Raw genomic sequence first — 1,153,433 nt, forward strand, 5'->3', positions numbered from 1 at the left:
TAAAAGCCCAGCGGGTGCATTAATTAGGGAATGTGCAAATAAGTTGGGCTCGTGTACAGAGCGGATTTTAAAAGATGCCCAGATATGCACATATCTCCTTCAGCACGCACATCTCCAAAGTTTTTAAAAAGGGGTGGGGCATGGCCATGGTCTGGACAGGGCATGGACATTTTGGGGTGTGAACAAGAGATGCACACATGCACCTGGGTGCGTGCCCATATCCCCTGCTGCACAAATTTACTTCTGTTATGGAGGAGGTTTAAGTTATAAAATAAAGATAATTAGGCAGATCTGTGGGGATTTAAGGTTGGGACTAACTGGGGGAGTGAAGGCTATTCAACTATGGGGGATTGGAGGACCTACACCTTAACTAGACAAACTAGGGATGAATTGGTTTAACTGGCAATGGGTTAGCTTGTGCCACTTTTAAAATCTCCTAACTTAAGTGGTAGAAGAGAGAATTGCGCACACATGCATGAGCCCACTTAAAATTTGGCACACATGTGCATGGAGCCAGGCTGTTTTATAACATGTGCACATATGCACAACATGTTATAAAATGGCTGCATCCCTGGGCGTGGGCCGACACTCATGTGCAAATATGCGCCTGCAAGCCAGTTTAAAAATTACCATCCCTGATTTGAATATTTCTTTCTGCTGCCAGCTAAATTTTGTCTGCAAAACTTATTATTTATTTATTTATTTATTTATTTTTAATTTTTATATACCGACATTCTTACATCCGATGTAAATCATACCGGTTTACATTAAACAGAATAGCAGGAAATACATTTCCATAGTCTAATACAAAGAACATTTCTAATTAAAATTATTAACAAGCGAAAAAAAAAGGTAAAGAATTGGAATAAAATTTAAATAAAATATAAAAGATATATATATATTTTTTTTTTACAAGCACAAGGGTTGCACGAAGGGGTGCACAAAGGGGAGGGCCCCTTTGTCGCGCCCCTTCGGCGCGCGGGGCCTGATGGTGAGGCACTCTTCAACCGTCGCCAGAGCTCCCAGTGACGTCAGGGGGGGGGGGGGGGGCGTGGTCATAGATCTCAGTCATTCAATTTCCCTCACCTCCTGCTGTTGGTTGTTGGTTCCGTATCTTTTTTTTTTTTTCCTGCCATTCAGTTTGTTGTTTAGTTCTCGCGGAGGCCCAGGATGGAGGGTGGCCTCCCCACTCGCCGGCGCCTGATGGTGAGGCGCTCTTCAACCGTCGCCGGAGCTCCCAGTGATGTCAGGGGGGGCGTGGTCATAGATCTCAGTCATTCAATTTCCCTCACCTCCTGCTGTTGGTTGTTGGTTCCGTATCTTTTTTTTTTTTTCTGCTATTCAGTTTGTTGTTTAGTTCTCGCGGGGGCCCATGATGGAGGGTGGCCTCCCCGCTTGCCGGTGCCTGATGGTGAGGCGCTCTTCAACCGTCGCCGGAGCTCCCAGTGACGTCGGGGGGGGGGCGTGGTCAGAGATCTCAGTCATTCAATTTCCCTCACCTCCTGCTCTTGGTTGTTGGTTCCGTATTTTTTTTTTTTTTTCCTGCCATTCAGTTTGTTGTTTAGTTCTCGCGGGGTCCCAGGATGGAGGGTAGCCTCCCCGCTCGCCGGCGCCTGATACTTGTACAAAATTTAGTAGGATAAAAAGAGGTTGTGATGGAGGTGTTCTGGGAGTGTGGTTACATTTTAGCTGATAAATGCTGATTTTCAGAGCTATCCATCTAAAATTAGTCAGGTAAGACTGGTGGAAAAGTACCTGTCCAAATGTTATCTGGAAAATTTTATCCAGGTAACTTTATACTGGCATATTCAGCAGAACATTTACCTGAGTGTGTTCCGCTGAATATCTGGGTAAAGTTATCAGAATAACTTTCCCACTCAGTGGTCCACTGAATATCGACCTCTATTTGCTGTTATCTACAGTGTTACTACACTAATAGTTGCAATGACGTGAAGGGAAAGGCTGAGATCAACTGTGGCCTATGGCATTGCACCAGAACATAAATTAGACAGATTAGATTAGCCTTATAGTCCTTATCTGCCACCATGCTCTGTTTCTATACAATTGATTTTCTGGTTTGCCTGCTTGGGCCCATTTATCCCATAGAGAGATAATGAGCCCATCTTTCTCCTATGAATGTTCAGATACTGTACCTTGAAAAAGGAAAAGCATGCTATGCTGAAAAGATCATAATCATCCCCATAAACATGCATTTTGCTGTCTATTGAATCTGTTCTGAGATTAACACAGAGGAAAACAAACTCTGAGAATTATTGTAGCATATGAATTACAGTAACCTACCTATGTAATGCCTGCCACTATGCAGTCTTTTGGCATTTTCTCTTTGGAAGGCAATCAAACCGTTTCTAATATCTATCAAGCCAAAATATTATTCATCATCAGTAAGGAACCAATTTATGCCACCAGTGAAGGATAATACAAGCTTCTTTATCTTACTTCATTAAATCAGCAGTATTAGAGGCATTATTTTGTTTTGGCACTTATGTGATTAGGTTTACAAGGAAGTGCTACAGAATATTGCTCATACAGTTGATAGCAGTACATTTAAGTGCTTCAAAAACATAACCTATCCCTTTGCCCTCAAAGATTCTGATTACCTCTAATAAAAAAATAAAGTGAATTACTTTTTGATTTGTTTCATACATTTGTTTTTATTTGTTTTTTCATTATCTTACCGCATGATAGGAAATCAAATCAGGCAGTGGAGAGAATATTCCATTGATCGTTTGGTGAGAAGGCAGAGCTATAAATGAGTGGACTCTACATGACACAGTTAAGTCTCCATTACTTTGTAGGGCTATTTCAACTTCTTTGCTAAAATCCTGGATCTTTTATTTGACAATACAATGAATTCCTTCCCACTACGGGTCTTATTAATAACAATTTTTCCCCATAGGGATAGAATATAAAGTAATACTTTTTCAATAAGGGTGTCTATGGGGGCATTGGTATTAAATAAGACCCTAAAATTCTCCCATCTCAACTGTTAATGCAATTTTATATAGTGAACATATTTTAATGGTCTGAAAGAAAATTAAAAGACTTCTTTGAAATCAGCACTTTACTATTGCATACCTAAAAAAAAAAATAAAAGGATACAAATTTGATATTTGGTTCTTTATCCATTTTGGTACCCATTTATACTTGACAGCAATGCTATAAGCATAAGCTGTGGTGACTGACCTGCCTGAATGTAGAGGAAGGAGAAATTATTACTTCCCAGATAAATTTCCTTTCCTATAAGGAAGGCAGGCCAATCCCTGACCTGCCCTTGGCTGCTGTTTTTCTGTGGTTTTTTTTCTTTTGGTCACCCTCTAGGGTGCAGACAGTGTAGAATGTTTGATATTCATTGGAGAACTGGTAAGTGACTTAACCAGCCCCTCAATTCAGTAATAGCTCATTTTTGGTTGGCTGTTATTAATCAATTTCAAGTATAATCAGTTGGTTCTTTTTCGCTCAACGCACAATAAAGCTCTGGAATTTGTTGCCAGAGGATGTGATTAGAGCAGTTACTGTAGCTGGGTTCAGAAAAGGTTTGGATAAGTTCTTGGAGGAGAAGTCCATTAACGGATATTAATCAAGTTTACTTAGGGAATAGCCACTGCTATTAATTGCATCAATAGCATGGGATCTTCTTAGTGTTTGGGTAATTGCCAGGTTCTTGTGGCCTGGTTTTGGCCTCTGTTGGAAACAGGATGCTGGGCTTGATGGACCCTTAGTCTGACCCAGCATGGCAATTTCTTATGTTCTTAACTTTAACCAAATGAGAATATCAGGGTCTCCCCCACACAGGGAAGGTAACTTTCAAAAGGACACAAGGCCCAGGAACATGGCTATTTTATAACATGATCCAAGTACAAGAAAGGAGCACTGTTGCACATAAGCAAACAAATCAGCCAAGAGAATATGCAGGATAAATTAAATGTACACACATAGTTCAATAAGAGAGTGTATTTTTTCAAAATGGCAACTCCACAGTGTTATTATAACAGGATTCAATACAGTTCGGGTCCCCCGACACAGACCCGTGTTTCGCCGCGAGGCTGCGTCGGGAGGGAAAAACAATACTTTAGTTATTCTGGAAAGTAAAACATGAATAACATTAAAAACCAATAAATCAAGGAGGTGGACAACAAAGAAAATGGAGATGGCATTTATAAATAAATTTAAAGCATACCTGTGTTCAACTCAAAATTACAAATTTATATAGCCGGTAAACCGATGTAAGAAATCATACACAGTGAAATCAACTAGTAAAATGAAAACGAAAGGAAAACCTGAGGGTGGTCTAATTTTTATTTACCGGGCACTTTTGAGATGCTTCACTGAAGAGAAAAGCTAAAAAAAAATGAAACAAATCAGCTTTAAAATGTGAATGGAGATCGCTATGAAGAAAAACAGTGAGCATGAGACCCGCCCCCTTGTGATGTCATCCAGCCCAGTGTCGAGCTGGTAAACGGTGCCATTCCACCTGGCGTCGCGTGACAAAGGGGCACACCCCTTTGTGCACCCCTTGGTGCTACCTTTTTTCATTTTTTTTTCTTTTTAACTTCTATGTTTCTTCCACTTTTGTTTACCTTTCTATTTTTTCATAGTTGTTATCCCTTGTTAACAATTTTCATTGTTATTAATGTTAAATGTATTTGACAAAGGTAACTTTTTTCCTGCATCTCCTGTTTTAATGTAAACCGGTATGATTTGTATATTATACAAGAATGTTGGTATATAAAAATTAAAAATAAATAAATACATAAAATAAATGTTATACAATAGTATACATAAACATTGGTCCCTGATACCTGTATATCCCAAATTAACACATCATTTATTCTTAGTTATTCTCTACATGTTTCACGTATCATAACGAGTTACTGTTGTCTTTACATATATATTTTATACTATTCTATTTATTATTTATTTTATTTCAAGTTAGTTATTTACACCATTATCTATTTTATTACATGTTATTTACTATATAGATTCTCGTCATTTGATGAGTCACTGTTGTTTATTTAATATTTATTCTCATGTTCTGAAACTCCGTTTATTGTAACGCCTCACCGCGATTGTTTTGTTTTATGTAAACCGACCTGATTTGATATTTGTATCGAGAACGTCGGTATATAAAAATGCTAAATAAATAAATAAATAGTATGGTCACACATGTGTGTGCCCTATTTTGCAATTGGGCATGCACAGCCGCATACATCCGGGTATGAACCGCACATGTGAGCAAATGTTATAACCAACATGCATCCACACCATGATCGGTTACACTAGTTCATCCACTCATTCACCCTGTGTACAGCCAGGTCTTCTAACCCTACCTAGTTTAAGAGCCTGCCCTCCCCCCAGTTACCCCAGACCCACTCCTCAGGGATGGCTGTTTTTTTTTTCTTTAAACTTACAACTCCTCCATAGAAGAAGTAAAGTTACGCAGCACTGAACCTGGGTGCATGCCCAGGCTCATAAGTATTTGTGCGCACATCTCTTGGTCCTGCCCTGGAACGCCCATGCCCTGCTCAAACTATGCCCACACCACTCCCTTTCTTGAGTTGGAAATAGCTGCATGTGCACACAGGCGGCTTTTTAAACAGGCTAAGCGTGCATATGTCCTACATGGGCGCACATCTCCCAATTCTGGCATGTGCTGGGCTTTTAAAATTCACCTTCAAATATTTTGTAAGGTTAGAATGGAGAGGGGTCTCCCCACAAATGTATGGATTAGATTACTAGGAAACCATTTAAATATGAATGTTGATCCAATATCATTTTCTTCTGTTTTTTTTATTTACATCTTTGTTTCTCTCTTACCATAAATACTACTGAGAAAAACTCAATTCTTCCTATACTTTAGGGATGATCCTTTCTTGGCAATCCTGTGTCAAAGTTTTATCTTCCTTTTCTTTCTACTGATCTTTAGCTTTAGTGGAATCTGATGCAGTTCATACTCTTAGCCCTTCATCAGAGGAACGACATTGAGAAGAAGTGAAGAAGCTATGGTAGTAGCAGACCTGGATTTCTACCCAGCTCTATTAGCCCTAGTGTGGCAAAATTCTGGGGCAGTCTCTGGCAACCTCTAGGGATGAAAACCTATTGCTTTGGTGCCTCTTAATGCTTTCAAAAGCCACTGCAGGGCAGATCTGCTGCCTCCCACTGCTATGAAGGGTGTCACTGCTGCCATCAGAGACATTACTGGGAGCTACAGTCAGCCATGAAATTCAAGTGGGAAGGAGTCAGGAAATAGAAAGATTGGAACAAGGTGATGGGATGGGGGCACGGCCCAAATCTACAGGCAATTGACAGCTAAATCTGTTAGTGAGGAGCAGCATCATTTGAATTCTCAGTGCAAATGAAAAGATTGTGTTCTGGTTTCAGATATCTTATATGTCAAGATGACCCAGCAGGTGCTGACTGGCTTGATTTATGGCTTATGTTTTAAGGTGCTGGAGGACTTAGTGAAGTACATGATGATGTCTGCACTGTCATGTTGCAAGATTATGTTGCACATTCTTTCAAGTGTTTTATCTCCAGTTGTATTCAGTAGCTAAAATGTTTTCTGTGACAGTTCCTCTACATGAAAGATTGTGCTACTAATTCGTAGGCCAAAAGAAAAATGCGAAAAACATCAGTTTCTATGCAGAAAATAACTTGATGACAAAAATGAAGTACCTACTCATTACAAATTAGAACATTGATGGAGGATCTGCAAAAAAAGATCTGGAAATAAACATTTTGCATTGGTGAATAAATGCTGTATATAATGACAACCCAGACCTGAGCACAAATCCCTTTAGATTTGTTTTCTACACATGTACAGTTTGATAAAATGTCTGTCTAGTTCCTATTTTAATTCAGCAAGCTAGAATAATTTATTTGCAGTTTTCATGAGCATTAATAATGGAAAATAATAACGGAAGGTCATCCTAAGGTACCAAAATAATTTCTTGCTTTCTTTATGCCAATTTAACAAGCACATATGCTACCACTTAAAATGATTTTTAGATTGGTGTCATGGAGTGTGAGTCCTTTGAGCTGTGGCAAGTTTGGTATTGCCCAGCTGGCGAATCAGCTAGATCCCCATCAACAGCAGGCAGACCCGATCACTCTAGGAGAAGGGCTAGGCTTGTTCTGTACCAGTCTCTTACCCCGCAGATTGAGCCCTTGGGTTCTGAGGTCAGAAGGACTTAGGCGAAAGGCCCATGGAGAATGGTCAGGTGGAATCAGTAACCAGGCCAAGATCAAGGCAAGCAAAGTCAGCATCTAGGCATGAGAAGTCAATCAAGGTTCAAGGAGGATGGAGAGAGAGAGACAGGGCAAAACAGAGAGACAAGACAGGACCAAGACTGGGACAAGGCAGGGTGAGGAAGCAAGCAAAAAGAGAAGCAAGGCCAGGCTAGGAACAAGACAATGAGCACAGTGAGACAAGGACCAGAACAGGAACAAGGCAAGGCAGGGACCAGAACAGGAGCAAAGCAAGCTGGAGTAGGCCTGGAACAGAGGCAATGCAGGCAGGAACAGGACAGACTGGACTGGAACAAAGCAAGAACACTGCTGGCAACAAGGCACAGCAAGAAGACCTGTTGCAGAGGTGTTGGCTGGATGCAAGGGACTTCCTATATACCTGGCCAGGATGAGATGTAATCTGCCAGTGCCCCAGGAGGTCCCGGCTGCCAAGCCTATAAGAGTAGCTCAAGGGAAACAGGAAATGCTATACATGGTCCTTGGCTGCAACAAGTTCAGGATGCTATGCTGGAGCAATTAGAGGTAAGGGGTGGTACAACTGGTCATAGTGAATGATTATTGTAATTCTTAAAAAGCTCTGAATTCTACTTTTGCTTTTTTATTAAAGCGACAAACTGGATGAAATCAGGTATGGTCCTGGAGAAAACTAGATGTTTTTGTAGGCTGAGAGACTAAAATTCAAAAATCTAAACTAAAGGAGTTAGGAACTAGATCTGGCAAATTGAAACATTTCCCTAAATTTAGGAGGTCAATTTTCAGAAAAGTGGTGAGTGAACAAGCTACCAGGCTAAAGTAAGCTGGATAACTTGTCCTTGATATTTAGCAGGACAAGCAGATCCTATTGTTAAAATTAACTGGCAAAAATTGTCTGGATAACTTTAGCTGTGCCTCTGAATAAATATACTATTGTTGTTGTGCTTACATTCAGTTTAAAAGCATTGTACATTCAATAGAACCAAATGAAAATAACCTTGCACTAAAATACTAAAATATATTTGAGTATTTTCATTTTTTTCAAATAAATGCCCTCTGCGAGACTTTCAGCCCCTACTCATGCCCCACAAGAAAGCCTTGGGGCCTTGGCTGAGTCCAGCTGTAGCCTCCCCAGTCCTCTCCAACTTCCCTTCCCATCCCGTAAAACAACTCTTGAGGCCCAGACCTACCAGGTTGGCCTGAGCTGGAGCATCATCAGGCCCCTCTGACTCCTTCACCCATGCACTTGTCAGGACCTCCCCATCCTTACCCCTTCTGTGAAGAGGAGAGCAAAGAATGGGGCAGGAGCAGTGCCTTTTCATGCCTGCCCCAATCATTCCTTTAAAAAAATGGCACAGGCTTTCTTGAGGATGGTGCCAAAGTGATGATCCTTTGATGCTTGCTGTAGGTGCAGTCAGCATACCACACAAGTGAGCAGGAGTAGAGTATCCAAAGGAATAATTTCAATGAACAAAATATCATTCAGTAAGACATGTACATTGCTCCATATTTGCTCATAACCTGTCACAAATATAGTAATGTCATTCAAAGTAATACAGTTTATAAAGGAGGTTTAAAACAAATGTCCCCTGACATGGCCATGTTTCACCTGTTGGCTTCTTTGGGAGGGATAACAGCTGCATAGCTGAAAAAGTTTAGCATTACAGAACAAAAAAGCACCTAGTACAATTATAATAAATGTAAAACTAAATAATTCAACAAAGAAAAACACTACCTAGAGATAGCTCAGAGGTTTGCATATGTGACAAAGTGCAAAGAGCAATGCCTCACTAAATCATTCAAACAGGAAATACACTATCCGTCAGAATTTAGAATGTCAAAAATTGGTGCAAAGTAGTCACATGACCTATACTGGCCAATGACTGAAAGGTTGATCAAGTTATTGAAGAACAAAATTGGTTTAACAAAATACCTACCACTTAATCTGATGATTGAGCCCCAAGAATTGTACAGAATGTCAAGTAAAAAGCCAGTGTTGTTCATGCTGCAGTAATAGCCTGTCCCTGTCACCCCTTCTAGGGAGAGGGTGAACAGAATCGATAAGAAAAAAATCACAAGCCCCCAACTGTATGATTTGTCATCATCCAGCGTGTTACCAGGGTGGCATTCTCAATCTCTATACAAATACTACAACAGTGTTGATAGATCCTGATTCTCAGAGGCCTTATAGTTTTGCCAACATAAAAGTGATTACACAGAAAGAAAATTATATACACACTACCCATGAGGAGTTACAGTAAGAGGCCTACCTTAGTGTAAATGTTGAGACAAGAGACAGATGAGTGAAAGATGCCAGAGTAAATGCAAAATTACATACCAGGCAATGACCACAGGATTTATGACCCAGGATATCGAGAGAAATATAGGGAACAGATAAGTCAGAAGAAACCAGATGATTACGGAGATTCCATCTGTGACAAAATGTGAATCTGGATGGCTCAGAAAAAGTTGGTAAAAGAGCTAAGATATGCTAGTGTTTACGGTTAATATTACAAATCTGACCTGTCTGAGTCGAAAAAGGCAACACACATATGAGCCTGGTGGAAGTCTCTCTCTGGCGATGAACAAAAAGTAAATCATGATTAATGTAGAGCACACACTTATAAGCTTGACTGAATACTCAACATGACTATCCCCATTCCAAAAATTGTTTTATCATGTATTATGTCTATGAAAAGGACTTTTAACACTCTTTCTATCATGTATTATGCTTGAAAACCAAAATTAGAGTGAATAAAACAAGTCCAACGTAATCTGAAAAATTGACCTAATGGGATACTATCATGTAGTGCCTGTGGGTAGAGACTCAAATAAAGTAGTAATGTATTCTCATCAATAGGTTTATTAAAAATTGAAGTAACAAGCTCAGCATAGTTGTACAACATAATGGTGCTAGTCACACCTGAAGACAGAAGTCAAAGTGACGTTACTGTAGAACTATCCTCAAGGTGGCTGGTGCCATTGTTTAAAGGAATTGGTTGGGGCTGGTGCAAATGGAAATTCCTCCTGTCCCTTTCTTTACTATTCACTCCATGGAAGGGGTATGTGGGGGCCAAGGAGGTACCAGCCCCAGCAAACATTAAGGGGAAGCGTTTGGAGGGGCCTAGGATGCCCCAATTGGGCTCTGCTCAGCCCAGCTGGGTAGATCCGGCATTTTTAAAACTTGATTGGTGGAGCAGGAGGTGAGCTAAAGGAGTCTAGGGAGACTCCAGTTAGGTTCGACCTGGGCCCTGAGGCTTTCTTTGGGGGTGGGAGGGGGGTTTTAGAGGCCCATTTCTTTTACTTTTTTGATTTTAAATATTTATTTTTGGTTTGGGAAATGAATCAAGCCAAATTAAACATTAAATTAACTGAAAAACACCCCCCCCCCCCCATAACAAAAAAACAAAACAAAATAATTTGGCCTGTACATCCCTAGAATATCCTTGGTTAAAGTCATGCTTTAGAAATGCTGGTTAAGCAGGATGCTACAAATATTATTAGTTACATGTTTTCTAACTTCAGAATTTAATCACTGGAATTTTCCACTATGAGGTCCACATTCTAAAGCCATTTAGATGGATAACTCAAAAGTTATCCGTCTAACTGGGTCATTCATCAAGCTGTATTAGGGCTCTAACATGCGTTATATCATGTATATTGCATATATATATGCAATATTTTGCATCTCCCCACTCAGATACTCTCCCCTATTACAATGGCCTTATTTGCATATAATTTACATGTATCAATAATGCAAATGCATGCAAATTCAATGCAAATATATTGTCATGGCTTACCGAGAAGGTGGTCAGCCATGATAAAATAACAGCTCCTTGGTAAGCATTAGATGTGCAGAAGGAGGCCCAGGACCCTAATGCACGTCCCGAGGCTTCCACCACACATTTAAAGTGAATGGGGAAAAAAAAAACTACACCCAAATGGGGAGGTTCAGCTGGTGTCAGTGCTGACCTCAATTTCAACCTGTGGCTGCTGGTTGAGGTGGCGTTGTCTCCCCCCAAAATGAAAAATTACTAGAAATACGCATGTGGTGGTAGCAGCAGCAGCAGTGTTCCCCCCCTGAAGTCTAACACCTTCCCCCTGGCTCCCCCAAAGTACTTTAAGGCAAGCCCCATATCGCAGTCCCCCTACAGCAAGACTCACTGACCTCCTGCCCCCACAATAGCAAGACCCACCTAACATGGTCCCCAATTCTCAAGGCCACCACCCCCACCCTCCAGAGCCCCCCTTTAACCTGGATCCTGCGTCAGGGATGGGTGCACCCTCGCACCCATCCCAGTTCACGCCATTTTCCAAAATGGCCTTGACCTGACCTTGCCCCAGCCATGTGACTAGGGGAAGGTCCGGGGTTAAAGTACTTCAGGGGGCCAAGAGGGTGTGGGGTTGGGTTAAAGTACTGCCAGGGAGCAGGGGGTTAGACTTCTGGGGGGGGGGGGGGCACCGCTGGCACCACCACTATCACATACACATGATTTAAACTTTCTTTTCTTTCTTGGGGCAGTTGGGGCTGCTTTGACTGGCAGCTCTGAGTTGAAATGAGGGTCAGCACTGGCCTCTTTTCAACCTCCCCATTTGATTGCATTTTTATTTTTGGGGGCCATGGCCCTTTAAGATGATGGCATTCCTGGGAGGTCGCCACTTGCTGCCCTTTTTTGTGTCACAGTGTTCGGCTGTGACACAAAAGAACATGCCATGGAGCCGCAATGTCCTTTGGGAGATGGGCCCCACTTTAAGATGGTATATTCTACGGGGCAACCGAGGCACTGATTATACGCAGCTGACTATTGCCCCCCTCTATTTATAAACTTAATCAGTAGTTTTAGTTTTAGTTTAGTTTATTAAAATTTCTTAATCGCTTTTGTGCAAAAGCTCAAAGCGATTTACAAAATAAAATCTTAGAACTTAGCCAGTATTTGTTAAGCACCTTTCGAATGCCAAACTGAAGTCTGCAGAATGTTGCAACTTTAAATTGTTTACGCTAACCACTGTAAAGCAAAATGGCCCTATGTTCATCGGCTGCTACTCTAATTGTACTGTAAACTGCTTTGAGTGAATTTCATATTGAAAAAGGCAGGCAATACAATAAATAAATTAATTAATTGATGAAGTTTACCCAAATAACTTTAAAGTTAACTAGCTATATTCAACATTTAGGTCTGGATTTTCTAAAATCGCAGGCCTTTGAGAATCGTGCGGTACCGGGGGGTGGGGTTGGCCTGCAAAAGCCGGCAGCGATTGCACCACCGCGGTGTTATCGCTGCCGGCTTTCGCAAACCAATAGCACCACCATGAAAGGTGGTGCTATTGGGCGCGTTACTGGCGGCGATAAGGGTTCTTACCTTTTCGCCGCCAGCGATGTCTCCGTTGCCTCTGCCCTGGTGCCGCCCCGACTCTTCCCCTTCTGGTGCTGATGCCACCCCGATCTAAGTATTGCAATCAAAAAGTTCCTTTTTGTGTGTGATCCCATTAGAAAATGACCCCCTTAGTTAAGTAAAAAGCAAAAGAAATTAAAACAAAAAAAACACTGTTGTAGTCAGCAGACTATATCCTCCATCCCCCACTACCCAAAAACAAAAAAATTCATGTCAAGGTATAGCGCCCAATTCTCCTCCCCCCAAAAAAACGAAGGTGTAGGTCATAGTGGCTTGAGGACCCATCATCACCATATAAAAACTCTCAGGCCAGCTCTTGGCCCACTCCTCCCCATTCATCTGCAACATCTACTTCCACCCACTTGCTCCACCCAGAACAGCACTGGATGCCACCCGGAGTGGTACAAATTCAACTTATTTCAGGTGGTCTTGGGGGATTTAGTAAGTTCCAGGTGGGGGTGGGGATTGGGAGGATGGTGGGGTGGAGGATAGGAGGGGGCAAAAATCCAGGCTTAGATTTTTCATATGGGGACATATGGCTTGCACCTTCTCTTAATTCTTTTATTTATTTATTTATTTTTTTTAGTTTTTTATATACCGATGCTCCTGTATAATATACATATCGCACCGGTTTACAAGGAACTGAAACAGTCGCCTCTGGGGTGTCATACATTGGAACAAGTTGAAAAAAGAACTTGCAGAGAGATAAAACGGACTACATTCAAAGAGACTATTAGCAGAAAAAAGTACAACTCAAAAACATATGTACAGTGGGATAGATGGGCCGGGGTCTATAATGTCATCGACTTTTGGGAAGGGGTGAGGGTTGTGGGGATCAGGCTTTAAGCCCTGATGTAAATTGCCCTTATTTTGGGTAGTGGGGTAATGTAGGAACAGATCTTTTGGCCATAAAGGTGGTTTCTATCTTTTTTACTTTACCGAAATTGGGGATGACGCAATAAGCCACACGTAAAAACGTGTGTCCAAACTGGCATCCTTTTTCTAATGCGTGCACAACCAGGTTTCTTGGGCGCCCAATGCAGTATGGAAATGAGATACTGCACTAAAAAGGACATACTAGGGATCAATTGTGCATCCCTTGTGCATCCCTGGCACCAGGTGCCCAGGAGATGTGGCTATGCACACAGCCACAAATTAGAAAAATGGACGCTGGTAACTTAAGTGTTCATTTTTCCTAAGCTGGCTGCCGTCAAGACTTTTTCTTTTTCATGTTGATGCTTTCTGTGGTTCCTCCTGCTTAGTATCATGATGATACTAAAAGTAGGAGGAACCACAGAAAGCAGGATTTTTTGTTTTTTAGTGAGCCCTTGACATGCAGCAAGACTTAACGCCAGCTCTAGGGCTTGCATTAAATTTGCCGTGTTAAAAAGTGTGCATCAGATGCACGGCAATTTTTTGCATCAGAAGTAATAGCTAATAAGCGCTATTAGGTACACGTAAGTTTGGATATGTATTTTGTACACGCTAATCTCTTATTGCAGGTGTTAGCCTAGCATGTCCAAAACATGCTTCCAATCACTGGTTAAGCTGTGTACTAGCCGCAACTTACTTCTACTCCAAGGAGGAAGAAAGTTAAAAAACAAAAAAAAAAAGGAAAGTTAGGGTAGATTTAGGAGTCGGGGTGGAGAGAGGAAAAGGGAGGAAGGTTAGGTAGGGGAGTAGGGAAGTGGGCAAAGGCCCAATCGCATCGCCGAGCATGCTTTACAGAATTTCTCCCCCTGCGCACGTGAGTGGGCACCCACACGAACATGCGCATGCCGATACAAAATGAAACGCACATGTGCGTGTGTAAGTCATATTTTATAACATGCATGCAGTGATGTGCTCATGTTATAACATCGGCATTTCCATGTGTTTGCACATGCCTCTGGAAATCACACCCATCAAAGGGATAAGCTTTTGGGGGCATGGGGAAGTGGTAGATGGAGAGTTGATCCTAAATTTGAGTTCTGTGTGATTTTGTGGATCAAATGGATAGGGTGGGAAGGGTTTGTGGGCTTAATGAAAGGTATTAATTTTATAATTTTCAGCCCATGAAGATCTAGTTGAGGCGCCACTAAAATCACCAGGAAAATTCACTGACATTTCAGGGGAGGGGGATGTGGGCACTGAAGGGGCTGTGAAACACCTTGACATCCCCACAGCTGTTTACATGAACCCAGGTCATAGGGGTGTGCATTCGTTTCTAGGCATGTGAATCGTTTTTTGATGATTTAAAACAATCGTCAGATATATTTTAAATCGTCAAAAATCGTTAAGAGTCGCGAAACAATAGAAATTCCCCTGATTTATCGTGAAAAATCGTAAATCGGGGGAAGGGGGAGGGCGGGGAAAACCGGCACACCAAAAAAACCCCTAAACCAACCCCGACCCTATAAAATGAATCCCTTACCTTCCCCACCCTCCCGAACCCCCCCCCCCAAACTTTTTACGAGTACCTGGTGGTCCAGTGGGGGCGCGGGGACCAATCTCCCGCTCTCGGTCCATCGGCACCATTTTGGCTGCCACTCAAAAATGGCGCCGAAGGCCCGATAAAAAAAAACCCACCCGACCCTTTAAAAATGACCCCTTAGCTTCCCCCATCTCCCGATCCCCCCAAAACATACCTGGTGGTCTAGTGGTGGTCCCGGGAGCGATCTCCCGTTCTCAGGCCGTCGGCTGCCACTCATAAAGATGGCGCGATTGGCCCTTTGCCCTTACCATATAAGAGGGTATCTGTGCCATTGGCCAGCCCCTGTCACATGGTAGGAGCACTGGCTGGCTGGCGCCATCTTTAAAGATGGCCGCTGCCGTATTTAAAGATGGCCGCCGCCGTTGTAAAGGGGGTCCCGGCGCGTTCTCCCGCTCTCGGGCCATCGGCGCCATTTTGGCTACCACTGATAAAAATGGTGCCGATGGCCCGATAAAAAAAAACCCACCACAACCCTTTACAAATTACCCCTTTGCTTCTCCCACCCTCCCGACCCCCCCAAAAACCTTTTACATGTACCTGGTGGTCTAGTGGGGGGTCCGGGAGCCATCCCTTCAATCATACCCTTGGTGCCGGACTGGTTTCAAAATGGCGCCGATCGCCTTTGCCCTCACTATGTCACAGGGAGCGACGGTCGCTCCCTGTGACATAGTGAGGGCAAAGGCGATTGGCGCCATACTGGCAGTTGATCGCCTTTGCCCTCACTTTGTCACAGGGAGCGACGGTCGCTCCCTGAGCCATAGTGAGGGCAAAGGCGATCGGCGCCATTTTATCGGGCCATTGGCGCCATTTTTATCAGTGGTAGCCAAAATGGCGCCGATGGCCCGAGAGCGGGAGATCGTGCCAGGACACCCCCACTGGACCACCAGGTAATTTAACATTTTGGGGGAGTTTGGGAGGGTGGGGGTGTCCCGGATTGGTTTTAAAGGGTCGGGTGGGTTTAGGGGTTGTTTTGGTGTGCCGGTTTTCCCGCCCTCCCCCCAAATAATTTCCGTACTCGATTTAACGATTTTTCACGATAAATCGAGGGAATTCCTATTGTATCGAGTCCCTTACCGATTAATGACGATTTTAAAATTATTGGATGATAATTTAAATCGTTAAAAAACGATTCATATCCCTACATCAGATCAGGTTTATAATAGTGGGATACCAAGATCACCATCCAAAAGGAAAAAGAAATAGATAACACCACTGGAAAAATTAAAAGACAAACAAGCAGCAAACTCCAGAATCTTATTTAAAAGAACACTTAGATGTTTCCATCTACATGGGAGCCTCTGGTACAGCTGGAGGAGTATCAGGGTTACAAATTTATCAGCTAAGAAAGAAAGTTGGCTAGGTATAAAAAAAACATATGGGCAGTAACTTTTAAAGCGACATGCAGGTGCACATTTGCGCATGTTTGGCCTGCACCCAGGATATGACTATTTTATAACATGGAAGGACCCAAAAAACAACAGGGTAGGCGATCCAGTGAAACCGTAGGAGAGCAACAAACAGAAGGATGCCACAAGAGCGTCTTTTTCAAACTTTAATCAAGGAGACGTAAATTAAAGTGCAAGTGCCCGACTCTGGCCGAGTTTCGCCACCTATGGTGGCTGCCTCAGGGGCTGAATAATTAAAGAACCGTGTTCAAGTGATGGTCCGGATAAAGTACATTTCACTGAGAGGAGACGTACTTTGTTGGTGAATACACGATATAGATGAAAGTATAGTGTTGACTTTATCCGGACCATCACTTGAACACGGTGCTCTTGTGCTCTTGTGGCATCCTTCTGTTTATTTTATAACATGTGCATGTATATGTGCACACTTTATAAAATAGGCTGGCCACTCGCACGTGTGCTCAATTTTAAGTGGGTGTGCTTCTGTGCGCGCAAATCCTACTTCTACCATGGAAGTGGGGGAATTTTAAAAGGGTCGCGTGTTGTCGCAATTGCCACTAAAACCAATTTGTTCCCAGTTTGCCCAGTTAATCTTCCTAGATTTTTTTCTTTTACTATTTCCATGTCATCCATAGTAGAAGTAAAGTTTTGCGGCAGGGGACCTTGGCACATGCCAGTGCATGTATGAGCAAGTTAAAATTCTGGAGCACCCATGCCCCACCCATGCTTCACCCTTTTGTAAAAACTTTTCATTTCTGCATGCATTGGAACATAAGCACGTATCTGGGCAGCTCTAAAACTCTGCTCGGTGCACGCCAGCACGACATATTCGTGTATCCCCTGACTGATGCATGCGTCAGGCTTTTAAAATTCACCTTACATAGTATTCCTATATTTTACACTGCACTTGCAAGGAAATTTAAGAAAAAAACTGGGCCCCCAACTACAACATTAGATTTCAATAGTAAGAATTGCTTCCTTTTCTTTTGAGCTGTTCTTGCCACATCTGGAAATGCCACGACCCCACAGTGTAAGAAAGTACCAGTCCGATGTCTGAAATACATTCTAAAGATCAGACTCTAATACCAGAGAGATCAGTGATGTCGATGGTTTAGCTGAGACAAATTCTGAAGTCTCTAATAAGGCTATAACATCCAAAGAGTTATCCAAAGCTGGTGAGAGTTCCTGAGATTTTCTACACTCTACTTCTCGTTTGGAGGGAGGCAGAGATAGTTTATTCTAGCAATAGAAGGAAATGCATTTTCTGGACTCTTCAATACTTCCAGCTCATATCTCTTAAACATATCCTTAGGAGAAACCCAAGGGACTGGAGGAAAATTCACAAGTGGGAAGTTCTTACACCTTCGGGAATTCTTCAAATGTTTCACCATAATAGATAACAATAAATTGTCTTTTGGAGGGGAGGCAGGTTTTTTGTTTTTTAATTTTTAATTTATTCAATTTTTAATCATATTTACAAGATAAACTTGATTAAGAAAATACAAGTTTAAACAAAAAAATATTTAAAGAAAACATATATCATATTTCAACATCAGATCAGCTTTATAATAGTGGGATACCAAGATCACAATCCAAAGGTTTAACTTGAGACATAGATGCTTTTAAATCAAGTAATTAAGAGGCTGTATCTTCTTTAGAATTTTCCAATAATACAACTTGAGATTCCAGGGAATTGGTATGAGATTATAAAGTGCCTATTTGGGAAGAATAATTTTCTCAAGACCCTTAATGACCTCCCAGATGGTCTGCAGGGTGAAGGCAGGAGGTCTCATCAAAGTGAAAGTAAAAATTTCAGAAGCAAAGAATTTCTAGCCGTAGCAAATGGAACAGAACCTCCTTAAGCTTCCTCCTAATGCAACACTGGGTCCCCACAAAGATTGAAGTCAGTAGACATGCAAGAACTCATGGTGATTCTGCTGGTCGCAACATTCCCTGCATCATAGAGAGTCACCGAAACGTCATCCGTAGGTGATTCTGAGGTCCGCATAGAGAGAGTCTGACCATCAGTGTTCTGTGGGAGGCATTCTCATAAGATGTTATCGAGCCATATGGCTCACCACCCTGGAGCACATGAGCATCCATCAGGTCAATAGAAGTCAAAGCATGTGAAGCCACAGACACAGCAGCCCACTTGCCTTTCCTCTTACAGCCCAAAAAAGTAAAATAGTAAAGCAACCTTCAAATCAGTGGAACTCTGCCTCTTAGCTGCCTGCTACCACCATCTTGGATCCCAGGAGGCAGTTTGAATACTAGAGCAAAGCCTGGAGCTATACTATAAGTTCCTGTGGACATTGCACCTATAAATGCAGTAAAGACAGTTGCCCCAAATATACCAAAATCTGTCATATGTTGCTTTACCATTTTTATTTATTATAAGATTTACAGCTTGCCTATATTAACATAGTTATGCTAGGTGAGTTACAGCATACATAAAGCATAGCAATAAAACAAATAAAAACATAGTATAATAAAAAAAACAAAATTAAGAGAAAATCTCACCCAAAAAGTCTTAGCCAATACTACCCAAAGGCTTCTTCAAATAAAAAAGCTTTTAGTTGTTTTCTAAATATTTTCAAATCTTGAATATTCTTGATCTCCAGCGGAATGTCATTCATAAAGTTGGCCCCCAAACAGAGAGAGCCCAGTTCCTGTTCTCTTGAATATGGACTGCCTTAAATGTTGGAAAATCTAGCAAACTATGCGGGGGGGGGGGGGGGTGTCATTCATCAAATCACGTTAGAGCGTTATGCAAATTCTAAAAATGTAGTCAAAAGGGGAGGGGTTTGGGCAGAGTTTATGAAAATTAGGGGCATTTAAGTTGCATAACGCTTGCTAACACACGATTTAATGCCGGAAATAATTACACCTTTTTTCCTGGCATTATGCCCGAAACCTATTCACAACCTAGGTGGATGCATGCTCTACCTAGCTGCTATCAAGCTAGGTCGAGAGTACAATGTACAAATCTCATCTTTGTGTACTGTCATTACTCCAAATTACATAAAATCTTATCTCTGACTGGGCATGTAAAACTGCCCCCCAAAACCTAGGCCACCATCAAAACCCCACCCTGAGTTACTAGTTGCCCCACTTACAGTGGTATAGTTTACTTATATGAGAGCCTTATAAAGAGGTTCTCTCTCTCTCGGCCAGCCCAAAATCTGGTCAAAGCCTGTCTGGGCACTTCTCAGCTTGCAGTGTGATAAATTTAACACATGTTGTGCTAAAATACCTATGCAATGCAGTAAAATAGCATGCAGTGTGGTATCTGAAGAATTACCCTAACCACACCCCTTTTTTATTGTGGGCACTATTCTTGCAAAATTTATAGCAAAATGATGAATCTAGGCCTATGTACCTGATTCATTAAGGGTTTTTCCCATAGACACAAAATGGGAGAAAAACCTTAATGAATCTGCATACCTGGGAACTCTCAGGATTTCACCCTGAGACTCAGGGAATTTGCATCAATTGCAGGGTTTCAGGGGAATCACTAGAAATCTCAGGGCCTCTCTGTATACAGCTCAGCTGCTCCCCTTCCTCAATAAGCTTGCAGAGAACAGGAGAGTGGACTGCGCCTGGAGTAGACACTGCAAGCAGTATGTGGGGAGAAACTGGAGAGGGGCTGCAATATATACACAAAACTCAATCTGCAGCTGTGATTTCAGGACGGGAATCACTCAGCTAAGGGTAGAGTGAGGATGAATAAGTTCATAGAGCTGAGACTTATAGGGGAAGGGAGCAAAGAGAGTGCTGGGGAAAGGGAGAGATGAAAGGGAAGTATGCTGGTTAATCTCAGAAAGGAGGATAGGTGATGGTGATGGGTAGGAGAAAAAGAAAGTATGGATTATTTGGGGGCCCCCCAGTGGAAGAAAGAAAGCTGATTCATATTATTCCATTCCTTCCCCCTCCTGCCACTCCACCTTCTGCTAATCAACAGCAATCTCAGGGTGACCACAACTCAAAAGTCCCCAGGTATGTGAATCTGGCCCTATTATTAGTAGAATGTAAAGATCTTTGTGGGGTATATATGGAGAATAAATTAGATAAGTAACTAGGTGCAGTATTGTGCAGACTGTTGTACACTAGAGTAAGGGCTTTAAACTTCACTGGTAACTAGTGCAGCTGAAATAAGAGAGGAGTCACTTGGTCTCTAGGGGATGAACCCAAGATCAACCTGACAGCAGAGTTCTGCAATAATTGCAGGGCACAGATTACATATTTTGGGCGGCCAAGATAAAGGGAATTATAATAATCATCTGGAGTTAATAGGAAGGCCTGAATTAAAATACAGATATCAGATTTATCTACCAAATACTTTACATGCCTCTGTTGTCTCAATTTAAAATAACCAGAGGAGACTACAGCACACAATTGATAATCATGTTTCAGTTCTGAGACAAAAAGTAGTACCTTTTGCACTCCATTTAGTCTTGGACCCCCTAGAGATCCAGAGGATTTCTGTTTTGGCAGCATTTAAAACCAAACTATTTTTGGGCAACCAAGCATGTACTGTCAACAGACCAGAAGAAATTTCACTTAAAACAGATTCCAATTTATTAATGAACAGGAAATACAACTACACTTCATCTGTGTATAGTTTAAAACTGACTTTAATAATCTTTTAAACTATACACTTCATCTGTGTATAGTTTCAAATCCTCAAGTAAGGTACAGCATGGAGACTTATAAATATTAAAAAACACAGGGGCAATATTGAGCCCTGAGGAACTCCTACCTTAAGTGAAAACCAGTTTGATACCCCATTCCCAATCCTCACCTGCTGTTATCTATTCAATAATAAACAGCCAAACCACTCAAGAACCTTTCCTCCCAGCACTATTTCAGATAACCTCTCTATTAAAATTGTATGATTAACTGAATCAAAAGCAGTGCTTATATCTAAGTAAACTGCAACCACAGCATCTCCAGCATCTAATAATCTAAGCTCATAGTCATTTACTGTGTCTATAGAAAAAAACCCTAGTGAATCAGGTACTTAGATTGTTGATTTTTTCTACTACAACTTCTTGGTTCACCATGATTTGATTCTGTTCCTCTGAATCATTACCTTCAAAGAATGTTTCCAGCATATCATGTCCCCAATACTCTCCTCTGTAAAGACAGAAGCAAATAATTCATATGGAGCCCAACTTTCATACCTATTTACAGTATACCATTTGTGTGTGTAAGCTGATGTACAGAGATTAATGTGGCAGGAACTGTGTGGCAGGAGCTGCAGAGTTTATAAAATAGCTCATATTTCTGCTCCAAAAGTACATAAGTATGTTTCAGTGCATGATATATTTCTAATGCAAGAAAATGTATATTTTCTCTACCCATTTTAAAAACATACATGCATATATTTTATGCACGAAATAATTGTGAAACTGCACAAATAAACACCCAGAATTAAACATGGAGGCAGATATTTTATAAAGTATGTGCGAGTATTTGTATTCAATCTGCTGATTCTTCCACCAGTTTCCCTAGTTCTTCTCCAGTTCATCTAGACCTTCTAGTACTTCACCCTGAATCCCCACCAGTTCACCCAGATCTCCCACCCAAAATCTGCAGACAAATCTGATTTCACTTGCATGAATCAATTAGCAGTGTAAAAGCATATGAACAAGTTCTATAATTAATACGTGCAAACTGTATCTCTTAAAAAATAGCAACTAGTGAGCGTGCTTTTGAACCCTGGTCTGGAATGCCACTAGACCACCCCTTTTTTCTCCAGTAAAAGCATACAGGAAACTGAAAATATGCAGGTACTTTATAAAATGTGTGCCTGAAGTGGTGTGCAAAATCTCTGAGAGGGAGCGGGAAGACCCATTTGTAACTAACATTAAATTTAGAGTATGCAAATTGGGGAAGACTTTGAAAAAACGCAAGCACTTTCAAATCTGTTCTCCTTCTGGGTTGCTGAATAGTTTTCTCTGCACAGAAGGACAAAGGAGGTTGTTGTCTCTTGCAGACCATTTTCCTATCTTGCAGACACAGCTGTACTTAAGAATCAGAACCAATGTCATGACCAAAACTTAAGCAACAATAAATTGTTTTAAATGGTAGTTAACCTATAAAAGGTAAAAGAGAGAAAGACTGCAATACATGCTATGTTTACTTTACTGCTGGGGTTTTTAGTGTTGGTCATTAAGAGTGAGCAATCTGTTGTCAAGCAAGTTGTACAGCAAGAAGATGGTTTTTAAAGGTCTATGCAAGCTACGTTTATGGAAGAAGTTATTTGACTGATTTAATGCAGCACTAGCAAGGCAGCAATTTGTGAATTTATTACCATTTGAACCATTCACCCCCTTTGCATATAGTAAATCTTTAGTTTTATTCAAAGCTGTTTACACACACGGAAGGGAAACTGGAGAACTGAGAGCATATTTTTAATTCTTGTCCGCTCAGCTCTAATCTAAATCACAGCATTTTTTTAAACCATTTTTATTCATGATGCAAAATACACATGAAGAAATAAAACCATACAGCATTATATGTACAGTAGATGAAACATCAACATTTCCCTTATAGAGCACCCCCCCAAATCACAACTCTTACCCTTATCCCTAACCCCCCCCCCCCCCCCCCGAACTGGACAAACTCCAAACTAAATTTTTTAAAGAAATATATATCTGTGTTCATGGATGCTTCTGACCGGCCAATAATAATAATGAAAAACACTTCAAGATCTCCCAGACTTCACAATTATGATTGATCACTTCGGTTGGTCCCTTGTCATGTGTTCCTGTTGATTAAATTGCAATTTGAAGACAAGATGCTTCTTTCACAGATTCATAAAATGAAATTTTTCCCTCAAACCAGACACGAAGCTTAGCTGGGAATTGCAATTGAAAACGAACCTTACATTTATACAGATCTGAACAAATCGGGGCAAATTCCTTCTTTTTAAGAGCCAACATGTTGGAAAAGTCTTGAAAGATTAAAATCTTGTGGTTCTCAAACAATAAATATTTTTGCTTGTGTACCATTGTCAAAATTAATTGTTTTTGGACATAACTCAAAAACCTCACCAGAACCGCTTTCAGATGCATATTGTTGGATGTCTTGGGGCCCACTCTATATGCACACTCAGTTTGTATCTTACCCATCAGGTCAGGCAATTGCAGTGCTTGAGGAAACCAATCCTGCAAGGCCTCAACCAACACTTCATTGTTTAAGGAAGTCAGTAGACCAGCAATTCTCAAATTCTTTCGGCAAGATCTATTCTCAATGTCGTCTATTTTCTGTCCTTGTGTACATATTTGCTTTTCCAACTTAGCCATTTTATTAGTCAGATCTGATGTCGTATACTCTGCCATCAAAATCTGGGCTTCTGCAGTGTCCATCCATCTGCCAAAATCTGATATAGAGTCCGGGAGTTCTGTGATGTTTTGATTAATTTTATCCAGCTTTTCTTCCAGAATCAAAGGGCCCGGTGAGTCCTGTCCATCTGCCAGTTTCTCCTCAGCTTCTTTTGGTTTGTCTTTTTCCTTCTTTTGTCCATGATTAGACATCTCTGGGTCAATCTGGTAGACAAACTGATGTAAAACATCTTTAGGGTCCCAGACCATGAGAAAGTCTGCAATAGCGAGCGATTTTAAGGAAGATTAGATACCTTCTCTTAGGGGTGGCACCTAGAGCACTTCTGCACTGCAACCACTCAGCTCACCACATCACGTGACCCCTCAAATCACAATATTTTACCAAATAACCATTTCTTTCTTGGTGAGCAGAACTTTACATATATAAACACACACACACACACACACATACATATACGCTCATGATTGCGAAGGGCTTGTAAATCTTCCACTTAGGAAGATTCAATGTATAAGTCAGTAATGAACCATATAACATAGACTGAAACCTACTGAGCACCCCAAGAAAGCTAAAATGTGGGTTAGCATTACCAGATATGGAAAAGTCAACACTGAAGTTTTCTCATGGCCCGCAATCCAGGCCTATTGCATATGCATTGCCTGGTAACTACTGCTAGGCAATGCAGATGCAGACATGCAGGGCCTGATCACAGTAGGATGCTACTGTGATCCTGGCCATGAGGAAATTTCAGTTACAGATACTAGGGGTGAAAGGGATAGGGGGGGGGGGCGGGGGCCCCGACCTAGAAAGAAGCTAATTTAAACAAAAAATGGGAACCAGGAGTGGGGGTGGGGGAGGGGTTGAGACGACCCCACAGCCCTATTGTCTTTGAGATTCCGCTGGCTTGAGGAGTGGGGGGCAGGCTTGACCCAGCAGTACTGAATCTTTGAACTTGAAATAGAAGGGAGGAGAGGGTATGATTAGGGCCTTTAGGCCCATAATCTTTTTTTTATTTTTTACCGCACTATTTAATCAGCTATCTGAATATTTATTTTATTTATTTATTTAAAAGTGTTTGTATACCGTCTTTACAAACAGTGTTTAATCAAAACGGTTTACATAACTAAATAAAAAACAAATGTAAATAAAGATTTAAATTTAAAAGAACATAAAGATTATCAAATTATAAAAGCTCAAAATTACAAAAATATATAATAAAAATAAAAATCTAAAACAATGAATAGTTTACATAAAAAATAAATCAATATATAATAATGTTGTGCCCTGTGTGATGGAGAAGTAGTTATGTTATTTAGTGTGTGATATATGGAAAGCAGATTGAAATAAATGTGTTTTTAGGGATTTTTTGAAGTGTTTGGAGTTGGATATGGATCTTAAAGAGTCTGGTAATGCGTTCCATAAGATTGGTCCAATGACAGAGAATGATCTTTTTCTGGTGATGTCAAGACGGGCCTGTCGTGGTGATGGGATGTCTAAGAGGTTTTTGTCCAGTGATCTTAGATGTCTGGTGGGTTTGTAAATCCGGAAAATGGAACATAAGGTAATTGAATTAGGAGTGTAGATGAGAGAGTGTATAATGGACAGGATCTTGAATTGTATTCTGTATTTAATTGGTAACCAATGTAATGACTGAAGTATCGGAGTGTGTTTAAAATTATCTGGCTACCATTATCCAGCTAAACTTAGCCAGATAACTTCTCTACTAAATGTTCTACTGAATATGGACTCCATGGAGGGTCCCCTAAACCTAGAGTTATTTGAAAGGGTAAATAACCATTTCCAATCTATCATTCCCATCCAACTCATGATTTTATAAATTTCAGTCATATCCTTTTCCAACCTAATCTGTTTAGTCTTTCTCCATAAGGGAGCTTTTTCATCCACTTTATCTTTTTTGGTGCCCTCTGTGGATCTTTTCTATGTTTGCAATTATTCTTGAGGTGGAGCAACAAGAACTACACACAGAACTCAAGGTGTGGTTGCACCATGGTTTATACAAAAGCATTATGATATTCTCAGTTTTGTTCTCATACATACCTGCCAGCAGGTGGAGACAGAGAAAAAAACTTGCCTGACCCTGCTATATAAAACCTAGTGCCACCTGCAGTTCCTCAGTATAGATCTGTACCCAAGCAAAAAATTGTAACGCTCAACCCAATAAAGAAATAGAAAAGTGTAAAACCTCAAACTTCTTGTCAATGTGAAAAACTATAAACAGGCTGCTATGAATCTTGTACGCAAAAGGCAAAACTATAACTGAGTGAGCGACTCTCCACCTCCAGGAAAATGGGCGGGTTCTGGACTGATCCGTGGTACTACAGGAACAAACATTAGCAAGTAAGAACCAATTTTCCTTTCCCTGTACGTACCCGGATCAGTCCAGATACCTGGGATGTACCAAAGTTTCCCTAAATGGGGTGGGATCTGGAGAGTCCCGTTTGCAGAACACTTTTGCCAAAAGAAGGAGACCTAGAAGTCACCAAATCCAGACAATAGTGTCGCGCAAAAGTATGTAAGGATTTCCATGTTGCAGCTCTGCAAATCTCCTAAGAAGATACCAGCTGTGCCTCCGCCCAGGAGGTCACCTGAGATTGCATAGAATGAGTCCATAAGCCCTCTGGAAACCTGCCGCCCAGCAGTAATGTAAGTAGAACCAATAGCTTCCTTCAACCAGCATGCTATAGTAGCCTTTGAAGCTTTAGAACTTCGGCTCGCGCTGCTCCACAATGCAAAAAGGTGATCGGACCTCCTGAAATCATTAGTCACTTCCAGATAGCGTAAAAGAGCTCAACGAACATCTAATCGCTTGAGCTCCCTCACAAGGGGAGCAGACGCCTCCATCTCTGGAAAGATGGGAATCTCCACTGTCTGGTTCACATGAAACGTGGAAGTGACCTTAGATAAAAAGGAAGGCACCGTCCTCAATGAGACCTCTGAGTCTGAAATCTGGAGGAAGGGATCCCGACAGGACAAAGCTTGCAATTCCGAAATCTGCCTAGCCAAACATATCACTACAAGAAAAACCACCTTGAGAGTCAAGTCCTTCAGCATCACCCTCCGCAAAGGCTCGAACGGTGCTGAACAAAGACCCTGTAGAATGAGATTCAGGTTCCAGGGGTGTAGGTGAAGGAAAGGTTTCCATTTGCAAGGAGGCCTGGGTGCTATAAATCTTTTAATCTCTCTAAGTAAACATCTGCTGGTAGAGCACAGGAGGCTTGGGATCAGTTGGAAATAAGAGAAGAATCTTCCAGAGGCCTGGGTCATCTTGAGTGTCAAGAGGGTTCACTCATCTCTCTGTCAGACAAGAGGGATACATCCCCTCAAGGACCTGGTAATTAGGAGAGATAATAAAATGCCCTGGCTTTCCTGAGTCAGGGACTATGTTTGACATTCCACTAGAAGAAATGGTTGGAGCTGAGATCTTCAGGGATCCCAGAAGGGAACAGCCAGGAGTAAAGGCTGGGGATTTTCCAATAAAATACTAGGATGCCTAAGAAGAAGAGTAAGAGACTGCTCAGAAGCTGCAGGTTTTACATGGACTTACTAGGGTAAGGATTCTGCTGGATTAGGACTCTACACTGAGCCAGAGAGAGCCAGCCTTGGGTTTTGGAATCTGGAAGACCTTTCTGATGGGTTTTCCTATAGCTGATCAGAAGTTCCAGTGAGTAACCTACAGTACCTGAATGTAAACCGATGTGATATCTCAGATCGAATGTCAGCATAAATAAATAAATAAATAAATAAATAATCTATTTGGTGGGGAGTGTGGAGAAAATATTAGCTTGGTTTTGCAACAGGGGACAAAGGAGGGAGAAGTAACAAAATTACTGGAGTCCTTGTGTTGCTATACCAAGAAACCATCTTCATAATTTTCAACGCATTTAAGTATCATCTGAATCCTGACATCACTACATGTCAGAGAATGTGGTGACATCACAGGCAGAAAAACTCACCAAAAAACTTTTACTCAAAAACTATTGGTAAGAACTTCCAAAAGGGGAGGGGATCAATTGCCTTTAAATGTCTCTTTGTATTTATAAAAATGCTTGCAATTCTATTGCAGTATTTAACCCAAATGGATGAATAGTGTTTAGAGTGTGTATCCAACGCTGTTCAGCTCGCAGTAATCTTATTCAAATCCCCACCTCACCAATGGGGTAATAGTTGTTCTAAAACACACACTTTTAAGTCATCGAATTTGTGTTAACACTCAATACAATGAGTTACCAAAGGCTAAAATCGTGAATGGTTGAGCAAGCCAAAACATTTTTAAGACACCAGTGAAGAAGTCTACAAGCATTGAGTATTTGCTAAAAATTTGGACTGTAATAATATATTATTTTGAAACCGCAGATGATTGAACAGTTCAGGAGACTTTATCGGTAGATTTCATACTTCGTCTGGCTTGCTGATGTGGCTTCAATATTAATATTAATTTAATTCTACACAATTCAACTTCAAGTGTATTTGAGAAAAAGCTGGCAAGCTGTTTATGAAAAACTATAAAAAATCATTTAAAAATGACAAAAAATTGATAAGATATAAAAAATACATCTGTGAGTACTGCTGAAGTGAGCAGTAATACTAATATATTGGTTGTTTTCTTTGTTTCCTTTTTTTCTACTACCATTTAAGAGGCCAAGTCTGGTTCAACATTAAGAATGGGGACACCTTGGATGCACCAAGTGTCAAACTTGCCATCAATGTCAGGAACTGCTCCTGATTCAAGTCCAGTATGTTTTTTTTTGTCAGGATGCACTTTATGGACACCATCCTGGGTTGGCTGGAATGGCGGGAATTCAAGATTGCCATGCAGTCACCACTCCAGAAGAGTCCTAATTATCTCCGGATGGCGAGGGAAGTGCTAGCCCACCAAAATCACCATTGCTCTCTGATCGAAACAACATCAGGACCCGACGTGCCTCAGTGAGATCAGCTGGAACTAGCTTGGTGTAGCTCACAGGAATGGTACCAGCAGCAGTGAGACCCTGGCGCTGACTGTGTATACTCAAGTTTTTTCTCATCTAACACCAGAGTCCTCGAGAGGAGCCCCAGGGGAAGGGAGTAGGAGGAAAGAAGGAAAACCCCATCTGTACTCCAAGACCCGCATCCTTCCTGATGGTAACTGCATACAGATCCCAGACCCCGGCTGGTATTCTCCTTGAGCACCAAGTTATAGGGGTATAGGGGTGTGCATTCATTTTTGACATATTGGCAATCCGCAACATATATGTCCCTAATCGTTGTATTCATGGGGTCACGAAACGTATGGCAAACCCTCACGAATACAACGTACCTAATGAATAAACCCCCCACCCTCCTGACCCCCTAAGACTTACCAAAAGTCCCTGGTGGTCCAGCGGGGGTCCTGGTGCCGGCCGTCCATTGCTCCTACCATGTGACAGGGGCCAACCAATGGCACCGGTAGCCCCTGTGACAAAGTGAGGGCAAAGGCTATTGGCACCATTTTGAATACCGGCAGCTGACAGCCCGAGTGCAGATCGCGCCAGGATCCCCGCTGGACCACCAGGGACTTTTGGTAAATCTTGGGGGGGCGTCAGGAGGGTGGGGGGTTGTAGTTAATTAAATTGAAAGGGTTGGGATGAGGTTTTTTTTGGGAAACAAATACATACGTAGCTAATGAACGGATCGGGGTCCCCCGAGAATGGATGCAACGGATTTGGCTCCCCACGAATACGAATATCGAATGGGACAAATCTGTCCCTGCTGCACATCCCTACCAAGTTAAACAGAAGACTTCTGCCTGAAGGGCATTTCTTAAGTGTTGTCTTATATTGTGAATCTTGTCTGACTCTGTTTTGTTGCAGGTGCAGCACCATTGCAGAGTTGTACAGTTCATTTTAAGTTAAGGACTTGAACTTTTAAAGGGGTCTAATACACCCTGAATTAGATGACCAACCTTTTCAAGCAGGCTAGAAGACAAGAAGAAATTGTCTTCCTCATAGACTTTTATTAAATCTTCTTAGGGTCCCTAAGCACCCTAAAGAAATTGATGTTTTTATTGATTTTGCAATTGAGCACTGGCAGTAGTTTTAGTTTCAACACTGTTTTGGAGGGAACAAAAAATGGAAAAACACAGAATAAAATGTAAAATTCTTGAAATAGCTCCATTTCTTGTCTTTACCTATTTCTTTATTATGCTGTGCATCATCTATTATTATTACTTCTATGGTTGTTTAACCTTGCTCTTCTTTCCATAAGTGCATTCTTCTAAATTTAATAATTTTCCCCTCTCTGGGGAAAAAGTTCTAATAATTCTCTCCCCCTGAGAGAGCTTGTAGAGTGAGTTATAACTCAGGGAGACCACCCAGACCTCCTCCTGATGTCTATATGGTGAGAAATTTAAATAAAAATAAAGCCAGTTGGTATTGTGTGTGTACTCTCTTCAGGGGTACTAAATGGAGAATATTTGGAGCACTGGGGGGGGGGGGGTGGTGTTACAACAGATTTCCTTCCTCTTACCCTAAAGGAAATTGTTTGTTTGTGATGTGTTGTCTGGGATGTCTAACCCCTTATATTTACAGGTTCCAGATTGCCATCCTCAGGTGTGCTGCTGTGCTGGACACAGTTTGGACTAAAGGTGCCCATTTGATGTCTTCCACCTGGAAAGGAAACCTGTAAAGCATTGTCTATTCCTGTTTATATGTGTATTGTCTATGCTGCTTTGTGAAAGAAAAATTGTTCTCTTGGTGATCTCACAATTTTTCTTTGCAAAGGAGGGGGAGAAATGTTGCCCCTATGCTACCGAAAGGTGTATGGAAGCTTACTATATTTGCAGGGGTGCAGGTGAAGGAAAGGTTTCCTTTTGCAAGGAGACATGGTTGCTATAAATCTTTTAATCTCTCTAAATAAACATCTGCTGGAAGTGCACAGGATGTGCACTGAGGCCAGGGGTCAGTTTGGAAGTAAGTGGAGCCCTGGGTCGTCATCTGTGTCAAGTGGTGTTGCTCATCTTTCTGACAAACATGGGGTGGTACATCCCCTCAGGTTCCTGGTAATTAGGAGAGATAAGAAAAAGCTCTGGCTCTCCTGAGTCAGGGAATGTGTTTGAGATTCTATTTATTTATTTATTTATTTATTTATTTAACATTTTTATATACCGCAATTCATGTAGCAAAGTTACATATCATTTCGGTTTACATTAAAGCAATAACAAGCATATAAGAATGCAATTACATTATAACAGGGGAGTGAACTAGGATAAGAGAGAACATAAGGCATAATAATAGTTATTCTACTGGAAGGAATTGGTTGCAGCTGAGATCCTCTTGAGGGATCCCAAAAGGGAGGAGCCAGGAGTAAAGGCTGGGGATTTTTCACTAAAATATGTAGGTGCCTAAGAACAAGGGTGAGAGACTACTCAGAAGCTGCATCTCACACCTGGACTTGCTAGGGTAAGGACTGCTGGATTAGGACCCTACACTGAGCCAGAGAGATTAATTAGAGCTTGGGGAATCTGGAAGACCTTTCTGGTGGATTTTCTTGTAGCTGATCAGAAGTTCCAGTAAGTAGCCATCTATCTCGTGAGGAGTGGGAAAAAAATACTAGCCTGGTTTTGCAACTGGGGCAGAGGAGGGAGAAGTAACAAAGTTATTGGAGACCTTGTGTTGCTACACCAAGAAACCATCTTAATAAGGGGAGTTGGTGAGGCAAGGATTACAACTTTCTTTGAACTGTGATTTCATTTGAGTTGTACTTCTACCTGCATTTATTTGACTATCACCATGTTTAACGCTGATAAACTATCTTTTCTTTGGAGCACAGTTAGAGACTGGAGAATGCAGGAAACCTTGACCACAGCTCTCGGTCTTGCAAAACTGTTTCCCCACTTCAGGGTTGTGGATACCAAGTACCCCAATATTAGGAAGGTGGACCCCATGAAAGGGGGGGTTACATGTGATTGACCCCATATCCCTTAACTTTGATATCAGTGTTTGGAAGGTGATGGGGAAGTGAGGGGGGGGGGGGGGTGTCCTTGAGCCAGCAGGCCCTATGATAATAGCACTGGGGTGGGAGTTGGGGAATTGCCTGCTAGATTGTTTTTTTTTTTTTTCCTTTTAAAGGCAGATCACCACTTCGTGGGCTATATTTTTTTTTAATGCAACCAGTTAAGATGCACATTTCCAGATAACTTTGAAACCTAATCAGCAATATTCAAGCATAGCCAGTTATATTTCAAAGCTATCTGGGTAGGTTTACTTGGATAACTTTATTTGAGTATATTCAATAGGACGTTTATCCCATGAATATTCCTTGTAAATTGTTAGGCTTACTTTAGACAAATAAATTAGGGTTTTTTGAGTACTGATCTCCTATTTTTTTTCTTTCTTTTACTTATGTCTTCCAGACAAAGGATGGAGAGGCCAGGACTCACTGCCTCCAAGTTAGGGCCCAGTACCATCTGAATAACTGGATGCTGCAGTGGCTACAGTAGGTATCTGTACCAACCCTCTCCTCAAGGAGGCATTAGTATACTCACCTGTTCAGGAATGGATGGCAATACTTGTTTCTACCCTAATGATCACTTGTTTGGCTGTATGTATACTGTAAGTGTGTCCACATGCAAGTGTAAAAAGCCTGTTGTCCGAGTCTCCTGATTCTGTATGTGGCAGCATGGCTCCTGTGAATGTTTCTGTGAATGTCAAAGTAGTCAGTTTCTAGACTGTTACCAGTGATTGCATTCTAGATGCGTGAGGTGGTAGTTTGGGCCTGAATAATAATGAAGCTTTCTTTATGCTTCTGTTGTAGGGAATGAAGACTTCATTTTCTCCCTTGGTGCTGTGCTGTTCCAGGCAATTGTCAATGTGTTACAATGTCTGATTTCCCTTTTTGAATCACAGCAATTTTTGAGATTACATGGTTTATTCTTTGACTGTAGATATGAATTACATTCCTCTTCCTTTCTTTATTGTTGTTTTCAGTCTCTACCACTTCCACTGTCAATCGACTTTCCCTTCTTTTCTGTAGGTGTCATGGCAATATATTTTCAGAAGGGAGTTAAGGCTAGTGTTAAGTACTTGTTGACTTAAGATGCGACTCTTCTTTTTCAGTCAGACTATAACATGCTCCTGCTGCTGAAGGAGGAGGGTTAGAGAGGAGGGACAGGGTAAGCAGAAAAGGAGTAGATTTACTTTATCTAAACAATATCATTAAAGCAACAGCAATACAGGTGGATGGGAAAAGTAGGAAACTCTGCCATTATTTTGGAAAGGGGAGATGGCACTTCCATTGACATTAGAGTGACCTATAGACCATTGGCACAGATTGAAGAGTTGAAAAGAAGTAAAGGGGGGGGGAGGAGTTCCTAAAAATGTTGCTTACTATTTAGGTGTGTGGTAATGTCAGAGAGGAAGTACAGTGGTTTTTCTGATACTCCCCATTCAGAGTTGTTCTTTCTCCATAAGGAATCCCTGTAGCTGCTGGAAAGGGAGACACATGTTTGAAGCAACCAAGCAATTGAAGGCCTGGCTGTTTATGGATGCATTTGACAGAGAATAAATAGTGTGGGAGATAGTGAGGACCTGATGGTGGGATCAGTACAATGATTAAATTCTTTGCGGGTTAAGAAATTGTTTTTTAGAGGTGGGTTGGGTGATAGGGTTGGAGGATGTTGGGTAGGGGATTATGCTTATTTTATTTTTTATTAAATTTTCTTAATTTGTTTTATTTTTATTTATAGTTTTATTGCTATGATAATATGATTGTGTTTTCTGTTGCTTTATTGCAAATCAGGTGGTAAATCAAATAGATTGAATAAATAAATACATACATGCACACATGAGGGACTCTAAGTTGGAATCTGGTATAGATAACAAGTGACAGGGAATATTTTCCATACTCTTTGGACCAGTGGAGATTTTTCACCAGTGTATTTAAGTAGTGGGTCTATATTCAAGGGCAGGATGTACTCCCAGGGTTTGTGTCTTCAGCCAAGAAGATTATACATACAAGAGATGACAACAGGAGCCTTACCAGTGTGAATTTACAGATCTAAAATGTATCCTCACCCAAATGGCACTCACGCTCAACCAGAGCAAAATGGAAATTCTGCACCTTTCCAGCAAAACCTTTACACCCCCAACTGACCCTACAACACCACTCAAAAACCGCTCACGACGGTTAGAGATCTCGGAGCCACCTTGGACAAAGAATTACATTTTAAATGTCATATCAACACACTGATAAAAGAATGTTTCTACAAACTACAAATCCTTAAGAAACTCCAACCCCTGCTACAACCTCCAGATTACCGGACAGTACTATAATCCCTCCTCTTTGCCAAATTAGATTACTGTAACACCCTCCTAATAGGTCTGCCCGCAACCACCTTCAAGCCCCTCCAGATCCTTCAGAACGCAGCTGCTAGATCACTAACAGCAGAAAAACAGATCACATCACGCCCCTACTCAAACAACTCCACTTGCTACCGGTCTCTTTCAGATCCTAATATAAGATCCTCACACTTATCCATAAAGCAATCCACAATGACAAGGCCAGATGGTTACAAGGACCACTACACCCCTGCAACCCTACAAGGAACCTCCGCTCATACAACACAGGTTTACTTGCAACTCCCTCCATTAAGGAAGTTCATCGAGTCTCCATAAGAGAATGCTCTGCTTCAATAGCAGGCCCCCACATTTGGAACAACCTCCCAGCTCCCCTCAGAACTGACCCCTCAATGCCTTCCTTCAGAAAAAATCTCAAACCTTGGCTCTTTAGAAAAGCATTCCTTCCAGACAATTAATCACCAGCTCCTTGTCGTCCCCCCCCCCTCCTCTGCCTTTGTACATAGCAAGTTAAATTCAGAATATGTTTTCGGTTAAGATAGTTATTATGTAAAGCAAGTTCTCTGTATATTTTTCTCGGTTAATCTGTTATACTGTATCATGTCACCAAAAGGCTTGCCTTGAGACATCCTGTTGTATGTAAACCGGTGTGATATCTCGAATCGAATAACAGTATAGAAAAACAAACAAACAAACAAATAAATAAATAAATCTTCTCAGTGGAGAGCCAAAAGAGAGAGAAAGATCTCAAGTTTGTGCTTTTAATGAGTATGAAGTGTCAGCTATGAACACCAAGTAATAAGTTATTAGTAATGATTTTCAAGTAACCGGACTTGAGACGCTAATTCTAGATAATCGGGCTCGCTGACCTGTTAAGAGTGTTCCATTTATTTATTTTGAGTTTGTCTGTTTATCGTTTTAGTCATGAATGTACCCTTTTAGAGTTTTATGTGATTTTATTTGCTTTTATCTTTCTCTTTAACAGCTAATTTATTTCATATTTTTAATAGTTAGCCATTACTATTTTATGATATATTGTATTTCATATCTGTGTTCGATCTTTGTAAACCGTTGTGAAGGCATGTCTGATGTAACGGTATATAAATGATAATAAACTAAACTAAACTACCCTGTGATGGCAGAATCCAACACCTAATAACTTTGGACTTCTTGCCAGAGGCCTGGGGAGCCCTCTGGGGTGCATGATTGTACCACAGCTCCCAGATGTACCCATGAGTTTAAATAGCCAGTGGAACAAAGGCTATATAGCGATCTAGTCAAAAGCATACATAAGACTGCTGAAGGGGGATATGTCCCTGTGGGAGATAGTAATTTGTCAGATATTTTTATTTATTTATTTATTTATTTGGAACTTTTATATACCGACATTCATGTGCAAAAGTACATATCATATTGGTTTACAGCGTAGCGATAGAAGCATAAACGAATGCGTTACATCGAACAGGGGTTACATGAACTGGGATCTAACTTACAAAGAAATACTATGTTCTTCCTGGTAAATAACAGGGTGGCAAAACTGAACTTAGATAGAAGATATCTCATGAAGGAAACATATCCACAGTTAAATCGTGGCTGGAGGGTTGGGGTGAAAAGTGAGATGCAAGACCTGACTGTGAAGTAGAATCATTGTTTAGAGTTCGGAAAACTTGACTAAAAAAGTAGTCCAGTTATAAAATGAACGGCAGACGGATGGATCATCTGAATTTACTGAAAAGCTTGAGAGAAGAGCCAGGTTTTGAGTTTTTTTTTTTTTTTAAGGTTGCCAGGCATATTTCTTGCCGGAGGTCTGGCAGGAAAGCATTCCATTACGAAGGGCCAGCTGTGGAAAGATCTCATTTCCTTAAGGAGGATTTGACAGGGGGGGCATAGACCAAGCAGATCTGATTGGTCTAGTGGGGTTATGGTGACGAAGCGGGATATTTTGATCAGGTGGGGTGAGATTGTGTAAGGCTTTGTGTATAATCATTAGGACTTTATACTGGATTCTAAATTTGATTGGGAGCCAGTGAAGGTTACGCAGGATGGGTGTGATGTGCTCTCTTTTCCTGGTCTTGGTCAAAATCCTTGCCGTATAATTCTGCAGCATCTGCAGGGGTTTGATGGTATTCGCTGGTAGCCCGAGAAGAAGAGAATTGCAGTAATCTATTTTCGAAAAAATGATGGCTTGAAGAACAGAGCGGTAGTCTTGGAAGTGTAGAAGGGGTCTCAGTCGTTTTAGGACTTGTAGCTTGAAAAAACAGTCTTTTGTGGTGTTACTGACAAAAAGCAGATCACCTTAACTGCAAAGACAGAAATAGAGAGATTTAGTATTTCTTTCAAGGAGCTTTGCCTAGGCAAATAAATGGTCATAGAATCCATGTGGGAGGGCTCATATTGGACCTGGTGCTTGCATCCAGGAAGATGGTTACCTGAACCCCAGTGATCATCAGATTGTATGGTTTATTGTAAGAACATAAGAAGTGCCATGGTGAGAGAGACCAATGATCCATCAATGTCTCCAACAGTCTGGATTACTTAGAAGAAAGCAGAAGATCATAATAGGAAAGTCTGTTCAGTTTCATAGCTCACTCCAAGAATTATAAAGTGAAGACACCAAAATCTATCTGGCTAATACATTTTTATGGATCTGTTCACCAGAAACTTGTCCAAACCATATTTAAACTTAGCTATTCTACTAGACTTTACCACATTCTCTGGCAACAAATTCATACCTCAGTTTTTCATTGATTGAAAAAATACTTTCTAAACTGATTTGAATCTGCTACAAGTTAGTTTCATAAAATGCCCTCTAGTTCTAGAATTGTTTGTAGAGTAAATAACTGTTCTCCAATAATTTGTACACCACTCATGATTTAGTAAAATTTGATTATATCTCCTTTCAGTCATCTCTTCTCCAAGCTATAGAGCCCCACTCTGTTGAGCCTTTCCTCTTAAGGGAGCTGTTCCATCCTCTATTATTATTTTTTGTTGCCCTTCTCTGCACTCTGACAAGAACTGCATACAATACACAAGGCGCAGGTGCACCATGAATCAGTGGTTCTCAACCAAGTCTTTGGAACAAACCTAGTCAGGTTTTCAAGACATCCATAACTGATTTAAATGAGATAGATTTGCATACAATAGACACAGTGCATTCAAATCTATCTCATGCATATTCATTGCAGATATCCTAAAAACTTGACTGGCAAGGTGTATCCTCAACACTGGGTTGAGAACCCCTCCATTATTATATTTCCCATTATGTTTTCTATTCCTTTAGGAATAATTTTTAACATTCTATTTGCTTTACTGATTGTTGCTGAATTATGGTTCCAAGGGGGTCCGTATGGTCCATATGGTGTTTTCACATGTGAAAAGCACCTTTAACGCATGCAAAAACACCATAATGCATAGCGCGATGCAAATTAGAAAAAGGGGAGGAGTTTGGGGCAGGATTTCTGGCCAAGTGGGCTGGTTTTGCAATGCCATATTGCACAGTTTTAACTACATCTTTTTCATTTGTGTGATATGGCTTTATTGCACTTTGCAATGTTTTTAGTATTTTAAGCTGGAGAGAGAGAAAGAGAGAGAGAGAGAGCGAGAGAGACTAGCTATAAGGCCCTCATACTAGATAGGTATTTATACATTTATAGGAGGCCCACTTAGCTACTCGAGGTGATGTTTAGGTAGTAGTACAAGGGTTAGGGGCCACTTTGACATGCAGAGTGCGATGTACGAACAGAACAGTGCACTCTTGTGAAGATTTGATGACCTTCGGAGTGAGGAAACTCAACCAAAGATGAGATTTGTGCAATGTTCTCTCAACAGGGGTGATCCGGGTAACTATAGACCAGTGAGCCTGATTTCAGTGCCGGGAAAAATAGTAGAAACTATTGTCAAGATCAAAACTTTAGAGCATATAGAAAGACATGGATTTACCCAAGGGAAGTCTTGCCTAACAAATCTGCTTCGTTTTTTTGAAGGGGTTAATAAACATGTGGATAAAGGTGAACCAGTAGATGTACTGTATTTGGATTTTCAGAAGGCATTTGACAAAGTCCCTCATGAGAGGTTTCTAAGAAAACTAAAAAATCATGGGATTGGAGGCGATTGTTGCATTCGTGCCTCTTCTTGCCCCTCGCTCCACCCTCTCTACCTTGGAAGTGACTCCCTTCGGCTCTGACAGACAGATACAGCCACGGCTTCTCTCCTCCTCTTGGTCCTGGTGTCCCTGGGCTGGCTTGTCGCTATGGATCCACCATGTTCCCGATGACGTAAGGGCAAGTGCACGCGCTCCAGACTTTGTACCAGCAAGGGCGGGAACCTCGGGGGCATCCCCCCGTAGTGATGTCATCCATTTTCACTTTAAAAGGTCTTTGCTAACCTCTAACGAGTTAGCAAGGAACTTCAACAGGACTTGCTTCGGCAGTCCACGATACTTGCAACAACGATCCGAGTCGGCGAGGAGAATCCTTCTCCACTGCTCGGCCTTTTCAAACTTACCAGGAGTACCCGCTCCATGAGGGCTCCACTCTCTCTTCTTGATTTCAGATTGCCAGAACACTCAGAAGACTCCTCATTGCCTGGAAGCGATTGCGGACGTGAACATAGTGAGTTGTATTACATAGGAATTGGTACTCACTCCACGAGGGCCTACATTCATACAGCTCTGAAGACTCCCTTCCATCCAAGACGTTATCTCAGGTTCGAAGATCGTGAGTTACATTGGCGAGATTGCAGATAGGAACTGGTACTCGCTCCACGAGGGCCCATGTTCCTAGAATCTTTTACAGACTCTCTTCTACTCTAGAAGCTATTTCATATAAAGCTATTGTGAGTTCTTATTACAGACTGTTTAGAGGGACCAGTGCTCACCTACGGCTCCTGTTCCTGAATGTACTGAAGACTCTCTGTGGCATAGAGACAATTGTAGACATCTACTATTGTGAGTGTACCATCTTGTATCCAGTAAACCCTGTCTACTCACTACTTCTAGTTTCTCTCTACAGCTCAGCAACCCAGAAATTATATTCCAGTATCAGAAGGACTTCAGCATTGTCGAACACATCGACTCACTACTGACACCCCTGGTGGCCCAGCTTCCAGTCTAATAAAGAACTATTTGTGTTTATCTCATATTCTAACCTAGCCGGTGGTTCCTCTCAGGATCTCCTCCTGGGGGTGCTGTCATCAGCCATCGGCCAAGGGATTCACCATTTCCTCCAAGTGTCCATTCCTTACACTACTACCACTCTGTGGGAGCTAACCACTACTGATTACTCACATGGCTTATGGAAGTATTATATAGATAGCTACCTTCTCATTCTATGGGACTTGCCAGCAGCCTATATATAACAGATTGCTACTCCGTAGCGGAGGCATGATAGATTGCTATCTCAGTAGCGAAGTACAATATACCTATTGTTAGCTCCTCTCCTCAGAAGAGTATCATTGAATAGATTGCCAACTCCTCTTCCTAGGAGAGTTGATCCATAACAGTTTGCTACCTCCTTCCCTTACAGGAGCATATAACATAAGTTTGCTAACAGATCTACCAATAGCTAACTCCTCCCTTCTGGAGGAGCAGATCATGACAGATTGCTACTCCTCCCCCTTTCAGGAGAAAAGCAGAATAGATTGCTAACTCCGCTCTCCTGGTGGGGTGAGCGATATCAGATTGCTAACTCCTCCCCTCTGGAGGAGGAGAGCGTAACAGCGATGTCATTTCGTGGATTACAAACTGGTTAAAAGACAGGAAACAGAAAGTAGGATTAAATGGTCAATTTTCTCAATGGAAAAGGGTAAACAGTGGAGTGCCTCAGGGATCTGTACTTGGATCGGTGCTTTTCAATATATATATATATAAATGATCTGGAAAGGAATACGATGAGTGAGGTTATCAAATTTGGGATGATACAACATTATTCAGAGTAGATGTATCACAAGCAAACTGTGATACATTACAGGAGGACCTTGCAAGACTGGAAGATTGGGCATCCAAATGGCAGATGAAATTTAATGTGTACAAGTGCAAGGTATTGCATATAGGGAAAAATAACCCTTGCTGTAGTTACATGATGTTAGGTTCCATATTAGGAGCTACCACCCAGGAAAAAGATCTAGGCATCATAGTAGATAATACTTTAAAATCGTCGGCTCAGTATGCTGCAGCAGTCAAAAAAGCAAACAATGTTAGGAATTATTAGGAAGGGAATTGTTAATATAACAAAAATATTATAATGCCTCTGTATCACTCCATGGTGAGACCGCACCTTGAATACTGTGTACAGTTCTGGTCGCCGCATCTCAAAAAAGATATAGTTGCGATGGAGAAGGTACAGAGAAGGGCAACCAAAATGATAAAGGGGATGGAACAGCTCCCCTTTGAGGAAAGACTGAAGAGGTTAGGGCTGTTCAGCTTAGAGAAGAGATGGCTGAGGGGTGATATGATGGAGGTCTTTAAGATCATGTGAGGTCTTGAATGAGTAGATGTGAATCGGTTATTTATACTTTCAAACAATAGAAGGACTAGGGGGCATTCCATGAAGTTAGCAAGTAGCACATTTAAGACTAATCGGTGAAAATTATTTTTCACACAATGCACAATTAAGCTCTGGAATTTGTTGCCAGATGATGTGGTTAGTGCAGTTAGTGTAGCTGGGTTCAAAAAAGGTTTAGATAAGTTCTTGGAGGAAAAGTCCATTAACTGCTATTAATCAAGTTTACTTAGGGAATAGCCACTGCTATTAATGGCATCAGTAGCATGGGATGTTCTTAGTGTTTGGGTAATTGCCAGGTTCTTGTGGCCTGGTTTGGCTTCTGTTGGAAACAGGATGCTGGGCTTAATGGACCCTTGGTCTGACCCAGCATGGCAATTTCTTATGTTCTTATGTTCTTATACCCCAACCCTATCCATTTTCTCCTTCCTGTTGTTTCCATCTTCTTCTTCTTGCCCTCATTTACCACTTCTGTCCCATCATTTTCAAATGATAAAACTGCCACTCCTCTGACTCCTTTGTCTGAGCCTTCTCAATCCTTGATGCTGATTTCCTAAATTCTATCTCCTTCTCTCTATCCTTCTTTCTTTTATATTGTGTCATTCCTTGACCTTTCTAATTTACTAAGGGCACTGAACAATGACACTTTAGCTTCAGTCCTCTACAGAGATTTACGTTGTGCACTCCCATGGCCCATGGGACTCAGAAGGAGCTATGGAATCATCAGCAATGTCAGTGGATCAGAGGCTTGATTCTTCTATGTCCCATTAATGCAATATCAAAGGGGGGCACATCAAAGGCACTATGGTGATTAATCAATCTGCTAAGAGTAAAGGTTTCTCATGATTTGCTATGCTATTAAAAGAAACCCATACATTACAAATTAGCAGAGGAAAAATAAGATTCAAAGTAGACTTTGACACATATATCTGATTCTATGATGAAAAGTGTCATGAAAACGGCAAACCTCCCTGATAGTCTGATTTGACTTTGAAATGCTTGTTCCTCATCAAAATGAGTATATTTGCACAGATTTTCAGTGCTTAAGAGAAGATTAAAACCTAAATTGGAGCACAGCTTGCCATCATTAAAGCAAACTAAACTTTAATGCTACTTAAAAATATTCAAGCACCCTGATGAGGGAGAAATTTTAACCACATGACAGAAAACCATTGGAGTTCATTTTTGGCTGTGGCTACAAATATACAGAATCCTAATATAAATGGACCAGTAATTATTACTATAGAATATGGGTCTATTACGTAGCTTAATCTAGTTTTGCCTTTAAGTGGAAACTCTTCTATAGGGGAAGGCACCATTTCAAATGATCAGTTTTCCAGCAGAAATTGACTGCTGAGTTGACAGAGTTTTTCAGTTGATTTTGTTTGCTCTCTAATATTCAGAGGATCTAGTTTCAAAGGATTTAGCCGGCAAATTTCAGAAGGCTAGCCTCTTCAGGCTCTGCATCTACCTACTGGTAATTCCACCCATACAGTGATAGACAATGGGCACTTTAAATGTGAAAAATGTATCTGTCCATAAACATTACAAATGGGGTCTTCATATGTAACAAAACAAAAATGGTTTTCCATTTAGCAGAATTTACAAATTGCAACACAGCGATGCTATTTTCATTGTCCAATGTCCTTTTAATCAATTATACATAGGTAAAACAAAGACATTTTGAATAAAGATCCTGGAACCAAAAATGGTGTCCAAAAATGGAGCCGATGATGGATGTAGGATTTTGGCACCCCTAGGCACTGTTGTTTAAAGAAAAGTGACCTCAAGGATCAGCACAGGGAGGGGACATTAGGGTTAGGGAGAGGAAGGGAGGTGGATCAGGAATGGAGTAATGAGAAAGGGGAAGATGTATGAGAAAGAAAGAGGATTATGGCTGAGGAGTACAGGAGATGAGGAAGATTAGGAATCTGGAATGGGGAAGAGGAGAAAGAGAGGGAGAGTCTTGGGTTGAAGAAGGGGAGGAAGGAGTACATAAGAACATAAGAAAATGCCATACTGGGTCAGGCCAAGGGTCCGTCAAGCCCAGCATCCTGTTTCCAACAGTGGCCAATCCAGGCCATAAGAACCTGGCAATTACCCAAACACTAAGAACATCCCATGCTACTGATGCAATTAATAGTAGTGGCTATTCCCTAAGTAAACTTGATTATTTATTTATTTATTTAAAGAGTTTATATACCGGAGTTCCTGTATAGTATACATATCACCCCGGTTTACAAGGAACCGTAACTATCGCTAAGGAACCGTAACTATTGCTTCATTTAGCGGTTTACATTGAACATTTAGCAGTTTACATTGAACATTTAGCGGTTTACATTGAACATAATTAATTTGAGAAACAGAAAAGTATATAATATGGTTAAACAATTAATAACTAACATGCAGGTTAATAAGTAAATAAGTAAGTAAATAAATAACATAGAACTTGATAAATCCAGGTAACAGGATAAAATATAGTGTTGCATATGCTTAAGTACAGTTTAGTATTGATTTCTTCAGGAAGATATAAGCTGGGGAAGAGACGGAGGATATGAAATGCCTTTTTTCTTGCTCATTAGCTCTAAGGGAATGCTTGTTCGAACAACCAAGTCTTAAGTTTCTTTTTAAATGTAGCGTGGCATGGTTCAAGGCGAAGGTCTGTAGGGAGCGAGTTCCAGAGAGAAGGGCCCGCTGTGGATAGAGCACGTTTCCTCAGAGAGGATTTCGCCTGTTGTGTGATTAGTCTGTTCTGATATGCGCTTCTAGTCGGTTTCACCGATGTGTGTAGCTGAATTTGAAATGTTAAATTGAGCGGAGCGATATTATGTAAGGCCTTATGTATCATCATTAAGGACTTGAATTGGATCCTGTATTTTATCGGGAGCCAGTGTAGATGATGCAGGTTTGGGGTGATATGGTCTCTTTTTTTGGCATTTGAGAGAATTCTTGCCGAGGCATTCAGGACCATCTGAAGTGGTTTTGTGGTGCATGCTGGTAGGCCAAGGAGGAGAGAGTTACAGTAGTCCAGTTTTGGGAGTATGATGGCTTGTAGAACCATGCGGAAATCTCTGTACAGAAGGAGTGGTTTTAGTTTCTTTAAGGTTTGTAGTTTAAAGAAACATTCTTTTGTTGTGTTATTGACGAATTTGTTGAGGCTGAATCCACCGTCTATGATGACTCCCAGGTCCTTTACTTGTTGCGAAAAGGTATCCGGACTTTGGCTAGCATTAGGAGGAGTGGATGGGACATAGTTTTCCGGTGCTATAATGAGGATTTCAGTTTTGTTTGTGTTTAAGACTAGGTTGAGGCTGGTGAGTAGGTTGTTGATAGCTGCGAGACATTTACTCCAGTGTGACATGGCTTTGTGTAGTGAGTTTTCTATAGGGATGAGGATTTGTATGTCATCCACATATAGGAAGTGTATAAGCTTGAGGTTGGTGAGTAATTGGCAGAGAGGGAGAAGATATATATTGAAGAGAGTCGGAGAGAGGGATGATCCTTGCGGAACTCCCCTTTTAGATTCGATGGCGCGAGACTCTTTGTTATTTATCTTGACCTTGTATGATCTGTCTTCCAAAAATGATTTGAACCAGTTGAACGCTGCTCCTGTAATGCCAATGTCCGTTAGGCGTTGCAGGAGGCACTGGTGGTTTACGGTGTCAAACGCTGAAGAGAGATCCAGGAGAACGAGGAGGCAAGGTTGGCCTTTTTCTAGATTAAAGATAATGGTGTCTGATAGTGAGGCTAATAGCGATTCTGTGTTCCTAGTCTTACGAAAACCAAATTGGTTTGGGGTGAGGATGTTGTTTTCTTCAAGAAAATCTGTAAGTTGTTTGTTAACCACTTTTTCCATAGTTTTGGCTAACATAGGGAGGTTTGCTATAGGTCTGAAGTTAGCTGGATCTGAGGTGGGAAGGTTGGGTTTTTTGAGGAGTGGTTTGAGCATGGCTAGCTTGAGTTGGTTAGGAACTTGGCCTTGGGTGAGAGAGCAGTTGATGATGTCTGCAACAGGTTTGGCTATGGTGTTGGTGATCAGACTCAGGGTGTTTGAAGGAATATGGTCCGATGGGTGAGAGGAAGGTTTTATCTTCTTGAGAATGTTCTTTATTTCTAAAGCAGATGTGGGCTCAAACTTGTCCAGCACTGATGGGGTTGTGTTAGGTTGTAAGGTGGTTGAGTGCGATGATTGTTGGGCGGTTGAGTGCGGAGGTTGTTGATCTGTTGTGTCCAAAGATTGTTGAGTGGTTGAGTGAGCTGATTGTTGAACGTGGTTTGGAAGTGTAGCCGCTCCTTTGAGGGGGGCTAGGAGTGATGTGATTTTGTTGTCGAAGAAGGCAGCTAGTTCATTCGCTTTGTTGAGAGCTTGATCGTCTGGAATGGTAGGCGCAGGGGGTTTAGTAAGGGTAGAGACATATGAGAAAAGTGCCCTTGAATCAAAAATGAGGTGGTGGATCTTTTTGGAGAAGAATTCTCTCTTGGTTTTGTTGATGTCATTTCTGTATGAGTTGAGGCACTCTTTGTAGATGAGGAGGGTGGTTGAAGATGGTTTTTTTCACCAATTTTGTTCCTTGGATCTCAATTCATGTTTACGTTTTTTCAGCTCAGGAGTGAACCAAGGTTTCCTGTTGTCTTTGTTAGGGTTGATATATTTAGTCGTCATGGGGCACATTTGGTCTGCAACCTTTTTAGTGATGTTGGTCCATGAAGAAGTTGCTGAGTTGGCGTCGGAGAGGTCCAGATGCACTAGTTCCTTGGCCAGGTGTTCACTGAGTTGGTCTCCTGAGCATTGTTTCCTGATGGAGATGGTTATTGATTGTGTGGATTGCGGGAAGATCTCCTTTATTTCTAACACCAATGTTATGATTCGGTGGTCTGTCCACGGTACTGGCAGGCAAGTTGGGATATTGTGTGTTAGGGATGTGAATCGTGTCCTCGATCGTCTTAACGATCGATTTCGGCTGGGAGGGGGAGGGAATCGTATTGTTGCCGTTTGGGGGGGTAAAATATCGTGAAAAATCGTTAAAAATCGTTAAAAATCGAAAAATCGAAAAATCGAAAAACCGGCACATTAAAACCCCCTAAAACCCACCCCCGACCCTTTAAATTAAATCCCCCACCCTCCCGAACCCCCCCCAAATAACTTAAATAACCTGCGGTTCCAGCGGCGGTCCGGAACGGCAGCGGTCCGGAACGGGCTCCTGCTCCTGAATCTTGTCGTCTTCAGCCGGCGCCATTTTCCAAAATGGCGCCGAAAAATGGCGGCGGCCATAGACGAAAAAGATTGGACGGCAGGAGGTCCTTCCGGACCCCCGCTGGACTTTTGGCAAGTCTCGTGGGGGTCAGGAGGCCCCCCACAAGCTGGCCAAAAGTTCCTGGAGGTCCAGCGGGGGTCAGGGAGCGATTTCCCGCCGCGAATCGTTTTCGTACGGAAAATGGCGCCGGCAGGAGATCGACTGCAGGAGGTCGTTCAGCGAGGCGCCGGAACCCTCGCTGAACGACCTCCTGCAGTCGATCTCCTGCCGGCGCCATTTTCCGTACGAAAACGATTCGCGGCGGGAAATCGCTCCCTGACCCCCGCTGGACCTCCAGGAACTTTTGGCCAGCTTGTGGGGGGCCTCCTGACCCCCACGAGACTTGCCAAAAGTCCAGCGGGGGTCCGGAAGGACCTCCTGCCGTCCAATCTTTTTCGTCTATGGCCGCCGCCATTTTTCGGCGCCATTTTGGAAAATGGCGCCGGCTGAAGACGACAAGATTCAGGAGCAGGAGCCCGTTCCGGACCGCTGCCGTTCCGGACCGCCGCTGGACCCGCAGGTTATTTAAGTTATTGGGGGTGGGGGATTTAATTTAAAGGGTCGGGGGGTGGGTTTTAGGGGGTTTTAGTGTGCCGGCTCACGATTCTAACGATTTATAACGATAAATCGTTAGAATCTGTATTGTATTGTGTTCCATAATGGTTTAAGACGATATTAAAATTATCGGACGATAATTTTAATCGTCCTAAAACGATTCACATCCCTATTGTGTGTTGTGATTCCATCGTTTATGAAGATAAGGTCCAACGTATGACCTGCTTTGTGGGTTGGTTCTGTCACAATCTGTCTAAAACCCATATTGCTGAGAGAGGCGAGAAAAGTTTTACAGTTGGTGGATTGAGGTTGGACATCTACGTGGAGGTTGAAATCTCCCATGAGTATGGCAGGTTTACTGGAGTTTAGGTGTTTTGCTGTGAGTTCTATGATTGATGATGGGTCTGCTTCCAGTACTCAAGGAGGGGCATAAATTAAACCAATCGTCAGGTGTTTCGAGTTGAAAAGTGCAAATTCGATGTTTGATAGGTTATTTGAGGTCTGCAAAGCCAGCCCTAGTGATTTTTTGGCTGCAAGGAGAAGTCCACCTCCTCTTTTTTGGGGTCTGGGTATGGAAAGAAGATCGTATGCCTGGATGGGAAGCTGATTTATTAGAGCAGTGTCGGTGGGTTTTAACCAGGTTTCTGTAATGGCACAGATGTCTGGTTTTGAGTCGGATAGTAAGTCATTGAGTATATGAGTTTTCTTAGAGATGGATTGAGCGTTAACAAGCGTGAGAGAGAAGAGCGCCAGACCTAGAAATTGGGTGACTGGTGTCAGCAGGATAGGCCTTAGCCTCTGTTGACGGTTGTGATGGGGGGGAGTGGGGGGCTTGGGTACTCTCCACTTGTGGCTGTGGATGATGGGAATTGTGAGGATTCCCATGATTAGATGTATCAGCAGTCTTATCAGTCAGAAGAATGCTGGGCGAATGCAGTCAGAAGAATGCTGGGCGAATGATTAGATGTATCAGCAGTCGTATCAGTCAGAAGAAATGCTGGGCGAATGCAGTCAGGAGAATGCTGGGCGAATGCAGTCAGAAGAATGCTGGGCGAATGCAGTCTGAAGAATGCTGGGCGAATGCAGTCTGAAGAATGCTGGGCATTAATAGATTAATAGCAGTTAATCCGAAAGAGTAAATAACCGATTCACATCTACCCGTTCTAGACCTCTCATGATTTTAAACATCTCTATCATATCCCCCCTCAGTAGGCAGGGTTGGGGACTGGGTTCCAGGATCTGGGAAGAAGGGAGCAATAGGAAGGAAGGGAGGTTCCAGGATCTGGGGATAGAATACAAGATCAGAGGAAGGAGGATTTGAATTGCAGTGGGTGAGGAGAAGAAGAGGGAGGTCTCCCTACCATGCTACAATATCCCACCCAATATGGCACACACACTCGGCACAAATTCTGTCTCACTGCCCCTACTCTCTCTCACACATACACACAGACATATGCTCCCCGGCCGATCCCCTTCATATCCTTCAGCCTCTCTTCCCACCCTCCAATGATCTCTACTCAGCTTCTCCTAATCTCCACAAAATGATCTCCCTTTGTCCTGATGTTGCAAGCTCTCCTGCTCCCTGCATGCTACCTGGAGAGGAGGGGGCTAGATAAGAAAGTAGAAGGGTCTTCTCTGTTGAGTGAGATTCAGCAGAACTGAAAAGCAGGAAGTCTTCAGCTGGCCTCCTGCCCCCCACCCCCACCCAGATTTCTGCTGCCCTAGGCATAGGCCTAGTGTGCCTATTGACAAATCCAGTCTTGAGTGGAGCCCTTTCTGGTGGCAAATTTTACACAATACAAACACTAATTTGAGGAATTTAGATTCTGCATTCTTAACACAGTAATGATTAGAGATGTGAATCGGAACCGGATGGCCCGCGCCATTTTTAAAGATGGCGCCGGCTGTCCATTACTCCTACCATGTGATAGGGGCCAGCCAATGGCACGGATACCCTGTCACATGGTAAGAGCAGAGGGCCATTGGTGCCATTTTTATTAGTGGCAGCCGACGGCCCAAGAGCAGGAGATTGCTCCCGGGACCACCACTGGACCACCAGGTAATTTAAAATGTTTTGGGTGGGGGAAGCTAAGGGAGATGTTTTAAAGGGTCGGGGTGGGTTTAGGGATTGTTTTTGTGTGCCGTTTTTCCCGCCGTCCCCCAAAACGATAAGAGAACCCCATGAACAATTTTGTGGGGTTTTCCTATCGGTTTCGGGGAGACCCTGATTTCTGATGACTTTGAAAATATCGTTTGATATTTTCAATCATCAGAAATATGATTCACATCCCTAGTAATGATGACAGATAAAAATCAAATGGTCCATCCAGTCCGCCTAGCAATTCCCTTATGATTGTAACTGCCACTCTATGCAGGTTACCTCCATGCATTCTGTTAAGGGTAGTAACTGCTGCTCCATACAGGTTATCCCCATCCCAAGCTTTCTTTAAAGGCTAATTTTCTAGTGTTTTTATAACTGCATTTTTAATGCATTTTCAAATAAACATAAATATGACTTGCTCCAGAAAAATATACTATAGAATATAGAATACCAATCACATGTATTAAGCAAAATTTAAACAAAATAATAATAATAGTGTCTCTATTTATAATAAGAAAAAAGGGGAGACCAAGGATTATTTAGACAAAATCAGAAGTAATGTTCCAAAAAGAAATGCTGTCTAGATATCTACTACATTAAATTTAAATTGCCGAGTAACCCATGGAAGACAATAGCAGGAGTGTGAGTCCAAGAAGGCTCATAACTGACATGGTTCAAAAACAAATGTTTAGTATTTTGCTAAGTGAGTAGACATTTGGACGGATACCACAAACAAGATAGTGAGTAAGTTAGGAAACCAAAAACTGTATAAAATATTCCAAAATCTAATATTGTACTTCAAAAACTGCAAAATCAAAGGACCATCAGAAAACTAGTCCACCAAGTCTTAGCAGTATAAGGGTTATTATATTTTAATCATAAGTCCAAAAGAGCTCAAAGTCAACTGAACAAAAAAATCAATGTAATTAGTTCAAAAGACACAATTTTTTCAAATTTGTTTGTTGCATATACAAACACTTATCATAAAAAGGTGCATTCTTCTTGCTTAGGATACTACCATTTTCGAATTACTTTCAGTCATAAGATCACAATATGTGGACATTCTAATCTCTTTTTACTATCTTGTTACATTTGGATACAAGTTTATATGTTACCATTTTATTTGTTGTCTCAGATTTTACAGTTTTTGTTATTTTTTAATTTAGTTACATATGTTTGTTTAGGTATTTTAGACCCTGAGGCAGCCCCAAATGTAACGGGCGAAACTCGGCCAGAGTTAGGCTCATTTTTAGTACTACACCTCCTTTGAATAAAGTATTCTGATCGGACATCTGGCATCTATTCCACAACTATTTCATGGACAGAAAATTTGGGTCTATCCAACAAGGACTACCCAAGAAAGACGCAAGAAATTTTTATTAATGAAACCAGAAGCTATATCACGTGGTGCTAGATTTTGTTTGTGGTATCCATGCAAATGTCTACGCACTTATCAAAATACTAAACATTTGTTTTTTGAACCATCTCAGTTTCGAGGGTTCTTGGACTCACACTCCTGATATTTTCTTCCATGGGTTACTCGGCAATTTAAATTTAATGTAGTAGATATCTAGACAGCATTTCTTTTTGCAACATTACCTCTGATTTTGCTCTAAATAATCCTTGGTCTCCCCTGTTTTCTTATTATAAATAGATATACTATTATTATTATTTTGTTTAAATTTTGCTTAATATATGTGATTGGTATTCTATATTGTATAGTATATTTTTCTTGAGCAAGTCATAGTTATGTTTATTTGAAAATGCAATAAAAATACAGTTATAAAAACACTAGAAGATAAAACACCATTCTTAAGCAGTTCATGCATAAAATCAAGCCTAAAATCAATGATACCCAAGTGGGTAAAGGTTGATATAATTCTATAAAATAATTCTTAAAACAACATTTTGTTTAATTGCTAAAAGCTATAGTGACCAACCAAATGTCTTTATCGCTCTCTGGAAGAGTAGCACATTTTTGGTCAGATGAGCTTCTCTTGGCAGCAAATTCTATAGTGAAGAGACAGAATATGAAATGGCTCATTTTTTTGGCTCATCTCAAGCCTCACATCCTTCATGGGAGGGACCCAAAGAAGTACCCATGGATTATGCAAGCAGCTCCATAGTTTTGAAAATTGTCCCATAAATAAAACTGGTGAAAAAACTGAGCCTTGAGGAGCTCAATATTGAAGCTGCCATGGGAAGTATAGCAGAAGAAGAAGGATTATCACTTTCCTATGATCACTTTTTGATATCTATTTGCCAAAAATGAAGTGAACCATTTTAAAGCTATTCCTCCTATGCTGATCTCTGAGGAGCAATTTAATAAGATCCCATGAAGTAGTGAGATCCAGTAGCACTAACACTGAGTTGACAGCTCTATCTAACTCTCTCCTCAAATCATCAAAGTCAATGATCTTTCTGTGCTAATGTCCTATTTGATGTGGTTCCATTATAGCATTATTTTTAAGGAAATGGGCTATTATGCATCTCATTACCTCATTAGCATAGATGTCTGTGTAGCTCCTGGGTAGGACGGATCCTTTTGCTTGCACCCAGGGGCACATAGTGAAAAGAAAAAGATAAACCCTAACAGATCGATCCTCCTTCACTGTCTCTCAGTCTCTCCTTCATCTCAATGGATAGCATTCATTTCTAAGTCCCAAGATTCCCCTGTGGGGACAAACAATAGTTCTTATACCCTGCTTTTTGCAAGACCATCCCTTTCTCCATCCTCTGTACACAGCACTGATAATTAGCACTGTTTTTTCATCCAATAAACACACATGAGAAGAATGGTGGTTTCCAACTTCTTTGCTGATAGTTGATTAGATGATGGAGTAATATTTACATCTTCAATTCATTTCTTGGTTTAGGTCAATACATAATAAGACAGTAGAAAGATTTAATAAACATGTGACTCCACTTCATTAGTAAAGTCTCTACTTTTACTGGAAGCACTTCTTTAATTCTTAATTTCCTTCTTTTCTCAATTACTAATAATTCTCCAAGTTTATCAGATTGAATTTAATTCAATCCTCCTTCAAAATCTCAATTGCCTCTTAGCTTTTCCCTTTGAAGGTGGTTAGAATAGCAGTCCCATAATTTATCAGAACTTAGTCCCAGATTTTTCTTTTCCTAAATCCTCTTGAATCAGTTAACTCCTTAGGCAGCAGCGGGTGGATACCTTACACTTCCTTTAGATAATACTCCATATAGCAGCAATAAAGTTCTTGTTACTTTTACCTTGTATCCTTTAGTTTCCTTCTTTTAGTGTCCTTTGATGGGATCCCCTCCTCCAGCTGAATTCCTCTACACCTCTGATTCCCTCAGAATGAAAGACTCCACTCTCATAATGGTTTGGTTACTGAATCCCGGGTACCAAGAGACGTCAGCTCACAGTGGAACAAAATAGTCTTTAAACCCAAAAATGGGAAAACTCAAGCAGGAAGAGTGGAATAAAAAGTCCTTGCTTCCAAACAGAGGAGACAGTGCAAAAAGACAGTTACTTCTAAATATGCTTCCTCTGCATCAGGTCCCTGCCAGGTCTATCCTCTGAAAGAGAGATAACACACTGCAGGTCTTCCTTACCCCAAATCCAGCCTCAAATACAGGGACGCCCCAATCCACTGCAATAAGGGGGGGCCAACTCTCACAGGGAATTCTCATAAATTGGCTAAAAAGAGTCAAAAGCAAGCTTAAAGTCTGGATAGACAAGTCAACGGGAGGCTGACTCCTAAATGGGAAGGTTTCCTTACTCTTTTCCCATAACTTTAAAGGATTTAAAGGGCTCCTGTCAGCTTGAAAGCATAACTAAAAATCCAAGAGGATAAATGGTGCTTTGGGATGATAAACAGCTAGGACATACCATCTGCTGTTCCCACATGGGGGAGCAAAACCTAAACCTCTCTCACTAATTTCTACACAAACTCCCCAATCATTTGGTACACTCCTTTTAAGTAAGGAAACCAAAGGTTCTATGCATTTGCATTAACTCCCATGAGCTAGTTAACATGCTTTGGAGCCAAAGCAATACAGTGTGCTCAGCCGAGCGCACTGTATAACCCACAATTGGACACGGGTTGTGTAGGCGCTAACTAATCCCCTTATGAAAAAATTGCTTTTCTGTACTGCCTCCTTCTTAATATCGTTGGGATATTAAGTAGGAGGAACAACTCTTTAAAAAAAAGTTTAAATAAAACTTTAAAAAAAGCACACAGTCGGGTGCAGGAAGCGCTCAGTTCACAAGTGTTCGGTTTTTGAATCCCTGGCACATCCATGGGTTAGGAAAACAGACGTTGATAAATTCAGCATCCATTTTCCAAACCTGACTGCCAGCACTGTAGGGAGTGAAGAAATCAATATAAAAGTGTTGGGCACTTAATATTAATTTATTCACTCCTTCACTTAATGCCCATTGGTCCTTTTCACTGACATCTGTCAGTGAAAGGACCAATTCTCTTTCAGGACAGTCTTCTGAAAGAGGATTGGTCCTTTCACTGGCATGTGACAGTGAAGGGACCAATCAGCAATAAGTGAAGGAGTAAATAAATTATTAAGTGCCGACACTTTAATATTTATTTATACACTCCGGTGCTGGTAGTCAGATTGGGAGAATGGATGCTGAATTTATCAGAGACCATTTTCCTAACCTGTAAAAAGTACCTGCCCACTTTGCACTTCTGTTTTGCAATTTGATAATTGCCCTTTAGAGAAGCCATGCAAAAATGTAAGAAATAGTATGGTCAAGCTATTGCTTTATATGGAAAGTCGAAGATGCATTAGCTACATAGATTAAGCATGCTACTTACTGCAGGCATGCTAAATATATTGAGAATGCAAAACTGAGCATGCTGAGTTCTCTTTTCCTCTTGGTTCATCTTGCTGGCTTCCAAGTGCAATTCATCTAATTCTGGCACATGGTGATTGTTTGTCCATGAAGAGAGAAGTATTGGGAGATTTACTGCATTCCAGATTAGGAGGCCTTCTGCTGTGCCCAGTGAAAGAATTCTTTGTTTATTTGGGGGAGAAAGGAAGGATGAAGGGGCACACTGGCTAGACATTTGCTTTTGGGTGGATCTCCCATGCATATGAAGCCCCATGCTTTTATGCCTAACTAAGGAATGGCACTCAACACCCCACAAAAAAGGCTGACATGAACTGACATTTAAATGCAAGCAGAGGAAGAGGAAAGTGTAGCCTGTAAAACAGTTCCAACTGCTAATTCTTCTTGTGCTTATCCCAAGTGTTCAAAAGGGAACAGGATAGGCATAGAAAACCCACTGTTGCAGAAGAATTAGCAGCTGGCAAAATGTTCCTCCTCTTCCTGTACCTCCTTAGCTGATAACTGATTTATGTGTATTTGTGATTGTCTTTTCTTCAGGACCTCTCTGTTCTCCTTTGACCTCCTCTTCTGGAATATAGTAGGCCTCTCACTTCTTTGCACTGACAAGCAAGCCCCATGGGCCAAGTTCACTTAGGGGTAGACTTTCATACGTACGCGTGGGCGTACATATGCATGCGCTACCCAGCGTGCACACATGTATGCCCGATTTTATAACATGTGCACAGGCACACGCATGTTATAAAATTGGGGGTCGGCGCATGCAAGGGGGTGCACAATTGTTCAGCCTGCGAGTACCGATGCCAGCAGAGCAGCCTGGGAGGGAACTTCCCTACCCCCTTGCCTGACCTTCCTACCCCTTCCCCTAGCCTTTCCACCCTCTAATCCTAACCTAACCCCCCTCCTAAAATTGTTGTTTCACCTTTTGAGCTTGTCTCCAGGTAGGCGCAGGTTGCGCGCACTGGCAGCCTGCCGGCACACAATCCTCTGACACAGCAGCAAATGGCTGCTGTGCCAGAGGCCTCTGGCCCTGCCCCCTCCCCACCCCTAGATGGCCCCATTTGTAAAGCCCCAGGACTTATATGCGTCCCGGGGCTTTATGCGCAATGCGCATCACCGGGCCTTTATAAAATAGGCCTGGCGTGCATAGGGCTTTTAAAATCAGCCCCTTACTGTACATTAGGGATGTGAATCGTTTTTTGACGATTTAAAATATCGTCCGATGTATTTTAAATTGTCAAAAATCGTTAGAGCCACGATACAATACCAATTCCCCCGATTTATCGTCAAAAAATCGTAAATCGGGGGAAGGGGGAGGGGAAGGGGGAGGGCGGGAAAACCGGCACACTAAAACACCCTAAAACCCACCCCGACCCTTTAAAATAAATCCCCCACCCTCCCGAACCCCCCAAAATGCCTTAAATTACCTGGGGGTCCAGCGGGGGTCCGGAACGACCTCCTGCAATCGAATTGTGTTGTCTTCGGCCGGTGCCATTTTGTGCCACCATTTTGCAAAATGGGGGGGTTCGGGAGGGTGGGGGATTTATTTTAAAGGGTCGGGGTGGGTTTTAGGGTGTTTTAGTGTGCCGGTTCACGATTTTAACGATTTTCACGATATTTTAAAAACCCAAACGGCGACAATACGATTCCCTCCCCCTTCCAGCCGAAATCGATCGTTAAGACGATCGATGACACGATTCACATCTCTACTGTATATAAACCTTGGAAGCCAGCAGGAAGGTTCAACAGCAAAACAGAATTGAGCATGCTCTGTTTAATGTGACCATGATTTTTTGCTTCCTTTCTGTAAATAACAGATTAAGATGAGGTCCACGCAGATACCGATCAGCATCCACTTAATGAGCTCTTACTAATTAGCATGGAGGGTAAGAATACTACACTGTTTAGAATGAGTTCGGTAACCCTTTATTACATATGATATTCCAGCCTTTGCATGCAAACATATGCAAACTTTTGCATTCTCAAATTAATAACTTTCGGATCACTTTAACATGCACAGCATGGCCTTCTTGCATAACCCACTGTTTTTAGTGTGGGATAATTTTCAAAGTTAACATATGCGCACAAGTTCTCTTTGAAAACTGGTGTAAATAATGATCGTTTTTGATGACTTTCTTCTTTGGGCTGTTACGATATTATCCCCTATGAGGTGAATTTTTATAAGGTTATATGCCTAAAAATGAGTAGATATGTGCATAAATAGTCCCATATTTCCTATTTTATAAAAGCCAAAAATACATGCATATTTTCACTTTCGTGCACACACATATACACGTGGAAAAGAGGGGGTGGTCTAGGGGCATCCCAGGGCAGGCCAATCACCTACACACATAAGTCGCTATTTTATAGGGATGTGAATCGTTTTTGAACAATTAAAATTATCATCAGATAATTTTAAAATCGTCCAAAATCGTTAGAGTGCATGATACAATACAAATGCCCCCGATTTATCGTCAGGGGCATTTGTATTGTATCGTTAAATAGGGCGCGGGAAAACCGGCACACCAAAAAACCCACCCCGAACCTTTAAAACAAATCCCCCACCCTCCCAAACCCCCCCCCAAATGTCGCCCGTATGACATAGTGAGGGCAAAGGTAGCGCTGGTGCCATTTTGAAGATTGGCAATATGGCCCGCGTGCAGGAGGTCGCTCCCGGACCCCCACTGGACTTTTGGCAAGTCTTGTGGGGGTCAGGAGACCCCCCCAAGCTGGCCAAAAGTCACTGGGGGTCCAGCGGGGGTCCGGGGGCGATCTCCCACATGCGGGCCGTATTGCCAATCTTCAAAATGGTGCCGGCGCTACCTTTGCCCTGTCACATGATAAGGGCAAAGGGCCACCGGCGCCATTTCTCAACACAGCAGTGGCCAGAGAGCTGGAGATCGTGTCGGGACCCCCCCCCCCACTGGACCCCAGGTAATTTAAAACATTTTGGGGGGGGGGGTTCGGGAGGGTGGGGGATTTGTTTTAAAGGTTTGAGGTGGGTTTTAGGGTTTTTTTGGTGTGCCGGTTTTTCCGCCCTCCCCCGATTTACGATTTTTAACGATTAAAAAAAAACAAAAAAAAAACAACACGACAATAAGATTTACCTCCCCCCCAGCCAAAATCGATCGTTAAGACGATCGATCACACGATTCACACCCCTACTATTTTAAAAGACATTTACATGCATACATTTTTACACCTGCTAAACATCTGGAGTAAGTGATATTAAATGTGTTTATTGTGTAATACATGGCTGGGTGAACGGAGGGGAGGAAGTTCCTGAAGTTCAAGGAGGGTCTTGATGACCTAGAGAAGGACTGGGCAAACTGGTGGACTAACTGGTAAACTGGTTAATTTCATTTACATATGCATGTTTTAAAATTGATTGTTTTGCACGTGTTAATTGGGACATACGTAAAATATACATGCATATATTTTTTTTGAATATTCAGCTGGAAAAGAACTCTTACTGAGATGTGTATAGCAACTTTCATAAGTAGCCTCAGTTTATTTGTGGCTTATTTGGTGAAGCCTATGATATTCTGGGCTGATATAATCATGGGTTGCATGAACACTTCGTTATTGCACCATCAGGCGCTACAAGATATGGCGCAACCACTGTATAATTTAAGTTGCTAGTGTGTGCACTTATCTTGAATCAACGCAGAAAAAGATGGCAGAATAGTCATATCCTGTAGTGCCTGATGGTGCAATAACGAAGTGTTCATGCAACCCATGATTATATCAGCCCAGAATATCATAGGCTTCACCAAATAAGCCACAAATAAACTGAGGCTATTTATGAAGGTTGCTATACACATCTCAGTAAGAGTTCTTTTCCAGCTGAATATTCATATTGTGATTAGATTCTGCTTTTCAGCTGTATCTAAGGGTTTTCATTTTTTACTATATTTTTTTTAAACAGGCAGGACAGGTATGTGCATTCAATGCATTGATAATACATTCTTTCACTGCATTGCAAGTATTCCCGCGTGAGTCTACATATGCATGTATGCGCAGGTTATAAAGCACTTGCATAGATCTGCTCACGGCCTGTCTGCTAATGTTTCAGTTCTGGAACTCTTGCTTTGTCAAAAGGTAGAACATACAGAGGTCAATTTTCAGCATTGCAGCAAGCAATTTATCTGGCTAAGGACAGCTAGATAAATTATCACAGATATTCAGCAGAGCGCTGGTTAGCCAGATAAACTTATCCAGCAGTCCAACTTTAGGACTGCTCTCCAGCATGACCAGACTTAGCCAGATAAGTTATTAGCTAACTGATTATCAGAGATGGCCGGAGAAGATATCCAACTCAATTTACTTAACCCTGGGACACCCATAGAATACCTGAAACAGCTATATAAATCAGAGGTGGTCAGAGCAGCAGGAAATCTAAATCCCACAATCATCTGGTGACATCCCAAACATAGCTGGACATACTGTCTGAATATTGACATCAGAGCAAGAGAACATAAGATTTGTTATATTGGGTCAGAATAAAGGTCCATCGAGCCCAGTATCTTGTTTCCACCAGTAGCCAAGCCAGGTCACAAGTACCTGGCAGGATCCCAAGGAGTAGATAGATTCCAAGCTGTGCTTAGCCCAAGAATAAGCAGTGGATTTCTGTAACTCCACCTTAATAATGATTAATGGAACTTGTCCAAACCTTTTTTAAATGCAGCTACACAAATAGCTTTCACCACATCCTCGGGCAATGATTCCAGAGCCTAATAATCTTAATTTTCTAGAAAATTGTAAGTACTGCAAAGTCAGTTGTCTTCGAGCACACAGCTGACAATCTGGTTGTAAATGGACAGCCAGCCAATTACTACTGTAACGCACTACTCCTCGGCCTCCCCTCCGCTACCACCAAGCCCCTACAACTCCTGCAGAATGCCACTGCCCGAGTCCTTACTAACACCCGTAAAAGAGACCATATTACACCCATACTGAAAGACTTACACTGGCTCCCCATCAACTCAAGAGTACAGTACAAATCCCTATCCCTCATACACAAATCCATAATCAATGAAAACACGCACTGGCTTGAACCACCTCTCCTATTCTGCACCTCACACAGACCTACTCGCACTATCCATCACGGTACCCTACACCTTCCCTCCCCCAAAGCCACCAAACATTCATCCACAATGAAAAGAGCATTCTCACTAGCTGGTCCAATCCTATGGAAGTCCATGCCTCACGACTTCCGCACAGAAACTTTCACACCCAAATTAAAAAAAAAACTAAAAACATGGCTGTTTCAACAGGCCTTCACCTAAGCAGCTTCTACTTACAACCCCCCATTAATCTACGCTTATGTCTCTTTAATGCACTTCCCCTTTTATATCCCCAGACTAAACGTAGCATAATATTCCTCCCCCTTTTGTACATACGTCTATCTCCCAACCCCTCCTCTCCTCCTCCTCCATGCTCACAATTTTTGATTTAAACATCCTTCCTCCCCTCTTTCCCCTTGCCCAGCATCTGTCCTTTTATTTAATATATTCCGTTTACCGTTGTGATTCAGTTTTAAGTTATTTTCTAGCTTTTGTTATTCTATCATACTGTTCTATACTCTCCTACCCCTACACTTTTCGATACAGAAATATGACATTAAATATCTTGTTATATTATATTCCTTCAATACCTTAATATTAATCTATATCATTTACTTACTCGATGTTCCTTTTAGGCATTTATTTGTTACTTTTATGCGTTCCATGTAAAGGTTGTGCCTGTTTCCTGTGGCCTTCCTCTTGTTCTTTGTAAACCGGTACGATGTGCAAACGGCTATCGGTATATAAAAATGTTAAAATAAATAAAAAATAAATAAATGAATGATGACAAATGTAATGCATAAAGAACCCATGAAGGCTAAGTGGTTTTTTTTTTTTTACTTTTAACCTTTGAGAGCTATTAATAAGAAGAGAACCACACACCGACTATAGAATAACATTTATTTTTAAATACCTAGTGGTTTGCTCTCATTTCACAAGGATCCAAATGAAAAGACCAGGAGCAGTTCTCAGCAAATGGAAATGTAGCTTTATTGCATTTATGCAAGCATTTCTGGGAAGAAACTCCTATGAAATATTCATGCTACCCTTCCAGTCTCCACGAGTCTGCTTGACAGAGCAATGGTGTCAGCTCACCTGGCACCAACTCTTCGCCCTTTTTCGTTTCTAGGTGCAGTAAATCTGCGGCTGTCAGAGGCAGGAGCTGATGGGGAATGATAGCCTTATTGAGCTGACTCCTGAACTGTAACTCATTTGCCTTGAAGACCCAGACTGACAACCCTTGCTTTTCTTCCTTCTAGCCAAATTGAGCATAAATCACTTTATCATTTTTCCCATGACAGTTTATCAGAATTCTGGAATTTTAAATGAAGACATAGGGGCTGCTGATAGAAAATAAGGCCTCAGCTCCCTGGCATTGAAGCACACTGCCCTTCACGATAAAGGTAATCTGACTTATAATCAATCAATCAAAAAATAAATATAAACAGATGTGAATTTTGTATTGGGCACAATATTGAAAATGCGTTCAGTGCTCGATAGCCAGTTAAGTAGGACTTATCCGGCTAGCTTTTAGCCAGTCAATTTCTGGGCAGGCATGCCGCTGAATATCCCTTGTAACTTAGCGGGATAAGTCATATCTGGCTAAGTAACTTAACTGGCCAGCGCTCAGTATTGGGCCCATTATGTATAATCATATATATATTGATCGATCTAGCTCTCTCTTCAAGGGCAGAATATAAATAAATTGAAATAAAGAAAGAATTTTATATAAAAATGGAAGGTCATGCACTTTTACCCTAGTCAAAGGATTTACAATGAGGAATATCTTTTCCAGCTATAGCTCACTGACTTGTGAATAGATTATCTAGTAAAACCTACTGATTTCTCTTCATGTTCACCTTGATTTCCTGTCCTGTTGTTTTTAAATTATGGCAAAATATGCCCCTTCATGCTGTCCTGCTAGATCCCAAGTTTATTTCTCAACTTTTTTTTCTCCAATAGCTGAAAGCCAATGGCTTACCCACAATTTATCATGCTTTCATTAAGTTGTGTTATTATCCTCTTTATTGGCATCTTCTTTCCTTTTCCTGACAGTTAAACATTAAAAAAAAAAAAAATCACAGCATTCAGCAGTCCAAGATTGACCTTTGAATATAAGCAAATGTATTCTACTTTGCTCTCCACCACCATGGCCTGCCAGGCTACATACTTTTCTGATTCTACAGTTTTTTGAGGTCCTGAAGGTGCTGCAACTAAGAAACATAATTATGCAGCATGAAACATGAGGATTGAATGAGCCAGCAAGAAAACTGTGGGTCATACAAGGGTTTAAGCAGACTTTAAATAGTGCTAGGCAAGGGGAACCTTAGCAGCAGCAGACTGAGATTTCAGACATGAAGGCATAGTATATTTGTTGGTGTCGTAAATGATAGATGAACTGGTCCAACCCCAATCGGCGACACTGCTCAATGATCGTTGCTTTCCAGCCTCAGTCACTTTAAGTACTTCTGGGTCCATAGGTTTTTTTTGCTTTTTTTTTTTTAATGATGACCCCTTACATTCAATTCATAGATTCCATTCAAACTTCCTGAGCTGTGGAGGGGGAGGTTTTACAAAGTAGACAGAGTAAAGCAGGAGGTGTGGGGGATTTTAAAATGAAATCTCTGTGTGTACTTCCCTGACCCCACTCCTCCATGCCTCCCCTTTTTCACAGAGTGAAAATTATGAATGCTGTGGACAGTGCACAGTCTTTTCCCCATGGGGGGCAGAATATATATATGTTTCACACTATAAGTTTGATGTTAAGTTTGTACCTTGACTCATTTATAGCCTTTACCTGGCATGCAGCATTAAAAATAAATGGTAACAGTACAAACCAATACCAGTATTGTAGTAAAACAGTAGTCACAACATTTGGAATGGAAATGGAATAAAGAAAGAACCAGAATATGGAGAATTTGGAGCAATGTAAAGTTCATGCTGGAGTTTACAACCAGGAAGTTAGAAAGGAAAAACAGGATTCTGTAGCCAATCAACTTGATGTCCTTGAAAATAGGCTCTGGAAGTTAGCTCAGTTAGCCGAGCTTCAGCTTTTTACTTAAGGAAACAAAACATGTCTGGTCTTATAGTTGGTGCTTTTAACCAATTTTTTAATAGCAAAAATATTTGTTATATTCTTCCCTCCTTTAGGGAAAATTCTTTGGACCTGCTGCTGCGTAGTACTTTGGTTTAGGGATGCATGGGCAAAATACTTTTGTTTTGGTTCTTTTTGTTAATGTTTAGCCTTTTTGGCCCAAATTCTTTTTGTCACTTTTTTTTCAGATTTTTCATTTTGACAAATAGTGTGCACTGTTTGGAGTGATGACAGGTACACAAAGATGAGCTGTATATCGTACTCTCGACCTAGCTTTATAGCAGCTAGGTAGAGAGTGCAACAAGCTAGGTCGAGAGTACATTGTACAAATCTCATCTTTTTATACCTTTCCTCACTCCAAATCACATGAAATCTTCACTGATGTCTACTGTGCTGTTCATACCTCTGACTGTGCATGTAAAATTGCCCCCCAAAACCTAGGTCACCATCAGATCCTCACCCTGAGTTACTAGTTGCCCCTCTTACAGTGGTATAAAAAGTTAACAAATATGTGTGCCTTCCTAGAGGTTCTCTCTCTCTCTCTCTCTCTCTCTCTCTCTCTCTCCATAAACTCCTCCCTTTTGACTAAATTTGCACATGCATTTTATCATGGGCATTAGGGCCCTGATGTCCGTGATAACGCCATAACACAATTTGATAAAAGACGCTGTTGGTTTGGAATTACATTTGTTTTAAACAAATGAACATGCCTGCTTTGGTTATTTCTCCTTATGAATTTGATGAGGAGAGATCTGATGGAAATGTTTTGCCAACATTTTCCTTGGTAACAAAGATTGAAATTAATATTATTTTGAAGGAGATCATTGCTGGCTGTTGCTTGCTGGATTCTCTGGACACTAAATTTATAAAAAGTGAATTGGAGTTTTATGCCAAAGTTCTGATTTATATTGCCAATTCTTCGTTAAGTTAGGGTTGTGTCCCTACATTACTTAAATATGCTGTTATTAAACTGGTTTTAACAAATCTATCCTTCATCTATCTGTGCTTCTGCACTATTGCCCAGTCTCTAATCTTCCTTTTCTAAAGGAAGTTATTGAGAAAATGGTACATAGAGAGTTGATAGGGAATTTTTATGGGGTTGGCATAATTCACCCTTACCAGTCCTGTTTTCAGCAAGAACATGGGACTGAATCAGTCCTTTTGTCATCATCATCTTTTATTTGAGATGCACCTTTCTAGCCACAGAGTTCAAAGTATGTTACATATGAATGGCTGAATAGTAAAACATAGTGGCTATAATGTATAAACAATCAATTGTTATGGCATTTTACAGTAACTAGATAACATAGTTAAACAACATTGCTCAAGTAACCACCACTAATGAGATTCAGATGGCTGCAGACAGTGGTAAGCACACAATCTTGTTATTTCTTGTTCTCTCCACAGCATTTTCTACTGGAGGCATTAGGGGTTTCAGAACTTCTTAGAGGTGGTTAAGGTCCTTTCATATAAATAGAACCCATTTGGTCCTGTTGAAGGATGAGCAATTTGACCCTGTAAAAAATAAGATGTAAAGTTCCACGGGGTCCAGTTCTCTCCCCACTTCTATTTAATATTGATTTTAGTACCGTTATCTCAGTCACTGAAGAGGATAATTTAAGCTTCAATTTATTTACAGATGATGTCCAACTGTGTTACTGTTGTAAATAATCAGAATGGTACTGTTTCTAATTTTAACGTGTTTAGATGCAGTGACCAGGTGGCTTGAGAAGAATAAATAAATTGAGGCCTTAGGGTTAGCCATTGGGGTTCAGCTCCTGGTGGGGGGAGGGGGGGGAGAGAGAGAGTCTAGAGTTTGGGGGCCAGTTTTACAAGCACAGTGATATGTAAGAACAGCACAGTACACATCAGTGAAGATTGGACATGATTTGGTGTAAGGAAAGTAACACAAAGATGAGATTTCTACCATATAACTGAAACCCTAGCAGAGTTACATTGGCTACCAATTGAACACAGAATTAAATACAAAACCCTTTGTATCATTCACAAACTAATTTATGATGAGAAATCAGATTGGTTGAACACAGCATTACAGGTACACACTCCACACAGGAACCTCCGATCAGCAAATAAAGCACTCCTAACCATTCCATCAGTTAAAACAGCAAGACTGACCCAAGTGAGAGAAAGAGCCCTATCACTAGCAGGACCCATAATCTGGAACACAATGCCTCCAGAGATCAGATTACAAAGTGATCTCAAGGCATTCAAGAAAAATGTAAAAACATGGCTTTTTAGACAAGCATTTTACAAAGAGACGGGCGAAAAGAGTGAAACTAGTCAGGAAAAGACAGAAAGGTACCGACACACAGTACTTAGTACTTTACAGTAGATTAGTCTATGAACTCTACACCACAATAAGCATAAATATAATTCTATGTGTAATAAAACTACCCGAGTAAGTACCTTGGTACATCTGGTCATGATCTACTTCGCTAAATGACTATGTATATTGATATATTGTAACCAAACCTTTAATGGCACCTGTTAGAATGTACTATAGTACACTTTTATCGACATTAAATATGTGCCTACATGTAAACCATTGCGATGGTATTTAACTTAGCAATGGTATAGAAAAGTTTTTAAATAAAAAAAAATAAAATAATGTTCTCTCATCCTAGCTTGCAGATATTGATAGTATCCTGGGAGAGAGTATTGTGCTGTTCATACTTCTCATTATGAATGTAAAACTGGCCCCAAAACCCTAGACCACTACCAAAACCTCACCTCGAGTTACTAGCTGGCCCTCCTATAGTGTTATAAAGTGTTGACTACTATGTGTGCCACCCCAGAGGCTTGCGCTCTCTCTCTCTCTCCTCCACTCTCCCACTCCCCTCTCCCCACCTGAAAATGGCCAAAATGTAATTTGTATATTTATTGCAAATCCCTCATTGGACATATCACACAGCTTAACGCCATGAAACAAGGTGTAGTTATTTCCGGCGTTAAATGCATGCAACAGTGCCCCTCATTTTCATTGATCCCATCCCAATCCCTTTCCCAATCCCGCCCCTTTGAATAAATAAAAAGAAATGGCATTTGTGCCACATGCATTATGGTGTTATCGCAGGCATTAGGGCCCTAATGCCTATGATAAACACTTGCGACAAAACCATAACGCATTTTGATGAATGACAGTTAGCCTATGAGCCCTCTGGGGAACGAGAAATAACTACAGTACCTGAATGTAATCTACTTTGAAGTACTGAAAAGTGGAATATAAAAATTAGAAAAATAAATAAAAAATTCTAGAAAAAAAATCCTCAATTTTTTTCTATCATTTCATTTAAAAATCAAAACGAAATGATATAGGCAACTAGCAACTGTACCCGTTCTACGCCCGGACGGCGAGCCTTTTTATTGGCACATATGCTCTTGTATGGAAGCGTTAGCAGAAAAGGAACAACTAAATTGTTTTCATCCAGGACAAGGGACGTGGAGGCACATTTGCTAAAGCCAGGGCTGGCAAAGTTTATTTACCAAGCTGTCTCTCGCACTCCCCCCCACCCCCTCTCCCCCCCCACACACCACATTCTCTCTCACCGGCATCCCCCCTCCCTATAGGCTTCCTCTCCCTGAAACCCACACTCAAGCATCCCCCCACCCACCTTCTCTTACCTCCCATGCTCTCTCTCACACCCTCCCCACCCCCTCTTACCAACCATGCTCTCTGTCACCCCCCCCCCACACACACACATTCTCTGTCACCGGCATCCCCCCATGCTCTCTCTCACACCCTCCTGCTCTCTCTTACCCTCCCCTCCCCAACACACATTCTCTCTCACCGGCAGGCCACGGGACCTGACCGCGGCAAAGATGAAGGCCCGGGCGCGCCGATCGTGGCACATGGGGGTCTTCCCTTTTTGCCACGAACGGTGCACCGGGCCTTCATCTTCGCCCCGAACAGAGCATGTGCCGTGGGACACGCTCCGTTCGGGACATGCCAGGGTCTCCTCTGCTATTTTCTGCCTGTCCCGCGATGGCCGCTGTCCTTCCAGTTTTGAATAGTCTTCCGGCGAGGGAGGAAATCGGCAAGGTGAGGGAGGAAATCTGCGGGAAGGAGGAATTCTGTGCAAAATCTGCATTCCGCAGTGGTGCTGAATTCCCCCAGGAGGACCTCTTGTAGCTGGTGTTGTGACATGGCCGCTGTACGGCATGTTTGAGCCTCCAAGGCGGCCAGGGAGCCGTCTGCGCCATCTATCGACGGGCTGGGGAACATGCGCGAGCACTGACAGACACACTACCAAGCCCGATATATTATGGATGTTGTTGATATGCTCTATGTCATTTCAAACAAATGTATATCCCTATTGCATATTGCTTACGTCCATTTCCTAAAGTCTTGAAATCACTCTGTTCTTCACTGACTCATTTAAGTCCAGGTCATTGGTTCTCAAATGGACTGTGAGGTCAGTGGCAGAATTCCATTGTTCTGTAAAAGTACAAATAATCTGGTTTGTATTCCTTCAAGCTGAGGATCCCAGGAGGTATCTGAGATTTTTGTAACCTTCCAAATTTGACCTCAAGTTAATGCCTTCAAAAATGGAGTCCCCCAACAGAAGAATTTTTCTATTTTGAGATCTTTTAAAAAGTTTTTGTGTTTCTGTGAAAAGCAGGTGTTATATTACCCAATTTTGTTAAGTTGAATTGTGTACCTATTGAATGTTAGATTGTATTTAAAATATTATGCATTCTGTTTAAAGAAGGGAGGCCAGAAGAGAGTGTCCGAGTGTATAACGAGGATCAAGGCCAGAGTATCAGTCCAGAATGGTCAGCCAAAGCAGGGTCGGTAACAGTTGTCAATCCAGGCATAGTCAGATCAGGCAAAGGTCAAGTTCCAGGTGGAGATCAAGAGTAGTCAGGTCAGGCAGAGATCAAGTTCCAGGCGGTGATCAAGAATAGTCGGAGTTCAGGCAGAGGTCAGGTCAGGTAGCAATCAAGAGTAGTCAGAGAACAGGCAAAGGTCAGTACTGTGAGATCAGTCCAAAGGTTACTACCAGGAATGGAGACGCAGGAACAGGAGACACTGGAACAGGAGATGCTGGAACAGGAGACACAGGAGCAAAGACACTGGAATGCAGGAAGGAAAACTAGAGACACTGGAGTGTATGACCCGATTGGCAAGGCACCGTTCAGGGGAACGGGCCTGGCCTTTTATGCAAGGGAGTTGTGATGTCATCAGAGGATGTTGGGATAGTTTCCCACGCTGGTGCCTTTAAGTACGATGACGTCGGCCGCGCGCGCACCTCGGGACGGGGCCAAGGAGCAGGAGGACGTGGAGCCCCTGCGGGAGCTCCGCTGTGAGGCCGGCGTCGGAGACGGTGAGCGGGAGAGCCAGGGACACTGCGAATTTGCTGCAGAGGGAGTGAGCCCGAAGCTGGTAAATGGGCGGGAGGGGTGAGCAGGACCGGCCACGGAGCGGACGCGGCCGGGAAGCGCAACAAAATCTAACAAAATGACTAACAGCCATCTATGCCCTAACACTCCTGCTGCCTTTCAAGTCTGGTGTCAGTATTTATCATGCATTTCTAATAGCCTGCTGCTGAATCATGTTTCAATGGCAAATCTATAATAAAAACTGTAACAAATTAAAAAGCGGAACAATATATTGTAACGCTAATTTCAATGACTTTTTTTTTCTATAATGTTTCAAAGGTGCATGGGTCTTGCTGTGGAGTGATGTATTCTGCTTTGGTTTCAGAACATACAATAGAAAAATTAAGATGCAAACTGGCAAGACAATCAACTACATAAATTAATGATACAGAAAAAGTGGTAAACAAGTCATTTTTTTCAACGAACCTCCTAAACACCTGTCTACTGCACTTTTTTTTTTTTTTTTATCAAGTAACACAACTATGACTACGCCATGCTAACTTACTTAAGCATTATAGAGAAACAGGGCTTGCAGCACTTAAATATAAACTCTTTCATGCCATAATGTGACAAGATGGTTGAGGTTATGTACAAATAATCATAAAACAAATATAGTCACAGTACTTCAAAGCATCAATCTGTTTGTTTCTTTTATTTCCATTTTTAAATGTTATAGTATTATTAGTGTGGAACAATATTCATGAACATTTGTCCATCTGTGTTGTTTTTCAATTCTGCATGCACAGAAACTAACATAAGTTGTAATGTACCCTCTATTGTATATACCTATAACTTTTAAGTTAGACACCTAGTTTTGACCTAGATTAATCATTTCATGAAAATAGCGCCTGTGATAAAAAATAGGCATGGTTAGACTAATTTTCCTGACATTGCATCACATAAGTATTTACTGCAATGTGTGATACATTTATTGCACTGCATATTATTTTCAAATTGCACAACTGAGAAATCTACTGCAGCCACTATTGTGAATAGTGGGAGAGAGAGAGAGAGAGAGAGAAATGAATAACTTGGGGTGAGGTTTGTGGGATGAGTTGGGTTTTGGAGGGCAGTTTTACATGCACAGGCATACATACGAACAGCACAGTTGCCATCAGTGAAGATTTAATGTGATTTGGAGTGATGAAAGGTAAAAGAAGAGTAGATTTTCTACCATTTACTCTCTACTTAGCTTGATTGCAGCTAGGTAGAGAATGCAATAAGCTAGGTAGAGACAACATGGTACAAATCTAATCTAGAGTAGGAATAAATGATGATTTTTTTGCCAAATGGAGAGACATAAATAGTGGATTGCCCCAGGTATTTTTATTTATTTTATTTATTTAAAGCCTCTTCTATACCGATAACCGTTCGCACATCGTATCGGTTTACATCAAACAATTAACTTTTGGGCAGGGCCCTTACAAGTAACAGTCGAGAAACTGGTTAAATATATAAATAAATGGAACTATAATAAGATAACTACAATGTACAGTATAAATAATATAATAAAATGAAATAACAACAATGTACAGTATATTTAGAGGTATCTGTACTGGGATCAGTACATATTAATTAATGATCAGGAAAAGGAGCAATGAACAAAGTGATAACATTTGTAGATGAAACAAAATTAATTAAAACACAACCTGACTGTGCAGAATAGCAGGAAGACCATGCAAAACTGGGAAGCTAGCATACGAAACAGGGAAAGTAACTTTCAAACTGGCATGCAGGCACACATTTGCATGCATGTATCAGCCAGTGCCGGGGACACAGCTATTTTATAAATGCGCATGTATATGCACGCATGTTATAAAATGCATTCACATGAGCACCAAACTTTAAGTGGGCATGCACATAGGCATGCAAATCCTGCTTTTACCACGTAAATAGGAGGATTTTAGAAGGGGTGCGTGCTAATGCCATTAAGAACATAAGAAATTGCCATGCTGGGTCATACCAAGGGTCCATCAAGCCCAGCATCCTGTTTCCAACAGAGGCCAAACCAGGCCACAAGAATCTGGCAATTATCCAAACACTAAGAAGATCCCCGTTAATAGACTTCTCCTCCAAGAACTTATCCAAACCTTTTTTGAACCCAGCTACACTAACTGCACTAACCACATCCTCTGGCAACAAATTCCAGAGCTTTATTGTGTATTGAATGAAAAATAATTTTCTCCAATTAGTCTTAAATGTGCTATTTGCTAACTTCATGGAATGCCCCCTAGTCCTTCTATTATTCGAAAGTGTAAATCTACTCGTTCAAGACCTCTCATGATCTTAAAGACCTCTATCATATCCCCCCCTCAGCCGTCTCTTCTCCAAGCTGAACAGCCCTAACCTCTTCAGCCTTTCCTCATAGGGGAGCTGTTCCATCCCCTTTATCATTTTGGTTGCCCATCTTTGTACCTTCTCCATCGCAACTATATATTTTTTGAGATGCGGCGACCAGAATTGTACACAGTATTCAAGATGTGGTCTCGCCATTACCAGTTTACCAGTTCATCCAGGTAACAGCTAGGATCTCCAGACCCCCTGGTTTGATAGCTTGTATTCCCCCCCAATGAGCAGATGATTGCAACATATTATCCACAATGACGCCTAAATCCTTTTCCTGGTTGGTGACTCACATTGTAGAGCCTTGCATTGTGTAGCTATAATTTGGGTTGCTCTTTCCTAAATGCATCACTTTGCATTTGTCCACATTAAATGTTGTCTGCTATTTGGATGCCCATTCTCCTAATCCTGCAAGGTCCTCTTACAATTTCGCATAATCCTCTTGTGATTTAATAACTTTGAATAATTGTGTATCATCAGCAAATTTGATCAAATCACTCATTGTTACCATCTCTAGGTCATTTATAAATATATTAAAAAGCAGCAGTCCTAGTACAGATTCTTGGGCACTCCATTATTTCCCTTTCTCCATTAAGAAAATTGACCATTTAACCCTACTCTCTGTTTTCTATCTTTTAACCTGTTTTCAATCCACAATAGAACATGGCCTCCTATTCCATGACTTTTTAATTTCCTCAAGAGTCTCTCATGGTTTTTTCTGAAAATTGAGATACACTATATCAACTGGCTCGCCTTTATCTACATGTTTATTCATTCATGCCTTCAATTAAATGTAGCAAATTGGTGAAGCAAGACTTCCCTTGACTAAAAACATGTTGACTTTGTCCCATTAAACTATCAATATGTTCAGTAATTTTGTTCTTTACAATAGTTTCAACCATTTTTCCAGCACTGCTGTCAGGCTCACTAGTCTGTAGTTTCCTGGATCACAACTGGAACCCTTTTTAAAAAACGGTGTTACATTGGCTACCCTCCAATCTTCAGGCACTGTACATAATTTTAATGATTGTTTACAGATTGCTAACAGTAAATCTGCATTTAATTTTTCAGTTGTTTCAGCACTCCTGGGTGTATACTGTCTGGTTCAATTGATTTGCTAATCTTCAGTTTGTCAATTTACAGTAGGTTTACTGATATTTGTTTCAGTTCCTCAGAATCTTCACCATTAAATAGTTAATACCTTAAACTGTATCCTCTCAGCCTTAGGTAACCAGTGTAACTCTTTCCTATAAGGTGTCAAACTGGTTCCCCAGCATATGCTGAAGATCATATGAACCACATGCTGCACCAATTCATATGAACCACATGCTGCACCAATTCCAAAATATTAAGCAGACACATTAGCAACCCAAAATAAAGAGAGTTACAATACTCAATATGACTCAAAGCAACAGCTTGTACCACCATCTGAAAGTCATCAGCAGATATGTACTTGAAGAGGCAACTCATCCTAAATTTAAAAAAGGTTATTTTTGCTAATTACTAATTTGAGCTTTTAAAGAAAAGCTAGAATCTAGCACCACCCCCAAATTACGAGCTTTATTACTCATGTCACAGTATGACCATACAAATTGAAATCAAAAGGTAACTTGTGGTACCTAACCACAAAATGTCTGTTTTACTACGATTTAAAACATGTCCATGTGTACCCATCCAATTATTAACATTAGTCATACCACAAGCAAGCTCAGTATAATGAAAATCATCAGCAACTAGACTAGGTATATAAACCAGGATTTAAAACAAATTGTAGAAAGTATTTTTTCACTCAGCGCACAATCAAGCTATGAAATATGTTGCCAGAGGATATGGTCAAGGCAACTAACATAAAGGACAAATTCTTGAAGAAAAAATCCATAAACAATTTTTAGCTAGGAAAACTTGGGAAAACCATTGCTTATCCATGGGAGTGAAATTGATCAACCATTTAGGATCTGCTGGTTACTTGTGATTCGGACTAGCCATTGTCAGAGACAGGATGCTGGGCACACTGCATCTTGGTCTGACCCAGCATGGCACTTCTTATGCTCTTAACTTGACAATTAATCTCAGGGACAGCTGAAGTCGAACATCATGCCGAGTGATTATAGGATGCCCCTTTATCAATTGCCCAGGTACAGGAGCAGTCAGACTCCTTGCTTTTATATCTGTGATGCTACACAGCTGGCCATTTTATCATGAACACTTTGGGTATAGCCAAGAGGCTGAACGGGGTATCTTGTAGGGATGTGAATTGTTTTTTGATGATTTAAAACAATCGTCAGATATATTTTAAATCGTCAAAAATCGTTAGAGCCGCGATACAATAACAATTCCCCTGATTTATCGTCAAAAAATCGTAAATCGGGAGAGGGGGAGGGCGGGAAAACCGGCACACCAAAACAACCCTAAAACCCACCCCGACCCTATAAAACAAATCCCCCACCCTCCCAAACCCCCCCAAAATGTTTTAAATTACCTGGGGTCCAGTGGGGGGGGTCCCGTCGCGATCTCCCGTGATCTCCCGCTCTCGGGCCACGGCTGCGTTTAGAAATGGCGCCGGTGACCCTTTGCCCTTACCATATGACAGGGCAAAGATAGCGCCGGCGCCATTTTAGTTCCTGTCACCCGACGTCATGAGTGCAGGAGATCGCTCCCGGACCCCCACTGGACCCCCAGGGACTTTTGGCCAGCTTGGGGGGGCCTCCTGACCCCCACAAGACTTGCCAAAAGTCCAGCGGGGGTCCGGGAGCGACCTCCTGCACTCGCGCCGTATTGCCAATATTCAAAATGGCGCCGGCGCTACTTTTGCCCTCACTATGTCATGGTGACATGGTGACTCCTCAAAACTTGGCTTGTGCAGGAGCTGCAGTTGGATTCTTCCTTGGGTCTGATAACAACTAAAAGAACAAATTGACTGGAGCCATGATTAGAAAATCAAGCAAAGCCTTGGATTGTAATAAACCTTTTTTTTTTTTTTAACCTATAAAGTGGCTATTATGCAGGCAGTCTGTTGGGGCTCCCAATCAAAGTTAGGTGAACACAAGGACCTGATATTTCAAAGCCACTTGGTGAAGCTGCTGGGTCTGCCCCGGGCTTTTCCGCCCATATGTTCTTTGTTATTTGAGAGCCCAAGTGAGGACCAAGTGTTTGTGGATTCCCTATCTGGGGCTGCAAGACATGACACTAATGTGCCTGTTTCTGATGACTGACTTTGCTGTTTCAGGGTTGCTCAATTTATTTTGACAGATGGATGTACCAATGTTGTGATTGCTGTTTTCATCATTTTTTTTCCACTGATGGAGTGTTTTGTCCTGCTTTGGATGAATGGTTGCACCATTGTGCTGATCTGATTGTGTAGGTGGGGTGCTGTGTTTCCTTTTTTCTAGCTGAACACTGCCTGCACTGACCTGAGCTCAGACTGAAACCCTGGCTTTGATATCCCAGTTTGGACTTATTTTTTTTTGTCTGTGGAACACTCATAGAAGAGGTTGCTGGGGCATTATTGTTTTTGTTTGTTTCTGTTTTTCCTTTTATTTTTGAGCAATGATTGAAGAGACCTCTTGTCTCTTTGCTCAAAACTTTGAACTGTTCTGTGTTCCTTTATTGAGGGATTTCTAATTGCTTTGCAGTAGCCCATGTGTGGGGTGGATTGTGGGGGGTCCCGGGAGCCATCTTTAAAAATGTCCCGTGCCATCTTTAAAAATGGTGCGGGCCATCCAGTGCTCCTACCATGTGACAGGGGCCGGCCAATGGCATGGATACCCTGTCACATGGTAAGAGCAAAGGGCCATCGGCGCCATTTTGATTAGTGGCAGCCGACGGCCCGGGAGCGGGAGATCACTCCCGGGCCCCCCACTGGACCACCAGGTACCTGTAAAATGTTTTTTGGGGGGTCAGGAGGGTGGGGGAAGCAAAGGGATTTGTTTTAAAGGGTCCGGGTGGGTTTAGGGGTTATTTTTTTGTGCCGTTTTTCCCACCCTCCCCCAAAATGATAAGAGAACCTCCACAATCAATATCGTGGGGTTTTCCTATTGTTTCAGGGGAGCCCCCGATTTCTGACGATTTTGAAAATATCGACAATATTTTCAATCGTCCGAAGCCCGATTCACATCCCTAATAAATACCAAATCTAGCAAGATGCTGACATCATTGGTTAAGCATAGGGAAGGTGCCTACCATACAGCAGCAATTTGAAATAAACAGGGAATGGTAATTAATTCTCCGGTGGGGCTTCACAAGGTATTTTGGGAGCTTTTTCAATATTTATATGCAAAGGAAGAGGGTGACTTGGGGAATAGGGTAGAGGCTTTCAGCAAAATTTCCTTGCCTCAGTTTACCACTTCTCAATGGGAGGCTTTGAATGCGCCTATAACACCTATGGAGGTCCAAATGCAGATAGGGCAGGCTACTCTGTATAAAGTGCCAGGGCTGGATGGATTAGGGGGAGAGTTCTATACAATTTTGAAGGAGCAGAATACACAAACTCTGCAAGCTATGTTTACTAGGGGTGTGCATTCGGATTGACCGCATTAGTAAAACGCAACTCATATTTTTTTTTTACTTAAAAAATTGATTCGACATAAACGATCGGATTTCCCACATATCGAACATAGATATGTTCGATATGTGGGAAATCGCGATTGTTGAGCCAAAATAAAAATATAAACCCCCTCACCCTCCTTAATCCCCCCCCCGACTTACCACAACTCCCTGGTGATGGAGCGAGGAGTGAGGACGCCATTTCTGCAATCCTTGGCGAGAAGCATGTGACATCGGCGGCACGTCGAGTGACGCCGGCGTCACGTGATTCCCGGCTCGTTCGCGCCGGACGGCTCGTTCGGCCCAAAAAGAACTTTTGGCCAGCTTGAGGGGGTCAGGAGGCCCCCCCAAGCTGGCCAAAAGTTCTTTTTGGGCCGAACGAGCCGTCCGGCGCGAACTTGCCGGGAATCACGTGACGTCGGCGTCACGTGATTCCCGGCTCGTTCGCGCCGGACGGCTCGTTCGGCCCAAAAAGAACTTTTGGCCAGCTTGGGGGGGTCAGGAGGCCCCCCCAAGCTGGCCAAAAGTTCTTTTTGGGCCGAACGAGCCGTCCGGCGCGAACTCGCCGGGCATCACGTGACGCCGCGTCACTCGACGTGCCACCGACGTCACATGCTTCTCGCCAAGGATTGCAGAAATGACGTCCTCACTCCTCGCTCGATCACCAGGGAGTTGTGGTAAGTCTGGGGGGGGGATTAAGGAGGGTGAGGGGGTTTAAATTTTTTTTTTTCATCTATTAGTACATATACCCAACTCATTGGATTTTTTTTATGTCCATATTGGCCGCAAGTGGGACCCCCTTTCGGACATAAAAAATATGAACATAAAATTTTGCTCTGCACATCCCTAATGTTTACTCAATTGATACAGGCAAAACAGTTTCCTTTTGATACTAACAAAGCTCTGATTATCATTCTTCCCAAAAAGGAGAAAAATTTGTTGCTTCTGGAATCTTATAGACTAATTTCTTTGCTTGATTTTGATCATAAACTACTGGCTAATATATTTGCTGACTATCTTGCCAGTCAACTGCCTACGCTAATAAAGGAACATCAGGTGGGGTTTGTGAGAGAGAGGCATGCCGCTTTGAATGTTTGGAAAGTGATGAGTTCTATAGCCCAGAATGTACAAGTGAATATTCCTTCTATACTTCCCAGCTTCAGTGCTGAGAAAGCATTTGACAGGGTAGATTGAGAATATTTGTTGTTTGTCTTGCAAATATTTGGAATATCAGGGTTTTTTAAATGACACTTTGTGGTTATTGTATTCTAATTCTAAAGCACAAATTTTGGTAAATGGACAGTTGACGGACGAGTTTGATATTCAGAGAGGGCTGTCCTTTCTCTCTGCTACTATTTCTCTTGGCCTTGGAGCCCCTGCTACAGTTGTTGCAGGTGAATGAGAGGATAACTGAAATCCCTGTTAGGGAACAGGTATTTAAAATTGTAGCCTTGGTTGATGACTTGTTAGTCCATCTCTCCTAGCCATTGGAGTTTCTGGCTGAGCTACTTAAAGTGATATCTGCATATGAATCCTTTTTTGGTTTTAAGCTTAATATGGAGAAGTCAGAGGCTTTAGCCTCTGATCCACAACTGAAATCTCTGTGGGGAAAAGAATTCCCGTTAAGGTGGGCAAATAGTTTTGTCTATTTAGGGATAGTTTTTCCTTTGGACTTGGCTTGCATACATGATTTGAATGTTATACCCTTTTTGAAATGTATGAAAGATAAGTTTCTCACTGGAATTCTTTTCCATTGTCATTGACTGGGCACGGGAATCTTTTTAAAATGATGCTTTGGTGTCAGTGGCTTTATGTGTGACAGGTGCTGCCAATCTATTTGCAAAAACAGGATTTCCAACTAGTTAATACTATGATTTCTAGGTTTTTGTGGTGGGGCAAGTGAGCTCGTATTTCCTTTCCTTGTTTGTTGGGTAAAGGAGTAAAGGAAGCTTGGGCATCCCTAGAATTGCGATGTACAATGTAGCTTGTAGGGATGTGAATCGTTTTTGAACGATTAAAATTATTGTCAGATAATTTTAAAATCGTCCAAAATCGTTAGAGTGCACGATACAATACAAATGCCCTCGATTTATCGTCAGGGGCATTTGTATTGTATCGTTAAATAGGGCGCGGGAAAACCGGCACACCAAAAAAACCCTAAAACCCACCCCGAACCTTTAAAACAAATCCCCCACCTCCCGAACCCCCCCAAAATGTTTTAAATTACCTGGGGTCCAGTGGGGGGGTCCCGACGCGATCTCCAGCTCTCTGGCCATGGCTGTCTTGAGAAATGGCGCCGGTGGCCCTTTGCCCTTATCATGTGACAGGGCAAAGGTAGCGCCGGCACCATTTTGGTTCCTGGCTCCCGACGTCACGCGTGCAGGAGATCGCTCCCGGACCCCCGCTGGACCCCCAGGGACTTTTGGCCAGCTTGGGGGGGCCTCCTGACCCCCACAAGACTTGCCAAAAGTCCAGCGGGGGTCCGAGAGCGATCTCCTGCACGCGGGCCATATTGCCAATCTTCAAAATGGTGTCGGCGCTACCTTTGCCCTCACTATGTGGCGACCGTCGCCCGTATGACATAGTGAGGGCAAAGGTAGCGCAGGCGCCATTTTGAAGATTGGCAATATGGCCCGCGTGTAGGAGGTCGCTCCCGGACCCCCGCTGGACTTTAGGCAAGTCTTGTGGGGGTCAGCTCACTACTGCCACCTCTGGTGGTTCAGTATACTGTCTAATAAAAGAACTAGTGTGTGTCTGTCTCCTAACTCTGAGCCTGACCGGTGATCCTTCTCGGGATCTTCCCTCGGGGCCATGGTCATCTGCCACCGGTCCAAGGATCCACCCACAACTCTTCTAAATAATAACAGTAACAGCTCTTAGATAGGATTGGAAGTTTATTTGTGAGAGACTGCATCACAATATTGGCTAAATGGATTCCCGATTCAAATAGAGGAACAGCAGTTGACTTCAGCTTTTGCTAGGATCCCTGGATTGATAGGAAATGCTAATTTGAGAGAAACACAATATAAATTTTTACTGTGAGCTTATTTACCACCAGTTCAGTTATTTAAAGTGGGGATGTTACAATCTGATTTATTATGTCCTAAGTGTTCTAATGTTAGAGGAACCCTGGGTCACTATTTCTGGTCCTAGCCTATTGTTTCGGACTTTTGGGATAAAATGAAAAGATATCAACAATAGATTCTATAGTGTATCCTCTCCCTCACTCCGGAAGCAGTGTTATTTGACTACAAAGAGGTGATGCCCCAGGTGGGTAAAGGAGAATGCCTTTTTCTTTGAAGGAATGGTTATTGGGGAAAAAAGCTGTGCTTTCTGTGCGGTGTACTGCGGACGCTCCTGCATACTGGGCCTGAGGAACAGTTTGCATTTTTTAATGCAAATGGAAAATTTGGATACTATGAGGTCTTTCAAGAGTAAATTATGGTTTGTTTCTATATGGGACAAATATATTCAATCTTTATCCCCTAAGGCTAGAAATATGGTACTTAATTATCCTTGAAGGGTGTATGGTCTCTTTCTATTGTTGTGGGATGGGTATATAAAAAGATAGAATTTATCTTTAGGGGCGGAATTTAAGAGCCCTGCTCGCGTAAAGCCGCCCGGATTTACGCGAGCAGGGCCCTGCGCGCCGGTGCGCCTATTTTACATAGGCCTACCGGCGCGCGCAGAGCCCCGGGACTCGCGTAAGTCCCGGGGTTCTCCGAGGGGGGCGTGTTGGGGGCGTGTCGGGGGCAGGCCCAGTCGTCGCGGCGTTTCGGGGGTGTGTCGGCAGCGTTTTGGGGACGGGTCCGGGGGCGTGGCTACGGCCCGGGGCGGTCCAGGGCCGTGGCCGCGCCCTCCGTACCCGCCCCCAGGTCGCGTCCCGGCGCGCAGGAGGCCCGCTGACACGCGGGGATTTACGCCTCCCAGAGGGAGGCGTAAATCCCCCGACAAAGGTAAGGGGGGGGCTTAGACAGGGCCGGGTGGGTGGGTTAGGTAGGGGAAGGGAGGGGAAGGTGAGGGGAGGGCAAAAGGAAGTTCCCTCCGAGGCCGCTCCGATTTCGGAGCGGCCTTGGAGGGAACGGGGGTAGGCTGCGCGGCTCGGCGCGCGCCGGCTATACAGAATTGATAGCCTTGCGTGCGCCGATCCAGGATTTTAGTGGATACGCGCGGCTCTGCGCGTATCTACTAAAATCCAGTGTACTTTTGCTTGCGCCTGATGCGCCAGCAAAAGTAGGCCTATTCGCATAGTTTGAAAATCTACCCCTTACTGTATATTTTATTTTTTTCTCTATACTTTCTTGTTAAATTGCTTTTGTGACTGGTGATATGTGGGGGAGGGGAAGTGCAGGGGGGGAATGACAAAAAAGGGGGAAGGAAATCGTAAGCTGTAATTGTCTTACACGGTTGTCCTGGTGTGCATAAGAGTTATGGGGTAGATTTTCAAACTATGCGAATAGGCCTACTTTTGCTGGCGCATCAGGCGCAAGCAAAAGTATGCTGGATTTCAGTAGATACGCGCGGAGCCGCGCGTATCCACTAAAATCCTGGATCAGCGCACGCAAGGCTATCAATTCTGTATAGCCGGCGCGCGCCGAGCCGCGCAGCCTACCCCCGTTCCCTCCAAGGCCGCTCCGAAATCGGAGCGGCCTCGGAGGGAACTTCCTTTTGCCCTCCCCTCACCTTCCCCTCCCTTCCCCTACCTAACCCACCCACCCGGCCCTGTCTAAGCCCCCCCCTTACCTTTGTCGGGGGATTTACGCCTCCCTCTGGGAGGCGTAAATCCCCGCGCGTCAGCGGGCCTCCTGCGCGCCGGGACGCGACCTGGGGGCGGGTACGGAGGGCGCGGCCACGCCCCCGGACCGCCCCGGGCCGTAGCCACGCCCCCGTACCCGCCCCCAAAATGCTGCCGACACGCCCCCGAAACGCCGCGACGACCGGGCCCGCCCCCGACACGCCCCCCCTCGGAGAACCCCGGGACTTACGCGAGTCCCGGGGCTCTGCGTGCGCCGGTAGGCCTATGTAAAATAGGCGCACCGGCGCGCAGGGCTCTTAAAATCCGCCCCTAAATGTACACCAGTGTTTGTTTGATGTATTTTTGCTTACAATAAAATGATTTCAAATAAGGCATAAAAACACAAGAGACAAAATACTTCTCGAAAGTATCCAAGGCCTTCTAGTCTTTACAAGGATACATGTTGGAATGGTCTCTTGAGTGTTTCATCCATTTCAATGCCAATTTTTCCACCACATAATGGTGTGGTAGCTGAACTATTCCAAATTCAGGGGAAGCTTGGACTTTGTACTTGAAGTCTATCTTAAATGCCACTGGTAGGCAAAGCATGGAAGATTGCCACATAATCATCTGAAGATCCTTCAGAAGACTGTGAACTGGATAGAAGACAACTCTGCAGGAGGATGAATAAACTGAAATAGCCCCAAAACATCTATTTTTGGTTTTCCTCTTTCTTGAAGTTGATAGACAGCATACTTGCCATTCAGAAAGTGAAAGTAGTTCAGGTTCTCAGGAGGAGAGGTATATTTCAGCAGCATCAAAGAAGAGTCAGAAGGCATACCTATAGATCTTTCATCATCAGACTAAGGTGGCACACTCTGAAGTAGAGAAAGGTGACTGAGGATGGGATCTTCATAGATCTGATGGAGAAAAGACCAGCAATAAATCTGAATGAACTGACCTCACATCTTCTCCCTTTGAATCTCCATAGAAGATGCCCTGAGGGAAGGAAACTAACTATGATATCCAGTGGACTAATTCCCATTGGTTAAGCTTCTTGAAGATATGTTTCTCTTGCACTCCCTATAAACCTCCATTCTGGACAGAGAGGTTTCATCTTCCCTATCAGTCCTTAGACCCCCTAGGGGGCAAAAAAATTCCTCACCATCACAGACAGTTGGGCCACCATCTGTGGTGGCACCCTCTGTGCTGGAGCAGGTGGAGGATACATCATTTCCTTATACTCAGGTGGGTTTTGGGGACTCAACAGCAAGTGGTGCCAAAGCAGAACTTGGAAGAAAAAGCACTAGGGCTCTGACACATTTGGCACTTACATACTCTGTGCTAGTTGGGTCAATGCACTATGTTGGTTGGAGTCTGGTCTCACCATCTACATTGGTGCAATTTTCCTTTGCACCAAAGCTCTACTCTTCATGTGAATGGATGCCTGCTTCTTCATACTGAGGTGTACCATGCTGAAAAAACTGATCACTGCATCTGGTTGCTCCATGCCAAGAAAACTGGCTGTGCCTTGAATAGTGCTGGCACATTCTTTGTCAATGAAACTGTTAGTTACTTTTAAACATTGTGTACATTATGGTGTGCAGCTGCATTTATGTCATTATGTCACAGGCTGGTGCCTTGAAGTTATGAGGCAAGTGTGTATTGGATGGTGAGATTGGTTTGGTAATTCTTCCTAAATTATCATTTTTATTTATAAGGACATTTTGGGATTAGATTAAAAAATATGTTCTGATTTTTGTTTTTGGTTACGTTTGGTATTTTTCATCCTTGGACTGCAAAGTTATATTTTGAGGAAATGTTATATTAAGAAATTTGTTTGTCCATTTAGAGAACCCCTGTGATATTGCCGTTACAACTTTCTTCTTTCCATCACAAAGATGATTGTCTGAGTAAATATATTTAGTGAATGAGTAGTATAGATCACACTTTTATAGATATATAATATGTATGATGAACTCATTCATTATAGATGCAGCAAAGTCGCATTAATCTTCCCTGATAAAGGCTTTTTTTTCTGGGCGAAACAGAAAATTCTCTGTTGGGGTTAACATCGATCCTTATACAAGATCGGGGTCAACATTACGAGCAAGTCAATTTTAGATTATTGAAGATATTTAGAAGCTTTTATTGATGACATTATTATTATTATTACTATATTGATGACATTTTGATAATATTGTGATTTTCACTAGTTTTATTGGGGTTAGTTAAGTTAATTAGAGTGGATGTATATATGTTTATGGATGTGTTGAGATATGGTACGTGTTGTGATGGTTGTGATTGTATTTGAGTGTCTGGATATTTTGGGCGATGATGTGTGAAGTTGTTTGTTAAAAAATTTTAGACGGTAGTCCATCAATTTAATTGATTAGATGATATATGTAATGATTGTGATTTGATTTAAGTTATGAGTCTATATATATAATACAATGTAATTAAGATAAATTGTTTTTGTAATGAGGCTTTATTAATTGTTACATATCACTGTGTTTTTCTGAAGTTTTTTTGTAATTAAAAATGTAAATTTCATAAATATTGTTACTTTCTTTATATACACCTGGTCAATGAAACTGAAGGCATCTTTGATGACCCCCAGAGCTGGGGGATGAAAATTTTTTAGATGGATGTCTTTCACATCACAGATCATAATGCCGCTCAAGAAGCACTCCTCATGGATGAGACTGAAGGTGCTTTTTTCTGTATTGAAGTGAGGTGTGCCCCAGCAGAAACCTGCATTAATGATGCTGTTCTCTTTGGCACTGAGGGAGATGGTTGTGGAGGGAATCCCTTGCACAACTTAGGCTCTTCGTAGTGCCTCCTCCAGTACTTTGGATTTCTATGCTATGCACAAAACCTGACCTGGTAGTCAGTGCATTATAGTATGGCTGGTTTGCTTTAGGGTCTGCGTACATTTTTTTGCAGTGTTTTGAATAATACATGTTACAGAAGTATGTTAATTGTTACTATTACAGTGAGGTGACACAGAATTTTAATACCATTTTTCTATGGTAAGGGGAAGTGTCCACCTCTGCTCTGCATCCTTTGATGAGGGAGCTTTTGTGAATGCAGTGTGTTGTTGAACTTGATGTGCAGGGTTTATATTAGCATTCTGTCCTGTCCTGTATAGACACCGTACTTCACTGCCATAGAGAAGAACCTTTTGATTGATTATCTTAAATAATTTTAGTGGTAGTTTTACGAGACAGATGAAACTGGCCAGGGGTTTCTTTGCTGCATAGAAGGTCCTTCTTCTGTCTACTGATGCCAGTGACATACATGACTAACACCTTGCAACAATGGAGCAAAATATTCGTAGTGGTGTCTCCTGCTCTATGAGCAGTTGTGTCCTGTCTCCAGAGGCTTGGATTTTTGTAAGAGGTGGGCAAGGAGAGAGCCATGGGACCCCCTCCCCTCCAGAAAAGAACTGGGTAACTTCCCTATCACAGGTCATATAGGACAGGGGTCCCCAACCACCGGTCCGCGGACCGGGACCGGGCCGTTGGGGATTTTTGCCGGTCCGCGGCGCTGCCGCCAAGCACCGGCTGGTGTGTCGCATGCTCCCGGTCTCTCCCGCTGCTCTTCCTTCCCTGCTGCCATTGCCGCCGGGCTATCAGCACGTTCAAGCCCAGTGGGAATGGCAGCGGTGTTAGAGGAAGCTGTGGCACCCGTGGCTGACCTTTTCTTCTTCCCGTGCCTGCCCCCCCCCTCCTCCCGTGACCCGGAACAGGAAGTGATGCGTGGTGCGCGGGAAGAAGAAAGAGAGTGAGAAACCTGGGTGAGTGTGCATGCATGAGAGAGAGAGACTGGTTGGTAAGGTGACGGTGTGTGTGAGAGAAAGAGACTGGTGTGTGTGAATGTGAGAGAATGTGATTCAGGGAATGAGAAGCCTGTGCACGTGGAGAGTGAGCTTGGAAATGAGAGAGACTGGTGTGTGTGTAACAGAGAGAAAGTGATTATGGGAATGAGAAGCCTGTGCATGTGAAGAGAGTGAGCATGGGAGTGAGAAACCTGGGTGTGTGTGTGCGTGCATGAGAGAGAGACTGGTTGGTAAGGTGACAGTGTGTGTGAGAGAAAGAGACTGGTGTGTGTGAATGTGAGAGAATGTGATTCAGGGAATGAGAAGCCTGTTCACGTGGAGAGTGAGCTTGGAAATGAGAGAGACTGGTGTGTGTGTAACAGAGAGAAAGTGATTATGGGAATGAGAAGCCTGTGCATGTGAAGAGAGTGAGCATGGGAGTGAGAAACCTGGGTGTGTGTGAGACACAGCATGGGAGTGAGAAGCCTGTATATCTGAAAGAGAACATGGGAGTGAGAGACTGGTGAGTGTGTGTGTGTGTGTGTGTGTGAGAGAGAGAAAGAAAGTGATTATGAGAGTGAGAAGCCCATATATGTAAGTAGAACATGGGAGTGGGAAGCCTGTGTGAGTGTATGGCATGAGAGAAACTGTTCAGGAAGGTGACTGGTGTGCGTGTGCCAAAGACTGGAGATGATTGGTGTGTGAGAGACAGAAACTGGTCATGGGGGCATGACTGGTATGGTGTGTATGTGAGAGACATGGGCACTAAGAAAGAGGACCATGAGTATAGAGCTTAGCTTCTACTGCTGCTTCTGGTGTGTGCCACGGCTTGCAGGGAAGGGGAGTAGGAGAGCTGCTGGAGGAGGTAAGTAAAGGTGGCTTTTTAAGTTTATTTTTCTTGACTGCCATTTTAATTGTGTGATGTCTGCTTTTTTGAAATATTTTATTGGTGTTTGGAGCATGTTTAATAGTTTTTATGAGTTTTTAATTGTTGGATGTTATTCTGTTCATAGCTGTTTTGAAACATTTATTCTGCTTATTAGTATAGTTTTACAATTATTTCTGAGTGGGGTCTATAGCTGTTTGCTAGTTCTGTTTTCCTAATAAGAGGTGTATTGGTTTTTAGGGCCTGATTTAATATTTATAGTGTTGCCTTTTCATAGATAGGGTTGCTCCTGTTTGAGTGTATTCCATAATACAGGTGTAACTGTGTGCGGATTAGTTTATGTGCATTACTACAGATCCTGGGAGTATGTTAGGTTGGTTCTGTGTCTGTTACTGAGATGAGATATTTTACTAGCATGTAAGCGTTTGTATCGGTCTTATTTGTTGTGTTTTCTCAAGAGGACATGCATTGGTGGTAAACTGCTGTCTTTTCATAAGTAGGGCTATTGAACCTGGAAGTAGAAGGAGTTTGAGTTGCTGTTACTGAGATGACACCAGAACCAGAATATCTTTTTTGTAGGGTGAGTTGTATGGGGAATGTCATAATTCTGCTTTATATCCATTATTGTGGGTCAAGGGGGTTCCCGTGGATGCAAACTGTACTTTTACATCTAGCCCCGTGACGATCATGGGTCAGTGTGTCACGCATGTGAGAACCTATGGTGAGTTGAGTCACATTCACATTATAAATGTTATAATTAAATAAGTGTGCACTAAAATCTAACCCCCTCCATAACCCCACCCCCATATGACCAAAGCGCCGCCCCTGCCGGGCCATGGAAAAATGGTCTTGCTTGAAGCCGGTCCCTGGTGCAAAAAAGGTTGGGGACCACTGATATAGGATGATTCCCTGATGACAGCTGCATGGGAACATAGAACAGAGATCATTTAAAATTTGATATTGAAAAGTAGGATTCTAATTGTGTGTTTTTACGGATTATTCTGGGGAGAGGGGAAGCTGTTGATTGTGATAAGTTAATTAACAAAATCACGGGGAGAGTGAAGGGATGTTTTATGGGGGTGTACCCTGGATCTTTTAGTTATCCAGCAACACTTCCAGCGATGGAGAGGTTTCAGTTTCATTTTCCTTGTCATCAGCCCTGTTCTGTGGTGATGAAGAATTCCGATTGGACCTTTTGACTCCATGTGACACCGCAAAAACACATTTCTGTTTTTTGGGGGTATTTTTTTTCAAATTTACCAACAACATGTCAGTTATCCCTTAGCATAAGTGGAAGAGAGAACAAGTTTACTTGCAGAATTTACTGATTTTTCGCTTGTTCCTCTGAGTATAAATCTCACTCATCTATCCAGTAGCAAGTGCCCTCTCCCCCAAACCCAAACCCATCCCCATCCATATCCATTCCAGTTTAGCTTCCTGCCTGTAAATTATGTTTCAATGTCAAAGAAAAAGAATGATAAAATAAAGCACCAAAATGTAAATTGTTTATAAATCCCCAGCAGCCTTTTGATGAAGCTGCATGATGTGCAGCAGGGGTATAAGCTACAAGGGCACTCTGTTCTGCCCTGATAGTTCTTTAAAGCAGTCTCTTTTGGCTAAGATTCAAAATCTTTCTCCCTGCTCTGAGCTGAGCAAATTCCCTACTTGGCTTATTGGCTGAGAGTCAGAATCTGTAGAATGGGGGGGGGTTGGGGTTGTCATTGGACCCCCTACTGGGGACATGATGCCATTCCCTGATCATTGCCAAAGCAGGAGGATTCAACCTCATGCTAAAATAAATAAATAATATTGATTGAACACAGGATTATACTAAGGCATTTGCCCCTTTTCTCTTTGCAAGCTACAAAAGCAGTTAGTGGAAATAACTACATTACTTGGGTCAAAAATCTGTCAAAGAGAACACAAAAGATTGATGAATAATTAAAGTAATCTGAAGTCATAGCGGGCAGCTTTTAAATTCAAGTTTGCTATCTGAATCTTTAATGTTTACAATACAAATGAAAATAAAATGCTGAAATGCCTTTAAGGATTCTGATTAGCTGGAGAATAATTTCATTGCTTTAAAAGGAAACGGCACCCACCATGTGCTGTTTAATATTTCACAAGTGCCTATGGCAAACAATAATATATATCCTGCTTCAAATACATTTTGAATGTTGAAGTTTTCCATATTCTTTAAGATGCTCCCCTATAAAATTCCTGCTTTACAGAAAGCTTCTGCATTCTTAAAAGGTGCATTCATTCTAAAACATGTCCATCTGGCTGGCTTCTTCAAGGTGTGCCATTCCCTTTGTGACATCATAGCCAACATGAGACAGTTATATCCATGAGAGGCAATTTCTAACAGTTTTCCAAATAGTGGCATCACCATAGGTGGTGTGCTTGGGAGCAAAGGGCGGGAAGTACCTCTCTTCTCATAAAAATGGACTCGCCTCTCCTTCCCTACCCCAGTTTTGGCTCCCCCATCCCACAGCTTGATGCAAAAAACAGATGTCCAGTGCCAGCAGTCCTATACATCTAACAAACTGAAGCTACTTCCACCAGTGTCACTGTCCTGTTGTCTCTTGTGATTCAAACAGATCAGCTGTTTGAACTGCAAAATGCTCCATAGATTTACAAAGAACATAAAACATAAGATTAGCCAGACTGGATCAGACCAAAGGTCTATCAAACCCATTATCCTATTTCCAACAGAAGCTAATCCAGGGCACAAGTACCTGGCAGGATCCCAGAAGATTCATAGATTCCAGGCTGCTTATCCCAGGGCTAAGCAATGGATTTCCCCAAGTCCACTTTAGTAATGGTTTATGGACTTTTCTTCTAGGAACTTGCCCAAACCTTTTTTAAATTCAGCTACACTAACAGCTTTTACAGCATCCTCTGGTGAGTTTAATTATGCACTGAATAAAAAAAAAATATTTCTATTTATCTTAAATGTATTATCCAGTAACTATATTGCTTGTCCCCTAGACTTTGTACTTTTTAAAAGTGTAAACAACTGATTTGCAGGTGTTTCATTCCACTCATTATTTTGCAGACCTCTATCATATCTCCTCTGAGCTGTCTCTTCTCCAAGCTGAAAAGCCCTAAACTCTAGTTTTTCCTCATAAAGGAATCATTCCATCCCCTTTATCATTTTGGTTGCCGTTCTCTGTACTTTTCTAATTCTATATCTTTTTTGAGATATGGTGACAAGAATTGCATACAACAATACTCCAGGTACGGTCACACGCTGGAGCGATACAGAGACATAAATGACCCATTAGTGTTCACTATCAGGAGATAGCATTCACTATCGGGAGTTAGTGTGCACTAACCTGAAAATCGGGGCCCCCAAACCATGGGGAAAACAAAATTTCCCATGGAGGGCCCCGAAACGAAGCCTGAAACAATCAACAAAAACGATGTACATCTCTAGAAGTTATTATACTACTTTATTTTATTTATAATTGTCCTGTACTTGTATTTTAATGTATATTTATGATTATATTTTATGGAATATCCACTGGAAATATTTTAATGGAAGATTCAGAATACAAAACTCTATAAATGAATAAATAAATAAAGACATTCTCTGTTTTATTCTTCATTCCTTTCCTACTAATTCCTAGCATTCTATTTGCTTTCTTAGCCACTGCCGCACACCGAGCAGAGGATTTCAAAATATTATCTATGATAAAGCTTAGATCCTTTTACTGGGTGGTGACCCCCAATGTGGAGCCTTGCATTGTGTAGCTATATTTTGGGTTACTCTTCCCTACTTGCATCACTTTGCACTTGCCCACATTAAATGTCATCTGCCTTTTGGTTGCTCAGTCTCCAGTCTTGCAAGATCTTCTTGTGATTTAATAACTTTGAATAATTTTGTATCATCAGCAAATATAATTACCTCACTCATTGTTCCCATCTCTAGGCTGTTTATAAATATGTTAAAAAGCAGTGATTCCTGCACAGATCCCTGGAGCACTCCACTTTTCTCCATTGAGAAAATTGCCCCTTTATCCCTACTCTCTTTTATCAATCTTTTAACCAGGTCTCAATCCACAATACAACACTGCCTCCTATTCTATACGTTTAAATTTCCTGAAGAGTCTCTTATGAGGTACTTTGTCAAACGCTTTCTAAAAATCTAGATACATTATATTAGCTGGCTCACCATTATCCACATGTTTATTCACACCTTTAAAAAAATACAGCAAATTGGTGAGGCAAGACTTATCTTGGGTAAATCCATGTTGGCTTTGTCCTATTAAACTATGACTTTCTAAATGTTCATAATTTTGTTCTTTGTAATAGTTTCAACCATTTGTCCTGGCACTAACATCAGACTTACCAATCTGTAATTTCCTTGATCACCCCTAAAACTCTTTAAAAAAGACTGGTGTTATGATGGCCATACTTCAAATTTCAGGTACTATAGCTGAGTTTAATGATAGTTTACAGATTACTAATAGTAGGTTTGTAATTTCATTTTTCAGTTCTTTCAGCACTCTGGTCCAGGTGATTTGCTAATCTTAATTTGTCAGTTTACTCAATTACATCTTTCAGGTTCACCGAGATTGTTTTAGTTTCTCTGAATCAAGTTAAATAGCGCTGCAAACAGAAAGAAAAATAGGAATACAAGGCCTAGGGCCTCTTTCTCTGTCTTTTTGCCACAAAAATCCATATATGACCCGGTTGGACCATGCACCCCCCCCCCCCCCCGAACCACTTAATCTCCTCTTAAAAGGAAAAAAATATTCCAAGTTTCATAGATGCCCCCTCCCCCATCTTTTCCCCAGTTCTTTAAATATTAGACAGTGTTGCTGCCCCCGCACACCCTCCCACCCCAACAGTGTTAAAGGGCCAGGCCACATCCCCCTCCACGTACCCCCACGCCCTCCCCACATTCCCCTGAATGTAAGACCACCCTGGTCTTACAGCAATAATGTAATGTGGTAATGTCTATATTGCTTATATTGCTTCAGTTATATGTTCCAAGTTGTGTTCTAAGTTGTTCTTAGTTATTACATAATAGATTGTACTTTATTATAGATTATCCGTTCATTATATTCGATATGTTCCATGTAAACCGCCTCCCCGGCGATAGTTATCTCTGTTAAATGTGAACCGGAGTGATATGTATTGTATACAGGAACTTCTGGTATATAAAAACCAAAATTAAATAAATAAATAAATAAAAATCCCTGCCGGGAGCTGGGTCCAAAAGTACTGTCAATAAACTGCACTGTCAATGAACTGCACTGTAAGCATTAACAACAACACAAGAAGGGTAAGTTCCCTTCTGGTACCAGAAGTATAAACTGCGTATCATTTACATTTCCATTGCAGAAGATGTGATGGATCTCCGTGAGTGGGTAAGTTCGGACCCTGCTCCTGGCAGTGGTTTTTATAATTCGGTGGATGGGGGGTAGGGTTGGGGATGATGGGGTGCAAGTCCGGCCCCTTGTCACTGCAGTGGACCAAGTGGGAGGGTGTGAGGACAGCCGCACTATCTAAGGCAGTGGGGACCCAGAACATTTATTTTTTCTTTTTAGAAAGGATTAGGGGTGGGGGGTGGGGAGTGCATGACCTGACAGGGCCATATACAGACTTTTGTGGGGAAAAGACAAAGAAATGGGTCCTAGACCCTGCTCTTGTTTTCTTTTCCTATTTACAGCACTTCTTCATAGGATAATTTGTCCACTTAATGGTTTACTGAATATTGGCCTAATTAAAGCCACAGCCAATACAAAGAATTAAATGATCATATAAGAATAGCAACCATAAGACCAGGAACCTGCAAGTTTAAACAATACTGTATACTATTACTCAGCTGGTGGATTGTGCATGCATCAAAATTGATAATTTCTTAAAATGTTTTCCTTATTTTATGTATTGGTTCTTTGCTGATTTCTTCACAAGATGTATTTCTTGGACATTAATTTAAATTATATAAGAAAAAAATAAAAATAAATATGATATTTAAATTAAATAGCTGAATTTAAAAAACAGGTTTTGTCAGTTTCTTAAAGCTCACATAATAAATACGATCATTTAAAAGCCTCTTTAAAAATCCAAGATTTTACCAATCTCCAAAAGCTCAGATAGTTATAGCTTATGAATTTCAAAGATAAGGGAAGCTTAAGGTAACAGCGTTGCTGTCAGAGATTCTTCTATATGGGTCCCTGTCTCTGGAATTCTTTTCCAAAGGATTTTAGGTCAGGAAGAGTTAATTCTTCGGAGTCAACATCTGAGTGTTAAATCATGAATAAAAATTATACTTTAACCACTGCACTGTTTATCAGTTGCAACCTCTCTTTTAGAAAGAACATAAGAACATAACATAAGAACATAAGACATGCCATTCTGGATCAGACCAAGGGTCCATCAAGCCCAGTATCCTGTCTCCAACAGTGGCAAATCGAAGTCACAAGTACCTGGCAAGTACCCAAACATTAAATAGATCCCATGCTACTAATGCCAGTGGTTACCCGCTATTGATTAATAGCAATTTATAGACGTCTCCACCAGGAACTTATCCAAATCTTTTTAAAACTCAGCTATACTAGCTGCCTTAACCTCATCCTCTGGCAACAAATTCCAGAGCTTAATTGTGCATTGAGTGAAAAATAATTTGCTTGGATTTGTTTTAAATGTGCTCCTTGTTAACTTTATGACGTGACCCCTAATCCTTGAATTTTCCAAAAGAGTAAATAACCAATTCACATTTACCCATTCAAGTCCTTTCATGATTTTGTAGGCCCCTATCATATCTCCCCCCCCCACCCCAATCCATCTCTCCAAGCTGAACAGCTCTAACCTCTTTAGCCTCTCCTCATAGGGGAGCCATTCCATGTCCTCCTTCATTTTGGTCATCCTTCTCTGTACTTTCTCCAGTGAAACTATATATTTTTTTATATGTGGCAACCAGAATTACACACAGTATTCAAGGTGCGATCTAACCATTGAGTGATACAGAGGCATTATGACATCCTCAAATTTATTTGCTATTCCATTCCTAATAATTCCTAACACTGTGTTTGCTTTTTTGACCACCTGTAGTACACTGAGCCAACAATTTCAATGTAATATCAACTATAATGCCCAGATCTTTTTCTTGGGTGGTAACTCCTAAAATGGAACCTAACATCATGTAGCTACAGCATGGGTTATTTTTCCATATATGCATCATCTTGCAATTGTCCACATATTTCATCTGCCATATCAACATATGCCATATCTTCCACTCTTGCAAGGTCCTCCTACAATTTATCATAATTCACATGTGATTTAACCACTCTGAATAATTTTGTGTCATCTGCAAATTTGATTACCTCACACATTGCGCCTCTTTCCAGATCATTTATAAATATAAAAATATATTAAAAAGTACCAGTCCAAGTACAGATCCCTGAGGCCCTCTTACCTTTTCCACTGTGAAAATAAACCATTTAATCCTGCTCTCTGTGTCTTTTAACCAGTTTGCAATCCACAAAAGGACATCACCTCCTATCCCATGAGTTTTTAGTTTTCGTAGCAGCCTCTCAGGAGGGACTTTGTAAAACGCCTTCTGAAAATTCAAATGCACCCTTAGTCTTGATTTACAAGTATATTTGACAGTGGTTCTATATACTACTATTTTTGCATATATGAGAAGAATTAAATGTATTCTCTTTTTCAAGTGAAGCCATTCACAGACACTGCAGTGTAGATGAAACTCTAGTTCATATAATATATCATTTTTATTAATGCAATAGAGTCTCTGCATGTTCAGTCTAGAGGACCCAGAAAACAAAACATGAATATACCTATTTTCTAAAAAGTGCTGAATTGCTATTTTTGCCTATTTTTTTAAATAACCTTTACATTTATAAAACTATGGAAACATAGATCATATATTTTCTCTGGATTCAAAATTGAATATATTCCAAATGCTGCCTATAAATAAATATGACAATGTCATAATTCTTTACCTAGGAAATATTCATTTCACAGTGTTTCCAAGTATAAATCTTCTTATTTTATACCTTCAGAATGGTCCTCATTTAACTTTCTTGCAATTTATTTGAAACCGGTTTCAAACCAATCTTAAATGCAATCCAGGATGACCATAAATTATTCATTTTGCATTTTGAAACCAGTTTCAAAACTGGTTTGCCCTACCATACATCATGGGGCAAATTTTCAAACTGTCTTCATTGGGAATAATGTTGCATGCATTTATCATCTGTGGCTTTTTCTGGAAAAGCCCCATGCAAAGATTTGAAAATGCAATCTGTCCACATACATTTTCTCCCCTAAATTAAAAGCCATCCATCTTCCTGGAAAGCCTCCTCTCAATGTGGCTAGTTAGTGGAGAGGTTGCAGCCCAATTGCATACTTTTCTCAGCTGCTTTGGTGATCGACTCCGGAAGTCACCACAACCCACTTCAGGTCTGAGCTGCTCCCACCCTACATTCCTCGGGCAGCCACAGGTACTAGGAAGGTTGCAAAGACTCTCTTTATTTCCTATGGCTTCACTGCATTTTTTCTTCCTGATACTAATCCTCCCCAGTTTTATTCTCTGTTATAAACCACTACTAGCAGCAAGTCTACCTTCCCCATGCCCTACATTCTTTAGCTCACCTGCCATCTGCTGTGTCCACTGTTTTTGAATTTCAGCGTTTTCTTCCTACCATTCAGTCATCTCCCGTCTCCCTGACAACATCTCATCCTTGTCACTGTTGTCTAGGGGTGTGCATTCGTTTTGGAAGCTCAACCGGAACTTGTTTCCGGGTGAGCTCGGTAATATGGGCCCGTGCCGCGGCGAGCAGAGGAAGGGGGAAAGGGGGGGGGGGGGTAAGCGGGGGGCACCGCAAGGTAGGGTCAGCGCGCGGGCAGATAAGGAGGGGGGGGGGGGTGTTAGGAAAGGACGCCGAAGAGGGGCCGGTGATTGGCCAGCGGGGGAGTTACCAGGGGGACGAGGGGCCGGGTTGGCGGGGGGGGGGGTGTGTAGTAGCGGGAGGGGACGAGCCGGGGGATCAGGAGGGCATGCGCGCGGCAAGCAGACTCGTGCGGCGGCGCAGCGGAGAGCGGCTGGGGAATTTTGTTGGCGCCGGAGGGTTGGTCCGTGGGAGCGGGCCGTGGTGCGCATCGGGCGGCGTTGGAGGCGCGGTGGTCGAGAGTCGGCGGAGCGGCGTGCGATGGCGGCCCGGGAGCGGGTGGACGAAGACCCGAGCGGCGCGGATTCGGAGGAGGCGGCGTGGGTACCTGGCTTCGAGGAGGAGGACAGTGCGGAGTCGGAGGGGGAACCCGTCGGAGTGGCGGTCTACCGGCGCGGCGTGGCGGTCTACCGGCGCGGCATGGCGGTGCTGAATCGGGTGAGCAGCGGTGCGGACGCTGGGGAGGCCCGGGGTGCCGTGGGGTCGCTGGCTGGGACCTCATGTGAGCTGGGGGGCGGCGCCGTTCGTGCCGGTGGGGGCTTGGGGCCGTGGTGCGAGGCGGAGACTGGACGGCAAGGCGGGGGGCCGGGTGCGCGGGTCTCACGCTCGCGGGGGCGGGGCCGGGGCAGGGAGGTGCAGCGGGGGGCCTGGCCGGGCTGGGAGGTGTTGGGGATGAGGGGGCGAGGGGGGCCGTTGGGCGCGGAGAGCCGCGCGGCCGAGGGTTGGGGCAGGTGTGTCCGGGAGCGGGGCCCGGGCCCGTGCCCAGGCGGCGGGTCAGTCGGGAGCAGCGTGTCCTTGGGGTTGCGGATGGTGGGGGGCCTGGGGCAGGCCGGGGGCGTGGGACCCGGGGAGGTGAGAGTGGGGCGGTTGGCTCAGCGGAGCGAGCTGCGGCAACCACGAGTGGAGGCAAGGGGAAGAGAGCGGTAGCTTGGCGGGGGAGGGGTGGTCGGAGCAGGCTGGAGGCTGCGGAAGCAGACCTTGGGGTTTTGGGGTGGTCTGGGGTGCCGAGGGGGGCCGGTTGGGGGGTGTGGGGGGGCCTTGGGGGGGTGGCCAGGTAGGCAGGGGGAAGGGGAGGGCAGGTAGCGGTCCGGCGGAGGGGTGGGGTGATGGGGCGGGTTGGGCGCCCTCCCCCTCGCTGGCTGTACTGTCATTGCAGGGGGCGGCTGCGGAGGAGGACCTCGCGGAGGCGGGGTCGTCCAGTCACGAGGCTTGGCGGAACGTGGCGCCTGGGGTCGGGCGGCCAGGACAGGCGGTGCGGACCCCGGAGCCAGGAGCAGGGCTGGGGGACCCTGGAGCGGCAGGTGAGTCTGTTATTTTCCCGCGTCCGCTTGGGGGTGTGCAGGAAGGGGCGAATCTCGGTGTGGTGGGGTTGGAGGGGCGTCGAGGGTTGTGCGGGGCGCCGATGCGGTGCGGGGGTCGGATGCGGCGGAGGGGGGGGGCCATGGGGAGGGGGGGCAGGAGGGGAAGGGGTCGGAAGCGCAGGAGACGGGACAGGGGGAGTTCTACGGACTCCTCGTCGTCCAGCTCCTCTTCATCGTCTTCTTCGTCCTCCTCGTGGGAGAGGGCGGCGGTGGTGGTGCAGGACAAGGGGCAGGCGGTGCCGGGCGCTCCCGCGCTCGTGGCCCTTACAGAGTTGTGGGAGGAGGTGCTTCGGTCGTTGCGGCGTCGGATCCGACGGCGCCAATTCATAGATATTTTTCAGTTAATGGAGGGGCGTGGGGGGCGCAGGAAGGGGAAGAAGCGGCGCAAGAAGAGCGCCCAGGTGGGGGGTGGTTCGCAGAAGGTGGCGCGCAACATCCATAATTGGATGCGCTCGTTCCTTCGCTTGGCCAGCGTAGTGGGGCATTGGGATCCTTCGCAGTACGGGCCGCTGCTGGCGTACGCGGATGGGATCTTGGCGGCAAGTAAGACGTACGAGGGCTGGTCGTGGTTAAACTACGACGAGCGCTTCCGTGATCGCATGGAGGAGAACAGGTTCATGTCCTGGGGTTCCCAGGATGTGGGGCTGTGGTTAACGCAGATGGCTGCAAAGGTGTCGTCGGGGGCTTCCGGTCTGGGGGTGGCGGCGGGGGGGGGGGGGGGGAGGTGGGACGCGGCCCTTTCGGAGTGGGACGCCCGCGGTGGGGGGGGCCAGGCCGAGCGCGGGACGCAGCAATGTTTGCTGGCGTTACAATCGTGCCACTTGCCTTTTCCCGGACTGCAAGTTCCGGCATGCGTGTTCCATCTGTGGAGCGAGTCACCCCGCGGTGCGATGCGGTAAGCGGCCAGCGGAGGGCCCGGGAGTCCCTTCCGCTGCAAAAGGATCCAGAAAGTAGTCTGTCGAGACTAGCCGTCACGCCTGTGAGGGTGGCCGCTATGCTTCCCTGGCTTCGGTTGTATCCGGATGGGCGGGCGGCTGGACTTTTGAGGGAGGGGTTCACAGTGGGTTTCCAGATTCCGTGTCCAGAGGGGGGGGGTGGAGGGCGGGGGGGCGAATTGTCCGTCGGTCCGGCGGTTGGTGCAGGTGGTGCGGGACAAGTTACGGGGGGAGATCGAGTTGGGTCGGATCGCGGGGCCGTTCGCGGTGGCGCCGTTTCCTAATTTGGTACTGTCCCCGTTGGCGGTCATCCCTAAGAAGGAGGTAGGGAAGTTTCGGCTGATCCACAACCTTTCATTCCCCGAGGGGCGCTCGGTGAACGATGGTATTCCGCGGGAGCTCTGTGCGGTACGGTATGCTTCCTTCGACTCGGCGGTGCAGGTGGTGCGGCGTTGTGGTCGAGGGGCTTTGATGGCGAAGGCGGACGTGGAGGTGGCGTTTCGGTTGCTGCCGGTGCACCCGGAGAGTTTTCATCTGCTGGGTTTTCGCTTTCAAAGCGAGTTTTACTTTGATAAGTGCATGCCGATGGGCTGCTCGATTGCGTGCGCGTACTTCGAGGCGTTCAGTACCTTCCTCCATTAGGTGGTGGCGCAGCGGACGGGTTCGGCGGATATTGTGCACTATTTGGACGACTTCCTTTTTGTAGGGAGGGCGTCGTCGGGTGTGTGTCAGGCGAGTTTGGGCTGTTTTCAAGCGGTGGCGCAGGAGTTCGGGGTTCCGCTGTCAGCGGACAAGACCGAGGGGCCCAGGACCAGGCTGGTGTTCCGCGGGATAGAACTGGACTCGGAGGCGATGGTGTCGCGGTTGCCTCGGGATAAGGTGGAGAAGTTGCATGGGATAGTACGAGCGGCGATAGAACGGCCTAAGACGACGTTGGTTGCACTTCAGTCCTTGGTGGGAAGACTCAATTTCGCGTGTCGGGTGATACCGATGGGACGAGCGTTCCTGCGGCGTCTGTCACACGTCATGTCCGGGGTTCGTCGGAGGCACTATCGGATTCGGATAACGGCGCCGATGCGCGTGGATTTGAGACTGTGGGATACGTTTTTCCAAGGGTTCAACGGGGAAGCCATTTGGCAGTCGAGTCCCCTGGCCAATCACACGCTAGAGTTGTGGACAGACGCAGCGGGTTCGGTGGGGTTTGGAGCGTACTTTCAAGGGGCCTGGTGTGCGGCCCGATGGCCGGAGGATTGGGCGAGTGCTGGGGTCACGAGTAATATAACGTTCCTGGAATTGTTTCCCATAGTGGTGGCCCTGCATGTCTGGGGGGAGCGGCTGAGGGGCATGCGGGTGGTGTTCTGGTGCGATAATCAGGGAGTGGTAGAGGTCATTAACAAACGGGCGGCTCGGTGTCAGTTGGTGTCCGAATTGTTACGGGAACTGGTATTACGTTGCATGATGCTTGATGTGACTGTTTGGGCCCGGCATGTACCGGGGGTGGACAATAGTGTGGCTGACTCCCTTTCTCGTTTCAAGTGGGAGTTGTTTCGAGAACTGGCGCCGGAGGCGGACCTGTGTGGAGCTCCAGTGCCGCCTTCCCTTTGGAGGTTTGGTGCCCTGAAGCATGGGAACTGCTGCGGGCCTCGCTAGCCCCGTCGACTTGGTCAGGTTATGTAGGGGGCGCCCGGGCGGTGGCGGGGTTCTTTTCTGCCTTGGGGTGGCAGGAGGGACCAGTATCGGACGCGCCGTTGGCGCACTATGTGGTATGGGCCAGGAGGGGGGGCCGCACACGGGCAGCCGTGGGGAGACAGTTGGCAGGTTTCTCCTTTTTTATGAGGGCCCATGGGTGGGGTTTCCCTTCAGGGCGCTTCGTAGTGCGGCATTTGCTGGCGGGATGGCTGCGCATGGCGGGACGCCCGAGGGATGGTAGATTATCTATTACGCATGACATTTTAGAGCAGCTCTGGGACGCGCTGGCGGGTTTGTGTGCGTCAGAGTACGAAACATTGCTGTTCCGAGTGGCGTTTGTGTTCGCTTTTTTCGGCGCCTTTCGGGTTAGCGAGTTGGTGGCCAGAGCAGCTGGGAGTGGGGACAGCCTGGGTTTGGTGGCTTGTCACGTGGTGGTAACCAGTAGCTCGGTGGCGATCCGGATTCCGCGGTCTAAAACGGACCAGCAGGGTAGGGGGCTGGCGGTGGCACTTACGGCGGTTCCCGGCTTGCGGACTTGTCCGGTGGCGAACGCGGTGAGTTATTGCCAGGTGCGGCCGTTCGCTCAGGCGGGATTTTTGGTGCACCGGGATCGGCGCCCGTTGACGCGATATCAGTTCGCAGCGTTAATGCGCCGGGCGTTGGGGGCTGTAGGGCTGGATGCGAGCAGGTTTGGGACCCACACCTTTAGGATTGGAGCGGCGACTGCGGCGGCGCACGCGGGGCTAGGGGAGGGGGTAATCCAGCGGATTGGGAGGTGGAGGTCGCAGGCGTTCCAGGGGTATATTCGCCCGGGGCCCGGGTCCTCCTGGTGGTAGACTAACGCTTGTTTCCTTGCAGGTGCGGCGGCCGAGGGGATGTCCGTATGGATCTTGGGGCACTCGTATGTGCACTGGGCCTACCGACATGCCTGCGGACGACCTTACGGGCCACACTTGGACTTGATGTGCAGAGGGGTGCGGGTGTACTGGTTGGGGCGGCGGGGCATGAGCTGGGAGGAGTTGATCCCCTGTGTTCGCAGGGAGCGCGCGCGCCTGGGGTCGCCGCGGGCCCTGGTGGTTCATTTGGGGGGCAACGATTGGGGTACAATGTCGGGGAAGCACTTCATCAGTATAGTCCGGAAGGACTTGATGGCGGTGTCCATCCTGCTGCCAACCACGGTGTTGTGTTGGTCGGACATCATTGTGCGACCGGCGCTAGGGGACCAGGTTATGTGGCGCAGGAGCCGGTCGAAGGCCAACCAGCAGATCGGGTCCTGGTTGGCCTGTCTGGGGGGCCGGCATATCCGGCATGCGTGGTCGTGGGGGCAGGTCTCGGGGTTGTTCCGGGAGGATGGTGTTCACCTATCCTTTCTGGGGACGGACCTCTTTCTGATCACCATTCAGGAGGTTCTCGAGGAGCTGTTCCCACGTTAGGTGGTGGCCGCATCTTTGGGGGGCACGGGCATGGTATGCCCGTGTCTATGGCGGTTGGCCCGAGCCGTAATGTTGTTGTTGTCAGACTATGGGGGTTTCAGCTGGTACGGGACGGAGGTTGACAACGGGGGACTGTTGTCAACGATGGGGGCTCCTTGCTAGCAAGGTGGCGGGAGACCCTGGGGGGGCCTGGCTCCTTGCAGAGGGGTGGCGGGAGCCCACTTGGGTTCGGCTCCTTGCAAGCAAGTGGCGGGAGTGCGAACCAGGGGTGTGAGGCCGGATCAGTGAGCCGGACGGCTGGTAATGACCATCTTGCCGGGAGCGGCAGATGGTCGGGGTACGGGGATGCTGAAACCCGGATGTTATGTATATTGTTAAATGACGGCTCGGGCCGGTGTATCAATAAAGCTGCGGCCTTATTTAACCCGACTATGTCTATTGGAAATTATTGGGAAGTGAATGATGGGAGACGAGCGAGTGTGGTCACGAGTGCCCATATTATGGAAGCTCAACCGGAACTTGTTTCCGGGTGAGCTCGGTAATATGGGCCCGTGCCGCGGCGAGCAGAGGAAGGGGGAAAGGGGGGGGGGGTAAGCGGGGGGCACCGCAAGGTAGGGTCAGCGCGCGGGCAGATAAGGAGAGGGGGGGGTGTTAGGAAAGGACGCCGAAGAGGGGCCGGTGATTGGCCAGCGGGGGAGTTACCAGGGGGACGAGGGGCCGGGTTGGCAGGAGGGGGTGGAGTCGCGGGAGGGGACGAGCCGGGGGATCAGGAGGGCGTGCGCGCGGCAAGCAGACTCGTGCGGCGGCGCAGCGGAGAGCGGCTGGGGAATTTTGTTCCCTCCCTCCCGCCCTTTCTGTTCAACTGTTTGGGTAAGTTGTTTTGTTGTCGCAGCGGGGGCGGTTGGCCCGAGCCGTAATGTTGTTGTTGTCAGACTATGGGGGTTTCAGCTGGTACGGGACGGAGGTTGACAACGGGGGACTGTTGTCAACGATGGGGGCTCCTTGCTAGCAAGGTGGCGGGAGACCCTGGGGGGGCCTGGCTCCTTGCAGAGGGGCGGCGGGAGCCCACCCGGGTTCGGCTCCTTTCAAGCAAGTGGCAGGAGTGCGAACCGGGGGTGTGAGGCCGGATCAGTGAGCCGGACGGCTGGTAATGACCATCTTGCCGGGAGCGGCGGATGGTCGGGGTACGGGGATGCTGAAACCCGGATGTTATGTATATTGTTAAATGACGGCTCGGGCCGGTGTATCAATAAAGCTGCGGCCTTATTTAACCCGACTATGTCTATTGGAAATTATTGGGAAGTGAATGATGGGAGACGAGCGAGTGTGGTCACGAGTGCCCATATTATGAACGCATATGTAAAACGCAACTTATATTTTTAAAAGAGAAAAAAAAGGTTTGAGGAGAAACGAATCGCGAGTTCCAACGTATTCAACATAGCTATGTTGAATACGTTGAACCTAAATAAACACTTAAACCCCCCCACCCTCCTGACCCCCCCCCCCCAAGACTTACCAAAACTCCCTGGTGGTCCAGCGGGGAGTCAGGAAGCCATCCCTGAACTCCTTTGCGATTTCCTCACGGCGCCGACAGCCTGTGTCACAGGGGCTACCCGTGCCATTGGTCGGCCCCTGTCACATGGTCACGGCGCCATCTTGTGCTCCTACCACGTGACAGGTAGGTCATGTGACAGGAGGTCACTCTGGGACCCCCGTTGGACCGAACCGGAACTTTTGGCCAGCTTGGGGGGGGGGGCCTCCTGACCCCCCCCAAGCTGGCCAAAAGTTCCGGTTGGGTCCGGCTGGGAGCAGAGGCGCGGAGGAGCAACATTGCAACCGGACCCAACCGGCCAGCTTGGGGGGGTCAGGAGGCCCCCCCAAGCTGGCCAAAAGTTCCGGTTGGGTCCAGCGGGGGTCCCGGAGCGACCTCCTGCCACTTGACCTACCTGTCACGTGGTGGAGCACAAGATGGCGCCGGTGACCATGTGACAGGGGCTGACCAATGACACCGGCAGCCCCTGTGACACAGGCTATCGGCGCCATGAGGAAATCGCAAAGGAGTGCAGGGATGGCTTCCTGACTACCCGCTGGACCACCAGGGAGTTTTGGTAAGTCTTGGGGGGGGGATTAAGGAGGGTGGGGGGTTTAAATTTTTATTTAGGGAACCGGGAAACGTATGGACAGATCCACAACTTATGGATTTCTCAATACTTCCATATTGAACGGAATCGACCCTCCACGACAACGTATCAACGATTCAACGTAAACTTTTTGTCTGCACACCTCTATAGGACACTACCCTCTATCCCATGACTTTTTAATTTCCTAAGACGTCTATCATAAGGGGCTTTGTCAAATGCTTTCTGGAAATCCAGGTATACTATATCAACTGGCTCCACCATATCCACATGTTTTTCTACACTCTCAAAAACGTATGGAAGATTGGTGAGGCAAGATTTGCCTTGACTAAATCCATGTTGGCTTTGTTCCATTAAACTATAAACAGGTTAATGCAAATTGGTTATTTACTCTCTCAGATAATAGAAGAACTAGGGGGCACTCCATGAGGTTAGCAAATAGCTCATTTAAAAGAAATCAAAGAAAATTCTTTTTCACTTAGCACATAGTTACGCTGACACTCTGGAATTCATTGTCAGAGGATGTGGTTAAGACAGTTAGTGTAATTGGGTTTAAAAAAAGGTTTGGATAAGTTCCTAGGGGAAAAATCCATAAACTGCTATTAATTATCAAGCAATAGTGGTTTGAGATCTAGTTAATGTTTGGGTACTTGCCAAGTACTTGTGACTTGAATTGGCCACTGTTGGAAACAGGATGCTGGGCTTGATGAACCCTTGGTCTGACTCAGTTTGGCATATGATATGTTCTTATGTCTATCTATATGTTCAGCAATTTTGTTCTTTATGATAGTTTTTACCATTTTGCCTGGCACAGATGTCTGACTCTCTGCTCTGTCGTTTCATGGATCACTCCTGGATCTCTTTTTATAAATTGGCGTTACATTGACAACCCTCCAGTATTCAGCTACCATAGACAATTTTAATGATAGTTTACAAATTACCAAAAGCAGTTCTGCAATTTCATTTTTCAGTTCTTTCAGCATTCTGGGATATATACCATCTGGGTCCAGGTGATTTACTACTCTTTACTTTGTCAATTTGCCCTTGTACATCTTCCAGGTTCACTGAGATTTGTTTCAGTTTCTCTGAATCATTACTTTAAATATCACTTCCTGCATGGGTATCTGTCTTACTTCTTCTTCAGTGAAGACTAAAGCAAAGAACTTGTTTAGTTTGTTTGCTATGGACTTGTCATCTCTAAATGCACCTTTTACCCCTTGATCATCTAATGCAGTGGTCCCCAACCCTGTCCTGGGGGCCCACCAGCCAGTCGGGTTTTCAGGATATCCACAATGAATATGCATGAGAGAAAATTTGCATGCACTATTCTTTGTGGATATCCTGAAAACCCGACTGACTGGTGGGCCCCCAGAACAGGGTTGGGGACCACTGATCTAATGGTCCAGCTGACTCCCTTGTAGGCTTTTTACTTTGAATGTATCTGAAAAAAGTTATTATGAGGTTTTGCTTCCATGGCAAGCTTCTTTTAAAATTCTCTCTTTTCTTTTCTTATCAATGCTTTGCATCTAATTTGCCAGTGCTTATGCTATTTTCTGTTTTTTCATTCAGATCCCTTTCCATTTCTTGAAAGATGTTCTTTCAGCTATTATATCTTCTCTCATCTCATCTTTTAACCATGCTGGTATTCATTTAGAGCCGGATATTCAGAATTACACATGCGCGTAGATTGTGCGTGCAACCCGGCGCGCAGAAATCTATGCCCGATTTTATAACATGCGCGCGCAGCCGCACGCATGTTATAAAATCTGGGGTCAGCGCGTGCAATGGGGTGCACACTTGTGCACCTTGCACATACCGATCCCTAGGGGAGTCCTGACTTTCCTTCCGCTCCCCCCACCTTCCCCTCCCTTCCCCTATCTAACCTGCCCCCCAGCCCTATCTAAATCCCCCCCTACCTTTGTTATCCTATTTACGCCTGCCTCTGGCAGGTGTAACTTGTGCGCACCAACCGGCTGCCGGGCATGATTCCCCCGGTACGGCCGCCGTTCCAGAGGCCTCGGTCCTGCCCCCGGACTGCCCCTGGATCAGCGCCCTGCCCTTGCCCCCCGCCCTTCCCGCCCTTTTTCTAAGCCCCGGGACATTCTCGCGTCCCGGAGCTTGTGCGCATCGCTGATCCTATGCAAAATAGGCTCAGCGCGCGCAGGAGGGGTTTTAAAGGGTTATGCGCGCCTTAGCCTTTTCTAATGTGTGGAATACATCTAGTCTTGGCCTCCAAGTTGGTATTTTTAAACAAGATCCATGCCTGATGTAAACTCTAAAACTTTGCAGCTGTTCCTTTCAGCTTTTTCCTAACCATTTTCTCATAGTCTCTCTTTTGAAAGTTAAATGCTATCACAGATTTCCTTAGTGTCCTCCCTCCAGTTATTAAGTCAAATTTGATCATGTTGTGGCCACTATTGCTAAGTGACTCCAACAATGTTGCTTCTTGCACCAAATCCTGTATTTCACTAAGGAGTAGGTCTAAAATAGATTTCCCTCTTGTTTGATCTTGTACCAGCTACTCCATGAAGTAATCATTTATTTCATCTAGGAACTTAACCTCTCTAGCAAGTCCTGATATGACATTCATCAAGTCAATACTGGGATAATTGAAATCGCCCATTACTGTGCTACTGATTTTGTTAGCTTTCCTAATTTCTGTTATCAGTTCATTGTTTGATCATTCTGGCCAGGTAGATGATAATACACCCCCACTGCTATTTTACTCCCCTTTTCACCTGGAATTTCTGTCCATAAAGAGTCAACATTGCATTTTGTTTTCTGCAGAACTTTTATCCTGTTTGACTCAATGCTCTCTTTAATATATAGGGGTAGATTTTCAAAGGGTTACGCATGTAAGATACGCGCGTAACCCCCGAAAACCTACCCCTGCGCGCGCCAAGCCTATTTTACATAGGCTCGGTGGTGTGCGCAAGCTGCGGGATGCGCGTACGTCCCAGGGCTTTCGAAAATGGGTGGGGCTGGGGTGGGGCTAGGGGGGCGGTGGCAGTCCAGGGGCGGGGCCGGGGCATGGAGGCAGTCTGGGGGTGGGGCCAGGGGCGTTCCCAAGTCCTCAGGCACAGTAGCCATGCCGGAGGTTCGCGCGCGTAGGTGGGGGGATTTCAGTAGAGCCAGGGGTTGGGTTAGATAGGGGAAGGGAGGGAAAGGTGGGGGGATCCAAAAAAAAGTTCCCTCCAAGGCCGCTCTGATTTTTGAGCGGCCTTGGAGGGAACGGGGAAAGCCATCAGGGCTCCCCTTCGGCTCGGCGTGCGCAAGGTGCACAAGTGTGCACCCCATTGTGCGTGCTGACCCTGGATTTTATAACATGAGCACGGCACCGGGTAGCGAGCACAAATGTACGCCGCGCGTGAAATATTTAAAATCGGTCCCATAGCACCACCCCTCCACCAATTTAACTCATTATATCATTTCAATATAATTTGTATCTTGGTATCACAGTGGTTATCCTCCTTCCACCAGATCTCTGAAATGCTAATTTTATCTATCTCGTCAGTCAGTGCTGTACACTCTAACTCTCCCATATTTTGTATAGACTTCTAGTATTCGTATATAGACATGTCAAAGAATGTTTTTTGTTTGTGTTTACAACCTGCTTATCAGTTGACAGAGTTAATTTAGAATTTTTCTACTCTGTTTTTTACTTAAAGTAACCTGGTCCACTTTAGCGTTTATTGCAACCTCTGTACTGGGATGTCTTAACTTCCCTGTTCTGCTAATATCCTTCAAAGATGCATCATTCTGAACCATGCACTCCTGAGCTACTATCGGCTTTTTCCCATCATCAAGCCAGCTACATTACATTTAGGGGAATTTTTAGCCATGACCTTGTTAGATCGGTTATAACAGGAAATTTAACAAATTATAATTTAGTTGTCTTTCTGCTGAGTGACTTACTGAAAATGTACTCATCCCAGGGCCCCAGGAGCTGGCAATTCTGAGTCCCTGATATTTCAGATATCCCTCTACCCTCTGATTCGGGTCCTTCACCATCCCTCTAACCTGGGGCTTCCCAAATGTTTAGGTAGAGTGGCTTCATTACAGCTTTACTCTGCCCATTCTGCAAGCCCACATAAACTTGAATCACCCTTCCAGACTCATTGAATTGTATATTGGATCCCCATTAGTGAGCTGCATATCTTTTAAACTTGAATCTGCATACAAATGAATTCTCCCTGTCATTTCTTGAACTGCATAGTATTCCTAATATCTCTAAATACTTATTTGATTTGTCTGCTATAACCTGCTAATCCCAAGTCCAATTACTGATTGGCCAGGGTCAGCAGCAATGTTTTTCTTTGGGCCCCATGTCAAAGGTGGATAAGAACTGGTAAGAAGAGAACACAGGCTAATGACACTGGCAACATTTTTCTCTTAGGTAGGTTCTGTGGTGGGTGAGGTGAGAGAAGCAATTGCAATGTCCACCAGCCCTTGCACACTCAACCCTCCCCTCTGTTCATGGCTGGTCCCAAGCCTGACAGTGATCTGCAATTGACATCAGCATTATTAATGAAAGCCAACGAGGGGGCCTGTGAGGCAGTGCAAGCTCACAGGCCCTGCAGCAACCCAGATCCCTCCTCATGGAGGGCTTCCTATTACCAAGGAATCTTCTGTGAGGGTGGGGCTGCTGCAGGGCCTGTGAATAGGTGCTGGCTCACAGGCCTTACACTGACTTCCACTATTAATGTTGCTGGTGGCACCTGAATAGCACTGCCATTTCAAGCACTTGTGACCTCCATCTGAAAGTTTTATTACCCCATTTGGGGTTCCCGAGTCACAGTTTGGAAAATCCTGCTGTCTTCTCCAATACTAAAAACATTCCCCCCAGATCATCTGATCCTGAAATCCCTCTCAACCCCTAAAGCTTAGATTCATATAAAAACACCCTTCCAGCATCCATCCAAGACCCATCTCTTACCTTTGGCTGCCTTTCTGTGTAATTGTGTTAGCATAATAAACAGAATAGAAGTAGACAGTCTGAGTTAGTTTATACATAGCCAGCAGTCACTTATATTTCTGACAATAGTGGCTGTCTATGTATGTGTGTGTTCAATCACAGTAATGGGTAAATTATAACACTTGGTTTTTATTTTTTCAGAGGCAGATATAGGAATGGGAGAGGACAGACGCCCACTCAAAGGAAGGCTGTACCAGCAAGAGCTGTGGTCGGTATCAGCAATGGTGATGATAACCATAGGATTATCAGCAGCAGCTCCCCTGCCAAAATCAAGCATGATTTTTTTTAAAGAATGGGAAGCTACCTAAAGATACAGGACTAGATCAGAAGCAGAAACAAGATTTGCCTGATTCAACTTCTACTGCTGATTTGGTGTATTCTCCTTTACACAAGCACAGTTCAGAGATACTACAAATTATTTCACACTGTTGGCATTGACCCTCACTCACCCCTAGATTTATCAGTTTGGGGTTGGGGGGTAAGAGAGAGAGAGAGAGAGAGAGAAAGAGACTCTTTATAAGGCTCTCATGTAAATAAATTAAGTAAACTATTTATACCACTGTAAGAGGGGCAACTAGTAACTCAGGGTGAGATTTTAGTGGCGGGCTAGGTTTTGGAGGGCAGTTTTACATGCACAGTCAGAGGTACGAACAGCACAGTACACATCAGTGAAGATTTTATGTAATTTGGAGTGAGGAAAGTTATGCAAAGATGAGATTTGTACATTGTACTCTCAACCTAGCTTGATAGCAGCAAGGTAGAGAGTGCATCAAGCTAGGTTGAGAGTACATTGTACAAATCTCATCTTTTTATACTTTTCATTACTCCAAATCACATAAAATGTTTACGGATGGTAACTGTGCTGTTTGTATCTCTGACTCTGCATGTAAAACTGTCCCTCAAAACCTAGTCCACCACCAAAACCTCACCCCAAGTTCAGAATGTCCCCTCTTACAATGGTACAAAAAGTTGACTAATATGTGTGTATCCCCAGAGATACTCTCTCTCTCTCCCTCCCTCTCTCCCTCTCACCAGGAAAAAAGGCGTTGTTATTTCCAGCGTTAAATCCCACGATAGCTTGCAATACACTATTGCACGCCACATTATGCACCCTTCATTTTCATTAACTCCTTCCACTTAACTAAATTTTTAAAATTTGCATACGTATCTCGAGATGCATTATTTATCGCATGTGTTATGGCATTATTGAGGATGTTAGGGCCCTAACGCCCATGATAAGGCCCTAACACAATTTGAAAAATGAACCCTCAGCTTGCTAAACTTTGGCAACATCAAATCATGATCAAGATGACCTACTCTGCATACATTCTAGCCAACAGAGAGGGAGCAAGTGTACTAGAGATGCCCGAGCATATGCAAAAAGGTGCCATGTGCAAGGGGGGGTGGAACATCGCTAAATTGCACAGCGACAAGATTGGGGCCTTCCCCAGTTCCCTCCCAGTGCGCTCCTTAATTGGAGTGGAGTTCCCTCCCAGTCCACTCCAATTAAGGAGCGGACTGGGAGGGAACTTTCCTAGCCACTATCCTAACCTTCCTTCCCCTTTCCATCTCCTTTCCACCCTCTAAAACCATTTTTTAAATTCTTTTACCTTTTGTTGTGCAAGTTACTTCAGGGCCCGACCTGAAGTAACTTGCATGCGCCGGCAGCTAGGACAGCAAGGAATGGCGCTGTCCTGGCCTACCCCACTCTGCCCCCAGACCACCCCTTTTTGAGGCCTAGGAACTTACATGTGTCCTGGGGTTTATGTGTGTGGCCGAGCCCGTTTGAAGATTGGCCCGGTGTGCATAAGGCCCGACCATGCACATACGGGATTTACACACGTCGGGGTTTTAAAATACGGCCTAATATGTGGAACATAAACTGAAAGGAATAACATAGTTTCAGGTAAATAGTGCTGCTCTGAGGCTCTGGATGTTAACCAATATATTTAGTTGCAGCAAACAGTCATTTATAAATTTGAACAAGAACGTTGTATGTGATTCTCTGTATTGTTTTTATTGTATATGTTATTATGTACCAGCCAAGAACCTTTGATTGTTTAATACATTTTTTAAATAAAAAATAAAAAAAAAATATAAAAGAATCAAGTTCATGACCTGGCAAAAAATCAACACTATTTAAATATGCACTGCACAAAGGTAAATATTCCTCGTCCTATCCCATTATCTTATGTGCAATGTCAGCAATAGGGCAGTAGGCCAGATATCATTGAAAATGATGGACCAAACTAAATGAAAATCCCCAAAGGCCATAAAAATAAACCAAAAAGAAAAAAAAAGACTTTGGTAAAAAATCTTAATTGAGGGCTTTCAAACCACAAGGTCAAGTATGCACCATCACTTGCCTAGCATATTCACTGAAGACATATTTTATGATGATCATTATAACATGAAGTGCCTAGATGCTATCAATATAACTAATAGTTGCATAATATTAAAAATATCTTCTACCCTTCACGCAAGAGAAATATCAAATTGGAAAAACATTATCAAATTACAGGAAAGCACAGATGCCTATATTAAAAAAAGTTAAGCAACTAAGTAAGGCTCCTATTTTTAGCTAAACTTAGGAAACTTTAGTGTTCAGCTGAAAATTCACCTAATTAGGAAGCATTCATTTGGGCCCTAAACACTCCCCCAATGCGTCCCCTAGGGGTATGGGCACACCTTTGCTCACCCCCCCCCCCCCCTTCTGCCTGTAGAAGCGGCCCAGCAGGGGCAAAAGTTAAAAGATAACACTTAAAGCAGCATGGCGACACCCTTACCTTGATCCCAGGGTGTCCAGTGTTGCTATCGGAGATCTTCTGACAGCAATGCTGGTGGCTTACACTTCCAGTATTCTTGTCAGAGCAACACTGGATGCGCACATATTTGGATTTTAAAAATTATGCATATAAGCATCATGCATAAGTTACACTCTCCAAAGAAAAGATGTAACTTTATACAAGTGAATGTGTGCATATACTTGGCAATTACCAGAGTATTCTGAAAGAGAACCTACATGCGCAAGTTTGTTTTGAAAATACTCGGTAAAGTCTGCATGCACAATGGCAGACCTTACCGCTATGGGGTCTGTTTGAAAAAAAATCTCCCCAGGCATTCTATAATGACTCTCAAACATTTTTTTTTTTTACTTAAACTAAATTGTGCAAAATACCCTGACTGTTTTCCCTTTTGAAATTGTTTGCAAAATTAACATTTTGCCATATTTTTCTCCTCAAACAAATTAAAAGATCATGAAACAATGACCACCTGTTTACTTCCTATTTTCAATGATAATTTTGTTTTTCTGTGTTCTAAACTAGACTTTTCATGAAAACTTCACCAGAATTCTACTTCCCAGCAAAAAAAAAGAAAAAAAAAGTTTAGATTATATGTCATCTACTCTCATTCTGTCAGTGAAGGGAAAGTTTGAATATAGTTATGCTGAATCATTAGCGGTGGTCATTCAGAGGGTGCTATTAAGCCAGTGTGCAGGGTTTTTAGTGCATTTTGCCTTCTGCAGTCATGAACAGTGTGCAACAGGCTAAATGCCATTTAAATATTGTATAGGACATGATCCAAGAAAATCTTAATTAGGTCAGGTAATATCTCGCTCCACTGCTAACTAGTAAAAGGTGATAAGTGTCTGTAGACATCTGCAGGCAGTCTTAGTGATTGTAATAGGACTGCTTGCTGATTTTCTGTTCATGCCCCACAACTTTTTAACATCAACACTCACAGAAAATATTCACTAAGGGGTACTATTGAGGCTTAGTATGAGTATTTAGTACCCATTCAACTGCAGTACAGGGAGCATGGGACTCTCAATTAAACCTTTACATTGGCAAGAGTTGTTTGTGACCAAAATCCATAATTATGCAATTTTTTCACTTGGAACCCTGACAAACAAGCAATCATCCATGAACTGATCTGACAGGCAAATTGACAAAATAAAAACACTATCCAGTTTCACAATGGATAATAGATTTTCATGCACCAAAAAGTAGGAATGCCTACACAAGAGGTGGTTTAAATTATAAGACAGACACCCATTCTTCTAAAGAAGGTTTGAATGTGGGGGGAATTTTGCACTGCCTGTCACTAAGCTACACTAGCACTTCTATACGTGATTCGTGAAGTTATCACACTATTTTAACACATAAAAATGCAAACATATTTTTGCAAATGGAATATATTCAATAAAATAATATGTTTTCACATTAAAACAGTAGTGCAGCTTTGTGAATCAGCCCCTTATTATCAAAATGTAAAGAGGTTGATATTCAAAAGAGTTTGCCCGGCTAACACTAAAATTAGCCAGAAAAAGCCTGGCATTTGAAATTTCTGCCCCCTCAGCAGTGAAATTTTACCCAGGTAAATCATCACCCAGCTAAAAGTTAGCCAGATAAAATGAGGGTGTGGATAAAATATAACCAGCTAGCACCAATTTTCAGCACAGACTACATAAACTTAGCCGGTTACGTCTGGCTGAAGAAAATGCTGTCATGTCATGTATGTAGCTGATTAACTTTATCGAGATAAAGTTATCCCAGTATGCTCAGCAGCAGCAGACTTCTTACCTGCCTAATAGGGTCATTCTTCAAAATGGGCTCGGCTGTTTTCGCATGTGTTCGGGCCCTGACACACGCGATAACTACCGCATCACGTCAGTATTATTTCAATTCTGGAAAGGGGCGTGGTTGGGGGGGGGCAAAAAAAATGTATTGCCGGTACCGCTGCAGGTGATAATGTTTTACGCATCATCGTCGGCAGTAGCGCTGGAAATAACATCACCTTTTGGTGTGATGCTATGGGGGAGATAGTGGGCAGTGCCGTGATACGGCCGGCTGCCCACTGTTGTCTCTCCGCCCCTTTTTTTTCGCGACTCAGAATGATGAAAATGTAGGGGTTAGTTTTGCTGATAATTTGGATAAACGTTACTTGGCCCCACTGAATACTGACCTCAAATTTGCTAAATTAGGAATGCATTTAACAGAATCCAAGGGATTTTAGTTCTTGAGACCAGAGATGTACCATATATTGATGTGCATGGTAAGATAACTTTTCATTTTCTTTCCATTTTAAAATTAGAAACAGAGAACATGATGGCAGATAAAGACCATATGGCCCATCTGGTTTTTATGATGTGAGTCACTTGCATATGAAGGAACATAATGGGGTGATATAAAGGTGTTAAATGCAGAATGTTTGTTTATTTTTATAGCATTGAACAACTACCAGGGGAAAGAACAATTTAACACCTGGCTTCAGGCTGAGCCAGGTCCAGGTATTTTTCAAGGCTGGTTTCAAAGCAAAAATCAGAAAGTGGAGTCGACAGGTCAGAGCTCACCGGGCTGGTGAGGATCTGGAGCTGCAAGAGGAAATGCAATGAGAGCTCCCAGTTCCTGCAGGGAATTTTGGCCGGCTCTGGCTTTTGAACTTGCATCTCAGTATATCCTGGATTGTGGTCTCTGCTTCTACTATTTGAAATCAGCGCTGCGGGTGCCAGAATGCAGCAGGATGGGGGGTTGGGGGGGGGGGGGGAGGGGTCAAAATCAGGACTGGCCTAAAATCTCCCTGGCAGCTTCATTATCCAGTTGTAAATATTACTGACAATAGTTATCTTAAATGATCCAATTTGTATTAACATATTAAATAACATAAAGCAGTGCAGTTGCCATGTTGGTTGACCTGAATACACAGGCACAAAGGTTAGCAAATCAAAACAAAAAAAAGGTATATATAGATCAAAAGTATTACTAGCTTTTAGAGGCAGGAACTCCCTTCCTTAGGTGCAAACAGAATCTATAAAAAGTGCCATTGGCTATATTGTTTTTATTTGTTAACCTTTATACTCATATAGTAAATGATGGCAAGTATAGGTTAATTGCCCCGTTCAGTCTTCCCATGGGGCAGAGTCGGGGAATGGATCTACTTGCACCCCCTGGTCCTTTCCCAGCTTCTCTTAACTCTGACTTCCTTTTCAGGCATGCCTGCAGTTTATGAACACCGGGTTTTAGCTCTTTTACCATTTCAAACCACTTCATTAGAAAACCACAGTGGCTTCTTTTTCCTCATAAATGTATGTACAATGCTAACAAAAAGCTTAGCTGCCCTTACAATATCTCCTTTTAGTTTTGCCCACTGCCCTTCTACTTCCCCTAGCATATTGCATTCAGTTAATGCTTTCCCTGAAGGCTCTGGCCCTCACCTTTGAATGAACCACCTCTGCCTATGCTCTAACACTGAACCACACCGTACTGCGATTACAACTCATCCCCCACTGTGACCTCAGAACCACTCTCCCCATTTGTAAGCATTAGGTCCAGTATCACCCTCTCACACATTGGTTCTGTCGCCGGTTGCTGGTACAGTTTTTTTCCCTGCAGACAATTAGCTTTCACATAAGGTAATTAAGCATGTTTGAGTGACAAGCAGAGTATAATTCATCATGTGGGCCATTGAACCTATTAGGGGTCAATATTCAAAAGATTTACCAGGCTAAAACTGGGTTTTAGCCAAGTAAATGTACCCATATAAGTATATGACTCCTTTAATCAGCTAAATGTGTATGGTTAGAATTGCAAGCTGCACAAATAGCTAGAGCTGTTCCTGGGAACTGCTTTCAGATTTAAGGCTCATTCACAAAGCAGCGTTAAGCCATTTACTGAGTGATAAACTTTTTCAAAGTAAATGTCTAATACAGTGATAATGCGAGATATTCCAAATATCAGCGCGTCCATGTACGTGCGCACGCTCATATGTTTTAAAATCTACCCCTCATTGTTTCCAGTTCTATGAAAGGGCATTGTCTAGATGAAGTTGATGTAGAAGAGGCTCAGCACAGTGATGCATCACAATATAAATCATTCGTGGTGAGATTTAGAACCTGATTTTCTATGTCTTTTCTTCCATTTTGAGTCTATGGAAAATAACAATTAGCAAATCAGGTCCTTAATGAGCTAAAGATGTAGGGACCTATTTACTAAGCTACTACAAAATGGCATTTTCACAAATTTATCATGTACCACAGTTTAGTGAATCCCACATTGACCCAGGCCATGATCATGCACTGCCGTCACCGCAGCAATGTACAATTGTGGCTCGAGTCAGCATTCTTTGAAGGGCCAACTGGCCCACCTGTCACCCTCAAGTTTTCCCCAGCCTAGATGTTTGCTTTTCATTATGATGCCCTGTACATAAATACTGCTTGGCCTTTATCCTCAGACCCTCCCACTCCGGTGCAAATACCCAATTCCAGTGCTCAAATGTTGCTCCCAGGCAATCCTCAGAAAGATGCCCCTGATCCCCCTAGTTTCCCTCCCCACCTGCCCACACCATTTCCCCCAGGTCTTGTATACTGGTGCTCAGCAGAAATAATGCCCAATCGCTCCTACCTCACCAGTGCCATCCTTCACAAAGAGGGCCAGCTTACCTATGGCTCCCTTTCTAGGAGAACTGTGGGTCAGCCAGCACCAGCGGAACAAGAATAATTTGGTATTTTTCTGCCTAGTCACTCTTAAGGCTTCTGCAGGTAAAGGTGCAAGCTGGGAAGCGGGAGAGAATGGGAACCTGGAGGGGGATATTAAATGCAGGAGAAATATTTTATTAAGGCTTGCCTGGGTACGGGTTTAGGATGTGGATCAAAGATGCTGGCCTACTCTATGTTGGGAGTGTTCTCCAGAGACAAGGAAGATTCATTAATGGGATCCCTTTTTGAACAACAGTCTCCGAGAGTGGAAGGAAATCCTGGGGAAGGGACCTGAGAGCATCAGCAGGCACATCAGCCTGCCATTCTCTTGGGGCATTTATTAGACCTCTTGAGGAATAATTAACTTTCACAGAGAAATGGGGCTCTTGAAGTGTTTTGCGAGCCATGTTACTCCATTTCCATGGTAATGAGCTGTTTTGAATGCATGTGAGTATAATGCAACTCAATAAATCCCCTGCATTGCACATGATTTATGGAGCTGGAAATAGAATGTTTTATTTCCAATCAGATCATGCTATTTTCAGATAGTTCTTGATAACACATTTTTATCAAATGATAAACACCAAAATTGGCATTTAATGCATGATAACACATTATCACAGGTTAGTAAATAAGCCCTGAGAGGACAATTTTCAAAAACCATTAACCCAATTGTAATGGAGTGGGTGCTCCATCAGACCTAAAAGAACAGAGAGATTTTTGTACTGAAAATACAGATAGATGGACAGACAGAGGCTCCTCAGGGCAAAAGCAAAATGGAAAATGGAAGGAACTACAACTCCTATCATTCTGAGCAACAGAGAAGATGAATGGGGCTCTGGAGCAAAGCCTTTGAGAGATGGAAGGTTACAGTCAGGTTCTAACCTTATGGACACAGGTGAGGTAGTAGTTAGACAGGGAGCGCAATTTTTCAAACTTTTAGTGCAGCCACCAAGGAGGAAGTGGGCCAGAGTTAGGGATGTGCATTTGTTTTAAATAAAATAGGCAATATAAGGAGCCTTTTCGCTGCCTATTTCGCGCCGAATAACTGCACCTTTTATGGTGTAGTTATTCGGCGCATCGCCGGCAGCGATCGCACCATGGCTGTGCGATCGCTGCTGGCTAGTGCAGGACCATCCACTCATTTTGGCCCCCCGCCCCCTAGTTTGGAAAATTGCCTCTGTAATGAGTTAAAGATGCATATATGATAGAAATATTCAAATTCTGTATCAAAAGGACTTCAATACGATACTGGTAAGTTGCATTTTCTAAACAGTAAGTAGCTCGAAGGCAAAGGGTCAATGTATGATGATAGAATATGCAAGGCCCAAAAGGAACATGAAATAACACTTTTCGCTGAGATGGTTGTAGACATCTTGAACAAATTTCCAATTAGGGAGGAGTCAAAGCAGTGACAGAATTCATACATGTGTAGGTCAGACATAGAGGGACCTTAGTGGCAGGGCAAGAGAGGGAGGACACCAGAGATTGAGAAGATACATAGAAACATAGAAATGACGGCAGAAAAAGATCAAACGGCCCATCTAGTCTGCCCAGCAAGTTATCACACTTATTTTCCCATACTTATCTGTTTCATCGACCACCAAGTTCAGGACCCTTGTTGGTAACTGTTTGATTTGAATTTCCTGCCACTCCTGCCACTGATGCAGAGAGTAATGTTGGAGTTGCATCAAAAGTCTGTGGTAGCAAAGTAAGAAGGTGCTAATAGACAAATGGGGCAATAATAAAAGTTTTTTCTGTGAATTAATACATGGTTTCTCAAGTAAAATCTCATTTTCAAAATTGTTTTTCCCTCCTCTCCCTATGCAGGACAATGTGCATACTTTTACCTGCACTAAATGGATGGAGTTAGCTTGAGGAGTGAAAGTAATGGTAGAGATTCAATTTTCAAACCTTTACATGCACTTTGCAGCCGCTTCCATGCAGGTGCAAAGCATGCGGGCCTGAACTGTGTGTGCTAGCCGTATTTTCAATGTTATGCTCAGGCTTGTGGACCCTTGGGCCGATGGAAGGATAGTATACCTTGGAGGAAGATCCGTAGGTTCTCCTGTCGGGTGGCGAGGCAGGAACAGAAGAGGTGACCAACTGACCCTCGGCACTGGAGACAGATGCGACTGTGAAGGCAGATGAAGAGTTGTGACATCAAGGAACGGAGGTGTGTCTTCGCCACTGGAAGTCCGCGGTCCCCCCAGGAGGAGCCCGTAGGGACTCGGACAGCTGGGACTTAGGTGGACCTTTGAGAGGTCAAGGAACAGACGTACAGTGCAAGGGCTTCTGGAGCTTCACCCCTGGAAGCCCACGGTCCCCCTGGGAGGAGCTCGTAGGGACCCGGGCCACTGGGATTTAGGTGGGCCCTTGAAGACGATGGTCAGAAAGAGGTCCAAGGTCACGTGCCAGAGGGTCGTCGCTTATCAGTCCGAGGTCACACACCGAGGGATCACCACTTGCCAGTCCAAAGCCACACACCAGAGAATCACCGCTTGCCAGTCCGAAGTCAATACCAGGAATCACCGCTAGCCAATCCGAAGTCCGGAACCAGGAATACCAAGACAAAACTGAAACAAGGAGTCAAGACGCTGGAACTCACCGAAGCAAGCAGACTCAAACAACTCTCACAGGAGACGTTGCCAAGTCGAGGAATGGTCAGAGGAAGTCTCCTTTTATACTTCCTCTGACCCTGTGGATAGGAATCAGCTGCAGGCAATTAAAGGGACGAGGTCCCTTTAAATCTAGTGAAGAGGCGCGGCCTCGCGCCTAAGGATGGCGGCGACCATCTTGGATCTGGGCCGCGGAGGAGAGCAGCAGTGGCCGCGAGGGAGGAGCAGGGATGGCTCCGATCCCGGCGGCCAGCCCGAAGGCTCGCGCCGCCGCTCGGGGGTGCCGAGCTCGGCACGGGCGCAGAACACAACATTCAAAGGGAATATCCATGAGGAGTTTTCCTTTACAAAAATGAAAAAAAAAATATATGTATTGAATTTTCATTTTACAAAAAAAGAGAAATATATCGAGTATGGAAATCAGCATCAGAAGTCAATGGCACAAAAAGAAAAAGAAGGAAGGAAAAACAGATTAAATTGACTAAACTCTATCCATTCATGCAACAAATTGTCCACAATGTCAAGAATGGGGGGGGGGGGGGAGGGGAGGGGAGGGTCCCAATACACAAGTTACAGGAAATTACAGAATAATCTAGAGACAAATATGAGTCAAGCATTGATGAATCTATAAGCACAGACCCCATCTATGAGGGAGAATCATGCAGGAAATGAGGCATAGAAGAGGAAGCCATTCAAGTTCCCAAACTTGACCTGATACTCAAAACAATGGTAAAGTGATGAGGCTCATAGAAGGTACAGCTCACACTCTGATACTTAAGCACACATTTACATGGATAGTTTAACCAAAATATGCCTCCAAGTTGCCAAACCTCAGGCTGCAACAGAAGAAATTGCTTTATTTTCCATTGTGTGGCCATAACCACATAAGGAAAAATACAGATTTTAGAATTCAAAAATAATGAATCCTTATTAAATAAAAAAAAGTCTCCATAACTAATCCCTATTGGGCTCAACTACAAACTTTACAGTAAGAGCTGGCATCATGATAATTTTTCCTCCAGTTTTTCTTGAGCATTAGACAAATCAAGAAAATCAAAAGATATCTGCAGAGCTACAACTTGGTTCCTTGTAACCTCATTCTTCATAAAAGGAGGAAGATAATATGTTCTGAAAATTGGAGGACATGAAATATCCAGAATTTTCAATTTCAACCAAATAACAATTAAGTCAAATTGAAGGGTATATATACTATGCTGCAATAAATAATGAAAGCTCAAAAAACTGTTTATCTCATGAAAAAACACTATTTATCACATGATAATCACTTATCACAGCAATGTCTTGCAATATTTGTAATATTGCATATTATTTGGCCTAAAAACCACCTTCTATTAGATGAGCTGCTTTGCATGCATTTGAATGCATACAATTTTCAAATAGATGCAAAACAGCTAATCTATAGATAATTTGATGCAAATTCATTAACGAGACTTGCCAGAAATATTGCAAGCCTCATTATCTTCCAGAAATAAAACTACAAGCTGTCATCGGGTTTGACAGCAGACGCTCAATTTTTCTGGCGTCGGTTCTCGAGCCCACTGACAGCCACGGGTTCGGAAACCGGATGCCAGCAAAATTGAGTGTCCAGTTTTCAACCTGCGAGCCGCGGGCTGATTTCAAATTTTTTTTTTAACTTTTTTTAAACTTTTGGGACCTCCGATTTAATATTGCCACTTCTCTGGTGCCGGCAGAAATGAATAGAGATGTGAATCGTGTGCCAGATCGTCTTAACGATCAGGTTCGGCTGGCGGGGGGGGGAGGGAAATCTGATCGATAAGATATGTGAATTGGAATCGTTTCCGATTCCAATTCACATCGCTAATTTTGTTTTTTAGGGAGACCTGCGCCGCTAAAAAAAAACCCACCTGACCCTTTAAATCGACCCCCCCAAAACCTTTTAAAATTACCTGGTGGTCCAGGGGGGCCTCGGGGAGCGATTTCCCATTCCCAGGCATCAGCTGCGCTAAATAAATGGCGCCGATGCCCCTTTGCCCTTACCATGTGACAGGGGTATCCGTGCCATTGGCCGGCCCCTGTCACATGGTAGGAGCACTAATAGGGGCTGATGAGTAAAGATGGCCGGCGCCAACTTTAAAGATGGCGCCGGCCATCAGCCCCTATTATAGAGTATAGTATAATAGGGGCTGATGAGTAAAGATGGCCGGCACCATTTTAATTAGTGGCAGCCAAAATGACGCCGATGGCCCGAGAGCGGGAGATTGCGCCAGGACACCCCCCCCCCACTGGACCACCAGGTAATTTAACATTTTGGGGGGGTTCATGAGGGTGGGGGAGGGTAAGGAATTGGTTTTAAAGGGTCAGGATGGGTTTAGGGGTTGTTTTGGTGTGCCGGTTTTCCCGCCCTCCCTCAAATAATTCCCGTGCCCTATTTAACGATTTAGGACGATTTATGACGATAAATCGGGGGCATTTGTATTATATCGTGCACTCTGACGATTTAGGACGATCTTAAAATTATCTTTTATTATTATTATTATTATTTTATCTGACGATAATTTTAATCGTTCAAAAACGATTCACATCCCTAGAAATTAATGCCTACCTTTGGGTAGGCACTAATTTCTTAAAGTAAAATATGCAGCTTGGCTGCACATTTTACTTACTGTATCGTGTGGGAATGACTAATAGGGCCATCAACATGCATTTGCATGTTGATGGCCCTATTAGGGGGGTTGGATGCACGTTTTCGACGCGGGTCCAAATGCGAGTTAACACTGCACTCCACCGGAGCACACTGTACTGTATCGGCCTGACAGTGAGGAAAGCATGTATGTATTCTTTTATGTGAGAAGTTTCAGTCTCTCTTGCACCTGCTGCTGTAAAGAGTCCAGAAACTGCAACACCTCTTCTTCCTTTCCTTATTACTCCTGGAAGCCCTCTCACTTTTCTGTCAGAATATTTACTATAGGGATGAACCCCACCTAGGATGGCACTTTTGGAACTCAAATCCTCCATGGCATCCTTGAAGGGCCTCAGGATTTGAACCAGATGCCTTGTCACTACCCTACCATGATGCCCCAGGGGGTTATGCAAACCTATCTCCTATTTCCAGACACAAAATATAAAGGAGTGTTGGCTGCTCTACAGCTCTGCAGCATCATAAAGGTGAAATTCCAGTGGATGCCAACATCTTGATTAGGATGCATGCAAGGCATCCCAAATTCTTTTTGCGTCTCATGGGGAAGCTGCCACACATTCACGCTTCTATGGAAATGTTCTATTTTCCTGCACCTCTCTGTCATGTCCTTCTGGAATGGATTCCCATTTTTCATGGGCTCCAGTCCCAGGGCATCCCTCATTGCCAGGTGCAGTAAATGTGCAAAGCCATGGATACTCTCACAAAGAATCCTGCCTGAACATTCCTGCTATTCTTGTCTACCTTTCAAACATGGCTGATAGAATATTTCATAAGGTATGGGGGCTATGCATCAACTGGGTGTGCAGAAAAGCCCATTTATACCCTGATGCTCTCTTCCCTCTAGAGCTGCTGCCAATCCCTTCCTCAGCCACCAGTGTGTCATCAGAAAGAGATAAGAATGAATAGCATTCATGCAGGTCCCAATATTGCTGGTGAAATGCATGCCACTCCTCTCTGCCTTAGCCAGCTGCAACCTCATGCAACTGCAGCACTGGTTGCATAAGGTGGGCATGACCTTCCTACTAAATCTAATCCTGTAGGGAATTTTTAATTTGGGGGCAAACACATACAGGACATTTAACGTTCACATTCTCCACTACCTGCAAGGGCTTGTCATGAAGGGCAATCACTACCCTGATGCTCTTTGTTACTATTTTAGATGCTGCATGCCTCATGGCCTGGGACAGTGCTATGGAACACCACCCCATTTCCTCCATAGTGGGTTGCTGTTTTGATTGCATGGTTGGGGACTGCTGGCCTGCCACCTCACTGATGGAAGGGGCTAAGGGATCAGCTTGAGGAAAAGTCTTTCCCTTTTCAACCCTTTTCCTCTGGCTTTTAACTGGAGTGCCTGAAGGTATCTTCAGGCTATTACTGTCACACTTCCCTGATGATAGCGGGTTGTGCTTCTTCAGGTGATGCTGCAAACCCACATTTTTTAGATGTCCCACTTACTTCCCTCGACTGATCTCCTTCCTGCAGTGAATACACTGAGCAAAACACAGGTCCTCCTTCACTTTAAAGTGCCTCCAGATAAAGGATTTATTCTGCCATCTCTTCTCTATATCCTCGGAAGCTGATGCTGGGTGGACTCTAAGAAGAAATGTCAGGGGCAGCTCAAGGCAATCTGCCTCCTGAGGTGAGGGACGATATGGCACCCCTTCGCTCTGCCCTCTCTCACTTCATGCCCCGCTCACCCCGCCCCCCTGTTCCTCCTCCTGTCAACCACCGACAGCCTAGCCTCCAGAGGCGGAATCCCTCCTCCATCCTCTACACCGCTGGCCTGGCCTCTGGTGGCGGCCAGTAGCAGCCCACAGCAGCGACCATCCTCTTTTCTGCCACCGCCAGCATGGGTCTGCAGCCGCAGCAGGGGCAGGCAGGGTGAGGGGGACACCACAATGGGATTCTGAGAGGGGAATTTTTTGCTGCTTCAAAATTCTGCTGCCTGAAACAGCCATCTCACCCTGCCTCATTATAGAACCACCCCTGGTCAGGGGCATTACTCATGCTCTCTACTTGAGCTGCCTACCTTTGCTGGAGATTGCAAATATCATTGTTGGTATCATCATCTATCTCCTTCATCACTATACTGGAGACTAAGTCTCTACTGACTAATTCTCCCAAACTTTCTTCTGCTCCAAGTTCATCAAGTTCTGATTCATAGAATTCCAGGTAAGACTCAGTTGTTGTAAATACTGCCTCCATTGCCTCATAAGCAGTAACCAAGATAGAGGAGCATGTAGCTAGTATTAACTTGCATTTTTCCTGCATCTGTCTATGCCGCTGTCTTCCAATTGCCACTCTTTGATCTGTCTCCCATTTTTTCCCTCTGCTCAAAAAGAAGAGGGAGAGACAGAGACAATAGTGGCACATGCTCTCCAAAATTCAATGTTTTATTGTATTGAGCTTCCTTCCTCTCCTACCATTCTGGACCTAAAATTTCCCTCTTAAATTGAGGTGCAGGACTGCCTTTTTTATTGCTGCCCCTGCCAAAAATGCAAAGCCTACTATTATCATCTGCTTTCCCTTTCTCTGGCATGATGGAGGCTTGGATATTATAAATAGTGCTGTAAATATACCCCCACTTTCAGTACCATTCACTGTATGGTAAACTGTCCGTCTCATACATACACACACACGCACACACATATATATAGTAAATGTATGCTGTGCTGTGTATGCACTAGTGCTGACCGACTCCACATACATGCACAGAAAAAACTGTTAAATGCTAACAGACAAAAAATGACTAGGAAGATGCTTCTTTTCAGTCTTTGAGCATGTGCTACTCATGCCACTGGTTTCCAGACAGACTGAGACAAAAAAATCACTAGCACTTCTGTAACTACATTCTCCACACTATCTTCCACTATGATCCTCTCTCAGTGAAGAGAAAAATCAAAATCAGCAGCAGTGCATTGCCTCTCTTTTTGGCACAGTGAATATATGAAACCACTGAAGCACAGAGAGCAGAAACAGCCCATGCTAAATTGAAAAGTTTGTAAGCTTTTTTAAATGCTATGAGAGTGTCTACTAGCACATCCTTCTCCATCTAAACTAGAAAGAAAATACAGATATTCTTGCACATGTTCAGGCTTTACAGTGGAAGTGGGTCAGCGTCACTTGATCCTGATAGCAACAGTAGGCTAGTTAAAAAGATGTTGCTCAGTGATGTGTCCTCTGGCTAGTCCCCTTGTCAACATATCTTGCCTCAGCTCTGACAAGGTGGTGAGGCCATACAGGCAAGAAATGGTTGCTAAATTTCCTGAACCTGTTAATTTACTTAGAGCAGAGCCATGGACATCAATGGGCTATAGATGTGAATGGGAAACATAAATGAATGGGACAAAGATTATTCATTTCATTCATGGGACACCTCCATTTGCTTTGGGAACCACAAATGAACCAAATATGGGCTCATTTGTTGTTTTGCCCATTCATTTCAAATGAATGCACATCCCTACTTGACATAAAGGTTTTAGTATGTGTTACTCATGTACATTTTACTATGACTTTCAGTGCCTTCTGATTTAGGTTATATGTTTTCTTGGCCTCATTATAGAAATAAATGTAATATTCAGGAAAACAGACCTACATTTTTAAAGTAGGCAAACTAGCCCCTCTATTTTATTCAATTTTTATAGTTTAAACATAAACATCTGCATGTCTTCAAAGCACATTTTTGTGTATTTCTTTTTTACTTAAATTATGAATGAAGATCTAAAAGCCAAGTGTTATTATTTAATAGACTGCATAATTATCTTACATTCAGTTGATTAATGACAATTGAATGTTGAATGGAAATGAATAACACACCACACCATATAATTCATAAGATTTAGGCAAGAAAATCATAGAGATGGACCATTCCCTAAAAACAATTTTATGAAACAAACCCAATTAAACCTGTCTTCCGTTTCATATCTTATTCTGTTGTTCTATGTAGGAACCCAAGAGAGATACAATTATCATCGAGCTCTCATTGCTACAGCATGCAGCATGCACTAATGAAGAAAACCTAATTACAGACCATCACTGTTTGTTTATTTCTGTACCCCTCTTAACTTTTTTTCAATTCATGTGCTTGATTACTCTACAATCTATAAAAGATTCTTTAATTAAAAATTAAGGGTTTGATGTACTCAAATTCAGGATGAAAATTTCCAGCAGAAAGATAGTTGCAGATTGGTAAATAGAAATAAATATGCATCCTACACTAAAAACATGCAGCTCAGAAAGAGTACGTATCTCAGAAATGGCATGAAAACTCCCTTGTTTCACGCTAATGGACTATCTCAAGGAGCAGATGGAAAAGGTTCCAGTTACAACTGTAGAAAGTTCTGCATTGTTACAAAACACACAAAAATGTTGTATGATAAATGTTGAGACAACTTAATCAATGTCATCACAAAACCCAGTAAAGACCAACAATGAAAAAACAAAGTACATAGTAACACTGTAACATAGTACTGACGGCAGAAAAAGACCAAATGGTCCATCTAGTCTGCCTAGCAAGTTTCATATGGTAGCAACTGCTGCTCTGTACAGGTCACCCCATGTTTCTATTATGGATAGTAACTGCCGCTCTGTGAAGGTTATCCCCATGTGTCTCTGTTAAGGGCTGCCGCTCTAGGCAGTTTACCCCCAAGCCTTATATAGTAACAAAGCAACATTTTTACAGGTGAAGAGCCGTCTTGAAAATTCAGAAAATGCTGCTTGACATGTTTTGCTTTTGAACTTGGATGCAGAAGCAGCCCTTTGCTTTCTCCCTTATGTCTGCGTGTCAGTACCCCAGACTGTAAAAGTCAGGGCCTGTGTTGGTTGTCCTTTGAATCCAATTCCCCTTTTCCATCCATGCCATCAAAGCGAAGAGTGATGTAAAAGTGGAAAGCAGTTGCATCAAAAGCATCAAGGCATATTGGTTAAGGGTAGTAACAACCACCAAGTAGATTATCCTCATGCACCCTTTTTTTCATTTACATCCTTCAGCCTTTAGGGATCTACAATGTTTATACCATACCCCTTTGAATGTTTTGCCTGTTTTGTGTTTGTTCACCACCTCTTCAGAAGGGCATTCCAGGCATCCATGAAGAAATATTTTTTGACATTGGCTCTGAGTCATCCGCCCTGGAGTTTCATTTCGTGACCCCTAGTTCTACTATTTCCTTTCCAATGGATAGGGTTTGAAGTATGTGCATTTTTAAAACCTTTCAGGTATCTGAAGGTCTGTATCTGTTAGCGCCACCGGTACTAACGGGCCGTGGGCACCCTCACTCACCCACGGGCCGGTTGCTCAGGCCTCCTCAGCATGCCGCGCCACGGCAGCAAACTGCTCCCGTCGCTTCTCAGGCCTCCCTGTACACAGGAGGAGAAGGGACGCCGCTGGCCCCGATCTCCCTGGGCTTTCCCTAGCTTGCGCGTGCGCTGAGGCTCCGCCTCTTAAAGGGGCCGCAGCGGGAAATACTGGGCCGGCCTCCAGCTGACGTCAAGCTTCACCAAGTATTTAAGGAAGGCTGCTCTGGACATCCGACGATTTGGCAATGAGTCTGCTTCCCTTGTGGAGTCTTCTGAGTTGCGTGAGTGTGTTCCTGCCTTCCGAGCCTTGTTCCTGCTCCAACCTCCTTCCTTGGTCCTTTTGGTGATTCTTATGACTTCGACCTCGGACTGGCTTACAGTGATTCTTCTGGCTTTGATCTCGGACTGGCTTATGGTGATTCTTCTGGCTCTGACCTCGGACTGGCTTTTGACGACTCTCTGGCCTCTGATCCTGGACTGACTTCAAACAACCCTTCCAACTGTGTATCCTCCGTCTCTGCAGGAGCTCACCTAAGACCAGTCAGCCCTACGCACCCAAAGGCTCAACCCGCAGGGAACAGGGCTGGTATTGGTGAAGCTCCAGTCAGCCCCTGCTTCAGTCCGACCTCCTGATGGTAGGGACCTGCAAAGGTTCACCCTCCCAGTTAGCGCCAACTCCTCCTCGGGCAAAGGGTCCACATTCTCCTCCATGAGTGCAACAGATTGCCAAGCCCATGGACCCAACAGAGGTCCCCGCCTTACATGAAATTCCCGGTCTTGCCCAGAAAATCCTTGAGCAACAATGGGCATTGGAGACTCTGGCATCTGCTGTGGAACGGCTCGACGCATGCTTGACATCTTGAATTCTAGCGTCTCCTTCAACTTCCACTGCACCAGGAGTTGTGGCGGCCATGCCAGCAAATCGGCCGGTCCTTCCCCTTCCTGCTCCACCACGCTTCTCCTGGAACCGTGCCTCCTGTTGAGGATTCCTGAATCAGTGCAGCATGCACTTTACGTTGCAGTCGGCTCTATTCCCTGATGATCTTACTAAGACCACTTACATCCTTTCCTTGCTAGACAGTAAGGCTCTGGCATGAGCCTCTCCACTTTGGGAACGAGTGTATCCCATTCTCCAGGACCTATCCGGCTTCCTAGCCCGGTTCCGCAATGTCTTTGAGGACCCAGATGTCAGGCCACGTCCAGTGCCTCGCTCCTACATCTACGCCAGGGTTCCTGACCCCTGGGCGATTATGTGATTGAATTCTGGACTTTGGCCACAGAGCTCCACTGGAGTGAGGATTGCCTCTGCTCCATCTTTTTAGAGGGTCTTACAGGCCGCAAAAAGGATGAGTTGGCAGCTTGTAAACTCCCAATGTCCGTCGATGGCCTCATCAAATTGACCAGTCGTTTTGACTATTGCCTCCATGAGTGATCCTGGGAGCAGCAGACCTCTAGGAAGGCCTCCTCCAACTTTCTGCGTCCGAGGCCCTCGACATCACCTGAGTGGGCTGATCCGCCCAAATTCCCCCGGGAGGAACCCATGCAGTTGGGCCAAGGTAAGCTGACTCCAGAGGAACACCATCTACGTCTTCGTACGGGGCTGTGCCTCTATTGTGGAGGGGCTTGACACATCTTATCTTCATGCCCGGTGTGTCCGGGAAACACCCAGGCCTAGGTAGTAGAGAGGGACTTCTCCTGGGCCTGATGCATCCTGCGCCCTCGCTTATTCTTCCTGTAACCATCCAGAGGGAGGTCAAAGACTTCCATATGCTGGCCCTAGTGGACTCTGGGGCCGGAGGAAATTTCATTATGCGACAGCTGGTCACGCACCTCCAGATTCCCGCTCCAGTTCCGCTCATCCTGTCATCCATCCAAGGAGAACCCCTGCCGGGACGCATCTCCTAGGTCACCGCCCTGGTCGGATGGGCGCTCTGCAGGAGGAGACCCTGACGTTTTACATAATAGAAAAGGCGATCCATCCTATCATCTTGGGTCTTCCCTGGCTCCAAACACATTCTCCTAAGTTTGATTGGATGACCTTACAGCTCTCCTGATGGGGAGACTCCTGACACAAGACTTGTCTCAAGCCAACCCTTCATCAGTCATGCCTAACCACCACTCTCTTTCCTCCGGGACTTCAGGCTCAATATGCCTCCTACCTCAATGTCTTCTCCAAAGAAGGCACAGATGCCCTGCCGCCCCATCGTCAGTGTGACTGCACGATAAATTTACTTCCCGGTACTGAACCTCCCCAGGGCCGAGTCTACCCCTTGTCTCAAGCAGAGACTAAAGCTATGTCGGACTATGTTCGTGAGATCCTGGACAAAGGCTTCATCTGTCCTTCCGACTCTCCCACAGGGGTGGGATTCTTCTTTGTGGTGAAGAAGGATGGGGGGCTTCGCCCATGCATCGACTACTGCAGGCTAAACGCCATAACCTGAAAGGACCTCTACCCATTACCCCTCATCTCCGAACTCTTTGATCAGCTTCAAGGGGCCCACATCTTTTCCAAGCTAGACCTTCAAGGAGCATATAACTTGATACGCATACGGAGTGGCAACGAATGGAAGACCAACTTCAACACCCGTGACGGGCACTACGAGTACCGTGTCATGCCCTTCGGTCTCTGCAACGCACCCGTGGTGTTCCAAAACATGATGAATGAGGTGTTTCAAGATATGCTCTATCAGTGTGTTGTCATCTACCTCGACGATATCTTAATCTTTTCCTGAGATCTCATCACCCATTGCTATGACATCACTCAGGTACTACAACGACCATTAACTCTTCACAAAACTAGAGAAATGCATCTTTGAACAAGAGAGCTTGCCTTTTTTGGGCTACATTGTCTCCAGGCAGGTTTTTCCATGGACCCAGAGAAGCTCACAGTATCCAGCGTTGGCCACAACCAGTGGGTCTCAAGCCCCTACAGAGATTCTTGTTTTCGCTAACTACTATCGGAGTTTCATACACAATCACGCTAGCTTAGTCATGCCCTTTACGGCCCTGACCCGAAAGGGAGCTAATCCCAAATGGTGGACCCCGGAAGCTCTGACGACCTTTCAGTCCTTGAAAGCAGCCTTCCTCATAAGACCCTGTCTTCGGCATCCTGACCCCCAGAAACCTTTCATCGTAGAGGTGGATACCTCGTCTGAAGGGATGGGAACGATCCTAAGCCAAGATTCCCCCACTGGCACGCTCCATCCCTGTTCCTTCCTGTCTAAATGATTCTCATCAGCTGAAAAGAACTACGGGATTGGAGAAAAGGAATTGCTGGCCATCAAACTTGCCTTCGAAGAATGGCGCCCCTGGCTGGAAGGGGCACAGCATTGCATCACTGTTTTCTTGGATCACAAGAATCTGCAGTATTTACATCACACCCAATGATTAAACCCATGACAGGCCCGATGGGCTCTCTTCTTCTCATGATTCAACTTCATGCTCCAATATTACCCCGCAACCAAAAATGTCAAGGCTAATGCTCTATCTCGCTCTTTCATTCCCGATGACACTCCAGAACCTCAACGCTATATCATCGACCCAGCTCAGGTGCTACTTGCCACCACCATCTCTGTACCTCCGGGGAAAACTGTGATGCCCCGCCGACTCCGGGAGAAGGTACTCCAATGGGCACATGACTCTCGAACAGTCAGTCACCCGGGACAGAGGCGAACCCTGAATTCCATCAAATGTTTGTATTGGTGGCCCTCGTTGAGGAGGGACATCCAAGCATACGTGAACACCTGTCCGGGGTGCGCCCAGCAAAAACCTTTACCCGGTCGTCCTTGGTAACTCCTACAACCTCTATCAGTGCCCAAGGAACCTTGGACGTGTAAATCCATGGATTTTATTGTGGATCTGCCTCCATCCAAGGGCAAGACCACCATCTGGGTCATGGTCGACCGTTTTTCTAAAATGGTACATTTCGTCCTGCTTCCAGGACTCCCCTCAGCACCTCAGCTCACCCAGCTTTTCGTCCAATCTATTTTTGACTTCATGGCCTCCCCAAACATATTGTATCCAATCGTGGTACACAATTCACAGCAAAGTTTTGGAGAGCACTTTGCAGGAAATTCGACATCACCCTCGATTTCACCACTGCCTATCACCCCCAGGCGAATGTCCAAGTGAAGAGAACAAACCACACTCTGAAGCAATTTCTTTGCTCCTACGTGAATTCTCAGCAAGATAATTGGGCCACTCTCTTGCCCTGGGCAGAATTTGCCCTTAATTCCCAAGTCTCCACCAGTACCAAATCCTCATCTTTCCAAGTCATGTACAGCAGACAGCCACTTCCTCCGTTGCCCATTCCTCTGACGGTTCCCTCACCAGCAGCCCAACTAACCACCCAGGAATTACATAAATTGTGGGAGAACACCCAACACCTACTTAAAAAGGCCAACAATCATGCCAAACGAAGTACAGATATACACCGTAGGTCGGCACCACAACTCTGGCCGGGCAGCAAAGTGTGGCTCAGCACTCGCTTCATCCAGCTAAGAATCCCATCCATGAGGTTGGCACTTCGTTACATTGGGCCTTTTTCGATGCTCAGTCGCCAAGGACCAGTAATCTATCAACTACGGTTACCTACCTCACTGAAAATTCACAACTCCTTCCACGTATCCCTCTTAAAGCCTGTGGTACTCTCCTGGCCCAACAAAAGACCTCCAAAACCTCAGCCGCTTGTCTCGGAAGGTGACACCCCATACCAAGTATGCGAGGTTTTGGATTGTAGGAAGAGAGACCGAAGATGGGAGTATCTACTCACCTGGGAGGGGTTTGGCCCAGAGGAAAACTCCTGGAAACCTTCGAACAATATCCTGGACAAGAACCTCCTAGTGCAGTTCCATGCCACCCATACTCTAAAGCCTAGACCTCCTGGGTTGAAACCTAGAAGGGGGGGGGGGGGTACAGTTAGCGCCGCCGGTGCTAAAGGGCCGTGGGTGCCCTCACTCACCCGCAGTCCAGTCGCTCAGGCCTCCTCAGCATGCCACACCATGGCAGCAGACCACTCCCATCGCTCCTCAGGCCTTCCTGTGCACAGGAGTGTTGCGTTCGTGCCTGTTCTCGCCCTCGCTCCACCCTCTCTACCTTAGTGGCGACTCCCTTCGGGTCTGACGGACAGATGCTGCCGTGGCTTCTCCTCGCCACTTCTCCCTGGAATCCCCGGGCTGGCCTGACGCTGTAGACCCGCCATGTTCCTGATGACATAAGGGCACGCGCGCTCCAGAGTTTGTACTGGCAAGGGCGCAAACCTCGGGGGCGTCCACCCGTAGTGATGTCATCCGTTTCCAACTTAAAAGGTCTTTGCTTGCAACTACGAATTGAGTTAGCAAGGGGAATTCTTTCTCCACTGCTCTGCCTCCACAAACTTACCTAGGGGTATCCGCTCCTCGGGGGCCCCGCTCTCTCTTCTTGATTTCAGATTGCTAAGACGGGATCCGGTACTTGCTCCTCGAGGGCCTACGTCCCTGAATGTTCAGAAGACTCCTTACTACCTGGAAGCGATCGCAGATGTGAATACTGTGAATTCTATTATAGATAGGAATCGGTACTTGCTCCACGAGGGCCTATGTTCCTAATCTCTGAAGACTCCCTTCTGTCTAAGACGTTATCGCAGGTACGGAGATCGTGAGGCATTATTGCAGATTGCAGATAGGAACTGGTACTCGTCCACAAGGGCCCATGTTCCTAAAAACCTCCAAAGACTCTCTTCTATTCCAGAAGCCACCTCATACACAGATATTGTGAGTTTTCATTCCAGACTGCATATAGGAACCAGTACTCGCCTACGGCTCCTGTTCCTGAATATACTGAAGACTCTCTGTTGCATAGAAGCCATTACAGATCTCTACAATTGTGAGTGTATCATTTACTACTGGTTATGTATCCAGCATACCCTGTCTACTCACTACCTATAGTCTCTCTCCACAGCTCAGCAACCCAGAGACCGCAATTCCAGTATCTGAGGGACTTCAGCCCTGCCGGGCACATCAGCTCACTACTGCCACCTCTGGTGGTTCTACTTCCTGTCTAATAAAGAACTATCTGTGTTTGTCTTCATACTCCAGCCTAGCCAGTGGTTCCTCTCAGGATATCCTCCTGGGGGCACTGTCATCTGCATTCGGCCCAGGGAGTCACCAATTTACCTTAAGTGTTCATTCCTTACACTACTAGAGCAGTATTATACACACTGCCACTCTGTGGGAAGCCAAACCACCACAGATCATTAACTCCGCCTATGGAGTATTACAATTGTTAGCTCTTCCCCTTGGCAGGGTGATCCATAACAGATTGCTAACTCCCTGGCGGACTTATAACAGATTGCCAACTCCTCCCCCTGGCGGGGTGATTTAGTACAGATTCTAACTCCGCCCCCTGGGGAGCAGTTTCTACAGATTGCTACTCCTAGCAGCAGGAGATTGATATCAGATTGCTAACTCCTCCCTCTCCAGATGGAGATCCATAACAGATTGCTAACTCCTCCCTCTACAGGAGGAGCTCGATAACAGATTGTTAACTCCAAGCAGCAGATTTATAACAAGGAGGAGCAGGGATGCCGCCGGCCCCGATCTCCCTGGGCCTTCCCTAGCTCGCACGCGTGCCAAGGCTCCACCTCTTAAAGGGGCCGCGGCGGGAAATCCTGGGCCGGCCCCCAGCTGATGTCAAGCTTCACCAAGCTTGACATCAGCTGGGGGACATCTGACGACTTGGCAATGAGTCAGCTTCCCTTATGGAGTCTTCTGAGTTGCGTGTATGTGTTCCTGCCTTCCGAGCCTTGTTCCTGCCTTTCGAGCCTTGTTCGTACTCAAACCTCCTTCCTTGGTCCTTTCGGTGATTCTTCTGGCTTCAACCTTGGACCGGCTTACAGTGATTCTTCTGGCTTCGACCTTGGACTGGCTTACAGTGATTCTTCTGGCTTCAACCTTGGACTGGCTTTTGATGACTCTCTAGCCTCTGATCCTGAACTGACTTTAGATGACCCTTCCAACTGTGTATTCTCCATCTCTGCAGGGGCCCACCTAAGACCAGCCAGCCCTACGCACCCAAAGGCTCAACCCACAGGGAACAAGGCTAGTATTGGTGAAGCTCCAGTCAGCCCCTGTGTCAGTCCAACCTCACCTCCCAACGGTAGGGACCTGCGAGGGTTCACCCTGTCAGGTAGCGCCAACTCCTCCTCAGGCAAAGGGTCCACATTGTCCTCCATGAGTCCAAAAGTATCAAATCTCCTTTTTACCTTCTCTCTTCAAGTTTGTACATATTCAGATCTTTCAGCCTCTCTTCACAAGTCTTCCGATACAGACCCCATACCATTTTGGTTGCCCTTCTTTGGACCACCTCCATCCTGTTTCTATCCTTTTTTAGATATGGGCTCCAGTATAGTCTAACCAAGGACTTGTACAAGAGAATTACCACTTCCTTTTTCTTACTGGTTATTCTTCTCTCTATGCAGTCCAGCATACTTCTAGCTTTCTCTTTCGCCTTGTCACATTGCTTTGCCGCCTTCAGATCGCCAGACACTATCACCCCAAGATTCCTCTCCCAGCCTGTGCACATTTATCTTTTACCGTCTATCACATACTATTCTTTTGGATTACTGTACCCTAGATGCATACTCTGCACTCTCTCAAATCACTTTTCATTTTTTCTACTCCTTCAGGCGTGTCCACTCTGTTGCAGATCTTAGTATCATCCACAAATAGACAAATTTTATCTTCTATCCCTTCTGTAATGTTGCTCAAAAAGATATTGAACAGAACTAGTCCCAAAACCAATCCCTGTGGCATTCCACTTAACATCATTCTTTCGTCAAAGTAAGTTCCATTTAACATTGCACATTGTCTCCTGTCAGTCAACCAGTTTGCAACCCACACCATTAACTTGGCACCCACTCCCAAGCTTCTGATTTTGTTCACGAGTCTCCTATGCTGGACAATATCAAAAACTTTACTAGAATCCAAGTAAATCACATTGAGAGTTCTTCCCTGATCCATTTCTCTAATCACCTAATTCTCTAGTCACCCATTTGCATAAGCAGTTCAGTAAGCCTGCAAGTAGCAAAGGTTTCATGCAAACACTGCTTAGAGGAGTACAAAAATTTTTTAAAAGCATGCCAATAGAGTCATGTGGTATAAAACAGCAGATCAGTGCTAAACTACTAGTCAAAAAAATACCATCAATCCCAGTAATTTATAAAATGAAAATCATGTGACCCAAAAAAGACTAACTAGGTGACAGCTTTTGTATCCAATATAGTAAAGTGTTCAAAGACTATGGAAGAGGCTACAGTGATTTAAAGAAAGTCTTGCTATTCAATCTCCTGTTTTAATCATCAGTTCAAGAGTATAAGTATATGTTTTGTTTTGTTTTGTTAAGCTGAAATTTAAGGTTGTAAACCGCCTAGGGCATTTGTACTGGCAGTATATAAATACAAATAAATACATAAAAAAATTAAATAAATATAAATATACCATGTATGGATCCACCTCTGTTCATGTTTCTTAAGAGTTTTGGAGACATATCTACCACTACATATATATAGCTGTACAAGAAAATGTTTGTTATATGTACACTGATGTGATGACTTTAGTTGAATGTCGGTATATAAAAAACAATTAAATACAAATAAATAAATTTTCATGTCACTTTAGTAATGGCTAAATTCAATTAATGCAGGTGGAATTGCATATGACTCAAAATATAAAGTTACTTGAAAATCCACTGAATGAGTAAAAAAATTAACTACATTCATACCAAATTTCTATAAACTTTTAGTATTACAGCTTCATAGAACATAGGGATGTGCATTCATTTGCGACAAAATTGGAAATAGAGACGATATTTCCTATTTTGTCGCGTTTCGGGGGGGGGGGGGGGGGGGAACGACACGATTAGAAAACCCATGAAATTTCATGTGGTTTTCTTACCATTTTTGGGGGGCGAGAAAAGGCACATTAAAAAAGAAAAAAAACCCCAAACACACCAACCCTTCAAATTTTTTAAGATGGCACCGGCCGTCCATTGCTCCTACCATGTGACAGAGGCCAGCCAATAGCACCGATAGCCTATCACATGGTAAGGGCAAAGGGCCATCAGCACCATTTTGATTACAGGCAGCCAGTAGCCCAAGAGTGGGAGATCGCTCCTGGGACCCCCGCTGGACCACCAGGGAATTTTGGCAAGTTTTGGGGGGGTTGGGAGGTTGGGGGGTTGCAATTAATTAAATTTGAAGGGTTGGTGTGGGTTTGGGTTTTTTCTTTTTTACAACCCCGTTCTAATTAATTAAATTGGAAGGGGCAGGGTGGGTTTTGGGTATCGTTTCAAGGCCAGCCAAATTAAAATCGGCCCAAACTGAGGAAAAACAAAATTTCCCGCAGCAGGCCAATAACGAAGGCTGAACCGAAAGGTATACTATCTGAAGATAAGAGAAACCTTTGGACAATTTGTAAAAGAGATATAATATTTTAGTGCATATGTTATTTGCTTATGATGGTATAATGTGAAAAGAGGAAAGGGTAAACATATTGATGTGATGTGATTCAAACATTTTTATAAATGATGCTATAATTTTGGAAATATATATCACTGTATCTATATTTCAAACACTTTTTGATATTTGTGTTTTTAAAGGTGTGAAAGTGGAGTGATTGACATTTTTAGATATAGGTTGTACATGATATGTGAAGCTGTGATAATAAAAGTTTATAGAAATTTGGTATGAATGTAATGAATTTATTTTTTTACTTTCATCCAGTGGCTTTCCATGTAAATGTAATAATGGTGCCAGCCAGTCTCAGGGCAGGCTAGTGCCATTGTTAAAGAGATGCTGGTGACAGCAGGAGTAGGAATCATTCCCTGCCCATTTGTTCATGCCAGACCACCACAGGAGGGGTAAGTAGGGGTCAGGTAGGTCCCGGCCCTGACTCGTTTCTGGAGATGGAAAGGGGAGGGGGGTCAAAGCATATCAAGGGTGTTCCAGCTGGGCTTGACTCAGCCTAGCTGGGGAATCAGAGTATTGGTGGAGATTATGGGGTGGCAAAGGCCACATTTTTTTTCAGCAAATAATACATGTTAAGAGTGCACTCTATTTGCCAAAATGCAAACACCCAAAAGTTTGTTGTTGTTTTTTTTTAAAACTGGTAAGGATTCATTTTGTTTGGCCATTTTCAGATCGGATTCCTTATTTGTTACAAACAAATGCACGTCCTCAATAAACAGTGGTCTTCAGATGCCTTCAAACTTCTAAGTAGGAAGTGTGCATAGTACGAGGATTGCTATTGATCTGCATTGCAGCTTTAAGTTTTTCCTGAACCTACGCCTGCCCTGCACTTCTGGAAGCTTCAGTTTTGTGACATCCAGTTTCATTGCTTTCTTTCCTTGTTACCTGCATTTAGATGGAGTGATGGAAAGGAATATAGTGATATGCACAAGGCGATAGCCCAATTGAGAGTGCTTTGCATAACAAGGATCAGCCTAATATTAGAAAGATCACAATATCATGTGATGATATAATCCAGTGTTGGAGCATGGATGCTTCCAAGTATTTTTATACTTACTGGTTTGTTCATAGATTATGTTGGTGATAACCAATTCATGCTGAGCACAAGCTTCCAAAAGCATGGAGCCATTAGAATTTTCATTACCCACACCATGGTGCCCATTCATTCCTGCCTATAAATTGTAAACTTTTCCAACATGTGCATCAAAATCCCCTAACACAAACAGCTGGTGTTTGTTAGGTATTCATAGAATTCATCATTGTCTTGCACGAGATGCCGTGCTTTCAGTTGTTCTGCAACAAAAATATGGATCAGAGTATCTCAAACCCTTTGCCCCTGGAGCCATGCTACCTTCAGGAAAAAAGTTAAGGTATGGTTTTTCAGCCAGGCTTTTCCCTAAGATCCACATCTATGATATTTAAAGATGAACTAGGATCTGCAGTGATGATATCTTGGAAGCACTCTTGATTTTTGGCTGCCGTTGATCATCAGTTTATTTTTTATTTTTAAGTTTGTTTTAATATTGTAACCCACCATGACCTTGGGAGTTTGCAGTGAACAAATAATTTTAAATAAACAAACATCTTTGACCCAACTTCTTGAACTCTCTATGAAGGGCCGTGTAATACACCACTGGAACACAACTAGGTTTTGAAACTATTTACAAATGGAATTCCCTATGCTAGATTCCAATGCTTCATGAATTGCAAATTCTGACTTGATTATAAGCTTCTCTATTGCCTCTTTTCTTTTAGATTGAATGTAATCCACTCTGAGTCAAACTTTAAGAAAAGGTAGAACAGCAAATGTTCATAAATAAATAAATACATGAATAATAATAGTGCCTCTTCCAATGAGGGAGGTTATGTTGCAGTGTTATGGTCTAAAAGTGTGTGGTGAAGATTCCAACTTATTCACTATTGACATCTTGATGCTAGATATTATATACACATTTTTAGGTTGCCTAATTAGTTCTAATACTGTAGCAAGGTTATTTATATTATAACAAAAGGTAAATACCATTTTCTTTTTAGACAGCTTTCATTGGTACATGAGGATGCTTTTCAATGAGAGCTAGGTCACTGTAACAGGCTATTGATCACCTCATTATTGCTGAATAAGTAAGCCTTTCATTAAGAGAGAGAGTAAATTAACTTTCATCATACCTGACTACTGAATAAAAGAGACTTAAAATGGATCAACTATAAGCCATGCTTCTGTTCATTTATTAAATTACTTATATATTAGCAAACACCGAAATCCAATTCCTTTCCAATTACAAGTTAGCCATAAATGATCAGTGGTTATGTGATACAATTTTATATAGGATACTCTTTACAATTGTTGTTAGCATTAAAGACAGCAGAGTCTAAAAGATTTAATTTAATTTAGTTTCTGATTTATATTTTGCCTTTTTTGACTGGTCAGCCGCTTCAAAGTGGATTACATTCAGGCACCATAGGTATTTCCATGTCCGGAGTGCTTACAAGCTAACCCCCTCATTTATCAAAATGCGCTAAGGTGATTTTGCATGCATTAAGGGCTTATTGCATGTGAAAAGCGCCGTTAATGCATGCAATAACCCCTTAATGCATGCAATAGCACCATATTGTATGGTGTGATGCAAATCTGAAAAAGAGGAGGAGTGGGTTTACTGTTTTGTGAAGTCCTATTGTGTGGCTTTAACTACAACTTTTTCAGGAGTGTTAAGCTATGCAATAGTGGATGCTGGTTTTAAGCTCCTAGAGGATCCATATATGACAGAGAGAGAGAAAGAGAGAGAGAGAAAGAGAGAGACTACCCATGATGCCCTGACCCTAGATACGTATTTATATCTCTATGGGAGGCCAACCTAGTAACTCGAGGTGAGGTTTAGGTATTAGTGTAGGGGGTTAGGGGCCACTTTGCCATTCAATGTGAGACATATGAACAGAACAGTGCTCTCTTGTGAACATTTGATGACCCTTGGAGTGAGAAAATTCACCCAAAGATGAGATTTGTGCAGTGTTCTCTCCTTAGCTTGATGTTACCCATGTAGAGAGTCCACATTCTGGCACTTATCTCAAAGGGATCGCAATTTGCAGTAACTTAGCTCTTCGCATAGGTATTAGTGCAAATTGCAATAAACTCCCTATTACCAAAAAACATGCCCCTTTTCCCATTGCATGCGATATTTACTGCATTTTGATAAATCCAGGCCTAAAGGAGTCATTTACTAAGGCATGGGGAAAATATTGTGGGGGTTTATTAAGCTGCAGTACTCATTAAAATAACTTGGAGAAAAATGCAATGGGTTATATTGCCCCAAACACCCAAAGGTAGGCGCTAATTTCTCTGGGCACCGGGAAAATGCACAGAAAAGCAGTAAAAACTGCTTTTCTGTGCACCCTCTGACTTAATATCATGGCAATATTAAGTTGGAGGTCCCGAAAGTTAAAAAAAGTAAAAAAAATATAAAAAAAAATTTTGAAATAGGCCCGTGGCTCGAAAACTGGACGCTGAATTCTGCCGGCATCTCGTTTCTGAACCCATGGCTGTCAGCGGGCTCGAGAACCGATGCCGGCAAAATTGAGCATCGGCTGTCAAACCCGCTGACAGCCGCTGCTCCTGTCAAAAAAGAGGTGCTAGGGACGTGCTAGTGTCCCTAGCGCCTCTTTTTACCACCAGCCCTAATTTAAATAAATTAAAATATTGAATCGTGTGCACAGGAGAGTGGCCTGTGAGCGCGCTGGGAGAGCGGGCATTCACCCGCTCTCCTGCGTTTTTACTGTATCGGCCTGAATGAAAGCAGTACATGCAAATTTATCTCATGCATATTCATTGCAGATTTCCTGAAAACCTTTCCGGCTAGGTGAGCCCCAAGGACTGGGTTGAGAACCACTGATATAAGGGCAAGAAGCCTAAACAGCCTGCTCATACTTCAAAACACATTCCATCTCAGCTGTATTCAATCTCATCTGCTCCATAAGAATCAATAGGGAAAAAAGCAGCATTCATACATCCCAAAAATCACTTATTACAGCCAAATTCCAGAACATATCTATTAGGGTTTTAGATCAGTGTTCCCTAAACATAGGCACACCTAAGCAGTTGGGTTTTCAGATTTGCCACAATACATATTCATGAAATAGGTTTACATACTCTGGATATTCATTACAGATATTCTGAAAATTAGACCAGTTAGGTGTGCCTCCAGGAAAGGGTTGGGAAACATTGTTTTAGAGAACTCAGTCAGATATGTTTTCCAACTAGTCTGCTGCCTTTAATTTTGAATATTCATATAGAAATAACAATATTTTGAATTGTATCATATTCATGCTGTCTTTGCACAGTGGTGCTAAAAAAAATGACACAGTATTCAGATTTTGATAGCCATCCAAGTGTAAAACTGTGAAAAAAAATATGCATTAATATATGTGATGTGTAAAATAGCTGAAAAAATATTGTTGCTGTCATGAGAACTGTCTGTAAAAACACATTCATATCAGGTATTAGAAAAATGTATTAACTTTCTAAGAAATAAAAGGAAGTGCAAACAACACCCCTTAGTTTAAAATGTACTAAACAGTTTTCTAGTAGATATAAAATTGGCGAGAGACCTTAAGTATATCTGGCCCAATGTTAACTAAGAAAAGTAATATATTCTTGTTGTCACTATGATATGCATAGATATATAAACATAAATGCATATGTCTACCAGTATATCTATAGTGAATAAAAATAGTTTTGTGGGTTTTCAGTTTAAAATCATCTGTCTATATCTATGGGCCTTATTTTCCAATATCGCATTGGTAACGCATTAGGGGGTGTTACCAATGCAAATGAGGCTTCTTTCGTGCAGTGGGGAAAAATCGTGTGCGGCAATGTTTTCGCCATTCACGAAAACATTAGCGCTGCACGTGATGTTTTCCCAGTGCACGATGATTCTTTCATCGCAGTGCACAATAGTCCCAGACAGCCTGTTTCAGGGGGGGGGGGGAGGGGGAGGGGGAGAGAGAGAGAGAGAGAGAGAGAGAGAGAGAGAGAGAGAGAGAGAGAGAGAGAGACTTACTATAGTGCCTATGCCCTACATAGGTATTTTAACCCCTATGGGAGGGCCACCTACTAACTCGGGGTGGGGATTAGGTATGAGCGTCGGGGGTTGGGGGCCACTTTCGCATTCCACATGAGACCTACGGACAGAACAGTGGTCTCTAGTGCAGATTTGCTGGCTGTCGGAGTGAGGACGCTCACTCCAAGAAGTGGTTTGGGCAACGTTCTCTCTACCTAGCTTGATGGACACTCTACCTGGGCAACAACATGCTAGGTGGAGAGAATGTTGGCCAAATCTACGCTTGGAGTGAGCGTCCTCACTCCGACGGCCAGCAAATCTGCACTAGAGACCACTGTTCAGTCCGTAGGTCTCATGTGGAATGCGAAAGTGGCCCCCAATCCCCGACGCTCATACCTAATCCCCACCCCGAGTTAGTAGGTGGCCCTCCCATAGAGGTTAAAATACCTATGTAGGGCATAGGCACTATAGTAAGTCTCTCTCTCTCTCTCTCTCTCTCTCTCTCTCTCTCTCAACAGGCTGTCTGGGATTATTGTGGATGGTGGTAATCCTTTTCAGGCCTGTAACGCAGTCCATAACGCGAGGTTGGAGTTGTAGTTAGCAGCCGCGCTAACACTGCGGCTGTATCGCCGCACACGATACACAGGTTCCCGCTTTACATATGCTCCGCCCCCTGAATACCAAATGACTAATTTGCATTCGCGTTAACAGCTGTTAATGCGATTTGCGAATTTATCACACGCGGTAAAGTGCTTGGAAAATGAGGCCCTATGTCTTGTTAGATAGATTTTTACATAAATAGTGAAACTTTTTTTCCATTGACATCTGGTATAAAGATTTAGTGTTCATATCACAAAGAAAAATTACATTTAATTATACCGAAACTAATTTGCCAACAAACAAATGAGTTAATCAATTTGACACAATAAATTAAAATACATAAATGATAAAAAATCAACTCTTTAACCCTTATGCATAAGCTGTGCTACATGTTGTGTGGATTTTTCTTGAATGTAAGCACAACATAATCAGTTAGTGAATGATTCACCATTGAGATTTAGAAACATTTCTAGCTTAATGGTATCTGATGAGTTTGGTAAATGAAAAAAAATTGAATTCTGGTTTAAAACAAGATGCACTAAAGAAGAGAACATTTTTTAATTGTTCTGTAAACCCCCTTTATATGCAGTATCTTTTGGCCACCCAACTCTGACTCCTGCAGTACATTATCATCTTTGTTCCAAACTGCAGAAGCCTAGTGATCCTTTCACTGAATGACATCGTGCATATCTGGAACAGAGGTGGAGGAATCATATTAAGCATGCTCAAATTCTGATGACAGTGGATAAGAAAGTTATGAAATCAAAAATAGCTGCCACACTCCAGCCCTAACTACATTTTTTTAACCATTTTAAATGCAATTTGGGGTGTTTATCTCCACTGGCTCTATGGTAAAATTTTAAAGAACTTAAAAGTGCAAAAGAAAGACAAAAGCTGAATGAGCATAAAATATGTGAGCAGGTGCACCAATCACCAAGGCTTCAAAATTAGCTAATGGCCATTCACAAAGCTTTCATATAATTTACCTTTGAAAAATATTGAATTCACTCTACTTACAACAGGTGTTTGAGTCTATAAGAGTAATCTAAGCATGCTAGCTCTGAGGGGTTAGAAGATAAGTTTCAGTAGTGGTCATAACTCAGCACATCCACATATAAATAGTGCACTAAAGTTATGCCTGTACTTTATAAGCCTGTGTAGTGAGAGTTGCATAGTTCATAAAATACTGCTTACCACCACCCCAAAGTATGTGTGTATGTTTCCATAGATGCACATTTTTTAATGCAGGGATCCACATAATTTATATACCTATTCTGTAAACGTAAATGCATATATTTTATAGATTAAAAACTTGTAATATATGGGCATAATAAACCTCAGTTTTTACGTAGAGAAAAGTATTTTATAAAGTTAGCTGATGCATGTACGTATCTCACTTATGAATTTACATGTGCAAGTACTTCAAAACAGTAGCTCAAAAAGACCTCCATTAGTTCATTCACACCTTCAACAGTTCACCCCCACCTTCCACTACTTGTTGATGTCCCCCCCCCCACACACACACACATAAGAACACAAGATATGCCATACTGGATCAGACAAGGGTCCATCAAGCCCAATATCCTGTCTCCAACAGTGGCCAATCCAAGTCACAAGTACCTGACACGTACCCAAACATTAAATAACAAATCCCATTCTACTAATGCTGGCAACAAACAGAGGCTATTCCCTATTGATTAATAGAAGTTTATGGACTTCTCCAGGAACTTATCCAAACCTTTTTTAAGCCCAGCTAAACTAACTGCCCTAACCACATCCTCTGGCAATAAATTCCAGAGCTTAATTGGGCATTGAGTGAAAAGGAATTTTCTCTGATTTATTTTAAATGTGCTACTTGCTAACTTCATGGAGTGCTCCCTAGTCCTTGTATAATCCAAAAGAGTAAATAACCATTTACATTTACCCATTCAAGTCCTTTCATAATTTTGTAGACCTCTATCATATCCCTCCTTAGCCGTCTCTTTTCCAAGCTGAACAGCTTTACCATTCCTCATATGGGAGCTGTTCCATACACTTTATCATTTTAGTTGCCCTTCTCTGTACTTTATCCAGTGCAACTATATCTACTTTGAGATGCAGTGACCAGAATTACACACAGTATTCAAGGTGCGGTCTAACCATTGAGCAAAACAGAGGCATTATGACATCTTCAATTTTATTTCCCATTCCCTTCCTAATAATTCCTAATATTCAGGTTTCTGTGTTGACCGCCACAGCACACTGAGCTGACAATTTCAATGTAATATCAACTATGACGCCCAGATCTCTTTTCTGGGTGGTAACTCCTAAAATGCGACCTAATTTCATGTAGCTACAGCATAGGTTATTTTTCCCTATATGCATAACCTTGCACTTGTTCACATTATATTTCATCTGCCATATGGACACCCAATCTTCCAGTCTCCCTGCAATTTATCACAATCTGCTTGTGCTTTAACTACTCTGAATAATTTTGTGTCATCTGCAAATTCAATCACTTCACTCATCATACCTCTTTCCAAATCATTTATAAATATATTAAAAAGCATCCAAAAACTTCAGGCAAAAGAAAAATCAGATTTAATTTCTGTGATTTCATTAGCAGGTCTAAAAACATGTGCACGTTTGATGATGTATGCACATACTGTACACATACTTCCAAACACCATACCAAAATATCCTTGAAATACACGCTTTGAATATGTATGGAGGAGACATCAGGAGACTGCCTCCCCAATCCTGAGCCCCTCTCTAATGGGTAAGAAACACTAATGGCCCAATTTTAAATGGCTGGTGCGTGTAAAAAACGGGGGTTATGCACATGGCCGGGCCTTATGTGTGCTGCGCGCATTTTAAAAAGACCCTGGCCACGCGTGTATCCCTCATTACATGCACAAGAGCCAGGCTGAAGAAAAGAGGCAGTCTGGGGGGCAGAGAGGGGCAGGGCTGGAGGCGCCGGTACAGTGGTCATTTGCCGCTGTGCTGGGGAAGCGCTCACCAGCAATCAGCCGGCGCACGCAAGTTGCTTCTGCTCCAGAGGAGCAGCAACTTAAAAAACAAAAAAACCCCAAAGGTACGTACCATTTAGGGGGTGGGGAGGAGAGGGGAAGGGGAAGGGAGGTTAAGATAGGTGGTAGGGACTGGGAGGGAACTGGGGAAAGCTGTGATGCATCGTCCTGTGAAACTTGTAAAATTCTAAACCCCCCCTTGCGTACACCACTCCAGATTTTATAACATGCATGCACCGGTGCACGCATGTTATAAAATTGCACGGGTAGCCACTTGTATGTTTTTAAAATCTACCCCTAAGGAAACAAAAATTGATTCCTGTAAGGTTTATTATACAAATTCCCCCTGTGTGGATGGTCAGATAACCTTAAACAGAAATTGCAAACCCCATTCTAAGATTTATATCAGCTGAATATTAACTGTGTTAGAAGTGATTACCATTTGAAGACCTAGCAGGGGATGTCTCAGCTTTCTATGCTGTCTTCTGCTCCCAGCACTTTCTCTTGTGATCTTCCTGGTTGGAACTGCTGGGCAGAGTTCAGTCTGTCATCACAAATATTTGTTTCATGAGTGACTGGTGCTAGGCACCTTGCATTAGCTAGCAAGTTCAGTTTGATTAGCATTTTATGAGCAGGCCTTCTAAAAATGTGATTAGATGACTGAATTGTTGTCATATCCTGACAGCAGTCTATTTTCAAGTATTTAATTGGCCAATATGATTTTGTTAGCCCATATGCCAGAAAGTATTCTATTTTATATGTGTTTTAATTATGCTTTGTTGTTCTAGATGTATGATATAGCATTACTTGTATTTTAATTAAATATATAAATTTGTTTTATTTTCTGTTAAGAAAATGTTTATTTGAAATTGCAAACCACTTAGTACAATATGTTTGCTTTAGATGGTCCATAAACATTTTAATTAAATAAATAAATAAATAAAATATATTAATTAATATGGAGTTCATTACAAATCTGATTTTGCTCATGGAGTCACTTGGTAGAAAAAGTCTGCATCTGTGGTTAGCGATCCAGAATCTTCCTGCAATGTACTGAGCTCTGTATATCAAAGGTTCATCTTATCACATCCCTCTTTTGTATGTATATATTGGCCTGACATGTAAAGAAGTTAAATTCAAGCCTATCATACTCTGTTATTCCTTCTCCCATTGTCTTATATCATTTTAAATCCTATATAGAAAGTGACTAAGATGTCCAAAACTTCCATTACTAACATTTTATAAATTCACATACTTTTCCACATAGCAGAAACAGCATATGAGTACCCCCCACCCCCATTCTGAATATTCACTTAACCATGCACACATGTATATGCTGAGTTAACTTGCACGACCCCCATGTAAGTCTTTGAAAATTATTACCTTAAAGACTACACAATTGAACTTAACAATCACTAGGGAATGGCGTATGCCTAGGAAGGTAATAATCCAGGGGCGGTGATAGGTAGGGTGATGGAGGTATGGAATTAAAGCACTTGCTTCCAGTAACTGGGAAACTAACTTGGAGAGTGGAGATAAAAACACAAAAATATAGGACAAATCATATTTTACAAGGTAAATGGTGGCAGATAAGGAACAAAATAGTTCATCTCCAAGTTAGTTTTCCTGTTACTGGAAGCCTGTACTTTTATCCCATACCTCCCCTGGACTATCACCTTCCCATGCAAACTTCCATTCCCTATTGGTATTAAAATTCAAATGTGTAGTCTTTCAGGTGGTCATTTTCAAAGACTTACATAGGGGTTGTAATTGCTGTTCAAAGCCACTTATCCCCCAAGCATTTTTTTTAGTTATAACTGCCTCTCCATGCAAGTTACCCCCATGCCTTCTATTTAGGGTTGTAACTACCGCTCCATGAAGGTTATCTTCATGCTTCTGTTTAAAGTTGGAACTGCCACTCCATGTAGGTTACACCATGCAGAAATGTTACATCAAAACTTACACAGGGTACTGCATATTTCCATTTCCATCTTCTAGTGATTAGGGATCCACCATGATTATCCCATGCACTTTTGAAATGTGTACCTGTTCTTGTTTTCACAACCACTTCACGGTGCTCACAAATCCTGCAACAATCCCTATTCTGATCCTAAATGTATTTCTAAAGTTCTCCATTTGGTTGAGGCTTTTAGATTGTCCAATATAGTTAAAGATCATATAAGAAGAATCCTTACAACAAATTGGCAGCCTTCACCATAAAGGTAATCAAAGTTGCAGATGACACAAAATTATTCAAAGTTGGTAAATCAGAAGAAGATTGTGAGAGATTGCAAGAGAACCTTCCAAGATGGGAGACAGGGTATCCAAATGTCAGATGAAATGTAATACGGACATCCAAAGTTATACACGTTGGGAAGAGCAACCCAAATTATAGCTACATAATGCAAGCTTCCACATCAGGAGTCACCACCCAGGAAAAGGATCTAGGCATTAGTTTGGATAATATGTTGAAATCCACTGCTCAGTGTATGGTGGCAGCCAAGAAAACAAATAGAATGCTAGGAATTGTTAGGAAAGGAATGGAGAATAAAATAGAGAATATTATAATGCTTTTGTATCTCTGCATGGTTTGACCACACCTTGAATATTCTAATCACCACATCTCAAAATAGATATAGCAGAATTAGAACAGGTATAGAGAACAGTGACCAAAATGATAAAGGGGATAGAACGATACCCCCATGAAGAAAGGCTAAATAGGTTAAGGCTCTTTAACTAGGAGAAGAGGTGGCTGAAGGAAGATATAATAGAGATCTATATAATAATGAAAGGAGTGGAATGGGTAAAAGCAAATTGGTTCTTTATGCTTTTAAAAAATAATAATATTCTACTTAATAACTTCACTCAATAAAGTTACTAAGTAGAATATTTAATTGGAGAAAATACATTTATTTACTCAATACATAATTAACCTCTGGAATTTATTGCCAGCAGATATGGTAAAAACTATTAGTGTAGCTGGGTTTAAAAAATGTTTGGAAAAATTGCCGGGGAAATTGGTCCATAAATCATAATTAAGGTAGACTTGAGAAATCCACTGCTTAGCTTACCCCTGGGATAAGCATCATGGAATCTATCAATCTTTTGGGATCTTGAAAGATGTAACCTGTCTTGGCCACTGTTGTAAATAGAATACTGGGCTTGATGGACCTTTGGTCTGACCCAGTATGGCAAGTCTTATGTTTTTAAAACCAATTTCCTTTTGTTGGTAAGGAAAGTATCCCTGGTACATATGCAGAATCCACCTAACTGCAATTATACAGAAAAATATGCTTGCTTATATTGGACACATGTATCACACAAAGATAACCTTACCTACCTACCTTTCATGCATTTTTCAGAAATATTTAAAATTCAATAACCTTACAATGGAAACAACAGTAAAAGTAAATCTTTCATTTTTATTTTATTTGTTTTATTTGTTTTAAGGTAATTGAATCCCCCTCTTCCCACAAATTAGATATTTCTCTGTAGACTTCCTTTCCCTATTGATATTTATATTTCCTAATGCAGCCCTTAAAAAACAGGAGTCAGAATTTCACCATCTCCTTTACCAATCCAAGTGTAAAGTGAGTGAATGAGAGAATTACTTTTACTTTTGATCTTTTTATTTGCATTTTTAAGGTAATTGACTTACAAATGTCTATGAAAGATGCACGAATGGTCGGTTGCTAAGGATGAAGCCATGACAATTGGCGGTACTGCTCACAAGCTGCTTATTGTATTTGTTAGCATGTGTCCAATAAATTCAAGTGCAATTTGTTTTTTTTTTTTGTCCAGGGAGAAAGTATGTAATGAGGTGTACATGATTGGTGTTATTTTGAAACTCATATTGTGAATAATGGCTGCTATAAGCCCATGGTGTCATAAATTGTAAAGAAAAGATAATCAGGCATGATGTGTCTTTGACAAATATTGTGAGGATTGTAAACGAGTGACTAAAGCATTGATAGACGGTAATATAAATGATTGACTGAAGACAGAGGATAACATCATAATATTAGTGAGGAAATACCAATATGCATTATTAGGAGACACATAGGAAGGGCAGTTCTGTAATGTCTATTTATAAAGTGTAGTCAGAAAAATTATGATGGTTGACATCATCTATGCTAATATGTGGCAGGGATTTTTGATATGAAACGGGGCAGAAGTGGTTGAGGAAATGAGAAAAGAGGTTATTTCAAGATGAAGATATTTTGCTGTAACCCTGAAAAAGAAAATGTAGTTGGAAATTTTGTAACAGCCTGCATAAGTTAGACAGCAAATATGTGCACATGTTACACCAATTTTATTTTAGATTTAGTTCAAATATTTCCTTTGGTAGACCAAGGCAAGTTACATCCAGATACAATAGGTATTTCCCTGACCTCAGAAGGCTTATAATCTTTGGGGGTAATTTTAAAAGGAGATACACATATAAATGTAACATACTATTATTGCAATTTTCCAAAGCCATTTACGCTCGAAAAGTGCACTTACATGGGTAAATACTATGGTCAACTGAATGGCAAATACTGTAGAAATTTTCAAAGCCCACTTACATGGGTAACATACATTTACATGTGTAAAACCAACGTATATATTTATTTATTTGTTTGTTTATTTATTTATTCATTTATGAAAACCAACTTTTAAGCATGTAAATGTTGTTGAAAATCAGGCCCTTAACTGCAAGGCTATTCCTCTACTCTGTTAAAAGAAGCAATAAGCACACACTTTCCCTTTTGAAAATTATCCCACTATACCTGCTAAATCATGTGCAGCAATTTGAAAATGTATGTGCAAACTTTTGAAAATGCAAAAGTATATGCATAAAGGCAAACTCCTTCCCAACTCCACCCACATGTGAGTTTACCCACATATATCAGGTGGGCAAATTTGTAAACGGCCATTTTTGTCCATACAGGGGCAGATTTTCAAAGGGTTACGCGCGAAACTTATGCACGTAACCCCGAAAACCTGCTCCTGCACGCCGAGCCTATTTTGCATAGGCTTGGCGACGCGCGCAAGCTCTGAGATGCATGTATGTCCCGGGGCTTTGAAAAAGGGGCAGGAAGGGGCGGGAAGGGGGCGGACCGGGGTGGTCCTGAGGTCTCTGGCATAGCAGCCATGCCGGCAGATGGTGCACCGGCAGCCGGCTGGTGCGTGCAAGTTATGCCTGCCCAGAGAATAGTGCCAGAAGCAGGCGTAAATCCTGAAATAAAAAGGTAGGGGGGGATTTAGGTAGGGCTTGGGGGGTGGGTTAGATAGGGGAAGGGAGGGGAAGGTGGGGGAGGAGCGGAAGGAAAGTTCCCTCCGAGGCGGCTCGGAGGGAACGGGGAAAACCATCGGGGCTCCCCCTAGGGCTCGGTGCGCGCAAGGTGCACAAGTGTGCACCCACTTGCACGCGTCAACCCTGGATGTGCTCACTGCTGCTGCAGGGAAGGACGACCCGGAACCCTTGGAGGAGTTAGTGAGATGAGCAGGCCCGGGCGCGGGCCGAGCACGGACGGGACGCGCAACAGTCTGGTTGGAGTAGAGGGCATTAGTGGAGTGTATTCATGGTTTTCTCTCCTCTTAGTCTGCACAAATTTCTTCCTTGGAACCTATGACAAATGCTTTATTTTTATTTTATTACAACATTTGGCAAAACCCGCATGACCCTGGCCTTCTGGAAGTTAAAATGTATTTAGATAAATTGAGCCTTAAGGGCTTTGGCATACATCTTCTAATATAACAATTTGTTCACAGTTTTCAAATATGATTCAAATGAAGAACATCAGATTTATTTACACATCTTTTACTAATCTAATTATTGTGATTTTCCTTTTACATAGAGTTGTTCTATTCCTATTTTGTGTTTGCCGACTTATTGCAGTTACATAGCATATCATTAAAGTATTCTTAAATTAAAAAAAAAAATAATAAAAAAATATTGAACTAAAGTGAAAAATAATTCACATTTAAATCAGATTGTTATTCATGATGCCAGCCTGTCATGGGGTTTGCATCCCACACAGTTGGGATAGCCAGAGACAGAAGATTGCCAACCAGAGATGCATAGAGCACTGTAAAGAAAATCCTGCAGGAGATGGTGAGGGAGAGGAAAGACGTAATACTGCTTTAAGAGAGAGGGACAGCTGAAAACTGTAGTCCAGGGGTGACCTGACCTAGATCCAGTTAGGAAAAAAAAAAGCTGAAGGCAGGAAAAAGTAACATTGATTAGTGGTTACCAGTGTGTAACACACTTTGAAGTGTCTGAAAGGTGGAATATAAATCAAAAAAATAAATGAACAGATTAATTAATGGGGCTAGATGAAGACTTATTTAAAGGGCAAAATGAATCCTTGGCAGAAGGCAGGGCCTTGGAAAGATGTGATCAGGATAAGCGAAGGCTATCATTGGGGGGATATTTATGAAGAAAGTGGTGGGGGAGACGTTGTAAGGGATAAGTCAGCATTTGGAATTTGTTAGCAGGAGGTGATGTTAACCTTATTTAAATGTTGGCTGGGAAGAATCTGATGCCTAGGGGTGTTGAACCGTGCTCCTGTTTGTAAAGGATAGTCACTAGAAAAAATATAAAGACATGGGTTTCAGCAAATTGTCTGGATGTATGATTGTTTTTCACGATTGAACATTTTCAGAATAGGTAACAAGCAGTGACCCGTCATGGAACCTTATCTATGGAATTATTGTAGCTCTGTGCTGCCTCTAATGGAAATAGCAACATAGTGCAGCTCCAAATGTGGCTACAGGTGAAAGCATTGTGTTTCTCTGTTTGTGTGTGGTAAAAGAAGACCAAAAAAAAGCAACTCCAGCAGGGACTCCGCTGAATGAGTTCAATGATTTCTTTCAAGTCAGGTATTCAACTAACACAAATCAAACAGAAAGGAGTAAAGTCACTGGCTTTTTCAGTTATAAGATTCAGCTGAGTTCCAGGAGTACCCAAGGTTCCATAAAGCAATGGTTCTCAACTCAATCCTTATGACACATCCAGCAAGTTGAATTTTCAGGATATCCACAATGAATATTCATGAAAAAGGTTTGCATACATATAGTAGCATAGCAATGACGGCACAAAAAGACCAAATGGTCCATCCAGTCTACCCAGCAAGTTTCTTTTTAGTAACTGCCACTTCATGCAGGTTACCCCCATGTTTCTGTTAAGGGTAGCAACTGCCGTTTTGTGCAGGTTACACCCAAGCCTTATGCTAATTGTGGAAATATTTACATTCCAAGCTAAGTAACTGACAAACCCATAATAAAATTACTGCTAACAACACTTTTACAGGATGAGCAGCCTTCTTGATAATTCAGATAATGCTGCTTGAAAGTGCTTTGCTTTTGGACTTGACTAAAGAAGCAGTCTTGTGCTTTTTCACTAAGGTCTGTGTATCAGTACACCAGAATGTAAAAGTTAGGACCCAGTGTAGTCTGTTATCTGAATCTGATTTCCCCTTTTTCCACTCACTGAAACAGAGAGTGATGTTGCAGTTGCATCAAAAGCATGAAAGCTAATTGTATAAGGCTAGTAATCCCCATGCTGTTCTGTTAGGGAGGCCTTGCATTCTGTTCAGTTAAAGAGGTCATAAGAGGCCTTGCATTCTTTTCTGGGATCACTAGGAGAGCGGTCCCATCTTGAGGGGAATATGTGCCCTTGGACCACAGCACGACCCCAGAAGACTCCAGAGCAGCACCGAGGTAGGCGAGGCATGTCCAAGCATGGGTGAAGACTAAAAATCTAACCCTCTACTGGACCTGCATGCTTCTGGAAGGCCAACAATGCGATGTTGGATACTGAACAGTCCTCCGACCGTTCTCAGCCCTTTCGGACCTGCTGCTATGTATCGGCAAGAAGCAGCAGGCCACTGAGGACGAGGGCAGATGAAGACCTTGTTACATAGAAGACTCTAGATGAGACAAGGAGCTTGGAAGACTCTGGACGAGACGAGGAACTTGGAAGACTCTGGACGAGATGAGGAGCTTGGAAGGTTCAGACATTGGCACTGTCTCTCAGGGTGCCCTACACTGCCCACCGACATGGGTGGACCCAATGGGCTGGTCATGGACCACCCTGTCCCACTGCGTGCCCTACACAACCTGGAGAGGCTGGTCATGGACCATGCGGAGAGTGGGACAAGCGCAGGAAGGGAATCCAGCTGAGACGAGACTCCAATGATGAGGACAGGAAGCGACGAGACGGATTTACCCCAACAAGGTGTCATCTGGAGAACCAAAGGAGCTGGAGGGTCAAGAGGACTCAGAACAAGTGAAGGAGGAAGAGAACCTCGGAACATCAGGAAGTCTGGAACATCAGGAAGCCTAGACTAGGAACCTCGGAACATAAAGACATGGAACATCAGGAAGCCACAGGAAGCAACGAAGACTCAGGAAGCAACAAAGACTCAGGAAGCAACAAAGACTCAGGACATGGAGTTCCAACGAAGATCAAGGAATGAAGACCTGACGGAGCGCTGGAAGACGAGACTTCCAGAGGCAGGAAACTCCAATGTAAGGCCAGGCAAGAGTGCTGAAGAAGCCCTTTTATAGGGCTAGCAGGAAGACGCCCAGGATGACATCACCAGGTCTGGCCCAGGGCATATCCAGCCATGGGCCCCTTAAATCTCAAAGAGAGGTGCGGCCACGCACCTAAAGAGGCAGGCTGAAGCAGGAAGACTGTCGGCATCATCTGAGCCGCGAAGGATCATTCAGGGGTGGCCCCAGGCCACAGGACAGGCCTCGGACAGGCACTAGCAGCTCACCGCCGCTGTAGACGGCAGCAGGAAGACTCGTGGCTCCCTGCTGCGAGGGACAAGAGGCAAGCTCCAGCAGCGGTCTCCGGACCGCAGGTGCGGCGGTAATGGCGGCCTCCTGGCCGCATGGGTGGTCAGCAGTGCGGCTTCAGGCCATGCAGAAGCGGCAAGACGCTGGCGATATCGATGGCCTCCCGGCTGCATGGAGAGCAGCAGGCTGGGCCACAAGAAAGGTGAGAGGCCTGCTCACGGGGGAAACTCCGCAGGCAGGAATCATAACAAATGCCTTCTGTTAAAAGTAGCAACTGCCACTCCATGCAGTTACCCCATGCACCCTTTTCTTAATTTCCATCCTCTAGCCTTTAGGGATCCACAGTGTTTATCTCACACCTTTTTGAATTTGTTTACTGTTTTCATCCTCACCGACTCTTCGGAATGTATATGCCAGTCAACCACCACCCTCTCTGTGAAGAAATATTTCCTAATGTTGGTTCTGAGTCATCCTTGCTGGAGTTTCTTTTTGTGACCCTTAGTTCTACTGTTTCCTTTTCAATGGGAAAGGTTTGAATCTCGTGACTCAACCTTTCAAGTCTCTGAAGGTCTGTATCATATCTCCCCTGTACCTCCTCTCTTCCAGGGTGTTCCTATTCAGAACCTTCAGCCTCTCCTCATAAGTCTTCTGATACAGACCCCACACCATTTTGGTCACCCTTCTCTGGACCATCTTCATCCTGCCTCTATCCTTTTTGAGATGCGATCTCCTCAACCTTGGAGGCAGTGTGTCCCGAGGAGAGGGTTGAAAACCACTGCCATAAAGAGAAGGGGATAATCTGCAATGAAGAATTTAGGATATCACCACCCTTCGCATTATTTGCACTGTCACCCTCCACAACCCCACTCCCAGATAAGGGACAACGGAGAGTGTAAGGTCTAAGGCACAGCCATCTTTGTTCTGCTCTAGACTCATATCCTCCTTCCCCGTCCATGAATGGCAGGAGGGGAGGGACTAGATTAAGAAGCAGAGTGGCTTTTCATTGCTCCCTACTGTCTGCTCCAGCCTGATTCCTACTCTCCTGTTCCCTGCAAGGGACTGGAATAGAGAACAGAGCAGGTTTTCTTTGCTCTGTCTTCCCCAGCCTCACCCCTCCTTCCTTGTTCCCTGCACTGAGAATTGAGGGGCTGGATCAGGAAGCAGAAAGCTGTTCTCTGCTGAATGAGATTCAGCACAGCTGGGAGGCAGCAAATCTTCAACTGGCCTGCTGCTCCCAGATTATTGCTGCCCTAGGCACAGGTTTAGTGTGCCTATTGGCAAATCCAGGCCTGATGCAGGGATGTACTAACACATTTTTTCACCTACCTCTCATACAGTATCCTTAAATTGATAGCAGAGTAAGAGTTGACAACCCCTACAGAAACATATTCCAATTAACATGCTGCCTGCCTGCATGGTATTCGCATTGCGAGTATTTTCAAAATTCATGGGCAGGAGTAGGCAACGTCCAGTCTCCATGCCCACCAATCTGCTCATGTTTTTTGGATACCCCTATTGAATATGCATGCATAGATTCATATATAGTTGAAGCATGCATGCAAATCTATCTCATGCATATTCATGTGGGATATCCTGAAAACATGAATGGATTGTGTGCATGGGTAAATGAGATTGCCTGCCCTTATTCACGGACCAGTTATGTTGATCTTACAGCCCACAAGATCAGCACAGCCAGACTTCAGAGTTTTAAAATGCTAGTAGTAGCATTGTGTGGGTGGATAGCATGCTGGGCAACACAGAGGCATGAGTTCAGGATTTTATCAGAGGCAATCACCCGCAACCCACCTAAGCATGATTTTGTCAGGAGCTCTCCCTATCAAATCCTTAAGGGGGGTATGAAGCTATGACTGGGGAAGGAAGAGTTCCTCTGAGAATATGTGCATCTGGGTGTTCTCTTCCCATTGAAATAATGCCTTGGTAAGGAGCAGGACCTAAATAAATCATGCCTTTAGGTGGATGATGTAAGTTTTTTGGCACTTACCAAAAAACATTGTTAACACTTGAGTAGAAACAGACCAAACAGTGACCTCTGTATTAATCCTGAAATAACTAATCCTTCCTAGAGAGTTCATTTCACTTATGGATTAGCTATTTCAGGAGGAAGAAAAGCTAGATTAAATGTATAATAATGGAGGTTTTTATTTAATTCTAGGATTAAGTGTATCCCCATCCCGGGAGGCAGGCTGCACTCCAACGGTGCCATAAGCTTATTTATTGTCTCTTTGGGGCTGGAGCCCTGGCTAACTGTTCCTTCAGTCTCTTTCCCCAGGGTGTGGTTCTTTTTCTATGGGGAGAAAGCATTCTTTCAGGGTCCTGAGTGCTGGGATGACTGGAATACACTTCTTACAAGTTGCCCCTGGGGAGAATTGTCTCTGATACATGTTTGTATGTGCAGATTAAGCCCAGTAGTCATGCTGGCTCCACTGTGTTAGTGTCAGGACTGGTGCAAGTGGATTAGGCGCCCTAGGCACCTTCTGCCTTGCGCCACCCCCCTCCCCCCCTCCCGGTTGCTCCGACACCCCACACCTGGTCACAGCCCTGACTCCAGGGGGGGGGGTGGACCACATGCCACCGCTCCCCCACCCCCTGCGCCGCCCGCCCAAATTTAAATAAAATAACCCCTCCACCCTCCCAACCCTCCAAGACTTTTTGCCCATTCAAAATTCTGCCACCTGAAGCGGCCGCCTCACCCTGCCTCATTGGCTCACGAGCAATGGCAGTGGTACCCCCTAATGGTCAGCACCCTAGGCCCAGGCCTGCCAGCCCTGGTTAGTGTCCAAATAAAAAGTCTTTAACGATGGGTAAGAAATCTGTAGAATAGCAGCAATATTAAAATCCTCTGCACCACAAAGTCTCTTTTTCCTTACAGTCTTTCCCCTCTATCTGTGCAGTGATCTCTGAACCAGGGCCAAGGAACTTCCTCTCCCCAGGACATGGATAAATGGAGCTCCCCTGTGGGCAGGGCCTCCTTTGGGCAGAAAATCCCTTCCAAATCTGGTTAAGGGCAGAAAATCCCTTCCAAATCTGGTTAAAATGTTAACAATGTCCTTTGCAGAGAGAGTAAAATCCTCTCTCTCTCTCCCCATAGGGCGAAGATGCCAGGTTGGTGTCATCAGGGATCTTACTTTGTTCTTACTTATGGTTAGTTGTCCCTCTTATATTTCTCTGGTTTCTCAAACTCTTGCTGGACTCCAGATGGAAGGGATCCCTTGGAAACAGGCCATGCTCCAAATGCAGGAAGGAAGGGGCAGCCAAAACTTCCTCCTGGATCTCGAACTCAAGTCCTTTCCCTTTCAAAAGAAATTAACACTGGAGTCCCTCCTCGCAACAGATCTCGACCATCTCTCCCCTCATCGAGGGTATGAAGGGCAAGTCATCTCTATCTGGGCAGCCCCAGACACAGGGTTCTCCAAGGCCTCAGCCCAGGTGGTGCACAGGCTCTTACAAGGATCCCACCAAAAAAAACCTGTAAAAACCTGAAAAACAACCCAGAGAGAGAATCCTGACCAGCCAGTGAGTGGACTGGAAAAGAAAAGACACTCCTGACTAGGGATGTGAATCGTTTTAGGACGATTAAAATTATCGTCCGATAATTTTAATATCTTCTTAAACCGTTATGGAACACAATACAATAGAGATTCTAACGATTTATCGTTATAAATCGTTAGAATCGTGAGCCGGCACACTAAAACCCCCTAAAACCCACCCCCGACCCTTTAAATTAAATCCCCCACCCTCCCGAACCCCCCCCCAAATGACTTAAATAACCTGCGGGTCCAGCGGCGGTCCGGAACGGCAGCGGTCCGGAACGGGCTCCTGCTCCTGAATCTTGTTGTCTTCAGCCGGCGCCATTTTCCAAAATGGCGCCGAAAAATGGCGGCGGCCATAGACGAACACGATTGGACGGCAGGAGGTCCTTCCGGACCCCCGCTGGACTTTTGGCAAGTCTCGTGGGGGTCAGGAGGCCCCCCACAAGCTGGCTAAAAGTTCCTGGAGGTCCAGCGGGGGTCAGGGAGCGATTTCCCGCCACGAATCGTTTTCGTACGGAAAATGGCGCCGGCAGGAGATCGACTGCAGGAGGTTGTTCAGCGAGGCGCCGGAACCCTCGCTGAACGACCTCCTGCAGTCGATCTCCTGCCGGCGCCATTTTCCGTACGAAAACGATTCGCGGCGGGAAATCGCTCCCTGACCCCCGCTGGACCTCCAGGAACTTTTGGCCAGCTTGTGGGGGGCCTCCTGACCCCCACAAGACTTGCCAAAAGTCCAGCGGGGGTCCGGAAGGACCTCCTGCCGTCCAATCGTGTTCGTCTATGGCCGCCGCCATTTTTCGGCGCCATTTTGGAAAATGGCGCCGGCTGAAGACAACAAGATTCAGGAGCAGGAGCCCATTCCGGACCGCTGCCGTTCCGGACCGCCGCTGGACCCGCAGGTTATTTAAGTCATTTGGGGGGGGGTTCGGGAGGGTGGGGGATTTAATTTAAAGGGTCGGGGGTGGGTTTTAGGGGGTTTTAATGTGCCGGTTTGCGATTTTTAGATTTTTAGATTTTTCACGATTTTTCACGATTTTTCACGATATTTTACCCCCCCAAACGGCAACAATACGATTCCCTCCCCCTCCCAGCCGAAATCGATCGTTAAGACGATCGAGGACACGATTCACATCCCTACTCCTGACCCTCATCAGACTCTCCAGGCAGGTTGAGCCTGGTTTCTCTGATTGGGCCTGAAAAATCTAGATAGGAATTCCTCCTCTCTCTCCTATGTGCTAGCAAACTACAAGGGCTTGCCTTCAGACTTTCTGGAGGGTGTTACTTAAAAAAACTCTCAAGGGGTACAGCCGTTCCAGGCCCCTCAAAGAAAGGGGCTGCATTTGAATGGGAACCACCCCCATTGCACTATTATCTCTGGACTAACAGTTTTCCCAGGCCTTAATGGTAACAGGCTTTACTGGGTATCTGTTAACATAAATTTAAACAGAAACATTAACCAATCTAGCACTGACTACTATGCAACTAAGAATAGAAGAGTGGGTATGAAAAAAAAGTACTGACAATGAGGAAACCATTACATTCCACCTGTAAAAGAGAGAAGCAGGGGCATCCACAGGCACCCAAACAGAATAGATGGAAATAAAGAATGGATAGCACATTGACAAGTAAAGATCAAGGTGAGTCCTCCTTAGTTCAAGATGCATTTTTTTTACACCTCAGAGTACATTTAAATTTGAATTTATTAACGTTATAGTCCCCACTTGTCACACGAAAGTTCAAGGCAGATTAAAAAATATTACATTCATTAAATTGAAAGGTATCATGGAAACATACACAAAAGCTCTGCTTCAGATCCTTATCAACCTGCAAAGTTGGACAGTACATAACAAGTGCTGTTAGTCCAATTGGGCAACACTTGTTTGCACGCCTGCTTAAACTGATGAATTTTCAGTCTCTTTTTAAAAGGAGGTGTGGCATTTAATTGCACAACTATGGACCGGTAAAGCATTGCAGAAAAGAGGTCCTGTCACAGAAATGGCTCTCTCTCTTCTAAAGTCTAAATATGTAGATGTTATTGATGGGACTTCCAGCAGGATATTGCCCTTCAGGTCTTAGAGGGTGCAATGGCTTATAGATTCTCAGAAGGGTATTAATCCAGCAGTCCGAATCTCCAAAGATGATTCTGTGTATCAAGGAAAATAATTTAGATTGGACTCCTCCATTTAATGGGCAGGCAATGCAGCAAGAATAACACCAGAGCTCTAAGATCGCCTTCTGGAGTGCCGGATAGGCTGCTTGCTGCAGTGTTCTGTACCAGCTGTAAAGGACGCAAAGTGCATGCTGGGACCGCTATACAATGTAATACAATAATCCAATCTAGGCAACATTAAGCTACAAGGTGAAAAGAAAGTGGAAACTGTAGGTATTAGAAAGGATGTAATCAACTTGTCATCTATATCTAAAGCGTAAATTACCTCGTGAGAGATAAAATATGATGGAAAAGAATTTATTGAGCTATGGAATCATGCTAATTTGTAAGCAATGACAAATATTAAGATAACTGATTTATGAAGATTTCTTGAATGTGAATACATATTTGGACATATTACATTACTAATGATGATATGATTTAGCCTACGAATTAGAGAACCCATGAATTTAAATTGACTTTCCCATGTGGAATGGGAGGACATTAATAAATTGTACAAGATTCTTGATAGCATCTTATGGAAAAGGGCATCTATTCTAGGACCTGAAATATATCGGTGGACTTCATCCTACATAGCTAAAGTTATACATAAAAGTTTAACATTACTCTTTTTCTATATTAACATTAATTTGCAACTTTTGGATAATTAAGCATGCTAATTCTGCTCTGGTCAACAGAAATAAAAATAAATATTGAGGTATATATTCAATAGCCATTTAGATGGATAACAAAGTTATCCATCAAAATGGCAAGCTTTGGTCATAGTAGTCAACTATTTATAGCACTATAGGAGTGTCATCTAGTAACTCAAGGTGAGGTTTGGGTGATGATCTAGGATTTTAGGGCAAGTTTTACATGTACAGTGAGACGTATAAACAGCACAATACACATCAGTGAAGATCTGACATGATTTGGAGTAAGGAAAATCACACAAAGATGAGATTTCTACAATGTTCTCTTGCCCTAGCTTGATAGTACCCTGGGAGAGAGTCCATCAAGCTAGGGCAAGAGAACATTGTAGAAATCTCATCTTTGTGTGACTTTCCTTACTCCAAATCATGTCAAATCTTCACTGAGGTGTTCTGTGCTGTCCATACGTTTCACTGTGCATGTAAAACATGCCCCCAAACCCTAGACCACCACCAAAACCTCACCTCAAGTTATTAGCTGGCCCTCCTATAGTGGTATAAAGAGTTGATTACTAGGTGTGCCACCCCAGAGGCTCTCCCTCTACTCCACTCCATTCTCCCTGCCTGAAAATGCCCAAAACAGAATTTGCGATATTTATCGTAAATCCTGCTTTTGGCATATCGCACAGCTTAATGCCAAGAAAAGCGGTGAAGTTATTTCCAGCATTAAAAGTGTGCGATAGAGTGCATTACACTATTGCATGGTGCAATCATGCCCCTCATTTTCATTGATCCCACCCAAACTCCTTCATGCCAAGCACTGTGATAAACATCACATATGTTATCGCATTATCACGGGCAGGCCTAATGCCTGCGATAACGCCATAATGCACTTTGATGAATGACCCTGCAACTTAGCCAATTATGTCTGAATATTGACTCCCTTGTGTTTGGCTGAGCAGTTGTTTCTGACTGAGAGCATTTGCTCTTGAAAGTTATTATGAAATATATTGTTATCCTAATAAAAAGGTATCACCTTATATTATTTTGCTGTTTTTGTTACCCTTTATTTCTGTGCATAACAAATACTGGCATGCACTTAAAATATTCCGATAGCCCCAATGCATGAATCAGTCAATGAGATTCAAATTGAAATGCTAAATTGAAAAATATCTTAGAAACATGCAAAGAAAGTAAATATGTAGATTGCCTGGTTAGGTGGATGAGATAAATGTCTCACAGCACATCTCAATTAAATAAATGAATTCAAGGGAACATTTTTGTTTCTAATGATATCTACTTTAAGTTGTAATGTTATATTCATGTATGAATATAAATAAATGCCTTAATAAAGAACTCTGATGCATATATACACACAGACTACTGTGCACATTTAAATCCTTCTTGGAACATATTCAAAAATATTTCTTCAGTTCAGTCAATGGAAACTGTTTTCCTTGAGTTGACCTGGGTTGAATCGCTTTCAAAAGACCGCATTTAAGGGCCTCCATGTCAAACATTGACATATCTAACACACCAAATATAAATCAATAAATATATATTAACCCTCAACACTGATGATGACTTGCTTACTCCTAGCATTGCATTTCTGGAAGGGATGTGCAGCAGCAGTGGCTAAAGAGTATAATAGTATGAACATAGCATGTGCAAATCCGTAGAGTGGAATAAATAAATAAAAAGGCCTCAAAAGGCATATTTTGTCTGTTGAAAGAAAATGCTTACGTTATCTTGTGGTTTGCACAGTCTTTTCAGAGTCATTAAAGAAAAAAAATATTATTACAATAAAAATGTTCCTTTTATCTGGAAAGAGCAAAGTAGTTTGTTTTTTCTTATCTTTTGTCAATATAAAATAAAGATTGTGAGTATTGAGCAAGGACTCAGTAATACATTGAGCAGGCTGGGATACTAAATTCTGTCTACAGTATGTTGTAAATTACACTCCAAAATGACTCTTCAATAATACTTTGTTTTTTCTTTCTCAATTTGGAAAATTATAACCAGACAAATAGGGAAGGCACAGACTAGAATAAATCCACAAATATCTGAGAAAGTAAAACAATAAAAGAAAAAAAAAATAAGGCAGGGGCAATATATTAGATCAAAAATGTATCCTGAAAGAGGGGTATATAAAAAACTAGTCATAAATATACATACATATTTTAGAAAAATAAAATCTAGAAAAAAAGTGAAGTTTAAAGCTGGATAGTCAAACAGCTTGTAAAGTGATACAAAGAGTGCTTATAACATGAACAAAACAGAAAAATGCAACTCACATAGGTTTCAGGCCAAATGGTCTGTATCCACTGGCAGGCATATCCCCCAATTATCTTGCCTTTTTAGAACCTGACACCTCACCACAGTTCAATGTTTGCAATATATTTTTCCATTTCTTTGTGTTTCTAATTTGTTTTCTTTTGAAATGTTATAAACTCAACATGGTAAATATATCAGAATTGTAATATCCATTATCATATTTTCACACCTGCTCCAAGATGTACCATGCAGAGAAAGATATACCCTCAGCTGGTGCAATGTGCATAGAAGTACTGTAATAGTCAGCTTTCAAAATTTTCCTCCAAAATTGTTTATAACATTGAATGCTATAACATAATTTCAGCACACTTGAACATGGTATAATTAGGTTACAATTTCACCTAATACATGCAGCTTCTACAAATACACTTTGTAATCTTCTTTCCCATGATTTATAACCTCAAACGTCTCCTAAATGAAGATATACTGCAGTTTATTTTGTAGATACCTAAAGGGGATATTTAAAGCCAATCATTTAGAGCTAATTCAATATAATGCACGTTTAAACTTTAACTTGTCTTGATTTTAACAAGCAAGATAACTTGTGTATCATTAAAGGAGTGAGGGTCATATATATTATTTGCTAAAAATCCAAATGAAAGCAATGCATGTATGTATATTGTAAACCACTTAGAATAGTGGACAGGTGGGTATAAATCATGTAAATAAATACATACAAGACTATGCTAAAAAAAAAAGCCTGCATGATTAGCAAATCAGCAGTCTGTCAGCAGTGGGATCTGTGTAGCAAGAGAGCCAAAGCCAAGTACAATGCTATACAAAGTGGCTTCCTTGAAGGCTGAAGCCACAGTGTGTTCAGGTTAGAAAGCAAGCTGCAGCTTTAAAGTTTGCTTTGCATTATGTGCCCCAGGCCAGATGTTTAGAAGCCAATGCCTTAATTTTGCCATTGCTGTACTGCAGCAGTTGGAATGGATCTGCTCAAACCTAGGAGCAAGGTGAATAATATGTGTTTTCCCCTTGAGGCATCCGTAGTAAGGTATGAAAAATCATTAATTAGCAATTCCCTCTTAATCATATTTAGATTATTATCTAACTTAAGAGCAAATTGCCCATACTATATTTTCACCAATTTCTCCTACCCAAATACAACTCTCCCTACAACCATCCCTACTAAATGAACCTGCAGAGCTAGTACTGTGGATAAAGGATATACGGCTGCATTTTTCAGCCATGTTCAGCCCAGCTTTCATGCCTAGAGAAGTAAATTACAGTTGATATCAAGAAAGTCCTGTAAGCTAGTAGAAGACTCAGTTCAAAAAGTAAGTAGCACAAGCAGAGAATTCATAAATGAGACAGATCAGATGGTAAATTACCTTAGAAAGGTCCCCAGCCTCTAAGTAGAAGCAGATAACAAACACATTCCATGTAATCCAGAAGACAAGCCAGACAGCATACTGTAGGGTGGGAAGAGAAATAATGCATGATTAACTTGACAATCAGCTATCTTTAGTACAGATTAAACCGTTAGCTCATAAACTGCAAAGCACATAAATTCAAAGGAAGGAATGGGTTACGGATCAAGAAGTACTTCATGTGTTGCTATGAAAATATATTGGTTTGGAAAATCTATTTAATGTCCCTATTGGAAGGCTAACCAAAGTCTCTATTTCAATAATTCTTTTATTTTTGGGGCCCAGTAGTATCCTCCTGCCCCTTTATGTACTCCCATCTCAATCTGACTGGAATCTGGTTCCATGGGATTTCATTTGCAGCTATCCATGAACTTTTTCCCCCATTTTATGCACCAGGGCTCCTGCCAGGAATCTGAAATCCTGCACCCCCCACCCCCGCCCCCGCCCCCCGAAATATGGCAGCTAGGTTTCACCACAGACTGCAGCATTTCCTACCCTGGCTGAGATGAGGAAAGAAGCGCTGGCCCAGGAATTTAGCACAGGTCTCCAGGAAATCAGTGCGCAGCATTGCCACTGAGCTGGCACCTATAATAATTCATTGTAAAGGCTTCCATTGCATTGCTTCACTGAGCAGTAATCTACAGAACAACGGTGATTGCCTTTGGTGTTTGAAGGCAGCAAAACCTATCAGGAGACTCCCTTCGAAAATTTTGGCTTGCGGAGGAATGCAGATATTCTTGTCCCCGTGGACTTTTCAACCTGCTGCTGCTCCGGAAAGCAGGTAAGTTGTAAAACAAAAAAAAAAAAATGTAGGGTAGTTAGCGGGATTTTAGGGGTTGGAGGTAGTTGGGTAAAAGGGAGGCGGGTTAGGTAGGGAGTTTAGGAAGTTCCAGCAGCGGACCGGGAAGGAACAGGGGAAAGGGCCCTATCGCGTCTCCACGCACATCTACTGAAATCCCCCTCACTTAAGAGCGTGAGAGGGCATTTGTGCACACATGTGTGCACCGATATAAAAGCGTGCGTGGATGTGCGCGTGGGTAGTGGATTTTGTAACAAGCGTGCATTGACACACACATGTTGTAAAATCAGCGCGGAAGTCTGAAAGTTACCGTCCCTGTCTCTCTGCTATGGCTTTATCATGCCTAATTGCCCCTTTTACCTCTTGATCATCTAATGGTCCAACTGACTCCCTAATAAGCTTTTCACCTTGAATGTACCTGGAAAACGTGTTTATTATGAGTTTTCGCTTCCATAACAAGCTTCTTTTCAAATTCTCTCTTTGCCTTCCTTATCAATGCGATGCATCTAACTTGCCTGTGCTTAGGCTGTTTCCTGTTTTCTTCATTTGATTCCCTTTTCCATTTCTTGAAAGATGTTCTTTTAGATATTAGTCTCTCTCATCTCACCTTTTCCCCATGCTGGTAGTCGTTTAACCATCCTTCCTCTTTTTCTAATGTGTGGAATACATCTGGTCTGGGCTTCCAAGGTGGTATTTTTAAACAACATCCATGCCTGAGCTAAACTCTTAGGGCCGGATTTTAAAAGGGTTACGCGCATAAGGTACATGCGTAACCCTTTTAAAACGCCCCTGCGCACGCCGAGCCTATATTGCATAGGCTTCCGGCGCGCGCAAAGCCCCGGGACACGCGTAAGTCCCGGGGCTTTCTTGGAGTGGGCGTGTCGGGGGCGTGACACGGTCGGCGTGTCATTGGGGGGCATGTCGGGGGGGTGTGACACGGTCAGCACGTCACCCCGGGGCGGTGCCGTGGGCGTGGTTTCGGCACGGGGGTGTTCCGGGGGCATGGCCGCAGCCTCCGGACCAGCCTCCGGACCGGAACATGGCAGCTGGCCTGCTGCGCGCAAAGTTATGCCTGCTCGAAGCGACAAAGGTAGGGGGGGTTAGATAGGGCCGGGGGGGTGGGTTAAGTAGGGGAAGGGAGGGGAAGGGAGGGGAAGGTGGAGGGAGGTGGAAGGAAAGTTCCCTCCAAGGCCGTTCCGATTTCGGAGCGGCCTCGGAGGGAATGGGCAGCGTGCGCAGGGCTCGGCACTCGCAAGTTGCACAAATGTGCACCCCCATGCGCACGCCGACCCCGGATTTTATAAGATACGCGCGGCTACACGTACTGGTGCGCGAACAAAAGTACATGCGTGCGCTATGTTTTAAAATGTACCCCAGAACCTTTGCAGATGCACCTTTCATTATTTCCTAAACATTTTCCTCATTTTATCAGTCACTTTTTTGAAAGTTAGTTGTCACAGTAGATTTCTTTAGAGCACTCCCTCCAGTTATTAAATCAAATTTAATAATGTTGTGATCACTATTGCCAAGTGGCTCCAACACTGCTACCTCTCACTCTAAATCCTGTGTTCCACTAAGGACTAGGTCTAAAATAGTTTTCCATCTTGTTGGTTCTTGTTCCAACTGCTCCATGAAGCAGTCATTTACTTCATGTAGGAACTTTACTTCTCTAGAATGTCCTGATGTAACATTCACCCAATCAATACTGGGGTAATTGAAATCACCCATATTTGCTGTGCTCCTGATTTTGTTAGCTTCCCTAATTTCTTTTAGCATTTCATTGTCAGTAAGTTCATTCTGGCCAGGTGGATGATAATACACCCCATTATTATTTTATTCCCTTATCCATAAAGATTCAACATTGCATTTTGATTCCTGCAGAACTTTTATCATGTTTGACTAAGGCCTGGATTTATCAAAATGCGGTAAGTACCGCATGCGATAGCAAAAGGGGTGTGTTTTATGCTAATATAGCATTTATTGCTAATTACCTGTGTGAAGAGCTAAGTTAGTGCAAATTGCAATACCCTTTTCAGATTCTGTGATAAGTGCTGACCTCTTGTATTTCCTGCATTCAACTGAGAGAGAGAGAGAGAGAGAGAGAGAGAGAGAGAGAGAGAGAGAGACTAGCCATAGTATCATGGCCTATAGGTAGGTATTTGTATCCCTATGGTAGGCCCACCTAGTAACTCGAGGTGGGGATTAGGTAAGAGTGTAGGGGGTTAGAGGCCACTTTGACATTCTACGTGACACCTACGAACAGAACAGTGGTCTCGTGAAGATTTGATGACCTTTGGAGTGAGGAAACTCACTCCAAGATGAGATTTGGGCAAGGTTCTCTCAACCTAGCTTGATGTTACCCAGGTAGAGAGTCCATCAAGCTAGGTTGAGAGAGTCCATCAAGCTAGGTTGAGAGAACCTTGCCCAAATCTCATCTTGGAGTGAGTTTCCTCACTCCAAAGGTCATCAAATCTTCACGAGACCACTGTTCTGTTCGTAGGTGTCACGTAGAATAAAGTGGCCCCTAACCCCCTACACTCTTACCTAATCCCCACCTCGAGTTACTAGGTGGGCCTACCATAGGGATACAAATATCTACCTATAGGCCATGATATTATGGCTACTCTCTCTCTCTCTCTCTCTCTCTCTCTCTCTCTCTCTCTCTCTCTCTCTCTCTCTCTCTCTCTCTCTCTCTCAGAGCTCTGGACCCATCAATTCACCTGAAATAGGACTTATGGGAGAAATGGCAGCTATCACACAATACAAAGAGGTGTAGTTAAAATCAGCATTATAGCTCTTCACAGACAGGCTAACCTGATAAATGACCCCCTAAGGTGGGAGCTTTCTAAGCAAGTTCTATTCAAAGAAAACATTTTCCATAAATTACAGAAAAACTGCAGATATTTTTTCCTTTCCAATTATATGTGGACTAGGTACCACTCACCTCCCTTCGGTTCTTTCGTTCTTCCAAGAACTTTTCTAACTGATCTGGATCATAATACACATACCTCATTCCCTCAATACGCATTACGCATTTACAAGGAAATCGTATCAATATTTGAATACCAAATGTTCTTGCTAAATTAGCTAAAGTTATAAACTTTTTTCATCTTTCTTGTGTTTCTTTGCCACATCTGGATATCTCCAAATTTTTTGCCCCAGGTATAGGGAGGCACAATTTAACATAAATGCTTTTAAAACTGTATCTCTGTCCGAGGGCAGGGAAAATTTAACCATTAAGTGTGCCTCTCCTCTCTACCTGGGAGCTAAAAGATGTTTCATTTAGCTCAGTCGATGCTGTAAGTGATTCAGCTATCGTATCTGTAAGCCTATATGAAGGCTTTAAAAATCATTAGGTACCTCAGTGATGAAAACTCTTTAAATGTCCACTGTCCTCTTCTAAGTTATTGCATTGATGATAGCAAAAATAATGCCATTATTGTTACTTATCTTTAGTTCTGTGGTCGGTCTTGCACAGCCGACATCCAGATGTTTCGGAGACTGGCTCCTTCTTCAAGGGCTGGTTGTTCTCAAGAAAGACTCGTGGAACATTGTTACTATGGCAGTGTTGATTCATCAAATGTGGACTTATTCCGCTGCGGTGGCGGTCCGTGAAGCTCCGTGAATAGCGGACGGCTGCTCCTGCGGCTCCTTTATTGGCGCCAATAAAGGAGCCGCAGGAGCAGCCGTCCGCTATTCACGGAGCTTCACGGACCGCCACCGCAGCGGAATAAGTCCACATTTGATGAATCAACACTGCCATAGTAACAATGTTCCACGAGTCTTTCTTGAGAACAACCAGCCCTTGAAGAAGGAGCCAGTCTCCGAAACATCTGGATGTCGGCTGTGCAAGACCGACCACAGAACTAAAGATAAGTAACAATAATGGCATTATTTTTGCTATCATCAATGAAATAACTTGGAAGTAGACAGTGGACATTTAAAGAGTTTTCATCACTGAGGTACCTAATGATTTTTAAAGCCTTCATATAGGCTTACAGGCACGATAGCTGAATCACTTACAGCATCGTATGAAGGTACACTCAGACTTCAAATTGACATCCATATAACAGGTCATTTATTGCTCAAATTTGGTTACATGTTATATTGTCCAGGGTTTCTATAACTAGCGTGTATCATCAATTAGCTCAGTAACATTTAATGATGCTTCTTGTATTATTTTATCTGTTACTATACCTTGCTTTCTTTCATTTATGAAATATGCATTCGTAATGGAGAGAGAGAGTGTTTGGGGCACCAAGCTCTACCGCCATTCGGAGTAAGAACCCGCCCACCCCCCCCCCCCCGGAATAACTTGTTGGACGCCCGTGTAACACCTCGGAGGCTTGGACCAACCCTTGGATGTGTGAGGAGGTAGGCCAAATGACGTCGGAGGAGAGAGTCTGCCCATAAAAGCGAGGGGCAGATGGTATATCCTAGGGAGCCCGTGGAGAGAGAGTGTGTTTGGGCACCAAGCTCTACCGTCATTCGGAGTTAGAACACCCCCCCCCCCAGAATAACTTGTTAGACACCTGTGCAACACCTCGGAGGCATGGACCAACCCTCGGCTGTTTGAGGAGGTGGGCCGAATGACGTCGGAGGAGAGCATCTGCCCATAAAAACGAGGGGCAGACGGTATATCCTTGGGAGCCCATGGAGAGAGAGAGTGTTTGGGGCACCAAGCTCTACCACCATTCGGAGTAAGAACCCCCCCCAGAATAACTTGTTGGACACCCGTGCAACACCTCAGAGGCATGGACCAACCCTCGGCTGTGTGAGGAGGTGGGCCGAATGACGTCGGAGGAGAGCATCTGCCCATAAAAGCGAGGGGCTGACAGCACACCGCCGCCCACCGCCGCCCACCGCCGCCATCGGTGCGCTGCCTAAGCCGCGCGCTCCGTAAGGGGTGCTCGGCTTGGTCCGGCTTAGGCTGGCGAAGGCTGGAAGGCCCAACCTCTCTTTCATTGTGGAGTAGGATTCCCAAACTGGTTCTTCTCTCCATTATCTTTTTTGGATATTACAGAACTGTGAGTAAGGTTTATACTTGTTTTGTGATAACTATTACTTCTTATATTTCTTCTAAATGCCACACACTAAGCGGAAGGGCAAGGTGAGGCAGGAAGCTTCGACCCCTGTCAGACCAAGCCCATTACAAACAATGTTAACTAACGTTTACTCACCAGCAGATTGTTTAACCCCGGAGAATCCCGTTACTTTGGTTGAAGGAGAGCAAGCCTCACCATTGTTGGGAGAAGTCAGTCTAAGTCCCGGGGCTCCAAATATACCCGCACCACCTAAGAGCAGCACACCCATCACAGTTCCAGGCTCTAATGTGAAACGGACATTGTTATTACAATTGAGTCCGAGCGAGGAGGTCCAAGATGCAAGAGTGCTGCAAAATGGGGGAGGGGGCCAGGAGTTCCCCCCATTCAGATGGTGCCCTCAGTCGGCGAGTGTTTGGGTGCAGCTGATAGAAGATCTGAACTAACATCCGGAATGGTATCAACTCCCTCAATAGGGAACAACGTCAACCAAGAGCAAATACATTTTGAGCCTCTACCCTCTATACCTGAGCTATTATCAGGAAATCCAAACAATGTGACAATGGGAATGTTATGGCAAGCCTTAATCTTGTTACAGAATAATATAGTGAAGTTGAATGTTAATATAAAAGAGATGCAAAATGTATTACTGAATTTGAATCCAATGGTAACCAATTATGGCACAGTATTGACAAAAGTACAACAGGATATAACTGCTGTTAAAAATGTTCAGTCCTCAATAATACAGGGAGAATTGTCTCTTTCAAAAAAAGTTGAGACTTTGGAAAATACTGTTAGGTATTCAAATTTAAGAATTGTTAACTTTCCGAAGTATAAGATGGTTTCTGCAAAGCAACAATTAAAAAATTATTTTCTTGAAATATTACTGTGGCAACCTGACAATCTCCCATTGATTACAAATGCATGCCCACTTTATTATATAATACCACCCCTCCTCCAATTTGATCCCTCCCATCTTTTTGATATAATTTGTAGGGATGTGAATCGTTTTAGGACGATTAAAATTATCGTCCGATAATTTTAATATCGTCTTAAACCGTTATGGAACACAATACAATAGAGATTCTAACGATTTATCGTTATAAATCGTTAGAATCGTGAGCCGGCACACTAAAACCCGCTAAAACCCATCCCCGACCCTTTAAATTAAATTCCTCACCCTCCCGAACCCCCCCCAAATAACTTAAACATTTCCTTGCCAAATCCTACCTCCTTCAATCCCCCACCCCAAATGACTTAAATTACCTGGGGGTCCGGAACGGCAGCGGTCCGGAACGGGCTCCTGCTACTGAATCTTGTTGTCTTCGGCCGGCGCCATTTTCCAAAATGGCGCCGAAAAATGGCGGCGGCCATAGACCAACAGGATTCGACGGCAGGAGGTCCTTCCGGACCCCCGCTGGACTTTTGGCAAGTCTTGTGGGGGTCAGGAGGCCCCCCCCAAGCTGGCCAAAAGTTCCTGGAGGTCCAGCGGGGGTCAGGGAGCGATTTCCCGCCGCGAATCATTTTCCGTACGGAAAATGGCGCCGGCAGGAGATCGACTGCAGGAGGTCGTTCAGCGAGGCGCCGGAACCCTCGCTGAACGACCTTCTGCAGTCGATCTCCTGCCGGCGTCATTTTCCGTACGGAAAACGATTCGCGGCGGGAAATCGCTCCCTGACCCCCGCTGGACCTCCAGGAACTTTTGGCCAGCTTGTGGGGGGCCTCCTGACCCCCACAAGACTTGCCAAAAGTCCAGCGGGGGTCCGGAAGGACCTCCTGCCGTCGAATCCTGTTGGTCTATGGCCGCCGCCATTTTTCGGCGCCATTTTGGAAAATGGCGCCGGCCGAAGACAACAAGATTCAGTAGCAGGAGCCCGTTCCGGACCGCTGCCGTTCCGGACCGCCGCTGGACCACCAGGTAATTTAAGTCATTTGGGAGGGTGGGGGATTTAATTTAAAGGGTCGGGGGTGGGTTTTAGCGGGTTTTAACGATTTTAACGATATATCACGATATTTTACCCCCCCAAACGGCAACAATACGATTCCCTCCCCCTCCCAGCCGAAATTGATCGTTAAGACGATCGAGGACACGATTCACATCTCTAATAATTTGTAACCTGGTATCACAAAGTCCCATTAATTGTCCTCTTTGCACAAGGTCTCTAAGATGCCAATTATATCTATCTTCTCAACCAGTGCTGTACACTCTAACTCTCCCATCTTATTTTTTAGACATCTAGCATTCATATACAGACATTTCAAAGTATGTTATCTGTTTATATGAACAACCTGCTCATCAATTCACAGGGGTAATTTGGAATCTTTCTGCACTTTACTGAAAGACATCTGGTCTACTCTGGCATTTATTGCAACCTCTCTATTGGGATGCGCTATTAGTATCTTTCAAAGATACTTATTTCTGAACCATGAGCTTCTGATTGACTGTCGGCTTTCTCCTTTTTAAAGGTTAGTGCCAACAGCCCGGTTCCTCTCTGGTTAAAGTGGAGCCCATCCTTTTGGAAAAGGCCACCCCCCTTCCTCAAAATGAAGCCCAGTTCCTAACAAACCTAAAACCCTCTGTCCTGCACCATCGTCTCATCCATGCATTTAGATTCTGGGGCTCTGCCTGCATCTGGGTAACATTTCCGAGAATGTTACCCAAAGAGGTTCTGAATTTCAACTTTCTACCTAAAATCCTAAAATCTAATGAATTGTTAAACCTTTTAGCTTGAAAATCAATGAATTGTTTATTTTAATAAAGGCAAAAAAGCAAGGATTAAAAAGAGATCGCATTCACAAAAAGTAGAGGAACAATACCTTTTATGGCCCTCCAAAAATAACCCTAAATAAATACTTTTTTGAAGCTATTGATCTTTAAAGATGAAAAGTTTTGGGATTACAAAGAACCTATCCTCCGGCAATATTCTTTTAACTACAAATAGAAGAAAAAGTGGAAACAAACATGTTTGTGAGAAGTGTGCTTGCGCATACTTAAAAACTTGTGGATAGGGAGTTACTATGAAATACAGGAGAATCTCCTCCATTATTCAATGCTTTTCTGATCTGGTATGTCTTTGCAATCTCAGTCAACATTACAGTACTCTGGTTGAACGTACATATTTCTATCATATTTTATGAAAAACGAAAATATACCTCTGTCTTTGGTTTGTCTGCTTTTGGTACATCTGTCCATCTATGAAACCTGTCATAAGTGGGGACTATCAATGCACATGCACAAAGCAAAACTATGCAGTGAAGTGAAAGGCAACAACTGGCGTGGCCAATGAAGTTCATCCTATTGGGCAGAAGACTGCAAGCCAAGCAGCATGGCAGAACCCCCATCTCTCTAGGCTACAGTCTTACACCAGAGCAACCTGCTGATACCTCACTTAGAGCCTTATTTACCAGGGCTATTGCAGGCTTGCGCTGCTAGCGCAAGCCTGCGATAGCCTGCGAAGGTAGCGCATGCCTGCGCTACCTAAATCGGGGTGGAGTCGGCCCCAGAAGAGGAGGAGTCGGGGCGTCACCGGGGCCGACTCCGCAAAGACGCCATGGACGGCGAAAAGGTAAGGGCCTTTTCGCGTCCGAGTTCGCGCCCAATAGCTACACCTTCTATGGTGGCGCTATTGGGTCTGAAACCGGCAGCGATCGCACAGCGGCGGTGCGATCGCTGCCAGCTAGCGCAGGACCGCCCCCTGGGTCGACCCCGCCCCCCCTTAGCGCAATTTTCTAAAGTATCGCAGGCCTGCGATATTTTAGAAAATGAGGCCCTTACTGTCACTGATTGTGCAGGAAAAAAAAGAAGGTCATTGCCTCAGGCAGCATCCTTACCCTTTTCTACATGAGGCCCAACGTATCTTTCGCATTGCATGTTAGTCTGAAACGAAACCATAAGGCTTCAGACTTGACCAGGTTAACTTTCAGTTTCTGGTCAGTTAACCAGCAAGGTACTAGGTCTAAACAATTATTCAAATCAGTAAGTTTGAAAGCAGTTTTAACATTTACAAAGGCTGTAATCTGAATATTTTCCACGTAGGAGGAGGCTCTGAAATCATAGTCCTGGGTAAGTGTAGCTAATGGAAATGGGAAAAGAGCAAATAAAAGAAGAGAAAGAATGGAATCTTGAGGGACGCCAAATGGCACAGGCATTGGATCTAACAGCTGATGTTCCCATTCTACCTGGAAGAAACACCCTGAGCTTGGATCCAGCTTAGGACCCTGTCAGCAATCTCCTCATGGTAATCAAGGAACAGGGCATGGTTGACAGTATCAAAGACCATGCTCATATCCACAAAAACTATGAGCATATCCTTGCATACATCTGATTGCAGCCTAACATCATTAGTTAGGGCAAGTAGACTGGTTTCTATGCTGCAGTCTTAATGACAAAGTCACTGATATGGTCAAATGCCACTTTCTCAATGATCTTAGAGATAACAGCAAGATTATAGGGCCCTTAGTTTACAAGAGTTGTGGGGATATAGAAATAGCTACAGTACCTGAATCTAATCTACTTTGAAGTGCTAAATAAATAAATAAATAAATAAATAAGATTAGAAATGGGTTTATAATTGGCCAAGACCCTAACAGTTTTAAGGTGATCAGGTAACAACCCAGAGGTCAGAAATGTATTGGCAATCGTAGAAATAGGTTTTGATAAACCAAGAGATGGATTTTTCAGGAATTTTGATGGCATTGGGTCTAATTGAAATGTTGTAAGATAAAGGGACTTCATGAGAAGATTGAGACAAACTGCAGAGGTCAAGTTGAAAGAAAAGAAATATGTGCTTAAGAGAGACTGAAAGAGGGAATGAACCAATGTGAGTAGGTTCTATTGAAGCAGTAGAGACATCACTTGAAGAAGTAAAATTATTACATATTAGGTTAATCTTATTGAAGAAGAGGCGAAGGCATTAACCAAACAGCAGGAGTGCATAGGGGAAAGTGGTGGTGGTTGATTTGACAGTTGAGCAATGGTTTTAAAATGTTGTCCAGGATGATTATCAGCAGACCTAATCTTATCAGTGATGTAACTTTTCTTAGAGGCAAGCAATGCACCTTGATAGCGTTTTTAGCTAATATCAATTTCTGTTTGTTTATTGCGGATTAATTCTTACATCAAAATTGCTCAAAATGGAAAACCTGCCTCATCAATAGCCTCAAGCCTAGGTAATGACAAATATTGTGCTGTGATAAGGGAGCTGTTGTATCAATAGCTATTCCAGGTTTCACTTTGCTGGGCACATAGAGGGACATCAGAATTGTCTGGGAAGGAATCAAGTTCTCATGCAAGAAGGTCTAAATCCATATGTTTGAGATCTCTGGACCAAATAACATTGTTGACTAAAAGGGATCTCTCTCTCTCTCATTATAGAAGGGCCCTGACAGGTAGGCTGGTTCCCCGGGAGCTTAGACCTACTAAACATGGTCCTCCCAGTGGTTGTATGTAGGAAATACAACAATTCTGGCACTTATCGCATAGTGTGAAAAAGTTATTGCAAATTGCAATAAACTGCCTATTACGATAAAACAAGCCCCTTTTCCTATCACATGTGGCCTTAGATTGTGAGCCCTCTAGAGACACAGAAATAACTACAGTACCTGAAAAGTGGAATATAAAAAAATCTGTTTCTGCTAAAAAAGAAAACACATTTGAACTTTATGAATCACAATCAAAACCCTCACATAAATATGTTTCATGCTGATAGACCACAGGATTGTGAATATCAGGCTGGGAGTGAGCCGGCTCGGGGCAGATATTATTATTTAATTATTGTGACAATTGACAGAGAGGGGGAAGGAGGATGGCCAGTTAAATTTAAGACAGCTACAACAGCACCTAGATTTGGCCAGCCTGGTTAAGTGGCTAGGACTTAAAATCAACATTAGATGCCAAATTTTCTCCCACTGTCCTAACCCAGCCACTGGGCTCATCCAGAATTTGGCTAGTTAATTTGCCTAGTGAAATTCTGGAGCCTGTTTGTCCAGATAGCCTCATCAATGTCCAAATGCTTTTATCTAGTTGCTTAGATCCCTTTGAAAACTAGTGATGTGTCTTCAATTTTAACAAATGCAAAAAAATGCAATGAATGGGCCATTTTTGCTACTTTTCAAATGGAACAAACTAAAAAATAGCCTTTGCTATAAATACTCAAAACTGTCAGGCATTTTCATATTCATTGCATTTAAAAAAAGGATCTCTGATGGCCCTGTGCTAACTTCTACACGGCCTAGTGCCAACGCCAAGGCCTGGGCCTGGTGTTGAAGCCTGACCATACAACAAAATGGTGTGGCCAAACCAGAGGAAGGCACTGAAGTGATGTCACTTTGGCATCATCCCCATGCAGACGGCAACATTTTCAAGAAACAGGATGTTGGTGGGAGTGACTGGGCATCGTTCCTGCTCCAAACACTGGAGCTTGGAAGTGGGTAAGAGGATACCCGAGTTAAAACTCCCCAGCCCTTGTATTTGTCAAGGACCCAGCTCTGATTCATTCCAGGCAGATCTCAGCACTAGAACTAGGCCTCAGTGCCGTACCTAGGCCATGACACAAATCCAGGCCCGGGGCTAGGTTTCAGCACCAGGTCCAGCCCCAGACTAGGCCTTGGCTCCATGCCAGGCCTTGATGCAGATGCTAGACCTTGGTTGACAGAACTTGCCCATGGCTAGGCCTTAGTGCTGGGCCCAACAGGGAAAATCTTTGGTCTAGGATGGGCAGCTAGGGCTGCAGAAATCCTGTTTATTTTTATAGCAGTTCTGGTAGGTTTTTTTTGTTTGTTTTTTTTGTGTATGTGTTATTTTTCTTTAATATCTTATTTCAATTTGTCAAATGAACCAAACAAACAATAAATGTTAATGAACTGAATAAAAACAAATGAAAAAAGTGAATCAAATCAAAATATAGGAGGCTACACATCTTTACTGAAAACTGATCCCTAAAATGAAAACAAAAACAAACAAATAAATTAGAGTAAAAAGAATACAAAAATAAAAAAATAAAAATAGTCTACAATTGCATAGTTGTTACATAAGTCCCCTCTTCCTGTAGCACTTATAAAATGAGCTTTTTAAAGTTGTCATTCAATTCTTGACCTGCTTTGTCTTTGTACTTGAGCTAATCAGTGGAAAAGATAAGAACAAGAGGACAATGTCAAAATCTCTCTGGTACAGACAATTAAAAGTAATTGGAATATATTTTATGGGAGAGCTTTAAGGAGGTAAGTTTGGTTTTATTTCTGATAGCTGTGGAAGGTTCATTACCCCATAATTCACAAACATTTACAACATGCACGAGTCAATAGGATGTGAATCTTGATATCCACACATCCTTAAGTACTGAATTAAAATGTTACAGTTGAAGACACCTATTACACTAGCTGATTTTAATCAAATCTTTTCCTACTTTTATATGAAAAAGCTCCATTGAAAAGACATTATGAGAGTAATCAATCTAAAAAATTTCAAAATGATTAAAACTATTATCGTTAGCACAAAACCAATTGTACAAACATAAATGGGAATGAATCCCAAATCATCTGATGACCCTGGCAAACAGTGAAGTTCCTCTGTTGTAAAAAGAATTATGCCAATATAAAATATTACATTATTGGCTTCATTTGAGCCCTATTATTTGACTACTTTAAAAAAGATCTCTCAATAATGTATCTGACACTTCCCTGTCCCCCTGCACCCTACATACATAGCTTTATGATCCTGTTCTAAATATGGAAATTGTTAAAAACTGCAACATTAAATCAAGTGCACAAATGCTGTGTATAACCACGCATCCATGCACCTAGTTGAAGAGGGATAAAGGTTTTAGCATTCACTGTCATGCCACTCATTGCAAAGATGGGAGGGTTGGCTGTGCCACACAGCAGGAGAGTCACTACACCTAACTTTGCCAACTGCCCAGCCTCATGATACCACTAGCTGCTCCTTTGTCCATAGCTACAGTGCTGGGTATAGATGGCTCCTCCCTCCTTCATCCTCTCTGCCTCAACATGCCTGCCAGGAGGTGAGAGAGGAGTTGCTCCAGATCCCTACACATACAGGACTTCACAAAAGCCATTGGCTATATTTGAACCTTGGGGAAAGGCGGAGTCAAGCCGAGCAGTGTGGAGGCATGCTGTCTTCCTGCCTTCATGCTACCAAATAAAGCTAAATTATGTGAGTAATGGGACACCTCCCCTCCCCACCCCCATCATTTGGCCAACAAAAAAATTTTAGGATGTGGATTTTAATTGACTTTAAGACATAGATTTCAGATTTAATTACTTCTTTTCCAAATATGAACTCAAGGAAAGTTACAATTCAGGTACTATAGTTATTTCCCTGCCTAAGAAGGATTATAATCTAAGTTGTACCTGAAAAATTAGACTGTGCATTGTTAAGAAAAATGAATCCATTTCTAATGAGCTGGCAAGGCCTAGTCAGATGGTTTTATCAACATACATTTCACGATGCAGCAAACAAGCAACTCTACCTTCAACACTCATGGGAATACCAGCTCCATAATTATCTTGCCTGTGCCTTGTAGGAGGCAGCTTATACCCCTTAAACTTGTCCCATCTCCTTTAGAGGAAGAACCATCTTATCGCTTTGCCAAACTAAATACACCCTCTAAACATTTTCTGAACCCCCTCTGCTGAAAAATACTCCGTGTTAATAGAAAACACTCCATTATACCTCTGAACTCTTAGTGAACCTCCACTGCTGCAGCCAAGATAAGGTACATTGGAAAATATTAAGAAAACTCAGAGTTGTGCTGACATGATCACTGAAAGACCTGCTTCATAGGTACCTAGAAACAGGAGTGGTGCTGCAAGATTGTAGAAGTGTGGTAGTGGTCCCACTCCAAAAAGGTGGCAGTAAAGAAGAGGCTGGAAACTACAAGCCTGTTAACCTTACCTGCATGGTGGGAAAATTAATGGAGACTCTGCAGAAGGAAAGGATAGTAAACTAATTACAATCGGGTGGGTTGCTAGACCTGAGGCAACATAGTTTCACTAGAAGAATGTCCTGTCAAATGAATATGATTCCGTTTTTTTGATTGGGTGACTAGAGAATTAGATAAAGGAAGAGCACTCAATGTGATCTACTTGGATTTCAGCAAAGCATTTGATATGGCCCTGCATAGGAAGCTTATGAGAAGCCTGGAAGTGGGTGCCAAATTGGTGGTATGGATTTCAAATTGGTTTATTGACCAAACATAGTGTATAATGGTAAATATAATTTACTCTGAAGAGAGAACAGTGCTAATTGGAGTGCCTCAAGGATCAGTTTTGGGATTGATTCTGAGAGTGACATTGCAGAGGGGATAGAAGGAAAAATGTGTTTATTTTACAGAATACACTAAGATCTGCAACAGAGTGGACATGCCTGAAAGAGTAAAGAGAATGAAAAGTGATTTAAGAAAGCTTGAAGAGTGATCAAATGTTTGGCAGGGATTCAATGCCAAAAAGTACAGCGTCATATACTTGGGATGAAGTAATCCAAATGAACTGTATGAGGGGGTGAAAGACTAATATTCATGGACTGGGAGAGAAACCTTGGGGTAATATTATATGGCAATGTGAAGTCAACCAAACAATTTTCAAGGCAGTGGCAAAAGCCAGAGGTATCTTGAGCTGCATAGAGAGAGGAATAAGTAGTAAGAAAATGGAGGTGACATTGCCCTTGCACAAGTCATTGGTGAGGCCTCACCTGGGAGTGCTATGTTTAGTTCTGGAGACCTTATCTCAAAAAGGATAAGAACAGGATGGAAGTGGTCCAGAGAAAAGCAACCAAAATGGTGTGGACTCTGCATCAAAAGCCAAATAAGAAGAGACTGAAGGAATTGAATATGTAAACCCTGGAGGAGAAGAGGTGCAGGGGAGATATGATACAGCACTTCAACTACCTGAAAGGTTTTAATGTTGCACAAACATCAAACCTTTTCCACTGGAAAGGAAACTACAGAGCAGTGACATACTGGGGGGGGGGGGGGGGGGGCAGAGGGGGGCCAAGGCTCCAAAGCACCAAAGGGGTGCCTGGGGGGCCTTTATTATGCAGCAGAATTGGTAACCTATCACCTCCAGAGGATCCCAACCTGTCTGGCAGCCGAACTGAAGGAGGCAAAAGGCTGCTGGCAATGTTCCTTAAGCGGTGTGCATGCGTTGCCATGCATAGCTTATTCCCCGGCCACTGGGGGCCTTAAGAACAGTGGGGCCATGGTAGAGTTCATCCCACAAGGGTCGAAGGAGAGAAGAGGCCCACAGCCACTGGGAGATCCCATTCTGCCTGGCAGCCCAAATGAAAGAAGCTCACAGCCGCTAGAGGATGCATCCTGTTGGGCAGCCAAAATGGAAGAAGCCCCGTGGCTGCCAGGAATCACGTCCTGCCTGGCAGCTGAAATGGAGGAGGCACCACGGCTTCCAGGTAATCTCGTCCTGCCCAGCAACTCAACTAAAGGAGGCTCTGTGTTGGCAGGAAATCAGTCTTACCCACTTGCTAGAGAGAACATAAGAACATAAGAAAATGCCATACTGGGTCAGACCAAGGGTCCATCAAGCCCAGCATCCTGTTTCCAACAGTGGCCAATCCAGGACACAAGAACCTGGCAAGTACCCAAAAACTAAGTCTATTCCATGTAACCATTGCTAATGGCAGTGGCTATTCTCTAAGTGAACTTAATAGCAGGTAATGGACTTCTCCTCCAAGAACTTATCCAATCCTTTTTTAAACACAGCTATACTAACTGCACGAACCACATTCTCTGGCAACAAATTCCAGAGTTTAATTGTGCATTGAGTATGGGAGTATGTGTGTGTGTGTATAAGCAAGTGTCCCTGAGAGAGAGGAAGCATGTGCATATGCAAGCATGTGTGCCTGAGAGGAAGCATGTGTATGAGTGTATGTGTGTGTAAGCATGTGTGCTGAGAGAGAGTAAGCATGTGTATGCGTAAACATGTGTCCCTGAAAGAGAGGAAGCATGTATATGAGTGTGTATGTGTAAGCAAGGTGCCTGAGAGAGAGGAAGAATGTGTATGAGTGTCTGTGTATATGTAAGCGTGTGTGCTGAGAGAGAGAAAGCATGTGTATGTGTGTAAGCATGTGTGCCCAAGAAAGAGGAAGCGTATGTACGAGTGTGCATAAGCATGTGTGCCTGAGAGAGAGGCGTGTGTATGATGGGTGTGTGCAGGGCCGGTGCAAGGGGATTAGGCACCCTAGGCGAACCTTCTGCCTTGCGCCTCCACACCCCCCTCCTGGTCACGCCACCCTACGGTCTCGGCCCCGACTCCTACCTCATTCTCGATTGTGCCCACTGACTGTGTGGTTTTTTAGGCCATGAGCAGGTTGGGCGCTGCTCGTAGCCCGCCAAATCGTCACGCCTCTTTGCCGCCGCTTGTGGCTCCATATGGCTCGTGCCCAGTGGCGCACCAAGGGTCTCTGGCGCCCGGGGGCCAATGCATTTGTGTGCCTCTCCAGCACCCCCCCAATCCTTCTTGTACTATTGCTTAAGGCCACAGAAAATCAGTGGCGTCTCTAGACAGAAGAATTGGGGGAGGGGGGGAGCCAAAATGACATTTCCTCATCACACCCACCTCCATAGCTGGGCCTCTGCTTTAAAACTGGATAAAAAAAAAAGTCTTAATAAGAAAGACCAAAGGGTCTTCTGCATAATTTAAAAAATCTGGCCAGTTTCACACCTCTTGTAAAACTACTATTAAAATTATTTGATAGCTTTATTCAACTAATTCTATATGGCTATGAGAGTCTGGAAAGTATACAGGAAGGAAAAGAATGTCAATATAAATCCTGCACCTCCATATCTGTAACATACTGTGTATCCATGGAAATTCAGCCAACAATGGAGCTTGGGTGTTTCCCTTACAACTCAAACAAAAAATATTTTCAAATTCCTCACAGTAATAGCATCACAAACACTCTTCCACTGCCAGACACATTGTGAACTAACCGAAAACACTCAAAATCTATACTGCAAGCCGTAACATATCGTAACATATTACGATATATGTCCTTGGTGATATATAATATCACCAAGGACTCAAACAACAATAACCCTACCTGTGAAAAAAACAGCTCTGTAAATATTACACTGAGTCCCAGAATACCAATGCACTACCTACTGAGGAAACAAAATAACCCCGATTGCTATAGATCCCTACACAGACATGCTAGCAGAATCTCTCATCATGGTCACACGCACAGAGCAGAGGCAGACCCTCACCAAATATAGAATAAAGGATCACAAATTAGACAAACTGAAATGGAAACCCCAAGAAGCCAGATTCTGAGTGTAACAATGGAAAAACAGAACCACCATTCCTCATAAAACAAATAAAATCAAGAAACATAAAGCATCAATTATAATAGTAAAACCATTCTAATAAAAGAATATTTTAAAACTACTGATAAATAGAATAATTTCTATTAATTAAAATCTAATACATTTTTTTAAAATTTCCCAAGCACCAATTATATATTTCAAAAGAGCATACATAACAAATAACACCCAGTAATTAAAACTAATAAGGATTTTAAAAAGTCCCTGCTGTCCATACCCGGGAACTCTTGATTTCCAGTCACTCTGAAATGTCGAGGATTAGGTTAGGGGAGTGCACAAACTTTATCCTCTCTCTCACACATACTCACATGTTCATTCTTTCTCACAAATACACTATCACAGACACAAACATACATGCTCTTATACCCACCATAACCTCCCTCTCTCTCACAGATATTGACATTTCAGGCTCTAAGACCCTCTCTCCCCCACACACCACCCAGACACAAGCTCTCACTCCCCTGGATTCTCTCATACACACATGCTCTCACTCTCACTGGCTCCCTCACATACACACAAACACACACCCATATGCACCCACACTGACCCCCAGGCAGTTCCCATTCATTCTCACACACACACACACACACACACACACACAGACCCCCAAGCAGGCACCAATTCATTCTCACACACATACACCACATACAGGCAGTCACCTATTCTCACACAGATAAACCCCAGGAAGACACCCGTTCGTTCTCATACACACATACACCCCCAGGCAGACTCCTATTCATACACTTGTACACACTGAAGGCAGACCCCCCTCTCTTTCTTTTGCCAGCAACCTCAGAGCCTCTCTCATTCCTCTGCTACTGCTGTCACTACTGCCATGTGGATATTTGGGGAGGTGCTGATTGCTGCTACTGGCACTGAAGCCCGTTCTGCTACCTCCTCTGTGCAGGCCCTGCGGTATTAAATATTTGCAGGCTTCCACTTCCTCCAATGCCGATCTCGTACATTGCGAGATAGGCATAGAGAAAGTGCTACTCTTGCACATTCCCAAAGATAACATATGCCAATCACTAAAAAGTAATTTTTTTTTTCACCTTTGCTGTCTGATCTTAGTTTTCTAATCGGTTGGTCACAGGCTTTTTTTCCACCTTCCCATTCTTGTTTTTTGCCAATTTCCTTTACCAGGTCTTTTTTTTCTATTTATTTTCTCTCTATCTGTCTTCTTCCCTCAAACACACAATCAGGTTCTCACTCTCACACGCTGTCTATCTCGCAATGTCCCATCGCGATTACACTATCCACAAACCCTTTCAACCTTTCAACATGTCGGGCATAAGCACAGTGAGAATATTTTGACCGCTTGTTTTCAACCTGCGTCTTCATCTTGTAGAATTACATGTGATCGAGACCTTCGGGTCCATTCTTTGAAGTGTTTTACAGCCTGTTGCGATGTCCCCGGAGGACTTAATTCATCTTCTACATGTTTGTTACTGAACCAATTCGGGATTCCGTGTTTTGAAGTTCTAGTATCTGACACCTGCGATTTCGCCGCAACCAGAGCTTTATTCCTAGCCCTCTTAAGAACTTTGGAATTCATCCTCCTGACGCAGCCTGACGCGAAACACGGCCGTGTCGGGGCTTTGTATAAACTACGTGTTTACGCTACGTTTGATTTAAATTTTGTGCACTATTGGTGTGTGCACTTATTAAACTGTTTATGCTTCGTTTATTGTCCAGTTTAATTTATTGCCGCACATTATTTTGCTGTGATTTACCTAAATGTGTGTGCTCTTAACTCCGCCCTTCTTGCATGCTTGTGGGGAAATACCCATGCCAGAAATGGTATTTAATGGTAATGAGTCAGAGAAACTGAAGCAAATCATGGTGAACCTAGAAGACGTAATAGGGCAAATTGACAAATTAAAGAGCAGTAAATCACCTGGACCAGAAAATATACATCCCAGAGTTCCGAGAAAATTAAAAAATGTAATTGCAGACCTGTTACTAGTAATTTTTAATCTATCATTAAAATTGTCTATTTTATGAAGAGTAGAGGGTGGCCAGGGTAATACTGATTTTTAAAAAGGCTCCAAGGATAATTTGGGGAAACTATAGACTAGTAAGCCTGATTTTAGTGCTGGGAAAAATCATAAAAACTATTTTAAAGAACACAATTATAGAACATATAGAAAGACATGGGGAATCCTCCTGTGGGACTCTTGTGCGGTGGTGTTGTTGTTACCCTCTATGCAACTAGACCTCAACATCATAATCTGGGACTGGCCAGGATTTACTGAAACAGTGGTCTGGTGGAGTTCAGTGGGGATCCTGTCAGGAGAAGCACTGTGGGAGTCTTGTGCTGCAGTGACGCTGTTACCCTCTTACAGTAAAAATCGCGGGACAGCGGGCAAGCGCCCGCTCTCCCGGCGTGCGCACAGGACATTCTCCTGTGCGCGCGATACAGTAAATTAATTTATTTAAATTAGGGCCGGTGGTAAAAAGAGGCGCTAGGGACACTAGCGCGTCCCTAGCGCCTCTTTTCGGACAGGAGCAGCAGCTGTCAGCGGGTTTGACAGCCGACGCTCAATTTTGCTGGCATCGGTTCTCAAGCCCGCTGACAGCCACGGGTTCGGAAACCGGACGTCAGCAAAATTGAGCGTCCGGTTTTCAACCCGTGAGCCGCGGGCCTATTTCAAATTTTTTTTTTTTTTTTACTTTTTTTGACTTTCGTGACCTCTGACTTAATATCGCCATGATATTAAGTCGGAGGGTGCACAGCAAAGCACTTTCCCAGTGCCCGGATAAATTAACGCCTACCTTTGGGTAGGCGCTAATTTCTGAAAGTAAAATGTGCGGCTTGGCTGCACATTTTGCTTTCTGAATCACGCGGGAATACCTAATAGGGCCATCAACATACATTTGCATGTTGCAGGCGCTATTAGATTCGGGGGGGGTTGGACGTGCGTTTTCGAAACGCTTTTACCCCTTACTGAATAAGGGATAAAGCTAGCGCATTGAAAACGCGCGTCCAATCGCAGGTTAACAATGCACGCCGCTGGAGCACACTGTACTGTATCAGCCTGTATGTGAGCAGACTTCAATGTCATAATCTGGGGCCAGCCAGGACCTAGTTAAATAACGGTCCTTAGGCACACCACCATCAGTGAACTCATTGTGGATTTTTTTTTCTCCACATGCTGCCTTGATTTGCTCCTAATGGGGAAGAAGAGGAAAAGTAGGATGATTGCTTCTTTCTCTACACCAGCCCAGGGTCCCATGGACCAACATACCCAGTGCATTTCAGCCCTGTGTGACTCCAATTTGGAGACCACCATTGTGTTGGACTCTAATCTATCAGCGCCTTTTCCTGTCACCATTGATATTCAGATCCCTGGGTCCCCTCCAACTAGTGGGAGTGCTATTGCCTAATGGTTGATAGAAGTAAGGTTCAAACCTCTAAAGTGAATGTGAATCAAGAGGATTTGAATATCTCTCTATCTGAACTCCCCTTGCTTCTGTTTTGACTGTAGCAGAGGATGAATTTGTTACTAATGAGCCTGATAATGCCTCTGTTTTGGACATTTGGCATTTGGTTACCAAGATGGAAAGAACTATGTTCGATTCTCTATCTCACAAGGTACACTAAAGCCAAATTCTAAGAGAATGATCTATGCTTAGATAATATTGAGGCATCAACTGCTGCTCTTAGATCACAAGTTACCTCATTACAGGCAGCAAATGCTGCACATGTTAAAGATAGTCTGATTATGTATAGCCATCTGGAGGTAACTGAAAATCCGCTAAGAGGAATGCATTTTAGTATCCTTAATTTTCATGTATCTAGATTATCTGCTTTTGAGTTAAGAAATAGCTTCTTGAGATACTAGAGATCTCTGAGAATAATATACCCCTACTCTCTAAGATTTATTATATACCTAAATCTTGAAAGTCACTATCAGATTTGGAGGAAGGGGTGGGCTTTTTAATTCAGGAAAGTCCTGCTTTAATGGACTTCCTTGTGGCTTCAACTGATGATACCCCAGTAAGAGCTACATTATTAGTTACTTTCTATAAGTAACAAGATAAAGATGTGCTTTTTCAGAGATACTTTAAAAATAGAGATCATGTGTTCCATGAGCAGAAAGTACAATTATTTTAAGATGTATCTAGAGATACTCAATATCATTGAAAGCAATTTCTTCAGATGAGAAATAATGTCATTTCTTTACGGGCATCCTTCTTCCTTAAATTTCCATGTAAATGTATAGTGATATATCAGAAGAATAGATTTGTATTTAATGACCCTCTTCTTCTGGAAATGTTCATGAGAGATAAGCAACAGGATAATTGATTTTCTGTTAAAGTTATTCTTAGTTATTTATCGTGCTGACTTCAAGTGAATATTATTTTCTCCTTTACCTTGATATTTTCTCTCTTCTCATTTTGAGACATTATGTATATATTCCCCCTTGTTGTTATGGAGACTTGAACCAATGTATTTCCTTTGTCATCTCTTTTGTGTATTACCACTATAATATAGATTATTCTTGTTATCTGATTTGTTAACTTTTAAAATTGATAAATCAATAAAGTATTAATGATAAAAAAGAAAGACATGATTTAATGGGACTCAGTCAACATGAATTTATCCAAAGGGAAGTCTTGCCTCACCAAACTGCTACATTTTTTAAAGGGGTTAATAAAAATGTGGATAATTGTGAACTAGTGGATATAGTGTATTTGGATTTTCAGAAAGTGTTTGACAAAGTCCCTCATGATAGACTCCTTAGAAAATGTAAAAGATAATGGGATAGGAGGCAATGTCCTATTGTGACTTGCAAATTGGTTAAAAGAAGGAAAATAAAGAGTAGGACTTAAGAGTCATTTTTCTCAATGGAAGAAGGCAGAGTGCCTCAGGGATCTGTATTGGGACTGGTGCTTTTTAATATATTTATAAGTGACATGAAAAAGGGAAAAATGAGATGATCAAATTTGTAGGTGCCACAAAATTATTCCAAGTTTTAAAATTACAAGTACATTGTGAGAAATTTCAGGAGGACCTTGTGAAACTGGGATACTGGGCATCCAAATGGCAAAGAAATATTAATGTGGATAGATGAATATGTGAAGCACATACAAAAAATGTATCCAAACTATAATTACATGATGTTAAGTTCCATATTAGGAGTTACCATGCAGGAAAAGGATTTAGATATCATTGTGGACAATACTTTGAGATCTTCTGCTTGGTGTGTGGTGCTGGTCAAAAAAGCAAACAGAATGTTAAAAATTATTAGGAAAGGAAAAGAGAATAAAATGGAGAATATCACAGTAACTCCATATCTCTCCATGGTAAGACCATACCTGGACTACTGTGTACAGTTCTGGTCACTGCATCTAAAAATATATATATATAGCTGAACTGTAAAAGATACAAGGAAAGGCAACCAAAATAATAAAGGGCATAGAACTGCTCCCAAATGAGGAAAGCCTAAAGAGGTTAAGGCTGTTCAACTTGGAGAAGAGACAGCAGAGGAGGGCATGATAGAGATCTATAAACTCATGAGAAGAGAAGAAAGTGTAAATGCATATTGATTGTTTACTTTTTCAAAAATATAAGGACTCGGGGACTCTCCATTAGGTTAGTAAGTAGCACATTTAAATTAAATTGGAAAAACATTTTTTCACTCAAGGCACAATTAAGCTTTGTAATTGATTGCCGGAGGAGGTGGTAAAGGCAGGTAGCATAGCTGGGTTTAAAAAGGTTTTGGACAAGTTCTTTGAGGAAAAGTCCAAAAACTGTTAACCAGGTAAACTTGGGGAAAGTCACTAGTACTTATCCCTTGTTATTAGCAGCATGGAATCCATCTACTATTTAGGATTCTGCCAGATGCTTGCTACCTGGGTTGGCCACTGTTCGAAACAGGATATGGGGCTGGATAGACCCTCAGTCTAACCCACTTTGGCAATTCTTATGTTCTTATGCCTTTTATTTATTTATTTAAAATCATTTCTCAGTTGCCTTTCTGACCATTCCAGTTGGTCACCCAAGTAGTACACAACATTAAAATCACTAAACAATATAACACAAATAAACAAAACAAGATAATCATAATAGTATTGCAGCACATAATCACCAGCAGCCTAAACTATATTCTGAATATAGCCTGCAGTCGATCTCCTGCCGGCACCATTTTCCGTACGGAAAACGATTCGCGGCAGGAAATCGCTCCCGGACCCCCGCTGGACCCCCAGGAACTTTTGGCCAGCTTGGGGGGCCTCCTGACCCCCACAAGACTTGCCAAAAGTCCAGCGGGGGTCCAGAATGACCTCCTGCGTTGAATCATTTTGGTCTATGGCTGCCGCCATTTTGCGGCGGCCATTTTGCAAAATGGCGCCGGCTGAAGACTACACGATTTAGTGTGCCGCTTTTCCTGCTCTCCCCCTTCCCCCGATTTAGCTACGGACCGCCGCTACGGAGGTAATTTAAGGCTACGGACCCCCAGGTAATTTAAGGCATTCGGGAGGGTGGGGGATTTAATTTAAAGGGTCGGGGTGGGTTTTAGGGGGTTTTAGTGTGCCGTGTTTTAGTGTGCCGCTGGACCCCCAGGTAATTTAAGGCATTTGGGGGGGGGGGTTCGGGAGGGTGGGGGATTTAATTTAAAGGGTCGGGGGTGGGTTTTAGGGGGTTTTAGTGTGCCGGCTCACGATTTTAACGATTTTCACGATACTTTACACACCCAAACGGCAACAATACGATTCCCTCCCCCTCCCAGCCGAAATCAATCGTTAAGACGATCGAGGACACGATTCACATCTCTAGTGCATATTACCAGCTCATTTATGGGCATGTTTACCAAGCTGAATTAGGCATTTACCACATGGTAAACAGCTTGCAGTAGAGATAATGCATGTTATTTTACCCCAAATGTCTTGATAATGGCAATGTGATGCTTTACAAGAAATCACTTTGCAAATGTACGCAAAGCAGCTCATTGCTAGTACATTTTATGATAATAAAATAACATGACTTCCCTGAAAAGTCACAAGCCATGTTATTTTCCTGAAAGTTAACCACAACTCATTGAGATGTAGCTATCTTTCCCCGGGAGAAATGGGATGCTAACGTGCATCTCTATGCTTTCAGGCAGTGTCTTAAATGGCCATAGTGGATGGATTGCCACACTCCCCCCCCCCCACCAGTGTGTTCAAATCCCACTAGTAGTCTTGTGAGACCCCCCCTGCCTCTAGAGGTGGCCCTAATATTAAAAACAAAAATGTAAGTTTGTGTGGAAAATGCCTCCCTTCTCAACCCCAACTCTTTTCAATAAATTACTACCTTTTGCTCCAAAACCAACCCTTTAGAATCCTCTCACCTGCCCCCTCCCCCCACAAACAAACCACCCTAACCCATCCACTCCTCTGGCATACCTTTAAGATCTTAGTTTTTGGGTACTTGCCAGGTTCTTATGGCCTGGATTGGCCACTGTTGGAAACAGGATGCTGGGCTTGATGGACCCTTGGTCTGACCCAGTATGGCATTTTCTTATGTTCTTATGTTCTTATCTGATGGCCTCGAAGGGCCCGGAGCACTCCCTAGAGTCCGGGCCTGGCACTGTCTCAAATCAAAATGGTATAGGCCAGCCTAACTTGCATTGTGGCTTGCTTGCATCATGTTGATTTGAGACATGCTGGGCCTGGAGCTTAGGAAGCACTCTGAGCCCCATTAGTCCACAGGTCATAAAGGTATGCTGGGTATGCCAGGGGTGGGCTAGGGTTGATCGAGGGGTTGGCAGAGGAGGGTGGCTGGAGGGTTGGAGCCAGATAGGGGTATTTTATAGAAAACTGGCAGGGTTGGGAAGGAGAAGGGGCATTCACCATGCAAAATTAAACTTTTTTGTTTGTTTTTAACATAAGGGCCGTCTCTAGAGACAGCAGGTTTCTCAGAAGAACCATGGAGGGGAGGGATTTGCAAATGGGGGGGGGGGGGTTTGATCAGGCCACTATGGTACTTTAACAAGATGGCAGCCCCAGATGAAGGGCCCATTATTGTGTAGTATTTAAGGCCTTTTAACCCATGGTATTTTACCGCCAAAGAAAATACCACATAGTTTTCCAAGCTGCGGTACCGAATACCACAGGTATTCTGTATTTACCCTTGGGTAAATCCATGCTGGCTATGTCCCATTAAATCATGTTTATTTAATAGCGTTATTCATCAAAATGTGTTATGGCATTAACACACTGATAATGCGTTAACGCCATAACGTATGTGTTAAGAACAATAATGTATGCATTAAGAACAATAATGCATGGCGCAAATGCAAATTTTTTGGAGGGGGCGGAATCAGGGAGGAGTTTGGGTGGGATTTAGTAAAACAGGGGCAATATTGCATGGTTTTAATGCCGGAAACAACTACACCTTTTTTCCTGGCGTTAGCCTGTGCGATATGCCCGAAATCGCCATAATGCAATTTGCAAGACATTTTTTGAATTGCATTTTGCCCATTTCTGAGCTTGGGAAGGAAGAGGGGAGAAGGGGAGAAGAGTGGAGTCGAGTGGGAGAAGGAAAGGAGTGGAGTAGAAAGTAGAGAGTAGAGAGAGAGAGAGCCTAGCTTGCATAGTACAAATTTTCATCTTTGTGAGACTTTCCTCACTCCAAATGATGTCAAATCTTCACCAAGGTGTACTGTGCTGTTCATACATCTCACTCTACATGTGAAACTGGCCCCTAAACCCTAAACCGCCATCAACACCTCACCTCGACTTATTAGATGGCCTTCCTATAGAGATATAAAGGCTTCACTACTATGAGGGCCTTGTAGATAGTCAGTCTCTCTCTCTCTCTCTCTCTCTCTCTCTCTCTCTCTCTCTCTCTGTGTGCAAGATGTAAAAAATAGGAATTATTGCAGGGTGCACTAAATTTACTGTGATACTACAGATGCAGATAATTCTGAAATTTCCCTAAGCATTATCAATGCATTTTGATTAATCTACGAGTAAATGTTTTGTGATTTAAATCTTTATAACAGTTTCCATGATTTTTCATTGCACTGAAGTCAGGTTCACCGGTCTATAGTTTCCTGGATCACCCTTGAGCCCTTTGTAAATATCGGGGTTACACTGACCACCTTCCAGTTTTCAGATGCAATGGATGATTTTAATGATAGGCTACAAATAACCCAGGGACTCGAGACCTTCGTCCGGCTGCTACCCTTCCCCCTCCTCTTCAGAAATAACACACTTCATAACATTTTGGTGATAAACAAAAGTCATAAATAACACCACATTACAACAGTTTTGGTGATAAACAAAAGGCCGCAGTTTATTAAATTAAATTAACCCGAGCCGACTCATTAACAACAAACCAAAATAACACCCCCCCCCTTCCTCCTCCCCCGTATCCCCCCTTTTTGCTTACACCTCGGCCCGGTGATAAGCTAGCTTCTGCCCCCTTTTTCCCCCCACTTACCCCGCCGCGTCATCAGCGAGGGTAAGCTTGCGGCCTGAGCATCGGCCCCTCTTGCTCTTTAGGCCTTCCCGTGCAGCGGCCCCAAGCTACACGGGCATTCCTCCCCCCCCCCCGATCCATCAATTACAGTATACAAATATACAATACAACTTCCGGCTCGGGTTTTCCGCCACCACTGCGACATGCAGAAACCCCATAACAGACAGTATATCCTTCGGGGAGGGAGGGCGGGTAGCAAGAACTCCTGCTATCTCGCTGCCTGATTCCCAACTGCCTTGTCCCTACCTCTCCTTTCTTTTTCTTCCTGTCTCTAAGCCAATGACGAGGCAGCATTCAAATTTGCTGCCTCTTCATTGGTGCCTCTCTCGCTCTCACCTCCTTCTCCTTCCCCCCCCCCCCCCTCCTTATCCTAACTATCTTAGCTGCCTTCCGGGCTCGCGCCTGAGTTATCGGCGGCGAGCCCGGACTGGCCTGGCTCGCCTTCTTTTAATTTTAATGGGTCTGAAATTTCATTTACAATTTAGGGCCGGGAAGAGATAACTGAAAATATTGTCTGAGTGAAAAGATGGCACAAACAAAAAAAAAAAGATAGTTCTTTATCAGTGAACAAGATAAAAAGATAAAGGATTTTCCCCATTTTACTACATCAGGTTGAAAATTAGAAAGAAATAGAAAGAATGAAGAAAACAGTAAAATGGAGAGAAGAAAACAGGATGGAATAACAAAATAGCCTAAACTAGAGCCAAAGATTCAAAATTTTGAGATTAAATTAACAAAATGTGAGTTTTTTGGTCATTTGGGGAGGATTCTCTACAGTCACAGTGCATTTGGAAGCTTGCCAAATTTATCACCCAAATCTCTTTTAAGAGTTACTGCAAAATCTCTCTCCAAATTTTACCAATTCCATATTTGTGCTTGGTATTTCTAGTTTGTGCCTGCAGTTTTGAAATACTCCTTTGGATTTCCAGATTAATATAAACAGGCCTCTACTAGGTCTGTAGCACCATAAACATTCATGTGCAAATGTGTGGTGGTTTTCCATTTTCTTTCCTCTTTTCTAGCCCTGCAATTGCGGAGATAATAATTAGCCAGGGCCCACAGACTGCAGCTCAGTCCAGAACCACTAAGGGTCACCATTGTGCAATATTCACTCCCTGCAACCCCAAAGACCTGTTCATACTGCCTCCACAATCTCCCCAACCCTGGCTGGTCTAAGACGCAGAAGCTGGACTTTGCTTTGGAATATTTGCTGCTTATGTATCCTTTTATACTTGTAAATTGCTTTGGGCGATCTTTTGAGACTGGGAAGGTGATTTAGAAGAACTTTTAAATAAATAATAAATAAATATTGAAAACAGATCTCTTGCACTGTAGCACTGCCTCTAGCTCATTGGGGCAGACCACGCTCTTAGCATTTGATGGAAGATAAGGTAGGGTGCAGGAGGAAGAGAGAAGGACAGTTATGGCTGGATACATTAGGAAAGGACAGTTATGGTTGGATACATGGCAATCCTTGGGATTATTCAGCATCTTTTATAAGATGGTAAGGGCAGCAAATGTGCCTTGACCCTGTCCTGTCACACATTACTACCTACAGTCTTGCTCCTCTTAATTTCTCGTCATTACTGCATATTTTTTTTTGCTTTCTGCCATGTGCCCATACAGATCAGGCCTGTATAGCAGATATGATTTTTCTGTCCCCATTAGTTGCTGGTAGTGCATGCTGTATACATGATGAAAGCCGTTATGCTACTAGTCTCCTTCAAGCATAGCAAGACCATAGTACATTCACGGGTTAGGCATAGATCAAAAGAGAATGCCTGACCAATCCCAGTTCCTGCACTGGAGGAACAGGAGCCACTGTATCATGGTGATACTCAAGAGGCACTCTTGCAGGGTCATTCATCAAAATGTGTTAGAGTCCGAACATGTGCTAAATAGGGATGTGCATTCATTTGCAACAAAATAGGAAATAAAGATGATATTTCCTATTTCGTTGCATTTTGGGGGGGCTGACGAAATGATAAAAAAACCCACGAAATTCCGTGTGATTTTTCTTATCGTTTCTTGGGGAGGAGAAAGGACACATTAAAAAAAACAACCCCAAACCCACCCCAACCCTTCAAATTTAATTAATTGCAACCCCCCACCCTCCTGGACCCCCCCCCCCAAGACTTTCCAAAAGTCTCTGGTGGTCCAGCGGGGTCCCGGGAGCAATCTTCTCTTCTTGGGCTGTCGGCTGCCACTAATCAAAATGGCGCTGATGGTCCTTTGCCCTTACCATGTGACAGGAGCAATCGGTGCCATTGGTCGGCCCCTGTCACATGGTAGGAGCAATGGATGGCCCGCACCATTTTTTAAGATGGCGCCGGCCTTCCATTTTTCCTACCATGTGACAGAGGCCAGCCAATGGCACTGATAGCCCCTGTCACATGGTAAAGGCAAAGGGCCATGGGCGCCATTTTGATTACTAGCAGTTGACGGCCCGAGAGCAGGAGATCACTCTTGGGACCCCCGCTGGACCACCAGGGACTTTTGGCAAGTTTTTTTTTTTGGGGGGGGTGAGAGGGTGGGGGTTGTAATTAATTAAATTTGAAGGGTTGGGGTGGGTTTCAGTTTTCATTTTGGGGCAGCCGAAATAAAATCGGCCCGAGCCATGGGAAAATGAAATTTCCCATGGCAGGCCAATAATGAAGGCCAAATCGAAACGTTTGGCGAAATCACATCTCTAGTGCTAATTGGGTCTAACGCACACGATAAATATCACAATGCAAGTTAGCATGCAAATTTTGAATTTGTTATGCAAGTGGCAGGAGTTAATTCAAATTGGGGTCTTCTACCACAGAATGTGGTAGATTAACGAAGAGTAGTGCGGGTTTTAGTTACACCTTTTTTTTTGTGCAGTAGAGGGAAAAACTGTTTTTATCACATACGCAACCGCAGCCAATGCAGTCTTTAGCTAGAGAATTCATTGTACAAATCAACTTCTCTTGTTATACTTTTCATTGATTCAAATGATAGACATTCTTCAGTGATTGCAAATTTGCAGTTAATTCCTCTGACTGTGTATGTAACCCCCCCCCCTCCCAAATCCACCCTAAGTTGAATGTGCCCATCTACAGTGCTAGATATATAGAGCGTCCTTTTTTTCCTATTAAAGAGTTTTCTCTCACTAACCCTCCCTCCCTCTCTTCCCTTCAAAGAGGCAGCTGATATATACATAAACCAAACAGTGTGCCACGCGCATAAATCAATGGGTGCTTTTTCAAAATGATACGCGCTGTGATACCATATTGCACTTTGTGGAAATTGCCTATGTGATCCTGTAGACAGGAAATTATCCTAAACATGTCCATTCTTTTTATCACAGGCACTTTTTCTGCTTTATTTATAGCATTTTGATGAATCTAGCTGTTGGTGAGGACCACTTTACGAAGCAATGGCACTGCCAGGCTTCCAGTAGGAGCAGGCCGCAGCACCAAAACAAGGGAATACCTGAAGTAAGGGCTGTGGTAGGGAAAAACTGAAGGTTTGAATAAAAGAGCAGCAAAATAGCTAAGGCGATCACTACTTGCCAGCCATCACTATAAAACAAAATTTTCTTCTGGCTTCATAAATAGCTGCATTTCCTTTCAAGCTCTTGGACAACATAAAATCCAATCACCGCACTGAGAATTCACAAATTCCTAGTCAACCCATTATAACAGCTGCTTCCACTTTCTATTTATTTTTTTCAGCTTCGCAGTTTGACGCTATGCTCATTTGAAAATGGTCCTTGCATTAGCACCTGCCATGTCATACAGAGTTGTTTTATTTACCTTGTTATAGTCATGTCAGTTTGGACACATAGTACAAACTGTTCTCACTTTCACCTGCATTTCTTAGCTACATGGTTATTACAAACTGTCACTAGTCTCAACTGAGTTACATGTTTCCTGCATTTCCTTTCAATAGTTTTAATTCAGGAACAGAAACATGGACTGAAAAATTGAAGTCTTCAACCACTACAGTATGTGGGAAATATATTTATGTTATCCTTTTCTGGTATGTGCCCTAGAAATAATCAGCTTATCCATTTTTCTAACACTATACTTGACAGCTAAAACCAGAACTTTTCTTTTCCTTCAGTTTTTCCTTATTTTCTTCTCTGTTTCTGGTTAATCCTCTGGGATACTGTACTTAAAAGTCAAACAGTCCCATCACATTTTATTTAAATATTCAAGAAATACCTCCTGTGGAATAAACAGAGAAAAGTAACTTTGTTTACCATTAAGATGCCAGTTTTTAAAAAAAAGTTTACTTGGGTGAATCGGTATTTGTCTGGGCAGATTGCCCCTGTATACACGGGGATTTCACAGCATACATACTTTTAGCCAGATCAAAAAGAAATATTCAAAGCATGCTTACAGCCAAAAAAATGTCTAATGATCAAATGGAGAGAGGACATCCCACCGGATGGTGGAAATGTCAATTACAAACTCTGCTAGTAATAGAATGAGTTACAACCAAATGGGTAATTTTCTAAAGTGTTTGGAAACCTTTCTTCTTGTCATTTCCTGTAAGAGATCTACTCCAGGGACAGAATCTCCCAGTGCAAAATTAGTATCCCAAATAATGAATGATAAATTCATGTTCAATCCTTTAATGAAGAGAAGTTCAAGGTTGGGCAGGGGTCTGGGAGAGAGGGGTGGTTAGGGTAGAGGGAGGGGAAATTATGCACAAGATCATCTAGTATACAATAGGCCGGATTTTAATAGTTATCCGCGGGCATAGATTTGTGCGCGCAACCAGGTGCGTACAAATCTACGCCCAATTTTATAACATGCGTGCACAGCCGTACACATGTTATAAAATCCGGGGTCGGCGCACGCAAGGGGGTGCACACTTGTGCACCTTGGGTGCGCCAAGCCCTAGGGGAGTCCTGATGGCTTTTCCTGTTCCCTCCGCTCCCCCCCCCACCTTCCCCTCCCTTCCCCTATCTAACCCGCCCCCCCCCCCCAGCCCTACCTAAATCCCCCCTACCTTTATTTTGCTATTCATGCCTGCCTGTGGCAGGCGTAACTTGCGCACGCCAGCCAGCTGCCAGCGTGCGATCCCCCAGCACGGCCGCTGTGCCGGAGGCCTCGATCCCACCCCCGGACCGGTGCCCCGCCCTCGCCCCCTTTTCAAAGCCCCGGGACATATGCGCGTCCCAGGGCTTGCGCGCATCAACGGGCCTATGCAAAATAGGCTCGGCACGCGTAACCCCCCTGCACGCGTAAATCCAGCCGTATTTACGTGCGCAGGGCTTTTAAAATCTGCCCCAATATTTTGTTATTGTTATGTTGTCAAGTTTGTATGCTGTTATCACACATATGGAAACTGTTCACTCACCTTTTTTTTTGTTCTTTTATTTTAATAAAAATTTCAATGAAAACACAAAGATAAAAAGAAACATCCCATGATGCTTTCTGGTCAGGAGAAAAAAAAACCAACATGCTTAAATGTGAACTTTTAAAAATAAACGTGTGGTTTTACTCTGATTGGTTACACACAGAGAAACAACAGGCGCAAATGTACAGTATAAGGACATTTTGTACACACTGCAGTGCAAACGTAGTTTGTCTCTGAAAATTAGTTACAAAATACTCACATGTCCCTTGCAACAACACAGATTATTCAAAATTGCCCTGTAAAATGATAATATGGCCGTCTCCCATGCCCATGGATTAGGTTTTTGCAGCTCAGCAGATTCAAACTGGAGTTTGCTGTCCAGAGTCTACAAGGAATATTAGGATTCAACAGAAGTGACATGCTCTGGTCTGGGGGAAGCAGGAAAGGCAGCTACCACTGTTGTGGTGAACAGTGCTGAAAGCACATCCCTGGGAAAACTTTCTTCCAGAGTTTGGGCCCGCAAGGGTTCCCGAGTCACACAAGCATGCCATCAGGTATATAATATGAGAGAAAAACTGAGGCAAAAAAAAAAAAAAAGACATTTAAGAAATGATGTGACTATTCAATACAAAATGGACAAATTTCTAGAGCAAGTTAGAGTATTATTCAAAGCATGCGCAAAGAAGTATCAATTCATAAATTAAAGCTCTCATTCTGTAAACAAGTCCAAAACCCGCCCCAAGACTAAATTTCAAATATTTACTCAAATTTTTGGAATTATTGATGGTGTGCACTTTAAAACTCATTGTGGGAATATTAAATGAAGACTATACCAAATGTTTCCATATTTAATGGTGGGACGAGTGCTTTTACAGGCACATTTTCAAACCCCTCCCCTTGCTCATGAAATCCGGGGGTTATGTGCGCGGCTGGGCCTTGTGCATGCCACGCACATTTTAGAAGGTGCCCATCTGCGGGTGTAACCTGTGTTACACGCACAAGAGTCGGGCCTTGGCAAAGGGGTGGGGAGGGGGCGGGGAGGGGTGGTCCAGGGAGTGGGGTGGGGCTGGAGGCGGCTGGTACTGAGGCCATTTGCTGCGGTGCTGGCGCGTGCAACTCGCTACTGCTCCTTTGGAGGAGCAAAAGGTAAAATAAAAAAAATAAGGATAGCTAGGATAGGGATAGGGGACAGGGAGGAGGGGAAGGGGAAGGGGAAGGGAGGTTAGGATAGGGGGTAGGAAAGTTCCCTCCCAGTCTGCTTCTTAATTAGAGTGGACTGGGAGGGAACTGGGGAAGGCCACAATGCGTCGCCGCGTGAAAATTGCACTATTCCACCCCCCCTTGCGCATGCTGCCCCGGATTTTATAACATGTGCGCACCAATGCACGCATGTTATAAAATTGCACGTCCATGTGCGCTCGCCGGGTAGCGTGCACACATGGCGCACGTGCGTATGTTTCAAAATCTACCCCTTAGGGTTCAATTTATTCCCCTGTGTATATGGGCTCAAGAAGGTGAATGTCTCAAAATATTCAGGATTTTCCAAATAAAAATGTCAAAAAGGAGCTAGAAGGAAGATATTTGGTATGGCTCAAAAAAAAAAAAAAAAAAGAAAGATATTTGAAGCACAGAGGAGGAGGATGAGAATCCCCAGATTCTCCATTAATGCCCTCTGCTTTGATCCCAGTCATGTCCAGCAAGGATTATTTACCTATATACATACATGCTTCATGTTCATTTCCTTGAATCCTCAGATACCAATATATCTCTAGGCTGGAGTGCTGCCACAGCCGTGCCACTCCTATTATAGTCAATGGAAACATAAGAACATAAGAAATTGCCATGCTGCGTCAGACCAAGGGTCCATCAAGCCCAGGATCCTGTTTCCAACAGAGGCCAAACCGGGCCACAAGAACCTGGCAATTACCCAAACACTAAGAAGATCCCATGCTACTGATGCAATTAATAGCAGTGGCTATTCCCTATGTAAACTTGATTAACAGCAGTTAATGGATTTCTCCTCCAAGAATTTATCCAAACCTTTTTTGAACCCAGCTACACTAACTGCACTAACCACATCCTCTGGCAACAAATTCCAGAGCTTAATTGTGCGTTGAGTGAAAAATAATTTTCTCTGATTAGTCTTAAATGTGTTACTTGCTAACTTCATGGAATGCCCCCAAGTCCTTCTATTATCCGAAAGTGTAAATAACCGAGTCACATCTACGTGTTCAAGACCTCTATCATATCCCCACTCAGCCGTCTCTTCTCCAAGCTGAAAAGTCTTATCCTCTTTAGTCTTTCCTCATAGGGGAGCTGTTCCATCCCCTTTATCATTTTAGTTGCCCTTCTCTGTACCTTCTCCATTGCAACTATATATTTTTTGAGATGCCACTGGAAGTCCGCGGTCCCCCCAGGAGGAGCCCATAGGGACCCAGACCGCTGGGACTTAGGTGGACCTTTGAGAGGTCAAGGAGTCGAGAGTTCGGTGCAAGGGCTAACTGGAGCTTCACCCCTGGAAGCCCGCGGTCCCCCCGGGAGGAGCCCGTAGGGACCCGAGCCGCTGGGACTTATATGGGCCCTTAGAGATGGTGGTCCAGAAGAAGTCCAAGGTCAAGTGCCAGAGGGTCATCGCTTACCAGTCTGAGGTCACACACCAAGGGATCGCCACTTGCCAGTCCGAAGTCACACACCAGGAATCACCACTTGCCAATCCGAAGTCAGGAACCAGGAATCACCACTAGCCAATCCGGTCAGGAACCAGGAATCACCACTAGCCAAATCCGAAGTCAGGAACCAGGAACAAGGATACAAAGTGCAAGAAGACTCACCGAAGCAAGCAGACTCAAACAACACTGGAAGGACGTTGCCAAGTCAAGGAATGAGCAGGGACGGCTCCCCACCCGCGGCCGTCCCAGGGACCCACGCCGGAGCGACGGGCATAGACTCAGCAGCTTCCCTGGAAGCTGCCGTGACGCATCGCCACCGCGGGTAAGGTAGGGGGCCGTGGCCGTGGCCGTCCACGGCCGCAGAACACAACAACTCCAAGGCACTTACAGAGGAGCAAAGGCACCAACAATAGTAGCATTAACACTTCAATACATCTAAAGAGCAACAAAGCAAAAGCAACAATGGCTTGAATATCCAAAGACATAGGGGTCAATTTTAAGACCCGTGCTGATTTTATAACATGCGTGCGCCGGATTTTAATATCCACGCATGTGCAGACGGGTGGGCTCTTCTGCATGCGGGAGGGGATTTTTGAAATTTTGCGCATTGATACATTTGCCTTTTTCCCAGTTTCTTCCCAGTCCACTCCAATAAAGGAGCAAACTGGGAGGGAACTTCCCTATACTCTTACCCAGCCTTCCTACCTTTTCCCCTCTCCTCCCCAACCCCCAAACCCTCCCTAACTTTTCTAAATTTTGTCTTTTTACTTACATGCTCCAAAAAGCTGTCCCACCCGGGGGCCTCACCCCTCCCTGTCCAGACCACGCACCCTGGCCCTCCCCTTTTCCCTCTGCCGGCACTTCTATGCGTACCGGAATTTAAGTGCGTGGCTGGACCCATTGTAAAATGTGCATGGTGTGCGCAAGGCCCAGCCAAGCGCATAAACCCTGAAATTTATGCACTTAGCCCTTTTGAAATCCTGGCTATAGTGAGAATGGTGACGCAGTAGCAACAATGGTATGAACTCCCCATGGTTAGGGTTTGACAACAGCAGAGTGTTATCAAAACACTCAAGGCATAGAATGTAGGATATGGCAAATCTTATAACAGCACAGTAGATTCAAAAACAAACAAGGTGTAGTATATGATAGGGATGTGAATCGTTTTAGGACGATTAAAATTATCGTCCGATAATTTTAATATCGTCTTAAACCGTTATGGAATACAATACAATAGAGATTCTAACGATTTATCGTTATAAATCGTTAGAATCGTGAGCCGGCACACTAAAACCCCCTAAAACCCACCCCCGACCCTTTAAATTAAATCCCCCACCCTCCCGAACCCCCCCCAAATGAGTTAAATAACCTGCGGGTCCAGCGGCGGTCCGGAACGGCAGCGGTCCGGAACGGGCTCCTGCTCCTGAATCTTGTTGTCTTCAGCCGGCGCCATTTTCCAAAATGGCGCCGAAAAATGGCGGCGGCCATAGACGAACACGATTGGACAGCAGGAGGTCTTTCCGGACCCCCGCTGGACTTTTGGCAAGTCTCGTGGGGGTCAGGAGGCCCCCCACAAGCTGGCCAAAAGTTCCTGGAGGTCCAGCGGGGGTCAGGGAGCGATTTCCCGCCGCAAATCGTTTTCGTACGGAAAATGGCGCCGGCAGGAGATCGACTGCAGGAGGTCGTTCAGCGAGGCGCCGGAACCCTCGCTGAACGACCTCCTGCAGGGTAGATCAGAGGGTACTGGGTTGCTACTGCTGAGGGGGAGGAGTTGGAACCAGGGTGGAGACTTTTTTAAATGGGGGAGTTGGGTAGGGAGGCAGGTTGTTCACTGCACAACATTGATTTGTTTTTTGGACATGAAGGCCACCTCCAAAAGCAGCAAGGATGGGTGAGTGGGGGTCTCACAAGAAACCTGGGGCAGTTACACATATTACTGAGGGGGATTGTGGGGCTGCTATGGCCCTTTAAGAGATTTCCCAGGAGCATTGAGAAGTGTGTTAGTGTCCCAATGCTCCTAGCAAAAGTTAACTATTACTCCTGAGTTTTAGTTAACTTTCAGAAAAATAATGTGGTTTGTGATTTTTGAGACAGGCTGTGCTTTTTTTTTTCTCATAGAATGTAGTAGTATAACCTCCCTGATGGAGCATATAAATGATATGATGGAAATTCCCTATTTGAAAAATGGTGTGGCCCGACCATTTACCCTATCATGTGACAGGGTCTACCCAATAGTGCTGGTAGCCCCTGTCAGGACAGAAGATTTTTAATTACATTAACCATGCGTGACAAGAGGAAACATCATCAGAACTAAAGCTCACCTCATTTTTAAATTCTTCTTATCCCTTGTTTCTCTTTTTTTTTTTTTACAATTTTTAAACAGCTTTCAGACCTAGAAAAACATAATCTCTCCAGTTCTGAAGTCCAAAGACCAAAGACAAGTAAACTAAAATAGTGCTTGCTTAAACTTTCTTTCACTTTCAGTAAAAAAAAAAAAAAAAAAGATTCAATGTCAATTCATGCAAATGCCAGCAAGGATAGGTAGGTTAAAAAATGCTTGATCTTGATTGATTCAGCACGACACAATCCTGGTTTAGAACCATAAATGAAATGACAGATGAGACAAATCCGCAAAAAACTAAAGTTATCAAAGCAAATAAAAAAACGAATCCTTGGTATAATAAAACTATTAAAGAAACTAAGCAAAAACTCAGAGCAAAAGAGAGAGCATGGAGAAAAAATAAATGTGCAATGACCCTAACTATCGTGTTTTCCTTGCCTTCTACAAGAAATTAATAGACAAAACAAAAAAGGAGTATTACAGTAATAAAATAAAAAAAAAAATTCAGGAAACTCTAAAACCCTATTGACTTAGTGAACAAACTAACCTCCGACCCTACACAAATAGATGCAAACACGGATGTAAATCTTAGTCAACAATTGGCACTTTTCTTTAAAAGCAAAATTGATCAAATAATTGCAAATTTAGACAAAATTCCTAAACATGAAATTAAAATGAATATAAAAGAAATGTTACCATGGACAGAGTTTAATGAAGCAACAATGGAGGAAGTTACAAAATTAATAGGAAAACTGAATCCAGCCAGCATCCTATGGATGCAATTCCAATATTAACTCTTAAACAGATGATTCAAACAATTGCTCCAACCATTACTACCATTACTAATTTATCTTTGAAGGAAGGAATTCTGCCTGCAGAATTAAAAAAAGCAATCATAAAACCAATCTTAAAAAAGAAAAATTTGGATAATAAAACTTTGAATAATTATAGACCAATTTCAAATCTCCCATTCATGGCAAAATTAATTGAAAAAATAGTTTTGAATCAATTAAATGAACATCTGGAAGATAACGACATACTTTATCGCACTCAATTTGGCTTTAGAAAAAACCTAAATATAGAAACTCTACTTCTATCGTTACAAGATTCTGTTCTAAAAAGCTTTGAAGTAATGCGTATTTACTTTTGCTTCTCGATCTGTCTGCAGCATTTGACACTGTGGACCATGTAATTATGATAAATAGGTTAAACGAAATTGGTGTCAAAGGGAAACCATTAAAATGGCTAACTTCATTTTTAAGAGACGGGACTTACCAAGTCAAAATTAATAATGTACTATCCGAGATTATCAGTCTTAACGCCGGGGTGCCACAAGGTTCCGCATTATCGGCAACTCTGTTTAACATCCACATGACCACACTGTGCCATTTACTATCAGGGCTTGGATTAAAATATTACCTATATGCATACGATTAACAGATTATAATACCTGTTAATGATACTTTAGAAAAAAGCATTTCCAATGATAGCAATATGCCTCAATGTAATTAGACAATTATTAAATCAGATTAAACTTAGTATTAATATAGAAAAAACTGAAATAATTTTGTTAGAGAGAAAAATTTTCTCCGAATCATACTAACTTACAGTTTAATTATGAAAACCTGAAAATTAATTTAGGATCCACAATTAGAGACCTGCAGGTCCACTTAGATTCTGAACTAAGTTTCAAAAAACATATTGCAAATAAAACAAAAGAGGGCTACCATAAATTATTGATACTCAGGAGACTGAAGCCACTAATAGACGTAAAAGATTTTAGAACCGTGTTGGGACGGAGCAGAGGACTTTTCTTATTTAAAAGGATTCTTGATTACCTGAGCCTGGTTACCCTGTTTGGAGGGGTGGAGGAGACGTTTCTTCCCGGCCCCCGGAGCCCCGCCCACGAGTCGACGACGCCGACGTCATCAGCTGGGGACTGGTAGTATAAAACCTGGTCTCCCTCGGCGTTTGGTGGACGGAGCAGAGGACTTTTCTTATTTAAAAGGATTCTTGATTACCTGAGCCTGGTTACCCTGTTTGGAGGGGTGGAGGAGAAGTTTCTTCCCAGCCCCCGGAGCCCCGCCCACGAGTCGACGACGCCGACGTCATCAGCTGGGGACTGGTAGTATAAAAACCCGGTCTCCCTCGGCGTTTGGTGGACGGAGCAGAGGACTTTTCTTATTTAAAAGGATTCTTGATTACCTGAGCCTGGTTACCCTGTTTGGAGGGGTGGAGGAGACGTTTCTTCCCGGCCCCCGGAGCCCCGCCCACGAGTCGACGACGCCGACGTCATCAGCTGGGGACTGGTAGTATAAAACCCGGTCTCCCTCGGCGTTTGGTGGACGGAGCAGAGGACTTTTCTTATTTAAAAGGATTCTTGATTACCTGAGCCGGAACCCTCGCTGAACGACCTCCTGCAGTCGATCTCCTGCCGGCGCCATTTTCCGTACGAAAACGATTCGCGGCGGGAAATCGCTCCCTGACCCCTGCTGGACCTCCAGGAACTTTTGGCCAGCTTGTGGGGGGCCTCCTGACCCCCACGAGACTTGCCAAAAGTCCAGCGGGGGTCCGGAAGGACCTCCTGCCGTCCAATCGTGTTCGTCTATGGCCGCCGCCATTTTTCGGCGCCATTTTGGAAAATGGCGCCGGCTGAAGACAACAAGATTCAGGAGCAGGAGCCCGTTCCGGACCGCTGCCGTTCCGGACCGCCGCTGGACCCGCAGGTTATTTAACTCATTTGGGGGGGGGTTCGGGAGGGTGGGGGATTTAATTTAAAGGGTCAAGGGTGGGTTTTAGGGGGTTTTAATGTGCCGGTTTTGCGATTTTTAGATTTTTAGATTTTTCACGATTTTTCACGATATTTTACCCCCCCAAACGGCAACAATACGATTCCCTCCCCCTCCCAGCCGAAATCGATCGTTAAGACGATCGAGGACACGATTCACATCCCTAGTATATGAGGTATGGTAAATAGCACAATGGATTCAAAACCCAAGGCATCGTGATGAGGCAAAACCATACTAGCAGTAGCATGCTTTCTTCAGGGCACCATGTCAGGGCCAGGAGCAGGATAGCCAGTAACAGTGGCAGACCAACACAACAAGGTGCATAACAAGGAAAGAGGTCAGGAGGAAGTAGAAACATCAATTTTTTGTCCTGCTTTTTACATTTTTTTAAAGTACAAAACATGCTAGTACAACCAGGAGAGAAGCAGGATGGGAGGACCAGATCAGGAATCTAGAGAGGTAGAAGAAAGCAGCAACCCGTTGAACAAGAGAGAAAGGCAGGGTATGAGGATCGGGCAGGGTAGCACAGCCTCAGTGACAAGAGAGGCACCTTGTAACAATACAACAAGGTACAGAGAATCAAGACCTTTGGCATTGATTTTCTGAGAATACACACAGTCCTCCTGACACTTGCATGGAAATTCCAGAAACCCAAGAAAGGGATATTTATTTTAAGAAAGACTGACTTTTCTATAATCTCTGGAACAACCCGTGAATGATGTGGAGTCATGATGCTCCCTGCAAGAGAATATCAATTCACTAGGCAAATTAGTTGGTGGTTAAACAGGGAATGCTGGGCCACAGTGGCAAGGTTTGGTCAGACCATGGTCTTGTGAGCTCAATATGTTAATAGATCTGTGGCCTTACCTCTATGGGCTCTGTCATAGAGCATGTGACTGATATTTGTGCTGTCATTTTCTTTGATGGGGGAAAATAATCTCTTGGGCTGCCAATTGCTGTATCTATTGCCTCTTTCAAGAAAGAACATTCTGTTGTGGTCATGGAGGGTTGGGGGAGAGTCAGGAGATGGTGGAGGGAGGATATAGATAGTGGAGAACTGGTAGCTGACAAGATGCTGCTATGGCTGACACTAATCTGTGAGCTGCACATTCTTTCCTCTACTGCATCTCCACTCTCCCTTTGTCTCTGGTACTCCCAATCCTGCACACTTCACAAAAGCTTCTCCTTAAATTGAATTAGAGACTTGGACTGGATGGCAATACAACCTTTCATCCATGGGTCATTCAGTGTGGCTAGCCTATAAGTATCTTTCTATGTGAGGGATTCATCTTATCTGAACTAAGGAAGCAGGGTTCAAATCTCACTGCCACTCCTTGTGACCTTGGTCAGGTCACTTCATCCTCCATTGCCTCAGTTACTAACTTAGGGGGATCATTTAACAAGCTGTGGTATTTTCTCCCAGACAAGAAAAAATACAACTGGGGGCTTCCAAATCTACATTACTCAGTATTTTGCCTGGTGGTAAGATTTCACAGGAAAAAATACCACAGGGTAAAGTACCCAAAACACAAGCAAAGGTGGCCCCTAGTCCAGGGTCTCCATCTTCTTAAAGGGCCATAGCATCCCCCACAAACCTCTCCCCCCACCAATGTATGTAAATCCCCCCCAGGGATTTTGTAAGACCCCCATCCAGCTCCCCACCATCATGTGCAAAAAAAAAAAAAAATCAATGACATGCAGTGAAAACTCTGCCTCCCATACCCACCTCAAATTTTCAAAAATTCTTCCCCCTGGTTCCAAACTGCCTCCAGCAGGAGCATTTCACTATTGCCTCAACTCTATAACCCACCCTGGGCATAGATTCAAGGCATGGTGATCTCTGCATTAAAAATGGTGCCTGCTGGCATGATACAAGATATATCCCTATTATTTGATGGGGCATATCTTGTATCACGCCAGCTGGCACCATTTTGAATATAGAGATTGCTGGCCTTGGAACCTAGGGGGAACTCCATGCACCACTAGACCTCCAGATACACTGAGGGTTTGGTTAGGGTAGATCAGAGGGTACTGGGTTGCTACTGCTGAGGGGGAGGAGTTGGAACCAGGGTGGAGACTTTTTTAAATGGGGGAGTTGGGTAGGGAGGCAGGTTGTTCACTGCACAACATTGATTTGTTTTTTGGACATGAAGGCCACCTCCAAAAGCAGCAAGGATGGGTGAGTGGGGGTCTCACAAGAAACCTGGGGCAGTTACACATATTACTGAGGGGGATTGTGGGGCTGCTATGGCCCTTTAAGAGATTTCCCAGGAGCATTGAGAAGTGTGTTAGTGTCCCAATGCTCCTAGCAAAAGTTAACTATTACTCCTGAGTTTTAGTTAACTTTCAGAAAAATAATGTGGTTTGTGATTTTTGAGACAGGCTGTGCTTTTTTTTTTCTCATAGAATGTAGTAGTATAACCTCCCTGATGGAGCATATAAATGATATGATGGAAATTCCCTATTTGAAAAATGGTGTGGCCCGACCATTTACCCTATCATGTGACAGGGTCTACCCAATAGTGCTGGTAGCCCCTGTCAGGACAGAATATTTTTAATTACATTAACCATGCGTGACAAGAGGAAACATCATCAGAACTAAAGCTCACCTCATTTTTAAATTCTTCTTATCCCTTGTTTCTCTTTTTTTTTTTTTTACAATTTTTAAACAGCTTTCAGACCTAGAAAAACATAATCTCTCCAGTTCTGAAGTCCAAAGACCAAAGACAAGTAAACTAAAATAGTGCTTGCTTAAACTTTCTTTCACTTTCAGTAAAAAAAAAAAAAAAAAAGATTCAATGTCAATTCATGCAAATGCCAGCAAGGATAGGTAGGTTAAAAAATGCTTGATCTTGATTGATTCAGCACGACACAATCCTGGTTTAGAACCATAAATGAAATGACAGATGAGACAAATCCGCAAAAAACTAAAGTTATCAAAGCAAATAAAAAAACGAATCCTTGGTATAATAAAACTATTAAAGAAACTAAGCAAAAACTCAGAGCAAAAGAGAGAGCATGGAGAAAAAATAAATGTGCAATGACCCTAACTATCGTGTTTTCCTTGCCTTCTACAAGAAATTAATAGACAAAACAAAAAAGGAGTATTACAGTAATAAAATAAAAAAAAAATTTCAGGAAACTCTAAAACCCTATTGACTTAGTGAACAAACTAACCTCCGACCCTACACAAATAGATGCAAACACGGATGTAAATCTTAGTCAACAATTGGCACTTTTCTTTAAAAGCAAAATTGATCAAATAATTGCAAATTTAGACAAAATTCCTAAACATGAAATTAAAATGAATATAAAAGAAATGTTACCATGGACAGAGTTTAATGAAGCAACAATGGAGGAAGTTACAAAATTAATAGGAAAACTGAATCCAGCCAGCATCCTATGGATGCAATTCCAATATTAACTCTTAAACAGATGATTCAAACAATTGCTCCAACCATTACTACCATTACTAATTTATCTTTGAAGGAAGGAATTCTGCCTGCAGAATTAAAAAAAGCAATCATAAAACCAATCTTAAAAAAGAAAAATTTGGATAATAAAACTTTGAATAATTATAGACCAATTTCAAATCTCCCATTCATGGCAAAATTAATTGAAAAAATAGTTTTGAATCAATTAAATGAACATCTGGAAGATAACGACATACTTTATCGCACTCAATTTGGCTTTAGAAAAAACCTAAATATAGAAACTCTACTTCTATCGTTACAAGATTCTGTTCTAAAAAGCTTTGAAGTAATGCGTATTTACTTTTGCTTCTCGATCTGTCTGCAGCATTTGACACTGTGGACCATGTAATTATGATAAATAGGTTAAACGAAATTGGTGTCAAAGGGAAACCATTAAAATGGCTAACTTCATTTTTAAGAGACGGGACTTACCAAGTCAAAATTAATAATGTACTATCCGAGATTATCAGTCTTAACGCCGGGGTGCCACAAGGTTCCGCATTATCGGCAACTCTGTTTAACATCCACATGACCACACTGTGCCATTTACTATCAGGGCTTGGATTAAAATATTACCTATATGCATACGATTAACAGATTATAATACCTGTTAATGATACTTTAGAAAAAAGCATTTCCAATGATAGCAATATGCCTCAATGTAATTAGACAATTATTAAATCAGATTAAACTTAGTATTAATATAGAAAAAACTGAAATAATTTTGTTAGAGAGAAAAATTTTCTCCGAATCATACTAACTTACAGTTTAATTATGAAAACCTGAAAATTAATTTAGGATCCACAATTAGAGACCTGCAGGTCCACTTAGATTCTGAACTAAGTTTCAAAAAACATATTGCAAATAAAACAAAAGAGGGCTACCATAAATTATTGATACTCAGGAGACTGAAGCCACTAATAGACGTAAAAGATTTTAGAACCGTGTTGGGACGGAGCAGAGGACTTTTCTTATTTAAAAGGATTCTTGATTACCTGAGCCTGGTTACCCTGTTTGGAGGGGTGGAGGAGACGTTTCTTCCCGGCCCCCGGAGCCCCGCCCACGAGTCGACGACGCCGACGTCATCAGCTGGGGACTGGTAGTATAAAACCCGGTCTCCCTCGGCGTTTGGTGGACGGAGCAGAGGACTTTTCTTATTTAAAAGGATTCTTGATTACCTGAGCCTGGTTACCCTGTTTGGAGGGGTGGAGGAGATGTTTCTTCCCAGCCCCCGGAGCCCCGCCCACGAGTCGACGACGCCGACGTCATCAGCTGGGGACTGGTAGTATAAAACCCGGTCTCCCTCGGCGTTTGGTGGACGGAGCAGAGGACTTTTCTTATTTAAAGGATTCTTGATTACCTGAGCCTGGTTACCCTGTTTGGAGGGGTGGAGGAGACGTTTCTTCCCGGCCCCCGGAGCCCCGCCCACGAGTCGACGACGCCGACGTCATCAGCTGGGGACTGGTAGTATAAAACCCGGTCTCCCTCGGCGTTTGGTGGACGGAGCAGAGGACTTTTCTTATTTAAAAGGATTCTTGATTACCTGAGCCTGGTTACCCTGTTTGGAGGGGTGGAGGAGACGTTTCTTCCCGGCCCCCGGAGCCCCGCCCACGAGTCGACGACGCCGACGTCATCAGCTGGGGACTGGTAGTATAAAACCCGGTCTCCCTCGGCGTTTGGTGGACGGAGCAGAGGACTTTTCTTATTAAAAGGATTCTTGATTACCTGAGCCTGGTTACCCTGTTTGGAGGGGTGGAGGAGACGTTTCTTCCCAGCCCCCGGAGCCCCGCCCACGAGTCGACGACGCCGACGTCATCAGCTGGGGACTGGTAGTATAAAACCCGGTCTCCCTCGGCGCTTGTCGCCGTCCCGGCGCGTGTCGCTGTAGACTGGAGAACTAGGCTGTTTTGAATATAAGGGAGAATTTAAGACCGTTCTCCAACTTGAAGCATTTCAGTCGCTCCTGCCTTTGTTTTCCTTGAACTTTTTAACAATAACAATAAAGAATGCCGCACAAAAGAAAGGGGAAGGTGAGGGTTTACCCACCCGAGCCCTCACCAACCGCAGGACAGCGAGTAATTACTGAATATGCTTCACCCATTTCATTAGGAACAATGAGCCCCGCTAGCGGTATGGGAAGAGGAATTCCATCACCGCTTGGGGAAATATCATTGTCCCCCCCAGAACGACGACTACCGCCGAATGCTACCTTTGCAAGTACATCCGGGCAAGTTGAATCGCCAGTGCAAAGAGTCACAGAAGCGATTTCTCTGGGCGGACTGCCGGGAAGTACTGCGAATATGGAGGGATCACCTAATACCTCGAACCCTCTCGAAGCTGCATCAAGGAGTGAGTATCAAAATGAGGATATGATGCAGAAAGTCAGAACAACTGCGGGTGGAGGAGAGGTTGCAGGTGGCCTAGTAAGAGGTCCCATAGAGGTGAAAAGACCGGCGGAAATCACAATAGAGTCCCTTTGGGAACTGGTTGCGGGGTTAACCATGGCGTTTAATGAGCAAACAAAAAAAACGGAGGAAATTTCACTCAAAATGGACTCTATCGAAAAGCAATTACATTTGAGGGGAACAGAACAATTGCAAGAACTACAGCAAGTAAAAACAGATTTAAAACAAATGTCTGATATTAATGCTGTATGTGTGAAAGATCAGGTAGTCCTAACACGACGGCTAGAATCTGTGGAAAATTACCTTAGACAGTTAAACCTAAGGGTTTTGAACTTTCCAAAAGTGGTGGGGGAAATCCCTTTACTGACTTTTAAGAGATATCTGAAAGAAATTCTACAGATTCCAGAAGAGCAGATACCGGCTGTAAAAAAGATTATGTTCTTAAGACAAAGACAGAGCCAAATACAGATATCCCCAGTAGGGGATGTTGGGAACTTTAATAACTTATCCGAGTATTTGGAAAGCTCTGGATTTGAAATTAGTGAAAGAACTATACTCTTTGTGTCTTTGTTTTCAGAGTCTGATAGAGCCCTAATTATGAGATACTATTTCAAAGCAATTAATGTAACATATTTGGGTGGATTAATCCGTATTTTTCCTGATCTTTCCAGGGTTACACAACTACGCAGAAAATCCTTTATAATAATGCGCCCTGAAGTTATATCTCTTGGTGCAAATTTTCTTTTACGATATCCAGCGAGATGCGTAGTAAAGTATTCTGGGAATATATATATTTTCTTCAACCCAGAACAGTTAAGAGGCTTTATAGATGCCAGAAAGGTACCCCCTGTAACCTAAAAGATCTGGTTCTAATTTATAAGTAGGAATGGATAGTTAAGAGAGTAGTGGTTTAATTCTCTCTTTTTTTCTTTATTATTTTTCTTCTGTTTCTCCTTCCCAATTACCAAGAATTAATGGGGATAACTTTCTTAGTTTAAAAAATGGTTGTATTATTACAATGTATGGTGTAATATTTTACTTTAACATATTCCCTTAGATTGTACGCAAAGAATTCTTTGTTTATAAATATGAAAAATTTGAATAAACAAATAAAAAAAAAAAAAAAAAGAACCGTGTTGCAGGCTTTAATATTTTCTTCTTCAGACTATTGCAATGCATTATTGTTGGGCTTGCCCTATGCCACCATACGTCCACTACATATATTGCAAAACTCAGCCGCAAGAATACTTTCTGGGACAAATAGAAAAGTACACATTACCTGATGGAACTGCATTGGTTACCAATAGATCAGAGAGTTCAATATAAAGCGCTAAGCATTTTGCATAAAGCTATTCACAGTGAGAAGGTAGAATGGCTGAACGCAGCAGTAAGGTTACACGTGCCACAGAGAAACTTGAGATCTGCCAATAAAGGCCTGTTATCGACTCAATCTTTGGTATCTGCAAAACTAACATCTGTAAGAGAAAGCTCTATAGTTGGCTGGCCCTAAAATTTGGAACAACTTACCAACCGAATTAAGATTGGAATCAAATGTGGCACAGTTTAAGAAAAAAGTTAAAACATGGCTATACCAACAGGCATTTGAGGCTGAAAAAAGTATGGCATGATAAGAATAATAAATGCATGAGAAAGTAAGGTATACCAGTATACCACAACTGAAAAGCATGTGAGAATCAATGTTACGGATGTTTATGTGTATGAATTAGGTTTTAAAATGAAATTGTAATTTGGAAATTATTCTTAATAATGTGTGAATGAAGTCATTGATCACTATGGGGCAGATTTTCAAAGTGATATGCGTGTAACCCCCGAAAAGCTGCCCCAAGCTGCCCCTGCACATGCCGAGCCTAATTTGCAAGCAATAATCTTCGCTAAATTAGATTATTGCAACTCTATACTTTTAGGTCTCCCTTCATCTCACACTAAACCACTTCAGATGGTTCAAAACTCGGCAGCGAGAATATTAACAAATGCACGGAGAAGAGACCACATATCACCAATACTCAAAGACCTTCACTGGCTACCAATTCACTTCCGAATCTTATATAAGTCCATAACTACTATTTACAAAGCAATCCATCAATACTCTCCACTTAACCTTCAAATTCCATTCAGAAAATACACCTCCTCTAGACCCATCAGAGAGTCCTACAGAGAATCTCTACACGTACCACACTCCAAAGCCACTCGGCACATAACCGCCAGAGACAGGGCGTTCTCCACGGCAGGACCAGCACTATGGAACTCCATCCCGTCAGATTTGCGACAGGAACCCTGCCTTCCTACTTTTCGGAAAAGACTTAAAACATGGCTATTCATTAAAGCCTTTCCAGACCTAAACTGAACCTTAATACACCATTAACCAATTTGCCTAGACTTTTCATCAACATGGCAATAATTAACTCCACTTCAATAGGGTAATCCACTAATGTTACAAATGCCGTAATTGGCATATTTGTTCTCTATGTTTAAAATCCTAGCTTCTCTCTCTGTTCCAAGTTGTGTAACTCCCTTGTTTTATTGTAACTGCAATCTTTTGTCTTCACTTGTTTAATGTTTATTATTATTATTATTATTTATTATTATTTTGTTCCTTCTCCACTTGTTAATTGTAAACCGGCATGATGCGATATCCATTACGAATGCCGGTATAGAAAAACTTAAAATAAATAAATAAATAAATACATCTTGCATAGGCTCGGCGGTGCGCGCAAGCCCCAGGATGCGCGTATGTCCTGGGGCTTCGAAAAAGGGGCGTTCTGCAGGCGGGGCCACGGGCGGGGCCGCGGTCCGGGGCATGGCCAGGGGTGTGACGGCGGACCGGGGGCAGTCCGGGGGTGGGGCCGAGTGCTCCTACACAGCAGCCTGTGCAGGAGCATAGCTCGCCGACAGCCTGCTGGCGCGCGCAATTTACGCCTGCCTTGGGCAGGCGTAACTTGTAAGGGGGGGTTTTAGGTAGGGCTGGGGGGCGGGTTAGGTAGGGGAAGGGAGGGGAAGTAGGGGGAGGCGGAAGGAAAGTTCCTTCCGAGGTCGGTCCGATTTTGTTAGATAAGCTTTTTGCATTGTAAACCGATATGACAGTAATACCTAAATACCCGTATAAAAATCTTTTAAAATAAATAAATAAAAATTAAAATATACTGTCACTTCCAGCCCTGGATCTGATCAGTCTAGGGTCAGTGTGACATCATTAGTTGCTAGCTTGTCTCAAGGCCCCCCCCCCCCCCCCCCCACACACACACAGCTCTTTTGCAGCCCCATAGACTTTAATGGGTTCCAAAAATAAATGCAATCAAAACTTTTCATGATTATTTGGAGCTCTGGCAAACCATTTTTATTTTTCACAAACCAAAATGAATATGCCTGATTCAGTTTGGATTCCGTATTCATTTTAAAGGAATGCACATCTCTATTATGTTATAAAAATGTTTCAGATGATGCTGAAGAATAAGTGCCAAGCAGTTTGCGAACTGGTATTCATAATGCAGAAAACTAGAGAAAAGTGTTAATACAATAATATTAACATAAAATACTAGAATATCAATTTGTTTTTCAGCTTATTTCTATCAGTTTGATAATGAGAGAAGCAATTCATTGCATAACATTAGTCGTTACTGGTATAATCTGCAAAGTACTTTGGATTTTAGAATTCCTCCACTCTGCATTTTCTGTGTATACTGTAAAATAGTAAAATAAAATATGCTAGCAGATAAAGCGTTGGTCCATCCAGTTTGTACAATCTAGATTCCTCCTCTCTTTATTATTTAGATTGCAATGTTAAGTATAATTTTGACTATAATCTGCTTTGAGACTAATTTGGAAAAGGTGGAATATCAAATTTTATAAATAAACAATAAAATCTGGTCAGGACCACACTGGGTAGATGTGCATATAAATTCCCATGCTAAAAACATCACCAGCTACTGTCTCTGTACTCTCTCTCCACCCCATTCCTTTCACTGTCCTCCATACTCCTCAACTCTGTTTCTCTAACACTGCCCTTTATATCTGTCTCAAGCATGTCTAAATCTCATTTACCATGTGCTTTGTAGGTAGGCTGTTTCAGGTGTTGTCATCTTCCCCTGATTCTTACAAAACTAAAAAATAATCAAACACCCAAACTGTCTTCCATGTCTTACCACTGAGTTTATCACAATCCACAAAACCTCCAAAAATTTTTAAGCCACTGTCCAGAAACATCTGACCTCCATATGCTCACTGGTGATTGGTTTAAACCATGGTCCCGCCACGCAGATCAGTCTATCTGTCTTGGAAGCCTGATGCAGCTATATCTCTACTGTTAGGTTTATAAGCAGAGATAAATTTCTCAGGAAAATTTGAATTGAGGGAAAAAGGAGGACACAGGCATCGAGATTTGGCCTCCAGGTTGGGCCCTGGCCTAGATGAAGTTTCAGACATTGGGATGCAGCCTCCGAGACAGTCACTGGCATCGGGCTTGGGTCTGAGCTGAAGCCCAGGCATCAGGACTCAGCCTTTGAGCCGGGCCCTGGCCTAGGCCCAGCCTTGGTGTCAGGACCCAGCCTCTGGATCATGGCTCGATGTCAGGCCTGGACTGCATCGCTGGATCCTCAATGGAACAGGTACGTTTGTTTAATTTTTGGGGTTATACTCAGGTTTTGGCCATGGCTCCTGCGTCAAGCCACAGTCTATATCTAGGCAAGCCCTCAGCCTTAGATCTAGGCCCAGTCCCTGGCCCCGGCATCTTGCTCAGGCATAGGCTGAGACCTCTGCTTTGGACTTCAGCCTATTCCTTAAGCGAGGCCATGGCTTCAGGCCTGAGGCTAAGACTGATGGATCAATTTTTTTGTTTTCAAAATCCGATATTTCATCGGATTTTCAACTGTTTCACTTTGAAAACAAAATGAAACGAAACAGGAAATTTCGTCTCATTTCCTTTTTTTTTTCTCCTGAATGCTCATCCCTACTTCTTAGCAGTGAGAAATATTCAAATCTCAGCTTTAGAAGTTAACAAGTGCTTAGAGCTCTGGATATCTGGAAATTCCAATTAATTTTCTGATAAATTATTCTGAAAATAGTTTTAGGAACAGAATTCATGTATTTACTGTCTTCTAATTCTCATTCAGAAAATTCTTAACTTATGTTCTCTTCCTCAATTAGTTCATTGTTTTGAGACCAGTAGGAGACTCAAGCCTTTCTCATGATGAGGTCTTGGCCAAGGTTCCTTTTAAGGTGTGCATAGCTGCTTAGCAGATTTCCAATGGCTGTGCAGACTCCTGTGCCATCACCATTCAGGCCCTGGCATGAAGAGTAGTGGTAGCCCATCTCATGGCCATTGACCTCTTTCTACAGTAGTTTATATCAGAACTACAAGCATTTTAAAAACTCATGGGCCAACATTTCCTTTTTCTGATTGTAATGTCCTTATTTACTTTATTTTCTGCTTTTTGGCACTTCAAGCCAGATTACATTCAGATAGTGTAGCTATTTTTCTATCCCCAGAGGGTCTAGATTCAACAAAATGCTATAAATATAGTGGAAGTAGTACCGGTAAGAAAAAAGGGGGCATGGTTAGGCTAACTGAGAGAGAGAGAGAGAGAGAGAGAGAGAACACCTCTATAGGGACCAATATGTCACTCTGCTATTTATACCACTGTAATAGTGGTATAGTTTTTGGGGGGCAGTTATATATATATGTTTTTTGTACTATTTCACTTCTGATTATACTCCATCCCAGGTTTTAGGGACAGCATCATCAAGTTGGCAAGGGTAAAAGGTTCAAGATCCATGTACAGGCAGACTAAGAAAGCATGACAGCAACTGCCATGACTGTAGGCTGCACAGCATGTGTTAATAAACTTGTTTTGTTCAATTTCAAGCCTCAGTTCCCATTTCTGAAACACAATAGGACACTACACTAACCTTGTGATGCATGATATTGGCAGCCAGAAAGTACCAGCCCATGAGTTTTAAAAATGTTTGCTGTGCTGGCACAGATCATTTATTGGGAGCCATGATATGGGCTCCTGCCACTCATTTAGGCCACCTGAGACAGGTGGAGGGAAGCTGCAGGAAAAGGGGTCAGAGCTGCAGGGAAAGTGTGGTAAAAGGCTGGGGCAAATACTAGGGAAGGGAGAAATGCATTGTATGAGGAGGTAAGGGATAAGAATAGGAAAGGCATAAAGATCTGGAAATGGAGGAACAGGAGGAAGTGACAGAGTCTGGCATAGGAGATGAGAGACAAAGAAAAAGACTGGAAGAATAGGTGAGAAGAAAATGAAGTAGAAGGGTAGGTGAGAGAGATGAAAGATGAGAGAAAAGCTGCAGAGGAATCAGAAGAGAGGAAGCTGATAAAAGAAAGATGGAGATAATGAATGAAAAAGGAGGAGGAAGACAGAACTCTGGCCCCTAGTAGCAGCAGTGTTAGAAGCAGAATCCTGTCTTTTGTTCAGCAATCCCTGCTGAAACATATGGAGAAATGTAGTCATACTATTATTTTCCTTTCCTTGAGATCTGTTAAACTAGTCCCTTACCAGTGGGATTTCCCACCCCTCAGCTAATGGAAGCACCTTTTTCTTGTTACATCACCTCTGGCTGTAAGGAAGGTATAGTCTTAGGAAGTTGCCAATAAACTGTCAGAGCAATGGAACTGTCGTATAAATCAAAAACTTTGTGGAAAAATGCACTTTTAGAGAAAAAACAAAATTTTGAAGGCAAGAGAGGGAGCTCAAGCACTGACTCTGAGCAGAGATCAGAGAGAAATCATGGAGTATACATACACTGGAACCTAACATATCAGCAGCTGCTGTATTCTCACAAGGTTCTGGACTGGCCTAGAAGGACTCAAGGAAAGGAAATTAACAGGTAAGATTAAATTTCTCCTTCCTTATTTTCCTGTTAGACCAGTTCTTTACCAGTTGGAGTTACCCAAGCTGTGACTAGACTGAGTGGGTGAAAGACAGGGCTACCTTAATGACTCCTGATCCCAATGCAGCATCTGCCTTGGCTTCTTTATCCAACCTGCAAAAAAATAAAGGAATGCAAGGATGACCAAGTAACTGCATTGCAAAACTCTTTTGGAGTTACTGAGAAGATTCTCACCACAACAATGCTTGTGCCCTTGTGGCATGCGCACACAGCATTGCGGGTGCTTATCTAACCTACGGTAAATATGCTGACTTAATTGCCTACTTAATCCATCTGGCCAGTGTAATCTTGGAAGATGCTTCTCCCTTCCAAGCACCGCCATATGGCATAAAGATCCTATATGAGGTTCAACACCTTCAGGTACGTTAAAAGTATGTGCTAGATGTCTAAGATGTAGAGGCTGATACCTGTACCTTGCTATTCTTTCCCTTTGAATGCTGGAAGAGATACAGTCTGATTTAATTGAAAGGGAGACAATACTTGGGCAAGAAAGATGGAACTGTGGGAAAGTAACTACATCTGGTGAAAAACCTAAAAAGGGGTCTCTGTAAGATAATGCCTGCAGATCAGAAATATATTTAACCAATCAGATAGGCATCAGAAAGACTGTTTTTAAGGGAAAGGTCCTTTAGGGGAGCCCACTTAATAGGTTTGAAGGATGGATCTGCTAGTGTGTTGAGGACCAGAGTAAAATCCCACTGTGAGTTCATGGATCTAAAGAGCCCCATAAGAAGCAAACTATGCTGGGTGTGTGGCAACAGAGAGCCCCTTGATACAACCTTTGTAGCATGATATGGCCCCAACCTGTATTTGCAAAATATTAAATGCTAGTCTCTTGTTTAATCCTTTTTGGAGAAACTCCAGAATACACAGGACATCTGCTCTCCAGGAGTAGATTGTGATCCCTTTGCAAAAGGTCTTGAAAAGATAACAAATCCTAAGGTAGGCCATTGAGGTAGAATTATTCCATGCTTTTATCATGGTTGTGAAAACTATTGAGGAATATCCCTTCTGGGCAAGCAAACCCTTTTAAAGGCCAAGTCTTAAGACAGAATGGAACCAGATCTTTCATTGGCACAGGACCATGCAACAGCAATCCATGTTCCCTGGGGAGAGGCATCAGAGACCTGGATAACAGCCTTACTAGGTCCAGAGCTACCAGGATCACTGTTAAGGAGTGATCCTCTATAGTATCCTGCCTATCAGGGGCCAGGAAAGGAAGATATGCAGGAGCCTGTCTTTCAGCCAAGATATGATTCAGTCAACTGTCCCACTATAGCCCAATTCCTTCCTCTGACTGAAAAACTTGTCAGTTTTGGAGTTTTCCAGGGTTGTCATTAAGTCTATGAAGAGCAGACCCCATCCAGTGCTCCTACCATGTGACAGGGGCCGGCCAATGGCACGGATACCTTGTCACATGCTAAGGGCAAAGGGCCATCAGCGCCATTTTGTTTACTGGCAGCCGATGGCCTGATAGCGGGAGAACACTCCCGGGACCCCCACTGGACCACCAGGTACTTAAAAGTTTTTTGGGGGAGGGGTTGGAGGGGTCCGGAGGGTGGGGGGATACTAAAGAACTAATTTTAAAGGGTCGGGCTGTGTTTTTGTGTTACTTTTAAGTGCCCTTTCTTCATGCCCTCCCCCATAACGATAAGAGAACCCACAAAATTAATCGTGGGGTTTCCTATCACTATCAGGGACCCCCCGATATCTGACGAGATTGAAAATATCGGACGATATTTTCAATCGTCAGGTAAACAATTCACATCCCTAGAAGTAACTATGAACATAACAGATGGGGATATAAAAAAGGGACATTATCCATGTAACAAATGTTCGGTTTGTGATCAGTCCTTTAGTGGTCAGGTTTTACTGTTTTTCAAAGGGGGTACATTTAAATTAAGAGGACACACTGACTGTTCCGCGACGGGTGTTATTTATGGGATTTGGTGCCCCTGTCCATTACTCTACACTGGTAAGACAAAACGTTGTTTAAGAACAAGGATGATTGAGCATAGGAGTTCTAGAGTGAGACAGCGGATTGAAGCGACTTTGGTTCAACATTTCTTGGCAAAGGGGCATAAGTTTACAGACCTAAGGTTTGCAGTTACTGAACAACCAAAGCCGTCGATATGGGGTGGGGATTTTAATAATCTCCTTCTACAGAAAGAACAAAAGTGGATATATTTTTTTAAGATGGTCACCCCGGGCGGGTTAAATAAGGAGATCGATTGGTCTGTTTTTTGAATAAAGTTATTCGCTGTGGTTGTTCAGCTTTCTAAAGTGATTAACAGGCTACACTTCTGGGGTGAAGAGTGGATATAAATAGCCTTGGAGGAAATGAAGGTGTTAGTTGGAACGCTGTAGCGCCATTATCGCTGTGAAAGGGAATGACAGATACATTGAGAAAAGAAAAAAGAAAATAGAAGTATTCTCCTTAAAGAATCTAGGTCAACATAGTGAGTATTTGTATTGGATTGTCTACTATATGGGATGTGTTGTGTGGTGGGTTTGAGTGAAGTGAGAATGTTTTTAAATGCTATGTTTATTTTAGGATTAATAGCATGAACAACAGAGGCGTATAAAGGATCTGTTATTACGAGGTGTCCCCTGATGAAGGCTGGTGACAGCCGAAACATGGTCCATGTTGGGGCGGTGTTTTGAACGCTACAATGGGAGCTAAGTATTTTTATTCTAAACAATTAGTAATAAAATTAATAAAAATCGTTTTGGGTATAGGGTAATTGGGTCTTTTAAATGAATAAAGTAACTTTGGGAGTGAGTTGTGAGGTACAATGTCAAATGATTACAGTGAAGTGCTGAACAAACGGCTGATGCTGTTTGTGGCCCATTGCGTGGCGAGAGACAGTGGATTAAAATATCTGCACTAAGTTCTGATGATGTTGCTCTCTTGGTTTAAATAAAATATAAGGATAGTTTGATAACAAACAAATTATTTCCTCTCTTTGGTTGTATATTGCAATAATATTCATTGCCATCATATTTATGATGCTGTTTTTGATTTTTGGTATTGTGGCCTGGATCATCCTTTTTAAGTTACAGTAAAGACTATTTCATTTCAACATCTATTACAGGCTCAAGAGTGTTTTTTTCTACACCCCTTTTTGCTTTATTGGGGGATGGAGGGACCCTTTTTGTTCTTCAAGATTTATTTATCCCAATAGTTCTGATTTTGGTTTCCTTGCTATTTACTATCTGGCACCTTTTGGAGAATTTAGAGTTAACTGTGAAATTGTCATAGAAGTGGTGATCGAGAACACCAGGGGCCCTGAAAGAGAAATCTTCCTCCCTGCCAGACCTGAACTGGGACCTGTAGCGCCCATAGTCTAGGATATAGCAATGAAGCAGGGGAATCGCTACAAATATATTCGACGTATTTTAATATTTAAGAACAATTTTAAACACATATGCATTTTCCCAATGTGTTTTTCCTTCCTTTACATTTCTAGTTATAATTGTCATTCTTTGCAGGTTTCCTCTGCTCTTTGTAATCACTGGTTCCATGCAGGTTACCCCAGCCTCTTTCGAATCCTGTCGCTGCTGTTAAGGTTGTAACTACCACTCTCTGCGGTTTGTCCCAATGCTGTTAAGGTTGTAACCACAGCAGCCTAATGCAGTGGTTATAACATAGCCTGATGCAGTTTACCTGCCCATTGGTTTGTATTTCACCTCTTTGGCCTTCTGTTTGTTTTGAGTTTCATATGCATAACATCTGTTACTTTAAATTGCCCTGTTTTCAGCATTTTAGGGGTTTTTGGAAAATTTGGGGGTTCTCTGTCTGCTCTATCACCAACATTTTGTGTTCTGTGGCTCAGGGATATAAACTTCCCCCTGAGTATGTGACAGGGGTCATTGCCTCTCCCTAAGAGGACTGATCCAAGGGGTCTGTTTGCTTCCCTGGAGGATGGTGCCCAAGGAGAGTGGAGTTTTCAGTAGAGTTTAATCTTGGCCATTTTGCACCAATGGCCAACCCCCAGTATCTTGAAGGGCTGAGTCCTAAAGGTTTTCCTACCTTTATGCTTAGATTACAGCAGAGGAGAAGACTTGGGGATAGGTTATATAGCTATGTGGATATACAGTCTGCTCAGGAAGGACTGGGAAGGAAAGAAGGGAGGCAGTGTGACACTATATATCAAAAATAATATTAAAGCAACAGAATTGCAGGGTTTATGAGGTAAGGAAGAGGCACTGTGGGTTAATCTGGAAAGAGGGAATGGAATATCTATTTATATTGGTGTAATATACAGACCTCAATCACAGACAGAAGAAATGAATAGAGACTGGAGAGCCCATGGCAATGTCATGAATTTGATGAAAATAGTTGGTTTGAAACATAAAGAAATTGTTACAGAGAACAGTAGCCCCTGACGTAGGTAATTTATACATCACTCATTTCGAGGATGAGTTTGTATGTAAGTATATGGATTTCCATTATGTTTAGTTATTGAACAGGTATGTCAATGATGTCTTCTTCATTTGGACTGGGTCAGAAGCTCAATTGTTAGCCTTCCATCTATGGTTTAGTCAGCAGAACAGTCACCTTCACTTTATGTTTACATATCATCAAGAGCAACTGGTAGTTTGGATATCACCATCAAAAAGCAAATTTTACATATCATCAAGAGTAACTGGTATTTTGGATATCACCATCAAACAGAGCGAAAACATATTTGATCACTACACTTTATCATAAAATAATGGAGTGCAATAATTTTCTCTGCTTCCAAAATTATCACCCTTGTCCTTTCACATGTGGGCTCCCAGGGACAGTACTACAGGATCTGACACTTGTGCTCTGAAACTCCAGACTTTGTATGTCAAGCTTCAGATCTTCCTCTCTGATTTTGAGAGAGAGACTAACCTAGAAAATCACTAAGACATGCGTTTCTCAGAGCCAGATTCTTGGATCATAGCCAGTTATTGCATTACAAATCTAAACCAGTACAAGACCAGATAGTATGTGTGATGCACTATTCCAATATGGCCCATAAAACAGTAGGCTCTATCAGAAGGCGTGTTCTATGATACCACTCAGCATTTGACAAGCCTCCAATAATATCATATACAAGAGGAACTAATATCCATGATTAAGTGATAAGAGCCACTCTCCACACCATTCCAGAACCACAGATCCTTGCTCTGGATACTATTCATGTTCCCAATGTGATATATGTGAACTTATAAATAGTGGGCCCAATTGGAAACACCCCATCATGGGGTATATTGTCCACTGTAATCAACATATAGACTGCAATTCCTTCAATGTAGTGCATGTGATATGGTGCCCTTGTGATAAAATCTATGTTGGCCATAAAACAAGACCAGTTAAAGCCTCTCAGATGTTGCTCTCCTTTTCCCATATATTATCAATTTTTTTACTTCCCGTTCCATGTAAATCTTTTAAAGTTATTTTATACCCGTTCCATGTAAACCGATGCGATGTGCAAACGAATGTCAGTATAAAAAAGTTTCAAATGAATAAATAAAATGTCCATCTATGGGAACATCATAACAGACTTAACACTAATGACCTTCATGCACCAACAGTTGCTCATTGTATTGATTTTCAGCACACAGTCACTGATCTCTGATGGACTATTTTGGAAAAGATCTTACAATCACCACAGGGAGGTGGTGTCAAGGTGCCCCTCAATAAATGTGAACACTTCTGGGTTTTCCAATTAAAACCTGTGATATCCCTTGGACTTAATGATAAGATCGACTGGTAAACTCTTTTATAACATTTTTTTATTTATCTTGATTTTAGATTTTTGATTGACAGCCATCTTGCCATGGTCTGAATATTCAAAATGGCGCTGGTTAGTTGCGCTTTCAGCTTTTGTGCCATCATGCTGCTAAAACGCAGTTCTGGAGAGCACACGATATTGTATGAAATGTTTCTTGCATGTGGACTTTGTTTAGCATGTAATTTCCAATTGTCTTCCAACTAAACTGATATTTTCATTAATATTGGTGTTTTTTTCTGCCTTTTCATTTTCATATGTGCCAATGATAAGTTTCAAAAAACGTTCTCTGTCTGCTACTAAGCCAGCATACTTTGCATTTTGAAGTGCATTTTCTAACATCTGAGTATTTTTCACTAGGTTTGCATACACAATATACTGTATTCAGTCAGGAGAATGACATATCATAAGCGTTTAGACCCCTGAGGAAGACATTATTCAAATGCTGCAATGTTGGATTATACTGATCTAGGGCTATCCTACTCCATTGCTGACACATCAAATTTCATAAGCCCAACCTGGGAAATTCATATTTGTCAAGATAAGTGTGGCTTAGATTCAAATATGCAAACATGTTAAAATGACAAAAAGCAGTCTTGAAAGTACACTCTTTGGGGTCTTCTGTTGATTGTCCTTTATGTTGTTCTGGTTATAAATAGAGAACATGAGACCATTTGTGGTTTTTAATTTGCATTAAAACAATTTAAAAAAATAACTTTTCAAGGAATGTCCTGAAGTTTCGACTTATTGACCTGATGATTACAACCATAAGAGCACGGAAGTGGACTTAATCCAAATAATCTATTATTGCAGTCCTTGTGCCAGCATATGATGGTTCACCAAGTCAAAATTACTGATATATCATGTAGAGAGCTCTCTTGTTTGGTTCATGAACTTACAATAGTTCCTTTTTGTTATTTTGAAGAGATATTTTTGTATACTATCTTTTTTTCATAGTTTTGCTTAAGACTGTTGTTAGACTAATGGCTGTGTAGTTGTCTATCTCCTTCCTGTTCCCACTTTTGTACAGCAGGACAGCATCTATTCTCGTACTGTTCCTCATAACTTTGATATTTTCTAGTATACGTTCTAGTTTTCTAGTATGCTGTTGAATGCAGCGATAAGGGCTACAGTTAGTATATTTCTGAGCTCATTTAGGGCCCCATATGCTAAGCATTTTTGCCATAGACACAAAATGGGAGAAAACTTTTGGCACTAAGGCCTGGGTGTAGACCATCAGGTGCAATGGTTTTATAAATTCTCCTCCTTTGTAATTTGGTTTGAAACATACATATTAATCCTTGGATATTTTACTTTGGTGTCATTCAATAACCCATATAAGACAATAAATATGGACACAATGGAATTGTTATTATTTGGCACTATAAACAACATGAATAATAAAAATATTAATAATAATACTGACAATAAAATCAAGTGGAAGGACAGACTCATGGTACTTACTCCTGTTATGTAACGAGGCCTGTACTGGACGGTTCCAAATAAGCCAAGTATCACTATAATAATGTGTACAAAATTAGCCAAAATTGGTGCCCACTGGTAACCAAGAAAGTCAAAGATTTGCCTCTCCAACGCACAAGCCTAGAACACAGATTGAAAACAAATGAATTAGAAAACATTAAAGACAATATGAAAGAAAAGTTTTCACAAGAATGTTGGTGTATAAAAAAATTGGAAACCAGAATAATATAAATATGAAGCACTGAACTTATGAAATTAAAAAATATGTAGTTGCATTAAAAAGAGTGTATTCAGGAGCATTCATACAGTTAGTGAATGATTTTTAAAATAATCTGTTTATATTCTATACCAACACCAACCCCCCCCCCAAAAAAAAAAAACCCCAAAAAACAAAAACAAAACTATAGAATTATTTGATCTATAACTCCAAGACAAAACCAGTTTTATAATTCAGTGCTATTCATTTAAAAGACTAGAGTTGTTCAAAGAATAATGTTTTGCTCCAAAAATATGCAGGTAATTACACTTCACTCAATTTACAGTGTAATACAAAGGACTGAATCTGAAAAGCAGAGAATAAATCAGTACATTTACTAGACATTTCCATAGCCTGCTCTGTTAAGATTCCATTTCTTAATCACAGAACAGCCCTATGTGCAGAAATGTAGATGGGACTGTCAAGGGGAGGGCAATTTTCAAAGGCATTTACCCAGATAAACTGGCTTGATTGAAAACTACCTTCCTCAAATGCAGCTAAAAGTATGCATGGGTTCCTGTGGGAATGTTTAAGCCAGTCAGGCAAAAAGCAGGCATGCATTCGATTTTCAAATGTATGCATGCTGTTTTACATCCAGATTTTAATTCACACACTTTGCACTTAATAATGAATAATAATAATAATAATAATGTGGATAGTAACTGGGGAAGGCATAATACTCGGTTCATCTTTGCATACACTTAATACACAACTACAACTATCATAATGCTTGGGAGGTGTCATTGTGTCTCTCTACAACCACTTGCTACAAATCTTCCAAGGCCATATCTCTGATTTGTGGTGCCTGGTCAGATCAGTGATGTCACGGAAGGGGGCCTGACTGGGCAAGCTGCTACACTGCAAGCCTGTTACCCTCTCATCCTGTCGTGGGTAAGTGTCTTCCTGGCCCAACCCTTTCTCCCTTCATCTGTCATTTTCCCAGGGTCATTGCTCTTTGTTCAAAGGCCATGACTCTAGTCACGCCTTAGGTTGAGCCTTCTGGCCCCTCACCTACACTTATTCTCCCCTTCCTCCATATGATGCTTGAGTGCTCCAGCGCAAGAGGGGTAACAAAATAATTGATTGACTAACATATGTTAGTTCTAGCCACTTTAGGATGGGTTGGGAGGGAAAGTTTCAGATCCCAGGGACAGGCAGTAAAGAAGAGTCAGTAGGATTTAAATCTCCTGCCAGCTCATCCCCTCCAACATGTCCTCATGCTGGCTGGCCCTGCAGCCAATCCAGGGCTGGCTGCATACTCAGTACCGACTAATGACATCATCATGGTACGCAGAACCCAACTGTGGGGTGCTATGACACAACTTACATCGGAAAGAGGGAGCCCTGACCATATACCAGCCATGCTGCCTATGTGGCCAGTGCCATACTGGATGAACAGCAGCACACTTCTGAAACTCCCTATGCCCACTGGTTAAGTGACAGCGGCCTCCCTGATGGGTGAATGAATGCTCTGATACAGGCAGCACCTGCACATTCGCATTAGGGGGCTTCCCATTTCTTCTTCAAAAAATGTTCCTGAAGTATGTTTATTAGTAGTATCAGTGTAGTTTCTAACTATGGGGCTGATGCAATATTTGTGCGCAGAAAATGGGTGCTCACAGTGTTGAGCGCTTGTTTCCCCTAACGCGCCCAGCCACCTCTGCTAGGCACATGATGCAATATTTAAATAAGGGGGTCGAGCAAAAAAGGAGGTGCTAGAGAAAATTTGTGCTTCTCTAGCACCTCCTTGGCATCAGGCACACAAGAGACGTGGCTGTAAAGCAAGTTGGGAAAACGGGCACTCAATTTATGAGCATCCATTTTCTCCCGCTGCCAGCATAGACACATCCAAGATACACAGCCTGGACCGTGTATCTTGTGCATGTCTATTAGGAGTCCAGAATTCTTTTTTTTTCAAAACCTTTTTTGTTTTTTAACTAAATGTGCTTTATTTGGTTCCTCCTACTTAGTATCACTATGATATTATTAAGAGGAATCATAGAAAGCAGAATTTTTCTTTTTTTTCAATGTGCCCTTGAGCGTGGCATATCTTTACGTCAGCCCAAGGCTGGCATAGAATTTGCTGCATTGCAATCAGCCCATTGGCTGCTTGGGACATTTTTTTGCATTGTGGGGATTAGCTAATAGCCTCATCTACATGGAATTTATATGTGATGAGCGCTATTAGCTATGCTGTGATTTGGACACGCTAATCCCCATATTGCATCAGGGATTATGGACGCATGTCCAAAACGCTCGTCCAATCGCATTTTAAACAGTACGCTAGCCACTGTGCATGATATTGCTATATGAAAATTGCCCTCATATAGTACATTACAAATTAAAGAGTGTTAGCAAGTGCCAATTACTATCAATAAGAAATTTAGCAGCATAGGAATATTTAACAGAAACTGATAGAAGAATTATGTTTCAGAAAACCTCCCCAATTGTTCAGCATCCAAAACATCTGCCCTAGCTCCCACAGAAGGTACAGAATCCCTGTAATAAATGGATTATAGTGGGCTCTTGGTAGGATTAGATCTGTGGTCCAGAGATATCCACACTCCCATTCGGTGCAACATCCAGGATATCTCTCCATTTCCAGAGAGGATTTAAAAATGCAGGAATAAATGATTACAATAGGCTCTGGAAGGATAAGACCCACTCTCCCCAATGACACCCTTACAAAATCCCTTTTCTGCTTTGAAAAATGAAGATACTCCAATAATACACACTACCAAAGATCATAACAGAAAGCTCCTTGAGCTGGGAGAATGAGTCATCAGAGATACACTTGGGAATTCATTTTGAGGGAGACACAATAGTTAAATGCCTTCCAGGATCCTCAACTGGCAAAAATGCAGACCAAATAGTCAATGCAATTAAAGAAGAAAGTAAATACTCCAAAATCAATTATATCAATGATCTGGAGACCAATGACCTCTATAAAAACAGCATTCAAATAGTACAGAGAGATTTCCAGTCTCTGGGGAAGCAGATGAGGCACATGGGGGAGACCTGTTCCAGAAAAGGGGAAGGAAAGGTTAAATGATATAGACAATTTCAATACATGTCTCAAATCTTGGTATAAAGAAGAAAGTTCTGGATAAATTGGGGGCTTGGGTCTTGTATGGAACATGAAAAGGCTTTACGGTAAAAATGGCCTATATCTGTCTATAGCAGGAAAAAGGATCCTAAGTGAGAAATTAAGATCATATGTCATAAGGCATTTAATTAAGAGGATGGAGTTGGCAGAAGGAAGTTGGAATATTGCCGCTGATAAATATGGGAAGTAAGTGGTGAAATTAATAAAAATCAATGTAATAGTTCACTTTTAAACTAAAGGGCAGACAAGGTAAAGGAAGAGCAGCAGGTTGAGTGAGAAAAGCTGGAAAACTTTGAGACAAATACTCATAGTCTAGGCAATACAATTTCAGATCTGAAGGCTCTAATGGTGAAGGTGGACTTGGATGTTATTGCTATTACAGAGACAGGGTTCACAGAATCTCATGTATGGGTTATGGCCATATCAGGCTATTGTTAAGGAATGATGGAGGAAACAGAAATGGGGGAGGAATAGCTCTTTATGTCAAAAATAATATTCAATCAACTGAAATGCAGGGGGCTTGGGGAAAGGAAGAAGCTTTGTAGGTCATCTTAAAATGAGGTGATGGAACTTCCATTTACATCAGTGTGATCTACAGGCCTCCAACTCAAACAGAAGAACTGGAGTGGGATCTGGCCACAGATATTTGGCCACAGATATCCAAAAGGTAGGTAGGAAGGAAGAGGTGTTGCTTATTGGAGATTTCAATCTGCCAGATGAGGACTGGAGTATCCCTGCTGCAGAATCTTCAAGAAGTAGAGAGATTATGGGTGCCCTTCAAGAGGCTCTGTGTAGACAAATGGTGATCGAACTCATGAGGGGAGAAAATATATTGGACTTGGTACTCAGAAATGGAGATAGTGTCTCTAATGTCCATTTGGTGCCTACCTGAGCACCAGCGATTATCAGATATTATGATTTGCTATGGTAGCCAGGATGGCGAGGAGACTCACAAAGATCAAAGTCCTGGATTTGAAAAATCAGACCTGGGTAAAATGGCAATGTATCTAGAATAGGTCGAAGAATGGGAGAGGATGGGTAAAGTGGAACATCAGTGGGCCAAATTAAAAGTAGCTATAATAAAGGCAACAAACCTTTTATGTAAGAAAAGTAAATAAAGGTAAGAGGAAAAGAAAACCGATATGGTTCTCCAAAGAGGTTGCCAAGAAAATAAAAGGAAAAAGATTGGCATTCAAAAAGTATAAAGGAACTAAATAACAGGAACTCAGGGAAGATTATCTGGTGAAGCTGAAACGACACAAGGAAAGAAATTAGGTTAGTGAAAGCTCAAATAGAAAAAAGGATATTCAAAGAGGTAAAGCATGAAGACAACATTTTTTTTCACATATCTCAAAGAAAGGAAGAAGGCCAGAGGTGGCACTGTAAGATTGAAAGGAGAAAGAAGCAAGATTTGGAGAAGGATGAGGAAATAGCTGAAATACTAAACAAATATTTCAGTTTGGTATTCAATAAAGAAGACCTTAGTGAAGAATCATTGCTAGTTGGCAAGAGTATGGATGGGACTGGGGTGGATACAACTCCATTTACAGAAGAGATTATTTGGATGGAACTAGCATAACTGAAAGTGGACAAAGCCAATGGGCTGGATGAGATACATCCCAAGGTACTATAGGAACTTGGAGAGCTGCTGGCAGCTTTGATGCAGGACCAGTTCAACAGACTCTTTGTAACTGGAGTAGTCCATCAAGACTGGCAAAAGGTGGTTGTGGTCCTGCTTCACAAAAGTTGTACCAGGGAGGAGGCTGGCAAACACATGCCAAATAACCTTATTTCAATATTAGGAACATTAATAGCGACCCTATTGAAGAAAAGGATAGTGAACTATCTAAAATCTAGTGATTAGCCGGATCCATTGCATCATGGATTTACTAGAGGAAGGTCCTGTCAAACAAACCTGATTGATTTTTTTTTGACTGGGTGATTAGAGAAATAGATCAAGGAAGAACACATGTGGTTTACTTGGATTTCAGCAAGGCTTTTGATATAGTCCCACATAGAAGGATCATGAATAAAAAGAGAAACCAAAGTTCAAATTAACTTTTATGCACATATCCTTTTATGCACATATCCTTCCATTCTGATTTAGTCTGGCTGCTGTTCTTTTCCATGTTCTCTCAGCAAAACTACAGATACAGCAGTACATGCCATTTTTCCCTAAAAACTTATATTTAAGACTAGTATTTCAGAGGATGCTCAGAGCCTTATTTTAGAGACCTAAGTTAAGTACGTAGTTCAGGCTCCTATATTTAGGTGTCTCAATTTTGGGCTGAATTTGGGTGCCTAAATGAAACTGAGGCTTCTAAAGTTAGGAACATAGGTTAAGCCACCCAGTACTGTAAATCAGCACTGAGTACTGTAATCCTACAACCTGACACCTCACCTAGTCTTGCATATAGATTTAAGGCTCCTAAATTTAGGGGCCTTGTGACCTTAGCTGCCTGGGGCCTAGAGTCATCAATCTGCTATAAATATAAATATAGCAGAATGATGAACCGTACTAAAAAAAGGGGCAGGGGGGAGAAATTGTGCGGCTGGCTGCATCGCGCACAGCCAATGGGAAAGGTGGTGTTAATTCCGGTACTATTGCCGACGATAATGTGTAAAGCATTATTGCCTGCAGTGGTACCCGAATTAAAATGTTTTTACCCCACCTAAAGCCCTCCCAAACACCTCCCCCTCCCCAAATTGAAATATTACTGCCGCGATGCGGTAGTTATTGCGTGTGCTAGGGCATTATCGCGTGCAATAACGCTCTAACACATGCGATAATCCCACATCACGTTTCGAAAAATGACCCTATAAATTTGGGGGCTCAGGGCATAAATTCAGTTTTCCAGGTCTAGGTGCCTAACCCTTTATGTTAGGTGCCTAGATCTTTTGATAACTGGCCTGTTTGTATTAAAGCTATCCTACAGCCTCATCAAACACTGTGCCTAAAAATACCAGTTTTTGTGCCTAAAAATACCAGCAATTCTCTACTACTCGGCCTCCCCGCTAACTCCACAAAACCACTACAGTTGTTGCAAATCGCTATAACCAAAACAAACAAAAGAGAACATATAACACCAATCCTAAAGAACTTACATTGGCTTCCTATCAAATTCAGAATTCTTTTCAAAGCCCTCTCATCAATCCACAAAGCAATACATAACATCGCCCCACTCGAGCTCAAGATCCCTCTACAACCTCGCACCTCCGCCAGACCAGTGAGACAAGCATATAGAGACAAGAATCTACAGGCCCCACCGATTAAGTCAGCATTAAGTAAAAGAGCTTTCTCCACAGCCGGACCCAAACTTTGGAACTCTCTCCCATCAGACCTCAGATTAATACAATGCCCTATCACATTTAAAAAAAGACTCAAGACCTGGTTATTCAACCAAGCATTCTCCTAACTTTAACATTCTATTAGTACTCCAACCAATGATCCCTTTCCATTGGTAACCCCTCCAAGAGAACGCTCTTGCTATTTATCTCTATGCAGTCCATTCTTAAAACCCATGCCTAACCTAACATCTTTCCTAAATTCAGCCTACATTAGGCCCCATAACTTTTTACTTTATATTGTTTATCCCCAGTTATTTGTATCCAAGTTCTATCATCCTGTTTACTGTAAGACAACTTTTGTCAAGGTTATTGTTAAAAATGTAAACCGACTTGATTAGTAATTCTGTTACTGGAAAATCGGTATATAAAAATGCTAAATAAATAAATAAATAAATAAATAAATAAATAAGTATGTCTATTACTAAACAAAACAACTTTTTCTACTACAAGGAAAGAAAATTATAGTCATTAACCTCCTCCTATTATCAATATAAGGACAGCAGAAGTGCCTTGGTGGGTCATGTCAATGGTCCATTAGGCCAGGCTTCCTTTCTCCCACATTGATTAATCCAGATCACTTGAAAATACCTGGATGGTCCTAATGAGGTGATCCATTCTCTGTTGCTCATTCTCAAGCATATGAGATGATGAGCTCTACATCAATCTGGCTAACTGCTAATGGAGCTATCCTTCAGAAACTTGTCCAAACCTATTTTAAACCCATCTATCCTATTAAACTTGACAACATTTTTTGGCAACAAATTCCATAGTTTAATTGTGCATTGACTGTAAAAAAATTCCTTTCTTAAATTTGTTTTAAATATGTTAATTGTTTGTTTCATAGTCTGTACTCTAGTGCCATTTGAAAGGTTCACCATTAACTTATTCTACACTAATTGTGATTTTTTTTAACCTCTATTATATCTAATCTCGGTCATCTCTTCTCCAAGCTGAAAAGTCCTAACCTGTTAAACCTTTCTTCTTAAGGAAGATGTTCCATACCCTTTATCATGTTTTATTGCCATTCTCTATGCCTTTTCTTTTTCTACTGAATCTTCTTTGAAATGGGGTAATTGGAATTACACACAATACTGAAGTTGTGATTACAAATCCAGTAACATACCTTATATCCAAAGTTCCTTTATCCAACAACTCCCATTTACTAAAAACAAAAAACAAATCATGGGCTTTAGCCCATGTTCCATTATGCAGATAATACCTATCATCTGAAAATCTGTTGCCTTCATATGCACTGTTATCAGGAAAATCAGAAATTTAACTATAGCATGTATGCAAGGATAGATGGGAGATTATTTAAATGGAATTTTGCAGGTAATTATAAAACTGCCTACCAATATTTTATCATTTATACATGTGACACTGAAAAGTAATTTTGATTTTTACCACACCCCCTCCATCTATGCTAATATGACATTTTTCATCTACATTTTCAGGTTTAGAAAACACTAGTTCATTTATACAGAATTATCAAAACATATGTTAATTAAAACTTCCTTTTCTGGCATAGTCAAAATGGCTCACAGGCTTGAATTAACATATCAACATTTCTAAAGTATGCTAAGCAAAGGTTAGTTTTATTGCAAAATAACTCTCAAAAGCTAGTTACAGATAGATTAAGTTAGTCCAATAAAAAGGTAGTGGGGTAGATTTTCAAAGGTTTATGCGCGTAACCCTGAAAACTTGCCCCTGCGTGTGCTGAGCCTATTTTGCAAGGTTTGGCGGTGCACGTAAGCCCCGGGACACGCGTATGTCCCGGGGCTTTGAAAAAGGGGCGGGAAGGGGGGAAGTATGTTAATTCAAGCCTGTGAGCCATTTGACTATGCCAGAAAAGGACGTTTTAATTAACATATGTTTTGATAATTCTCTATAAATGAACTAGTGTTTTCTAAACCAGGAAGGCGTAAATACTGCAACAAAGGTAGGGGGGGAATTTAGATAAGGCTGGGGGGTGGGTTAGATAGGGAAAGGGAGGGGAAGGTGGGGGGGGGGTAGAAGGAAAGTTCCATCTGAGGCCGCTCTGATTTCGGAGCGGCCTCGGAGGGAACAGGGAAAGCCATTGGGGCTCCCCTAGGGCTCGGCGTGCGCAAGGTGCACAAGTGTGCACCCCCTTGTGCGCGCCAACCCCGGAATTTATAACATGCGCGTGCATGTTATAAAATCAGGCGTAGATTTGTGCACGCCGGGTAGTCCACACAAATCTACACCCATGCACATGTTATAACATCTGGCCCATTATGTACAACTTGTTTGTTGACCCTTATTTCTATAAAATGAAAGGATTGTCAACATCTTGGCAATATTTGTTGATCCAAATAACTATCTATAATATTCTGTTTAACACTCAAATGTTTTTTTTAAGAATAGTACTGCTGTTATAAATTGAGAAAATGCAAAATTGTAGAGGACATTTCAAAAATAATAATTTTACACTAAAGGAGATCACCTTAATTATACTACCTTGTACTCACTAGAGATTAAGTTCTTAGTAATCACTTCATTTAGATCTATACCTGTTATTGTAATGGAGGTATGGATACACACACTCATGCACACAATTTATGTTGAGAATCCAATTGACATAAAATCAATATAACATTTTCATTGTTTTGGAGTTTATGCATGAAGAATTTTTAGTACAGGCACAAAATGAGAAAAACACGCCTCACTAAGGGGTTGATTTTAAGACCAGTGCACGTGCGTCCATGTGCGTGTGCGGTTCCCGGCGCACACTCATGGACAAACCAATTTTATAACATGCACACGCCACCACATGGATGTTATAAAATCTGATAGCTGAGTGCATGTGCAGGCGGCTCGCGGCTCGCGGCTCGCGTGCGCATGGGGGGGGGAATTTTAGCAAAATATGCATGGCGACGCAATCGGGCCTCCGCCAGTTCCATCCCAGTCCGCTCCAATTAAGAAGTGGACTGGGAAAGAATTTTCCTGTCCCAAACCCTACCCTTCCTACCTCTTGCCCTCTCTTCCCCGACCCCTAACCTAACCCTACCTATTCCTAATTTTTTTATTTTAATACTTTCTGCTCCATGGAAGCAGAAGTAATCTCCATGCACCAGCCGGCTGCCAGCGCACGCTTCCCTAGGACAGCGGCTAATGGCGCTGTCCCAGCCCAAACCCCCGCCCCGCCCAGACTGTTACGGCTATGGCTGCTGTGCAACCGCCTCACCACCAGGGGTCCCTCTAGAGCTGGCTCTCCTGACAGGCCCAGTCCATCTCCCTTGTTCACTCTATGTTCTGGTCTTCCATTTATAACCCTGCCTGACAGTTCCCTCGGTGCTTCGGCATCGAGCTCGCCTGGGCTCCCTGCTCTAGCCTTCCTTGCTTGCCTTCGGGCCTTCTACCCTGCTCTGCTTTGCCTTGCGCTGTGTGTGCCTTCGGGCCTTCTACCCTGCTTTGCCTTGCCTTGCACTGTGTGTGGCCTTCGGGCCTTCTGCCCTGCCTGGCCTTGCTTACTGCGCGTGCGGTCCTCGGGCCCTCTGCCCTGCCATGTGAGTGAGGCCTTCGGGCCCTCTGCTCTGCCGTGTGTGTGTGTGAGGCCTTCGGGCTCTCAGCCCTGTGTCTGTGTGTGGCCCACGGGCCCTCTGCCCTGCCGTGTGTGTGTGTGTGTGTGGCCTACAGGCCCTCTGCCCTGCCGTGTGTGTCCGTGTGTTGCCTTTGGGCCCTCTGCCCTGAGTCCGTGTGTGGCCTACGGGCCCTCTGCCCTGCCGTGTGTGTGTGTGTGGCCTTCGGGCTCTTTGCCTTACTACTAGGTACCCTGACTCAGTCTGGACTCTGACACTGTTTCCAGCCATCCCTGTTTCTCTCCACCTGGAGCCACCCTTCTGGGTGGTGTTCACAACACCAGAACACAGCCCGAGCGTAACAGAATGCCGAAGCCATCAATTTCCAGGGGAAGAGATAGGTCTTTGTGCTAAACCGGTGAGTCAACTTTTTTTTTTTTCCCACTATTACAAAATGCCTCAGTCTTCAAGATTTTATATCTGTGCTCGTTGCCAGACCTTAAATTATCCCAGTTACCAGGACTGTCTTGCTTGTCAGCTCTCAGATCAAGAACATTGGGTATGTAGCAGTTGTTAGGGATGTGAATCGTTTTAGGACGATTAAAATTATCGTCCGATAATTTTAATATCGTCTTAAACCGTTATGGAACACAATACAATACAGATTCTAACGATTTATCGTTATAAATCGTTAGAATCGTGAGCCGGCACACTAAAACCCCCTAAAACCCACCCCCGACCCTTTAAATTAAATCCCCCACCCTCCCGAACCCCCCCCCCAAATAACTTAAATAACCTGCGGGTCCAGCGGCGGTCCGGAACGGCAGCGGTCCGGAACGGGCTCCTGCTCTGAATCTTGTCGTCTTCAGCCGGCGCCATTTTCCAAAATGGCGCCGAAAAATGGCGGCGGCCATAGACGAAAAAGATTGGACGGCAGGAGGTCCTTCCGGACCCCCGCTGGACTTTTGGCAAGTCTCGTGGGGTCAGGAGGCCCCCCACAAGCTGGCCAAAAGTTCCTGGAGGTCCAGCGGGGGTCAGGGAGCGTACGGAAAATGGCGCCGGCCATACGCGTATGGCCGGCGCCATTTTCCGTACGAAAACGATTCGCGGCGGGAAATCGCTCCCTGACCCCCGCTGGACCTCCAGGAACTTTTGGCCAGCTTGTGGGGGGCCTCCTGACCCCCACGAGACTTGCCAAAAGTCCAGCGGGGGTCCGGAAGGACCTCCTGCCGTCCAATCTTTTTCGTCTATGGCCGCCGCCATTTTTCGGCGCCATTTTGGAAAATGGCGCCGGCTGAAGACGACAAGATTCAGAGCAGGAGCCCGTTCCGGACCGCTGCCGTTCCGGACCGCCGCTGGACCCGCAGGTTATTTAAGTTATTTGGGGGGGGTTCGGGAGGGTGGGGGATTTAATTTAAAGGGTCGGGGGTGGGTTTTAGGGGGTTTTAATGTGCCGGTTTTTCGATTTTTCGATTTTTCGATTTTTCACGATTTTTAACGATTTTTCACGATATTTTACCCCCCCAAACGGCAACAATACGATTCCCTCCCCCTCCCAGCCGAAATCGATCGTTAACACGATCGAGGACACGATTCACATCCCTAGCAGTTGTCACAAGAGGAACGTCTCGGTCTACCAGGAGTGTTTAAATTGTAGTACTTCTAGACCAGGATGGTGGACCTGCCCTTGCCTTCTGTGCCTTTTGCCTCCAGGCGAACTCTGCCCCCGCTGCAAAGCTAACGGGCCATCTGTTTCTCCAAAAAGCTCAGCTAGTTCTACTACACTATATCATGCTTCTGGTCCTACTAAGAAGGTTTTCACTGTTGGCAGTTTGCAAACTAAGAACTCCAGTACATCTTTTCATAAAACATCTCACCAAGAAGTAAGGGATATTTCAAAAAAACTCAAGACTCACCTGGTTAAGAAGGCTTCTATAACTTCCAAGCTAGAGACTCAGAAACGAAAGCTGAGGGAAGTAATTAACTCTAGCAGGGCTCTGCTTCCCACAGCTGCTGTTGAGACACTAATGAGCACCTTCCCTAGAAGTCCTAGAACTGCCTGTGCCTTCTCTAAACGGCTTCTCCACAAACAAAAGCAGGAGCTTCAGACTCTGTCTCGAGGTATCAAGCCCACGGCAGTACAATCTTTGTCCTCCCTGCGCATTACTTCTAACCTTGTTGCTCTGCCATCCAAGCCTGCTGCATCACCCCAAGAGGTGTCCAAGCCTGCTGCATCACCCCGAGAGGGGTCCAAGCCTGCTGCATCACCCCGAGAGGGGTCCGAACCTGTTGCATCGTCCCGAGAGGGGTCCAAGCCTGTTGCATCGCCCCGAGAGGGGTTCGAACCTGTTGCATCGCCCCGAGAGGGGTCCGAACCTGCTGTTTCGCCCCGAGAGGGGTCCGAACCTGTTGCATTATCCCGGGAGGGGTCCGAACCGGCCCTGCTGCCGCCCCTGGAGGGGTCTGAATCGGTCCTGCTGCCGTCCCCGGAGGGGCCTGAATCGATCCAGCTGCCGCCCCCGGAGGGGCCCAAACTGATCCTGCAGCCGCCCCTGGAGGGGTCCGAACCGGTCCTGCTGCCGCCCCTGGAGGGGTCCGAACCGGTCCTGCTGCTGTCCCCGGAGGGATCAGAACCAGTCCTACTGACAGACCTTGTTACGCAGCTGTCTGAGCCTGCCGAACTGGCCCAGCTGCCGTCCCCGGAGGGGTCCGAACCGGCCCAGCTGCCGTCCCCGGAGGGGTCCGAACCGGCCCAACTGCCTCCCCTAGAGAGGTCCGGACCGGGCCTGCTACCGCCCCTGGAGGGGTTTGAACCGGTCCTGCTGCTGCCGCCCCTGGAGGGGTCCGTATCGGTCCAGCTGCCGCCCCTGGAGGGGTCCATACCGGTCCAGCTGCCGCCCCTGGAGGGGTCCGTACCGGTCCTGCTGTCGTCCCTGGAGGGGTCAGTACCTGCCCTGTTGCCCCAGGAGAGGTCTAACCCTGCCGCCTTGCCCCAGGAGGGGTTACGGACTATTTCCCTGCCCCAGGTGAGGTTTGTGTTCCCCTTGTCACCCCAGGAGGGGTTATGGACTGTTTTGCTGCCTCAGGAAGGAGTTGAACCTGCCGCTTTTTCCCAGAAGGGGTCTAACCCTGCTGCCTTGCCCCAGGAGGGGTTATGGAAATCTGCACCGCCTTTGCTGCCCCAGGAGGGGTCTAACCCTGCTGCCTTGTCCCAGGAGGGGTTATGGACTATTTTGGTGCCCCAGGTTGGGTTTGTGTCTGCCTTTTCACCCCAGGAGGGGTTGTGGACTGCCTTGCTGCCTCGGGAAGGAGTTGAACCTGCCGCTTTGCCCCAGGAGGGGTCTGACTTTATTATTGAGTACCCCCTGCAAAGATGGGACCCAGGAGGAGGGGGAGGCCTTGAGGCCTCCCCCTCCTCCTGGGTCCCATCTCCTGGGTCCCTGCTGTCGTCCCACCAGGACGACAGCAGGATCGGTTACACAGCAGCCATAGGGACCCATCTGGGTCCCTATGGCTGCTGTGCAACCGCCTCCTTGAGGCGGTTACACAGCAGCCATAGCCTGTTACGGCTATGGCTGCTGTGCAACCGCCTCACCACCAGGGGTCCCTCTAGAGCTGGCTCTCCTGACAGGCCCAGTCCATCTCTCTTGTTCACTCTATGTTCTGGTCTTCCCTTTATAACCCTGCCTGACAGTTCCCTCGGTGCTTTGGCATCGAGCTCGCCTGGGCTCCCTGCTCTAGCCTTCCTTGCTTGCCTTGCCTTCGGGCCTTCTACCCTGCTCTGCTTTGACTTGCCTTGCGCTGTGTGTGCCTTCGGGCCTTCTACCCTGCTTTGCCTTGTCTTGCGCTGTGTGTGCCTTTGGGCCTTCTACCCTGCTTTGCCTTGCCTTGCGCTGTGTGTGGCCTTCGGGCCTTCTACCCTGCTTTGCCTTACCTTGCGCTGTGTATGGTCTTCTGGCCTTCTGCCGTGCCCTGCCTGGCCTTGCTTACTGCGCGTGCGGTCCTCGGGCCCTCTGCCCTGCCATGTGAGTGAGGCCTTCGGGCCCTCTGCTCTGCCGTGTGTGTGTGTGAGGCCTTCGGGCCCTCTGCCCTGTGTCCGTGTGTGGCCTACAGGCCCTCTGCCCTGCCATGTGTGTGTGTGTGAGGCCTTCGGGCTATCTGCTCTCCCGTACGTGTGTGTGTGGCCTTCGGGCTCTTTGCCTTACTACTAGGTACCCTGACCCAGCCTGGACTCTGACACTGTTACCTGCCGCCTGCCCTGACCCAGCCTGGACTCTGACACTGTTACCTGCCGCCTGCCCTGACCCAGCCTGGACTCTGACACTGTTACCTGCCGCCTGCCCTGACCCAGCCTGGACTCTGACACTGTTTCCAGCCATCCCTGTCTCTCTCCACCTGGAGCCACCCTTCTGGGTGGTGTTCACAACACCAGAACACAGCCCGAGCGTAACACAGACCATGCCCTCGGCCTGCCCTTTTTGCAGGGTCTGGCACTTCAGCACATAATGGGGGTTATGTGCATGACTGGGCCCATTCTAAAATGCGTGCAACATGCGCAAGGCCCGGCCATGCGCATAACCCCTGTTTTTTATGCACGTGGCCCTTTTAAAATCGGGCCACAAATTGGTAACTCTATAAAGTGCTACTATCCTTTTTTGTGGTTTTTGCTATCATAGACTTTCGTGGCTACCCCTCTGGAAATTTTATGCTTAAGATGTTAATCAGTAGTAAAATCCTACTTGGAATAATATATTTTGGTTTTGTTTTATTTTACCAGATTCATATATACGCTGATCACAAATTTAAGAGCATTCAGTGCATCACTTGAAATTGCAGCACCATTGTACTAACAAAGCAGCATCATGTTTGATGAATTGCTTAAAGAAATTAAGTTGTACCTGTGATATGAGAGATTCTGTTGTTAATATAGGATGAGATTGCCCCCAGAAGACAACCATGCAAGTTCATCCAGACAGAATGTTAGTATGCATTTGGCTTCTACAAATTTCAGTGAAGAATGTATTTATAGTAGGGATGTGAATCGTTTTCTAACGAATTGAAATATCGTATGATATTTCTAAATTCGTTAATATATTGGGTAAAATAAGAAATGATCACTTTTCTCCCCGAATTTTCGTAAAAATCGTTTTTCGTTTCCCCGCAGCCAGACGATCCCGAAAGCGGGAACGATTGGGCACCCGATTCACATCCCTAATTTATAGTCAGAATTGCATCTAGTGTTCTTTATAGGCAAAGAATGAATGAATGCTCACCAGTTCCCAGCTTCAAAACTCCAGCAGCACAATTATGAGATGCTTCATCACCCATTATCCTGCAGTTAACACTTTGTATAAATGTGGCCCATTATGTATGTCTGTGTGATATCCATTAAAGAGTTTCAGCATAGGATGATTGGTGCTACCTAGAGCCTTACTATTAACTACCCAAGAAGGGAAATATTGCTAATTCAGAATAAAGGGCTCTCACAGTTCAGTCCTTTGAATAAACAGTAAATAACGTGTCATAGTAATACCAGGACAATGTTACACTTATTAGCAGTAATTTTCAAAGTGATGCACATGTGCACATGGACGCACCGATTTTAAAACATGCGCGTGTTTATGCGCACATGTTATAAAATCGGCCACCCATGCGTACATGCGTGCACAATTTTATATCAACGTGCGCATGTATGCGCGAATGCTATCTCGAGCATGTAAGTGGGGGATGTTTAGTAGATGCATGCGGCGATGTAATAGGCCTCCCAGTTCTCCCCAGTAAAAGAGAGGACTTCCTAAAACTCCTACTTAACTAGCCTCCCTTTTTTCCTACTAACCCCGACCCTTACCACTAACTACCCTTTTTTTTTTTAAATTTACCTATTTAAATGCAGCCCATAGCAGGAGCAAGTCACGTGGCTGTGGGATCCCAGTGCGCGCTAGTGTGCGCAACTGACTGCATGGTGCAATCCCAGCCCACCCATGCCCCGCTCAGACCACACCCACACCCCGCCCCCTTTTTGCCAAAACTTTATTATCTGCGTATCGGGAGATCTGCGCATGGTCGCGGGCCTTTTAAAATCTGCGCGCCCACGCACATCTGAGTCTTGCGCCTATCTCCTGGTTTTGCCACGTGCCACCCATTTTAAAATCTATCTCATTGTCTTCTTGTGTTAAAACAGCAGGGACTCAGCAAGGGAAAAGCTGGTATGGATGAGGCCCATCCTTCAAACAGTGAGAATTTGCACAGATAAATGTGCCGATTTGTGTGCAGTAACATTGCGGAAGTTAATTATGAAAGCATTTCAAACGCATGCCTCTGAGGCTATTAATTATATCAACATTTATCAAAGATATCAGAAATTTTATTGATATATAGCATAATTTATAGAATGTACACATACTTTACAGAAGACTAAAATAGTTGTATACATTGTGGCCAATTTTAAAATATATATGTTAGCCAGATAAGACTTATCCGGCTAATTTATATGGGATATTCAGTGGCACAGCATTGCCGTTGAATATATCCAGATAAGTATTAAAACTAGCCAGATAAACTTATCCAGCTAACTTTAGACCTGTTATGGGCCATATCTAATTTATCTGGTTAACTTAACTGAGTAAGGCTGAATGTTGCTACTTATTCAGCTAAGTTAGCAGGATAGGTAGCTCCACTCAGTTATACCCACTACCTATCTGACTATTTAGCTGGATATGTGACTTCTCCAGCTAAGTAGTATAGCCGGATATTCAGCGGCAGCCACTTAACCAAATAAATTGGACTTCTCTGGCTAAGTAGCATTTGACTATGGACCAACTTTTGACTCCCTTCTGGTACTGAAGAATCTTGGCAATAAATTGTTTTATTTACAAATTTTTTAATTTCTAGTTTCAATTGTTTAATATAACTATGCAAAGGATGCAGATTATTGTAAACCTCTAGAAGTCATAGGAATCAGTATGGATGTCAGTCAGAAATTGTAGACTATACTGGTGAACACATAAGATGTCAATACTACTATTTTTATTTTTCTCTAAGTTGTGTGTTAATACTACAGTTCAATAAGTGATACATAGAATGAAAAATGAAAAGGGCTGAACAGCATACATTCAATTAGAGGATGCCTGATTAAAAAAAACAAAACAAAACAAAAAAAAAAAACAGAACAGTGATGTGTTTTGAGACAACTAGGAATATTTAATTGGTTCTAGAATAGCAAATAAAAAGCCTAAGACGGTGGTACTTGAAATGAGTAAATGGATCAGAGTAGCACATTTAAAAATGGGAAAGGCAGGTATGAAATTGCTGGATTATGACTATACCTGCAGGTAAAACTAAAGGTTTATGAACTTGACCCTGAATTTAATAGGTGGTCTGTGGAGATCTTTCAAAAGACCTGTGGCTTGTGGAAAATATTGAATCTTAATGAATCTCAAAGCCCTATAGGTTTTATCTGGAAGGGCAGGAAATAAAATGTGAAAATATGTTTGAGAATAAAAATAAAATGTGGGCAGGTAGAATTCCAGCATCAGAGCAAAAATATGTATTGATTTCTGAACTGCTGCATGGACGTTACAAGCAATGGCGTCAATTTTCAAAGCACTTACATGCATAAAATTAGAATACATGCACGTAAGTAGCTTGTATTCATGTAATTTCTATTTTATAAGCATCAAAAGTACACATGTACTGTACATTTTTCTTTGTGTGAAAGAAAAGGGTGTTCTAGGGACATTCCAGGGCAGGGCCAACAGTTACTCGTGTAAGTTGCCATTTTATAAGAGACTTATGCGTGTATATTTGGCAATTTATTCACCTAATTTTACACCTGATAATTATCTTGCATAATTGATGTCAGGTTCATTTTTTTGTGTACTTTTGGCTGCGTGGGAATCAAACATCAGTAGAATACATTATGACATATCATTATGGAAGCCCATATTATAGTTATAGTGCACACTGAACTTTTTCATCCTGTTCATTCCTATAGATTGAGGACCTAAAGAAGAAGGCCCGGAGGTTGCGCCTGCATAAGAAGAGGAGGCTGGACAGGCTGCGAGCTTGGCAGGCTGGGGCTGGAGGTAAGTTCTCACATGGTCTGTATAGGTCCTGTTTCTATCAGCACACACAGATGGGCCTACTGCTCCGCATAACCCTGCCTCTGCTTTCAGCTTACAAAAATCCTCATTCACACATACTTACATCGAGAATACTCTCAGGGTCACAGGCAGCTCTATCATTAGGTGTTCATTGAAAGGTACCCTATGGCCTAGCTGAGAAACCTTCAGGTTCTTCACAACCAAAAACAGTTCTTTGCGTGTAAATTATATAGGGCCCTACCCAACACAGCTGGTATGTAAAACCTCATGACCCTAGATGCTTTGCTATGTAGACCACTGCCCATCACTCAAACCCTATCACACAGTAAGAAACACAGCCTATTGCACATGCAAGGCAGCATCAAACAGCATCTAGCTGAAACAGGTATTCTCATTGTGAAAGGATATTTCTATTGGTTAGGCACAACATATACCTATTAGCTTTTTCCTTGCCCAACAACTTCCCAACTAGAGCAATACCCTCTAACAAAATGGAAGCACATGACTCACTATTGCTGTTATCTTCACAGATGACAACTTGTCACTGGAGGATGAAAAGGAGGAGGAGGAGAAGGAGTAGGAGCAGAAGCAGAAGGAGTAGAACGCAGCTGGCGACAACCCAGCTCCAGTCCCAGCCGATGCAGCTGCCGCCACTGGGGAGGAGCAGAATGTTCCCCCACCACCATCAGGAGGAGAAGCTGCAGTGGTGGTGGTCCCCCACCTCCAAGAGGTGTATCCCAGGCCACAGCACCCTCTCCCCATCCCAGTAGGGCCTCCTTCCCTTTTGGACCATGTAGTAGGGATGCAGAGACCCAGACTGGCTAGCCTTTTTTGGCCGAGGGAGGTCTGGCATCACCCACCACCTCTTCCACCATCATCTGCTGGTCTGGAAGGAGAACCAGGCTCATTATCTGGAATACCCGCTCCAGCCAATGAGCCTATTTCTCAGCTGTAGTTTGCCCAGGCCATATAGATTATGCTGGAAGAACAGAGTGTGCTATGAGCAGCTCTTGGGGATCTGACTGTTGCATCTGCATGCCAAGCTGAGATCCAGCAACGCCAGACTGCTGGGCTTAGCTTGACACATGGGTATGATCCAGCCAGGCCCATAAATCTGATGTCTCTTGCCTTCCTATTGCCCCGTTTTTCTGTTCTTGTAAATTGTTTTGGTCCCTAGTTGCTCCCACCCATGTCCTTTTTTATTTAATTTTTAATTTATGTAAATGGTTAACCTTTAAACATTTTATTAAAAAAGTTGTATATTTGCAACTTTGTGATTGTGTCCTTTCTTTTGAATGGCTGGATTAAATGCGTTTCACAGGTGGACAGGGTTGATCTTATTTGATCAGAAAACCCGCTCCAATGCTAATAGTGCCTCTGCACTGAGAGCCTCAATTCCTCTGTCTTTCCCAGGGGTCAAGACTCCAACAGGCTGATGCAATAATCTTGGTGCTAATAAAATGGGTGCAGCTGTTCTCTGCACATTTTCTAATGCCAATATTATTATTTTGGGTAAACTTTCGATGCAGTAAGCAAACGATATGCTAATGCATTCGGAGTTATAAATGGTAAGAAACTGTTAACTCTGTGTTTGGCAAAGGTGAAATGCACATTTTAAGTAGGGAAGATGATGGCGGCAACCCTGACAGGCTATTTGGGTAAGTGGTGGCTGCTGTCACTTACTTGGATACATCAGTTATTATCCAGGCAAATGGGGGCGGCTGCCTGCACTGTCATCTTTGTGTTAACTTTTTGACTCTTTTTATAATAGCCCTGCAATCTTAACTCCAGCTGTAACCAGGGGTTAACTTTCCAGTGAAAATAAGGCGGCCTGACCAGATGCAGTCTGTCTGCACTAGGGAGTAATGCTTAATGTCCTCATTGGCATGGGATTTCCCTTTGAGGGCGCTAAGCAGTCCTTCCGTTTGGAAACACACATTTTCTGTGTATAAAACTCCTTGATGCATCAGCATTAGGTTTTGCTACAGAAAATGCGTGTTGAAGTGCATGTGCAGAGGTGGGTTTAGCTGAACGCACCTTTCTGCATAGGCCTGCAAATGGCGGTCCTTAGATGTAAATAAATATAGATCTTACTGACAGTTTTCCAATGTGTCTTGCAAACTTTCTCTCTTATCTCAAGTTGGCAAAGGATCCCCTGGAACACATAGCTGTTGATGTTCCTCTGTTACGGCAGGAAAAAAAGGTGGTCAAGTGTCTTCCTCCCAAGCTTACTAAACAAACTATTTCCCCAAAAATTGTCTGAAAAATGAGGAGATGCTGCAGTGGCTTCCCACCATTCATCTGCTTCCTAGGAAGGTCACAGTGGGGCAGTTCTTCCCTATCCTGGTCCCCATCAGGGAGAGGGTCACCATGCCCTCTCCCCAAGTAACACCCAGGGGTCTCACAGGCTTCTGGCAATGAGAAATCTCTGGAATCCCCAAATAACCCGGGATTAGACTGGAAGGGCAGATCTCCAACCTTTGTCCAGAGACTGCAGGCAGGTGCTACCTAATCCAAGGGTAATGTGGCAGTCATTGAGTTAACTATTTAAAGGGAAATAAGGAGGGCAGCTGAGAGGGTTGGGTGTGGTGGGTAGAGAAAGAGGATTATATACAGCATTTGCTGTAGATCCCTTCATTGTACACCAAAGGAGGAAAAGAGAAGATAATACAGAACAATACCAGGAAACACATCCATGTCCAAGAAGACCGATAAAGACATCAAGCACACCAGTAGCTTTCTGCCCCCTCCCTCCTTCCACCCCCACAAGCAGAAGGAAGTGACTTACTGAGGAGACCTGCACTTGAATGGCCAAGGAAGGAGAGAAGAAAATGAGATGTGAGCTTAATTTGTAGACCCTAAGGAAGTGGAACTGTGGAGCAGGGGAGAGGGCAGGGAAAGAACGAGGAAGTGGTAGTGGCTCACCCGTGCCCTATTTGAGGGGGAAAGGTCCAGAATTGAGAATGAACACTCCTAAATAGACACACTCATACACACATAGATACTAAAACATTCTTCTGCTTACTTATCCCAGTGATCCTTTATCTCCAGCCTCCTATAGCGCTCAACCCTCAAACATTCTAATTCTAACAGAGCTCAATAAGCACTGGAGGGAAAGGCTAACTGCGAGTTGTTGAAGGCTGTGAATGTAGGGTCTCCGAGGTAAGAAGGAGGGTAGACAGAATGGGGCTTGCTCTCTCTCTAGCCTCCCGCCTCCTTTCTTCTATGGTGATCCTTGTTCTCCATGCCAAGCCCCCCACCACTATCACATTAACTCTCTTGATCTCCTTCTCATACTCACGCTGCTTCCCTCCAGTCCCTTCATTCATTCATTTCCCTCTGGGCCAACACAGGCAACACATTCAAGTACCTGAAGTCATCTTCAAAATGGGGCAGGCCTCTGTTCTTTCATCTCCAGTATTCTACCTATGTCCACCAGTTTCTTTAATGCGGCCCTACTTCCCCTGACCATCCCCTCATTTACTCACTCTCTCACCTTCCCCCTACCCTAGTATCGGCACCAGAGGTGGTGCAGGAAGTGTGGGAAGCCAGTATGCTAAGCAGCAATTTGGCAGGAAGCTGACATACCTAGTAGTAGAAGAAGTAGTGGGACAAAGTCGCAATCACCTTATGTGTCTTCAATCTTGGCCATTAGACTTCATGGCCTTCTCAATTATGACTATACATTACACCTAAGTCTGGGTCATGTGGCTATCCTGTTTCTGGCCAAACAGCTCCAACACACTCAGCTATGCTGTGCCTTCTCTGGGCCCTGGGTGCCCAGAAATGCTCAGTGTTCTCCTCTGTTTCTGCAGGAAGGTTGGAACAGGTTGCCACCCGCAGCTCAGCTCAATGTCTAGGGGAGAGAAAGCACTAGGGTACACTGATGACTCTAATCCACTTCCTTGGGTCTCAGAAAAAAAAAAAAACTGCCAGAAAGTTTCTCTGGGTTGTTTCCCCAAAAATTATTATTGAAACAGATGTACAGAGTTATGTGGCTGGGAAAGGAACTACTCCAGCATCACCAGGGATAGAGGGATTACACATAGGGGCCTTATCACCACAGGGTGAAGGGGGAAGAGACTCTTCTGCTAGGGAAGGATATAAAGTGTTGCATCTTCCCCAGAAAGGTAGCCAGGATCTGCTCTATACACACAGAGATGGCAGACTGACTGATTCTAGATGTGACCCCCTAGAAGTGTCTGGAAGGAACCAGTAGCAAAAAGGACATGCCAATAGTGACCTTGACATGTTCTGGCAAGGCATGGCCCCTTTGGGTGGCAAGTTGCAGGTCCTGCTCTAACAGCTGGTATAGGTACTATATGGTTTACTTGTTGAACCTGAGCCTGCTCATGACTTGCTCCTCAGACAGATCGAGAAACTGTGCCCTGGTCCTGTAAACTCTCTGTAAGGGATGCCTCCTCCTCTTCCTCTCTCTTTCTTTCCTCAGCCATATTGATCTGAGTACCCATGCAGCTATTAGAATCATATATTGAAAAGGGACTCTCCAAGAATGAGAAACCCCCTCAATATGTAGGTTCAGCACACTCTCCTAGCCTCCTTTGTAGACCTCCCCTGCTCCTGTCTCATCTCTATATATTCCTAAGCACCAGTCTACACCCAAATATCTTATGAAATCATCCCTGATTCACTAACTGCAAGCCAGGTGGTGTGTCCCTATAACTCTCCCAGAGTCCCACAGTAGGTCCCAGTCTGTCCCTGATACTTTCCCTCCCACCCTCTGACCTGCTTCTATGTCCACTCAGCCAGAGAGACCAGCAAAGAAAAACATGATTGAAATGTAAAGTTTGCACTGCCTCACGTAATAAATAGGCAGTAGCAAATGTTCATGTGTGCATGCGCTTAAACGTGCCACGTCATAAGTGCGCATCTCTTATAAAATACATCGTACATGGGCATGTGTCAAACTTACCCTGACATGTCTCTTTTTTGTTCTTACATATATGTGCGTGCACAACTACATACACGTACAAATGTCAGCTTTATAAAATAGCATTCCCGCATGCCCAGCACACATGCACAAGTATCCAACCGTTTTCACGCACACAGGCCTTTTAAAATTCACCTGTAAGTTAGAGGCCCTTCATCTCTTCGAAAATATGAGTGAATCTCTGATATTTGGGTCTGAAAATTGATTCTGGTAAATTCCATCCTTCCCATAAAGGACAGGAAAATCTCTTTCCTGAAAGATATGATTTACCTGTTTTCCTGCAATGAAACCCAATTCATTGCACATTATTCTAGAATATAATCCCTGGATTTTTAACAATCTTCATATGTTGAATTTTTCTTTTAAATTTTAATCATGCCTATTTCTGTTGACTAAGTGAGGATTTGACCCAGGTTTACACAGTATTGGAGTCACAACCCCCCATTTTCCTGCAGTGGCTCAAGGGGAGATTCTGCAACACAAGTTAGAAAATTCTGCAGCAAAGATTGCGGAACAATTTAGGGGGGCCTGTTTACTAAACTGTAGCATCTGTATCATGAGAAAAAATACTGTAGGATTTATTAAAACTGTGGACCCGAGCATCACAGTTCAGTGAATTCTGCATTAGTTTTCCACACATTCCCAAGTGCTGGAATGTGCTATGGTAGCCCTCTCCCATCCTGGGGCTGCCTTGTTTTAAAGAGGCCAAGTTCAAAAATGTCCTGGAGGTCTGGTGTTACTCCCCCTTTCCCAACCCTGCTCCCGTACTTCTCAATCCTTTGAAAAAAGATAAAAATAAGTCGGAAACCCTCTTAAGCCCCCATCACTAGTTAAGAAGCCCCTATCCCCTTTGACACAAAATGCTCCCCAGACTCCCTCCTTCATCCTCAGAACCCTTCCCAACTTTCTTGAAATTCTGGTAGTCTAGTCGGGACAGGAACGACCTCTACATGCTTCTGCCCTACTAGCACCATTTTATCAGGAAGGCAAGAGCTCAATAAGATGCTCCTTTTCGCCTCTCATTTGAGAGAGGTCCATAGGAGTGTCTGGAGTTAGCCAGACCATTTAATAAAATGAAATTGTTGGGGAGGAAGTAAGTAGGGGTGGTAACTTTTGCCTCCAATAGACCACTCTGGGAGGCAGGATGGGTCTGGGGAAGTATTTTGTGTTGAGGGGCAGGACTTCTTAACTGTGGGTGGATCTTAAGAGGGATTCAGACTTTTTTTTTTCCAAGCAGGTCAAGGCGTGGGAGGGGGAATTTCTTTTTAACACTTGAATGGGAGGTGGGGGCTTTTCTGGACTTGTGTGGCCCCTTTAAATTCTAACCCTGGGAGCATCGGAATGTGTGTTAGCTTTCTGATGTTCCAGGAGAAAAGTTAGATATACCTGTTGAGGTCTAGCTAAGTTTGCAGAAGTTGCACAGCGAGCAAAGATTTTTTGCTTGCTTCACTACTCATTTGCATGCAAAACAGCAAATCTGCAAACCTACATTTCATTAGATTAGAGAACTGGGAAATAACATGTGGAACTTGTACATTTCTCCATTTTTGCTATGCTAATGCATTTTAATGTGTGGTAAATGCTGTTTGCCATATGTTAATGCATTATTGCAACTTAGAAAACAGAAAGGAAGCTCTGGAGCAAGGGGGTCATAGAATGAGGGTGTGAGGCAGTGGCTTCAGGAGTAATTTAAATAAATATTTCTTTAAAGAAAAGTGATGGATGCATGGAACAGTCTCCCTGTTCAGGGGTGAAGAGGACCAAGAAAATATGGAACAAGCAGAGTGGGTGTCTGAGGGATAGGAAAGGAGAAAATGAGTAGGAGATATGGTTGAGCAGACTGGATGACCTATATGGTTGCTTTCTGCCATTATTATCTGTTTCTAAAGGGATTTACACATTTTCTTTTCTCCTTACCTTAAATGATAAAGAAACCTTAGGAAACTGAGTTTCAGCTCCAGGTTCAGTTCCCAGCACACTGATTCCTTTTTGCTAATTATAAAGGGGCCGATGCAATACCAGGTGCTCCGATTAACGCAGGGGTTGGACATACATTTTTGACGCACTAAGTGGGCGCCCATGCAATATAGGGATTAGCACGTCCATAACGTGTTCATAAATCTGGGCGTAGCATGTAAATCCTATTTAAATGTGACAATTACCTATTATTACCCAATCCAGTAACGCACGCCCAAATTTCATGCATCCAGAACGAGATTTTTTATGTTCAAAATTTTGCGCCTGCCGTACCCTGGCGTTATTGTACTGGAGCTACCTGTAGCTGGTGGTTCATGAAGGCTTCCTGTTTTTCAATCATGGAAACTCTTTACATCTTTGTTGTGCTGACTGTTTTCTTGCATGTGCAAGCAAGAATAAGGGCAGCCAGATGAGGGATGGTGATTGCAAATAATCCTTTCAACTATAGAAAACCAGAGGACCATGCAGCGGTGCAGGCACAGATTAGCAAATAACTCATTTAAATCCTGTAAATTTCTTGTTATTTGAATGCCCAATTTCCGGCACCAGTACAAGAAACCATGGACCGGTGTTCATTACTTTCATCAAAAGGATGACTTAAGGACGCCCAGAAGTTGAATGGTCATTACTAGACAATGGATGCCCACGTTTGGGACGTCTGTGAAAGGCCCAGGTCTTGAGCATCCTTAATCAACAAAAGCTTTTTATGAATCCTGATTTTTGGGCTTGTTTAAAAACGTGCATTTTTGGATCCCACCCATCCCACAGTTGTAATAGGCCGAGGATGTAGTTAGGGCAGTTGGTCTAGCAGGGTTTAAAAAAACATTTGGTAGTTCCTAGAGTGGAAGTCCATAAAATGTTATTGACCAATAAGGAATAGCAGCGTGTTTGTGAACTTGTGATTTTTGGATTGGCCACTGTTGGACTTGATGGACCCTTGGTCTGACCCAATATGGCATGTTTTATGTTCTTATGGTCCTATGTTATATTTTCAGGTGCAGCCCAGAGCCATCTATAGACCCTGCAGGCAGCATTTTATTTGGCCACGCACAACTCTCCTTGGATTGCCTGAGGCAGAAGTGGTATGAAGATACCATCTCAGCTCTTGGGCAACGGAGACCCATTATGATGAACTGCGCACTGATATTGATCCAATCATCTCTCACACCATGCAGTCCCTGGGCTGGCGAAACATCTGTGTGCCTTGCATTTTATCACCACAGGAAGTTTACAAAATACAGTAGGACTGGTTTGTGGGATGAATCAGTCCTCAGTCTTGCAGCAATTTGGACAAGTCTTGAGGACTATGATGAAAAGCATGCAACAGTATATCTATTTCCCAGTGGACCCATGACAACTCCAGGAGACCTGCCGTGGATTCTTTGAAATAGCTTGGATGCACAATGTGTTGGGTGAAATAGACTACACCCATATTGCACTGACCCCCAATCTCAAGTCATTTCATTCCATGAATGTGCAGGTAGTATGTGATGCACATCAATGAATCCTGACTATAGTATCAAGGATTCCTGGGAGCTGCCATGATTCTTACACCCTTGCCCATTCATGCTTGGAACCGATTTCCCTGAAGGAAAATACAGTAAGTAACAGTTGCTATCTGAAGGCATAATAGACAACCAGGTGATAAGGAGGCATGCAGGACTCAGTACAAGTTCATTGTCATGTCCAGAAAGTATTTTGGTACTACAGTATTGGTAAGGGAGGTGGGGTACAAAATGAGCCGTTATGTATATGCCATATGGAGTAGTGTATATTTGTGTTTCATTGTGTTGCATCAGTGTTTTTTGATGCAATATTGCTTATCCCTTTTATAGGTGATGGCGGCTATGGCTGTAAGCCGTGGTTGCTGACTCCACTCCTGGCTCCATGCACTATGTCTGAAAGAAGGTACAATGAGGCACATACTAGCACATGCTCTGTCATCGAGTGGACATTCAGTTTGCTGAAAGGATGATTCAATGCTTGGACTGGTCTGGTGGTGCCCTGCAGTATAGTGCTGAAAAGATTGCATGCATTATTATGGCCTTCTATATAACATTGCATTGCACTTCGGGCTGGAAGCAGAGGTCCCAGAAAATATGCCACCAGATCCACTTCTATGACAGCAGTGGAAGCAGACAACACAGTACGAGTCTCGGAGGCTTGCTGAAGGATCATTGCGGAGTATTTCTCATGTAAGTTCTTATCAGTGATACAAATTAGGGATGTCAATCGGGTGATCGATCGTCTTAACGATCAATTTTGGCTGGGGGGGGAGGGAAATCTGATCGTCATGGTTTTTGTTTTTTTTAAATCGTAAAAAATCGTAAATCGGGGGAGGGCGGGAAAACCGGCACCCTAAAACCCACCCCGACCCTTTAAAATAAATCCCCCACCCTCCCGAAGCCCCCCAAAATGTTTTAAATTACCTGGAATCCAGTGGGGGGGTCCCAGCGCGATCTCCCGCTCTCGGGCCATGGCTGCGTTAAAAGAAATGGCGCCGGTGGCCCTTTGCCCTTACCATATGACAGGGCAAAGGTAGCGCCGGCGCCATTTTGGTTCCTGTCACCCGACGTCACGAGTGCAGGAGATCGCTCCCGGACCCCTGCTGGACCCACAGGGACTTTTGGCCAGCTTGGGGGGGGCCTCCTGACCCCCACAAGACTTGCCAAAAGTCCAGCGGGGGTCCGGGAGCGACCTCCTGCACGCGGGCCGTATTGCCAATATTCAAAATGGCGCCGGCGCTACTTTTGCCCTCACTATGTCGACATAGTGAGGGCAAAAGTCAAAATGGTGCCGGCGCTACTTTTGCCCTCACTATGTCGACATAGTGAGGGCAAAAGTCAAAATGGCGCCGGCACTACTTTTGCCCTCACTATGTCAGTGAGGGCAAAAGTAGCGCCGGCACCATTTTGAATATTGGCAATACGGCCCGCGTGCAGGAGGTCGCTCCTGGACCCCCGCTGGACTTTTGGCAAGTCTTGTGGGGGTCAGGAGGACCCCCCAAGCTGGCCAAAAGTCCCTGGGGGTCCAGCGGGGGTCCGGGAGCGATCTCCTGCACTCGTGACGTTAGGTGACAGGAACCAAAATGGCGCCGGCGCTACCTTTGCCCTGTCATATGGTAAGGGCAAAGGGCCACCGGCACCATTTCTTTTAATGCAGCCGTGGCCCGAGAGCGGGAGATCGCGCCGGTACCCCCCCACTGGACCCCAGGTAATTTAAAACATTTGGGGGACTTCGGGAGGGTGGGGGATTTATTTTAAAGGGTCAGGGTGGGTTTTAGGGTGCCGGTTTTCCCACCCTCCCCCGATTTACGATTTTTTGACGATAAATCGGGGGAATTGTTATTGTATCGCGGCTCTAATGATTTTTGACGATTTAAAATATATCTGACGATTGTTTTAAATCGTCAAAAAACGATTCACATCACTAATACAAATAACCCCTCTCCTCTTTCAGAGATATTGATCATGTTGGGAATAAACTGCTTAATTGTGCACAAATCTAAATCCATTCTTTTTTGTTTTCTATTACAGGAGTTGTAATTGGAGGCAAAGGGAGAGACTGAAGGATGTATCAAGATTCCAAAATTTCTTTTGTTTTCTTTTTATTTTTGTTTAGTTTTTAGTGAATACATTAATTGCATTTGTTTACTGGAGTGTTTCAGTGGATTCATGTATGTCCTTTACAATCTTGCTGGCCTGTGTCCCCTCACCCTCTCACCAATTCCCATCGCTGGCCTGTGTCCCCTTGCACTCTTACCAACTCCCTTCACTGGCCTGTGTCTCCTCACTCTCTCGCCAACTCCCATCGCTGCCCTGTGTCCCCTCGCCCTCTCACCAACTCCCATCGCTGGCCTGTGTCCTCTCGCCCTCTCACCAACTCCCATAACTGGCCAGTGTCCTCTTGCCCTCTTGCCAATTCCCATCACTGGCATGTGTCCCCTCACCCTCTCGCAAGCACCCTGCTTTGGCAACCCTCTCCTTGGACTATCAGAGCTGTGGGGTGGGATCCAAAAGCATATAATGGATGCTGAAGTTCTGGATGTTTTTCAACAAGCCCAAGACTTGAGCATTCATAAAAGACCCTTGTTAATTAATGATGCCCAAGACCTGGGCCTTTCACAGATGCCCCATACTTGGGCATCCATTGTCTATAGCCGTTCATGGACTCCCATCTTCTGGGTGTCTTTATTGGGCCAGGTCTTGACGAATATAATGGCCCAGGAATTGGGCATTCAAGCCGGGGCATCTGTGAAAAGCCCAGGATTTGGACCTCTGTCATGCACATCATAAGATAAGGCCATTCACAGTCGCCAAAATTCTAGGCCTTTACAAGACACCCTGAACTTCGACGTCCATTATATTCATCACAAGGGCCATTCACTGATGCCTAAATCCAGGGCATCTTGACATGGATGCTTAAGTCTGGGGCATCTGTGAAAGGCCCAGGATTTGGACCTCCTTCATGCACTTCATAAGATAAGGCTGTTCACAGATGCCCAAATCCTGGGCCTTTACAAGACACCCTGGACTTCGACATCTGAAACATTCATCACAAGGGTCCTTGTGTGCATGATTTTGCACATCCCTCCCCTGCGGCTACGCCCAGAAGTCCATTTTGTGCGGAACCATTAACAGCATGCCTCACGGACAATTGCCAAATTTTGCTGAGGTGATCTGCCTTTTGGAAAATCTTATTATTGAAGATGAGCACCACCTTTACTTTCACCCTGGGTGCTGGCGGAACCAAGAAAAGGCAGATGCTGCCTAGCTGGTGCTCAGGGTGAGATTCAATGCCCAAGTGTCATTTCCTTGAGAGGTGAGTCTGGTTGAGGATTACAGTAGGGTATTAAAGCAGGAAATTTAGCATAAGCCTTTGTTAACACATTGGTGCATTATTGTGCAGATTTTCAATCCAGACACAAATTGCTACAAATAGCTAGAAATATGGACTGGGTGGGAGCTGTAGGCCCTGCATCATTTGTTTGCATAGTAATGTTTGCATTTTTATTTCTACCACCAAATGGAGGTATTGAAAAAGAGGGCCAGGAGGCTAAGGCATGAGGAGAGGGAATAGCTCCAGGCCCTCTGTGCCAGGCGTGGGCAGCCGGATGGTGAGTGTATTTGGAATCACAGCCAAGTTGGCCCCCACATACACCAAGAGCCCTTCCTCCATACTGTGGTTCAGTATGGACGCTATGGAAGGTCCATACTGAGAAAGTTTCCTTAAAATATACATTACAGTACAATAAAACAAGAAATAAATACATCACTGTAATATATACTTTTAAGGAACCACATTGAACACTAAAATGATGGAATCTTGCGGCATATATGTTCGATAATTTCTAAGTAATAATAAGTAATCACTTGCGGCAATGACCGGTTTAATCAAATTTTGGTTTGTCTCTATTTGTTGCGTATAATCGATAAATCTTGGCAACTACCTCCCTCCAGCCCTCTCTTCAGTCACCCTTTCCCCAACGCTTTGGAATTTATTATTTTAGACACTTTCAGCACATCCGCCAGTGAGGAGGAGGAAGAGGACAATGGCCAAGTGCCACCACCGCCGCCACCTCCACCAGTGGGAAAGCAATGACCTCATCTCCATCACCATTAGCAACACCAGTGGCCGAACCATCACCACCTATCTGTCCGGTGCCCCTCCCCATCCCCCCCCCATGTCCCTGCAGGATGAGGAGGTCGTCATCACTGATGATGACGACCTCCATTCCCTCCAAGGCCGCTTTCCTTCCACTCCCCCGCACCTTCCCCTCCCGGCCCTATCTAACCCTTCCCCCTACCTTTATCAGAAAAGTTACTACTGCCTCCGGGCAGTAGTAACTTACGCGTGCCGGTGCGGCAGGCCCTGACACAGGCCGCTGTGTCAGGGCACTCAGCCATGCCCCCGGACCGCCCACATGCCCCCTGGCCACACCCCTGACCACCCCTTTTTGCAAGCCCCGGGACTTACACATGTCCCAGGGCTTGCGCGCACCGCCAAGCCTATGCAAAATAGGCTCAGCGCGCGTAACCCTTTTAAAATCTGGCCCATAGTTTATATCCATTGCATAGAGGTGTTAAATATGTATTAAATAGCATAGCTCAAACTGCTGAGCCTTGAGGCAGTCCAGTAGTAGTTTCAGGCCCTTGAGAATACTCATTATTAAACTCAATGCACTGATAATGGTTCACGCAAGAGGTAAACCACTAACACAGTTCCAGAGCTACCACATTCATGAAGGTGATGTAATAAAAGCCTTCACAGTCCTCCCCTATTTAATTTCCTTGCTTTTCGCCCAAGTTGTACAAACCCTATTCTCTATACTTGCTTCACCCATTTTATGTTTTCCAGGTTATTTCTTCCCTGTTCTTTGTTTTATCCAGGTTATTATTCCCTGTTCATTGTAAAACAAGACTTTGTCTATGTTATTTTGCTGGTTGTAATGTAAACCGAAGTGATAATTAATCTTGTTAATTGAACCTCGGTATATAAAAGTTATAAATAAATAAATAAATAAATAAATAAATAAATGATGAGGAGCCCTCCATAGATGCTCCATCAGCAGCCCACCATCCACAGGAGCAAGAGGAAGCATCTGAGGAAGGGCTTCGGGAGGAAGGAAGGTCTTCTTCACTTGAGGCACACTTGGATGCTGTGCTCGCTCTGCTGGTTCAACTGAACCTCAGTATGGATACTATGGAAGGGCTCCTGGTGTATGTGGGGGCCAACTTGGCAGAGCTTGTACAAGGCCAGCAGCATACGAATGAGCTGCTGTCATCTGTGGCTGGAGCTCAATTGCTTATGGCCCTGTCCTGGCCCCAGCCAAGTAGGCCATCATTGCCCCACCAGTGATGCTCCTCCTCATCCCCCAGGGACCCAAACACCATCCCTGCCCTCCATCCCAACACCCTCCTTTTCTTTTTTTTTTGAGAAATTTTAATTTTTAATTTTTGTAAATAATTATATTTTTATAAAGGTTTGAATACTTGTTGCTTGTCCTGTTGAATCTTCAACTATAATGACCAGCGCTGCCCTCTGGTGCCATTCCATTGCTCAAGGTAATGTGCAGGGGCAATAATAAAAAGGAGAGGGAAGAGGTAGGGGGAGAGGAATGGTGATGATGATGAAAATGGTGATGCCAGGGTTGGGTGGGGATTGGGAAGGGAGAAAGATGATGATACCAGTGGAGAGGCATGATTATGAGGTTGCTGGAAGAGAGAAACGAGATAGTATTGATGAATAGAAATGGGGGGGTAGGGAAGAAAAGAGAAGAGAAAGTGATGATGGGAAAGTGGGTGTTGTTCTACAATAAAGTGGCCCCTGTTCCAGGTGTGCCATGAAACAAAAATGGTTGTTGGACCACCAATCTCATGTGTTTTTCTTCCTGGCTTCCAACGCATGAGGAAACTTAAAATCATAGCTGATTAAAACATAATATAAAGGTAAAAAATAGCCAGCTATTAAACATTAGTATTTTGAAGGACATTTCAGCCTGTAAATAAGACACATAACTCAGTGGTCACAGACAACAAAACTCTTTTTTATTGAAATAAGAAAAAACAACTGTCACTGTTGGTTCGGTGATCTAAAGGCTTTAGATAAGTCTTGCATGGCCCCGATAAGTTTGCCCATCAGGGAGGTCATAGTGTTCATGGCCGCAGCGTTATCACATTGCATTTGTAGGAGAACCGAGTGGACTGCATTCCACCCCTCAGCAACAGTTGCGTTGTAATCCTGTAGCCATGAAATCAGGTCGGTCACCATATTGTTGGAACAGACGCAAATGATGGGCATGCCAGCCACCTCCTCCTCCTGCTGCTATTCTGGGGCCCCTGTAGTCTTCACCAACTATGTTTCCTGGCTGTCCTCCTACAAGATTAGCGCCCAAGGGTGCTCGGACTGGCTCTCCTCAAGCAGTTAGCTTTTTGGGGGAGGGTACTCTTCAGATACGGCAGGAAATATGAATTCCGGTGTAGGAGGAGATTCTGGATCTTCTTCCACACCATCTTCCACATTCTTGGTGTCTACGTTGTTCAATGCTGGAGCTGCAAGAAAGGATAAGAAAGTCAATAATTAGTTCTCATGTGTTAACCACCCAAGCACCCAAAAAAGAAACATCAATGCAAACACAGTATCCTGATAAAAAAACATTCCTTCTCCTTGCCCTGTATCACCTCCGACGGGTGCAGGCACTCCATCCACCATCTCAGGATGCAGAGTTGACACGATCAGGTCCTCAAAGGGAATCAATGTGAGATTGCATGCAGGACCACCACCTGTTCTGTTCCCTGATGCCTCAATTTTCCCTGACTTCTCTTTAACCTCCCTGCGGGTGTCATGCCAGCGGTGCTGAATCTGCTTCACATCCCATGTCTTGACCTCCAGAAGACTGACCTCTTTTGCAATTCACACCCAAATTTATTTCATAGACAATGCGGAAGCCTTGGATCTGAAAAGCACTCTGTAGTTTTCACCGACGCTCCAGCACAGCTGCTCTTTCTCGGCATCGGAGAAGCACACATTGCATGCACGCTTCGGTGGACATGGGAGACCACTGGGGCCTGCCTGTTCTTCCTGCACAGCAGCCTGTCTAGCCTCCTGAGACAGCTTTCTTTTCCCTCTATTCATCTGTCCGTTCACTTGGCCATTTGCATTGTGACCGATATTCTCCATTTAACTTGGTCGCTGTCAGAAATGTGAAAGGGAACAAAAACATTGTACACCTCATATTGGAAATTGCAAAATGACTGTGATTCATGAAAACAACAAGTAATACTGTCCACAAACGAATTCAGAAATCTTTCCACAAACAATTCCTAGTGACCTACCACATACAGCAGTCATTTCAAGGACAATGGAACCAGCCTCCCAGAGAGCTTGGACAGATATGAAAACAGGCAAATATTACAAGGACAAAGGAATAGGCCTCCCAGATAGCATGGACAGATAGGAAAACAGGCAATTATTACAAGAACAAAGGAACAGGCTTCCCGGATAGCATGGACAGATAGGAAAACAGGCAATCATTACAAGGACAAAGGAATAGGCCTCCTGGATAGCATGGCAGATAGGAAAACAGGAAATCATTAAAGTACAAAGGAACAGGCCTCCCAGATAGCATGAACAGATAGGAAAACAGGCAACCATTGCAAGGACAAAGGAACAGGCCTCCCGGATAGCATGGCAGATAGGAATACAGGCAATCATTACAAGGGCAAAAGAACCAGCCTTCCGGATAGCAGGAAAACAGAGGACTTTAATGGACGCCCAAATCTGGCTTCTTTTGTTGGCATACAGGAATTGGGCATCAGTTAAAGTCATACTTATGGGCACCCAATTCTTGGATGCCTGTAGAGTTGTCCTTATTTGGGCCTTTTATCAACGCCCAATTCCTGGGCCTATAACTGGCTCCTAGTCCATTAACAGGCCAGAGTAAAAGGATGCCTAGCCCTGGATAAGTAGAGTGGTTGGTGCCTTAGAGGCCTGTAATGGACGCCCAAGTCTTTGATGTTTCTGCAAAGCATGGTTGTCGCCTTTAACTGACCCCCGGAACTTGGGTGTCCATAAATGACTTTAACAGAGGCCCACTGAGGAAAGCAGCTGGACTTGGGCATCCATTAAAAAGAGTCTTTAGGGAAGCCTGTCTTGGTGGTTTTTCTCCTGCAGAATGAGGCGTCTGTAGAATCTTATAACCGACATCCAGGCCTGGAGTGTCGATAAAAAACCCATGTATGGATGCTTTATACAGGCATCGGTAAATCTTTAATGGATGCCCAATTCCTCCTCCAGGACCGGGATGTCTGTTTACCCACAGCCATCAAGCAAAGGTAAAATATAATCTAAAAAAAAATATGAACAAATTTGTACACATAGAAAAAATAAACATACAAGCAGAAAGCAAACACCTCTTACCTTTTGAAAATGAAGAAATTGAAGCAAGGTAAGTCAATCTCCTGCAATAGCGAATCCCACAAATCAAGGCACCAGTTCACAATAGTCTGCATTAGGGATGTGAATCGTGTGCCCAATCGTTTTAACGATCAGGTTCGACTGGAGGGAGAACAAAATCTGATCGGTAGAGATGTGAATCGGAATCTGTTCCAATTCCAATTCACCTCGCAATTTTTTTTTAGTGAGGCCTGAGCAGATTAAAAAAAACCCACCCCGACCCTTTAAAATTGACCCCTTAGCTCGCCCACCCTCCCGAACCCCCCCAAAACCTTTTACATGTACCTGGTGGTCTAGGGGGGGGGGTCCGGGAGCCATCCCCTGCACTCATACACTCCGTGCCGGTATCAAATGGCGCCGATAGCCTCTGACCTACTATATCACAGGGGCTACCGGTGCCATTGGTCAGCCCCTGTCACATGGCCATTGGCACCATCTTGTGCTCCTACCATGTGACAGGGGCTGACCAATGGCACCGGTAGCCCCTGTGACATAGTGAGGGCAAAGGCGATCGGCGCCATTTTGCTTACTGGCAGCCGATGGCCCGAGTGAAGGAGATCACTCCCAGACTCCCGCTGGACCCCCAGGGACTTTTGGCAAGTCTTGGGGGACCCTCCTGACCCCCACAAGACTTGCCAAAAGTCCAGCATGGGTCCGGGAGCGACCTCCTGCACTCTGGCTGTCGGATGCCAGTACTCAAAATGGCGCCGATCGCCTTTGCCCTCACTATGACACAGGGGCCGACCGTCAGTCCCTGTGACATAGTGAGGGCAAAGGCGATCGGCGGCATTTTGAAACCAGTCCAGCACCGAGGGTATGAGTGCAGGGGATGGATTCCGGACCCCCCGCTAGACCACCAGGTACATGTAAAAGGTTTTGGGGGGTGGGGGAAGCAAAGGGGTCATTTGTAAAGGGTCGGGGTGGGATTTTTTTATCGGGCCATCGGCGCCATTTTTATTAATGGGAGCCGACGGCCCGAGAGTGGGAGATCGTTCCCGGGACTCCCAGTAGATCACCAGGTATTTCTAAAAGGTTTTTGGGGGGTTCGGGAGGGTGGGGGAAGGTAAGGGATTAGTTTTAAAGGTTCGGGGTGGGTTTAGGAGTTTGGTGTGCCGGTTTTCCCACCCTCCCCCCAAATAACTCCCGTTAGTGGACACTAACCCCATCAACAATTTTTCACGATAAATCGGGGGAATTTCTATTGTTTCGCCCACTCTAACGAGTTTTGACGATTTAAAAAATATCTGACGATTTTTTTAAATTGTCAAAAAACGATTCATATCCCTAGTCTGCATCATGTACAGAACCAATCTCAACTGAGCACAAAAGGACAGGTTGCCTCCCAGGAGCGATGTATATACCCTGTGAATAGGATTATGACGCACTTGCTGACGTCACATTGGGGGAGCAGAAGTCAATTTCAAAATATTAATTTTTTAATGAAATTTTCATGTATTAGTTGACAGAAGTCCTTTTAACAGATATAGGCATCCACATATCACACATGCGACGCTATATGGACGTCCAATGCAATAAAATGTGTAACATTGCGAATGATCTGTTTTGAACAGCGCACACTTTTTTTGCGTGCTTTTCATTTCAGTTTCATTTGAATACTGCATCCAGGGCACAGAAGATAGCATGCGCATGTGTTGAAAAAACGTGCGTCCATAATTGATGCACATTTTTTATGAGAATTTTATTGCATCGGTCTCAAAATCTGTAACAGAGTGGACAGCCAGGAAGGTGTGGAAAACATAAAAAGTGATCAAGCGAAGCTCAAGGAGTGCTCTAGGGTCTGGTAGCTAAGATTTAATACTAAAAAGTGCAAAGATGATAAAACCCAAGGGAGAAGTACAATATTGGAGGTAAGATTATTTTAATAACAAAGGAAAAGCAGGATCTGGAGATGATTGTATCTGATAGTCTTAAGGTGGCCAAACAGGTGGGTAAAGTGTCAGTAAAAGCCAGTAAGATGCTTGGCTGCATGGGGAGAGAGAGCATGTGTGCTTGTGTAGGAAAGTGAGAGAGAACATGTGAGTTTGTGTGTGGGAGTGAGAGAGAGCATGTGTGTATATATGTGGGGACGTGATAGAGAGTATGTATTTGTATGAGAGGGAGCATGTGTGTGCACAACTACCCTAGTTACTCTGCCTGCTAATCCATGACAATTTCAGGGCATCTGGAAATCAAAAGTTCCAAGGTATGGATAGCAGGGAATTTTTTTAGAATCCTTATCTTAATTGTTGGGTGTTATTCGATGTGTCTGTTTTGAAATATTTTATTGATGTTTGGAAGATTTTTATATGAGTTTTTAATTATTGAATGTTATTCTATTCATTAAATGTTTTGAATTATTCTTTCTATTGGTATGGTTTTACTAATTTTGCTTTATGAGGCATGGTAATGTTTCTGTTTTTTATATTGTTGCAGTACATACAGAATTTGGCTTGTTGCATTTTCCAGTTCAATTTTTGTCTGTACATTTCTATTTATACTGTATGGTCTCTTCTGTGTTTTGCATGTGTGACTGAAGTGAGTTATTCCATTAGTGTGTAGTTTCTATGTAGGGATCTATAGCAGTTTGGCTTGTTCTGTTTTCCTAATAGGGGGTGTATTACTATTTTAGGCCTAGTGTAATATTTGTAGTATTAACTTTCATAGGTAGGGTTGTTGCTGTTTGAGTGCTGGCAGTTAGTGCTATGTTTATACAGAAATTATTTTTTCTCGTGGCTCTCTGAGGGTCATGCCCATGCCCGAGATGCATTGAAGCAATCTCCTTCATCAGCCCATGTGGCCAAGGGAATGACTTCTAGCTATGGGGCCACGCCAGCATTGGACTACTTTTGATGGCTCCTCCTTCTCCAAAGCAACGTGGCACCGCCAAAATTGTCGGCATGGAAAGCGTGGCCTTAGTAAATGGAAAAGCAGCGCGGCCCGCCAGAATCAGCAGCATTGGCAGTGGGGCCGCGCTGCTTTTCCACTTACTAAGGCCGCGCTTACCACACTGTCACTTTCGACAAGACAGCACTGCTTTTCTCTTCCATTTCATCAGCCGCCGCCGGCTTGGGCTCCGGCAGTGGCCCCTCTTCCATTCCTTCAGCCGCCACTGACTTGGGCTCCAGTGGTGGCAGCTTGCGTACCTCTTTCATTCTTCAGCTGCCACCAGCCAGGATGGGCTCTGCCACAGCCTTGAAGGCCTCTCTTCTGACCCTGCACGGCTATCTTCTGCCTGTGGCAGCATGGCTCTGCTGTGGCCCCGCAGGTTTCCTTTTGGGAAACAGTGCCAGCAGCCCCTCTTCTTCTCTTCTGCCAGGAAGTAAAAAAAAAAAAAGGCTTAATAAAGTCAGGATGAGGTGGCCATGGCAGGAAGGTTTCAGGGGCAAATTTGCTGCCTCAAAATCTTGCCGCCTCACCTTGCCTCATTATAGAACCTCCCCCGAGCCTGAGGTGAATCACTACATGTCAAGGACTGACTAGTAGCCTCTGAGGACTGGCCAGACCCAACAGCATTGCACAGTCACAGAGGTTCACCGAATGGATATCTACAAGTCCTTTCTCATTTTAGAGGAAATAATTCTTAACTATAAAGGTCACACTGCAACGTCAGTGTTTGTTCTATAAGGTCTGTTTATTTACAAGAGAAGCAAAGACAGTAGTTCAATCCACAGGCAATTCACAGTGAATGAATATTACATTTATCATGCTTAGATGATATGACATGACATGCACAGCTTTGACCAATATCCTACTAGGCATCACCCAAAAAAGGAGTATCTAGTTATATTCAAACAAGGGACCATGCAGCACAGCTGTCCAATTTCTATGGGTTTTCACTTGTACATTTTAAACCTCACTCAAATATATACCAATTATTAAGAATTATAGAGATTTGTTCCTATACCTAAATTTGCAGGTCCCGTACTAAGTAAGTTAAATTGTATTGCTAAAGTGTTCTATGAATCAGTACTAAACAAAAGTCAGTGTTTGCACTTTTTCTCTTATTCAGCCTTTTGTTTCTTAGAGATGAAAACTTCAATGCTGATTCCTCCATCATGGTTCACAGAAGGCAATAACCAGAGAAAAGGTGCTCGTTGCCACAAATCACATCCCCTGAGGAAATGCAGTCCCAAGGTTTGAGCTATAGAATTTAAATTAAATTTTCAAATTTCCTCTGAGCTATGGCAAATGGCAAGCATCCCAAGGTTACTTCCATTGATAGAAAGCCTCCCTAGACATACACTTTCACTTCTACCAGTCTTTCCTTATTAGTAAGGGTAGCCAAGTCCAATTAGACCAGAGCAGAAGAAAAATTAAATACTTTAAAAACTATAAGATTTTTAATGTGGATTTTTTTTTTTTTTGCAACATTTGCCTATTATAGAAATCATGATAAGAGGGCTCACTTAACTGACTTGAAAGTATTCTTGTTGAGCTGATTTCTGTAAAAACATTTGCACTCTTCCCAGTATTGCATGTAAAATGATAATGGTTGGCAACTACTTCAGTTTCTCACACATTCTGCCCTTTTTTTACTCTTTTTTTTATAATGCCAACTGAGATTGGGATCTCAGTCTCTCTGGCTTCTTCCATTATAATTTAACAGATCTTAGCAATAGTTGATGTGATTTTGATGTCAATGAATGCCAAACTTTTGAACAGATAGCCAGAGAATAAATACAACATGATGCTAGTAACAAAACATAGCATCATTGGTAAAATGAAGAATGTTGAAGCTTTTGAGTATGCTGCATGGTAAGATAGCTATTTTCCAGCAGCATTAATGTTTATTATATTTTCAGGATAAAAACATTCTAAAATAAAAAGCACAAACATTTTCAACAACAAACAAAGAACCTAAACATAGTATTTCTTTATTGAATCCTAAAATCAGCTTGAAACACACATATGTAAGCCCAGTTCAGAATGTTGGCTGAATTCTGATGGGGCCATAAAAAATTCCGGGCCTAAGTCGTAACTGTACACTCACCAGACATTTTGTCCCGAGGTGTGGGTTTTTGATCTATGAGGAGAAGGATGTCCTTCTAGGCCCAGGGTGAGTGAGTGGAATGCCTTCCCTGTATGTTACTATCAGCTCTTTGGGGCAGGTACACTAATAAAACAAGCTGGACTCACTAGTGGAGTATTCCAGATTAAAAGTTTATTGTGATTGGGTTCAAAATAATGAGACGATCCTCAGGGATCATCTTTATCGGCCACACTCTTCAACATTTACATGTTGCCATTGTGCAGGCTCTTAGCCAGATTAGGAATCACACACTACATATACGCGGATGACATTCAGAGTTTGCTCCCCATCAAAGATACCATAGAGACTACTCTTAAACGATGGGAAATTTATTTGGGAACCATTTCACAACTCTTAACTCATATGAGCCTTTCCCTAAATCATTCCAAAACTGAGATATTACTAATTTGCAATAAACTAAACGATAGTACCTTGCTTGAAATCGAATCCCTTAAGCCTAGATATACTATCGTACATCAAGTAAGAGATCTTGGACTTATTTTAGACAGTGAAGTCAGCTGGAAAAATTTTATCAGTACACTTTTAAGAGAAGGATTTTTTAAGCTACACATTTTTAAAAAATTGAAACCACTTCTTCACACTAGTGATTTTAGAATAGTTTTACAGGCTTTGATTTTATCTAAATTAGACTAATGCAATGCCCTGTTCTTGGGTCTCCCAGCATCTACCATTCGCCCATTACAGTTATTCCAGAACGCAGCTTCGAGACTCTTAACAAATACCAGACAATATGATCATATAACTCCAGTTTTAAAGGAATTGCATTGGTTTACCCATCTCTTTTAGTATAAAATATGAGGTAGATCTTTAAAAAGTACGCGCGCGCGTACTTTTGTTCGCGCAACCAGCGCGAAGAAAAGTACGCCGGATTTTATAAAATACGCGCGTAGCCACGCGTATCTTATAAAATCCGGGGTCGGAGCGTGCAAGGCTGCACAAAATCGGCAGCCTGTGCACGCCGAGCCGCGCAGCCTGCCTCCGTTCACTCCGAGGCCGCTCCAAAATCGGAGCAGCCTCGGAGTGAACTTTCCTTCCATGTCCCCCCACCTTCCCCTCCCTTCCCCTATCTAATCCACCCCCCGGCCCTACCTAAATCCCCTCCTACCTTTGTTGGGCAAGTTACACCTGCTTGAAGCAGGCGTAACTTGCACGCGCCGCCTCACATCCCCCGGCACAGGCCGCAGTGCCGGGGGACTTGGGACCGCCCTCCTGGCCCGCCCCTGAACCCATCACCACACCCCCAGACCCACGCCGGACCGCCCCTGACCCCCAGACACGCCCCCGGACACGCCCCTCCCGCCCCTTTTACGAAGCCCCGGGACTTACGCACGTCTCAGGGCTTTGCGCGCGCCGGCGCCCTATGCAAAATAGGCGCGCCGGCGCACACGCAGGGGTTTTAAAATCTACCCCCAAGATTTTAGTCCTAATTCACAAAACAATTTTTAATGATAAAATCGAATGGTTTAATGCTGTTTTATGCCTACACACGCCACAGCATAATCTGCATTCTGTAGGGAAAGGTCTATTAACAATCCCGTCAGCCAGATCTGCACATTTGAATTTGGTGAGAGAAAGAGCACTATCCCTGGCAGGTCCAGGATTATGGAATGAATTACCACCTGAATTACGGCTACAAGAGAATACACAGACTTTTAAAATTAACTTAAAAACTCGGTTATTTTTACAGGCTTTTACTTGATGAGCTGTTTTAATGAAGGTTGTAGGTTCTTACTTTATTTATCTTTTATCATTTGTGGGTTTTTTATTGTTGTTTTAATTGCATTTTATTCAAAATTAGCATTTTATGTTATTTTATAAGGGAATTTGATGTTTTAAATAGTTATTTTATGATCTGTGCTATGTATGTATTTTAGTTTATGATTTTGATATTTGTATTGTAAACCGGTGTGAAGCTACCACGAACGTCGGTATACAAAGATAGATAAATAAATAAATAAATTGCAGAAATAAAATGGTTTCCAGTTACATTCAGGTTCAAAATGTTCTCTTGGAGTACAGATTTGGTGTCTCTCTCTGTGGAAGTGTCCCTCAGTGCTGGGTCCTAAGAATAGCTTCCCCTCCAGGGAGTGGAAAACTAAGTGTCCCAGATAGTCTGGGGGTATCCTAAGTGTGGAGGGATTCTCTTCCCCAGAATACATAAGGTCCAGATGCACTTCAGATTGACGAAAAAACCTGCCAGTCACATGTCCTTTGGGGGTCTCTAGATGTCATGACTCCTTCCTCCAGCACTCCTCTCCAAAATTGCTATAGTAGACCTCTCTGCAGGAAAGGTCTAACACTGGAAAGACAGTTCTGAAATCTTCCTAGCCATAGGGTAAAGAAGAGTGGCTTAAAACTTCCTTCCTAAAAACCAAAGTAGAAAAGGGTAAAAATGCTGGAAAATACTCCTTGTCTTTCTCTGCACACTTCAGTCACTGTCTTTCCTTCTTGAACTGAATGAAAGAATTCACAAGACCCTTCTGGCCTTTCAAGGAAGGGAAACAGCCTCCCAGGACAGGCACAGGTCTTGAAAAACAAAAAAATCTTACAAAACCATCTCCTTTTCCAAGCACTCCCTTCCAGACCTGTGAGGGAGCTGGCAAGGGCAGTGTCACTCCCAGGTTCTAGGCTGAAGGCCTAAAAATGGGGTGAAAACAATAAAAAACACACTTAAGTTCTCAACTGCATCTCAAGACTACAACACTGCTCCTTCTACTCCCCCTTCCTTATTCACCCAGGAGCTCACCACTCCAGCAAGCCTCAGGAGAGGAACTATTATGAATGGTTACGCCCTTCTCCTAACTCTCTAATCCCAGGATTGGACTAAGGCCATGTAGTGCAGACATAGAAGGTCTCTACTCATAGGAAATTCAAGGTCATTGCTTAAGAGATAAAACTGATCATTACAATTGGTTGGGACTTGGGTTTGATGATTGAGTTGGGGTCTTGCTCTTGGGCTAGACAGGGATGGCAGTGAGAGTGTTTGCTGTGGTGAAGGAACTGGTAGCCCATGGAAGTCAAAAGCTGCTGAACGTTCAGACCCACAATAGCCAGATGTCATACTAATTATTTACTGATGAATAAAGACTAGTCCTTGTTAGCCATCTGCTTGCAGATCACAATATAATGGGACTGTGGTGGCCAATGCTGATTAAGATTAAAAGGCAAAGGAGTAATGAGTCGCTGTGAAAGAAATGGGAAAAATTAACTTTAGCAGAGACCTGGAAAACGTCTGAACTTCTAGTGGTAGAACTATGGCTGAACAAGTTTTGAGAAGTCCCTGTCTGTGAGAAATTAGCATATACCATATGTGAACACACTGAGATTTGGTGGTCCTTTATAAATTTCTCTGATCAAGCATCAACTTCAGAATTCTGGGAATCTAAACATTTTTCAGAATTTATTTTATATTGAGAAAGCTTGTATTTCAAGCTTTGGGATTACAGCAGATATAAAAGCAATGATATGGATAGAAATTGCCTGCCTGGGGATCCAGGCGTTCCCTTTTTTTAGCACAGGTACTCGGACCTGCAGGCACCTTGGCTTTAGTCTTCTTTCTGATATTTCCTTGGGTATCGTACGGATAGAAATCTTTTAGTGCCTTTGTTTCTTTTCAGCTTCAGTGAAGGAACCAACTCGCTTCCAGGATGTCCAATTATTTTACTAATCAAGATGTGCATTTTCTAATACAGGAATCTTGGGATTTCATGTCGGGTATATATGCAGATATCTGACTAGCTGAAACATGGCCTCTGCTGCGCATACACAGACATTTCCCATTTGGAAATTTTTCAAAGCTGAATTCTGGATGCCTTCCACTGGCATATTAGAAAAACGAGTTATCAAACCTTTGAAAGCAGTTGAAAAATACCCTAAAGGACCCAGCCAGAGATCACAACTTTCTCAAAACTGACAATTGGCAGAAATACAAATCTTTACAGCTGTAGATGAGATGCTGCTGATGGCATTCAAACTGCCATGCCCACTTGCATTTTATCACAGCACTAAAGTATCTAATTCATTGCCTTGAAGAACAGTATTATATGCATTATAGAGGTAGCATAATACAGCAGTCTCTCAGCAATTATCACTGTGGTGGGACACAAGGCATTGCAATCAGATTAGAATGACTTTTACCCAACCAGGTGCTGTTTGTTTCAGTATCACTGCCAACATGCAGCCCGCAGTAATTCATCTGGCCCCATTTCCAAGATAATACCTTTCAATTGTGAGGACTCAATCATATAATACAGCAGCAAACAAGAAAGCTTATTAAAAAAAAAAAGAAAGAAAAGAAGAAAACGTTTATACATAGTGCTGACTAAAGCATGAGCCCAAATGATATAAAATATTCTACATGCATGTCTGTGTCAATTGTGAGGCTTTAGAAAAAGTTCAGATGCATATTTTTTCACGTGCAACTGGTGACTTCTTTCCTCTTTAACCAAGAAAGAAATGTAGACATCAATATAAGAACAAAAAAACAATACTTGTTGGGATCAATTCTCTTAACCCCAAAAGCCCCTGTGTGTATGGGAAACCAATTGTCTGCATAATAGTTATAACATAATAGCATAGTAACAGAGGACAGAAAAGGTCCATTCAAAATGCCCAGCAAGCTTCTTTTTTTTTTTCTTTTTAAGGTAGTAGCTGCTGCTACATGAAGGTTACCTCAGTTAATATAGGTTACCCGTTTTCTTTATTTACAAACTTTAGCGCTACGGATCCTCTGGTTATTTTAAGCTTCAAATGCTCAACCACTTGGAACCTTTACTGGATCCAGAGGATTTCAGGTCTGTTGTGCGGGCTTTGATATGCTCCAGTTTGATTATTGTTATTCTCTCTTTCTGGGCTTACCAAACAGTATACTTCGAGCACTACAAATGCTGCAGAACTCAGCTGTATGTCTATTGTCAGGTCAAAAAAGGTTTGACCATGTAACATCTGAACGGCTTCCCTTCTTTGGCTTCCTATTTAAAGCAGAACTGAATCTGAGGTATTAACATTAGTGCATACATTAATTGGTAAACATTAAAGCACCGTGGCTGTGTTCACACCTGAGAATCTATACTCCTTCTCCAGTTTTATGCACCCTAAGCAAGGGCTGCTGGAGATTCCATCCTTACATCAAGCACATCAGGAAGAGATCAGAAACATAGAAACATATAGAAACATAGAAATGACGGCAGAAGAAGACCAAATGGCCCATCTAGTCTGCCCAGCAAGCTTCACACATATTTTCTCTCATACTTATCTGTTTCTCTTAGCTCTTGGTTCTATTCCCTTCCACCCCCACCTTTAATGTAGAGAGCAGTGATGGAGCTGCATCCAAGTGAAATATCTAGCTTGATTCGTTAGGGGTAGTAGCCGCCGCAATAAGCAAGCTGCACCCATGCTTATTTGTTTTACCCAGACTATGTTATTAGCCCTTATTGGTTGTTTTTCTTCTCCCCTGCCGTTGAAGCAGGGAGCTATGCTGGATATGCGTGACGTATAAGTCTTCTCCCATGCCGTTGAAGCAGAGAGCCATGCTGGATGTGCATCGAAAGTGAAGTATCAGGCACATTTGGTTTGGGGTAGTAACTGCCGTAACAAGCCAGCTACTCCCCGCTTTGTGAGTGCGAACCCTCTTTTCTTCTCCCCTGCCGTTGAAGCAGAGAGCTCTGCTGGATGTGTGAAGTATCAGTTTTTCTTCTCCCCTGCCGTTGAATCAGAGAACTTTGCTGTATATGCATTGAAAGTGAAGTATCAGGCTTATTTGATTTGGGGTAGTAACCGCCGTAACAAGCCAGCTACTCCCCTCTTTGTGAGTGTGAATCCTTTTTTCCACATTTCCTCTTGCTGTTGAAGCTTAGAGCGATGTTGGAGTCACCGTAAGCCTGTGTATGTTTATTTAATAAGGGTATTGACTCCAGGCAGTAGCCATCATTCTGGCGAGTCACCCACTCTTCATTGGCAGCCTCTTGACTTTATGGATCCACAGTGTTTATCCCACGCCCCTTTGAAGTCCTTCACAGTTCTGGTCTTCACCACATCCTCCGGAAGGGCATTCCAGGCATCCACCACCCTCTCCGTGAAGAAATACTTCCTGACATTGGTTCTGAATCTTCCTCCCTGGAGCTTCAAATCATGACCCCTGGTTCTGCTGATTTTTTTCCTTCGGAAAAGGTTTGTCATTGTCTTTTGATCATTAACACCTTTCAAGTATCTGAAAGTCTGTATCATATCACCTCTGCTCCTCCTTTCCTCCAGGGTGTACATATTTAGATTCTTCAATCTCTCCTCGTACGTCATCCGATGAAGATCCTCCACCTTCCTGGACTTCTTAGTAGTCAGCCTGATCCTATGGAATAACATGCCAAAATATCTGAAAACTATGACAGACATTAAAGCATTTAAAAAGAGCTTAAAAACATGGATGTTCCAGAGAAAATTTATAAACAGTCAGTGAGGGTGCTGGCAAGCTAGAATCAGGACTGTAGCAACAATCCATTAAACATTCAGGTTATTTATAGTAGGTGAAAGAGATGAGACATGCCTCTTGATGATGTTAGTGTCTGGCACTTTTGTTTGGTTAGAGTAACGTTGTTTGTTTTTAAATATAATCTTGTTTTAATTATGCATGTAAGGGTCTTGTAAACTGTTGTGGTCTTGTGAGTATGCGGTATATAAATGTTTTAAAATAAAATAAAATACATATATAAAATAAGCAATAAAGCATTAAACTAAACAGATAAAAACAAAACAAAATGACATACATAAGCATATACAGTACAAGCTTAAAATACTATATACCTGGACAATGTGGCCAACTATTTAAGCACTTGGTTAGGATTTACCCAGATGTTTATTGTTCATCACAGGATAAATGGAAATTGGCTACACTTTGTGTTATATGTGCCCTTAAATACCCAGAGAAATGTGAAGTTGCATTTGAAAGAATATATATTTTGGGATCCACATCCATTTTTTTGACATAGTTTTTTTTAATTTTTTATTTATGGAATTCAAAATGGAATTTTGGATGGATGGAATCAAGAATAATCTTGACATAGGAAAAACAAAGGTATTCATTAATATATAGATCCAAGTAAAGGGAAAAGAGGACAAAAAATTCTGAAACCTGAAAACTGAGACTACCATTGGAGAAGACAAATGCAGGAAACCTCAAAAGAAAAGAAAATGCAGCTTTCTATATTATCCCCTCTGGTATACATCAAGAAGCTAGGGGCTTTCTGCTAATAAGAAAACTTTCCAGTTGTACTAGATCATAAAACAGATACTTGACTATTTGCTGTTTTATAACACATTTACAGGGAAATCTTAACTGAAAGGTTGCCCCCAGGGCTGAGAGTATCTCTCGCTGTCTTAGACAAAAACAGTTTTCTATGCTTCTGCCACAGGACAAAGTGATATTCTATACCCCTCAAAGTGGGTATCTTTCATTTGGAAAAACAGTCTTAAAGACCATTGTTTATCCATTTCATGGGAATACTCCACTAATATATTGATTTCAGATTTAGATTACTCCAAGAAAGCTGTTATTTTTTTTAATAATTTAATCTTTATTCAATTTTAATCAATTTACAATAATAAATTGAAAAAAGAAAAAAAACTGAATATTAGATTACATTACAGGAAACAAAAAACACAAAAATAGCTCATTGTACCAGTCCCCATTATTATTATGGAGGCAGAAGAAATCAATCCAAATATAACATAATAGACAGGGCTGTTATTATATTCTCTTATTACCCCTTTATGTACCCATGTATCCCCCTAATCAGTAGAGACACATGACTTATCCAAAAGAAATGTTTGCAAAAGAGCAGGATCACTAAAAATGAAAGTATTCCCTTGAAAGGTCACAACACATTTACAGGGGAACTTGAAGAAAGATGCACCAATTGCAATTATATTCTGTTTAAGCTGTAGAAAAAGATTAATTTGTAATTATGTCTCCCTTGAAACATCTGTGAAAATATGAATCTTCTATCCAAACGCTCTGACCAAGATCTAGAATAATGTCTGAGGACCAAGTCTTTATCTTTAGAATATAGAAAAGATACCAACAAGGTGGTCCTCGTAGAGATCTTATTTTGGGAACTCTGAAGGAAATCAGACTGATTGGAGCTATCTAGAGGGGCTAACAAATCAATAGAGCCCTCTTCTTTTGCATTCTTCTTGAATTCAGGTATGTAGTAGCACCTAGACAGCTTAAATTCTCTATCTTGGGTATATTGTAACGCTTCATGTACATATTTATTAAATAACTCCAAAGGAGATATCCATCTAGCCTTAGAAAAATTTAACAGGTGTTAAGTTATTAGATCTAACAACATTCTCAGGCTCCTCAATTTTATTATGCAAAGCTAAAGAACCTACTGCATTAGCTAAAGCTGATGATTGTACCAAAGAAAAATAATTAAAGGCTTGATTTTAAAAACCCCAGCGCACAAAAAACAGTGGTTAAGCGTGTAGCTGGGCCTTGCGCTCGCTGGGTCAGATTTTCAAAGGGGTACACGCGTAAGATACGTGCGTACCCCCTGAAAACCTGGCCCAAACTCCCCCTGCGCACGCCAAGCCTATGTTGAGTAGGCTCGGCGGCGCGCGCAAGCCCCGGGACGCGCGTAAGTCCCGGTACTTTCCTAGGGGTGCGTGTCGGGGGCGTGTCGGGGGGGGGGGGGTGTCGCAGCTGGTGCATCATCGAGGGCGTTCCGGGGGCCGTGTTGGGGGGGCGTGTCGCGGCCAGTGCGTCATCGGGGGAGTGGCCGCGGCCTCCAGACCAGCCCCCGGACTGGACCATGGTGCCCCTGCGGCCGGCCCGGAGCGCACAAGTTACACCTGCCTCGAGCAAGCGTAACTTGTGCAACAAAGGTAGGGGGTGCTTAGACAGGGCTGGGGGGGTGGGTTAGATAGGGGAAGGGGGGAAGGTGCGGGGGGGGGGGGGTGGAAGGAAAGTTCCCTCCGAGGCCGCTCCGATTTCGGAACGGCCTCAGAGGGAATGGAGGCAGGCTGCGCAGCTCGGCGCGCGCAGGCTGCCAATTTTGGGCAGCCTTGCGCGCGCCGACCCCGGGTTTTAATGGATACGCTCGGCTATGCGCGTATCTATTAAAATCCCGCGTACTCTTGTTTGTGCCTGGTGCGCGAACAAAAGTAACCGTGGGCGCAGATTTATAAAATCGACCCCGCTATGCGCATCTTCAAAAGAGCCTGGCCACACGCGTAACCCCTGTTACGTGCCAAAGTGCCAGGCCCAGTTAAATGGGCAGTCTGGGGGGGACGGGAAGGGGTGGTCCTGGGGCGGGGCTGGAGGTGGCCGGTACAGCGGCTATTTGCCACTGTACCGGGAAAGGGTATCCATTGGAGCAGTAAGCAACAAAATAAAAACATCCACAGGTAGGAGAAAGGGTTTAGAGGGTTGGGAGGAGAGGGGAAGGGGAAGGGAGGTTAGGGTAGGGGCTAGGGAATTGGGGAAGCCTGCGTTACGTTGCTATGCGAATTTGCACAAGTTCCCTATATCCCTACCTAACCTTCCTACCCTTTCTCCTCTCCTCTCCTCTCCTCCCCGACCCCTATCCCCTTCCTAGCTACTTACGTATTTTTTGTTTCATTACTTACTGCTCCTCTGGAGCAGAAGTAACCTTCATGCGCCGGCCGGCTGACAGCTTGTGTTTCCCTGGGACAGCGACTAAAGGCGTTGACTGGGCCCGCCCTGCCCCTCCCTACCCAGACCACGCCCCCCCCCCCCCCCGACCTGCTCCTTTTGCAGGTCCAGCACGTCTGCATGTAACGAGGGTTACACACGTGGTCAGGCCCATTCTAAAATGCGTGCAGTGCGCACAAGACCCGGCAGTGCACGTAACCCCAGTTTTACGCGTGTGACCCTTTTAAAATTGGGCATTTAATACTTAAAAACCATGGGCATAATGTACTATATCTATACAGATGACATACAACTGCATATCTCCAGTGATGAGAATGATATTTTTCCTCAGCCATTTTTTCAATAATGCCTTTCATCCACACGGGACTGGCTTGCTGGGCAAAGGTTGGCTTTAAATTTTGCCAAAACCCAGTTACTATGGGTTAGAAAGTGCTCTCCACCAACTGATGATTTTTTCTGTATCTTTTGAAGGGACTTTCTTAACAGTGTTAAAGGAAGCTAGGAATCTTGGAATAATATTAGACTCTTGGAATAATATTAGACTCTGAACTGACTCTGAAAGCACATGTCCAGCATGTAGCCATAGCTGCCTTTATAGGTTAAAATTACTAAGGCTGCAAAAATCAGTTCTGCCTACAAATATGTTTACATCAGTATTACAGTCCCTAGTTATTGGTCATGTGGACTACTGTAAACGTTTATGGTTTGGGCTCCCTGATAAGTTCGTCCATGTGTTACAATTAGTCCAGAATGTGGCAGCACATCGACTAAGTGGAAAAAGATGAGGAGAACAAATTTCACCAGTCATACTTGACTTGCACTGGCTGGCTATGAGATATTGTTCAAAGTTTTAAATGTTGACACTGATTCACAAGATGCTCTATGCAGAACATAAAACTAGTGTTGCTGAGAGATTAAAATGGTATAGGCCAGTAAGAAAGGACAGTGGGGACTCAACTACTTCAGGTAACCCCAGTACAATAATTTCATAAGCAACTCACCCTTGACAGAGCCTTTTCATACCTTGCCCCTGTTTTGTGTAATTCTGTCCCCCACAATTAAGAGCATAGCCCAATCTGGAAAATTTAGGAAAGAATTAAAGAGCATTCTTTTTAGAGCTAGCATTGTTTAATTATATATGTCTTAGGGAATAATGTATGTTGTAAGCTGTTTTAAAAAGGTCTATATTTATTATGTGTGTCTTCTGTAACCTGCACCAAATGACTTGTCAGAGGCAGCAGACTAAGGGGGTCATTTTTCAAAATGCGGTAAGGTGTTTTCGCATGTGATAGGCCTTTACCGCATGCGAAAACGTGTTTACCACATGCGATCGCACCATATCGTATGGTGCGATGCAAATTCCAAAAATGGGAGGAGTGTGGGCTGGGTTAGCCACTCTGCAAAGAGCTATTGCACAGCCATTATGCAGATTTTAACTACACCTCTTTGAAATGCATTAGTGGCTGTGACCATGTGGTAAGGTTCACCATTTGTGATGTGTCCTGTATTATTTGAGATGATTTGAAGGAGAGAGAGAGAGAGAGGGAGAGAGAGCAAGCACCTGGCCATAATATCATGGCCCATAGGCAGGTATTTGTATCCCTAGGGTAGGCCCACCTAGTAACTCGAGGTGGGGATTAGGTAAGTGTGTAGGGGGTTAGGGGCCACTGAGACATGCTACGTGACACCTACGAACAGAACAGTGGTCTCTTGTGAAGATTTGCTGGCCTTCGGAGTGAGGAAACTCACTCCAAGATGAGATTTGGGCAATGTTCTCTCAACCTAGCTTGATGGACTCTCACACATATATGTGTCTGGGATCATTGAAAAACTGGTCCCCCAGTGGTTGAATGCAGGAAATACATCAGGTTTGACACTTATCGCAGAATCTGAAATGGTATCGCAATGTGCACTAACTTAGCTCTTCACACAGGTAATTATCACAAATTGCGATAAATACTATATTAGCATAAAACACACCCCTTTTGCTATCGCATGCGGTACTTACCACATTTTGATAAATCCAGGCCTAAGATTCTTAAATGAATAAATAAATGAAATAAGGTGCTTTTAGTCATCTTGCCACTCTCTTGGAAATTCTGGAATCTCAAGCAAAGACAGATTGATTTTCAAATAGACCAGCTTATCCATCAACTCTGATGCCAGCCTTGAGTGAGGAAGGCTCACAGAAGACACATTCACTGGGCATGCTGTTTGGTGGGAAGGAAAGGTGATGTTGAGCTATGTTGGTTACATCGGGTCAGATTTGTGTGCAAAATATGACAGTACTTCTGTGTCCATCTCCTCAATAGGCTCTGCGAGATAGTGTGTCATAGAAATTTGTGCCTGGGTCTCCTTTGCAAGGGCGGGTTGAAGGTTTCACTTGCCAGTAGGGATATGCATTCGTTTGCAATGAAATAGGAAATAAAGATGATATTTACTAATTTGTTGCATTTCAGGGGGCTGACGAAACGAAAGGAAAACTCACAAAATTTCGTGTGGTTTTCCTATCTTTTTGGGGGGGAGGAGAAAGGGCACATTAAAAAAAAAACCACAAACCCAACCCACCCCAACCCTTCAATTTAATTAATTGCAACCCCCACCATCCCAATCCCCCAAGACTTGCCCACCCCCTCAAAAAAAAATTGCCGAACGTCCCTGGTGGTCCAGTGGGGGTCCCAGGAGCGATCTCTTCCTCTCAGTCCGTCGGCTGCCAGTAATCAAAATGGCACTGGTGGCTCTTTGCCCTTACTATGTGACAGGGGCTACCGGTGCCATTGGTCGGCCCCTGTCACATGGTAGGAGCAATGGATAGCTTGCGCCATTTTTTAAAGATGATTACTGGCAGCTGATGGCCCGAGAGAGGGAGATCACTCCCGGGATCCTGCAGGACCACCAGGAACTTTTGGCAAATCTTAGGGGGGGTTTGAAAATAATTACATTTGAAGGGTTGGGGTGGGTTTGGGCGGGGTTTTTTCGGGGAAGGCAAAAATAATCGGCCCGAACCGCAGAAAAACGAAATTTCCCGCGGCGGGCCGATAATGAAGACCGAACCAAAAGGTTCAGCCAAATCACATCTCTACTTGCCAGCAGCTTTAGCTGTGACCTATGTTAGGAGAGATGGTTCTTTGTGAGCAATGTGGTTTAGGCATATTGAGGTAGGGAAGGAACTGTTAACTGATGGGGTGCTTCTACTTCTTGCACAACACTCTGAGGTGGTCACTTTTTCCTGTACTACATCCCCACTGTTCCTCAGTTTCTGGTGCTCTTCTTCATGCACCCTAGCTACCAGCATCCCCTTGAGGAATATGAGATACTGAGACTGGATGGTGAGACTTCCTTTCATCCATAGATCCCAAAATGTACTAAGCACGTATGCATTGTTTTCTGTGACAGGTTTCAGTCTGCCTTGCACCTGCTGTGCAAGGAGTCAAGAAAATGCAGCACTTCTTCTTCCATTCCCTCTTGCTCATGGAAACCATCTAACATTTCCTTCAGAATATTTACTATAGGAATGATCCTGCCCAGAGTGGCACTTCTGGAATTCAAATCCTCTGTAGCATTCTTAAAATGCTTCAAAATTTATATCAGCTGCCTCATCACTACCCAATCTTGATGCCCCAAAGCACAATACACACCTATCTCTGTTTTCAGAGACAGATGATGAAGGAGTGTCTGCTGCTCCACTAACCTCTTCAACATTATATAGGTAGAATTACAGTTGGTGCCAAAAGCTTGAATCAGTTGCTTTTGAGGCATCCCAAATTCTTCCTGCTTCTCATGGAGAAGCTGCCCTAGCTTCATGCTTCTATGGAAATTCACTACTATTTTCCTGCACCTCTCTATCAGATTCTTCATTGTTGGGCCTCAGCCCCAAGGGCCAAGGCATCCCTCACTGCCAGGTGCAGCAAGTGTACAAAACACAGATACCCAGAAAAACCCCATCTTCTACTGGCTTTTCTATATATCTACCACAATCTGGCAGAAAGAAACCTGCCTGAAGACTCCTGCCTCTTTGGTCTAGCTGCCAACCCTCCATCATTTTTCTTATGACTGATAGAATATTTTACTATGGGGGCTCTGCATCAACTGGTTGTACAGCAAAGCTCACCTGCATCCTGACGCTCCTTCATTGCTAGAACGTCTGCCAGCCCCTACCTCAGCCAGGGCCCATCAGTGTGCTGTCAAGGAGAGATAAGAATGCATAGCCTTTTGGTTGGTCCAGATAATGCTGCTGAAATGGATGCTACTCCCCTCTGCCTTAGCCAAGTGCACCTGCATGCAACTATGACACTGTTTGTACAGCGTGGAGGTGACTATCCTACTAAATGCAGTCCTAGAGGTCAATTTGTAATTAGGGGGTAAAACATGCAAAAGACACTTAAAGCTCACATTCTCTACTACTTGCAGTGGTTGGCATTCAAAGGCAATCATATCCCTGATGGTCCTCATTACTATTTTAGATACTGCCTGCCTCTTGCCCCGGGGCAGTGCTATAGAGCATTACCCCATTTCCTCTATGGTGGGTTGCTACCTTGGACGCTTGGCTGGGGACTGTTGGCCTGCCACGTGGAAGGGGCCGTGAGATCAGCTTGAAGAAAAATCTTCCCCTTTCCAACTCCTTTCCTCTGGCTTTTGCTTCCAGTGGCAGAAGGGGTCCCCTCCCCTGCCACCATCCCCTGATGCCAATTCTAATGGGTGTTGCTTCTGCTGGTGATGCTGCATACCAACATTTGTGAGATGCCCCACTTGCTTCCCTCGACTAATATCCTTCCTGCATTACATACATTGAGCAAAACGCAAGTCCTCCCTCATTGTAAAGGACCTCCAGATCAGTTCTTCTTTGAAAATAAAGTCCTTATAGATGATGGTGAGCAGGTAATAAAAAGTAAGTCCAAAAAGAACACACAAATGCAAATTAAATCTCTTTCCACAACTCTCCACAGAATTCTCAAAAATAGCTCGTAGGGATAAATACCCTTCCCTCCATGAGTTCTCCCAGTACCATGTTGGTAGAGCAGGCTATTTTCTCTTTTTCTTTCTCTGTTCCCTCTTCTCAATCACCAGTACAAGAAGCTCCTTTCCAAACTCTTTGTCAGTCAAGGATAACTCCAGGACCAGTGCAGCAGTTTCTTCTGTCTGCTGAAACCTCCCCTAAGGACAAATGCACGGAGCGGCAGTAGCCACAGAGGCATTCACGGAGCGGGATGCCAGTGGTTTGTGTTCCACCTTCACGGAGCGGAAGGTTGGAGGGCTGCCATCTCCAAAAAAACAAAAAACAAAAAAACCAAAACAAAAAAACAAAAAACAAACAAGCAAAACAGAGGTGGGTAAGAGTATGGGGCAGGGGTGTGGCCGTTTATTGTGGCAGTTGCTACCCCTGATTGAACTGGATGTTCATTGGGATGCGGATACGGCACTGCTCTCTGCATTGGTGGAGGGGTGGAAGGGAATTGGGGCCGGAGGGTGCTGGAAGCCAATAGTGACGGGGGAGGGGGAGAAAAAAAGGGGTGGGGGGGAAGATAAAAAAAAAAAAATGGATAAACTGCGTAGCTTGCTGGGCAGACTGGATGGGCCGTTTGGTCTTCTTCTGCTGTCATTTCTATGTTTCTATATGTTTCTATGCTTTTCTCGACTGCCTCCTTCATTCTGGCAACCTCTCAGGATTCCCAGCCTTGAACCCCAAGAATCCTCCTCTCATTCTCCCGACACATTCCTTATGGAAGGATAAGGCCCACTGGCACCACTCTATGAGGAGATAGATGCCTTGAAGACCTCCTCTCAATGGGGAGTGTAACTCCTCCCTATCATTCCTGACTACTCTGACCTCAAAACAAGGACAGAGTCTGATGGAGACTCCTGACACACAGAGAGGATACAGACCAGCTGAGGCCTCTACTGCCATTTTTTAAAGGGTAACAGGCTAGTAAGAAGCATAAATATTATCCCCTTTACATTTGTAAGAAATGTATCTTTTTTCTAATACAAGGTATCACCTACAACTTTTGAGTTGTCTTTTATGTCTAAGTATCCAGGTGAACTAACACAGCAATGACTGCTCTACCTAAATCAAAAATTGAGAAACATCCAATTTAAATCAATGGTAGCATAAACCCCATACTAAGCATCTCATTAATAATTATTATTATAGTTTAGCACAAATCACATTAACATGATTTACATTAACATGCTGTTAATGATAACACTGTTACTACTCCTCTGGAAGGTGTAGTTACATTTATGTTATTTAGCCAGAACAACACGAGCAACCAATAGAAGCCTCAGGTTCTTCCCATCCTTGACACCTAAGAGACAGGGTCCCCCCAGACCCTCTATTCCCACCTCATCTCTCTAATCATAAATGACCCTGGCTCCCTCCCCCAACACACCCCCACAGAAACCCACTCTGTGGGTCCTCCATCCAACTTAAGTCAACTCTTTCTGTTTGGATGATATCAGAAGGCATAGGCCTTTCAGTGCAGTTTCACCAGATGAGGGAGGGGGGTAATTCCTAATGGGAGGGTTACTAAGGATGGGGGGGGGGGGGTTGGATACTTCCTTGAGTAATTACTCATGCGAGAAATGCATCACAGGGGCATGAAGAAATGTGGGGAGACTTTCATGGGGTTTAGTCATAGGTGGGATTAAGGCCCATTGGCCCCTTTTTTGAAAGATTGTTGAGGTGAGGATCAGAAGCCCTTCTCTTTGAATTAGCCTAAGATAAAGCAAAAGCTTCACATATTCCAGAAGTATAGTAAAGATTTTATGTTAACAATGGCATTAATGTAGACACTTTAGTTAAGGTGGGAACACATTTTTTTCCATACACTGTATGAAAGTCTTTATACCCATTAGCACATCATGCATTCAAATTGGCATGTTAACCAATGAACATCCGAGAAACTATAGACTGGTAAGCCTGAATTCAGTGCCTGGAGAAATCATGGAAACTACTATAAAAATAATAAAATCACAGAACGTATAGATAGACATGATTTAATGGGACACAGCCAGCATGGATTTACCCAAGGGAAGTCTTGCTCACAAACCTGCTACTTTTTCTGAAAGGGTGAATAAACATGTAGATAAAGGTGAACCTGTAGATCAGTGGCGTAGCCACGGGTGGGCCTGGGTGGGCAGGTGCCCACCCAACTTAGACCCAGGCCCACCCAACTGGCACCGGAACTGCAAGGCTGTCGCCGGATCCCATCCCCGCGACAGCGAAGAAGAGAACCCACGCCTCGCGCGCCATCACCGCACACATGGGGAAGCGCTGCTGCGGCCGTATGGCCAACCGGTCTTCCTGTTGAGGGGGGGGAGCGGAAGCGCCGCGGGCAGCTTCCGCTTCCTCCCCCCAATGCAGGAAGATCAGCTGCCTCTCCTGCTGCCACCCGTTCTCCGGCTATCTTCGGGCCCGCCGAACTTCCTGTTTGGGGGTGGGGAGCGGAAGCGCCGCGCACAGCTTCCGCTTCCTCCCCCCAATGTAGGAAGATCAGCTGCCTCTCCTGCTGCCACCCGTTCTGCTATCTTCGGACCAAACGGCCCGCCGAACTTTCTGTTTGGGGGAGCGGAAGCGCCGCACATAGCTTCCGCTTTCTCCCCCAAAGCAGGAAGATCAGCTGCCTCTCCTGCTGCCACCGGCCTCCTGCTATCTTCGGGCGTCGGGCCGTACTGCCCGCCGATCCTCCTGCTTGGGGGGGGGGGGAGGAAGCGGACGTTGTGCGCTGCGCTTCCGCTTCCCTCCCCCCCCCCGACAGGAGGTTCGGCGGGCCATAGGGCCCGACGCCCGAAGATAGCAGGAGGCCGGTGGCAGCAGGAGAGGCAGCTGATCTTCCTGCTCTGGGGGAGAGAAAGCGGAAGCTGTGCACGTGCTTGAATGAGTGTGTGGTGGGTGAAAACTGGAGCCTGGGTGTGTATGTGGGTGAGAATGGAAGCTTGAATATGTGGGTGAATGGGAGCTCGAATGTGTGTATGTGTGGTTGAGAATGGGAGCCTGGGTTTGTGGGTGGGTGAGAATGGGAGCTTGAATGTGTGTATATATGGGTGAGAATGAGAGCCTGGGTTTGTGTGGGTGGGTGAGAATGGAAGCTTGAATATGTGGATAAGAATGGGTGCTTGAATGTGTGTATGTGTGGGTGAGAATAGTACCTTAAATGTGTATATGTATGGATGAGAATGGGAGCTTGAATATGTGTGGGTGAGACTGGGAGTCTGGGTTTATGTGTGTGGGTGAGAATGGGTGCCTGGATGTGCGTCTGTGTGTGCATAAGAATATAAGCCTGGGGAGGGGTGAGAAAGTGAGAACTTGAATGTGGGCTTGGGGGGGGGGGGGGGAGAGCATATGAGAGTGACAGTTTGAGTGTGTGAGAGGGAGTCTGTGAGAGAAAGCGTGTATGTGTGTGTGTGTGTGTGTGTGTGTGTGTGTGTGTATGGAAGGGAAGAAGACAGTAATAGAAAGAAAGACACTGAAAAGGAATTAGGAAATGAGCTATAAGGGAAAAAATGGGGAAAAAGAGACCAGGACCAACTGATTAGAAAAATAAAAGATCAGACAACAAAGGTAAAAATATATATCTATATTTTGAGATGTTAGCAATTTAAATATAAGCAACACAACCGCTCTCTCAAAATTTATGGACAGGTAGGAGCCGTGTATAAAATCGTAATAATAAGAAGGCTAAAGTACCACAAATCACCGTGAATTATGTTTGTATCATTAAGTAAACCTCATACTTAGGCGTAGATGTGAATGCTATGCTGCATAATTTGGCATTATTTATCAGTAAAAAAACAACTAGTAGACCTGCATGCCTACAGCCCACCCATGTTAACCTTGTGCCCACCCAAAAAAATCAATTCTGGCTACGCCACTGCTGTAGATGTGGTGTATTTGGATTTTCAGAAGATGTTTGACAAAGACCCTCATGAGAGACTTCTAAGAAAATTAAAAAGTAATGGGATAGGATGCAGTGTTCTTTTCTGGACTGCAACTGCTTAAAAGACAGGAATCAGAGAGTAGGATTAAATGGTCTGTTTTCACAGTGGAAAAGGGTAAACAGTGGAGTACCTCAGGGATCTGCACTTGGACCGATGCTTTTTAATAGATTTATAAATGATCTGGAAAGAGATACAACGAGTGAGGTGATCAAACTGCAGATGACACAAAATTATTCAGAGTAGTTAAATCACAAATGGATTGTGATAAAATGCAGGAGAACCTTGCGAGATTGGAAGACTGGGCGTCAATATGGCAGATGAAATATAAGGTGCACAAGTGCAAGATGATGCATATAGGAAAAAATAACCCATGCTGTAGGTACACGATGCTAGGTTCCATATTAGGAATTACCACCTAGGAAAAAGATCTGGGCATAGTTAATATTACATTGAAATCATCAACTCAGTGTGCTGTGGCAGTCAAAAAAGCAAACAGAATGTTAGGAATTATTAGGAAGGGAATGGCAAATAAAACAGAGGATGTCATAATGCTTATGTATCGCTCCATGGTGAGACTGCATCTTGAATACTGTGTGTAATTCTGATCACTACATCTCAAAAAAATATATAGTTTCATTAGAGAAAGTAGAGAGAAGGATGACCAAATTTGAGAAAAGGCTAAAGAGGTTAGGGCTGTTCAGCTTGGAGAAGAAATGACTGAGGGGGGATATGATAGAGGTCTACAAAACCATGAAAGGACTTGAATGGGTAAATATGAATTGGTTATTTACTCTTTCGAATAATACAAGGACTAAGAGGGAACACCATAAAGTTAGCAAGTAGTACATTTAAAACAAATCAGAGAAAATTATTTTTTCACTCATTGCACAATTGAGTTCTGGAATTCATTGCCAGAGTATGTGGTTAAAGCAGTTAGTGTATCTGGGTTTAAAACATCTTTGGATAATTTTCTGGAGGAGAGGTCTATAAACTGTTATTAAACAATAGGAAATAGCCACTGCTTGTTGCCAGCATTAGTTGCATGGTATATATTTAGAAGTCTATATTCAGACACAGTCTGAATAGCAAAATTAGCTGGATAAACTTATCCTGCTAACTTTGGAGGCATATACAACAGTACAGCCTCACTATTGAATTTATCCAGCTGTCTTAGGCCTAGTTTCATCATTTTTCAATAAATATAGCAACAACAGCACCCTTGATAAGAAGGGTAATTTTCCTGGTACTGCTTTGCATAGCTATTTTAGCTCAATGTGTATTAAATTTATCACACCCTTATTCCCCTGAATCCTAGCTTCAAGTCTTAAGTCTTTTACAATATTATGGCATTAATGTCTTATAGTTATCTCGCATTCAGTTTATAAGGTTTGCATTTGTTCCTTGCATTCTCCAAATGTTCCCAATGTTCTGATGCTCTAATATTTTATGTACAAAGTGTTCCGATGTTCTAACGTTTTATGTTCTATGTAATCGCCACTCGTGACAGTTCTGTTACACTGTAAACCGGTATGATCTGTATACTTTACAGGAATGTCGGTATATAAGAATTCAAAATAAATAAATAATAATACCAGACAGGCTTTTATTGCATTTTGGGCTACTGGTGAGAGTCAGATAGAGAGCCTCTATAGAAGCTCACCAAAAAGTTAACTATTTATACCATTGTAAGAGGGGGCCACCAGTAACTCGGGGCGAGGTTTGGGGGGTGAGTTGGGTTTGGGGGGGCATTTTAACATGCACAGTCATATGTACGAACAGAATAGTTACCATCAGTGAAGATTTATTGTGATTTGGAGTGATAAAAATTGAAAGAAGAGCAGATTTGTTCCATGTTCTCACTACCTAGCCTGATTGCAGCTAGGTAGAGAGTGCATCAAGCAAGGTAGAGAGCACATGGTACTAATGTACTCTTCTTTCACCTTTCATCATTCCAAATCACATTAAATCTTCACTAATGGTAACTATACTATGATTGTGCATGTAAAACTGTGGCCTAAACCTTAACTCACCCCACAAACCTCACCCCAAGCTCATAATGCTTCCTCTTACAGTGGTATAAAGAATTAAAAAATCAGTGGGCCTCCACAGAGGCTCTCTCTCTATATCTTTCTCTCTCTGTCCTGGCTTCCCTCCCCCCTCAAAACAGGATTTGTGATAAATCCCTTTTCGGCCATAACGCACAGCTATCATATGCATAATGCTCAGGAAAAAGATATAGTTATTTCTGGCATTAAATCCCATGATATTATATGTTATGTTATTGCAAGCAACATTAAACAGCCCTCATTTCCATTTCCTCCTCCCACCTAAATATATTTTTCAAATTTGCATACGCATTTTGCCATGCAATATTTATTGCATGCATTATCACGTGCTTTAGGGCCCTAATGCCCATGATAATGCCCTAATGCGATTTTATGAATAACCCCCCTTAATTAGTTAGTGGGCTAACTATAGCAGGCTAACTTTAGGACAGCTATTTGACTCAACCAGACTTAACCAGCTAAGTCATCAGACTAACTATGAATATCAGAGTTAGCCGGTTAACTTTGCCGGCTAACTCAACTGCTCTCAATCATGCCCCTGGATCACCCCTAACTTGTCTGGATAAATACTTATTAGCCAGCTAACATTTAGCTGGATAAAGGCTGAATATAGCCGGGTAAGTCATTTAGACGGATAACTATTAATTTATCCATCTAAATGGCTTTTGAATATAGACCTCTTAATGTTTGGATACTTGTCAGGTATTTGTGACTTGAATTGGTCATTGTTGGAAGCAGAAAACTGGGCTTGATGGATCTTTGGTCTGACCTAGTATGGCATAACGTATGTTATGTTTTTATGTAATGGATGATTTTAACCTGCCTTTTCATGCCCCACTCATCCTAATACAAGCAAATAAATCATAACCAATATAATAGCTGGAAAGACACCCAAAAAACAACTATTCGAGGTCTACCTTCACACATGCCAATAGTAAACTAATATGACAGTCCATGCTGCTCTTTTTATTCAAACTTTCTTTAAATATCATGGAGAGAACAAAATCTTCTAGCTTGCAGGTGGATACCTTTCATTTAAAAACCCAAAAGATTTAGATCATTACAATGCTTTGCTGGACTGGATTCCAGTCCTGGATTTGAAGTATATTTGTTCTCTTCATTTTATTATGCCACTTAATTGTTTTGGTTTAATTCTTTGTCATTGTGGGGGTTTTTTTTTATATCAAACAGAAGACTCAAAGATATATGGAATTTCCCATTATGTTTTCTTAATAGATGCCCTCTGATACAAAAGGCTGTCATGCAGAAAGCCATGTGCCACATGCTACCTGAGAACTATGATTTGAAAAACATTTCCTGAATGATATAATATAATTCTATTACTTCCAACTAGATAGGCATCTGGAAAAGTGGTCAACTAAATTATGAACATATCTGTATCTCTGTACAATTTTCTAAAAACACACACAAACAAAATAGAGTGGAAACCATTTTGTTTCCATACCAGCTACCTAACATAATAATGTGAACATTCTTCACAAAGGTCCGAATAAGATTAACAGCCTAAAACTGTGAAAGGCTCCTTTGCCTTACTGAGTCAAAGCTATTCCATAAATCAGAGATGGTCAAATCCAGTCTCTAAAACTGGAATAGCAATGGTGAGAGTCCTGTGCAACCCTCTGTGTGGGCACCAGTTGGCTTCCTTCAGCAGACATGGGGAAAGTTAAGAGATGTACCCGCCCTCCCTAAGGCATGAAGACAGAGAAGTTCTTCCTCTAGAAAATTAGTCTAGAACTGTATGGAGAGAGCTCTGTACTGGATGATAAAGTAAGAAGAAGTTTAGAAAGCTTGAAGGATCTAAGACTGGTTTATGGATGGAATTTAATCAACCTACCACAGGCCCAATAAGTAAGCTCCATGTGGGAAAGCACACCCCATGAGAATGGAGGGTCTAATCTCAGAGTATTTCAGTGGTGTCAGGAGGATGCTACTCTAGATAAGTACCTGGGCAGGGCTTCACTGGAGGTTTATTTGCGAGAAAAGGAGCCACTTTTCTATTTCTAGAGCAGAGGAACAAGGTAACAGAAGGAAAAGACCCATTTGATGCACTGACTTTGAATGACTGTAAGCAGACTGTTGCTTTCTCATTAATGACTGTTGCTACAACTTCTACCTCAAATTAAAACAATGTCCTTGGAAATAAAAAGCACCCGTGTGTGGACAGCACCATGTGGGGTATAGTTGGAGCTTGTTATTGAAGTTAAAATTTATGTAAACCAGGTAAGCCTTCCAACTCACCAGCAGAAACCAAGCCATAGCTGTTTAGCATGAGCACAAATATTTGTAAGCCTGCTTATGCGAGTGATGGAACATCATGAGAAAATGAGAGGTTAGTAGGCTCACACTATCTAGCATAACATGCTAACTCTCCACGCTGTTTAGCAAAGCCATGGTAAATGGTTGCTGCTTAATAACTACCCAAGACAGCATTATGAGTACACGTCCCACACAGAAACCTTCGATCAGCAAATAAAGCACTCTTAACCATTCCTTCAGTAAAGACAGTGACACTAACATAAGTGAGAGAAAGGGTCTTATCTTTAGCAGGCCCCACACTTTGGAACACAATGCCCCTAGAGATCAGGTTGCAAAGAGATCTCAAAACCTTTAAGAAAAGTTTAAAAACATGGCTTTTTAAGCAAGCATTTTATAGAGAGACTGGGGAATAGAAAATATATAGGAATAGGCAGAAGAGCACCAGCGCACAGCACTATTCTGAGAATGTGCATTATAATAGTCTATGAACTCTATCACAATAAACATAATTGTAAACACTATGAATATGAATTTTACCCGTGAACAGTACCTTACAGGTACACCTGGTCATGACCTACTTCACTAAACAATTGTCTTTAACGATATATTGTAACTGAACCTTTTGTGGCACCTGTTAGAATGTACTATTTATGTGCCTACATGTAAACCATTGTGATGGTATATAACTTAGCGATGGTATAGAAAAGATTTCAACCAAATAAATAAATAAATAAATAAATTAATTAATTAATTAATTGACGTGAGCCTATTGTTACTAAGGGAAAGTTAAATAGTGTTATCACACTAAATAGTACATGAGCCATTCTCTTCTTAACTCCTGCTGCTGGCTTCCAAGAAAGCCTGGCAGCAAAGGGAAGAAGTGGGAGACCTTCTACACTCCAGGAGAGTTCTTGAAGAGGAAACCAGACAAAATATAACACCCACACACCCCTCAGATGTTTGCCAAGGAGACAGAGGGCACAGAGTATGTCAAGCAAAGGATATGTCAGATTGGTAGTCCTTAGAAGTAGGGGTTCCACAGGGTCTCTATTATATTACCTTGTTTGATCAACATCTATTTAAGTCCTTTGGGTAAGGAACTTTCAAGAATGGGATAATATCTAAATGTTACGCTGATGATGTGCAGATATTTATTCCTTGGACAAACAAACTTCAAATTTCTTTGTCCAAGGTTTATGAATGGCCGTTGGTTAATGTTTTATTGCTAAATTGTGCTAAAGCATCAATTTTATGGGCCAGAAACATGCCAGTGCTGACATTTTTAACCATTCACTATGAGAAATTTAAGTTGCCTTTGTTAACTGAAATATGTAACCTGGGGTTACTTTAGAATCAGCATTAACATTAATGCCACAAGTGACAAAGGAGCTAATATTGTTTTTACAGGCTTAAATTGCTGAGGCCTTTAAAGAAAATTTTAACGGTGGAGAATTTTAGAGTTGTTATTCAGGCGTTGGATTTATCATATATTATTGCAATGCCTAATATTATTTGTATTGGTTATATTATGGCTTGACAATTAAATTGATAAAGGTTTTACAGCTGGTACAAAACGTGGCAATTTGGGTAATTTTCAGTTTACCCTGAGGAGTGTCAATTACACCGTTTATGCAGCAATTGTATTGGCCTGCAATAGGATTTAGGGTGAAGTTTAAAAAACTCATTACTATTTTTAAAGTGGTGCATAAGGTTTCTCAATGCTTGATGGGAAAGATTGAGGGATATGGGCCAATTCGCATTCTGCGTTCTTCAGGGCAAGAATAATTATCTGTTCCCATTTTGGGAAAAATATAAGTTGCATAGAATGAGATCTAATGCCTTTTCTAACTGTGCACCAGTATTATGGAATGCTCTGCCCTTTGACCTCCTCCACTTCTTCCCTCTGTATTGACAAACAAACCCCATGTACTAGGCTTAGCTGTATACCCCTTGGATTTGAGCAGGAGGAAACAAGAGGAAACGAGAGCTCAGCATGCACTATTTAGTAGGCCCTCAGCAAGGAGTATGCTTGTGCTATTCCTCCTATGGCTTTTGGAGATCTTGTGCATGAGAATAGAGTGATTATACTATTTCCGACACATTTTACCTCAAGCATTTTACATCTTTGCAAACCCATGCTAAAATTGGTTTTGTGCAAGTTTTCTTGCTTAGGCATCATTGTCTTGAAATTTGATCCAATACTTTCTGCTGTTGGGGCAAAATAATTAGTGTAGACAAAAGCCTGAAGGACTAGTCTAAAATAATTACTGGAGTATTAGAACATAAAAAACTGCCATACAGGGTCAGACCAACAGGCCCAGCAGTAGTGGGTGTGCGTATCTGGGCTTTCTGGACCCTTGGTCTGACCCAGCATGGCAATTTCTTATGTTCTTATGTTCTTACATGGGGCAATACATGTGGAGGTAGGGGGCAGTAGACCTCAGAGTCAGAATCAGGCAGAGCCATACTGTCAATATACTTCCCTATCCCCTCCCAAAGCTAGCAGCAGGCATCATGTTTAAGCCAATGTCATCATAATCAGTTCTCCCCCAATGCGTTCTGAAAAAGAAAAGTGTTTAGTGTTTTCCTAAATGACTTGGTTTCTGTTAGCGAACATAATAGCTCCTGCAGTGCTATCCAGAAGGTAGGTCCTTCCACAGAGAAAGTATGTTCACATACTTCAGTTAGATGAATAGTCCTTATAGATGGTATCTCTAGGAGATGTTTATTACCTGATTACAAAGCACATGACAGAACATAAATCAGCAATAACACACTTACAGGGTTATTCATCAAAATGCGTTAGGGCATTGTCACGGGTATTAGGACCCTAATGCCCGTGATAACGCCATAACACATGCATTATTTTTCACATCTTGTGATGTGTATGCAAATTTCAAAAATGTAGTCATAGAGGAGAAGTTTGGGCAGGGTTTATGAAAATGAGGGGTGTTTAACATTGCATGCAATAGTGTAACACACTTTATTGCATGTTTTAACGACAGAAATAACTACACTTTTTTTTTCCTGGTGTTAATCTGTGCAATATGCCCAAAACGGGATTCACGATAAATATCATGAGAAATGAGTGGAGTATTAGGGGGTTGGGGGGGGAGGGAGCGAGAGAGAGAGAGTGCCTCTGGGGTGGCACACATATTTGTCTTTATTTATACCACTATAGGAGGGTCATCTAGTAACTCGAAGTTTTGGTGGTGGTCTAGGGGTCAGTTTTACATGCACAGTCAAATGTACGGACAGCAAAGTATACATCAGTGAAAATTTGATGTGATTTGGAATGAGGAAAGATACACAAAGATGAGATTTCTACAATGTACTCTCGCCCTAGCTTGATAGCACCCAGGTAGAGAGTGCATGCGGCGATGCATCACGGCCTTCGCCAGTTCCCTACCCCCCTGCCTATACTCCCTCTGTTGCGCGTTCCAGCTGTGGCCACTCCGCGGCGGGCCCTGCTCACCTTGCTCTCCCATCCACGAGCTCCGGGCTCTACTCCTCCGCAGCCGCAGCCAGTTCGCAGTGTCCCCAGCTCCCTCGCTTGCAGTCTCTTGTCCGAAGAGTACTCCCAGGAATGGAGAGATGCTGGAGCAAAAGATGCTGGAACAGGCAAACTATAGACACCGTAGTGTACGACCTGATTGCCAAGGCAAGGAAGTGGTGTCAGACCACTTCCTTAAATCCTGCTGACAATCAGGGTGCGCCGTGGAGCTGGGAGCCGCCTTTGGTCCTTTAAGAGGCCGGGCGGTGGGGCTCGGTGTCCTCCATGGTGTCGGCCTCGCCCCTAGGTGCGCGCATGCGGACCGCCCAGCCTCGACCAAAGGTGGCTCCCAGCTCCACGGCGCACCCTAATTGTCAGCAGGATTTAAGGAAGTGGTCTGACACCACTTCCTTGCCTTGGCAATCAGGTCGTACACTACGGTGTCTCTAGTTTGCCTGTTCTAGCGTCTCCTGCTCCAGCGTCTCTCCATTCCTGATAGTACCCTTCAGACTGATCTCATGGTACTGACCTTTGCTTGCTCCTGACCTCATCTGACTGCTGCCTGGATCCGACCTCTGCCTGATCACCACTTGGCAGGTGCTCTCTGGGTCCGACCAGAGGGCCATATCAATCCTGCACAAGGCCAAGGGTCCACCTCCAGCACAACACCCTCCCTCTTCCCCTGTCATCCCCGACCCCTTAAAATGGCCTAACATTTTTTTTTTATTTTGTATAAGAACTTACGCCAGCTCCTGAGCTGGAGAAAGCCGCGCGCGCAAATAGTCGCTGTACCAGCTGCCTCCAGCTCTGCCTTTCCCTGCCCCCAGGACCACCCTTCCCCAGCCCCCCGGACCGCCCCTTTTGCGAAGCCCGGCACTTCTGCGCATAACGGGGATTAGGCGCACGGCCGGGCCCCTTCTAAAATGCACGTGGTGCGCGCAAAGCACGGCCGCATGCGTAACCCCCGTATTTTACGCACGCAAGGGAATACAAATTTGATCTTTTGTTTCTTATGCACAAAATGTACACGTTTGCTTATTAAATAAATAAAATATACACTTTCAGTGCATTGCAAACTATTTGCATGTAATGAAATATATACGCGTATGTTGGAGGCATATAGATTCGTATTTTAGAATCTGTGCAGACTGATATACACAGATTATAAAATACTATAGTAGATCTCCACTCTCCTATATACGTGTGGACGTAGGGCCGCGCGGAGTTGTTTGAAAGGAATTCTTTAAGATTTGGCAGTTTCTTTCTGCAACGTTGGGCTTCCATTTATTTATTTAAAAACGTTTCTATACCGTCGTTTAGTAGTATACCATCACAACGGTTTACATACAGGCACATAAATAAGTTTGGTTAGGATTATAAATTAGCTAGTAGGTGCCAATAAAGTTTTGGTTACATGATTCAACTAATATACGCTATTTGGATTGTGGATTGGAAATTCCATTTATATGAATAATAGGATATCCATATATGAGAATACTGTACTCTTAAATTAATCTGTATGTATGAGAAAAAATAATAAAGGAGGGATAACTGCTATTTGTTGACTTTTAACAGTCTGCCGGAGTTCTCTTTCTTGTCCGCTAGTATTCCTTACTCCCCACTCTCATTGTGAAAAGCTTTTTTGAAGAGCCATCCTTGACAAAACTAGTCTCTAGAAGGCTATGAAACCATAAGCATTCATTTTTCACTACATAGCTTTTTTTTTTTTTTTTTTAAACATCTCACATTTCCCTTGTCTAGTCTGGTGATTACAGAGATCACATGCTATAGTACCTGAGTTTGGCTACTAGGTGCCTCTCTTATCGAATGGCTGAGACTCCCTCTTCTCTAGTGATTGCAAACACTGCCTTTGGAGCATGCTCATCTTTGCTGCTTTCTATTGCTAGGGTGTCAAAATTCCTTGTTCCAGCCCCTGGACTGATATGCACCAAAACAAAAATGGTATTTGGGAATAACCATATTTGATGATCTCAAGATTAGCAAACATTAAGACAAGGTAATGGTGAGAACAATAAAATTGTTAGGCTTTATAAGGAGAGTTAGAATCAGTAGAAAAAAAAAGAAGGTGAGCATATAAAAATATGCAGTGCTTTATTTTCCTAGAAAGAAAGGTGTCAGAACTCAGACACAGAGCTTCCCCTAGAGGAGGGGAAAAATAGGGCAATCGCCCAGTGCCCAGTCACTCCGTGAAATTGGCTGTAGGATTCATTCAAGGCACAATCCTCACCCCTTCCCATTCTCCTTCCTGCCAAGTAGGCGGCATAAGAGAGAGCAGTGCTTTCACCTGCTGGTGCCTCCGTACTGTCATGGCATGGGAAAAGAACCAGTAGAGAAAGGAAGCTGAAAGAGAAAGAGAGAGGCACCATGGGTGCTTTTCTCCCACTCTCCTTCTCTCTCTTCACCCTAATCCACTAATGCTTTTCTTAAGAACATAAGAACATGCCATACTGGGTCAGACCAAGGGTCCATCAAGCCCAGCATCCTGTTTCCAACAGTGGCCAATCCAGGCCATAAGAACCTGGCAAGTACCCAAAAACTAAGTCTATTCCATGTTACCGTTGCTAGTAATAGCAGTGGCTATTTTCTAAGTCAACTTAATTAATAGCAGGTAATGGACTTCTCCTCCAAGAACTTATCCAATCCTTTTTTAAACACAGATATACTAACTGCACTAACCACATCCTCTGACAACAAATTCCAGAGTTTAATTGTGCGTTGAGTAAAAAAGAACTTTCTCCAATTAGTTTTAAATGTGCCACACACTATCTTCATGGAGTGCCCCCTAGTCTTTCTATTATCCGAAAGAGTAAATAACTGATTCTTTCGCCTCTCCCTCCCATACTGGTGCTTTTTTCAGATTTAGTTTCAGGAATCTTTCTTGTCCTGACAAAATGTGTATATGTATTGGCAAAGTAATACATAACATGGTGAAAAAGAGAAAAGAGGAAAAAAAATGCATACATAATAATTACTGTAATTAAAATTAAAGGGTATAGAATGGTAAATAGTATGGACAATTATCAGTTTCTGGTTCTATTCTGTATTATCCCTGATCTCAGCCTACAGGACTGGTGCCCTATCTCTACTGGCTAGTGCCCTGCTCTGTCCAGCCCCTCCCAGGCAACAGTCTGCAAAGATCAAGAAGGAAGGGATGAAACTGGAGAAGACAGAGCAAAGCAGAGAAGAGCTACTCTGTTCCCTAATTGAGATCCTCCCCTCCTGTGAATTTCTGAGGGGAACAAAGGTGCCTATACTAAGTACCATCAAATAGCGGCAGGAAAAAGAGCCCTTAGAATATGTCTGTATGTGCAAATCATGGGTGATACTTCATCCATTTCTTTCAGTCAGATCTTCAAAAACATATAGACAGAGTAGGTAGAAGAGGGAAAACAAAATGATGCAGAGTCCTCTGAAGTGAGATTTTTATATACATACACATACACACAGTGGAGATGATGGAGGCTAAAACAGTATCAGAATTCACAAAAGCATAGGATAAGCCCAGAGTATCCTTAATTGCAGGAATATGAGGGCAAAGTCAGAGATCAAATAGGGTCTGTGCTACTGCAACAGGAAAGTAAAATGGGAAGACTAGATGGGCCTTGCAGTCTTAATCTGCCTTCATTTTCTATGATTATCTTTTCTTTGGCTAGGAGAAGCTCATGAAAAAATATTATTTCAGTTCTCCTTTTCAGACACAAAATTGCATTACCAAATGGCAATTTTTTTTTCCCAGATTGGATGAGGTATCTGTGAATTTTCCTATTGCATGCTGGGTCTAGTGGAAGAAAAATTGTCCCATCTGTTACACTGTTGTTTTTCCTCTCAGTGTTTACTTTTTCTTATTTTCACCCATAGAGCCAAGCATGATAAGATTAAAACTCTCCCTGGGGCTATATTTAAGGAGATGCCCATCGTTTCTCTGCAGTAGGCCTTCAAAAAATAGGATTCAGTCATTTTTTTTTCTGATCTAGGATTAGTATCTAATTTAGTATTTTACATGCACTGGCTACCATGAAGTTAAAAAGCTTCTCATATCAAAGCTAGAGGGAACAAGTTCTCAAGGTATATTAAATTAAAAGAGAATACTTTTTTATTACATACTGTAGAAAGTATTATTCAGAACCTTACTGTTTCCAAGTGATTTTTATACTAGTCCTTGCAACAGAATTTCGGTATATAACTTGATATGTTACAAGTTCAAATTTCATTTTGGCTCTGTTACATGAATGTATATTTCCCTATGTATATCAGTCCCTGACATATGAGTACATTGAAAAATCTCTTCTCTTAGTTATGCATGTTTAACACATCCAAGATTCCTAATTATTCAAGCCCTTAAAACCTACTTAGAAGATAATGACAAGTTATGCATAATGTGAAAATTTAAATATATTTTGATGTATCTTGCATCCCAGCTTATAACAAAGGGCTCTTTTTAGGATTACTGGTATTAGTGGTTTGCATTATATTTATGCCATCAATTCAAAAAGAAAAGTAGAGACATGCATTTGATCTGCAAAAGAAGAATAACAGTAAAGTAGTACATGATGGATTGAGAGTGATATCTGATGACCTTACGGTGGCCATACAATTTGTCAAGACAGTGATCATAGTCAGTGGAATGCTGCTATATGGATGGGAGTCTTCCATCTATGACAATGCACTGAGTTTTCAGCAATTCCTTTTCACTGATATGATATAAGACTAATCCCTGGCTCACAAATGAGACAGATGACTCAAGTGAAACCTACAGCTCATGAAGTTGAAATGTTACCTTTTCTTCTCTCATTCTTTTCCTTTTCTGTTTGTGTTTGCTTGTTTCCAAGCTTTGCTTGGCCAAGTGTCAGAGCTGCCTCCGTCTAACATAGTAACATAGTAATGACAGCAGAAAAAGACCAAAATGGTCCAACTAGTCTGCCCCCTAGGGGTGTGCATCCGTTTTCCACGTATTTGTGATCCACAACGTATTTTGTCCTGTTAAATACATGGGAAGGCGAAACGCATCGCGACTCCCCACGTATTTAATGGATTTCTGTTTTATTTGGCCACCTAAATAAAAATTTAAACAAACCCTCCTGAACCCCCCCAAGACTTACCAAAACTCCCTGGTGGTCCAGCGGGGGGTCCGGGAACTATCCTCTGCACTCACACCCTTGGTGCTGGTTTCATCATGGCGCCGATAGCCTTTGTCACAGGGGCTCCCGGTGCCATTGGTCAGCCCCTGTCACATGGCTATCAGCGCCATCTTGTGCTCCTACCATGTGACAGGGGCTGACCAATGGCACCCGTAGCTCCTGTGACATAGTATGGGCAAAGGCTATCGGCGCCATTTTGAGTCCTGGCATCGGACGGCCGGCATGCAGGAGGTCGCTCCGGGACCCCCGTTGGACCCACAGGGACTTTTGGCCAGCTTGGGGGGCCTCCTGACCCCCACAAGACTTGCCAAAAGTCCAGCGGGGGTCCGGGAGCGACCTCCTGCACGCCGGCCTTCCGATGCCAATACTCAAAATGGCTCCGATCGCCTTTGCCCTCACTATGTCACAGGTACTGACGGTCGGCCCCTGTGACATAGTGAGGGCAAAGGCGATTGGCGCCATTTTGAACACTGGCAGCAGATCGCCTTTGCCCTCACTATGTCACAGGGGCCGACCGTCGGTACCTGTGACATAGTGAGGGCAAAGGCGATCGGCGCCATTTTGAGTCCTGGAATCGGATGGCCGGCGTGCAAGTCTTGTGGGGGTCAGGAGGCCCTCCCAAGCTGACCAAAAGTCCCTGGGGGTCCAACGGGGGTCCCGGAGTGACCTACTGCACGCCGGCCGTCCGATGCCAGGACTCAAAATGGCGCCGATAGCCTTTGCCCATACTATGTCACAGGGGCTACCGGTGCCATTGGTCAGCCCCTGTCACATGGTAGGAGCACAATATGGCACCGGTGACCATGTGACAAGGGCTGACCAATGGCACCGGTAGCCCCTGTGACACAGGCTATCGGCGCCATGATGAAACCGGCAAACGAGGATGTGAGAGTGCAGGGGATGTCTTCTGGACTCGCCGCTGGACCACCAGGGAGTTTTGGTAAGTCTTGGGGGGGTCAGGAAGGTGGGGGGTTGTAGCTAATTTTAATTTTAGCTGGGACACGAATATAACTTGCCTTATTAACGCATCGGGGCGCCATACGGCCAAATGCAATGCATTTACTCCCCGACGAATCCGAATCACGAATGCAACGTATGACGTCCCTCTGCACATCCCTACTGCCCAGCAAGCTTCCCAAGGTAGTACCATATTTTTCGCTCCATAAGATGCACCTGACCATAAGACGTACCTAGGATTCAGAGGAGGAAAATTAAAAAAAAAAAATTTGTGCTAAACCGGCTCTGTCCCCAGGCGTCTGTGCGTCTTATGGAGCAAATTAGGGGAGTGCATAACATTTTTTTTCTCCCCATTTTGTTTTCGGGTTTGGGGAGGACCATTTTGGTCCATTCCCCAGATCAGAAAACTTTTGTCTTTCTATTTCTGTGGGAAACACCCCCCCCCCCCAAAAAAAAAAACCCCATCCCAACCCTTTAAATTAATTAACAACCCCCACCCTCCTAACCCCCCGAGACCTGCCAAATTAATTAAATACAACTTCCACCCTCCTAACCCCCCCAAGACTTGCCAAATTAATTAGATACATCCCCCCACCCTCCTGACCCCCCTCCCCAAGACCTGCCAAAAGTCCCTGGTGGTCCACTGGGGGTCCAGGAGCGGTCCGGGAGCAATCTCCTGGACTTGGGCCATCGGCTGCCAGTAATCAAAATGGCGCCAATGGCCCTTTGCCCTTACTATGTCACTGGGGTCGACCAATGGCAGCGGTAGCCCCTGTGACATAGTAAGGACAAAGCGCCGTTGGCTGCCAGTAATCAAAATGGCGCCAATGGCCCTTTGCCCTTACTATGTCACAGGGGTTACCGCTGCCATTGGTCGGTCCCAGTGACATAGTAAGGGCAAAGGCCGTCGGCGCCATTTTGATTACTGGCAGCTGACGGCCAAAGTCCAGGAGATCGCTCCCGGACCGCTCCTGGACCCCCGCTGGACCACGGGACTTTTGGCAGGTCTTGGGGGGGGGGTCAGGAGGGTGGGGGGGGGGGTTGTAGTAAATTAATTTGGCAGGTCTGGGGTGGGTCAGGAGGGTGGGGGGGTTGTTAGATTTTTTTTTTTTTTATATTCACTCCATAAGATGCACAGACATTTTCCCCCCACTTTTGGGGGGGAAAAAATTGCGTCTTATGGAGTGAAAAATACGGTAACTGCCGCTCCGTGCAGGTTACCTCCATGTTTCTCTTAAGGGTAGTAACAGCCGCTCTGTGCAGGTTACCCCCATGTTTCTCTTAAGGGTAGTAACTGCCGCTTTGTGCTGGTTAAGCTTTTTTATTTATTCCCATCCTCTAGCCTTTTAGGGATCCACAGTGTTTATCCCATGCCCCTTTGAAATCCTTCACAGTTTTAGTCTTTACCACTTCCTTCTCTGACCCTGCCCAGGGCCACATCTTCCCAAATGTTGAGGTCATTATTTGCCAACCAAAATTGTTTCTATATTTCTTTAATTAGCTCTCCAAACATACTTATAAAATTGGATTTAACTTTCAATTATTTAAAGCAATTATATTTTCATTTCAAATCCCTGCACTTTTGCAGTAGTGTTTTATAAAAATTGTGGTATCCCCATGGTACACAAATATGCTATCATCATTGTTGTCCAGCAAAGTGCATTTTTCAAACTCTAGCATAATACATTTAGAACATTTCAAAAAATGTAAAAGGGTTGTTTTTGAGAACATGCTGATTGTACACTGTGGAGCTGCCGTTTTTGAATAAAGAACCTTTCTGGATGTATAAACCTCTTTGAATCTGGGACTGTATCACCTTGATCCAGCATTTGTTTTGTTATACTTTAAAATAACATGGCACAGGCTAGCCTTGAGATTGGCATTATTTTTAAAGAGTACCTGGCAGGGAAGGAGTGACTAGGGATTGCTTTTGCCCCTTTCACCATTTGAGCAGTGCTACGGAAAGGGTAAGGGGGTAACGAGAGCTCTGGGGCCATGGGGGATGTGTTATTTTAAAAATATTCTGACAAATAGTGAGTGCTATTGGCTAATAGCACGCCTATTTGCTAAAATGAAAAACTCAAAAATGTTCAGGTTTTTTGGACCAATTAGGAATTTGTTTTGTTTGAAATTAACCAAACTAAAAATGAGCAGTTTCGGTTCAGATTGCACATTTGTTTCAAATATATACACATCCCTATTATGCAGCATATTAAAAATCAGAATTTTAAAGTCCATATAGGGGTAGATTTTAAGACAAGCGCGTGGGCATACATGTGCACACGCTACCCGGCGAGCACACATGTATGCCCGATTTTATAACATGTGCGCACAGGCGTGCGCATGTTATAAAATCAGGGGTCGGCGCGCGCAAGGGAGTGAGCCGTGCTGCCTTCCCCCATTCCCTCCCAGGCCGCTCCAAAATCAGAACAGCCTCGGAAGGAACTTCCCTACCCCCTACCCCACCTTCCCTTCCCTTCCCTCCCCCGCCCTTTTCCCCCTCCCCCCCTACCTTTTCCTTGTTTTCGTTTTTGTTTCAAAACTTACTTCAGCCCTAGCCGCTGTGCCGGGAGCCTCTGACCCCACCCTGCCACCTGGACCGCCCCTCCCCGCCCCTTTTTGCAAGCCCCAGGACTTACACGCGTCCTGGGGCTTTACGTGTGTTGCTGGGCCTTTCTTAAATAGGCCCAGCGCGTGTAGAGCTTTTAAAATCTGGCCCATAATGTTTCATTCATTATTATTAGTCAATTTCTGCATTAAACTTTAAAATCGTATCTTTCCGTGTCTTTAAATGGTAGATTCCTTTTACATATCACCATACTGTTGCTGGAACTTAGGAAACCTTGCTCTGTAATCAGTTTGTAAAGCACCTCTGTTTTATCCTGAATGGATAGCACATACCTCTTCCTTTTCACTCTTGGATTAGCTTTTCCAACACTTTTCTCTGATGCATACATATTCCTGGATAGCGGGCTCACTAGGACATATACTTTGACACATAGAGGTGAATTTTAAAAGCAGGGTGCATGCCAAAATCAGGAGAGGTGTGTGTATGTAGGACATGCGTGGGTCCAACCAATTTTTAAAGCTGCATGCATGCACAAACATCGCCCAATATGCAAATATCTCACATTGAGCAAAAAAGGGGCGTGGTGTGGGAAGCGCATGGGCATTATGGGATGGGTCCAAGAGGTGTGCACATAAATACCTATGCACCTGGGCACGCAACCAGGTCCAGTGCTGCGAAAGTTTACTCTGCTACGGTAGAGGTGTAAGTTAAAAAAAAAAAAATACAGGCATCCCTGAGGGATTTAAGGGGTCTGGGGCAACTGGGGGGGGGGAGTGCAAGCTAAAGAACCAGGTGGGTTTGAAGATGTAGCTCTAGACTGGGTGAACTGGTAGATGAACTGGTGAAATTGGTCATGGCGTGGATATGCGTCTGTAATAACAGTCATCCACTTACACGGCTCAAACCCAACTTTGTGCAGCTGTGCACACCCACTTGTAAAATTGAGCACACATGAAAGTGTGCCTAGGCTATTATATTACATACACACACACACACACACATGTGCGTGCACCTTATAAAACGGGCACGTCTCTGGGCATGTACCAACATACATGCTGTGCACATGTGCGCCCATTTGACAGTTACCGTCTAAGAGCATTTCCTGTATGTAAAGATATTTTGGCCCCTTTTGTTCTGGTATCACCATTGTCACATAAGTCATTCAGAAGAAATGTAGATCCAATCATAGCTTCATCTGTAAATGAGCAAGGGAAGATGAAACTGAGGCGCTGGGTGTGACAACTATGCAGCACCATTTCTTGGATAAAAAACATGTTCTATTGTCTGAAAAGATCATTAACAAAAGACTAGAGGGAGTGGAGAACGCATTAGGGGCTCACAATTTAAGAGTCTTAAATTTTCCTGTTCAACAGCTAACACCCCCTCTAGATATGTTTAAAATATATATGACATGGATTCTAAAGATCCCAGAGGCTGCTTTACCAGTCATTGTTAAGGCTTATTATCTTCAGCAAAAAGATCAAGTAACAGAACAAGACCCAGCTGGGCCTCAAGCTACAAGTTTGGATTTAACTAATTTCTTGGAAACGTCGTTGGATTCAGAGATTATACAGAGAAAACCTCTGCTTATATCATTTGCATTTCTTTCTGAATGGAATCATATTTTGAGGCTATTCCTAAGAAATAGGCAGACGTCTTTCTTTGGTCATCCAATCTGGATATACCCAGATGTAATTAAAGTGGCACAAACGAGAAGTAAGGAATTTCTTTCAATGAGACCTGAGGTCTTGCAGCTGGGAGCAAGTTTTGTATTAAAATATCCATAAAACAGATCGATACTCTAAGGCCGCGGTAGAAAACAGTGCGGCAGTGCCGGGCGCACCCTCGTTCCCCGCACGCACAGTTCTCTTCACCTACCGCTCAATACTCTCTTCAAATTGCATGCAAATGCAAGCCGCGGCTGCGAAGCATTAGGCAAGCGTTAGGCCCGGGCAACCCATTTTACTGTATAGGCGCTAATACAGCGCCTATACAGTATCCTGGGTGCGCTGGTACCTGTCATTTCAAATGTCATTTCAAATGACATTTGAAATGACAGGCACCAGGAAGTGGATGGTTCCCCCCCTCCCGAAGCAAGGCGCAGGGCGAAAATTAAAACGGGAATAAAGTGTAAAAAATGGGGGTAAAACCAAAGGGAGTAAAGTGTAAAAAACCATAACATTGCAGCGTAAGTTGTTTATATATATGTATAAATACCTGTCACTTTCCGAATCCCCCAGGCATGCGGTCATCGAGGCGGCGGTGGGAGCCGGCGGGCGGATGGGCGCCTGTTCATCCAGGTGGCGGCGGCGGTGGGAGCCGGCGGGCGGGTGGGCGTGCGTTGGATCCAGGCGGCGGTGGGAGCCGGCGGGCGGGTGGGCGCGTGTTCGATCCAGGCCGCGGCCGGAGCGGGCGGGTGGGCGTGCATTCATCCAGGCAGATGGAGCCGGTGGCGAAAGTGGCCTCCCGGAGGCCACTTTCGCCGGGCCACTTTCGCCGCAGGCTCCCTCTGCCTGGATGAATGCATGCCCACCCGCCCGCTCCGGCCGCGGCCTGGATCGAACACGTGCCCACCCGCCCGCCGGCTCCCGCCGCCGCCTGGATCCAACGCACGCCCACCCGCCCGCCGGCTCCCACCGCCGCCGCCTGGATGAACGGGCGCCCATCCGCCCGCCGGCTCCCGCCGCCGCCTCGATGACCACACGCCTGGGGGATTCGGAAAGTGACAGGAAAGTGACAGGTATTTATACATATATATAAACAACTTACGCTGCAATGTTAATATGGAGGTCGTCCATGGTTTTTTACACTTTACTCCCTTTGGTTTTACCCCCATTTTTTACACTTTATTCCCGTTTTAATTTTCGAACACCACACTAACACCAAGTAGAGGGTAGGCGGTAAACTAACAGGTTAAGGACGCGGCAAAATAACGGGTTACAAAGGAGATAATCTGAGCGCGCGTCACAGTATCGGAGGGGAATAGCTAATTCCTTCATTATACAGCTAATTCGTTCATTTACATATCATATACATGCTGGGTGCGGAAAGGGTTATGCGTCTGTTTTAAGAAGCGCTAAGGACGCGTGAAACTGGAGACTGTATCGCTGGATCGCCTTACGCGTCCGAATTGTGCGCTCACAGCACGTTACAGACGGGAAATCTTCAACCGCACGTTACAGTATCGATCTGTTAATGCTGTATTCGTTACCGCAATGTTAATTATGTTTATCAAGAACCAGACCAGCTCAGGGTTTTCATACGGTCATTATCCCAAGAAACCCCAAGTACTGCCCCGGTAATATGATAGAAATTGAGCTGTTGTACTATTAGGCAAGTGGCCTTTTTTTCTTTTACTTATATTTTGCTTGAATTGTGTAGCTCCGTTCCGCCTCTCACCCCTTTTCTTATAATTGTATTGTTGGTGATAATAGAAATTGATTTCCTATTGTTTAAATTTCCTATTAAGAAATGTGAAGAGCCAACAAATATTTTCTGTGCAAGAATTGTCTTGGGTTAATTTCAAAATTTTGAAAATAAAGAATTAAAAAAAACAAAAAAAAACCATGTTCTAAATAACACATGGGCCGAAGACCATTATTTGTTTCCTGTATATTGGGAGTTTTTGGATAAAGGAACTTTGGATATCAGATATACTAACTGTATTCTGTTTTACCAAAATATTCTATGATATGTAAACCAGAATAATACTGATGGAAATTTGTAAAACTAGACATTCAGATGCTTTTATTAAACTGTACTAAACCGTACAAGCAATATCACAAGGAAAATATGAGTGTCAGCCAGATAAACACAGGGAAAGAAAAAAGATGAGACAGACACGAGAGCAGGAGCATCAGAGGAAGAAGCGGAAAGTAGGGATGTGAATTCATTTGAAACACATTTGAAATCTGAAACAAAAATTGAGGAGAAGTCCGTTAACTGCTATTAATCAAGTTGACTTGGGGAATGGCTTCTGATATTACTGGCATCAGTAGCATGGGATCTTCTTGGTGTTTGGGTAATTGCCAGGTTCTTGTGGCCTGGTTTGGCCTCTGTTGGAAACAGGATGCTGGGCTTGATGGACCCTTGGTCTGACCCAGCATGGCAATGTCTTATGTTTTGGACATGTTTGGTTTGATTCAGATAAACCAGATATCTAAACTAGTCCAAAACTTCCCAATTTGTATTTTCATTTTGGCAAATAGCACACGCTATTTGCTGAATCGTTATTTATTTATTTTTATATTATATTTTTCAGCCACTTCGAAGCGGATTACATTCAGGTACTGAGAAATAAAAAATAAAAAACAAGCAATAATGCCCTGTCCTGCCACACTCTTTCCTCTTCCATAGCAGGTGAAAGATGTAGGAATAATCCACAAATCACTCCTGCCCTTCCCAGGTCCTCTTTTAAAATGATAGCAATCAGCACCATGTTTTAAACCTGTAAAACTTGGTTTATGGCCATATTTGCTTTACAGCCATCATACTTTACATCCATAAAATATCCAAGTTATTTTTTCATATCCATTTTTTCATATCCAAGTTATTTTTCCATGTTTTTTGTAACTTTCTCACATCCAAAATATTGTTATAATATTTGTTAAGTTTCATACTATATTTGTTCTTGTATTGGGAAATGTTCTTTACTTTGTTACTCTCTGCCTTTACTCACATTGTTAATTGTAAACCGGGTTGATGTGATTCCTATCATGAAACTCGGTATAATAAAAATAACAAATAAATAAATAAATAAATAAAATATGGCACCAAGCAGTGCCATTTTTTTTTAAAAGGACCCAGTGAGGCAGGAGCAATGGAGATCGCTTTTGCCCTTTTCACCAGCAACAGAAGGGTAAAGGGATGGCGGAAGCTGTGGTGGTCAGGTGAGGGGATCATTTTATTTGTCTTTTGTTTTCTTTATTTTAATTTAATATTTATTTCACTATTTCCAATTACTTATTTATTTATTTGATATTTATTTATTTAATATTTATTTAAATTTGGCAAATAAACTAAACTTACTCCTAGATTCATCAAAATGCTGTAATATCACAGGCCTAATGCCCGTGAGAAGAAAAAGAGGTGTGTCTAGGGTAATTTTAGAGTTACCACACCACGTGGTAACATAGCACTTTGCAAGGTGCGGTAAACTTTTCACGATACTTCCTCTCGCATTATTTCACATCTTGCGCTCCGAGAGAGAGAGACAGAAAGAAAGAGAGAGAGACTATCTACAAGGTCCTCATAGTAGTCAAGTGTTTATATCTCTATAGGAAGGGCAGCTAATAGCTCAAGGTGAGGTGGTGGCGGTTGGTTTAGGGTTTAGGGTTTAGGGGCCAGGTTTTCATGCATAGGGAGACATACGAACAGCAAAGTACATTTCGGTGAAAAGCTGATGTCATTTGGAGTAAGGAAAGTCTCACAAAGATGACATTTCTACTATGTTCTCTCGCCCTAGCTTCATGGGCTCTTTAACAGGGTACCATTAACGCTATAACGTATTTTGATGTATGACTGTCTAATATTAAACAAACCTAATCCCATAAAATACCCTGAAACAAAAAGAAAACAATGAACCAAAACAAAACTCTTGCCTCTGTGAATCCCTAGAGGAGAGTACAAAGGAGTGGCAGAACAGAGTGTAGGAGGTGGTACAGTTTGTGTGTGCACCTGTAGGGCTTACTCGATCACATTGAATAGTTTAGCTTTACGTGGCTGGCTACTTTTGATACCATGAGTCTAAATAACTGAGAAGACAGAATTCTGTCACTGCTGCTCCCTCCCATGTTTATTTACGTTTCCCCGGAATGGGAACGTCCCATTGCAAAGAAGGGATAGAAGTGCCCTTCTTTTAGATGCTGAGAGGCAACAAGCTGCTCCTCTTCTTCATACTAATGTGATGGCATTCTCTCCATCGCCTTCACGTGTGGGATGGGGGACCAAATTTATAGTCACTATCTCTTTTTTGTTTGCAGAAGTAACTAACATCAGAGAGACAACTACACTCTCATTCCTTGCTCCTCTGCAATGATTTCTTGTATCACATTGGTAGGTATTGCTGGTCAATTCTGGAGTAACTAAATAGTACATAAAATAATATCACCCAATGTCGTCCCAATTTTTGCACAATGTTTGTATAAATCAATTTCTTTGGGCGCAATATTTCTGCATAGTTCATTTTTGTTCAATATCGGCTGAATTTTTAAAACCCGGCGCGCGACAATACCGGGAGATATGCACGTGGCCGGGCGGAGCGCATTTTCAGAGCGGCCTGGACACGTGCGTATCTCCTGGTATGTGCGGAAGTTCTGGTTTCCTAAAAAGGGGCGGGCCGGGGCAGAGCCATCAGGCGTTGTCTCAGTGAAGTGGGCGCTGGCAGCCAGCCGGCACGCACAACTTACTTCTGCTCGTGAGAGCAGGTAAGTTTTAAAGCAACAGAAATGTAGTTGAGTTGGGAGGTTGGGGGTCTGGGTTGAGAGGGGAAAAGGGAGGAAGGATAGTTAGGGTGTTAGGGAATTGGGCAAGAACCGATTGTGCACTGTGTGCTTTTAAATAAAATCCCTCCCCCCTTGCGTGCAAGAGTGGGCATCCAGGCACACATTGCACGTGGGTATCAAGTTTTATAACATGCGCGCGGCGACATACACATGTTAATAAAATCAGCATGTTCTTTTTAAAATGTACCTTCAGATGGTTTTCACAATTTATGTTTTTGCAATATCGCATGATTTGGTGTGAGATTTGTTGCAGAACAGACCCCATGATATAAACAAAATTAAAAGAGCACCCAGTCCTACTGTCCTACACAGTGACTGAAGTTGTTAATAAAAAAAATACACAGCATATCTTTGGAAGCACAATATGTACACGATATATATTTGTCCCTCACTATTCACTAACTCCCATAATAGCCACAGAAAGTGGATGAATTGTAGTCAAAGCCCAAGAAACTCTGATTTTCGTTTCTTTTTACATTAACTCTTTGGTACCATGATGCATATTTATATGATGCTAAATGGTGGAGCCTCATTATTTTCATTTAATTAGATTTTCTTGCTCTTAACCTATTTCTCATTGGTAAGTAAGGTCTTGGAACTTTTGTTTTATAATAACAAGAAAATCTAACAACCATGCCAGGTGTATTGGCAGCATATAAATTGTCCCACTGTTTGGAATTCATACCTTTTTTTGCAGCTATTCTGTCTCGTTTACATACAGGGAACGTTAAAAATAAATAAGCCTTCAGTGGAGGCAGATTTTAGTAGACGCATGCTGCTTCCACTACTTTGGTTGTCTACTCTTTCCATTTCTATGTCTGGTTTTGGGTACCAGTGCTCAACTCCTGATCTTTATGAGTTTGATAGCTGTACCATAACTGAAAATAAACATGCCACATTGCCGTCCAATACATCAGGATCCTTGGATCCTTGCTCTGAACAATTCTAAATAATTCACTGAATGTGTCATTAAGTTGTCATTAGTGTACAGGGTAGCTAGGAGAAGCATACAAGACTCTTGCAGGGCAATGGAAAAAGAAAGTACTGTGAGTGATGGGAAACGGTAATGGCATCACAGCTGTGCCTATCAGACTTAAAAACCAGGATCAACCTACTTGTACCAGACAGTGTGCACAGCTGTTTTTTTGCAAATCTCCTAATTTATATGTAAAACATATTCAGTTAAACCACAGGGAGTCTTACACGGTTATTACAGTAAACTGTAACGTGGGCGCTTTTAAAATCAGAAACTGTTTCATCATTTTAAAAATCTATGGAATTTGAAGAAGTGATATATGGAGTTTAGAAACATTTTAAAATAAATTCTTAAGCTAAAATATCTGCTTTTTTTTGTTGGAATGGGGGTGAGTATAAGATCAACAACTGTTGTCCTTAGAATAAAATACTTTTGTTCCTTCTTAATTTAAGGGCTACTCAGCCCATGTCTTGAGTCTATGGATTCTCCACCAAGATCTTTTCCAGGGTACAGGAAGGCACAGATAATGTCCTCAGAAAAATCATAAGAACATAAGAAGGGCCATGCTGGGTCAGACCAAGATCCATCGAGCCCAGCGTTCTTTCTCTGACAGTGGCCACAAGTACTCAGCAGATTCCCAATAGTTGATCTATTTCTTGTAGCTCACTCCCAGGGTTAAGGGCTGGCTTTCCCAAGTCGACCTGGCTAATGTTTATAGACTTTTTCTTCAGTCTTTTGAATTCCACTAGTTGCCTTAACCACATCTTCTGGCAACAGATTCCACAGCTTTATTGTGTGCTTAGTGGAAGAGTCCTAATCTGTTTAGCCTCTCTCCATAAGGGAGTTTTCCCATCCTTTTTATCATTTTTGTCATCCATCTCTCTATCTTTGCTACGTCCATTATGTTTTTCTTGAGATAGGGCAACCAGAACTGCACACAATACTCAAGGTGCAGCAGTTCTATACAAAGGGTATTATGATATTCTCAGTTTTTGTTCTCTATTCTTTTCCAAACAATTCCTAACATTCTATTTGCTTTTTGACCACTGTCACACATTGAGCCTAAGGTTTCAAGATATTGTCCACAAAAACTCTGAGGTGCTTTTCCTCGGTAGCGACTTCTAATATGGACCCCAGCATCATATACCTATAGTTGGGATTACTTTTTCCTACATGCACTAATTTGCACTTGTCCACATTAAATTGCATCTGTCATTTGCATGCCCAGTCTCCTAGTCTCACAAGGTCCTTCTGCAGTTCCTCACAATCTTTTTATTTTAATGACTCAAAACAATTTGTACCATCTCCAAATATGGTCACCTCATTCACTGTTCCTATTTTCAGATCATTTATGAATATGCTAAATAGCACAAGTCCCAGTGTAGACCCAGTGGAGCACTACACTAATGACCTTTCTCCATTTAGAAAACTGAACATTTAGTTCAACATTCTGTTTCCTATTTTTATCCAGTTACCACTAGGACCCTGCCTCTGATCCTACGATATCCCAAATTCCAAATTCCAGAGGAGTCTCTCCTAAAGCACTTTGTCAAATGCCTTCTGAAAATCCAAATACTCTATATCAGCCGCTCACCTTTATCCACATGTTTATTTACACCCTCAAAAAAATCTAGTAAATTGCTAAGGCAAAAACTTAACCATTGAAAAACCATGTTGACTCTCCCCTATTAAAACATGTCTATCTATGTGGTCAGCAATGTTGTTTTTTAAAGAATTGCTTCTTTTCTATTTCTGTTATGCATTTCCGATGCATAGCTTTAACAGATAGCCTAACTCAGTTGCAGACAGAGAAGGCCGCTTCTTCAACTCCACCCTTTATTTACATGTACAACAAATAACAGAGTCTTGCTGTGCATAAACTGAAGGTTATAGCGACCAGCCTAGTCTGGGCTACTGAAATAAGGACAGGTAAAATGAAAATATTTATGCAGGGTTGGCCACATTAGCTGCTGATTCACATGGGTCTGACCAGTACTGATCAGAGAAGATTGGAAAAAAATCCATGAGGCAAGATCTCCCAGGCATCTCTGCTTCAGTCAGAAGTTAAACATTTAGAGCTAGTTGCACTGAATAAAAGGAGCAGCAGGCTAGCCACCAGATGGCAGTATAACAGAAAACACAGAAACTATGCAAAGTAAAGCATCAGTAACAGCATCAGACAGGCTGCTTTGGAAGCAGGACACTAAAAGCAGTAAAACAGTGAATGAATAGGAAAGCATCTGGGGAGTCCGGACAGTTTCCACCAGAAAATTCTGCCTGACACTGATATAAGGCTCGCCATTCAATAGTTTCCTGGATCATCCTGAAGCCTTTTTTAAAAATTGGCCTTACATTGGCCACCCTAGATCCATGACTGTTTTAAATGATTAGTTACAAATCACCAGAAACAGGTCTGCAATGTCATGTTTGCGTTCCTTAAGAACTCTTGGGTAAATACCATCCGGTCCCGGTGTTTTGTTATTATGGAGAACCTGGCTGGCTGTAGAGTCCCCAGGATAGATTAGGGAAGGCCTGCTGTACACTATTACAGTTGTTCTTTAATTAGCACCATATAGGCAGTGTTATCTTTACCTTTCTTCCCCAATGGAAAGAGTTCTGCAAGCCCCAATAGCTCACTTCAGCTCTAGGTCTCTGTCTTGCCAACTCCTGTTTATGTAGAGACTCCATGGACTCCACACACAAAAGTTAATTTCCCTAGTAGAGAGCGTATGATGGTATCTTTCAGATCTAAAGCCACCCCCTTGAATAAGCCTGAAATAGAATGAATATAGAAGGGAGTAGGGGGATATGGAGCGTTCTATGGCAGAGCCTTTGGGAAGGAAGTGGGTGAAGATGCTTTCTTTCCCAAAAAGGGAAATTCTTGGTTCCACAGAAGAAAAAAGAAATAGCCCTTTCCTTGTTAGGAGAGGCGTGAACTGCAGTGTCCATAGGGTTTATGGAATCTCAAAGCAGCAGCAATTTTTGTACCTATGGAAGTGAAGAAGAAAGGGAGTGAGGTTAACGTAGGTCATACTTTACTTTGCTCATTCAGTACAAGCAATGGGAAGGAGAAAAGGCTTGCCTGTGGCACGAGAACCATTTCAGGAGTCAGAATCTCCAAGTGCTGGGATCTTGTTGAATGATGTGTGTTAGAAGCAATCCCAAAAAGGAATTGTCTCACTGAGAAACATCTGTTTAATGCAGGGGCCTGTTAGAGTCATTTTTTAATTACTTTGTTGAGGTTGTATATAGAGGATAGGCCATATGGATTCAGAGTTTTCATCCAGACAGAGACCAGTTTGAAGGCCACAGGCCAACCTCTGAGTGAACTCCAATTTACTGTCTTGCACGGTGGAATGTTTATGAACAGGCAAGAGTCTGTTTATTTAGTTATTACACTAGGTCTATGATGAGAAAGCCTGAGAGAAAGAATGAAGGCCACACAGCTCTCCCTGAAATTTGATAAGAAACCAGAGGGAGGGAACACTTCTGTTTTCCACAAGCATTTGCAGTATATAAGGAGAGAGAGAGAGAGAGAGGGGGAAGAGCTTGCTGGGCATGATGGTGTTATGCCCGTCAGTCGCAGACAGTTGCGATCGCTGTTGCTCATCTCTCTCTACACAGCATTGACTCCATTGGGAAGACTTGCAGCCTCTGCCAGCTATCGCCGGCCTGCCTACCTCTCCCAGGCCTCCCTGGATGGCACGGATGCTGTCAACTGCCATCTTGCCCTTGGATTCCCTTAGGCGCGCATGCGCACGTACGGGACAGTCTTAAGCACGTCATGGTGGGAACCTCAGGGGCGTCCCCTCCGGATGATGTCATTCCTCCAGGACATTTAAGCCGACTGGTCCTGCCTACCTATGACTTGGCAATGACTTCCTCATTGCTGAATCCGCCTCGTTCATAGAGGACCCTTTGTTCCAGCTCCTGCTTCCTTGGCGTGAGATGTTCCGGGTACCTGCTCCTCGGGGGCCCTCCTGTCGTCTCTGACTATCCACTCTTCGGAGGTCCTGATGCCCAGGACTTTTGCCTGCCCTGTTCCCTGGGGCTTCCCTGGAACCATTGCTACTCCTGCCATGTGTCCCTCGCTCTGCAGACCATTACCGTCTCTACTGAGGACCCTCTTCGGTGTACCCTGGTTAGCGGACCTTTTCCTTCTCTACCAAGGACCTCATCAGTGTACCCCGCTCTGCGGACTATTACCATCTCTACTGAGGACCTTCTTTGGTGTACCCCGCTCTGTGGATCATTACTACCTCTGTTGAGATTCTCATCGGTGTACCCCGCTCTGCAGACCATTACAGTCTCTACTAAGGACCCTCTTCAGTACACCCTGCCCCACGGACCATCTCTACGGAGGACCCTTACTGGTGTACCCCTCTTCGCGGACCACCACCATCTCGTCCATACTGAAGGCTCCTTGTCGGTGTACCCCGCTCTGTGGGCCACTGCAGCACCATCTACACTTTGGGTATCCCCCACTCCTCAAGACCCGTGGCTTCCCCTGGGTCAGTATGACTTTACTCTTGCACCCCCGCTCCACAGGTAGTGCTATTCTACCTCTTTAATAAAGACTCTAGACTTGTACTGTGTATGACATCAGCTGAGACCTCGCCTACCAACAGTGAGGCTCACGGGACTTCCCCCCATGGATGGTACCATCTCTCACCTCGGCCCAGGGCCCACACACCCACAAATCCTAACAGATGGTACAGGCTGATCCTTTGGAAACATGTAATCTTTGTATATCTATGTAGCAATTGTTATCATCTACTATTTCTTCTTCTGTGTAATCTGATTTTATTTGTTCTATCCTCCTATTACTCAAATAAACTTACTTTCCTACCTGGAACCGTGATGTACTAAATCAAAGTTTGTGTGTGGCTCTTTGTGTTGGGAATTAGCTCCTGGGTCAAGCCCCCAGATATAATCCCAGTAATTGTGTGTGGCTATTTGTGTAGGGAATAAGCTTTTGGGTTCAAGCCCCCAGGTATAATCCCAGTAATTGTGTGTGTTTATATGGGATAAGCCACTTAGGTAGCCCCCAGGTCAGAGCCCCTGGGCAGAATACCAGTGTGCATAGTCTGAACCAGTAACAGGGCCCACAAACTTGGTCCTTGAATGCTGCAACCCAGACTTTAGGGGTTTTATTTATTTATTTACATCTTTTTACTATACCAATATTGAAGATAAGTTTCTTATCACACCGGTTTACATCAAACCAAAATTGGAAAAATGTTACAAATAACAAGTATCTTCAAATCAACATTGAGGAGAGAATTACATATAAAATGTGGATGAGCAGATAAACTAAAGTATAACAAGGGGTAACATATAACAAGGGCTGAACAAAATACAAAGTAGAAAAAAACCTTGTGATAGGGGAAACAGGTAACTTTTTCACAATGAATAAGCGCGAGATCTGTTTACATGCAATTGATATAATGCATGCAAATAAAACTCGACCAGATCATGGTCTTCAAAGACAAGTATGGGGACCCCTTAGGTGGACAACTTATCTAGCTAAGTAACAATGTTGCTACTTAGTTGGATAAGTTGTCTGGCTAAATAGTGTGGCATCAAACTGCCCACTGCCTGCCCACAAAGTTCTCCGGCTAAGAGATAGATAAGTGACTTATCCGACTATCTAGTGCCCGCTAAACGTAAGCTAATATTCAGTGGCTGCTAGATAGCTGGATAATGGATATGTCCTACTTATCTGGCTATTTGCCGATATCAGGCCTGAGGTTTACAGTTAACCCATCAATTACTGGACACATCTTCAAACTTGCCATATCCAAGTAACAAATTGCTAAAATTTCAGTCTTCTATTTACTTTCAATCAAGCATGACACCACTGCCACCAGTCATTCAGTTGTCAAATTGAAGACTCAGTTATCTAATGGGACCACTAACTGGATTTCATTAGCATAAGTATGGGAAGTAAATCCAAATGACTCAATTAACCTACCTAGAAGATGTAATTGAATATTAGAAAGAAGTAGTAACAAGGAAGACCCCCTATGGAACACCACAAAATCTTTCTAGGAAGAAATGTGACACCACCTAAACATACTGATTGAACCCAGTCTGACAAAAAAAAAAAAAAAATAGAATATGCAATCAATCACTCCCCATCCAACCCAAGTGGATGATATAGTGTTCGGAGGAGACTGTGATCAACCAGATCAAAAGAACTTGAGAGGTCTAGTAATACCAATAAAACTGAATCCTTTCTATTAAGAAGGGGCAAATATCACCCAACACTGAAACTAGAACTGTCTCAGTATTGCAGCCTGAACAGAAGTCAGCCTATCATCCAGGCCCTCCCCATTATCCAGAAACATCAACTTGATTGTCACTACTTGCTCAATAATCTTAGCCAAATAAGGAAGATGGGGCACTAGTTCGTACCTGAAATGTCAAAAAATATATTATGCATTAATTTCCTAGTTGATTTTTAAAACAAGTTTCTTCTTCCAATATGCTCTGTTTTCTCACTGGATATTATAAAATTGTCGTATACTCTGCACATATTTATGTGTTTGGAGTTGATCTTATCTTAGAATTCTTTCATGTTTGTCTATTTCAAGTTATTTATTTTATTTAAATAGAAAGTAAAGGAAAAAACAAATCAATAGATTTGAAAGCATAGATGAATTCAGGAGGAAGCTAAAGGAATAAGAGGTAGATTTTAAAAGGGCTGCACGTGGAAAAACCATGAGATACGTGCATGACTCGGACGCACCAGGGTGCGTGAATTTTAAAGGCCCATGGCCACGCACATATCTCCCAGTACGCGGATAATAAATGTTTGGCAAAAAGAGGGCAGGACATTGGCATGGTCTGGGTGGGGCATGGGAGAGCTGGGACTGCACCATGCAGTCAGTTACGCACACTAGCGTGCACCGGGATCCCACAACCATGTAACTTGCTTCTGCTATGGACTGTGTGTAAGTAGGTAAATTAAAAGAAAAGGGTAGTTAGTGGGGTTTTAAGGGTCAGGGATAGTAGGGTAAAAGGCAGGCTAGTTAGGTAGGGGGTTTAGGAAGTCCTCTCTTTTACTGGGGAGAACTGGGAGGGAACTGGGAAATAGGCCTAATGCATCGCAGTGCACATATATTAAAATCTCCCCCACCTACACACTGGAGACGACATTCACATGCACATGAGCGCGTCAGTATAAAAATCCATCTAAGTGGTGAAAGGGGATAAATATTGAAAAAGTGCCACTTAGCCAGAAGCAACGCCATCTTGCTTTCCATGTCACATGCCGTCTATCACCCAATGAAGAATTTTATATTGAGGGGAACCAATCAGAATAAAGAATACAAATTCAAAAACATGAAATGAAATCAATGTTGTCATTAAGACCACTTGGGGACAAGGTCTTTAAAGTAAAATTCCAGCATTGTCCTGAATGTGGAATACTCTGGCCAATGAAATAACCCTCTCAGAATGCATGGAAAATGGACTTTAAAGAATAATGGACATTTAAAACTCAAAATATTACATTTCTTCAATGGATAAAATGGACATTTAGAAGAATGATGGATATTTAAATATATATATTAACCATTAACCAAATCAGAAGAATATACTAATATTCATAAGGAAGTCCCAGAGACTGTTCCAAAATTTGGGGCCTTCTGCTGGAAAAATATTTTGCAATAAGTTAAAGCCTGTTTCATGTGGCAGAGAAGTTTGGATTCTGTCACTAGGGATGTGCCTTCGTTTTAACAGGAACCACCCTCCAATCCTGGCCCTGGCATCAGGCTCCAGCCTAGGCCACGGCCCAGGTGGCAGGACCCAGTTTTAATGCTTTTCTCTATTTTCCTCACATGAGTCTGCTTTCTATTTTTTTGAATGATGTCCTTTTGGATCAATTACTTCCGTCACCTCACTATGAAACCATATAGGCAGTCATTTGGTTCTCCTTCACCCTTTTTTAATGCATAGAATAGATTTTGTCTGGGCCTCAAGGATGGTCACTTTAAAAAGTGACTATGCCTCCTGAAAAATTTTAATCTTATGAATTGCTACTTTTAATTTTTCTAATAAAAGGTCCTAATTTTATCATAGTCTCAATTTTATACTTAAATGATAGTGCAGTAGTTTTACTTAGTATTCGCCCTCCACACAACACAAAATAAAGTCAATATAGTATATAACTGTACTGCAGGCCATAACATGGACAAGAGACATCCAAGACAGAAGGAAGGCTAAATGTTTACCAGCATGGTTAAAAGATGAGGTGAAAGAGGCTATTTTAGCCAAAAGATCTTCATTCAAAAATTGGAAGAAGGATCCTTCAGAACAAAATAGGATAAAACATAAGCATTGGCAACTTAAATGTAAGTTGTGGTGTAGCTGGGTTCAAAAAAGGTTCAAAAAATGTAAGTTGTAGTGTAACTGGGTTCAATAAAGGTTTGGATAAGTTCTTGGAGGAGAAGTCCATTAATGGCTATTGATCAATTGTACTTGGGGAGTGGCCACTGCTGTTGATTGCATCGGTGGCATGGGTTCTTCTTGGTGTTTGGGTAATTGCCAGGTTCTTGTGGCCTGGTTTTTGGCCTCTGTTGGAAACAGGATGCTGGGCTTGATGGACCCTTGGTCTGTCCCAGCATGGCAATTTCTTATGTTCTTATGTTCTTAAGGCATCAATAAGACAGGCTAAGAAAATTTTTGAAAATAAGTTGGCCATAGAGGCAAAAACTCACAATAAAAACTTTTAAAAATATATCCAAAGCAGAAAGCCTACGAGGGAGTCGGTTAGACCATTGGATGATCAAGGGGTCAAACGGGCACTTAGAAAAGATAAGACCTTCGTGGAAAAATTAAACAATTTATTTGCTTCGGTGTTTACTGAAGAGGATGTTGGAGAGATAGCCGTCCGGAGAAGGTTTTCATGGATGATGATTCTGATCAACTGAATCAAATCAAGGTAAACTTGGAAGATGTGGTAGGCGTGATTGACAAACTGAAGAGTAGTAAATCACCTGGACCAGATGGTATACACCCCAGGTTTCTTAAAGAACTAAAATATGAAATTTCAGAACTATTAGAAAAATGTGTAACCTATCATTAAAACCATCCGATGTACCTGAAGATTGAAAGACGGCCAATGTAACCCCTATATTTAAAAAGGGATCTAGGGGTGATACGGGAAACTATAGACCAGTGAGCCTCACTTCAGTGCCAGCAAAATTCATGGAAACTGTTCTAAAGAATAAAATCACAAAACATTTAGATAGACATGGTTTGATGAGTCACAGCCAACATGGATTCACCCAAGAGAAGTCTTGCCTCACAATTTTCCTACATTTTTTTGAAGGAGTGAATAAACATGTGGTCAAAGGTGAACCAGTACATGTGTTATATTTGGATTTCCAAAAGGCATTTGACAAAGTCCCGCATGAGAGGCTTGTAGGAAAACTAAAAAGTCATGGGATAGGAGGCGATGTCCTTTTGTGGATTGCAAGTTGTTTAAAAGACAGGAAACAGAGAGTAGGATTAAATGGTCAGTCTTCACATTGGAAAAAGGTAATCAGTGGAGTGCCTCAGGTATATGTTCTTGGACTGGTGCTCTTTAATACATTTATAAATGATTTGGAAAGGGGTACTATGAGTGATGTGATAAAATTTGCGGATGACACAAAATTATGCAGAGTAGTTAACTCTCAAGCGGATTATGATGAATTGCAGGAAGACCTTGTAAGACTGGAAGATTAGGCTTCCAAATGGCAAATGAAGTTTAATGTGGACAAGTGCAAAGTGATATATATAAGGAAAAATAACCCTTGCTGTAGTTACCCAATATCAGGTTCTATCTTAGGAGTTACCACCCAGGAAAGAGATCTAGGCATCAGTGGATAATACAGTGAAATCATCGGCCCAATGTGCAATGGCAATCAAAAAAAGCAAACAAAATCATAGGAATCATTAAGAAAGGAATGGAAAAAAAAATGCTGGATGTCATAATGCCTCTGTATCACTCCATGGTGAGACCGCACCTTGAATACTGTGTGCAGTTCTGGTCACCACATCTGAAAAAAGGATATAGCTGCACTGGAGATAGTGCTAGAAGGGTGACCAAAATGATATGGGGCATGGAATGGCTGCCCATATGAGAAAAGGCTAAAGAAGTTAGGGCTATTCAGTTTGGAGAAGAAACGACTGAGGGGGGATATGATAGAAGTCTACAAAATCATGAAAGGACTTGAACAAGTTAATGTAAATCAGTTATTCTCTCTCTCAGGTCAATACAGTAAAGTGCGGCCGCGGTTACCCTGCTTCTAACCCGCCTTCTACTCACAATTTGGCCGTGTTAGTCCAACCCGCCATTCACTATCCCCTTTAACCCATTCTTACCACCTCTTTAAATCAACCAGTAACCCCTTCCGCCCGCGGCATGTATATGAGATGTAAACGATCGGATTAGCTATTCCCCCCCATTCAGTAACGCGCACCCCGACTATCACCTTTTTAACCTGCAGTTTAGCCGCACGCTTAACCTGCTAATTTACCGCCTACCCCTACCCCTGCGTTAGAGGCAGGGGTAAGGGTAGACGGCAAACTTTCCCCCAAAAGAAAACCTAAAAACCTAAAATCCAGTCCTCTCGAAGTGACTGGATATGTAAAATATTGAAACCTAAAATCCCCTCCTCCCGAAGCGACTCGACATGTAAAATATGTGAATAAGTGTAACCAACTTACTTTTTGTTTCTTTTTCAGCCCTTTCAGCCTTCTCTGCCGTCCTCCGGAGGGGGCAGCGGTGGCGAAAGCGGCTTCCAGCGGCCCCCGCTGGCGAAGACGGACGAACACCCGTAGTGCACGGGTGCTCAAGCCAATGAAAGCACATGGACGGGCGTGTGTGACGTACGCCGTGACGTCATGCACGCGCGTTCATGTGCTTTCATTGGCTTGAGCACCCGTCAATTTGGGTGCTCTAGCCAGCGAAGCGCATGACGTCACGGTGTACGCTTCAAGCATACGCCGTGACGTCATGCACTTCGCTGGCTTTAGCCATTGACTTGAGCACCCAAATTGACGGGCGCTCAAGCCAATGAAAGCACATGAATGCGCGTGCGTGACTTCACGGCGTACGTCACACATGCCCGTCCATGTGCTTTCATTGGCTTGAGCGCCCGTGCACTATGGGCGTGCGTTCGTCCGTCTTCGCCGGCGGGGGCCGCTGGAAGCCGCTTTCGCCGCCGGCTGCCCCCGCCGGCTGCCCCCTCCGGAGGACGGCAGAGAAGGCTGAAAGGGCTGAAAAAGAAACAAAAAGTAAGTTGGTTACACTTAATCACATATTTAACATGTCGAGTCGCTTCGGGAGGAGGGGATTTTAGGTTTTTAGGTTTTCTTTGGTTAAAGTTGGGATCCACTTCCTGGTGCCTGTCATTTCAAATGTCATTTGAAATGACAGGTACCAGCGCACGCAGGATACTGTATAGGCGCTGTATAAAGCGTCTACACAGTAAAATGGGTTGCGCAGGCCTAACGCTTCACGGACGCTTCTTGGACGCGGCTTGCATTTGCAAGCTATTTAAATACAGTATCGAGCGGTAGGTGAGCTGGACTATGCGTGCGGCAAACGCGGGTGCGCCCAGCAGTAACGCAGCTCTTCCTACCGCTCCTTACTGTATCGGCCTGTCAGATAATAGAAGGACCAGGGGGCACTCCATGAAGTTAGCAAGTAGTTCATTTAAAACAAATTGACGAAAATTATTTTTCACTCAGCGCTTAGTTAAACTCTGGAATTCATTACCAGGGGATCTGGTTTCAACAATTAGTGTTACTGGGTTTAAAAAAGGTTTGGATAAGTTCATAGAGGTTAAATCCGTAAACTGCTATTACAGGAATTAATAAGCAATAGTAACTTGTGATCTGTCTAATGTTTGGGTACTTGCCAGGTACTTGTGACTTGGATTGGCCACTGTTGGAAACAGGATGCTGGGCTTGATGGACCCTTGGTCTGACCCAGTATGGCATTTCTTATGTTCTTATTTTCTTAATAGCTGTTCCATGCTTTGTTGGTGTAAGTGGTTTTGAACCCGTCAGTGTGAAAAGTGTCAGATACTTGACAGACTGAATGGTTCTGTCTCAAAAATAACTAAAAAGACACAGCTGCAAGATATCCTATATTTAAAATGTATTATTCATTTATATCAAAACACACCTTTATTGCAATGAAAATGTACTTCTGTGTCTTTTTATCTCTGGATCTCTCTCTCTCCCGGCACCCATGCAAACCAGACATTTAGTCATCGGCGCAGTGTGCCTTGTTTTGAAAAGGTCAGAGCCTCGGAGCTCCTCCTGCTCTCATAACTAGCTGTCAGCCTGCAAGCATGAAAAGCCAAAGGCAAGCTTGTCTCCCTGTCTCCTACTCCCACGCCTCACTCCACAAAAAAAATGGTTTGATATAGCTGCATGTCACAATGTTCATTTTCTTCTCCCTGCAGATTAATCAATTATACGTAATCACCTATTGCAGATGATAGCTGACAAAATAACACAAAAAGAGCTGAAGTGTAAAATGTACAAAAAAAATACATACATCATTATCATTGCAAATAAACGACTGCCTGCTTCCTACAGGTGAGAGTTTAGATAGGCTGATGGAAAAAATAATGAGAACAAGATTAATTTAGTTAATAAATATTATGCTTGTACTTATAATTGTATTTTCATAGTGATCTTATCTAAATTGATTTCTAGTTCTTAATAACAGATATGTCAAGCAAAGAAAAAATTTCTATTCGTGAAAGATATTAGATTTTTTTTTTTTTTCTGGCCTGCAGTTTCCTCCTGTTTCTTTGGCTTCCAACTCAACTGAATCCATCCTCTGTTGGGCGAGGGTGCCATGAGACCTCCTTCGTAACTACCTGAGGGGGAAGGGTGTTCCCCATTTTAGCCTCAGTTTCATAGAATAAAGGAGTTTATGAGATTAGCTGAATGTCTGTGTGTGTCATGGTTTCTGTATGTGTATGTATGTGATCTCCTTCTTATTATTTTGGATTGGCAAGACTGAGGCCACATTTTGTGTAGATTTAGGAAGCCTGGATTGAGGGGAAAAGGGGGGTGGCATCAGACTTTTCGTTTTTTTTTAAACTTGGTGAGGATTTGCAGGGGCATAGAAGGAGGGCAAAAATGGTGCATATACCATAGGAAATGCAAGTGGGTCGAATGGAAGCTTTTTAGAATGTCATACTTTCTATTGGTTAACCATGTACTTAATCCGGCCTTTGCTATAGCAATTCTGCATTGTCCTCCAGAATGCAGTATGCAATTCATGAGAAATTAGCTGTACCTTTATTTCATTCTACAAAATATATATTTACTTTTATAAAATTTAGATTCCACCTTTCGTGACTGGTCAACCATTTCAAGTGCAATAGGTATTTCCCTGTACAAAGAGCACCAGTGGGCTTACAATCTAATGAGTACATTTTCAAAGGGGTTACACAAAGAAAATTAGAATATATGGGCCAGATTTTAAAACGTATGTCCGATTTTATAACATGCGCGCGCATGTTATAAAATCCGGGGTCAGCGTGCGCAAGGGGGTGCATACTAGTGCACCTTGCGTGTGCCGAGCCCTAGGGTAGCCCCGATGGATTTCCCCATTCCCTCCGAGGCCCTCCGAGGCCACTCTGAAATAGGGAACTTTCCTTCGCCCCCCCCGACTGTCCCCCTCCCTTCCCGTACCTAACCCACCCCCCAGCCCTACCTAACCCCCCCCAACCTTTATTTTATAAGTTGCGCCTGCCTATGGCCACACCCCCGCCTCACCCCCAGACCATCCCGCCCCACCCATTTTTTCAAGCCCCAGGGATTTATGTGCGCCGCCGGGCGTTTTGAAAATAACCCCACCTACGTGTGTAAATCCACCTGGATTTATGTGCGTAGACTTTTAAAATCTGCCCCTATGTGCATAAATAGCTTGTATTCATGCACATGCCATTTTATAAACATAAAATGTGTATAATTTGGGTGTTGTACACTAGGGATGTGCAGCCGGAAAGTATACATTGGATTCGGGATATGTATTCGTCGGGGCCCAGATACGTTGCATTTGGTCAAGGGGGGGAAAGCCCGATCCGTTAATACATTGAATTCGGCATTCGTTCCCTTTAAATTTAATTAACTACAACCCCCCACCCTCCTTACCCCCCCAAGACTTGCCTAAAGTCCCTGGTGGTCCAGCAGGGGTCCTGGATCTTCTCCTGCACTCGCGCCATCGGCTGCCGGTATTCAAAATGGTGCCGATAGCCTTTGACCTTACTATGTCATAGGGGCTACCAGTGCCATTGGTCGGCCCCTATCACATAGTAGGAGCAATAGATGGCTGGTGCCATCTTGTTTCAAATTTCACCGAAAATTATTATTTCTTACTTAATACTTTTGTATTTCATTTTCAAATGTTTGGGAAAATAATAGTCAAGCATAATCGAAAGCCAATTTTATTTATAACTATTTTCTTCATACAGTTATTTACATGAAATAAAAATTTGCCAAGATATTGAGCAAAAATTAAAACCAAAAGAAAAATACATCCTTCCCAAAATAATGTCTAAAATGGAAATAATAACAATAAAAATGTAATAAGATACCAGATTTTTCTGCTTCATTAGGCCAGTTTTGTAGCATCTGGGTACTTTTTTCTGTGTTTACTAACAATTTGCTCAACGTATTGCTTTTTTTTCCCCGTTCTTGGTCAGAATGTTCTGATATTCTTGGATTAGCTTCAGTCCTCTCTCAGCCACGTCGTTAACTACTACAATGCTTCTCAATGTTTCCAACCCACGTTGGAAGTTGACATCATCTTTCCAAGCAGATGGGCAGTTTTTTTAGAAAATTTGTGTTTATTGAAAATCTTGAGAAGCACATCTTGAATTCTGCGGAAATAAAATCATAGAAGTGTTTCTCTTTTAAATGGTTGAGGTCTGCATCGCTGTCTTCTGTAGTCATCATTAAGGCAGCCGTTTTTTGCTTAATGTCTAGTGTAACTTCATCATCAAAGAATGAGAATGCCGCAGTTTCTGGTGATAGATACCATAAATGTTTTGCAAAGTTTTTCACAGCAGCACTACTAATTTCTGGATCTATGTCCTTATACTCAATTCATTTCAGTAAAAGTTTATAATCTAGATACGGAGCTTTCAGAGCCAGCGGTGCTAGGACCCAGGCTTGTAAATAATCTGATAAGAAAAATGTATGCTCTTCTGATTGAATTGTTCTCTTTTTTGGTCAGTTTAAATTGATCTTTTTATTGCAAAGTAAATTATCTTTCACTTATCTTGTATACTTATCACACCCTGTGATAATCCCTATTTTTCACATCTTGGGAGAGAGAGAGAGAAAGAGAGAGAGAGCCTATCTACAAGGCCCTCATAGTAGTGAAATATTTATTATATCTCTATAGGAAGGCCATCTAATAGGTCGAGGTGAGGTGTTGGTGGTGATTTAGGTTTTAGGGGCCTATAACAGCATGCCATCAAGCTAGGGTGAGATAACATTGTGCAAAATTTCATCTTTGTGAGTCTATCCTCACTCTAAATTATGTCAAATTTTCACCAAAGTATTCTATGCTGTTCGTACATCTCACTCTACATGAGAAACTGGTCCCTAAACCCTAAAGCACCACTAATACCTCACCTCGACCTATTAGATGGCCCTCCTATAGAGATATAAATAGTTGCACACTGTGAGTCAGTCTCTCTCTCTCTCTCTCTCTCTCTCTCTCTCTCTCTCTCTCTCTCTCTCTCTCTCTCTCTCTCTCTCTCTCTCTCTCTCTCTCTCTCTCTCTCTCTCTCTCTCTCTCTCTCTCTCCCTCTCTCTCGTGTTATGGCCATTTCGGGTAAATCAACAGCCTAATGCCAGGAAAAAAGGTGTAGTTATTTCTGGTGTTAAAACTGTGCAATAGCACCCCTCATTTTACTAAATCCCACCTAAACTCCTCCATGATCCCGTCCCTCCTAAAAATGTGCATTCAACCATGCATTACTGTTCTTATTGCATGCATTATGGTGTGCATAAATGCCATAACACATTTTGATGAATGACCCTAAAAGTTTGAAAACCATTTGCTATTTGCTAACCTTTTGTTTGAAAATACCTTTTTAGTTATGTCACTAAATATAGAATTATGCATGAAGGCCTAAAATGTGTGTTGGTTTATTTTTCTTTTCCAAGATCATGAGGATGTGATATGGACTATGGGAACATTTTTTTATAATATCTCTTGAACATCACCTTCTCATTTTGTTTACTGAAGTTGGAAGCTAAAGACCTGCATTTGAGTGGTCATGACTACACAGAAACACTGGAAAAGTTTCAGGTTCAAAGGGACAGCTCTGCTGGGATAAGTGCATTTCAATGAAACACTTAAAAACAAGTAAATGTGTTCTAGACAATAAATTTGATGTAAAGTTATATTATCTGGAAAGTATTTTGATGTTAAGTGGTTTAAATAAATTGGCCACATAGAAGCTGTTGTAAACAGAAAGAACTTTTTCTTTAAGTCACCTGAGAGCTCTATAACTTGTGAAAGCAGTTGCATCCAGTAGCATATAAGAAACAAATATAAACTGCATCGTGCCGGTTGAGTTAACTTCTACAACAACAATTTCCATAAATTTTCATTAAAATTTGCAGAACAGCAAAATCATTGCATAAAAAACACTTCCACTAATAAACTTTGTATGTAGACTAATCCCAAAAATCTTAAAAAACAAAACAAATGAACAAAAAAAAATCCGTATGGCACTAACAATCATAATTACTTGGATGGTTTGCACGCAGCACTACATGCAATGTACTTCTGTATACTCTGTCAGGCATTGAGCTTCCAACGTACTGTCTGATTCATTTAGAGTATGATCTGCTCTCATTAGGAAAATGTTTATAATATGGTTACAATCTGGGGCAAGAGTCCTAGGAAGAAGGGCTCCTAGGAAAAGAAGGCCTTACATGGAGGATTTTCAATGCAGATGGTTACAATTTATGACTTAAACTGGCAGTAATCCTTCCAATTAGCTAAGTTAAAACAATAAGAAAAAGGAACTGCCCACTGACTAGACCTCCTATGACTTTCATGAGCTTTATTACTGCTACTCATTAGCCATCATTGCTTTAATGGTTTATGATAGTCTAGCAGTGTTTCTGATATTCTCAAAGGTATTTTAATAGCATTTTCTTGAGGGCATGCATTGTAATTATTATTTTATTTTCCCTAGACGTTTCCTTTTAATCTTGTATGTTCCCCACTCAGTTGAAACAAAGAAAGATGATGGGAAAAAAAAACCATACGGCCAATCGAATTTGCCCTTCCACACTAAGGGGTAGATTCTAAAAGCTGCGCGCTCGCGGCCATGTGCGCACGCTTCCCATTGCCGCGCCGATTTTATAACATGCGTGTGCCAGCGTGCGCGTGTTATAAAATCCGTAGGCTGTGCGCACATGTGAACCACATTTTATAATCTGCACGCGCATGTGCGGGCGGCGCGGGCAGGGGGGCCTAATTTTGTAAATGTATGCATGGTGACGAGATCAGGCCTCTCTCAGTTCCCTCCCTGTCTGCTCCAATTAAGGAGCGGGCAGGGAGGGAACTTTTCAAGCCACCTAACTGACCTTCCTCCCTCTTCCTCTCTCCTCCTCACCCCCTATCCCTATCCAATCTAACCCCAAATTTTTTATTTTACCTCTTGCTCCTCTTCAGGAGCAGTAGCAACTTACACGTGCCGGCAGGCTGCCGGCAGCCTTCCCCGGCACAGCGCAAATGACCGCTGTACTGGCTGCCTCCAGCCCCGCCCCTCCCCGCCACCCGGATTGCCCCTTTCTCTGGGCCCGGCACTTCTGCATGTAACGGGGGTTACATGCGTGGCCGGGCCCCTTTGAAAATGTGCACAGCACGTGCAAGGCTCAGCCATGCGCATAACCCCCGTTTTTTAATGCGCGTGGCCATTTTAAAATTCGGCCATAGCTGTTCAGCTTTACAATCCCTACCACTCCAATTAGAATTAGACTCTACTGGGATTTGATGCCACAGGCCTTCATTTGCAATTACTCAGGGTTTTCTCCCCTTTTTTGTTTTTTTAACTCTCTGATATATCCCATCTATCACAGTGACACCCTTAACAAGGGACCACAGACTACATTCTGAAATTTGGCATGTGTGCAGCCCATGTCTGGCCACTAGGTGTCACTGTTGTAAGATGCCTGACATGCTCTTCTATAGGGCCTGTTAATACAGCCTTTGTAGTATATATCAGGCCCAGTTTGCTTGAGGAGGAGAAGAAGATGGGTCTCCCACACAGAAGCATGATTCCACTTCTAGCATAGTCTTAATAAATATTCCCTCTAAGCTGCAAAGGGGACAGCCAAATCCATCTAATTGAAAGGTGTACTTCAGTCATCTTACAGCTTGAACTGTGTAAGGCCCCAAAGTCTCACAGGAGCCGTTGACTCTATGAGGTTCAAAATGCAAGATGGCTGGAATACACACAGTGGTTAGATGCCTTCATTTTCAGGCCCTCTTGTTTGTAGTTAGTTGATCCCTCCCAACAGCATGCATAGTAGCATGTTAACACCTAATTTGAGGCAGGTTATACATTCAATGTTAGCAAGCCATTGGTAAGTAATATGGAGGGAGACCGTATCATGCTATTTACTATATTTATGGTAAATCCTCATTTGCATTCATGGAGATTCTAATGTTAGCATACTTACACTACTGTCCTTTTGGGCCACTTTTATATGCATAAGGCCTTCCTGTCTAGCTTGCTATTTTTAGCATGCCAAAGGGATCTTAACATGCATATTAAATTTCATTGCATAGAGTTATTCTTCTAGATAAATACCTCACATATTTAATTTGTGCAAAATGATAACTTCTTAGATATATTTAACCCATTTATCCTATTTAGCCTAATTTACTATGCATTTGAACAAGCAAAACTACAATTTAGCTTTTCTGAATTGGAAACCAATTTTATACCTCATTTGCTTAATGACTGGAAAGCAAATAGTCTGAATTCTTAAAATTAAAATCACTCTGCAGTTCCTTTTTTCTATTTTTAAACATAAATCAAAATAGTAGGTAAAAATGAATACATTTCAAAGGCATGAATGCAAAAGTAAGCCCAAACTTAACTGTACTTAAATCTGGTCCTAAGGAGGTGGGTACAACCACACATACTGGCATCTTTCATTTACCTGCAGAGTTGTGATCTCATTTCCATATTGGTATCCTGCAACTACTATGATATAGACCTACCTACAGATACTCTTATCTATCCAGTGCAGAGGGCAGCATCCTTATCTGTTGATAAGCAGGCTGATGTGAGTGATGTCACGTGGGTGATGTCATCTGGTAGACCCAATTGGACTTGTCTCTCCTAGTTAATAGAGCGTTTAGTGGGTGTTCCTGGGTGGCCATTGCCTTATGAGCCTCCTCAGACATTTTTTGTCTGAGTACAAGCACAGACATAGATATTTTTCTCTAAAATCTTTAACACTATGTAATTTGTGATTATTTTCTTCAGTTTTAAACTTTTAGTTGCCTCCCTGCCTCTGAAGCACTCACAATAGCACTTTTCAGTGCTATTAAAAAAAAAGGTCAAAACCAACAGCAGCACTATGCCTTCTCAAAGTTCGGCAAAAAGAAACTTACCATGAGCGGATTCAAGAAATGCATTTGTAGCAAGGTAATGTCCCTCACAAATGAACATGAGCAGTGCTATCATTGCCACAGTCTGGACCATGAACAGACAAATTGCTATGCCTGCAGATGAATATCTCCATGTTCTCAGCATTCCATGGTGTGTAGGATTGAGGAGTTGCATAAATCTCTTCAGAGTCGCAGTAGGTCCTCCTCCTACAGTGCAGTGTCTGCTCCCTCGCTGGGAAAAGAGTTGAACTGGAGCTCCTCAACAACTCTCCCGTTGGCCCAGGCCAAAGCTTCAGGGTTAAGTACTGCAAACCACCCTGTGTCAAGGAAGAAACAATATTATTCTCTGGGGTGGTCGGAGCCTGCACCAAAAAGAAGATTCTACAGGAATATCTTCTGACCCACTTCCAGATCCTTCTGACCAGACATCACCTCTGGAGAACTTTACCTCTTCAAAGTTTGTGGAAAAAATGGGAGTGCCATTTGGCATCAATGTGTGCATAGATAAAGACCCTAGGTCAGAGGTTTTTGATCTCCTTTACATACTGGACACTCCATCAGAAATGCCGGATCTTCCAGTCCACAATATTCTGAACCTGTTATAGGTGAGAATGTGCAAAACCCTTATTTCTGGAGTTCTTATGGCTAGGAAGCTAGATCTAAAATACAGAGTTCAAAAACCACTGAGGTTTGGAGTTGTCCAGTTACCTCAACAGTCTATAGTCATTGAATCTACCCTGACAAAGGCAAAGAAGTCAAGAGAATTCATTCAAATTTGCCTCTACGAATAGATCATAGGCTACTAGACAGTTCTGGAAAGAAAGTATTTCAGAGCTCAATGTTTATCACTCAAATCTCCTTTCACCAATTTTATATAGTTCAGTATCTACATGACCGCATTCAAAAACCAAAGCCTTTTCCACAACCTGCAGAAGGCAGAAGTTATTAACCAAACCACTGTTGGACGCGGAAAAATGCATATGGCATCTTCCCCATTCTCCCTATGACTTGTTTGATTCCATTTCACATCACTGGAACTCTCTCCCGCCAGATCTCTGCCAGGAACATTGCCATATAACTTTCAGAAAAAAATTAAAAACTTGGCTGTTCACCCAAGCATACCCTTGAAGAAACCTTAGGGTCACCCACACAGTCACATACCCCACGATTGCTTCCCTTTCCGGAACTCAAAGGAACTGTATTCCAGAATTCAAAGGAACTGTATTTCGGCTAACTGCACTTTCATAAAAATTGCTTAATCATAATACACTATGTAAATTTGTAGATATTCTTACCATGTAAGCACTTGCTCCTACTTACATGCCTTGCTCTTCCAGTTAGAAATCGTTTTAACCTATCCTTTTCTAACAGCCCAGTTCCACTTTCCCTGTTATAATGTAACTTTTGCTTTCATTGTTTAACTGGTTCCCCCTAGTTTATTGTAAACCGGTACGATAAGACCTGGTTCTTGAGCATCGGTATATTAAAAGAATTTAAATAAATAAATAAATAAATAAATAAATAAAATAAATACCGCTTCTGCCTTAGTTGGAGCTCAATGTATGGCATGGCTTAGAGCAAATAACATCCGAGATGATGTTCACGATAAGCTGGTGGACATTCCTTGTCTAAGGATAAATGTTTTGGAGAAAAGCTCATGGAAATAGTTGTTCAAATAAAAGAACAGAAAGTGGTGATCCAATCCTACTATATATGGTGCCAGATAATCAAGGACCTCTGGGTCCTCAAAATCATGGAGGCTGGAAACCATTTGTATTTTTCCTGGCTACCATCCTAGCCTCACTGCTCATCTCTCAATCCAGATCTGCTTCACAAGCTTCAACTTCTGGAAATGCAATCACTTCTTCAACAACATGTGATATAGGCAGTCCCTGCATCCTAACATGGACATAGTTTCTATTCCCTATATTTTCTCATCCCCAAGAAATTAGGAGGATTAAGGCCCATCCTAGATTTGAGACACCTCAATAAACATCTATTCAAGACAAATTCAAAATGAATTCCCTCCTACATCCTGAAGGGGGAATAGATATTCGCTTTTAATCTGAAGAATTCATATGTTTACATACCTATCCATCCATCCCTCTGGTACAACCTTCATATCAAGGTGGATTCTTTCCAGCTATCAATACAAAGTACTCCTTTTTGGTCTGTCAGCTGCTCTGAAAGTCTTAACCAAATGTCTTGCAGTAGTGGTGGCACATCTGTGTCATCAAGGATTCAGGTCTTCCCATACTTGGCAACTGACTAGTTATAGCAAGCTCTCAGGAAGAAGTGTTGCTGTCCCTCAGCACAAGACTATTTGTCTTCTACAGAATTTGAGTTTTCTGGTTAATTTCAAGAAGGCAAATCTAGTGCCAGCTCAGAAAATCAAATTGTTCAAAACATGGATAGACTTTATACAAGAGAGAGCAATTCTACTGTCATAAAAGTATATGTCCATGTGTGCGCGGATCCTGGTGCACTCACATGGAGTCCACGTACATGTGCAGGTGGGTGGCCTGCTCCGTGTGCAGGGGGGGGATTTTAGAAAAATATGCACAGCGACACGAGTAGAGCATCTCCAGTGCCTTCCCAGTCCGCTCTAATTAAGGAGCGGACTGGGAGGGAACTTCCCTATACCCCTTCCTAACCTTCCTACCTTTTCCCCTCTCCTCCTCGACCCCTAACACTTTCCTAGCTATAATAATCCTTTGGAGCAGCAGTAGACTCCGCGTGGCAGCTAATGGCACTGTCCCGGCCCACCCCCTGCCCACTTTACGCCCCCCCCCCCCGGGCCACCTCTTTCAGCAGGCCCAGCACTTGTGTGAGTATCGGGGGTTATGCGCGTGGCTGGGTCCATTGTAAATTGTGTGCGGTGTGCGCAAGGCCCAGCCACGCCCCTAACCCCCAAAAGATATGCACACACAGCTTTTAAAATCTGGCCTATAATGAGCAAGCACCATGAGATCACTCATTTGCAAACTCCCAGTACTTGTTGGCCAGATTGATTCTCATTACTTTAGTTCATATGATGGCCATTCATGTAGTATCTCTAATTCACCTTCTTATTTATTACTTGCAGTGAAGTCTGTGCTGTCAATGGGATAAGCTAACTAGGGATGTGCATTTGTTTAAAATGAATGGGTATCCCAAAATGAACTGAGTCCAATTCATTTCTTTTGTGAGTTTCTTAAATAAATGGAGAGAGACTCAAATTAATCAAATTCTATTTGTTTCATATGATATGCCATAAAAGTCAATGGCCTCATAGATGGGAGAGCAAAAGGTGTACCATTAAGAACTGATATAAAAGTATAGAGCAGCTAGCCAGCAGGGGTATCAGCAAGGCAGGGGTCTGGTGGGTGCTGGCTGGGACAGCGCCATTAGGTGCTGTGCCGGCCGGTGCGCGGAACTTACTTCTGATCCATCAAGCGGGTAAGTTCAGAAACAAAAAAAAATAGGATAGTTAGGGTGGGTTTAGGGGTTGGGGAGGAGAGGGGAAAAAGGAGAAAGAATAGGTAGGGGAATAGGGAACTGGGCAAAGACCTGATCGCGTCGCCATGCGTATATTAAAAAATCCCTCCCCCCACGCATACGAATGGGTACCTGTGCGCACATGTGCGCGCTGATACAAAATCGAGCTCTCATGTGCGCGCGGGTATTGGATTTTATAACATGCATGAGTCGCCGCGCGCATGTTATAAAACTGGTGCATCCATGTGCACATGCCGGGAAAGGCGTGCATGTGGCCATGTGCGCATAGCTTTAAACATTTACCCCTAAGTGCAGTGCAGAGACTGAAGCATACCAGGCTGTGTTGTGGAGCCTGCCACTGAGCTCAGCAGTATCAGAACTAGTGCACTAATGTCTTTGTGTTGCCTGCACACACGGTGGCACACTCAGGGGGCATACAGTCAGTTATGGTACCACTGAGAAATATAAAATCATTTTAATATTCAAATGCCCAGTGATAAAATCAATCATGTCAGAGATAGGGAAAAGCAAAGCAGGTAAAGGAAATGTTTCCAAATTTGGCAAGTATGGCAGTGCCAGCAACAACCAAAGATGATGTCCTACACCTAAGTTGTTGCAGGATTTCTTCAAGACTAATAAGGTAGAAGCCTACTCCAACCTGAAGAAACTGACATATGGAGATGAGTATGTGCCACTGCAGAGTGCAGATTACATTGAGCATATTTCACTCCATTCTGTTTTTGAAAAGAGGGGCAAGATGGCATACTTTTCGCAGGCAAAGAGTAGCTGCAAAGCGATAGGGGTAGAAGAATAGGGTTGGGCATTCAGAAAAAATAAAATAGGAAATGAGACATTTAATTTCATTTCGCTCTCAACGCGAAACAATTGAAAATCTGACAAAATTTCATTAGTTTTCACATTTTGTTTTGAAAACAAAAAAATTGATCCATCAGGCCTAGGACTAGGCTGGAAGCTGAGGCCTCATTTAGGGAACAGGCTGAAGCCCAGGGTTGGAGCCAGGGCCACAACATTGGGACCCAGTCTCCAGACCGGGCAGTGGCACCAGGCCCTAGCCTAGGCAGAAGCCCAAGCATCATGTCTAAGCCTCAAGGCCTGCTTAGAGCCTAGGCTGAGGTCATGGCGACCTACTGTGGCCTAGGCCTAGCCAAGGCATCAGCCTGGGCCTAGGCTGCAGGATGAGGTCTCATAACCTGGGCCTTGCATAAGACTAAGCCACAGCAGGTCACTACAACCTTACCCTAGGCACTATACAAGACCCAAGCTTCAGCCTGGGCCTAAGAATCTGCGTTGGATCCCTCCTGGACAAGGTAAGTGGGGGGCTGGAGCAGATCCATTGTTTTGGGAGGTAAAGATGGGGGGAGGGCATGGGAGGCCTTAGGAGGACCCATTTCTTTTTTTTTTATGCTTATTTTTTATTGTTTTTTATCTAAATAAACAAACTAAACATTAGATGAAATGAATTTCATTAAAAATCAACCCTCCAAAAATGAAACAAAAACAAAACACATGTTTTTCTTCCTCTCACCTCTATAGGAGAACAGGAATGCCCAAAAACAACAGTATACTCTTCTTTTTTCACTAGAGATAATGCAATGAAGGCAATATTTCTATCCATTGATTCAAACAAAAAAAATTGTGTGGCTTGTCTGAATCAGAAGCTGTTAAAGGGATAATAAAAGAGACAAATATGGGAGGTATATACAGTAATATCTTAGCATCATCCAGTTTATTAATGGGGAGATAGAGTAAAATAAGAATAGTAATGAAGGACAGGCAGTACAGGTAGAAAGCAAGACTGATGACTCTGGCATTGTTCCTCAGAGTTCATAAGAACATACGATTTGCCATACTGGGTCAGACCAAAGGTCAACAAATCAAGCTCAATATCCTTCCAACAGTGGTCAAGCCAGGTCTCAAGTACCTAGCAGGATCCCAAGGGGTAGATAGATGGACTCTCTACCTGGGTAACATCAAGCTAGGTTGAGAGAACATTTATTTATTTATTTAATGGGTTTTATATACTGTCATTCGGAAACGTCAAAATAACGCCATCATAACAGTTTACAAAATAAGGTTACAGGGATAAGGGGGTTAAACAAGGGAAGCAAAGTACAAACTGTTATTAAGCGCTGAGGTAGATTTTAAAAACATACGCGCGCGCGTACTTTTGTTTGCGCCACTGGCACGAACAAAAGTAACCAGATTTTATAAGATACGCGCGTAGCCTCGTGTATCTTATAAAATCCGGGGTCGGCGCACGCAAGGCTGCGCAAAATCGGCAGCCTGCGCACGCCGAGCCACGCAGCCTGCCTCCGTTCCCTCCCGCGTCCCCCCACCTTCCCCTCCCTTCTCCTATCTACCCCACCCCCCAGCCCTACCTAAATCCCCCCCCTTACCTTTGTTGGGCAAGTTACGCCTGCTTGAAGCAGGCGTAACTTGCGTGCGCTGCCCCGGCATCCCCTGGCACAGGCCGCAGTGCCGGGGGACTCGGGACCGCCCTCCCGGCCCGCCCCCGAAAGTTGCCACGCCCCCGGATCCGCCCCGGCCTGCCCCTGCTCTGGACACGCCCCGGACACGCCCCCTCCCGCCCCTTTTACGAAGCCCCGGGACTTACGTGCATCCCGGGGCTTTGCACGCGCCGGTGGCCTATGCAAAATAGGCGCGCCTGCGCGCGAGTGCCCTGCATGCGTAAATCCGGGAAGATTTACGCGCGCAGGGGTTTTAAAATCTACCCCATAGGGAATAACATGTGTAATATTGCACAAATCTCATCTTTGGGTGAGTTTCCTCACTTCGAAGTTCATCAAATCTTCACAAGAGAGCACTGACCTGTTCATATGTCTCACTCTGAATGTCAAAGTGGCCCCTAACCAATACACTCCTACCTAAACCTCACATCGAGTAACTATGTGGGCCTCATATAGAGGTATAAATACTTACCCAATGAGGGCATTATGGCTAGTCTCTGTCTCTCTCTCTCCACCTCCCCACCAATGGTGGTAGGTAGCTTAAAAGACTAACAATGCAACTTTTTATAAAGTTATATTAGATACAATTAATGAGTTCTTCACATGAAGTATTGTCCCTTAAATAAATTCCAAGGCAATACTAAAGGTGTCTTCATTAATCAAATGCATGAGCCACCAGTTCTCTCATTTAAAGAAGATTCCAGAATATTATCAGGTTGAAGCAAACACATAAATCTGACAGTACTAACACAGTCTCATGCTTTAATATCCTGTATATAAAATAATTAATATCACTAAAAATCACTGTTTTTGTCAGTTAATCAAAATAGATTTGTATAATAAATATTAAAGTAAGCACTAAAGTACCAGCACTGAGAATGCTGATTTTGTCAGTAAATCAAAAAATCAAAAAAGGTTTGTACAATAAACTCTTAAGACCCTGAACATGAAAGCTGTAACTTAAAAAACTGTTTAATCTTACTTAAATTTACATAGTAACCACTTCATTGAGAGCTGGAATCAGGCAAAAAGCAGCACTGCCAGATCCTATCGGATACAACCAGATAATTTGATCCAAGCAGTAAGGAATAATAAAAACGTAAATATTTTTAAATATAAAGTTTCGATAAACATCACTAGAACAATAACCCCAAAAACCTTGTAAACTCTTCAAAAGAATGATTAAAATATGTATAAAATTCTTATATAATTTTTAATGAAATAAAGCTTAACTGCCCTGTAGGACCATTTCAAAACCTTCAGATGAAGACAAAGTTCCATGTGCTCTAAATACCATAGTAACATTCTTTGGTGACATATGAAAGTGACTAGAGATGTGCATTCATCATGGTTCAGGAGCACTCAAAAAGAAAAGGAATTTTTCTGAAAATTTGAAATGTTAGTGCATGCTAACTATGGGAGTTAGTGCGCACTAACACAAAATTCGGGAACAAAGAAAAAAAAAATCCCGAACCGCTGAAAAACAAAATTACCCAAGGAGGGCCCAAACCGAACCATGAATCAAACAAAAAAAAACCTGAAACATCTCTAAAAGTGACATATGAAAGGCTAAGTAATGTCACATTTTAGGAAGTAATATTAGGACATTATATAGACAGAACCAATGAATTATGAAAATCATAAGATTATAATAAAGATGTAAATTCCAAATCTTTATTAAGTCCTCTGGAGCTTTGTGTGCCCCTGCCCCATGAATGAATAAAACACTATTCTCGCTGGGTGAGAGCATGAGAAATATTCTCTACCTATTGTAAAGTTACTCTAAAAATTACAAAGAATTTCAAGTCTCAAATATCTCTCAAATACCCAATTCCACCAAAGGAGCCTGCAATTTTACTGTATGGATACAGCTTTTATGTTCCACTATATGCGTGCAAACACTTCTTTTAGTCTGTCCAATATAAAGTAATTTACAAGGGCATAAAATGCCATAGATTACCTGGGTGGTGTTACAATTGAATAAACCTGAATATATTACCCTTGTTGAAGCCAGGGTATACAAAGACAGATAAAGTGAGTGAATGAGAACATATGCCGTAACAGCCACATGCAGAGAGTTTGCCCTGTGATAAGGTAGTATTAAGAGGAGGTAATACTGCAGATACTAAAAGATCCTGAAGGTTTTTGTTTCTTTTGAATGCAAAAATAGGGGCTTCTTTAAATGGACCCGTACCGGATAGCACATGCCAATGATTACGTACAATGGTTCTAATTTGAAATGCTCGATTAGAGTAAGGAATGAAACACACTAAACGATCAAGGGTGGCACAAGGTGTATTCAAAAGAAGAATTTCATGATAAGCATATAGAGTGTGTTTATATGCCTGATGTACACATTTAGTCTTTAAAATGAGCTGATAAAGTTTTTGCTTGATTTTTGTATTCTTGAGTAGATGAAGATGAAGGAACTGACCTACTAGGATATTTTGTTTTAGATTTTTTGGATGGAAACTAGATTTATGCAACAAATTGTTTCTATCTGTGGGCTTACCATCAGCACCATCAGTGTTATTCACAAAACACTTCAATCTTTGCAATATTTTTAGGAAGAATTGGAGCATTTTACAACTGAATCCCATCTTTAAGAATAAGAGACTCCATTTTGAGTTTATGAGAGGAAGGACTCTGAAAGAAAAATTAAGACCCACATATCTGTATGACAATCAAGAACGAATGGCAAGTAGGAGGAAACTTGGTCATTTCAAATAGGGATCTTGCCATGCATGTGGGGTTACACTTTCCATTAAGGAATTGGAAAGAAATATGTATTGTGTCAATTTACTGATTGTTCTACTACTCATGTAGGTTATGTGGCCATGTGCTCTTGTGACAAGATTTATGTGGGTAAGACAACTTGACGTGTCAGAATCAGGACTTCTGAACATTGCAACTGCTTCAAGTACCAGCACATAGAGGAGCCCTTAGAAGCATATCGCCTCAAGGAATCACATTCTTTTTCACAGCTTAGATTTTTTTTGTCATTGATCTCATCAATACACATCCCTATGGAGGAGATCGGGACAAAATATTAGACCAGAGAGAACAACATTGGCTTCATGAACTAAGTAGTTTAGAACCTATAGACTCAATGCCTTAATTGAGTGGGGGACATTTTCTTTCATTTCAGCAATTTTTTTTAAATATGTATTTGCACAGTTTTGAAAAGTGTTTAATCAAATAATGTTCATTATTTTTGTGACTGTCCTTTATTAGTCAAATGAAGTGTGGTTAAATTTAAACAACTTTTAGGGTAGATTTTAAAAGGCCCGCAAGCGTAAATCCCAGGGTTTATGCGCGTGGCCGGGTCTTGCACTTGCCGTCCGAATTTTCAAAGGTGCCCGCCCACGCGCATAAACCCCAGTACATGCATAAATGCCAGGCTTTTTTGAAGGGGCAGGCCGGGGCAGGACAGCGCCATTGATTGCTGTCCCGAAGTCTCACACGCCGGCAGCTGGCTGGCATGCGCAACTTACTTCAGCTACTTATAGACTGCTAGCATTCACAGTATATTCAACCTTTTTTTTAAGCAAAATTGAGCCATTTCTAAGCAGCTTATTTTGTCACTTTTATAACTCCCATGATACTCACACAGCTTATTCACCAACACAAAAGTGATTCAGGGAAGACAATTTTTTATTTTGCTCCCTGAACCTTACTCTGTACTCTGTCCTGCAATATTTATAATTTACAGTGGTATCTAATGAATGATTTTTCTGCCACTTCCACTCAACTATTCTTAATTTTCCCATCAATTCCATTAAAGTCGATGAAACCAAAGGACACTATGCCTTATAGCTTTACATTCAACCAATTTCAAAGGAACTACCTCAGCTACCTTGCTGGTGGCTGAAAGGAATCAGTAAGTTCTGCTTGGGAAATGTTTTAAAAGTATTGGGGAAAAGTAAACTATTGGAGTATATTCTTTAGTGTGTTTGTGCTTTAAATAGTCAGTAAGGCAGCTAATAAACAGAAGTTAGTGCATTTGTATTTCCCAACCCTCCCACCAACCCTTAGGTCATCCTTTAATTTATAGGCAGGTGCCACTTTCACACTAAAAAAGGGGTAATACTGTGGTCATGAATCATGATAATTACTTGCAAGACGCATATAGACAACTTCATAACACAGACTATTATTTACTAGAGATGTGAATTGTGTGCCAGATCGTCTTAACGATCAGATTCGGCTGGGCGGGGGGGGGTGGGGGAATCTGATCGTTAAGATATGTGAATTGGAATCGTTTCCGATTCCAATTCACATCGCTAATTTTTTTTAGGGAGGCCCGCGCCGCTAAAAAAAAACAACCCACCCGACCCTTTAAATCGACCCCACCCTCCCAACCCCCCCAAAACATTTTAAAATTACCTGGTGGTCCAGGGGGGCCTTGGGGAGAGATCCAGGGGGGCCTCGGGGACAGGAGAGATCCAGGGGGGCCTCGGGGAGAGATTTCTCCACCCCAGCTATTAATGAGCTGGTAAATCACAAAAAAATTCAGGTCTCTTTCCTGGTGTGCTGTGGCGCGATCTCCCGCTCTTGGGCCATCGGCGCCATTTTGGCTGCCACTAATTAAAATGGCGCCGATGGCCCAATAAAAAAAAAAACCCACCCGACCCTTTAAATCGACCCCCTTAGCCTCCCCCACCCTCCCGACCCTTTTTTTTTAGGGAGGCCCGCGCCGCTAAAAAAAAAAAACCCACCCGACCCTTTAAATCGACCCCACCCTCCCGACCCCCCCAAAACCTTTTAAAATTACCTGGAGGTCCATGGGGGCCTCAGGGGGGCCTCAGGGAGAGATCCAGGGGGGCCTCGAGGAGAGGAGAGATCCAGGGGGGCCTCGAGGGGGGCCTCGGGGAGAGATTTCCCGTTCCCAGGCATCAGCTGTTCTAAAAAAATGGCGCCGATGCCCCTTTGCCCTTACCATGTGACAGGGTATCCGTGCCATTGGCTGGCCCCTGTCACATGGTAGGAGCACTGGATGGCCCGCGCCATCTTTAAAGATGGCGCGGGCCATCTTTACTCATCAGCCCCTATTATAGAGTATAGTATAATAGGGGCTGATGAGTAAAGATGGCCGGCACCATCTTTAAAGATGGCGCCGGCCATCCAGGACTCCTACCATGTGACAGGGGCCAGCCAATGGCACGGATACCCTGTCACATGGTAAGGGCAAAGGGGCATCGGCGCCATTTTTTTTAGAACAGCTGATGCCTGGGAACGGGAAATCTCTCCCCGAGGCCCCCCTCGAGGCCCCCCTGGATCTCTCCTCTCCTCGAGGCCCCCCTGGATCTCTCCCTGAGGCCCCCCTGAGGCCCCCATGGACCTCCAGGTAATTTTAAAAGGTTTTGGGGGGGGAGGGAGGGTGGGGTCGATTTAAAGGGTCGGGTGGGTTTTTTTTTTTTAGCGGCGCGGGCCTCCCTAAAAAAAAAGGGTCAGGATGGTGGGGGAGGCTAAGGGGGTCGATTTAAAGGGTCGGGTGGGTTTTTTTTTTTATTGGGCCATCGGCGCCATTTTAATTAGTGGCAGCCAAAATGGCGCCGATGGCCCAAGAGCGGCAGGAAATCGTGAGCGATTTCCTGCCTCGAATCGTTTTCCGTACGGATAATGGCGCCGGCCATACGCGTATGGCCGGCGCCATTTTCCATATGGAAAATGGCGCCGGCAGGAGATCGTCTGCAGGAGGTCGTTCAGCGAGGGTTCCTGACCCTCGCTGAACGACCTCCTGCAGTCCGTACGGAAAATGGCGCCGGCCATACGCGTATGGCCGGCGCCATTATCCGTACGGAAAACGATTCGCGGCAGGAAATCGCTCACAGACCCCCGCTGGACCCCCAGGAACTTTTGGCCAGCTTGGGGGGGCCTCCTGACCCCCACAAGACTTGCCAAAAGTCCAGCGGGGGTCCGGAATGACCTCCAGCAGTCGAATCGTGTTGGTCTATGGCCACCGCCATTTTGCGGCGGCCATTTTGCAAAATGGTGCCGGCTGAAGACGACGCGATTCAATAGCAGGAGGCTGTTTCGGACCGCCGCTCTACCCCAGGATAATTTAAGGCATTTGTGGGGGGGGGATTTAATTTAAAGGGTCGGGGTGGGTTTTAGGGGGTTTTAGTGTGCCGGTTTTCCTGCCCTCCCCCTTCCGCCAATTTAGCTACGGACCGCTGCTGGACCCCAGGGTAATTTAAAGCATTTGGGGGGGGGGGGTTCGGGAGGGTGGGGGATTTAATTTAAAGGGTCGGGTGTGGGTTTTAGGGGGTTTTAGTGTGCCGGCTCATGATTTTAACGATTTTCACGATACTTTACACACCCAAACAGCAACAATACGATTCCCTCCCCCTCCCAGCCGAAATCGATCGTTAAGACGATCGAGGACACGATTCACATCTCTAATTATTAATCCCTTAATGCATACTGTAGTGGCTGCCTAATCAAAACTGACATCGGAACTAATATTATTGATTTTTTCTTTTTTCTTCTTTCTTTTACAAATTTTGATTGCAATTCTTTCTGTTTTCACTTTCATTTTTCAATATATTATATTGTCAATTTCAATGCTCACTTCACAGTTTATATATTTCCCTGGCAACTGATGACATTTTTCTTAAAGTCGTTGATAAGATAGTTTGTATTTATAGGGAGCCTTCCAATGCACATTTACAGCGTTTTTTTCAATTTGAAATGGAAGCAGTATCAGGACGGCAGTTTGGCAAGTATAGCATTAAAGATGGAAGAACACTGATGTTTTTGAAGTTTATTTACAGCTCATTTATAACACTATATTATATATGTTGTAGAACCGGGTATTTAAAAAATGTTGTGCTCTATCTTTAGAGGATACTTAGTGTGATTTGTGAGTTCGAGACAGTACTACGAGTACCTTCCACGCTTTGCGATTTTGATGGGTTTAATTAATCATTGTAGAATAAACATTGTTTTGACTAGAAAGAAATGCTAGGTAAAATGCTGCCGTTGACAGGGCAAACCTGCTCGTGCTTCAGCGTCCCGCGTGTCTTCTCCCAACAATAGAGTTGGGGCTGCATTAACCTCTGCTTACTGAGAAGGATCATTCCCCCTCTCTTCCAGCAAAGATACTGCTTCCAACGCTGATCTATCCACCGCGGGGTTCGCTGGAGCAGACCGTTGCTCCGGGGACAGTGATGTCATCAGTTCAGGGAGGGAGTCGGGTTCCTCTGCCTCCCGACTTTCCTCCAGCGAACTTACTCCCGGGTACAATGTTCCCCTCAACACATGGGAGTCCATCGGGCCCAATACTTGCTGAATCTGATGCAGGTAAAGTAGCATGCTCTCTGGCTCGGCGTTTTCTGCCAGAGTGCGGCATCTTGTTCAGGACCTGGACACGGCTCTCACCAGCGTTCGTAGCCGTCGGCCATCTTAGATCTCTCCTAAGGAGATCCCATCTTAGATCTCTCCTAAGGAGATCAGGTTGGTTAGTTTGAGGGGGTGGGGAGGAGAGGGGAAGGGAAGGAAGGTTAGGCAGGGGGTTAGGGAAGTTCCCTCCCTTAATTGGAGTGGACTGGGAGGGAACTGGGGAAGGCCTGATTGTGTCGCCTTGCAAAAGTATACTCCCCTTGCGTGTGGATTTATACAATTCAGCGTGCATGTGCCGGTGCGTGCATGTTATAAAATCGGCATGTCGGGAACCACACACCTGTTAAAGTTGATATCTTTATTCCATGGTTTTTCAGGCTAGCAAGAACTGGACTTCAGAAACTTGGTTCCAAAGGTCTGTTCTGGTCTAGGTTTGCACAACCATGAGTTTTCTATAGGGGAACATGCCCTCCAATCCACCACTTCATGCTTGCTTCTATCTTTTATTCACGAAATCCACAGGTAGCCTCTGCTGTCCTCTCTCCCACTGCTTGGACAGCAGCCGTGCACACACTTGCCTTTTCTGCAGCTCTCGCTGGGGGCTCTCTGTGGAACTCTCTGCCCCCTTCCTCATGGACTTGGACTCAGTCAAATTCAGATACAGCTCACTCTAATTGGATGAGAACCCTTTCAAGGTTGTGTTGTTTGCTTCTAGGATTAGCTAAAGATCCTCACAGATTACAGCATGCTAACAGGACAGAAAGATCTAAAAGGCATTTTGGTAACACCTTGCTGAGCTGAATGCCTGAAATGGCCCATCTGAACTGGTGTGTCATGCCCTTTTCTGGCCTTATTCAAGTCCTGTCTAAAAATCTAACTTTGAGGCTGTTTGCATACCTTAAACCTTGACTCTTACTTGTTTTAGTCTTGAGATTCTAGCCTATCTGTAATAAATACAGTTACTGAAATCTCCTGTCCTGTCTGTGGGTCTTGACTAAATGGTAAACTTTGCAGACCAGGAGCTGTTTCTTGTAGGTGTATCTTTGCAGCACTGCATATGTCTAGTAGCACTATAGAAATAAGTAGCAGCAGTAGTAATCATATATATTATTCTCATATATTTGTGGCATAATATATAGTGCTGTACAAGTTTAATCAAATGCTTACATCGTTCTTAATCCAAAGAGTTTAAATTTCAAGTATGAGCATGTATTATTAATTATTTTTATTTATTCAACTTTATATACCGACTTTCAAATTAATATCAAGGCGGTTTACAGTAATGGAATTTGCAGTAGCAAGATTCAAAATACACATATAGGGGCGGATTTTCAGAGCCCTGCTCGCCTAAATCCGCCTAAATCCGGGCGGATTTAGGCGAGCAGGGCCCTGTGCGCCGGTGCGCCTATGTTCAATAGGCCTACCGGTGCGCGTAGACCCCGGGACTCGCGTAAGTCCCGGGGTTTGGTGAGGGGGCGTGTCTGGGGCGGGCCCGGTCGGCGCGGCATTTTGGGGGCGTGTCGGCAGTGTTTTGGGGGCGGGCCCGGGGGCGTGGTTATGGCCCGGGGCGGTCCGGGGGCGTGGCCATGCCCTCCGTACCCGCCCCCAGGTTGCGTCCCGGCGCGCTAGCGGCCCACTGGCGCGCGGGGATTTACGTCTCCTTCCGGGAGGCGTAAATCCCCCGACAAAGGTAAGGGGGGGGGGGTTTAGACAGAGCCGGGCGGGTGGGTTAGGTAGGGGAAGGGAGGGGAAGGTGAGGGGAGGGCAAAAGAAAATTCCCTCCGATGCCGCTCCGATTTCGGAGCGGCCTCGGAGGGAACGGGGGTAGGCTGCGCGGCTCGGCGCGCGCCGGCTATACAGAATCGATAGCCTTGCGCGCGCCGATCCAGGATTTTAGCGGCTACGCGCGTATCTACTAAAATCCCGCGTACTTTTGCTTGCGCCTGATGCGCCAGCAAAAGTACGCCAATTCGCGCGGTTTGAAAATCTACCCCTCAACGAACTTATCACTATAAAATTTACATTGTTTTTTACTAAAATGTTAGGCTAAAATACATATTACTTCAACATTTGAATTAAAAACACTTAAAAATATAATAATATTAATAAAAAACAATTCTAAAAGTTAAAAATAGCCCTTCCTTATTCATCCCCCTTCCTTTTCCCTAGCTGTCCCTACCTTGCTCCTACCCTTCTTTGTAGCCTTGTTCCCCATCTAAACCCTTTCTATATTATTTCTCTTTCTAATCCCTCATCCAATAAACGGCACTGAAGTAGAGGGTCATATGGCTTGATTAAAAGCCTGTTCAAACAATCCCCCTTCTCTCCCCCTTCCTCACAAACTGGAATTTGGAACAATTTCCAGCAGACATCTCTCTCTCTCTCTCCCTATATATATATATATATATATATATATATATATATATATATAAATATAAAATAAAACAAAACAAAACACCATGGATCAGAGGTCCTGCATATCTCACCCTTTATGTGACTTTGTAGGATAGTCCCTGCTACAAATAGAACAAAATATTATCAGCCAAATTACACCAGCATACTCTCTTCATCCTGTTCGTGATATGCAGATTCTATCTTGTCATTACCAACAACTGGAATTGGGCAGAAGATGTCAAACGAGCATGTTCCAATTGAATATAGTTGCAACTAAACGTGCTAGTTTAAATTACTCTAACGTTTTGTATTTTAGTGTACCTTTCTAGTTAGCGCTCAAGGCGGCTTACATCAATATTAGAATTCAGGTACAATAAGCAGTGACCATTTGCCCAGATTTCACAAACCACATTGCCCAAAACATTTACCCACTCACCACCAACCTGATAGGAAGCAATGGGGGGTGGGGGGAGACAGAAATCTATAGAACATTAATGGAATATGAAAAGAGCTGCCATAGTCATTACCAGGCTCAGATCTCATTCAGGAAGTGACCTCTCTCATAGGAGTTTCTTTACTAAAGAGTATAAGGCTTAACACCCCCAGTTTAAATATTAATTATTTAATGCCTGATTCACTAATTTGGTTAATATGCAAAATTTGCATAGGTATTACTGTTTCTAGGAGGTAATGCTAACACACATGCAAAGGACTCCAAAATGGGACCTGCCTATAGTACTAGGCTCATTACATATTAACACTGAATTCACTATCCAGCATCAATAGCTAACGTCCTAGTGCAGGCCACTTTAAGCTACATATTTAACTGCCTAGTTGTATATGATCTGTGTTAGTGTGGGCCAACAAAGTCTAACCCCCATCTCCTCCATGCCATCTAAACTATGGCAGAAGTCCCTTGCCCAGCAAACCACCATCCCTGTACCCTTCCACTGGCAGTACAAGATGTATGCCCCCCCCCCCCCACACACACACACCCCACACCGGTAGATTGATTTTTGGTTCAGAGAATGTGACGGGTGCCATGGGCAGAAATCCCGTGAGCAGCCAGGCAAGCATCCATGAATCAGAAGAAAGAAGTTCAGGAAAGAAAAAAACAAAATAAAATGTCATTCAACTTTTAGTGTTGTTTCAAACTGCCAAGGATGCAAAATGAAATAACAAAGGTTGCTGTTGCTTCTCGGCCACCTTAAAATGACAGCACACCCCTAATCTTATTGACTTAGTGAATCGGGTGTTAAAGCCCGATGTAATACGCATGCTAGAACTTCCTAGTGCCATTGCTATTGCAGATTAATAGATCCCAGAGACGGGCAATGCCACCTTGTTTCTGTAACACACACTGCAATCATGCTGAATGTACTGGGGGTTAGCGAAAGGCATCAACACCCAGGTGAAGTGATCATTTTATACCTGTACAACTAATACAACTTCGCCTTTGATAAGCCAAGTGGGTGGAAAGTCACATCACACCCTTTGCTCTCTTTATCTTGCCAGGCCTTTATTTAAATCATTTATGTCAATATTCTATCAGCTATGCGAATGATAAAGAGCTCTTAAAAACGTACATCACTACCCTTCTGGCCACACATGCAGCCATCTTGCTGTGCACGTCATGTAATTTTCCCCCACTGATTGACTGCATTCAGAGGCGGCACAGCTGCAGGACTTCCCAGTCTTATAGTAGAGGGGCCAAGGTTCTGTACTCCTGCAAACTAGGGCTATGGATACATCCTGACAGCCGATCTCACAAAGCATGAGAATTCTAAATATACTTGCAATGTTGTGCCTTCCTAAAAGTAGGTGGGCGGCATCAAGAGTTTCCGGGTTTTCTGCTGCTTCTCCTTCCCTAAACAAAAAAAATATGTTGATGCCCTAGATGCCCTTCTAGTTCGCCTAATGGAAGAACCAGAACTGGGTGTCTCTTTTGGAACGGGCTCCGTAGAATTCATATTGTTGAGGATGTGGAGGTCTACTGAGTGAGGAAGGGAGCAACCGATGCCATTTCTCAAAGGCCCAACAATAGTGAGAGGCTCAGAGTAATGCACTGGTTTGCTCATTGCCATTTGCCCCCCTGGAGCCTGAAAAGGGCTCTCACAGGTCCAGAGGATGAGAAATTATTTTGTTGCTCTCTGTAAAGCGGACGGTGTGGCACTACTTCCATCGCTGAAACTAATTATGCCCCTCGTCTTCACACTGAACAAGCATTTGCCTTAGGAAAAAGAAATGTAAGAACAAAAAAAAAAGAGGGAGGGAGAAATCATGAATAGTACTCTGTCTGGAAATTGACAAACAAATCAGGAAAATCCCCAAAGGCTTTGTTTCGCTTTGTTTCATCAAGTAGTTCTGTCAAATTCACTTGGCTCAGCAAAGTCCTGCGCTGGAAGCTACAGATCCTCTGGGCTCTGATGATACTAATATTTTGATGCCGGACTAGAAAATCCGACTTGCATTCTTGATGCACAGTTGCTGGCAGCGTGTTATTTTTCTTTTTTGGCATATTTATAAGTGCTATTACTGACTACAAGCAAACTTGATTTTTTTTCCCCTCTTCTTTAAAGCACTTGACTAATAGACCATTCAAAGCCATGGTCAAATAGGGAAGTAAAGAATACAGTGGGGCAAAAATATTATCTTTTAAGCACTACAAACCTTTTTTTTTTTTTTCTTTTTTTCAGCTCCCTAATTGGGTTCTTTTTAAGTTTTCCAATTATTAACAGTCCTCATTATCTGCAGACTCTGACAGAAGTCACAGAGGCTGGTAGAGTAGATACTGGGAGATCCTTTTCTGTTTTTGAAAAACGGAGAGCTGGTGCATGCATAAATTCTACAATATATAACCACAACCGGCAACAGAATTCTTCAACTCTGGTAGTCAAGGATCCAAACATACCAGATTTTCAGGTTAATCCAAAGGCATGTGCACTAAATTTTACATGCATGCTAAAGTTGTTTAACCCGCGCAAAAATGAATGGGCTTGGGATATGCATTACACCCCTAGGGACGGATGTTAAAAGGGTTACGCGCGTATATTACGTGCGTAACCGCGAAAACCCGCTCCTGCGAGTGCCGAGCCTATTTTGCATAGGCCCGGCGATGCACGCAAGCCCCGGGAAGCGTGTATGTCCTGGGGTTTGAAAAAAGGGGGCGGGGAGTGGGCGGGGCAGTCCAGGGGCGTGGGCGGGACTGAGGCCTCCGGCACAGTGGCTGTGCCGGGGGATCGCGCGCCAGCACTCACCCGGCACGCGCAACCTACGCCTCCCAGAGGCAGGCGCAACGTATTAAACGAAGGTCAGGGGGGGTTAGATAGGGCTGGGGGGGCGGGTTAGGGAGGGGAAGGGAGGAGAAGGTGGGGGGGACGGAAGGAAAGTTCCCCCCGAGGCCACTCCGATTTCAGAGCGGCCTCGGAGGGAACGGGGAAATCCATCGGGGTTCCCCTAGGGCTCGACGCGTGCACCCCCTTGGGTGCGCCGACCCCGGATTTTATAACATGCAAGCGGCTGCACGTGCATGTTATAAAATCGGGCTTAGATTTGTGCACGCTGGGTTGTGCGCACAAATCTACGCCCGCACGTACGTCTTAAAATCTGGCCCCTAGTGTCCACTCTAAACCTGAGTCACAGGATGTTAGGCAATATGTGCTAAAGTTAACGCATACATATATACATTTGGATTTCGAGAGCACGTGGAACTAGCATGGCATTCTTTCCTCAACCTGCTATTTGTCATGGGTCTGCTAAAGCCTAAATGTTAAAACTTGCATTGGACCAAGCATTAACATTTTAGCATGCTCGCTCCCCAGAATAAAAAGACCGATTATCTTGGGGATCTCCCCTCAGTCCTCTGATCAAAAGCAGCCCCCACCCCCCACACACAAATTGTTAATTGTGACACCCCTCTCCTTGATCCAGTCCAACAGCCTCACACACATCATGACAGCCTTCTCTCTCTTTGATCCAGTCCTTCACTGCTTGTACATTATGGCACCTGCTGAAAATCAGCAGAGCCCTCGCTAACACCATGATGAAGTATCAGCTCCCACCAGCATCAGCTCTTCTCCCAGGACCCTAATTTCCTCTCCACAAAGTCTGATTTGGACTCACCTTTAAGGCCTCCCACAGACCTCTTGGAAAGTATTACAATATTCTGGAGGGGCTTGGGGGAACTGTAAAAGGGGATGCCTGGTCAGACTTCAAGGTTAATAAAGGTCGTAGGAGGGGGGTCTGATCAGCCATGGGGGGAGTCTGAGATCTGGGTGGGAGTGGTCCTAAAGCCAGGGTAGTGTTCATAGGAGGCCTAGTCAGACTACAAGAGGGATGTGGCCTTTGGTGAGATACCTGGACTGCACTGATAGGAGGAGAGGCAGAATAAGAGAGTGAAGGGGCTGCTCAGAGTGCTGGAAATGGGTACACATATAAGCCCTTGAGGAGGGGTCCTGAGCTAGATCATTGGGGGAACTGTGATATGTGTGGGAGTGTTAGGATGTGTTTGTGGAGGGGGGGGGGGAGAGAGAGAGCTCTGTTGATTGGAAAAGAGAGGATGTTAACTGGTTCTTTCATGTTAGCCCAGTTTGTATAGGGGATTTTGAGATGCAGCATTCACACTACAAGGGTGTTAGCTTTAGGCTTTAGTGAGCTCACACCACAGTAAAGACTGGGTAGAGGAGAGCAGGCCATGATATTACTGTGGGCCCACTGAAGCCTGATTCGCATATAACACTCCATCATTTACATGCAGATTCACTCTAAAATTATAGCACATTCCTTTTTATGTTCTCTGACTGGTTAAGCATGCACACCAGGGCCCTAATACAAATCCTATTACTTTTTCCACATTCTCAACAGCCTCAACATGCACGAAGGTTTAGCATGCACAGACCTCCAGGGCATTCCAAGTGGCTCTTAAACCAATGTTTTGGTAAAGGAGGCAAGATTCTAAACCAAAAAGTTAATAATTCCTAGTCTGTGTTAGTAATCAGAGCTTCCCAAACCTTTAGCCAATGGGACCCCATTTGAGCACTGGAAAACTGACATGACCCCCCCAGAGGACGACCAATACAAATTAGCAGGGGTGCCAACCACCACTCCATTCTCACCCTTCTGTTCTTCTCCCCTCCCCGGCCTATTCCCTTTCTCGCCCCCAGCCCTTTTTGCGTTCCCCCAGCTGTTACTTTCTCACCCCCAAATCCTTACAATCCCCGGCTGATCCTGTCATTCCCTCTCTCATCTCCCAGCCTCCCATCCAACTCTTCTCTCACATTTCCCACAGCTGATGCCATCTCACCCCCACCTCTCTTACATCCCTCAGTTGATCTTCGGTAATTCCTCCCTCTCCCTGCCTACCTCAGCCAATCCCTCTCCACCACATTCATTTTTCAAACCCCTCTTTTATCTCATCCCTGCCTTCAAAAAAAAACAACTCCTTCTCTAAACAACCACGTGACCAGGGTTCCTTTGGATCCTGAGCCAAAGGTGGATGACAACTGGAGGGAACAGAGGGCTGGTTTATGTATTTCTTTTAAAATGTTTATTTTCCACCTATAGCAATAGGTGTGCTAGGCAGGCAGAGGACTTGGGTAGGTTCAGTGGTGGATGAGAAGACAAGGAGCCATGGCAAACTCCACCGACCCATGCACACTCAGCCCTCCCCTCCCGGCTGCTACCAAGCCCGACGGTGATCTGCAAGCAGCAACAGTATTACTAATAAAAATCAGGCTAGGGTCTGTGGGCTAGTGCAAGCTCACGGGGCCTGCAGTGGCCCTGATCCCTCCTTCTGCAAGGTTTCTTATTACCATAGAAACTCATGCAAGCCCAGTGCCACTGCAGGACTTATGAGTGCATGCTGGCTCACAGGCTCCCCACTAACATCCAGTGCTAATGCTGATGCAACTTGCACCCGAAGAGTGCTGCCATTTGAGGCACTCCCGACCCCAGATGAAGGTTTTGTGACCCCGTTCAGGGTCCCAGCCCACGGTATGGGAAGCCGTGCAATAATACAAAGAAGCAAAGTGGGGAAAAACCACATAAAAATCTCATTCTGGTCTTGCAAAGAGACACCAAACTAGGTTTTTATCAGAAAAAAAAAAGAATGGCTCATGTACAATGAAACTAATGGATCTTGACAATTTGATCTGCCCAAACTCATCTTATTTTATTGGTACTCATTCAGGTTTTGTAGTGCCTAAGCACACAGCTATAAATCAGCCAGCATAGGCTCCAAAACTACAGAAGCAGTGGCACAAAAGAGTATTCTTGATGCTTTCACAAGTTATATGAGAAAAGCTAATTTTCGATGCCTTCCAACTCCAGCTCACTTTGGCACTGACCATTTAGTCCACACACGAAGAATGTTCTCCTACAGACATTGGAGATGACTGTTCTTCCATGATAAATCTGTGCCTGGTGCTGGTTAATGAGCAAGTAATGTTATCTGGGCTGTCTTTTTCCCTTTTGCACAAAGCAGGCATTTATTTGTGGCACTCATTTCAAGCCAAAACAACAATAATAATGACAGAACAGCAATTGCAAAGGAAACCAAAGCTTTTACACTTAAAAGTTTAAATTAGGGAAATTCTGAAGTTTAAAAATTTCTACTGAGCAATACAAAAGGAATAAAAACAGTACATTGCCATATTATTCCTCATTGATGTGGCTCATGGAAAATTAAATTAAATTTAGAAATTAAGAAAACATATACACTTTGAGTTAGTAAAGCAAGGGCCCAATATTTGGTACCCCTAAGCTGAACAAGTTAGGACGCATCTGGTTAAGTGGCAGTGTTTGCATTTTTTGGCCGCACTTAGCAGTTGCTACTTAGCCAGATAACTATTTGCCACTCCAAGGAGTGGCTTCTTATCTGGCTAACTTAGGGGGAGATTTATCAAGCTGTGATGATTTATTGTGGAAGGGGCCAAATATCCCAGGGGTTGTCCTTTGATATTTTGCACACACCCTATAAAATATCATGGTGATTGTGCCGCACATATTTTGATCACGGCTACCAAAGATCACACAGCAAAATGGGGTATACTTGCGCGATGGCAACTCATCTCGGCCGGGGTCGCCATCACATTAAAGAATCCAAGGCCTAAAATATCCCCCAGTTGCAAATTCCTCCCAGGGAAGTCTATGGAGACCCCACTTCTTTCCGAGGTGTGCGTATCCTAAAAACCTTTTTTTAAAAAGCTTGCAGACTGTGCACCATCTACCTGCTATCTACCCATTTTTCAAAATATTGCCAAAGAAGCCTTGCACTATCACATAACAGGGCAAGGTCTGGTTGGTGCCATTTTGGAAAATGGCGTTGACCGGTTCTGGGACTAGAGGGTGCCCAGGCCCTCAAACTGAACACCAATGATTATTTTAAGGTAATGGGGACCAGGGCGGGGTCCAGGTTGAAAGGCCACTATCCCATCAATGTAATTTTTTAAGAGTTGGCGTTGGGATGAGAGAGGGGTCACTACATATTATTGATATGGAAAGGAGGTTTGCTAGGGGGAAGGGTCCTTGTCGCACAGTACCTTTAAGCTATGAGTTTCATTTTTTTGTGGGCCTGCCTCGATTTGCTGCCTCAGAGTGGGCAGAGGCGGAATCTTATAAGACTCCGGGTGATGTTTTCTTTACTTGTTAGGAAGGGGTAACCATTTTTGGCCATAGGGTCTTTTAATTCTACCGAACCACATTAGGATCTTGATGTTCCCATGGTAGAACAGATTTTTGGGAAAAGGTGTAGTTAAAATAACATGTCTGATAAATTTATGTCAGCCTCGTTATTTTATTTACATAGGATTAGGTATGATTGAGCTGCTTTGCATGGCTTTGCAAAATTCATGCAAGTAAATTTTAAGCAAAGCAACTCATGGAGATGGGCTTCTGACCTGAATATTGCATGATATGATAGTGCTACAATATTGCTGGGGATGGGAAGGGGGAACTTTTTTTTTTTGCTTCATTTTTCGGGGGGCTTTTCCCCCAAAATTTTGTTTTGTGCAATGTTTATTTCACTTCTTTAATTAAAAAAAAGCAAAATAAACATTGACCTTCTCCAAAAATAATTTTAAAAAAAGTAACAAAGCTTCCTAGGGCCTCCCAGCCAGAAAAATGCTGGCGGAATCCTCAGACAAGACCTAGGAACCAACCAAAGCCAGGGCCTTCTGTGGGGCCTAGGGTGAGGTCACGGCAACTTATACCACAGCCTAAACCTATGCAACTCTAAGGCTTCAGTCTGGGCCTAGGCATTGGGGCCAGCTGGAATGAGTGTCGCCACATTAGTAGGCCCCCCCCCTGAAAAAGTATCACGGCTGTATTGCAGCATTGTTTTGTCTTACGGCAAAACACCATGGGGAAAAACAACGCAGCATTGGCCCTTTAGGTGCGATAGCGGCCACAACCTCACAGGCACGCCATCGCCTTAAAGGGCCATGCCTAACAAATAAGCAGGGCTCAAAAAAAGGAGAAAGGTATGAGGGAGTCAAAGCTGATTCCCTGCTCACCCGTGGCCGCCACTCGAAGTGGCCCCAAAAAAACCCAATGTAAAAAATAGGAAAAAGTAGTAGCGCAACATTCCTCCCAACCCCCCAGTCCTATCAGAATGAAAAAAGTCTCTTACCCCTCGCCCATTCCATACAAATATGTGCCTGGAGCAAGGTCATGTCTCATGCATATCGCAAAATCTCATGCACATCGTGCAGGAGTACCAGAATAAGGCTATATCATGTGATAAACAGCATATTCAAGCGATATATGCAGTTTAATGCATGTTAGAGCCCTATTCGCGGCTTGATGCATCTCCCTATAAGTTAGCAAAATATGTTAATCCAGCTAACTTTCTTAGCTGATTAATGTATGAATATGGACCCCCAAGTTTTTCTTCCATGTGCTAGTTTTTGATTTAGGCAATACACATTTTCAAGTCCAAACTAAGCTAAGTTTGTTCTGGCTTGAGTATCAAGCTGGCAGCTTCACTGGATTTTCAAATTTTATAGCAAATCTTGTGATGGGAAAAGCATGTATTAGGGAAAGAAATACACTAGCTAAATAATTAATACGTGTTACTAATCCAGAATGCAGAAAGTGAAGTCAAGCAAGTTACAAAGTGGCCATCTGATGCCTCTTGCCATGCTCCCCCCACCTGCAGGACATCCCCTCCCCACCAGCATGAACTGGATGGGCTTCTGCTCAGAGGAGGTCTGCTGCCCTCTACTCTGCAATCCTGCAGCCAGATTTTCAAGTGCCCAGTGGGGAGGATCTAGAGAAGCAGCTGCAATAGGGACCATATGTTCTTAGAGGAGGGTCACTATGGAGTACTTGTGGGGCAGCACACAAATAACTGCCATTGGGGGCCCCAGAGAGAGAGAGAGTGCATGAGAAGGAGGAGGTGAGCCTCAGGCACACGACTGAGTCACTCTTTTAGCCAAGCATGCAGGCTGCATGCAGGGAATCCAGCACAAGCTAATTCCACTTCACCATCGGCACACTTATAACGTGTTGATTATTACGAGATATTAGCTGATATATCCTGTATCATTATGTTATTTATTTTTTTTTAGTAAGCGGCTGAACTTGTACTGGCGCATCTCACTGATATGTGTTAATCTTGTTCCTAAAATTATGTATGCTAATTTTGTAAACCGTTGTGATCTTGATATGGAAAGACGATATATAAAATATCTAAATAAATAAATACCTTGTGCATGCCTCCACTTTGGCGTTTGTTGCTGGGCTAAGCGCACTGGGACAACGACGGAGGCAATAACTATACCCCGCGCTACTACCAGCCCCAAGCCAACCCTGACACCTCACCACCTCATTGTGCCGTGTCCTTTCTGAGGAGTTTTTTTTTTTGTTTTTTTTTGGGGGGGGGTGGGGGGCGAGGAAAGAGTGCTGGGGTCAAGGAAGGAAGGTGGTGGAATTCTGGAGTTGGGCTGGGGCTCAGACCGCCAGGCCTAGTGCCGCCCATGTTAACTTGTGGCCAAGCACTATACATACAGAGGTCAAATGCTAAGGAAGGGAGGAGACAGGAGGCAGATGCTGGAGAATAGGGAGACAGATGACAGGGGTTCTGTGAGTGTGGCAGTGCTGCCAGTTTCCAAGAAATACAGAAATATTATTACTGACTACCCGTCACATCTCTAGGACTCTGCTCCTTCCTTCCCCTCTTCCCCAGCATTTCAAATCACTATGAGGGATGGATAGAGTCCCCCTATCCTGCCCCATCTGGCCTTGTTGCTGATTTCAAATATTCTATATGGCCTTTTTTTTGTGAAAAGTTTTGGGATCCCTGAAATAGACTGAAAGGAAAGCTGTAGCTGCCTGATGAACCTGGAAGAGCGGGTTAAAGCTGTCATTGTTAAGTCCTAAAATTTAATGGCTCTCAAAAGCAGCTGTGGGAATACTGTGTTCTCTAGGGGAGGGAGGGAGGGCAGTATAATGATAGTTGATAGTGAGAGAGAGAGAGAGAGATATGATCAGAACAGAGCAGCAGAAAGACACAACGGTGGAAGAGAGCTTGAAAACTATTAGAAGCAGCGAGTGGTTCTCGTGGGCGCAGTGAAAGATGCAGAGGTGGTCTGTGCAGAATTAAGAGGTCTAGGAAGCACATATATGCATTAAAGACTGTTACAATAAGAGGGAAGTATCACAAGTTCACTGCAAATTTGCTGTGGAATTTTGTAGTAAGTTTTCCATTGTTCAGCTATTTAATCACTGTTATCTATAAGAAGAATGGCACAATAGATCATTTCAGCAAGATCACAAATTAGCATGCAGTAATATCCTGCCATTAAATTGTCACTTAGTCTGTGTCTCACTGTGTTGAAAAGAAGCAAAGGAAGCTTTGGCATTATCCTAAAGCACCAACCCAGGTGCCAGGGGAACACAGTCAAGGAGAACAGCCAGTCCTGACAATTTGTGAATCAACACAGATAGAGGAAGCCAGGCAGTCAGAGACAAACTGATAGACTATATCTAATAATCTACAAGCTAAACAAAACAAAAGCCTTGGAAATTTACAATAAATTGACTATCAAGATACATTGAACAGTTGGCATAGAAGACTATTTCACTCGGTAGCCATTATTTTGTGAGGCTCAGTAGATGTGCAGATTTTAACAATTTAGCATGGCATTTTGCAGAGATTTAATTATTAGTCTTTATGATTCAGAAAATGTTTCTGTCAAACAGATACACATCCAATGCTGTTTTACTGTATGTGTAGGCATGTAGTGGAACAAGCAGACCAAGATAAGCAAAGCAAATTAGTAAATTGTCAGTAAACAAAATAATTATGCATACCATAAGTATTACACTAAACAAGCAATTACTGATTGTCTAATCATAAGGTACACCATAGGTATTAGATGAAATATCGGTCTTAAATTACCAACTATCTTCAAAATATTTAATTCTTCAAAGTAAATCTCAGCTGTTATTTCAAAATCAAGTCCAATCTGCTGAAGGTTGAATCTTTGATGGTATTCCAACATCAAGCTTGACCTGCTAAAGCTAATTCTCATTTGAGCTCAAATTCTGAGGAAAAAAGCAAGGCTTTGGTGTGTATCCTGAACTCCCAGGTAATCCTTTATTTGGCACAATTCCTTGGAGATCATGTTCCAAAAAGCGGCCCCACAAATGAAAAAAACATTTTGTGCATATACAAACAACTATTTCCCCTACTGGTGGCAGGAGAATTTGACATCTTTCAGGACTCTCTGAAGTACATAGAGTAAAAATTGATCTTTTAGGAATTTAGGGGATATATTATCTGATACCTTAAAAGTTAAAGAAATAATTTTGATTTGACAATGATATAAAATTGGGAGCCAATATACTATAGGTATTCAAGTGTATGTGAAATATGATCTTGAAGGCGCAATCCCAAAATCAATCAAGTGGTAGCATTCTGAATCATCTGCAACCTACAAATGTGTCTTTTCCATAATCCTACATACAGAGAGTTACAATAATCCAGTTTTGTTGTCATTAAAGTCTGTACTACAGTAGTTCTGTCATCTCTAGACAAATATGGACAAAGATAGTGTGAGTAAATGAAGATTTAATTACTGATGTAATCTGAGAGACTGCTGTCATTTCTGCATCTAAAATCACCCCTAGACACCAGCCAGAGAGATCACAGCTTAAGGCACAGTATCCAGAATTACAGTAGGAGAGAAGACATTTAGCTATAGTCTCTTGAACCATTACAATTTTTCCACATTAAGTTAGAGTTTATTCTTTCTCATTCAAATGGAAATGAGTTTTATACATTTTTTAATTTAATCTCCACAATCATCCAGTTCCATGTATTATCTGGATATCATCTTCATACATTAGGCATTTTATAGCCTGCCTGTCTAATCAGTGCAACTAAAGGTTAAATATAGAAGTTGATCACTGGGGACCACCCCATTCCAATTCCCAAGGGTCAGGCATAGATCTCCATTTGCCTTCTTTGTAGTCAGCCTCTCAAAAATGATGTAAATCATGCCAACATTTTTCATCCTACTCCAAGAGCTTAACAGCATGGCATGATCTATCATGTTGGAAGGTGCCAACAGGTCTAAAAGTACTACCAGTGACTTTCAACCCCTATCAATATTAGGAATACAGTCTGTCAGTGTAAGAAGCATTATATCCATACTAAATCCTGCCTGAAAGCAGGATTGGCAGGGACCAAGAAAACTTAAATCAAGGATCTCAACTAACTGGTTAGCTTCTATGTACTCAATCTTTTCCCCTACGAATGGTAAATTGGTAACTGCTCCATAATTATTAAGTTGAGAAAGATGTATATTGTTTTTTTTCAGCAGACATCAAATTACTGTTTCTTTTAAGTACTCAGGGAGGATACCTTGTCTGAATGAACTGTAGTTAATGGGGTTTTTTTTATATGTTTAAGGAGGACCTCTTTACACTTGATTAACCAAGGAGGACACAGGTCAAATGGAGAGCCACTTAGTTTTGCATTGGTGAATATAGAGTCTACTGCTTATGTTAATATAGGAAATACTTCCAGTATTGGAGGTAATCTAGGAGAGGAACGTGCTACTTGATGTATGCAGTAGTGTACAAAAAACACATAAGAGAGACAGTAAAGGCTATTCTAATAAACATCCCTCATTCAAAAAAAGCTTTTGAGCAGCTCTTTGATTAATATTATGAAAGTAATATGCCATCGAAACTGCTATCACAGCCTAGTGGTGGTTCATCTTACCCTACCCTTTATCAGGAATGATTTTTACCATACCTTCTCTATTTGTCTTACTATTCTTTTCATCTTTCTCAACTCCTCATTGTACTAAAGGGAGGATTTTCCAACCCATATGATCCTAGTTTTTTCAGGGGCAGTAGTGTTAATTGCCTGGAAAGGGCTGAATTCCAGTAACTAACCAAAGCATAGACTGATTGTTCCTCATGTGTCTTAGGTAAATCACCTAAGGTTGTTATTAGACTAGGAGCCGTTAAATACTTTTTTGCCCTAAAATCCATTTTCATTTTTTGTTTTCTTTTAATTAACCCCTTATCATTCAAACAGAATGATATCATTGAATGATCTGACCAGACTGCAGGTGAGATTACCACATTAGATGGATTGAAGATTGAGGTAGTGGATTCATGAATAAATATCAAGTGAAGACAGGGATGGATTTGGTCCACTGCTGCCCCTAGACACTGATTCAGTGCCAGTGCCATGCTGTCCTCCCCCCCCCCCCCCCATCAAACCTCTGAGCTCTGTGCAGCCCTGCCCTCCACCACAGACCTTGACTCCACTGGTGATCCTCATAGCATAGTGAGTGTGGGGACTGAGCCTGTGCTCACAGGCCCCAACCCTCATATAGAATCTCAGGTGGAATAGGGCCAATCCCCATGTTCATCCCACTGTGAGGATCAGTGCTGGAGTCAAGATCCGGGGAAGAGGGTAGTGGAATGGCAATGGCAGCAGGGGGGTACCTTCGGATAAATGGGGCAGGACCGCAGAGTGCCGGGGGAGCAGGAAATTTACCACCCCAAACTCTTGCCACCCTAGACACGGGTCTAGTAGGTCTGTATGTAAATTCAGGCCTGGGTTAAAAGTAGTTCCTTCTATATGTATTGGCTCCTTAACCCATTGCTTTAAGCCATGTAAGGTCATTAATTCCAGAAAATACAGAACAGGGCCTATGTGCTCAGAGTCTGCTTGTAGTCACCTAATACTAATATGTTAGGATACTCTATATTTGTATTAATAATTAATTGGAAAATTTCTGGTAATTAAATTGTGAACTCATATGAAGCTCAATATATTAGAAGCAAACCTAATACATTTGTATCCCCTGATTTCAGTAGTAGCAAATATTCAGGGATTTTTGATTGGTGGACTGAAGAAGTCATAATAAGAGTGACCCTTCCCTACCTCCCTTGACAACTGAGGCTGTAAGAAGAAAGAACAATCACTCGACCACATCTGAGAAAAGATAACCTGATCTGCAATATTAATCCAGACATCTGTAATACATAATATATCTAAATTCCAATCTAAAAACAGATCATGAATCAAGAACGATATGAATCTCACTGAATATGCATTCATTAGATTAATATTTTATAGATGTCCAAGTATTTCTGTTTTATCTATACATGCAGTGTTACGTTTTGGCAGCGTTGCTGACACCTTGGCATCGATAGCAAGGGAGCATTAAACATTCAGGGGCCTGAATTACTAAAGTATTTTCCCCATTCTGCTCCTATGGGGGAAAAAAGCCTTAATGAAGCCATCCGTATGAATCCTGGTGCTAGCTTGCTAAATATCAATTCACTTCAGCATATCACAGCAGATTTCAAATCATTTTTCATGACTCTTTTCTCCTGCTAAGAAATGTAGATAATTAAAAGTGGCCAAGACAGTGTCACTTATTTTATTTAGACTAAAATGGCTGAAGATATTGATAATGCTTTCATGAGGCCTCCAAGACACAAGAAGTGATTGCAATCAGTGTTCACACTGAAGCAGTTGATCTAGGATCAATAAGAAGTCAGAACAAATTAGAATATACAGCTGGTGAAAAATAATCACTAGTACTAGTGCTTAGTTAAAACGGTGGGGTTATTCACTAAAAATAGAAACAACTTGAGGTTGGGAAGGGGGGTTCGACTCTAAAATTGTGTTTGGACAGGTAAATGTTAATACCCTATGCATTAAGGGCTGGATTTTAAAAAGGTTACATGTGTAAATCCGGAGGATTTAAAAAAGACCCGGCGACGCGCATAAGTCCCGGGGCTTGCAAACAGGAGCGGGGAGGAGGCAGGGGTGAGGCAGGGCAGGGCCAGAGGCCGGGTAGCGCTCGCACTTGTACGCCCACGCGCAACCTTTTAAAATCTAACCCTAAAGACTTATCACAGTCTTTTTTTTTTTTTTCTTTAAACCTAAACCCCATTTATTGGCAGGAAAAGAGCTGAGATAAGATTTCAAGATATTAAATATCTGTGGAAATCATCAATTCCACAAAATCAAACATTCATGCAGAACTCATAGGGAAAATAATTTAGAAAAGCATTTACACGAGTAAAGCAGTGCTTTAACCAAAGAAAGGTTCTTTTATAAAAGTGCCTACCCAATAAACAGATGAAAGTGTGTATGTGTGTGTGTGTGTGTGTGTGTATGTGTGTGTTTGTGTGTGTGTGTGTGTGTTTGTGTGTGCATAAGACCTGTATGCATGTACTTCTCTTATTCAAGAAAGGCACTTCCAGGAGGCGGGGTGTGGTTGACATTTACATGCAGACTTTATTTGAAAAAAGCATGAGTGCAAATTTTCATGGCAAAACTATCGTTACCAATAGTAGGTACAATTGTGTTCAGATCATTTTGCTGAGGTAACATTTTCAAAGCAAACTTAAGCACATATGTTTGCTTTGAAAGCTAGTGTATGAGTGTAGCAGCCTGCAGATTTATGTGGGTTGTTACAATATTACCCCCTAAGTAATGATATAGGTGAATATAAGAAAATATTCAGAATTTTGGACACATTTTTTCCCCCATCATTTGAAGCTCCAAATGTACAATATGCCAGTGGGCAGATCTATGTATGGGAAGAATGAGACACTTCTATTTTTTGCTAGTCTTCAGGGGTCACACCTTTTGTTAAGTGGAGCAACCGACTAAACCTCTCCTGGCAGAGTTACAGCAAATTTTTATACACATTACTTTTGTTTATTTTCTTTAATTTTGTTACTTTTTCTTTATTCTTCACCTATTTCAGTGCTCTTTCTTAAATTGTAAAGTCATAAGGCATTGTATAGATCACCATATACAAATCCAAATTATTATGTTTACAGTAAAATTGCATGAGAAACTATGAATATTTAATGTAAATGAGCATTCCTATTTTTGGAGTATACTTCGGATAAAAGGATATATATATGTGTGTGTGTGTTTTTAAACCTAAACCCCATTTATTGGCAGGAAAAGAGCTGAGATAAGATTTCAAGATATTAAATATCTGTGGAAATCATGTTTTTACTCCTTGTTAAATGTAACTCCTTTACATCAAGTTTTTACTCCTTGTTAAATGTAACTTTGCCTTATTCACTCTATTGTTAATTACTTTAGTTATTGCTTCAGTTATACCCTGTTCTATGTAAACCGATCCGATATGGTTATTACTATGAAGGTCGGTATAAAAAAGTGTTAAATAAATAAATAAATAAATATGTGTGTGCACCTTTTTCCTTATGCTGCAGCTAGACTGTCTAATTCAGAGAACATGTTTCACCCTTCTGACTGCTCTCCACTGGTTACCAGTTGCTCACCATAGTACATTTAAAATGGGAACCTTGACATTTAAGGCACAGCAGGACATGGGCCCCCACCGCTTTGGCTGAGCCATTTCATCCCATTTATTCTAGCTCATTTATTGTGGTCACAATAGGGTATCTAATGATTTCACCACCAAAAACCCTTGAACTCAGCCATGGCCCAGAATCGCTGTTTTTTCCTATGCGGTTTCAAATTGGTGAAATAAATTACTGAAGTCTGTGTGCTTATCAAATGACTTTATGCTGTATCTTTAAGACATTTTTTAAAAACCTACTACTGTTTGATGTTCATTGATATATTGTTTGATTTTATGTCTTCTGTATCTAGTACATGGACAGTTTTTCAGGCCAAGGCAATAAAGCACGCTCAGCATAGCGCACAGGTTAACCTGCAGTTGGACGCGCATTTTGGACATGCTAGACATGTCCAAAAAGTGGGTCCAAACAAACACATAGCTAATACGGTAGTACTTATCACATGTAAATGCCATTTGATGAGGCTAATAGCGCTCATCACATATAAATGCCATTTGATGAGGATATTAGCTATTACCCTCAATGCAAAAAATTGCCGTGTGCCCAAGGCGCACTTTTTAACAAGGCAAATTTAACGCTAGCCCTGGAGCTGGCATAAAGTCTTGCTGCGTGTCAAGGGCTCAACTAAAAAACAAAAATTACTGCTTTTCTGTGATTCCTCCTACTTAGTATTGTCACAAAAATAAGATCTACTCAATATAATGATTAAAAATTATAAAAAAATGAAAGACTTGATGAAAAAAAAATTTGGGGGGTGCACAATATATATGCTCCAAGCTGTGTATATTTTGTGTATATTGTGCCGTTAAATTATCTACGGCAGTATGAAACATATTGAGCGTCCATTTTCCTAACCCACGCACAACCACGTCTTCTGGGCGCCTGATGCTTTTGAATGCTAGAGATGCACCATTTATCCCTACTGCATCCTTTTTAGCTTGGCAGTTTATTAGAATATTGCATCATGTGCCCAGAAGAGGTGGATGTGCACGTATTGAAAAAATGGGCACCCAGTTTGAGCGCATGCTTTTACGCACGTGATATTGCATTAAACTCTTTAAGTTTTTCTTTAACCTGTCCTGAATGATCTTGAAAGAATGGGCTAAATATCAAAATAAATTTAAAAAATGTATTCATGTCTGTGTGTGAGTGCATGTGTGTGTACATACCCATATAAATGTGCGCACACACACACACACACACACACACACACACACAGTCTGTATATATATATATAGAGAGAGAGAGAGAGAGAGAACTTCATTGTTAATGATTTCACGTTGCCTCAATAAGATGTGAAAAATGACTAAAGGCCTGATTTTTTAAAGAATATACATGCTTAAAACTGGATTTTACACGTGTAAATGTACTTTATTCATGTAAGTGGGCTTTTGAAAATTGCTACACTATATGCTATTGGATTGTCCATAGGGTTTACAGGTGTAAGTACATTTTACACATGCAAAGTGCTTTTGAAAATTGCTATGATAGTAGGTTACATTTACACATGTAACTCCTTTGAAAATTACCTCCTTAATGCATTGAGGTAATTTTCAAAGAGGGGGTTATACGCATAGATCTGGTAACTTTCAAACAGGCATGCGGGCGCCCATTGGCGTGTATACATCAGCTTGCGCCCCAGGGATGTGGCCATTTTATATCATATGTGCACATATGTGTTCATGTTATAAAACAGCCTGGCTATGCGTACATGTGCCAAATTGTAAGTGGCCATGTGTACGTGCATGCAAATGCTGCTTCTACTGCATAAATCAGAGGATTTTAAAAGGGGCACATGCCAACGCTATTCCCAGTATTATTAGTTTGTACCTAGTTTGCCCAGTTAAGTGATAGGTCATCCAGATCCCCCTAGTTTAATAGCCTTCACTCCCTTCCCCCTGTTATTTCTGACCCCTAAAACCCCACAGATCTGCCTATTTTTCTTTATATTTTTAACTTACATGTCATCCATAGAAGAAATAAAGTTAGGCAGCAGGGAGTCTCACTGTGCACCAGATCGCATAAGCATCTATGTACATATCTGAGCTTCATGTCCAGACCATGTCTGTCCATGCCCCTTTTTGCAAACTTTTGAGATATGCGTGCTGCAGGAGATATGCGATTATCCGGGCAGCTTTTAAAATCCACTTGGTGTGTGCGAGCCCGACATATTCGTGCATCCCCTGATTAATGCACATGCTGGATTTTTAAAATTCACCTTAAAATTTGCACATTTGCATGCAAGTAGCACATATGTGCATATATGCCATTTTTATAAACCTCAATAATGAAATACTCATGTACTTGTAGTGTCTCAGGCAAATGCGAACAGGGAAAAAAAGCGGCGATATAGACAAGTTCTAGGACAGGGTTCAAAAGTGCACACACAAGTTGCTGTTTTGTAAGCGGTATACGTGTATATATTAACAAACTTGTCTGTACACCTTTACACCTGCTATTTGACTTTTTCAACTGAAATCACACTTACTGTAGCTTTTAGGTGGGAGGTCTGAGTGAACTGGAGGGGATTCAGGATGAAGTGCTGGAAGGTCTGAGTGAACTGGTGGAGGTATTTGGCGAACTGGTGATTTCAATACGTGTGTAAGTACTTTCAGGAGTGGAGTATGCAGATACTTGCCTTTGTATTTCGTTCTGGGTTATTACATGCAAATTGTTATAATTATTATAGGCATAAATTATGTATGCATATTTTTATAAAATGGGTAGAGAAAGTTTGTGTGTGTTTCTTTCTGCATTACAAATACACATCCATACTTTTAGGGCAGAAATATGGGGCATTTTAAGCCACACAATTTATAAAATAGTAGTATAAATCTCCACAGGTCCACTTACGCCTCAAATGATGTACTGCAGACGCTTTTGAAAGTTGGGCTCCCTGAGGACAATTCTCAAAGCCATATAAATAGTTATTCACGCAGGTAAATTGGCCTGTCTGAAAATTACCCTCCTCTATCCGGCATCCACAGCAAGTATACTCATAGCTGGGTGTGATACACTAAAGCCAGATGGAACAGAAACAAAAGGCTGCTGGGAAATGTAGTCTGAAGAGCATGTGAAAAGAAACAATGAAGGTTAAAACCAGCAGCCAGGCAAACAGCTGGGGCTGAATGGGGAGACACAACTGAGTCTGCAGCTTAATCAGTTCGACTCTTCATGCCCTGCCTATAGTCAGAATAAGAGAGAGAGAAAGAGAGAAGCAACAGAGTCAGAATCAGATGAGGAACCCAGAAAGAAAGGGCATCTGTGGACCCAGAACAGAAAATTCTACAGTTTTTTATTAAGGTACTATTGAGAAATGATTGCCAAATGATCCTAGAAAGTGGTACTGGTATGAACCTGACGTGTGCACCATTCTGGGGATGATCTGTTGTCTCAGGATAGAAATTGGAAGATTTTGAATATGGTTACATGGAATAAAGCAAATAGTTGCCTCTGAAGATTATGTATGGCCCAGTTGGTGATCTGTTACACTGAGTTTAAAAGATGCCTTCCCCTGGGTGTCTTTCAGTCAGGGGCATAAAATAGTGTGCACACTTGGCATTTTCAAACATATACTCGCTATTTTACCTTTCTTCCACCTCCCCACCCAAAGAGCAGATGCAAAGTACGTGTGTTTTTAGTACGTGAATTGTCTTCTAGATAATTTTCCAAAGAGAAACTAACCACATTTGGCACATCTCAGATCTTTTGACCACATAGAAGAATTTATTCACTGGAGCAGCCCAAGTTACCAATTTATGCAATCAACGTTCATTGGTGCAGAAAATGTTGTCAAAATGGGTATGACTAAGTAGAGTGAGTGGGGATGTTAACTTCCCTTATTTAGAAAATATACTGGTTCAAATTCAGCTTATGCTAAGCCCTACTCTAGTTATTTAACTTGCGGACGGTAACTGTAGATTCCAGGAGTTTATAAACAGAATAATTGATCAAGTAAATCCTGAAGCAGGCAACAACCTTTAGCCACTCATTATGATTTCATTGCAGCAAAACAATAAAAGCAAAACCAGGAACAGAAGAATTTATCATCCAACCTGATTAGTCAAGTGGAGGGTTTTTTTTCCCTGCAGCCCTCTTATTTGTCTCTAATTCTTTTCTCCATTTTCACCCTTTATTGTTTGAGGAAGCTATTCTCATTGGGGTGGTCTCACCAATTTAAAGGTCAACAAGGAGGCCGAAGCAAATAGATGGCTCATCTCTGAGGAGCAGAATGCATCATCTGCCTCATTAAAATATACATGAAGCTCATTATTCCTTTTCGGAGATGCAAAGTCATTCTTATGACATCAGCAACAGCAGGAATTGGATGGAGAATACACAGAGTGTGTTCAGGGAATAGTTGAGGCAGGACACGAGGGCAGGAATCCAGCCTGAATTCATAGATTTTAATAGAGAGAATAATTCATCGAGACATATAGAAAATGACTTGTAAGGGTCTAAAAAAAAAGAAATCCACAAAACCTTAGCAAAGAACAAAGTATGAAGAACTGCTGGCATGGAAGGTGATCATGTGTGAAAACACTATAAAAACACCCTTTTGAATCTGTGCAGTCTTTTTTTCTACAGCACTGAATGACAGTTGTTCTGCTCATTAAGGTACAACATCAGTCCTTTGGCTGACAAAGGGAACCATGCAATTTTCAGGTCGTTCACTGCATTCATTAGTTTTTTGGGTTTTTTTTATTCTTTTGGCATTTATATAGTGCCTGAAACCAGGACAGTATACAAAAAATGACATGTAGGTCAAACAAATCCCTGTCCTAACGTGCTTCCAATCTAAAAGGGTACTTACTAAAATAATTTCTACAGTGTTGTACCTATGCAAATGGGCTTTTACAAACTTGCTCACCTGATATGTAAGTAAAGTCCGTGCAAAGACACATAACCTTTACTCACAGTTTGAAGAGGCATTCTTGTGGGTGAGGTTGAGGGTGGGGTTTGGAATTATGCACATACTTGTGCATTTCAAAAATGTGCCATGTAGTTTTTCCTAGAAAAAGTATGCACACACATTAGTGGATATAAATGTGTGGGGGTAGTTATGGCAATATAAGTTTCAAAGGAAAAGTATGTGCTTATTTTCCCTTTGAAATCTGGGATAAAATCTGCAGGTATGAAGTATTCATAGCTTAAACACCAATGTGATCAGTTACAAAATACCGCTAAGTTGGAACTGAAGGAATCAGAGGGCAAAGGGCATAATTTACTAAGATTTTTCTTCTATTCTGTGTCTATGGGAAAGATCTTGATGAATCAGTTCTGAAGTGACTTGCCCAAGGTCACAAGCAGAATAGAAGGTGAATTTTTAAACTTGCGCGCGGGCGTCCATATGGGCGCGGTTCTCGGCACGCGCACATGGATGCGCCAATTTTATAACACGCACCCCGCCCATGCCCAGATCCTGCCCTGCCCCTTTTTCCTTAGCTGGTTCTTCCGCGCATACCGGGAGATACATGCGTGGCCGCGGGCCTTGGAAAAAGCCCGCAGTGCGTGCGCAACCCGACCATGTGCATATCTCCCGTTTTTTATGCACGGCGGCCTTTGAAAATCAGGCCGTAAATGAGAGAAGTAGAACTTAAACATACAGATCACAAGAGCATTGAACACATCAATACAGACCAGTAAGGGTAGTGGCAATGGGAAATGGAGAATCGTCTGACCAACAAAAGTGATCCATCTCTGCCATCCATACCATGCATAAGTCTAAACACAGCATTACCAGCAGCCATGCCCTCATAGATGGGGATATGTCTTCATATATGGCACTCCTACTAGGACTCTGGGACCTTGCCTGCCTAATACTTCCACTGACCACATTCATAAAGTAGGCCTGCTCACCTTCCAGTGTTTCAACACAGTGCAGTGATACTGCATTTTATTTACATGTAGTCAAGCATGGCATGCATAGAAAATCAACAACTCCTCACATCCATGTTCTCCCAGGAACATTTTTCAAAAATTTTTTTCAAATATTTTCAGAAAAATATACGGTACATAATTGTTTAAAAATATCCCTGTGTTCTTTTTGACAGACTTCTGGTATATAAGCATAATTAGTGGGTATGATGCAGGAGTATGGTTGCATGTGTGTAGTGAACGTACAGGTATTATAATGAATTTAAGAAAGGATATGTTAGTCTGCTTGTGTAGTAGGTAGGATCTTCCAAAATACTTTTTTAAAGACATGCAAGTAGGTGTAATTTTCTGTTTGGGTACTTGAGAAGTACTTGTATCCTGGATTGGCCACTATTGGAAACAGGTTGCTGGACTTGATGGACTCTCAGTCTGACCCAATATTGCATGTTCTGTCCCTTACAAACATCCATCTGTGGTTTCAGTTAGTCTGCGTGCCTTCAGTGTGTGACAGAGATCTCATTAGATCTTGTCCCAAAGTGATGCCAGTGTAATAGGGAGGTATTCCACTCTATAGTGGGAGGAACTATGAGACAGTATGTTATAAAATCCAGGGTCGGCGCGCGCAAGGGGGTGCACACTTGTGCACCTTGCGTGCACCGAGCCCTAGGGGAACCCTGATGGCTTTCCCTGTTCCCTCCGAGGCCGCTCCAAAATCAGAGCTGCCTCGGAGGGAACTTTCCTTCTGGCCCCCCCCCCCCACTTCCCCTCCCCTCCCTTCCCCTACCTAACCTACCCCCAGCCCTACCTAACCCCCCCCATACCTTTGTTATGCAAGTTGCGCCTGCCTCTGGGCAAGCATAAGTTGCGCGCGCCCGCCAAGTGCCGGCGTGCGATCCCTCAGCCTAGAGGCCCTATGGAGGCCTCTGGCCACGCCCCCGCCCCGGACCGCCCATGCCCCACCTTTTTTTTCAAGCCCCGGGGCTTGCACGCGTCGCCGGGCCTATGCAAAATAGGCTCGGCGCGCGTACGGATTTTAAAATCTGCCCCTCTGTGTGTATGAAATCCATGAGATATGCGCGTGCCTGGGCCACGCAGATCTTCAAACGCCCACAGCCACACGCATATCTCACAGTACGCACAGAACGGACTTGTGGAAAAGGGGCGGGCTGGAGGCAGGGTCTGCACTGGGCCTGGGCGGGCCAGGACAGCACCATGAGGCGCTGTCCCATTGAAGCGCACTCAGGGATCTGACCAGCCTGCGCATCCTGCTGCTGCCTTGGTGATCACATAAGCTTGAAAACAAAAAAATGTAGGGTAGTTAGCAGGGTTTTAGGGGTTGGAGGTAGTTGGGTAAAAGGGAGACAGGTTAGGTAGTGGGTTAACTGGGTTTAGGAAGTTCCCTCCCAGACCACTCCTTAAAGGAGGAGATTGGGAGGGGGAACTGGGATTAGGGCCTATCGCGTCATCACGCGCATGTTGTAAAATTCGCCACCTTACGTGCAAGTCAGCATTCGTGTGCACATGCGCGTGCCGATATAAAATCATGTGCGTGGGTAGCTGATTTTATAACATCATGTGTCGACACACGCATGTTATAAAATCGGAGTGTTCATGTGCGCACGCCGGAAACCGCATGCACATGGACGGGTCTTAGAATCTACCTTTAAATGTTTTTAACGGGTGCTAATATTTAGTGCATTAAAACAATTAGGCCCGGATTTACGCGCGTAGGTGGTCTTACGCACGCCGGGCCTATTTTAAAAAGGCCAGGCCACCTGAGTAAGTCCCGGGGCTTCAGAAAATCCCCCAGCACAGCACCCATTTGCCACTGTGCTGGGGGATTGCGTGCCGGCAGGCTGCCGGCGCGTTCAACCTGCGCCTGCCCTGAGGCAGGCACAAAAGGTAAGACAAAGGTCGGGGGGGTCTAGGTTAGGACTAGGCGGCAGGTAGGTTAGGGGAAGGGGAAGGGAGGTTAATGAATGGGGTTGGGAACAAGGGAAGGCTGCGGGCGCATGTTATAAAATCGGGTGTCCCTGTGCGCGCGCCGGGTAGCGTGCGCACATGTACACGTGTGCACTTCTTTGAAAATCTACCCGTATATGGGTTTGAGTGTTCACTAAAAAAGTAGTGCCTCTCATTTTTCTCTTTCACTCTCTCTGTATATATATTTCTCTCTCCTGTCTTTCTCTCTGTTTTTGGTGTACGCTTGTCTAGCTAGACTTTCTTTTCCATTTGTCTCTCCATCTGTGTGTGCACACTTCACTGTTTATATGAATATGCAGCTTATGTTCACGGATGGGAAGCACTTTAGAGTTCGTTGGTTCTTCTCCCCACCGCAGTTGTCGAATGTGGCGAGGCTAGTGGCTCACTACTGGTATAAGCTGCATGCGTGGCTAGGGAGTGCTCAGTCTTTGATTGCACAGCACAGTCTAATCCTGGTCCTTCTTTCTTCTGATTCAAGATTACTTTAAGTCCTGTACTTTAAATAACATAAAGGGAGGAAGTCTATCTAACCTGGCACAGAGTATCTTCTCATGAGTGTCACTTTATGTAGTTTTGAAGAATTAGAGAAATTGAGCTTCTAACTAGTTTAAATTAAAAAAAAAAAAGTAAATGTCCCAAAGGTGAGAAAAAATTGAAAGATCAAAAGTTTTCCAGGAACCCAAGTTCTCAGCATTATTCTCTCTCCAAAATATTATGTGTCTGTGAGTTCCTAGAGAAACTTTAATTTTGATAACTAGTGTATTGCCATGCAGACTCTTTTCTGCATGTGGTATCCCTTCAAGGACGGGAAAACTGAGAATTTCTTTTCCTGTGCTACCCCCGGTGCTACTGTCTTCATCTGGTAGCCAGTTGTTGTTTCTGATTTTTTTTAACTAGATAGCAATGAAGTTTTTAGCTCCTCACAGCCCTTTATAGGAAAGGCAAGCTAAAGAATAAACTGACTCTACAATAGGGCTTAATACCCAGCACACGAATGAGAAAAATGTCTTACACCAGATGATTAAATCCTTACACACTGTTGGGATTTTTTGTTGTTTTTAAACCAAACAGTGACACTCTAATAACTTAAAGGTGAATTTTAAATGCCCAGTGCGTGTCAAAGTCGGGAGATGCACATGCATGGGGGGTCAAGCATGCCCACTGTATTTTAAAAGCCACCCAGATGTGTGCACATCTCCGCGGTGTGCACATCTCATTTGGATTCAAAAAGGGGCATGGTGTGGGTGAGGTATGAGCATTTGGGGGCAGAAACAAGAGATGTGTGCATGTAAATATTTACACACCTAGGCGTGCACCCAGGTCCAGTGCCATGCAACCTTACTTCTGCTATTGACAGGTGTAAGTCTAAATAAAACCAGCTCCAGGCATCTCAGAAGGGTCTGAGGAGTCTGTGTTAACTGGGAGGGGAGTGCTGCAGGCTATTAAACCAGAGGGGTCTTGAGAACTTAGCTCTACGCTAGGCGAACTGGTGAACAAACTGCTGAAACTGGTCATGGCATGGATCCGTGCCAGTTTTAAAGTTTCCTGACTTAAGCATCCAAAACCTGATTTACGCAGCTGGGCGTGCACATGCTTAAAATTTGCTGCACTTGTGTGCATGCCCAAATTATTTTAGAAGATGCACGCAAGTTACAAAATCCCCATATCCCTGGGCACATGCCGACATATGCACGCATATATACACCCGCACCCATTTGAAAGTTACAGTCCCTGTGTTTTTAAACAGTAGTACACTAAAGTATTTATGAATGCCTGTACATTAACCCAGTTTATTTCACATCTATACTTATAGGAACAAGCTGGGAAAAATACTTTCCAATGACCAGCTCCAATAAATACTCTTAGCTATCCTTAATCTTACCTTTTTGAAATATTTTTCAAATGTTTTTAAAATTAATACCTCTCACTCACACAAACCCATTCAAACAAATATCTCTGTTTCTTTAATTTTTATAAGTATTTTGACAGTTTTTCTTCTTCTGAAGCGACGTTAAGTTGTAGCTTTCCTAACTAGTGCTGCAAGCAACATCTCTCGCTCAAAAATTCTAAACTGACAGAAGCTTTTCTGTTACAAGGATATTCCTGCTCTAGTGATGTCACTAGAAAAAGTAGTACCAAGGAGGTACTTCAAAGTTGTACTTATGCGCAGTCAATATTCCGCTGCTGTGTAGCCAGATAGGTTTATATGGCTAACTTTAGGACAGCTCTATGGGCTGCAAAGTTATCCATCTAAATGGCTAACCAGCAATATTAAAAGCCATATGCGACTGCAACGGTGAATATAGCCTGCTAGTTAGCCGGATATGTTTGTCCAGCTAACTAGCTGAGCCACTCAGCGGTTGAATATTGGCCTCAGAAAAACCAGAAGTGCACTTCTCTATGTGTGTGTGTGTGGCTGAGTGTCTATTTGTCACACACCTTCAATCTTGTTGACAGACAGATTCACTTCTGTGCTTTGCAAGCACTGCCAATTAGGGTTAGAAGCTTGCCACTGGCACAAACTTTTATTTCATATTTTATTGACTAGATTATGTTTTTCTGCAGTTGGCTTGTAAATTTTACTGAGAAATAAAACAAAATAAAAGTTATATATAAAAACTATGAACACTTCAAAAGAGGCTGCTCCACCTGTTACCCAGGTTTGTTATCTTTCCAGAGGTCAGCATAAAGAGGATAACCAGGAGATGGAATCAAAAGGTGAGCTGTCTAAGGACAGTTTGGACCTTTTTTTTTTTTTTTGGAAACCTGTCAATGGAAAGAAGACTTCAGAACTACTCTCAAGTTTCCTTTGTGTTTGAAACAGATAGGGCTTGGCTTCTCAAACCTTTCCTGTCCAGAAAAGAAATCTTAATTTATGGAACAAAAAAATTAAGGCTTCTTGAAATTAGGGTTATTCAAATAAAATAGAAGAAATTCTTAGAATTATATGGTAACAAAGTAGATGATGGCAGAAAAAGATCAACAGATCATTCCAGTTTGCCCTGGTCATACGGCTAAGGATCTATCCCAGCTGACAGCATAACCGTAAGATATCGCTCCTTATCCAGGACAATTCTTTTCATCTTTCTTCTTTGTAATCTACCATTTTGGGTAGATGAGTATACCAGATCTCCTATTTAGTTCATACCAAGCATTCTTCCCTTCCCACGTCTAACCACAAAACTATGTAATAATCTAAATAGCTACCATTACTAAATGGCTGTTACCCAAACTCATGGGGGTAGATTTTCAAAGCAGCATGTGGCTGTCCACGTGTGCTCAGTTCCCAACGTGTGCACATGGCCGTGCCAATTTATAACATGCGCGCGCTGGCCACGTGCATGTTATAAAATCTCATGGCCACGTGCACATGCACTGGAATTTAAAATCCGTGCACGCGGGGGGGGGGGGGGTGAGTGAATTTTAGTAAACTACGCATAGCAATGCAATCGGGCTTCCCCCAGTTCCCTCCCAGTCCGCTCCAATTAAGGAGCGGACTGGGAGGGAACTTTCCTATCCATACCTCTACCCTTCCTACCTCTCACCCTCTCCTCCCTGACCCTTAACCTAACCCTAACTATCCTCACCACTAATGGTGCTGTCTTGGCCCTCCCCCCACCCCGTCTCTCCCCGCTCACCCCCTTCTGACAGGCCTGGCACTTGTGCGCATATCAGGGTTTACATGAGTGACTGGGCCTATTGTAAAATGTGCGTGGCGCGCACTAGGCCCGGCCACATGCGTAAACCCCAAAATTTACACGCATGGGCCTTTGAAAATTTACCTGTTTCAACTCCCGGACAGTCTTGGTGACATAAGTATATGTATAACTGCTAGAACTACTTAATACTGTTTTTGCAGCTGGTCAGACAGATCCAGCTGCTAGTTAGTTCTGTCATCATTATTATACCAAGCTGTATGGTCTATAAGAACAATTTTTCGGTTTATGTTTCCCTGTAAATGTTTAGTTTAATTTCAGAAAAATAATTTTATCCTGCTCAATTGCTTCTGTTATTTAGAATGGGAGTAAGTCTACTGCTAGCATTCCTAATGCGAGTATATGCAGCTGTCAATGAATATCTTCCTATTGATATTGCTGGGCATAAGCAATTAAACCAGGGGTCCCCAGCTCTAGTCCAAAAGATATCTCATGCATATTCATTGTAGATATACTGAAAACCTGGCCTGTTTGTGGCTGTTGAGGACTAGAGTTGGCCATCTGTGGTATTGTAGCGATGGACACTGCCTCTTGGCCAGAGGGTGGTATTGTTTCTGCCTGCTTCTAAAAAATACAGGAGCTGTAGTTAAACTTTACTAGGCTGGGGACTACCTGTAGAGGGGATGTTGTGGAGTGAGGACCTGACCTGTTTCCTCAACTGCATCTAGAGCTTCCTACTCTAAATGCCTAAACCAAAAATAAATAAATAAATAAATAACCCCTTAGATAAGCCTAAAATAGACTCTCTTATGTAGAAGATCATGAAAACCAATATGACAAACAAGTTGTGGTTTAATTAATTAATTTCCAAAGAACACAAGAGCAAATGCTGCACTCAGTAATAGTAGTTAAAACAGGACAAGTGCAGAAAATAATCCATAGTCCATGTAATCTTCAAAAACAATTTTATTATTAATCCAAAACGGCAACTCCACTGTTTTCAATGAATGTACTTTCACAGGGTCCCCCGACACGGACCCGTGTTTCGCCGAGGTTACGTCAGGAGGGACAAAAATTTTAAGAATAGTCTGAAAGATAAACATATCAAAAATGGACTATGTAGGATAGGGCTCATTGAATACGTACCGTAATAAATAATAATTGATGATAACACTTGACAGGGAGCGCGTACAGATGAAGTACACTGAGATTTTAAACAAAACTTCAGAAAAAGGCGCGAAAAACTGGACCAATCAGCATAGCAAGGGCAAAGACAGAGGATCAATCAGAATACAGGCAATCTAGAGCCAATCAAAATTAGGTAAAAAGACTCCATTCTAACTCTTTATTTAGACCATTAAGTGAAACTCTGTCTAAAGTATAAATCCACCTCTGTGCTTTGTGGATTAGGTATTCAGAATAATTCCCCTCACGGACAGGGCAAGTTACTACTTCCAAGACGAAGAAAAACAGGTCAGAAAGAGTATGTGAAAACTGTATCCAATGCTCAACCAGTGGAGCATTTTCACGGAGGTTTCTGATATTGGATCGGTGCTCAATGATCCTAGTTTTAATCATTCTAGATGTTTTGCCCACATAAAGCTTTGGACACAGGCATCGAATAACATAGACTACCCCCCCCCCCCCTCCGAATTACAGTCTGAAAACCCTTGCAAAGTGTAAGTTTTCTTTGACATAGGATGTTCAAAACAGGATTAATAATAAAACAGTTTTTGAAGATTACATGGACTATGGAATATTTTCTGCACTTGTCCTGTTTTAATTAATTAATTAATTGATTGATTGATTAATTAATTAATTGCCAGAGGATGTGGTTACAGCAGTTAGTGTAACTGGGTTTTAAAAAGGTTTTGATAAGTTCCTAGAGAAAAAATCCATAAACTGTTATTAATTAATAAGCAATAGGAGCTTGAGATTTATTTAATGTCTGGGTACTTGCCAGGTTCTTGTGACTTGGAGTGGCCATTGTTGGAAAGAGGATATTGGGCTTGATGGAACCTTAGTCCATACCTTATGTTCTTATGTTATGTTCTTATAATTTCAGAAAGCAAGCTTCCAGGGGGTTTAAAACAATAAATACACAACTAAACACCATTTGCTTTGGTCCTAATATAAAACTATTAGTAGGATCTATTAATTATGACCACATTACACCCTCGCTGATATTACTACATTGGTTTCAAGTACAATTCAGAATCAACTATAAAGTACTAATGATATTATTTAACATCATTCACTGTGTTTGTGCAGGTAAATTACTCTCTCAGACCACTGCTCCCGGTAACAATTTATGTGCAGCGGTCAGCATGGGATTCCACCTTAAACATGGAAATCTCACAAGGGAGGAATTATTGAAAGGGATTCAAGCCTTTCCCATTACAGAAAGAAACAAAGAACTAGGTGTGGCAGCAAGTGCCATGTGCAGTGACTATGCCCACAGGTCTTCAAAGAAATCAGCGTGTAAGACCTTGGGCCAGGCAGCTGCACTCCTGCATTACAAGCAAAGAAAATATCAATATGAAAAAAAGGATTTAATTAGACTCCTGCGTTACAAGCAAAGAAAATATCACTATGAAAAAATTGATTTAATTATACACTTCAATGACCTCTTGCAGACCAGATTAGGCAAAGTAACTGTGCAGACAGTACAAATTTGGAAAGAATGGTTTCTCCTGGTCTTCGATGTTCAGTTGCAGAGGGACTGCATGCTTAAGGAGTAGTTTCTATTTGAAATTCAGTTACAGAAAATCTGCATACTTTGAGAGTATTTTCCCCCACAAAGTGTATGCAGAGCTTATGTTAAAAACTGTACTGAGATTTGAACAATATTCTGTGTAAATTACATGTGAAAATTTCCCTTTTGCAAAGTTAATTTGGCTCACATTTAAAATGACTCCATTTCTCTGAGATTTAAGTTTATAGTTTGAATTGCTAGCGTACAGAACTTACTGTGATTCTCCCTAAAGTAAATTAAAAAATAGTATCTGTCTGCAAAGAATCAGCAAATCCTGGGCCAGCCATTGTCTGTGGTCAATTGTTAAACAATGCTATCTTTAAGTTTCTATTGACTGAAGGATTAACTCCTTGGGTGCAGTTCTTTTCTTTTGAGAAACACTGCTCCTCCCCCCCTTTTCTGTAACTCTTGCTAGCCACTCAAGGGGGAGGGAGGGAGAACTTTTGAAAAGAAAAAAAACTGGACTTAGTACTGCAGTTTCTCTCTCTAGTTTATATATGTTATAACTCAGACAGATTAATAGTAGTTACAGTCACTTTAGCATGCAGCAGACAGAGCTGAGCAAACAGCGTGTTTAATTTCCTATTCTAATAATTATAAGAAGAAATTCTATTCTGATATTCCACATTGAAAGTAAGCTCAGAGTATTATTGATTGCAACCTGGAACAATAGTTGCAATCTATAAAGTAATGATGGGGTCTCCACTAGGAGGCGCTATGCTATTCTACAAGTTATATTATATTATTGTTTTAATAATTCTGTTGTATAATAGTTTTTATTTTTTAGATCTGCGGTCCTCATGCCTTAAGGAAACTTCAGTTTTATTTTCTTTTTCACAAAATTTATACAGAATTCTGAACCTTAAAATTTTTACTGACAGAGGTTGCTACATATAAAGCAATCCCTCTCAAACCTTTTCTTGCAAATCCAAATTGATTTTATTAAATTGAATCATAGAATTGATTTCTTCAAGGTTAAAAAAGTAAGAATTTCACTTTTATCCTTACCTTAGTAATTTTTTGCTGTATGCCAGTTTTTGATATTTTCCAGATTTACAGCCTTCCTGCCATGAGGAGATGTGAAGATGGACACTTTGCAGTTTATTTTAACATTTTTCTAACACCTTTTGACTTTTGATTTTTGATCCTTGATCTAATTTTGTTTTTGATAACTTTTTGATAAGATTTTTAGCTCATATTATGTGTTATCTGTTGTCTGTCTTGATGCAAGAAATATTTGCAGGATGGATGAATATGTGTCAGTTTTGTGTAAATTAATATTTGCAAGATGAATGAATATATGTCAGTCTTGTGTAACATATGTTTAATGTAATGTCTAATATACTTGTCATTTGATTCAGCTTACAGCAAATGACTTTTCCTTTAAATGATTAATTTACATTTATTGCTATTTTACTGAATGAAAATTGATCACTGCATAAAAACTTTCTTGATAATGGGGTTACGTTCTGAAAACTAAAAATGGCTCTGCTTACTGCAGCCATTCCTTTACATGAATTTTGTCTATAATTGAACATTAAATACTTATTTGGCATCCCACACCACAGGGCAAGCCATTGTGGAGAGAGCAAATCATACCCTTAAGAGCTCTGGACCAAACAAAAACAAAAAGGAGGGATAATTGCCCCTGGATTTTCCCCTAAGAAGGACTGGCTGAACAAGAACAAAGTATTGTTTTAAATCACTTTAAATCATCCAAACATATCAAATTTAAGACCACAGCCATGAGTAATCATTATGGGACTAGGGTTAGTCACCCACAGCCATCAGTTTTGTATAGCATATTTAATGTCTGGTACGGTCCCGTTCCCTTAAAATGGGGAACGAGGATATGTTTCTCTGCTTGCTTCCACAGGTATCAAGCCGTGGAACGATGGAAAGGTGTCCAGGTCTACAGGACCCGATCCTAAACTTCTCCCTGAGCCTCCACAGCCCTCAGAAGGACAGAGACCGGACTCCTTGCAAAAAGCAGCACCACATGACCTGGGGACAGATCAAGGCCCTATCCAACCAATCTGCACAACTCTTAGAACAGCAAGGCCTTGACAAAACTCCAGAGAACTTATTAGCCGCTTTTTCTTGCCTGAATGCCAACTCATTAACTATTGTGTTCTGCATCCTCATCTTTTGCCTTATTTCTCCAGCTATGGCGATTTCAGAACAAGGACTCTGACAGGACAACATGTACATCCTCGAATCAGAACTTTTCACACCTGTTGAATCGAACAGACTGTTAGATCTGCACACACATGCCAACCCAAGCCTGCGGAGAACGACTGATGCATGCTGTACCATTTAACCTTACAGTATGGACTAATTATCCTTTACAGAGAGGTTTTCATTAACTCTCCAGTTAATAATACCATACTACACATTGGTAGCTGTATTCAAGAGACTGCCGCTCTTTGTTGTTGGGACTATGATACAGGGGATGGGAAAGGGAATTCAGGTGGGAAATATCCATATTGTAACCGAACATTTGTATTATTCTCTGAACACTTACATAATTATACCACATATATGTATGCAATTGGCAGATTTCAGGATGTGCAGTGGGAAACCCAAGCAAGTGCAGAAAGTATAGAGGGGATGAAGGATTTACCCTTTGTAGTTATATAGCCCAAATGATAACCAATGACATGTCCACTATCTGTTAGGAAACATATGGATGTTATGTGGGCGTAGAGCATATATGTACATTTCCCCAAGATGAAGAGACAGATGCACTTTAGGCTACATCCTCCCCTCATACTATGCAGTCAAAAATTTACCCAAAGCAAGGCTCTGTAACAAAAGGGAGGCGATAAATAATCCCATAGAAAAGTATACAGAAACTCAGATAGCTAGAAGCCTGTTTCCCCCAATGGGAACAGCTATGAATTACAGAGACTTACACATCCTAGCTAACTGGACGACTGCCATATTTAATCAGACAGTCCATGCATTAAAACTACTCACAACAGAAGTCTCTCAGATTAGAGAAGTAGCATTACAGAACAGCTATACCTTAGACACAATTTTAGCTTAAAGGGTGGTGTTTGTGCATTAATTGGATCTCATTGCTGTGTGTACATATCAGTTTATAAAGCAAACCTCACACATACCATAGAGCAGATAGAAACCATGGTTGCTGATGCACCATTTTCAGGCAGAATACCAACTTCTCCATGGGACTGGCTATGGTCCTGGCTCCCTGATATTTCTGGTCTCAAAAGGGTGATTTCTATTATAATGACCATATTTGTCTTAATTGTTTGCCTGTGATGCTGTATTCAGTGCATACCCAACCCTCATATCCATATTGAAACCTTGCTCTCAGCCCGAATACAAAGATGTCTTGTAAGATGCCTAATAGGGAATCCGGAGCCCTGCAGAGTTGGCACACCACCTGCACCAGATCTGGGTGATATGGAGATTCAGAAGCTCATCGACAGCTGGCACACCACGTCGAATTATAGCTTTTTTCTCTCCATAATCCCTCTTCCCCTATTTCCAGCCCATACCAAGACATAACAGATTTCAGTAAGGGTCTAAAGCTTTACTGAGCTGCCCTAAACAAAAACAGAAAGGGTGAGATGTGGGAAATATGCGCTTGCCAGCAAGCCATTTCATCAGGGTTAAACACTAACTTCCCTTCTCCCTGACCTTTGCCTGAATAAAAGCATCACTTGTGCTTAAGTCTCTGCCTAGGAAAGGATACCTGACTTCATGTATTTCTCTGGCTTATAATTAATCCTGATAGCCTGAAAGTAGGGCAGGGTTTTCCCTAGTCAGAGGCAGGACAAAGTCAGGAGGTATAGATTTCAGCAGCCAATGAAATGATCCGTGCACACCCCCTAAGCCAAAGCCAATGGTGTAATGACTCTTCTGTTGCTATGGGAAAGTAGCCAATCATGTAATGATACATCATCTGCCTTTGTATGAATGTACAATAAAAGGAAGAGGCTCGGGAGGACAAACTCTCTTTGCCTCTTTGCCTTCTCCCTCTTCCTGCCTGCCATGAAAGCTGTCTGATGTGCCTATTCATTACTCCTATAATTCACTCCAATAACATTGGCTTACTAGGAGAGACGCTACAACCTTACAATCCTCAGTGAACACTAAGGGGCAGATTTTTAAAGGGTTACACGTATAAATCCAGGAGGATTTACGTGCATAGGGGGGTTACGCGCACCGGGCTTATTTTCAAAAGGTCCGGCGGCGCACGTAAAACCCCAGGGCACGTCTAAGTCCCAGGACTTGAAAAAATGGGCGGTCCGAGGCGGGGCGTGGTGGTCCAGGAGCAGGATGGGGACGTGGCCAGAGGCCTCTGCAAGGCCGCTGGGCCGGGAGATCATGCGCCGACAGTTGGCCGACCCCTGATTTTATAACATGCGCGTGGCTGCGCGTGCATGTTATAAAATTGGGCGTACATTTGTGCATGTCAGGTTGCACGCACAAATGTACGCCGCACATGTATGTTTTAAAATCTGCCCCTAAGATCTCATAATAAAGGACTATTGTCTATTCCCATGCTACGGTGCACACATCTGACGCAAATAAGAGATAGAGTGTTTTCAATAGCGGGTCCAAAGCTCTGGAAAACTCTGCCTGAGGTATTACATATTTTACTAGATAGAAAGACATTTTAATGTGAACTAAAAAGATGGCTATTCAAAACCAATATGATTTAACTTAAATACATTAGAATAAACAGAACCACAAAAATAACAGAATCATGAAGAATAAATCAAACGAGAGAATGCAAGATTCTCAAAACAAATCACTGACTAAGAAGTAAATACAATTATTTCATGTTTAATTATCCCTACCCCTTGCCTTAAATAATATATCAAATTTAATATGTACTAGAAAATTTCTCGATAGATATCAATGCCCAACTATGAATACCACCTCTGCACCAATCTCTGTTTATTATTTGTGTGTTGAGATAAAATTATGAACGTCACTTTGTAAACCGTTGTGATCTATGCATGGAACGATGGTATACAAAATGTCTATAAATAAATAAATAAATCTTCAAACTAGGGCATCTAATGTAGCCTTTTACCTAGTGAGCTCTTCTCCCTACTATCAGTATTTCACCATAGTATCCAGCCCTGTTAGGGCTAACTAACTGGTGACACTTTCACTTGCCCTATCTTAAGTTTCTGCCAACTAAAAACACAGTGGCGCAGCCAGTGAATATACTCCGATAAGTTACAATTTGCTGAATATGTGGTATCTGGCTAACTTTAGACCTGCCCTGTGGCACGTTTAGAGTTAGCCAGTTAAGTTAACCAGTTAAGCATTTTTAAAATTGCAGTCAAGCCATTTAGATGGATAACTTTTTCTTACATGTATATATGGCCAAGACTACCTTCTATTACTCATTATAGGAACTATGATTCAATACTTTTGAGATTATCTGCAGTTATCCATAGGGAGTGTAATTTTCAAAGCCATTTCTATGGGTGAAACAGTATTTTACCCACAGAAATTGACTTTTAGAAAACTGCCCACCTCTATGCACATAGGACAATTCTTACTTTGGCTTTGAGGATCTAACTGGGTAATTCCTTACTTACCTAGCTAGATCTTTCTGAAAGCTGTTCTCAAAAGGAGCACATACAGTATATCGGGGTCAATAGATATTTGTGGGCAGAGTGGAGGATGCTAATGGAGTGTATATGATGACTCTTCATACATTCTCCAAATATATGTTTCATAATCTTATGAACATCTTTGGTTCTGTTCCCAATATATATTTCTTGAGTATCTTCTTTTTCCCAGCGTTTGTAGTTTGTCAAAACTACAACATCTCACACTGTTTGACCTCCGTAGGTCAAACCAATTTAGATGAATCAAACCTTTTATGAAGGCAAATAGCATAAACCCTTGGGGAATATTAAAGAGTTAGTTTCTGAACAAACCATAAAATAAGTGCTATGTTGTGAATTTTTCTTAACATTCTCCAAGAAAGTTTTATATAATGAACATCAAAATGTGTTCCTTTTCTGCTCAGTGCCTGCTTTATGCTTCCTGCTCTAATTGCTGTTGTAATAAAACAGTGGAATGCAATCTGCATGATTACTCAAATAAACACATTCGCCTTGAAGGTTATTTTATCACATGGGGGAAGCTGCTTCTGAGGTTAGAAGGAAGAAACATAAAAACTTTCTACCTCTCTACATCAGAGTTTTGCTCAAAATTATTACACTGGACTGCTGATCCCAAATTAAGCCTTCAGGTACCCCAAGTGGTCTGCTTTTCAGGATATCTTAAAGAAAGGGATCTATACGACTCTTGTTTTTGTTGTCATTGCTGCTTAGAAAATGTCAATAAATCTACTTGAAAAAAAGAGGGGATCAAATGAGGCACTTGTGATAATGAAAACACAATGCGCCTGATTTTCAAAAGCATTTACCTGCTTAAAACTGGATTTTATATGTGTAAATGCACTGTACCCATGTTAAGTGGCTTTTGGAAAATGCTACGACATATGCTATTGAATTGTCCAGAGGTTTTACCCGTGTTAAGTTTGCTTAACATGGGTAAATGACTTTTTAAAAGTGCTATGTTAGGGGGTTATTTTCTAAACATCGCATGCAAAAAGGGTCTTTTTGCAGCAGTAACATTAAAATTAGGGGGAGGGAAGGAGTCGGGCGGAGTTAGGGAGGAGTCGGCGGCAGCACCGCTGCCGACGATAATGTTTCAAACATTATTGCCGGTGGTAGCGCAGGGCATAGCACCAGCTTTTATGGTGGCGCTATGCCTGCAATAGCCTGCAGCTGGCCGTACCGCAGCAAGCGAAATCACACCACTGTGGTGCAATCAGCTGCGGGCTATCGCTCGCCCGCCCCCTCCTTCACTCCTCCTCCGCCCTCTTTAGCACAGGCTTCATCATTCCGCACGGAATGATGAATCCTGGCCATAGTATGTTACATTTGCATGCATTAACTCCTTTGAAAAATTGCCTGTGAGAGTTTAATGATTAACAACAAAAGCAGAGAAACGTTACCATAAACAGCAAACCGTTGGAGCTACTGGGGGGCCTGGATTTTGAACCAATGTGCTGTGGTACCAATAGAGTGAACTACATGTGCTCCATTTTGTGCCTATAGAGAAAATCTCATAAATAAAATGTATGTAATTATTTGCAAATGTAAGAGATGTCTTAGCTCAACTCAGATTAATTTCCTCTCTGTAAGCAAACCAGTGATTTTATTTTTTATTTTTTTGCCTAGCGATTTCTTAATGCTCCTTTGGAAGCTAGCTTAATTGGAATGAACTTTTATTAGGTTACAGGTGCCATGGCCCTTTATTCACAACAACTTTGCATTTTCCATTTTTCCCTATTTTTATAGGCTTCCCCCTCCCAATTCAGCTCAGCCAAAACAGTTCTAGGTCCCGGGCCATAAACCCTATAGAAACCAGCTAATGGATTCTAAGTCTGTCCTCTAGGTGTTGTGATTGTGCAATGGCTGAAAAAGACCTCCCTGAAGGGCTGGAATGCTGCCTCTGTAACATCCCTAGCCCCAGCCAGCCCAGGGAGCAGAAGCCTATCCTAGGAATTAAATCTAGGTCTTCTACATGGTAGCGTGCAGCACTTGACACACGAGCCACTGGGCCAGCCCCAAATTAGTGACGCTTGAATTGAGTTGTATCATTTTTGTAATTTCTATTATTAGTTCTTATTTATCTATAACAATGTTAATATATGCTCTCGATTGTTGAATAAACCCAAAATATACTGTACTGTAATCTAAAATAGAGCAATCTTCATAGGAAACTTGCCAAACTTTTGATGATAGCCTCTTGTACAATTGAAAAATATTCTTATTCCCCACCTTTAACTCCAACCATTTGCAGCAGTGCAGCAAAAGCTGTCCATAAAGGAATTTGTTCAGCTCTTGACTGAACTTTGTTCACATTAGAAGTAATTTTCAAAAGGACTCAGTGCGCGTAAATAGGCTTTTGAAAAATTCTACTTTTATGCACGTAATTCCTTTAAAAACATGTCATAGGGCTGAATTTCTGAAAGGTTTTATCTGCATAAATGGAATTTAGGCATATAAATGAGCTTTTGAAAATTGCTACAGTATATGCTATTTTTATGCACATAACTCATTTTGGCAAAAATTTAAGAACTAAGAAGACGATGTTGGTAATATAAATGACATGACAAAATATTTTTTGTTGGAGAGCATGGAACTTCTTGGTTCATAAGAACATGCCATGCTAAGTTAGCTCAAAGTCTATTGAGCTCAGTATCCTATCTCCAACAGTGACCAGTCCTGGTAAAATGTACCCAACAGATCCCAAATAATTGCTCGATTTCACTCCCAGGGATATGTGATGGCTTTCCCAAGTCTACCTGGCTAAATAACTGTTTATAGACTTTTCCTTCAGGAACTTGTCCAACCATCTTTTGAACCCCACTATTTTAGTTGTCTTCAACGTGTCCTCTGGCAAACGTTGCCATAGCTTGGTTATGCACTGAATGAAAACATGCTTCTTATAATTTGTTTTAAATTTTCTGGCTGCTAGTCCTTGTGTTGAGAAGGGTTATTTACCCTTTCAAACATCTTATCTATTCCACCCCATTAATGATTTAATAAATCTCAATTATATCCCCTCAGTCATCTCTTCTCCAGGCTAAAGAGCCCTAATCTGTTTAGTCTCACAAGCTACTGTGAGTGATAACAGATTGTGCTACTTCCTCACAATCTGTTGCTATTTTAATGATTCAAAAAATGTTGTGCCATCTGCAAATTTGGTCACCTCACTCGCTGTTTCCCTTTTATGCTAAATAGTATAGGTCCAAGTACAGACCCCTGGGCACTCTGCTATCGACCTTTCTCTGTTTGGAAAACCGACCATTTAGATCCTCCCTCTTTTTCCTGTCTTTTATACTGTTACCAAGCCACAATAGGGCACTGCCTCCTACTCCATGACCTCCCAATTTCCTGAGAAGCTTCTCATGGCTTTGTCAAATGCTTCTGAAAATCGAAAAATCCAAAAACACTATATCAACCAATTTTCCTTTATGCACATCTTTATTTATACTTTTAAACATATCTCCTAAATTGGTAAGGCAAAACTTACATTTGAAAAAGGCATGTTGACTCTCCCTTCTCATTACACTGGGCCAGATTTTCAAAGGGTTATGTGCGTAAGATATGCGCGTACCCCCGAAAACCTAGCCCAAACACTCCCTGAGCAAGCCGAGCCTATGTTGCATAGGCTTCCGGCGCATGCAAAGCCCCGGGATGTGCATAAGTCCCAGGGATTTCCTGGGAGGGGGGGGGGGGTGTCGCGATCCGTATGTCATCGGGGGCATGTCAGGGGCGTGACGCGGCTGGCGCATCATCCGGGGGCGGCGCCGCAGGTGTGGTTTCGGCCTGGGGGCATTATGGGGGCGTGGCCGTGGCCTCCGGACCAGCCCCCAGACCGGAACATGGCACGCGCAAAGTTACATCTGCCTTGAGCAGGTGTAACTTTCGCGACAGAGGTAGGGTGGGTTAGATAGGGCCGGGGGGTGGGTTAGGTAGGGGAAGGGAGGGGAAAGTGGGGGGAGGCAGAAGGAAAGTTCCTTCCAAAGCCACTCAGCTCGGCTTGCGCAGGCTGCAGATTTTGGGCAGCCTTGCGCGCGCCGAACCTGGATTTTAATAGATACGCGCGGCTACGCACGTATCTATTGAAATCCTGCGTACTCTTCTTCGTGCCTGGTGCGCGAACAAAAGTACGCTTTTGTGCAAGTTTATGAAATCTACCCCACTATGTCTATCTATGCGGTCAGTAATTTTATTTTTAGTTTCTCCCATCTTGAGTGGCATAGACATCAGACTCCTGTTAAAAACTGTGTCACATTGCCCATCCTCAAGTCTTCAAGTACTGTGGTTGTTTTACATGATAGGCTGCAGATCAGCAGAAACATGTTTGAGTTCATTCAGAACTCTAGGGTAAATACTATCTGGGCCTAATGATTTGTTATTCTTTAGTCTGTCAGTCTGATTTATTCCATCCTTCAGTTTCTCAGTGAACATAAGAACATAAGAAAATGCCATACTGGGTCAGACCAAGGGTCCATCAAGCCCAGCATCCTGTTTCCAACAGTGGCCAATCCAGGCCATAAGAACCTGGCAAGAACCCAAAAAACTAAGTCTATTCTATGTTACCATTGCTAGTAATAGCAGTGGCTATTTTCTAAGTCAACTTAATTAATAGCAGGTAATGGACTTCTCCTCCAAGAACTTATCCAATCCTTTTTTAAACACCGCTATACTAACTGCACTAACCACATCCTCTGGCAACAAATTCCAGAGTTTAATTGTGCGTTGAGTAAAAAAGAACTTTCTCCGATTGGTTTTAAATGTGCCCCATGCTAACTTCATGGAGTGTCCCCTAGTCTTTCTACTATCCGAAAGAGTAAATAACCAATTCACATCTACCCATTCTAGACCTCTCATAATTTTAAACATCTCTATCATATCCCCCCTCAGCCATCTCTTCTCCAAGCTGAAAAGTCCTAACCTCTTTAGTCTTTCCTCATAGGGGAGCTGTTCCATTCCCCTTATCATTTTGGTGGCCCTTCTCTGTACCTTCTCCATCGCAATTATATCTTTTTTGAGATGCGGTGACCAGAATTGTACACAGTATTCAAGGTGCGGTCTCACCATGGAGCGATACAGAGGCATTATGACATTTTCTGTTTTATTCACCATTCCCTTTCTAATAATTCCCAACATTCTGTTTGCTTTTTTGACTGCCGCACCACACTGAACCGATGATTTCAATGTGTTATCCACTATAACACCTAGATCTCTTTCTTGGGTTGTAGCACCTAATATGGAACCCAACATTGTGTAATTATAGCATGGGTTATTTTTCCCTATATGCATCACCTTACACTTATCCACATTAAATTTCATCTGCCATTTGGATGCCCAATTTTCCAGTCTCACAAGGTCTTCCTGCAATTTATCACAATCTGCTTGTGATTTAACTACTCTGAACAATTTTGTGTCATCTGCAAATTTGATTATCTCACTCGTCGTATTTCTTTCCAGATCATTTATAAATATATTGAAAAGTAAGGGTCCCAATACAGATCCTTGAGGCACTCCACTGTCCAGTCCCTTCCACTGAGAAAATTGTCCATTTAATCCTACTCTCTGTTTCCTGTCTTTTAGCCAGTTTGCAATCCACGAAAGGACATCGCCACCTATCCCATGACTTTTTACTTTTCCTAGAGGAACTTTGTCAAACGCCTTCTGAAAATCCAAGTATACTACATCTACCGGTTCACCTTTATCCATGTGTTTATTAACTCCTTCAAAAAAGTGAAGCAGATTTGTGAGGCAAGACTTGCCCTGGGTAAAGCCATGCTGACTTTGTTCCATTAAACCATGTCTTTCTATATGTTCTGTGATTTTGATGTTTAGAACACTTTCCACTATTTTTCCTGGCACTGAAGTCAGGCTAACCGGTCTGTAATTTCCTGGATCACCCCTGGAGCCCTTTTTAAATATTGGGGTTACATTTGCTATCCTCCAGTCTTCAGGTATAATGGATGATATTAATGATAGGTTACAAATTTTTACTAATAGGTCTGAAACTTCATTTTATAGTTCCTTCAGAACTCTGGGGTGTATACCACCCGGTCCAGGTGATTTACTACTCTTCAGTTTGTCAATCAGGCCTACCACATCTTCTAGGTTCACCGTGATTTGATTCAGTCCATCTGAATCATTACCCATGAAAACCTTCTCCATTACAGGTACCTCCCCAACATCCTCTTCAGTAAACACCGAAGCAAAGAAATCATTTAATCTTTCCGCGATGGCCTTATCTTCTCTAAGTGCCCCTTTAACCCCTCGATCATCTAACGGTCCAACTGACTCCCTCACAGGCTTTCTGCTTCGGATATATTTTTAAAAGTTTTTACTGTGAGTTTTTGCCTCTACAGCCAACTTCTTTTCAAATTCTCTCTTAGCCTGTCTTATCAATGTCTTACATGTAACTTGCCAACGTTTATGCTTTATCCAATTTCTTCTGTTGGATCCTTCTTCCAATTTTTGAATGAAGATCTTTTGGCTAAAATAGCTTCTTTCACCTCCCTTCAACATCCTCCTCAGTAAAGACAGAGGCAAATAATTCATGTATATTTTTCTGCTATTTCCCTATTTCCTTGTCCTCCCTGACCATCCCTTTTACCTCTCAGTCATCTGGCAGCCCAACTGACTCCCTTACAGACTTTTTTCTTTGAATGTACTTGAAAATGTTTTACTTGTTTTAACTCTGTCAAGCTTCTTTTCAAATTATCTTACTCTGCTTAATTACCTTTGTATATCTGTCTTGCCAGTTTTCCTCATTTAGGTCTGCTTTTCATTTTTTGAAAGATGCCCTTTTGGCTTTAATTGCCTTAATGTAGTTCCCCCTCTCAAGTCTATGGCCAACTGTTTGCTCCATGAAGCAGTCATTAGTGGCATCTAGGAATTTTACTTCCCTTGTATGTCCTGATGAGATATTTATCCAATCAATACTTGGGTAATTGAAGTCTCCCATTAGTATTGTGTTGCCTCTTTTACTAGCATTGTTAGCATTTTACATTCTGTTTCCTCATTCAAGGCAGACAGGCAATAGCATACTCTTCCCATTTACTCTGGGGATTTCTATCCATAAGGCTTCCAGAGTGCAGTTTGTTTCCTGCAAAACTTTTATCCTGCTTGATTCTATGCCATATAGCCCCCCATCCACCAATTTTATCTTTCTTGTCATGTTGATTTAATTTGTACCTGATATCACAGTGTCCCATTGCTTATCCTGCATCCATCAGGTCTCTGAGATGCCTATTATGTCTCCACCACATTTTAGTGATTATATATTTTAAATCTCTAGCATTATTTTTCAGACTTCTGGCATTTGCATACAGACATTTTAAAAGCAGGTTTATTTATACCCATATCTTGCTTATTATCAGATGATTCAGGCAGTTTGGAGTCATTTTTATCTGTGTGCTCTGCAGTTAAATACATCTGGGCTTTTTCAGCTATTACAACCACCTATCTATTAGGACATTCTAACGTATCTGGTTTGAAATTATCTCCCTCCAAATCAAGCATTGCTGAACAACTGTCAGCATTCTCCCATGTTCTAGTTTAAAAGCTGCACTGTCTCCTTTTTAAATGTTAGCCTATCCTTTTGGAACAGGCTCTCTCATCCAAAATTGTTGCCCAGTTCCTAATAAACCTACATTCCTTTTCCCTGCACCATCGTCTCATCCATGCATTGAGACTGCAGAGCTCTGCCAGCCTCTGGGGTCCTGCATGTTGAACAGGGAACATTTCTGAGAAAGCTACCCTGGAACTTCTGATTTTCAGTTTCCCATCTATAAACATTTAGCCTCCAGAACAACCCTCCTGAACCTTCCTATGTCATTAGTTCCTACATGTACTACAACATTTGGCTCCTCCTCAGCACACTCTCTAAGATCCTATCTAGGTGATGCATGAAGTCCTCCACCTTCGCATCAGTCAGGCAAGTTACAAAGCAGACCTCATGTCCACCAGCCATCCAGCTATCCACATTCCTATTGACTGAATCACTGACTACAATAGCTGTACTAACCCTTCCCTTCTGGGCATGGACCCTTGGAGACACACAGGATCACTTTCTGTCATTTCAAGGTTATGTTCTCCTCCACAGCAGCACAGGGACTGCTAGTCTGGAGTTGGAACTGCTCTACTATGTCCCTGAAGATCTCATCTATATACTTCTCTATCTACCTCTGCTTGCCAACAATGGCCACTCTGGCTCCAGAGACCAAACTCATTCTTTGCCCTGGGTGCACATACAATTCTCACCAACTGATAGATAATCAAACATGCAAATGACTGGATAGTTCCCAACTTGCTGCTAAACTATTGTCTGTATATTTTAGCTTTTCATCTGCTATAGAAGTAAGGTTTTTGAAATTAGTTTAATTTAAATTGACTAAACTGTTTTCAAATCATCTATAATTGACCAATTGTTCTTTGAAACTTTGAACAGTGTCAATCAAATATGCACTTTTGTATGAGGCCACTTATTGACTGCCAATCTGACACTTTTTTCCAATCACCTAAGAATGCGGAAGTATGAGTTGAGCCTGGAATGAGTGGGAGTTAAATGATTCAAGCAATCACTTCCTACAAGTATCCAGAATATACTTTCAAAACTTACACAAAAGCCCCACTAGCAACAAGTTTAAATAGACAGCAGCCACCAAGCAGATAGTCTCCTTACAGTCTAGCTGAATTCTCTTAAAAAGAAACCCTCTAGTATAGAGTGTAGCTCTTGTATTCACCAGTTTAGCTCCCTCTTTCACTCTTTTTTTCCCAAACTTCTTTATTGATTTTTGACATGAATTCATGTTTCGATCATCATCTGCTTCAGGGGGCTTAATCTTTCACAATGGTGCTCACAGGTAACCAATCTTGCCGGAACTGATGCCGCTCACCAATAGTCAATCCTCTTGTTGCCTTATGGGAATCTCATGTCTGGATCTTGTTTATGAAAGAACTACAAACTAAGTACTCTTTTACTTTCTGCATGCTCACACTCACATTACTAGTAATTCTATCCACAGCAGGCCCCGCGCAATGGAACTCTCTACCTCCAGAACTCCGGCAGGAACTATGCCCGATCACCTTTAAAAAGAGACTCAAAACTTGGCTATTTGAACAAGCTTGTAATTTATGCCAATAATTCCCTCTTACCTCACACCTTACTTTCCTACAAGCTATTCTATCAGATTCCATCAGATTATATTTCAGTTTAGCGTTCCAACTCTGCAGTCAACCAATCCAAATATGTGCTCCATGTACCGGGACTTTAATTATTCCAGTATGCACCTAGATCTTTAGCCAGGTTAGTCTTAGCTCCACTATAGAATCTTATTACTTTATTATTTATTTGTTGTACGTTATTCCCCAGTTCCTTTTGATCCAAGTTCATCTCCCTGTTCAATGTAATCGCATTCTTACATGCTTGTTAATGTTCTATTGTAAACCGAAGTGATATGTAACTTTGCTACATGAATTTCGGTATATAAAAATGTTAAATAAATAAATAAATAAATAAATAAATACATAAATAATTTGGACTATGAGTGGATCATAAGCAAAGAATTTCTTTTCACTCACTTTAACGATAAGTTGGATAAAGGATAATTGTTTTTTAAGTGCAACAACAATTTCTAAAAAAAACTAATTTAAAGTGGACTTTTACATATGAGCAGCTCTCATGTAATGAGCTGACTTGGTATCAGTCCTGCAAAATTTAATATCAAAATTGATGAAACACCTCTGAAACTGATGACCAGTTAACCATTTTTGTGTGTTCACTTTGTTTGTCAAAACAAGCCAACATATGTTTATACCTATACTGACTTAAGAGAGTGACATTAGACATATGTTGAAATCTTCAGATAGTCCTACAGTGTCTTACATACTAAACCGGAAAATTCTACATATTTAGTATTACATTCCACAATGTAGGTGAGAGACTATCCAGAACGTTTTGCCATATCATTAATGTTTTTTTGTCAATAACATTTTTGCCGAGAGATATTCAAACATTAGTAATTTGACCATTTGAGAATGCCATTAGCTATATGTAGGCCTTGCTTTTCAATCCAACTGGCCAAAATTATCTCCAGCCTTATCTATGAATAACTTGTTACTTGGACTTATGGCAACCACATTTTTTTATATATTCCAAATAGCCAGATTTTCATATCAAATGGTATAGGTATAGAAATTAGTTGAATACAGCATAGCAGCACTTTTTTACAGAATTTCTGTACTTCTGAACACATCCAAAATCTAAGTATGTAAGTTCCTTCCTCTATTACACTTGTAATACAGAGTGCTGAAGAGACCGGTTTAGCCTTATGTGCATTTTTTTTGAGAAATGTAAAATTGGTGTAGAAATTTATATTCTGTTTTTCTAAGGATTACCTTTTCAGTAATCTAACATACGCTTGAAGCAGTATTCAAGCTCTTGTTTCATCAGTTCAAGACTTGCCCATCTATTCCATTTCATATGGATCCCTATGAAATCTCCACATTTTTCTGGTTACTTAAAGCTCTATTAAAGTAGGCTACAGACAGTTATGCTGTTGTGGTTGTGGACTCTTGCGACGGGATGAGTGATGGTGTAACTGCTGAGGGATTGCCCCCAGTAGTTCATGTCTCCGTAAGGTGGAGCTGGTGAGGACAACCTGGCAGTACCTTCACCTATACCAGCCTTCGTTCCCCGCAGGTTGAACCCTTGGGTGCCGGGGCCGGCAGGACTTAGGTTCGGGTGCCTCGATGAAGACAACAAAGCTGAAGACGAATACAGGGTCAGAGGTCCGGGTCAGGGCTGGCAGCGAAGGTGTGGAACGGACTCCTATCCGAAGGTTCGGGTCAGGCAGCAGACAAGCAAGAACAAAGTGTCAGGCCAAGGGTCGAGACGGGCAGCAGACAAGCAGAGACGAGAGGACAAGCCGAGGTCAAACCAGAAGATCAAGCTGAGGACTAGTTCACAGGAACTGAGGATCAAGGAGGAGGCCGGAGGCAGGGACTAAGGCAGGAACTGGAATGCCGGACTAGACACAGGATCACAAGGACTGGAATAGGAGCAGAAACGAAACCAGGAACAGGATCAATGCAGGAGCAGGAAGAAGAGATGTCTGGAGCAGCAACTAGCAAGCCGAGGAGACGACCTGTTGCAAAGGCAAAGAGCTGGAGACTGCTGTGGGGTTTAAATACCCTGATAGCGTAACGTCATCTCCTGGGGCCGGGACGAGGTTTCCCGCCATGGCCCCTTTAAAGGGTGGAGCTACCCATGCACGCCTAGGAGGAGCCCTGCTGGCCAGAGGAAGATGGCATTGGTGGCCACGTGGAGGGCCGCGGTCGGTGTGCCACGGAGCAGGGCACGCCGAGCTGGGCTGTGGTGGGTGGCAAAAGAGGTAGGGGGGACTGGCCGAGGCCTACCATGGCCGGGAGCCACAACATATGCTTTCTTTTCTCCTAAAAATAGCTCTACAATATGCCTGTTGATAGCTAGATTTTGAAATGATTTGAGGTGCTCTTTTACATAATGTCTCAAAAGTAGGTAAGCATAAAAATCCGATTGTGGCAAAATACATTTTTCTTGCAACTCTTTAAAACTGTGTATAATACTTGTGTTTTCAATAAAAAGCTGATTAATACTCTTAAGTCCTTTCTGGAACCAAACTTTGAATACTGGGTTGTCCAAACCAGGGGGGAACTGTGGGTTCCCACATATATTTATAAAGGACAAAACTCTGCCTTCATGCTGAAATAGTTTGCAGAGTAGGGTCCAAGCCTTCCTTCAGGAACTCACAATCAATTGTAATTTTAGCTCTCTTGGGACCTCAGCCACCTGGATCTGAATCAAGGAGTTCAGAGAGACATTCCCAAACCAACCTTGCAAATGTTCTCGGGGGGAGAAACGAGAAGTCTCAAAGACCCAATCTGCTCTATGTCTAAGCATACAAGCCAGGTTGTATCTCTGCAAATATGGACAATTCATTCCCCCTTGTGCTGTAGTCTTCATCAGAGTATCCAGAGACAATCATGCCCTCTTCCCATTCCAAAGAACATCTCTGATAAATCTATTTATATTTCTAAGATCTTTTTGGGAAAGCCATTTGGATAACATCTGCAATAGATATAGACACTTCGGGATCTCCATCATTTTTAACAAATTAATTTTACCAATCAGAGATAAGGGTATTGTGGGCCAATGTGTCAAAGATTTAACCAATTACTGCATTAAAGGCTTCACATTTGCTCTATATAAAGGGTATTTGCCTTTATATAAAGGGTATTTTGCTCTATATAAAGGGTATTTTAATTCCTAAATAAGATAATTTTCCTTTAACCTACTATAATGGAAAACTTGACCTCCAAGAAATCTTCACTGTCCCATGAACATCCAGGGCTTCAGATTCACCCTGATTGATTTTCAACCCTGCAAAACTTCCAAACAAATTTTGGAGTCTCAATACTTTTGGTAGGGACATTGTCAGTGAAAGCTACTACCTTTAATGAGTGGATTCCTTTACAAAAACCTGTGATAGTCTCATCCATATCAATTTTTCTCAGTAAGGGATCTATAGAAAGAATGTACAATAAAGGAGACAGAGGGCAGCCCTGTCACACTCTTCTATTTATCTTGCAATCTGCAGACTTAAAACATTGGCTATTATGCTTGAGTCCAACTCCTTATATAGAAGGGAAATAGATCCTACAAAATCTCCTTTTAAACTAAATCTATTCAATACTGAAAACATGTAGGGCCAAGAAACTCAGTCAAAGGCTTTTTCAGAGTCAAAACCTATGGCCAACGCAGGAGTATTTTCCAGTTCACACATAGTCATAGCTGATATTTTTAGAAAATATGGAGGGAAGAATAATGCTCAGTCTATCAGCAATAATCTTGGCATAGATTTTCAGATCACAGTTAAGCAGTAATATAGGTCTGTATGAGGACGGTAGTAGGGGACTTTCCTTGCTTTAGGTAAAACCATGATATGTGCTCTGTTAAATTCATGTGGGAAGGCCCCTTGTTGGAGCATGTCTATAAAAAAAATTGGCTCATTGGTCCCACGACTTGTGCACGTAAAAGCTTAAAGTAATCATATGAAAAGCCATCCAGGCCTGGAGTCTTGCCTAATTTAATATTTCAAATTCCTGGATTGGCTTATTTAAAAAATCCAATTGGTCTTCCAAAACCTTAGGTATATGAAGATCCTTGAAACAGAGGTTTTCCTCTTGCTCCCCCCACCCCCCAATCTATCTTCAGAGTAAAGATTTTAATAGAAGATTTTAAAGATCTCACAAATCTGCATTTTTTTTATTTAGTAACTATGGATCCCTGCTTAGATTGCAATTTTTCAATAAAAGTTTTCCCACACCATACCCTAACTGTATTGGTTTAAAATTTCCTAGCTTTGTTTCCAAATCTAAAGAATCTAAAGAAATTGTGTTCTGATTTTAGCAATGTTTTTAGCACATGCTGATGAAGGCATGCATTCAGACTCCCTAAAATACTATTCTATTCTCTCTTAGTTTCTTTAGTCTGATGGTTCACCATCCTTGCCTTGGCATGCTTCAATTTCTCCTCCAATTGAGAATAGTCTTGTTAAGGCATTTGTTTCTACTAAGTAAATATATTATTTCTTCCCTAAAGACTGCTTTACTAGTCTCCCAAAACAATGTAGGGGTAGCCTCATGCTGATCATTATAAGATAAAAATTCTAACCACTTATTTTGTAGAAAAGTCTGGAAATCAATGTTTCTTTTTAAAAAGCTCAGAAACTTCCAAATAAATTCCCCTCTCTCCATTTTAGTAAACTTAATACCTATCCAGATTTAAGTATGATCTGAGATCCCCAGTGTACCAATCACTGCTGTAAGTACTTAAAAAAAAAGTCTTGAGAAGCCAATATCTAATCTATCCTAGACGAGGAGGAATGCACCCTAGAGACATGTGTGTGCTCTCATTCTTCTGGATGCAGCATTCTCCACATGTCTTGGAGCTGTAAATTTTAGCAGAGATATGCAACTCCTTTTCCTGAGCTTTTCCACTGTTGATTTGGGTTAGGGGAACTATCTAGTGTAGGGTCGTGATCACAATTATAATCCCCATCCTGAACTAGAGGGCCTTTCCCCTTGGAAACTAAAAGCTAGACTATGTTAACAAAAAAACAAACAAACCATGATCATACTCATTGGGTGCATAGAGATTATACAAAGTGAATGCCTTCCCATTTAGTTTCCCAATAATAATTAAAAATCTACCCAGGGAGTCCGGAATTACTTGTTCAACCTGCAAGTTCACATTTCTAGGTACAAGAATAGCAACTCCTGCCTTCCTGCCTTCATGCTGCTACAGAAAAATAACAGGACCCCCACCCAATCTCTTTTCAATTTCTTGCTTTCTGTCTCAGAAAAGTGGGTTTACTGCAGATGTGATAGATTAAGAACATAAGAATTACCATAGTGGGTCAGACTAAGGGTCCATCAAGCCAGTATCCTGTTTCTAACAGTGGGCAAATCCAAGTCACAAGTACCTGGCAAGTACCCAAACATTAAATAAATCTCAAGCTACTATTGCTTATTAATTAATAGCAATTTATGGATTTTCCCTCTAGGAACTTATCCAAACATTTTTAAACCCAGTTACACTAACTGCTGTAACCACATCTTCTGGCAATGAATTCCAGAACTTAACTGTACAGATTTCATCGAAGACAACAATCTTCTCTTCACCCCACAACACGGCTTCCGAAAAAATCGAGGCACAGAATCCCTCCTCACCTCGTTGACAGACCTTATCTTATTGGGCCTCGACAAAGTAAACTCTTTCCTATTGATCTTATTAGACCTATCCGCAGCGTTTGACACGGTCAACCACGCCATCCTCCTAAACCAGCTGTCGTCCATAGGAATCAGCGGCACTGTCCTATCCTGGTTCAAAACCTTCCTCAACAACAGAGGCTACAAAGTTAGACTCCAAAACAAGGAATCTTCAAGATTTGACGCCGTCATAGGAGTCCCGCAAGGTTCTTCATTATCTCCGACTCTTTTCAATATTTACCTTCTTCCTCTCTGCCAACTTCTCACCGACCTCAATCTAAAGTATTTCCTATACGCAGATGATATTCAAATCATCATCCCCATCAAAGACACATACTCTAAAACTCTTGACTTCTGGAATCATGCCACCTGAAAATCAAACAACTACTCAACAGCCTTCACCTCATCTTAACTCCTCCAAGACAGAAATCCTACTCATCTCTCCTGAGAACAATAGCTCTAACTCTTCTCTTCCTACCAACCTACCTACCTCACAAGTTAGAGACTTAGGAGTGATAATAGACAACCGGCTAAACTTCAAAGCACATATCAACAAAACAACCAAAGACTGTTTCTATAAACTCCATGTCCTGAAAAGGATAAGACCTCTCTTCCATGCTCAAGACTTCAGAACGATCATCCAAGCAGTCATCTTCTCAAAATTAGACTATTGCAATTCCCTATTGCTAGGTCTGCCCTCATCCTATTCCAAACCATTACAGATGGTTCAAAATTCAGCAGCCCGACTACTAACAGGCGCAAAAAAGAGAGACCACATAACTCCCATCCTGAAAGAGCTACATTGGCTACCCGTATACTTCCGTATCATGTATAAAGCCATGTGTGTCATCTTCAAAACTATACATCAACGCATCTCCCTCGATCTTCAAATCCCCCTCCAAGCATACAATTCGACAAGACCTACCAGAGAAGTTTACAGAGGCGCCCTCCAAGTTCCTCCCACGAAAACGACCAGACACATTACCCTCAGAGATCGGGCCACCTCCACAGCTGGCCCTTCTCTATGGAATTCCATTCCTACAGATCTCAGACTAGAACCATGCCTCCTAACTTTTAGGAAAGGACTTAAGACTTGGTTATTCAAGCAAGCTTTCCCAGACACAATCTAATGACACAATCCAAGGACTCAATCCAAGGACTCCCCAAAACATTCAACCATTAACAATACCATTTGTACATAGTATTTAATTAATTTAATTTGTATTTTGTCTAACCAGTTATTCTTTCCTATCTCTTCCTTCTTCTCCAAGTTCTGTGACCCTTGTTAATTGTAACTGTTTCCTTCGATCACCACAGTTTTAGTTTGATGTATTTAATGCACCCCGTTTCATGTAAACCAGCAAGATATGTCCTCATGATTGCCGGTATATAAAAACCTTAAATAAATAAAATAAAAATAAAACTGTGCGCTGAGTGAAAAATAATTTTCTTCAATTTGTTTTAAATGAGCTACTTGCTAACTTCATGGAGTGCCCTTTAGTCCTTCTATTATCTGAAAGAGTAAATAACTGATTTACATTAACTTTTTTGTCCTTTCATGATTTTGTAGACTTCTGTCATATCCCCCCTCAGTTGTCTCTTCTCCAAACTAAACAGCCCTAACTTCTTTAGCTTTGCTTCATAGGGCAGCCGTTCCATGCCCCTTATCATTTTGGTCGCCCTTCTCTGCACTTTCTCCAGTGCAACTATATCTCAACATCTATGGTTTCTAAACCAGCACAAGGATCCATGGACGCTCATGTGCAACACTTGTTTTTTTGGGGATTTTTTCAGCTTCAGGTGATATCAACAGGGAGGGCTCTGGAATATCACTAAGCCCCAATCAACGTGCCCCACCTCCTCTTCCTCTGTCAGCAGAGATGTCATCACCGCTGAATGAACTTCAAGAAGGCGAATCCGCAGTCTCATCTAGAATGACAATTCCCAAAGTTGATATTGTCTCTGTACCAGTGGCTGTGCCAAACCTAGTGCCCAATCAGGAGGGGGAAGGTAGGAGAGGCTTTGGCTGAATTTTCTGCTATTTCCTTATGGGCCATTTGGCAGGTTGTAACATGCACCGAGAGTACATTGACACGGACCATTTCCCAGCAATGTGAGCTTTCTGTAGGTGTCTCAACCAAATTGACTGAGAGTAAAGTGTTGGAGTTATAGAGCCATGTGTTTCTTCTGAGAGAGATCAAGTTTCAACATTACAAGCTACTCAAGTGACTAATGTTAAAGACAACTTGATTCTCCATAATAAAATAGAATTGAAAATGTAATCCAAACATACAGTTTTTAATTTTTCCTAAAACTAGGCTCGGCCCCATGAATTCTTAAGATATATATATATGATATTTTGCAGAATACAAGAGAAAATGAGTTTTAGATATCCAAGTGTTATTATGCTCCTGAAGCTAAGTGGGTTGTGAATGAAGAGGAGGGAGGCTCTGGGCCGGAGGAAGTACTGGGCAAACTAGGAGGTCAACTACAGCACCACAAGTCTGGGGATGGTGATGGCATGGCTTGTTTATGTCTTTTCAGATGTTGAAATACTTTACTTCTCTTAAGTGCTGAGCCCAGCCCATTGAAATTCCAAGAAACTACTCTTGTAGCCTCACCTTTGAATCAGATAATCATGGTCCATTTTCCATATTAGAAAACTTTATCCTAATGTGGGACGCCCAGCTTCATGCAACATTTTCATTTCCTTTGCACAATTTGAAAAATTTAAAGTTTGCTGCATATTTTAATATCCTATTATTTTCTGAACTTAGCATTTTGGGAATTACTGTTCTCCTAACTCTTGTCCACCTTTTCTTCCCCCAGTGGTTATTGTTATTGTTATCCCCCCTCCACCTCCCTTCCATCCCCTTTCCAAAATGCCTTTTAACTTTTCCATATTCCTTATAATCTTCATTCTCCCACTTGGAATCACATTACATGCAATCCAGTGCCATCCCTCCCTCCTACCATCAATATTTTAAAATAACTCACCTTTGAAAACTACTAAACAGTTTAAGCTATTAGTTATGCCTGTGCAATTAGGTTTCCCAGAATTACAATCTACTGCTGCTACATACTATTCTCCGAAGACCTGTAAAAGAAAGTCGTTAAAGGCCTCTAAGAACAATCATTACCCCAGAATACCTCTGTCAACCATGAACTTAGTACTGTTCTAAACATTTAATGCTTAACATTCAAAGGTAAATATCATATGTTATATTTAGCCTTATATCCGCGAGCATTGGAAAGCACGTTTCAAATGGCAATTTACAGAAAGGAACATTTTCCAAATATTAAAAAACATCATTATTTAGCATTGACACATCCAAAATCTTTAATTATGCAATATTCAAATATTTAAATCTAAAAATAAGTAAATATGTAAATAACCAGCCCTCTTTAATGAGGGAAAGGATAACTATTCAACCTCAGCTACTTAATAACCCCAGGCGTATGTAATGTTCATCAATAAATCTCAGTTCTTCATTCATAGTGTCTTATAAGTTCCTTCTGATCACCAACCTTGGTATCAAACACTTCATCTACGCAGATGATGTTCAAATTCTTTTCCCCTTTACCGACTCCCTCCAAACCGCTCTCCAAAACTGGGAATCATGCCTCACCTCTATCAACCAATTACTCACCGACATGCACCTTGCACTCAACCCTCAAAAAACCAAACTCATCATCTCCACCAAACGTCCATCACCCTCTATTCCCCTCTCTTACTCATCCACTACCTTCCCCTCCCATACTCGCAGCCTGGGTGTTCTTATTGACAACTAACTCACCCTTAAACCCTTTATTAAATCTATCCTAAGTGACTGCTACTTCAAGTTACAAACAATTAAAAAACTCAGACCTCTACTATATTTCACCAACTTTCACACAGTACTACAGTCTATTATTTTCTCCAAATTAGACTACTGTAATGATCTCCTCCTTGGCCTCCCTGCCACCTATACCAAACCTTTACAACTCCTACAGAATGCCTCAGCACGTATCCTTACAAATTCTAAAAAAAGAGACCACATTACACCAACTCTTATTGAACTACATTGGCTACCAATACAATCGCGAATCCTATTCAAAGCATTATTCCTCATTCATAAAAGCATCATAAATGAAAACTCCCACTGGATCAGCCCTCCTCTCCTTCTGCACACCTCCACAAGACCAACTTGTCCTGCCCTTCAAGGAACACTCCGTGTTCCTTCGATCAAATCTACTAAACTTTGCTCCACAATGAACAGAGCTCTTTCTCTGGCTGGCCCCACCCTATGGAACTCCTTGCCTCCAGACTTACGCACTGAAACATCCACACCTAAATTAAAAAAAACAAACTAAAAACCTGGCTTTTCCTACAGGCCTATCTGTCTAACTCTACCCACCTTGTGACGAACCCCTGAAATTTGTTTAGTATATTTACCGAACAACTCTGTATAATTTGCTGCTATTTTCCCACATGATCTGACACTCCTCAAGTCGTGTATCTTACTCTATGTTTTCAAACTTTATGTAAATATCCTCCTGCTTACTCAGTATTTTCAATCAGAGTATTTACTCTATGCCCTTGAAATTTGTGATTTGTTATGCTGTATCTATATAATAGTTACTATTCCTCTGTTCATATAGTTTTTGTTCCATGTAAAGGCTATGCCTAAAAGTTCCAAGTTACATGTAAACTGATACGATGTGCAAATGGATGTCGGTATATAAAAAAGTCTAAATAAATAAATAAAAATGATGGGCACTTATCACAGCACATTTATTGTTTTGTAGGCAGACCTCATTTGCCCCGTCTCAGTATCTAATACCAGAATGCAAATTCAGTCAGTCCTGCCATTCTAAAAATGCAAACCAATTTCGAAGCCTCAAATAAATGAAAAATAATACTGTTAGCCTCACAACTGCGTGATTACTTGCAAATGGGCCATTTCCAAAGAAAACCTTTGCCTTGCGTTCTTGTTTCTTCTGGACTGGGCTGCAACTGCCATCTGTAGAATCACCTTCAAACATTTCTGGGCTTCCGGTGATGATTTGAAAGTATGCGTAACCACCATCTTTCCAAAATATGCATTTGACAGGGAATTGTAAGGTAAATGCAATTGCTTCTCACCAACTTAGCACATGCAGGCCTGAACTCTCTCCATCTTGAAGTCATCTGGGAGAAGAAATCTTGAAAACATCTAATTAGGTTAGTATTATAAACACACCAGCTGCTCGATGATTCATTTAATTTATGACGTTATATGCTTAGCTTTATCTGTCTTTACACTGTTTACACACAGTAAGGCCAATTATCTGGTTGTACTCTAATACCTGTTTATACACTATTGCTATATGCTTTAAATGTAACCAGTTGTTTGTTCACGGTTTCACTATGCGTTATCTGTAATAAGTTGTTAAAACTGTAAACCGGAGTGAAGGCACCCTGCTATACTTCAGTATATAAAAGAGTCCAAATAAATAAATAAATAAATAAATATTATAGTTCCATGAGGTTTGCTTTCTTGAGGCCTGCCTGACTGCACTATGCTGGGTCTCTGATCGTCGAGTTACTTTTCCCCTAATCTACGTGCCCTTTCTATGATGACCGTTTCCTTTAATCTGGTAAACTGAGCACTTCTGGAAGCCAGGTGGACAGGGTTTCCACTAATTTATTGTCGGCCAAGTCTTCAGGGAAGCTCAGAAAGCGGAGGTTATAAAGCCTTGATCTGTTTCCTAACTCATCTATTTTACCTTCTTGGGCTTCCACCCTTTGTTCCAGCATTTGTATTTTGTCTGCTGTGGCCAGCGTCTCATCTTCTGCAAATGATACTCGGCCCTCCAGATTATCCAACTGTGGTCCAAATTCAGTTAGAGCATTTTTCAACTCTGAGATTTGTTCCAATATTCCATCTAATTTTTCTGTTAGCATTTCAGTCACTGTAGCTTTGATGGCAATCATCGTGGCTTGATCTGGGCCATACTGTGAAGTGTTTCCAGCTGCTGGCACTATTTTGGCTTCACAAGCCTGGATTTTTCTGTTCCTTATTTTGTAGGTTTTGTGGGCATACCCGACAGAGATTTCATCATATAACGGTCAATATTTATATATGCAGCTTAAGCTTCCAACTTGCACTTTGTAGAAGATTAGGATTCGGCAGATATTCAACAAATAGGAAGAGATGGCACCAGGAGCCCGAAGGGAAATGTCCACCCAGGCTCACTGCATCACATGACTCCTTCCTCTTTCATTCTTAAAAAGATATTTTGCTGTCTATATTTTAAAAGGCTCAAATTAGCATTTTTCCAGATGGTTAATCTCTGATTGGGAAAAACTGTACAATGGAGTAAATAAGAAACAATCCAAGGCCTAGTCCCAGAGGGCACACAGCATTATTTCAGTTTCTTTTCCATCTCATATTTAAGCAGCATTAATCAAAGATGTTCTAATCAGGCAAACTTGCTTCTAAAAACTGGATGCATTCTCTGAAGCAGTGATACAGTATTTTCAATTCTCTTAGAAGGTAAGGAGAAGGAATAGATGTTAAGGTCTTTATATCATTTCAGATCAACATTAACAGATTGAGTCAGTCCAAGTTTTTTAGCTCCTATCCCATTTCATCTAGATACTTCTCATAAGAACATAAAAACAAGATTTTCCATACTGGGTCAGACCAAAGGTCCATCAAGCCCAGTATCCTGTTTCTAACAGTGGCCAAAATGGCACCGTCCACTGGGGTGAATGTGCTGGAGTTAATTAACTCTGGTGAGACCCCAGTGCATGGCATCCGTTTACAAAGAAAGAAGACAGCAGAGATACAGAGGCATTATGATATGTCATGTTGATATAATTTGTACCCTGGAATCACAGTCCCAAATACTTATCCTGCATCCATCAGGTCTCTGAGAAGCCTATTATGTCTGAATCTCTCTTTAGTGACATATATTTTAACTCTCATAGCATTCTATTTGCTGTCTTGGCTGCTTCTGCACACCAAACAGAAGATTTCAACATCTTATCAACATGCCGCCTAGATGCTTTTCCTGAATGGTGACCCTAATGTGGAATCTTGCATTGTGTACTATAATTTGAGTTACTCTTATTTATTTATTTATTTATTTAACATTTTTATATACCGACCTTCATGAAAGAAATTCATATCAGATCGGTTTACAAATAACATGAGGGGAATAACAAAGTCAATCATATAACAAGAAATGAAAGTTACATATAACAAGGGGTATTAACCTGGAGGGCTAGAATAGCCGGAGCGATAGAAGGCATAACTGAACAAATTAGATAATACAATAATATGATGAGAAGAGGCGTAAGTGTATAGGCTACACTTGTCATAGAGTTTAGCTAGGAGTCAGTGTCTGAATTAGTGAGGAGTTGCTGGAACTGTTGGTTAAGTGAAGGCCTGGATGAAGAGCCATGTCTTAAGTTTTTTGCGGAAGGTAGACGGGCATGGTTCTAATCTGAGTTCTGTGGGCATCTTGTTCCAGATGGCTGGGCCAGCTGTAGAGAAGGTTCGTTCTTTGGTAGATGATAGGCGGGTAGATTTCGTTGTAGGGGGTTGCAGGGTGCCTTTATATGCTTCTCGAATCGGTCTGTCTGATGTGTATAATTTGAGGGGAATCTGGAGGTCTAGTTGTTGTTGGTTGTGAATGACTTTGTGAATTATAGTGATAGCCTTGTGTAATATTCTATATTTGATTGGCAGCCAGTGCAGGTTCTGTAGTATGGGGGTGATGTGTGTTCCTCTGTTGGTATTAGTCAGGATTCTTGCCGCAGAATTTTGGAGCATCTGTAATGGTTTGATAGATGAAGTAGGGAGCCCGAGGAGAAGAGAGTTACAGTAATCTGTTTTGGAAAAGAGTGTGACTTGGAGCACTGTCCTGAAATCTTGGAAGTGGAGGAGGGGTTTGAGCCTTTTCATGACTTGTAATTTATAAAAGCAGTCCTTGGTAGTGTTATTGATGGCTTTCTTAAGATTCAGACGGTTATCAATGATTACTCCAAGGTCCCTTACTTGCGTGATCTGGGTGTTGCCTGCTGGTGGATTGATTACGGCCGAGTGGTCCGAGGAGATGATTAGGAGTTCAGTCTTATTTGCGTTCAGAACTAGATTCAAGTTGGTGAGCAGACTGTTTATAGATTTGAGGCAGATTTCCCAAAAGGCGAGAGATTTAGGGAGAGATTCTGTAATGGGAATCAGAATCTGTACGTCATCTGCATATAGATAGAATTTTAATTTTAGGTCCGTGAGCAGTTGACAGAGGGGCAGGAGGTATATATTGAATAGTGTGGGGGATAAGGAAGAGCCTTGTGGTACTCCTAATGTTGATTTGACATCTGGGGATTCGTTGTTATTGATTTTTACTTTGAAGCTTCTGTTACTTAGAAAGGAGTTAAACCAGCTGTGTGCAGATCCTGTTAATCCGATTTCTGCTAGGCGATTTAGTAGGATGGAGTGGTTCACGGTGTTAAATGCGGATGAAATGTCCAGAAGGACTAGGATAAAAGATTGACCTTTGTCTAGGCCCATGAGGATGTGGTCGGCAAGGGAGATAAGAAGGGTTTCTGTACTAGCTGCTTTACGAAAGCCATATTGGGATGGGTGAAAGATATTGTGCTCTTCCAGGTATACGGAAAGTTGTGTATTAACAACTTTCTCCATGATTTTTGCTAAAAAAGGGAGGTTGGATATGGGGCGGAAGTTAGAAGGTTCACTTGTGTCGAGGTTAGGTTTCTTCAGGAGAGGTTTGAGGGATGCGGTTTTCAGCCTGTCCGGGTAGATTCCTTGGGAGAGTGAGCAATTTATAATGTTGGCCAATGCTCTGGAAATAGTATTCGGGATGAGAAGCAGTAGTTTAGTTGGAATGTGATCTGTTGGGTGGTTTGATGGTTTTAGTTTCTTAAGTATAGATTCGATTTCCAGTGGTGTTGTAGGTTCAAAGGAATCAAGGATGGCCCCAATATAAGTCCTGGAATTGAAAATTATGGAGGGTGGAGTTGCATTGTTCGGTAGGCATGCTAATGTGTCTGCAGTTTTTTTCTGAAAGTAGAGTGCTAATTCGTCTGCTTTGGTTTGTGCTTGGTCGTCTGGAATGGTGGGTGTAGGGGATTTTGTGAGTTGGGAGACGTAAGAGAATAGGGTCCTGGCATCAAATTGAAGGTCGTGTATTCTGTGGGCATAGAAGTCTCTTTTTGTCTTTAAGATGGTGATCCTGTAGTTGTGGAGGGTGCATTTGTAATCAGCTAAATTAGTGGAGTTGGGGATCTTACGCCATTCGTATTCTTTGTGTCTGAGGTTTTGTTTCATCTGCTTGAGTTCTGGGGAGAACCAGGGTTGTTTCTTCTTCTGTATTGAGTTGATTATTTTCACCGTTTTAGGACATAATTTATTTGCTATTGCCTCAGTGATATTGTGCCAAGAGAGGAAGGCTGCATCTGGGCTAGTGGTGTCCAGGTTGGGGAGTTCTTTGGTGAGTTGATCACTGAGTGTGTCAGAAGTGCAGGTTTTCCTAAATTGGATGGTGGAAGGTGGTTGAGGAGGTTTAGGGCTTTCTTGAGTCATGAGTGTGGTTGTAATTATTGAATGGTCTGACCAGGGAATTGTGGTACAGATAGGATCATTTTTATAAGATATATTAGAATTGATGAAGATGAGGTCCAGAGTGTGTCCTGCTTTATGGGTTGGTTTTTCTATGATTTGTTTAAAGCCCATTGCACCCAGGGTGGAAAGGAGTGCTTCACAGTTAGGGGTGAGGGGAGAGGCGTCTACATGGAGGTTGAAGTCCCCCATTATTATGGCTGTCGAGTCCATATTGATGTATTTGGCTATTGTTTCTATTAGGGGGGAAATATCTGAGTCCAGAAGTCCTGGCGGAGCATATATTAGCAGAATTTGTAGGAGTTTAGATTTGAAAAGGCCTAATTCGAGTTTTGTAGGTGTGATGATTTTGATTGGAAGTGAATTAAGTTTAAATTCCTTTTTGGAGGCTAGAAGAATACCACCTCCTCGTTTCTTTTTCCTGGGGATCGAGATGATGTCGTAGAGGTGAGTCGGTAACTGGTTTATTAGGGCTGTGTCTGAGCTTTTTAGCCAGGTTTCTGTGATGGCACAGATATCTGGCTTTGAATCTGAGAGGAAGTCATTGAGGACGTGTGTTTTCTTTGTTAGCGATTGTGCGTTGAGAAGGGTAAGTGAGAACATGGTGAGACCTAGCATCTGCGTGAGCGGAGACGTCATGATTGGAATGAGAGATCTGGTAGTGTGTCTTGATGGTTGTTGGAAGGCTTTTGTGTGATGGAGGTGGCGGTGGTATATGATAGGAATGGGGAAGATTTGCATGTTGACTTCTCTAGGAAGGAAGTGGGTCGTGGTGGAAGGCTAGTCTGACAGTGGGAGGAATGATATAAGAGCTTAGGTCAACTTGAGAGTGAAGCATGGGTCTGTCTGCTGAAGAGCTGGATGTTTGAGCGAGCTGTTTGAGTCTGTCTGGATAGGAGGGCTGAGCGTTGTGCGCTTCGGGAGGGTAGGGGGTGGTGCCCTTTGCATGGGGTCTCAGAGGTGGCTGGAGAGTTGTTGGAGAGGTAGACTTTTATTCCATACTGCTGAAACGGTCTGTTCCATAACTTTGCTGGCTGTTGCCTATGTTGGAGGTTTGGGGGTTTAGGTTGTTCCGCAGGTATGGCTCGAGCCTCCTCGGGGCTCTACGAAGGGGCGAGACAAAGGGGCAGGCCCCTTTGTCGCGCTCCTTCGGCGCGCGACGCACGGCGCGCGGCGCCTGGCTGAAGACTTTTTAAATCCCCTCTGGGCTGGCTCCTATTGGAGGGCGGGCGGGGCCCTAAAAGCATCACGTTCCACTTATCCACATTAAATTTCATTTTCAATTTGCATGCCTAGTCTGCTAGTTTTGCAAGGTTCTCTGCAATTTTTCACAATTTTCTTACAATTTTACAGCTTTGAATAATATTGTGTCATCAGCAAATTCGATCACCTCACTCATTGTTCCCATTTTCAAGTTGTTTATAAATATGTTAAAAAGCAGTGGTCCCTGGGGCACTCCACTATTCACCTTTTCGACTGGGAACATTTCCCATTTAGCCTGACTCTCTGTTTTCTTTTAACCAGTTCCAAGTCCAAAATAGGACACTGCCCCCATCCCATGACTTTTTAATTTCCTAAGAAGCCTCTCATAAGGGACTTTGCTAAATTTTTTTCTCTTTAAATCCACATACACTATATCAACTGGCTCACCTTTATTCACATGTTTATTTACACCCTCAAAATGCTGTAGCAGATTAGTGAGGCAAGACTTCCCTTGGCAAAATCCATGTTGGCTTTGTCCCATTAAACTATGCTTATCTATATCAGTAATTTTGTTCATTATGATAGTTTCTACCATTTTGTCTCGCACAGATGTCAGACTCGTAAGTCTGTAGTTTCTTGGATCACCCTTGGATCCTTTTTTAAAAATTGGCTGTACATTAGCAACCCTCCAATTTTCAGGTACAATAGATGATTTTAATGATAGTTTACAAATTACAAATAGCAGGTCCGCAATTTCATTTTTCAGTTCTTTCCGCACTCTGGGATGTATACTATCTGGTCTAGATGATTTGTTAATTTTTTGTTTACCACTTCCCCTTATTGCAACTTCCAGGTACACTGAGATTTGTTTTAGTTCCTCTGAATCATCACCTTTGAATATCATTTCTAGCATGGATATCTCTCTTAAATCTTCTTCAATGAAGATCAAAGCAAAGAATTCATTTAGTCTCTTTGCTATGGCCTTGTCACCCCTAAGTGCCCCCTTTTACTCCTGATCATCTAATAGTCCAACTGACTCCCTCACAGGTTTTTTTTTACTTCAAAGGTACCTGAAAAAGTTTTTATTAGGAGTTTTTGCTTCCAAGGCAAGCTTCTTTTCATATTCTCTCTTTGCCTTCCTTATCAATGCGTTGTATCCAACTTGCCAGTGCTTATGTACTTTCCTGTTTTCTTCATTCAGATCTGTTTTCCATTTCTTGAAAGATGTTCTTTTAGCTACAATAATAGCCTCTCACATCTCAGCTTTTAACCATGCAAGTAGTTGTTTAGCCTTCCTTCTGCCTTTTCGAATGCATTGGAATACATTTGGTCTGGGCTTTTGAGATGGACATTTTTAAACAAGGTCCATGCCTGATGCAAACTCTTAACTTTTGCAGCTGCTCCTTTCAGTTTTTCCTAATTATTTTCCTCATTTTATCATAGTCACCCTTTTGAAAGTTAAATGCTGTTGCAGTAGATTTCTTTAGTGTCCTTCCTCTAGTTATTAAGTCAAATTTAATCATGTTATGACATTATTGCCAACTAGCTCCTACACTGTTACCTCTCACAACACATCCTGTGTCCCACTAATGAACTAGGTCTTCTAAAATAGTTGCCCTTCATTGGAGACCCAATGTATGCAAATATATCTCATCCATATTTATAACATATATCCTGAAAACTCGACTGGTTAAATGTGCCTCCAGGAAAGGGTTGGGAAACACTGCATTAATCTGTGGGACTGAGTACAGCAGGATTTTGAGTCTTACAGTATTTTCCACAATGGTAAAATACCATGGAGAAAAATACCATGACTTAGCTGAACCCCCCCAAAACAACACACAATGGTGGCCCCACATCTGAAGGCTACCATCTTTGAAAGGGGGTCATTTGTCCTTGAAGTTCCCCCTACCAGTGGAATGTCAAAATCAGTGTGGCACTGATAAGACCCCTCTCTCAACCTCCATCTCCCCACTCTAAGATTATCTGGCAAAGATGTAAACAAAAAGGATAAAGTGCTTTTGCATAAACCCCTTCTCCATCCCCAAGCCCCTCTTCCTGTTCTGCATTCCCTCCAGAATTCCCATCTATTTACAACAATCCCTGGTCATGCAGTGGTGACAGCCGCAGCATCCTTTAGGCATACAGGGCCGGGGACTCCATTTCCAAAATGGTATCAAGCAGCCTTGTGCAGTCCTTTGCCCATGTCGCATGCTTCTTTTATTAATCAATTAAAACAGGTTGTGAAGTTTTAGGCAAACTATGCTATTTAATTTCCAGTGGCTCAATTAGTAAGGAGTTGATTTGTATGCAGAACAGTTCATTTTTATGCTGGTGTTGCCCATTAACACAGCTTAGTAAATGACCTCCTATATGTCCTTTCTTCCTCTAGTAGTTAGGAATAGGGGAATATTTATTACCCATATTCTGTTTGGCAGAAACTGCTACAAAAGGAAAACTTTGTTTAGCTGAGACTAAATCATGTGCAGCTTTGTTGTAACTATGAGTATTATAGTAACATGATAATATGGAGGGCAATTTTCAAAAATCATTTGCCCAGGTAAATTGGCTTTCTAAAACTTGCCCACCCTTTCCGTGGGCAAAATTAATTACAGGGATTGACAATGCACATTCTTTTACCTGAAGAAAACGTATTTGAGCTCAGTGGTAGGATTAAGTTGCAGAGAGAATAATATAGCAACATAGAAACATGATGGCAGAAAATGACCCAACAGCCCATCTCATCTGCCCAGCCACACCATTGTTTAGCTCTACAACCTCTAATATTCCCTCAGAGATCCCCTGTGCTTCGCTCATATTTTATTGAATTCTGATACTGTCTTATCGCCACCATCTCTATTTGGAGGCTGTGTCATGTGTTACCCCTGGGCTAATGTCCCCTGACAGGCCCCCAAAGACCACACCACCAGTTATGGGCTTATGTTAGTTAACATAGAGCTGGTGCTTCCATTAGGCAAACTTGGTGGTCGCCTAGAGTGCTAAGATTTTGGGGGTGGCAAAATCTTGCCAAACATAATGTGGAGACAGCAGAATATAAAAACTGTAAAAAAAAAAATGTCCAGAGGACTGCTGTAGCACAGACAATACCGTAAAAGAAGGGAGTGCTGTGCTGGTGCTACTTCTGCCGGTAGTTAAGTTGGGTGGTGGTGGATGGGAAGAATGATCAAAGGTTCACCTAGGGCGCCAAATATGTTTGCACCAGCCCTGAGTTAACTGATATTAGAGAGGCTTAAATTTACTGTCAGAAAGGGATGGGGGCATATCTACTAAGTTCTGATCATTGTTCTATAATTAATTAAAATTCCTTACACAGCAGTAATAACAACGATGGAAGCAATTGATGGTTTCCAACTTAACTTTTACTGATTGATGGAAATTTGCTGAAAATATCAGTTACAAAATCTTGTTTTTTACAATTCATTTACATCTTTAGTTCTAATAAATCTGTGACTTTAAGCTTCCAGTTAATTTATTAGGTTAATGATGTTAATTGGTTCTCTTGTTCCTGATCCCTTCCAATTAGTGGTGTAGTTTTACAGCTTCCTCCCAGAATTTGGTAGCTAGGATAATCACTCCCAGTTTAGATATCTTAAAGTCCTATATCTCATATCATTATTCCAGTTGTTTAGCACCACAAAGTTCTTATTGGTACCCTCAGTGTTCCTCCATAAGCTTTTCTTCAATATCCTGGCATTATAATAATGGTTTACACTGAATGGATGCCACTAGTCTCCTTTGAACTCATTTCTTCTTCTCCCTGGGAATGAATGAAGATTCTTTCCTCTGCAGGACTTCCAATAATTCACTGGACCTCTCTGATTGAGAAACTCCAAACTCCTGAAGATGTTACTCCCCGGAGTCTATGATACCTGGGAAGCTCAGGTAGGTGGCAAAAATAAAACTCTTGAAAAGCAGGAACTCAAAAGGAAGAAGGAAGGGTAGAAAAACTTCCTTCACCCCAACTCAAAAAGGGCAAAAAAAAAAACGTCTTCAAAATGAGAAAAAGGCATCCTTTCTTCTAGTCTATACCCAAGCTTTTTCTCTAGAAAACCAAAGATGGAGAGCACCAAAGCTCCCCTCCACACCACTCAACCACAACCGCCAACAGAGACTCAGGCCCATCATGCTGACACCCATCACCCAATGCCTTGGCCTGGCTCTTTTCTCAATCACGTTGTTTAATGCACAATCCATATCCAAGAAAACACACATACTTAATGACCTCCTATCCGACTCTAAACCAGATATCTGTGCCATCACAGAAACCTGGTTAAAACCAACCGACACAACCCTAATCAACCAGCTTCCTATCCAGAGCTACGACATACTGTCCATACCCAGACGCAAAAAAAGAGGAGGAGGCCTCCTCCTAGCAACCAAAAAATCACTTGGTCTGACATTACAGACATCCAACACTATAGCCAATATGGAATTTGCTTTATTCAACTCTAAACATCTGACTATCGCGCTTATCTACGCTCCACCCGGTCTTTTAGAATCAGACCCTTCCCCAATCATAGAACTAACAGCAAAACACCTAAATTCAGGAAAACCAGCTATCTTGATGGGAGACTTCAACCTCCACATGGATGTCCAACCACACTCCCCTAACTGTAAAACCCTTCTCTCCACCCTCAACCATATGGGTTTCAGACAAATTGTGACAGAACCTACCCACAAAGCCGGTCATACTTTAGACCTGATCTTCATAAACGAAGGTCTATCATCCCACTCCACCCCTACCTGCCTTGCGGTTCCTTGGTCTGACCACCGAGTCATCTCTTCAATGTTAAAGATCCTTGAACCTATTCCCCAAACAACTCAAACAATCACCATCTCAGTCAGGAAACAGTGCTCAGGAGATCACCTAAGCAAACACCTAGCCAAAGAACTAATGAATCTGGACCTCTCCGACGCCAACTCAGCAACCTCATCATGGATCAACATTACCAACAAGGTTGCAGATCAAGTGTGTCCCATTACAACAAAATCTATCAACCCGGACAAAGACAACAGGAAACCTTGGTTCACCACAGAGCTGAAGTCTCGTAAACACGAGCTCAGAAGCAAAGAAAACCAATGGCGTAAAAGCCCATCTACAACAACCCTCCTCAACTACAAATCATGCCTCAACACCTACAGAAACGAAATCAACAAAACAAAAAGAGAATTTTTCTCCAAAAAGATACACCATTTCTCATTTGATTCAAGAGCCCTCTTCTCTTATGTCTCAGCCCTCACTAAACCTCCCGGACCAAACATCCCAGATGACCAAGCTCTAAAAAAAGCCAGTGAACTTGCCGACTTTTTCGACAACAAAATCACAGCACTCGTAGCCCCCCTCAAAGGGCCAACGCCGCACACAAGCCACGCAAGTAAGCTCAGCCCGCAATCAACTACAGCAACCGCTCATCAACCTTACACACACACAGCAGCGCTCGAAACGCTTGAACCCACGTCCACCTTAGAAATAGCCAATATCCTCAAGAAGATTAAACCATCCTCTCACCCCTTAGACCATATACCATCAAACCTGCTGAGCTCAATCCATGACATCATTGCCAAGCCGGTTGCAGAGATCATTAACTGCTCCCTCGCCCAAGGCCAAGTTCCGGACCAACTTAAGTTAGCATTGCTCAAACCTCTCCTCAAAAAACCCAACCTTCCTACTACAGATCCGGCTAATTATAGACCTATAGCTAACCTCCCCATGATAGCTAAAATTATGGAGAAAATTGTCAACAGACAACTTTCTGAATTCCTTGACGACAACAATATCCTCACCTCTAACCAATATGGATTCCGGAAGAAAAAAAGCACCAAATCTTTATTAGCCACACTAACGGACACCATTATCTTCAATCTTGAAAAAGGCCACCCTTGTCTCCTCGCGCTTTTGGATCTTTCCTCAGCGTTCGACACCGTGAACCATCCTAGCTTACTACAACAACTAACAGACATCGGCATCACAGGAGCAGCTTTCAACTGGTTTAAGTCCTTCCTAGAGAACAGAACATACAAAGTTAAGATAAACAACAAGGAATCTCACCCCATCCAAGCCAAGATGGGGGTACCACAAGGATCATCACTCTCCCCCACCCTCTTTAACATTTACCTTCTTCCACTCTGTCATCTACTTACTAACCTCAAACTCACCCATTTCTTATACGCGGATGACATACAAATTCTCATCCCTATCACGGAGACCATACACGAAACCATGGCATACTGGAAAAAATGTCTCTCATCCATCAACGATCTTCTAACCAGCCTTAACCTGGTTCTAAACACCAACAAAACGGAAATCCTCATAATAGAACCGGATCATTCTGCCTTGCCAACATCCAACAACCCTCCAGATACCTCAGGATATGCCACTGCACCTCAAGTCAGAGATCTGGGAGTACTACTAGACAACAGACTCTGCCTCAATAAATTCATAAATAACACTACAAAAGAATGCTTCTTTAAACTACAAGTGCTAAAGAAACTAAAGCCCCTTCTACTCTATAGGGATTTCCGCACAGTTCTTCAAGCCATCATTCTCCCAAAAGTAGATTACTGCAACTCACTCCTGCAAGGCCTTCCCGCATACACTACCAAACCACTCCAGATGGTACTGAATGCTACTGCAAGGATCCTTACCAATGCCAAAAAAAGGGACCATATCACCCCGATCCTCCAACAACTCCATTGGCTTCCCATAAAATACAGGATTTAGTTCAAAACCTGTATGATGATTCATAAGGCCCTACATAATATCTCTCCACCCAACTTAACCTTCAAGCTTCAACTACACTCCTCTAACAAACCAACCAGAAGGGCATACCAGAACAGAATGAACACCCAACCTGCAAAATCTACCCTGAGGAAACGCGCTCTATCCACAGCGGGCCCGTCTCTCTGGAACTCCTTACCACCGGACCTCTGCCTTGAGTCGTGCCATACCACTTTTAAAGTGAAACTCAAGACTTGGTTATTCCATCAAGCTTTCCCAGAGAGCTAAGAGCAATAAGATCAACAACCATCATTTTTTTACAGCAATAATTTTATGTTTATATTACTTCAGTTTTATGTTCCATGTCGTTTTCTTTCTAAGTTGTTCTTAGTTGTTTTCACAATAGCTTGTAGTTTATTATAGATTACCCGTTCATTATTCACAATATGTTCCATGTAAACCGCCTCCCCGGCGATAGTTATCCATGTTAAATGTGAACCGGAGTGATATGTATTGTATACAGGAGCTTCCGGTATATAAAAACCAAAAATAAATAAATAAATAAATAAAATCAAGGGTCCTTTCCTCAGCAACACAACAAAAACAGGAGCAGGCATAAAGACATCCTGTTTCCTTAAAGGGCCAGTTCAAAATCCACACCCGAAAATGGCGGCACTGGGTTTTATACTCTGAGACTCCATTTCATTCTGCCTCATTGGGAGCTTAACCCTACCAAAACATTTGTGGGGAGCCACTAACAATGGGGAGCCACTAACAATGGGGAGCCACTAACATTGGGGAGCCACTAACAATGGGCCAATCCTCCTAGTAGGAACCCATAGGATTCTTTACACATGAATTAACCACTCCTTCTGTAAAGAAATGCTTCTTTAGATTACTCCTCAGTGTTCCCACTTTCACCCTCAGCCCTTGACCTCTCTTTCCAGAGTCCCCTATCCATTGAAAGATACCTGCCTCCAGTACATTAATACCTCAGAGATATTTACATTTCTCTGTTATATCACTGCTATCCTGCCTTTCCATTAGCTTAAATATGATTAGATCTTTAAGTTTGTCCTTATAAGCCTTATAACAAAGTCCATTGAAGATTTTAGTAACCACCCTCTGGACTAACTCTACTCTGAAGGAGAAGTCTCCAGAACTGTACACAGTATTCCAAATGAGGTCTCACCTGGGAGGAACTCATATAAAGGCAACATCAGATTTTTGTTTTCTGCTGACTATTCCTCTCCCTATGTACCTAAACATCTTTCTGGCTTTTGTCATAGCCTTATCCATTTGCTTGGCCACATTGAGATTATCAGGTATGATTACCCTCAAATACCAAGGATTTTACCAAAACTGTGAAGGATTTCAAAGGGACATGGGATAAACACTGTGGATCCATAAAGTCTTGAGGATGTGAATGAAGAGAAGAGGCATGGGGGTGGCTTGCGGGAATGACGGCTACTACCTGGTGATTACCCTTATTCAATAAACATACACATGGTTAATGCGACTCCAACATTTCTCTATGCTTCAAGGCCAGAGGAAATGTGTGAAAAAAGATTTGCATTCACAAATAAGAATAGGAGTAGCTTGCTTGTTGCGGCGGTTACTACCCCAAACCAAATAAGCCTGCTACTTCACGTTCAATGCAAATCCAATGTAGCTCTCTGCTTCAATGGCAGGGGGAATGAAGATAAGAGGATTTACATTCAGACAACTACCAACAAGGACTGAATTGCATAGTTTAGGTAAACAAATAAGCATGGGAGTAGCTTGCTTATTGCGGCGGTTAATACCCCTAACCAATTAGGCTTGATACTTCACTTTGAAGCAGCTCCAGCACTGCTCTCTACATCAATGGCAGGGGTGGAAGGAAATTAGATCAAAAAAGTTACCAATAAGGGTCCTGACCTCAGCAGTCAGAGTAATAGATGAGAAAAATAAGTGCGAAAGCTTGCTGGGCAGACTGGATGGGCAATTTGGTCTTCTTCTGCCATCATTTCTATGTCATTTCTATGTTTCTATGTTTTATGCATAGAAGAATTTCATCATCTAGACTGTATTGCTCTTTTGGGTTTCCTTAGCTCAAATTAATGACTATAATTCTTAGCATTAAAAATTCTTAGCTGCCAGACTCTATAGCATTCCTAGAGCTTTGCTAGATTCCTCTTCATGTTTTCCACACCTTGTTGGTGTCTACTCAAATGTTGGTATCATCTGCAAAAGGACAAACGTTTCCTGATAGCTCTTCTGCAATATCACTTGTGAAAATGTTGAAAATACCTGGTCCAAGGACTGATCCCTGCAGCACACCACTACTAATGACCCTCTCTTTGGAATGATTTCCATTTATCACTACCATTTGTCACCACCCACTCAACCAGTTTCTTACGCAGTCAGTCACATTAAGGCCCATACCAAGGGCAATCAGTTTTTTATGTCACTTATGTGGAACCATTTCAAAGGCCTTAGTGAAATCCAAGTACACTACGTCTAGCACTGTCCCCTGAGCCAACTTCTTGGTTACCCAGTCAAAGAAATAGATCATATTTGTCTGAAAAGATCGACTTCTGGTAAAACCATGCTGCCTTGGATCTTGTAATCCATTGGATTCCAGAAACTGCACCATCCTCTGTTTTAGAAGCAATTTCATTTATTTACTCGCCACAGAGGTCAGTCTAACCAGTCTGTAGTTCCCAGCCTTCTCCTTATTTCCACTTTTGCGAAGAATTACACACACTTGTCTCCAGCCATCCAGAACTATTCCCAATTCTAAAGAAGCATTGAAAAGGTCAGCCAGCTGAGCTGTCAGAGCTACTCTAAACTCTGTAATGAGCATAGTTTTGCATTTTTCAAATCTAGAACATGTTACTTTGAAGGGAAAAAGTACTCACAGAAAAATCAAAGGCATATATTTGTGAATGCATTTTCCCCATACAATTTTTAAAAGGAAAGGACTCTTGTACTTGTCCTATGAGAACTGGAGCTCAGTACATGAGTAAAAGTACCCATATACTTTATAACTATATGGGCTATTTAGAAAATTGGCTTGCCTCTACTATAAAATGAGAACAGATAAAGACCAATTGGCTCATTAAGACTGCGCACATGGCTTCCTCCCGTGCTCTCTTCCACACAGATTCCCAAAACCCAAACTAACACCAGCTTATCCATGATCTCCACCTGACCTCTTAACCCATCTCCTACCACCACCATCCATATCATGTTCATTGTTGTTAGTGTTATAATCAATTTCTTGAAAGCCTAATGCTAGTGAAACAGTGATGTGAGGGCTTTGATCATAGATGCCCTGAGTCAGTTACTCCAACCAGTTTGGCAGCCTGATACAGTTATACCACCACTAGTGGTGTATATAGAAAAAAATGTGTTTCATGTCATTGTGTCATTTCAGTTTTATGTTTCTATTGTTTTGTTTTCCTGTGTACATTGTTTGTTTGTTTTTTCTTTCAGTATACACTACATTTTTATGACATACCTACATTTTTATGTGTGTATGCTTTCTTTTACAATGTAGTACTATCATATAATACGCAGACATTTGGTCGTTCTCTTTCAAGTTTTATGAATAGGATACTCTGAAACAAAATAAGTGTTAAAACCAATATTTTGTTAGCTTTTTGTGTTTCAGATGGGGGGAAAGCACAAAACAATATAACACCACTCTGACTATTGGCTTGTTTTATCCCCTCTATAGAAGATGGCATCTAATTTGACAAGTTTCATTCCTGGTGCAATGCCATAGATCCCAGTTGATTTCTGGTTTCCCTGTGATTTTCTCACCAGTAGGGACCCTCTGTGCTTATCCCAGGCTTTTATGAATTATGTTGCAGATTTCACTTTCACCACCTCAATGCATCCACTTCCCTTTCTGTGAAGACAGATTTCCTAAGTTTTTTTCTGAGTCTATCTTCCTCATAGCTTGTACTCTTGTTCAAGAGCACACATTCCTAGAAAAGGTTTGTGTGTTGTGCATTATTTATATCTTTGAGATATTTAAATGTCTATATCATATCCTCTCTGTCTCTTGTCTCTTCTAAGGAATACCTATGTAGCTTCTTGAGACTCATCACCTAGGGCTTTTGGTGCAGTGTTTCAAAGAATATCCTTAAAAAGTATTTAATGCACTCATTAAACTGCTTCATGTTTTGTATAGACTAAAGGTAAATTTATTCATTACCGCTGACTGGCACCTGACCTCCTAACTTTCAGGAACAGTCTAAATGCTAACTGTTTATTGAAGCCTTCGGCCCATAATCCAACTCCCACTGGACAGACCCCCCTCTAATTAATGTTTCTCAGTTCCTCTCACCAGCTCCCTCCCTGAAAATTGCCTCATCATCCCCTGACATGTATCAACCTCCTTGTTTCATGTAGCTCAACGTTTATACTACCCTCAGTCTTTGCCTCCATTTTCAGACAGCTTACTCCCTCTCCCCTAGCGTTAAGTCCAAACTTTCACTAGTACCACTGCTCCTGTACTGAAGCCACAACTATCTCACCACTCCATATTATCTGTGCTGTCTCTTAGATACCAACTTAGGAATCTCCCTTGATTTCCCACTCCCTTTTTTATTTGTATCAGTAGGTTGTTACCTAGTTTTCATGATTATTACATCTATTGTAAACCTCTTGTTACTTTAAGGAAATATGGGAGGAGGAGCTACAGCTAGGCCTACCCATGAATGTCTTTAAAGCAAGTTTTGCAGGGATATCAATAATAATGAGTAACATACAAATGAGAGACACAATTTTTTAACCCGTGCTTTTATTTCCCAAAGACAGGAATACTTGGCTCAGTTGCTACCTCTGATCGGTATATAAAATGCCTGTGATCATTCATTCTGTAGCAACCAATCATTCATTCTGTTATGCCCTAAAATACAGGTTTTTGGGAGTAAATTATTCATATATATGGAATAAATTGCATCTCAAATGCTTGTGTATTATGTATTATCAGCTCTGTTTGGGGACATTAGATCAGACTTATGCGGTACTTTGTCAGAAAGAATGTCGATTTGGAAGGTATTATTGTTGGCGAAAATGTCTATTTTATATTTTTGGAGATAATCATCAACTCCATCGCTTACTTTTCTGAAGAATAAGATCCATCACTTGTTGCTTATGGAGCAAATATCCTGTCCACTTGCACATCCTAAGAGGAGAACATTAACATTAGATATATGGCTTCCTTATATATCTCATCTACCACAGATGATTAAAAGTCAAATTCTCAATTATTTCTCGTAATAACCCATGGTTTATTGGATAAAGGGGATAACTGAACTCCTGAGGAAGAAGAGGGAATGGTCCGCAATAGAAGGGGGAAGGCAAGGTTAAGATTTCTCTAAAGGAGAGGGGAAGGAGGGGGATGTTGGGGGCGAGGGAGAGTAACCTAGGGAGGTTGGACGGGAGGGAATGAGATGAGCAGGTTTACAGTTCCAATTTTATTATCTTATCCAGTTACAAAGTTTTGCTTAGTGATATCTTTGTGTCAGAGGAAAGTTTTGTTGTGGTGGGAGTGATGCATTGTAGTACTTTATGCTGGCATGCTGGGTTGCGGGAGAGAAAGATATATGGAGATGAATACGCTGTAATGTGGATTGCTTCTGTTAAAGGTGTCTTTGGGGTAAATAAGAAACACAGTATCTTGAAAATATGTTTTTATTTGTTATAATCTGTTAATAAAAAACATTGAAACTAAAATTACTGTCCAGTATATTGCTTGTTACATCCAAGACCAACCACTGCTTTCTGTAACATGCTTTGAACTGTTTCCTGGCTGGAAGAGCATGAAATAAATAAAAGATGACGATGAATAAATGATTTACCATAGAATTGCAAGTTATTTCACAAGGCATTTACTGTATATTTTATCCTTTGTGGTTTAGCAATATTTTACTATCAATTTCTCTCACTTGCTTATATATCTGTCCTTTCACTTATTCACAGTCAGTCTCAAGCAGCTGATCTACTTTCAAGATCTATGATCTGCTCTACAAGTTATGCATTTAATATAAACATGGATGCCAGAGGCGTAACATGACTGTTGAAGTATGTAGTGCATCAGAAAATTTGCTGCTGCCATGTGACCAACCCCCTGAGTTGCCTACCCAGCTTGCCATCATCAATAAATGCCAGACTCAAAATGTCTCCTTTGACATTTTAACATGCGTGGCATTGAGCTGGCCTTTGATGATCTCAGATTATGGGAGGTAGCTCAGAGTATTGGCAGCTCCAGAGCAGGAGCAGAACTTGATCAGTAATTGGTGCCAGCAGTAGGGAATGGCTCAAGGCAATCTGCTGCCTGAGGCAAGGGATGAGATGGGAATGGAAGAGATACCATTCCCCCTGCCCTTGCTAAGGTACACAAAAGGGATACACTGTCCAAGAGACAGGCTTTCACCAACTCACCATACAGAAAAAAATTCAAATTCTGGTGTCACCTCAGTAACAGCCATACAAACACCTCCCACTGCCAGAAACTTTTGAAGCAACACAATACTCTTCAAAAAAGACTCTCAGAACCTATATGGAAAACCTGCCAAGCCATAACAAAGTAATTCCTAGGACTCAAACAGCAGTAATTGTTCCTGGGAAGAGTCAGTACTACAAATATTACTATAGACCCTAGAACACCAATACACTTTCTACTGGAAAAACAGAACAAGCCAGACACTACATGCCAGCAGAATACCTCCTCTCAGTCACACACACAGAGCACAAACTGAGCCTTAATTAATACAAAATAAGGGACCCCAAATTAATAACAGAAAAATGCAGGCAAAAAATGAAATGGAAACCTCAAAAAGCCCAACTCTGCATCCAGTGCAACACCAGAGAAAAAGAAACAGAAATGCATTGCTGAGAAAAATGCAAAGATATAACAAATGCACATTCCTAAACCTAATATATTCCACTCTCTAAAAACTGGGAATAAAATATTTTCTACCTTTGTTGTATGTGTTATGGAAGTCTCAGTTTAGTGGACCCTTAGGCCGACCTGCAGGAGACTGGGAAAGATGGTCAATGTCTCTAGTATGTGGCAGGCCGGAAGGCAGATGTTCAGGCTGGACATAGAGGTGCTCTTCACCCTGGAAGCTGGTACTCCCCCGGGAGGAGCCCATAGGAACCCAACCGCTGGGACTTAGGCGGCTTCACCCTTGGAAGCCGAAGCCCCCCTGGGAGGAGCCCTTAGAGGCCCGGCCGCTGGGACTTGGGCGGTAGTGGATCAGGACTGGGAACTAGAACCAGACTAGGACCGTAGGTCAGTACTGTAGTGGGGCTCGGGTTCTGGAACCAGGCAGGAACTGTAGCGAGACTCGGGTACTGGAACCAGGCAGGAACTGTAGCGAGACTCGGGTACTGTAACCAGGCAGGAACTGTAACTAAACTCGGGTACTGGAACCAGGCAGGAATTGTAGCAGGACTCGGGTACTGGAACCAGGCAGGAACCGTAGCAAGTAACCAGGAACCAAACAGGTGCTGTAGAAGGCAAGCAGGAACCAAGCAGGTACGGTAGCAGGTAAACCGAAACCAAGCAGGTACTGTAGCAGGAACGGAGCGAATAGCAAGGCAGGTCACTCCGGGGCACAACGCAACAGGGAACCAGGAGGTTGAACCATGTAGGCCTCTGTAGATACAGAGCCTTGCAATTCAAACAGGGGATTTTTCACTGTGGGGCTGCAGGAGGGATGAAGTGTCCGTATTTGAGTTGCAGTACACTGATTAAGAGATGCCGGTTGAAACAGGGGAAGAATAAAATGTGGGGAAGCCAGAGAAAGACTGGAGGCAGGGACTGGTGGAGGGTTTGACAATGTCTAAAGCTGATGATGCACAGCACACCCCTTTTTAAAGTTGGTGGTGCTGGTCCACCACTATGTATTATGGACTCTACGCCCCTGATGAGTGCAATTTTAAAACATGCAAATCCCCTGTGATACAAGAATTAAATTACAGGTGAAATGTTACAAGATGCGCTGTGTATATTGCAAAGATTTGCTTTTGTCATGTCGTATAGGATATGTATGTACTGATAAGTTGCACTATTAGTTTTTTGGGTTTTTTTTTAAGCTTGTAGTTTCCTCCTGCTCCTTTGCACTTCTAGCGCAGTTGGAACTCAAAGCTGTGATTTGGTGCCACGAGCCTTGCTTGATTTGCAACTTACCCAATGCTTTTTTGTCCCACCCCATTTTATATCCTCTGCCAGCTTGTTTACGTTAGTTCACTGCAGTGCCAGATGCCATGTACCAGGGTTCCTTCCAGAACTGTGCAATAATGGGCCCTAAATCCAAGCACTAGGTGTTGATATCATGCAAGGTTCTTGTCTCCCCCCTCCCTAGTAGGTAGATTTTCAAAGCGTTGCTCACACAAAAATAGCCCCGTGAACTGTTTGTGGGCTGCACGCAAGCAACACAAAATTTAAGACGCCGCGAAGTACGGGCGTCAAGAACAAGGGGGCAGAAAAGGGATAGGCATGGGCATTCCTGGGCTGGGCCAAGAGTTACGCGCATAACTCAGAATTTTAGAAAAGCTGACCATGGTGCGCATTGGTGTGTTATCTGTGTAATTTTACTGCTAGTCCCGATGAAGATCAAGTCTGGAGATTTTGAGTTTTAGGGATTTCAGCACAGCATAAGCATGCAGGATCAAGTGGGTGGCTTACAGGATGAAGAACCAAAGGGGTCTTCAAGACCGCTGAACTACCATATATACTTGGGGGGGGGGGGGGAGGGGAGAGGGAGAGAAAATAAGACACTATTAGAGATGTGCATCGTTTTTAGCTATTGGGTCGGGCTTCAGGTTGGGCGCTTCTTGTAAAACTTTGTTTTCCAAAGGTTTGTTTTTTTTCCAGGGAAAGAAATCAGAAAAAAACCCCAAAACCCTCAACCCTTCAAATTTACTTAATGACAACTTCCCCCACCACCCCCATCCCCCCCCCCCCCCCCCAGACTTACTAAAAGCCCTGGTAGTCCAGCGGGGTCCCGGGAGCGATCTCTCCCTCTCGAGCCGTTGGCTGCCACTAATCAAAATGGTGCCGGTGGCCCTATGCCCTTACCATGTGACAGGGGCTACCAGTGCCATTGGCCAGCCCCTGTCCCATGAAAGGAGCAATGGATGGCCCGTGCCATTTTCTAAGATGGCGCCGGCTGTACATTGCTCCTACCATGTGAGAGGGGCCGACTGATGGCACCGGTAGCCTCTGTGACATGGTAAGGGCAAAAGGCCACCGGCGCCATTTTGATTCCTGGCAGGCCCGAGAACAGCACACTGTAGCAATTTTCAAAAGCGAACGTGCACATGTAAAATGCATTCACATGTATAAAACTCAGTTTTAAGCATATAAATCCTTTTGAAAATTACCTCTATAGGTTCATATTTTTGCCTCATATTTTTGTGATGGGATTAAAATATTGTCATGAACTGGAGAAATATGGTTAATGAGATGAAGAGAAATAATCTTTTAGTGTGATGATGGGGATGTTTAAGCACATGAAGTATCCTGAGAAGTGCAGACCTCCTGAACAATAAAAGAAAAAAACAATAATGTTTCCTGTAGCTAACCAGAAACATTATTTGCATTTTAGAATTGTTTTTCTTTGGTTTTAATATCCTATTCTTTTGAATGCAGCTGTTCTTTCCTTTTTTCCATTATGCTCATTTTTATCTCATATTTTTATGCATAACTCCATATCTCAAAACAATGATTCACTGAGTTCTCTAATGGTTATTGAAGTATTTCACTTACCTCAACAAATGGCATAAAAAGAAATTTAGAGAAACATTTAACAGTTACAGAACCAAGGTTCAGCATACAATTTGTAGGTGAGACCTCTTTATTGAACTGAACTGCCTAACTCGTTGACCAGCTTTAGAGAGCATTGAGCAATGCTCCCTTCACCAGTGAAGAGAGAGTGCTATAGAGTGTATACTAGGGATGTGCATCGGGTGCCCGATCATTTGCGCTTTCGGGTTCATCTGGCTGCGGGAAAATCTCGCACTAACGGGAGCACTAACCCGAAAAACAATTTTCATGAAAATTTGGGGGGAAAAGTGTTTGTTTCACAATTTAAGCGATATATAACGAATTAAGAAATATCATACGATATTTCAAATCGTTATAAAAATGATTCACAGCTCTACTATATACCCTGGGCTTAAATAGTCCAGCACTAGCTAGACACGAGACTGTCTGCATATGCCAATACCGCTCAATAAAGGGATGGGGGGTGGTTGATGGATTAATCTGACCATGCACTAAAATGTCATTCTTCAGAGCTTTGCAATACTTCAGAGAAAATACTTAAAATAGAAATCCAAATTTTTAATCATTGGTTATGCACAGTTCACATCATTATTACGACTAACTACAACATGGCCCTGTGTGCTTTTGTTTAACTTACAAAGCTGCTGAATAAATACCTCTGGGTTAACTTGCTAGATATCATGTGGTAACCACATGGAACAGCTATGGTTTATGGTCACTGAAAACTGAGATGATTTAATGGGGGAAACATCTGTTTAATGGGCTATTTATTAACAGTCACTGCAAAGATTATAACATCACTTTCAGGCCGATACAGTAAGGAGCGGTAGGAAGAGGTGCATTACGGCTGGGCGCACCCGCGTTTGCCGCATGCACAGTTCGGATCACCTACCGCTCGATACTGTATCGAAATAGCATGCAAATGCAAGCCGCGTCCGAGAAGCGTCCGTGAATTGTTAGGCCCGCGCAATCCATTTTACTGTATAGAGCGCTATACAGTGCCTATACAGTATCCTGGGTGCGCTGGTACCTGTCATTTAAAATGTCGTTTGAAATGACAGGTACCAGGGGGGATTGCGAGTCCTCTCCCCCCCCTCCCGAAGCAAGACAGGGTGAAAATTAAAACAAAAGTGAATAAAGTGTAATAAAAGTAATAAAAGTAAACTTACTGCATGTGAATTTTCTTTGAATAGTCCTCTCTCTCTTTCCTCCTCCCGAGGCACGTACTGCGGCTCCCCTGCCTCCCGGGGGGAGCCGGCGCGAAAGCGGCTTCCAGCAGCCCCCGCCGGTGAAGTGAATGAATGCACGCCTGTGCGTGCAATTTGGTCGCTCAAGGCGTGACGTCACGACGTTTGGCGTCACGGCGTGTGACGTCGGCGTTCGCTAAAACACTGCCTTGAGCGACCAAATTGTATTCATTCACCTTCACCGGCGGGGGCTGCTGGAAGCCGCTTTGGCTCCCCTGCCCCCGCTGGTGAAGGTGAATGAATGCACGCCTGTGTGTGCAATTTGGGTGCTCAAGGCAGAGCGTTAGCAAAACGCCGACGTCACACGCCGTGACGTCAAACGTTGTGACGTCACGCCTTGAGCTCCCAAATTTCACGCACAGGCGTACACAGGCGTGCATTCGTTCACCGCTCCTTCCGCCTGGATGAATGCATGCCCGCCGGCTCCCTCCGCTGGATGAATGCACGCCCGCCGGCTCCCTCCGCCTGGATGAATGCACGCCCGCCGGCTCCCTCCGCCTGGATGAATGCACGCCCGCCGGAAAAGGTGAGTGAATGAATGCACGCCTGCCGGCTCCCGCCGCGTACGGGCATGCATTCATTCACTTTCCCCCGTACGCTTTTGCCCGTACGCTTTCGCCCGCCGCTTTCACCGCCGGCTGCCCCCGGGAGGCAGGGGAGCCGCAGTGCACGCCTCGGGAGGAGGGGAGAGAGGACTGTTCAAAAAAAATTCACATGCAGTAAGTTTACTTTTATTACACTTTTACTTACTTTTGTTTTAATGACTTGTCCAGCCGATTTTCGCCCTGCGCCTTGCTTCGGGAGGGGGTGATTTTGACCGGAGCCTGCCTATTGCTGTCACACCACACTAACGCCAGGGTAAGGGTCCCGGGGGGTGAGGGGGTCGTTTGCCCATGAAATTTCGTCTCTCTGACCTGACGCTCCACACTAAAGCAGGGGTAAGGGTAGGCGGTAAGTTAGCAGGTTAAACGCGCGGCAAAACTACAGGTTAAAAAGGAGATAATCGGGGCGCACATTGCTATATGGGAGGGAATAGCTAATCGGAGCGTTTACATCTCATATACATGCTGCGGGCGGAAAGGGTTACTGGTTGATTTAAAGAAGTGGTAAGGATGAGTTAAAAGGGATAGTGAATCGCGGGTTGGACTTACGCGGCCAAATTGTGAGTTAGAAGCGGGTTAGAAGCAGGGTAACCGCGGCCGCGCTTTACTGTATCGGCCTGTTTATTAGAGGACAGATTTCAAAGAAATGACTAGCATTTTTCCCCTCTCAAGATTAGCGACAACAGAAAAGTTCCACTTTCTCAATTGGAGCAATGCTGTAAATTGCTGGCAAACTGTGAATTCCTATTTCAAAAGATACAGACAGGTAATTCGCTTAACAGGGAATCTATTTCTTAAGTATATAGCAAGAAAGAAAAAGTGTAAAGCAGGATTTCACACACTGCTTCTTGCCTAGCATGGCCAACTTGAAGAACACAAAGAGGCTTGTCCAGCTAAATTTTGAAGTTAGTTGGACAAATGTTTGGGATTTAAATGACCCCACCCCCCTACTGAGCAGGTAAATATTGACTGGGCAAGTCCTTACATGCACTCATGTGCTTAAAAAGAGGCAGAACAGGAAGCATTCCTGGGGTAAAGTGAAACTGTAACTGGTGTGCACAGGTAATCAGCACACACTAGTAGCTAACGTTACATGGGTAAGTCTGGTTGGAAAAATATTTGTCCTAAAGTTATCCAAATCAAGTTATGCATATAATTTTATCTAGGTATATATTCAGCAGAAGACTTATCCCTATAAGACCTTCTGAATATCCATATAAAATTACATGCATAAATTTACCTGAATAACTTAGCTGCTCACTGGCTTCTTTAGTATTGATCTCGAGGTGTTACAAGCTTGGGATGTCTAGCATTCTAGTGTTTTGAACCTAGTTTGTGAGGAAGAGAAAGAAATAAATGCTACTAAGTTATTCAAAACAGGACACCTGATTTCTTATAATACCCATAGAGCAACCAAAGAACCCCAAAGAAGGACAAATCGCTGATACCACTGGATTTGTTTATATATTCCAGCTTCTCAATTTAATCTCTACACATTTTAATGGAAAAAAAAAAGTAAATATGGTGTTAGCAAAAGTTAATTGCTATCAAATTTGGTAAGTGTGTTAATTTTCAAATCAAATCTTAGTGTAGCACTACGGAATTTCTGAGAATAATATCATGTTATAGATGGCGCCCTCACTTTCTGTGATAGTGTGGCAAGGCAGTGAATTTATCTCTGCTGCTCTTCAGTAAGATCAACTCACTTCGAACCTGCGAGTGGAAGTGTAGCCTAGGGGTTTGAGCAACAAGCTGAGAATGGAGCATACCAGGGTTCATATCCTTCTAATGCTCCTTGAATATGATCACATCACTACACCCAGCATTACCTCAGATACAAACTTAGGGGGTTGTTTACTAAACTGAATTAAAATCTACTGAGTAGGAAATGTGTTAACACAGGGATAATGTACAAAATTACAAATTCTATGTTAACTAGGGGTGTGCATACATTTTTTTTTTTTTGGGTCTGGGGCAGGCCATTTCAATCCACTCCCTGGATCGGAAATCTTTTTTCGTCCAATTTCGGGAAAACAAAAAAAACCCCACCCCAACCCTTCAAATTTAATTAACTACAACCGCCCAACCCTCTCAACCCCCCCCCCCCCCCCCAAGACTTGCCGAAAATCCCTGGTGGTCCAGTGGGGGTCCCGGGAGCGATCTCCTGCTCTCGGGCCGTCAGCTGCCAGTAATCAAAATGACGCTGGTGGCCCTTTGCCCTTACCATGTAACAGGGGCTATCGGTGCCATTGGTCGGCCCCTGTAGGCGCAATGGATAGCCCGCGCCATTTTTTAAGATGGCGACAGCCGTCCATTGCTCCTACCATGTGACAGAGGCCGACCAATGGCACCAATAGCCCCTGTCATATGGTAAGGGCAAAGGACCACAGGCACCATTTTTATTACTGTCAGCTGACGGCCAGAGAGCGGGAGATCGCTCCTGGGACCCCCGCTGAACCACCAGGGACTTTCAGCAAGTCTTGGAGGGGTTGGGAGGGTGGGGGGTTATAGTTAATTAAACTTTAAGGGTTGGAGTGGGTTTGGGGTTTTTTGGTTTTTTTTTTTATAAATGTACCCTTCCCCCCCCATAAAAACAATAGGAAAACCACACAAAATTTTGTGGGTTTTCCTTTTATTTGTGCACTCCCCGAAATGCAGCGAAATAGGAAATATTGTCTTTATTTCCTATTTCTTTGCAAACGAATGCACACCCCTAACGTTAACCAACCCCCCAAAAAACTAGCATAACATGGATATTGAAATGAGCTGACATGCATGCATATCAGCTTATTGTAAGTGAAACTGCATGCAAATCAAATAATGGAGCTTCCCTTAAAATTCGTAAGGTGTTCAATTTGAAGAAAAGTTTTTTACACTTAAGAAGATATAGCTAACTTTCTCCAGGAGCAGTGGGATACTAATGCACTTCCTGATGCCCCCGGGCTCAAGTCTTAAAGAGGCATGTATCCTCCAGCTGGAGTTGTAAAACCAGTAGTGGTCTAATGAAGCCCCAAGTCCTACTCACCGGACCCTAGGCCGAGGCCGAGGCCCAGGCATGAGGATCTGACCCCCAGGTTGGGTTGCGGCATCAGGCCTAGGTCTGCTCTCTGTCACAGCTTTGGGTCTGGGTCCAGGTTCTGTCCTAGGCTGAGGCACAGGTGTTGGGATCCAGCCTTCATTGGATACCCCACGGATCAGATAAGGTGTTTTAATTTTTGGGATTCTCAGCCAAAGCCTCAGTGTTGGCCTGGGCCTCTGCTATGACCCCTGCATCTCACTTGGGCCTTGGCCTATGCTTTAGGTGAGGCCCTGGCTTCAGGTCTAGGCCAGATGCATTAGTTTAAAATGAATTGAACAAATAAGGTTTATTTGGGGGGGGGGGGCACTCAATTCTGTTCAGGGCCCCCCAAATGAAATAAATCTGATTTGTTGAGATTTGCACTTTTGTTTTAAACAAATGCACATCCCTAGCAACTACCATTGGACCACCTGGGTGTAAAAGTAAGACATCCTCCAGGGTACCTGTGTAGGAGGGAGGAGAAGGGAGTTGAGTATTTTTCAAACCAAAGGAAAGGGGTTTCAGGACTGACAGTTGGCTTAGCTTTGGGACACTTTCTTATTATTTGGAAAGCTTACCTATGTCAAGGGGCACCAAGGCAGATGGGGTGGGAGAGTGGGGTCTCATTAGACCTCCAGCGAATTTAAATCTGTGGCTGGGGGGAGCCCCAAGGGCAGCACAGCTTCTTTAAAAGATGGCAGCATCGGATCGAGGGGCTGCCATTATGCATTGTTTCTTTGGTGGCTGCTTGACTGCAATATTTTTCCCCTGAGTATTTTACTACCAGGAAAAAGAACTGTGGGGTTCACAGACCTGTGATACTCAGCACTGCAAGTTATTGAAGCCAGCAGTGTTTTCCTTGCTGGATAAATTACCGCTATTTAGTAAATAGACTCCTAAGACTGCAAGTGCTCTGAGGACAATGAAAAGGTCTGAGTTAAATTCAAATAAATAAAAAGTAAATAATAAGAGCATCAACATATTTAACAGACCTAGTACATGAATAAATATGCTTTGAACAGTACGTATGGGGGGGGGCAATGTACAGGTGTTGTCAATAGTGTAGATACTATTGGGGGGGAAAGGGGCAGAGCCAGGGGTTAGCCTGAGAAGGGCCAGAGCAGGTATGCAAAGAGGCATTGCACTTTAAAATCCCCATGCATTGTTTAACCAACAGACTTTGTATCTGCAAAGAATGCAGCTTAAAAAACCCCTGAGTATTGCAGCCTATGGGGATTTTGAAAGGGAAACTCTGCAGGGAGTTTCCCTTTGAAAATCAGATTGCAGACATAGAAGTACATAGGACTTCTGGGCCTGCAAGGACTGCAGGCTGCCTGAAAATTAGCCTCCCTGAATTTATAGACACTTAAATTGTTCATTCATGTATTCACCTGCTGTGAAAGCCATTTGAATCAAAAAGCAAACCCAATGACTTCATTCACCTAAATTTTGTGATTTAAAAAAATATCACATGCTTGTGCCACTAGGGATAGGCAAACTTCTTTGTGCTGGAGCCACATTACAAGTTCTTGTCTGCAGCAGGGATCGGAGGGGGTGGTTAGTCTCCCTTGGAGCTCCTCAGGGGAGAGGGGGTTAACCCCCTTTGACCTCCTAGGGGTTGGGGGGAAGTCCTCCTGGGAGCTCCTTGAGAGAGAGAACATGAAAAATAAACACAGGTTACCAATATTTTCTTACATCATTATTTACTACTGAAATATAATATCCTGAAAATTGTGTTAACTATTTTCTTCAGACTTTATTTCACTACTGAAAGTTGCACCATGCAACTGTTTTATAGTCGTGCATCTTTCAGTAATGAAATAAAGAATGTTGAAAATGTATTAGATTCAAATTTCTTTAATCTTTATTTCAATAGTGGAAGATGCACAACCATACAAAAGTCAAGTGAGCCGAGAGAAGTAACTGGCAACCCCAAGGTCCTGCTCTGCACAAGAAGCTGTGAACCGTTCCAATAAATCCCAACAAGCCCAGCAGAGTGGAGATACAAAATAAAAACCTAGTAATCCTAGAAATATCACGTTCAGCCTTCTCCTTGGATTTCAAAATCAAACTGCAGTAAGTCCACCACATATACTGCAGCAATGCTTACTTTGATTTTTTTTTTTTAATACTTATTTTACATATTGTGGTCTTAAAAAAAGTCACCAAAAATCTTTTTCTTAAAAATATAATTTTCCTCCTTAATTTCAGGTACTTGGTTTTACTTCACCAACTGCCTGTCTTTCAACCTTCTCTCCATCCAGAAGTCTGCCCCTCCACCCCATAACAACCAGAGGATTGTAAGTCCACCTGAAGCGAGAGAAAGGACCAGACTGGACCACTGTCCAGAACAAGTCTTCCCATTTTGCAAGCCCGCTCTCCCCCGGCAGCATTATTCAACACCTTTCTATCCTTACCTTCAAAAATTAAACAAGAGCCAGGTGGGAGCCTTATATTCAGAGCAGGCTGAATATAAGGCTGTCACTTCTGCTAGGCTGCTGCTGCAGTTAAGCACGTGATGAGGCTGCAGCAAGCATGAGGAGGCATCGGATTGGCCTCTTGAAGAAAAAGCACCAATAGTCTTTAGTTCAGGTCGCACACCGATGCCAACACTGTCCTGCCCACCCATCTGCTGACATCATCAACAAAGGATTATAAAATGCCCCCATCCCCACTCAAGCCATAGATTATTTTACTCATCTCATTTTCTTCTCTCCTAACTGTATTACTCCATTTTGTCCATGTGCATCCCCCAAAAGAACAAAGCTAAGTTTTGCATTTAAAATTACTCAGAAATATATTTGAACGTCATATTTAATGTGCATAACTGCTGCTGCTGTATAAGCATTTTGAGATATAGACATTTATTTATGTGATTGCATAATGCCAGCATACGATCTTTCATTGTGACTTTATACTTGCCTTTGTTGAAAAGTTTTCTAAGTCAGAGTATTTTCAAAAAAGTCATGCAACTTAATGGACAGGCCTGCACTGAAGTTTTTCTGCACATATGAAATCAGTAGCTTTCAACTGATTTATTTCAATGCTGGTAGCTCGTATATTTTTGAAAACAGGACCCCAATTTTTCATTCTTGTAGAGTATGGTGGTGATGATAACATCAGTGTGCCTTTTATAGGAGTTTGGAAAATCCATAAAAATTGTGAAATCTCTATAAATGTTTTGAAAAGTTCTTTTACTTATTTCAGGTCATTTAGTTTTATTTAGTAAACCAAAACTAAAAACAAATAGATGAATGCCAACTCAGTACATACTAGAGAAAGTAATTCTTGGCTGAAGAATTTCCCATGTACTTTGGTGGAGGAAGTCCCTGCATAACAAATAACAACATAGTTTCCACTCTTAATAAGCCAAATCAAGATATAGCCTCTGGCAATAATCTTTAACTTCAATCAAAAGGATTAACCATTTTTCTTGAAGATACTCATACAATTTACAATCAAATAAGTAGCACTGTTTGTTTGCATCCCTGAGCCACGTGGACAAGCTCACTCCCCACATGGTCAAGCTTACTCCTCTCCCCAAAAACTAGTCATAGACAAAATCTACTTTGGTAAGGGCACATCTTGTCTGGGGTTGAACTATCACTAAATAGTATGCCATACCAAAATCATCATTAGGTATTTTAAAAATGGTTATAGGCTAATGGCTGCTATTTCTGCCATATCATCCTGTATCACTATGGAATATAAGCAGTGTCACAAGGCTCCAGTAATTCTGCAGCCACTGGAAAAGCTACAAAAATAGCCTGCTGCTGCATAATTTACAATCTGATGCACAATCAACAAATCTGAAGTTCCCCCACTCTAGCTGCAGAATTTTAACAAATCTGCCACAGGAAACCTGGGGCTGTGAGTAAAAATGATCCTTTAGAGCATTCGTTTTCAACCTTTTTCCCATCATGACACACTGCTCATTACAATCTATGGCAGAAATTAAAAAAAAACAAAAGGCCCAGTATTAGTTTTATTGTTAAGAATAACACAAGGGAAAGATAGAAAACTCTCTCTAAACAGAGATTACATAAATAGTAAAACTCCCATGACAGAGCAGCACCAACGTCTAGTACTCAAACAGTAATCACCTTACCTAAGAAAAGGCAACAATGAAAATATTACACCAGGCCTTAATACTCCAATACTCCTATTAGGAAAACAGAACAAGCCAGGCTGCTATAGAGCCCTACCTAGAAACTACACACCAGCAGAATACCTCACCTCAGTCACATGTGCAGACCCTCCCCTAACAAAGAATAGAGGCCATAAAGCATAAATAGAAACATGCAGGCCAAAACTGAACTAAAAACCACAATAAGCCAGACAAAGGAAAAAGAGAAACATCACCAGTCCTCAAAACAAATCAAGAAATATAAAATCCTCAGTAAAACCATACTAACAAAAAAAAGACAGATTATTTCAAAATAGCTGATGAATGGAATACACAATAATTAAAAACTTATATTTAAATTTTATAGACACCAATAAAATATTTCAAAACAGCAGACAGAAAGACCCAATAATTAAAAATAAAAAGGATAAAAAATGCTCTGCTCTACATACCTGAGAACATTGGATTTGCAGGTGCCCTGAGAATGTTGTGAATTAGCAGGCAGAGAGGAAGGGAGAGGAGGGGTTTGCTAGCAAGTTTCTCCTCTCTCTCAGTCACTCACAACATCTCTCTCTCACATAGGCTCTCAATCACACACATATCCACATGTGCTCTCTCGCTCTCTCACTTATATACATTTCTCACTTATAACTGCAGTTAGTGCAGTTAGTGTGGCTGGGTTCAAAAAAAGTTTGGATAAGTTCTTGGAAGAGAAGTCCATTAACTGCTATTAATCGTTTACTTAGGGGCGGATTTTAAGAGCCCTGCTCGCGTAAATCCGGGAGGATTTACGCGAGCAGGGCCTTGCACACCGGTGCGCCTATTTTACATAGGCCTGCCGGCGCGCGCAGAGCCCCGGGACTCGCGTACGTCCCGGGGTTTTTCGAGGGGGGCGTGTCGGGGGCGGGGCCGATCGGCGCGGCGTTTTCGGGGCAGGACGCGGCGTTTCGGGGGCGGGCCCGGGGGCATGGTTTCGGGCTGGGGCGGTCCGGGGGCATGGCCGCGCCCTCCGGAACCGCCCCCAGGTCCCGTCTTGGCGCGCTGGAGGCCCGCTGGCGCGCGGGGATTTACTTCTCCCTCCGGGAGGCATAAATCCCCCGACAAAGGTAAGGGGGGGTCTAGATAGGGCCGGGGGGGTGGGTTAAATAGAGGAAGGGAGGGGCAGGTGAGGGGAGGGCGAAAGCAAGTTCCCTCCGAGGCTGCTCCGATTTCGGAGCGGCCTCAGAGGGAACGGGGGCAGGCTGCGCGGCTCGGCGCGCGCCGGCTACATGAAATCGGCAGCCTTGCACGCGCCGATCCAGGATTTTAGCGGATACACGCGGCTACGCGCGTATCTACTAAAATCCAGCGTACTTTTTTTGGCGCCTGATGCGCCAACAAAAGTACGCTAAGGCGCGCTTTGTGAAAATCTACCCCTTAGGGAATAGCCACTGCTATTAATTGCATCAGTAGCTTGGGATCTTCTTGCTGTTTGGGTACTTGCCAGGTTCTTGTGGCCTGGTTTGGCCACTGTTGGAAACAGGATGCTGGGCTTCATGGTCCCTTGGTCTGACTCAGCATGGCAATTTCTTATGTTCTTACACAAGCTCTCAATCACATACACACATGCTGTCTCTCACTTACACATACAGGTTCTCAATCACACACTTACATACATGCTGTCTCTCCAACACCCACAGGATCTCAATCCCACACACAAACATGCTATCTTTCACACAAACAGGTTCTCAATTGCACACTTACACACATGCACTTTCTCATACACATGGGCTCTCAATTACACACATACATATAGGCTCTCAATCACACACGTACATACATGCTTCTCTCTCACACACGCACACATGCTCACCAGCTCACTAACTCTGTCTCTCTCTCCCCTCCACTGAAGAACAACCAGCAGCAGCAGCAGCCTGCTCTTCTTACAACCCTTGCGGCCTCGAGAAAGGAATACCATCGGCCACAGGGGCTGATGTAGCTCTGGGCCACGCTGCTCTTCTCCTTTGGGCCGATGCACACCGCTTCCTCTTCCGGGCCATGGGGGCAGGAAGAAGAGAGCATGCTGCTCATGCCTCTGACTCCAGCTCTCCTGCCGTGTTCTGCCAGGTGGAGGAAGAGTTCGCATCTCGCTGGGGCAGGTGGAGCCGTTGTGCCAGCGGGGGACTTGGAAGTGTGGTGACACACCTGCGTGTACTTGGCGAAACCCTGGTGTTTTGCGACCCTTGAGCTGAGAACTGCTGCTTTAGAGGGCAATTTTAAGAAGCCATTTAGTTGGGTGAATGGGTATTTATCAGGGTAAACAGATTGAAATTACCTACGCAGTTTGCAGGTAAAAGTATGTACAAGGGTCAACAATGTGCATTCTTTTACTGCTGGTAAAAAGTAGGTGGGGTCAGAGGCAGGGTTAAGGTGGGAGGAGCAACAATATGAATAGTTTTTGCATTTTCAAAACAAAGGGGTGAATTTTCAAAACATTTACGTGTGTATAATTACCATATATATGCATGCCATTTCAAAACCAGTACACGCATATTTTTTGTTCCATGTGCACATTTACCTGCGAAAAAGGAGGCTGTCTTCAGCTCATACCAAGAGATACGACCATGGCTGGGGACCTTTAAAAATCCCTGCAACACGCATGCGGCCCTGCCATACGTATATCTCCAGGTTTTTTTGCTTGCCATTTTTTTTTAAAGTTAGTCGTTATTGTTTAAGGTTGGTTTGGGTAAGAGGACTGGATGAATTAGTGATTTCATAGTGAAGACCTAGGAGGGTGTCGATGACATAGAGAAGGACTGGGTGAACTGGTAGAATTTTCAGCAAACTGGTGATTTCAATTAAGTGCACATTTTAAAATATACCAATTTCTGCAAGTAAGAATGGTTTTACATGAACAAGTCGTGATGTTTTTCACATGTAAAATAAATGCATATTTTTGAAATAGCTAAGGAAAGTACATGCTTTCAGTGTATTGAAATATGCACTTCCAATGCACTGCAGGCATTCGTGTGCAACCATACATATGTAAGTATGTTTAGGGGTAAATATATGTATATTTTATAATCTACATGTACCTCATAAGTGATTATGTGCAGGTTATAAAATGCTGTTGTAGATCTCCGCCTGGCCATATATGCACATATATAGGGCTGTGTGGAGTTGTTAGAAAGTTAGCCGTCCTGTGCATTGTTTTTCAAAGAAAAACTATGGGGCGGACTTTAAAAGAGTTACGCACATAACATACGCTTGTAACCATTTAAAACCCGCTCCTGCGCGCACCAAGCCTATTTTGCATAGGCCCGGTGACGCACGCAAGCCCGGGACATGTGTATGTCCCAGGGCTTGAAAAAAGGGGCGGGGTGGGGTGGCTCGGAGGCGGGGCGGGGGCAGGACCAAGGCCTCCAGCACAGCGGCCGTGCCGGGGGAATCGCGCGCCGGCACATAGCCGGCGCCTGCAACCTACGCCTACCCAAAGGCAGGCGTAAATAAGAAAACAAAGGTGGGGGATAAGGGAGGGGAAGGTGGAGGGGAAGGTGGAGGGGAGGGGACAGAAGAAAAGTTCCCTCTGAGGCCACTCCAATTTCGGAGCGGCCTCGGAGGGAACGGGGAAAGCCATCGGGGCTCCCCTAGGGCTCAGCGCGTGCAGGGTGCACAAGTGTGCACTCCCTTGCGCGCGCCAACCCCAGATTTTATGACATGCGCGCGCAGCTGCGCGCGCATGTCATAAAATCAGGTGTAGATTTGTGCGCGCCGGGTTGCGCGCACAAATCTACGCCTGTGCGTAGCTACTAAAATCTGGCCCTATCTGTATAAAAACGGATCTCAATATCTGCAGATAATTTTTCCAGGGGCGATTTTCAAAGGGAAAGTACATTGGGAAAAGGAATTTGCAACTACCCATATACTTTTGAAAATTGCCTCTTAATTACATGTTGAGTTTTGGTGGGATGATACAATCATTACTAACCCATATCTATTCAAATCAAAAACTAACAAAGTCAATTTAATAGGCTCCAGCTTTGAATAAAAGACCAATTCCCTCGTTTCACTCCAAAAGGTATTGTTGAGGCAGTCTGACAATAATGACTATAATCTTATTCAACAAGATCTGGTTTTTCATAAGAAAAATAATTGAAATACTTTTCATGTCAGTCTCAGCTCTATGAATAGTGGAAAGATAGGATTTGGGTATGAACAAAAGCCTCTGAAAAAATAAAATACCAGGTCATTATCCAGTCTAGCATCATGGAGCTTAAATTTCAAACCTATTTGCAGTTCTGCATTTGCAGACGTAAGTGGACGTGTGGAGATTTATCCTAGTGTTTTATAAACTGTGCAGTTTAGATCATCCCCAATTGTTACAAATCTACATGGAAGCTGAAAGTGTTTCAGTAACCCTTTTGGTTTCCTTCATGTAACTACCAATGTCGAAATGCAGAAAAATATTCAACACAATGGAGAAATTCTCTCAGCTGCTTGTTACCATCACAGCCTCTTAATAGTTGGTTATTAATATAGATGTGGAGTAGTTATAACCCTTCCCAATTAGGGAAAGGATATAACTGGATTTCTATGGCAACCAAGGTGCTTCAAGCAAAAGTGCACTTTTGATTAACCTATAGGGCTGAAATGGGGCAATTTTCATATCTGCCTGCATAGGTGAAAAGTGCCTAATACTCAAAATATTGTTCTGGGAAAATGTACTCTCAGAGATTTTACTCCTGCCTTTTCTACATTTTCCTTCAAAAAAATGTGTGCAGCCTACCTTTTGCCTGGATAAATAAATGTTTGTGAATTGTTGATCCCTGTGTTTTGTTTTGTTTTGTTTTGTTTTTTTTACTTTAGCGTTTATGCAAATAATAATTTTCAAAGGAATTTTGGCAGGTAAAGCCGTGTTTTGCCTGCAGAAATGGCCCTTTCCAATATTGCACAACCAGTAAGCACATTAAAATAATATGCATGCACACACTGTATACATCTACGTTTACCCACATGGAAAGAGAGGCATTCCAGGGCATAAAGTCTGGTTGGCACTGGGACTTATACACATACATTTTGATTTTAAAAAGTATGCATGCAAATTCTCTTGGCAAACTGGCATGTACCAAATGGTAGGTATGTGTGCATGGTATTGCTGGGATAATTTTCCAAGCAAACCTTTCCACATAAGTCTACAATGAAAATTAGTATAGCTTATTTGTATGACATCCAGCTAACTGAGATGCAATGATACAAAAGTACTCCTAAAAACTTAGTCTCAGTGCTGGGTAAATTTTCAAAGGAGTTCTGTGCAGAAAATTAGCATATATGTGCATAAGTAGCCTGCATTTATGCACATGCTATTTTATAAACATCAAAAGTACATGCATATTTTTGGTTTTGCAGGCACATTTACTGGTACATAAAAGGGGTGATCTGAGATGTTCCGGGATGGGGTCAAGGGGTACGTGTGGAAGTTGTTATTTTATAAGAGATTTATGGGAATACATTAGCCAACTTATTCTTGCAATTTTTACACCTACATATTGAATTGGGCAAATGAAATCGGACTTGTCTTTTCACTGCTATTTTTAGGCAGCAGGTCTGGGTGAACAGGGTAGTTCAGAGAGTCTAGGTGAACTGGAGACAGACTGGATGAACTGATGTAGGTATTGGCAAATTGGTGATTTGAAGTATGTGCACACATTTTAAAATAAAATATATCTGCCTCTGCTTATAAAATCAGGGATTTACAGATACATGTTACAGATTTTTTCATGAGTAAAATATATGGGTATATGTTTATAACATAGGTAGAGAAACTAAGCACATTCATTGCATTTCAAATATTTGTGCACACTGAAGCATATGCAGATACTTTCAGCACTGAAGTATACTGAATTTTATGAACTGTGCAACAACTTAAACAGTTTATAAAATACTTGGATAAATCTCTGCGCATAAATCCAGTAATGCAAATAAATTTGAAAGGTATTGTCAGTCACACTTCATGGAGGTGAGACCTTGGGCCACTTTAGGATTGGTGCAGCCTCGTTCGTGCAAGCAAGGACCAGGCTCCATAGGCGGCAGCTGAGTTGTTGCAGGCTATGCTCGGAGCGAAAGGAGATTAGGCAGAGTCAAGGAGTGGGCCGAGGTCGTGTCTGGCAGAGTTCAGGCAGAGATGAAAGCAAGCTACGGTCAGGGCTGGCAGAGTTCAGGCAGAGCAATATTGAAGGTCAGGCGGGTTAAGCAATGAGAGGACAATCTAAAAGGCAAGGGCAAGCAGGGCAGGCAAGAGCAGAGCAGGGCAGGAAAAGGCAGGACTGGGGCGCAGGCAGGAACAAGAAAACAGGCAAGAATATCAGCAGGGTCAGGACTCAGGATCAGTAGCAAAGACAACACCTAGGCAGAGGTATCCAGAAGGACCTGTTGATAAGACACTAGCTCACTGCACCAGGTGATGTCATCAGCCGGCACCCACAGGACTTATAAAGGCTCAGGAGCTGAAGTCTACTTCCTAGTCAGTGCCACTGGATTCAGCAGGAGCCTGTGGTCAGGGGGGCAACACCGGAGAGGTAAGGGGCGTTACAGTTATCCTCCCTCTGCAAGTCAAGTCAATTTTCAGACGGCTGCAAGAATACACTTATCTCTGCTGCCACGCAGAAAAATATATGTGGATAAAGAGGGTATTTCAAAGGCATTGTGATGGTTTTCTGGGGTAGGGTCAGAACGTACATGCACATTTACATATTTTATGTGGACTGTACACATACATCATTACCATACATGTATTTATGCTTTTACACCTGCTATTCTGAGTAAATTATATCTGACTTTTTGTCTGTGGTATTTTATTGGGGGATGGTAGGGGTTAGGACAAGTAGTCAAGGATGCCCAATTTTCCAGTCTCACAAGGTCTTCCTGCAATTTATAAGAACATAAGAACATAAGAAATTGCCATGCTGGGTCAGACCAAGGGTCCATCAAGCCCAGCATCCTGTTTCCAACAGAGGCCAAACCAGGCCACAAGAACCTGGCAATTACCCAAACACTAAGAAGATCCCATGCTACTGATGCAATTAATAGCAGTGGCTATTCCCTAAGTAAACTTGATTAATAGCCGTTAATGGACTTCTCCTGCAAGAACTTATCCAAACCTTTTTTGAACCCAGCTACACTAACTGCACTAACCACATCCTCTGGCAACAAATTCCAGAGATTTATTGTGCGTTGAGTGAAAAAGAATTTTCTCTGATTAGTCTTAAATGTGCTACTTGCTAACTTCATGGAATGCCCCCTAGTCCTTCTATTATTCAAAAGTGTAAATAACCGAGTCACATCTAGTCGTTCAAGACCTCTCATGATCTTAAAGACCTCTATGATATCCCCCCTCAGCTGTCTCTTCTTCAAGCTGAACAGCCCTAACCTCTTCAGCCTTTCCTCATAGGGGAGCTGTTCCATCCCCTTTATCATTTTGGTTGCCCTTCTCTGTACCTTCTCCATTGCAACTATATCTTTTTTGAGATACGACGACCAGAATTGTACACAGTATTCAAGGTGTGGTCTCACCATGGAGCGATATAGAGGCATTATGACATTTTCCGTTTTATTAACCATTCCCTTCCTAATAATTCCTAACATTTTATTTGCTTTTTTGACTGCTGCAGCACACTGAGCTGACGATTTCAATGTATTATCTACTATGACGCCTAGATCTCTTTCTTGGGTGGTAGCTCCTAATATGGAACCTAACATCGTGTAACTACAGCTAGGGTTATTTTTCCCTATATGCAACACCTTGCACTTGTCCACATTAAATTTCATCTGCCATTTGGATGCCCAATCTTCCAGTCTTGCAAGGTCCTCCTGTAATGTATCACAGACTGCTTGTGATTTAACTACTCTGAATAATTTTGTATCATCCGCAAATTTGATAACGTCACTCATCGTATTCCTTTCCAAATCATTGATATATATATTGAAAAGCACCGGTCCAAGTACAGATCCCTGAGGCACTCCACTGTTTACCCTTTTCCACTGAGAAAATTGACCATTTAGTCCTACTCTCTGTTTCCTGTCTTTTAACAAGTTTGTAATCCACGAAAGGACATCGTCTCCTATCCCATGACTTTTTAGTTTTCGTAGAAGCCTCTCATGAGGGACTTTGTCAAACGCCTTCTGAAAATCCAAATACACTACATCTACCGGTTCACCTTTATCCACATGTTTATTAACCCCTTCAAAAAAATGAAGCAGGTTTGTTAGGCAAGACTTCCCTTGGGTAAATCCATGTTGACTATGTCCCATTAAATCATGTCTTTCTATATGCTCTACAATTTTGATCTTGAGGATAGTTTCCACTATTTTTCCCGGCACTGAAGTTAGGCTCACTGGTCTATAGTTACCCGGATCACCCCTGGAGCCTTTTTTAAATATTGGGGTTACATTGGCCACCCTCCAGTCTTCAGGTACAATGGATGAGTTTAATGATAGGTTACAAATTTTAACTAATAGGTCAGAAATTTCATTTTTGAGTTCCTTTAGTACCCTGGGATGCATACCATCCGGTCCAGGTGACTTGCTACTCTTTAGTTTGTCAATCTGGCCTACTACATCTTCCAGGTTGACAGTGATTTCGTTCAGTTCATCTGACTCATCACCCCTGAAAACCAACTCCGGAACTGGTATCTCCCCAACATCCTCACTAGTAAACACGGAAGCAAAGAATTCATTTAGTCTTTCTGCAATGGCCTTATCTTCCCTAAGAGCCCCTTTAACCCCTCGGTCATCTAATGGTCCAACCGACTCCCTCACAGGTTTCTTGCTTTGGATATATTTAAAAAAGTTTTTATTATGAGTTTTTGCCTCTATGGCCAACTTCATTTCAAATTCTCTCTTCGCTTGTTTTATCAATGTTTTACACTTAACTTGACAATGCTTATGTTTTATCCTATTTTCTTCAGATGGATCTTTCTTCCAATTTTTGAAGGATGATTTTTTGGCTAAAATAGCCTCTTTCACCTCACCTTTTAACCATGACGGTAATCGTTTTGCCTTCCACCTTTCTTAATGCGTGGAATACATATGGACTGCGCCTCTAGGATTGTATTTTTAAACAATGTCCAAGCCTGTTGAACACTTTTAACCTTTGCAGCTGCACCTTTCAGTTTTTTTCTGACTATTTTCCTCATTTTATCAAAGTTTCCCTTTTGAAAGTTTAGTGTTAGAGCTCCAGATTTACTTATTGTCCCCCTACCAGTTATTAGTTTAAATTTGATCATGTTATGATCACTGTTGCCAAGTGGCCCCATCACCGTTACCTCTCTCACCAAATCCTGTGTTCCACTAAGAATTAAATCTAAAATAGCTCCCTCTCTTGTTGGTTCCTGAACCAATTGCTCCATGAAACAATCATTTATTACATCCAGGAACTTTATATCTCTAGCAAGTCCTGATGTTACATTTACCCAGTCAATATTGGGGTAATTGAAATCTCCCATTATTATTGCACTGCCAAATTGGTTTGCTTCCCTGATTTCTCTTAGCATTTCATCATCTGTCTGACCATTTTGTCCAGGTGGACGGTAGTATACTCCTATCACTATACTCTTACCCAACACACATGGGATTTCTACCCATATAGATTCTACTGAGCATTTAGTCTCTTGTATGATCTTTAGCCTGTTGGACTCTATACCCTCCCGGACATAAAGTGCCACACCCCCGCCAAGTTGATCCTCCCTATCATTGCGATATAATTTGTACCCTGATATAGCACTGTCCCATTGGTTATCCTCCTTCCACCAAGTTTATGTGATGCCAATTATGTCAATCTCATCATTTGCTGCTATACACTCTAACTCTCCCATCTTACTTCTTAGACTTCTGGCATTGGCATATAGACATTTCAAAATGTGTTTTTTGTTTGTATTAACAACCTGCTTTTCAGTTGTTTGGGATAATTCGGAAATCATTAGTTTTGGTGATTTTTTACATATAGGCATATGGACTATATTTGCTTTTAATGGAACCTCTCTGTTGGGATGCCCTAACTCTCCTGTTTCATTAGTATCCTTCAAGGATACATTTCTCCGAACCATGCACTGCTGAGTGACTGTCGGCTTTCCCCCTTGTTCTAGTTTAAAAGCTGCTCTATTTCCTTTTTGAAAGTTAGTGCCAGCAGCTTGGTTCCACTCTGGTTAAGGTGGAGCCCATCCTTTCGGAAAAGTCTCCCCTTTCCCCAAAAGTTTCCCCAGTTCCTTACAAAGCTGAATCCCTCTTTCCTACACCATCGTCTCATCCACGCATTGAAACTCTGGAGCTCTGCCTGCCTCTGGGGTCCTGCACATGGAACAGGAAGCATTTCAGAGAATGCCACCCTGGAGGTTCTGGATTTTAGCTTCCTACCTAATATCCTAAATTTGGCTTCCAGAACCTCTCTCCCACACTTTCCTATGTCGTTGGTGCCCACATGTACCACGACAGCCGGCTCCTCCCCAGCACTGTCTATAATCCTCTCTAGGTGGCGCGTGAGGTCTGCCACCTTCGCACCACAATCTGCTTGTGATTTAACTACTCTGAACAATTTTGCGTCATCTGCAAATGATCTTCCAGATCATTTATACATATATTGAAAAGCAAGGGTCCCAATACAGATCCCTGAGGCACTCCACTGCCCACTCCCTTCCACTGAGAAAATTGCCCATTTAAGCCTGCTCTCTGTTTCTTGTCTTTTAGCCAGTTTGTAATCCATGAAAGGACATCGCCACCTATCCCATGACTTTTTACTTTTCCTAGAAGCCTCTCATGAGGAACTTTATCAAACACCTTCTGAAAATCCAAGTACACTACATCTATCGGTTCATCTTTATCCACATGTTTATTAACTCCACATGTTTATTAACTCAGATGAAAATTTCACATGGGTTTGAAAGGCAAAACTACGTGCATTGTGGCATTTCTCACATTAACCATGCCCCCAGGAATGCCTCTGCACAGTGCTGGCAAAAATATTCATTTTACTTACTTATATTTAGCTCACTCATTTTCATTGGCAGCTCAAGGCGAGTTACATTCAGGTACAGCAAGTATTTCCTTGACCCCAGAGGGCTTACAATCTAAAAGTCTCATTTATTAAACTGTGGCATTTTTCCCAGAGTGTAAAATACCACAGGGCTTACTAAACTGTGGTACTTGGTACGGCAGCTGTGCAAACCTTGTGGTATCTTCCCTGGTGACAAAATACTACCTGGAAAAATACTGTGGCTTTATTGCCCCCGTAAATACCATGTGATGGCAAACCCGGGGCTGTGGAGCTTCCATGCCTTAAAGGGGCTAATCAATCCCCAACTAACACCCCTCAGAAACTGGCAAAGACCACAGGGGCTCTATGGAAATCGCCTGTCCCATCCCCTAACTACCCCTTTAGGCAGCCGAAGCTCCTCAAGAAAAGGTTTACTTATTAAAGAAACCTGGGCACAAGCTGTTGTAGCTAGCGTCAGTCTCGAGCAAGCACTCAAGGCTTGGCATACCAGGGCTCTCTAGGTGGAAGAGAAGTGAGGTGTGCCTTTGTGGTGGTGAAGACAGTCCAAGTCTCGGCCACTCCGCCGACCTACACGCCCCGGGAGGCCACAACATTATGGTGGTCTCTGAACGGTTCTCCGACCATTCCCAGCTCTTTCAGACCTGCTGCAGGGAGCAGCAGAGGTGGCAGGCCGGACGGAGGTCAGGAAGGCACAGAACTGAAGCGATCAAAGCAAGGTCTTGGAACTTGGAGCAAGGCACAAGTAGAGTTCAGGACAAAGACAGGAACAAGAGGGATGAGCTGGACCCTCAGGCGCCCTACACAGCCCACCGTAAACGGGCGGACCCAATGGGCTGGTCACTAGGGATGTGAATCGTTTATCTGACATTTTTAAAGATGGCGCCAGCCGTCCATTGCTCCTACCATGTGACAGGGGCTGGCCAATGGCACGGATACCCTGTCACATGCTAAGGGAAAAGGGCCATCGGCGCCATTTTGTTTACTGGCAGCCAACGGCCCGAGTGCGGGAGAATGCTCCCGGGACCCCCACTGTACCACCAGGTACTTAAAAAATTTTTTGGGGGATTGGGGGGTTCCGGAGAGTGGGGGGATACTAACAAACAAATTTTAAAGAGTCGGCTGTATTTTCGGGTTATCGGCTCGGCGCAGCAGATAAAAAAACGAATGGGCCGTGGGAAAAATAATTTCCCAATGGTCCACGAATCAGATACCGGAACCGATTCTGGTTCCGATTCACATCTCTATTGTCACAGGCCACACCTGGCTGGCCCTATAACTGGACAGAAGAGCTGTGGGCTGACCCCTAGGGAGAAGGGCGGGGCCCAAACCAGGAAGTCCAGGCGAAGGCTGAAGCAGGCCTCAGGCAGGCCCCAAGGACGTTGAAGGCCTCCCAGGCCATGGAGCAAAGCCTAGGCAACCAGATCAGGCGAGGCTCCGGCTTCGGAGCCGCCTCCAGAGAAAGGTGAGAGGCCTCCTGTAGCTCCAGCTATGGGAGAAATCGTAACACAAGCCTTGTCCCAACTCCTTAGCCCTTCCCCTTTGGTAAAAAAAATAGCCCCCCTGGAAACCAGCCCACCCAACCTCCTGAACTCCCCCTAGACTTAAACTTGCTCTGTTGGTGTGGCGCTGGCTGCTCCTATCATATGATGGGGAAAAATCAAGTTAGCAACCGGCCAGCACCATTTTGGAAAACAGCTGCAATTGGATGCAGAGCTTAGGGGCAGTCCAGACCTTACCATTAAATCACCAGGGCAAGTTTGGTAAGTTCAGATGGCTAGGGATGCAGGGTGACTGGGCTTGGGTGGTTTCTGGCTCTTTAGGTGACTATTTTTGACCAAAAGAGATAAATGGGATGAATCCTGTGCTCGGGGATCTTTAATGGGTAAATCTCAGCTGCCTCTAGGGGCGGTGGGGGGAGGGGGAGAACAGAGGTTCCCCAGAGACCACCAGGATCTTTGACATACATGCGGGAGGGGGGGGGGGACGCATACTTGATCGACCCCTTTAAATCATTGCCCTGGGAGCTAAATTTTATGCAATTTTTCTGGAAAGCCATGTTATTATATTTACATAGAATTAGGTAGTAATTATCTGCTTTGTATGCTTTACAGCTCATCACCATTTTATCATTATTGGTGGCAAATTAATATGCATTAGGCTGTTTACCATGCAGTAAATGCCTAACATGACTTTGTATGTGAGCTTCTACATTTGTACCGGAGGCAATAGAGGTTGAAGTGACTTGCCCAAGGTCACAAGGAGCATTAGCAAGATGTGAACCCTGGCTCGGGGGCGGTTTTATAATGGGGCAGGGTAAGGCAGCTGCTTAAGGTGACAGAATTCTGAGGCGTCAAAAATTTATCTCCCCCTGCCTCGCCCCGAGCAGAATGCCCCTGTAGTGTCTGCCTCTGTGCCTCACATGAACCAATTAAAATGCATACTCCACACATTTAAAAACAATAAAGAGGAAAGGTGTGCAGAGAGTGTAGCGTCACATGACACCACCACGTGCAGGTTCACCAGTTTTTTTTCTGCTTTGTGCTGTAGACCTACGCTGAGCAAGGGGCTGGGCTGAAGCAAAGTGCTGATAGGTCCCTTTTGCTGGTTCTGCCTTGCTTGCCCAATGTGCTGCGTTGCTTGATGCCGGTGCTGTGCCCTGTCTGTCGGTTCACAATCCTGTCCCTACAGGATATTACAGATAAAAAAAAAAAGGGAAAGCACTATTCTTTTTAAAAAGTTGCAGTGCCAGTGGCATTTCATTGCTCAGCTTCAGTTACGCCCTGTCCATCTCCTCTGTTGCTCAGCAGTTCAGCGGGGGCCTCAGGAAATTGAGCTGATTGCTGATAGTGTGTTAGGGAAAGAGGCGGAGCCGCGGGGGTTCAACTACAAGAGAGTAGAGACAGCAGAATCTTTGTAAGGCAGCAAACAGGGACTGGAAGGGGCAACCAGAGAGGGGAGCAGAGCAGGAGACCTGGTGCAAGGAGCCAGGCGTTGAATAGGCTACTGCAAGCCCAACTGTTTAGTAGCAGCGCTGAGGTGAGCTGGTATCAAACGTCCACTGGTGCCGGTGAATTTGGCCAAAAGCAATCCAACTCCTCCCCACTTCTGGAGAGTGAGTGACAGTGATTGAAATATGAGAAGAGAGAGAGACTGATCTGGGGGCAAGAGAGACAGTGACTGGTAAGAGAGCGAGGTAGACTGGTCTCGGGATGGGAGTGACAGTGACTAGAGAAAGAGAAAGAGTCTGGTCTGGGGAGAGGGGATGACAGAGGTGAGAAAGAATGGTCTGAGAGGAGTGACAGTGACGGGGGGGGGGGGAGAGAGAGAGAGAGAGAGTCTGGTCTGAGGAGAGGGGTTGACAGTGGTGAGAGGGAGAAGGGTCTGGGGGGAGGCAGTGACAATGACAGAGCAAGAGAGAAACTGGTCTAGAGAGGGGGATGACTTGACTGGAAAGATAGAGACTGGCATGAGGTCACAGTGACATGAGAGCTAGAGACTGCTATGGAGTAAGGGGATGTCAGTGACTGGTGTTCCTCAAGGTTCTGCTTTGTCTTTCACTCCTATCTGCAAAATTCTTTTTACCCTGACAGATTGCTATAAAGTATATACAGATGATATTCAGTTTGTTCTGCGTGCATAATCTACTTGACAAGATACCATTAAACATCTCAATATTTGTTTCACTACTCTTAAAAATTGGCTTCAATATAACAAGCTTTCACTTAATATGCCCAAAACTGAATTTCTTCCTATTTATAGTCGATACTCAACTTTTTCTGAAAAGTCTATCTCTGTAGAAAGCTCTGTTTTTCCATTGAAGAAACAAGTTAAAAGTCTTGGCATAGTCTTAGACAATACTCTCTGTTTTCGTCACCAAATCAAACAAGTTGTTAAACAAGTATTCTTCAGACTTCATGTCATTTCCGGTCTCAAAAAATTACTATTTTCTCCTGAATTTCGCACTGTTTTACAAGCTTCAATATTTCCCATTATTGACTACTGCAATAATCTATATCTCAGTCTGCCTGTCTCCACACTTCGACCTTTACAGTTATTGCTGAATTTCTCTGCTCAGTTGGTCGCTGGCTTAAGGCATTTTGATCACATTACCCCAATAATGATTGATTTTACTGGCTCCTGGTTGGTGAAAGAATAAAATATAAAATCGGCATGACAATTTTCAAGCTGATTTATGACCAAAGTTGTCCATGGGCAAATGCTATTCCAAAGTTTTATCAACCACCAAGAACTTTACGTTGCTCTCAGCATGGGCTTTTGGATATCCCATCTCCAAGATTTGCATGATTATAGTGTATATGACTCATGAGTGCTCCTTCTCAGTAGCTGGTCCCACTCTTTGGAGCTCCTTCAATAGAGTTTCATCATTGTGACTCAATGAAGAGTTTCAGAAAATCCTTTAAAACGTTTTTGTTCAAATTGGCTTATTTTTAAGTTTTTATTACTTTTATGTTTTTAATTTTATCTTGTGTTTTTACTTTGTCTCATCTATATTCTGTATGCCTTACATGTTGTTCTTTTAACTATTTATGTATTTTATTATGATTTATTATTATTTTATGCTTGTAACTTTGTATATTGCCAGGGCCTATTTTAGTGTTAATGTGCATCATAAATCTCAATAAATGTAAAAATGTAAATGTAATAGTGAGATAGAAGCTGGTCTGGGGGGTGAGAAAGAGACACTGATTTGGGGAACTGACTAGCCTTACATGACTTACACAAAATCCATAGCAGAAGTAAAGTTACGCAGTAGGGAGCCCTGACGCGCACTTGTGTACATAAATACTTATATGTAAATTTCTTTTAGAAATCTAGGAATGCCCATTCCCCACCCCCACCCCTCCCCATTTTTTGAAAAGAGAAATGTTTGGGTGCGTACCCGGAGATATGCACCACACGCATGCTTTTTAAAATTCGAGCAGCACATGCCAGCCCTACTTCTACGCGTATCTCCCAGCTTTGGCACATGTAGGACTTTTAAAATTTGCCTTTTAAAATGCACTTATGCATTATAAAACCTATTGATAATTCAATGGCATATACTGTAGTAATTTTCAAAGCCTACTTTCACACTTAAAGTGCATTTACATGTGTAAAACCCAGTTTTAAGCATGTAAATCCTTATGAAATTTACCCCGAATATTGCCACACTTCACCATTACAAAAACATGGAAACATAGAACATAACAGCATATAAGGACCCATGGAGTCTACCCAGATTACTTCCTGCTACAATGCCATAGACCCAACATGATCTCTGACTTCTCCTTACTTCTTTGCAATTAATGGTCCCCTGTACTTGTCCTGTGGTTTCTTGAGCTGTTATTGTTTTTTCTCCTATATTCACTTTAATATATCCATCACCCCTTTCTGTGAAGAAATATTTTCTGATGTTACTCCTGGAGTCTACTCCTTTGAAGCCCCATATCATAACTTTAGTTCTTGAACTTCTTTACCCAAAAAAGGTTTGATTTACCAGCCTGAGGCAAAAATATATGTAAGTAAACCTCTTCAGATGCTGCAAAACGCTGCAGCCAGGATCCTCACAAACTCTCGCCGTATGGACCACATCACACCGATTCTAAAAATACTACACTGGCTACCCATCCACTACAGAATTCTCTTCAAGACACTGACCATCATTCACAAAACCATATTCCAGCAATCCTCTCTCCAACTCACCATACCCCTCGAACTACACTCATCAGCAAGACCAACCAGATCTGCATACAGAGGCTCCCTCCAGGTTCCCCCTAGCAAATCTGCTATACACAACGCCATTGAAAAACGAGCGCTATCAACCGCTGGACCGCATCACTGGAATTCTCTCCCGCCAGATTTACGCCAAGAACATTGTCATCCCACCTTCAGAAAAAAACTGAAAACATGGCTATTCGCCCAAGCATAACCATGAAGAAGCATTATGGTATCCCACACGGACCAACACCCCTCGGTTGCGTCCTTCTTTCCACCTCACAAAGGATCTGTTAGGCTAGAACTGCTCTCTCATATAACTTGTCAGACTCCACTATGTAAACTGTACATAATTTTACCATGTAAGCAATTGCTCTCTGCTTACATGCACTGCTCTCCAGTTAGAAATTGTTAATCTATCCCTTTTTTCTTCTAACGGCCTTGTTCTAAATTCCCTGTTGTAATGTAACTTTCGCTTTCTATGCTTACTGGTTTACCCCCTAGTTTATTGTAAACCGGTACGATAAGATCTGGTCTTTAGCATTGGTATATTAAAAGAACTTAAATAAATAAAATAAATAAAGTGAATAAAATAAATGTATCCAATACATATTGAATATAGGAGGATTGGATGCTAACCTGCAGCTGAATGGATACAATCAGAGCCTTTCAGAACATTTTAGCCCTCCCTCTTTTTTCCTCACAAATCTGTACAGTCCAAAAAAAATCAGGACAGTTGGCAACCTTTCCTGACAGTTGGTGTAAGATGCATATAAATGTACAAGCTAAATGATGGGTTTTTCCACTTCCCTCTTGTTCAGCCAAAGTGAAGTGCAGTATTTTGTGTGTAGACTGTTTACAATTCACAAGATGTTCACAAGTGTTCTTCTTTTTGTGGCTAGGGAGTAGGAGAGACAATATTTCTATATTGTCACAAAGCTTGTTGTTTAGCCATAGGGGAGAGGAAGCCTGAATGTTGTACTAAGTATGGGAACTAATATGCTCATTTACCCTGGATGGTGAAAGGGGGTATTTTAGCCAAAAGAAAAATCCTTCAAAAATTGGAAGAAGGATCCATCTGAAGAAAATAGGAAAAAACATAAGCATTGTCAAGTTAAGTGTAAAACATTAATAAGACAGGCAAAGAGAGAATTTGAAATGAAGTTGGCCGTAGAGGCAAAAACTCGTAATAAAAACTTTAAAAAATATATCCAAAGCAAGAAACCTGTGAGGGACTAAGAGGTTAAAGGGGCTCTTAGGGAAGATAAGGCCATTGGAGAAAGACGAAATTAATTATTTGCTTCTGTGTTTACTAATAAGGATGTTGGGGAGATACCAGTTCCGAAGATGGTTTTCAAGGGTGATGAGTCAGATGAACTGAACCAAATCACTGGGAACTTGGAAGATGTAGTAGGCCAGATTGACAAACTAAAGAGTAGCAAATCACCTAGATTGGATGGTATGCATCCTAGGGTAATGAAGGAATCAAAAATGAAATTTCAGATCGCTTGGTTAAAATTTGTAACCTATCATTCAAATCATCCATTGTACCTCAAGACTGGAGGGTGGCCATTGTAACTCAATATTTAAAAAGCGCTCCAGGGGCAATCCGGGAAACTACAGACCAGTGAGTCTGACTTCAGTGCTGGGAAAAATAGTGGAAACTATTTTAAAGATCAAAATCATAGAGCATATAGAACAACATAGTTTGATTGACCACAATCAACATGGATTTACCCAAGGGAAGTCTTGCCTAACAAATCTGCTTCTTTTTTTTTTAAAGGGGTTAATAAACATGTGGATAAAGGTGAACCGGTAGATGTGGTGTATTTGGATTTTCAGAAGGCATTTGACAAGGTCCCTCATGAGAGGCTTTTGAGAAAATTAAAAAGTCATAGAAAAGGAGGAGATGTCCTTTAGTGGATTACAAACTGGTTAAAAGACAGGAAAGAGAAAGTAGGATTAAATGGTCAATTTTCTCAGTGGAAAAGGGTAAACAGTGGAGTACCTCAGGGATCTGTGTTATGGTTATGAGGTGTTGGAACCACAGTACTAGGTTAGACTCTATACACGCAGACACGGAGAAGTTGTATTTATTGTACAGCTCGATGGTACTGCCCAGGGAGCGGGCAGCAGTGAAGGTAACCCAGCAGAAGTAGTCCAGGGGTCCTCAGCAGAAGAGTCCTCAGCAGTAGGTGATAGGCAGTGCAGCATAGCAGGGACAGGTCCCGGATATAGATGCTGAGCGGCGCGCTGAGCTGAAGGTGAGACACCTGAAAGGGTTAGTACTCACTGAAGTAGAAGCTGTATTGTTGAAGGTCCTGGCAGGCAGAAGTTGTTCAGTGGCAGGCACTAGATTAGGGAGAGCAGGCCTTCGAGGAGCGAGTACCCGGAATCCCAGGATAGGTACCTGAAATAGAGCAGAAGTGCCCCCGAGGAACGGGTACCCAGGTTAGAGAGAAATACCCCGAAGGGCAGAGAGCTTCCTGTGGCAGCTGGGAAGTGGCAGAGCAGCTTAGACTGGAGGCAATCCAATCCTTGCTAACTCAGTTTATTAGCAAACGAAGGGCAGGCTAAATACCAGGATGTGATGACGTAACTCGCAGGGGACACGCGCACCCTAGGAGACCCTCAGGAAAATCATGGCGAACACCATCGCCGTTGCCGATCCGGGGACACTGGAGAGAGAGGCATGAAGATGCGGCAGCAGCCATCTTTCCAAGGCTTGAGGAGAGAGAAGGAAAAAAGATGAGGCACAGAGGACGAAGTCGTCTGAGACCGATGGATGCAACAATCTGTACTTGGACCAGTGTTTTTCAATAAATTTATAAATGATCTGGAAAGGAATACGATGAGTGAGTTTATCAAATTTGCAGATGACACAAAATTATTCAGAGTAGTTAAATCACAAGTGGATTGTGATACATTACAGGAAGACCTTGTGAGACTGGAATATTGGACATCCAAATGGCAGATGAAATTTAATGTGGACAAGTGCAAGGTGTTGCATATAGGGAAAAACAACCCTTGCTTTAGTTCCATATTAGGAACTACCACCCAGGAAAAAGATCTAGGTAGGCATCATAATGGATAATACATTAAAATTATCAGCTCAGTGAGGGAACTTCCCTTCCCCCTAGCCTGACCTTCCCCTAATCTTCCCCCCCCCCAGCCCTACTCTAACCCCCCCCTGACCTTTGTCTTACCTTTGTGCCTGGTTCTGGGCAGGCGCAAGTTGTGCATAGCGCAATGACTGCTATGTCAGAGGCCTCTTGCCCCGCCTCCACCCCTGGACCACCCCTTTAGTAAAGTCCCGGGACCTACATGCGTCCCGGGTCTTTACATGCGTCGCTGGGCCTTTTTAAAATAGGCCCAGCATGCGTAAATCCTCTGGATTTACGTGTGTAGGACTTTTAAAATCCGGCCCAAAATGATAAAGGGGATGGAACAGCTCCCCTATGAGGAAAGGCTGAAGAGTTCTGGGCAGGCGCAAGTTGTTCAGTTTGGAGAAGAGACAGCTGAGGGGGAATATGATAGAAGTCTTTAAAATCATGAGAGGTCTTGAATGAGTAGATGTGAATCGGTTATTTACTCTTTCAGATAATAGAAGGACTAGAGGCACTCCATGAAGTTAGCAAGTAGCACAATTAAGACAAATCATAGAAAATTATTTTTCACTCAATGCACAATTAAGCTCTGGAATTTGTTGCCAGAGGATGTGGTTAGTGTAGTTACTGTAGCTGGCTTTAAAAAAGGTTTGGATAAGTTCTTGGAGGAGAAGTCCATTAACTGCTATTAATCAAGTTTACTTAGTGAATAGCCACTGCTATTAATTGCATCAGTAGCATGGGATCTTCTTAGTGTTTGGGTGATTGCCAGGTTCTTGTGGCCTGGTTTGGCCTCTGTTGGAAACAGGATGCTGGGCTTGATGGACCCTTGGTCTGACCCCGCATGGCAATTTCTTATGTAGAATCAAAGAGGAAGACATCAGAAACTAACATAGATAAGGAGTGATATCCTTCAAGTGGTCAGGCCTTTAATGAGTAGCAGCTGGAATATCTCCTTATCAATGTGGACCAGAAAAAGTGGACAGACCAGATGGGTCAATTGGTTTTTATATGTCAACATCTACTATGTTACTATGTAAATTCTTATAAGTAAAATACTGACCACATTATGATCTGATACTGCTTAGGCAGTGATTTGATATCTTTGTTAAAAGAAAATAAATACAAACTTGCTATTTTCTTTGACTGGGTAAAGTGCAAGAATTTGAAGTAACTCATGACTGGAATGAGAAATATGTCTAAGGGAGTCTCCCAGGATGAGCCATGCCTGTGAAACGGGACACAATCTGCTATACTCATACACTACAATGGAAAGCCCATAAAGATAGATTTTAAAAGCCTTGTACATGCAAAAACAGCAATTTATGCGCGTAAGTGATCCGAGCAGGAGATTTGTGAATTTTAAATAGCCAGGAAGGGCACACATACATTGATGTACATGCACCCAGAAAAAGTAGGCAGAACATGGGTGTTCCAGAGACTGGAAAGAGAGAGAGAGAGAGAGAGACTTTTTATAGGGCTCAGTGTGATACTCTATATATGGACCATTGTAAGGGAGCACTTTGATTTGGGTGAGTTTTTCAGGAGGTGGGCTGGGGTTAGTGGGGTGTTGTTACAGACACATTCAGAGGTATCCGTTGTAAAATTGACCTCATTAAAGAATGTTTGACCTTATAAGTGATGAAAAGGAGCCTGTGGTGTACAAATCAAGTTTAAGAGCTCAGTCATAGGCAGATGACTGCAGCCATAGAGGAAGCTGTAACTACTAATAAATAGCAGAAACCAGCAGCAGGTGGGAAATAGATAAGAAAGGAAGCAGGGTGAAAAGACAATGCTTTCTAGGAACCTGCAGAAGATCCAGGAGAGCTGTAAGCTTGTCAACAGCCAGATCCAAACTGAACTTTCAGCAGGAAGTAAGTTCTCCCAGGGATTTCAAGTGGCAAAGAAGCAAGAAAACAGAGACAGAGGGGGAGCAAACAGGAACAGATCCTATCAGAAGTTCAGCAACTTTTAAACAATAACCAAGCAGGAAAGGAAGAACTATTCATGCAGAAACTCCAAACTAAGCAAAATCAAAGTTGATCCAGGTGGCAATGTAATAAAGAAACATACATATCTATACATTTAAATATACAGTGAAGGCAGAACAATAGCATGGGGATAAGAAAGTAAATGAAAATTTTACAATGCACTACTTCTTAACACCCTGAACGTTTTCTTGCTCTCGGTCTCATTTTAGATATTTGCATCACATGCAATAAATGTGACATCTGTATAATAGAATTTACGTTGGATAGAAAGACGTAATCCATATTCAAGCAGTCATCCAGCAAGAGCAGAATTTATCTTATGTCACATAGAGTGATAGCCTGGATGTGCCATAGAAAAAGGCAGGATCTAATCAAATTTACTGTACCTGGAAAAGTAGCAAAATGAATTGGTCCTGCAGGAAACTGTACTCTACACTTGGAAATTTTGTTGAGTCTCTGGGATTGATGCATAATAGCCAGCATTTCAATCAAGTGAAAGGAAAAATTGAAAGAATAAATAACTCTTGCATTTTAAACTGACTGTTATCTTGAACTTCCTGTTGCATGAGATGCAGATTCCCTATCACATTACCCAGATAAATAAAACAAATTGTTGCTGTGCTCTCCTTTATAAGCAAAGGACACTAATATGACCTGGAGCCAGATATCTACTTTCTTAGTTGTAATTTAATCTCCTGCTAAGATCAGTGAGATCTGGTGTGCTTTGTAGCCTTTGCACTATAGATCCAGAGCTTCAGTTGTGTTCAGTAACTTACAGACCGATACAGTAAGGAGCGGTAGGAAGAGCTGCGTTAGTGCCGGGCGCACCCGCGTTTGCCGCACGCACAGTCCGGCTCACCTACCGCTCGATACTGTATTAAAATCGCATGCAAATGCAAGCCACGTCCAAGAAGCGTCCGTGAAGCCTTAGGCCCGCGCAACCCATTTTACTGTATAGGCGCTTTATTCAGCGCCTATACAGTATCCTGGGTGCACTGGTACCTGTCATTTCAAATGACATTTGAAATGACAGGCACCAGGAAGTGGATCCCAACTTTAACCAAAGAAAACCTAAAAACCTAAAACCCCCTCCTCCCGAAGCGACTCGACATGTAAAATATGTGAATAAGTGTAACCAACTTACTTTTTGTTTCTTTTTCAGCCCTTTCAGCCTTCTCTGCCGTCCTCCGGAGGGGCAGCCGGCGGTGAAAGCGGCTTCCAGCGGCCCCTGCCGGCGAAGACGGCCGAACGCACGCCCGTAGTGTACGGGCGCTCAAGCCAATGAAAGCACATGGACGGGCGTGCGTGACGTACGCCGTGACATCACGCACGCGCGTTTATGTGCTTTCGCGCCCGTCAATTTGGGCGCTCTAGCCAGCGAAGCGCATGACGTCACGGGATTTGAACGCTGGATTCCTTGGGTTATAGCCCACTGCTGTAATCACTAGGCTACTCCTCCAACTGCTTTGTCACAAAAAAAAATATTACTTTAACGCAGCACATTAGCATGCTGTTCACAAGGATGATAACTTTCAAACGACGTGTGGGTGCTCTTTGGCACATGTACATCGTCGTGTACCCAGTTACATGGCCATTTTGTAACTCGCATGCATGTATGTATGCATGCATGTTATAAAATAGTCTGACTGTGCACATATGTGCGCCCAATGTTAAGTGGGCATGCATCTATACGCATAAATCCTGCTTCTACTGTGTAAGTCGGGGAATTGTAAAAGGAGAGTGCATCCATGCCATTACCAGTTTCACCAGTTTGTCCACCAGTTCACCCAGTTAACAGCTGGATCCTCCAAACCCCCTTGGTTTGATAGTCTGCATTCCCTCCCAGTTACCCCAGACCTTTTCAACCCCGAAGAAATTACTTTTTATTTTTATTTTTAACTTATACCTCGTCCCTAGCAGGTGATCTGAGCGCATTCCGGGGCAGATAATTATTTATACACACTTCTCCTGGCCACACCCTGAAATGCTCACGTCTCGCCTAGACTACGTTTGAGATGTGCACATAGCAGGAGATACGCGTGCATCTAGGCGGCTTTTAAAATTCGGTGCTGAGCCCGACGTGCACATATCTCCCGATTTTGGCACGTGCTGGGCTGTTAAAATTTACCTCTTAGAGGTCAATATTCAGTGATCATGAAAGTTACACAGGTAACTTTATCCAGATATTCAGTGGAACTTAAATGTTTTGCTGACTGTACCTAGTTAAATGTATTTAAAGTAATCCAGGTATTGTTAGGGCAGTTTTTCTTCCTGACTAGCTTTACCCAGCTAATTATAGCTGGCTAATTAACACTGAGTATCAGTGCTTACTGATTAAAGTTTAGTGCCACCCACATTGCTATCTCTTTTTACCTGGCTAAATTTTGGCTGGGTAATGAGATACCCAAAATTTAACTGGAAGAAATATTTAAATCTTTGGTTTTGTCGGGGAATTCAAAAAGTTACCTGCACAAAAGCTTTGTACTGACCTCAAAAGGGCTTACAGCCTTTAAGGTGAATTTTAAAAGCGTGCCGCGTGCCAAAACCGGGAGATACGACAATATGTCAGGCCAGCACACACGGAGAGGATTTGAAAAGCCACCGGAGTGTGTGCGCATCTCCCGCTGCACGCACAAATGAAAAGTTCCAAAAAAGGGGCGGAGCATGGGCATGGTCTGGGCGGGGCATGGGCATTTCTGGATTTCAACTTTAAATTAGCGTGTAAATACTTACGTGCACAGGTGCGCCCCGGGGTCTCCTGATGTGTAACTTTACTTCTGCTATGGAGCATATGCAAGTAATAAAATAAAGATAAATAGATAGATTGGTGGAGTTTTAAAAGTTGGGGCTAACAGGAGAGAAGGGAGACTATTAACAAAGGGGGGTATGGAAGCCCTATTCTTTACCTGGGTGAATTGGGAAAACTGGCAATGGCATCGTCTCGTGTGTCTATTAAAATCCCTCCCATGGAGGTTAGTAGATTCCTTTATACATCCAAACCATGCACTCGTCATATATACCTGTGCTGGGGGAGAGGAGGGGGGGAGAGGGGTATGGGGGGGGGAGGGTCTTAGGGATTTAGGGGGTTGGGGTGTTGAAGGGGGGAGACCTGTTGGGGTGTTTAGCTGTGTTATGTTAGCTCTGTACTTGGAGGGTGTGGGTGTGAAAAAACAACGACCTCCCCTCATCCCGAACTGGCTGTTCCGTTTAATTAATGTGAAAATCAATAAAACGGTTGAAACATAAAATCCCTCCACTTATACGGTAGAAGCGGTCTTTGCGCACATAGGCACGCACCCACTTAAAATTGCATGCAAGGGATAGATGCTTAAAACTGCATTGCAGGAGATAGATGCTGGTCAGCCTATTTTATAACATGCACATATGTACACAGATATGTTATAAAATGGCCACGTCCCTGGGCGCTGGACGACAAACGCACACACATGTGCCTGTGTAAAGGTTACCGTCCCTGTGACTTGCACATGAAATCGGAGGCAATAATGCTCATTTCAGACATGCGCTACCGCACCAGGAATGTGCATTTCTTTGAAACAAATTACCATTTTTCAAACAAACCAAATTAAAAAAAAAAAAAGCCCAAAAATTTCCATTTAAATTTGTTTTCAACAAATAGCGTGCTAGGCAGGGACTCTCAGGGCTAGCCACAAGACTGACTGACTCTCTGGACATCACAGTAGCAATTACCTAGTCAACATGGTGGAGGCTGCGCATGCCCCTGGAAGCTCCTGGTTGGACCAGCAGTGATTGTGCTCCCAGACTGAGGGCTGGATATAAGGGGCCATCACCTGACACATCTTTGCTAGTCCAGCAGTCTCTTAAGGCTTTTGCCTGTGGAAATGCTGCTCTAGTGGCCCAGATTCCTGATCCATACCAAAATCTTGATCCATGCCGGCTTCTGGTTCTATGAGGATCTTCAGCCATGCAGAGGCCTCCTGAAGCCTCAACCTGCCTGGTACTTCCCATTTGTCAAGTGCCAGTCACAGCCTGCACCTTCAGGCTCAACCTGCAGCCCCCTTGACAACTTGTCTTGTGAAAGACAGTGCTTTGTTAAAACTTGCTGCTCACATGACTGTATCTAAATAGAGGTGCATTGATGCTAATGAAAAAATGGTAGAATAAGGCCTTGAAAGTCTCTATTTTTGAGTCCCCAAATCAGGCATATCTCATGCCAAAACATGTCGGGCTAGAGGAGATAGATGCTGATTAGAAGTTCAGATTTTTATCTTTTATTCCATTCAAGCCTCTCCACAGAAAAGTATCAGATTTACCATGCATTTTAAAGTGCAAGAAAAATAAAAAAACAAACTCAGTTTTAAAAAATGAACTTATTCCAATGACATTGGAGATGATTATAGCAAAAAGCAGTAGAGATATCCTAAGAACGTTTTTTTCCCAATATGCTCTAGTACATGAGCTGCTTTTATGAGTACATGTACAATTGATTAGCTTGGTCCTGACAAATTTATTTTAGTTATAATCCATGGTGTTAATCTGTGAGTATCCATGTGGTCACATAGCATAGTGAGGCATGGATTTGAGTCTGAGGAAATTAAAGAGCCTGTGTAGAGAGAATGCATTTCCCGTACATGGTATAGTTTGTGAAATTTCCTTATGATGAATGGCAGCAGAATATATTGGGACTTTTTCAGATGTCTACTGTAATTAATGCACTTTGACTGGACTCAGTGGAACTGTCTGACTCCGTGGGTAGTATGTGAGATGAATCTGTACTACACCACACGTAGGGGATAATTTTTAGCACTACAAATAAGTTATTCAGCAAATAAATGCATAAGTTATACCAGTTTTCAAACTTATGCATTTTAGTCTACTTTGAACATTATCCCGGAAAAACTGCACACACAATTATATCTGTGATTAGGTGCAGGCAATTTTGCCAAGAGGATTTACATGCATACTTTTAAAGTAAAAAAAAACATAATGTGCATGCATGCAATTTTATGCATATATAGGGCATTCAATTTTCTAAAGGCCCATTTCTGTGGGTAAAGCACTACTTTATCTGCAGAAGATCTTTTGAAAATTGCTGTCTTAATGAGCTATGCTTCTCTGATCAAACACTGAACTTCATATGCTGCAGAAACAATGCCATGCTTTGAATGTCATATGCTGTCATTCATATGAATTGAGTTGGAGTAAGCTCTCATGGTTTTGTTTATAAGACTCTGGCTTATGGTTTCAGGAAGGATTATTTACTAGTTTGTACCTGGAAATACATTAAGGATTTGATTATGCCACTGATTTTTGCAAGGTGAATAATTAGAAAATAGCTGAAAAGCAATTGTTGTAAAATTGGGTATTTTGAAAACAGAAAGATATGTCACATCCTAAAGCATTTTTTTGAAGCACACAGTGGGACTGATTTTAAAAAGCATTTACTCGAGTAAAAACCAGGTTTACTGGAGTAAATTCACTTTACTCGAGTAAGTGGGTTTTTGAAAATTGCTACAATATATGCCATTGACTTGTCTATAGGATTTACTCACATAAGTGCACTTTACTTGAGTAAATGGCTTTTGAAAATTGCTACAATAGTAGCTACATTTACGCATGTAACTCCTTTTGAAAATTACCCCCTAATGTCTACCTTAGATGCTTCATTAACATCTGCCACCCTACTCAAGGTCCTGCCTGCAAATAATAATTTCACCAAATATGCACTTTGGGGCAGATTTTCAAAGGGTTACGCACGTAAGATACGTGTGTAACCCCCAAAAAGCTGCCCCTTCCACCCCTTGCGTGCGCCGAGCCTATCTTGCATAGGCTCAACAGCGCGCGCAAGCTTCGGGAAGTGCGTAAGTCCCAGGGCTTTCCGGGGGGAGGGGCGTACCGGGAGCAGGGCTATGGGCGTCGTTACGGCCCAGGGGCGTTCCGGGGGGTGTGGCCGTGACCTCCGGACCAGCCCCCGGACCGGAACATGGCACGCTGCCAGTGCCGGAACCGGAACCGGCAGCCGGCCAGTGCGCGCAAGTTACGCCTGACTTGGGCAGGCATAACTTGTAAAATAAAGGTAGGGGGGAATTAGTTAGAGCTGGGGGGTGGGTTACATAGAGGAAGGTGGGGGGGGGCCGGAAGGAAAGTTCCCTCCGAGGCCGCTCCGATTTCGGAGCGGCCTCGGAGGGAACGGAGGATGGCTGCGCGGCTCGGCGCACGAAGGGTGCTGATTTTGCACAGCCTTGTGCGCGCAGACCCTGTATTTTATAACATGCGCTCGGCAGCGTGCGCATGTTATAAAATCGGGAGTAGATTTGTTCGTGCCGGGTTGCGCGAACAAATCTACTCCCACGCGCACCTTTTAAAATCTATCCTATTCCTTTTATTCATCTCTGGGAGTTATCAAACCCAAATGTATTTACTCCGCTTTTAGGCAGGACTAACCCTTGGCAGGAACACTGTCACAACTACACAGTTTTCGCTTTGTCTCAATGAGAAACCCTCTCCTCTAACGGCAATATGGCCATACGGGCGGCGCCATTTTGCAACGAGTATTGCAAAATGGTGCTGGCCGTATGGCCGTATGGCCGGCGCCATTTTGCATTACGGCAATACGAGTGAGAGAGTCCAGCAACAGAGAACTAGATAATCCACAGACGACAGGGACAGGCACAAGCTCTTCACCCGGGCACCCGAGAACCCCCAGGAGGAGCCCGTAGGGTTCTGGTACCTTGGGACTTGGGCCCCAGAGAAGCGAGAGTCCAATAACAATGAGGCAGGTACCCCTGGGAGTACTAGCACAAGCTCTTCACCCGGACACCTAGCAACCCCCCAGGAGGAGCCCGTAGAGTTTGGCGCCTTGGGACTTGGGTGCTAGAGAGGAAAGCAGCAGTCTGAGACTAGATAGTTCAGGAGACTTAGAGTGTAAACCAAGAGCTTCACCCGGACGCCTGGAACCCCCCAGGAGGAGCCCGTAGGGTTCCGACGCCTTGGGACTTAGGAGAACAGCGAACACTCTATCTCTCAGAAGGGGTACAGGACACCTGGCGTAGGGTCCGGAGTAATGGCAAGGCAAGGCGAAGCAGGCACTCGGGTAGGCCAACCTGGACGCAGGACCAGAAGCAGGCTGGGCACGCTCCGGAGAATCGGAGTCAAGGCAGGTAGCCAAGGAAGCGAGGTCTGGTAGTCCGAGGTCAAGGCAGGCGGCAGGCAAGCGTGGTCTGGCAGTCCGAGGTCAAGGCAGGCGGCAGGCAAGCGTGGTCAGGCAATCCGAGGTCAAGGCAGGCGGCAGGCAAAGCGTGGTCAGGCAATCCGAGGTCAAGGCAGGAATCAGGCAAGGCGTAGTCAGGCAAACCGGAGTCAGGCAGGAAGCAGCCAAGCAAGGAACGCAACTCAGAACTACAAGACTGTAGTGAACCTCGTTGCAAGGCGAAGAGGAACACTCTGAGTGCCGGTTATATTGGGATGGCGGGTGACGTCATCAGTGCGGGCGGAGCCAGACTTCCGGGGTCTGGGCGCACAAGACGTCCGCACTCACGGGCGCACGAGGCCGCAGGAATCAGAGCGTGGAAATGGTGGAGGCCACATGGGCCTATGCGCGGCCCCGGAGGCTGGAAGGTGGAACCCACGGCGTTTGCTGAGCTGAAGGTAGGCACTATTCACCGGAAAAAGAGGGGAAGCGGCACAGACCGCAACATCACATCCCTAGAAACCTATGCCTTGTCTCCTGTCTGATGGGGCTGACAAAGTTTAGGCATAGCTTAGTGACAAAGTTTAGGCAAAGTTTAGGCATAGCTTAGAGGCAAGCCATAGAGGAAGGGAGGATTATTGCACTCCAAAGGAGGATAATTTTGCAGCACTGTGGTTAACTTGTGCATATAATTTTTACACATTTTCAAAGGTAACTCACACCCAGAAGTTCCCTTCGAAATGTATCCCACCGAAAGTACCCACATGAATTACACCTGCTATATGGCAAACACCAATTTTTCTAGAAAATTTACATGCATACTTTTTAAATGTGAAATATATGATGGTAACTTTTAAACAGGCACGTGGGCATACATGTACATGTGTTTGTCGGCTGCACCCAGAGATGCGCGGCTATTTTATAACTCATGTAATTGTACACGTATACACAATTTTAAGTGGGCTCAAGCCTAGGAAAGTAAATTTGATACCTGCGCACAGGTGCACGTGTACGTGCGTATGCCAGCTCGGATGACATACACACGTATATATGCATGATATAAAATAGGCTGATCGCACGTACATTTGCACACAATTTTATATGAACACACACATGTGCATGCAAATGCCACCTCTACTGTGTAAGTGGGGGAATATTGTAAGGGATGTGCGCCCACACCACAGGGAGCTATCCAGTTCATTCCAAGTTTTCCCAGTTAGGGGCTAGGATTTCCCAACCCCCTTAGTTTAATAGTCTCCTTTTCTTCCTGTTAGCCCTGACCCTTAAAACCCCACTGTCTAGCCTAGATTTTTTTTTTTTTAATTTCTTATATGCCATCCATAGAATAGTAAAGTTACACAGCAGGAGACCCCAGCGCATGCTTATACGCGTAAATACATATGCACATATTTCCTATTAAATTCCCAGGACACCCATGTCTCATGTCCCTCCTTTGCCCCACCCAGACCATGCCCATACCCTGCTCCTATTTTGGGCTTTTTTACTTGTGCACATATACGAGCAGCTTTTCTAATCCACTCGGCGCATGCCAGGCAGACATACTCATGTATTTCCCAGTTTGGCGCACGCCAGGCTTTTAAAATTCACCAATATGCATACGAATGCCGCTTCGACCATGCACGTGGGGGGATCTTAATAGACACATGCGCTGACGCCCTTAACAGTTTTCCCAGTTCGCCCAGGTAAAGAATAGGAATTCCATGTCCCACTAGTTTAATAGCCGTCCTTCTCCCCTGTTAGCCTCAACCTTTAAAACCCCACTGATCTGTTTGTTTTTTTTTCGTTTTATGACTTACGCGCCATCCATGGCAGAAGTAAATTTCCGCGGCAGGGAACCGCGTTGCATGTTTGTGCTCATAAGATTTTATGCACTAATTTCAATGTGAATACCAGGAAGGCCCATGCCCCACCCAGACCATGCCTATGTCCCGCCCCTTTTTTTGAAAGCATTTTTGTGCGCGCAGCAGGAGATACGCATGTATCTGGGTGGCTTTTAAAATCACTCGGTGTGAGCCGGCTCGACATATTGGTGTATCTCCTAATTGATGCGTGTGCCGAATTTTCCATCCTCTTGGAATGCCTAAGCTCATTGTGGGGATATATTTGTACAGAATAGCATTTCATGGATGCTTATACCCACTCAAAGCTTGGACAATTTTGGAACAAGCCATTTATACACAATAAACCACTGCTTTATTCCCATAAATGACTTTTAAAATCAATACCTTAAAGGTGAATTTTAAAAGCCCGATGCACTCCAAAACCAGGAGATAAGTATGTCTGGCCAGCGCGTGCTGAGAGGATTTTTAAAGCTGCCCACATACACGTGTATTTCCTGGTACGCACACAAATAAGAAGTTGCAAAAAAGGGTGAGGTGTGGGCATAGTCTGCATGGGGCAATGGCGGGACATGGGCATTCTGTTATTTTAACATGAAATATACGCTCAACTATTTACATGTACAAGCACTCGCCGGTGTCCCCTGCCGCATAACTTTACTACTGCTATGGATGGCATGTAAGTAAAATACAAAAATCTAGGTTAGTCAGTGGGGTTTTAACTGCTGGTGCTAACAGTGTAAAAGGGAGGCTATTTAGCTAGGGGTGGGGGTTAGGAGAAACTGGGAATGAACTGGGGAAACTAGTAACTGCGTCAGCGCCCGTGCTTACTAAAATCCTCCCACTTACATGGGTGAGATGGCATTTATGTGTAGATGCACACGTCCATATAAAACTGTGCGCAGGCGTACCATGTACAACCTATTTTATACCATGCACGCATATACACGTGCATGTTATAAACTGGAGGCATCCTTTGATGCGAGCCAGCATAGGCGTGTACATGTGCACCCACGCACTGATATCAAAGTTACCGTCCCTTAATGAGAGGGGTCTTCTCTTTTAGCTTTCTACTACAGTGTATGGATATCCTCCATCTCACACTACATCTATCTAAGGACAACCCTTTTATTGGATGCAACTGTACATCTAACTTCAAGGACTAAGGTGAAACTTCGACTCATAATCTGATGCCTCTGAGTTGCACCTGCCTCCTATTCTTCTTTCTATATATTTCATACCAGATACTTTGTGGCTTTTTTTCCAGCCAAGGTAAATGGTAAGCAATACACCTGTTGAGGAGTAGACAGCACATCACACATATTTTATTAGCAGGCAGGGGCATAAAGCCTCCAGTGTGATCATCAGAGTGAAAGCTTGTTCTGAAATGTCCTGTTGGATTGATGGGCACCCCCATAGTAACTCTGGAGTCTCTAGTAAGGTGCAGAGCAGAGCTAACAACCAGGTAAAAAGATATACCCACCATCACCTACAGGGAACAAGGAGACAATAGCAGTCACAATACTCCACACTTCCCTCGGAAAGGACTCTTTTGCTTTCACACCTTGAAATTCTAACAGTGTTATAATATTACAGGAAGAGATGCCCTGCCAGAATATTTCCTTTAAGATCTCAGTCTTTATAGAAGACATTGAATTGTCTGTTTTTAAAATTCTGTGTATAATGGAAATTTATTAATAGAAATTAAATTAGCCATAGCTACTTCTGAAACTGCACATTGGCTTCTCTCGCATAATCATCCTCTTAGTCATTTATTAAAATAACTATACATACAAATGTTCATTTAAATTAGAAGGTTGACTTTGGGATGTTAGGAACCAATTATATCATGTTTAATTTACATATAAAATATATTAATGGAGTTTTCAAGAGTGTGAACGAGGTAATATATTTCTTATATTACAAACACAGAGCTTTTTGTTATGACTTAAAATCTGATTTATGAGTTGCAAGGCTGAATCCTTTTAAAAGTGTAACTGGATACAGACTTAACATCCATATGAAACAAGTCTATGTTACAAATATTTTAGGTGTTGACATAATATGGCATAGTCACATGCCTCCTAAAAGATGTGCCATTCTTCAGTTTGGAAAGTAGATTTAATGTAAGGGCCTATCTTCTGTTCTGCTTTTTTTCATATTCCAGGTACATGGAAGCCAATATTAGAGATGTCACATGTTAAGGGCAAAGGGCCATTGGCACCATTTTGATTAGTGGCAGCCGACGGCCTGAGAGGGGGAGATCGCTCCAGGGGCCCCACTGGACCACCAGGGATTTCGATGTCTTGGGGGGGGGGGCGGGTCAGGAGGGTGGGGGGGTTGCAATTAATTAAATTTGAAGGGTTGGGGTGGGTTTTTTTTTTAATGTGCCCTTTCTCCCCCCCCCCCAAAAAAAAAAACCCAATAAGAAAACCATACGAAATTTTGTGGGTTTTCCTATTGTTTCATCAACCCCCCTGAAATGCGATGAATTAGGACATATAGTCTATATTTCCTATTTCGTTGCAAATGAATGCATATCCCTAGCCAATATTCAGTTGGCCATTTAGTGGACAAGTTATTGGGCTAAAGTTAGCCGGATAACTTGTCCTGGATATTCAGTGGGTGGAGTGTCCTATCAAGATTCGGGACCGCTGCTTCTGCTGGTGCTTCTGCTGTTGCTAGGCTACTACAATTCGTAATAACAGCAATAGCAGAAGCACCAGCAGCAGCATTGGTGCCGGAGCAGGCCTAAGGTTATGCTGCTAACTTAGTCATATATACCCAATATTCAGCTAAGTTAGCTGGATAATGGGACCTCACCCTGGAATGCCCCCAAAATGCCCCTTTTATATCCAGGTAAATTAATGCCTGATATCAACATATCCGGCTATAATTTAGCCGGATAAGAGGCTCAATATGCCGTGCAACCCATTTAGTGGATAACTTTTGAGTTATCTGTCCAAATGGCTTTTGAATATCGATCTCACGGAAAATGAAACAATAAAAGGACAGAAGGTGGCTTGACTCAGATGATATGATTTTCCATGAGGGAAAAAATACACTTGGCAGATTTTCTCATATAAATGATAATGGAAGCTGGGTGGAAAAAGGAAGCAGTTTAGATTTACTCCTTTCCTGGGCAGAAGTAATATATTCAAGGATAAGTTGGATAAAAGCTGTGTAAGAATAGAGATGAATAATCTTTCATGGGCCATGCTGGAGAAAGAGTAGAAGGTGCCTCTATCATTTCTTATTGGAATGCCCTTCCGGAGGAAGTGGTGAAGACCAGAACTGTGAAGGACTTCAAAGGGGCGTGGGATAAACACTGTGGATCCATAAAATCAAGAGGCCATCAATAAAGAGTGGGTGGCTCGCCAGAATGATGGCTACTGCCTGGAGATAATACCCTTATTCAATAAACATACACATGGTTACTGCGACTCCAACATCGCTCTAAGCTACAACAGCAAGAGGAAATGTGGAAAAAAGGATTCGCACTCACAAAGCGGGGAGTAGCTGGCTTGTTACGGCGGTTACTACCCCAAACCAAATAAGCCTGATACTTCACTTTCAATGCATATCCAGCATAGCTCTTTGCTTCAACAGCAGGGGAGAAGAAAAACTGATACTTCACGCATATCCAGCATAGCTCTCTGCTTCAACGGCAGGGGAGAAGAAAAACTGATACTTCACGCATATCCAGCATAGCTCCCTGCTTCAACGGCAGGGGAGAAGAAAAACTGATACTTCACGCATATCCAGCATAGCTCTCTGCTTCAACGGCAGGGGAGAAGAAAAAAGGATTCGCACTCACAAAGCGGGGAGTAGCTGGCTTGTTACGGCGGTTACTACCCCAAACCAAATAAGCCTGATACTTCACTTTCAATGCATATCCAGCATAGCTCTCTGCTTCAACGGCAGGGGAGAAGAAAAACTGATACTTCACGCATATCCAGCATAGCTCTCTGCTTCAACAGCAGGGGAGAAGAAAAACTGATACTTCACGCATATCCAGCATAGCTCTCTGCTTCAACTGCAGGGGAGAAGAAAAACTGATACTTCACGCATATCCAGCATAGCTCCCTGCTTCAACGGCAGGGGAGAAGAAAAACTGATACTTCACGCATATCCAGCATAGCTCTCTGCTTCAACGGCAGGGGAGAAGAAAAAAGGATTCGCACTCATAAAGCGGGGAGTAGCTGGCTTGTTACGGCGGTTACTACCCCAAACCAAATAAGCCTGATACTTCACTTTCAATGCATTTCCAGCATAGCTCTCTGCTTTAACGGCAGGGGAGAAGAAAAACTGATACTTCACGCATATCCAGCATAGCTCTCTGCTTCAACGGCAGGGGAGAAGAAAAACTGATACTACACGCATATCCAGCATAGCTCCCTGCTTCAACAGCAGGGGAGAAGAAAAACAACCAATAAGGGCTGAATAACATATTCTGGGTAAAACAAATAAGCATGGGTGTAGCTTGCTTATTGCGGCGGTTACTACCCCTACTACCCCTAACTAATCAAGCTAGATATTTCACTTGGATGCAGCTCCATCACTGCTCTCTACATTAATGGTGGGGGTGGAAGGGAAATAGAACCAAAGAGCTAAGAGAAACAGATAAGTATGAGAAAAAATGTGTGAAGCTTGCTGGGCAGACTGGATGGGCCGTTTGGTCTTCTTCTGCCGTCATTTCTATGTTTCTATGTTTCTATGGTTCTGCCTTCTCAATTGTTCCTGCCTTGCCAGCCCCAACATTCAAAATGATGCTGGCTGATCTGATGTTCTTTTTATTCCCGTATGTGCAGGGTAAAGGAGAACCATGGATCAGTGAATTTCAGCTCTGGCAGGCCAAGAGTAACTGGGCATCACTCATACAGGGGGAGATTTTTAAAAAGTATGCGAGCGCGTACTTTTGTTCACGCACCCGGCGCAAACAAGAGTATGCCGGATTTTAATAGATACGCGTGTAGCCGCGCATATCTTTTAAAATCCAGGGTCAGCGCGCGCAAGGCTGCACAAAATCGGCAGCCTGTGCGCGCCGAGCCGTGCAGCCTGCCTCCGTTCCCTCCAAGGCCTCTCCGAAATTGGAGAGTCCTCGGAGGGAACTTGCTTTCCGGCGCCCCCCCAACTTCCTTTTTCTTCCCCTAACTAACCCGCCCGCCAGCCCTAACTAATTCCCTCCCCCCCCCCCCCACCTTTATTGAAAAAGTTACGCCTGCCCAAGGCACGCGTAACTTGTGCTCGCCAGGCCGGCTGCCGGCGCACAATGTTCCGGTCCGGGGGCTGGTCCGGAGGCCACAGCCACGCCCCTGGGCCGGAACTACGGCCACAGCCCCACCCCCAGAATGCCCCCGATGATGCGCCGGCCGTGACACGCTCCCGACATGCCCCCCAGGAAAGCCCCGGGACTTACTCGCGTCCCAGGGCTTTGCGCACGCCAGCAGCCTATGCAACATATGCTCGGCACGCGCAGGGGGAACTTGGGGCAGGTTTTCAGGGGGTACACGCGTATCTTATGCGTGTTTCCCTTTGAAAATCTGCCCCACAATATTAATGCATTAGCAGTCATGATAACTCATGTTACCGGGATTCATTAATGAGAACTCAAAAACATGACAAAAAGCAGCAAATATCAGAAAAGGAATAGCAAATAAATAAGAGGATCATAAGTAGGATTAACAGTGGAAATAGGTAACAGTGGAGTGCCTCAGGGTCTGTACTTGCACCGGAGCTTCTTAATATATTTATAAATGATCTGGAAAGGGGTATAACGAGTGAGGTGATCACATTTGTTGATGACACAAATTTATGCAGAATAATTAAATCTCAAGAGGAGGACCTTGCGAGACTGGAAGACTGGGCATCCAAATGGCAGATGAAGTTTAACGTGAATGTGCAAAGTGATGCGTATAGGGAAAAATAACCCTTGCTGTAGTTACACAATGTTAGGTTTTATCTTAGGAGTTACCACCCAGGAAAAAGATCTAGGTATCATAGTGGATAATACAAACAGAATGTTAGGAATTACTAGGAAGGGAATGGAAAATAAAATGATGGATGTTATAATGCCTCTGTATCGTTCCATGATGCGACCGCACCTTGAAAACTGTTTGCATTCTGATTACCATATCTCAAAAAGGATAAGGCTGAACTGGAGAAAGTGCAGAGAAGAGTGACCAAAATGATAAGGGACATGGAACGGCTGCTCTATGAGGAAAGGCTAAAGAAATTAGGGCTGTTCAGTTTGGAGAAGAGACAACTGAGGGGGAATAGATTAGAAGTGTACAAAATCATGAAAGGACTTGAACAAGTTAATGTAAATCGGTTATTTACTCTCTCAGATAATAGAAGGACCAGGGGCCACTCCATGAAGTTAGCAAGTATCTCATTTGAAACAAATTCAAGAAAATTCTTTTTCACTCATTGCATAGAGTGGAACCTGTCTGTACTCATAATAGTTCAGATTTAACTGCATCATTTTAGTTTATTTGTGTAATAGCTTCAAGGTAGGCATTCAGGTTGTTAAATTAAGATTCCACCAGTTTGGTCAGTTTGATCAGGGCAGTATTATCTCTGCACATAAAACACTGTTTTACTTACAGAAGTCCCTATTAGCATGATCCTTTATATGTACCTACTAGGTAAGAAAGGCCAACAATTAGCATAAAATATCACTTTTTTGTGGATATCTTCCACGAGGAGTGGAGGAATAGCCAAGTGGTTAGAGCAATAGACTACAAGACAAGGAAACCAGAGTTTAAATCCCACTACCACTCTTGACCTTGAATAAACCACTGTACTCTCCATTGCCTCAAGTACAAACTCAGGAGGTAATTTTTAAAGAAGTTATACACGTAAATGTTACTATTGTAGCAATTTTCAAAAGCCATTTAGCTGCAAAAAGTACACTTACACATGAATATCCTAAGGACAATTCAATTGCATATATTGTAGCAATTTCCAAAAGCCCACTTACATGATAAAGTGCATTTACACGTGTAAACCCAATTTTAAGCATGTAAATGCTTTTTAAAATCGACCCTTAAAACTGGGTTTTACACGTGTAAATGCACTATACCCAAATAAGTGGGCTTTTGAAAATTGCTATAATATATACTATGGAATTATCTATAGGATTTACCCTCATAAATGCACTTTACATACTTACATAGCTTTTGAAAATTGCTACGATAATATGTTACATTTACATGTATTGCTCCTTTGAAAATGCCATATCCTGCATGTAAATGCTTTTAAAATCAGGCCTTTTGGTTATAAGCTCTCTGGGGATAGGGAGATACCTGAAAGTAATCTGCTCTGAAGTGCCAACAAGCAGAATATAAATACATGGCCTTTTGCAAAATTGCCCATCCAGTATGCAGGCAAGCCACCTGAGCAGAGGATTTACTGTGGAGGGGTTCAGACTTAAACACATACTTTTAAATTTGAAAATGTATGTGCATAAATATTCACAAACAATTTGTTTAGATGTTTTACCAGTTGTAACTTGTGGGTAGATTTGACAATAAAAATTTGAAAGCATACTTAATTAAGCACATAAGACCACTTTGCAAACTGGTCAACTTTTGCATGTAATTGCCAACTTTTATGCACAATGTTGTAAAATTTCTCCCATTGAGGAAATATTTCAATGCCATTTCTGTGGGGAAAACAGTGTTTCACCCATGGAAATGTACTATAACAGGCTGATATGCACATAGGGTCTGTATGTGCGTACTTTGACCTGCAGTTTGAAGGAGCGTTCTTGTGAGTGGGTTCAGAATGAGGTGTTTTATTTTGGCTTTTCAGAATGATGTGCATAATTTTTCTTAAATACTATGCATATACATTAGCAGGGGCAAATGTATGCAGGCAGGTTTGGTGAGTAGCAGGGTGCAAGAGATTTTTTTTGTCCATTTAATTAGTGGGGCTTTAGTTGCATTTCATTATAAAAATGTTCATTTTGTTTTGTGTTTAAAAAAAAAATAAAAATTTAAAGTCAGTGCAGCCAATTCCGGGGGCCTCCCTAAACCGCTGTAGAAACTGTAACTAAAAAATTTAAACAACTGACACCCCCCACCCTCCAGTTTACCCACAATCCTAAGTGTCTTCTTGGGGAGGAGTGATCCCCAAATCCTCCTGCCCTGCCACCACTGTATCCAAAATGGCGCTGGTGGGCCCGGAGGCTCATGCCATTTTATATTATGGCAGTATATCTGTACCTTCTTACAGAGGTACCTCTGTAGAACAAAATTGCCTTTTTGAACACAGCTCTGGTAGGGCAGGAGGATTTGGGGATCACGCCTGCCCATGAAGATGCTTAAGACTGAGGGTAAGCTGGGGAGGATATGGGTGGGGATGGACGATAGGGAAAATGCTGAGCAAACCTTTGTTTCAGTTTTTAGAAACATATATTTTGCAGCAGGGCAGGGGGGTGTCCTGGGGCTGGCTGCTATTGTCTTTCTTTCTTTTTTTTTTTTTTTATGAAACAAAATTCAAGATGGCGTCTGGGGCAGATAGTTGGTGCTGAGCTTTTGAAAGAGTTGCCACAAATTGGAGCCCATTTGGACAATTTTTGGTTTCTAGATGGTGAAAAGGAAAGGGAAAACATGCACTTTTCCTGCGGTGGTCCTCTAGTGATGGCAATGGTGGTTGGTTTGGTCGACATTTTGTTTGGAGGAGAATGCACTGGAGGAAATGCCAAATGATGAAGTGAGCCCTGCGTTGTTGTCCTCAATGCCATCCACAAGTGCTGCTACTGATCCCCTTTCTGCTGGTTAAAGAGCTCCAGCTGGCCTCAGAATGCAGTGACGTCAGACGTCTCTTTGGAGCTAGGGCAAGGCATGAAAGCAGAGCTGCAGGAGGATTCCAGCGGAGACGTGACCTTAATGCCAGGAGCAGAAGTAAAACTGCAAAACCAGCTTTTACGGTGGGAGACCGTGGGTGGAAAGGAAGCATTTGGAATTAAACAGGAGGTATACCTGCAATAAATTTGGTGAAATAAAACAGGACTTGCTTCCCAAGGTTAATGTTTTGGAGAAATCTGTGTTTGATTTACAGGGTCAAGTTACAGAAAAAACAGGTCTATGGAAAAAGTGCAGTATGATCTGATAGACATGGGTACAAAAACAATGAGACTAGTGATGGTGAATAAGCTGTTTAAAGATAACATTGCATTAAGAAGAAGAATGGAGAATTATACAAATATACTGAAATATAAAAACATAAGGTTGATACATTTCCTTGTGAATAAGGGGATTGCTCCCCAGCAATTGAAGCTGTTTAATTATTTAATGATTCCTGGAACGTCACCTCCACCATTACTAAAGGTGCGTGTTCTTCCCGATGTAAATAAGCCTGATGAAGATGCTTCTTTGGATTCGTCTTTGGAATTGAATACTCTAGTCTATCAGCTAATCACAAAAAGAAAGAGAAAAACCATTCTTGGTGACCTTTCTCCTTGCATCTGATTGGGACTTGTTCTTGGAATTTTCTATACTAAAACTGATTCTACATTTCTGGATGGGAGATATAAATGTGCCCTGAAGTGTCAAGAGCTACCTAGATGAGGCAGAAAAGGTTCTTAGATTTAAAATCTGATGTATTGGTGCTGAGTTTAGCTTGCAATGAATGTCCTTCAAAGTGCAAGATTAGATTGTGCAATACTTCTTAACATTTTTTGGGATCCTGGTCAGCTGTATGATCTTCTCCAGAATGAAAACAAGAAAATGTTAACAGGACTGGTGTCTTGAATTTGTTGGGGTTTTTTTTTTCTGATTTTTGTTTCTTTTTCTTGTTTAATGCATTTGATTGGAAAGTATAACTTTATATTGATATATACTTGTACAGAGCTCTCAAGGACTATACCAATCAACTATGGGATCGATGTAAGAAAACCTGCACTAAAATGTGCGGGTTTTAATTAACGCACATGTTACAATCAGGGGTCCCACGGGATACTGTAAGCTAATGGCATGCAAATTGAGCAGTGCAAAAAATGTGCTAAATGAAAAAACGCTAAAATGTACTAACCAGAAAAATCCACATTAATGCAGAAAAGTGCTTTAAAAAAATGCTTTAAACGGGGGTAAGGAGGTAGGTGCTTGATGCTGGAACGAGTGTGACCAAAATGACCTTGCATGCAAGATTGCGTCGAAGTCGGGATGCCCAGGGCCAATCTTGCATGCAAGGACATTTGGGCATGGCATGCCAAATTAAATCAAAGGGTAAGCTCTAGGGCAGGTACCTACAGCTGAACAGAGTATGCACTTTTGTGCTGTGAATCCTAATGGCTCTCATTACTCGTTTCAGAGAGCTCACTCTTTGATTTCCCTTGGCATGCCTTGCCCAAATGGCCTTGCTTGTGAGATAGGCACTGGGCATCCCACTTGGACACAGTGTTGCATGCAAGACCATTTTGATCACATTCCTTCCAACTTCAAGCACCCTTTACTCCTGTTTTAAGGGCACACTAACATATTTGTGGGTTTTCAAGTTAACTTCTTGGCCTGAGGTGGAGTAAAATGTAATTTGCATGTCTGGTGGCCATAATATTCTATCGCTGTGCCCATGTGTTAGTGTCTAGCTGTTTCTACCATGCTGGGCACAACAGTAAAATAACTTTGGCCACCAGAAATGCGAGACCAAATAAGGAGTACCCTTTCCAGCATAAGCTCTTTGGCAGAGGCAGCATTGCAACAGAAATGGGGTTTCAGGTGGTATCAGAGGAGTCATCAATTTTAATTGCCCTAAGGGGGAAAGGATAGAAAAGGAATTTTGCTTCTTACCGGGACTCCCAATATTAGGAACAGGGGTCTGGAGCCCACTCAGCAAGTCTCCCAGGGGGAGAGAGAGAAGGCAGAACCCAATAGAATAAAAAATGTGAATGTAAGCTGATAAAAGTTTTACAAATTCTGAGCTATGACTCAGATTTATTATCACCAGTTTAAACAGTGAGAAACAAGCAATGAAAATATTATAAATGTACTGTAAGTTTTCCACAGTTAACATAACTTGGTTTTCTTTCAGTTCCTAGTTGACAAGTATTTTAAATTAAAAGATCCATAAAACAATCAGATAATTATGGTCTGAGTATTAACTGCTATACTTTCTATATCAAGAATTTAGTAATTAATGCTGCTATGAAGAAAGTGAATCTTTGTGTCCCAATTCTATCTTGCAGGTGCAGCAGGACAAAATCAACCCTCTAATTGCAGGTAAGTAGATAAAAAGTCTTTTGTGTTATATCCTCTCTGCGTTGTTTGACTCTGTATGTCTAGTTAACCGGGCAAAATCAACCCTCTAATTGCAGATAAGTAGATAAAAAGTCTTTTGTGTTATATCCTCTCTGCGTTGTTTGACTCTGTATGTCTAGTTAACCCTTTGTTTCTTTCTCTGTCCCTTTCCAGTGAACTCTCCAGTCCCTGTGAGTTTTGAGACTTTTGTACTGCGTGTTCTTCACGCATGTCTCTGGCATAATTACTTGTGACAGCTGCTGCAGTGATTCTGTACTTTATTTCTTTGAGGTGTGAAAAAAAAAGGTTTCAGTCTAGCTAGACTTTGTGGCAAGTATACACTTAGCTGATTTTATTTAGGATGAATCTTCATACCCTCTGCCGTTGGTAGGGGGCGTGGTTTGCTGCAGTGCTGCTCACAGGCGTGGCTTGAGTGCCAGAGGGTCCCGGATGTCGCTCCCCGACTGTGATCCTCGTGCTGTATTGGGTATGTTGTATCTGGAGCAGTCAGAAACCTATCTATACTCTTTAAATAACAAAATAGCGTGTTCCTCCACTGCAATAACTGTGTTTATCTTTCGGAGTGTAGTAAGAGTGTTCCCTCAAGGGCGGATTTTAAAAGGCCTGCGCGCGTAAATCCTTCCGGATTTACGCTCGCAGGGCCCTTGCGTGCCGGTGCGCCTATTTTGCATAGGCCGCCGGCGCGCGTAAAGCCCGGGACCCGCGTAAGTCCCGGGGCTTTCGAAAAGGGGCGGGAGGGGGTGTGTCCGGGGGCGTTCCCGAAACGACGTGGCGTTTCGGGGGTGTGCCGCGGCGTTTCGTGGGCGGGCCCGGGGGCGTGACGCCGGCCCGGGGGCGTGGTCGAGGCCTCTGGACCAGCCCCCGGGACCGGAGGACAGAGCGGGGCTGCCGGCCGGCGCGCGCAAAGTTAAGGGGGGGTTTAGATAGGGCTGGGGGGGTGGGTTAGGTAGGGGAAGGGAGGGGAAGGTGGGGGGAGGGCGAAGGAAAGTTCCTTCTGAGGCCGCTCCAAAATCGGAGCGGCCTCAGAGTGAACGGAGGCAGGCTGCGCAGCTCGGTGCACGCAGGCTGCCGATTTTGCGCAGCCTTGCAAGATGCTTATGCAAATTTAAAAAATTTAGTGAAAGGGGAGGGGTTTGGGTGGAGTTTATGAAAATGAGGGGTGTTTAACATTGCTCACATTATCGCATGTTTTAACGCCGGAAATAATTACATCTTTTTTACCCTAGGAGAGGGTAGAGGGAAGAGGGAGAGGGAGGAGTGGTGGATAGAGAAAGAGAAAGAAAGCCTATGGGGTGGCACACATATTAGTAAACAATACCACTGTAGGAGGGTCAAATAGTAACGCGAGGTGAGGTTTTGATGGTGGTCTAGGGTTTTGGGGGGCAGTTTTACATGCACAATAAGAAGTACGAACAGCACAGTAGACAATGAAGATTTGATGTGATTTGGAGTGAGGAAGGTACACAAAGATGAGATTTCCTAGCATGTAGCCAGATGGACCCAGGACCAATGGGTTATGCTCCCCTGCCAGCAGATGGAGATGGAGTAAGGCTGTAAAGCTGATGTCACAGTACATATACCCCTACCATGAGCTCAGCCCTCCATATTCTCTATCTCCAGCAGATGGTGGACGTACCTCTCTCTAGGGATGTGAATCATTTTTTGACGATTTAAAAAAATCGTCAGATATTTTTTAAATCATCAAAAATCATTAGAGTCGCGATACAATAGGAATTCCCCCGATTTATCGTGAAAAATCATAAATCGGGGGAGGGGGAGGGCGGGAAAACCGGCACACCAAAACAACCCCTAAACCCACCCCGACCCTTTAAAACAAATCCCCCACCCTCCCGAACCCCCCCCAAAATGTTTTAAATTACCTGGTGGTCCAGTGGGGGGGTCCCTGTGCGATCTCCCACTCTCGGGCCATCGGCGCCATTTTGGCTGCCACTAATATAAATGGCGCCAATGGCCCAATAAAAAAAAACCCCACCCGACCCTTTAAAATTACCCCTTAGCCTCCCCCACTCTCCCGACCCCCACAAAAAAACTTTTTACACATACCGGGTGGTCCAGGGCGGCCGCGGGACCAATCTCCCGTTTCCATGCTATCAGCTGCGCTAAAAAAATGGCGCCGATGGCCCTTTGCCCTTACCATGTGACAGGGCAAAGGTAGCGCCGGCGCCATTTTGAATATTGGCAATACGGCCGGAGGGCAGAAGATTGCTCCCGGACACCCGCTGGACCCCCAGGGACTTTTGGCCAGCTTGGGGGGGCCTCCTGACCCCCACAAGACTTTCCAAAAGTCCAGCGGGGGTCCGGGAGTGACCTCCTGCACTCCGGCAGTATTGCCAGTATTCAAAATGGCGCCAGCACTACCTTTGCCCTGTCACATGGTAAGGGCAAAGGGCCATCGGCGTCATTTTTTTAGCGCAGCTGATAGCATGGGAACGGGAGATCGGTCCTGCGGCCCCCCTGGACCACCAGGTATGTGTAAAAGGTTTTTTTGGGGGGGTCGGGAGAGTGGGGGAAGCTAAGGGGTAATTTTAAAGGGTCAGGTGGGTTTTTTTTATCGGTGCGGGCCTCATTAGTGATGTGAATTGGAATCGGAACCGATTCCAATTCACATCTCGTAACGATCAGATTTCCCCCCCCCCCCCCCCCCCAGCCGAACCCGATCGTTAAAACGATCGGGCACACGATTCACATCCCTACCTCTCTCTATGGGGTTTGTTGTACCTTTTAGAAGGAGAAATTCTACATTCTAAACTGGAGAAAATTGAGCCCCGCTCTCCTGCAGTGTTACCTAAAGGTCCCCTCCCCCAGCTGAGAATTCCTGAGGTGATTTCCGAGATCCTTCAGAGGTCTGCCTCGGTCTGGTAGCTGGTTCCCGGCATCGACTTTGCTGCTTAGGCAGCTGAAAGGCAGCTGATGCAGGAAGCCAAGTGCAGTGGTGACAGCCTAAGCCCTCTCCCCCCGCAGCTGGAGACCATCTCTGTACTCAGCCGGTAAGTGCTGAGCCCAGATAAGTTTACAAAAAAAAAAAAAAAAGGAAGAAGATTTACCTTCCAATTCAGAGACGATTAGAGGGATTTTCGGTAGGACCCCCGCTCCCTCCCCCCCGATCTCCATGCTCGGCGTGCCATATGAACGTCGTTCCCACTCCCTTTGGGGTAAGGGGAATTGAGCAGTTATGGAACCCACTGGCACCCTTTTAGCAGACGTGGGCTCAGATTTGCGAAATGTATAGCAAATTGATGAATCTAGGTCTAAGATAGTAGAGTACCAAAGAGGAAGATGACAAAAACTGAGCTGGATAAGGAGAAAAAATGACTCAGAGGTAGTGGCACCGATTTATTGAGGCATGAACATTTGAAGACAAGAGTCCACTAAAGGATTCTTGTACTCAAAAGCTTAAGCCTTAATAAATTGTTTTAGAAGGTGCCACAAGCCTCTTTGTCATTCTTTCTGCTACAGACAGGTAGCTGGAAATGTTCCGGATAAGGAGAGACATCTTAAAGCCTGTGCCTGGAAGCTAGAATATATCCTTAGCAGTTTGGACAGGAATAACTGGGCAGACTAAATGTCTTGGTGGTCTTTCTCTGCTGTCATCTACTGTGTTGCTATGTGAGGGCAGAGCATACTGCCTTTTCCTTTGGTGTAATTTGCTTTATCTAAGAAATGCTTTCTAAAGATTTTCAAGTACAGATCTGAGGATTAAATCAGATTGGATTGCAAGGTACTATGCTAATTAATTTGGGAATACTTTGGAAAGGATTTAAAATTCTATATTTAGTAGGGCTATAGAACTATAAATTGCACGGTTTTTCAGATCTTTATGAGAGTTTAATAACAGCATTACCAGAAACAATTATTTCATTATTATAAAGATTTATCTAAAAAGGGGACCACTGGGCTACTTATACCTGGAGATTTGCATGTGCCTAATTCTTTTTCTGCATGTCCGATTTCACCCTGCATCAACAGTGTATCTAATTCATCAGTTGTATCACGGGGGAATTATGTCCAGTTCTAGCTTGTTCAAGAAATCCTTTAGGGCCTGATTTATTCAGCTTTTTCTCCTTAGACACAGAATATGAGAAAAGCATTGGTAAAGAAGGTCCTTAATTTGTTATTTGAGTTCTCCCTCAGCCTTGATTTATAAATTTGAACAGTAAACAGATACATTATTAATTTTTATTATTATGTTAAATCAAAATTTACTGCCTTAACTGAGGCTATGCCCTTACATTTATCCTTCTGCTGAACCTCTTGTCTCTCGAGTCATGTATGCTTGCTATGTCTTAAATTTTTTGCCCTTTTAGTGTTAAATATTTTCAATACATTCTGTGCTTTTGAAAACTATAGTAGAAGTTACATTCTTCCACGGTGACTTCCTCTAGCTTAGTTACCTCATTTTATAATTTTTCCATTTTGTCCTTTGACTGTTTATCGTCTTTGAGGTGTAAGCAACAATATATCCTCTAATAGCTTTAAAAGCTTCCGAGTGTAATTGCACTTGGCTCTGTACCAGTGTTTAATTTAAAACATTTGTCAATATGCAATTTAATGTAACAAATGAATACAATATCTTCCAAAGATAATCTGTGGTCTCCTAGGTATAGGATCCCTGCCACAAGAATCATACTTTTTTTAGGAGCCTCAATGGAGCACATCTTACCCACAGCGGCCATATTTTAAAAGAAGCGCATGCGGACTACATGTGCGCGCACTACCCGGCACGCAGACGTGTACACCCCATTTTATAACATGCACGCAGGCACGCGCATGTTATAAAATCCTGGGTTGGCGTGCACAAGTGGGTGCACAATTGTGCACCTTGCACGCACCGAGCCACATTGCCTTCCCCCGTTCCCTTCCCCCTAGTCTGACCTTCCCCCCCCCCCAGCCCTATTCTAACCCCCCCTGACCTTTATTTTACCTTTTGCACCTGCCTCTGGGCAGGCGCAAGTTGCGCACGCCGGCTGACTGCTGGCCTGCGATCCCCGGCACAGCAGCAAATATGGTCGCTGTGCCGGGAGCCTGACCCTGCCCCACCCCCAGACCACAGCGCCCATGCCCCACCCCCTGACTGCCCCTTTAGTAAAGCCTTGGACTTACACACATCCCGGGGCTTTACGCGTGCCGCCGGGCCTTTTGAAAATAGGCCTGGTGCACGTAACCTTTTTAAAATCTGGCCCACAGAGTAGATCTCAACTATATTATCAATTTTAAATCTTGGAATAAAAAGGTAATATAATCTGCTACATACATACATATAAAGAACGGTTGAATAATAAGAATTTTCAGCAACATCAATACTTTTAGTTTCCTGGGTTGTTATCAGATAGAAAATAATCTTATTTAAGGATTCAGAAGTGATTATGTATTGTTTATTTATTTATTTAGCCATTTTATGTACCACAACGGTTTACATCATGACATAAATATTATAGGTACCAATGACATTCACTTGATGTGTTCATATATCATATATTTTAGGCAAAAATCATCACATACATTGACTAAGGCGGCCAGGGGAAGGAGAGATCTAAAGGGATGAGGTAGCAAAAAGGTGCGGGAGGGATTATAAAGAAGGGGATTGAGAGAAGATGTTTCTGATAAATTTATTTCGGTTGGGTTGGAAAGAAAGTGGTGATGAATTCTTTAGGTGCATCTAAGAGCAAGTGATGATTTCAGAAGGTTAAATTAGATTACAGGCATTTGAAATAACCACGTTTTGAGGTCACCTCTGAATTTCTTTGTTTCTGGAGTCAGACAAAGAGGCTTTAGGCAGGGAGCTCCAAAGTGTAGGGCCTGCTCTGAAGAACATATGGACTCTTATTTTTCTCAGATGTGTATTCTGTAATTATAAATGGAGAGAGGAATGTATTAATGTGACGACTTTGTAATGGATTCAGGATTGCATCAGTGGTCAGTGCAGAGCTATCAGTGATTGTGAGATGTGATCGAATTTCCTGGATTCTGGTAGGAGTTTTGCTGCAGCATTTTGTAGTTTTTTAAAAAGACCTTTAGGTGCTCTGAGTAAGAGAGTTGTATTAGTCTAACCCCTAGATTCATCAAAATGATATAAGAATACACGGATATTGCCCATGGGAAGAAAAGAAGCATTTTTAAAGGTTTTCACACCACAAGAGAGAGAGAGAGAGAGAGAGAGAGAGAGAGAGAGAGAGAGAGAGAGAGAGAGAGAGAGAGAGAGAGAGAGAGAGAGAGAGAGAGAGAGACTATTTATAAAGCCTTCATAATAGTCAACTATTTATATCTCTACAGAAGGGCCAGCTAATAGCTCGAGGTGAGATGTTGGTGGTGGTTTAGGGGTAGATTTTAAAAGGTTGCACACGTGCACTTGGACACCAGGTGTGCACATGTTATAAAATCGGGGTCGGCGTGTGCAAGGGGGTGCACAGTTGTGCAACTTGTGCACGCCAACGCCTGCAGCCTTCCCTCGTTCCCTCCCAGACCGCTCCAATTTAGGATCAGCCTGGGAGGGAACTTCCCTACCCCCTAATCTATCCTTCCTACCCCTTTCCCTAACCTTCCTGCCCCCTAGCCCTATCTAGCCCCCCCCCCAAATGTTTTAACTTACCACTTGTACCTGCTCGAAGCTGACGTAGGTAGCGCGCGCGCCGGCAGCCTGCCGGCACGCGATCCTCTGGCACAGCGGCAAATGGCCGCTGTGCTGGGGGCCTCGCGTTCTGCCCCGCCCCTTTTCTTCAGCCTCTGGACTTATGTGCGTCCCGGGGCTTTACGTGCATGGCGGGGCCTTTTTAAAATAGGCCCGGCACGCGTAGGCTTTTGAAAATCTACTTCTTAAGGTTAAGGGGCCAGTTTTACGTGCAGAGTGAGACATAAGTACAGCACAGTAAACATCTTCCTATGCACGAAAAACTGGCCCCTAAACCACCACCAGCACCTCACCTTGAGCTATTAGCTGACCCTCCTATAGAGATATAACTAGTTGAATACTGTGAAGGCCTCCCCAGAGGCACGCTCTCTCTCCCCCCTCCTTTCTCCCTCCTCAAGCCCAGAAATGACCAAAATGCAATTTGCAATCTTTAACGCAAATTGCATTAGGGCCATTTCAAGCATATCACACAGCTTAACACCAGGAAAAAGGGTGTAGTTATTTCTGGCATTAAAAACAAGCAATATTGGCCCTCATTTAAATTAATCCCGCCCAAACCCCTCCCCAATCCCACCCCTTCAAAAAGTGTGCATTCACGCCATGCGGTAACACGATTATCACATACATCATGGCATTAGCGCATGCGTTGACATGTTATCGTGTGCAGTAACGCCAGAATGCATTTTGATGAATGACCCTATTTATTTGAAAAAATGAGGGTTTGTAGTACCGTACGGAAGTCTACATGAGTCAGCAATGGTTTCAATCTATCTAGTAATCACAGTATAGCATAGCCTGATTTGATTAATTTGATTACATGTTTTCCCATAGATATTATCTAAACATTTCAATGTGGTATCTTCTAAAGCTGTAAAAAAATACAGTTTTTTCCTAACTATAAGATCTTTGTAAAGGCATTCACTGTCTTGCTTAAATTATATTGAAAATCTCCAAGCATCAGAATTATTAAGCAGAGAATCTAAACAATATAACCTCATGATACATCTGCCTCCAGGGAGTATCTCCATTTTCTCTAGCTGAAAGTAATATGTTTATTAACAAGTATCACTATCTCCCTGAAGTGTGTTGTATATATTCCCTACCCAATAACATTTCAATTTATGAATGTCAGAAAAGGTTAAATAAGTTTCTAGCAGCAGGGCTACAGTGTTTCTGTTGTTTGAGCTAGAAACTTTAACACTCATGTTCTCTTAATAGGACTATTAACCCTCCTGACATTCCACTTTTTTTCATCAACATATTTACAAACACTGAGCAATCCCTCAGTAAACCTATACATTTCTATTTCCCTAATGAGAAACTGTTTGCCATTATGACATCCATGATCTACACGCTAAAAAAAAAAAAAGGTAGGTTTTAAGAGTTGCGTGAATTTGTTGGCGCACGCACATGGACGTGCTGATTTTATATCGATGCGCGCATATGCACATGAATGCCATCTTGCATGCATAAGTGGGAGGATTTTAATATATGCACAAGGCGACGCATTAGGGCCTATTTCCCTGTTCCCTCCCAGTTCACCCCAGTAAAGGAGCAGACTTCCTAAACCCTCTACATAACCTGCCTCCCTTTTACCCTACTAGCCCCGACCCCCTAAAACCCCACTAACTACCCTAAATTTATTTATTTTACTACTTAATAGCAGTCCATAGCAGCAGCAACGTACTCAGTCGTCGGATCCTGGCACGCACGTGTGCGTGACTCTGACATAATGACACTGTCCCAGCCCACCCACTCCCTGCACCTGACCAGCCCCTTTTTGCAAAAACCTTTCCAATGCACATACCTGGAGATATGCACGTGGCTGTGGACCTCTTAAAATCAGTGCGGCCCAGTCTCGCGTGTATCTCCCCAGTTTGCCGAGTGCAGGGCTTTTGAAATTTGCCCTTTAATGTAATCTAACCCGCTATCAGAGTGTAACGTATGACCAGTACATTTCCTCTAATTCAACTACAACATATTGATTTGGTCTAACTTTTGTTTTAATAAGTATACAGTCAATCAACAAATCTTTCCAGAATCAGAGGAGTGAGTTTTCACACGTTATGTGCATAAAAGTTGCACGTCATAGCAATTTTCAAAAGCCCATTTACACATGCAAAACCTTTTGAAAATGAAGTCCTATAGAGTGAATTTTCAAAGGAGTTATGCGTGTAATGGTAGCAATTTCGAAAAGCCCTTCTTTGTGCATAGGGCCTGATTTTCAAAAGCATTTACACACTTAAAACTAGGTTTTACACATATAAATGCACTTTAAGGGGGTAATTTTCAAAGGAGTTACGCGCATAAATGTAACTACTATTGTAGCAATTTTCAAAAGCCATTTACTCACGTAAAGTGCACTTATGCGAATAAATCCTATGGACGATTCAATGGCATATATTGTAGCAATTTTCAAAAGCCCACTTACTCGAGTAAAGTGCATTTACATGCGTAAAACCCAGATTTACGCATGTAAATGCTTTTTAAAATCCGCCCCTATGCATGTAAGTGGGTTTTTTCAAAATTTCTACAAATTATGCCATTGAATTACCAATAGGCTTTACCCATGGTAAATGCACTTAACATGGGTTAATAGCTTTTGAAAATTGCTATGACAGTATGTTTCATTTACATGCATAACTCCATTTAAAATTCACCCATACAAACCCAGTTTTATGCATGTAAATCCTTTTCAAAATCACCTCCAAAAAGTGGATTTAAGGGTTTCTAGCTTCATAAAAACATCAGTTGTGTCATTTTCTGACGTTATTTTCAACAAACAAAAAGATGTCCGCTGCATCCATGAAAAAAAGAACAGTACCAGTCATGGGGATAAATATAATCAGTAGAAAAAAGAAGTGATATTGGTGAGATATTAATATTGCATTTAATTCTGCAGGCTCCTTCTACATAAGAATATAGACAGCAGCAGTTCAATGAAGGGTTACCAAAATAGTACAGAATCTGTGGTATAAACTCCATGAGGTGAGTCTTAGACCTATAGTAACATAGTAAATGACAGCAGATAAAGACCAAAGATCCATCCAGTCAGCCCAGCAAGTTGCTTTTGGTAGTAACTGCTGCTCTGTACAGTCTACCCCATGCCTATTGCCATGGATAGCAACTGCCACTCCATGTAGGTTACCCCCATGTTATCTACATGGAGGGCAGTTACACTTAAAGTTAACATAGTTTCATTTCCCTCCTCTAGCCTGTAGGGATCCACAGTGTTTTATGCCATGCCCTTTTGAATTCCATCAGTGTTCTCATCTTTACCAACTCTTCCAGAAGGGCATTCCATTTATCCACCATCTCTATGAAGAAATATGTCCTGATGTTGGTTCTGAGTCATCCCTCCTGGAGTTTTATATCACAACCCCTTGTTCTGCAGTTTCCGTTCCAGCGGAAAAAGGATTGTTTATGCATCATTAATACCTTTCAGGTATTGAAGATCGCTATCATATCCCCACCGTACCTTCTCTCCTCCAGGGTATACAACTTCAGGCTGTTCGTTCTTATCTCGTATGCCTTTTGATGCAGACCCCACACCATATTGGTTGCCTTTCTCTGGACCATTTCCATCCAGTCTCTGTCCTTTTTGAGATAAGGTCTCCAGAACTAAACACAGTACTTCAGGTGAGGCCTCACCACAGACCTGTAGAAGATCATTATCACCTCCTTTTTACTTCTGGTTTAACCTGGTTATTCCTCTTTCTATGCAGCCCAGCATGTTCTACAGCCTCGAGATGCTTGAAATCCTTCTGCCTGTCTCTCGAATTGATAGATATTAATATTGACACTGTAATTCTGTGACATGTAACCCAATGTTTAGATAAATTGGTATGCATCAAGTCTGCTGGTTTTCTTATCTGTATTTCTTTTCAGATACTTTTTTGGACCCCTTCCATTTTATGGGCCTGATGGAGAATGGATGTTAAATAAAAAATTCTCAACTTTTAATAAATTTGCTATACTTTGTAATGGGAGATACGTCCCATTACGACAGCTGAACAGGAAGGGAATGCAAGCTAAGGCTGAATGGACCAAAAGCTCAGTCGGGGGAGGGGAGGACTACAACTCCCAGAGGGCTGAGGGAGAGGAAGTTGAGCATGGTTGGGAACCAGATGTGGAGCGGATTAAAAGAGAGGAGACAGAGGCACAAGACTGGTGGGAGTGGCAGGAGAAAGAAGACAGCAAAGGTGGAAGTGGCTGATACTAACTGCACAAAGGGCCCTTAGGGAATTGCTGTGGGGCGAAGTAGGAAGACACTGAGGTACGTGTGACTTTTTTCAGTGTTGGTATTCCTACTGAAGGGGTGGTGGCAATTCACCCCAGTTCCAGAGAGCCACCTGGACTGGAACCAAGGGAGTCTTACGGGTTGTGGTGAATGAGAACCCTGAAAGCAGGAGCAGCTGTGCGGGACTGCCTTTAAAGGCTTTTGGGCTTATAAGCAGTAAAAGGACGGGGGATGGGCACAGCTGGAACCGAATTGTGTTAAAGAAGCTGGTGTGCCAGGACCAAGCTGAGCTTTTGGGATAAACTTTAAATGTCCTTTCTGCTATAGGCTGCTGTGCAGAGACCGGCACAGCCTGGGGGCTGGTGGCACTAATTCGGCAACATTGTAGTGCCAGGACTAAGCCAGACTGCCTGACAGTTCCCAGTATTTTCCCTTCTTCTCTGAAGCTTTAGTAATTGAAAATTAAAATGCAAGGAAGAGCTTTAGTGAGGAGGAGCCTTCTTGGCATATAGTGCGCTCTGGACATGTTATTCCTCGGTCCCTTAAAGAAGTCCACTTACTGAAGATAAGGTTTAAGCTTACCTTTCTCTCCAAACTGTCCCTTGCCTTAGGTATTCTGCCTCAGAGTTAGAGTAATTGTTGAATTGCCTAGGAATGCTGCCATCTCATCAGAATAGCCATGGCGATTGTTAATACTATGAGGGCAAAAGCTCAAGAGTTTTTTGAAATTCATCATTAAAAAATATTATATGATGTTAAAAAGGTGACAAATCAATTCTGTAGAAACCCATCAGTCCACCAACACCCACTCATACCTATTCTGCTGCCCTCAAATCCATAAGAATCAGAAGTTAATTTGTTTGTTGACTATTAAGGCCTCTGTTCCAAAGTTTTTCTCATCTAGGCATGTGCAGGATAACCATTCTGCTCAATCTGCCTAGCTTCTCGTTTGCTCAATGTGGACAACTCAGTGTGTCAGCAGAGATAAATCATTATCTATGATGAAGTGCCTCCTTCCCTGGGGGTCTAATGGCAAGATACAACTGGTGTTAGTGACTGGGCCAGTTATAATGAATGGGACATCATTCATGGTCAGATAATGCCTTCTACTACTTTGGTCAGTCCTGGATTTGTAGATTTCACACATGCTGTATTATCATCAAGCTGAATACTCATATAGATTAAGCAATCCAGACCAGTGCTTGCCTTAAATACTGCAACTAGTTCATTTACATGCAGGGCTGTATCAGATGCTAGGGAAAAAGGTATGTGAGACATGTGGCCTTGAAATTTCATGCACAGATTGACAACTGCACACTCCATATCTGCATCAGAAAGCAGAGCATCATGAGGCTCTCTTGCAGGCATTTGGCAAGTGCTTTCACTTGACCTTTCAGGAGATCATTGGTGTTGAAACTGCACTTTAGTTTGACCTTGCCACATAATCTAGAAAGGAAGGAAAAACCTCTGAGGTGTATGTGTATGTGTATATATATATATATATATATATATATATATATATATATATATATATATATATATATATGTAACCCTTCATAGCAAGAATGAACAATATAGTTGGCCCATAAGAAATCAAACCCATGTCCTGACACCCATCCTCTTGCTCACAGAAAGCACTTAATCAGGCCGATACGATAAAGTGCTGGCACACCATTTAATGCAATTTGGAAGTGCTACCCAGATGTCCTATACAGTAAATGTATTAGTGCATCCATAACGTGCATGCTAACCGGCGCGTAGGCAATAGCACCCGTCGTAAGTAAATAGCATGTTAATGACTTGATTAGCTAGTACCCTTGATACAGTAACGCATGCCCAAAGTAGTGCATCCATAACAAGCTTTTTTTTTTACGTGTAAAATATTGTACTTACCATGTCCCTGGCATTAATGTGGTGGTGCTACTCGTGGCAGATGTATTAAATAGCTTTTATTTGGATTCCAATTACATCCAATGGTAGCGTATCTCACATTGTTGCCTTGCTAGCCTTTATCTTGCATATGAAAGCAAGAATAAGGAATGCAAGGCAAAGGAGATGGATTCCTGGGAACAACGAACAAATTCCTGAGAACAACCAATAAAAGGAAAACCAGGTACCAATACCTGAGGAGGTAAGAAAGAATGGACATCTGTCAGGACCTCACAACACCCAAAGGCATGTATTTCTCATTCATACATCCATTCACCCTTTCACAACATCTTCCTTCACAACGTCTTAGTTGCTGAGAAATGTTGATGTCCATGCAATCTGGATTACAGACACCAATTATAAAAAGAAACATGTAGACAAAAACTGAACTGGAAACCGCAACAAAACAGATTGTATGCAGGGAAAAAATGGAAATATAGAAATACTAAGCCTCAAAACAATAAAATCAAGGAAAATAAAATATCATAATAGTAAAAACATACTAATAAAAAAAAACTCATGTCAGCATGGATTTATCCAAGGGAAGTCTTGCCTCACAAATTTGCTTCATTTTTTTAAGGGCTTAATAAACATGTGGATAAAGGTGATCCAGTAGATGTAGTATATTTGGATTTTCAGAAGATGTTTGACAAAGTCCCTCATGAGAAGCTTCTAAGAAAACTAAAACATCATGGGATAGGAAGTGATATCCTTTTGTTGATTACAAACTAGTTAAAAGACAGGAAACAGAGAGTAGAATTAAATGGTCAATTTTTTTTCAGTGGAAAAGGGTAAACAGTGGAGTGCCTCAGGGATGTGTCCTTGTACCAGTGCTTTTCAATATATTTATAAATTATCTGGAATGGAATACGACCAGTGAGGTAATCAAATTTGCAGATGATACAAAATTACTCAGAGTAGTTAAATCACAAGTGGATTGTGATAAATTGCAGGAAGACCTTGCAAGACCAGAAGATTGAGCATCCTAATGGCAGATGAAATTTAATGTGGACAAGTGCAAGACGTTGCATATAGGAAAAAGTAACCCATGCTGTAGTTACATGATGTTAGGTTCCATATTAGGCATCATAGTCAATAATACATTGAAATCGTCAATTCAGTGTACTGCGGCAGTCAAAAAAGCAAACAGAATGTTGGGAATTATTAGGAAGGGTATGGTGAATAAAACGGAAAATGTCATAATGCCTCTGTATTGCTCCATGGTGAGACCGCACCTTGAATACTGTGTACAATTCTGGTCACCACATCTCAAAAAAGATATAGTTGCGATGGAGAAGGTACAGAGAAGGGCAACCAAAAATGATAAAGGGGAGGAACAGCTCCCCTATGAGAAAAGACTGAAGAGGTTAGGGCTGTTCAGATTGGAGAAGAGAAGACTAAGTTCCAAAATAAAAAAAAAAAGGTAAGAAAAGGAGTTTTAGGGGTTGGGGAAAAGGGAGGCAGAGTAGGATAGGAGATAGGAAAGTTCCCTCCCTGTCCGCTCCTTAATTGGAGCAGACTGGGAGGGAAATGGTGTAGGTTCGAAAGCGTTGCCGCGTAAATTTTTATTTATTTATTTTTTACATCCTCCCCTTGCACATGCAAGATGCCACCCACCCGCACATGTGCGTCCAATATGTGTACAGGAATCATATTTTATAACATGCGTATGCTGACGCGCATGTTATAAAATCGCCATGTCCATGAGCACGAGCGGGAGTTTTAAAATTTACCCTTTTATATCTTGCTCATCCAATAAATCAGCCAGCAAGGAATTCTACAGCCTGAGACCAATCAAAGAAAAAGCACTTAATCAAGTATTTTGCAACTTATATAAAAGAACAGATGGAATCACCAATAACCTGACCTCAGTGGTCCTGAGCATATGAGTTGGAGCACTGAGTTCTATCCTCTTTCTTAAGGAACATGGATTTTCAGTATACAACAATCTGGGGCAGATTTTCAAAGGGTTACGCGGGTAACCCCGAAAACCTGCTCCAGTGTGCGCCGAGCCTATTTTGCATAGCCTCGGTGAAGCGTGTAAGCCCCGGGAAGCGCGTATGTTATAAAATCGGGTGTACATTTGTGCGTGCCGGAATTAATATCGGCCCCAATGTGTACATCACCTGAAACATTTTCTCCCACTGAAATTTTGAGCAAGTCAAACCAACATAAAAATTATGCATGCATTTAGCATCCTATATGTAATGGACACCGACATTATCAGTAAGGCCTGGGTGGTTCCTGTAGTGAGATAGTCAATGTAGGTTAGTAAGTGATGGGAGGCACCATTCTATACAGCCCCTACCTTTTGCGGGTGCTGGAATGGCTGTCCCCTTTGTGAAGCTTTATAAGCAGCTCTCTCCTGGGAGCTCTAGGGGCAGTGTAGCTTTTGTTTGAAGGTTTGGGAGATGTGTAGGAGCTTTTAGCTTAGGATTCCAGCAAGCCCTGCTGGAAGTCTGTGAGTTAGTTTGGGGATATGCCTTACCTGTGCAGTCCCTGGCAGATAAGGTCTGCATCCCGGGCTTTTGAAAGACTTTAATTTGTAGGAAACCTGGTGAAACTCTGTGAACCTCCTGGAGCTGCTTAGATTTGGGAAGACCTGCCCCTTCTACCTCCCTCCACGAGGACAGAGGAAGGTGGAGACCTGATGTCAGGTCCTTCCAGTTCTTTACCTCAGTTTTGGGGGAAAAGAAATTGTTTTAGAAAGATCTGGGAGGAAGTTTTGGCTGCCCCCTTCTTCCTGACTATCAGAAGGAACAACTAGAGTTGCTTGTTCCAGAGTGGATCCCTCCCATCAGGAATTTGTCTAAGAAAAAAGAGAGCATTGAAGACCATCTAAGTGTGAGTAAGGAACTGTTTGAGAACACCGAGGACACCCATTCGGGGTCTTCACCCTGGGGAGAGAGAGAGGATTTGGACTCTTTGTGCAGACAGTAATCTTGTCTCTTTACCAGTTCTGGAAGGGGATTTTCCTGTCCAACTAAAGGATGCCCTGCTCACTCCAATTAGCCAAGCTCTGGATGGTGGATTTTTGCCCTTGCCCTAGTAACAGCGACACTTTCAGAGATAGAGGGAAACAGACTGTGAACAAAGAGAGATTTGCAGTTTATTTTGCCAAACTTCATCAGAATTTTCAACAGTAAAACTGTTAATTCTGGAAACTAAGCCAGTGACTCCAGTGTTTTATTTGGCATATACAGCACACATAGTGACAGAAAAGTACCCCTCTCCTAGGGACAAGAATGAAGGTACAAAGGGTCACCCCTTGCTAGCACTCTGGGCCTTGAAAGTAAATCTTTCCCCCCACCAACAAAGAATCCCAGCTCTGAAGAAAGCAAACAATGTTAGAGCTAGCCAGGAGTGGTTCCAGCCCTGAAGAGATTAATACACCCAGGGATGGGGTTACATATAGTATAAAAGACATTTTACATAGAGTGTTAGTAACATTCCTTAGAATAGAGGTTCCCAAATCTGTCCTGGGGGGGGAATGCTGGCATATTTCATTCTAGTAGGGTTTTTTTTATTTTTAAACAAGGAACAGGGAAACCACAAGGGAGATGTGGCTTTTTAAAGCATATCGGTCCTTTTTTATGACATTATATGTAGGTTCATACTGTGAACAAAAGTTTCTGATATCCATGGCAGACTTGAAGCAGTTACAAGATTTTGCACTGCATTAATTTTGAAACAGAAGGCTGCACAAGACAGCCCAAAGCACAGTGAAATGAGCAATGTTTGGACACTTTTCACTTGTAATTCTAAATCTCATGAAAACTTGAGATATCTGACATAATGAAATGTAAAATAATGTAAAAAAAAAAAAAAAGCCCTGAAGTCTTTCATAGGGATACAAAGAGCAATAAATCTCTCTAAAGATTCTTCACTGGCAAAGAATACAACCTAGTGAGCTCAGATGGTTAGAGAGAAGCAGCCAAGGCTAAGTGGCAGATTTTACAGTAGTCTTTACTGACTAAAGGTCCTTTATCAGGCACCAACAAAATGTCTTGTTTAGTTAGTTTCGTAAACCAGTATAATCATCTACAAGGAAATACATAAAAAGAAACATTTGGATTACTTTTTATAGACTTTGCTCCCTAGATCCATGTGAGTGTTGAGAAAAAGCTGATCATCTGGGGGGAAAGCAGAGTGTTGAAAATTGGATGTCACAATTCAGTAGAGTGTTTTATTAAGGGTGAGACAAAATCTTTCCTTATGATGCAGCTTTTTACTATTGGCCATCAGTTTTGCATCACAGAGACTGTATTCTAGCTGAATAAAAGAGCATAGTGGGTTCCACAATTTGGCAGTGATAGGTTAAGCACATTGAAACCTACAGTACAAATTAACATTAGAGTGGCATTGATGAGTAATGGTAAGAAGATAGTAACAGGGCCAAATGTTCCATGAAGGTTCTCCTTCCTTGCTGTTATGTATCAGAGAATGCTTGGTTTAGTCATATTAACGAGGTAAGGAATAAACAAAGACATACAATTGATGCATAGCGTGTTTTTAGTGCACTGAATATTATTTTTTTTTGTATGATTCTATTTAGAAGTATTGACTTTTGACATAAGAAACATGTAGCACTGAAAAGGGACCTTAAACTGATGATCACTGAATTTCTTAGGGCAGGCTGAAACTGAAGGCTGTCTAGACCTTAAAAAATATTAAGTAGATTCTTCATAACATATGTGGTGTGTGCATAGAGTCTCATGGTGCAATGGGTTTCACTGGTATTATCAGATGATATTAATTGGTTCTCTATGTTATGCACACAAGCTCCCCACATCCACCTCGACTGTGCACATTTTTCAGTTGAGCGCACGGACAATACAGCTCCCTGAGGTTGGGAGGAGTTGCTTAGACAGGGCCATTTAGTGTAATACAAACCCAGGTATGTGAAAAAAATAATAAGGTTAGAAAATATACAGGTTAAATCTATTATGTCATAATAAAACAGGATCACCACCTTTAAAATCAAACAATTATTTTTACTTCTTAGGAATATGTTTAGCTTGAAGAAATGGCCATAATTGCCTCAAAGTTAACTGCACTTATATATGTTTATTTTTATTTACTTGGTTATATGTCTTATCTCCTTTCCAAAAAACAAAAGCTTAAAATGATGTAATATATTAAAACATAATTGCAAATAAGAGATGTGGCCATGTTTCACAATTTCCAACCCCCTTTTTAACATTTTCTCTATTTTTGTTTCAAAATATGAGCTCCAAGTCAAAAAGTATGGTACTGGCAAGTGAGGTACAACTACTTCAAGTTTCCTTAACCTTGATCCACAATTTCTCTATTTCTTTTTTGTTTGTTTGTTTTTTAGGGCAACATTCTAAGCCATTTTCAAGCTATAATAGCATTTTACCTGTGGAAAAATTATGAAAAATTGTCCACCCCTTATGCAGGTAAAAGTATGCGCATTGTTCAAGACATGTACCTTTACCCAGCTTACTGTGGAGGCATTCCCAGAGATGGGGGAGGGAACAATGTATATAGTTTTAGAGTTTCAAAAGTAGGTGAATTGTTTTGCCTGCAAAAAGTATCCACAGAAAGAGCAGGAACAAATCTCGATAGCCACTCTTTCCCACGGCACTTATCAAAGAAAAACTATCTGCATGCTGTTTGCTATACTATTTTATTCCAAACAATATGATACTTGTTCTTGATGTGACAATGAATATCAGGATCAAATAAACCCAAATACATATGTGTTAATTCTGCCACTGTATAATTTTGTGAATGTGTTGTACACGCAGACCAGTCTTCGGAAGGATGTTTGAAAATTAACATGTAGAGCTAGCCGACATGTTTTGAAGCTTGTAGCGAGGCTATTTGTGAGACATGAGACAAGTTAATTTAATCCCTGAGGATTAAAATAGACCCATATTTTGGATCAAGTGTTTGTGTTGAACACAGCACTTCTGAATTACCGCACTGCGGAAATAAAGCAGCAAGAGGAGGAAGATCATCTCAAGGAGCAAAACGATGACATTGACAATAGTGACATGAACACTTGATGGCATCACAAGAGGCAAAGTGACACCAAAGTTGGCATCAGCAACCTAAGGCTCCATGAAGTGGGAATGAAGCAGAAAAGGAGGCAAGAAAACTCCAAAGGCACTGATAAAGAGTACAAGAATCAGAAATAGTGGTATCGAGATTTCAAAAGCACATGAACGGTGAACAGCAGCACCTTGACTGGTAAGAACATCTCAAGGTATAAGAGTTGCAGTAGGCCAGGAAGGCACAGTGCAGAAAGAACTCCAAGATGTAAAATCAGGGCATGACACCAAGGCCAAGTGGGAGGAGTATAGCAGTAAGGCAGAATGGCATGGGAGATGCCAGTCATTATGTTCAAGCTCCTTCGCCAAGTGTCAGAATCACTGCATGTAGGCGCCAATGGTGGTGTTAAAGACATGGAAGTCTGATGGAGTTCCCAGCAGTGGTGGTTAGAACATGGCAGGCTGATGGAGGCAGTACATGTAGGACCCAGTGGTGGTGGTGGTGGTGGTAGTTAGAGCATGGCAGGTTTAAGCAGCATGTATCTGGCTCCAGTGGTTGTGGCTGGCACATGGCAGGCTGATGCAGGATGTGTCTGGCCCCAACATTGGTGGTTGCAGCATAGCAGGAGGAAGCATGATGTGTCAAGCCCCAGTTGTGATGGTTGGAGCATGGCAGGTTGAAGCAGAATATGTCTAGCCCCAGAGATTCTGGTTGGAATATGGCAGGTTTAAAGCAAGATGTAACTAGCTTCAGTGGTGGTGGTTGCAGCATGGAAAGCAGTTGGAGTCAGTGCATGTAGGCCCCAGTGATGATGGTTAGAGCATGGCAGGTTGAAGAAGGATATGTCTAGCCCCAGTGATGGTGGTTTAGAGCATGGCAGGCAGTTGGAGTCAGCCCATGTAAGTCTGAGTGGTAGTGGCTGGAGCATGGCAGGTTGAAGTAGGAGCTGTCTTGCCCCAGTGGTGGTGGTGGTGGTTGGAACATGCCAGGGTGAAGCAGGATGAGTCAAGCCCCAGTGGTGTTGTTGGGGATATGGCAGACTGAAGCAGGAAATGTCAGGTCCCCATGATGGTGGTTGGGGCAAGGTAGGCTGAATCAGGATGTGTCATACCTCTTTGGTTTTGGGAACATTGGCAGAAGGATGTAGGATGAGTCTGGCACCAATGGTGTTTTTGGGGACATGGCAGGAATCAGGATTCTGTATTATTTGGCCCTTGGGCTGGCATCTCAGGCCTAGGAGGCAGCAAAAGTGAGTTAAGAGGAGTATGGCCCAACTGGTAGTGTTGGGGACACAGAAGGCATATCCATTGCCTGGATGTAACTAAATGCTGGATGAAGGCCCCAGGTAGACAGGCAGAGAAGCAACAAGATTTTCAAATTGCTTTCATTCATCTTGCCACTCACAAGGGAAATCTGTAAATCCAAGGAAAGACAGATTGATTTTGAGGAACACTAGCTTTTCCATCAAGTGTGGTGGCAGCCTTGAGTGATGATGGCTCATAATGTCAGCTGTCATCGAAAAGACTCTTTTGCTGGGCACACTAGTTGGTGGGCAAGAGAGATAAGAGAGCCACTACAGTTATGTCTGGCCAGATGCTAGACTTGTGGGCCCAAAATGTCTACACATCTGTGTCCATGTACTCAATGATCTCTGCAAGATAGTGTGTCACAGAGCTTTTTCCTGCCATTTCCTTTGCTAGGATCAGCTATACATCTTTCTTTCCAGAGTGCCAGAAGTAAGAATTGTTTCAGGGCAACATGGGTTTGACGTTTACAGTGGAGAAGGGAGTGCTAGATATCGATGACAGGGTGCTGCTCTGACCTGCACTACTGTTTTGACATGCCTGCTAATGGCGTTTCCTTCTCTGCTACATCCATCCTCTGCTTCAGCCCCTGGCACTCTAGTTCACAGACCTTCTCTGTTAGCAAGCCCTTCATGTGTCAGATTGTTGGCTTGCAGGGCGAGTGCCCTTTCACACAGGGATCACATAATGTAGCAAACACATATGTGGTGTTTGTGATGAGAGGTCCTAGTCTCTTTTTCACCTGCTTTTCCAAGGACTCCAGACAGCGCAGCACCTCAGCTCTCATTCCCTCTTCCTTCTTATTCTAAGAGGATATTTACTATGGGGATGCATCACCCAAGATGGCGTTTCTGGCACTCAGCTCCTCTGTGGCATCTTTTCAGGATTTTTACCATCTGATTCATGACTACCCTATCATGATGTCCTAAGGGACACTGCACACCTATTTCCATTTTATATCATGAAGGGGTGCCTGCTACTCCACAAGCCTCTGCAGTATCACATAGGTGGAATTCCAGCAGGTATCCACATCTTGAATGAGATGCTTGTGATGCATCTCTAAATCATCCTGCTTTTCACTGAGAAGCTGCCCCACCTTCACACTTCTGTGGCGTGCCCAGACATTCTCCTGCACTTGTCTGTTAAGTCATGCAGGGATATATTTTCTAGGACCCATGCATCCACTTCAATATTCAGCTTCCCACTGAATACTGAAGTGGATGCTGCTTCTCTAGATGATGAAACATCCCAGAATCCCAATCCAAAAGGGGTGGGGGGTGGGGTTAGCCTTTGGTAGTGCGTGTGGCAGGGTAGGTTTGATTTTGGATGAGAAAGCAGTGGTTTTGGTGTGCTCTCCAAGTTTCGGCCCCCTGCCTAGATAAGGAAGGGAGAGACACTGCCCTGCCAGGTCTTTGGTTAGAGACTGGAGGGAAGAGAGGCATAGAGAGATGTTTGGTCCTTCTAGCTATTTTTGAGATTTTATGTTCCGAGTCCTGGGCCTTCTAGGAGGTTTAAGATTGTATTCAGAAAAACAGGAAGAAAACAAAAAGACAACTTTATTGCCATCTGCATGTAAACAATGACCTAAAAAAGATGATAGTATTTAGTGAGAAGGCTTACATGGAAACCAGTGGGGGGGACAAAGGGTTCCCTTGGGCTTTCAAACTGGTAAGCAATACTTTGTCAGCATGACCGGTCCCAAAAAGGAACAGAAAGAAAGGTGTGAACAACACCAGCAACAGTGAACCTTGATATTCAGCCAAAAATAAAATATTTAGAGCACAAAATAAAAAATATCCAGAGCCCAAGAACAGGGGGCCCCATAGATCCTCCATTATGCTTCGTTTCATCCACAGACATTCCACTACTGATCCACAAAAATGGACTTTTCCTTTGGCAGGTCTCCCTCCCAAATATATTCATTGCTGCTTGAGGCTGGAATAAATCCAGGTTGTAGCACCAATACAGACATGAAGCTCACATTACTTTCTACGACTCTGGCAAAACCTTTATGCCCTTTTGATAAAATGAGAATGCCAGCTGGAACATATATAGCTTCATTTAATCCATCTGATAAGATTTGTTCCTTTTTTTTTTTTTACAAATTGGCTATTTTTAAACATTGCTTGAACTTTTCCATGCTAAAGGGGCATTGAAAAGGACAATGCAGCTTTTCATTTCTCACCCACCCTTCTTTCTGTTTTTCTTACGATATTAAGTCAGAGGAAGTACAGAAAAGCAGTATTTTCTGCTTTTCTGTACACTTTTTGGGTTCCTTAAGACTTAACACCAGCTCCAGAACCGCCATTAATTTTTGAGAGTACAAATGTACGCCAGAGGCGCACTTTTTTTTTAATGTGGGGGTGGAATCGATAATAGCCTCATCAACATGCATTTGAACGTGATGAGTGCTATTACCCACATGCGCCATAGGATGCATGTTTTGGACAAGCTAACCCCCGTTTTGCATCAGGGAATATGGATGTGCATCCAAAACGCATTGGCTCGATAGACTTTTAAACAAGCAGAGGCCCAATTGCCTGTAGTTTTACTGAATTAGGTAAATAGTCTTTTCTTTACTTAAATTTCTCGTAAAAACCTATTTGGTTCTGGTTCTAAATGATCAAGGACTTGACAATTTTTTAACCTGAAACCTCACAATTTTTTCTTGTCTATGGCAGTGTGCCTTCTCTGTATGTGTCTCTTATGTGTATCTCTATAGTGCTGCATATGTACGGTATTGATATAGAAATGATTATTAATAGTAGCAGCAGTCTACCATCGTTCAGTATTTCCAATACAGCTTTAGTGATTGAGAAGAAATGAATCTATGAGATAGATCTTTTGTTTAATGAGTTATAAACCCAAGGATGACTGTTCTGTCCTATCCTAATGACACCTTTTTTCCTATTACCTTTTATCCTATCTGACCCTCTTTTAAATTTAGCTCACTACTGTACAATGTATTGATAGGAGTGAAAGTTATCCTTAGAGGGATGTAGTAGATAATGAAACCTTATATATATATATGTAATGTCTGTGAATTGAATTTTGTAGATTGTGATACCTCTAACAGGATCAACAAAAATGATATTGTAGTATGACCTCAAGACCTCACAGGTCACCTGTTCTTCTGAATAAAATATTCCTCATTGATGTGCAGTGAGGGGAAGGCTAAGGGCAAAGGGAATGATTGTGTTCCATTTTTGGAGCTGCATATGTATAAGAACGTTCCCTAACTCCAGTGGATCAATTATATATATGAAAGTTTTCTTTTGTCAGCAAAGAGAGAGTCCCTTTTTTCTCCTTTGAGCTCAATGAAATTGGCACATTTGAGCGCTATTTGTCATCTTAAAATGAGAAATTGTGGTATATGAAGCATTGATGACTTCTTGCCCATATGCCAATATGATCTAATAATTGGCACATGCTCAAAAGTCATGGCCCTTATTCTGACCAATTCCAGGTATTGGTAACATCAGGAAAGCGACTGAGATAGTGAGGGTCACGTATGAGACTATAGGTACACAAGAAGTGCCGTGCTGGGTCAGACCAAGTTCATCGAGCCCAGCATCCTATCTCCGACAGTGACCAGTCCGGGTCACAAGTACCTGGCAGATCCCTCACTAGTTTATCTATTTCTTGTATCTCATTCCGTGGGATCAGGCATTCCCAAGTCTATCTGGCTAATAACTGTATATGAACTTTTCCTTCAGGAACTTGTTCAACCCTCTTTTGAACACCACTGTGTTAATTGTTTTGACCACATCCTCTAGAAACAAACTCCATAGCTTAATTGTGCGCTGAGTAAAAATAAATGCTATCATTTGTTTTAAATTTTCTGGTTGCTAACTTCATAGAGTGTCCCCTAGTCCTAGTCATATTTGAAAGTGTAATGAAACTGTTAATGCATTGCACTATTCAATCTAAAATGGTGCATAAAGGGAGTTGGCTTGAGTTTTCTGAAATACATAATGCATCTGAGCCATGAGGTTTTATTTTTCTTTTTTTAATAAATGATTTTTATAAAGCAAAGTTGGTGAAAATAAATGTTTTAAGTCATGTACGTAGGTAAACTGGGCCTCTTACTTTCATAAATGGAAAAAATATCCTCAGTATATTCTTAATAATGACTTTTTATATTTCTTCCTTACTGAATTCAAATTATTATACTTTCAATTAGGCCAGTGCAATTTCTATATTATCTGTTTTTTCACTTATTAATTTGACTTTGTCAAAATCCCATGATATGCTAGGATAGCAAAGAACTGATGTAAAACGGAATCTTTTTCATTATGAATACTGTATTAAAACTTTTCCCTGACTCACAGGTTATTGATGGAAATAAAGCAACTAACTGGCTAGAGTCCCATGTATAATTTCTCTGGACTCAAAGCTTTAGGGCAACAAGAACATTTCAAATCCACAAGAGGTTTTCAAATTTAGTTTATTTGGCTTCTTAAAAGTCAAATGTTCCTGTGAGATGCAATATAACTGCCCTCTATCTGTAATAACTTGCATCTCAGTGAATCTCTGACCTGCCCTGACTTATATAATCAAAATACAACATTCCCGAAGCTTCCAGAATGAATGACGTAACTGGCCAAAGACAAAATACCGTATACTGTTGTCATGACAATCTATCCTGTATAGGAAATGCTTGTGAGGACCTCCCTCAACTAAGAATTCTTCTAACCCTGTTCCTCCTCCCACTGTAAACAAGTTCCTGTATCATACTGGCTTTGATGCACTGTATTCTTCTTTTCTTCTGTTGTTCTTCTTTGTTTATGTAAATAAATTGCAGTCTGGGTTTTGAATAGAGCTAGACTTGGATTCCACTTCTTGGCACCAGGATTCATTCAAAACTATCACCTCACAAGATCTCCTTTTCAAATTGGTTTCAGGTCATTGAAACCAGCATCTGCAAGATAAAAGCTTGCATCCAAGACTCAGTTTCTCTGCATTGTAAAGCAAATGTTGTCATTGATAGGGATGTGAATCGTGTCCTCGATCGTCTTAACGATCGATTTCGGCTGGGAGGGGGAGGGAATCGTATTGTTGCCGTTTGGGGGGGTAAAATATCGTGAAAAATCGTGAAAAATCGTTAAAAAATCGAAAAATCGAAAAATCGAAAAACCGGCACATTAAAACCCCCTAAAACCCACCCCCAACCCTTTAAATTAAATCCCCCACCCCCAAATAACTTAAATAACCTGCGGGTCCAGTGGCGGTCCGGAACGGCAGCGGTCCGGAACGGGCTCCTGCTCCTGCATCTTGTCGTGTTCGGCCGGCGCCATTTTCCAAAATGGCGCCGAAAAATGGCGGCGGCCATAGACGAAAAAGATTGGACGGCAGGAGGTCCTTCCGGACCCCCGCTGGACTTTTGGCAAGTCTCGTGGGGGTCAGGAGGCCCCCCACAAGCTGGCCAAAAGTTCCTGGAGGTCCAGCGGGGGTCAGGGAGCGATTTCCCGCCGCGAATCGTTTTCGTACGGAAAATGGCGCCGGCAGGAGATCGACTGCAGGAGGTCGTTCAGCGAGGCGCCGGAACCCTCGCTGAACGACCTCCTGCAGTCGATCTCCTGCCGGCGCCATTTTCCGTACGAAAACGATTCGCGGCGGGAAATCGCTCCCTGACCCCCGCTGGACCTCCAGGAACTTTTGGCCAGCTTGTGGGGGGCCTCCTGACCCCCACGAGACTTGCCAAAAGTCCAGCGGGGGTCCGGAAGGACCTCCTGCCGTCCAATCTTTTTCGTCTATGGCCGCCGCCATTTTTCGGCGCCATTTTGGAAAATGGCGCCGGCCGAAGACGACAAGATGCAGGGGCAGGAGCCCGTTCCGGACCGCTGCCGTTCCGGACCGCCGCTGGACCCGCAGGTTATTTAAGTTATTTGGGGGGGGTTCGGGAGGGTGGGGGATTTAATTTAAAGGGTCGGGGGTGGGTTTTAGGGGGTTTTAGTGTGCCGGCTCACGATTCTAACGATTTATAACGATAAATCGTTAGAATCTGTATTGTATTGTGTTCCATAACGGTTTAAGACGATATTAAAATTATCGGACGATAATTTTAATCGTCCTAAAACGATTCACATCCCTAGTCATTGATGCCTTCCTGGCCTGCAATTATAGGCTTTGCAGAGCTTACAAGTTTCCCAAATCCTCTGCATCCTTCGAAACTGTGATAGTCAGAAAGTCTCTCAAAGTTCATTCACCTCTGACAGGCTAGTACAGCAGAGGCGTCTGGGTATTCTTAATCAGACATATTCTTCACCCATTAGTGAAAAGCCATTTATTGTCTAAGGTATGCTACTATGCTTTGAAAAGTATCTTGGTCTACGCTAGTCATTCTAATATTGCTTCTTGAACAAAGTACTTGCCTCATGTACTCTTACATTAGTCAATGAAACTATATTTATACCTTATTGGAAATGACACTCTATCAGAGTTCAATCAATTAGGACTTCCAGGCTGTAATTAAGTCTGGCAGTCCTAACTTCTCAAGTTTTTCTTCATTAAAGTAGTTGAGGTAATGCATTCAGGTTGCGGAAATGTTTTAGTAAATGTTTAGTAAATTACAGCTGTAATTTAATGAATGTATGTAGGAGGGCAATATTCAGTAAGCTAGTGAGCAGACATATTATCCAGCTAAAGTTAGCCAGATAACTTATTTATTTTATTTATTTATTTAACAGCTCTTAATATACCGGTGTTCGTGCGAGCACATCACGCCGGTTTTCAATAAACTTGAGAAAGGAGGAAATTACAAAAAACAGGGAGTGCGAGATGGAGCAGGAGCGAAAAAAAGGGGGGGGGAGAGAGGGGGAGAAGGTAAAGGAGGAAAAAGATAGCAGCTGAGAAGGTATAAGGAACGTAGCATTATTTACATGAGAGACTAATTAACGAGGGTTAAACATTGTCGCAAAATTACAGCGGTTAATGAAGGATATATGGATTATATAGAGGATATATATGGTAGCTTATTTACAGTAATTATGGCATGTTATGAGAGAGAACTTTTTTAACATTTGAACATATGTATGTAATAGCTTATTTACAGCAGTTATGGCAGGTAATAGAATAACTAATTTTAACTTGCCCCACTAATAACTAATTTTAACTTGCCCCACTTATTCAGTGGGATAAATACCCTGCCAAATATTCCTGACTAAATATATCCGGCTACTTTTAGCTGGTTAATTTAAACCTAAACAAAAAGCCTCTATATTATTGCCTCCTTTTTTAAGGAACAAATTACAAATATCGAGGAATCTCGTTTCTTACTAAACAAACTGTGGTGTCCGGTATCCCTTCACGGGGTAACAACCAAATATAGGGATAGATTTAAAAAAATTGCGCGATCGCGTACTTTTGTTCGCACACCAGCGCGCGCTGCCTGGTGCGCGCGCTGGTGGGAACAGGCAGCGCGCACCAGCGCACGCTGCCTGTTCCCTCTGAGGCCATTCCGATTTCGGAGCGGCCTCGGAGGGAACTTTCCTTCGCCCTCCCCCATCTTCCCTTCCCTTCCCCTACCTAACCCACTCCCCTGGCCCTATTTAAACCTCCTGTCGGCAAAGTTACGCCTGCTGGCCGGCAGCCCCGCTCTGTGTTCCGGTCCCGGGGGCTGGTCCGGAGGCCGTGGCCACGCCCCCGGAACACCCCCGGGCCGAAACCACGCCCACGTCGCTGCCCCCGAAACGCTGCGTCACGCGCGTCGCTGCCCCCAAAAACGCCACGTCGCTCTGGTCACGCCCCGACACGCCCCTTTTAGAAAGCCCCGGGACTTACGCGCGTCAGCGGCCTATGCAAAATAGGTGCGCCGGCGCGCAAGTGCCCTGCGCGCATCAATCCGGAAGGATTTACGCGCGCAGGGCTTTTAAAATCTGCCCCATAGGTTAGAACTCCAACAGGGACAGATGCCGTTTTTGCTCTTAAACTTGTATCCATGATATCATGTTCAAATATTATATATATTTTCAACATTTTTCATGGTGAATGACCTTTACCATTTAAATAATGAACAGAATGAGCCAAAACTCTCCTTGATAACACAGCTCTACTAGTGCGTTTGAAGAACTACTTTTCCAACTTAACTTGCCATTGATGATAAACAGTCTCCAGAAGTTTAAACCACTGAAGGAAGGTGCTGTGTGTCTGCCCGACACTGTCAGTGTTTCAACGCCCAGCGTCTGCTTCAGGGAGCAGAGAGATGGTTGACGTTGATGAGAAATGGTCTCCAGAAGTTTAAACCACTGAAGGAAGGTTCTGTGTGATTGCCCGACACTGTCAGTGTTTCGACACCTAGCATCTGCTTCAGGGGCCGGAGAGATGGTTGCGTAACATGACTGGTTTCTGAATGCCGCTTTTTTGGTTCATTTGGCTCATTCTGTTCATTATTTAAAGAGTAAAGGTCATTCACCATGAAAAATGTTGAAAATTTATAATATTTGAACATGATATCATGGTCACACGTTTAAGAGCAAAAACGTTATCTGCCCTGTTGGTGTTCTAACCTATATTTAGTTGTTACCCCGTGATGGGATACTGGACATCAGAGTTTTAGTAAGACACAAGATTCCCCAATATTTGTAATTTGTAACTTTAAACCTAACCAGATATCTTTTGAAAATAGATGATTACGTTTAAAGTTATGCATCCTCATGTGGATGGATGAGGCTGCATAACTTTAATTGGCTATATTCAAAAGTACCTGTCTCTAGCTCCTACCTGACTCCCGTTCCAGTCTCCACTCCAAGCCTTGCCTCCTGTTCCAGCCTTCGTCTCCAGCTTCTGCCTGTTGCCAGATCCTGCTGTCTCCAGTTCCTGTCCTGCTTGACTGGTCTCATATACTTTGTCAGGAAAGGCTTGCTGACCCCCAGAACCTGTGGGTTCAACCCAAGGGGGAGGGTCAAACATAAGACCTGGTCCTGCTCTGTCCTGTACTGTTCCTGCTGGGGGAATACCTGAATCCAGACTGCCTGAACATGACACAAAAACAGAAGAACTTTTAAATTTTGGTAGAACCAGGAAGTAGGTGGGGGGAAAAGGGGGGCCACCAAGACCCCTGGAAATTGTGTAAAATTTGATTTCAGAGGGGGTCGGGGGAATGAAGCTCAATCTGGCAAGGCCCTTGTATAGCCGCTTGGGTGAGGTAAGGCGAACTGTGATTTGGGCCACTAGGCCTGCAAGATACTTTTTTTTTTTTTTACATGGTAACATAGTAACATATTATTGACAACAGAAAAAGACCAAATGGTCCATTCAGTCTGCCCAGCAACTTTCACTTGGGAGCAATTGCTGATCCGTGCAGACCACCACCAAGTCCCATGTCAAGGGTAGTAATATTTACAATCAAAACCAAGCAACTGTCAAACTCATAAGAAAATTACTACTAGTAACATTTTTAAAGGGTGAACAGCCTTCTTGATAATTCAGACACTCTTGCTTGAACAAGCAGACATTAGTGTCTGAATACACAGTTTTTAGGTCTCTATGGCATTTAATTGACTATATTATTTTGAATATATTTGGTTTAACCTAAAAATGACTTTAGACCTACTCTGCAGGCCTAAAGTTATCTGGCGAACCCTGCCAGTTATAGTTGAAAATCGGCTAAATTAGCCTCAGAATGCCCCCAGGATATTTTTTTTTTTTTTTAACCAGCTAAATTTTACTTGGATAATGACCCTCGCACAATTTCTCTCAAGAGGTTGTAATCCAAATGAAATAATGAGTCTTTGAGTCCAAAGTGGTGCTCAAAATAAAATATTTATTAAAAAAAAAAAATCTTGAAAAGAACTGAAAAGATCAAAAATAGAATCGGAAAAATCAACCATGGTCTCCTTATCCATACCTCTTCTCCTTTCAGTTTTTTTTTCTCACTTGTACAAGCAGCCTACCCTTGGAGGGTAGGATATCCCCATTCTAGTTCCAGTATCCATACTGCTGGCAAAAATGACAGAGATTCCCTTGTTCAAAAAACTAATCTTCAACATCCAATAAGTCCAAAAAACTCTAACTTAGGGCTGGATTTACTAAGGCTTTTCTCCCATTCTGTGTCTATAGGAAAAATGCTTAGTAAATGACCCCCTTAATCATCCAAAACCAGTTGTCCAGATTCAAATCATGCCAAAGCTCTTGCTGGAATGCCCCAAAATCTCAAAGCTCTCTCCACCCCTTTGCTTCAACCTTTTAGCAGAGGCAAAAAGAATCAGAACCCAGCCCTTTCAGATACTGGAGGAATTCCCTTCAGTCAAAGACTGGCTCCAACCAAAATCCAAATCTCAAAGTCACAAAAATATTCTCCACTTGGTCAGTTCCACCTTGGGGATGGCAAAGTCTTTCTATTCCTACTCCTTCTTCTGCTCTCTCCTGCCCACTAATTTTTGAGCATATTCCATGGGGTGTGTATATATATATATATATATATATATATATATATATCCTAAAAGTCTTCCACAAAGAAGGTGGCATTAAAGCTAGGGATGTGCTCAAATATGCATAATTCCTAGCCCTATCTAGGTTAGAAAATCTAAAAAACAATCTTAGTGACAGGCAAGGCTAGGTAACACAACAAATTAAAACAGTCATACCAACATAAAACAGTACAATTTTTATATTTTTTTTTATAAAATATTAAAATGCTTATGCTCCTGGGTTTACCTATATACCTACCTTTATTACAGTTTCATTGTCTCCAAAATTTTCTCCTCTTCTAGAATCTAGTATTTCACACCACTTTTCCTCTCACCCAAACCCCAATCTAAAAATCATCTCTGTTTTCATATTTTCTTAGTTCCAACCCTGGGCCTCATTGATAACAGTTGTACACCAGTGTTTTCCTATTTAAAATTAGTGGAAACTTTCATTGTTAAGACCCAGTATCTTTAAATAAGTAAGCAAGAGGCATTGCATCTTTTTTTTTTTTTCTTGTGGCTATTTTATGTTTCTTTTGCTGTCGCTGTCTGCCTTAATATGCAAAGTTTAATATTACGAAGTTTGATAAACTTGAATTGAAATTATTTTGCTAAGTTAATGTGAACCGCTTTGATGAATGAAAAAAGTGGTAAAACAAATCCAAATAAAGTAAACTAATTGCCTTTCCTGGTTAACATTTATGGTTACATTTGTTTAAAATCTATAGTTTCCTTCCAGTATTGTAAAACGGAGTTGGTCATTAATGTGCCATACAAAAGGCAAGGGAATGGAAGGGCAAATCGCCACATTTTATTATGGTCCTTGTGATTATCAATCAAAATGAAAGCTTTTCATAGGATTTTCATTGCAGAAGGAAGGATCTATTTCAAGATGGTGGCGAGTTTCCCCGATGCAGAGAGTTGGACGCCGTGAACTCAGCGTTGGGTGACCCGTCAAATGTTTCTCACCTCTTGACAAAAAGATAAGTTCTAAAGTTGTTTTGAAAGTGATGAAGAAAAAGACTATATTTTTTTTTACTTGCATGAAAAACATTTTTCAATCTGAATTAGAGACGTATGATGATAGTGTTTCCCCGCAGGCTGCTGAGGTGTAATTATTTAAGGTCTCCTTAGTGATTAAGAGTAGTATCCTAAGTATTAGGGTGGGGTTTTTTTTTTTTTTTTGCATTGGTACATTTTATTATGCACCATTTTAAAAATATTTTGATCACATGAGATCCTTTGTTTATTCATCTTCTGAGTCCCCAAGATGTGCTGTGTGTCCCCTGAATTACATTATGTTATTTTATAGCTCGATTTCTGTGCATTATAATATATTAAATTCATTAATATAGGGAAAAGAAACAGTGCTGTACAGTACCTGCACTGTGGGGAGTCTTTGCTTGGTCAGTTAAATATCAGCATACACAGCGCAGTTTTTGTATGCAGCTGCAGCTTCCCACGTTCATTTTCGCTGTGCTGGTTACAGCTGCTTTCCAGCAGATATTGGCACTTCTGACATTTCACAAGCTATGAAGTCCCTGCCACTGACAGTTCTTTTCGGTATTTGTATTTCAAGCTGAGATACTAAATCCTATGTAAAAAAAAACAAAAACTAGAGGAATCAAGTAAACGCAGACATGAAAGGGAAGATGCAAAACATCAGCAGGAATCCAAAAAAAAAACAGACAGAAGAAATTGAAAACAAGGTTGGCAGTTTGGGCGCAAATCAGTACCTTTAATATAGAGCATCAGTCTTTAAGGCAGGTTTCCTATAGCAATCAGATCTGACCAAATTCGTCACAAACTGAACCTTGACTCTAAGATACAATATGGAAAACAGTTTTATTGATACCTTAGGAGGGATACAGCCTGTAAGAATGCTAATGGGAACCAGAAGGCTATTTATCTATCCATCTATGGCCTGGATTTATCAAAATGCACTAAGTATTGCATGTGATAGGAAAAGGGGTGTGTTTTATGGTAATAGGCAGTTTATTGCAATTTGTGTTAATACCTATGTGAAGCACTAAGTTACCACAAATTGTGATAAGTTTTTTTGCACTTTGTGATAAGTGCCAGAATTGTTGTATGTCCTACATACAACCACTAGGGGGACCATATTTAGTAAGTCTAAGCTCCCAGAGAGCCAGCCTAGCTTTGAGAGAGAGAGAGAGGCCATGATGCCCTCATCCCCTAGGTAGGTATTTATATCTCTATAGGAGGCCCACCTAGTAACTCGAGGTAAGGTTTAGGTATTAGTATAGGGGTTAGGGGCCACTTTGACATTCAAAATGAGACGTACGAACAGAACAGTGCTCCCTTGTGAAGATTTGATGACCTTTGGAGTGAGGAATCTCACCCAAAGATGAGATTTGTGTTATGTTCTCTCAACCTAGTTTGATGGATTCTCTACCTGGGTAACATCAAGCTAGGTTGAGAGAACATTGCACAATCCTCATCTTTAGGTGAGTTTCCTGACTCCAAAGGTCATCAAATCTTCACAAGGGAGCACTGTTCTGTTCGTACGTCTCATTTTGAATGTCAAAGTGGCCCCTAACCCCTATACTAATACCTAAACCTTACCTCGAGTTACTAGGTGGGCCTCCTATAGAGATATAAATACCTACCTAGGTTGCAGGCAATATGGCTACTCTCTCTCTCTCTCTCTCCCTCCCTCTCCCCTCTGTTGTGCTTTTGCATGCATTAAAGGGACTTAACACATGCAATAATGGCTTATAGCAATTTGATAAATGACCCTGTATATTAGGGATTATGCTATCATTTTTAACAGCATAGGCAATGTCAATAACATTGCTTACCTTGTTTCATATTGTTTCTGAACTGAAATGACAAAAACATTCACAAAATGTATTTTTTTATTTTAAATGTTTTGCTTAAGAACATGCCATACTGGGTCAGACCAAGGGTCCATCAAACCCAGCATCCTGTTTCCAACAGTGGCCAATCCAGGCCATAAGAACCTGGCAAGTACCCAAAAACTAAGTCTATTCCATGTTACTGTTGCTAGTAATAGCATTGGCTATTTTCTAAGTCAACTCAATTAATGGCAGGTAATGGACTTCTCCAAGAACGTATCCAATCCTTTTTTAAACACAGCTATACTAACTGCACAAACCACATTCTCTGGCAACAAATTCCAGAGTTTAATTGTGCATTGAGTGAAAAAGAACTTTCTCCGATTAGTTTTAAATGTGCCACACACTAACTTCATGGAGTGCCCCCTAGTCTTTCTATTATCCAAAAGAGTAAATAACCGATTCACATCTACCCGTTCTAGACCTCTCATGATTTTAAAACACCTCTATCATATCCCCCCTCAGCCGTCTCTTCTCCAAGCTGAAAAGTCCTAACCTCTTTAGTCTTTCCTCATAGGGAAGCTGTTCCATTCCCCTTATTTTGGTGGCCCTTCTCTGTACCTTCTCCATCGCAATTATATCTTTTTTGAGATTCGACGACCAGAATTGTACACAGTATTCAAGGTGCAGTCTCACCATGGAGTGATACAGAGGCATTATGACACTGTTTCAATTTAGTGCACATTATTTTGATTCAGTCCATATGATTTGAGTTAGTGCACACTATTACAACTCAAATAATATGCAGTAACTCAAATAGTGCACACTAAATCAAAATAGTGCTCAAAATAGAAGTAATTTGCCTTAAAACAATGTTTTCAACATACTTAACATTCTTTTGAAAGCTGTGTTCCTTAGTCAAGGTTTTTAAAAGGTTTCTTGGTGGATAAGAAGGTCTTTTAAAGTAGATGAAAACTATTTCTTGAAGAGACTTCAGAGGAGTAAGGATCTCTTCTGAGGATTTTTTCAGAATGCAGATGAAGACTGAGGCAGAGAGAGGCTGTGTTAGAAGCTGCAGAGGGAAAGCAGGTGGAGACTGCTGAGAGAGCTGGCTGGAGCTTGAGGCAGGGAGAGCTGTGTGCCAGAGACTGAGAGAGATCTGCGTGCCTAGAGGCTGCAGGGAGAGCTGCTGTGCTGGAAATCTGAAGCAGAGTTGTGTTAGAAATTGCAAAGAATGCACATGGAATCTACAGAAGAGAAAGTGTTAGAAGCTGCAGGCAAGCAGAGCTGTTTGTGACAGTGTATGAAAGTGTGTTTACTGTAATTCTAATCCTTTTCTGAGGTAAAGAATTAGTTAAAATTGAGGATAACTTCCTATAGCTGGTCCGCATTATTTTTGCCAGCTTTGATAGAATAGAGGATGATTGATGGTCTGATTCTGAATTGATTTAATTGAAGTGCATACTACCTCAGAAAGAAAAATTTTCATTGTCCTACAGACTTCAGATTATGTACACTCAACCTGTAGACAAAGGTGACATAGGGGTAGATTTTCAACGGGGTACGTGCGTAAGATACGCGCGTACCCCCCGAAAACCTACCCCAAACCCCCCCTGTGCGCGCGGAGCCTATTTTGCATAGGCTCGGCGGCGCGTGCAAGCCCCGGGACGCGCGTAAGTCCTGGGGCTTGCAAAAAGGGGCAGTTGGGGGCGTGGCCAGGGGGCGCGGTTTGGGATCGGGGGTGTGTCTGGGGCGTGCGGGCGGTCCGGGGCTGTGGCCAAGTGCCCCGACACAGCGGCCTGTGTCGGGGCCTGCCGCGCCGGCGCGCGTAAGTTACTACTGCCCGGAGGCAGTAGTAACTTTTCCGATAAAGGTGGGGGAGGGGTCTAGATAGGGCCGGGGGGGGGGGGGGGTGGGTTAGGTAGGGGAAGGTAAGGGAATGTGCGGGGGGATAGAAAGAAAGTTCCCTCCGAGGCCGCTCCAATTTCAGAGCGGCCTCGGAGGGAACGGGCAGCGCGCGCAGGTCTTGGCGCGCGCAATTTGCACAAATGTGCACCCCCTTGAGCGCGCCAACCCCGGATTTTATCAAATATGCGCGGCTACGCGCGTATCTTATAAAATCTGGTGAACTTTTGTTCACGCCAGTGGCGCGAACAAAAGTACGCACGCGCGTATGTTTTTAAAATCTACCTCATAGTGTTTAATAACAGAACCTGTAAATAAAGGTACCTCTGTCTTGTTTCCTTAGAGAAAAAAATATTCTTTGATTTAACTTGGAATATAGAAGTCCTACAACTTGTTCCTGTCTTTATTGGCAAATAAATGTTAAATGTGAGAGAGAGAATGTGATTAAATATTTTCTTTACTTTGTGAGTTCTCTCAAAGCAAGCATCCTCAGACAGAATTGAAATAATTATTTTTAGATTTCTGTTAGCAAGAACTCCAGTATCATTTATACATACAAGTGTTAACAACATTATAGACTGAGGAAGATTGGCGGTGTGAGGCAGTCAGTCTTTATTATTGATTTGGTTTGAAATAGCATAGTATGTGAACCACTGTATCCTGAGACTTCGTGGTCAAGAGTGGTAGATCAGATGCAGTCTGCACCATCAAGCAGCATAAAAACTATTCCTCGATCACAAGCCACCGAAGCTTCACTTCATTCCTGGGTCAGCGCTCTCAAAAATTATTGCCCAGCAATCAAAGATAAGTGTGCACCAATGAACTGTGACAAAATTATGGTAAATTGCACTAGTGCAATGCACATGGACACACAAGAGGTCAAAGTCATTGAGTTAAATCAAGTTAAAGATAAAAGTTGTTAATGCTTACCTGGAGATTTCCAGAATTGCCTAAAGAGCTTGTAATAACAAGTTAACACAAAGAATCAGATTTCTTGAATTAAAGTTGAAATTTAACATTTGTTCTCATTAAGAAGTAATCTTTGTGCAGGAACCAGTTTCTATTCCAAACAGTGTTAAGAATTAGAGTGAGAGTCACATATGGAAAATTATTTTTGCACCAGAAGTAAATTATTACTCATTGAAATTGACATTATTGAAAGGTTTGTTTGTTCAATAATTAGAGTTTTTTTTCTAGAGGTGAAGAACCTAGAAAATTAATCATTTGTCAGCAAAATAAAATCCTTTAATTTAATTATAAAAGTGCCTCTGAAACACTTTTCTATTTTGATTTATTTTCTGGTGAAGACACTCTGGGTGTGCAAACTATCTCCATACCATCTTTAAAAGCAGAAACCCCAAAAGCCTTACCATCTGGCAACCCAAGTGACAGTACCTGAGATAGTTTGGTACCCAAGAGTGTTTACATTTCAAAAATGAAAGAAAACCTAACAAAACAAAAATAACCAAAAAAGGGGGAAAAACCGAAACAAAACTTTTATCTATGCACACCCCTAAATATATATCTATATCTACAATTATCTCTCTCTCTCTCTCTCTATCTATCTATCTATCTATCTATCTATCTACATACACATGCAGGGGACAATTTTCAGAGGCTTAGACAGGATCTAATATGCAATATAAGAAGTTATGCAGTTACCTAAAAATACATGTGTAGTCACATACATTTAGCTGCATGGAAAAGACATTCTGGGGAGAGGTGATAAGGATCTTCTTACAGGGGAATAATAGAGAATTACATGCCTACATTTCATTTTTTAAATATATGCAAATAGTAGGTATGCTACTAATGTGTTCACTATTGCTTAAGGGGTAGATTTTTAAAAACTGCGCGATCGCGTACTTTTGTTTGCGCAGCAGGCGCAAACAAAAGTACGCTGGATTTTATAAGATACGCGCGTAGCCGTGCGTATCTTCTAAAATCCTGGATCGGCACGCGCAAGGCTACCGATGTTGGGCAGCCAGCGCGCGCTGAGCCGCGCAGCCTGCCTCCGTTCCCTCCGAGGCCACTCCGAAATCGGAGCGGCCTCGGAGGGAACTCACTTTCGCCCTCCCCTCACCTTCCCCTCCCTTCCTCTACCTAACCCACCCCCCCGGCCCTATCTAACCCCCCCCCACCTTTATCCATGGATTTACGCCTCCCGGTGGGAGATGTAAATCCATGTGCGCCAGCGGGCAGCTGGCGCGCCGGGGGCGGTTCCAGAGGGCGCGGCCACGCCCCCGGAATGCCCCCGGGCCGGCGCCACGCCCCGGGCCCACCCCCCAAATGCCGTGCCACACCCCCCAAACGCGGTGTCACTAGGCGACGCCCCCGACACGCCCCGACACACCCCTTTTCAGAAACCCCGGGACTTACGCGAGTCCCAAATTTCTGCGCGTGCCGGCGGCCTATGGAAAATAGGCACGCCGGCGCGCAAGGCCCTGCTCGTGCAAATCCGGGCGGATTTACGCGAGCAGGGCTTTTAAAATCCGCCCGTAAGTGCACAAAACAAGCCAAAACAGTGTACGCTGGTATTCTGCATTTCAAAGCCAGCTAGGTTTGTATGAGTTGAGAAGTACGCGTATCCTTTTGAAGTTAGGGGCCACATTGAAAATGCAATCTACAGTGCATAAAGCAATTTCTGTTGACAATAATGTTAAGCAAGTTTATCACTTCCAGTTTTATTTCTTCATAAGGACAGAATTGTATTGTATTTACATGGATTGTGAGTGTGTGTATGTGTGGAACACCCCTCCCTTCTCCTCTTTCCTATCACCCCCAACAATTTCCTCCCTTATTTCAATCCTCTCATTCACTTTCTTCCCTTCCCTTCCCCTCCCTTTCACTCCGTCAGCCTCTTCTCATTTCTTTTTTCTCCCCTTTTCCTCTCTCCTCCCTTCCCTTCACTTTAATCTCACCCCCTATTCACTTTCTTCTCTCCCCTTCCATTCCTCTCATTTACTTCTTTCCCTGTCCTCACCCTTCACTCCTTCACTCTTTTTCTCTTTCACTTTATTCATCCCTCTCTCATCTTTCGTTCCTCTCACTCATCTCCCCCAGCAGTTTCTTTCCACAGCACAGCTTGGCCACATCTTCTTTCTCTGGCAGAGTCTGGGTAACATGCAAGCTTTTCTGCCATGTGGTACATTAAAAAATATATATATATTTCTCTTTGGGCTGGATTCATTGAAGTCAAGAAAAAGAGTGGAGAGATGGCAAAATAAGCTTGGTGGGCTGGGTCTGACCTGTGGACTGTAGTTTGGGGACAGACTTAATCTAACCATATATACCCTAAAGGAAAGACAGGATAGGGGAGATATGGTATTATGTAAGGTATTCTTTTTTTTTTTTTCAATAAAACAAATGTGAACATAAATACTTCCAAGGTACTGATGCTTCTATCAAAAGAAAGGAGGCTATGGAAAGAGGAGACATGGCATGAGGATGAAAGGGGGTAGACTGAGGAGTAATCTAAGGAAGAATTTCTTTACAGAGAGGACTGTGGATTCATGGAACAGCCCCCCTGTGCAGGTGGTGGAGATAAGGACAGTATCTGAATACAAGAAAGCATGGGATATGCACGGTGCATCTCTGAAGGAGTGGTGGAGGTTGTAAAACTGAGTAATTTCTGGATAAGCAGACCAGATAGACAATATGGTCCTTTTCTATTGTCAATTTCTATATTTCACCTTTCTCCACACACTTATTCGCACTGTCAAAAATTTTTAATAGGTTAGCCATAGGGATCCAAGATGGCGTCCTAAGGAGAGGACGCGTTGAGAGCTGCTCCTCGATTCGGAAGTTTCCTTTTGAATAGAATGCCTCACACAAAGAGGAAGGGGAGGGTGAGACTGGAGTCCGCAGTCGCCGCCTCGCCTGATCCCTTTCAACCTAAGATCGAGGGCTTTTTCAACGCGCCTATTACTTCCACCCCAGAGAGGAGGTTCGCAGCGCCTGGTGGGGAGCGCGCCCAGACGCCATTGGACACGTCAATATCCCTAAGTCCTGGGGCGCCCGATACTCCCTTTCCCCCTACCCACGACGTGAACCCGGAGCAGGCCTGGACTCGGCGACTGGAGGGGTTAGCAGGAGCCCAGGAGGCAGTGGCTGTTTCCGGGTTAGAATCTGTCGGAGAGAAGGCAGGTGTTGACGCTCGTGAAAAGCAGAGAGATCAGCGGAGATCCACCGTGCAGAGTCCGGTGAATGAGAACACGCCTATGAATGCCATCGGTGGGGGAGAGGAACCGGCAGATGAAATACAGAAAATCTCGGAGGTCTGCCGGCCTAAGGAGGTAAGCCCAGATCCCAGTTTTAAGATAAGAAGACCACAAGAAATTACCTTAGATGTAGTGTGGAATGCCTTAGTTGCCTTGGAGAAGTCAATCTCTGGAATTTGCCTTGGAGAAGTCAATCTCTGGAGAAGTCAATCTCTGGAATTTGTTGCCAGAGGATGTGGTTAGTGCTGTTAGCGTAGCTGGGTTCAAAAAAGGTTTGGATAAGTTCTTGGAAGAGAAGTCCATTAACTGCTATTAATCAAGTTTACTTAGGGAATAGTCACTGCTATTAATTGCATCAGTAGCATGGGATCTTCTAGGTGTTTGGGTAATTGCCAGGTTCTTGTGGCCTGGTTTGGCCTCTGTTGGAAACAGGATGCTGGGCTTGATGGACCCTTGGTCTGACCCAGCATGGCAATTTCTTATGTTCTTATGTTCTTAACTGTGGTAGTGACTAATCTTCAACAAAAAGATAACGAAATTAAATCTGTGCTGGACGCTCAAGAGAAGAAACATAGAAACATAGAAATGACAGCAGAAGAAGACCAAACGGCCCATCCAGTCTGCCCAGCAAGCTTCACATTTTTTTTTCTCATACTTATCTGTTTCTCTTAGCTCTTTGGTTCTATTTCCCTTCCACCCCCACCATTAATGTGGAGAGCAGTGATGGAGCTGCAACCAAGTGAAATATCAAGCTTGATTAGTTAGGGGTAGTAGGGGAAGTAACCGCCGCAATAAGCAAGCTACACCCATGCTTATTTGTTTTACCCAGACTGTGTTATTCAGCCCTTATTGGTTGTTTTTCTTCTCCCCTGCCGTTGAAGCAGGGAGCTATGCTGGATATGCGTGTAGTATCAGTTTTTCTTCTCCCCTGCCGTTGAAGCAGAGAGCTATGCTGGATATGCGTGAAGTATCAGTTTTTCTTCTCCCCTGCCGTTGAAGCAGGATATGCATTGAAAGTGAAGTATCAGGCTTATTTGGTTTGGGGTAGTAACCGCCGTAACAAGCCAGCTACTCCCCGCTTTGTGAGTGCGAATCCTTTTTTCTTCTCCCCTGCTGTTGAAGCAGAGAGCTATGCTGGATATGCGTGAAGTATCAGTTTTTCTTCTCCCCTGCCGTTGAAGCAGAGAGCTATGCTGGATATGCGTGAAGTATCAGTTTTTCTTCTCCCCTGCCGTTGAAGCAGAGAGCTATGCTGGATATGCGTGAAGTATCAGTTTTTCTTCTCCCCTGCTGTTGAAGCAGAGAGCTATGCTGGATATGCGTGAAGTATCAGTTTTTCTTCTCCCCTGCCGTTGAAGCAGAGAGCTATGCTGGATATGCGTGAAGTATCAGTTTTTCTTCTCCCCTGCCGTTGAAGCAGAGAGCTATGCTGGATATGCGTGAAGTATCAGTTTTTCTTCTCCCCTGCCGTTGAAGCAGAGAGCTATGCTGGATATGCATGAAGTATCAGTTTTTCTTCTCCCCTGCCGTTGAAGCAGAGAGCTATGCTGGATATGCATTGAAAGTGAAGTATCAGGCTTATTTGGTTTGGGGTAGTAACCGCCGTAACAAGCCAGCTACTCCCCACTTTGTGAGTGCGAATCCTTTTTTCCACATTTCCTCTTGCTGTTGTAGCTTAAAGCGATGTTGGAGTCACAGTAACCATGTGTATGTTTATTGAATAAGGGTATTATCTCCAGGCAGTAGCCGTCATTCTGGCGAGCCACCCACTCTTTATTGACGGCCTCTTGATTTTATGGATCCACAGTGTTTATCCCATGCCCTTTTGAAGTCCTTCACAGTTCTGGTCTTCACCACTTCCTTTGGAAGGGCATTCCAGGCATCCACCACCCTCTCCGTGAAGAAATACTTCCTGACATTGGTTCTGAAATGAAATGAAATCAAATGAAATGAAATCAAAGAAATTGAATTAAATATGACTAAAATTCAAGATACTCAAGTGAAACAAATACAAAATGAGGCAAATACTTTGAATAAGCTGGAATCCTTGGAAAATTCTCAAAAATATTTAAATTTGAGGATACTAAATTTTCCCTCTATAAAATTGGTTCCATTACGTGATCAAATTAAAAAATATATGCTGGAAGTCCTTTTATTTCCGAGTGAAGCTATACCACCTATTTCAAAGATGTATTTTGTATCAAGAACAACAGAAACTACACGTACAGAACTAAATGCCCTAACCCTAACCCTAACCCTAACCCTAACTCTATTTGTTCTGACATAGATGTTTCAAGAAATTGCAGTGGCTAGAGAATAGAAATGAAGAAATAGGATAAGTTATGTTACATCTAAAGTTTATATTTCTCTTCAAAACAGAATCTCTGTCCATAGGAAATGAAGAAATAGGATAAGTTATGTTACATCTAAAGTTTATATTTCTCTTCAAAACAGAATCTCTGTCCATAGGAAAGACAAAAGTGCACAAAACAGTTCCCCGATACTCTATTTGTTCTGACATAGATGTTTCAAGAAATTGCAGTGGCTAGAGAATAGAAATGAAGAAATAGGATAAGTTATGTTACATCTAAAGTTTATATTTCTCTTTGGGGATAACTTACTGTTATAATTAGTGAGGTTTGGGTGGACCCTTGGGCACACTGGCAGCTGACCACGGCCACGGGGGGAAGTCCCGTGAGGGGCCACAGGTCAGGCTCAGCTTAGGACACACAAACACACAGGCCGATACGGTACAGTGTGCTCCGACAGAGCGCACTGTTAACCCGCCACTGGATGCTCTCCCGCGGACTTTACTGAATCGGCCCGAATAAGATTGATTTTTTATTAGACAATGTGGTGAAGCCACCAAAGGTGGCAGTGGTGAGCAGCAGAAGTAGCCCGGCTGGGCTAGTATCCCTCAGGCGCTGGAATAGTGACTACTCTGGTAGCAGTGCTGTAGTGGAAAGAACTGAGAATAATGAGTACATTGGAATATGCACAAAGACCAAGTATGGAGATCCCAAGGATAGGGAGAACAGGCCCTCGAGGAGCGAGTACCTGATCCCTGAGAGCTGAGAGGCTTGAAGGTATTGTACTCACACAGCGGTTCCACGTAGGAGATGGCACTAGGGCTGGAACGGAGGCAGGCCCTCGAGGAGCGAGTACCTGGTTCCAGGGAACAGCTCCGAGGTGACGATGGTAGAACTCACTGGTGTTGAAGATAGCAAATCCTTCCAGGCAGAAGAGAAGGTAGGAGCAGGCAGTGAACAGGGAACATGGGCCCTCGAGGAGCGAGTACCGGTTTCCTGATAGCGACCTGAAAATCAAGTGAGGCCCCCGAGGAGCGGGTACCCCGTTAGTGTTAAGAGTCCAATGGAAGATTGGAGAGGCAGAGTAGCCGGGTACGGAGAGCAAATCCCATCCGTAAAAATCCCCTTGCTAACTCAAAGGCTAGCAAACATCGTAGGCTTTAAATATCTGGGCAGCATGATGTCATCACAGGGGGATGCCCCTGAGGTTAGCGCCAAGTAGGAAGAGTGAGGGCCACGCGGCGCGCGCGCCCTAAGGTACCAGCGGAGCATGGCGGGAGGCAGCGCCCAAGCCGGTCCGGGGATGCCGGAGAGGAAGGCAGGCAGACGCCGCGGCAGCCAGGCATCCATCCACAGCGAGAGGAGGTGCAAAGAAAGAAAGGTATGCAGAGTGAAGCCATCGGGAAGAGACGGTTGCAACACCTACATGAAGAGGAAGTTACTAACCTATACCAAAAGAGGGCAAACTGACGTCATTTATTATGTTAGACCTGTTGTTGAGCTAAAGTTAGCTAGGTATCTTTGATTGTGTATATTCAGCGGGACATTTATCCCAATGAATATCCAGGACAAACTAAATATCCAGCTAATTTTAGATGGATAACTTGCCCTCTTGGTGAATAAGGAAATGCTGCCCACCTGGAAGCGTCAATGTCAAAGAGGCATGCCATAGAAGGCTAACCACCCAAGAGGCAACTAAAGTGCAAGAAACCTGGACCTATCTCAGGTGGCTCCTTCTAAAGGTTATTTTATTGTTTTATTTAAATTAATTGAACCACAGCCCAAACAACTGTTGCACTAAATAAAAGGTTTCTGTTTTTTGGGGGTTTTTTTGTAACAAGCTTACAGCCTCATATAGGATGCTAGCCCAGATATCAGCACCGTTTTTTGTTTTTTTTATAAGGGACAATGAGCATAACTGGGTCCTCAGCAGTAACTTAACAAGGAAAGGGCATGTGATGAGCGCTATTAGTTTTTGCGAAGTTTCGCTGCGCGTTTTCAAGGGGTAATAGACGCATGTCGAAAATGCGTGGCCAAACAGGTGCTAAACGGGGCGCTCGGCCGAGCACATCATACTGAATCGGCCTGTAAGGGAGTTCTGCCTTACTAACCTATTAAATTTTTTTTTTTAATTTATTATTTATTGGTTTTCAATAATTAACAAAGAGTCACAATATTCCAATATATCACGACATATCCAACATCTAAATTTTCATAATACTGTACTCCCTCCATTATATTTAATACAAAGAAAAATAATCCAAACAGGACTCTTGCAATTATTAAAATAATACAATCAGGAATATAAAGAGATCCAAGATGTTAAAGGGAGCGTAAATCATATAGTTTCAAAAGTTATAAGAAATCTTTAAGGAGAGAATACTTTTATCATTTATGCCCAAACTACTGAGGTGCCACTGTCTCAGTTTGATAATTATCCAAAAAGGAACGTAAATGTAATGGATCATAGTATATATACTTATTATTATTTATATACATTAAACATTTGCAAGGGTATCTAATTGTAATTTTAGCTCCCAGCTGCCTTGCTTCTTGGCACATCTCCAACATCTGTTTCCTACGAAGTTGAGTACTTCTGGAAAAATCAGGATAAATTCTTATTTTCCCGCCATAGAAAAGCTTTTCTCTATTACGTAGAAAACACTTCAAAACAGAATCTCTGTCCATAGGAAAGACAAAAGTGCACAAAACAGTTCCCCGATACTCTATTTGTTCTGACATAGATGTTTCAAGAAATTGCAGTGGCTAGAGAATAGAAATGAAGAAATAGGATAAGTTATGTTACATCTAAAGTTTATATTTCTCTTCAAAACAGAATCTCTGTCCATAGGAAATGAAGAAATAGGATAAGTTATGTTACATCTAAAGTTAGGGTTAGGGTTAGGGCATTTAGTTCTGTACGTGTAGTTTCAGTTGTTCTTGATACAAAATACATCTTTGAAATAGGTGGTATAGCTTCACTCGGAAATAAAAGGACTTCCAGCATATATTTTTTAATTTGATCACGTAATGGAACCAATTTTATAGAGGGAAAATTTAGTATCCTCAAATTTAAATATTTTTGAGAATTTTCCAAGGATTCCAGCTTATTCAAAGTATTTGCCTCATTTTGTATTTGTTTCACTTGAGTATCTTGAATTTTAGTCATATTTAATTCAATTTCTTTGATTTCATTTCATTTGATTTCATTTCATTTCAGAACCAATTGATAGCCCCCAAAACAGAGGGGAAGCTGCAGTTGGTTAGAAATCAATCATTTTTGTTGTTGTTGTTGTTGTTGTTGTCTGCTCTGAGGAAAAGATATACAGTGATGTGTTTTCCTGAGAAAGCAGTCAGAAATTGATCAATATATATGGAGGTGGCAGACTGGGTTATTGCAGCTGTGACCCCCCCTAGGGGTGTCTGGAAGGTACCAGTGGCTAAAAAGGCCAGGGTATAGTGACCTTGAAGTGTACTGGCAAAGCTTGGCTGCTCTGGGTGGAAAGGCACAGGTCTTGCTTTAACTGCTGGCATGGGCAAAGTATGGTTTCCTTGTTGAATCTGAACCTGCACAAGACTTGCTCTTCTGACAGAAACTCTGCCCTGGTCCTGTTTCTATGCAAGAGGTACCTTATCCTCCTTTGTTCTCCCTTCTTCCTCAGCCACTGTGCCATGAGTATCCATAAGCTTTTTGTACTCATTTTAGACTTTCATTTTCACTCACCCCCACTCCCGCCAATCTGTCTCAATGACACATACTCACCCCCATTCTGCCCCAATGACACACACACAGCCTCTAGTCTGCCCTACTATACCCCAGTGACGCACACCCAACCCCTCCCCCAGTCTCTCCCAGTTACCATACATACCATACCCATTCAATGTCAGGTAACCCCAAAGAATACAAACAAACCTGGTACCAGGTAGAAGGACAGATCCAACAAACAAACTCATTACAGACCTGGGCTAGGATGAGTTGCCAGTACCATCTCCCCCTACCCCGCATACACACAAATTCCTTTTCCCTTTTCACCTAATCTGATGCAGTGTCTACTCACCAGAAAAAGCCAGCCTGCCAAACACCAGGTCGAAAAAAGCAAAGAGAGTCTGAATTTGAAGCATTAAATATATGACGTTCGCGTGTCCGCTGTTTCCAGAATAGCAAAGTATGCACAAACTTGCACACCATGCCCCGACATGCCCTAAACATGCCCACTTTCTTTGCATATACTTTTGCTCACAAATACAGGAATACGTACACATGTGACCTATTTGGAAATTCCGAGATATGCACTAATGGTCACACATGCACATATATGCTGTTTTTTAGGCATGAAAGACCTTTGAAAATATACTCAAAGAGAAAAGCATTACCGATTGATAAAAGTGATATGCAAGCATTATTTATTTATTCATAGCCATTAGCTTTAGAGTTACACTCGCAAATCATAATCTATAGTTGGTATACCAGAAACCATCTAAAAGTCTCTGTGGACTTCTTTTCATTTCCTTTGCCTGTTGCAAAGTAAAATGTAGCCATCATAGTCTATAGAAACAGGCTTTGTAATCAACATTTAAGTAAACCAATTCCCTCAGGTGATGTTAAATGCCATCTTCACGGTTAATGTAAAGGTTGTCATATCAGTGGCTTAAATTATAGTATGTACTTGTGTGTACCTGGGATTTCAAATCTCTGGGGTCCCTTTGATATGACTGACTTCACGATAAACATAAGACTGACAAGGTCAGGTAGACTGTTACCTCAAGCAAAACATAAAGAAGAAGAAAAATACACAGAGAAAATAAAGCAATTATTGATCTAATGAAGTAGAAGTAGTTATTATTGACTCTACATGTTAATCGGGATGAGAGCAGGATGCTGGAGTGCTATAATTCTACTGCAACAATCCTTTCCAGCTGTAACGTCATGCGAAGTTCTCCTAATATCAGACTGTGTCTGGTATTTACAATTCATTATTTCAGGCTTTTCTAGTCAAGAGTATAACAAATTTTATGTAGTATTGCCATCTTTTAATTTTAGAAATCTGCTTGGAAATGTGAACTGAACTAAATATATCCTATCTGACAGAAAAAATGCCATCAATCTAGGAAAATAACTGATGCACTCTCTTCTCATTTAAGGATTGTTTTTTTGCCAGCATTTTATCTGTTAAAGGATTAATTGGCTCAAGCAAGGTCATAACTGCTTCGTGGAATAACAGAACCAAGCAAAGAGTGACTATGTTACCTCTAGTTCTCAATAGAATGCAGGATCTGGTGCAAGGGATAATCATAGTGGAGATGCTTGGCAATAGTGATCATAATGCAATCAAAATTGTGAGATAATCACTGAAGGGAAAATAAGAAATAAAACTATTTTAGTTTTTAAAATGGGAGATTATAATAAAATGAGGAAAGAAGTTAGAAGAAAACCAAAAGGAGTAGTTACAAAGGATAAAATTCTGCATAAGGCATATAGACTGTTTAAAACTACTATCATAGAAACCCAGATAAAATATATTCCACAAATTAAAGAAGGTCAAAAGAAGAACCAAGTATCTGTCAGTGAAATGGTGTAAATGATGTAAATTGTGTAAATGGTGCTGTGAAAGAGACCATCAAAGCCAAAAATGTATCTTCTAAAAAAAAAAAAATAGAAAGGAGAACCTAATGAGGAAAATAGGAAGGCACATAAATACTGCCAAATTAGATATAAATATTAGTAAACCGTGTCAAGAGAGAATTTGAGGAGACACTTGCCAAAGAAAGAAAAGCTAATAATAAAAATCTTCTTCTAGTACATTAAAAACAAGAAATCTGTGAGGGAGTTAGTTAGGCCATTAGACGACCAAAGGGTAAAAGGAGAGGATAAGGCCATTTATTCTGCTTTTACTGAGAAGGATGTTGGGGAGATGCCTGATGTTTGAGAGGAACTGAATCAAATTAGTGTGAATATGTAACTGGTGCAACCATGACTCACCATCACAAGCTACCCTCTCCTTGCAGATTATAACAACTCTGCCCTAATGGCCCACTATTGTGCATGCTGTCATCACCAGCCAACACCAGCCAAATAATCCAATCTCCAACTCACAAAGCAGGCCACACAAGTGACCTCATCTTAATCAATACTGAAATTTGGAAATCTTTCTCTACTCACACCAAAGAAATACCTTGGTCTGACCATCACCTAATCCAAGCTGAACTACTCGCCAACCTCAACCTAAAAACGCCTCAAAGCACCCCAAAAGTAATATCTTACCGTCCACCATTTAACACAAATCTCCTACAAAAAACTCTTCAATCAGAACTAATAAACATCAACCTATCTAACGCCGATAATGCTATCTTATCATGGCTAAATATCACAAAAAAAGTAGCAGACAACATTAATCCCAACATTACAAAATATAAACAACAGTCCAAACACACAACCAATAGTACAATGAAAATATCAGAACTGCCAAACATCTAGTCAGAAAAAAAGAAAGAGAATGGCGGAAAAACAAAAACCCTACCACACTAAATAACTATCGGAACAACCTTACTCAATACAAAAATATCATCAACAATGCAAAAAAGAATTTTTTCTCCAATAAACTCTCCAAATTTCATCATAAACCCAGAATGCTATTCACAATAGTTCAAAAACTTACCAAAACCACCCAAGATTCTACATGCACCAAACATGGAAGTGATGACTTTGCGGACTTCTTCAACAACAAAATAGCTCATCTCATCCAATCCAACATAACCAACAACAACCAGAACATCAAACTCAACAGCATGATAACTTCATCCTGGTCAAACTTTGACATCTCCTCCACTCTTGAAATTAGAACTATAATAAACAAAATGAACCCAGCCAACCATCCATTGGACACCATCCCAGTAACCTCCCTCAAAACAATCGAACCAACCATTTCTAAAACCATCACCAAAATCGTCAACTTATCATTGACTGAAGGCTACTACCCCAAATGCCTCAAATCTGCTATCATCAAACCAATCCTCAAAAAGAACAACCTAGATCCAGAAATCCTCACCAACTACCGCCCTATATCAAACCTTTCATTCCTGGCCAAAACCATTGAAAAAGTTGTACACACTCAACTAGATGATTATCTGGAGACAAACAACATCCTACATCCATCCCAATATGGATTTAGAAAAAACCTAAATACAGAATCTCTTCTCATCACCCTAAATGACATTATCATCAGAGGCTTTGACAAAGGTGAAAAATACCTACTCATACTCCTTGACCTATCAGCCGCTTTCGACACAGTAAACCCAAATATACTGTTAGAACGACTGTCAAACATTGGCCTTTCTGGTACTACATTACAATGGTTCTCGTCCTACCTCTCTGATCGTTCATACCAAGTAGTGATCAACAACACCCCATCAAAAATGATTGACCTCAAAACTGGAGTTCCACAAGGTTCAGCCTTAACGCTACCCTCTTCAACATTTACCTCCTACCCATCTGCCAACTACTAAAAGATCATGGAATCTCACATTTCCTCTACGCTGATGACATTCAGCTTCTAATTCCCATTCAAAACTCAATTGAAGACCAATACAAAAAAACATCAGATCTACTTATCTCAATCAAGCACTTACTAAACTCCCTGAAACTCATAATCAACTTCGACAAAACTGAAATCATACTCATGGATAAAAAACCCAATCCAACTCCGCCACCCCTTACAATCCTAGATAAACAAATGACAATGATAATCCCTCCCACCCATACCAGGAACCGTGGAGTTACCATCGATGCCGAACTCTCTTTCAAACCCCACATTGTAAATAAAACGAAAGAAGGACACCACAAGCTACTAACCCTAAGACACATAAAGCCAATTCTCAACCCTTCTGACTTCAGAACCATCCTCCAACTGCTTATTTTCTCCACCTTCGATTACTGCAACTCATTACTTATTGGAATCCCTTCATCATCCCTCAAACCATTCCAAAAACTGCAGAACTCAGCTGCCAGAATCCTTACCGGAAAAAAAAGAAACAAACACATTACACCCATTTTAACCTCTCTTCACTGGCTTCCTATTTCTGCACAAATTACCTACAAATCTATGACCATCATTCATAAAATCTTAAATGATGATCTTCATGGTCTAAAAGGCTTAAACATAACCCCCCAAAACCCACAAAGAAACCTACGCTCCAACAACACAGGATTCCTAAACATCCCCACCTTAAGAGACGCTCATCTTTCAACTACGCGAGAAAGAGCATTTTCCATTGCTTCCCCCAAAACTTGGAACACCCTACCCATAGAACTGAGGACCCAGCACATCCAAAAAACATTTAAAAAAGACCTAAAAACATTTTTATTCCGCAAACTCTATTCTAACTATCTGACACCTGATCATCCCAGCACTCAACAGAACTCACAAGCATAATCCTCCTCCTTCATGCTCTCCTGATGTACCCTCCTATTCTACCCCTCCCTGCTCACTCCCTTGATCCGTTAAGTTCTTTGAAAATGTTCTCCGCAATATTCTGTTATTCAACGACTAAGAAAATATGTTGATTGTTCACAAAACCCTACTGTTCCCAACTACTATGTTAACTCCATTTGATTGTAAGATAATCGCATATGTTGGATGATAATTGCAGATTTGTAAACCGTTATGATGGCTCTACCGAATAACGGTATATAAAACCCTACAAATAAATAAATAAATAAACACCTGCAAGTTAGAATGCATGAATGGGAAATGTGAACCATCAGTGAAAAACTAATGCAGGTACCCATTCCTTGTTGGTATATGCTTCTGACATCTGCCTATACATTGTATTGCCACCCTAAGCAGAACAGACTTAGCTGTGCGCTAGGCAGCACCAATGTGAAGTGATTGTGTGACATAACATGCAGTCTGAAAACTGGCTATCCCCAGTATGTAATTGAAAACAGCTGAAAATTGAAATGTCCTCACTGGAAACATTTCTAAAGTCTCCATCTAAATGACTTTTTGAATATTGGGCCATTTACCTGGCTAGATGTTAGCTGAAAAAGTCATTATCTTGCTAAAATCTAGCCAGATAAAACAAAAAAGAGATGATCCAAGGGCTTTCCAGAGTAGATCTAAGTTATCTAACTAACTTAGCCAATATTCAGTTATGTCCAGCTAATTTAGCCAGATAACTTTAGACCTCCTTCAGAGCAGGTTTATAGTTATCTTCAAAAGATATTGTCACAGATGGGTCCTTTGGACTGTGGCAAGACTGGTACTACCCGACTGGCAAACCAGCTAGGCCCCCACCATCACCAGCAGTCAGTCATGCTTATGCAGGGCAAGGAGTAGGCTTCTTGTCCCCCACAGGTTGAGCCCTTGGGTTCTGAGGCTGGCAGGACTTAGACAAGGGTCCCATAGACAATGCTTAGTCAGTGTCAGTAACCAGGCCAAGGGCAGGGCAGGTAGAGATCAGGCACATTGGTATCTGGGCAGAGACCAGGGCAGGCAGAGATCAGGCTGAGTTCAGTTAACCAGAGAATAGTCCGAGAGGCAGGGGCAAGGACTGGAAGAGACAAGATATGGACAGGCGAGACTAGGACAGGAACAGATACGGCACAGACAGGCAAGACAAGGATTGGAACAGGGCAAGGTGAAGAGCAGGACTAGAGCAAGACAGGGCAAGGAGCAGGACCTGAACAAGTCAAAGTGAAGAGCAGGGCTGAAGCATAGCAGGCAAGGAGCAGGTCGATGCAAGGCTGGAACAGAGACCAGGCTGGAACAAGAACATAGCAACAGATATTGCAGGCAAGGCAAGCTTGCGGGACCACGGTGGAGCTCCTCCCACCACAGCTCAAAAAGGGAGAAGGAGGCTGATGAGGCCATGGTGAGCTCATCACGGTCCGAAGTGAAGAGGAGGATGGAAGGGGTCGTGGTGAAGCCCATCCCACCATGGCCTGAAGAAAGGAAATGTGTATGTGTCTGAGCTTGTATGCATGTGTGTGTGTGTGTCTGTATGAGAGCTTGAGTGTGTATATATGTGTTAGAGCTTGTGTTCGTGTGTCTGTATGAAAGCTTGAGTGTCTGTTTCAGAGCTTGTGTTCATGTGTGTGTCTGTGTATGTGTCAGAGCTTGTGTGCATGTGTGTATCTGTATGACAACTTGAGTGTGTATCTGTTTCAGAGCTTTTGTTCATGTATCAGTGTGAGAGTCTGAGTGTGTGTCTCTGTGAGAGCTTGTAATCGTGTGTATGTCTGTGAAAGCGCTTGAGTGTATGTCTATGTCAGAGCTTGAGTTCATGTGTATGTGTGTTTCTGTGTGAGAGCCTGAGTGTGTGTCTGGCAGAACCTGTGTGCATGTGTGTGTGCCTGTGAGAGTATATGTGTCAAATATAGATTCTAACAGGCATGCTCACATACACATAATGGGGTAGATTTTTAAACTTGCACGAGCACGTCCATGTGCGCGCACTACTCGGCACGCACACATGAACACGTGATTTTATAACATGTGCGCACAAGCGCACATGTTATAAAATTGGGGGTCGGCGCGCTCAAGGGGGGTGTACAATTGTGCACCTTGCACGCGCCGAGACTGTGCCAGGCCACGCTGCCTTTCCCATTCCCTACCCCCACCCCATCTTCCCTTCCCCTACCTGCCCCGCCCTTTCCACCCTACCTTTTTCTTTTTTTTTTCTGTTATTGCAAAACTTACTTCAGCTGCTGTGTCGGAGGCTTCTGACCCCACCCCCGGACCGCCCCTTTAGTAAAGCCCTGGGACTTAAACGCATCCCGGGGCTTTATGTGCGTCGCCGGGCCTTTATAAAATAGTCCCGGCGCACGTAACCCCCCCAGCACGTGTAAATCCGGCCCAATGTGTCTGTGAGGCAGATAAAGCAAGCGTGTGTAAGAGCATAGACATTTATATGAGATGGCGCGTGTGAGGAAATTAATAAGTGTTGTGTGTGTGTGAAGATAATTTATGTGTGGCCCTACCTTCCCAATCCATGACAATCTCAAGGTGACTGGACATCAAAAGATCCCAGATATGGAGAGCAGGAAATTTTGTAATCCTTATTAGTTTAATTATTGGCTGTAATTGATGTTTCTACTGTTTTGCAATATTTTGGGGTAGATTTTCAAAGGGTTACGTGCGTAACTCCCGATAAGCTGCCCCTGCGCATGTCGAGCCTATCTTCCATAGGCTTGGTGGCGCGCACAAGCCCCGGGACGCGCGTATGTCCCGGGGCTTTCAGAAATGGGCGGTCTGTGGGCAGGGCGGCGGTCCGGGGGCGGGGCCAGGGCGTGGAAGAGGTCCGGGGCCGGGGGCGTTCCCGAGTCCTCCAGCACTGCGGCTGTGCCTGAGATTCGTGCGCCAGCAGTGTGCTGGCGCGCACAAGTTACGCTGAGGCAGGCGTAACTTTTGAAACAAAGGTAGGCAGGGGGATTTAGTTAGGGCTGGGGGGTGGGTTAGATAGGGGAAGGTGGGGGGGATCGGTTGAAAAGTTCCCTCCGAGGCCGCTCCGATTTTGGAGTGGCCTCGGAGGGAACGGAGGCAGCCTGTGCGGCTCGGCGCACGCAAGTTGCACAACTGTGCACCCCCTTGCGCGCGCTGACCCTTGATTTTACAACATGCGCGCGCATGTTAAAAAATCAAGCACAGATTGTTTGCTCCGGTTGTGCGAACAAATCTGCACCCACACGCAGGTTTTAAAATCTGCCCCTTTGTTTTTATGGGAAATATTATAAAATATTTTAATTATTGGATTTCTTTATTCATCAGATATTTTAAAATATTTTATTATGATTCATGGTTTCTTGATTTTATTATTTAATGTTTTATAAGAGAACGGTAATGTTTCTGTTTTTCCATTTTTGCTCTGCATATAGAGGCTGGTTTGTTGAGGGTTCTAGTTTAGTTCTTCTCTGCATGTTTCTATTTATATTTTCTGGTCTCTTTATTCTGTATTTGGTCAGGATCTGTCTGTGTTCTTTGTGTGTGAATGAGGTGAGGCATTCTGATACCATATAAATTATTGGCCGGATTTTAAATGCCCTGTGCGCGTAAATCCAGCCAGATTTACACACGCAGGGCACTCGCGTGCTGGCACGCCTATTTTGCATAGGCCGCCGGCGCGCGCAGAGCCCCAGGACACGCGTAAGTCCCGGGGCTTTGTAAAAGGGGCATGTCGGGGGCGTTCTGTGAATGACATGGCGATTCGGGGGCGTGACGTGGCATTTCGGGGGCGGGCCCAGGGGCCTGGCACCGGCCCGGGGGCGTGGTCGAGGCCTCCGGACCAGCCCCCGGGTTGGGTGATGGCGCGCCAGCAGCCCGCTGGCGCTCACAGATTTACGTCTGCTTTCAGCAGGCGTAAATCTGCCAACAAAGGTAAGGGGGGGGGGGTTTAGATAGGGCCGGGGGGGGGTGAGTTAGGGAGGGGAAGGTGGGGGGAGGGCGAAGGAAAGTTCCCTCAGAGGCCGCTCCGAAATCAGAGCGGCCTCGGAGGGAACAGGCACCGCGCGCTGGGCTCGGCGCGCGCAGGTTGCACAAATGTGCACCCCCTTGCGTGCGCTGACCCTGGATTTTATAAGATACGCGCGGCTATGTGCGTATCTTATAAAATCCAGCATACTTTTGTTCGCGCCTGGTGCGTGAACAAAAGTACGCGCTTGCGCAAAATTATAAAATCTACCCCTATCTGTAGTGATCTATAGCAGTCTGATTTGTTCTGTTTTCCCAATAGGAAGTGTATTGGTGTTCTAGGGCCTGGTGTAATCTGTGCAGTGTTAACTTTTTATAGATAAGGTTTTTAATGTTTGAGTGCTGGCAGTTAGGGTTGTTTTGGTATGGGAGGTTAGAGATATGTATCTTTTTTTTTCATTTTGTGGTTTGGTTCAGGCCCCCACTCAGGTAATTTCGCTTTTTCCGCAGGTCGGGATTTTTTTTTTTTTATTCCCAAATCTCTTGTTAATGACACTAACGTGAAATAAGAATCTTTCCAAAATTTCAGAAAAACTTGCTTCATTTCCGAGTGCACCAAACCATGACGAATTAGACAATTTCGTTGAAATTAGGTCTAATTTGTTTAAAACAAATGCACATCTCTTCTATATTGTAATGGTAATTCTGCTTATTTATGGCTTTCTGAGGGCGAAGCCCACACTCAGCACATTACAAAAAATGTAATTCCATAGGAGTTCCAATTGTCTTTTTTGCAGGATTTTCTGGTGGGCACCACAGCAGTACATATAAATAAAAATATCATTTACAACATGCATATTTTATCTCAGAAGATTGTACTTTTGAATATTATTTTTTCATGTAAAATCTGTTCTAAATGCTTAACTGAATTGTGTGTGTGTGCTTCTGTAGAGGGTGTGTGTGTGTGTGTGTGTGCGTGTGTGCAAGGCTGTAAGGTTTGCTTAGGGTACCTTATATCCTTCCCTTGACCATGGGTTCCATTTGGGGGGGTGTCAGTTTTTAAAAATATAGATTGCTGGTGGGTGCTATGCAAAATAGGCTCGGCGCGCGAAGGAGCGGGTTTTCGAGGTTATGCGCGTAACCCTTTGAAAATCCGCCCCAGAGGTTCCAATAAAAAGCTCAAGGAGTCCATGTATAAGAATTACCTGAGCTAAAGGATTCCAAATTATCCCTATTGTCTGAAAAGCAAGTTGTTAATACAAACAGAAAACACATTTTGAATTGTCTGTATGCCAATACCAGAAGTCTAAGAAGTAAGTTGAGAGAGTTAGAGACTGAATGATGTGGGGTTGAAGGGGAGGGGAAGCACAGTAATTGTTTGCACAGGGCAACAAGCTAGCACCAGTCCTATCTGTCAGAAGCACTTGAGCTGAGGGGCGTTACAGATATCCAGTTCAGTGGCACTGTTTTGAGGGAAAAGAGAGTGATCCTGCAGCCCAATTTTTGCTCGCTCCCATTATTACCTAAACAGTGTTGGGCAAGTAGTGCCTGGGTATTTTTTTTTCTTTTAGTATGTAAGCTGCTTTTTAGCATGTAATGTGGACTCAAATAGTAACCAACGAGCCCTGCCTTTGGCGGTCTGAGAAACTGATAAGTATGGAAACTGATAAATATGAGTGCATGCTGGACAAACTGGATATACCCCCACCTGATACTTTGTGTGGGGAAAGGTTTTGAGAAATTAAACATGCTGTTTGAGACTCAGCCTCAATATATGGTACATTTTCAGTAATATCTATAATTGCAGAATTATATTTGTAATTTCAAACATTCTCTGAAATGCTTCCTGTTCCATGTGCAGGTCCCCAGAGGCAGGCAGAGCTCTGGAGTCTCAAACTGTAGATGAGGCAATGGTGCAGGGAAGAAGGATTCAGTTTTGTAAGGAACTGGGGAACCTTTTGGGGAAGGGGGAGACTTTTCCGAAAGGATGGGCTCCACCTTAACTAGAGTGGAACCAAGCTGCTGGCACTAACTTTTAAAAAGGAGATAGAGCAGCTTTTAAACGAGAACAAGGGGGAAAGTCAACAGTCGTTCAGCAGCGCATGGTTCTGAGGGAGGTATCTTCAAAGTATACTAATGAAAGAGGACAGTTAAGGCATCTAAACAGAGAGGGCTAGATTTTGTAACATACGCGCGGGCGTAGATTTGTGCGCGCAACCCGGCGTGCACAAATCTATGCTCGATTTTATAACATGCGCACGCAGCCGCGCGCATGTTATAAAATCCAGGGTCGGTGCGCGCAAGAGGGTGCACACTTGTGCACCTTGCACGCGCCGAGCCCTACGGGAGCCCAGATGGCTTTCCCCGTTCCCTCTGTGGCCTCGGAGGGAACTTTCCTTTCGCCCCCCGCACCTTCCCCTCCCTTCCCCTACCTAAATCCACCCCCCCCCTACTTTTATTATTTAAGTTGCGCCTGCCTCTGGGCAGGCATAGGTTGCAAGCGCCGGCCGAGTGCCGCCGCACGATTCCCTGGCCTAGCAGGCCTTCAGAAGCCTCTGGCCACGCCTCCACCCTGCCCCGGACTGCCCACTCCCCACCCATTTTTTCAAGCCCCGGGACATACTCATGTCCCGGGGCTTGTGCGTGTCACCGAGCCTATGCAAAAAAGGCTCGGCGCACGCAGGAGTGGGTTTTCGGGGTTATGCGCGTAACCCTTTGAAAATCCGCCCCAGAGGTTCCAATAAAAAGCTCAAGGAGTCCATGTATAAGAATCACCTGAGCTAAAGGATTCCAAATTATCCCTATTGTCTGAAAAGCAGGTTGTTAATACAAACAAAAAACACACTTTGAAATGTCTGTATGCCAATACCAGAAGTCTAAGAAGTAAGTTGAGAGAGTTAGTGCAGAGCAGTAAATGATTGAGATTGACATAATTGGCATCTCAGAGCCTGGTGGAAGAAGGATAACCAATGGAACAGTACTATACCAGAGTACAAATAATATCACAATGATAGGGAGGATCAACTTGGTGTGGGGAGGGACGCCTTATGTCCAGGATGGCATAAAATCCAAAGGATAAAGATTCTGCAAGAGACTAAATGCAGAATAGAATCTTTATGGGTAGAAAATGAGTGTGTTGGTTAAGAGTATAGTGATAGGAGTATACTACCATCCACATTGCCAAAATGATGAGACAGATGATGAAATGCTAGGAGAAATGAGGGAAGTTATCCAATTTGACAGTGCAGTAATAATGGGAGATTTCAATTATCACAGAAAATACTAACAGTTAATCCCAATGCACAACGAGCCACAATATCTCACATCAGTATGTTGTGTAATCAGAACTTTTTTCTTCTATGTGCTATATTTAATAGATTAATTTATAGATAGGACCATCATAACACCCACGGCATACTAGCAAATTAGCTTTATGTATTAACCGCTACAAGTCATATTTAATCATCGGTCCTGTTTTTGATAAGAGTACTTTTTCTTTTGTAACTTTTTTTAAACCTTTTATATTATTTTAAGAATTAATGTGGAACAGTACTTCCCTTATTGGTAGACAGCGCTATCGCGCTTCTGAGACTCAGTTCTTTTGGTGGCGTTGCCGTGCTTCCAGGTTTAAATCACTCCAGCGAGTCCAATGCGCTTCGAAGGTCCAGTTGGGGGATTGTAAATAATTAGATCTGAAGGGTTGGGGAAGGTTTGGGTTTTTTTCTCTGTGTGCCATTCTCCCCCCCCCCCCCCCCCAAAACGATAGGAAAACCCCACAAAATTTCATATGGTTTTCTTATCATTTTCAGGGACCCCTGATAAATGATGAAGGTACAGAGAAGGGTGACCAAAATGATAAAGGGGATGGAATGCCTCCCCTTTGAGGAAAGGCTAAAGAGGTTAGAAATGGCTGAGGGGGGGGGGGTATGATAGAGGTCTATAAAATCATGACAGGACTAGAAAGAGTAACTGTGAATCAGTTATTTACTCTTTCAGATAATAGAAGAATTAGGGGGCAAACCATTAAGTTGGCAAATAGCACATTTAAAACAAATTGGAGAAAATTATTTTTCACTCAATGCTCAATTAAGTTCTAGAATTCATTGCTGGAGGATATGGTTAGTGCAGTTAGTGTAGCTGGGTTAAAAAAGGTTTGGATAAGTTCCTGGAGGAGAAGTCCATAAACTGCTATTAATCACTGCTATTACTAGTAATGGTAACATGGAATAGACTTAGTTTTTGGGTACTTGCCAGATTCTTATGGCGTGGATTGGCCACTGTTGGAAACAGGATGCTGGGCTTGATGGACCCTTGGTCTGACCCAGTATAGCATGTTCTTATGTTCTTAAATTGGCTTAGGGAATTGACACTGCTATTACTGGTATTAGTGGCAATGGATCTATTTAATGTTTGGGTACTTGCCAGGTACTTGAAAACTGGATTGGCCACTGTTGGAAACAGGATGCTGGGCTTGATGGACCCATGGTCTGACCCAGTATGGCAATTTTTGTTCTTAAGCAGGCATGAAACAACCCAATTCACAAACAAAAGATACACACATAAGTCGACTTTTGGGATTAAGGTACCATGTGGCTAAATATTACCTGTTTCAAAACAGTGTGCAAAGTTATTCTTGTTAACAACATTCCATTTTCATGCATAACATTTTGAAAATTCAGGATACATGCCTCCAAAATGCCCACCCCTTCACTAGAATGCCCCATTTTTGTGCATGTAAAGTTTATGTATATAAAGAAATTATGGGGGTAATTTTCATAAGGATTTACACGTGTAAATGTAACTGCTATTGTAGCAATTTTCAAACGCTATTTACTCACGTAAAGTGCATTTATGTGAGCAAATCCTATGGACAATTCATGGCATATATTGTAGCAATTTTCAAAAACCCACTTACACGAGTAAAGTGCATTTACTCGAGTAAAATCCAGTTTTAAGGGCCTGATTTTTAAAAGCATTTACTTGAGTAAAACTGGGCTTTATTCGAGTAAATGCACTTTACTCGAGTAAGTGGGTTTTTGAAAATTGCTACAATATATGCCATTGAATTGTCCATAGGATTTACTCACATAAATGCACTTTACGTGAGTAAATAGCGTTTGAAAATTGCTACAATAGTAGTTACATTTATGCGCATAACTCCTTTTGAAAATTACCCCCCAAGGGGGTAATTTTCAAAAGGAGTTACATGCGTAAATGTAGCTACTATTGTAGCAATTTTCAAAAGCCATTTACTCAAGTAAAGTGCACTTATGTGAGTAAATCCTATAGACAAGTCAATGGCATATATTGTAGCAATTTTCAAAAACCCACTTACTCAAGTAAAGTGAATTTACTCCAGTAAACCTGGTTTTTACTCGAGTAAATGCTTTTTAAAATCAGGCCCCATGGGGCAGATTTTCAGAGCCCTGCTCGCCTAAATCCGCCTAAATCCGGGTGGATTTAGGCGAGCAGGGCCCTGCGCGCCGGTGCGCCTATATTCAATAGGCCCACTGGCGCGCGCAGACCCCGGGACTCGCGTAAGTCCCGGGGTTGTACGAGGGGGGCGTGTCGGGGGCGTGTTGAGGGGGCGGGCCCGAACCACGCGGCGTTTTCGGGGCGGGCCGTAGCGTTTCGGGGGCGGGCCCGGGGGCGTGGTTACGGCTCGGGGCGGTCCGGGGGCGTGGCCGCACCCTCCGGACCCGCCCCCAGGTTGCGTCCCGGCGCGCTAGCGGCCCACTGGCACACGGGGATTTACGTCTCCCTCCAGGAGGCGTAAATCCCCCGACAAAGGTAAGGAGGGGGTTTAGACAGGGCCGGGCGGGTGGGTTAGGTAGAGGAAGGGAGGGGAAGGTGAGTGGAGGGCGTTAGAGGATTCCCTCCGAGGCCGCTCCGATTTCGGAGCAGCCTCAGAGGGAACGGGGGTAAGCTGCACGGCTCGGCGCGCGCCGGCTATACAGAATCGATAGCCTTGCGCGCGCCGATCCCGGATTTTAGCGGATACGCGCGGCTATGCGCGTATCTACTAAAATCCAGCGTACTTTTGCTTGCGCCTGATGCGCCAGCAAAAGTGCGCCAATTCGCGAGGTTTGAAAATCTATCCCCATGTGTATAACTCCTTTTTTTTTTTTTTTGCATCCCTTAGTCTCTGCTAATCTTCAAAAAATTGATCCAGATAATCACAAATGGATCTGTTGAGATTAGTTGGGTCAATTTTCAAAAGCTTAGGCCTGTATTTTGTAAGGTCGCAGACCTTAGAAAATCCAGCGGTAATGGGGGGTGGGGGGCCTGCGAAAGCTGGCAGCCATTGCACCACTGCAATGTGCTGGCTGCCGGCTTTTGCACCGAATAAGTTCACCATAAAAGGTGTAGTTATTTGGCGCGAAACTGGTGGCAATAAGGTTCCTTACCTTTCGCCGCCAGCGATTGTTACCGCAGCATCGGCCCCGGTGCTGCCCTGACTCCTCCTCTTCCAGGGCCGACTCCGCCCCGACTCTGCCCCCATTTAGTGATCGCACGTGAAAAGGGACTTTTCTCGTGCGATCGCTTTTGAAAATGACCCCCTCAGTCGCGACTAAGGATTGCAAAATACACAGTTCCTAATGTGTTGGCAGATGATTCCCTACACACTATCCATTTCCCGAGGCCATAATTATCATCATCCTAACAGGAAAATGAATCTCAGCTTGGCACAATTAGCAAACCTCTTTTTGCTGCCAACACCAAAAACCTTAATTGGAACAGCAAGAAAAACCAATCATCCTGGCATCGGCAGCATGTGTAAAAAAAAACAAAACCCCAAAAAAAGCAATGTCAGAATCCTACTGAATTGCAATGAAGTGGGCTAGTACCTAGGAAGTCCAGATGGCACCACTACTGACTGCTTCAGAACGTAGATCCCATTGTCCTATATCATCATCTAGTCATTCTTTCAAAAAGAGAAGATATGGAAGAAAAAGAGTGACAAAAGAGGTTCTTTGACAGTACTTTTTTTTTTTTTTTATAGCGAGAGTGACACTTATGCTGTTGTCACGCAGATGGCATGTCTGATAATGGGAAAATGGCATTGTTTCGATTCCTGCTAGGATTTCTTTCTGTAACCTATATACATAGCAACTTTAATGACCGCCGAAAAGGACTAAAATGGTCCATCCGGTCTACCCAGTGAGATTCTTATGGTAGTATTTGCAGCGCTGTGCAAGTTACCCCTATGTTTCTCTTTTAGATATTTAGATCTTTTATATACCGTCATTCCAAGCCTTTTTGAAAATTCAGACAGTGTTGTTTGATGTGCTTTGCTTATGGAGTTGGCTGTAGAAGCAGTCCTGTGCTTTTCCCCTTCTGTTTGCGTATCAATACCCCAGACAGTTAAGTCAGGTGCCGTGTTGGTCATCATCATCTAAATCCAATGCCTCTTTCCACCCCATCCCACACCCTTCAAGGTTCTAACTACCACATTTTGTTTAGTTTTTATATCATCTTTATTCTTTCTGTTGTTATTTTTTTTGCACTCTTAACAAAAATAAAACACTCATTCAACTCTTTCCTAGATTGTAGACTTCCTAAGAAGGCATTTCATCATAGCAGGATGCCAGCCCTGAAAAGAAAGAGAGAAAAAACTAGGGGTGTGCATTCGGATTGACCGCATTAGTAAAACGCAACTCATATTTTTTTTTTACTTAAAAAATTGATTCGACATAAACGATCGGATTTCCCACATATCGAACATAGATATGTTCGATATGTGGGAAATCGCGATTGTTGAGCCAAAATAAAAATATAAACCCCCTCACCCTCCTTAATCCCCCCCCCCCCCGACTTACCACAACTCCCTGGTGATGGAGCGAGGAGTGAGGACGCCATTTCTGCAATCCTTGGCGAGAAGCATGTGACGTCGGCGGCACGTCGAGTGACGCCGGCGTCACGTGATTCCCGGCTCGTTCGCGCCGGACGGCTCGTTCGGCCCAAAAAGAACTTTTAGCCAGCTTGGGGGGGCCCTCCTGACCCCCCCCAAGCTTGGGGGGGCCTCCTGACCCCCCCAAGCTGGCCAAAAGTTCTTTTTGGGCCGAACGAGCCGTCCGGCGCGAATGAGCCGGGAATCACGTGACGCCGCGTCACTCGACGTGCCACCGACGTCACATGCTTCTTGCCAAGGATTGCAGAAATGACGTCCTCACTCCTCGCTCGATCACCAGGGAGTTGTGGTAAGTCTGGGGGGGGGATTAAGGAGGGTGAGGGGGTTTAATTTTTTTTTTTGCACATATGTACATATACCCAACTCATTGGATTTTTTTTATGTCCATATTGGCCGCAAGTGGGACCCCCTTTCGGACATAAAAAATATGAACATAAAATTTTGCTCTGCACATCCCTAGAAAAAACACCTTGCATCCAACTGCAACAATTTCTCAGTTATAAAGAAACCTGGTTCAGCACAGCTTTCACCATAGAAACAGAAGAAAATTTCTGAAAACTCAGATCCACTTAGTGCCGGAAATAAATCGAGGGAACCTCGATGCTGAAGAGGTTTTAATACCCTGTCCTCTAAACAAGCCAACATTTTGTCTCATCAGTTTTGACTGCTTCAATTACTAGGTATAGGGAGCCCTGGATTTTTTGTTGCTTGTGACAGGCTGAATGGACTGCAAAAGATTAGGAATAAACAGGCACGAGAAGATCAACCCTAGGGAAGAGCTAGCCTCTAAGTATGCAGACAGAGACCAACCTCCATCCTGTCACTCCTGATTAGGTTTCTAGAAGCTGTAATTTAGAAGGTAATTGTCAGCAATATTCAAAGCAAATATATGCACAGAAATCTGCTTTGAAAATTCATCGGTGTCCCTAGTATGCCTGCACACATACGTGCAGGATGTCACACATTTATTTGCACGTTTTAGCAAATTGAAAGTATGCATGTAAATGCTCTCCTGGCCCCAGCTCCACTCCCTGGAATGCCCAGCGGGAGTGTGGGGAAAAGTGTGCATGTAATCAAGTTGCAGGTATAATTTTCCCAACAGAACCCCTCCGGAAGGTTTCCAAAAGTCGATTTCCATGCATATCCTAGGGTTTGTGTGTGTAAATCCTTTTGAAAATGATTACTGGGGTGGTTTTCACATTTTTCTGGGTAGCCTGAACTCTGCAACCCTCCCCCTCAAGCCCCTAGAAATACAACAATAGTGCCCAGAGCCCCTCTCTCTCCCTTCCTTTCAAGTACCCAATATTAAATAAAAGATACCCTCATCCCCTCCCTCCCTCCCAGCACCTGACATTTTTTAAGTAATGGTCCCTCGCTCCCCCCTCCCTCCAGCAGTCTAAGGAATAATGAACATCCCTTCCCCAAGACTCCCCTCCCACCCACTGCTCTTCCCAAATCAACACTTACAATTCCAGACATTCCCCTCCTGCTGGCTCCGCAGCTACCAGCTGAATGGCGCCTCCCAGCTGAAGAGAGACTAGCACACATTTACTGAGTTTTGGACTTGTATTGTTTCAAGCAACACAAAATAAAATGCTAAACTCAGTTTCTTGTATTAAGGCTTTGTGTTGATCACCCTATCAAGAGGGGACTGTGGCGAGCTCCTTGACATGCTCTTCAATTACAAAGACCAAACTTACTTCCTTTTCCCATTGCATGAACCCATTTTCTGAAATCCTGACTGCAAACAATTAATCTTCAGAAAATCTATAGATTTTCACTTCAGAGGCTATAAAAAATTACAACTGAAACAGAGGACTGAAATGCTAATTGCATTTAGCAAATTGCTTTACTTTCATCAAGCAGGCTAATCAATAGAAGAGAATGTGTTCCCCTTTCATATTAGCAATATATAAAAGAAAAAAATATAACACGATGGAGACATTTCCAATGATTGCTGGTCTGCGACCATATCCAATTTCAGTAGAATTGCTTATGTAAATTTGCAATGACAGGTTTATATGTTTATAACTAATATTTTTACTATTGAGTTTTCTGCTGGTACATATTCCTCAAAACAACAGACATTTTATTGTTTAAATACGAAGAAGCCTCTTCCTTCCCAACAGTGTTTCCACAAAGCGATGAAGAACCCCAGTATGGGATAAACGCAAAAAGGACTTTGAAGGGAGCATTTAGCAGGATTTTATCTGGAGTCACTCATGATACAAATAAGAGTGTGGGCGAACAAGGGATAAGCTGCTGCTAGCACCAAAACACCAATACCAAGTTAGATATTCAATTCAACTCAGATGGAGAATGTTCTAACTGGGACATAGCTCACCCTTTTATATTTTAAAGACTGGACAAGAAGGGCCCCAACTTGTCCAATTTTCTTTGTGTATAAGTCTGTATCTTGCATCAAATATTCTGAATGTCTCAGACAAAATCTCTGCTATACCAAATTCTCAGCTGTACAATTTTTGTGACTTTTTGCACAATTCCCTGAGGCATGGTGATTTTTAAGAACAAAAACCATGAAGTAGCATGAAAACGGAGAAAGGGAGTCTTCCCAATTTTGTTTTCACAAATGTTTAAATCTAGAGGAAACATCTGAATTGTGCAGATTTTACTCTCTGTTTTTACACATGGAAAAGAGTAGACCATGCCATTTCATGAGTTCCTGCTAAAGCTTAATTACCCAGCATTCTTTTATTTACATGTAAGTACATGCTATCATACACTGAGCCTGGTTATCAGGAACCCTGAGACTAGAACTGGTGAATGCCAACATCAAAGGCACTCCTCTCTCATTCTGTTGTATCCTCTTATGGTTCTTCTTTCATCGCTATTCCACTACCTGTAGGTATGTCTCAAGGTTCTGTTCTGGCACGCGCGTATGTTTTGAAGATCTACACAAAAGCCTTTATATATCTATTGGAGTGGGATGACCCCTAAACCACCAATGACTTTTATTTGAAACATTGGGGAAAGGGGATGGGGATGGGAGGGCCGTCACTGCACATTAACATTTAACCCTTTTTTTCACTTTGAGGCATTGGGGATGCCTTGAGTGACAGCCCTGGGTTGAGCCAGGAGTCAGCCCTGGCCCCTGTTCAACATTGTGTTTAATTGTGGGTTGGTTTTTTTTCTGGGCACATAAATTGTAACATGAGAGCCTCAGAACCTATGTTAGGGTCCCGGGGTTCTCACATCTCATTTAATGCTTTCCCAGGATGTGATATTATTTTATTACAGCTAGCTGACCACTTTCTCGGTCAGCCTGGAGCTTCCATGTCACATTTAATGCATTCTCAGGTGATGTTATTTTATCACGGCTGACCATTTTCTCAGTTGGCCACGATAAAATATTAATATCAAATTGCCTATTATTGACCTTCTTTGATGACATTTGCATTATTCATGCATGGAAACTCATGCAAAGCAGATCATCGTTGTAGGGGAGGCAATCTGGGTGGGGCCATACATTATATAATCTATATAATATGCATACTGCCCTGATCCGCCCACTGCCTGCTCATAACTTATCTGGCTTTCTTCTTATTAGATAAGAGACTTATCTGGCTAAGTGGTGGCCACTGAACATAACTAGATATTCAGTGACTGCCACTTAGCCAGATAAGTAACACTTAACCAGTTAAATAGCATTCAAAATCTGGCTCTTTAAGTTTAGCAAGCTCCTCATGAAACCACTTTTCTGAAAATTGTTTGAGGTTTACCTCATTTCCAATCTTATTTGTCCCTGTTTTCTATGGTCTTACTCCCAGCCCTTTCTCAGTGAACACTTAACAGAAAAATTTAACAAATTCCAACTTTTCCTTCCTCTACATATTCCTCCCCTTCTCCTCTGACTCACATTGCCACTTTTTTACTATCTCCTATCACTAATATTTGTTAAAAAAAATAAAGTCTTGTCCGCCTATTTACTGTATTTGCTATGTTTTTCTTCCATTTGCATCTCTGCTCTTCTGACTACTTTCCCAATATCTCTTAGCTTTTGCAGATGTTGTTGCCTGTCTTCTCTTTCTGCTATCGCTTGAAGTTCATGAATGCTAATCTTTTTCTTTTAATGAGCTTCTGTGTGATCCCAGGTACCAGCTATGAACACCAGTTCTGTGTGAAGTCCCAAGAGGTTACATGGACTTTACCATTTTATAGTAGACAGTAAGCAAGCACATTCATAATTCTGCCTAGCACAGCTTGGTTTTCAGAAAACATTCCTTGGCTCAGTCCTCATAACATTTTGGTAACTCCCAGGCACTACCTGGCTCCCACAGTCTGTTGTTACCATTCTGTGTGTTGAATCCTAAACAGCAGTAAGCAGGTATGCTGGTCATAGCATGGATGGATCAACAATATCACTTGTTATACCAATGCTGTCTCCCATGTTTCACTTCACCACTCCGGCTTTAGAACTCTTGCTTTTCCAATCAGATTTACCTAGATAACTTTACATGGCTAGCACTGAACATCAGCGCTAATTTTATGTATTTATTTATTTAAAGTTTTTCTATACCGATATTCGTTGTTGGACATCATATCGGTGTACAGTCAACATGAAGTCAGCAACATAGCTTTATCCTGGAATGCTCCCATCCTGCCTCTTTTTTTTTTTTTTTTTTAATCCTGCAAAATTTTAGCTGGGTGATGACTTACATGGTTAAACTGTATCTGTTCAGCAAGACAGGATAGTTAAAATCCAGGGTTTGTCCAACCAAGACACAAGCCTAGCTAGACAAACCCTTTTGAAATTGACCTCCATAGTTTTTCAATACAGGATGCTTGGTGACCAATTGTTTGATGTGGTTGAGAGGCATGTCATATTGGGGTAGTCAAGTCTACAGTATTATATAATCTAATACACATCAAAGAGATTCACATGTATTTGATAAAGAAGAAAGAAATGTTGCTAGGTTGTTGAGAGCTGTTGCAGTAACTTTACATTTGTTGTACTGTCTATTTTCTCAGGGCAGACCTGGCAGGTCAATAGGTATACTGAAAAGCACAAGTGCAATAGGTCAACAGGTATTCCAATTATGGGACGTCCTTGTCTTGACTTCATTTTGTTGAGTTTAAGATTGATTCTTCTAACTGTTTCTAAGCATTTTCTCAATTATTGTTGTGATCTAGTGTTGCTTCTTCCATGATGTCTCCACATTCATACACTAGAATGTTGTCTGCTATGGCTCTGATTCTTTTGGGATTTTTTGTTAGTTTACCTTCCTTTTGAAATAGATATTCTTCTGTGGCAAGTTTACCTTGAATCTTCATTCCCAGTCATCTGTCTTATCCTGTTTATATTCAAAATGTGGTGAGAAATGCTTTCATCATCTATTCTGAACTTGACAGTATCCATTTTTAGCATCCATGACTGAGAACACTTTTTTATTTTGGCCAAATCTGGTAGAATGCCTTCTATTGCGAGCATCTGGTAATTATCCCTGGACAAGGCCTTATTGCAATCACTTGGGTCTGTGCAGGTGCAGAGCTTTCTTGGCTTCAATATGTCTACCATGCTGTTTATCCATTCTGTGGTCTCTGTCACTTTGCCAAAGTTAACTTCCTTTTTCATATACTTTATAGCCTTCATCATGTTCTCTTTCAGTGCTACTGGGACCCTGTATGGCAGATGTTTCACAGGCTGAATAGATCTTTCTGTTTGGAGATGTAATGTGCCCAAGAGATTGCCCAGTTCTTCAGAAACATCTTGTAGTTGGTTGGAATTTGTATCCTGGATAAAACCCCCTTGCAGTGTTTTCTTCATGTATAGTGGATTCACCAGGGTATGAATGTCTGGCAAGAGCTTTAATTTTATGAGGTACATGCATTTACTGGTTCTAATTAACAGAAGTGGCTTCTGTTTAGAGTGTGCAAATTGAACTTCTAGTTAGGGTATTTCTCATTGATGATCTGCTTGTAGCACTCATAGCCCTAGTGGTGTGGTGATTGTGCCAATATATATAGTTTAAGTTTGGATTAACTCGATTGTAATTTTGCTGTTCCAACTTGCATAAGACTGAGAGTCTTTATAGTCATTCAAATCCACAGCTGTATCACTGTCTGTTTGGCAGTTGATCTCTTGTGCTTGCCTGATATTTCTTGTTGCATAACTTTATCCAGCTAACTTTGACAGCTATGTTTCTGATCAGACTTGTATGCATTATTTTCTCTGAATATCAGTGCTGACTGAATAGTTTAACCACTCCCTGGCATGCCTCCGGACCCACCTCTTTTTATACAGATAAACTCTGTGTGCACAAGTTATATACATACAGGGGTAGATTTTAAAACCCCTGCATGCCGGCGCGCCTATTTTGCATAAGCCGCCGGCGTGCGCAAAGCCCCGGGACGTGCGTAAGTCCCGGGGCTTCGTAAAAGGGGCGGAAGGGGGCGTGCCTGAGGGGCATGTCCGGGGGCAGGGGGCTGTCCGGGGCAGGTCCGGGGGCATGGCGATGGTTCGGGGGTGGGCCGGGAGGGCGGTCCCGAGTCCCCCGGCACTGCGGCCTGTGCCGGGGGATGCCGGGGCAGCACGCGCAAGTTACGCCTGCTTCAAGCAGGCGTAACTTGCCCAACAAAGGTAGGGGGGGATTTAGGTAGGGCTGGGGGGTGGGGTAGATAGGGGAAGGGAGGGAACGGAGGGAACGGAGGCAGGCTGTGCGGCTCGGCGCGCGCAGGCTGCCGTTTTGTGCAGCCTTGCATGCGCCGACCCCAGATTTTATAAGATTTGCGTGGCTACGCGCGTATCTTATAAAATTTGGTGTACTTTTGTTCGCACCAGTGGCGCGAACAAAAGTACGCGCGCGCGTATGTTTTGAAGACCTACCTCAGCGTGTACCCTATCAATTAAGGGGGAAACTTAAACTCCAAAAGATTTTTCTGCTCAATTCCAAAAGTTAGCTGGATAACTCTTTTTTTGAATATTTCCCTGAAGTCTTAAGATGTCCTCTGAATTTCTTTACATCTTTAAACAACCTAAAGTCTCAGGGAAGCTGATTCCAACGACTCAGAATAGCAAAGAAACAAACAGTGACTTTGTGATCTAGTTAATCTAATTGATCCTATTTTAGACTTATTACACACTTCTACAGAAGTGCCAAAAGTGTATTACAACTCAGTAAAAAATATTTTTAAAAAATGCAGCAAATAAAGCATAGTGCATCATAAATATCAATCAAAATATAGCCTTTCTCTAACAGACAAAACTCCTGTATCCACCTCATGAAAAAGAATGAGTCAAGTTACATTTATGATTCCAGACAGACTCACATGTACTTTCACAAGACATCAATGATCTAACTGTAAAATTGAAAAACCTTCAGCACATGCACTGTGATCATCGCCCTGCATATTGAACAACTGTTTTCTATTGCATTAGAAAAACTGATACAGTCAAGCAACACAGGGTTTTATTAGATTATTTTCCTCAAAGTTTGGGCAAGGAGAATGTAATGAAGACTTGTATCTTCTCAGAATGCATTTACAAAAGGAATGCAAACTTCACCTGTCATATTTGAGTGATGTATTTATTTGTGTCTTTTGTTTATCTTGAGATTGTTATGTGGTTATGTTTTGTTATTCTTGTTGTAAGCCATTTTGAATAAATCATTTATTTATAAAATTAGGTCATATCTAATTAAATGAAATAAAATGATAATGTTATATAGCAGTATTCAACATTTAGGAGCCTATACACTAAGATGCACTATTTTTATCATGCTAGTGCTAATTAAACTGATTGTCAAGATTAGTTTAACTAAACTTTGTTTAGTTTAGCCAATATAAATACAAGCATTCAGAAAGTTGATCATGAAAAGCAGTTTTTGAGAGAAGAGAACTAACTCGGGCTAGTCACCAAAGCAGGGGACATCCATTCCAGAGGATTGGATGGTTTTCCCAGTCTTTTCCCACTCTCAATGTAAAAAGAGAGTTTTCTACAGGGCACCATCAGGACAGGAAAGGTATGGAGAAGTTGGAAGAGAACAGCAGATTGATAGGAGGTGACAGACAAGGCACACTGACACACACATTTGAGTATTTAAAATTAAATCCCTTTATTCACCCAAGGAAAATGTATTTCCAAGCAATAGGCCATTAAAGAACAATGTACTTTGCTATCATTGATATTACTAATGTGGCTAAAAACAACTGTAGATATTCAGAGAAATGACCATAAACAGCAGTCTGTGTCTCAAAATCATCTATAATCTCACCAATGGAATTAGTTAGAGTGCAGAGCTCATTTCTGTGAGCTTTGAGGCAACTGCATACTAGGGATGTGCATTGTTTTTATGATGAAGGAAAATATCGTTCGATATTTCCTTTTTTGTCATGTATCAGGAGTCCCCGAAAATGATAGGAAAACCCCACGAAATTTAGTGTGGTTTTCTTATCGTTTTTTTTTTTTTTTGGGGGGGGGGGGAAGGGCACACAGAAAAAAACCTCAAACCCATCCCAACCTTTTAGATCTAACTATTTACACCCCACCTCCTGACCCCCCAAAAACTTGCCTAAAATCTCTGGTGATCCAGCGGGGGTCCTGGGAGCGATCTCCCACTCTCGGGCCATTGGCTGCCAGTAAAAAAAATGGCGCCAATGGCCCTTTGCCCTTACTATGTGACAGGGGCTATTGGTGCCATTGGCCGACCCTGTCACATGGTAGGAGCAATGGATTGCCCGCGCCATTTTTAAGATGGTCGAAAAGCAATCCAAGGTCAAACCGGGATTCGAACTGAGGTCAAGCCGAAAGTCAATCCACAGGGAAAGAGGCAAGGCAGAACAGCAGGAAGACACTGAAGATGGACAAGGAACCACAAGACAGGAATGTAGGAACTCCAAAGACACAGGAAGGAACCATGAATACGAAGACAAGGCACTGGAACAGAAGCAGGACCAGGAACCAGGAACAACAAGGCAAACAGATACTCAGAGTGGTTCAACCTATTGCCGAGGCATCTGAGGCAAGTCTGAGCAGGCTTTAAATAATGGAGAGTCTGTGATGTCATCTGTGGGATCCATGGTGGGTTTCCTGCCCCAAGCCCTTTAAATAGAGCTTGGCCATGCGCATGTGCACTTAGGGATGCCCCACTCGACTGAGCGGCATCTTTAGCGCGGCATGTCAGGCCTGTGTGGTGGCCTGCCGCATCTTCAATCTGGGCAGGAGGTAAGAGCATCCAGTCACGAGAAGGACCCACAACTGGCCAAATGAAACAGTATCTCCTCCTCACACCCTAGGGTTTCCTAGGGTGTGAAGCATGGAAAACCCTTAGGAGGCTCTTATCCAAGACATTCACTTGGTATACCTGGGTCTCTTCAGTGGACATGACTTGGGGTCTTGGTATCCTCTGGGATGACCGCGTGAGGACTAAGCTCTTGAGGAGGGAGACATGGAAGGCATTATGGTCTCCCAAGGAGGTGGGTAGGTGTAGTTGATAGGTAACAGGCTCCACCTGACAGGAAGCAGGGAAAGGCCCAATGTAGTGGGGGGGGGGGGGGGGGGCAAGCATCATGGAAGGTATCCTGAGATGGATATAATAGTACTCAACCAAACCTTGTGCACAGGTTTAAATTGTGGCACTGGCCACCAGTGAGCATCTGTTGCTTTCATGGCTCTTTGAGCTGCTTTCCGAAGCAACTCCAGAGTTCCTGGAGCTCATGAATGGTCAGTTGAGCTGCTGGAGAAGGAACAGACAATGGGACCAGCAACGGAGAAGAAGGCTGCCTCCTGTATATAATTTGAAATGGCAATAATCCCGTGGCAGAACTAATATGGGAGATATGGGAGAATTCTGCCAATGGAAGAAGGGCAGCCCAAGTTAATATTAAGGAAAAAAAAAAGAAAACTACCAGGTATTTATAGAAAAATAAAACACAAATCATACTGTTTACTCAAATTAGAGTTCTTAATTATTTTGGAAAGTCCAAGTTTATACCCAAAAGGAAATATGCAACAAGTACACTTAGAATTTTTTAAAAAGCCCAAGGAAAAGCGAATATTTAAATTTAAACAGAGAGAGACTTAAAGGAGAGATGAAGTTGCAAAACCTGCCTCTCCTGTACTATCTTGTCACTTTAAAAAATAGTATATTTTTGTGCCAGGTCTTTTAACCATCATACACAAAATCAGTGGAAGACCAGACCATCAAAATGACAATAAAGAGTAGGAAAGAATGGTCGAAAAATTGGAGCTGCCCAAGCTTTTAAAATTCACGTGTAAATATTTATTAAAGCTAAAGATAAGTCGCAACACTGCACTTATAATCCACTTCGATTGTCCCCCAACATGGACCATGTTTTCATTTGACTGCTTCAAAAAGGCCCTTAAATCAAGACTTATAGATACATTTATATGTGCCATTCTAAATTTATCTAGAAGCCTCTGTGTCTTGATTTAAGGTCCCTCCTCATGCAATCAAATCGAAACATAGTCTGGGTTGGGGGATAATTGATGTGGATGTTTCTGTGCTCTTTTCATTTTCTATGTTTTATACTGTATTATGACATGGAGGGTCATAAACATTGATTGGTTGAGTGATATCACATGTGACTTCATTCACAAAATCCTCCTCACAAGCTTTTTTTTTTTTAGATCTTTTTTGAAATTTTTCCTAGAGTTAAAAAGATGAGTGTTATCCTTTTGGAATGTTAGAAGCAATTTTCGGTGCCCTCTTTGTTTGTTTGATGAATGTTCAGACTCTGCTCAGTAGGTTTTTGTATTATATATTTTGTCCTGGTGCATGTAGCCTTATTTGATCTGTCCATGATGTTTCCATCTTACATGTTTGTTTATTTGTAATTTATTAGAATATCTTGCCCATCCCAAAACAAGGACCATGTCAGAAGATGATAGGATGTATAAGACTGGTTTGTTTTTGGAACTTTGGAACACATTTAGTTGATACTAAAATAATTTTTTGCAAATATTGTTACGATCCCGGTCACTAGTTTAGTGACCGGGCACCTACCTTTCCTTGCCGCGCCACGAACCGCCGGATTCCTGGCCTCCAGGGCCGCATGGCAGCGGCGTCTCCACGAGGGAGACGCCGCCGAAGACTCCGCCCCTCGACGGGGGAATGCACGCGCGCGAAGGCCAGCGTTTTGAGCCGTCAGCACCCGGATGTGCTGACATGCCCCCTTTGACGTCAGACGCCGGGTAGGGGATTTAAACAAGGCTTCAGCGTTTCCAACTTGCCTTGCAACGAGGTCTCTCTTCCAGAGTGCTAGTTGCCTTCCTGCTCGCCTGGTTCCTGACTTCTGCTTGCCTGTCTTCGGATTCTGCCTGCCTGACCCTGATTTCGTCTGCCTGCCTGGTTCCTGGATTCTGCTTGTCTTGCAACTCTGACTTCTGCCTGTTTGCCGCCAGCCCTGATCCCGGTTTGTGACTCCGACTTCCGCCAGCCTGACGCCTGCCTTGACCCCGGTCCGTGACTCCGACTTCTGCTTGCCTGCCGCCTGCCTTGACCCCGGTCCGTGACTCCGACTTCTGCTTGCCTTCCGCCTGCCTTGACTCCGGTCCGTGACTGCGTTCTGCCAGCCTGCTGCCTGTCCTGACTCCGGTTCGTATTCCTATCCTTGGTTTCTTCAAGACTTCGCCTAAGTCCCAGCGGTCCGGGTCCCTACGGGCTCCTCCTGGGGGGATCTCGGGTTTCCAGGGTGAAGACTCCTAAGTCCTAGCAACCCGGGCTCCCACAGCTCCTCTGGAGGGGTCACGGGTTTCCAGGTGAAGTTTCGTCTGACCCGTGGGTGTTCTGCCTCCCGTCCGTCCTTCTGTGACGGTCGGCCCAAGGATCCACTTCCGGATTTGGACAGTCATAACAGTTTGCAAGGCCATGGATCCGGCAGATCTCGCTGGTCTCCAGGCTATTCCGGGGCTTGCTCAACGTCTGGTACTACAGCAACAGGTGCTGGATTCTTTAGTAGCCACGGTGGAGCGCATGGCTACTCGTATGGATGCCGAACCTCCTGCACCAGCTCCAGTACCAGCGCCCGCTCCGGTTGTCACGCTCCAGACGCCTACGCAGCTTCCTGCTCCTTCTCGATACGCGGGGGATGCCAAGGCATGTCGTGGATTTCTCAATCAGTGTTTTGTACGGTTTGCTTTACTTCCCAACCAATTTCCCACTGACTCCGTCAAGGTAGCATACATCTTTTCCTTGTTGGATGGCAAGGCCCTGAATTGGGCATTGCCTATGTGGGAGAAGAAAGACACCACACTCACTAACCTGGATCTCTTTGTGGCCAGTTTCAGAGCCGCCTTCGATGAACCTGCTCGCCAGACCTCGGCAACTTCGGAATTACTGCAACTCCGACAGGGAGCACGCACTTTGGCTGAGTACGCCTTAGAATTCCTCACACTTGCACTAGAGGTGGGGTGGCGTGATGATGCTCTTCGTGGGATTTTCCTCGAGGGTCTGGCGGGTCGGATTAAGGATGTACTGGCCGCCAGAGACCTTCCAGAGGACCTCAACATGCTCATTGAACTTGCTGGATGCAATGATCAGCGCTTGCAACAGAGAGCCAGGGAGGTACGCCCTCCACGACGTATGACGCCTCTGGCTCCCGCATTCTCTAGACCACTTACGCCGGCTCCTCGGTCCACGGGGGCCTCTGCCGAACCCTCCTCCGAAGAACCTATGCAGTTAGGAAGAACTTCCTTATCCGAAGAGGAGAAACGCCGCCGCCGGACACTAGGACTGTGTCTGTATTGCGGTGGAAGGGGACACTTCCTTTCACAATGTAAGGAACGGCCGGAAAACGCTCGCGCCTAGGAGTGATGGAGGAGTGTCTCCTGGGCTGTCTCAATGCTGCTCCTCAATGTACAGTACCTGTAACTTTAAAGTTCCCGGGAGGTTCCTTTGAGACGCAAGCTCTGATTGACTCCGGGGCTGGGGGGAACTTTATCACCCATGCACTTGTGCAACGACTTCAGTTAACCACACGACCCCGCGAACCTCCCTTGCGAGTTACCTCCATTCAAGGAACGCCTTTGCCCGGTAGCATTTCTGTTGCCACCACTCCGATCACACTTCAGACTGGACTATTACACGAAGAGGTGATTTCATTCCTCGTCCTGGAGAGGTCGATACACCCAGTAGTTCTTGGCTTGCCCTGGTTGCAGCAACATTCTCCCGTGATTCGCTGGGGTGACTTACAAATTACTCAATGGAGTCCTCATTGTTTCCAGTCTTGCATTAAAACTGCGGTGGTTCCACCCATTCCTTTGGCACACGTCGGGGCTTTACTTCCGGCTCCGTACAGCGATTTCTCCAACGTCTTTTCTAAAGAAAAGGCGGAATTACTACCACAACATCGTCCCTTCGACTGTGCCATAGAACTACTTCCCGGTACAGCACCACCACGGGGCAGGGTGTATCCTCTCTCCCAACCAGAGACTAAAGCCATGTCTGATTACATCAAAGAAAACCTCGCCAAAGGATTTATTCATCCGTCTAAATCGCCTGCCGGGGCAGGTTTCTTTTTTGTGGCTAAAAAGGATGGTTCACTGCGGCCCTGCATCGATTACCGGGGTTTGAATACTATTACCAAGAAGAACCGTTACCCGTTACCATTGATTCCGGAATTACTAGACATACTCCAAGGGGCTCGAGTTTTTACAAAGCTGGACTTAAGGGGGGCCTATAACCTGGTTCGTATCCGTCCCAGGGACGAATGGAAGACCGCTTTCAATACCCGGGACGGACACTATGAATATCTGGTCATGCCATTCGGCTTATGTAATGCCCCCGCAGTGTTCCAGCATCTCATGAATGAGATCCTTAGGGAACTGTTAAATTCCTGTGTTATAGTATACCTGGACGATGTTCTCATTTTCTCGCAAGACTTGAACACTCATCGACGTCAGGTTCGACAAGTACTTCAGATTCTCCTGGACCAGCATCTCTACGCAAAACTAGAGAAATGTCTTTTGGAGCAGGACTCTTTGCCCTTCTTGGGGTATATTATTTCCGCTACAGGATTCAGCATGGATCCCGAGAAGGTGTCCGCTATCAAGAAGTGGCCTCAGCCTATTGGTTTAAAAGTGTTGCAACACTTTTTGGGCTTCGCAAACTTTTACAGGCACTTCATACCTGGATATTCCCGACTGGTAGCGCCGTTGACTGCTTTAACTAAAAAGGGAGCGGATACTCGCCACTGGACTCCCGAAGCTTGTAAAGCATTTCTGGATTTGAAAGACGCGTTCCTGTTGGAAACTTGCTTACGCCATCCTGACCCGCTACGTCCCTTTGTTGTGGAAGTGGACGCTTCTAGTGTGGCGGTAGGAGCAGTACGGTCTCAGTACTCCAGTTCTGGGAAATTGCTACCGTGCTCCTACTTTTCCAAGAAGTTCACTCCTGCCGAAAGTAACTACGGAATAGGCGATAAAGAGCTCCTAGCCATCAAGTTGGCATTTGAAGCTTGGAGACAGTGGCTGGAGGGAACTCAACATCAAATCACGGTTTATACGGACCATAAAAATTTAGAGTTCCTTTCACAAGCCCAGCGCCTCAATCCCAGGCAAGCTCGGTGGTCGTTATTTTTTAGTCGATTTGACTTCATTCTCAAATGCCAACCAGCTTCAAAGAATGTTCGGGCCGATGCCCTGTCGCGGAATACCATCTTCGAAGAGAAGGATGATTCCCCGCAGTACATCATCGATCCAGCCAGAATCTCTCTTGCCAGCACCAGTATATCCACGCAAGGGAGAGTGGTAGTTTCTCGACGAGACCGAAAAAAAGTCCTTGAGTGGGCCCACGATTCTCTCATGGGAGGTCATGCCGGTCGAGAAAGGACCTTAACCCTTTTGAACCGATACTACTGGTGGCCTCGGGTGCGACAAGACGTACAAGAATATGTGGCGTCTTGCCCAGTATGTGCCAGGCAGAAGCCTCTCCCTGGACGGCCCTGGGGGCTTCTGCAGCCTCTGCCAATTCCCACGGAAACCTGGACCCACATTGCCACGGACTTTGTGGTGGATTTACCTCCCTCTGAGGGAAATACAGTGATTTGGGTTACCGTGGACCGGTTCTCTAAAATGGTTCACTTGGTACCTCTGCCCAAACTTCCATCAGCACCGGAATTGGCAGGTCTATTTACGCAACATATCTTTCGGGCCCATGGGCTCCCTCAAAGCATTGTCTCCGACCGAGGGCCTCAGTTTACAGCTCATTACTGGTGCGCCCTTTGTAAGAAATTTGGAGTACAATTGAATCTATCTACCACGTTTCACCCACAAAGTAACGGACAAACGGAACGGATGAATCGGTCTCTCAAGTCATTTCTTCGCAGTTTCATTTCAGAAAAGAGGGATAATTGGGTTTCCCTTCTGCCTTGGGCTGAATTCGCGTACAATAATCACGAACATTCAGTTACGGGCCAATCTCCGTTCCAAACCATCTTTGGACGCCATCTCAGGTCTCCTGTTCCACTTCCAGTGGATGTTCCGTCACCAGCGGCTCAGACAGTGGCCACTCAACTTCATCGACTCTGGACAACTCTTCAGCAGCGACTCTCCACAGCAGCACAAAAGGCACGAAAAGATGCAAATCGCCATCGACGTCCTGCACCTGAATTACTGCCCGGCACTAAGGTATGGCTAAGTACCAAGAACCTTCACTTCCCGGGTCGTTCCCGCAAGTTGGCTCCCAGATTCTGTGGTCCTTTCCCAGTGGCAGACCGAATAGGATTAGTGTCCTATAGGCTCCATCTTCCATCATCTTTACGTATTCACAATGTGTTTCATGTGTCTCTCTTGAAACCAGTAGTGTACTCCCGTTTTTATCGACTCACTCACGATGATATTTCAGTCTCTTCACCTGAGGAACCTGTTTATCAAGTACACGAGATACGTGATGTGCGCTTTCGCAATCGCCGATGGGAGTATTTGCTAGCCTGGGAGGGCTGTGGGTCTGAGGAAGACTACTGGGAACCTGCACGAAACATTTTGGACAAGTCTCTGCTGACTCAATATCACCTGGACAATCCCGGGAAGCCCGGTCCTCTACGGAGGGGGCATAAGAGGGGGGGTACTGTTACGATCCCGGTCACTAGTTTAGTGACCGGGCACCTACCTTTCCTTGCCGCGCCACGAACCGCCGGATTCCTGGCCTCCAGGGCCGCATGGCAGCGGCGTCTCCATGAGGGAGATGCCGCCGAAGACTCAGCCCCTCTTCGGGGGAACGCGCACGCGCGCGAAGGCCAGCGTTTTGAGCCGTCAGCACCCGGATGTGCTGACACGCCCCCTTTGACGTCAGACGCCGGGTAGGGGATTTAAACAAGGCTTCAGCATTTCCAACTTGCCTTGCAACGAGGTCTCTCTTCCAGAGTGCTAGTTGCCTTCCTGCTCGCCTGGTTCCTGACTTCTGCTTGCCTGTCTTCGGATTCTGCCTGCCTGACCCTGATTTCATCTGCCTGCCTGGTTCCTGGATTCTGCTTGTCTTGCAACTCTGACTTCTGCCTGTTTGCCGCCAGCCCTGATCCCGGTTCGTGACTCCGACTTCCGCCAGCCTGACGCCTGCCTTGACCCCGGTCCGTGACTCCGACTTCTGCTTGCCTGCCGCCTGCCTTGACCCCGGTCCGTGACTCCGACTTCTGCTTGCCTTCCGCCTGCCTTGACTCTGGTCCGTGACTGCGTTCTGTCAGCCTGCTGCCTGTCCTGACTCCGGTTCGTATTCCTATCCTTGGTTTCTTCAAGACTTCGCCTAAGTCCCAGCGGTCCGGGTCCCTACGGGCTCCTCCTGGGGGGATCTCGGGCTTCCAGGGTGAAGACTCCTAAGTCCTAGCAACCCGGGCTCCCACAGCTCCTCTGGAGGGGTCACGGGTTTCCAGGTGAAGTTTCGTCTGACCCGTGGGTGTTCTGCCTCCCGTCCGTCCTTCTGTGACGGTCGGCCCAAGGATCCACTTCCAGATTTGGACAGTCATAACAAATATGGTTTATTGGAACACAGCCAGCATGGATTTACCCAAAGGAAATCTTGTCTCACAAATCTGCTTCATTTGTTTGAAGGGGTTAATAAACATGTGGATAAAGGTGAACCAATAGAAGTAGTGTATCTAGATTTTCAAAAGGCATTTGACAAAGTCCCTCATGAGAGGCTTCTAAGAAAACTAATAAGTCATGGGATAGGAGGTGATGTCCTTTCATGGATTGCAAATTGGTTAAAAGAAGAAGGGAAACAGAGAAGGTTTAAATGCTCAATTTTCTCAGTGGAAAAAGGTAAACAGTGGAGTGCCTCAAGGATCTGTATTTGAACTGGTGCTTTTCAATACATTTATTAATGATCTGGAAAGGAATACAGTGAGTGAGGTAATACAATTTGCAAATGATACAAAATTATTCAGAGTAGTTAAATCACATGTGGATTGTGATAAAACTGCGGGAGGACCTTGTGAGACTTGAAGATTGAGCATCCAAATGGCAGAAGAAATTTAAAGTGGACAAGTGCAAGGTGATGCATATTGGGAAAAATAATCCATGATGTAGTTACATGATGTTAGGTTCCATATTAGGAGCTACCATCCAGAAAAAGATCTAGGCATCATAGTGGATAACACATTGAAATCAGTGGCTCAGTGCGCTATGGCAGCCAAAAAAGCAAACAGAATGTTAGGAATTATTAGGAACGGAATGGTGAATAAAATGAAAAATGTCATAATCCATCTGTATTGTTCCATGATGAAACTGCACTTTGAGATACTGTGTACAATTCAGATCACTACATCTCAAAAAAGATATAGTTGCACTGGAGAAAGTACAGAGAAGGGCAACCAAAATGATAAAGGGGATGGAATGGCTCCCCTATGAGGAAAGGCTAAAGAAGTCAGAGCTGTTCAGCTTGGAGAAGAGATGGCTAAGGGGGATATAATTGAGGTCAATAAAATCATGAGAGGTCTCAAATGCATAAATGTGAATTGGTTATTTACTCTTTCAGATAACAGGGGGTACTCCATGAAGTTGGCAAGTAGCACATTTAAACCAAATCAGAGAAAATTCTTTTTCACTCAATGTACAATTAAGCTCTGGAATTTGTTGCTCGAGGATCTGGTTAAGGTAGTTTATGTAGCTGGGTTTAAAAAAGGTTTGGTAAGTTCCTGGAGGAAAAGTTCATTAACTGCTATTAATCAAGTTGACTTAAAGATAGATTTTTAAAAACATGTGCGCACCTCGATGTGCGCGCGATACCCGGTGCGCACACATGGATGAAGGATTTTATAACATTTGCGCACTGGCACGTGCCAGCACACACGTGTTATAAAATCCAGGCCAAAGCGAACGGGGGGGGGGGGGGGGGGGAGATTTGGCCAGATTACACACTGCGACGAGATCGGGCCTCCGCCAGGTCCCTCCCCCCTACCTACCCTCCCTTCCTCTTCCCCTCTCCTCCCCAACCCCTTTGAAGGCCCTACCTTTAAGAGATATCTTTATTTCGGAACTTACGCCAGCTCCTGAGCTGGCATATGTTGCACGTGCTGGCACCCTGCCGGCGCGCAATCCCCTGGCACAGCAGCAAATGACCACTCTACTGGCAACCTCCAGCTCCACCCCTCCCCACACTCGGGACTTCCCCTTAATAGAGGCCTGGCTCTTGTGCGCGTAACAGGGTTAGGTGCATGGACGGGCCTCTTCTAAAATGTGCAGCATGCAAAGCCCGTCCGCGTACGTAACCCCCATTTTTTTACGCGTGGGAGGGGGGAGTTAAAAATCAGGCCTTTAGAGAATAGCCACTGCTACTACTGGCATCAGTAGCATGGGATCTACTTAATGTTTGGGTACTTGCCAGGTACTTGTAACCTGGATTGGCCACTGATGGAAACAGGATGCTGGGCTTGATGGACCCTTGGTCTGATCCAGTATGGCAACTTCTTATGTTCTTTTGTTGTATACTTTTGGACTAATCCTAAAGAGGTTTTACATGCATTTTTTTTTTTTTACCTTCCAAAATTGTTGCGCTGGTGGTGGACCCTTGGCCTGAGGTGGGATTGATGCTAAATGAAGGGCAAGCCCCATGGGTCCCCACCATCGGGAGGCAGAGCAGACCAGGAGACAGAGGCCAACTGGAGCTTCGCCAATACCAGCCCACGTTCCCTGCAGGTTGAGCCCTTGGGTGCTGGGGCCGGCTGGTCTTAGGCGGACCTCCATCAGACGATTTCCAGTGGATGTTGCAGCAGCCAGCCAGGGACCAGCAGAGGAATTGGAGGGACCAAAGCAGGTCCAGACGAGGCAAGGATCCAGAGGCCCAGGAGCCGATGGCCCAGAAGTAAGAGCAGGTGATGCCTGAACAGCAGAAGGTTGAAACCTGACAAGGCCAAGTCCAAGGAGATACCAAAGGCAAGGTTGAGAACAGGCTGGAGTCGGGGCAGGTGGCAGAGCTAGTCGTGGTGCAGTGGAGCGAGAGCCATGGACAGGAATCAGTCCTGAGTGTAGTTCAATGAAGCAGAGGTCAAAGTCAGTAGTCAGTCCTGAGCGTGGTCCAAATGTAGCAAGGGTCAAAGCCAGTAGTCGGTCCAAGCAAGGTTAGGTAGGAACCAGGAACAGAGTCAGGAACTGGGACCAGGAACGAAGCCGGGAACTAGGATGAGCAACGAGCACACGACATGCGTGGAGAACTGTTGCCAAGGCAAGGAATGAGTGGCGGGCCCTGCCTTAAGTAGCAAGGCCCAATGATGTCATCATCCGGAGCTGCAGGTAGGATTCCCACCATGGCTTCTTTAAAGGTGGAAGAGGTGCATGCACCTCGGAGGAAGCAGACCACTGGACGGCGACGTCTCCCCATGGCACATGTGGGGAGACCCACCGGGAACTGGAGGAGTCAATAGAACAGGGAGAGTCAGAGGAGCTCGCAGAGGGACAGAGAGACCGAGGAGGCAGCAGGGGTGCGGGAGCACAAGCGGCTAGCCACCGCCGTCGCCAGGGAGGATAGGCCGGGCCTGGGAGCCGGGCGCCGGAGTTGAGTAGGCCCAGTCGCATGTCTGCCGTGACAAGGACACGCAACAAAAATGATACCAACATGATTTTCAAATGCAGCTCCGGTGGAGAAGAAGTGACTAGAGATCAATCCAGTCCAATGAAATATATTCACAAATGGGATAAGATGTGGGGGAACTGCTGCAAAGTCCAGGGGAGGGATCTTTGGTGGATGGATCTGAGAGGTTGTCACTACATCTGAGGGATCTTTTTTTGTTTTGTTGGCAGGAGGTCTGTAGCGGGGCTGATAAACCTGAGGTGTGGGAGAGGGCAGTGTGTGTACTTTTATTTGTGCAGTTGATTTGATGTGTACTATTATAAAATAGTTTGCACTAAGAAAAGTAAAATAAAAATTTTTAAAGCCCCAAAGAAAAACAATGCCTCTCCCCCTCCAACAAAAACAAAAACTCCTGCATACTCCTACATTTATGTGGCCACTAGAAATATTAGTAATATCAGGCTAAAGAAAACAGTGATTACAGTTGATATCACAATTCATTGCTCAAGTTTTTGTTTACCTACATGGATCTTATTTAACTGAAAAAGTATTTGAGCATGGTAGAATATCTAATTTTGAATTACATTATTTATTCACTAGAAAGAAACACATCACTTGATAACATCAATATTATTACAAGGTAATAAGCTCTGATGAATATTCAAAAGCTTTTCATCCCACATTAGATAAGTTAAGTATATATTTTTATTCATTCACATATACTGTTCTTTAATACAACATTAGGCTCAGGCAATTTCCACACTCCTCCACTGTTAGAAGGTTAGGAGGGAGAAGGCAGCAGTGGTTTGACTCTGATAATTTTATATTGGGGATTTGGAGGCATGTTATGTTGTCTGGCATATTACTGCCTGTTTTGGTTATGTGTGTATTTGGATTGTTTGTATAGGTGGTTTGTATTTTGAGCCTTTATTTACAATGCAATTTTACTGTATTTTGCTTAAGAGTGGCTTTGGTCATTAAGGAAGTAATTTTCATAGGAGTTATGTGTAAATGTAACATTTATTTATTTCCATATTTATTTCATATTTATTTATTTATTTATAACAATTTCCATAAGACATTTACCTGCATTAAGCATACTTATGCGTGTAAAACATAGTGACAATTCAATGGCAAACATTGTAGCAATTTTCAAAAGCCCACTTAAATGGGTAAAGTTTTAAGCATGCAAATCCTTTTGAAAACTTCCCCCAAGATGGTAGCTTTCAAACCTGCGTGCAGGCGCACATTAGCACGCGTGCATCGGCCCATACCCAGGGACGTGGCTATTTTATAACTTACGCACATATATGCAAGCATTTTATAAAATAGCCTGGCAACAAGCACATGTGCACCAAATTTTAAGTGGGTGTGTACATGGGCATGCAAATCTCGCTTCTACCACTTAAGTCGGGGGATTTTAAAAGGGATGTGTACCCTTGTTATTCCCAGTTTACTAGTTTGGCAAACAGTTCACCCAGTTAACAGGTCCTCCTAAACCTAGAGGTGTGCATTTGTTTCCAACGTATTTGTAATCCACAACGTATAGGGCCATATTTGTTGTATTCGTGGGGAAGCGAAACGTATCGCAATTCCCCACGAATACAACAAATCTTCACCGAATTATTTGGCCGTCTAAAGGAGCGAATTTAAACAAACCCCCCACCCTCCTGACCCCCCCCAAGACTTACCAAAACTCCCTCTAGTGGGAACTCTTTTGATTTCCAACTAAAGGGGGACAAAAAGCAGAACACAAAATTAGGGATGTGCAATTGTTTTTCCAGAATTAGGCAATTTCGTTGAAATTGCCTAATTCGGAATGGTTCGCGAGAACCAAAAAACGATCGCATTTTTTCCGAAATTTTGGAAAACATTTCGGCAAAAATTAATTTTTGGGTTAGTGCGCGCTATCAGGTGTTAGCGAGTGCTAACCCTAAAATCGGGGACCCCGAAAGAAGAACCGTGAACCATGGGAAAAACGAAATTCCCGCGGGGGGGCCCCGAACTGAAGCCTGATACGAAATCCTAACCCGAAGCACATCTCTACACAAAATACGCATTTCAGAAACTATCTTCCCAATAGTTAACATGTATCCAATGATAAGTGACATTCCAAACAATGGGGTAGATTTTCATACGTACGTGTGGGTGTACATGTGCCCGCGCTACCTGGCGTGCACACATGTACGCCTGATTTTATAATATGCAGGCGCGTGCATGTTATAAAATTAGGGGTCGACGCACGCAAGTGGGGGAATAATTGTGCACCCTGTAGGCGCCGATGCCCGCGGGCTTCCCCCATTCCCTACCCCCCCCCCCGTCTGACCTTCCTACCCCTTCCCCTAGCCTTTCTGCCCCCTAACCCTAACCTAACCTCCCCCCCCCAAAATTTTTGTTTCTCCTTTTGCTCCTGCCTGGAGGCAGGCACAAGTTGCGCCTGCTGGCACACGATCCTCCGACACAGTGGCAAATGGCTGCTGTGCCGGAGGCCTTTGGCTCTGCCTCCACCTCGCCCCGGGACCTAGATGCGTCCCAGAGATTTATGAGCGTCACCGGGCCTTTATAAAATAGGCCGGATGTGCACACCCCCCCCCCCCCCCCCCCCCCGTTCATGCGTAAGGCTTTGAAAATCAGCCCTAATATGTTTCCAGCAAGCAAAGATATTTAAAGTTATTTTGATTATCATCCATTAAACTATTTAGTTCAGTTTCCAATGATTTGGTATTTCACCGATTATTCCAATGTTTCCACATTAATATATTCACCATGGGACACAACCATTTCTGGCTTTGGTTGAATGTTATCCTCTGATAGTGAAAGATAGACCCTTAAGTACCTCTGTAATGTCAGGGTAACTCTCTGCATCAGTGCTTTTTCTCTATTAGTGCCAAACCTCTTCAATCAGATTCTCAGAATTATCAAACTATTTAGAGAATTTACACAAGCCAATAGCCACACTGAAGCTCTCTCACCACGTACCCATCAACCATCACCAAATCCTCCTGGAGGTCCAGAGACAATCCTCCTGGAGGTCTAGTGACATTTATTTATATTCTGCTTTTCAGCACTTCAAAGCAGATTACAGGCACGGTGTAGGGTTCTGTCACATGTACATCATCTTGCTTTTATTTAATTTGTGCCTCAGAAGAGTTAACTTGGAAAGTAAGAAACTCACTGAAATGATTCTCTGTTTGAAAAGAGTCACTGTAGATTAACAGCAATATTCCTTTATCCTCTCACATGGTCCTGTGATCCATTTGTGTTTTAATGAGTTCTAGAGGGGTACTTTAAAGAATGACACACATGATCCTCAAGCACTAGCTACACCTTCCTGCATGATGAATAAGTCTCTATGTAGAAGATCAGAGGTGGTGCCCAATATGAAATGCACCGTGAATTCTCCGGAGCTGTGCTCTGAACACTAAGAGCACAGCATAAGTCATCTTTTTTTTTGCAGAATATGCCTTCCTTCCTCATAAGCTATACCCAGTTAAACTGCAATATCTATTTAACCTAATCATATTGCATTGCATTAACCTCAAAAAATGTCTTTGCATAGAAATGCTCCATGGCTGAAGAGAGGATTGAACAAGTAACAATTCTGAAACTAATGTACTGTGGTTTCTATTTACTATTGGGATAGTGCAGGTACCTTTGGTTCACTAGGTTATGATGAAATAAATGTTAACTCATATGCATGAAATATAACTATGTCAATGTAGTTAGAAGATGCAACATCCCTATTCATCTCAGTAAATTTAAAAGGGGCGGCAATCAAATCATAAAAGAAAGCAGATACTGAAAATTATGAAGTGCTTTTGGGCAGGGCAGGCCTAGCTCCTAGCTTCTGAGGTGCTTTTCAGTTTTCAGCAGATGTCAATGTGTATTACTTCAAATGTTCCTAAGTGGAAGCTAGTGGGCATGCATTTTCCATACTTAATGGACAATTAATCAAAAAGGTTGTCTTTGACTCTGTTAATGCTCATCAGTTATTTTGGAGAAATTAATTTTCCTCCAGTTTTTAAATTGCTGGGAATGGTATGAGGTCACTTTAGAGAGGGTAATTTTTCAAAGGCATTTTCACAGGTAGAACAAACAGTGCTTTACCCATATAAATGGCCTGTTATAAATCTGCCTGCCCAGTATGAGGGTAAACATATGCAAATGGCTGGTAATGCACATAAGTTTACTCACAGTGAGCAGAGGTGTTGGGGGTGGGGCAGAGTTGTTAAGAGGTTTGTTCTTTTATTTATGTATTTATTTGTTTGTCGAGTTTCGCCATCACAACGGTTTACAAAAGTTTTGATGTTTAACATAGTTTCCAAAGATTCATGTGATTGTCAACATTAAATATTATTTATTTATTTATTTATAACTTTTTATATACCAAGGTTCAATTAACAGGATTAATTATCACTTCGGTTTACATTGTAACTTGCGAAACAACAATGACAAAGTCTTGTCTTACATTTAACAAGTTAGAAAAGAACCTGGATAACAAAACTAGGGTAATAGAGAACAATCAAACAGTAATCAGACAGTAATCAAACATATTGTAGGCTTTATAATCATAGATTGAATTTCAAACTATGTGGTTTCAGTTATGTATGTATTATGTGCTTGCATTGATTCCACATGGTTTTAAAAGCATGCACTTACATTTGTCTGAAAAACTCTGGTAGTTTGGGTGGGGTAGTTTTCAAACCAAATTTAAGCTCACAAGCTCGCTTTGAAAATCGCTATAGCTTAGTCATGTATTTCATTTAGAATTTTCTGTGGGCTGCTTTATAAAATTGCCCCCAAAATGTAGGGATGCATCTATCTATGTATCTTTTAAATACTGATGTAATTAAAAAAAAATTAGAGTCTTGTCTAATGAACATAGAGAAAGGAAGATTACTCTGAAACTTCTGCTTCCTTCTACTTCTCCAGTAAATGTTGGAATAGTTAAAAATGTTGGGTCTCGTGTGTGGCCAATTTTTGTTTTGCCAGTGAATACTCTTTTGAGGTATTGCTTATATAACTATCACCCACTGATGCTAACAGATTGATTGTACCTGACAAGCACAATATAAAATCACCTCAGAAAGGAATGCACAGGACACTGAATGATATTTATTTACCAAACAGTGAAACTGTGTTCTGTGACTGGTAGCCCAGTCTGAATACTACAAGGAATACTGATTTATAGGAATGTGCTGCCATTTTAAAATGACATGAAAACATTAATATTTGTTGTATTGTTTTGTTGTGCTTGCCATCTAAAATGATAACATCTAAAATCTAACATAATATCATTTTTGTCATTTGTCATTTCACTGCATACTAAAGCATTTCAGCTCACATTTTATTCAAAATCTACAAACTGTAAAAAGGCAAGCATGTTGTAGAAAAGATAGGTGTGTTTTAAAAAATATTGAGTGTGCTAGAATGCAAGCAATGCACATGGGAAAATGAAATGATATAAATAATGCATCCATGCTGAAACTATGTCCCTATCCACATCTGGAGCGATTACTAATTGCTTATTTAATTTTTGACTTGCACAATAAAGGGTTTCCATTGGCACTGTATATGTACCAACCGAAGAAGAAAACCAGCTCTAGCACTCTATCAATAATAACATGTGCCATCATCCATCCAGACTTGTATACGCTATGCACCATCTGTAATCCACTATTATAAATCAGGCTTATTTTATGAAGGAAATAAATTGAGCAGGGGAAGACAATGCCAAAGAAGCAACTTGAAGCCAGTCATCATTTCTCTTAACCTTTGGAGCTGCCAAAAATGTTGAATGGGAGGTCCCTTCTACATATACACACGCACGCACCCGCATACACGCCCAACCCAAATGAGAAAAGAACACTATTGTATTATGTTCATAGTCAATGTTCAAATAATTGTTTATTCAATAGTTGAGTACAAAAATTAAAAACACATATAAAAAGATCAATTCATCTATAATACATAATCCCTCTACCATTTATCAAAATATTCCTAAATGATGATATATAATATATATATATATATATATATATATATATTCTTTTAAGTTGATTCAGGGTTAACCTTTATGAGGGTAATTTTCAATGTCAAATATACAGATAAATAATTATATGCTCAAATAAATTGGCCAATTTAAAAATTAAGTATCATTCCCACAGGAAAGTGATATGTAACCTATCTCATGAAGAATGAGGGACCCTCTCACATGAGCTGTGCATCAGTTAGCAAAGGTTTGCAGGTGAAGGAATGCCATATTGGGGCAGCAGACAGGTGGCCTGGGGCGGCACCCGATGTATCTCAGGACATGTAACATATGAAGTGAGTGCAGCCACACTGGGTTGGGCCATTTTAGTTTGCCACCGAGATGCTATTGCATCAGGTCAGCAGGCAAGCAGTCTGGAGCAGCGCCTGCAGTGCTTCTGGAAACTGCAAGGCTTGAGTTAGGTGCAGCCGCATCGGGATTGCAGGGAGACGGTGCAGAGCAGTACCTGGTAAACCTCTGGAAACTGCAAGGCATGATCCAGGTGTACCCAACACCAGAATGGGCTGTCCTAGCTTGGAAAGATAGTAGAGACACACAGCTTTCATGGATCTGGCCTGGCTATGATAACAGTAGGCCAGCCTATCTTGTAATTTTTGAGTACCTAACTAACTCATGGCAAGCATTCAGATCACTTTAACAGTGCTTGTCTCAAGTACAGAAGTGTTTTGTTTTTTGCGTGAAAAAGCTGTGGCCTTTTTAAATCTAGTTGTGACTTACTTTTCAACTTGAGAGGACAGGATCTGGAGAATGGACAGGCAGTGACAGCAGTCATGACTATCTATGTTATAACAATACCATAGAATAAGGATAAACAGTGTTGGACTCGACAACAGAATTTAGTAGATTATTTCATAATCAAGAAAAGACTCATTTCAAACTGACCTTTAAAATTGATTGCTCTCATTCCAGTAGTGTGCTGTACCTTATCTATGTTATTCCCAGTATGTATTGCTATCTTTTGGGTTCAAATACATGGAGAAACAAATATATTGATGTTTTCAGTTGATATTCAATGTTTCATGGATACAATTACATAAACCTTTAGTATTTTCTATTGATAATATAAGAGAATGAAAACATTGAGGTAGATTTTCAGAAGAGGCGTGCATAAAAAATAGCATATGTGTAAAATGGCACATGCGCAAGTATATGGCACTTTAACAATGGCAACATACATGTGTAAATCAGGACCCGTGAATAAAATTGCATGTATGAAAAAGGGGAGGGGGGGGACGAGGGCATTCCAGGGAGAGGCCAGCATATATGCACATAACTTGCTTTTTAAACATCCTGCCAAAGTGACATGAGTAAGTCTTTTACTTGTGTTTATTTACTTCTGCTCTATATCAAGTGTAAGTGGTTATAAACATTGCAAAATTGAAAAAAATTACAGGGTAGAGGGTCTGATTGCAATGGTGGGGGACATCAAGCTGAACAGCCAGAAGGGGCTTCACGAGTCACAATTGGACTAGGTGAAGCTAATTGGTAAAAATAGTTATTTCATTGCGCCCACATTAGAAAATCCCATAACGCATAAAAGCTAGCATACGGGGGTAAAAACATCAAATTAACAAGATTAAAATCTACACGTATATCCTTTTAAAATTGGAAGTACAAATACGTGGCTATATGAGTTGCTTATTCGGATAAGTAGCAACAGGCCTACATAGATAAGTCTGAAAAGTGCTATTTGTCCGTCTAAGTAGTGCTTTTTGGACTTATCCGGCTAGGTGCCACTACTTAGCCAGATAAATCGCCATTTATCCAGATAGGTTTGAACTTGTGCAGTTCATGCTTTTTACATACATGCACATTTTTGAAAGTTATCCTTTCCATTTATAATTTATTTGTTTATTGATCTATGTCTAGTGTATGAATGATAAGCTGAAAAATGTATCTGTTGTCTATGACAGGAAAGGGAAAGTGGATGCTCTTGAGATGGCGCATCTGCCATTCTAAGGAATTACTTAATCAAATCTTGTTTCTTTAAATCACTTCTAATTTTGCCTGTGTCTATGAATTAGTCAACAGTTTACTATGTAATCTGTTTTAGGAAGGAATCCAAAAAGATCATTAGATACATTCATAGCTGATGTCATCAACTGTGCATAAACTGAAGTAAACTTTTTTTTTTTTAAATACAACAGGATTCTCCTTTAACTAATTTGAGATGTGAAGACCTGCTAAACAGCTGTTTGGCTTTCCTCCCTTTCGTCAACTTTTTTGTCTTCAGTGACTGTAGGAATGGAAGTGAATATGACTACGAATAGCTTTTAGTCTTAGTTTCTGAATACGGCACAGGTTTTTGTTTCCGTTACAGGCCTGGGTATCGGAGGCCTAGCATGTAAAGTGGAAATGGAAGACCATTCCTTTCATATTACTAGCTTCATGCATTTGCCCATACAACAGATAGTAGAAAATACTGAGCAAAAAGACAAGCACAAGAGAAAATCTAGCAGCATCTATAATCAAAATCTAAAGAAAGAAAGAGGCAGTGGAGTATAAATATATAACTTTTTATTGTGTTGTGCATCTATAATGAAACCTTTAGGGTACAAAGCTATATCCATTGGCAAAATCTCTTTTTGTATGGCTGTCTCGGTTATCAGCAAATTCGGTTTTGTCAATATCAATCAGCTGTGTACAAGGTTAGGGGCCTTAGACAACTCAATAAACATGAATCCATTGAATTGACTTAATGACTTTAGCTCATGGCTAAGAGAGGGTCATTCACTAATTGCTACGGTGTAATTATAGTACAGTGACCTTATTTTGGAAGCTAATTGGGGTTGGAAGACAGGGATAACAACTACTGTCTGCATTTTCAAATATATACAATTGTTAAATCACCTAGGTAGCCATGAATAATATGGCTGTCTTATGCTTTAGTTTATTTCTATGTTCCCTTTAAGAAAAAGGGAAATTCTAACAGGTTCCAGCATTCAAAACCCCAAGTCATCTGTGGCAGCTTGAGGACAGATTCAGTGGCACAGCTATAAACTTTTGTGGTCAAATTTTTTTTTAAATTCTACTACTTGTGTATAGTGTCAATATGTCAAAAAAATAATCCAAACTCAGTGAGAATGAAAAAATAAATCAAAACATGAGTCACTCTTGCACTAAAATATAGAGATGTGAATCAGAACCGGAATCGGTTCGGTTCCGGTTCTGATTCAAATCGTGCATTTTTTTCCGTCCGGCCCGATCGTTTTTTTTTTTTATCAGCTGCGCCCGATCGGATAAACAAAAAACCCACCCCGACCCTTTAAAACCACTCCCTTAGCCTCCACCACCCTCCCGACCCCCCAAAAAACATTTTAAAATTACCTGGTGGTCCAGTGGGCCCCGGGAGCGATCTCCCGCTCTCGGGCCATCGACTGCCACTAATAAAAATGGCGCTGATGGCCCTTTGCCCTTACCATGTGACAGGGTATCCGTGCCATTGGCCGGCCCCTGTCACAAGGTAGGAGCACTGGATGGCTGGCACCATCTTTAAAAATGGCACGGGCCATCTTTAAAGGCTGATTTCTTGACCCAAGCTCACTCTATGCTGGCTTGGTTCCAGTCATGGGGTTACCCTTCCAAACTTCTAAAACGGGCCCTCAAGCGGGCTCTTTTCAGTAAACATGATCTCCTTCTATCACCACAACGTCATCCCCCATCCTCTGAACTTACGTGTGTCTTGCCCTTCTCCTCGCAGGCTTTCCGGGTTTGCAAAATCATTCAACAGTTTTGGCACATCCTTTCACCCCACCCACTGTTCCATGATGCCCCTTGTTTTACATTTACTCGGGGCCACAATCTTAAAGACACGCTTGTCTCCTCTGAGTTACCCTTCACTCCATCTGCCGTGACTGACTAGGTGGGCCATGTCCCATGCGGGTCCTGTGCCGCTTGACCCTTCTCCCTTAACATTCAGCATTTTGTGCACCAGTCCTCTGGCCAATTTTTTTCGATCTACCACTCTTCTAACTGTAACACTACTGGTGTTGTGTATGTGATATCTTGCTCCTGCCCACTACTGTATGTTGGTAAAACTTCCCGAGCTTTGAAGACCCATATTTTTGAACATTTGAGCTGCATTCCCAATGACCATGAAGAAGCCCCACTGGTCTCACATTGGTTGGATTCCCATCATCAGCTTGACGATTTGTGTTTTTTTGCTATTGAGGTCCCTTCCCCATGTACTCGGGGAGGTGACTTCAATGCAAGGCTGTTGAAGCATAAGCAGTGGTGGATTTTCACTCCTAACACTTCCCATCCCGCTGGCCTTAATTGCGATATTCAATGGTCTGTGTTCTTTTCCAGTATTCTGCTGAACAATCCTCCGCAAGGCGCCCCTGTTGTATTTCTGGCATTTCCTCTGACCTGTATCATTTCACCATTATCTGTCTTATATCTTACTCTAATTGTTCCTTTTGCCATACTGAATTTGCTGGTCCCTTGTTTTTCAGACTCAGTGGACTAAAGTTTATTTCACATGTCATTTTCTAGTTATATCAGGTACCCCCTTTCTTTTGTTTTATTTTCGGATGGTCGCGCTCTCCTGTTATACACTCAACCAAATGATTCCTTCTGGGATGCAGTCCTCATATGCACTAAGCGGTTTTACAAGTTCTCGGTCTCTCTTTCTGTTTCCCCGCCCCCTCCCTCCACTTTGGTTTTACTGATTGATCTTCTTATAAGGTTTCTTTTGTATGCTACATGCTGAGCTCTACAAACTATCTCGCCCCCCTTCCTCCTGCTTTTCCTCCCCTTCCCCCCTTTTCCCTTCCTTTTCCCCCTTTTTCCCCTTTCTTTGTTGCCTTCCCTTCCTTCTCCTTCCCCTTCTCCCCTTTCTTTTCCCTTCCCACTTCTCCCCCTTCCTCCCCCTCACTCGTCCCCTTCATCCCCTTTCCCTTCCCCCTCCCCTCCTTTTTCCCCCTGTTTTTCTGTCCCCTCCTCCTCCCTCCCCCTTCTCCCTCTTTCCTTTGTCCCCTTCATCCCCAGAGCCTCTTTTACCCTCCTTCCTCCCTCCTCCTTCCCCTTCCCTCCCCTCCTTCTCCCCTCTTTCCATTTGATATGCATACTTTATCATATTTACATGTTTGGTGTCACACCAATTTCATCCATCCATTTTTTAAAGCAGATTTTTTGTCTATTTATGTTAATTTTAAGTTTATCTTTGCCTTGTTATGTACAATAATGTTTGCATATGTAAGCAGAAATGTCTGCTTTTTGGTGTCTTGTTTTGTTTTGTTCCATTGATTTATTTTCTGTGCATTGTGGATCCTTGGTTTCACTTCTTTATTTATTTTCTCATTGTTTTGTCTCTTTTGGTTTTTGATGATAGTGTTCGCTGGGCCTCTGTCCCTCCCGACGCAGCCCATGTGGCAAAACACGGTCCGTGTCGGGGGACCAAAACCTCGCTATAAGTATTTCTGAATAAAAGGTGGAAACGTGTGCTCGAAATTTTCCAGTTTTGTTAGTAATTATATATATATATATATATAAATATATTTATATGTATGTGTGTGTGTGTGTGAGTGTGTGTAATTCTGATAAAATTATGATTATCATTATATTTCTGCTCATAAAATTGATGTCATGTTTTCTGCACCCTATTTTCAGTTGAGATATTTCCTCACCATCCCCCCTGTCCATTAGAAGCCTTACCTACCTTCACTCATCTGCACACATGACCACTGGAACCTGTCTTTAATATACTCTACACTGAATAATTTAGCTCCCAAACAACTATTATTTACAATAAGAGCTGCCATAGGAAATTGCATTATTAAAGAAGGCCTAGCTACTGTTTATGGGACTCAAAATTACAGTAACTGAGGTCCTCCTAATGCAATTATTCATGCTGGCTGTGGAGCTTTGCAATATCAATTGATGTAGCTTTTTTTCTTTCAAAAATTATATCAAAAACGGATATAATTTGCCATGATTGTGCAAGGATGGCTATTGCTTGAGTTGTCTTCAAGTGGCACTATGCTTGAGTAGTTTATAAATGTAAAGAAAAAAAAATCCTGTGAACAAATTACTGCCTTAGAGCCAACTTTCCAATGATTATTTTGTATAATGCACATTTGAATAAAAAGAAGAAAATATAGACCCTTATATTCAGCTGGGTGGGGAATAGACAAATTATCCAGTTAATGTTAGCCAGAAAATGTGTTCAGAATATTCAGCAGTGCAGTGCCAATATAAACTTGTCTGGTTAACTTTGACTGCTCTCCAGCAGGACCAGACTTAATAAGATAAGTTATCTGGCTATTTCTAAACATCAGAGTTAGTCAGATAACTTATTCACCTAACTTAATTCCACCCAGAACATCTCTGGAGCACCTCCAAGTTATCTGTAAAAGTTTTATCTTGCTAACTATTTGGTGGTGGTCAGAGAACAGGAATTTTTAAAGGCCATGGGTTACTGGCTAGGTTCTGGACTTAGCCAGACAAACTATTTGAATATTGACCCAATAACATCTTTCACGAGTTTGGAAGTTTCTTGCCAGATTCTTGCTGTTGGGAATGCTGACTCATATTTTGGGCTTCTGATTTTCAGTTAAAACTAATACCTCAATAAAACATCTCCAATGGGGAAATTGAATTTTTCAGTTCTTACCAAAAATCCCAAAAAATTAGCCTACCCTTGGGTAAGCTCCAATGATGTCATCAGGGGCGGCTCAAGGCAATCTGCTGCTGAAGCAAGGGATGAGATGGTGTCCCCCGCCACCCCTGCCCTCCTATAGGCTTCCTCTCTCTAGTACCCACTCAAACACCCTCACACATGCTCTCTCCCCCCAAACACCCTCACACATGCTCTTTCTCCTCCCTCAAGCACACACACTCTCACACCCCCTCAAGCACCCTCGCACATGCTCTCTCCCCCCAAACACCCTCACACATGTTCTTTCTCCCCCCTCAAGCACACACACTCTCACACCCCCTCAAGCACCCTCACACATGCTCTCTCCCCTCCCCAAGCACACATGCTCTCTTTCACACCCCCTCAAGCACTCTCACAAATGCTCTCTTAACCTCCCCATGGCTCGCAATCTCTCATACACACGCATACACACACACACACACACACACCTCTACATATACTCACACTCACCGGGGCACCTTCTCTTTCGGTGCTCCCTCCCCTTCAAGGAGTTTCTTGCCTGGGAGGACAGGGCCTATTTGCTGCTGAGCTGACTTGCTAGGAATGTGGCAATCACAGACAACAACCAGTTGCCTTCCCCTCTCTGGCAGTACAGCTGGGAGAAGTGCTATCCATCCTCCTACCCCCCCCCCCCCCAACCCTTTTCTTGTGGCATTGCCATTGACAGATTACCCCACCCTAGCCCTGTGGTGCCAGGACAAACCGAGCTCAAGGGTTGCCCATGCGCATGCTGTGCAGAAAGTTCACCTGCCTCTTTTTCTTTACAATTCTTATTGTTTTTAACTTTTAGCCAAACATAGCCGCTGCAGATTGTAGTCAGAGCTCAATTACACAAAGACGAGAGGACCAAGAAGAGGCAGCGCAGACACCGAACGCACAGAGCCAGGGCTCCCTCATCCCAGACCCGGGGTGGCAGAAAGGCAACGAGTGATGGCGCTGCCTCTCCCCTCCTGTCTCGCAGCTGGTACTGGGCTCCGGGTGCCAAGATCTTGGCCACCATCCCCTGCCATGATGAGGCCTATAGCGGGTAGACAGGAGGAGGAAGAGGAGCTGTGGCAGCAGTATCTCCCTTGTGCTCCACCCGCCCGGGACGCTGCTGCTGCACTGCTCGACCCCTGTGAGCTGGAAGGCAGCCACCGTTGCTTAGGGTGGAGGAGATAGGGGTTGGGGGTGGTCGGTTGCCGTCTGCTCCTGCAGAGGAAAGCGAGTCCACTTACCGTGCAGAGCTACCCCTGCCAGCTCCTCACTCTGGATGCATGAGGGACACAATGCACGCACACTTACTCCAAGCCAGAGCCCGTCCATGTTTGCCCCACCAGAAAGGCCACCAAAGATTCCTCAGCTCCCCCCAAGGTGGGTGATCTGCAGCGAGAGGGGCAGCAGCTTGGTGACTTTTCCTGACAAACATCATCTGCTCCTGCAATCCTGATAAAATTATGATGATCATTATATTTCTGTTCATAAAATTGATGTCATGTTTTTTGCACCCTATTTTCAATTGAGATATTTCCTCACCATCCCCCCTGGGCAATTGTTTTTCCAGAATTGGGCAATTGTTTTTCCAGAATTAGGCAATTTCAACGAAATTTCAACAAAATTGCCTAATTCGGAATGGTTCGGGAGAACTGAAAATTCATTTTCGAGTTAGTGCGAGCTAACGGGAGTTAGCGTGCACTAACTCTCTTAAATGCGCACTAACCTGAAAATCAGGGCCCCCCCCAAAAAAATCCCTGAACCATGGGAAAAACAAAATTCCCACGGGGGGGGGGCCCGAAACGAAACCCGACACGAAATTTTTACCCGAAGCACATCTCTACCAGGAACCAACACGACACACAAACCCACTGACCCGGGAACCAGCACCACCTTCATCTTCGCTGCAAGCGGGACAATGCTTCACTCGTGGCTGTGCAGGGGGGAATTCTGCGTGGGTCCGTTGTTGTTTAGGCAGCAGGGTGAGGCAGCCGCTAGAGGAGTTTGGGGGGGGGGGGAGCAGATTTTGCCGCTTCCAAAGTTTGACACCTGAAGCGGCTGCCTCACCCTGCCTCACGGATGTCATCCTACTGCAGCCCTTGATGATGTCATTTAAGTGGGACCAATATAGAGCAAAATCCCACCAGCCAAAAAAGAAATGCTATGGGTGAAGAGGCTCAGTGAGAGAAGCTGACAGGAGATATGACTGCAAGGGAGAGGGGGAAGGGGAGAGGAAGATGTACAAAGGGCAATGATGGAGAGGGAGGAATCTATGGGGAGAAGGGGGAGCAAAGAAAGGAAGGGGAAGGTGGAGGGAACCTCTTGGCCATATAGCCACCCCCTAGCCACACATACTTACACACTACCAACCCCCTTAGCCATATATGCCCTGTGAACCCAACCTCCACCCTCAACTACACCATCACCATCACATACATACTCCTTCCCCTCCTTTCTAGATGTCCCAGCCCCTATTCTCCACCCTTACCTTTTTTTGTTTTTAATCTGTGGCAGGCTTGTGTATGATTATAAGAACATAAGAACATGCCATACTGGGTCAGACCAGGGTACTTATGGCCTGGATTGGCCAGGTACTTATGACCAATCCAGGCCATAAGAACCTGGCAAGAACCCCAAAACTAAGTCTATCCCATGTTACCGTTGCTAGTAATAGCAGTGGCTATTTACTAAGTCAACTTAATTAATATCAGGTAATGGACTTCTCCTCCAAGAACTTATCCAACCCTTTTTTAAACCCAGCTACACTAACTGCACTAACCACATCCCCTGGCAACAAATTCCAGAGTTTAATTGTAGATTGAGCGAAAAAGAACTTTCTCCGATTAGTTTTAAATGTGCCACATGCTAACTTCATGGAGTGCTCCTAGTCTTTCTATTATCCGAAAGTGTAAATAACTGATTCATATTTACTCATTCTAGACCTCTCATGATTTTAAACACTTCTATCATATCCCCCCTCAGCTGTCTCTTCTCCAAGCTGAACAGCCCTAACCTCTTTAGTCTTTCCTCACAGGGGAGCTGTTCCATCCCCTTTATCATTTTGGTCGCCCTTCTCTGTACCTTCTCCATCACAACTATACGGTAGCTTTTTTGAGATATGGCGACCAGAATTGTACACCGTATTCAGGTATTATTTTTTTAATAAAACTGTACTGCAACATAAAAACACCAATAATCACCTGTTTTCATTACCCTCTAAATACACCTAATTGCCTGAAAAATAAGCACCTAAATTGCAATTTATAAACAACTTGGACCAGAAGCCCTAAATATATTTACAGTTAATAATATATGAACAATAAACTTAAACATCAGGGTTTCTTTGAGGTATAATTTAAAGAGCACTTTAGAAAAGGCTGAAATAACTTTTTTAGCCAATATTTGCTACTTTAGTGCTAGACTACAACCTAATGTGGATGGCTCCTCTGCAGCAGTTACACCAAGCAGCCTATGTCATTAGTTTACAGGCTCTCCAAAATGGATTGATTTTTTTGTAGTTCCTGATTCAGCTGGAGGGCTTTCAGATGTGTTTTCCTAGCAAATGGGTTAATGGATTCAATCTTATGAAAAATGTACTTTTTATGCATGCATATGGATACGATGGATAGTTAACTGCATGAACAGTGGTAAACAGAGGTGAACAGCAAATAAATTAGAAGGTATAGTTTATTTTTTACTCTCTATTTGACAGATGGGTCTTATTTTTGGGGGGGCAGATGAAGCTACAGCATTTCCTAGGAAAAGGATAAGTGGTGACTCCAGGATACTGCTTACCTATATAGCCAGCAGGATGAAAATATTATTTCTGTCCACCTCATCAATAAAGTAGCCTTATGCAATGAAAATTATTGGTTTCTTGCTTTTGCTGCCCTTCATGAAACTGGTATTGGTAAGTAGGTACATAATACAAATTATACACATATGGTGCAAGTGTATCAAGCACCCTTGCTACATATCATGCTATTATTTAACATGCAGTTGTCAGCATCCAGGAGGATTATGCTAATCCGATGGAATTTTGCACTCCAGCAATGATTTCTACTGTGGAGATATTATTCACCTATATTTGGACAAAGCAGTATGATCTACAGTGGAATGAACTAGCACAACTGGTGATCATCATCATCTACAGAGTTAAAATTGGTCACCTTCTGTGGAAATCAACATGTGGTCTGCTTTCTGTAATGCAAAGGAATTTTTCTCTGGGCAATTTTTTCCAACAGAATGTAAACACCTGGGAGTAATTTTCAAGGCCATTTTTTCAGGTGAAACAGTGCCTTACCCATAGAAATGGACTTTTATAAAATTTCTCACCCTATATCTGTTTTGGGGGCTCTGTGCACATTGGGGTAGATTTTAAAAGGTGCGCGCGCTAACCGGCGCACACACATATATAAACCCGATTTTATAATATGAGCGCACAGACGCGTGTCTGTTATAAAATTGGGGGCCGGCACGCACAAGGGGGTGCACAATTGTGCACCTTGCACGCGCCGAGCCATGCTGCCTTCCCCCGTTCCCTTCCCCCTAGCCTGACCTTTCCACCCCTTCCCCTAACCTTCCCCCCAGCCCTACTCTAACCCCCCTCCCGACCTTTGTCTTACCTTTTAAGGCAGGCGCAAGTTGCGCCCACCAGCAGCCTGCCGGCACGCGATCCTCTGACACAGCGGCAAATGGCTGCTATGTCAGAGGCCTCTGGCTCTGCACCCTCTCCACCCCCGGACCGTCCCTTTTTGCAAGCCCCGGGACTTACACGCGTCCCGGGGCTTTACGCGCGTTGCCAGGCCTTTTTAAGATATGACCGGGGTACGTAACCACGCATGAATCCGGCACATTAATTTTACTCTGTGTCACCAGCATTCCTCACCAGGTATTCTCGAGGGTGGAGTTAGACAGGGGTTTGCACTTTCACACGAACCTTTGCATTCTCATATGTACGTGCTTGAGGTTTATTGAAAAACCTATCCCATGCAACTTAGCAGGCATCGATGTGTAGGGGGAGCTTCTCTGGGAGCTCTTGCACCCTCAGACTTTAGCCCCCATTTTCAAAGCTGATTTATGTACATAAATCTACTTTGAAAACTCTCAGGTTGCATCAGTGTGCGTAAGAACATATGCGAAGAAAGTTACAGCCTACTCGGAGCAGGTATATCTTTCTGCATGCATATTTTATATGTACACTTTTGAAAATTAAATATATAAGATGAATTTTCAAACGTTACGTGCATAAAAATTGGCACTTTTGTGCACAAAATAGCATATACGTGAGTGCATGCTACTTTAAAAACTACAACATACACACACAAATTAGTGTCCACGAGCATATTTGTACATTTATAAAAGGGGAAGAGCCAACATATACATGAGTAAGTTGTTATTTTACGCCCTCCCAAAGCTACGCTCTACATCCACTACAAATATTGCAAAATGCAGCAGCAAGAGTTCTAATCAGCACTAGTAAATATGAACATATAACACCCATCTCAATCTCTTTACATTGGCTCCCAATTAAATATCATATAGATTTTAAAATGTTATGCTTAATTCACAAATCGATATATGAAGAAGGGGAGGAATGGTTAAATGCAGCAATTCATTTTTACACCCCACAACGAAATTTACGCTCTTCAAATAAGGGTTTATTATCTGTTCCATCTAATAAAACTGCGCACCTGAGTGAGGTAAGAGCAAGAGCCTTTTCAATTGCCGGGCTGAAATTATGGAATACATTTCCATGGGACCTCCATTTACAATCTAACTTTAAGACCTTTAAAAAGGAGTTAAAAACATGGCTGTTTATACAGGCATATCACGAAACATGGAAAAATAATTGATAGGCACTGAATAGTGTTATTCTTATTTTTTCTTTTATTATTGTTTTATATTCAAAATGTGATACTTATTATAGGTTAATCTTTTTATTTTATAGGCTTGTATTTTAAACATATTTAATTGGCTATTTTTTGTATTATTTATTATTGTAAACTGTTGTGATGGAACACCGAATATATGTAAGTCCTACTTTATTTTTACGCATAATATATACATAATGTGCATTTTTTTTATCATCCCATCTTCTAGTTTAAACATCTGATGATGCATGACCTGAATTTCTCAATTAGGATCCTTTTTCCTGCCATGGACAGATGTAGGCCATCTTCTAAAGGGTCAATTCTGCAGATTTAGCAGTACTTTGCCCACAGAAATCCCTTTGAAAATTACCCTCATATTGGGCATATAGGGATCCATTTTCAAAGGATTTAGCTGTATCATTTTGAGAGTTAGATGATGTTTTCTCTTTGAAAATTGGCTAGGGCTGAGCACCTAAATTTGGGGACCTATTTTCACTAGGTCCTACATATGGGTGCCTTAAAAGTGGGTATAGCCAGAGCAGTGAAGGAAAGTTAGACAAGTGATGCTGATATCCAGTGCTAGGCACCTAAATTTAGTGCCTACAACTGGGAGAGTGAATAACAGGGCTAAAATCAGGCACTTCAGTTTAAGCACCTAATTTACACAAACTTATCCATGGTACAGCATTTGCACTTGTATGTGGATATGCAGAGATCAAGGTTGGTATTTTATAGACTGTTTGGCAGGCGTTTTACAGTTAATAAAATACCACGTTTCTGCTCCAAAAGTACACCTATTTCAGTACGTACAAACATTTCCCATTCAAAAGAATGCACACTTTACCGATTTTTATAAACATATATAAGTCTATTTTATGCACAAAATACTTGTGACACTGCATAAATAAATACCCAATATTAAACATGGAGGCAGGTATTTTATAAAATATGCAGATATGTTATTTTTAAAATACTACTGGCGCACATACTTGGAACTGCCAATTCGCAGATCTGTCACCTAGACCCTCTAACACCGCATGCTGAATCCCCACTAGTTCACCCAGACTTCACAGCTGAAACCTGCAACCAGGCCCATCCAATTTCACACGCACTATTCAATTAGCGGATGCAAAAGTGTACAAATAAGTTTGGTAAAGTATATGCATATCTCTCTTAAAAACTAGCAACTACCACATGAACTTTGATAATTACCATAAGTTTCAAGTAGGGATGTGCATTCGTCTAGGACGAATTAGGCAATTTGTGGAGCCCGAATCCCGAACGAGTTTTTCCCAAAATTTCAGGAAAAACTCATTAGTGTGCGCTAACATAAAAATGTTAGCACGCACTAACTCTGTTAGTGCGCACTAAACCAAAATTCGGGTCCCCCCGAATTTAAATGGCCCGAACCGCGGCGGGCTGAAAGGTTCGGGCTTCGCACACCTCTAGTTTCAAGTGCCCACAGACATTTGCACTTGATTTCTGTATGGGTAAAATGTATATGGAAAATGTGTGTAGATTTGAAAATACTATCTATGCACATTTTCAGGCCGATGCAATACCATGTGCTGGCTGCATTGCACGGCTCAACCCACCCTGGATGCGCATCTATAACCCCCGATGCACAATGAGGGTTAGCATCTCCAAAACGTGCATCCAATCGTGCACCTAGGTAATAGCGCTCATCACATTTAAATGCATGTTGATGAGGCTATTATCTATTTCCCCTGACGTGCACATTTTTACTCTCCAAAATTAACTCCTGCCCTGAGCAGACATTAATTTTGGAGAAGCCCAAAAACTGTACTGCTTTTCTGTACTTCCCCTGACTTAATATCATGGCAATATTAAGTCAGAGGAACTAAAAAAATTAGAATGTCCAGAAAAAAAAAGTGTGCCAGCAGTCAGGTTAGGAAAAGGGATGCTCAATTAACGAATGCCTATTTTCCTAACCTGTGGCTGTGCATAGGTTAGGAAAAGGGACGCTCTAAAATTGAGTGTCCATTTTCCTAACCCACTGAGAGCCACTTCTCCTGGGAGCCTGCTGCTGAGGAGGCACTAGGGTTACGCAATTTTCTCTAGCGCCTCATTTTTACCATTTTATCTATTTGCATTTTGCATTGGGCACCCCGGAGAGGTGGACTGACATGCATTAAAGGAGTGAACACTCGATCATGAGTCCCCATTTAACATGCGTCGATATTGCAATAGCCTGTTTATGATCCTTCCCAAAACACCCTGTCCCCTTCCCCAGAATGTCTTCCTTCAAGTAAGCATACTTTTAGCCAGTTTAGTTTAGTTTATTAACATTTGTATATCGCTGAATATGCAAGGCTCTGCTAGGCTGAGTGAGGGCAACTGTTAGACATGCAAAAGTGAGGGCAATTGTCAGACAGGCAATTTGGCCAAGTAAATGGCTTTGGAACTTATCCTCAATATGCATGTGTACTTTTTTACATAATTACAGTTAGACATACTAAGGTGAATTTCAAAAGCCCTGCACCTGCTTCAGTTAGGAGATGCGTGCACAAGTCGGGCTGGCGCATGCCAACCCTATTTTTAAAAGTGCCCAGCAACACACGTAAAACTCGCTAAATGCACATCTGAAAAGTTTCCAAAAGGGGGGCGGAGAATGGACATGGTCTGGGTGGAACATCAGCATTTCAGGCCCGGGTGAAGAGATGTGTGCATAAATACTTGCACTCCCAAGTCCAGTGGCGTGTAAGTTTACTTCTGCTAGGGGCAAGGTGTAAGTTAAAAAATAAAATGATTGAGCTATGTGTCAAAGGTTTAAAAGGTCTGGGGTAACTAGGGGGAGTATAGGCTAACAAACTTGGAGGGTTTGGAGGCCTAGCTGTTAACTGGGCAAACTGGTGGATAAAGTGTTAAACTGGCAATGGTGTGATGCAGACCCCTTTTTAAATTGTTTGACTTATGCAGTAGACGTGGGATTTACGCATTTACGTGTGCATCCACTTAAAATTTAATGTGAATGCCCAGGCTACTTTATAACATGAGAGCATATGCAATAAAATGATTCTGTATCTCAGCATGTGCTGGCATGCATGCATATATATGAAAGATACCGTCAGTTTGCATATTTACTGAGGCTAATCACTTTATAAATCCAAGGAAAAGGATCCACTGAGCAGCTGAGATCATCACTTATATATCAGAGTGCCAGTAAATATATATTTAATTAAGTTGGACAGTCTAAAAGCCTACATAGGATGGGACACGTTTTGAAATTTATATAGGAACAGGATGGGGATCATGGCAAGATACTTGGTAATGTATGATGCTTGCTCTATTTTTTGTGGATTTTAGCCTCAATTTCCAAGGGCCTCATTTTCCAATATCGCATTGGATACCAAAAAGTGGTGTAGCTTATGCTAATAAGGAGGGGGAGAGAGGGGGAGAGAGATAGAGAGAGAGAGATCATTTATTTATTTATTTATTTATTTATTTATTGTTTTTGTTATACCGAGTTTCATGACTAATATCACATCAACCCGGTTTACAGCTAACAATGTGTGTAGGGTAAAGTGTAACATAATAAACAAATTTCCCAATTGCAACTTTAAATACAGTAAAACAATAATAAGGATGTGAGAAAGTTACAATAAAACAGGGAAAATTAACTAGGATCAGAAAAGGGGGGGAGTGCCTTAGTGCCTCCTCCCTAGACAGGTATTTGTATCCCTATGAGAGGCCCACCTAGTAACTCAAGGTGAGGTTTAATTATTAGTGTAGGGGGTTAGGGGCCACTTTCACATTTAAGGTGAGACGTACGAACAGAACAGTGGTCTCTTGTGAAGATTTGATGACCTACGGAGTGAGGAAACTCACTCCAAGATGAGATTTGTGCAATGTTTTCTCCATCTAGCTTGTTGTTACCCAGGTAGAAAGTCCATCAAGCTAGGTGGAGAGAACATTGCACAAATCTCTTCTTGGAGTGAGTTTCCTCACTCCGTAGGTCATCAAATCTTCACAAGAGACCACTGTTCTGTTCGTACGTCTCACGTTGAATGTGAAAGTGGCCCCTAACCCCCTACACTAATAATTAAACCTCACCTCGAGTTACTAGGTGGGCCTCCCATAGGGATACAAATACCTGTCTAGGGAGGAGGCACCATGACAAGTCTCTCTCTCTCTCTCTCTCTCTCTCCATCCATAATGAAAGAGGTGTAGTTATGCATAGCTGTTTTGCGGCACATGATAAATGCTCCCTATTTTACATTTGCTCCGCCCCCTGAATGTGAAATTAAAAATTTGCATTCGCAAAGATTTGCGGAATTATCACACGCGGTAACTCCTTGGAAAATGAGTCCCCAAGCGAGTTTACCATCCATTTTTTTAAATGTGTAACTCTCGTACTCTATTCAGGCATTCATATCTTGCCAACTCAATCCTTATGGCGTACCTTAAACAGCTTTCAACAGTTAAATAAAAACTTTGTATCATAAGATACATTTCATAAAAATTAATGCAGAATAGCCATCCTCCACCTCCCCTTCCCTAGGGGTGTGCATTTGTTTAAAAGTAAAGTGCAAAATGTGGCAAATAAGGCTAATTCATTTCATTTGGGGGGCCCTGACAAATAATACGAACATTATTCATTCAATTTGTTTTGAACAAATGTATCTAGGCCAAGGCCCAAAGCAGGTTGCCACAGCTTATGCTCTAGACGAGGCCCTGGCTTCGGGCCTAAGCCGAGGTGCCGATGTTGCACTCGAGCAAAGACCGAACGGAACCCAGGCCTGCATGCTCCTCTTCATGCAGCCTCTTCTTTCTTCTTCCTGAAGCAGAATGACAGCATCCGTTGGGGGTCACGCTGCGGTTAATTAACGCTGGCGCATTCTCCCCAGCAAACACCTTACGAATTTGCAGCCAGAATGCCCAGCCAGGATGAATGAATATAAAATGTGCTCTCACTTATGGTGAGGGTGGAAGGGAAATAGAACCAAAAGGTTACTAAGAGCCAAGAGAAACAGATAAGTATGAGAAAAAAAAAAAGAGTGCGAAACTTGCTGGGCAGACTGGATGGGTCGTTCGGTCTTCTTCTGCCATCATTTCTATGTTTCTATATTTCTAAATGTAATTGAATTATTAGTGCACTGAATCATGAATATAATCTGGCCCTTAATGCTCTGCTGCTCCTCCTATCACCATGGTCCACAGCAATTTCAGTCTCCCCCTATCTCAACTCTCTCACCCATAATCCCCATCTGTTTCCCCCTCTATCTCACTGCCCTCCACATTGTCCCCGCCAAGATCCCCTCTCTTTAAATCTCTGCCTTGGTCTCCAGCAGTCCTCACCCTGCTATATCCCGCTCTTCCCCCTTAGCTCTCCCAACAAGTTATCATCTGGCAGCCAGTAACCCAGTCATCCCACAAGTAAACCAGCTACTCCCACTCACAGTCACCCCCACCCCCCTCAGTGGGCTTATGTCAACCACACCTCTCATCTTGCGGGCTGCTGCAGCACACTCCCAAAACAGCTTTTCTCTTTGGCTGGGCACTGCACAGCTTTCAGCGAGTTTGACCCATCCAAGTGCCCAAACTCTCAGGCTGATGTCACAGTCTCAAGTCTCATAAGGCTAGGAGACTAGCATGAAAGTTAGGGAACCGCACAGCTCAAACCTACTAAAAGCCAGGCAGTGCCTGATCAAAGAGAAGAAAAGCGTGCCACAGCAGCCAGCAAACCGAGGGAAGGCGTGGCTGACTTAAACGGACTGGTGCTGGCAGGACATTTGGGGGCAGGAAAATCTCAAATACAATGGTGTAATTTCTGGTCACAATGGCGACCTGGTCAAGCCCTAATTTAGTCCAACCTTTAACCATTTAATAACTAGCTCACTTACAAGATCATGAGTGGGGTCCTGGAGCCCCCTGGGTGAATGTGTGATAAAGGATGATGATCTCTGCTGCAGGGACAGGCAGGGGTGAGGCTAGACTGAGCTTGCTCTGATGCTTCCTGGCTGCAGCCCTCATGGCAAGATCTGTGGGGAGGGTCTGGGCTTCCAACGCTGTTATGGCGCTGACACACAGCTCTGCCAGGCCAGACTCCAGGTCAATCTCCAAAGGCTGATACCGCTTATTCTCTTCCGCTTCATGCTGCCTCGCAGCTGCCTTTATGCTCCATTCTAGCACTGCCCCCTCCCACTTCCTGCTTCCTGTTTGTGGATGGTTAAACATGTAATTGTAATAATTTCAAATGAATACGTGGATACTTTTTAAAATATTTATATTTATTTATTTGTGTGTTTTATATACCATCATTCCATGTGAAAATCACTAGTTCATAACAGTGTGCAGATTTTTTCCATAGTGGTGGTGAGCCCCTTCAATTGTCTGGAAGAAGGTTATGGGTTTAGCGCAGGGGCACTGGCAGGTACATTAGCTTGCCAGTGCTCTCACATTATGGTTTAGTTGACATTTTGCACTACCTACCTAGCTGCAATCAAGCTAGGTAGAGAGAACATGGTACAAATCTACTCTTCTTTCACATTCCAACCCTCCAAATCATATTAAATCTTCATTGATGGAAACCGTGCTGTTTGTACATATGACTGTACATGTTAAACTGCCCCCTAAAACCCAACTCACCCCACAAACCTCACTCCGAGTTCATAATGCCCCCACTTACCGTGGTATAAAAAGTTCAGAAATCAGTGGGCCTCCACAGAAGCTCTTTCTCTCTCTTTATCCTCCCCTCTCCCCTGTCCCTTGTAACCTCCCAAAACGAGAGTTGCGATAAATCCCGTTTCAGCCATAACGCACAGCTATCGCAGGCATAAGACCAGGAAAAAGGGGTAGTTATTTCTGGTGTTAAATCCCACGATAGTACGCGTTCCATTATCGCATGCCACATTAAACAGCCCTGATTTCCATTAACTCCTCTCACTTGAATACATTTTTCAAATTTGCATACACATTTCACGATGCGATATTATGCATGCGATATAGCGTTATCACGGGCGTTCACAATAGGGCCCTAATGCTATTTGATAAATGACCCCCTCAGTCAAATATCCCATGACTGAATATAAGTCCCAAAAAATCTTTGGCCTAATAAGTTTGCCCAACTGACTCTACCTACTGTGTCACCACAGATCCTAGATGATCTCTAGTTTTCACCCTCCCTTGCCCTTACCACTATTAAAGCTTGATTAAATCCTGTCCCTGTTTCGTTTGCTACCATTTCTGCTAACAGACAATTCTAGGCATACACAGCCTTCTCAGCTAAGAAGAAAAATTTGAGACAAAGTAAGAAAAATATGAATGAGCTTCAGCATAGGGAAATGCATACAAACTAGCTCATTAATATTAAAATGGATCAGCACAGATAATGATAAACCTCATGATCCTTGATAAACCTCGGAAAGAGGTGCAGTTAACATTTCCCCTGCTGCTGCTCTCAGACATTTCTTGTTGCCCTCCCCTCCCCCAACCAGGATACCTTAGTAGATAGATAACAGAGTGAAGTTCCCATCACCCTGGCATAACCTCCCCAAACTAGATGCCCCATCCAAGCCCCCATGCCCTAATGGAAGAAAGGGGAACTTCAGGTCAGCTGGCACTATTTTAAATTATATTGTCTGCAGAGAAGCAATATGGCATTGTTCCTTGCCTGGAGACTATCCAGCTGCTCTTGAGTAAGAAAGGGGTCCAGGAAGTGAGGAAGACCTAAACGGGGCATGAAGGAGGGGTATTTTTGAAATATTTTCATGTGAAGCAGAAGGAAGCTACAGTGGGTCATAAGTTGGGGGATAGAAGACCTCTAGGTGTGGGACAATGGGGCATCTGGTTTGGGGGGTTATGCTAAGGTCAGGGAGCGATGACTCTCATAGAGGGATCTTCACTTAGGATTAGCTGCCCCTTTAAATATCATGACCCTGGGGAGCCAGGGAAAACATGTGCCCATGGTCAGATCGCATGGACGTTACTGCCGCTGGAAACATCCACTCAAAACAGGCCAGGAGAATAGAGGATTTACTAAACTGTGGTACTCAGTGACCACAGTTTAGAAAGTCTGCAGGAAATATAGTGCATAAAAATAGCATATTGTTGCAATATTTTCACTCACTTTCATGTCATTAAAAAATATCTCCTACAAAGAATAATTCAGTTATAGGTGTCTCTCCAGCATCCAGTCAAGCAAAGTATTCATTTAATTTAAGCCCGAATTTTGGAAGCCCTGCATGCTTAAAATTTGGGGATTATGCACGTGGCCGGGCCCTGCGTGCGCTGCACACATTTTGGAAAGGGCCCGGCCACGTGCGTATCCCCCAGGGGCGGAGTAGGGAGCAGGCCGGGACAGTGCCACAAGACACTGTTCAAGGGAAGCGCACACTGGCAGCCAGCTGGCACACGGAGTTTACTACTGCTCCGGAGAAGCACTAAGTATTAAAAAAAGTAATAAATTGGGGATAGGTTTAGTTTAGGGGTCGGGGAGGAGAGGGGAAAAGGGAAGAAGGATAGGTTTAGGGTAAGGGAAGTTCCCTCCAGTCCGCTTCTTAATTGAAGCGGACTGGGAGGGAACTGGGGAAGGCCTACATACATCGCTGTGCATTGGTTTAGAAAATACCCCTCCCCCCTGCGCATGAGTGCTGAGCTGCCCACACATGCATGCGCGGATTTTAAAATCCAGCATGCATGTGCGCACGGGAACTGTATTTTATAAAATGCTCTCGCCGATGCGTGCATGCTATAAAATTGGGACATCCATGTGCACGCGCCTTTTAAAATCGACCCCTTAATTTTTCTGCTATGGCCTTGTCCTCCTTAAACATCCCTTTTAACCCACTGGTCATTTAACTGTCCTGCTGACTCCCTTGCAGCTTTCTTGCTTTTAATGTACTTGAAAAAGATTTTATTAGCGTTTGCATCTTTGGCAAGTCTCTCCACAAATTCTCTCTTGGCCTGCTTTATGAATGTTTTACTTAAAAGTTGGCAGTGCTTCCGGGCCTTTGTATTTTCCATCCATTTTTGAAGATGCCTTTTTGGCTTTGATAGTCTCTTTCACAGCACCCTTTTAGCCATGCTGGCTGATGTGTGCTCTTCTTTTGACACTTTTTAATTAGTGGAATACATTTTATCTGGGCTTGGTGGTGGTTTTTAACATTAACTGCTCCTTCTAGTTCCCTTCTAACTAGCTTCCTCACCTTATTGTAGTCTCCCTTTGATATTGTAGTACTTTTATTTCATTATTTTTCCTCGTGATTATCTGATATTTGATTGCATTATAATCACTATTGCTAGGCGGTTCCACCACCACTAATCCCTGAACCAGATGCTGCATGGTTGGCTTTGAAATTACCCTCCCTTTGCTAATTGTGGGTAGGAATAAGATACCTGTGTATCAGTGTCTTGCCAGGAACCCGCTGGGGTTCTTTGCAGATTAATGGACTTTTATGATAATAACATGTTGCCTTTATCATTATCATTGTTTGGAGTCAAACCCTTGATGTACATCAGGTAACCACCTCCTTGCGAGCTGTCTCCTATTTTTAAAACAGAAGTGCATCTGAACTAAAGTGATAGGCATCTTTCTTATTTTGATTCTTTTGTTCTTTAAGACTCCTTTTCTGTTTCTGATTCTGTACTTACTACTACTATTCCTATTTATTATTTATAAATTGCTACTAGATATTCTGGGAAACATTGTCAAAAGCATTTATGTAAAATGGGCTTTCTGAAAATGATCTAGAGAGGGTATTTACCCTTGGACATTTACACTTGCTCTCTAGCAGGAATATATATATGACCCCCTATGCTCTGCTAAGGAATGCGCAGTCCCACTAATTTTCAAAGTGGACCTATATGAGTCTGCTTTGAAAATTAGGACTGAAGTCCACATGTATTTTGTCCATTTCTGCTTAGGAAATCATGGCCCCCAGATAATCTGACATGATGGGAAGGTTTGCTTTTAAGAGACTGTGGTGAGGTGTGAGTGCTTGGGACCTTATCCAGGACTGACAGCCCTGGGGTTACACAAGTGAAATATGTTCCCAGTTTATTCTTAAATAGTGTACAGATCCCAATTGTTGTCAGCATTAATTTGGATGATAGATATTTTCAGAGTCTTGTCTAACTTTAAAAATAGTTCTCATTAATTTAAAGTAAGCTTCGTGATCAGTTTTATGCTATAACTCATTACTTAACTAGCACCTTATAGTCTGCAGAATTCCTAATGTGGATCTTTGATGGGCTCTCTTCAACACTTAGATAATGTTTTCATGTACTCTATTAACCTTTTTTTAATCCACATTAAACATCCTATTCTTTCAAGGCTCTGTACATGATAAAGCTCCAACCCTCCCATAAGCTTTTTCATTCTTTAAATTCTCAGTCTTCTGAACAACTTTCCATTAACAAAGAGCTCAACACTGTGCTCCTTACCCCACAGGCACAATAACAGAGTGGATAATATTTGCTAAGACAAAGAGAGAGCAGAGAGAGGAGACTATGGGCAGTGCTATTTTACCTGTGTTGATTGGATAAACACTTTTTTATTTTTTTCACATTGGGGGTGACAGATGTTTATTGGTTAAAACATGAAAACCAGAAGCCCTACTTATACTACACATACATCAGACCATCGGAGAAAAACACATTTTTACAGCAAAAATAGCACAAGATAAAGATATGCTTCATCATGGTAAATAAAAGAAACTAATTTTTATGTGCAAAACTCTTTGAAATTTCAGCCCAAAATGATTGGGTCATATATTCTTTTTTTCCAAATTATTTTTGTGCAATATATGTGCTACCTTTTCAATATCAGAATAAACTAAGGGCCGGATTTCAAAAGCCCTACGCACGTAAATCCAGAGGGTTTATGCGCATGGGGGGGGGGGGTTACGGGCGCCGGGCCTATTTTAAAAAGGCTCGGCGACGTACGTAAAGCCCCGAGATGCATGAAAGTCCCAGGGCTTTACTAAAGGGGCAGTTCGAGGGCAGAGCAGGGGCGGGGAAGTCTGGGGTGGGGTCAGAGGCCTCCAAAAGAGTGGCTATTGCCGCTGTGTCAGAGGATCGCGTGCCGGCAGGCTGCCGCCGCGCTCAACTTGCGCCTGTCCGGAGGCAGGCACAAAAGGTAAGACAAAGGTCTGGGGGGGAGGTGGGGGGGTTAAAGTAGCGCTAGGGGGTAAAGATTGGGGGAAGGGGTGGGAAGGTCAGGCTAGGGGGAAGGGAATGGGGGAAGGCAGTGCGGCTCGGCACGCATAAGGTACACAATTGTATGCCCACGCGCTTTTTTTAAAAATCTACCCCTAAGTGTAGTAAATGTACTTTGTGATTACCTATCTGCTCAGGTGTGTGCTCAGGTTCAGTGTATACCAGTTTGAAAGATAATAGTAAAAAACAAACAAACCACATAACAGTACACTCTAGAAAATTAAGCTTCCCTAAGAAGGAATGAAAATTAACTATTTTTATTGATAGTTGTTGAAGAATAGTATTTCTTATATGTTTTCATTATTAAAGATTCTGCCAATCAGAACTTACTCAATGTCCCTTCTCCCAAATCTGCTTGATTGTCCGAGACTCACAAATGCACCTTGTCCATAGCAGGACCACTTTATTGGGACTCATTACACTTGCAATCTGCACCATCAATGATCCTAAATTTTTTAAATGTGCACTAAAAACCTATTTGTTCAAGCGAACATTTAACACCTCGGATTAACTCCAGCCTTTCATCCCAGCAGGACTATTAGTCTGAGCTTGGTATCCTGCGTATACTATTCTATCTGTATCAGATTTTATAGTTAACTTTGTTTTTATTTTGTATTTAAGTATGCCTTTGTATGTTATTCTGTAAACTTCATCAAATTATTCAGATGCGTGGGATATAAATAAATAAACAAACAAACATGCCATATACATGCATATGCAGCATCTACTTGCATACATGCTATTTTATAAACATCAAACATTTTGTATTTTTGATTTGTTGTGCACATGTATGCATGTCAAAAGGGAGCAATATAGGAGCATTCCAAGGTGGGGCCAACATTTACATGGATAAAGGTGAATTTTAAAAGCCCTATGCACGCCAAAGCCAGGAAATTGTGTATGTCTTGGGCCGGTGCACACCATATGGATTTTAAGAAGCACCCGAGTATATGCATATCTCTCAATACATGCACTAATCAAAAAGTTAAAAAAAGGGTGGGGCATGGCCATGGTTTGGGCAGAGTGTTAACGGGACACGGGCATTCCAGGAAGGTATCTTGAAATGTGTGCGTAAGTATTTACGTGCACAAGCAAGCGCCGGGGTCCCCTATCAACTATATTTACTCTGCTATGGATGTCGTTTAAGTTTTAAAATTAAAAAGTCAGGGCTATTCAGCAAGGTTTGAAGGGTTGGGGCTAATAGGGCAAAAGGGAGAAAGGTTAATTAAGGGGGTTAGGAAGTCGGGAGCCTTTACCTGGGCAAACTGGGTTCGGACTGGGGAAAGTGGTAATTGCATCAGTGCATCTATCTAAAAAAAATCTCCCCACTTTCGCGGTACAGTTAGCATTCTCACGCACAAACACGCATCCATACAAAATTGCACAAACATGTATGCGTGTACTGCCAATTTTATACCATGTGCACATATACGCGTGTTATAAAATGGCCATTTCCATTTGTGAGAGCTGCCATACCTGTGTAGATGTAGGCCCGTGCAGCCATTTAAAAGTTACTGTCATAAGTTGCTATTTTAAAAGACATGCATGTAGATTTGCCAACTTACTCGCATAATTGTACACTAGCTAATTGTCTTGCAGAAGTAATATTAAAGGTGCTTATTGTGTTCTATAAGTTGGGCGGCAGGTTTGGGAGAACTGGGGGGAGTTCAGATTTAAAAACAAGTATGGTCTTGATGACCTGGAAAAAGAATGGGAGAACAGGTGGAGTAATTGGTAAAACTGATAATTTCATTTACATGTGCGCATGTTTTAAAATATACCGACTTGCGCGAGTAAGCCCTACTTTCTTTTTGTGCACATAGATGTGCATATTCTTTAAATAGGTAGAAAAAGTACACGTGTTCAATGCATTGAATGCATTCACATGATAGCATACACAAGTGTATATGATGTATTTTATAATGCATGCGTATCTGCTATGCATGGGTTATAAAATATTATTATAAATCTGTGTGTGGCAATTCCCTGTGTATATTGCCGCACTTTGTTTTTTGAAAGTTATCCTCCCTGATTTTAGGCTGTAATGTTGCACCAGTTTGCCAAGTGAACTTTAGGGATGTGCAAGAAATGTTTTTTTTTCTTTTTCATTCATTGAGGATTTTTTTTGTTTTGTTTTTCTGCTATTTCTTTTTAACTCACCCTAAAATGAATAGAACGCACTAATTTGGGGTCTGATTTTCAAGAGGACTCATGTGCATGCCAAAAGGGAGTCTGATTTTCAAGAGGACACATATATGCATGCCAAAAGGGAGTGATCTAGGAGCATTCCAGGGTAGGACCAACATTCACAAGCATAAAGTTGAATTTTAAAATTTGCCAAAGCTGGGAAATTGTGTGTGTCTCGGTCCTGGTTTTATGCACATCAATGAGCTTTTGAAAATTGCCTGGGGAGTTGTGCAAGCAAAAGTGTTTACAGAAGCGATTCTGCGCCTACTTTAATGTGCATTAGAAAGAGCTGGTATCCTGAGGGTGCAGTTTGGGGTGAGGATACCATTTTTTGCCCATACTTTTGATTATCAAAAGCATGAGTGTGAATCCAAGGAGCAGGTGCATGTGTGGGAACGGATGCAGCCAGCTACTTATCAAAGCAGACTCATGCTTTAAAAATTCAGCAACCCAAACTTTAGTACACACACACAAACTTTAGCCATACACTGACTGCTGAAAATCATTCTCTTGAAATGCATTAACATGAAATAAAACAAAAATTCACATCCCTGAAAAATTCTTCAAAAACTACCCATGCACATTCATGCCTGCTAAGTTGTGGGCGTAGTTTTTGCAAAGAAGCATATGTTATGTATTAGGGATGTGCAAAGCCCGAACCTTTCGGTTCAGGCTTCGTTTTCGGCCCGCCATGGGAAATATCATATTTCCCATGGTACGGGCTTTTGAAATTCGGGGGGACCCAAATTTCGGGTTAGTGCACACTAACGGGGTTAATGTGCGCTAACTCCCCGTTAGTGCGTGCTAACATTTTAACGTTAGCGCACACTAACTCGAAACGGAATTTTTCCTGAAATTTCGGGAAAAATTTGTTTGGGTTTCGGGGTCCCCAAACCAGGACGAATTAGGCAATTTTGTTTAAATTGCCTAAATCCTCTTGAACGAATGCACATCCCTAATATGCATACTTTAGAAAATTCAAAAACCTTTAAGTGCAAATTCCTCTGCTACCCCAACCCTGGAAATGCCTCCTTTCACTGTGGGTAAATGTATGTGCATTCTTTACCTTTATAAAGAATGGGCAATTTTCAGAAAGCCCAATTCCATTGGCCATTTATGAGCATAAAACACAGGGCTATGCAGATAAATGGCTTGTGATAGAGTTGCCCAGGATTTGTGCATGTAAAAGTATATACACAGCCCGTTTCCATGCACAATTTTATGTGCACAAAAATAAGGCATTGTGGGGACAAAGTTTGGATTTACATGCATACTTTTAATTTCAAAAAGAATGCCTGTAAATTCATATGCTCAAGTTCGCACTTGCAGAAAGCAGGTGTTACTTGCACAATTTTCAAAGCGAACTTTCGCATATAAGTTCATTTTGAAAATTACTGTAAATTATGTGTGCAGTTGCTATGAAATTATCCCATGATAATATAAAAGTACCCTCTTAGAGGGTACGTTTCAAAGGAGCTTCTACAGGTATAAAAGTGATTTATATGCAGAAATATTCTTTTTCAAAACTGCTTGCCCAATATGTAAGCATATCATGTTTGAATGTAAATTTACCTGGCATGAGCAGAGGCATTCCTGGAGGTGGAGTTGGGAAATGTTTGGGACTTGTGTCAGTAGACTTAAAGGGATAATTTTCAAGGTGTACTATTTATGGCAAAAGTCCCTTTTGAAAATCAGTGTAAATAGATTATTGTTGGGGTTTTTTTTTACACTGGCTGTTAGAAACATAACCCCTTAAAGTATTTAATAAAAGTGATATGTAAACACATTCCTGGCTAGGGATTAAAATACTGTAAATACTTGTATTTTCACAGGAATACATTTGATCCTTAACTACTGTATAACTTGATGCTACCACTGAGGTAATAACTGATAATGGTAGTTTTAGAGAATAAAAAACAGATTATTTAACATTTGCTCCGCGATTATGGCTTGAATTTCTGGCCATGAGGTAGTACTGCTGTGCACTTCTAGGAATTTTATTAAATACCTTTATTAATGATTCTGTTACTATGTTTTCTAAATGAATAATGAGGTTCACAAAATAACTGATAGGAAGTATGCCTTTTGTTGCACATTATCTAGCCTTCATAGCTGCAGTAACAAAACACATCAAATATTTAAAATGTAGAGTAGCAGCTGATGTTGAACATGGCTATATAATATGAGGCACAGATGAAAAATAACATCTATCATTTTGACAAATTGCTCCTTAGTATTAGTGAGAAGGGATGTATTATTAAGAGGAGGGGTGGCAACCTGTCATCTTTTATAACAGTCATAATCCATATTCTAAGATAGTATGCCCTGCACACCTCATGCAATCAGTGATCTGAGAAGGGATATACTATATATCACTACTTATGAAGGTAACCATGCCATGTATATACAAATAGGGATGTTCATTTTTTTGAAAATGAACAGTTTGTCTGAATGAAAAAACTATTTTTGTATTTTCACACCTGTTTGAAAATACTTCAAAATATATTGGTATTTTTGCTTTGTTTTGAAAACCATTCAAAATATTTAAAAAAAGGTTGTCACTGTAAGCTCTTCTTGACACTGCTGTCCCTTCTTAAGTCTCACAGGACCCTCCAACTCATCCACCCCTACCAATAAGATGGGTTGAGGTCTACTTGGCTGGGCTGAGCCAAGCCAAGCAGGGGCCTCTCTGGTTCCCACTGTTCCCCCATCTCCCAATCCTGAAAATAAGCCAGGACTGAGGATCTTCCTGGCCCCCACTGACTCCTTCCAGGTTTTATTATATTTATTGACTGAATGTTTTAACTGTAAGTCATCTAAAGCTCATCACCAGGTGATGAATAACCAAATAAATAAAGGAAAGGGCATAAGCAATCTGTAGTCACTCCTGCCACACTGGTGTCACTTTGAAATTGTCTCAGGCTAGGCCAGGAACCGATACCAAGTTGACATCAACAAAATGGCACTAGCCTCAGTGCTGACCCCAGCACTGCCAACTTTCAGAGTGGCTAAAATTCTGTACACTGTCATCTGGCACACATGTTTTTATCTGCACTCACATGAGACAATATTCAAACACAGTTTATATGCAGATAAACACATTTGACTGTGCAAGAACTGTTAATTACAGTCCCTTATATAAATGAATATGTGTAGGAACCTCTAGGTCCCCACTATCTATTTTTGTACCTAGTTTAAGCCATAAATAGGAAGGAGGTAGGAGTTGGCGGACCATCCTTTACAAGAACCTCCACTGGGGCTGTTTGCTTTCACCAGTCAGGTTGCATAAATTGTAGGCAAAGTAGAGAAGAGTTGAGGCAGTTTTTTTGATAGAGTTTCAGAAAGTAGGAGAGTATTGGTGTGAGTCCACTCTTCAGGCCAACAGCCTAATACCAGGAGTTGAGTCAGATCCTTAGCTCAGTACCAAACCAGTCTGGCAGGGAGTTTCTCCAGAACTGGAGAAGACTGGGAAATAGTAATTGTTTTTTGAAATAAGCTTTTATTGTATTCCAAGCATGAAATTGATCTAGCTGCTGGGTAGAATTTTGATTTGTTTGTAAAATGGGTTTTCTGAGAGAAACTGCTATCACATATATAATATCTAAATAATTAATAATGAGTGTGGTTTGGGTTTCCTGGTAAGTTGTGAGGGTTGCATTATTTAGAAACCTGTTTCCCATATTCTCTGGCTGAACTCTGGCTGTTTCATTTCCTGATTTTCTAGTTTTGTATGAGCTCTCTCTGCCTGACTGATAATTTTACCACAAACAGAACATGCAGAAGGTTTCTTTCCTCTGTTTTCTCTTTTGCCTGCATTTCATCTGGGAGTACTGAGGTCATAGAAGCTTGCATTGATGTGACAGACTGAAAGAGACAGTATAAAGTTTTGATAGCTCAGTGGCAGCTCTGGACATTCAGATACTTGAAAGGTTTTAATGATCCATGGTCGTCAACAAACCTTTTCCATTGGAACCAACTTGTAGAACTAGGGGTCACGATTTGAAACTCCAGGGAGGAAGACTTAGAACCAATATCAGGAAGTATTTATTCACTGAGAGGGTATGGATGCCTGGAATGCCCTTCCAGAGGAAGGGCATTCCAGGCATCTAGGGCAATAGATCTAGGGCAATAGATCCCTAGAAACGGGAGTGGTGCCGAGTGATTGGAGAAGAGCGGTGGTGGTCCCGCTTCACAAGAGTGGGAACAGGGAGGAGGCTGGTGGGAAAAGTAATGGAGTCACTGCTGAAAGAGAGAATAGTGAACTATCTACAGTCCGGAGAATTGATGGACCAGAGGCAACATGGATTCAGCAGGGGAAGATCCTGTCAGACAAATCTGATTGACTTTTTTGACTGGGTAACCAAGGAATTGGATCGAGGAAGAGTGCTCGATATCTTATACTTGGATTTCAGCAAAGCTTTTGACACGGTTCCGCACAGGAGACTGGTGAATAAAACGAGAAGCTTGGGAGTGAGTGCCGAGGTGGTGACCTGGATTGCAAATTGGTTGACGGACAGAAGACAATGTGTGATGGTAAATGGAACCTTCTCTGAAGAGAGAGCGGTTTTAAGTGGTGTACCGCAAGGATCGGTGTTGGGACCGGTCCTGTTCAATATCTTTGTGAGCGACATTGCGGACGGGATAGAAGGCAAGGTTTGTCTTTTCGCGGATGACACTAAGATCTGCAACAGAGTGGACACGCCGGAAGGAGTGGAGAGAATGAGACGGGATCTAAGGAAACTGGAAGAGTGGTCGAAGATATGGCAGCTGAGATTCAATGCCAAGAAGTGCAAAGTCATGCATATGGGGAGTGGAAACCCGAATGAACTGTATTCGATGGGGGGGGGGGGGGAAAGGCTGATGTGCACGGAGCTGGAGAGGGACCTTGGAGTGATAGTGTCTAATGATATGAAGTCTGCGAAACAATGCGACAAGGCTATAGCAAAAGCCAGAAGAATGCTGGGCTGCATAGAGAGAGGAATATCGAGTAAGAAAAGGGAAGTGATTATTCCCTTGTACAGGTCCTTGGTGAGGCCTCACCTGGAGTACTGTGTTCAGTTCTGGAGACCGTATCTACAAAAAGAGAAAGACAAGATGGAAGCGGTACAGAGAAGGGCGACCAGGAAGGTGGAGGATCTTCATCGGATGACGTACGAGGAGAGATTGAAGAATCTAAATATGTACACCCTGGAGGAAAGGAGGAGCAGAGGCGATATGATACAGACTTTCAGATACTTGAAAGGTTTTAATGATCCAAAGACAACGACAAACCTTTTCCATAGGAAAAAAATCAGCAGAACCAGGGGTCACAATTTGAAGCTCCAGGGAGGAAGATTCAGAACCAATGTCAGGAAGTATTTCTTCACGGAGAGGGTGGTGGATGCCTGGAATGCCCTTCCGGAGGATGTGGTGAAGACCAGAACTGTGAAGGACTTCAAAGGGTCGTGGGATAAACACTGTGGATCCATAAAGTCAAGAGGCCGCCAATGAAGAGTGGATGACTCGCCAGAATGATGGCTACTGCCTGGAGACAATACCCTTATTCAATAAATGTACACATGCTTACTGTGACTCCAACATCGTTCTAGCTTCAACAGCAAGAGGAAATGTGGAATAAAGGATTTACACTCACAAAGAGGGGAGTAGCTGGCTTGTTACGGCGGTTACTACCCCAAAACAAATAAGCCTGATACTTCAATTTCTATGCATATACAGCATAGTTCTCTGCTTCAACGGCAGGGGAGAAGAAAAAAGGGTTCGCACTCACAAAGCGGGGAGTAGCTGGCTTGTTACGGCGGTTACTACCCCAAACCAAATGTGCCTGATACTTCACTTTCGATGCATATCCAGCATGGCTCTCTGCTTCTACAGCATGGGAGAAGAATAAACTGATACTTCAAGCATATCCAGCATAGCTCCCTGCTTCAATGGCAGGGGAGAAGAAAAACAACCAATAAGGGCTGTATAACATAGTCTGGGTAAAACAAATAAGCATGGGTGTAGCTTGCTTATTGCGGCGGTTACTACCCCTACTACCCCTAACTAATCAAGCTAGATATTTCACTTGGATGCAGCTCCATCACTGCTTTCTACATTAATGGTGGGGGTAGAAGGGAAATAGAACCAAGAGCTAAGAGAAACAGATAAGTATGAGAGAAAAAAATGTGTGAAGCTTGCTAGGCAGACTGGATGGGTCGTTTGGTCTTCTTCTGCCGTCATTTCTATGTTTCTATGTTTCTATGGTGAAAGCTAAAACTGTGAAGGATTTCAAAGAGGCATGGGATAAATACTGTGGATCCCTAAAAGGCTAGAGGATGGGAATAAATAAAAAAGCTTAACCGGCACGGAGCGGCAGTTACTACTCTTAAGAGAAACATGGGGGTAACCTGCATGGCACTGCAGTTACTACCCTTAAGAGAAACATGGGGGTAACCTGCAGGGAGCGGCAGTAACTACCTTTGGAAGCTTGCTGGGCAGACTAGATGGACCATTTTGCTATTTTTCTGCCATCATTACTATGTTACTATGTTAGACATTTGTGGAATAACAGAGTTTGTTTAGATAAGATAATGCCTTCTAAAGAAACAAACAAACATGGGAGATTTCTATAAGCAACCAACAACTCTATTTCCAATGAAACAGAAAGCAAGTATTGGAAGTACACATAGAGCAGTACAGAAGCTCTAATAGCGCAAAATAGTTCAGTACTTTGTTTTCCTGGCCAGAATCATCTTCATTTTGGATCATTTAAGCAAAATCTTTTCCCCAGTGGGTTTGGCTTGATTCATTAAAAATGGTCTTAAATTGTTTTCTTGAATGATGCAATCTTCACATTTATCTAAAATTTCTGTCCTTGAGAATACCTTTGATTTTAACAATTTTTATTTTCATAGAAAATCATAGTTCAAATGTGTATGTTGGCATTAAGGATGTACAGGGAAACAAATATTTTTGTTTTTGATTCATTTTCAGGAAGTTTTTTTCCCATGAATTTCGGTTCATGGATTGCTTGATTTGTTTCATTTGTATGAAACAAATCAAGCCAAAAAATGAAAACAAGCCCTCCCTCCCACCTTCCTGGAAAAATGCTCAAAAATTACTCAATCGGGTGGGGATCTACTGGCTCAGACTAGGCCAAGACCCCCACATCGGGACCTGGCCTCTTTGTCTGGTCATGGCATCAGGCCTGGATCCAGGCTGAGGCCCCAGCAATTTGCTCGGCCACTGAGTAAGGTCACAGCATCAGGCCTGAGTGTGGAACCTGGCCTAGGCTGAGACCCCTGCATCGGGACCTGGACTTCGACGGATACCTGAAGGATCAGGTAAGATTTCTTTTTTTTTTTTTTTGGGGGGGGGAAAGCCGGGGCCTCACCTATGGCATAAGCTGACACCATAAGCCGAGGCCCAAGGCAGGAGCCGCGGCTTACGCCATAGGTGAGGCCCTGGCTTCGGGCCTGACTTAGGCCCAATGCATTTGTTTAAAATGAAATGAACGAATAAGGTTTGTTTCATTTGGGGGGCCCCCAATTCGGTTCAGGACCTCTCAAATGAAAAAAATTAGCTTTATTTGTTGTGTTTTGCACTTTTGTTTTAAATAAATGTACATCCCTACTTGGCATTAATTGCTTGTGCAATATTTGCATGACCACTTACTGGTATAGCCTCAGTGTTCCTCCCCATAAATGTCACTGCCCTGTGATGCAGTGAGCATAAGTTATTTTCCATTTTTTATTTCGCAATTGTCTTTGTCAAAAATCACTTTCAATCCAGCATCTATAAATTTTTGAAAACTGATATGAGATTCTCATTTAATTCAGGAACATATAGTACATCTTCAGCTATCAGACGTTTAGAGTCACTTTCTTCATGTGGCTTGAGCTGAACACTTCCTACTCACATTGCTTTCTTGCATTTGCCACCTACCATTGTTATGGATCTGTTCTGGAGTGTAGTTATTGATTAATTCATGCTGTCTAGTTAAAGGACTTGAGGCAACAGAATCTACTGAAATGGTTTTTGCTCTCTGATTATTTTTTCTTTGATCCCTTTTATTGCTTGAAAAATATTTAGTCTCCTTTGACTTTTGAGGATTTTTTTATTTCCATTGGGTGCAAAAGAGCAGTCCCTTATAAAATGTCCACATTTCTTTGACTTGATAGCATTTTATTTTCAGTCTGTCATTTTTTCTGAAGTTTCCCCAAATTCTACTTACACTAAATGCTGATTCAGTATTTGGAGAATCCTTTCTCTTGTAGAAGTTCATGAGAGACTTTTTTTTTAAGTCAGCTCAGATATGTGGTGTATATCAAAACTTCTGACAACTACATAGTAGTTTTCAAGGGATTCCTTAAATTAGTAGGGATGCAAGTTGGGCCTCTTTAATTGAATCTCCTAGTATTCAGAGTTGTTCAGCTATGGATTCCACAAACTGCATATATGTAGTAGCAGACTCTTCATTCTCCCACTTCATTATATTTATCTCATGCTTAAGGTTCAGGGTTTTGTTTTTTTTTCAAGGATACGTTCTCTATTTCACTGTTCCAAACACTGCCAGATGCCTTTTAGTCTAATTAATAGTATAACTTGTTTGTGAAGTACTTAATGTCCAGACAATTATATTCATGGCATCCTGATTATTTTTTTTCCTGGCATTTTTTAATTCCTGTGTAATTAAAATATCAGGTGGATCAGATTCTATCACTATCCAAAGATTTTTGGAGGACAATATTCAGCCACTATCCAGTTGAACAAATCAGATGGATACATTTATCCAACTAATTTGGTTGAAATATTCAGCGGCACAGCCTTGCCACTGAATATGCTCAGCTGTTTTATAGTTAACCTGATAAATTAATCTGGCTAACAAAAGAGTAGTCAAATAGCTGCCCTAGATTTATTCAGCTAAGCCAGATAAGGCTGATTATCAGCACTTATCCAGCTAAGGGGATAATTTACATATTTATTTTATTTATTTATTTATTTATTTATTTATTATTTTTATTATACCGAGTTTCATGATAGGATTATACATAGCTGATTAGGCTTTCACCACACAATAAATGTGATAAATACCTTAATGCAGCGATAAAGTTTGGTATTTTAAATACTGCATGTTCTTTCACCTCTCATTTTGCAGGTATGGTAATTATCTGGTTTTCATGCAAATGTTTTGCAAATGCATGCAAAGCAGCTCATTATTAGGTTATTTCATGCTAATAATATAACTTGACTTGCATGAAAAATTGCAAGCCATGTAATTCTCCTGAAAGTTAGCTACAATTCCCAATTGTAGCTAACTTTCTCCAGGAGTGTTTACATTTTTCCACCAAGAAAACTGACCATTTAATCCTACTCTCTGTTTCCTGTCTTTTAACTAGTTTGCAATCCACAGGACATCGCCTCCTATGTCATGACTTTTTAGTTTTCTTAGAAGCCTCTCATGAGGGACTTTGTCAAACACCTTCTGAAAATCCAAATACATTACATCTACTGGTTCACCTTTATCAATATGTTTCTTAACCCCATGATCACCATGATTTAGTTCAGTTCCACTAAATCATCAACTCTTAAAACCATCTCTGAAATGGGTATCTCTCCAACATTCTATTTAGTAAACACTGAAGCAAAGAATTCATTTAGTTTTTCTGTGATGGCTTTATCTTCCGTAAGTGCCCTTTAACCCCTCGGTCATCTAACTGTGTAATCGATGCCCTCACAGGTTTCCTGCTTTGGAAATATTTTAAAAACTTTTTATTATGAGTTTTTGCCTCTACAGCCACTTCTTTTCAAATTCTCTCTTAGCCTGACTTATAAATCTTTTACATTTAAGTTACCAATGGTTCTGCTTTTTCCTATTTTGTTCAGATGGATCCTTCCAAATTTTGAGGGAAGTTCTTTTGCTAAAATAGCCTCTCTCACCTTGCCTTTTAACCATGCCAACAATTATTTGGCCTTCCTTCTACCTTTCTTTGTGTGGAATACATCTGAACTGCGTGTCTAAGATTGGTATTTTTAAACAATGTCCATGCCTGTTGTAAACTCTTAGGGGCGGATTTTAAAAGGAGCGCGAATAGCCTACTTTTGTTTGCGCTCCAGGCGCAAACAAAAGTACGCTGGATTTTAGTAGATACGCGCGGAGCCACGCGTATCTGCTAAAAACCTGGATCGGCGCGCGCAAGGCTATGGATTTTGTATAGCTGGCGCGCGTCGAGCCGCGCAGCCTACCCCCGTTCCCTCCAAGGCCGCTCCGAAATCGGAGCGGCCTCGGAGGGAACTTTCCTTTGCCCTCCCCTCACCTTCCCCTCCCTAACCCACCCGACCGGCCCTGTCTAAACCCCCCCTTACCTTTGTCGGGGGATTTACGCCTCCCGGAGGGAGGCGTAAATCCCCGCGCGCCAGCGGGCCTCTTGCGCGCCGGGCCGCGACCTGGGGGCGGGTACGGAGGGTGCGGCCACGCCCCCGGACCGCCCCGGGCCGTAGCCATGCCCCCATACCCGCCCCCAAAACGCTGCCGACACGCCCCCGAAACGCCGCGACGACCGGGCCCGCCCCCGACACGCCTCCGACACGCCCCCCTCGGAGAACCCCGGGACTTACGCGAGTCCCGGGGCTCTGCGCGCGCCGGTAGGCCTATGTAAATTAGGCTCACCGGCGCGCAGGGCCCTGCTCGCCTAAATCCGCCCGGTTTTGGGTGGATTTAGGCGAGCAGGGCTCTGAAAATCCGCCCCTTAACCTTTGTAGCTGCACCTGTCAGTTGTTTTCTATTTCCCTCATTTTAACAAGGTTTCCCTTTTAGTGCTAGAGCTTAGTGCCACTTCCAGTCAATACCAACTCTCAGAGCTCTGGCTGAAGTACAAAGCACAGGCAAATCTCCTTAAACAGTTCAGCCTTTTTCAGTAAACATTAAAAAAAAAAACCCCAACAACTTTTAAACGCAAAGCAACACAGTCTTCAGGTCCCCAGTTCTTCTTAATTCTACTTTCCTTAAGCTCATTTGCCACCTCCCTCAGCTGGCTGAGGCTTTTGTCTTTCTCTTTTTTAAGTACCCAGAAAACATCATTTTTTTCCCCACTGACTCCTGTGGATTCAGGTATGTCAGTTCAGCCAGCAACAGCCCTCTGGTAAACGATGTTCACAGTACCTGTATTGCCGAAACTGAAGTGCTTCTATCCGTCTCACTCCTAGATTTCTTCCTTCAGACGGCTAACTCAGTTTCTATGGTTCCCCAACCTCCATTTGGCTTTCTGAGCTTGGTTTTTTTTTTGTCCCCTCAGTTGCTGCTCCTGGCAGGGAGAAACTCCATCCCCTCCCTGCTTTCTGGGCTGAGCAAATGATTCACAACCCCTCTTCCTCCTTTCGGGCTGGGCTCCTCCCCTTCCAGCCTGCTTTCCTTTTCTGGAGAGGGCCTATCCACTTGTCTGGCCTCCTTCTACTGGAACTAGTTGCCTTTCTTCTCCTGTTAGCCCAGCGTGGGTTACCTCTAAATTTAATTTCCCCTTGGCTTTTCCAGGGTTGACAATAACTTTCTTGCTCTTTTAGCTGTCTTCTCTTTAAGGGAGAAACCACTGCTCCATCACAGCATCTGAAGCCTTTTTTTTTTTTTTTGTAGGGTTTGTGCTATTGGCTCTTTACCATTTTAGCATCCCTTTTTTGAACCTCCCCCATCCTTTTGATGTTCCTGTGAAGATATGGTTTCCAGAACTAATCACAATGCCCAAGGTGTGTGGGGGGGGGGGGGGTCTCCTGTGACCCGTACAGAGGCAGTATTACTTTCTTTCTCCTGATCAGTATAACTTTATTTATGCAACCAAGTCACTGTAAGCTTTTCCAGTTGCTTGTGTGAGAACCACAACCACCATGTTCTTGGTCTTCTTTGCCACATTATTGAGGTCTACTGCTTTAAGTGGGTAATTTTATAACTGCCCGCACTGATGTAAGTCTGCAGGTACTTTTTAGCTGCAACCTTTATACCTGTTTTCAACGGGAAAGTATGTGCATATTTTCCCTTGGAAAATTGTCCTAATAAAATTAACCACAAACATTTACAGATGCTAAGGTGTGTGCATAGTTTCTCAGAGTAGATTACATAAATACTCGTGAAAACTCCACTGCATGCCAGCCCACAAGAACGCCCCAAGTAGATGGTAAAAACTGCACACATAGAGCCCCAAAGTTTGTACTTTTACACTTTTATATCCCTCTAAATATACTTGCCTAAAGTTACCTTGTGCGGTCGGATAACTAGCTACGTGACCAGAGATCTTCAATAGGTATCCAGTTAGCACTCCTTTTTTACACCTTAATAGCCTCTGCATGCTTTCTGTCTTCCAAAACAATTGCCACAACTGCCCATAAATTAAGAATTACACACTATAAGCTGTTCCCACTGTTCAGGTGTTTCAATTATTGTAAAATATCTTAGATGTTAATACGTCAGAATGTAACTCTGGCAAGGCAGACCTCTCACCCCCAGCCAGTAGGAGATCCTGTGATGAAATCAGAAAGTTGTAAAGCTAGTGAATTGGAGCAGGAAGTGCAAAACCCAGAACAAAAACTAGAGAATGGAACAACTACATTTCCCCCAAGAGGCTTGGGGAAAGGTATGATGAATGAAACTCTGGCAATGGGGTTTTTGAGTGATGGGTGGGCTGGGACTATGACCTCAGCCACCGAGATAGATAGGTAGGAAGGTGGCATAGCTCCTTACAGAAAAAGGCCACAGATAGAAAAATTTAGAGAGAACATTGGCAGAGACACTGAAACATAGGCTGAGCAGATAGACAATGGCAGAGAGATTGAGCTGTGGTCAAAAGAGATGGAAGCCAGCTGAAAGAGGCAAGAGAGATAAAGTCCAGGTAGGGCTGAATTCCGAAGACTGTGTTTATTTATTTATTTATCTATTTTGGTTTTTTATATACCGGTCTTCTTGCATTAGATGCAAATCAAATCGGTTTACATTGAACAATTAAACTTGCTTGAAAGCATTACATGTAACAGAGAACAACTAACATGAAACCTGTAGGAACAATAATAAAGCATGGAGTTTGAATTATTCATCTTAACCAGATGCCTTGCAGAAAACCAATGAGGAATTAAAAGTTAAAAATTAAATAACAGATGGATGTATCGAGAGAAAATAGGGCTTGGGAGTAATGAGAGGATAATTATAAGGGAGGAAGTGGGGATGAGAGGGAAGGGGAAAAAGAAAAAGTGTATCTGTTTTCCTCTCTCTGCAAGTTCAGTCACAGGGCTGGTAAGCCAGTACTGTAGCGGGTAGAGTCTGCATTCAAAAAACTAGGTAGGGTCATTTATTAAGCTGCAGTAATTTCTGCGGAGGGGGGAAATACTGTGGGATTTACTAAACTACAGTACTGAGCTCCAGTGCTTAGAAAACCCTGCAGTATTTTCCCCAGCAGTAAAATAACATGAGGGAAAATACCGCAGGTTAGTAGTCAACAAAATATTCCATGCGATGGGGGTCCCAAAGCCCAGGGCTGCCATCTTGTTAAAGGGCCTGAGCTGCCCACAGTAACCCCCTTAAAAGTGACAAAAAAAACCTTGGGGGTTTTTGAGATTCCCTTGTCCCACATCACCACCCTTAGTATTGCTACTGTGGTTATGTGCAGCAAATAATTGCCTTTTGACGTTAGAGAAGAGGAATTACCTATAATTTTATAAACAGTTTAAGACTAGACTATTTAACCAACCTTTGGATTGAGAACACTAATCAATATAGGTCTGTAGTGAATGGTTAGTCTTTGGGCTAAAAGGTTTAGATCAGTGGTTCTCAGCCCTGTCCTGGGGAACCCCCCCCCCCAGCCAGTTGGGTTTTCAGGATATCCACAATGAATATGCATGAGAGGAAATTTTCTCATGCATATTCATTGTGGATATCCTGAAAACCCAACTGGCTGGGGGGGGGGGGGGGGCCAGGACAGGGTTGAGAACCACTGGTTTAGATGAATATGAAGAGTGGATTTTACTATGTGTAAGGAGGACCCTTGAGGAAGACTTGAGGAGTTGCCCTTAGCTGTAATGGCCACAGTAGTGTAAACTAGAGGTGTGCAGCAGGAAAAAAAAAAGTTTCATTTCAAATTTCATTTTGTGGGGAGCCTAATTCATTTCTTTATTTTCAAAACAAAACATTTTTTAGTTTGAGTCATTTTCATTGGCCATTAAGTCAATGGGGGAAGCATTTATAGGTAATTTCCAGCCTTTACTGGGCTCCAGGATAGGGGGTTTTCTAATCAATTTTCTGAAAACTTATAGGAAGAAACCAGCAGGAGGAAAAAAGAACTCCAGGATACCTAGAAAGACTAGCAAGACTGCATAGTACCACAAAAAGTGGCATGAATAGCCTACAACTCTGTAAAGGGGCAAAGGGGTATCATCATTGGCAGAAATTCACCAAGTCACTGTGAGAGGAGCAAAGAAGCAGAAAAAGTGTGAAGAATTCCCCAAAGCTCTAAAAGATGGCATCAGCAACAGTGTCATGAACCCTTAATAGCATTTCAAGTGGCAAACTTGCACTGAAAGTGACATAGAAACATAGAAACATAGAAATGACGGCAGAAGAAGACCAAACGGCCCATCCAGACATTAGCATCCTAAGGCAGCAAGAAAGGTGAACAAAGCAGAAAAGGTCTCAGAGAAACCTGGAAGGCAGGCACTGATAAAAGGGCCAAGCAGCACAAAGTGTGGCTTGAACACTCAAAATCACCATGAGAGATGCAAAGCAGCCTTCCAACTACACCCCCCCCCCCCCCCCCCCCCCCCCCCCCCGACTAGCAAGGAGTTAGATCTGGAGTCTGACAGCAAGGCAGTGTGGCAAAGAGAAATCTAAGTTGTAAGATCTGGGCATGGAAGCAAGGCTGAGTGCCATAAAGACCCCCCCACCCCAAAAAAAAAAATTGCAGGGTGGAATTTAGGTATTCTTATAAAACAGGCTTGCCAAATTAAAATGTTATCACATTCAGTACATGGCACTGGTTTCTCTAATGATTGTGGTGTAGTTTTCCTGGCAAGTGGTGAGGGCTGCTGTATTTAGAAACCATTTCCCATATTATTTAGCTGACCTCAGGCTGTTTTATCTCTTGATTTTCTGGTTTGCATGAAATTTCTCTCACTACTCGAGACATCTTGTTCATTTTTTGACTTGTGTCTCTATTTTGTTCTTCAGAATGAGAGCTTTTTGGACAAAAAACTACTCCAGTATAATCAATCTTTCTCAATAGGGTGGGAGAACCAGGCTGAGATTTTAGGAGGAAAGGAAGAACTATGGACCAGGTGCCACCATGCCCTAGTTGTGATGAAGCTGGTGTCTTTTTTTTTTTTTTTTTTTACTTTTTTCAAACTTCTGTTCTGAGGACAAAACACCTCAGAATAACAAATCAAAAATAAAACATATATGGGAAGAACATCCCAAGGCTCCAAAAGAGGTATTAGCAACACTGCAAGGTTCAAGGTCTGGGCATGGAAGCAAGGTTGAATGGCACAAAGATCCCCCAAGGTACACGGTGGAATTTGGATTGAAATGGGCTTTTCAATTGCAAATTATATTACTTGTAGTACATGAAAATGGTTTCACAAAGATAGAGGGTATATAGAAAATGTTTCCTATATTCTTGTGTTGATCTGTGGTGTTTGCATTTCCTGATGATGAGTTCTCTCTCAGTACTCTAACCTCATGAATTTTACTATAGTAAATAGTTTCTCTCAAGCATCTTTTGTCATGTGCCAGTATTTCTCTCCCCTGAATGAGGGCTATTTTCAATAAACTACCCCTGTGTAATCAACCATCATACAGGGTGGAAGAACCAGACTAAGACTGTGTAGGGGCTGCAAGAAAGGTAATCGTAAAGAATGAGTGTTGTGCCATGGTAGTGAAACCTCTATCTATTTTTGAATATTTTCAATTTTTTGGACAGAACAACACAAGCCAAAAAGAAAGCAAAGCAAGAGTTGGAAGAACACCCCAGAGCTCCAAAAGAGAGCATCAGCAACAATGACATGAGCCCTTGATGGTATCTCAAGTGGCAACCTGGCACCAAAATTGGCATGATATCCTCCGGCAGCATGGAGGGGAAATGAAGCAGAAAAAGTGGCAGAAAAAAAAAAAACCCAAGGTAGACACTGATAAAAGTCCAAGCAATACAAAGAGTGGCTTCAAGACTCTAAACCACATGAGAGCAGCAAAGCTGTTCCCTCCCCCCCCCCCCCCCCCCCCCAATAAAATATAAGGTCTCGGGTATGACAACAAGGCACAGTGGCATAGTGAACTGCAAGTTTCAAGGCCTGGGCATTGAAGCAAGGTTGACTGGTGCTGTGTAGAATTTGTATTTTTTTTTTTTTTTTGTGAAATGCACTTTCCAAATGAAAAATATTATCACATTCAGTACAAGGCAGCGGTTTCTCTAATGATTTTAGTGTGGATTTCCTGGAATGTGGTGAGGGCTGTTTTATTTATCACCCATTTTCTAAATTATTTAGCTGACCTCAGGCTGTTCTATCTCCTGATTTTCTGGTTTTGCATGAAATCTCTCATACTACTTTGTAATCACATTCAGAACATCAAAATAGTTAGCATTTAGTATTTTTTAGTCATGTCTTTATTTTGTCCTTCAGAATGAGAGCTTTTTTCACAAAAAAAAACTCTCCAGTATAATCAATCATTCTCAATGGGGTAGGAGAACATATAGGGAAAAATAAGCCATGCTATAGTTACACAATGTTAGGTTCCATATTAGGTGCTACTACCCAAGAAAGAGATCTAGGCGTCATAGTGGATAACACTATGAAATCATCAGTTCAGTGTGCTGTGGCAGTCAAAAAAGCAAACAGAATGTTGGGAATTATTAGAAAGGGAATGTGAATAAAACAGAAAATGTCATAATGCCTCTGTATTGCTCCATCGTGAGACTGCACCTTGAATACTGTGTACAATTCTGGTCGCCGCATCTCAAAAAAGATATAATTGCGATGGAGAAGGTACAGAGAAGGGCTACCAAAATGATAAGGGGAATGGAACAGCTCCCCTTTGAGGAAAGACTAAAGAGGTTAGGACTTTACAGCTTGGAGAAGAGACGGCTGAGGGGGGATATGATAGAGGCTTTAAAATCATGAGAGGTCTAGAACAGGTAGATGTGAATTGGTTATTTACTCTTTCGGATAATAGAAAGACTAGAGGGCACTCCATGAAGTTAGCATGGGGCACATTTAAAACTAATCGGAGAAAGTTCTTTTTTACTCAACGCACAATTAAACTCTGGAATTTGTTGCCAGACGATGTGGTTAGTGCAGTTAGTATAGCTGTGTTTAAAAAAGGATTGGATAAGTTCTTGGAGGAGAAGTCCATTACCTGCTATTAATTAAGTTGGCTTAGATAATAACCACCGCTATTACTAGCAACGGTAACATGGAATAGACTTAGTTTTTGGGTACTTGCCAGGTTCTTATGACCTGGATTGGCCACTGTTGGAAACAGGATGCTGGGCTTGATGGACCCTTGGTCTGACCCAGTATGGCATGTTCTTATGTTCTTAACCAGGCTGAGATTTTAGGACGAAAGTAAGAACTATGGAAGTTACAGGTGCCACTATGGCCTGGTACTGAAACAGTGTCTTTTATTTATCAACCACATTGACTTTATTTTATTTATCAACCACATTTATTTATCTTTTATCAACCACATTGACTCTCACCCTGACCGCTTCCCTAACTCCCCCCCCCCCTGTCCCTGCCCCGCCAGCTCCCCCCCTGCTTACCTCTCCATGTTTCTCCCGTCCACAAGATTTATGAACAATTGTGAATAATTGCCTAAGATTAACCTACAGCCGAGCTTAATCTAGCTGATTAGGTATCGCTTTCTTTTGTTTTTCATTGTTTTCAATGACCATTTTACCACTATTCAGTTGTTATCGTTTTAAAATATCTTTCCTGTCCTCCAGCTCCCATGTTTTTCGCTCCCTGTTGTAATGTAACTTTTACCTTCTATATAGTTGTTAATTGGTTTCCCCTGTTCTATTGTAAACCGGTACGATAAGACCGCGTCTTGAGTATCGGTATAGTAAAAGAATTTAAAATAAATAAATAAATAAATTTTATTCAAATTTGTGTTCTGAGGACAAAACTCCTCAGTAGAAAAAAACAAGAAGAAAGCAAGTGTGGAAAAACACCTCAAGGCTCCTAAAGAGGGTAATGGCTACAGTGACATGAACCCTTGATGCTTCTCAAGTGGCAAACTGGCACCCAAAAGCAAAAGCACCCTAAGTCAGCACTATCTTTTGAGTTCTTACTTCTTTGCCTTTACCTATCCCTGACAGGACTGATTCTGTCACTAGGATGTGAAGATTAAAATGATTTCATATTTTGCAGAGGTATCATAATGCCCACTGACTGTGCCAGTGCCACATTGATGTGTATGTGTGGGCAACACTTAGACACTGCTGTATTGAGTTTCACACTGCTGGCACTTGTTCTCTGACAGGCCTCACAACACAGCCTGGCATGATTCAGTCTCTACTCTGCCCTCCGTGCTCCCCTTGTGCCCACTTCCCACAATGCTCACTGCCCAGTGTTCACTGGGGAGGGTGTCTCCAGTGAAAAGTCCCTCCAGGGGACCTTTCCTCCCTGTGCTTACCACCCGAGGGCCCTTTCCTCTCAGGTTGTAGTACTGGTGATCAATAATATTCCTCAGTGAAATCTCTAGTAATTATCTTTTATTAGGTAAAAGTAGGAAACAAGACAGATAAGAATGCGAGAATTATAGTCAGCTCTCGGGAGTAGTCCGAGACAGTACCAAATAGTAGGGATGTGAATCGTTTTAGGACGATTAAAATTATCGTCCGATAATTTTAATATCGTCTTAAACCGTTATGGAACACAATACAATACAGATTCTAACGATTTATCGTTATAAATCGTTAGAATCGTGAGCCGGCACACTAAAACCCCCCTAAAACCCACCCCCGACCCTTTAAATTAAATCCCCCACCCTCCCGAACCCCCCCCAAATAACTTAAATAACCTGCGGGTCCAGCGGCGGTCCGGAACGGCAGCGGTCCGGAACGGGCTCCTGCTCTGAATCTTGTCGTCTTCAGCCGGCGCCATTTTCCAAAATGGCGCCGAAAAATGGCGGCGGCCATAGACGAAAAAGATTGGATGGCAGGAGGTCCTTCCGGACCCCCGCTGGACTTTTGGCAAGTCTCGTGGGGGTCAGGAGGCCCCCCACAAGCTGGCCAAAAGTTCCTGGAGGTCCAGCGGGGGTCAGGGAGCGATTTCCCGCCGCGAATCGTTTTCGTACGGAAAATGGCGCCGGCAGGAGATCGACTGCAGGAGGTCGTTCAGCGAGGGTTCCGGCGCCTCGCTGAACGACCTCCTGCAGTCGATCTCCTGCCGGCGCCATTTTCCGTACGAAAACGATTCGCGGCGGGAAATCGCTCCCTGACCCCCGCTGGACCTCCAGGAACTTTTGGCCAGCTTGTGGGGGGCCTCCTGACCCCCACGAGACTTGCCAAAAGTCCAGCGGGGGTCCGGAAGGACCTCCTGCCGTCCAATCTTTTTCGTCTATGGCCGCCGCCATTTTTCGGCGCCATTTTGGAAAATGGCGCCGGCTGAAGACGACAAGATTCAGAGCAGGAGCCCGTTCCGGACCGCTGCCGTTCCGGACCGCCGCTGGACCCGCAGGTTATTTAAGTTATTTGGGGGGGGGTTCGGGAGGGTGGGGGATTTAATTTAAAGGGTCGGGGGTGGGTTTTAGGGGGTTTTAATGTGCCGGTTTTTCCATTTTTCGATTTTTCGATTTTTAACGATTTTTCACGATTTTTCACGATATTTTACCCCCCCAAACGGCAACAATACGATTCCCTCCCCCTCCCAGCCGAAATCGATCGTTAAGACGATCGAGGACATTATTCACATCCCTACCAAATAGTGACTTGCCTCAGTAGCTACTCCGCTTATACATGAAACATAGAAACATAGAAATGACAGCAGAAGAAGACCAAACGGCCCATCAAGTCTGCCCAGCAAGCTACGCATTTTATCCATTTATTTTCCCTTTTTCTCTCTCCCACCTGTTACTATTGGCTTCCAGTACCCTCCAGCCCTAATTCCCCTCCACCCTACCACCAATTTAGAGAGCAGCTCCGTATCTGCATCCAAGTGAACGTCCAGCTCAATTAGGGGTAGCAACCACTGTAACAAGCAGGCCACCCCCTTGCCCCATACTCTTACCCACCCCTGTTTTTATTTTTTTGTTTGTTTTTTTATTTTTTATTATTTTTTTTTGGAGATAGCAGCCCTCCATCCTTCCGCTCCGTGAAGGTGGAACACCAACTACTGGCCACTGGCATCCCGCTCCGTGAATGCCCCTGTGGCTACTGCCGCTCCGTGCAGTGTTTTTTGCTGCCTCCACTTTATTCACGCCCTCTAGACTTGATGGATCATCAGTGTTTATCCCACGCCCCTTTGAAGTCGTTCACAGTTTTAGACTTCACCACTTCCTCCGGAAGGGCATTCCAGGCATCCACCACCCTTTCCGTGAAGAAATACTTCCTGACATTGGTTCTTAGTCTTCCTCCCTGGAGCCTCAGCTCGTGACCTCTGGTTCTGCTGATTTTTTTCTGACAGAAAAGGTTTGTCGTTGTCTTTGGATCATTAAAGTTTTTCAAGTATCTGAAAGTCTGAATCATAGCACCCCTGCTCCTCCTTTCCTCCAGGGAGTACATATTTAGATTCTTCAATCTCTCCTCGTATGTCATCCTATGAAGACCCTCCACCTTCCTGGTTGCCCTTCTCTGTACTGCTTCCATCTTGTCCTTGTCTCTTTGTAGATACGGTCTCCAGAACTGAACACAGTACTCCAGGTGAGGCCTCACCAAGGACCTGTACAAGGGGATAATCACTTCCCTTTTCTTACTAGATATTCCTCTCTCTATGCATCCCAGCATTCTTCTGGCTTTTGCTATCGCCTTGTCGCATTGTTTCGCAGACTTCATATCATTAGACACTATCACCCCAAGGTCTCTCTCCTGCTCCGTGCACATCAGCCTCCCCTCCCCCATTGAATACAGTTCATTCGGATTTCCACTCCCCATATGCATGACTTTGCACTTCTTGGCATTGATCTCAGCTGCCATATCTTCGACCACTCTTCCAGTTTCCTTAAATCCCGTCTCATTCTCTCCACTCCTTCTGGCGTGTCCACTCCTTCCGGCGTGTCCATGACATATAGCTTTGTTATATAGCACAGTGTTTTTACTTTTTTTTTCTTTCTCCGGGGCTTACCATATTAGGCATGGAAAGGTACAGAAACTTCTTAATACTAAGGCTAGAACTGAGAGCTGCCAAATACCATTATCTGAGATACTTTTCTGTTCACTGGTTTCTGGCCTTGGACATAATGGGTAAATTTGTGTAGCCACTGTTTCAGTTTCTTGCTCAAGGTCATGCCTGTTTCTCTCTTGTGCTGCATTTTTGATGAAGTCTTCATTTCATTTCTTATTATTTATTTAACCCATTCCATCTTCACCAGGCAGAGACATAATCAGTACCAGCTCTGCAAGCAACTCAACAATCTGCCTCCAGTCATCACAAAGCAAATTAAAAAAAAAAAAAAAAAAAGGAACAACAACTAATACATGTAGTCTGATCTGAAACACAGAGCTTCAGATGCAGTGCTGCCACACTGCTTTCCACTTTTGTGTGACTGACTGGCACAGTGACAGATTGCAAAATGGGCAGCAGCAAGAAAGTTGATTGGGAAAAGGAAACCTTGTACTCCGAGAGAGCTCAAATAGCAGACACTTCCACAAAATGTCTTCAGAATGCATGCACAGCAAAATTCTGACACTTTCAGCCTTCAAGATCAGTGTCACTACCTGGTGCACTGCAATAGGTCTGCTTGGCAAACTGCTTTCCTGTGATAGGTCATCCCTGTTGTCTCCTTGATAGCACATCCATTCTACCCAGGTCTCTTGACTGCCTGCTCTAAATTTTGTAGCAATTTCTAACTGTACATCTGTTGTTCTTCCTGTGATTTCTATGAGTCTATTGACTCTAATGGTTTATAGAAGTCATTGAATTTCAAATGAATGAAACAAATAGGCTTTGTTTAACTCATAGGGCCCCATGAAAGAAACAAATTGGCCTCTGTTTGTTTCATTTTTCTATTTTGTTTAAATAAAAGCACATGCCTAACCTCAACAGACCCTGTGTGCCAGTAGTATAGGATCAGTGATCTCAACAGAGCCTGCCCCTGTTAATGAGGTAATTAAAGATAGGATAATGTAAGGAAATTTAGCAGTCCACAGTGGGAGGTGCCCTGGGTTTGATAAAACTGTGTGCCATGCCCATGTTACAAATTTGGAAGGAAATGGAGACTGAGATTGGAGTTGGAGGAGAAGCCAGCCTACTCTCCTGGGGTACCACATCCCCATGAAGTGGTGCTAGTGACTTCTTTTCTTTAACAGGGAAAGTAACTACACTGGGACTTTCTCACAACTGAGGAGAATTTGAAGAAATAAGCATGCCTATCCAGTGAAGGGATCTGAGACTCTAGGGAGGGGTACGCTGTACTTCCAGAAAGGAAAGAGTACTAAGGTACAACAGAGAAAAACCTAAGGGATATCATGAAGTGGCAAAGCATAATCAGGAAGCAGAGGTGTTTGAAACTCCTCATCTCCCTTGGGAGAAGTTTAGGTGAAGTGTCCACAGAGAGGATTTTTTTCCTTGTTGGGAATTTTGAGAAGGGGAGAATCTACCTATCTGAGAAAGGAGTCCTAAGGAGTTCATGGTGGGTCAGCCAGGAGCTCTCCAGAGTTTGAGAAGATGCTGAGAGGGAAAAAAAGAATTGTCTTCAAAGCAGATACCTGAGAAGGCCCAAGGAAGGAGGGTTGCTGACCTGTAGGGCTGGCCTGTTTGGGATGGCAATTTTATTGCTGGTGAGTGACTGAAATTTATTTTTTTTCTGCTGATTTGGACTTTGTGTTGCTGTTTGGTGATTAACAATTGGTGAATAATTTATTTGGGCTGTGGTTTTCCTGCTGTCAAAGACAGGAGAGTTATTTTTTGAGTCAGTGTGGTATTTTTAGTACCTGTACTGTGGAGAAACTCTAAGGGCCTTGAAAGAAATATTTCTTGCCTCTCCTGTGCAGTAACTCTGGGAGGTCATGGGGCCTATTCTTGGCCATGAGCTTCCTCATGAATCCCTATGCCCAGGACCAGAGTGGGACAGAGGGCTATGTATATTATTTTATTATATTGAATATTTTTTTGTACCTTAACATGATGGCTCTATGAATAGTGAAAAATCAAATTTGGTTAAATTAATAAGAAGCCAAATTTGTGTTGGGATCAGATATGAGATCCAGACCAAGAACTTGACAGCTACCTATTAGAACAACTTTGATAACTTATACTAAGCAGTCACAGTAGCATAGTGCATGTTGGCAGATAAGGACCATTTGACAGATCCAGCCTGCCTTGATAGCCCCTGTCTTCACAGCTCTAGCTCAAGATATTTTAAAACTGTAAGTAGTACAAGCCTGACTGCCTCTACTGCTCTTTCTCTGTTCAATACCCTTTCTTACCTTTGTCAATGGGTGCTAGTAAAGGTATATCCCAATTTCAGCTGTACAAAATTTACCATCTGATTGAATTCCTCTTATTCTTTTTGCCCTTAGGTATGAAATGTAGTCAAGTCGGCCTACTGCCCATATTAAGCAACCAGCCAACACACTTTGATAGTACCTGCGAGTAGGGATGTGAATCGTTTTAATAACAAATTAAAATGTCGTACAATATTTCTTAATTCATTATCTATTGGTAAAATTGAAAAACGATCACATTTTCCCCGATTTTTCGTGAAACGCTAATGGGAGTTAGAGCGCACTAACTCCCGTTTGTGCACGCTAACTCCCGTTAGCGCACAATAACAAAAAGCTGCTTATTTTTGTTAGTTTTTGTTAGTTTTTGTTAGTGCGTGCTAACTCCCATTAGTGTGCACTAAGGGGCAGATTTTCAAAGGCTACGCGCGTTACATACGTGCATAACCCGAGAAAATCTGCCCCTGCGCGCCTAGCGCAAGCCCCAGGATGCGCGTATGCCCCAGGGCTTGCAAAAAGGGGCGAGGCGCTGGCCCGGGGGCATGCCGGGGGTGGGACCGAGGCCTCCGGCACAGCCACCATGCAGAGGGATGGCGCGCCGGCAGCTGACCAGCGTGCGCAAGTTACGCCTGCCCAGAGGCAGGCACAACTTTCAAGATAAAGGTTAGGAGGGGGTTTTAGTTAGGGCTGGGGCGGGTTAGATAGGGGAAGGGAGGGGAAGGTGAGGGGGGGGGCAGAAGGAAAGTTACCTCCGAGGCTGCTCTGATTTCGGAGCAGCCTCGGAGGGAACGGGGAAAGCCATCGGGGCTCCCTTAGGGCTCGGCGCACCAAGGTGCACAAGTGTGCACCCCCGTGCATGCGCCGATCCCAGATTTTATAACATGCGTGCGGCTCCGCACGCATGTTATAAAATCGGGCATAGATTTTGTTCGCGCTGGGTTGCGCAAACAAATCTTCACCCTCGCGCTGTTTTTAAAATCTGGCCCTAAGCCGAAAAATGATTTTTTACTAAAAAAAAAATAAAAATGCCGATCCGTGGGAAAACAAGATTTTCCCGTGGCCACATGAACCCGAAAGTGCAAATAATTGGGCACCTGATGCACATCCCTACCTGCGAGTATTCCAAGCTCCTACCGCCACTCCAAAGAAATATATAACATGATGATAAAGACCATACAGCCCATCCAATCTTCCCATCTTCTTTTCCTTCTCTGTTTTATAGTTTGTTCTTTTCCCATAGAGATCCTCTATGCTTGTCCCATTCTCTCTTGAATTCCAATACTGTCCTCACCTCCAGAGAGAAAAGATTCCATGTGTGCACCACCCTTTTTGTAAAGAAATATGTCCTTAGATTCTTCCTAAGTACATAAGTAATTAAGGCTTGCCATACTGGGCTAGACCAAGCGTCCATCAAGCCCAGTATCCTGTTTCCAACAGTGGCCAAGACAGGTCACAAGTACCTGGCAAGATCCTAAGGGGTTAGATAGATTCCAAGCTGCTTATCCCAAGAAAAAGTGGTGGATTTCTGCAACTCTATTTTAATAATTGTTAGTGGACTTGTCCAAACCATTTTTAAACGCATTTATATTAATAATTTTCACCTCATCCTCTGGCACTGAATTCCAGAGCTTAATTATGCATTGAGTAAAAAAAATATTTTCTCTTATCAGTTTTAAATGTGTTACCTACTAACTTCAATGTGTGTCCCCTGGTCTTTGTACTTTTAGAAACAGTAAACAACTGATTAATGTTTACTCGTTCCATTTCACTCATTTTATAGACCTCTATCATATCTCCCCTCAGCCGTCTCTTCTCCAAGCTGAAGAGACCTAACCTCTTTAGCCTTTCTTCATAAGGGAATTGTTCCATCCCCTTTATCATCTTGGTTGCCCTTCTTTGTATCATTTCTAATTCTGCTATATTTTTTGAGATGTGGTGACCAGAACTGAACACAATACTCACGATGAAGTTGCACCTTGGAGTGATACAGGCGCATTATTCTCCATTCCTTTCCTAATAATCCCTAGCATTCTATTTGCTCTCTTGGCTGCTGCTGCACACTGAGCAGAAGATTTCAGCGTATTTTCAACGATGACGCCTAGATCCTTTTCCTGAGTGGTGACTCCTAATGTGGAACCTTGTATTTTGTAGCTATAATTTGAGTTACTCTTACCTAAGTGCATCAGCATGCACTTGTCAACATTAAATTTCATTTGCCATTTGCATTTCCAGTCTCCCAGGTTTGCAATGTCCTCTTGCAATTTCTGATAATCCTCTTGTGATTTAACAGGTCTACCTCCCTTTCACCCTCATCCCATGACCCCTTATTCCAGGTCCTCCTTTCCATTGAAAAAGGCTTGCCTCTTGTGAATTTTTTCCTTGGAAGTATTTAATTGAGATGTGCATTTGAGAGAAATGAAATGGGAAATAACAAAATTTCTTAATTCATTTCATTCTCAAAATAAAATGTTTGAAAATCCTACTAAATTTTGTCCTTTTTCAAATTTGTTTTGAAAACAAGACAAAAAATATTCATTCTTTTGATCTGGGCCTAAGCCTAAGTCCGATGCTGGGGCCTCCCCTAGGGAATAGAATTTGGGCTGGGCCCTGGCATCAGGCCTGGACTTGGGTCGGCCAAGTCCGAGGCCCCAACTTCTGGACCAGGCCTTTAAGCCTGGGCAATACATAGGGCCTAGAGCAAGGTCGCAGTGACCAACCATGGTCAAAGCCTAGGCTTCAGCCTGGGCTTAGGCCTCTTCAGTGACAGGCAGCTTCAGGAGGCCCCATTTCTTTATTTAATGTGGGGGTTTTTTAATGTTTATTTCATTTTGTAAACTAAAGAAAACAAAATAAACACTGAACAAAATTAAATCTGTGCTCCCACCCCACATAACCCAAAAAAAATTGGTCTAGGGTAGCCACGGATGTGAGAAAAAACAAAACAAAACCGATGCCTTGGAAAGAAAATTTATTTTGTTTTGTTTTTTCTCACATCCATGGGCCCCCGCCCTCCCCCCCCCCCCCCCCATAATGAAATAAGGAAACAAAACTAAATTTTACCCTTTTGCACCCCTCATATTGAAATGTTTCTATCATATCTCCCCTTTCTCTTCTTTCTTTCAGGGCATACATTTTTAGATCTTTTTCTATCCTCATATGCTTTATTACGAAGATTCTTAACCATTTTAGTAGCTTTCCTTCAGCTAGACTATTTGGTTTATATCCTTTTGAAATTATGGTCTCCAAAACTGTACCTACTACTCCAAGCGAGGTTTTACCAAAGATTTATACAGAGGAAATATTACCTCCCTTTTGCTGTTGGCTATTCCTCTCCCTATGCAACCAAGGATCATTCTGTCTTTCATTATTGCCTTATCTACCTGATTGACCAACTTAAGATCATCCAACAATATAGTACCAATGTTCAAATGCAATTTACCTGCATTAAGTGCATTTAACTTAGGTAAAACCTATTGACAAATCAATGGCATATACCTTAGCAATTTTCAAAGCCCACTTATATGGGTACAGTGCATTGCACGTGCAAAACCCAAGGGCCTGATTTTAAAAAAGAATTACATGCTTAAAATTGTGTTTTACACATGTAAATGCACATTACCCGTGTAAGTGGGTTTTTGAAAACTGCTACAATATATGCCATTGAATTTTCTATAGGATATTCACAAAGTGGTAGATTTTAAAAGGTTGCGTGTGGGCGTACATGTGCGCGCGCTACCTGGCACGCATACATGTACGCCCGATTTTATAACATGCGCGAGCCGAGCCGCACTGCCTTCCTCCGTTCCCTTCCCCCTACCCTAACCTTCCCCCCCTAACCCTACTCTAACCACCCCCAACTCTTGTCTTACCTTTTGTGCCTGCCTCTGGGCAGGTGCAATTTGTGCACACTGGCAATGGCCGCTATGTCAGAGGCCTCTGGCCCCGCCCCTTTTGTAAAGCCCCGGGACCTACATGCGTCGCCGGACCTTTTTAAAATAGGCCCAGCGCGTGTAACCTGATTTATGCACATAGGGGCAGATTTTAAAAGGGTTACGCATGTATATTACGCTCATAACCATGAAAACCCACTCCTGCTCGCACCGAGCCTATTTTGCATAGGCCTGGTGACGCGTGCATGTCCTGGGGCTTGAAAAAAGGTGTGGGGAATGGGCGGGGCCGGAGCCTCCAGGCACAGCAGCCATTTGCCTCTGTACCCGGGATCGCAGGCCGGCCGTCGGCCGGTGCATGCAACCTATGCCAGCCAGGAGGCAGGCGCAACTTATAATAAAAAGGTAAGGGAGAGGTTTAGGTAGGGCTGGGGGCGGGTTAGGTAGGGGAAGGGAGGGGAAGCGAGGGGAAGGTGGTGGGGGTGGAAGGAAAGTTCCCTCTGAGGCTGCTCCGATTTTGGAGCGGCCTCGGAGGGAACGGAGGAAGGCTGCGCGGCTCGGCGCACGCAAGTTGCACAATTCTGCACTCCCTTGCGCGCACCAACCCTGGATTTTATAACATGTGCATGGCCGCACGTGCATGTTATAAAATCGGGTGTACATTTGTGCGTGCCGGGTTGCGTGCACAAATGTACACCTGCGTGTACCTCTTAAAATCCGGCCCATAGAGCTTTGAAAATCTACCCCAAAGTGCACTGTACACACGTGAATGGCTTTTTAAAACTCCTATGATAGCATGTTACATTTACAGGGATAATCCCTTTAAAAATTACCTCCCAAACTGTGTAAATGCTTTAGAAAATCACACAGTTTGCTTGTGCATATCCCTAGTATCACACTCCAGTAGGAATAGGGCTTTTTTTTAAAGTGAGGACTGAAAATTCTTTTGCAATCTCAGGAAAACTGTTTTGATTTGTTTTCCTTCACATTTCTGGTGACCTTGCTAACTTCATCTCCTTGATCTCAATGTTAAACTGGGTAACTCTGCAGGTTGAATTAGTTGTGCCATTACCAACTGCATTGTCTTTATCATCTCTGCTGTCAAGAACAATTACAACTCCAGAAGAAGACAAGCTTGATGTGTCACTTTTATTTTCTCCCATCTGTTCCCCTAAATTATGGTCTTTCTCTAGATGTATCTTCTAGGCTTAAAAGAAGATCCTCTTGCGTCTCAACAGGATCTGACAACTCATCTACCTTGATTACAGAAGGTGCCTTGACGTGCTGCTACGCACAGCAGGACTACTGTACTGTATCATTAAAAAACATGCTAGTTATTCTGGAACTGAATTATTGTCACTATGGACACGCATATATATGAAATCAATAAATATACATAAATGGGAGTTTATCCAGGAAAACATTCCCATTGAGCTGGATAATAATAATAATTATTATTATTTCAGTGCTATAAACCAGGGCTGCGGAGTGCTGAATTCTACCCTGGGATGAATAACAACTTATTGATTCTGAGAATTATTTGTATAATCTTTATGCACTGTAGCAGCAGTCTTTCCACTTGTCGCTTGTGAAAGCTACAGCTCCATGTTACTAAAAGGAAAGCTTCAGTTCATTCACGGTCTCAATTCAGCATCCGCATGGAAGTAAACCTTGTTATAATGCAACTAGCAGTCAATTCCTCGGCAAATCAAATAATATTTAACAGATACTGTAAAAGCCAGGGGAGGGCATAGATCTTTATTTCAAACAGACATTTCCTGTTTCAACATAAAGTATATGAAGTTCCCAGAATGCAGATAACGAGCCATTATTGAAAGTGCACATCAAACATTGAAAAGCCTTTGTAAGAGAAGCAGAGACTATCCTACAGATATCGTACCAATGCTCCTGGTGATCCTGTTCAGGGAGAGAGAATGTCAGATGAAACTAAAATTATCTCCATATTAATAGCTCACACGGGGCTAAGGGTTATGAACAAAGTTTTTCCGTTTTCTCCACAGAGTGAATCAGATAGGGTGGGATTGTCCTTCCTAGGTGGTCAGTCCCTTCTTTTCTTTTAAAAAGAGGTGAACAAACCAATTACCACTACATCAGCACCCCATCATGTTTCTTGCTCCATGTTTTCTATGAAAAAGATGCAACCTGAGCAGAGAAGCGTAGCAGGAGAAGGAAAATAACAGCCGCTCTCTGCATTGTAGCTCCACCCTCTCTGGTGCCAATATTGCCAGAGAGCTTCTAAAGCCAGAGCAAACCCATTACCTCAAAGAAAACAACCAACTTGCATTTGTAGAGCCTTTTTTTTTAATTAATGAATTAATATGTTGTTGTTTTTTTTACCTATTCCTGTTTTATATTATAGCACTACTACCAGTATACTATTTTCTTTTAATTGTTTTTTTTTATTTACAAGAGAAGCTATTCTCCCTTAGACAAAGAATGGGAAAATACTTTGTAGCTGATATACTAAATGTGCACACACTATTTAATTGTATGTATGTTATTTTTCTACCAGGATTTCAGTGCAAATAGTTCAGCAAAAAAACAGTGTGCATAATTTTGTTACTTTTTTTTTTTTTTGTTATAGAACCTTTAACTACACCTCTGTTACCTCTAAAGTAATGGACATATAATTAGTGTTTAAAACTGATGAAGCATCTGTAATGCCTCCTCAGATTCAGACTCTTACTTTATTCTTTGCTCTATTATCACTCCAGCAGCAAACATAAAATCAGTATCTAAATTTGAAGCATCCAGAGTGGTAGAACTATCAGGGTCCTTCATCAAAATCAGTTAAGGCGTTAATGCCATAACACATGCGATAATAGCACTATTGCATGGTGAGAATGCAAATTTTGAAATGGCCCTTTGCCCTTACCATGTGACAGGGTATCCATGCCATTGGCCGGCCCCTGTCACATGGTAGGAGTAATGGACGGCCGGCGCCATCTTTAAAAATGGCGCGGGCCATCCAGTGCTCCTACCATGTGACAGAGGCCGGCCAATGGCCTCTGTCACATGGTAGGAGCAAGGGCCATCTGTGCCATTTTTATTAGTAGCAGCCGAGAGCGGGAGATCGCTCCCGAGACTACCATTGGATCACCATGTAATTTAAAATGTTTTGGGGGGAGGGGGGTTGGGAGGGTAGGGGAAGCTAAGGAAGATGTTTTAAAGGGTCAGGGTGGGTTTAGGGATTATTTTTGTGTGCCGTTTTTCCCGCCCTCCCCCAAAACGATAAGAGAACCCCCACAAACAATTTCGTGGGGTTTTCCTATCGGTTTTGGAGAGCCCCCGATTTCTGACGACTTTGAAAACATCTTACGATATTTTCAATCGTCAGAAATATGATTCACATCCCTACTGTGTAGTAGTCAAGTATTTATATTTCTATAGGAGGACCAGCTAATAGCTCGAGATGAGGTGTTGATGGTAGTTTAGGGTTTAGTCCCAGTTTTTCATGCATAGTGAGATGTACGAACAGCACAATACATCTCGGTTAAGATTTGATGTCATTTGGAGTGAGGAAAGCCTCACAAAGATGAAATTTTATATTATGGGGTAGATTTTCAAAGGGTTACGCGCGTAACCCTGAAAACCTGCCCCTGCGCGCGCCAAGCCTATTTTGCATAGGCTCGGTGGCGTGTGCATGCGCCAGGATGCGTGTATGTCCTGGGGCTGTGAAAAAGGGGCAGAAAGGGGGCGGGGTCGTGGGCATGGCGCCAATCCGGGGACGGTCTGGGGGCGGGACTGAGACCTCCAGCACAGTGGTTGTGCCAGGGTTTGGCGCGTCGGCAAACCCTGGCACAACCTGGCGCGTCGGCACATCCTGGCACAACCACTGGCAAGAGCCAGGCGTAAAAAATAAAATAAAGTAGGGGGGATTTAGGTAGGGCTGGGGGGTGGGTTAGATAGGGGAAGGGAGGGGAAGGTGGGGGGAGGTGAAAGGAAAGTTCCCTCCAAGGCCTCTCCGATTTCAGAGCGGCCTTGGAGGGAACAGGGAAAGCCATCGGGGCTCCCCTAGGGCTCGGTGTGTGCAAGGTGCGCAACTGTGACCCCCTTGCGCACGCCGACCCCGGATTTTATAACATGCGCGTGGCAGCGTGCGCATGTTATAAAATCGAATGTTTGTTTATTTATTATTTATTTATTTAAAATCTTTTCTATACCGTCGCTAAGTAATATACCATCGCAATGGTTTACATGTAGGCACATAAATTAATGTAAGTGGGTGCATACTATCGTACATTCTAACAGGTGCCACAAAAGGTTCATTTACAATAAATCGTTAAAGACAATCACTTGTTTAGTGAAGGAGGTCATGACTAGGTGTACCTGTAAGGTACTGTTCACGGGTAAAAATCATATATATAGCGCTGGGTAGCGCGCACAAATGTACCCTGCGCGTGTAGGATTAAAAATCTGCCCCTATGTTATTTTGCCCTAGCTTGATGGTACCCAGTTATAGAGTCCATCAAGCTAGGGCGAGAGAACATAGTAGAAATGTCATCTTTGTGAGACTTTCCTCACTCCAAATAACATCAAATCTTCACCAAGTTGTACTGTGTTGTTTGTACATCTTACTATACACGAAAAATTGGCATCTCTCTCAGATGTAAAATAGGAAGTATTATGGGGCACAAAAAAGTTTACTGTGGGGTGCAGTAACTTTAAAAATTACCCTAAACACACCCCTTTTTCTTATCGCGGGCATTAGGCCTGTGTTATAACAGCATTTTGATGAATCTAGGGTATGTGAGGTAAATACTGATTATAAAGGTAATGCTCAAAGAGTTAGGTGGGGATTGCATGCATAACATTAGTATTTACTATTTTATGTGCAGCATCAGGAGCGGGGAAGGCTTGGATACTGAAGTTGATATGACATATTCACTTTACTGACAGCCATGCAGAGGTAATTTAAATCCCTTTAATGTTTGACATTTGTTGTTCTCTGATCTTTTTCAAAATTTGATGTCCATTGTCATTCTCCCCCTGATAAAGCCGCTTACTGGCAAAACATCAAGGTCTTTTTGTCGGGGATAGAAGAAATGGTGCAAGTTAAATAAGGCTACTGATTCCCATCTGCTGTGTCCTGTGCATGGATTCAGCTTCTTTGATTACTGTGGATAGAAGAAATGAAGCATGTCAAATAAAGCTACATGCTTGCATCCACCATATTCTTTGCACAGAATCTACAGGATTTATTATAAATTGGATTGTGTCATTACATGATCAAGAAGAAAGATTGGTAGTACTTTTGTGGCTGTTATTTATTATTGTTTTTGATTGGAATTTAAAAAAAAATATTTGTTACATTGTTTTTTGTAATAAAATATTAGTAACTTTTGCTCATTAGATTATAGTGTTCCTTCACTTTTTTGTACTCTTGTGTATATGGCTGGAACTTAAGCAGATATTTCCTCTGTCACTTTTTTACATAACTATATATATATATATATATATATATATACATACAATAAATACTATGTTATAAATCTCAAGAGTATGTTTGTTCTTGCAGTGTCATCAGCAAATGTTAACAGGCATAAAAATGGGAGATATGGAAGCATTCCGGGACAGGGTACAGAAGTATAGAAACATAGAAACATAGAAATGACGGCAGAAGAAGACCAAACGGCCCATCCAGTCTACCCAGCAAGCCTCACACATTTTTTCTCTCATACTTATCTGAAGGTGAAGTACACTTACATGTTGCTATTTTGTACGTTGTGTACATGCATGCAGTACAGAACTTGTCCGCACTTTTACACTTGTTAATTGACTTGTACAATTGAAACTGAACTTATGCTTTGTCTGCAGCTTTTGGGTGGGAGGTCTAGGTGAACTGGTAGAGTTATCGACAAACTGGTAATTTCAAGCATGCGCGCAATTAAGAATTTTCAGAAGCAGTGTGCGCATATACTTTTTTATGTCCAATGACTATTTAAAATCCTAAGATCCCATTTTACCCCTTATTAGACTGAAAAATTTAAAAAGTCTCACCCAAGAGATGCTGTAGTTTATAATTCTTTATTCCATATTGGGTAGATTTAAAAAAATCCTACTCTCTGTTTCCTGTCTTTTAGCCAGTTTGTAATCCACGAAAGGACATCGCCACCTATCCCATGACTTTTTACTTTTCCTAGAAGCCTCTCATGAGGAACTTTGTCAAATACCTTCTGAAAATCCAAATACAGTACACCTACCGGTTCACCTTTATCTACATATTTATTAACTCCTTCAAAAAAGTGAAGCATATTTGTGAGGCAAGACTTGCCTTGGGTAAAGCCATGCTGACTTTGTTCCATTAAACAATATCTTTCTACATGTTCTGTGATTTTGATATTTAGAACACTTTGCACTATTTTTCCTGGCACTGAAGTCAATCTAACTGGTCTATAGTTTACCAGATCGCCTCTGGAGCCCTTTTTAAATATTGGAGTTACATTAGCCACCTTCTAATCTTCAGGTACAATAGATGATTTTAATGATAGGTTACAAATTTCTACTAATAGGTCTGAAATTTCATTTTTTAGTTCCTTCAGAACCCTGGGGTGTATACCATCCGATCCAGGTGATTTAATACTCTTCAGTTTGTCAATCAGGCCTACCACATCTTCTAGGTTCACCATGATTTCGTTCAGTCCACCTGAATCATTACCCATGAAACCTTCTCCGGTACAGTTATCTCCCCAACATCCTCTTCAGTAAACAACAAAGCAAAGAAATTGTTTAATCTTTCCGTGATGGCCTTATCTTCTCTAAGTGCCCCTTTAACCCCTCGATCATCAACGGTCCAACTGACTCCCTCACAGGCTTTCTGCTTCGGATATATTTTAAAAAGTTTTTACTGTGAGTTTTTGCCTCTATGGCCAACTTCTTTTAAATTCTCTCTTAGCCTGTCTTATCAATGTTTTACATTTAACTTGCCAATGCTTATGCATTATCCTATTTTCTTCTGTTGGATCCTTCTTCCAATTTTTGAATGAAGATCTTTTGGCTAAAATAGCTTCTTTCACCTCACCTTTTAACCATGCTGGTAATCATTTTGCCTTCCTTCCACCTTTCTTAATGTGTGGAATACATTATTTTGCACATAAAGTAGACTTTGTGTAATTTTTTGCTGTACAGTACATCAGAATCTTTATGTGGCAAATCATATTTTTGCATGTGGTAAATCTATCATTTTTATATATTTAAATGTAGTACATGGAAAAAGGCTCTCTGAAGTTGAAAATGTCATTTGTTTCCCCCACACTGGAAATGCATTCAAAACCCCTCTCTATATTTTTCTTCTCTCACAAGGCCCAGACAGGAAGTGACGTCGAAACCTGTGGGAGGAGCCGGAGAGCTATAAGAACCGGCGCGACGCTGCTGCAGCCAGTCTGTGCCACTTGGGTGCTCGGTAGAGGCCCGCAAAAGTTTCCTGCTATCGCAGTATTGCGGACAATACCTGAAGTCTTTTTCTTCTCGCACAAGGCCCAGACAGGAAGTGACATCGAAACCCGTGGGAGGAGCTGGAGAGCTATAAGAACCAGCTCTCTCCGGCGTGACGCCGCTGCAGCCGGTCTGTGCCACTTGGGTGCTCGGTAGAGGCCCGCGAACGTTTCCTGCTATCGCAGTATTGCGGACATTACCTGAAGTCTTTTTCTTCTCGCACAAGGCCCAGACAGGAAGTGACGTCGAAACCCGTGGGAGGAGCCGGAGAGCTATAAGAACCAGCTCTCTCTGGCGTGACGCCGGCGGCGCGACGGCTAAGCCGCACGCGGCCAAGGGGCGTGCGACTTTGCCCGGCTTAGCCCGGGTTAGAACGGATTGGAACGGGACTCTGGCCTGCTGCAACCAAACTTGAACCCCAAAAGCTAAGTAACTGTTTTTGTCTATACTGGGAATAATCGGTCTGGGTTCCTAGGCGATCAGACTGTTTGGTTTGGCCATGCCTCATACAAAGAGGAAGGCAAAATTGAGGGAAGCCTCATTGACATCTACACCAAGCAAGATCATCCAACCCAGTATTAAAGATTGTTTCCAGGGTCCATCCACATCTGCACCGGAAGCGGCTGCTTTAAGTGTAACCCAGGAGCAGGAGAAAAGCTTACAGGCCATAGAAACATCATTGACGCCCGGTGCCCCAGCCAAGCCAGCCCCTCCCTTCAAAGGAGAGATAGATTCTGCTGGTAGTATGGGAGAACTCTCCTATGCGGACTATAAGGATATTTCCTTGTCAGTAAATGAAGGGGATAATGGGGCAATAATGCAGTCAAAAGGGGAAGAGCGGGGGGATAATGTTAAAGAAATACCTATTATAATACCTACACAGTTTTCTATGGAAGAATTGGGAGCAATCATGGTAAATGTTCAGAAGTCTATAGTTAATCTAACAAAAACAGTTCAGGAAGCTTTAAAAAATAATTCTCACTTAGAAGAAAAAGTAATTAGTTTGGAAAAAAAAGGTAAAATCCTCAGATATACAGATGGGAGAAGTTCAAAGAGTTCAAGCAAACTTGATAAGATCACTGGGAGAGACTGAAGCAAGGATTGAGTTCCTAGATAACCAAAATAGGAAGTTCAACCTGAGATTGTTGAATTTCCCTAAAACACCTTTAGCTCACCCAGTGGACTTATTTAATAGTTATTTAAAGAACATTCTGAAGTATACTAATAGTAATATCCCTGTGTTATCAAAAATTTACTATCTCCAGCAAGTACAAATTGATAAAGAGAAAGATACACAGAATCAAGAAAATCTAGATTTAGACTTAACTGATTTCTTAGAAAAATCATACGAGGCACGAATTGAAAGTAGAGCAACGTTATTAGTTCAAATGACCTCTCTTAATGAGAGAGATACTGTATTAAAGTTGCATTTTAAACATCATAAGCAAGAATTTTATGGATTTCCAATAAGGATTTTTCCAGACGTTGCTCAAGTGACCCAAAATAAGCGGAAACGTTTTCTATTATTAAGAAAAGAAGTGATTGATAGAGGAGCACAATTTACCCTTAAGTATCCGTGTAGATGCATTGTAAGATACAAAGATAAAAGGTATAGCTTTACTAATCCTGATCAGCTCAAGAATCATCTAGATAGTGTACCCTTAAAGGCTGTATTAAAGGGGGAAGAATGTATTCAAGTGGAGGAGGAAAATTAGACAAGTAGAGGTAAATAATATTTCTTACTTGATGCTCCAATATTTCGGCATGGGGTTCTAAATTTCTTAAAGATTTCTTGGGGAAAATGGAGACTATGATGACATTGTTTGACATTTGTAATTGAACATATTTCTGTTTAAAAAGTTTTGTAATCTTTGAAATTATAGTTCTCCATATGTTGTGTATTTTAATATTATGAAAATGCAATAAAAATAAAATAAAATAAAAACCCCAAAAAAACCCCTCTCTATTAAATGATTTCCAGGAAAAAAAAGGTAAAAATCATTTTGATTTAGGCAGTAAAGTGTTTATATATTAAACTAAATTAGATATGATATTATTTATTTAATTTAACATACCCCTCTATTTGACTAGCATTCTGAAAGCAACACTGGTAGCTTATGCTTCCAGTGTTGCACTCAGAGTAATGCTGGAAGCTGCTGAGAGTAGTACAAGAATACTACGATCCCAGCAAAAATAAGGGGTTTGGGAGTGTGGCAGTTGGATTGGGAGAGTAAGCAATGGTCTGGGAAGAATGGGAAGGGAGGAGAAGGAGCCAGAAATAAGTATTTTTTTAACTGTGGCAGGGAGACGATAGACGCTCATATGCCTTTACCTTCTAGGCAATATGTGGAGGGGCTTGGGGGGGTAGGGAGGGGGCTCGAGCCATAAAGGCCCCATTTTTGTGGCCCTGGGGCAGGAATTGGAAAATCAGGCTACCGAGATTGCGAGGCTATTTTTTTTTTTTTTTTACACCAGATCACCTCTTAGCCAGCTATGGCCATGTCTAGAGTTATAATTACAAAATAGAGGTATAATGTCATTCCTAATATATACAATATGGGGTAGATTTTACACATTTGCGCACACGTGTACTTTTTTTCGCGCACCAGGCGCAAGCAAGAGTATGCGGGATTTTAATAGATACGTGCGTAGCTGCGCGTATCTGTTAAAATCCAGGATCGGCGTGCGCAAGGCTGTGCAAAATCGGCAGCCTGCGTGCTCCGAGGTGGAGCGGCCTCGGAGGGAACTTTCCTTCCATCCCCCCACACCTTCCCCTCCCTTCCCCTACCTAACCCACCCCTGCAGCCCTACCTAAACCCCCCCTATCTTTGTTGTGTAACTTGCGTGCGCCGGGCCAGCCGCCGGCGCATGATTCCCAGGCCCAGGAGCTGTTTCAGAGGCCTTGGCCACACCCCCGAAATGCCCCAGGCCAGAACCACGCCCATGGCCCCGCCCCCAAATGATGTGTCACCACGACATGCCCCCCAACACGCCCCCCCCAGGAAAGCCCCCGGGACTTACGTAAGTCCCGGGGCTTGCGCGCACCGCTGAGCGCAGGGAGAACTTCGGGCATGTTTTCGGGGGGTACGCACGTATCCCTTTGAAAATCTGGCCCTATATATATAAATATAGAAAGGAATTATTATTTAGTACAAATTAATATTCAAATATATTTTATTAGTAAATCAAAATAACATCAGATACATATTCTAAGGAAATAGGTGCAAGCCATAAATCGCATATTATTGCAACATATTATTTTCATCACAAGACCCATATAATATCTATGATCTATACCAGTGGTTCTCAACCTTTTTTCTGTCAGGACACACCTGACAGATGGTTCTCACATGTGTGACACACTGAACACATGACCATCATGGGGCTAAATGTAAAAGTACAGTTTGCATCGACAGGAACCCCCCTGACCCACAATAATGGATGTAAAGCAGAATTATGATATTCCCTGTACAACTCACCTTACAAAAAATATATTCTGGTTCTAGTGTCATCTCAGTAATAGCAACACAAACTCCAACTACCAGGCTCAATAGCCCTACTTATGAAAAGACAGCAGTTTATCACCAATGCATGTCCTCTTGAGAAATTACAACAAATAAGACTGATACAGTAAAATACCTCACCTCAGTCACATACACAGAACCGACCTAACATACTCCCAGGATCTGCAGTAATGCACATAAACTAATCTGCACACAGTTACACTTGTATTATGGAATGAACTCAAACAGTAACAACCCTACCTATGAAAAGCCACACTACAAATATTAAATCAGGCCATAAACGCCAATACACCTCCTGTTAGGAAAACAGAAATAGACAAGCAGCTATAGATCCCAGCACAGAAATAATTGTATAACTATACTAATAAGCAGAATAAATGTTGCACAACCATGAACAGAATAATATCCAGTAATTAAAAACTCATAGGGGTGTGCATTCGTTTGCAATGTATTGGCAATCCACAACGTATCGGACCATATTCGTTATATTTGTGGGGAAGCGAAACGTATCACGATTCCCACGAATACAACGAATCTTCACCGAATTATTCGGCCATCAAAAGGAGCGAATTTAAACAAAATCCCCACTCTCCTGACCCCCCCAAGACTTACCAAAACTCCCTGGTGGTCCAGCAGGGGTCCAGGAGCCAACTACTGCACTCACGCCGTTGGCTGCTGGTATTCAAAATGGCGCCGATAGCCTCTGTGACATAGTAAGGGCAAAGGCTATCGGCACCATTTTGATTACTGGCAGCCGACAGCCCATGCAGGAGATCGCTCCCGGATCCCCGCTGGACCAACAGGGACTTTTGGCAAGTCTTGGGGGGGGGGGGGGGACTCCTGACCTACACATACACACTCCTTCACAATCTCCTCACATAGGTTCCCTCTATCTCCACCCCACAAGCACCCTCACACATGTTCTCTCTCCCCTACCAAGCACCCACACACATGATGTCTCTCCCCCCAAACACCCTCACACATGAACTCTCTCTCCCCAAGCACCCTCACACATGCTCTCTCTCCCCCCAATCACCCTTACATATGCTCTCTCTCAATCCCTTCCAAACACCCTCATATATGCTCTCTTTCACCCCTGTAAGCACCGTCACACACGCTGTCTCAATCCCACCCCCCAAACCACTCACACATACTTTCTCTCACCCCCCCTGGTTCGAAATCTCTCACACATAAACACACACACACCCCTCTACACATACTCTCACCGGGGCCTTCATCTTAGCCACGAGTGGGTCATGCTCCGCTCATGTCACGCCGGGGCTTTCATCTTCGCTGTGAGCAAGTCGTGCTCCACTCATGGCATGCTGGGGTCTTCATCTTTGCCGCAAGCAGGACAAGCTCCACTTGCGGCATGCCGGGGCCTTCATTTTTGCCGTGAGCGGGATGAACTCCACTCACAGCATGGCAGGGTTTTCTCCATCTTTGCCATTTTCTCCACAGAATTTGGCAGTTCTGTGCAGGGGGGGAATTCTGTGCAGAATTCCCCCAGGAATAGATCTAAAAACTCTTATACAAAAGTCATTTCTATACCCCTATATTCACTCATACTATACACATTCACACTGATCTATAAAATACCCCTCTAATAACAAATCTTCAATCCCTCACAATAACATAGAAACAGGGTCATCAATATCACATCAAAACACCTCCGATCACTTATGGGGAATCACAATGTGCGCCAATGTACCTTGGCTCTTAATCCATTTGCTTTATCATTTTTTATGCCATTCTCTCCACCTTTTCTAATTTTGTTATCTTTTTTCAGATGGCGTGACCAGAACTGCACACAATATTCACAGTGTAGTCACATCATGGATCCATTCAGAGACATTATGATAGTCACATTTTTGTTTTCTATTCTTCTTGTAATCCACACCCAATACCGATTTTTTTTTTAACTTCAAAATGACACCCTTTAGTTTCCTTCTAATTTTTCACTTTTTATCATAGCTTCTTTTCAAAATTATGAGCTACTGCAGTAGAGATATTCCCTCCAGTGATTATGTCAAATGTATTTGCATTATGACTGCTATTGTCAAGCAGCTCCACCACCATTACTCCTTACACCAGGTCCTGCAGTCCAATGAGAACTAGATCTAAAGTAGCTCCACTTCTTGTCAGATCCAGGGGCAGATGTTCCATGAAGCAGTCATCTATGACATCCAGAAACTTTCTCCCTAGCTTGCTCCGATTGTGAGGCACCTGGACTCTCCTACCTGCAGGGGTCCTCGGTGGGCTGTAGTCTGAGCTGCACAGCTTATGCCTCAAAGATTCCACAATTCAGCACTTCCATGCCTTTTTAAGCCTGCATTGCCCATTACTCTCTGCCTCATCTTAGACTCTCCTTTACTCTATGTTGTGCTTCTGTCTTAGTCATAGCTCTTGTTTTGCTTTCTGTGGCCTCGGTATAGCGGCCTTCTAGTTTGTTTGTGCGTTCCTTGTTTTGTCTAGTTTCCTTGTCTGCTTAACCTTGTGTTGTGGCTTCCTGTTTGTTCTATCTGTACTGTCTTGTATCTTGTTTGTGGTGTCTGTGTTTGTTTGTGGGCACCTTTCTGTGCCCTGGTTCCCTGTTTCCCTGCAGCCTCACCACCTTAGTGGGTGCCCTCCTGTATCCCTGTTCTCCAGTGCACCTACAGCCTAAGACCTGCCAGCTACCAGAACCTTAAGGTTTAACCAGATGGGAAGTTGGTCGACTAGGCAGAATATTCTAGCATAGCCTGTTCCTGCTTTAACCAGTTTCCCCAAATTCAGCACTGTTCCTGCCCGGGAGTTACCCTTAACTGGTACCAGTGCCCTGACACTGATGAGGCATTCACCCTAAAGCTAATGGGGTATGAAATCTTTCATTATAATGATGTTTCCAATTTTAATAGTCTGTATAATCTGTTAGCATTTCACAGTCTGTTTTGCCATCCTAGTCAGAGGCTCAATAGCACACCTGCACTGCTACACTGTTCTCCATCAAGAGTGAAATGTCTAGCCATAGAGATTCCAGAGTGCAGTTTGCTTCCTGCAGACCTTTTATTCTATTTGACTCCATTCCATCTTTGATTCACAGTGCCATCTCGCCACCAGTTTGATCTGCTCTGTCATTTTGCTACATGTGGTGCCCTGTAATTTGTTATTCTCTTTCTGTTTGGTCTCTCAAATACTTATTTTGTATGTTTCTTCACTTAATGCTATACATTCCAACTGATTTTATAGAATTCTGCTATTTGCATACAGAGATGTACATGCATTTTTGTAATTCTCAATTGCAAGCCAGTTGATCCAGGTAATGTTGTTGGAATCATTCATATTGTAAATCATGTTGATAGATTGTATAAAAAGGTGATATAATCAAGATCGTTACACTAAACTAATTTGCATTCTTTTCATTTAATTTCACCTGAGCTACCAAGGCCATTTCTACTTCTTCTCTATCAAAATACAGTAATTGCATGAAGATATCGCTGGCTGCATAATGCATGTTTGAGTGATGGAGCTTTCCCTGATAATCTAATTTAAAGACTACTATGTCTCCTTTTTAATTGTTAGCACCAGTTGCTGGGTTCCAATCTGGGCAAGATATTTTAGAGGTTGTCTGGTTGGAATGGGCTCATTGTTCCCACCAAAATTCCCTAGATTCTAATGAATCTAAAGCTATTCTCCCTGTACCATCATCTCATCCATGTATTGAGACTCCAGAGCTCAGCCTGCCTCTGGGATCCTGCAAATGGAACCAGGAATGTTTCCAAGAATGCTATCCTAGAGGTTCTGGATTTCAGTCTCTTACCTAGAAGCCTAAATTTGGCCTCTAACTTCCCTTCTACACCACCTTATGTCATGGGTACCCCTAGTTATCATGACAATCAACTGCCCAGGAATCTAAAAAATAATATCTCTGTGATCCATGAGGTCCATTACCCTCTCACCAGGCAGGCAAGATACCAATCAGCAATCCTTATGCCCACCAGCTAGCCAGTTATTTATATTCCTAATAAATGAATCACCAGTAGCAATGATAATCCTATTCCTACAATCCTGGGCACATGCCATTGGAAAAAAAATATTCAGTGCAAGAAGATAATACATTTTCTAGATAGCATGTCCTAGCTACAGGATCACTTCCTGTCACTCCAAGTTGATACTCTCCTTCCTGGTGACCCTGCCTCTCCAGAGTAGACCAAGGGTTGACAAAGTGGAGGTGGTACCATGCTATGATCTTCCTTATCCTGATGTGTCTGCCTGCCAGGATGTTCTTCCCTGCGTCTTCGTCTGGTGCTCCTGAGCCTTCCGTCCTGCATAGCCATGGTTCTCGGATGATGTTGTGCCCGAGAATGGAGTGGCCTGCAGGTGGGATTCGTCCCTGTGCTCCTGAGCCTCTGTTCCCGCCAGCCTTGGGGGAAGCTTCAGATGACACCGGCTTCGTCATTGGTTCCTCCTTGCCTGGGTCTTTCCTGCGCTTGTCCCGCTCCCCTGGGACAGGGTGGTCCGTGACCAGCCCATTGGGTCTGCCTGTGAAGGTGGGCTAAGTAAGGTGCCCTGAGAGACAGTGCCAATGTCCTCCTGCCCTATGTCTTGTCTTGTTTGGATCAAGTTCCTTGTCATGCTTGTGATGCTGTCGCATCAACCCAGTCTCATCCGAGATGCCCCCATATCCATCATAGTCCTGTCTATGTGTCAAAGTCTCCATCTGCCCTCAACCTCATGCCAGACCTGCTGCTCCATGCTGTTCACAGCAGGTCCGAAAGGGCTCGGAATGTTTGGAGGACCATTCAACTTCCAACATCCTTGGGTGTTGGCTTTGGGAGCTTGCAGGCCTGGCAGAGGGTCAGCCCATCAGCCATGTAGAGCCACCGTCAACCCTCAGCTCAGCCCTGAAGGTCTGGGCACGGGCTGAGGCCCAAGGGCACACTAAACATCCCCGCTCTCAACAGAATGCAAGGCCAGGTGCCCGACGGTGCTCCTCAGCAATAGATCCGCCTTGTTCCAGAGTCTTCTTCTTTGTGTTCCTGGACTGGTTTGTGACTGAAACATTTTTTCAGGTTTTTTATATACGACCTGCTGGAGGCGCCAGCTCTCTGGATAATACGACCTGCAGGAGGTGCCTGCATCCAGAAATTTGTTTTGTCATGTTTGCCAGCTTGGTGTTGTTGCGACCTGCAGGAGGCGCCTGCACCCCACCTGGTTAGCTGGTTTTGTTTTGCCCGCACTGGGTTCCCTCCCCCAGGCTTTCTTGGTGTTTTTTGTGGTTTTTGTCTCGTTTGTTCTGTGTGTTTTGTTGTTTGCTCGTTTATGCTGTTTGTTGGTACGCTATTCGCTTGTGTGCTGTTTGCTTGTTTGTGTTGTCTGGTGCGCTGTTCGTTTGTTGGTGTGCTATTTGCTTGTTGGTGCGCTGTTAGCTTGTGTGCTGTTCGCTTGTTTGTGTTGTCTGGTGCGCTGTTCGCTTGTTTGCCTCCCAGGCATGATCTCCAGTGAGGAAGTGAGTTCAAAAGATTGTAGAATCGGTTTATGGGTGGCTGGGGAAGGGATTAGGGCAGGAGGAGGCTGGGTGTTTGATGAGGTCAAAGTTGTGAGTAAGTTCTTGATTTTGTTGTCGAAGAATAAGGCCAATTCCGTAGATTTGTTTTGGGATTCTTCTTCTGGGATGATCGGGGGGACCGGAGTGTGAGGGATGCTACATATGAAAAAAGAGTCTTAGGGTCATACATAAAGCTATGAATTTTTTTGGCGTAAAAATCTCTCTTCGTACGTAGAATGGTGATCCTGTAAAGGTTCATAGCAGTTTTATAAGCTGCCTGGGAGGATGGAGAGGGGTCCTGACGCCAGCATTGTTCTTTATGTTGCAGGTCTTGTTTGAGCTTTTTCAATTCTGTAGAGAACCAAGGTTTTTTGTTGGGACGGGCTGTATTGATTTCTTTAGACACCATGGGGCAGATTTTATTTGCTACTGAGCGAGTGATGTTTAGCCACGAAGACATAGCAGTGTCAGCATTGGAGAGATCCAGTTTAGTAAGGTCCTTGGAGAGGCTGATGCTAAGGGCGTCCAAGGAGCAGGGTTTTCTGAACTGTATAGTAGATTTGAGGATGGAGGGAGTCGGTTTTTTCCTTATTGCTAATTCTGTGGACATCAGTGAGTGATCTGACCAGGGGATGAGGGTACAGGTGGTGGGGGGAGGGGGGGAGTGGGTGATATGGATTCATTTATGAATAAAAGATCCAGCGTGTGGCCTGCTTTGTGGGTGGATTTGTTTATGATTTGTTTAAATCCCATGGCCTGGAAAGATGATAGGAGGGCTTCACAGTTGGAGGTGGGCGAAGGGGAGTCAACATGGATCTTGAAGTCTCCTAAAATGATAGCTGGGGAGTCCGTATTGATGTGTTCGGCTATGATTTTAATGAGAGGAGAAGGGTCAGATTCTAGGAGCCCCGGTGGGGCGTATATTAAACATATTTGTAACTGATTGGATTTGGATTTGAATAATCCAATTTTTAGTTTGGTTGTCGATTTAATGGCTTGGTGGAATAGTCTCAGTTCTTTTTTTGCGGCTAGCAAAATTCCTCCCCCTCTTTTCTTAAGTCTAGGTAGAGAGAAGACGTCGTAGAGTTGAATTGGTAATTGGTTAATTAAAGCTGTATCTGTGGTTTGCAGCCATGTTTCGGTTATGGCACAAATATCAGGTTGGGTATCCAAGAGGTGGTCATTGAGCAAGTTTGATTTTTTTTGAGAGGGATTGGGAGTTGAGAAGAGTTAGGGTGATTAATGAGAGACCCAGGAATTGAGTTAGAGCATTGCTAGGCTGTGAATAACTGGGGGTAGGGTTGAGCACTTATGTGAGTTTTAATGTGGAAGAGGTGGGAGTGCATGTGATGTGAAAATGTATAAATTAGGTATATGCTTGTAGGAATAGCCATGTTTTGAGTTTTTGCTTGAATTTTATTGGGCAGGTTTCTTGACGCAAGTTTTTTATTATGAGTTTTTGCTTCTTTTTAAATTCTCTTTTGCCTTCATTATCAATGTTTTGCATCTAACTTGCCAGTACTTATGCATTTTCCTGTTTTCATCATTCAGATCCCTTTTCCATTTTTTGAAAGATGTTCTTTTAACTATAATAGCCTCTCTCGCCTCACCCTTTAACCATGTCAGCAGTTGTTTGGCCTTCCTTCCACCTTTTTTTTAATGTGTCAAATGCACCTTGACTGGGCTTCCACAATGGTATTTTTAAACAATGTCCATGCCCGATGTAAACTCTTAACCTTTGAAACTTCTGCTTTCAGTTTTTCCTAGCCATTTCCCTCATCTTATCATAGTCTCTCTTTTGAAAGTTAAATACTATCACAGTAGATTTCCTTAGAATCCTCCCTCCAATTATTAAGTCAAATTTCATCATATATGATTTCTATTCCCAAGAGGATAGTTGTTTGTTGTGTTGCTGTTTATTGTAAACCGTTTTGAATTTACAATGGAATTGCAATTAAATTATATAAAATAAATAACCTATCTGGCTGGGATCCAAGATGGCTGCTGCTGAGCCACGGTACTTATTCTCTTCAGCTTCTGAGCTGTATTTACCTTACTAATGCTGCATTCAGCCTGAAAATACAGGGCAAAAGAAAGGTCTTACCCTGAGGTTCTTCCAGATTTGCCTGTTTCAGGTCCTATGGACGCTCACATCTAGCATGGGGTTCGATCAGGAGTATTGTCCTTGGGGGAAGAGGCTCATGAGAAGTTGCTGGCCTCTCCCCCAGTCTTGTCAACCTCTCTTTCCCTGATCGTTAGGGTTCCACCGGCGAACCCAGCTGCCTCAAGAGACCAGGATGCCCTGTTGAGAGGGGCTTGTGCAGAAGATATCATGGCCCCGGTTTCACGGATACCATACAGACTTAGAATGCCCTGAGAACACTGGAAGAGATGCTGAAGATGGCCCTGATGGGGATAATGATGGCTCACCAAAAGATGGAGGTTTTTCAGTCACGGCAGAACATGTCTACCCCTACTGCAAGTTCTTTGAAAAGTTTTTCTGTTCCTGCCCTGGTAAGACTTCAACTGATTATTTTAGATTCTATCTGGCAGGCTATAGCAAATCTTGGTAACTCTATTACTGAGGAAATGGAGTCTGTCGTTGACAGAGTAAATATCATTGAAAATAGAATGACTTTGTTGGAAAAATCAGAATCTTTTCTTCAAAAAGAAATACTAGAAATTCAACAGTTTACTTAAAGTTTGAAGCCCACTCAAGATCAGTTGATAAAGGAGAATCAATCGCTCCAGAAAAACTTGAGAATCTGGAAAATGTAATTCGGAGGAGAAATCTCCGTTTTCTAAATTTTCCTAAACTTCCACAAATTTCCGCAAAGGACATGTTTAAGAAATATCTTTTGGAAAATCTCAAGGTACCTGAGGCGGCAGTACCTCCTCTTTCTAAATCTTATTATCTGCCCCCATTTAAGATAGAAGACCATGAAGGTGCTCAAGGCATGGATTTCTTAACTCCAATTTTGGATGTGTCTCAATTGCTGGAGTCCTCAGATTCTACCCTTGCACAAGCAGCCACTATGGTGGTCACTTTTGCCTTTAAATATGATCGTGATTGGGTTTTGAGACTTTTTTTTAAAGCATCGTCTTGAGCCCTGGGTGTACCCTGATGTTTCCTGGCAAACATCAGGAAGAGACTAAAAACGTGGCTTTTTAAAAAAGCGTTCCCAGAACTGGATTAAATTCCCCACCCATCAGCACAAACACAAAGTTAGTGAACTGTAATAAACCCACTAATTTCACACGCAGTCACAGCATCTTATTATTATACTTCACAACAGCATCATATTTGATCATTTTTGCTACTCATCTATATTTTTATAATACTATACATATTTATTAATTGATACAGTTGGCTAAAATGTTAATATTCTTCCTTCAATTTCCTCCCCCTTTCAGATCCTAGTTATTTTTGTTTTTTGTAACTTTCTCACATCCTAAATATTGTTATTATATCTGTTAAGTTTCATTCTATATGTGACGTTGAATTGGGAAATGTTTTACTATGTTACTCTCTGCCTTTACTCACATTGTTAATTGTAAACCGGGTTGATGTGATTCCTATCATGAAACTCGGTATAATAAAAATAATAAATAAATAAATAAACAAACACAGAAGACGAAACGTCCATTTCTTTTGTTAAGACCCAGGGTTTTGTAGATTGGGGCTATGTTTGTTTTGAAATTTCCATGCAAGTGCCTTATTAAATATAAGGGACTGTCATACGTTTACTTTACCCCTTCTCAGTTAGCCTTTTTCCTTACCGATAAACCAGCCTTGCAGTCTGGGGGTTATGATCTTGTTCAGCCTGTTCCTCACTTAGAAGTTGAGTACCCTATCTAATTGTCCTTTAGTAGCTGCTGTATTTATATTGCTCTTTAGTTTTTTTGCATTTATTTTCCCCTTAGGGGTTTTTTCCTTAACATATGTATTTGGAACCCATATTGAGGATTTAATGGAAGGAAGAAGAATTATAGGATACATTTCCTTTTGTTTGTATATTCTGTTATGTACATGTATATTTCCTTTTCTTCTTTTCTTTGCTATTTCAAGTTTGTTTTCTTGAATTTATTGTAAAATGCATTAAAAAAAAGTTAGAAATAAATAACCACATCCCTTTTGTTACTTTCTCTCTCTCTCTTTCCCCACCCTCAATCCAGCATTAGTATCCTCCCCTGCCCCATCCTCTCTCTCTTCCCCACCCAACCCTAGTCCCTCCTCTTTTTGCCTTACCCTTACTTCCTCTCTCTCTTCTCCCTGACAGAGGAGGCGGCCTGGATGCTAGCGTAAATCTTGGCAGGCTGATGCAATATCGATGCGATAAAAATGTGCGTCCAAACTGGATGCACTTTTTTTTTAACGAGTGCACAATCACCTCTCCTGGGCACTTGATGCGATAGGTAAATGTGCCGCCACGCTAAAAAGGATGTGCTAGGAATAAATTGTATGTCACTAGCATGTCTACGGCATCAGACACCCAAGAGAAATGGCTGTGTGTGGGTTAGGAAAATGGACCCTCGTTAATTGAGTGTCCGTTTTCCTAACCTGACTGCCAGCAAGACATTTTATTTTCTTTACATTACTTCTTTTTTCAGTTCCTCTGACTTAATATCCTCAAGACTTAATTCCAGCTCCAGGGCTGGCATTAATTTTTTAGGGTAATGTATGTGTTGGGTGCACATTTATTTTTTACATAAGGGGGTAATAGCTAATAACCTCATCAACATGGCATTTACATGTGATGTGCACTATTAGCTACACGCTGGTTTGGATGCACTAATTCCCTAATTGCATAAGGGGTTATAGATGTGCATCCAAAACATGCATTTAACCGCGGATTAACCTTAGTGCTAACCTGAGCGCACAGTATTGCATCAGTTTGTCGGTAACTAGTAAGCAAAGTTGAAGATGGCAAGACCTGAAATGATCTAATAGCAGAGGTGATGAAGGTTATCACCAATACAGACCTTAGACATGCTTTTTACAGCTATGGAGGAGAGGGGTGGAAAAAAGGTTTACCTCAATATTCTTCCTTTTATTTTCCCCATCCCATGCTGGATCCCAGTACTTCCCTCCACCCACAGGTTTAATCCCAAGCATGCACCCCCTTTTCACTTTCCCTGTGGTGGGACCTTTCATGGGGTGATTAAGCGGGAGCAGCTAGGGTTGGAGGAGGGGAGAGGAGAGGGTCCAGCCTGGAAGAGTGACTTTTACCCCCAAGGTAGACTCCTAACACTCTCCCCTTTCCAAGTCTGAACCTAGCATTCTCTCTTATCCACCAGGCTGGACTCAGTCTTCCTTTTATACCTTCCTCTCCCCCTTCTTTCAAGGCTGGACCCCATCACTTTCCTCTTTTCCTCCTCCTTAAGTTTGATCCAAAAACTCTTCTCCCTCTCCAGCTCCCCAAGCTGGCAGCACAGTATTGGCTGACTCAGCTGGTAAAACACTGGAGGTGAAGCAGACTCAGTCACAGGCCATCGGAGGAAGATCAGAACTGGAGCACTGGACTCAAACAATTTCAAGGTTCTGGAAATTAATCCTAAAATCAATACAGTCTAGTAAAACAATCCAGACAGTTGGCAATCCTACAATGAGTCCAGAATACTGGCTAGCCCCATCTTGCTGCTGGATTGCAGTCTGAATCTTTTTTGTTTTCTTATATAGTCATTAAAAGGGTAATTTTTTTAACATCGCACATAAATTATACCAATTTTCAAAACAGATTTACGTGAAAATGTCTGCTTAGAAAATTATCTTTGCATAAATACATGCACACAATTACACCTGCTATTTGGTGCATATAGTTTTGCCAATAGAATTTATATGCATATGTTTTAAAATACAAAATTGCATGTATAAGACTCAACCCTGCCCAGATTCCAGTCCTCTGGAACACCTTTACACTGTGCATGTAAAAGTATGCAGCTCTAGGGTTGCCAGCTTGCTCAAGATTTTCAGGACAGGCTGATCGAGTCCTGTCTTTACCCCACCGCCAGCATGGACTTTTAGATCTGGTGTCTCAATTGATTCCCTTAAGAAAAGCAAGTCCATGCAGGCGGTGGGGTAAAACCAGGACTGGATCAATTTTCCTGAAAACCTGGAGTCAGTTGGCAACCCTATTCACAGACAGCGTGCATGCATGCAATTTTACATACCTATCAGTTGCATACTTTTCTAAAGGGCCATTTCAGCACGTAAAGCACAACTTCACCTATGGATGTCCCTTTGAAAATTACCAAAAGATCCAAAACTGAGGTTTCCTTGCTTTTTTTTCAACAACAAGTAAGGCTCATGTAACTCTGTATGAACAGTGCAGCATAGTAATGGATTGCTTTTGTCAACTGTGACTCATGTATGTTTTAAAACTGTGCAGGTTCATCCACTTTGCATATTAATTAGCTGTAAATTACACAAGATAAATCGTTTTGTGGGTCTACATGATTCCAGCAGTCCATATAATCAAGTCCTTGAGAACAAAGGCATGTGAATAAAGCTTGGGGAAGCTGATTTTCAGTATTGTAGTTGGAAATAAAGACATTATAAAGGATGAAAACAACAGGCCAGGCACGAGGCCTCCTGAGAGTCTTCTGTGAGGGAGACAAATAACTCCTTTGTACCACAGAAGTATGATGATTTTAGAGGATGTATTTAAAATGCAGTAATGCAGAGAACCATCAAAATTCTATTTACTGCTGCTTACGTCCTGAAATAAAAGGAAAATAATTTTTTTTCCATAGTCCAACCACCATCGCTGTCAGTAACACCTCAAAAGGCTTAATACAGTTAGTTGAACTACTTTGCTTCACAGCTGGCATAAATTACTGTTACTACTTAAACTTTACATTTCTGGTGCACTGAAGACATACAACGCTAAATAAACCTCTGCCTCTTATGAATCATGGCTCCAGCTAATCCAATTGTGTGGGCAGAATAAAAGTACTATCACTCCGACTACCATTATGCATTCGCTACCAGTGCATCTCCCCACATTTTTTCGTTTTTGTTCTAGATTACTGTATTGTAAGTTTCTATGACAAGGTATAGATAAAAAAAAAAGGTCAGTGTATTATATCACTGTCCTCAGAGGCATATGGAAAAATAATTCAATAATCCCTGAAACTACTGACTTACAGACCATTTTTATTGGAGTTAATGTTTATTTTAAGACAAAGTCTGCAATTAAAATGTAGCAAAAGCAGATAATTTAGTATGGTAATGTTCAATATTAACATTAAACAATTAAGATACTCTATATTATCCAGTTAGGTTCCTTTTTTTTTACATTTTAAAGGGTGGCAGAAGGGTGGGAATTGAGGTGCCCCAGGGACCATATTGTAAAAATATTTGAATTTTTGGAGAGAAGGGGACCAAGTTTTTTTTTAAAGAGAACTTAGCTGGTTAGTGCCTGATTTTTCAGTACTAACCATCTAAGGGGGTTATTTTCTAAATGTTTATCGCACGCGAAAAGAGCCTTTTCGCGTGCGATAGGATTTAAATTAGCTGGAGGGGAGGAGTCAGGGCGGGGAGGGGGAGGAGTCGGCCGCGGCACCACTGCTGGCGATATTGTGAGGCACATTATTGCCAGCAGTAGCGCAGCGAATAGCTACACCTTTTACGGTGTCGCTATTTGCTGTGAGAGGCTGCAGCCGGCTGCACCCCCACCCTCTTTTTCACGGGATTTATCAGTCCACGAGGAATGATGAATCCTGCCCTAAGTCTGTCTGGGGAAAACAACCACACTATATCTAGCCAGTCAAGTTTTGATTTGCTATATTCAAAGGTTCACCTGAATATTTGCCTAAAACTACCCGGGTTATCTTAGCCAGTTAAGGGCTGTCTGAATATTGCCTCCCACAACTATGGGGTAGATTTTCAAACAGGGCGCCCTCGCGTACTTTTGTAGGCACATCAGGTGCAAACAAAAGTACGCTGGATTTTAGTAGATACGCACGGAGCTGCGCGTATCTGCTAAAATCCTGGATCGGCGCGCGCAAGGCTACCGATTTCGTGTAGCCGGCGCGCGCCGAGCCGCGCAGCCTACCTCCGTTCCCTCCGAGGCCGCTCCGAAATCGGAGCGGCCTCGGAGGGAATTCGCTAACGCCCTCCCCTCACCTTCCCCTACCTTCCTCTACCTAACCCACCCCCCGGCCCTGTCTAAACCCACCCCTACCTTTGTTGGGGGATTTACGCCTCCCAGAGGGAGAAGTAAATCCCCGCGGGCCGCTGGCGCGCCTAGACACAACTCGGGGGAGGTTCCGGAGGGCGCGGCCACACCCCCAGACCGCCCCGGGCCGAAACCACGCCCCCGGGCCCGCCCCCAAAACGCCCCGAAAACGCCGTGCCGATCGGCCCCGCCCCCGACATGCCCCAGACACACCCCCCTCGGAAAACCCCGGGACTCGCGTAAGTCCCGGGGCTCTGCGCGCGCCGGCAGGCCTATGTAAAATAGGCGCACCGGCGCACAAGCCCTGCTCGCGTAAATCCGGGCGGATTTACGCAAGCAAGGCTCTTAAAATCCGCCCCATATATTTATAAAATACTGGGTTGCATATGTAACCAAAGTTCACATGAGACCTTACTGCTCTTAAAGGTGTGAGCTATATGTTGCTGCTATTCTGTCCAGTACATTATGCTAAATATCAGCTGTAAATCTTTCACCACTAATTAAAATATAAAGGATGCAGTCTGTGATTTATTCAATATACCTAAAAACTGCACCCTCTGAGGGTGATTTTCAAAAGGATTTACTCATATAAAAGTAGCATATTATATAACATAATTTTCAAAAATTGAATTTTCAAAGGTTTACATGCATAAAAAAGGCTATATTTGTATGTATGTGGCCTGATCACACATAATGCATATTTTATCTGCTATGAACCACATTGTGAGTAGTAGTGGGATATAAGTAATTTAATAAAAAGGGCCACATAAGCATCTATGTGCATGCACGTAAGCAAAAGTACAGACACAAAAAAGGAGTGTGTCAGGGCAGGTTTAGCATGTGCCAATGCCTTCCATAAGAAATTAAGAACATGCCATACTGGGTCAGACCAAGGGTCCATCAAGCCCAGCATCCTGTTTCCAACAGTGGCCAATCCAGGCCATAAGAACCTGGCAAGTACCCAAAAACTAAGTCTATCCCATGTTCCATCTTATGCACATTCATTTACTACTGCTCATTTATGCACAAGAGAGCAAACTTTCATTTTGATTTTTGACTTGGCATTAGTTTAGGTTAACTTCTCCAGGGTTGTGAACACAGGAGCAGGCTAGGGGGTGGGAAGGGACACTCTGGAATCTACTGGGACCAAACTGGGACACATTTGGGTTATACAGGGAGGTCAACAGGACACACAGGGTCATACATGGAGGGTGAGAGTGAGGGTACCAGGAAAGACAGTCCAAAAGTGGGGTTGGAGGGAGTATACTTGGGATAGATTGGGCCATACTGGCTCATAACTGGGGAAAACTGGTTTATACTGGGGTTACTGGACAGATTTTGGGATAATTTGGACATACAGGATTTATTTATTTATTTAAAATTTTTTATAGACCGCAAACAATAAGACATTTACATGTCCGTCTAGGCGGTTTACATATTTACACACATAAGTTAAAATAATCAGGCATAACGGGAGAGTATGTGTTACTGTGAACTACTGGGAGTGGGAGTCAGTGGTGAAGATTACATTTTCAAAATGACTCTAATTGTCTTATGGATACTTTTGGCACAATGGTTGAGGAGGGAGAGAGAACAGAGGAGGAGGTACCCCCTTACAGAGAATTTACAGGACTCATGCATAGTTTTTGGCTCTTTCAGAGAAGCAAGTCATGAGCAGGTTAAGGTTCACCAAGGAAACCATACTCTACTTATGCCAGCAGTTAGAGCAGGATCTGCAACCAGCCAAAGTGGCCACGGCTTGCCAGTACACATCAGTGTCACTACCACTTTGGCTTTTTTGGCCACCGGCACCTTCCAGACACCTCTAAGGGTCACAGCTGGAATAAGTCAGTCTGCTATCTCCATATGTATTGATCAGTTCCTGGCTGAATTAATAACGCACCACTATCTATCTTTCCCTCAGAGAAGACTGCAACAAGAACAAATCATGTCTGATTTCTATCAAATAGCACATTTCCCCTCCGTCTTGTGGGCTATCAATTGTATTCATGTCCCTATAAGAGCTGCAGGGCGAGATGAGACTACCTACCACAACCGCAAGGGTTTCCACTCTTTCATATGGAAGTGGTCTGCGATGCCAAGGGCATCAATCTGGACATCGTGCCCAGGTTTCCGGGATCCACTGATGATATCTATATCATCTTGTAGTCAGGAATTCATGACCCCTTCCAGGAAGAATGCATCACCGGGGCTAGTTTCTAGAGAGGAATGCACTTATCACTACCACTACCACACACCAACTAAATGCTTCTTAATGTCTCCCTCATATTTATTTATTTATTTATATTCTGCCTTTCAACCACTTCAAAGCAGATTACATTCAGGTATAAATGGTATTTTCCTGTCCCCGGAGGGCTTACAATCTGAGTCATTTATCAAAATGCGTTAGGGCCTGAACATGCATTAAATTGGTCTAACGCATGCAATAAATATTGCAGCGCATGTTACCATGCAAATTTTCAATTTGTTATGCAAGTGGGAGGAGTTAATGCAAATTGGTTGGGTCTTCTACTGAAGAATGCAGTAGGATTAATGCATAGTAACACAGGATTTAACATAAAAAATAACTACACCTTTTTTCTTGTGATAGAGGGGAAAACTTTTTATCATACAATCACTGCTATTATCGTAAGAAAGAGCGAGAGAAAATTGAAATAGGAAGAATAGGACTCTCTATATATCTAGCACTGTAGATGGGCACATTCAACTCTCTCTCCTCCACCCCAAAGAGGCAGCTGGTATATACATGAACTAAATAGTATACTACGTGCATAAATCAATGCGTATTACGTATAATGATGTGCACTGTGATACAGTAGGAGATTGCTTATGTGATGTGGTAGACAAGAAATTAGCCTAATCACACCCATTTTTTTTACTGCAGGTGCTATTTCTGCTGTATTTATAGCATTTTGATGAATCTGGGGTAAGTTTGTACCTAAGATAATTGAAGGTGATGTGACTTTCCCCAAGGAGTAGCAGCAGGATTTGAATCCTGGTTTCCCTGGTTTATAGTCCATTGCTCTAACCACTAGGCTGCTCCTCCATACCTAAAGTACTGGAATATAATTCACTTTGAAGTGACTGAATAGTAGCATATAAATCTAATAAATAAATAAGTAGACTGATAGCTTTGCTCAGGAGGACTGCTCTAACGCTGCCCTGTGAACTGCCCAGCTGTCTGCTTTTCTCTACCTTCTCCCCTACAGGTGATACAGGATATCCACTCAAAACCTGGCTCATGATACCAAATGTTCGCTACAATAGATCCCACCCAGCAGATTAGAGCAGTCATCGAGAGAACATTCTGCCTACTCAAAACTCATTTCCACTGCCTGGACAGATCTAGGTGATGCCTTCTCTACAATCCCCCTAAGATCTGTGAAATCTTTCTAGCCTGCTGCACACTTCATAACCTGTTCAGAACCAGAGGCCTGACTTCTACAGAGGGATGAAACTCATGTAGATGAAGAGGAGGAATTGCAGGAGATACAGCATCAGAGTCAACAGTAGGCTATAGAGGAAAGGAACACTCTGCTAAAATTCATTTTAGAATTTGAATATGCATTTATTTATATGGTTCAATGTGATGAATAATATAGTGCTTCTTTGGCTGTCATCTTTTTTGGGGTGGGGAAACTCTGTTGCCTTTGATTGTCCAATTCTGGCACTCCTCCACAGCGGTGTCCTGTTGTCGATGACACTGCTCTCGGAGGGCACGGGACCTGGGGCAGTGACATATCAATGGAACTGCTGGAGGGGCCTGCAGGGTTTAGAGTCAGCCAAGAAGATAGGCTGGCAGGTATGGTGGGCTTCTGTGAGAGATGCTTACACTTCTCTCACAGACATGTAAGCATCTCTCTGTGGTATTAGCGATGGTGATGCAGCAGGTTGCATGGGCAGAGATCTTGGTGTGATGGTGGCATTAGAGGAGCTAGTACTATGATGGGCAATGGTGGAAGCATAAGTGGAGAAGCCAAACAGGCAAGCAAAACTCCAGCCTGTAGAGGCCCATTCAGTCCAGTGGTGCTGTAAATGCTGGTAGAGGCTGCATCAAGGGAGCCATAACATAGTATGGTGCTGGTGAGGTCTGTGAATGATAGGGGGGCATCGTCTGCAGCATCTCCTTCCACACTTCAGTCTGGGCCTCAATTGCACAACAAATGTCCCATAAATCCTGCCAAACACTCTGCATCTACTGCTGCATGCCATGCTTCTCAGTCCTGAGACGTGCCATCTTCTCCACCATTCTGGCATCTAGATGTGTCTTGCACCTCCTCTTATTTAGGAGAGATGAGATCCCCCTCTGTAGAGCTGGGCTCCTCAAGGCCACCTGCAAGCTGCTGGAGATATGGCATGTGTGAAAGTGTTGCAGTTTCTCAGACAAGTCCTCCTCCTCCATCATTGGCTATCACTGTTCAGATGCTAGGAGTTCCTCTGCAGATCCCTCATCCTCCTCACTGTCCTCTTTAGGGCTAGAAGGAAGCACCTGAGAGTGATACCTTGCCCGTCAGTGACTACTGGGTCCTGATCCATCTGAATCCTCAGGCGGCTGATCTCTGAAAAAAAAGGAAGCATGTATTACTTTCATATTCATGTACTGTGGTTTGTTCTCTTCACCATCACTGGAACTGTCTCTCTCTGCCTACCAGAACTGCTCTGTGGGCCCATATCTAGCACCTCAGCTGCACCACAAACTGTATTGTATACATTCCCATGAGCCTATTGCTAGTTTGCAAGAACTTGGTAGGACAGAGGTTTCTTCAGACCTAGCCTATCAGCTGTCAGCATTGTGGCAGCATACAAAGGATGTGCAGCATTCCCGCATTGGGTGGGATGTTTTCACCAAGTTGCAGCATAGGGATGGTATCTTCTATGAAGGATTTCTGAGAAGAGTTGAGGAGAAGGTTTATCAGTAAATTAATGGGAAATGTAGAAGAGTACACAAAGAATGAGAGTCCAAATAACTGAGGACTAGTGTACAGGAAGGTGCTACAGACAGGACATCAATGCCTGAGAATGATCATCAGATTTAAAGCCTGATTCCAGTAGACTGTAAGGAGAGTGAACATAACATAGCAGCACATGATTAAACCTATCATCTACTGTGGAGGTCCTGGATGGAAGTGGTACCTGTCCCAAAGACCTGATCAGTGTAGTGGGTCTAGAGGTGACAAGACAAAGGGATATTGCTGTTTCTGTGTGAATACAGAGATTGTGACTACACTAGATAGAAAAATTTCCAAGCTAGACAATCAGTTATGGCAAAAATTCTTTATTAGGAAGTTGACAACATACAATATTCATCAAATAATCATCCCTTCCACATCAAAATAGAAATACACAAGGCACTAGACTATTCTGCTTTAAATAAAATAATGAAAGGCTTGGTGTGCTGAGTGTTTAATAGGAGAGAATATGAAAAGGGCGGGAAAACTTTCTGTGCTTATCAGTATATTAGACCAAATACATTATTCTGCTTTTCCACCATGTCCAGGACCCCAGGGAGATCATGAGGCCCGAGGTGCTACATGGTCCTCCCTATGTGCCCAAATGCTCAGGACCTTCACTGGATGAGAAGCATGTATAAAAATATACAGTACAAAACATATGCACAATCTGTACATACCTGCACTTTATCTGACATTCCAATAAAATTGCTCACCTAGTTGGCCTTCACATAAAGTAGTGTCCAAGTGGCCAACCCTTCCTACAGCTGTATCCAAAATAGTGCTCAGCACTATCCATTCTGCTGTGGTGAAGGTGGCCTGGCTGACAAGCATCTCAGCTCTCTTCCTGGCCTGCTTCCTCTTGATGAGACACCAGAGGTCCCGCTACTTGTGGCTTTGATTGTTGAGATATGCATTCAGCCTGTGGCAGATCTCTTAACTATTTCAATGTATGCTGTATCTTATAATATTTCGGGTCCATAATTTCTAATGGCTCTCTGCAGTTTCTTCTATCCAATCCGACCCTTTGCCCTGTGAAACAGCTGATTAAATTAACAAGTCTGAACCAGCTTCAGGTGGTAGACAATCTCTGATGAGTGGGTGAAATAAGTTTAGTGTAAGGGTGCCTACGATTTACTGGTGGTAAGGGGGTCAGAGAAACATCAAGGAGTTCCTAGTAGCTCACAGCTGGTATCTTTTGTGTGAGAGTACCCAAATAGCAAATAATCCTTGTTGTTTATTAGGACAATGAAGTCTTTGTGCTGGCAGATCTGCATTTCAAGGTATGTCCAGGAGAGATATACATGTGGTTAATTCTATACAAGTTTTGACAGATGGAACCTGGGAACTTTCTCCCCATTCCCACCTACCACTCCATTGCTGGCCTTAGAAATAAATACATATTCTCTAGATACAGAAATGATGCAACTGGATAATAAAAAAACATTTTTTCTTTTACTATCAATCATGTATCCCTGGATCACACATCACCAGCAGAACTGAGCCAACAAATCTACAACTCAAATTTCAAATTTTGTCTAAGTAACCAAGAAATAGTGCACACTCCTAGACTAATCGTACCTTGGCCTACCATTAACTGTATCTGACAACTTGTCTATAAGGCATTACAATAAATACTCCTAAGGGTCCTATGCAATAAAGAAAGCTCTGGCCAGTTTTAGCCACCTAGCAAAACTATTTTTAAAATCATTTGATAGCACTGCATCAACAATTTAAGAAAATGGATACAAGATCTTATTCAGATAATATTTAACAGCTCATAGATTGCACAAAATACAGAATAAATAGACCATAAAGAATAAATAGAAATGTACAGACAACTGAACTGAAAATTGCAACAAGCCAGACACTGTAAAAAAATGCAGCATGACCATTCCTCATAAAACATCAAACAATAAAATCAAGAAATATAAATCATGAACCATAATAGTAAAATCATACTAATAAAAACATATTTACAAATATCTGATGAATAATTTTAAAGTTATACATTTCCTATAACACCAATTAAATATTTCAAAACAGTAGAAACATCAAATAATACCCAATAAGTAAAATTAATAAGGATTAAAATATCTCCTGCTCTCCATACCTAGGATCTTCTGATTTCCAGTTACCCTGAGATTGTCATGGATTGGGGGAAGTGGGGTCACAGAAACTTTATCTTCTCTCTTTCAGAAACACACAATCATGTTCATCCTCTCATACACACTCTCTCATATACATGCTCATGGTCTCACACAAACTCTCTCTTCTACACAGAAACACACATATAGACTCTCACTTTCTCTTACACACATATACTTACACATCTTCATTCTCTCTCCCTCTCTCATGCACATACATATGCCCATGCTCACACACACTCCCTCTTTCCCTCACACACACATTATATGGTGAATTTTCAAGCGTTCTGTACATAAAAATCAACATATGTGTGTAATTAGCATATACTTGCATGTATGCAATTTTGTAAACTTCAAATGTGTGCAGATAAGTAAGGGTTCGCAAATTGGCAATTTCATTGCCATGAACATGTTAGAAAATCTTCCGACTTACACACATAAAACCCTACTTATGGGGGGTGAATGCATCTAAATTACACAGATAAAATCTCCATGGATATTTTTTTAAAGTTAGACAGAAAAATACGCAAGGATAGAAGTTGTGCACCACTTATCTGGCTTTGCCCTACTTAGCTAGATAGGTTTTGAATGTAGCCCATAAATGGACCAGTTCTGACTTAGCTGACTAAGTAGCAGGAAAGCCAGAAAAGTCTAAAAAGTGCTACTTTTTTGGCTATCTGACTTATTCGGATAAATGCTGCTTCTTACCTGAATACGTCATAACTTATCCAGATATGTGCTGCTACTTAGCCAGATAAGTCGAAACTTATCCAATTAAGTACAATGTGAATTCACCCTTTTTTTTTTTTTTTTACATGCTTACCCATGTTGCAAGGTCCATTTGCTAAATTTTAAAACCTACGGGGTAGATTTTCTAAATTTGCGCACCAGGCGCGAACAAAAGTACACTGGATTTTATAAGATACGCGTGTAGCCGCGCGTATCTTATAAAATCCTGGGTCGGGGCGCGCAAGGGGGTGCACATTTGTGCAACCTGCATGCGCCGAGCCCAGCGCGCGCTGCCTGTTCCCTCCGAGGCCGCTCCGATTTCGGAGCGGCCTCGGAGGGAACTTTCCTTCGCCCACCCCCCGGCCCTATCTAACCACCCCTTACCTTTGTTGGCAGATTTACGCCTGCTAAAAGCAGACGTAAATCTGCTTTTAGCCCCCGGGTGGACCTCCGGACCACCCGGGGGCTGGTCCGGAGGTCTCGACCACGCCCCCGGGCTGGCGCCACGCCCCCGGGCCCGCCCCCGAAGCACCACGGCACGCCCCCAAAATGCCGCGTCTTTTCGGGAATGCCCCCGACACGCCCCCTCCCCACCCCTTTGACAAAGACCCGGGACTTACGCGCGTCCCGGGACTCTGCGCGCGTAAATCTGCCCGGATTTACTCGCGCAGGGCATTTAAAATCCGCCCCTATGTATATCATATACACATAGGTTAACAAATACAGGATTAGATTTTTACACACTCATATACACACATATATGGGGGCACCTGCAGCTGTTTGAAAGTTATCCTCCCAGCATGTGCGAGTGCCTTTAACAGCCTATATGTAATGCATAGGCTTTCACAGGCATGCATGCAAACTCACATAGGGATGTGTATTTGTTTGGAGGCATGAAACAAAAGAAAACACCAAAAGTTTGTTATTTTTGTGTTTTGTGTTAGTGCGCAGTAACTTGGATTTAGTGTGAACGAAGGCCAGTTAGTGTGCATTAACCACAAAATTAGAGGAAAAACAATAAAAGCCTTATGAACGAACCATTTTAAAAACAAAATCGGGCATAAAGCAAAAATGACACAAAAAAGCCACTGCATACCCTACACATACACACACACACACACACACACACACAGTTTGATTGAGAGAACCTATTTGTCACATATAGGCCCTCACAGGCTCTCTCATATGCACTCATACACACAGGCTCTCTCTTACACACTTACATACGCAAGCATACAGGCTCACACAGACACATATGCACACAGACTTTCTCTCACACACATGCACACATACATGACACAAGCATTCTCTTACACACCCACACAAACATATACATATATAGTCTCTCTCAGGGCCTCTTCCTCTCTTCGGACTGTGTCAGGATAGTCTCCACCGCAGCACTGTCAGGTCGTCCTGTCTTCTTTGGGCCACGGCAGGAAGGACTCCACTATGGCTCCACCAGCCTTCCATTCGTCTTTGGGCTACTGTGGAATGAGTTCCACTGTGGCCCCACCAGTCTTCCTGTGCTGAGGAGGAAACATTGTACACGCTAGTAAGAAAAGCTGTGTGTGAGCACACATGCACACAGCTTAGAGGGAACACTGGTGTCAGAGTAGTTAGTGTTTGGTTGTGGTCTACATAGCAAGGCATCAAGGGCCATGATGCAGCATATAGTGTATGGACGCATCGAATAGAGGGGCATATATTGTCATAAATTTAGGAGTGGATTCAAACACATTAAAGGGTCTGTAGGTCTGTAGATGCCTTTAAATGAATGCTTCATGACAGTGCTGCCCATGACCCCAAGAAATTCCAAGGTCAAAGTATGTTTGCATGAGGGTTTGTTTAAGCCCAAGGCAAAAACAGGGTGGGGCTGAGTGGTAGGCCAATAGGACATATACAGACCATGTGACAATATCCGTGATTGTCCTATCAAGAAATTACCTCTGGCCCCATCTCACCTGGCACACAGCTGGTCCAGCTTCCTCCAGTGTTTACAGTGCAGCTTCCAGGCCTTCTTCTCCAGGTCCTCAATCTACACAGAGAAACATGATTACAAAATTTATTGTGCACTGTAGCTGCTACTGTGACCTCCATACTGGTATGTATGTATGCATGTATGTATGTAAATATTCTACTGATGACTGGAATGAATAGCATGGCTCTTTACACTCTCCCAATGTACCTAGAAGTGGGGTGCTGCCACCAGGCCCCAAAGTACCCCAGAATAGGGACACTCCATGAACTGCCATGGTACCCCTTTTCATGAAGGAACAAGATAGGTAGTCCAGCCAGTGGCACTATCCATTTCCAGAGAATTTATAGCTCTAGGGAGTATCAGAAACTATAGAACAGGGACAAATCTCTCCCTTCTGAAAGAAGGACATTGGTTTACTGTGCTACTGGAGTCACCATTACATCTGTTACAATGTCCGAGGAAGTTCTAGCTCATAATCAAACCTTTACTATTCTTGGGACTATTGGTTTAAGTCATTCCTTGTTATCCTTTCCTACAATTTCACTTTTGCATTATATTAACTTAGCAACAGCTGTACATTGATAATGCTATAAATGGAATGCACATCTGTTACTATATCCAAACATACCTATTGACTCTTGCCCTACATGTAGGCCAATTTAGGACCACCCTAGTGACCTCCCATACACACTCTAACCTGCATCCATCTCCATCAACCCTCTAATTATCCCCATGCAAGCCTTAACCTGCCCCCATCTCCATCCCCACATCCCTATTGCTCCCCTAATGACCACCATGCACATTCTAATCTTCCCCCTCCTCTACTACCTGCTGTCTACTTACCCCAAATGGGTATAATGCCCGATGGTTGAATTCACACCGCAGGCCTTTCCAGGCCTGCTTGTTCTCACAGAGGCTCCTCCACACTACCCAGGTGGGAGAATAGCACACTCTCATTGGCCATGATCAGAGCTGCCAGGAGGGGTGACATCTCTGGTGGTGGCTTCGCAGACTTAGTCTGCCCTGGAAGAAGTGGAAGGAGCGTATCCTGAAAGCATACACATGTATGGTACACATGCAAAGTTGTGCGCAAATGAGAAACCACATGCAAATGTGCATACAACTTTCGTGAGGTAAAAGTTACACATATTTTATATCATACATACACTTGTATACACATAATATAAAATTCATGCAAATGAGTGTGTGAGCTCAAATGCAAGCGATTATGTACTCGCACACAATTATTTTAAAGTTATCCTCCCTAAGACAGTAACTTTAATACCAGTGCGCAGGTGCACATATTCACGCGTATGCCAGCTTGCGTCCAGAGATGTGGCCATTTTATAACATACATGTGTATATGTGCACATGGAATAAAATAGGCTGTATGCGCATATACGTGCACAAAATTATAAATGGATGCACGCATATGCCGCCACTACTGCGTAACAGGGGGGACCTTAATAGAAATCCACGCTGACACAATTACCAGTTAAACCACTTCATATCCCAGGTAATAGATAGGACTTCCTAGTTAAATGGCCTTCCTTTTCCCCTCTTAACCCTGACCCTTCAAATCCTGCTGACATGCCTATATCTTTTTGTTTTAGGATTACACACTGTAGGGGACCCAGCACGCGCTTGTGCACGTAAGTTTTTGCGCAATGGTTTCATTCATTAATCCAGGAATGCCCACTCCCCACCTAGACCACGCCCATTTCCTGCTTCTTGTTAGGACGTTTTCATTTCTGCACGTACCGGGAGATGTGCGAGTACTCGGGCAGCTTTTAAAATCAGCTCAACGCGCGCCAGCCCAACTTGTGCACATATCTCCCAGCTTTGGCGCACAGAGTGCTTTTAAAATGTACCTATTAGTACATGCACGCATGTAAAACCTGTTGACAATTCAAGAGCATATAGCATAGCAATTTTCAAAAGCCTGTATAAGAAGCTTAAAGGGATGGACCCAAAACACAAAGCGGAAGCCAATCCAATACTGCTGAGTAGCGAAGAAACAAAGAAGATTGGTGTATCAAGGGACAAGTTCTAATAAAAGTCCCTTGATACACTGGGGAAGTTCTAATAAAAATCCCTTGATACACCAATCTTCTTTGTTTCTTTGCTACTTAACAAGCTTAAAGTGCACTTCCCTGGAATCCAGAAGAGGTACAGTGCCTGAACTGCATTTAACGGACCTGAAGGGAAATATGTTTGGTTCATACCATTAACTATTCCTTCATAATATTGTTTATGATGTCACAAATAACATAATACAATATATAAAGCAATGAAAATTAATAATGATTTGGCATAATTTTTAAGTGGCAGAAGGCAGATATTAGTGTTTGGGGTGTACTAAATGGCAGTGTACACAGGGTACAGCTTTCTACCAATAGTTCCTTACATTTTTTCATTTTTATACAGATACAGGACAAAGAAATCAACAATCAGTTATGCTATATTACAAGGATCACTGAAAATACAAGCATGATAAGGGTGATAAATGGAAAGATAAGCACAATTAGGATATGAAAAGAATTAATGCTGTGAACATGTTATGCAACAGGCAGAGCATGAACTTAATTTTAATTCTTCTTGTTACCCTCTAGCTTTGCTTTATATATTGTATTATGTTATTTGTGACATCATAAACAATATTATGAAGGAATAGTTAATGGTATGAACCAAACATATTTCCCTTCAGGTCCGTTAAATGCAGTTCAGGCACTGTACCTCTTCTGGATTCCAGGGAAGTGCACTTCTGGATTCCAGGGAAGTGCACTTCTACAAAATGCTTATTTTGCAAAAATACATTTTTTTGATATAGATGTGACTGCATTTGAATCTTGAATTTTTTTTAAGTGAGTTGATCAGGAAAATAATGGTTTATCTCCTTCAGTGTTCTGAAAGAATAGTATATGTTGAGGCTGGGATTAGTGGACCCTTGGGCCGGCCATGTGGATGAAGATTAGATGAGAAGAGAACTCTGCTGAGATGATATGGCCAAGAGATGGCAAGGAACCAGGAGACCAATCAGGAGCTTCACCACTGGAAGCCTGCGATCCCTCCGGGAGAAGCCCGTGAGGATCCGGGCCACTGGGACTTAGGAGTGGTCTCCTGGAGCTGAAGTCCAACTGAGTGGAGAACAGTCAGAGGATGTGAACTGCCAGCAGGCAAAAGAAACAGTCTACGAACCAAAACAGGAACCAGAAAGTCAGTCAGTCCGAGGGCTGGAAAGCAGGAACTGAAGTGGAGACTGAACTGACAAGGAAGCAGGATCAGGAGTGGAAGCTGGAACAGAAGAGCAAGCAGGAGCAGAGCGGAGGCTGGAACAGAAGAGCAAGCAGGATCTGGAGCGGAGGCTGGAACAGGTGAGCAAACTTAGAAACACAGAAACATAGAAATGACGGCAGAAGAAGACCAAATGGCCCATCCAGTCTGCCCAGCAAGCTTCACACTTTTTTTTTTCTCATACTTATCTATTTCTCTTGGCTCTTAGTAACCTTTAGGTTCTATTTCCCTTCCACCCCCACCATTAATGTAGAGAGCAGTGTTGGAACTGCATCTAAGTGAAATATCTAGCTTAATTAGTTAGGGGTAGTAACCGCCGCAATAAGCAAGCTACATCCATGCTTATTTGTTTACCCAGACTATGTAATTCAGTCCTTGTTGGTTGTTGTCTGTATATAGATCCACTTTTATTCATTCCCCCTGCCATTGAAGCAGAGAGCTATGCTGGATATGCGTGAAGTAGCGGTCTTTCTCTCCTGCCGTTGAAGCAGAGAGCTATGCTGGATATGTCTTCCTCCCCTGCCATTGAAGCAGAGAGCTATGCTGGATATGCGTGAAGTATCGGTCTTCCTCCCCTGCCTTGAAGCAGAGAGCTACGCTGGATATGCGTGAAGTATCGGTCTTCCTCCCCTGCCGTTGAAGCAGAGAGCTATGCTGGATATGTCTTCCTCCCCTGCCATTGAAGCAGAGAGCTATGCTGGATATGCGTGAAGTATCGGTCTTTCTCCCTTGCCGTTGAAGCAGAGAGCTATGCTGGATATGCATTGAAAGTGAAGTATCAGGCTTATTTGGTTTGGGGTAGTAACCGCCGTACAAGCAAGCTACTCCCTGTTTTTTTGTGAATGCAAATCCCTTTTTCCACATTTCCTCTTGCCGTTGAAGCTTAGAGCAATGTTGGAGTTGCATTAACCGTGTGTATATTTATTGAATAAGGGTATTATCTCCATGTAGTAGCCGTCATTCCCGCGAGCCACCCACTCTTCATTCACGTCCTCTAGACTTTATGGATCCACAGTGTTTATCCCATGCCCCTTTGAAGTCCTGCACAGTTCTGGTCTTCACCACTTCCTCCGGAAGGGTATTCCAGGCATCCATCACCCTCTCCGTGACAAAATACTTCCTGACATTGGTTCTGAGTCTTCCTCCCTGGAGCTTCAAATCGTGACCCCTGGTTCTGTTGATTTTTTTCCGACGGAAAAGTTTGTCGTTGTCTTTGGATCATTTAAACCTTTCAAGTATCTGAAAGTCTGTATCATATCACCTCTGCTCCTCCTTTCTTCCAGGGTGTACATATTTAGATTCTTCAATCACTCCCCATAAGTCATTTGATGAAGATCTTCCACCTTTTTGGTCACCCTTCTCTGGACCGCCTCCATCTTGTCTGTCTCTTTGGAGATACGGTCTCCAGAACCGAGCACAGTACTCCAGGTGCAGCCTCACTAAGGACCTGTACAAGGGGATAATCACTTCCCTTTTCTTACTCGATATTCCTCTCTCTATGCAGCCCAGAATTCTTCTGGCTTTAGCTATCGCCTTGTCACATTGTTTCGCCAACTTCAGATCATTAGACATCATCACCCCAAGGTCTCTCTCCTGCTCCATGCACATCAGCCTTTCTCCCCCCATCGAATACAGTTCATTTGGATTTCCACTCCCCATTTGCATGACTCTGCACTTCTTGGCATTGAATCACAGCTGCCATATCTTTGACCACTCTTCCAGCTTCCTTAAATCCCGTCTCATTCTCTCCACTCCTTCCGGCATGTCCACTCTGTTGCAGATCTTAGTGTCATCTGCAAAAAGACAAACCTATCCCGTCTGCAATGTCGTTCACAAAGATATTGAACAGGACCGGTCCCAACACCGATCCTTGCGGTACACCACTTAAAACCGCTCTCTCTTCAGAGAGAATTCCATTTACCATCACACATTGTCTTCTGTCCGTCAACCAGTTTGCAATCCAGGCCACCACCTCGGCACTCACTCCTAAGCTTCTCATTTTATTCACCAGTCTCCTATGCGGGACTGTATCAAAAGCTTTGCTGAAATCCAAGTAGATGACATCGAGTGCTCTTCCTCGATCCAATTCCTTGGTTACCCAGTCAAAAAAGTCAATCAGATTTGTCTGACAGGATCTCCCCCTGGTGAATCCATGCTGCCTCTGGTCCAGCAATTCTCCTGACTGTAGATAGTTCACTATTTGCTCTTTCAACAGTGACTCCATTACTTTTCCCACTACTGAAGTGAGGCTAACTGGTCTGTAGTTACTAGCCTCTTCTCTGTTCCCACTCTTGTGAAGCGGGTCCACCACCACTCTTCTCCAATCACTCGGCACCACTCCCGTTTCTAGGGATCTATTGAACAGGTACACAGTGGACCCGCCAGCACATCTCTGAGCTCCCTCAGTATCCTGGGATGAACCTCATCAGGTCCCATGGCTTTGTCCACTTTCAGTTTCCCCAGCTCTTCCTATACATTCTCTACTGTAAATGGAGTTACATCTACTGAATCAGAAGTACAGGACCAAGTACAGGACCAAGGACAGCAACAGTCACTCCTTTGAAAGAATACTGTTGCAAAGCAAGGACTTCAGTCAGACGCCGGATTAAAATATTCTGCTGACGTCTGACGTCATCTCGGCACCCGGCCTCGATTTCATTCCCCTGCATTTCCAACTGCCTCCCCTTGTGTCTGCACTTGCCTAAGGGGGGGGGGGGGGGGGCAATTATTTATGTATTTATTTATTTGGATTCCAGTCTAAGAATAGGCCAGAGATAGCATTAGGTTATGTCAGATATGATGTCCAGGAAGGAATAAGAACCAGTTCTTCATGTTAATATTTCTTCTACCTACAGAAATAATTGTAATTGTCAATGGCACTGATTATTAGATCCTGCTGGTCAAATTGAGGGAGCTCAGAAAATGCCGTCAAAGTTGGTTTTCTTTATGGCAGTGATGCTGGGCCTCTCCTCACCTGCCCAAGGAATCTATTTTTCTATTTATGTAAAGTTTAGTCATAATATTAGGAATGAAAATTTCAAAGCCATTTCTCCACATAAATACCGTTTTACTCATAAAAACAGCTTATCTTAAAATATCCTCCTCTGCCCAGTTAAAAGCAGTTTCAGGCTTTCATAGCTGGCATAAAAAGATTTCCTGTGAGTGTGTTTACAGGTCCAGGAAGTAAAACAGCACATATATAACTGATTTTCAAATGTACACATGCGAATTGCATCCCCACTCTGCCACCTACACAAACAGCAGGCACAAAATATGAGAGGTGAGAGCACTCCCTGTGCACATCTTTTGCAGTCACTGCTTTTCAGGGGAAACCACGCAGAGAGTTTCGCGTTGAAAACTGCCAACAATGTTTGTAGGCTGATAGCACCCATGTACGTTGTAAACAATTAGAGCGATATACTACAGGGAGAAAAAATTCATAGAAAATGAGCAAAATTGCATGGGAAATATTTCTTCTGGAACTTGTATGCAAATAAGCCAGGTAGAAAAATAGCACAAGGTTTTGATAGGGGAAATTGTGCAAAAAATAGTTACACCTCTTTGTGATGTAGTTACTTTTTGCAAAAGTGTACCCATGAAGCAAAGTTCATATGTAGTTTTGCTATGCACAGTTAGGGGTAGATTTTAAAACTTGCCCGAGCACATCCATGTGCGTGCGCTACCCGGCATGCTCCGTGCACTGCTCCTACCATGTGACAGGGGCCGGCCAATGGCACGGATACCCTGTTACATGGTAAGGGCAAAGGGCCATCGGCGCCATCTTTATGATTGGCAGCCGACGGCCCGAGAACGGGAGATCGCTCCTGGGAACACCACAAGAGCACCAGGTAATTTAAAAATGTTTTGGGGGGATCGGGAGGGTGGGAGAAGCTAAGGGGTCATCTTTAAAGGGTCGGGTGTTTTTTTTTTTAATCGGGCCATCGGCACCATTTTTGAGTGGCAGCCAAAATGGCGCCGATGGCCCGAGAGCGGGAGATCGGTCCCCGCGCCCCCACTGGACCACCAGGTACTCGTAAAATGTTTTTGGGGGGTTCGGGGGGGGGGGTGGGGGAAGGTAAGGGATTAGTTTTATAGGGTCGGGGTGGGTTTAGGGGTTGTTTTGGTGTGCCGGTTTTCCCGCCCTCCCCCCAAATAACTCCCGTTAGTGGACACTAACGGGAGTAATGATTTTTCACGATAAATCGTAAAAATTTCTATTGTATCACGCACTGTACTTATTTTTGACGATTTAAAAAATATCGGACGATTTTTTTAAATCGTCGAAAAATGATTCACATCCCTAATTCTTACTGAACACCTCTCCAAAGAACTCTCCAACCTGGATATAACCAACCCCAATGCAGCCATACAAATGTGGCAGAACATCACAGAGGGTATAGCCAATAAACTATGACCAGCAGCAGTAAGAACAATCAACCCAGATCAAAAAGGAAAACAACCCTGGTTCTCTTCAGATCTTAAAAAATTCAAACAAGACCTTAGGCTCAAGGAATGCCAATGGTGCAAAGCACCCAGCTCCACTACTTTATCCATTTATAAAGACTACCTCCACCGTTATAGAAACCTCATACTACGGACTAAAAGAAATGTTTTCGCCAGTAGAATCCATGACCTCCAATTCGACGCTAAGGCTCTCTTCACTTACGTCTCCCAACTCACAAAAACCAGTGCCCCGGCTATTCCGGAGGAACAGGCACAAAGCAAAGAAGAAGAACTCACTCTTTTCTTTCAAAAAAAAAATATCAAACACCTAGCACATCTTCCCTCCAACTCTTCTATACAACAGATTACCACTGCCATTCCTACCAACACCGGAGCCAAATTTGATACCTTCGAACCCAACTCAGCCAAGGAGATCAAATCCCTCCTAAAGAGACTGAAACCATCCAGCCACCCAGCAGATAACATACCTACAAAATTGCTCCTTCGTATCCCAGACACCATATCCAGACCCCTGGCAGACATCATAAATTGCACTCTATCTCATGGAATATATCCAGACTCACTAAAATCCGCGTCACTCAAACCCCTTCTGAAGAAACCCAACCTAGACACACAGGACCTCTCTAATTTCTGCCCAATTTCCAACCTCCCTTTTGTTGCTAAAATTACTGAGAAACTGGTCAATTCCCAACTCTCGGATTTCCTTGATGAACACAAAATTCTCTACCCTTCTCAGTACGGGTTTCGCAAATCCTACAGCACAGAAACCCTCCTTCTCTCCCTCATGGATCACATCATCATAGGCCTAGACAAAGGTCATGCATTCCTTCTAGCCCTTCTTGACATCTCAGCAGCATTCGACATGGTGAACCACTCCACTCTGTTAAACCGACTCTCAGACATCGGTATATCAGGCTCTGTACTCAGATGGTTCAATTCTTTCCTAATCAACCGAACCTACAAAGTCAAAATCAATAACAAAGAATCATCCAGTATTAAATCATCAGTAGGAGTTCCTCAAAGATCTTCCTTATCCCCCACCCTCTTTAACATTTACCTCATCCCCCTCTGTCAGCTGCTTACCAACCTAAGATTAACACATTATCTTTACGCAGATGATGTTTAGATCCTGATACCCATAAAAGAGTCCCTCTCAAAGACACTTATATTCTGGGAAAATTGCCTTCAATCTACCAACCAACTCCTCAACAATCTGAATCTAGTCCTAAATACGTCCAAGACTGAACTTCTCATTATCTCAGCTGACCATACCGACACCCCGCTTCAGTCCCCTCTCACATCCCAAATCACTCATGCAAGAGACCTCAGAGTAATCCTTGACAATCGTTTAAATTTAAAGAAATCTATTAACAACACGACGAAGGACTGCTTCTACAAACTGCAAGTCCTAAAAAGGCTCAAACCCCTTCTTTTCTTCCAGGATTTCAGGACAGTCCTCCAAACCACGCTCTTTGCCAAGATTGACTACTGTAACACACTTCTTCTGGGGCTTCCTCTCTCCACCACAAAACCACTACAGATGCTCCAAAATGCAGCAGCTAGAGTCTTGACTAATACAAACCGCAGAGATCACATCACCCCCATCTTACGGAACCTGCATTGGCTACCAATAAACTACAGAATCTTACACAAACCCCTCACCATAATCCACAAAACTATCCACAAACAACTCTCGTTGGACCTCCAAATCCCCCTCAAACCCCACACCTCATCCAGACCCATCAGAGAAATATACAAAGGATCTCTTCAAGCCCCCTCAACCAAAGCCACACGCCTCTCCGCCACCAAGGAACGAGCATTCTCGATAGCAGGACCCACTATCTGGAACAATTTGCCACCAGACCTCAGACAGGAACCCTGCCTATAAACATTTCGAAAAAAACTCAAGACCTGGCTATTTCGCCAAGCGTTCCCATAATCGTTCCGCTTTAGGAACTTTACAACTTAAACCTACCTTGTAATATACATTGCTAAGCCCTCTTATACCCTTAATGGTTGTCTCTCCCTTTCCTCTCTTTTTCTTCAATTCCCAAGTTTGATCTCCTTGTTAAATGTAACTTTGCCTCCTCTGATTACTCTATTGTTAAATGGTTGTTAGGAGTGTTATCCCCAAGTTCCATGTAAACCGATTTGATATGACATTCGTCATGAAGGTCGGTATATAAAAGAATTAAATAAATAAATAAAATAAAATATCCTATGGACAATTCAATGGCATATTTTGCAGCAATCTTCAAAAGTCCACTTACATGGGCTTTCACACGTTTAACCCAGTTTTACGCATATAAATCCTTTTAAATATCACCCCTTAAGTCACTTTGCAATACCTTTACCCTGGGAGTTCAAGTGAGGACTAGTAGCAGTCATTTCGTCAGAAGAATACCAGAAAATTGGCACACTGTGAATATCTGTGTCTCTCACAGGCTGAACCTCTTGTGGCCAAATAAATGTTTGGAGAAAAATGAGGGTATAAAAAATGCTAAAAGTTTGGAAGTTAGTTTGCAGGTACAGTTTTGGCACAGCACATTTTTGGCTCAAGGATTTAATTTCCTACTGTTTCATGGAGGGAAACTTTTCTATAGCCAAAAGAATGCAAGCAAAATCTTGCATAGAAAGTACAGTGGGACTTTGGGCCAAGCCTTAAGTTTGGGTATAATTTTCAAAAGGATTTGCATGTATTAACTCTGGCTCTATACGTATAACTGGCCTTTGGAAAACTACTCCAGGGGTTGTGTGCATACAAGTCATGCACAAAAGCCATTTTGCACGTACGTTTATTCACATTACAAGGAGGCATTTTGGGAACAGATTTGCGGTGGGGACAGAATCTTACATTAATATTTTTGATTTTCTAAAGTAAGCACATAATTATACAGAGTTCCATGTGCTCCCAGGCAGGTGTATCTTGTGTATGTTGCTGCTGCTTATGCAAACACGCAAATTTTCACAGCAGAATTATTCACAGAAATCTGCTTTGAAAATTCTACCTACAGCCCTTGCAGGCTGTTTGAAAATTACCCCCCAAAAGCCAAATTTTATAAGAGAATGCTTTGGAGGTAATTTTCAAAAGGATTTACACATGTAAAAGTAGCCTATAATGTAGCAATTTTCAAAAGCCTATTTACACATATGGGGTGAATTTCCAAAATTTTGCACGCATAAAAATTAGCATATACAAGTGTACATAGCCTCTACTCATGCATTCTGTATTTTATAAAAAGTCATACATGCCTGTATTTTCACTTTTGCACCCGTATATATGAATGGAAAAAGAGGATGGTCTAGTGCATTCCAGGGTGGGGCCAACACGTATGCTTGTAAATTGCTATTTTAAAAAGAACTTATGCACATAGGGGCAGATTTTAAAAGGTACGTGCGCGGCCTACATTTGTGCGTGCTACCCGGAACGCACAAATGTACGCCCGATTTTATAACATGTGTGCGCAGCCACACACATGTTATAAAATCAGGGGTCAGCGTGCGCAAGGGGGTGCACACTAGTGCACGTTGCGTATGCCGAGCCCTTGGGGAGACCAGCTTTCCCCATTCCCTCTAAGGCTGCTCCGAAATCGGACCAGCCTCGAAGGGAAATTTCCTTCCCCCCCACCATTCCCCTACCTGTCCCGCCCCCCCAGGCCGAAAAAAAATCCCCCGTACCTTTACTTCACAAGTTACGCCTGCCAGAGGCAGGCGTAACTTGCACGTGCCGGCCAACTGCCGGTGAGCGATCCCCTGGCCCAGTGGTCATGGAGAGGCCTCTGGCCACGCCCCCGCCCTGCCACAGGAATGCCCGCCCCACCCACGCCCTGCCCACTCCCCGCCCCTGGACCACCCATTTTTTCAAGCCCCGGGACTTACACGCATCCCGGGGCTTTACGCGCGCTGCTGGGCCTTTTGAATATAGGCCTGGCTCGCGTGACCCCCCTAGGCGCGTAACTCCTCCTGGACTTACGCACGTAGGGCTTTGAAAATCTGTCCCATAGATTTGCCAACTTCCTTGCATATTTTTACACCTGTTAATTATCAAAAAAACCACATTACCCCTGTACTATACTCTCTTCACTGGCTTACAATCAGTTTCAGAATTCAATACCAAAATTCTATCCATTATTCATTTGCGTATACATAACCCATCTTCCATCTGGTTATGCTCCTCTCTCCGCATTTACAAAACAAACAGGCACTTTCAACCCTTAAACAAAAACCTCCTTGAGATGCCATCGATCCGTTTAGCTAGACTTGATAATACCAGGAAACGTGACTTTTCTTTCACTGGTCCTTTGCTCTGGAATTCCATACCTGACTCCCTACATCATAAGAACATAAGAACATGCCATACTGGGTCAGACCAAGGGTCCATCAAGCCCAGCATCCTGTCTCCAACAGTGCCCAATCCAGGCCGTAAGAACCTGGCAAGTACCCAAAAACTAAGTCTATTTCATGTTACTGTTGCTAGTAATAGCAGTGCCTATTTTCTAAGTCAACTTAATTAATAGCAGGTAATGGACTTCTCCTCTAAGAACTTATCCAATCTTTTTTTAAACACAGCTATATTATCTGCACTAACCACATCCTCTGTCAACAAATTCCATAGTTTAATTGTGCGCTGAATGAAAAATAACTTTTTCCTATTAGTTTTAAATGTGGCACATGCTAACTTCATGGAGTGCCCCCTAGTCTTTCTACTATCCGAAAGAGTAAATAATCGATTCCCATCTACCCGTTCTAGACCTCTCATGATTTTAAACACCTTTATCATATCCCCACTCAGCCGTCTCTTCTCCAAGCTGAAAAGTCCTAACCTCTTTAGTCTTTCCTCATAGGGGAGCTGTTCCATTCCTCTTATCATTTTGGTCGGCCTTCTCTGTACCTTCTCTATTGCAATTATATCTTCTTTGAGATGCGGTGACCAGAATTGTACACAGTATTCAAGGTGCGGTCTCACCATGGAGCGATACAGAGGCATTATGACATTTTCCGTTTTATTCACATTCCCTTTCTAATAATTCTCAACATTCTGTTTGCTTTTTTGACTGCCGCAGCACACTGAACCGACGATTTCAATGTGTTATCCACTATGATGCCTAAATCTCTTTCTTGGGTGGTAGCACCTAATATGGAACCTAACATTGTGTAACTGTGGGTTGAGTTGTTTTTCCCTATATGCATCACCTTGCACTTATCCACATTAAATTTCATCTGCCATTTGGATGCCCAATTTTCCAGTCTCACAAGGTTTTCCTGCAATTTATCACAATATGCTTGTGATTTAACTACTCTGAACAATTTTGTATCATCTGCAAACTTGATTACCTCACTCATCGTATTTTTTTCCATATCATTTAAAAATATATTGAAAAGTAAGGATCCCAATACAGATCCCCGAGGTACTCCACTGCCCACTCCCTTCCACTGAGAAAATTGTCCATTTAATCCTACTCTCTGTTTCCTGTCTTTTAGCCAGTTTGTAATCCTAGAAAGGATTCGCCACCTATCCCATGACTTTTTACTTTTCCTAAAGATTTAAGAAAAACATAAATACCTACCTATTTTCCAAAGCATTTCACCCTTATACTTCACAGCTTACCTGGTGTCTCAGACAGTATTAGCATATTTTGTTAGTCTTTGTTTTTATCAAGTTTTATGTTTTACTTATTTTATGTATGTTTTATTGTAAATCATTTTGATCAATTTTATTGTAAAGGCGTATATAAACAATTTTAAATAAATAAGTGACTGGTTGGGAGATCTGGGTAAACTGTAGGGAGTTCAGGCTGAAGAACCAGGAAGGTCTCAATGACCTGAAGAAGGACTGGATGAACTGATGTATTAATCAATTTACCAATTGATTTTAAGACTGGAAAGGAGATTTAACCAATCTCCTTTCCAGTCTTAACATCAAGCACTTCATTTACGCAGATGATGTGCAAATTCTTCTCCCTTTTACAGACTCCCTTCAATCTGCCCTTCTAAAGTGGGACTCATGCCTCACCTCTATCAACCTACTTCTCACTAACATGTACCTGGCTCTCAACCCTCAAAAAACTGAGCTACTCATCTTTTCCAACAAAACATCTTCACCCTCCATCCCCCCATCCCACTCCTCCTCTACCTTCCCCAACCACACTCGTAACCTGGGCATCATGACTGACAATCAACTCAACCTTATTTTATTTATTTATTTATTTATTTATAAATAAATAAATAAAATAAACTCAACCTTAAACCATTTATTAAATCTATCCTAAGTGACTGCTACTTCAAGCTTCAAACAATAAAAAAACTCAGACCTCTGCTCTACCTCACTGATTTCCGCACCGTCCTACAGGCAATTATTTTTTCTAAAATTGATTATTGTAACTCCCTTTTCCTTGGCCTCCCATCCTCCCACATCAAACCATTACAACTTTTACAAAATGCCTCAGCACATATCCTTACTAATTCAAAAAAGAGAGATCATATTACACCAACGCTTATAGATTTACACTGGCTACCAATTAAATCAAGAATTCTATACAAAACCTTATCCCTCATTCTGGATCAACCCACCATTTATACCTCATACATCCGCAAGACCAAGTCGTTCCACCCACCAAGGAACGCTTTGCCCCCCATCAATCAAATCTACCAGACTCACCTCCACAACAAAAAGAGCATTCTCACTCGCAGGCTCCACGCTATAGAACTCCATGCCTCCTGAATTACGAACCGAAACATCTACCCCTATTTTAAAAAAAAAAAACTAAAAACTTGGCTGTTTTTACAGGCCTTTCCCGCAATTTCTCCCCACTAATTTGAACAACGTTAAGAATTATGATGCTGGTTATCTTAATACCGTGAAACCTAATCTGTAATTTGCTAATGCTGAGACTCGTAAATACGCAGAATTGTACCTACCTCGATTCTACTTATGTTCGTGTTTCTTGTAAATCAATTTGTTGTTCTATATAATCATATTGTTGTTCCATATAAGCACCTTGTTGTTCCATGTTCTATATAATCATATTGTTGTTCCATATAAGCAACTTGTTGTTCCATGTGCCTTGTAAAAAGCTTCACCTGCTATTATGGTGATGTTCTTGAAGTTTCATGTAAACCGATACAATGTGCAAACGGTTATCGGTATATAAAAAAATGCTAAATAAATAAATAAATAAAATATTTACATGTGCATGCTCTAAAATGCCTACTTATGAGCATAAATCAGGACTTATGTGAGTAACTCCTACTTTACTTTCACACATAAAATATATGGGGTAGATTTGGAAACGTTGCACGCGAGTGTCCATGTGTGCGTGCTACCTGGCATGCACACATGGATGCAAAAGGTGAGATAACTATTAGGGGGGGGTTACAATAGGGATAGGGGCGAGAATGTTAGGGAAAGGGGTAGAAAGGATAGATTAGGGGGTAGGGAAGTTCCCTCCCAGGCCACTCCTACATTGGAGCGGCCTGGGAGGGAACGGGAGAAGGCTGCGGGCCTCGGCGTGTGCAAGTTGCACTAATGTGCACCCCCTTGCAGGATTTAACACAGGAAATTATACCTTTTTTCTTGGCATTATGCTGCCCATTTCAGGCAGGGAGGGAGATTGGGAGGGAGGGAGAAAGAGAGAGAGAGAGAGCACATATTAGTCAATGTTTTATACCACTGCAAGAGGGGCCATTCTGAACTCTGGGTGAACTTTTGGTGGTGGGCTAGGTTTTTGGGGGCAGTTTTATATGCGCAGTCAGAGGTATGAACAGCACAGTAGACATCAGTGAAGAGTTTATGTGATTTGGAGTGATGAAAGATTTGGAGTGATGAAAGATGAAAGACCTAGCTTGATGCACTCTCTACCTAACTGTTATCAAGCTAGGCCAAGAGTACATTGTACAAATCTCATCTTTGTGTACCTTTTATCACTCCAAATCACATAAAGTCTTCACTGATGTCTACTGTGCTGTTCATACCTCTGACTGTGCATGTAAAACAGCCCCCCAAAACCTAGGCCACCACCAAAACCTCACCCCAAGTTACTAGTTGCCCCTCTTACAGTGGTATATTGGACCTGACCATGACTGCCTGGACCTGACCATTCTTGCTAGCCACCTGCTCTAACTTTAGCTCTCCTCACCACCCTAGGGACTCGCCTAAGTCCTGCTGCAGCTGGAGAGGGCAGCTGGTATAGGTGAAGCTCCAGACTGTCCCGCTACAGGGCGCATTTGCCAGCTGCTGGCATAGGCCTCGTGGGGTCACCCACGAGGCTGCATCAACTATGCCGCAGCACAAATGGCTCACATCCCCGCTACCTTTCACATAGCACTAGCATGAACAAGTGCTATTTTCGTTCGCATCTAATAATTCATGTACACGCATCTCTTTTAAAATTCACTTTTTAATGTGTAAATGTTTCCCTTACTGGACTCTATTCCTGGGAATGCGTCTTTGTAGTTCACGGAAAAGTATGTTAAATCACTTCCACAGGAAATTTTAGATATAAAACCCCTGGGGTAATTTTCTAAAAGCCCATTTATGTGCATAAATCTGCAATTATATACATAAATGTTTTTTAAAATTATTCCCTTTAAGCTTTTGCTTGCATAATTTTTTCCTGTGGAAATGTTTCCCTTCCAGACTTTGCAGACAATATATTCAAGGGACACAAAATGCACTCCATAAAATGTCAAGCAAACTGACTTGTTAGCTTTTTGCCTGCTTTATTTTTTTTTTTTGTTTGAATCATATCTGGCCTTCTGTGCCCTATGTAAAGCTTCAATTAATGTGTATGTTAATGTTGTAGCTGGTTCAATAGTAGTTAGACTTTTCTGTTGAATGACCCATAAGTAGTTTATAATGTTCATATTTTTTCAAATTTTAATGGCAGCATACAGACACTGTGAAATTCAAGGTTTCATTGCTGATATTTCAATCCCTGAACAATGTGCCTTTGTACTTTGGCCTATGTGAGGGTAACAGCAGTACAAAATGAAGCTTGAATGATCAGAGCATCAGTTGCCCAAGATAAATGGAGGTTTCTATATTCTCAGATTCCACAATTTGATACTAAAGATTACTGCAATAACATGCAATACCGCGGCAGATGTGTGTGAGATGGAAGTACAATTAGGTACAGAATGGTAGAGAGGCATATAAACCTTAAATCTAAAATCAGATATGCTGTGAGAGGCAAAAAATTTAAAACAGACAATATGTGCTTAATATGCCCACTTTTTAAACATGAACAGTAGCACAACTTGAATATTTTTCAGGTAAAATAAATGGGCTTTAGCAACTGAGCCCTGCTTTGAAGTTTAAAGTTAAATGTGCTTCATTGATTCTTCAGCTCTTTCTCTGTTGTAAATTTAACACATGCATGACTCCAGGGCTTTCATAACACAGCATCCCTGCTAGTGCATAGATAGTATTTAACTCCACTGCCAATAAATCAAAGCAGAAGTTTCAGCAAAAATCAATCCTGACTCTCTACACCCTTGCCTTATGTGTCTCTGCTGATTGTACTGTACACTGAAATCTAATTCCCACAGACTAGGTTAGAGACAAACTAGCACAGAAAACAATAATACCATCTGACATGGATGACCTTTCAGATTAAAACAGCCTGTCTCTACTACAATGTCAGCTACTATATCTCATTAACAACTTCAGCATCTCAATTCGTTAAAATACATTAGGAACATCTGTTTTATAAACTATTGCATATGTCAGGCTACTGATGACCTTAAGATTAAGAACAAAATAAATAGGTACAAAATGAATAGGGGAAAAGCAGACTCAGACTAATCATTTGGTTGTTTTTATTTATTTACTACATTCATTGTTCACCAATCCTAAAGGGCAGTTCATAGTTGCTTATAAGTAAAACAACATGTTATTAAATTATCATAACATCAAATCGCAAAAGAAAGCACACATAATAATAAATATCAAAACAATACCAAAAATAAAACTATTATATCTATATCTATCGATCTATATCTATCTATCTATATAAATATATCTATCTATATTTATTTATTTCATAATTTTTTTATATACCGCGGCACGTTAATAACATCACCTTGGTTCACAATAAACAGTAAATCAGCAACAAGCTTTACAGTCAATATGAGAACGAAATCAGGTGTACATAATTATATATATATATATATATAAAATGTAAACAATAAATGAAAACATAAAACCACCCGTGTTATATTATAATTGCACAATGTTCATATATTTTATTTTTTATATAAACTCACATATAAATTCTAAAAACATTTCCTAATATCTATCTCATTAATGCCCTCCTTCCATATATAAATATGGACACTATACATTGTATTCATACATAATACACACTTATTGTGCCTAAAATTGCACACTCAAAACATCACACTAAAATTGCAGCACAAACCCTGAATAGTGCTATCCCACTCCTTTGTTTTTTATATATATATACTATCCTAGCAGGAGGTGAGTGAGTAATTCATGTATCAAATTGGATTAAGCTAAACCACTGTTAATATTTTCAGTTGTGTTATTTAAGTTCATTAAATTATGAATTTCAAAAGCATGTACACATATTTATGCATGTAACTCCTTTGAAAATGTATTCTACAAGGCAGATTTTCAAAATGTTTTACACATGAAAATGGACTTTATACGTGTAAATAGGATTTTGAAAATTGCTATGATATGCTACTTTTATGCATGTAATTCCTTTGAAAATTTACACGTATAAAGTCCATTTTCATGTGTAAAACATTTTGAAAATTCTGCCTTGTGGAATGAATTTTCAAAGGAGTTACATGCGTAAATATGTGTACATGCTTTTGAAATTGATATTTTAATTAACTGAAAATAATACAACTGAAAATATTAACAGCAGTTTAGCTTAATACAATTTGATACATCAATTACTCGCTCACCTCCTGCTAGGATAGTAAGATGCTGCACTAAATTTTGTAACTTAACTTTATACTGAATTTTTCTAACATAAAATTACTTATGATATTTTTCATATTTGAGATCTTACACATCAGGTATCTGAAACTGCAGAGAGGGTAGTGAATGTGTGGAACAGTCTCCTAGTGGAAATAGTGAAGACAAAAACAGTATCTGAATTGTTATGATTTGCGGCTCATAGGGCTGCTCCATGAGCCACTGCACTTCCACCCTGATGATAAGAACAGCTGGGTCTCTCTCCTGTGGCCTGATGCTGCTGAGTACCTCACATGAGGCAGGATGCTTCAACTACTGCTGCCTCTAGCTGTCTCTCTCCTAGGTGCACACACACCAGACCCTGCCTCCTTTGAAGGGCACCTAGTGATGACATCATCAGCTTAGCCCTACTTAAGGGCTCCCTAGACATCCTTACTTCCCCTTAGCAACAGGTCCCCTGGTGTGCCTTGTGTCCCAGTGTGTGTTGCTAGTTCTTGTGTCTTGTTCCTTGCTTGTTGTGTTGTCTCTTGCCTTCTCCTTACCTCGTCTGTGTCTTGCCCTTGCTGTCTTCTTGCCCTAGCTTTGACTTATTTGCCCTGGTTTCCTTTTTGCCCTTGCTCCTTGTCTCCCTGTTTCCCCTCGGCTTGACTCCCTGAATATTGACCTCATCTTGGACCCCAACCTTGCTTGTCTGCTGCCTGCCCTGACCTCTGGCCAGTTAATCATGTCTGCTATCTGCTGCCTGCCCCAATCTCTAGGCTGTTACTCATCTCTCTTATCTGCTGCCTGCCCTGACCTTTGCCTGACTTGGACTCCCTCCTGGATAGCCCCAGGGATCAACCTAAAACTTCTTGGCTGCCAGAACCCAAGGGTTCAACCTGGGGGGGGGGGGGGGGGCTTCTGGTATAGGCAATGCTCCAGCTAGTCCTGCCCAAGGGTTTCTCTTCCAGCTGTCAGTGTGGGTCTAGTGGGCTTGCCCATTAGGTGGCACCAATCACACCACGGCACCCAGGATCCACTTTTCCAGCCAACATTACATGAATTCAAGAAAGCATGGGATACATTTAGGGGATCTCTAAGGAAGTGATGTGAATTATAATGCTAAATTGGATGCATAGGCAGACTAGATGGGCCATACTGTCTTTTTCTGCGGCATCTTTCTATGTTTCTAAGCAAAGGTTTCAAACATGAAAAAGTTTGGCTTGGTACCCTCTTTACCAGCCATCCAAAACCAAGAGCACTGCTTGAAGGGGGCATCAGCCTCATGCTGCCCTTTGCATGGACACCCTTAATTCTGACAAGTGAGATACCATAGGGTGGCAGGTCATCTCTGGGGCAAGCCTGCTTTAGTACCTCTGTAAATAAAAAGCAGCTCTTAAGCGCAAACAGAACAGGAAGTAAAGAAAGAGAGTTAGAGAGAGAGATTGCTAGAAGGCCCTCTAGCTGGAGAGAGGCACAATTACAAAGAGTGAGAGCTATGAGAGACATATACAGGCAGGCCAAGAACAAGAGTTATGAGATACAAACCCTGAGAGAGCAAAATATATATGAGAGAGAGAAGCAGGCAGTGAAAGAGCTGTGTAAGAAAGTCAAAGACAACAAGAGAAGGAGAGAGGATTATGAGAGACTAGATAGGCCTTACAGCCTTTTTCTGTATCACGTTTCTATGTTTCTAAGAGAGAGTGAGAATATGAGACAGTCAGTGAGAGACCAAGAGCTGTGAAGGAGAGAAAGATTATGACAGAGCAAGAACTGAGGGAGAAAACAAGGGCTGTGGTGAGACAGGCAAGGAAAAAGCCAGGGCTTTATTTTATTTATTTTAACCACAATGGAGGATCATTTTTGACTTTCGCCAAGTCTACCTGGGCCACAATGGTTTATGGATTTTTGCTCGAGGAAATTATCTGAAACTTTTTCAAACCTAGCTACACTAACTGCCTTTACCACATCGCCCAGCAATGAAGTCCAAAGATTATGCACTGTAAGAAAAAATACATTCTCCACTTTGTTTTAAATATGCTACTTATTAACTTCATTGTGCCCCTAGTATTTGTATTTTTTGAAAGAGTAAATGACCAATTCATGTTTACCAATTCCATTCCACTCCTGATTGTATATACCTCTATTACACCTCCCCCTCAACCATCTCTTCTCTAAGCTGAAGAGCATCTGCCACCATATCTCACTGTCTGGGAGAGGAAAAGAGACTGCCATTAGTATCTCTCCAGCTTGAAAAAGCAGTTCAGTGGCAAAAGAGAGGAGCACACACCACTACCTTCAACCTGTTACTTGTGAACATGTTGCCTTCTCCATCCCTGCATCCTGAGTGGCAGCTGGGGCAGAGAGTAAATAATGTAGAACGAGTTGGAGTAGATCTTGTCATGTACCATGGCAGTGCCTCCTGCTCTTGGGGGGGGTCTGTCCCTCCTTGATTTAGTGCTTGTGGGAGCGGACTTGAAATTATATCTTACGAGTTCATGACCATAGATTTAATCTTATTGTCGTTTATACAGACGTTCTTCTCCCAGCCACTTTTTTCAAGTTTGATTTAAAAGGCAGATCTCATATATCAGATTCACATTCCTCCTGTTCCTGACAAAACCAATTGGTATCCTCTCTTTTTTGCAACCAACAGTAAAGTGAATGAGAAGATAATACTGTTCTATATTGAACAAGTTCAGGACACCTGAATCTTTTCTTTTCTACTAGGCTGTGAATTTAATCCTAAATGTTTGTCCTCTCCAGAAAAAAAATAGATATCACCATTAACTGGGGCACCTGGGACTATACCCACAAGCCCCAGGACACTTGCCCCATTCACAACCTTTCCATGTGCAACAGCCCACTATATTACAGTTATAGAGATAATGACACCTGGTTTTGGTTTGAAGAAATGGTTGCAACTTTATTACATGCATGCAATTAATCCTAATTCACCCCTCCTCTCCTTCAATGGCTGATATTATCAGCTCTCTGGGCTGCCCAAGTGGTACATTACCAGGCCCTGCCTCAAGTGTGAAGACCTAAGGCTGCAACTCCAACCCTCACCATGTATTGCAAGGCCTTGACTGATCCAAGCTAAAGACCACCCTGGTTCAGGACCACTGCCCAACTGGCAGCTCATTTTATGCTGGTTTGTTAGACTCCCATGTATTTCAGAGGCTCAAACATCTATTGCAACAGAAGTACCCATGCATTCTCAACATTTCAATGCGTTCTGACACTATACAAATATCTACCTCAATAAGGTGGAGACATAACTTCACAGAATTGTTGGGAAGATGGGAAGCATTAACTTTCAGGGAAGGCAGCAATGAAAAGGAGATTGGGAATGGGCTTTCTTCCCCCTTATCCATCTGTCAGCACCCTCCTCTTTCTCAACAGCCTGGACAAAACCCAGTAGTCTGGCCATAAGGCTTTCATACCTTATGACCCAGTGGAAGAGGGGAATCTGCTGCAACCATGCAACCTGGTCCAGGCGTGCCATACATCATGCTCCCTCTCCTCCCTCGCTACCCCCCCCCCCCCCCCGACCCCTTGGAGAGGCCCTGCCAGAATGCTTATATCTCTTCCACTGCACCAGTGAGTTACTCTACACTACACTCCCACCCCCAGCACAAGAAGAAGGGGGGGGGATAAAGCTGTCAAGGGGGATACATGCTTGCATATTTGTGGGAGCCAGGGGGGCCCAGTTACCATCATATGGGGCCACAGGGGCTGTGGTCACTGGCATGGCAGACGCTCATATTCAGTTTCTTAAAAAAATGAACTCTCTTCATGACTGGAGAGGAAGAAACTGAAATGGAAACTGGAACCTGGGTAATGCATTTTCAAAGAACTGAGTCCCAAATCTCAGCTTGCTTGTCTAATATCACCCTGGATTTCCCTGATCATTGCCTTGTTATTTATAACCATATTTTTTATAATAAATACATTTCCTGAAGTTATCCCTTTTTCTTGTCTATGTATCTTGACTAATTTGTTTAAAATGTTTATTTATAAGTTTCAATCATACAAAGCAAGATCAACCTTGTATAGGAAACCCTTAGGTGCCAAAGGCAATAAAGTATAAAAAAATTAGGGATGTGCATCGGGTGCCTGATCGTTTGCGCTTTCGGCTTCGTTTGGCCGCGGTAAAATCTCGTTTTCCAGCGGATTGGCAATTTTTTTTTTAGTAAAAATGTGTTTTTTGGCTTAGTGCGCACTAACAAAAAATAACAAAAAGTAACAAAAAATAACAAAAATAAACATTTTTTGTTAGTGCGCTAATGGGCCATGCCGCGTGCTCCGTGGCAGCAGGAGGCTGCTGTCTTCGCCACTCCTGCGGCTGGCCGGAAGTCACTGCTGGTTCTCGCGGCTCGGAGGCCGCCGATGCCTTTCTGTGCGGCTGGGGCCGTCCCCTTCATCTTTGTGGCCTGGAGGCCGCAGTCACCGATGTTTCCCATGGCAGAGAGCTGCCCTTGGTCCTCCGTGTGTGGCAGGGGAGCCGCCTCCCTCGACGGGGCCTGTGCAGAGGCCTAGCTCCTGCTCCTGCACTCACAGTGGCAGGAAGCCGCTGTCCAGGGTCCTGTCCAGCTTCCTCTAGGGGTGGGCCCGCATCTTCTCTCCAGAGTTATAGGGCAAGAGAAGGAGTGGTCCTGCTGACTCCTCCCTGGGTGTCTCCTTACTTCAGCCCTACAAAAGGGCTTCTCCGTCACTTCCAACTTGCCTTCACAAGGAGCAAGTTCTCTCCAGGACTTCCTGTCTTCCGCTCCAGCTTGGCATCTGCTTGGGATCCCATTCCATGTTCCTGGTATCTTCATTTGATGTTCCATTCCAGCCTTGATGTATCGTTCCAGCCTTGATGTCCGTGTTCCAGTTTGATGTCTCGTGTGGCTCCGCTGTCCCATCCCTGTGTGGTCCGTGACCAGCCCGGCGGGGTTGTGTAGGGCACGCAGTGGCTGAATGGTCCGCGACCATCCTGGCTGGGGTGTGTAGGGTGCTCGGTGGGATTCCAGTAGTTGTCGCCGAGGAACCTCAATGTTTCTGATCTTCTCAGCAGTGCAAGTCTCCGAGACCTTGTTTTAAACGTGAACCTGAATCTGAACCTGAACCACTACCAGAACCCTGCACCCATTCTTGGTTCAGAGCTCCTTGCACGTGCCCCTCTCCACAAATGAACTCTTGTACTTGCCTGTCCATGGTGTGGTCCGTGCCTGGCCTTAACTGGCTGTGGAGGGTGTGCTTGGTGCAGGTCCCTGAGAGTCTTCAGATCTTCAGTGTCAAGTCCTCGTCTCCTTGGATCTTCAGTGTCAAGTCCTCATCTCCTCGGATCTTCAGTGTCAAGTCCTTATTTCTTTGGCTCGTCAATTTCAAGTCCTCATCTCATCTCTTGAGTCCTTCCCAGACTTGGACTTGTCTCACTGCAGGGGCACACATCATTTGTCCCGCACTGCCCCCTAGCGCTCCCATCCAGCGCAGTGCAACACTATCAGTGTTGCGGTCAGGTAAGACAGAAACCTTGGACAATGTCAGGACTGAGCTCATCTGTTGGGGCTTGTGGTTGTTCTGGGTGAGTCATGAGTTTGGGGCCCAGGGTTAGGACTTTTTATTCAAATATTGTGGCAGTCAGAGGTGGCCATGGACTGGTATGACCCACAGGTTTTTAAATTGAATTTTGGATAGTTGGTGGGAGAGAGGGGAGATTAAGTACTGACATTTTTTTTAAGTATTTTGGGAAGCTGGCGGATCAACTCTGATGGCCTGGAAGGTGGGTTTTTTTTTTCACTTAACAGACTATATGTTGAATAGGGATGTGCAGAGCAAAATTTTATGTTCATATTTTTTATGTCCGAAAGGGGGTCCCACTTGCGGCCAATATGGACATAAAAAAAATCCAATGAGTTGGGTATATGTACATATGTGCAAAAAAAAAAATTAAACCCCCTCACCCTCCTTAATCCCCCCCCCAGACTTACCACAACTCCCTGGTGATCGAGCGAGGAGTGAGGACGTCATTTCTGCAATCCTTGGCGAGAAGCATGTGACGTCGGCGGCACGTCGAGTGACGCCGGCGTCACGTGATTCCCGGCTCGTTCGCGCCGGACGGCTCGTTCGGCCCAAAAAGAACTTTTGGCCAGCTTGGGGGGGCCTCCTGACCCCCCCAAGCTGGCCAAAAGTTCTTTTTGGGCCGAACGAGCCGTCCGGCGCGAACGAGCCGGGAATCACGTGGCGCCGCGTCACTCAGACGCGACGTCACGTGATTCCCGGCAAGTTCGCGCCGGACGGCTCGTTCGGCCCAAAAAGAACTTTTGGCCAGCTTGGGGGGGCCTCCTGACCCCCTCAAGCTGGCCAAAAGTTCTTTTTGGGCCGAACGAGCCGTCCGGCGCGAACTTGCCGGGAATCACGTGACGTCGGCGTCACGTGATTCCCGGCTTGTTCGCGCCGAACGAGCCGTCCGGCATGAACTTGCCGGGAATCACGTGACGTCGCGTCTGAGTGACGCGGCGCCACGTGATTCCCGGCTCGTTCGCGCCGGACTGCGCGTTCGGCCCAAAAAGAACTTTTGGCCAGCTTGGGGGGGTCAGGAGGCCCCCCCAAGCTGGCCAAAAGTTCTTTTTGGGCCGAACGAGCCGTCCGGCGCGAACGAGCCGGGAATCACGTGACGCCGGCGTCACTCGACGTGCCGCCGACGTCACATGCTTCTCGCCAAGGATTGCAGAAATGGCGTCCTCACTCCTCGCTCCATCACCAGGGAGTTGTGGTAAGTCGGGGGGGGGGGATTAAGGAGGGTGAGGGGGTTTATATTTTTATTTTGGCTCAACAATCGCGATTTCCCACATATCGAACATATCTATGTTCGATATGTGGGAAATCCGATCGTTTATGTCGAATCAATTTTTTAAGTAAAAAAAAAATATGAGTTGAGTTTTACTAATGCGGTCAATCCGAATGCACACCCCTAATGTTGAACACAGCCAGTTAAGTTTCAAATTATCCTGGATAACTTTAACCAAGTATATTCAGCGTCATGGCTAAAGTTATCCTGATAACTTTACCTCCTTACTTTAGCCAAATCTATTCAGTAGGAAATTTGTCTTGCTGAGTACTGAGCCAAAGTTACTTGGATAATGTTGCTGCTCCCCAGCCTACAGAATCCCTAAATATCTATTTACGGGTCCTGCAATTCCTAAATATGTATTTAATATTAATATCTTTAGTCTAACAAGACTGCCCAAAGTAGTGGCTTATAATAAAAATATTCAATACAATGCTTCAATTTTGTTTTCGTTCACCTTATAACTTGAGATCTTTTATTTATTTATTTAAAGGTTTTTTGTATACTGCGGCACGTTCCAAACATCACCTCGGTTTACAATGAACAATAATTTAGCAACAGGCTTTACAATCAATTTAGAAAGAACAAGCATATATCAAAGAGATCTGTCTAAATTATTAAAAACTCTTGCCTTTCCTGATTCTCTTGTATATGAAAAGACGTCTTGTGGATCATCCTCCTAGCATCTGTTCCTCTAGAACAAGCGTCCTTCAAGCCCAGTATCCAGTTTCCAACAGTGGCCAATGCAAGTCACAAGTACCTGGCAAGTACCCAAACATTATATAGATCCCAAGCTACTATATCTTATTGATTAATAACAGTCTTTGGACTTCTTCTCTAGGAACTTATCCAAACCTCTTTTAAACTCAGTTACACTAACTGCCGTAAACATCCTCTGACAATGAATTCCAGGACTAAATTCTGCATTGAGTGAAAAAGAATTCTCTCTGATCTGTTTTAAATGAGCTATTGCTAACTTAATGGAGTGTCCCTTAGTCCTTTTATTGTCTGAGAGAGTAAATAATGGATTTACATTAACCTGTTCAAGTCCTTCCATGATTTTGTAGACATCTATCATATCCCCCTTCAGCCATTTCTTCTCCAAGCTGAACAGACCTAACTTCTTTATCCTTTCCTCATAGGCAGCCAATCCATCTCCTTTATCATTTTGGTCGCCTTTCTCTGCCTTTCTCCAGTGCAACTATATCCTTTTTGAGATGCGGTGACAAAAAATTCACACAGTATTCAAGGCTCAGTCTCACCATGGAACAATAAAGAGTCCTATTGACATCAACCATTTTTTTCTCCATTCCCTTCCTAATAATTTCTAACTTTCTGTTTGCTTTTTGGTCTGCCATAGCACACTGAGCTGACGATTTCAATGCATTATCCACTATGATGCCTAGATCTCTTTCCTGGGTGGTAAACTCCTTTTATGGAACCTAACATTATGTAACTAAAGCAAAGGTTATTTTTCCCTATATGCACCCCCTTGCACTTGTCCACATTAAATTTCATCTACCATTTGGAAGCCCAATCTTCCATCCTCACAAGGTCCTCCTGTAGTTTATCACAATCTGTTTGAGATTTATCTACTCTGCATAATTCTGTGTCATCCGCAGAGTTATCACCTCGCTCATTGTACCTCTTTCCAGATCATTTATAAATATATTTAAAAGCACGGGTCCAAATACAGATCCCTGAGGCACTCCTCTGTTCACCTTTTTCCACTGTGAAATCAGACTATTTAATCCTACTCTCCATTTCCTGTCTTGTAATCAGTTTGCAATCTACAAAAGTCATCGCCTCCTATCCCATGAGTTTTTAGTTTTCTTAGAAAGCTCTCATGAGGGACTTTGTCAAACGCCTTCGGAAAATCCAAATACACCACATCTGGTTCACCTTTGTCCACATGTTTCTTAACCCCTTCAAAAAAAAGTGTAGGAGATTTCTGAGGTACAATGGATGATTTTAACAATAGGTTATAAATGGCTAGTAATAAAAATAAATACATAGAAATAAATGTTTTTAATAAATAATAAATGAATAATAGATCTGAAATTTTATTTTTTTAGTTCTTTGGTCTGGGCAATTGCCACTCTTCAATTTGTCAATCTGGTCTATTACATTTTCCAGGTTCATTGTGATTTGCTTCAGTTCAACTGAATCATCACCCTTGAAAAACATCTGCTGAACAGGTCTCTCCCCAACATTTTCATTAGTAACACTGAAGCAAAGAATTAATTTAGTCTTTCCCCGATGGCCTTATCTTCCCTAAATGCCCTATTAACCCCTCGATTTTATCTAACGATCCAACCAATTCCCTCACAGGCTTCCTGGTTTGAATATATTTTTTAAAGTTTTTATGAGTTTTTGCCTCTATGGCCAACTTCTTTTCTAATTCTCTCTTACGGGGTTATTTTCTAAAGGCTTATCGCACACGATACGGCCGTATCATGTGTGATAAGCCTCTATTGCACGCAAAAAGGCCCTTTTCGCGTGCAATAGCATGCAAATTCAATTTGGGGCGGAGTCAGGGTGGGGAGGGGCGGGCGGAGTTTGAGGTGTCTTCATTGGCGGTGATAATGTTATTAACATTATTGTTGCCAGTAGCACGCCCAATAGCACCACCTTTCATGGTGGCGCTATTCAGTGCAAAAGCCAGCAGCCGGCACACTGCGTCTGATGAAATTGCACTGCCATGGTGCAAAGGCTGCGGGCTTTCACAGGCTCGCCCACCCCCCCCCCTTCGCCCCCAGCCCCCCGTTTTTGCTGGATTCATCATTCTGCGAAGAATAATGAATCCAGGCCTTAGTTTGACTTGTCAGTGTTTTACATTTAACTTGCCAATGTTTATGTTTTTTCCTATTTTCTACAGATTGATCCTTCTTCCAATTTTTGAAGGAAGTTTTTTTTGGCTAAAATAACCAATTTCACTTCACCTTTTAACCAAGTCAGCAGGTGTTTGGCCTTCCTTTCAGCTTTTTTAATGCATGGAATACATCTGGACTGCACTTCTAAGATGGTATTTTTAAACGATTGCTACACCTGTTGTTTACTCTTAACCCTATCTGTGGGTAGATGAAAGGCTTTCTCAGCATCACTTGCTACAATTACAATTTCATTCTTACTTTGACTGATATAATGTTTCAGATTAAGTACCCTTGTATCTTTCTTGAATTAACATATCTTTTCCTCTCAGATATAAATCTGGTTTGGTTTTTACATCCCTTGCAAGACCTGGTCCATCCAAATGGTCAATATTGTTTTCATGGATTTTATAATCCTGGTTGAGGAGGGAAATCAGGCTGTAGGCTGAGTAAGCATTTAATTTTTACCTCTTTTATGTATCACTGTTATATGGGTCTGTTTCCACATCTGTGAGAGAGACTCCTCTCAGTTTTAAGATTATTTATGATACAGCCCAATGAATTACCAACCTATCTTAAACCATTTTTTTTTATAATATTCCCCTATATAGGGCCAGCCCATTGTCTCAGTGGCAGTGCTGTGCACTGCCAGGCAAAGGAACCTGGATCTGATTTCCAGCTCAGGGCTTCCTATTCCCAGTTCAGCCGTGGTGGGGAATGATGTGGAAGCAGCGTTCTCAGCCCCTGGAGAAGGGGGGTGAAGGAAGAGAGGCAGTCATACAATGGTGACACCTATTGGCTGGGTATAAGGAATGTGACTGTAGGGTTCTGGACAGAGCCCTGGTGCATGGTCAAGGACTGTCATTAGAATGACTGAACTAAAAATAAGTTGGAAAAGGCATATAAAATAGGGAGGGAGGGGGAAATCCCCAGGTAGATGCAAATGAAGGATCATGTCAACAGATCCCAATGCTGGTTTTGATTGAGTTGGAAGCCCAAAGGAGCAAGAGGAAATGCCAAGTCGAAAATAATAATAATAATCCCTTACCCATACCTCAGTGCCTGGTTATTTATTATTTTTTTGTGGATTTAATTACTGGTGTTATTTCTTCTGGTCTGATGGGTTTAATTAAATGTATGCTGTGTTCTTCACTCACTTTCTCTAATTTGGGGTCCCTGAGGAATTCACTAGTTTTTTCTTCTCAGTTTGATATCTTGTCTTGTGCTGAGTACACATACAATTTCTGGTACATTACTCTAAATGCCTCCAGTTACCAGTTATAACTTACAACTGATTTGGAATTTTAAATCTTCAGGTCTGTCCCATCTTCTACCCACTTTCTATTTTTTTTTTATCCATCATATATCCATCATCACCTATTGTCCTCCCATTTATCATCAGATACATCAAAATGTGAGGCACTGTATGCATAATGGTGGTGGTGATGGTGAGACAGAGGCACAAAGACAAAGTGGAGTGCACAGCAGCTCCTTTTCCCACCAAGTAGTACAGGTAGCCATATTATTTACTAATACACTCTGTTTTATATCTGTATGTCCAATAATCTGCTTCAATTTCCTGACTCAAAAATCTCTGCTTCAGTCACCATAATACTCATGTCACCAGAAATCTATTCTTATTGCCTTGTTTAAATGTGTATTGTTTTCTAGTATTCAAGGGGATAATTTTCAAACAGCTCTCACTGGAACAAAGACAGCACGTACTTTTTAGTTACCCACGGGCTTTGCAACAATTCCCAAAGTGAAAGTATGTGTGTGGATTCACTTTGAACTTTGCCATGGATACAGAGTACATGTGGGCCCCGTGCACCTGCTTCTTCTGTGGGTAGAATCTTCCTGGAAAATAATGCATGAAGTTTTGAACATGCAGATTTGCATACTTACTCCTGCCTTCTCCCACCCTTGGACCTACATATGTCCCTAGGAAAGCCTCCTTTCAATGCGGCAAACGTGTGCACGCTGTGCACCAATGCCCAAAACTTTAGCCACATTGAGGGAGAGCAATTTTCAGACAACCAGTTAACGTGGTTAAAATGCATTTTGTCCATGTAAATCACTTGGAAAATTGACTTCTGGATGGTCTTATTATCTTTGGGCCTGATTTTAAAAAGCATTTTACTCGAGTAAAAGCACTTTACTTGAGTAAGTGGGCTTTTGAAAATTGCTATAATATATGCCATTGAATTGTCCATAGGATTTACTTGTGTAAGTGCACTTTACTCCAGTAAATGGCTTTTGAAAATTGCTACAATAGTAGTTACATTTACATGTGTAACTCCTTTTGAAAATTACCCCCTATATGTTGTTTTTCTAATATGTGGGATTTCTTTTTCCAACTCAAATCATTTTTTGGCATTTTTCTTTCGTGCACAGTAAGAAATGATCTTCAACTTTAGCACTGCCTTTCAGCCTTTCCAGAGTATCGCTTCATTAACTTCCCCCGTTGTTATTTTTTAGATGCTCCTCAATCCCATCTTCTAACAATGTAACAAAATTGGCAACAAAATGATTTGTTGAAGCTCCAGGCATTCAATCTTGCCACAATCTGACCCTCTATTTTCTATAGAACTGCATTATGATCTGCTTACTGTACAACATTCAGGTTATCTTTAGATTTCAGGATGAAGTCCAACCTGGAGTTACTGTTCATGGGCCGTAGAATATGTACTGTATTTTTAACCTTCTGTGGCACCACTTTTTACAAGTCAACCACATCTCAATCCATCATCATACTTTTACTTTTTTTTTTTTTTTTATCAATTCCATGACCTTCCCTGTTACTACTTTGTGATCTGTCTATCATTCTGTGTCAGACTGAAGTACCTTCCCCAATAAACCTCTGTATTTAGAACTTCAATGTACTTCTATAGGTCCATATTCAGACACTGTGCAGCTTGGCTGGTTAGCTGGATAAACTATTCTGTAATCTGTTCTATGGAAATCTAGCTCAGAGAAGATTTCAAACAACCCCCAATTCTTACTCCAGGGGGAATTCTGCAGGGCACAGTTTTGAAGAATCTGCCCAGAATTCCTCTCTTACACAGAATTCGGCATTTGCCCGACAAAATTAGGCACAGAGACCAGGAACCAGCAGCAATAGCAGTGGAGACTGGAAGAGAGGAAAGAATAGGGTGTCAGCTGTAAGTGAGAAAGGAGCAGTGACAAGCTGGCAGTTATGGACCTGAAGACGGTTGGAAGAGTCAGCATTAGCCCTCTCAGGCCAGAAGAGATGAGCCTGCAGCACTGTCTTTGGCCTGTGCAACTCAAAGAGGGAGCAGTGGGGGTCTGATGGAATCTGAATGAGTGAACTTGGAGGAAGTTAGGAGAGAGCTGGGGGTCTTGCAAAAGAGCAGGGCTGGTTGCTGCCCCCCCCCCCCACCCCCATCTCCCTCCAGTAATCTAAACTTTAAAATCTGACATTCCTCCCTATCCAGGACTACCTCCTCTCCTCTGGAGCCTATGGCCAGTCAAGGTATTATATGTCATAGGTGAACTTTAAAGGCCCACCCACACACGCATGCACAATTAAAAATTATGCATTTATAATAACAGATTTTATATTAAAAAGAACATTCTGAATATAGTCTTCTGAGGTAAAAATATCACTTACAACAACCTGTATATTATATTTACATATTTTATTTATTTTTATTTATTTATAACTTTTATATACCGACGTTCAAATTAATATCACATCGGTTCACATACAACTGGGGAGTCCAAAAAACTAGTAGGGAGAAAGGAAGGATGCAAGTTACAATTAACAGGGAAACGTAAGGAACGGGGAGAGAATGCGGAACGGTCTAGGGGACCAAGTGAAAGTACTAGTAGGAAGGATACAGCAAACATAAAACTTTGTTTAGATAACAACTATAGTACATAATATATTTACAAGAACTGTATGACAGTTAAGGCACTAGTTATTGCGAGAAAATTGTAGAGGCAATGTATAATATTTATATAAATGAATGAATAAGGTGCAAGGGTGCAAAAGTACAAGGGGTGCATGAGTCCAGAAGTTAGAGTGTACAAAATGTAAATGGGGAGAATAACTGGGGGAGAACAGGAAATATGCAGGGGGAGTGGGGTTACAGAGTAGAGATGAGAAGCTGAAATCTGGGGGGTAGGGGAGGCAGGTATGGAGGGGATATGAAGCGGTCTGGGGGTAGAGATAAGACTGGAGTGTCAAGAGAGATGAAGCGGACCGGTTGTAGGAATAATAACTGGAGTGTCCAGGGAGTTAGTCCGGGAAGGCTTGATGAAAGAGCCACATTTTTAGCAGTTTTCTAAATTTGTGGGGGCAGGGTTCCATACGAAGATTGGGTGGTAGGTCATTCCAACGTGTGGGGCCGGCGATGGAGAAAGCGTGACTTCTTGTGACTGAGAGGTGGGCTTTTTTGAGGGGGGGGGACGAGCAGGGTACATTTATGAGGGTACATTTATGAGGTTATTTACATGCATTGCTGTGGTGCCAACCAGAAAACCCTGCAAAAATACCCATATGGTATTAGGCTGATTGTAATGCCTTTTGGATGTGGGCCTGACCCTCAGAAAGCTTTGAGTATTCCCATACCAAATCAGCCCTAATCATCAGTATTCAGACAATAATAATCTTACCTATGAAAAAGTAACATTGCAAATATAAACCAGCTCCTAAAATACCAATACACCTCTTATTAGGAAAACAGAACAAGCCAGGCTGCTACACATCTCTACACAGAAGCTACATGCTAGCAGAATACCTCACCTTGGTCACACATGCAGAACACAGACAGTCCATCACTAAATAAAAAGTTCATCACAAAATAAAAAGAGACCATAAAGTAGAAATAAAAATTTGCAAGCAAAAACTGAACTGGAAGCTGCAACAAGGCACAATCTCTGTACAGTGCAACAACAGAAACATCACCATATATCATAAAAATAATAAAATCAAGAAATATAAAACAGCAATCATAATAGTAAAACCATATTAATAATGAAAATGAATATTTCAAGACATATAAATTGTTTTTTTTTAATTCCCAAACACCAGTAAAATATTTCAGAAGAGCAGACATCAAATAACACCCAATAATTAAAACTAAGGATAAAAATAAAATATCCCGCTCTTCATACCCGGGAACTTTTGGTTTCCAGTCACCTTGAGATTGTTGTAGATTAGTGGGGGAAGGAAGGCACACAAACCTTCTCCTTTCTCTCTCTCGTATATGCACACACACTTTCTTTTTCTCATACATACTCATGATCACACACTCATGCTTCCTCTTTCAGATACACACAGTTCCTCTCTCCCATGTGCGCACACACATACATACACATATACACATGCTCCTTCTCACACATATGTTCACACACACAGACAGATGCTCTTTCTCACTCACACACTGCAACACATTCATACTACCTCTCTCACATTTTCCTTCTGTCTCTCTCTCTCTCACACACACACACACACAGACATACGCACTCCCTTTCTCAAACATACACACACACAAGTTCTCTCAAACACAGGGGCTTCACCATCTTTTCTTTCACTTGCTCCCCAGCAGCCTTGGGCTCACCACTTTGGCCTCCATCAGATCAGGATAAGGTGGCCTCCATTCCACTTTGGCTGCTGGTGAGATGGGGTCCTCTGGCAGCCCACAGCCTCTTCTCTGCTTAGGCTACTAGTGGACCGGATGAGGTACCGGATAACCTGTGCCCTTACTACCTCAACTCTTTCCCTCACTTCTCATCTCCTTCCCTCACTACCTCAGCTCTTCTTCCCCTTTCCCCTCACTATCTTGCTCTTTCTCCCACTTTTCATCCCCTTCCCTCCCTCCCTCTAGATATTCCCTTCTCACACTACCTCAGTTCTTCCCCCATCCCTGTCCCTCTAGAGATTCTTCTCTCCCCTTAGTGAGTCACTATCTAAGCTTTCGCCTTCATCTTATCTCCCTTCCTCCTCTCTTCTCATCCCTTCCTATGCTTTCCCCAATTTCTTCCTGTCAGCTTCCTATGGCCTTCCCCCACCTTCTCACCCAGACAATTCCAGCTTCTTAGCCCTCCCCAAGCTCTTCCTCCTCCCACTCCCTGGTACAGTAGGAACTGCTAAAAGAGGCTTGCCAGCTCATAATTAGTTATTGGATTGGGCAAAAGTAACCCAAACCCCTGGCCTGATCTGGTGCATGAACTCTGAGATCTCCTGCATGAGCCAGCAACAGGAGCAGCAGCAGCAGCAGCAGCATTTGAATGACATCATCTCCTGCTGCTGTGGGGCCAGTCTCGCGAGAGGAGCAGCAATCTTGCAGTTCTTCTCGCAAGACTGGCCCTGAGGCAGCAGGACATGACGTCATTCAAATGCTGCTGCCCGCTGGTGCGGGAGATCTAGGGGTTGATGCATCAGATTGGGCAGAGGTTTAGGTTACCTCTGTGCAATCCAATAACTAAATCTGAGCTGCCAAGCCTCCTTTAGTGGCTCCTATGCTGAGGGCAGTCTGCTGGCCTTTCCATTATTTAGGCCACTGGCATGGTGGAGTGCGCCAGGTGGCCCTGCAGCCTTCATTCCATTTTGGCTGCAGGTGGCCCAGTTGCTGCCCCCTCAGAGCTGCCACTCTGTCCAAATGCACAGTTTGCACAGTGGGTTGCACCGGCCCTGCTAAAGAGGGTGTGGAAGAGGGAGAATGCTATCAGGTCTTGTGGGGTCAGACAGAGAAAGCTAGAGGGTCTTGTGGTGAGGCGAGTGGACTGGGGGGAAGGGAGGAGCTTTCTCTCCCAGGAGTCAAGCCTGTGGGTAGGCAGACAGAAAGCTGAGGATCTTGCTGGGGTAAGGAGAGAGAACTAGGGGGGAACAGAGTAAAAGAAAGAGCTGGAGAGGAGTTCAAGCCTTGTGGGGAGCTTCCTGGGAGAGAGGAAAGTAAAAGACAATTTTTTTTTTTTGGGGGGGGGGGGGAGGCCTTGAGCCTGGTGGGGCAGAGAGAAAAAGCTGGCGGAGGGAAAGAGATTGGAGAAGGTTTAGCTTTGGGCATGGGGGAGAGGTAGTGAGTGAACTAGGGCAATTTAATGTAAATCGGTTATTTATTCTCTCAGATAACAGAAGGACCAGGGGGCATGCCATGAAGTTAGCAAGTAGCTCATTTAAAAGAAATTGAAGAAAATTACTTTTCTCTCAGTGCATAGTAAAGCTCTGGAATTTATTGCCAGAGGATGTGGTTACAGCAGTTAGTGTAACTGGGTTTAAAAAAGGTTTGGACAAGTTCCTAGAGGATAAATCCATAAACTACTATGACAGTAATTAATAAGAAATAGTAGCTTGTGATCTATCTAATGTTTGGGTACTTGCCAGGTTCTTGTGACTTGGATTGGCCACTGTTGGAAACAGGATACTGGGCTTGATGGAGCCTTGGGCTGACCCAGTATGGCATATTATATGTTCTTGACCCACGGCGAAGAAAGTATGGGGAAGGGGGTTCAAGCCATAAGAGAGAGAAAAAGCTGAGAAGGGGAAAGCAATCTGCAAGGCCAGACCTTATGACGGGAAAATTCTGCACAAAAAAAATTTAAATTCCTCATCTTTGAGTAATAACTTTTTTCTGTATTGCCTTATAAAGTACTACTCAAAGACAGTCAAGTACATTTTAAAAGGCCCGAGCACGAAAGACTGGGGGGGTTACGCACGTGGCCGGGCCTTGCACACACCATACGGCCGGGCCATGCGTGTAACCCCCCTTTAGGCGACAAAGTGCCAGGGCCCAAAGAAAGGGGTGGGTTGGGGGGCATGGTCTAGAAGGGGAGAGGGGTGGGCCAGGACATTGCCATTCGACGCTATTCCAGGGAAGCGCATGACTGCAGCCGGTCATAGATGTACAAAAATAAGGGTGGGGAGGAAGGATAGGGTTAGGGTTAGGGAAGTTCCCTCCCAGTCCGCTCCTTAATTGGAGTAGACCGGGAGGGAACTGGAGACCGGCTGATTGCATCGCAGCACGTAGGTTATAAAATTCCCTGGAGGACACCATGCAAAAAAAGCAACCGCCGAGCGGTCGATGGCCAGCTGCCACCAGTAGACGGCACCATCGGGAATTGACCACAAAGGACGAGGTACTTACCGCAACTCCACTAACTAGGGCCGGGAAAGGATCGAGGGACCCAGCGTGGGGAAAAGAACTAGAAATGAACTTGAAAATACAGTTTACCAAAAGAAAAAAAAAGCATGAGTTCCACATCCGCGAGGCGATAGCTCCCCAGAAAAGAAAAGACTGAAGAGTGGCCCTGCAGGGAGGCGGGGATAGTGGCTGGGATAGTGGCATGCTGGGCATGCTTAGTGTGCCTAGTCTAGAAACTTTGACATAAGTTTCCCATGTTGGGCTCTGTCTTATGATGTCACCCACATGTGAGGACTACCATCCTGCTTGTCCTAGGAGAATGTGGGTTTCATGTGTTTGATGCAGGTGTTAGCCCCAAATTACAAAGTCCCCTCCAGAGCCAGCTATAGTAGAAAGGTCATCCCCATCCTGTACAATCAGTACTGTAGTTGCATCCAGGCGCTGCTGGCTAAGGCAGAGGGGAGCACTGTGCATTTCACCAGTGACATCTGGGCAGCTGTAAATGCTTCACACTCTTTCCTCTCTCTGATGGCACACTGGTGGGACCTGGCTGAGGCAGGGAAAGGCAGCAGCTCTATAGGAGATGGAGCATCAAGGTACAGGTGGGCTTTAGCAACCATCAGATAGATGCTGGAGGGCTGGCAGCTGGCCGAGAGAGCCAGCAGTTGAACTCAGATTTCTTTGTGTTCGACAATAGTCTAAACATAATAAAGGCAGTATCTGATGGGGATATCAGGGTGTACAATATTTTGCTCACCCTCTGCACCTAGTAGTGAAGGAAGCCTTGGAGATGAGGTCCAAGGAGCAAGAGAATATGTACCTGTGTGAGTTAAAAGAGCAGTGCAGGAGGATAGCTGGGCACTTCACACAGAAATGTGAAGGTGAGGCAGCTTCTCCATGAAAAGCAGGATGATTTTAAGCATCTCATTCCAAATGTGGGTACTGCTGGAATTCCACCTACATGATGCTGCAGAAGCTAGTGAAGTTAGTGTTTTAGAAAACGATATGGCCACATTGTTGTGATCGATGAACTCCACTTTGAAGTGTTTGAGTGTTTTTCTTGGCTTCTGATATGAATTGTTGACGTCCTATAGTTGTGAATTGTTTGGGAGGACATAAGTAAGGCTGTTTTCCATTGAGGTATATGAGTAAAATTGATCAGGATTTGAGTTATAAAAGATACACGTATTTGACTGTTATCTGAAGAAGTGCATAAATATTTGCGAGAAAAGTATAGAAGTGTATCGTCCTTAGAGAGCACAGGAAAATCGATTTAATTGTGACCTGCAATTAAGTGGATTCTCCTGAAGAAGCTCTGCATAGCAAAACATGTTGTGAAAAAATTGGGAAATTTTTTCAAATTTTGTTAAAAAAATATTATTATTGGTGTGAATGTGTATGTGTGATGATTTTATTGTATTTTGGAAAATTGTGAATTGTAAATTGTTCCTGGATTTTTTAAGTGTATCGTATTAATTAATAAAATATTTTGTACATGAGTATTTTGTATAAATAACAGTAAAGGTTATATAGGAATATTATATCACTTTTTATTTTTGAGATTACAGAAGTAAGTGAAGCACAGAAAACCCCTTATGAAACTAATGAAATGAATTTGGGTCCCAACGCAACGAATGAATGAACTGAAACACATTTTTTTTTCTTCTGCACATCCCTAAGGCCTAATCAAACTGGAACAGGGAAACACACCAAAAGTAGATCCTCTTTCCTCTAATGGCAAATAAAAATGCCACACTGATCTCTAACCCCTATTACTGCAGCAACTACACGGGGGGATGCTGCAGCCAAGTGGTTTGCTCCCTCATAGGTCCTACTTTTCTTATGGGTCCTATACTAGACCCCAATTCCAGTGGACCTCTACAGAAATATTCTGGGTTCTCATTGGGAATATATTTATTAAGAAATAAGAATATGATAGTGTGCATAGGAACTATAAATTCCGCAGTAAGAGAGAGATGGGAAACGTTTTAAAAAAAGAGGGGAAAGGAAAAGAGAAGGGAAAGAGAAATAACATGGGCCTTTGCCCTCAGGTCAGCAGCAGAGCTGGGATGCCACCATCTCCTCCTAGTGAATACTTGTCAGCCCTTCACTACCCCCTTATTATACAATTTCTAATTGGACACAAAAAAATGAAGGGCAAAAGAGAAGATAATCAAGGGTGGGCCAAGGCTTCTTGCTTTGCAATTGCCTCCTGGGGTGGCTGGCTAGCAGCCTCTTGCTATGGAATGCACCATTGGTCAGACCCATTGACTGTGCTTGTTCTTCCACAGTAAAGTACACAGTAGAGTCATTAGCAGACTTGACCCTAGCAGTGCCAAATGGTTCAGGTCAGGTCAGGTCATGGCCCACCTGTCTGGTGGCACTACTGACCAACAGGGAATCAGAAACTGACAGGGACAAGGTAAGGTGCTGTGCAGCCACCAGAGCCTATGGCAACATGCAAGCCATCAGACGGGGATTGGGCTACAACTCAGCATTCCCCAAAGGGTGTCCCCAGTACCTTGGCATGAAATCTTGGGACTGCGGTGGAAGAGGATTGGGACAGGGTGGCCACCCAAGCTGAGGATGTTGCAGGCTGGACTGTAGATCCACACCTGGAGACACCAACCCTGCATACAGAGCAGCTGGGCAGCAGTGACCCAGTCCTGCTTGCAGACTCTGACATTGTTGATGAGACATGGGAACCCAGAACTGTGACTACCATACCAGGAGGACCCACTAGCCCTCCCTGTGGGGATTCATGGGATAGAGCAGAAAGTAGATCTGCCTCCACAGTGGGATCAAGAGTATCTTGCAAAGGATGCTGATGGGGCTCATGTTTGCCATATGGGCATCGGAGGAGATACTCCTACAGGAAATATTCCCTTCATGAATATTATGATTTCTCATATCATCACAGCGGGGTTTCTTTGCTAGTGCATGGAAAGTCTACTGCCTCTGCTGCACTCCCTTCAGTGCAGGAAAGAATCAAAAGGAAGGATAAGGGCAAGCGCAGGAGCTGAAAAGGATTTTTTCATTCTTCTTCCAGCAGCTCTTCCCAAACTTCATCCTCTGCTTCTAGCATATTCTGGTCTTCAAAATTTGCTGGCAACCGGGATAGCCTGGCTATGTTTGGGCCTTTGGTGACCACAGGAACAGAGCACAAACTTTGGGAGTTGATGCCTATATCCCTTCAGCACTGTATCAGCAACCGCCACTATATTTATATTTTAAACTGCTTAAGGAACACAGGAAAAGAGGACAGACTAGAAGGGAGTGAAAATGGGAGATGGATGCAAGCAAGCCTTTGCAAAGGGGTATTGTTAATTGGGTGTGCTCTTTTGCTCATATGGCCTCTGTGGTAACCCATGTGGAACCCTCACTAGTGCAAAACCTGTGGAGCTATTTGGACTCCATTTTGATGAGGACTTCTGAGAAAGGATGGCAGGCAAGACCACCATCACTTGGGACATACATTGGCTTACAAAGATGATGACCAAGGTCTACAATTCTAGATCCACTACTCACTTCTTTTGAAGTACATGTAGACAAGGGAGAAATGCAAAAGGGAACGCCTATTTAAATGACGTGTGTTGGTGATTCAACCGGGGTGCCTGCTTTGCAACTGATTGCCAATATAAGCACATCTATAACTGATGTGCTTCTGCCCACCTGGTCTCCATATGTCCTTGACAGGATCCTGCAATGGGTCAATGTGAGAATATCTCACTAGTGCTTGTTCCATTTACATTTACATTTATTATAGTCTGATTCATATCCTATCATTCCCAGAGGCATCATCAGTGTTTGACTTCATTCCAGTTGAATGCTGCATGGTTCAGCATGCATTCTTTGACAGTGTCCTTGTGTTGCTCAAGGGATGCAGACAAGGTGCATTAATGGCAGAAGCAAAGAGTCGGCTTTTCCTTACTGGGCTTTTACTTCAAGGGATGTGAGGAGGCCAACATGGGGTCCATTGTGCATTGCTTGCATGACTTCCTCTTCATTGGCTTAGGGGGTATGGCAGATTTGGTTGTCCAGCCATTTTGGCATTCCATTGGTGGATAACAAAATCATAGAGTCTTGCAACTACCATCGCCTTCTTGGGAATCAAGTTGGACTCCTTACTCATGGTATCCAGGATCCCTAAAGCAAGCTTTCTGAATTGGTGTCTGCAACGATTGCCAGCAAGAAAGTCACCCTACCCATAGGTGTTATACCTATGGGTAGAGTGTTCTTGTGCTGCCTGATCAGAGCAATTATCACTACTTAAGAGTTAGCAAGCCCCTAAAGGAAGACCTGGCCATTTGGCAGACCTTCTTTTCAAATTTCAATGGTGTGTCCATGTGACATCCTCTGCCTGTTAATAGAGATGACCTCTAAAACTCCAGTGCTTCAGGGGGCATCAGTTTTGGTATCTATTTCAGGGAAGCTTGGTTCACAGCAAAGTGTCCGGCAGAATGGATATGTGTGGGGTAGTGACAAGGAGCATTATGTTCCTCAAGCTTTTCCCCATTGTCATGGCCATACATATATGGGAGTGTCACTCAGTAATAAGTGGGTGATACTATGGTGTGACAAAAAAGCTGTAGTTCAGTCAATTAAAAAATATTGTGAAATGTCCCCTGGTGTCTAAGTTGCTGTGTGAGTTCATCCTTTGCTATTTGGCAGAAATATCATGGTACATGCAAAACATGTTCTGGGAGCATACAAAACATGTTGCGAAGTCTCTCTTATTGCAGGTGGTCCTTATTCAGTTAGTTGGTGCCTCAAGCAGATGCAGTTGAACAGCCAGTACTAGTGTATCTGTGGTTCTTTGAAACCAGGCAGCAAATGAACTGTTGCCTCGATCACTTACTCTTTCAATATGGAACGCCTACATAAGAGACTACAGCAGAGACAATGCATTCCTGCAAGACTGTGAATGGAACAATGTACAAGTTCCCAAGGAGCTAGTGATTAATTAACTACTGTATGCTAATGTATGCTAATGTAATAATATAATGAATATAATATATTGAATGAATATAATATAATGAATGAATGTAATAATATAACACAGTAAATGTCATTTTTTTGACCTGTAAAAGTACCTTCTAGGTACACCTGGCCAGAACCTACATCACTAAACATTTGTACGTATTTTTATGATTTTTTTTTAATTTTTTATTTATGCTGCTTTTACATTTTTACAAAGAAGAAAAAGAAACAATATACAGATTCTTAAATGTATTATAAATACATATACATATTTGAATTATTATATTCTTTTTATCTGTAATAGGAATTAAAAAGAATTAGTAATTTACTCCAGGAAAGGAAAAGAAAAATTGAGCGAATTAAGGAAAAACAGGAAAAACCTTGTACAATTGAAAAGAGAGACATACTCCTAGTACTTTACAATATATGCCACGTACCTAATGCTAATACTCAAGGGGGGTGAGATTCAAGGAAGATTCATAATTGTGACACTTCAAAATAAACATATTTTTGACCATTTCTCCAGATTTCACACTTACATGGATATTTTATGGTCATCTTCCCACCTTTACTTTCCACTTCTGATCTTAACTCTAAAAAATGTTTCCTTCTTAACTGGGTCATTCTGGAAAGATCGGGATAAATCCATATCTTTCCACCATGAAACTCCTCTAACCTTTTCCTCATAAATAATCTAAACACAGCGTCTCTATCAGTTGCAAATACAAAGGAAACGTGTAAAGTTGTTCTATGGTGTAATTATTGGGCGCGATGCCGGCAGCGATCGCACCGCCGCGGTGCGATCACTGCCGGCTAGTGCAGGACCGCCCCCCCGCCCCAGAGTAGCACAATTTTCTAAAGTATTGCAGGCCTGCGATACTTTAGAAAATGAGGCCCTTAATCTCAGACAACAACAACTCCAACATGCCACCAAACAAAAACCTAAGCCAAGAACTTGCAGTCTTCTTTAAAAACAAATTCAGCAAAATAACAGAAAAAATAGGCAAAACCCCTATCCAAAAGACACAGCTAACCATCAAAGATATCACACCATGGGCCACATTTGATCCTGTATCGACCACAGACATTGAGAACCTAATTAAAAACCTAAACCCTGCCTGCCACGAACTCGACACAATACCTATACGAACCTTAAAAGAAATGTCTCAAACCATTATACCAACCATCACAGCAATCATAAACACATCTCTAGAAGAAGGGGAATTCCAGACAAATTAAAAACTGCCACAATTAAACCCATCATAAAAAAAAAGAACCTCAATCCTGCTGAGCTCAGCAACTACCGCCCGATTTCAAACTTATCTTTTCTTGCCAAACTAACTGAAAAGGCAGCCCTTAAACAGCTCAATGATCATCTAGATATGAACAACATCCTATACCCCACCCAACACGGATTTTGAAAACACCACAGCACTGAAACATTACTCATCAACCTATCAAACAAAATTATAAGAGGTTTTGACAATGACCAACGATTCATCCTCATACTACTAGACTTATCTGCTGCCTTCGACACAGTCGAACATAAAAGCCTAATTTGCAGACTATCAGAAATTGGTTTAATCGGTAAAACACTTGATTGGTTCACCTCCTTCCTCCTAAACAGATCATTCAAGGTAATCACCTCAGAGGCCATTCCACTAGAAACCGGAGTCCCACAAGGATCTGTACTATCAACCACACTGTTCAACATATACTTCCTACCATTATGTCAACTACTATCGAGTCTCAGCATCACATACTTCATGTACGCCGACGATATTCATACCAGTAACAGACACTTTGGAAAATGCAATGAAACTCTCGGCTACTTACCTTAGTTACATAAAAAACCTTCTAAATCAAATGAAACCTTGCCTTAATATGGATAAAACAGAATGTATCCTACTCGAAAGAAAAAGCTCTGGAGACTACCCGAATCATGCCATTCAAAATGACAATACCTTCATCAAGCTAAAAGAAAATGTGAAAGATCTAGGAATTTGGCTAGATCCAGAACTGAATCTCAAAAAACACATTTCAATGAAAATCAAAGAAGGTTTCCACAAATTATTAATTCTCTAACACCTCAAACTACTTCTAAACCAACCAGAATTCAGAACCATTCTCCAATCCATGATCTTTTCAAGCTTCGTCTATTGCAATTCACTCTTGTTAGGCTGCCCAAATCTCACCCGACCACTTCAAATATTACAGAATGCCACTGCTAGAATCCTTACTGGCTACAAAAAAATGGATCACATCACCCCTGTACTAAAAGAATTGCACTGGCTACCTGTGGAAAAAAGAATTGAATACAAAGTACTAGCCATCTTTCACAATTCAATACACAACAATGAAAACACATGCCTAAACACCATAATACAAAAACACAACACTCAACGCAACACAAGATTTACAAACAAAGCCCTGCTTGCTATCCTCTCAGTCTCAACTGCCAATCTTACCACTGTAAGAAAAAGAGCAACCTCAATAGCCGGACCACAGCTCTGGAATACCCTACCGGAAAGCCTAAGACAACAAAACACAAAAATATTTAGAAAACTACTCAAAACATGATTATTCTGACAAACAAACAAAGACGGGATAGGGTAAACAATTCAATGCTAACCAATCCTACCCAACAAAATTATCACCATTAAACACCTTATCTCCTGATAAGTCTACCTACCCTTCTTACCTCATTGTATCCAGTAGTTTTTCACTAGTATAATATTCTCAATATGATGAAACATTTCTCTGTTAAACCTCTAAAATTAGCTGATACAACTACTAAACTATTCTCCATTCATTATTAATGTAAATAATATGTCTGTTCATATAATCTGTTGTTATAACTCCTCCCATAGTTTTTTAATGTAATCGGTTTGACTGTTCATGTAAACCGTTCTTATACCTGTTATCCCACAGGTATCAATCTAAATTTTTTGAATGTTCTTGTAATCTGTTGTTATACCTGTAAACCAGAGTGAAGGCGACCAGGAAGGTGGAGGGTCTTCATCGGTTGACATACGAGGAGAGATTGAAGAATCTAAATATGTACACCCTGGATGAAAGGAGGAGCAGGGGTGATATGATTCAAACTTTCAGATACTTGAAAAACTTTAACGATCCAAAGACAATGACAAACCTTTTCCAACAGAAAAAAATCAGCAGAACCAGAGGTCACGAGCTGAGGCTCCAAGGAGGAAGACTAAGAACCAATGTCAGGAAGAATTTCTTCACGGAGAGAGTGGTGGATGCCTGGAATGCCCTTCCGGAGGAAGTGGTGAAGTCCAAAACTGTGAAGCACTTCAAAGGGGCATGGGATAAATATTGTGGATCCATCAGGTCCAGAGGACGCATATAAAGAGCAGGTAGTAAAATACTGCACGGAGCGGCAGTAGCCACAGAGGCATTCACGGAGCGGGATGCCAGTGGCCAGTGGTAGGTGTCCACCTTCATGGAGCGGAAGGATGTAGGGCTGTCATCTCCCAATTAAATAAAAAACAAAAACAAAAAACAAAACAGGGATGGGATCCATCAGGTCTAGAGGACACATATAAAGAGCAGGTAGTAAAATACTGCACGGAGCGGCAGTAGCCACAGAGGCATTCACGGAGCGGGATGCCAGTGGCCAGTGGTAGGTGTCCATATAAAGAGCCGGTAGTAAAATACTGCACAGAGCGGCAGTAGCCACAGAGGCATTCACGGAGCGGGATGCCAGTGGCCAGTGGTAGGTGTCCACCTTCACGGAGCGGAAGGATGGAGGGCTGTCATCTCCCAATTAAATAAATAATAAAAAAACCCAGGGATGGGATCCATCAGTTCTAGAGGACGCATATAAAGAGCAGGTAGTAAAACACTGCATGGAGCGGCAGTAGCCACAGAGGCATTAACGGAGCGGGATGCCAGTGGCCGGTGGTAGGTGTCCACCTTCACAGAGTAGAAGGATGAAGGGCATCCATCTCCCAATTAAAAAAAGAAAAGAAAAAAAGAAAAAAAAACAGGGATGGGTTCATGGGCTTATAGGTATTACCAATTATTAGGCTTTTCAATATTTGATGATAGTTAATGTGACTTTCAAGGCATTCTTCACTTTCGGTGCATGTCCGGCATGACTCCTTGCTTCAATGACAGGGGAAAAGAAAAACTGATACTTCACACATTTCCAGCATTGCCCTCTGCTTCATGGCAGAGAGCTATGCTGCCGCTTACCCAACTAATCAAACTTAATATTTCACTTGGAAGCAGCTCCAGCACTGCTCTCTACATTAATGGTGGGGGTGAAAAGGGAATTAGAACATAAGGTTACTAAGAGCCAAGAGAAACAGTTAAGTATGAGAACAAATGTGTGAAGCTTGCTGGGCAGACTGGATGGACCAGTTGGTCTTCTTCTGCCGTCATTTCTATGTTTCTATGTTTCTATAAGGTCTCCACCAAATTTCGGTATATAAAAACATACAAATAAATAAATAAATAAAAATGTCTTCCTGGTACATAACGTTGCATCTGGGATGCCAAATACTGAGGGACACGACTATGTAAATCCTTAAAAATAAAAAATATATATATTTTAAATTCAATCCTTGGCTGATTGGCAGCCAGTGCGATGCCTTAACAGTAGGAGAAATATGCTTGCAAGCTCTAGACCCTGAAATCAAATGTGCAGCAGCATTTTTTTTTCATCTCTAGTCTATGAAGGCAGGACTCATTTTCCCATTAAGTCTTTAAGTGCATAGCACAGAATTCTGCATGCATGCTAAACATCTTGAGTGTCAAAACTAAGCTTTGGTACATTGGTCCCTAAATTGTCAAAACACCAGAAGGAACAACTTTGTGCTAACCGATAAGATATAAGTTAATATTCCAAACTTGAATACATTTTCAAATTAAATATCTTAACATTGTTTGCCCTCATCTATCTAAAGAAAAAGTGCATTGCCTGCAATTGGGATTCATTGCATGCCCCAATTTTTCTGAAAAATTTGATTTTTTTTTCTAGTGAAACCCTTGGCAAGTGCAACTCAGGATTTAATCTAGATATGCCAGAATACTTTGACTGAAATAATTTTCTGAAGCAAAATTATGTCTGCCCAGCCCTGACTTCAAGGGAGCTATGAATTTTGTGATTATCACTATTATAGATAAGATGTCTTCCTTGTCAAAATCCAGAATTTGTGAGCACAACTGGGAGAATACACCATTACCCAGTGCATTACCAGCGTGCGCATGTTATAAAATCGGGTGTACATTTGTGCATGCCGGGTAGCGCACACAAATGTACCCCATGAGGTAGATCTTCAAACGATACGCGAGCGCGTACTTTTGTTCGCACAGCAGGTGCGAACAAAAGTACGCTGGATTTTATAAGATACGCGCGGGTGCGCAAAATCAGCAGCCTGTGCGCGCCGAGCCACGCAGCCTGCCTCCATTCCCTCCGAGGCCGCTCCGATTTCGGAGCGGCCTCGGAGCGAACTTTCCTTCGCCCTCCCCCCACCTTCCCCTCCCTTCCCCTACCTAACCCACCCCCCCCCCCCCCGGTCCCTATCTACCCCCCCCTTACATTTGTCGGCAAAGTTACGCCTGCTAAAAGCAGGCGTAACTTTGCTTCAGAAAATTATTTCATAGGCGTGCCAGCGCGCATAAAACCAGAAGGATTTACGTGCGCAGGCCTTTTAAAATCCGCCCCCATGCGCACAGATTTTAAAATATGGCCAGCAGCCCCGCTCCGTCCTCCGGTCCCGGGGGCTGGTCCGGAGGCCTCGACCACGCCCCCGGGCCGGCACCACACCCCCGGGCCCGCCCTCGAAACGCTGCGGCCCGCCCCCGAAATGCTGCGTCATTCCGGGAACGCCCCCGGTCACGCCCCTACCGCCCCTTTTCGAAAGCCCCGGGACTTATGCGCATCCCGGGGCTTTACGCACGCCGGCGGCCTATGCAAAATAGGCGTGCCAGCGCGCATAAAACCAGAAGGATTTACGTGCGCAGGCCTTTTAAAATCCGCCCCCATGCGCACAGATTTTAAAATATGCCCACTAGAATGTTTCAAGGACTTTGTCATGCAGTTACTACTGAAGTCTACATAAGCAAATTAGCAAATGTATAGTATGAACTAAAAATAAGCTAATGGCTCCAATTAAAAAAAAACATTAAAGGGTATACAAGTGAAAAAAGGGATCAATTTTCAAAGGATTTAGGTATCTGACCATTGGAGTCAAGCAAATAAATCAGCCTTGTTGAAAACAAACTGGGGTTGAACATCCAAATTTAGGAGCTTATTTTCACTAGGAGTTTAAAATGTGGCTGGCTATGGGGGAGAAGTTAGAGCAGGGAAAACAAAGTTAGGTGTTTAGCATTGATTTTCAGAACCAGGCGGCTCACACAAGATCTTAAGTCTAGGCAAAGGAACCCAAATTTAGGGGAATGATAAACAGAAATTTAGAACCCTAAGGTCAGCTGAAATTTTCCTAATATAGGAGCTTAAACTTTAGACTCCTAACTTAGGGACTATTTGATAAAATATCTGATCATCTCAGTTAATGCATGCTACTAGCACATAGATCCTATTGAGATTAAAGGGTCCTATTTACAAACCGAGGGTAACAACATGTGGCAACACTCATTAATGCAGTACTATATTCTGGATAAAATAGTGCAGTTGCCATGTTAACCTACTTGAAATCACAGGAATAAAGGTTAATAAACTAAGGGGGTCATTTATCAAAATGGGGTAAGTAGTTTTCACATGCGTTAAGGGCTTATCACATCCAAAAAGCCCCGTTAATGCATGTGATAGGCCCTTAACGCATGCAAAAACGCCTTTAATGCATGCGAAAACGCCATATTGATAGGTGCGATGCAAATCCGAAAAAGAGGAGGAGTTAGGGGCGGGAGTGGGCTGGGTTTGCCAGTCTGCGAAATGCTATCACACAGACTTAACGCCAATTTTAACTACACCTTTTTCATTTGCGTTAAGCCATGCGATATGGCTTTATCGCAAATAGCATTTTCAGTATTTTAAGCTGCTAGGGGAGACAGAACCTAGCCTAGCACCATAGGAGGGGGGAGAGAGAGAGAGAGCCTAGCCATTTTTTAAGATGGCGCTGGCCATCCATTGCTCCTACCATGTGACAGAGGCCAGCCAATGGCACCAATAGACCCTGTCACATGGTAAGGGCAAAGGGTCATCGGCACCATTTTGATTACTGGCAGTTGACGGCCTGAGAGCGGGATATCACTCCCAGGACCCCCGCTGGACCACCAGGGACTTTCGGTAAGTCTTGGGGGTTGGTCGGGCAAGTCTTGGGGGGTCGGGAGGGTGGGGGATTGCAATTAATTAAATTTGAAGGGTTGGGGTGGGTTTGGGTTGTTTTGGGTTTTTTTTACAAGCCCCTATCTGTTTCGAGAGCAGATGAAATAAAATTGGCCTGAACTGCGGGAAAACGAAATTTCCTGCGGCAGGCCGATAACGAAGGCTGAACCAAAAGGTTCGGCCAAATCACATCTCTAATGCTGGACAGAGTAGATAGAAGTAACATCAGGAAGAATATCTTCACAAAAAGAGCAGATACACGGAACAGCCTACCAACAGGGAGGTGGCAAGAAAAAATGATATCGGAATTCAGAAGGCCTGGGGCAGGTACAAAGAATCCTTAGTGATGTGAAAGTGAGAGCACAGCCCAGGAGCAGACTGGATGGGTGGACTTAACATGCCATCAGTTTCTGGGTTGAAATTTGCAGGACAGAGGCCTCATAGCCATATCGAGCAAATGTTACAATGAAGAAATAGAATGTTTCTGACTTTAAATTATGCTTTAGTGTTAAAGCAGTGGTTTAATAGGCTTTCAGGAAACAGGAGAAAATATTAATTAGACAGGATATGATTTAGGTTATAGTCTTAAAAATCATTTCTCTTTGTCAGATCATTTACAGTAATATTAATATCCTTTTGCCATTCCTTCCAAGAATCCACTGTACATTGCAGGGTCATAGTTGCCATACTAAACTATTTCTGAGTGACTGAGAGTTACAATTAATGTAAAGTATGGAAGTTTGAAAGGGGACAGAATGTTCTCTGTACCCTGCACGGCAATAGTCCCACGCTGTTAATGCTAGTCCGCAAACCTGAAATAGATACTTTAAGAAGGTCACAGTCTATACAGACGTTTTTCTTCTCTCTGATATATGAGCCACAGATAAAAGCATATTCATTTCTGTCCCAGTTCCAAATGATCTTGACTTTGTATCCCCAGTGGAAGTAGATTTTTTATCTGAATTGTCTCGGATGGTTGCTTCGTGATCAACGGCTGACAGCTACGATATTCAGCTGTACAGTCCTGCTCTCATGAGGAAATCTTTTGGAACAAGCCATCCTGTTCTCATACATTAGCCACTTGATCAGCTGCAGTCACACTAAGCTCAATTTAGGTTACAAGCAAATTTTTAGCTTGCTTATTGAATTGGTAGCATAACTACAATTGGACAGTTAAATGTGCTCGCTTAAAATGTTTTCATTTTCTTTATATTTTCATTTCATTCATGTATTTTTTTTTCTTTTGCAGTTTATCTCCTTTTGTTTCACTGATTTGAAACTACAAAAGCAATGAAAAAAATAAACTGAAATGTATAGTGACCTTCTATAAATTTTAGGGATGCAAACACAAAAAATGTCCAGTTCATTCAAATGTTTTACCTTTTTCTGGTGTGTTTTTTCAGTTTGATAGTTTAAACTATCAAAATGAATGAAAAGGAATGCACATTCTTAATTGACTTCTATTGTCCAGCCTAGAGTTACTAACCCTACCGGAATAGTTGTTATTTTAGTACGATAGTTAAAAGTTGATCTTGCAGATTAACAGTGGGCTACCATCTTGAAAATGATTTTTCATCATTCAGTCTGTTTGGCAATATAGATGTCAACTATCAAAAGGTATAAGTGGCTAACTTTGAGAATTAGCTTGTTAAATCTCTGCTTTAAAAATTTTTCCCCCTCTGGCCAGCTTCTAACTCCTTAAATTAACAAGGTAGCTAAATATAGCTGGCCTGGAACAGGATAATGAATTACACTCTTAAGTGCTGATTAGCTAAGTTTAAGTGGGCAACACAGGCTGCAAAAATAGCTGTCCAGAATCTAGCCAGCCAGATTTTGACCAGCTAGATTTAGACACATTTTAAGTCAAAAACATAAGGGGTCATTTATCAAAGTGCTATATGGTGTTTTCGCATGAAACAAACACCTTTAACACATGCAGAAATGCCATAACGCATAGTGCGATGCAAATTAGAAAAAGGGGAGGAGTTTGGTGGCCAAGTTTTATGATGCCCTATTGCATGCCTTTAACTACACCTTTTTCATTTGTGTAAAGCTGTGTGATAGGGCTTTATGATACTTTTGCAAATGCCATTTTTAGTAGTTTTAAGCTCCTGGAGAGAGAGAGAGAGAGAGAGAGAGAGAGAGAGAGAGAGAGAGAGAGAGAGAGAGAGAGAGAGAGAGAGAGAGAGAGAGAGAGAGAGAGAGAGAGAGAGACTAGCCATAATGTCCTCATACCAGGTAGGTATTTATACCCCTATATGAGGCCTACCTAGTCACTCGAGGTGAGGTTTAGGTATTAGTATAGGGGGTTAGGGGCCACTTTGACATGCAAAGTGAGACGTACGAACCGAACAGTGCTCTCTTGTAAAGATTTGATGACCTTCGGAGTGAGGAAACTCACACAAAGATGAGATTTGTGCAATGTTCTCTCAACCTAGCTTGATGGAAGGTCATCAAATCTTCACAAGAGAGCACTGTTCTGTTCGTACATCTCACTTTGAATGTTAAAGAGGCCCCTAACCCTCTACACTAATACCTAAACCTCACCTCGAGTGACTTGGTAGGCCTCATATAGGGGTATAAATACCTACCTGTTATGAGGGCATTATGGCTAGGTTCCCCCTCTCCCCACCTCTCCCCAACAATTCTGGCACTTATTGCAAAGTGTGAAAAAATTATTGCAGTAATACCTATGCAAAGCGCTAAGATAGTGCACTTTGCGATAAACTGCTATTACCATAAAACACATCCCTTTTCCTATCACAGATGATATTTAGTGCATTTCGATAAATCCAGACCTAAGCTGGTTAGACTCGGCTGAAAACTTTCTTAAGGATAACTGGCTAAAATTAAACAGTTACCTTATATGCTCAATAGATCTTTGAAAGCTGACCCCAGAAAAAAACAAATAAAACAAAAGATTTCAATTGCAAATTTTATTGATCTAAAATGGACTTTGATAGCTCTTTTTTTTTTTTGCAGATAATGATTAATTTAAGGAAGTGTAATTTTCAAAGGTTTTTCCACAGGTAAAACAGTGCTACACCTGCAGAAATGGCCTGTTACAAAATTGCCTACCTGATATTGTGTGCATTTCTATGTGTATAGCCTGCATGGATGCAAGTCTGCCCACAGAGAGTAGAGATGTTCCTGGGGTTGAGGTTGGAGATGGGTTTGTAATGATGTACATACTTTTGCATTGTAGCCCCCCTTCCTGTTACAATAGTTACAATATCTGATCGGTACTCTCAGTAGCAGAGCTTAGTCACAACTCAGTTTTGCAATCCTGGCATGGATTCTGTGGGGAGGGTTAACCTCTAGGGACCAAGGCATTTAGATGGTGTCTCACCAAGAAGTCGTATCATAAAGGTATGGTGTTCCAAAATCAAAGCCTTTACTAAAACAGTTTAAAAAACAGTATGCTGCAATTGGTAGTCTTTGAGCATGGAAATCCAGAATGCAGATACTGAAATTTCTTTTCTTGTAGGCAAAGAGTCTTAAGTTTTTCCTCATGTGGCTAGAAGCACTCAACTTAGAAGGCAGTTCCTACAATTGAAGCAGAGAGTGGATGCCCTAGGAGCTATATTTTTCCTTAAATTCCCTTGCAAGTGTCTCATAATATATCAGAAGAACAAGTTAATATTTCTAGATCCACTTCATCTGGAAATTTTAATAAGGATGGTTAAATTGGAGACTGGTAACTTGTATTGATAGAGGCAGGGAAAAGATGATATACCGTATATATTTTCTCTGATGTAATTATTACTTTTTTCTTTATTTCTGTTTTTTCTTTTTATAATGCTTCCCAATTTTTCTATAATGGGGGCTTGAGTTATTTATTAGAATACTGTAAAATACATACATAAATTATTTCCAAGATTATTTTCCTTTTTGTACTCTAAAATGTTTGCTGGGTAACTTCATTTATCTATGATGTTAAATTCTAATAAAAATTATAAATTAAAAAATATATGCAGATTGTTACAAATTTTCCCCCTAAAGACATATAAATATAATTATCTATAAATAAATGCTGGCACACACACATGCAGTCATTCATTATTATATATACAGGTGGTGAATTTCAAAAGGATTTATACTGTAGGGCTGAATTTTCAAAAGACTTTATGTATGCAAATGGGCTTTTGAAAATTGCTACGATATATGATACTTTTATGCATGTAACTCCTTTAAACATTATCTCTATAATAAATTTACTCTATATGATGCACACAGAGGGGGAAAAGATAGCAGAGAAAGAAAATGGGGGGAGGATCAAAAAGGAAAAGCCAGAATGGAAAGGGCAGGGAGCAGATGGAGAACACATGGAGAAGTCTCACCACTGATAGTTATTTGGAGTCTCCTAATATTTAGTGGGCTGAATCAATTATTCAGTTATAGATTCTACTGCATTTCTGTCATTTCCTGATACTATTTGAATTATCGATGCTGTTTTCTTAACAAGGTTTATTCTTGGATGTTGCTGTTTAAAATGAGTATAAAGTAATAAAAAAAACCACATGTGGCAAAGAAGAAACGCTATAGCTGGGGAGATGGGGAGCAGGAGAGTGTAGAATACAAGTTGGAGGGAAAGGGCATAGTGAGGAGAGGACAGGATGTATAGGTGAGATTTGAGGAAAGTTACTGTGAGGAAGGGCACAGAGGGAAGTGGCAGGGAATACGGTAGAGAGGAAGGAAAATGGTAGTCAAGAAAGAACATAGCTGAAGCAGGGGAAAATCGCAGGGGAAGAGGGCAATGGAAAGGCGCAGAGCAATGGGCAAAGGAAGGATTATGGGGAGATTACAAACATAAAAGGGATTGAAGCAGGCATAGGACGTGGGAGAAGAGAGCAAGGGAAGGGCACTGTGAAGGGTGAAGTAGTAGGGAAGAAGAGGAGAGCTGCTGCCTGTGGTGGGAGGAGAGCATCAGAGGGCAGCAAGAGTATATAGTGAAAGGGCATATGTAGGATATAATACAGAGGAGATTTTGATTGTGTGTGTCTGAAAGGAAAGGAGACTGTAACTTAATAGACGTGTGAGATGAAGAAAGACTCTTGTTCAGTGTATGTAAGAATCAGAGATACTGCATTGTGTGTGTAACCTCCTCTTGGTTTGAGGTCCCTAATACAAGGATCACATAGTTCCAAGGCCATTCTCGCTGTCCCATACCATTCGTTCTGCTTGTAATTTCTTTGCTGTTCTTAGCACCTCGGAAGCCGGGGTCTAACTGGTAGGGAGAAGAATAAACCTCCAGGGCTCTAGGCTCTTGGGAGAGGATATCTTTTACAATCTCTTTCTCTTCTCAGCCACTATTTCAATAGTGCTCACATTTGTAGCTCTCAGCAATTCTCAGCAGGTTGGTTCTCAGGTTGACAAAAAAAGACTTGGCGTGGTTTTGAAACAAAAAATGTTACTGTAACTTAGAATCCAGGCAAGAATGACAAAAAATCATCATCATGAAAAATGAATGATAACTCCAAGTGCAACAGTCTCCCTATCCATGTTCAGCCTGTGAGTCAATGTCCAAGGTCCTTCCCAGTGATAGAAAGGAAAAACCCACTTCTCCAAAAATAGACAGAGAGAGAGAGAGTAGTGGAAAACAATATCTCCCTCCAAGCAAAAGAAAAACCTCTCCAACACACAGTTCTGCCAAAAATAAGTTCTCACTCTGGGACACAACATACTCCACTTTTGCTGGGTGAAGAGCAATGCAGTACTCTGATCCTGATCACGCTGCATTCACTGAGCACAGAGCCCAGCAACCAAAATCTTGTCTTCTCAAATGGGGATTTGCCCTTCTGCCCTGGGAACTGGTCCAAAACATACCCAGCTCTCATTAAGACAAAAAATCCTCTCTGTTCTTCTCTTCTTCCACATGACAGACCCCTCTAGTTCTCTAAAGGCTCTAGCAGGACTTCTGTTCTTGAATAATCTCACTGTTGCAGACTGTGGGGCCTACGGATCCACTAGAATACTCCATCTTCTCTCCAAAACAGAATCAAACTCCAACCACATATTGCACATACTCATACCAGGATATATTGGGGAGCTTGATCAATCCCAGCAAACTGGGTGGGGAAAAAAAACTTAGGGATGGTCTTAGAAAATGCAAAATCTTCTCTAAAGATGGAAAAAAACAAAAAATATTTGGTAAAGAAGGCGATGAAAGCCTTACCTGTGTATATAAGACAGAGAGTCTGCGACTTAGAGACAAAGGTTGAAAAACAATGTATACATGTGAGAAAGGGAGAGAGAGATTCCGTGTTTCGGAGATACAGTGATAGAAGTGTGTGAAAAAGTAAATAACAGAGGTTCTGTCTCTCTGGATGTGGTTTGTGTGTGAGAGAGAAGCTGTCCATTGGTGCATTTGTTTTATTGTGTGTAAGAGAGACTGTGATTTGGTACACACGGTATGTTTGTAGCTGAGTACACATGAGAGAGAGAGCGAGAGTACGTATATCTTTGTAAATGAGGCTGTGTGAATATAGTTTCCTTTATGTAAGGGAAGCTGTATGAGTGTGAATATGTGTGAGTTTATTGGTGGAGTGGTACCGGGTGAGAGTATTTTTTTAAAGTGAGATGTATGAAAGAAACAGATAAGATGAAGCTGGGAAAGCAAAGCAGGATCTGTGTGTCTGTGATGAAGGTTTGACTGTGTAAGTTTATGTCTGTAAGAAAGAGAATACAAATTAAAGCAAAAGTATTGAAAGGTAAAATGAAAATAGAAAATACTATTTTAAATTTGAAATATTACCTAAGTATAAGTTCTCTATCTAGTTCAGCCACAAAAGTTACAATTAAAGTGGGTCTAGTTCTCATTGTTTCTTGGAAGTAAAAAAAAACAAAAAAAAAAGCCGAGACATTAATACTATTAAAAGATGTAATTATGTCTAAGTGCCCTTCCTCACAAACTTGTTTCTTTGCTTCAGGAATATAAAAACATTTGGATAGAGTAATATCTTTATCTTGTACAATTTGTAAGGTTTCATTAGCATATTTCTTAATTCCAAAGGAGAGATCAATCTAATCTTTGGAAAGTTTAATATACGGAGATTTTTTGCCTGTATTGAATTCTCAAAAGATTCCATTTGAGAGTTAATATAGAGACAATCTTGCATATTGGCAGATAACAATGCCTGGATGTTAAATATAGCTTCAGAAAATGTGGCACTTTGTTTTGCAATATTTTACATTCTGCTATTCTGAAAATATAGATAATTGAACAATTGATTTATTCAAATTAGCTTCAATGCTAATGACTACACTCTACATATCTTTTAAGGTAATTTCAGCTGGTTCGATCATTCATTGCCCCCCCCCCCCCCCCCCCCCCAAATAACAATTTCATCCATGGATGCGCTCACCCTTACTGGAACTGATATAGGCACAGGTTAAGCTATTCTCCTCTGTTGGTGTAGAATTGACCTTATTTATGCTGACCTCTGAGGGAGAGTTCAAGAGAGCCGGGGCAAGAATGGAAAGTTGACTCACACTACAGTCCAAAGCACTAGAATACAGTGCTACTGCTGGAAGCTCAGACAATGGCAAGGGCGTTTTAAGCACATGCACAGTTCCCAGTGTGATGTCCCTTTGGCCATTGGATAGGGAAGTAGGATGAGGTGGGGGGGAGAAGAGCTATAAAGCTCAAAGAGGCCTCACTTGTAGAATCCTTAGTTGAAACGTCAGATTGTCCAACAGAGTAGATCAGATGGTTGTCCACTGGCCCTCTCACTGATATCTGGAAAGTTGGGGAAGCCACGATCTTCCCTTTTCTTTCTTTCCCCATTTCTCTGGCCACAAATTCTCCCTGAGGGGCACGCTACAGGTCGCCAGATGATAAAGAGTCATCGCAGGATCCCAGGCCTTCATTGTTCTCCTCCCGCCTGATGGAATGCAGGGGGCTGCAGTAGGTCACTCCGACAGGCTTGATCTCACCGCAGGACACCGGCTGATAAAGAGTCTTCACAGGACCCCGTAACTTGGCTGCCCTCCTCCTGCCTTATGGAGCATGGAGGGCAGCAGCAGGTCGCTCAGGCAGGCTTGCTCTCACTGCAGGTTGCCGGATGATAAAGAGTTATCGCATGAAGAAGTTTTGTGGTGCAGTGATTCAAATCTTTCCTGATGTCTCACATGAGATGTATTTAAGTAGGAAAATTATTCTGTCATTGAGAGCTAAGGTTCAATCCTTGGGGTTATATTTTTCTTAAAATTTCCCTGTAAACATTTAATTACCCTCCAGGGAACAGATATGCCTTCAATGACCCCTCTCATTTGGAAACCTTTTTTAGGGATAAATCTATGGATACTTCTGGTAGAAGACAGGAAGTATTGACTAAGGGGTTTAATACAGCAATTTGTTTGACAGCAGGTTAGTGCATTGATTATTTTTTCTTTTATGTGACGTTATCTTAGAGGCTCCTAGATTGTAGACTTGGAAGCTATTGATAAATGTTTATTTCCCTTTTTTCTTTTTGTAAATTTCTAGCTCAATTACCTTTCATCTGCATGGTTAAATGTAATGTTTTGTTTTGCTTAAAAACCAATAAAGAATACATTAAAAAAAAAAAGAAAATAGAAAATATCAGAAAACAAAAACATTATAGTAACAGAAATATGAGAATATAAAGAAAACAGAAAAAAAGAAGCCAAAGAAGAAAGTTTGTGCTGTAGAATATAACTAAATAAGCATGAAAACAACAATCATTCTGAAATGGTCACACCATCGGTGTATAGTACAGTAGGTGCTTTTGTAGATATTCTACATACAGAGGGTAATTTTCAAAAATACTTGTGTGGGTAAAACAGTGTTTTATGCGCAGAAATGGATTTTTACAAAATTGCTGATATGACAGTCTCTAATGAGGCATGGTGAGGCAGCTGGCTCAGGCTGCAAAATATGGGGAATGGCAAAAATTCTCCTACGGCAGCTACTCTCTTTACTTAAGTACCCAAGGCTGGATATGAGGCCTGGCGGGGCCTCAAGAGCAGCGTGGCCACAGTGGAGCCCATCCCGCCGCAGCCAGAAGACTAGGTCTGCCAGTGTTTAAAGAGGGGTCTGTTCTTCTGGCCACGGCCAGAAGAACAGACCCAGGGAGGCCTGAGTGCACGTGAAAGTAAGTCACAGTCTTTATGTTTGAATGAAAGCAAGTAAGAGCCTGTATGCATGGTGTGTTAGAGTAAGATAAAATCTGTGTTGGTGTTTGAGAAAGCATGTGTACGCCTGTATGGGTATGTGAATGCGTGTGAGAGCTTGTAAGCATGTGGGAATGCATATGAGAGAAAAGATGTGTGTAACAGCCTGAATGCATGTGTGAGTGAGTGAAAGAGAAGGGGTGTGTATGAGAGCCTGTATGCATGTGTGAGTGCATGTGAGAGCTGTATGCATGCGTGAGAGAGTGAGAGTGCATGCATGAGAGCCTGTGTACATGTGTGTGTGTGTGTGAGGGGGAGACAGCCTGTGTATGTGAACGAGAGGATGTGAGAGCATTAGTGTGTGTATGAGAGAGGGAGTTTGTAAGTATGTGTGTGTGCACAATCTCAGGGCGACTGAAAATTAAAAGATTTCAGATAGAGAGAGCAGGGAATTTGTTTAATTCACATTAGTTTTAATTTTGGGTGTTTAAAGACTTTTTGAAAATATTTGAGTTTAGTTATTGAATGATGTTCCGTTTGTTAGCTGCTCTGAAATATTTATTCTATTACTGTTGTTTTACTATTATGATAGATGTGTTATATTTCTTGAATTTATTTTTTTTTTATGAGCATTGATGGTGTTTCTATTGCACTGCATACAAAGTCTGGCTTCAGTTCAGTTTTTGTCTGCAAATTTCTATTTATACTTTATGTCATGAGGGTCCATCTGTATTCTGCGTGTGTGACTGAGGAGAGGTAATCTGTTGGCATATAATTTCTGTTTATTGATCTATAGCAGCCTGGCTTGGTCTGTTTTCCTAATAGGTAGTATATTGGTGTTTTAGGACCTGGCGTAATATTTGCAGTGTTACCTTTTCATAGATAGGATTGCTACTGTTTTGAGTGCTAGCAGTTAGCGAGGTTTTTGTATGGGAAGTTTACTATTTTGAAACTGTAATTAAATTTATTCATGGCTTTATGAGGGCCAAGCCTATATCAAACATACTTTACAATAGGCCTAATACCAAACCGGAAATGACGTCATCTGACCCGCTTGCTTCTCTCCTCTTGCGCTTTATGGTGTGTGAAGTTATGTTTACCAGAGGATGTAAGCGTAAAGTGGAGTCAGTTGAGATTTTAAAGGATATTCGGCATTTACAATGGAGATGAATACATAGAAGGAAATACGCTGCATGTGCGATATAGCTGGTTGAGCTGTGGAATAAGTTTGTGGATTTACCTAAATTAGTGAAGAAAGATTGGTAATCAAACTATATATTTCCCTGAAGAAGCCCTGTGAGGAGAGGGCGAAACAGAGAATTCTTTGTCGGAAGATGTTGAGAGGAAGATGTTGAGAATAAGAGATGAATAAGTGATAGAAGGGATTGAGAATTATTATTACAATTGTATTTCCACTCATGTATGGTATCATATGATATAAATAACAGTTTGTAATTACTGGAATGTATAGGAGACTGACCTGTTTAGATTTTTTATGGTGTGTGAATGGTTGATGAATGTGTTAGATAGTTTTTAACATGTATAGATAGGAGATTGTTTATGATGTAACTAATAAATAATATTGGGTGATTTATGAGTAGTATTTTCTCTTTGAGTGTATATTGAGATTAAATTGAGAGAAAATATAATATACCCTTTTTGTGTATATTACCTTAGTGGAGAAAGGTGGGAGGCAGGTGGTAGGGTTACTGGGGGTATGGCAGTGTTGCCAGCTTCCTAGAAATATTATCACTGACACACTGTCTGACACTCCTCTGGGAACCCGGACCCCTGCTTTCCCCCTTCTGCAGTATTTCAAATCCCTGAAAGGGCCAGATTACAAGGAGACCCCTCTCAATGATTTGACCTGTGCCATACCTTGGAAGGGGGTAGGGAGCACCATCTTATCCCTCACTTCAGACAGCAGATTCCCTTGAGCCGTCTCTGTATGCATATATTTGCTGGATAATTTATGGGTGGTGTTACAAAATTGCTCCCTCAGTGGATCAGATGTAGGCATTTTTCCCATAGACACAAAATGGGAGAAAGCCTTACTGGCTTCTATATGTTTCAAGACACATTTTATTTTATGTTCACTGCTAAAGACAGCGCAGCAGTTAGCTGCAGCCTTCAAAAATGTAACAAAACAATAGGGTTGCACCCAAGCTGGTAAAAATGGGTCACGACTGTGCTAGGATCTAATTTGAAAATTGGGTTCCTCCCAAGATATGTTTTTGAGCAATTAAAGCCTTGGACTTTAATGATAAATTAAAACTAAACAAATTGAAAGAGACAATTTAATAATAGAACTGTAATGAATAGGAGATCAGCTGAATTATGTGAAGCTTTCAGTTGTAACACTGGGGCTATGCTGTCACTGGTAACAAAATAGAAAATGTCAACATTTCCCTAGTTCATTTAAGGCCAGATTTGAAAAGGCCTGCGTGCGTAAAATTTAGGGGCTGCACGCGTGGCCAGGCCCTGCGCGTGCCGGGCACATTTTCTAAAGGGCCCGACCATGCCTTTAACCCCGATACGCGCCAAAGTGCCGGGCCAGATGAAAGGGGCAACTGGAGGGCGGGGCCTGGGAGGGGAGGGGCGTGGCAGGGGCTGGGCCAATGCCATTAGACACTGTCCTGGGGAAGTGCATGCTGGCAGCCGGCTGGCACGTGTGACATCAGAGCAGATAAGTTACAAAACAAAAAGAAAAGGGTTAGTTAGGTAGATTTAGGGGTCAGGGTGGAGAGGGGAAAAGGAAGGAAGGTTAGGTGGGGGGGGGGGGGTAGGGAAGTTCCCTCCAGTCCGCTTCTTGATTGGAGCAGATTGGGAGGGAACTGGGAAGAAGCCCAATCGCGTCACCACACATAATTGAAAAAATCTCCCCGCCCCGTGCACGGAGGAGGTTACCTGCCCGTACAAGTGCACGCGGACATTAAAATCCAGCGCTCATGTGCACGCAGGGATTGTATTTTATAACATGCACGTGCCGACATGCGACATGTGCGTGTGCCGGGAACCATGGGCACACAGACGTGCGCGGGCCTTTTAAAATCTGGCCTTCAACTTTCAAAACAAAGAAAAGTGAATGGAAAGTTGTTTATTTTTCTTTCATTTTGTTTTGCGCCACTGCCAGTTAAAAAAAAAAGATAAAAGTGACCATTTAAAAAATGTGGGCTTTCTTCCAAAAAAAACCCTCCATTCCTCCCCCCCCCCCCCAGACTTGCCTTAAACAAGTGGTAATCCTGAGGCCAGGGTCGATCCTCCAGTTGCTGAGCCATATCCCATACTGGTGCCGGCCTTTGCCATACCATAAAATGGGAGTCGCGCCATTATAAAAAAAACAGCATTGGCAGAACCGGGGGGCTGTGGATGGCTCCTGCCCCTCTGGAGGTTACCAGTTTCATGTATGCCTTCTAGTTCAGGGGGGCCTGGGGGTAGCAGACTGTTCAGAATTGGGGGGGAACCAAGAAAGGCAGCAAAAAGCCCAGGGTTGTTGTTTTTTTTAAAGGGTGGCCAAGGTTAAAAATTAGAAATTTCTTTTTGTTAAATGACATGAAGAAAAACAACAAAATAAAATAATGAACAAATTGTCGTCTTTTATATGCGAACCACTATTGCGCATTTTAAAAAGGGCTCGGCCACGCGCGTAAGTGGCGACATATGCATTAGTGCCGAGCCCTGACAAATGGGCAGGCTGGGGGGCGGGGATGAGCGGTCCAGGGGGCGGAGCGGGGTGAGCCCGGGCCGGGCCAGGACAGCACCATTCATCACTGTCCCAGCGCGCACAAGTTACTTCAGGTCGGGCCCTGAAGTAATGAAGAAAAAAGATAAAAAAAAGGGGGGGGGGATTTAGAGGGTGGGGAGGAGAGGGTAAGGGGAAGGGAAGTTAGCTTAGGTAGGGGATAGGAAAGTTCCCTCCCAGTCCGTTCCTAAACTGGAATGTACTGGGAGGGAACTGGGGGAGCCCTGATCTTGTCGCCATGCGAATTTGCGCGCACCGTTCGTACATACGCGTGGATTATAAAATCCGGCACATATGGTATGTTCTTATGTTTTAGGTCCAGTCATGGCTACAGAGGCCTCAGGCGGATCCCTGGTGCTGAGGCCTAGGCTCAGCACTGGGGCCTGGCCTTGACTCCTGTTCCCATCGCCAAGGCTCAAGCCCATGACCAGGGTTTAGTACAGGTCTACGCCATGTGCCAGGCCCAGCTAGGCTTTGGCACCTGGCCCAGGCAATTTTTTGACCCAGTCAGGGCCACTAGAGGACCACTTTATTTTTTGTTTTTGCTTTAGGAATTTTTTTCTAGTTTAATTTTTTTTTCACTTTTGCAGACAACCCAAATCAAAACAAAAATTTAAACAAATTGAATTCAGATTTATTATTATTTGTTAATTTTGATTAATCACAATATCAAAGTAATCAAAGTAATTACAAAAAAACATTAAAAAAATTAACTGAACATAAAATTTGGGGGCTGCACATCCCTAGTGAAAATGCTGAACGGGAGAGGTACCTCTAGATAGTCTGGATCTTACTATTCTTTCAGAGATAACTGGCATGAACATTGTCAGAAGGGCCGCTTTGTTAGAATCAAAGAAACATGATGACAGAAAAAGACTGCAGGGCCCATCCAGACTGGCCATCTATCCAATTAATTTAGCATAATTCTAACTAATTTGCTACCTTTGGGCCGGATTTTTAGAATTACGCGAGCACGTAGATTTGTGCACGCAACCTGGGGCGCACAAATCTACGCCCAATTTTATAACATGTGTGCACCTTGCGGGCGCCGAGCCCTAGGGGAGCCCCGATGGCTTTCCCCTTTCCCTCTGAGGCCGCTCCGAAATCGGAGCAGCGTCAGAGGGACTTTCCTTTCGGCCCCCCCCCCACCTTCCCCTCCCTTCCCCTATCTAACCCGCCTCCCAGCCCTACCTAAATCCCCCCCTACCTTTGTTTTTTAAGTTGTCCCCCGGTCTAGCAGGCCTTCGGAGGCCTCTGGCCATGCTCCCGCCCCACCCCTGACCCTTTTTGTGAGCCCAGGGACATACGCGCATCCCGGGGCTTGAGCTTGTCACCGAGCCTATGCAAAATAGGCTCAGTGCGCGCAGGAGGGGTTTTAAAGGGTTATGCACGTATGTTACGAGCGTAACCCTTTGAAAATCCGCCCCTTTGTGTTTGTTCAAGATAAGGAGTTTATAATTTATCTTTATTGTTGTAACTAGAGTACTCTATTTCTGAGTAGGAACATGTAGATTTTTCCTGATCTATGTAAAACTAAACTTAAGAATTTAGGGAGAAATTTCTAGAAATGTATCAGTAGGTAGTTTCTTTAGGAGCTCAGTTTAACATTTATTATTTATTTATGTATTTATTTATTTAAAGCTTTTCTATACCGGCATTCATGATACAATCATATCATGCCGGTTTACAGGTAACAGGGGGTGTAATAACCTTAAGCAAATAACAAATGGAAAGGAACAAAAAGTTACAATAAAACAGGGTAGTTGGAACTGGAGAAGGAATGAAACAAGAGTAGGAGTAACTTACAGTAATTTTACAGTAAAACACTATTTACATAGTGCTGAAAGTGGCGGGGGCATCCTTTTAGCAGCCAAAAAAGAGTTGAGAGTCACCCAACTCCCAGTAAAATCTGACTCAAAACTAGAAGTTGGCCTCTTCAAAACCGACCAACTTCAAATCCTCTTAGTTTACGCTTCACCAGGACTTCTCGACACAGATGCCTCCCCCATCGTAGAAATAATTGCAAAACACATGAATCTGGACTCCCCTGCCTTGATCTTAGGAGACTTCAACCTCCATGTCGACAACACCACACTCTCAACCAACTGTGAGGCCTTGCTCTCCACACTTACAGCCATGGGCCTCCAGCAGATCATCAACAAGCCCACCCATAAAGCTGGCCACACCCTGGACCTCATTTTCCTAAACTCAGGAATCACGCACTCATCCCCCTCTGTATGCACACTGGTCCCTTGGTTGGACCACTCAGTAATCTCCGCTACCTTCTCAATAACAGAAACCTATAACACACACCCCCTGCAATCCTCATTTCTCTACAGAAGAGCTTGCTTCACCGATGACCTCAGCAACCACCTGACTAATGAACTTCCACACATAAACCTTTCAGACCCCAACTCAGCCCTAGCATCATGGAGCAATATCACAGAGAAAACAGCAAACAAATTATGTCCTCTGTCAACAAAAAAACTCAATCCAAAAGCCCCAAAAAGACAACCTTGGTTCACAAATGACCTTCAAAAACTCAAACAAAACCTCAGAAAGAAAGAAAACAAATGGCGCAAAACACCTTGCCCCAGCACACTATCCGCTTACAAATCCGCCCTCCACCACTACAGGAACTCTACTTTAAGGTCGAAAAGGGATTTCTACGCCCACAAGATTCATGACCTCGTCTATGACACAAAAGCCGTTTTCTCCTATGTATCCGAACTTACTCTACCCAACACACTCTCTATCCCTCTCGACCAAGCACAATCCAAAGCTGATGAACTGGCTATGTTCTTCCAAAGCAAAATATCCAATCTCTTAACCCTCTTGCCCCCTACCACCACCTCACCTATTAGCTCCTACCACCTCCTAAATAACAGAATCTCTCTGGAATCATTTGAACCCACCACCGCCCTAGAGATTCAATCTCTACTAAAGAAGATGAAACCTTCCTCCCATCCCCTCAATCAAATCCCATCAAAACTTCTCCTCCTAATACCTGAAACCATCGCCAAACTACTGGCAGATATCATAAACTGTTCTTTACACAGGGAATTTTCCCAGATGCCCTAAAACTTGCTTCCCTCAAACCCCTCCTGAAGAAACCGGATCTGGATCCTAACAATCCAAACAACTTTCGCCCTATTTCTAACATTCCATTTGTAGCCAAGATTATGGAAAAACTAGTCAATTCACAACTCTCTGATTACCTTAAAGATCACAATATACTGTACCCTACCCATTATGGGTTCTGCAAGGCATTAAGTACTGAATCCTTACTCCTTTCACTAACAGACCACCTCATCATGGGCTTGGACAAAGGACAATCTTCATTACTAATTCTCCTTAACCTGTCGGCGGCCTTCGACACTGTTAATCACTCCATCCTCCTCAACCATCTATCGGACATTGGAATAACAGACACGGCATTCACATTGTTCAAAACATTCCTCTGAAACAGATGTTACAAAGTCAAAATCAATAATAAAAAATCAGAGAATTAGAGAATAGCCACTGCCATTAGCAATGGTAACATGGAATAGACTTAGTTTTTGGGTACTTGCCAGGTTCTTATGGCCTGGATTGGCCACTGTTGGAAACAGGATGCTGGGCTTGATGCACCCTTGGTCTGACCCAGTATGGCATTTTCTTATGTAATCCCCTCGCTTCAGTTCTTCACTAGGAGTTCCTCAAGGTTCCTCCCTGTCCCCAACTCTCTTCAACCTTTACCTCCTTCCTCTTTGCCAGCTCTTAACTAACCTTCAACTAAAACATTTCCTATATGCTGACGACATACAAATCTTGATCCCCATCAAAGAATCTATCACTAAAACACTTAAACACTAGGAAAACTGCCTTCAAGAGATCAACCGACTTCTCACAAACTTAAACCTGATACTAAACTCTGCTAAGTCTGAACTCCTTCTCATCTCCCCGGAAAACAGTACTACCCCACAAAGTGCACCAACTAACACCATTGTTAACCAAGCAAGAGACCTAGGAGTAATTAATAGACAACCGCCTGAATTTAAAAACATTCATTAACAACACAACCAAGAACTGCTTCAAAAAGCTGCAGGTTCTAAAAAGAATTAAACCTCTCCTCCACTTTCAAGACTTCAGAACAGTCCTCCAAGCCGTAATATTCTCCAAGATAGATAATTGCAATTCTATCTTGCTAGGTCTCCCTTCCTCATTCATCAAACCTCTTCAGATGCTCCAGAATGCAGCAGCCAAAATCCTGACAAACCCCAGAAGAAGAGACCATATCTCCCCTAGTCTCAGAAATTTACACTGGCTACCAAAACACTTCAGAATTCTACACACGTCCATCACCTTCATCAATAAAACCATTCACTCCCAAGCCCCTCTTGACCTCCAAATCCCCCTCAGACTTCACACTTCATCAAGACCTATCAGAGAAGCCTACAAAGGTTCCTTGCTTGTTCCCCCATCTAAATCCACTCATCATCTTGCTTTCAGAAACCGGGTCTTTTCCACAGTTGGACCATATCTATGGAACATCTTACCCCCTGATCTCAAACTAGAACCTTGTTTACTAACTTTTAGAAAAAGGCTTAAAACTTGACTATTTAAACAAGCTTTTCCCGATTCTAACTGACTCTTCACAACAACAACTATTAAGAAATATACTTGTATATGCCTTGTAAAACTGCAGAATGTCTCACATATTTTTTTTTTAACCTATACAACTTTGTTTCTTTTGTATGCAAAGAAGATGGGATGCTCAGAAGTCCAGGTATGGGATGATTTATATGAGCTTTCTTAGTCACACTAATTTGGCTATATCAATGTTTATGTAGGATTCGTGGACCCTTGGGCCGATCGGAGCCGTAGGAAGAGCTGCTGTAGGTGGTAGAAGCAGTGACCCCGACCGGGAGGCGGCAAGGACAGACTGGTGGCAGGTCGAAGGCGGGACTCTGGAAGCCCTATGCGACCAAGGGCTCTGGCGAGGAAGGAGGTGATGGTGGCGCTGGCACAGTGTTGAGAAAACCTTCGCCCTGGAAGCCGATCCTCCCCCGAGAGGAGCTCGTAGGAGTTCGGCCGCTGGGACTTAGGAGATTCACCCTGGAAGCCGGAGTCCCCCCAGGAGGAGCCCGTAGGGACCCGGCCGCTGGGACTTAGGAGGGCCCGCGGGGGCCTGGTCAGCTGTAGTCCAAGGTCGAGTGCCGAAGGGTCGTTGCTCGCCGGTCCAGAGTCAGGAACCAATGGATCACCGTCAGCCAGTCCGAGATCAGGAGCCAGAGAGTCAACGTAAGCCAGTCCGAGGTCAGAAGCCAGAGGGTCAACGTAAGCCGGTCCGAGGTCAGAAGCCAGAGGAAACCAAATGCCAGTCCGGGGTCAGGAGCCAAGAAGAAACGTCAGCCAATCCGAGTCAGGAGCCAAGGGAAAACAACAAGCAGAACGCAGCAACTGGAGACAGGAACAACCCTGGGAACCTCGTTGCAAGGCCCTGAGGAGAGGGACTGCAGGGCTTAAGTAGCCCTGCAGCGTCTGACGTCACTGGGAGGAAGGAGGCAGGTTTCCCGCGCCTGGCCCTTTAAGAGTCGGGCCGAGACGCGCGCGTGCCCCTAGGGGGCGGAGCTAGCCGCGGCGAGACGCCGGCTGCTCCGGCGGTGCAGGAGCCGCGTGGTGGGAGCAGGGGCAGGCCCGAGCGCCGCGTGGGGACGCTGAGAGCACCGCGGAGAGAGCCCCCAGAGGCCCGAGGAGGGCCGGGAAGCCCCGGAAGCCCGCGGAGGTAGGCGAAGCGGCCGGGGCCGACCCGGAGCCGCAACAGTACCCCCTCCCTTACGCCCCCTCCCCGGGGGTCGCGGCTTGTCCGGATGCTGGAGGTGGAAGCGTCGAAGAAGATCCTTATCCAGGATGTGGGAAGAAGGCTCCCACGAATTCTCCTCCGGACCATATCCCTCCCAGGACAGCAGGTACTCCCAGCGGCGGCGACGGCACCGGACATCCAAGACCTCCTTCACCGTGTAGGTGACATCCGGATCCGAGGAAACATTGGAGGGTACTGGCGGAGCCGCCCGAAATCGAGAGATCACCAGTGGCTTGAGGAGGGACACGTGGAAGACGTCATGGATTTTAAGCGAGGAGGGCAGCCGCAATCTATAGGAAACCGCCCCAACGCGTTCAGCCACCGGGAAAGGTCCAATGTAACGAGGTGCTAATCTCATGGAGGGAGTCCGCAATTGAATGTGCTTCGTACTTAGCCATACCCTCGTCCCGGGTAAGAATACCGGGGCGGGCCGTCGAGACCGGTCTGCATATGCCTTGAAGCGAGCTGCAGTTCTGTGAAGCTTCTCCTGCGTGGAAATCCAAAGGTGATGAAGCTGGTTAGCTGTTAGTTGTGCTGCGGGGGAAGTGACTTGTACCGGTAACGGCAGTGGGGGTCTTGGGATCCTCCCATAAACTAGCTGAAAGGGGGACTGACTCGTAGCGGAGTGCTTATGGCGGTTGTAAGAAAATTCCGCCCAGGGAAGGAGAGAGACCCAGTTGTCTTGGAGCTCATCTACAAAAGCTCGGAGGAAGGTTTTCAGAGACCGGTTGGTCCACTCCACTTGGCCGTTACCCTGGGGATGAAAAGCCGTGGTAAAATCCAACTGTATCCCAAATTTCTTGCATAATGCCCGCCAGTACTTGGCCGTAAATTGAGGACCGCGATCCGACGCGATATGCGAGGGCAGTCCATGTAACCGGAAAATATGCTGGACAAATAGGTCAGCCAGCTCAGGAGCCGTGGGCAGCTTGGGCAGAGGGATGAAATGTGCCATCTTAGAAAAGCGGTCCACAGTGACCCAAATTACAGTCCTCCCCTCAGAGCGAGGCAACTCCACCACAAAGTCTGTGGAAAGGTGGGACCACGGTTCTGCGGGAATAGGGAGCGGCTGGAGTAGGCCCCACGGGCGTCCCGGTGGGGGTTTTTGCTGGGCGCATGTGGGACAGGACTGAACATAGTGCCGGACGTCCTCCCTCACTCGTGGCCACCAGTAAAACTCAGTGAGTAATTCAAGGGTTCGAGAAATCCCAGGATGGCCTGCCGTCAAGGAGTTGTGTGCCCATGCCAGAACCTTCCTCCGTGAACGAACCGGGACCACCGTCCTCCCTTCGGGCCCTAAGTTTGTGGAGGACTTTAGCTGGATCCAATATATACTGAGGGGTCTCCGTTGTATCGTCAACCTCGGTGGTGCGGGATAGAGCGTCTGCCCGTACATTCTTGGCTGCGGGTCGGTAGCGAAGCGAGAAGTCGAACCGGCTAAAAAAGAGGGACCAGCGGGCCTGTCGGGGATTGAGCCTCTGAGCATGAGACAAGTACTGCAGGTTCTTATGGTCGGTATATACTATGATCGGATGTTGGGCTCCCTCCAACCACTGATGCCACTCCTCGAACGCTAACTTTATGGCCAACAGCTCCTTGTCGCCAATCCCGTAATTCTTTTCTGCCGGTGAAAACTTGTGGGAGAAGTATGAGCAAGGCCAGGTCTTGCCAGTGGGAGAGGTTTGGAGTAGCACTGCCCCTACCGCGACAGCGGAAGCATCTACCTCTACTATAAACTGGCGTTGAGGGTTAGGGTGCCGAAGACAAGTGTCTTGAAGGAAAGCCTCCTTGAGATCCTGGAAGGCCTGCGTCGCAGCAGGAGGCCAGTTTCGTGCATCCGCACCCTTCCACGTGAGGGCCGTCAGAGGGGCTACCAAGCTGGAGTAATGCGGGATGAACTGGCGGTAGAAATTAGCGAATCCTAAGAACCGCTGAAGCGCTTTCATTCCTGATGGTTGTGGCCAGCCCTTGATGGTGCTCACCTTGTCCGGATCCATTCGGAAGCCCGTAGAGGAGACAATATATCCTAGGAAGGGTAGTGACTCTTGTTCGAACTGGCATTTTTCTAGTTTAGCGTACAAGTGGTTCTCCCGTAGCTTCAGCAGGACTTGCCGCACGTGTTGTCGATGTGTCTTGAGATCCTGGGAATATATTAATACGTCATCCAGGTACACGATCACTGAAGTGTATAAGAAGTCGCGGAGGACCTCGTTCATAAGGTTTTGGAATACCGCTGGGGCGTTACAGAGACCAAACGGCATAACAAGGTACTCGTAATGACCGTCCCTGGTGTTAAAAGCGGTCTTCCACTCATCCCCAGGGCGTATACGAACGAGATTGTAAGCACCTCGGAGGTCTAATTTGGTGAAGACTCGGGCCCCTTGGAGGCGATCCAGGAGCTCTGGAATCAGAGGCAACGGGTAACGGTCCCGGCGAGTGATTTGATTCAAGCCCCGATAATCAATACAGGGGTGGAGGGACCCATCTTTCTTTCCTACGAAGAAGAACCCGGCCCCGGCCGGGGATTTGGACGGTCTGATGAAACCCCGGTCCAGGTTCTCCTTAATATAGGCTGACATAGCTTGGGTCTCAGGCAGAGACAGAGGGTAGACTCTCCCACGGGGCGGGGTGGTACCTGGTAGCAAATTGATTGCGCAATCAAAGGGTCGGTGCTCCGGGAGTAACTCTGCCTTTTCTTTCGAGAAGACATCCTGAAAGGCATGGTATTGTGGAGGTACCGTTAACGGAGTTGTGCAGAGTGCGATAGGTCGCAGTGGGCGTGCAGGAAGGCAATGACGGTGGCACGCAGGACTCCAGGAAGTAATCTGAAGGGTTCCCCAATCAATCACCGGGGAGTGTTTCCGAAGCCAGGGTAGGCCCAGGATGACCGGGTGGATGGATTTTTCAAGAATAAGAAACGAGATTTCCTCCTGGTGGAGGGCTCCAACCTGGAGCTTCAGAGGACTGGTGCGAGTGGATATTAAACCAGGAAGTGGACTCCCTTGAATGGAAGAGACCCGCACAGGCGGATCTTGCGGGCGGACCTCGAACTGTAGCTGTACTACTAGCTCCTGGTGGACGAAGTTCCCCCCGGACCCAGAGTCGAGTAAGGCGAGGGTATCAAAGCCTCCCTCCGGAAGACAAAGTCGTACCGGAACGGTACATGGGGAGCTGGGTGAAATGTTGCCTAGAGTCAACTCCCTGCTGAGCTCTAGGTTCGGGCGTTTCCCGGACGCTCGGTACAACGGGCCAAAAAGTGCCCCTGACCCCCACAGTAAAGACACAGTCCCTGGGTACGTCGGCGTCTACGTTCCTCGGAGGATAGAGGACCACGGCCCAACTGCATGGGTTCCTCTGAAGCTGGAGCTGTGGCTGCAGGCGGTGAGGACCGGACTTGAGGCGGGGTGGATCGCCGAGCGGAGGACCCCTGGGCGGGCCTTCGCTCTCGGAAGCGGCGCTGGATACGCCGGTCCACGCGTCCAGCCAGTTCTATGAGTTCCTGTAAGTCGTCGGGAAGGTCCCGTGCCGCAAGTTCATCCTGGAGCCGGGGAGACAGACCCTCCAGAAAGATCCCATGCAAACTGTCCTCGCCCCAGGCCAGCTCAGTGGCCAGGGTCTGGAACTCCATCGCAAATTCCTCTAGGGGACGATTACCCTGCTTCAGCTGGAGGAGCTCCGAGGCAGCTGTGGAGGCCCGGGATGGTTCGTCAAAGATCCTCCGGAATGCTTTGACAAATTGAACTAGGTTATTTAAGCGGGAATCTTGGCGCTCCCACAGGGAGGAAGCCCAAGTCAAAGGTTTCCCGTCCAGAAGCGAAATAATGTAATTCGTTTTTGCCCGGTCTGAGGTGAATTGCGCAGGCAGGAGGTCAAACCGGATGTAACAGTGGTTGAGGAACCCCCGACATGTCTTCGGATTCCCCGAGTACCTCGGGGGTGCTGGCATCTGTACCGGAACAGGAGAAGACGGGTTGACCATAGATGTGGATGCTGCGGAGTGAGCTGCGGAGGTCCCATCTACGCGATCCGCCAGGCGTTGGACGGCCGACATCAGTGTATCCAGGCAGGACTGCTGTTGCTGTAGCTTCTGGGCAATGCTGGGAATGGCCTTTAGACCGGCAAGGTCCGCCGGGTCCATGGCCTTGCAATCTGTAGGATTCGTGGACCCTTGGGCCAATCGGAGCCGTAGGAAGAGCTGCTGTAGGTGGTAGAAGCAGTGACCCCGACCGGGAGGCGGCAAGGACAGACTGGTGGCAGGTCGAAGGCGGGACTCTGGAAGCCCTATGTGACCAAGGGCTCTGGCGAGGAAGGAGGTGATGGTGGCGCTGGCACGGTGTTGAGAAAACCTTCGCCCTGGAAGCCGATCCTCCCCCGAGAGGAGCTCGTAGGAGTTCGGCCGCTGGGACTTAGGAGATTCACCCTGGAAGCCGGAGTCCCCCCAGGAGGAGCCCGTAGGGACCCGGCCGCTGGGACTTAGGAGGGCCCGCGGGGGCCTGGTCAACTGTAGTCCAAGGTCGAGTGCCGAAGGGTCGTTGCTCGCCGGTCCAGAGTCAGGAACCAATGGATCACCGTCAGCCAGTCCGAGATCAGGAGCCAGAGAGTCAACGTAAGCCAGTCCGAGGTCAGAAGCCAGAGGGTCAACGTAAGCCGGTCCGAGGTCAGAAGCCAGAGGAAACCAAATGCCAGTCCGGGGTCAGGAGCCAAGAAGAAACGTCAGCCAATCCGAGTCAGGAGCCAAGGGAAAACAACAAGCAGAACGCAGCAACTGGAGACAGGAACAACCCTGGGAACCTCGTTGCAAGGCCCTGAGGAGAGGGACTGCAGGGCTTAAGTAGCCCTGCAGCGTCTGACGTCACTGGGAGGAAGGAGGCAGGTTTCCCGCGCCTGGCCCTTTAAGAGTCGGGCCGAGACGCGCGCGTGCCCCTAGGGGGCGGAGCTAGCCGCGGCGAGATGCCGGCTGCTCCGGCGGTGCAGCAGCCGCGTGGTGGGAGCAGGGGCAGGCCCGAGCGCCGCGTGGGGACGCTGAGAGCGCCGCGGCGAGAGCCCCCGGAGGCCCGAGGAGGGCCGGAAAGCCCCGGAAGCCCGCGGAGGTAGGCGAAGCGGCCGGGGCCGACCCGGAGCCGCAACAGTTTATTTTCCTTTAAAAAAATGTATATTAATTCCTCATGGCTTTTATTGTAGGGGTCCCCTCTCTACCATTTATTTCTAAGCTGTTGATTTTGTTCTTTTTTTAATGATATCGTCATTATATCCTCTTATTGTTTTGAAGATTATCTTGATTGTAAGATTTTGAAATTGCACTACACCAGCTGCCTGACCATAGAAAAGTGCAAGGATGTGAAACCTTAGCGCCGGGTTTTTAATCTTATGTACCCCCCTATTATTTTGCAAGTATATTGGTAGCACAGTTTTCTAAAGGGTCATTTATTTGCAGATGAACCTTTGAAAATTACCTCCCTTTGTATGAACTTAAATATGGGCATTTTTTTTTAAATTCGGCATTCATCTACTATTTTCTGGGCTATTAACCCAAACAAAAGCCTCCTTCCAACCAAGTCACAAAATGTTAACGGCAGAGTGGCCAGGGTTGAGATGCCATAAGCATTCATTCATACCTGCTCTTGGTTTTTCCATATTTTTAATCCTCCTCTCCCTCTGTCTAGCTCAGATGTCACAGCGGCAATCCTACAAATGAGAGGCAAGAACTCTCATTCTCTTTGCAGCCTAGCATCAATCTGCCATTTAATAAGTAAGGAAGTGGCTGGGACTCCTCTTGCCACCCTTCCCCCTCTTCCAGGGCTTGCTTAGCCTTTGCCATTCCGAGGACCAAAAGTTGGGTCCAGGAATCAACATTAGTTAAAAAATGACAATGTTTGTCTATTAGATAAATGACTTATTTACAGAGTTTACTTGTGAATTGGAAAAGTTTCCAAAATCAACTTGTAGCTCCACTTTGCATCCCTCACAAGATCAAGGCTTTGTGAACCAGTGTACAACAACAAATGCAATTTGAACTATAGCAAGTGGAAGGTAAGTTCCCTTGAAATAGATATTGAACTTGTAAGTGATCCATGCTGTTAAAATAATAGCTTCAACTCCATCTCTGAAATAATGCATGCGTATTTCATTAGCTGTGTTTCATTTGAACATTGTATTACCTTAGATTATGTTCCATTTAATTTCTATTTCTATCTAAGATTCTGCAGCATAATTGGCATCATTTGATGATGCCATTGTTAAGCAAAGATACTGAGCTACTTTTGTAGATTTTATATTGCGCTAATGGAACAATTCATTGTTATGCATTTTTTTCAGTTAGAAAACTCAATCTTTGCCATTGTAATTTCATTGTAATTTCCTCTGACCTAGACATTGAACTTGTAAAAATAAAAACAAAAAAATCCCTTCTTAACATCGTATGGTGTACAATATAATCTGTCCAATATATGTTAATTCTATAGCAGTACAAGACATTTATTTACTTATTTGATTTTATATTTTGTCTTTTGGTACTTCAAAACAGATTATATTCAGGTACCATCTATATTTCCCTATCCCCAGAGGGCTTACAGTCTAAGGGCCTGATTTACTAAAATGCTTAGTAAATGGGGCTCAAAATTTTTACCTAAGGCAATAGAGGATGAAGTGACTTGACCAAATTCACAAGAAGCAGCAGTAGGATTTGAGGCTTGACTTCTCTTGGTCGCAGCCCACTGCTCTAACCATGAGGCTACTCCTCCATTCCATACACCCTACACTTAGGGTATGGAATGCGCGCTGGGCGTGTATGTTATAAAATACATGGGCTGCACGCATGTGTGCGTGGCGCGCGCAAGGGGGTGGGGGGACTTATGCAATTTCCATGCGGCGATGAATCCCGGCCTTCCCCAGTTCCCTCCCAGTCTGCTCCAATTAAGGAGCAGACTGGGAGGAAACTTCCCTCCCCCTCTTTTTGCTTTCTGCTCCATTGGAGCAGAAGCAACTTGTGCGAGATGGTCGGCTGGCGTGCTTCTCCGACACAGCGGCAAATGTCCGCTGTACCGGCCACCTCCAGCCCTGCCTCCTGGACCGCCCCTTTCCTTGGGCCTGGCACTTCTGCGTGCAATGAGGATTACGCGTGTGGCCAGGCCCCTTTCAAAATGCGCACGCAAGGCCCGGACACACGCATAACCCCCGTTCTTTTATGCGTGTGGCCCATTTAAAGTTCACCCGTTTATTTTTATCTTTATCTTATATAAATAAAACATTCAAGAAAGGAAAGCAATTATAACTGTCATTTATCCAACCTTCATATAATCTTCTGCAGTGTCTTCTGATTCCCAGGGTCCTAGCCACAATTTCATAACGATAGCCATGAAGAACTTTGGCGCTCATCTTATCATGAATAAAATGGTCACATTATCACAAAATCAAGAACCCAGCTCCAATTTAATTAATTGCCAGAGTTCCACCAAAAGCAATATTCAGAGGAAAGGCCTACAGCAAAGGACAATATTCCTTCGAAATGTTGGTTTCTGTAAAGCTTTCACCACAAAACAATAATTGGGAGTTATTATTGAATATCTGATAATTTTGTGTTAGAGTTTTGTTCAGAATGGATTGTGTGCCAAAACCTTTCATTCCTGGCTTGGCACACATTACCAGCCAGAGTAATTCATTAGTGAGTAGATATTTTACACTAAACCTAATATAGAAAATGTCTGGAAAGTTACAGTGATTACAACAGTTTGCATTACTTGGCCATCACTTCCAGAGGCTAAAAGTAGTAGAATGGTTCAAATCAGAATAAAGATGGATTAAACTCTCCTGAGTCATATCCTGCCAGACATGAGACTCCTAAGAACAAAGCAAATTGAAAAAAAAAAGTCTTAATGAATGCTCCCCATCTTGCAAAGGCTACTTGGCCTCAATATGATACTTTAAAACCTTAAACAAAGCAAAATCCTCCCTAGTGCTACAAAGCCTCCCAGAGCTGATGCAAGGATATGAGGCATCCTAGGTGAACTTTACAGCCCTATGTGTCTCCCTCCCCCCAACACACACACACATACACACACACACTGCTCTGGCCCTGCTCTGCCTTTTCTCCCACAGCCCTCTCTACACACAATTATTAATTATGCTTTATAATAACAGATTTCATATGAAAAAGGAAATTCAATGTACAGTCTCCTGACGTAAAAATATCGCTTAGAGCAACATATATATTATATGTACATGCACTGCTGAGGTGCCAACCAGAAAACCCTGCAAAAAAGCAAAAAATACACTTGAAGCTATATTTATTGTAATGTAATGTAATGTAATGTAATGGCTTGGCCCTCAGAAAGCCATGAGTCACATTAATTACAATTACAGTATAGTAAACTTTCCACATCAAAACAACACTAACTGCCAACACACAAACAGCAACAACACTACCTATGAAAATACAGCACTGCAAATATTACACCAGGCCCTAAAACACCAATTCACTTCACATTAGGAAAACAGAACAAGCCAGGCTGCTATAGATCCTTACACAGAAATTACATGTTAGCAGAATACCTCACCTCAGTCATATATGCAGAACACAGGCCCTCACCAAATACAGAATAAAGAGACCATAAAGCGTAAAAGAAATGTGTTGATAAAAACTGAACTGGAAACCACAAGAAGCCAGACCCTATGCAGTCGACAATGGAAAAACAGAAATATCACCATTTCTCATATAATACCAAATAATAAAATTAAGAAATATAAAACATCTTAAGAGTAAAACAATACTGATAAAAATATTTCAAAGCAGTTGATAAACAGAATATTCAATAATTTAAAAAGCATAAAATGTTTTTTAAATTTTCCAAATACCAAAAACTTATTTCAAAACAGTAGCCAAAAACACCCAATAATTAAAAATGAAAAGGGATGTCCTGCTCTCCATATCTAAGAGCAATTAATTTCCAGACATCCAGAGAGTGCTGTGGATTTGCGGGGGGAGGGCTGTGCACGCAAATCGTTCCTCTTCCTCTCGTATAAATGGAAGCCCTGGGTGGGGATGGCTCACAGAGAGAGAGAGATGGATCCCATCTGCTCTCGGTTCTCCATGGACAGCATTACACATCTGAGTTCCAGGGCCCCCTGTGGGGGAAAGCGTAGCTTCAAGGCCCTTTTGTATTAGACACAGTACAAGCCTCTTTTCTTTCTCTGTAGACAGCGTTTACATCCAAAAACAAAAACCACACTGAGAAGCAATGTGGTTTCCAACCTCTTTACTAACAGTTGCTTAGTTAACAAATCAGAGCTCCAATAAAATCAAAGAATAATTTAGGCAGAAGAAAGATGAATACATTTGTGACCTCACTCTTCTACTGAAATCTCTGATTCTCCCTGAAAGCTGATTCCTTAACACTTGCTCTGCTTCATTTTCCAGTTACTCAGGCCGAAGACAGGTTAATCTTCCTTCCACTCCCAAATTTAACCCACGTATTCTCCCCACTGCAGAATGGTTAGAATAAAGTCCCAATACTTCATCAGAACGTAAGTCCCAATTCTCATACCTTTCCTCAAGTCTTCTTAAATATTTTTGATCTCCTTATGGCAGTACCCAGTGGGCACTCTCCTCTCAAGTGTAGCCCCCCTCAATCAGCAGCGAACACAGTCCTCAAAAACCTTTGGGGTAGATTTTCAAAGGGTTACGCATGTAAGTTATGGGTGGTGTTTAATTTTTCTAAATATGCTTCTAGCCCAGTGTTGTGGTTTTACCAAAATAAACAATTTATACCGGCAGCTTCAGAAAGATCTTTTATTTAGATAAAGATTGGAATAAAGGACTATTCCAGGAGAGGCCATTCAGAAACAGTTTCAGGGGCCAATGCAATAAAGTGCCCCATGCCTAGCATACAGGTTTACTCACAGCTGGACACGTGTTTTGGACAAGCTAGACCTGCACCTGATGCAATAAAGAGATTAACATGTCCAAAACGGGCACCCAAATAAATGTGAAACCGATAATGCTCATCACCTGTAAATTCCATGTAGATGAGTCTATTAGCTATTATCCCCAATGCAGAAAATCGCCAGGCGCCTAACACACACATTTTAACACGGTAAATTGAACTCCAGCCTCAGAGCTGGCGTTAAGTCAACCTGCGAGTCAAGAGCTTATAATTGAAAAATACTGTCCTCTGTTGTTCCTCCTACTTCAATATCACTGCAACAATTAAATCTACTGCAAGGTATTTACAATTAAAAGTAAAAAGTATAAAAAAAAAAAATCTGAACGCACAGTTTACACGCAAAATATACATGCACAATAGCAAGGAGAAAAATTGGCCTGAAGCAGGATAAAATGGATACATATCCTTTGCAATGCTGGGCACCCAATGCATTTGAACAACACTAGGGACGCACAAGTTTCACAATTTTTCCTTAGTGCGTCCTTTTTAATGCAGCGACTCATTCTAACACTGCATCAGGCACCCAGGGGATGTAGCTGTGTGCACGATAGGAAGATGGCTGCTCAACTCGAGTGCCCATTGTAATGCATGTCTTATTGCCATGGCCCCTCGTGGAGCATTGTTTGCACAATAGGTTAAATCCAATTTACACACCAATGAGCTAATTTATTTATTTCATAACATGTTCCCAACTGGTTGACATTAACACAACATCCTCTTAATAGGATGGTATTATAATTCTATCTGATATACATTAATGAAGCTGGCATTCTTGTAAGTCATGCGATTTCTTGTAAATTGACCTACATGTTAGCGTTTCAGAATATTTTGTCATGTCAGCAAACTTCAATACTTCTACAAGTCTAATCAGTGTAATTTCACAGTGCAGAAATAATACCTTCATAGGAAAACATTTTCAAAGCACCCTAACATTCCCCTCCCCCCCCATTTGTCACATTTAGAATGACAACATGACATTGATTTAAATGATAGACATAAGAAGGTCTACTGGGATAAGTTCTAAGACTTGAGTCATAGGAAATATTGACATTAAGAATCATTTGCAGTCTTGAAGCTTGGAATTGAAAATCTCCCCCCCCCCCCCCTAGAGAGGAGTGGCAGGAAAAATCAACAGTTAATAAAGTTCAAATTAGATTAAAATAAATGTTTGTGTGAAGTGGAAAGACTGAAGATGGATATCTGGATGATAACTGGAAGCAGAAGTAATTATGGAAATGTTGACTTAATGATGGACAGACAAGTTGGAAATAGTATGCTCAAAGGTGATGGAAAATAACTCTCTCTTGAAGCTCTTTTGAAAGATATCCGCAGCTCTTTCAGTTATTTGTCCATTAGCACAAATGGAGGATACCTTTGTTTGTTTGTTTTTTAAGGAGAATGTCTGCGATTTTTGAGCCATTCATAGGAATCACATAATTGGGTTAAGAAGAAGCAGATTCAAGATCAAGATCAGTGGAGACTAGGCAATCATGGTCAGATGAAGTAGTATTCAGCAAAACCAAGAAGTTTGGAGGCAAGGGATGACAAATGTTTAGGAGAAATTTGTCTTGTTAAAGTTCCAGGGTTGATATTGATAGAGTATTGTAATGAGCATTGGTAGTTCAGGGGTAGAATTCTCGCCTGCCATGCAGGAGGCCAGGGTCACCTGCATGGAAGGCAGCTAAGCTCGCCACTATACCAGCTACAGCTGACACCAAAGATTTTCTTCAGTTTGAAGTTCTTTCAAACAATACCATTCTTTGCCAGCCTGAATATGGCATCATCTGCTAATAATGTTTCGAACGTTATCGCCGGCAGTAGAGCGGGGAATAGCACCACCTTTTACAGCTTCATCATTCCGCATGGTATGATGAATCCTGGCCTAAGTTAGGCATGACCTATCTATTCATGCATGCAATGGAGTGAAACCATAACTGGCTCAGCCTTCCCCATTTCACAAAGGGGAGTTGCCTGGCGATCTTATCTCAGAGAGTAGGCAACTCCAGTCCTCAACTGCCACAAACAGTGAAAAAACTGATTTTCATGATATTTACAAGGAGTATGTATATGATATATTTGAATTCAGTGGAAACAGTGTATGCAAATATCTCCCCCACATATTCATGGTGAATATCCTGAAAACAGGACCTATTTGTAGCACTTCAGGTGCAAAGTTGCCAACATCTTTTCTTATTTTATTTTTGCATTTATATAGTGCACATTTACCATTTTCTATTTAAGAAATCGTTCCTGATGGCTAAAGCTGAAAACCACTACTGTAGCACAAGTTGAAATATCACCTTTGAGTTCTTCACACTATCCAAGCCTCTCCTCGCCTCCATATTATGGAGATGAGAGAATTCAAAACCTGTAAACCAGACAGTTTGCTTTGTCAAACTTCTTCCTGGTAATATCCAACTTCTTTATATTTTTGAGATCCTGCCCATGACTCGCAAGTCAGGATTTCCAGAATTAGAATTTAGGACTTTTTGAGTGACTGATTTACTGGGCAGTGGATCTTTTTGGACACATAAGGGCTCCATTTTCAAAGACTTATGTCGGGGTAGTGTATGTAAAATTGGCATTTGTATGCATAAGTGGCCTCAGTGTGCAATAAGCTAATTTTCAGAAGGGCAGGAGTATGTGCATACTGTTGCTGCTGTACAAAAAAACCCAAATGCATTCAAAGAGAGCATTTTGATGTGGGGTTGGGATATACACACACTTATGTATTTTATAAACAGAGCATGCCTACACATCATCAAACATGTAGGCATACATTTACACCCGCTATTCAAGTCACGGATATTAAATCTGACATCTCCTTTGTAGTTTTTATGTGGGGGTCTCGAGCAAGTTGTGAACTGGTGGAGAGTGTGAGTGAACTGGTGAAGATTTGCGTGAACTGGTGCAGGTTTGGTTTAACTACTCTTGAAAGTAACTTTATTAAATACCTGCTTCCATGCATAAAATGAGTTATTATGTAGACATTACAATTATTTAATGCATAAAGTATATGCACATACTTTCATAACATTTTTCAAAAATTAAATGCACTATTCCATTATAAACTTGTGTACGTACTGGCACATACATATGTACTGTTCGGCGAAATTATGCACTATTTTATAAACTGAGTGGCTCCTTCTTTCCAGTTTATAAAACACAAGCATTCATGTAGATGGGCTGATATATGCCTGTATGTGTTGCGTTATGCACTCTGTTGAAAACATCCCTCATAAAACTTTTAAACTGGAGAGCAGGCGCACACGTGAGCACGTTCATCAGCCCGCGCCCAGGGGCAGGCCATTCTATAACACATGCGTGTATATGCATGTTCTAAAATAGCCTCACCGCGTGCACATGTGCGAGCAATTGTAAGTGGGCATGCACCTATGTGTGCAAATGCTGTTTCTACTGATTAAGTAGAAGACGTGCACTGAAGCCATTACCAGTTTTCCCAGTCCGTTCCCAGTTCATCCAGGTAAGGAATGTGAGTTCCAAACCCCCTAGTTTACTAGCCTCCCTTCTCCCCTGTTATCCCCAGCCATTAAAATTCCACTGATCTGCCTAGAAATCTTTGCTTTACAACTTCCACGTCATCCGTAGCAGAAGTAAAGTTCCGCAGCAGGGGACCCTGGCGGGCGCCTGTAATTATTTACAGGCACATTTTAAGTTAAATTCCAGGAAAACCCATGCTCCTACCCAGATTTCGCCCACTCCCCACCCTTTTCTTCGAACTTTTCATTTGTGTGCACAGCAACAAGTACCCGCATATCCAGGCAGCTTTCAAAATCTGCTTGGCATGCACCAGCCCGACTTGTGCACATGTCTCCCAGTTCTGGCACATACCAGGCTCTTAAATTCACCTTAAAATGAATACGTGAGCAGCATAAGGCAGAGGAGATTTAAATATCACTGAGTGGTATTTCAATCAGTCAGGAAAATGCTAGTCACCCAACTATTAAAACACAGTTATATATATATATATAGTAATTAACAAATAGCATTTTGATCTTAGTAATAACATATATTTTGCTCCATTCTAATCTAATTTATATGGAGTGATTTGATCTATCTCAACTATTTATGAAAAGTGGTTCATGATAACAGCAAAAACAAGTATGTAAAATGTGGGAATAAGAAAGGGAAGAATGTATTATATGGGAGATGAACTAAAACACTAGTGAATGATTTAAAACATTGAGAATAAAATGTTTGTTGACTGAAAAATTCTAAATATCTCTTGCATGCAATAAAAACTATAAAACCTGATACTAGCAATGTTGTAACCCAACATTCTAAATCTAGCTCAAAAATTACATCCTATTGTCCCCTTCAATCAAACAGGGCAACAAATTTAAGAAGAGGCATCTTTGTGAAAAAACATCTAACACTACACTTCTTCGTCTACCCACTTTGAGCTTCATATCATGGTCTCTTCTACATTTCCATTGAGAAATGTGTGCTTCCCATCAGAGATACATTTATTCTCCATCCCCTCCAACTTATTGATAATGTGGTCTGTAGTTAAGATTAAGGATGTCAGTTCACCCTATGATAAAAGAGGAGGATTGTTGTTATGAAGATTCATCATTTTTGTGAGCCTACAATTTGTCCTAGTTCTTGTGTGGTATTTTGTGTATGCTGTATAGTTTTTGTTGTGTGTAGCAGGATATAAGTGTTCAAGCTGTTATCTTTTATGTTGGACTATACATTTCTTAGACATTTTTTACCTGAAAGTAGATTGAGGAGATGCATATTGCTCCGCATTGCTGGTAGGTTTCTTTGTCTGGGCCAGCAGTGTGGTTAGTGGCAGTGCTGTAGTACGCTGCTATGTGGAGCAGCAGGATTTGATTCCTGGGTCAGGTCTTCCACTCCCTGGGATGTTGTAGATACAACGTTGAACAGCACTGGGGGGGTCCCAGTCACCACACAATGACATCAAGAGACCAACACAGGGGCTCATGATCGCAGTCCTGGAGTCTGGCCCCTGGTCTCACAATGCTGAGCTAATTGTGTTGGAAGGGGGCTATTAAATAGGGGAAAAACAAACCTAGGTAATTGCAAATGAAGGTTTATGACTCTCTTAACCCAATAAAGATTAGTTGTAATTGAGTCAGTTGCCCAAATAAGCATAAGGAAACTGCAAGGGAAAACATTTTTTTAAGTTTATTTTTTAGTCAAAGCCCCTCATTCCTCATTGAATCCTATGAAGTTATGTGGCACAAATTTCTGAAAACATGTTAAAATGAGCATGATTTTCTTGGTTGGTCTCATACGCTTTCTTTTGTTTCCATCATTGTGTTAGGGTTTGTGCGTGTGTGGGCCCCTGGGCCGAGGTGAGAGATGGTACCGCCCACAGGGAGGAGCCCCGTGAGCCTCACCGTCAGGAGGCGAGGTCTCAGCTAGGATGTGCACAGAGCAACAGGTGCTGGAGAGAAAGAATGAAGAGGAGAGGGAAGAAGAGCTAGAGATGGTAACCCCAGGGGGTGGAGCCACGGAGCGTCAGCCCAGGAAGCTGATGTCAGTACTAGCTAGAATGTCCTTGAGTCTTTATTAAAGAAGCAGAGTGACACTGTCCGCGGAGCGGGGAGTGAAACAGTAAGTCACACAGACACAGGGGTGCCACAGGTCTGTGCAGTGGGATATACCCACAGGAGAGTCCTCTGTAGGGATGAACGGTGATGGTCCGTAGCACAGGGTACACCAGTGAGAGTTCCCCAGTTGTGTAGATTTGGCAATGGTCCACAGAATGGGGTACACCGATGAGGGTCCACGGTAGCATTGGCACAGCAAAGGTCGGCAGAGCGGGGTACTCACTGTAGGAGAGTGGAGGTCTCAGAGGAAGCCCCGGGGAATGGGGCAAGTAGCTGTCCAAGAAACAAGGCCCTCCGAGGAGCGGATAGCCAGAGACAGGATAGGGCCCCCGAGGAGTGGGTACCCGGAGAGTCTCTCATCAAGGCAGCAGGAACTGGAACGCAGGTCCGAAGAGCGGATTCAGCAATGAGGGAACTCGTTGCCAAGTCCTAGGCAGGCAGGGCCAGCCGGCTTAAATGTCCATGAGAAATGACGTTATCCGGGGGAACGCCCCCGAGGTTCCCGCCATGACGTGGATAAGACTGGCCCGAGAGCGCGTGCGCCTAAGGAACTCCCAGGGTAAGATGGCAGTCGGCAGGTTCCATGCCGTGCAGGAAGGCCCGGGAACTAGGGCATGCAGGCTGGCGATAGAGGAGTCGATGCAGGAAGGCATAAAATGAGCAAGAGCGGTCGCAGCTGTCTGCGACCGATGGGCATAACACATTGTCTGAGCATCGTCAGCCAGATTCCTCCATCGCCATTCCAGATGTGCATTGTATCATCTGGGGGGGGGGGGGGGAGGAGTACATATTGCAATGGGAGATACGTCCCATTACGACAGCTAAAAAGGAATGGAACGCAGGTGAGGGCTAAGTTAGACAACAGCTCAGCCGGGGATGGGGAGGACTACAACTCCCAGAGGGCAAAGGGCCTGAAGGAAGAGGAAGTTGAGCAAGGCCAGGAACCAGGCACTGGGCTGATTAAAGGAGAGCAGCCACATAAACCAGACTGGTGGGAGTGGCAGGAGGAAGAGTACAGTGGAGGAGGGAGTAAGTGATAACTAATGGCAGCAGTAAGCCCTGGTGGATTGGTGGGGTGGAGTAGAAAATCGCTGAAGTAGGTGTGTTTTGTTTGAAACATGTACTCTTCAGCTTTTGGATTTTCCTACAGAAGGGGAGGAGGCAATCCGCCTCAGCTCTGGGGAAGGAAAGGGCACTGCTGGGGTTATGACTGAATTAGACCCCTGAAAGTGGGCCAAGCTTCAGGGAACTGCATTTAAGGACTTCGCTATTATAAGTGGTGGGGATGGGACAGGCACAGCTGGAAGTGAACTCTGTTTCGGAGGAACCGTTGGGCCAGGGCAGAGCTTGGCTTTAGCGCCGGAGTTTAAAAATCTTTTCTGGCATAGGCAGTGGAGCGGAGACAGGCACAGTGAGAGAAAATGCATGTGAAGGAGCTGTTGGTCCCGGATAAGGCCAAACTCTTGGGACTGTGTTCTAGGCCAGTGCTGCTATAGGCCGGGGTGTAGGCGGCGGGCACCACCTGGCTGGACTTTATTTTTGGGAAACCGGCGGCATTGCTGAACAATTCTGCTTACAACCCGAGTGTGTGTGTGTGGACTCACTTTTGCTTAAAGCCACATCCAGACATCGTGAGACGTTGGGATACTGCAGCGAGGAACTGACTGAGGAAGCTCCAGCAACAGAACTCCACCCGGTGAATGGTGGTTACAATATATTAAAAAAAGAAAAAAAAACTAATGATAGGAGGAGATGCTGAAAAGAGGGTAATGTAATATGTCTCTCATAGTGTGTGGATTGTCCTAAAAACCCTATCAGGCCGATACAGTACAGTGCGCTCCAGCGGAGCGCACTGTTAACCCACGAATGGACGCGCATTTTCGACGCACTAGCTTTACCCCTTTTTCAGTAAGGGGTAATAGCACGTCGAAAACGTGCGTCCAACCCCCCCCCGAACCTAATAGCGCCTGCAACATGCAAATGCATGTTGATGGCTCTATTAGGTATTCCCACGCGATTCGGTAAGTAAAATATGCAGCCAAGCCGCATATTTTACTTTAAGAAATTAGCGCCTACCCAAAGGTAGGCGTTAATTTCTGCCGGTGCCGGGGAAGTGCACAGAAAAGCAGTAAAAACTGCTTTTCTGTGAACCCTCCGACTTAATATCATGGCGATTATAAGTCGGAGGTCCCGAAAGTTAAAAAAAGTAAAAAAAAAAAAAGAAAAAAAAATTTGAAATAGGCCCGTGGCTCGAGGGTTGAAAACCGGACACTCAATTTTGCCAGCGTCCGGTTTCCGAACCTGTGACTGTCAGCGGGCTCGAGAACCAACGCCAGCAAAATTGAGCGTTGGCTGTCAAACCCGCTGACAGCCACCGCTCCTGTCCGAAAAGAGACGCTAGGGATGCGCTAGTGTCCCTAGCGCCTCTTTTTACCGCCGGCCCTAATTTAAATAAATTAAATTACTGTATCACACGCACAGGAGAGTGTCCTGTGCGCTCGCCCGCTCTCCCACGATTTTTACTGTATCGGCCCGTATGTGTTACTTAGGGTTTAAATCTCATTGCTGCTCCTTGTGACCTTGGGCAAGTCACTTTACCCTCCATTGCCTCAGGTAGAAATTTAGATTCAGAACCCTCTGAGGAGAGGGAGCTACCTACAGTGCCTGAATGTAATCCACTTTGAAGTGCCAAAACACAGAATATAAATAAAAAATAAAAATAAACAAATACAGCACTTTGCAGGTATGCATCCCCGCTGGCTAGCATTATTTTAAGATAGAATAAACACAGATTTCCCTGCTAAAATGGACAAATAATTTATCCGCACATTTTTCTAGGTCCTGAATTTGAGTGGCTTGCGCCACATCTACGTAAAGTACTAATGAGTGCACAGAATTGGGAAGGGGGAAACGAATAAAAAGAGGGGGAAATAGTGAGATCAACACTTAAAAGTAAAAGAAGAACAGAGCTTAACAAGACTAGAAAACAACTTACTGCAAACAGAAAAAAAAGGAAATGGTTCAGTTGGAAAGTTGAATAAACAGCACTTACAGAAATCATAGTCTACAATTGCAGCTACCAGCACTATCACCACTTAACACTTCTACAATGCTATTAGGGGTCTGCAGCACAGTCCCAGTGGAAATCTGTAATACCTAAACAGTCACTATAAATGTTATACAGCTCTCATAATGCATGCAGAATAAGACAATGCGGAGGAAACAGGCGCTATGTGCTGTATCTAAACTAAAGTGCTGGCGGCCAAGACGTTAGCTGAAACCTAAACACGGGCAGTTTAAAAGAGCAAACTCAATGCCATATACAGTGAAAGGAGAATTTTAAAAGCCCGGCGCGTGCCAAAACTGGGAGATAAGTGCATACGTCGGGCCAGTGCGTGCCAAGCTGGTTTTAAAAGGCGCCCATGTATGTGCGCCAAAAAAAAAAAAGGGGTGGGGTGTGGGCATTCCTGGGTTTCTGAATGATACCAGAGTGAAAATACTTACATGCACAAGCACGCACCGGGGGTCCTCTGCCCTGGAACTTTACTTCTGCTATGGACGGCATGCAAGTCATAAAACCAAAAAAGTTAAAAAGATCCGCGAGGTTTTAAAGGTTGGGGCTAACAGGGGAGGAGGGAGGCTATTTAACTAGGGGGGTTAGGAAGTCCTGTCCCTTATCTGGGCAAAGCGGGAACGAACTGGGAAAATAGCCAATTGCGTCAGCCTGCGCGGCTTTTATAATCCCCTCCCCCCCCTTACGCGGTAGAAGCAGCATTTGTCCACTTAAAACCGTGTGCACATGCATGGAGATACACAAGTATGTTATAAAACGGCTGAGTCCCCGGGTGCGAGCCGGCAAACGTGCACACTTGTGCCCCTGCACGCTTATTTAAAAGTCACTGTCCCTATATTTCTGAGAGCTCAGTGGTTGTCATCGTATCCTTTTCAATGTGAAAGAAAAAAAATGGCTTGAAACTGGTGAGAACATAGTTGCTTTGAGAATCTTTTTTAATTAGCCCTGCATATTAACAGTTCTTGAGACCTGTCGTCTTCAATGACAAATCGCATCTGAAAATAGCTTTCACAATAGTATTACCTCAGCAATACATAAGACCTTGAAGCGTCCTTTAGACTTTTCCTTCAGAAATATTGGAAATACTGTAAGTATTGTTCTGTTTCCACCGGCATGCTCTAAATTAAGATAAATAAGGCATTCAAGCAAGAAATTAACACATGGCAGAAAATTGCATTGAGCCCTACAGTGTAAACTAGGCTTGTGTCATTGGGAAAATCAGCTACTAAGCAGATACAGTCCCACAATAGCAGCCAATTAATATTATTAAGCGACATAATCAATATACCACAATATATAGATTTTCCAGCCTATGTTAGGTAAACACGCAGCTCTGCAGACTTCTCATAACATATGACATACTCTGGCTTTTAGTTCAAAGGATGCCCCCGTGCTTCTCATGTATGATTCAATATCAGTGCATTAACTTGCACTAATGGCCAATTTTTTGGAGGGAGAGGGAGGGGTCTGTTACTTCTCACTTTCTCCTTTTTCTTCCAGCTCAGTCAGAACCAGTGCTGGAATGCTGACACCATGAGCCTTCATTCACAACCACCCAGGGATTTCTCCCCTCTTTGAACGGACACTTCCTCCCCCACGTTCCTAGTCTGATCACTGGAGCAATTTTCTTGATGCCAGGAGCCATTTGCCAGGGGTCCTTCCAAAACCCTGTAATATGGGCTTTAAACACAACCAACAGGTGTTGCACTTAATAATGACCATGAATTCCCTCCCCTCCAAGGATTGTGAAAGCTGCCTTCAGCCCTCCACAGCATCCCAAACCCCTGACCAGATCTGATCAAGTAATTGAACTGAGGCCCTCCGTATGGCAGCCCTCAGCACTGCCACTGAGCAACCAGACCAGCCCTAAATGGCTAATTTTAAGGCAGCTTAGTAAATATACCCCCTTAGAGAGTGCCTCACAACAGGAAGAGCCCTTTCTGTAATTAAAATACTGTATATGTCTTATTTGATCTACATGTTCCTCTTTACTTTTCATTCAGTTGGGTCACTGATTGCTATGTCCTCCTGGATGCTCTTCTGCTGACCTTTTTTTTTTTTTTTGAAGGGGGGGGGGAGGAGAAGGAGAAGACCTTCCCAGTAGTCAACTATTTATATCACTATAGGAGGGCCAGCTAATAACTCGAGGTGAGGTTTTGGTGATGGTTTAGGGTTTAGGGGCCAGTTTTACATGCAGAGTGAGACGTATGGACAGCACAGAACACCTCAGTGAAGATTTGACGTCATTTGGAGTGAGGAAAGTCTCATAAAGATGAGATTTCTACAATGTTCTCTCACCCTAGCTTGATAGTAAATACCCTGGTATAGAGCCCATCAAACTATGGCAAGTTATTTGCTGGCCCTCCTATACTAATATAAATAGTTGACTACTATGATCTCTCTCTCTCTCTCTCTCTCCTTCACAAAGTACAAGTATCACAAAAACTTTAACGCGCCCTGCGATACTACTTATGTGAAGCACTGACATAGCGCATGGTGTGGTAATTGTAAACTTATCATAGACATGCCCCTTTTTCTAAGTGAGGGCATTATCCATGTGAAATTATAGCATTTTGATGAATCTAGAGGCAAGTTTCTCAAGTTCCTCCCTCTTTTTCTACCATACTGTCTGCCATTTTGACTATCATGACTCAAGACACCATCTTACCCTCCGTCCCCTCAAGTCTTTTATCTTGGAGTCTGTTTTTATTCTTCCACCCTTCACTCTTCATCCACACTCCTACAACAGGCACAGTGATGTGCAAAGGACAAAAGCAGCAATGGGTGCCTGGGAGAACTAAAATATGATTGATCAAGATGAACAAATGTCTTTTTTCAAGTAAGCCTTTTTGACTATAATTTTTGGCAGACCCTTCTGCTGGTGTACATATATATATAGACGGATTTTGATACAGATATAACAATTGCTTAACAAAATAGTTCTATGTACAGCAGACTTTCCAGATACCTTTCTAACCAAGGATGCATCTCTCCCAATATAATAGGAATCAGCTTGAGTAAACACTATATTACTACTTTGTTGCTTCTGCCTGCCCTGTGCTACCCTGCTTGGAACATTTATTGGCAAGGTGATTGGTCATACAAATTCACCAGACATGTTTGAACTTGCAGTCCAGGAATTTGCAGGCAGAACTACTAAACTGCCAACAGATGTCCTATCTGCCTGGCTATTCAACAGGGCACTCTATAAATGTCAGCCCAGCTGTTTGCTTCGTTAGTCATTTGGGTAATATACAGGGCATATACAGTACTATGAAGGGTATTTTTTATTTATTTATTTAGAGGGTAATGGTGAGCCACCATACTGACCAAGAAGAGAAACATCTAATCCAATTCTGTATATTTTGGGAAACTAGGTGTCATAGTGGATAACACATTGAAATCGTCGGTTCAGTGTGCTGCGGCAGTCAAAAAAGCAAACAGAATGTTGGGAATTATTAGAAAAGGAATGATGAATAAAATGGAAAATGTCATAATGCCTCTGTATCGCTCCATGGTGAGACCGCACCTTGAATACTGTGTACAATTCTGGTCGCCGCATCTCAAAAAAGATATAATTGCGATGGAGAAGGTACAGAGAAGGGCTACCAAAATGATAAGGGGAATGGAACAACTCCCCTATGAGGAAAGACTAAAGAGATTAGGACTTTTCAGCTTGGAGAAGAGACGACTGAGGGGGGATATGATAGAGGTGTTTAAAATCATGAGAGGTCTAGAACGGGTAGATGTGAATCGGTTATTTACTCTTTCAGATAGTAGAAGGACTAGGGGACACTCCATGAAGTTAGCATGGGGCACATTTAAAACTAATCGGAGAAAGTTCTTTTTTACTCAACGCACAATTAAACTCTGGAATTTGTTGCCAGAGAATGTGGTTCGTGCAGGTAGTATAGCTGTGTTTAAAAAAGGATTGGATAAGTTCTTGGAGGAGAAGTCCATTACCTGCTATTAGGTTCACTTAGAGAATAGCCACTGCCATTAGCAATGGTTACATGGAATAGACTTAGTTTTTGGGTACTTGCCAGGTTCTTATGGCCTGGATTGGCCACTGTTGGAAACAGGATGCTGGGCTTGATGGACCCTTGGTCTGACCCAGTATGGCATTTTCTTATGTTCTTATGTTTGCCTATCCAAGCTCTAATCATCTTCCTTCTCTTTCTTCTTCACCTAGTCCAGAGCTTTCCAAACTGTGTGTCGGGACACATTAGTGTGTCGCCTGCAGTGTGCAGGTGTGTTGCGCAAGCCCGGTCAACTCTGATGCGAGTTTGGGCTTTTTTTTTTCTAGAGATTCACTTTTTTTTTTCAGTTTATGGGTTGCTTATTATTGGGTGATTTTTGCTGTCAATCGCGTTTTTTGGGGGGGCTTGGTGGGTGGAACGAGCCCAGCCATCCTTGCATTGGCTGCTGCTGCCAATGAGGCCTGGCCATGAGGAGTACTGACTGCAAGCAGCAGTGTCTGGTGATCATGGAAGGGAGTGAAGCACTTAACTGGCAACAATCAAAAAGACGAGGTACATGAGTGTGGGGGCCAGACATGTGCTGGGGAGAGAGAGATGAGTGAGTGGGGGGCAACTGTGCTGGGGGGACAGACAAGTGCTTGAGGGGGAGAGATACGAGTGTGTGGGGGCCAGACATGTGCTGGGGGGAGGAGAGAGATGAGTGTGTGGGGGACAGACAATTTGTTTTATTATTGTTTCTCATAAATTATAACAATAACATGAATCTTGGAATATATATTTTTAATATAAATTTAAGGTTTTCATGAGATAGGTTGTGTCGTGAAACATTTTATTTATGTATATATTTAAGGAAACATACATAAATTGTCGAAATATGTTTCGTTCGTTTAACCTTTAACCTCTGGTTTACTAGTAGACTGAATTACCGTGTCGTGAAATTATGTTTGTCTAAAAAGTGTGTCACCAACATGAAAAGTTTGGAAAGCTCTGACCTAGTCCATTTCTTAAACAACTGTAAAATGTCCTAGAGCATAAGATTTGTCAAATTGGGTAAGAGCAAAAGTCCATCAAGCCCAGAATCCTGTTTACAACAGTGGCCAAGTCAGGTCACAAGTACGTGGCAGAATCCCAAAAAGTTAAGAACATAAGAACATGCCATACTGGGTCAGACCAAGGGTCCATCAAGCCCAGCATCCTGTTTCCAACCGTGGCCAATCCAGGCCATAAGAACCTGGCAAGTACCCAAAAACTAAGTCTATTCCATGTTACTGTTGCTAGTAATAGCATTGGCTATTTTCTAAGTAAACTTTTATTTTTTTATTTTATTTTATACATTTTTATATACCAATTTTCAGAATAGTGCGCACTAACGGGGTTAGTGAGCATGAACTCCCCGTTAGTGCGCATGAACTCCCCCCATGAGTGCACGCTAACATTTTTACGTTAGCGTGCACTAACGAGAGTTCGTTCACACTAATGGGGAGTCCAAAATTCTGGTCTCTCCAAATTTAAAAGGCCCGAACCACGGGAAATACAAAATTTAGTGCGCACTAAACCCGAAAACAAATTTTTTGTTCGGGTTTCGGGCTCCCCGAACCAGGATGAATTAGGCAATTTTGTTGAAATTGCCTAATTCATCCTAGATGAATACACATCCCTACATGCTACTTATGCACATATATGTTATTTTTCCACACAGAACCACTTTGAAAATGTACTCGTAAGTCAGTAGGTAGACAGCAGTGATGCTTTGTGTCCAACAAAAGTGAATGTATCTGGTCTGCTGTCTGTATGTGTCCACACTGGTACTGGGTGTACATTGCAACACTAAAATACCCTAACCATTGGTGATCTGTTTTAATTTTCATAATGCCACTGGTATCAAAGGGCAGAAGTCGCAATAGGAGAGGAAGAGGAAACACTTCCTCTATAGAGACCTAGGGCCGCTATAAGCAGCACCAATGAAAGTAGTGATAGGATCCGGAGTCCCCCTCTCAAGATAAAGAACTATCATTTTAATAGGGAGAAACCAGGATTGAGTGAGAAATGGGAAGGTCATCTTCCTGCTCCCATCTTTTCTGTTGCTATGGTTCAGGGGCTGAAGAAGGTAGTCAGTAGAGCGTACCAATAGCAGGAAGGGGCCACCAGCAGGGCATGAGGCAAAGTCAGCACTGGGTTCCTTGTTTGTATCTGAGCAGAGTCTTAAAAAGGTATTTGAAGCTACTGATTCAGATATCAAATCAACATGGATTTGAAGAATTAGAGGAAGGAGATACTGAATCTCTAGTAGCTGAGGAGAGAGTGAACAAGCTAATTCTAACGTGACATCCTGTAAGCAAGTGCAGCAGACAGCAAGTGATACTATCAGGGCCAAGAGCATCCCTCAAGAAAGGCAGGTAGTGAGGATGTGAGAGATGCTCCTGGCCTTTCCCTTCAGGATTGCCCTCAACCCCAGCCCTAGCAGAGGCAGAGAGGAAGAGGGGATCCTGCAAGAAATAAGAAGCATGGAGGCGCTTTACAGTTACGAAGGATTAGCATTTTGCAGAGTGCATTCACTGTCAGAAGGCTATCAGTGCAGGAAAGATACTGGGTCATACTTCAAACAGTGGGAAGCAGCAGCATTTGTAAAAAAACAACACTTATTAGTGTTGGCTTCCGGGAAGGCTGCAGGTACTAGTCTTTGAACCCCATCAACTCAAAGCAGCAGGAGCAGGAAGGCCAAAGGAAAAGATAAAGGCTATCTCCCAACCAGAATTCCCCCCCTCCCCAGTTCCGTCGCCCAGTGAGGTGGCAGGCCAGAAGGCATGTCAGCAACAAGCCACCATGCAGGAGATGTGGTGATGTTCTGCATCGCTCTCCTGGGCTAAGAGGCAAGCAGCATTGGTGAATTGGTACATTGGGGAAATTATTGCCCTGGATAATTAGCCCCTGCAGATGGTGGAAACTGTGGGATTTCAAGCAACTGTTGCACTTCACAGCCCCAGGTTACAAAGTACCTTCCAGGATAACATTTAATAGGAGATTCCCACCCTGCACACTCAGTGCTGTACCCGGATGCAGGTGCAGCTGGCCAAGGCAAAAGGAAGTACCATTTCAGCAGTGATATCTGGAGCAGGCACAATGCTACACACAGCTGCTTCTCTCTGATAGCACAATGGTGGCAGCTGGAAGAGGCAGGTGCAGGCAGCAGCTCCAGCAGTGGTGGATCAGTAACATGCAGGTGGGCTGTACTGCACCCTCAGATGACAGATGAAAACTATACCTTGGTCCCAATCTTAGTGGCGATAAGGAGGATGATAGAGGGAAGTCAGCCAGTCTGAAGAAACAGGACTGTTATTCCTGGGATTTTTTTTTTAAATACAGACAGTGGCAGTAACATGAGAGGGGCAGTGGAAGATTGGGGGCTATCAGGGGACCTGATACTTTGCACCATTGATATTGAAACAAAAAGGTATATTTATCAATTTGTGTTAATGTGTGCTTTTAGTCAATAGGCTTCAATGAGATTAATGGGGCCTATGGACTAAGAATGTTTGCTAACATGCGCTAGTGTAAATTGATAAATGTATTCCAAAGTTTTATGCATATCTATCTATTTCCATATATATATGAGAATGGGCAGAGGACATAGAGTTCTTTACCACCATAAATGAGCTTGGACGAGTGTGGGGGGGGGGGGGGGGGCTGGGTTGGTGGTAGAAGTCTTTCTCATACTAACTAGAGTTGTGCAGAACAAAAACATACGTGTAGTTTTGTGTGTCGGTTTTTTTTTACCACTTTTTCTTTTTTTTTAACTTTTGTTTCCTTTTTTTTCATTTTGGTTTTGCTTTTGGAAAATAGTTCATGCTCTTTGCAAATAGAGGCTACTAGTGCCACTGCATAGCCCCTGTCACATAATAGGGGCAAAGGGTGGCTGGTGCTATTTTTCAAAATAGTGGCCACCAGGTCTCGAAGCACGGAAATGGCCTTCTCTAGGTGTGGTACAATATACACATATAAGGGTCAAACAGGTATTATATTTCATAGACAATCCATAATATATCGGGCTTGGTAGTGTGTCCGTCAGTGCTTGCGCATGTTCCCCAGCCCGCCGATAGATGGCGCAGGCAGCTCCCTGGCCGCCTTGGAGGCTCAAACACGCCGTACAGCGGCCATGTCACAACACCAGCTACAAGAGGTACTCCTGGGGGAATTCAGCGCTACTGCCGAATGCAGATTTTGTGCAAAATTCCTCCTTCCCGCAGATTTCCTCCCTTGCCGGAAGACTATTCAAAACCGGAAGGACAGCGGCCATCGCGGAACAGGCAGAAAATAGCAACGGAGACCCTGGCATGCCGCGAACGGAGCGTGTCCTGTAGCACGCTCCATTCGCAGTGAAGATGAAGGGCCGGTGTGCCGTTCGTGGCGAAAAGGGAAGGCCCCCGTGTGCCGTGATCGGCGCGCCTGGGCCTTCATCTTTGCCTCGAACGGAGCATGTGCCGCAGGACGCACTCCGTTCACGGCATGCCAGGGTCTCCGCTGCTATTTTCTGCTCAAGGCGAAAATGGAAGGCCCCCGTGTGCCGCGAACGGCGCGCCGGGCCTTTATCTTCTCCACAAACGGCGCGGGTCCTGCAGCATGCCAGTGAGAGAGAATGTGTGTTGGGGAGGGGAGGGTGAGAGAGAGCAGGAGGGTGTGAGAGAGAGCATGGGTTTGGATGCTGGTGAGAGATAATGTGTGTGTGAGAGAGGGGGGTGACAGAGTTGGTAAGAGGGGGTGGGGAGGGTGTGAGAGAGAGCATGGGAGGTAAGAGAGGGTGGGTGGGGGGATGCTTGAATGTGGGTTTCAGAGAGAGGGAGCCTATATGAGGGGAGGGTGATGCCGGTGAGAGGGAATGTGTGTGTGTGTGAGAGAGGAGAGGGGGTGTGGGGGAGTGCAAGAGACAGCTTGGTAAATAAACTTTGCCAGCCCTGGCTTTAGCAAATGTGCCTCCACGTCCCTTGCCCTGGGTGAAAACAATTTTGTTTTTCCTTTTCAGCTAACGCTTCCATACAAGAGCATATCTGCCAATAAAAAGGCTCGCTGCCCGGGCGTAGAACGGGTACAGATCCTAATACATCATATACCTGTATAGATATTTTAAATTTTATTGTATCAAAACTTTAAAAACATACATTACATATATCACACAAATATTGTTACAAAATTTCAAAATTTCATTACAAAATTTCAAAAGTTGTAATTTAACACACATGAATAAATTACATCACAGCTCCATGGTACACTATATTGAACATATCATTTTTTTTGTTCCTTCAAAAAACAGGTGATACAATCCTTCCAATCTTCTGTTAAATTATTATAATTCTTTCAATCTTCTCTTTTCTGAATATTCCCGACAAGGGGCCCTTGTTTCAGCAATGGTTTCATCAGGGGATTAATTGTCATCACATAGAAGTTCACCACATTTTCATAGGAACCGTTTATAACCACGCATCTGTTCACTTCAATACACAGAAGCGTGCATCGCATCATCTCTCCACTCCAAAGTAACAACTTTTCATCCACGAACACAAGCGGTTAATGAAGAAGAAGTATTCTATCTCTTCTTTTTCAACTTCTCAACATTGCACCCGTCTCCACTTTGGAGTGGAGATGCGATGCACGCTTCTGTGTATTGAAGTGAACAGATGCGTGGTATATAATGTATTATCTTCTCTAGGTGTGCCAGAGGGTAGGACTGAGGGTTTCCAGAGATGCTCGGGGTCTGACTTGGGTTTTTTCCCCTCTCTTTTTCTTTTTTTTTGGCAGGGGGGTGGTTGGAAAATATAGTGTGTGCTATCTGCAAATAGCATACACTATTTTTCAAAACCAAAAAAAAAAAAAAGGAAATTTATTTATTTATTTATTTATTTAAAAGTTTTTTATATACCGCGCATGGGATCACCATCTTGTGCTCCTACCATGTGACAGGGGCTGACCAATGGCACCGGTAGCCCCTGTGACATAGTAGGGGCAAAGGCTATTGGCGCCATTTTGAATACTGGCGGCCAATTTTGAATACTGGCTCCTGGACCCCCGCTGGACTACTAGGGACTTTTGGCAAGTCTTGTGGGGGACAGGAGTGATCCCCCAAGACTTGCCAAAAGTCCCTGGTGGTCCAGCGGGGGTCCAGGAGCAATCTCCTGCACTCGGGCCGTCGGCTGCCAGTAATCAAATTGGCGCAGATAGCCTTTGCCCTCACTATGTCACAGGGGCTACCGGTGCCATTGGTCAGCCCCTGTCACATGGTAGGAGCAATGGATGGCTGGCACCATCTTGTGCTCCTACCATGTGACAGGGGCTGACCAATGGCACCGGTAGCCCCTCTGACATAGTAGGGGCAAAGGCTATTGGCGCCATTTTGAATACTGGCAGCCGATGGTGAGATCGCTCCCGGACCCCCGCTGGACCACTAGGGACTTTTGGCAAGTCTTGTGGGGGACAGGAGCAATCCCCCAAGACTTGCCAAAAGTCCCTGGTGGTCCAGCAGGGGTCAGGGAGCGATCTCCTGCACTCGGGCCGTCGGCTGCTAGTAATCAAAATGGTGCTGACCAATGGCACCGGTAGCCCCTGTGACATAGTAGGTCAAAGGCTATCGGCGCCATTTTGATGCAAGGCAGGCCCATCAGCCCGACAGCAGGGAGGGAGAAATTGCTCGCAGGACCCCGCTGGACCACCAGGGATGTTAGTAAGTCTCGGGGAGGGATCGGGATGGTGTGGGGGGGGGGGTTGTATTATAGTAAGTTTTAATGCTTGGGTTGGTTTTTTATTTAAAAAAATAAAATGTGCCCCTCCCCCCATACAAACCCAAAAAACTAATTTTCCCCGAAGTTTGGGGAAATTCTGTTTCGGGGTTCGGGGCCCCCGACCCACGACGAATTAGGCAATTCGTTGAAATTGCCTAATTTGTGATAAATGAATGCACATCTCTATCAGACAGAGGTTGGTTCCAGGCAGCGATCAGGAATAGTCAGAGAACAGGCAGAGGTCAGGTCCAGGCAGCAATCAAGAATAGTCAGAAGCAAGCAAAGGTCAGTACCGTGAGATGGAGACACAAAGGAACAGGAGATAGAGAGACAAAGGAACAGGAGACGCTGGAACAGGAGACACAGGAGATGCTGGAACAGGAAACACAGGAGATGCTGGAACAGGAGACGCTGGAACAGAGGATGCTGGAACAGGAAACACTGGAAGGCTAACTAGAGACACCGGAGTGTATGACCCGAATGCCAAGGCAAGGAAGTAGTGTCTGACCACTTCCTTACTTACTTCTATCAATCAGGGCGGTCCGCAGAGCTGGGACCCGCCCTTGGCCCTTTAAGAGGCCAGGCGGTCCGCGCACGCATGCCTAGGGATGGGGCCGACGCCACAGACGATGCCGAGCCCTACCGTGAGGCCTGGTGAGTGGAGGAAGGCCGGCGTTCGCCACTGTGGGACGCCGAGGCCGAGCAGAGCTAGCAGCAGCAGCAGCGGGGGGAGGGTGACCCAGGACCCGTCGGAGCATGGACGAGGTGAGCAGGCCCAGGCGCGGGCCCAGCGCAGACGGGACGCGCAACACTATGGTCCCATGAAACCTTAACCCGGTCAGTGTTAAATGATAAGCTTGAGCCATAGCATGACGACCTTCTGCTGATGAATCTGGAAAATCATTGCTTTCCATTCCTTCTACCTTAAAATTAAAAGAAAAATTATTTTGTTATAAGAAAAACGTATCTGGCTAACTAAGAAGGGATATTTAGTGGCGCGGCTATGCTGCTAATATAACTAGATACGTTCTAGTTAGCTGGATAAGTTATATCCGGATAACTTATTCAGTGAACTTAACCAGATAAGGTGAATATAGGCACCTATCTGGTTAAGATGCCTCGCCTCAGTCCACCCATTGCCTGCCCCCATGAAATCCAGCCTGATAAATACCATTTATATAGCTGGATATTCAGCGGCTGCCACTTAGCCAGTTAAGTCCCTATTTATCCAGGTAAGTAGTGCTAAATATCGGCTTCCATATGTTTCAATTGTAACTATTTTTCTGGAAACTGACTATGTTACTAGGGGATATGTAAGGACCTTCATTTTCACTTTTTATTTTATTTCCCCTGGGAATTTCAGTGTTATAACAAAAGAAAATCTGTGGGAAAATGCCCTTGTTATGAGAAAAAGCAGGGGGAAAAGTAATTTTTCCACTGATTTTTTTTTTTTTTTTTACGTTATAGCATTGAAATTCTCATGAAAAATAAAAACTGAAAACAAAGGTCCCTAGGGATATGTGACTACTATTGTTTCCTTTTGGCAAGCCGTAGTTAGTTTTATATATATATACTCATTAGTAGACGGCTCTTAGAAGGCTTCAAAAGCTGCATTTTCTAGGAGATAGGATATGTCCCTCTTCGAAAAACACAAAAAATGTATTGTAATAGCATTTATAATGATGCACCTTTTGCAAGTGGATTGATTCATCTCCTCTGGCTTTGACAGGAGTGGTTGACTTTTATGCTAGTAGCCAGAAGTGGATACAAATGACTCGGTTTAATAGCAAAAAAAAAAAAAAAAAAAAGAATAGATTAGGTTTTCAATACACAAGACAATTTTATTGAACATATGGCAGTAGAAGAGAGAAATGTTATTGACGAATCTTTTAAAGATGCTACATGCTTAACAAACTGACTACACAGGAATAGAAGATGAGCATATGGTTGCTAATGGAAGGAAGCGAGCTCTTTTTTTAATTCCAAATGTGAATCCAGTTCCACACTGACATCTCAGCCTTTTTTTTTGAAGCAGGGCAGTCTTGACATAAGGTTGAATTTGTTAAAGCTCGGCGTGCACAATAATTAGGGGATGTGCGAATAAGTCGGGCTTCTCACGCACCGAGGGGATTTTAAGAGCCTCCCAGTTGCGCGGGTACCTCCCGCAGCGCGCACATCTCCAAAGATTTCAGATAGGGGGCGGGGCATGTTGCGATCCCCCCTGCTGCTGCGCTACAGGAGGTCTCTTACCTTCCTCCGGAGGCCGCTCTGAAGCCTGGGCCTCGCCTGTGTTCCATCCGGGACTTGCTCCAGGGCCTGAGAGGCCTAGCTGTGCCTGTGGCTTGCTTGCCATCTATTGTGGGTGGGGAGGAGGCGGGGGCGGCCAAAGGCCGCCCCGCCCCTTAAAGAAACAGGGAGAAACAGACAACTAAAGAAAGGGAAGGAGAATCCATTGCACCCCAGCACCCCCTTGCGAGGGCGCCGGAGACTACCAGCATGGGACAAAGGAAGGGAAGGTAGGAGGGGCGACAAAACAAGAGGCCACTAGGACACACGTGGCCGAAAAAGCAAGCAGGAGGCTGGAAGCAGGAAACAGCAGTAGCTGGAACCAGCAGGCAGCAGCAGCAGCAGGGCTCAGGAGTAGCAGCAGGGCTGGAGGCCCAGGGGACTCAAAGTCACAGGGCTGGAGGTCCAGGAGACTCAAAGTCACAGGGCTGGAGGTCCAGGAGACTCAAAGTCACAGGGCTGGAGGCCCAAGAGAGACAGCACCACAGGGCCGGAGGCCCAGCAGACACAGCTCCAGGGCCTGAGAGGCCCAGCAGACACAGCTCCAGGGCCTGTGTTCCATCCGGGACTCGCTCCAGGGCCTGAGAGGCCTAGCTGTGCCTGTGGCTTGCTTGCCAGCGTTTGGACTTCCTGTTTGGCGACGCCCTTCTCCTAGGGGCTGGCCCGCAGCTCTCCACCTGACTTATAGGCCCAGCGGTGGGCGGTCCTGGCAAGCTCCTCCCAGGGAGTTGCCTTCTACCTCCAGTATTTAAGGACTTTCTGTTCACTTGCAAAGGGCCTTCGGATCAGGTCCTACAGTTGTCTGTATCCTTGCTGATCCAGGTCTTCCGTGATCATCATATGCTTTGATGGATCCCTGTCCAGTGTCTCTGCCTAGATGTTTGTTCCTGTGCCTGCCAGCCGTAAGGACTTCGGATGTGAGTATCCCAGCATCGGAGTCCCTGTTCGCCTGGAGTTTCCCTGCACCCTCCTTCTCAGCGTGGTCTGCGACCAGCCTTCCTGGGCTGTGTAGGGCGCGTCTGGGACAGGGTGGTCCGCGACTCAGTCCCACGGGTGGGCTGAGTAGGGCGCCCTGATGGACAGTGCCATGTTTCCGTCCAGCCTTGTCTACAGTGTCTGCTTCAGCCCTTGCCCGGATGTCTTCCTGCCTCTGCCTTGACCTACGTCCTTGCCTGGTTCCTGAGCCTTCTGTCCTGTTGGGCCCTGGAGTGGCCAACAGGAGGGATTCGTCCCACGGGCTCTTGAGCTTCTGCCAGCCGAGGGGGCTTCGGATGTGAGTATCCCAGCGGAGTTCCTGCTCGCCTGGATCTTTCTTGTGTCTCGCTTCAGCCCTTGTCCTGATGTCTCCGTCTTGCTTCAGCCTGCTTCTGCCCCGTCTGATGTCTTCTGTTTAAGGACTCTGTCTGCCCTCGCCTCTGTCCGGCCTGCTGCCCATTGCCGTTCCCTGCGGCAGGTCCGAAAGGGCCGGGAACAGTCGGAGGACCGTTCATTAGTCAACTTCCCCGTGTTGGCTACCATGGGCATGCAGGTCCGGCTGAGGGTCGGACTCCCTGCTTCTGTTCCTGCCTGCCTGGCTCACCATGCCTGCTCAGCTCACCTCCCACGGTGTGGCTTGGGGCTCCTCCTTGAGTCCTGCCGTGGCCCAAGGGCTCACCACCACCCGCTTACGACGACCGCGCCCGCGCGCGCTTTTAACAGGGCATGGGAGTTTCAGGACGTGGACCAGAGATGTGCGTGTAAATACTTACCACGTCCCAGCGTGTACCCAGGTCCCCTGCCACGTAACTTTACTTAAGAACATAAGAACATAAGAAAATGCCATATTGGGTCAGACCAAGGGTCCATCAAGCCCAGCATCCTGTTTCCAACAGTGGCCAATCCAGGCCATAAGAACCTGGCAAGTACCCAAAAACTAAGTCTATTCCATGTAACCATTAACCATGTAACTATTCCATGTAACCATTGCTAATGGCTTCTGCTATGGAGGCCATGGAAATTCTAAAATAAAGAAAACTAGGAAGATCTGCAGGATTTTAAGGGTCAGCACTAACTGGGGGGAGTGAAGGCTATTAAATTAGAGGGGTTTGGACGACCTCTCTCTTACCTGGATGAATTGGATGAACTGGTAAAACTGGGAATAGCGGCAGTATGTGCCCCTTTTAAAATCACCCAACTTACGTGGAAGAAGCAGGATTTGCTCGCCCATGCGAGCACCCACTTAAAATTTGGTGCATGCGGCCAGGCCATTTTATAACATGCGTGCATATACGCAAACCAGTTATAAAGCTGCCGCATCCATGGGCGTGGGCTGACATATATGAGCAAATGTGCGCCCGCGTAACACTCAGTATTACAGTTTTGTGAGTTGCTATTTGCTTTGATTCTTCTTTTGGCAACAAGGACATGATTTTGTTTGTTGTTAACACAAGGGCCAATGTGCTAAGCTGTGGCAAAGACTGCGGGAATGGAACAGGTAAAGCCATTTACTTAACAGGAGTAAATTTATAATAGACCATACTTGAGACTTTCTCACTTATACGTTATAATTTTTATGCTCAATAAGACCTGTCAATTTAATTGTTTAAGTCTTTTTTTTTTTTTTTTTCTCCTTTATCTTTTGGTCATCAATGTTACAACGTTATTGTTAAATTTGAACTTATGTACACTGTTCCAAGTTTCATAACCTTGTTCTATGTAATGCCTTTTGGCAATTTTCATGTTCTGTTTCAATGTAAACCGATGTGATCTTTATTTCATATAGGAACACCGGTATATAAAAATCTAAAAATAAATAAATAAATAAATAAATAAATAAATAAATATTAATTTTAAATAAAATGTGCACAAATTTAACATTAATTTTTGAAGGGAAAGTATTAATGTAATTTCCCTTTGAAAATTATCCCATCAGAACTACCCACACACCATTACACTTGCTAATACACATGTAGAGGCGTTTTTGTGTTTTTCCTGGTTATTTTAGGCAAATACTTCTGAAAATGCAAAAGAACGCAAGTAAGTGCAAACTCAACCCCATTCCAGGAGAAAACCTCTGTTCCCTGCCAGTAACCACGTGTGCGTTTGAGTTTACGCACATATCAGGTGAGCTGTTTTGTAAATTGCCGTTTCCATGAATAAAGCACTGCTTTACCCACAGAAATGGCTTGAAAATGACTCTCGGAAGGTAAATGGGTTTTGCAGTGATATTCTTGGGTTAAAAGTCCAAGTGAAAACATGATCTTTATTGCACAAAAACTCAGTTATGCCTCCCCAAAGTGTAGCCCAGTTTTCACAAAAAAATCGCCAATTTCTACAAGTTTTCATGCACAATTTTACTCTGTGCAAACTGTTAATGAGCTAATTTGCATGAGTTTTGCCTTTGAGTCTCAAAACAATGTACGCGAAACAAACAAATTGCGCACCTTCAGGCCGATGCAATACTGGGTGCTGGCCGCAGTGCACGGCTCAACACGTATCCATTATCCCTGATGCAAAATGGGGGTTAGTGCATCCAAAATGTGTGTCCAACCAAGCGCATAGCCAATGACACTCATCACATATAAATCCATCTTGATGAGGCTATTAGTTATTCTCCCCCGATGCAATATTAAGTTGGAGGAACTGAAAAAGGATATCCCTAAAAAAAAAAAAAAAAATTAATGTGCAGGCAGTCAGGTTAGGAAAAATGGATGTTCAATTAACGAACATTCATTTTCCCCTACCCATGGCTGTGCACAGGTTAGGAAAATGAGTGCTCATAAAACTGAATGTCCGTTTTCCTAACCCTCTGACAGCCGCCTCTTCTGGGAGCCTGCTGCTGAGGAGGCACTAGGAGGGCACGATTTCCCCTAGCACCTCCTTTTTATTGCAGCAGCCCATTTAAATGTATCATCGGGCACCCCTAGAGAGGTGCGTCGGTGCACGTTAAGAGAGCAGGCGCGTGCCGATATTACATGAACCCGCTTACAGTTTGTAAATGTGACTACAGGGATTTTGTTGGGTGTTTTTGTGTGTGTTCCTGCATTTGCAGACCCAGAAGTGGAGTCTGTACATCAACCTCAGGGAAGGCAACTTTCAAAACCATTGCCATGGGTAAAAAACAGTGGTTTTTCAAAAGTTCATTGCAATTTATTAAACACAGGCTGCAAAGTGTCAGCATAATGCCCAAAAATTTGATAGAAGAGTAAACAATCCCCTGACATGGGCCATGTTTCGTGAAAACTGCATCGGGAAGGAACCCAAAGAGCAGAATGTTTAGAAAACACAGCATTAAACTGTAGTCCATAGGCATAGACAATCTGGCTGAAACTCTGTTCGTGTTGGCTTAGATTGTCTATGCCTATAATCCAGATTTCTAAAGGACCATATCTGTGGTTAAAGTACAACTTTACCTATAGATGAACTTTTAGAAATTACCCTCTGTGTCTTCCATGGCACTCACTCTCCTTTCTGTCTACCCTGGCTGCTCATTTCGTTCCTGTAAATCCACCTTTATAAGAGAGAGAGATAATAATCACTGTATCTATCTTCTTTTCCCCAGATTCTGCTGACATTTTTTGATAGCTTTGAGGACTGACCCTGCATCTGTATGACCTTTGTACTTTATTCCATTAAAGTTAGCTTTTGCTCTGAAGGTGGTCCCTGAAGTTCCTCTGACTCCACCCAAAATAATGTTTGCTGAGGCTGGGCCCCCTCTGTACCTCAACCTCCATGCCCCCCCCCCACCCCCGAAAAAGATACCAGGAGCTGGGGACTGCCCCAGCTTCCACTCACCCCTTCCATGGCATTCTTGTTAGAAAAAGGGTCAGGAGGGGGTGGCTACTTGCCTTTAAAAAAATGGTACCAGCCAGCCCTGAGACAGATGCCATAGTGACTTCAGAATGGCCCCAGTCTCAGGGCCAGCTGGCACCGTATTGAAGTGACATCTGAGTGGCAAGAGGCAAGTGGGCATCCCTCCTGCCCAGGCCCTTTCACTCACAGGACCCCACAGCAGGGGTAAATGGGGGCTGGGGTGGTCCTTGACCTTGGCAACTTTTTCTGAGGGTGCTGGGAGGTTGGGTCAGAAAGGCCAGGGGAGGCCCTGTTTTTGTTTTGGCAAGGGGGCTGGCAATGAACTGAAATAAACATTAAAGGAACTGATTTTTGAGCCCACCCCAAAAATGAGAGGAAAAAAAAAGACACAAAATTTTAGAAGCTGCAAACCCCTAGTATATTGGCCTCAGTAGATGCATCCTCTCTTTAGCCGGTCAACGTATGACCTCCATGTAGCACTTATTTCATCAGATTTACTTATATTACCACTAAAATGGATTTTTTTGGATATGGTATTATATCCATTTTGAAGACATCAATATAATCACTGAGCTTCAGATCACACATCTCTTCACTGCTTTCACAGTTTTCATCTAAAGTCATTTTGTATAAATTTACCAGTGGGATGATTTTTTTTTTTGCTTTTGAGAAGAGTTTGCAGTTCAATATCTGAATGCAAATGGAAAGCATAACAGATGCTTATTCATTCTGAGTAAAGGGAATACCATGTAGATTCATCAGACAGGCATGCAAACACGTGCTATAAATAGGCCAGGATGCTCTCCTTGAACTGGTTTATTGCAGTGACAGGCACTGATTTATTTTCAGTTGTCAGTATTCTCCATTAGCAAACCGTACGTGGAGGATTGTTTTAAAAATACTGTGATGGTAATTTCCATAGCTTACCTGCATTAAAAAAAAAAACATGTTCGAACGTTTCTCCCCCCACCCCTCAGAGCCGGTGAAAGCTCGCCTGTTGCTCCGTTAAGTCGGGGGAAGGGAATGCTGCCTAGTGATTTCGAGAAATTCTAGCACGGTCTTTGTATCCCGCTTAAGAGCAGGGGCAAAGTGAAAGGGAACAAATTTGTCCACATTCCCCCCGCCGGCCCAACTTTTCAAAAGGAAACTCCTCCAGAAGTTCTTCTTTGAAAATTAGCTTAGAGGCCCCGCAGGTACCTAGGGATTTATATGCCCCCCCTCAGTCAGTTTCAAAATTGCCCACCTGTGGAATATTATTTTGTAATTCATTTAAAGTGTCCATTTGTATCAATTACTTATGACATGAATTTTAGAGACTCGGCGATCAGGTCCATGTTACCTATTGACCTAAGAACACTTATGCCAATGTGAGGATTCTATTTTTTCTTTTTTTTCTTGGGAGGTGGGAGGCTGCGTGTGTGAAAGGTTTTTGGTGCCACTAGCTACAGAGATGCATCTTTTTGGGCAGCTGGTGACTCTGAGGTCAATATTCAGTGGGCCAGTGAGCAGGAAAGTAAACCAGGTAACATAACCTAGCTATTCAGCAGAACTTAGCCAAGTAAGCGTTCTGCAGAATATACCTGGTTACAGTTATCCAGGTAGCTTTAGGAAACCTATTTTTCTGTCCAGATATTTATAGTCCAGATATTTATAGACCACGGGTGCAGCTAAACTATAATTATAGTTTAGCTGCACCTGTGGTCTATAAATATCTGGACTATAAATATAGTTTAGCTGCACCCCCGGTCTCTTTTCACCCAGTTGGATTTTATGTAGGTAGTGAATTACTCAGACAAAATCATTGACTATCAACCTTGGAGTATATGTTTTTAAAGGGTTTTGGGCTGTTTTTTTTAGTTACAGTTCACTGGGTAAGATATGTGCTGTAATGCTAAACTAATGCTCATTATTATGATTAAAAAGTGGCCTTAACTTTCATCATGGAACAGAGGAATTGCATTTGATGCAACATGCCAAATGCACCACCGTTGGAAGATTTTATTCAGTTTGGACATAGAGGGGACACTTTTCAAAGACATTCAACCATGAAGACTGGCCTGCCTGAAAGCTGACTAGTGTTTTCTTATAAATGTTTTATAGCAGAAATCTGCCATTGGCACAGTCTTAACCATGTGATTTTTGAATGAATGAATGAACAAACAGTTATTGAATGTGGACATTAATTTAGTATTGCTGAGTGTTGGTGTGATCTTGGATATTTATTAGAGCCAAATGCAATTCCCTAAATCCCCCTATAAATTATGATGTAAAATTAGAAAATACGGGGAAACAATATTCCCTTTTTTGAAACCAAGGATACGCTAATATGTATCTGGATTATGAACAGAGGCATTAATCCAGTGAATAGCTTAATGCTATGTTTTGTGAAGCAAGATGACAACTATCTGAGAGTAGTGATCTGCTACTGACGTAGGTTTATCATGTGATTTTTCTTCTATGAAAAAATTAAATGAATTCCATTCTGGCTATTCTTCTCTATTTGATATATTTGATGTCAGGGTTTGCAGCAGTCAAACGTTGATCTTCTGTGTCAGCACCAAATATAATAATGAGGAGGCATGGCCATTAGGTGACTGGTGCCATGTGAACATTCGCTCTTCTTTATGAATGAATAAGTGAATGAATCCTGTTGCAGATATTTATCAAGCACTGTTGCTTAACTGGCTTGATAACAGTTACATTTTGACACAGAGTTACAAATAAACTAGACAGTAACTTTCAAATCTGCATGTGGATGCACAAGTGCGTGCGTTCATTGGCCCATACCTATTTTATAACATACGTGCGTATACGTGTACATGTTATAAGAAAGCCTGGCTGCACGCCATGTGCACTGAATTTTAAATGGGAACACACATATGCATGCAAATTCCGCTTCTACCACGTAAATGGGGGAAATTTAAAAGGGACGCAAGCCGACACCATTGCCAGTTTTCCCAGTTCGTTCCCAGTTCACCCAGTTAAGGAACAAGTCTTCCAAACCCCCTTGACTTAATAGCCTTCCCTTCAAACCTCACTGATCTCCATAGATGTTTTTGTTTTAGCATTTCCATGTCATCCATAGCAGAAGTAAAATGTGACAGGGGACCCCGGCACACGCCAGTGAGCATAAGTATTCATGTGCAAATTTTGGTAAAACTCCTGGAACGCCCATGTCCCAGCCCTTTTTCAGAGGCTCTGGGATGTATGTGCGTATCTGGGCGGCTTTTGAAATCCGCTTGGCACGTGCCAGCCCAATATGTTCGCGTGCATCGGGTGTTTTTACAATTCACTTTGGGGCGGATTTTAAGAGCCCTGCTCACCTAAATCCGCCTAAATCCGGGCGGATTTAGGCGAGCAGGGCCCTGCGCGCCGGTGCGCCTATTTTACATAGGCCTACCGGTGCGCGCAGAGCCCCGGGACTCGCGTAAGTCCCGGGGTTTTCAGAGGGGGGCGTGTCGGGGGCGGGCCCGATACGCGCAGCATTTTCGGGGCGTGTCGGGAGCATTTCGGGGCGGGCCTGGGGCGTGGTTACAGCCCGGGGCAGGCCCGGGGCGTGGTTACGGCCCGGGGCGGTCCGAGGGCGTGGCCGCGTCCTCCGGGGCGGTCCGGGGGCGTGGCTGCGCCCTCTGGACCCGCCCCCAGGTCGCGTCCCGGCACGCTAGCGGCCCGCTGGCGCGCGGGGATTTACGTCTCCCTCCAGGAGGCGTAAATCCCCCGACAAAGGTAAGGGGGGGGTTTAGACAGGGCCGGGCGGGTGAGTTAGGTAGGGGAATGGAGGTAGGTTGCACGGCTCGGCGCGCGCCAGCTATACGGAATCGATAGCCTTGCGCGCGCCGATCCCGGATTTTAGCGGATACGCGCGGCTACGTGCGTATCTACTAAAATCCAGCGTACTTTTGTTGGCGCCTGATGCGCCAACAAAAGTACGCCAATTTGCGCTATTTGAAAATCTACCCCTTTATAATGAGGAAGCTGTCATTTCTGGAGCAGCCTCATTTCATCATCAATATTCTAAGAGAGAATTGTACAAATGCAGGATTAAACATGCTGGGGTAGATGCGCGCAGCATGTTATAAAATTGGGTGTACATTTGTGTGCGCCGGGTAGCGTGCACAAAGGTACCCTGCATGAGTAACTTTAAAAATTTGCCCCTTAATTTCTTCCAGTGCTACCAAATAGGTTGCAGGCTGCATCCACCTCATTAAACTTGCACGGGTAATTTGTACATTCAGATTTCAGTACCAGGTCTAAAGTCTAAAGCTATGAAGCAGGACTAAAGTTTTCCTGTTATAATTTAAAATTGATTAAGATGGATAACCTAACTCCTCCAACATGCCTTTTTTTTTATCCAGCTAGATGTTTGTCTGGCTAAAATGTAACCAGATAAGGGGCTGAATATACTAAACTAAGTTATCCGTCTAAATGACTTTTGAATATCGACCTCATACATAGTTTATATTAAATACACACACACACACACACACACACACACACATTTACATGAAGGGTATTCACTAGGCAACCACACTGCCAACCAGTGACTCAAAACCTCCATTTTGTTTCTCTTCAAGTTGCTGAAAGGAGTAAGCTCATACATACACACACAGGCATAGAGAGACAGACACCCCACATCCAGACAGACACAGAGAGAAGGAAATACCTCATAGTCAGACAGACAAAGACACCCCACAGTCAGACTAAAAGAGAGTGAAACAGAGATGCCACACACAGACACACAAAGACATTCCACAGAGAGAGAGAGAAAGAGAGAGAGAGAAACCCCGTACCCAGCCATAGAGATACAGACACATCATACCCAGACAAATGAACACAGGAGACACTCCACACCCAGGCACGCAGGCCAATGCAGTACAGTGCGCTCAGTCAAGCCCACTGGTTAAACCATGGTTGGACGTGCGCTTTGGATGCACTTCCACAACCCCTTAAGCTATAAATGGATTAGCACATCCAAAATGTGCGTCCAACCCCCCACAAAGCTAATAGTGCTGATCACATGTAAATTCATGTTGATGAAGCTATTAACTGTTCTCCCCTGATGCAAAAAAATATAAATAATGTGTGCCAGATATACACATTTTTACCCTCAGAAATTACTGTTTGCCTGTTGCAGGCATTCATTTTTGAGCAGCCCAAAACAGTGTACAGAAAACTCAGAAATAAATACTGCTGTTGCCAAAGGACATAATCAAGGCAACTAGCATGGTGGGGTTTAAAAGAGATTTGGACAATTTCCTGTAACAAAAGTAAATATAATATTATTAGCCAAATAAACTTGAGTAAGGAGAAACAGACCACTGTCAGAGATAGACTGCTGGACACAATGGACCTTGGTCTGACGCAGCATGGCATTTATGTTCTTATCTACATGCATACTTTCCTAAACCTGCCTCCAGGAATGCTTCTTCTCACTGTAACTAATAGTTTGCGCATTCTGGAATAATGTACAGAATTTTAGATGTACTGAAAGAAGGAGAGAAATAGTCAGACAGCTGATTCCTGAGGGTAAATTGCTTGTTTTTTTTTTTTTTTACCTATGTGAATTGCTTTGAAAATTGTCCTTTTAATGTTCAGATGGTAAGTCACAGCATCACAGCACATGCTGTTGCATGTATTTATTTATTTAATTCCTATACTGCTGGCTCATAAAGCTGGAAGCAGAAAGACAATACTTTGTAATAAGCATAATGAGATACGTTGTAATACAATATAATAAGCTTAATGATACAATAGAATATAATAAGCATGAGATGCGTTACAATACAATGTAATGAGTGTAATGAGTACAATAGAAAATAATGAGCATAATGAGATGCATATTAAGGCATAATGAGTACCTGCAAATTATCAACCTATTCACTAAACTATGCATTAATTAGCAACTGAACGATTCAGCAAACAAATGTATCACCCACTCCAGAGCACAAATTAGGCACTAAGAGGTCAATAGTCAGAGAGCTGGCCAGCAGATACAAGCAGATAAGTTATCTAGATAAAATTAAATGTATCATTTTATCCAGATATTGAACAGGACTTATCCAGATAGGTTTGCTACTAAATATACCGAGATAAAATTCTGCACACAACTTTATCTGGATAACTAGCATGCTTCAGACCAGAGTTACGTTCATTACTTTAGCTGGACAACGCTCAATATTTGCATGCACCAGTTAATATTTAACCCCCCTGTCCAAGTAAATTTTGTGCATACAACGAGTTGGGTGCAGAAACTATCAGCTCAACTGAGGTGGGGGAGAGGAACGTGATATTGAAAATCTGCTGATTTTGAATATCAACCTCAATTATATATGCAGTTTGCAAGAGAAAACTGAAGAGGTGTTTTAGCTGCTGAGTGACTAGTGGGAAAGCAGGTGCTAGCTTCTTTTTTAATATCATTTTTGGAAGAAGAGGGAGAGAAACTGCATTGAGAATACTAAAAATAGCACATAAGACTGTAAATAGTATGCCATGTAGCCTGCAGGAATGATCAATTATAATTTTGCCACTAATGTGTAGGTTAAAAAATTTGGCCAGTTCTTACAGTAGTTGTATCAGCAGCATAATAATTGTCTTAATGAATAGGATGTTAACTGTGATTTTAGCATGCTAAAAAAAACCCCTACATAATGCATTCTAAAAATATTCGTGTATGCAATTTAGCAATTTGGCCCATGTGAAATAATAATTTTTCAACATTTATATTCTGCCTTTCGTGACTCTTCATACTGGATTACATTCAGGTACTGTAGGTATGTGTGTTTGATACAAACTTAGGCCTGGATTCATCATTCTTCGCAGAATGATGAATCCTGTAAAAACAGGGGGGCGGGCCTTCACACCACGGCGGTGTGATTTTGTCAGCCGCGGTGTGCCGACTGCTGGCTTTCACACCGAATAGCGCGACTGTGAAAGGTGGTGCTATTCGGTGTGCTACTGCCAACAATAACATTAGTAACATTATCGCCGGCAGCAAAGCCACCGCCGACTCCGCCCCTCTCCACCCTGACTCCACCCCCAATCTAATTTGGATGCAATCACACGTGAAAAGGGCCTTTTCGCATGCGATAGAGGCTTTTCGCACGCGATACAGCCATATCACGAGTTATAAGCCTTTGGAAAATAACCCCCTTAGATTGTACTCCCTCTGGGGATTGGGAAATACCTACAGTACCTGAATGTAATCCACTTTGAAGTGCTGAAAAAAGTGCAAAAAGCAGAATATAAATAAATAAATAAATACATTTCTAGATAAACTGAAATTCCATTTAAACACATTCAATAAGATGCAATGGGCAGTGCCTGAAGAGGGCCTAAGGGTAAAATTAAATTACATCAAAGTTATTGAGATATTAATCTGATGGCTTTTACAGAACTCAGTAAAGTCTTGCAAGACACAAAGACTTAAAGGTAGATTTTAAGAACCACATGTGGGTGCCAATGTGCGCGCCTTTTGCCAGCGATCGCACGTGGATGCGCCAATTTTATAACATTTGAGCACTTATGCGTGCATGTTATAAAATCTGCTAGCAGCACATACATACGCACACGATTTTGTATCGACATGCACATGTGCATGCGAATCCCGTCTCAAGCGTGCAAGGGGGGAAATTTTATTAGGTACACATGGCGACTCAAAAGGCCTATTTCCCAGTTCCCTCACAATTCGCCCTAGTAAAGGAGAAGACTTCCTAAACCCCCTACCTAACTTGCCTCCTATTTACCCTATTAGCCCCGACCCCCTAAAAACCTGCTGACTACCCTTCTTTTTTTATTTCACTACTTATGCAGTTGAGGGATCTCGACGCGCGGTAAGGTGCATAAGTAACTTCATGGGTACAGTCGCAGCCTGCCCATGCCCTGCCCAGACCATAACCATGCCCCGTCCCCTTTTTTTATCAAATCTTTTTTATCTGCGTACTGGGAGATATGCATGTGGCCACGGGACTTTAAAAATCCATGTGGCCGCGCATGGCCGAGTCACACACGTATCTCCTAGTTTTGCCACACCTAGGGCTTTTAAAATTCGCCCTTTAACTTTTAAAAACCCTCCTAATCTAGAAATGGTACAAGGTGACCTGTATAAAGCTCAAATGTTGCCTAGTTATTGGGAAACTATGATACAGTAAACTTTACTTTCAGAGGATTACAATTCAAGAATTCTAAACTGCTGGAAGTTCTCAGTCATCCTACAGAAGAATTGCTGCAATCCACAGTTATTCCATTAAAGCCAATGGAACTGATCATAGATGATCAAGACAACCCATTGGGTGCCATGGTTTGCTGTAAACTGCTGAGAAACAGAGATGGTGCGTATATTCTTAAAGTTGAAGAGATCCAGGGTGTTGAAAGGCTGTGTAAAAGGTTATATATGATAACCAATATTTTGTACTGTATGTGCCATGATATAGTTAGCCAACGTAAGGATTTTAGTACAGGAGTTACTTGTTCATGCAGTTCTGTGCCAGTTAACAAGTGAGCTGCTGAGCTCTGAATAATCTGAAGAGGGTGGATGACATTCTGAGGCAGACCAACCTAGACAGAGTTACAATAGTCAAGGCCAGTCAGTACAAGAGATTGTAAAACTGTGCAGAAATTATGTGGTTCCAGCAAAGGTTTCAAATGCTGAAGCATTTTAAGCTTGGCAAATAGAAATTGGATAACATGTAAGAACCTAAGAACATAAGCACATGCCATACTTGATCAGACCAAGGGTCCATCAAGCCCAGCATTCTGTTTCCAACAGTGGTCAATTCAGGCTATAAGTACCTGGCAAGCATCCAGAAACTAAGTCTATACCATGCTACTGATGCTAGTAATAGAAGTGGCTGTTTTCTAAGTCAACTGGATTAATAGCTGTTATTGGTCTTCTCCTCCAAGAACTTATCCAAAACGTTTTTAAACCCAGCAATACTAACTGCACTAACCACATCCCCTCACAACAAATTCCAGAATTTAATTGTGCATTGAGTGAAAAAGAACATTCTCCAATTAGTTTTAAATGTGCTACATGCTAACTTCATGGAGTGTCCCCAGTCCTATTATCCAAAAGAGTAAATAACAGATTCAAAGTTACCCATTCTAGACCTCTCATGATTTTAAACACCTCTATCAAATCCCCCCTCAGCCATCTCCAAGCTGAACAGTCCTAACCTCTTTAGTCTTTCTTCATAGGGGAGGTGTTCCATCCTCTTTATCATTTTGGTCACCCTTCTCTGTACCTTCTCCATTGCAACTATATCTTTTTTGAGATGCAGTGACCAGAATTGTACACAATACTCAAGGTACAGTCTCACCATACAGAGGCATTATGACATTTTCTGTTTTATTCACCATTCCCTTCCTAATAATTTCTAACATTCTGTTTGCTTTATTGACTGATGCAGCACACTGAGCTGACAATTTCAATATATTAACCACTATGATGTCTAAATCTCTTTCCTGGGTGGTAGCTCCTAATATGGAACCTAACATTGTGTGACTATAGCATTATTATTCCTTATATGCATCACCTTGCACTTAACCACATTAAATTTCATCTGCCATTTGGATGCCCAATTTCCCAGTCTGAATAATTTTGTATCATCTGCAGATTTGATTACCTCACTCATCGTATTCTTTCCAAATCATTTATAAATATATTGAAATGCACAGGTCCCAGTACAGTCCCCTGAGGTACTCCACTGCCCAACCCCCTCCACTGAGAAAATTGTCCATTTAATCTTATTCTCTGTTGCCTGTCTTTTAACCAGTTTGTAATCCATGAAAGGACGTCTTCACTTATCCCATGACTTTTTACTTTTCCTAGAAGCCTCTCATGAAGTACTTTGTCAAATGCCTTCTGAATATCCAAATATACTACAACTACTGGTTCACCTTTATCTACATGTTTATTATCCCCTTCAAAAAAGTGAAGCAGATTTGTGAGGCAAGACATGCCTTTGTTAAAGCCATGCTGACTTTATTCCATTAAACCATGTCTTTCTATATGTTCTGTGATTTTGAACTTTAGAACACTTTCTATTATTTTTCCTGGCACTGAAGTCAGGCTAACTGGTCTGTAGTTTCCCAGATCCCCCCTGGAGCACTTTTTAAATATTGGGATTATATTAGCTGCCCTCCAGTCTTCAGGTACAATGGATGATTTTAATGATAGGTTACAAATTTTTATTAACAGATCTGAAATTTCATTTTTTAGTTCCTTTAGAACCCTGTGGTGTATACCATCCAGTCCAGGTGATTTACTACTCTTCAGTTTGTCAATGAGGCCTACCACATCTAGGTTTATTGTGATTAGGCCTTGTCACATGGAGGGAGCACTGGATGACCGGCACCATCTTTAAAAATGGCGCTGGCCATCCAGTGCTCCTACCATGTGATAGGAGCCGGCCAATGGCACGGATACCCTGTCACATGGTAAGGGCAAAGGGCCATCGGCGCCGTTTTGATTAGTGGCAGCCGACGGCCCGGGAGCGGGAGATCGCTCCCGGGACCCCCACTGGACCACCAGGCACCTGTAAAATGTTTTTTGGGGAGTCAGGAGGGTGGGGGAAGCAATGGGATTAGTTTTAAAGGGTCGGGGTGGGTTTAGGGGTTATTTTTGTGTGCCATTTTTCCTGCCCTCCCCCAAAACGATAAGAGAACACCCACGATCAATATCGTGGGGTTTTCCTATCGCTTCGGGGGAGCCCCCGATTTCTGACGATTTTGAAAATATCGACGATATTTTCAATCGTCCGAAGCCCGATTCACATCCCTACATGTAAATGCCAGAGCGTGCACATCTCGGAAGTTTTCAAAAAGGGGCAGGGCATGGGCATGTTATGGGTGGGGTATGGGCATTTTGGGGCATGAACCAGACATGTGCGCATAAATACTTACACGATCCGGCACACACTGAGGCTCCCTGCCGCGTAACTTTACTTCTGCTATGGAAATATAAATAGGCAGATTGGCAGGGTTTTAAGGGTTGGGTATAAATAGGGGGAGTGAAGGCTTTCAAACCATGGACTTTGGAGGACCAGTTTCTTATCTAGGCAATCTAGGGATGAACTGGTAAAACTGGGAATAGCGTTGGCACTTGCCCCTTTCAAAATTCCCCAACTTATGCGGTAGAAACAGGATTTGCTCACCCATGCATTCTCCTATTAAAATTTGGTGCAATTTGCATGTGGCCAGGCTATTTTATAACATGTGTACAAATTATAAAATAACTATGTTCTTGGGTGTGGGCTGACACACACGTGCAAATGTGCACTCGCGCACTGGTTTGAAAGTTACTGTCCCTGATGTGTAAGCCCTCTGGGGATAGGGAAATACATACATTACCTGAATGTGATCTACTTTGAAGTGCTGAAAGGTGAAATATAAATGAAGCAGAGAAAGAATACAAGAGATTTCACCTACCGAAAGGTACTGAGCGGGCCCAGGGTGGACAGGTACCTTCCCCTAAGAGTTTACCTATTTGGGGAAATTATGCAAGGAGGAGAAAGAGACTGAGTTTTGTTTTCTGCCTTTTGGACTTTGTTGTTGTGGGTGCACTATTGACTAGTATACTGTCTTGGATATTGTTTACCTGCCACCAATTTATAGTCAAGACTTTATTTTTGAACAACAGGCTAGGAGTGCAGAGTGGGTCTTTTGTTAGCTTGGAGCTGGTATGCAGAAGAGCACCAGAAAGGAAAAACACTCTAAGAGCCTTGAAAAGACTGAACGTTTCTCCCATGTATAGGAACCTCGGGAGGTCATGGGGGCCTTACATGGTCTATGGCCCTCCCCGTGTGCCCTGTGCCCAACATCTGACTAGGATGATGGCTACACGTGTTTATCATAAAGAATTACTGAGGCTGCTTAAACTTCAGTCTGCCTGAACCCAGAATAACTCTGGGCAAAAGAAACTGCCTCCAATTACAGCAAGCTACAAGGCAACAATGGGGCTGATCAGGGTAGAAGCCCTCGTTGCCTTCAAAAGTGTTTGGAGCAATTAATTCCTCCTCCCATTACCTTCAGTTCAAAGCAATCTGCTCACTTTCTTCCTTTTTTAGCTCTACAACATCCCAGCTAGAGCTTACTTGCTTATTGGCCAGTTTGGCAGGATGTGGTGCAGGGGAAAATCAATTGCAAGGGTTTTCCTCTCTGAAACAGACTCTGTCAAATTCCTCCTGGGCAACTGGATTCTTTCCTCTTTTTTCTTTCACCTTAGTGACTCCTTTACTTGCTGCTATTTTCTTATGCAGCTCCCCAAACAGCTCATTCTCTCCATAAACTCATCTCTGAGTTCTGGCACCAAAATCGTGACTTCTTATGAGGAATTCAGTCAGTGTAAGGAGTCAGTCCTGATTGGCTCCAATGGCTCGATGCCCATGCTCAGTGTAGAATATCCACTCTATATACATCCTCTATGCTTTCCAATCCAGGAAGTGTAGCTCTCACTGATTCCTCATTAGGTAGAATGGCTTGAGTTGTGCCCTGTTGGAGGACCACCTCTAGGATCCCATAGACACACATCCGAAAGTTGGAGTTTTACCTTTCCTCTGCTTTTCAAACTTGGTGAAGAGGCTGCTCCTCAAGTCAGACCATCAGTGCCTGAAAAGGTCATTGTCCAGCAGGTACTTATTTTCCTTACTAACTTTAACTTGGCCCTTGTGACAATACACAAGAGTCTGTATGTTAGCTCCAGTGGAAAGGGACTTCAGGCTTTTTATCCATTTTCTAAAGTTTCCTCACATAAGTAACATTGTATTTTGGAGTTAAAGCTGTCAGAAACATTTTTTGCCATGTATGTACTAAATCTAATTGCATTGCTGGTTAAGTGGCTCTTTAATGTGCACATTAAATATTTACTGATGCGCATGCTAAAAACTTATGGCAAATTAAATTGCATATGCCCCTAAATGTGGGATGCTGCATGCTCAGTTGTCTGAGGTGAGAAAGAAGACAAAATGAGAAAGAGGACAAAAACTGACTTGGATAAAGGGAAATATCTTAAAAGTGATCATGCTTTATGGCTGGCAGCTCAGATATCCTTAGCAGTATAGAGCAAAATAACTGGGCAGACTGGATAGGTTAATTGTTCTTTCTGTCATCATCTCCTATTGTGTTCTGCGCCCGTGGCCGTCCACAGGCGCGGCCCCCTACCTCCACCGCGGCGGCGACCCGCTGCGGTAACCCCTGATTGATTCCCCCGGGAAGGTGTCCGTTGCTCCGGTGCTGGTCTGCAGTCTGGCCGCCGGGTAGGGAGCCGTTCCTGCTCCTCCCTTGCGGCGTTCTGCTGGCTTTCCTCCGCGGAGGAAATCCAAGATGGCCGCCACCATCTTTAGGCGCGAGGCCGCGCCCCCTTGCTTGATTTAAAGGGACCTGATCCCTTTAAAGATACTCACCTGCTTCCAATAATCCAGAGCAGAGGAAGTATATAAGGAGGCTTCCTCTGCTCATTCCTTGACTTGGCAACGTCCTACGTTGGTCAGGTCTGCTTGCTTCGGTGAGTTCCAGTGTCTTGATTCCTTGTTCCTGTTTCTTCTTGGTGTTCCTGGTTCCTGACTTTGGATTGGCTAGCGGTGATTCCTGGTATTGACTTCGAAATGGCAAGTGGTGATTCTCTGATGTGTGACCGGACTGGCAAGTGGTGATCCCTTGGTGTGTGACCTCGGACTGGTAAGCGATGACCCTCTGGCACTTGACCTTGGACTTCTTGCTGATCATCGTCTCCAAGGGCCCACCTAAGTCCCAGTGGCCCGGGTCCCTACGGGCTCCTCCCGGGGGGACTGCGGGCTTCCAGGGGTGAAGCTCCAGTCAGCCCTTACACTGAATGTCCGTTTCCTTGACCTCTCTAAGGTCCACCTAATTCCCAGCAGTCCGGGTCCCTACGGGCTCCTCCTGGGGGGACCGTGGAATTCCAGTGGCGAAGACACGCTTCCGTTCCTCGACGTCACGACTCTTCGTCCGCCTCCACAGTCGTCTCTGTCTACAGTGCCGAGGGGCAGCTGGTCACATCTTCTGTTCCTGCCTCGCCTTCCGACGGGAGAACCTACGGATCTCTCGCCAAAGGTATACCATCCTCCCGTCAGCCCAAGGGTTCACAAGCCTAAGCATAACACCTATATCATTATTATTATTTATTGTATTTAACATACCACCTGTAACCTAGGAATCCAAGTGGTTAACAAACAAAGATATACATACTAAATTACATAAAACTAGATACAAAAATACAGAGTAAACAATACAAACAGATGGTCACAAAAATGAGTAGACAGTCATAGTGCAATGTCAATAAACAATTCACAAATAAATCATAATTTACAAACAATGGGACCAGAAAAAGGAATTAGCTCACAAAATAGCTTTCTAGGTAGCACCTAATGGATAGCCGTAGCACTACAAATCATCTGGCTCCCAGTTAAAAGCCCGGCTCAACTGATATGCCTTCACAATTTTTCAGAATTTTACAAAATTCAACTCAAAGCAAATGTCTTGAGGCAAAGTGTTTCAGAAGACAGAAGTTTGAAAACTAAAGGATCAACAATGCATCTCCTCACTAATTTTAGCAAAATAGAGGAAAGAATCTGTAGCAATTCCTCCAGGGAAGACCTAAGTGTTATAGCTAGGGAATAAAGAACTAACAAGTGTGATACAAATTTAGAGCAGCTCCTGAGACATGAACGAAACATCAAACATAAGATTTTAAATTTAATCCTGCATTACACAGGAAGCAAACATAACTTCTGCAAGACAGGAGAGACAAGATCAAATATTCTTAATCCTTAAATAACTCTGGCCACTGTGTTTTGCAGGAGTTGTAGATGTTTTGGTTGAACGGGGAAGCTTAAGTATAAAATGATACAATAATCTGATCTGGAGCGAATAAAGGAATGGACTAGAAGCCATAGATCATGATATACCTGAAAAGTACATAGGTGCATATATATACCTGAAGTGGAAAAAAGACTTTTGAAATAGTAAGAAAATTTGCTGTGACATAATCAGACTTGGGTCTAATTTCACTAACGGGCCGATACAGTAAAAAATGCGGGAGAGCGGGCGAGTGCCCGCTCTCCCGGCGCGCACACAGGACACTCTCTTGTGCGCGCAATACAGTAAAACATTTATTTAAATTAGGCCCAGTGGTAAAAAGAGGCACTGGGACACTAGTGCATCCCTAGTGCCTCTTTTTGGACAGAAGCGGTGGCTGTCAGCGGGTTTGACAGCCGACGCTCAATTTTGCGGTCAAAATTGAGCATCCGGTTTTCAACCCACGAGCCGCAGGTCTATTTCAATTTTTTATTTTTTTTTTACTTTTTTAAACTTTCGGGACCTCCGACATAATATCGCCATGATATTAAGTTGGAGGATGCACAGAAAAGCAGTTTTTACTGCTTTTCTGTGCACTTTCCAGGTGCCCAGAGAAATTGGTGCCTATCTTTGGGTAGGCACTAATTTCTGAAAATAAAATGTGCGGCTTGGCTGCACATTTTACTTACTGAATCGCGTGGGAATACCTAATAGGGCCATCAACATGCATTTGCATGTTGCGGGCGCTATTAGTTTTGGGGGGGTTGGACGCGCGTTTTGGATGTGCTATTACCCCTTACTGTATAAGGGATAAAGCTAGCGCATCCAAAACGCGCGTCCAAATGCCGGCTAACAGTGCGCTCCGTTGGAGCGCATTGTACTGTATCGGCCTGTAAGAGAGCAGAATCCACCTTTTTAAGTGGAGTAAGTATCCCTGACATTCAGGGCACCAAAGATGGCATTGATGATCTACTGTTTACATATAGTGCTTCAGACTTTAACAGATTGACTTTAAATGTATGAGAGTGTAACCAGTAGGCAATATCGTCTATTCACATTGAAATTTGAGATTTCTTCAAAACATATAGGATTGATGTAAGCTATGACTTGCATGTCAACAGCAAATAGGAAGGAAGTGAACTCACAGTCTTGGATTAAGATAGCCAGAGTAGCTAGGGAAAAATTAAAAAGCAAAGAGCAAATATGTTGCCCTGTAGCATTTCACAGGACTCAGTACTGGAAGATCTGATCTGCTAGAAAAGATTTAAACCAAGACAGGACAGTACAGCGGAGGCCAATCTCAGTCAATCAATCAATAAGCAGTTAGTGGTTGATGATATCAAAGGCCAAACTTGTGTCGATAAAGCCTATAAGTGTGTCCTTTCTACCAACCATTATTAATCTGAAAAAATGTATTAAAGCAATCATAGCAGTCTTAGTGCTATGATCTCTTCTAAACCCTAAGTGGCAAGGATGAAGGATATTAGTCTTAAAACAGTCATTAAGTTGGTCAGCTACCACCATTTCAATGATTTTAGACAAAAAAGGGGAGGTTCGACATATAGAAATATGATGGTAGATGGCCTATATAGTCTGCTCATCTACCCAACTAATTTAGCTTTACAATTACCATCATTCCCTCAGAGATCCCCTGTATTTATGCCATGCTTTCTCAAATTTAAATACCATTTTTGTCTCTACCACCTCCACTGGGAGGCTGTTTCATGCATCCACTACTTTCTCTATAAAAAAAATATTTCATAAGATTACTTCTGAGTCTATCCCCTTTCACCCTTATCCCATGACTAGAACTTCCTTTCCATTGATAGAGGCTTGCCTACTTTGCAAGGAAACTTGTGAGATATTTAAATGCCGCATCATATTTCCCCTATCTTGTCTTTCCTTTAGAGCATAGATGGTTAGATCTTTGAGTCTATACCTATAAATGCAAATTTTAAAAGCCCTAAGTACGCCAAACCTAGGAGATACACTCAGGCTGGTGCACGCCTGCACAGATTTTAAGAAGCGCCCGAGTACGCACGTATCTCCCGGTAAGCGCACAAATGGAAAAAAACAAAAAGGGTGGGATATGGGAGGTCTGAGTATGTAACATGAAACGTGTGCATAAGTATTCATGCACGCAAGCGTGCGCTGGGGTCTCCTACTGCATAAATTTACTTCTGCTATGGATGGTGTGTAAGTAATGAAACAAAAAAAAATGAGGATAGTTAGTGGAGTTTTAAGGGTTGGGGCTAAAAGAGAAAGAAGGAGGTAGTTACTAGAGGGGTTTGGAAGTCCTATCCTTTACTTGGGTGAACTGGGAATGGACTGGGAAAACTGGTAATTGTGTCAACATGCTTATCTAATAAAATCCCCCCCCCAACTCACATGGTAGATCTGGCATTTGTCGCACATGTGTGCATCCATATTAAATTGCATGCACATGTATATGCATACAGCTGATTGTTTATCATATGCACATATATATGTTATAAAATGGCTGCATGTCTGGGCATGAAACCGCATATGCATATACATGCATATACAGTTATCCTCCTATGGTTTAGAACTTGTTGCAGATTTTGGCATCATTTGCAAAAAGGCAAACCTTTCCTGATAATCCTTCAGCTATGTTGCTCATGAAAATGTCAAAAAGAACTGATCCAAGAACCAATCCGAGTGGCACATCACTAGTAACCCCCCCTCCTCAGTGTAAACTCCATTTACCACTACCCTTTGTTGCCTCCCGCTCAACCTGTTTCTAATCCAGTCAATTAATTTAGGTCCCATCCCAAGGGAACTAAATGTATTTATAAGTCACCTAAGTGGAATCATGCCAAGTACCTTACTGAACTCCAAGTACACTACATCTTAGTGTCTATTAGCAAATAGGTCAATAATTTTAAAAAGTTGTTTTGAGAGGTTATCAGCTTGCTTGATCTTGTTAGAGAGAGAACTTTTTTTTAGCTAATTTTAATTCATTCTGGTAAAATCTCCACATAAGTTAAATATTTCTTTCCTTCTTTCCAGTACTTATTGTCCTAAGTACATTAGTTTTCTCTCCTATTCCCCTTCCTTGTAACCCCCCTTTACATTACTCTCCCCTCCTCCTTCACTTCTCCTCCTGCTCCCCTGTTTTCCATTACCTGTTTATTGTATTTCCATTAGGTTCATTGTAAACTGATATGATGTACCCACGAATACTGGTATAGAAAAGCTGTTAAACAAATAAACAAACAAACAAATCAATCAATCAATAAATAATTAAATAATTAAATAATTAATATTTAACCACAGTCTTAAAAGACATCTATTGTTGCCTGATTTCTGTTTACGCCGGAGACATAGTGGCAAACTTACCTTTTCAATAGCCTTAATCCAGCATGGTACCAAGGCTGAACAGAGTGTGAGTTGACAAAGCAATGTTTAATGGGGATGACTTTCTCTATCGCACTACGAAGTACTAGCTATCTGAAAATCCAGTTGCAGTTTATCAAAATCCCCAGGGAAGTGACACAGCTCTGCAATTAGCAAATCAAGTTCTATCTGTAATCCCTAAATAACATTCACTGATTTGGGAATGGAATGGATGTGTAAAGGAGATAAAAAATTAGCCTGTCCATGATGAAGGGAGGGTACTGATAGAGTTGCTAATAATCATATCTTTATGTGACAAGAAGGTTGAATGTATGGCCCATGATGCGAGTAGGACAATTCGCCTATTGTAACAGAGAGATCTGCCACAGTGCTAGAAAACTGTCTGCTGAATTCATGGGGTTTTCAGAATGTAGACTGAAGTCACTTAACACAAGGTTTTTATACAGAATGGAAGTGTTGACAATAAGATCTGTAGACAGAGAGACACACATTTGCAGCACCAGGGGGATTATAAATCAAAAAATCACCCTGCGATCCCTCTCCTTCTTGGTACATATCAGTAACTCATTACAAATTAAGTACTGTTTCCTTGAATTTCTGTGCTTCAAATAAATAATGCTATATCTTTTGGGCCTGATTTTCAAAGTCATTTATGCACATAAAACATAGTTTTATGCCCTGCAAATGGCTGTTATGAAATAGCCCAGAGCTAGCAGCTCAGTGAATGGAAAAGTCACATCTATTTAGACTAGTATTTGCTTGACTTTGGAATATGATATTTTTTAAATCTTTTTCATAACTGTGATTCCTTGTATTAATGTGGTTTCTATTGTTTGTCCGTATGCTGTCTATCTTTTTCTGTTTAGAATCAGATTTCAAGATAGGGAGACTCTAGAAATTTTTAAATAAATAAAAGTACATGCATACCAGGTGAATTTTCAAAGGAGTTATACATGTAAATTAACATACTATTGTGGCAATTTTCAAAAGCCATTTACCTGCGTTAAGTGCACTTAACGCAGATAAAAACTATTGACAATTCAATAGCATATATTGTAGCAATTTTCAAGAGCACACTTACATGGGTAAAGTGCATTTGCACATGTAAAACCCAATTTTAAGCTTCTAAATACTTTTTAAAATCAGGGCCAAGGATGGTAACTTTTAAACAGGCATGCAGGTGCACATGTGCACGCGTTTGCCTTCTTGTGCAAAGGATATGGCTATTGTATAACATACGAGTGTATATGTGCGCATGTTTTAAAATAGACTGGCCACATGTACATGTGCATGCAGTTTTAAGTGGGCGTATACCTATGTGTGCAAATGCCACTTCCACCATGTAAGTGGGAGATTTTAATAAACATGCGAGCCAACATCATTACCAGTTTTCCCAATTCACCCAGGTAAGAGGTTAGGACTTCCAAACCCCCCTAGTTAAATAGACTTCCTTTTCCGCTGTTAGCCCCCTATGTTTAAAACCCCGCTGACTACACATTATCCATAGCAGAAATAAAGTTACCCGGTGATGGACCACGCGCGCACTTGTACGCGTAAGTATTTCCGCGCTAATTTATTTCTATGTGAATTCCTGGAATGCCGATTCCCTGCCCCGACCATGCCCACACCCACCTCCATTTTTGTAAAAAAACATTTTTGGGCACCAGCAGGAAATACGCACGAATCTGGGCGGCTTTTAAAACCCAGTTTTATCATTGAATTTTATTTACCTTGACCATTTCTTTAGCTTTCTTAGATCACTCTTCATTGCTTATATTTCAGCCAAAGTGGTATTTGTATTATTCTCAAAAAGAAATGGACTTGCTACTAACTCCTGTCAAAATATACCCTTATAAAGATATTGAACAAAACTGGACTCCTAGATTGATCTTGAGGAATTCCATTGCTAAAACTCTTTTCTTGAAATGAACGCCTTTTATTACTACCCTCAGTTACCCATCACTCAACCAGTTTCCAGACCATTTACCTCCTTACGCTGAGCATATTTTTAAGCCTCCTGTATGGAACAGAGTGTCATGAAGTCTCAGTATACCTTTCATTACCTACTCTACCCCACTCATGGTTTTACAAACTTCTATCATGTCCCCTCTCAGACGGCTCTTTTTCAGGCTGAAGAGTTTTATCTCATGTGGCCTCTCATCATAAGAGAGCCATTCCATTCCCTTTATCATATTTATTGTCCTCCTCTGCACCTTTCTAGTTCTGCTCTGCACAAAGGGCTGGATTTTAAAAAGGTTATGAGCATAAATCCAGCCTTACACACGCCAAGCCTATTTTAAAAAGGCCCAGCGACGTGCGTAAAGCCCCGGGACACGTTAAAGTCCCGGGGCTTGCAAAAAGGGGCGGAAGAGGGCAGGGCGTGGGTGGTCCAGGGAGGTCCGGGGGCAGGGTCATCGGCTCCTGGCACAGTGGTCATTTGCCGCTGTGCCGAGGATCGTGCGCCGGCAGTTGGCCGGTGCACGCAACTTGCGCTTGCCCAGAGGCAGGCGCAAAAGGTAAATACATTTCACGGGGAGGTTAGAGTAGGGCTGGGGGGGGGGGGGGAAGGTTAGGGGAAGGGGTGGTAAGGTCAGGCTAGGGGGAATGGGGGAAGGCAATGCGGCTCGGAGTGCACAAGGTGCACGCGCCGATCCCTGATTTTATAACTTGCACATGCAGGATCGGGTGTACATGTGCGAGTGCAGGGTAGCGCGTGCATATGTGCTCCCGCACGCACACTTTTAAAATCTACCCCATATTTCCTAGAAGTATTGTTCCCTATTTCCTAGAATTATTGCTCTTGTTTCTTCTTGGTCTCCCTCAGATTTCCTTAAGATTTATTCAATATGGGGCGGATTTTCAGAGCCCTGCTCGCGTAAATCCGCCCAAAACCGGGCGGATTTACGCGAGCAGGGCCCTGTGCGCCGGGAAGCCTATTTTACATAGGCTTCCCGGCGCGCGCAGAGCCCCGGGACTCGCGTAAGTCCCGGGGTTTTCGGAGGGGGCGTGTCGGGGGGCGTGTCGGGGGCGGGCCCGAACCGCGCGGTGTTTTCGGGGCGTGTCGGGAGCGTTCCGGGGGCGTGGCTACGGCCCGGGGCGGCCTGGGGGCGTGGCCGCGCCCTCCGGACCCGCCCCCAGGTCGCGTCCCGGCGCGCAGGAGGCCCGCTGACGCGCGGGGATTTACGCCTCCCTCCGGGAGGCGTAAATCCCCCGACAAAGGTAACAGGGCCGGGCGGGTGGGTTAGGTAGGGGAAGGGAGGGGAAGGTGAGGGGAGGGCAAAGGAAAGTTCCCTCCGAGGCCGCTCCGATTTCGGAGTGGCCTTGGAGGGAACGGGGGTAGGCTGCGCGGCTCGGCGCGCGCCGGCTATACGAAATCGATAGCCTTGCGCGCGCCGATCCAGGATTTTAGCGGATACGCGCGGCTCCGCGCGTATCTACTAAAATCCAGCGTACTTTTGTTTGCGCCTGGAGCGCAAACAAAAGTAGGCTATTCGCGCTCGTTTTAAAATCCGCCCCTATGAGTATAGACCAAATCATGGAAAATTTCCTGTTGTATATCTTGAATGATATTATATTTTGTTTTGACTTGGAGTACACATAGTGTAATTTGATTTCTTGTAATAATTGTTTAAAATTCAATAAAATATAAATTTAAAAAAAAAAATTCTACCCCATAATACTCAAGGTGCAGATGCACCATGGCTCAATACTGAGGCAATATATTTTTTTCTGTTTTATTCTCCATTTCTTTACAGATCATTCCTAACATTCTATTTGTTTTTTTTAACTGATGACGCACTCTGAGCTGAAGATTTCAAGACACTGTCCACAAGGACTCCAAGATCATTTTCCTAGGTAGTTACTCCCAAAACTGAACCCAGCATTGTGTACCTGTAATTGGGATTATTTTTCCATATATGCATCACTTTGTAATTTTCCACATTAAATTTCATCTGTCATTCAGTTGCCCAGTCTCCTAATCTCACAAGGTCCCTCTGTGTTCCTCGTAATCTGCTGCTGTTTTAACAACTTTGAGTAATTTTGTGTCATCTGCAAATCTGATCAATTCACTTGTTGTTACCTTTTCCAGATCATTTATGAATATGATAAACAGCACAGGTCCCAGTACCAATCCTTGTAGTACTCCATTAATGACCTTTCTTCACATGAAAAACTGGCCATTTAGTTCTACTCTTCTGTTTCCTGTCTTTTAACTAGTTACCAATCCACATTAGGTCAGTGCCTCCTATTGTTAGGATCAGTAAGTGAGTGAACCCTTTGGCCGAGGTGAGAGGTAGAATTACCCAGGGAGAGGAGCCCCGCAGGGCCTCACTGTTGGGAGGCGGAGCCTCGGTTGTGGGATGGAGACACAGCAGTCGTAGAGGTGGAGACGTGGAGGGTGACCCCTGGAGGTGGGCCACGGATTGGCAGCAACAGCTGATGTCAGTCTTGATTGAAACAAGGGTCAAAGGAGGAAGCAGCAATACCCGAGGAGCGGGAGTGCTGAGAATTACAGTCACTGTAACACACTGAATCAGCAGTGAAGAATGCAGGGAGGTTCCTTGATAGAAGAAGAAAGTAGTGATCCACAGAGCGGTGTGCCCTGGCGAAGGTTCCTCAGATGATACACAGCACAGGTCCGCAGCGCCGGGGGCAACCCAGAAGTCGGTCCTCACGGTAATGGTCTGCACAGCGGGATACACCAGTGAGGGTTCTACAGATGATATCACCGAGTACGTCTGCAGAGCAGGGGGAAACAGGAAGGGAGCCCTCACGGCAATGGTCCGCAGAGCTGGATACACCGGCGGGGATTCCCATGTAGCAGTCAAGGCACTGATCCAGCAGTGGTACTCACAGTGACACGAAGAAGCAGAAGTCCTGTAGAAAGCCTTAGGAGAAGGCAAGCTAGAAACTGGGTGAAAGGCCCTCTGAGGAGCGGATAGCCAAGAGACGAGGGGGGCCCCCGAGGAGCAGGTACCCAATAGTCTCACACCATGGAAGTAAACCGGAACAAGCAGAGTAGAAGCTGGAACAATAGCAAGTGAACTTGTTGCCAAGTCGCCGGCTGTCTGGGCAGGCCGGGTTTAAGTATGAGAGTAGAGTGACGTCATCTGGTGGGGACGCCCCCGAGGTTCCCACCATGACGTGGTTAAAGCTGGTCTAAGGAACACCACGGGTAAGATGGCAGACGGGAGCTTCCACGCTGCTCGGATAGGCCCGTGATGGAAGCCAGAAGGCCGGTGGTTGCTGGCCAAAGTTGTGAGTTCGCCCAACGGGGCCAAGGTACTGAAAAGGGAGGTGAGCAATGGAGGCTGAGCTGTCTGTGGCCACGGAGCGTAACACCTATCCCATGTCATTTTAATTTCTTGAAGAGTCTCTTTTGAGAGACTTTGTCATATGCCTTCTGAAAATCCAAATGCACTATTTCAACTGGCTCATCTTAGCTACATGCTTATTTACAAAAAATCTAAAAGATTGGTAAGGCAAGACTTCCCTTTGCTAAAACCATGTTAACTTTTCCCCATTAAGCTATGTCTATTTTACATATTTGTGTATTTAAAAAAATTGTTATAGTCTGCCAATCTAAACTAATAGCCATTCCAAGCAGCCGGTGATTTTGCTTTTAAGAATGGCTTCTACCATTTTGCCCAGATCACCCCTGGAACCCTTTTGAAAAATTAGTCACATTGGCCAAATTCCAATCTTCAGGTATTGTGGCTATTTAAAATGATAGTTAATAAATTACTAGTAACCTGTGAGCAATTTCATATTTTATTTCATTTAGAACTCTGGGGTGGATGCCATCAGTTCTTGGTGAATTGTTACTCTTTAGTTTGTCATTGAACTATTGCATCCTCCATCACAGAGATTTGTTTTAGTTGCTCAGAATTTTCACTATTAAATAATGTTTTAGGTGTGAGAATGTTTCCAACATCCTCCTCAGTAAAAACCAAAGCAAAAAATGTATTCATTTTTTCTGCTATTTCCTTGTCCTCCCTGAGAACCCCTTTGGCCCTTTGGTCATCTAGCGACCCAACTGATTCCCTTATAGTCTTATTACTTTGAATGTATTTGAAAACTTTTATTAGTTTTTGCCTCTCTGGCAAACTGGCCTGGATTTATCAAAATGTGATAAGTATCGCATGTGATAGCAAAAGGGGTGTGTTTTATGCTAATATACAGTTTATCACAATTTGCACTAATTACCTATGTGAAGAGCTAAGTTAGCACAAATTGCAATACCATTTTCAGACTTTGCGATAAGTACCATACAACCACTGAGGGACCATTGATAATGAGGGGAGAAGAGAGAGAGAGAGAGAGAGAGAGAAAGAGAGAGACTAGCCATAATGTCCTTTTCCTAGATAGGTGTTTGTATCCCTATGGGAGGCCCACCTAGTAACTCAAGGTGAAGTTTAGGTATTGGTGTAAGGGGTTAGGGGCCATTTTGACATTCAACGTGAGACGTACGAACAGAACAGTGGTCTCTTGTGAAGATTTGATGACCTTCGGAGTGAGGAAACTCACTCCAAGATGATATTTGTGCAAGGTTCTCTCAACCTAGCTTGATGGACTCTCTACCTGGGTAACATCAAGCTAGGTGGAGAGAACATTGCACAAATCTTATCTTTGGGTAAGTTTCCTCTCTCCATAGGTCATCAAATCTTCACAAGAGGCCACTGTTCTGTTCATACGTCTCACATTGAATGTCAAAGTGGCCCCTAACCCCCTACACTAATACCTAAACCTCACCTCAAGTTACTAGGTGGGCCTCCCATAGGGATACAAATACCTATCTAGGGAGAGGACATTATGGCTCTCTCTCTCTCCCTCCCCCCCCCCCCCCCTCTCAGGAGCTTCACACCTACTAAAACAGGCCTTTCAGGAGACAGCACAAAATGCACTAACACCTTGCCACCCCATAATACAAGCTATCACACAGCTTAACACTACTGAAAAAGGTGTAGTTAAAATCAGCATTAAGTCTGTGTGATAGCACTTCACAGACTGGCAAGCCCACCCCTAACTCCTCCTCTTTTTCAGATTTGCATCGCACCATACGATATGGTGCTATTGCATGCGTAAACAGGGCTTTTCGCATGCGATAAGCCCTTAACGCATGCGAAAACACCTTAGTGCATTTTGATAAATGACCCCCTTTGTCTCAAATTCTCTTTTGGCCTGTCTTACTACTGTTATAATTCTTACTTATCACTGCTTATGCTCTGCCAATGCTCTGCCAATTAGCATCCTGGCCTTTTAACTTTAATTGCCTCCTTTACCTCACCATTAAACCATGCTCGCAACCATTTGGTCTCCCTTCCACCTTTTTTAATGCATAGAATACATTTTATCTAGGCTTCCAAAATGGTATTTTTAAGCAATGTGCATTGCATGCCTTATGTAAAAATCAGACTTAGCACCAGCCATCCATACATTAATAAATAGTGCATATACTGAAACATACATGCATACATTTGCAGTGGAAATACTAGATACTGGTATTTTATAAGAACATAAGAACATAAGAAATTGCCATGCTGGGACAGACCAAGGGTCCATCAAGCCCAGCATCCTGTTTCCAACAGAGGCCAAAATGAACTGTGCAATCCCTGCAGCACAGATTATAAAACAGAGGCATAACTTTCCCCGCACCCACTTCTGCATTTACGTGCTGACTTACACATACTATTGAAAATGACCCTAAAACTCTTTGAAGAATGAATGCAGAGTGCATGGAATCATCCAATTACATTTTTATACTGGTGGATTCTATTAGGAGTTTGTAGAGTCTGTTATCTTTCTCAACATGTTTACAAGCAGTAGAGGCACTAAGCTGCTTAATTCAGCCATCTCTTTTCACCGCAGCTCAAGGGCCTTTCTTAATCAGCTGAATGGCAGTCCTCACTATTTTAATTACAAAGACCCTTTTTGGAACTCAAGGCCATGGCCAGCACTGGATGTATACTTAGGACAACATGTTTCTAAAGATTGACAGTCTCAGATTTTTGTTTCACATCTAACACTGAAAACAAACAAGAAACAGCACATCAACAAATCATTACCAAGAAACTAAAGCCTAGTTAGCATAGGACAACAAACACTAATGGGTAGGATTTAAACTGGATACATTTTTCTGAGCTCTGCACTGGCCAGTTAAAGCAGAATTCATTATGCTAGCGGCAGCTGAAATATAGTATGCTTATCCATAAATTCACATATTATCGAAGTGCATTAATACTATTAGTGTGATTAAAATCATATAAGTGTCACTTGTGAGAAATTATAAAAGGAGGATGACTTGCAGTTCAATATGCTTCTAGAAGCATGGCCTCTAAATTCTTCCCATGATGACAGCAGCAACATAGGAATATTAAGGGTGGCAGGGAAAATGAATACAGGGAGCATAAAGCCTGGACAAACAAATCTTCTTGTCCAGACAGCAGTATTTTAAATCTGGTCTCAAAAAGAACAACATGTGAAAAACAGTTGCAATAAAGACTAACATATGATAGGGTTGATATTGAAAAGATTTGTCTGGGTAGCTTTTTTAATTACCCAGATAGAACCAGAGATTTGAATATTCCCCCATACTGTCTGGCTAAATTTTGTCAAAGTTTAGCGGGAAAAAAAAAGGTGATTATGGAAGTGCTCCCGGTATAGGTACAATTTTAGCCATTGATTGCTGATATTCAGCACCACTCCAGCTAACATTAGCTGGTTAAGTCTGGTTGGAAAAATGTGTCCTAAAGTTACCCAAGTAACTTTATCTGGCTAACTTTAACACTGATCCAGATGTGTTCTCCTGAATATCTGGGTAGCATTATCCAAGTAACATTACCCGAGTAACTTCTTTGCTCATTAGCCCACTGAATATCGACCTCAGAGTTACCATAAATGTACATCCATCTTCCATCTGCTGTCTGACTTGCTGTTTGTACCACAACATAGAACTTTACAACATATAAAAATTCATGCCTGTAGAAGGAATGTAAAGGGCAATAAAACACACTAACATGTGTGCTGCATCCTAAATGAAGTACTGGGTAAGCCCAAAAGTGGTAATGAGGGAAGTAGCTTATTTTTTAACCTATGCCCCATATATCATGCTGTCTCTAAGATTAACAAAAGATAGCAAAGCATCATGGACAAACTTGTTTAATTGTGGTTTTGCTCCAATGCATATAGGGAATTATGGTTTCAGTAGGTAAATAAAAAATGTTTTTAAAGGCAAGGCAATTGTTCACATGTAGAAAGAAGGGAGGTCAAAATCAGAATTCACTTACAACTCTGAAGACTTGCAGCCAAGACTAAGAGAAATATTCAGAATGGGAAAGTTTCCGTTTATTTTATTGAATCCCCTTGCTTTTGATAAAATAGCTTTTTAACCCAGTGGTAGCAGTAGTGCATGTTTTCTGCTCCAGTTTTCCCATTTTGACAATTCCAGCCACTGTAAGCTGCCCTCGATCTACGAGAATCTCATGGAATACCTGCAGTTCACTTGCAAGTCTACTGCAGTGCTATTGACTTTGAAGGAACTATAACAAAGCAAGATGCTGCGGACCACAGTGGGGATGTCCCAGAGTGCTGACAGCTTTGAGCTCTCAGCACTATCCTTGCCAGAAAACATGAGATGAGGGAACAGCAGAAATTCGACCACAGTCATGGAAGTCATAATAAAGTGAAGCATTAAGCTGTTCTGCAGTGCTTGGTACTTTCCTCCCACATGTAGAACAAGTGGGTCAGCAAAACACTATTGAACAATACCTTCAGTTCCTTCTCTCTGGCAATGGATGGGAATCCATTCCTCACAGATGAAATCTACTCCTTACGCTCTTCCTAGGTGAAAGACAGCTCATCTTCCCAATGATTTGGAAACAGAGTCCCTGATACCAAGGGCACTCAGTCCCAAAAGGAAACAAAAACATCTAAATCTGACTCAGAAGGGGAAAACAAATAAAGAGCAGGAAGGGTGGAAAAAAAAACTTCCTTATCTCCCAAAATGAAAGGAAAGATATTGAAGAAAAACAACTCTAAATGGAAATTCCTCTGCATCGGGTCATTGACTGATCTATCCACTAGAGGTGAGATAAAGGGTAGCAGGTCCCACCTACCCCTTAGTCTAAACTTACCCAGGAATTCTCTGAAATCCTCTGTGAAAGGGTACCTAGCAGAGGCGGATTCTAGGTAAAGATCGGCCCGGGGATTTTTCGCCCAGGCCGGCCCAGGAGATACCTCGTGGTCTGCTGAGTGCGGCTCTGTCGTGACCGCGCTCGGCAGACCACTTGACCAGAGTGACCAGCCCACCGGGGGATGCCCGATCCCCCGATAGGACAATCCGCCCCTGATACCTAGGTTCTCACAGAAAACATTTTACAAAAATGGATCAGAAGAACAACACAAGCAAAAATGGATCAGACTAACATGTTGTGACCCAGGGAGGGAAAATTAGGAGAATTATCTTAAATAAGTTATCAAAAATAATTAACAGGAGGCAAGGACTTCCTGCCTACTGAACCCTGTTTTCTGTAAACCGACATGATGTGAACGAGTTCATGAATGCCGGTATAAAAAAACCTTAAATAAATAAATAAATAAATAAATAAATACTGAACAATTAACCAAAAAAACCCAGAGATCTAACTGAAAATCCAACTAAAATCCATGACTAAAATCTAAGAATCCATGACATAAGATGGTGGCAAGGGTTTGTAATACCTCGGGCACACATCCTCTCTTTTTTCCACATGACGAAGCTCAGATCCCCAACATCTGCACACTATTCTCTCTCTATCTCCCTACGACTTGGTTCACTGCTTTAGTAAGAAAACCAAGGATGCCTTACATTAGAGATAGACTGGGAACACATCTGTGTGGTAGCCCTCATGAAGAAAGACGGAAGAGCTCACAAGACAGCATGTGAACACAGGAATTCCCATTTTACTGAGTTGTGAAAGCTAGATCCATGTCAAGGCTGTTAGATGATGTCATCCATGTGTTATAGCCAATTCATGCCTGCTTGTTGACAGAGAAACAGCCAGGCCAAAAAGTTGAAATAAATTAGGGCAAAAAACCAAGATGGCAGCATACTGAGAGGACATATCCCTCTCTCTCCTACAGCAGCAATGGAAAGGGGAAATTAGGTTGCTGCAGCAAGAGGCATCTAGAAATGCAGCAGCAGCATTCAAGGATGGGTGCCTTTCAGTTTTCATAATTTATTTATTTACCTATCTATCTATCTATTTTTTTTTTTTTTAATGTATTAATTAATTAATTTTTTTAGTAGTTTTTTCTATACCGGTGTTGGTACATACCTTCACACCGGTTAACAAAATTTCATAAATTAATAATAACATAAAATAACATAAAAAGAGGATAAAATACAATACACTTCATAAAACATAAGATTTGGAGAAGGCAGTGAGGACATCAGTGGTAGAATGGGGCAGAAAGGCTACATTGGCACAGGTTGGAACCCCTGGGGAGGTCGAGTGATGTTGCAGGGGACACGGCTGAAGCAAGAGCTGAAGGTACATCATTTTCTAATATCCTCAGAGATGTTTCTTTGGTCGGCATGGTTCCCTGAGGTCCTATTTCTGCAGTTCTTGCTGGACTCTCAAATAAGCCTTCCCTGCCAAAGCCTTCCACTATAACTTTGGACTGTTTGGTCTGCTATTATTTTTCTGGAAAGGTTGTTTCCTCATTTCTTACTTTGACGCCTGTTTATTTGCAGACGCAATTCAATAACTCTTTCGTCATCTCCCTATGAAAAACAGCCCATGTTCATGCCAGGCTGGTTCAAGTGAGTTCATCGTAGGCTAGGAAGGTTGAAAATGTGGAGAACTTTGTTAGGCATTTGAACATTCGTGTGCTGAAATTTTCTAAGCTTTGCATTAGCTCACCTTTGGAGACATTTAAGAAATGTTTTATTGATGTTCTCAACGTGCCAGTTGAGGCACTGCCACATGTTCAATGTAAGGCATTCTCATGTCATGGTTATTGTTGGAATGTAAACCGAAGTGATTGGTAACTTTGTTACTTGAATATCGGTATATAAAAGTGCTAAATAAATAAATAAATAAATAAATAAATAAATAAATAAATAAATGTTAATAGAGCCTTTTTTTTTTTTTTTTGTGGAAGAAAGGTGGTTCCTGAGATGGTCAACTTTCAGCTGACAATCTAGACTAGTGATGGCAAACTCCAGTCCTCGAGTACCACAAACAGGCCAAGTTTTCAGGATATCTACAATGAATATGTATGAGAAAGATTTGCCTTCACTATATGCAAATCTATCTCATGCATATTCATTGTGGATATCCTGAAAACCTGGCCTGTTTGTGGTACTCAAGGACTGGAGTTCGCCATCACTGATCTAGACATGACTGGTTATTTGGAATGGACTGATCAAGAAGAAGAAACTGTTAGAGAAATACTGTTGGTCACTTTTGTGCTTCTACAAGATTAGGACTCCATATGAAGGCCATTTCTCAGGTATAGATCTGTTTCCTTTTTTGGCCAAAAGGTTTAGTTGCTACCAGATGTTTATAGATCTTGGCAGAAGTGTAGGAATAAAATTATTATGGGACAACAATGGGGCATGATTTATACTCCATTTTGTATGTAAATGTATTAAGAGACTATATGATGTTATGTCTTTTTTGAGCCTTCACAGTTAAGGTTTTTCTTGGATTCTAAGATTCTCAGTTTTTTCTATTAGGGAGTGGGGTTTATGCTGGCTGAATTGATTAGCAATATGCTCTCATTCTAGTTTTCTTTTCTCCTTTTTCCTATATTTATACATCTCACACTCAGGGTTTTCTTCTTGTGCTCTTGCTTCCTGAAGTATATGACAGGGGTGGACAAAATATGGCCCAAGGGGCAAACCCAGCCCGACAGACTTTTTCTAGCTCTCCTCCTCTGCAATTTGCTACATTATTTCTGGGCTTCTAGCACCTTGCAAAGATGTCATCAACAATGGCCTAGAATAATTATAAACCCAAATGCTCTGTGGTAAAGAAATCACAAATATTATCAAAAAGACCAACAGAAAAAGTGAAACCTCAAGAATTAGAATTTTGAGACCATCACAGAAATAATGAATCAGCTTGTAACGAATCACTTAAAAGCAGTAAAATGGTGCTAGACTATTACACCCACCGTTTAAATGTAATGCAGCTCAGACTTTTAATCATAGGTCTTCTAAAGTAAATGCAACACTATTTTTTCAAGATTTTTTTTAATTATGTAAGTTTTTTTGCATATAAAATCTGTCATGTAGAAATAGAGAGAAGTTAACTGTAATGACAATTATCTTTTTAGTATTTAAATTGAGAATTTATTTTCAGAGTTCTACCAATGGATTCTTGATTTAAACACTAAAAAGATGCATCATTACAATGAATTTCTCTCTATTTCTACATCTGACAGAAGATTTTATATGGAAAAAAATTTACAAAAATTTAATAAAATAATCTTTAAAAGATAGTGTTGCATTTCCTTTAGGAGACCTATGGTTAAACATTTGAGATGCATTAGATTTAAATGGTGGGTGTGCTAGTCTAGCACCATTTTACTGCTTTTAAGTGATTTCTTGCAAGCTCTTTATTTCTAGGATGGTCTCAAAAATCTAATTCTTAGGGTTTCATTTTTTTCTTTTGGTCTTAAGATAAGATTTATCAACAATGGCCTGACATCATGGGCCTTTGTTGGTGACTTAGGCCTGGGTGTAGGCGGCTGGCGCTGACATCCCCCTCAGAAGCAGCATAGGGAAAGCAGTGCGGCCCCAGTGGCCACCAATTAAAAGAGGAGCAGCAGGGCAGGAAGAAGAAAAGCATCACCCAGCCAGAATTGGCTGTGTGTTGACAGCCAACATAGAGAGGCCTGCATGGCAGCTGGTGGACTCCATCCCACCAGTGGCAGAAAAACAAGGAGAAAGGCCCATGAGACCTCCAGTGTGTATGGGTGTGAGATGAATGGGAGCCTGCCTAGAGGTTTGTGTGTGTGTGTGTGAGAATCCCACCCACCAGCAGCTGAAGAAATGAAGCCGCACATCAGCACCACCAGGTGAACTGAGCTGTCTCGTTGTCTGTGCAGGCCTCATATTGAAAGCTTGCGAGGGCAGCACTTTCTCTGTGCTGATCTCACATTGCACGAGATTAGCATGGAGGAAGTGCTACACCCACAAATTTTTTAAGCCACAGGGCATGCAGAGAGGAGGAGCAGGAAAGTGGGCTTCTGGAACGATGGATCAGCTATACTCCAAAAGGCACACAGTGGTGGTAACAGAAGCAGCAGAAGTGTAAAAGAGGCTCCATGCCTACCTTGTGTGTGTCTGCATGTGGGTGGATGTGAAAATGGATGGCAGTCCGCCTGGGGTCTGTGTGTGTGAGAATGAATGGGTGCCTGCCTGGGGATCTGTGTGTGTGTGAGAGAATGCATGAGTGCTTTGTGTGTATATGTATGTGTGTGTGTGTGTGTGAGAGAGAGAGAGAGAGATAATGAATGGGAGCTTGCTTGAGGGTCTGTGTGTGGGTATGAGAATGAATGGGAGCCTGCCTAGAGGTCTGTGTGTGTGAGAATGAATGGGGATTTGCCTGTGTCTGTATATGTGAGAGAGTCAGTGAGGGTGAGTATATGTCTGTGTGCTGGTGTATGTGAGGGAGCCAGTGAGAGTGAGTATATGTTGTGTGGGTGGGTAGGTGGGTGAGAGAGCAATGTGTGTGAGTGAGACCGCATCTGTGTATGTGAGTGAATGAGAACACATTGAAGTAAAATTTAAGACTTGTGCACGGGCGCACATGTGTTTACCAGCGCATGCACATGGATGCAGCGATTTTATAATGTATACGCATATACGTGCACGTACATGCGCGCATGATTTTATACCGACGCATGCATCTGCGTGCATATGGCGACTCGAGTGCATAAGTGGGGGGAATTTTAGTAGCCATGTACCCCGATGCAAATACCTGTTTCCCCAGTTTGGCCCAGTAAAGGAAAGAGCTTCCTACAACCCCTAGGTAACTTGCCTCCCTTTTTCCCCCATTAGCCCTGAGCCTTAAAACCCTGCTGTCTAGCCTAGTTTTTTTTGTTACATGACTTTCACACTATCCATAGCCGAAAACAAAATGCACGGTAGGGGACCCTGGCATGTGCCTGTGCTCATAAACACTTATGTGCAGAATTCATCACGGTGCAGTTCGGGCCTGCCCATGCCCTACCCAGACCACACCCATGCCCCGCCCCTTTTGGTAAAAACATTTTTTATGCTTGTACCCGCATGGGTTTTAAAATCCACGCAGCACGCACTGCACCGAGTCACGCACATATCTCCCGGCTTCAGCGCACATAGGGGTTTTAAAATCTACCAGACTGTGTGCATGATGGTGAGAGAGAGCATGTGCACATGTATGGGTGAGGGAGAGCATGTGTATGTGTGTGTGGGTGAAAGAAAGCAAGCACATGTATGGACAACAACCCCCTGTTGCTTCCGTCGGTTGCAGATGGCTGCACCCTCTCTGCCTCACCTCTCTTTTCTCTTTTTCCGCTTCATTGGGCAAGATGGCTGGCTCCGCCTCTCCTCACCGACCTCTTCGGCGTCCTCGGTCCGGTATGGGTGATTGCGTTCGCCATTTTCCCTCTGAGGTCACCTAGGGCGTGCGCGTCGGCCCTCATTTTGAGTACGTCATGGCGGGAACCTCGGGGGCATCCCCACCGCATGACGTCACTTCCTCCAGGTATTTAGCCTCTGCTCTCCATTCCAGCTACGAGTTAGCAAGGAATCTCTCTGCTGATCTCTGCCTGTTACCAGATGCCTCCGCTCTGTGTACATTCGCTCCAGAACGACTTAGGTACCCGCTCCTCAGGGGCCTTGCCTCGCTCCTACCTTCCCTTCGGGGATACCAGCTACCATCAAGGACTCTCAAGATACACATTCCTCAGGGGCTTTGCCTCGCTCCTTCCTACCTTCCGGGGTTACCAACTTCTGCAGGTCGCTTAAGGTACCCACTCCTCGGGGACCCTGCTCCGTCCCGGACCTCCGCCCTCGGGGGGTCCCTCTCTACAGCAGCTTCCAGCCTCAGAGTGATTACCTCAGTTCTTGGTCTATCTCTGTAGATTCTCGGCCTACCCTGCTCTGCAAATACCGGACCCGTCGTCCTCTCAAGATCTAGTGAGACTCTTTATCTGCACTACAGAGTACAGACTGGACTACACCATCAGAGACTCTTCTCCTCTGGCTGGGTTCACAGCCCGTTCCCCGGGCTACCAACTACATTGCTGTATAATAAAGCCTATCGTTCCGCTGTGTGTATTACTGCTAAGAACCAGCCTATGACTACAAGTCCCAACAGGGCTCTGCTCTGTGGGAGGAGTCATCTCTTATAGTGACTAGGGGTCCACAACTCAATGTCTCAAATACAACACCCCCACCTTTCTCTCTGTCTGCTAATTCATGCAATCTCAGGGCATCAGGAAATCAAAATTTCCCAAATCTGGAGAACAGGACATTTTTCAAAATGCTTGCTAGTTTTAATTATTGGGTATTATTCGATGTGTCTGTTTTGAAATATTTTATGGGTGTTTGGAACATTTTTATATATCTGGCATTCTATTTGTTGTGTTGAATTGTTCTTTTTATTGGTATGGTTGCTGCTTTGGTCCTCTCACTGTGAGGTGTACTTGTCATTGTAACCGCTCGCCCATCGCCCCCCAACTCTGCTCACATAGTTCTAAAGGGGACCCTAGCCCCTGGCTCCAGTAAGCGCCAGTAATGTGACCCTGTTTAAAACAGTTTGCCCACCTCTAGTCTATGAGAAGAAACCGTGAATAATTTTCTTTGAAGAATTAAGGTATGCATTTGTTTATTTTTCTGGATGCACTCTTAATTTACTGTAACATGCTATTCTTGAGTTCATATTAAAAACACAATAAATAAAAAGTTATATAAATAGGGTCAAAATAATAATTCAGTTTCTGTTCCATTAATCTTTTCAAAATTATTTGGATATGCCCTGCCATTTTGTTAAACTTATCTTACCTAATAGAAATGAGAATGAAACGTCAAAATCTTGTACCTTATTTATATGTATTTGAATGTGCCAAAGGCGATGACTTCTACCTAAAATGTGAGGGTAGTTATCTTGGCAGCAGAGCCTGCTGATAACGGGTCTCTGGCTTTTCATAACAGAACTTGATGTGTTTTATTTTAATTCTTTTTCTTTCTTTTTTTTTTTTTTTTAACAAGATTTAGCAGCCTGCTTCTGTCAGATAATACCCATGGCACCTTTTGGGCGGAAACATTCCATTTTCCAAATCAGTATAATTTGTGCGACAGTAAACTGTCTTACAGTGATTACAGGACACTGCTGAATTACATCCCATTGTGCACCACTATTATATTTCATGGCTGCACTGCTATTTCGGGAGAAGTAATTTCTCCCTAAGATGCCTTGTTGCACAGTTACTGGTCCAGCCTTCTCTCCTTTACTAATGATGGATGTACTTGAAAGCTTTCTTTCGTCCACATCCACCCATTTTAACATAGCCGAAGTGTGTGAAGAGAAAAGTTAAGTGGGATCTAGGGGACCAGCAGTGGGAAAAAAAAGGCAGTCGGACTAAAAGACACCTTTTGAGGCAGAAAATTGTATATGATCTTTTTGAAAATAAGAAAATATCCAGTTCAAACACAAGATGCTAACACAAAAAGCCTTTTATGCCAAGCTAGGCTTATTGCACAAGTATTAAACTATGTAGTCTTTTCATCAAACTTTTAAGGGTAAAAAATATGTGCAGACTCCATTTCAATCCTTAACAGTTGTATGAGAAAAAAACATTGACATAGACCTTTCAATGATTAGCTATGGTTTCTATGGAAGTCGATATTCATAAGGGTTTATCCATTAAGGTTCAGGACTTAGATGGGGCATTCCAGGACTATTGCTTAAATTTACATGGCTAGAGATGAAATTCAATGCTAGCTGAGTCAAATTGTCTGGCTAACTCTGGTCTTAAAAGTTGCAGGCCTAAAGTAAGCTAGAAAAAAAAGAAATTAGCAGCTGAGCGACTGATAGAGGAACTCGGGTGGGGAAGGGCAATCTCTTGAAAACATTAGGGCTGATCCTCCCCTCCTTCCCTAACCAACATAATATTTGTGAAAATCTGCACACTCCAGAATTCCCAAAAGGTTCCCCCTTGCAGACTCCTTTACCTTCTCCTACACGCTTAATGCACAAAAGTCGCTAGTTCTTGCAGTTTCCAAAAGTTAAGTAAATACCGGGAAACTCTGGATTTCTCCTGGAGACTCAGGAAATTTGCATCAATTGTGGGGTCTCCAGGGAAACACTAGAAAGCTCTGAGCAATCTCTGTTTCTTAGCATTTAGACAAGTAGATCCAGAACAAGTGGGTTATGCACCTCTACCAGCAGATGGAGATGGAGCAAAGCTGACATTACAGTATATATAGCCCTGCAGTGACATCAGCCCGTCAGTATTCTCCAGGAAATGATGGACTTGCATCTCCCTACTGGGGATTGCTCCAAGTTTTAGAAGGAGAAAAAGAAGTAAATTTAATTGCCCTGCTCTCCTGCTATGATACCAAATGGACCCTCCCCAGCTGAAAATTCCTGAGGTGATTTCCATGGTCCCTCAGGCGAGTGCCTTGGTCTTGTAGCTGGCTTTTCATTCAGCATGGACTTGGCTGTTGAAACAGCTGAAACGCAGTAGGTGCTGGAAGACGAGCCTGGCAGTGATGGGAGATGCCCTCTCCCCTCGCAGCCGGAGTCTGTCTCTGTACTCAGCCAGGAAGGACTGAGCTCAGCAAAGCTTAAATCTGAAAAAAAAATGAGAAGGAAGGTTTTCTGTAGGGCTTCCTCCTTCCTCTGGTCTCCGTGCTCGGTGCACTGATCCAATGTGAGTTCCCACTTCTGTGGGAATTGAGAACGCGGGCAGCTGGTGGGTTGGGTGGCCCTTTCGTCTAGGCCCTGCTCTCAGGCTTCTGTTTTTGTTTGCCACATGGTAGGCCATGGCGGCGTTTGCATGCTTCTTCCTTTCATGCTAGGCTTCCCTCTCAGTTCCGTCAGATTGTGCGAGTGCGTCTGACCCTGCGTCCAGATCTACGTCCAATAGCTAATATCATTGGATGCTTAGTTGAACATTTTGGTGGACATTTTGTTGGTCGTCCAGGTGGTTGGGCACATCCATCTGTGCGCCTGATTTTGTTCACACTTATATTTGCACCCACGTGGTGTGGCCTCAGCACCCATTGTTTTCGGGGTGGAGTGCCTATATTTTTGGATGCCTAAATTCAGACGCATATATTTTGGGTGCTTGGTGCTTACTTCAGCAGTACATATGCTAAATGGACACCCAAGATAAATCAGACATCTGAGTTTTAGGCCATCCAAAGTAATTCAGACATCTAAGTTTTGGATTTCTAAATTTTTGGAGGCTTAGATATTTTTTGGCGGCTTAAGCAGGACACACACTTTTCCAAAGCTTATTCGGCATACTGATACATTTATAGTGCTTATGACTAAGAATCCTAAGAGCCTTATCCTCTGTGCTGCTTCTCCTGTTCAGGTGTCTCAGCCGGATGTTCCCTATAATTGAGCCAACATTGCTTGGAGGCTCAGGAGGAATTGCCTTCATCTGGTTTTACTAAGCCTGGTTCTTCCTAACCTGGTGTGGGACAAAAAAAAAAAAAAAGAAAGGCCAGAAGGGTTGCATAACTTGGACCTCCCCTAACTGGTTTGTCAGCGAGGGATGTACTTCAGTGGGCTCAGGATAGGTGCCCCTAGTTTTGGCATGGGTCCTTCTGCCTTCTTCAGGCACAGTCCTTGGCCCCAACTTCTATTGTTGGGTTTGGGTCATAGGTGGTGAAATTCCATAGGCATGGTGCTGCGGGTAAGCTTCGGGGCATGCCTAAATTGACTGCTGGTCTTTCCAATAGGGTTCTGGGTGGCATGAATAAGGAAACAGATCATTGTTTCCTGGAGGATGGAAATCCCTTCAAGACTGGAACCGTTTGGAACTATGTGGCAGTTCTTTCATAAAGATGAGTACCGGGCCTGGTACCCAGACATTGAGGATGTTGGACTGAATCCATGTCTGAGCCAAAGAAGGATCTCATGTTATGGAAGTCATTCAAGAACTGATCAATCTTGAATGGGATACCCCAAAAGCTAATTTCAAAGGGGACAGGTCTTGGAAGACCTGTATACCCTGGACCTGACTGCATGAGAGCAGCTATATTTTCCAAAGACAGAAGCACTTATGTGTGTTATCACCAAGTGGATGACTATTCTCATAGAAGGGAAAATCTCCTAAAAGATACGATGGGAGAATTGAGGCTATTCTTAAGCAGGCCTTGAAGTGATAGCAATGACTTTGCAGATAGCTTCCTGTTGTTTCTTGGTGGCTCAGTCTTGCTTATTGCTCTCCCAGGAAGTCAATAAACCTTGGGCAATGATAGAACCAGCAGGCACATTTTTTGTCAGATGTGGGCTGCAATTGGTCTGCACCTCGGTCATAGGAGTGACTTTGGTAATAGCAGCTAGGCTTCAGCTATGGTTGAGAAACTGGTCAGCCAATACAACCTCAATGCCTATCCTTACAAAGTTGCCTTTTAAAGGTTCATTCTTGTTTGGGAGTGAACTGAAAGAGATGGCCAATAAGTGGGAGAGTTTCCAGTTCCTCAATTACCAGAGGATAAGAAATAGGTGCCATGAGCCTTCAATATGAGGAGAGGGCTCGACATTTTGGTAGATCCCACTACTTTGTCTCAGGTCACCGAGACGAGGCATAGGCTCCGGGAGTGGAGCACCCAGAACTTCTTAAGGAAGGTGTGTCAACCCTCCTCCAGGGGTTTTTTTATTGGAGGTGGGTCAAGATCACAACAGGCTCTGAAAGTGATACGAGAAGACTATGTGCTGGAATTTCACAGTGTTCCTCGGGACCTGTCATGGTGTCTCCTTGCCACTCCCCGCAGAAGAAGCAGGCGGTGGAATGGACATTGTCACATCTCCTCATTCTGAGGGCTGTGGTTCTTCTACTCATGTTTCAAGAAAATATGGGCCAATATTCCATTTATTTCATGGTACCCAAAAAGGAGAATTATTTTTGTCCCATCCTGGATCTCAAAGTGTTCAACAGTCGTTTGCGGTTGACTCATTTTCTCATGGAATCCTTGCACTCAGTGATAATGGATGTGCAGCCTGAGGAGTTTCTGACCTCCTTGGATTGGGCTGAGGTGTACCTGTATATTCCCAACATTTTCTGAGATTCACAGTTTTGGGACGTCATTATCAGTTTCGAGCGCTGCCTTTTGATCTGGCCACTGTGCCCAGAACTTTTTCCAAAGTTATATTGGCAGTGGCAGGAAAATAGAGAGAGGATGGGATTCTGGTACATCCATACTTGGACAACTGGGTGGCATGAATGAGGAGCCCCGTACTTGGACAACTGGTTGATTTGGGCCAAGTCTCTGGAAGAGAGCTTCTTGGTGTTGCACTAGGTATTTCCCTTGTTGCAGGAGACTGATTGGGTGGTGAACCTGGCCAAGAGCAGTCTTCATCTATCTCAGGTGCTAGAGTATCTCAATATTTGACACAAAGCAGGGCAGGGTTTTCCTGCTGGAGGGTCTTATTCAGAAGATTGTTGGTGCAGGTGCGTCTGTTGATCACAATACACCCGACAGTGGGTTCTATCTACAGCTGATTGGATTGATGGTGGCGACCCTGGAAGTGGTGTCATGGGTGAGGGTGCATATGCATCCTCTTTAGTGCTCCCTGCTGTCTCATTGGAGCCCACAGTCTCAGTACTATTTGATTCAGCTTCACCTGCCGATGGATGTCTGCACATGCCTGCAATGGTGGTTGGAAGGGGAACAGTTGAGAAAAGGGGTTTTCCCTAAGATCACTGGACTGGCTAGTACTCACGACAGATGTGAGCCTCCAGGATTGGGGAGCTTACTGTCAGGAGCTGACAGCGCTGGAGTACAGAAGAATCTTTGTGGAGATTAATCAGCTGGAAGCCCATGCCACCCGGTTGGCATGCTTGCAATTCAGAGCTCATTTCAAGCGGTCCGAATAGAGTCGGACAATGTAACAACAGTAGTTTACATCAATCAGCAGGGAGGACCCAAGAGCCAGCAAGTGTCACAGGAAAGGCCTAACTGCAAGCATGCCAACCAGATGGCATGGGTTTCCAGCTGATTGATCTCCACAAAGATTCTTCTGTACTCCAGCGCCCTTGTGCTGTCAGCTCCTGACAGTAAGCTCCACAACCCTGGAGGCTCATATCTGTCATGAGTACTAGCCAGTCCAGTGATCTTAGGGAAACCCCTTTTCTCAACTGTTTCAGCTTCGCACACTGCAGGAAAAGACAATGTAAAAGCAAACTCTCAGCAGACAGATTCTGGGTCCAGGAGAATGGAAATTGTCAGACAAGGCATTTCATCTAATAATGGATGACTGGGGCCTTCGTTTCTGGACCGGCTGGTGACTTCTCACACTGCAAAGGTTCCTCATTTCTTCTGTCACAGGAGAGATCCAAAGACCCTAGGCATTGATGCCCATGTGCAAGAGTGACCAGAAGGCAAGCTGTTGTGTGCCTTCCCTGTGGCCCATGTTGGACAGGATGCTTCGAAACATCGAGAGTCATGGGGGGATGGTGCTTCTGGTGGAACTAGACTGGCCCAGGAGACCATGATATGCAGATCTGCGAAGGATCCTGGTGCCCCCCTCCCCCCCAATTTCCAGCATATAGGGATCTGCTGCAGCAGGGGCCTATTCTTCACGAAGATCCGACTCAATTTTGTCTTATGGTATGGCCTTTGAGGGGACTCAGTTGCTATAGTGTGGATATTTTACTGCGGTGATTACCACCTTGCTATGAGCAAGAAACTTCTCCACCTCCTTAGCCTATGAGCAGGTTTGGCGAGTGTTTGAGGAGTTGTGTGAAGATCCTGCTTATTTTGGAATTTATGCAGGATGGATTGAATAAAGAGTTGGCCCTTAACTCTTTAAAGGTACAGGTGGCAGCCTGATGGTCCCTTGTTTGCTCATCCAGATGTGCCTCATTTTTTGAAAAGAGTGAAACATTTTTGACCTCCTTTGTGCTTACCAGTGCCTTTTTGGGGTCCTATTCTGGTTTTGGATTTCTTGGCAGGCCCTACGTTTCCACTGATGCATAAACTTCCGAAAACTGTGTTTATTTATTTATTTATTTATTTGCAGATTTTATATACTGACATTTGTTTAGTAACTTCACATCGGTTCACAGAGAACGTAAAATTGCAACTGTGCTAAAGAACATAGGATTAGCAACGGAGCATTACAATTGACACATTAATATTGCAGCATGTAAAATATCCATGCTGCAAGACCTGTCTTTCTATGAGCCGTTCCTCTAAGTGACTCCAGGGGCAATACAGCTGCGTGCTATTCCTTCCTTTCTGCCAAAAGTGGTCTCAGATTTTCACTTGAATCAATCCATTTCCCTGCCGACTCTGAATAGGGAAACAGATGCAAAGTAATATCACCTGTTGCAGCCCTTGGATGTTGAGAAATGTCATGAGGTATTTGGAGGTTTCTAAACCTCTCAGGAAGATGGATTGCCTGATTGTCTTCCATGGTGGTAGTAAAAATGGTGAGCCGGCTTTGCAGGCTATAATAGCTTCCTGGATTAAGGAGGTAGTCACAGCACATACATGGATGCTGAACCACCGTTGCCTAGTCAGGTTGAGGCTCATTCCACTAGGGCTCAGTGTCATGGGCAGAAGTTAGATTGTTGCCTCCCATTAACATTTTCCGAGCTGCAATGTGCTATTATTGTCTGGATGTTCAGGTCTGGAAAGATGTGGCCTTTGCATGTGAGGTTTTGACAGGACTGTGGGCAGGCTCCAGCCCTATTTGGGAGTAGCTTTGGTACATCTCACTTAAGAACATAAGAAAATGCCATACTGGGTCAGACCAAGGGTCCATCAAGCCCAGCATCCTGTTTCCAACAGTAGCCAATCCAGGCCATAAGAACCTGGCAAGTACCCAAAAACTAAGTCTATTCCATGTTACCATTGCTAATGACAGTGGCTATTCTCTAAGTGAACTTAATAGCAGGTAATGGACTTCTCCTCCAAGAACTTATCCAATCCTTTTTTAAACACAGCTATTCTAACTGCACTAACCACATCCTCTGGCAACAAATTCCAGAGTTTAATTGTGCATTAAGTAAAAAAGAACTTTCTCCGATTAGTTTTAAATGTGCCCCATGCTAACTTCATGGCGTGCGCCCTAGTCTTTCTACTATCCGAAAGAGTAAATAACCGATTCACATCTACCCGTTCTAGACCTCTTATGATTTTAAACAATTCTATCATATCCCCCCTCAGTCGTCTCTTCTCCAAGCTGAAAAGTCCTAACCTCTTTAGTCTTTCCTCATAGGGGAGTTGTTCCATTCCCCTTATCATTTTGGTAGCCCTTCTCTGTACCTTCTCCATCGCAATTATATCTTTTTTGAGATGCGGCGACCAGAATTGTACACAGTATTCAAGGTGCGGTCTCACTATGGAGCGATACAGAGGCATTATGACATTTTCCGTTTTATTCACCATTCCCTTTCTAATAATTCCCAACATTCTGTTTGCTTTTTTGACTGCCGCAGCACACTGAACCGACGATTTCAATGTGTTATCCACTATGACACCTAGATCTCTTTCTTGGGTTGTAGCACCTAATATGGAACCCAACATTGTGTAATTATAGCATGGGTTTTTTTCCCTATATGCATCACCTTGCACATCCACATTAAATTTCATCTGCCATTTGGATGCCCAATTTTCCAGTCTCACAAGGTCTTCCTGCAATTTATCACAATCTGCTTGTGATTTAAATACTCTGAACAATTTTGTGTCATCTGCAAATTTGATTATCTCACTCGTCGTATTTCTTTCCAGATCATTTATAAATATATTGAAAAGTAAGGGTCCCAATACAGATCCCTGAGGCACTCCACTGTCCACTCCCTTCCACTGAGAAAATTGTCCATTTAATCCTACTCTCTGTTTCCTGTCTTTTAGCCAGTTTGCAATCCACGAAAGGACATCGCCACCTATCCCATGACTTTTTACTTTTCCTAGAAGCCTCTCATGAGGAACTTTGCCAAACGCCTTCTGAAAATCCAAGTATACTATATCTACCTGTTCACCTTTATCCACATGTTTATTAACTCCTTCAAAAAAGTGAAGCATATTTGTGAGGCAAGACTTGCCCTGGGTAAAGCCATGCTGACTTTGTTCCATTGAACCATGTCTTTCTATATGTTCTGTGATTTTGATGTTTAGAATACTTTCCACTATTTTTCCTGGCACTGAAGTCAGGCTAAACCGGTCTGTAGTTTCTCGGATCGCCCCTGGAGCCCTTTTTAAATATTGGGGTTACATTTGCTATCCTCCAGTCTTCAGGTACAATGGATGATTTTAATGATAAGTTACATAACCCACTTGTTCTGGATCCACTTGTCTAAACACTAAGAAAGAAGAAATTACTACTTATCTGATAATTTCCATTTGTTTAGTATAGACAGGTGGATCTACCTTTTTGCCCTTGGCTACTGGTGGGTTATGCAATTGTCTTCCTGCGTGACTGCATGTTCCAGGGGGTTACTGGTAAGTGTTAGTCCAGTCCCTAGACTAATGCTAATACATTATTTGTCTAAACTCAGTGTTTTCCTGTTGGCTGAGTGCTGTAATGGTTATCTGTTAATAATCAAGTTTTGTTAGTCTGTCCACAGTTGGCTTTTGCAGAGAATATTGGCGGGCTGATGTCACTGCAGGGGTATACATATACCATGATGACTGCTTTGCTCCTTCTCCATCTACTGGTAGAGGTGCATAACCCACTTGTTCTGGATCCACCTGTCTATACTAAAGAAAAGGAAATTATCAGGTAAGTAGTCATTTCTCCTTTACAGATACAGCCTCTCCCTATTCCTCAATAAGCCTGCAGAACACAGAAGGAAAGGGGTGAGCCTGGAGTACACACTGCAGGCTGCATGTGGGGAGAAATTGGAGATGGGCTGCTACATCCACAACTCAGTCTGCAGGTGTAATTCCAGGACTTGGAACTCACTCAGCTGAGGGTAGTACGTGGTCACACAACTTAGGGAGCTGTAATTTATAGGGGGTGGGAGCAAAACAGGTGCTGAGATCAGGGAGAGAGAGAGTACTCCATTACTTTTGGGCAATGACTCTCCCGTTACGGTGGCTAAGATGGCTATTAGAATATGGGGTTTCTTTTGTTACTCTGGGAGCCACAAGATCCACAAAAGAAGGGCGACGAGAGGAAACTTTGCCCTCCTTCCTGTTGGGCTTCCAATAACAGGAACCAAGGGGACTGAAACCCACTCGACTACCAGGGGTAGAGTGGAAGGCAGGGTCTTTAAAAGTATAATTTCAGATAAATTCAACATTAAATGAAAGAAGTTTATTTAGCCATTTTATGCATCAAGCAAACAGTGTACATCAGTAATTCAGCTTCTTGTGAACTTTTGAAAATAATAGTCAAAGCAGAAAGTACTATTTTACAAGAGTGAATAATATTAAAGAACTTAATTCTCTATCTCTTTTCCTGTTAGTATTCTTTCTTATTTCCTGTCTGGTACCAGTTCCTGCTAATATGGAACTCTCATCAGAGATATATATATATATATATATATATATATATATGTGTGTGTGTGTATCTCTGAGTAGTACAGTTTGTTCCAATTGAAATAATGTGAATATAAAGCAGATGTTTGTTTAAGAGCATATGATTCTTTTCTTATGCTCCACTTCACAGGTGTTCCAGTATATTTCCTTGCAGCAGATAATGGTAAGTATCTCTTTTATATGTGTTCCATTATTTTCTCGGCGTTTCCTAAGTTTGTATGAGCCCATTAACACTATTGCTTTGTCCCCTCTCTCCTTTGCTTTCACTGTGTGTATGTTTGTATCTCTTGATTTCTTGTTCAGTTCAGCTAGACACTTACTGGTCGATTTTAAAAGTCCTACACGTGCCAAAGCTGAGAGATATGTGCGACTCAGCCTGGCGTACGCTGTGCAGATTTTAAAAACCACGCAAGTATGCACGTATCTCCTGGTATGCGCACCAAAATATTTTTCACAAAAAGGGGCAGGGTGTGGTCTGTGTGGGGCATGGGCAGGACATAAGTCTTTACGTGCACAAGCGAGCGCTGGTCCCCCTACCATGTAATATTACTTCTGTTATGGACGTCATGTAAGTTGTAAAATAAAGAAAAATAGGGTAGTCAATGGAGTTTACTAAGGCAAACTGGGAACGAACTGGGATAAGAGGTAATTGTGCGGGCATACATCTAGTAAAATCCCCCTCACTTACGTGAGCAAGGTAGCATTTATGTGCACATGTGGCTGTCAATATGAAATCATGAGTGCACGTACATGCGAATAGCCTATTTTAAAACCCGTGCATGTATACAATCATATACGTGGGTATGTTTTACGATCAACGCATCCATGTGCACGAGCCAGCAAATGTGCGCCCGCACATGGATCTTAAAATTTACCTCTGAGTTTGTGTTGAGTGTATACACTTAGGGGTAGATTTTCAGACGAGCACGAACAGCCTACTTTTGTTTGCGCTCCAGGCGCAAACAAAAGTACGCTGGATTTTAGTAGATACGCGCGTAGTCGCGCGTATCGGCTAAAATCCTGGATCGGCGCGCGCAAGGCTATCGATTTCGTATAGCCTGCGCGCGCCGAGCCGCACAGCCTACCCCCGTTCCCTCCTAGGCCGCTCCGAAATCGGAGCGGCCTAGGAGGGAACTTTCCTTTGCCCTCCCCTCACCTTCCCCTCCCTTCCCCTACCTAACCCACCCGCCCGGCCCTGTCTAAACCCCCATCCTACCTTTGTCGGGGGATTTACGCCTCCCAGAGGGAGGCGTAAATCCCCGCGCGCCAGCGGGCCTCCTGCACACCGGGCCGCGACCTGGGGGCGGGTACGGAGGGCGCGTCCACGCCCCCGGGCCGTAGCCACGCCCCCGTACCCGCCCCCAAAACGCTGCCGACACGCCCCCGCAACGCCGCGCGCTCCGGCCCCGCCCCCCGACACGCCTCCTGACACGCCCACTCCGAAAACCCCAGGACTTACGCGAGTCCCGGGGTTCTGCGCGCGCCGGTAAGCCTATGTAAAATAGGCTCACCGGCGCGCAGGGCCCTGCTCGCGTAAATCCGCCCGGTTTTGGGCGGATTTACGCGAGCAGGGCTCTGAAAATCCGCCCCTTAGCTCTTTCAGCTGCAGTCCAGTGTTGCTCTGTCTCCTCATGCTTTACAGCCTTGATGAATCTTTGCCTCTGGATCTTGAGTGTGCTGTCTGTAGTTCAGTTCTCTCAGCCATCTCCTTGTCCATCTCAGATTTCCTGCCTATCTTTAAATAACATAAAATATGTGTTCCCTAATTGCTCTATCATGTCAACTTCTTCCAAAGATGTACTACTGGTGTCTTCACCATCTAAAAGAACTAGTTCTAGCTTAGTGAAGAAATAAAAAGATGCAAGAGACCCTGCTCTGGCTAACCCAGGAAATGAGCCTTGTCTTCTTGCATACACTATTACACTCTTCTCCTTTCACACTTTTTCTGCACTTAAGGGTAGATTTAAAAATGTGCACATGCACATCCATGTGCGCGCACTTCCGAGTAAGCACACATGAACGCGGCTATTTTACAACATGCATGTGTCAGCGCACGCATGTTATAAAATGCAATTCCTGCATGCGCATGTGCGGGTGGGTTTCCTCTAATGCTCGCAATGGGGGGGGGGGAGGACTATTAGAAAGAAATGTGGAGTGATGCAACAGGGCCTTCCCCAGTTCCCTCCCAGTCCGCTCCAATTAAGCAGCGGACTGGGAAGGAACTTCCCTACCCCTAACTCTATCCTTCCTCCCTCTTCCTCTCTCCCCCCCCAACCCCTAAACTAAACTCCGAACACTACCTATCGCCAATTTTTAAAATTTTTATACTTACTGTTCCTTGGGAGCAGAAGTAAACCCCGTGCGTCGGCCGGCTACTAGCATGTGCTTCCCCGGGACAGCATCTAAAGGCTCTGTCCCGCTCCTCCCCTTTCTTTAGGCCCGGCACTTCTGCTCGTATCGGGGGGGTTACACGCATGGCTGGGCCCTTTCCAAAATGTGCTCGGCGCATGCAGGGCCCAGCCACATGTGTAACCCCTGAAATTTTCGTGTGCGGTCTTCTGAAAATTAGGCCATTCATTTCTTTGGTTCAGAAAATAAGTGAGCTCCAAGATAGATATATTGTATTCACAGATAGAGGATGAAATATCCTGTCCTTCTCTTTCTTTTCAGACTCATACCTTTCGGTTTTTGCTATTCAGATATTCAGGACTGACTCAGAATTTTAATTATTCTTAATAGTAGCTATCCTGGCTAAGAATAAAGAGATAGATAATGTCTCTCTCCAAGACAAATGTCCTTAATGTCACTTTCTCAAACTGTCCTAATGTACTTCACAGATTTTTCCTCAGGTATTTTCACAATCTAGGCAGTTGTTCCTTGAAGTTATTCACAAGATCCCCTGTGGAACTTTTCTTCTGTTCAGGGACTTTCTTTCATTTAAAGTAACCATTCTGATAAAACGAACATTACCACACGCTACCTGGTTGCAATTTCTCTCTCTCTCTCTCTCTCTCTCTCAGTTTATTTATCCCTCTGTCTGAACTCAGATTTAAGCAGGTGCTTAAAACAGCCACCTGAATGAGCCCAGACAGTTTATGGTAATTAACTCATAAAGGATACACAATTAAATCTAAGTGTGATTTTTAAATTATATTTCTTTCACACCATATCTTCTTTCAACAGTTCTATTTCAATTAAACTTGGAAAACAAAGTAACCCAGTTATATTTACAAGTAGCTAGCTGTCCTGCACCTTACCTGGAGCTTCTAGGATTAAATACTCTCAAAACAACTTCATTCATTCTTAAACATTCAAATATTAACCAAGTTTGCCTCAGTTCCCTTTGTATTTCACGCTATTAGGCAACAGAAAGCAGGCTGAATGAAGGAGCTCTGCAGCAGAAGTGTGCTCTCCTCTCTGGGTCCCGGTTCCTCTCCACATGTTACAGCTCTCACCGGATCACCGAGGGGGGGGGTTGGTAATTTGCATACCCCTCAGCATGGGATTTCTATCAACCCTAGCTTTTTTTTTTTAATTTATTGAATTTTCAAATATTTTACAAACCAAAATAGTTCATAACCGAAATCTCAGATATTATCACATATCATTTAAACATAAGAAACATAGCAAATTTAAATAACTAAATATATGTGGTAATTCTTAATAAGAACAAACAATGATTCAAATTAAGGCCTTGAAATTAATAGGGAGTAAATTATACACCAATTTTTAAGGAAAAAAATAAGGTGGTGGCATAAGTAACACCTGTAATAATTTATCTATGTATTATTACAGGTGTCAACCCTAGCTTTAGCAGGACTGTCCTAGCAAAATGACAATCAAAATCTGAGCTCTACTCTTGCTTCTCAACTCACTCTACTTCAGTCCCACCTACCCCTTGTAACTGAATGGAGAGAGGAAGGCAAAATAAAACCTCTCACAGCTGATTTCTCACCTCCCCCCAGGCTTCTAAGTTCCCTGGAATTTCTCTTTTCCTGCCAGCAATGATAAAAAAAAACCCAAACCAGCCTGGTGTTATCTATGCAGCCTGTCACTGCCTGCACCTAATGTATCACACAGCTCCAGTCTGCCCCCACCCTCAGGTAGCAACATACTCAGTGAGAGAAAGGGAAAATCTGCCACATCTCAGCAATGTTTTCTTACACCTCTAGGACTTAGGACAGGAAAAAAAAATTCCTTTACCCTTTTATTTTATATTTAACCCCTGGTTACAGGGAGAAAAAGCTGGGGGTCATCCCTGGAGGAGCTATGCAATATTCAGACTCTGCTGTCCCCTTCCCCCCTTCAACTAATCAACAGCAATTTCAGGATTAGAACTCAAAAGTTCCCAGGTATGCTTATGTATTCATTTTTTCACTGCACTCCTTCACTGATTGGCCTTTCACTGACATGTCAAGGCCCAACCACCATTCAGAATTCCATTTTCTCAACCTTTTCAGCAAAATGGTGAATGACAAAGTTACCTACACAACGTTATCTGGGTACCTTTAGCAGAGTATATTCAGCAGGAAACGTGCTCCATTGAACATATCAATTAACGTTATCTGATTAACTTCAACCAGGTAACTTGCCGCTCACAAGCCTACTGAATATGGACCTACATATTCAAATAGGGCCTAATTTTCAAAAATTCATTTATGTGCATATAAAGCGGTTTTAGCCATGTAAATGGGCTTTTAGAAAAATGTCCCAGAAGTTGTGCACATACAAATATGAGCAGAAGCAATTTCATACATACATTTATGCACACTTGAAAAAGGGTTTCCCAAGAGTAGAGCTGGAGCAGATAAACCATTTCATATTTTGAAGGTGTGCATGTAAACATCTGTGTACACATTTATACCTGTGCATACTCTGAGCTAGGTTCCATGTACACGCATAGAAGTCAGCTTTGAAAATTTGGGCTTAAATCTGCATGTACTTTCTATTGGAGATGTGCGATGAAAACCGAAATCCTGTTAGTGCACGCTAACGGGAGTTAGCGTGCACTAACCCGAAAATTGAGGGCCCACGAAAAAAAAAAACCCCCGAACCATGGGAAAAATAAACTTTCCCGCGGGGACCCAAATACGAAGCCAAAACAAAAAAAGAAACCAATGCACATCTCTACTTTCTACATGCAGACTTCAGTCTTGCATAGGCTATTAGAAAATTACCATCCTGATGAGGGCAGTTTTCAAAGCCTGAGTAACTTGGGTCTTTCTTAAAATTGTTCTCCTCTAGCCAGTTAAAAGTATGAGCAGGCTTTCATATCACACATTTATCTAGGTAGGTTTAAAAGAGGCATTTCCAGTGGGAGAATTAGGGGGGCTTTAGTTTGGGAGAATAAAAAGAAAGGGGTAGATTTTCAAAGGGGTATGCGCGTATGATACGCGTGTACCCCCCGAAAACCTACCCCAAACTGCCCCTGCGTGCACCGAGCCTATTTTGCACAGGCTCGGCGGCGAGCGCAAGCCCCGGGACGCGCGTAAGTCCCGGGGCTTGCATGGAGGGGCGTGTCGGGAGCGTGTCGGGGGGGCATCTCGGGGGCGTGCCGGGAGTGACGCGGCGTTTCGGCGGTGGCATGGTTTCGGCACGGGGGCGTTCCGGGGGCGTGGCCATGGCCTCCGGACCGGAATATGGAGCGCGGCAGCCGGCCCGGCGCGCGCAAAGTTAGGGGGGGTTAGATAGGGCCGGGGGGGGGTTAGGTAGGGGAAGGGAAGGGAAGTGCGGGGGGGTGGAAGGAAAATTCCCTCCGAGGCTGCTCCTATTTCGGAGTGGCCTCGGAGGGAATGGAGGCAGGCTGCGCGGCTCGGCGCACGCAGGCTGCCGATTTTGGGCAGACTTGCGCGCGCCGACCCCGGATTTTAATGGATACGCGCGGCTACGTGCAGATTTATAAAATTTATAAAATCTGCCCCAAAATGTGTACATGGGATTTTCAAAAGTATGCATGCTATTTTACTATCTTCCCTTCCCCCTATACCCAGGCCTCCTGCACCAAAAACAAGTGCGCATTATGCAAGCGTTTTCATAAGGATTTGCACACAAAACTGGGTTATACGCATGTAAATGGGCTTTTGAAAACTGCAATGATATGCTACTTTTATGCACATAAATCCTTTTGAAAATTACCCCTTAGCATGCAGACTTTATGCTAGCTAATTTTCAGGGAACTGACCTGAAATGTATGTTGCTAATCTGCATGACAGTAGAGAATTTGCTCAAATCCTTAAATACAGTAACTCGTATCACTTATAAAGTACAATATCATAATCATATAAAAGCAAAGCATACAAGTAAATAATCAATTTGTATTCATCCAACAAACCCTTTAATGTTTTTGCTTTATTATTTCTGTATACCTCTCCACCCTTCTCCCCAACACTGTACTTATATTAGTAGTCCTGTAAATCACCCACCCACCTCCCCTATACTGTACCCTGTATTCCCCTTCTTTATCTGCCCCATACTTGTAAAAATTCTGCTCCGTAAATTCTCCCATCTTATTTTCATACGTCCGGACCTACGTAGATACTCCCATAAGTTTCCTCCCCCTCCATTATATTAATACTGTACCCATGTAGCTATTCGCTCCATCTTACCTCCCTAATTACTTCAAATTATTAACCCCCTTTACTCATGCATGAATATTACTGTACCCTTGCATATATTACCGTATACGTGTATATGTTGTATATACCTTATCCCGCTAATTCTGTACAAGTTATACCCCCCAAGTTCTTAACTCCCTGTTTAATGTACATTCGCTGTTTAGTTCCATGTAAACTGATATGATGTGTCGACGAATGCCGGTCTATAAAAGCGTTTAAATAAATAAATTAAGTAAGTAATTAATTAATTAATTAACATACCATAGGCATTATTTCTTATTTTTTTATGAAGTCCTTTGAAATTGTTTTGTGCTATAATAAGATAATGGAATTCAATTGGACAATGAAATCAAATTTCATTTCAGCTCAGCATATTATATCTGTTCCCACTGCAGCATATATAATTTTCCTCATGAAAGCCAGTGGGAATGCATCCCCCTACCATCGCCACCACAACTACCAAACATCACTGATACTGATGCCATTCTCAGAATCCCTTGTTGAGACGAAGCCTCCCCACTAGTAACCTCATGGTTCAGAAAGAGGGGAGCCTCCTGGTATGCCTGGGCTTTAAAATGTCTCCACATCCTGCTACGGGGCTGCTCCCTCATTGATAGCCGCTTTAGCGGAGCCTTTTCTTGCTCCAGTAAGGAACTCAACAATCTTCATCTGCCAAATGGAGTTCATATGGGGGACTACTGGGAAATGTCCTCTAAACTTCCCCTTGCATTTTGCCAAGAAAGAGAGAAGGTGAAAGGAAAATAGCAGGCAGATTGGGATATAGCTCCAAACACATACCATCTCAGCTGCTGCCATCTTTGATCTCCAACTTTGTTTGGTTTGAATGATAACTGAGTTGACCAATATAATTTTCTCATTCCTGAATGCACAGACAAGAGGAATGATATTGTGATAAAAGAGTAAGTTACAAATTCAGACACTTCATCATGATCGCAAAATTTCTTGTGTTTCCTCCTGAGGGAAAATGCCAGATTCTTGTCCAAAGCAAATCATTCCATAGTTATCTTGGAGTTGGCATCAGTGCTTAGAATCTGTTCTCCAAAGTGATTCTCACAAGCCAGGGCTTAATTTTGACTGCATGAGCCAGGCATCAAAATAGAGAGTTCCTTTCTCACCACTGACTAGCAAATACATTTTCCCTTTAAAGTGACTGGCATCAGCCATAGCAGGGAAGCTCTGTTGGAAATGATAATCAAACAGAAAAGCATACAATTTCTGAAGGCTTGTCAGCAGAAAGCCCGAAAGTCATATTTATATGAATTTTCAGATTATTGTTCAAGAAATTATTTGAATCTCATTCCAACAGACTTAACAAGTAAACCTGTTGGCTATGGCAAAATCTGCTCTTAGTAAAACCTTGCCAGAATGGCAAGGAACTACTACTTTATCTGTATTTCCTCTGTGTTAAAACTGAGTTCCAGATAAAATACTAGTGTAACCCCAGTTTAGATTTCAAATCCACTGGCAACATCACCATTTTAAACATTTGAATGGGGAAAATTATTTTTTTTTCTATGATCATTGACTATTTACTGTAAATACTTACACACTGTGACCTTGTTCTATAGCCACATACACTGTAACTAATGACTGATGCAATAAATTCAGTGAAGGCAGAATATTATACTTCTGTGTATTGAGCCCAGTCACATTTGTCTGAGAGGAGATCATCTGGGATCAGGTAAAGAATGAATTCAGGTCAGTTTAATGGAAAGCTCCAAGTGAGTACTATAACACAGGAAAATGCAGTCAGCGTATTGTTCCCTAGGGCTAGATGTTTCCTGACTGAAAACTCTGAGCAATTAAAAAAGCCTGAGACTTAACTTTGAATAAACAGCACACAAATCCCTGAAAAACCTAAACGAAATTTAAAAATCATTGAAAGACCAAAGGAAATGTAAAATCATAATCCTTTATTACCAGTTTCTATTGCTGTTAGTTTTCTGTGATGTATACTTGATATTGGAGAGTTCAAATATTTAAATATTAAGAGCCCAATTTTATAAAATAGCACATAGGGCTTAAGTCCAAGTAACCGCAATTCAGGATGTTTGCTAAACTTTGCTGGAGCCACAATAAATCCTGGCTCTTAGTGACAACTGTAGAATCACCAGCGCTTTTGCCCCAGGGTGTGGATTGTCTAATGGGGGAAGAATATAATTCAAGGCCCAAGGCATGTCCTCGGAATCCCTTCCCTGTGGGTTATTGGCAGCTAGTATTCCAAAAATCTTTAGCCATGAAGCCTAGGTTTGAAGACCAAACAGAAACAGCTCTTACTAAGCCAGCTCAAAACTAACCCAAAATGCCACACTACACCTTCTACTCCCCCTCTCTTATGCAACCACAAGCTCACCACTCCAGCAAGCCTCAGAGAAGATGCTGTATTGAATGGTACACCCCCTCAACTAATTCTCTAACCCTAGGATTGGACTAAAGCCATCTAGTGGAGACCTAGCGAGACTATACACTCACATATACAAAGTACATGGGGACTTCAGCCATATTTTTCAATGTGGACTTACATGTGTAAATATGGTCTGAAGATTATCAGGTGTACATATACATTTACGCCTCCATGGAAGCAGGTGTAAATACTCGTGGGCATTTATATGTATACTTTTGATTTAAAAAGTACATGTGTAAATGGTTTTGCTGCCCTAACTCCACCCCAGGAACACCTTTTTCACGTATGCATCATAAAAGTATGTATGACATTTCATCTGTGCATACTTCTACCTGTATATTAACCCTAGGGAAATTTTCAAAAGGCCTATTTATAAATGCAAAATGATATTTTGCACACCTAATGGTTTAGAAAATCCACTCCATTATTTGCGGAAGGTTTAGTACCAAAGGCCTGTTACGGGCCGAAGGCTCGGGGGCCTTCGGATTCTGTTATGAGCGCGAGGAGCGTGGTCGCCTCTAAAGCAGGTGGTGAGCCCTTGGGCCACAGCAAGACTTAGGGAGGAGCCCCAAGCCACACCGTGGGAGGTGAGCCAATGCAGGCATGGTGAGCCGGGCAGGTACGGAAGCAGGAGTAAGGAACGGAGTCTGACCCTCAGCCAGACCTGCACGCCCATGGCAACCAATAACGCTATGTTGATTGATGAACGGTCCTCCGACTGTTCCAAGCCCTTTTGGACCTGCCGCTGGGTAACGGCATAGGGCAGCAGGCAGGACAGAGGCGAGGCAGACAGAGTCCTTAGCACACTGAAGACATCAGATGGGGGCTGAAGCAAGACATCCAAGATGGGCCTGAAGCAAGACATCCAAGACGGGGCTGAAGCAAGACATCAAAGGCAAGGGCTGAAGCAAGACATCCTAGACGAGGCTGAAACAAGACATCACAGGCAAGGGCTGAAGCAAGACATGGACACTGTCTCTCAGGGCGCCCTACACAGCCAGCAAGGCTGGACTGGTCATGGACCACCCTGTCCTACAAACGCGGGAGCGGACAAGTGCAGGGAAGAGGAAGCGGTGGGATACTGCACTCCTGGCAGTCAAGAAAGGTTGCTGCACTCCTGGCAGCCTAAAGCAGGTTTGCTGCACTCCTGGCAGCCTAAAGCAGGTAGGAATATCAGGAACTGGATCAGGAACTGGATCAGGAACGAACATCAAGGCAACATCAGGAACAGACATCAAGGCAACTTCATAGACAGGACAGGGAGCCATCGAAGCAAGGACGACCACTGAGGACCTGGATCGGGAGAGGTCACAGGCAACTGTGGAACCCAATCCGAAGGCAACAGGAAGTGGAATGAAAGTCCTTTTATACAGCTGATGTGAGCAACTCCCTGGGAGGAGTTCACCTGGACCGCCCCTCGCTGGCCCTATAACTGAGGTGGAGAGCTGCGGGCCGGCCCCTAGGGAGAAGGGCGTGGCCGGAACCAGGAAGTCCAAGCAAGCACAAGCAAGCCACAGGCAGGCCTCAGGAGCAGCTAGGCCTCCCAGGCCCTGGAGCAAATCCTGGATGGTACACAGGCGAGGCCCTGGCTTCGAAGCGGCCTCCAGTGGAAAGGTGAGATACCACCTGTAGCACAGCAACAGGGGGGATCGTAACAGGCCTGTCTGCAGATACTAAAACATCCAACAGGCTAAAAATTTCAGATGCAGTGGGAAAGAGAAGAAGCATGGTCTAAGAAAATGAGAAATAGTCGAGCAATTGACAACTGACAGTTAACGCAAAAGTGTTGTCATGCATTTGGAGCCCAGAAACTCAAAAAAGCAGTGCATAAAGTGGAGTGACATACTAGAATGCATCAAGCAGGAGCAGGAAGAACTTAAAGTTATAATATCTGGTAATCTTAAGATTGCTAAACAGTGTGACAAGGCAGTGGTAAGAGACAGAAGAATGCTAGGGTGCAAAAAGAAAAGTATGACTGACAGGAAGAGGGAGGAGATAATCTCTGTGTACTCAATAAGGCTTCATCAGGAGTACTGTGTCCAGTTCTGGAAACCACATCTCTAAAAGGACACAGACAGATTAACAGTGATGGATTTTCCTGTTTGCCACTCCTGGGTAGTGCTAGTGGCACTCAACCAGATCTCCAGTACTACAATCTGCCCTGTCTTACCCATCACCGGTCTTCCAATGCCTCTCATTCAAACCACCAGTGGCTCCATCTCCCTTGTATCTCCAAATCCTATTCTGGATAAGTCCATTAACGGCTATTAATCAAGTTTACTTAGGGATTAGCCAAGTTTACTTAGGGAATAGCCACTGCTATTAATTGCATCAGTAGCATGGGATCTTCTTAGTGTTTGGATAATTGCCAGGTTCTTGTGACCTGGTTTGGCCTCTGTTGGAAGCAGGATGCTGGGCTTGATGGACCCTTGGTCTGACTCAGCATGGCAATTTCTTATGTTCTTATGTTCTTATAACCTTTCACTCCAGAATCTCTTGCCTTCTGCCTCTTGTATCAATGGCAGATACTGCAGTAGCTACAGTTCTCAGCAGCCATATCAACAGCATATTTGGCAATTCCAGCAGTGGCAGATTGCCAATCCCAAAATATTGCTGCCCTAAGCACAAGCATGGTAGGCTTGCACATAAATACAGTTCTGCATATTAGAGGTAGTTCAAGAAAGGCTACTAAACTGTTGTGTGATTTGTACTATAAGCCCTACAGATAAGACTTAAGGACCTAACTATGTATACCCTAGATGAGAGATATGCTAGAAACTTTCAGATATCTCCAAAGTATGTTTTCCATGGAAAGGAAGTTCTTGGACAAAGGCCATGATATGAGACTGAAGGAAGTAGACTTACATGTAACATTAGAACATTCCTTCACAGAGAGGATGATGAATACATGGAACAGCTCATTAGTGGATAAGATGGAGGCAAAATTGGTATTGGAAGGCATGAGATAAGCACAAGTAAAGCTGGAGATCAAGTAAGATGTATATTATTAAAATAGGAAGAGAAAATGGATTGACTAGTTGCAGCCTTTAACTACCATCAAAATCTCTGTTTTTATGTTTTTGTACTTGTCAGAAGAGCTAAGAGAATAAAAAAGAGGCCATAACTTGCTACAAATAACATTAGTTCCTCACAGCAAGATTTTCCCTACTTTTTTTTTACAGCTTTAAAGACTAATGTGCAGAAACTTTCGAAAAGGAGCACTGCACACTGACATGCATAGAAACTTTAAACGTTCAAGGGTTTTCCTGCAATTTAGCATACAAAGCCCCATTTCTGAGTTCCCTTCATAGTAGTAAACCTTTCTGCATAGTCCACTGTGTGCAAATGTTTACTGAAATCCCAAATTAGTGAACTGCTGCAATACAAAAGTATGCAAAGCAGTTCATTAATTATGAATTTCACAAAAACTGGCCTGCAAAAACTTCTTTGCACAGTTTTTTTTTTTTTGTTATGTTTTAAACTTAATTACATCTGAACTAGGTGTAATTATCTTTTTTTGGTCTGGCCCCAAACAAAGTTTCATGCATATTTTTTTTTCTTTTTTTAACGGAGCTCATTTACATCTGTAGAAAAACTGTGCCACATTGCCAATAACCAGCAGAAAATTCCATGGGTTAGTACATCGGCATCCTAGTCTGGTAGCTAGATTTCTCCCTGGCACATAAGAACATAAGAAATTGCCATGCTGGGTCAGACCAAGGGTCCATCAAGCCCAGCATCCTGTTTCCAACAGAGGCCCAACCAGGCCACAAGAACCTGGCAATTACCCAAACACTAAGAAGAACCCATGCTACTGATGAAATTAATAGCAGTGGCTATCCCCTAAGGGGTAGATTTTATAAATTTGCGCGAGCACGTACTTTTGTTCGCGCACCAGGCGCGAACAAAAGTACGCTGGATTTTATAAGATACGCGTGTAGCCGCGAGTATCTTATAAAATCCGGGGTTGGCGCGCGCAAGGAGGTGCACGCTACGCGCGCGCTGCCTGTTCCCTCCGAGGCCGCTCCGAAATCGGAGCGGCCTCGGAGGGAACTTTCCTTCTGCCCCCCCTCACCTTCCCCTCCCTAACCCACCCCCCCCCGGCCCTATCTAAACCCCCCCCTACCTTTGTTGGCAGATTTACGCCTGCTTTCAGCAGGCGTAAATCTGCGCGCACCAGTGGGCTGCTGGCGCACCATCACCCAACCCGGGAGCTGGTCCGGAGGCCTCGACCACGCCCCCGGGCTGGCGCCACGCCCGCCGGTCCCGCCGCAAACCGCCCCATGACCCCGGACACGCCCCCAGACATGCCCCCTCCCCGCCCCTTTTACGAAGCCCCGGGACTTACGCACGTCCCGGGGCTGTGCGCGCGCTGGCGGCCCATGCAAAGTAGGCGCGCGTAAATCCAGCCGGATTTACGCGCGCAGGGCTTTTAAAATCCGGCCCTAAGTATAATTGATTAATAGCGATTAATGGACTTCTCCTCCAAGAACTTATCCAAACCTTTTTTGAACCCAGCTACACTAATTGCACTAACCACATCTTCTGGCAACAAATTCCAGAGCTTTACTGTGCATTGAGTGAAAAAGGATTTTCTCCGATTAGTCTTAAATGTGCTACTTGCTAACTTCATGGAATGCCCCCTGGTCCTTCTATTATTCGAAAGTGTAAATAACCGAGTCACATCTACTCGTTCAAGACCTCTCATGATCTTAAAGACTTCTATCATATCCCCCCTCAGCCGTCTCTTCTCCAAGCTGAACAGCCCTAACCTCTTCAGCCTTTCCTCATAGGGGAGCTGTTCCATCCCCTTTATCATTTTGGTTGCCCTTTTCTGTACCTTCTCCATCGCAACTATATCTTTTTTGAGATGCGGCGACCAGAATTGTACACAGTATTCAAGGTGCGGTCTAACCATGGAGCGATACAGAGGCATTATGACACTCTCCGTTCTATTAACCATTCCCTTCCTAATAATTTCTAACATTCCATTTGCTTTCCTGACTGCCGCAGCACACTGAGCTGATGATTTTAAAGTATTGTCCACTATGATGCCTAGATCCTTTTCCTGGGTGGTAGCTCCCCTATCTGAGCAAGTAGATAAAATCAGAAGCTGGAGGTCATCTTTAGCAAATGAAACTTGTACTCATCTAAAAAATGTGCCAGATGTAGTACATAAACAATTATAGCTTTATAAAATGTAAAGATTCGTAGCAAGGAAAGAAGAAGATGCTAACCACTTAAACATTTTCTGAGCCTTTAGGTACATTTTTTGGAAGATTGCAGATTCTGGGCTTTGACATGCTGTTCCTGTGTATGGTGACTCCTGTCTCCATGCATTCTAATGAATACCAAAATTAAGAAGTAATACACTACACCAACAAGAGCACTTTCACAGGACTAATAGCCATTTATTTAATTTAGTGATTGTATATACAGCAACTATTTCTGCAAAGATAACTGTCAGATTTTTAGAATGTTAATAGGAAAATTGTAAGTGGAAATATCGGGAATCCATGTAAACTAAAATATTGATATACTGTTTTGTAATTTCAGGTTTTAACAAATTCGGAATTCATCCTTCTGTTCCAACTACCTTCACATTTTGTGTCTTCACATTTTGTGTCATTGTTCTCATGAGCTAACTCAACTTGCACCTTTAATATTAAAGGTGCAAGTTGAGTTAGCTCATGAGAACAATATTCTGTTTCCAGATGTATGTGATTAAGAGTGTATCCTTAAAACAGGCTGCAAAACCATACTACAAAGGTGTCTGGTGAAGCTCTTTTTTTTTGCATCAAGATTCAGGATTGTGGGTATAATTATAATTTGGGCGAATTCTATGATTGTGTCCCATTGAAAATACCTGTAAGGATCTCAAGAGGTCTGTCTTCTCAATATTTTTTCAATTTTCAGTGTAATCATTAAGACTCTTCCTATATTTGTATGTTCATCCCATTTTAGCCTGTAGGTTGATGTGAAACACGACCAGAAGAAGTCAAAGGTACAAGAAGTTCACAAGCATGGAGATGAAGATGATCTTGTATTCTCCACAGACCATCAAAGAGACTCAGATCAAACCCTTATTCTAACTTTTGAGAAACCAGATTACAATCCTTTTTAGTTTATTTATTTATTAAAATGGCTTATACTCCCTTTACACAAAGCCTTAAGCGGCATACAGAACACTTATCCATAATATAACATATAAAACAGGAGCAGATATGAACAAAGGCCACATGAAAGTAAAATATCAACAGCAAAAAAAAACCAAAATAGCCAGTGACAGTGGGTGTCACATCTTTTAAATATCATTGTTAATGATACCCAGAGCATTACTTGATTGTTAACCTCAGTAGTGGGGGAGAGGGGGCAGGGAGGGGAGGAGAGGGGAGGAGAGGGGGTAGTTTGGCTGCTGAGGGAGGAAAAAGCACATTAAAGTTTACAATTACATGGTATGTAACAGAACTAATTATATATCATATGTCGACCTGCTGTATTGCTCTTTGCTAAATTGAATAAAAAAGATTTAACATAAATATAATTTATGTGAATACACTATGTAATCGGTCAGGGAAAGGTATCTCCTATCCTCAAGTACCAAAAGCTAGTTAACTCACTGCACTCCACTGCATGCAAACATTTCTCATGCACCTTCATTCTGGATATCCTGAAAACTCAATTGGTTTGCAACACTTGAGGACCAGAGTTGCAAATCCACATGGCCAATTAGGGATGGGCATTCATTAGAAATTAAATAGGAAATGTCAATATGTCCCCTTTTCATTTCATGATATTTTCAAAACAGAATGAAAGAAAACCCAATGAAACATTGTTGGGTTTCCTTTCACTCCGTTTTGAAAAAACAAAGGGAAAAAACCCTTAGGCTGATTTGAGGCTTCCATGGCCCAACCCAGTCCTCCCTGGGCCCTGGTCTAGGTCCTAGAAATGGGCCCCAGTGTCAGTCCTGGGCCTAGTCCTCATTCTTGATGACAGGACCTGGCCTTTGAGCCAAGTCCCAGTGTCAGGCATGGGCATAGGCTTTAGATGGGCCCCAGAATCAGGCCTGGGCCTAAACCTAAGCCTAGGCAATGGGAAGAGGCCTCAGGCTGGGCCCTTGCACCAGGCCTAGTCCGTGATGATGGGAGCAGGCCACACCGACGTGACCCATATTGTGAGGGGTGAGTGGTGACTAGAAGCTTTTCAGTTGGCTCCATTTTATTATATTTTATTTTAAATAATTATTTCAGCTATGCAAAGGACAGAAACAAAAATTATCATTAAACAAAATGATACCGGGGGGGAGGGATGATCTCAAAAACAAAGCAAAAAATAATCAAAATAAATTTTTTTACCTGCACATCTCTACAGCCTATCACCTTTTCTTCAATTGAAAACTGAATAAGCAAGTGTCCCTTTGATATTTCACATAACCCTGCAACAGCCACCAAGAGTTTCTTTTCTCTATGTTCAATTAAGAACAAGGCAGAAGAAGAACAATAGATGGGAGCCAGGAATGAGCAAGGTTTATATATATATATATTAAACTTTTTTTTTTTTAATTTTCATCATGTTAACAGAACCACAAAAGCACATAAAATATTACAGTTTAAACCCTCCCCATCCCTTCCCCTCTCCTATCTCTCCCTCCCCTTAGACTAAGCATCTTAAATAGCAGACACTGACTATAAGGCAACCTAACAACCTCAACTCTCCGGGGATACAAAAAAGAACATTGACAATTTGCGATTTGCTCTATTACAGTAATGCAAACTTTACACTTCACGCTTTTGCTTGCCAGATTTCCAGGAATAAGTCATATTTAGACTGGGACAGCCGGCGGGCCGAAAAATGATAAAAAGAATTCCATCTTATGCAGTCTGTTTCCATTGTAAAAAGGAAGGTTGTTCCACTTTAGTCCAAAAATCAAGGATTGTTTTCTTAGCCAACAGAAACGCCTTCTATAAAAACAATCTCTGAGGTTTTGTTGTGATGGGATATATCTTGTCCATACAATCAAATAAGCAAAAATGAGAAGACAATGGCAGAGAAAGATGTAATAGTCTCTTCACAAAACAGAGAACCACTTTCCAGAAGGTCCGTACCACATCACAGTCCCAAAAGCAATGAAAGAGTGTACCTGGAGCAGTTAAACATTTTGAACATTTGTCTGTTGTTACCAATTTAGCTTTAAAGGCCCAGACAGAAGAGACAAACAAGCAGTGCAGAAGAGTGTCTCCCAAAGTAAAATATTTTCTGAAATATTATTGATGTTCACAAAACAGGATTTTAGGGCTTTGTATGAAACAGGAGCATCCAACTCTTGGTTCCAACGTGTCACCAATTCTTGCAGGGAATCTTGCCTTTTAATATCTTTAATGGCGTTTATCAAGGAAGCACACAATATGTTTTGCTCGGGACGAACATAAAAAAAACGATCCAACTGTTGAACATTTACAAGTGAAGACCTTTTAAATAGGTCATGTTCATTAAAATGTCTAACTTGCATATATATATAAAATTCCCTGATAGAGAACGTTGCAGAGTCAGCATTTATAAACTGTCATAAGGTGGTTAATTCCTTATTGAGCCATTTCAATAAAAGCCGATTCTCCAAGCCTGGTAAAAATCTTGGATGGTCAGCAATGGAAAGAAATGGTGAAACTTCCCAATGTACCTGTAGCCTTCCATACAGCATCTTCCAAGCGCATCCACACATGACAGCAATTGGGTTACTTTTAACATAGGTAACATATATCCAGGGACATGCAAGGTTTTCCAGATTCAGCAGTTTATGCCATGCCTGTAAAAAGCTAGTAGGTGAAACATCTTTGACCCATATAACCAATCTTTTACATGACGTAACAAACAAGCTAAATTATAATTCTGTAGGTTTGGACAATCCATCCTACCTTCCCTCCACAAGACTGCATCTTAAGAAGTGCTAATTCGGCCCTTTTATTACCCTTACAGAAATTTCCCTAAAGCTCTGCCTAGTTCCACCATATGTCTTCATTTAATCCATACAGGTAACATTTACAATACATAACTCCATCATCGTAAACAAATGGATCCTGCCACATATGGAAAGGGGCAGAGACTGCCAGACAGCCAATTTTCTTTTGGTCTTTGAAAGTAAAGGGATAATATTACAATCATATATAAGTAGAATGTCAACTGGAATTTTAACCCCTAAATACTTCATCTCCGTCTCCACCCAGCGCAAAGGAAAGAGTCCTGGCCAGTTGGCCTTCATGGATCCAGAAACATCCAAGGCTTTGGACTTATCAAGGTTAATTTTAAGGCCCGAGAGCACACCAAACTGCCGCGCTATGTCCATCACTTTCTGTAGTGAGCAAACAGGGTCGGTCAGGAAAACTAAGACATCATCCGAAAAAGCTGCTATTTTGAAACATTCTCTGCCCATCTCAAAGCCCAATATATCCGAACATTCATCAATTTCCCTCAATAGATGGTCTAAGGAGAGAATGTATAACAGAGAGAGTGGGCATCCTTGCCTTGTACTCCTTTGTAACTCAGATTCTTGAGACATATAACCATTTGCCAAGATGATGGAACAACTCTCCTGAAAAAAAAAGAGAAATATTACTCACTAAATCCCCCTCAAACCCATATCTATGTAGGACTGAAAACAAATATTGCCATGCCACCTGATCAAATGCTTTTTCAGCATCAAATCCAACTGAGCAAGAGTTGTTTTTTTTTTTTAAGTTTGTTGTCATTTTGTTTCATTGGTTATTTCACTTTGTATTTTTTTAAAAATGGCACTAGCAGCCATGTCTGATGCCTCCCCCCATCCCGCCACAAAAATTGTTATTCTAAAAAGAAAGCCAAGTTTTTTCGGGTCTTTTCCCCATCTCTCTTACCCACCTGGATCCCCTAGCTTACCAACAACAATCATAAGTGTCTTATGGGCAGGAGCAATCCCAAGATGCTCCTGCCCCAGCCATGCCCCAGCACAATTTTTAATAGAGCACAGATGGAGCAGGAGCATCTAGGGATCATGTCAAATGATTGTGGGTGATCTTAAGGTGCCAAACAGATGGATAAGGTGACAGTAAATGCCAGAAATATGTTTGGCTGCATAGGGGGAGGAATGGTCAGCAGAAATAGAAAGGTGACATTGCCCCATATAAGTCCCTGTTGAGTCCTTATTTCGAATACTGTACAGTTCTGGAGACCATACCTTCAAAAGGATATAAACCAATTAGAGTTGGTCAGAGGGTAGCTACTAAAAAGGTCAGTGATCTTTATTCTAAAGCATATGGGAACGGACTTAAAGATCTAAACATGTATACCCTTGAGGAAAGGTAATAAAGGGATATATTGATAGAGACATTTAAATACCCCCAAGGCTTCCATGCATAGGAGGCAAGTCTCTATCAAAACAAAGGAGGCTCTAGAATGAGGGATCATGGAATGAGAATTAAAGGGGACAGACTCAGGAGTAATCTAAGGAAAATTTTCTTTACAGAGAGGACAGTGGATGTGTGGAACAGCCTCCCTGCAGAGGTGATGGAGACAAGGATAGTATCTGAATTCAAGACACCATGGGATAAACATATAGGATGTCTGAAGGAGGGGTAGGGATTGTAAAGCGGAATAGTTGGTATAGATGTGCAGACTAGATAGGGGGTATGGTTTTTTCTGCCATCACCTTTCTATGCTTGGATAAGTTGAATGGGAGATCTGTGTGTGTAACAGAGATGGGGAAAAGACCCAGGAGGATTTTATTGTTTAGAACCATGATTTTTGCAATGGGCAGGAGGACCCAAGGACTTGATTACGAGTCATTTATTTTTTAATTACATAAAAAGAAAACAAATGTGCTCATATTTTTGTTTTGTTTTCCAAATGAAATGAAATAAAAAAAAAGAACATTTCATTGACCTTTCCTGCTTTGTTCCAAGTGCAAGTACATCCCTAGAACTACCAGCTCTGAGAAGCTTTAAGAAGGGATCTTAATGCATATATGTTTGCATAAGCTGCTGCAGATACCTTTTTTTTTTCCAGAGGAAAAAGAGCTAGAGCAGTAAGTAAAGGCCCATCACTACTCTGAAAACTCCAGCTCTGCAGGGAGAAGCTGCACGTGGTGAACAGCTGAACACAGCATTTTCAGAGATTGTCTGTGAACACATGCTGAACTGTTTAATTGCTTCTTAAGGACAGAAAAGTCAATCTACTCTACCTTATATATAATCATATACTTAAAAGACTGTTCTGTCCAAGCAGAGTGTTTCAAACTAATTTTATGGAGAGCTATTCTTATTGATCTATGCATGCTGAGTATTTGTGCAGAAGCTTATTTCACTGCCATAGTAAACTGATCCGTTGCAACTCTTTGTTATCTGAGCCTCATTGTTACTAAGTGCCAGAGCTACTGCTTGCTACAAAGCATCTATGCATATGGGTAACTGGGAATATACATCTATCAGGACAGATATTGCACTTATTTCACCTTGAAGGACCTTGATTAACCCAAGGAGCATCCTGTCCTTTCTCGGCCTGTTTCTGAGGTACTTCTGGTTGCAAAGGGAGAGGGTATAATCGGTTTAACATATGGAATGATGGAAATGGATAGGAGCAGGGATGACTTTACTGTGCTCCCAGCTGGGATTTGGGAGGGAGGGGGAGGGGGAGGGGAAGGATGCAATTAAAGCTGCAGGTAGGAGGGGGGATGGGGGAGGGGGGGACAGGAGGGGACTCATTTATATTTCAATGTCTTGGGGAGATGCCAGCCTCGGGTCACTAGAGACTTCTTTTTTTTTAATTTTGGGAGTTGAGGGGTTGGGATTGGGTCGGGTGCTTGCCCGCAACTATTCTGAAGGATTGGGGGGGTGGGGGAGGGGACTGGCAGATGGGAGTCTAAAGGCCTAGAAGTTGTTTTTGTTTTTTTTCAGAGGAGATCGGAGGTCTACAAATACCTTAATAAGCTGAGTATAAGTTTAAAAACTAAGACAGGCAGAAAGAATCCCTTCCAAAACTGGATCAGTCAGCAAGGTCTGAGGTCTGTTTTTACTTTGTATGGCCTATCTTGGATCCCAGCACCTATAAATAATGCTTTCCAGGCTCCCAGCAGCAGTTCCTGCACCCCTCCCCCCACTTTCTGCCTGTATCATTCCTCCCGCTGCAGTTCTTAAAGAACACCTTGCTTTTTCTGCTGCAGCAGGGACCGTGAGTTCTGTAGGATATTTCATTTGAGCTCCGGGCTGGCGTTTTGTGCCGGTGGCGCCCTGTGCAAGCAGGAGCAGCAGCACCCTCCGTGAGCCAGGGGGATCCTCCCTGGAGCACCTTAGCTCCTCAGGAACCTCCGAAGCCTATTTTGCATAGGCTCGGCGATGCGCACAAGCCCCGGGACGAGCGTATGTCCTGGGGCTTGAAAATAGGGGGTGGGACGGGGCCGGGCCGTAGCCTCCAGGCACAGTGGCCATTTGCCGCTGTGCCCGGGATCGCGGGCCAGCCGTCGGCCGGCGCGCTCAACCTACGTCTGCCCAGAGGCAGGCGCAACTTATAGGATAAAGGTAAGGGGGGTTTAGGTAGGGTTGGGGGGCGGGTTAGGTAGGGGAAGGGAGGGGAAGGTGGGGGGGGGGGGCGGAAGGAACGTTCCCTCTGAGGCCATTCTGATTTCGGAGCGGCCTCGGAGGGAATGGAGGAAGGCTGCGCGGCTTGGTGCGCACAAGTTGCACAACTGTGCATCCCCTTGCGCGTGCCGACTCTGGATTTTATAACATGCCCACGAATGCGCATGTTATAAAATCAGGCATACATTTGTGCGTGCCGGGTTGTGTGCACAAATGTACGCCGGCGCGTGCCTTTTAAAATCCGGCCCTTAGGGTACAGTTTTTTTCTTTCAATGGGAGCACTGAAAGGAGAGAATCATTTTGGTGTGTGTGTGTGTGTTATAAAAAGAAAGCCAAAACGTAGGAAAAAGCTTATATTTGTTTGTGTGTTTGTCTTTCTCTCTCTCCCACCCCTAGCTCATCCTTTGATTTATAGGCAGGAAACATTTTCACATTAAAAATCAATCAGTCTTTTATCTAAAACACAGTATTGCCCCAGGCCTTATTAAGAGTTTAATTATCCCATTGCAGGTCACTACCAGATTAATTAGTGAATATAAGAATAAATTTAAAGGACTCTTATTTACATATTCCTATTCCCTTAGCAACCTAAACATAACTAAGAATTCAACAAAATTTAAGATGAAGGCAGCAATCCAGCAGCAAGAGGGGGGCCTTCCAGTTTTCTGCATCGAATGTCACATATATGACTTTTTACCCACCGGTAAGAAATTGTATGAGTGCACCCAGTGCAAACAGCTCCTGACTCTCAGAGAACGAGTCCAATATCTGGAGGCTAGAGTGCCAGACCTGGAGGAGCTGAGGCAGATAGAGAGGTATATAGATTAGCCGAAACCAACAAAACCGAACTCCTCCTTATTTCCCCCCATCCCCATCCTAAACCCCCCCTATTTTCCGACCCAACTCAACCCCCCCTATTGCCCGACCCAACTTGCAAATCCAGCATAAATCAATCCTGTGTAAGAGATCTTGGAGTCCTCCTGAATCCACAACTGAACATGAAAAAATATGTGAGCTCCATTCTCAAAGATGGATTCTATAAACTCAATGTCTTAAAAAAACTTAAGCCCCTGCTACACTCTCAAGACCTTTGCACCATGATTCAAACCGCTCTCCTACCCAAACTTGACTATTGTAATTCCCTCTTTCTAGGACTCCCCTATGCGACTATAAAACCACTCCAAATGTTGCAAAATGCAACTGCCAGAATCATAACTAATACCCGTAAAACAGACCACATCACCCCCATTCTGAAAGACCTGCACTGGCTCCCCATCCCATTCAGAATAACTTATAAAACACTAACCACTATACACAAGTCCATTCACTCTCACAATTCCTTGTGGCTGGATATACCATTCAGTGCTGTGCAACAGAACCAACCCACGAGAACAGTGCACAAAGGAACCCTGCACGCTCCTTCTCTAAAAATAGCACACCTCTCATCTACTAGGGTCCGAGCTCTTTCTATCGCCGGCCCCACACATTGCAATTCCATGCCCATGATGCTACGCTTAGAATCCTTCCCAAATAAATTTAAAAAAAAATTAAAAACTTGGTTGTTTCAACAGGCCTATACAGATTAGTCTCCTTGCTGTCCCTGCCTCCAGGCCCGACTTCCAGGCTCTTACTGACTTGTTCATCCTGCCTATTGGTACCCCATTTCCTCTTCCTTGAGGCTTTTACCCCCCACTTACTGTACTTCTTGATCCAAGGCTTTTACCCCCCCCCCCCCCCTTTTTGTACTTCTTGATCCAAGCTTCTACGTTGTGAACCACGTGCTCTCTCCTTTTAGTTCCCCCTTTTAATACAATGTTATCTCTGAGTATCATCTTCTCTATTCTGTTGCAATTAGCATGTTGAATTGTTGTAATTTCAGTTTTGAATTTGCTATTTGATTGTGTTATTTATTCTTTCTTTTTCAAACCTGTACTATTGTTGCCCAGTTGGCATTGATTCCCCGCCCTTATCTCCTTGTTTCAATGTATTTTCCACTCATTTTGTTAAAATGTGAACCGGCATGATGTTTCACACTAATGCCGGTATATAAAAGCTATTAAATAAATAAATAAGCCCTTCAGGGACATAGTAGCCAAGTCCCAACTCTAGTCTGGCAACCCTGGTGCTGCCTTGGAGGAGGAAGGTCCCCAGGTTGGAAAGAATCAACCAGGTGCAGCAGGAAATGATCCTGTAGCAAGGACATGCTCTCCAGATGATGCATTGTCTTCTCATACAGAGGATGTGTCTCCCAGGGCTACTGCCCAGGAGGGAAGGGTTATGTCAGCCATCTTAGCTGGTGATTCAATTATTAGGAATGTAGATAGATGAGTTGCTGGTGGGTGTGAGGATCGCCTGATAACATGTTTACCTGGTGAGAAGGTGGCAGAACTCACACATCACCTAAATAGGATTTTAGCCAGCTGTGTTGGTACATGTGGGCACAGACATAGGAAAATGTGGAAGAGAGGTTCTGGAAGCCAAATATAGGCTCCTAGGTAGAAAGCAGAAATCCAGAACCTCCAGGGTAGCATTCTCTGAAATGCTCCCTTTTCCATGTGCAGGTCCCCAGAGGCAGACAGAGCTCCGGAGTCTCAATGTGTGGAAGAGACGATGGTGCAAGGAAGAGGGATACAGTTTTGTAAGGAAATGAATCTCTTCCCTCTGAGGAAGGGGGAGTCTTCTGAAGGGACAGGCTCCATCTTAACCAGGGTAGAACCAGGCTATTGGCTCTAACCTTTAAAAAGTTGCTAGAGCAGAAGAAGACAGTCGGTCAGTAGTGCATAGTTCAGAAGCAGGTATCTTCGAAGGATACTAATGAAGCAATAGAGTTAGGGTATTCCCAACAGAGGAGGTTCCAAGTAAAGGAAAAGTAGTCCATATGCCTATAAGTAAAGAATCCCTTGAGCTAAAAGATTCCAAATTATCCCTGTCAACTGAAAAGCAGAATGTTAATATAAACGGAAACACACTTTGAAATGTTTGTGTGTGCTGAGAGAGTAGGAAAGTGAGAGTAAGAGAGAAATCTTTATAAGGCCTTTATTGTAGTCAACTATTTATATCTCTATAGGAGGGCCAACTAATAGCTCAAGGTGAGGTTTTGATGATAGTTTATGGTTTTGGGGCCAGTTTGTCATGCTGAGTGAGACATACGAACAGCACAGTACACCTCAGTGAAGATTTGACATCATTTGATGTCAAGAAAGTCTCACAAACATGAGATTTCTATACTGTTCTCTCACCCTAGCTTGATGGACTCTATTACAGGGTAGGTTGCCGGTGATGTACAATAACATGCTAGGTTGCAATTTTGCCCATATCAAGTATTTATATTTTGAAATCATCAGTCATTCTTAAATAAGTGAGGGACCTCCTCTCACTGTGTACCCCGAACACTTTAATCTCCTTTTTTTTTTGTTTTAATTTTTTTATGCACTTAAAAAGATCATTTATATAATGTTAGGCAACACTTCTTTAAAGCTGTCTTCAAAAAGTGAATAGGATGGTCATTGAGAGATGTTCCCCGATGTTTGAATGTGAAACTCCTGACATTGCAATGTTTTGGAAGATAAAAGGATCTTCCTTCCTTAGGGGACAGATGAATCGTTGTTGGAAATAATTTCAGCAAAATCCCATATTTGTTGCACATCTGCATACTATCAAGTGAGATCTATATAGGGTTTTGAATATAGGTATTCTTTCACTTTTGGGTTTTATTGTTTAGACTAAAAAAGTATGAAAAGAATATGTTTAGACTAAAAAAATTATGACTAAATATGTTTAGACTAAAATGACTACATATGTTTAGACTAAAATATGTTTAGACTAAAATGACTACATATGACTAAATATGTTTAGACTAAAAGAATATGTTAGACTAAAAAAAAGTAAGACTAAAAAAAGAATATGTTTAGACTAAAAAAATATGACTAAATATGTTTAGACTAAAATGACTACATATGTTTAGACTAAAATATGTTTAGACTAAAATGACTACATATGTTTAGACTAAAATATGTTCAGACTAAAATGACTACATATGACTAAATATGTTTAGACTAAAATGACTACATATATTTAGACTAAAATATGTTTAGACTAAAATGACTACATATGACTAAATATGTTTAGACTAAAAGAATATCTTAGACTAAAAAAAAGTAAGACTAAAAAAGGAATATGTTTAGACTAAAAAAAGTATGAAAAGTATAAAAGAATAAAACCGCTCTACCCTTTTACTCCCCCCCCCCAGAAAGCCTCCCCCTTGCTTGTTGATTATCCTTTTTGCTAAGTATAATTTTACATAGTATAATTATTTTCCCTTATCCTTTTTGCACAGTGTAATTTTTACATAGCATAATCTGTTTTCCTTGCCCCTATGTTAATTATCCTCCCTCCCTCCCTTCTCCTTTTTTTCCTCTTTTTTCCCCCACTTTATCACTTAATTTTCCACCATAACAACGATTCTATCTCACAGCCACAGTATATACCGTATATATATTTTATTCTAACGCCTTTTATTGCTCTCGTCATAAAATGTATTATTTATTCCTGCTGGTTTTATTCTACTCCATTGACTCCCCCACTCCAAGTTGCTTTCCCTGTTCTATGTATCTTTTTTCGCGTTATGTTTCTGTGTAAACCAATATGATCTATCTACGAATACCGGTATATAAAAGCTGTTAAATAAATAAATCATAAATAAATGGCACAGTTCACTAAAATGAAATGACAAAAAAAATGGAAATGACCAAAAGATGTATTCAGCTTTGCAGCCTTTCCATTTTGTGCGCATAAAACTCTACTTGCAAAAGTCCTATTAAAAATGACCCTCTGCAATGATAGTTAAGCAATGGAACTAGTTATTTAGGAGTCTTTTATAATATTCATTATTGGAGATTTTTAGCAACAGATTAAAGACTGCCTAGGAGGATTAAGATAAAGTGGATCCACATTGGACACAAGCAGATGGCTTAGATGACCCCATGAGGACCCTTCTGATCCTAAATAATGCTATAATTCTGTGTTTTTAAACATTCTTATTTTAATAGGTGTTTGCTTGAATATTAACTAAATAAAATACCTAAAACAGATTTCTATCATTTCAAAGATCCACCATTTAATAAATACTATGTTTTAATGATGTGATGCCTTATATTTATATTACTGAGATTTTGAATACCAGGTCCTGTTGCTATTTTATGTTGTTTCCTGGTTATTGATTGTAAAAGAAAGGTAGCCTAGTTTCATATTAACACCTTAAAATCTAAAAAATGGACAACTTTGCATGAAGGTTTGCTTATTGTATTAAAAAAAAATATTTTCCAAGCATTGTGCAAAGTTACAAATCCAAGAAATTTGAAATAGCACCTCTCTTTCCTTCTAGAGGCAATGTGCTATAAATGAGAATTCATGTAAACCATGCACTTTTCATGGATTTTTTTTTTTATACTGATTTCTCCGAGCAGCGATTTCAAGCACAGAATGACATGACTGATACTTGAGATGCAGCTGTATATCTTTTATTGGATTTACCTGCAAAACAATGGAGGATAAAATAAAAGCACTGTTAAGACTAGAAGGGAAAGTGTTTTATCGGTGTACTCCTGCCTCAGAGAAGGCTCATGTCAGACCTAAGCAGGAGAGTTAGTGAAATGTTAGCTGCTGCAATAAAATACGTTTTGCAAGTATTCTTTCTGCTGTATGCCCTGCAGCATAAGCCACCTTGAAATGCTGCTCTATGGCCACATTGTGTGCTTTATTTAAGTGCCCTGTTCAGCATGGAATATCAGCCTATTTAATGAGGCTTAAGGATTGTTAATGTTTGAATAAGTCAAGCTGATTGGCCAATTCATGCCTTAAGCACCCTCAGATCTACTCCAGCAGCCAGATATTTTATTTGGTTGAATAGGGCCCTAACTATTTAACACTATCCTTATTATGTTACCTTGAGCACTGCTTAAAATAGCTAGAAACCTGTTAAACTTGATGAGCCCTCTGAGAAATCCCTCTGGAGTTTTCAAAAACTATATTGTTTCTTTTCACGTCACTGCTTCATGGCATTAATTACACAGGGTCTTCGTATCAAGTCTTTCTTTCATTCTTAATTTGCATATAATTAAAATATTATTACAGCCTGGAGAGTTTCTTTCCCCTAGAGCAGTACATATCAGATTGCCACTTTCACGGGAAAGTACTCTGCAACTTTTCTTTTTCAGTCATATTTTCCTTGCTTTCATTTCTTCCTTCTCAGGACAAGAGTATCCTGTGTTAAATGTCATGGGAGCTTTAAGTTGTAAGTCTACTCCTGGGGGGGAATTCTGTGCAAAATATTTTAAAATTCTGCGCATAAAAAATATAAATTTTGTGTACAAAAACTTAAAATTCTGCAAAATTCTGCAAACTTTATATTGGTCTATTACTCCTGGGGGGAATTCTGCGCAAAAAAAATTTAAATTCTGAGCACCCTCCTGCTCTCTCTCACCCTCCCCTCCCCTCCCCTCTCTGTCACACATTCTCTCTCACCGGCATGCTCACCGACATGCTCCGTTCGCGGCGACGATTAAGGCCCGGCACGCTGTTCGCAGCGAAAAGGGAAGGCCCCCATGTGCCGCGGGACGCGCTCCGTTCGCGCCGAAGATGAAGGCCCAGCGCTCCGTTCGCGGCACATGGGGCCTTCCATTTTCGCCTTGAGCGGAGCACAGTCCATTCACGGCACAAGGGGGCCTTCCCTTTTCGCCGCGAACAGCGTGCCAGGCCTTCGTCTTCGCCGCGAACGGAGCGCATCCCTTGTGCCGTGGGACGCGCTCCGTTCGCGGCATGCCGGGGTCTCCTCTGCTATCTTCTGCACAGAATTTGCCAATTCTGCGCAGAAAATGGCAATTCTGTGCAGGGGGGAATTCTGCGTAAATTCTGCGCTCCGCAGTAGCACAGAATTCCCCCAGGAGTAAAAATAACACAATTTACATGACGGTTATTAAGTAATTACAGTTTTAATTTTATACAGAAAAAAGTTATTACTTATAGATGCAGAATTTTAAATATTTTGTGCAGAATTTCCCTAGAAATTCGCTGTAAGTGTCCCTTCCACTCTCTCTCCCTACTCCCCTGGTCACTTTGCCCTCTCAGGCCCCAACTCATCCACCTGCCAGTGTCTCTCCCCTCCATCTCTAGGCTCTAACCCTTCCACTCTATCTCCACTCCCAGAGTTTGACCCCATTCTCAGTACTGCCCCTCACACAGGCTCCCTCTGTCCCTCCCTCTCTCACACACATGCTCCTTTTCTCTAGTACACATACACACACCCTCATACAGGCTCCCTCACTCTCTCACACACACACACACACACATATATCCCCTCATACAGGGTCCCTCTCTCTTGCATGCACACTCTCATGAGCTCCCTTTCTCTCTCATGCACGCCTTCACACATGCCAGCACCCTCAAATACACAGGATCCCTTTTTCATACACACAATCTCTCAAAATCTCACATAGATACACACTCTTTCACAATCTCCTCATATAGGCTCCCTCTCTATGGCACCCAACTCAAACACCCCCTGCTTACCCTCCCTGGTCTCTCTCACACTCCCCTGATCTCTTTCTCCCACCCTCCTGCTCACCCCCCTGTTCTCTCTCTCACCCCCTCCTCCCTCTTCTCTCTCACCTTCCCTCCTCTCATACCCCCTCCCCCTTCTCACACTCCCTCCCCCTTCTCTCTCTCTCACCTTCCCCTCCTCTCTCATATCCCCTCCCACTCCTCTCACACACACACACACACACACACCTCTCTACATACATTCATGCTCACCGGGGCCTTCATCTTTGCCGCAAGTGGAGTACATCCCGAGTCATGTGCACGCCTTCATGTTCGCCACAAATGACGCATGCGCCCCATTTGTGGCAAGCCTTCATGTTCGCCATGACTGGCACGCCGGGAGCCTTCATGTTTGCCGTGACCGGCGCACCAGGGGCCTTCAAGTTTGCCACGACCGGCACGCTGGGGGCCTTCATCTTCGCTGCGAACGGTGTGCTCCGTTCACGGTATGCCGGGGTCTCTGCCATTTTCTGCGCAGAATTTGACAATTCTGCGCAGCGGGGGGGGGGGCATTCTGTGCAAATTCTGTGCTCCACAGCAGCGCAGAGTTCCCCCAGGACTATGTAAGTGCACGCTGTGTCACCAGGCAGTGCTGGGGAAAAGACAGCAAAGGATTACTGGGAAAATCTAAATTGCCTCTTCTGTGCATGAATGGCCAATGCCCATGACACTAATAAACACAAATATCTATTAAATATTTTTCCCATAAACATGGGAAAATGAGGGAAACCCTTCGGTAAATAACCAAAGACCCTATATGCTCTCTATTGCAGAATTATTGCTAAGTATATTATTTATTTATTTATTTATTTATTTATTTATTTATTTAAAAGTCTTTTATACCAATGTTAGTTGAAACATCACCTCGGTTTACATGGAACAAAAGCAACGGAAATTACAAGTAACAGGGGAAGGGTAAGGGGTACAAAAACCATAAGGAGAGCAGAGAAGCATAGGAACAAACAACAAGTAATGTCATAAGAACAAGGTCATAGTCAAATTCAGGTCATGATCCATCACAATTCAATATTCATCAAGGGTGTTGGGGAAAGGCTTGTTTGAATAGCCAGGTTTTGAGCTGGGCTCTGAATTTGGTGATGCAAGTTTCAAGTCTGAGGTGGGTTGGGAGTGAGTTCCAGTGCATAGGTCCAGCAATGGAGAGCGCCCGATCCCTTGTAGCTGTGAGGTGCGCTTTCTTTAGGGATGGCACATGGAGGGACCCTTTGTTAGTGGTCCTTGTCGGCCGATTCGAGCAGGCAAATTGGAGGGGATCTGCAGCCAGTTGGAGTGATGGGAATATAAGGCTTTATGTATAATGGTCAGGGATTTAAAGAGGATTCGGGAGGGAATAGGGAGCCAGTGTAGATCCTTCAGCATGGGGGAAATGTGGTCGTATTTGTGAGCATTGGAGAGGGTTCTGGCTACAGTGTTCTGTAGCATTTGGAGGGGATTTAAGGAGGAGTAGGGTAGGCCAAGAAAGAGGGAGTTACAGTAATCCATCTTGGATGCCAGTGTAGCCTGGGCGACAGTGCGGAAGTCACTAGCGTGAAGGAGAGGTTTCAGGATTTTTAAGACTTTAAGTTTGAAGAAACCCTCTTTGAGTATGGCACTGATATGTTTTTTGAAGTTCAGTTGTTGGTCTATTAGGACCCCCAGGTTCCTTGCGCAGGGCTGTGCATGAGGAATCTTGATAGCAAAGTCAATTGAGAGTGCGGGATTAGTAGGGGGGGTGATGGGATATGAGGAGGAGTTCAGTTTTGGCAGTGTTTAGAGCTCATTTCAAACGATAACGTACAGACATTCAAGGGCTGGATTTACTAAGCTTTTTCTCCCTCCCATTGACAGAGAAGGCAATTTTCCAAGGGATTGCCACAGGTAATTAAAAAAAAAAAAAGTTATACCCACGCAAATAGCCCATCTGAAAATGTGCCACCCTGCATATGGGTAAAAGTAGGCACAGACCTCCATAATGTGCGTACTTTTATCCTTGCTGAAGTGGAGGTGCTCCTGAGATAGAGTTTAGGTTGGGAAAGAAAACTTCGTGCACGGTGTTGGATTTTCAAAACGATACGTCTAGTTTTGGTCAGAAAACGTATTTGCAGAAAAAGCAGTACATATCTCTGTGCATACATTTTCCTTAGGGAATTTTCAAAGTGAAAGCACCACTGCATTTTCATTTTGCAAGCCAGTGCAATATCCTACGGTAAAAAGTACACACAAACTTTGCACAAAGGTGGGCAATTTAAAAATTGTCCCCAAAATTGGTAAAATACTCTTTAGTAAACAGGTCCTAAATGTCTGGGCAGAAACCAGATTCAGCCTCCAATCCATCCTCCCCCACTGGTAAGCAGTGCCTTCCTTTTAAGGACAAGTGACAAAAAATTAAAATTAAAGTCCCTAGACTGTATAAAATGATTTCTTGGCAGATTCTCAGACATTTACACCAAGAATTTCTCTTACCAGCACAGAACATGAAGACACCAACAAAAGGTAAATCCATTTTTAAAAAACTTGTGATATAAACAATAAATAGAAATATATAATTCCAAAGTTATAAAGAAAAATGACAAACTACAATTATGTTGCATCACAAGGATTAACAATTGACTACAGACTCGCCAGACAGCGTTGATCCAGTCCTGGGTTTAGCCAACTGCATGCAGGGACTTGTAGTCTTACTTTTCTTAGCAAAAGCAATAGGGAAATCAAAACTACAAGTCACTGTATGCAAATGAGTAAACTCAGGACTGGTGAATCTGGAGCCAATTGACAACCCTATGCATCACTGACCTTATATTTAAATATTGCAGATACATAACATTTTCATGTGTTCCAACCAAATAATGAAGCAGAGTCCAATTACTACAGCTGTAAAAGTAACATTTTCTTACCAGCGCAACTAGAATTCTTTATTATGGTTAATATTTATTTATTTATTTATTTATTTATTTATTTATTTATTTAACGGCTTTTAATATACCGGTGTTCGTGCGGGCACATCACGCCGGTTTACAAAAACGTGCGAAAGGAGGAAATTACAATAAACAGGGAGAGGGGGATGGAGCAGGTTCGAGAAAAAAGGGGGGGGAGAGGGGAGAAAGTAAAGGAGGAGGAAGATAGCAGCTGGGAAATTAAAAGGAACGTAACATTATTTACATGAGCGTAACATTACATGAACGTAACATTATTTACATGAGAGGCAATAAAATGAGAGGCAATAAAATGAGAGGCAATAAAATGAGGGTTAAGACAGTCACAAAGTTACAGCGGACATTGTCACAAAGTTACAGCGGATAATGAGGAAATATGGATTGCATGGAGTACATCTGTGGAGGCTTATTTGCGGTAGTTATGTTAAGTTATGAGACACATATATATATATATATGCTTTTTTACAGCAGATAAGGCAGGTGAGGAGACAAAGGAGACAAATTTGCCACAAATAAATAAAAAAATACATTTTTTTTACTTTAAAACCTTCTATGCCACTTCCCCGGACCAATAAGCAGCATCGGGAGTAGTGTACAACAGTAAAACATCATATTATATATACATATATATTATAAAAATAAAAACCTAACAATTTCCAATTTCAACCAGCTAAAATAGACACACCAGCCTAATCTCAGCAGCCATCTGCCAAATAATCATGTTGGAAAGGAAAAAGTTTTTACTTTCTTGCGAAATACAAGTAGGTTAGCTTCCAACCAGATCTCTTGTGACAGAGCCATCACAGAGAAAGCACAAACTCTCCATCGCAATGCTTTCCTACATTTCATTGGTGGCACCTTCAATTAAACCAAAAGACCACATTTCCCATGTGGGAACACATCGCTCTATTCTTGAAGTTCATTTTGGGAACCTGTATCCTATAGTACTTTCAAAATCATACAGGCCGATGCAATAAAGTGCGCCCGGCCTAACGAGAGGTTAGATGTAATAAGGTGATCAGTGCATCCAAAGGCGTAGTTAATAGTGCTCATCACATGTAAATGCCATGTAGATGAGGCAGTTAGCTATTACCCCACAATACAAAAAAATCCCCATGCGCCCAAGGCACACTTTTTAACCTGTAAAATTTGAAACCTGCCTGGAGCAAGCATAAAGTCTTCCCACACATCAAGGGCTCAATTAAAAAAAAAACAAAAACCACTGCTTTTCTGGTTCTTTTTACTTAGTATTGTCATGAAACTAAATAGGAAGAACCATGGAAAGCTGCACCATGCAAAAAAAAAAAAAAAGACATGACTGTTGCGGTCTCCACCGCTTCCCCTTCTCTTACTCTGAACAGGGCTCACCTCCACTACTGGAAACGCCGCGTTCCGTACGCCCGGGACCCCTGCAGCTCTGCCGGTTCCTCATGGCGTCCGCCATTGCTTGCCCGTCTCCCCCACTGCCTCGCGCGCGCGTGAGGACGCACTCTATGTGCGCACAGCTCCCGGAAGTCTGGCCCCGCCTGTGCTAACGACGCCACACCCTAAGTCTGATTTAACCGGCGTCCGGACGCCTTCTCCTTGCCTTGGAACGAGGTTCACTACTGCCTAGTAATTCTGAGTTGCGCTTTCATCTGTTCCTCGCTCCTGACTTGACCTTTGGATTGCCTTGACTTCGCTTCAGCTTGCCGCCTGCCTCCGACCTTGGTCCGTTCCTGACTTTGCTTCAGCTTGCCGCCTGCCTCCGACCTTGGTCCATTCCTGACTTTGCTTCAACTTGCTGCCTGCCTCAGACCCTGGTCCGTTCCTGGCTCCGCTTCAGCCTGCTCCGGTTCACAGCCAGCTGCAGGCCCCGTTCCAGCCTTCAGCCTGCTCCGGCTCACAGCCAGCTGCAGGCCCCGTTCCAGTCTTCAGCCTGCTCCGGTTCACAGCCAGCTACAGACTCCGTTCCAGTTTACAGCCGCTCCGGTTCACAGCCAGCTCCAGACTCCGTTCCAGTCTACAGCCTGCTCCAGTTCACAGCCTGTCTTCAACTCCTGCCTCACAGTCCAGCTTGCCACAGGTGTTGTTGCTGCCCGCTGTCCTACCTTCAGCTAGTCCTCAACCTGCATTGCTGGACTACAGACTTTTGTGTTCTCTTTGGATTTTCATTGCTACACCCTCTGCCCAGGCTTTCTCTGTTTACAGGATCTGAGCGTTCTCCTAAGTCCCAAGGTTCTAGGACCCTACGGGCTCCTCCTGGGGGGTTTCTGGTTCCCGGGTGAACACCGCTAGCCTGTGGCTCCGCCTCCCGGCCTACCCTGCCTCCCTGGGTAGACTGGCACAAGGGTCCACTATCCTGACTGCAGCACCCAACTGCAACAGTTTGCAAGGCCATGGACTCGGCGGAGTCTCCTAGTCTACAGGCCATTCCTGGGATGGCTCAACGTCTCCAGCAACAACAACATTGCATTGACACTCTCGCTGCCACGGTAGACCAGCTGGTCTCTCGCCTGGAGGCTTCCACTCGACAGTTGCCCTCCGCAGCTGTATCCACTACAAGTACTCAACTGCCCTCGCCTACTCGGTACGCTGGGGACAGCAAGACATGTCATGGCTTCCTGAACCAGTGTCAAGTGCGATTCACGTTGCTGCCATCCCAATTCCCCTCTGATGCAGCCAAGGTAGCCTTTATCTTCTCCTTACTGGATGGCAAGGCCCTCGACTGGGCTTCACCCTTATGGGAACGTTCCGACCCTCTGCTGCAGAATCTGCAGGACTTTCTCCTTAACTTCCGACTGGCCTTCGATGACCCTGCACGACGTTCCACCGCGGCCTCGGAGCTCCTACACCTCCGACCAGGGACTCGTCCGGTGTCCGATTATATTATAGACTTCCGAACCCTGGCTATGGAACTCGCTTGGCAGGATGACTGCCTGAAGGGGATCTTCCTCGAGGGCTTAGCGGGTCGAATCAAGGACGAACTGGCAGGAAGGGAACTTCCGGAGGATTTAAATGACCTGATGGACATTGCGGGTAGAGTGGATCGCCGCCTCCAGCAGCGAGATAGAGAAACTCGCTCAAGCCGCAGAACCTCACCTCACCTGTCTGCCTCGGCCCGAACACCGGCTCCCAGGGTTCCTCCCTCTGCTATGCCTACGACAGAACCTATGCAACTGGGCAGGTCTCCACTCACTCCGGAAGAAAGAAGGAGATGGCCGTCTCTGGGCCTCTGCCTATATTGTGGGGGCAAAGGACACTTTCTTTCTTCTTGCCCTGAGCGTCCGGGAAACACTCGTGCCTAGGCTACACTGAGGAGCTACACCTAGGCGCTACTGGATCAGCTCCTCTCTGCATGCTACCAGTAACCCTGAAATACCCAGGCAGGGAAATCCAGATTCGGGCCTTCGTTGATTCCGGAGCCGAGGGGAACTTTATTGTGGCCGATCTGGTGACACAGCTTGCCCTGCCTACACTTCAGAAGGTTCCTCCCCTGCGGATCTCCTTGATCCGAGGGACCTTGCTTCCAGGAGTGATCCCTTGCTCCACAGCACCAGTGACTCTGCAAACCGGCCTGTTCCACTCAGAGGAGATCTATCTGCTCGTACTGGAACGAGCAGTGCATCCGCTAGTGCTGGGACTCCCTTGGTTACGTCAACATTCTCCAGTAATCCAATGGGATGACTTCCAGCTGGTCCACTGGGGTCCTGCCTGTTTTGAACACTGTCTGCACCTCCCACGTCCGCCTCGGTCTCTGCACCTCTGCTCTTCGCATCTCCTCCCTGAGCCGTACCTGGGCTTTCAAGACGTCTTCTCCAAGGAGATGGCAGAGATCCTTCCTCAGCACCGGCCATTCGATTGTCCCATTGACCTGCTTCCGGGCACCACGCCTCCTCGTGGCCGAGTGTACCCTTTGTCATTACCAGAAACAAAGGTGATGTCCCAGTATATCATGGAGAACCTAGCCAAGAGATTCATCCGCCCGTCTCGCTCTCCGGCAGGCGCCGGATTCTTCTTTGTGGCCAAGAAGGATGGCTCCCTCCGGCCGTGTATCGATTACCGCGGTCTCAACGCCATTACCAGGCGGGATCGTACCCTCTCCCGCTCATTCCTGAACTTCTGGATCGCCTCCAAGGTGCTCGCATCTTCACGAAGCTGGATCTCAGAGGGGCCTATAACCTCGTACGCATACGCCCAGGGGACGAGTGGAAGACGGCGTTCAACACCAGGGATGGGCACTACGAGTACCTAGTGATGCCCTTTGGGCTCTGCAATGCCCCCGCCATCTTTCAACACCTCATGAACGAGGTTCTCCGGGAAATGCTCCATTCACACGTCATAGTCTACCTAGACGACGTGCTCATCTTTTCCAAGGATGTGGATTCCCATCGCCAGCACATCACGCAGGTTCTCCAGGCCCTCCAAGACAACCACTTGTATGCCAAACTGGAGAAGTGTATATTTGAGGCTGAGTCTCTGCCCTTCTTGGGTTACATCATCTCCTCTACCGGCTTCCGCATGGACCCAGAGAAAGTAGCGGCCATTACCAGGTGGCCTCAGCCCACGGGACTCAAGGCCCTCCAGCCGTTCCTGGGCTTCGCTAATTTTTACAGACACTTTATCCCGCGTTACTCTCACCGAGTGGCCCCACTCACGGTTCTGACCCGCAAGGGAGCTGACGCTAAGAACTGGCCTGACGCTGCGATGGCAGCCTTCTCCGATCTCAAGGAGGCATTTCTCACCGATGTCTGCCTCCGGCATCTGGATCCCTCCAGACCATTCATCGTGGAGGTCGACGCCTCCAGTATCGCGGTAGGGGCGGTTCTCAGTCAACACTCTGACTCTGGCCAACTCCTTCCCTGCTCTTACTTCTCCAGGAAGTTCTCTCCAGCTGAAAATAATTACTCTATCGGGGACAAGGAACTCTTGTCCCCGATAGAGGATAAAGCTCGCCTTTGAAGAGTGGAGGCAGTGGCTTGAGGGATCGCAGCATACCACTACCGTATACACGGATCACAAGAACCTAGAGTTCTTGTCACAAGCTCAACGACTGAACCCCGGTCAAGCCCGCTGGGCCTTGTTCTTCAGCCGTTTTGACTTCATTCTTCAATACCGACCAGTGGCCAAGAATCTCCGTGCGGATGCCCTTTCCCGCATTACGTGTGCCGAGGAGGATCAAGAACCTCCTCAATTTATCTTGGACCCGAACAAAGTCCGCCTCTCTGCACTAACTATCCTCTCCCAGGACAGGACAGTGCTCCCTCGCCGGGATTGGCTAACTGCCTTGCGCTGGGCTCATGACTCCCTCATCGGAGGGCACGCTGGACACGAGAGGACCTTGGAGCTCGTTAACCGGTTCTACTGGTGGCCCAACATCCGGCGGGATGTTGCCTCCTATGTAAATTCGTGTCCTACCTGCGCACGCCAGAAGCCCAGTCCCAGGTCTCCTTGTGGCCTTCTACAGCCCTTACCGATTCCCACCGAACCATGGACCCTAAGTGTTCCCTTCAAGAGGACCGTCCTACCTATAAAGAGTCAGGCTCAGAGCTTGGGGGTTCAAATAAATTCCTTTCTGTCTTTGAGACCATATTTCAGTTCCTTGATCCAGGGATCTTAATATAAATTGTCTTTTGCAGTCTTTAAATCCTCTCCTAGGCAGATTTTCGCCTAATAATGCAATCTATAATTCTATCTGCACTTAATTATTGTAATGCCCTTTTCCTGGGTCTCCCTAATGCTTACCTAAATATGTTATAGTTAATACAGAATTCAGATGCTAAACTAATGTATGGGTTATCTTTACAGGAACATATCACCCCTGCTCTTGCTGCTCTCCTTTGGTTTCCCAGTTTCATGGTGGATCAAATTCCAGGCCTTAAATTTGGTATTTAAAGCACAGGCAAATCTGGCCCCACCCTGTATCAAGTCATCCATTCAGTCATTCAGCCAAAGCACCCACTCCCCTCATCTACCCAACATTTGTTGGAGATTCCTCCACTGAAGAAGTAAAACTGACAATCCAGAAATAGGATGTTTAAAATAGTAGACTCTACACTGTAGAACAACCTGCCTGAGGATATCAGGGCAGAAAAGCACCTGCTCCATTTTAGGAAAGCTCTTAAAACTTATTTTTTCACACTAGCATTCCCAGGCCCCATCCCTAGGCATTTGTGGTAATAGAAGTAGCCACTTTTCAATTTCTGGTATTTTATTTTATAAGTCTGTGAATGGTATTAAACTGTGTGTTGATCTATTATTGTGTATGTAGAATTGTAATCCACCAACATCCATGGATGGGTGGAATATAAATTGCTTAAATAAAAATAAATACATAAATAGAGAGGTTGCTCACAGGTCTCTAAGCCCCTGCTCTCTGGATTCGAGGGGGGTTGCACCTCTCCAAAGGGTACAGGGTATTCCCCAGAACAAGAAAAACATCCAAAACCTGACCAAAATCTCTAAAAATCTCTCTCTCTTCCACAAATGAGGCAGACTCTCTCAGACAGAGAGTGTTCTGATAAGGAATCCCTTCTGAACACAGAAAAAAACTCCAAATTGAGTTAGTAGGCCTAAACTCAGCTGAGGAAAAGGAAAATAACTCTTGCTTCTCTAAGAGCCAACTAAAATGGCCATTCTTTCCCTACCACTAACTCTCCCTAGTGCCCACGGGAAAGCCAATCACAGTCAACTCCAAAGGAGAGACTAACATGGAAAGGAAAATCCCACTAAGCTGTTATTGTTAATGGGCAGGAATCTAGGGCCATCTAGTGGCTGACTGAAGGGTTGGCCATACTTTGATCTTAGAAATAAATAAGCAATTGATCTTGGTATAACATAGTCTTCTGATAAACTGAAAAAGATACTCTCATGGAAAGATTCGGTCAGACAGTAGTTCTAGATGAAGAGGTTATAAAAGTTTGCATTGAGCTTATTGGATTCTATAAGAAATTCCTGAGATCATACTGACTGATGGTGAAGTTCTAAAGAGAGAGGCATTCATTATTGCAGGCCACTGGCAAGAAAGTAAACTACACCTCCAAGGGTGTAGTTAAGTTTTCTGTCTTAAGTAAACTACATTAACCCTCATAGGTATTAATGTGGGGTGGTACATCCAGTTTAAATATTTAATGAGACTAAATTATTATAATAATTTCTTTGCATATGCATTAGCATTACCATCAAGGAAGCAACAATAATGCTAACATATATACAAATACTGTACATTAACAGACTTAGTATGGCCATTAGCTAACATTATCGACCATTCTCACAAATGCCTTTAAATACATAGGCTCCCTTAATAACAACTGATATCACTGGGCAACGATGAAAGTGTTACTGACCTAAAAAGGTCCTACTCTGTAGTATATTGTTGTGCTGAACACGAATATGACCATGAAAAGTTTTTATTGGCTCTCGTTTTGAAGATATTTAATATAGTTCACTTTCTATGTTTAGTCATGTAAATTTATCCAGTAGGACTGTAAATAAGCCTAGAATGATGTAATATTGCATCATATTGCATAATACCATCATGCATACATCATCCAGAGTTTATTACATCATTTTCTGATGCAATGCAGTTCTACTGCCATGCTGCTGCTGAGTAAGCTGACGTCAGCAGTGTACTATATGAAGCCCAGTCAGAAAGGGTGAGCATTTGAAATATTCATGCTGGCTGACTACTGCTGGACACTCCGCAGAGATGCTCCTGAACAGGTGTACAAGAGACAAGCAAAGAAATCTAAAACGTAGTCTATGACTTCATTTTTCAAACGGTATTAACCGTAGGTCTCCTACTATTGGCATACAATTCAAGATGTAATTATATTATTGCATATTACAAAAAACTAGAGCCAATTTTGCATTTTCAGTCACATTCGTGTTTAGCACATGGAAATGTATAAGAATTGACTAGTTTCATTTCCGTAACATGACTTTTGTGAAAATTTGTTGCCCAGTGTATTTAGTGCATTTTTAATGTAATTAGTTTCGCCAATTTTTTCCTCTCTCTCTCTCACTCTCTCTCTCTCTCTATATATATATATATGTATTGCACTATTTCTGCAAAATCAAGTATGTCTACATCCATCTTGTAATTGGTTTCAATGTAGTTGCTCTATCTAAAACTAAAAGAAGCATAATATACCCATAAATATTCAAAGACATTTTTCAAAACTATTTTTTGTCATCTCCATTTTTGGAAAATGTATGATATTTTAATGGCAAATTAAATTGGAGCCCCTGGACTGCAAGCCTTGTATCTTCTATTTGGTATAATGTATATCCTAACATGATCTATTGGGAAGCATAAACAGGCATGGCTCAGGGAGCATGCTCAGCATAACAGAGCAGAGCAGAACTATTCTGCTCCAGTCCCTCCCCTCCTGCCCTTAAACTGCTGCTTGCTGCTGTAGAGATATGGATGGAGGGGCTGGAACAGGGACGTGAAACTTTTCTCTGTATTCCCTGCTCTTACCCTTCTCTCCTGTCTATAACCAGCAACCCTGGATGACAGGAGGGAAGGGGGCAAAGCTGGAACTGACTGAATAGCAGAAGTTAGCACCTTGTCCCAGCACTCTCCATCCTTGTCCATCCTCCACCTCACTACTGCCTAGAATAGAGACTCTTTACTGTGCTGCCCAGAAGACAAGGGCTGGAGAGGGCACTATTCCAGTTCCAGAAGATCACTGTACTCCCAAATGACAGCAGAGGTGAGGACGGAGTCATGTGGAGCTCCAGTCAGCCCCAAATTATTTGTGGCAAGGGAAAGGGGGAGAATGCAGATGATATCTGTTTTGGGGGCCAGTATGAGAAGTGGTAAATGTTGGGGAGGTGAGGATATGAATGCTTGGGGGAGAAGCAGTGCAAAAGGAGATCAATGCTTGGGGGTGAGGACAATGCAAGAGTAGGTAAATTCACCTGAGGGGAGTGACTTGAAATGGGATGAATGTTGGAAGAGTTGAAGAGGGTGATTAATGTTGTGAAAATGTAATGAGGAGCTGAATGCCATCTCCCTCCACAACTCCCTGTAGTCAGCAATGGATATTGGGCTGTGTAGCACCTTCAGCCTCCAAGGTCTATGCTACCAGGTGTTTTGCAGCAATTCTGTGAGAAGGACCAGGACTAGGATGGGAGGAATAAGGAGAGTGAGAGAGGGCCAGGATAGTGAATTACATGAGAACCAAGTAGGAAGAGTGTTGTGTATGTGAATTAGAGAGCGCACAAGAAAGCTAGGAATGGGGGTAAAAATGTTTCAGAAGGATTTAGAGATAGGCAGTAGAGAAGGTGTGATAAAGCCAGAGGTGGAGGGTGTGTGTGTGAGAGAAAGTCAAAGGTAGTGAAGGAGAGAATGATGGATGACAGAGCCACAGAAAAATGGTGGATAATGTATGAGAGAGAACCAGAGAAGCTACTGGGGGGGGAGGGAAGAGAAAGAGGGTGCAGTCAGGGAGCGACTAAGGCAGGAGGGTGGGAGCACAGGGATACTGGTGCAAAGAGTGGGGAATGGGAAGTAGCAAAAGGATCTGGGTGGTAATTGTTAGGTTGGGGATGCTAAGCCTCCATCATTTTTCTTGTTTGGGGGATGTTATGTTGGTGCTGCTGAGAGAGACCTGTTGGTGAAAGGGTGGGAGAACTGAAAGAGATATATGTAGAGAGAGAGAGGGACTGGTGAAAGGATTAAGAGAGACTAGTGGGGTCAAGATGAGATACAGAGAAGGAATGATTAGGGGCAGGATGGGGAGAACGAGAGGCAGATTGGTGGGAAGAGTGAGAAAAACTCATGAGGACAGAGTGCAGGAACAGAGAGAGAGAGAGAGAGAGACTTGGGGAATAGAGATTGGAAGAGATAGGGTGAGAGATTGAAAAGGATGCACTACACTGAGAGAGACTGGTAGGGACAGGGTGGGGGAATGACAGAGAAACGGGTTTTAATTTAGAGAAGGCAATGGGTTCAGGGAAGAATTGAGAGAGAGAGAGAGAGAGAGAGAGAAAGAGAGATTGGTGGGGACGGAGTTGGTGGATTGAAAGATTGTTCAAGGATAAGGTGAGGGAATTGAGAGAAAGACTGGTGGAGACAGAATTTGGCTACTGATAAGAGTATTAATAGAGTACTGGTGGTGACATGGGGAAAGGAAGGTCTCCAGAAATTAACAATGCCCCCTCCCCACTCCTCTTTCCTCCATCCCCACCCTTTATTTCTTGAAAGTGTGAGGCTTTGTGGTACTGTGCAGTCTGCTTCCTTGGCTCTGAGTGCTTGAAAGGTTGGCCACCCCTGTCTTAATGTGTTTCAATTTGCTGTAGAGGGAGTATAACCATCACTAAAAAAGTTTAATTAAATAAAAGCTAAAATAATTATTTTAATTTTATGAATGTTTTAAAATTGTCAATGTTTTGCTTACTTTACAGTGAGAAAGTGGAATACAGGACTGAATACAGTTCTCAGGGTCAGCCAAGCAGAACACTCTGAGGTTGATATTCAAAGGGTTTGTCCAGATAACTTACTCAGACAAACCCTGAGACCTGAAATTCCCACCACTCTCACCAGCAAAATATTACCTGGGTAAGTCTGGGTAAACAAATAAGCGTGGGAGTAGCTTGCTTATTGCAGCAGTTACTACCCCTAACCAATTAAGCCTGATACTTCACTTTGAATGCATATCCAGCACAGCTCACTGCTTCAACGGCAGGGGGAATGAAGAAATAGGATTTACATCCGGCCAACATCTAACAAGGCATTGATCTGAGCAGTGTGACGGGGTAACTTGCTCGATACGATGGTTACTACTCTCAAACCTTATTCTTTACTTTGATACAGCTCCAACGCTGCTCTCTGCATCAATGGCGGGGGTGGAAGGAAATTAGAATCAAAAAAGGGCCCTGAACTCAGCGGTCGGAGTAACAGATAAGTATGAGAAAATAAGTGTGAAAGCTTGCTGGGTAGACTGGATGGGCCTATTGGTCTTCTTCTGCCATCATTTCTATGTTTCTATGTTTCTATAAGTCATTACCTAGTGAAAATGTAGCTGGATAAAAAGAATCAGGGCAGGAGAGTGAGGGAGGGCATTCTAGTGGCAAATTGTCTAACATCTTTCCGGCTAGCTCCGATATTCAGCTCTAGCCAAATAATCTTAGCTGGGTAAGTCTGGTCTGAAAAATCACTGCCCTAAAGTTCCCCAGGTTATTTTAACTGGGTAACTTTACTTGGGTATATTTAGCAGAATTTCCTGGAGTAAACTTGCTGCTCACCAGCTTACCCAGTAGGCACCTCTATACTTCTATCCGAGCTTTCCAGTTTGCTCCCGTGAAATGTATAATTGGAGGCATGAACTCTACATCATTTCATCTCACCAAGATACACTCAACTATGAGCAAACCATAGGTCAGGATAGTTATATGTGAAGAATAAAATGAATTCTAATTGTTGTCCTAAAGGACAGAGGAGGTAATTTTCAAAGGAGCTGCGTGTATAAATGTAACATAACTATCGTGGCAATGTTCAAAAGTCCATTTACCTGCTTAAAGTGCACTTGCACGCATAAAACCTATTAACAATTCAAGGGCATAGATTATAGCAATTTTCAAAAGGCCACCTACATGCATAAATTGCATTTATATGTGTAAAACCCAGTTTTAAGCGAGTAAATTCTTTTGAAAACTACCCCCTAAGAAACTAAAAGTTACAAATATACGAATGGGAGGATAATATTAAAATCCCGTTACTCTTTTTGGTGAGATAGATTCCGTTAAACTCCTCAAAGAAAAGAATTACATTCTGGAAGATTGCTCAAGAGGCATAGCTAAATCTTCTCACAGTTAATTTGACAAAGAGAATAGAGAGTCTTAGAATAGAAACAAAAGACCGAGTGAACAGAGCATATTTAAAAATGAAATTTAGCTTTTATGATATGCCGTAAAGGACAAGGCAGTGTAATTTGCATGATTAAGGTGACTACTCATATGGTATAACAATCTGCTTAAAATACTCTGAATCAACTAAGAGCCTGTTCTAGTTGAAGGTTTATACTGTAAATTCATTTCAATGTGCTGTACACTGAAAAATGCTAGGGCAATTATACATTTGTTGCGGGAATCTGTACAGCATGAATCAGCATGATACATTATTTGGACAAGGCTTTACTTCTTTATACCACATTTGCAACCTCAGTAACCAAAGAATAAAAGCCTTCATGTGAATAGCCATTCAGCAAACTTTCTGAAGACAATTGTTTTCCTGGGAGACTAAATAGTTATCTGGATAAAATTAGAGGCTGAACATTTCTTTCCTCCCCTGTAGGTAAAAAGTATCTGCGTTGTTTTTCAGCACAAGCACTTTCATCTGTGCTGGAAAGCAGTGAGGCCGGGGAACAGCAGAGCTGGCAGACAACATGAGGGATTTAGTAATGCAATCCCTGAAAGCCATTTATGGCACATGCTTTTTGCACCTGCTGTAAAGCAAGGCACTGGCCGGTTCCACATTTTCAAATTTAGGGTAAAGCCTACACATAAAACATGCATACAGACTTTAATCCCAGCATGCAGCGTTATAAAATTACCCACCTAAGGGGAGTATTATATATTTTGTTTATGCCATATATGAAATACGCATTTAGCTGCTTATATAGCTGGTGGAATGGGCTGTGCCGATCCTCAGGTCTCTTCAGTGGCCGGGAGGATGGACTCCTCCAGCTGCCCCACTTCACAGCCTCCTGCTTGGCCTAGCCCCACTAACGTCTTGTCATCCATCAGTAATCCTTTGAGGCCTGCTTTCTCTGGACAGACTTTGAAGAACAGTTGAGAGCTATTTCTTTACAGGCCGCTGATCGACCAGTCTCAGCGGATAACAAATCACATACATAGTAATCAAAACCTACTTACAACAGTACAATAAAATAAATAAATAAAACCAGACAATACAGATCAAGCACAAATATAAAATAAATAATCAAGCTTACTAAGAATCTCTCCTACCAAATTTCATCTAAGTCCATCCATGGAGCACAGAAGTGATACCTGTATGTGGACCAGCATAGCTGTGCTAAAAAGACAGACTGCGAGGAGTTTCCATTGGAAAATTTACTTGTAGGCCCAAGGGAACAAAGTATCCACAAGCCTGCAAATTCCCCATGCAGTTTCTAAATTACCTTCCCAATATATGTTTCTTTTTTTTTTTAATGTGCGTTTTTCCCTATAAGAAAAAGTGCTTTTTAGCACTGCTGTGCTGGTCCACATGCAGGTATCACTTCTGTGCTCCATGGATGGACTTGGATGAAATTTGGTAGGAAAATGCCTCTCTCCAGCTTACGCACAGGAATGCACAAAATAGCATTCCACTATATTTTAATGCACGTTGAGTCCCAGGCTATTTTATGAAAGTCATATCTGTGCATAAAACTGGATTTAACACACCTAATAAATAGCTTTGTATAGTGGAGATCTATTTAAAATTGTTCATTCATGAAAGTGATTTGCCAAAATTAAAATGGCTTCAGCGTTCAAAATTCATGAAAACCCTTCCCCTCATTTGTGATCAATGAGAAGAAAATCCCTCTCTAATAGGCAACCATTATGTATTCTATATTCATTAATACACATCTAGGTAGATATTCAAAGGAAAATGGCTAGATAAGTTACATGGGATATTCAGCAGCATAACCATGCTGCTGAATATCCGCATTTTTGCCGCTACTTAGCCCGGTAAGTTATATCCTGCTAAGTTAGACCTACTCTACAGCAAATCTAACTTATCCGATTAACTTAACCAAATAATCTGAAAATCACTGCTTTCCACACTAGCAGGGTCATTTTTCATATCACGTTAGGGCCTTATCATGGGTGATATGGCTCTAACACCCGCGATAAGGTCATAACGCCCACGATAAAAAGCACATCGCGAGATGTGCATGCAAAATTTAAAAATTTTCCCCAAATGGGAGAATTTGGGCGGAGTTTGGATGGAGTAAATTAAAATGAGGGGTTTAACGCCGGAAATCACTATACCTTTTTTCCTGGTATTATGCTGTGCTTTATGCCCGAAACAGGATGTAAGATAAACCTAACACGTGTTGACTTAAATACCCATGTAATGTGGTAAAATACTGCGCATTGCAGTATCTAAAAAATTACCCTAGCCATGCCCCTTTTTTTTTTACAGGGTCGCTATTGCAAAATTTATAGCAAAATTATAAATCTAGGTCAGTGTCGGATAAGAAGCGCTGTCTCGATTTACCCACTGCCCACCCATAAAATAGCTGGTTATCTACTTTGATGGAGAAGTGACTTATCCAGCTAAGAGGTGGCCACTTAATGTAGCCAGGTATTCAGTGGCTGCCATTTAGCTAAATAAGTTACGACTTATCGGTTAAGTAGTGATGAATATCAGATCCATGGAATCTCAGCTTATAGCTCCCTGAAAGGGGGTGGTTTTATGACATGTACTTTATACCAATTTTAAAAGAGAAATCACGTTTCTCTTTGAAAATTTGACAAATGCAAAGTATGCGGGTTCAAAACATCCCCAAACTTAGTACTTCCTATTTGTAAGTGCTCGTGGTGGGGGGAAAGGGACAAAATAGTGTGCATTATGTTTGAAAATTGAATGTGCACACGCCTTTTCTCTCTGGACCTAAACCTGCCCAAATGTGGCTGACAAGCACAGGAGTTATAGGATCCGCCCTTACTTGGGAGTTGTGACTGCATTCAAGAACGGCAATATTTCATCAGGAGTGGGAATGACAATACTGCGCTCCCAGCTCCAATTCTGGTGGTCCAAAGGTAAGGTCTGGAGGGTGGAGAAGGGGGAATAGAGGTTTTTGGCAGGGTGCGGCTGAAGGGGCTTTGTGATTTTTAGAAAATATCAGGGAAGTGGGGGCAGCCTCAGGGTGCTAATGCCCACTGATTCTTTTTAATCTGGTGGGCTGGTAGCGGGAGGAACAGGTGCCATGCCTGTACTTATTTTAAAGTGTTTTCTAGGATGGAAAGATGGGGAATCAGGCCTGAAGGTCACAAAGGGGTTTGTTTTTTTCAGTTTTTTATGTTTTAATTTTATTTTGTGGCCACTTAACTGCCATGTATTAAATATAACCGGTTAAGTAGCAAATTATCCGGCTATTTCCGGCCACAAAACCTTTAAACCTAACAGGTTATATTCCAATACTAGCGGTACCCGGCCACGTGTTGCAGTGGCAGAGTCAGGTTCTTTACCCTCCCTCCCCCTTCCTCTTGCTCATTTACCTCAGTCACTCATCCTCTTCCCCCTTGGTCACTCACCCCCCTTTCCCTCCCCTGTCCCCACTCCAACTCTCTCCCCTCACACTCACCTCTCCCCTCATTCTCCCTCCCCTGACACTCACCTCCCCCCTCATTCTCCCTCCCCTGACACTCACCTCCCCCCTCATTCTCCCTCCCTTCACTGTCACCTCCCCCCGCCTACTGCCTACCCTTCAGATCAGAAAACCTTTGTCTTTCTATTTCTGTGGGAACCCCCACCCCAAAAAAAAAAAGAAACCCAATCCCAACCCTTTAAATCAAATAATAACCCCCCCACCCTCCTGCCCCCTCCCAAGACCTGGGAAATTAAAATTGTTGGTGCTACGTGTGGTCTGTCCCTGGGCGTCTGTGCGCGTTATGTAGCCAAATAGGGGAGTGCCTAACCAAATTTGCACTTCCAAATTTGTTTTGTGGTCTGGGGAGGGCTATTTTGGTGCGTTCCTGAGATCGTGCAAGTTTAGTGAATGTATTTGTGTGTGAACCTCCCCCTTCCCCCAAAAAACAACCCTATGAGAAAAGTTCTCTTAAACTAACCACCCCACACTCTCCTGCCCCCCTCCCCCAGCCCCGCAAAAAAAGTACCCCCCCCCTGAGTTGCTGAATGAATGAAACCTGCCCCCCCTTGTGACCCCTCCCCAAGATGTTCTCAATAAATTCATTACCACCCCCCACCCTCCAGACCCCCCGAGACCTGATAAAAATGTCAGTCGGTGGAGCGGGCGTTCAGGAATGGTCCGGGAGCGATGTATTGGTGTTGGTCCGTCGGCTGCGAGCACTGAAACAGGTTCCGACGGCCCTTTGCCCTTACTATGTCAGTGGGTGGAGCAATGGCAGCGGTAGGTCCTCTGACATAGTAAGGGCAAAGGTCTCCTGGCTGCCAGTCCTGAAAATGGCGCCGAGGGGCCCTCACCCTTACTATGTCACATGGGCTACTGCCGCCATTGGTGTCCCCGAGTGGCATAGTAAGGGAAAGGGCTGTCGGCGCCATGTTGATTGCTGGCAGCCGACGGCCGTAGTGCAGGAGATGTGTCCTGGACCGGTCCTGGTCCCCCGCTGGAGCCTCCCGGACTTCTGTCAGGTTTTGTGTGTGTTGGGAGGCTGTGGGAAGTAGATCAATTTGGCATATGTGTGGGGGGTGTGAGGAGATTGGTGGGTGTATTTTATCTGTAAAGGAAATAGTTATCTTCCGGTGAAAAAAGTGCATGAATGTGTTAAAATGGAAGTGAAACGTGGACCTGGACTGGCGAAATGATTAGTGTAGCGTGTGTTAGTGTAAGGTGTAACAAATGGCGCTTATGTCCAGCAGATGTCGCTGTTTTCTGGAAAAAAAATTTAAACCTATTTTACCTGTCACAGGTGTGACATATCTGTAATGTAAGTAGAGAAGAACCTTCCTGTTTACGAAATGAAGGTTGTGTCCAAATTTGAAAGCAATCGGTTCAGTGGTTTCTGAGATTAGCGATTTTGTCCAAACTATTTAACATTTTTATTTATATAGATAACTGGTAAGATTTGAACATTATCCAGCTAAAGATAGCTGGATAACTTTGGAAAAATTTATTTAGCATAGTGTTTATCCCTCTGAATATGTGGGTCAAGTTGCCCAGCTAATTTTAGTTGAATAAATTGTCCATTGGCTGGCTTTCTGATTACTGTCCTCTTTTAGTATACAAGAGCTCACAGTATAGCTACGGGATGATCTCTTAACTAGTAACACTTAGTGGCATTGTTATTTGATTGAGAGCAGCACCAGCGGAATAGCAGGTTGGTACAGGCGGATGGACTGCTGTGATATGAAATGCAGGCTCACAACCTTGACTTCAGAACATTTAAAGAAAGTAAATGTCAAAGCAAAACCAAGGTATTTATTTGGCACAGCAAGAGACCATCCTATGACAACCTTTTTCCTGTAATTATTTCTCTTAGGCAGAACAGCTGGAAAGAGAAACAGAATTCTGTGAAATCCGTTATTTGGAAACAACCTGATTCTGAAAGGTACTGCTGTGGTGTAGTGACACATACTGTCTATCCCATCAGCAAAAAGCTACAGTTTATGTTTTGTAGAATATGTCCAAATGTTAGTGCATTTGGGTGGACAATAATGAAACTCAAAATATTCTCATTCTTTTCTTTTTTGTCTGCAGGGAGAGGGTATAGTTGAGAGGTTGTGGCTGTTCCTCTGGGCTTCTGGCTCAGTTAGAACTGGGGCTGGGATTCAGTGTCATAGCTACCTGGGGATTTTTTTTTTTCCCTGCATTATATCATCTTCCTAATTTACGTAGCTCCATCACTGCAGCAATTGTCCTTGGCAAGGGACCAGGGCTATATATGGATCAAATTTGTAATTCATGTATCAACAAAAGAGGCTGAAGTCGCTCTTTTATGCAAATTAAAACAGAGGATACCATAATGCCTCTGTATGGATCCATGGTGCGAGCACATCTTGGGGATTATGCACAGATCTGTTTGTCCCATCTCAAAAAGATGTAGCAGAACTAGAAAAGGTGCAGAGAAGGGCAACTAAAATGATAAAGGGGATGGAACAGCTCCCCCTGTGAAGAAAGGTGAAACAGGTTTAGGACTCTTCAGGTTGGAAAAGAGACAGCTGAGAGGACATAAGAAGGAGGTAATTGATAAACAGGGAACAGTTATTTACTCTTTCAAATAGTATTAGGACTGGGAAGTTAATAGGTAGCACATTTAAGACAAATTGAAGAGAGTATGTTTTACTTGGTGCACAATTCAAATATGGAATTTGTTACCAGAGGATGTAGTGAAAGTCTTAGCATAAGGTTTTGACAAGTTCCTAGAGGAAAAAAGTCCCTCCACCAGTATTAGCCTTGCAGAACTGGAAAAGCCAATACTTATCTCTGGTTATAAGCAGAGCCCCCATTTTCCCGTGGCAAATTTTTCAAGGTTCTGTGGCAAGAGTTAGCTAATTCTGTGGCAGATTTTTCAAAATTCTGTGGTGGCAATTATGTGGCAAATTTGCATAAATATAAAAGCCTGGATTTTCCACAGGCTGCACGCGTAAATTCCGGCCTTTACGCGCGTGGCTGGGCCTTGCGCACACAGAGCCAATTTTCCACAAGGCCCAGCCAAGCGCATAAAGGCCGGTACGTGCACAAGTGCCGGGCTTCCTGCAAGGGGTGGACTGGGGGGAGGGGGGGTGTTCTGAGTGGGAGCTGAAGTAAGTTGCAAAAAAAAAAAGAAGAAAGAAAAAAGGTAGGGTTTAGGGGGCTGGGAGGAGAAGGGAAGGGAGATTAGGTAAGGGGGTAGGGAAGTTCTCTCCCTGTCTGCTCCTTAATTGGAGTGGACTGGGAGGGAACTGGGGAGCATCACCGCGCAGAAATTGCAAACCTCCCCCCCTTGCGCCCGCTGCCCGCACATACGCTCACGGATTATAAAATCCAGCGTGCATGTGCATGCAGCCTATGGATTTTCCACGCATGGTAGAAAATCGACACGTCCATGTGCGTGCGCCAGGAAGCAGGCACACATGGACGCGGCGAACTTGTGTGGAAAATCTACCCCAAATTGTTTTGCATATTAAATAATGTACACTTATTTTGCATTATCAAAAGTAAGCATTTTTTTAACCTTGCCTTGGTCTGAATATTTAGTTCTTTTGGGAGTTTCATACAAGATAAATTTCAGGAATCGAATTAGAGGAAAGAGGAAAAAGAGCTCTCAGAGACTGGGAGAAGAGAGTGAGGGAGGATCAAAGGCAGGAGGAAGGAAGGAAGATCAGGGATATGAAACATGGGAAGAGGGATGATGGGGGAAGGAGAAAAGGAGGGAGGAGTATTTTAGGATCATGGGAGGAATTGGGAAAGAATTTGGGATTTTGAAGGGGATACAGATGTCCTGGGAGGTGTCCTTTTCATGGCTCCGGCCATGTTCACCTCACATCTCCCTCCCCGTCTCTCTCTTCCCTGATCCCAACACTGCTCCCTCTCCACAGCCTTATCCACTCCTCCCCCTTCTGCCTTCTGTCCCCATCCCAGATGTGTGCGCACACATCCACCCATCTACCCTCACCTCAGCCCCTCTATTTAAACCCCCCATCCCGTTTTTTTTAACCCTGCTCCCAAGCCCGTCTATTTATTCTCCTCCCAAGCCCCTGTTTATTCAAAACCCCTCCCTCCATTCAATTCCTTCCGTCTTTCTCCAAGAACAAGTCAATTTAAAAAAAACCAAGACGACTGTAATTTACTTGCATACATAACATGTTAAAACAGCACCAGAGCAGGTGCACCTTACCTTCTTCATACATTGTGCTAGGATGGCTACAGGAAAATATTCAAATCAAAGTCGAGAAACCACCCAGGCAGGCATTGGGGCAACCATGAAATGGAAAGTGAAGAGTGTGCTCAGGGACTCTCCCTCTGGCACGCTGCCCCTGGCCAAGTAAACTGTAGGAGGGGAGAGCGGTCCCTGGGATCAGCCAAAAGCAGTGGGGAGTTGTGAAGCTGCCCTTTGCCTGGGAAAGAAGCTCAGTGACAGGAAGGGGTGTGGTCAGGCTCTCCTCCAGCTCAGCTCTGGACCATGCAAGTTGAAGGAGGGAAGGGAGCAGCACAGGTCTCCCTCCATGCCCATCATCCAGAGGATGTTATAGAGGATTATTTTGCTAGTGTGATTAATAATTTCTATTTCTTGATTTTATTGTTTGTTGTTTTATGGGGAATGGTGATGTTTTTCTTTTTTGCCATTGTTGCACTGCACATAGAATCTGGCTTCTTGCAGCTTCCAGTTCAGTTTTTGTCTGCACATTTCTATTTATGGCCTCTTTATTCTGATTTGGTGAGGGTCTGCAGGGGTTCTGCATATGTGACCAAGATGAGGTATTCTGCTAGCGTGTTGTTCTGTGAAGGGATCTATAGCAGTTTGTTCTTTTAATAGGAGGTGTTTTGTGTATTTGGGCATGTTGTAATATTTTCGATGTTGCCTTTTCATAGGTAGGATTTTTACTGTTTTGAATGCTGGTATTTAGTGGTATTTTGGTTTGAGAGGTTTATTATATTGTAATTGTAGTTCTGTTTATGCTTGAATTTGAGGGCCAAGCTCATGCATTACACCATAGGCCTAATTCTATGTGGGTTTCAATTTCTTCTTTATAGGATTTTTTTGTTTGCACCACATCAGTGCATGTAAATGTTATATACTTGTTGTAGGTAATATTTTTACTCAGAAGACTTTGTCCTTTTTCATGTAAAATCTGTTATAAAAAAAATGCAATTTTTAAAAATTGAGTGTGTGTAGAGGGTGTTATGATGGGGGGGGGGGGGGGGAATGCACCCGGTGCAGGGGGGGGGGGAGGGTGCCAAGCTGTATAGTTCACTTATGACACCTAACACCTGCACCAGTCTTGTCCTGATTATGAGTGTAACAGATACCTGGTTCTGTTACCAATAAGACCTGGGAGAAGTCTTAGTCAGCTAGTGCAGGTTAGATTACTGAATTGGGGAGGTTACATTCAAATGCAGCCCATCCCTTTGACGGTGCTGGAATGGCCGTCCCACTGAAAGGTTTTTTTTAAGCAGCTCTCCCCAGAGAGCCTGTGGGTAAGTCTCTTAAGGTTTGCTTGGAGTTAGGAGGTAGAGAGATTTTCCAGTGTTGGTTTTCAGGCCTAATCAGAGGACCCTGCCTGGAGATCCTCCTGATATACAGCACAATGAAACAAAATACAACAAACATTAATTAAAAGCCTCAGAGAACAAACAGGTTTTCAATGCCTTTCAAAACATCATACAATCAGTAATAACTTGGAGCTCATTCGGTATGGTATTCCACATTTCAGGACCCAAAACAGAAAAGACTTTAGAGCGAGTGCTGGTTAACCTAACAGATGTATGAGATGAAACTGTTAACAAATGTTGAGAAACAGAATGCAGTGGGCGAGCAGGTACATAAAGGATTAATTATTTCTTTAAACAAAAGGAATCTGAATATAGAGATTTATGTACCAAAGACAATATATTAAACTTCACTCTCTGCTTTATTGGAAGTCAGGCAATTTTACTAAATAAGGAGAAATGCTATCACCATATTTTAAGTCAAAATGCTGACCTCAGCATTCTGAGTTAAGCTGTAAAATATGCATAAGGAATGTGGGAAATCCTCCATATACTGAATTATAATAATCCAGCTGGGCACAAACTATGGACTGAATGACTAATCTAAATTCAGGCAAGGGAAGATATTGCTTTAAGAGGCTCAATAATCGCAGTTTAAAAAATGTGGCCCAAAACACCTTCTTCACGTGTGCCATTAAAGTTAACTTCTGATCCAGTTGCACCCCTAAATTCCTAGCCTCTGCACATAATTGTAACTTATCACTACCTGAAGAAGATAAAATTAAATCATGAAGCATAGGCAAAGACCCAAACCACAAAAGTTTGGACTTTGCAACATTCAGGATCAAATTATTATCCCCGAACCAACAACCTATACATTCCATAGAATTATTAAAAGTAATCTCAGGAAATTCCCCAGCCATATCTCTTAGCAAATAAAAGTGCACATCATCCATCATCAGCATGGACTCTACAAATTCAGATAATTCTAAGACTAGTGGCTGCAAAAATATATTAAAGAGTACTGCTGAAAAGACAGACCTCTGAGGGACTCCCCAATTATTAGAATACCACAGAACAATCGGTTTTAATACAAACCTGTACAGATTAAATTCTGCAATTAAACTCTGGAATTTGTTGCCAGGGGATGTGGTTAGTGCAGTTAGTGTAGCTGGGTTTAAAAAAGGATTGGATAAGTTCTTGGAGAAGTCCATTACCTGCTATTAAGTTGACTTAGAAAATAGCCACTGGTATTACTAGCAACAGTAGCATGGAATAGACTTATTGTTTGGGTACTTCCAGGTTCTTATGGCCTGGATTGGCCACTGTTGGAAACAGGATGCTGGGCTTGATGGACCCTTAGTCTGACCAGTATGGCATGTTCTTATGTTCTTATTTAGATCTCCCATGTAAAAAGGAATAAAACAATTTCCTTACTGATCCTCTAATCCCAATGTCTAACAATCTCCTCAATAATTTAGCATACAAATAGTATTGAATGAGGATTAGATATCTAACTGTACTAAAATACCACTCTTCATATGTACTAAATTACATCAAATATCATCTAACAAGCGGGCCGATACAGTAAAAATCACGGGAGAGCGCTCTCCCAGCGCGCGCACAGGACACTTTCCTTTGCGCGCGATACAGTAAATTAATTTATTTAAATTAGGGTCCGCGGCAAAAAGAGGCGCTAGGGACACTAGCGCGTCCCTAGCACCCCTTTTTGAACAGGAGCGGCGGCTGTCAGTGAGTTTCACAGCCGACGCTCAATTTTGCTGGCGTCGGTTCTTGAGCCCGCTGACAGCCACGGGTTCGGAAACCGGACGCCGGCAAAATTGAGCATCTGGTTTTCAACCCGCGAGCTGTGGACCCATTTTAAATTTTTTAATTTTTTACTTTTTTTAACTTTTGGGTCCTCCTACTTAATATCGCCATGATATTAAGTCGGAGGGTGCACAGAACAGCAGTTTTTACTGCTTTTCTGTGCACTTCCCCGGTACTGGCAGAAATTAATGCCTACCTTTGGGTAGGCGCTAATTTCTTAAAGTAAAATGTGCGGCTTGGCTGCACATTTTACTTACTGTATCGCGCGGGAATACCTAATAGGGCCATCAACATGTATTTGCATGTTGCAGGCGCTATTAGGTTCAGGGGGGTTGGACGCGCGTTTTCGACACACTATTACCCCTTACTGAATAAGGGGTAAAGCTAGCACGTCGAAAATGCGCATCCTATCGCGGGTTAACAGTGCGCTCCACTAGGGCGCACTGTACTGTATCGGCCTAAAGGATATTAAATGTATCTCAGTACCTCTCCCTTTCCGAAATCCAAATTTATCATTACGCAAAATGTCACATGTATCTAAAACAATCATCCATTTGTCCTAACACACATTTTTCTAAAATGTTTGCAATGCTACGCAAATTAGAGATTGGGTGGTAATTAGTCAAAGTATTTGAAGAGATAGATGAATATTTCATCACAGCTCTTTTCAAGATGTCTGGAACAGATAAAGATTGCAAAGAGATTAATAAACTGTAACAAGGATTTTTCAAATAATGGAATCCTATTCTTAATTAATAAAATGGGCAGGGATGAAGATGAACATTAGAGATCTGTAATCTAGATAATAAGTTTACCAAAGACACACTAGATATTGGTAATAACTCAGACCACCTACAATCAACATCACAATCAGTAATCTAATCTCTAAAATCCCAAGAATTATCCAATTAAAAATTAGAAACTAAAGACCGAGTTTTATCATGGAAAAACTCTGCCAACTTTTCAGCATCTAATGTAGCAGAGATAGAAGAAGCAGCTCTCTGGAGGTTTGGTTAAAGATTTAACAAGACTAAAAAGCTCAAGAGGCTTATTAAGAGAATTAGAAAACAACCCTGAGAAACATTTTTTCTTGGTATCATGCAGTAAACCCCTAATTTGTTTTAAATCGCTATCAAAAGTCCTAGTACTATCTGAGAGGGTAAATAACTGTTACATATTAACCTCTCAAAACAGGCAGTGTAAACATCAAACACATAAATTGAAAATACAACAAAGAAATAATGTGTGGCAAACAATATACTTGCCAATATAATTTGCAATGGACTTTTAGTAAGTGCATACAATCAGAGATACGTCACAAGGTATTGCATTGGATATACATTTATAAAGCAATGGTACACGCAAGGACCACACAAGGTGTGTACCATTGCTTTATAAATGTATATCCAATGCAATACCTTGTGACATATCTGTGATTGTATGCGCATATTAAGCTCTTACATACCGGTCAACATTTTAAAAACCTCTATCGTATCTCCACTCAGTCCTGTCTTCTCCAAGCTGAACAGCCCTATCCTGTTAAGCCTTTCTTCATACAGGAGCCTTTCTATCATCTTTATCATTGTTGTTACCTTTCTCTGAAGCTTTTCTTGTTCTGCTATATCATTTTAAAAGACGGGACAGTCAGTACTGCAAACGATGCTCAAAGTGTGGTTGCATCGTGGATCTATACAGGCATCTGATGATATTCACAATTTTGCTTTCTATTCCTTTCCTAATAATCCTTAACATTCTGCTGGCTTTTTTTGACCATTGCTACATCCTGAGGTGAGGATTTAACTGTAACTGAATTATTTATAAAGACTCCATGCTCCCTTTCAAGAGTGATAACTCCTAATATGGAGCCCAGGATTGCATACACATAGGAGTACATTTTGAAATGAATTCTGTGCATAAAGATGGTATATATGTGCATAAGTAGCATGTACGTGTGAATATTAGAGATGTGCATTGTACCAGTGACTGTTTCCGCTTTCGTTTTCATTTAGCCATGGGAAAAGTTTGTTTTCCCGTGGTTCGGTATTTTTTTTTTCATGGCGAATTGTTTCCGGGTTAGTGCACACTAACGGGAGTTAGAGCGCACAAACTCCCGTTGGTGCATGCTAGCTCCTGTTAGTGCGCACTAACATAAAACCGTTAGTGCGCGCTAACTCCCGTTAGCACGCACTAAACCGAAAAACGATCTTTCACGAAAATTCGTGGAAAATGTGATCGTTTATCGGTTTTACTAATACATGACGAATTAGGAAATATCGTATGATATTTTAATTCATCAAAAAAATGATGCACATCCCTAGTGTATATGTTACATATAGAAACATAGAAACATAGAAATGACGGCAGAAGAAGACCAAATGGCACATCCAGTCTGCCCAGCAAGCTTCACACATTTTTTCTCTCATACTTATCTGTTTCTCTTAGCTCTTGGTTCTATTTCCCTTCCACCCCCACCTTTAATGTAGAGAGCAGTGATGGAGCTGCATCCAAGTGAAATATCTAGCTTGATTAGTTAGGGGTAGTAGCTGCCGCAATAAGCAAGGTACACCCATGCTTATTTGTTTTACCCAGACTATGTTATACAGCCCTTATTGGTTGTTTTTCTTCTCCCCTGCCGTTGAAGCAGGGAGCTATGCTGGATATGCGTGAAGTATCAGTCTTCTCCCATGCTGTTGAGGCAGAGAGCCATGCTGGATGTGCATCGAAAGTGAAGTATCAGGCACATTTGGTTTGGGGTAGTAACCGCCGTAACAAGCCAGCTACTCCCCGCTTTGTGAGTGCGAACCCTCTTTTCTTCTCCCCTGCCGTTGAATCAGAGAACTATGCTGTATATGCATTGAAAGTGAAGTATCAGGCTTATTTGATTTGGGGTAGTAACCGCCGTAACAAGCCAGCTACTCCCCTCTTTGTGAGTGTGAATCCTTTTTTCCACATTTCCTCTTGCTGTTGAAGCTTAGAGCGATGTTGGAGTCACAGTAAGCATGTGTATGTTTATTTAATAAGGGTATTGACTCCAGGCAGTAGCCATCATTCTGGCGAGTCACCCACTCTTCATTGGCAGCCTCTTGACTTTATGGATCCACAGTGTTTATCCCACGCCCCTTTGAAGTCCTTCACAGTTCTGGTCATCACCACATCCTCCGGAAGGGCATTCCAGGCATCCACCACCCTCTCCGTGAAGAAATACTTCCTGACATTGGTTCTGAATCTTCCTCCCTGGAGCTTCAAATCGTGACCCCTGGTTCTGCTGATTTTTTTCCTACGGAAAAGGTTTGTCGTTGTCTTTTGATCATTAACACCTTTCAGGTATCTGAAAGTCTGTATCATATCACCTCTGCTCCTCCTTTCCTCCAGGGAGTACATATTTAGATTCTTCAATCTCTCCTCGTACGTCATCCGATGAAGATCCTCCACCTTCCTGGTCGCCCTTCTCTGTACCCGCCTCCATCTTGTCTTTGTCTTTTTGAAGATACGGTCTCCAGAACTGAACACAGTACTCCAGGTGAGGCCTCACCAAGGACCTGTACAAGGGAATAATCACTTCCCTTTCTTACTCGATATTCCTCTCTCTATGCAGCCCAGCATTCTTCTGGCTTTAGCTATCGCCTTGTCGCATTGTTTCGCCGACTTCAGATCATTAGACACCATCACCCCAAGGTCCCTCTCCTGCTCCGTGCACATCAGCCTTTCCCCCCCCATCAAATACAGTTCATTCGGATTTCCACTCCCCATATGCATGACTTTGCACTTCTTGGCATTGAATCTCAGCTGCCATATCTTTGACCACTCTTCCAGTTTCCTTAGATCCCGTCTCATTCTCTCCACTCCTTCCGGCGTGTCCACTCTGTTGCAGATCTTAGTGTCATCCGCAAAAAGACAAACCTTACCTTCTATCCCGTCCGCAATGTCGCTCACAAAGATATTGAACAGGACCGGTCCCAACACCAATCCTTGCGGTACACCACTTAAAACCGCTCTCTCTTCAGAGAAGGTTCCATTTACCATCACACATTGTCTTCTGTCCGTCAACCAATTTGCAATCCAGGTCACCACCTCGGCACTCACTCCCAAGCTTCTCGTTTTATTCACCAGTCTCCTGTGCGGAACCGTATCAAAAGCTTTGCTGAAATCCAAGTATATGATATCGAGCGCTCTTCCTCGATCCAATTCCTTGGTTACCCAGTCAAAAAAGTCAATCAGATTTGTCTGACAGGATCTTCCTCTGGTGAATCCATGCTGCCTCTGGTCCATCAATTCTCCCGACTGTAGAAGGTTCACTATTCTCTCTTTCAACAGTGACTCCATTACTTTTCCCACCACTGAAGTGAGGCTAACCGGTCTGTAGTTACCAGCCTCCTCTCTGTTCCCACTCTTGTGAAGCGGGACCACCACCGCTCTTCTCCAATCACTCGGCACCACTCCCGTTTCTAGGGATCTATTGAACAGGTCGCACAGCGGTCCCGCTAGCACATCTCTGAGCTCCCTCAGTATCCTTGGATGAATCCCATCAGGCCCCATGGCTTTGTCCACTTTCAGATTCTTTAGCTCTTCCCATACATTATCTACTGTAAATGGATTTTCCTCTGTTCCGCTTCCCTCCAGTTTCTTGTTGTGTAGAGATGGTCCTTCTCCAGGGTCTTCTTTAGTGAACACAGAGCTGAAGTATTCGTTTAATATTTTAATATGTTATTTTATAAATACTGCAACTACGCATGTATGTTTTACCGGGAGAAAAAAAAGGGACATTCTTGGCCAGTGTTCATAAGTACACATGGTAGTTATTTTGTAAGAGATAACATGCATACACATTGCCAAACTTGTTTGCATACTTTTGTACCTACTAACTGACTTGAGCAAATGAAAATGGACTTGTCTGTTGTCTGCAGTTTTTGGCTAGGTTGTCAGGGAGAACTGGTAAGGATTTAGGGTGAAGTACTAGAGAGTCACCCCAGTATTTACTGGGCAATTGTCTCATCAGAATATGCTAGAGAGGTAAAGTTCCTAGATGAAATAAATGACTGCCTCATGGAGCAGCTGATACAAGAATCAACAAGAGGAGAAACTATTCTAGACCTAGTTCTTTGAACACAGTATTTGGTGTGAGAGGTAACACTGTTGGAACCACATGGCATAACAGCATAATCAAATTTGACATAATAACTGGAGGAAGGACACTAAAGAAATTAAACTCTGGAACTCATTGCCAGAGAATGTGGAGAAAACTGTTAGTGTAACTGCATTTTAAAAAAGGTTTAGATAAGTTCTTGGAGGAAAAGTCCATAAACCATTAAGGGAGAGTTGCAGAAATCTGCTGCTTATCCCTGGTATAAGCAGAATGGAATGTATCTACCCTTTGGGATCCTGCCAGCTCCTTGTGACCTGGATTGGCCACTATTGGAAACAGCATTACTGGGCTTGATGGACCTTTGGTCTGACTCACTATGGCAAATCTTATTTTCTTATGGGTCCAGGTGATCTGGGGAAAGTATCAGCAAACTGGTGATTCCAAATAATCACCCGTACTTTGTAAATTACACATGTTTAATTCTGGGAGCTTATTCACAAAATTACTGAACATATAGATAGGCATAGTTTAATCGAACAAAGCCAACATGGATTTAGTCCAGGGAAGTCTTGCCTCACCAATCTGATACATTCTTTTGAGGGTGTAAATACATTTCTGGATAAAGGTAATTAGTGGAATGCCCCTGGGATTTGTTCTGGGACCGCTGCTTTTTAACATACTTATACACAATCTTGAAATGGGAACACGATACTACGGGAACTTACAGATGTGCTGGCGGGTCTGCTGAAAGACCTGTTCAATAGATCCCTGGAAATGGGAACGGTGCCATGAGATTGGAGAAGATCGGTTGTGGTCCCGCTTTACAAGAGTGGTAGCAGAGAGGAGGCTGGAAACTACAGGCCAGTTAGCCTCACTTCGGTGGTGGAAAAATGAATGGGAGATTCTGTTGAAAGAAAGGATAGTGAACTATCTACAATCCTTTAAGTTGCTGGACCCAAGGAAGCGTGGATTCACCAGGGGAAGGTCCTGTCAGACAAATCTGATTTATTTTTTCTGATTGGGTAACTAGAGAATTAGATCAAGGAAAAACATTCAATGTGACTTACCTGGATTTCAGCAAAGCTTTTGATACAGTCCCACATAGGAAGCTTGTGAATAAAATGAGAAGCTTGGGAATGGGCAGCAAGGTGATGGAATTGATTACAAACTGGTTGACTGACAGGAGATGGAGTGTCATAGTACATGAAGCCTACCCTGAAGCGAGAATGGTGTTAAGAAGACTACCACAAGGATCAGTTTTGGGACTGGCTCTGTTCAATATCTTTGTGAGCAACATTGCGGAAGGGATAGAAGGTAAAGTTTGTCTATTAGCAGATGATACTAAGATTTGCAACACAGTAGCAGTAAGGGATTGTTTGGGGGCTTTGCAAATCAGTGCCAGCTGTGTTTCACACAGTGAGGCAGAGATGGGGCTTGTAATGATTCTTCTTGTGGGGGAAGCAATGAACTGGTCCTCTCCCCCTTTCCATAGCATGACGGCCCTTGTTATGGAATTGGAAAGCATTTGGAGAGGTATTTGCTAGGATGTTGGTGATCCTCACTGTGCTTGTACTGGAAAACTAGCACACCAGTGCCCAATGCAAAGAACAGGATCAGCTGTCACAGATGCCTCCTGGCTAAATTTGGAACAGCTATTTGTGTGACTGGAGTTGTCCAGCTAAATTTAGCATTCTAGCACTGATAATCTGCTAAGTGGTTAAATTGAAAACTCACCCCAGGTATGCCTCCAGAGTTTCTTGTTTTAAGACTGGCTAAATGTCTGTCCCCTGTGAATTTGGCAGGCAAACGTTTCCAGTTAGCAGGTGAAGATTTATAGTTCAGAGGTTTACCTGGCTAAATTCCGATCCAGTTAGCCAGGTAAATCTTTTGAAAATTGACCCACAGTTCTATCCCATTAAAGGTTAGCATGCCCGCATATGCTAACCTTTAACTCGTAAATAGCATGGCCACAATTGCAGTGAAGCAAGCCCATGGTACTAGAAGTTAAATTTCATGAGCTCGCCTAGAGAATGAAATATAACTTCTGATCCCGAGCTATAGCAAACTCCTAGCACAATAACTTGGCATAACAGGGTCAGCATGATAGGTGTTTAACCTGGATTGATTACACCTCAGACTCCTCCCAAGGCAAAATAACACTCATTTTTCCAACTTATTTCCCCCCCCCCCCCCCCCCGCAAATACATCCAGGCCAGACTCCTGCTCTCCAGCCAATATACTCACCTCCAAACCAGCCCACATACGCCCCCTTCAACAGCATACATATCTGACCCCTGAGCGCCTCCTCCTTCACTCACTACAACCACCTCCAAATTCACCCTACTCTCTCCTTGCAGACAGGCAGGCATATAATGCACTAAACCCCTTTTCTGGATGTATCACTGCTATGTAAATTCACAGCACTTCAAGGCAACTTCAGTGACATACATATCAAAATTCTGTATTTAAACTGACTCCCAAAAGCGGTATAAAAAGGTTTTCTTTCTTCAGCAACATTATATTTTTCTTTTATGCACAACCCACTTGACAAAATGTCAGCTTTTGCAACATACAAAAGGTTTTCCTTTCCAGATAGCTTTTCAGAAACAATATAACCTAACAGTTAGATACCATTGTACTGGCACCAACAGTGTAGGATTTGGAGCTAAATATAATGTATTACCAACAGTTCCTCTGGGAAAAATGTGTAATAACATTATTTTCTTTATTTTAAATACAACTAAATGAATAGGTAGTTTCAACACTAATAAAAAGAGGCACCTGATCAGTACATACTGTTAGTATTCAAGTTATTAGGGCTAAATCAACAAAGCTTAGAAGCCAATTCACTAAATGACTTGCTAAAACAATTTTTAGCATGCACAAGAAAATCAATATTAGTAGGGAAATCTAAGAGGTCACCCATCCAAGGAGATGGGTGACCTCTTAGATTTCCATTTCCATTTCCATGTTCATATTCTTTTTCACCTACTGTAATGGTGAAACTGAAGGGTAAGATAATGGCTCTTGCAGCCGGAACTCTGATTCCAGCTTTGGGACCCATGTACTTGTCCGTGGCTGCTCTGATGGTGAAAGCTCAGGTCAGTATGGCTCTTAGAATATGGCAGGAGATTCACCGTCCTATCTGAGGATGAAGACATCTTTAAGTACGGACCTTCAGATCCCGCTATGCCTCTGGAGGGGAATCCCCAGCCTGGCACGTCCTCTAGGCCTTTTGAGGATTCACGTGATCAAGACAATAATTAGAGGTAGGAAAGTTGAGCAATCAATAGGAGGAAGACTCATATTCCTGCCAATGGAACTTCATTTGTCGGGGACCCCGGACAATCAGGAAAGTGAGAGGGCTCTGACCTCAGGAGTATCAGCCAGGGGAAAGCAGTGAAAAAATGACAGTGGAAATGCAGTGGTTCAGGCGTCAACCCATGGGTCTGTTGAAGGAGAAACAGGGAGGCCTCTGGCACCAGGTAAGACTGTTTCATTAGAAGAAATCTGGACAGTTGTAGTGAATATGGAGGGTGTTCACCCTGGATGCACAGTGCAGCTATCTACTTTCACTCAGATTCTGTCAGTGAGTTTCAACAACTGAATTCATGGATGTATGAGTCAAAGATCAGGATGGCTGATATGATTGACCAATTGGTGTCTTTACAATTGGCCAACATTGCTCTAATTAAAGACAGGTTTTCTTTTCTCAATACTAAAGTTAGAACTATGAAACATTTTCCAGATGCAAATATTTAAGATTGCTAAAGTTTCTGAAATCTGCTTTAAACTGGCCATTAGAAGTATGTTTTGAATGAGAAAACTCTTTCTGCCCCCTGTATCAAGGGTCTTTTACATACTTAAGACAAGGAGCGGTTCAAGGCAATTTGCTGCCTAGGGCAAGGAATGAGATGGCATTTAGCACCCCCCACCCAGAGTCCAGTGCAGGTCAAATTCATACAGCTACCTACTGTTGGAGTCACTTTTTGTTATGCATATAGAGGTTGGGCCGTACGCATTCAGAGTTGTCACAGGCCAACCTCTGAATGAACTCCTATTTACTGTTTTGCAGTGTGAAATGTTTACGAACAGGCAAGAGTCTGTATATTTTAGTTATTCCAGTAGCTCTACGATGAGAAAGCAAGCAATTAACTAAAGTTTGAGAGAGAGAGAGTGAAGGCCACACAGCTGCACCTGAAACTGATAAGAACGCAGAGGGAGGGAACATCGCTGCTTTTCCCAAGCATTTAGGGGCGGATTTTAAAAGGCCTGCGTGCCGGAGCGCCTATTTTGCATAGGGCGCCGGCGCGAGTAAAGCCCCGGGACGCGCGTAAGTCCTGGGGCTTTCGAAAAGGGGCGGGAGGGGGCGTGTCCGGGGGCGTTCCAGAAACGACGCGGCATTTCGGGGGCGGGCCTGGGGGCGTGGCCCTGGCCTGGGGGCGTGGTCGAGGCCTCCGGACCAGCCCCCAGGACCGGAGGACGGAGCGGGGCTGCACGTTTGTTTATAAAATGGGTAGAGAAATTATACATTTTCTTATACTGGAAGTATTTGCATGTACTAAAACATATGCACATAATTTTGGGGTACAAAAATGTGTTTTGGGGGTTTTTTTGTATCATCTGTTCAGCTTCTGCCACATAGTTTACAAAATACTAGCATTAATCTTTGCTCGTCTAAATGATGTACCACAGATAAGTTTCTGTTAGGGAGTGCTAGGAGAGCGGTCCCATTTCCGAGGAGATTGTGTGCCCTTGGACCACGGCACAACCCCAGAGGGCTCCAAGGCGGTACCGAGGCAGGCGAGACATGTCCGAGCCTGGGCTGAGACCAGAAAGCCAGACCCCTGCCGACCTGCACAGCCTGAGTGAGACCAACCATGCAAGTTTGGTCTCTGAGTGGTCCTTCGACTACTCCAAGCCCTTTTGGACCTGCCACTGGGAATGGCAAAGGCAGCATGCCAGACAGGAGACAAGGATGGACAAAGGCTAAGGCTCTGGAACATGAAGATGGTGACAAGAAGCTTGGGACGTGAAGACTCAGATGAGAGGCTTGAGCACGAAGACTCAGAATCAAGGTTCAGAAACAAAGTCAAGTACTGGGTTGAAGCTGCGATGCAGCGCGCCCTAAACAGCCCACCACAGGGCGGACCAACGGGACTGGTCGCAGACCACGCTTGAGTGCGAAGCAGACTCCAGATGAATACAAAGAAGATGAAGCCGGAACATGGTGAAGATTCAGTAGAAGCCTGCACCGAGACACGCCCTACACAGCCGCCCATGGCTGGTCATGGACCACGCAGGAAAGGAGCAGGTTCAGTCAGAGTGTTAGGCATGGACGGACTAGCCACAAGAACATCTGAGGGCGAGACGAGATTCAGGGTAAGAGACCAAGACGAGACTTGGCTTCAGGTGAGGATGACCCTCCGAAGGCTTGCGCTGCAGATGAGAAGACAGGCTCATGCCATGAGGTGACGAGACACGACATAGCACGCCAGAAGAAGTAGCAATGAGGAACCAAGGGTCCAGGAAACAGAAGAGACGAGGCATCAGGAAGGAACATCATACAACATCAGGAAGACCATGGAACATCAGGAGAAGGCAAGGGATATCCAGAAGAGACCAGGAACATGAACAACAATGAGGGATCCCACAAAGAACAGGAAAACCAGCAGGAGCGAAGATGAGAAGTCCTGAAGAGGAACTAACTCCTTGCGAAGGCAAAACCCCGACTGACTGCAGAGCCCTTTTATAGGGCTGAAGATCAGGAGATGCCCTGGAAGGAGTCCAGGTGGGGCCAGGAGGCTGGCCCTTTAAATCACTGAAGGAGGCACGGCTCGCGCCTTAGGAGACAGGAAGCAGGAAGTATCAGAAACATGGTCAGTGGCCATGCTGCCACTGAGCAGTGCAGGGAAGCCGAGCAGGCTGCGCCCAAGCCCGATGCTGGGACAGCGGCGTCCCAGCCGTGGAACAAGCAGCTGAACGCGGCTTCCTGCCGCAGGCAATGCCGGGGACTCTGGCCTCTGGGCCGTGAGGAAGGTGACGGCGGCGGCGGCTCCTGCCGCAGGAAGAAGACAGGCTGACTGCGGTTCTGTGCCGCAGAAGTAGTCGGCGGCTCCATGCCGCGTTGGTAAGTGCAGGAATGTAACAGTTTCAAAGTTAGGCTCCCTGTATGTAGTGTAACTAGTCAATAACCAACAAACCTTCCCTCAAAATGCACAAAATATTAAACTAGGAATAACTAATTGTTACATCCAACAAACATTGATATATTTAAATATTTAAGTGGAGAGGCCAAACGCTGCAATATTTTCTGCAACTTTCATTTGCCTGTAACTACTACAATTACACAGTTCTTTTAGCAGCTAATGAAAATGTGATTTTAAAATTGTAATTAATACAATTAAATTAGCTTCTATCCCCTGCCCTTATCCTGCTCCCAGAAATGCCTAGGTTTTGAGTGGCTAGATTTAGCTACGTAGTGAAACTAGTAGACATATGTATGAGGCCTTATCAAGCATATTCAAAACAGTATGATGAGACGTTAGTGGGAGTGCACTAGTATTAGCATCTCTGTGTATGCAAATGAAAGAACATCATATGCAAAATGAGTCTTTAACATGTACAGAATAAATAATGTGATATGCAATCCTCCACCTGCTATTTACTGGAAATTATTGCATATATCATGATATTACTGTGATATACACTGTTTAATGTACGTTAGAGCACTAACACAGCTTGATCATCTCCCAGTTAATGAGATGCACAACTCACAATCACCAAAATATGATTTGAAAAAAAAAATTAATACCACTATACTTTCTGTTTATGTGCAAATGATTAAAAGTGACTGAACACTATAAACATGTGCATACTATTTTGTACAGTTCCCTGTTACTAGAAACACGCTCTTTTCGTTGGTTTGCATTTCTTTACTTAACGTCTACTTTTGGGTTACTGCTGATGTGCACTGTTGCAGAGGTGTACAATGAAGATTTATTTGTCTGTCTCTTTATGGAAGTGTTTGGGAAATAGCATGCAGGAATATGCTTTGGTTCAATATAAGATGGTACTCATGGTGGTTGTAGGAGGAGAGCCGGGGTTTGTGGGGAATCTTTCTTCTTCTCTGTAGCCCATTTTGAAGCTGGATCAGGAAGACTAGAGTTCTGGGCAAGTGTTACTTGGCCACCTAGGCAGAACCATGGCGATCACTTGAGGCCAATCTCTCCTCCCTCCTGATCTCAAAACAATTGGCCCAAATCCCCCAGTCCTGCACCCCACCCCAAGAAATCCTCCAAAAGTTCCTAAAACTGAATCAGGAGGCGGGCACAGTCTTACCTCTCACTGGCGTGGCATTCAGGATGCTCTAATGGAAGACATTGTCAAAGCAACACTTGGGGCTGATCTGATAGGAGGTAAGCCTGGGGGTTCTTGGCACTGGAAGCTTTTGGGGATTGGGGAATTCAGGGTAATGTTTTGAGATTGGATGTGAGGGAGCGGGGAATCAGGCCATGGAAGGTGGGTTGTTTTGTTTTTTTTTGATAGTTCATTGGGTAGGAAAGGGGATCAGGGCAGCAGTATTCAATATTTAAGTGGAAGTTAAGTTTAGGAGTCCCCAGTAGAGAGTCATCTTATAAGCTGAAAACCTAGATACCCATGTTAGGGGTATCACATGGATATGGCCTTTTTTGAAAATCGACTCCTTGGTGAATAGGCCACTAATTGGCTCCCTTTAATGACTCAGCCCAAAATGTGTCTGGGATTTGAGGGTGGCAGAATTCTAGTTTTTAACTCACTGGGAAATAAATACTGTAACTGCAGCACCTTAAAAGTAGGACAATTATTTGGTATCTATCAAATCATCACAGTTTCTAAGCTCAGTTTTCAGAAAGAACATTAGCATTTTGAAGGTAAAGTACCATGCAGGTTTAAAAGAATGCTACTTATCATGGAGGTGTGGGGAGGGAGGTTAGGATTTTGTAAACAGCATCTGTTTAAAAAACTAGTCCCTTTTTTTCTTTTCTTTTTTTTTTAAATTTGTTATGCCGTTTATGGGAATCTAGCCTCTTATGTTACAGCAAGCATGTGAAAGAGAATCATAAAGTGGAACTGGTTGTCTAAACATCCACCCTGAAATTGTTAAAAAATAGATTAAAACAATGTACTTGTCACAAGATCTGAAGTCTACTTTTCTATAGCATACTTCAACACATGAGGGGTTGGCTGATTGAATGACAGCACATAGGTACTTCAACTTAAAGGCAAGATGAAAACTGGAGCTCCAGATATCAGCAGCAAATGAAAGCAATATGGGGAGAGCTACACACTATCTCATCTGAAGAAGCTGAAGGACTATAAGGAAATTATTTTCCTTATGACCTGGAGGTCACCTCAATGATTGCACGCTAGTGTGTCAGAGGCAGTGTGAGCTCTTCTGCTGGAAGTCAGGGCTTCCATAAGAAAGAATCATCTGCTGATGCCATGAATAAATAACAACAAACTGCCTGGATTAGTGGGTAGGAGCTTGACAAAAGTGAAATATTCTTCTGAAAATCTTAGCCATACTGGACCCGATATTCAACACTGCTTAGCCAGTTAACTTCAGACTTAGCCAGCTAAGGGGGTCATTTTCAAAAGTGATCGCATGCGAAAAGTCCCTTTTCGCATGTGATCACTAAATGGGGGCGGAGTCGGGGCGGAGTCGGCCCCGGAAGAGGAGGAGTCGGGGCGGCACCAGGGCCGACTCTGCGAAGATGTTGCTGACGGCAAAAAGGTAAGGGTCCTTTTCGCCACCAGTTTCGCGCCCAATAGCACCACCTTTTACGATGGCACTATTGGGTGTGAAAGCCGGCAGCGATCGCACTGCAGAGGTGCGATCGCTGCCGGCTTTCGCAGGCCCGCCCCCTGTCATCTCAGGATTTTCCAAGGTCTGCGACCTTAGAAAATCCAGGCCTAAGTGGCTCCATTTGAATATCCAGGCACCGTCAGTGGTTGCCACTTTAGCCAGCATACTTTTTATTCGGCTGCAAAGTTAGCCAGCTAATTGAGGGTTGGGACGGGGTGTTCCAGGCTGGAAATACATGTCCGGCTAACGTAGCTGAATAAGCGCCAATATTAAGCATTATCTGGTTTAGTTAGCTGGATAAGTCTAGGACTGGTACTCAACTGTCCTAAAGTTAGCTGGATAAACTTATCCAGCTAACCAGATGAAAGCTGAGTATATTGAGCACTGCCACTGAACATCTCGGCCAAGTTAGCTGGGTAAGTCAGGATTTGTCTGTTCACTGACCTGACCCTCTCTATAAAGGATCAAATCTGAGGAGGATGTGGTTCTGAATCCAAAAAGCACAAGGCATGAAAAGCAAGTGTGCTGACTTGAAGTCTATTTTCTTCTTTTTCTCGAAATTAAAATGATTGCATCTATTGCTACTTACCAGTTGGAACTGCAGCACTTCAACAAGGCAATGCACAACAATATGAGTGCACATGCTCAAATGCAATTATTTTTTCATCAGTGTATGCTGCACATACAGGCTATTTCATCTCCTCTTTCACAGGAAAGGAAAAGATGTCAGACAAGTTCACATGCTTTTAAAGCTCTTGGAAAAAAAAACACTTCACAAGAAGTAATTTAAAGGATCTGAGCTTTTATTGTAGAAGCATCATTTCCCAACAGCATCCAGTCCCTCACTTTGCAATGCAGCAAGGGGCATGGATGTGTTCGACAAAAAAAAAGCAAAGTTAAAAAAATAAAAATGATTGGACAGAAAATATTTAAATCAACTGCCAATAGTTTTCCATTGCTGAAAGGCAAGATTTTTAAGGTCTTGCTGGGAGGTAATGAATTGTGATCCAAACAGCTGGGTGAGCCAGTCCAGACTGGATTTAATCTGAAATACCTCTGGACTGGATGGCTTTGCTGTCTAGTTCAGATTTCCATGCTGCAGCTGACATTAACTTGATCTGGCTCATGTGTGGAGTCAGTGTGGAAATTAGCCCTTAAGAGGGGTAGATATCAACTCCCCTTGGAGGCTGTTGGTCATAAATGAGCGGAGCTTGCAGTTTTGGGTGGGCTGATAATTTAAGATCCAACCTCTCAGTTGGCTCCGTTGCTGTTGATTTATGTCACCTTTCATACTCTGTATGTTCGTATTGTACTCTGCTGGATCAAATGGATTAAAAATCTTTTAAATCAAAATCTTTTTAAAAATTAAAAAAAACATATCAAAGATCAAGAAACAAAAGTTAGTTCTAACAAGCAGAGAGCACTTCCAAAAATCTGTATAGATTAAAGCATACCCTAAAAACATTTTTTTTTTAGAAGAGAACTGCATTTTGTTCGAAAGCTGCATCAGCGGAAGGTATTTAATAATCAGAAAACAGACAGGGCCCCCCCAGTGACAAGGTCCTTGTCTCTATTCCCAGTTCAGCTCCTCTGCATTCTGAGTCGGCTGGGGGTGCTGCCTAGGCAGTATTCACAGCCCTTTGTAGTGAACCTGGTAGCTGGATTTTGAGCCCAGGATTCTGGAAGGAGCACTGGTGTCGTGGTGTGTGGCTCCTAACTTCAGGACCATTTGTGCAATGATCAGATCAGGAAAAGGTGTCAAGGTATCTGAAAATAGGGGGGGGGGGGGGGAGGGAAAATTCCATGGACATTGTAAATCATAGGCAGATGGCACCAGGGTCCCAGCACTGGATCGGACTGAGCTGGAACAAAAAGGAGAAAGGAGGAACTAAGGGCCAAACAGCCCCCTCCCCCCCAAAAAAAAAAAACCCAAAAGAAAAAAACCAACAGCAGAGAGCCATTTCTAACAGTTCAGCTGTGCAATAGATTTTGCATGGTTTATTTGTCACCTTTCCAAGGGTTAGTGCATTGTGTAGTGTACGGAATACGGACTCATACTTAGCACGGAGGTCCTTCAATAACTGTTTACCATGGATAACAGCATCTACAGAGCATTCAGTTAAACTATTCCCATTCCCAACTTGTAGCAAACAGAATCCTGCACAGTAAAGGCCACATGAAGCAGGGGAATTTGGTCTAGAAATTCCTCCTTCTGTTTTTATCTTCAGTAAGATGACTCAAGAGACTTGAAAATCCTAGGGTTTATATGAGAGAATGCACCTGCAGCTCTGTAGGGGAGGAGGCGCTGCTCCTCGTGGCACATGGCAAATGCTTCAAATCTCCATTTGGTGAAATGTGAAAAGAGGGAAAAAAGTCAGTGCTAGTCAGGTTTTCAGACAAGTACTGGTAGCTTATTAGATCATTAGAAAGCTTTGTGTTTACACATGGAAGGAGAGGGGTGCTGGGTGTAAACTAAGTGAGGAATTTTTATGCTCATCCATCGCGGAAGATGAGGAAGACAACAGAAACTGTTTGGAATACAACTACGGCTTCTAATTTTAGATTTTAACTGATAAAACACACCCCGATGCAAACAAAATAAAATAGGTGTTTATTAGATAAACACCACTTCCCGTACTACTCTCTCACCCCTCCTTTGCCTGTCCTGGATCCTCTGCTTTGTTTTTGAGTCTTTTCCATACCAAAGGCTCCTCTGCTGCACAAATGGATGTCTTTGATTCAACCGTAAAAAGGTACCCAGCAATATAAATAGTACCTGTGCTGCAAAAACACTGATAAACCCTAATATTTGGTACCTCCAAAGAACTCCTAATTAACTGGAAAATAAGCACCTAAGTTTTCAATTTATAAACAGGTGATGGCCCTTTGGGATCACCACGATAAGGCCCTAGCCTTGAACCCTGTGAGCATGGATAGGAAAGGGAGTGGAGGACGGGGGGGGGTGCTCCATTTCTGAATGACTCCCCCACTGTGGTTGCTGGAATGGCCATAAAAGCAGGCTGCAGCAATTGTAGGTGTGGCACTTTGGTTAAGATTTAGAGTGAGTAGGAGTGGTTTCCTTGTGTTGTTCCCCTGGTGGGAAGGTCTAAGTGCCGGTTCTGTTTTTGATTCAGATGTTTGGATGTTTTTTGCCTTTTGGGGGTTTTCTCCTGAGAGAGCCCTGATATCCCTGGCTGGAGAAAGTCAGGGTCCCCACCAGTTAAGGTTAAGTCAGGAGGTAGGGAAGATTCCAGATGGTGACCCGCTGCAGGAGGGTTCCAGATTGTTCTACCTTTGTGTGAAGATTTTTTCTGAGCTCCCCAGAAGGAAGTTTTTGGCCCTGCCTGAAGATTGCTGCTGTGCTCCCTGCTACTGGACTTTTTTTTTCCTAAGAAAAATCCTATTGAGACCACTGAAGAAAAGAGCTATGAATGAGATCTAGAAAAGAGCTATGAATGAGAAAAAAAAAAAAGAGAGCAAGCCACAGACATTTGTAATTCAATCTAAATGTATTTACAGTCAACTTGGAACACTGAATGAAAAACTGAGCCAGGATGAACACATCAAGACTAGAATCTGAACCTTGTTGCCATTAACTTACCCATCTGTACTGGAAATTAGGAAAAGTAATATCAGTGATTGCCATTATGGTGTAAAAACGACTTCTGAATGAGTGAGTAACAAGGCTATAATGACAAAATTAATAACGTGCAATGTGGCAGATAAAATAGATATTTTAGCTTTGTCCTTCTAAATTTGGGCTAAGCATCTGGCTTCCATCACAACTGAGCTATTCAACTAAAAATATTTGGGCATTACATTCAGTCACTAAATTTCCATTTTTTTAGTGGCTGTTCCTAGTTCATAGAGTAGATGTGGCTTATGCTACGGGTTTTTTTTTAGAATTCCTGGTCTTCCTTCGAGTCCCCAGCCCTCCCCCCCCAAAAAAAATGTTCATCTCTTGAATTCCTCTGCAAGTCTCCAACCCATTTACCTTCACAGAAACATTACAGAAGAAAAAAAGAACATTTGGCCTCTGCAATCTGCCCAGTTCAGTTTTATAGTCCTCTCCTCTCCCTCAGAGATCCTCTGTGCTTGTCCTGTTTTCTCGAATTCTGATGCTATCCTTGTCTCCACCACTCTGTAAAGAAATATTTCTTTAGATTATGACTGAACCTGCCTATCTCTCTTTCATCCTCATTCCATGACCCTTCAATACTAGAGCTTCCATTCTGTTGAATGAGGCCTGTCTCCTGTGCATGTAATCCATGGAGGTTTTAAATGTCTCTATCGTATTTCCCCTTTCCCTCATTTCCAAGAGGGTATACATGGTTAGATCTTTGAGGATAATGTTTTCTGTTTAGCACTGTATATGTCTTGTAGTGGTATGGAAATGATACATTTTAGTAGTAGTAATTTTCAAACAGCTCGCGTAAGGTGTAGTTTGTGGGTACATTTTAACCGCAGACTTTAGTCAACATTTTCAAAGCATAATTGTAAGCTTAAACCTGCTTTGAAAATTTGTGAGTGTGCTGATGACCATGCACAAAGTTGCACCTACTTGAGAGCAGGCATATTCTCATGCATATTCTCATATGCATATTCTCATGCATACTTTTGAAAATTGAAAGTTTGCACATAATTTCTGTCTCTGCCTTGCATCCTAGAGCACCTCTGTTGTATGCATAAAAGTATGCAAGAAATGGCTTTTGCACATACTTTCACATGCATGATCTAATGGGCAATTTTCAAAAGATCATTTATGCATGGAAATTGTTTTGAAAATTAGCCCATGACCTGTCCTCAATTGCTATATTATGAAGACCACTGATCATTTTATTAGTTGTCCTCTGGACCGACTCCTTCTGGTTTATATCCTTTTGACGGTGTGGTCTCTGGTATTATACAGAGTTCTCCAAATGAGGTCTCACCAGAGACTTAAACAGAGGCAAAATCACCTCCATTTTCCTGCTAGCTATTATGCTCCCTATGCACAGAAGCATCTTTCTTGCTTTTGCCATCAACATATCTACTTGTTTGGTCACCTTAAGATCATAAGAAATGACCACCCTCAGATCCAACTCCTGTTTTGTACACAGAGCTTCACCCCCATATTGTACTGCTCCCTTGGGTTTTTGCAACTCAAATGCATGACGCCCACATTATTTTTTTAGCATTGTGTTAGCTGACAGTCTCTAGGTCATTTCTCAATCTTCTTTAGGTGCATCCTTGTGTTTTCCACACTTTCTAGGGTGTCTATCCTGTTGCAGATTTTGGTATGATCGACAAAAAGGCATACCTTCCCCGATAGCTCTTCCATATTGCTTTTGAAAATAACCAGACCAAGGATTAATCCCTGTGGCACATCACTGGTAACCCCCTTTCCTTGGAGTGATTTCCACTATCACTACATTTTGTTGCCTGCTACTCAACCAGTTTTTAACCAGTCAGTCACCCCAGGGCCATACTTGATAAGGACAGGATGGACCTGGATTCACCATATTATTCCGCGTCACCTTCCATTTGCACTTTCACTCTTCTGACTACATTCCAACTTCTATTAGCTTTTCTAGATATTGTTGCCTGCCTTCCTTTTTCTGCAATCTCATGTAGTTTATAAATGGAAACTTTTCCAATACCTTTTCAGTCATTTCTTTAGAAAACCATATACAGAGATTTTAAAAACCCTATCAGCACCAAAGCTGGGAGATGTGCACAGAAGTCACACCCACCGCACGAATTTTAAAAAGCGCACTAGTATTTGTGTATCTCCCGGTACGCGCACAGATTGGGAAGTCACAAAAGGGCAGGGCATCGGTGGAGTCTGGGTGGGGAATGGGCAGGACATGGGCATTCCGGGTCTGTAACCTGAAGTATGCGGGTAATTATTTACATGCACCAGCACGCATTGGCATCCCCTACCCCATAAATTTACTTCTTCTATGGATGACATGTAAGTTTTCAAATTAAAAAATCAGGGCTAGTCAGTAGGGTTTGAAGGGTCAGGACTAATAGGGTAAGAGGGATGCTATCTAGCTGGGGGGGGGGGGGGGGGTTAGGAAGTCCTATCCTTTACTGGGGCGAACTGGGAGCGAACTGGGAAAAGAGCCTAATGCTTCAGCATGCATATCTACTAAACATTTCCCCACTTATACTGTAGAGGTGGTATTTGCATGCATCCATATGAAATTGTGCACACATTTATGCACGTACAGGCAATGGTATGACATGCACGTATGTTATAAAATGCGCGTGTCCATTCGTGCGAGCTGGCGTATGTGCGTACATGTGCACCTGCACGGCTGTTTAAAAGTTACTGACCCAGAAGCCTCTTTTTTCTCTTACTCTTACTTACTTTTCCAACTAAAAGGTTTGTTGCCCTTTCAATATCTTCTTTTGGTATTGCCCACTGATCTTTTACTTCCCCTAGCTTATTCCATACAGTTAATGAATCCGTGAAGTACTTCCCCATTTTAACGAAGCTAGTTTTCCTGAAGTCCAGGCCCATTGCCTTACAATGAACCACCAAAGCCTGTGCTCTAATACTGAACCACACCATCCAGTGATCAACGGATTCCAGAGCTCCCCCACTACGACATCAGAAACACTCCTCATGTAAGCACCAGGTCCCGTATAACCCCCTTTGCTGGTTCTGTTACCAGTTGCTGGAACAGTTCTTCCTGCAGACAATCCAGGATCTCCCTGCTTCTAGATGACACTACAGTTAGGATGCCCCAATCAACATCCAGAACAAAGGAATGATACATACACAAATAAAATAAAAAAATATACACAAAATATATTTATAAATGTAATCAATCAAAAACCTTACAAAAAGTATATGGGCAATAAAGATACATTGATCATACCCACTTGCAAACATAAGCAAAACAAAACATAAGAAAAATCAAGAACAGAGTTGAAAACAAGAACCATTAATAAGTGTCCACAATCATTCGCTAATATCTGCAGCCATTCTCAACTGTTTCACAGAGTCAGCTTCTCCAGGGGAAAGCATTACTACGCATAAGCAGAGCATTGTTTCATATGTATTGAAAAAAATAAAGGGGGGGGTGGTCTGTGCAATAATATTATGCAGCTAAGTTGACTTTTGGGTTTCTTTTCGGCACCATACCATGTTTATGGACACTACTGCATAAATATAAAAAAAATATCAAAAAATTAAAGGACCATTAATCCCAAAGAGTCTTATGAGGTTCACATCACTAGACTCCTGACATTATGGTCCGACAAACCTAACATTATTAAGCAACCACTATTATCGATATCAGTTTACTGTGGGATTTTTTTATGATCATAAACAAAGCAGATAACATTGTGCACCACAAAAATGACTTCAACCGAGAAATGGACTTAAAATGTTCTTTGTAATATGCTATTGGCCTTGGGGTGCTGCACGGTGGTCAAGGTTCTGAGTCTAGCGTGATTCCTGGCATCCTGATCATCTGATGCCTCCTGCAGCTCTATCTAAGGAGCCACATGAACTCAGCAGTTTTGTAGGCCAAGCATACAAGATTTCCTGTGAGTGCATCCCGATGACGTCATCACTGCTTTCCTATAAAAGAAGCTGAAGCCTGAACAGCAGGTTTTGGTTCCATGTATTCCTGTGCATTGCTGTCATTGTTGCTGCTTTCACCTGTGACCCAGCCTGACCCTTAACGCTGCCTTGTCTGTGGCCTCTCCTGACTTCTTGCTTGCTTCTTGTCGGTGATTGAACTCCACCTGCCCTGACCTTGGCCTGCCCCCTAACGCTGCATGAACTCTGCCTGCCTTGACCCTGCCTGTAGGACCACATCTCTACCTTTGGATTCTGTTCTGGTGCCTTGGTCTTGACCGTCAGCTGCTGCGTGTCCACCTCTAGTTCCTGCCATTCTTATAAATAGATCCATACTGCCTTTCAGATTAACCAAAACAGGAACAAAACATCCTCAAAAAAAGGGGTAAGTTCAACAAACTGTTCCCATATTAATTCAGTAGGCAAAATCCAAAGTACTTCCACTTCACCAAATCGCACAGCATCTTACTCAGAAACCAAAAACAGATGTCAATTCTCTTTCCTCACTGGTGAGGCCCTCATTGCAGGGAAACCCTCCCGCCTGCAGCAGCTAGGGGCCGTTCAAGCCATGGCCTGCCCCAAGCACTCGCTGCGGGTGTTACTGCTGTGCCACTGCTTTCTGTCAGCAGCTGCGGTGCTTACACGACACTTCTCTCCCTCTCCTGCAGGGCCTCGGGGGGGGGGGGGCCAACCAATGAAAGTGTACTCACCCCTCCGAGGGTCCTGCGATGTCGGCAGATCCAGCCCCTGAGCCCCAGGAGTTCTGGCTTCCTGCCCTTTTGCCTTTCTTTTTTTTTTATATAATTTTAAGGAAGCCCTTTGCCCAGAGCAAAGCGGAGAAAAAGCAGCATAGAGAGAGGCCGCAGCAGAAGAAATAGAAAGGGGGTGAGGTGGAGCAGCGCATAGTCTTACCACACCCCCGGGGTTCCCAGTCCTCTGGGGTGGAGGAGAGGGAAGCTCTCTACCAAGGTACTCAACAGACCCCTAAGGTAACTATGAGGGGACCCAAAGGAACTCAACTGGTTCTCTTTGTTCTTTTTTTTTTCCTTTGGCTATCCAGGTGTGGACCTCTACCCGGGGAGCAGCATCAAAGGACTGTTGCCCCAGGAGTCAGAGGGCTCAACCAGGCCAAGAACGAACCAAAATTCTGGGAGCTAGAACCTGTCTACCTATCACAACTGCTGTAGACAAAGACTACTGGGATTGGACCAGGACCACACCTCCCTTATAAGCTCAGAGTGAGGTCCTATAAGAGGTACATCCTCTGTCTCCATTAGTTGTGAAGGAGGAGAAATTTCATACGTAAAGATTGGTCTAACAGGAAGATAAGGAAGCCTAAATTTGGCGTCAAGAGCGTCCCTCCTCTTTCTTACTGTATGTTGCTGGAACACATATGTACCATGATAGCTAACTCCAACCCAGCACTCTCTAAAATCCTATCTAGGTGATGTATGAGGTCTGCTACCTACACACCAGGTAGGCAAGTTATCAATCCTCATGCCCACCAGTCACCCATCTATCTGCATGCCTAATCGTTGAATTGTCAACCATAACAGCAATACTAAGCCTTTCCACCTGAGACACATCCTTGGTGTAAGAAGGTAATGCATCACCGGGAGGACTGGTCCTAGCTACTGGACTACTTCCTGCCACACAAAGAATCTGCTGCCCTTCCAGATAACCATGGTCCTGCAAAGAACCAGAGAAAGGACTTGGGACTGCTCCACTGGTCTCTATATACATCTCTGTCTGCCTCAGTTCCTCCAAGTCTGCAACTCTAGCCTCTAGAGATTGGATATGTTATCTGAGAACTAGGGCTTGCTTGCTGTAATCAGAGTCTCCATTAGATAATTTTGAGTCAAGAACACGCAGACTATGAGCATTGTCTCAAACTGGTAAATTCATCTTTGTTAGGGTGTCAGCCCTCCAGCCATTCCAGGAGTCCTTTAGGACTATTATTGGAGAGTTGCACCCCTGTGCAGAGAGGTAGCAGAATGGGCTGCACAGGCAAACCTGTGTGTGTGTGTGTGTGTGTGTGTGTGTTTGGCTACCTTGACCCCAGGCAGAAGTGCCTGGGAGCAACCAATGAGAACTTCACCTATACCAGCCATTGTTCCTGCAGGTTGAGCCCTTGGTGCAGATGGTCAGCAGGACTTAGGCAAATCTATGAGCAAAGCCATAGCGCCTACTATAAGGCCACTGGCCAATATGGCCTGGGACATAGGTGTCACTGCCAGAAAGGCACTCTGATGCTGCTGGAGGACTGAAATATTTATAAGAATTAAGGGGCTGAATTTGTGAACAGAGTGGCTCTTTTCTGCTCTGTAGGCTCCAGCCTCTGCCTCACTCAGTCCCTCCCCTCCCTTACCCTACATGCGACTTGGTAGGCGAGGGGCTAGAGCAGTTAGCAGTTAGCAGATGGATATTCCCTGCTGAGTATGATTCCTTACACATGCCCTGTTTTCAGGTTGGCAGCTCCTGCCATGCAAACTACACTGGGAATGGTGTCTAAATGTTGCTTTATTTTTAGTTATGGCAATAATATAAATTTTCCATGACTTATGATGCACTGCAGGTACAAAAACAAAACAAAACAGGTAACTACAATCAAGGTTTCAAGCTCATTATTAGGGTAAAGCTTAAATCCAATCCACTTATCCAGTCCAGATCAATTTCTACAGTAATTTCTCTACTTGGACAAACACAATCGACACCTGAGACTCAACTTGTACTTACAGGTCTTAGCACAGCTTCAAGATTTTCACGTCACATACCACATCAGTATACATGGGGAGAAACTCTCACAGGTCTTCCTCCAGGATGCCACACTGTCACTTGGCCTTCCAGGTGTCCCAGCATAACTTCTGAATATCGTGAGGACCAATCCAGATCCTCAGGGGTCAGGGGCATACATGCCAGGTAATCAGCAGTCTGAGCCTGGATTTCTCACCGCTGTTCTGTGGCTCTAAACCCAACATCCAGTCCTGAACTGAGCAAACTCATGTTCAAAGCAAGCCATAACATTTTTTTGCCCTAACACCTGTGTAACTATGGCTAGGGAAGGAGAGAGTGCTGGGTTAGGTCCTGGGGAAGAGGGAAGGGGGAAGTGCTTGGGGTAAAGCTTGAGGATAGAGGAAAAAATGCCGGAGTCATCCCTGTTGGGTGGAATACATATAAAGGATGTGAGCGTAGAGTGTGCAAGGTGCATGCACCTCTTCCCCCAATCTACACCAAATCTCAGGGTGACCTCAGTTCAAACGTTTCCATTTGCAGAGGTGACTGGATGGTGAAAGGAGTTGGAGGGAGCATTTTGCTGTTTCAGACCACATACAAGTACTGTGCACTGGAAAAAGTAATTGAGCCTGACAAAATCCTCTAAAGCAGGATAAGCACAAATCCCATTCATAAAAAGGAAAAAAAAAAAAAAAAGACAGTGGGATAGAAAACTAACCAGCTGTGAAGGAGAAGCATACAGCTGACAAGATATGTTGGACTCGTGGCAAATAGAGAAATCCAGCGAAAGACCAAGCAAGGAAAACTGTTCAGGAAGTGGGAGAGTGGTCAGCCAGGTGAGTGGGGGAAAGGAACCTGTTGGGCAAAGGGCTTTAGCTAGCAGAAGCCACTGGCCTTGCAGTCCCGGGTGTTAGTGCTCTTATGGCATGGCTGGTTTGCCATCAAAGTTCTCAGTGTGTTTTGAGCAGGGTTTTGTGGTGTCTGGTAGTGGGGGGGGGGGGGGGGTTTGCTTTGTTCTTAACGAGCTCTAGAACCTAGTCAGTTTAATATAATCAAAAATCATAATTCAATGCCAGCAAAAAAAGGTATGACATTATCATGCCTTAAAGGTACACAAGCCTTTTTTTTTTTTTTTTTTTTTAATAACACTTACTGCTTATCAAGGTACAGATTAGTAATCAGTTCAGTAGAGGTTAAGGGTCAGTTGTGGTCGAGGTTAGGAAACACATCTAACCAGACTTAAGGGCCACGGTTTTGGGACCAAGGTCACAATTGTCTACTCATAGATTATAAATCATAATAATAGTTATGTTTTAAATTAAAAAATAAAACCAAAACATTTTGCAGAGTCTCCAAGCTTTGTGGTGTCATCTGTTACGTACAGGGTGAGAGTGCATTTTTTTCGTTTGGCTACAGCTACCAAACTGCTTGGCTATGGTCCTGTCTGTGAATGATCCATGGGTACCCGTGGGAAAATCTAGGGTGGCTTTATTAAAAGTAAGAGATTCTGTGACTTTCCCTGTCATTCCTTGAAAACTGTTTACAACTATTTGGCAATGAAAATTATGGGGGTCAGCATGCATAAATTGTAATTAATTAAGTGTAGATATATTTCCAGACATAAGCTACCCGGCTAGATTGTGGATAAAAGGTCACTTAAAGTTAATGTAGCCAGCTAAAATCTAGACAACTAACTTACAGGCTGATTCAGTAAAGTCTGCGGGAGAGCGGGCGAATACCCACTCTCCCGGCGCGCACACAGGCCACTCGCCTGGGTGCACAATACAGTATTTAAATTAGGTCCGGCGGTAGAAACGGGAAAAAGGAGGCGCCAGGGACACTAGCGCGTCCCTAGCGCCTCCTTTTTGACAGGAGCGGCGGCTGTCAGCGGATTTGACAGCCGACGCTCAATTTTGCCGGTGTCGGTTCTCGAGCCCGCTGACAGCCATGGGCTCGGAAACCGGACGCCGGCAAAATTGAGCGTTTGGTTTTCGACCCGACAGCCGCCGGCCGACTTCCAATTTTTTTTTTTTTTTTAAACTTTTTTTACTCTTCGGGACCTCTGACTTAATATCGCCATGATATTAAGTCAGAGGGTGCACAGAAAAGCAGCTTTTACTGCTTTTCTGTGCACTTTCCCGGTGCCGGAAGAAATTAGCGCCAACCTTTGAGTAGGCGCTAATATCTGAAAGTAAAATGTGCGGCTTGGCTGCGCATTTTACTTTCTGAATCGCGCACGAATACCTAATAGGGCCCTCAACATGCATTTGCATGTTGAGGGCCCTATTAGGTTCGGCGGGTTGGACGCGCGTTTTCCGCCCCTTACTGAATAAGGGGTAAGGGAAAACGTGTGTCCAATGGCAGGTAAACAGTGCACTCCGTCGGAGCGCACTGTACTGTATCAGCCTGTTAGAGCTGGATTTTCTCAGGTCGCAAACCTTAGAGAATCTGGCAGTAACGGGGGGGTGGGGGGGGCGAAGCGGGGGGCGGGCCTGCGAAAGCCGGCAGCCATCGCACCATTGCGGTGTGCTGGCTGCCGGCTTTCGCACCAAATAACTACACCATAAAAGGTGTAGTTATTCGGCACGTGTCTGTCAGCGATACGGGTCCTTACCTTTCGCCGCCAGCAATGTCTGCGCAGCGACAGCCCCGGTGCCACCTCGACTCCTTCTCTTCTGGGGCCGACTCCGCCCCCATTTAGTGATCGTGCGCGAAAAGGGACTTTTCACATGCAAAATGTCTCTTTTCACATGCGATCGCTTTTGAAAATGACCCCCTTAGGCACACAGTGTTTTTTTTGTTTTTTTTTAAATCCTTTGAGCAGATACAGATCTACTTGCCTAACTCCTTAAATTAGACAAGTATATCATTTCAAAAAAGTAGGAAAAAAATGCAAAAGCATCACTTTGGGAATACTTTCAACACAGAATTGTAGAAGGGTGTGTGTGGATAAGAGAGGTTTATGGCAGAGATGTACAAAAGAACATGCCATACTGGGTCAGACCAAGGGTCCATCAAGCCCAGCATCCTGTTTCCAACAGTGGCCAATCCAGGCCATAAGAGACTGGAAGTACCCATAAACTAAGTCTATCCCATGATACCATTGCCAGTAATAGCAGTGGCTATTTTCTAAGTCAACTTGATTAATAGCAGGTAATGGACCCTCCCAAAACCTTATCCAAACCTTTTTTAAACCCAGCTACACTAACTGCACTAACCACATCCCCTGGCAACAAATTCCAGTTTAATTGAGCGTTGAGTGAAAAAGAACTTTCTCCGATTAGTTTTAAATGTGCTGCATGCTAATTTCATGGAGTGTCCCCTTGTCCTACTAGCATTTATTAGGAAGAGGTGGTGTAGGTGAGGTGTGTGAAGAAATGTATATGTTAGAGTGGGTGAAACTGATTGTGAAGGGATGGGTATTGTATATAGGCCTTAAGCCTGAATGTGTATTTCCTGATTCTGCTGGCAACATATTTCACCACCATGTGCTTTGGCAAAGCTCATTACCGGAAGAAGGCAACACCCCAGAGACGGTGCCTGATTGGACAATAAAGCAACGTACATAATTGGATATTGACTGAAATTAATACACCCAGGATGTGCATCAATGTATTTCTATTGGACAGTGCAAAAAGTTTAAAAACTCCAGCCGAAGAGCTCCGCATCTGAGAAGCAAGCTTGATGCCCAGTTGCCACTGACCTGCGCCTCCAGAGAAACAACGACTTCCTCTTTCCTTGTTCCTCTTTTTAAATTGTCTATATTGTCTTTGTATTGCTATCAATAAATTTGCCTTTTAGATCATAAAGCTGTCTGAAGGTGCTTTCCTGAATACCAGCAGAAAACATATGGTCCTTCGAGCCGGAAAACGGAAAGGAAAGCCTAATGCCTGATGCGGGTATCGCGGGCTAGCACACCTTCAGGGATACCTCATTGCCAGCATCGAAGGAAGTGAGGGTGCCATTGATCGGGAGTGGAAAACCGCCCTGAAGCATCCTGAATCTACTTTGAGATTTTTGAGACCTGAAGCACTTCAGTAACCACTTTGAGGAAGTAAGTCTTACTCTCAAAGAAAAGAAAAAAAAACTGTTCATTAACTTTTATTATCTCTCCACCAATATCTCCTAGACCTTAGCGCGCACTGCTATCTGGCAGATCTTGTACAGTACCAATCAATAAGCCCAAGTTGAATATTGCGACATAACCACCTGGGACTTTTGCCTTGAACCCCCGAGGGAACACGTACAGGGACGGAGTGTCAGGTGGACCCCGAAGCGGAATCACGTACCGCACAACACAAAGAAGCCCTCAGATCAAGCATTCTACGGTGGATATACGTGGAGCTGACTGGAGAGGTAAGTAAAAACTTGTCTTATACGAGTGAGTCATAGGTTTTTCCGTTAGTGTACTAATAAGTTCGAAAACAATTGGCAGACTTGACGCTGCCTTTTGGCCCTATCCCGGTTGTTTCGGCGGTAACGCACTGGAGCCCAAGTAATTTAAGTAGGAACCGGTAACCAGTCGAACGGAAAGGAGTAGATAGGTCTTCAGTACTCGTCTGTCTGCAGGCTATCTCTCCCTAGTCCCGCTGTGAATACCTTCGTGTTTGAAGAAGTACAGCACACCGGAAGCGTGAATTCACGGTACGGTGAAAACTACAATTAAGGTAAGGTTGAACCACTCTTTCTCATAAGGGAGTGGCTACACGAAATTTATTATTAATACTTGTGTCGTAGTTTGGTCTGCAATATTGAGAGATCCCAAGATGGTAGGAGAGGCTAGTGAGTTAAATCCTTTGGACAGAGTTATTGCTCTGCATAAACCTACTGAGCAATTGATTCGTAAGTGCCATTCTAAGTGGGTAAAGTGGGCAGAAGAGGATGCCTTCCTCGCTTGGCCAGCAGGAGGCTCCTTTGACACGCCATTACTTGTACAGCTTATGACCTATCTGGAAAATAAGTACCGAAAGCCTGGGAAAGAAGAAAAAAAATTGGCAGACCATGTCCAAATTCATAGTTGGTTTGTCATGACCAAAGCTTTCCTAGAGAAAGAGGAAGAAATTAGTAAGAAAAGCATGCCCCCGCCCCCTTATAGCACTACAGATGCTGCTTCCCAAATGTCCGGTACCAAATGTCTGGTGCAGAGTACAGGACCCTTACCACCTTTAGAGGAGGTGGTAACCGCAATCGGTTATTCCCATTTAATCCCTACAGCACCGGCTGAGGTGAAACTGCAAAACAGTCCCTCGGTACCGGAAATGCCTATGTCTGGAACTGTTAAGGTCGAAGGTACCCTACACTGTGTTCCTGTTAATGACTCCTCACAGGCTACACAAGTGGCCAAGGCAACTAGTGCAGCTGAATCTGAACCCAAGTCTGAACCCAAGTCAGAGCGTAAGCCTCCAGTGCTTACCCCGTACCCTCGTTTGATACTGACGACAGATAATCCTGATCCAACAGCTCCAGTGTCGGAGGTAAATATCCCTGCTCCACCTCCCCCGCACATACATGCACCACTGAATCTACACATAGATTCACCCTTGTTCAACACTGAGTTAATTGACAAGGTGAGGCGGCGAAGGCGACATCTCGCCCCTGAAGATGAAAGACATGAGACCACGAGAGTTCTTCCGGTCTCTGCCACTACTATTCTCACCCCAGCGCAGTACGTGACAAAAATGGAACAGTCTGATACATATGTTATCATCTGGCTTGACATGTTACATGGCTGGACTCTTGTTTTGAGCCCACAGATGAGGGTTTACCCCCTCCAAGGGTCTCTGGAAACTGATGATATGAATACAGCTAGGAGTGCCATAGTGGACAATCCAGACCCTTGCTGGTCAGTTAGTCAATGGCAATACATGAGGGATGGTTTAGCAGTTTGGGAGAAATATGAGGGACAATTTCCTGACATATCACAGAAAACCCAGATAACCCAGGCCCCATGGGGAGAACGTAAGGATAAAAAGATCTTCCTGCCACCAACCCCAGTAACAGACGCGTTACGTGCGCTGCCCATAGTCACCAAAACTAGCTCTGATGGAGCCCCACGCCCAATTTATATCCCATGGACTTTCACAGATATGCATACCATACTTTCTAAGCTGCCCCTGCTCTCTCGAGGTGCAGAGGGCTGGATACAAGCTTTGGAGAAACACACAATAGGGATGCAACTAGCATTAGGAGACGTTAAAGCTCTTTTTGCTCAGACACCTGGTTTGGAACAGAATGCTGTATGGTCTCAATGTAAGAGATCCCAGGTAATGCAAACTCAGTGCTATGATGGGGATTCCTTTAACCCCCACAGACCTGATGTATGGGAGGCCCTTCGGCACCTGTACCCCAAACAGAGAGATTTCACCCGTTTGTCTGCAGCTCGGTGGAACCCAAAAGCTACATCATTTGATAATCATTTACACTCTTTTCAAGAAGTTTTCAGTCAAGAAATGAATGCTCCCTACAATGAGCCTAATTCACTTCCTTTTTTCTGCCATATGTTTTTGCAGACCCTGCCTGATAAATTGCGGTTAGCTTTGTCTTCCGTGGTAGGCATAACTGATATGTACTGGACTCAAATGCACAATCAATTCTTACACCATGTGCGGAAGTTTGAGGAAGCTAGAGAGAAGCCACAGGAAGAGCTGATGAAAGCACAAACTAAGGTCTGTGCCCTGCAGCTTAAACAGCTTCAGGAACAGAAAACTGACGAACAGAACAGTAGGGCTGCAGATAGTCAGGATTGTTTTTATCAATCTTACGATGATGGTCAATATCAGAGAGGAAGGCCTCAAAGTAGAGGGAGGGGACGCCCAGCAGTCCGAGGTCAGAACACAGGACCCTGGGATTGGGAGAAAGATAGAGAAATATGGGAACGAGAGGAAGGCAGATACACTCCAGATTGGCCAACACCACAACGCCGTCTACCAGACGTGCAGTGTTATCAATGCGGACATTATGGTCATTATAGTAGGGATTGCCATTATAAACGTAACAACAGCTTTTCGTCCCCAAGAGGGAATATTAGAGGCAGATATGCTGCAAGGGGGGGGACCGAGCAGACCACCACCACCACCACAATTTGACCCTAATCACTGGAGGAGCAGTGGCAGTCGGAGCCAATACGCCCCTTCATTACCACAACACCAGGCTTTAATAGCCAACATACATGTCCCCAGATAAAGTGAGTTCACACCTATCAGAGAAGGTATCTGCGTATGTAGGACCTTACATTGCCACCTTAGTGAAGCTTGGACAGAACACAGTGTGAACTTAATATAAAACACAGTTTTAAATGGAACCACATTTAATACGACCATCCTTTAGGATGATCTCCTTATTCTGAGCCTTACTTTTATAGCTATTGCTTGCTTTACTGCAATATTCATTTCAGGACAAAGAAGCTAAAATAAGAATTTGCTTACCTAGGATATTTGTGTACATAAGACCAGTAAATCCTTGCCAGCCTACCCGATGCCTGTCACGTAAGCCGGAGTGACACGCGTTGCATACAGGAACCCCCGGTATATAAAATCCTCCGGTATATAAAATCCAAAAATAAATAGATATGTCTCTATAGACTTTGTCTGACTAATTACGTGCTGTCCCTATTACAGAAGACAGCAGCCGTGCACTGGGATCAGATGCATGTGGTCAGTCAGTTGTTATCTGATTGAGAACTTTTGTAGTGCCATCACAGATGTTTAACGCTCTAAAAGTAATAAGCTTGTGGACAGATATAACAGATTGCTAGGCTTCCCATATTAATGTATTTATTGGTCTTATTGTTCAAGCTATTAAGATTTATTTGTGTTACCATTTGCAGGTATATTTTTAGTATAAGCATGTTTAGTATAAGTAAGTTAATTTTTAAATGGTACCATATAGTTTTAAGTTATAAGTTTAAGTTCCTCTTTTCAATGTGAATGTATTTTTATTAAGGTGTTCACCAAGCGCATGCGATACCTTTCTCTTACAACATGTTATTTCCTTTCTGCTTTACACTGTACATTTGTGGTATAAGAGGGATCAAGGCGGGAGCGAGACACGTCTCCCACAAAAATAAATCCCCTTTGCTCTCAACTTTACATACTGATTCTTTATTACGTTACTGACTTCACATTCCTTTAATACTGAACTTGAGTACTGACAAGAACATATACTAGTGTTAAAATTTAGAATCTGAGCTGCTGAATTATGATTCTGAGAGGAGAATTATGAATTTGAAAGGACTTTTTAACTAAAGAGTCAAACTGTATCTTAACAGAAAAAAAAAGGGGAAGTTGTCTCTTGCAAACATGCAGAGTACAGCTTATCTGTTCTGCCAGCACTAGCTGTGCTACGAACGGAAGAAAAAAAAGGAGAAATAGTTCCTAGTTTAAAATGTAGCATATTTAAGTATTAATTATTTGATATTTGAGTTCTAATTATTCTAATTATTTGACATGACACATTGACTATAAGCTCAGAACATTATTGATTAAATTTATTTAATATTATTGGTTGGAAATCTATATGTACAATATTTGCTAATTTGATATTTCAATTGTATGCTAGTATTTACTTTTCAGGTCTTCAAGGACTTCTACCTTTTGGATAGGACTTCTACCTTTTTGACAGAGTTCTGAACTTTTATTTTTCATACACATTTTTGAATTTTTGATTTTTGATCCACTTTTCTTTTGATACATTTTTGATATGAATTTTGAGCTCAAATTATATGTTATCTGTTGTTCGTCCTCTGTGATGAAGACAAGGAATGTACATTTGTTGGATGGATGAGTGTATGTCAGTCCAGCGTGACATATGTTTAATGTAATGTCTGAAATATTCGTTATTTGTGGTTTAGCTTACCACAGATGACTTTTTTTAAATGCTTAATTTGCTTTTATGCTACTTTACCATATTAGGTATCTGAAACTATTAAAGAAGCACATATCCTCATTAGGCCGTGATGAATGAAAAGTTGATACATCTCACTGAAAGCGTGAAAACAACATTTATGGGACTCACTCCATTCTTCCCATCCCTTTTGTGGAAGTCTCGGCCTTAACACAGAATTCATCTTCCACTCATCATTGAACTTTATTACTCTTGCTTGATTATATTTTGCCTTTATGTTGTTGTACTCTACATTAATGCAGTTCTCATGATTGTGTGAATCTTATTGCCCTGATCAGATTAGATCCATTTTCAATTATTGTCATCTCTTTACACAAAGACTAACTGTTATGCATTGCACCACAATATGCTTTGTCAAATGTCAATGATAATTGATTGCCATATACTCCAAGCCCATATGCCATTTTGCAAATGCCATGATTTGGATATCTATATACATCTACATACACCTACATGTTACACACCACATTAATTTAAAATACTAAAGTTTTGCTGCTATTCCCAGTTCTCTCATATCCATTATATGATTAATTGAGATGATCATTCATCTCTAGGTTCCATAGATAATTATAGATAACTGGTTTGAATTGCCATCTATTATTGCTTTCCACGTTATATTCATCTCCAGTTGATATACTCTGCCCTTTTTAGTCCAGACTTGTTCAGACATCTGCGTGTCAGTGACAGACCGGCGCAGTGTGCCGCAGCATAGTTTGTCAGTTCAGCCTTCACACCGTTCCTAGGCAGCTCATGTGAATAGGCTGCACAGACCAGCTATAGCTATGCCCAAATTGAAGAGAACATGCATGGCTAGTGACTCTAGAGGTTTAATGTAGTCCCAAATGTTTATATAGTTATTCTTGGTGATTGAAGACAGAATTATGACATTCATTTGATTTCCCTATTCTTAAACATCACATTTAGTAGAGTTTGCAGATACTATCCTATTGGTTACAGAGATTTCTTATCCCTCATCCATATGGATGTCTCCTTCGACATCCTACTCCTAATTTAGATTTTAAGCATTTGTTTATATTCCCAAAATGTTCAAATGCATGGTAGGCTAAGACATAAGTACTAGTACTCCCAAGCATGGTGTTGCTTCTATTAATTAATTCTAACTATTGCTTCTGCTATGTCTCAAATACTCTCAAGTTACTCTCAAGTCACCGCAGTTAGACAACGTCTAATGATGAACATCTCCTTCTGAAGCTAATCTCCTTCTGAAACTAATGGATGAGATTTTGCAAGGGAAAAGATTGCATTTCCACAGAATTTGGTTTAATTGACGGGAAACACAGTTTAAAGTGGCTTACATTTCTAAAGTGGGTTTGCAATGGTTAATTGTGAGAATGAATGAAGTTTGTTATTTTAATGGCCTAAGACATCATCCTGCATTACTGTGAAGACAACTATGAACTCCTATACCATATTAAAGGAGGCCTTTCATTTATCAGCAGCAATGTTACTTCCTCAGGCTGTTATGCTTAACGATGACGGGTAAGCACCAGGTAGCAAATCATTAGGATTGCGTACCCTGGGCAACCTAAGACAGTGGCATTAACCCTGAGTAGAATGATGGATTATTGTTTCAACTAATCTAACCATTCATTTACAATCAATAATCAATCATTAAGTAGATCTATTGATTCATATGCTGCTAATAGGACCACATTACAGAATCTTGGATCAACTGGAAGAAGGCCAGAACAATACCTGAATGAAGAATGAATATGAGATTGAATGGCAATAAAACAACAAAATGAGTATGCCTGAACAATTGTGATTGTGATTGTGAATGTGAGTTATATAAAAATAATGAGTCAACACCATAAAGAATATGGAAGCCATTTTTAACAGTCCAAAAAGGTGGGTCATACTAAATTGATGCTATGACCATTTCATTCCAGGAAATACAATCTCAGCCTTTTATTTGTGAATCGTTCCCAAACGATTCAAGGGGGGGAATGTATATAGGCCTTAAGCCTGAATGTGTATTTCCTGATTCTGCTGGCAACATATTTCACCACCATGTGCTTTGGCAAAGCTCATTACCGGAAGAAGGCAACACCCCAGAGACGGTGCCTGATTGGACAATAAAGCAACGTACATAATTGGATATTGACTGAAATTAATACACCCAGGATGTGCATCAATGTATTTCTATTGGACAGTGCAAAAAGTTTAAAAACTCCAGCCGAAGAGCTCCGCATCTGAGAAGCAAGCTTGATGCCCAGTTGCCACTGACCTGCGCCTCCAGAGAAACAACGACTTCCTCTTTCCTTGTTCCTCTTTTTAAATTGTCTATATTGTCTTTGTATTGCTATCAATAAATTTGCCTTTTAGATCATAAAGCTGTCTGAAGGTGCTTTCCTGAATACCAGCAGAAAACAGTATGTGGGTGTGGTTGTGGTTGTGTGCATTGCAGGATTATGTGTGTTGTGGGGGTACAAAAGTATGTTGAGTGTGTGGGGTTTGTTGTGTGGGTGTGAGATTATAGGATTTTGTGTGGGCTGTCATTTTGTGTGTCTGGGAAGATGTGGGGGATCATATGATGGTTCTATAGGATTATGTGGGAATGCATGGCGGGCAGGTGGGTGGAGGGATGTATGAGTACTTGTATATATGAGAGGATGTACAGTTAATATATACAGTGTGGGGGGTTAAGGGTGTTTGTATGAGCGGTGAAAGTGTGTGTGGAGGCTGTGGGTTTAGGAAAGGGGGTGAGTGTGAGTGTGAGGAGGTATGTGGGTGTGTGGATGTAGGAGGGTGGATTTGAATGTAGGTTGCGGTCAGCGACAGTGTGGGAGTAGGTGTGTGTGTGTGTAGGTGGCATGAGTGTGTGTGTATATATGGAAATATGTGGCTGTGAGGGATGTGTAAGTGTCTGGAGTTTGGGGGAGGTACGGGTGTAGGAGTCACGTGTATGGATTGTGGGAAGGTGTGATGGGTGGGTGTGTGAACATGAGTTTGTATGGTGGGGTGTACATTTGTGTGGAGGGTGTAACTTTGGAAATGTGGGAAGAGGTGGCTTTGAAGGTGCCATTTTGTGCCCTCCTTCCTAAGCCTCTTTAGTTATTTTTACCTATCCCTCCTATCAATGTTTCTACGGGAAGAGGGAAGGCCACTGGGCAACATTCTACAGCTTCAAACTGTGTCCCATGAACAGTAATGTTTTGCTTTTTTGGTAGTTCAGACTCTGAAAATACTAACCCGATGTTTCTGGTTATTGAACTTATCCAAAAAAGTATTCACATTTTCTTCCTGCAAGCCAAGTTTCCCTTTCTTGGAGAGTTATTTTGCCTATGGGCAAACACATGGACTTTGATCCATTTTATATAATTCTTTCCAACATTCCATAAGTTGGATATTACATTAAAAGCATAAAAATAACCCTGATCCCCTCCACCCAACCCATTCTTATTTTCAGTCTCCCCTCTGTACCCCTGAACCTAGCACAGACCTCAGTGAGTAAACTGAAAATAAGAATGAGTGCCAGAGCCTGGAGGGGATTGAGATTGAAATCATGTGAATTCCTTAAATATACCTTTGAATGCTATCCCCTTCAATATGGCAGCATTCAGTGGCGGTCCCTTAGGTTTGCCATGGCAACCTGCTGCATGACTCCAGTGATTTAACTGGAGCTGCTGGTGAACTGAAGCAGTAAAAGCCACGGTTGCAGGAGATTGCTGCCAGGTTAAAGCAGATGGCACTGCAGTCTTTTCATTGCAAAGAAATACAATCTGATGATATATTTTTTTTTGGGACTTTAGTACTGTCACAGAAAGACATACAGGAATGCTGTGAGGCAATTTATCATAACAAGTACAAAATGAGATTCAATTGAACTATTTTTCTCATGGCAGGCTATTCTCCATAGCTGATGCAGTCAACATTTCTTATATATATATACACACAGAATGGGAGTAATTTTGTAACATTGTGCATAAGCTAACCAGCAAATATACACACAGATTACACCAATTTTCAAAGTGAACTTATGTGCATAGGTCTGCTTTGAAAACTATCTCAGCACATGGCCAGACTTGAGATTACGCTCCTGAAATGCTTCTCCCCTTTGCATATAAAAATGCATGCATACTGTGTGTGCGTGTGCAAAATGTAATGCAAGTATCAACTGCACAATTTTCTGAAAGGCCATTTTGGTGGGTAAAGCATTACTCTACCTCCTGAACAGCCTTTCTAAATTACCCTCAAAACTGTTATTTCTGTTCTGCAAAAATTAAAAATTAAAAACCCAAATCTGCTACTGTATGTTAGATAAGTGATAATGTACAAACCAGCAAAGAGGATTCCAGCCCAGCAAAAGTGTCATGAACATGGCATCATAAGAGGCAAAGTGGCACCAAAAGTGGCAGCAGAACCCTAGGGCACTATGAAGGGGGAATGAAGCAGAAAACATGGCAGAAAAAATCCCAAAGTACAGATAAAGGGACCAAGAATCAGAGTGGTATCAAAGTTTCAAAAACATAGAAGAGGTGCACAGTAGACCCCAGACTGGCAGGAAGACCTCAAAATGTAAGAGCTGGAACATTCCAGGAAGTTAAAATGGCAGAAAGAAGTGAAGATTCGCAAGGTGTAAAATCTGCACATGGCAGCAAGGCCAGGTAGGATAAGGATCCGAAGGTGGAGAATGAGGGGCGTAATATTAAGGCAGAGTGGCACAGGAGTTGCCAGTCATTCAGTTGGAGCATACAGACAACCGTAGAGGGGGATGCTCTTCCTGTTGTGGTATGGCTGCATCTGGCTGATCCACCATTCCAGCAGGATATGTTCGTGTCATGGACTAAGCTATGCATGTCATAGGTAGGTAGGTACCCAATAGCGTAGTACAGTGGAACTGCGAGTGGGCCATAATATCAGTTACAGTTCATGGCCCGGTACCAAAAATGTGCAAAAGAATGGATAGCCAGGGAAAGAGCAAGAGATGGCAAGAAGTTGAGTACCATAGATGAAGAATGGTACTAATATCCTTAGGAGTATTTCAGTAAGTTTTGAAAGCAATGTATGGCTAGGGCATGATGAAAAGTGGGCAGGTACAGTAGGGGAAGGATATCTGGCAAGAAAATTGAACCCAGATGGAGTAGTAGGAATTACCCTCAGGCACCAAGACCAGCTTGTACATGGCACAGTGTATAGGCTAGAGACAATCTGCTTGCTGAATGCTGTCTGGGAGGGCACTTCATAACTGGGAGTTAACAGCTGCAGCAGCTGCTTAAAATCACATTCTCTATCATCAGTAAGGGCTGGTCATCCAGTACAATCATTTCCCTGATGAAGCATGTGACCACATTTGATGTCATGCCTCTCTATCTTAGGTATTATGGCACAGCTAGTAGTGCTGGTACTACACTTGTTCACAATGCAACAGGTTTAAAATGTAATAAATCGCTGCAAACACAGCTACTGCCAGACAGCAGTCTGCTTTCTCTGAAGGGGGAAGGATATGAAAAATACTAACATCGAGTCAGGGGCTGCTTGCCTATCAGCTCGCTGGAGGAAAAGGCCAGTGTATCGGCTTGAGTGACTTGACTTCCCCTGTTTTAGCACATTTCTGCTGATGCTGCTACTGCTTCTCTGACTGGCACATGGTATCCACTGGCTAGTTTTTGTGTCCTTCCCTGAAGACAATTCTAATGGGTGTTCTCTTTTGACATGATGCTCAATGCCACTGTTTGTAAGATGGTCCAGTATCGTTCCCCTACTGATGCACTTACAATAATGAATGCACACTGCAAAACAGAATTCCTCCTTCACTCTGAAGTGCCTCCACACTTTGTATTTATGGGACTTCCTGTTGGATTCGTGGACCCTTGAGCCAGCTGGGACGGATGGTGATGCACCGTGGGGAGGCCCACAGTGGTCGTCGAAGCTGGGAGGCGGCACAGGAGAGGGGTCTCGAAGAATATTCACACCAGAAGCCTGAGGTTCCCCCCCAGGAGGAGCCTGTGAGGATCCGGGCCTCTTGGACTTAGGCGCGGTTCTCTGTGGCCGAGAATTCGTAGAGAAGTATCGGGGAGAGACAAGTGAAGAAGCCGGTGCCAGGAAGTCAAGTAGGACTTCACCCTTGGAAGCCCATGGTCCCCCCGAGAGGAACCAGTGAGGACCCGAGCCGCTGGGACTTAGGCGAGACTCCCTGGAGGGCGCGGAACTGGATACCTGTGGATGATGAGAGGTCAGAAGCCAGTGGACGAACCGAAGTCAAAGCCAGGAGTCAGAAGCCAAAGACAAACCAAAGGACGGAAGCTGAAATCAGAAGTCAATGGATGAGCCGAAGTCAGGCGTCAGAAGCCGAAGACAAACCAAAGGATGGAAGCTGAAGTCAGAAGTCAATGGACGAGCTGAAGTCAAAGCCAGGAGTCAGAAGCCAGAAGTCAGGAACCAGGAACTGCAACTAGAAACTCAATAGAGTGAACCTCGTTGCAAGGCAGGGAAGAGATCCTGTTGCAGGGTTAAATACCCTGGGAGCGTCTGACGTCATCCAGGGCAGGGCTGCATTTCCCGCGCTGGCCCCTTTAAGAGCAGAGCCCCTGCGTGCACGAACGCCTAGGGGGCGTGGCCAGCCGCGGAGCAACGACGGCGTCTCCCTTGAGGAGGGAGCGCTGCAGCCAGGGTCGAGCAGGCCCGGGGGATCGTCGCAGCCGCCCGGGCCATCCCCGAGGTAAGTGGAGGGACCGGGGCGCGGCCCGGGACTGTAACACTTCCTCTCCCTCGCTACAGGCTTAGGTATTGCTGCTGGGGATGGGGTTGAGGGGGGGACCAAGAAGCAGAAGGCCATGGTCACTCAAATCCTCTGCTACCTCCTCTTCCTGGGGGAGGGGGGTGCTCTTTGCCCCAGCAGTATTGCTTACTGCCTCCTCTGCCACCTCAGTAGAGAACAGCATGCTAATAGCTATCTCCCCATGTTCTCCTCAGCTACTAGCTCCTCTGATTCTGAGAAGCCATCAAATGATTCCTCTGGATCAGTACTTTCTTGCTGGACCGGCTGCAGACATTTCTCAGGAGGCATCAAGGAAAAGCACTGTCCTGCTTTTGGCTACTCCACTCTTAGCACTGCCCTTGTCCTTGCCCCTCCATTCCTAGTGCCATTGCTACCCTCCACTGCCTTCTTCTGCCCCTGCACCACAGGAATAAGCTAACAATCAGATCGATGCTCTAAGGCCGCGGTAGAAAGAGTGCGGCAGTGCCGGGCGCACCCTCGTTCCCCCGCACGCACAGTTCTCTTCACCTAGCGCTCGATACTCTCTTCAAATTGCATGCAAATGCATGCCGCGGCTGCGAAGCGTTAGGCCCGCGCAACCCATTTTACTGTATAGAGCGCCTATACAGTATCCTGGGTTCGCGGGCCTAACGCTTCACGGCCGCGCTGGTATCTGTCATTTCAAATGACATTTGAAATGACAGGTACCAGGAAGTGGACAGTTATGTTCCCCGATGCTCAGCAAACTTTCCCCCAGCCCCCGCTTACCTGCCCTGGCCCCGTCCGGTCTCCGGTGCAGCCCCAGTCCTGTCCCCTCCTCCCGAAGCAAAAAAACCCAAAAAAAAACGAAAAAGTAGCAAGGCTCGGGCCTGCTATGGTAGTCCCTTCTCCCTTCTCCTCTCCTCCCGATTTCGGCGCTCAAGGCGGCCGGGTGGGCATGCATTCATCCAGGCAGAGGGAGCCGGAGGCCGCTTTCACCGCCGGCTCCCTCTGCCTGGATGAATGCATGCCCACCCGGCCGCCTTGAGCGCCGAAATCGGGAGGAGAGGAGAAGGGAGAAGGGACTACCATAGCAGGCCCGAGCCTTGCTACTTTTTCAGTTTTTTTTTTTTTATTGCTTCGGGAGGAGGGGACAGGACTGGGGCTGCACCGGAGACCGGACGGGGCCTTGAGCGCCGAAATCGCACGGGCATTCATTCACTGCCGGCGGGGGCCGTGCATTCATCCAGGCAGAGGGAGCCGGAGGCCGCTTTCACCGCCGGCTCCCTCTGCCTGGATGAATGCACGCCCACCCGGCCGCGGCCTGGATCGAACACGCGCCCACCCACCCGCCGGCTCCCACCGCCACCTGGATCGAACTCGCGCCCACCCGCCCACCGGCTCCCGCCGCCACCGCCTGGATGAACGGGCGCCCGCCGGCTCCCACCGCCACCTGGATCCAATGCGCGCCCACCCGCTCGCCGGCTCCCGCCGCCGCCTCGATGACTGCATGCCTGGGGGATTCGGAAAGTGACAGGTATTTATACATATATATAACAACTTACGCTGCAATGTTTTTTACACTTTACGGTTTTACCCCCATTTTTTACACTTTATTCCCGTTTTAATTTTCGAACACCACACTAACACCACACTAACACCAAGTAGAGGGTAGGCAGTAAACTAACAGGTTAAGGACGCGGCAAAATAGCGGGTTACAAAGGAGATAATCTGAGCGCGCGTCACAGTATCGGAGGGGAATAGCTAATTCCTTCATTATACAGCTAATTCGTTCATTTACATATCATATACATGCTGCGTGCGGAAAGGGTTATGCATCTGTTTTAAGAAGTGCTAAGGACGCGTGAAACTGGAGACTGGATCGCTGGATCGCCTTACGCGTCCGAATTGTGCGCTCCCAGCACGTTACAGACGGGAAATCTTCAACCGCACGTTACAGTATCGACCTGAATGGCAGTAGACCACACATGCTCTTGCAGCCTCATCTAGACTGCTACTTCTTGCTTTATGCTGCCTGTGCCTGTGGTTTCCCCCTGTGAAAAAAGAAATCTCTGTTTAGCTCAGGAGGAGGAGTACTGGTACTACTATTGTTCCCAGATATACTTGTATCTGCACTAATAGATGTGTTTCCAGAAGGAAGTAATGCCTTTCCTCTCCTGCTGCCGTTAATTCCATAACGCCTTCCCCTTCCATTCCTTGTGGCATAATGGAAATTTAACACCGTCCCTACTGGAGTGTCTATGGAAAGATGTTTGTCTTTTTACAAATAGTTTTAGAATGTGTACGCCTCTACTTTCTCACAAACACCACTATGGAGATTATAAAGGTCATTCACACACACACACAGGCAGAGACTACTGCAGTGCACAGAGGCACACACTCTCTTCAAAACTGTGCCACTCTACTGCAGTGCCAGTGTCTGCCTGTGCCTGGTTGTGGTACTGTTTTTCCAAAGAAGATGATGACGACAGTTTTTAGTAAAACAGCATGCCAAATACACACACTGTATTCAAAGTGTGAATCCTTTTTTTCTTCTTTGAGACTCAAAGGCAAAAATTAAACCCTGCTTCTTTATTGTGCTTTCTACAGTTTAAATCTCTCATTATTAGTACAATGACTATTGCTTCCAGTGTTTAAAATCATGAGAGGTCTAGAACGGGTAGATGTGAATTGGTTATTTACTCTTTCGGATAATAGAAAGACTAGGGGGCACTCAATGAAGTTAGCATGTGGCACATTTAAAACTAATCGGAGAAAGTTCTTTTTTACTCAACGCACAATTACACTCTGGAATTTGTTGCCAGAGGATGGGGTTAGTGCAGTTAGTATAGCTGTGTTTAAAAAAGGATTGGATACGTTCTTGGAGGAGAAATCCATTACCTGCTATTAATTGAGTTGACTTAGAAAATAGCCACTGCTATTACTAGCATCAGTAGCATGGGATAGACTTAGTTTTTGGGTACTTGCCAGGTTCTTATGGCCTGGATTGGCCACTGTTGGAAACAGGATGCTGGACTTGATGGACCCTTGGTCTGACCCAGTATGGCATGTTCTTATGTTCTTACACAGAACTCTTACTGACTTTTTTTCTAGTTTTTTTCAGTGTTACGTAGTTACATTGTGTGGTCACTGTTGTATCAATGAAAAAAAAAGATTTTTGGCACACAGTTACAGTACATCAGAAAAGAATACAGAAAACAGATCAAAGCCCACCTCACAGTTCTCCTAGTCCCTTCTCAGTCTTTTTTTCTTAATATTTCTTTAGATTTGAGAGCTAGAAATCTACGCAACCATCCATCCTATCCTGCATCTAGGGCCAGTACAAGGATATTAGGCGCTCTAGGAAAACCCTCTACCTTGCGCCTGTATTTGTAGTTTGGAAAAGATATATTGATGACATTTTTATGTGATGGAATGGTTCCACTGAAGAACTACATTTAATTCACAAGTGGCTTAACAGCTGTAATGATCACATTCAGTTTACTTTACAATTTGATTTGTCCACTATAAAGTTTTTAGATTTATTTATTTATAGGAACAGTGACGGGACTTTTAGCACTAGATTATTCAGAAAGTTCACTGATCGCAATAGCTTTTTAAAATATGATAGAGCTCACCCCAAAAAGTTAAAATATAATTTACCTGTATCACAATTTCTCAGGGTTAGATGTAATTGTAGTGACATCAGTGATTATAAGAGGGAATCCAAGATCCTGAGTTTAAAACTCAGTGAGAGAGAATACCCATATAAACATATTAGGAAAGCATATAAAAGAGGACTATTTAGCAATCATGATCTTCTGTTGAATAATAAGACTATGAAGGAAACAGAAGATGATGTAATTACATGTGTCTTGTATCATTCCACTGTTTCACATAAGATATCTAAAATATTGATCAAGAACTGGAATATGTTATCCATAGTCCCTTGTATGGAAAATAAAATAATTAGATTTGCTTATTCTAGAGATTCAAATTTGAGAGAAAATGTGTCCTGCTATGCTACCAGCAGTTAAGATTGATCATTTGGATTTGATTCAAAGAAAATTTGTAGGTAATTTTAAATGTAGTCATTGTAACTGTTGTAAAATCATGGAGAGAACAGATTCCTTCACTAATCCGTTTGATAGTAAGAAACAGATTCCTTCACTAATCCGTTTGATAGTAAGAAATAACCAATAAAAAATATTTTCAATTATAATAGCAATTTTGTTATATACTCTTATCTCATGTCCCTGTCTAAAGATATATATAGGAAAAACTACAAGATCCATTAGAATTTGTGTTGTTGAACATCGCAGTTGCTTAAAACTTTGTAAAATCACTGCACCAATGGTCTCTCATTGCCTGCAATACAGTCAAAAATTTGAAGAATTGAAATGCATAGTTCTAGATAACGTAGCCCCTCACCCCAGGGGAGGTGATCATAATTTAGAATTATGTTGTTTGGAGCAAAGATGGATTTATAAACTAAGTAGTGTTGAACCCAATGGACTTAATAGCAACATAGAGTGGAACCTGTTCTTATGAATCTTGTTTATATAAAAATATGATTCAAGATAAAGATATTATCAAGCCTTGAGTCAAAATCTGTGATGTTTTATTTAAAATATTGATAGTCATTCATCAATGAGCTATTAAAAAGCATTTTTTAAGAATCAAAGAGCTGACTGGAACTTTAATTTCACTGCGTGTACCTCATCACATTTTTTGACGGCAACTGAGTATAAGAATATGCTACGTTTATGAGACGCCACAGTGCCCATGTTTTCAAGACGCTGAACAACATGCTGTCCGAGAAATGGCGTTTTATGCATTGAGAACAAGAGTAAGTTAAAATTTCTTTTGAACCTATAAGTTACAGTTTTAAGCTGGAATGAACCGAATTAAACATGATGGCGATTTACGGCTGAATTTTAAATCCCCTGTGCGCAGGGGTTACGTGCATGGCCGGGCCTTGTGCGAGCCGCATGCATTTTCGAAGGGCCCGGCCACATGCGTAGCCCCTGTTATGCACCAAAGTGCCGGGCCCAGAGAAAGGGGCAGTCTTGGGGGTGAGGAGGGACAGGGCTGGAGGCTGCCATTAGCTGCTGTCCTGGGGAAGCACGAGCCGGCTGGCGCACGTAAATTACTTCTGCTCCGGAGGAGCAGCAACTAACAAAATTTAAAAAAAGTAAAGGTAGGTTAGGTTTAGCAGGTGGGGAGAAGAGGGGAAGGGGAAGAAGGTTAGACAGGGGGTTAGGGAAGTGAGGAAGGAGGGAACTGGAGAAGTGCAGCATATTATAAAATCAGCATTTCCATGTGTGCGCATGCACGTATTAAAATCTCCCCCTTAGCTATGGATGAGTTGAAACTTGTTAGGCATCATAGCGCCATGTTTTGTTTTTTTTAAAAACGTTGAACATGTTGTTTAGAAAGTGGCATTTCTTAAATTGATGAGTAAAGTATGCAAAAATATATTGTTTTCAAAGAACGTTTGCGACATCAACAAGTCTGTATTAAAAGGATGAGGCACGAGTTTATATTATTGTTTTAGAGCTTTGAATAAGAATAAGCTGGTATTTAGAACTTTAGAAATTTTAACTGGAGATAAAAGATCTTGCTGCTTTTTCACCACATTTGGAATTTACAAACCTGTTTTTTAAATGTAATCTGATATAAGGTTTGATGCTAACCAGGAGATACTGGCAATAAGATGCAACACATCAAGATCATAAAGGGTACTGTTCTGGATAAGCATGTTTTTTTGGTAGAGCATGTACTTTCACTTGTTTAAATGAGTGCAGTTTCAACATCAATATTTTTAAACAAGCGAAATATGTCAACTTTTTAATTATCTGTGCAGCAATATATTGAGAGAGATAACTGACTGATCTGATATTATTTTTGCCAGGTGTTTTGTGTATTATCATAAGAGTGCTCAGCTATTGGACAGGATTTTATCTCTTAATTTTTTGTGTGTTGTGATTTTTTGCTCTAATAAATGTTTATAATCATCATTGACTGTGCCACATCTCTTTTACATTTAGATTTTTTGATATCCAGTCAGCTCCAAATTGTTTGGAGTGTATTTACCTCTTAATTATCTTTTGATATTCTCACACTCCAGGGGTCTAATTTGTTATTTGGGTGTCCTGATAAACTGGCGTAAGACCTTTTTTTTTTTTATACTGCAATAGCATATGTACAAAATCCCCTTTGTAACTACTGTAGTTTTCAAGTAATTTATTCTATTTTTATCAGTTTTCAATTCCTAATTAGCATTTGAACACACATTTCATTACCATTATCCCAAACATGGCCTGCAGCATTTTTTAAGAGTTCTATTCAACAGTGTTCAAAATGTGTCTTATTGATCCATACCCCCATTACTTTATAGCCATCTAAAACCCCATCACTGCTTCTGTATTACATTAGCTTATTCATGTAATCTTGAGTTATTCATTTGACAGGGTTCATGTCCTTACCCATGCTCTGTTCTCTGCACTTCCCTGCAGAGAAGGCCACCATCCAAGAGTATACATTTCATATGAAAGGTTTACTCGCTATTCTCCCCTTCATTATTTTTCTCTTCCTTTATTTTTTTGACCAGGTAAGTTTCCTCCTGTTCCTTTGTACTTTCAGCTCATTCAGAAATATAGCTGGCATCTAGCACCAGGAACCTTCATTTTCAACTACTTGGGGATTTTAAGAAAATTTTAAACATTTTAAGAGAGTATTAAAAACTTGGCTTTTTAAGGAGGCCTACCCCAACCAAAATTAAAGTTGTTTTACAGTTTTAGTTATTTTTTATTTTGTTTTAGTGAAGGCAGGTTAGATTTTTTTACTATTATTATGTATTAGTTACAGGAGATAGGAAGAGATTGGGGCAGCTGCCCAATGAGTTTATTGATCTGTTTTATGAGATGTTATTATCCAGATGTTTGTAATGTTTTAATTCATTTTACTTTTTATGTCGATTGAGTTGATTTTATTGTGTTTATTGTATATTATTATTTATTGTTGTGAGCCTTTAGGATGGAACCCGAGTGACGGTATACAAGATCCAATAAATAAATAAAAATAAATAAAATACATTTCTTTCCCTTTACTTTTTAATCTCTGCCAGCTTATGTTTAGTCTAATCATTGCATGTTGCAGTGAAGGTCCTGATTCATGCATCAGTGCTCTTTCTGGAACTCTGAAATCATGGACTTAGAATCCAGCCAGTAAGAGTCACCCTTAGGCAAAGACCATAACTCCTCACTACTACCAGGGAATATGAATGCTGCCTCCATGGCATCCCCAGCCCTGGCCGACCCAGGGAGTGAAAGACCCGACATGGTGATCAAACCAGGGACTTTACACATGGCAATGCATAACACCAGCTGAACCACTGGGCCAGCCCCTCCCCCTTCTTTATGAAAGTAAATTCCCCCTCAAATGTACAGGTGGAAGTTGCCCCCAAATCTCTGAAAGACAGGACAGGAGTCTTCCTATGGACAAACAAGCATTCACTGACGGGTCAAGGTGACTGTGAGGAAACTAAGTACTTTCAACAGCTAACTGACTGAGCTGGTTCTTTAGCCAAGATTTAATGGTACAAATATGCACATCAAAAAAGATAAAGTTCAATTCCTGTGATAAAATATTCAGTTTGACAATGTAGCTACTTATCTTTGGAAAACCATTGTCTAATAAAATTGTAAAGAAACAATCTTCCGGTAATGGTGCTGATTTCTGGTTTATAGCAAACCATTAGTAAATTGTAATGATCCTTCAGGAAAAAAAAAAACTACAGTTCTAAGAGACAGAGAGAGTCTGACCACCGTGTTTTATTGTACTGTCTCTATCTGTGTAAACATACATTTAAATTGAGATTATTCTTTAACACATAATGAGAATCCATAAGCAATTCTGGGTTTGTTTACCTATTTTGAGGCCAGAATGAAGGCTGAGATTAACAGCTATTTAGGCAGGTCAGTGAAAACAAATATTTGCTAATCAAACCTGAAGAAGAGGTTGCAGAAGAGGCTGAATAAGAGCAGATAGGAAGTAAATGAGCATTTAATAAGGCATCTAGGGCCCATCTTGCTCCAAGCTGAGGGATGCACCAGCTGCTCATATCCCTATGCATGAGCCTCATAATGCATTTTCCAACATGGATGGTCACTCTGGCGACACTGAATCCTTTCACAAAAAGAGAGCTTGACCTCAAGCCATAATGTCAGAGGTCTAAAGGCAAGAAAACAAAGTTTGTCCACACTTACAATAAAAAGATTCAAATATCTCAGATATAAGCTTCCAAGTTCTTGATTCCTGTTGATTGTAACTTTTTTTTTTTACTTATTCCTATCTATTGTTATCTATTGTTTACCTGAATTGTTATTTCAGTTATACCCTCTGTTAAATGTAAACCGATCCGATATGGTTATTTACTATGAAGGTCGGTATAAAAAACTGTTAAATTAAATAAATAAATAAATAAAAATAAATAATACACAAGAAATAAACATTTTTCAGAGAGAGTGCTGCAATGGCAGGTCACAATATGAGGCTTGCAGGGGGTAGACAAGAGTAACATTAGCAAATATATCTACAAAGAGAAGGTGGTGAATCCATTCCAGTGGATGTAGTGGAGGCAAGAACAGTAATATGATTCAAGAAAAGCTGGGACAGGTGTAGAAGATCCTTAGTTCTGAAGAAATGAAAGGAAAGCCAGAGGTTAATTGTGGTCTGTGGCATTGCAAAACTAAACTGACCAATTGAAATTGGTCTTCATCTGCCATCATATTCTGTGCTTCCATTTTCCCACATCCTCATTTGTATACTCTCTGAAACACTGATTGCCCATGACTCCATAAAAATCAAAGGAGGCAAATCTCAGCACTCACACACATTTATTACAGTTAAAAAAAAAAAAACCCATCAAGGACATGAGGAACTACTGGCATGCAAGTCCATCGTGTATCCAACTGCCACCCCCCCTCCCCCAACAAGTTACCAGACACCCACACAAACTTGCTTTTCCCCATCATCTACATAATTATCTGTTCATGTCCATAGTCTAACAAAGACAAAATAGTAGCCAAGGACAGCACCTCCACCAGAATCCCCAGCTAATGCCCACCCAGATCCCTTTGCCCTTACCATGTGACAGGGGCTATCAGTAGAGATGTGCATTCGTTTATCACAAATTAGGCAATTTCAACAAAATTGCCTAATTCGTCCTGGTTCGGGGGACGCGAACCCCGAAACGGATTTTCCCCGAACTTTGGGAAAAATTTGATTTCCGGGTTAGTGCGGGGGGTGGGGAGGGGCAGATTTATTTAAAAAAAAACACAAACAAAACCACCCCAACCCTTCAAATTTACTTTATTACACCCCCCCCCCCCCACCACCACCACCATCCCGATTCCTCCCCAAGACTTACTAAAAGCCCTGGTGGTCCAGTGGGGTCCCACGAGCGATCTCTCTCTCTAGGGCCGTCTGTTACATGGTAAGGGCAAAGGAATCTGGGTGGGCATTAGCGCACTAATGGGAGTTAGTGGCAGAGTTAGTGCTCACTAACTCCCATTTGTGCGCGCTAACCCAAAAATCAGGGCCCCCGAAAAAAAAAATACCTGAACCACGGGAAAAATGAAATTCCTGACCTGAAACGAAGCCCGACACAAAATTTAATCCCGAAGCACATATTTATTGTTAATGGCTTGTACACATAAAGGATAAATCCACAATGAAGTGTGGAACGATGGGCAAACACTCTAATATGAACACAATCCAACAGGTGTGTCGCAAAATCAATTGCAAAGGTCCATGTAAAGCAAACCAGAAAAAACAATTTAAACAGGAAATGTTCAATAATTACAAAATGCCAAATCTTTATCGAAATGTCAGTCCCCCCGATACGGACCGTGTTTCGCAAAGGCTGCATCGGGAGGGACCATCCTTTCTTTGGTCCTAACAATTGTTCAAATGATTTTGTTTTCGCAGACACATTTCTCAAGAATGTAATGCCGCTTTATTTTACCACATGTAATTGGTCCCTCCCGATGCATAAATTGGTCTAAATTTACAAATTGCAATGGTTTTTGTAACTTTATAAGCATAAAGTTGGTTTGTGACATTTCTGTATCCAGTTAATTTATATGGTGCTTTATTAGAGGAAAAAGGAAAGGAGCTGGGGAGGAAGGAAAGTAAGGGATGTAGGAAAAGGAAGAGAGGAGATCACAGAGGAGGGAAATGAAGGAAATTTAGTTGGGAGGGATAGAAAGAAGGGATGGAAGAGGACAGAGAATGGGGATTCAGGGAGGATAAAAAACGGAATGGGAGGAAAGGGTGAGAAGAGTTCAGGAGTGGGATGGAGGAGGAAAGATCAGAGATTAGAATGTGGGAAACCAGGGAGTATTATGGGGTGGAAGAAAAGGAGGGAAGAAGGAATGAGAAAAAGGAGGGGAAAAGATGGAAGACTAAGGATGGCATGGAGGAGAACAAGGGAAGATTGAGATGAAGTGAAGGAAGTTACAAACCCCTTCTCACATCTCCATCTCCATCTCCATCCTCTTTCCCTTATCCTCTCTTCCAAAGCTCCTTTCACTCCTCACCCTCTTTCATTTTCTCCTCCCTACCCAATCCTCTCATTCATCCTGATTCCCTCCCTATCACAAAACCTGGCTCACTCTCTCTGCCCCCCCCCCCCCCATGATCTCCTCACCCCCAGTTCACTCTCTATCTTCCTCACCCCCAATTTACCCCATCCATCCCTCCCACCATAATCTCCAATTCACTCTGTCTCCTTACCCATTCCCATGTCACTTTGTCCTTCCATTCTCCCAGCCTCAGTTCACTTAGTCCCTCCCTCCTTCACCCTGCAGTCCTCAATTCAATCCCTTCTTCTCCCTTCTCCCTTTCCTGCCCTCATCCCCAATTCATTCCAATCTCCCTCCACCTATCTCCAGTTCACCCTGTCCCCCCTCCTTCCTAAGCCCTGGTAAATTCACTCCCTCTCTTCATTCATAGCCCTACCCACCTGATCACCAAGTCACTCTACCCCCTCTCCACTGGATTCCCTTACTCACCCCCTCATTCAGTGAAACAAGAAGAGAGGGCCAGCCTTGCAAAACCTCTAAAGCCTCCTTCTCTTCCCCTGCCAGGCCCGAGCCTCACACTTTCAACCACAGTGGGGGAGGAGGAGGAGGTGGTGGTGCCAAAGGCACCTCAAGGCTGACTCTTTCCTCCATTTGTTTCATTGAATGAGCAGGAGAGTGAGGGGATCTGGAGGGTACAGTTACTCCACTCACACTGCCACCTAGGGATGTGCAGCAGGTGCCATTGGTTGGCCCCTGTGACATAGTAAGGGTAAAGGCTATCGGCGCCATTTTGAATACTGGCAGCCGATGGCCCGAGTGCAGGAAATCGCTCCAGGACCTCCGCTGGACCATCAGGTTCTTTTGGCAAGTCTGGGGGGGGGGGGAGGTCAGGAGGGTGGGAGTTTATTCTTTAATGATACGTTGTATTCGTGGGGGTTCGCCATACGTTTCGTGACCTCCACGAATACAACGAATAGGGCATATACATTGCGGATTGCCAATACGTTGCAAATGAATGCACACCCCTACTGCCACCCATGATTCTCTTCCGGGGCAGACAGGCATGAGAGGAACAATGCACCGAGCATGGTCCCACTGCCACCAATGCATTTTTTTTTTAAGTAGGTCCCTAGTCTACCAAGCAATTTAGCCAGGCCTGGCCAAATCCATAGCAAGGGCCAAATTTTGCAGCCCTTTACTGTGGCAGAAGAATCGCAGAAGACTGGGGGCCCTGACTTCAGGAACACACTGCTGGGTTCCATTTTAGGAGTTACCCTCAGCCAATGGATCCTGGCTTCCTTAAAGAAAACACATTGAAATCCTCAGCTCAGTGAGCAGCAGCTACCAGTAAAGCAAGGAGTTATTTGGAAAGGAACAGAAAACAAAAAGTAAGAATATCATTGCCTCTGTATCGATCCATGGTACTACTGCACTTTGTGATTTGTGTACAGTTGTGGTTGCCCCATCTCAAAAAAAGATATATTGGAAAAGGTGCAGAGGGCAAAGGAAGATGAGAAAGGAGGTGGAACAGCTCCCTCCTTTATGAGGAAAGGCTAAATAGCTTAGGGCTTTTCAGTTTGGAGAAGAGAGGGCTGAGAGGATGTATGATAAAGACTGATAAAACCATGAGTACTGTATTATAATTTAATAAGGACTAGAGGACATTCCATCAAGTAGAAGATTTAAATCAAATTTTAAAAGGTATTTTTTTTCAGTCAGCAAACAGTTGAGCTGTGTAATTTGTTGCTGGAGGATGTGGTCACAACTAATAGCATAGCTAAGTTTAAACAAGGTCTGGACAATTTCTGGACCACAGAGCCATAAAAAGATTAGCCAGATAGACTTGGATGTCTCCACTTTATATTTCTGTGAGTGAGAATAAGGAGTAAACTTTCTTATTGGGATGGGCTGGATTCTTCCAAGTGATCTGACCACTATTGGAGACAGGATGCTGGGCCTGATTGATCTTTGTCTGTCTCAGCAGGGCACTTCTAGTGTGCTAAAGGAGGCAGGAAACTTGCTGGGGGAAGGAGAGCCAGAGGCAAGGGGCAGACAGTAGGCCAAAGAGGCACTCCCCACTCTGCTGTTCACTTGCAAAAATGATGCACCCAACAGTAAGGCACCTCCCCATCCCAGGGAAACATTATAGGGAACATTACCCAAAGACTCGAATATGAAAGTGGGGGAATAACCCTTTTGAGACAGGAGCAGAAGCAGAGAGAAGCCTGAAGTACAAGCAGGCTCGGCACCTCCTGCCTGCTCCAGTTATCTTTAGGCAGCTTCTTGCAAATAACTTTTGAAGGGTTCGAAAATGTAGCAAATGCCAGCCAAACACCCCCTTTTGCAAGAGTAGATATTCCGAAGAACCTAATATTTATTCAACCACTGTTTGCCACATGGAGACCAAACCCGCACGTCGTGGATCAACTCCTGCGGGTCTATGCCTAATGAATTGTATTCACTTCTTTCTCTGTGTATGTGTGGTGGCGTGTGTTTCTCTGTCTTACTTTTTCAGTTCATAAACTTTAGCACAGTTTTTCACTTGATCACATACTGGAATGTGATTAATGATTCAGCAGGTAGATGATCACAATTTTTGACTGTAAACCTTCAAATGGTAACATACACTAGGAAGCTGGATCAACCCCCGTTATATAATAAATAACTTGTAAGCAATTACTTTACTTTCTGAAGAGCAGTAAATGGTGCCTTAGCAAATCCTAAGTAGTTGCCGTAAAGTGTATGCAGATGAAGCTGATTTTGGCAGATAATTTGCAAACAGCTACTGCTTTTTTTTGAAGAATAGCATTAGAAAACACTGACCAGTCCCCTGCAATGACCATACAAAGAAATCTTTTTGGCAAATCAACTGCAGTGACTCTGTTTTTGAAAGAATAAAAATGCAATTATATTTCCTCAGGGTTCAAATACAAAATTGAAATAAAAGGGGCATATTAATAAATCTGTGTATTCTAACTGCTTTCCAAGGTACTAATTTTGGTAATGATGCTGTTTAACATTAGTTTGCATGGAAATTCAAACCTGTTTACTATTACGTGCATTCATTTGTCTTTTTCTGTTAATGACTATTTAAAAGCTGTTTTTTTTTGTTTAGTTTGGATAAAACTGTTGCTTAAAATTAAGCATTATTTTCTACTTGAATAAAGGGTCAGTGAACATTTGTTCCTAAGATTTTCTTTTCTGTTGAAGAACAAGGAAATGTGAGATTTTATATGAATAAATGGTCCCTATTTATCTGCATTTACTGTATAAACAAATTACAGAATTTGTACTAAAGCGCATAAAAGCTATGTGGATATTAAGCTTCAGTCTTTACTGTCATCTTACTGACAGTTAAGTGCTTTCAGACTATTCTTAATGATTTTATCACCTCAAAGTGTCTCCTCCCCCCTGCCCATTGTGACAGTTAATTAAATTAGTTTGTAACTTGAATGACAATTTATAAGAACCAACATACCAGGTGATCTTTCCTATTAGCAAGGCCTTAGGTAAAGTGTTTAGCTCAGATCAAAGGTAAAATCTGAGTCATGAACAGTCCTTTTTTATTTTTTGTAAACATTGTATAATACTGCATCTAGTTTACAAATATATTGCAGCTTGCCTCACTCAGCAACACTGGATAACACTGCATCTAGTTTACAAATATACTACAGCTTGCCTCTCTAAGCAACACTGTATAACAATGCATCTAGTTTACAAATATGTTGCAGCTTGCCTCACTCAGCAACACTGTATAACACTGCATCTAGTTTACAAATATATTGCAGATTGCCTCACTCAGCAACACTGTATAACACTGCATCTAGTTTACAAATATGTTGCAGCTTGCCTCACTCAGCAACACTGTATAACACTGCATCTAGTTTACAAATATGTTGCAGCTTGCCTCACTCAGCAACACTGTATAACACTGCATCTAGTTTACAAATATATTGCAGCTTGCCTCACTCAGCTCCGGATACAGTTTTACAATGTTCAAACGTATCTGGTTCAAACGAATCTGGTAAACCTTCTGGTGATTCTGCTCAGTGGGTTGATTTGCTTGTAGCTGCTGCAAATATCCAGATAAATGTTTAACAGGATCATGAATTTTGTAGGCTACAAACATGCTTAGGAAATATCTGTAAGGGGGTTCCCTCTCCATGGCCAGCCCATCTTGTTGAAACATGTGATTGGGCATCCTCATTTGGTGGCCCCTGTTCTGGAGCCCATTGCCTGAACATTTGCACACCAGGTCCAAGAGAAGTCCTTAAACTGCTATTAGTCAAGTTGTCTTAGGGAATGGCCACTGCTTATTACCAGCATTAGTAGCATGGGATCTATTTAATGTTTTGGGGACTTGCCAGGTACTTGTAACCTGGATTGGTCACTTTTGGAAACAGGATGCAGGGCTTGATGTACCCTCTGTGTGACCTAGAATGACAACTTCTTATGTTCTTAGGAATAGTACTCAATCATTTTTAAAGGCATTAAAAACCTTTGGGCCTTATTTTAAAAAGCATTTACATGCTTAGAATTGGGTTTTATATGTGCAGATGCACTTTACCCTTGTAAGTGGGCTTTCAAAAATTGCTACAATAGCATGATACCAGTGCAACTCCTTTTAAAATGACCTCCTTTTTCCTTAAACAGGCCTTTGAATCTGATGGTGGAATAATCGGACGGAATCTTTCTGTCCTGGTTATAAGGAAGGGAGCCTCACTTGATTAGGACCCTGCTTTTTTTCCATTGATTCCTCCTGGTCAACACAGAGTTCTTACTCAGGATGTTATTCCTCCCCTTTTTCAGTGTCTCACCAGTTCTTTTACCTTGAGAGAATATCAGTTTTGGTATTCTGTTTCTTGTTGTGATTTTGGCTGGTCATGTGCCTGATATTTTATAGAAATGTTTGTGTTCTCCGGATTCTACTGATGTTACTTTGTACCCCCGCCTCGAAAGCTGGAGTGAGTAGGCTATACTTTCCTAAATTCTTAGTTTCTGTTCATACAGATCTAGTTATTCACTAGCTATGTCAACATGTTACTTCACATGGATATACTCGATTGAATACTTATCTAAATACTGATTATTCAAAATATAACTTTTTTTAAGCAATGAAGACAACTGTTTAATCTTTGAATGATATTCTTCAGTACATTTATTTCATTTCATTTGTTAATTGATTACCACATCTCCAGCTAAAAAACTTGCCCAAGCTGGCCGTCAATACTAAATTATGAAACACAACCCATCACGCTCCTAAAATAACAACACAAAATCAGAATCAACACAATCCCAATGCCTCTTTCTTAAAATCTCTCTATCTCTATCTACATATCTAACTATCTATCTATCTATATATATGTGTGTGTGTGTGTGTGTGTGTGTGTGTGTTAGATTTCCTTCTGAAGAAAGAAGAATGTTATGGAAAATATATGAACAATTGTAAGTAGTAAAGGGACACTCATAAAACACTGTCACAGTGTTAACACTACATTACACAGTTCTGAATCATGGGAATATATTAGGTTTCAGCTCATATTCTCACATTTGTAATTTTTTAAATATAAAATGGATATCGCTATTACAAACAGAGCTTTTTCATAACACATGTGCCTATGTATAAGCTGGTGCACAGCTCAAATCCAAGTAGAACAAGATAGAAGTACTTTCCCCAAGTTTAAAGATGATGATACAAGGGGACAATCTGAGACCATGAATTGTGACATCTAAGATAAGTTGGCAGGAAAATAGAAGGATCTAACACAACATAAGTTTTTGTTTCGACTGGTCTATTTCAAGGCCAAAATATTTTCCATGTGTGTCATTTTTGGTTTTGTTTTATTCATGTTTTGTGTCATTTAATTTTAGCATCTACTAAATGGTTTCTGTGCTTGCTAAAACCCATTTAGTGTGCCCTAACACAATTTAACATGCACTAAATTGCTTTAGGGTGCGGTAACACATTTAGCTAAAATAAGCAGAAGGGCAACTATTGCATCCCTGCTTTCAAGGGTAAGGACTGTGTGTGTCTAAAAATGTACAAACAAACAGCCACGCCAACTCTCAGGACCATCAGGTCTATAATACTCATGTCAAAAGCCGCTTTTCTTTCCTTGTTGATTTTGTGAAATTATTGGCCTCTTTTTGTAGTGACTGCATCTACTGCCTGCTTGATCATAGATAGGCATTAAAACATTATATTGAGCAAGGTCTTAACGGAGGGAATGAAAAAGGAAACAGATCTTAAGAGAAAGAAGCCATAGCAGGAAATACATGTACCCATCATGAACTGGTGTTAATTCCTTTGCAGATGGAAGGGAGGAGGAATAGCCTAGTGGTTAGAGCAGTGGACTATGAACCAGGAAACCAGGGTTTGAGTTCTGCTATCGCACCTAGTAATCTTGTGTAACCGCATTGTCTCAGGTACAAAAACTTACATTATAAGCCCTCCGGGGATAAAAAAAATACCTACAGTACCTCAATGTAAACTGATGTGATATTTCCATCAAATATCAGTATAAAAAAAGTAATAAGATGGTGCAGGTAACAGGAGCAATTTGAGAACATTATGTGACACCCAAATTATGATCAACAATTACTTGGGATCTTTGAACTACATTTTACTCTGTTAATTTTTGCTTTTCAGCATCTTTCATTGAATTTGATCAGGTATACTGTTTCTACAGTGCATGCTTAGGAGCTGGCAAGCATTTCAGCCTTTGAAGGTTGTTTTAATTTTGAAAGTTACAGATGAAAAACATTCCTGGCACTTGGTTCTGAGCTTTCATCTAAATCACCTTGATTATATGACTTATTAGAATACAAATGAATATCTGTTTCATGAATTTTCTTCACATGCTAATTATAAGGCAAAATATGTTTGTTTGTTTTTCTTTTCACAAAAGATTCTCTGTAACTGAGAGAGAAAACAATCCAGGACCCATTGCTATGATCTTACTTAGATATCTGACAAAAATAGCTGTATGGGCAATGAACAACATTGAAATTATCTAACTATAACCAAGGATAACATTCTAAATATGTGGCAATACGTTTTTCAGGTTAAAATGATGATTGGCAGCTATTTACATGTTAGCGAAGTCTTAAAGAGGTAGCTAATAAGATGGCAATTTTTAAAGCCATAAACTGGCCTGTTTGAAAAATCCCCTTCTCAGAACTTGCAAAGACTTCAGTGGCATACAGTCTTTTAGTCACAATCAAAACGGGTCATTTCTTTGAGCACACTTAGGAGAGGGGAGTAAAGCAATGGGCATACATGGGATTTTCAAAAGTATGCATGCTACTTTAAGACCCTGAGACCAACCTTGGCCATCCACACAGATGAGACATGCAAAGTACATTGGTGCTTTCAGTGCACACGCTTGACACAACCTAAGTTTGCCTCAGTAGTTTTTATTAGAAGATTAGATGCAAAATGCAGAATACACAAAATTACCCTCATAAAGCCAACCAGGATCCTTCCTGAAACGATCAGCATTTTCCTTTCTACCAACTTGCTCTAGTAGGAAGAATTGTAATTGTAGTCTTATGATTTTTTTTTATTTTCACCACATTTGTAACGATGCCCTGAAAAAACTGCTTTCTGGCTGCCAACAGGAGCAGCTTCTTCCCTTTCCCTTATTATATGCTTACATGTGTGGCCTGTGTCCAGGAGTCGGTTCGTCATTCCTCCATCTCTCCACCAACTCCCTTTCTGTTAGGCTAGTGATGGCAAATTCCAGTCCTCGAGTGCCACAACCAGGTCAGGTTTTCAGGAAATCCACAACGAACATGCATGAGATAGATCCGCACACAATGGAGGCAGTGCCTGCAAATCTTTCTCATGCATATTCATTGTAAATATCCTGAAACCCTGGCTGTTTTAGTCCTGGGGGAATTCTGCACTACTGCGGAGCGAAGAATTTGCACAGAATTCCCCCCCTGTGCAGAACTGCCAAATTCTGTGCAGAAAACATCCGAGGAGACCCCAGCATGCTGGAAAAGGAGCACACCGTTCGCGGCGAAGAAGGCGGCCCCCGGCACACCATTCTCAGCAAAGATGAAGGCCCCCACGTGCCTTGGGACCCGCTCCACTTGCGCCGAAGATGAAGGCCCCGCTGAGAGTGAATGTGTGTAGAGAGGTGTGTGTGTGTGTGAATGTGAGAAGGGAGGGGGAGGGGTGTGAGGGAAGGGAGGGGGAGGGAGGGGAGGAGAGAGGAAAAGGAAGGATGAGAGAGAGGAGGGGGAGGGGATGTGAAAGAGGGAGAGGGAGGATGAGAGAAAGGAGGAGGAGGGAGGAAGTGTGTGAGAGAGAGAGCAAGAGCAGGGGGGAGGAAGAGTGTGTGTGTGGGGGGTGCTTGAGTGTGGGTGCCAGAGAGAGGGAGCCTATATGAGGAGATTGTGAAGGAGTGTGTATGTGTGTGAGAGATTGGGAGCACATGTGTATGAAAAAGGGATCGTGTGTATGCGAGGGTGCTAGCCTGTGTGAAGGGATTGTGTACGTGTGAAACAGAGCCTGTGTGAAGGGGTGCATGAGAGAGAGACATAGTAGCCTGTGTGAGGATGTATGTGTGAGAGAAAGGGAGCTTGTGTGGGTGTGTATGCAAAAGAGAGGGACCCTGAATGAGGGGATGTGTGTGTGCAAGAGAGTGAGGGAGCCTGTATGAGGGTGTGTGTATGTGTACTAGAGAGAAGGAGCATGTGTGTGAGAGAGGGAGGGACAGAGGGAGCTTGTATGAGGGGAAATACTGAGAACGGGATCAAACTCTGGAACTGGGGATAGAGTGGAAGGGGTTGAGCCTAGTGGTGGAGGATAGAGATACTTGCAGATGGAGGAGTTGGGGCCTGAGAGGGCAAAGTGGCCAGGGGAGTAGGGAGAGTGAGTGGAAGGGACACTCTTACAGTGAATTTCTAGGGAAATTCTGCTCCAAATATTTAAAATTCTACATCTCTAAGTAATAACTTCTTCCTGTATTACTTTAAAATGTAATTACTTAAAGACTGTCATGTAAATTGGGCTATTTTGACCAATATAAAGTTTGCAGAATTTTGCAGAATTTTAAGTTTTTGTGCGCAGAATTTTACTTATTTTTGCGCAGAATTCCTGCAGGATTACTGTTTGTGGCCCTCAAGGAGTTCGCCATCACTGTGTTAGCTAATAGCCCAGATAGAATGAAGAAAAGCTTTTTCAGGTGTTCACCTCCAATAGCCACTGTCACTGCCTTAGGTAATGTACTCCAAGGCAAACAAACAATCTTCAGAGCCAGGGTTAGAGCCTTTAACTTTAGAAAGCTACAAAATCAGGAAAATGGGGTCAACAAAGTAATCAGTTCATTTGACCCTCCCGCCATTCAGTCTAGCCATCAAGAGCACCCTTTGCTTCATCTCAACAAAAATACTCACCAGGGAAATCTCCTGCAGGAAATGTCAGCAAAACTCTGATAACCATGGCAGGAAACATTGCTCAGAAATCTAAATGACAGTCTCCTACTAGGGATGTGCATTTGATTAAAACGAAAGTGCAAAATGCAACAAATAAGGCTAATTAATTTAATTTGTTTCATTCAGGGTCCAGAACCTGGCCTCTGGGTCGGGTTGCAGCATCAGGCCTAAGCTCCGGGACCTGGCCTCTGGGTCAGGTCGTGGCTTCAGGCCTAGACTCAGGCTCCAGGCTAGGCTGAGACCCTAGTGCCAGATCCCAGCCTTCTGGTCAGGTCACAGCATTGAGCCTGACCTCGGGCTCTGGCCCAGGTGTTGGGACCCGGTCTCCAGGTCCAGTTATGGCATTAGGCCTGGGTCTGGGTCTAGGCCTAGGCGCTGGGACCCGGCTTCCAGATCAGGTTGTGGCATTGGGCCTGGGCTCAAGCTCCAGCCTAGGCCAAAGCCAAGGCCCTGGCACCGGGACCCGGCCTCTGGTTTGGGTCATGGTGTAGAGCCTAGGCTCAGGCTCCAGCTTAGGCTGAGGCCCCAGTGCTGGGACCCAGCCTGCAGGTTTGGTCGCAGCATTGGGCCTGGGCTCAGGCTATGGGACCCAGCCTCTTGGTCAGGTTGCGGTGGGGGGGCCTAGACTCGAGCTCCAGCCTAGGCCCAGGCCCAGGTGCCAGGACCCAGTCTTCTGTTCAGGTCGCAGCATTGGGTCTGGGTCCAGGCCAAGGCCCTGGTGCTGGGACGTGGCCTACAAGTTGCAGCATCAGGCCTGTGCTCTGGCTCCAGCTTAGACCAAGGCCACAGTGACCTACCATGGGCTCCGCCTATCTAATTCCGAGGCTTCAGCCTAGGCTTTGTCGGTGGATCCCCACCAGACTGGGTAAGTGGGGGCTGGGGGAATCCAGGCCCTGGCATTTTTCCAGGAAGGAGGCCTAGTTTTGGGGGGGGGGGGGGGGGGGCGGGTTTGCTATTTTAGGAGGTGGGTTTTTTTCTTTGTATTGCTCTATTCATTTTTTTCACATGAATCAAACAATCCACGAACCAAAATTAATGGGGAAAATCTCCTGAAAATGAATCGAAGAACAAAAATGAAGTTTTCTGCCCTACACACCCCTATCTGCTACCCCATAATACCAGAATGCTAATGTAATCTAGGGGTGTACTGCCAAAAAATGTTGTTTTTCGTTTCAGTTTTAATTTTGTCTTTGTTTTTTTTATTTCATTTTAATGTGCTCAATTTTTTTTAGTATGAGATAAATTTCATTTAGTGCACACTATTTGTACATAATGTGCACTAATTGTTTTAGTGTGCACTAATTTGATTTAGTGTGCACAGAAAAATTAACACACATTAATCAAAATGAAATGAATCAAATACAAATCCTTTATGCAATCTTTTCTGTCCATTAAAAAAAACATATTTGACACCCATCTCCACTTCATTGGAATCTTTCCTTAATTAACAGAGCTTTTTAGGGAACAGAAGAGCTTGGGATATGCCAAAATTTAACTTGCCAAATCGTGTCCATATCTTTTTTATTTCTAGTTATTTTATTTCAAGTTAGTTATTTACACCATTATCTATTTTATTACATGTTATTTACTATATAGATTCTCGTCATTTGATGAGTCACTGTTGTTTATTTAATATTTATTCTCATGTTCTGAAACTCCGTTTATTGTAACGCCTCACCGCGATTGTTTTGTTTTATGTAAACCGACCTGATTTGATATTTGTATCGAGAACGTCGGTATATAAAAATGCTAAATAATGTTGCGATCCCCCCTGCTGCTGCGCTGCAGGAGGTCTCTTACCTTCCTCCAGAGGCCGCTCTGAAGCCTGGGCCTCGCCTGCGCATCATCCAGGACTTGCTCCAGGGCCTGAGAGGCCTAGCCGTGCCTGTGGCTTGCATGCCTCAGTGTTTGGACTTCCTGTTGGGCGACGCCCTTCCCTAGGGGCTGGCCCGCAGCTCTCTACCCTAGTTATAGGACCAGCGGTGGGCGGTCCTGGCAAGCTCCTCCCAGGGAGTTGCCTTCTACCTCCAGTATTTAAGGACTCTCTGTTCACTGTGTCTTTGCCTTCGGATCGGGCTCTACAGTAGTCTGTAACCCTGCCGATCCAGGTCCTCCGTGGCTCCGACTCCTGCTTGTCTTCAGCCTGCCTTGACTCCGGTCCGTGACTCCGACTCCTGCTTGTCTTCAGCCTGCCTTGACTCCGGTCCGTGACTCCGACTCCTGCTTGTTGTCAGCCTGCCTTGACTCCGGTCCGTGACTCCGACTCCTGCTTGTCGTCAAGCCTGCCTTGACTCCGGTCCGTGACTCCGACTCCTGCTTGTCGTCAGCCTGCCTTGACTCCGGTCCGTGACTCCGACTCCTGCTTGTCTTCAGCCTGCCTTGACTCCGGTCTGTGACTCCGACTCCTGCTTGTCTTCAGCCTGCCTTGACTCCGGTCCGTGACTCCGACTCCTGCTTGTCTTCAGCCTGCCTTGACTCCGGTCCGTGACTCCGACTCCTGCTTGTCTTCGGCCTGCAGATTGTGCATTACAGTTGTCTGTAACCTTGCCGGTCCAGGTCCTCTGTGTTTCCTGATGTCTGCCTAGACATGTTTCCTGATGTCTGCCTTGACGTGTGCCTAGTTGTTTGTTCCTGTGCCTGCCAGCCGTATGGACTTCGGATGTGAGTATCCCAGCATCGGAGTTCCTGTTCGCCTGGGTCTTCCCCGCGCCCTCCTTCTCAGCGTGGTCCGCGACCAGCCTCCCTAGGCTGTGTGGGGCGCGTCTGGGACAGGGTGGTCCGTGACTCAGTCCCACGGGTGGGCTGAGTAGGGCGCCCTGATGGACAGTGCAATGTTCCCGTCCAGCCTTGTCTTCAGTGTCTGCTTCAGCCCTTGTCCGGATGTCTACCTGTCTCTGCCTTGACCTGGTTCCTGAGCCTTCTGTCCTGTTGGGCCCTGGAGTGGCCAACAGGAGGGATTCGTCCCACGGGCTCTTGAGCTTCTGCCAGCCGAGGGGGCTTCGGATGTGAGTATCCCAGCATCGGAGTTCCTGCTCGCCTGGGCCTTTCCTGTGTCTCGCTTCAGCCCTTGACCTGATGTCTCCGTCTTGCTTCTGCCCCGTCTGATGTCTTCTGCTAAGGACTCTGTCTGCCCTCGCCTCTGTCCGGCCTGCTGCCCATTGCCGTTCCCTGCGGCGGGTCCGAAAGGGCCGGGAACAGTCGGAGGACCGTTCACTAGTCAACTTCCCCGTGTTGGCTACCATGGGCATGCAGGTCCGGTTGAGGGCCGGACTCCCTGCTTCTGTTCCTGCCTGCCTGGCTCACCATGCCTGCTCAGCTCACCTCCCACGGTGTGGCCTTGGGCTCCTCCTGGGGTCCTGCCGTGGCCCAAGGGCTCACCACCCGCCCGAGACGACCGCGCCCGCGCGCGCTCGTAACAGAATCCGAAGGCCATGAGCTCGGTGAGCTGTGCTCGTGATGGACTTGTCTGATTCCAGGATTTTTTCTTCTGTCTGCTTTTGTTTCTCGACCTGCTGGAGGCGCCAGCTTCTGCTCTTGCTTACGACCTGCTGGAGGCGCCAGCTTCTGCTCTTGCTTACGACCTGCTGGAGGCGCCAGCTTCTGCTCTTGCTTACGACCTGCTGGAGGCGCCAGCTTCTGCTCTTGCTTACGACCTGCTGGAGGCGCCAGCTTCTGCTCTTGCTTACGACCTGCTGGAGGCGCCAGCTGTTTGGGTTCCCACGACCTGCAGGAGGCGCCTGCGCCCAAACCATCGTTTCCTTGTTCCCAGGATGGAGTTCCACGACCTGCAGGAGGCGCCTGCGCTCCTCCTGATGTTGCTGTAGTTTCTGCCCGCCCTCCCCCCCTCTTGTTCTTGCTCTTGCTTCTGCTTGCTTTTGCCTGTTTCTGCTTGCTTCTGCCGTGGTGTGCTCGTTTGTGCTGTGTGATGCGTGGGTGCTTGTTTGTGCTGTGTGCTGCGTGGGTGCTCGTCTGTGCTGTGTGCTGCGTGGGTGCTCGTCTGTGCTGTTGGCCCTGTGTTGCTCGTCTGTGCTGTTGGCCCTGTGTTGCTCGTCTGTGCTGTTGGCCCTGTGTTGCTCGTTTGTGCTGTTTTCCCGCTTGTTGTCTGTTTTCCCTGTGTTGCTCGTTTGTGCTGTTGGTCTTGTGTTGCTCGTTTGTGCGGTTTTCCTGCTTGTTGTCTGTTTTCCCTGTGTTGCTCGTTTGTGCTGTTTTCCCCGCTTGTTGCTTCCTGCTTGTGGGTTCCCGTCCTCCTCGTTCCCGCGTTGTTTCCCCTGCTTCCTGTCTCTCGCCCTTCGCTCTTTCTCCCTTCGCTCTCTCGCTTTCCGCTCTTTCCCTCTCTGCTCTTTCGCTCCTGGGCTCCTTCGCTCTCCGCTCCCTTGCTCTCTGCTCCTTCGCTCTCCGCTCCCTTGCTCTCTGCTCCTTCGCTCTCCGCTCCCTTGCTCTCTGCTCCTTCGCTCTCCGCTCCCTTGCTCGCTGCTCCTTCGCTCTCTCGCTCTCCGCTCCCTTGCTCGCTGCTCTCTCGCTCTCCGCTCCCTTGCTCGCTGCTCTCTCGCTCTCCGCTCCCTTGCTCGCTGCTCTCTCGCTCTCCGCTCCCTTGCTCGCTGCTCTCTCGCTCTCCGCTCCCTTGCTCTCCGCTCCCTCGCTCTCCGTTCCCTTGCTCCCTCTTTTGTTTTTGTGTGTGTCGGTCGCGCGGTCTCCGTTCGCTCGGTCGCTGCTCGCGCGGTCTCCGTTCGCTCGGTCGCTGCTCGCGCGGTCTCCGTTCGCTCGGTCGCTGCTCGCGCGGTCTCCGTTCGCTCGGTCGCTGCTCGCGCGGTCTCCGTTCGCTCGGTCGCTGCTCGCGCGGTCTCCGTTCGCTCGGTCGCTGCTCGCGCGGCCTCCGTTCGTTCGGTCGCTGCTCGCGCGGTCTCCGTTCGTTCGGTCGCTGCTCGCGCGGTCTCCGTTCGTTCGGTCTCTTGTTCCCTCGGTCCCGTGTTCACGTCGTCTCTTGTTCCCTCGGTCCCGTGTTCGCGTGGCCCCGTGTTTCCTTGGGTTTGGTTGGTCTCTCGTCGTGTTGGTTGCTTGCCTGCTTGTGGTGTGTTGTGGTTGTTGGTGGTTGCTTGCCTGCTTGTGGTGTGTTGTGGTTGTTGGTGGTTGCTTGCTTGCTTGTGGTGTGTGGTTGTTTGCTTTTCTTGCTTGGCTTTTGTTTTTGGTCCCTCTGTGAGGGGGGGGATTCTTTGAGGGGGGGGTACTGTTGCGATCCCCCCTGCTGCTGCGCTGCAGGAGGTCTCTTACCTTCCTCCAGAGGCCGCTCTGAAGCCTGGGCCTCGCCTGCGCATCATCCAGGACTTGCTCCAGGGCCTGAGAGGCCTAGCCGTGCCTGTGGCTTGCATGCCTCAGTGTTTGGACTTCCTGTTGGGCGACGCCCTTCCCTAGGGGCTGGCCCGCAGCTCTCTACCCTAGTTATAGGACCAGCGGTGGGCGGTCCTGGCAAGCTCCTCCCAGGGAGTTGCCTTCTACCTCCAGTATTTAAGGACTCTCTGTTCACTGTGTCTTTGCCTTCGGATCGGGCTCTACAGTAGTCTGTAACCCTGCCGATCCAGGTCCTCCGTGGCTCCGACTCCTGCTTGTCTTCAGCCTGCCTTGACTCCGGTCCGTGACTCCGACTCCTGCTTGTCTTCAGCCTGCCTTGACTCCGGTCCGTGACTCCGACTCCTGCTTGTTGTCAGCCTGCCTTGACTCCGGTCCGTGACTCCGACTCCTGCTTGTCGTCAAGCCTGCCTTGACTCCGGTCCGTGACTCCGACTCCTGCTTGTCGTCAGCCTGCCTTGACTCCGGTCCGTGACTCCGACTCCTGCTTGTCTTCAGCCTGCCTTGACTCCGGTCCGTGACTCCGACTCCTGCTTGTCTTCAGCCTGCCTTGACTCCGGTCCGTGACTCCGACTCCTGCTTGTCTTCAGCCTGCCTTGACTCCGGTCCGTGACTCCGACTCCTGCTTGTCTTCGGCCTGCAGATTGTGCATTACAGTTGTCTGTAACCTTGCCGGTCCAGGTCCTCTGTGTTTCCTGATGTCTGCCTAGACATGTTTCCTGATGTCTGCCTTGACGTGTGCCTAGTTGTTTGTTCCTGTGCCTGCCAGCCGTATGGACTTCGGATGTGAGTATCCCAGCATCGGAGTTCCTGTTCGCCTGGGTCTTCCCCGCGCCCTCCTTCTCAGCGTGGTCCGCGACCAGCCTCCCTAGGCTGTGTGGGGCGCGTCTGGGACAGGGTGGTCCGTGACTCAGTCCCACGGGTGGGCTGAGTAGGGCGCCCTGATGGACAGTGCAATGTTCCCGTCCAGCCTTGTCTTCAGTGTCTGCTTCAGCCCTTGTCCGGATGTCTACCTGTCTCTGCCTTGACCTGGTTCCTGAGCCTTCTGTCCTGTTGGGCCCTGGAGTGGCCAACAGGAGGGATTCGTCCCACGGGCTCTTGAGCTTCTGCCAGCCGAGGGGGCTTCGGATGTGAGTATCCCAGCATCGGAGTTCCTGCTCGCCTGGGCCTTTCCTGTGTCTCGCTTCAGCCCTTGACCTGATGTCTCCGTCTTGCTTCTGCCCCGTCTGATGTCTTCTGCTAAGGACTCTGTCTGCCCTCGCCTCTGTCCGGCCTGCTGCCCATTGCCGTTCCCTGCGGCGGGTCCGAAAGGGCCGGGAACAGTCGGAGGACCGTTCACTAGTCAACTTCCCCGTGTTGGCTACCATGGGCATGCAGGTCCGGTTGAGGGCCGGACTCCCTGCTTCTGTTCCTGCCTGCCTGGCTCACCATGCCTGCTCAGCTCACCTCCCACGGTGTGGCCTTGGGCTCCTCCTGGGGTCCTGCCGTGGCCCAAGGGCTCACCACCCGCCCGAGACGACCGCGCCCGCGCGCGCTCGTAACAAAATAAATAAATAAATAAATAGTATTCAGCAATGTCTCAGCATGGGCTACCTGGTCACTGGCTTTATTGGATTGCATTACTAAGTATTTCTAGCAGAGGCCCACAAAACATTTGCAGTGAAAATGTCTTTATTGCCACAATGTTTCTTGAAAAACAGGATTATTGTCGAATAAAAACTACATAGGATGACTGGGATGGGAGAGAGGATCAGAAGAAGGGGGGGTGAAGGTGCTTCTCCCTTGGGACCTGTCCTACTCCCACTCACCCACACGCCCAAATCCATTTTCTCTCCTATCCAATCTCCATCCCTGGTACCTTCTAAAATGCACACCCATCCCTGAAGCCAATAATCTATCTCTTTCACCACACACATGCATTTACACACGCACAGACTCACCCTCCCCTGAGCTGATCCTCTTTAACTTCACCCTAGCCAATCCCCTCTGACATTTTGCTTGATCCCCCCTCGCTCTCTCCAGATGATCCCTAACATCCCACCAACCAATCCCCTCTCTCACACACCACCAAACATCACTGACCCCCCTCTCTCATCACCTCCCATCCCTCCTCCTACTGCCTGGCACCCACAGCCTGTGTAGCTCCAAGGGTGCCTACTGTCATCCCAGTGGAACACAGGCAACAGCCCTACACTACCTTCAATGCATAATGTGGCTGAGGATGTGACTTTCGCCACTACTACAATGATTCCAATTCCACCCCCCCCCCCCCACACACACACACCCTTTGCTATCATGTAGCCAAGCCCCACCAATTCCCATTACTGGCCATCCTGCTGTGGCCTATCTCTGCTGGTGCTGCTGCCACCTGTGCAGCCTGCCTGTCCAGTAGTCTGGTCCATATCAGTATCATGCACTCTTCCCACTACACATTACTGGTGAAACTGCCTCGCCTCTGACACAGCAAACTCTGGTGCCTGATGTTGCTCACAGTTGCAGCTTGACTCTGTGTGCGCACCCAACTGTACATGCGTGTTCAAAATCTGCCTGTTACTGTAATAGAATATACTGACACTTTGTGGCCATTGCTGGTACTGCAGTCTCATATTTCTGAATAGACAAATTATATATAGATCTACCTTATAAATGGGCTCTGACCGACGGCCCGCAAATGCGCAGTGGAGAGCAGCTCTACCGCGCATGCGCGGGCACGTCGGCCAGAGTTTGTCTGTTGACAAAAATGGCGCTGGGAGGACCCGTAGCGGCGGCGGCAGGGACCCGTAGCAGCGGCGGCGAGTACCAGTAGCGGCGGTGGCAGATCGCGCGTGCCATCCGAAGGGATTGTGAATGAGCTGGGAGAGGAGGGGATTGAGAGAGGGGAGTGACTGAGGGGAGGGGGAGGGAGGAGAGAGTGAGGTGAGAAGGAGTGGGAGGGAGAATAGAGGTGGGAGGGAGAATGGGGGGAGGGGGAAGTGGAAGGGAGAGGTGGAAGGGAGAATGAGGGGGGCAGGTGGAAGGGAGAATGAGAGGGAGGTGGAGGTGGAAGGGAGAATGAGGGGAGGTGGAAGGGAGAGGAGGGGGAGGGAGAATGAGGAGGAGGTGGGAGGGAGAATGAGGGGGAGAGGGAGGTGGGAGGGAGAATGAGGTGGAAGGGAGAATGAGGGGGAGGGGGAGGGAGAATGAGGGGGAGTGGGAGGGGGAGGGAGAATGAGGGGGAAGGAAATGGACCGAAAAAAAAAATGTAATGTAGCCCGTTGTTATGGGCTTAACGGCTAGTTTATATATATATAGATAGCTAGATATAGATATATATATAGATATATACATATATGGATATTGTGATGTAGCGCAGCCCGGCCGCAGGCAGGAGCTGACAAGCTACCATAAGAGCAACAAGAATACCAGAGCCAGACAGCAGGGGGCGCATGGGAAGAAGAGAAGAACTACGAATCCCAGCTTCCCTGAAACACCACCAGACAGGGGAGGAAAGCCTGAAGGTGAACAGGTGGCAGGCATAGAGGTTAATGAGGCAGACACCGATGAGTCCATGGAGGTGGAGGAAGAGGGCGTGCCCCCTTGGTGGAGCTGGCCACAAAAACCCAGCTCTTCGGAGTCAGAGGAGGAAGAGATGGAGGTAGGTTCAGGGGGAGAGGAGTCCTCCAGTTCGTATATGGATACTGAGTAATCTATGTGGGGGTGAAGTATACTCCTTAGCCTAAAGGGGAAGCCCGGGAAGACGGCTCTAAAGGGGCCTGTTGTGCTGGGTCTTGTATTAAAGCTGAGCAGAGGAGGTAAAAATGGTTACTCTGTAATAACACTGCTTGTAAGAGGACCGGAGGGCTGGAGGGGGAGGGGACAACCCTCATGTAATGTATCCAGTTGTTACTTTATAAACTGCTTGGAAGGAACTAGCACTCTCTCTCTCTGTTGTCTTTGGGGATTGGGGGGGGGCTGCTTACCCCCAACCCTGCTTGAAGGGAACTTAGGGGCCCAGCAAAACCAGGGCCAGCGGAGGCACGGACCCAGGGAGTTACGTGAGCCTGTCGAACTCCAGGGACCTTGGCCGCTGGTGGCGGCTCAGGACGGAAGACGGAAGGGTGGCTCCCGAGGCCTCACGGACGGTGAGCCATCACAATATATACCCAATTGTATGAATGAAAAATCATTTTGGAAATCAAAGCAAGTGTCCTAATTCTAACTATAAAGCAAACTGGGATTTTTCTCTGCCCATCAGAGATGTAAACTGGTGAGAGTCATGATTTAGTTAGAAGCCACAGCTCTCTGGAAGAAATGTATGAAGGAACTGAAAACGTACTCCTACTTTCAATACAGAGATGCTGCCTGCCACAAGTAGCCCTCTTTCCTTCCTTTTAAAGAAAAAGCATAGGTGACTCTCAAAGGCCCTTTGCACTGTTGGGAAAAAAATGGAAGAAAAGAAAAGTATTATTTTGCATCTCCAAAATTTCTGTCACTAGGCTTGTTTACAACCCAACAGCAAGCATGTGTGAAAGGAAACAACTTATATATATTTTATAAATAAAGTTGGCACTGGCACATTATGGGCTGACCCTATTCACTCATGTAGAAGGAAGCCCCTTAATGCACTCTCCATTCTACCTTGGACATCACACTCCTGCTAGCAGATTGCATAGAGACCCGTCAAGGGAAGAAGAAAGTCACTAAAATAAAGTTGAAAATATCTCATCTTTATTTTTTTTTTTTTTGCATGTTTGATATAAAATTCTTACTTAGAACACACCTTTCATTTTCTTTGAAAGGAAAAGGATGGCCCCCTTGTGGTAATAACCAAACTTTAAAAAAGGAAAAAAAATTCTCCAAAGGATACATAACATTATGGGGTAAACTCTCTAAAGCTCACTTGGGACCTAAGACATATAAAATGAGGCATTACACATGCACATTGTCTGTATGCACAAGTGGATTTTTGGCAGGTTTTATAGTGTGCATATAATATCATTGCATATGTAACTCTGAATGTACAGAAAAAGTGGCATTTCTGGAATGTGCTTAAGACTTTCATGCAGAATTGAAATGTTCAGCATTTTCCAAATTCATCATGCATGTACCACTGAGCCAAGGATTCAAACAGGCAAAGTTATACGCGTATCTTTGGCACACTTTGAGATTTTTTGTTCGGCTTGTCTTTGAAAATCGAGAGGTTTATATGCCTAAAGTACACATGTAAGCCTGCAGTTATATCTGGTAATGAAATTTTAGCTCTAGTTATGTATGTCAGCACTTACAGTACCTGGTAACTTACAGCAGATTGAACAGCAGATAAAATAGATTTTCTGTTCCCAAGAAGCTTCCAATCTAATTGGGCACATGTGGCACAGGGAAAGAAAGTGAATTGCCAAAGTCCCATTGAGAGAGGGCAGCAGAAGTTGGAAATCGACTCAGGTTTCCTCCGTGCTCCTAGCCCACTGCATCACACCAGTACTCTGCACTACGTATAATATACTCAGAATGCTGGGAATTATTAGGAAAGGAACGGTGAATAAAACGGAAAATGTCATAATGCCTCTGCATTGCGCCATGGTGAGACCGCACCTTGAATACTGTGTACAATTCTGGTCGCCGCATCTCAAAAAAGATATAATTGCGATGAAGAAGGTACAGAGAAGGGCGACCAAAATGATACGGGGAATGGAACAGCTCCCCTATGAGGAAAGGCTAAAGAGGTTAGGACTTTTCAGCTTGGAGAAGAGACGGCTGAGGGGGGATATGATAGAAGTGTTTAAAATCATGAGAGGTCTAGAACGGGTAGATGTGAATCAATTATTTACTCTTTTGGATAGTAGAAAGACTAGGGGGCACTCCATGAAGTTAGCATGGGGCACATTTAAAACTAATTGGAGAAAGTTCTTTTTACTCATCGCACAATTAAACTCTGGAATTTGTTGCCAGAGGATGTGGTTAGTGCAGTTAGTGTAGCTGTGTTTAAAAAAGGACTGGATAAGTTCTTGGAGGAGAAGTCCATTACCTGCTATTAATTAAGTTGACTTAGATAATAACCACCTCTATTACTAGCAACAGTAACATGAAATAAACTTAGTTTTTGGTTACTTGCCAGATTCTTATGGCCTGGATTGGCCACTGTTGGAAACAGGATGCTGGGCTTGATGGACCCTTGGTCTGACCCAGTATGGCATGTTCTTATGTTCTTATATGCCATACCATCATGTTCAGTAATTCACACAGTCAACTTTTAGGTGCCCATTTAATGCATTCAGATTTGGAACTTAGAGTTAATTACTCACTTTTTTTTTCCAAATTTGAGCTCAAGTTGAGTTAGAATTCATACACTGTGGTCATTTCCCTGCCCAAGAGGATTTACAATCAGGAGGGCCCAACTTTCAAAACTATCTGCGATACCACATGTGTGTACATACACGGACACGTTGAGATTTACGCTGATATTTTGTAAACTGTGCAGCAGAAGCTGCATATAGAAAATACCACATACGCTCACACATGCAACTTGCATGCATATATGCTGTTTTAAGCACAAAATCCCTTTGAAAATTCACTCCAAATGTTTGTGCCTGAGGCAATGGAGGATGAAGTGACTTGCCCAAGATCAGAACGAGCATCTAGGTTAGAAGCAAGTGTCGTACATTGGCTTCCCTGGTTCTTAGCCTGCTGCTTTAAGCGCTAGACCAGAGCTTTCCAAAGTGTGTGTCGGGACACATTAGTGTGTCGCCTGTAGTGTGGAGGTGTGTCGCCCGGTCCACAGGGCCGGCGGAAGCAGGGAACTATAGCAGGAAGATCGGCGGGCAGTAGTGGAGCTTACATCACCACGGCCCGAAGAAAAGGGTCACGTTCACTCCTCCTCCTTCCTGCCTGTGCAGCCCTGGAAGAAAAACGTTGCCGGAGCCGCGTGGGCAGGAAGGAGGAGGAGCATCTGCTGCGTACAGAAGAAGAGCAGCATTAATGGGCCGTTGCGGATCCCATGTTGTGACGGCCCGAGAAGAGGAGGAAACCCGATAGCAGGGCCGTTGCGGATCCCACGTTGCGACGGCCCGAGAAGAGGAGGAAACCCGATAGCAGGGCCGCTGCAGATCCCATGTCACGGCCAGGGAAGATCAGGGCCTCTGAAGAGCCCATCCTTCGGCAACCCGTGCAGAGGGACAGCATGTGCCAGTGAGAGCCTGTGCTTGAGCAAGAGAGCATGTAGGAGTGAGAGAGCCTGTGTGTGTGAGAGTGAGACAGCATGTGCACGAGAGAGACAGTATGTATGTATGTATGAGAGAGAGGCATGTGAGAGTGAGAGCTGTGGATGTGTGAGATTGCATGTGAGTGAGAGCCTGGGTGTGTGAGAATGTGTGAGAATGAGAACCTGATTGTGTGTTTGAGGGAAGACAGATGGAGAGAAAAGAAATAGAAAAAAAGACCCTGTAAAAGGAATTGGCAAAAAAACAAGAAAGGAAAGGTGGAAAAAAAAGCCTGTGAACAACCGATTAGAAAACTAAGATCAGACAGCAAAGGTAAAAAAAAAAAATTACTTTTTAGTGATTGGCACATGTAATCTTTGGGAATGTGCAAGAGTAGCACTTTCTCTATGCCGATCTCACAATGTACGAGATCAGCATGGAGGAAGTGGAAGCCTGCAAATATTTATTATGAGATAGGTTGTGTTGTGAAACATTTTATTTATGTATATATTTAAGGAAACATACATAAATTGTTGAAATACATTTTGTTCGTTTAACCTTTAACTTCTGGTTTGCTGGTAGACTGAATTACTGTGTCACGAAATTATGTTTGTCTAAAAAGTGTGTCACCAACATGAAAAGTTTGGAAAGCTCTGCGCTAGACTAATCCCAATGTAAACATGAATATCACATTAAAGCACTGCAATAATGCACGTTAAAAATGTCTAAAAACGTAGTTGCTTTAATGGCGGCATTAATATGGATTTTTGTGATAATGTGATCTTTGAATTTAAATGAGCCGAGTAATATAATTTGTGCATATTAATCATCTCATATTTTAACACAAAAACCCATGTTAATGGAAAAAACATTTGCATTATTATTGACACAAATACGTTAATGCACATTAAATGCTAAAACAAGTGTTCAATGTGTGTTAATGCCATTTAGTAAATGGGTCCTTTAGTTACTGTTAGTCACTCGTATTTTCATGCAGGAAAAATTATTCAGATTGTACCAATTGTCAAAGGCTCTGGAGGAAAGCAGGCACCATGGAAAAGATGAAGGCTTTCTTCTTTCGTTCTCTCAGTCCGGGTATTCCTATTTCTTATATCCTGAAGATTCCAAATGTACACTGGATTGTTTACAGTACATGCAACAAATTATATAAAATAATAAACACAAACAATTTGGTTTCTCAGCACAACCTATTCCCAAAAAAAGATTCTCATTTAAAAATGCAGACCTATACATAATATGGGATAAAAGCTCTAATTAAAAACACACAAAAAACACAGGCTTTCAATTTATTCCTGAAAGAAAAGATACTCCATCTCCAAGAGAAGCTCTTTAGAGCATCATATTCCATCATTAAAGGCCTGACCAAGAAAACAGAACACTAATTTCCTCTTTCTTCGCCAAGTAGAAATCTGAAGAATTAGGTAAATATAACGATGCCTCATGGGCTGATCAAAGAGGGGAGTACCAATCAATCCAATTTATAAGTTAGGTTCAGATCTTGCCTATCAATAAACATGAAAAGGAACTTTAAGACCTTGACCTGTTTTCTGTATCTGATCGATAGCCAGTGGAGTTCTTCCAGTATTGATGATGCATGTTTACTTCATCACCCCAGCCCCACAGTTTTAGACTGCTGGAAACTTTGTGATTAATTTGTCTGGAGAATCCATATGAAAGGACCGTTGCAATTGTCCAAATATGTCTGTATGAGAGCCTGCATAATCATCAGAGGGGAGTTATTTAGTGCAAGGGCAAAAGGTACGTTGCAGGGACCAGGGCTTTCTTAGAGAACCAGGGAGGATAACTTTCAAACAAATATCACACAGTAGCATATTACACACGTATGTGGCCATGAGCAGGTTTACACAAGTATTTTATAACACGTGCATATGATATACACATGTTTTATCAAATATGCATATACAGTATGTATCCACAACATATGTGTATGTAGTCTTAAGCGGGAATACATGCAATATATGTATATCAATGCATTGAGCCCATGTGCTTTTCCTACCTATTTTAAGATTACTTTTGTACATAAAATATTCACGTGTGTAAAGTATGACTTATTCAAGTACATTGGCATTTACGCACGTAAGTCGGCCAATTCTGAAACATGTGCACGAAAATGAAATTAACCAGTTTACCAATTAGTTCAGCTTGCCCAGCCCTTCTCCAGGTCATCGAGCCCCTCCTGTTACTTAGCCTGATCTCTCTCTACCATTCACCCAGACTTCCCACCCAGCCAATAGCACACAATAAACATGTTTAATATCACTTATGCCAGATAATTAGGAGGTGTAAACACAGGCAAGTAAGTTGTCAAATGTACGCACACGTAAGCATCTTTTAAAATAGCAACTTATGGCCCTGCTCCAGAATGCTCCTAGACCACACTTTTTCATGCATATATATCTGCACATGAAAATTAAAACACATCACTGAAGATGATGTGTACTTTCCTGTTCGTACTGCCTACTATGTATGTAAAACCACCTTCCCAGGACTAGCCTACCCTCCTAAACCCCCTCCAAATTAAAAGCGCCCCCTCTTACAGTGGTACAGAGAGTGACATATTACAGCCTATGTAAAGGCTCTCTCTCAACGTGCCTGCGATATGTTAATCAGTGCATGAAGCGAAAAATAGCGCAGATGAGAAATGTACTGTGCCTTGCAGAAATGACCTACGTGATACAAGAGCAGGGAAATTAGCCTAACTATGCACCCCTCCCTTTTTTTTTATCGCGGGTGCTATTTCTGCTATATTTATAGCATTTTGATAAATCTAGGGGATAGTTTGCACAATGAATGCACCTAGCAAGAGAGGAAAATCAAACAAAGCCACATGAATAATTAAAAGTAAGGAAGTAAACATGTTTCTTGTGCTCTGAATCTTGACAGCTATTCATCCTTGCCAGCTGTCAAATGTTTCCAAGACAGTGATCTAGACTGGATTTTCATACATCTAAGGACCTGTGAAACTGGATAATTCTCTGTAAAAGCAAAGGCAAGGAACAGCATTAAAGCCACAAATATGTGACTGTCTCCAGCGTACTGCTCTGCTGCTGACTTCAACTCCAACCATTGTCTCTGGGGCTTGCAGATAATTCACTTTCCAGGCTATTTAGTCATGAGCCTCTATTAGGAAAGGATGCTAATCAAGCAAAGCCCTGCCAGATCATGTGCAGTAGATTTGTGAGTTAGAGAGAGTTGTCTTCTAGGGACTTCCAAATCCACTACTTACTTCAAAGGCCAGGCTGTTCTTATACATTACTTACAACCATCCAGCCGCCTGACAGCCTCCATGTATTTCATCATTTTGTTCACTTAAGAGGCTCTCTTTATATTGAGTTCTTAGTATAAGAAATAAATATGCTATATGCAGCTGAAGTCAGGTTATAGCTCCTGTTGAAACAATTGTTGCTGAAGCATACTTGTTTTCCAAGGTAGGCATTAGTCTTTTGCAATTTATGCAGTAAAACAAAAACAAGCTGAATGCAAGAACCAGCACTGTGTACCCAATAGATTGCTAACATTTGGAATTCAATTCTATATATAGCTGCTGATAAATATTAACTTCTTTCCTTGTACATTTGAAGATGGTAAGACTTTTTTCCAGCATAAAAAACATTGCAATCAAATATATGATTAGTAATGCAAGACCTAACCTTAAACACATCTGCATGTGCATTTTTAGGAATTATCTACTGCAGAAAAACAGACAAGAATGCCTTGTTGACAGGTCATGTCCATCATTCTGTGACCTAGAGTCAGTGCAGAAACCAGTGGACAGATTTTGATAAAATTTGAGATGTGGGAGGTAGACCCCCCAAAAGAGTTGAAAATGATACTTTCAGTAGGAAGCCTGGAGAGATGGGTTAGGGCTGCTGGCGGTTCTTAAGTCCTAGCAGTCCAAAAAGAAGTAGAAAAAGGGTATTAATTCACCAGTCGCAGGGCCTGCCTACCACCGTCATCACTCACCGCTGCGACGCTCCACCTTCCGGCTCGGCCTGGAGGCCACTGCACTCCTCGTTCGCAGCAGAACGCCACCAGCATGAAGTCCTCTTACTCCTCCTCTGTGGGCTCCCTTAGGTATGTGCACGGGGCACGCACCATGCTGCCATTTAAAGAGCCCACGGTGGGAATCCCAACTGCCAGTGCCAGCTGATGATGTCACGTGGCTAGATATATAAGGCCCAGCCACACACTGGAATTTTGTTTCAGCAATGGGTCTCCGCATCTGCAATGCATGTTGCTCCTGTGCTTAAGTTTCCTGCTCATTCTTGCTTCCTGTCTGTGTTCCTGGCTCCTGTTGGTTATCTCCTCATCCAGCTTTGCCCAGCCTTCCACGTCCAGCCTTGCCATCCAGTGTCTTCTGTGTGTATTCATCTATCCTTGACCTGCCTTCTGGATCTTGACCTCTTGTCTGGACCTGACCATGTCTAACCGCAACCTGCCCTGACCTTGGCCTGCCTTCGACTCCTCAAGTCTGCTGCCTGCTGTGATCCCAGTGTGCTCTCGGACTCTTACCTACCTGACTGACCTAGAGACCCACCTAAGTCCTGCCAGCCACCAGAACCCAAGGGCACAACCTGCAAGGCAGGTGGCTGGTATAGGTGAAGTTCCAGCCTGTTCTGCTTTAGGATGCATTCAGCAGCTGTTGGTGTAGGCCTCGCAGGTTCGCCTACAAGGCCGCATCAATTACATCACAGCAACAAGGGCTCACATCCATGCCACCCATCACAGAGGGGAAGGGAAAGAGGATGGGGATGCAGAGAAGTATGTGTAGATGCTGGAGATAAAGAATGCCTTTGGAAATTCTATGTAGTCTATTAGTGTACCTTTCCAAGCATGTTTACTCAGGGGATATAGGAATATGTTCTCAGCTGACATGTAAGGACTTCTCAAGGCTGATGATGTTTGAGGTTTTTTTTTTTTACCCACTTTCCAAAAGGAAGAAGGCTTACGAGATCACCTTCTGTTTGTATGTATGTCCCCTAATACATTTTGAGGCTGATAATAGGGATGTGCAGAGGGACCGCATATGTTACATTCGGTATTCGTGGGGGGCAGACACGTTGCATTTGGCAAGGGGGGGCCCGATCCGTTCATGCATTCCATTCTTATTTGTTTCCCGGCTAAAATTGAATTAACTACAACCCCCCACTCTCCTGACCCCACCCCCCCAAGACTTGCCAAAACTCCCTGGTGGTCCAGCGGGGGTCCGGGAGCCATCTACTGCACTCAGGCCGTCGGCTGCCGGTATTCAAAATGGCACCGATAGCCTTTGACCTTACTACGTCACAGGGGCTACCGGTGCCATTGGTCGGCCCCTGTCACATGGTAGGAGCACAAGATGGCGTCAGCTATCCATTGCTCCTACCATGTGACAGGGGCCGACCAATGGCACCGGTAGCCCCTGTGACGTAGTAAGGGCAAAGGCTATCGGCGCCATTTTGAATACCGGCAGCCGACGGCGTGAGTGCAGTAGATGGCTCCCGGACCCCCGCTGGACCACCAGGGAGTTTTGGCAAGTCTTGGGGGGGGGGTCAGGAGAGTGGGTGTTTTGTTTAAATTTGCTCCTTTAGATGGCCAAATAATTCGGTGAAGATTTGTTGTATTCGTGGGAATTGCGATACGTTTCGCTTCCCCACGAATACAACGAATATGGCCCTATAAGTTGCGGATTGCCAATACGTTGCAAACGAATGCACACCCCTAGCTGATAATTAAATCCAGCTGTGCATCTAAATTTAAGCACCTAAGAGCCAGATTCATTAAGGCTTTTCTTCCATTTTGTATCTATGAGAAAAACCCTTACGGGTAGACTTTGAAAGGTGCGCGTCAATTTTATAACATACGTGTGCCGGCGTGTGCATGTTATAAACTCTTTGGGGCGCGCAAGCAAGGGGGGGTACAGTTCTACAAATTTTGCGCGGCAACGCATCCCTTCCTTCCCCAGTTCCCTCCCAGTCCGCTCCAATTAAGGAGCGGACTGGGAGGGAACTCCCCTACCCCCAACCCTAGTCTCCCTTCCCCTTCTTCTAATTCCTACCTTTTTTTGGGGGGGGGGGTTTCCACCACTTACTTAAGGGCCCGACCTGAAGTAAGTTGCGCACGCTGGCATGCGAGGCTCTGGGACAGCGATCAATGCCTGGCCCACCCCCATGCCGCTGGGGGTGGGCCACCCCCATGCCGCTGGGGGTGGGCCACCCCCAGCGGCATGGGGGTGGGCCAGGCATCTAGGACAGTGGCCCACCCCCATGCCGCTGGGGGTGGCCCACCCCAGCGGCATGGGGGTGGGCCAGGCATTGATCGCTGTCCCAGAGCCTCGCATGCCAGCGTGCGCAACTTACTTCAGGTCGGGCCCTTAAGTAAGTGGTGGAAACCCCCCCCCCAAAAAAAAGGTAGGAATTAGAAGAAGGGGAAGGGAGACTAGGGTTGGGGGTAGGGGAGTTCCCTCCCAGTCCGCTCCTTAATTGGAGCGGACTGGGAGGGAACTGGGGAAGGAAGGGATGCGTTGCCGCTGTCCTGGCCCACCCCCATGCCGCACCCCAAACATACCCCCTGGCCTGCCCCTTGCAGGAAGGCCGGCACATATGCATGTGCCGGCCTTTATATGCATGCCGGGCCTTGCGCACACCGAGCCTATTTTCAAAAAGGCCCGGCCATGCGTGTAAAGGCCAGATTTTATGTGCGCGAGGGATTTAAAATCCGGCTGATAGTGAATCAGTATTAAGTTAGATGCCTAACTGCAGACAAACTTTGGAATCTTAGGAGGTAATTTTCAAAGGATTTACATGTATAAATGTAACTACTATTGTAGCAGCTTTCCAAAGCCATTTACTTGAGTAAAGTGCACTTGAGTAAATCCTATGGACAATTCAATGGCATATATTGTAGCAATTTTTAAAAGTCCACTTACTCGAGTAGATGTTTTTGAAAATCAGGCCCTAAGAAGGTAATTTTTAAAGGAGTTGTAAGCAGAAAAGTAGCATATATTGTACCAATTTTCAAAAGCCCACTTACACAATTCAGCACTATGGAGTGAATTTTCAAAGGAGTTACACACATAAAAGTAGCAGTTTTCAAAAGTCCATTTATGCAAAAAAAAAAAAAAAAATCTAGTTTTACACATGCAAATCCTTTTGAAAATTGCCTCCTAAATCTTCAGCTGAGAATTCAACTAAATTTAAGAACATAAAACTTAGGGTAATAAATTTAAGCCTGCAATTTATTTGTCTAGAATTAGGATCCTAAGGGACCTATTTATTACAGGATTTCTCCGTTTCTCTGTCTATGGGCAAAATGCTTAGGGGCGGATTTTAAGAGCCCTGCGCGCCGGTGCGCCTATTTTACATAGGCCTACCGGCGCGCGCAGAGCCCCGGGACTCGCGTAAGTCCCGGGGTTCTCCGAGGGGGGGCGTGTCGGGGGCGGTCCCGGTCGTCGTGGCGTGTCGGCAGCGTTGTGGGGGTGGCTACGGGGGCGTGGCTACGGCCCGGGGCGGTCCGGGGGCGTGGCCGCGCTCTCCGTACCCGCCCCCAGGTCGCGGCCCAGCTCGCAGGAGGCCCGCTGACGCGCGGGGATTTACGCCTCCCTCCGGGAGGCGTAAATCCCCGGAGAAAGGTAAGGGGGGGTGTAGACAGGGCCGGGCGGGTGGGTTAGGTAGAGGAAGGGAGGGGAAGGTGAGGGGAGGGCGTTAGAGGATTCCCTCCAAGGCTGCTCCGATTTCGGAGCGGTCTTGGAGGGAACGGGGGTAGGCTGCGCAGCTCGGCGCGCGCCGGCTATACAAAATCGATAGCCTTGCGCGCGCCGATCCAGGTTTTTAGCAGATACGCGCGGCTCCGCGCGTATCTGCTAAAATCCAGCGTACTTTTGTTTGCGCCTGGAGCGCAAACAAAAGTAGGCCTATTCGCGGAGTCTGAAAATCCGCCCCTTAGTAAATTACCCCCTAAGTTAGGTAAAGTCATTGCTAAGCACTAGACTTTTTCTCTGCCCTAACTCCAATCCCACTTTTTAGGAACCAAAATTTAGATACTTATCCCAAAAATCTTTTCAAAAGGACCAATTTACGAGCTGGACTTCTAAAGTTAGGCACCTAAGCCCTTTGAAAATTGGGGGTGATATTCAGCCACTGGCTGGCTTGCAAAATGTGCCCAGATAACTTTGGTGGAACAGTCAGCAGTCAGTCACACCACTGAATATCGCTGACCATCTTAAATTTTGCCAGATCCGATTATTCTGCCAACTTTAGGATACTCTATGGCACGACCAGAGTTAGCCAAATAAGTTATTTGGCTAACTCTGAATACTGGATTTAGGATAATTTATTTGACTAACTTGCCTTCTCACTGGAACGCCCCTGGAATGTCCCCACGTTATCTGGCTAAATTTTAGCTGAAGAAGTAGGAAAATATTTAAAAGACAGCATTTAGACACACAAGTTACACATCTAAATGCCACAGAATATGAATTCCTTTCTGTTTAGTATCCTATCTGTACCAAATCTTCAGCACATGTTTTAGGGACCAAGGGAATATGGACAGAGATATTTTGGAAAGGGGGGTAATTGATTTATAGGTGTAGGCACATTCACATCCTGGAAAATAGGCTCCAACAGTTTTGCAAGGAATGTCTAGTTCTGCAATTCGTTTCCGAATACAGAAAGCAACTAAAACTCAAAAGGGCTGTAAAACAAGCTTCTTTACTTAAAACACTACTGAACACCTTATTGCAGCATGCCAGCAAGACTAGAGTTAACCTGTTTAACAATAAAACAGACAATTACAGAACCTGTCCAAGTAATGTTGTCAGATGCTGATTTATACCTACATTAGATACAGCTTGAGATAAATAGCTAAAGACAGCTACAAGAGAAAGACTTTTCATAATATAAATCAAAGTAGTTTTCTAAAGATTATGCCAGGCTGAAGGATGAAGAGTATGTACCTGCCATACGAAATCATGGAATGATTAATAACAACCAAAATTAATGATAACAATAATGGAAAAGAATTGTGTATGTCTGCTGACAGGGGTGAGCCGCATCCTAAAAACTAAGCTCTGCAATTCGTTTATGATACAGATATATATATATAAGGAATCTATTTGAACACTGGACCAGTGACTGGAGATAAGTTGCCCAAGTTTTCCTGAATCCACAGGTGAATGTCACTGCAGAAATACAAGTAAGAGGAAAAGGCCCATGCCCAGTCCCACTCCTGCCTCTCTTTCTGCGTGATGTCAGTGCATTCGTGGCAAATTGATCCATTTCAGTGGGCCACTGTTCAACTGCTACAGCTTATTCAACCATATAATTACCTAGCCTCAGTCTCCAGGAACTGGGATTTTTTTCACTCTCTATGTATTCATGTCCATCAGGCCCCCACCTTCATCACCTACCTACCTGCTCTACATTCTGCATTAGTAAAATCCCAGGGCCACTTTACTAAGCTTCATGTGCATCATATATTACAATAAATTAGTGACCACGGAGATTATTTACAAACTCAGCCACAAAAGTGGCCAACTGCGGGGTAGCTTTGCCCCGGCGTGTGCCCATGTGCTAAAATTAGCAGCTGAATAGGGACGGCAGAAAAGAGGGAATTGTGATGTGCAATTCTTTATGAGTAATATTCTCAAAATTGCGAACACAACTTGTTGGCTCCTCCATTTTTCTTTTTCAACTGGCACAGTATATCTACTGAGGTTTTGCAGGAATTGTTCAAAAGCCAAGACATTCTCTGAAAGGCACAAACAAGTCATAAAGGCATGAATTTTCTAAGAAGTTGCAAACCAGATCGCTAATGACCTCAACTAATGAAGAACAGAAATACAACCATGCATTTTTAATAATTCCCTGTAGTGATCGAGTGATAAAATGATTATAATTATCACCGTTGCCATCAAAATATAAAACCTGTGAATAAATTGATTTACTCTTTCTTGTGAAGGATGAGAATACGCATTCTTTATTGCTATCAACTATCAGGTCTTCTTGCCCATTTTCAGAATCATTTACTGCAAAGCTTCAAATTCCCCGTGGTTTAAAACAGGTTTGTTGCAGATGGGCATGGTGAATACACAAGTGGCTCAGTTGGACACACTGTATCTGCCATAGGATTAGTATAATTATATAGCTGGTAGCAATTTATTTTGACACATACTACATCCCCTCCCCCCCAAAAAAAACAAAATGTTATTGTTCCTAGACAGAAATAACCAGCAAAATTTGAAATGAAATATGATCTGGAATTTCACTAGTGATTTTTGTTCACTAGTGTGAACAATTTTAAAGACTCATCCTAGCGGTCAATGAAAACTCAAGCACAATTTCTGCATCTAATTATCACACTTCGGACAGCCTAGGATTGAAGGGCTCTGGAGGGAAAGCCTGCAGATGTTAACTTTAGACAGAGTCAGGAACAGCCCTGGCCTTGTGACACAAGCTTCAACCATCCTTAGAGCAGCACTGTAATTAGATCTAAAAAGAGATGCACCACCCTCTCTTATCTAAAGGCTGCAGGGCTTAGTTCCTCCAAGAAGGAGCAAAGCCAGGAGACAGTGAAATCTGTATATTAATGTTCTTAGGGCTCTGCCTCTCAGGTGCCTCTGGCTTCAGATCACAATGTATTGCAACACTTGTTTCATCACTGGCGAGTGAACTACACCTCCAGGTCTTGAAGGCCACAACAAGGTCCGATTGTCAGGATGGCCACAATGAATATTCCTCTGACATATCTGCATATATTTCATCTAAGATCCAAGTGAATTTGCATATCTTGAGCTACCCTGAAAATTCAATCAGAGGCCTGAGTTGTGCACCCATCCACTTCAAGGGCCAGTGTCTGAGAGGAAACCAGAATGGTAGCCATGGGTAGCAATGGGTACAACTGTAGGCAGCTCCGGTCCTTGAGGGCTGCATCAGTTTTTCAGGATATCCACAATGAATGTGCATGAGATAGATTTCTATACAATGGAGGCGGTGCATACACATATACCTTATGCATGTTTATTACAGATATCCTGAAACCAGATCTGTTTGCAGCACTCACAGACCAGAGTTGCTTACCCCTGAATTTGTATATGCTACAACACTTAAACTGTGAAAAGACATCCTTACAATAGTGAACTGGGTGGAAATCATTTCACAAAACTGAAGGCTTTAAGCATTTGTTGTGATTATTTTGTATCATTTCAGCCTCTAGTCCAGTTCTTCTATTGTCTCTGCTGTGCTCATATAACAGGATTACAGGATCTTAAATAATATTTGGATGTTCACTGCAAGCTCTTCCCCAGTCCAAGCACTGTGAAGCAGGGATGGGATATAGGTGAGAACCGAGGGAACCGAAGCAAAAACAAAAAAAGCAAAGTTTAATTTAAACTACATCCATGCAACCCTCTGAAATCTTTGTACAAAAGACCCAAAAGCAGAGGCAATAGTGGTTTTTCCATTTTTATGTTAGCACTAATCCTTTTGATGTTTATGTTTTTATCATGATGCTTATTAAAAAGAAGATGTTTGCATGTAAAATAATATGTGAAAGGAATGCCAGCAGTCACCTCAGAGCCTCTGAGAAGAAGCTGAATTAGTACAAATTCTTTCTAATGAGTGACTCATTCACTAAAGATTTATTCCTTTCTATCTCTATGCGGTGGGGGTCAAAGCATAGGACATCATACCCCGAGTGACCTTATCAGCAACTCAATCCCCATCTTATTCAAATGCTGTCTCTTTTCCTTATCTTAACAAGTACTATCTTCATTTTATTCTATGATCCTACAAAATGTATGTTCTGCTAAAGGGGACTTGGAGTCCTAAAGCACCATGTGTAGCTTCAGATTCTCACATTGAAAAACGCACTAAAATATGTTATTTATCTTACCTTCTTTTGACTTTGCATTGCAGTAATATGGCATATAATATTAATCAGGATAAAATAATTTGTGCATGTGAGCCAATTGCCTTTAGAGGAGAAGATACAGGCAGTCAAATATGCAGTACCTTCTAACTGTATTGAACAATAATACAGTATTATTATCAGTGCTAAAGACTTTGGTGTTAAGGCAAGGTTAAGATCAGCACAAAACTATGGTATCTTAGTAAATGATGGCAGATAATGACCAAAATGGCCCATTAGGTCTGCCCAGTTTCAATTTTTCCACTTTGGGTAGATGTGCACACAGATCCTCATCAGACATTTCCCCTTCCAGCATGCCCATGACCCAAACTTTCAAAGCTGTACTGTTGCCTTAGCAATGGCACTGAAACTTTGCAAAGCAATGGCAAAGTCCGATTTATCTAACAAAAATGAATGTTTTAGCTTGTCCAAATATCTATGGGAGTGGATAGATAGATAGACAGATAGGTAGGTAGATAAACAGATATTTGGACAAGCTAAAACATTCATTTTTGTTAGATAAATCTAACTTTGCTGCAGAAATGTTGCATGCATATGCAATTCAATGAAATACAGAGAAAAACATGGCTAGCTGTTTAAGGTTTTAAATCTCCAAATTTACCATTGTGGAACGTAAGGGAAAGTTTGATCACATTGTTTTCTTCACTTTACAAGCTAATCTTTATTTTATATATAGTTTGATAGTTGCCATACACAGGGATCCACGCTGTACATTTATCTTTAGGGGTCCTGTCTGTTTTTAGTGGGAAGGCTAGGCACCCATCAGCCTCTCTAACCAATGCAATCAGATCCCATTCTTATTACATAGCACATGAATTGCGCTGCCAATTTTAGAGCAAAATAACATAAGGTACTTCCCCATTTATTTACATTGGCACCAGCAATCTGCAGAATTTAGAACTGGAAAAAGCAGTATCAAAAATCAAGCATACATATTCACACTATACGCACCCACTCACTCTCATAATTATGAATTTTCGCAGACAAGTAAGCCAGAAATTGTGCAACTTTTATTGACAGGCCCATAAGGAAAAAGGGATAGCCCCCAGCGTTCGCTCATTAACAACTTGATTTTCCTGGCAATTTGATACTTGCTTTTTGCCCAGAGGTACAAAAAGCTTGGAGTTTCATATTGTCTGCCTTTCAAGGACCCAGAAAATCAGCATTTTATCATTTCTGACAGTTAACTGAGCAATTAAAATAAGAGAATGCACATTTCTAAATTGATAATTGTTACCTATCAACATCCTGCAGTCCCACTGCTTTCCAGCCTATTACTTATCAGACAGTAAATAAAGCAAGCTCGTTATGTTACCAGAAACAGGGACACTTTAAACCTGCCGGTAACTTTCTGTAAAAATTCCAGTGCATGCAAATGTGATGTATCTTAAAGCATGAAAGATGAAACGCAATTGACATTTAATAAGAGCCACATTTCATTTGCCAGTCTCACTCTTTACTGACTGCAGAAACCTTGAATCCTAGCGTTATTCTTCCTGCTAATAACACTGTTCAGGCACAGACAGCTACGGTTGGCAATGAGCTGTAAGGCCAAGATATCCCTCTCTCTTACAAAGTCATTGTTCACCAGCCAGGGGCAACAGCAGTAGGTTCCCCGATTTTCCCTCCTCCCACTCATTGTTAGTTGATTTGAAGTCCTTCTCTGCACCCCCACTCACTTCTACCCACACAGTTAAGGAACCGAGATTCCAAAATACACTCTTTTTTTTTTTTTTTTGCAGCTCTATTTGTAATCGCAACAGATTTTTTTTTCTTTTCGCCAACTAGGCATTTTCCTACCCGCCCATGCATCTCCGTTACAAAACAACACACAAGAAGGCCCCTGCCTTCGGACCTAGAAAGCTGCCCCTCACCAGAACTCGTGCTGATGACCCTGCCAAGGCTCTCTAATGGGGGCCGTGCCCCACAGCCCAGTGCCCAGCATCGCAAGCCTCCTACAGTCCTTTTGGAAAGCAAACAGGGCACAGACTCTTTAAGCACGGTGGATGTTCCTACCCCCATGTGGGTATGCAAACATCACCTACGATCAGTCTTTGCCTTCTACTTTTATTTACACATGACATGCACGCCATCCACAGTGCCGAACCGGATAAGGAGCAAAGCCCACGAATGCTAAGCTTAGGTTATTCGTAAAGATCGCTAAGGACATCCGTCAGCTACTTCTGCTATTCAAACACCTACCGGCAAGTTTTTGCAGCCCCTTCTCACAAAAAAGTACCTTCGCAATCCCGGTTTTTTATTTTTTTTTACAACACCCTGCAAGCTCGTACTTGTTTTTTAATCGCAGCTTTACTCTCCTTCCTGCCTCTCAGAGAAGGCAGTGTGGAAAAAAAAAATTACCAACATTATAAAGGAAAAGAAGCCAAGCGTCCCTTACCAGTTGCATGCTGCAGATGAAGATGAGCGTGCACCTGCCGCTGCAATAACCCATGGCTTCCTCCAGGAACGCACTCGGCCAGCAGCTCCGAGGTGCAAAAACCGGATAATCCCAGGATGGGGGCCGCAGAGTCTCCTCTGCCTTCTGGTGAGACGGAGTGAAATGGTTATCGTCCACCTGCTTTCCGAAAGGATACTTAGGAGGGGAGACTGTCACTGTAATGCCTGCGCTGGCCCAATAGCGGGGGAAAAAGTTGTTTCTTTCGGTTTGTTTTTTTTTTCAGTCAGTGCCTGTCATCGTCTGCTCGCTTTCACATCCCGTCCTCTGATCTCCAGCAGGTGAAAGGCTGTAGCCGGGCAGTAAGCTCTGGTGGCCGCTGCAGCATCTCCCGGGCACAAGCGCCGTGAGCAAGGGATGCTTCGTGCCTGAGGGCCCCCGGCGGACTCCCACGTGGGCCGGCTCTCGCCCTCCCCCTCCTCCCCTGCTTAGAAGCAGCGGCTTCCCGTCTGGGGGGCGCTGGCCGGAGCCGCAGGGCAGCCCGCCCGGCACGGCATGGCCACGTGCACCACCCAGGCTGGGTGGAAGTGCCGCCCCCCTCCTCCTCGCGCCTCCCGAAGGAGGCCACCGGCTCCCTCCCTGCCCGAAGCGAGGGCGAGAGGTGGGAAGCCGGCCGAGCACAGGTGGAGGGGAATGGAGAGCGAGCCGAGGAGAGGTGCAGGAGCAACAGCTGATCTGGAAGCCGCCGAGCTCTCGGTTTTGGTAGGGAGAGGGGGAGGAAGGGGCTTAACGTGTCTGAGAGAGAGAGAGAGAGAGCGCTCTGGTGTCTGTGTGGAGGAGGAAGAGCGCAGTTGCTTTTTTTTTTTTTTTTTCTTTGCCTCAGAAGCTGTGCTCCATCCTTCAGTGAAAAAGGGAGAGAGCTGGAGGAGGTCCTGGCAGGTCGGGGACTGACTGGAAGCACTGGACAAAGCGACTTGGAGTGGTCGGGGGAGGGGGGGATTCTTGCTATAGTCGCCATGGCAGCCCCTCCGTGGCCAAGGGCGCATTAGACAGCAGTTGCTTTTGACCTTCCTGTCCTAGTTTTAATTCAGGGGGTTCCAAATCCAGCCCTTGGCACCCCCTCTGGTGGGAGACAATGCTAAGTGGATCAAAGTCCCGAGGGGCAGGGCAGAAAGGAGGGGGAGGGGGGGAGGATCAGCATTGCCAGGTTCAGTTGCTCAAGGTAGGTTAGAGGTGGGAGAGTCAAAAAGGCTGATAAAACCTGCGAGACAGGCGGATGAGCCAACAACTAGCAGCTGCAAAAGAGAAGCAAGGAGCCAGCTAAAAGCTGCAGTTTGCCAGAGTTGCAGCTGGGGATTTTGGTGGTTTCATTTAATGTAAGGACCATCCAGGTATTTCTTATGAGGAACCAGGAATGTGGGGCTCCCTGTCTGGTATCAGAAAGACACTGTGCCAACCTTGTCCAGAACAGGAAATCGGTTCACAGTGCAGCAGATGCATAGCAGCTGGATGTCAGGTACTTGGGGTGGCCTATAAAAGTAATCCTTCTCATTAAGAAACAAACTAACAGGACCTAGGAGAAGGTGAATTGTATATGTAACACACACATTTATGGAACAAGAGTATACCACAGACAATTTTCAGTTACCAACTGAAGCTACAGTTTCAGTACATGGCATTAGAGTGGTAAAATCTGTGATGGGAATGAAGAGGAAGCAGAGAAAGACAGAGGCACAGGACAGTGAGGGACTGGAGAGAGAGAGAGAGAGATCAGAAGGGATGGCACAGGACAGTGAGGGACCCTAGATAAATTCAGAGGTTTGCAGTGTGGTGAGGGACATGAGAACATTGCAGACAGATGTGGTAAAGCGGGGGTGCAGAGGCAGAGGCTGACAGACACAGAACCACGGAGAGCAGAGAGAGATTCAGGATGCAATGGAATGGCCAGGGACTAGACAGAGAGATGCAGCGGGGTCACAACATAGTGATGGAACTCTTCTAGGTGACACATACACACAAACTGGAGGAGGGGATAAGAAAGGGATACTTCTAAAATGATCATCAGTTTTTGAAACAAAATGGTGGACAGTTATGTTAATGTCACATTTTTTATAAACAAGATAATTGCATCCATTTGTTTAATATATGAGGAAAAATGTTCAGGAATTAGTTGTGAGCTGTGGCAGCATGTGGAATGGGCATTGGCAGCTAGCCACAAGCAGTAAAGCAAATAATCTTAAATTGCTGTTAGCAATAGTGCGTTGTTTAAGAAATTGTTGTATTTATACCAGAGCATGCAAATGGGTAGGCTCCCAGCAATAAAAACCTACACCTTTCTCTAAGAGAATCTGTCTAGTAGTAATTTCACCACCTAGGAGTAGCAGTAAGAATCAGGTAACACCAAACACCATGGGTTTTGTAGTTAGAGGAAGGGGGAGAGAGGTTGTAGGTATATGTATGTTTGTATAGGCAGATATACAGCTAACTAATATTATATGCTGCACATAGAATTTATATAGCTAGAATGAGATATATATTTAACTTTTTACTATAAGTTGTAACATTCAAGGAGTTAAAAAACAAGAGCATACAGTATAAGAGAATAATAGTTCAATTTAGTTTTATTAAACTTGTGGAGAAGGTTACTATGATGTTAATTTATGACTTAGGGGAATGTAAGAAAATGTGTTTTAAAGTTTCTGGAGGAGATTGATTTAATTTATAATACCAATAGTCTTTCAATGAGTTAACAGCTTAATTCAAGAATGGTTTCCTTCAAGAAAATATTTGTGCCTCTAAGGTTTATAGATCAGGTGTAGGGCAGGCGAGGAGCAGATGGGAGGGAGGGAAAGGGGTGAAATGGGCCATTTTGGAGAATCGGTCCACTACTACCCATATTACTGTATTGCCCTCAGAGGGTGGAAGATCCACGATGAAGTCTGTGGAAATGTGAGTCCATGGCGTCGTGGGTGTAGGAAGCAGTTGTAAGAGACCCCAAGTTTTTCCTGTTGGAATTTTATGTTGGGCACAGCTTGGGCAAGAATCGACGTACGCTCGAATATCCTTGCGCATCTCAGGCCACCAATAAAATTGCTGAAGAAGATTCAGAGTCCGGTCATGTCCTGGATGCCCAGCCAACTGGAAGTCATGTGCCCAGGCTAGCACTTTGCTACGGAGCCTTTTTGACACCACCGTTTTCCCCGGTGGTACCATAAAGGTAGCAGAGATGATGATACGAGCCGGATCGATGATATGCTGAATGGGCTCATCTGAGTCTTCTGCAGAGAAAGAGTGGGACAGGGCATCTGCCTTAATGTTCTTACTAGCAGGTCGATAGCGGAGTTCGAAATTAAAATGTGAGAAGAGCGCCCATCGAGCTTGGCGCGGGTTAAGACGTTGGGCCTCTTGGAGATATATCAAGTTCTTATGGTCAGTAAAAATGGTTATAAGATGTTGTGCTCCCTCAAGCCATTGACGCCATTCTTCTAGCGCAAGCTTAAAGGCTAGGAGCTCCTTTTCACCAATAGAGTAATTATGTTCCGCCAGAGAGAATTTTCTAGAAAATTAGGAGTATGGGTGAGATGTTCCAGATGTGTCATTTTGGCTGAGCACTGCTCCTACTCCAACAGCGGAGGCGTCTATTTATTTATTTATTTATTTTTATTTTTTCTATACCGACATTCCTGTAAGAATATACAGATCATATTGGTTTACAATGTAACTTCAACATTCGCTCAGGGGCGGTACAAGGAACATTGGTAACAGTTATCAGTGGAAAACAGGTCAAAAACTCATCTTAACATATCATAAAATAAAATCCTCTCAAATCATCTCGGAAACAGAAGAGATGATAACTAGAGCAAACAGAAGAACTGCGAAGTGGACTAAGGTTTCCAATTGGAATGTTCGCTTGGGAGAGTGAGGTTACAGGCGAAGGAAGATTAAGTGTCCTGAAAGGCTTGGCTAAATAGCCATGTTTTCAGTCTCTTTTTGAATACAGCAGGGCAAGATTCTTGTCTGAGGTCAGGGGGTAATGCATTCCATTGATGAGGTCCTGCTGTCGATAAGGTGCGTCTACCTCTACTGTAAATGGACGTCTATCCTAGGATTTCTTAAGGTCTCGGAAGGCTTCTTCAGCTTCAACAGGCCACGCCTTGATATCCGCCCCCTTGCGAGTTAGAGCAGTGAGGGGAGCAACCAGTTTGGAAAAGGTCCGGATAAAACTACGATAGTAGTTGGCGAAACCCAGAAAGCGCTGGAGTGCACGTAACCCTGTAGGCTGAGGCCATTCTTGGATACATTTTAACTTGAAGGGATCCATTTGGAAGCCCAGATTGGAAATAATGTACCCCAAGAAGGTTAGAGATTCTTTTTCAAAGATGCATTTTTCAACCTTGGCAAAAAGTCTATTCTCTCTTAGGCATTGCAAAACCTGTAAAACATGTTGTTGATGCATCTGTAGATCCCAGGAAAAAATCAATATGTCATCCAAGTAGACTACCACGCATACATAGAGCAAGTCTCGAAGTATTTCATTAATAAAGTGCTGGAAGACTGCAGGAGCATTAGTTAGACCGAACGGCATGACGAGATATTCATAATTGACATCCCTATATTAAAAAAAATGTCTTCCACTCATCACCCTCTCGTATCCTGATCAAATTGTATGCCCCTCACAGGTCTAATTTTGAGAACATCCTGGCTCCCTGTAAGCGGTCAAAGAGTTTGGCTATTAATGGTAGTGGATAGTGGTCCTTGATAGTAATAGCATTAAGCCCCCGAAAAACGATACAGGGTTGCAAAGTCCCATCTTTTTCCCAACAAAGAAAAAACCAGACCTGGCTGGGGACTTGGACTGTCTGATAAACCCCTTCTTGAGATTGTCCCGAATATATTCAGCCATAGCCTGAGTCTCTGGGACAGATAAGGGATAAACTCTTCCACGAGGCGGAGTGGTTCCAGGGACTAAATTAATGGTACGGTCAAATTCTCGATGCAGAGGCAAAATGTCAGCTGCTTCCTTGGAAAATACATCTGCATACTGATTGTAGTGAACAGGTAATCCCTCCAGGATAGAGGTACACAAAAAGCTACTGGAAGAGGTTCTGCATGTCACGAAACCTGCAGGTTTCGTGACATGCAGAACCCCAATGAGTTAATTTTAAAGAGGTCCAGTCGAACTGGGGGTTATGGCATTGCAACCAGGGAATACCGAGAATGACTGAGTGGATGGCTTTCTGGATGACATAAAGTGAAAGTTGTTCCATGTGGTTCGGTGCAATGAAGCAATCCAGCGGAACCATTTGGTGTGTAATTCTCCCTGGCAAGGGGTCTCCATGGATAGAGGAGATAGTCAGTGGTCTCGGGCATGAACGGATAGGAATGAGCAGTTGTCTCACGATATCTTGCAAGATGAAATTTCCTCCGGCCCCAGAATCTACTAGAGCCAGCTTGATGAATTTCTGACCTCAGAGGCAAAAGGTAACAAGGAAAGGAAAGTGGAAGAGCTGGCGAAGTGATGCCTAGGGTTACTCCCCGGAGGTCCCTAAACTTTGTAATTTCCCAGGACATAAAGGACAGCCAGCAATGAAATGGCCCGAACTTCCACAATATAGACAAAGGCTGGCCTTTTGACGCCTTTGTCGTTCCGCTGGGGAGAGAGGACCACGCCCAAACTGCACAGGTTCTTCTGTAGTTCCTTCAGAGATTGATGAAGTGCGGGGAATTGAAGAAGAGTGTGGAGGACAAGGAACTGTCATACGCCTTTTTGAACCCAGAGCCTCTCGAGCCCTTTCTTGAAGACGGCGGTTAATCTTGGTCGCTAGTTCAATGAGGGCATTCAACGAAGAAGGAAGTTCCCGAGCTGCCAGCTCGTCCTTAATCTTATCTGACAGTCCTTCAAGAAAGATGGTCCGAAGGAAGCGTTCCTCCCAATGGAGTTCAGAGGCTAAAGTTCTGAATTCAATCGTGTAGTCAGTGAAAATACGTCCTCCTTGATGGATATGTAGCAGATCGGCCCCCGCGGGTTCCTCAAACACAGTTTGGAATAACTCCAGAAACTGAGAAAAATCCTGTAGAACTGGATCTGAATGGTGCCACAGCGGAGAGGCCCAAGCCAATACCTTGCCTTCTAACAGGGACAAGATGGAAGTCGTCTTCGTCAAATCATCTGGAAAGAGGTCAGCTTGAAGACGGAAGTGCATGTTGCATTGGTCAAGAAACCCCAGGCACAGACGAGGTTCGCCGGAGTAACGTGGCGGAGCAGATAGTGGAATTACCGGATGAGGGTATGTTTGTATTACTGATTCTGTCGATGCTGGTGGAGGACTGGCTTGAGCTGTAACTACTGCATCTATGCGAGCATGGAGTCAACCTATGGAAAATGCCAAGGATTCCGATATCCACTGTTGCTCCATCATCTGTTGGGTGAAACCTGGAATGGCTTGCAGACCAGAGGCCTCTACCAGGTCCATGGCCTTGGTATTCTGTTACGGGTCTGGCAGTGGACCCTTGGTCCGAAGTAGAGTTAGCGCTACCTAGGAAGGTAAACCCTCTTAGGTCCCTACCGTTGGAAGGTGAGGCCTGATGATGTAGACATGGAATGAAGTCTTCACCCTGGAAGCTCGCGATTCCCCCAGGAGGAACCTGTAGGAACCCAGCCTCTGGGACTTAGGAGACTCCCTGAAGACCGAAGATCTGGATGCAGGCACCTCCTGCAGGTCATGTAATCCAGATAGCTGTCGCCTCCAGCAGGTCAAGGTTAATTCAAGTGTAGATATCCGGAGATTGGTCCGAAGCCGGTCCAAGGGTCGAAGCCAGAATAATGGTTGGAAGCCGGTCCAGGGGTCGAAGCCAGAGGAATGGTCAGAAGCCGGTCCAGGGGTCAAAGCCAGAAGAATCCGTCCAACAACAGGAGAATCAGGAAGAAGGACCAAGAAGAACAGGAACCAGGCGAGCAGGCAGCGGCACAAGAACTCGAGGTACAGGAACACACAGGACCAAGAGCCAAGATACCAGCACAGCTCGCCTCAATCCGTTAAACAGCGCCATGCCATTGGGCGTCGCGCGCCGAAGGGGTGCGACAAAGGGGTACTCCCCTTTGTGCACCCCTTAGTGCAATCTGGAGTGCTAGATCTATTTAGAAACTTAAAAATCTGTGCAAAAATGCCTCTCTTTGTTATTTTAACATGCCTATAACCTTCCCATGTTTGTAAACCGTTATGATGGCTTTATTTGGAAGCCGAATGACGGTATATAAAACCTGCTAAATAAATAAATAAATAAAATTGGAGTGACTTGCCTGATGAATGGAAGTGGTTTGGCTTATGGTCTTTTCATGTTGGCAGTGCCTGTCACTCAGCGTGTGTTCTCCTTATGTTCTGGTTTCAGCTGGTACTGACTGAAGTAAAGGGCATTTGGGGCTCCTGTATTTTTGGGGTTGTTGATGCAGGGAGAACCCCCCCACAAACACACACACACACTTGCCTTGAATCAGGGCATGTCATTAGGCTGTTTGAGCAAGCATCAGGTCGACCTGTTGTGATGTCCATGTTGCCCGTATTCTTAAAATGGGATTATCTGGTGTTGGCTGTTTCCTTTGTTGTCTTTCAATTTTGATTGCCTCAGGGTTTCTCATTGCACGTGCGTGCCCCCCCCATCTAACATGTCTGGCTCTAGGTTTTGTGGCCATAGGTTTCATTAATTGCTTTCTCTGTGTCTATAGTTTTGGGCAGAATAATGGTGCATTGCCTGGGGATGAGTGACAGCTGCATGGTAGCATGGACTGTTAGCAGTTGCGACTGCTCACTTGGTAATGGTCCTTTTCCTTTATTGTGACTGTTCTGCAGGGGATGGTGATGCTTGGTCTCATGTTTATTTAGCTGGGACTCTTAGTTGCGGTTACTTGGTTGGTGGCAGGATTTGTGGTTTTCCATGGATTATGTGTAGGATTCAGTAATGAACTCTGCCTTCTCTGGCCATCTTGGGAGATGGGGGGGGGGGGGGAGTTTGCAGATGGATAGTTGCATTTGGCAAACAAGGCTGCGGGTTAGTATTGGGGCAGGGTAAATGGGTAATAGGGTCTCTTTCAGATAGGTAGATATGTGCGTTGGGAGTGGAGTGTGGTACATCTGATGATGCATACATTGGATAATACTGGATTAGGTTTCTACAAGCATGGAGGCATTCAGTGCTGGAGGCTTCAGTGTGTGTGGATTTGTTAAGTAGCAGAATGGGGACCTCTTTTGGTTGGTGCAATATGTGGTGCTTAGTGGAGGGTCAAAGAGCATGGAGAACATAGATTTATTAGATCAGTCTGTAAGTAGGGCTATGTGCAATGATGGGGCATATGGTTGTATGGTGCTCTGAAGCTTGGGCTGAGGGTTGCAGGCTTGGTCATGGTATCTGAGGTGTGGTGCCTTGCATGGTGACCTTTGGCTCTATTTATTTATTTATTTATTTATTTATTTATTTATTTAATGTTTTTATATACCTATATTCGTGGGAACATCATATCGGTTTACATATAACTGGCAACAAAAGTACATTGAACAGGGAGAAGTACAACTTGGGTGGGGAGAAGAGGAGCGTAGAACAAGAACAATGCATCAATTATTTACAAGTAGCAGCGGCAGACATTTTGCTGGTATGGGGGCGGGGGAAAAAGGGTGGAGCGAGCATTGCAACTATAAATTACAAGTGGCAACTGTTATTTACAAATAGCAACTATTATTTACAAGTAGAGGCGGCATGAGTTTTGCTGGTATAGGGGGGCGGGGGGGGAGGGGGAAGGGAGGAGCGAGCACAGCAACTATAAATTACAAGTGGCGGCGGGGAAGATGTTTTCCCAGTAAACAACCCCCCCCCCCAGGCAGGGCGTGGGGGGGGGGCTTTGTTTACTGGGAAACATTGCTCTTTTCTTTTGTTACAGTCTGAGGCCTGCATAGCTTTATTGTGTGGGAGGTCACAGACTACCTTTGGTTGTCCGTGCCTGTGGTGGGAGACTCGAGCCAATTTGTTGGTTGGTGCAGTGGGCATAGCCAAGATAGATGTTAATCTGCTGATGTTGAATTGGGTGTAGCTGCTGGTGTGCTGGGGCTGCACGCTGGAAGTACGTCCAGGGGAAGGCTTTGGGAGGCTAATTCTCATGTGAGCCCCTCCTTGCTGGGTGGTGTGGTGGTTCACCAGAGGAAGTCTGAAGTCCAGGTGGGTTGCAGGTTGTCCCCTGCTGGGATATGGCGGGAGACGTCCAGACATCTGGTTGAGGGAATTGGTGTTCCTTGTTATGGCTCAGGTCATTTGTTACACAATAAAGCTGCGGCCCATTTACACAAAATGAGGTCTTGTTTTGTTAATAAATTGTAAGGGAGGCGAAGAGAGTACGTATGGGCCAAGTGTCTTGGATACCCATGTTAGAGTAAACCCAGAGCAATACAGTGGGGTAATACATGCTAGGGGTGTGCATTCGGATTGACCGCATTAGTAAAACGCAACTCATATTTTTTTTTACTTAAAAAATTGATTCGACATAAACGATCGGATTTCCCACATATCGAACATAGATATGTTCGATATGTGGGAAATCGCGATTGTTGAGCCAAAATAAAAATATAAACCCCCTCACCCTCCTTAATCCCCCCCCCGACTTACCACAACTCCCTGGTGATGGAGCGAGGAGTGAGGACGCCATTTCTGCAATCCTTGGCGAGAAGCATGTGACGTCGGCGGCACGTCGAGTGACGCCGGCGTCACGTGATTCCCGGCTCGTTCGCGCCGGACGGCTCGTTCGGCCCAAAAAGAACTTTTGGCCAGCTTGAGGGGGTCAGGAGGCCCCCCCAAGCTGGCCAAAAGTTCTTTTTGGGCCGAACGAGCCGTCCGGCGCGAACTCGCCGGGAATCACGTGACGTCGCGTCTGAGTGACGCGGCGCCACGTGATTCCCGGCTCGTTCGCGCCGGACGGCTCGTTCGGCCCAAAAAGAACTTTTGGCCAGCTTGGGGGGGTCAGGAGGCCCCCCCAAGCTGGCCAAAAGTTCTTTTTGGGCCGAACGAGCCGTCCGGCGCGAACGAGCCGGGAATCACGTGACGCCGCGTCACTCGACGTGCCACCGACGTCACATGCTTCTCGCCAAGGATTGCAGAAATGACGTCCTCACTCCTCGCTCGATCACCAGGGAGTTGTGGTAAGTCTGGGGGGGGGATTAAGGAGGGTGAGGGGGTTTAAATTTTTTTTTTGCACATATGTACATATACCCAACTCATTGGATTTTTTTTATGTCCATATTGGCCGCAAGTGGGACCCCCTTTCGGACATAAAAAATATGAACATAAAATTTTGCTCTGCACATCCCTAATACATGCACATCTTAATTAGCTTTTACTAAACTGGCTTGCAAATTGCATTTGCAAGCCCTGCTCTTGGTACTTAATACTAGTAGATAAGTTGATATATTGTATAAAATATACTACTGCTCACTAATAGGAGTTCTTCCAACAATCTTGGGTGGCGTCCTTTCCCAAGGAAGAAAGGCTGCAACACAGTAAAGTTCACCAGCAAGGGATGCAAAAGTCAGAAACCTACTGCAGTGTAAGAAAAGGTACAGAATACATGAATTAAAAGGTAAAAAGATTAGGTAGATCTAGTGTTCAGGCAGATTTGCAGTGGGGGCACCTTATCACACACACACACACCCCCCACCCCGGTGAACTTTACTGTGTTGCAGCCTTTCTTCCTCGGGAAAGGACGCCACTCAAGATTGTTGGAAGAACTCCTATTAGTGAGCAATAGTATATTTTCAATACAATATATCAAATTATCCAATAGTATTAACTATTAAGTAATACATAATTGTATATACCAAGAGCAGGGCTGTGTTTAAGATTTTTGTGCCCATAGACAGAGTGCCTTGGCAATGCCTGCATGTGTTGCGCCCGGTCACAGACGACTGCGACCTCTCATGTTCACCTCTTTTTTGGAAACTATCTTTATTGAGTTTTAAACTTTTACAAGAAACAGGATAACAAGATACAGAATACAGATTTCATCCCCCCCCCCCCCCCCCCCCCCAAATACTACAAAAGTCTGTAAAGCATGATCCTTGAGATGCAGAGAAAATTTATCAGTGGTCCTCCGAAAAGTCCTGCAGATCCTCGGCAGCTGTGTGAGGCTGGTCCAGAGTCCACGGGTCCGGGATGTGACTGACGCGGGGAGTCAGAAAACGGGTAAAAGCAGACCATATCATTTTTGAGGCCCTAGATCTCTTTGGCATAACATCTGTTAAAATGGCATATTCCATGTTCACCTCTTTTCTTGCTACTTTGTCAATTCTTGGAAGAGTGGCGGCTTCCACCAGCGAATGCCGACCTCCTTGGCGTCCCCGGGACAGCGTGGGCAATGCCGACCGCCATCTTGTTCCTGGAGTCACCTAGCACACGCATGTGCGCACGGGCCATCTTTATTACACGTCATGGTGGGAACCTTGGGGGTGTCCCCTCCGCATAATGTCACGGTCTCGCTGTATTTAAGCTGACTGGCCCTACACTCAGACGAGTTAGCAAAGAGTTCTCCTCGTTGCTGAATCCATTTCTCCTTGGACTTTCTGTTCCTGTCTCGGTGGGGAACGCTCTGAGTACCCGCTTCTCGGGGGCTCTTCCGCATTCCTAGGCTATCCTCTCCTCGGAGGGCCTTTCTGCCTTGTCCTTCTGGAACCAAGCCTTGTGAGTTCATCTCGCTTCATCTCTGCCTAGTCTTGCTGGGATTATCTCTGCGGTGTACCCCGAGCCTCGGGCCACTACTGCATTCTCACCAACAGCATTTACTACATTTATCCTGCGCTGCAGGAAGATTGCTATTTCCTCTTCAAGTACTTCTGGGCTCCAGGATCTAAGACCTCCTCTACACCATCTTCCTCGTACTCTCATCCTCGGCGAACCGTGCGCTGCGGGCCACTACCAGATCTGCACTGAAGAGGTATTTACCACTCTATTGGGAAGACTGTTTGGCAAACCCCGCGCTGCGGACCACTACCGGATTGTCTCATCTGAGGTACCTTCCTTGGTTTACCCCTCAGCTAAGGAACTGTACTTTGATTGCAGTATCCGCTCTACGGGTTCTGCTCAAGAACTGCACCTTTACCGCATTCTCCGCTCCACGGGTTATGCTCTCTCTTTCTCCCATAATAAAGTCTATACTACATCTGTGTCCTAGTTACTGAGAGACCATGCCTACAGGTGGTGAGGCCCATGGGGCTCCTCCCTGTGGGTGGTGACACCTCTCACTCCGGCCCAGGGTTCACATCCATACCAAAACATAACAGATTGCTAACTCCATGGACCCAGCTCAGGTCTCAGCCCTCCAGGCCATCCCTGGCCTGGCCCAATGACTCTCTGACCAGCAAAGATCTCTGGAGACTTTAGCCAATGCTATCAGTTGAACTCTCGACTGGACTCTGCCTTGATGCTTGTCAAGCCTACCTCTGCTTCACAAGCACTACCTATATGGCACTCCATACCCTTGCCTGCACCTACACGTTTTACAGGTGATCCCCTGTTATGTAGAGGCTTTCTGAATCAGTGCTGTATGCACTTTTCGCTGCAACCTACCTACTTCTCAAACGTAGTGTCCAAAACTACGAATATACTGACTCTTTTAGACAGGAAAGCCCTGGCCTGGGCATCACCTCTTTGGGAGTGTAATGATCCAATTTTGAAAGACTTAACTGGCTTCCTTGCTCTCTTTCGTTCTGTATTTGACGACCCTGCTCACAAAACTGTCACCGGATCTGCACTCCTGCATCTCCAACAAGGTAATAAACCTTTGACCGATTACGTCATTTAATTCAAAACCCTGTCCTCTGAACTACATTGGGACCTGGGTTGTCTATGGGCTATCTTCCTGGAATGCCTTAACTTTCGTATTAAAGACGAGTTAGCAGCATGTGAATTCCCGAACACCTGGACTCTCTCATTGACCTAGCTGGATGAATTGATCGTCGTCTACCTGAACTGTCACAGGAGCTTAAAAGTCCCAAGAAGATACCATCGGGGGTTTCTCGCTCTCATCCACTGCCAGTTACCCAGACTACACCAGCACCCTGCATAGAGGAAGAGGAACCTATGCAGTTGGGCCGCAGTCATCTTTCAGCTAAAGAAAGGCATCACCGGAGAAGACTAGGCCTCTGCATGTACTGCGGCCAATCGGGCCACGCTGTGCCTATCTGTCCAATCTGTCCGGGAAACTCTCAGATCTATGATCCGCCGGAGCACTCCTCCTAGGTCTAACATCTCCATCTCCTCCACTGACCCTTCCAGTCTCTATCACTTCAGAAGCCCTTGAGTTCCACACATTAACCTTAGTGGATTCCGGTGCAGGTGGGAACTTTATTCTCAAACAACTCGTGGAGCACCTACAAATTCGCACTGTTCGGACATCCACACCGTTGCTTTTGTCTTCTATCCATGGTGAAACATTACCTGGTGAGGTCTCACTTTCCACTCAACCTATCCATCTCCGCACGGGTTCCCTCCACACGGAAACCATCTTGTTTTTAGTCCAAGATAAAGCAATACACCGGGTGGTACCTGGATTACCGTGGCTACAGTTGCATACACCTCAATTTGACTGGAGCACCCTGCAACTAACCCAATGGGGAGAATCTTGCCATGGGAGATGTCTCGAGGTTGTGACTCCATTGCCATGTATGTCTACTACTACCTCGCTGCCGGGCCTACCTCCGCAGTATTCCGCTTATCAAGACATATTCTCCAAGAAAGCGGCAGACGTGCTACCACCTCACCGATCCTTTGACTGCGCCATCAATCTACTACCCGATGCTGAGCCTCCCAGAGGAAGGGTGTACTTACTATCTCTCTTGGAGACCAAAGCAATGTCATCCTACATTCAAGAGAACTTGGCGAAGGGCTTTATTCGCCCGTCTAAGTCTCCTGCTGGGGCAGGGTTCTTTTTTGTGGGTAAGAAGGATGGCTCCCTTCGCCCATGTATTGACTACTGTGGTCTGAATGAGCTCGCAATAAAGGACCGCTACCCATTACCATTGATCCCCAAACTATTTGATAGGCTTCAAGTAGCCAAAATATTCACATAGTTGGACCTCAGAGGGGCATACAATTTGGTCTGAATCCGCCAGGGCGATGAATGGAAGACAGCATTTAATACCCGCAATGGCCATTTTGAATATTTAGTTATGTCATTTGGTCTTTGCAACGCCCTGGCTGTGTTTCAAAACATGATGAATGAGTTCTTTAGGGACCTACTTTACACCTGCGTAGTAGTTTATCTTAACGACATACTGGTCTTTTCCCAGAACCTCCAGAACCATCAATTGGATGTCAACAAGGTTCTCCAGATATTGAGAGACCACCACTTATACACCAAATTGGAGAGATGCTCCTTTCATCAAGAATCCATTCCCTTTTTGGGCTATGTGGTGTCCAGTCAGGGTTTTCGGATGGACCCACAAAAGATCAAGAGCATTCGTGATTGGCCCCAACCTACTGGATTTAAGGCTCTAAAGAGATTCCTTGGATTTACCAACTACTACAGATCATTCATTCATCACTATTCCACCTTGACCATGCCTCTTACAGCCATGACACAAAAAGGAGCTAACCCTTCTCAGTGGTCACCAGAAGCCATGAGTGCCTTCCAACAACTTAAGAAGGTATTCCTTCATGAGCCTCTTCTACGCCACCCAGACCCCCGACGACCATTCATTGTCAAGGTTGATGCCTCGGACATCGGGGTTTGAGCAATCCTTAGCCAACATGATAGCCACACTGTATATTCCTTTCCTTCTTCTCACGGCTTTTCTTTCCAGCTGAACGAAACTATAGGATAGGAGACAAGGAGCTACTAGTAATTGTTGGCGTTTGAAGAATGGCGCCCCTGGCTTGAATATGCTCAACACCAAATCATGGTTTACACTGATCATAAAAACCTTGAATACTTGCGTTATGCACAGCATCTGAACCACAGACAGGCCCATTGGTCATTATTTTTTAATCGTTTCGATTTCCTCCTGAAGTATCTCCCAGCAGACAAGAACACTCACGCAGATGTGCTATCCCATTCTTTTTTCACAGAAGATGTCCCTGACACACCGCGCCACATCATTGACCCAGCTAGGGTACTTCTCTCTGCTACCCACATAGTTCCAGCCGGGAAGACAGTAGTTCCACAGACCCTCCAGAAGAAGATACTCCGGTGGGCCCACGACTCTCTGCTCACAGGTCATCCTGGACAGTCCCATACCTTTGCTACCCTATAAAGGTACTACTGGTGGCCCTCCATGAAAAAAGATGTTCGGGCCTACGTGGAGTCGTGTCCCACTTGTGCGAGACAGAAACCACCTCCTGGTAGTCCATGGGGCCTTCTTCAGCCACTACCTGCTCCAAGTGAACCATGGACACATATAGTGATGGACTTCATCGTCAACCCACCTAAGTCCAACGGCAACAACACCATCTAGGTCACAGGTGACCGTTTTTCTAAAATGGCCCATTACGTGGCACTACCCGGGCTACTCTCAGTTCCTGAACTGGCAAAGCTATTCATACGGCATATCTTTCACCTCCACGGCTTACCCAGAGATATCCTCTCTGACACAGGGGCTCAGTTCACCGCAAGGTTTTGGAAAGTGTTATGCAAGAAACTTGACATCTCTTTGGATTTTACCAGCACTTACCATCCTCAGGCAAATGGACAAACTGAAAGAACGAATCGCACACTAAAACAATTCCTTTGTGCCTATGTTAACTCCAGACAAAACGATTGGGCCAAATTACTTCCATGGGCTGAATTTGCATTGAATTCTCATCCATCAGCTTCTATAGGGTCATCACCCTTTCAACTCATCTATGGACGTCAACTTCTACCTCCTCTACCGGTGCCATTGTCAGTATCGTCTCCAGCAGCCCAGGTGTCAGCACAAGAACTGCATCAACCCTGCCAACACACCAAGGACCTTTTGCAAAAAGCTGGACAAAAGGCAAAAAAATTCTATGATGCACACCATCGAGCAGCTCCACAGTTACAATCTGGAGACAAGTTGTGGCTCAGTACCCGCTTCATCCACCTAAAACTGCCTTCTGCTCGATTTGCACCTAGATACATTGGACCTTTTGCTGTCCATCACCGCCTGGGTCCTGTCATCTACAGTCTACAGTTACCTTCTTCATTGTGCATCCACAACGCCTTCTAAAACCACTCATCCTTTCAGAATTCTCAAAGAAGACACCTGAACCACAAACTCTTATTGCTGAAGAGGACATCACCTATCAGGTAGAGGATATACTGGATGTTCGAAAACACGGAAGGCTCCGTGACTACCTCATATCCTGGGAAGGATTTGGACCGGAGGAAAATAGTTGGGAGCCTGCATGCAACATCCTTGACAAGGAGTTGAGATGGCAATTCCATGTTTCCCATCCTAGGAAATCAAAACCCCCGGGGAGGGACCCTAAGAAGGGGGGATACTGTTGCGCCCGTCAGTTGCAGATGGCTGTGACCTCTCATGCTCACCTCTTTTCTTGCTACTTTTCAATTCTCGGAAGAGTGGCGGCTTCCGCCAGCGAACGCCAACTTCCCTGGTGTCCCCAGGACGGCATGGGCGATGCCCATCGCCATCTTGTTCCTGGAGTCACCTAGCTCATGCACGTGCACACTGGCCATCTTTAATACACGTCATGGCCGGAACCTCAGGGGCATCCTTCCCCATGATGTCACCGCCTCGCTAAATGTAAGCTGACTGGCCCTACACTCAGATGAATTAGCAAAGAGTTCTCCTTGTTGCTGAATCCACTTCTCCTTTGGACTTCCTGTTCCTGTCTCGATGGGGAACGCTCTGAGTATCCGCTCCTCGGAGGGCCTTCCTGCTTTATCCTTCTGGAACCAAGCCTTGTGAGTTCATCTCACTTCATCTCTACCTAGCCTTGCTGAGATTATCTCTGCGGTGTACCCTGAGCCTCGGGCCACTACCGCATTCTCACCAGAAGGATCCGCTACATCTACCCTGCGCTGCAGGAAGATTGCTATTTCCTCTTCAAGCACTTCTGGGCTCCAGGACTTCAGACCTCCTCTACACCATCTGCCTCATTCAGTCATCTTCGGTGTACCCCGCACTGTGGGCCACTACCGGATCTGCAGTCAAGAGGTATTTACCACTCTATTGGAAGACTGTCTAGTGGACCACTACCGGAACACTCCCAGTTGTTTTACCATGCTTATTGTTAAATTGCTATTCTTCTCTCTCTTGAGCTACCGTTAATCCCCAGTTGTTTAATCATGCCTATCGTTAATATACTTTATTACCCTCTCACGAACTGTCGTTAATCCCGCATTACTTTAATACGCTTTCTATTCATGCACCCCCCCCCCCCCCCCCCGCTTTGTTATTACAGTTACATGTACTTCCATTTCCTTGTTATTACAGTTTCATGTAAATCAACATGATGTACTTATGAATGCCGGTATATAAAAACATTCAAATAAATAAATAAATAAATAAATAAATAAAATACCAGATTGTCTCATCTGAGGTACCTTCCTGGGTTTACCCCTCAGCTAAGGAACTGTACTTTGATTGCAGTACCCGCTCCACAGGTTCTGCTCAAGAGCTGCACCTTTACCGCATTCCCTGCTCCACGGATTATGCTCTCTCTTTCTCCCCTAATAAAGTCTATACTACACTGTGTCCTAGCTACTGAGACCATGCCTACTGGCGGTGAGGCCCATGGGGCTCCTCCCTCTGGGCGGTGACACCTCTCACTCCGGCCCAGGGTTCACATCCATACCAAAACATAACAGCATGGTCCTAATTCAAGCAGAAGCAGGCTCCTCTTTGGTCTAGATATTTGACACCCTAGGCTGTTGTCTATGTTGCCTATGTCTAATTCTGGGTCTGACAAAGATGAAGGTGGGAGTCATTAGGTATGTATGCATACATATGCATATAATGCACATATTCCTACTTAGTTGCCAAAGAAGGGTTTAATCAGTCTTTTTCAGAGTTGGGGCTGCAAGTTATCTTTTCGGGAGTGGATGGGAAATAAAGTCTTTTTTAAGGGCCTTTTGCAGAAGTACACAATAGTAAGATGCATCCTACATGTGAAAGAAATGAACATAAATACTCTTCCCCACATTCTAGCATGCTATAAGAAATGTGATAGACAAGTTTTAGAATAACTGAAAGTAAGGGAAAGTTTGATCATAATGCTTTTTCCACTTTACAAGCTAATCTTTTTTCAAAGTTTGATGGTTGCCTTGCAAAGTGGTCCATGCTAGTACATTTTTTTTTAAGTGTCTTGTCTGTTTTTAGTGGGAAAGCTTTTCCCCCCATCAGCCTCTCTAACCAATGTTTTCAGATCTCATTCTTATTACATAGTGCATGAATTGCGCTGCCAATTTTAGAACAAAGTAACATAAGGTACTTCCCAATTTATTTACATTAGCCTCAACAATCTGCAGAATTTTAAAGCAGTACCAAAAACCAAGCATATATGTTCACACTACGCCCACCCACTCACTCTCATAACTCTAGGAATTTTCGCAGACAGTAAGCTGGAAATTGTGCTGCTTTTCTTGACAGGCCCATAAGGAAAAAGGGATAACCTCCAGCATTCACTCATTAACAACTTCATTTTCCTGGCAATTTGATGGTTGCTTTGTGTCCAGAGGTACAAAAAGCTTGGAGTTTCATGCTGTCTGTGTTGCAAGGACCCAGAAAATCAGCATTTTAACAATTCTGAAAGTTAACTGAGCAATTAAATTAAGAGAATGCACATTTCTAAATTGATAATAATTGTTACCTATCAACATCCTGTAATCCCACTGCTTTCCAGCCTATTACTTATCAGACAGTAAATAAAGCAAGCTCGTTATGTTACCAGAAACAGAGGCACTTTAAACCTGCTGGCAACTTTCTGTAAAAATTCCAGTGCATGGAAATGTGATGTATCTTAAAGCATGAAAGATGAAACACTAATGACATTTAATAAGAGCCACATTTCGTTTGTCAGTCTCTCCCTTTATCGCTGCTTTACTGACTGCAGAAACCTTGAATCCTAGCGTTATTCTTCCTGCTAATAACACTGTTCAGGCATAGACAGCTACTGTTGGCAATGAGCTGTAAGGCCAAAATATCCCTCTCTCTTACAAAGTCATTGTTCACCAGCCGGGAGCAACAGCAGTAGGTTCCTCGATTTTCCCTCCTCCCACTCATTGTTAGTTGATTTGAAGCCCTTCTCCGCACCCCCACTCACTTCTACCCACACAGTTAAGGAACCGAGATTCCAAAATACACTCTTTTTTTGTAGCTCTATTTGTAATCGCAACAGATTTTTTTCTTTTCACCAACTAGGCATTTTCCTACCCGCCCATGCATCTCCGTTACAAAACAACGCACAAGAAGCTCCCTGCCATCGGACCTAGACAGCTATAGGGATGTGCAGAGGGACCGCATACGTTACATTCGGTATTCATATTTGTGGGGGGGGGGCAGATATGTTGCATTCGGCAAGGGGGGGCCCCGATCCAGTCATGCATTCCATTCTTATTCGTTTCCCGGCTAAAATTTAATTAACTACAACCCCCCACCCTCCTGACCCCCCAAGACTTGCCAAAACTCCCTGGTAGTCCAGCGGGGGTCCAGGAGTCATCTACTGCACTCACGCCGTCGGCTGCCGGTATTCAAAATGGTGCCGATAGCCTTTCCCCTTACTATGTCACAGGGGCTGCCGGTGCCATTGGTCGGCCCCTGTGACATAGTAAGGGCAAAGGCTATCGGCGCCATTTTGAACACCAGCAGCCGACAGCCCGAGTGCAGGAGATTGTTCTCGGATCCCCACTGGACCCCCCCCCCCCCAAGACTTGCCAAAAGTCCCTGGTGGTTCAGCGGGAGTCCAGGAGCGATCTCCTGCACTCGGGCCGTCGGCTGCCAGTAATCAAAATGGCGCCGATAGCCTTTTCTCTTACTATGTCACAGGGGCTATCGGCGCCATTTTGAATACCGGCAGCCGACGGCCCGAGTGCAGGAAATTGCTCCCGGACCCCCGCTGGACCATCAGGGACTTTTGGCAAGTTTTGAGGGACCCTCCTGACTACCACAAGACTTGCCAAAAGTCCTTGGTGGTCCATTGGGGGTCCGGGAGCGAGCTCCTGCACTCGGGCCATCGGCTGCCAGTAATCAAAATGGCACCGATAGCCTTTGCCCTTACCATGTCACAGGGGTTATCGGCACCATTTTGAATACCGTCAGCAGAAAGTGTGAGTGCAGTAGATGGCTCCCGGACCACCGCTGGACCACCAGGGAGTTTTGGTAAGTTTTTGGGGGGTCAGGAAGGTGGGGGGTTTGTTTAAATTCGCTCCTTTAGGTGGCCAAATAATTCGGTGAATATTCATTGTATTCGTGGGAATCGTGATACATTTCGCTTCCCCACGAATACAACGAATATGGCCCTATACATTGCGGATTGCCAATACGTTGCAAACGAATGCACACCCCTAGAAAGCTGCCCCTCACCAGAACTCGTGATGATGACCCTGCCAAGGCTCTCTAATGGGGGCCGTGCCCCACAGCCCAGTACACAGCATCACAGGCCTCCTACAGTCCTTTTGGAAAGGAAACACGGCACAGACTCTTTAGGAGGCCCTGCCTCTCGAGGCATGGGCCGTATAACTGGGCAGACGTGCGGCAGGCAAGAGGGAGGGGGGAGGGGGGCACAGCCTAGGTGCGGAGATGGGCGGACAATGGGATTAGGGGCCAGTTCAAACCTGAGCATGAGCCAATGAGACAAGGAAGGCGGCGTCTCTGAGCTCAGGTCCTTAGAGGTAGGGCGGGGTGGGGGGAGCACATTTGCAGCCTGGAAGCGAGAGCAACAGGCTGATCTCAGCACGGCTGTGCTACAACAGTTTTGCTTTTACTTTCACTTTGCCTCCATCACGGCTGTGCTACAACAGTTTTGCTTTTACTTTCACTTTGCCTCCAGCACGGCTGTGCTGTAAGAGGAGCAGATCAGCTAAAGGAGCAGGAACAATTTCTTTGATTACATCATTGGGTAAAGTACAAAGATTTTGTGGCTTATAGGCAAAATGTTGAGAATATTAATGGTAATTTAGTGTTGCTAAGGTCTGGAAGGTATGCTCACCCCCCCCCCCCCCCCCCTTTTGCATTGAACTGGCTCTGCATTACCAGTACTTTATTTAATGAAAAGGCTTTGAATGCATGGCTGCTTCTGCCTGGAATGTTATTTTATTTAAGGAAATGCCTTAGCACATGGCTGGTTATATATATTTTAACTAATATATATTTAGTGAAACGCCATGGGCACATGGCCACACTTTACCGGTTATTATATATATATTTTATGAACTCATGGCTGGCTTTCAGCACAATGCTTGCTCTGCATGTTGCTGTATTTATTGAAAGGGCAGCGAGTGCAGGGCTGGTTATCTTTCACTTGTAGCCCCTTAAGAAACGCCATTGAAGGGGTCTACACATGGTGAATGCATAGGTGGTTAGAGCACATGGCTGGCAGTAGCAGGCTTGGTAGCTCAGTGGTTAGAGCACTGATCTTGTAGGCTTGCTTTACTTTAAAATCGACGTTTTCTATGTATTGCTTTACCCCTCGCTCTCTAAATTGCTAGGAAGTGGGCAGGCTTCATGTCTACCATGCTACCTCAACAACCTGTGGATGTGCTTTGTTATACCTAAGTAATCTGACAATTAAAAAGTAGCCAGCATCCCGTAGTTGGGAATTCTGATGATATGTCTATGGGACAGCGGTACGGCATTTGAGTGCTCAGCCAGGTTAACAGGATGTTTTTTATATTAATCCTAAAGGTGATATTTAGTATTTGGTTACCATTTAAAGGGACAGCCGTCCCATGTGCACGTTTATACTGAATTATAAGGGGTACAGGACCCTCAGCTTGATAGATATGATTTAGGCTGCGCTATGCAGCTCTATACAAAGTAAATTAAAATATTAATGAAAGGTCGGCTTCCATCTTAGCATGGTATTGTGGTTCTTATGGGAAGGGCTTGCCAGCAGAGGTCAGCACATGGCAGTGGCCATTTTGGGAGGTCAGCACATGGCAGTGGCCATTTTGGGAGGTCAGCACATGGCAGCGGCCATTTTGGGAGGTCAGCACATGGACTTTCAGGATTTTCTTTTACTATTACTTTTCTTTTACTCCCCAGGACCCCCCCCCCCCATGCGACGGCACTCCCGCCTCCCAACGGAGTCCGGCCGCCCCTCGCCCCCCCCCCGCACCTTCCTCAGCTGCCCCCCCCAAACTTGCCGGGCCCAAACGTGCGCCCCCCCACCCCCCTTAGCAGGTGTGCGCGCACACCCACGTTTGGATACCTATTCATATGCCCCCCCCCCAAAACTGTGCGGGATCTAACCATTTAATATGTCTACACAGCATGGCTACCACTCAGTTTGCTATGGCTTCTGCCCCGTCCGCACTTATGCCGGACCAGGCTCAGGCTCCAGCCAAGCGAGCACGTCGGAAGCCAAGCAAATTGCAGGAAAACTTCGCGGCAACGCCAGAAGTCGAAAAACGTAAGACCAAGACACAGAGGAATAAGAAGAGGAAATCCGCAAGCACACGACAACCGCGTAGCATCAGCCATTTGGGCTGCTATGTACCGGAGCAGCCCCCTCCACGGGGCATGACCCCTGCAGCACCGACCCCTGCAGCACCGCCACGAGAGAACTTCGGCAATGTTACCGAACGACAGCTGCGTCAGCTCATGGACCAAACCTTGTCAGCGGCTGCTATCCATGGCACGGACAGGGTGAAGGCAATGCTGGATGCCTTAATGCATACCACTAGCCCATCCCCTGGCTCAGTGCCCATCGGTCAACAGCACGGCCCCCATTAGAGAGCCGTGCCCCACAGCCCAGTGCACAGCATCACAGGCCTCCTACAGTCCTTTTGGAAAGGAAACACGGCACAGACTCTTTAAGCACGGTGGATGTTCCTACCCCCATGTGGGTATGCAAAACACCTACCAGCAAGATTTTGCAGCCCTTTCACACAAAAAAGTACCTTTGCAATCTCAGTTTTTTATTTTGTTTTTTGGGTTTTTTTTTTTTACAACACCCTGCAAGCTCGTACTTGTTTTAATCGCAGCTTTACTCTCCTTCCTGTTTCTCATAAATTCCCAACATTATAAAGGAAAAGAAGCCAAGCGTCCCTTACCAGTTGCATGCTGCAGATGAAGATGAGCGTGCACCTGCCGCTGCAATAACCCATGGCTTCCTCCAGGAAGGCACTCGGCCAGCAGCTCCGAGGTGCAAAAACCGGATAATCCCAGGACGGGGGCCGCAGAGTCTCCTCTGCCTTCTGGTGAGACGGAGTGAAATGGTTATCGTCCACCTGCTTTCCGAAAGGATACTTAGGAGGGGAGACTGTAATGCCTGCGCTGGCCCAATAGCGGGGGGAAAAGTTGTTTCTTTCGGTTTTTTTTTTTTTTCAGTCAGTGCCTGGCATCGTCAGCTCGCTTCCACATCCCGTCCTCTGATCTCCAGCAGGTGAAAGGCTGTAGCCGGGCAGTAAGCTCTGGTGGCCGCTGCGGCCGTGAGCAAGGGATGCTTCGTGCCTGAGGGCCCCTGGCGCACTCCCCCGTACGCCGGCTCTCGCCCTCCCCCTCCTCCCCTGGTTAGCAGCAGCGGCTTCCCGTCTGGGGGGCGCTGGCCGGAGCCGCAGGGCAGCCCGCCCGGCACGGCATGGCCACGTGCACCGCCCAGGCTGGGTGGAAGTGCCGCCCCCCTCCTCGCGCCTCCCGAAGGAGGCCGCCGGCTCCCTCCCTGCCCGAAGCGAAGGCGAGAGGTGGGGAGCCGGCCGAGCACAGGTGGAGGGGAATGGAGAGCGAGCCGAGGAGAGGTGCGGGAGCAACAGCTGATCTGGAAGCCGCCGAGCTCTCGGTTTTGGTAGAGAGAGGGGGAGGAAGGGGCTTAACGTGTCTGAGAGAGAGAGAGAGAGCAAGCGCTCTGGTGTCTGTGTGGAGGAGGAAGAAGGAAGAGCACAGACAGTTGTTCTTTTGTTGTTTGTTTCCTTAATACGCTGTCCTCCATCCTTCAGTGAAAACGGGGAGAGGTGGGGGAAGGCTTCGAAGCACCGGACAAAGCGGGTAGTTGGATCAAAGTCCCAAGGCGCAGGGCAGAAAGGAGGGGGAATCGGCATTGCCAGGTTCAGTTGCTCATTGCAGGTTACTTGTAGGAGAAACAAAAAGGGAGACAGAAGGTGCGAGACAGGAGGATGCGCCAACAAATAACAGCAGCAAGACAGAAGCAAGGAGCCAGCAAAAAACTTTAGTGTGCCAGAGGTACAGCTGGGGATCTTGGTTGTTTCTTTTAATGTTAGGACAATCCTGGCATTTCTTATAAGGAACCCGGAATGTAGGACTCCTAGTCTGGTTCCACCAAGAAGATTTATTTTATTTATTGATTTATTTGGGATTTTTATATACCCTCATTCCAGCTGAGAATCACTAGATCACACTGTGCCAACCTTGTTCAGGAGCAGAAGAGAAGATGCAACTGGATAGGTATTTATGGTGGCCTATAAAGGTAATCCTTCTCATTAAGAAACAAACAGGACCTAAGAGAAGATGAATTTTATATGTAGCACACACATTTTTGGAATGAGAGCATAGAAAGGGCAATTTTCAGTTACCAACTGAAGTTACAGTTTGAATACATTGCCTTAGAGTGGTAAAATCTGTGGTGGGAATAAAAAGGAAGCAGAGAAAACCAGAGGCTGAGGACAGTAGAGATGTGCATTCGTTTGCGACGAAATAGGAAATATACACGATATTTCCTATGTTGTCATGTTTTGGGAGGTCACCGAAATGATAGGAAAACCCACAAAAATTTTGTTTGGTTTCTTATCATTTTTTTTTGGGGGGGGGGGGGAGGGAAGGGCACATAAAAAAAACAAAAACCCAAATCCACCCAACCCTTCAAACGTCATTAATTGCAACCCCCCAAGACTTACCGAAAGTCCTTGGTGGTCCAGTAGGGTCCCGGGAGCGATCTCCCGCTCTCAAGCCATCAGCTGCCATTAATCAAAATGGTGCCGATGGCTCTTTGCCCTTACCATGTGACAGGGGCTATTGGTGCCATTGGCCGGCCCCTGTCACATGGTAGGAGCAATGGATGGCCCACACCATTTTTTAAGATGGCACCGGCCGTCCATTGCTCCTACCATGTGACAGAGGCTGGCCAATGGCACCGAGAGCCACTGTCACATGGTAAAGGCAAAGGGCCATCGGCGCCATTTTGATTATTGGCAGCTGATGGCCCAAGAGTGGGAGATCGCTCCTGGGACCCCCGCTGGACAACCAGGGACTTTAGGCGTTTGGAGGGGGTCGGGAGGGTGGGGGATTGTAATTAATTAAATCTTAAGGGTGGGGGGTGGGGATTTTCGGTTCAGGACAGCCGAAAAAAATTTGGCCCGAACCGCTTGAAACGAAATTTCCTGCTGCGGGCTGATAATGAAGGCCGAACCAAAAGATTTGGCCAAATCGCATCTCTAGAGGACAACGAGGGACTGGAGGGAGAGAGATCAGAAGGGATCGCATAAGACGATGAGGGATAGGGTTTCCAACTTTCAGCTGTGAAAATTCTGAAACTTTGGATGCAGGGTGTCAAATTTTTCCAGTGTTCTTTTATACTACTATTATTTATTTATTTTACAATTTTACTAAGTCTTATCCCCAGAAAAGTCTGCATAAAACCAGGTACAATCAAATGGTCCCAAATATAAGAATTTCAGTAACATACCATTACAACAGATAGGTAAACTGCAATTACTTCACAATTTCCACCCCTACCATTAGAAAAACAACAATTTCATTACAACCCAATTAAAATTAGAATTATAGATAGATAGAGCTATATTGAATATTAAAATGATAAGTAAAAAAGGTAGTGGAATAGTGTGTCTCACACACACAGCCTGTCATGGAGACACTCAGGCTGTCACTCACACTTACACAAACTCAGTCTGTCTCTCACATACAGGCCGATACAGAACGGTGCGCTTGGAATATAATATAATAACAGTGCATGGAAAACGCATGGCTAACCCCCCTGAAACTAATAGCGCTCATCATATGTAAATGCATATTGATGAGTCTGTTATTTAGTCACCCGAAATACAGAAAGTAAAATGTACGGCCTGCTTAAGTTCTAAGCAACCCTGAAAAGTGTACTGAAAAGCAGAAAATACTGCTTTTCTGTACACCCTCCGACTTAATAACCTAGCGATATTAAGTCTGAGGCACCAAAAATAAAAAATTTAAATTAAAAAAAAATCTGCCCGCTGGTCAGTGGGTTCGAAACACCAATGCTCAATTTTGCCGGCGTCCATTTTTCTAACCCGTGGCTGTCAGCAGGTTCGAAAACCAATGCCAGTAAAATTAAGCGTCAGTTGTCGGACCCGCTGATAGTCGCTTCTTCTGCTAATAAGTAGGCGCTAGGGGCGCACTATTGTCCCTAGCACCTGCTTATTAGCACCTGGCCTCATTTAAATAGAGAATCGCGCACCTAGGAGAGGTGTCTGGGCGCGCGTCGGTAAAGCAGGCGCTCAACTCGGAGCGCCGGCTCTCTGTACCTTTTATTGAATTGGCCTGATAGTCACTTTCACACTCTTACACTCGCTCATACCCTCCATTTCCCTCCATTGCACCTCATAAGCCCTCTCTCATTCAGTCACTTATACACCTATCATCTCCCTCTGTCTCACATACTTTTCCTTTCTGGCTCACTCACACAGATGCTGTTTGCATTTAGTGCATGCTAGTTTGCTTTAGCATACAATAAAATGGAGGATGGGTTGTGGGGAGATGACAGAGAGAGCCTGTTGCAGCCCAAACAATGTCATCCCCTCCCACACAGTGGCGTAGCCAGAAATGATTTTGTGGGGGTGCCCAAGGTTAATATGGGTGGATAGTAGGCATACAGGTTTGAGCCCCACTATTGCATTCTAATCAATAAATAATGTCTTGGTGTACATCAGACCAGTGGTTCTCAACAGGTGTGTTGGGACACACTGGTGTGTTAGGAGGTCCTGGGAAGTGTGTAGCAGGGCCAGCAGGAGGCTGCTGTCTCCTTCTCAGCCCAGGTGGGAGTTGGTTGACTTCTCTTATATTGGGCATGACTAGGGGTGTGCATTCGTTCCCTACGAATTGGGAATCCGCAACGTATAGGGCCCTATTCGTTGTATTCGTGGGGAAGCGAAAAGTATCACGATTCTCCACGAATACAACAAATCTTGGCCAAATTATTCGGCTGCCTAAAGGAGCCAATTTAAACAAACCACCCCCCCCACCCTCCTGACCCCCCCCAAGACTTACCAAAACTCCCTGGTGGTCCAGCGGGGGGTCCGGGAGCCATCCCCTGCACTCACACCCTCAGCTGCTGGTTTCAAAATGGCGCCGATAGCCTTTGACCTACTATGTCACAGGGGCTACCGGTGCCATTGGTCAGCCCCTGTCACATGGCCATCGGCGCCATCTTGTGCTCCTACCATGTGACAGGGGCTGACTAATGGCACCAGTAGCCCCTGTGACATAGTAAGGGCAAAGGCTGTTGGCACCATTTTGATTACTGGCAGCCGATGGCCCGAGTGCAGGAGATCGCTCCTGGACCCCCACTGGACCACCAGGGACTTTTGGCAAGTCTGGCTACTGGAACCAGACAGGAGCTGAAGCAAGACTGGCTACTGGAACCATACAAGAGCTGAAGCAGGACTGGCTACTGGAACCAGACAGGAGCTGAAGCAGGACTGGCTGCTGGAACCAAGCTGGAACTGAAGCAGAACAGATTACTGCAAGCAAGCCAGACAGAAGCAAGACTTGGGCATGGAGTGAAACAAGTCTCAGGCAGGAACGGAGTTGCTAACGCAATAGCACACTCCGGGGCACGGAGCAACTGAAAACCGCAAGAAACCCCGTTGCAAGGCAAAGTCCTGGGCTCCGCAGCGGCCTTACATAGGCCGCGGCGTCTGACGTCGTGGATAGGGCGGAGCTTCCGGTGGCGGGAAATGGCCTTCATAAGAGCGGATTGCGCGCGCACGCGCGCCTAGGGAGAAGGCGTCTAGGCAGGGTTTCTAGGTGGCGTCCCCCTCCCGGGGATGCCGCGAAACAGGCCGCAGACCCTCGGAGACGGGCAGGCTCATCAAAAATATGTTGAAAGGCAGAAGCAAACTGTTCCAGGTTTCCAAAAATGGGATCCTTACATTCCCATAACAGGGAGGCCCAGGCCAGGAGGCCCATAACGGGGAGGCCCAGTCTAACAAGGACACGACATAGCTGGTCTTTACTAGGTCAGTCGGAAACTGAGCAGGCAGCAGGGTAAAGCATATGTGTTATTATTACGTGTGTTTCAGTGGATCCTTGGGTGCAGTGGAGATGACCATGCCCATGGGGAGGAGCCCCGTGAGGAGCCACAGCACTGGGCTAGACTCTTATACACAAAACACCGGAATTGAACTCTTTTATTATACAGCTTGAAGTAGCCACCAGGTGGCAATGGTGAGTTGTAGTCCCAGGGACCTCGGCAGAGGTTGCCCTTCTCTCCAAGATGACGTCAGGAGGTTCCGCAGCAAGGAGTTACTGTGGATGAGACAGATGAGAGTGAGTACTCACTCAGTGTTAGCTGTTATGGATGCGATTCCACCAGATAGTTATCGTAGGTACAGGCACTGAGGCAGGGAGAGCAGGCCCTCGAGGAGCGGGTACCTGTTCCCTGAATTGCACCTGAAATGAGAACAGAGGGCCCCCGAGGAGTGGGTACCCAAGTTAGTAGTAAAACCCCGAAGGGCAGAAGGAAAGCTTCCTGCAGGCAGCAGAGAAGCGGCAGAGTAGCGCAGACAGGAACAGTTCATGTCCATTTGAATCTATTCGAGCCCTTGCCAACTCAATGAGCTAGCAATCTTGAGAAGTAGATATACCCGGATTGGCGTGACGTCAGATGAGGGAAGGCCCTCTAGGTTCGCGCCACTGGGCGTACGTAGATGTGGGTTGCGCGTGCGTGCACCCTAGCAGGTACCTGAGAAGAGCGATGGCGTACGGCTGAACCATAGCCATTCCGGGGACGCCAGAGAAGTCGGCTTGACAACGCTGCGGTAGCCATCTTGCCCAGGTAAGTGGGAGGAGCCGAGATAGGGGTCCAACAAGCGGGGCGAAGCTGTCGAAGACCGGACGCAACAGTATGTAGCACTGGTTGAGGAAGCCGCGACACTGCTTCGCTTCCCCAGAAAATCTGTGCAGCACTGGCAGTTGGGTAGAGGTCGTAGGAGCAGGACAGGGCATAGAAGCCAGTGCTGGAGGTGCTGCCGAAGATGTGGCGTCCAAACGGTTAGCCAGCCTCTCTACGGTCGCCGTCAGGACATCTAGACAGTGTTGCTGCTGCTGCATCCATTAGGCAATTCCGGGGATGGCCTGAAGGCCAGCCAGGTCTGCCGGGTCCATGGCCTTGCAAACTGTTGAATTTGTGGACCCTTGAGCCGGCTGGGACAGATGATGATGCACCGTGGGAAGACCCACAGTGGATGTCGAAGCCGGGAGGCGGCACAGGGCAGGAGACCGGAGGGATTTTCACCACTGGAAGTCCGAGGTCCTCCCAGGAGGAGCCCGTGAGGACCCAGGCCACTTGGACTTACGTACGGTCTCCTGTGGGCCGGTGTCTGAAGAGGAGTTCCAGAGGATTGAAGAGAGGAGAAGCTGAAGCCAGCAGGAGGCCAACTGGAACTTCACCACTGGAAGCCCGAGGTCCCCCCCAGGAGGAGCCCGTGAGGACCCGAGCCACTTGGACTTAGGCGAGACCTCCTGGACATAGAGGAACAGGACACCGAGAGCAAGTTGGTCACGGGCCAGGTACAGAAGCTAAAGTCAGAAGCCAGTGGATGAGCCGGAGTCAGAAGCCAGTAAACAAGCCGGAGTTAGAAGCCAGTGGACGAGCTGAAATCAGGAACCAGGAACAGCAACTAGCAACCTCTGGGACAGAGAGAACCTCATTGCAAGACAAGGAGTGGCTCTAGATGCAGGGTTTAAATACCCTGAGAGCGTCTGACGTCACCCCAGGCTGTGCTGATCCTTCCCGCCCTGGCCCCTTTAAATGTAGAGCCCCTGCATGTGCACGCGTCTAGGGGGTGGAGCCAGCCACGAAGCATCGTCGGCGTCTCCCTCAAGGAGGGAGCGCTGCGGGCAGAAGCCAGGGAGATCTGTACAGGCCGCAAAGACGCCGCAGTGGCCCGGACCTTCCCCGAGGTACGTGGAGGGACCGGGGCACAGCCCGGGACCGCAACATCATCTTCAGCCGCTCGGGCCGATGCTGCCTTTTCAGCTGGTCTCACGGGCTGACATTTCCACCTTCTTTCAGCCATGTGGGCCAATGGAATTCTTCATTCTTCCCACCCACCCAGGCGGTTGACACTCCTCCGTTCTGCTTGTGTGGGTCCAGATGATTTCTTCTTCTGGGGCCTGTACAGGCTCTTTTTTGCTCTATCAAGAATTGTGTGGGTTTTGCCTGGAGACCCGGCAATTCCATCAGAATTCTGGAGTCTTGGGGACAAATCCAGAGAGTTCTCAGGAATGGGCACAGCACCCTATCCTCTGTGCTAAATTTAACCCCCTTTGTTCTCTTTCTGTATCTTGTACCAATATCCCTTCTATTCCAGCTCTCCTCCCCACACCTCTCTCTTCCCCTGCCCTCACTCTAACGTCTCAGAAAGCCATCTCTGCAGCTCCAATCAACACTCCCCCCGCCCCTCCATGTCCAACCCCAGCACTTTCCCCTTCCCCTCCAGACTAGACCACAACACTGTTTCCCTCCTCCCCTGCCAAGGCTGAACCACAGATCTTGCCCGCACCTCAGTTCAGCAGTACCAGCAGCAGGCTGAGGCTTTGTCTGGCCACTTCTTCTCTCCCAAGTAAATTCTCACACTCAGGCATGTCACTGCTGCCACGGCTCCCCACAGGCCGGCCCTGCACCTGACCTGGCTGCTTACTGTGTAGCACTGGGGGGGGGGGGGGGGGGGGATGGGGAAAAACAGAAGCAATAGGGAGGAGGGATCCAGCAGGGAGTGTGCAAATGCTGTGGCGCAGGAGAAGGCAGCAGGTCAACCCGAGCTGGGCTGTGGGACATACACAACAACACCAGCAGGGTAGACTTTCTTCAAGATGAAGCCGCCAGCACTTGGTTGTAGTGCCTGTGCAGCACCCTCAGTCAGCTGGCCAATCCTGTGCCACCACTGTAGTATCCTGCATTCGGATTGGCCAGTTGGCTGAGGCAGCTGCGACTCATGAAGGAGCTCATACTCTTGGCAGGCAGAGGCACTAATTTACTTATTTATTCATTTTCTGTAGGGGGCAGGATCAGATGCTGGCTGCTTAGTGTGTAGCACTGAGGGTGGGGAGATCCAGAGCCTTGAGGGACATGTGAGAAACACAGACAGATGTGGCATGGTGGGGGTCAAGACAGAGAGGTTGACAGATGCTATCAATTTGTTTAATATATGAGCAAAGATGTTCAGGAATTAGTAGGGAACTGTGGCAGCCTGTAGAACGGGCATTGGCAACTAACCAGGAGCAGTAAAGCAAATACCAAGCACCAAAGGGATTTGAGGTTAGTGGGAGGAGGGAGCGAAGTTATAAGTATATGTCTGTGTGTTATAGGCAGATATATAACTATCTAACATTATGTGCTGCAAAGAGAATTTATATATCTAGGATGAGATATTTTTAACTTTTTACTAGAAACTGTCTCTTGAATCAAGGAGTTAATTTAAATGGCAAGAGCATACAGTACAAGAAAGTAATAGTTCAATTTTGTTTTGTTAAAATTTGTGGAGAAGGTTATTTTGATGTTAAATTAAGACTTGGTGGAATATAAGAAATGTGTAGTTTTAAAGTATCTGGAAAATATTGATTTAATTTATAATTAGGGATGTGAATTGTGTGCCCGATCGTTTTAACGATCGGGTTCGGCTGGGGGGGCGGGGAAATCTGATCGTTACGATATGTGAATTGGAATCGGTTCCGATTCCAATTCACATCACTAATTTTTTTTAGTGAGGCCCGCGCCGATAAAACCCCCCCCCCCAAAACATTTTACACATACCTGGTGGTCCAGGGGGGCCGCGGGGCGCGATCTCCCATTCCCACGCTTTCAGCTGCGCTAAAAAAAATGGCGCCGATGGCCCTTTGCCCTTACCATGTGACAGGGCAAAGGTAGCGCCGGCGCCATTTGGAATACTGGCAATACGGCCGGAGTGCAGGAGGTCGCACCCAGACCCCCGCTGGACTTTTGGCAAGTCTTGTGGGGTCAGGAGGCCCCCTCCCAAGCTGGCCAAAAGTCCCTGGGGGTCCAGCGCGGGTTCGGGAGCGATCTCCTGCACGCGGGCCGTATTGCCAATATTCAAAATGGCGCCGGCGCTACCTTTGCCCTGTCACATGGTAAGGGCAAAGGGCCATCGGCGCCATTTTTTTTAGCACAGCTGATAGCGTGGGAACGGGAGATCGCTTCCTGCGGCCCCCCTGGACCACCAGGTATGTGTAAAAAGTTTGGGGGGGGGGGGGGTCGGGAGAGTGGGGGAGGCTAAGGGGGTAATTTTAAAGGGTCGGGGGTGGGGGTTTTTTTATCGGCCATCGGCGCCATTTATATTAGTGGCAGCCAAAATGGCGTCGATGGCCCGAGAGCGGGAGATCGCGCCGGGCCCCCCCCCCCCCCCCCACTGGACCACCAGGTAATTTAAAACATTTTGGGGGTGTTCGGGAGGGTGGGGGATTCGTTTTAAAGGGTCGGGGTGGGTTTAGGGGTTGTTTTGGTGTGCTGGTTTTCCCGCCCTCCCCCCTCCCCCGATTTACGATTTTTCACGATAAATCGGGGGAATTTCTATTGTATTGCGACTCTAGCAATTTTTGACGATTTAAAAAATATCTGACGATTTTTTTAAATCGTCAAAAAACGATTCACATCCCTATTTATAATACCAATAGCCTTTCATTGAATTAACAGTTTAATTCAAGGATGGTTTCCTGTAATAAAACATTTCCACATCTAAGGTTTATAGATCTGGTGTAGGGTATTTCATTTACAGAGCTAGCTTGGACAGGCAGGAAGTCCTCACCTGTGAAAATAAAAGGTTGAGATTAAGCAATTCAGTTCTGTGGGATGCAGGAATGTTAATGTTGGGGCAGCTCACAATATGCATTAGGAGCTAACACATGGGTTTGAAATGACTGTTTGTTATACAGTAGTAAACCCGGAGCAATACAGTGGGGTAATACATGCACATCTTAATTAGCTTTTGCTAAACTGACCTGCAAATTGTATTTGGACATGCTGAAGGGCTGCATAAGTCAGAAACCAACTGCAGTATAAGAAAAGGTAGGGAATAGATGAAGTTAAGAAAATTTGAGCTGGGAATTTCTGGAGTATGTAAACAAGAGGAAGCCTTGGGGTTTATCAGCTTAATAGGAGGAAGTGAGACAGTGATGTCTGCAGAAGAATAATGAACAAAAAGGGTTCATGAAAAAAAACAATTAACAACTACCGGGGAGGTAATAAAACTTTGGGGGAAGATCAATCCATTCTGATTAGCTACTTTGACAGCAAACATTGTGTCCTCAATCTTAATGTAGGCAGTCAATCAAGTTGAGCCGATGCGAAACATTCTGAGAATAAAGGTAAAAAGATTATGTAGATCTAGAGTTGAGGCAGATTTTCAGTGAGGGCATCCCACCACCTCCCAGGTGAACTTTACTGTTTTAGAGTCTTTCTTCTATAGGAAAGGAAGCCACAAGATTGTTGGAAGAACTCCTACTAATGAACAACAGTATATTTATACAATATATCAGCTTAACTATTGGTATTAAGTGAATATATAAATATATGTACAAAGAGCAGGGCTGGATTTAAGATTTCTTTTGCCCATAGGCAGAGTGCCATTGCAATGCCCCTTTAAAATTGTGCCTGCATGGTCCTTTTGCAAGCAGAAGCAGGCCTCTCTTTCCTCTAGATATTTGGCACCCTAGGCTGTTGTCTATGTTGCCTATGTCTAATTCTGGGTCTGACAAAGATGAAGGTGGGAGTCATCAAGTGTGATGCAATCATATGTATATAATGCACACATTCCTACTTAGTTACCAAAGAAGGGTTTATTTATTTATTTAAAATAATTTATATACCGGAAGTTCCTGTATAATATACATATCACCCCGGTTCACAAAGAACAGTAACTATCGCTACAAATAGCGGTTAACATAGAACAGAATAAAAGAAGTTTTACATTGAACAAAAAACTAAGTAACAAGTTTTTACATTGAAGTCAGCATGTGTAAATTTCTGATTAACAAAGGAAGAAAAAATAGATCTGAATAACTCGTTGTGGGCTTGAAAAGACTTTTCTTCGTGTTCTTGGCTCTAGGCGAAAGCTTGTTTGAAAAGCCAAGTCTTAAGTTTAATCAGTCTTTTTCAGAGTTGGGGCTGCAAGTTATCTTTTGGGCGGTGGATTGGAAATAAAGCAGTCTTTTTCAAAGTCAGGCACAGGTAATCGCAAGCATAGTTGAGCTTAAGCTGAGGGCCGTTTTGTTGTGTCCGTCGGTGCCTGATGCCCTCTCTCCACCCTCCTTACTTCTCTGGTGCCTCCCTCTCCATCCGCGGGAAGAATGGCTACCGCGGCGTTCTCCTGCCACTTGTCCTCGGGCGTTCCCGGGACCGGCTCGAAGCTGCAATCGCCATGTTTCCTGGAGGCCTACGGGCGCGAGTGCGGCCCCTGATTGAAGTACCGGCATTGGCCGCGAACCTCGGGGGGCGTCCCCCGAAGATGATGTCACCCACAACGGATATTTAATGTCTTGGAATTTGCTAACACATCGAGTTAGCAAGGGTTTTGCTACCTAAGCTACTCTGCCTCCTCGGACTAACCAGAGGTACCCGCTCCTCGGGGGCCTCGCGCTCTCCTTGTTTTTTCAGGTGACAGTCTGGAACCGGTACTCGCTCCTTGAGGGCCCTGATCCCAGACTTGCTTCGTATACTCCTCTGCCTGGAAGTCTTCACTACCAACTATATCAGCTACATCAGTGAGTTACCATCATTCTTTCTGAGCTTTCCCTGGAACCAGGTACTCGCTCCTCGAGGGCCTATACTTTCCAGCTCATGGGCTTCATTGGAACATTGTGTGAGTGTTACCATCTGCATACCCTGCCTACTCACTATATCTCAGTCTCTCTTCAGCTCAGCCTTCAGGGATCACTGTTCCAGTATCTGAGGGACTACAGCCAGGCTTACCAGCTCACTACTGCCATCTTTGGTGGTTCAGTATACTGTCTAATAAAGAACTAGTGTGTGTTTGTCTCCTAACTCTGAGCCTGACTGGTGGTCCCTCTTGGGATCATTCCCCCAGGGCGTGGTCATCTGCCACTGGTCCACCCTCAACTCTCATATATAACTACAAATCCCGAACGGATTGCTAACTACTATCTGATTGCTCCTCCCATCAAGCATCAGATTCAGAACAGATTGCTAACTCCCTAGCAAATTCGGAACACTTTTGCAGCAGTACACAATAGTAAAATGCATTCTTCATATGAGATAAGCAAAGGTACTTAAATTCTCTTCCCCACATTCAAGCATGCTGCTACAGCTGTTATGAGAAATGGGATTGACATGTTTTAGAATTACTGCATTGTTTACAGAAAAATGTTATGTGCTGACACTTTTACAGTACCCTTATTGCAGGTTACTGACACCTGTAGCGGAGGGGTGAGCCATGAGGATTCCAGCATGGTGCTGGGGTCTGGCTTTCTTGGAGTAACTGAACAAAGCAGAAATTTTATGAAAGGGCAAATGGGAGGTCTAAATGAAAATTCAATTTAGCTACTTGCACGATATCATAACCATCCTTGCCATAAGGCCATCGCGCAAAGATTGAATTAATTCTTTTCTTTGATGTTTACTGAAGAAGATGTTGGGGAGGTATCTTTGCCAGAAACTGTATTCAGTGGTGGGGAGGTATCTTTGCCAGAAACTGTATTCAGTGGTGATGATTCAGAAGAACTGATATAATTCACAGCGAAGCTGGAAAATGTAATAAGATTGACAAACTAAAGAGTAGCAAATCTCCTGGACTAGATAGTATTAAACCCAGAGTTCTGAAAGAACTCAAAAATGAAATTGCAGATCTTTTATTGATAATTTGTAACCTATTGTTGGGATTGTCCATCATGCCAGAAGAATGGAGGGCAGCCAATGTAACCCTGATCTTTAAAAAATGGCTCTGGGGTGATCCAGGAATCTATTTATTGGTGAGTCTGACTTCTGTGCAGAGAAGTATCATGTAAACTATTCTAAAGAACAAAATCATGGAACATATTGAAAGACATGGTTCAATGGGACACAAACAGCATGGATATACCCAAAGGAAATCTTGCCTCACCAATCTGCTACATTTTTTTTTGAAGGGGTTAATAAACATGGGAATAATGGTAAGCTGATGGGTGTAGTATATTTAGAGTTTTTAGAAAGAGTTTGACAAAGTTTTGACAAAGACAACCATTACAGATGTTACAGAACGCAGCAGCTCGACTAATTACCAATAACCGCCACCATGAGCATATCACTCCAGCTCTCATGTCCTTACATTGGCTTCCGGTAGCTTCCAGAATTAGCTTTAAAGTACTCTCCCTTATTCATAAGTTGGTCTATAACCAAGAGATGCAATGGTTCTCGGAGCAGTTTGTTTTCCGCACCTCTAAGAGACCAATAAGAAAATCCATCAAGCTAAATTTGCAGCTGCGCCAACTAAACTTATCCCACAAGAGACCGCGCTGTCTCCATAGCTGAATCAATTTATGGAACAAAATGCCCACTAATTTACGTATTGAACCCTGCCATAAGAAATTCAAACATGACCTCAAAACATGGCTATTTGAACTAGCGTTCACTCGTTGATTGACAATTAAACTGAATTTCCACTCCAACTGCCTCACCCCTCTAACTCGCAGCCCTATGTCCCTCCTACCCACCATCCCTCCCCATTATTCTTCCTCCCCCTTACGCCCGCTCTATCCCTATCATGATATTTTGATTGTTTTATATAATAGAATTATCTTCTGTTCAATTTAGAGCTTGTATTGCCTCACAGCACCGTTTATTATATTATATTCTCGATTGTTATATCGTTGTTTCGTAAATGATTCTAATTACTACAAGTTCATTATTGTAGGTTAAACTTTCTTCTAATGGATGGTCTTCTGTCGACTCAGCCTGTTTTCTGTTAATCCTGTTATTTGTAATTAATACTTATTAATACTGTTATTTGTAAAGCCTTGTTGCTAATTTATTGTTAATTGTAAACCGCAGTGATGTATATCTTTACGTACTGCGGTATATAAAAATCTCTAAATAAATAAATAAATAAAGTGCTCCATGAGAGACTCCTGAGAAAATTAAAAAGTCTTGGAATAGGAGGTGATGTCCTGTTGTGGATTGAAAGCTGATTAAAAGATAGAAAATACAGAGTAGAACTAAATGGTCGGTCTTCTCAGTGGAGAAGGATAGAAAAAGGAGTGCCTTGAGGGATCTGTACTGGGGCCGGGGCTTTTTAATATTTATAAATGAACTGGAAAGGGGAACAATAAATGAACTAATCAAATTTGCAGACAATACAAAATGATTCTGAATTGTTAAATCACAAGCAGATTGTGGAAAAATTGCTGGAGGACCTTGCAAGATTGGAAGACTGGGCATTTAAATGTCACTTGAAATTTAATGTGGATAAGTGCAAAGTGATGCACATGGGGAAAAGTAACCCACACTGTAGTTATATGATTTTAAGTTCCATATTAGGAGTTACCACCCAGAAAAAGGATCTCGATGTCATAGCGGACAGCACTTTGAAATCCCAAGTTCAGTGTGCGGCAATTGTCAAAAAAGCAAACAGAATGTTAGAAATTATTAGGAAAGGAATGGGGAATAAAACAGTGAATGCCATAATTTCTCTGTTGCACTCCATGGTGAGGTAGTAGCTAGAATACTGTGTGCAGTACTGGTCACCTCATCTCAAAAAAGATATAGTTGCATTGGAAAAGGTACAGAGAAGGGCAACCAAAATGATAAAAGGGGATGGAACAGCTCCCCTAAGAGGAGAGACGAAAGAGGTTGGGGCTGTTTAGTTTGGAGAAGACACAGCTGAGGGGGATATGATAGATGTCTATAAGATCATGAATGGAATAGAATGACTAAATGTAAATAAGTTATATATTTTTTCAAAAAATACAAAGAAGTTAGTAAGTAGCACATTCAAAATAAATTGGAGAAAATTATTTTTCACTCAATGAAAAATTAAGCTCTGGAATTCATTACCAGAGAATGTAGTTAAGGCAGGTAACATAGCTGGGTTTAAAAATAGTTTGGACAAGTTTCTGGAGGAGAAGTCAAACTGTTATTAACCAAGTAGACAAGAAATAGCCTCTACTTATCCTGTGTGATAGCAGCAAGGATGTATTTACTGTTGGGATCTTGTCAGGTTCATGTGACCTAGATTGGCCACTGTTGGAAACAGGATACTGGACTTGATGGACCCTTGATCTGACCCAGTATGGTAAATTCTTGATTTTAAGATCTTATGGATCAATCTATTAGAGGTGTGCAAATATTTTTTTTGGGTTAAGAACATAAGAAATGCCAAACTGGGTCATACCAAAGGTCCATCAAGCCCAGTATCCTGTTTCCTACAGTGGCCAATCCAAATCACATGTACCTGGCAAGTACCCAAACATTAGATAGATCACAAGCTACCATTGCTTATTAATTACCATAATATCAGCTTATGGATTTAACCTCTACAAAATTATCCAAACCTTTTTTAAACCCAGTAACACTAACTGCTGAAACCACATCCCCTGGCATGAATTCCAGAGTTTCACAGTGTGCTGAATGAAATAGAATTTTCTTCGATTTGTTTTAAATGAACTACTTGCTAACTGCATGGAGTGTCCCCTGATCCTTCTATTATCTAAGAGAGTAAATAACCGACTTACATTAACTTGATCAAGTCCTTTCATGATGTTGTAGACTTCTATCATATCCCCTCTCAGTCGTCTCTTCTCCAAATTGCACAGCCCTAACTTCTTTAGTCTTTCCTCATAGGGCAGCCGTTCCATGCCCCTTATCATTTTGTTCGCCATTCTCTGCACTTTCTCCAGTGCAGCTATATCCTTAACATAGGTATGCAAGATTTAAGCTCGCTAGAATCTCCCCCACCCCCTGTACAAACGACATCACGCAAGTAATGGCTTAAACAACAGACCGCAGTTTATTCAAAATGTCTTGCCCTGAGCCCTTAAATTAATACAATAATCCAACCCCCCCATTCCCCCTCCCCTTCTTCTTATCCTCCGTTTACCACCATCGTCCCAATGATAAGCAGTGTTGTCGCCCCCCCCCCCCCCACTCCTCTACTATACCCCGCCTCAGCTCCAGCGAGGGTAAGCATGCGGCCAGAGCATCGCCCCCCCCCCCCCCTTGCTGTTTGGCCATCCCGTGTAGCAGCCCCAAACTACACGAGATTCTCACCCCCCCCCCCAATTCCTTTTATCATTCAATACAAACTTATAACTTAGGGCTCAGGCTGACGCCACAACAAAGACCACTTAGTTGTCTTTGTCCCCCACTGCGGCCCTGCCCTTGCGTAACATTTGCTGTTCCAAACCTTCTTGCAGAGTATTATCGAACAAATCCACCCCCACATCGGATAAATGCACACCATCATGCCTAAACAAACCTTTCAAATTTTCCCACAACCAATCATGCTGCACCCAAAATCCCCCTGCTCCTGCAGCCATTTCCTGATTTGCCTATTTAATTTTTTAACCCCGTTCTTCCATAAACGTAATTCGCACTATGATATCCGACCAATACTCTGGTCCCTGGCATCGCATTCATGATGCCCACTAAGTCCTTTCTCATGTTTGCCAACAACTGCCTACATGAGAAAACTCCCACGTCGTTACCCCCCAAATGAATAATTAAAACTTTAGGGTAACCGTGTATCTCAATTAACCTCTGCAGAAAGTTTGTCAGCTGCCCCCATTTCATACCCCCTTTAAAAAACCAATGACTTTGAACTTATGAACGTCTAATTCCAGGTTTGTTCCATATGGACACCTCTCCGCTCGATGAAATCCCCAACGCACGAAAGAATGGCCCACTACCCAGGCACATTCTACTCTTCCTTTCACCCCTTCCGTCTCTGAAAAACAAAAACTAGCTTTACCGGTTTGGAATTCAACTCCCATCACCCCTTTTACCTTCTTACGTATACCGGAATGCCTTGGACCTCCAACGCCCTATTGATTGAATTTGCGCTCCAGTAAGGCCCAATTCTGCAGCCATGGTTGCCGCTCCAATCAGGAATGAATGCGGTGTAAAGCACTCACTCTGCCACCCTAAATGACCTAACCGTTAATTTCAAAACCGTAGCAAACTGAAATATCGTCAAGGGGCGCACCATTTAAATGCATCAACAACAAACCTTTCCTTTGTGGTCTCGCTCTCACAAACTCATGCATGATCCTTACTGGGCAAACGACCCCGTCGGCCACGTTTACCAGTGTTATCCATTGCCCTTTATCCCTTTGATCTGTTTTTGACCAATGTAACCACAAGTTGACCTTTTCTGCAAATAACCGCACTCCTTCCACTTGCAAAACCCTCCCCTGAACTAGCAGACGAATGAGCCACCAACTCGCTTACCCGAAAAGCACCAAAAAGGCTAATATGAAGCCATTCGAAACAACAAGGCCTCGTACTGCGACCAACATATTGCCCCCACTTTTTCAACTATCACAACCAATTATTCATACTTTATCGGTTCTTCTCCTATCTTCCACCCTTCCCCCCCGGTACGTCCCCAGCCCCTGAGCACATACTCACCAAAAAACTTTCTACGGGATTACCCCGTCCCCTTAACTTTTGGAAAAAGGTGAACCCCACTAACTGAGCTCTCACTGAATCTAACGAATACCCCTGCCCTTTTTCCCCCACATAATGAAACGCACTACATCATACACCTTCACAGGTCCCTCTTGCACCCACCGTTTGCAAAAAAACTCAACACTACTCCCCCTGCCCGCTGCATATGCTTTCCAAGTGGCGGGTGCCACGGATGCTGAATTAAATTCCACATTTCCTCATTCCCAGCTGCCACAGATGATCCGGGAAAACCTCTCCTGTCTGTCTCGCTCCCGGAGCCAGCTCCCAAAAAACAACCCACTTGAAACGAGAAAGAGCATCGGCAATCAAATTCTGAGTTCCCAGCACGTCTTGCCATTATTGTCATATTTAATTGCAAACACAACAATAACAGCTCCCTCATCAATCTTGAAACATTCAAACAACTGGCTGATTGTCTATTAATGACCTGCATGACCCCTAAGTTGTCGCACCAAAAGACTACCTTCTTATTTTGCAACTGTTGGCCCCAAATGGTTACCACAATCACTATGGGAAATAATTCGAGGAACGTGATGTTCTTAGTGATCCCATTGGCAACCCATTCCCCTGGCCACTTCTGAGCGCACCAACTACCCTGAAAATATACCCCGAAACCAACACCTCCTGCCGCGTCCGAGTACAACTGCAACTCACTATTGGTCGCTTCCACTGCAGGGATCATGCGAACTCCGTTGAACGAGGCCAGGAATATTTCCCAAACAGCCAATTCCTCTTTCACACTATTTTTAATTCGAATGAAATGATGAGCCGCCTTCACACCTCTCGTTGAAGAAGATAATCTATGAATGAATGCCCTCCCCATCGGAATCACCCTACAAGCAAAATTAAGTGACTGCATGCGACACAAGATAACCTTCTTCGCTCCTCTTACCAAACTCACCAAGTCCCTTAACAATGATTTTTTCCACTGGTAAACGCGACCTTGGCCTGGGAATCCAATTCGATCCCTAAGAAGGAAATCTGACAACTTGGCCCTTCTGTTTTGTCTGCCGCTATCGGGACTCCTAACTCTCTGCATATCTCCACGAAACCTTTCAACTGCTCCTGACAAACCAAACTCCCTTCAGGACCTACAAACAATAAATCATCCAAATAATGCAACATCTCTCCGTGCTGTGTAACTTTCGTAGTCACCCAATGCAAGAAAGTGCTAAATGTTTCGAAAAAGGCACAAGAAATGGAACAACCCATGGGCAGGCAACGATCAACGTAGAAAGGCACCTTCAAATGTGAAACCTAACGATGGGAAATTATCCGGATGCATAGGCAATAACCGGAAAGCCGCCTCTATGTCAGCCTTCGCCATTAAAGCTCTGCTCCCAGCTTCCCCTTACTAACGCCACCGCCTTGTCAAAAGATGCATATTTTACAGAGCGAAACTATTTCGGAATGAAATCATTCACAGCCTCCCCTGGCGGACAAGACAGATTCAAAATTAATCTGAACTTTCCTGGGACTTTCTTGGGTATGACCGCCAAAGGGGACAAGTGCATGCACTCGAATGGCTGATTCTCAAAAGGCCCTACCACCCTCCCTAACCGTATTTCTGAAACCAACTTTTCCCTAACCACATCCGCCTGGGCATTTCTTACCCTCCCCCCTTTCCCCGGTCCCTCGTACGGGATCCTAGAACCTACGCTGAAACCTTCCTTCAAAAACTCCGCCCGTTCACTGTCGGGATAACATTTTAACCATTGCAGTAAAACCAACAAAACTATAGGCGAATTCGCCTTACAATGCAGCACCTCACTGCTTTCCTCCTTTAACTGCCCCCATACCGTGTCCCTGTGGACACTTGGTAGCTGGTTGGGCCCCTCCGCAATTTGCACACGCGTGCCTGAATTTACACTCCGGGAAGAGGCAGGTAAGCTTGTTATATCTCCAGCACACATCAGATCCTTTTGATGCAGCCATGCTCCCCCCTTTCAACATCTTACTACCCCCTTGTCCACGAAAGGAACTTCCTTTATTACCACAAAACCCTCCTGCCGAATTCACTCCGCTCCTGGTGCTCCCCACCGCCGCCCCCTTACCCTGTACCACCCCTTTGAGAGTCATCTGGGTCAACCAAAGATGAATATCCTGTGACCGCCAAGTCATGAACCTGTTTCCTGCCATCTTATCTCGGAATCTCTCGTCGTAGTTGAGCCAAACTCAACCTTCGTAATCCCGAAATGCTCCATGTATACTGTCTGCATAAGACAGCAAGGACCCATACTGTGAGGCATCGAAATGCCCTACCGCACTAGCTAGCCTAAGGAATCCCCTCATCCAATTAACTGTATTCCTGGAGATTTTCGGACTAGCCGATTTTCGTTTCCCCTTCTTTTTCGATTTCCTGCTACCCTTTCGTCCTCCCCTTCTCCCTTCTAACAATTTGAAAATAACATATTTCCTTTTACGAATTCTCCCTAACATTCGCTTAGGTAATTCCTCCCACAATTCCACTAAAGACGCTAGGGCGGGGTGACCCATATCCTGATTGGGCCCTTCCTCTAAAGCTGACCTCTGCATAGGCCTCTGCTCACTAGAACTGGAAGAAGAACTAGAAGAGGAACTAGAACTGATACTTTTATGCTTTCTCTTCCTACCCCTATCTTTTTGCATCCCTTCCGCTTCTTGATTACCTGTCCTTCGTCCTTCCTCACCTCTGTCCTGGGCCCTCGAGGGCTCCCTGTCCTTCTCCCTTGTGTTGACACCCTTCGCCATCGATCCCATCTGGTGCACCGCCTCCCTCCATGCTTCGTGTCTGGATGTGCTTGGAAACTCCTCTCCCGCATAGTCTGTGGAAGGAAAAACATCCCTACTCCCCCTCTCTCCTGTCCCATCTTCACCTGCTCCCACTGCTGTAAGCCTAATACTAGTCTCTCTCTGAACCGAATGCTGCCTGCCTCTGTCTGGTGAACCCCTAGCTTGAAAACCCCTGCTGGAGGAGGAGCTCTCACTGACCATCGCTGCCGGAGCGCATGGCCACCCTCCGAACCCTACCCGGGCTGTTCTCTCAAACCCCATTGCCTATGCTTCTGCCATGCCCCGCTGCCATGAGGTGGCCCAGTACGTCCACAATGAAGGCCGCTTGGGACTGCCCTCCCTGCTCAGGGGGGGGGGGGGGGGGCTCAGTCTCTGCCTGTCTAACACCCCATGCCTGAGGGATAATCCCTTCCAGCATCGATCTCTCAAGAACCGGAAGGAAAGGCTGCTCTCTCCTGATACTGCCTTGCCGCCCAGGACTCCGAATTAACCTACCGGGGCTATGGGGCATGCGCTTCGGAACCCTGCTCATTCTTCCCCTCCCCCTCTCCTCAGACAACCTGTTTGCAGGCACTCTCCTGCTTAACGGAGATTTCCCTTTGCCCAGCCTACCCCGCTGCCTCCCTCTCCCTGCAGCATTGCAAGCACCACGTGGTGTCTCTGGGGGGCAAAAAAATTCCATGGGGGGGGGGCAGAAGGGGAGGGCGTCGGCATCGCCCTAAAAAACAGCCCTCGAGGGAAAGACACCAGAGCCTCCCGGAGCAGAGGCTGGGGAAGCTCCCCCAACGACAGAATCGGAAGCAAAAAACGGCCGTGGGAGGGCAGGAGATGGCGCAGGAGGGAACACCGCTCCAATGGGGACGGGCCCCAACGGGGGGGGGGGGGGGTTAAGTTACCTTGCCTCCTCAGACTCTGGGCCACTCTCCCCGGAGTCCGTGTCCCCCACTCGCCTGCCCATGACCTCCTGGGAAGGGGGAGGGAGGGCCCCGGGCCTGAAGGAGGCGGCGAGGGTGGCGCCCGCCGGCAAGCAGCAGTCAGTCGTATAGGCGAGGAGGGCTTACCGGTGTCGGCCACCTCTCTCCTCGATCCGGATAACCCAGGAACCACGCGTTCCCCTCGTGCCGCCACCTCCCTCGTCCTCCTGGCCCCCCTCTCTGCTCCCCTCTTTGTCGCGTCGATGGGCAGGATTTGTGGTGAATATTAATATTAATTCACCATAAACCCTGCTAAAGTCAGCCCAAAACGGCGCAAAAAGCAAGCCAAAAGCAAGCCTTGCTCTTTGCCTCGCTGTCACAAACTGACTGAGTGCCTAGAAACTGGCATCCAAACTCATATCCCACTGGGACCAATAGCAAGACAGCATTTCAAATTGCTGCTGACTGCTGTTGCTAAGGGTCACTACCCCCTCCCCCTACTCTATCCTTCCCTCTTGCTGCTTGCTCCCATGTTATAATCAGCAGCTCAGGACGAGCCTGCGCTGCTTCCCCTTATGAGATGTGGTGACCAGAACTGCATACAGTATACAGTATTCAGAGGCATTATGATATGCACTGTTTTATTTTCCATTCCCTTCCTAATAATTCCTAACATTCTGCTTGCTTTGTTGATTGCTACAGCACACTGGGCCGACTATTTCAATGTATTATCCACTATGATGTCTAGATCTCTTTCCTGGGTGGTAACTCCTAAGATGGAAACTAACATTGTGTCACTAAAGCAAGGGTTATTTTTTTCCTATATGTATCATTTTGCATTTGTCCACGTTAATCTTCATCTGTCATTTAGAAGCCCAATCTTCCAGTCTCACAAGGTCCTCCTGCAATTCATCACAATCCACTTCAGATTTATCTACTCTGCATAATTTTGTGTCATACACAAATTTGATCACTTCACTTGTCATACCCCTTTCCAGATCATTTATAAATATTAGAGATGTGAATCGGAACCAGAATCGGTTCGGATTCCGGTTCCGATTCACATGTGGGTTTTTTTTCATCGGGCCTGTTCGCGGTTTTGTTTATCGGCTGCGCCCGAGCCGATAAACAAAAAACCCACCCCGACCCTTTAAAACTAATCCCTTTGCTTCCCCCACCCTCCCGACCCCCCAAAAACATTTTACAGGTACCTGGTAGTCCAGTGGGGGTCCCGGGAGCGATCTCCCACTCCCGGGCCGTCGGCTGCCACTAATAAAAATGGTGCCGATGGCCTTTGCCCTTACCATGTGACAGGGTATCCGTGCCATTGGCCGGCCCCTGTCACATGGAGGGAGCACTGGATGGCCGGGGTAAAAACTTTTTAAAATATATCAGAAGCAGAACGCCTGTGAGAGAGTCAGTTCGACCTTTAGATGATCGAGGGGTTAAAGGGGCACTTAGAGAAGATAAGGCCATCATGGAAAGATTAAATGATTCCTTTGCTTCAGTGTTTACTGAAGAGGATGTTGGGGAGGTGTTGCATTCGTGCCTAGTTTCGCCCTTGCTCCACCCTCTCTACTTTAGTGGCAACTCTCTTCAGGTCTGACGGACAGATGCTGCCGCGGCTTCTCCTCGCCATTCTTCCTGGAATCCCCGGGCTGGCCTGATGCTGCGGATCGGCCATGTTCCTGACGTAAGGGCATGCGCGCACGCGCACTCCAGAGTTTGTACCAGCAAGGGCGCGAACCTCAGGGGCTTTCCCCCGTAGTGATGTCATCCGCTTCCAACTTAAAAGGTCTTTGCTTGCAACTACGAATCGAGTTAGCAAGGGGAATTTATCTCTGCTGCTCTGCCTCCACAAACTTACCAAGGGGTCCCCACTCCTCGGGGGCCCCGCTCTCTCTTCTTGATTTCAGATTGCTAAGACGGGATCCGGTACTCGCTCCTCGAGAGCCTACGTCCCTGAATGCTCAGAAGACTCCTTACTACCTGGAAGCGATCGCAATGTGAACACTGTAAGTTCTATTACAGATAGGAACCGGTACTCGCTCCACAAGGGCCTATGTTCCTAATCTCCAAAGATTTCCTTCTGTCTAAGACATTATCACAGGTACGGAGATCGTGAGTCATTATTGCAGATAGGAACCGGTACTCACTCCACGAGGGCCGATGTTCCTAAAACCCTTCTCAACTCTCTTCTATCTCAGAAGGTATCGCATACCTATATCTGGTACACTACTATTTCAGATTGCAGATAGGAATCGGTACTCGCTCCACGAGGGCCCATGTTCCTAAAACTCTTCACAGACTCTCTTCTATCTCAGAAGCTAACACAACCTATATCTTGTGAATTACTATTATAGATTGCAGATAGGAACCGGTACTCGCTCCACGAGGGCCTATGTTCCTAAAACTCTCCAAAGACTCTCTTCTATTCCAGAAGCCATCTCATACACAGATATTGTGAGTTCTTATTCCAGACTGCATATAGGAACCAGTACACGCCTATGGCTCCTGTTCCTAAATATACTGAAGACTCTCTGTTGCATAGGAGCCATTACAGATATCTACAATTGTGAGTATATCATCTACTACTGGTTATGTATCCAGCATACCCTGTCTACTCACTACCTATAGTCTCTCTCTACATCTCAGCAACCCAGAGTTTGCAATTCCTGTATCTGAGGGACTTCAGCCCTGCTGGGCACATCAGCTCACTACTGCCACCTCTGGTGATTCTACTTCCTGTCTAATAAAAGAACTATCTGTGTTTGTCTCCATACTCCAGCCTAGCTGGTGGTCCCTCTCAGGACATCCGCCTGGGGGCGCTGTCATCTGCCATCGGCCCAGGGATTCACCAATTTACATTAAGTGTTCATTCCTTACACTACTAGAGCAGTATTATACAGACTGCCACGAATGGCGCCGGCCGTAAGGCAACACGATTCGACTGCAGGAAGTCGTTCCCGGACCCCCGCTGGACTTTTGGCAAGTCTTGTGGGGGTCAGGAGGCCCCCCCAAGCTGGCCAAAAGTCCCTGGGGGTCCAGCGGGGGTCCGGGAGCGATCTCCTATGCTCCTGATGTCGGGGGACAAAAAAACAAAATGGCACCGGCGCTACCTTTGACCTGTCATATGACAAGGCAAAGGTAGTGCCGGCGCCATTTCTACAACGCACCCGGAGGTCCGAGAGTAAAAGATCACACCGGGACCCTTCCTCTGGACCCCAGGTAATTTAAGGCATTTTGGGGGGGTTCGGGAGGGTGGGGGATTTATTGTAAAGGGTCGGGGTGGGTTTTAGGTTTGTTTTAGTGTGCCGGTTTTCCCGCCCTCCCCCTTCCCCTCCCCCTTCCCCCGATTTACGATTTTTTGACGATAAATCGGGGGAATTGTTATTGTATCGCGGCTCTAACGATTTTTGACGATTTAAAATATATTGGACGATATTTTAAATAGTCAAAAAACGATTCACATCCCTAGCTGATAACATACAACTCCTCATTCCTATATCTACCACAATCGAAGACACATTGATACAAGCAGCATCCTTCCTTGATTCAATCAGAAATTTGCTAAACCATCTAAAGCTTTGTCTAAACATGAGCAAGACGGAATGCATTCTAATAGAAAGAAAAAATGCAGGACCTAAAACCATACCATCACTTCGAATAGACGACATCTCCATACAACTTAAAGAAAATGTAAAAGACCTGGGAATTTGGATTGACAGTGAACTAAACTACAAAAAACACATCTCCACAAAAACTAAAGAAGGATTCCATAAACTACAAATACTTAAACACCTAAAGCCAATGCTACACCCCCAAGAATTCAGGACAGTCCTACAATCTCTGATCTTCACCAGCCTAGACTATTGCTACTCACTACTGATAGGACTACCTAAAGCAGCCTTAAAACCTCTACAACTACTACAAAATGCCGCAGCTAGAGTACTGACAGGCAAGAAGAAATCAGACCACATCACCCCCGTACTCAAGAGCCTACACTGGCTTCCAGTTGAAAAAAGAATTGAATTCAAGATCTTAACAATTCTTCATAATGCAATATACAAGGCAGATAACACAGCCCTTGACAATATCATAAAGCTTCACAGAACACAACGGACAACCAGAACAGCAAGTAATCTAAATCTTGTAATACCATCACTCCCATTAGCTAAACTTTCCACAACAAGAAATCGAGCCATTTCTATCGCTGGTCCATATTTATGGCACTCACTACCACAAAAACTGAGCTCACAAAGTAACACTAAATCTTTTAAAAAAGAGCTCCAAACCTGGATATTCAGCCAAACATTCAAAGACGGTATCGGTTAATTTCACAGATCATGTCACTGATCACTTCGAATTTATCGAATATATGTAACTCTGAGACTTACCTTTACCTCCCCTGGTTGATAATTTCACCCCTTAAACTATGACTCCTGTCACTATAAACAAGACTTTTTCGATAATTCTTGCTTTTTACAATATTACTTTCCTTTTTTCCCTCGCTGACCAATCTGACAGACCCTGTTCAAAATGCTATGAGTTACTGCAACAAGTTTTATTTTTTTTTATCTGACTCAGTTACTGCTAAATGTTATACTGTTAAATGTTAAACTGTTTAAATGTGAAATTTCTACTGTCAAATGTATTTGGTTGTTGTACATGTAAACCAGGGTGAAGGCACTTAGCCATACCTCGGTATAGAAAAACCTTTAAATAAATAAATAAATAAATAAATAAATGTTAGGTTTCATATTAGGTGCTACAACCCAAGAAAGAGATCTAGGCGTCATAGTGGATAACACATTGAAATTGTCGGTTCAGTGTGCTGCAGCAGTCAAAAAAGCAAACAGAATGTTGGGAATTATTAGAAAGGGAATGGTGAATAAAATGGAAAATGTCATAATGCCTCTGTATCGCTCCATGGTGAGACCACACCTTGAATACTGTTTATAATTCTGGTCGCCGCATCTCAAAAAAGATATAATTGCGATGGAGAAGGTACAGAGAAGGGCTACCTGTTGCGTCCATTGCTGCTTGACGTCCTCACTCTGCCCTCTTTACCTCCGTGGCGACTCCCTCCGGGTCTGATGGATGGCTGGCTGCTGCGGCATCTCCATGCCGTCTCCCTCCGGCGTCCCCAGACCGGCTCGACGTTGCAGATTCGCCATGTTGCCTGATAACCTAGGGCATGCACGCTCTGACTGAAGTACCAGCAAGGATGCAAACCTCAGAGGCGTCCCCCTGAGATGACGTCATCCACTTCCAATATTTAAAGGTCTCTATTTTCACTATCAGATTGAGTTAGCAAGGACGGAAGGACGTATACGGATACGTTTCCTCCAAGCTACTTTGCCTCCTCGGACTTACCAGAGGTACCCGCTCCTCAGGGGCCTCGCTCTCTCTTTACCTTTCAGATTACAGATAGGAACCGGTACTCGCTCCTCGAGGGCCTATGTTCCTGGATACTCTGAAGATTCTCTCCTGCCTGGAAGATATCGCTACTACAAACAACTGTGAGTTACCATCGCTCTCTCAGAGCTTACCCTGGAACCAGGTACTCGCTCCTCGAGGGCCTTTACTGTTCCAGCTCCTGAACTTCCTTGAGACCTTATGTGAGTTTTGTCATCTAGTTCTGTTCATGAACTCTATCTACTCTGCCTACTCACTTTCTACAGTTTCTCAACAGCTCAGCCATCCTGGATCGCTGTTCCAGTACCTGAGTGACTACAGCCCTGCCGGGCATATCAGCTCACTACTGCCACCTCTGGTGGCTTCATCACCTGTTTAATAAAAGAACTAATGTGTGTCTGTCTCCATACTCAAGCCTAGCCGGTGGTCCCTCTCGGGATATCCTCCCGAGGGCGTGATCATCTGCCACCAGCCCAGGGATCCACCCACAACTATATCAATGACTACTAACTTCTCCTTCTTTGGAGTCTATCATAACAGAACTCCCAGCTGTAATACAGAACTTTCCTAACAGATTGCTACTCCTATCTGATTGCACCGCCCATCCGGCAACAGATCATAGCAGAAAGTCTAACAGATTCATTACAGATTGCTAACTCCGCACGGAGATTCATTACACTACCAAAATGATAAGGGGAATGGAACAGCTCCCCTATGAAGAAAGACTAATGAGGTTAGGACTTTTCAGCTTGGAGAAGAGACGGCTGAGGGGGATATGATAGAGGTGTTTAAAATCATGATAGGTCTAGAATGGGTAGATGTGAATCGGTTATTTACTCTTTCGGATAATAGAAAGACTAGGGGGCACTGCATGAAGTTAGCATGTGGCACATTTAAAACTAATTGGAGAATGTTCTTTTTACTCATTGCACAATTAAACTCGAATTTGTTGCCAGAGGATGTGGTTAGTGCAGTTAGTATAGCTGTGTTTAAAAAAGGATTGGATAAGTTCTTGGAGGAGAAGTCCATTACCTGCTATTAATTAAGTTGACTTAGAAAATAGCCAATGCTATTACTAGCAATAGTAACATGGAAAAGACTTAGTTTTTGGGTACATGCCAGGTTCTTATGGCCTGGATTGGCCACTGTTGGAAACAGGATGCTGGGCTTGATGGACCCTTGGTCTGACCCAGTATGGCATGTAAGAAAGCTGGGAGTGATAGTGGTAAGGGTAAGGGATTCAGCAAATCACACAGGAGTAGGGCTCATTCAAACAGTAAAATCAATGGCTTATATATTCTTTTATTATGGCAGGAAACAGGACAGCATGGGAACATTAACAAAAGGTTGTATGACAAAAAAGGGGTGTGGCTTGTGAGTCACACCTTTGTTATGGGCCAGGAAAGCTACTGGTGAAGCATTGAGCATACCTCCTTAGGGGCTGGAGAACGGAAAGAATAACAGAGATTATAGGTGGCAATTTTGGTGTAACATTTTGGCATGGGGTAAGCTGCACAAAGCAGCAGGTACAACCCAAAAACAAGAAGGAATGAGTGCTGCATTAATATAGGTAGGGGTTTTCTTCAAATAAATCAGTGGCCTACATGTTGTTCCACTGTTTTGCATGTGTATCAAGATAAGAGCTAATTTGTTAGGTTGCATTGGAATTAATGAACTCTGGATTGGAAACAACAGGTGGTGCAGTATTGTTGGGGGTGGGGGGAGGGGTTGGTTTGGGGAGGACAAGTGGTGTGCCGTGCCTATGTTAAGTATTTTAAGGTGAATTTTAAAAGCCCGGCGTGCGCCAAAACCAGGGGATGCGCGCACAAGTTGGGCCGGCACACACCAAGCGGATTTTAAAAGCCAACCAATTACACATGTACTTTCCCCTATACACACAAATGAAAAGTTCCCCAAAAGGGGCAGGGCATGGATGGGCAGGGGCATTCCTGGATTTTAACTTGAAATTTGCTTGGAAATACTTATGCACACAGGCATGCGCCAGGATCCCCTGCCATGTAACTTTTCTTCTGCTATGGATGACATGTAAGTTGTAAAACAAACTCTAGGTAGATCATTGGGGTTTTAAAGGATGGGGCTAACAGGGGAGAAGGGAGGCTATTAAACTGGGGGGGGTTGGAAGTCTTATCCCTTACCTGGATGAACTGGGAACAAACAGGGAAAACTGGCATCAGCACACATGTCTATTCAAATCCCCCCATTTAACATGGTATAAGTGGCATTTGAGTGCATAGGCACGCGTCCACTTAAAATAGCGCGTACATGTGCGTGCAGGCTATTTTATAGCATGCATTCATATATGCGCATATGATAGAAAATGGCTACGTCCCTGGGCATGGGCTGACAAACGCGTGCACATGTGCGCCTGCGCACCTGTTTAAAAGTAACCGTTTGTCTCTTAAATGCTGTGGTTTTCTGCACATTTTTTTTAATAGGATCATGAACTTTTTAATTTAAAAGGAGCTGATTTTAGCCTGTGCTGACCTCTGAATGGATATGATAATGCAGATGGCACTTATCATTTAGGGATTTTTTTTAAGGAGGGAGGGGAATGGATTAGGGTTTTGCACAGATTAAGAACAGGCACTAGCACCCAGTTGGAAACAGAGTGATTCCCTTTCAGGGTAATTCTAGCAGCAGAACAAGACAGTTGGATGTGCTATTCTCTTTAGATGGCACAGGATATGTGGCTCCTTCTGGGCTGTATTTCATTGTGATGGGGCAAGAGATCAATCAAATTATAATTATTATAATTGTATGCATGCTGTTCTATGGCTAGGCTAAAGGGATAATTCAAGGTATAAAGACACCATTGATCAGTGCCACAAATCAGGATATAAAAGTTCAAGTCTTAAAGGAAGATTTATAGCAAAACTTTGCTTCAGTTTTGCTGCAATTGAAAAACTGCACCAGGTAAAAATATCCCATTATTTTCAAAGGACACATACCAGTGCAAGATTAGAGAAAGTGTTGCAGTGGAGTAAACCTGAAGCAAAACATTGGTAATTCTTCCCATAAGATTTCAAAATCAGTGCTACATGACATTGTGTTTGTGAAGTGATACTAAAATTTTCCATAAATCCATATATGGAAGTGTCTTCATGTTTTGTTTTGGGTTTTTTTTTTTTTCTGATAAAGTAATGAATTTGCTATGTTAGTCCATGTGAATGTGCTGAAATTTATTTTTTTAATATTAAATCCCCAACTTCTTTTCTGGTAGATCAAAGTAGTTTACATCAATATACATAGTACATACACTAAAATAGTAAATGCATGTGTATTTTTATTGTGTTTATTTATTTAGATTTATATTCTGCCTGTCAGCAACTTTAAATCAGTTTACATTCAGGTACTATAGGCATTTTCCTGTCCTCAGAGGGCTCACAAGCTAAGTTTTGTACCTGAGGCAATGGTGGGTGAAATGACTTGTCCAAGGTCATAAGGAGCAGTAGTGGGATTTGAACCCTGGGTTTCCTGGTTCATAGCCCACTGCATATATTGTTAGTCCAATAAAAAGGTATCATTTTTTTATATTTTTAATTGACCTTTATTTCTGTATGTTCATGGTTTTTTTTAAATATTTTATTAATATCAATTTTCAAAGTTATCCAAATAATACACTTGTTTGCAACAGCATAGGAAGAAAGAAAATAACCCAAAGTAACAAATAACTAATACATTCAGGAAATAATGTTCATGTTTTTTTGAAAGTCTAAATTATATGTTCTCCCCTCCCCAAAAAAAGCTGCAGATAAATCATAAAGTGGAACAGGCTAGGTAATAACTGTATGGGTCAGGGGTCAGGAACCTTTTTGGCTGAGAGAGCCATAAACGCCACATATTTTAAAATGTAATTCCATGAGAGCCATACAATATGTTTAAAACTAAATACAAGTAAATGTGTGCATTTTATGTAAGATCACACTTTTAAAGTACAATAAGTCTCTGAAAATATTACACCAGGCCTTAAGACACCAATACATCTCCTATTAGGAAAACGGACCAAGTCAGGCTGCTATAGAGTCCTACACAGAAACTACACGCCAGCAGAAAACCTCACCTGAATCACGTGCTGTCCCTCACCTAACATAGAATAAAGAGACCAAAACGCATAACAAGAAGCATGCAGACAAAAACTGAATTGGAAACTGCAACAAGCCAGAGTCTCTGTATGCAGTGTAACAAAGGAAAAAAGAAACATCACACATCCTTATAAAACAAATCAAGAAATATAAAATCATCAGCAGTAAAACTGTACTAACAAAAAGAACATATTTCGAAACAGCTGATGAGTGGAATATCCAATAATTAAAAACTCATATAAAACATTTCCAGATACCAACAAAATATTTCAAAATAGCAGACACAAAGATCCAGTAATGAAAAATAATAAGGATACAAAATTTTTTTTGCTCTGCATACCTGGGAACGTTTGATATCCAGGTGTCCTGAGATTGTTCTGAATTAGCAGGAGGTGGGGTGGTTTGCTTGGAACTTTCTCCTCTCTCAGTCACATACCAGCGCTCTCTCTCACACTGGCTCTCAATGACACACCTATACACACATACTCTCAGTCACTCACATATACAAATGTTTTTTCTCTCTCACTTATATAGGCTCTTAATTACACATTTACACACATGCTGTCTATCTTTTCACGCTTACACACACACAGGCTTTCAATCACATAAATACATGCTGTCTTTTTCTCTCACACACAGACTCTCATTCACATGCTTACAAACATGTCCTCTCTTTCTCTCATTTACACACAGGCTCTCAATCACATACTCACATGCTCCCTCACCTAAATCAGCTCTCAATCACACACAGACACACATGGTCTCTCTCTCTCATTTAAACACAGGCTCTCAATCACATACTCACATGCTCCATCACCTAAACCAGCTGTCAATCAGACACAGACACACATGATCTCTCTCTTACTTATACACACAGGCTCTTAATCATACATACACATGATCTCTCTCACACACAAAGGATCTCAATCATACACACATACTCTTTCACACAAACAGGTTTTCAATCACAAACTTACACATACAGGTTCCCAATGGTAAACTTACATTCATGCTCTCTCTCTCACAGGCAGGATCTCAATCACAGACATACTCTCTTTCACATATACAGGCTCTCAATCATTCACATACATGCAATCTCTCACTCACACACACAGGATCTCAAACACACGTGCTTGCTCGCTCATTCACTCTCTCTCTCCCCCTCCCCCGGAACTCGCGGCAGCAGCAGCCACCTCCCAACGCTAACCTCCTTCATTTTCAGCCCTCCCGGAGGCGAAGGCGGAGTCCCATCGGCCGCGGTTGAAGATTTTCATTTTCCTCCGAGCCGCGCTGCAGTCTTCTTCCCGCGCAGGCACCCGATGCTCTCCACTTCCTCTTCCGGGCCGCGGGAAGAAGAGAGCACCGGCGTGCTCTCTTCTTCCCGCGGCCCGGAAGAGGAAGTGGAGAGCATCGGGTGCCTGCGCGGGAAGACCCGCGCAGGCACCCGATGACTCCAGCGCTGGCACCCGGCTGACACCCGATGACTCCCGCGCAGGCACCCGGATGACTCCAGTCGGCGTGCTCTCTTCTCCTCCCCCCCGCGGCCCGGAAGAGGAAGTGGTGAGCATCGGGTGCCTGCGCGGAAGAAGAGACCACGCTAGTGTGGTCTCTTCTTCCCGCGCAGGCACCCGATGCTCTCCACTTCCTCTTCCGGGCCGCGGGTGGGAGGGAGGAGAAGAGAGCACGCCGGTGCCGCTGACTCCAGCTGTCCTGCCGCGTTCCGCCCGGGCTGACAGCATTTTAAGCCCGGGCGGCGGAGGACCGGGGAGCAGCTGGGTCAGCGGGGAACCGCGAAGTATGGCGACACGTGTCTGCGAGCCAGATGCAGCCCTCAAAAGAGCCATATCTGGCTCGCGAGCCATGGGTTCCCGACCCCTGGTATGGGTAATAGGGATGTACATTCGTTTGCAGCAAAATAGGAAATAACGACGATATTTCCTATTTCGCTGCATTTCAGAGGGCTGCCAAAACGATAGGAAAACCCACAAAATGTTATGTGGTTTTCTTATCATTTCTTGGGGGGGGGGGGGGAGAAAGGGTACATTAAAAAAATCAATTAATTGCAACCCCCACCCTCCCGACACCCCCAAGACTTGCCTGACCCCCCCCCCCCCCCCCCCAAGACTTGTTGAAAGTCCCTGGTGGTCCAGCGGGGTCCCAGGAGCGATCTTCTCCTCTTGGGCTGTCGGCTGCTACTAATCAAAATGGCGCCAGTGGCTCTTTGCCCTTACCATATGACAGGGGCTACCGGTGCCATTGGTCGGCCCCAGTAACATGGTAGGAGCAATGGATGGCCCGTGCCATTTTTTAAGATGGAAACCATGGGGAAAAGCTCTTAGCAAAGGCTTTTTCAGATAGTGTCCCCAGGATAATGTCTGACGTCAGGAACCATCTGAGTAACACAGAGTCCCTCTTGAATATTCAGTTCCATAAGGTTCCCATCATTGATGCAGATTGGATATGGCCACCTCTATAGATACAGGAATGGTGGGATGCAAATGATGTCAATTGGGTCCAAACGCATAGGCATGTTCTCATACGCCCATTAGAGTCCATCAGCAAAACAGGTGTTAGAACAATACCCATTCATAGCTGGTCTCAGGCTGGATTCAAAGTTTTACCAAGGACATGTTCTCAGTTCAGTTCATGTTCTCAGTTCTCAGGTCCAAGATTTTCATCTCATTTGGGAGGTGAAGACAACTCTCTGATATGAAGAAACAAAAATAGTCTTTTCTCCTCTGTGTGAAAAACAGTCTCATATAAAGTTACCAAAAATCACATGGCTGAAAAACTCCATGTCTGCATTGCTTTAGGCCTGCATTTATACTCAGTTTGTAAGCCTCAAGTTCATGATGCATATCCTGTTTAGGGTCACTGGTGTTTACCCTACAGGTATGGGGGCTTATCAGTCAGTGAAGCAGTTTAATTGAATGTGCTCATTATTTTACAATATTTTTTACCACAAGGAAAGATAAGATTTCATGTAGAGCTGTTGTTTGTCAATATTTCTCTTTCCCTTATTCATAGCTTTGGGTGCATAGTGAACGAGAGTGGTATAAGGACAGCAGTCTGAAATTTGAAAACACTAAGATAAAATTATTGCAGAGCAATGTCTGTCATTTTTTATGGTTGCATTAGATAGTAGTCATCCAGAACAGCAGCAGCATGTGCTCTAATGTCTCTGCCTTTTGAAGGCTTGAAGTTGAGTCATACAGATGAGTAGGTTGAATCTATTTTACATCCAAAGTGCCTGCCCATTAATTTTTCTAACAACTCCTAGGTTTCAATTTGTACAGCTTGAGTATGATTTTAGAGAGATTTTTTTGTTTACATATGAACAGCTTCTGAGGTATGTGGTAATACAATCAATAAAAGATGATAGTGTATATGTTGTTAATGGATACTGATACACCTGACCTGGAAGGCTGACTATCAGTATCCACATGAGATTCCTGAGATCCCACTGCAGTGCATACTCAGGAGTGCCTCATTACAATGATAAAATAATGATTTTTTCTTATGTTACTTTATAATATTTTCTTCTAATCAGTAATAGATATCCATATGGGACTGTCAATAAAGAAGCAGAAACAAGGGTTTTGGATACTGTTTTTAATGCATGCTATAGAAGCTGAAAATGGTGTAAAAGAACAGTGAATTTGGTTTTGTATCACAGTGATATGCTAAATGTCATTCGTATTGAGGAGGCATCATCAGTTATCCTAAATATAAATATAGATAGATAGATAGTGCAGATGCATATTTCTGCTATACATGTGGGCTCAGTAAACACTGGGGTGGGCATTCATTTGCAACAAAATAAGAAATAAAGATGATATTTACTAATTTGTTGTTTTTTTCTACAATTTTTTTTTTGGTTGCTAAAAAGCAACATTAAAAACAAAAACAGAATCCACTCTAACCCATTCCATTTATTAAAACATGGAGCCCAGCGACCAGCAGAGCCCACCCTCCCCTGGACTCTCCAAAAATCCCTGGTGGTCTAGCAGGGGGCCAAGGAGGGATCTCCTGCTCCTGCACCAGCGGCTGCCATTAGTCAAAATGTCACTGGCTGCCTTTTGCCCGTACCATATGACAGGAACAGCCCAATAGCAGTGGTAGTTCTTGTCACATAGTAGGAGCAAAGGGGGGCTGGCACCATTTTGACTAATGGCAGCTGCCAGCTCAGGCACCCTGCTAGACCACCTGGGGGTCGGCTGGTGGGAAGGCTCCATAGTTTAATAAATGGGAAGGATTGGGGTGGGTTCTGAGTTAAAAAAAAAAAAAAAAAAATCCCAGGGTGGACACGAAATAGCCCACTCCAGACCGAAAATGAAAACGCAACATTTTTTAAAGGTTTCACTCTTAGTAACCATCCTAATAATCTTTGAGGCATATTAAACTTCCTGAAAATATGATGCATATTTAAGTCTAATCTGATATTAGAAGAGCAAGCCATCCTTAACCAATCAGTGTCTTAAATGCAGTCACCCAAGAAGAAATCTTTTATTTTTATCTTTTCTCCCTTTTTTAACTTCTGTCAACAATCCTTTCTCTCCTGATAGCAAACAGGCCTGAATTTATCAAAATGCACTAAATATCACATGTGATAGGAAAAGGGGTGTGTTTTATGGTAATAGGCAGTTTATTGCAATTTGTGATAATACCTATGCAAAGTATGATAACTTTTTTGCACTTTGCAATCAGTGCCAGAATTGTTGTATTAGTTCCTGGAGAGCCAGCCTAGCTTTCAGGGCCCTCCTACTGTTGCGACCGTCGCTGCCCGACGCCTTCACTCCGCCCTCCTTACCTCTTTGGTGACTCCCTCCGTGGTTGATGGAAGTTTGGCTGCCGCGGTGTCATCTTGCTGACCTTCTCCGGCGTCCCCGGACCGGCTAGACGCTGCCTTCAGCCATGTTCTCCTGAGGCCTAGGGGCACGCGCGCGGCACAGCCCTGACTCAAGTGCCAGCAGTGGGGCGAACCTCAGGGGCGTCCCCCTGAGATGATGTAATCATCTTTGGATATTTAAAGGTCTTTCATTTCGCTAACTATTCGAGTTAGCAAAGGGTTTCCTACCTAGCTGCCTCCAGGTATCGCAGCTGATGGGATTCGCTCTCCGCATACCTTGCTACTCTGCCTCCTCGGACTTTACCAGGGGAACCCACTCCTCGGGGGCCTTACTCTCTCTTTTACTTTTTAGGTTGCAGTCTGGAAAAGGTACTCGCTCCTCGAGGGCCCACATTCCCGGACCTGCTACTGAATATAACTTCTGCCAGGAAGTCACCGCTGCCTACAACACCAGTGAGTTACCATCTCTCTCACAGAGTTTCCCTGGAACCAGGTACTCACTCGAGGGCCTACTCCATTCCAGCTCCTGGGCTGTTCTAAGAGACTACCATGTGAGTGTTACCATCAAGGTTCTGTTCCTGAACTCTGCATATTCACTATCTCTACAGCTTAGCCTTCCTGGGATCATTGTTCCAGTGCCTGAGGGACTACAGCCCAGCTGGGCTCTTCCAGCTCACTACTACCACCTCTGGTGGTTCACAAAAGCTGTTTAATAAAAAATCTAGTGTGTGTCTGTCTCCAAACTCTGAGCCTGACCGGTGGCCCCTCTCGGGATCTTCTCCTGGGGGCATGGTCATCTACCACCAGCCCCACCCACTAATAACACCAACAATGAGAGAGAGAGAGCATAATGTTCGTATACCAGGTAGATATTTATACCCCTATATGAGGCCTACCTAGTCACTCGAGGTGAGGTTTAGGTATTAATGTAGGGGTTAGGGGCCACTTTGACTTTCAAAGTGAGACATACGATCAGAACAGTGCTCTCTTGTGAAGATTAGAGTGAGGAAACTCACCCAAAGATGAGAAGCTAGGTTGAGAGAACATTGCACAAATCTCATCTTTGGGTGAGTTTCCTCACTCTGAAGGTCATCAAATCTTCACAAGAGAGCACTGTTCTGTTCGTTCATCTCACTTTGAATGTCAAAGTGGCCCCTAACCCCTACACTAATACCTAAACCTTACCTCGAGTTACTAGGTGGGCCTCCCATAGCGATATAAATACCTATCTAGTGTGCAGGTATTATGGCTCTCTCTCCCTCTCCCTCTTTCTAGTGGCCCTGATAGCTAGGCTATGCAATAAAGCCCTATCAAATGGCTTTACACAAATAAAAAAGGTATATTTAAAGCCATGCAATACAGCTTGGCCAAAAATCCTCCCCTTTTTCTCATTTGCATCGCACCATGCGTTATGGTGCTTTTGCACGTGTTAATGGTGTTTTTTGCATGCAAGAATGCCTTAACGCATGAGAAAACGCCATATAGCACTTTGATAAATGACCCCCCTGAGATGGCTCTGGGATACCCTCACTGCATAAGGGTTAGAGGAGTGCCTTCTTCAATGCAGTTGAATTCTCACTGAATTCAACTGTGGAGACCTTACTTTGAAGGGGATATTTTTCATAAATAGCTTTTTCTACTTATATTTTTTGGAAAAGAGATGTTTTACATTGCTTTTTTTTGTTTTCTTAGATATTTTTTCTACTTAGCTTTAGAAAGAATGTGTAGAAGGGAAGGGATTGTCTTGCTCTGGTGTCTTTTATTTTTTCTGCCTTTTGTTTTAGTAGTTCAAAGGGACAGCTAATTCTTTCAAGCCTGGGAGTTGATAGGAACTCATTGCCTGTGTTAATTGGATCAGGAACTGAGCTCTGCATATAGGTGACCACAACTAAGAAAATAATCTGCCTTTATTGGAGGAAATGACCTACAAGTAAATTTTCTGGCTGAATTGATCTGCAGATACCTTAGCTTTAAAGGGAGATATTTTTTATAAATAGTTTTTTCTTCTTTTACTTTTTGAAAAAGTGATTTTTTTTTTTTTGCATTGCTTTTATTGTTTCTTAGGTATTTTTTCGACTTAGCTTTAAAAAGAAAGAGTAAAAGGGAAGGAGCTCCCTCCCCCTCCCTCCCCCTCCCTCCCCCTCCCTCCAACTCCTTCACACTCATACCTTCAATTCTAACTTTATAGATTAACACAATAATTAAGGGGTAGGACTACATGGAATACCCTGAAATTGATTGGCTGAGTATCACAAAGTTAGTAATTTATATTAATTTAATTACTATAGAATCAAAACACATAAATGAAGTTAAAGAGGAGCTTAATTAGTAACACCATAGTAGATACTTCAGGTAATTTTCAGGATAAAAGAGAAAAATACTGCTTGGTACCAAAAAGAGGAGTGAAAACGTTATGGCTTTGGTCCAGGCAGAGTATATGGGACCCCACCATCAGAGAGGCACAGGATGGCAAGACAAAGAGAGGGCTGGTCTTTTGCCTAACCTGTCCCCTCCCCTGCAAGTTGAGTCCTTGGATTCTGGGGGCCAGTAGGTCTCTGCTGCAGCAGGCCAATGAGGTGAGTCTGGAGTAAAGCTTGGAGAGGCTAGTTATGCTGGAACAAGGCTTGTCAGGCTGGTAAGTTGGAGCAAGGCTTGGTCAGGCTAGTAAATGTGGAACAGCGTTCAGGTAAGGCTGGAACTAATACTTGGTCAGGAACAGCATGCAGGTAAGGCTGAGACTGGGGCTTGGACAAGAACAACATGCGGTAAGACTGGAACTGAGACTTGCACAAGAATGGACTAGGACAGGACAAGGCAAAACAAGAATTTGATTGAGAACTTCATTATTGACCCTATTGTTCAATGTGTTTGCTTGAGATACTGTGATTTTTTTAAAATGTATTTATATGTTTTTTTTATTATTAATTTTTTATCTTTTTGTACATCGTTTAGACCATATATGTTAAGCGATTAATACATTTTAATAAATGAAAAAAAATAAATGAAATGGCAGATCATGGAACATACAGGCCTGAAGGCAGTGAAGGCCTGTATGTTCCCCAAGGGGTAATACAAGGAGAAGCCTAGATAGGCCAGAGCAAGGTTAGGCCTAGATAGGCCAGAGGTTAGGGAAGGCCTAGATAGGCCACAAGGTTGGGCAAAGAGCAAGAAGGCCCATAGGTTATGAGGCAAGGAGCAAGAAGACCCTTAGACCATAATTCAAGGCAAGGAGTGAGAAGATCAGATGGCAAGACAAGGAGTATGAAGGCTGGATGGCCACAAGGCAAGGCTAGGAACAAAAAGGCCTGGAGACCACAAAGCAAAACAAGGATAGACCTGGGCAGACCATAAGGCAAAAGTGCTTAGGGAAAGAGCCAAGGGAGACTTGATGCAAAAGCATCTTGGGTTTGGTAAGGCAGGGTTACGTAGGGCTGGCATATGGGTGTGATGCAGGCAGGAAGGAAAAGCTTGCCCAGCCTGGACAGTATGCTTACTGAGATACCTTGATGGAGGAGAGTCTGCAAGACATGCTGAGTCATGAGGTCATGGAAGAGATGGTGAGACAGTTCTGAATGGGCTCACTGGAGACCTCTGCTGGTATGGAGACATCATAGTCAGGGTATGGTGAGGCTGTATAGCAGCTGAACATAAGAACATAAGAAATTGCCATGCTGGTTCAGACCAAGGGTTCATCAAGCCCAGCATCCTGTTTCCAACAGAGGCCAAACCAGGCCACATGAACCTGGCAAGTACCCAAACACTAAGAAGATTCCATGCTACTGATGCCAGTGATAGCAGAGGCCATTCCCTAAGTCAACTTGATTAATAGCAGTTAATGGACTTCTCAAAGAACTTTTCCAAACCTTTTAAAAACCCAGCTATACTAACTACACTAACCACATACTCTTAATTCTTAACACAGAGCTTAATTTTGCACTGAGTGAAAAATAATGTTTTCTGATTAGTCTTAAATGTGCTACTTGCTAACTTGATGGAGTGCCCCCTAGTCCTTCTATTATCCAAAAGTGTAAATAACCAATTCACATCTACTTGTTGAAGACCTCTCATTATTTTAGAGACCTCTATCATATCACCCCTCAGTAGTCTCTTCTCCAAGCTGAACAGCCCTAACCTCTTCAGCCTTTCCTCATAGGGGAGCTGTTCCATCCCCTTTATCATTTTGGTTGCCCTATCAGCTGAAAAGCAGGTTGTTAATACAAACATAAAAAATACACTTTGAAATATCTGTATGCCAATGCCAGAAGTCTAAGAAGTAAGATGGGAGAGAGAGTCTATAGCAGTAAATGATGAGATTGACATAATTGGCATCACAGAGATCTGGTGGAAGGAGGATAACCAATGGGACAGTGCTATATTAGGCTACAAATTATATTGCAATAATAGAGAAGATCAACGTGGTGGGGTGTGGCACTTTATGTCTGGGAGGGTATAGAGTCCAACAGGATAAAGATCATACAAGAGACTAAATGCTCAGTAGAATCTATATAGGTAGAAATCCCATGTGTAATGGGTAAGAGTATAGTGATAGGAGTATACTACCGTCCACCTGGACAAAATGGTCAGACAGATGATGAAATGCTAAGAGAAATCAAGGAAGCTAACCAATTTAGCAGTGCAGTAAGAATGGGAGATTTCATTTACCCCAATATTGACTGGGTAAATGTAACATCAGGACATGCTAGAGACTTAAAGTTCCTGGATGTAATAATGACTGCTTCATGGAGCATTTGGTTCAGGAACCGACAAGAGAGGGAGCTATTTGCCCCAAATTTCAGCAATATGAATAAGTGACGTATTGCTGATTTAACTAAGGGCATCAGAGCTTGACAAAGACCAGATACGGGAAGAGAAAAAAGCATGAACTGAATATGGCGATATACAGATAAGTTTGGTTAATAATTCTAATCCACATTTAAAAAAAAGTTTTATCATCACCGGGTGTTTTAATTGCATTAAGAAAAATACAAAAAATGAAATGGACTGACCTATGATTATATAGAAGGCAGAGTGACATGGGTAAAAATTTACCACACTATGATGCCTAGTATGAAGGTCTATGAATCTTACGTCCAAAAATTTGTGTTGGAATAAGGAAGTGTGTCCTTGATAACTGTGGGTAAGATATTCAGAGAACAGACCCGCCAAGTGGAGACACTGGGGAAAAAGTTGGACTCTGTAGCCAACAAACAACAACAAGCATTGCAGGAGCAAATGCAGGCTACTCAGTCCATAAAGACTGATGTTAAAAAATTACAGGATACAACTGCAGGACTTGTCCAGTACTCTTTAATCTCCTCTTGGAGACTGGAATCGGTAGAAAATTATTTAAGGCACTTAAATATGAGATTACTGAATTTTCCAAAGATTCTGGGTGAATTACCTATTATAACTTTTAAAAATTACCTTCAAGAGGCCCTAAAAATTGCTTCAAGTCAAATACCTCCTGTAAAGAAGATCAGTTTTCTTATGCAGAGAACTGGTCTTACACAAAATCCAATAACGAATCAGTCTGATTTCTTTAATTTAACCCAGTATCTAGAAAATTCAGCCCCTGAAATTACAGAATGAGCAATCTTATTTGTTTCTTTTTATTCTGAACAAGACTTTAGCCTTGTAATGAGAGCATATTTCAAAAATTTAAATGCTCAATATTATGGTCAAATTGTTCATATATTTCCAGACCTGGCAAGACCAATGCAATTAAGACAAAGGTGTTTCTTTCAATGCATACTGAAGTTAATGCTATTGGAGCAACGTTTCAATTGCGTTATCCGTGCAGATGTATCATTAAAATTTCTGGCAATACCCTTAATTTCTTTAATCCAGACCACTTGAGGGAATTCCTGAATGCCACACAAAATACTGCCAGTGAATAACAATGGGAATCAAATAAGAATATACTGTGATGGTAACAGTCGCCTATCTGTTTCTTTGAAGTGATAATATGTTTTCTCCTTAGGGTATACCGGTTGGTATTCTTTTTCACTAAATGAAAGTTTTGGTTAATGGTTGTTAAATTTCTTGTCAAATTCTCTTATTGTTTCACACAAAGTGTATCTTTAAATATTGTAAGATGATAAATAGAAAAAAAAAGTGTTCCACAGGCATGGACATTGTTTAAAAATACAATGCTAGATGTTGTGCCCGGAGGTAGACCCTTGGCTTAGTGTAGGATTGGTAGGCTCCCTGGTCGGACCTAGAGAGCGCCTGCCACCAGGAGGCGGAGCACAAGAGGAGACAGAGGCTAGCTGGAGCTTCGCCACTAGAAACCCTAGGAACCCCCGGGTTGAGCCCTTGGGTACCTGAGCTGCCTGGTCTTAGGTGGGTCTCGCATGATCTCCTTGATAGGAAGTTCAGAGGTGTGCCCACCACGATCAAGGGTGCGTGCTTGATACTTAGGCCGGAAGTCCTGGGTGCCTGAGAAGGCCAGAAGAGAGTCTCTGAATGTATAGCAAGGATCAAGGCCAGATTCAAGGAAGCGTGGTCAGCCAATGCAAAGGTCAGAGCCAAGTAGTCAGTCCATGGATAGTCAGCCAAAGCAGAGGTCAAGTTCCAGGAGGCAGTCAGACGTGGTTGAGTTCAGGCAGAGGTCAGTTCCAGGCAGCGTGCAGACGTGGTCGGTAATCAGGCAGAAGATCAGGGGCAGGCAGCGAGCAGACGCGGTTGTAGAAGCAGGCAGAAGGTCAGAGGCAGGCAGCGGTTAAACATAATCAAGGGAATCTGAGGTCAGTACCGAGAAGATGGTCCGAAAGGTACTCCATGGGGAGACGAGGATACAGAAGGAAACTGGAACAGGAGGACGCTGGAACCGAAGGACGCTGGAACAGGACTGGAATGAAACTGGAACAAAGGCTGAAACAAGACTGGAATACAGACTGGAATGCAGAGGAAAACTAGAAATCACAAGAATCGACCCTATTGCCAAGGCAAGGAAGTCAGGGCAGGAGCTTCCTGATATAGGTGGTTCAATCAGGGTGCACCACACATAAAAAGCTGACTTAAGATGTTTGGAGCTTGTATATTTCATACGCTCAATAGTTTTCATGACCTTTATAATATGGGCCATTTTTCCTAAATCTTTCTTAGATGCCAACATTAATGTTTCTAGTACTATAGAAAACTGGTGGTAGTTGCATTCTAGTTCATCCTCTGTATTCCCATAGTTTACAGAGTCACTGTGTAAACTACAAAGTCAACATAGGTTGATATTGTAGATTTGGACTTCAGTAGCGATTTTCTTATTTCTGTGAGCTCTTCAAGTTCCTTTATCATCAACTGAAGTGTATAAGTACAGTTAATAGCTTCTGGGTATTTACAAGGGCTTGACCTCTAATGCTGTGCCTGTCTGTCCAGGCCTTACGTCCCTACAAGGGCTTGACCTCTAATGCTGTGCCTGTCTGTCCAGGCCTTACATCCCTACAAGGGCTTGACCTCTAATGCTGTGCCTGTCCATCCAGGCCTTACGTCCCTACAAGGGCTTGACCTCTAATGCTGTGCCTGTCCATCCAGACTGTACGTCCCTACAAGGGCTTGACCTCTAACGCTGTGCCTGTCCCTCCAGGCCTTTCGTCCCTACAAGGGCCGGATTTTTAAACCTACACACCCGCACAAATATGCGCCCAATTTTATAACATGTGCGCGCATGAGCCCACTGTGATGAAGAACATCATTCATTTGACAATTTACGTTTTTGTATGATCAACCAGTTAGCTATATGGTGGCACGGTGGTGATTTGAATCTTACTCTAAGGCTAGAACAGCGGTGGATTTATAAATTAAAGTCTGTCACTCCCAGAGATTTTAATTCTGAGAGTGACCTAAGTGTTTTCTTGGGCTAAGGACTTTTTTGTCATGTCACCATCTTTGCATCATTAATTATTCCTCCTTATTTTCAGGTGAAGACTTGTCAGCCTCATAATCCACGTCATCTTAGCTACTATAATGAGGGTTGGTCGTCTCTTGGTTTTGCATTTCTTGAATCGCTGAGACCTGTTGGTCCGAATACACGGTACTCCTGGGCTTGCAGATAAGTTTTTCTTTATGACTATTTGAACATTTGAAATGACTCGGTTTTTATTTATTTTTAAGTGACAGCCTGATGATTTTCTTCATTAATATACCTATACCCCTGATGAAGTTTGGTTAAGTGAAACATCGGCCATGTTGGGCTTATTCTAAACTTTCACATCAGGACTGTTTGACGTCTTTTTATATGCTTTAAAAATTTCTTGAAAAATATGTGCAAACTTGGATTTGGTAAAGGTGAAGGATCGAACTGAATGGGTGGTTCAGTTTTGCTGGCTACACCAACAGGCTTGCTGATACCTTTAACTTATTAACATTGACTTTTACTGCCAGCCAGTTTGATTTATAATTATTTGTGGTTTCCCTTTTTTTTTTGATCAAGTGAAACTCATGTACAGAAATTACAAGTGAGATTTTCATTCATCCCTTTAAGGTTGTGGTCGTGTTATATTAGCTTCTGATCCAATGATGGAAGATTTAGCATCAAGTGCATTTTTTTTCCCTGCAGGAGTTCAGGACTTGATTGTCCATATGACAGCTTACTCATTTTACTGTCAAATACCTTTTGAAATACTATAACAAACTGATTATAGGTTTCACATTTTGCATAGTGACAAATCTTTGATGCTTGGAATCCCCTTAAATAACAAATGGTTTCTGTTGAGAATAATAATCATAAAACATCTAAATCAGTTTCAAAAAAATGCAAACTCCTTAAATAGTTTTGTACAACTTAATAGGATGATGTAACACAGAATGTAAGTTATACATTAAATTAGTGGGAAGGGGGACTGTGGTTTTGACCTGATTGAATGTTCAGCAGATCAGAAATAGGTGATAAGAAGAACACAGTAAGATATGTAGAAAAAAATATACCATGACAGCTGGAAAAAAAGATAAATTAAGCTGTTCATTGTGTAATTTTGTTTTTTTTCAAAACTACCACGTATCAAGCAATAATACTATTCTTCTACTGTAATGATTTAAAATGTTGCATTGTTAATTCTGTAAGAAGTGCTTAAGAAAAGTAGAGTTTCTCTTTAAAACTGCATTTCAGCCTACCACAGTCACAAGTCACCTATTTTACTTGCTTATTTTGGCATTTATATGGCACATTTATCCAGGGTGACTTATAACGGGATTCGTCAGATCTATTCAGCCATAAAGGTTCTGCAATAACTACATTCAAATAATTAAAAAATGTAATTTTGTTTCGTTAACACAAACTATTTCTTAACTAGCAACGGCCAGCAGAAAAGATGGCATACTTAGGTTGGCTCAGAAAGGGTTGAATACACCACTGAGAAAGGAACAAATAGTTCTCTTGGCATACATAATTTGTGGCAGAATTTGCTCACTGCTGCAGATGTTCTCCTTTTTGACATTTTTGTATTAAAGATACCGTTGTTATGCATGAAGTCAAAAACAAGAAAACGATGGCAAATAGCTCATTGTCAGATGTTTCTTTTGAAGAAACAAACAGCATTCTCGGACAGGATTTCTATTGTCATGCACACATTAGTCAAACTGACCAATTGTCATCATGTGAACAGGGTACAAAAATCCTATTTTTAATTCTATAAATGAAGCAATTACTGAGATCGTTAAGTGCAAGGAGAGGCTAATTTAATTTTCAAAGGCATTTCCACAGGCGAAACTGTGCTTTACATATGGAAATGGCCTGTTTGAAAAATTACTCACCAGATATGAGAGTAAACTGTATGGGGTGGATTTTAAAACCCCTGCGCGCTGGCGCGCCTATTTTGCATAGGCCACCGGCGCACGCAGAGCCCCGGGACGTGCGTAAGTCCCAGGGCTTCCTGTCGGGGGCGTGTCAGGGGCGTGGCTGGATGACGCGGCGTTTAGGGGGCAGGGCGTGGCGTTTTGGGGGCGGCGACGAGGGCGTGGTTTCGGCCCGGGGGCGTGGCTGTGGCATCCGGAACAGCCCCCGGGACAGGACCATGGAGCGGGGCAGCCGGCTGACGCGCGCAAAGTTATGCCTGCTTTCAGCAGGCGTAATTTTGCCGACAAAGGTAAGGGGGGTTTTTAGATAGGGCCGGGGGGGTGGGTTAGGTAGGGGAAGGGAGGGGGAAGGAAAGTTCCCTCCGAGGCCGCTCTGAAATCGGAGCGGCCTCGGAGGGAACAGGCAGCGCGCGCTGGGCTCGGCGCGCGCAGGTTGCACAAATGTGCACCCCCTTGCGCACGCCGACCCTGGATTTTATAAGATATGCACGGCAATGCGCGTATCTTATAAAATCCAGCGTACTTTTGTTCGCGCCTGCTGCGCGAACAAAAGTACGTGCTCGCGCAAGTATTTAAAATCTGCCCCTATGTGCAGAAGTTTACCCACAGTGGGGTAGATTTTTAAAAAAAGCACGTTCGCGTACTTTTGTTTGCGCACCAGGTGCAAACAAAAGTACGCTGGATTTTATAAGATACGCGCGTAGCCGCGCGTATCTTCTAAAATCCTGGATCGGCGCGCGCAAGGCTGCCGATTTTGGGCAGCCGGCGTGCGCCGAGCCGCGCAGCCTGTCACCGTTCCCTCCGAGGCCGCTCCGAAATCGGAGCGGCCTCAGAGGGAACTCTGAGTTCTCTGAGGGCCGGGGGGGTGGGTTAGGTAGATGAAGGCTCTACCTAACTCACCCCCCCCGGCCCTATCTAAACCCCCCCCCCCTTACCTTTGTCCGTAGATTTACGCCTGCGAGAAGCAGACGTAAATCTACGCGCGCCAGCGGACTGCTGGCGTGCCGTGCTCTGACCCGGGGGCTGGTCCGAAGGCCTGGACCACGCCCCTGGGCCGGCGCCACGCCCCCGGTCCCGCCACGCCCCGCCTCTGAAGTGTCGCGTCATCGGGTCCCGCCCCCGACACGCCCCCTTCCAAAAATCCCGGGACCTACGCGCGTCCCGGGGCTCTGCACGCGCCGGCGGCCTATGGAAAATAGGCCGCCGGCGTGCAAGGCCCTGCTCGCGTAAATCCAGGCGGATTTACGCGAGCAGGGCTTTTAAAATCCGCCCGAGTGAGCAGAGGCATTTCCCTGAGCAGGGTTGGGGATGGATTCGCATTTACGCACACACTTTTCTATTTTAAATCTATGGGGGTAACTAGGTAAATTTTCCTAAAACATTTCTATGCACAAATTAACAGGTGTAATTGTGTGCAGGTAGTTTGGTGGGATCATTTTCAAAAGAAAAGTACGTACATAACTGTTCCATAGCAAACTAGCATAATCTATGCACGTATTTGATTAGAAATTTGTGGGCTGTTAAAATTATTCCTTTAATGCCTGTAAAGACAATAGACGAAGGGAAAGCAGGATTTATGGATGAGGACCTTATTTAGTCCATATTTTTTTTCCTAGGCACAGAATGGGAAAAAGTCCTGTTTGAATAAGATCTAAGGGGTAGATGTACTGAAGTGTGATAATTTTGGTAAGTTACGGTGGGTGACTTACCAGAATTATAATGTGAATCAACTAGCCAATGTCACGCTATGTACTAAGCTGGAGGTGCAGAAGTATTGTATGATATTATTTTAACTGTCTTATAACATGCTTACTAAGTGAAAAGTTTGTATCATCTGCTGAAAAATCTTGACTAAGCACCAGCCATAAATAATATGGAAAACATCATTATATCTGGACACATATAAAATCCTGTTGCATTCAATTGTGCTTTTGCATTTACTTTTGAGAGGTGAAGTGTTTGTTAGCTGATGTTAAAAATCTGCCTGATTTGTAATAAGTCTTGTTTACTTCTTATCATCCATTATCAAGTCTGTTTAATAATATATTATCCATTGTCTAAAACAATGATCATTTTTCTAAATGTTCATAATCAAAATAAATCTAAATTTTTATATACACAGTTAGAAATGGCTTCTTTTATTGTTCTATTCCCTGTTACATGAAATTTAAAAGCTCAGTGAGCGCCAAAGCCGGGAGATATGCGAGTATGTGTGGCTGGCGAGCGTCACGCGAATTTTAAAAGGCGCCCATGTATGCGCATATTTCCTGGTACGTGCACAAGTGAGAAAGACCAAAAAAGGGGCTGTCGTGGGTGTGGTCTGGGTCAGGGGTAGCTCAAGGCAATCTGCTGCCTGAAGCGAAGGATGAAATGGCGCTTCCCCCTCATGGCCCGGTGCAGCTGAAATCACTGAGGGCCAGGGCACGGGGAAGGCAAAGGAGGGTGAACTGACTTACCCAAGGTCACAAGAAATGCCAATAGGATTTGAACCCTGGCTTCCTTTGTTTGCAGCCCAATGCTCTAACCACTCAGTTTTTGGGCCTCTTATTTTTTTGTTCTCAGTCTTCGGTGTCCGCACTAGGGCCTTTGGCCACCCCACCTCCTGGGTCTAGAAATAGGACTCCTGCATTCCTTATTGCCTGCCTCCCACCCTTCTCCAGGATTTGCCCCCTTGGGGTGTGAGAGGTTGATGAATGGTGGGAGTCTGGGGGTGTGTGACACACTCTCTCTTAGGGCTGATACAAGGGTTTTTAGATGCCCTAGACAAACCTTACAGCCTTTCATGACTGCTTCCCTCCCCTCCCCACACAAGTAAAACTTATGCATTCTTTTCCATTTTAAAATGTATTAACTTCCCCAACCTAAAAAGGCAGATTGCATATGGAAAATAGACATTCAAAGTACAATCTTCTGAAGTAAAAATATCACTTATAACAACATATTTTATATAGGCACACACTGCAAAAAAACACAATTTCAATAATAATAGCTTAATAGACTTAATAAACTACCTTTCTCATAATAATCAAGGCAATTTATGGATCCCATATGGTATTAGGCCTATGGTAAAGTGCACTGGGTGTGGCCTTGGCCCACAAAAAGCCAGGAATAAACTGAACTACAATTCCAATATTGTAAGCCTTACAAATCATAACTGCCAGCACTCAACCTATGAAAAACCATACTGCAAATATTACATCAGGCCCTAAACACCAGTACACTTCCTATTAGGAAAACACATTAAAGCCAGGATGGGGTAAATCCCTACACATATAATTAGGGTTCAGGATCGAGCGGTAGGTGAGCTGCACTGTGCGGGCGGTAACCGCGGGTGCCGTAGGCACTAACGCAGCTCTTCCTACCGCTCGGTACTGGATAGGCCTGACAGAAACTACATGCTAGCAGAATACTTAACCTCAGTCACACATGTAGAACACATATATACTCTCGCCAAATACAGAATAAAGAGATTATAAAATATACATTGAATCATGCTGACAAAAACTGAACTGGAAATCACAAGAAACCAAACTCTGTAAGCAATGCAAACACAATCAAGAAATATAAAACATTAAACATACCAATAAAAAGAATGTCAAATCTGCTGATAAATTCAGACAATTAAAAACACATATAAAAATATTTAAAATATTACCAAACATTAATAAAATATTTCAAAACAGCAGATACATCACATCCAATAACTAAAACTAGTAAGGATAAAAAAATACCTGGGAACTTTAAATTTCCAATCCTACTGAAATTGTCATAGATTGGAGGAGGGTACACAAACTTTAACCTCTCTCACACACAAATATACAGGTACTCTCACACATACACATACATGCGCAGGCACTCTCTCTTTTAGACACACACACACACACACCAACCTCTCATACACACACATGCACACCCTCTCATATTTACACACATATATATATATATATATATATATATATATATATATATATATACACACACACACACCTACCTCTACCCTCTCATACACACACACACACACATCACCACCACCACCATCACCCTCTCATACACACACCCTTTCATATATACACCTCCACCCTCTCATATGCATATACACACCCTCTCATACACACTCACAAAGTCTCTCTCATACACAGGCACTCACTCTCACAGGGCAAGTCTCTTTCACACACACATTTTCGACCTTTTCTCTGGCTGCACAGCAAGGTCTCTTCTGCCACCAGCTGCGGAGAAAATGCTAACAGCACCTTAGACCCTTTCCTGCCGCTGGCAGTGGGGAAAACACTGGTGGCACCGCAATGACTCTTTTTTGGCCGCTGGATCATTCTTTTGCTGGCGGGGAGTGGAAACACCGCCAGCATGTCACTGCTCCATGCCACCATCACTGCAGGTTATCCTACCAACAGAGTTGTTTGCCTGAATGAAGGGTGATGCATTTGTGGCAGGAAGGTTTCAGGTGGCAATTTTGCCGCCTCAATATCTTGCCACCTGAAGAAGCAGCCTCACCCTGCCTCATTATAGAACTGCCCCTGGTCTGGGTGATGCAAGGGCGGGATGTGGGCATTCCAGGACTTCCCGGCCACGTAACTTTACTACTGCTATGGATGCTGTGTAAGTAATAAAACAAGAAAACCTAGGCTAGTCAGCGGGGTTTTAAAGGTTGGGGCTAACTGGGGGCAAGGGAGGCTAATAGCCTAGGGGAATTTGGAAGTGCTATCCCTTAACTGGGCAAACAGGGAATGAACTGAGAAAACTACTAATAATGGCGTCGGTGTGCATGCCTTACAGAATTCATCCACTTACACAGTAGAGGCAGCCATGTAAAATTGGGAGCACATACATGCATGTTCATCCCATTTTATACCATGCATGCATATATGTTCATATTTTATAAAATGGTTGCATCCTTGGCACAAACCGGAATATGTGCATACATGTGCGCCCGCACGGCTGTTTAAAAATTATCATTTGTGTATTTTGCTCCATATCTGTGTTCAAAGAATATTTAGTTATATTATTCTAATATGACCCCTCTCCCTTAGCAAATGAAATGATTAGAGAGGACATTACATGAAGATAGCAACAATTGCTTGACTGTCATCACAGAGAGATTTTTTTTTCTCAAACCTTTTCCATCTGCTTTTATGTAGAAAATAAAAAACAAAACAAAACAAAACAGTATTCCTTTCAGTCAAACATTTTTGAATGTTGTTTTATATGATTGAACAAAGAACAGAACAACAATACATAAGGCTGGTTTGCTGTCTCAGTGGTAGCACTGCAATGTAGAGATTCCCTGGGTTGATTCCTGGTTCAGCTCTTTCACACTCATACTTGGTTTGGGTTGGGGATGCTGCAGAGTCAATGTTCACAGTCCCTGGGGAGGGCAAAGGAGTTGTGATCATTGCCTAGTGGCCAGATTCAGAGCCAGTGATTGCAGTGTTCTGGAAGGAGTCTTGGTACAGGACCCCTGGCCCAGAACTATTGTGTAATGACAAGATTAGGTATATTGGGTGGAGGAAGAATATAAAATGCGGAATAATCCCTGAGTCATTGCGAAAGAAGGCTCATGACATCGGAATGCAGCTCTAGTTCTGATTGAGCTGGACTTGCAAAGGAGTAGGATTAAACTGCAAGGTTGCTCCCTATTCCATCCCCCTTTGGAAGAATTAATACATAAGATTGTCAGTTTAAGCTTAGCTTATATTAATGCTTATCTTACAGTGTTAAAATCATTCACTGACCTATATGAAATGAGTGCTGATCTTGGTCCAGTTCCGTGAGACTAGATGTCAACATAATTAAAACCAAAACAATTGGCTTCACTAGGCCAGTTTAGTTGCTTGTCCACAAAGTCCAAATTGAATCAAACGAATAGAAGAATGAGAAAGTGCAAGAGGAACAGGTCTGGAAATGGACTGAAAGAGACAGAAATGAAAGGAAAGAGAAATGGGGAGCTGGGAGTGTGAAAGTAGAAAAAGGATTAAGAGGAAAGAATGAGAAATAGTGTGAGAAAGGTGGTAAGAATAAGTGAAGTGCAACAGAAGGAACGAAGAAAGAATTGAGTTAATTATAAAAGCAGTTAAGTGCTTAAAATTAGCATATATACATGAAAGTAGCTTGTACTAAAGGTTATGTTATTTTAGATCCATTAAAAATATGCATGTATTTTTTATTTTGCTTGTACATTTACATGTGCAAAATAAGGGGCAGTCTAGGGGTGTTCCAGGGTGGGGCCAAGAGTTAAATGTGAAAGTTGCTATTTTATAAGAAACTTATGTGAGTCCATTTGGCAACTTATTTGTGCAATTTCACACCTGCTAATTAACTAGCGCACTTGATATCAGATTCTTCTGTTGTCTACTATTGGTTAGGTGGGAGATCTGGGTGAATAACTTGGAGAGTCTCAATGACTTGGAGAAAGACTGGATGAACTAGTAGAGGTATCAGCAAACTGGTGATTTCAATTATGCTCATGTTTTAAAATACACCCAGCTCCGCATAAAAATCAGGGTTTTGCGCAAGCAAGTTATATTTTATTCCATATGTAAAATATACTTGTGTATGTTTATAAAATAGATAGGAAACTGTATTTTCAATGAATTGCAGATATTCACATGTAATCAATCATACATGTGTATATTGGGAGTAGGCAGGCACATTTTATAATTTACATATATTTGATATACACAGTTTATAAAATAGTAGATCTTTGCATGGCCATATATGTGTGTGAAATGGGTGCATGGAATTCTTGTGTAACTAAATGGTAAAATTAAAGTTTAATTACAAGAAAAATGGAGGTTAGGAAATTAAATGTTTACCAAATGGACAATTTTCTTTTTCTCCTTCTTCTCTTCCCATATGTGGGTGTGTGGCAGGGCGGGGGAGCAAGTCTGAAGGCAGTGTTGGCCTGATCCAAGATAGGCTGTTGTTGCCCATAAACAAATAAAAATGTGTCTGACAGCAGCATTGTACTACAGGAGGAGAGATGCAGCATTAAGCTGCTTTGGAAGGGAGGAGGCAGCCTTTAGGGTGGCAAAGTTGTGCTACTGAGGTCAGGAACTTACAGAGAGCCAAGGTCCAGGCTGAGGAGAATTTGTCGGAGAGTCTTGCCAATTCCTGTAACTCTAAAAGGGGAGGCAGATCTATTATTCCCACAGTTGCAACAGTGATTGAGGGGCCATGGGTGGATTTTGATTGGCGGCAACCTCAGGGATGCTGTCACTGCAATAATAGGACTCATGATAGTGTAAGGGGTCTTGGGAAAGGCTCTAGCAAGGCAGGAAGTGTGGGCCATATGGTCAGGTCCTATCAATGACCTCACATATGGCATTGCCGTCTAACTGCAATTAAATTAAAATGTCAAATAAAAGCCAAAATAATTTAAAAATAAATTTAAAAACCTGCAGTTCTGAAGATAAGAATATGTCAGAAGGGTCCCGATGAAGTTTCAAAGCTCTGGGTGAAGTTTTAATGGCCCCAGTTTTACTGTCACTGAAATACCATAAAATAAGATAAAATAATTAAAATAAGTATAGAGAGCATCAGTAAATATTTCAGTCTATTTTCGGAGAACCCCAACAGAGTGAAGTTAGCCAGATAAGTTAACTGACTAATTCCGATAATCAGAGTTAGCCGGTTAACTTATATGGTTACCTCTGGTCAGGCCTTAGATCTGTCATAAAGGCCTGGATTTATCAAAATGCGATAGCAAAAGGGATGTGTTTTATGCTAATATACAGTGTATTACAATGTGTACTAATTATATGAGAGAGAGAGAGACTAGCCATAATGACTGCTCACTAGATAGGTATTTGTATCCTTATGGGAGGCCCACCTAGTAACTCGAGGTGAAGTTTAGGTATTAGTGTAGGGGGTTAGGGGCCACTTTGACATTCAACGTGAGATGTACGAACAGAACAGTGGTCTCTTGTGAAGATTTGATGGCCTTTGGAGTGAGGAAACTCACCCAAAGATGAGATTTGGGCAATATTCTCTCAACCTAGCTTGATGGACTCTCTACCTGGGTAACATCAAGCTAGGTGGAGAGAACATTGCACAAATCTCATCTTTAGGTGAGTTTCCTCACTCCAAAGGTCGTCAAATATTCACAAGAGACCACTGTTCTGTTCATACATCTCACGTTGAATGTTAAAGTGGCCCCTAATCCCCTACACTCATACCTAAACCTCACCTCGAGTTACTAGGTGGGCCTCCCATAAGGATACAAATACCTATCTAGGGAGCACTCATTATGGCTAGTCTCTCTCTCTCTCTCTCCTGAAAAAGGTGTAGTTGAAATCAACATTAAGTCTGTGCAATAGCACCTTGCAGACTGGCAAACCCACCCCTAACTCCTCCTGTTTTTCAAATTTGCATCACACCATACAATATGGTACTATCATAGGCATTAATGGGGCTTTTCACATGCCTTAGCGCATTTTGATAAATGAGGGGGAAAAGTTAGCTAGGTATGTTCAGCAGCATGACCATGCTGCTGAATATACCCTGCTAGTTAGCCAGATAAATTTATCTCACTAAATAGCTGCTCAGCTGCTGAATATTGCCCTCAATTTTCCAACAGAAAAGCATAAAACAAAGATACTGAGTCAAAACAAGAGAAGACAATACAGCCATAAAAAAGAAATACAGAAAAGGGACATAAACAAGAAAGAAACATACAGAAAAAAGACATAGTTACACAGAGACAGAAAATGGAGAAATTAAGGAGAAAGGAACACAGGAAATATAGAATATTAAGTATTCAAGGGAAGACAGAGAAAGAAAAAAAAGTAATAATACATACTTACATTGAATATCATCAGCAAGGAAAACAATAAACGATAACAAAAGGAATCAAATTCTTTTACTAGTCAAAGTTGATTGATATATTATACTGCAAGACTAATTGAAGTACTTTATTTGATACTTATCTGACAATTGCTACCATGGGTTTCAGTGCATACTGGGCTAAGTTATAAAATTGGGTGTATGTCAGAAAGCTCTGTTGATAAAGCTGGTAGTGAGCAATCTGTTGTTATTTAGAATAGTTGTTGGTAGATCACTGGACCAGTGGCAGATGACCACGCCCTCTGGGGAAATCCAGAGAGGGACCACTGGTCAGGCTTAGTGTAGGAGACAGGCACACACTAGTTCTTTTATTAGATAATATAGTAACAACCAGAGGTGGCAGTAGTGAGCTGGAAGTGCCCGGCTGGGCTGTAGTCCCTCAGGTACTGGAATACTGATTCCCAGGTGGCTGAGCTGTAGAGAAACTAAGAAAGTGAGTAGGCAGTATATGCAGAGTTCTGGAACAAGTCCTTTATGGTAACACTCACACAATAGCCTCTTAAGGCAGCCCAGGAGTTGGTGTGCATTAGGTCCTCGAGGAGCGAGTACCTGGTTCCAGGGAAAGCTCTGAGAGATAGATGGAAACTCACTGATGTTGTAAGCAGCAATATCTTCTTAGCAGAAGTGGTATTCAGGAGCAAGTCTGGGACGTAGGCCCTCGAGGAGCGAATACCGGTTCCAGACTGCGACCTGAAAAGAAAAAGAGAGAGCGAGGCCCCTGAGGAGCGGGTAACTCTAGTGAAGTCCAAGGAGGCAGAGTAGCTGGGTTTGCAGAGACCAAATCCCATCCGCAGCGACCAGGAGGAAGCGAACCCTTGCAAACTCTTCTTGTTAGCGAAAACTGAGATCTTAAATATCTGGAGCTGGTGACATCATCTCAGGGGGATGCCCCTGAGGTTCGCGCCAACACTGGTACATCAGTTGGGCCGCACGCATGCGTGTGCCCTTAGGCATCTAGTCTACATGGCGGCTTGCAGCGTTGAGCCGGTCCGGGAACACCAGAGGAGGACGGCCAGGAGATGCCGCAGTAGTCAGCCTTCCATCAACCCCAGAGGGAGTCGTCAACGAGGTAAGGTGGGCGGAGCAGAGATGTCGGGCAGCGATGGACACAACAGTACCCCCCTTCAAAAGTCGATCTCCTCTTCGGGTACCAGGTTTGGGTTTTGAAGGATGCGTGAGGTGGAATCGATGAAGCATCTCTTTATCCAAGATATTGGTCTGAGGCTCCCAAGTGTTTACTTCAGGGCCAAACCCTTCCCATCTTAGAAGGTATTCAAAAGTTTTGCCTCTTTTACGAACATCTAGTATATCTTTGATTTTAATCTCTAAATCGTCTTCTGCATTGATGATAGGTGAATCTTGAGATTTGGAAGACAATTCTCTGAGTACGGATGGCGACAATCTAGTGCATGAAGCTGGATGAGAGTTGATGGCATTGCCTGTGGATACAGACTGGGTAGTTGTCAAGAATATCTTCTTTGGGTCTATTAAAATCTGGCCCATTATGCACTGAAATCCATGGCAGCAATTGTCAGATAAGTATCAAATAAAGTACTTCAATTAGTCTATAGGCTATACGCAAATGCTGATCTCTTAGGTCTGCTGAAATTAAACACTTATAAGTGTCTATAAACAAATCCCTGAGGTCTAGATAATCCAATTCCTGCATTCCCTCCCTTTCCCATTTTGCGATAGTGTTGTCTGAAAGTGCGGAGGTCTGTCTGTTCAGTAGAAATCTACAAATCGTGGATAATTTGTGGCTACCTTTTTGATATATCAGTAGCAGATTTTGGAAAGCTAGAGAAGTGAATTAACTTCCAGATTTTGCTAGAAGAGGTTTAATGTAACTGACTATTCTGTTCTTACTAGTTTGTTACTTTGTTTTTTTCCCCTTGCTTAAGTTATCCAAGTTTATTTCCTCCTTGTTTCATTGTAAGACAATTATTTGTTACTGTCTATTTTATGGTTGAAATATAAACCGTAGTGATAAGTAACTCTGTTATTTGAACTTCGGTATAGAAAAGTTATAAATAAATAAATAAATATTTGCATATAAGCCAAGAAACTGGAAGGCTTAAATCCCAAGTGTTGTTGGCAATAAGCTATGCTGTAAACCGAGTTGAGTTGCAGGTCAATGAAAAATTGAATGGTGTCAATTTTGTCTACTTTAAGTTCCCTAAATTTTTTGAAGAGTTGGCCAGGGCGAAAATCTAGGTTTCCGCATTGGGGAAGCCAAAGAGAATATTGCCATGATAGGGAGAGGTGCTGTTGCACAAATTTCCATGCTTTATGCATACTGCTTATAAGTACATATTGGCACACAAAACTGGGCAGCCTCCCCAACCTGAGCATGGATTGTGTAGCTTAAGTCTAAGGGGAGTACAAGTTGTTGCTCTAAGGCAAAATCTGAATACAGATTTGTTCCCCGTAACCAATCTCCAAGGGAACACATAATACATCCCATGTTGTATAATCTTATATTTGGGAAGCCCACCCCCTTCCAATATTGGGGTCATCATCTCAGTGAGAGATATTTGGCCTCTTTTCCCCTTCCATATAAACTTGGAGCATTCTCTGCAGATAAACTTTAGGTCTACTTGTCGGATTACTATGGGCATCGTTTGGAGCAGGTATAACAATTTAGGTAGAAGCATCATTTTTATTAAAGCAATTCATCCCAGCAGGTTCAATGGTAATTGTATCCAAGCTTGAAGCTTAGACTTGAAGACTTGTAGGATACGATCAATGTTGCTTCTGTACCAATCATGTAAGTTTCGATGGATGTATACTCCTAAATATTAAATTTTTGATGAGGCCCAGAGTAAAGGGAAATCTTCCCAATTTTCCTGTAACTGGCCAGTCAAATTTAGAACTGATTTTTCTCTGTTTATCTTAAAACCCGAAATTACCCCATACTTCTCAAAAATATCTAGCACTTTTCCCAGGTGACTTTTGGCATTGGGGAGAAAGATTAAAATATCATCAGCAAACAAATATGTAAAAGAGAAAGTATGCTCTTTGATGACTGGTATTTTCTGCATATAAAACTCCAATGTGAGAATTAGAGGCTCCAAGGACAGAATAAATAGTAAGGGGGACAGGGGCATCCCTGTCTTGTCCCTCGAGAAAGGGGAAAAGCTTCCAAAATACCTCCATTCACACATATATTGGCCATGGAGTTAGAATAGAGGACCCGGATAGCAGCCAAAGTGAACCCTTGGAACCCTAGGGCCCCCAAAGTGTCCTGAAAAAACTCCCAATCAACACGATCGAATGCTTTTTCCGTGTCAAACCCAATCAAAACTGGGTTTGGGATGGACAAGCAGTCAATCCAAGCCTGGAGGTCAGCTATTCTACAAATGTTTATACTAGACCTCCTACCCATCACAAAGCCCACCTGTCCACTAGATACCAGTGTTGGCATAATATACTTTAAGCAGCTTGCTAGAATCTTAGAGAATAATTTGATATCTAAGTTCAACAAAGAAACTGGGTGGTAGGGATGCTAGTTGGTTTCGGTAATACCACTATATGAGCTGATTTCAAAGTGCTAGGCATTTCTCCTTTGTTTATCATCTCTGAGAATAAACATCATAAAGGTTCTATGATATGTGATTTTAGGGATTTATAAAATAAAGAGGTCAAACCATCTGGTCCAGGGGTCTTGAGGTTTTTGAAGTAAAAAATTACTGTGGAAATTCCCGAGATTATCAATGGTTTATTGAGCCCCTCAAATGGGAAGCTGTTAACCTCGGCGGGGTGACATTCTGAAGAAACACCTTCCTCACACCAGGGTCTGAGGGTTCCTTTGAATATAATGTCTGGTAAAAGTGATGAAATATCTGCCCAATTTCCTTAGAGCTTGAATGTACAGTCTTCCTCACATTCTTAATGCTGGTTACAAATGAAGCCCCCCTCTGGGGCTGGACCAATTTTGCTAATAATTTCCCAGTTTTCTGGCCTTGCATGTATAATTTATGCTTTAGCACTGTGATTGAGGAGAGCGCTCGGGAATGCAGTTTTTCATTTAACAGGGTCTGTATTTCCCAAAATTGAAGTCTATCCTTTTCGGAATTATATTGAATATATTTTTGTTTTAGCAGTTTAGCTTGTTCAGTTAATATTTCTTTGTCAAATTCCCTTTTCCTCCAAATAGAATATTGTAGGATCTCCCTCCTCAGCACCGCTTTGGCATATTCCCAAAACAAGACAGCATGATTAAGGTGCTGTTGATTATGGTGTGCATACTCCAGCCATTTGTCTCTCAGAAATTTCTGAAAGTTCCCATCTGTCAGCAGCCAGGCCGGCATTTTCCAGGTAGCTAAGGAAGATTGGATCAAACCATAATCCACTACACAAGACCAGACAGTGATCCAATATTGCTAAAGTCTCGATGGTTGCTTTACTACACTGGGAAAATATAGATTTGGAAATAAAATATAATCCAAGTGTGCTTTAGAGGGATGAGAGCGAGATAAATGCGTGTAGTCTTTAGAACTGGGGTTAAGTACGCACCATATAAAGTAAGTGCCAGCAGCTTGGTTCCACTCTGGTTAAAGTGGAGCCCATCCTTTCGGAAAAGTCTCCCCTTTCCCCAAAAGTTTCCCCAGTTCCTTACAAAGCTGAATCCCTCTTCCCTGCACCATCATCTCATCCATGCATTGAAACTCTGGAGCTCTGCCTGCCTTTGGGGACATTCTTTAAAGCTAAGTAATGGTTATCTGGTCCTGGGACGGCTGGAAAAAGAAAAAAATTGAAAAGTGCTAGTCACAGAAAGAAGATTTTATTTAATAATGAAAAATAAAAATTTATAGAAAAAGAATGGGGTTAATATTCTGTCACCCAGCTTAGCATTTAATATATAATTTCAAAAAATAATTGGAGGCGGAAGGTGTGTTGATGATTACATGAAAAAACATTGGCACCTGGATGGTAGCTTATAATATATGAAACCATCTCCTGTCCTCCTTAAAAATTTTGTTGTAAGTAAAGAATAAAAGAAAAAATAATTAAGATCAATTGCTGAGCAGGCATATAGAATATAACCCAGATAAAAAATAATAAAATAAAAATATACACCGGGTGAAGTTTTATGTGTGAAATATATTATGCTCATTTGGTGAGGATCTATATTAGTTAGATTGCCTTTGGGGACCTGCATGTGGAACAGGAAGCATTTCAGAAAATGCCACCTTGGAGGTTCTGGATTACAGCTTTCTACCTAAAATTCTAAATTTGGCTTCCAGAACCTCTCTCCCACATTTTCCTATGTTGTTGGTGCCCACATGTACCACAACAGCCGGCTCCTCCCCAGCACTGTCTATAATCCTATCTAGGTGGCGCGTGAGGTCTGCCACCTTCGCACCAGGCAGGCAATTTACCAGGCAGTCCTTACGTCCACCAGCCACCCTGCTTATTTCTAATAATCGAATCACCAACTATGATGGCCGGCCTAACCCTTCCCTCTTGGGCAGTAGCCCTGGGAGATTTGTCCTCAGTGCGAGAGGACAATACATCACCTGGAGAGCAGGTCCTTGCTACAGGATCATTTCCTGCTACACCAGGGTGAAGTTCTCCTACTGGGAGACCTTTCTGATCCAAGGCAGCACTGGGGCTGCCAGAATGGATTCGGGACTTGGCTACTATGTCCCTGAAGGTCTCATCAATGTACCTCTCTGTCTCCCTCAGCTCCTCCAAGTCTGCTACTCTAGCCTCCAGAGATCGGACTTGTTCCCTGAGAGCCAGGAGCTCTATGCACCGAGTGCACACATACAATCTCTCACCGGCGGGTAAAAAATCATACATGTGACACTCAATGCAAAAGACTGGAAAGCCCCCCTCTTGCTGCTGGACTGCTGCCTTCATCTTAATTTGGAGTTCCTAGTTAAGTTTAGAATACTAAGGGAGTTGAATTAGAGTACTTTAAATTTACAGGTGTATTTACTAATTAATCTGCTAGTTAAGTTTAGGATACTAAGGGAGTTGGAATTAGAGTGCTTTAAATTTACAGGTGAATTTACTAGTTAATCAGCTAATGTCCTACAAGGGGATGATTAAACTTTCAATAAGGGCTGGTGCAATGGTATGAGTTAGATAAGATCCTGATTGATTTTTAATGAGAAAATGTCTCTTGCCTAAAAATCAAGGGTTGAGTGGGTGGGATAGACAGACACTGGAATTAACTATCTCTGGCTTGCTTATTACCTCAGACACACACAAACTCTAAAGAATGTATTCCACTATTTCCCTTTCTCCAAACCTTTATAAGTCCAAAGATTTCCCAAAGATATATTTACCAATTTTCTTTAACCATTAAATTGATCTTCACTCAAAGAATTGAAGGGTTTGAGATTTGCATGCCATTATACATGTGCTTCCAGTCCTCTTCTACTGCAAAAAGTGAGGGCCCTGTGGAATTCAATTCCTGGATAGCTTGCGGTGACTTCTGGACTCCTCTCCCAGGGGATGCTAGGAGCAGAATGCAGATGAGCCTTCTGGTCCTCTTCTACTGCAAAGAGTACAGGGCCTCTGGAATTAAATCCCTGGATCGCTTGCCATGGCCTCTGGACTCCTCTCCCGGGGGATGCTGGGAACAGCATGCAGATGAGCCTTCCTGTCCTCTTCCTCAGTGCACAATTAAGCTCTGGAATTCATTGCCAGAGGATGTGGTTAGGGCGCTAGTGTAGCTGGGTTTAAAAAAGGTTTGGATAAGTTCCTGGAGGAGAAGTCCATAAACTGCTATTAATCAAGTTGACTTAAAGGTCAATTTTAAGAACCACGCACGGGCGTCCTTGTGTACCCGCTTCCCAGCTTGCGCACATGGACATGCCGATTTTATAACATGCGCGTGTTGATACATGCATTTTCTAAAATATGGTTCCCTCATGCAAATGTGCGATGAATTTTTATGACCACGCATACATGAGCGGGCGGATGGCCTCCTCCATGCGTGGGGGGAGGGATTTTTGAAAAATACATTTGGCGAAGTGATCAGGCCTAGACCAGTTCCCTCCCAATCTGCTCTCTAAACCTAACCCTACCCTTCCTATCCCGACCCCTAAAACTACCCCAGCTATCCCCAAGTTTTTTTATTTTATACTTGCTGCTCCTCCAGAGCAGAATTAAACTCTGCGCGATGGCTGGTTGCCGATGTGCGCTTCCCTGGGACAGTGTCTAATTGTGCTGTCCTGGCTCGCCCCCACCCAGACCACGCCCCTGGGCCTGCTCCTTTCTTCAGGCTCGGTACTTCTGCGCATATCGGGGGTTATGCACATGGCCGGGCCCTTTCAAAAATTCGCAACACAGGACTCTTTAAATTTGACCACATCTATTCACATTTTCATAGCAAAAAAAAAGGGGACAATTTTTAATAGTCAGCATTGGTGCAAGACACAAGCATACATTAGTATGCACATATTTTACTTCTTTGAAAACTGAGTACAAGGTATGGATGTATAAAGTGCCCACGTGTATTTGCAGCTGTGATTTCTGCAAACAACTAATTTCAGGCTGGGAGGTGGTTGATAAAATGGTGTACACATCCTTAGTAAATACCTGTTTTAAATCCATTTAAAAGTAGGTGCATACTTGTAATAATTCTGAGGAGGACAGTTTTTAGCCAGGGCAATCAACCCGGGTAAATATCTTTGCAAACCGTTCTCAAAGCATATTGGCATTTGTGACTACTAACATGACAGGTTGTGTTGCAGGAGGTATGAAAACCACTTCTGAAGTGTGAGATAATTTATAGCAGGAACATGCAGCCTCCAGGCTTCCCCTCAGCAGGCAATCCTATCACATGCAATGATAGTGCTAAGAGACAAATGGACCCAAAGAATCCAGCAGAGGCTTGCAGTACAAAGTATACACTTAACAAATAACTGGCAATCGCCTGAACAGTTAATAATATGGTCTGTGAAACACTTTTTTGAAGAGCAATATGAAATGAGGCGCGTGGCTCATCCTCTTTGTGAATGAGACACAATCATGTTATTGAATAGCATAGTCAGAGTGAGGAATGCTACAGTCGAATGCCATCTGGCGACCGGTCAGTACACAGATGTACTTTCTTAAGCTATGAATGTCAGTACTGTACTTACAATAATTGCCTGTTACATTTAATTTAACAATTTGATTGTCATATAGACATTTTAATGTGTTATAAAGATATTTTTTATGCTGTACTGTATTAAAAATTACATGGTATAAAGGATGTGCCATAGGAATACTTGCATCTTTGCCACATTTAGAGGGTTCACTCCTTGGTGTGTGTTTAGGACAGGGAGGAAAAGTATGTGAATCGACTGCAGTTTGAAACTTAGGTGCATTATTATGTCCCATTAAAAAATACCTGTGCAGTGTGCAAAAAACAGATGCAAATGTAAGGTATCCTTGACAAGTTTGAAATCAGTGGAAAGTCCATGGGTAAAATGTACCTGTGGGATTTGTCTAAATGCAAACAGATTTAAAATTGTCCCTGAAATTGAAAATAGAATGCTTAGTTTTTGCTACCTTTATTATATGGATGTTTTGTTTTCTAATTGTGCTGGTCCTGATCTCTTATTTTTCTGCTTTCCTCTTGTCTGTCTACTCTCAACTCCTTTCTCGGTCTCTTCTTTTCATTTTCCATTTCTTCTTTTTTGGACTTCATCATTTACTCACCTACACCTGTCTCCAAATGTTTCTTTCACTTTCATTGTTTTTTTTTCCATCTCTCCCTTCCATCCCTGCACCCTACTTCTCTCTCCTTCCACTAATATTTGGAACTTACCCCTCATTTGTATGTTTCTCATCTTTCCTATTTCTTTTATCTTTACCATATCACATCCTCTATTTCTCCCAATCTCAACACTTTACTTCCTTGCCTTTCCTATCCATTTCCTCTTATCCCCTTCATCTTCCTCCCACCAATCTCCTGTTATCTTGCTCTATTCTCTCCCAGCAGCCACTCCCCTCTGGCTCTCGTACTGCTTCCCATCATCCCCACACTAGCTCTCTTTTCACCAACCATCCCCTCTCACTCCCACCTCATCTAAATCACCTCATTTCACTCATCCCCTCTCACATTCTCCCATCCTCTTCGGCCTGAATTTCTTGCCCCATCATCACTGCTGTGATGCCCTCCCTCTCAACCATTTCCTCTTAAGTCTCACCAGTAATTTTGTCATGCTCTCTGATTTCCAACCCCAAACCATGCCTGCCTATGCTCCCCACATCACTTTCCCTCTCATGTCTCTCACTCCCAGGCATCCCCTTCTATGGTCTTCCATATTCCTCAGATACCTCCTCTTTGGCCCTCTCTCTTACCCCACACACACGTGTACATATACACATCGCCTCTAGCTCTCTGTCACCCACTAACCCAACAAATCCTTCTCTATCTCTGACTCTCTTTCATTCCTCCCTCACTAAATGTTGCTTTCTTTCACTGTCTTACCCCATCCATTACTCTTCTGCTTTACTCTTTCATCCATCTACCTCCCTGCCCACTGTTCTCTTGCACCCTCACTATCACCCCAAATTCTCTCATTCTCCTTTGTTTCCCCTTTGAGCTCTCTTATGCGCCTGTATTCACTGGCTCTTTCACACTCTCATACTCACACTGGCTGACTTTTACTAGTCTTCTCCAGTTTTGTTGCACCCTTCAACAACCTTGTCCCATCACTTTTTTTCTCTTGCATTTTTTCTACCCCCCTCACCTAGCATATCTCCCACCACTTCCTCCACTTACCACATACCCTTTCACTCTCCCTATATGGTTTTCATGCAGCCCCTTTACTCCTCTGTTCTCTTATACTCTCTCCTCTCATCTCCTCCATATATACATGCTTCCATGCACCCCCAACCCACTCCTGACTCTGGCTCTCTCGTGCCACCTCCTCTCACCCCTGGCATCCTGCACTCTCTTTTGCATCCTTTTTACTTGATCCTCAGCTCTCACTCAACCTATTTATCCTCCCCCCCCCCACCCCCCTTTCCTGGCTGTCCCTCACCTCACCTTCCCCTAGCCCTGTTTTTCTCACATCTGCTACTGCTGGGTTGCGAACACATGGCAGCATGGACCACAGGAAAGAAAAAGGTGCTCTGCTAATATCTATTCTCCCTCTCTGCTAGCAGGTGCACTTTATCTCAGCATGTGCTGAAGGATAAGGAGAACCAGCAGCACTGTGTTAAGTGATTCCTTCCACCTCCGATCTGGGCCACTGCAGTCCTGCGACCCACCAGTTAAGTGTTCTTACATATACAGATGATGAGCAGCAAGAGAAAGGCAGGCATATACTGCTGGGGTGGGTAGAGGTGACAAAGATCATTTTACAGAGGGGCACTGGCTTTTCTGTGCTTTTCTCCCCTCCCCTACCCCATGGTGATGCCTGTTGTTGTGGCATGGTCTCTTCCATATTCTATATATTCTATAGGTCTGAGCTTCCCCAAACTCACACGCCTCTCCTCAACAAGAGATCGAGCATTCTCGATAGTAGGACCCTCAATCTGGAATGCCATGCCCCCTGACCTCCGCATAGAACCATGCACACAGACTTTCAAAAAAAAATTAAAAACATGGCTTTTCTAACAGGCCATTGACCAACACCTTACCAAGTAGTCAATCATGTAAACACGTACCAAAATTTTGCCCTCCGACCCGGGTCGGAGAAGTAGTCACTCATGTAAAAGCATTCCAAAACTTTTGCCCCCCCCCCGCCTGCCCCTCCTATCAACGTATACATAGTTCTATTCATATAGGTTAATCATATACTCTTAACACTTTATTATTACGTACTTACTGACTTGCTAATTATTTAACTGTTAACCATATATGCTACCAATTGTTATATGTAAACGTTAAACTACACTATATAATCACATTGTATGTTAACCATATATGCTACCAATTGTTATATGTAAACGTTATGCTACACTTTATAATCACATTGTTTCCTGTAAACCGATACGATGTGCAAACGGTTATCGGTATATAAAAGCTCCTAAATAAATAAATAAAATAAATAAATATGTTACTTTATATGAATTTGATACTTTTGCTAATCACCAATATTCAAGCTATGCAAAACATGTCTGAAATTTGAAATCTGTCCTAGAAGGGCAGTAGACTCTCCACATTAAAACATTAATTTTAGTTGAAATAACTAAATAAATATGATTTTCCATAATTGTCCAGTACAGTACCAAAGTAAGTTGATAATAGTTAATTGGTTAATTTTAAAATTACAAATGTATGAAAGCTCTTAGTATCACATAAGTATATTTACTGTAGCTTCAATTATTTGAATATGTTTTATATTTATTCTGCTAAGTTTTCCAACAATACAGTTCATCAAGCTAATTTTCTAACTGCATGAATACAGAAATGTAATGTTCTCTGTTCTGTTAAGAACTGTAGGCCCGAGCAGGATGGAGGCAGAGAGATGTGGATTTGGCTACTCTAGGATTTACTGCCAATGAGGCTGATGCAATAAGGTGCCTTTGGCACAGGTTAATCCTCAATTGTACAATTTCTGTGAACAAACTTTACTGCCAATACAGCAAGGTATTTTGTGCACAAAAAAATGTGCATTTAAGTTATTGCTCTCACATGGAAATGCCATGCTAATGATGGCATTGGCTATTACCCTCCATGCAGAGAGGGGCACCGGCCTACCTAGTTTGATTTATATACCACCTTTCATGACTAGTCAACCACTTCAAAGTGGATTACATTGAGGTATTGTAGATATTTCTCTATCCCCAGATGGCTCACAAACTTAAAGGGCCATTTATCAAATCACGTTAGGGTGTTATCACAGGCATTAGGGCCTTAACGCCCATGATAACACCCTAACGACCACAATAACGCATTGTGAAATGCATATGCAAACTTTAAAATTTTCTCCAACTGGGCTGAGTTAGGGAGGAGTTAGGGCAGAGTAAATTAAAATGAGGGTTGCTTAGCATTGCGTACGATAGCGTAGCACATGCTATTGCAGGTTTTAATGCTGGAAAGAACTACCCCTTTTTTCCTGGCATTATGACCATGACATCTATGTGTTACTGCTGAAATGGGATTTGCGATATTTATCGCAAATCCCACTTCTGAGAGGGGAGGGGGAGGGGGAGGAGGAGGGGGGGACAGGGAGAGAGAGAGAGAGAGAGAGAGAGAGAGAGTGCCTCTGGGGAGGCACACATACTAGTCAACTTTTTATACCACTGTAAGAGGGGCCATTCTGAACTTGGGGTGAGGTTTTGGTGGTGGCCTAGGTTTTGGGGGGCAGTTTTACATGCACAATCAGATGTACGAACAGCACAGTAGGCATCAGTTTAAGATTTTATGTGATTTGAAGTGATGACAGGTAAACAAAGATGAAATTTGTACATTGACTCTTGACCTAGTTTGATAACAGCTAGATAGAGAATGCATCAAGCTAGGTCGAGAGTACATTGTACAAATCTCATCTTTGTGTACCTGTCATCACTTCAAAATTCATAAAATCTTCACCGACGCCTACTGTGTTGTTTGCACCTCTGACTGTGCATGTAAAACTGTGTATAACCATAAACCAGAAAATGTTGAGGTCCTTATTCAAAAGCCATTTAGATGGATAATGTAATAGCTTACCTGGCTATATTTAGCTCTTATCTGACTCAGCTAGAATTTAGCCAAATAAGAAGGGGGAGTTCCATGGGTGGGCAAGAAGAGTTCTGAGGAGAAACAGAGTTAGCTGCATAAGTTAAGCATCTAACTTTGATATTCAGAGTTAGCCGCTTAATTTATGCAGCTAACTCCAGTCAGGCCGTAGGGCTATTCTAAAATTAGGTGGTTAGCCATAACCGGCTAACTTTAAAATATTCAGGTATATTCATCAGCATGATCACGCCACTGAATTTACCCTTCTAGTTAGCCAGATATGTTTATCAGGCTAACTAGCGGACTTGCACAGTGGCTGAAAATAAACTCATGGTTTATGTGCACATATCATGTTTTCAATGCATAAAATGTGATTTATGCACAAAAAAATGCTTTTTGTGACAGTGCAAAAAATCCTGCGGAGAACAAAATAGTAGACAGGAAGATGAAAATTCTTGCCTGTTGTAGGTTACTCCTCAAACTTTGAACAAAGATACTGTTATGTTTGGCATTCCGTGGGCTGTCCCCATGAACTGCTACACTCACCACCCCTGCTGGGTTGTCGCTGTTGACGTCCAACATGGCCAAGTGCCACTAAGACTCTGCGTGGTGGGACACCACACTCCAACATGGCAAGACACCGTCAGCTCCTCATGCAGCAGGACGCCACCGACCCCATCCTGCTGTGCTCCTCCTTAGGTGCATGTGCCCAGTCTCTCTCAATTTAAAAGGCACAGGGCAGGAAAAGGTCCATAGTGCCTGCTGATGACATCACACACCAAGCCCTATAAAGGGCTCACTCTCTCCTTCCCTCACTGCCTCAGTAACAGGTCCAACTACTTGCTAGTAGTGCATGTTGCTTCCCAGCATTCCAGTCTTTGTCTAGCTCATCTTCAGTCTTTGTCCAGCTTGTCTTAAATCTTCATCAAGTTTGTCTTCAGTCCTCATCCAGTTGTCTTCAGTTTGTCTTCTGTGTTCATTACAGCCTATTCCATCTATGTTACCTGCTTATGCTTGTCCTTGCCTGCCTGCTATGCCAATCCGTCCCTCTTCTCCTCTCTTTGAGAGATACCTGGTTTGACCTCGGCCTCTACCATGGACACTCTTGACCATTGTCTGCCTATGACTATTGCCTGGACCTAGAATACGTTTGATTGCTGCCTGCCTATGACCCTAGCTACTATGGACCACCTCATCTCCATCAGCAGAAACCCCACTTAATTCCTGCTGGCCCTGGCACCCGAAAGCTCAAACTAAGGGGAAAGTGGGCTGGTATAGGTGAAGGTCCTGACTGGTCTTTGCTTCACCTGGATCTGTCTGTCGACAGTGGGAATTTGCAGGACTTCTCCCTGTAGGTAGAGCCAATCAGCCCAAGGTTCCACAGATGCAACAGGTTGCTGAGGCCATGGACTTGGCGGACTTGACTTCACTGCAGGCAATCCACTGCATAGCCTGTAGGCTAGAGACCAACAAGGTGCCTTAGATATTCTAGCTGCAGCGATGGACTGGCTTGCTACCCATTTGGATGCCCTGACCACTCCTGCAGCACTACCTGTAGCAGAAGAGGACTGGAAGGCTCATCTGCAAACCATTCCCAGCAACCCCTGGGAGAGGATTCCAGAGGTTACAGCGAGCAGTCCAGGTTTTGAACTCCACAGCCCCAGCTTCCAGAGGCCTCGCACCCCTTGCAGCAGAAGAGGACCGGAAGGCTCATTTCTTTACTGTTCTCAGCAGTCCCTGCGAGAGGACTCCAGAGATCACAGTGAGCGATCCAGGCTTCAAACTTCACAGCCCCAGCTTCCAGAGATCCTGCACCCCTTACAGAAGAAGAAGACTGGAAGGCTCATCTGCATACTATTCCCAGCAGCCCCTGGGAGAGGACTCTAGAGGTCACATTGAGTGATCCAGGCTTCAAACTCCACAGACTCAGTTTCCAGTTGCCCCACACACGTTGCAGGAGAAGAGGCCCACTCGCTGGATCCACCTTCTCTCCTGCTAATCCCACTTTCCCCCTCCTCTCAGTCTAACCCCATGAACTTTGTATCCCTTCCACCCTATCTCTTTCCCCACCTATCCCCTTTTTCTAAACCTCCATCCCAGGTCCTTTCCCTTTCCCTTCATCTGTAGTTCCCTCCCAGCTCCATCCTCATCTCTGATCCTTTTCTTCCCTATCTATCCTATCTTTCTCTTTCCTTCCTCTCTCTCTCCCTTCTTTCCCCATCCATATTCTCTTTCTTTCCTGCTTTCTTCCCTTGCCTTCCACTCTCACTTTTTCTCTCTTGTTTTATTTCTTCTACCACATTCTTTCTATCTCGACTTACTATTTTTTTTCTAACCCACTTTCTTTCCCATCCTCACAATTTCCATCCCTCTTTCCCTCGTATCTTCCCTATTTCCAACTTTTCCCCCTCTTACCATCCTGATCTTATCATTCCTTCTGCTGGGATGATTCACCAGATGTAGCAAGGTTGGGTAGTGTTCCACAGCACAGGGTAAGCCGAACCTGAAGGGTGGAATAAGGAGAGCTGGAGCGAAGTGATACTCACAGAGTGGCAGTGCTAGTAACTTCCTTGGTAGAAGAATGGAGAGAGGGACCTGAGGTCCGAGGTGCAGGATACCCTGAGCAGGATAGGCCCTCGGGGAGCGAGTACCTAGGAGTGCCGAAGGATCCTGAAAGAAAGTAGATAGGACCCCCGAGGAGTGGGTGTCCTAGGTTAGGTAGTTGAACCCCGAAGGACAGATAGAAGCAAGAGGCCCCCGAGGAGCAAGCACCCAGAGCTTCCAAAGGAGCAAGTTACCCCGGAGGGTAGAGAGGAATCCAAGTGAGCAGCTTAGAAGTGGTCAGAGTTGCAAAACCGAAGTCCTTGCTAACTCGTTGGGCTATAGCGGAGCGGAGGTTTAAAAACCTGGGGGTACTGACGTCATGTGGTGGGGAAGCTCCTGAGGTTCCCATCATGACGTATTCAAAAGCATAGGTGGCATCCGCGTGCACACCTAGGAGGCCTCAAGAAGAAGCATGGTGGACAGGAACGCCCATGCTGTGTCTGAGATGCCGAGGGTTTCAGCAATCAGCACCAGAGGCAGCCATCCTTCCCAGGGAGGAGGAAAAGGGTAGACGAGAGGTGAGGCAGAGTGGTCACAGCCATCTGCGACCAACGGACGCAATAGTACCCCCCTTCAAAAGGCCCCCTCTATGACTTCTTCCTGGTGGTCTGGGGTTTCGAGGATGTGCGAGTTGAAATTGACGTACCATGTCTTTATCCATGATGTATCTAGAGGTTCCCATGAGTTTTCTTCTGGTCCACAGCCCTTCCAGGAGATGAGGTATTCCCACGTCTTGCCTCTCTTACGGACATCCAAGATGTCATCAACAGCATATTCAATGTCGTCCTCAGTGTCTAGATTAGTGGGTTCTGGGGTCTTCTTGGAGAACTCTGAGCAAGGGTTTTAACAGAGAGACATGCTGCGACCGATGGACACAACACCTTTTTGTTTGTTTTTTTAAATTTTATTTCATTTTTTTAAAGTAAAAAAAAAAACCCACAATAAACAATATATTTATAAATGATCTGGAAAGAAATACGACAAGTGAGGTAATCAAATTTGCAGATAATACAAAATTGTTCAGAGTAGTTAAATCACAAGCAGATTGTGATAAATTGCAGGAAGACCATCTGAGACTGGAAAATTGGACATCCAAATGGCAGATGAAATTTAATGTGGATAAGTGCAAGGTGATGCATACATATATAGAAAAATAACCCATGCTATAGTTACATAATGTTAGGTTCCATGTTAGGAGCTACCACCCAAGAAAGAGATCTAGTCGTCATATTGGATAACACCTTGAAATCATCGGTTCAGTGTGCTGCGGCAGTCAAAAAAGCAAACAGAATGTTGGGAATTATTAGAAAGGGAATGGTGAATAAAACAGAAAATGTCATAATGCCTCTGTATCTCTCCATGGTAAGACCGCACCTTGAATACTGTGTACAATTCTGGTCGCCACATCTCAAAAAAGATATAGTTGCGATGGAGAAGGTACAGAGAAGGGCAACCAAAATGATAAGGGGAATCGAACAGCTCCCCTATGAGGAAAGACTAAAGAGGTTAGGACTTTTCAGCTTGGAGAAGAGACGGCTGAGGGGGGATATGATAGAGGTGTTTAAAATCATGAGAGATCTAGAATGGGTTAATGTGAATCAGTTATTTACTCTTTCGGATAATAGAAAGACTAGGAGGCACTCCATGAAGTTAGCATGTGGCACATTTAAAACTTTCTTTTTCACTGAATGCACAATTAAGCTCTGGAATTTGTTGCCAAAGGATGTAGTTAGTGCAGTTAGTGTAACTGTGTTTAAAAAAGGATTGGATAAGTTCTTGGAGGAGAAGTCCATTAACTGCTATTACTTAAGTTGACTTAGAAAATAGCCACTGCTATTACTAGCAACAGTAGCATGGGATAGACTTAGTTTTTGGGTACTTGCCAGGTTCTTATTGCCTGATTTGGCCCAGGATGCTGGGCTTGATGGACCCTTGGTCTGACCCAGTATGGCATGTTCTTATGTTCTTATAGCAAAATTCATGGAAACAAAAAAACAAAAATGAAATGAAAAACAAAACAATTTTTTTTTTTTACCACTGTGCACCCCAAATTTTGAATATGTCGAAACAATCTGTGTGCATGAATTTTTGTTTTTGATGCCCCTGGTGCAGATGCTTTGAGCTGAAACACTGCCATTTGGCTTGTTACAATTACAACAGTTCTTATTAAGCTGTAATGATGAAAATGTATCTACAAGCTAATTATTTTATTTTCATTTTGAAAAAAAAATGCAGTAAGAATTTTCATGGCAACACAATATACATACATCTTATTTATATATACACTAGCCGTTAAGCCCGTAACAATGGGCTACATTTAAAAAAAATTTTCGGTCCATTTCCTTCCCACTCATTCTCCTTCCCACTCCCTCCCCCTCAATCTCCCTCCCACCTCTATTCTCCCTCCCTCTCTCTCCCCTCTAGTCTCCCTCCCTCTCACCTTCCCCCTCCCCTCCCCTCACTCTCTCCTCTTTCCCTCCCCTCACTCTCTCCTTCCTCCCCTCACTTTCCCCTCTCTCCTCCCTCCCCTCACTCTCTCCTCCCTCCCTCTCCCCTCACTTTCTCCTCCCTCCCTCCCCCTCCCCTCACTCTCTCCTCCCTCCCCTCACCTCCCTCTCTCCTCCCTTACTCTCTCCTCCCTCCCCCCTCACTCTCACTTCCCTCCCCCTACCCTCACCTCACTTTCTCCTCCCTCCCCTCAGTCACTCCCCCTCTCTCAATCCTCTCCCCTTTCAGCTCATCCACAGCCGGCAGATGGAAGATCTCGGGGGGGGGGGGGTGTTTCCCTCCCTCATGCGCACCGCCACCGCCACTGCTCCTCACCACTACTGCTCCTCGCCGCCGCCGCCGCTGCTACTGGTCCTCCCAGTGCCTTTTTTTTCAGGCACGCTTCGCTCTGACTGACGTGTTCACCCACACATGCGCGGTAGAGCTGCTCTCTACTGCGCATTTGCGGGCCATCGGTCAGAGCCCATTTATAAGTTAGATAGTAACATAGTAATGACAGCAGAAGAGGACCAAATAATCCATCCAGTCTGCTCAGCAAGCTTCTTATGGTAGTATTTGCAACATCATGCAGGTTACCTCCATGTTTCTCGCAAGGATAGTAACTGCTGCATTGAGCAGTTATCCCCAAGCCTTATGATATGGATAGTAATATTTATCGTACATTGAAAACCAGCAATTGTCAAATCCATAAAAAATTACTGCTAGCAATATTTTTCTGGATGAGGAGCCTTCTTGAAAATTCAGACAATGCTGCTTGATGTGCTTTGCTTTTGGACTTAGATGTAGGAGCAGTCCTGTGCTTTTTTCCCTTTTGTCTGCATATCAGTAACCCATACTATAAAATTCAGGGCTTGCATTGGTTGTTTGAATCCTGTTCCCCTTTTTCCCCTCACTATCAAAGTGGAGAGTGATGTTGAGGTTGTATGAAAAGTAACAAGGCTTATTGGTTAAGGGTAGTGACCCCTATGCCTTGTATTAAGGGTAGTAACCACCGAATCAAGCAGGTTATCCCCATACTTATCAGTGCCCCAGACCATAAAAAATTGGTTGTTGTCTGAATCCAATTCTCCTTCCCCCCCACCTTGCCGTTGAAGTGGAGAATGATATTACAGTTGCATCAAAAGCATCAAGGCTTATTGTTTAAGGGTAGTAATCCCCATGCCTTCTGTTAAGGGTAGTAACCACTACCAGTGCTCCCTCCAATGAGTGACTAGGTATGTGCAAATTTGTTTTTCGTGTGACCAACAATTTTTCTTAAACCTACAATTGTTGAGAACCAGTATTAACATTGCATTTCTGTATATAGCACAAAGAAAAATTTATGTGAGCGACCATGTAAAACCTGTGAATGATGCTCCAAAATGTATGAGCAATCACTCATACCCTCAGCTTAAAAGGAATTATGACCACCACTGAGCAGGTGACCAATACACCCTTTTCTTCATTTCCATCTTCTAGCCTTTAGGGATCCACAGTGTTTATCACATGCCCCTTTCAATTCTTTGACTGTTTTTGTCTTTACCATTTCCTCTGGAAGGGCATTCCAGGCATCCATCACCCTCCCCGTGAAAAAAATATTTCCTGATGTTGGTTTTGAGTCATCCCACCTGGAGTTTTATTTTGTGACCCTAGTTCTACTGTTTCCTTTCCAATGCAAAAGGTTCAAAGTTCATGCATCATTAAAACTTTTCAGGTACCTGAAGGTCTGTTTCATATCCCTCCTGCACCTCATCTCTTCCAGGGAATAGATATTTAGATTCTTCAGATTTTCCTCATAAATCTTAGATAGTGACTCCAGACCATTTTGGTCACCTTTCCCTGGACCACATCCAACCTCTCTTTATCCTTTTTGAGATTCTGGTTCCAGAACTGAACACAGTACTCCAGGTGAGGCAGGATCTGTACAAGGGCATTATCACCTCTTTTTTCTTACTGGTTATTTCTACCTCTATGCTCTAATTTTAATCATGTACAAAATTAAGTTATTTAAATTAAGTGCTTCAAGTGATCGGTGTTGGAACCATCCACAATGATGGCATGAATTGCTACTCCTATGATTAATATTCCACTAAATATGATAATTATTGTACTTTAGAACATATTTGTTTGAATTTTATAAAGGACCCTGAAGTTTTACATGAGTTATGAATATAAAGTGATCATTGTATTTGAGATTGTCTTATAACTGGGCCAATATGGTAAATAATGTGTGCAGAGTTGTAAGGCACAACTAAAATGTATATGTAGTTGATTACATTTCATGATGATGTTTTTGTTCATGAGGGTTTTGGTTAATAAAACCTTGCATAAGAAAGTCGTGCCATATATTACTGCATACAGAGTTTTGTCTAATTCCAGAAAACCTTGTTTTTTTGTTCGGATTCTTTATTATTCTGATGCTGTTTCCTGCTTCCACTGGGAAGATAAGATGAGGGATCCAGTTTGCCTTCAGCCTTGGGCTCCATCACAATTTTCCTTGTGAAAATAATAACTTAAGATAACTAAATCTGGCCACAAGTTATATTTTTTAAAACTAGATACAATGATGTATAAGAAGCAGTTATTTCATCCAAAGTGTTACCCATAATAATTTTCACCTGAAGAATTATCAGAGAATGTGAAAAGTAAAGTGCATATGCTTTAGTTTAAGGGGATTATAGGTAACAGTACTGAAAGGAACTTTTGGTTTCCTTACCAGAAGGAATGTGCTATCTAGCTGGGGAGTTTCAGAGAGATTTAGTGAAGAGAGGTTTTGGTTTTGACTCCCCAAAGTGGGACGTGCAGATGGTATGCTCTAGTAGTATATGAACCCCTGCCACCATCTTAGGGTATGGATTCTTAGTTTAGGTTAGACCTCAGTGGATGTGTTTTATGCATTTTTGTTAAATTTTCCTGAGTTGGCCTCTTGTAGATCAGCCTTTTTGTCTGACCTGTTTTGGCTTATTTATTCTTTTAAGTCTGTTTTTGGAAACTTTCCCTGGAAGTATCTTGGTATCCCTTCGCAGAGGATTTAGGGAGTCCCTGTGTAAGACTAGATCAAGGGGTAGGGAGGATTCTGCTGCTCCTTGTCTCCAGTACCAGTGCAAAGGTCTGCTGCCATCCCAGGCAGTGATCATCTCTCTCTCTCTCTCTTTGCACTGACCAGCTCACCCATGTTCAAACATTGAAACACAAATATTGCATTCTTACTGTCAACACCTCCTCATCGGCTATCCCAGAACTGAATACATCAGAATCGTGCAATAAAAACTTACACTGTTGCTTATCTACATTCAAAACCACAACCCTCATGTACAATTCCGCCACTCCGCCCACTCCGCCTATTGCTTCTGCCAGCCCTGTCTGTCTCACCGCAAGTGGCTAGATCTATCAGGGACCTGATGCAGGAGAATTCCACTTTAAGTTGCTTTACTTCAGTGACTAGCCTCTCATTTTGGAAGAAAAGGACATTTTTTCCACCCTTCCTGTCTCTGCTTTATTTTATGCCCCTTTTGTTCTTTTAGGAATGAGTTCCCTTGGTACCAGAGACCCAGTTTCCAAACTATTGATAAAGAGGTGTCTTTCACCAAGGAAGAGCCTGAGTAATTGAAATTTCATCAGAGATGAGTGGTTTCCTGGCCATTACCAGAGGGAAGGAGTTGAAGGTATTGTTCAAAAGTTGTTTTTCTACTTCTGACCCAAGTGTGCTGAACCTGAGAGGAAAAGTGCTAACCTGGTGCTTTCAGAAGGAGATCTAAGATATTTAAGAAGACTGCAGGAAAGTTATGAGAATTGGGACTCATATTCTGATTAGTAATTTGGGATTTAATTCTAACCATTCTACAGTGGGGAGAAGATTCATATAAATTTGGGAGTTGGAAGGACTGTGCTTTCTTCAATCTAAGTAATTGAAAGGAGAAAAAACATAAAGGAGAAAAAACATAAATTGTAAAGAAATTGGCTTCCATAAATTGATTAATGCAAAAGGGCCTTGAGAGTAGCCCCCCTACCAACCCCGCCCCCCTCCCCCCCAAATAAGGAGCCCTGGACCTCAGAAGCAAAAGCTATCCATGGAGAACTGGTTACAGATAAGGTCTATTTTATTTCTCTGTGCTTTTGGAGTCAGCATCAGGGATTTATCCCACCCCAAGTAAGAAAGTAGTAGCATCCTGTCCTTTGTTACAGTGTTACGATTCTACATTCTTTAGCTATTGTTTTAGGAAGGCGCAAAGGCAGAGAGCCTCAGACAGCCATGAAACAACATGTACTCTTCCTTGAAATACAGATAGTTAGATGTTCAGGAACAGGTGTCATTTCTTCCCCTGCAATGATATTTTACCTACATCCTCCTTAAATTGGAGCATAATTACTGAAAAATGCAATGATTCAACAAAACAACTCTGAGGGCGAAGCATATCAAACATTTCTGATGTCCTCGTTTTGGACAGATTCAAAAAAATGTTGGTGTTACTATGATTCCCTATTGCTTAGGCGCTGCTCTTCACAGGCAAAAGTGATGGTGGCTCACAGACTGAGCCAGGCCAAGATTTCCAATTAGACAAACTAAGCAAGCACACAAGTGTGCCACGGTGAATGGCACATTTCCTCCTCTATCCCAGCATTACTTTTTCCAAAGCAGTGCTCAGTCTGAGCAGTAGCATCCCATCCTGTTCAAAACACATGGCCTCTCAGACTGGCTACTTCACTGTCAGCCTATGATAAATTTGCATACACTAGAGTTTTCATGTTTATTTCCTGCATTATAATTGTGCATAGCCTCAAACCCTAATGGCTGAAGGGATCTCTAGGTCAGGTTTGGAAAATACTGCTGTAGAGGGATTGTGTTCAGTTCAGTGAGTCTGGACCTGCAGTTTGGTGTGTGAAGCTGTATGTGTATGACAGGCTGCAGGGAGTAGAGCTGAAAGACAGAGAATCTATGGGAGGAATCGCTGGAGCGATATTATCAATATCCTAATGATGCCCTGAGGAATATGGAATCCTACTTGTGAGATGTTTATATTCAGTGAGGACAACTGAAACAGTGATTAAAGAAGATCCTCCTAACACACACACACACACAGACACATACACTCTTCCACGTCCTATGATACTGTGGGAATAGAAAGTATTCATGGGATTGCACACATATAACAGATTGAATCAGAAGATCTATTACTTGGGTGAGCTGGGGGAGAAGCCACAGGCTTTAAAATCTCAGAGCTTTACTCTGAGTAACATATTTGAGGTCTGTGTATCAGTGATTTTACCGTTGATCTGTAAACGGTGATCCTAAAACTACAAGTCAAAATCATTAGTAGGAGAAAGTTTGTAATGAAGATTTAATTGTAGGAACTATTATATCATGAAGGCTGGGAGAAGCAGCATACTGTGGTATCCTCAAGTTTTCTAAGAGAACCCTATCTAGAAAGGGAGTTATGTAAAATATTTGATCTGTGAAACAGAGCTGTGAAATTGACTGTGTATACAAACATTATGTCAGTGGAGATGCATTGTAAATAGTTTTCTATGTAAACAAAAGTCAGGCTGTTTAGAACCATTACAATACTTGGCAGTTGTTCACAATTATTTTTGGTACTGGTTCCAACCATCGGTGCTGCCATAGAAAGGATTTAGTTGCCCTGTCATTTGAGTGCTTTCCCCTGTGGTCCATTGCACCATCTGATCGATAACACTTCAAAGAACCCTAAGATCATCAGGAATTGACACCATGAGTGCAAGGTTAAACATAAATAATATGGCTGCCACGTTAGATTGCCAATAGAAATACATTTCTAAGGAAAACCAAGAACCAGGCTGAAGAACAAAAAAAAAAAATAAAATGTATTTTTGAAGTCAAAGACTCCTGTGGAATGCCATTTGAGAGGGCAATTTTATAATTGCCTGCACTGATACAAAGTCTATGGGTACTTTTGTAGCCAGTAGACTTTGCCCCAATTTCAAAGTAAAAGTCCTTGCACAGTTTCTCTTTGAAAACTATTTCAGGAAAACTACTCGCACACATTTGTACCTGCTATTTTGTACGAGTAGTTTTCATGAGAAAAAAAAAATACTGGCATACGTTTGAAAATTCTCAAGTATGGGCGTTAGTTGCAAGGCCCTCCTCAACTCTGTCCTCAGGAATTTCTCTGCTCGCTGTGGGTAAAGTCGTGCGTAAAATTGTCTGTACACAGGGAGAGCAAGTCAAAACAAAACATTTTGGTAGTGCAACACTGTTTTACCCATGGAAATGGCTTTCAAAATTACCCTCCCTATGTGCCTTATACTGCTGATGGAAATCCTGGGATCCAAGGTGCTAAAAAAATGTTTTTAAAACCCTCCAAAACAAGCATTTCAACCTCTTCTACCTGAAGTGTTGTATATTATGAAGGGATCACATTACCTGACATTTTGAGAGCATAGCAGTTGCCCTTCATTGCATTCTGCAACTGCAGCTTGGCAAGTCAATACTAACCTAGTTGACATCTAATTAAGACATCATTAATGAGGCAGTAAAAAATTGAGTCTCTAGGGGCCTGTAGATTACTGACATTCACTGGTATATTTTATCTGAGAACTGTCTATTCTTAGTAAAAGGAGTACAAAATACTGCTCTAAAGGATTCATTGTGATATAAAATGTTTAAGACATCATATTTTTCACTTAACAACTAGTAGATAATTCATTCTTAGGGCCATAATTAAGCATTTCACATTTCCTGCACAAGAAAATACACAAAATTGCAAGTAATTACAAGATGGTATAGGAATTCCATAGTTTCCCCATTAATAAATGTGTCCTGTTTACAAGGACATATTTGTGGAGTAAAGAGTGTGGTATATTTCTTTCAGCGTCTGACCTGATGGAATATAGTTGTGAGGGTATAGAGAGACCTGTAGTGATTCCAGAAAGTACAGTTGGTAGTTGGAATCACACAGGCAACAGGGGACTTGTGTGCAGGGAGCAGCTGCAGACCTAAAAGCAGCGTATTTATGAGCTCCCTTCCTTTCCCAAGGATTAAAGAAAGGGAGAACAAAGCCAAAACCTTCTGTTCTCATCGCACTTCTTAGAGTTCTAAGCCCCTGGACAAGAAAGAGTGAGAGTGTTCCAAGATTTTGAAGATAACTTGAGGAATTTTCCAGGGATGGAAAGAATTCTTTCTATTCTTGGAGCAGGAGAGTTCTAGTTTGGGTTGTCCAGAAGGGATGTGTGGAACCCATGCAATAGTCCACAGTGATTCTTCAAGGAAGAATCGTGCTGACTTGTCCAGTCGATGTTACAATGTGCCGAGAAGGTTACCTCACATGGGAGAGGAGTACTCTCTGTACCAACACGATACTTAAGGAGAAAGAGAGAAGAGTCTGCCTCTGAGCAGAGGAGCAGTGCAGCTGCAGAGGATTTCAGGAACTAGGGGGTGTCCTAAAAAGTGCAGGAACTCCTGTAGCCCAGTTACTTTCCCACACATTATTTTCAGCTCATAAAGGGCTTTGTTTTGATATAAAAATTGTGAAGATATCTTACCACGTTTACTCATAATCTCTGTGACTGGAACAAATGTGTGGAACAATAGCGTTTTAGCCTACTTTCTGAAGGAAAAAGATCATTACATATGTAATGTGTGTGTGGCCTTAATAACGTTTGTATTTTTATTTTTTATTCACACCAGATTTGGAGGAAATGTTAGTTCATATGTGTGGTATATGATTTTAGTACTACTTTACTGAGGTTTCCCCATTATTTCCTATGAAACATATGAAAATGACACTAAACGGGAACTAAATTGTAGGTGTTTTTATCTTATTGCCCTTAGATCACATTGAGAACACACCTTGAGGATGCCCCATAAAGTTTTTCCATCCTTTTCCAGATACTGCGGATATCAGCAGAGCATATGCCCAAAAGAAGGGATAATGAACATCATGGATACTGTCATGATGCAAAGCAGAAGCTGGCCTAACACCATAAACATTAGAGGCTTATTTGGGTTTTTAATATCTGCAAGATCTCTCACCATCCTTTTCAAACAGATATGAGTCATGTTTCATCTAATATGGCAAATACATTTTTTGCCATTTTTCTGTTATCATCTTTAGACCTTTCCAACTACCAATATTTGTGACTTAAATCACAATACAAACACTAGAATTAGCATTGGATAACATGAATAATGAAATTCTTATCCATAAAGTTTGTCATAATGCTACATTTAATTTAATGAAATTACATTATTCTTTTGTGCTGTATAATGGTAACATATGTTTACAGTATATCTATATTATTGTTTCCAAAAATGAAAATTGCTATTAGTGAAACAGTTCTCATAATACTTGATAGCATATTAAATGAAATTAACAGTTTGCAGTAGAGATGTCACTACTGTGCAGCAATTGAATACATTAACAAAAACATCATGTAAAATTATTCTCCTTTTAACTCCATGTTCTCAAATAAAGAAGAATAAAACCTATAACAATCAGTTTCATTCAGATCCCTCATAACTCTGTTACAGAATTCATAGACAGGTGAGTATGCTCATTTGTATTGTTTTGGAACATCAATAAAGTGATTTACAGAAAAAAAGGTTTTGATTTCAGAGACAGCATTATATGTGGTCATATTCTTAAAGAATCCAAATGGTACCTTCTGGGGAAGTGGGCTATAGGGTAAACACATAAAAATGGTGTAACATGGGCCATATGTATCTAAGAGAATAATTTAAAGGAATTGGTAGGAGGTCATGCTGGATCTTTTTAAAGAGTGGTATGATTTTATCTCCATTGCCCCTTCATATGAAGAAATGGTTGCCAGAATAAACAATTCATTTTAGGAACATGATGCCTGGATGTACAACATGTTGAACTTCCAAAATGGGTGATCTTATTTCTTTTAAGATAGTGATGATAATGATGTGATTTCTCCAAGGAAGACGTCTTTTGTGTGCTACAAGTTCATCTCATGGAGCAACAAAACGCTTAACCTTCTCAGTCTTTTTTTGGTCTCTTTCCCCTACATCCAGCTGAATGCAGATACTAAGATTTGCTCCTTTGATACCATCCTTTTAATATCATTTGTGTGCCAGAATGGTTCTGTCATTGCTTCCAACATTAAAACTTCAGATAGTACCAGACTATAGCGTTCCATATTCATTGTAGTTTGTCTGGCTAAGTTCAGACATAGCTGTACAAACTAGGAAATTTGAATTTCTCACCATATTTACTGCTGCTGATTTATCCAGGTAAATTTTTAGCCAGATTGTACCATATAAATCAGAGGTGTTTGGGGGTTGTTCTGGAGCAGGGCTCATTTATCTGAATAACTTAGCTGTATAACGCAGATAATCAACTTTTTTGCGCTAAATTATCTAGGTAAGTCTGGGTCATGCTGGAGAGCATTTCTACAGTTATCCAGATAACTTTAACCGTGAAACTTGGACTGCATCTAGGTATATTATATTCAGTGGAATACATAATCAGCTACATTCCACTGAATACCTGAGGAAAGTTATCCAGGTATCTTTACCCAGATAACTTACCCACTCCCCGTGCTGATGGATATAGACTTTCTAGAATCTGACAGTTCAGTAGCATTAGGGAACCATAATTTGCAATATGGGTTTGTCTTTGGTCGACAGTCTTAAAAGTGGCTTGTGATCAGTTGAGATCAGTGACATAATTGTGGAATTTTTTTTGGCTCTTATTATGACAGCTAGTATTTTTTCATCAGTTTATGCATCAAAGTGGATGACAATCTAAATGTCTTTGAGTAGCAGGTAACTGGTGAATCACTTCCATCTGCATGTTGTAGCTCAGAAAAACATCAGTGCTATGTGATGACTCATCATATATAAGAATCAGCAGAATCAGCATTTTCATGCCAGTTCATGCACATCTTCAGTGTTCTCTTGTCAAAGAAGAAGATAGGAGCTTCAATCATCTATATGTTATTTTCCAAGAAACCATGGTAGAATTTGAGGAGTCCAAAGAAAGATTATAATTCCTGCTAGGACAAAGGTGAAGGAGCTTCTGAGGTGGCTTGGGCTTTCACATTCATTGGTCAAAATCCTCATTCGTCAAACGAATGACCCAAGAACTCTACAAGCATGGATAATGGTTCAAGTCTGGAATTTTAAATTTCTTTGATAAATATATTTACATCTATGTTCATGCTGGAAACTAATCTTATATCAGAGTTTGAAAGTCATCTAGATGTGAGTAGGTTTTGTTCTCAAATACCTGTATGTAAATTATTGCTGCTCTGATCTAAAATAATAAGATTTACCTAAATCATATGAACATGGAAAGAAGGGCAAAGCTGTGCACAATAGAGAAGCTCAGACAATGTTCCTTTTCAGCTTTGTTTACATGTGGACACCCCACAAGTCTGACATGTATACTTTTTTAGATATTTAAATGTTCATTTGATGTTTTCCTGCAAAAATACAGGTGTACTGGAATGAGTTACGTATCCCACTGAGTCCTACACATGTATTTCTGTTCAAATTTTTACTGAACAAAAACTGTACCTTTAGGGGTCAATTTTCAAAGGGTTTAAGTCTGGGAGTTAATCACCTAAATTAGCCTCTGAAAACTGACTAGATTAGCCTATTTTCAGAAGGCTCCTAAATTAAGATTCCTAAAAATCAGACAATAATGGGGTGAAGTTAGGAAAGGAAATCAAATTAGGTGCTTAACATTGATTTTCAGATCAAGGCACCTAACTTACAGGGTCATTCATCAAATTGCGATAAGGCCTTATCGCGTGATAAATGGGGTCTACTGTGCGATTAACACAATGTTTATCACAGCGTGCACTAGCATGCAAATTTGATAAGAGTATACAAAATGCTTTTTATGCAAATGATGGACTCCTACTACATATGATGGTAATAAAATGCACAATAACGTTGGAATTAGTAACATCTTTTTTTTATGGTAGAGGGGGGAAAAATGTTTTTATCAAGTGGTAACGTCCGTTATCGTGGATCACAGCTATTATCGTGGCTATTATTGCAGGCGATAAAAGGAGGACTTCTCTCTAATACATCTACACAGCCCTGCTTGGCCAGTAAATACTGCTTTTCTTACCTGCCTTATCTTCCGAAAGCCACAATGTTAGAGGGAAGTCTACTAGTAGTCAGTAATCAGATATGGTAGTCAGATATTTATCTATAAGTTCATACGAAGTTAGCCCTGTTATCTGTACCCTCTTGTTTGATGTAATTTCCAACTTTGGTTCTATGTAAACTGACGTGATATGTACTAGTACAGGAACATAGGTATATAAAAGCCATAAATAAATAAATAAATAAATAAATAAATAAATAAATACACACACATTGGCTGCTTTGGGCTGCTCAACTACAACAAGAACAACCTAAACAATTACAAGAAGAAAAACAAGAACAACTACAAGGGTCCAGCAAGCCCAGCATCCTGTTTACAACAGAGGCCAAACTAGGCCACAAGAACCTGGCAAGTACCCAAACACCAAGAAGGTCCCATGCTACTGATGCCAGTAATAGCAGAGGCTATTCCTTAAGTCAATTTGATTAATAGCAGTTAATGGACTTCTCCAAGAACTTATCCAAACCTTTTTTAAACCCTGCTATACTAACTGTACTAACCACATCCTGTGGCAACAAATTCCAGAGCTTAATTGTGCGTTGAGTGAAAGAATTTTCTCTGATTAGCATTACATGTGCTACTTGCTAACTTCATGGAGTGCTCCCTAGTTCTTCTATTATTCGAAAGTGTAAATAACCGATTCACATCTACTCGTTCAAGACCTCTGCTGTCATACAGCAGATGGACCAATGGAGGTCTTAAGCTTTTGCGCCGTGCATTAAGCATGACGATGGTTCCTTGCGCTTGCACTGGATCAGGTGTGTATCAAGAATTGTTTTGTTCCTTCACTAGCAGCTGCTGTCCGTTATCATTCTGCATGTATTGTTGGCCACTCATTCATCACGCATGCATATAAAAGGACCATGAGTGGGAAATTTGGATGTGACCTTGGGTTGTCGGGAAAAGGCTGGACCATCAAGCGGCTGGGTCAAAGAAGCATGTGTTGGCACCAACTTTGGCCCATGCTGCAGTTGGAAGAATTGGGTCTGCCATCACCAGACCTCATTATCATACACCTTGGTGGCAATGATTTGGGGAACAGTGCTGGCCTTGCTCTGTTGAACTGGAATAGGGATAACTTGAGCCACTTCACCTCAACGTGGCCATTCTCAAAAATCTGCTAGTCTGAAATCATACCTTGGCAAAAAGCACTTTGCATTGGATGGTGGGGAAGATACTGTGGCAAGTTCTATCGGCAGGTAGCCAAGGCCATTCAACACTTGGGTGGTTATCATTTGAGGCATGAATGCCAAACATGGGAAATGATCTGTTTCTACAAGCTATTCAGAGATTGTCCGTAGGTTTGATGCATGAGCCATAGCCATTTTGTATGGGGGGAGCCCAGCCTGTGCAGGCAGAAAAGGGCTTTTCTGGCCCGTGAATAACGGGATCCGGTGGTGGAAGTGACTGAGTCCAGAAAAGGCTATTGTAACATGGGGGGGGGGGGGGGGGGGGGGAAGGAGGATTAGAAGGAAGCAGGGAGGTGCTGGTAAGGAAGAGAAAGGCTTTGGGGCCACCACTAGGTGTTTGGCCACAGATGATGAATGTCAGGCCTGGGGATTGGGCATTGACTGATCGATGGGTTCTGGTGGGGCCTGCTGTGTGGTGGCTTGTCTGGGACCCCCATCAGGATCTCTTCCTCTCCCTTTCACCTGCCCAGCAGGATCTTCTCCCCGACCAGCATCATTGTCTCCCCCCAGCATCACTGTCTTCCTTTCAGCATGCTCATTATTAGTAGCATTTTACTACCTGCTCTTCCTCCTTCAAGGATAGCAACTACTCTTTTCGTCAGCAAGGGCAGTGATTGTGGCAAGGAAGTGGTAGTGCAGGGGCCTTATTTTAACCTGCAGGAGCAGCAGCAGCGCTCTTCTATACTTCTTTCACTGGCAAAGAAGCAGCAGTGCAGGGTGTCGTTTGCCAGTGGCAGCAGTCTGAGGGCTTTCTTTTTGCTGGCAGGAACAGCAATAGCTCAGGGTTTTGTTTTGGTTTTTTTTGATGGCAGGAGCAGCAGTTTGGAGTCTTTTTTTTTCACTGGCAGTTCCTCTGCCTTGAATCAGCTTTTGTGCACACTACTCCTGCTTTGTGCTGAAGGTACTTTTGTGCAGTGTCAATGCCTGAAGTTCAAAGTGTCAGCCCTGCGGGGAAGAGGGAGTTGGTGATAAGGGTGACTGACACGGTACATCGAAGATTTTGCTGAGGTCCATGGGTTGAGCTCTGTCTCAGGGGATCTATTAGCCAGAGACACCCACACATACACACAGACTCTCTCCCCCTCATACATACCCACACATTTACACACACACACACACACACACCACTCACTGTCACTCTCCCCCTCATACACAGACACACTTACTGGCTCTCTCCCCATCATACATACTCAATGGCTCTTTCCCCCTCATACACACACATACACACTGCCTAGTGCCTATCTCCCCTTCATACACAGACACACAACATATTCACTGGCTCTTTCCTCCTCCTACACAGACACACTCATTGGCTTTCTCCCCATCATACATACTCACTGGCTCTTTCTCCCTCATATATATACACACACACTCACTGGATTTTTCACTCTCATACACAACTAGGTCTCTCCCCCTCACACATACTCACTCATTGGTTCTCTTCCTCTCATATACATACACACACGTACACTCTCATAGAAACATAATGATGGCAGAAAAGGACCAAATGGTCCATACATTCTGCCCAGCAAGCTTATGGCAGTATATGTCACACCGTGCATTACCCCCATGCTTATCCGTTTCCCAAACTGTAAAAGCTTGGGCCCACGTTGGTTACTGTCTGAATCCAATTCCCTGTAACTCCTTGCTGTTGAAGCAGAGAGCAAAGATGAAGGAAGCAAGGAGTCATATCTGGAACCAAAGCATCTGGAATAGGTTAAAACATCAGACCTCCTTGATGAAGGCTCCGGACATCCTATATGGACTCCCAGGACACTCAATTAAGGGCATCAAGTAAGCGCGAGCAAGACATTTTGAAGGCTCCAGACTTCGGAGGTGATGAAGGAGAAGGAGATCTTCAATTCCACTCAATGGAGAAGACCCACCAGCACCTTACACACCCCAGCGGGGGTGGTCGCTGACCACTGGGCCGCAGCGCACCCTACTCAGCCCAACTGGGCTGGTCACGGACCACGCTAGGATAGATCATGGTGGAGCTTGAAGACATCTGGACAAGACAGATATCAGAACATTAAGACGAGACCAAGGTACATTAGGGCTGGAATGGAACATCAGGACTGAAATGGAACATCAAGAAGAGACCAGGAACAGATTGGGATCCCAAGAGGAAGTGCCAAGCTGGAGCAGAAGACGAAGAATCCTGGAGAATGACTGGCTCCTTGCGAAGGCAGAGTTGAAATGGCGAAGAAGCCCTTTTGTAGGGCTTGAAGGACAACGCCCAGGGAGGAGCTCACAGGAGGAGACAGAGGGACTACTCCCTATTGGCCCTTTAACTCAGGCAGGAAGACGCGGGCCCACCCCTAGAAGGAGCAGGAAGAGGAAGTCCAGGACCCTGGACAGCGGCGTCCCTGCCACTGCCCTGCTGGAGGAATTAGGCTTCAGAGCAGGCCCTGGGGGACAGCTCCAGCCCCTGAAGAGGAGCTCCCAGCAGCCTCCCGGCCACAAGAAGAGGAAGGCAGAGGCGGCTCTTGCCACAGAGTGTGGCACTGAAGTCCGCGGCTCCTGCCTCGTTGAAGGAGAGCTCCGGGGTGGCCTCCCGGCTGCAAGAAGAGCAGCTTCTGGTGTTGGCGGCTCCTGTCACGTGAGAGCAGGCCCCAAGGCCTGCTAGAAGATGGCAGCCTCCGGGCCACAGAGAAAGGACCGGCTCAGCTCCGTGCCATGAGGGGGGACCCCGGCACGGCTCCTGCCATGCCGGCAAGATGGCAGTCTCGGCCGCAGGAACCAGGGCATCGAGGGAGCAAGGCAGGCAGGTAAGAGGCCTCCCTTGGCTCCTGCCATGGGAGGAATCACAACAGAGATATGCTACTCCTAGACAGTTGAAGCATTAACTAAGAAAGAAATACTCTATAATTTACAATTATTTTGAAAAATCAGAAGAAGAAAATATAAACTATAAAAATGTTTAGATATGCTTTTCTTTTTTTTTTTTTTTTGGGGGGGGGCAGGGAACTACTTTTTTAAGGGGGCAATTTTCAGCTTGTCTGCTTGGGACAAAGTCCCGAGTCCTTTTTTCTTGCAAATTTTGTGCCAAGTTTCATAATGAAAGTGTGCATGAGATTTCTTTTTGAAAGCTGCCACAGGTACAACGTACCTGCAAACACTTGCACCTGCTTTTACTATAGGTAGATGATTTTTTGGGAAATAAACAAGTGTAGACTTAAAAATACAATCTACATGCATTATTTTTCAATCCTTCCTAGAAAGAAAAAAAAATCCTCCATCCCCACCCCCCTGAACACCTCCCCTCAATGTGTCTAATAGTACATATATTGTGGAAGAAAATGCAGTTTTTTGTATATTGAGGGAGGAACATTTCAGACTTCAAAGTATGCACATAAATCACATTACCCACGTAAACAGCTTTGAACGTTGTCCTCTAAATGAACACTTTGCTGGGTTTTATGGAAATATAAAGCCAAGGCTCCTGGAAAGGAATAGTAAACCATTCATATTAATTTATTAACATACTGAAAAATCAATATACTCTCTGGCTTTTTTGGAACTGATAGTTCAGCTTTTATAGTATTTTAATAAATTAATTTCATTTTATTTACACTTTAAGTTCCTTGACTTTTTATATTTTATTAACAGTAGTGCTTTTTTTTTTTTAGCTTAATACTTTATATGAGCACTCAATTATTTTCATTCAAAGTAGAGCACCTCTATGACATTTACTAATGCTTGTACTGCCAGCAGATACCTATTAGCACAGGCAGTTCTGACCACCTCGGCAACCCCTTCCACCCTGTTCTAAGCCATGACACATAAGAAATGCACACTGAACACAACTTTATGGATGTAATTAAACATGAACAACTAGAAAAACTGTATCTGAGCCACAATTCTTTGAAATCCCCCTTAAATAGGAACTGACGATCTGCCTGCCATGGGAACCTGGGCCATCTTAGATTCCCACTATGCTGTCCATCTTAGAACCAACTAGATAGTCTTCTTCGCTGATTGAGCACCTGCTTCGATAGGTAGGATGTCCCCTTTCAACATGGCTCCACTCAGAACATGTCAAGAGGCCTACCAGAGTCACCTGCTACCATTCCAATCACTAGCCAGGCAGAGGCACAGCAAATCTCAGTCACTGCAATGCCTTCTCTCATGGCTGCCTGTTCAAGGGAAAAGCAACCCTCTCCTAGGGAAGCCACTCATGGGAGGAAGAATTTGCCTGCTAGTCAAAAACATTTGCCTAAATGTCCCTGGCTCGGGTATCCCCACCACTGACTTTGAGGCAGTTGATAGATGTCCTAAGTCTTCCCTAAACAAAAACTGTGACCTTGTACTACTTAACATCTTGCTTCTTGTGCCTCCTGAAAAAAACATTGTTAAACATGTCTTGTTTGATATCCTAAGTAAAGTTTCACCTAGTCTATAAAGTTCTGCTTAGTCAAGACCTGCCCAGTCATGACATATGTCTACAATCAGGCAAGAAGCCAAAAGGCCAATATGCCTGTGGACCTTCTTTAATCTACAGCTTTTGATGTTTCTCACATCACTAAGGGACTATGTCCCAAACTGCTGCAGAGCTGTTGCTAAAACTTCAAAAGAAAAGGGATTAAGTAATGCACATATACTTACTTTCTTTCTCCCTCCACACATAAGAAGGAAATGCCCTAGATTTTGAATGCCAGTTTCTCTATATAATGGATGAGAGAAAACCAGGGGTTGCCACAGAGACAGCTGTCTCTATCTGGAAAGAGTGCATGCCAAAATGGGTGTGATCTAAAATAAGGATCCCGAGACTCCTCTTATGAAAATCCCCTCGATCCCTTTGGGAAGAGAGTCACACTTCCAATCCACACTGAGCATTGACCCACTTGTTGCAGTGTTAGGAAGCGGGGATTTTCTGTGAGGGGTACAGGATAACCTGTAGGGTTCTGAATGGATCACACTCACCAAAATAACCAAGCCATACTTGATGCTTTGTATTCCAAACAAAACTGAGAAGAATCAAAAGTCAGCAGGTACAAAAAAATCTAGTACATAGTCCAAGAGTATGAAACAAAAAGCAAGACATAGGTCTTCCAATTATCCAAACTCACATATACAGCCACAGCTCCTGATGTAGTAAGTCCCTTCATGAAACTTTTAAAGAAGAAAATGTTTTTAAATTTTCTTTCAAGAGACTTCTTTACTTCCAGCTTTCTTCCTCTTAGCATGTCAGTCATCTATGTGGGGATCTAGTTCCCCACATTTCCAAACAAACACACCCTAGGCCTATACTCAGGAACTGATAGCTCCTCAGCAGCTATGACAAAGAAAACAAACATACGCACACAAAGAAAACAGACAATACAGACAGAGGTAGATTTTCAAAGGGTTACGCATAGGCTCAAAGGGTTAAGCATAGGCTCAGCGGCGCGTGCAAGCCCCGGGACGCGCGTTTGTCCCGGGGCTTTCCAAAATGGGTGGGCCTGGGGCGGGGCCGGGGGCATGGTGGTGGTCCGGGGGCGGTCCAGGGGTGGTCCTGAGTGCTCCGGCACAGGGGCATGGCGCGCCGGCAGCCAGCCGGCGTGTGCAAGTTATGACCGCCTTGGGCAGGTGTAACTTTTGAAACAAAGGTAGGGGGGTGATTTAGTTAGGGCTGGGGGGTGGGTTAGAAAGGGGAAGGGAGGGGAAGGTGGGGGGAGGCGGAAGAAAAGTTCCCTCCGAGGCCACTCTGATTTCAGAGCGGCCTCGGAGGGGAATGGAGGAAGGCTGTGCGGCTCGGCGCATGCAAGTTGCACAAGTGCACCCCCTTGCACACGCCGACCCTGGATTTTATAACATGCGCGCGGCTGGGCGCACATGTTATAAAATTGGGCATAGATTTGTTTGTGCCGGGTTGCGCGAACAAATCTATGCCCGTGCACAGGTTTTAAGATCTGCTCCATAACGTCCTCATGGTGGCTTCTTTTTCTGAAAGAAGTTCTGAAAGAAGTTTCTGAAAGAAGTTGGAACAGGCAAAATTAAGAGTGGAGGAGTAGCCCAATGATTACTTAGAGCAGCAGGTTGATAACTAGGGATGGCAGGGGCCACATCCTACTGGTGAACCTTGTGACCATACCTGGGAACTCTCCAGATTTGAGCCAGAGACTCCAGATATCTAATGAAACTGCCAAGGCTCTGGGCCAACACCTGAAACTTCTGGTGTCCTGCTTCTGTTTTGAAACTGTCTGGGTGCCTTCAGTAACCAATTGGAAGCCTTCCTTCTTCCTGATCCATGGGCCAATCAGAAGCCTCCTTCCTTCTTCCTGCCTCCACAGGCCAATTGGAAGCCTCCTTCCTTCTTCCTGCTGCCACCAGCCAATCAGAAGCCTCCTCTCTTCTTTCTGCCAGTGGGAGGAGGAAGAAGGAAGGAAGCCTTTGATTGGCTGGTGAGGCAAGAAGAAGGGGGCATCCCATAGCCCACAGCAGAAGTAAAAGATGAAGAGGGCATGGCCTAAAGAAGATGGTGGAGGAGGAGTTTCATGGTTTGGGAGCTGCCTAAAGGAGGAGATTGCTGCTGCTGGTAGGGAGAGGGAGTGTATGTGGGAGAATGAGAGGAATATGAGCAAACAGGTCTGTGAAAATGAGCCTGAAAGTGAACTTGTGAGTGTGTTAAGAGTGAGTGTGCATGAGAGGAGAAAGCTTGTGCTCATACCTCCGAGCCTGTCCCCACACTAACTAATGGATGAAATCTCAGGGTGACTGTAAATCAAAAGTTCCCAAGTATGCTTGTTACCTTGGGCAAGTCATTTCATTGTCCATAGCCTCAAATACAACCTCAAGATTGTAAACTCTACAGTGTGTGAATGTAACTTGTGTTACCAATGAAAAGACATGAGCTGAATCTAGAAAAATAAATAAACAGTATACTTTTTTTCATTGTAACTGCATGGTAGATCCTCCAGGTAGAATTCCTGTGATGGAGAAACTACAAGGTGTGTCTGTCAGCCTCACTTATCACCACTATGCTATTTCTTATGCTACTGCACATTACTTGTCAATAGAAGACTTCAATAACTAGTGGTCTGAAGGAAAATACTGAAAGGCTATATCCTTTCTGATTCTGGAGTAGATTTCAATCTTGACCTACTCTTTACTCTAACTACACTATGCTCATCACTGAGATGGACCCTTGAGGATATTGATATCTGCAGAATTCATACTCTAGGTGCCATACCAATACTTCCCCTCTGGAATAATGGGTCAGATTTTTCCTTCACGGTAACCAGGCTCAATCCAAGGGCCCTGCTCCAAATTCACTGGGATAGGGGCAGCTGCTAAAACGATATCAAAGTCCCCCTCCAGTACACTTGTTCCTTGGGGCAGCTCCAACATATACCTTCTCTGAGAAGCAGTGCAGCTGGAAGATGACATCATTCATGGCTCCAGACTTGATACCACCTAGGAGAGATGCCAGAGGTAGAATTATCCTCTACTAGAGACCCCATAGCCAGGATGAGAAACTCTGGCATGGTTTCTAACTTAAGTAGACCCGTCTGTGAACTCTCCTTGATGACCACTGTGCACCTTCTAGCGATGAACATGGGTTCAGTCTCAGTCAAGCTCTGGGCCTTTCATGTCTCCATTTTCTCAGTCCATGTAGGGCTTTCTACCTCTGTTCTGGTATGAGGGTTAGCTTCTGATTGCAGCTCTGGGCTAAGGCCTAGTAATTCTTCATGGAAGTACTGGATGGATTACTTCAGCCCCCCTCCCCAGACTTTGGATCCTTCAGGCTCAGGAACCAGGGGTCTAGGCTACTTCAGGGGCTATCTCCTTTCCCTACCCTGTGGAGCTGGTGACAGTACAACTGGTACCTCTTCCCTTACATTTTTCAATTCATTTTCAGCCTGGCCCCTTTCCTCTACCAAAAGGGCTACAGCAGGGATTTTTGAGGGACATGGGCCCACATCCCCAGTACTCACCCTACTGCCTTAGGTCCCGTTGCTGATGTTACTGATCCTCGAAAGTTGTTTGCCAGCGTCACTGCTCCCCAAAAAGACATGGGGAACCTCAGTGCAACTTCAGTCACTCTGCTATAGGAGACCTCTGGTGCAGCACCAGGAACCTCCAGGAGAGCTGTGCACAGCTCTCCAAGTCTGTTGAAGACTGAAGGTGGCATCAGCGCAGATTGGGTCTCTGGTTTATACAAATACTCTAGATAATATACACATTGGATTATTACTGGCCTGGGATCTTGCACCTAATGATATCCATGGCACTCAGATCCCTGGCCTCAACAGTCAGACAGACACGATCTTGCAGATGGTAGGACATGGTTCCGCTATGCAAATCTTCTAATCCTCTGCAAATTGATTCAGGTAACATGGTTTTAATGTTACCACAGGAAAAGCTGGTGAACCTTAGACAATTCATTCATTCATTGCACTCATCCAGCTTTCACTCTTCCTCATCATTCCCCTAGCATGTATCCCTCCTTGTTACAATTTCTTCCCTAGCATTCACCCCTCATCATCACTCCCAGGATTCACTCCCTCATCACCCATTCCTATACCATTCACCCCTTCATGCTTCCCTCAGCTTTCATCCACTCGACACCTCCTATCCCCATATTAGATGCTTCTTGTTGTTACCCCTCAGCATTCACCCTCTTTCACTCTCCAATATGCTTCTCTTCTTGATCATTCCCCCAGCATTTATCCCTCCTTATCACCCCCTCTTCATCAAACCTTCCTTTTCCAGTATTTACCTCCACTTCAATTATTTTCAGCCTTTTATTTGTCTCCCTCACCCGCAGCATTCAGATTATCTAATGCTATGGCTCTCTCCTCCTTTCTGCTGGCAGCACTGATTCAGGGATTCAAGGAACAGAGAGAAATGCACCTGTATCTGCATCCCCTCCTCTTCCTGTTCCTACTGCATCAGGCAGCGCATGCAGAGACAAGAGGGGATGAAGGAGGAGGAATTGAGAGAAAATTGCAACTTTTGCTTCTTCTGCCTCCAATTGGGGCCACTGTGGCTCTGCTGCTTCCTAATGGTCAGTAAAGAGTGAGAATTGACCAAGAGGGAAAAAGAGAAGCAATTCAAAATTGGATTTTTTACTGCTGATTTTAAATTTATACCAGCAGCCAACCTGGTCAGACAAACACCAGACAGTTGGCAATCCTAGTTCACAATTCCGTGTGTCTCTGGTCATCAGCATGCTCTCCTTTTCAAATTCAGGAAACACTGTATTCTCTTGGTCAGTGCCACATACCTTGGAGTAGCCTAAGCCCTGAATCTGGATGGATCCCAATCTGCTATAGACACTGGACTTGGGAAGCTGGCACAAGGCAGTCTTGGCCAGCTAGGGACTGGCCAGAAAGACCAAAGCACTAGATGTGATGCCCTATCCAGCCTATCCTCCTCCAAAAAAAACTGTGCTTCCCATTGTTTTGGGTTAATAGGCCAGGCATCAGCACCATTTCAGCTTGTAAATGGTCCCTACTCTGTCCTGATGGGTCCTCTCAATGTTTGAGCCAAACCCATCCATGCTTCATGTGTGGTCTTGACTGGCTCCTCTCTTTGCTCTCAGCAAGAGGATTTCACTTGCTTCCTGTTCTGTACTGTGAGGACTTGGGTCTGTGGGGCTGCTTGACTGGGGCCACACTCTGATTGCTCAGGCGGATTGCCTGCCTCATGTATTATGCTTCCCTGATGCTTTCCCCCCACTTCAATAGAAGTTCCACCAGTTGTTGGTGACCCATGTCCCTGGTTCCTAGATTAGCATTCCTGCATCCTTAACCTGACTTTAGGAGCCTATACCTTTTCCCATCCCCTTCACCTGGGTCCTCAATGTTTCCTGGAACCAGTGAGCTCTCAGAAAGTGGATCTGGAGCTTCACCACTCGGATCCTGCCTCAGCTAACATCTGCAACTTTTGACCTGCTCCCCAGTGCTGCTGCTGTTAGGGCTTTCCATTGCAGGAAGGGAGTGACCTCCTGTGGATTTATGTATCTGTTGGGCAGTATGATTGTGTGCTGGGCACATGCTGAAGTAGTGTGCTTGATCCTCCACAGCTGGAGCTACTGAATGCTATTTTAGAAGGTGCTGCAGCCAAAAGAGAAAGGCCACAGTGATGCACTCACAAGTGGCAGGAGGAGAGAAAACCTGAAATGGACCAAAGCACCAAAGAGTCAATGACTATAGAGAGGACTGAGCAAAGCAGAAGAGATAGCAGGAGGATCAGCTGGGTCCTCCCCAACTGAGAAGGCCACAGGCAAAAAACATGTGCCAGATCAGTAGTTAAAGTTGAGCCAGGTCATTGAAAAGAAGAACAGAGGGTATACCTGCTAGGCCATGCCAGAATAGAAGACTGCCACAAAGGGCTGGAAGGAAAATGCTGGGTTGAAGCTGCTAAATGATAGCCCCTGGAATCCCTGGACCTTTGTGCCACAATGAAGGGTGAAGTAAGGGGATCACTTTGATCATGCCTTCTCATTTCTTCCCCAGTGAAACCACTCAGATTCCCATTACCCTTGCTCATCTTCCTGAGCCCTGGCAGGAACTCTTTCTACTGAGGACTCTGGTTAAAAGAAGACTGAGGGGAAAACTGGAAAAGAAGGGTGCAGGGGGTATGAAGGAACATGGTACTATACTATTTTCATCTGCCATGCAGCCCAGCCCATTCTCTTGCCATGTACTTGAAATAGGCTAAGCTGAATATTTTGAGGAACAGTATTAATGCACAGTTAGGGGCAGATTTTCAAAGTAATGCGCGTAACCCCCGAAAAGCTGTCGCGGCTGTCGCATCATCGGGGGGTGTTCCGGGGACGTGGCCGCAGCCTCCGGACCAGCCCCCGAACTGGAACATGGCGCACCGGCAGCCGGCCCGCACGCGCAAGTTACACCTGCCTCGGGCAGGCATAACTTTTGAAATAAAGGTAGGGGAGGGGAATTAGTTAGGGCCGAGGGGGTGGTTTAGTTAGGGGAAGGAAAGGGAAGGTGGGGGGGGGGGGGTGTGTGCCGGAAAGAAAGTTCCCTCCAAGGCCGCTCCGTTTTCGGAGCGGCCTCGGAGGGAACGGAGGCAGGCTGCGCGGCTCGGCGTGCGCAGGCTGCCGATTTTGCGCAGCCTTGCGCGCGCCGACCCCGGGTTTTAAAAGATATGCACGGCTACAAGCGTATCTATTAAAATCCAGCATACTCTTGTTTGCGCCGGGTGCGCGAACAAAAGTACGCGCGCGCGTATTTTTTAAAAATCTGCCCCTTAGTATGAGCATCCACAGTTTAAAACACCAGAGCTTTGCTCACAGATTGTAGACGTAAAAGATTCAGCAGAGGTGAGGTTACATAGGAAAAGGACGCACCCAGAAGAGCATACAATAAATAAGCCATTCTGCTAGTCAGTGCAACTAGTCTGAATAGGTGAGAACATTTCTCTATACGCATATCTTCCTAGCAGCTAAATAGCTCCCCTTGCTGGTCATCACAACGGGTTTCAACAGACAGGGAAATTGCTTTGTTTCATATCCAAATTGGGGACATTACCCAAGCAAAGTGCAGACCTCGTTTAGCTTTACCATTTTAAATTCATTCTATCTGAGCAGAGTTGGGCACTTTAGCTGACTTGGAGTCTCTTGCCTCTATCAGTTCCCAGTAATCGTTTGTAGAAGTGCTGTGGAAGGGAACTAGTAGAGTTGGTGACAGAGGAAACAGATAACTGCTGTGGAAAGGAGTCAAGATGAGGGAGGTAAAGGAGATGACACAGCCCTGGAAGAGAGGATTCTGACAATTGGTCTCAATGGGAGAAATGAAGAAAGGTGAAGGAATAAAAAGGGAATAATGAGACAAGCATAAGGGATGGAGAAGGCTAAAGTGTATGTGCTGATCAGAGCTAAAAAAAAAACGAGAGGGTGTGAAGGATTTATTTATTTATTTAAAAACTTTTATATACCGGTATTAGTATGCATACATCATACCGGTTTACAATGTAACTTTAAAGGTAGAAATTACAATGAACAGGGAGGGCGAACAAGGAGGAGTATACAAAGAGCAGGAGGTGGAGGAATTAAAGCAATAAATAAAAACTGCAACGGACTATTTACAGGAATATACAAGGCGTAGGCAAGATACTTGCAGAAGTCGGTGTACTTAATCAGGGTAGGCTTGTCGGAAGAGCCATGTTTTAAGTTTTTTTCTGAACTTGGCGTAACATGGCTCTAGCCTGAGAGTGGTAGGGAGGGTGTTCCATTGTTTAGGGCTTGCAATGGATAGTGCACGGTCCCTAGTAGAGGAGAGGTGGGCTTTTTTCAGAGGGGGAATGGAGAGGGTGCCTTTGTTGACAGTGCGAGTGAGTCGTTCAGTGCGTATAGGACGAAAGGGTTCATCCAACCAATTGGAATTGTGCGAGTGGATGGACTTGTGCACTATGGTTAGAATTTTGAAGAGAATTCGGGATGCGATGGGGAGCCAGTGGAGTTCTTTGAAAGAAGTGAAGGTCAGAAGGACGGAAGTAGGCGAGTGAGAACGGGCACAGGAGAGGAATGCAAGATAGGAAAAATTGAGAGGTAGGAGAGGAGTGAATGAGATAGCAAAGGTTAGAAAAAGAGGGGAATACATGAATAAGACAGAGAGAGAGATTAAAAAGTGGTCTCAGAAAAGGACAGAGCCAAAAAGAGATGAGGTGTATCAGACAGGCAAAACAGAGAGGAAAAAAAGCAAAGAAACAAAATTAGAAAAAAACCCAGAAGAAAATAAGAGCTGAGAAGTGGCCTTGGCTGGAAAAGAAAAGCATGAATAAATAGACAGACTGAAGAGAAAGGAAGATGAGATGAGGCCAACTAAACCTACAAAGAAATTACAGGGTGGGCTAAACAAACATTCTCAGACATGTGTCTAAGGTTTAAATATATTCAAATGCATATAAAACTCTAATGGAATATAATTCAAGCCAATCCAAGGGAAAATTAAATGAAGTCTGTACTTGCACTATGGTTAAACTTCTGAGTCATACTGAACACTTAAGAAGACATCCCACCATCAAATTTATATTATTACAAAACAGTGAAGTCATTGAAACTTGCTAGGAATTAATTCTCCTTTTAATTTGATTCCCTGTCTTCTCACACCAGTGGTTCCCTTTGATTTGGTCCTAGAAGACTTGTGGGAACATCACAAAATAAATCCCCAGCATGGGGCTATAATGGGTGTGTGTGTGTGTGTGTCCTGTTTGCTAACAATACACATTCATTTGCACTGGCGTGCATTAGCGCATTTTCATAATGAGGTTCCTCGGGTAAATCAAACTAGCAAAGCAGAAGACAGCAGGGCGCAAAATAGTTTAAATAGACAGCTTCACATTTTTGCCATTAAAACAGTGAAAAATACAAAGCCCAAATTTGGATTTTATTGGTCCATTGATTTTATTATAGCTTATAACGTGGTCCTAAATGAATTTTGGGAATCACTGTCCTGAACTCTCTCAAGGGAAGTATAGAATAAATGAAAGATTTTGAGGATAATATTCCAGGGGTTTATCCAGCTCATTTTTGCAGTTAGAGGGCTAAACCCTGTTTCCTGGCTAAAGTTTGTGTGAACAAGTTGTTGCCCTCTCAGAATTTCCCCAGGTAAAAAGAAGCGGCGCTAGGGAATTCCTGGGGCATGGTTTCACTTTGTCCAGGCAGCGTTGATATATAGCATTGTCCAGCCAAAGTTAGCGAGTATGGGGCTGATGCAATAAGACCCGCAGTGAAATTGGCGCCAGTTGTCAGCGCGCATTTTTATTTAGTGTGCGCAACAAAAGCAGGCGCCTCCACGGCGATGTAATAAAGGGCCCGTATGCAAATGAGATACGCGTAGAAAATCCATGCAAAAGCACACGCTCATGCCCCTATGTAATAAACCGTGCAGAATCCCACACTGAAACCCACAGTAATCTGGTGACCCGCGAGTGATTCTCTGGGCAGAAGCCTTCCCTTTTTATAAAACAGTGAAGAAGTTAGTGGTCCGGGAGTGGATCTGAAGGTGGGTAGAGCAATGTCTAACCCCTTCATGTTCCGCCTCTGACCATGTGACAGCTGTACCAGCGGATGCCGGCAGGCGCTGGAATGCAGCAGAGATTTCTACAGCTGACCCACAAAAATGCTCCAAACATCCAGAAAAAGTGAAGGTAATCCATGATTATCCTAGAGTAAAGCAGTCTCCAGACATGCACTTTCACTTAACTCCTGCTCTGACTCAGATGCTAAAAAACATGTGTTCAAAAACCCACACTAACTGATGTGCGGCTCCCTGCCTAGCCCGTGAATAAATCGCCTCATTTGCATGCACTCATGCTCAACTAGCCACCTGTTTTAAAGCAGATTTATGCACACTTTTTTCTCGCCTTTATTACCTTTCTGCATAAGGCTGGCACAGGAAAATACATGCAGAACCCCTTGCTTGTTACATTGGACCCACACTTTGGTCAAACAAATACCTATCCTAAAGTTACTTGAATAACTTTATCTGGATAAATGTATCTGAGTATATTTAGGAGAATACTTATCTGAATAACTTTTGAATTACTTCATTCATTATTTTTATATACCAACATTTGATCTGAGATATCACATCAGTTTACATTCAGGTACTATAGGTATTTCCCTATCCCCAGAGGGCTTACCTGAGGCAATGGAGGGTAAAGTGACTTGCCCAAGGTCACAAGGCGTAACAGCGGGACTCAAATCCTGGTCTCCTGGTTCATAGAGAGCAAAAGTACACAATAAGCAACCAGATGTCCAATCTTGTAAAAAAGTATTGTGTAGAAACAAATGTATGCAAATGAGCCCAACTCCAGCCGAGTTTTGCCCTCTTTCAGTAGGGCTGCATCAGGGGTATTTGCATGTATAAATACTATATCTTCATCAAATTGTTGTATTTATGAGCTATGGGCGATGCAAGATTTCGCCAGTCTGTGCAGTGCAAAGAACATGCCACAGAACCACAATTTTACCAGAAGTAAAACTCCGGATCTCACTAGTGCAAATTCGCTGTGATCACTTTCAGAGCATTTGCTCTGAAAGTGGCATGTTCTTTGCACTGCTCAGACTGGCGAAATCTTGCATCGCCCAAAGCTCATCAATACAACAATTTGATGAAGATACAGTATTTATACATGCAAATACCCCTGATGCAGCCCTACTGAAAGAGGGCGAAACTCGGCTGGAGTCGGGCTCATTTGCATACATTTGTTTCTACACAATACATTTTTACAAGATCGGACATCTGGTTGCTTATTGTGTACTTTTGCTCTCACAGCTTTATTAAGCAACCTTCCTTGCTGCTTTTTCAGTCACTCCTGGTACATAGCCCACTGCTCTAACCACTAGGCTATTTCTCCTCCCTGAGTACCTTTCCTGCTTGCCGGCTTACTCAATATGGACTTTCTTATCATCTAGAGAGGGTAATTATGTAGCAATCCTCATAATTTATGCTTTGCCAAAGGGTGTAAGTTATACCAATTTTGAAAGGAAAAGTATGCACCTAAGCTCTCTTTGAAAACTATCCCTAAGAATGAACACAAACAAGCCCACACAAAGTTACCCCTGCTGTTTGCAGGGTATGAATTTTGCTGGTTAATTTATGTGCATGTTTTCAAATCAAATCAAAAGTATGCATGTAGATCCCAACTCTCCCTCCTCCCAGAATGCTTATTTCTGTGCACATCAAACTATGTGTAAATTCGGGCTACACATGTGTTTTTATGAGCATAATCCGTGTGCAATTTTATAACAAGCCATTATTGCGAATACACCTAGGTTCAATGAGGGAAATTTTTAATAGTCTGAGTAAATCAGCACAATTGCGCACAAGTTGGTGCGTCTAAAATTACAGCACTATTTTGTCTACTCTGTGGTAGGAGCCGCAGTTTATAAAATTCCACATATCGCTTTGAAAGTATGCACATATGTTTCAATATGTGTGCATGTCTGTAATGCAGGAAACCTCATTCTTTCTCTATCCATTACATAAAACTGATTGCATTACTTTTACATGCATAATAATTGTAACATGCGCATAATAATTTCGAGTTATATACAGAGGCACGCTGCTTATGAAACTACTTGTGCACGCACACTTAGAATCACCAGTTCACCGACACCTCCAACAGTATACCCAGGCCCCCCAGGACTTCAACATGTGTAGCCTGAATTTACACATAGTTTGATGTGCATAAAAATAAGCATTCTGGGGGGAGGGGGAGTTGGGATTTACGTGCATACTTTTGATTTGCGGCTGATACAAAATTATTCAGAGTAGTTAAATCACAAGCAGACTGTGATACATTACAGGAGGACCTTGCAAGACTGGAAGATTGGGCATCCAAATGGTAGATGAAATTTAATGTGCACAAGTGCAAGGTGTTGCATATAGGGGAAAATAACCCTTGCTGTAGTTACACGATATTAGGTTCCATATTAGGAGCTACTACCCAGGAAAAAGATCTAAGCATCATAGTGGATAATACTTTAAAATCATCGGCTCAGTGTGCTGCAGCAGCCAAAAAAGCAAACAGAATGTTAGGAATTATTAGGAAGGGAATGGTGGTTAATAGAACAGAAAATGTCATAATGCCTCTATATCGCTCCATGGTGAGACCGCACCTTGAATACTGTGTACAATTCTGGTCGCCGCATCTCAAAAAAGATATAGTTGCGATGGAGAAGGTACAGAGATAAAGGGGATAAAATGATAAAGGGGATGGAACAACTCCCCTATGAAGAAAGGCTGAAGAAGTTATGGCTGTTCAGCTTGGAGAAGAGACAGCTGAGGGGGGATATGATAGAGGTCTTTAAGATCATGAGAGGTCTTGACCGAGTAGATGTGACTCGGTTATTTACACTTTCAAATAATAGAAGGACTAGGGGGCATTCCATGAAATTAGCAAGTAGCACATTTAAGACTAATCGGAGAAAATTCTTTTTCACTCAATGCACAATAAAGCTCTGGAACTTGTTGCCAGAGGATGTGGTTAGTGCAGTTAGTGTAGCTGGGTTCAAAAAAGGTTTGGATAAGTTCTTGGATGAGAAGTTCATTAACGGCTGTTAATCAAATTTACTTAGGGAATAGCCACTGCTATTAATTGCATCAGTAGCATGGGATCTTCTTAGTGTTTGGCTAATTGCCAGGTTCTTGTGGCCTGGTTTGCCCTCTGTTGGAAACAGGATCCTGGGCTTGATGGACCCTTGGTCTGACCCAGCATGGCAATTTCTTATGTTCTTATGTTCATCCTCCCACCACTTAACCCAGACCCCATCCAAAAAATGCAGACAAAAGACAAGTTGCAATTTCACATTGTGACTTAATTAGCAGGTGCAAAAGTATACAGAGACGTTTGGTGATGTTTGTACTTACATCACTTACAAAATAGCAAACTTTTTGCGCGACTTTCTGAACCCTGCCCTGGGATGCCCTGAAACACTCTTTTTTTCTTCTTTCACAATGATGCACAACACTGCTGGTACACACATAATTTGGATTTTGGTTGCAGAGTGCAACTTACATGTATACCTGTTACCTATATGCATAACTTCCAATTTTACAAATGTAAACGTTTCAAAAATGTACTCCCATGCGCCTCAATGGCTTTGAAAATTATCCCCATAAGGGAATTATTGTTCCTGTACTTAAGCCTGATGCATTACTGCAACAGGACAGAATGATTTTCTTACTGCATCCAGCTGATTAAGAAGGCTCAGCCTTCGCAGGGGCATGGGCGGGAAGGTAGGTAGGGGCGATGGTGAGCTGGGAGGGAGAGAGAGGGAGAATAGGGAAGGACTATCAAGGATTCCAGCTAATTTGAATGGACCAATTCCCCCTTTTCTATATCTGGGGATATAGAAAAGGGCAAGAAAGGGGTCAGTCAGTACCCTTAGGTGCTGGGTATCATGCAGAGGACCCACCCACCACACTCAACAATCTGATGCAACGAGGGCTGCAAGCAGAGAATAGGGAGGAGGGAATTGTCACAGTAGCAGGTGGAGCCTCACCGGCACAAGAAGGGGGTGCAGATTAAGCAGTTATGCTCAAGTGCCATTGGATAGGTGAGGCCATGGGCACTTTAGTGTCCTAGGTCCCCGATAGAAGGGGGTGGCTTGGGATAGTTACCAATGATAAGATTCTAGTTTTTACTCAGACCATAGTAGGGGTGGATTGTGGAAGGTCGTAAAAAGTGAGGCAGAGGCAAACCGCACAGAATAAAGTGGCATTGGATAAAGGGGTATGGGGGGTATTTAGCCATGTTGGGAGAAGAGTACAGCATGCCCAGGTTATGCCAGTACAACCCCCCACCGTGCAAATGGCTCTGTAAGTATATGTGACTGATTAAGGGGAGAGAAATCCTTAAAATACACTCTATGATACACATCATTTTAATTAGAAATTGAATCCTCCAGAAAAGGTCAGCAGAGGCTATAGAAGCACAAATATACCTTTGAGGGAACTACTAAATGGATTTGGTTCAGAGATATGCCATATAGGATGATGTAGAGCTTTGATTATTCTCATCAGCAGCTGCGCCACATGAGCACAAAGAGAATCCCTTCTGATGGAGAGCTTGTAGGAAAATAAGAAGCATAAATGAAATCTTGTGTTGCAATGAACATTGCGATAACTTCACTGAGTACGAAGGTCTTCAAATTCATCCTATATCTCAGGAAACAATGTCATCTGTTAAACCAAGTTTAGGGGTCCCATGTACTAAACAGCATGAAACCTGTCAAGGTAATGCGAGCTACCAGCCGGTTTTAATGCCAACATTACATCAGGCTTATTCACCGAAAAATAATGATTAAATAGAACGCAACAACATTACCATGGCTACTTTTATGACACAATGGCTATTGTATGACCCAGGCTGCTATCTAACTGGTTTTACGATACTGACCATCCATTCTCCCCACCACCTAAGAATTGTGATTGGGTCTCTGGGCCTATGACCTACAGAACTATCCACCCTCTCAACACAAGTGTGGACCTTCAAACCTGCTTGACATAAGCATGACCTTTAGGCCCTCATTCCTTCCTCCCAATGTTTGAGTTTTCATGGCTGGAGTACACCCCTTCCCCTGCCATACTGATCCCTGGACCTCATACATTTACTGCACACTCCATGGGATCATTGTTGATGTAAGGGCATCAACTTACTCTCTGACCAGCCATTGTTGCCAAATTCAAAATGGCACTGCAGACCCTCTAATATAAAAAGCAAAGCATGTACAAAAAAGTTAATAAGGCCTGTGGGGGCTATGGCATGTGGCCCATCAGGGCCAATGTGACTTTTAGGGGCTGGGGATGAGTTGACCTGAATGTCGTTCTTGAGTTGGGGAAGGGATTCAAATCCACCAAGTCCTCTGGGGGTGCAGGCTTGGGTAGAGGGAGGTGGAGGCCAGCAAAGGTCAGTGGGAAATGGTGGTCTTTGAAGAGCCACAGCTATCCCAACTGGAGGGGGAAGTTCTGGTAGCGTTTGTTAAATAAAGCCTCCTATGGAGTAGTTCATTTTTCTGCAATACCTAATGAGCCAATTAGCACAACTTTTTCTTCAAAGTAGGTCATTTGTATGCTCATGGAGAGAAACATTTTCAAAGCGATTTAATTGTGTAAAAAAGCTTTCTACCTGTGTAAATCAGCAGTCTGAACACTGCCCTCCCAGAATGAGGCTAAAAGTCTGCACATCGTGTGCTCCTGGCTGCGTGGACAGGAGGCATTCCCAGAGCAAGGAAAAGGACGCACGAGGACAGCATTTGCTCATCCTTTTGCATACTTTTCCAGCAAAAATCTCCCCAAAAAGGAACAATTTTCAAATTCTCTGCTAATGAACAAAAACTGCACTAAAGCTCTTCAAATCAATTTTCAGAGTGATTTCTGCAGGTAAAAAGCATTTTTGCTGCGTTCATCGGACACCTGAAAATCAAATTATCCTCCCGCGAGGTGGCTAAAAGTGACTTTCGGCTGCACTGAGAGGAAACATTCCTACAGGGGTGCACATGTCAGGGAAGGGAACATACAGTAGTAGGGATGTGAATCATTTTTCTAACGAATAGAAATATTGTATGATATTTCTAAATTCGTTAATATATCGGGTAAAAACAGAAACAATCACTTTTCCCCCTGAATTTTCATAAAAATCGTTTTTCGGGTTAGCGCGCGCTAACAAAAAAACATTTATTTTTGTTATTTTTGTTACTTTTTGCTATTTTTGTTAGCGCGCGCTAACCCGAAAAATGATTTTTCACTAAAAAAAAATGGGGATCCGCGGGAAAACAAGATTTTCCCGCGGCTAAACCCGAAAGCGGGAACGTTCAGGCACCCGATTCACATCCCTATACAGAAGTAGATGGCTTTTTCAAATCATTACACACACTCTACTTTTCCAGCAAAAACCTACAGGTGGGAAAAAATCTGGAGCCCTAGCGCGCGCGCTAGGGCTCCAGATTTAAAGGGGCCAGCGCGGGAAAACTCTAATCTGCCTGCAGATGACGTCAGACGCTGCAGGGCTATTTAAGCTCTGCAGCTGGAGTCTTCCCTTGCAACGAGGTTCCTCAGGTTTCCTGACTGCTAGTTGCTGCGTTCCTGGATTGCTCTTCGTCTTCGACCTGGCTTGACTCCTGACTCGTCCTTCGCCTCATCCCTTGGCTTTGGTATCTACTTCTGACTTCTGGTTCTGACCCGGCTCCGTCCACGACTCCGCCATTCGTCTCATCCCTTGGTTCTGGCATCTACTTCTGACTTCTGGTTCTGACCTGGCTCCGTCCATGACTCCGCCTCTTGTCTCATCTCCTGGCTTGGCTGCTCCTCTGACTCCTGGCTTTTGACTTGGCTTCGTCCTTGGACCCCGTCTCTGACCTTTGTTGTTCCTTGGTTCCTGGTGTTCGCCGGCCCCGAAGATTCGCCTTAGTCCCAGCAGCCGGGCCCCTATGGGCTCCTCCTGGGGGCGCTCCGGCTTCCAGGGTGAATCTCCAAAAGTCCCAGCGGCCGGACTCCTACGGGCTCCTCCCGGGGGAGTACCGGTCTCCAGGGTGAAGACTCTTCAGTCTGCAGGGCCCAACGTCGTCTGTCCTCCTTCCTGCTGCTGAGTCCTTGGTTGCATAGGACTCCACCTTTTTCCAGTGCCCAAGCCTTCCCCAAGTCCGTCGAGCCTCCTCCTGGTTGGGACACTTGCTGTGGCCCTCCACAGCGCTCCATCCCCTGTTCCGACCGGCCCAAGGGTCCACACTCGTAACACTCACACCCTTTCTTTTTGCAAATCAGGGCAGAGCCTGCGAGTAAAAAGTGCTCTCCTGTCTTGTCCCTGCGCAGACAGTTTGAAAGTTGTCCCTAGGTGGGGATCTTGCCCACTCCCCAGCTTGCCGAATATTTCCCCTCTAAATGTCCAGCATTATGTCAGAATCTGTTCCATGTAGTGCCACTTCTGGCTCAAAGCAAGGGCTACCAAAGGACGCTACTGATCTCAGAGGGAGTTTCCAAAGGCATTGAGATGGGTGAGATGGCTCGACTCACAATTACCCTTCTGGAATGCAGCTAAAACTATGCACAGGTGCGACAGTGCGTGCATGTTTAGCAACATTAAAAAAGTGATCCTGTGAGTATATTGAGATCCATTATATTGGAGGCATTATTCTTTTCACGTGGGTAAACATGAATAAATATGGATGTTTCACTACCCCACCCACCCTGAATTCTTTGACAATTGTGCTTGGACTTACGATTTCTAATCGCTACTCAGCAGGGGCATGTTGTTCTGATATCTCACCTACCTACACCTGCAAGATGGCTAGTGGCAAGCGCCTGTGAGAAAGCCCAAGCCTTCTGCTGAAGTTTAGTTCCATAGTGTCTGTGATATGTATGCCATAAAGAAATGAACATAAACACCCAGCCTATACTGTAATATGATATCCCTTCTCCAACTTAGTGGAAAGTGAAGTCATGGAAACCCAGAAACCACAGCCCTTGGCCTCTTCTTTTTGTGCATTAAATGGAAACATCATCTTGATATTTAGGAATGAAAGCTAGGGAAGCAGGGCTCTAGGTAAATCACAGCATCATTTGGACTGTCACATCCACCAACAAAGTGTTCACCTATAGATATTTACATTTTCCAAGGCAACCTTAAGAGTTTCAGCCTGCGTGTTTGCCAGCCATTTCTGATCCCGGCATTTGGTAAGTAAATGTGTTTGTTATACTCTCCACTTTACATAGATTTTTTTTAAAGTCTCATGGAGTGCCAGACTGGAGTCAGGATACACTCCCAGGATACACTCTCCAGACTGCAGGGCTGGATGAGCGTTGGTCTTCTGTCTAGCCAAATCATGGCTGATCATGACTGGAAGCTGGGCTAGTGATGGGGCTAGGCAGGAACTGGATACAAACAAGGCTGTAGACTGAGTTGATACTGAAGGAATGGCAGGAGCTGGAAACAGACAAGGTTGAATTCAGGCTAAGACTGGGGACTGGATGCAAGCTCAGGCTGTGGACTGGATATAGAGTACAGGCTGGGGCTAGGTACAGAGTACAAGCTAAACCAGGGACAAGGGCAAGGACTGGGAAACAGACAAGGACTGGACAGGGCTGTGCAAGATAGAGTAAGGAATGGACTAGACAAGGACAGGCAACAATGAACAGAGAGAACCAACAGGACACAAGGTTGGCTAGGAGAATCTAGCAGGCCTAGAGGCCGTAAGGTAAGGCAAAAAGGCCCAGGGGACCAGGGAGCAAGGCAAGGGGGCCTTGGAGGCCACAGAGTGACACAGGAAGCCATGAGAGGCCACAGGGCAAGGCAGAAAACCTGGGTAGACTGCAAGGCAAGATAGGAGACCTTGGTAGGCTACAAGGCAAGAACATGGTGGCCAGATCAGGGACCCAAGGTGACTCAATGATCAGGCATTGATGGACTGGATAGGCTGGCTTAAGTAATGCAGGAACTGCTGAGTCAGGTGCTCAGTGAGGAGGTGGCTTGAATAGCTGGGAGCAGAGCTCCATGGAGACCTCTGTTGGTGGGGAGGCATCATAGCGGGTAGAACTAAAAAGTCATGGGATAGGAGGCGATGTCCTTTCGTGGATTACAAACTGGTTAAAAGACAGGAAACAGAGTAGGCTTAAATGGTCAATTTTCTCAGTGGAAAAGGGTAAACAGTGGAGTGCCTCAGGGATCTGTACTTGGACCAGTGCTTTTCAATATATATATAAATAAATGATCTGGAAAGGAATACAACGAGTGAGGTTATCAAATTTGCGGATGATACAAAATTATGCAGAGTAGTTAAATCACAAGCCCCCCTTCTTCAGCCACTGTGGGACTGCATCCCATAGTGGCCGTCTCCCTCTTTGCCTGTTCTGACTTGGGAGGTGGACCCTTGGTCCGGTGAGGGAAGAAGTCCTCACTTTTTTTCCATTTTAAATTTTATAGCTGTAATGGACCAGACAACCCAAGCAACAGTGGGCAATTTTCTCTGATATAGGTATGTATATATTTCACAATGTTTGTGGATTTTCAGAAGGCGTTTGACAAAGTCCCTCATGAGAGGCTTCTACGAAAACTAAAAAGTCATGGGATAGGAGGCGATGTCCTTTCGTGGATTACAAACTGGTTAAAAGACAGGAAACAGAGAGTAGGACTAAATGATCAATTTTTTCAGTGGAAAAGGGTAAACAGTGGAGTGCCTCAGGGATCTGTACTTGGACCCATGCTTTTCAATATATATATAAATGATCTGGAAAGGAATACGACGAGTGACGTTATCAAATTTGCGGATGATACAAAATTATTCAGAGTAGTTAAATCACAAGCAGACTGTGATACATTACAGGAGGACCTTGCAAGACTGGAAGATTGGGCATCCAAATGGCAGATGAAATTTAATGTGGACAAGTGCAAGGTGCTGCATATAGGGAAAAATAACCCTTGCTGTAGTTACACGATGTTAGGTTCCATATTAGGAGCTACCACCCAAGAAAGAGATCTAGGTGTCATAGTAGATAATACCTTGAAATCGTCGGCTCAGTGTGCTGCAGCAGTCAAAAAAGCAAATAGAATGTTAGGAATTATTAGGAAGGAATGGTTAATAAAACGGAAAATGTTATAATGCCTCTGTATCGCTCCATGGTGAGACCACACCTTGAATACTGTGTACAATTCTGGTGGCCGTATCTCAAAAAGGATATAGTTGCAATGGAGAAGGTACAGAGAAGGGCAACCAAAATGATAAAGGGGATGGAACAGCTCCCCTATGAGGAAAGGCTGAAGAGGTTAGGGCTTTTCAGCTTGGAGAAGAGACGGCTGAGGGGGGATATGATAGAGGTCTTTAAGATCATGAGAGGTCTTGAACGAGTAGATGTGACTCGGTTATTTACACTTTCGAATAATAGAAGGACTAGGGGGCATTCCATGAAGTTAGCAAGTAGCACATTTAAGACTAATCGGAGAAAATTCTTTTTCACTCAACGCACAATAAAGCTCTGGAATTTGTTGCCAGAGGATGTGGTTAGTGCAGTTAGTGTAGCTGGGTTCAAAAAAGGTTTGGATAAGTTCTTGAAAGAGAAGTCCATTAACTGCTATTAATCAAGTTTACTTAGGGAATAGCCACTGCTATTAATTGCATCAGTATCATGGGATCTTCTAGGTGTTTGGGTAATTGCCATGTTCTTGTGGCCTGGTTTGGCCTCTGTTGGAAACAGGATGCTGGGCTTGATGGACCCTTGGTCTGACCCAGCATGGCAGTTTCTTATGTTCTTATGTTCTTATGTATGCTGTTTTGTACTGTACAAATTATGGAACTTGGACATCTCTGTGAATAAATTATAGGAGTACAATGTTTCAATACAAGCAGAAGATTGTGGCCTTAGCTACAGACGACACTTGGAATAAGGCCTGTACAGAACACTGGCAGAAGACAGAATGACACCAGATTTGAAATGTTATAGAGACAGGACAAAGAAATATCCAGACCTACAAAGGAGGAACAGCATGATAACTTATAGACTAACTGACCTCTAAAGATAAGGCATTGGTGTATGCGCAGAAAGTGAAACTCATGTCCTACAGGAAATTAGGGGGGCAATACATAAGGAGAGCCTCAGAGATATAACTGATCACACACACACACATTCTAAACTTGTTCAAGGATGTATTGTTTGCCTGTTTAGCTAACTTTTTTCCATTAAATTCTCTGATGGATAAAAAAGGTAACAAAATACATACTTTTGTGTATCTCTTACAAGGATAACCAATTTATTGAGGGAATTGAAGAGATCACACAATATACAAAATTATAGCATATATTAAAAATAGTAGAAATGAGATTAAGGGAGCAATTTTCTTATGTCTGCAGGTAGTTGCAAAGTCCACAAATACATGTACATACTATTCGTAATTCAGCAGAGGCTGGATTACAAACAGAGGTATTGTTTTGTTTTTCTGGCTATTGATTCAAGTGCTGTAACAATTTTGAAAAGGGATATTATTTCATTGCTTTCCAGTTGTTTTTGAAAAAGGATATATTTTGCATTGCTTTTCTGTTTATTGGCTGTGGGATGAATTTTCATAACTTTACGCATGCAAAAAGTAAAATATACGCACTTAAGTAACCTTTACTCGCATATTCCGTATTTAATAAAAGTAAAAATTATATGCATGATTTTACTTTTGTGCACACATGTACATATGTAATAAAGCTGCTGTCTAGGGGCATTCCAGGGTGGATCCAAAATTTACACATGTAAGTTGCCATTTTAAAAGATTCACACATTCATAACTTATCTGTTAATTATCCTGAATATGTGACATTAAACGTGTTTACTGAATGGGTGAGAGGTCTGGCTGGGGGGAACCAGGATGAAGAACCAGGAAGGTCTTGATGATCTGGAGAAGGACTTGCTGAACTGGTGGACTAATTAGTACACTAGTTAATTTCATTTACACACGCATGTTTTTACATTTGACTAACTTACACGTGGAAATCGGGACTTATGCATGTAAGTCCTACTTTACTTTTACGTGTAAAATATACACACATATATATTTAAAATAGGTAGGAATAGAAAACGCATTCAATGCATATATGTGGTTTCAATGCAATTGTGAATAAGCATGTATGCTGCAGCATACATGTGAATAAGCATGTATGCTGCAGGGTAGCGACATATGTATATTTCATAAAACGTACATATATCATACATGCGGGATATAAAAATACTTGAAAGTTATCCTCCCTGTTTAAAGAGGGAAAAGGTTGCTTTGTTATTGGGACATTTCCTTTGTTTTTGTTTTTTCCTGCTTTTTTCATTTGAGAAGATCAAAGGAGAAATTTGTTTGAAGCCTTGGAAGTTTAAAGGAGCTTATTAGCTGAGGTAGAGTTATTAAGGAAATAGGGCTGTGTGCATTTTATAACTCAGCCAAGCCAAGAATGATCTGCCATTCTTGCAGGTGTCTAATTATTGACTTAATTTTGAAAAAGGGATATTTTCCTATTGCTTTACTGTTTACTGGGATAGTATTATTGCTTAATTAATAGAGGGAAAGGTCTGATTTGCTGTTGGGAGATTTCCTTTATTTTCTGCCTTGGTTCCCTTCTATCCAGCCCAACTCCTTCCCATCCTACTTTCTATTTTAATTATATAGACCAGGGATGGCCAGTTGTGGTCCCTGAAACCATATAAACAGGCGTGGTTTCAGGATATCCACATGAAATAGATTTGCATTCAATGGAAGCAGTACATGCAAATATATCTCATACATATTCATTGTGGATGTCCTGAAACTCTGGCTTGTTTGTGGCCATTGAGAATTGGAGCTGGCCATCCCTGATATAGACTAACCCACTAACTATTGGGTTGGATTACATAGAATAACTTGACATTGATTGGCAGAAAAGCATAGAACATATTGTTAGTCATTTGTAGAAACATAACAAGGGGAAGTTTAATTATTAATATCATAGTAGATCTTTCAATTAACTATTGTTAATTGGTCTGACCTTTTCTACCCAAAGTAACTGTTCCACCAACTAGTCACAAAATCTCCAAAAGACCTGGTGCTTACAAATAGGAACAATGTTTCTGATGTCATAGTGGATAATCATCCAGGAACTAATGATCACCAGATTGTTGCACTGCAATGGAAGGGAGCGCTCCCCATTGCGGGACAAGATGCGTGTGCTCTTGTGGTGAGACGAGTCCCATCTGGGCTGAAGAAGAACTCTGGAGACTCTGACCCTCCACCGGACCTGCACGCCTTGTGGAGGCCACCAACACAATGGTGGTCTCTGAGTAGTCCTCCGACCAAGCCCTTTTGGACCTGCTGCTGGGTAACGGCATGAAGCGGCAGGCTGGACAGAGGTCAAGGGCAGGTGGAGACATCTGGCACTGGAGAGACGAAGTCTCTGACAAGATGAGGACTTGGAACTGAAGTCAGACGAGACGAGGACTTGGAACTGAAGTCAGACGGGATGAGGACTTGGGACTGGAACACAGGAGACAAATAATCTGGGCCTGCACTGAAGCACGCCCTCCACAACCAAGGCTGTGGAGGGCGCGCTTCAGTGCAGTAGCGGACCATGCTACGGACAGGTTAGAAAAAGAGTTCATTCGTGAGGACAGAAGCAAGGGCTGAAGTAGATGCAAGGACTCCGAAGACCTGAAGCAGATTCAAGTTCAGATTCAGATTCAGATTAGAAACGAAGGTCCCGGAGGTTTGTGCTGCCAATCAGAAGAAGACATCTGGGAGGAGGTCAGGAGCATCAAGAACATGGTCATGGTCAGAAGGAACTTGGAGAAGCTCGTAGGCCCACTGAGCACCCTACACACGCCAGCCGGGCTGGACGCGGACCATGCAGGGACAAGATACGTGAAGCTGGAGACATGTGAAGACGTAGAACAAAGAAGACATCTAGAGATGCTGGATGAAGAAGACATCAGGACTGGAATGGAACATCAGGACTGGAACGGATCATCAGGACTGGATCGGAACATCAGGACTTCACAGAGATCAGAAACAAGAATGATGAGGGATCCCAAGACGACAAGGAATGCCAGGCAGGAGTAGGAGACATGGAGTCCTAGGAGGACTAACCCCTTGCCAAGGCAATGACTGAATGAGCACAGAGCCCTTTTATAGGGCTGAAGAAGGAAGATGCCCAGGGAGGAGTTCAAGTGGAGCCAAAGGGACCCCTCCCTATTGGCCCTTTAAAGCTAGCAGAGAGGCATGGCCCCGTGCCTAAGGAAACAGGAAGAGGAAGACTGGAGGACCCTGGACAGCGGCTATGCTGCCGCTGAGGAGGAGGAGGAGCTGGAGCAGGCTGTGACCAGGCCCGACGCTGGAGTGACGGCGTCCTGGATGCGGAGAGGTTAGCAAGGAGGGCCCCTCCCTACTAAAGGGGCAAGGCACGTCGGCGGCCTCCGGGCCGCATGGAAACACGACAGCAGGCCCACCGTGCAAGAGAGGAATACGGGCGGCTTCTGGGCCGCGAAGATGGAGGGCCTCGGCAGATGCTCCTGCCGCGCCGGCACGATGGCGGCCTCCGGGCTGCGAAGGTAAGAGGCGGCTCATGGCTCCAGTCACGGGCCGAATCGCAACACAGATTATGTGGTTCAATATTCCAGTGCAGGTGTAATGGTTCATTCTAAGGTGAGGCTCCTACACTTCAGGATAACTAACTTTGTTAAAATGGTGTAGTAATTCAGGAGTTGTTAAATTGATGGGAAAATCTAGGGGAAGTAGAAGAGCAGTGGGAAAAACTAAAAGCAGATATTGTAAAAACAGCTAACCTTTTAGTTAGAAAAGTAAATAAAGGGAAGAGGAAAAAGGGATCATGATGGTTATCTAAAGAAGTAGCTAAAAAAGGAAAAAAAGATCAGTGTTCATAAACTACAAAAGATTGCAAAAAGAGAAAGAGAGGCAAAAATATCTGCAAAAGGTTAGAGGAGCTGGGAAAAATGAAGATACAAATGGAAGGAAATATAGCAAGTATGGCAAAACCGGTATGATTTGTATCTGATACAAGAATGTCAGTATATAAAAATGCAAAATAAATAAATAAATAAAATGGGGGGATAATAATTTTTTAGATATGTTAGTGATAGGAGAATGTGCAAAAGTGGCATTGCGAGACTCAGAGATGAAGGGAAGGAATAGGTAGATGCTGATGAGAAAAAAATCAGAATTGTTTAACAAATTTTTCTCTTTGGTGGTCACTGAGGAAGGGCCTGGAGTAGGTCAAAGAAAATAGACACAGATAAGATTAGAATTTAGATAAACCTCATACAATTTTCAGAAAACTGTGTTTGTATGGAACTAGCTAAAACTTAAAAGTAGATAAAGCGATAGAACAAGATGGGATTCATCCAGGGGCTCTAAGGACATTTAGAGAAGTTCTGGCAGCTCCTCTGGCTGATCTATTTAATGCTATTTTAGTGTTGGGAGTAATTCTGGAGACACTCAGATATGATTCCTCTTCACAAAAATGGAAGTAAGAAGGAGGCTGGTAACTACAGGCCAGTTAGTCTGACTACTTTGGTGAGTAAATTAATGGAATTACTGATAAAACAGAGGATAATAAATGTACTCTAATCCAATGGATTAGAAGATCTGAGAGCATATTTTTACCAGAGGTAGTGCTGCGCGCCCCATCCACGCCCGGCCCGTGCACAGGCCTGCTCACCTCGCTAGCTCCTCTGCAGGTCACAGGTTGGCCTCCCCAGCGGCAGACGCAAACTCCTCCAGGCCTCAGCGTCTTGCGGCGGCAGTTGCCGGGCCTTCGACTATGCACCAGGCCTCATGCCGGAGTTCGGTGTCCCCAGAGGCGTTGGCCATGCCCCTATGCGTGCTTGTGCGGACCGCCAGGCTTCTTGTAGGGCCAGGGGCAGGTCCTAGCTCCGCGGCGTGCCCTGATTGAACATACGATATAAGGAAGTCCCTGTCTGCACTTCCTTGCCTTGGCAATCGGGTCGGCACTGTATGTGTACTAGTTTGCCTCCGCGTTCACAGTCTTGTTCCAGTCTTGTTCCAGCGTCCTACTGTTCCAGCCTTGTCCAAAGTCCTTCTGTTCCAGTGTCTGTCTGTCCGGTCTCCCCAGGTAGTACCCTTGGACTGTCTCTCTGGTACTGACCTCGGCCTGCTCCTGTTCGCTGCCTGGATATTGACCTCTGCCTGTCTTGTGACCTCGTCTGACCTCTGGAACCTGAACCCTGCTTCTTTGACTACTCATCAGACTGATCCTCGGATTCTGACCCCGGCTGCCATTGACCACAACTCCTGATTCTGGCTTTGTCCTTTGCCTTGTCATTGCCTATGCTGTACTGGCCTTCCTTGCTCCTCCAGACCTACAGCCTATAGTCCGACCGCGCTCCCTTGCTGTTCGTGGGCACGCTTCGCTACTACCTCTCCGGGAGACCCTGTGAGGCCCACCTAAGTCCAAGTGGCCCGGGTCCCTACGGGCTCCACCCGGGGGGACCGCAGGCTTCCAGTGGTGAAGCTCATCCTAGCCTCTGTCTCCTCCTGTGCTCTGCCCCTTGGGGGCAGGTGCTTCCTGGTCCCTACCAGGGAGCCATTCTCCACAGCTCCAGGACAAGGGTCCACCTCCAAGCGCAACAGGTAGATTTTGTCAGAAAAGATTTTTCAATTTCTTTTAGTGGATTTCAGTACAGCAGTTGAAAGTTTCTGCAGAGGCAACATAAATAAACTGAGCACCCTTCATATTGGCCTTAAAGTGACTAAATGAGCTAAAAACTGGTTGAGTGGGAGACGACAAAGGGTGGTAGTAAATGGAGTGCACCTCAAGGAAATGGGCATAACTAGTGATGTGCCACAGAGATTGATCTTTGGGCCAGTTCTTTTCAACATGTCCATAAATGATAGTGTGGAAGGGCTATCAGGAAAGGTTTGTCTTTTTGTGGATGATACCAAAATCTTGTAGACAGCCAGGAAGATAGAGAAAACATGAAGGGGAATCTAGAAAAAGCTTGAGGAATTGTCTAGATTCTGACAGCTAAATTTTAATACTAGAAAATGAAATCATGTATCTGGGTTGCAAAAACCCATGTGAAAGAATGACATTTTTCTAAGCAAGAAAGAAGAGTGGGATCTGGAGATGATGGTATTTGATAATCTCAAATTGGCCAAACAAATGGATAAGTTGATGGCAAAAGCCATAAAAGATGCATGGATGCATAGGGGAAGAATGGTCAGCAGTAAAAAAGGGGGTGATATTACCCCTGTATAAATCCCTAGTGAGATCTCATCTGGAGCACTGTGAACAGTCATTGTATTTGTTTTATTCTATTTACATTCTTATATTCCACTTCTTTCAACAATAGCTCTGTGCAGATTACAGCATAACGTTCATAAAATATAATCAACATATATACACAGTTAAAACATTACAAAATAAAACAAACAAATCATCACTGTAATGCCTCAGTAAAATAAAAAGTTTTCTGAAACATTTTCAAATCATTTTTTCCTGTACCTTTGCAGGCAGGACATTCCACAAAGAAAGTTTGGCAAATGCAAAAGTTTGGGAATGAGTGGATTGAAGCCTAAAATTACAGTTCTGGAAACCAGATCTTCAAAAGCATAAAAACAGGATGAAGCTGGTACAGAGGATGGCTACTAAAATGGTCAGTGATCTTCGTTATAATGCATATGGGGACAGATTTAAAGATCTAAACATGTATACTGTAGAGGAAAGGGGGTGATATAATAGAAACATTTAAATACTTCAGAGATGTCAATGCACAGGAGGTGGGGCTTTTTCAACAGAAAGGAGAATTTGGAGCTCTGCTCTAAGTCCCTGTCTGTGCTGCTTCGTACCGAGAAAACTTAGGGGTTCCACAGCCACTTCACATTCCAGCACCATACCAGCGTCCTTTGTCAGCACAGATCTTATGCTGCTGATATTCCAAAGTGCTCCTCATGCTGTTCCAGCTGTGCCAGCCTGTTGGTCATACTGGGCCTCTCTGCAATAGGCACACCATACTCTTACAGTGTTTCTTAAATTCAGATGTTAAATCCAATTGATGTAATTCTTTTAATTATTTGATCTCTTTCCTCTCATTGCATTCTGGGCAAATCTTTTGTGCTTCCCTCCCATGGTAGTTAAATTATCAGAAGACTACTTTAAAGTTTTTAGTCTTTTATCTTCTACCTCCTCTTGTAGTATCAGGAGTTATACCTTTCTCTCTTCATCTCCCAATCTTCAACAGATACACATGAGCTATTGAAATGGTCCATCTCCTTTCTTTTCTTTCTCTTTCCTTTCCTCTTCCTTCTCTCAAACAGGATGGCTGGAAGTCATCCTCTCCTTGGATCTTGGTGATCTCAGAGTCCTCTTGCTGGGAGGGAACCTCTCCCATTAGTTTAAAGAACAAAATTAAGTACGCTTAACTGAGTCTCAAAGGATTGTGCACTCCCCACTCAAATAAAGTCTTTAAAATGGATTGGGAGGGTGGTAAAACTCCCATCCAAATAATATGCTCCATGGAGAGAAAAGCTGATCAATAAAAAAATTAGAGAACAGCACAGGACATGCTGCCTAGGGGTGTGCATTTGTTTGCAACGTATTGGCAATCCGCAACGTATATGCCATATTTGTTGTATTCATGGGGGTCACGAAACGTATGGCGAACCCCCACGAATACAATGTATCACTAATGAATAAACCCCCACCCTCCTGACACCCCCAAGACTTGCCAAAAGAGCCTGGTGGTCCAGCGGGGGTCCTGGAGCAAACTCCTGCACTCGGGCCGTCAGCTGCCCCTGTCACATGGTAGGAGCAATTGACAGCCAGCACCATCTTGTTCTGGACCACCAGGGACTTTTGGCAAGTCTTGGGGAGGTCAGGAGTCTCCCCCAAGACTTGCCAAAAGTCCCTGGTGGTCCAGCGGGGGTCCTGGAGCGATTTCCTGCACTGGCGCCGGCCGTCCATTGCTCCTACCATGTGACAGGGGCCGACCAATGGCACCGGTAGCCCCTGTGACATAGTAAGGGCAAAGGCTATTGGCGCCATTTTGAATACCGGCAGCTGACAGCCTGAGTACAGATCCCTCCAGGACCCCCGCTGGACCACCAGTGACTTTTGGCAAGTCTTGTGAGGGTCAGGAGAGTAGGAGGTTGTAGTTAATTAAATTTAAAGGGTTGGGATGGGGTTTTTTTTGGGAAACGAATACATATATAACTAATGAACGGATCAGGGTCCCCCAAGAACGGATGCAACGGATTTGGGTCCCGATGAATACAAATACTGAATGGAATGAATCCGTCCCTGCTGCACATCCCTAATGCTGCCTCTCCAAAATCAAAAGGGGAATCCACAAGGTAAAATGGTGATCTCTCAGTAGAAACAACAGGACAGTTCCATTGCAAGCATTCCACATGGGGGAGCTGCAAAACACTTTGGGGTAGATTTTAAAAGCTACACACAGTCATCTATGTGTGTGCGCTACCCGGCGGGGGCTATCCGTGGCTGGGGCTGCTGCGCTGAAGGACATAAAGGATCACATGCTGGAAATTCAGCTTAAGCGGGTCTTCGAGGTCTCCGCTCTGAGTCTATGGGCATCTATTTGTGCCAGCCTCATGCAGAGATCCTGCTTTTGTTGGGTCCAGGAGGCGTCCATGGCTCCCAGTACTGGCAGTAGTAGGCCCTTGCAGGCCGCGCGATTGGAGTCAGGTGTTGTGTATGTCGCAGATGCCTTGTATGATTTGGTTCGGACCTCGGCGCGTAGTATGGTATCTGCAGTCATGGCTCGTAGATTCCTCTGGTTGCGGAATTGGTCTTCAGATTTGTCCTCCAAGTCTCAGCTCTGTAACCTCCCCTTTAAGGGAAAGCTTCTCCTCAGGGAGGACCTGGACCAAGTGGTAAAACTGCTTGGGGAGTCCAAGGGCAACCGGCATCTGGAGGATAGGAAACCTTCAGGGAAGATTTTTCCCCCTGGAGCTCGCTTTCGGGACGCTCGCAGATTTCACACTGGTAGGTCTTCAGCTCCTTCAGAGTCCAGGCTGGCCCTGGGGCGCCAGCTGTCCTTTTGTGGAGGTCGTTGCCTAGGCAGAGAGCCCACGGGCCAGGGCGCTGGACGTGGAAAACCCTCCCAATGAAGCCAAGGGCACCCATTCCATCAGAGAAGCTGTTGAAGGCAGACTGTCGAGCTTTTACGTGGAGTGGGCAAAGGTTACCTTGGACCGCTGGGTCTTGGAAGTGGTCAGGGATGGTTACTCTCTCGAGTTTTCATACCTGGTTCTGGAGGCCTTTGTGGAGTCCCGCGTGGCTTCACGGGCCAAACATGAGGCAGTGCAGAGGACCCTACAATGGCTTTTCGACCTCAGGGCCATTGTTCCTGTTCACCTAGCGGAACAGGGCCAGGGACGGTATTCAGTGTACTTTGTGGTTCCCAAGAAAGAGAATCCCTGTTTTCACATGGAGACCTTGTGGACAGTGGTGGCCGCGGTACGCAAAGGGGAGTTTCTCATGTCTTTAGACCTCACCGAGGCATATCTCCACATCCTGATCCTTCAGGATCACCAGCGGTATCTCTAGTTCAAGATGCTGGGTCAACATTTCCAGTTTCAAGCTCTTCCTGTCAGCCTGGTGACAGCTCCACGTACCTTCACCAAAGTCATGGTGGTCATGGCGGCAGTCCTGCGCAAGGAGGGAGTCCTAGTTCACCTGTATCTAGACGACTGGTTGATTCGAGTGAAGTCACGGGAGGACTGCGAGAGATCAGTCCAGAGGGTGATGCTCACCTTGCAGCCACTCGGTTGGGTCATAAATGTCTAGAAAAGTCACTTGGAGCCCACTCAGTCGCTGGTTTACTTGGGAGCACTTTTCGATACCTCCCAAGGCAAGGTTTTACTGGTATCGGACTGTGTGATAAAGTTGATCAGGTCAAGGCCTTCCTTCAGAGGAAGGATTCAACAGTTTGGCATAGAGATGTGCTTCGGGTAATAATTTTGTGTCGGGCTTCATTTCGGGGCCCCTATGCGGGAATTTTGTTTTTCCCATGGTTCATGGTTTTTTTTTCTGGGGCCCCAATTTTCGGATTAATGCACAATATTGGGTGTTAGTGCGTGCTAACTCATGATAGTGCACACTAACCTGGCAGAGTTATCTCCACAGACACCAGTCTGTCAGGCTGGGGAGCGGTTTGCCTAAACAAATCTGCTCAAGGTCTCTGGTCGCCAATGGAGATATCCTGGTCCATAAACCGCCTCGAGACGAGGGCTGTATGACTTGCCCTGTGAGCATTTCTGCCTCTAGTCGAGAACAGAATAGTTTGAGTGTTCTCAGCAACACGACTACAGTAGCTTACATCAACCAGCAAGGCGGGACAAGGAGTCTCATGGTGATGCTGGAATCAAGGCTTTTGTTTCCTGGGCGGAGCGCCATCTCAAAGGAATCGCCGCTTCGCATAATGCAGGGGTGGAGAATGTTTAAGCAGACTTCCTCATCATGCAACAGCTCGATCTGGAGGAGTGGGAGCTAGCTCCCGAAGCTTGGGATCTAATTTGCACCAGGTGGGGCATGCCTCATTTGGATCTGATGGCAACTCGAGCCAATGTGAAGACAGAGTGCTTCTTCAGTCGTTGTAAAGAGGTGGGCTCGGTAGGATTAGATGCCCTAGTGTGTCCTTGTCACACGGGGATTTTTCTCTATGCTTTCCCCCCTGGCCTCTCATCGGTCGGCATCTCCGACGCGTAGAGCGACATCCAGGCAGCATAGTGCTGGTGGCTCCAGAGTGGCCACATCATCCATGGTTCGTGGACCTGGTTCGAATAGCACTGGAAGGCCCCCTGCAACTGGCTCATCTCCCATACCTGCTCCGTCAGGAGGCCCATATTTTTGGTTCAGGAGGATCACTTCTCTCTCGCGACTTGGCTTTTGAGAGGTGATGATTGCGATTCAGGGGATATTCAAAGCAGGTCATTTCTACCTTTCTTAAGGCGTGATGACCGGCTACTTCTATGGCCTATGTTAGGGGCTGGAAGCTGTTTGAGGCATGGTGCCTGCACTGCTCCTTGGATCCATTGTTAACAGATGTTCCCCAGGTGTTGGATTTCCTTCAACAGGGGATGGCTAAGGTTTTGGCTTTCAATTCCCTTCGAATCCAAGTAGTGGCCTTAGGTGCCTTACGGGGCAGGTTTCACAGTCATTTCCTGGCAGCTCACCCAGATATTTCCCAGTTCCTCAAGGGAGTCAAACATTTACGCCCTCCTGTCCGCCTGTTATGTCCGGATTGGAGTTTGAACTTGGTGCTTCGGGTGCTTTATGGAGCTCCCTTTGAGCCTTTACACAGGGCTCTGATTAAAGATTTGACCTTGAAGATCGTTTTCCTGGTAGCCTATTGTTCTGCTCGACGAATTTCAGAGTTGCAGGCTTTGTTGTGTCGAGATCCTTTTCTTAGGATTTACGATGATAGAGTTTTGCTGCGCACGGTTCCTTCTTTTGTTCCCAAGGTGGTGTCTGCCTTTCATGTCAATCAGATGGTGGACCTGCCAGGATTTCCACAGTGGTCCCGGGATTCCCTTCAGAAGAAGGATCTTCATCTTTTGGATGTGCGTCGCGCTCTTTTGCGCTATTTGGAGGTTACCAATGACTTCCGGCGTTCAGATCATCTGTTTGTCTTGTTCGGCAGACCTAAGAAAAGTAGCAAGGCTTCTAAGGCTACTATTTCATGCTGGATTAAGGAGGCTATCTGCTCGGCCTACATTGCCCGAGGGCATCAGGCCCCTTTGGGTCTGAGAGCCCATTCCATTAGGGCCCAGGCTACCTCCTGGGCTGTGTCAGCTTCTGTCGTCACAGGAATTCTGCAGAGCGGTGGTTTGGTCCTCCCTTCACACTTTCGCCAAGCATTATCATTTGGATGTTAGGGCACAAGATAAATCATCCTTCAGTGAGGTTGTTCTGCGCGTGGGCCTTTCGGGTTCCTGCCCAGTGTAGGGTGAATTGGGTACATCCCACTAGTCTAGACTGATCTGGGTATGTTCAGGAAAGGAAAATTGGTTCTTACCTGCTAATATTTGTTTCTGTAATACCACAGATCACTCCAGAGGCCCACCCCTTTTCCAGATTCCTCTGCCTTGAGAGGTAATGTTTTACTGAAGAAAGAAATTTGTTCTCCTATTGCAGATGCTTTTGAAGGAGCAGGTTCCGTGGTGGTCTAGTGGTTTTTGTTTTTGTGTTATGGGCAAGGGGTTGGCTGTTGTGTTAAGTTAGTTGTTGGGCTTGGGTACAGGCCAGTACTGAGGGACTGCAGAGGGCACTCTCGGTTATGTAGCAGTGCCCAAGTTTTGCTCTCTGACTCCATCTGCTGGTAGGAATGCACAACCCACTGGTCTGGACTGATCTGTGGTATTACAGAAATGAAAATTAGCAGGTAAGAACCAATTTTCCTATACTCCCCTTATGGCTATTTTGTAAAAATTAGCAAAAGATGCCAGCTTGAATTTGTCAATAGGTGCCTATTATATCTATGCCTAGGGCAGGCAAGCATTTAGGGTCAGCAGGCTAACTAAGATTTGCTACCTTCCAGCTCTGTAAATCTCATTCAGCAGAGAACAGCCTTCTGCTACCCTGTAACAGACCTTTAATGAAGGTGAAAGGTTAAAAGCACCAAAAAGTGCCTTGAGGAAACAAAATCCTAAATCAGTCCCTGAAGATGTCCATGTGTATATTTTTGCTGAAACCAGCAGTCTGCATATTTTTCTGATGAAATCAGCATATTGCCTGTTGCCCAGATTCTTATCAGTTAATCTTCAGCCTCTTTTGTTTTGTCCAAACTCAGTTTCAGTATTGCATGCAACAACAAAAACAAGAAATCAAAAATCACCTCTCCATCGCTCTACATATGTTTGATATATGCACGAAATTGTTTATAAAATATGTAAATGTCCACATACTTCCTAACTCCACCCTAGAATGCCCTCAAAACAACCTCTTTCTATGCACATACTTTTCTGTATGGCAGAAACAGTATGCGTTCATGCTTGCTTATCTTAAAATTAACTTACTGCACACAGAAGCTACTAGTGTGCATATATGCTGATTTTACAAGCATATCCCCTGCATAAATCTTTGAAAACTGAACTAGAAATATTTCACTTTTATGTTTTTCATATTCTTAGGTCTAATTTGGAGCTTTTTTGCCCATTTAAATTCTGGTTCCTTTACAGCTCCCAGATGATGTAGAGGGAAGACAAATAGCAGCCATCACTCAACAGTAAGAACAAGTAGCCAAAATCTGGGTCCACATTACTGGATTCCAGAAGAGAGCCATGGTCTTTGGCCCCTGCCTTAGAGCTGTTGCAGTGATGGCACAACTAGGCAGGAGAGGATAGTTAAACTAATATGGGTAGATTTTTAGAAAGCCCAGAGATGGTAACTTTTAAACCGGTGCATGGGCGCATATGTGCGTACCTTTGTCGGCCCATGCCCAGGGACGCAGCCATTTTATAACATATGTGTTACGCTCGCTGCCCATGGCAGCCCCACGGTGCGGCCCTCTCACCTCTCTGCACAAACGTCAGGCTCCAGCTTCTCGTCGCTGGCGGCAGTGGGCCGCTGGTCTCGACCTCGGAGTCCCGCCAGCACCTCCGGCCCTGCTCCGCTTCACGGGACCTCCAGCCAGGATGCCTCCACTCCTCGGGCCTCTCCTTGGGCCTCGCGGAGAGATGTCACCGGCAGTGCCGCGCCCCTCAGTGAATGATTTAAAGGGCCCGCGGCGAGAACCTGGCCGCGGACCCAGATGCTGATGTCAGATCCTTCAGCACATAAATACTCAGGCCATGCTCCTCAGCGTTGCCTTTGCAACAGGTCTCCTTGGTCTCCTGTTCCTGGTTTCTGAGTGCTCATTGCTACAGTACCTGTTTGTTCATGTTCCTGATTTTCCAAGTTCCCGATTCCTGGTTCCTGATCCATTATTCATCTCATCTTGTGTCTGATTGACTTACTGGATTTGACCACTGCTTCGCCTGACTTCGCCTATCTGCCTTCTCCAAGCCTGACCACTGCTTCGCCTGACTTCGCCTTCTTGCGTTCTCCAAACCTGACCACTGCTTCGCCTGACTTCGCCTACCTGCCTTCTCCAAGCCTGAACATTGCTTCGCCTGACCGCCTACCTGCCTTCTCCAAGCCTGTCCACTGCTTCGCCTGACTTCGCCTACTTGCCTTTTCCAAACCTGACTACTGCTTCGCCTGATTTCGCCTACATGCCTTCTCCAAGACTGACCACTGCTTCTCCTGACTTTGCCTACCTGCCTTCTCCAAGCCTGACCATTGCTATGCCTGACCATGCCTGCCTTCTCCAAGCCTGATCATTGCTACGCCTGACCTCGCCTGCCTTCTCTGTGCCTTGACCATTGCTACGCCTGACCTCGCCTGCCTTCTCCGTGCCTTGACAATTGCTACGCCTGCCCATGCCTGCCTTCTCTGAGCCTTGACCATTGCTACATCTGACCACGCCTGCCTTCTCTGTGCCCTGACCATTGCTACATCTGACCACACTTGCTTTCTCCGTGCCTTGAACTTTGCTACATATGACTTCGCCTCAGACTCCCTTGAGTCCAGAGTTCCACGTTGCTTGCTACATCTTCCAAGTGCTGCCCGCTTCTACTCAAGTTTGACAGAGACGCCTCTGTCCCTATCCTCTGGACACAGACTATTAAGGCTTCGGCCTTCCTGTGCTCAGGCACCTTCAGTACCTCCTATTTCCTGGTGCTTGGGTTTCCATTCCGCATCCTGTCCGGGAGAGGATCATGCCACCTGCTGGCTGCTGTCTTTGGGCTGAACCAGCTACTACTGATACCCAACCTCGAGGCCCGCTTAAGTCCTGCCGGCGCCGGCACCCGAAGGCTCAACCCTAGGGGAACGTGGGCTGGTATAGGTGATGCTCCAGTGGCCTCCAGCTTCAGCCCAATCCGCCTGTGACCGTGGGCCTACGGGTTGCGCCAACCCCACCTCAGCCCAAGAATCCACCTCCTACGCAACAATATGTGCTTACGTGTGCACTTTTTATAAAATAGCCTGGCCTTGCGCACATGTGTGCTCAATTTTAAGTGGGCACGTGCCTGTGCATGCAAATCCCGCTTCTACCGTGTAAGTGGGGGGATTTTAAAGGGGACGCGCACAGATGCCATTGCCACTAAAACCAGTTTTTTCTGAGTTTGCCCGGTTAAGGGATTTATTTATTTATTTATTTAACAGCTTTTAATATACCGGTGTTCGTGCGGGCACATCGCGCCGGTTTACAATAAACTTGAGAAAGGAGGAAAATTACAAAAAACAGGGAGCGGGTGAGGGAGCAGGTGAGAAAAGGGGCGGGAGTGGGGGGGATAGAAAGAGGAGGAAGGGATAGCAGCTAAGAAAGTAGAGAAGAGTAACTGTAATTGCGGTGGAGGTATTTACAGCAGGAGGGCTGTAAAGAGGGATAATTCGAGAAACTAAAGAAACTTATTTACATTGTACATTCTATACCTTGTACCTTATTTACAGCAGAAAGAAGCTACAATTAACTTATGTCAAGCCAAATCAGGTGGTATGTATGTTAGGGAGAAATCCATGGGAAAGTACAGGAAAATGCGATGAGGGGGGGGGGGGGGGCAGGCAGGGGGAGGTCTTCTAAACCCCCCTAGTTTAATAGCCTCCCTTCTCCCCTGTTAGACCCAACCTTTAAACCCCACTGATTTGCCTAGAATTTTTTGTATTATAATTTATACATCATCCATAGCAGAAATAAAGTTACGCAGCAGGAGACCCAGGTGCACCTGTGTGCATAAGTATTTATATGTCAATTTCAAGTTAAAATCCAGGAATGCCCATGCCCGCCCCTTTTTTGAACTTTTCATTTTTGCGTGTAGCGGCAAGTACGTGCAAATTTGGGTGACTTTTAAAATCCGATCAGTGCGTGCTGGCCTTTCTTGTGCACGTATCTCCCAGTTTTGGCACTCACCAGTCTTTTGAAATTCACTTTTAAGCATCTAACCAAGATGACTCAATTTTATCCATCTAGGTTTAGGATAATTTTCAGCTGAACCTAGGGGCTAATTTTTCAGCTGACAATTCAGCTAAACCTAGGTGGCCAAAAACTATCTACCTAGAGCTAGGCCTGCTATTGCAGGATCTATGTTTGGGCACCTAAGTTAGCTGCTTAGCGATAAAAATTTGAGCTAGGCATTAAAATTCCTTCCCACAACTTAGCCCAACTCTTGGGACAATCTAATTTTTAGGTGGTAAAATTTAATGGATGATAGGGGAAAATGTCTCATCCCCTCTTCTCCCCATTGGATCTAGCTGCCTAACTTCCTAGTTGCAAAAATGTATTCACCAAAAATGACACATGAATAATATTCTTCTATACGACCATCATATAAACCCCAGATTTGAATATCTTTTAGAGCATTAGATATGCTCCATCGATAAATCAAAGGGGTGCGGTTTTAATCATTGGTCCAATTTTTTAAAGATTTCTTTTAAAGCATTTCACAAAAAATTATTTTTAAAAATTATTTTTTAAAAAATTATTTTTCGACTAATGGGGAAGTAGTGCACTTTTTTAAAAATATTTTTTTTAAAAACAGTTATGAATGAAGGCTTATGACATAATAGCCCAGTACAGTTCTAATTGAACTGGAAACCCCCCAAAAAGCAGAAGAAGACTTCTAGATCCAATTTTGAGACCCTGCATGGGGCTTTCAGGCCCCGCGGTGTCTGCAAGCACCTTTGCAAAGGAAAACTCCCCTGCAGTTTCTTTTTGAAAATACAGGGGCTGGCGGCACCTCAGTTGCATCAGTAAGCTGTGGACTTTGAACACGCATTGCAGCAGGAACAAAGCCTGACATTTCAACCACAGATGGGGTGGTTAAAAAAAATGAAATGCTTGTGCATTGCCTGTGTCTCCGCCCTCTCCCGGACCTGCCCCCTTTTTGGCATAGGTAAAAGTGCCCACGCTGATAAGCAGTGCAGGTGCTTTTAGTTTACCTGGGTCGCTGCTTAGTTACCCAAATTTCCTCATTGTATCGCTAATGCTGCATCTGGTAGGTTTACCTGGAAAAGGATTATTCAGTTGGTTTTCTTTACCTTGATCTCTACAGGAATCGTTTCTTTTTCGAGATTATTACAGGTGGGCCACGTAAACAAAGCAATTCATTTTCTTCTCCTCCCACGGTACTATATTTTGCCAGGAAATTAAAAAGGGTAAAACAGATTCTCAGATTAATTCAACCTCATCTTCTCATGTTAATTCAATTAAAATACAATGAGCAATGAGAAACACAGTCAGTCTGACAAGAAATAGCTAAAATGGTTAATTGGGAGCCAGTCTGTTACAATGACGAATTACTCTGTCTCTTGCTTGTGATTCCTATATCATTATATATCAATAGAGACTAATTTGTAAAATGCCTCCCAGGCTTTGAGTGACACTGACTGACTAGCAAGTTGTTGCTCCACTAATGATCAGACAATGACATATTCTCAAGGGTATAAGAGTCAACATTTGGATGCCTGTGCATACAATTTTCCTTTATGGCTAGGCTCTGTGATTAGGTTTTGGTAGACATGCAGATTTTGAGGTGTACCTAATCTGTCACCAGTTTGCCTGCTGTTTGTATTATTTATTTACAGAAAAGAAAACCAGTAAGGCAAATAGAAATAAAGCAAAATACAATGCCACTACTCACAGTTTTGTTGTTGTTGTTTTTAAATTTATTATCTATTTTATATATTTATTCATGTAATGGATCTAGTTGGTTTGCCTTGCACACATGTTGACATTTATCAGAAGCTGATTCCAGTTGAAGCCAGTAACATGCTGGTTCTACCCCAGAGCCAATGGTCAATGCACTGTGGCAATGTACTTATTATCAAAGCCAGGGCATGGTGGTTTTCTATTTCACTGAATTAGCAGTGCACTGTAATTAGTTTTCTGCCATGCATTACACTAAAGATGAGTATCATTTGAAATCTTTCATTTCGGATTTCTTTATTCAGAGATTGGTAGTGGCCAAGAGAAAGCTGATACATTTTTCCTATAATAACGATCACTACAGGTGAATGTGTGAGGGTTAATGTACCTAAAACATCCCTTTTGATAATTGACTAGGGATGGGTGACTAATTAAGGAGCCTAATTTCACTAAGCACCTAAATTTAGATACCTAACATGTGGGTACCTAGAGGAGCAGAGCAAGGGTGGGAAAAATATGTAGGTGCACAGCACTGATTTTCACAGGTAGGTACCTAACAGTGGTATATTTACTTAGAAGTATGAAAATGGAGCAAATATTGTGCATTATCTTAAAGAAATAGCACATGTTAAAAAAGGGGGATGTGTTTAATAAAATTGCAATATACTGCACCTCATTGTGCAATAAAATATCACACACAGTTCAATACCAGGCACTATTTTCTTGCACTATAAAACCCAGCCTTCTGTGGCTGCTTCTTTGAGGGTTTGTCAGGGTGTTGGGAGAGAGAGGAGTTAGGAGAGAAGAGAGTTGCTATATATTCATTTACCTGCTTGGACTGCCTAGATTTTTGTGTTCTGCTCTTTGTTTACCTTTCCCATTGTCTGGTGTCTTTTTCTTTGTATGAAAGAAGTGTGCAAGTGTTTCTTGTGTCTGTCTTGATTGTATGTCTGTCCTTTCTTGTTTAGAGTGTGAAATGGCAGAGAGTGTTTGCATGCTGGGAGCGAGAATGGTGAGTGGTAAAGATGTGAGTGGGCATGAGAGTCGTAAGCATGAGGCAAGCGAGGATAGGGAGGGGAGAAGTGAGGCAGGTCAGGCAAGGAAGGAGGACTGGGAATGGAAGAGGAAGAAGGAGGAGAGTCAGAGTGCTAGAGGGGACAGTGGTAGTAGTGAGGAGCAGCAGAGGAGTAGAATGAGGGAGATGGGGAGAGATAGTAGGAGGGAAGAAGGCAGGAGAGTGAGGAAGCAGGAGAAAGGCAAAATCAGCAAAGAGAGAGGGAGAGCCAGCAGACAGAAAAGGTTCAGGAAGAGGGGGAAGAAGGGATTGGGAATAAGGAGTAGGAGTGAACATAAGGTAGGGAGGGACCTGACCCCTCCAGAAGTAGCAACCCAGGCTGGAGGCAGCCAATCAGAGAGCAGGCAGCAACTGCGTGTCTGCAAGATCTCCCAGGAGGAGAATGACCTCCTTATTGAAGGCATGCTGGCTAATATCAGCATTCTATTCAGGAGCCTCCACAGCAACTGAGAGTTTGATATGGCAGAGGATAGGTGAGAGGATCAGCAGCCAAGAGTGGTAGAGCTGCAGCAGTGAACAATGGTGCCTGAAGGTTCAACTAAAGGAGAAGATCATGAAGATTAAAAAAATACCGGCAGACGTTCAGCAGGGGAGCAACTGGGGAGCAACTTGTTTGCTGTCATTATTTATTGCCTGTTGGAATGTAAACCGGAGTGATAAGTAACTCGGTATAAAAAAAGTTATAAATAAATAAATATTGACATCCATGGAGGAAAGACTAAGGCAGGAACTGGGTTCTGAGGTGTTTGAAAGCCTGCCATCAGGTCTTGATACTACAGCAGAGGTGGCAGATACGCTTTTGGCAATGAAGCTAGGTGGACCTGCAGTGTCAATATTTTATAAGTTTTTCACATGTCATTTTGAAGGTTAAAAGCTCATGAAATATTTCTGGTTTTCAAGTGTTAATGCTGTAACTGACATGCTCATTTGTTTATTTTCAAAAGCCTTAGCACCTAGGACCAGGCCCCCAACATACTGGACACAGCTCTCACCACCCAGGAGCCAAGGACCCAACAGAGGCAGCTCTCACCACCCAGGAGACAGAAATACAAGCAGGCCCGGAGCAAGAGCTGGAGCTAGAACCATAGCAGGTGTATGCAGAGGAAATGGAGCTACTTGACCGCGGATTATACTCCAGAATACTGCCCTTTTGACAATTGATAGCCCCCAAGCAAAAAGGGAGAACTGCACCATGAATGGTGAAATCTGTGATGGTTCTAACAGGTAGTGAATCACCATCCAACCTAGTGATGCCATCCACCCCAGAAAAAGATGCACCAGAAATGCATGCTGAGCAGTCACAACTGGCAACAGCACCATAGCAACTCGAGATGACAATGGGCAGCCTCCATAGAGACCCACGGGCCAGAAATCAGCAGTGAGACTTCCAGCACATCTGCGGAGACCTGATGCATATCCACAGGGCCCAGAGTCAACAGACACTGGGCTAGCAACAGCAACTGATGAAGCTGTGCAATAGTAAACAGAATCTTTGTCTTAAGATCTGAACCACATAGCTGCAGCAGTAAGAAGCATTGCAATTTAAACATTGCTACTGCAGGCCATCCAGGCCTTTCAACAGCCAAGCCTCAATCCTGCCTTTGTTAGCACTGGAACACCTTGTAGTAGTCTCTGACTTTGGCCGCAGGATCTCCCACCAACGGTAGTTTATTAAGTCCATTAAACAATTATTATTGAAAGTGCATCTTTTTGCAGTTTATGCCTATATATCACTTACAACAACATATATATATATATATATATATATATATATATACATGTTGTTGTAAGTGATATTTTTACTTCAGAAGATTGTACTTTGAATGTCTATTTTCCATATGCAATCTGCTTTTTAGGTTCCGGAAGTAAATACATTTTAAAATGGAAATGAATGCATACGTTTTAATTATGTCGGGAGGGAAGGCGGAATGAAAGGCTGTACGGGTTTTCTAGGGCATCTAATACCCTTGTATCAGCCCTAAGAGAGACTCCCACCATTCACCAAACTCTCACACCCCCAGGGGGCAGATCCTGGAGAAGGGTGGGAGGCAGGCAATAAGGAATGGAGGAGTCCTATTTCTAGACCCAGGAGGTGGGGTGGCCAAAGGCCGCCCTGCCCTATTAAAAATTTCTCCGGCACCCCCTAGTCCGAAGACTGAGAACAAAAAAAATAACAGGTCCAAAAACTGAGTGGTTAGAGCAGTGGATTGCAAACAAGGGAAGCCGGGGTTCAAATCTTATTGTCATTCCTTGAGTCCCTGAGCAAGTCACTTCACCCTCCATTGCTTTCCCCTTGCCCTGGCCCTGGGTGATTTCACTGTATTTCAGCCTTCACCTTAGGCAGCTTGAGCTGCCCCTGCTAGGGTACTTCATACCCTTCCCTATCCTTGGGTTCCAGGGGGGCGGGGGGTATGATAGTTTTTAAAAATATAGATTGCAGGACAGAGCTGGGTTTTATTTGATGGGCCTGGGACAGATTCTGAATGAATTGGGAGAGGGGCAGCACAGTCATTTTTCGCACAGGGCAGCAAAAAAGCTAGCAGAGGCCCTGGACATACGTGCACATCCGTGTGAGTAGATTTAAGAGTATACTTTTGAACATCTGCATGCAAATAGTATCCCCACTCCGATTCCGCTTCTCCTGAACAATTCTTCACTGGACACGTAAAAGTACGCATGGACTCACTTCTGCGTCTACTTTTACATGTACAACTGCCCGTGGGGCAACTTTGAAAAGCCAATTTATGTGCATAAAGTCAGGTTTTAAGTGTGTTTTTGCTTTTGAAAATTCAGCCCTAAGTGTCATTTGAGTCAGAGTGTTTAACATTTAACAGTATCGGGATGAACCTGTACCTCTGCAATTAACATTTCATGTTCTTTTCTTTAATAAAGAAAAGAAATGAAATGTTAATTGCAGAGAGGAGTAATTCTGCATAAGTTACATAAGTAGCATTAAGAAATATTAAAATGAGAGAGATTGTTTACCTCTCTTTGTTTTCTCCCATCTGAAACTTTATGAAAACTTCAGAAAAATAAAATATGTTAGCACAGTTTGTAAATATGTTTCTCTCCTATAATAGAATAATTGTAATACATTAATATATGTAGATGTGTAATTAGCTTAGTTACAGGCAAGGTAACTAAGCATTTTACCCACAGAAAATAGCCTTTGTAAATAATTGTTAACCCAATATGCATGTAAACTTATGAGCATATTTCCCATTCATGTGCAGTATGTGATAACTTTGTATGTAAACACTTTGCAGTATGTAATAACTTGATGCACAAGTAATAACTAATAGATGAAACTAACCTACACTACATGTTAAGAATTTGATATGATGATGTTACAATCTGTTGCATGTTTCTGTAAACCGTTATGATGGCAAAACCAAATGACGGTATACAAAACACATTAAATAAATAAAAATAAATAAATACATGTGTAACTTTTACCAGATCGAGTGGGGGCGTTTCTGGGGTGGGAGGGGGGGAATTGGGGAAGAGTTTCCACCTAAGTGCATACTTTTTGGATTTTTAACAATATGCATGTAAATTTTCATAGAAAATTTGTATGAATGTTTCAGCAGGTATAATCAGGGACGGTTTCTATCACGAGGCAGGGAGAGGCAGCGGTCTCAGGCAGCAAAATTTTGAGGCGGCAAAAACTGCCCCTCAAAACTCTCAATCCACGGCTGTCTTACCCTGCTTTCAGGACCATCCATGCATAGCTCTGTCGACGGAAAGAAAGAAAAAGAGCAGCAGCACAGGGACAGATTGGCCAACTGGCATTTAGGGCATGCCCGGAAAGAGCGGTCGGGAGGATCACATGGTTTGTGTTGGTTGCTGCAACCCTGTGCCCGTGGAGCTGCTACGACCACCGCCAAGTCCCGCAGCATCCTGTATCACAGGGTGGGAGACACTCCCGATGCTCACCACTCACTCTGCCTTCAGTTTATTTTATTTATTTATTTATTTATTACCGGCACAGCGGCGGTGGTAGCAGTAACAGCAGTGGCAGCTTCATGTGCCTGCTGCTGCTCTTCTCAGGCACCTCTTTCTCCCACCTTCACTGTGTTCCTGGCTCCTCCCCCCACATGCTTCTGCCGGCAGCCGATGGGAGGCAGTGAGCAGGCCTCTCACCTCTGGCACAACTCCAACCCTGGTCTCAAGCTGGCCAGGGCAAAAAGTTATTGAAAAAAAAAAAATAGCATTGGGATCTTATAACCTGCCCCTTTCCACAGCAAGGGGGGAAACCAAGCAGCAACAGGCAGCCCATCCAGAATCCAGACCCTATTCTTGGGGTCTTGCCTGGATCCTCTGACCACAAATGTAAGTAAAAACAATTTTTTTTAAAATTTATTCAGAGGGGAGAAGGGTGAGAGAGAGAGAGAAAGCACCTGAAAGAGTGAATCTGTGTTTTTGAGCGAGAGTGACAGCGTGAGTGCATGTGAGAATGCATGAATCAGTGAGCATGTGTGACTGTGAGGATCTAAGTGAGCATGACATCACGTGAGTGTCAGTGAACAAGTAGAGTCAGTCAGGCCGATGCAATGATTGAGCACCTAAGGTGCACCAACCCACCTCTCCTGGGCGCATGATGCAATCGGCAAATGCATTAAAAAGGAGACCCTAAGGGACATAGTGTGTCCCTAGCACCTCATTGGCATCAGGCGTCCAAGAGAAGTGGCAGTGCGCGGGTTAGGAAAACAGATGCTCAATTTTACGAGCGTCCATTTTCCTAACCTGACTGCCGGCAAGATTTTTTTATGTTTTTTCAACCTTACTCCTTTTTTCAGTTCCTCCGACTTAATATGATATTAAGTCGGAGAAACTACAGAAAAGCAGTATTTTCTGCTTTTCTGTTAACTTTAGGGGCTCCTCAAGACTTGACGCCTCCTCCAGGGAAGGCGTTAATTTTTGAGAGTAAAAATATGTACGTCAGGCGCACATTTATTGTTTACATAAGTGAGTAATAGCTAATAACCTCATCAACATGAATTTACATGTGATGAGCGCTATTAGCTACGCGCTGGTTTGGACGCGTGTTTTGGATGCACTAATCCCCTTATTGCATAAGGGGTTATGGATGCATGTCCAAAAGGCATGTCCAACCTCTGATTAACTAGTTCACTAGACTGAGCGCACGGTATTGCATCGGCCTGACTGTGTAAGAGTGAGAGATATCATGAGTCAGTATGTGAGTATGTGAGACAGCATATGTGTAAGTCTATGAACATGTATGTATGAGCGTGAGAGCATGGGTGTGAGTCAGTGAGTGTATGTGTGTGAGCAAGTCAGTGAGTCAGTATGTGTGACTGTCAGGGACCACTTGTCAGTGAGCTTATTTATTTATTTATTTATTTATTTATTTATTTATTTATAAAGTTTTATATACCGAGGTTCAATTAACAGGATTAATTATCACTTCGGTTTACATTACAACCAGCAAAAATAACAGAGACACAGTCTTGTTTTAAAATGAACAGGGTAGAAATAACCTGGATAAAACAATGAACAGGGTAGAAATAATCTGGAAAAACATAATCTGGATAAACATAAAATTGGGTGAAGCAAGTATAGAGAATTGGATCTGTATAACTTGTGTGAAAAACAGGGAAATTGAGTAGGGGAGGACTATGAAGGCCTAAAGTTGGAACTTTACATTTTCATAGTCCTCCCCTAAAGTAGGGGAGGACTATGAAGGCCTAAAGTTGGAAAGTGTACTCATGATGCGGATAAGAGATATGAGATATGAGAGAGTGTATAAAGAAAGAACATGTGTGTTATAGAGTGTCTGCATATGGAGGAGAAAGTTTGTACACATCACCATCTCTGACTAATTCACAACAATCTCAAGGTGCCTGGAATGTAAAGTTCCAAGGTATGGAGAGTAGGAGAAATTTTTAAAATCCTTTATTGCTTTTAATTATTGGATGATATTTCAGGTGTCTGCTATTTTAAAATATTTTATAGGTATTAGGGAAATTGTTTTCATTTTTTGTTTTTGAATATTGGATGCTCTTATTCAACAGCTGTTTTAAAATATTCTTTTTATTAGTATTATAATTTATATTTTGTTTTTATTGTTTGATGTTTTATAAGGAATGGTGATGTTTCTGTTTTTTCATTGTTGTACTGCTTGTCTGGCTTGTTACAGTTTACAGTTCAAGTTTGGGCAGTATGTTTCTGTTTATATTTTATGACCTTCCTATTCTGTATTTGGTGAGGTTATGTCTGTGTTCTGCATCTGTGAATGAGGTAAAGCACTCTGCTAGTGTATAGTTTTTCTGTAGGGATCTATATATTTATAAATGATCTGGAAAGGGGAACAATGAGTATGGTAATCAAATTTGCAGATGACACAAAATTATTTACAGTAGTTAAATCACAGGCAGATACTGATATATTGCAGGAGGAACTTGCGACACTAGAATATTGGGCATCCAAATGGCAGATGAAATGTAATGTGGACAAGTGCAAGGTGATGCATATAGGCAAAAATAACCATGTTGTAGTTTCACAATGTTCGGTTTCATGTTAGGAGTTGCCTCTTAGGAAAAAGATCTAGGTGTCACAGTATATAATACATTGAAATCATTGGCTCAGTGTACTGTGACCATCAAAAAAGCAAACAGAATGTTAGGAATTATTAGGAAGGGAATAGTGAAGAAAACAGAGAATGTCAGAATGCCTCTGCATTCTTTCCATGGTGAGACCACTCCTTGAGTACTGTGTTCAGTTCTGGTTGCTGAGATATAGATGCACTGGAGAAGGTACAGAGAAGGGCAACCAAAATGATAAAGGGGATGGAATAGCTCCCCTGTTAGGAAAGGCTAAAGAGATTAGGGCTGTTCAGCTTGAAGAAGAAATAGCTGAGGGGGGATATGATGGAGGTCTACAAAATCACGAAAGGTCTGGAATGGTAAATGTGAGCCAGTTATTTATTCTTTCAGATAATACTAGGACTAGAGGGCACTCCATGACATCAGCAAGTAGCACATTTACAACAAATCAAATTAAAGTGTTTTTCACTCAACACAAAGTTAAGCTCTGGAATTCTTTGCCAGAGGAAGTGGTTAAGGCAGTTAGCTTAGCTGGGTTTAAAAAAGGTTGGACAAATTCCTGAGAAGAAGTCCATAAATTGTTATTAGTCAAGCTGATTTAAGGAATAGCCACTGCTTATTAGTAGCATGGGAGCTATTTAATGTTTGGGTAATTGACATATATTTATATCCTGGATCGGTCATTATTGGAAACAGGATGCTGAGCTTGATGGACCCTCGATATGACCCAGAATGGCAGCTTCTTATGTTCTTAGCTTGTTTTGTTTTCCTAATAAGAGGTGTATTGTTGTTTTAAAGCCTGGTATAATATTTGCATTGCTGCTTTTCATGCTTTATTCTGAGCACTGGCAGATGGTGCTGTTTTGGTATGGGAAGTTTACTGTAGTGTAATTTGTAATTCAGTTTACTCATGGCTTTCTGAAAGTCAAGCTCACACCTAACACACTTTAAAATAGGCCTAATACCATATGGGCTCCAAGTATCTTGCTTTTTTGCAGGATTTGTCCTGGAATATCACTAGCACTCTATCTGCCACTTCTCTGGGAACCATGACCCTCGTCTCCCCCTCTTCCCCAGCATTTCAAATCACCTAAAGGTCTACACTCCAAGGGGGATAACCCCCCTCTGTAATTTGATCTGCACCGGGCCTTGGGGGAGGGGCATTTTCTTTTTCCTCGCCTCAGGCAGCAAATTGCCTTCAGCTGCCCTTAGGTATAATTGTGTGCAGGCAAATTTAGGGGGTCATTTTTAAAAGGGATCGATACCTAGATCGGGGCAGGTTCTGGGCAGTGTCTGCACCGAAAGGGGAGGATTCGGGGTGGCACCGGGGCAGACGCCGCAAAGACGTCGTTGACGGCAAAAAGGTAAGGGCCCTTTTTGTCGCCAGTTTCGCGCCCAATAGAACCACCTTTTATGATGGCGCTATTGGGTGCGAAAGCCGGCAGCGATTGCACCGCGGAGGTGCGATTACTGCCGGCTTTTGCAGGCCTTCCCCCCGCTTCACCACCCCACCCCCCATTATCGCCAGATTTTCTAAAGGTCTGCGACCTTAGAAAATCCGGGCCTTAGTGGACTGATTGTCAAAGTCGGCGTGTAAGTCCACTTAGAAAATAGTTGTCAATTATGTGCCTATTTGCCGGCTAACTTAAGCATGATGTTGCAAAACTTCCCCCATGAATACCAATGTAAACTCAACCTGAGTTTATATTCAGTAATGGACCTTTCCACCCTAACCTCTCTTTTTAACCTCTAGGAGAACCCTGTATTGTGCTAAAATCTGAAGAAACACAAAAGAGAAGTCATGTTGTGGGGAGATTGACAGAATAATGAACCCCCCCCCCCATCCCCCTTAATTGATGGCAGCAACTTGTACGTTGGAGGCATCATAACTAACAACATTCAACACTGTGCGTGGAAATTACCAGTTACCTAACAAGACTAATATCCAGCATTAGAGGTTATATTATGAATAGGGATGTGAATCGTGTCCTCGATCGTCTTAACGATCGATTTCGGCTGGGAGGGGGAGGGAATCGTATTGTTGCCGTTTGGGGGGGTAAAATATCGTGAAAAATCGTGAAAAATCGTGAAAAATCGTGAAAAATCTAAAAATCGCAAAACCGGCACATTAAAACCCCCTAAAACCCACCCCCGACCCTTTAAATTAAATCCCCCACCCTCCCGAACCCCCCCCAAATGAGTTAAATAACCTGCGGGTCCAGCGGCGGTCCAGAATGGCAGCGGTCCGGAACGGGCTCCTGCTCCTGAATCTTGTTGTCTTCAGCCGGCGCCATTTTCCAAAATGGCGCCGAAAAATGGCGGCGGCCATAGACGAACACGATTGGACGGCAGGAGGTCCTTCCGGACCCCCGCTGGACTTTTGGCAAGTCTTGTGGGGGTCAGGAGGCCCCCCACAAGCTGGCCAAAAGTTCCTGGAGGTCCAGCGGGGGTCAGGGAGCGATTTCCCGCCGCGAATCGTTTTCGTACGGAAAATGGCGCCGGCAGGAGATCGACTGCAGGAGGTCGTTCAGCGAGGGTTCCGGCGCCTCGCTGAACGACCTCCTGCAGTCGATCTCCTGCCGGCGCCATTTTCCGTACGAAAACGATTCGCGGCGGGAAATCGCTCCCTGACCCCCGCTGGACCTCCAGGAACTTTTGGCCAGCTTGTGGGGGGCCTCCTGACCCCCACGAGACTTGCCAAAAGTCCAGCGGGGGTCCGGAAGGACCTCCTGCCATCCAATCGTGTTCGTCTATGGCCGCCGCCATTTTTCGGCGCCATTTTGGAAAATGGCGCCGGCTGAAGACAACAAGATTCAGGAGCAGGAGCCCGTTCCGGACCGCTGCCGTTCCGGACCGCCGCTGGACCCGCAGGTTATTTAACTCATTTGGGGGGGGTTCGGGAGGGTGGGGGATTTAATTTAAAGGGTCGGGGGTGGGTTTTAGGGGGTTTTAGTGTGCCGGCTCACGATTCTAACGATTTATAACGATAAATCGTTAGAATCTCTATTGTATTGTGTTCCATAACGGTTTAAGACGATATTAAAATTATCGGACGATAATTTTAATCGTCCTAAAACGATTCACATCCCTAATTATGAAGTCCTTTCATATTCCAAAAGATAATGCCTTCAGACTAAGAGAAAAAGTAAAAGCACCATTTAGTCAGGATTACTAAGGATGTCAAATTACTTCAAACTGTCCTGACAGGGATCATCAGTAGATATGGTAGATGAGTAATAGTGTATTTTAATCTTTTGGAGGCGGTTGTCTGGAGCTACAAATCCATTGATGCAGTATGGTAAAAGCAGGATTGACACGCCCTGTCCAATTTTTCTTAAAAGATCAGATTTATTTTAGATGGACGAGTATTTGATTCCCACCCGTAAGTGGGACCAGATCAGTGAAAGCAAACCCAGTTCCCCTTCAAGGGAATCTAAAATGAAACTGATCTAAACAAAATTTCAAAGGTAAAATGCTTAGAGCAGGGAAGCAGGTCCATATAACAGAGTAAAATTAGGACTGGATCGGCGTGTCCAGGACATATGAAACAAATTGGTAAAGAGAGGGATTAGTACCCCAAAATAGTAAAAAAAAAAAATACAGGTACACTTGTGCCATCACCATTCCTCATCCCTTTCCCCTGCCCTCACTTGACAGATAGAGTTAAACTCATTATACACCACTACCCCCACACCTATGTTTAGTTTGTTTCATTAGCATCTTCAAGAATTTTGACAGCAATGTTTTACAGCACTTTAATAAATCATTCTAATCTTTCATGAATACATTATGCTACATCTGAGCACGACACTTCTATTGTGCAGCTTCAAAAACCTCAGACAGTAACTGAAAATGATGTTCATTGTTTGCACGCTACTGCTGTATAGTAATTAGCATGAAAGGAAGTCCACCCCAAGAATTTTGCTCATCACCATAGTAACTTGTGTTGCTTGTACATATGCTTTGTGTGGTTTAGGGGGACCCAAAATCATTGTCTGAAAATACGCCACTACAATTTGTGAAAAGAAGAAAATAAATATTACTCTTTAAATATGTAAGGATTCTTTATGAAGCCAAACGAGGTTGCACAAAGCCTGGAATCTTTCCAGTTCGAATCCAAGGAACGTAGGTTACCATGGTGATTAGTAGAAATCTGGAATGAACTTCATTTCTTGATAATTGCTGCATTTTTGCAGCTCAACTGCATCCTTCAATTTTATGGCAAGACCTGAGGCTCTTGTTATGGCTACAGCCTCTTTATTTCTCCAACCCACAGCAGTATAGGAATGAAAACATGAGAAAACAGTACGACTCAAGGAGATGCACACTTGTTCCTTTGCATATATTTCAGAACTATAAAATCATAAACCTTGACTGACATTCTTATCTCACATGTGTGCAGTCTTGAATAGATGTTGGTCAGCTTGCAAATTCTTGATAAATCCCTAGTTTTTCAGATGCTAACTTTTGTCTCACAAATTAGATTGGGTTCAAACGTGACAATTTTTGAACAAGTCTGAGTTTCTGATGAATCTGATAGGGTTTTTTTTTTCAGTTCAGTTCATTTTCTGAACTGGAAAAAATATTAACAACCCCATCCCAAAAATACAACCATCCTCCTGCCTTATAAAATTTAATGTATGGCCTGGGCTTAGCTGTGGCCAGCCAAGGCCTCCCAAGACCCCTCTGATTCCCCCATTCTCAGTGCTAAAATCAAATTGAGACCAGGGCTGAGGTCTGCCCAGCTGAGCCTTCCCGGACTCCCATAAAAATGTGCTGGGGCTTGGGACCTCCACTTATCCCCATCCCACTAGTCTGGCTCAAATGCTAAGGACAGGGGCAAAGAACACTTCCTCCTGCCCTGCTACCTAGATTTTTAAAAATGGCACTGCCATTATGTTTTGTTATTATAGATTATGTAGCATTCAATGTTAGAAGAGGAGATCCCAATTTAGAATTAAGAAGAAGGGAACAGAAATGCATTTTCAATTTACACACTGTTGAACCAGCAAGTGTTAATTCCACTTTTGAATGGCATCTCTTTTTATGATTTGAATAGTTAAAGGTCCCCATATTTCCTTTTGATTGGTTCTTTAAGTGTCTGAGACCTCCTCCTTTTTAAAATGTCTTGGTCTAGATCCTTCATTGGATAATATTAGTCACATGATTTTCATCTAATGAATATTATTTTAGTCTTTAAGTGATTGGATCATGGATATCTTAAATGCTTCCATATAAGGCTTTGTACCACGTTTGTTTGCCATTTGTTTTTAATACTTTTTGGTAGACTCCTGCTACCATTTTTGGACTATATATCTAGTATTAAGCAATTTAAGCTGTTTATGGATTTGGGTTATTTGTGTTTTGATTGGACTTACTATCAAATTTTTGGTTTTCATTTACAGACTTTTTTGGTTCCCTGATACAACCATGCAGGTAAAATGATTGTCACATTGGGCATTTATAAAAACATGTAAGTTAAGTTTGGCCTTGACATATGATACAAGTTGTTCTTGATATAAAAATATCCAGTGCCATTTAAGAAGATTTTTTTGACTTGTTGGAAACCAGTTTATTTATAATTTACTATTTACTTATTTATTTAAAAATGTTTGTATACCGCCTTTACAAATAAAAATGTAGTCAAAACGGTTTACAGATTTAAAACATACATAATCTAAATAAAAAACACATCAATAAAACTAGACAAAAGTCCTAAAAACAAACTCCATAGACAAACAATGAGCTCCTCTCGAAACTAAGGTGCCACAACTCGCTAGATTGTATTCATGTGTATTATTACAAATGGGCGCTTTATAGAAACTAAAATTTCCATGTAAATGTTGTATTGTATATCAAACTGTTAAGTATTCTTTCAACCCGCGCATTTGGAAAAATGTATAATAGATAAACAAGGTGAGTGAAACTTGGAGACAACAACCCCTCAGTAAGATAACTAAATAGCTCTATATAACTGTAAAATTGGCTAACCTAGTTAATCGTCAATTATTCCCTGTGTTGTTTTAGGATTGATATACCTTTATAATATTTCATTTCATTCTCCCATTTGTTGAGGACTTAGAAGATGACTTATAAATGTATTCATAAAATTTATTCTATGATTGTTCTATGTAAAGAATAGCCAGATATTGTTATCAAGGAATTCTTGATTTGTACATTTGAAAACTTGAGAAATAAATAATTATAAAACAAAAACAAAAAAAACGTTATACATAATTATGAATTTTATAGGAAGCCAATGAAGGGAGTAAAGTATTGCTGTGATATGACTTCTGTGGGTTGAACCAACAAGTATTCGGGCTGCTGTGTTTTGACTAATTGTAAAGGGTGTAATGTGGAATCAGGCAAGCCAATATAGAGGGCATTACAGTAATCTAATCCGCAAAATATTAACGATTGCAATACAGTATGAAAATCTTGTAAGAACAACAGGGGACGTAAGCGTTTCAATAGATGTAGTTTAAAGAAAGATTTTTTAATGACTGTGGAAATGTGTTTTGTCATAGATAAATCAGAATTAATAATCATGCCTAAACTGGTAGCATCATTATGAATAGGGATGGAAGTACCATTGAAAAGTAAATGAGAAGGAGGGCCAATTGTGGAGCAGGATACTGATGTTAGGTAAAGTAATTCAGTTTTGGCCGGATTTAATTTCAGTCAATTATGAGAAAGCCAGGTACTAATTGTGGATAAGTATAATACTATAGTTGACAAAGTGTCAGTCCATGAATTATTGTAAGGGACAAGGAATTGAATATCATCCACGTAAATGCGGAACTGAATGTTTAGAGCGGCAAGAATGTGACACAATGATAAAAGATAGATATTAAAAAGGATCGGGGACAATGAGGACCCTTGAGGAACACCTGTAGAAATTGAGAACTGATCAGATGATTGGTTTTGAAAGAAGATTTGTTGAGAACAGTTTGCTAAATAAGATTGGAACCATTTTAAAAAAAGATTGGAACCATTTTAAAAAAAGATTGCAGACCTGATAAGATAATTTGGAGATCTAGCGTATCAAACACTGCTGAAATATCTAAACAGACTAGAATGAAGTCAGTGTTAGCATCAAAACCACGATATAGGGTGTCAAAACAGGAAAGAAGTAGAGTCTCAGTTGAGTGGCCCTTGCGAAAACCGTGCTGCCATGAGTGCAATATATCATGGTCAGTTAGGAAATCTGAAAGTTGATGTAGGACAACAGATTCTATTAGTTTTGCTGAAGAGGGTAGAAGAGCAATCGGTCTGAGGTTAGTAACATCTAAGGGGTTTTTTGATTTGGGATAGGTAAAATAGAAGTTTTTTTTCAAGCTATCAGGGAAGTAACCTTCAAGAAGAGATTGATTAACCACATCACATAAAAAGTTACTGACTAGAGAGGCCAATGTTTTAAATAGCGAACCAGAGCAGGGGTTTAGTGGAGAGTTAGAAATTTTCTGTTTTTGAATTATGTATATCATAGAAGACTCTGTTACTGGTGTGAAGTCTGACCAGTTAACAGCTGAGGAAGGAGTTTTGAAAGTAGGATAAGGTAAATGAAGAAATTCTTTAGAAATGGTACTATCCACCTTAGATTTGAAATAAATTGCAATTTTATTACACACCGTGGACTCTCTGAAGACGTTTTCCTCCTTACATAGCCATTGGTTTAGTTTTAGAGATTGTTCAGAAGTAATTGACACCAGGTGTTACATTTTTCAGTGGAGCCATGAAAACACTCCGAATAGAAAGCCTCTCCATTACAAGGTTATAGCTCTCCACAGTCTCAGCAACACACAAGTTCACACCTCAATTCATAGGGCCCTGCCGTCCTTTGCCACAGCACGACTGCTGCAACATTCAGTTCAGTCTGGGAGTTTTATTTCTCCAACACTGCTTAAGGCTCAGTCCGTAGGGTCCTGCTGTCCCTTCCCCCAGCACAACTGCTGCAAGGGTTTTATTCCTCCAAGGTCCCAAATTTTAAATGAGGCTCTGGGCCCAGTTCATAGGACCTTGTTCCCCTTTCTCCTAGCACAGCTGTGTGCCTGAGTTGACTGTCACCAGCCGCTCGCAGCGAAGGATTTCCTGCACCTCCCCCAACACCTCCTAAGTTCTCCCTTGTTTCAGAGGGCAATGGCTCCACGGAAGCCCCTTACCTTTGGAAGGGGAGCTGCTTTGCTCAGCTCATCTGCTTCCGAATTTCCTTCCTCCTGCTGCCTCTTTGTGGTTGTTCTAAAGTGGAGAGCCACCCTTCCTTCCTGTCTTTATCTATTCCACTTGCACTATGGTGGGAGGAACCTTGGCCCACTCAACTCCCTAAGGTCCCACCTCCACAACTCCCTTCTGACCCCCAATCTCTGTCCGTATCGGATTTTGTAGTTCTCCTGACTCTAACTTTGCTTTGGTCTGGGGGTTTTCTTTCATCATCAGACACATCTAGCATCTCCTCTGCTGCTCTTGGGGTCTGCTCTGTGACGTCTCCATCACAACACCCTCTCTTATATACATACACACACACACCAACCTTTCATACATATAAACACACACACACACACACATACCCCCTCCTCACCTTCTCATACACACACATACATACATACAATCCCAGCACCCTCTCACACACCCATACACACACTCCCCACCCTCTCATACACATACACATACACACCCCACGCTCACACACACACACACACACACAAACACACACACACACACATATACCCCCTCCTCACCTTCTCATACACACACATACATACATACATACAATCCCAGCACCCTCTCACACACCCATACACACACTCCCCACCCTCTCATACACATACACATACACACCCCACGCTCACACACACACACACACACACAACACACACACACACATATACCCCCTCCTCACCTTCTCATACACACACATACATACATACATACAATCCCAGCACCCTCTCACACACCCATACACACACTCCCCACCCTCCCATACACATACACATACACACCCCACGCTCACACACACACACACACAAACACACACACACACACACCACCCTCTCACATACACAATCCACACCCCACTTCCCTCTCATACACACACACTCACCCCCACACACCCTCTCATAAAGACATCCACCAACACCCACCCTCCCTCTCATACACACACTCACCCTTTCATATACACACTCCCAACTTCTCATATACATATACACACTCTCTCATACACACTCACAAAGTCTCTCTTACACCCAGGCACTCTCTCTCTGGCAAGTCTCTTTCACAGACACATTTTGGACCTTTTCTCTGGCTGCACAGTAAGGTCTCTTCTGACACCGGCTGCAGGGGAAATGCTGGTGGCACCCCAGTGATTCTTTGACTGCTGGATGATTGTGTTTTTGCTGGCGGGGAGTGGGAATCCCGCCAGCACATCTCAGTTCCACACCACTGGGACCTTCTTTTTGCTGGCAGGGAGTGGGAACCCCACCAGCATGTCACTGCTCCACACTGCCAGCACTGCAGATTTTCCTGCTGTTAGAGTTTGCCTGAATGAAGGGTGAGGGGGCTGTGGTAGGAAGGTTTCAAGGGGCAATTTTGCTGCCTCAAAATCTTGCTGCCTGAAACGACCGCATCACCCTGCCTCGTTATAGAACCATCCCTGTGTATTTACATGATGTTAGGTTTCATATTAGGAGCTACCACCCAGGAAAAATATCTAGGCATCAATTATAGTGGGTAATACATTGAAATTGTCAGCTCAGTGTTCTGCGGCAATTAAAAAAAGCGAACAGAATGTTAGGAATTATTAGGAATGGAATGATGAATAAAACGGAAAATGTCATAATGCCCCTTTATCACTTCATGATGAGACTGCACCTAGAGTACTCTGTGCAATTCTGATCACCACATCTCAAAAAAGATATAATTGCAGTGGAGAAGGAACAGAGAAAAGTGACCAAATGATAAAGGGGATGGAACAGCTCCCCATGAGGAAAGGCTAAAGAGGTTAGGGCTTTACAGCTTGGAGAAAAGACGGCTAAGGGGGGATTTGATAGAGTTTATAAAATCATGAGAAGTCTAGAGCAGGTACCGGTAAATGTGAATCCTTATTTTCTCTTTCAGATAATACAAGGACTAGGGGGCACTCCATGAAGTTAGCAAGGAGTACAATTAAAACAAATCAGAAAAAATTGTTTTCCATTTATTGCACAACTAAGTTCCTTTATTTGTTGCCAAAGGATGTGGTTAAGACAGTTAATTTATCTGGGTTTAAAAAAGGTTTACACAAGTTCCTAAATGAGAAGTCCATAAACTGTTTTTAATCAAATTGACTTAGGGAATAGCCACTGCTTATCACTGGCATCAGTAGCATGGGATTTATTTACTGTTTGGGTACTTGCCAGGTACTTGTGTCCTGCATTGACCTCTGTTGTAAATAGGATGCTGGGCCTGATGGCCCTTTGGCCTGACCCTCTATGGCAGCTTCTTATTTTCTTAAGATGTTTATATCATTTCTGGGCTGCCTTAAGGTTCTCCTCTAAATAATTTGGCTATGATTGTGATTGATTGCTGCATGCTTCACAGTCTTGCTCTGAGATATGACATTCCAGCCTACATAAATCTGCATCATAAGAAAGATATCCTCCTGTTACCTACTACCAATGGAGAGAAAGTACAACGACGGGGAATTAGGTCAGAAGGCAATAATTTTGAATTGCTTCAACTGTAGCCACCAACTAACTCCACATTTCACTTGTACACCACCGGGGAAGAAAGGCTATTGACTGCACCCTTTTAACAGGACATATTTGTTTTACAAAGTGCAATTGCCCTTAGATGCCCTCCCCTGATTTGGCCAATTATGTTCTCCGATTCTGCCTAGTAAGTATCTATTGATAAGGAGGAAAGGACAAAAGTTCATTGCCTAGATCCACTCAAAATACAAGTGGATCCCTCCTGCCAACTGCAGGACACTCAAACAAAACAAATAACTCACTGCCCTCTCCAGGGCAACCTGATGCTGTCTCTTATATTTTATGTTGCAGTAATGCATAGGATCAGTAACTTTCAAACCGGCACGAGGGTACATATATGTGCGTGCATGATGCACGGTCATTTTATAACACACGCACATATATACAAATTTTATAAAATAGTATGGCCGCATGCACATGTGCGCCTAATTTTAAGTGGGTGCGCACATGAGCGTGCAAATCCTGCTTCTACTGCGTATGTTGCGGGATATTTAAAAGTGGCATGCGCCCACGCCATTGCCAGTTTACCAGTTCATCCACCAATTCACCCAGTTAACTGCTAGGTCCTCTAAACCCCTCTGGTTTGATAGCCTACACTCTCCCCAGTTGCCCCTGACCCTTTAAATCCCTCAGAAATGGCTCGATCCTTTTATTTTATAACTTACTCGTCATCAATAGCAAAACTAAAGTTACATGGCAGGGTATTTACATGCACATTTCTTGGCCAGGCCCCGAAACATCCATGCGCTGAGCACATCCACACCCTGCCCCATTTTGGAAACTATTCAGATGTGCATGCACCAGGTTTTACGCATGTATCTCGGTGCTTTTCAAAATAGGGTCAGTGCACGTAATCTGACTTATTCGCCCATCCCTCAATTGATGCGCACGCCAGGCTTTTAAAATTCACCTTTAAATGTGTACCTTGTGAATTAGTGCAGGGTATTTTCAAACAGAGTATAATTATGCCTGCTGCCTCAAAGCAAAAAAAAAAAAATCTGGTGCAATGTGGGCCAGAGAATGAGCTATGTTGCATGCCAATGTATGCAAAGTAGTTCACTGGCATTGCAACAAAATAGCATGGCTTGTGAAAAATCTTTGCAAGTCCCACAATTCTGCATAAAGAGGTGTAATTAATTTTCCCCTAAGTGCATGGCCAGGCTAAGGTGCCTGGCAATGCTCCAACAGCCATGATTTTTCAAGGAGCAGCAAAGCCCAAATGAAGCACTGTATGCCCCTAAACCCTTCCCACCATGTCAAATATAGGGGGGCAAAGTGAAATTCCCTTCTTCTCCTCCTACTTGCCTCTCCAGTCACATCCACAAGTAACCTACCCAGGGACTCCACCCCCAACCTCCAAATCATGCCCCCCACCCATTTTTTTCAAAAAGGTCCCTCATGCTGGCTCATATGCAATGGGCAAGGGAGAAGTGTGAGTTACCCAGCTCCATTTTATATTATAGGACCTACGGGGCTCTTTCAGACCTGCAGAGATATTCAGGTTATGAGGAGTCTGAGAAAGGAGTCCTGAGGGCCAGCATGAAAAATTAGGTGAGGCCGGGTTTTGAAGCCAAGGCTTGGGGACTCCTGGGGAAGGGGGAGATTGTTACTTGTGGATGTGCTGAGGGCCTTTTACTTTGCCCCTTACATGTAGCATGTCGGAGGGGAAAGTTTTGGGGGGAACTTTACTCAGGCCTTGCATCCCCTTTAAGATTGCAGCCTGGGGATGGGATAAAATGTGGCCTCAGGCCGGGATCAAGAATTATTTGCTGACCATGTCAACGTACAGTCATTGCCTGAAACAACATAGGATTCACTAAAATGTGCTACTCAGATATAGCAGTTTAGTGAACCCTGTAAGAGCTTTGTTTGTGTTAAAAACGTACTTATAGAGCTGTTTTGACACAGCTTAATAAAGAAGGTCCTCAATGCTGGGGTCCAGTTGCTCTTCTCTCTATCCACACAGCACTGATGGCCAGAGCATGTGCTACCCTGCCTTTAATTTGTTGTTGGTTAGAGGAGGAGGAGCTGAATGAAAAATACCACTGCACATGCACTAAATAGAGTGCAGATTCTAAAAATCCCTAGTGTGCAGCATTAACAACTTGCTATCCCCCACTGGCATGCATGATAGTATTTTAGCATACACACTAAAACATTTTAAAACTTTTTTTTTAGTGCTCATGCACTCTGCATATTATTGTTAGTGAATCAGATGTGAAATGAGTATTTTGCATGAACACTACAATATTTAACATCTCCATATAAAAATAGTTTAGTGTGCATTTTAGTGAACGCCTCCCTATAGTTGGTCTTCGTAGCACATTAGACAATTGTGTAGGTCTTTAACCTCTTCCCAAGTGCTTATTTGACAAGACTGTAATTGGAGCCACTTGTCAGTAGTATGTTCTCTATATGCACTGCCGTCTGCACTATTAAGTGGAGACCCTGTTTGTTTTTAGCCAGCAAGTAAGAGGACAAATTGTTTACTGACAGAAACAAATGTCCATGGGAGCCATTTTCATACTTTCACATTTTTTTTACGCTTTGAGAAAAGTAGGAAATCTAGCTAGGATAAACCCTTTCTTCGTCACTCTAAAAGCTAACATTCCTAAACCACTTTAAACATCATTCTCCTAATTTTAAACATGACCTAATTTTTCCTGTGCACAAGCCACTGTTTTCATGTGTGATGTACTTATTGTGGGATTGAAACATACAGATCTAAGGAACATATGGATCACAAACTTATATATATATATGTATAAACATGAAAGTCAAAACAGAAAAACAGAAAAAAATGAGAGATGGGTACAAAATTACTAAAATTTCAGAAGTACAAAAGTGCAAAATCAGATTTTCTTCCAAAAATTTAAAAACAACTTATATCAAGATTTTACTAGTACGTAATTACATCGCTGGGCACTAAGAATTTTGAAAGGCAAGTTAGAAATGACATTGAACAACTGGCAAGTGTATTCAAAGGGGAAATAAATTGATTAAGTTAGTTGTGATAAAGCCAGCTGAGAAGGGAGGCTCCATAGTACTGTTAGAGTGATATACTGCCAGACTGCAAACTTTTATTAGAAATGTGCCTAAAATGTTCAAGTTGCAAAAATCAGGGAACAAAGCATAAAGATATATGAGAAAGAAGCTGAATTCAGATGATTAAATATCATGTTAACACCATTTTTTTTTTCACAATCTCCGCAAAGTTTACAAAGAGTCTGGACAGACCAATAGTAGCCGGCATTATCTGAAATACTCTCAAAGTCTGAGAAAACATTTTTTTTTAATTTCCTTTTGTGAGACGACTGACATCATGGATTAGAGATTGTTATTTCTTTTAAAATAAAATGGCCAATTTGAGGGGTTTGTCCATGAAGACTTGAATAGAAATCTACCACAGCTTGTGGCTCTATAAATAATTGAGCAGTTCTTATAAAAGAAAAGAAGTCTTGGATCATCCATGCACCACTTTCTGATAGAGCTAACTAGGATGCTCTTTCTAATAATTTGTTTGCGGTCTGAGCAATATTAATACGAGCAAGTCAAGGGCACAGTGGTGGGGGTGCTGTGGTTTCTTTATTTATTTATTTATTTATTTATTTAAAGCTTTTCTATACCGGCATTCATGATACAATCATATCATGCCGGTTTACATATAACAAGGGGTGCAATAACTTTCTTTTAACCAGTGTCGAGGAAGTAAAAAGTTACAATATAACAAGGTTGTTGAAACTGGGAAGGAAAGAGACAGGGAAAGACAAGAATTATATAATCTTTACAGAGGTAGCTTATTTACATTGTGCCGTAATGTCCCTTAATGGGAATTATTTACATTTCTTCTCTCCTCCACCTGATGCTGCTGCTGCTGCTAAGATCATTCTTTGTGATTAAGCCTCATTGGTTGTTTTAAACCATTCCTGAGTTTATCATGATAAATATTCTCAGATAAACCTGAGGAGAGTAATTTTCAGTAAACCAGCACATATATGCATAAGGATGTGTACACAAAGTTATGCCTGCATTTTATAAACTGAGCTGCAGTAGCTGCATAATTGACAAAATACCACAAACCTCCACCCCAAGCTTACGCATAATTATACCTATTTTATAAAAGTGGAAGGAACCTTTGGTTTTCCTTACCAGAAGGAGTGTACTAACTTGCTGGGGAGGTTCAGAGAGATTAGCAAGCAGAGGATGGGGTTTTGACTCCCCCCTGTGGGAGCAGCAGATGATGTGCTCCTCCAGGATATAAACCAGAGCCACCATCTTAAGTTGTGGATTTCTTTTGGCTTCTTAGTTTCATTTTTCTGAGTTGCCCTGCTGAAGGACAGTACATCTTATGACGTCCCTCTTTTTGTTTGTTTTCTGGGAAAGTAACTCAGGGTCATCTTCTCAGAGACCAGAGCAAAGAGAGTTGGAAACATAGTGTCTTGTTCCTGCTTTTGGTCCAGCATTTTGGAGACTTTGTTGCTGGAGAATGAAGTTTTTTCTACCCTTCCTTTCTCTCATTTAGTTTCTTCTTTTTGTAAGATTTTTTAACTGTGTCCTTATTGACTGGGAACCCTAGGGCCCAGGGTACTCAGTATTATTTTGGATCCAGAGGTGTACAGTCTCACTCAGAAAGATCCTGAATAGTAGTTGCATCTTCAAGGAGGAATGGATTTCCATCCATTGCTAGTGAGGAGTGAAGATTATTTTTTCCATTATGGTCCCAGGTGGACATATTGTGAAAGAGAGGAACAAGATCAGTACTATACTTGGAGCTGACTGGAGAGAAAGAGAATATTGAAGGCTACTGGAAAGATATGAGATAATTGTGACTTTTTATTGTGAGTAATTGGGACTCCTAATCTGACCAATTCTTAATGGGAAGACTCTGAGATAAATTTTAGGAACTGGGAGAAGGCTTACACTGTTTTTCAATTTGGATTAATGGGAAATGTGAAGAAGCTGAATTATTAAGGAATTGGCTATTATAAATTCTAATGACTTTTGACTGGAAGAGTGAGGTCACAAATTTATTAATTTTAACCTGTAAATCAATTGGATTTAACATCAAAAGGCTATAAACATTTTCACAGGTTTGATCAACTATCAGTAAAAAGCTGGAAACCACGCAGCTTCCAGCATGTTTTATTACTCTCATAGACTTTAGAGATTATCAGTGCTGTATACCAAGGGGCCAGGTATTTGTGATCCATGCAAAAAGGGACTTGAAGCTAAGCCTGGGACTACTCAGAAGTGTAAGCGATACTGGAGAACTGTTGCAAGTAGGGACAAATCCTTGATTGTGTGCCTTTGGGTCCAGTATCCAGATTTTATCCCACCCAAAGGTTACAAAAGTATGTGTATATAATTTGCATGCACAATAATTTCAACATGTGTGCATATAAACTCTCACTTTATGCACCAAGGCAGGAATTTTGCAAGGCTGGATGATATATGTGCATAATCTGCTTATAAAAATACTTATTGTGCTTATACTTTCAAGCACCAGTTTTCTACACTCTCCATCACTTGACCCATACTCATCATCCCAGCCTATAGAGAAAAGGGAAGCCAGATTTAATTACCATGACTCCTCAAAACATCTTCTTTGAATACATGTAGATTTTGGTGTGGCAGCAGTAGTATGTGCGTAGTCCTGGTTTTATGAAAATTCATTTGGCCCACACCAAGGCTACTTAGCAAGTATATCCTGATTTTACATACAAGGACACCATGTAAGTCCTTGATAATTACCCCCTTTATCTGTACTATTGCACTATTGCACCTTTCTATTCTAGTCACATAGCATGCTGCATTACTATAGAGATAGCTAAACTTCATTCAACTTCCTGCATGCAAACAGGCCGATTTTTAAACTCCATAAACATTTATTGAAAGAAACTGATTGAAAAAAAAAACTAAAACAAAACCCAAAGAATTTACTGAAAGATTAAAAGGAGACAAAAACTGGAACTAATGAACTGTGTCCATAGATGACTTAAGACTTCTATGAATACTTGACTGAACCAAGTAAAAAGTGCAGTTTTCAGTGGGGACTCAGTGAGGCAGGGAATGAAGAGGTGCAAGCTGGTTTAGAGCCGTTGCCTGACGATAGAGGCTTCTCACACTGAAGTCAGAACTCTCTCAGAAAGCACAGCCTCCTTCCCTAGAATTAACCAATCAGAGCAAAGGCTGCAATCTGTGTTAAGCCATAAACGGAGACATTTTCATTAGGTTGGGTCGTATGCAATTCCATGAATAATTTTTCCCTTTACACGTTTGACCAGCAAGGTCCACGGATGCAAAAATACCCATGGACTTTACAACTACTATTTGTGTGGGGCAGGGCAAAAGGGAAAAGAACATGAAGGAATTTGAAAATCAAATTCCCACACATATTTTCACACCCCCACCCTCCTCAATCCCCTGGAATGCCTGTCCGCTGCCGATTAAAGAATATTCACTATGAAATAGCGGGCATACTTACAGAGTATGAGGAGTTTTCAAAAGTCCACTGTACATGGGTAAACACGTGCTTACCCACATAAAACCTTTGAAAATTGCCCTCGGACTAATCTTGGGAAAGCAAATTTTAATGCGCCCACCAGGTGGCAACATAACATACCAAACCTCACAAGTTCTGTGAACAGAGGATGCTCACATAGTCGATGACATCAGAGCTCGTTTATCTTAAAATGCAAGGGATTGAACGGTAATGAAAGAGCAAGCTTTGTATTTTAGCAGTTATAAGACCATCAGCCCATGAAAGTGAGCGTTTTAACATTTTCATTTCAAAAGCCATGCCTCACAGTGCAAAATCCTTTGGGGGGCAAGTTTCAAAAGTCTGTGGGCAGGAGCAAAGTCCAGCGGGTGCTGTTCCCCCATGCATTTTGCACCTGTTCTCAAAGGAAATTATGAGCATACATTCCCTTTGAAAATTGCCTAGGGGAAAAAAATTGCCCGCTGAGATTTTCCCCTCCTTTCTCTGGTCAGACCAACAACGTAATTTTGAAAATGCAAAACTAGACATGTTTTTGCCTCTCCCAGCCTAATCCCACCTTGGGAATGTCTCTGTGAAAATGTGGGTAAAAGTAGGGGCCTTGTGGAATAACCTGCATACAGGGTGGTCAATTTTCTTACAATTCTTCTACGCAGGTAAATAACCATGCACATGGATAAATGGCTATAATTACGGCCTCTTTTCTCTTGCTGCTTCTTTTTTTTTTTTTTTTTTAAATCAGAAAAGTAAAGAACTCAGTTTTTATTGAATCTGTTTTAGGATGAATGAAACACACAAACACCATCTGTGAGAAGGTGACAGTAAGGAAGGTTCTTCATTTTCCATTTGTTTCACTTAAGAGATTCTGGGCCTGATTTGTCAAGGGTTTAGCCCATTATCAGGCCGATTCAGTATGGTGCGCTCAGCCGAGTGCACTATTTAGCACCCATTTGGGTAACAGCGCCTTGAAAATGCGCGGCCAATCTCGCAAAAACTAATAGCGCTCATCACATGCAAATGCATGTTGATGAGCCTATTAGTTAGCCCATTGCTGCTAGAGTGGCTGCCACCACGAGCACCACCACGAGGGCCATCCTTTGAAGGTTTGGGAACTGGGATCTTAGGTTTTCACCACTATGGTAGCCCTGCTTTCTTCTCCCAGTGTAGTCCATTTCCAAATAAAACATTTACCACTGCTACCTTCCCCTCTGTGTCAGGTTGGACAGGACCAAGGCACCAATATTTCTGCTGCTGCTCCCTGCAGTCTGTTGGAGCAACCAAGGTGAGAGGTAGAATCACAGATTTCAGCAGGGAGGCCTTCTAACCAGCTCCTCTAACTGTAGACTACTCTTCCTCCTGTACCAGCCAAACAGCTGATCTGACCAACAAGGGAGGGAGAGGAGTGGGAGGCACAAAAACTGCAAAAGCATCTAACCACTAGGCTTAGTCTCCTGCTGATTAGGCTAGAGATGGGAGTGAAGAAAAAGAGGCCCCCATAAGGCTGGAGGAGCAGTGTTCGAGACTCAGGGATGGGGGACAAAATAGGAACACAGAAATGAGGTGGAGGTGGAACAAAGAGTGGGGACGAGAATGGAGGAATGAGAGATGAAATTGGGCAATAGAGCCATTCTTAGTGGGAAGAGGGGGTGACACCACCAACAATGCCTTAGGTGATAATAAACGAAATCCTATCTCCTTAGGAGATAGAGCAGCTTTTAAACTAGAACAAGGGGGAAAGCCAACAATCACTCAGCAATGCATGGTTCGAAGGAATTTATCTTTGAAGGATACTAATGAAACAAGAGCGTTAGGGCATCCCAATAGAGAGGTTCCAATAAATGCAAAAGTAGCCCATGTGCCTAAAAGTAAAGAATCACCTAAGCTAAAGAATTCCAAATTATCCATATCAACTGAAAACACACTTTGAAATGTCTGTATGCCAATGCCAGAAGTCTACAAATTAAGATGGGGGAGTTAGAATGTATAGCAGTGAATGATGAGATTGACATAATTGGCATCTCAGAGATCTGGTGGAATGAGGATAACCAATGGGACAGTCTATATCAGGGTACAAATTATACCGCAATGATAGCGAGGATCAACTTTGTGGGGGTGTAGTAGTTTTTGTCCGGGAGGGTTTAGAGTCCAACAGGATAAGGATCATACAAGAGACTAAATGCTCAGTAGCATCTATATGGGTAGAAATCCCATGTGTGATAGGTAAAAGTACAGTGATAGGAGTATACTATCGCTCACCTGATCAAAATGATCGGACAGATGATGAAATGCTAAGAGAAATCAGGGAAGCTAACCAATTTGGCAGTGCAGAAATAATGGGAGATTTCAATTACCCCAATATTGACTGGGTAAATGTAACAGCAGAACACGCTAGAGACATAAAATTCCTGGATAGAATAAACAATTGCTTCAGGAACCAATGAGAGAGGGAGCTATTTTAGATTTAATTCTTAGTGGAACGCAGAATTTGGTGAGAGAGGTAACGGTGGTGGGGCCACTTGGCAATATTGATCATAACATGATCAAATTTGAACTGACTGGAAGGGGGACAATATGTAAACCTACAGCTCTAACAATAAATTTTCGAAAAGGAAACTTTGATAAAATGAGGAAGAGAGTTAGAAACAAACTTAAAGGTGCAGCTGCAAAGGTTAAAAGTGTACAACAGGCGTGGACATTATTTAAAAATACAATCTTAGAATCACAGTCCAGATGTAAAGGTGGGGGAGAAGGTAAAACGATTACTGGCATGGTTAAAAGATGAGGTGAAAGATGCTATTTTAGCAAAAAAAAATCCTTCAAAATTTGAAAGAAGGTTCCATCTAAAGAAAATAGGAAAAAGCATAAGTAATGTCAAGTTAAGTGTAAAACATTGATAAGGCAGGCTAAGAGAGAATTTGAAATGAAGTTGGCTGTAGAGGCAAAAACTCATAATAAAAACTTTTCAAAATATATCCGATGCAGGAAATCTGTGAGGGAGTCAGTCGGACAGATAGATGACTGAGGGGTTAAAGGGGCTTTAATGAAGATAGGGCCATTGCAGAAAGACTATCAGCCAAATTTTAAAGCACCCCATGCATAAAATCCAGGGGCTATGCACTCGGCCAGGCCTTGTGTGCACCGCGTGCATTTTAGAAGGTGCCCGGCCGCACGCGCACAAGAGCCAGGCTTCTTCCAAGGGGTGGGGAGGGGAAGGGGAAGGGGAAGGGGAGGGGCAGTGCTGGAGGCGGTCGGTACAGCGGCCATTTGCCGCTGTGCCAGGGGATCACATGCCATCACATACGCATGCATGTATGTTTAAAAATCTACCCCTAAATGAATTCTTTGCTTCTGTGTTTACTAATGAGGATATTGGAGAGATACCGGTTCCAGAGATGTGTTTCAAGGGTGATTATTCAGATGAACTGAACAAAATCACTGTGAACCTGGAAGATGTAGTAGGCCAGCTTGACATATTAAAGCAGTGGTTCTCAACCTTTTTTCTGTCGGGACACACCTGACAGATGGTTCTCACATGCATGACACACTGAACCCATGATCGTCATGGGGCTAGATGTAAAAGTACAGTTTGCATCCACGGGAAGCCCCCTGACCCACAATAATGGATGTAAAGCAGAATTATGACATTCCCCATATAACACGCCCTACAAAAAAGATATTCTAGTTCTGGTGTCATCTCAGTAACAGCAACTCAAACTCCTTCTACTACCAGGCTCAATAGCCCTACTTATGAAAAAACAGCAGTTTACCACCAATGCATGTCCTCTTGAGAAAACACAACAAATAAGACTGATACAAACGCTTACATGCTAGTAAAATATCTCACCTCAGTAACACACACAGAATCGACCTAACATACTCCCAAGATCTGCAGTTATGCACATAAACTAATCTGTACACAGTTATACCTGTATTATGGAATACACTCAAACAGGGGCAACTCTATTTATGAAAAGGCAACACTACAAATATTAAATCAGGCCCTAAACACCAATACACCTCCAATTAGGAAAACAAAACTAGCAAGCAGCTATAGATCCCCACACAGATATAATTGTAAAACTATACTAATAAGCAGAATAAATGTTTCAAAACAGCTATGAACAGAATAACATCCAACAATTAAAAACTCATAAAAACTATTAAACATTCTCCAAACGTTAATAAAATATTTCAAAAAAACAGACACATCACATAATATTAAATAATTAAAAAGGCAGTCAATCAAGAAAAATAAACTTAAAAAGCCACCTTTACTTACCCCCTCCAGCAGCTCTCCTACTCCTCTTCCGTGCAGGCCGAAGCACATACCAGAAGCAGCAGTAGTGGCTAAGCTCTATACTCGTGGTCCTCTTCCTTAGGGCCCATGACCAGACTCTGTCTCTCTCACACACACCATACTAGTCACATCCCCATGACCAGTTTCTGTCTCTCACACACCAATCATCTCCCAACCAGTCTTTGACACACACAGTCATTTTCCTGAAGTTTCTCTCATGCCATACACACACATGGCTTCCCACTCCTGTGTTCTATCTTACATATATGGGCTTCTCACTCCCATACTGTGTCTCACACACACCCAGGTTTCTCACTCCCATGCTCACTCTCTCCACATGCAAAGGCTTCTCATTCCCATAATCACTTTCTTTCACATACACACACACCAGTCTCGCTCTCTCACACACCGTCACCTTGCCAACCAGTCTCTCTCTCATGCATGCACACACACACACACACACACACAGGTTTCCCACTCCCATGCTCTCTCTCACAAGTACAGGCTTCTCACTCCCTTGCTCTCTCTCACATATACAGGCTTCTCACTCCTATGCTTTCTTTCACACACACACCCCTCCCCCCCCACAACACCAGGCTTCTTACTCCCATGCTTTCTCACATACCCAGATTTCTCACTTCCATGCTTTTTCTCTCTCTCTCTCACACACACACACACACACACACACCAGTCTCCTCCCTGACCAATCTCTCACTCTCTCACACACACTCCAGTCATATTGTCTCTCACATATACACACATCACCTCTCTGATCAGTTCCCCTCAATCACACACATGCTCTCTCTCACACACTTACACACATGCTCTCAATCAAATGCATGCTCTCAATCACACACAGGCTGTCTGTCTTCTCTCTCTCACTCACTTCCTCCTCCTCCCCCCCCCCCCCCCGAGGCACAAATGGTAGCTGCTGCAGTCTCCTCCAGCGCCTGCAGGCCAAGAAAGAAGAATCACATCGTCCGCGGGATACTGCTGTCTCCTTTGCCGATTGCCAGCTGCTTCAATTGCTCCGGGCCACACTACTGCTCAGGGGCTGATACTGCTGCTGCTGCCGCTACTTTTCCTCGCGGCATGGCTCTTTCTCCTTCCTGCACACTGCACTGCTTATCACCTCCTGTTCCGGGGATGGCGCAGGAAGAAGAAAGGTCCAGCAGTAGGAGCCACAGCTTCCTCTAACACTGCTGCCGTTCCCATTGGGCTTGAACATGCTGTTAGCCTGGCAGCAATGGCAGCAGGGAAGGAAGAGCAGTGGGAGAGACCGGGAGCACGCGACACACCTGCCGGTGCTTGGTGACACACTGGTGTTTCGCAACACACCGGTTGAGAAGCGCTGTACTAAAGAGTAACAAATCACCTGGACTGGATGGTATGCACCACAGGGTTCTGAAGGAACTAAAAAATGAAATTTCAGTTCAAATTTGTAACCTATCTTTAAAATCATCCATTGTACCTGGAGGGTGGACAATGTAACCCCAATATTTAAAAAAAAAAAGGCTCCAGGGGCGATCCAGGAAACTATAGACCAGTGAGCCTGACTTCAGTGCCAGGAAAAATAGTGGAAACTATTCTGAAGATCAAAATCACAGAGCATATAGAAAAACATGGTTTAATGGAACACAATCAACATGGATTTATTGAAGGGAAGTTTTGCCTAACAATTCTGCTTCATTTTTTTGAAGGGGTTAATAAACATGTGGATAAAGGTGAGCCAGTAGATGTAGTGAATTTGGATTTTCAGAAGGCGTTTGACAAAGTCCCTCATGAGAGGCTTCTAAAGAAACTAAAATGTTATGAGATAGGAGGTGGTGTCCTTTCGTGGATTACAAACTGGCTAAAAGACAGGAAACAGAGAGTAGGATTAAATGGTCAATTTTCTCAGTGGAAAAGGGTAAACTGTGGAGTGCCTCAGGGATCTGTACTTGGACAGGTGCTTTTCAATACATTTATAAATGATCTGGAAAGGAATACGACGAGTGAGGTAATCAAATTTGCAGATGATACAAAATTATTCAGAGTAGTTAAATCACAAGTAGATTGTGATAAATTGCAGGAGGACCTTGCAAGACTGAAAGATTGGACATCCAAATGGCAGATGAAATTTAATGTGGACAAGTACAAGATGATGCACATAGGGAAAAATAACCCTTGCTGTAGTTAGTTACACAATCTTAAGTTCTATATTAGGTGCTACCACCCAGGAAAAAAATGTAGGCATCATCATAGATAATACATTGATATTGTTGGCTTAGTGTGATGCGGCAGCCCAAAAAGGAAAATGAATGTTAGGAATTATTCGGAAGGGACCAGTGAATAAAATGGAAAATGTCATAATGCCTCTGTATTGCTCCAGAGTGAGACCACACCTTGAATACTGTGTACAAATCTGGTCACCACATCTCAAAAAAGATTTAGTTGCAATGGAGAAGGTACAGAGAAGGGCAACCAAAAAGATAAAGGGGATGGAACAGCTCCACTATGAGAAAAGCTAAAGAGCTTAGGGCTGTTCAGCTTGGCGAAGAGATGGCTGAGGGGGGGGGGGGGGGGGGATATGTTTGAGGTCTTGAAAATCATGAGAGGTCTAGAATGGGTAAACATGATTTGGTTATTTATTCTTTTGGATAATAGAAGGATAAGGGGGTACGCCATGAAGTTAGCAAGTAACACATTTAAAACTAATTGGAGAAAAGTGTTTTCACTCAATGCACAATTAAGCTCTGGAATTTTTTGCCAGAGGATGTGGTTGATATAGTTAGTGTAACTGTTTAGAACAGGTTTGGATAAGTTCTTGGAGGAGAAGTCCATTAACTGCTATTAATCAAATTGTTTTAGAGAATAGGCACTGCTATTACTAGCATCAGTAGCATGGGATCTGCTTAGTGTTTGGGTACTTGCCAGCTACTTGTAGCCTGAATTGGTCACTGTTGGAAACAGGATGTCGGGCTTGATGGACCAATATGGCAATTTCTTGTGTTCTTATGATCTTATCTTGAGGTCCATGACTAGAGTCCTTAGATATTCTAAAGAACCAAAGTAAAGTTCTCTCTAAGAAGAGGGGAGTTGAGCTCCTACTCTCATGTGTCAGAGAGAGAATTCTTCAGTTCTTGAAGAAAGAGAATTTTCTTTGTGGGGAGTCAGAAGGAAGATTGTCTTGAAGAGAGAAGATCTCCCAAGGCTGCTGCCTAAAGGCAAACATCAGTTTAGGAGTTTCTGAAGAGTTTTAGCAGGAATTCTAGTTTGTCTTGCTGAGCAGTCTGCATCCAGTTTGTAGGTGCCATCAGGTTTTTGTCCAGGGAGGGTATCTTCTGGAAAATACTTACTGTCAGGGTGTTCAGTTTTTTTTTTATTGATCGTATCTGTGATTTATTCTGATTTAGTTTTCTGTATTGATGAATTTGAAAGAATGCCACTTGTGGTTTTACAATTGTTATCAAGTTTTCAATGAAAGGATTACATTTCGAATAACAGCAACCATATGCCTGTGGATCTTTTTACTGAATTAGTGCAGAAGACCTCCAGGAACTCTAGAATGTGGCCCCAAGTTTCCCTAGTGAGCCCTTAATCCCAGTTAGGAGGTGGGATAGGGGCTACATTTATTATTGTATCATGAAATTGAATTGATTTTTAAAATGAAACCTATATTTCCCTATGACTTGAACTGATGTGTTGATTCCCACTACTTCTTTTGAACAGAATAAGTTATTCTGATGTCCTGTATTATCTGACAGGATAATAATTGGTATTTCAGGTGTTTTCATTCCTGATGAATTGTCTTTTTTGTGATTAATTGCTTTGTGCTTTTAAATGTGCTCATCTGTTTGAAGGAATATTCCAAGAGGAAGCATCAGCAAAATACATGCTGGGATCCCTTTGGTGCGTTCTCTCAGCCAAGACCCCTGTGTCAAATTTTGCATTTTAATATTTTTTTTAAATTATAATACTCTGGGATGCCCTGGATGATTTTGCTTGCTCTTCAGTTTGTGGATGACAAAAATGCCCTCAGTTTGGTTATGCGAGTAGGCCACCGCTCACTATTTTTCTCTTTGTCAGATATTTTATCTAAGCCAATGGTAATTGATGCCACCAGCTTAGCCCAAGATTTTATAGATATATATAATATATCTTCTATATATATAGTTTTGCATGCTCTGGATTTTTGTAAAAGTAAGTAAACAAGGGACTGCAAATGGAAGTAGCCTAACTTCTATACAATTTACAGTGATTATCTAACTCTCTCCCTAAGGGGCTTATCTATTAATGGGTGTTAAAACTGGCAGCTGCTCAGCAGCAATGCTGTGGACTGGCATGCACAGGATTCAGATTTGTTCTTTGAGTCTCCTGGGCTGAGAAGTGCTGTGGATGCAATAAAAGCAGCATTCACAGCCCTTGGGTGGAAAGGGGGTCCCAGTCATCCCAGTGACACCTAATGGCCAGACTTAGGGACCCACACATGCAGGGTTTCAGCGGGACCCCTGGTGCATATCTCCCGGCTGAAAATTATTGCCTGTGCCAATTGAATTGGGATGAGGATATGAAATAGGGGGAACCCTCTAGTAGCCCAATAGAAGCTGAGTCCAAACAAACTGGAAACCTAAAGGAACAGGAGGAAACTAATTGGAATATGAATTAATGCATGTTAACTTGCCATTTTTAACACGCATATTAACAGTTATGGTAATATGCAATGTGCAATATAATTAAAAGCATAATGTGCCAGGCTGGGAAAGTGATTTAGTGGCTTAATCCACATGTGATAGTGCACATCAATTAACATGCTTTCTTTAATGTGTGCGTACACACTGCAGGTTCATCTCTGTTCCTTTCTGAAACATATAAAAGCGTCCTTCATGCTGTATCTCCTAGTCCTTGCTGTCAGGTGGATGTTGGAATCTGGTCAAGGCACAAAGTTAGGATTTTGTTGGAAAGGCGAGTTTAGGAGACGTTGGTCTCTTATAAATTGGTTACTGACTGCAGGGTCCCTTGTCTTCTTTCGTTGTTTCTCTTCTGAAATGAAAGTTTGGGTAAAAGTGTTTGTGCTTTCTGTCTTGCCGCTCTTACATCCTTCTCAGTGTTCTAGGGCATGGCAGAGAGGAGCACCTGAGCCTTTCAGAAGAGGGGATGGTGAGTGGCAGGGGAGCTGGAAGAGTCGAGAAGGGCCAGCAGACCAGGGAGGGAAGGAACAGGGGAGGAAGTAAATGAATGGAGGATGGGAGGAGTGTGCAGGAGGAGAGCGCCAGGAAGGAGGGCAGCAGAAGGAGGAGGAGGAGATAGGTGGCGGGCAGTGGTAAGGAGATAGAAGTGGGTGGAAAGATGCAGGGAAGAGACAGAAAATTGGAGGCACAAAGAAAAGAGGAGGTAAAGGGGGAAGAAGGGAAATAAGGAGGGAATGGGGGTGGGGGGTGTGGGGAGGTGCCAGGCAGAGTAGGATCCTCAGTATCTAACCAGATGAAAATGGTTATTGAGGCAGGACTCGGCTCTGTGTCCATAAGGCCAGTCAGTGGATTCATGCAGTCCAGTTTACATTTGATGAAAATGACTTTCTCAATGAAAAGTGATGGAGAACTATAGTGTTCTATATGGGAAACATTCAAACAATAAGCCCAAGGCAGCAAAGAACAAAATATGGCAAGTCATTGTAGCAGCTGATGATAGTCTGGGATTCTCCATAACAGGAACTGAAAACACCAGGAGATAAAAGCCAAACTGAGAAAGTGGGTCTATAAGTTTCATCTTATATGGCTATTTGTGTATACCCTGAACCATTTTGATAGCTCTTCTCTAGACTACCTTGAACCTTTCTATATCCTTTCATATATTTATGGCCTCCAGAACTGAATACAATTTTCTAGATGAGATCTTACCAAGACTCTGTACAGAGGCATTTTCTCTTCTTTTCTACTGGTATACAGAGAAGTATAACGAGAGGAGTTACTTACAGTGGAATGCAGGATCTGGTGCAAGGAGTAATGGTTGTGAGACTGCTTGGCAATAGTGATCATAATGTAGTCAACATTGATATAATCACCAAAATCAGCTATTAATTAAAAATACTGAAGTAGCATTGACTTTAAAATGCAGGAGACTATGATAAAATGAGGAAACTGGTTAAAAAAAATGCTATAAGGAGTAGTTGCAAGTGTTAAATATTTGCCTGAAGTGTGGAGATTGTTTCAAATTTCCATCTTAGAAGCCTAGATATTAAAGGCCATACATGAAAAGTAGTTGAAGGAAGACAAAACAACTGACAGCGTGGTTAAATGGTGAGGTGAAAAAAGCAATTAAAGCCAGACATCTTTAAAAAAAATGGAAAGCAGATCCAAATGAGGAAAATAGGAAATCCTGCAACTTAGATGTAAAACATTAATCATTAATAAGGCAGGCCAAGGAAGAATATGAGAAGTTTGCAACAGAGGCAAAAACTAAAAGCTTTTTCACATATATTAGAAGCAAGAAGCCTATAAGGCAAACAGTTGGACTACTAGATGACCAAGTGTTAAGGCAAAAGGTATTACTGTTATAAATACCGGCCACGGCAAGCCGCGACCGGAACCTACCGTTGTCCCCAGGGGCAGGACTGAGCGTCGGCACTAGCGGGGTTCCTCAGCAGTAGCAGTCACTACAAGATGGCCACGGCATTTTCCCCGCGCGGCTTAGCTCCGCCCCCTGACAGCTGCTAGGGCTGCGCGGGCGGCTCTGGCTTGGAATTAAAGTGATACTCACAGGATGTGAGTTAGCCACTTCCTGCTGCTTCCTAATTGGCTGGGAGTATTTAAGCAAGGTCTGTGCCCTCAGACCTTGCCTTGACTTCTTGGCTCCTGGGTTTTGTTCTGTTCCTGGTTCCTGATTGTCTTCCTGTGTTGGTTCCTGGTCTGGCTGACGTTTCCTCTGGTTCTCTGATCCCTGGCTTGGCGACGATTCTCTCTGGCTCTCGACCCCTGGACTGGCTGCGGACATCTCTGGCTCTCGACCCCTGGACTGGCTGCGGACATATCTGGCTCTTGATTCCTGGACCGGCCGCAGACATCTCTGGCTAGTGACTACTGGACTGAACTTCTCAAGAGATCCTCGGGGTTAGTTTCTCGACCTGCTGGAGGCACCAGCATCTGGATTACACGACCAGCAGGAGGCGCCTGCATCCAGATCTTCATCATTCCTACCTGCAATTCCGAGGATCGGCCTCGCCTACCGACAGTGGCCTAACCGATCATCGCCGGACCAAGGGTCCACATCTCTGAGCATAACAATTACAGCCAGCCATCTGCTTGGTTCAGGGTTGGTGTGCTGTATGTAGACCACAGAAACAAACATCCATTTCAAATACTTAGAAATTTATAAATGTATTTGCATCACATGCAGTTAAAAAGTATCAAAATGGACCTTAAGAAACAACTGCAAAGCAGTGATTTAAAACCCAATGGTAGTTCTTACATCTGTGTTGCAAAATTTAAATCATCCGTCCCCCCTTCAAAACATTATTTTGCTTAGTTTATGCATTTTAAAAACATTCCTAAAGTGATTTTTACTTCCCTTGGGAGAATTTATGCCATGCACAGCAATGCGTTTCAAGATCTTGCCTCTGCACCAGAGGTTCTGTGCGTTCAAAGCTGCTTCTCACTCTTACACATTAGAAGTCTCACCATTCTTAACAAAGAAACAGAAATAAGAGAGAACAAAACCACCCAATTACTTTAGAAAGCTTCACACATCAGTCATATAAATGAGGCCTGACTGACGTGCCGCAAATGCACAGTAGAGAGCAGCTCTGCCTGACGTGCCGCGCCTGCGCGGACCAGAGAGCGCACACCGACTTGCCATGCCGCGCATGCGCCACCGAGAGAGCTCTGACCTACGTGCCTCTCAGGAGCTCCGGGTAATTATTGTGTTGTGTCTGCGCATGTGTGATGTAATGACCTCATCTGGTGTTGGGAGGGTGATGTCTGCATTGCAGGACCAGCGAGTGCAGCAGCGGTGCCAGCACCAGGTAGGCAGTTGTGCCGGCACCAGGTAGGCTGGTGGAGGTTTCCCGGGCCCCACTAGCACAACAAAAAAAGAGGAGCCCGGCTCAGGCAGTAGAAGAGCTGAGGAGTTTCTCGGGCCTCACAGTAAAAGGAAACAAACAAAAACATGGACTCACCAGCAGCAGAAAGGCTGTTGGAGTATCCCAGGCCCTACCAGCTGCACAAAGATGATGTCAGAGACCAAGGTAGGTAGGAAGGGACTAGAAGAAGGAGGATAGTAAGAGGAAAGGGGAGGGCCACAGTAGGTGGAGGAGGAGGAGTGACAAAATAAGGAAGAGAAGGGTGCTGGGCAGGTGAGGAGCAGTGAGTGAAAAGGGAGTGTAATGGATGAATGAGGGGAGAGGGGGGCTGCAGGGGCAGACCAGCGGGTGATTAGAATGGGAAGGGGCTGCAGGAGAGGACCTGTGTAAGAAAGGAGGAACATTGGAAGAATGAGAGATGAGGAGGAGCAGTGGGAAAGTGAGAGGGGGAGGGGAGGGGGTTGGGGAGATGGGGCAGCAGGAGAGTAAGAGGGGAGGGGAGCTGGAGGAGGGAGCATTGGGTGCAAGGGGAGTGGAGGGAGAGAGGGTGGAGGGGGAAGAATACACATCCTGACACCTCCACTCCCTACTATCCCCCATGTACACACATCCTATTCTCCCAACCCCCCCCCCCCATCCCACACGCGCACTCCCCAACACACACACCCACACAAGCACCCCCACATAAACTTGCATGCACTCCCACAAACACCTGCCACACCCCCACATACACAAGCCCCACCCCCCACACACTCACCTACACAAACACACTCACCCCCAAGCATATACTCAGCCCCACACACTGACGTGCCGTGAATAAGCTCTGCCCGATGTGCCGCACGTTCAGCAGTACTGAAAGGATCTGCAGTCAGACAACTGATGGGGAGATATGACAGAGGCAGATAAAGCCTGGAAAGACCTGGTGAAAGTAGTTGTTGTTCGCTGTGCCTCATAATACACACATTCTGCTAAACCTGCTGAAATGATCAGGTGGCAGGTTTAAGACGAACAGAAAAGTAATGACTTCTTCATGCAACGCTTAGCTGGCATTTGGAACAAAAAGCTCGCCCGTTTTAACTGGCTTAACGGCTTGTAAACATATTCTCTGGTTAAAATTTTAAAATGCATAAACCAATGATATATTTTAAAACTTTTTATTGATGAATTTCAAAATACAATTTCCAAAATATCACTTGGAAAGGAAAAATTAGAAATGAAACACTTGAAAACAAATTTAAGAATGATAACACTAAAGAAATCAAATGAGTTTAATTCAAGCCTATACCTCAATGTTGGGGATATCAATACCACAATTCAAAGAATATTTTATAAAAGATAAATAGAACAGCAATCACTAGTGGTTCATAGTAATTAATGACAGAACATTACTGCCTATTTAGAAGGGGATACTGTCGAAAGGAGATCATCCTGTACAGACATATCAGTAAGAAAATTAGTCGTTTGAGAAGGTTGAAAGAAAATATGATATATCTCTATACTTAACACAACATTTACAGGGAAACTTTAGAAAAAATTAATGCACCCAGCTGCAGAATTCTAGGTCTGAATCTGCATAGCCACATCAGGAAAACCTTCACTTTAAGGTGCAGAAAAGTTTCAGTATGAAACATCCTCAAAATCCAATCTCTGTGCAGCTGAAGAACTAAAGTGACAATTAAAGTCGCTGGTTATACTTACTCACTGTCTGAAGTCTCTAACAGAGCAGAATGATCAAAATTAGACCATTCTAATGGAGATAATATTTGTCTTCCCATATATGTGCCATCTTCTTTTTAAAAGAGGGCAAATAATAAACTTTAGAGACTGGAGGGATAGCTTGTTCCAGCACCTTCACTATCTCCAACAAATAGCATTTAAACATTTTTTAGGTGCAATCAATAGAAGTTTGAGAATGTTTATAAAACAAAAATTCTTATTCCTCATAGTATTTTCAAGGTTCTCATTTTAGTATGCAAAAATGTACTTTCTTTCATAACAGTCTCCTGTATAGGTTTAACATATTCACAGGGAGAGGCACACTCATAGGGAGATGCATCAATATTCAGTCGTGCTCTAACATGCATTAAACAGCATATATCACACAACAGAGCCCTATTGTCGTGATATATGCAATATTTTTCATCTCCCCACCCAGGTTCCCGCCAATATCACAATGATTTTCTTTGCGTGCAATTTGCATGCATGAATAATGGAGTCGATTTTAAAAGAAGCACGCATGTGTCCATGTGTGTACACTTTCTGGTGCGCACACAAGGGTGCGCTAAACTTTCAAAAGGGAAACTTAGTTTCTCCCTATTTATTGACCTATTAATTTGCATTGCCTCCTCCCCCGGTTATTTGTATTGTTATCTGTTATTTGTAAGGGCGCTGCCCATAAGTTTTTTGTTCTTTGTGAACCGATACGATGTGCGAACGGCTATCGGTATATAAGAGACATTAAATAAATAAATAAATAAAATGAGAAAAATTGTTAGAAGAAAACTGAAAGGAGCAGCTACAGAAGTAAAAAATGTCCAAGAGGCGTGGTCATTGTTAAAAAATACCATTCTAGAAGCACAGTCTAGATGTATTCCACATATTAAGAAAGGTGGAAAGAAGGCAAAACGATTACCGGCATGGTTAAAAGGGGAGGTGAAAGAAGCTATTTTAGCCAAAAGATCTTCATTCAAAAATTGGAAGAAGGAACCAACAGAAGAAAATAGGATAAAGCATAAATGTTGGCAAGTTAAATGTAAGACATTGATAAGACAGGCTAAGAGAGAATTTGAAAAGAAGTTGGCTGAGAGGCAAAAACTCACAGTAAAAACTTTAAAAAATATATCCGAAGCAGAAAGCCTGTGAGGGAGTCAGTTGGACCGTTAGATGATCGAGGGGTTAAAGGGGCACTTAGAGAAGATAAGGCCATCGCGGAAAGATTAAATGATTTCTTTGCTTTGGTGTTTACTGAAGGGGAGGAACCCGTAATGGAGAAGGTTTTCATGGGTAATGATTCAGATGGTATGAATCAAATCACGGTGAACCTAGAAGATGTGTTAGGCCTGATTGACAAACTGAAGGGTAGTAAAACACCCCAGAGTTCTGAAGGAACTGAAAAACAATCCCTTCAGTAAAGTCAGCAAAATTAACCCAAGTGAGAGAAAGGGCTTTCTCATTGGCTGGGCCCATACTATGGAACACGATGCCACCCGAACTCAGATTACAGAATAATCTCAAAACTTTTAAGAAAAATCTAAAAACATGGCTCTTTAAAAAAGCCTTCACTAAAGAGTGTGGAGGGTAGAGAATGAAAGTACAAGGTAATGCAGATGAGAATGAATTTAATCAATCCTACTTTTAAGAAGTAATATTTCAAAGCGATAGTAACTCAATAATATACCTGGACTTGACCAACATTACTCAAATAATGATTTTATTTATGAAATTGAAACCGAACTTTATTGGCACCTGTTAGAATGTAAGATATCCTACATTTACTTACCTTAGTCTATGTGCCTATTTGTAAACCGTTGCGATGGTATATAACTTAGCGACGGTATAGAAAAGTTTTTAAATAAATAAATAAATAAATAAAAATGAAATTTCAGACCTATTAGTAAAAATTTGTAACTTATCATTAAAATCATCCATTGTACCTGAAGACTGGAGGATAGCAAATGTAACCCCAATATTTAAAAAGGGCTCCAGGGGCGATCCCGGAAACTACAGACCGGTTAGCCTGAATTCAGTGCCAGGAAAAATAATGGAAAGTGTTCTAAACATCAAAATCACAGAACATATAGAAAGACATGGTTTAATGGAACAAAGTCAGCATGGCTTTACCCAAGGCAAGTCTTGCCACACAAATCTGCTTCACTTTTTTGAAGGAGTTAATAAACATGTGGATAAAGGTGAACCGGTAGATGTAGTATACTTGGATTTTCAGAAGGCGTTTGACAAAGTTCCTCATGAGAGGCTTCTAGGAAAAGTAAAAAGTCATGGGATAGGTGACGATGTCCTTTCGTGGATTGCAAACTGGCTAAAAGACAGGAAACAGAGAGTAGGATTAAATGGACAATTTTCTCAGTGGGAGTGGACAGTGGAGTGCCTCAGGGATCTGTATTGGGACCCTTACTTTTCAATATATTTATAAATGATCTGGAAAGAAATATGATGAGTGGGATAATCAAATTTGCAGATGACACAAAATTGTTCAGAGTAGTTAAATCACTAGCAGATTGTGATAAATTGCAGGAAGACCTTGTGAGACTGGAAAATTGGGCATCCAAATGGCAGATGAAATTTAATGTGGATAAGTGCAAGGTGATGCATATAGGGAAAAATAACCCATGCTATAATTACACAATGTTGGGTTCCATATTAGGTGCTACAACCCAAGAAAGAGATCTAGGCGTCATAGTGGATAACACATTGAAATCATCAGTTCAGTGTGCTGTGGCAGTGAAAAAAGCAAACAGAATGCTTGGAATTATTAAAAAGGGAATGGTGAATAAAACGGAAAATGTCATAATGCCTCTGTATCGCTCCATGGTGAGACCGCACCTTGAATACTGAGTACAATTCTGGTCGCCGCTTCTCAAAAAAGATATAATTGCAATGGAGAAGGTACAGAGAAGGGCTACCAAAATGATAAGGGGAATGGAACAGCTCCCCTATGAGGAAAGACTAAAGAGGTTAGGACTTTTTAGCTTGGAGAAGAGACGGCTGAGGGGGGATATGATAGAGATGTTTAAAATTATGAGAGGTCTAGAATGGGTAGATGTGAATCGGTTATTTACTTTCGGATAATAGAAAGACTACAGGGCACTCCATGAAGTTAGCATGGAGCACATTTAAAACTAATCGGAGAAAGTTCTTTTTTACCCAACGCACAATTAAACTCTGGAATTTGTTGCCAGAGGATGTGGTTAGTGCAGTTAGTATAACTGTGTTTAAAAAAGGATTGGATAAGTTCTTGGAGGAGAAGTCCATTTCCTGCTATTAAGTTCACTTAGAGAGTAGCCACTGCCATTAGCAATGGTAACATGGAATAGATTTAGTTTTTGGGTACTTGCCAGGTTCTTATGGCCTGGATTGGCCATTGTTGGAAACAGGATGCTGGGCTTGATGGACCCTTGGTCTGACCCCGTATGGCATTTTCTTATGTTCTTATAACATGCATGTGCATGTTCTAAAATCCGGAGGCCACGCACACATGTGTACCAGATTTTATAAGAACATAATCTGGATATGTGTGTATGGCGCGCACAAAGGAGGAGCCTTATGCAATTTACCTGCGATGACGCATCCTGGCCTTCCCCAGTTCCCTCCCAGTCTGCTCCATTTAAGGAGTGGAGGAGTAGCCTAGTGTTTAAAGAAGTGGGCTGTGAGCTAGGAGACCAGGGTTCAAATCCAACTGTTGCTCTTTGCACAAGTCACTTTTTACCCTCCATTGTCTCAGGTACAAGCTTAGATTGTAAACCCTCTGGGGATAGGGAAAATACCTACAGTACCTGAATGCAATCCACTTTGAAGCACTGAAAAAAAGTGCAAAAAGCAGAATATAAATAAAAATAAGGCTGACACTTGGGCGTGTACCTGCCTTTAAACGTGTCGCTGGGCCTTGTTGAAAACTGGCTTGGTGTGCGCAAGCCCTGGTCATACATGTAAAGGCTGGAATTTAATAAAAATCTATTTGAATACAAATATATGGAAAGAAGGTCTTTACTAAGCAATCCTATGCAAATATTTTGTCCAGCGACTAAGGAGATGGTCAGCCATGATAAAATACACCTTTCTGAAAAGCAGTATATGTGAGGCAAGAGGCTTGGGACCCCAGCACAGGTCCCAAGGCTCCTGCCTGACAAAGAGTTGGCCAAAGAAACATGGGGATGTTGAGCGGGGATCAGTGCTGACCCCTGGCTCAACCCGAGCTGCCACTCGAGGTGCCCCTACTCTTCCATAGTTAAAAAATAGAAAAAGTAAGCATATGGTGACAGCCCCAGGCCCTCCAAGGCTAACAATAAAAATTAGGCCCTGGCCCCTCACCCCTCCCAAGAGTGGAAGGACCAGGGGATATGGTATTGTTGGTCTTGGAGGGTGTCAGGGGCCTTGGACTACATTTGTGCTTTTCATCTTTGGAGGGTGTGGCGGGGCTGGGGCTGGGACCCTATTTTTGGACATGGAGGTGGAGTGTGGGAGGCTGGTGCAACATGCAGAAAGAAGCGCTGTAGGTCCCTAGCATTGGCTGGCAGAGCTGGCTGTGGCAGAGGCCCAATTGGAGCTTCACCTATACCAGTCCTCATTCCCCTTAGGTTGAGGCTTCAGGTGCCAGGTTTTAGCCTCTGTTGATGAGCTGGAAGTCCATGGAGATAGCTGGGAAACAGGCTGGCTGGGTACAGGTAAGTCAAGGGCAAGCAGTAGTCTAGGCAGGCAGCATTCTGACGTGGTCAGGAGTCAGCCAGTGGTCAGTGGCAGGCAGAGTTGAAGAGTAGCCCAAATCAGTTAGTGGTCAGTGTTGACAGAGTTCAAGCCTCATCGTGTGTCAAGCAGGCCAAAGTCAGAATCATAGATCCATCCGAGGGAAGGCAGGACAGTAAGGCAGGCAGGGAGGTGAGGAAGAAAACTGGTGAGCAGGAGAATTCACTGAAGAACGAAGATGAGAAACTAAAGACTTACCAGGGGATAAAGATAAGAACTCAGGAAAGAAGAACAAGATTGCTGAGATGAAAACCAGGGACACAGGAACAAAGACCAGGAACACTCAAGGCAACTTGCTCTACACAAGGTAGTCAACCTATTGCTAAGGCATGGAGGAACTGCTGAAATGGCCTTTTATAGGTCCATGCTAGTGATGTCAGCATTGGGTGCCACTAGCCTGTTCCTACCACGAGACCTTTAAGAGGAGTGAAGTCGGGCACACTTGTGCCTTAGGAAGGTTGAAGGAGACAGTGGCGTCGAAGGCAGGTTGTGCATAGCAGTCTACCTTGCATTCACTCCAGGACTTTTGCTGGTATCAGTGGGAGCAGCAACATCAGAGGCAGACGGAATGTGGCAGTCTGCCACGTGTCTATTTGGCATTGGAAGGCGTCGCATCAGGCTCGGGGCTAGAGGTAAGAGCAACGGTCTGCAGGTCAGGTTCGCAGACCACCAAACGTAACAACTCACCCATTTTCTCCCAGTTTTCCAGTTCATCCTCCAGGTACATCCCCATTTTGACAACCTCCGCATTTGTGAAATTCAATCCTGTTTGCGATATCGAACCATACCTTTTGATGATTACTGGTGCTCAGGTGAGCGTCTATCTAAACATTAGAGACATTATCACTATTAGTGAGCACTAGATTGATTATCACACCCTCCCTAATGGTTTCATTACCACTTGTCAGTGGTATTGGTGCAGGACTTCAACTAAGGACCATCTGTCATTTAGAGCCTCAATACTACCCTTGGTTGGGGAGTAAGGCTTGTGATGGAATGGATGGGGCTATATAGGGACAAAGCTATTCAAAAAGGAAAAAGTCACCATGTTCTAGTAAGCAAAGCCACACCAAGGCAAGAATGCAATCCCGACAAATACCAACCTCTGCCTGAAAAGCCTGTCTGAGGGTGAGATGCCATATCTGTTGAGTCCTGCCGAAAGAGCTTGTCTGACTCTGCTACCTGTACTGGAGAAACACTTTCCACAGAGGATGGCAGATGTGAACAGACCTACAATAGATGTCTTGCGAGTTGATGCTAGAGGAAATAGGTGAATATCTTGGATCTGTCATATGCAAATTGGCTAGACCATGTCACAGGGTGGTTTTAAGAAGAAAGAGCTAGGCCTCAATGGATCCTAAGAGGAGTATTATAGAGATAAGTACATTTGACTCTTTCTTATCCCTTGAATTTTTCTTTTCTGTCATAATCCATTCATCCATGGGGTTTGGTCTTACTTAGGGCTGGTAGAAGCACTAAGTGGCATAGGCAGCCAGTTAAAGCACCACAGGTCCGGGTTCGGCAGTGGCATGGCCTCTCCTTTTTCTCACTCACATGACCAGGAAGATGTGGTGTGGCATGGACCAACATAGGCAGTAAGAAGAGGCCATGCTGCTACCTTCAGAAGTAGTAGTAGGAGGAGAAACGTGGCCCTCCACCACAGGGAGAAGCAGCATCAGCCCTGAGCCTGCACAGTGTCTGAAGCAGCACTAGCCAGGGTTTAGGAAAAGGAGCAGTGCAGCTTGAAGGAGCAGGAGGAGCAATATGCCACCAGTGGTCAGGAGCATCAGCCCTTTCGACCCTAAGAAAAAAGAAAAGTCTCATCAGTTATGGGAGCTGAAGGAGGAGATTTCTGGGGGAAGGGTGAAGGGGGGGGGGCGAGTGTGTGAAAGAACATATGTGTATGTGAGTTAAAGAATATTTGTGTATGTGTGTGCGTGAGAGAGCATATGTGTGTGATTGAGCATGTGAGTAGGAAAGCCTGTCAGTGAGTGTGAAAGCATTCATGTGCAAGTGCTAGAGCATGTGAGTGACTGAGCATGTGTGCTTGAGAGACAACATGCATATGAATGAGAGACAGCATGTGTGTCTGAACATGTGAGAGAGAGAACATGCTTGTAAAGGAGCATTTGTTAGTGACAGAACATATGTGTGAGAGAGAGCATGTATGTATGTGTGTGTGTGTTGTGTGTGATTGAGTGTGAGTGAGTGATTATGGTACATAGTAACATAGTAAATGTCACAAGAAAAAGACACAAGTAGTCCAGTCTGCCCAGCAAATGATTTGTTTTGTTTTAATGGTAGTAACTGCTGATATGTACAGGTTACCCCATGCCACAGTGCATTGGAGGCAGGATACTTTTCCATGGGCCACCCTGTAGTTTACCCCCATGCCTTCTGTTATGAGTAGTAATAACATGTGTCAGTGAGAGAATGTATGTGTATGTGTGTGTGAATGACTTTGTGTGAATATGTGTGAGAGAGGAAAAAGTTTGGGAGCAACAAATCCCTCGCTTCTACCCTTGCTAATCCACGACAATCTCAGGGAATTTAGAACTCAAAAGTTCCCAGATATGCATAGCAGGGAATCTTTTTTTATCTTTATTTTTAATTGTTAGGTGTTCATGTCTGATGTTCTGAAATATTTTATTGGTATTTGGAAAAATTGTAAATGAGTTTTTAATTAATAGATGTTATTCTATTCCAGTGGTTCCCAGCCCTGTCCTGGGGACCCCCCAGCCAGTCAGGTTTTCAGGATATCCACAATGAATATGAGAGAAAATTTGCATGCACTGCCTGCATAACATGCACATTTTCTCTCATGCATATTCATTGTGGATATCCTGAAAACCTGACTAGCTGGAGGGTCCCCAGGACAGGGTTGGGAACCACTGTTCTATTCCTCAGCTATTTTAAAATGTTTGTTCTTTTAATTAGTATGGTTTTAATACTGTTGATTTTATATTTCTTCATGTTATTGTTTGATGATTTGTGAAGAATGGTGATGTCGGTTTTTGCATTGTTGCACTGCATACAGATTCAATATTTGTCTGCACATTTCTATTGATAATTTATGGTTTCCTCATTCTGTATTTGGTGAGGGTCTGTCTATGGTGACCAAAGTGAGGTATTCTGCTAGGATGTGGTTTCTATGTAGGGGTCTATAGCAGCTTAGATTTTCTGTTTTCCTAATAGGAACTTCCTATTAGGAGATATATTGGTGTTTTAGGGCCTGGAGTAATTTTTGCAGTGTTGCCTTTTCAGAGGTAAGATTGTTGATATTTGATTTCTGGCAGTTAGTGATGTTTTGGTATGGGACATTTACTATACTGTAATTTGTTTACTCATTGCTTTCTGAGGGCCAAACCCATACTCAACATCTGTTAAAACAAGCCTAGTATCATAATGGGTTCCAAGTGTCCTTTTTTTTACCTTTTTGCAGGGTTTTCTGGTTGTCACCACAGTAGTACATGCAAATATAATATCTATGTTGTAAATTATATTTTTACACCAAAAGACTGCACTTTGAATGCCCTTTTTCACATAAAATCTATTATTATAAATTCATAATTTTTAATTGTGTGGGTAGAGAGTGTGTGACTGGGGGAGGGAGACACAAGGCTTTGAGATTCACCTAGGACACCGAATATCCTTTCAATACCTCTGGTCTAATTGTGGCCCCTTGAACTACTCTGCATGCTACCTTCCAAAGAATGGTTTTACTGCTCTTTTTTGCCTCTTCACTGGCAGTTGCTGTGTAGTCTAGTTAAGTTTGATGAACTGTATAGACCTCAAGTTCTCTGCTGTCCAGCCCCACTGAAATGGGGCTGGATAGCAGAAATAGTCAATGAGGTCTCATTGTTTATGTCCTGGCCATGGGGCTAGAAGAGAAGAGTGTTGTCACGCAAAGCATAATTTTGCGAGAGACACCTGTGTTCATGTGAGTCTGAGTGCAGTCATACTCTTCACTGGGCCCAGGCCCTGGCACACTTTTTCCATCTACTAATAGGGATGTGCATTTGTTTCAAGTGAATTTCAAAAGCAACAAATAAGGACCCTGAAACAAGTTGGAGGCCACCCCAAATGAAATTAACCTTATTCGTTGAATTTATTTTTTAAATAATGCATTGGGCCTAAGACTAGGCCCAAGACTGGGGCCTCGCCTAAGGCATAGGCTGAGGCTCAAAACAAGGGCCACGGCCTTTGCCCTAGCATGACACTGGTGCCTCAGCCTATGCCTTGACCCGAAGATAAAGCCTCACCTAGAGGATAGGCCAAGGCCCAAATTAGGGGCCACAGTCTAGAACTGAGTGTGACTCCAGGGTCTCTCTTTAGGCCCAGCCCTATGCTGGGACTTCGGCTGACATCCAAAAAAGGTCTTATCTGATCTGTCTGGAATTCGATGGCAAGCTTGGGCCTCAGCCCAGACCCAGGCCCGATGCAGCAACCTGACCCAGAGGTGGGACTAGTTACAGGTCTTTAGGTCAGGTCATGGTGTCGGATCTGGAGACCAGATCACGGCATTGGGCCTGAATCCGAGCTCTGGCCTAGGTCCAGGCCCAGGCTTTGGGCCTGGGTCCGACCGAAGCATCGGCCTTGAAATGCAGAGGTTGCTGTTACATATGGCTCCCTCGGCCTACTCAAGACCAAGGCTTCAGCCTGGGACTAGGCCTCACCAGCTGATTCCCACTGGACCGGGTAAGTGGGAGCCAGGGGGATCCTGGTCCCAGCATTTTTCTGGGTGGGCAGGAGGCCCTGGGACATCTCGTTTTCATTTTTTGACCTTTTTTTTTTATTATTGTTTGGTTTTGGTTTTTTTTTCTCACAAGTGAAATGAATCAAACAATCCATGAACCAAAATTCAGGGGAAAAAAACCCTCTCGAAAATGAACCAAAAACAAAAATGCATTTCTTCCCCCTGCACATCCCTTTCTTCTAAAACCATGCGACAGAGCTGCCATGTTGCACAGTTAAAAGAAGGAGACATTAGATCTGTTCTATCTTTATATTTTGTAAAATTAATAGAAACAAAAGGAACTTAACACGCAATACCCAAAAAAACACAATAATGAGAAAACAAATAAAATGTTTCTGTCTTTACTAATGTGTCTGAAAATCTCCAAAGCAAGCATGAAAGACTCTTTTGGATAATGATAGTATTTAGATTTAATGTATATTACAAAATAATCAGATGAAAAGCAGGATTTTTTATTTATTTAAAAATATGAATTCTCCATACAATCCACATTTTGAGGAGGGTACATACAAACAATAATAAAATTGCTATTCTAATAATGAAACCAACTCCAGAATCTAAAAAGTCCAAACGTTTTGTTATTATTTATAAATATCCCAGAAATAATGTGCTGTAAATATCAGATTCAAATGGGATGAGTAAGATAATTCCTAAGGTAATGTTTATTTTGAGAAGAGGGATCAGTTTAACAGATCTGCTTAAAAAAAAAAAAAGTTATACTTGGCACTTTGTGGGATGAATCTTCTAGTGAGGATGACAGTAGAGGCCATGTGAAGAAACTGCAGAGGGTCTCAGAGAAGAAAGCTTGGTCTTTTTAGGACCCCACCTTGCAAAGCTGAGTGGTGCTACTGAGGCAGAACTTCAGTATGGCGCTACCCTAGGCCTTTGTATGTCAAATGCTGGCTCTGTTAAAAGAGAACCCTGTATTTTTAAATGGAAGCTTGAACACATCTTTGCTTTTTAATTAAAACCCTTCCAATGTCCCTAATTATTAAAAGTGATACAAAACAAAAATTAATTAACAGAGTAATAGCTTCACACCAAAATTTAGTTTTTCTGTAATGCCTGCATTCTAAATACAGTTTTTTCTTGGTAACCTACAGATTCATTCGTTCTCAGCAATACATTCCAGAGGTATTGTAGGCAGCATTACTAGCAAACTTGTCTATTTTGTCAGAAAATCTATACTGGTAAGTAAGATCTAATCTTTACTTTTCCTTAGCATCTTACTGTTTTTACTCCCATTTTTTTCCATTAGTACTAATAGGTTTAGCAGAAGGTTTTCTTCAACTCTATTTTGAAAACATGTCACAAATCAAATTCAATCACTCTAATTACTTTAAATAAAAACAATTTAATAGAATATTTCATCAAATAGAGAAATTAAGTGCTGAAGTTCCATAATTTTCTATAGGATGCAAGATTCCAATCATAAAGTCAGAACTAAATTTGATTTTACATGGACTTGAGCTAGCTAATGCTGGTTAGAAATTGAATTTCTAGAATGTTAGCAATGAAGTGAAAGCCTTCTTACTCTGCCAACGAGATTCCTCCAGTGACAAAAATACATACAACCATGACAGGGATGAGCACAGGAAACATTTTATTCATTAACTTTCTTAGTAACTTTAAAGTTAAATTAGAAGGACATTCTTTTTTTTTTTTTTTTAATTATTCGTTATTTTTAGTCTATTTGCCATCTGCTAGTGCAATTTTTAATGCATAACAGTTGAAACTAAAAATATTAGATCCCTGGGCTTTCTCTTAACTTAGATGAAATAATGCTCATACCAAACTTATCTGCAATAAGTATTAACAATTTATTGAGATGCATGTAACAATGAGAATCTCTGACAAAGAACATGTCAAAGCAGAGTTCTAAAAAATCACAGGTACAGCTCTTTCTCTTATACTCTAAAAATCAACATGAATTAAATATCTCAGCATTTTTAGGTCATCTTGACCTGTGTATTTCCATTTCTTCCTTCTTATTTTAAATAAGCATAGATAATTACTTTTTGGCATATTTTTATATTTTGTATTACTAAGCTTGTCAGAACATCTTTCCTCTGTAACCTTTAACCCTTTTTCCTCTTTTATCCTATCCCAGAAATCTGCTGTTTAACTTTTTCCTTCACAGCTGTGATCCATTTCAGACAAGCTAGTCTCTACGTTGTGCAGTCACTGATCCCTGATATGACTTCTTACACCTAACACTGTATCAAACAGAAAACAGAATTTGGCTAATTTCAATTCCTCCCTTGTGTTAGATCTTAGAAGTGGGTCAGTTACACTTTAGAAGTTTCTACATCAAGACCTGCCATTCCAAGTTCATCTATTTCTTCTATTTGAGGCACGAAGGGAGCAGTGGGCAACTCAAACATCTTGGGTGCCATAATAGTAGATGCAGTGGATAAGTTTCTTCCTGTGAAGAAAAAATAAATTGCCCACACATACAAAAAAGTAATATGCCCACTAAAAAGACTACTATTACCAATAGCAAAACTTGCAACCTTCTTGCCCATTCCCTAAACCATGATCCTACTCCCAAGACATCCCAATTCCATTCTCCCATTTCTTGCTGCAACCCATTGGCTTGGTGAGCCAAATCATTCAAAGTAGTAATTGATTGATGAATTTTCCATTCTTGATAAATATATGTACAACAAGAAACATTTATTACTTGACACACCCCTCCATTTTCTGCTAACAAAATATCCAATGTCATGCGATTATTACAACTCCAACTAAAGAAGATATTTCCCCTTGTGCTCCCGATAGGGCTGCACTACTCTCATGGGCCATCTGTTCCACTATTGAAGACAAATTCATAAAGGCAGTTTGGAGATCATACACCCCAACTCCTGGAAAGAGAATTTCCATAAAAACCTTACAGGAATGTCATATTTACCTAAAGGATTGGATGTTTTAATTTAATTCTTAGAAATTTGACTGACCAAATTGGGAAAACGATGAACAGAGAAACTGGGAAGAGTATAACCCAGGGTAATTCTCTTATTATTATTCCCATAATGTATCTTAAAATCATTTTTGCCATTCATATAAAATATACCTGGAGCACTAATACCAGCTTGGCCCTTTGTATTGCTTGGACGAGTAGGAGGATATACAGTCCATTCATACTCATGAGCCTAACTTTCAGGCCGATTCAGTAAAAGTCGCGGCCACTCTCCTGTGTGTGCGGTTCAGGGGGGAAGAAGATGCGTCGAAAACGCGCGTCCAAACCCAGGCTAACAGTGCGCTCCACCAGAGCACACTGTACTGTATCGGCCCGTTTGTTATAGCATTGTAGATGAATAAGGAGGTGCATGAGTCATGAAAGGGGCATTAGATGTAAATGTTCAGCAGGGGTGCAATTATGTGTTGGCACAGTTGTTTTGGTAGGCTAAATAGTTTCCAGAAAGTCCATATTGCTTATAAGCTTCTTCATATGAGTATACATTAGCAAAAGTATCATTGTAATATATGTTTACTGGCAAAAGCAACCCACTACCTTTAATTACCATTGTGCATGAACAATTAGATTGCCACCCAGGAGGAACCACATAAGTATCATTTGCATTATTATAGTTTCATGGAAATGGGGAAAATTATGATCAGTATTATAAGGCATTATTATGGTATATACTGATGACACACCAAGAATGAGTACTAGATAAAGGGTTACACAGTCAAAAAATTCCAAGGAATTTAAATCCAAGAAGGTTCTTTATTTTAAATCGGCAAGAAGGTTCTTTATTTTAAATCGGCAACTCCACTGTATAGAACAACCATGTTCTCAAAAGGAAGGGTCCCCTGACACGGACCCGTGTTTCGCCAAAGGCTGCATCAGGAGGGACACACAGTAAGTCTTAATGAACACTATGAACAAAAAACATTAAGAAAGGACTGTGTTAAGGAAAGTCGCCAATGCCATACATCATTAGATTATAGAGATACATGCAATTCTTACCTGCATCAAATTTACAAAGTTACATGGCAGGGAGCGCACTTCATAAAATTAAACACAGACCTTTAAACATACAGAAAAGGCACCAAAACATTCACAGACCAATCAGCTGAGGAGATGACCCACCAATCGGGACAGAGAACTCTCATCCAATCAAAATCAGGTAAAATGAACCCACTCTATTTCCTTAGGGAGAGTAGTACCTACTCTCCCTAGAGGTGGTGATTTTGATCTGCTGTGAGCAACGATGGATATATAGCCTCAACACTGTTTCCCCTGGAGGTTTAAATAAGGAAATAGAGTGAGTTCATTTTACCTGATTTTGATTGGATGAGAGTTCTCTGTCCCGATTGGTGGGTCATCTCCTCAGCTGATTGGTCCATGAATGTTTTGGCGCCTTTTCTGTATGTTTAAAGGTCTGTGTTTAATTTTATGAAGTGCGCTCCCTGCCATGTAACTTTGTAAATTTGATGCAGGTAAGAATTGCATGTATCTCTATAATCTAATGATGTACGGCATTGGCGACTTTCCTTAACACAGTCCTTTCTTAATGTTTTTTGTTCATAGTGTTCGTTAAGACTTACTGTGTGTCCCTCCCGATGCAGCCTTTGGTGAAACACGGGTCCGTGTCGGGGGACTCTTCCTTTTGAGAACATGGTTGTTCTATACAGTGGAGTTGCCGATTTAAAATAAAGAACCTTCTTGGATTTAAATTCCTTGGAATTTTTGGACTGTGTAACCCTTTATCTAGCACTCATTCTTGGTGTGTGATTTGGATTTAGAGTGCTAGCTGTGCTCGGATTCTGTTGCGGACTCACGTTCCATATACTGATGACACCATCTAAAAAATCAGGACAAAATCCAGCATCCTGCTGCACTACTTCTTCACAAACATGTGGGTTTCCAACCTCTGGGATGGGCAGCAGTGATGCTGGATTCCAAAGAGTTGACCAATGGATATTTAAATGCTGCTGTCCTGTAGTAAAAGGTCATAACAAGTAAGTCATGAATTAGACAGTAACTTGAGTTTTGGAATGGTTCAACAAAATCATGACAGAATGTGTGATATATAGATGTAAACTGTGACCTAGAACAAAGGCCTGAGCCATCTCAACCAGGTCTGCAACAGCTGCCACAGCTTTCAAACAAGAAGGGAGTGCCTGAGCAACAGAATCTAATCAATGTGACAAATAAGCTTAAAGTCTATGATGCCCTCAAAGAGGATGAGTTAAGATCCCTGAAACTATTCCCTCTTGCTCATGGCAAAACAATGAGAAAGACAGGTTATAATTTGGTAAGCCTGATGCCGGGACTGATGCAAATTTCTGCTTTAACATAAAAGAGGATTTCTCTGCTTTTCTATTCCATAATATTTGCTATGAGGAAGAAATCTGAGCTCCCTGTAACAAAGTATACAGTGGGTGTGTTAATGCAGCAAACTCCAAGATTCATAGGGGCAGATTTTCAAAGGGTTATGTGCGTAACTCCGAAAACCTGCTCCTGCGCGCACCGAGCTAATTTTGCATAAGCTTGGCAGCATGCGCAAGCTCCGGGACGTGCGTATGTCCCGGGGCTTTGAAAAAGGGGTGGGAAGGGGCGTGGGTGTGGTGCCGGTCCGGGGGCGGGACCGAGGCCTCCGGCACAGCAGCTGTGCCAGGGGATGGCGCGCCGGCAGCCGGCTGACGCGCGCAAGTTACGCCTGCCAGAGGCAGGCGTAAATAATTGAAATAAGGTAGGGGGGGATTTAGGTAGGGCTGGGGGGTGAGTTAGATAGGGGAAGGGAGGGGAAGATTGGGGGGAGCGGAAGAAAAGTTCCCTCCGAGGCCGCTCCAATTTCGGAGCCACCTTGGAGGGAACAGGGAAAGCCATCGGGGCTCCCCTAGGACTCGGTGCGCGCATGTTATAAAATCGGGTGTACATTTGTGTGCGCCAGGTAGCACGCAGAAATGTACCCTGCACGCGCTTCTTTAAAAATCTACCCCACAATCTGGAAAAATTTACTGATTCCTGAAAAGAGCGTAGTTGTTTAATAGTGACAGGTCATGGGATGTTTAATATAATGACCGTGGGAGTACCCTGCCATGTACCTTACTCTTAGACACTTTGAACCCTGCTGTAGCTAAGTGACCCCTAGATTCATCAAAATGCTACAATAATGAATGAATAATGCCCGCAATAAGAAAAAGGGGCATTTTTATGGTAATTTTAGAATTACCACCTGTATGCTTTGCATAGGTAGTATCACAGGGTGTGGTAAAATTTTCACACCCCACAATACTTCTATTTCACAGCTTGTGAAGTGCCCAGATGGGGAGCTATTTCTAGGAGAGGAGAGAGAGCACACAACTCTGCTATTTGCATCTCTGTAGGAGGGTCAGCTAATAGCTCAAGGTGAGGTGTTAATATTCGTTTAGGATTTAGGTGCCAGTTTTACATTCAGAGTGAGACATACGAACAAACAGCACAGTACACCTCAGTGAAGATTTGACGACATTTGGAGTGAGGAAAGTCTCACAAAGTTGAGATTTCGACTATGTACTCTCGCCCTTGATGGACTCTATAACAGGGTACTATCAAGCTAGGCTGAGAGAACATAGTTAAAATCTCAACTTTGTGAGACTTTCCTCATCCAAATGATGTCAACACGATTATCGCATGCATTATGGCATTAACACATGCATTAATGCATTATCGCATGCGTTAATGCCATAACGTATTTTGATGAATGACCCCTAAGAATGAGCAGCTGGGTTGTGTCTGTAACTGACGCTGTATGTGAAACTGAGCACAAAAGAAGGTCATCAGTGTTTTTGTAACAAAACAGATTGACATGGAAATACAAATGAATCCAAAACCCTGTGTAGGGCTTTTGAAATAATAAATGGTAAATGCACAAACCTCTGGAGCAACCTGGTCCAGGTAAACGTTTGACTTTCAAACGAGAATGCAAACAAATAGCATGACTCGGGGCCAATTTCAATAGTAAAGTGGGCAGAGCATAAATTTACCACTGTAAACAGGTGGGGTCAAAGACAGAAGTGTGTAAGGATCTTGCACTGTTGGAGTACTAGGGAAAACCACATCATTAATCCAACGGAGATTCTGTACAAACCTGTACTTGTCAGAATGAGGTTTTAACACAAGCAAAATAGGAGTATTGCATGGAATTTAATCTGTAGGTGACAATTTGATTGAAAACCCCTTGAGCCAGTAGATCCCTGGCCTTATCCCTTCAACAACCTCAGGTTTCAATGCAAACTATGGTTTCCTTGGCAACTTTTTTGGCTGGATTAGCTGAATTCACAATAGGATCAATATGTAAATGCCCTACATCAGTACTTCCTTTAGCCCAAAAGCTGTCAGGCACCTGCAAAAGATCTAAATCAGGGGGACACACATGTGTTGATGAAACTGGTCCCATAAATGCTGAAGGGTCTGTATCCAAAACTGACTGTGCCACACAAAAATTTTCTTCTGTAAAGGCAAGAAAAATACCCTTAGGAGAGGCAGAAAAAGTACAATTCAATTTACATAATAAATTCCTTCCTAATAAATTCAGAGGAGAGAAAGATGACAACAAAAAGACGTGACATTTTGCAGAGGACCTATCTGTAGAAGTGCTGGACTGGACAGAGAGAGGGTCTCCACATTATTAGTCTCACCCACAACCTTTACCTTGTCAGCTAACAATGGAATTGCTGGTGCAGATTCCATTCATAAAGTAGAACGAGAGGCCCCAGGATCTACAAGGCATTTAACAGGTTTTCCAGATACTGACAGGACAATCATAGGCTCTGATTGAAGAGCAGAAGTTAGAGTAAGAGCAGGAAAATTCCTGACAATCTCTTCTCTGCACACCCCTAGTAGGCAATGGCATATGGCATTTTCACTGTATCGGGGCTATATGGTTTAGCTGTCGATGACAAGTTATTGGCTTTACAAATACATCAATTTGAAAATGATCTTGGGGCACATGGAGGTGGAGGAGGAAGAGGTACCAATTGTCTCTTTTCCAATGTCCAATTTCATGACAATAATTGCAAGGGAGAGGACCCTGGGCAATCCCTCCCCTTCCTCTGAATCCTCCTCTACCCCTTCCTCTGCCACCTCCATGTGCCCCAAGATCATTTTCAAATTGATGTATTTGTAAAGCCAATAACTTATCAGCTTGCAGGCTCTTAGCTGACATCATTTCTCATAGCAGGTCTGTGTAATCGTGCAAACTTTAGACAGAGTTTCTGTTCCCCAAGTGATGCAAGCATTTGCTACTGTCTCAATTTAGGATTGAACCCTATAAAGAAATAATTTGTCAAAGCTGCCTGGTTAGCTTCTTTTCCAGGATCATCAATTCCTGAATGTGCCACAGACACTTCCATTAACCTGCTCAAAAATTCAGCGGACTCTTCTGTAAACATTTTATACCGTACATTGTAATCTTAGACCAATCTGTTTTAGGAGGAAAATTTTCTAAAGCTGCTTTAAGCAAATCCTCAACCTGATGACTACTGGGGCATGTCTGAGTCATTGGGAGATCTACCCCTGAGGGTCATTCAGCTTTTTCAATTAAACGGTCACGCACATCGAATGGTAAAACAAATGTCAATAGCTGATTGACATCCCTAAATGATGGAGCGAAAGCCTGAATAATGCTTTCAATCTCTTCCAACCATTTTTTTGGGTCTTTTCTAAAATTAGGTAATGAATTTTTAATATCCAATAAATCAGTTCATGACCAAGGCTCATAAACAATTTGTACACCATTAATAACAGCTGAAGTTGCACTAGGCACCTCATCTAAAGAATACACACCTTGTTCCCCCTTGAGCAGTCTTTGCCTTTCTTTAAGTGTTTTTTCTCTAAGAGAATCATGCTTACAATCAGGAAATTTACTGCAACATTTTTCAAATCCCAAATGTAGGGATGACACTATTTCTTCTAATGAAGTTGTTTAAGGCTTGGCTCAGTTTCTAGACTTATACTTAAATGAGGACAAGTCTGGCTGCCTGAACTGACTGCATTTGACTGTGGAGTATCTGCTTGTGAATCTGAACCAGAGGTGTGATACATAGCACAAGAGACTTGGCCTTTTTAACCTGGGGGAGTATAATCAGGGCCTTCTGACATATTTATTAGGGGCTGATCATGATCCTTTACAGGAGCTGATGGCATCTCACAATATCCCCCGCGATAAGCTGGGTCCCCTAATAAATCTACCTCAGAATCAATTACAGGTGACTCAACAAGTTTAGATACAGTCTCTAATTGTTTAACAGGATATAAAGGAGTCGTAAAATACTGTGGCAGTGGATGTTCATCCCTTGCTACCTTGGGCTTATATGCTTCTACCATGTAAGTGGGGGGATTTTGTAAGGGACGTGCATTGATGCAAAAACCCGTTTCCCCACTTCTTTCCCAGTTTGCCCCAGTAAAGGATAGGACTTCCTAACTCCCTAGTTAGATAGCATCCCTTTTACCCTATTAGTCCTGACACTTCAAACCTCGCCAACTAGCCGATTTTTTTCATTTTAAAACTTACATGCCTTCCATAGCCGAAGTAAAGTTATGCAGTAGGGGACTTCAGCGTGTCCTTGTGTGCGTAAATACTTACACGCATACTTCAGGTTACAGACCCTGAACGCTTTCTTGATTTCCTTTAGGAATAGGCCGTAGAAGCAGAGCTGTACTTTGTCCCTTATGTCTGCATATCAGTATCCCAGACCATAGAAGTTGGGGCTCTTGGTTGTTTTCTCTTTTCCCCTGCCATCAAAGCAGAGAGCAATGTTGCAGTTTAATTAAATCAACTCAATTATATCACCTCACTTGTTCATGTTCATTAATATTGTGGTTGAACCAACATCAACTCAATACACAAAATTGAATTTAACTGCGTATATTCAACAAAATAATTTTTGAAAGCAGAGTGGAAAGTTTCATATCTTATTGCGTTACCATTACCCACTGGTAATATGAATTAAATGTTTAATCATTAACGATCCACCATCAACCACTTCCTGTTTATCTGTTAACTGTGCAAAAAAAGCTAAAAGATGTATCAAAAAATGACTTAATGGGTGTCCAAACACACTTTCTGTATCCAGATTACTTTTTTTTCCCTATTTTTTGTGAAACAATGTAACAAAACTGTGACTTCAAGCGCTGTTGTTAGCTTAAAATAGCACTTCATATATATGCTATTGCTGTATAAACATTCAAAACCAATGTGAATTCAAAATGTTACCGTCCGCCCAACGGTCTTTCCTTAGGGGATGTCAATCTATCCAATCTGTCGGACGCTGTACCAGCTAAATGTAGCACGTTCTTTTTCCTGCATCAAAGACTTTTCCGGCTCGAGTTCCAAAGCTCTTAACAAATCAAGGCTTATTGGTAAAGGGTAGTAATCTCCATGCTTTCTGCTAAGGATAGGAACTGCAGCAACAGCAAGTAACCCCCGCTGCATGCATTTCTTATTTCTTTAGCCTTTAGAGATCTACAAAGTTTATCCCATGCTCTTTTGAATTTGTTGACTGGTTTTGTCTTTGCCATCTCCTCCAAAAGGGCATTTCAGGCATCCACATCCTTTCCATAAGGAAATATTTCCTGACATTGGTTCTGAGTCGTTCCCCCGCTGGAGTTTCATTTCATGACCCCTAGTTCTATTGATTTCTTTCCAACAGAAAAGGTTTGATGATTGTGCATCATTAAAACATTTCAGGTATCTGAAGTTCTGTATCATATCTCCCCTGCACCTCCTCTCTTCCAGGGTATACATATTTAGATTCTTCAGCCTCTTCTCATAAGTCTTCCGATACAGACCCTACACCATTTTGGTCGCCCTTCTCTGGACCACCTCTATATCCTGTTTCTATCCTTTTTGAGATACGAGCTCCAGAACTGAACATAGACTTCCAGGTGAGGCCTCACCAAGGACCTGCACAAGGGCATTATTATTTCCTTTTTCTTACTGGTTATTCCTCTCTCTATGCAGCCCAGCATTTTCCTGGCTTTAGCTATTACCTTGTCACTTTGTTTAGATAAGGCTGTCCTTGGGCCTCCCAGAACTTATCTGGTCTCCATTAGATGAAACCGGTACTGTGAACTGTTCAAGGGCTGCAGAGGTGTCGCTCACCTCCTCTGAAGTTACTAAAGGTGCCCTGTGAGATAAGCAGGTTACACTTGTTACTGCATGATCTGAGCTGCCCCAGGACAATTTTGAGACTTCCTGCTTCTCCTTATTCGTAATCTGGAACCCAGTGCAGATAAAGAGAGATGAAGATAGTGTGAACCCTCCACCACTACCAGTGTTGAAAAGACGCCATGGCCCTTATACAAGAAGAGTGAGTGTGATAGCCTCTCAACTGGAGTCCAGAAGACACACACCCACAAAATTAAAATGTTTTCCTCTGAAAGTGAGCAGGTGCTCTTTTGTTTACCTTTCCTGCTGGAGTGAAGTGTTCAGCAATCTGTAGAAAGGGAAACAGGACCTAAGAAGGCAGGCTGGAAAATCATAGCTGGAGAGGGGCATGTTGACATGGCCACTATATCCAGCCTTGCCAAGGGATAAGCAGCTACTGCTCCTTCTTTCCTCACCGGTGCACAGATTTCTGCCCACCCACCCTCCTTGATGGCATCTGTTGGAGAAGGGAACAAGGAGAAGTAGTTGCAGCTAAAAAGTGGTGGAATTCTACCCAATTTTCCCTGGGTCTGGCAAAGGGCAATCATTCAATAATCATCAGTATGGTCCAAAAAATCCATTTGGGGAAACCTACAAATGTTACTGCAATAAGTTTGCCCCTGGATGGTCCAAGGGGTAGACAAAGGACTTCAAAGGACATGGATTTTGTGCTGCCAGACACTATGAAGTACTGGCCAGGACAGATATGGCCTTGCATTGCCACAGACTGGGGTGCCCTAGTAGTAGACCTAAGAGGTGTATCATCCCTTTCTAAGCAGATAATTGTTTGCTGTTACAAGGCAGCCCACATTGGCCAGGGTCTATGAAGATTGGCTAGTAGCCTCAACAGAAAGATGTTAAAAGGGGCTTGGGCCTTGAGCTGCCATAGACTGAGAAGTGCTGGCTGGGGTGGCCTGTCCATGCATTGACACATACTGGGGTTCCCTGACTGTGGACCTTGAGGGTACTTTACCCTTCTCTAAGTGGATCATTACTGACCACAATATAGAGTGGCCCACAGCAGTCAGGAGCCATGAAGGTAGGCTAGTTGCCCCAATGGAATGATATCAATGCTATGGTTGATTTGCCAATATAGGACTCAATGAAGTGGACATGAGAGAGAGGGTAGTGGAGTAAGCATTAGTTGAATGTTATATAACTGTCATTTAAATATGTATTTGCTTTTATAGGACACAATTCATGTATTAAATCTCATAGGAAACATTTTTGGGGGAATAGTCAAAAGGACAATTTGCATACATAAACCCCACTATTTGCTTGCAAATCGATTTTTGAACATTCTTCCAGTTTTGTAAGAAATGTACAAACGTAATTCAATTACACATACACCTTTCCATGTACTTGTGAGAGGTGTTCCAGGGTGGAGTAGGGGAACACTTTTGATTTTCAAACGTATGCATGGCAATGTACACAAAGAAAGTTATACCTGCTTGGAAAAAAATGTAACTTCCTGCGCATATGTGTACACGCAGACTAGAGACACCTATGAATTTTCAAAATGGGTCAACTTTGAAAATCTGAGCTAAAGCTTGCAGGTACAAACTACCCACAGACTTTCACCTTATACAGTCTGTTGAACATTTCCCTTCCTATTTATGCTTCTGAAAATGATCCTTTTTATATATTAACTTTTATATTGTTAATAAAGCTGCAGCCGTTTGCATTCACTACTGGGCCCGTGGTGATGTTAACACCGTGTGACCCAGAAGCACAATTGATCACAGCAGAACCACAGGGAAGCAAATAGAAAATATTAAAGAAGAGAAAAAAAAGCAAAAGAGTTAAAAGTAAAATAAAATATGGGGGGGAGGGGGGGCAGAAAAGCACCCAGAAGCCCTAAGCAAGCCCCTGCCTCATGGATAATGACCCCAGATAGTCTAGGAAGTGCAAGGGGGACACATTCAGCAGCAAGGGGCCTTTGGAAAGCCCCTGCTGCACTCAGGAGAGTCTAAAGAAATCCCAGAAGTGGACTGTGGCACTGGGTAATTTAATTTCAAATTAAACAAATGAGGCAAAATAAGTAGTGAGTTGCCCTGGGCAAGCCCCTCACCCATAGAAAAGTTGTTGGGTATATTTTGTAAGCAGAAAAAGCCCCTCAGCCAGGGCTCCAGTGAATGCAGGAATCCACCCCAGGTTTTACCATTACCTGCAGCTCCCTGAACTAAGGAAAGGTTACCATGACAACCACATCAAAACAAAAAATAGTCTCATGATTAAAAGCAGTGAAATGGCCAGTGGAAGGACACTAGGGGAGTAAAGTGACCAGCTCCTGGGGCCCATTTCTGAACTGCATAAAAATGGAAAAAACAAGTACAAGTGGTTGGCACTTGTGCCATGGTATAAAGAAGGCTGAGAACTGTAGGAATGAGGTACATGAGAACTTTAAAATGTAGTACTTTATGGGCAAAGTCATTAAGGAAATGATATGCTCTGTGGAGAAAAAAGGTTTTCACATGGGAAACCTGAGCAGAAGATGGGTCTTGGTAGACAAGGGTAGAAGCACTAGTCACCAGCTCTGCTAGACCCAAGAGAAATCTTGGCAGAGTTAGCCTTCTTCTAAGGAGTACACTCACAAGGACTGTACCACCTGTATTACTGCGTGAGTGTGGGAAGATTGGAAGGAAAAAAAGTGATTTTGTTTCAAAATTGCTCCTATACTTTGTTTTAAGGTAAGGGGACAGAAATGTTAATTGTCAGAATATTGAACTGGAGCAACAGTTCTGTTTCATCTGTTCTTGATAGAAGTAAGCATGGAAGATTGTTAAAAAAAAATAAATAAAGTGAGTGCTGTTCCCCTAAATTAAACTTTAAGACAGGGAGTTTCTGATTATCCTTTTTCCCCCCAGCTAACACATCAGTTCATTAAGCCTATCGACTTCTCAATAGGGAGCTCCTAGATGGTAGAAGATTCTCAATGTCAGGAAGTTAGGCTTTGTTATTGATTTTGGAAAGTCAGACAGTGGGTATCCCTGGAGGAGAGGGTGCTGACGAAGAAAGAATCAACACCTGGAGCATCTCGACTTGTATCCTGAGGATCCATTGCCCAGGAGACACCCATCGTATCAGAGCTTTGACAAAAAAGGATCAGAGATAAGTGCAATACTACATCAAAGAAACACATTAGGTCTGGACAGACTACCAACACTTTACTGGACTCAATAGTACAGCCAAACAAAAAAGAGGAGAAATCAGACACACAAAGAGAAGAAAAAAACAAAAGATTCTTACTTCAAGAGATGCTGTACCAAAAAAGCCTGTAAAGAGGAATAAATTGCAAAGATTCTGTTTCTTAAAATACTACATAAGAACATAAGAAATTGCCATACTAGGTCAGACCAAGGCTCCATCAAGCCCAGTATCCTGTTTCCAACAGTGGCCAATTCAAGTCACAAGTATCTGGCAAGTCCCCAAACATTAGATAAATCACAAGCTACTATTGCTTACTAATTACCATCATAGCAGTTTATGGATGTATCCTCTAGGAACCTATCCAAACCTTTTTTAAACCCAGTTACACTAACTGCTGTAACCACATTCTCTGGCAATGAATTCCAGAGCTTAACCATGCGCTGAGTGAAAAATAATTTTCTTCAATACTACTACTACTTAACATTTCTATAGAGCTTCATGGCATACACAGTGCTGTATATACAAACTGTGAATAAAGCAGAGTATAGTAAAGAGAAAATAAAAATATAAAACTTATCTGACTCATTTTTTGGATTCAGCCTAAGATTCTATAAGACAAAAATATAATTGTTAATATAATTTAAAGTATTTCAATGCAAAACGAAAAAGGTATAAATAAATAAACATTGACGTTTCAAACTGTTATCTAAATAGATAAGTTTTTTGAAGTATTAGTTAAAAAATATTTATTGAAAGATCTTAAACATATGTTATATTATTTATTGCCAATCAAATCTTAATTTTTTGTTTTCTAATATAATAAAATCATTAAACTCATTTCTACCCGATCCTTTGTTGCAGAGGTTTACTGGACTAGCAGGACTTTTTCCTATTTTTATCCCTGCTTTCTCTCCCTACCCCTGCGAGACTGGCTGGGTGGGTTTACTTACACTAAACCTGGCAGGAAAGAGGACTTCTCCGGTGTACACCCGCAAAGGAACATTACAGGTCCCTACTTACCTAGACTCCCTCAGCCCGGGACAGCAGAGAGGATCCACCCTGAGGTTGTTTATGGGTAGGAAATGGGCAGGAGCCATGCTCAGTTACTCACACCAATGTCCCAGCACTTTAGAAGTCATGTCAGTAACCTGGGGTTGGTACCAAAGTAATGTCAGTTCACTGCCTTCTTCCAGTGTGGCTGGTAGAGATGTGAATCGGAACCGGAATCTGATCGGTTCTGGTTCCAATTCAAATCTTAAAATTTTTATCGTTCGGCCCGATTGGGTTTTTGTTTATCGGCTGCGCTCGATCCGATAAACAAAAAACCCACCCTGACCCTTAAAAACTGACCCCTTAGCTTCCCCCACCATCCCAACACCCCCAAAAATGTCCAGTGCTCCTACCATGTGACGGGGGCTGGCCAATGGCACGGATACCCTGTCACATGGTAAAGGCAAAGGGCCATCGGCACCATTTTTATTAGTGGCAGTCGATAGCCTGAGAGTGGGAGATTGTTCCCCACGCCCCCACTGGACCACCAGGTAATTTTAAAATGTTTTTTTTGGGGGGGGGTTGGAAGGGTGGGGGAAGCTAAGGAGTCGATTTTTAAAGGGTCGGTGGGTTTTTCTTTTATCGGGCCATCGGCGCCATTTTTATTAGTGGCATCAAAATGGCGCCGATGGCCCGAGAGTGGGAGATCAGTCCCGGGGCTTCCACTGGACCACCAGGTACTCGTAAAAAGTTTTGGGGGGGTTTGGAGGGTGGGGGAAGATAAGGGTTTAGTTTTAAATGGTCGGGGTGGGTTTAGGGGTTGTTTTGGTGTGCTGGTTTTCCCACCCTCCCCCCAAATCCCTGATTTACGATATTTCATGATAAATCGGGGGAATTTCTATTGTATCGCGCACTCTAACGATTTTTGACAATTTAAAAAATATCGGACGATTTTTTAAATCGTCAAAAAAAGATTCACATCCCTAGTGGCTGGTGCTATTTTGGTGTATGGTTGGTCCAGGGTTAGACATCAGCACAATGGCAAGACCTTGGCACTGGGCTATAGGGTTTTGGATCATGAAGGCTAGCCAGGGATGCTGGATAGGAGTGTGCTTTATTTTATTTTTTTTCCGTGTCATTTTTAAAATGGTTCTGGGGTGTTTATTTTGGCTTTCCTTAATTTCAGACTGGTGAGAAAAAGGCAGCCTGGTGTGTGTTGAAGTGACTAGTAATAGGGGGAGTGGTTGGGGTGACTTCTAACAACCCAACTAGTTGCCCTCCCACCTGTCACCTCAGTCACTTCCTCTCTCACCAGTCACCTCCATATTCCAGGCTGTCTCTCTCTCACCAGTTACTATCTCAACCAGTCTCTCTTCCATCTCTCACCTCATGAAGTCACTCCAATCACTCACCCTCTCATCAGTCATCCTACACACAAACCAGGCTGCCTCTCTCTCACCAGTCACCACTCACCACTCCAGTCTCTCTCCCACCTGTCACTCCATACAGTAAGACCAGTCACTCCCCCTCTCATCAGTCACCCCCACACATACCAGGCTGTCTCTCTCTCTCACCCACATGCTGCCTCTCTCTCACAGACACACACAGGCAGGCTCCTATTCACATCCCCCCCCCCCAAAAGCAGGCCCCCATTCTTACACCCCCAGATAGGTTATCATTCACACACACACATACCCAGACAGGCTACCATTTACACACACACACAACAACACTCAGGCAGGTTCCCATTCACTTACATACACAAAGACAAAACCCATCAGGTTCAGGAGGCCGTCAGCTGACTCACTCACCAGCAGCCGAGAAGAGGCACCCTCCCGGGAGGCACCACCAGCCTAGATGAGGAGCAGACCTGGGAGGCTGCCAGTGACATACAAGGAGACTGTTCTCCCATTGCTCTTTGTGTGCCTGTCCTGTGCTATTCAAAACTTGCAGGGCTAGCACTTCCACTACTGTTGATCTCAAGATTTATTTATTTTATTTATAATTCTTTATATACCGAATTTTTCATGTGAACATATCAAACCGGTTTACAGTAGGTAACAAATATGCATTTAATAATATTTGCATTTCCAAAAAGAAAAGGAAGTAAATACATGGTTTCATAAAAGTAGACTAAAATACTAAATAATTAGCATAGTAAACTAATTGTTAATAAAGTTTAAGTTATTAGAGAGGCAGGATAGTGAGTGCAGAGATAATAAATGTAAAAGTATACATTACCGTGATATATGTCCAGTATTCTTAAAACATTAATTTAATAGTTTTTGGAGGCTTGTTTGAAAAGCCAGGTTTTGATGCCCTTTTTAAATAATTTGATGTCAGTTCCAATTGTAGTTCCTTTGGTACAGAGTTCTATAGTTGGGGCCCAGCAATAGAAATGGCTCTCTCTGACACCATTTAGATGAGCAATTTTAGGGGAAGGAATGGGTAACATTCCTGTATCTGTTGATCTAGTATTTCTTGAGGGAGTATGGAAATGAAGGGAGGATGTTAGCCATTCAATTTTATCATTGTATAGCTTTTTATGAATTAGGGTAAGAGTTTTATGTTGGGCCCTGTATTTAATAGGCAACCAGTGAAGGTCCTTTAATATCGGGGTTATATGATCTGATCATCTGGATCCTGTCAGAGGTCTAGCTGCACAAGATCAGCATAAAACATATACTGGCTGCACCTGGTTTGAATGCCAGAAGACGGGCTTCGGCTGTCCAAGACTACTTTGCACCCAAAGGATTGCTTGAGGGATTTCCTTTGGACCCGCTTCAATCTTGCAACATTACCTCTCCGAACCTACCAGGGGTACCCGCTCCTCGGGAGCCTCATTCTCTTTCTCTATTTCAGATTACAGATAGGAAGCGGTATTCGCTCCTCGAGGGCCCAAGTTCCTAAACTCTCTGAAGACTCGCCATTGCCTGAAAGTGATTGCAAAAGACAGGCATTGTGAGTTATTATTTCAGACTACAGATAGGAACCGGTACTCGTTCCTCGAGGGCCTATGTTCCTGAATACTCTGAAGATTCTCCTTGTCCAGAAGCTATTGCATGTACAGACATTTGTGAGTTACTATTTCAGAAGGTATATAGGAACCGGCACTCACTCCTCGAGGGTCTATGCTCCTGAACACTCTGAAGATTCTCTATTGACTAGAAGCTATTCCAGATACAGATTATTGTGAGTGACCACCGCTCTCTCAGAGCTTTCCTTGGAACCAGGTACTCGCTCCTCGAGGGCCTAACCCTTTCCAGCTACTGAGCCATCTCAAGACCTTATGTGAGTTATCATCTAGTACTGGCTATGTATATCTGCATACACTGTCTATCACTATCTACAGTCTCTTTGCAGCTCAGAAACCTTGGAATCGCAGTTCCAGTATCTGAGGGACTTCAGCCCTGCAGGGCATACCAGCTCATTACTGCCACCTCTGGTGGTTATACTACCTATCTAATAAAAAGAACTATCTGTGTCTGTCTCCATACTCCAGCCTAGCCAGTGGTCCCTCTCGGGACTCCCTCCTGGGGGCACTGTCATCTGCCATAGGCCCAAGGATTCACCTATCTACTTTCTGTCCAGCTGAGCACGATATCTAGTACTCCGCTGGTACAGATTGCCAACTCTGCAGTCTACATCATAACATATTGCCATTCCTTAGTAGACCCATAGGAGGCAGTTCACTACAGATTGCTACTCCTCCCCTTTGGGGAGGGGATTCTATCAGACTGTTATTCTCATCTGCTAGCTCCTCCCATCCACATAGCAAATCCTAACAGATTGCTAACCCGCTAGCAGAACCCACAACAGGATCCCATCCAGGGAAGTGCCTTTTATCCTCAATCCCTTGCATCTGG

General features: G+C 43.4%; 1 protein-coding gene and 1 long non-coding RNA gene across 3 annotated transcripts; one reads left to right on the forward strand and one right to left on the reverse strand.

The window, feature by feature from the left end:
* The first annotated feature begins 31,255 nt into the window (after nucleotides 1-31,255).
* Nucleotides 31,256-33,164, forward strand: LOC115088275. The gene is made up of 3 exons (XR_003855738.1): nucleotides 31,256-31,404; nucleotides 32,248-32,330; nucleotides 32,649-33,164. It is a non-coding gene; the product is annotated as an uncharacterized LOC115088275 (long non-coding RNA).
* Nucleotides 33,165-155,419: 122,255 nt separating this feature from the next.
* On the reverse strand, nucleotides 155,420-936,191 carry LOC115088274 (sodium/potassium-transporting ATPase subunit beta-1-interacting protein 2-like). 2 transcript variants are annotated; one of them, XM_029596392.1, is made up of 4 exons: nucleotides 935,444-936,191; nucleotides 220,720-220,857; nucleotides 159,854-159,934; nucleotides 155,420-155,529 (listed from the first exon to the last, which is right to left on the reverse strand). In XM_029596392.1, exons 1-4 carry the CDS (start codon nucleotides 935,495-935,497, stop codon nucleotides 155,497-155,499), a joined length of 306 nt encoding a protein of 101 aa, XP_029452252.1. In that variant the 5' UTR covers nucleotides 935,498-936,191; the 3' UTR covers nucleotides 155,420-155,496. The 2 variants fall into 2 exon arrangements, 1 of the variants encoding a protein (XP_029452252.1); XR_003855737.1 differs by lacking the exons at nucleotides 155,420-155,529; nucleotides 159,854-159,934; nucleotides 220,720-220,857 and adding an exon at nucleotides 637,468-639,804.
* Between the last annotated feature and the right edge of the window lie 217,242 nt (nucleotides 936,192-1,153,433).

The sequence above is a fragment of the Rhinatrema bivittatum genome, chromosome 3 (genome assembly GCF_901001135.1).
Source record: "Rhinatrema bivittatum chromosome 3, aRhiBiv1.1, whole genome shotgun sequence".
Classification (NCBI taxonomy): domain Eukaryota; kingdom Metazoa; phylum Chordata; class Amphibia; order Gymnophiona; family Rhinatrematidae; genus Rhinatrema; species Rhinatrema bivittatum.

Excerpts from the sequence above, each read along its gene's own strand:
- LOC115088274 (XM_029596392.1), bottom strand. The coding sequence starts at position 935,497 with ATGGGTTATTGCAGCGGCAGGTGCACGCTCATCTTCATCTGCAGCATG. Across the intron at positions 159,935-220,719 it reads GGCCTCGTTACATAACAGGA|TATGCTGTCTGGCTTGTCTT; the intron begins GTAAGTACCATG and ends CCCACCCTACAG. Across the intron at positions 155,530-159,853 it reads AGGCTGGGGACCTTTCTAAG|AATCATCTTTGGAGATTCGG; the intron begins GTAATTTACCAT and ends CTTGATACACAG.